Source organism: Canis lupus, chromosome 6 (genome assembly GCF_003254725.2).
Source record: "Canis lupus dingo isolate Sandy chromosome 6, ASM325472v2, whole genome shotgun sequence".
Taxonomy (NCBI): Eukaryota; Metazoa; Chordata; class Mammalia; order Carnivora; family Canidae; genus Canis; species Canis lupus.
Window position 1 is genome coordinate 69691408 of NC_064248.1, and position 1055366 is coordinate 70746773.

At 40.2% G+C, this 1055366-nt stretch overlaps 5 protein-coding genes, 3 long non-coding RNA genes, 4 other non-coding genes and 6 pseudogenes across 36 annotated transcripts; 8 read left to right on the forward strand and 10 right to left on the reverse strand.

Moving 5' to 3' along the window:
- Positions 1–49411: 49411 nt before the first annotated feature.
- LOC112641028 (uncharacterized) lies at positions 49412–114863 on the forward strand. Of its 8 annotated transcripts, XR_007411581.1 has the most exons (7): positions 49412–49460; positions 77458–77557; positions 91504–91632; positions 101720–101866; positions 102488–102601; positions 114386–114452; positions 114613–114863. It is a non-coding gene; the product is annotated as an uncharacterized LOC112641028 (long non-coding RNA). The 8 variants fall into 8 exon arrangements; XR_007411584.1 differs by lacking the exon at positions 77458–77557 and having other exon boundaries at positions 49413–49460; XR_007411582.1 differs by lacking the exons at positions 49412–49460; positions 77458–77557 and adding an exon at positions 88554–88953.
- Positions 114864–147948: 33085 nt separating this feature from the next.
- LOC112641130 (U6 spliceosomal RNA) lies at positions 147949–148055 on the reverse strand. Its single transcript, XR_003124518.3, has one exon. It is a non-coding gene; the product is annotated as a U6 spliceosomal RNA (small nuclear RNA).
- A 44139-nt stretch (positions 148056–192194) lies between these two features.
- Positions 192195–715961, reverse strand: ST6GALNAC3 (ST6 N-acetylgalactosaminide alpha-2,6-sialyltransferase 3). 5 transcript variants are annotated; one of them, XM_035717861.2, is made up of 6 exons: positions 706683–706852; positions 482765–482959; positions 387268–387677; positions 386694–386715; positions 195602–195709; positions 194391–194531 (listed from the first exon to the last, which is right to left on the reverse strand). In XM_035717861.2, exons 1-5 carry the CDS (start codon positions 706698–706700, stop codon positions 195614–195616), a joined length of 741 nt encoding a protein of 246 aa, XP_035573754.1. In that variant the 5' UTR covers positions 706701–706852; the 3' UTR covers positions 194391–194531; positions 195602–195613. The 5 variants fall into 5 exon arrangements, with proteins under 5 accessions (XP_025273735.1, XP_025273734.1, XP_035573754.1 ...); XM_025417950.3 differs by lacking the exons at positions 386694–386715; positions 706683–706852 and adding an exon at positions 715839–715961 and having other exon boundaries at positions 192195–194531; XM_025417949.3 differs by lacking the exon at positions 386694–386715 and having other exon boundaries at positions 192195–194531.
- On the reverse strand, positions 280574–280787 carry LOC112641032 (small nuclear ribonucleoprotein G-like; annotated as a pseudogene).
- Positions 391929–397872, forward strand: LOC112641033 (uncharacterized). 3 transcript variants are annotated; one of them, XR_007411586.1, is made up of 4 exons: positions 391929–392291; positions 393370–393556; positions 394655–394761; positions 396923–397872. It is a non-coding gene; the product is annotated as an uncharacterized LOC112641033 (long non-coding RNA). The 3 variants fall into 3 exon arrangements; XR_007411585.1 differs by having other exon boundaries at positions 393392–393556; positions 396923–397871; XR_007411587.1 differs by having other exon boundaries at positions 393398–393556; positions 396923–397871.
- A 100614-nt stretch (positions 715962–816575) lies between the features above and the next one.
- On the forward strand, positions 816576–826248 carry LOC112641034 (developmentally-regulated GTP-binding protein 1-like; annotated as a pseudogene).
- Positions 826249–838105: 11857 nt separating this feature from the next.
- LOC112641035 (stress-70 protein, mitochondrial-like) lies at positions 838106–841268 on the forward strand (annotated as a pseudogene).
- A 15056-nt stretch (positions 841269–856324) lies between these two features.
- ASB17 (ankyrin repeat and SOCS box containing 17) lies at positions 856325–873495 on the forward strand. Its single transcript, XM_025417954.3, has 3 exons — positions 856325–856871; positions 871242–871521; positions 873207–873495. Exons 1-3 carry the CDS (start codon positions 856471–856473, stop codon positions 873411–873413), a joined length of 888 nt encoding a protein of 295 aa, XP_025273739.1. The 5' UTR covers positions 856325–856470; the 3' UTR covers positions 873414–873495.
- Positions 873496–874500: 1005 nt separating this feature from the next.
- Positions 874501–959333, reverse strand: MSH4 (mutS homolog 4). Its single transcript, XM_049111823.1, has 20 exons — positions 959056–959333; positions 955503–955685; positions 950376–950536; positions 948964–949074; positions 945864–945979; positions 944856–945029; positions 940010–940182; positions 938891–938958; positions 917110–917184; positions 912946–913010; positions 911641–911810; positions 909510–909646; positions 908411–908514; positions 906984–907108; positions 904604–904804; positions 901243–901361; positions 899786–899914; positions 891973–892147; positions 890496–890584; positions 874501–878726 (listed from the first exon to the last, which is right to left on the reverse strand). Exons 1-20 carry the CDS (start codon positions 959306–959308, stop codon positions 878535–878537), a joined length of 2820 nt encoding a protein of 939 aa, XP_048967780.1. The 5' UTR covers positions 959309–959333; the 3' UTR covers positions 874501–878534.
- Positions 893296–893535, forward strand: LOC112641039 (reactive oxygen species modulator 1-like; annotated as a pseudogene).
- LOC112679035 (endoplasmic reticulum membrane-associated RNA degradation protein-like) lies at positions 894093–898157 on the forward strand (annotated as a pseudogene).
- Positions 959334–961123: 1790 nt separating the features above from the next.
- RABGGTB (Rab geranylgeranyltransferase subunit beta) lies at positions 961124–971292 on the reverse strand. Of its 11 annotated transcripts, none has more exons than XM_049111779.1 (9): positions 971159–971292; positions 969666–969773; positions 968076–968273; positions 967207–967312; positions 966312–966364; positions 966118–966228; positions 964663–964788; positions 962057–962210; positions 961124–961695 (listed from the first exon to the last, which is right to left on the reverse strand). In XM_049111779.1, the coding sequence occupies exons 1-9, from the start codon at positions 971159–971161 to the stop codon at positions 961559–961561; spliced, it is 996 nt and encodes a 331-aa protein (XP_048967736.1). In that variant the 5' UTR covers positions 971162–971292; the 3' UTR covers positions 961124–961558. The 11 variants fall into 11 exon arrangements, 9 of the variants coding, with proteins under 9 accessions (XP_048967736.1, XP_025273746.1, XP_025273747.1 ...); XM_025417961.3 differs by having other exon boundaries at positions 961124–961699; positions 962061–962210; positions 971159–971200; XM_025417962.3 differs by lacking the exon at positions 971159–971292 and adding an exon at positions 970698–971122 and having other exon boundaries at positions 961124–961699; positions 962061–962210.
- Positions 967864–967935, reverse strand: LOC112641100 (small nucleolar RNA SNORD45). Its single transcript, XR_003124501.1, has one exon. It is a non-coding gene; the product is annotated as a small nucleolar RNA SNORD45 (small nucleolar RNA).
- On the reverse strand, positions 969091–969172 carry LOC112641102 (small nucleolar RNA SNORD45). The gene has a single exon (XR_003124502.1). It is a non-coding gene; the product is annotated as a small nucleolar RNA SNORD45 (small nucleolar RNA).
- On the reverse strand, positions 969974–970052 carry LOC112641103 (small nucleolar RNA SNORD45). The gene has a single exon (XR_003124503.1). It is a non-coding gene; the product is annotated as a small nucleolar RNA SNORD45 (small nucleolar RNA).
- A 6997-nt stretch (positions 971293–978289) lies between the features above and the next one.
- On the reverse strand, positions 978290–979863 carry LOC112679186 (adenylyl cyclase-associated protein 1-like; annotated as a pseudogene).
- An 8686-nt stretch (positions 979864–988549) lies between these two features.
- Positions 988550–1019124, reverse strand: ACADM (acyl-CoA dehydrogenase medium chain). Of its 2 annotated transcripts, none has more exons than XM_025417963.3 (12): positions 1018861–1019124; positions 1014899–1014986; positions 1011950–1012047; positions 1011764–1011833; positions 1010906–1011006; positions 1009916–1009996; positions 1002024–1002154; positions 999817–999925; positions 995377–995517; positions 994663–994758; positions 990512–990760; positions 988550–989565 (listed from the first exon to the last, which is right to left on the reverse strand). In XM_025417963.3, exons 1-12 carry the CDS (start codon positions 1019107–1019109, stop codon positions 989494–989496), a joined length of 1485 nt encoding a protein of 494 aa, XP_025273748.3. In that variant the 5' UTR covers positions 1019110–1019124; the 3' UTR covers positions 988550–989493. The 2 variants fall into 2 exon arrangements, with proteins under 2 accessions (XP_025273748.3, XP_035573757.1); XM_035717864.2 differs by lacking the exon at positions 1018861–1019124 and adding an exon at positions 1018176–1018319.
- Positions 1019125–1020219: 1095 nt separating this feature from the next.
- Positions 1020220–1034938, forward strand: LOC118355019 (uncharacterized). The gene is made up of 2 exons (XR_004816611.2): positions 1020220–1020369; positions 1034693–1034938. It is a non-coding gene; the product is annotated as an uncharacterized LOC118355019 (long non-coding RNA).
- Positions 1034939–1055366: the final 20428 nt, after the last annotated feature.

Sequence of the window (1055366 nt, forward strand, 5' to 3'; positions counted from 1 at the left end):
TCTTTGGAATTGTAAGACAAGATTTCTGGCTGCTGGAGAGAAAACTGCTTACTGCTTATTCGTGAAGACTCCTGGGGACTTTGGTGGTCTTCTCCCATTGGTCTGTACTGCATTGACAGCACATAATTTCACTTTTTTTTTACATAATTTCATATTTGGAACATTGATTACAATTTCTTAAAAATCATTGTTTCGTGTTGGGAAGTCCACATCACTAGATTGTTGTAAGGACATTCCCCCCCCCCCCCCCCCACTGAGTTGAATCACAAATGGCCTTTGTTAAATGTCTAATTTAGTTAGAAACATATTTCTTGTGAAACTGCTCTGCGAGGATAGTTGTCTTCGAGTATTCCTTAACACCTCACCTGTAGCAGAGGAATGTTAAAGATTACATTAACATGGAAATGACGAGCAGGCCAACTGAACCATAGGCACAATAAGAGCTTTCTCAAGGCCAAAAAAGGCATTACAATCATTTTTTAATCTTCAGTAATCCATTGCTCCACTGATGATACAACAGGAAACTATTTTTAACTTATGAGGCATCCTTCCATACTTAGTATTTAAAAAGTTAAAATTACTGGTACAACAGTGACTGTCAGTGCAATGTGTTTGGGGGAAGGCAAGACACACATAGGATTTAGCCTTTTAAGGAAAAACCAAAAAAAAAAATTCAAAACAGGGTCCTACATTGCCAGCCTTGAAGCTATTTATTCAATTTGTGCTTTAGGCATGAATAGTACCAGTTGTTAGGGCAGGAAAAGCAGCAGCCAGAAGAGAATCTTATCGGGTCTTGGCAATTCTTTATAGTATGGTTGCACTTGACACTCAAATTAGGGAAACAAAGGACCAACTTGATGAATCATCGCAAACAGATTATCTGTGTTTCTCCAGGGCTCCTTCTGAGATGCTACTAGACGGAGCTCCTGCATTTTTCAGGACCATTCCCCTTCCATCTAGCAAGTTGCCCAGTGGCCGATAAAACACTTCTAATATATTTTGCTATGCCAAACAGAGCCATCGTATTTATGATTTAAGCTCATGGCAGCACGTTGGACATCTGTTACACGGTATGTCTGACCACATTCATTAGGCTTAGGCTTAGGCTTTTTTTTTTTTTTTTTTTCCCTCATGGGATGGCAGTTAGTTAGTTGCTAAATCTACTTATGGGATGGCCGGAGTAAATTTAAAAATGTAATTCTGGACTTGATTTAAATAATTTCAAGGTCTCTAGCTTTCAAGTACTTGATTAGATGGATGTGATGGTTTTAGGCCGTCTGACCTGAGAGCCAAAAGGACAAGGTGGGGGCGGGGGAAGGACAGATGAAACAAATAATAGAAGTTAAAATCCTTGGGCTGTTCAGTTCAGTGATCATTTCATTATCACCTGCTATCTGGTGGTTCTATATTAGGGAATGCAGAGATGAATAAGACACGGATCCTCTCCCCTTGGATACATACACACAACCTAGGGTGTGTATGTTTGTGTGTGTGTGCACAGAAAGTATGCCAGACACGTCTGTAAGTAGGCAATAAAAGACAGTACTGAGCTTCAACATATATTTATCAAGTGCCTACCCATGTTAAGCACCTACTATGTTCCAGATGTTGGGGATACCTGGATAAATAAATTATGCGCTGCTCTGAGGGAATTCAGTCTCTTCCCAGATAAATGCTATGAACCTTTATGTTATAAAGAACTAACCAGGACACAATTAAAGTACTTGATTCGTTTTCAGCTTCTGAGTGCTTGCTTATTTAAGATCTAAGGGGTTTGATATTCTAAAGGTACCCGCCTGTGTTTGTGTAACTTCATGCACACTTTTAAGCTAATACTTTGAATATCCGGAAAGGGAAGAAAATAGGCAGCCCTTGCAGACACTTGCTTGACCTGGAGACAAGAAAACAAGCCAATAAAGCTATTTTAGTTCATCTAACGTGTCCAGTTCAATACAAAGTGAATCGGGGAATCACAATTTGTTTCTCAAAATCCAGGTAGTTGAGATAGATTTCTCACCACTTAAAATTTTGCCACATTTCTGCCTCCGGTGCCATCACATCCAATCAAATAGATTCCTACTTTTGAAAAAAAAAAAGAAAGGAAAGGAAGAGAAAAGAAATTGAGCGTTCCACAATGTAGGTTATGTAATAAACTGAAGGCGAGAACTTAAGAAACAAGGCATGTCATGGGGCGAGGAGGAGGAGGCGAAATCTGAAGCTCAGAGGGAACACCAACCTGTGCACTTGGCCACAAAGGCACCACGAAGCTACTGAAGGAGGCAGAAGGACAAACTGTTGGGAACCTCTGAGCCCTGCCCTTGGTTCCTAAGTGACCTCTCCATACAGAAACAAGTGAACAAGTGTTTTGAACATTTCAAAGATGGATGAAAAGCAGAAAACAACATCGTGTAAACTGCATTTGACATACAACTGCTTCACACCTTATGGTCTTAAAGAAAGAAAAGTTTTGCTAAATGCTACAAAAGCAGAAAGCCTAAGAATGGTAGAAAGTCCTAGAACAAATGTAATACTTGTCCATTTGTTTCCCCCCCGCCCCAGTTTACTTCTTTTCACTTCACAGGCTGTGCCTAGTGGGCTAGTGGGTTGAGGATTAGTCCTTGGAGTCAAGTGTCCAGGATCCAGATTCTGACTTTACCACTACCAGCTCTGGGACCTTGGTTGGGTCAGTAACTTGGTTTCTTCATCTGTAAAACGGCTATCATAAGAGTACGTACCTCAAAGATGTGTTAAACGAGATACTACAAGAGTCAAGAGGAGTACTAACAGACTGTTCCCTATCGTTACTAATATTTTATGATTACGATTAATAAACTGGGTTCGAAGGTGAAAGACCGGGCTGCATGACCTTGAATGAGGGACTTTAAAAACGGTAAGCAGACTGTGAGACGCATAGAACAGTGCCTACCCCACACATGGGTAGAAGGCTTGTTAAGGTGCTGTGCATGTGACTGCTTTGTAAACTGTGAAACTCTCCATAAGTTAATAGGTATCCATTCATCCATCAAACATCAACTGAGGATCCACTATGTGTCAGGTACCCTTCTAGGCCCTGGGATTGTGACCAAAACATGCGAGGGCTCTGCCCCATAAGGCTTTTAGTCAAGCTAGGGTAATAAACCAATAAGACAGAACGTCAGGCACTAGGGAAAAAAGCGGTTAGAGCCTGGGTGGGAGTGTATGTGCTGTTTTAGTTAGGATGCTCGTGTTTGAGCAGAGATTGGAATAAAGTCAGGAAGGATCCATGAGGCTATCTGGAGGGTAGAAGGAACAGCATGTACAAAGGCCATGAGGTAAGAGCTGATGGGTATACTGAAGAGACCACAAGGAGGTTGGTGTGGCTGGAGAAGGGAAGCAAGAAGAGAGAGGGGTAGGGGAGGAGGGCAGAGAGATAGTCCAGGGGCAGATCGTCTCTGGCCTCAGAGGCCATGAAATGGACAGAGTGAAGGAAACCCTCTGGAGGGTTTAAAGCAGAGGAACACCATGGATCCTTGATGCTTTGGAAAGGTCACCTGGCTACTGTCCTGAGAATAGTTCTGGGGGAGCAAGAGTGGAAGTAGTGTGATCCCTTAGGAAGCTATTGTAGTAGTCTAGGTAGAAGGACATCGTCGTCGTGCTTTTAGGAATAACTGGTTTCAGGATTTGCTTACTAGTGGGTGTGAAATACGAGCAAAGGAAAGGAAGCAGGCCAGGGAAGGCAGCTGGGAGAATGGAGCTGCTCTTTCCAAGATGTGGAGCACTGTGGGAAAAGCAGTTTGGGGTGGCCAAGAACGGAGAATTTGGATTTAGATGTACTCCTATACATGGGAGTTGAGGCATAATGCTGGGCTCAGGGGCATGAGCTCAGCATCACAGTTCATCAAAGGATGAGGTCACCTAGGAATGAACCAGGACACAAAAGAATAAAGGTCACGGGCCTGAGCCCTGGGAGCTCCAAATTTCAGATGCCAACAACAGGAGGCATCATTACAATAATAATACTGAAAAACAATAAAGGACTATTTGACCTCAGTTTGGTGTAGGTGGCTGATTATTTTCATTTTGAATGGATTTTCCATTTCAAGACAGTCAGTCATTTATGTACTCAAAGCACTTTTGGAATTCTGTGATCAAGCATATTTATTTATGTGTTTACTGTTCATCCCTTCTTCTACATCATAAATTTTCTAGAATTGGAACTATGTCATATTCCTGTTTATATACTATAAGCCTGGTACATAACTGAGTGTAATAATATTAATCACCAACATTTATTTAACCCTCACCATGTGCAAGCACTAAGTCTAAGAGTTTCACATATACTTTCTCCTTTAGTCCCCACAACAACCCCGTGAGGTAGGTACTCTCCTCATTTCACAGACGAGTGAACTGAGGTGCTGAGAGTCATTTGTCCAGTTGCCCAGATCCTGAGTGGTAGCCCTGAGCTAAGTAAATATTTTTTTATTTTTTTATTTTTATTTTTTTTAAAGATTTTATTTATTCATGAGAGACAGAGAGAGAGGCAGAGACACAGGCAGAGGGAGAAGCAGGCTCCATGCAGGGAGCCCGATGTGGGACTCAATCCCAGGACCCTGGAATCAGGCCCTGAGTCGAAGGCAGACGCTCAACCACTGAGCCACCCAGGCATCCCAGTAAATATTTTTTAAAAAACAAATACCGTTTTGTTTTTTTTTTTTTTACAAATACCGTTTGTTAAAGAACGAATGAAGAGAAGCTTCTTAAGAGTTCCATAGCCAAGTTCTTCTACTGAACTCTAAACAGGTATGATTTATAAGAGTATAGTTTACACCTAACCTGTAAGTAATACAGCCAAAGGCAGTCCCTGGTTTTGGGTTTTGTGATCTGGTTTTTTTTTTTTTTTTTGCTACTTTTATTTTCTCAAGATATATTTCACATGCAATAAAATACACAAAATCTGAGTATACAGTTGAGTTTTGATCACACGTTGCACCCATTAACCACCGCCACTGTGAAGATCTAGATCATCTCCATCATTTCAGAGACTACCTTCATGCTTCTTTTCAAGTCATGCTAATCCCGCCCCAGAAGCAAACAGGCAAACATTGTTCTGATTTTTATCACTATGGATTAACTTGGTCGATTCTAAAACTTAATATAAAGGAAAACACACAGTGCGTGCCTTTTAGTCTGATCTCTGTCACTTAGCAAAATAGTTTAAGGTTTATCCATGTTTTGCATGCCTTCGTAGCCTAGTCCGTTTTATTACTATTTTATGGTCCGAAAACAGCACAATTGTTTTTATCCATTCTCCTATTAAGGAACATTTGGTTTGTTTCCGATTGGGGGCTCTTAGAAATGAAGATACTAAGACCATTCTTGTCTTTTTGTACATACATAGTTTCATTTTTCTCACGTGAATACCTGGGAGAACAATGGTTGGGTCCTGCGACAGTTGTAGGGTTCACATTAGGAGAAACTGCCGAACCATTTTCCATAGTGGTTGTACCACTTTGTACTCTCCCTAACGGTGAATGAGAGCGCAGTTTGTTCCACATCCTTGTCAGCTCCTGCTGTGATCCGTCCTTTCAATGTCTCTTTGCTTTTAGAGAGTTTTCAAGATAAAGAAATCCTTGCGTAGCACCCAGGATCCTTCCTTTACCATGTGTCCACTGTTCCCTTTTCATCTCATCTCTTGCCCTTCTGCACAGGAGCACTTCAACCTAGCTGAAAAAAAAATTCCTTGAATTTACGGTATTTATGGTCAGTGAGCGGAGCCTTTGAACAAGCTGCTCTACGTCGTGTTCCCTTTCCACGGCTCGCCCTGTCCACCCGCATCCCCCACTCTCCGAGCCTGCAGTGGGGCTGCCAGGTTCCTCCTCGTTCGCTCAGTTAGAAGCACCAGCTTGGAACCACATGGGCCAGATTTGGTCCAGCCTCTGACTCTTCACTTACCTGTGACCAAAAGCAAGCCACAGATCACTCTTTCCAGTCTCCTCATTTGTAGGAAGCCAATAATAAAACATTTCTAGCAGAGAGAGAGTGGTTGTGTAGAGAAAATCTACTGACATATGCAGAGTGTTCACCACCATTCTGATGATACAGTTGGATCAAACAGGAAGTATGTTTTTCATAGCGGACTGCCTGGCTGGTATAAAGGGAGGGACATCCATTCTCAAGTTTATTGAACTTACAATAAAAATAATAAAGATGTATTGCGTACCCACCACCAGGCATAATGTTAGTTCTACGCATTGGAAAAAAAAATTCTACGCGTTGGCTTATTTAACCTGTAATGATGTCACCTCCCTTTTACCAGCAAGGAAGCTGAGCTATAGAGATGTGAGATCACTTGCCGGGGTGACATGGCTAGAAAACGGTTGATCAAGAGTTGGCCAGGTCTGTCTGAGTGCATTTGGTTTGTTTTCCCCTCATAATGTCCACATTCCACACTCCACCGTTTTCTCTCTGATCTGACTCTGGGCCACTCTTCCACTGGATGCTGCAGGTGCAAAGAGGGGAAAGGCGCAGCCCTCACTGCAGCAGGCAAACCTGTGAGCAGCTAACTATAACCCAGTGTGTGAAGTGTAAAAATTGAGTTATAAATGAAGAATTAGAGGGACGCCTGGCTGGCTCAGCGGTTGAGCATCTGCCTTTGGCTGCAGGGCTTGATCCTGGATTCTCCAGATAGAGTCCCGCATCAGGCTCCCTGCATGGAGCCTGCTTCTCCTCCCTCTGCCTGTGTCTCTGCCTCTCTTTCTGTGTCTCTCATGAATAAATAAATAAAATCTTAAAAAAAAAATAAATGAAAAATTAGAGAGGACACAGACAAGGCACAGGTGACTATATGAGAGTTGTTCAGCTATGATTTCTGGCAAAGGGAAATGCTCAGTTGGTTTTAAAGAATCACTAGAAACAGGCTAGGAGAAGGTCAGTGTCCCCAGGCAGAGAGGACAGCGTAAACAAAAGCATGGCAACACGGTGCCCCATGCTGTGCACTAGGTACAGATGAGGAGTTTGTGGGTGAGGCAGGGAGTCTTCAGAACCAGGGTGGTTCTGTACTGTCGTAGAGGTCGTGCAGTGCAAAAGGACACACATTTAAGTGGGCAGCACACAGCATAGACACTGCAGATTTGTGTATTATTTTGTCAATTTGCTTGAAAATGACCATCGAGCACCTTGCTCTACAGGCACCAGAGTAGTGCAGCAATTTTCCATTAGCTAGAAGTAGGGTGTTGTAAGTCACAGAAGCCTTTTAAAATTTGCACAATAGTGCTGTTTGGGCTGAGAGGGGTCTGGTCAGAATTACTTTCTAGTGGCTGTCTCTGGAGATGGTGAGAAGGATGGATTTGTCGGGGGAAAGACTTGAGCCAGAGAGAGCAGCCGGGATCAAGTTGTGGAAATCCGGGTGAGGGAGAAAAAGCTTCAGCTGGAGCAGCGTGGGTCGGTTGGATGCGAGAAATTCTTAGGCAGGTATTATGTTATAATGGCTAAAGTGGATCAAATCCTAACTATGCAGAAGAGGATTTATAAATACAAAGCCATGTTTTTTTTCCATGCAAAATAGTGTGTATGATTCTGGCCATATTTCAAAACGACAAAGCGTAATAATAAAAGACGGCTTACATCTTGTCTTAGTTTGGGTTCTCGTCGGAAGCGTTCCCTGGGATAAGGATCCACGTGCAAGTGTTGCTGCTTTGGCAGGTGAAGGAGACCCCATCGGGGGAGCAGGGAAGTGGCACAGGAGGGAAAGGCAGCCAATAAGTGGCACATCATCCAACAAGTTACCCCTGTAAGCCAAGTGGGGCTCAGTCCCACGGGGGACGTTCTGCTGCTGCAGAGCTCGGGCAGGGGTTATTCCAGCTGGAGGCCCAGGGACCAGCGCTGTGCCGTCGGGTGAGGGCTGCGCTGGGTGCGGAGCTGGGGGCGCAGATTCCCTGGCACATGCCGCCTGCTGTGCAGGTGGCAAAGCAGGCAGGCTCTGGAGGCAGGGACAGCCCCTCAGGCAGAGGCCTGCAGGTGCTGGAGCTTCAGGTCCCCAGGGCACCGAGGCGGCAAAGGCAGGAGGTATGGGCAGGGCTGCCACACATGGAAGTTCTCCTTTAGAGGTTGTGATGTTTTGTTTTGTTTTGTTTTGTTTTGTTTTGTTTTAAAGGATTTTATTTATTTGACAGAGAGAGAGAGAGAGAGAGAGAGAGAAAGAGTGAGCACCCAAGCAGGGGCAGAGGAAGAAGGAGAAGCAGATTCCCCCCTAAGGGGCCCCAGCGTGGGGCCCTCCTGGGATCATAACTTGAGCCAAAGGCAGATGCTTAACCGATTGAGGCCCCCAGGCACCCCGACTCTTTAGAATTTTGAAAAGATTCAAATTCCTTATGTCATTTAAACCTCCCAATAACCTCGTGAACGAGAGAAACGTGTGGTTTCCAGCTAAAGCTGGGAATCTCTTATTCATGGTCACTGCCTCCCCTCCTCCACAGCTGCTCTTTCAAGCAGAAACACCTCTTGTCAGGGTCCCTCCTTTTTTTCTTCACTTCTGATTTGTTCAGATGTCTGTCTCCTGATGGAGATTGTGAGCAGTTGGATTTAGAGATTGTGTACGGTTCACTTTCATTTCCCCACAGACTGAGAAACAGTAGGTACTTAGTAAATGTGACTGGGTGGATGGATGAATGATTATCATCATCGCCGCTTGAATTTTTTTAAAATCGGGACCGAGAGAGCTAAAGCAACTTGCTCAAGGACAGAGCCACGTGGTAGAGGCAGGACTTGAACTCAGCTCTTCCACTTTCCTCTGGAAAAATCTTGCTGCCACCACACAGCTCAGTGAGGGTGGACATGGTCAAACTTTGTTGGGGATTCAGAAACTCCACCGATCTATGAAGTGTGGAGTAGTTGAGGGTAGGCCAACGGCTATGAAGGAAGACCAGGAAACTTCAGTAGAGGGAGCTTTTTACATTACAAGATGATCTTTGTTTTATTAGTTATAATATCTCAAAGTAAAATGGGGAAAAGATAAATAGGGGCCAACACTGTGACCCCATAAAAGGAAACACATTTTTTTTCCTCCAAATGTAAAGGATGAAAGACTTTCCGTGCAGGACCCGAGGTAGGAATCTGAGAGCTGGGATCCCTGGGTGGCGCAGCGGTTTGGCGCCTGCCTTTGGCCCAGGGCGCGATCCTGGAGACCCGGGATCGAATCCCACGTCGGGCTCCCGGTGCATGGAGTCTGCTTCTCCCTCTGCCTGTGTCTCTGCCTCTCTCTCTCTCTCTCTCTCTCTCTCTGTGACTATCATAAATAAATAAAAATTAAAAAAAAAAAAGGAATCTGAGAGCTGAGCTAACCTGGGAATTCAAGGGTGACGCTGTGCCTACATAGGAGGCAGGGTTTTAAAAAAATTCTTTAAATGCAGCACACATCATAAGGGGTAGCAGCTGCAAGAGGGGAAACCAGTTACGGAGTTTTCAAAATGAATTTATAAGTGCATTCTTGAGGGTCCTCGCAATATTGCTGCTAATGTAACAGGCATGATTGATCTAGATGCATCTTTCTGCTTCTCTTCCCACACTAATTTATATCGTTCCGTGTCTTCTTCCCTTGTTTGGACGTGATGCATATACCATTTAAAATAGCTGATTTTATTTAAGCAGCTTTGGAATGTTAAACTTTTAGAAAGTCAGCATCACACACACACACACACACAAAAGTCAGCTTGACCCCCACGTCCTCGCTGAGAGCTAAATTGGTGATTTTCCAATTCCTTTTTGTCTGCTGGACTTCACCTACACTTCACCTCTGCGTAAAGTTAAGGGTATAAGCTCCGCTATCGCCTAGATTCGTGTTTGAATCCCAGCTCTGCCTTTTATGGGCCATGACTTTGAGCAAGACATGAAATCTCTGTAAGCCCCACTTGTCTCATCCACGCAAGGGACAGTAGTACTGCCCTCCTCAGAGGGGCCACTTCAAGGATTGAATGAAGTCATGACGACAGCACCTGTCACCCACGTAGCATTTTCCGTCTACTTAGTCCTCTAACAACCTTCAGTTCTGTACTATTGTTATGTCACTTTACAAGTAGGGAAACTGAGGGATAGCCAAAAACACCTTGCCTAAGATCCAGTTACCCAGTGGCAGTGTCAACATGCGGACCGTCACGTATGATGAAATTTTTAAAATTGCAACTATGTCTTTTGTTATTGTTGTTAAAATAATATCCTACCTGGAGGCTCACTGTAGGAATTAAAATTGGAGCTGTCCTGGTTGACATAAAGGTGGGGAGCCCAGATCTCTTCTTCCTCCCTGAGGTTGGCCATGGAGGTACCGGTTCTGGAAACAAGTGTAACTAGGAAACCACTGGCTTTCCTAACGCTGGTAGAGAAAAACAAACATTAATAAAAAATGAAAACAAGCTGATGGATACCTACACATGTCCTGTTTGTTTTGCCTTCTATGTCCTATCGGATACTTCAGGAGTAACTACCTCTCCTGTTGTTTCTCAAATAATAAACAGCTGCACCTCCTCAGGTGACAGGTGGGAGCCGCGACAATAGGTTTCTTTGACCTGCTTTTGTGAAATGCAAACAGTGGGTAAGTCAGGGGCACAGCCAGATAGTTTTGCATGGAAATTGGTACTTAAATAACCACCGAAATTGTTTAAAAAAAAAAATGTTCATGCAGCAAATACTGACAGAGCCCAAAGTCTGTATCGGACACGGCTCTGGTATTGAGGGGTTGCTAGTTGGGCTGAAGCCAGCTGTGCATGGTCCTGCCTCCTTCTCCTCAAGTCCTTTCCCTTGGCCCCTGCAAGAGCCCCCTGCCCACGTGTTCCCATGTGCGGTGGTGACCACTTCCTCGTTGCACCGTCTCAGCTCAGATACTGGCTGTTTCCACACATCCCTGTATGTTCTGGAATGCTTTTTATCTTGTCTCTCTGTAGAGACATCCATTGTTCGACTCTCCGTTTTCAGAACCTTCCTTCCAAACAGAGCTGATTCAGCATGTGAACTTATTTCCCTTTACAAGTCAGGTTGAAGGTTGGGATTTCCTTCAACATGCTGTCTCTGAAAGGACAGGGCTACCACAGTGCCTAACTTGCAAGACTAACATGAGGTTTAGTAACTCATACCTGGCACAGGCCCTGGCACAGAGTAGACCATCGGGTACATGTGATTTCCCTTCCTCTTTAGAAACACAGTAGCTGGAATTACACACTGTGAGATCATTTACAATTTATGCATTGTTATACATCAGTGCTTAAATATATGGAGATCGTTTCTTCCTGTTGTAAGTTATCATCAAGTAGAATTTATGAACCCTCAGATTCATGGGGTTGGGACGAATGGTATAAAATTGAGGCAATAAAGCTCCATTCTGCACTTTTGTTCAGAACTTCTTTCACACACATTTTTGTACCTAATAATAATATTTCACAGTTGTAAAACTTTTTTTTTTCCTTCACCTTGGACATTTGCTGCTGTGGTTGGCATTGTTTCATGCTTACATTAACTGGTCATATGTGCCAATGAGTTGAGTTTTAATTTTCCATATATAAAATTTTGGTGCCTGGATTTATATATGTCATAAGTGGAAAGGCTAATTGAAAAGTGATAAGATTTGAATCTAAGTGACTTGATATGCAGTAGCTTCTAGGGCTAATTAATAAACTGCTTCACTTATCAAGCATTTATTGAGAACCTACATTGTGACATGCAGCATGCCAAATGCTGATAATATGAAGATGGAAGTTTCTCAGGAAGCTCATAGGCTGCCAGAAGAGAGATACTTCACTAAAGGATTGCAGTATGGGGTATGGAAAGTGCCATCATAGCAACATGTCCATGGAGGAGTAGTAAAAAGGGAGGAACAATCAATTCACCAAGTTCTAAAATGCGGGTTTTAATATTATTTAGGTATAATGAGGCCAGCCAAATGGGAGATGATTGCCATTGCAAGATACTTTGTTATATTTAGAGATCCCAAAGAAGGGGGCATACCATATCAAAGAAGTCCACGTGGGAAAGAACCAGGGCTGGTCAGAAGGTGGGAAGGAGTGTGGATGTAGGCAAGAGCCTTTCCTATGGTGGAGCAAGGCAGGATAAACAAGTTTAGGATTGGCTAGTTGAGTAATTTCAATGGACTCTGGGGCAGAAGGGCTCTCTCTTGTTATCTGTACCTGGTCCTGGAGTGATTAGAGCAGGTAGATGAAGGCTGATCAAGAAAGCAGTTGGGGGTGTTGGCTCTTTCACATGCAAAAAGCATGTTCCTAGACTACTTGCTTGCTCTCTAGGAATTAGCTAATTCTTATATAAGGGGGCAGTCTTCCAGGGTAAGCAAGTCCTCAAAAATCAAAGCATCAAAACATAAGAAAGAAAAAAACTTGGATAATACAACCATGTGGGGCCAGGGCAGCTAGGAAAACAGGTCTAAACCAAGAGAAGAGCTTTCTGGGCAGAAAGTTCAGCTTATCCAAATGCCCAGGGACACGGGAAGCAGGATTTTAGTTCCGTATGTTTGGAGTCTGGAGTGAGGATGCAACATGAACAATGGGGCTAGAGGGATAATGTAGGCAGGAGCCAGTTCATGAAGTTTGCCTGGCTGAAGAATTTTTTTAAAATATTTTTATTTATTTATTTATTTATTTATTTTTTAATTTTTATTTATTTATGATAGTCACACACACACACACACACACACAGAGAGAGAGAGAGAGAGAGAGAGGCAGAGACACAGGCAGAGGGAGAAGCAGGCTCCATGCACCGGGAGCCCGATGTGGGATTCGATCCCGGGTCTCCAGGATCGCGCCCTGGGCCAAAGGCAGGCGCCAAACCGCTGCGCCACCCAGGGATTCCCCTGGCTGAAGAATTTGAAGTTTTTTTGAAAAGTAGTGAGGAATAACTGACGGGTTTTTACATAAGAGGCAGACAGTGATTTCTGTTTGGTAAAAATTTGTGCTACTAAATCTGTGCTACTTAAAAATTAATGAGGTTTCACATCTCATCTTTGTAAAATAAACAGCGTGATATGTTTAGTACCTTCAGTGGTTATGTAAAGAATGTTTACTCTTTCTTTCCTATGGATTATAAATCCTTGGTATTCCCTTTCTGGCACCTTCCAAGCAGGCAGGTAGTATAGCAGAGACTATAGAGTGATGAAGCAGTAATTAAAGGACCAGTGTCCTGGTTAGTTCATTGGTCAAGTCACCTAATTTCTCCAAAGAGAGGCCTAGGGGTTATGATCATCCAGACAGTGAGTGGCTGCGAATCTTGTCTCTGCTACTTACTGTTTAACCTTGAGCAAATTATTTAATGTCTGTCTCAGTTTTCTCAGATGTAAAATGGAAAAAATGAGAATACCCATAAATAGGATTATGCTTCTGTCAGCAAACCGATGCCTTATGTAGGGTTATGATGATCTATGCAACACTGGACCAACAGGTGCACATCACAGAAGAATAAAGGGCAATGGGATGATGCTTATGGAAATCACTGGTACTATCATAGTCCTCAACTCTCCAAAGCAGCAACTCTTCTACAGTGGAGCGATGGAATATTGAAGACTATTGTTCTGGGTTGAAGCCAAAATCCTATGAATTAGTGTGCTACCCTCTACCCTTGCTACAAGTCAGAGGTCAATATGTGGGCTGTTTTCCTCCTCCTCCTCCTCTGTGACCAAGATACAGACATTTTGAAACCAACAGCTAGAGTGGAGTGGCGCCTTACATGATTACATCTAATTCCTCCCAGCCACATTTGTGCTTCCTGCCCTTATGACTCTGGGTTCTATTTTGAACTGGGAGATAGAATTGTGCCAATGAAATGTAAACTGCCAATACTACCTTGCCTTTTCAGATTCTCCATGCTAAGAGGCAGCTACCCCAAAAGGTATTGTATTTCAGTTGGCCTGGTTGACTCAGGGGAGCCAGACAAAGTAGGGTTGCTACACAGAGTAAGGAGAAAGAAGGATGGAAATAGTAGATGCCGTGTGAAATCTTAATGGAAGATTGCCACAACCCCAAATAGGCAGTCTGCCAAGGGCTCAAATCTCTGAAGAATGAAATCCTGTGTCAATGAATTTTGAAAAGAACCGCAACAAACAAGTTGATGGTTCAAAGAAAGGAATACAGACTGTCTATCCTTGAGATGTATTTCCTTCCTTGCTATTTTATGGAGATGAGAGGTAGATGTATGGATGTATGGATGTGTGGATAGGCGATAGAGAGATAGGTAGGTAGGTAGATGGATGGATAGATGGATGAACGAATACATATATGCATATATACATATATATGTATGTATATACATAGTAAAATCTCACCTGGACATAAAAATTGGAGCCTAAAACTTTTAAAAAGTTTGTTATTATGATATTGGTGAAAAGCAATACCTAGAGTTGGTTTAGAGTTGGTTTAGAGTTGTAGAAGGAAAGAAAATATTTTCAACTAATAGTTATGCAGGAAATATTACAGCTATTACAAACAGATGTCCTATACCCAGAGCTAGGAAAGTCCCAAGTGATTGTAAGGCAGTTACTCTTCTAACTTAAACTTTCTCCTAGCCCCTCTCAAGAAGACAAAGATTTTAGCCCAACCCAATTTTGGAGTAAGAGCTGAGTGGAGGACAGGAGTCAATACAATTGCATTATATTGCTTGGCACAGGCTTCTTTTTTGTGGGGGAAGGTTATGAATATATTTTTGGTCTGATATGGTTTCATTATTTTACCTGATAAAGGTATATAGCTTGAATTAAGTCTCAAAGACTAGAGAGGTTAAGTTTTGTTAGTTTTGTTGCTGCCCACAATCCATTTTCCTCAGTTTTTGGTTCGGTTAGTTTTGAGTATTATTTGTGGGGAACATTACCTATCTTTCATTAATGTCATTAAATGGCACTCTGAGTCAAGGGGCCCTGCCCTTCTTTGCCAATAAGTGAGTTCATGACTGGGTACACACATCCTAGGCCAATAGGAGTTTCTGTCCCAGGATTTGAGAACATGATCAGAGTGATTCAAGAAGGAAACAAAATCTCATTGAAGTGGACTCATCCCCATGGTGAGAGCATCCATGATTGGTTTCTTCCACCAGAATCTCTGGAGCTGTCTTGGTCCTTGCCCCTTCTGTGCCTGATTGTTCTAATATTCCTCCCACCCTGTGCACCATCCTCAATTCTTTCAACAAATTCATTTTGTCTTGTGTTAATCAGACACTTGGAATCTAATAACCCTGAGTTTAGAATAGAGAAGCTTTTAGAGAAGGTAGGAAGGGGAAAGATAGCTACTCCTGACATAAGGAAGTTGTGAGCAAAGTAACAGTGGTCTCCCATAGGATGAATCTGGATAACCTCAAGTAGCTCAGAACAGTTAGTAAAAAATTAATTCTGAAGGGATTTTTATCCTTGCCCGTGATTCCCAGTATGTGGGCCATGGATCTCTAGGGTATGTATAGTCTAAAACTCAAAGTCAGTAAGAATCCATATATAACCAAACCTCATCTGTTGATTAATAAATGAAAATCTATGGAATTACTATTATGTGACACTCTGTGAAAAAAATTAAAATGTGAGAAGTCTTACCATCGCAATGGCAGGGAACAACTGGTCTAAGCCAACAGTTCTCACCTGTAGAGTGGTTAATACACTTACCTATCATGTGCAATTTGATACTGATATCAGTTGAAATGGCAAGATTTATAGGTACATAGCTTCTTTTATAAATTGGAGTAGAGATTCAAAGCTGTCCTTTCTATATATATCCATCTTGTCTACTTGCATTCTCATTCATTTTCTTGAATGGGAGAGAACACAGTGGAATTTTAACTGCTGCTCAGGAATTGTATACAAATCATCATGTGTTGTCTTAGTCACAGGACATCGTGAGCCATGGTACCAATGTGACGTTGATGATTATAGAGGTGATGCATTGCTGTGGTGTTTGGGAGTTGTAGTTCTATAGTTAGTTCCTTTTTATGTTTCATTTTACCCATGAATATACTTATTACTTATTTCTTAAAAATTCAAAGTTAACACAGAAATTAACAAAATAGAACAAGAAAAATCCTGTATTTCCTTCACTCAGACTTCCCAATTGTTAATATTTTACCACATTTACCCTATATCCTCTCATTTTTCATATATATATTTCTGTAGTATTCTCACAAAGAATGTATGGCTGAATCTGGTCTTCAGGAAACTGTATGGACCCAGACTACATTTAATTGTCCAGTCTCTTTAGTGTCCTTCAATTTGGAATAGTTCTTCATCCATGATAGTTTTAAAGAATGCGGGTCTTTCATTCTATAGGACAGCATTGCTCAATACACAAGCCATATACACATGTATATGTATATATATTTTTTTCTTTTTTTAAAGTAAACTCTATGCCTGATGTGAGGCAAAACTCACGATCACGAGATCAAGAGAGGCATGCTCAGGGCACCTGGGTGGCTCAGTTGCCTAAGTTTCCAACTCTTGGTTTCAGCTCAGGTCATGATCTCAAGATTGTGAGATTGAGCCCTGCATGGGGCTCTGCACTCAGGACAGTCTGCTTGATAGGACAGTCTCTCTCCCTCTCCCTCTGTTCCTTCCCCTGCTTGCACATGCTCTCTAAATAAATAAATAAATAAATAAATAAATAAATAAATAAATGAAATCTTAAGGAAAAAAAAAGAAGAGACACATGCTCTACAAACTGAGTCAGCCAAGTGTCCCTGAACCATGCATATATTTTATACTTTTCTAGTAGCCACATAAGAAAAAGTAAAAATAATCAGATGAAATTTATAGCAATAATATGCTTATTTAATCCATTGTATTCAAAATGTTATCATTTAAAAATGTAATCGGTATAAAATTACATATTTACATTCTTTTTTTTTCATACAAAGTTTTTGCAATCCAGTGTGTGTACAGCACATCTCAATTAGAACTAGTCTCATTCCAAGGGCTCAATAGCCACATATGGCCAGGTGGCTATCATACCAGACAATGCAGTGTTAGCATGCCCCATGATGTGGGTCCACTTCGTGTTTCCTCATGACCAGCTCAGCATGCTTTCTTTGCAGGAATAAAGCTGTGCTCTTGGCGGCTTATCACATCAGAGAGCATATATTGCTGAGCTTGTCAGTGTTTGATTGTCACCCTTAGCCATTTGGCCATCATGGTGGCTTCTAGGTTTCTCTACTGCAAAGTTACCTTTTTCCTTTGGTAATTCGTAAGGATTTATCTTGTTCCTCATCAAAGCATCACCCACCCGCCTTACTTTTAAGACACCTCTGCCTAAGTCAATTACCAATATATTGATTGTCAGCAGGTGTTTTCTATTTCCATCATTCATCTATCTTTATCATTGGATTTCTATTATAAGGGAGAACTTTTTCTTCTCCATTCATTTATATATATCAGTATGAACTCACAGATTTTTATTTTATTCAATAACAAATTTTTTTAAAAGATTTTATTTATTTATGAGAGACACAGAGAGAGAGAGAGAGAGAGAGAGAGAGAGAGAGAGAGGCAGAGACACAGTCAGAGGGAGAAGCAGGCCCCAAGCAGGGAGCCCAACGTGGGACTCGATCCCGGGTCTCCAGGATCACACCCTGGGCTGCAGGCAGTGCTAAACCACTGAGCCACCCAGGCTGCCCTCAATAACAGATCAGATTTTAATCAGTATTTATTTTGTTGCTTATAAAGTCTGAGATTTAACCAGCAGAAGCCCCTTCTAGCTGGTCTCTTTAACATATCTTTGCCACTCTTTGAGCATTCCTTAAATTCTGGTCAAATAAGGTATTCCAGGTTTGGATCATATTTTCTCTGACTCATCCTTGGAATTAGTTATTTTCTCAAGGAGACCTGATTCATTCTAATATAGAATGGTATTTAGAAACCAAGATTTTGGTGTGTTGTGCTTATTTATACTGGGGCAGGGGACAGAACTAAGATATAAATACATCTTTTATAAATTATATATGTCTATATACAATGTAGGTTGATATTTATTTATATTCCTATTAAAAAACCATGAGTTTGGACTGATACCTCCAATAACAATCCAACACCATGGAGATCTTTCTAGTCTTTCCCTCTTCTATATTTTTAATCCTTTTTCAGACATTGAAAAACTTGGCTTCTATTATTTTGAGTATATATGTTTATCCGATCCTGCTGCAGGTTACCATTGTTTAGATCATGCTGTCTCTTTGGTCCTTACCCTCATTGCTTCCTCCTTGGTCTTGTTGCTGCCTTCCTGGTTCCACTGTCACCTCCTCCATATCACTGCCTCCTCAGACCCCGGCCTGCGCTTACTTCTTTGGCCCTAATGTCCTGCTGCCTTTCAGCCCCAAGCCTCTGTAACCCGATTCATGCTGTTTCTCTAAGGGAAAGGGAGAGAAGGAGAGGAGAGGGAGCAGGAAGAAGAAATGCTTATTTTTTAAGAAACCAAAAATAGACGAAGGCTTTTGGGATCATGGCAGATTAGACATTTGAAAAGCTCTCCCACTAATAAACACGTAGGTGGTAGATCAATTAAAATCAAACAACAAAGAAAAGCTTTAAATACATTACTAAATATGTAAGAAAGAGAAATGTTCAAAGGCCAATAACCCCCAAAACATATTAAATAAAATAAAATAAAAAGTCACAGTAATTTGGAACTGAAACCAGAGTGGTAAGCATCCACAGGAAGCTGGGGTGGTGTGGGTGGGGGAGAGGAGAGAAATGCAATTCCCAGTAAAACACAGTTTTGAAGAGTGGTGTCACAAAGGTGAGGAATAGGAGGCCTCAGGCCCATGTAGTGTGGGCAGCGAACAGGGCAATCCCACACACATCTGGGACACTGAAAGAGTCACACCCTTACTGAGAAATGGGGCTAGAAATTGACAATGAAACTGGCTTATCCCTGCCAAGCAGAAAAACAAAAGTATCTCCTGAGAATTTGCTCCCATAGATCTACTCTTGTGCAGTGTCTAGGGTTTAAATTTATACTACTTCTGTGGCCGGGCAAATATCAAGCCAAGACATTAAATTAAACTGGTTCTGGCATCTAAAGCTTTTGCAAATTTGAAGATGGAGAAAGCCATCTTAAACTTAGGCTCCTTAAATTCCCCAAGATTAATATGGGGGGAGGCAAATATGAGCTCATGATTAAAAAAACAACAAAAACAAAAAGCAAACCCTACCAAAGATATGAAAAAACAAGTCACCATGTTTGAAAATCAGCAGAAACAACCAAAGATTTGGACTTAGGAAGCTGCAGTAATTTGGATTATCTGATATAAAAATAGAATATACCTATGTATGAAGAATCAAAGAAATGAAAAAAAAAGCAACAAGACACTATCAAAAACAATCAGAAATATTTAGGAAAAAAATATAATCATTGAAATTATAAATAGCTCAAAAGAATCCAGAACTCTTCTATACCACTTGTGGGAGTGTAGATTGGTACAAATTCTTGGGAAAACTGTCTGTGTCAATTAAACACAAATGTCTAGCAAACCCTTTGACCTGTCACTTTAAGTACAAACTCAATGGAAGTGTGGGTTTATGTGCACCAAAAACATGTCAGGATGTTCATAGCAGCACTCTGCGTGATACCTCCTACCTGGAAACTACCCGTGTGACCATCAAAAACACACTATGATGATAAACAAATTATGATATATTAATACAATTGAAAACCATCCAGTAATGGGAATGAACAAACGATAGCCACATACAATAATATGTGTGAATCTCACAAAGATCATATTGTGTAAGAGAAGTCAGACAAAAGAAGATACTTATGATTCCATTTAAATAAAGTTCAAAAATAGACAAAACTAATTTATGCTGTAGATGTCAAGATAAGAATTATTTTTGGTAGGGGTTAGTGACTGAAAGGAAGCATGATTTGGCTTTGAAGGAGTTGGTAATGTTTTTTGACCTGGGTGCTGGTTACACAAATGTGTTCTGTTTGTAAAACTTTGCATGTTGTATCCTTAGGATATGTGATTGATATATCACATTCATACATCCATAGGATACATTCATATCTTATGAATGTAGGTTGTACTTTAAAGATGTATTTATTTATTTTAGAGAGAGACCCAGAGAGATAATGAGGGAAAGGCAGAGGGAGAGGGTAGGAGAGTTTTAAGCAGACTCCATGCTGAGGGCAGAGTCCCATTCAGGGCTCAATCTTATGACTCTTGAGATCATGACCTGAGCTGAAACCAAAAGTCAGTTCTTAACCAACTGAGCCACACAGACATCCCAAAGTAGAATTATATTTATACTCATTTTTAAAAATTTATACTCATTTTTAAAAAACATATAGGGTGCTTGGGTGGCACAGTCAGTTAAGTGACCGATTCTTGGTTTTGGCTCAGATCATGATCTCACGTCGTGAGACTGAACCCTGCATTGGGCTCTACAATGGGTGTAGAGCCTACTTAAGATTTATCTCTCTCTCCCTCTGCCCCTCTTCTACCTCCACTCACACTTTCTTTCTCAAAACAACAACAAAAGATTTATTTAAAAAATTCTAACTTAAGAGATACTGAGTAGTACATTGATGTTCATTCATTCAATGGGTATATTTATGCACTGTTCTTGTAGTTACTGGGAATATAGCAGTAGACAAGAAAGATCTTGCCCTTAGAAAGCTTATATTCCCCTAGTAAAGAGGGAAAAACCAATAAAGAAAAAACAAATAAATACATTATAAAGTCATAGGGAATGATAAGTGCACTGAGGAAGAAATTAAGAAAATGCAATGAAAAGTGGAAAAGGATAGATATCATTGACTGGGAGTCATCAGAAATCTCCATAAGGAAGTGGCAACAGAACAGAAACTGGGAGAAGTGAGAGCAAACCACAGGAATATTTGGAGGCTCCAAAGGCCCTCAAGTAGGAAGAAACTTAGGGTTCTGTGGGAAGGAGTAAAAACTCTCCTTAAAAATAAAGATTGATAAGGAAGAAGAGGAAGAGGAAGAGGGAGAAGAAGAAGAAGAAGAAGGAGAAGGAGAAGGAGAAGGAGAAGAAAAGAAGAAGAAGAAGAAGAAGAAGAAGAAGAAGAAGAAGAAGAAATTGGCCGTCTTCAGCTTTTTTTTTTTTTAATGAAATAAGATATTTAGCTAATTACATAAGGTTTCCTTGACAAGTATTTGTGATGGTATTTGCTTTGCTTCTCTACAAAATGTGGGGAGTAGGGTCGGTCAACAATGGGTGGGTTCCATCCTGGTCCATGAGAAGTCACTGAAGGGAACTAAGGAGAGGAGTGACGTGATGAGATTTGTCTCTTGGAAGGATTATTTGGCCACAGTGTGGAGGGTCCAGAGGAAAGAGAAACATACAGCCATGGAAATGTGTGGTATACAGAAGATGCAGGAAGGAGGGCCTCTGTAGACTTGACGGCACAGAGCAAAAACAGTCAACAGCACAATGGGAGCAAAATGGCACCACCGGTGGAGCGGATTGCAGATTCAAGTAGCCCCTGTGATGCCTATGGAAGAGGTAAGCTGTTAACAGGCGTCTTTCCCTCAGGATCCGAGCTGTTACGGAGGGATTTACTGATGGCATTGGGTTCCCGACTTAGTTTTCATTGACTTGAGTGTGTTTTCACTTAACACACATAAATACTGATGGAAGTCTTCTGGGTTTCTTTTTTTTTTCTTTTTTTAAACTTTTTATTTGAATCATTCTTGAGATCCAAACCAATTTAGTAATTCATTTCCAAATTCTTACGAATATTGCATAAAATGCTGGTTGGCGCCTTTTTAACTAAATACTCTGCATCAAGCAAGCAAATATGTTGCTGAATTATGTAGGTAATCCACTAAGAGAACAGACCAGTGTTAGCTGGACATTGCTCCTCTTATTTTTCTGAAAACAACCCGCACAGAGAAGAAACATTGCCCTCCCTTTTTCCCGTTCTCATAGTGTGTTCCCCCAGTAGGCTCATGCAGAGCCAAAGGAAGGATAAACCCCACCTTCCCCATCACCTCCACCACCCCTGGCTTTTAATCTACGGTAATGCGGTGGGAGAGGAATGTCTGTTAGTCTTCAACATGAGTTATTTGGACTTCATTCTGCTGAATAAGTCCAGTTCACCTGGCACATGGGAGACTTTCATTTCTATGTGGACATCAGCTCTGGGCATTCCCCCCATATTCCCCATGGTCACTCATGGGTACTTTGTAGTCACTGCAGCTATAAAGAGGAAGTGGTCCTTTGACCCACCAATTTAATTAAGGAGCACTTGTTGAGGGCCTACACGTGTATTGCTTGTGTTTTTAGAAGAACTGACTCATCCAGATTACCTTGGATGATTGGATTTATTGCAAGGATGTGCAGGACAGTGGGTTGTCATATAGTCAGTCTGTGAAAGAGATGACTCCCTGGCTCCCAGTGTTTTTTCTCTCCTGGCTGTAGTGGTAGTGCCCCTACTCAATCCCACCAAATTTTAGCAGGATGCGTAGGTGTGGGCAACCCAGGCTCTACCTGCCTGGAACACTATTTTCTGCCCCTTTGCAAGGATGATTCCTTCACTTGAATGCTCTGCTATGGCATCTCCTCTTCTGCAAAACCTGCCCTGAGCCCTTGTGTCCAGCTGAGATGGGCATCTCACATCTGTGCTCCCACAGCACCCATGCCTACTTTCGTCCGCAATAGGATTTATTACACTATATCACAACTTACAGCACGTTGACACATTTCTTTTAATCAATTGTAACTTTCTTGAAGGTGAAAACTGGGCATCTCTCAGTCTCTCTGGTTTGCAATAAATGTTTAAGGGACTGAACTAAATTGGGAAGAATGTTAGCACCTAAGTCTGATATTGCATTTTCACTTATTAAATTCAGCACAAATTCTATGTCAGATGATAATTTCCCGAAGGCCTTTGAGTTCTTTCATATTTTCCCAACAGTGACACTTCATAATAGTGGGGAAACAAATTCGGCTGGATCACGTTTTTTGGTAATTATAAAGACCAAACGAACAAGAAGTTACTCAAGGTTAGGTTAGAAGTTATGCAACTGTCAAACAAGTCTGGACAACTGTTCTGGCCTCCAAGGCAGAGCGCTAGAGAGCTCAGTCTTGGAAGCAATGGTACCCAGAGTGATTTTACAGTTGTGTGTTAGGGTAGAAGCTGAGCTGCTATAGCAAAGGGAGCCCAAAACGTACCAGCTCAAATAAGGTAGACGTTGATCTTTCACGTGACAGGCCAGAATTGGATGGACCCGAGTGAGTAGGCCCTTCTGCTCCAAAGACTAACATTCCTGTTTAGCTCGTTTGTCTCTTGAGTTTGTGCTTTCCATGTCATCTTTTACCATTTGGGGTCTGGAAGCAGTTTTTTCAGTCTTGCAAGATCCCACATTTCAAGACTCTCTACTTCATTTCTGCTTGAAATTGCCCAGTTTTTTTTCCCTGAAATATTGTCTTACGATATTGCCAAACACAGCCAGTAATAGACATTAAGTTAAATTGCAATTTTCCCACCTCTCCCTCTAAAGGTGCTTGCTCAGTAAACACATTAGTCTGTTCCCCACGTTCCCTCAGGGGATGATGTCCCAAATACTTGACATGGATCTCCATCTCTCTGACTTCAGATGGCACTTTTCTCAACACCTCAACGCCATCGATTATGGATTTTTTGGTATCTTTTTGCTTTGTTATTTGGTGACAGTGCATTACTTTTGTTCCCAACATATATATCGGTCAGGGTAAGGTAATGTAGTGGATTGTATCATTGCTCCCAATTGTTTGCTACCCCTCCGTGAAGGGATCATAGTTCTCTGCTTCACTATAGTAAGGCTTAGCCATGTGACAATGAAATGAAATTTCATTTGAGCAATGAAATAAGGACAGAAATGGTATGTGCCACTTCTGAACAGGAGGTTTAAAAGCCATCCCATGGTTCCACCAGTTTCCTTGCTCTGCCCTGAGAGCAACGGTGCTCCAGATGGGACTTTGTCTTCACCCTGAATGAAGAAGACACATAAATCAGAGACACAGCCCATCTACAGCTGCACCTAATGTTAGAACACTATGAGATAGTGTTCTAAGCTGCTGATATTTTGAGGTTTTTGTTTTCACAACGTAACTTAGTGAAAGCTAACCGATTATAGCTAAACTATAGTGCAGTGATAAATAAATACCCAAATCTTAGTGGCTTACCAGGAAAGAGTTTAATACTCTCATTTAGACTAGGGTGGGAGTGGCTTCATTTTCTTTAGGGTGCAGCCTCTACATGGGCATTGCTTGGCAAATTGTCACAGACAACCCTGGCTTTGAACTTACCTGTCCAATTTCTCTTGGTTCCACAGAAAACCAAATCCGCTGGGATGGAACCTTATGATGGTCTGAATTTTTATTTTTATTTTCTTGTACTTCAAATCCTCTTAGCTTGTTTATGTAGTTTGACTCTTGCCATTATGAGATTTGTTTTTATCTTGGATGCAAGATGCTTTTATTCATTAAAGAAGGATTTAATTTGGTTGCTCCAAAATGAATTCCATTCTATTTCCCAAATTCAATATTCTTTTGAACTTCTTCCAGAAACTGCGAAGGGCTACTGGCCTCATGATGTAGAGAACTATTTGGGCCTCTACAATCTTGGTGTGAGGGGCAAGGCTTAGACTCAGTATTCCACGTCTTTGCTCTTAGACTCAAACCTCCCATAGAATTTCTAAATGTACCAAAGTGACCTGCTTATTTCTTTCTTATCTAAAGATGGTGATTAAAATTAGCTCAGTGCTGAAGCTCTAAAAGCATTTGAACAGATTTTTAGCTGCTCAGTCGAACTTTGATTAGGATATGTTCATTTAGATGTTCCAACTCTTTTAAAATCTCTTCAGTAAATTTCCAAGCCTCTTGTCTAATACAACTGACCGATTGCCTTTCCAACTCCCAGCCCTAAAGGAGTCTAAAATCATTCTCTGACATTCTCATTGACTAATTGGACTTTGATTGGTGTCAGCTGCTGCCAGCTGTGATAAAACTGTTTTTAGTAGGCCTTGACATTCTAGAGGTGACATTGGGTCACTTCCTCACACTTATAAACATCAAAGTTTTAGAATTGAGAGGAGAGTTGATGCTACAGAGAATCTTTCATTCAACAAACCTAAATTAAGAACTGACTCAGTGCCAGGTACTTTTGGATTGGGGTAAAAACTTACTCCTTCTTCCAAATTCCCACTGAAGAAAGAATATTACCATAATTGGAAAAGATGGTGAGTCCAGACTGAGGGAAGGGCTGCCCAGCTTTGAAACTGCCAGGTGGAGGAAGGTCCCATGTGGGGATAAAGAGGAGGGGATGAAATGGAAGCCTACAACTATCTCTGACTTACCCAGGAGAGGTAGGTGATGTGACTAGTGAGTGTGTGTGTGTGTGTGTGTGTGTGTGAGAGAGAGAGAGAGAGAGAGAGAAAGAGAGAGAGAGAGAGAGCTTCATCCAACTCGAGAGAGGGCGGGGGAGCTTCATCCAACCCTTACAGAACTGTCAAGAGGTGAGTCTCAGCATCTCCGCTTAGAGATGAGGAAACCAGTGCCCTCAATGGTACTCACTCAGAGTTTGTAATTGGTTCAGATGGTAGGTCATGCAGGCCCTGATAAAGGTCATGTGCCTGGGATGCAAGAGCATCCAGAGAAGAGATGCAAGAGCACCCCCCCCCCATCCCAACACGTGGAAGAGAGCCACCAGCATGGAGATGAGGCCCCAGATGCCACTCACCTGGGGCTGCAGCCTTCTCCAGGGTCCCCAGGGGCCAGCCAGGCTTCTAATCTTGCAAAGTAGAACTGCAGTAAATCTAAATGTTCTCCTTTTCTATTTGGGCCTGAAATATTTGATCAGGGACCCATATCCTCTGTGGCAGACCTCTCAGTGCTGGGCAGAGAATCCTTGCTGGATGTACGGGAAGAAGGAACAGCAGCTCAACGCCAGTGGGTGTGCTAATGAACCAGGGCAAATCCTGCCCTTTGATTTATGGGAGAAAGAATCATTTATGATGAAAAAGCAGGCAGTCCCGAAAAGGGAAGGGTCTGAAAGTAAGAAACGATTTCCTGGAAATGAAAAACATCAACGCTGAACTCATGTAGTGGAGGAAGCAGACAGTGAAACGACGATAGGAGAAAATGGAATTAATGAATGAGTCGTAAGCTCGATAAATTGTCCTAAGACACAAAGGGAAAGGGGTAAAAGAATAAAAACGATGAGAGGAAAAAAAACACATGACATGATCTAGGTGAGCTGATGTCGAATAGTTGAAATACTTTTAGGAGGGAATACAATTGGTGGAGGGAAGTAACAAAGAAATAGTAAAAGAAAAAGTTTTTAAGTGGAGAAAAAACTTGAATCTTAGAATTGAAATAATTAAAATGACTAGATAGATCAGGGCAATGCTTTGTAATTTAATGATTTCTCAATACGATGAAACAGATTCATTATAAAGGATAATAATTGATATCAGAATTCTCTTAAAAATAGACACTGGCAGAAAACAATGGACATTGTCCACATAATCTCGAGGGGGAAAATACTGTGTTTCCAGAATTCTAGTCATAGCCCCATTAGCCTTCATATGGGAAGACAGAGGAAAACAATCTCTAAAGTACAAGACTTCAGAAAGCATATTCTCAGTGTACCTTTCCTGAAAAAAACATTGAATAAGTGCTCCAGTGAACCAAGAAATTAATCACAATAAAACATTTAGAAATCAGGAAGATTTATAAAAGAAAATGTAGTGGAAGATGAAACCAATGAAATAGCATTAAATTTAGATTACTGTTGCTAATATAGTTAAGAAAGTTACTGCAAATGTCAAAAATAAAGAGAAAGAGGAGATATGTAATGTCAAAGTGTATTAAAGAGATTGAGATCTAAAATCCTGGATTATTTTGACAAAGGCTGGGTGGTAAAGAACAGGATGGAACTGCACGTTTTACGAGAGGATGCACTTTACACTGTTAGATGCTTGATGTTGATAGAACTATATATCTTCATATATTGTTTTTAATACGTTTTAAGGATGGACATGGAAATTGTAGGTGAAACCCTCTTTATTTTTAGCGGTTGAAGTCCTCCCCTCTCCCCACGCCCCTACCCACGCCTCTGGATACGACAGAGGTACCAGTGAAGACTACTGTGGTGGAGGCAGAGCCACAAACCCGGAGCTCTCAGCCCTGGGCTGTACTTCCACCCGCACGAGGGCCCTGAAGGCCGCGCAGCAAAACACTGCAGCTGATAGAACAGACCTGGAACCACAGCACTAGTGGAATAAAGTGAATAACACTTATATTTCATTAGATCACAACTTTTGCCAAGGTGCTATGGGTGGGCTACAGGTGAGCCATGAGCTAATGATCTGTGTGTGGCGGGCGGGCCTGGGGCTAAGGCTGGACTTGCAGCAGTCTCATCCAGGGCTGCTTGAAGGGTGGGGTGGCCAGGCAGTGTGCTCCTGAGTCCCCACAGGTTGGCAGTGTGTCACCTGTCATTTGCATTTTGCTCCTATGCTGTGCAGAGCAAGGCCAAGGCGGTACTCACAGCACCTGGATATCCCTTCAAGCAGCTGGTGTTACCAAGAGGATGCGGAGGGGATATTGTGATAGGTCCAGGTGAGGTCGGTCCAGTGTGGAGGCTTCCTGGCCTCCTGTTTTCATGCATATCTGAAGCTACTGTCCAGTTGTGGCAGAGTGCCCTTCTAGTGGCACTTGGCTAGCTTCAGGATGGCCTCTCCAAGAATATGTGCTCATCCTGAAAATTAGAGCTTTGTTTTATGTATATATATATATGATTTGGAAATAGTTAATATGAAAAAAATCCAATGGATTCAAAATCTATTCATATCATCACAATAAATTTGAAAATTATGTTAACACATAAAAACACATAAAGGAAAAAGGAAGAGCTATTATTCCTTTAGATATAATTTAAATGTGTTCATTTTTGTATAATTGTAAAAATACCTTAATTTTTTTTCCACCAGCTTGTGCAAACCAAAGTTCTCATTGATGGCGCCTATAAAGACTTTGAAAATATCATCACGACAAATTCTTTATCAGGAATTTTGTGTGGTTATTTCAAGCACGAAATCTGACGTGAGTAAAAGAGTGGATGCGTGTTCAAGTTTTCATTAAGCACCTTGAGAGTACGTTATTTGGAAGCTTTATCCATATTCAATATTCAACGTGTTCCTAGATTTTACTTTTTTTAATCATAATTTCATAATATAAAGAAAATATATTTTGCACCAAGTCCTATAGATGCCCTCACAGTTCCTTCAGTTTACTGACTATGCCGCAAAAATACTATTTCCATGTGTATGTGCCAGAATGTAAGAGATTGGGAAGCACCATATCAGGGAAATAAACATGCAGAGAAAGTTTAATCAATAACCAAAATAATGAGGGAAGAAAGGAAGCCCATTTAACATTAGTCAACAGGTTTCAAGTGAGGAGGGGGATCTCTAAAACAGTATATATTTCAATTTGCAAAATAAAAATAGTACAACTATTCCTAATGGACATCTGTGGCTGTCTTGCCGGCGTACCGTGGTTCCTCTCTTCTGGTTCCCGACCCTCTTCAACTCAAACAAGCTGATAGGAGAAGGCAGCCGTATTTATGGAATGCAAGCCTGCCCCATCCATGGCTGATTGGATCAGGGTGTGTGGGGGGGTTCTTTAAAGAATCCTTATTCCCTTCCCAGGGAGCTCTGGGATAGTGACCCAGAATGTCCAGGCTCTGTCTGGCTGCTCGCTTGAATAGAGAAGATTAAAAATCACAAGATATTGGTCCTTGCCATTTTCTGCCATAGGGTGAGGAAACAAAGATGAAGGATGGAGAGAATGGATTTTCCTAATTCCCTGCAGTGTTTTAGCCGTTTTTTTTTAAGACCTTCTTGTGAATTCAGGGAGATATCCTACTGTCCTTATTGTAAATCTCCCCCTCTTGCATTAATTTCTTTAATTAGGTTTCCTTTGCCCACATCCAATGAATACATTTATATTTTAATTCATATGAAAAGATGAAAGACAAGAGTATCTACATTAAAATATTAGCAGAGCTTAACTCTGGATGGTAGACTATAGGTGAATTTTATTTTTTACTTTGTTTTTGGCAAGACTTTTCTGAAAAGCAGGCATCGCTCCTCATGACAAGAAAAAAAATTAAGTAGGGTGTTTATTTAGGGGATAACAATTTGGGTAATTATGTTTAAGTCTAGATTTTACATTTAAGCTCCTAATTTTGGGCCTTATTATACATGACATAAAATGGAGGATTTGACAAATAATCCTGAAGAGACTGGTCTTTATTATTTCAACTATGACACTTGATCTCAGTCAAAAGGCCAAGAAGCGATTTTTATTATTTTAACTATGAAACTAAAATCAAAATCTGGCAATATATTCTTTAAATACATATAAAAGTAATTATATTTTTCATTTGCTTGCTGAGGGAGGTATACTCTACTGATGTATTAGTTGTACTCCATTTGAGAAATATTTTACCAAGAGAAAGATATCTGTCCTCAGTTTCTTTTAATTAGGCAAAGTGAACCATCAGAAAATTAACAGATTCCTAATCCTGACCCTCCTAGTGGTCTTCCACTTCCCTACAGTGTCTGTAACATCAACAAAGTGAGATTTCAATGAAGTGTAGCCAATGTTATTATCTTAGGTGGAAGGGAAGATAAGAAAGCATAGTTGACTTGGGGAGCTGCCCACCGATGAGTGGATTCATAGGAAAGTGTGTTTTTAATGAAGCACAAGAAGCAAAAAGGGCACATCCAGTCCCTAACCTCAGACTGTTTTCAAAATGCCAGAAAAATCTGAGCCATTGAAACCCTAGATTTAAATTTAGGATTCTATGGAGGCGAGAGTGAGAGCTTCCTTCTCTACTGTCTCTTTCTGAGGGAAAATAAAACCCTGAACACATTAATAATTTGGCAAAGCTGGCCATCTGACTCAAAAAACTTAAATGCTGAAATAATTCAACCTGAAGACTGTGTACTTTTGTGCTTAGCATAGACGGGTTTACCTGCATGAATTTCGGTTCTCATTTAACGTTGTCGTTTTTAAGATGAGAAATGGAAGAGTGACATTTCCTGATGCATTTTCACTGGCAAGCCTTGAGCAGAAATAATCCCTGGCTTGATTTGTCTGATGACAGTACAATGCAGTAAATGGCACCTGTACTTGAGGTGAGAAAGGAAAAGAGTTTGCTATACTAGAGAAAAGACATGTTTGCTTAAAATAAAAAGCTATTGGATAAGACAATGTTCAAATGTGAAGATAACTCTGTTTTCTTCCTCAATACTTAGCCCTAAACATTGCTTACATCGGGTTCTTGAGTCTGTCACAGACCTTGGCCAGTCCCAAATGCGGCCTTTGGATTCAGGCAACCTGGTTTGTTCTGAATCCCTAGTGGTGAGACTAGGGATTCAAAGGTCATTTAATCTCACTGATTGTTATTTTTCTTCTTTGTAGGGGCTAATAACACTCACCTCCCAGTCATGGAGATTAAGTCTGATGAAAGTGCCTATCCCCTTCTCTGACATAATGCACACTCGTGCAGAATATTTCTGTTCTTTATCTATATTATATCCAGAGGCTTAATTTCAGCTCTCCCATTGTCTCTCTTGAATCCACTACACAGCCTCCTTATCTTTTTATGAATATATTTTGTTCATTGCACCTGCATTCACGTTTCTTCTGGAACACTCATATATTTGCTACTGGAAAATTTTCTAGAATATTCTTTCTAGAATATTCTTCTAGTCCCCCTGAAAGTGGAACTCCTTCCTGTATCCAAGGACTGAGATTCCATTAGCTGTTAGGGTCTGGGGACTATCAAGTCACTAGCTTGGAAACATGATTCACTTCTGAGACTTGAAACTAGCACAAAGTAAGGATTAGTTGTTCTTGCCTCCTTTGGTTATTGCAAGAACTAAAGGAGACAATGTCCAAAGCCTTAGCGTGATGCCTAAATATGGCTACATGAGTGATGATGTTGATTGAGTTGAGTAGTCCTAAGAGTGCTGCCAAAACAATAAGTTAAACCAGTCATTATCTTGCAGATTTTTTTTTTCTAATCAAAGATTAGAGTATAGCTTTAGGTTCCCAGTATGATTTAATTACTTTGCCCACATGCTTTCTGGATACTAGGTGAAGAAGGATTCTGAAGCTGCCTCTTAGCTCAGTGGGAAAGAGTGCTGTAACTGATTAGAGATCTCAACTGTGAGAGAAAGGGGGAATGGTGGACAATATTTACTTAGCATTCCTCTAGGTAAGTTTTTTTGTTTTTGTTTTTTTGATACCTGCTTAGGTAGAGCTAAAGATCCCTCGACTCATTTATCTTATCCATTCCCACTTTCTAGGGTAAAAAAAATACTGTATGGTAACAAAACATTGGAGAAGAACAAAATAATGGACACTATACTCAAACTCCTCCATGTTAGTTCCTGAAAAATTATAGGCCCCCTCAGAAAGTCGTTACTAATTTTAGAATTATTAACTCACAAAAATTGAAGTAAAAGTAATGAAGCTAATAAAGTAATAGTCATTCAAAAACAAGCATAGCATTTGTTGAAAACCCTGATAATTCAAGACAGCACTAATGATATTCTAGTAACAAGCTTTGTTTGCTTAAAGAGTGCGCGGATGTCACCTATGTATATGTTCATGCAGGAGAAGGTTTCCAATGTTGTCAAGCCTTGAAGAGTGGTCAGACTTAAGAGAATCATAAATTAGAGGTTTCTATAATTTTTGGTTACACGCTAATTTTAGTTTAATGTGACAAATACTACCTATGGCCCCTGGTATCCCCAAAAGGGCAGTGGGCCTAGTAGTTTTATATGTTCGTAAGGTTTATGGCGGTTGAATGAGATGCTAAATGTAACACTGAGCACACTGGCTGGCGCATAGCAGGAGCATAAAAAATATTAGTTATTAGTTCTGTAATTTTAGGAATCTGGTGAGATGCTGCTAACTCCTTAAATTCTTTTCTATCTTCTTTGTGAGCCCCACTACACTACTCGAATGCACTTTCTTTCACTTAAGGTTTTGATCTATGTTTTTTTTAAAGGCATATTGCTTTGGGAAAACTGACTCTTTAGTCCTTTATAGGTTTAGCATATTTATAAGTGTCTATAATGAGCTAGACACCATGCAAGGTCTTGTGTGGGAGAGAGGGCTTGACAAAATGAACGTCATGGTTCCTGACTTCATGGAACTATCAGTCTTTCTGGGATATGTGTGGCTGCCTGGATTAATCTGATAACTTCTATGAACTGACCCAACCTACTTTCCCAAGTGAACTTCCTATCCCAGTGTGTTATGCTGTGTCCACATTGAACCACCATATTTCTTAAGCAATCCTTATGCTTTCCAAACTTTGCCTCTTGTCACATTCTATTTCTTTTAACTTGAAAAGATTACTGTTCTCACTTTCAGAAGAAATAGGTCAACTGTAGCCTCACCTATGAAATCTCCTTTATTATCACAGTCTGAAAGTGAGACTCCCTTCTTTGAATAGCTATAGCTGTATATATTTTTGGTGGGTGAATCGATGTGTGGATGAGTAAATAAGTTTGTATCATACTATAGTCCTGGGGCATGGGTAAGGTTATGTCTTAGACATGCCGAGTAAATCTGCAGGAAAAGGTAGCAAGAGATTCTGAAGGCCGGCATCGGAAATTTGGCACTCAACACATACCTACAGCAAGGAGTACTGTGTTCTGGGGTATAAGAGCACCGGCTCTGGAGTCAAATCCCAGTTCTATCACTGTATGTTTGACCTCAAGCAAGTTCCTCAGTCTTTTCATCTGTAAAATGGAGGGATCCCTGGGTGGCGCAGCGGTTTGGCGCCTGCCTTTGGCCCAGGGCGTGATCCTGGAGACCCGGGATCGAATCCCATATCAGGCTCCCGATGCATGGAGCCTGCTTCTCCCTCTGCCTGTGTCTCTGCCTCTCTCTCTCTCTCTCTGTGACTATCATAAGTAAATAAATAAAAAAAAAAAAAAAAAAAATGGAGATAATAATTGTACCTACATCGCAGGGGCATGAAGATCAAATGAGATGATAACTGTTTAGCTCTTGAAATGGTAAGAACTTGGCATATGGTAGGAATTCAGTTCATTATTATTGTCATTTGCTATCTTATGAGCTTCTCATTCTCCATGTACCTGTAAGGCTAGACTTGGTGGTCTTGAATCCCAATCTTTAGATCCATCTTTCTAGATAGATACATTTTTAGATTTCTTATATAAATATAAAACTGGAGACCATTAGGAGACTGTTTGAAGTCTCAGGAAATGTGGTTTGTGAGACTTAATATGTTTTGGGCAAGCCAGTCCGTCAACTGGAGTAGTTCCTACTCATTCTCTTTCAAGTTCATACCTACTGCACTTGATGGTCATCTCTTCCTATTAGCTGGTAATAGTGATAGCTGTGGTGTAGAATGATGTTGGCTTGTGATGGAGGTATTCAGAGACAAGTTGCCCAGCAGTCCTGTCAGTTTGGCAGAATAAGCTGGAAACCCATTTAAAAGCTCTTTGAAAAATAACTGAAAAAATAAAAAAAAAAGTGACTGAGATGCTTTCCCCTGATTGTCACCAATAAAGCACGAAATGCATCCCCCAGACGCCACTTGATGTGGTGCTGTTTACAGCACATTCCCTGATCAAGGACAAATACATCATTTATGTTATGTGTGTGGATGTGTGTGTTAAGTAACGTATGCCATCCACTGTAACAGGAAATTTGGATAATGTAATTTGGAAGGAAGAGAACTGATGAGAAGATTAGGGCCTTATCTGCAACACTACAAAGGATTGGAACACAGCATCTGAGGTCAGTCGGAGTTTCTTTCAAATCACCTAAGCTGTGCCTTTTGGAGGCTTCCCAGCTTGCTGTGGCCTGGCATGTTGGATGGTGGCCGGATGGCTCCCTTACAAGGTGGAACTGAGAGACATTTGAATTAGGGACAAGACCTGATGGGAGGAACTTTCTTGGGGGAGAGGAGCTGGGGAAGGGAATGGCATTTATGGAAGGAGGAGAGCTGCAGTGGGCGACTAGTCTGGGTTTTCCAGGAGAGCCTGGTTTATGCCTGCGTTCAGGCATCTCCTCTACTTAGCACCCTCTTCACTCAGTGTCCCCGTTTATGCAATAAATTGTATACCGACTGGAGTTTAAACTGCAGTGCTCAATTTCACTCTAATAAGCCAGGAAAAAGTAGCATGGACCAAAATCTGTCCCTGGCTGCTGAAATTCCAATTTGTCTAATAGGGATTTAGAAGGAAAGGCAAGAGACTGCATGCTGAAAGGCCCAAGCGCATTCACTTGGTTACTTAGGTAATAAAGGTGATACATCTGGGGCTAACAAGATAATCAAATGCATTAGTGTATTAGTACCTAATGCAAATGTGGTCCTTCGGAGGATTGACAGTCCGTTCACCTGAGATCTCCTACTGCTCACCTTGTGTCAGAAATGTTGCCTCACTTTTCAAAGTAGTTGAAGTGAGAAAACAGACAAATGGCATGGCTGCTTATGAGATGAGGTGGGTTGGAGGGAGGAGATATGGTCAAAGGGCCAATTCTAGTCTGGGGGCTGGAACTCATAGCCTTGGAAACAGTCCCTCCTTGGAAAGCAGAGCTCACCCGTGTAATCAGCTCCTTGGGTCCCTGCGTGTCCACCCAGGGGGTGCCAGTTGCCACCCGGGAGAGCAGAATTTAGCTGTGTCTCACTCTGGCAGCTCATACATTAACAATGGAGTGAGCCCAAGAATGTTAGCACGGCTCCTGTGCAAGTAGTGTACTGATTTAATCCCACTTTTTTGAAGCCAAGTGCAGTAACTTTTATTCAAAATTGTACTAGAGGCTCTAGCCATTGAGGTAAGGTAAGAAAAAGAACTAAAAGTTGCCACTAGTGGAAAGAAATAAACAAAACGAATTATTCAGAGATGACATAGAAATTGTCCAAGTAGAAGACCTAATTTACACACACACACCCCCCATGAGAATCCAATAAGATTGCTAGATATACAATCAACTGCATAGCCACAGAATAGCAACCAATAAAGTATTATTAACTTTAAATAAAATACATTTAAAAATAACAAAAAATATGATACTGAGGAAGAAATAGAACAAAAGATGTTGGCCTTTTATGTGAAAAGCACACAATTTTACTGAAAGACATTAATGAAGACCTAAATAAATGGAGACACGACATGTTTCTAGATAAGGTGATAAGGTTTTCCATAATTGATCTGTGAAAATAGCAATTGAATTCTTGATGAAATTTGATAGATAGCATCTAAGTGTATATGGAAGAGGAAAGGGCAAACAAACAGCCAAAAACAGCTTGAAAAAAAGAAAAATGTAGGGAACTTCACCTACCAGCTATAAGGGTTTGTATTCAAGCTTTCTGTTAGTTTGGTGGAGAGCTGGCCACACAAAGAGATCACCTAAACCGAATGAAGAGCCTGGAACAGAAGCCTGACTCTGCAGAGCTCACGTCGCAGACCCAGGAGGAAAATGAGACATGCAATGGGTGGTGTTGGGACAATTAGTTATCCCTGTGGAAACAGGTCAGATTGGGCCTCTGTTATATTCTAAACAAATCTAGTTCAGGTGAATTAAAAGTTTAAAAGTGAAAAAAATTGGGACGCCTGGGTAGCTCAGCGGTTAAGCGTCTGCTTTTGGTTCAGGGCATGATCCTGGGTCTGGGAATCGAGTCCCACACCGGGCTCCCTGCATGGACCCTGCTTCTCCCTCTGCCTATGTCTCTGCCTCTCTCTGTGTCTCTCATGAATAAATAAAAATCTAAAAAAAAAAAATTAAAATAAAATAAAGGTGAAAAAAATTTTAAAGTTTCTAAAAGAGAATATAGGATAAAATCTTTACCTCAGGTAGGGAAATATGTTTAAACAGTTCACACAAAATATAAGCAATTAAGGAAAAGAAATAAATTTGGTTATATTAACATAACATTTGATGTGTATCAGTAGACAGACAAATAAAAAGAAAACCTAAAAGAAAATGGGCAAAAGACATTCTACAGAACAAGTACCCCTGCTGCTCATAAATATATGAAAACATTTAACCTGATTAGTAACCAGAGAAACCCAAATTTAAATGACATTGTATCTGTGTCTTATACCCATTAGACTGACAAAAGTTGGACCATATTAGACCTGCTGAGAATGTGAGAGTGTAAATCAGTACAACAACTTTGGAACATTATTTGACATTATCTTAAAAACTTGAACAAAACTTATCCTATTACCCAATAATTTCGTTCTCAGGTGTATACATATGTAGAGAAATTCTTGCTCACGTGCATAAAATATAAAAATATCCATACTGTGTTTATGCAAATGTCTATTCAAATGTCCCCAGACAAGAGAATGGATCAATAATTTGTATACCATGTAGAAATGAAGATGATTGAAGGCAGGTTCGTGCTTCAACATGATGAGAACCAAAATCATTACGTGGAGTAAAGAAAGTAAATCACAAAGGATTGCACTTAATAAAGTTCAGATGTACAAAAATGAGTAGCATATATTTCTGGGCTACCTGCATATGTAATAAAACTATTTTTAAAAGCTGTAATTGTTGGTGGAGAGGCAAAAAATAAGAAAAAACTAATGGGCGAAGATATCAGGGGCTTTGCCAGAATTAGTAGATTGCTATTTCTTAGGCTGGCTTGGGCATACGGATGCTCACTTAATCATTCTTTATACCTTAGCTATTCACTAGACATACTTTTTGAATGTATGAAATATTTCATGAAAAATAAATTTTTAAAAAGCTTCCAGCTGGCCACAGACTCCCATCAACGGATGCAGGCAGTCCAATTATTTCCTTATTTACAGCTGGATTTTATACTTTTAACTTTGGCTCATCCCTGAACAAATTTACCGAACATGGTCTAGTGATCAGATTAGCAGCCCTCTATAATGTTTTAGCTAATCCCAACCTCAGCATATGCATAATACAATTTTAATGACCCAGAACAACATATTTAGTCATCTAGTAGAGGCAGTTTCCCCATTAGCAATTGCATCGGAAATCCCCCAGTATGTAATTTCTATTAGTGACTTTATTATGAAGTTCCATCGCTGCCTGCTGGGGGCTATACCAGGAACCAGATTTGATGATCCCAACAAATGTTACTTCCTCCATGAAGCCTTTCTCAGTGCCTGAAGGCAGAGTTTGTTGTTCTGTTCATCTCAATAGCATTTCCTTGTTTGCAAAATGGAGAGTACTGACTTGTACCTTATAGGTTGCCATGAGGAATAAACCAGATGATGCATTTCGAGCTCACAGCAAGCACTCTGCAAATATTAGCCATTCGTGTGTTTGTATTTATATTTGTATTCTTGCTCTTGTTATTATTCTTATGCCTTTATTGGAATGCATGGCACAGAATGACATGCGTTAGCTAATTATGAGTAGCTCTATCTCCCTCTGTAGTCTGTAAACACATCGATGGTGTGAAGTAGGTCTTCCCATCTATGTGTTTCTGATACCTAGTATTGTTTTGAGTGTGTAGCAGGCACTCAATACATATTTCTTGAATTTAGTTAAGATAGAATTGTTTTTATGGTTTCAAATTCTTCTTTTAAAATTTAGGGTTTCCAGACCTATTCCGGATTCCAGGCCCTGAAAGCCCCTGAGATTTGTGTCTCAACTCTGTGCCTAGGGGATGCCCAGGGTATTTGGATTTGTTCCTTGTTGGCTGTGATTAAAGTTTTTATGAGATGATGGCAGGGCCCCCATAAGCACTTGCTGAGGGAAATGAAACATGCCCACCCTTGGGTGGGCAGTTCGCTGTTCTCGTGAGAAAAATATTCGTAAAATGTCATTCATAAGCACTTGGCTTGGTCAGAAAATGTAGGACCCACACATGAACAAAACGTTCTTTACCTAAGCCAAATTGTTTTCTTAAAAAGACCTATTTTGGAAAGAAGGAAAAGCACTCTGCATTATTGACCATAAGGCTATAATATTGTTTATATTTATAACATTGTAATTTGCTGCTGAATAGCATCCAATGAACATTTAGAGCTGGGGCCTGATTCACTGATGGATCCACGTGGATCTGAGGAATAAGCCATAACTGATATGATGCATGGCAAGGAGAGGGCCACAGAATATAGACATTGAAGACATTCAGTTAGTCCATTCCTCTAAAGATCTTACACTCTAATCCTGATCTGTGACTAATTCTAGTTGTATAATCATATGCTAAAGATATACAAGAATTTCTCTGTTAGAAAGGCAAAAGAGTGTGATGTGATATATAATATAGATTAGTATGAAATTTTATTGGGAATTTTATTAGTTTAATTAATAAGCATATAAAATGTATTTGGTTAGAGGGTTTATAAAGACAAAATTATGTGGTTACATATGCTTAGAGATAATTTGTGTTATATTAATAGAAATAGAATTTATTAAATCAGTGGATTTGAGGGAATAGATTTTTAGATAGTGAGCTATTTTAAGGCAGTATCAAGATGGATAGTAGGAGGGTAAGAGGATCTATGTTTTTGTGACCATAGCAATGGTGAGAGCCAAGGATAGCAATCAGAGACTCTCTAAGTGGGGCAGAAATCTTGGATAAGAATGGACTCTGTAAACATCACTTTTGGTGGTCTAGGGACTGAATCCCTCCTCATCCTAAGATACTAGGATGAGCAAAACTCCATGCAAAGGAAGTAAGCAGTCATCAAGGCAGGACAGAACATGGTTGACCCTGGGAGTAAGGCTTGGAGTGAAGGAATGGATGGAGTATTGGTAACATGAGAGATCAAATGGGGGAGGGTTTTCTTGGTGAATTAAAAAGATGTACCATGCTTTCCCCCTCAGAGCCTAGGATGCATTACTCTTACTTTTGTCCATGGGAGTGGCCCTTGGGTCACTAAACTGAGGTTTCTAAACCTGTGTTGCCTCCCTGGTACTGTCACATTATGACGGGGAAGAAAAGCCTGGAAGCAGCAGGTAAGGGAGCCCACATAGTAGGAAGAGTATATACATTTAGAGTCAGGAAGCCCTTTCTTTTCTTTGCCACTCACAGGATCTGAGATCTTGTGTAAGTTATTTCATATTTCTGAGCCTGTTTCTTATTTTTTATAAAAGGCAATGGAAACAGGTTCTTCTTAAGCATATTTTTGTTGGGTTTTGCTTTGTATTTTAATTACGAACTAGAGACTACATCTATCAAATGCCTGGTACATTGCAGGTGCTTCAAATTCTCCTTTACTAATAAACATTTATTGAGTGTAACTCCAGTCAGGCCCTGGGCTAGCATGTGGGAAAGAAAGATGAATGAGACACTGTTTTATTTATTTATTTTCTTCAAGGAACTTGCTATCTGCTTGAGAAGACAGGGAATCAGTGTGGTGGTAACTGTTGCACAAGAAGGAGTGGAAGAAACTGCCAGATGCCTTCTAGTATCTAGCTGTTCCTCTTTCTTACAAAAAAAAAAAAAAAGATAAAAATAGAGAACCTAAGTTTATGTTGGGAACATTGCCCTTCAACTAAAATACTCTTTCACGACCTCCATTTACTGGGTGGGGTGTGCCCTTGCAATTAAGTTACAGGCAGTGGGAGAGAATAAGTTCTGTGTGTGATGTCTGGGATGTTTCCTGAAGGTAAAGGGATATTCCTTTACTGCCTCCTTTTCTTTTTCTGCTGTCTGGAATGTGGGAGCTGGAGCTTCCAGCTGGGACCTGCGGTGGGAGTCAGGTGAAACAGAGGAGTTTGGCCCCAAAGCAGATTTACCACTGCACCTAGATCTTTGGTAAGAGTGAGGCCAGCTTCCAGCTTTGGGTGTCTTACCTCCCAGTTTCATCTACATGAGAGAAGAGTCAACCTATCTTTTGTTTAAGCCACTGTTCTTTTCAGTTTGCTGCTGTCACTTGCAGCCTAGCTTAATCGACTAAACGCAATAGGATGCCATGAGGAACACTAAGGAGGTTACTGGAGACATTTTTGGGATGGGTAGAGAACTAGGAAAGGTTTCTCAGAGGAGGTGATGGTTAAGCAGGTTGGGGAGGATGAGCAGGGGCTGCCCCCTGATGTGGTGCCCAGATGTTAAAAGTTTGGGTCTGTGTCTATTTATATATATTGTTGGCATTATGTAGACAACTTTATTAAAAAGCTGGTTTGAGAGTTCTTATGTACATTGATCTACCATTTCCCAAATAAGACAAGGATGGAGATTTTTCACTGAGAGGCTGAAACACCTGGACTGGTATTTTTAAATTTACTGTGTATGTGTGGGCGCGTGCGTGTGTGACACGTTATAATGGTTTGGTAATGCTAATTATTGCTTTCTCCTCGTATTTCCTCCTGTTCCTTGGCCCTTCTGCCATGTTTTGACCAACGAAATTGATTCGTGTTCACTGGCTCAGAAGAAGAAAGTGGCTACACAGAACAGAGAAAAGGGAATTGTTTTAAAACTGACTTTCAAACTTCAAAAGTACAGGCTCTGAGAAAATTCTCAGGCTGTCCAGTAAAGACTGGACAAAAACTCTGTCCCTGGAGATAAGAGATAGTCAAACAAGAAGCACCAATGAGTCCCTGAGAAATTCTGTGTGTCCTGTTCTCTGAGCCCAGCCCCAGGCCAATGGGGTGAGGTCCCCGGAAAGTGAAGATGTCTTTGTACGATCTGAAAATGGAGGATCTGTTAGCCCTCTTGTGGATAGAGTCCTGGGTAGGTGACAAGGAAGAGAAGCGACTGTATTATATCTTGGCAAAATAAACCTTAGACACTCAAAATTCCCCTAAGTTCTAGTATGGCATGAAAGCTGAAAAATGATTCCTGTGTGTCCAGGAGGGGCCATAAGTAGCAGAAAGGGTACCTCTAGATCCATAGAAGTCTAGGGGAATAGAAAGAATAACTCAGAGGTGACCAGAGAGCATATTTCTGTGGGTCTTACCATGGAAAGATGGATGTGAGGACGTGGTGCCCACCCTCTAACACCTTGATACTACACAAGGCCTCAGATGGTATGGGTGATGGGTGACTCCACCATAGAAAAATGGGGCTGAGAGTTGCCTGGGTGGCTCAGTCGGTTAAGCATCCAACTTTTGATTTCAGCTCAGGTTATGATCTCAGGGGTCATGAGATTGAGCCCTGCATCAGGCTCTGAGCTGAGTGTGGAGTCTGCTTAAGATTTTCTCTCTCCCTCTCCCTCTGCCCCTCCCTACCCACTTGTGCTCACACTCTCTTTAAGAAAGAAAGAAAGAGAGAGAGAGAGAAAGAAAGAAGAAAGAAAGAAAGAAAGAAGAAAGAAAGAAAGAAAGAAAGAAAGAAAGAAAAAGAAAGAAAGAAAAGAAAGAAAGAAAAATGGAGCTGAATCTCATACTGTTAATCTGGTGAAGAGGAGATCAATCAGTTATAGAAAACCAAAGAAAATGTTTATTCTTGCAGACCTGAGTGTGAGGATAGGGATTAGAACCTGCTGCATGTTCATTCATTCAACAATCATTTGCAGCACACCTATGAAGGCCTGGCACCGTACTAGGCATTTGGTATACTTCAGCGGACAAATGAAATTTCTGCGCTGGTGTAGCTTACGTATAGTTAGGGAGATGGACAATTTATAAATGACACGTAAATATTACTATAGTATTTAGCCAGCTAGTCATAAGGACTAGGTAGAAAGATAAAGCAGAGTCAGGAATAATTTACCTATACTAGAAGGTAAATATTCATAGATTAATGATGAGTCTGAATAGAACTTCCCCTTATTGTCAGTCTTGTCGTGTGTCATATTGATCTTGTGTAACTGATGAGAACACACAATCATTGATCACTCTCAAGGTTGGGGATGCCAGAAATGATGATGAAGGAGGTAAATTGTCCATTATACCTTCTAATTATCACGGCGATGTTGAAGTTGAGTGCCAGGATTTGGTTACACCCCAGGGCTAAAACCGAACTTCAGTGCAAGCCTCATGTATGATCTCTTTTAACCCTACATTCACCCTACTGAGTAAATATCTAGATGAATTCAATTTTCTAGATGAAAGCACTCTCAGAAAGTTTAGTCAGTTGGCTAAGGTTCTACCAGGATTCAGACCCAGAACTAAGAATTCATGGCCCTCACTCTACACTAACCTGGGTCAAACATTCCAGCACGATCCATGGGCTGCACTCTTGGACTCTCTCTAGATTTTTCAGCCAGTTTTGGGGGTTTCAAATAGAAGGAGGAATTTGGGGGTTTTCAAATAGGCCTAAGAAGTCCTCTGCCATCTTCTGCCTACCCTCCCTTGGCAAGAGAAGTCTCAAAATCCTAACGCTGCCATTCGGGATGGAGGATAGAATGGGGTAGGGGGGGCAGGAGTGTTTTGCAGTGAGACTCAGAAGTGTAGATTATTCTGCAGCAAACCTCTGTGGATTACGTTCATCAAATCAATCTGCAGACCATGGCAGAGACATATCTTATGGTACTAAACCAGATTAGAAGGTTTAAAGGGACCTTGGGGGTCATCCATTCCAATCACCACCCTAGTCTATGAATTACCTCAGTAGGGTCTCTGACCTGGAGACACCTCACCTTTTCCTTCTCCTCCCATCTCTTGTTTTATTAGAGAAGTTCCAACCTGACTGAGCAAATGCCTGTGCTCAAAGAGGTCCTTCTGTTCTAGAGGTGAGTAAAGGGTAATGACGAGCTACAAGGGGGTGAGTAGCCCTGAGCTGTTTGAAAGGGACATCTAAGGACAAAACTCAAGGGCCTCTGTCCAAATTCCAGTGAACCCGCTGATAATAGCAGAAGAAGAAAATTAGAGCTGGTTTTATCATAGCGGGAGCCATGGGCATCGATTTCATGGCCTTCCTCAATATAGATATCAACAATTTGGCAAAGTTATTGGCCAATTGACTCACAGAATAAGCATTAATAAAAGAATTCAAGCCGAACAATGTGCTGTTTTATGGCTGGTACATGTAGGCTCACCTGTGTGAATTTACTGTGCTTATTTAATATCCTCTTTAAGATGAAAAATGATGCCAGCTCAGTGTTAATAGCATCTTTTGACACTGAGAAAGTATTCCTGCACATTGAATGGCAGTTGCTTCTGCCTCAGACAGAGATTGAAAACTTTATCTCGAATGTCTTGCACAGGTGATGGCATCCCATGCAAACAAACGTTTGCGCCAGGGTGCACGCTGATAGAACAGTACATTACCGCAGGTACCTTGACTTTGCAAGCTCACTGGTCAAGGATGTCCTCTTTCAGAGAGCCTCTGTCAGTTGTCATCAAGCCACTAACTCATATTTCAACTTACACGTTAGCTCTTAAGATATTCTCTATCAGATGGCATATTTTGCTTTTTCATTATTCTGTATCTTACTACCTCTTTGAGTCTTGAAATCCTATCACGATGAATAATAACAGATTTATAGAGACACTCTGGCTATGAAATTATTCAAAGTTCCCTTCGAGATCCTGAAAGTGATGGGGGAAATGCTAAGGAAATACTTCAGGAAACATGGGAAGTACAAGATACTGATCTTTCCTGGGGCTCTGATTCTCTGCCTATCAATTCAGGGAGAGTCTGCAAGTGTCTTTTAGCCCTAATATCTCAAAAGTCTATAATTTCTTCCCTGCCTTTAGGAACAGATTCTTAGAAAAGTCTTCCTATTCAGGCACATGACATTTTATTTCTCATTATTTTCTATGTAAGATAGTGTAAGCTGGGTACGGTGTTTGGCAGAAACATAGCATTGGATTAGGACTCAGGAAGCAGACTGTAGCTTTGGCCAATGAAAGTTGCATGGTCTGGACTAAATCACCTAAGTTCTATAAATTTTAGTTCGTTCATTTGTAAAATGAAAGCACTGGGTTCAACTCTGTGTTTTGTTTTCAGTCCTAAGAAATTATGTATTATAGACCATTAGGATTTTGTAATACATAACAAATTACAAAAACAAAACATAGCATATAATTTTTATTTTGACTTCTACCTAATAAGATTTTATTTATTTATTTATTTATTTATTTATTTATTTATTTAAAGATTTATTTATTTATTCATGAGAGACCCAGAGAAAGAGAGAGAGAGAGAGAGAGAGGCAGAGACACAGGCAGAGAGAGAAGCAGGCTTCATGCAAGTTGCTCGATGTGGGACTCAATCCTGGGACCCCAGGATCACTTCCTGGGCCAAAGGCAGGCACCAAACTGCCAAGCCACCCAGAGATCCCCAGATAGTATTCCTTTAAATAGAGAAAGGATTAACACAGTGGGTTCTTATTTGGGGGAGTGTGTGGGCGAATACTGGACAAACCTGTGCTTTTCACACTGGTATCCAGGAACCCTTGAGAAGCCATACATGTATTTTAAGAGGTCTCTAAGTTCCTGTGTCACTGGTATAGAGATGCCAAACCAAGAAGTACCTAGAATTGGGAATAGGCAGGCGGTAGGGAGAGGTGGATGGGAGGTTGGAGGTAGGAGATTGTATGGGTCAGGGTTTTGGCAGCTAACAGAAACCCATTTAAGTTAAGTAATTTGAGAAGAGTCTAGTAAAGAGAGTATTTCCAAAAGTGCATAAGGGGCAGGAAAAGCCTAAAGGGAAAAACAGTGCCCAGATACTATTGATACTCCTAGGTTAGCAAGGGTGGAGATAGGAGTAATGCCCAGAACAGAAACAGAGAAGAAGCTGTGATCTTCAGCTGGGGCACACAGCCACCCCACAGGCGGGGGCTGAGAAACTACCTCAACCTCACCCTCGCTTCCTGTAAGTCTCCACTCCACGGAACTCAACCAGGACCAAGGAGCCCACCGCTGTGGCCAGGTGGGTCTGCCTCCAGGATGGCCAGGCAGGCAGAGAGCCCTATAGAAGCAACACAGGAGGACAGAGAAAAAGAAGCTTCAGACCTTTTAAAAGGACGACTCAAATGTTCAGGACCATCTATGAGGAAGGCAGGCTTTGCATAACGCGATTCTATTTCATAAAGTCCTGCGAATCGACGTGGCTCTGGGTGTCCTCTCGCCTTCCAACACTTGATGCAACACAGAGCACATGGGAGAGCCTCAGCAAAGATGTGTTGATTGACTAGATGGATACCTATTAGTACTTTACATTTGCAGGTAAAACCCAGAGGAATGTGATATCTTCAAAATTCATACTTTCCCTTGCAAATTAAGAAAAAGAAGAGAAATAAACACATTCTAGATTTGGGGTTCCTGAGGAAGTCAAATAAAAACAAAGAGGGATGACAAGATTTTATTTTATGATGAACCACTATTAATGATGCCGTTATGTTTTACAGTGCCATTTCATGGCTCCTATCTTTTTCTGGTCTTTAAAGTCACCTTTGAGGTTTTTGTGGTTTGGGGGTCTTTGGGGGGAACTTTTCTGGTTTTGGTTTTTTTTTTTTTTTTTTTTTTTTTTTTTTAAAGATTTTATTTATTTATTCATGATAGTCACAGAGAGAGAGAGAGAGAGAGGCAGAGACACAGGCCGAGGCAGAAGCAGGCTCCATGCACCGGGAGCCCGACGTGGGATTCGATCCCGGGTCTCCAGGATCGCGCCCTGGGCCAAAGGCAGGCGCCAAACCGCTGCGCCACCCAGGGATCCCTGGTTTTGGTTTTTTACCCCCACTTTACAGACAAGGAGAATGAGGCCCAAGGAGGTTGAACCATTTCCCCCAGGCTACCTACTAGCATGGATACACCGTGGATTCCACCACACTGCTCATTACTTTAAAAAGACTTAATGCAAGATTCCCTGAGGGGAGATGTTAGCCTACTAATTTATTCATTTCCTACCTTTTTTTTTTGTAAGTGGAAAATACGACAATTTTATTTGCAACCTAATGGACTATTTTTTTTGGGGGGGGGGATTGAATTTAAATGATATCATCAATCACCAAGCCAGATGATATATGGCTTCAGGAAACAAAATTAAAAGAGTTAAAGCAGTTAAGCATATATTTTATTTCTGTTTTGCATTTTTAACAGAAGCAGAATACAGTATATTCACCAACACCTGTTTGTTATTTGCAAAATACTATATTTAACTCGTTCTTTAATTGAGCAGGATTTCACGTCAAATTCCAATTCTGCAGATGGATTGTTTAGAAATAAAATGTCATATTTCTTGTTCACACATCTAATCTCTTTTTGACCTCAGAGAATTCCTCAAATCTAATGAAACTGCTAGGTAGAGGAGTGAGGAGAATCCGGCTGCTATCAGGCAGTTTTCTTTCTCTTAATGTATTTTTATGATATCTGTTTTGCAATTACCAAATGGTGGTCTCAGGGATACCCATCTGTCATGCCTAATTAGGGACTATTAGGGTTGATTTTATGATCTCATTTATATAAAAATCAATGCATATAAAAATATTTATATACTTCCACTCCCCCCGCCAACATTGCCTGTTCATAATGTTGACATATGAATTGAAATGGGGAACGAAGGGGAAAAACTATAACTTTCTATCTTTAGCATTTTTTTACAGTATGTATTTGTTTTATAACCTAGCAAATGTGATAAAATACTTTGACAATTAAACAGATAAGTGAAAGATGAACCAACAATAGAATTTAGAATTTACCTTAAAACTTAGCAATGATTCAGACCGCAAATACTGGAATATATGAATTACTGTGTACCTTCTCTAGTGGACACTCAGAAGGCTGTCACTATATGGGGAATATAAGAAATAGTGAAAGGGATTATAAGGGAAAGGAGGGAACTGAGTGGGAAAAATTAGAGGGAGACAAACCATGAGAGACTCCTAGCTCTGGGAAACAAACAGAAGGTTGCGGAAGGTGAGGTGGGCGGGGGGATGGGTGACTGGGTGACAGGCGCTGAGGGGGGCACTTGATGGGATGAGCACTGGGTGTTATACTATATGTTGGCAGATCAAACTACACTAAAAGCAAATTAAGAATAAATAAATAAAATAAAATAAATTTAAAGAATAAGAAGGCTGTCACCTCGGTGTCCCAGATGACTAGGTTGTACGTGAGAATACCAAGTCAGGCTTCTGCTGCTGCTGCTGCCTCAACAGGCTTCGGGCACTTTGGAAGTCACTAGCACTTTCCTGTACCCAGATTGGGTCAACACGGTTCTATTAAATTGTTCTCTTCAATCCGGTTGTTTTGGTCCTTCTACATACAAAGTTATTTTGATGAAAATTAGAATTTTCAATATCCTACAAATGGAATGGGCAGAACATTCAGTTCTTTCTCTTTTCAGGCAAGTGGGACACGAAAGCAAGTTAGGAAGAGAATTTGGCAAAAAAGCAGGTAGTTAATTCCTTACATTTAGGAAGAATGCTGTTGTGCATGACGTCTAATTTCACCAAGAACATTTTTCAAGCTCCCTTTTGGTTTTCTCTTTGGTGTATGATTTTGTAACCAACGCTACTTATATTTTAAGAAAATGTAAATTTCTATTTTGGGGGGTATATGAAAAGAAATTGTTTGTACAGCATGAACCACATTTTCAACTTTACTGATATGTTGCATTTGAGCATCCATGAAAGTTTTAAGTCCGGAATACTGAATGACAACACGTAACTTCTATTTTGTGTATATGAAAACATCTAATTCTCTAAGAAATGCTAGTTTTTTCCTATGATGATTTACTGAGAATGGAAGTCCAGTAACTCTCTTTAATAATGACATTTTTATGTTACTGATGATTTTACAAATTATTAGTATTCAGTCTAGCTGTCCAAAATGCAGACAAATATGTAGGTCTCTTTGAGTTAGGGTGTGTGTGTGTGTGTGTGTGTGTGTGTGTGTGTGTTTGTACACACAGTCCGTTTGGGACTGACAAAGTGTAGCGAGATGATTCTCTTACCCTCACCATTTGGGTCTTCCTCGGGCTACTGAGACCTGCATTAGAGCCAAGAAGGCAAGAATTTACAGGAGGGTACAGAACTCAGAAGTGGTTCTGTCATGGGCCTTGGCAAATCAGTTTCTTTGGGGTTCAATCATTTATTCAACAAATATTTACTGAGAACCTGGCATTTGTGTCAGACAGAACTAGGCACTGGGGATTTAGCTGAGAACAAAGTTGGGATTTCAATGTTTTAGGTAATGTCTGCCTCCCAGGGAGTGGACTCTGAGCTGGAGATGTATAAAGTTGTGTTCTTGGCTTCAGCGTGTGGGGGAGGGAGGGCAGGAAGAAGGATTGGACAGGCGAAGAGTGAGCTACACTATAATCTCGGTAGATTATAATCATTTTGTGCTCTCTAGAGATTAGATTAGATCTAATCTTATCTTATCTTAGAGATAAGATAATCTCCTAGATTATTAGAAATAATCCTTCTTTTCTGGATAAGATCTAATCTTATCTTATCTTAGAGATAAGATAATCTCTTAGATTATTAGAAATAATCCTTCTTTTCTGGAACTCCATGTTCCTGAGATTCCTAGCTTTCTTTTTTCGGGCTCTTGGCTCATCAGCCAAATTCTTGCCACTGTCCATGAGTCCATGATACTCTTACCTTGGGTCACTCTTTCTTTCTTTCTTTCTTTCATTCTTTCTTTCTTTCTTTCTTTCTTTCTTTCTTCGTCCTTCCTTCCTTCCTTCCTGCTTTCTTTCTCGTTCTGTCTCTTTCTTTCTCTTTCTTTCTTTCTTTCTGTTCTTTCTTTCTTTCTTCCTTCCTTCCTTCATTACCTTCCTTACTTCCTTCCTTTCTTTCTTTCATTTCTTTCTTTCTTTCTTTCTTTCTTTCTTTCTTTCTTTCTTTCTTTCTTCTTTCTTTCTTCTTTCTCTTTCTTTCTTTCTTCTTTCTTTCTTTCTTTCTTTCTTTCTTTCTTTCTTTCTTCTTTTTCTTTTCTTTTTCTTTCCTTTTAAGATTTTATTTATTTATTCATGAGAGACACAGAGACACAGGCAGAGGGAGAAACAGGCTCCCCGCAGGGAACCTGATCCAGGACTTGATCCCTGGACCCTGGGATCATGCTCTAAGCCAAAGGCAGACACTCAACCGCTGAGCCACCCAGGCATCCCAGGTCACTTTTCTTTTGACAGAAACTAGGTGACCCTGTATGTTGCCCAAAGCTCTGCCTCTTGGGAGGATTTCCAGTAATCACTGTCTATCAAGGATACCTCTGAGTGAGGTGGTACTGCTGCCACTGTTCTTTGTCAGCTTTCACTCCTATACCAGACTGACCTGTGAACAAAGCGTCGGGCTCTTCTCATCCATTAATGGGTCCTGAGGAATCTCCAGGGAGCCCTACCTGTTGCAGTGCAGGTGAGGGAGAAGTGCTGGTGCAGAAACAGTGGTGGATGACATGTGTCCTACCTCCTCTTGCAGCTTGTTCCTGCACTCCAGAATTATTTGTGTTCACTCCTGGCTGTACCACTTCCATTTAAAATAAACGTCTGCTGGGCCCATCCAATTTTATGATTTCATGAGTCTCACGGAACTCAGGTCACAATGGAGAGTTCTGGCTGTGTGGTCATTTGATGCCCATGGTCTGTCTTTTCCCCAAAGCCCTAGGGCAAGACTACAAATATGTACTGCTGTCTGTTCAAGTGAGTGTAACTATTTCTGATCCTCTTTTCTGATAGGGATGGAAAAGTATTCATTTGCCAGATCAATAGCTGCCTAGCATGTTCTGAGGTTGTGTTAATCTGCTCTAGCAAAGATGACACATCTAACATAGCAGTTGCAATTGGGATTCCTACTTTTTGAGTTTGCAGTAGCATACTGTCATCCTCTAGGATCCATCTGTTTCTTTTAGGGGCCAGACTTATGAACTAAATGCTATTCTGATAAGAATCACCACACCCTACATCCTTTAGGTGTAACAGTGGCACTGATTTCTGTCATCTGCTCTAAATGTAGCATTATTTTTCATTTCTTTTCTTAGCTTAGAGTGTGGAGCAATTTCAGAGCCTTCTACTTGGCCTTCTCCACTATAATAGCACTTGCCCCACAGCCAAGCACTCTCGGTGTCAGCAGTGCTAACTCCTAGGTGTAGGTAGACTACTAGGCAGGGGGCACATTTTTTGCCTGGCCCTTCTATATCTTCATACTAATGTGAGACTATGATACCAACTTTAGGCATCAATGTCAACTCATACTTTGTATCCGAGAGTCCTCTCACTGTTTGGATAATCTCCTTCCTTCAGTGTACAGCTACTCAAGTAAATGGCAATAGGTCACTTTGGGGGAATGATTAGTATGTACTCTTGAGTGGTGATAGAAAGCCCTTATTCCTGGGGTGCACCTTCTTTTTCAGTCAGTAGGTTCTGGGTCTAAAACCTGGCTCAGTCATGCTCTTCCTCTGGGCTCTCTTCCTGCTCTAAATTCTGCTGCTTTCCAGTTCTTTCTTGCTCCTAAGAGACTAATGATTAGAGACTATGAGGCCAGAGCAGCTGACTCCTGGCAGCTGGGCTTGTGTCCATCTCCTTTGAGTATGAGTCCAGGTTTTCTCATCACCTGTCCTGTCTCCCCACAGGGAGTGGGAAGGTGAAAGCATTACAAGGAGAGCTGCCAAAGATGGCTGGACATGGAGAAGAATACCTCGTGAAGTCTCTCAGCCCTGTGCTGAAGTTCTAGCCTTAGAAATAAACCCCTCGATACTGAGGGATTTGTGGTGAGCAAAAATCAAAGCAAAGGTGTGCTATGAATGGGAGAGATTGACTCTAGAAGCCACTGTAACAGTTCTTGGAACCTGGGTCTTCTCATTGGCATATACACTACTCCTTGCTGCAGGGCACTGTTCTACTTGGACTACCTGGATCCAGTTGTGAAGTCTTTTTGGAAAGTTGAAGGCTTCTCTTAGTTCTACTGGATTCTTTGGGAGCCCTCTGTGGCCTTTTGCTTTGAGTGCTGTGTTCCCCTTTTACCAGAGGGCAGCACTGCATAAATTCCCGTTTTTCCCCATAGCATGCTCTGTTGGATTGCATTTACTGGCAAACAAAGGACAGATCATATACTGGGCAGAAGTCACCATTCAAGGCTAAGGTGGGCTTCCAGTTGCCTTAACAGAAGTATTCAAGTCTCTTGGGTAGTGAGCTGGAATGCTCACAGAAGAGGGGTTCCTGTTTTCATTTGAAAACTATGATTAAGAGAACCTTTAAAAACTGATTTCAAATAAGATTTTGGTGCCCATTAAAATGGTGGCTGTGGTTCACTACTTTCCTAGATGGATGAGACTCTTACTATTATAACGTAACGTGTTCCTTTGCCCCCCTAGCTGAGGCCATCCTTCCCCAGAGGGATGGCATTGGGATCAAAAGATAGGACTCTGGCTTCTGTGTAGTGTAAATGTAAACACCTGTTTCGAGCAACTTTAATGTTTCTGATTGGTTTGTATCTCATAGCTCAGTAGCTGATAATAAAGCTAAAAATTTTGTGCCCTGCTTTTTTAAAAAAAAAAAAAAAAAAAAACCTGGCTAAGGCCTGGAAACTGAGCAAGGAATTGTGACCTTTTATCAGGGTGACTGACTTCCTTCTTGATTCTCATTTTTGCAAGGTGTCACTTCATTTATCTTTCCTTGATATCTTTTGATTGTGTATATTGACCAATACCCTTGTTGGCTGCTCATTTATTGTCTGTACCCCCACCCAGGGGTGGTATTTATAATTAGCCATTTCCACACTTCCTTTGTAGGTCCAGGCACTCTGGCCTGCACTTCTGACTCTGTCACTTACCATAATTACGTCCATTAGGTTTCTGGCATCTGGACTTTAATGCAGTATCATATCATCCTTCTGCTATTGATAAGTCAAATACTATAATGGAATCTTCGAATTTCCCCCTGGCCTGCAGAGGAGAGCCACCATTGAACTTCTTAGTGATATTGGCACCCAGTGCATTTTTTTTTTATTACTCTGGTGATTGGTGTATCATTTGGGTTCTTTCATGGTGTATAGTGCTCTAGTTAGTTTTTTAACCTTGCATAGTATATCTACTTTATTATGATTCCCTTCTCTGAGTCTTTTCCTATCCCCACCCTCACCCTGACTTTTTAAACCATATGTTGTAATTATTCTAACTCACTTTGTAGGGATCATCATTTTTACCATGCTCTAGGTGTTATTCTAGTCATATATTCATATTATCTTCCAAAGTCCTTGCCAAGGTGTTAAATTGTGTATCTTGGGAGAGTGCTCCCAAATTGATAAGCTTTTCCTTATCAAACATTATGTTCAAGCCCCTTGATCAAGTGTCCTCAGAATCCAGCCCTGTGTGTTTTCTCCCAGTTCTTACCATCACATGCTGGGAGCTCATTTGGAGAATACTCGTTTTCCTCTTCATCAGTCCCAGTGTGTCTCTATCTGGAATATATTGTGACTTTTACCTGGTTATTTGCCTAGTGAGCGGGAGGAGATTCGGTTCATAGATGCAGGGAATCATGTTTTGTCTTGTCAGGGAAAGGCCCTGCAGCATCCTCAAACAAAAGAACGGTGCTAATTCATTTTACAAAATACAGCATCTATTCTTGAAAAAAAAAAATCCCTCAACAAAGTAAGTATAAAGGGAACATACCTCAACATCATAAAAGCCATGTATGAAAGACCCACAGCTTATATCATCCTCAATAGGAAAAAGCTGAGAGCTTTTCCTCTACAGTCAGAAACAAGATAGGGATGACCACTCTCACCATTACTATTTAACATAGTACCAGAAGTCCTAGCTTCAGCAATCAGACAACAAAAAGAAATAAAAGCCATCCATATCAGCAAGGAAGGAGTCAAACTCTTTGCAGAAAACTGATACTCTATGTGGAAAACCTGAAATACTCTACCAAAAATGATCAGAACTCATACATGAATTCAATAAAGTTGCAGGTTATAAAATCAATGTACAGAAATCTGTTACATTTCTATACACCAATAATGAAGCAGCAGGAAAAGAAATCAAGATATCAATCCCATTTATAATTGTGCCAAAAAAAAAAAATAAGATACCTAGGAATAAGCTTAACCAAAGAGGTAAAAAATCTGTACTCTGAAAACTATAGAACACTTATGAAAGAAATTGAAGAAGACACAAAATAATAGAAAAACATTCCATGTTCATGGATCGGAAGAACAAACATTGTTAAAATGTCTATACTACCCAAAGCAACCTACACATTTAATACAATCTTTATCAAAATACCACTAGCATTTTTCACAGAGCTAGAATAAACAATTCTAAAATTTGTATGGAACCACAAAGACCCTGAACAGACAAAGAAACCCTAAAAAAAGAAAAGCAAAGTTGGAGGCATCATGATTCCGGACTTCAAGATATATTACAAAGATATAGTCATCAAGGCAATATTGTACAGACACAAAAACAAACACATAGATCAATGGAACAGAATAGAAAACCCAGAAATGGACCCATAATATATGGCCAACTTGGACAAAGCAGGAAAGAAAATCCAATGGAAAAAAGAGTCTCTTCAATAAATGGGAAAAAAATAAATGGAGCTGGGAAACTGGACAGCACCAAGCCGAGGAATGAGACTGGACCACTTTCTTACACCATACACACACACACACACAAAAAAAATCCAAAATGGATGAAAGACCTAAATGTGAGGCTGAAACCATCAAAATCCTAGAGGAGAACACAGTAGCAACCTATCTGCCCTCGGCTATAGCACCTTCTTACTAGACATGTCACCAGAAGCAAGGAAAACAAAAGCAAAAATGAACTAGTCGGACTCCATCAAGATAATAAGCTTCTGCACGGTGAAGGAAACAATCAACAAAACTGAAAAGCAGCCTATGGAATGGAAGTAGATATTTACAAATGACATATCTAATAAAGGGTTAGTATCCCAAATCTATAAAGAACTCATCAAACCCAAAACCCAAACAATCCCATTAAGAAATGGGCAGAAGACATGAATAGACATTTTCCAAAGAAGACATCCAGAGAGGTAATAGGCATATGGAAAGATGCCCAACACTGCTCATCATCAGGGAAATACAAATCGAAACCATGATGAGATAATACCTCACACCTGTCAGAATGGCTAAAATCAATAACACAGGAAACAACAGATGCTGGCAAGGATGTGGAGAAAGGGGAACCCTCTTGCACTGTTGGTGGGATGCACACTGGTGCAGCCACTCTGGTGAACAGTGTAGAGGCCCCTCAAAAAGTTAAAAATAGAGCCACCCTATGGCTCAACAATTGTAGTATTAGGTATTTACCCCAAAGGATACAGAAATACAGGTCGGAAGGGTACACGCACCCTGATGTTTATAGCAGCATTATCAACAATAGCCAAACATGGAAAGAGCCCAAATGTCCATCGACAGGAATATTACCTAGCTATCAAAAAGAATGAAGTCTTGCCATTTGCCATGGTGTGAATGGAGCTAGGGTGTGTTATGCTAAGTGTGATAAGTCAGAGAAAGACGAATATTGTATGATTTCATCCATATGTGGAATTTAAGAAACAAAACAGATGAACATATGGGAGAGAGGGAAACCAACCATAAAAGACTCTTAGGAATAGAGAACAAACTAGGGGTTGATGGAGGGAGGGGGGTGGGGGATGGGCTAAATGAGAGGTGGGTATTAAGGAGGGCACTTGTCATGAGCACTGGGTTTTATATGTAAGTGATGAATCACTAATTTCCATTCCTGAAACCAGTATTATACTATATGTTAACTAACTAGAATTTAAATAAAAATTTGAAAAAAAGGAGGGGTGCTAATTCTTAGTAGATTGGATTACCTCTATAGATTTGGAGTATTCAGGGGAATCTGGAATTCGATATTTTCAGGTGTGTCAACCCAGATGTCTCTATTCCATGTATCAGGGTCACATTCTTTTTTTCTTTTTTTAAAGATTTTATTTACCTATTCATGAGAGACACGGAGAGACACACACAGAGGGAGAAGCAGGCTCCCTGAGGGAAGCCCGATGCGGGACTGGATCCCAGGACCCCGGGATCACAACTTGAGCCAAAGGCAGATGCTCAATCACTGAGCCACAGAGATGCCCCAGGGTCACATTCTTTATCAGGCTCCTAAGCTTGGCATAGCAGATCTCCCCTGGTTTGGAATTTGACTTTCTTTGGAGCTCTGCCACCCTTTCAGTGAAGTCCCAAGCTTGGGACTTCAGCTTTCTCTGCCCTCCCACTGCAGGAGATAAAAACATCTTTACATATTTCCAAAAAAGTCTTCTGACGTTCACACTTGGCTTTTAATTGATGGTTAAGGGCTTCTTAACTTTTTTTTTTTTTTTTTTTCTCCAGAGGTCTGTTGGGTTTAGCAACAGCCACCCAATCCCATTGTACCTATAAAGGTACTATTTTTTTTTTTTTTTCCATAGGTCTCAAAAGCTTAACCAGCAAATGCATCACCTTCCACTGGTGTACCTTCTCGGTGTATCGCTGGGGAAAGTTTTAACAATTGTGCTGTGTCAAGGTCTCTCATTGCCCTACCTCCCCCCAGTGATTGGGTTCTTGTTGCCAGCAAACAGCAAGTAATCCATCTCCAAAACCCTGCCCCAGCACTTGATCCCTCCAGTCACTCCTGGCACCGACTCTTTCACGTTTGGTTCACGAGAAGCAGAGCCTGAGATGGTGATTAATGTATCAGTGTTTATCAGGCAGCGTTTTTAACTGTAGAAGTGCCCAGTTTGGCAGAGAAAGCGGTTGAACTGGTATACAGTCTCGGTGGAGGCTGAGCTGATCCTAAGGGGGGGTTCCAAAGCTGGGATAGGCCTTCAGAGCTGTCCTGACTTGGGGGGAGGGAGAGGGCTTTGTGTCCCATGTGGGTTACTAATAGGAGCTTGATGCTCCAGGAAAGGTCTATGATCGAGGACAAGGCGGCTCTCCGCAAGCAAGGCTATTCCTGTTGAATTTGACCCTTAAGAGCTTTCTGTTGGAAACACTCCCTGCTCCATTCTTCCTGAAGAGGAATCTGAATGGTGGTGTGCCAGCGTCAAATTAGTCATCCTAAATGACAATCAGCCTTCTCTAGGGCTTGGTCTGTCCAAGCCCAGTGCTGTATACATTATGGATATTATTTCATCAAATCTTCCCTAGAATCCTATGGGATAAGTATCATTACTTCCCCCACTTTAAAAATGAGAAAACTGAGGCCTGTAGAGGTTAAGTGACTTTTCTGAGGTAACAGCTGGTAAGCAAAGAAGCTAGAATTTGAACTTAATCACTCATACCAAGGGACCCATCCTCAACTTCTGAGCTAAAGACACTCATGCATCAAATTGTAGCTCAGCTGAATGAAAATGGTGGTAGGTCCTTCGTTGCTTTCTGCCCTCTTTTCTGGGTGTTCTTTGTGCATACTCTGGAATGCTCTTTGTCTATGCTACACTTCTGTGCGAATTTGAAAAAGTAACTCCCCGTAACTTTGGTGGATGTCACAGTTCCTTGGGCACACAGGTTGCCCAGCAAATAGCACCTTTGGGTGAAGAATAAAACTTTTTCCTCCAGGAACCTCAGATCTCCTCCAGGATGCAAAGCTTGATGAGCCAAACTCAGGCTGGATTTCAGCCTCCCTGCTGGCCCCCTTGGGTCAGTACAACTGTGCACAGCACTTGGTCCTATAAATGGCTTCAAGTGCTGCTGTCAAATACAGGTGACTCTTAAAACCCGATTCCCAGCCCTTAGCAGTACCCTGATTTTATATATTTTTTAATATATTTTTTATATATATAAAATATTTTAATATTTTATTTAATCAGTGGGCCACTGGATATCCCTATTGCCAATTTCTCCCAAAACTTAAAACTGATGCACTTAAAAGCTTAACATTTTTCTTTTTTTTTTTTTGCTTAACATTTTTCAAAGCAGAATTCCTCATCTTCCTCCTCCATCTCCACAAAAATCTGTTATTTCTTCTGTATTTAACTCTGTCACTGGTGCTGCGTCTCTCAGTTGCCCAGGTTAGAAACATGAACTCAGTTAGCATTTATTATGCACCGAGTACATGCCTGGCCCTGTGCTGATGAACTACACAAAGTCTTTCTCCTCTCTGAGTTTATAACCTAGTGAGAGAGACAGACAAAAACTAGTAAACGAGAAGGCAAAATAATTTCCGATCGAGGTTGCTATTATGAAAAACCTTTGTAGGGCGATGTGATGGAAAGTGGGGAAGGGCTTCATTTTTAATCAAGTATCAGGAATGGCTTCTTTGAAGAAATGACATTTTCACTAAAACGTTGAGAAGGAAAAGAAGCAAGGGCAGATGTTTCAAGTTTGATGAGTCATTTGCAGGGCTTCACTCTGTTGCATCCCACACGACCCAGGTCTATGGCTTTTATTTCCTAAACAGTTCATAAAGTAATCGTCTTCCTTCCAGTCTCTCTGCATGCTCTTGCGTTTAGGACCTCATGTTTCTTTCCCCAGTTACTTCATCTGCCTCCTGGCCACTGCATGCCATCGTCGTGGTCTCTCCATTCTAGCCTCCAAAAAAGACACAAATTTGATCATATCATTGCCCTCCTTAAAATCTGACTATGGCTCCTCTTCTTCAGTAGAAAACTTAAGTTTCCTGGCGTGGAATACTAGATGTTCCCACCTTGGATCTTGCCAGGTCTTTGGACTCCTGCCCATGATTCTCTGTGTACATGCTGCCTTTCAGCCATATTGAATTGCTTACAGTTCCTCTACTGTGCCATGTGCTTCCCTGGCTCCTTTCGACTTCTGGTTGCATTCCTGGAAGCCTCACCACCTCCCCCGGAGCCTATCAACACACCTGGTGCTGTATGGATTGTGACGGATTCACTTCCTTACAGTCTTTCCTTGAGAGTTGTCAGCTGTATCCTCATGATGGCGCCTTTCTTTGACGCACTTACTATATCCTCTGTGAAACGGGGGTTGGTGGCTTTATTTCTTTTCGTTTCTCTTGCCCACATCTCAGCTTATTTGCTTTTATTTTTTATTTTTTAAAGATTTTGTTTATTTGAGAGAGACAGAGAGAGAAATAGAGCACAAGCAGGAGGAGGGGCAGGAAAGGGAGAAGCCGACTCCCCACTGAGCGCAGAGATGGAAGCCAGCCTGAGCTGAGCCAGAAGTCAGCCACCCAACCGACTGAGCCACCCCGGCGCCCCTCACATCTCAGTTTAAAATGCTCTTGTTCAGGTTACTGAGTCTTCTCCCAAACATATTCTTCCCAGCTTTTGTGATATATATTTCATCTCTTGCCAGAAATTGCATCCAACAGCTAAATCTTGCTCATCTAACACCCTATGTAGAACTCTGTGACTTGATGTGATCCTCTTAGGTAGAATTTTTTACTGGGGGAAAAAGGACCAGAATGCTATGTAGACACCCCCTGCCCATCCGGTCACGTTCTTTTTCCTAGCTAGAAATTTAAACTCTCCAAGAATAAACTCCAAGTTCCTTTTGAGTGCAACATTGGCTTTCAGGATCACATTACATTTAGTATCTATTCATTTATTCAAATACCATATATTGAATACCTCTGTGGTTCTGAATACATCTATGAAGTCACCTACGTTGATCCACTTCCACTCCACCACTTACCAACTCTTGGCCAAGTTACTTAAACTCTGAGCACCAGTGTCTTTATCTGAAGAGTGGAAATAAAAGGTCATTTTTGTGTTACAATGTTAATAATAAAAAATAATATTTATTCACTTACTAGGTACCTACTTTGTGCCCACCTATACTAAATGGGTTACATATCTTGTCCTGCAAATGGATATTATTAGTCCCTGTTTTATAGATGAGGAAGCTGAAGCTCAGAGATTCAGAGACTTTTCTAAGAGCACTCAACTGAAAAGTGATGGTTTAGGTCTGTGTCACTCCAAATCACCAACTCTTAGCTGGTCCTTCAGCAGCAACAAGAGAATTTATCTCATCACTTAATACATGCCTCCCTTCTTAATGGGGGTGCTGTTTCACTTCATAAATACTTTTATATACTTATTACATCTCTAGTGGTATTATTTTCCTTTTACTTTAAGTTTGTTAAATTTGTTGAACTTGTCAATAGGTCATTTTTTGGATAGCTTTATTGTTTTATCTGGTCATAAATAGTACATACTTATTGAAAAAAAAAAACGAAAAAAAGGAAGGGATAGAAATGAAGAATACCTCAATTCCTTCCAGGTCATTATTAATATGGGATTTTTATTTCTTTCTCTACATTTGTAATATTTTTTAAACATTAAGATATTTTTTATAGTAATTTTTTAATTGCTCAACTCCTTGATGATTTATTTTATCTTTCCTAGGAGCACATCATTTCTGCAAGATATAGCAACATAGAAGGCATTCTCTAAGTCTTTTCATTTATTTTTTAGTCTTTTCATCTTAATTTAAATATCTGCTTAATTTTACTTGATTGCATTTTAAAAATCTATAATTGGTCACCACCGAGATGGGAAGTCAAGTAGATTTCTTACCTCGAAGGCAAATAGTGTCACTTTCTTAAAATCGTTAGAGTCTTTGGAGTTAGCCTCTCTTCCTAAAAATGCCTGCTTTATTGGTGGCATGATTATATAAAGATCACTGGTTATAGATAAAAAATTTAAGCTTGCTTGTTAGTCTTTTCGATCTTCATGATTTCTTTGACCATCTTCTAAAATATTAGTGTTAACTTAAATGATTGGAGCCAGCTGAATTCTAAAACTCTATTGATTTCAGGAAAAATTCTACTCATAGACCTGAGGTTGCATGCATCCTTAATATATAAGGACTCACATAAATATTTAAGAAAGAGCACTGCCCAATAGAAGAATGAGTATATGAACATATTTTACAAACAAGATATATAAATGACAAATAAGATATTTTAATTGACTTCCATTAGTAATCAAAGAAATATAAATTTAAATGACTATTATTACTTTCTGAATATTGAAGATTTTAAAAACTGCTAATACTTAAAGCTAATGACTCTATGATGAGATGAAATCATGCTGGCAGTGGAAAGCAATTTGGAAATATGAATTGAAAACCTTTCTCTTCATATCCTTTGATGCAAAAATCCATCCTCCAGAATCTCATCTAAGAAAATAATGACATATACAGGCAAAAATTTAGCAGCAAAATGTTTATTATTGTGTTATATAATAAAAGAAAAAAGGAAAAGAGCTTCAATTCAGACTAGTGTTAAGTAAAATATGTATATTTTTATAATGAAATACTCTGTTGGTTATTAAAATAATGTTTATGAAAAAATTTTAATGATATGGTAAGATAGGAATACTATAATATCTTATAAAAATAATACAAAATTATATATGTAGATGTTAATTAACAGCTGTGTGAAAATATTTATATAAAATACTAAAAGTAAGTATGTCTGATCAAAAATTAAAAGGGGTTATTTCTGAGTGGCATGATTATTTGCTGATATTTGATTGATGTCTGTCTACTTCTTACATTATCCTTTCTTTCAAATTCTCAACAGCAAAATATAAATGGCTTTTTTAAAAAAATAAAGCAGTACACCAGAGCATTGTCCATACTGTTCATCACCACTTACAAGTTATCTTGGTCAAGTTGAATATCTTGGAGAAACTTCCCTGATCTTGTTTCCCTCCTGTCCTTATTTGAGATGAGGAACTGGAGTAGCTGGTCATCAATAAGCTATGACACTGATAGTCCTCAGAGCTCCTGCTCCTCCTCCTCTTGAAATGTTCCCCAGATTTCAGTCTGTCTTTGTTATTGCCCTCGGGACTGGGGTCCTCTTGAGACCCTAAGGAAGTATGCACCCCCACCCGTCTGCTAAGTAGACGGGATAGACCATGTTTTTACCTAGAGGCTACAACTCCCAGCTACAAATCAAAGTAATTGGCTGGAGTTGGTCAGAAGTAGTGAAGGGCATATTTCTCAGAGATAAGAAAATGATGAGTTGGTTCTGTCTCTACTCCTCTTCTTACGCCTTCGTTCTTTGTCCCTAACTTTTTATGTCCTTGAGGACTTATGGTTTCTGAGAGTTGCAGAAAGTCTTTGTTTTATCTGGTTCAGATCAGGACACCTTATTTATTATAGAAATATTTAAGAGGCACTAATAATCAAGATGAATTGTGTTTTTGAGTGGCTGCTATCACAAGACACCTAACAAAATACTAAATTCCCAAGACTGCCAACCAAACCAAAATGTAGGGATGCCGGCTGCATGGTGCTGTGCAAACAGGGGCTGTAGATATTTCTCTTCATCGTTTCATATTTTATGTTGGTCATGGGTGGCAGACTGCCCTTTGTTTGTTCTTCCAACCTAGATGATAATGATTGAAAAAAAAGCCCAACGCCTGGTAACAGTTTTTACAAAATGCTCTCACATACACTGCTGCGTTTAAGAGAGGAAGTCGGCCTGGTGGAGTGGAAAGAATTCAGGCTTTGCATTCAGACAGATCTGGACTTAAATCCCGCCTCTGCCACTTACTGCTTAGGAAATTTGGGAATACTGCCTACTTTGCAGTTTTGACGTGATAATGATCAATCACATATGTGACTACCTGCTTCTTTTATTCACTATTCAAAAGGCCCAATGCTTGTTCAGTTTCAGTAAACAAAGAAATAGAAATTAAAACAACATGCAGTAGATGGGGAACCGAATCAGGCATTGTTCCTCTTTACAGAGAACTTAGAGTCTAGTGGATTTAGATACACATTAATCGAATGAGAACAAATAAATTAAAAGTTGCCCCTGTGATAAATGCTAGAAAGGATAGTTTCATGATCCTAGTCAGGTAGAAAGTTGTGCTTAGGCTGAGAGTTGAAGAATGTGTAAGAGTTCCCTAGGGAAGGAGAGGAAAGACAGCATTCTAGAAGAGAAAATTGGCATGGGCCGTGGCTGGGGAGTGTGGCAAGTGACCAGGACAGAGAACAAAGGACAAGATGACAGATATGCCGAGAAAGATGGGCAAGCACCAGACTGTGCAAGAACTTTTGGATGAGTTCATGAGTTTGTCTTAATCCACAATATTTCATGTTGAAATTTGTAACAAAATTCTAAAAACAAGATTAGAAAGGACCCAAAGGATATGCAGTTATATTAGTCAAAAGACTAATTTAGTAGCTCAGGAGAGATATCATAGTAGCTTTGACTAGGATAGTGATGGTGGAAAAAGAAAGAAGTGGATGAAATCAGAGACATTTAGGAGGTAGCATAGAACTTGGTTATGGAATGAACGTGTGCATTGAGGGGAATATCTACAAAACCTACTGAATTTCCAGGGTCGCCTGGGTGGCTCAGTTGGTTGGGCGACCAACTCTTGATTTTGGCTGGGGTCGTGGGAATGGGCCCCATGGTAGGCTCTGTGCTTGGCAGAGAGTATGCTTATCCCTCTCTTTCCCCCACTTGCTCTCTCTCTTTCAAATGAATAAATAAATAAAATCTTTTTTAAAAAACACTAATTTTTACTAAATTTCTGGATTGCATAACCCAAAGTCCTAAAAACAAGGTTGAACGGCAAATATTGGGAATTTCCTATTTGGACATATTGCGTCTGGGGTACCTTTTGATGTCCAAAAGGAGGGTCAAGTAGGAAGTTGGCACATGGTCAACTTTTAAAAATGGAATATATTAGTAATCATATTCTACAAACATGTTATAGTCAGAGCAATACAAGAAACTGTCTATATGCTGTCCCATAGGTCCTATGTCCTATACTGGACAGAGTCCTTAGTTGTAGACAACTGAATCCACTCTAGCTACTTGTAGCAGGAGAGTATTTATTAAAGAAACCTGGTTAACTAAGAAAAAAAAAATCTGTAAGAGAGCCAGAGGATTAGCTTTGGATATTACACAGTGGTGAACGACACAGCCTGGGGCAGCACACTCAGGACAAATACCCAAACACACCCCTGGACTCTTCAGTATCTATTAAACTTAAGAATGGGACCCCAGGGGATCCCTGGGTGGCTCAGCGGTTTAGCACCTGCCTTCGGCCCAGGGTGTGATCCTGGAGACCCGGGATTGAGTCCCACTTTGGGTTCCCTGAGTGGAGCCTGCTTCTCCCTCTGCCTGTGTCTCTGCCTCTCTCTCTGTCTCTCTCATGAATAAGTAAATAAAATCTTAAAAAAAAAAAAAAAAAAAAAAAGAATGGGACCCGAGAACTCAGGTAGACCAGGAGAACAGATATCTCATCTTTGTCAACTGCTCGTCAGAAAAGCTGAAATCGCCATGAGTCTCAGTATGTCACTGCACGTTGCTCACTTCTGAATCCAAAATGTGGGAATCTTTGTAGGACGGATGTAAACTAGATAATATGCCCGCATCGTCACTGCAAAGGAATCTAGGACTCCAGTTCAGGAAAGCATGTTAGGAGAGGTGGATGGGTTGAGAGTGAGCCAACCTTTTGGGCCCTTTTACATTCAGACTCTTGCCTCTTCCCATCATTAAACTCACAGACAACAGCATGCTTCTGCCCAACATGGCACACCCCTCCCTCACACGGGAAACCATGCCCACCCTCCCTTCCAGAGATGGGAAGGGGTGACGGGGCAGCTTTTTGCCTGTGGAATATCCATTTATTTTCTTCTTTCTTTCTAAGCCTAATTTTGCCTGGACTGGTAATAGAGCTAAAAAAAAAAAAAAAAAAGTGAAGAAGAAGATCAACATTTCTCAGGCACTCCTGCACGTCCTGCACATAGGTTGGCCGTGCGACACGGTCCTGAGTAGTGAGATGTAGGTAGAAGTTGCTGTGTAGAATTCTGGGAAAGACTTTTTGAAAGAGGTGGGGGAAAGATGCTGACATGTTCCCTTTTGCCTTAGTGCTTCCTTTTTCTTCCTGCCTGAAATGTGGATGTGCTGGCAGATGCTTTAGAGGCCGCCTTGCGGCCACCCCCATGAGAGAGAAGCCTCAGCCCTGACATACAGACGCCCCTGCCCCCACTCAGAGCTGCTCTTCCAAGCTTATTCTAACGTGAGGAGCATCAGCTCCCAGATTTTTATGAGCCATTGACTCTGGGATATTCTAACACAAGCAACCAACCCCAAATTTCTAACCAATATGTCTTCTCATTGGGCCCTCATATTCCCTCTTGCCCCATCTATTCCATTTCCTACACCACAGATAAGTGATCTTTTAAAATGAAAATGATTCTATAACTTTCTCACTCAAACTCCTTCAAAGATTTCCCATTATTTGTAGAAATAATTCTACAATCTTTAGTGTGAGCTGGTCTCTGCCTCTCTCTCCAACCCCGTCTTAAGGGACTAACCAGGCTCTGGATACACCAACTGTCTTGTCAGAAGTTCTTCTCAAATGCCTTCCCTTAGCAGGAGATGGTTTTCCTCTGTCTTTACCTTCTATACACTTACTAGATTGTAGCTTTAAATATCATTTTACCAGATAGGTCTATTCTGACCCCATAATTTAAAATAAGCCTCCCCTGTTAATCTCTTTTTCAGTGCCATGTTTTTTTTTCTTCCATGGCTCTTATCTTAGATTATATCTACATACAATCTTAGTTCTTTGCTATGTGTCGCTCTTTTGATCATAACTCCATGAAGGCAAGGCCTTTATCTACATGGTTGTTACTTAATGCTCAGTACAGATCCTTATACACAGTCAATATTTGGTAAATATTGGCTGAGTGTTAAATGAATCAACCTCTCAGACTCTGCTACTACCAGACATGTTTGAGCGGTTCAGTCTTGTGGGTGTTCATAGACACAGAGAGTCAAATAGAATTACGAGATTTTTATCGTGATAAAGGACCTTAGTTATCAATAGCCCAACAGAAAGCTGGAAAAGATTAGAGAGATTGAATGAGTTTTTCAAGGGTCACGGCACCACCTTCCTCAAATTCTTTTTTTTTTTTTTTAAGGTTTTATTTATTTATTCATGAGAGACACACAGAGAGAGGCAGAGACACAGGCAGAGGGAGAAGCAGGCTCCGTGCAGGGAGCCCGACGTGGGACTTGATTCCGGGACCCCAGGATCACACCCTGGGCTGAAGGCAGGCTCTAAACCATTGAGCCACCCAGGGATTCCCCCCCTCCCCATTCGTCAAATTCTAAAAAAAATTCTAGAATTAGATACCTAAGGTGTTAAGGAGGATTTATTCATTTAGTCATTTTAAGAAGCACTTATTTAGTGCTTACTGTGTGCCAGGCACTATGCTGGAGAGAGGTGTGAGAGATGAGAGACATAATCTTGCCCCAGAAGAGTACATGCACAGATGTGAAGACAAGTGTTTCTCCAGAAGCAGGTGTTGTGTCCTCTGGAACCACAAAATTGGTGCGTCTCACCCACCCGAGGAGCACGAGAGAAGGCTTCAAGGAAGAGATGACATGTGTGTAAAATCTCGAAGATAAATAGGCATTCTACAGGCTGTTGGGCGTGGAGATGGGTGTTTCGGCTGGAAGGAACAGTGTAGACGAAGACATGGGAGTTGAAACAGAAAAGCCAGAGCCAAGTGGAGCATTTATGGGAGATGCAGTCAACTCCCAACATTCCCTTAGGACTCAGCTCAGCCATCACCACCCCGGGGAGCTCTCTTGACTTGGTTTATCAGGTCTTTCCCTGTGACAGAAGGTACCACACTGTGTTCTGATTGCACATTTGCCTCTGTTTCCCACACGCGACTCCACAAAGAACTCTGCAATGAATATGTGCTAAATGGATATTTGAGTTTGGGCAAGGACCAGAGCGTGAAAGGCACGAGCAGGTGAGTTATGTGGCTGGAGTTCTACTTTTGATAGTTTACGTGGTCTTAGAAATTGCAGGCAGGTCTGATTCAGAGGGGCTGAAAGTGAAGGCAGGGTGAGCGACGGAAGGATATTGAGATGAGAAGCTATTTTTTCAGATCCACTTTCTGCTTAAGGTAAAATCTCTTCTGGTCACTCACTGCCTTAAGATAATTTTCACTAAAAAATAAAAACAAAAGCTGGAGTGGGACACATGACCCAGCTTGTGTCCTACATCTCACAGAAGGTCAACGCGAAGCCTCAGAAGACTTTCCTTACTGCGATTTTATAGTGGAATTGTGTAAGTAATGCTGCGCTCTCCTGTGGTTTCCCTCTGGAGCCGGCCTGTCCCCCCCTTCTCCTCTTCATCAGCAAACTGCTTGAAAAAAAAGTCATCTGCTTTCTAAACTCAGCCACTTCTCAAAAACTGCAAAATGTGCTTTCGCTAACTTGGCTAAAAATTCTCACATTGTCTGAATTGTTCATTCTGTTGATAGCTTTTGGGCTTCTAAAATATGTTTTTTTTTGCTCTTTTCCTGCCCCTAGCCTCATCCTCACTCAATAAATGATATACTGTAATGAACTGTTCTTTAAATGTTAAAACTCCCTTCCCTTTTCTTCCTGGCCCACACAGGACGATGTCATCGTCATTCACCTACCAACCTTCCAGTGTAACCAGCACATCTCACTTTTAAATCAATATTTCCTTAGCCTCTGCTTCTTTCAAATGAGCGTGTCATAGATACCACATACTGAGACTCTCCTCTCAGGGTGCATCATCTCCCTCCTCCCCATCAAGCCTTCTCGTCTCCTTGTATCCTCCATCGCAGGTAATGACATCATTAGCCAGGGTATAACCCTCACAATCATTCTCGGCTCCTCTTTCCCTGTTGCATACACTCCTCCAAATCCAGGTAATCACCAAGTCTGATTAATCTGGATCTCTAAAATGACTTTTATACTGTGGTTGTAATGATCAGAGTTGTCAAGAAATGACCCTGGAAGCTCACCTTCATTGTTTGGACAACATGCTGGCTGGAACTAGAGATTCTTCTTTCGGAAGGAGAGGCTGCACCCAAGTCCCACTCCCCATGGATCAAGAGGTTTTCTTCTTCTGGCAAGGTCAACTGCATCATTATCTCATGGGCCTGAGCTTTGTAGGTTTTGAAGACCTGGGGTTACTGGTCAGTTCCCAAACTGGTGGCACCTCAAATTCAGACAGTCTTGTACTGGGCAGCCTGCAAAGCAAGCTACTTTCTCAAGCTTGTCTTGTTAAGCCAGAGACCCGTGGCTGAGTAGGGGGCATCTTGCCACTTGGAGCATAGACCCAAAACGCATGTCCAGCTGAGCATAAACCCCAGCATGCCCTTCTGTGGAATAATGTTAAGATCCAGAGACCTTCACCCTTTCTTGACTTCTTGATCCAGCTTGTAAGTTATCCTTTTCCCCAGGGAAGGCTGTTCCTAAACCTTTGACATATGCCTTTATAAGATATATCCTAAACCATTGTAAAGAACAGGAAGGAAGCCACAAGGGACCCAGCTGGCATGTCACAGTTCCTCTCCATCCTAAAGCAGTATCTTTTGTTAAAATCCTCATTACCTCTCCACTGGAATACTGCCGGCTAACTGAACTCCTGCCTCAGGTCTTGCCCCTTTTCATTCTAACCTTCACATACTGTCTCAGGGTAAATTTAAAATGAAAATCTGATCACCTACTCCCCCTTTTAAATCTTTTAGTAGCGACACAGGGCCTCTGATAGTGTTTTTCTTCCAAAGGAAAAAAATTCTTTCAGACTCCCAGTGTTGACTTAAATTATTTATTATATTATTAACAGAACCTATAGATAAATAAGGCTAGGTATAACAACTCCTTTTTCTCATAGATAATGTACAAATCTAAATCCAAAAATAAATATACAATTGAATATAAACAAAACTATAAAGCCAATACAATTCTAATTAACAACATTAATTTAATGTGAAAGATTAATAGTGGAAATACAAAGCAAAATCTTTCTACATTTCTATGTTCTTTCTTTAATCTGTTTCTGTATCTTAAATTTAACTTTACTAAAGAGGACCATATTATTTATTCAAGGATGCTGTCCACGATGGTGTTAAGTAACATCGCAGTATTGTTTACTGTTTTAGGATATTCCGACCACCTATTTATTCTAATTCTGTGCAATAATCATCAAATGCCAATTTTAATGAACAGTCCCTTGATCCCTCTGAGGCTAATTAGTAACTTAAAGATAAGGTGATCATTATCACATATTTAAATTTGTACTAAATGATTACCTAATCTAATTATTATTGGGCTTGTGAATGGGAAAATAATATTTGAAGGTTTTTTTGGTTTCTTATAGCTGTTGAAAATATTCACAACCACAACACAGAACCAGTGCAAGGTTGTCAGTAAATACTGGAAATGACTCATTCAGACCATTTTGAAATGATTTGACCATAAATCAAAGTTTCTATCATTTTTTCCATTTTGTCTTAAATTTAGAAGTCTGTTCAATCTAAACAAAAGTACCTTTGTACAGTGCCCCATGATGTAGTATGGCCTTTATTTGGCATAAACAAAATATTTTATTTAATAAATTTGTCTCAGTTCATTTGTTATAAACCAGAAACACCAAAGGGCACGTCACTCCCTTGTGCAATGTTGTTTTTATGATCTCACGTTAGAGCCTCAATTTACTGTCTAACTAAAACAAAAGTCATAATCTAGGACATGTTTTATTTCAATTATCAACAAGAAAGAAACCTTTTTCCATAATAACCAATAAAATAATTCAACATAAATACAATGAATTCAGTGTAGGACAATTGTCATTTTGCCATTAGGCTGTGGACGAAACCCCATACTAGCAAATCAACTCACTAACACAGTAGAAGTTGACAGTTGTCACTTTAGATCGGGGTTGCAAACTGGTGGTACAGTGTTTTGTTTGGCCTGCACAGAATTATTATTTTTTTTACAATCAGACTTGAATACTTTCTTAAATGATGCATGTAATTGGGGCTTCTAGGTTGGTGAGCATTTAAAGGTGCTGGGAGAGTGGCGCCCTAGAGGGCATGGAAGCTGCATGCACTTTCCATACGTTGCTCAGTGCATCTCTTCCATCTGGCTGTTCTTGAATTATGCCATTTTATAATCAACCAGTGATCCGGGCCTAGCAGAATGGTGGCAGAAGAAGAAGAACTGTGCTTCCACCAACGAGGTAGTGACCAGAGAATACACCACCAACATTCGCTAGTGCATCTGTGGAGCAGGTTTCAAGAAGAGTGTCCCTTGGGCCCTCAAAGAGAACCAGAAATTTCCCATAGAGTAAGATGGGAACCCTGGATGTACACATTGACACCAGGCTCACCAAAGCTATCTGGACCAAAGGAATAAGGAATGTTCCATACCACATCGGTGTGCAATTGTTCAGAAAAACATAAGGAGGGTGAAGGTTTACCAAACAGGCTCTGTACATTGGTTGGTTACCAAAGTACCTGTCACCACTTTCCAAAATCTATAGACAGTTAATGTGGATGAGACCTAACCGCTGACTGTCAAATAAAGGTATAAATTGCAAAAACCAGAAACAAAACAAATAAAAAAAAAAAAAGAAACAAAACAAAAGTTTGTTAAAAAGAGTGTGACTTGTACTGGCACGCTCAATTGCATTAAATAAAAATAAAAAAAATAAATGGTGCGTGTGATCTCTGATATACCACGGGCTTTCCCACTCCCTTGAGTGCTTTATAGCCAGGGTGATCATTTATTTGCAAAGTGGACTCTACTGAGTATTCAACTCCCACGTTGGATCTAAGGTGACAGTGTGACCATGGGCAAGAACTATGGTGGCAATCACAGGGATCCAGAATATCTCTGTATTCATTTTGGTGTGTCTGCTCTTGTGTGTTTGCTTTTGTTTTGTTTAGATTCTCATCCAAATGGAAACGTAAGGGCTTTTCTGAAAGAAATTTTGCATCTTAAGTGTGTGCCCTCAGTTCTTCCACCCCAAGGGTATGGACTCCTTTGAGAAATAGTAGTCTGTAGGATAAAACCACATTTCTTAAGTGAGTGTTTATTCCATTTTAGTGCCATCTTGGTTGTTCAACAGACCTTCTCTCCTCTCTTATCCTACACTCTTATCTTCCGGTCAGATCAATTGCTTTGTTTGTTTATGTTTTTGTACTTGACATTGTATTTTCAAAAATTGGAGACATCAAAAATGATGCTTTTCTCCAAAGAGGATTTTTATTGGCCTCTGCTGGGGGCTTGAGGCAATACTAATCTTGGAGAACATTCATCAGATTCAAGCTTTGAGGTTCCCTGGACCTAGTTGCCATAAACCTAGCTGCAAGTGCAGCAAGGCTGGCTTATTTCTGGATCGCTCTTGAGACCAGCCCTTTAGGGTCCCACCTTAGTGTGGAAAGGTTGTTGGAGTCCCCAGATGAAGCAGGTCCTAAGGTTTTATTTTGTCCCCTCATTTCTTTCAAGGCAACCAGACCACAACTTGATTTTGCAGCTGTTTATTCCAAACAGGCAAGTGTGCTTGGGGCAAAAGCAGTTTTGAGTTCTGGGCTTCCCTCTCTGGATCCTGACTAACTCCTATACTATGGCCAAGGTATTCCTGGGGGCTTGTTAGCTCTTAGGTGCTTTTAAGAAGATGCTTTTTATATTTCATCCTTCCTTTTTGTTGTCTGAGGTGGGAGGGTTAAATCAAAATCACTTAGAATGCCCTCATTAGAAGAAATTTCACTATGGAACTTCTCTGAGCCATACATTTGGTGATCTCCAGCACCTAGTAGGGTGCAAGGCACAAAGTTGATGCTCAGTAAATGTTTGCTGTTGAAAGAATCTGAACACCAATAAAAAATAAATTTATTAAAAAAAAAGAATCTTTAGCAAGACCTACCATAAAGAACTTTATTAAGGAAAGAATGAGACAAAGACAATCCACATAAAAACACACATTCAAGGTGCCATTGGATAAGTCTAGCTGGGGAGGCATAGTGACCTGTCCGAGGTCCCAAAGCCAAGTGTGAAGAAGCAGAAATGGGAATAAGAATTCCTGATTCTCACTCCAAGGTTCTGGGGGAAACGATGCTTCAGTGAATTAACTGCGCTGTGGTCTTAGAGAGGCAAATCTTCCTGGGAGTGATGGAGCTCACTGCTAATGGCCTCCTGTCAGGACAAAGCTGTCTGAGTGCAACATGACTGCTTCCCAGGATCTCTCTGGTTGGACATAGATTGACTGTCTCAACTCAGTCTGGTGATACCTCATGGAATGCTCAATCTAGTGAAACAACAAACCCATAAATGGAACATGTTTTGCGCCATTTCAAAGGACAAAAAGGACAAAAGCCTGGGAGAAAGGCAGTCTTGGGCCACTATCTCTGCCTTTAAATGGAACCTGGATCTGTGTTGAATCTGACTGGGGCTACGTAGTGGAATGTGATAACTGGTTTGTTGTTGTAGCTTAAACTTTCATCTATTAATCTTGTGCTTCCCTCATTAAGCGTGGCCTAGTTCAGAACTGTTCAGTTCCACATGCCTCAAAAAGTCTTTACCGTAGTGCATGCCATGTGCACTACCCTAGGGGGTCAAGGGTCAGGAATATTGGTAAGACACACACAAACTTCCTTCAAAGAGACTGCAGCAGGTGTAGACAGACACAGGAACACAATTAATATATCCCAAAGCATTTCACTATTGGTGTCCCCAAAGAGCTACTTCTTTGGGGTTAGATTGTGGCTATTTCTGCAGATGGGTTTCTTCAACAGTTTTGGTCATAGATTACATGTTAGATCTTCCACCCACTGGAAGTTAACACCAGAGGGAACAGTGAACAGTGTATAGGCTTAAATTGAACTCAGACAGCGCTGACTACAGACTCAACATTTCTAAGAGCACGTGTGTGTCCTTCAGCCGTGAGTCCATTCTATTTCTCAGGACCTGATTTCTCCAACTGCCAGAAGGAAAGAGTGTTCCTAGTTGAAAATTCAGCCCTAAGGAGAAGCTAGAGACTATGCAAATCTTTTGAGAAATCTGTTTCTCACCAAATTATTCATTCACTTTTACAAATTCAAAAGCTGGGATAAGTTTCAGGAGGAAAAAAAAAAGAAGAAATCTGATCAGATAAGCTTCCATGCTTCCTAGCTTTTGGGCACTAATTCACTCTGAACTGATCCAGCTTTCACCATCTAATATCTCCACCCATCTCTAAAGGGTATAAAGAGTGGACGGTTTCTTGATTTACTGGTCAGGCAATGATGGGGAAAGTGTGCGCGTGTGCGTGTGTTGTGAGGGTTATGGGAAAGACAGTGGGAATAAAACCTACCTTGAACAAAAATAATGCATATCTAAAGTGGATCTGGCATTTGACACTGAGCGGGATGAATTTTCTGCACAGTATTTGATATAAATGGGGAAATGGAGGGAGGGGAGCGGTGCTGTGTCAGCATCTGGATTGCAAATGCAATAAAAATGGTATCTGAAACTAAGGAGGGGAAATGGGAAACAGTTTAAAACACTCTGAGTGGAAAAAGGAAAAGCAGGGATAGTTGTCTAAGTGGGGAAAAAGAAAAGTGAATCAGAAAAGGAAGCAAGAGAGGAAGGAATGCAAGGAAGGAGAACGGGGATGGTGGGCAGAGAGACAGAGAGAGACAGAGACAGAGAGATAGAGACAGAAACAAAAAGACTTGCTTTGCTTCAGACAAGGTTCAGTACTTACCCTAATCTTTTTCTTTTTCTTTTTTTTTTTAAGATTTTAGCTATTAATTCATGAGATACACACACAGAGAGAGAGAGGTAGAGACACAGGCAGAGGGAGAAGTGGCTCCATGCCAGGAGCCCAATGTGGGACTCGATCCCGGGACCCCAGGATCAGGCCCTGGGCTGAAGGCGGTGCTAAACCACTGAGCCACCCGGGCTGCCCAGTCTTACCCTAACCTTGACAACAACTCTGCAAAACAGACATTATCCCTATTTTACAGATGAGGACACTGAGGCTTTGGGGGTATGGCTAACTTGCCCGAGGTCACACAGCTAGAGCAACGGAGTTGGAATTAAAAATGAAATCCACCTAACTCTGAGGCCTGTGTCCTTCCATGTCCCTGCAGGGGCCCTTGACCATGTTCAGGGGAGAAATCCTCTGCTCACAGTGGGGCAGGGATTAGAATTCTGAACAAAGTGCTTTCTAATCATTTTACTGTCAGAGAGCCTCCACTTTACTTATTACCAAACTCCAATTTTTCCAGTGTGAAAGGAGGCCTTTGCAAAATAGAAAAAGTGCTTTCATTCCACAGAGAACCCTAGGAATAAGAAAAAAGGAATCCGTAAAGAAAAGCAGTGGGGGAGATGGCTAATACCACTAGTTTCATTCTCATAAGGGAAAAAAAGAGACATTTTAGAATAGATCTATTGTGTGAACTTGAAAATAAGAAGTAAGGTCAGAAGTGCTATGGTGGCGGGTCCGCAGAGGAAGTAGCCACAAGAATAATAGCCTTGATTGCGAGCCAGTGTTAATTAGGCTTGTGGGCTCCAAATGAGCAAAGAAGATTGAGCTCTAACCATCAGTTCCCACATGGATCTTTTTTTTTTTTTTTTTTTTGTAGCACAAAAAAATTATTTAATTTTCCTTTCACGTTGTCCTTTTGAATCCTCGCATTAATAAAATGATTTTTAGTGGAAATAGCAGCAGCAAGAAGCGTAAAATACTAACAGCAAGCACTTTTTTGAATGCCCACAAGAAGCAGCGAGGAAATCGACACCCGATGGCCAGACATGTTTTACAGCTTTGCTCTTTACCATGGATCAGAGATGATTTTTCTTATGGAGAAGTTTCCAGAAGCATCAGGGCTGAAGATAGCCGGATCTAGCGCAGGGCAAGCGTCTGCTCCGTGCTTGCTTCAATCAATGAGAAGAAACTTGAAAGCAAGCGGCCTTGTGGAGGAGAGGGGGCCACAGCGTTCAGGGAGAGGTCGCTCACCCTTGTTCACTCTCTCTGCAGCCTGTACTTCCAGTCCTGGGTATTCATTAACATTATTTGCTTAATATCTGTCTCCCCAAATAAACGGAGAAGCTCCCAGAAGTTGGGGCTATATCAAGTAATCCCCGTATAAGGTACCCTGTAGTAGTCATAAAAAAAAATTTGCCGGTGGGGCTAGGGTTACTGTGTTCCCATCCCAGCCCCACTGCCTGTGAGCTGTGGAGTTCTGTTTTCTCAGCCACATCACAGGAGTGATTGCGTAGAAAAACAACCCGACTTAATTTGTTGTGATAGTGGCCGGTACCTATATAAATTAGACAGACTTTTGCTGCTATAATTATTCTTCAAAGCTGTATACCCAGGACCCAGCTACTATGGTGCTAATGCAGAATAGTTGTGGGGTGTGTGTGTGTGTGTGTGTGTTTAAAGAATGAACAGATAAGCAAGTAAAACAACAATTTTCTTTTTCCTCTGGGAGGGAAATCCTTTTCCCCTTACCTGGTTAGGAAGTCCGGATTTGCCAAACTACCTTCATCTTGTTCCAGATGCTGAAATTAAGTCAAAATCGGGACAAATGCGCAACGTGGAGCACTGATGTATTTTGTTCACGTATCCATACTCCTAATGATTCTAATAACGTACGTAACTTCTGTTTCACGATTGTTCACAGGGCGATTGTGTCTGTGAAGAGGCAACTCACATCCAACCCTTGAATATATTTTAGTTCTCAGTGAACATGCGTTAGCTTTACTTCCAAATGGGATCAGCGCTGTCCCACTGGGAATCCCGTAGAACAAAGAGCTACCCTGTTTAGAACTACCTTTGAAGCCAATTCATTACTCTTCCTGTGAATTTTAATGTCTTTATTCTTTTTCTCTTTCCCTCTTTCCTTAAAGTTATATTCCAAAACATCTGTTGTGGAGAATACATCTGATCAAGGAGTGAATAATTTCTCTCTGATGGTGGTACAGGAGGCTGAGGGGAGACCGCTGTTTACTCGTGGATGTGACACCATCATTTGACGATTCCTATCATGTGGAACTTTCTAGTATTTTAGGCTGAGCTCTAACAGCTCCAGGTAGCTCTAATAATCTTTGTTGGCTGCTTTTGTATTCGATGGCCAGTCTTTTAAGAGTTTCTCTTCTGCACTAAGACAACCTGGAGAGACGGCACAAGGTTGTTTAGAGCTGCTGCCTGATGTTCATAATCTCTCTGGATTCCAAATGATGTAAACATTCTTGGTGACCAGTTGGCCCGTGGCATGTATTCTAGGACTATGACTTCTTGGATTTTTGGAAGAGTGTTGTCAAATAGCCTATAACAGGAATCACTTTGAAGAGTAAGGTCTAATAATATTGAAAAATCAGCAACAGTGTGCTATATGAGGGCCCAGGCACAGCCTCAAATTGCTCATGGAAGAGAACAGGGCTCATTTCAATATCTCGATTATTATCAGTTTCGTATTTGACTACCTTTATTATTTATCTGAAGTGATTTAAGTTAAAGTTTAAATGTGTCCTTTATTGATTTTTCTGAATTAAATCTTTTATTTTGAATTAATTGTGGACTCCTGTGTAGTGGTAAGAAATAATGGAAGGACCCTGTGCGTCCTTTACCCACTTTCTCCTAATGAGCATCTTTGAAAACGGTAGCGTACTATCGTAACCAGGATGTTGATTTTTTTTTTTTTCAGGATGTTGATATTGATAAAGTCAAGACACAGATCCATGACAAGGGTCCCATACACCCAACTCCTCCACCCTCCTTTATCTTTAACCCCTGACAATCACTAATCCATTTTCCATTTTTATAATTCTGTCATTTCAGGAACATGGTGTAACTAGACTCATACAGGATATCTATTATGTTAACCTGTAGGAGAAAGAGTGCTTTAGCCAGTGGTGGGAATAAAAGTAAAAATTAAGGTCCTTGCCTGGTGCCACTACTAAGTAGTGCTGTGACCTCAGGAAAGTTATCTAAATCTCATCTGCAAAATGAGTTAGGCCTGATGATCTCCAAGGTCCCTTCCAATTCAAAATTGTTATGATTCCATGACTCACGTGCTATCACATCTGAATTGAAACAGTAGGAGGGCAGGGCTGAGGTTTTGGGAATGAGGAGGGTCACAGTCCAGGCTTCTTTCTGAGGATGTTTCCAACAATGTTCTCGTCTTTTCTACTGGAGGGTCCCTACTGGCTATTCTCTGCCATGTAAAATCTCTCGATTTTCAGGTATAGGACCCAGTAGAATATTCAGGGATTTTTTTTCCCTGCCCTTTCACTAAATGGGGTTATGAAGGCCTCTCTGAAATGCACCGACATAGGAAAAGCATAAAACCTTTATTCAAAACACCATCTTCTCTCATTCACCACGAATGCTAAGAAAAGACACCGGAGTAATCCACATACAGGGACACTTCCTAGTCATGAGGAGTCCAAGCAGACCTCAGGGTGAAGTGGGTGGTAGCCCAGTGGGCAGGCTGGTAGCTGCTGTTACCCCACTTGCCAGGCATGATGGTTCAGGGCGAGCCTCACGGTGTCTGACGTGTGCACTTGCACAGGGCCCCAGGCGTAGAAGTGGTCTGTCTACTGTCACTGCTTTGAAAGTCTTCATAGTTTTATCTTATATTTTATAAGCTTCATGGGATAATGGTGTAGGTGTGTGAGTAGAGGAGGTATGGGCACTATGTGTGTTCACTGCTGTTTGCCACCCCATTTGCACCGAGTCTTCCAGGCCCCACAGAATTCTGGGGGATACACAATATGTGGGCATCAGGGAGACTCAAAGTCGGTACAAGGTGACTATGGTACGTCTGTGACTGAGTCAACGGGCTGCTGAGCTCCAAGAGGCCATGCTTTCCATTTGAATCAGAACCTGTTTTGAATGTTGAAAGAAGGCAATGGTTTCTAAGACACATGAATGACCAAGGGACTTTCTCTCTCTCTCACTCTCTCTCTTTTTTTATTTTTTACATTTTTAAATTTAAGGTCAATTTGCCAACATATAGTATAATATCCAGTGCTCATCCATCAAGTCCAAGGGACTTTCTCATACCCTTTCTCTCTCTCTTTTTTTTTTTTAAGATTTTATTTATTTATTCATGAGAGACACACACAGACAGAGACACAGGCAGAGGGAGAAGCAGGCTCCATGCAGGGAGCCCGACGTGGGACTCGATCCCAGGACCCCAGGATCACACCCTGGGCTGAAGGCAGGCTCTAAACCGCTGAGCCACCCAGGCATCCCTCTCATACCCTTTCTCATGTGTTGCTTCCCTAAACTTAAGCTGAAAATGATGACATAAAGGGAAGGTTCCGGTAATCCCCACTCCTTTCAGTGCTTCCTTACTCATCAGCAAGTTAAAGGTGGAATCTGCAGGTAGCAAGGAGTGAAATAAAAACAATCGTGTTAGTTTTGTGCACTGTTCTCACCGTTCTGGGAAGAACAACATACATACGTGGATAAGCCATAAAATACGAATCGTGTAGTTTTGGTGATTCCGCATACCGGTTAAATGCTCTGAGAGTTGCATTTAAAACAATCATTGCACAGTATAAATGTAAGTAGTAAAGTTAATCATAGTAACGTCAGATTTTATTTTATTTTTTACTTGGAATCACATCAAATAACTAAATAAATACATAAATATATAAACTCCATAATGAACTGAGAGATCATAGAAGAAAAGAAAAACTTTGTATGTTAGTACCTTTAATGACAGGCTCTCCTGCGCTGTCTGAGAAGCCCCACATTTTCCTTTTGCGCTGGGCTCCCGCGTGATGCAGCAGCCTGGGGTGGTCTGACGGTGGTGAGATGCCAAGCACATGCAAATAGGGAAAAGCTTCCTTAGATGCACTCATTGAATTTTGCAGTTTAAAGAAAGAAAAACCAACTTGGCTAACTCAATCAAAATATTTTTATTTTGTTTGGGAAGGATACAAGGTACTCACAGAACTGAAGGAACAGCTGAGAAAACAGGCTCAGAAACAGCAGAAATGAGGAAAGTTCCAGAGATGCAGGTGCAGGAACCAAAGGTCAGTCCCGTGGGTGCAGCGGTTGGAGTGAATGTTCCAGCTGGTTGTCTCTGCCCGTGCAGCTCCGCTCAGCAGCCTCAGTCTGGAGGGGGTCTTAGATTGGTCCCCTGTGGCTTGCCGTGTGGTTAGAAGAGGACAGAGCTCCTTGGTGGACGGTACCCCAAGACTGCACGCGGTGGGGAAGAAGTCATTCCCCAGATAGAAACCGGGGCGCTGTGCAACGGTGAGGGAAAAGGCAAGCTGAGTTGCAAATCCAGCAAATCCTCATTGCATGAGGGAGAGACCCTCTGAGAACCGCACTGAGTATGTGTCCCACCCAAGTGTTTGAGTATTTGTGCACACCGAAGTCCTGATTTTAATAATCAGGTAGGTACGTACCACCAGTCCACACACCTACGTACGGCAAAACTTGGAGAGGTTATTTTTATTTATTCCTTCATTGTTCACGCAGGAACCCATAAGGAGAGCCTCCTACAAGCTATACTATGTCAGACATTATTGTTCAATATTGGTGCTGCGGTCATGTGAAAGTTGGACATGATCCCCACCTTCTGGGGGGTTGTAACTTAGAAAGACTAGGATGGCAGCCACAGATCATCTGAATACATGTCTTCTCTCACACCAACACCTGGGAGTGCACACCCAAGGGACCCACTGTTGGATTCTGGTGGTGGTGTCCACATCCAGCGACCTGAGTAGCTGATGGAAAACTGTAGTGGTGTCTGCAAAACCACAGTCTTTCTCATTTTTCAAACATCACTGGCTTGGGCTCCACCTGTCTGGTGTGGTTAATTCTTTTGAAGGTTCTGTGGATCCTTTTACATATCCTGCATAGTGGATGAGAGAACCGGCTCTTGAAACCCCACCGAACTTGACACCACTGCTCATAAGTCTGTAAGCCTGAGCATGTTACCTAACCTTCGTTCCCTTCTGTAAAATGAAAATAATCCCCCTACTTGCCCGGGTTGGTACTTCATAAATGCTAGTCTATTACTACTCCCACTGCTATTTGAACCTCCTTCATGATGTCACCTTTAATGGCCACACTCACCTAACTCCAAAGAGCTCTAGCCCCTCTCTCTTTCTCTCCATTGTCTAGATTTACGGTGTTCTTTAGAATTTTCTGCAATGATGGAAATGTTCTATGTCTTCATGGTCTAGAGTGTGGCCCTGAGTCACACATGGCTAGTGTGACAGGAATCACATTGTAAATTTTATGTTCTCTTAATTAGTTGAAATTTAAATTTAAATAGCTGCAGGTAGCTAATTATTGCCATATTGGACAGGGCAAGTCTAGAAAAAGGAGCTTTGATTGAATAAAGGACGACAGAGAATCTGAGTTGACATGCAAGGGAATTTCTCTGATGGGGACCCAGCCGAGTTAGAGGAGAAAAGAGCATTATCTTCTTCCCTTCTTTGTCTTGCTTCTCTTTTTTCTCTCTTTTGCTCTTTTCTCTTCCATCTCATGTAGCAATGACATTAAAGGATCCCTGGGTTATCAACTTTTTCATCATTTGAGGAGTCAAAGGTCGGCCTCAAGGTGAAGGTGAGAGGGAGGTTAGCCCCTAGCCTTGACCTTAGCCTGACAGCCTCAAGTATTCTTGCAGGTCTCACACATACTAGCTCAGTTCAGCAGTGTAGACGACCCAAAAGAAAATTGGAGGGCAGCCCGGGTGGCTCAGTGGTTTGGTGCCGCCTTTGGCCCAGGGCGTGATCCTGGAGACCCAGGATCGAGTCCCACATCGGGCTCCCTGTGTAGAGCCTGCTTCTCCCTCTGCCTATGTCTCTGCCTCTGTGTCTCTCATGAATAAATAAATAAAATCTTTAAAAAAAAAAAAAAGAAAATTGGAGCAAAAGCCTAGCTGGTGACAAGGAGTTTGCATTTTTCTAAGCTCTCTATCTGGCCTCTCTATTCCTTAGAAGCTTAGTTGGGCGGCCAGGATTCAGGGACTTCAGTTCTTTGCTATGAAAGTTTAGAAAGGGCTATCAAATTCTAAAAGTATTGATGGCCACGCTCTTAATATTCTCTTTGGGTGTAATCTTTAGAAAGAATATTACCAAGTTTTCCTCCTGCAGAAGACTGTAAAATGCTGGCCACCTGATTTTTAGCAAGATGGCACATGAGAATAATGCCAAGAAATGTGCACTTTTGTCCTCAGCATTTCTTTGAAGGTGATTGACATGTTCTTTAGACTGTTGGAGTCATCCACAGGCTTGAAAAAAATGAGTTTCGTTGCAGCAGAAATGCAAAGAGGAAAAAGAGCCAAATGGCGAGTTTTTGACTTCTGTTACTGTTAGGCAATGGGAGCCCACAGCAGAAAGAAGTTTTGAAAGTGAAAACTTTTGAGTTAGAAAACATTCATCAAGAGAAGATAGGCTTTCAAAATCACAAGGACAGCCTTCAAGCATGCGGGACCTAAAGATTATTCCAGAACATCATACTGGCAAAGGAAACGAAAAGATTCAGATGATCTTGCCTGCAGGGGTTTGCAATGAGGATCACTGAGACCTGGAGGGAGTAGAAAGGGGAATGGGGTGTGTGCTTAGAGGAGGAGATGGGACAGGGGCCCCACATCAGGAAACCACAGGGAAGGGAAAGGAGGTAGCAACAAAAGCTCACTCTCCCCCAGTGCCTTGGGGCCCTGTGGAAACCAGACCAGCCCTGCAGACTCTCTCAGCATTCCAGGAGGTTCTGCCCAACACGGAGCCAGGAAGCCACATTAAGCCTTCATGTTGTCCCTGATGCTGTTGGGACCCTGTAGGGAAATTGCTTCCTACACACTGTCTCAAGCAGACATTCCCCCATTTTCAACCCCTCTGGAATCTTCCTAGGTCCCCTTAATTAAGTGATGAAAATGTCTGGTGCTGACAGGCATGTGGGTAGCACATGTGTAGGGGAACTTGGGTGGGTTGCATGGTGGAGAAACCCATCCCAGTGATAGGAGAATGCTTCACCGTCTGACTTTGCTTAGAGCTGAAGCTCTGTCTTTTTATACTCTGGATACTTTAGGCCCTCCCATCTCTGTTTTGTCTTCCCAGTTTTGCTACAAGGTAGGTGATACTGTTTTGATTTTTTTTTTTTTTTTTTAAGAGAAAAGAACCTTTCTGGTTTTTTCCCTTGGGGGCAGAAACATGGGCTCCATGTATTAGAGATTCACCTTTGGTTGAGAGCACCTTCGACTCAATTTAACCAATATCCCCAAGCATGTACGGAGTGCCAGTTCTAAATCAGGCACCCTGCTCCGTACTAGTGACACAAAGTTGAATGAGACATGGTTACCTGCCTTCATAGTCCGGATAGAGCTTAGTTCTGGGTAACTCCTTAAAGATCATGCTGCTCGTTAGTATTTCCCTGTTGCCACTGTGGGGCCACTGGTAGACGTGAAAACACCTCAGTAAATGAGTCTGACTTTTTTTTTTTTGTGGCTGTGAATTATTATTTGATCTGTTCAGTAGTGACTAATAGGACTCTTTCAAAGAGGTTCAAGAAGGTTTTTGGTGGGTGGTTTCGCCTATTCTGGTTTCTTTGTCCAGTTCTTACCTTTGTCACTCAAACTTCTCCCACTCCCATGACTACTTCACGCCCCACCTGCCTGGCCTGGGGTCAGACTCCTGTGCGTTCCCAAAGCTGAATTCCTATTGTCTTGGTTGTTCCCATTTAGCTCTTGGAGACAGCTGCTTGAGGGTGGTTGAGTGGGTAGCTGGAGGCTGTCCAGCTCCATTTGGCTTGTGCTAATAATTTAGAAGGTTTTGTTGTATTTGTTTCCCATTCTGGATTTTTAAAATGGAAATTTGCTGAGTGGGATGGCAAGGTAGCAGGTGGGTGAGGCTGGAAGAATGGGACCGGGTACAGCATTCCTGCCACCTGTTAGGCTGAGAAATTCATTCCTTTTTCTTTTGTGCTTTGTCCTCACCATCTGCCAACCTATATTAGTCAGGTCTCTTTGGTTACAAGTAATAGGGACTAACTTGACCTCATTTAAGTGAAATGGATGTTTGTTTTAAGGACATAGGGATCTTTCACAGGACCCAAGAACAGGTGGACCTCTGGAGGGATTTTGAATGAGCACCTGGAAAATCTGGCTCTCTCCTTTTTTTATCCCTTTATATCCCTTATCTTTATTTCTTATGATTCACTGGCTTTCTGTCTCTCTTTCTCCTTCTCTATCCCTGTTTCTGTCTTTGTCTATAGACTCTTTTTCTAGGTTTCTTGTCTAACACGTGGAATGTGGCCACCCCAGAGCATCCAAACTCAGCTGTTACATTTCTATTCAGCTTCAGAAACTGACCAATACTTCTCAGTCCCAGTTTCGCACCCACATACAATTGGTAATATTGGTCAGGTGCTTATCCCTGGTCTAATGAACCAGGAGGAGAGATGTGGGGCAATAGTATAAACTTGCTGGAAAGATCTACTCCTGTGGACCAAGAGACAATCCGCAAATTAGGGAAGGTAATTGAGAATATAGGCAGATTTACTAGGTATACTTATCTCTGGAGATGTACGATATCATGTGCTTTATTCCCCTCCAGATCCATCCAGTTCATTGTTTATATACTTTTGCCACAGGAAAATGTGATCACTGTAATTCTTCAAGGCTACCCACCTGCGTCAACCAGATCCGAATGGTGACAGGCATTGAAATTCCAGTGGTTATGGATCTCCATATATTAACATCTTGGTCTCTAAATTCTCAAATAGTTGGTTTGTCATTAAGGATGTTGAGGCCTGATAATGTCTAAGTAGCTCTGCTCAATAAACTATTGAGTCTCCAATGACAACAATAAAGGAGCTATAGTTCTTTGGATTTCTGGGCCCTCGCTTCTCCTCCAACTCACCAAGAAAGGGCAACAGTGATTTTTGAAAGGTCAAGACAGTTGAGTTAGAGCCCTGACTTTGCTCATCATCCATAGACTAATGTGATCATTAGTGATCTCCACGTAGTGCAGTAATGTCCACCTCATTAATTCATTCAAGGACTTACTAGATGCCTATTATGTGCCAGGCATTGTGCTGGGCTGGTGATATAAAGGCTTTGCTCTAATATATTTTACAGTATAATTGGAAGACCTACATTAAGAAGAGAGATGTTTTAATTATCATAAAAATATATTTTATAATTATTAAAAATATTTTAGACATAAAAGGAGCTCTGAAGAATAATAGAATGAATATTTGTATATTCATGATCAACTTGAGAAATAAAAATATTCTCACGGCTGTTGAAGTTCGCGACCACATCTCCCTCCTTTTCCTTTGAAGTAACCACTTTACTTAATTCAGCATTTATCATTACCATGCATTTCTTTATATATTTGTGTTAGAGATTGAATTGTAACCCCCAAATATGTTTACGTCCTAATTCCTAGTGCATGTGAATGTGACCTTATTTAGAAATAAGATGTTTGCAAATTGTCAAGTTCAGAAAAGATTATTAGAGGGGGGTCTGGGGGGCTCAGTCAATCGAGCGACTGACTCTTGATTCCGCTCAAGTCATGATCTCAAGGTTGTGAATTCAAGCCCTGCCTTACACTCTGCACTCAGCATGAAGTCTGCTTAAGATTGTCTCCCTCTCCCTCTGTCCCTCCTCACTCCTTTCAAAAAAGAAAAAAAGAAAAGAAAAAGAAAGAAAAGATTATTAGGGTGGGCCCTAATCTAATATAACTGTGTCCTTATAAAAAGGGAAAATTAGGACACAGAGGTAGACACACACAAAGGGAGAAGCCATGGGAAGATGCAGGCAGAGATCAGGATGATGCATTATAAGCCAAGAAACACTGAAGGTTGCCAGCAAACTGCCAGAAGCTAGGCTACCTGCATGGCACAGATTCTCTTATAGCCTTCAGCTTCTAACCCTGCTTACACCTTGATCTCAGATTTATTGCCTCTAGAACTGGAAGATAAATTTTATTGTTTCAGTCATCTAGTTTGTGCTGTGTTACAGCAGCCAGAACAAACTAATACAACCTACCCTAAGCAAGTTAAAATTGGGTGACGGGCACTGAGGGGGGCACTTGATGGGATGAGCACTGGGTGTTATGCTATATATTGGCAAATTGAACTCCACTAAAGAAATAATAAATTTTAAAAAATTGTGTTGAGGTATTTTTAAACCTTATGTAGACTACACTATGCTGCAGGTAGTCTTGCGTGACTCACATTTTTCTCTTAGAATTATGCTTATAAGATTCATCCACTGGTATGCATAGCTTTAATGTCTTTACTTTTTTTAGTGTCTTTATTTTTATTGTTGCATAGCAATCCATTTTATGAATACTTGTTAGTTAATACAATTTAATTATTCATTTTCCTGATGATGTACATGACAGACAATACTACCATGCACATTCTCATCAATATGTCCCTGAATGCACTGAAATAGTTTCCCTGGGGTATATACTTAGGAATTGAATTTCTGTGCTGTTACATATTTTGTAAATCTTCACTCCCACTAGCTGTCTTAAGAAGTTTATATTGTTCCTGTTGATATACAACCTCACTAACATACAGTGTCATCTGGCTTATATGTTGTTTCCAATTGGTCAGTGTACCTAGAGAAAAATTATTTAAAATATAATTTTATTTATAAAATTTATTTATTTATTTATAATAAAATATATGAATATTTATATTCATATTTAAAATTATGAAGGAAGGGCATCCCAGGTGGCTCAGCGGTTTAGTCCCTGCCTTCAGCCTAGGGCATGATCCTGGAGCCCCGGGATCGAGTCCCATGTCGGGCTCCCTGCATGGAGCCTGCTTCTCCCTCTGCCTGTGTCTCTGCCTCTCTCTCTCTCTGTGTGTGTGTCTCTCATGTATAAATAAATAAAATCTTAAAAAATAAAATAAAATTATGAAGACTTTTATGAGCAAGCAAATATAGGGTCCCATGGGGATGCATGACAGGTCCAAATTAACTAGGACAGTGTGATAGAGAAGGCTCCTGGAGGAGGTACCACCTCAGTGGAGACTTGAGGTGTAAATGGGCATCAGCTAGATGTAGGGGCAGGGGAGGGGTCAGGGAGGGGAAGGAAGCAGCTTGATCAAGAGTATGAAAATAAGAATAAATACAGCACTGTTGAACAGGAGGATAAAGAGCACAGTCACCGATGTTAATATAGACCTTAGATGGTGGTTCAGGTAGGTCCTCTTCTTGGAGGGGAAGTAATGTTCAAAACATCTTGAGCTCAATAATGACTGCTGTTGACTCCAAGGCCAGGGGCATATGCCTTGAAGTCTGGATGAAGAGGTATTTTTTTCTCAATATGGATTTAGATCACAGTTCAAAAGTTGGGAGCAGTGATCTGAACTTAGATTCTCAGGTGTATTGTTTGTATCTCACAATAATTTTTTTTTTTACAATTTTTATATTTAATGTCTTTAGTATTTGTGATACCTAATTTTATATGTCAACTTGATTGGCTGTGATGTGTGCAGAGTAAACATCATTTCTGGGTGTGTCTGTAAGGATGCTTTTGGATGAGATTAGCATTTGAATCAGTGGACTAAATAAAGTTGATTGCCCTCCCCCTTGTGCGTGGGCATCATCCAGTCTGTTGAGGAACTGGATAGACTAAAAGGCGGAGGAAAGGAGAGCTCACCCTGTTTTGCTTCCTGCTTGCCCATGTGAGTTGAGACATCACATCTCATCCTCTTCAGCCTTTGGCCTGGGATTTAAACCACTGGCAACCCCCATGCTCAGGCCTTTGGACTTGGACTAAATTATACCACTGGCTCTCCTGGGCTTCTGGCCTGCAGACAACAGATTGTGGAACTTCTCAGCCTCCAAAAGTGCGTGAGCCAATTCATCATAATAAATTTACATTCTGTATATACACAAACTTATATATGGAAATATATATATATATATATTCATATCCTACTGGTTCTGTTTCTCTGGAAAACACTAATACACTGTTGAACAATGTTAAAGTCACCAACATTCTTTACTGTCTTATACCCACATATCTCCCCGACTTCTGAAGGTGAAGTTTGAGACCTCAAACTAAGACTGTAGTAATACGTGTAGGGAGTGGGGAGGGACAAAGAGTGCACTCTGGACATAGATTGCCTAACTGGAGATGCTCTAGGTGAAGCCTTAAGTTTTCCCAGAGAAGATAGAGATTTCCACTGAGAGACTTTAGAAAGAAGGTTTTTGGTAGATGAGCTAGCTAGCATGCTGGCAGGGAGCCCTGGTAAATAGTGGGAGAACTACTCGTGAGGGATACCCTCCCTTTGAGGCTCGGGCAAGTCCAGTTCAGTAGAAGCTCCTCTCCTTTTCTAGGCTTATAACTCCTTCCCAAAAATGCCATCACGCTTCCATGAAGTTTTCAGTTTGTGTGATGCACACTGTGTATTGGCTGTGGGGAGACTGAGAGGCTAGGTAGCAGGAAAGGGGAGCCTGCTTCACTTATTAGGCTTTTGCAGGAAAGGACACTAGGCCCTTTCACTGGGCCACAACCCAATCTTACAATATCAGTGATGATTCAGGAGAGATGTCCGTGGGGAATCCTGGAATGTCAGGAAAGGAACAGGATATTAGAGAAATAAATCGGAAAGGACAATAAGCTCACGTGCTACAGTTGGTCTCACATTGGTTCTTAACTATGGCTGCAAATTAGAATCATCTGGGAGCTTAAAAAAAATCATAATGCTGTGCTGCCAGACCAATAATAAGTCAGCGTCTCTGGGGAGGGGGATCCAGGCATCCACATTAAACAAAACAAAACAAAACAAGACAAAACAAAACACAACTTCCCAAGTGATAGGGTTCAGCCAAGATAGAGAACATTGAGTTAGAAGATACTGCCTTCTGGAAGGCTTTGGAGGGCCATGGCACACCTGTCTAACAGCCTCAATGGCAAAATAAAGCATATTTGAATAGAAATTCATCTCAGGACTTCTACATTGTTGTTAAAGTGATTGATAGGGGAAACAAAACAAAACAAAAAAAATGGGTGGCGTTGGGGTGGGAAAGAGAGAAACACTATTAGAAATGAAATGCTTCGATTTTCTTTTTCTTTGCAAGTGAAAACTTTGCAAAATATTACAAACTTTGCCAAACAGGATTAGATTCCCACCATATTTTATCTCGTGTAGCAATTGTAATTCCTAGCACCAGAATGCCCTCCTGCACCACCCTCTGGTTCGTAGATCCCAAAGAGGTTGGGTATTCCATCTCAGAAATTCATTCTTCCTTGAACTTACAACATGTTCCCACTCTGGGGGCATTTAAAAGGAATTGCTTAGAAAAAGCCCTGCGGAGAGCTTGTCATAATGATGCAGTTTTAAAGAACACCCCAGACCACTTGTGGGGAATCACTAACCACCCTCCTGTGTTTCGTTTTCTTTCCCAATCTCCAAGCTTGTCGCAATCCTATGGTTTGGTTTCCAAGGCAGAATTTACGATATGTTGCTGACTGAAGAACAATTGCATTTTATCCAACAGTCTTGTTGGGTTTCAATTTCTCACCAGGAGAACCGAGGACTATTTTCCCATGGTTTCCCCCAATGTGTTCATCTTTATTTGGTTTCATGGACTCCCTTAAAATGGAATAGAGAGGGGAGGCAGGTAAGCATGTATGCCCTTGGCAAGCAGGTCACAAGACAGGTTTTTTCCTCCTTTTTCTAAATGGGGAAGCAAGAAAACGTCATGTTTATATGCATGTGTGCATGCGAGTGCGTGCGTGCGTGCACGGAGTCCTCTGCAGTGCAAGAATAGGAAAGAAAATGGATCTTCTATGGCTTCAAATAATGGGCAAATGGGAGTTGGGGCTTCTCTCTCAGACCGTGCTTGCTTTCGGTCCATGACGCTAACATTGCACTGGCATCTCAATCTCTGATCTGTTCAGCTAGTCATTTCACCTGGCAAGCAGTTGTTTCATGTGGATAAGGGCCTATGTGTGGAATTTAGAGGCTATAATTGAAAGCCCTGGAAATTTGCTTTCAAAGCCTCATTTTTAACCAGAGGATGCCAATTGCCTTTTATTACTAGATCGCATTGCCTTTATGTGAATTCAGTTGAGTGGGTTTTCGTTAAAAAGCAGACATCATGTTCTTCCCCCATCTGTTTTCAAATGTTTTATTCAATATTTGTTTCTCATCAAAATTCGGGTATCACTTTCTATATCTTCACATACCTGAGGCCAGCTTGCCTTCCAATTAAATGCCCCTGGTTCGCCGTCCTTCTCCTCTTGCTCTTTGTTCGTTCCTTCTGTTTTCCATATCAGGCCTGGAAAAGACTCCACAGGTGCTATCATACTTAGCATATTTTTTTTCTTTCAGCTCTGAACGAAGATAGTGGTTCTGCAGGGTCTGATATGAGTCTATGGCTAAATCGATAATGAGCCTGTCGAGACAAATAGGCCAGCAATTGTTCTAGCCAGGCCGAAGGAGGTGAGCAAAGTGCCAATTGCCGACCCAGCGGTGAGCCGGATGCAGAGAGCAGAGGCAGCGCTGGATTAACGAAATCACACCGACTCAGCCTGAACCCAGAACTAAAGCAGCTTTGGGAAACGCATATGGCAAAAAAAATAAGCCAAAGTTAATCACAAAGTCAGGCGTCCAATGAAGCAGCATCTGCTTGAGAAGTGAAGCCCAGCAGCCCCTGCACAGTGACTTCTCTCCTGCTCCTGTCAAGCAGGGGGAGGTGCAGAGTGGGATTAGTAGGCCACGGAACCGCAGCTGCCCAGCTCCCAGGGTGGCCGTCCAGCTCCCAGGGTGGCGGCCCAGCTCCCAGGGTGGCCGTCCAGCTCCCAGGGTGGCCGTCCAGCTCCCAGGGTGGCGGCCCAGCTCCCAGGGTGGCCGTCCAGCTCCCAGGGTGGCGGCCCAGCTCCCAGGGTGGCCGCCCAGCTCCCAGGGTGGCCGTCCAGCTCCCAGGGTGGCGGCCCAGCTCCCAGGGTGGCCGCCCAGCTCCCAGGGTGGCCGTCCAGCTCCCAGGGTGGCGGCCCAGCTCCCAGAGTGGCCGCGTGGCTCCCGCCCACAGGTGCCAGGGGCCCAGAGAGGCCTTGCACCAGCTGCAGGCAGCCAGCTGTGGATCTGATTATCAGCGGCCGGGGGTAGGGTGACTCGGGGCGGGTCCCTCTCCTCTCCCTTCCCACTCACGAAGCGGCCACCTGCGTGGCCTGCTGTTCCCACTCCTGCCTGCGCCGCCGGGCCCCAGCAGTGGTGTGTGGCTCCCGGGCACCGCCTCACTCGCAGAGCTTCGGCCGAATGTCAGCAGCATGCTTTTCCCTCCGCCTTTGCTGATGGTGTCCCTTTTGGCCACTTGATTCTGAGTCTGTCATAATTGTCACAAAGAGCTTCGATGTCCGGGGTGGTAACCCTCCTCCGCTCCCCCCGGAGAGGGCTGCGCCGGTCACAGGCTCCCCGCCACGCCTGGAATTTGCTTTCTCAGGTATTATAGACAATGACCGAGCTCTCAGCGTTGGGCGGTTCTCCTGCTTGAAATTCGATTACATTTTCTGAGACATACTCTGTGGGATGATATTGGGGTGCGACGTAAATAAGTGTCACTTAAGAAAACAGCTTTCCAAGTCACCTAATTTTGAGATGCACTGGGTTTTGCAAAGTCTTCTTGTTGTACAAAGTTTCTTTATTTTAGGGGAGCCTCAGTATTTTTGATGGATGCTTTATGGATGTGGATGTTGTGGAGTTGGGAAAGTTTCCCAATTTCTTTGGCTTTAGAACTCCCTTTTGGGGAGCACCTGGGCAGCTCAGTGATAGAGCGTCTGCCTTTGGCTCAGGTCGTGATCCCAGGGTCCTGGGGTTGAGTCCTGCAGGGAGCCTGCTTCTCCCTCTGCCTATGGCTCCGCTTCTCTCTCTGTCTCTCATGAATAAATAAATAAATAAATAAATAAATAAATAAATAAATAAATAAATAAAATCTCTTTCTTTCTTTCTTTCTTTCTTTCTTTCTTTCTTTCTTTTAAAGAACTCTCTTTTGGAAGAATATTTGTTACAGGTTGTATTGCATCATTCCCCCTCCTCTACAAGTTCACACGTTGGAACCCTATCTTGTCAGTGTCAGCTGCTTTAACAAAAATGCCATAGATTGGGTGGCTTAAACAAGATTTATTTCTCACTGTTCCAGAGGCTGGAAATCCGAGTCACTGGCATATTCAGTGTTGCTGTGAGCCTCTTCCTGGTGCATAGACAGCCACCTTCTCACTATGTCCTCATGTGGTAGAAGGGGCAAGGGAGCACCCCCACCCCCCAGGTCTCTTTTATAATGGCACTAATTCCATTCGTGAAGCTTCTTCCCTTCTGACCTAATCAGCTCCCAAAGCCCTCACCTACAAATATCACCACCTTGGAGATTAGGTTTCAACCTACGAAGCTGGGAGGAGAGAAGCATTCAGTCTATAGCAAGCCATGATTCTCAGTAGCTCATAATGTGACCTCATTTGGAAATAAGGTCATTGCAGATGTTTCAGAAGAGGTCATAATGGGGTGGGCTGGGCCCCTAATCTAATATTACTGGTGTCCTCATAAAAGAAGCAAATTTGGGCAGAGTCAGATACACACTCAGAGTCAACTCCATGGAAAGGTTGGCCAAGGGACCACCAGATGCTAAGACAGAGGTCTGCAACACATCCTACCATGGTGACTTCGGAGGGAAGGAAGCTCTTAGGACACCTCTTTCTCAGATTTCTCTAGCCTACAGAACTGTGAGACAATAAATATCTGTTGCTTAAGCCACTCGGTTTGTGGTACAGTGTTATGGCAACCCCAGGAAACTAATAGAGTATTCAGGGGAATACTGTTTTGAGGCACTTACTTTGAGAAATGCTGCTTAACAGACTTCCCAGAATAGCAATTATAGCAGTCTATGAACATATTTGCAGAAGTTTAAGATTTTAAGAAGTGTAAGTCTCAGTCTAAGACTTTCCATATATTTGTGGGTCTAGTTAATTCTGATTAAATTGATGTTATTTCACATTTAAAAGAAAAATCTTGGCTCAACCATGTGAGATATTTTGTAAAGCAAATGGACACACTGCCCTCTTACATCCCCAAATGCTCAAATTATAAAACTAGCTTCATTACTTAAGCCGATGGTAATCTTTCTGCTTTGCCCGAATAACTGCTACAGTCTTTAATTAGATGGGTTGGCAAAAGTGTCCCAGGAGTTACACTAGCTGTCTTTATTGTATTTCTTTATCCCACTGACTTGAATTAAAATGGAATGTGCTACAATCTGCGGCTGCACGTGAGCTGGTGGTGGAGCTATTTGAGACAATTCCTAAGGTTGACTAGCGGAGCCCAAATTGGGGGGGGGGTCTCATGGATGAATCCATTTTAGACATTAATTTGGAGACTGAGCTAGGTTTATTAACTTTTGCTTTTGTCAACTAAGGCTATTAAAACAACAACGAAGGACAAAATGAATAAGAATCAACAACCACCACGTGCCGGTGACAGCATTTACATTTTCTATCTTGTCAAATAAGAATATTAAAACAACGACCAAAAAATAAAAAAATAAAAAATAAAACAACGACCAACTAAATATACCAAAAACCCACCTCCAAATCAACATCTGTAACAACCACGTACTAGTGGTCCTGTTTACCAAAGTGAAGAACATTTCCCAAACTAAGAAGGTAGAGAGCGTAAGATGTCATGATTACACCAGTGGGTTCTGTGTTTTGAGTGCTGTGTGCCGGGCATGTTCTTAAATGTTGCATATGTGTGAAGTCAATTAATTCCCACAAAAAAAACTGTAAGGCTTTTCATTATACAGGAGGAGACACTGAGGTACCAGGGTAGGCAGTGAGGCTGGGAGTTGAACTCGTGAGTCTGGCTCTGCAGTGCATGATGTTGTGATCTTGAACATCCTATGATCCTGCATCTCTAACAAGACGGTCCTTTTCAAAAAAGCAACCTCAGCAAACTGAGTGTGTGCAGATGTTTTTATTCTGTTTTTTTTTCTGTGTTGCTTCAGACCTGTGACAACATCATCACAGAGCAGTCTGGACCGGCATTTGAGAAGCCCTACTGCAGCTGACGGCGCTCCGCCAGCAAGGGACCAGAATAGAAATGGATGGTGCTGTTTCCGGAGGGAATTCCTAAGGTAGACGGGGGAAATGGCTCATTTCACTTTAATCAGTCATCTACGTAGTATGGTAGGGCTTGAGCGACCATATAGGAGTGAGTACAAATCAATCATTTCTGCTGACATTTTGAAAATACTTCAGGGTAGCCGAAAGTTAATGTATCAAATGTTATTAAAGGCTTAACACAACCAAGCCAAAATGAACATTCTTTACATTTAACCTCCAAATCTGAGCTGTGATTCAGTGCTAGGCTTGGTGTGGGTGTGTGTGTGTATGTGTGTGTGTGTGTGTGTGTGTGTTTGATAGCATTTGGATTCCATAGCTGAGATACATATGAAAACAGAGCACCTAAGCCGCCCCAAAGGGAATAGCCTCGAGCACATCCATGGTCTTCTGTACTTGGAAGTTGCCACACAGATGCAAGTGCAAACCTCCATGGCATTGCATGATTTAGTGAAAAGAGCACTGCTGTGGGAGCAGATAAGCGTGGGTTCAAATCCTGGCTCTCATTCTTCCCTGCTGAGTGACCTTGGAAAATGAGTCTATTTCATTTGTGAAATGGGAACAACAAAACCTTGTCTTATAGGCTTTAAATAGGATTAGGCTGAGTCATGTCCAAGGGTTAGCATTATTACTGACCAAAAGAGAATTTTAATTTCCAAACAAGGATTTATGCCGTATTCATATTGCCAGATCCTGTTCTAGATAACTTCTATTTAGAGTTACTATGAGGGTAGATATTATCCTTCTTTTCATTTCAAGATAAGAAAAATGAAATCTAGAGAGTAACTTGCCAAGGTTACAGAGCTGATAAAGGTCAAAGGAGGGGTCCAAATCCAGGCATTCTGGTGCCGTACATTATGAGCTTTTTTTTTTTTTTTGCACACCATGCTCTTAATCATCGTTCTGTAATGTCCTGTTAACTGGAGTTGAAATACTCACAGTTTTAAGTACTTATCAGTCCACCATAATTGAAAGATCTGCTTTACCAGAACTTTAGAAACAAAGGAGATAGTTGGATCTGGACAGATTGTATATGGATTTAATTAGCTGTGCATATGCATTGCTAAATTCATAGAAATTGTACAGGGTGGATTTTCTTGTTAACACTAGCGGTTGGCACTAGTGTGTAGGCATCAGCTTCCCAGATGGCTTCTATTCCTCTCCCATCCCTTTCCATTTACCCGCCGGGGTCCCTTCTGGCCTGACTCCCTTCCCCACCCCTCAAGGCTCTGTCCTGGCTGTCACTAGATGTAGGAGTTCTCAAGCGCTCTCCTGGGCTCCCTGCCTTAGTTAATGTTTTCTCACAGTTTTTTCCCCGATTCCTGGCCACTTCCTCTCCAGACAGCCCTTCCCCCCTTTGCCAGGCTCTCATGTGTGTCCAGTCCCCTCCCTGCCAGTGCAGGACTTTGCCGCTTTGGTCTCAGGAAGAGGCCAGAGCTCACAACTCCTGAGCTCGCCTCGCTGCCACCACTTCACACGTGCACAGCACGATGCTTCGCTGCACAGGTGCTTCCACTCATTGTTTCGTCCATGAGGCCTTTCTTTGTCCATGATTCTCGCTCTTTCTCTCCTGCATCTTCCTTTTTGTCAAGTTTTCCCCCATCTGAAGACAAATCCTGTCTCAGCCCTGCCACGCCGTCAGGCTCCGGCCCTTTCTCCTCTCCTTTGTTGGCTCACATCCTGAAAGAGAGATGTACTTGCTTTCTCTCCTTTCTCCTGTGCAATCTGATTCTCAACTCCTGCAGTCTGTTTGGCTTCTTTCCACAATGCTTGACTGAATTGCTCTCGCGATGGCCATCAATGGTCTGTTAATTGTTGACTCCACTAGCATCTTCTCAGTCATCACACTTGACCTCTCAGCAAGACCCTGCATGGTCTGGCCCAGGGCCAACTCTCTTGCCTCATTTCCTATTATACCCCCCTTACTTCCCACACCGCAGCTCCACTGGCCTACCCACTGTTCTGCAAACAAGCCAACAGTGCTGTTTCATGGCCTTTGCATGTGCTGGTGCCTTTGCCTCTAGAACATGGTTCTCCCAGATGCTTGCACAGCTCTCTTACTCTTTATTCGAATCTCTGTGTAAATGTCACTTCTTAAAGAAGCCCACCCTGACTCTGTTATTTAAAATGGCACCCATCTCCTCTCCCATCACTTTCAATCCCCTTGCTGGTTTTAGATTTCTTCATAACCCTGTATTACCACCTACCTATTCCTTATCTGTCTCCCTCTGAAGATAATATCATGAGGGCAGGGACTATTCCTTTTTCTTTTTGCAGATGCCTTTGCAGCACCTATTGTAGGTAGGACTGGCACATAGATGTTCTATTGATGTGGAGTCAAATGCACAAACTTGAATGTCACCCACCTCTCAGCTCCTGTGACACCACTTTCTGCTTCTCCCATTGCCTCCAGACCATGCCTTCTCTCATTTGCCTTCTCTTGACTGTCTTCATCTACCTTGGATATTAGGGTTTTGCTCTGGGTCCTTTTTCTGTATCATGCTCTTAGGTGATCTTTTCTGTTCTGATGACTTGACCCTCACTTATGTGGTGATGTCTCCTAGATCTTTATTTTCTGGATCTTTCTACTAAGAGGCAGATCCATATTTCCAACAGCCTTACTGTTTACCTCCACCCAGAGATACTCAGACTTAATATGCCCCAAGAAAGGGCTTATTATCCTGCCTTCAGGTCTCCTCCAGATTTCTTATTCCCTGTCTCAACTAATGGCTGCTTACCCACTTGCCCAAGCTAAAAACTTCCTTCCTTCTTTCACGACCAAATTCGTTCTGGTGAGTGTTCTTCCAAAGACGTCTATTTCCATTTCTTCTGCCATGCCTGAGTCTAGGTCCTCATCATTTCTTGCCTGGACTATTCCAACAGTGTATTGTAGGATTTCCCTGCCTCCAGCCACTCCTACCTCCAACACAGTATACCTACATCAACCATTGCCAGAATTTTTCTGAAATGAAAATTTGATCACCATTTCCTCCTGTGAGAATCTTAGTGGATACCTATTGCCTTGGGATTAAAACCTGCACTCCCTAGTGTGACCCCCAGGCCCTCATAGTTGGGCCTGAGGTACTTTGAATCAGTTCTGAGTTCAAGAACTCAGACCCAGACTCACCAGTTAGTTGGTGAGCCACGCTGAGGTGAGAAGACGTAGGTCTTCTCAGGGAAATGTGGGGAGAGGATAGAAGAGTTAACCTAGGGAGCATATCAACAACTGGCTAAATGTCCTTTTCTTCAAAGATGTAGAAATTTTCCTGAGTTAGATCAATAATTATCTTTGTGAAGCGCGCTTACTTCATAGGTAACCGTGGCGATATTTATCATTTACTATATACTAGCATTATTCTAAATACTTTATATATTTTAATTAATCATGACACAACATTAGGTAGATACTACGATTCTCCTCATTTTACAAATGAAGACACCTCAGTGTCTTCAACAGAGAGGTTAAGTAACTCTCCAAAGTTTTTAGGGATAGAGGCGGAACAAGGATTCAAATTTAGGTAATATGACCTTAATGTTAGTGAAGAAGTCAGGGGGCACCACAGGACTTATTGCGAAGGAGTTTGAAATGGGAATTTGGGGGACCACTAATCCCTCCTTCCTTCTGTAGGGTGCTCAGTGATTGGGCTGATGAGAACGCAATGAGGCATTAACGGAGACAGGAAAGTACAGGAGGAAATTTTATGGGGAAGAGTTTAGTTTTCTTGAACAATAGTTTGGACGACTGAACAGAGATATGAAGTAGTGGTAAGGAGACTAGAGGGTGGGAAGAGGCAGGGAGGCAGGGAAGAAAGGAGAGAGACAGAAACAGAGATAGAGAGAGATGACTGAGAGTAGGCTGTGGATTCCCACCTTGTGAGGCACCGAGCCTGAAGAATCCCTGTTTGGCACAAAGATATCATTGAGTTAATTAAAACATGGCCTTTCACTTCTCCAATCCTGGCTTCTGCTATCCCTGCAACAAGCCACTATCCACTGCATCTGTCAGAGTGTTTAGTCAGGTGTTTGGAGTGATGTAGAAGAAGGGCTGATTTTAGCCCCCCTGCTGAAGGAGAAAGGACTGAGGAGTATTGTTTTTTTGAACCAATTAAACTTTGGATAATGGAGGGAGCAGTGATCAAAGAGGCATCTTAGATATTCCCAGGCTGTAGAGTCGACAGTACCATACTAGTTATTGCTCCAGGTTGGTGTCCGAGTACAAAGCCAGGGCCTGCCACAAGAAGATGCACATGCTCCAACCACATCAGAAGGCCCCCTCCAATCCATCAATCAGGATCTCTCCCATACCTGGGAGAAGTGTCTGTCCGTGTGCTCCTCTCTCTGTCTCAAATGACCTTCGTTTCCCTCCCTTGTCCTCCTGCTCCTATCACTCCCTTCTGTTCCTTCCCTCTTGATGGAGGTCTTAAAGGTATCAAAGGATGTGGGATATATTTCTATGACCATATAAAACACATTCAAGAATGATTTTTTCACCAAACTGTGAGCTTCTTTAAGAGAACCCTGAATTTTATTCTTGGTATTCCTAACAAGAAGCACAGAGCACATGGTAGGTGCTTAATAAATGTTTGACGAATACATAAATGAATGAATACCTGTAAAACATTTAATGGTGCTGCAGCTGTTGCTGCTGTCACTCCTCATGCATCTTGGCGGATTTTTTTCTTTCTTTCTTTTTTTTTTTTTGCATTGGCACATGGCACCCACTAAGAAGTAAATAATCCCCTTTCCCTTTGGGGGATTCCAAGAGTGTCATTTGTTACATGGCACTCCCTATGGCATGCAAATAATCCTTTATCCAGTGTCCTTTCTGTTTCTTTATTTAAAAAAAAAAAAAAAAAAAGGTAACTGGCTTTGCATTAGAATGCTCTGATTACAAATCCACACCAAAAAGATTTTAATTCTCAGTAATGATGATGGAAAATTCCACTGAAGGATTTGCTTTCTGCTGGCTACTGTGCTGTATACCTTTAACACATTTTCTCACTTAACCCTGAGAGTAATCTCAATTTGAAAAAAAACATTATTTTCCATTTGAAAATGTAGATACTGTGGCTGGGAGAAGCTGAGTGACTTGCCCAAGACCATCTTACTACTAAGTGGAGAAGTTAGAATTTGAAACCAGATTCATCTGAACCCCAATATCCATACATGGAGGAGCCATGAAGAGATTCATGTTCAGATGGCCCTTCTGACTGTTGCATGGTGGATGGCTCTGAGGGCAATAGGGCCGGCTGGAGAGGCAAGTATGAGTCCGTGACAGTGACTCCTGGGACAGAGGACCACTTCAGCAGAGATTATCATGATTATTGTGATCGATTAGATGTAGGAGGCTAGACACAGGAAGACTCGCTGGTGACATTCGAGTTCTTGGTTGATTGTCTTGGGCATCACTCACTGAGTGCTGGATATTAGGAACTGGTGAAATTCCTGGATTGGTGAAAGAGAATAAGTTCTACTGGGGGTGTTGAGTGTTATGTACTTGGGAGTATTCAAGCTCAGCTTCTGATTGACGTTTGTAGATATGGGTCTGAAATTAGGAGAAAATACCATCTTTTGTATAGTCGTTTGTGCTGGCGATCATTCGATTTGAAGTTCTTTTCAGTTACCAAAAGTTTTCCACTTACTGGTTGGAGGAGATCAAGGGAGTATCTATTAGTGACTCAGAAACTCTTAGGGAAAACTTCTCCATATTATTCTTTAAATGCTTGGGTGAGATTTCCCCTTTATTGCATTTTCACAGTGCTCGAAATCCTTCTGAATCCTTAAATTTGTGGTATTAAATATGGCTCATTGTCAGGACACAAATAGCTGATTGTGTCACCCTCTATTTCTACAGTTTGAAACTTATCTTGGTTGTCAGATGGGCCATCCACCTCTATGAGTTATCACCACTGTCTTTTTGGAAATACATGTTATGGTAACAACTATTTTTCTTCCACACTGTTATCTAATTTGAACGAATTGCTATTTTCCCCTTTGATTAGGCATTTGGCCCTTCAATATAGCCTTGTTTATAGTGCTGGTCACAAAGGAAAATACCATGATTAAATAAATCTTAGGGATCCTAGGGCAGACTATCTCACCAAGGAGACTGCAAAATGCTCTAAGATTAAAGGGAATACAGGATGATATCAGATGATAAAAAGCATTATCTCATTGGACGAAAGAAAGAGGATATGGAAGTCAAAATGGGCTGCTTACAGGTCTCTGCTTAAAATGAGTGTCCAATATAGCTTGTCTGATGTGGTGGGTGCTGCAATGAATTTTGGCTTTCCAGCATCTGAATACTCTTCATAGGTTTGTGCGTGCCCCCCACCCCCTAAGCCCATCAAATTATAAAGAGCTGATTCCTACTAGAGAAAGTGAAAACATAATGATCATTCTCCAAGACCCTTGAATTTTCTGGGTGAGGACATGACCCGGATGCTGGCAATGAGAGAGAACCACTTGAGGATTGCCGCTGAGTGCTGGTGACGCAGAGAAGCGGGGGCTGCATGGACTCCGCTCTGATGAGACAGGCAGCAGCAACATCCAGTCTTCAGGGACTGCAGAGTGTGGTTCTGGGCCAGAATGCCATACCCACTGTCTGTGGGGTGGTCGTACATGTCGTGGAATCTGTGTCCAGCTCTTACGGTAGCAGTGCCTTCATCAGACCAGCTCTGTGGTATGTGATTTTGGACATTGCTTTTATCTGCAAAGCCTCCAAGTCTGGCTCTCCTAGAGATTTTGTAAACCACCCAATATCCCCTTATTAAATCTACTTTCTGCTCACATTAGCCAGGGCTGCTGTCTGTTGCCGGCAACTGATCGATGGCTCCTAATTCCATATGATATACGAAATTTTAAGAATTCCCAACACTTGCCCTCCTACAACAGCTTCTCTTGTAGAATGTCTTTAAAATGAATTTCACTTTGCCTTGCATTATAGTTACTTGGGTTGTTTCTTTTTCTTCTTCTTCTTCTTCTTCTTTTTTTTTAAGAAATCAGATTTTTGAGAGCAGAGATTGTGTCTCACCCTCTTCGTATTCTTCTGTTAATGCCTTGTACATAGTGAAGATGATTTATAAATTGACTTAAGTAGCTGTAAATAAACTGTACCCTTTATGGCCACAAGGAAATAACATGGGCTAAGCCCACAGGTAAGAATGGAGCCTGGAACTCTGAAACACTGAAGAAAATGGTTCACAGGTGCCCTCTCATAGTCAAGAGGTAGGCGATGAGAAGCCCCCTCTGAGGCTTTGCCTGTTAATAGGCTCAGGCCACTGCTTGGTAATAGCCAGAGTAATGGCAGTAATCCCTTCTCCAAGAATTTCCATCAGAGTCTACTCCCTGAGCAATAATAGTCTGCATCTCAAAGCCTACTGGGTCTTCTGGTGAGTTATTGTAGTGGACCTAATGCTATTCCTCTTTCCAGGAGAGTGGATAGAAGCTTCTATCCCTGTTAGAGGGAAAAAAAGAAAGTAGCCCATGGAATCAGCAGCATGTGCTCTATATCGTTGTCTTTATTTCTCTGGATCTCACGCTTGTACAAAAGAAAACACTGTTGAAGTTTGCATTTATTTCTCCTACACATGCAACTACCAGCCTAATGTTTTCGTAATGATTGTTGCACACATGTATAATATGGAACCTGAGTCATATTTTACTGCATTTGGCATGAGTCTAGTGTGCAAGCTTTTACTAAGTTGTGCTCATCAAACCTAAAATTGATCATAGATCTAGCTCATCTGAGTGTGAACGTGAATTGAACTCCTTCCCCTCTTACCTCATTTCTGTGAAGTTAATTATTGCTGTTATTATGTATTTGTTTGGTAATTTCAGTTTGGTCTTGATCCCTTCCTTCCAGTATGAACTTACAGAGGCATGTGAATTCCTTTCCTACCCCTCCTCTTACCTGTACTGTATATTATGACCTATCAAAGAATATTATATTATATAACACACTTGTCCCAATACCATTCTGTTTTGTTCCTAAGGGAGCAAAATCACTTAATACACATTTCAAAATCTTCTTGTTTGTTTTTATTGAAGTATCACTGACACACGATGTTGCATTCGTTTCAGGCATGCAACAAAGTGATCCCACAACTCGGTATGTTGTGCTGTGCTCACAAGTGTGGCTGCCATCTGTCACCGTACAATGCTGTTACAACACCATTGACTATCTTCTCTGTGTATCTCTCATCTCCGTGACTTATTCCTACCATAAGTGGAAGCCTGTATCTCCCACTCCCCTTCACCACTCTCCCAATCACTTCAAATGATTGCATTTCCATCACCTCACACCCCTCCCTTCTGGCAACCATCAGTTTGTTCTCTGTATTTATGAGTCTTTCTCTACTTTTTGTTTGTTTTAGATTCTTCATATTAGTGAAATCATATGGCATTTGTTTTCTTATTTCACTTAGCATAATACCCCCAGGTACATCCATGTTGTCACAAACGGCAAGATCTCATTCTTTTTATGGCTCAGTAATATCCTATTGTGTGTGTGTGTGTGTGTGTGTGTGTGTGTGCGTCTGCATCTATATATAATCACATTTTCTTTTCCATTTACCTGTTGATGGATACGTGGAAATATCATTTCTTTTGTTATTATGAGGGTTAATTTTTTTAAAGATTTTATTTATTTATTCATGAGAGACACAGAGAGGGGCAGAGACACAGGCAGAGGGAGAAGCAGGCTCCATGCAGGGAGCCTGACGGGGGACTCGATCCTGGGCCCCCAGGACCACACCCTGGGCCTAAGGCGGCGCTAAACCACTGAGCCACCCGGACTGCTCTGTGAGGGTTAATTTTTACATATAGTGACTTAGAGCGTCTTCCTAAGAATGCTTCAGTAAATGTGAGCTACCATTATTTAATTTTCCTTTTATTTATATAATTTAAAACTGGAAAGAAAGGTCTTCTAAAAATATAACCATTGGAATTCAAAAGGAACCAAAACCCCAACATTGAACCATTAAGTGTTTGAGCTTATAAGAGATCTAGAAAAAGTTAAGTCACAAGTTACTTTTTAAAATGTGATAAATTAATCAATTTTTCAAATTATCTCCTATGCCATTAAAACATTATTTCATAGACTAAAGATTTCATCAGCTTGGGTGTTAGTTTTCTGTAGATCATAAATATAGGATTGAAAATGGACTAAAAAAAAAGAAAATGGACTCATAGCATTTTAGACTTGGAAGAGGTCTTTGATATTCGACGTTTTCATTTTCTACCTTAGAAGGAAACAGCATTGTACAATGTTCTACGATACTTGGGGGTTTCAAGCCCTAGGAGACACGGATTTTAAGTAGCAGGAGGACTAACTGGTAAAGTTTGCTCTTCTCTGAGTATAAGATTCTATTAAGTTATAGGACATACACAAGGACAAAAATCTAGTCTACAAGGAAACAGTACATAGACAAAATAGGCTGTTATTCAAAATAATTCTTATAAAGTAAAACATATATATGGGAAGAAATGAGCTCACAAAACTGAATTTGATAGATAACAAACACTTTAAGGGTTTATAATAATTACACATTGGGGATCCCTGGGTGGCGCAGCAGTTTGGCGCCTGCCTTTGGCCCAGGGCGCGATCCTGGAGACCCGGGATCGAATCCCACGTCGGGCTCCCGGTGCATGGAGCCTGCTTCTCCCTCTGCCTGTGTCTCTGCCTCTCTCTCTCTCTCTCTTTGTGTGTGACTATCATAAATAAATAAAAATTATTAAAAAAAGGTGTATATGATACATTTAAAAAAATAATTACACATTATTATAGGTGCTTTTTAATCTTGCCATTCAGGTCACAGGTCAAATGTCACCTCTACAGAGAGGTCTTCTCTAGTCACTCCTGCTTCTCCCTCTGCCTGTGTCTCTGCCCCTCTCTGTGTCTCTCATGAATAAATGAATAAAATCTTTTAAAAAATTAACCCTCATAATAACAAAAGAAATGATATTTCCATGTATCCATCAACAGGTAAATGGAAGAGAAAATGTGATTATATATAGATGCAGACACACACACTCTAATAAAAGAGCCCTTCCTCCAATCACTCTTTATTTACTCCTCATCCTTCTTTATTTTCTTCACAGTTTATATCAGAAATTATATGACTCATTTTATTTTAAGTTAACTCCACATCCAGCATGGAGCGCAACGTGGGGCTTGAACACACAATCCTGAGATCAAGACTGAAGCTGAGATCAAGAACCAGACACTTAACCAACTGAGCCACCCAGGTGCCCCAACTCACTTATTATTTACTGTCTCAGTCTCTCACACTAGGATGAAAATTCCATAAGGGTAGCTGGTATCTTCTTTAATATTGTATCTCTGTGTACTAGAACCATGCCTGGCATATAGGTCTCTCGAGGAAAACACATTTATTTGATTGAATGACTAAATCAAGTTCTTGATAAGGACGTTTAGTTTTGTTCTGAGTGCATAATAAGGGCAGCCAAAGAATTTTGTAGCAGAGTAAGATGACCAGATTTACATGTTAGAAAGACACTCGGGCAGCACTGTGTGCTTACCATTAGCAACCAGGAAATTCAATTTACTTTTGGACGTAAATTGAGAACACAAGCAAATGTCATTTGGAGCAAAGAAAGCCAGGAGACTTGAAGAAATTAGGGATCAGAAGACTAATAGAAAGAAAGAGAGAAAGAAAGAAAACATAACAGGGAGAGATCTGTGAAAACAAACGCCTAGGAAAATTAATTCCAGGCAACCAAACAGGTACATCTCAATGAGAGGCAGTGAAGCTTAGATAGATTAAAAGAATTCCCTGGCAGGAGCTTGGGGTTATGAAATCTTCTACCTCTAGAGATTAATTTCAGCCCTTACAATGTTATTTTCAGAGCTGCTCTACCGACTTTTCCCCTCCTAAAGTTTTCGTGCGATTTTGTGCTGATACATGGACTCAACGATCCAGGAAGTTGCCTGTACCTTGGGAGCTCCATTTAGCTTCACAGGTCATATATAAGCACCAAGCAGCTGCTGGTAGGATTGGGGTGGGGGTGGGAGTGGCAGTGGGGCCGATGATCCGCGCTGACTTCTCTGTATCTCAGCACAGCAGTGTGGCTGTCAACCACAGCGAAGGGAAACAGGGCCTCTTGGATTGCTGGATTCAATTTGAGAATCTCAGGTGGTGAAAAGAAGAGGTCACGTAATTAACTCTGAGTTAATAGAAGGAGAACAGTGTCATGAATCACACCAAACAGTAGATCATTTTAAAATTGCATATAAAACTGGGCTTTGGAATGCGCCGTATGACTTTTTTGGCCAAGGATTTACATCCTTATTTGCTTTGCTTAAGCTAATAGTTAAATTAGTTTGTATTCTGGCTGCATTGGAAAGATGTTTGGCAGCAAGTGAATGGGATGGAAAGAGAGTAGGAGAAAAGGAAAGGGAGGTATGGGAGGGAAGACGCAGCCTGGAAGCAGGCTGGCTGGCTGAGAAGTTCAGGCTGGGGCAATAACCTGATCGGGGCAAAACCTTTGCGTCCCCAGGGAGGAACGAACCATATAATCAACCTGATATAATCAAAAGCACCAGGCCTGATAGAATCAGCATAGTTTTTGAATATTTGTTGAATAAATGGAAATAATTTTTCCCTGATTTTGAAGCAATGATTCCTTATTTTATTGGAGATCTTCAAAAATTGATTTGATGTTGTTTAATTTTTATTAGGCCCTGTCTTGGTAAGAAAGCACAGTGATAGATCCTCTTCCTTTTTTTCTCAAAGACCAATGCCAGGAATAGCACAAAAGAAGTTTTAGGTCATAAAACCAGCGGTTGCAACCGGAGCTCCATACATCAGTTTGAACGCAGGTTGCCAATGCTGTTTTTGAAAAAAAGCAATAGGAGAGTGGTTTTTAGGTATCTGTTTTGAAAAGACTGGAGAATTAGTTACTTTAGTCTGGAGTCTCCAGCTCCTGAATGTCTGGCCCCTTTTGCTACTGCGTCCGTACAACATGTACCTGCCTGTTAGCACTCATGGAACCGGAAGCCTGATCTCTGCATGCTCTGCTACTTCCTAGGGTCAGGGCCACCCCACCCGGCCCTCTCAGAGGAGGGTGCTACGGCCAACTCTCCGGATGGCCTGGGGGCAGCGGGACACTCAACGGGCCCAGACTGCTCCTCTCATACCAGTTGGGACCCACTGAGGATGCGATCCAGATCTCAGAGCATCAGTGGCAATCAGAACAACACCACTGGCAGGTCACTACATACCCTGCCTGGATGGTGAGAAACTTGAAGCCTTAATTTCTTCGCTGGCAGGGATTCCACAGTCTCTCTTCCATTGGATCTCAGCAGGACCAAGACATTAAAGCTTGCTTGTGTTTGTATCCAGATGGTGTGAATCTGTAACGCCATGTAAATAGACTAATCTGGAAGAGAATCTGTTTTGCATCCCCATCATCAGACTACATAGGCATCTGTTCTAAGATACTCTGCTTCTAATACCTCACGCACACCTATACACAGGTATACACACTGTGTGTGTCACAGTAGCAGAGCATGATACAAGTAGGGGAAGGGCACGCAGGGAACAATTCTGATCAGAGGCCACCCTGGGGATCTCCATGCTCTTCCCAAAATTGTGATCTAGCAGCCATAGCAATAGAAATTTTAGAGACGTCAATTAAGAACACTTGTTGTCATGGATTATTCTCATTTGTTGCTTTCAAACTGCTGACATAGTACCGAAAGAAAACCAAAGCCCCAGCAGCTCTGTGACATTTGCCAATGTTCTTTTATGGCAAAGAAAGCTGGTGGTATCCCTCATTGCTAATAAGACCCGGGCTGTGTATACATTGGTAATTGCATTTGGCTGCATGTAACCGAAGTCTGACCTCAGCGGTTTAATGGAATAGGGTTTTAATTTCCATAGAATGCTAAAGTCTGGAGGTAGGTACTCTGGTGCTGTAGGGTAACTCCATGATGTCATCAAGGATCCAAGTCTCACCGGCTTTGCTGCTTGGACATCCTACTGTTAACTTTTACCCTTCTGCTTTCAAGATAGCCTTTTCTTCTCTGGGCATCACATCCAGTTCCTGGAGGGAATGGGGGTAGTAGCATGGGATGACGGAGGGTAGGGAAAGGGCAAAATAGATGATTCTGTCCCTTTTCATCAGGAAAATAATAATTTTCCCCAAATCTTAACTGAATAGATTTCTACTTCCATATATTTGGTCAGAACAGGACCACCTTAGCAACAAAGGGAATTGGGAAATTTGTGGGGTTTTTCTTTCTGTTCCAAACAAATTCAGGGTCCTATAAATAATAAATATAGGGAGGATTTAATTGGCAAAGATATTGGTTGGATGACTTATGTTTGCCTCAAATTATAATATGTGGGATACACTTTTTTTTTCTCCAAATTCATTACAATTTGTTGATACTTAAAATGATTCATCAGAGAGGTTGCTCCAAGCTTCTAATATATGAAACAGACCGATGACCAGATTCTGACAAACCTTTGTTTGGGGCAGTAATGGTGTGGCAAGTAGACCTAGATTTCAAGGACCTTCTTCATTTTTCTTCCTTATTCAGCTGTCAGCTCTGGTGAGTGGTGGGGAAGGCAGTGGGGAGCACAGAATGTATGTTTTTTCTTCTTCACTATTTCTTCCCCCAAGCATCTGGTGCATCATATTTATTAAATGCTTAAGAAAGTGAGTTTATTGATGAGGGAATGCATGAAGAAGAGTCAGTAGATCCAGGATTTGGCACCATCGCCAATTGGCTATAGGCCCTTGAGTGCTTGACTTGACCATCCCATGTCTGCTTTCCCCCACCTCTGATATGTAGAGAAGATCAAATAAGATAACCCTCAACAGATATTTCTTAAGCAGGGTAGGTCTCCAGAATCTACAAGGTGCTTTCAGTTCCATGGTCTCTCTTGCTTACTTTTCTTAATGGCCCAGACCCACCCCCCGGCCTGTGATAGAGTGACAGCTGGCACCACTCACCTCTTTTTGATAGATTAAGAAACTAAGGCTAGGATGGCTTGTAATTGGTCTACATCTAAACAGATTAAAAGAGTCAAACCTTGATGTTTAGGCTTGAAAAAAAAAATAATTAGTACTCAGTAAGCCTTCCTTATTTACAACCTCTGGTTTTTTTTTTTCCCAAAAGGATTTAATTTGGTTACACATACATTCAATAGCTTACAGATAGCTTAATACATAAGGGATCAGTTATCCTACTGAGGAAAACACTGAAAGCCCTCACAAAGAGTTTCAAGAATATAAGAGACCTACGGATATAGAACAAAAGGAGTCGAATGAAGCTTAATAAAATTTGGTTACATATTGTTAAATAGTAAGGAGTTTGAAACTCTAAAATGGGCTAATAAAGCTAATTTCTCTAAGGGTTTTAAAAAATAAGATAGATTCTTATCTGTGGGAGGTAGTTTAAGTGCAAAACACTAGGAACAGACCATGTGGTCTGCCTTCTTAAGTGTGCCTTTGAGCCTTCTAATCTCTAAACTCTTAGAATTCATTATCACTTCTGCTTATTTACTTCAAAATAACAACTGACACTTTGCAATTTACAAAATGCTTTCACACATAGCCTCTCATTTAATTCTCACAACAACCTTCTAATATATTATGCACGTTTTCCAGAAGGAAGTAACAAAACTGAAATTTGAACCAATTTCTTCTTGATCTCTATGTGATGCTCTTTTCTGAACATCTCATCTACCTCTCCTCTCCATGTGGGCATGCTGCGGCTGGAGAACTGATGGCTTTGCTGCCTTCTGCTTCAAACCTGGCTTCTTTTATGGTCTTCATTGTGGCTGATGGAACCAGTTGCCTGAGTCAGAGTCTCAAGACTGGGAATAAACTATTATTTACTTTCTTTCTCACCCACTTCTGTTCAATCAGGTCCTGTTGACTTTAGCACCTAAACATTTCTCAGAACTGGCCTTTTCTCCACCCCAGGCAGTGTCCTTTTAGCTCTAAGTCTTCACCACCATTTATCTGAATTATGAAAGCATTTTTCTTCTTAGATTTTCTCCTTTCAGGGGCACCTGGGTGGCTCTGTGGTTGAGCGTCTGCCTTCAGCTCGGGTCATGATCTCGGGTTCCTGGGATGGAGTCCTGCTTTGAACTCCCCATAGGGAGCCTGCTTCTCTTTCTGCCTATGTCTCTGCTTCTCTTTCTGTGTCTCTCATGAGTAAATAAATAAAATCTTAAAAAAAAAAAAAAAAAGAAAGAAATCTCTGGCCTAGAGCCCTTCAAAAGCTCCCTATTTCCTACTGCGGTGCTTCCTAGATTTTACCATTTTCATCATCCTACATATTGTTGCCATAGCCTTAACCACTGAAAATGACACTCAGCGTGGTGTTGAAAAGAACACATTGCTATCCATAATATTCAATGAAGCGGAATCCATATGACTAACCCATACCGTGTGCTCTTTCCAACCCTCCATAGAGTTATGGGAGAAGTTTTGGCTGTTCAAGCTCTGCAACATTCCTGCTAGAACATTGCGCCTGAGTACACTGGCTCCAGATAGGATGGCTCACCAGAACAATAGCCATTTCAGTCCATCCAAGGCAATAATATCCATTAAATCATGAGTTTGACATGCCAGCTGTGTTTTCTCCCAATATACACTAAAATATACATATAACCAGTAAAATAAAGAAGTTTGTGTAGTACCGAAAATCATCTCCTAATACCAGTGGTAAACCTAATCTATTTTTCAAAGTTTCTTGGTATAAAATAAGTAACTCTTTATGATTTGGCCTTTATTTCACTTTCAAGCCTTTCACATGTAGGATTATTCTAAGGTGGCCATATAATCTATCATCCAAGCCAGGATACTTTTGAGTGCGAAGTGATATTTCCACTTAACTTAGTTAAAGTTAAGTTATACCTGGAATACCAGGTATAAAATTATACCATCTCAGGAAAATCTGGACCTAGGGTCACCCTATTCATCTACTCAGTCCCTAATTTCCACTTTATACGTTGAGTGATACTCAAGTATTTTCAGAGTTTTGTACTCACGATATGATTTCAGTCCTCTGAGTTTTTGTAAATCTTGTTCCTTTAGCCTGGAAAACCTTTCTTACATTTCTTCTGATACTGAACTTCAGTGCATTGGTTTCTCCAGGGAACCTTTCTGGCTCCAGATTGGACCAAATGACTGTTGCCTCATTTCCTGAGAATTGTAAACATATCTTTATCTCATTTGCCCGTTTAGGCCCTCTCCAGGGCAGGTATCAGGTCTTACTGATATTGTTCCCTGTGGCACATACATACAGGGTCAAGGCATACATAGATGATGCATTTGAGTCCCTAGTGACCAATCCAGCGTAGCGATCTGTGCTGTTCTCTGTAGATAACACCAAAGTTAACTTCAGCCTGTCTGATGATGCCGGCACCACTGAAAGTCTGCTTGAGATTATTGCTGGTCTGTCCTCCTCTCTTTTCTTTATTTACCTTCACCTTTGGTATTGAAGAAGAGTGTCTCTGTGCTCAAGAGGTGGCTTAGGGGTTATACTGCACTGGTTTAGCACTCCTGCTCTGCACTTAATAATCTTTGTGACCTTAGGCAAATTACTTAACCTTCCCAAACCGCAGTTTCCTTACCCATAAAACCTGAATGATAATAAAACCCTCCTCATGGGAATGTTATGATGATTCAGGGCCATGATGGATCTAAAGGGATGACTAGTGTCTGGTGTACAATATATGCTCAATAAAAGTTTCAGAAAAGAGCCATGGATGGATGTGGTAAGATTATAAGGAAAGTGGTATCTTTCTTCTGCTGATTCATTAAGGAAGTGTGGATTCTCAAGCCACTTGGTTTGAATAAAAATCCAGACATAATGTAAAGCCCGGGGCTCTGAAGAAGCATGGAACAAGCACAGAGAATTAAGATCTTACTTTAGGCAGCATATATTTCCTGAGATAGAAAAATGAAGGTTTTAAAAACATTAATGTTTTTCTCCTCCAATATAGTGCTGAGCTTATCAGCGGCCACGGTTCTATCTGAACTTTTGATGCCACATCTTCTGTGTACTAGAGAAAGTAGATTTTAAGTCCCTAATGCCATCTTCTCCAGCCCCATGAACAACCCGGTTAATTAATCGATCATGCAATAATCAATTGGTTAACCCAAGCTATTGCATGCCCATTACATGGCAGATACTTGTCCTCGCTCCCACTGTGCGTTAGACATCGCAACATGTACCAAGGATAGAAGCATGGTAAAGTAGGTGTCTGGCCTTGGGGCTTAAGTGAGTCAGATAGAGCCTAAATTTCATAAGCTCCGTCAGTGTAGCAGGCAAGTCCCTGCTGAAGCTGTGCCCAGGTGCTAAGAGAGCATGGAGGGGTGGTACCTAAAGTCCCTGGGAGTGGCGATGGCCTGTCACTAAAGGCTTCTGTTCGTTTCTTTAAGTTTCTCTTCAGTGGGGATAGCTTGACATGCACGATCTAATTATGCAATGATGAGCAAGGGCTTTTTTCACTGGGCCTTTGACCTTACAGTTTAAGTAGCTGGGTAATTCCTGTGTGTGCCTTTGGGGATTCAGGCCTATCTCTCTGCAGCACACCACCCTCCACTCCCCAATCCTCAGTGCTGGGAACAGAGATAATTGGATACAGCAGACAGAGGGGTAGTTTAATTAGGTGATTTCTGCAATTCTAGGGGAAAAAAATGCAGGTAAGAACCAGCGGAGTAGAAGAAATCTGAGCTTTAGAGGCAACAAGAGGGAAAGAGAGATAAGTTCTGATCAAGATTTTAGCCTGGCTGACCTGATGATGGTGACTCGTATTAAGAATTAGGGGATCATATAGAAGAGGAGAAAGCTACAGCGGGAGCCTTACCCTATATTTTTCTTTCTTTTTTTTTTCCTATATTTTTCTGATATAATTTTTAACAAGAACTAATCTTTCTGACTGCAGATGGCAATTGCCTTTCTGCCCAATGTTTTCACATTTTCTTCAGGTTCCAAACAAAATGAATGCTGTCAAACATGTCCTAGTACTACCTAAACACACTTGGTACAGAGTAAATTTAAACAATGGTTAGGGAGACAGTACAATTTCAGTCTGTGTGCAGTCAAGCTCTGTCAATTGTTAGCTAATGATCTCCAGCAATTCATCAGTCATTTCTTTATGTCTCTATAGACACATGTTTGAAAAAATGACAGAGATTAAAACTGCGGTGGCTGCTAACTAATATTTGGCATGCTATCCTTGACCAGCTTGGTGGGATGTGCATCCTTGAAATGTTCTTTTAACAATCCCAGTGTTGTTGACTTAAAATAAATCTTGTCACATTGGCATACAGGGCAAAGATCATGTCTAATAAAACGGTTCCAATTTGGAATAATTAGTGAAACATCTGAACTGTGGGCTCTTTTAAAACAATTATAAACATCACTCTGCGGTGTCAGAAATTATTCCAGCCAATGTGTTGCTGGACAGCTGTCCTGCCCTAACACAGAAATAAAAAAATATTTATAATGATTAAATCTAAGTATTGGCGCAAGCATTTAGGTGATCACAAAGTTTGTACGAAAATGGGTGCTTCCAAAGCGTGTTTAAAAGCTTAGTTCTATGACATAGCCCAAATCCTCTTTGAAATCTTGTTTTTATACAGTTCATTGCTCTGGAAGCACACCACTTTCATCTCGATTAGTGAAAAATTAAATTGCAGCCATTTTCCATTTAATTTTGTTGATTTCATTTTCAACAAATACTTGAATATCTGCTTTACCTTCAGCACTCTCCTAGGTCTAAAGAGAAACAGCATGAACTATATGTCCCATGTTCCTGACCTCATGGAGTTTTCATTCATTTTGGTGTGTGGAGATGGTGAGACAGAGAATTTGCTGTAACAGCACATTTTTATATCAGTAGATCTTACAAACACACCAATAGGGAGTTGGAATAGAGAGTACCTAGGGGAGGAGGAGTCACTTTAGTGAGAGTATTGGGGAAGATATCTCTGCGCTTATGTTTTTGATCTAAGATCTCAGTGATGACAAGACAGTCAAACTAATATATGGGAGGAAGAGGACTCCAGGCAGAGAGGAGAGCATGTGGAAAGACCTTGAGACATGATTGAGAATGATGTGTATGAGGAACAGAAGGAGGCCTGTGTGGCTAGAATATATTAAGTGAGAGACAGGGAGGAGATGAGGTCAGCAGGAGATAAAGGCTTCCCTAATGCTTTACTATGGAAAGACAGAAGTGGGTGATGTAATTTACTGCAGGCATTGAGGTCACCATGGCTGCAGGGTGGAGTATGCGATTTGGGAGACAAAAGGGAAGGAGGGAAACAAGTAGGAGAGGATGCATTAGTCTAACTGAAGCTTTCAAAGCTGGAAATGGTGAGGAGTGGCTGGGTTGGAATTTACGTTGACGGATCTACAGTACTTGCTGAAGGTTTGAATGAAGGACATGTTGGAAAGAGAAAAATTAGAGATGGCATTTGGGGGTTTTGGTTTGTAAAACTCCCTGGATAAGGGTGCCATTTACTGGGTTAAGAAACACTAGGAAAAGTTTGGGAGATAAATATCAAGAGATTAAAGACATATTAAGTTTGGAGCTTTTTAGACATCCAAATGGAGATGTCCCGTACGTAGTCATAATTGTTTGTTTGTAGCTCATGGAAGGGCCAGGACTAGAGATGTAGATTGGGAAATCATGAGGAGAAAGAAGGTGGGAGTTAGTAGACTGATTGTTCCTGTAGGGTCAGAGGAGAGTTGGATTAGGAAGTCCCGAATAAGAGAGCTGGAAGGGTAGAAGTATTCAGAAGGTAGGATGAATTGAGAGTCTTAGATGCTATAACTGAGGAGCAAAGACCTTGATGTTGACAGGTGGCAGCAACCAAGAAGGATGGTGGGCATCAAATTTTGATGATTTGCATGCTTAAGAATCTGGCAGAAGGGAAGGTAATGGGTTTGGGAGCAGCAAGGTGGAGCAAGCAGGACACACCATACTCCTACACCTGGGATATAGGTCGCAGGGAGATTGGTGAGGGTGGGAAATCACCTTTGGGAGAGTTGAGAAGAAAGCAGTATCTTCAAGGGAAATTCTACTTCCACTCATAGCATCAGAATCCTCTGGGGGGAGCTTTTTAAAACATAGACTTCTGGGCCCCATCCCCAGAGTGGCTGTTTCTGTAGTTCTGGGGTCGAGCCTGAGAGTCTCCATTTATAACAAGCTCCTGGATGATGCTGATGCTGCTGGTCCACAGACCACACTCTGAGAACCACTGAGTTAGAGGCAGAGAGTAAAGCACAGTTTCAGAGAAGAGGGTGAGGGTGTGGGGAGATCGCTGAGCACAGACCAATCACCAGAGGATGACATGGAAGCTTTGGGAGAACAGACAGGAAGTGATGATGAGTTACAGCGATGCCTGAAGAAACCAGAGACGTGGGCTCTCTGGGATCAGTCTTGTTGTCTATGGGAGGGCGGTGATTAGTGGTTGGGGTCACCAGGCAGCTCCTTCCTTCTATCACTTCGGATCGTGTGTAGACCTGGAGGATGGTCAAGGGCCTCCTCAGGGGCAGCTCAACATCCAGGGCAGCCTGTGAGCCCAGAGGGAGTGGGAGGGCATCTTCCTAGGAATAGAAGAAAATGTGACCTCCAGGTCACTGCTCCGTCCCTCGAGAGAGGGGCTGACTCAGCAGGAGGACCAGCCTGGTTGAGGAGCCCCAGATGGCTGAAGTCATTAGGTCAGCTGGAGCTTAGGGTGATTCGAAAACAAGTTAGCTCAAAAAACATCGAGCGTGTCTTTTACATCACTAATAGTGCTGGGCACTGTCGTGGCCGGACAGGCTTTGCCCACTGGGATCTCAACACCTTGGGGTGCTGGGGCCAGAGGAGCTTCCCTACACTGGACTCTTTCCATTGCCGGTCGCTGGGAGCGATTGTTCTCAGGCACAACTGGACCCAAGTGCTGAAACCTTGTCATTTGGGATCTCACTCTGCATTTCCATCTCCATCACTTTGTGTCTCTAAGATTTCAGGTATGTTGCTTTCATTTCCAGAAGGGCTCTCCCTTTATGCCTGCGCCACGTGTGCCAGCAATCGGCAGCCCCACGCTTACATCTCACCACTCCGAGAACCCAGTGAAAAGAAAGCTTCTATTTCCCAATAGTTCCTCAGAAAGTGGGGCAGCTCCCCATCCTGGTTCGCATCGCTGTGGCCAGTGGGACAGGTGCTCTGATTTGACCTTGTGTGATGTGCTCACCTCTGGAAAAGGAGGGGATGGATGCATGGGGTTCCCCATCAGCTACATCTGACCCACATACGCCAAAAGTGGAGGAAATTGCTTTCTGAAAGGAAAGTGAAGATATGTCATGATTTAAAAAGCTAGTGATCACAGCGTTTATTGCATGTGCCCTCTCCATAAGGCCTGGTAGAAGGGTTTTACCTGCTTTATCTCATCTACTTTTCATAAAGCTTGGTGAGAAGAGTACTATTATTATTTCCGCATTACCCAAGTGCTGAGAGGCTACGTTGGGCCTTGGCTTTAATGGGCTCGTGGGTAGCAGGGCACAACCTGGAGTGAATCCTGGGTGAGGAATGAGGCCGAAGGGCAGTGTGAGGACAGGGGCCTGGGAGGGACGTGCTGATTGAGGAGCCCGGGGTGAGCCACCTGGAGGCGGATGGGATGGAAGGAGTGGGGCCCCCTGGTGCCAGGTGGGCATGGGCTGGGGCCCGTTTTCTGAGTCAGGGGTGCAGCATCAACAATCCCACAGCAGTGCTAGAGAGCAAGGTGCTCCAGGCTGGGAAGAGAGTGTCGAAATGAAGCGCCACCAATCTCAGAAAACCAAATAGGTGACGATGGGCTTAACGAGGCTTCACTGCGCTAAGCTGTTGCTGTCACGATCACTTACTCCCTCCGAAAGCACGTTGAAGCTGAGGGAGCACGGATGTCGAAGGAGAGAGAATCTGAGTCACGTGGCTTACTGGTACCTCATTGACACGTTTGTGCAAATCATCATACATGACTCATCTGTTTTTCGATTTCACTCCGTGAATCTGGATCTTTTGTTTACAAATTCCACCTCCTTCCCCCCCCCCATAGGCAGGATTGTGCGTAATTATGCTGAACTTGAGTAGAAAAAACATGATTATGATTGCAACTTCAGCCAGAAGAATGTTCATTTTGTTATTACACACAACACTTTTAAGTAACGTTATGGGGAAGAGAAACTACAGGGAAGTTCCAGCAATCCCGCTCTGTTTTCTTTTCTTTTCTTTTTTTTTTTTTTTCGCGCTCTGTTTTCTTTGCTGGTGTCCAGATGGAAACACTTTTGGGGAAGAATCACCAGGATCGCAGTGTGTCGGGTGCGATTAGGCCAACATGGTGAACTTCCAGCTTCCCTTGGGAGCAGCCCCTCCTCTCCTCTGTGTAGATGTCTCTCTCCTTCTTTTTTTTCTTTTTTCCCTTCAATTGATCATAACAGCTGCAATAAAACCCACTTCACCTTAATAAAAACAAATCAGAGAGGCTCCTTCTATATATTGCAACCTTACTTGCACAAATACTGATTATTGATCTGAAAACATGCTAAGCCTTCGCCTGGTGATGTTTAGCTTCATTTTCCCGCTTCAAGCTTCACCCTTGCCTGCAATGGAATTGCCCGAGCAGAACGATATGATAGCACGCAGGTCAGAAAATCTATCTTGGGTCAACAATTTGTCATAATGAAAATTGCAGAGGCCCAAATGTGTTCACTGAACAGTTAGCTAACTTCTGCTTTTCTCCCCGATACAGCATGGGCATCGGGCTTGCTGATTCTCGTCGATAAATTCAATTTTTTTCAGAGGAGCTGATAATTAAGGTATTGAGCGATTGATTTTGCATAACCGCACAACCCAAGCCGATTGGGCTGTCACTGCTGTGAGAGGGAACGTGACAGTGGTTTTGCCACTGAATGCCGGGTACCCCTAAAGAACGGTGAAGGGGGGCAAGACTCAAAAGCATCTGATTCTCTTTTCCAGCTGAGCTGCTTTGCCAGCTCCTCATGGTGACGTGAGAAGGAGATATCTTGGAAGGGACAGCCACACGATTCCAGGGCCACAGCTACCTTTGCTTTCATCCTGGGATTCCCATCCTCTTCAAACCACAGGCTCCAGGTGGATGAGGTCATTTTGCCAAGGGCAAGAGCCTCAGAGCTGTTCCAAGATGGAAACATCAAGCTGTGTGTTCTGTCTCTTATTTTATTGTGAACAATAAACCCTGTAATATTCCATCCTGCTCAGTAGAGGTTTATTGAGTAGCCACATGTCTGGAGCTCTCTGCTAAGGTCTACAGGTGTGTGTGATCTGTAAGCACCTTGTTCCTGTTTGTGTTTGAAAGTGCCGTGGGGATGCTTCCTGGGGTAGGCAGTTCCCCGCCAGCTGGGTCTCTGCGCACCTGCGTGGCTGTCCTGGGGTGTTATTGTGTCTTCCACACTTCCACACAAACCGCATCCGGAGGGCTGCGGCTCAACAGTTGAGATTCCAGGTGCCTTGACCTGGAAGTGGGGCGATGTTACTGGGCTCTGCTGGGTGGCGGGGGGTGGGGGGGGCTGGCCCCCACTTTACACTGCTCAGCAGACTCAGTGAAAGGATTGGGGAGTAAGAGCTGGCCTGGAAATCCCGTGCAAATGCATGATGATTGAAGAACACTTGGAAACCATAAACCTTATCCAAAAGGAAGAAACGGATAAAAGCTGTGGATAATCACCTGGAGATAACCATCATTTATCATTTTTCCTACTGTAATGTTTACTTTGTACCCACACCCACAAACACATACACGTACATTCACACTTATGGTATGAAAACGGTATGTGCTAGAGCGGAGGCTATTTTTTTTTTTCCATTAAGAAGATATTGTGAATGTGGATTCATTTCCTCCACATTATAAAAAATAAAGTCCCTATTATGTGCCCAGCATGGCTCTGGGCAGGGAGGCTCGTGAACAAAAGAAGCGGATTTGGGTTTTGTAGAGGACTCAGTTAGTCGGGGGTGGGAAGAGAGTGGAAAATAAAGAAACAAGAAAATATGACAAAAACATGAACAGGAGCTTGGGGGCTGCTTTTGTTTGGATAGGCAGAGGAAGCTTCCTTCAGAAAATAACGTTCAACGGGGACTTGAGTGACAGAAGGAACTGGCCATGGGGAGATTTCTGGAAGAGCAGAGAAAGGCCAGCTAGTGCGAGGGCTCAAGGACAGACCCGGCCTGGCAGGCTGTAGGGAGGAAAACAAGGTCCTTGCGGCTGGAGTAGGTGAGGGAGGGAAGACCTGTACGAGATGAGGGGGGAGAGGGAGACAGGGACCAGCTCCTGCCTACACAGGTTTTCCTGTATGTGATCAAAACCACTGGAGGGTTTTAAACGGGGCAGTAACACGAATGGATTTGTGTTTATTTATTTTTAAAGATGTTATTTTAAAGATGTTATTAAGAGAGAGCGAGAGAGAGCACACAGAGTGGGGGGAGTGGCAGAGAGAGAGGGAGAAGCAGACTCCCCTGCTGAGCCCGACGTGGGGCTCAACCCCAGGAACCTGGGATCACGATCTGAACCAAAGACGGATGCTTACCTGACTGAGCCACCCAGGCGCCCTTGGATTTGTATTAAAACAAAACCAAACTCTAGCTGCTATGTGAGAACGGATCGCAGGGGGCACAGTGTAGTGAGGGGATGCCAGGAAAGGGGTGGTCATTAAAGTGGTCCTGGAGAAAGAGGATGGTGGCTGACCCAGGATGCTCAAGCCAGTATCAGAAAAGGTTTATGCACATCACCTCGGGGTGTTCACTTGTTCCAAAGGTAACTAATGTACGCGCAGAATCTAGCAGGATGTTCTTGGGAGGAAGAAAACCCCTGCCAATCTTTGGATATTAATCAGAGACAAGAAAACTCTTGAGCTTTGAGGGCCGCTGATAGGGTTGGCATTGGAGAGAGAGGAGAGATGAAAAAGATAATGCCAGCAGAAAGCAAGGAAGAGAAAGAAAGGAACGTGCCAAGAGGAGAAATGATAAAAACAGATATCAAGTAGTTGTGAGTAGTAATGCCATTAGAAATTTCTACTCAGGGCAGCCCCAGTGGCTCAGCGGTTTAGCGCCGCCTTCAGCCCAGGGCGTGACCCTGGAGACCCGAGATCGAGTCGGGCTCCCTGCATGGAGCCTGCTTCTCCCTCTGCCTGTGTCTCTGCCTCTCTCTCTTTCTCTCTGTGTCTCTCTGTGTCTCTCATGAATAAATAAATAAAATCTTTAAAAAAAAAAGAAATTTCTACTCATTGGCACCTGTGTCCCAAATCATTTACCTCCCCCAGCATTGTATCATTGGTAAAATAAGCTAATTATTAGGAATTTGCAAAGAAGGACAGAATCCAGTGGGTTGTTCACAGCTATACGGGTTCTATTGTCTGGACTATGGTGGAAACTTATTAAAATATGAAAATAAGCAGTACAGAGTCTCAGGGATAGATATGCAGAGCAACACGCCCGATGTCATCTCAAAATCACTTTCCTGATAATTACACGTAGAGGCCTCGGTCTGTGTTCTCTTTTATGTACTTAACTCCCGATTGAAGCCAATTTTAAGTCGAGCACCTGGCTTTCCTGGTTTCTCATAGTTTATTTTCACACCCTTTCTTCTAATGACTCCCTTTATTTGTTCTCATGTTGGCTGCTATTCCCCTAAACAGTGTATGAGAGGAAGACAGAGTGGGAGAGAGGAAAAGAGAGAGAAAAGAATGACATATTTAGAATCGAAGTGACTGCCTCTTCACTCAGACAAATGCCTTCTAAACGGGAACCGTGTGGAAATCTTATTTTGCTTGAAATATCTGGGCAGTAATTGGAGAGGTCCTATATCCTAGGATAATTGCTTAACACAAGGAAGAGCAGAAGTTGCAGAAAAAGCAGGCATTTTGGTGCCAGGGAGATACCGATTTGAATCCTATATCTGACACTCTTCTGTGACCTTGACAATTTAGGTGACCTCTCCTGGGGCCTTGGTTTTGTCATCTGCACAATGGAGGCTGGATTACTTCTCCTGCAGAGCCATGGGGAAGAACAGCTATGATTGCTGTGAAAATGCCTTATACTCAGCAGTCATTTTCTTCTCTTTGTTACTTTCTGTTGGTTGGGCCATTTACCCAGTCTAGTACTCCTTCCCTGGAGCCTATTTCTACATATGCTTAGACCAAAGCCCTTCCTGGGTCTCCATCAGTTGTCACCGGTCCTCCTGTCCACTATTGTCCTGTTGCCACTTCCAGTGGACGAAGCTTTGATATTTCAAGCTGTCAACTCATTGGGCCACGGTTTGGATCTGTCAGCTTGGTTATGGGCCATGTAGTATGTAAATAATGACACCTCTTAAAATATTTTAAATCCTTCATCTTGATGGATGCTTTTGTGTCCCATATTTGTCCTTTAAGGAAGAAGGTAAGTAATAGCTCCTTTAGGTGACAGGGTAATTACACACCAAGAGCTGCATTAGCACCAAGAGTGCTGAGGTGTCTTGGTAAAGGACAGAGTTGTTCAGAATTCCATCCCTCTTCCTGGTGGTTTGAAGAGAAGGTAGGTGCACTTTTAATTACACTTAAATACTGGATCACCAGGGAAGCGAAAAGCTGTTGCTGACTCAGTGAGCTTCAGAACTGCCCAGGAGTGGAGTCAGGAGAATATGCCTTGGCTTCAGCACTAGACTAAGAAAAGCCAGTTTGATTGGCATTCAGAGCTGAATTCATGCACTCTGTGCCCAGAAAGTCACACAACCAGAGGAGAAGACTTGGTTCATGGTCTTGGTTCTGTTTCCTTGTTTCTCCTTGGCATAACCTGACTTCAGTGAAATGATTCTTAGCCTGCTCCACAGTTGCTGAGAAGTAGGTTGGCTGTAAAACACCCCACAGGAAAGATCCATGCAGATTAATTGGATGAAGCAGCATAATGTAAGAATAGCTAACATTTGCTGAGCACTTAGCGTGTGCCCAGTACTTTACGTGCATCAATCCTGCCAGCAACCCTGACATAGGCAGTCTTGGTTTCTCCATCCTACAGATGAGTAAACCAATGACTGAATGATTAAATAGCTTCTCCAAGGTTACACAGAAATAGAACCTAGTCAGCCTATGTCTAGAATTTGTGCCACTAGCCACAGTGCTGTGTTGCCCAGTGTAGACTCACAGAATAGAAGCCCAGTAGATTGAGATTCGGGACATCTAGGCTTGAGTGCTGTCACACTTGCTGTGTGCCTACAGGAAAGCCCCTTATGTTCTTCAATGTTTCATTAAAAGGGTGATAATACTGCATTTCCAGCCTCAGAGGACAAATAACTCTATATGATATAGTATGTTTTGGGTATCTTATGTTCATTTTACATATTTCTTTAAAGCACCTGAAAGGTACCAACAATTATCCCCAGTTTCTGTCTAATGTTTTAAGGTAGCGTGCCCAAGACCTGTTGGATCCAAATCTGTCTGGATGCAAAGTTTAAAACTCTTCCTAAAGTGGGTAAATGTGAAGTGTAAATCTGTCCTGCTTGGCCAGCCTGCAGCCATTCTCTGTCTCCCTGACCCATGGTTGCTGGTTTTTCATCTCGCCTCCTCTTTCATACCCTTTCATGATTGCTTACTACATGTTAGGAATTACACAATGTGCTTTCCCTCCTTTTAATTCTCAAAATAACTCCATAAAGTAGGAGTTGAGAGCTCTTTTCTTGGTTGTTCTCTTATGAATATAGAAAGGAATAAAGGAAGGGACAATGAGAACAAGAAACAACATTTTATTGAACACTTACTATGTGCCAGGCAGTGTCTTAGGAATGTTATGTAGGTACTTCTATTCTTCCCTTTTTTATAAATGAGAAAACTAAAGCACAGGGAGATTAATAGGAAGCCTGTCAGGCAGTCTGACTCCCGTTTCAATAGTTTCAGCTATATTTCATTCATCCTAGTGAATGCTTTTCCCTGATGAGCAAACTGAAGCTCAGAGAAGTAGACTTAGGACACACCCCCATTATGTGTCAGGGCTGTGGTCAAACTGAGTTTCCCTGGCTGGTAAAGGCCATAATTTCTGTGTTGTACCACATGGCTTCACTTGTCGCTCAGTCCTTGAAGTCTGCATTGTTTCCAGAACTTCAGTTTGAAAGGCACTCTGTGACATTTGAAGCTACATTTAAATAAATCCTCTGTGACCTTAAGAGCCAGATGACACTCCTCTGCCTTTGGTACCACTGTCAGCTCTGTAAATTTGGAGGCAAACACAGCCGCAGAATAAAGTAGCCCCATGGGTATCAGACAGAGATTGAGCACTGTGCTGCAGGATCTCTATTCTACTGGCATAAATGCCCCCTTAGACATTTATGTTTATGCCTTAAATGAGGCATGATCACCAGTGCATGTGCGAGAGATCCTTAATGCGTTCCCAATACAGAGAGCTTTTCCTGCTGCTTAGGAAGGGTTGCCTCATCTTACGATGTCTCAAACAAAATACTTTTCTAAATTGGTTATTCACTCCAAGACATAGGGGCATAAATGATTTTATTTAATTAACTTCATTAGGTAATTAATTAATTATTTATTTATTTATTTTGTTTTGTTTAGCTCACAATTCTCTTGCTGATTTGGACAGGGCTCAGCTGGGTGGTGTTCTGGTCTGGGTAAGGCTTGCCTATTTCTCATTGGTGGCTTCAAGTATCTGGGACCTCAGTTGGAAGCGCCGGGGTCCTTCTTCAAAAACATCTCTCGTCCTCCAAATGGAAAGCTTGAAACTGTGTACAGGTGGGTGAAAAGGGTCCCTGCACGAGAGCACAGTCTGCAAGGTCACTGGAGGCCAAGCTGGAAATGTGCACAGTGGCATTTCTGATACATTCTCTTCATGCAAAAAAGCCATAAAGTCAACTACAAGCAGTAGTCACAGAGTGAAGAAGGAAAGTCTACTTCCTGGTAGAAAGAGCTTCAAAACTCTATGGCCATATTTGCAATCTGTCACATTTTCCTTTTTTGGCCCCTTCCCTCAGAAATTCCCAAATTCTTTTCTTTCCATCAAGCACCACATCTCTTCTCCATCCCAAGTACTTAGCCTTACATGAGGCATTCTCAGTTATACAGACCATCTCCATTTTCCTCCGGCAAGGGTAAATAATTTAAATCATAATTACACAGGGTCTTTTTTCTTTAAATTGAATTGTTTTGTTGGCAATGGGGTTATTGACACTCCTGCTTTCTTCTTGCTGCCATTTGCCTGATAGACTTTTGCCCTCTTTATTTTCAATATTCTATGCTATTTTGTTTGAGGTACAGCTTTCATGAATAGGACATACCAAAAGTTTGGTTTCTTACCCAGTTACAAAATCTTTTATTAGGAAAATATTCTGCATTTGGATTTATTATAACTCCTGATCTTTACCTACATTGCTTTTCTTTGTTCTGTTTGCTTGTTTCCTCAGGAGCCTTGAAATCACGCTGCTTATATCTATCCTTCTAGACTCTCCTTCCTCTCTATGGCTGTGTTATATTTTCTTGCATGTATTTCATCTCTTTACACCTTCCTACTCTAACCAAGACATGTGGCATGCTTTTGTAACTTCCCTATGTTTTCCTATATGCTTTATTGAAATATCTTAAGATTTTAGTTCTGGATAGTTATTTGTCCCAGCAATCCTGTATTCTTCCTAGAAACTGAGTGTTCAGTTTATCTTAATTTTCACCACACATTTATATGCAAAGTAAGGAAAATTGATAAATGTAGATAAAAAATGTTAGACATAGGTATCCTACTCAAAGTTCAAATGCATATGATTGAGAAATTTGCTATTCTGATATCATTTTTCTTCTCATATTTTTGATCAATTTTACCAAGGCATGGTTCACAAATAACAAAATTCACCAATTTTAGTACAATTCAGTGTTTTGACAAATACAAGTAGTTGTGAAACCACAACCAAAATCAAGGTATAGAACATTTCCATCATCTCTGAAATTTTCCTAGGAATGTCTTGTAGTCAGTTCTCCCCACACAACCTCTACCTTCCCGTGGTAACTTTATCAGAAACCAAATGATCATATATGCATGTGTCTAATTCTGTACTTTTATTCTGTTCCACCGATCATTTTATCGACTTCCATTCTGATACTACACCATCTTGTTTACTATAGTTTTATACTAAGCCTTAGAGTCAAGTAATAAAAATGCTTTCACTTTGTGCCTGGCCCCTGAAGTCATTGTTCCATTAGTTGGGTAATCAATGATGACTGGATAGAGATTTACTTAAACTCTTAGAACCAAAAAATATTCCAGTCTTTGCTGGAGTATATTCTGGCAGAAAGGATTCTTGGGTATGTCTTCTGAAACTTTGTGTGTCTAAAACTATTTTCCCTCATGCGTAGGCTTGGCAAAAAAATCTGAGTTCAAACTAGATAGAACTTAAAGACATTGCTTTAGTGTTTTCCAGAATCTAGTGTTTCATACAAGATTTCTAAGATCAATTCACTGATGGTTTGTCTTTATCTCTTTAGAAGCACTTAGAATTTTCCGAGTCCTTGGAATTCAAATATGCACCAAAACTCAATTGCTTTGGTGGGAAGATACAGAATGATATTTTAAAAACCTAGACTTCTGGGGGAAAAAAACTGTGAAAAATGGGTTTTCCCCCCACAGATCTTTTTTTTTTTCCTCAAGATTTTTATGAGTTCCTACTCACACGTAGGAGTGATGCCTCTCTGATGCTTCAGGCCTGCCTTTGTCCCTAGTATTCCTGTCTGTGTCCTTCTTACTTTGAAATTTCTTATCCAGTCTGCCAATGGCTCTTGTCTTTTAGAGGATATTTTGAGTCCCATGGACCAGGCCTCAGTGACTTGTTTAACTGACAGTCATTTTTGCTTTAAATGGAAACACAGTCTGAGTTTTATTCTCCTTATAAAAAATCAAAGCTCAGAGAGTTATCTGCTATAACTTATAGATTTTTTTCAGTTCAGTATACAAATGTTCTGAAATTAGGTCTATCAACTTTGCAGCTAGATCTAAAAGAAAAATGTTTTAGCTAGAAAACTGAGTTGCAATATGGGGATGACATACTTACTGGTAAATGTTATTGCCTAAGAAAACTAATTTGAGATTTAAATGGGCACAAAAATGATATTAGAGGTGATAATGTGTTAAAGAGAGCATTGCATGCCCATTTTCATTTTGTGAATTGTTCTCAAATTATATAATGTCATTAAAATTGAAACCTGCCTATGGAAGACCACGGCTATTGATTAAAAGTGGTTGAAACATCTTTGCCATTGTGTGTGTATTTTTAATGTAGTATGTTTGCTATTATATAGCATAAGAAATGGCTATTTCCTCCTTAAACATCCAGCAGAAAAGGGGAAAAAGAGGATATAGGAGTGCCTGGGTGGCACGGTTGGTTAAGTACCCACTTCTGGTTTCAGCTCAGGTCATGATCTCAAGCCCCGTGTTGGGCATTGTGCTCAGTGGGGAGACTGCTTAGGACTCTCTCTCCCTCTCCTTACCCCCTCCCACGTGTACACATGCGCTGTTTCTCAAATAAATAAATCTTAAAAAAATAAAAAGAAAGGATATAAACTAAGGTAGATGCTTTTTGTAAGAATGTGGTTTCTGTGGATACCAGCTTCAATATCATTCTACTGTAGCATATTCTGACTGAAGTTTGAGAGATACATGGAAGGTAAGAAGAGGATGAGTTACCTTCTCTTGGAAGTTTAACACATGCACAAGGAAGCGTTCATTTAAATACTTTAATCAATGATATTTGTTGGTGTTCTCAATGGCTGCAGTGCAAACTATTTTCAGTGCCAAGTATGTGTCTTCATGGCAGAAATTAGTTTACTAGAGGCTCTATTTCCTTAGGGGCCCCAGATAAGCTGCAGAGTTCTACTGGATGCTCTTGAAGAGGAGAAAATACAAAAGGAGTTTAAAAGAATAAAATAAAAGAAGAAAGTGTAAGAAAATACACATTTAAGAGTTAACTTTAGAAAATAGGGTAAAATCACCTCCAAATTTTGGTGCTAATTTTGGTGTTTTCTCTATGCTTCCCCAGCAGGTAGGCAGATTGGAGTGTTTTGAGTGGGCCTAGTACTAGCTGGTCGTGTTAGCAGGATATTGTAATGGGGCTCCCGCTGGAGCAAAGAAACCCGGGCTTACTCAATACATCTGTGTCCTAGCGTCTAATGCTCTTATACTTCCAAAGGCCGACAGCAGAAAGTGACAATGGCAGGATGTTCATTTCAAACAGCTTTTCCCCCTGTTGAAAGACTGGCAGAGAAAGAGAGCTTTTTTGAAAAGAAATGCTTTTAAAAAATAAAAGATAAAACAGAAGCAGGACATGCTGAAGGTGGTATAGGGAGAAAGTTAAGGTCCAAGATTTAGACAGAAAAACAAGGTTGTTATTCAATAGAGAAAGTCTGCTTGGGAATAAAGATCTTAAAACTACTGAGATATACTTGGGCAAGGCAAGAATCCTGTGCAACATGGACTCCTTATAACAAATGTCTGGTTATAGCCATGATGAGCTCCCGTCACAAAAGAAACAGCAGGTGGTGGAGATGGAGAGGGCCCAACGGCCTTGGTTGTGTCAAATCCAAGCTGTCGTGGCAATCCAGTCTAGTTGGTGAAGAAACTTTAGGCAAGATAAAATCAAGGATGTTTTAGTTTTTCAAAAAGGGAGAAAAGCAAAGAGTCAAGAATTTCCGTCTTGGGAGAAAGAATTTAGAATAGCAGCAATGATTAATCCCACAAATGCCAGATAGTTACATTCAAATTGGCATTTTGGTACATTGCTGGTAACAATTGCAAACCAGTGCGATTCTCTTGAAAGCAATATGGCAACACAAAGCAAGAACTGGAGAGACACAGTCATGGCCCTTAACCCGGGAATCTCACCCCGGGGGAATGTGTCCTAGGGCCATAATTCCACAGAAGCAAAACATCTTAATGCAAGAAAAGATTCATTGTAGCAGCTTTATAATAACAGCTGCAAAAATGTCTCTGAGAAACAATATATGTCTAGAACAGTTGTGGATGTGTTTCATAAATTATGAAACATTAAGCCTATGGAATATTATTCAGCCATTAAAATTATAGTTATGAAGACCATGCATAACAAGGAGAAATGGTAATATGATGTTAAGAGGAAAAAGTGGATGTAAAACACTATTTACATTATTATTGCATCCGTTTTAAAATATGCATGTGAATGGAAAGAAAATGTGCAAAACAATATGGTTATGTTAGTTTGGTGGACTTATGATTTATTTTCTGTTTCAAAATTGTGTTTAATAAATGATAAGTGTGTTTTAATAAGGTGTAGTGGAGAAAGAACGGGTCAAGGGGTATAAAAATAGTAAATAATGGAGTGCTGGCAAAGAAGATATAGAAAGCAATGCTTTCTAAGATGCCTGTGGAGGTTTTGTTGCTCCAATGGAGCTCTTCCAAGCCTTGACGTTAAGTGTATAGTTTTCTTTCCGTGATTATCAGTTCTGGACACAGAGTGTAAGCAGAACTGACCAAACCACTAACATTGGAAATAGCTTTGCTGACTCCTTATCCCACATCCCCGGTAACTACTGCCGTTGTCCACTTCCACCACAACTTACTTCCATGTGTTTAATACATACAAGGAAATATGCAATGTGCATGTATCTGTGTATCTGTATGTGTTTATTTGCTTTTACCTTTTAAAAATTATGGACTGTTTTATATATACAGGAAAATGTATGAAACCTGTCAGTGTGGCTTACTCGATGGTTATGAAGTGAATCCTTCTATAACAACCATCCAGAAGGAGAACTGCGGGATTGCCAGTACCTTAGAAGCTCCCGGCCGTGGTTCCTTCTCTTACCCACCCATGGTAGCTGTGGTCAGGAGCACTACCCTGATTTTCTGGGATAATTACTCCCTGGTTTTGCTTGCTTTTTGTCATGGGTCTCAGGTGCATAGAAATGTATTAGTCATAATTCTTGGCTCATGGCACACTGTTATCATTGGCCCGCATAGACTTCTATTTTCATTCCCTTTCATAGTAATATAATGAAGCATATGGATTCATCACCTAACCCAAGAACGAGGACTAACTTACAGCTTCCTAAGTGCTCTCCAACTATCCCATTCTAGTCCCTCCTTCCCAGAGGTACCCAGGATCCTGAATGGTGTATTATACTTTCCTTGCTCTTTTTTTGGAAATAGTTTTAACATCTGCAGATGTATCTTCAGACAATGTATGTTTAATTTTGTCTGGTTTTGAATTTACATGAAGTGGAATTGTACCACATGTATTCTTCACTGACTTGATTCTTTCATTAAAATTATGTTTCTAAAATTCATCTCTGTTGATGTGTCTACTTCAAGTTTGTTTATTCTTACCTTTAAGTAGCATTTGGGTATATGTATATATCACAATTTATGTTTCAATTTAATGTTGAAAGGCATTTATGCTTCCAGTTTTTAAAATTATAAACAGTGCTGCTATGAACAATTTTGGACATGTCTCTGGATGCATCAAATGTACTTTTCAGTAGAGTATTGAAATTAATATTCAACCGCAATTGAAGTCAAACATAAATGCCATACTAATAGAATAAATTCTATTAGAGTAAAATTTGAAATTTTGCACCAAATTATAATTATCATGATTTAAATATTCAAATTGTTAGTGGCCGAGTATTAAACATCGGGAATGGCATGCTGATTTCTCAGTGATGATGATCACATCAGTTCTGTTGGTGACACTGTGGTCATCATTTTGCATTTTTACAGTAGACACCTTGAATTAGGGCCAGGTGAGAAAGAGGTTTCATTTCTCCTACTCTTCATAGTATAGGGCTATTTGATGGGAATGTTGATGCCAGTTATCATGCATTGCTTCTTTCTAATGGTAAAAGGCTAGCAAAAAGATAGCCTCATTTCTACTCAAGAACTTAAAAATTTGAGGGGTGCCTGGGTGGCTCAGTTGATTGAGCCTTTGGCTCAGGTCATGATAGGGTCTTGGGATCGAGTCCCATGTTGAGCTCCCTGCTTGGTGGGGCAGGGAGCCTGTTTTGTCCTCTCCCCCTGCCACTCTTGTTGCTTGTGCTTGCTTGCTCTCTCTCTCTCTTTGTCAAATAAATAAATAGAATTTAATTTGGTCTATGGCGATGATGCAATATTACTGAAGCAACTGAAGCTTTAGTTACTGCTTAAAGAAGACCATGTCTGACTATTTTCTGAAATAAGCTTAAGGCTAATGTCCACACATGTTTTTTATTTCTAATGTTTTTTGCCTTTAATATTCCTACAATCATCAAATTGAGAAAAAAATTTAAGGATTGGATTTAGAAATGAGTCAGTGTAACAATGTGATTAACTTTCAAGATTAAAAAGACAAGTCATATAAAAATTTCCATGTACATTTTAGCTTTCACTGCACGCACAATGATTTCAGATTCTTCTTTTGAGTAGAGTAATGGGAGAATTTTTTCAGCAGGTGTCAGGTAAAATATACTTGCATTTTCAAGGCAAATGAGTTTGATTGCTTCCTCAACAGCTTACAGCAAATAAATTATTTCATTGAGTACTGATAGACTCTGTTTTATTGATATTGTTCACTGTAATATATGGAACAAAAGTTTCTTTTTTAATTAACATGTAATAGCTGCTTTTCTGTTTTTTTTTTTTAAACATTTTGTGTAAGTATAATACAAATATGTTCCAGAATCTCTTGTATGTAATTTAGGTTGACTTTGATGGGAAAAGAATAATGAAAATGGCCCAATATCATCTATTTGTGACCATTAATTCTGTAACATTAATGTTGAAAATTGAACACATCACTGGAGGGTATGAGCAAAATGTCATAGGTGCATGATTTCTGAACCACTCATAGTCTAGTCATATAGTTTCATCATTAATAACAATTGTGCCACACTTCTCTTCATTGATTTTTCCTGGAGTTCAGCCATATGAGTAGCAAAATTCATGCAGTGGACATATATACATCATTGCATCCAACAACTGTAAGGAACACATTCTGTTTAAACATTATCTGATGCATAAAACAATCTCAGCAAGTACTTAAGAATTAGAGTCATACAGGCACATCCTCTGACCACAATACAATTAACCTAGGAATCAATCAATGATTTAAAAATTGCATATTTGGAAATTAAAAAAAAAACCATACAGTTGTAAAGTAAACAGTGGATCAAAAAAGAAATCACATTGGAAATTAGAAAACACTTGAACTGACAAAAATGAAAATGGCACATATCGAATATTGTGGGATTCAACCAAAACTAGAGGGAAATGTATAGCATAAAAAGGCTGACATTTGAAAAGTAAGAAAATTAAAAAAAGAAAATAGTCAAATTAGAATTAGAAAACAACAATGAAATAAACCCAAAGAACAAAAGAAGAAAAGTAAACATAAGAGTAATAATTAATGAATACAATTAAAAATTTAAATAAGGAGGACTAAAAAGACAAGCTGTTTGTTTTTTTTTTTAAAAGAGCTGGCTCAGTCAGAAGAGCATGCAACTCTTGAGTTCGGAGTTGTAAATTCAAGCCCCACGTTGAGTGTGGAGTTCACTTAAAAATAAAATCTTAAAAAAAAAAAAAAGAATGTAATTAAGAAACCTGTGCATGAGAAAGAAGAAGCAAAAAATTGTGCCAATTCTTCAAAGAATTGGCACAAACTATATAAAGAATGTAAAAGTGTAGAAGTTGCAGACATTAAAAAGATAATAAAATATTAATTTATTTTTACAGTTTCATGGAAAGAAGTTAGAAAATGTAGATTAAATAGGTTATACTCTCTTAAAATAGAAGGTACAATATAAAAAATGAATAGATTGTGTTCTCTAACAGGCTATATTCACCATTGCAACTCAAAATTAAACAGGAAATCTGATAGAGCAATAGATATGAAAGAAATTGTTTTAGGAGTCAAAATTCTTCCTACGTTGCAAACTCAAGGACCAGATGGCCTCACTGGCAAATCTCACCAAGTATTTAAAGAAAAGTTACTTCCAATCTTCAGCAAATGATTCAAGAGGAGTGGGAAGGAAGGAATGCTTTCCAAACTGACCTTATGAGACTAAACCTTGATAATAAGAATTGGAAAAGATTACTCAAGAAAGGAAAAAGTTGGGATCTCTGGGTGGGTCAGCGGTTCAGCACCTGTCTTTGGCCCGGGGTATGGTCCTGAGTCCTGGGATCGAGTTCCGTGTCGGGCTCCCAGCATGGAGCCTGCTTCTCCCGCTGCCTGTGTCTCTGCTTCTCTCTCTCTATGTCTATCATGAATAAATAAATCAAATCTTAAAAAAAAAAAGAGGAAAAAGTTCACTTATAAACTAAGATGCAAAACCTCTGAACAAAATATTAAATTGAATCCAGTAGTAATATATGGGGCATCATAATACATTATGGCTATTTTGAGTTTAATCCAAAAATTAAAGATGGATTAAATATTAAAAAAGTTAATGAATGTAATTTATCACATCACACAGATTAAATGGAAAAATCTCTATGGGTGCAGAAAAATTCTTTGAACAAACAACATTTATTTGTGATTAAAACTCTAAGCAAACTAGAAAAGTTTCTTAACCCATAAAGGTATTCACAACAATTTTTATTACATTTCATGTTTAAAGTGAAATGTTAAAGTCTTTGCCTTTGAAATCAGTGAAAGACAACAGATTCCTATCATTCCTTCTTTTAGTATTCGTTGGAGATCCCAGCCAACCCAATAAGGCAGGAAAAAGAAAAGGATTATAAAGAGTCAGATGTCATTTTTCAACTAGGATGATGAGCATTGTTAGAATTCATATTATTTTACATTGAGTCTATATTTTTTTCATCAATTTTAAAACTCACTGTTATTTTCTACTAAGAAAGAAAAAAATGATGCCCAATAAAATCTGATACTACCTTAACAATAGCTCTGCATACTGCATGAATTAATTTTTATTTGTACAAAGGTTTTTGTCAGTTTCTCCAGTCTTTCCAGGGTTTAAGGAAGATCTTCCCTCAGTTTTATTGCTTGATATATGGGAGAAAATTATTTTGCACTTGTGGCAACAATATGTTACATATCTTTATCTACTTATGGGAATTTTTCTCTTTTCTTTCTGATTATTTGATAGCTCTTGATTATTCTTTTTGCAAGTAAATATGATATTTTGATTATTCCTCCCATAATGAACATATACTACATTATTATCTAGTTTGTGCTCTGTTGCTGTTTCTGTGCCTTTTTGTTTATTCAATAACTTTTCTTTCCAACACTTACTAATAGTATAATTGTTTTAAAGACATTGTAACTGACAGTTACACTCAGTACATGTATTCCTAACTATATACATAACTCAACTGAAATGATAACAACAGCTATGACCAAGTTCACTCATGCACAGGCAATGATGACTACTGCCTAGAAAATAGTGATTATAAATTAGAGTATAAGATTCATGTCAATTTTGGAGATGTTAAATTGTATAAAAAGATGTATAGGGCAGCCCTGGTGGCTCAGCGGTTTAGCGCCGCCTTCAGCCCAGGGCCTGATCCTGGAGTCCCGGGATCAGGTCCCATGTCAGGCTCTCTGCATGAAGCCTGCTTCTCCCTCAGTCTGTGTCTCTGCCTCTCTCTCTCTCTCCTCTCTGTGTATTCTCATGAATAAATAAATAAATAAATAAATAAATAAATAAATAAATATTTTTTTAAAAAGATGTATAAAAAACACTTTGGAATTGCTTAAATAAGACAGTTTAGCAGGTTTTCAGGATACAAAATTAGTATAGAAGAAAGATTGCATTTCTTTGCCAGCAATAGACAAAACACCCAATTATTTGAGTTGGAGTTGCTGATTTGTTGCACTATTTAAGGCAATATAAGATGGAAGAAAGAGCACTATGGGAAAACTTTTCCCCGCCTCCCTGTTCCTCTTCTATCCTAGGTTCTTCCCTGCTTCCTTCCCACCCCAACACACACACTGGGAGCCAACCATATTCTATTTCTCCAGAGGTTTCCTGTATGGTGTTTATCGTGTTTTGGCACTGTGAATCTTTCTATGAGTTCTGGACCTCTTCAGGATTGGACTTGGATAATGGAATCACATCTGGATAAGTTTTCCATCTAATAGATTCAGTTTAGACTTTTCTAAACCTCTTTGAGTCTCTCATATTTAACATGTGTGTATATTTATTTCTTTTAAGAAACAAGGATATGGGAGGGCTTAAGACATTCAATATTTCTTTTCTTTTTTTTTAAGATTTTATTTATTTATTCATGATAGTCGCAGAGAGAGAGAGAGAGAGAGAGAGAGGGGCAGAGACACAGGCAGAGGGAGAAGCAGGCTCCATGCAGGGAGCCTGACGTGAGATTCGATCCTGGGTCCCCAGGATCGCGCCCTGAGCCAAAGGCAGGCGCTAAATCGCTGCGCCACCCAGGGATCCCCAATATTTCTATAGAACAGGGAAAACCTCACCATATGATTCCTTTCTCTATTTCACCATTTGAACCTTTTACTCAAACCCTGTCATTTAGAATAGTTAATTCAAATAAATGACCATAGAGTTTGTTACTGGAACTCTCAAAGATCTGATAAAAGCTTTTGAATGTACTAAGTAGTTAGAGTGATGAATTTCTAGGTGTTTTCTTCAGTTGTATAAATTTTTGGTGACATCTTAAATAAAAAGAGAATTGAGCAGGAAAGACACCCCCCCCTTTTTTTTAACTACCTTATACTCAGTCCTTTCTGCAAATTTCCAAGAATTGATCAACCAGTTTTATCTTGTTCTAAGTAGACTTTAATGATAGTCACTTTCTGATTGGCAAATCTTTTACAACTTTTATTTTTGGTAGTTGACTATTTTCTAAAATATGGCCCCAACAAAAGATCACCTGCTTAATGAGACAGGCAAGGAAGCTGTTTGCAGACATGTGGATGCTTATTTTTTCACTCCCTATCCCATTATTTCTGCAGCCATTGTAATCATTCTCCCTGGGTGATACCTTTGACTTCATCAGGTAATGTGCTTCTTTTTGTTAATCACACAATATGGCTTTCTTATCGACCTTACCTATGCTGTGCTCTTTCTTTTTCCATCTTGACCATTGTGTTGTGAGTAAACGAGCAAAATAAGAGACATTTACTGTATTGCTTTGGAAGAAAGTGATTGTCAAAATAATACCATCCTACTCCATATATCTCTTCCCCAAGTGACACAGCTGACTGCTTTATTGACAACAACAAATGTTCACTTTTGGGAATGTTGCAAAGCCAATATAGCCAGGGAAGAGAAAAAGAAATATTTTTCAGTTTTCGTTGTCAGCAATCAAATTATATCTAAAGTCTTACTGAAAAATTTATATTACTGATATGTGAAAGACACTTGAACACTTTTGATAGAGTTTTTGGGATGGACACAACTGTGTTAAATATATTAAGTCTATTTTTGTCTTTATAGGAAAGTTACTAGGACTAATAAACTATAAACCACTCTCAGGTCAATTTTACAGTTATTTCCTTTAGTCTATTTTGAGAGTAGCCTTATTGTGGAGGAGAACTGACAGTAGAATAATTCTGTCCTGGGTATCTATTTTTCCCTGTAACCCTTGGCAAGTTATTTTCCTGAACTGTCTGCCTAGGAAAGTGGCAGGATTCTTTAGTTACTTAACATTTGCTGCTTCATAAAGATATCTAAATTCTTCTCACTATTTGTGTCAGGACTCTCTCTACTCTTATGTCAAGTAGACTGTAAGAATGTGAGTTCTGAGTTCGGTTTTGAGTTATTAACTTTGTGCAAGTTACTTACCTCTCTGAGTCTCAGTTTCCTCATCTGTAAAGTGGGAATAATAAATGTACTCACTCATAGGGATTAAATGAGAAAAATGTATGTAATCATGTAGTACAGAGACAGAATGAGTGTAAATACTCAACAAATGTTAGCTTACTATTGTGCTAACATCAGCACAAATGAGCAGAGGAAGTGGATGTGTACATCATAGTGGTTACAATGTAGTGGATATATATAACTTGATCAATACCACATCTGGTACCAGGAACCATGTTATTTAAAGGGCTTCTATTGTTCTTACCAACAAATGAAAGTTACTCTAAATCATAGGAGATTCCCAAAAGAATGTAGAGCTGGAATAACTTGGTCAAAATTATAATGTTAACCTATTGAGTGTAAAAATTATTTTCAGCTTCGGAAAGAAATAAATTTAATGTAATGAATGGAAATGAAATAAAATAACCTTGAAAGTGATGATTAACTGATGAATAGATGATTAGAAAACTCTTTAAAAATAAAATGTGACCTAAATCAAAGCTTTGGGCTAATATTTGAGTACTTATGAAATACCAGACGTCTTATAACCTTCAGTCCACAGCTGAAACCCCAAAGCAAGCAAGCAAACAAACAAAGAAACAAAGCCATACAAATCAGGAGTTACAGTTGAAATCTCTCACTATTTCCCTGTCCATCTTCACCAATATGACTTCCCAAAGTAACACAATCCACTGCATCAGACGGAATAGGTAAGCCCAGACCTGAGGATGTGACATATCCAGAAATGTCAAGCAATAAAGGGAAGGCATTTGCTTTATTACCAAGAGCACCGCAGCTGGGGGTTAACAATCCCAGAACCTCTGACCAGGGTATTTTTCATTTGATGAAAAAGCCCTACAAATTTAACATGATAAAAGATAAATCAGAGCTCTTGAAAAAACCATTAAGTCTTAAGTGTTAATTTCCTTAGTGAAATCTTCACTCGATCACCTTGTTATATATGAATCATGACATTAAAGTGAAAAAGCACTGCTCACAGACATTGAGGGCTCAGCTTTATGTCTCCCAGCCTAGGTCAGGTCCTCAAACTTCTGGTAAAATCTACCAATTTCTAAGAGCCTATTTAGAAGATCTAAAAAAGGGAAGGGAAGGTTGGGGAGGGGGGCTATCCGAACAAATAAAAAAATGAAGACTTATTTCACAGGGATCTCATTGACTTTTAGAAATACTTTGAACAACATCCATGGCCACTGGGGTGCTGTAATGACATGCCCCATTATAAAATGTAACACTAAGTAAACGTAGGAGTGGAAATTTAACAATTGAACATTTAATGGCTGCAATTATGGCAAAAGAATAATGAACCTATTAGACAGGAGAACTGGCAATTACTCTACAGCTTATTGGAATACAGCTGTGAAAAAGTAATACAGCAGCATACTTAAGAATGGTTATTAAAAGAGGATAATGCATTCTGTTTACACTGACAGAAGCAATTTTTCTTTTGAAATGAAATGGGGCTTTTTGGCGATCAGACATATGAACTCAGATATGATGAATCCTACTATTTAAAGGTAATGCATTTTCAGATATGCCTCTCTAGCTATAAATGATGCCTCTACTAAGATCATATGGGTGAGACTTTTTTGGTGGAAGAAATGGAAGAAGATGTCAAAATGGACTTATAAACACTAAATAAATCACCTGGAGAAAAGTGGACTAAATTTTAAATGATCCAAATAGCTGCAATAAATGAAACAACTACAAGTTCAAAGATGAGGGTTGTCAAGAGAAGGTGTTCAGAACAATTACATGATCTATGAAATCATCATTTTGGTGTCCAGGAGTGATGGATGGGTCCCATTAAATTTTCAAATGTATACACTTCTAAGTACAATTTATATGGCCCTCTCCATTTTCCGACATATCCTCCCAAACGTAGTTACCAGTACCCTGGGAGTCAGCCAAACACCAGGCTGGCTGAAAACAATAATCTAGACAAAGGGTCAGGCACTGAAGTGCAGTTGAAGTGTAGGAAAAACATCCTACCTAAGTGCATTTGACAGAATGGAGAGAGGGCTCGATGCCGTCAAGACCTAGACAACTGCGGGAGACGGGTTTTGAAGAAGATACCTTCTTGTAACAACGTGTCATTTATGGCCATTTTCAAGGTATATTGGAGGACTACAAGACAAAAGCCTCAACTTTACAGAACGCTGGATATTCAGAGGTCTTTGGAGGAAGTCCTTTGAGCTATCCCTCTGCTAGCTGGCAGGGCCATATTTAAGCAATCTAACACAGATGGAGAGAATCTTCCATTTTGTCTTGCAATGAAGAAGACTTGCTAGCTGTTTATGATTATGAGAACAATTGAGTACCTTCCTCTCTGTGGGGAAAGTCTGCTTGAAACTCAAGCTCAGATCCCCTTTCCTATTGCTCTCCTAATTTTATAGGATGGGATTAAAGCAAGGTGACCAGGTGTTGGACCTCAACTTCCCTGGAAAGATGTGGTGCATGTATACCTCACCACCTTCTTCCTCCTCCTCCTCTACTTCTTCTTCTTCTTCTTCTTCTTCTTCTTCTTCTTCTTCTTCTTCTTCTTCTTTCTTCTTCTTCTTCTTCTTCTTCTTCTTCTTCTTTTCTTCTTCTTCTTCTTCTTCTTCTTCATAGAAAAAAAGTCTGCATTTTAGTCTGCATTTTGTGACAATCTGGTCACACCCCCTGAGCTTCAAGCCAGCAGCGCTTGGTATGCCTTAGATAGCACCCTCATATTTTTAATGGCATATTTCATCTAGTCTAGGACTATTCTGATGTCTGACACACATAAAGAGAACAAAGTAAATTATTTTTTGATCCAGAATGAAGTTACTTAGGGCAGGGGATGAATGTGAAGCTATAAAACAGTAAGACATTTTTTACAGTTCCAGGGTCACCAACCTGTTTTAAGATCTAATGGAATCTATAGAAATCACCCCAGAAAAGTGCACACGCATGCTAGTTTTGCATGACATTTCAAAGGTAAAAACCTAATAGGAAGTTTATGGTATATAAGTGGCCAGTACCGACCTCCTCAGATAAAGCTTATGCAACTGCCAGCTCTCAAACATTTGATTTAATGAGGCCAATGATAGTGGTGAAATTAATTTTTAAAATTAATTCAAATACACACATATACTTTAAAAATCATTATATTTAGAAATGGTTATAGCTAAATAATGTAAAAAATAATTTAAGAAAAACGATTATAGCTAAATAGTTTTCTCAGAGCCTTCTTACCAAGAACCAGATTCTAGCTGTTTCAGATTTCACCTTTCCTTCCTTCCCACGTTTACTCTGGTAGAGGAGCGATGGAGAACAAATGTCCAATATATGGACAAGAGAATTTTAGGTGGTCAGCTCCTGAGTAATGAACATGGACTGTTTGCCTTGATATAGGGAAGAGATGGAAGATTAGGAGGTGGTTTTGCCCGTATCTTCCCACCAACTCTGGCCTCATCTCTGAACCAAACTCCTCTCTATCCAAGTTCAAGGAAAGGAATAAGAGCCCCTTCCTTCATAGGGGCCAATAAAAATGGGCCCAGTCCTGAAAAGCACTGGCCCTTTGGAAAGTTTCTACATTGAATTTCAGTGGCTCACCTGCTCTGTTCCATTCAGTAGCTGCCCTCCTCTGCCCATACCCCTTGGCTCCTCACTCAGGTTTCTCCTTGGACTTTGGTCCTGATCTCAAGATCAAAATCACGCTTTCCTGCTTACTTTCTGACTTGGTTGGTTTACTCTTAGATTTTGTCCCCTTGAGACAGTTGTTAGCATTTCCTTGAGTGAGCTCCCTTTTTTGGTATCCAGCTGCCCAACTAATCTCCACTTCCCAAACTCTGAACCCCAGAGAGAAGGTGGGAGAGTGGTTCTGATCTTGTGCTTCTTAAAACCGTTCTGCTATCTCTGGGTATAGGCAAAGGAAGAAAAGGAGAGACTGCATTAAGATGGGGTGTGAGTTAGAGGGGAAGGGGTGGGTACTTGGTTTGGCAGATGTACAAAAAGTCCTCAACTTGAAACTTCTGGTTTCTATAATCCAATCACACAGATAGGTTAGAAAGAGGACATTTAAAAAAAAAAAGTTATTTATTTTTTGAGAGAGGAGTGGGTTAGGGGGAGAGGGCAAGGGATAGGGATAGAGAGAATCTCAAGCCGACTCTCTGCTGAGTGAGGAGCCCGATGCCAGCTTGACCCCAGGACCCCGAGATCATGACCTGAGCCGAAATCAAGAGTCAGACGCTTAACTGACTGAGCTACCCAGATGCCCCAAGAGGGCCTTTTTTTTTTTTTTTTTTTTTTTTTTACAATTTTAGGCTTCTGTACCATTTCAGATCATGGTGTGTAGTGTGCAGTGAAATAATTCTTTAACTATATCATAACTATCTTACGAATTGTGCCATTATATTGCTTTATGCATGTATTAAACTGTCCATTTATTCAATGAAAACATTTAATATGTAACCCTGATTTGCTATTTCTTATTTTTATAATAGAACCTCAAGGAAAAAAAATAAATTTAAAACAGAATAAATATCCCAGACCCCTATCTATTTCTGAGATACACCAGACTTCTAGTTCTGAGTAGCCCTGGGGAAAGGAAAGAGAAGATAAGGGAGGGGAAAGAAAAATGGGAAAAAAGAAAAAAAAGAGAAAGTATAGGGCTTCCAGTTTAGGTGCAGAAGAGATTTAGTTTGCCTTTCCTCATAATCCTTTTGTTATCCTCTTCATCTCCCATGAAAATGGAAATTCTCCCTTCCCTTGTGCTCTCTAGCTCTCTAGTGCCTGATTGTGTACTGATGAATATATGCAAATTAAAATATGCAGAGGACACTTTGTGGCTTCCTTGAGAATATCCTAGAGGGTTTATTAGATGTTAAAATACAAAGTGCCAAAATTCCCTGATTCTGTGATTTCACATGGTAAGTCACCATAACGTTGGTCATAATAAATTCACGTGAGTGAATTTTGGTGCATTTAAAAGCTCCTCCTCAAATATCCATAGCATATCAGTTAATAAAATAGCTCTACTGACAGATATCCCCACGGATCGTTTGGGTACTGAATTGGCCTCCATTCACTGATGACTTATCTGGTCAACCGTTTGCATTAGGTGCACAAGAGAAATATGTGTGACTCTTTCAAAGGTCTGAATTTCTAGCCCCAGCTCTACCTTTAACTAACTGTGTGATCTTCAGTAAGCCACTTAACCTTACTAAGCTCTGTTTCTGTCTCTGAAAATAAAGGCATTGAATTATGACAGCAGGAGAGATGTGTTTCGGCATCTAACTGCTTGTGATTCTGTGATTTTAATTATTGTCCACTACGATGCTGTTTATGCTATATGATACAAAAACTCGATCCTACAAATTTTGTTGTCTGAGTACACCCTACCAGTGTTTCTAAAGCAAATTAATATTTCTATCCATGCATACGACCGGAGCCCTTATTTTTCTGAATACATCAACAGCTTATTTTCACTTGGCATGTCAACACAGAGGTAATAGGAACTTGGTCTGAGGGACGATTGAAGATGTAAGTCTTGTGATTATTAAGGAATTTATGCAAATTTCTCAACGGAACACAGTCCCTTCCTAGATTGCCATGATGAGATTTTAAAAAGTCTGACGCCAGCTCTAGCCTACCTCTGGAGATTATGATTACATGTTTAGACACATTTTATGATATCCCAGTGGGAGCTGGTTGAAAGCACCAACCAACTGTGCTTTCTTACACTAGAATTTTCAGCCATGCAGTGATGACACAACCTGTTTTCTTTAGGACGTGCATTTAGCTGATTAGGAAATACAGAAATAAAGCTGAAGTCTGGCAAACAAGGAGCTCAGAAAGGTGATTAATAAGAAAGAGGAAATTATGCAGCAGGAACATATCTTTATGAATGTGTACTCCCCGTAGCTAATATCTGAGGCAAATATTTTGGATTTTGAATTGGCTCATAAATGCAGCTATCAACAGAGCAAGAGTAGCATAATTCTTAGAGAATGCATATATTGCTTAAAGAATAAACATAGCTCTTTCTTATCAAGTAGTGAAGCTTCGTTGATTATTGACAGCAAAACTGAAAAAACGGTAAGGGAAAATATTGAGAAGAAACCTTTCCAGCCCATGCCACTCTCGGTAAAGTGCATTTTACAGAAAAGAGAAGCACAAAAACCTGCTTTGAGGGCATGCAACATCATCCTTCCAATATTTTCTTTGCTGGCGTTCAATGTTCAAGGTGAAGAACATAGCTGTTTGCATCCAATGTACCTTTCCCTGGCTGTCTTCACCATTAGCAGACTTTGAGAAAAGATCCTATTTCCTTTAAGAATACAAGACAAAAATTCCTGCACTAGGAATAGCTCTACCCCCTCAAATCTAACAAATTGATGCAAGGCCTTTTTTTTTTTTTTTCTCATTTACTCTCCCCATAGCATATCACTGCATATATCACTGCTGGTATATTAATAATATTTAATGATAATTATGTTAGCAACATTAATAAAGCATTTTAATTCTCTTTCCCAATTAAATCAATTCCCTTGTGTGAAGAAGAAATCATTAGTAATTCCACATTGACTCACAAAATTTTCCAATTATTTTAATGTTGAATTTTCAGACTTCCACAGAGATGTGGTAAATAAACAAGGCCTTTGCATGTGATAATTCAAATTCTTTCATTTCAGCTTCTCTATGTGGTACTGGTGGAGCAAGTGGGTGAGGTGTTTGAAGGGGATAAGGATTCGCACCTTCATTTGCCAATTTCAACTAGAAGCTTCTTCAGTAACATACAAGGGGGGCTGGGATTGTATATTTTTCTTTTTTTAATTTTTTTAAAATTTTTTAATTTATTTTTATTTTATTTTATTTTTTTGTATTTTTTTCTTTGAGTTCTTTTCTAACATTTAGTGAATCATTTTCCCCTTTTACTGTTTTCCTTTGTCTTAATATGTAACACAGTCTTTGGTGTTTATAAGGAGACTGCTTATTAAATAAAGCCCTAAATCTAGTTGGGTTAATGCAGTCGATGTTTCCTTCTGACTCATGGCACAGTCCAATGCAGATCATGTGGCAATCTTGTATGGCTTTTATCCAAGCTCTGTCTTGGGGACCACATTTTTTCCAATTTGCAAGTCAGGAATCTCATAATCCTTTGCTTTTAGCCTATTGGCTGGAAGAGAGAGAGAGAGAGAGAGAGAGAAAGAGAGTGTGTGTGTGTGTGTGTGTGTGTGTGTGTGTGGAGAAGACATATTGTCTTATCTGCCTCAGATTAGAAGTATGCAGATGTCTTTTAATTTTCTGCCAGCAGGAATTAGTCACATGAGTCCACGTAGTTATACGAGGGCAGAAAAATACAGTGAATCACAATGTTATTTTGTGAGGACTAGCACCCTCAGTCATATCTTTAAAAAATATACAATTATCTCTGTTGGGAAGAGGGAAAAAGCAAAATTCAAGCTGTGGCTAAACAAAACAAAGAAATTGTCTTTTCTCCCAAGAGTATAGAGGGCTTCTTGGGTTCATAAAATCTAGACACTCAATAATATCAATAACTCTGACATTACTAGTGCTGGGTATTTCCACTTTGGAAAACACTTTTTACAATACGGTCAGAAACATTTACAGTTGTTGGATCCATGAATGCATGTCAATTCAATTCAAGCCTTTAATGGCCTTGCAGCCCATCACTGGCTGGCCGATGAGGCCACTGGTAAATATAACTTTGGCTACAAACTGCTTTGCCACAATTTATAAAGATCATCAGGCAACAAATGAGCAGAGTTGCCCTTTTTCTTCTTTGGCTCTGCCCAGCCAACTAGTGAATATGGAACCACTCTGGATCTGATCTCTAAGGAGAAGAAAAAGACATTAGTTGTGGCCTTCATTCTTTTTTTTTTTTTTTTCTTAAATATTTAACTTTTCTGATATGGAGTAGGGTAAATTCTAATGACTTTATAGATAAATCCCAATACCTTTGAAATATTTTGTCACTGAGATTTATCCCTCACTCACAGCATCCAGGGCAGGTTTTACTGGTCAGGCAGGCTCTTTTGCAAGTTATGTTACATCAACTAAGGCTCCTTCCATCTTGAGGCTCCCCAGCTCTCTGTTTCTGTCTCTCAGGTCACATTGGAAGGTCTTCTCCATTCAAGTTAGCTGGGAGGAGACTGCAGGGCAGACCTTACCTGGAAGCTTTTTATGGTAGTTTTTTTTTTTTTTTCTTTTATAGGCCTGGATGTTTTACACATGATTTCCACCTATATTCCACAGATTAAAACTAGGTCCTATGACCTATGACCAAAGGCAACTGGGAAATTTTTTTTTTTTTAATTTCATATATTTTGAGAGAGAGAGGGAGAGAGAGAGAGAATGAGCAGGCAGGAAAGGTAGAAGCAGGCTCCCCTCTGAGCAGAGACCCCAATGCAGGGCTCCATCCCAGGACCCTGGGATCACGACCTGAGCTGAAGGCAGACGCTTAACTGACTGAGCCACCCAGATGCCCTGGGGAATATTTTTAAGTTATCATTCTGGGAGGAGAAAAACAGGCAAGCTCTGTCACAACAGTCAACACAGATTAAACAGACACGGTATTCATAAGTTAGATATGAATTCCCGGGAAACATGACAGACTTATGTTAACAGGACTTAAAACTTTTGCTCAGACTACACACAGATATATATTGTATCTATTAGCTAGTCACTCTTTTTCACAAACTGCCATCCACTGGGTAATGGAAAAAGAAAAGAAACTAGATTTTAGCTTAATCTCATGCTACAATACCACAGAAGCCTTCTTATCTCACGTCCTTATTATCAGTATTTGGTTGGTTCCTTGAGAAAGCTTAGTAAGGCAACAAATCATAAAAATAGATTCATAAATACAGTAAGGCTTTCACTTAAAACATGTAAATGTACATTGTTTTGCCAAACTCATAATACAAATCCAGACTTTCATCTGTGTGGGGATGTATTGATTAAAGTGCACCTTAACGTAAACTACCTCCATATCCGTTTCCTTTAATTTTCAGTTTCGATTTTCTTTTTCTTTTTTAAAAGATTTTATTTATTTATTTGAGAGAGAGCGCACGTGTGTGCACAAGTGGGGAGATGGGCAGAGGGAGAGGGAGAAGCAAACTACTGTTTGGATAATAATCAGTGGTGGGATAACTGTAGTGACTGGGATAAATGTGATAGGCAGAATGAAGGAAAGGATTGAGAAATTGGGTAAATCTAATAGATAATCAGTAAATTTATTTATCTTAAAGATTTTGTTTATTCATGAGAGACACAGAGAGGCAGAGACATAGGCAGAAGGAGAAGCAGGCTCCATGCGGGGAGCCCGGTGCCGGACTGGATCCCAGGACCCCGGGATCATGATCTGAGCAGAAGGCAGACAATCACTGAGCCACCCAGGTGCCCAAATTTTAAACATTTCCTTTGCTTCTAAGATAGTTTTGTTAGATGTGTTTTACTTTGCTATTTTTTTAAATACTTTATATACATGTACTAATACAGAATACCAATCATTTACTTTTTTTCCAATCAGAATTTTTCCTTTGAAAAGCATCCATGTTAATGCATGGTACCATTATTCACTCATTTTTAAAATTGAGATAGAGTGGACACATAACGTTGTGTACAGTTAAGATGCACAACATTTTGATTTCTTGCATTTCTCATATATCATGTTTCCACATTAAATAGGTTTATTTCCAAGCTCTTGCTGTTCTCTTGGGCTATTTACCCCTAAGACAATACAAAACTGATAATTGCTATAGCTTTATAAAAAAAATTTTTTTTACTACCTTGTAGGGAAACGTTCCCTAATTTCCCTTGATATTGATTTCTCTTATCCATGACCATGGTATGTTTCTCCATTTACTTACATATTTTAAAGCCTTTCAATAAGAGTTTTTAATTTTATCCTCAAAAGTCTTTCATATCTTTTTAAAAAATGTATTAGTGGACAGTTTATATATTTCTTGATATTATAGAAGTATATTGAGTGTTTTGTTTCTAATTATATTTTGCTGCTGTGTAGAATGCTAAACACATTACTTTAATCACTCAGCAGGATCTTTTGAGCATAAAAATTTGACAATTCTGTCTCTTGATTTGTTGAAATTGATCAAATGCTTTTACTATAGATTGAGATGACCATATAATGTTTCCTCTTCAATCTGTTAATATAGTGAATGACATTCATTGGCTTCTCAATGTTAAGCCAATCTTGACTTTATGGAATAAATACAACGCAGTCATGAAAGTGTTCTCTAACTATGTCTGGATTTGGTTGCCTAAATAGCACTTCTCCTTTGTGATAAGAGACACTGGGCTGTAATCATTGTCAGATCTATCCACATTGTGTCAGCCTCAAGGAATACAAAAGGAAATGTATATCTTTCTCTACTCTGGGAATAGTTTGTGTAAGATTAATTTATCTCTTGAATATTTGATAGAACGTCAGTAAAAACCAACAAAAATAAATTCTGGTTTGGTTTCATGAATGGTTATGTGACGTCAGTTTTCTTATTTATTTGTGGATCAACTTTGGGAAGTTAGAGTTGTTTAGGAATTTGCCTATCTCGTCTCAGTTTCCAGGATTTTTTTGCCATGAAGTTGACCTTAATATCTTTTTTTATTTCTTTGTCTCCACTCCATGTGTAGTAAGGCCACCTGTTGCCTTCTTAGAATACTCATTTGTGACCTTTTATCTCTGATTATTCTTCCCATTGTTTTGTTTGTTTTGAAGTAACTTATCTTTCTTAAAGAACCAATATTTGATTTGTTCTGCTCTTTAGAGTAGCTTTTCCCTCCTCCACTTCATTGATTTCTACTTTTATCACTGTTGTTTCTCTCGTCCAGTATGTTAAGGCTTCCTGGTTATTTTTTATCTAACTAAATAGGTTGAATACTTAATTCACTAATTTCCAGCTGTTTTTACTTTTTAAAAAAAGATTTGTTTATTTATTATTTTAGAGTGGGGGAGGGACAACAGAAAGGGAGAGGGAGAACCTTAAGTAGGCTTCACGCTCAGTGTGGAGCCTGATGCAGGGCTCGACTTCATGAAGTTCATGGATGCTTAATGAACTGAACCACCTACATGCCCCACCAGCCGTTTCAGGCTATAAATTCTCCTCTAAGTAATTCATTAGCTGCATACCAGAAGTTCTGATAGATACACCTTCAACTACTGTTCAGTTACAAATGTTTCCTAATTTCCATTGTGACTTTTTTCCACCAGGAGTTTCTTTTTTTGAAATTGATTTTAAACTTCCAAACACTTAGGGTTTTTAAATTCTTCTGTTATTAATCTCTAACTATATGCATTGTGATCAGAAAATAAACTCTGCTTAGCACTAATCCTTTGAAATTTATTGAGATTCTCTTTATGGCCTCATCATTAATTTTTATGAAATGCCATGCGTACTGGAGGAGAATGTGTGTTCTGGAGTTTTGGGATACAATGTTCCTACTAGTCCTAAATAATTCATGTGCTGTTTAAATTTCATCTATGCTTCCTTAATTCTGGCTGCTTATTCTATCAATTATCAAGAACCTATGTTAAGGACCGCATTTTGATAGTGGATTATCAATATCCAGTTTTGGAGTAATTATGGACTTTCAAATAAGCTCTTGAGTAAGAAGATGTATATATGAGTCTGGAGTTCAGAGAAGTCCAGGGTGGAAATGCATAGCTAGAAATCTTTGCATGGAGATGATCTTTTGGGGCAGAGATTAGATGAAATCACACAAAGAATGAAAATAAGAAAGAAGATTAAAAATCTGAGGATAAAAAAAAAAAAAGAAATCTGAGGATAGAGCCATGGGGTACTCTAGTGTTTATAGGCTGTGAAGATGGGGAGGAACAGACAGATTGACTAAAAAAAAAAAGCTAGTGAGTAAGAAATAAACCCAAAGAGAGTAATATGCTGAAAGCCAAGTGAAGGATTTTTTTTCAAGGAGTGTGGGCTGAATGTTTCCAATGTTGCTAAATGGCCAACTAAGATGAGGACTAAGAATTGAACAGACCCAAAGGATCTTGTAGCATATATCTCAGTTGATGGGAGCAAAGTCTATGCACAGCGGTGCCAAGGAGGAGCTAATACTAGCTGCCAGTGCTCAGGATGCTGGGTCTTGTCTTTGCCATCAAGGAACTAAGGGGAAGGGGAGTCTGATAAGAACACTCAGGCTCTTGCTCTCTGCCAACTATCCACCTTTACTCTGATGGAGCTGCCCAACTGTGGTTTGCACAAATCTGTGAGGTAGCTTTCTTCAGATGCCTGTAAAGAGAGTAAGACAAGAGTCCTTGTGCCCTCAGAGCTCTGGTTCATAATCCAAAGCCCTTCCTCATCCTCACGGTAGAGCTTACAACACAACGCTGTCACTGCCAGCCCTTCTCCTTTCTCTGGTGGACTCCTGCCCACATTTCCTTGGAAGCCAGAAGGAATAGGGTTTTTTCCCTTGCCTCCATTGTATTCTTTTACTCCTTTTCCAGTCTCAGTGGTAAAAAAAAAAAAAAAAAAAAAAAAAAAAAAAAAAAAAATAATAATAATAATAATAAAATAAATAAAATAAAAAAGGTATTCCCTATACTGGTAAAGAAATATGTGGTGAACTAGGAGCTGAAGAAGTTTGTGAAATATTTAATGTTTGATAATTAATAATCCATCATGTTCGGCCTGTAAGAAAGGTGAATTTCTTATCTCACTCTTTCCTCCTATACTCTCTCTCTCTCTCTCTCTCTCTTTCTATCTCTGCCTCCCACCCACACACACAAACACACAGACACAAACTAGTTGTCTCTGGTCTGGAGGAAGATGGCTGCAATAGATAGGCCTTCATAGGGAGATTAAAATTAATGGTTAAATGAAGGAGTCGTCTTATTGTAAGCTTTGGGAACATCAGCATAATGAAACCTTAGTTCTAAACATCAAGACTGTCATTAGAAGGGTAGAGGACTTCGAATAACTCGATCAGTACAAGGTGGGATGAGGGATATACTGCTCTGAGACCTGGGTCAGAGAGGCCTCTTCCCTGTCTGCTGCACTTTGGTAGGAACCCAACTCTGGCCCTTCTCTGTCCATGCCCCCTTACGGGGGTAGAGTGCCAGGGGCCAAGCAACAGACCCACTAGGAATCTGCATCCCCTCCAACCCCGACTCTAGGTCATATTCCTGGTATCAATAATTCATGGCTCAAGTCCATCACTAAGGCATATGCACAATTCTTCCTGGAACCTGTTCTCCCAAGAGTGGACCACACCTCAAGTGAACATTCCTCTAGGCCCTCGATGGGCCAGTGGGTGGTTGTGTGTGTGTGTGGGTGGGAGCTGTAAGAGAGCTCGGCAAGTGGACAGAAGTGTCCAGATATATTTGAACATCTTACAGTGTGGGATGGAATCAGAAGTGGAAAGAATGGGCAGTGGATTTCCCCAAACCACCAGATTTCAGCCTGAAACTTGGGAAGATTCCACAAACTTTTAGACTCGAAACTGATCTTCCAGGTTGTTATAAGATGTATTTGTCAGGGGAGAAAGAACAGTTTTCATTTAATATTTTGTTAAATTGATTTATAAACTGTAAATATTTAAGCATATTGGATGTCTTGCTCTGGATCCTATAGATGCTAGGGATAGAATGTAGGGAGCAGAACATATTAAGGTTGGTGTGGGTATAAAACAATGTCATAAAATAACACATGTACATGTAAAATAGTCATAAAAATGCTTTAGGCATCCCTTTGAGTATGACACAGTGTCTTGCTACAACCCTTCCCAGCACAGCATCCTAGCAATACCCTCATTGACAAATCCCCCATCAGGCTGAGTTCCTCATTCCCCTACAATTCCCCTCCTGGTAAAAAGTCACTTCCCTCTCCAGGATGTGTGCCTCTCCACCTGCCTGTATTTCTCCTGTCCTCTTATTGAGCTGAACTGTGCCATCTTACCAGCTCCCTTTGTGCTCTGCGTAAGTAAAACTCTACTTGTCTTTCCAGCCCCAACACAAAGCCCAACCATGGTGATTTCTAATCATCCATTTACAGTTCTGTGGCTCCCAGTAGCTTCTGAGCCCCTGAGGTCATGGAAAATACCTGATTCATCCCTGTTTCTCTAAGGCTCGGCCAGAATCCTACCCATGCAAGGCAGTCACTGAATGTCTTTAGGATAAATGAATAAATTCCTGGAGCCTTAGAGCATACATATCTAGCATGATGGGTTTAGTCCTGGATGATATACTGAATATATCAGCAGGAGGGCTGTTTCCCCGCTCTATAGTTTTTCTTACCAACTGATTTAAAATTCTAAAAAGAATACTGTAGTTATCTTTCTATGAATCTTTCAGAGTAACTAGCATAGTTGTGAGATCACAGTTGGTTCCCGATAGTATCTCGTTAGGTTGATTAGAGAAACAAAGCTGTGAAGAAAATGATTTAGGATGAAAATGGAGACAGGTACTTCTAAAATGATAGTAAAGAATGCCCTCTGTCTGCACATGTGTTTTGGTAAGGGAGAGAGGGGAAGGAGAGAAAAATTGGAGAAGATTAGAAATTATCTCCAGATCCTACAGTGAGAGTTTCATCTCTATTTTTTTTTCTTCCCTATCATCGTCCTTATTTTTCGGATTCACAGTGATCTTTGAGGCGATCCCCCCTATCACCATGCCCTTCCCTCTTCGTGCAGGCTGTCTTATTGCTTGACAGTTGCATATTTTTATCTAGGTGATACAACTTGCAAATATCTTTCTGAGCATCATTCTGTCTTGAAAAAATAATGCTAGCAGTTTTGACTTTGTATCATCCCCTAGAGCAATAATAGAGCTTTAAAACCCCTCCTACTAATTCACATCGGTCTCTGGAATACTTCTTTTTCTGAACATTAGCACAGCAGTGAATTAATTTCATCATGACTTTAATTAAGTTTTTTTAAAAAACCATAATCACAGATAATACAGTTAAGATGGCTAAAAAAGAGTCAGTATCAAGCCAAAAGCTACACTATGATTAGGCAATATATCAGGACAACACCTTTTCTCACAATTCAAGTCAAATAAAAATGAGGAATAGAGAGTGAGGTGGTTGCCGAGACAGGAAATCTTCTGTAGTCATGCCCCTTTTGCATTAGTGAGGAGGGCAGGGCTGGAATGTGAGGCAAGCCAGAAATGGAGTGAAAAGTAGATCTGATAAGTGAGAGCAAGCAATCGGATTTGCATGCATTTTTTTTTCTTTTTCAAATGGCTCATTTTTAATGGTTAAAAAAATAGTCCAAAATCATCATCTTTGTATACATTTCTCTTATCCTTCTTCTCTTGTCTAGTGAAGTAAATAAACATACACAGACATATACATATAATTATGTTATACCAAACTTTTCATTTGCTTCCTTTTCTTTTTTTCTTTTTTCTTTTTTAGCTTTTTAAACTTTTATTTTAATTCTAGTTAGTAAACATACAGTGTTAGTTTCAGGTATACAAATATAGTAGTTCAACAATTCCATGCATCACCTGGTGCTCACTATGACGAGCACACTCAGAAGTATGGAACGCTTCGTGTATTTGCGTGTCATCCTCACACAGGGGCCATGCTGATCTTCTCTGTATCATTCCAATTTTAGTACATGTGCTGCTGAAGCGAGCACTGCGTGCGTTTTTTAAGAGAACTGGGGGCAAATTCCACTTACTAAAACCTTGGGCAACGAAAGTTCTCTGAACTTTGATTTCTTCATGTTTTATTAAATTATAGCATGAAACCAGGACTAATGAGCAATATTTAATATGGCAGTAGATTTTAATACGTTGCAGCAAAGAGGCTCAATCTTGAAAGAAATGAAATAAGGAAATACAAAGTTCTACTCCTATGACTTAAAAAAATTGCCCTATCATCAAATCCACAAATGCAGTAGTAATCACCCCAACCCCCCCGAATGGGATCAACAGAACTTGTAAAAGAAAAAAAAACACACCAGCCTTTAATTGTCACACACTGAAACTTTACAACGATATATGGATTAAGTCTTGGAGGACAAATTTAAATTCCCAGGAAAAGACTTTTGGCAACAGACAAATTAAACATTCTTACTACTCCAGAGGGCTATATAGGTAGAAATATTAGAGAAGAAGACTTTAGGTCATTGGAAGATATGTCTAACCACCAGAACAGACAAGAATGAAATAGGCTGTTTCTGAGGCTAAGTGAACCCCTCATGCCTGGATGTATTCAAGCGAAAACTGAACTGAAGGTTGTAGAGCATAATGGGTAATCACGAGTCCTGGAGACTGATTGCCTGGGTTGAAATCCCAGGCCTACTTCTTTTACAAGCTGTGTCTTTTTGTGCCTCAGTGTAAAACCGAATATAAAAGCACACCTGCCCCATATGGTTGTTGTGTGGATTAAATAATTAACACATGTAACGCACATTAGTGCTATGTAAGCTTTAGACATTATTAATGATAGTATTTCTTGGAGGGATTCTTGCAGAGGAATTCATGCTTTGGATGGGTTCGGTGGGGTAATCAAAAAGGGATCTGCTTCCTCTGAGATCCTATGATCCTATGTTTCTATATTCCCTGACTCTAAGGGATTGAAATTGTCAATCAGTTGAGAGCACTGGCTGAAGCATCTTTGAAAAACAAAACAATAACAACAAAAACCCATGTTTCTCTAAAAAAAAAAGATCTTGATCATCCTTTTGAAGATAGGAATGAATAACATGTTTGAACAATTCTTCATACAATCATTTTTATAACTCTCAAAAGAAAATAGCTCCCCTCAAGCCAGCACTTGAACATCTAGGAGAAGCAGGGATAGACAGAAAGGAGAGGTAGATAGGAATCAAAATTAAATTTATCTCAGAAGATACCAGAAATGATCTTATAGTGTAATGTATACAGAATGAAAGACGACTGCTTTGGGCCGTGGCGAATACCTTCCCTTGGTGTGAAGAGTGAACTTCACTGGAGGTCAAGATGGCAGCTCTAATGGATGTCCACACCTTGAGGTAATGCAACAATTCCCTAACGCAAACAGCTTCTTCACTGTTCTCACCTACCCCAGTCCTCCCTGTCCCCAGTCCATTTGTGTGCTACTGTCTCAGTGTTCCTTCTAAAAGGCCAATTCACCCCCACCTCCCACCTTACAGGGGCTTCCCATACGTCTAAGATACGTCATGTAAATTCTTTGTGTAATGACTCGTCATCAACCAGTAAAATTCCAACTGTTTTCTAAACATGAGATTTGTTTACATGCAGCCACCTGAGCTCCACCCAGAGTCTCTGCAGCTGCACCCCGAGGTTTAGCAACTCAACCCAACCATCTATCCACATTTGGTCTGGCTGCCATAAGAGAGGGGTATTTTTTCATTGCATTTTAAGTGGAATGATGTTTGGCAGCCCTCACATCTACCTCCCTATCAACAGCAGCAGCAGCAAGCACTTCACAGAGCTCTGATTGAGGCAAATAGCCAACGACAGCCTAGCCCTTCTCTCTGGCACTGTGTCTTCCAGCTGCACCGGAGATATAACTCACGGTAGCAAACCTGAAACTGTGACTCTTGACAGATTAATTCCATAACAAAAATCAATCATGGCACTTGTTGCCGACATACATAATATTTTGAGTTTCCTGTCTAGCACCACCGAGAAGCAGACCTCCTTGACCTTGACCACATTAAATGAATGCACTCATACAGTAATGCAATCAACTGATCACCGCATGCGCCATCACCCCTGGTCTGTATAACAGTGATCAGCATTGAGCTCTTGTTTCCCGTGGTGCCTCCTAACCCAACCAAATTGCCATCCTTACTAGCAAATGTCTCTTCTAGACAAAAATAGTAGTTGCAGCGACATCCTGAGAAGGTCTTATTTTTCGGCTGGTCACCTCAAGCAATATGTCAGCTGATTTGCCTGCTAGCTTTTCCCTGAGCAAATAAATATCAACCAGCCAAAGGGAGGGGAAAAAAAGGGCACACTGGAAATCCCACTTTGACCTCAGATAGAGTATCCTCCTGTTCAGAAACACCCTTGTTCACTCCTAGGCCAAAGAGGCTAAACAGGAAAGGAAATATGAACAGGTGGCTGGGTGAACACATCACTTATATAATGAGCAAACTGCATGGGTTGGAGCCAGGGGGGTGCAGGGTTGATGGAATGGGGAGAAGAAAACTAATTTCTCCTTTTTAACATTAGAGAAGTTGAGGCACTGGATTACACCTGACCATGTGAAATGCATCTGGTGCAGAAGAACCATCTGGAAAAGGGCTATTGACAATTCCATCGGATTGCTCAACTTGGTATGGGTCAGGAGGCTGAAGACTTTGACGGCTGATGTTACCAGAGAGCCCAAACTTCTAAGTTTGGCTCAAACTGGTTCAGCTGAGTGTGAATTTCCCAGAAACCAGGACCACTCTTGTTGATTTGTCCCATTTGGTTATTTGCAGATAAAACAAGTGATATTTGGGCTGCTGGAGAAAGAGACATGATGTGGCCACCATCCCCAGCAACCTTGCCTCATGTCTAACCAGAAACATCCCTGCATGAGTATTTCAAGTGTTCAAAGATGGTCAGGGGACACACCTAGACTTAGATACCTGCATGCCAAATGGGGATATTTCATTTTCACAGCTCTCAATTCACCTTTTTTATAAAGTAACCTAGGGGCAAAAGGGAAGAGCTAATTAAGCATTTCATTATCTGACTGATATAACGAAGCACAAAGTGACAGTGGAAAAAAAAATCAGCATTGAGAAACATCTGTCCAACTCTAATGCTGAGAATGTCACAGCCTAGGACAGCATCTGCAGATGGAGGTTTTTAAAAATTGAAATAGAGGAATCTTCAAATAGCATGTTGTAGAAATACCTCCAGGGAATAAACTCCAGGTAAAGTTTGCTCTTCAAACCTGTACACAGAATTTACTGTTCTTAGAAATGATAGCGTATCTGTACAAAGGAAATCATGTTCAAGTTGGCAGTGATTTAATGAATACAAGAAAATTATACTAGAATTTACTGTGTATTGTCTCTTTCATGCTCAAGGCTTTCCAAAGTGTCTTACTAACAAGCAATTAAAATGCCGAGAGACCAGGGATGGTGGGCAATGGTAAAATGTCTGCTCTTATCCCGGTAGCTTACAAATTGCCTAGAATATCTCCTTGGTTGCTGAGGAATGTTGACTGTGGATGTCACAGCTGTCCCTGCAATTGTTGGAACAGGCAGTGAGATCTGGGATTCTCACTAGTTAGTGGAATTTAAGAGAGAACTCCATTTGTAGCCTCTTCTATTAGTACTGTAGCAAACCAGTATGCATTTATCCTGAAAATATGCTGCCTGACGTCATATGGCTCAAAAGTGCCTAAGCCAAAAAAAACTAAAAATAAAAACAAAAAACAAAAAACCACTAATTTTTTCCAACGTGAGATTAGTATATCACTAGTTTAGAAATACAGAAAATACAGATAAGCAAAAAGAATAAAAACCATTTATAATCTGCCCCCGGGAAGAGTTGACTAGCACAACGCCTGTTATAGAGTCTGTGCTTCCGAAATATTTGTTAAATAAACATTTCCTCTTGGTCCTTTTTAATGCAAATGTATACATTGTTTAAATAAAAATTGAATCATACCGTACCTACTTTTCTGAAACCTGATTGTAAAAATTTTAGCATGAGATTGTAAATAGCTTTCCGAGTCATTAAATATTCTAGTAGTTTCCATGACTCCTCAGTATTACATTTTGGGACATATTTGGAGTAGAAATTAGACAACATTTAATAACAATATTCTCATTCTTGCATCCATTTAATACATATTTTTGAAGCTCTTACTACTTGCCAGCCTCTATTCTAGACATGCGAATGCATCAGGGAGCAAACAAAACCCTTGCCTTCAAGGAACTTAAATTGTGGTTGAGGGAGAGAGACTATCAAATTGAGCATAATCGCTAAATGTTTAAGATGGTAGACACCATGGAGGAGAAAAGAGCCGGCTAAATAGGATAGAGAGTATCAGTAAAATAGAAGAAGAGTAGTAATTTTAAAAGATGGAATTTAAGTCAAGTCTTGAAGAAGGAAAAGGATATGGTCAACAGGACTATTTTGAGGAAAGTCGCTTCTGGTGGAGGAAAGAGCCAATGCAAAGGCCCCACAGTTGGAATATAATTGGCATGCTCGAGGCCCAGCGAGGTGGCTGGAGCAGGTACAGTGGAAGGAGAGTAGAGGAAAGGGTTGGAGAAGCACAGAAGAAAGAACAAGAGTTTTGGCTTCTTCTCTAAGGGAAACTGGGAGCCCTTGGGGTGTTTCGAGCAGAGAAATGACACAATGTGACTTCTATTTTTACAGGCTCTGCCTGAGAGCTGTGTCAAGAATAGAACATACGGGAAAATGTGTGAGAGGCTACTGCAGTGAAGTGAGCATCAGTGGTGGTGGCTCAGACCAGAATAGGACCGTGAAGGTGGTCAGAAGTTTACTTCCAGATGGATTTGGAAGGTACTGCCAATAGGATAACCTGATAGGTGGGGTGTGGTGTGCAAGAGAAAGAGAAGCCTGCAAAGTGACTCCAGGCGTTTGGCCGAGCAGCTCTGCATTAAGATGGGAAGGTTCTAGGTGGAGCAGACTTCAGGAGGCAGAGAAATGAAGGGGGAGAGCTACGCAGGCCGGATCGCACAGGTCATGGTCAAGACTGGATTTCATTTTAAGTGTGATGGGAAGAGGTCACATTATTTAATTCCCTCCCACTCGTCCCCTCAACAGGCAGCTACAGCCCTGCTGGCCTGCTCTTCCTGCAACACGCATTCTCCCAGCTGGGCTCTGCACTTGCTGTTCCTTCTACCTGGAGCTCTCGGGCCCCGTATCTGGACAGGCCTCCCTTCCACACCTCACTCAGGGCTCCACCCAAACATCGCTTTCCCCAGACACGTATGGTCGCCCTGTCACAAACTGCTACTGTGCTGTTGGCCTTTCCAGAGCGCTAATCACACCCGGCTTCATGCAATTCCTTACTACCTTTGTCCTCCCTCACATATGCAAGTTCCACGCAGACAGAGCTGTTGTCTCATTTTCCTCACATATTCACCTCCAGCCGGTGCAATAATGTCTGGCACCTGGCAGATGCTTAGTAAGTATGTTTTACATACATGAATGGCTGAAAAGTACTACTGTTAACACTATGAACACTTTAATGATTTTTGGCGTATTGACTTTAAGGGTCTTGGGTTTGAGTTCTGTTGGCCTCAACAGGTGAGTAGGGAGGAGCTCCAGGATATACCCTTCTTTCCAGCATGTGTGTGCGTGTCCCCTGAAGATAGGCGAAGGACTTGGTTCAGCGTGATCTCACTGTTTAGGATTTTAATGCAGCGGAAAAAGTTTGGTAGAAAATAAAATCAGATCTGTCCTCTGTTGTGGTGGACAGGACCCTGGATGTGCATCAGAAGGCCTGGATTCAGGTCTCCACCCTATGTGCCCCTGCTGTGTGCTTTCTGCAAGTCACTGTATCTCTGTGGCTTTGGTCTCTAATTTTAAATTTGTGAGAAATAATACCTCATGTACTTCCATCACCTCATTGCTTGAGGGCCAAGTGAGATATTTGGGATAGTGCTAAACAAATGCGCATAAATATTTTCTCTGGATGAAAAGAAAGTGTTTGAAGTGAATCTAGGCAGGGTGGTGGTGGGGGGGAAGCTGAGTTCTGCTGCAGCATATGCACCATCTGGCTCTTGAAAATGTGTCCCTCAGGAAGAAAAATGAGACTGTTGTTGAGACTGCAGCAAAGAATCATTCCAAAAGTGATATTTTCCAACTCTAATAAGTCTGTGATCAAACAATCAGTTTCTGGGGTAAAGGCCACTACTTTCCACCAACTGACCTGGAAGCATGTACCATATATTTAATGTCAAGAGTGTGCAAGCCTAAGCAGTTCCTGCTGGTAAAGAATGGAAAATAAAATCTTGTGGCGTAAGAGACAAGACACCCGCATCTAGCTGGGAACTGGAAGAGAAACGTGCCTCCAAAGACCTCCAGATGCGCTGCCTGGCAAATGCCAGCCTCTCCCTGGAGTGACCAGAGGTGGTATTTGAAATGCAGCATCTGTGTACAGCATCGTTGCAAGAGAAGAGGAGCTGCCTGAGGGATGTGCAAGCCGGGAGCGGCGGGGGAGTCGGCATAGCTCAGGACTCTTGTCTGTGCCCTCCTCCTCCTGGCAGCATTTTCGTCCTCCTTTTACCTGCTCCCATTCCCTCTTCACCATCACCTTCCTCAGCTCCCTCATGGTCTATGCCTGACTCCCTGGGGTCACCCTGAACCTGGAGCATTCTATGTGCAGTGGCCTACATAACTAAAATAGCCTTTTAGTGTCCTGGGTCCAAATATTTCTAGAGAAACCTTTTTTGGCTCAGCTCACCTAAACTCTTTGAGTCTGGCCGCATAAATCTTGGGTCTTTGGTCTCTTTAGTTTGGACTGCCCTTGAGAAAGATGCTCATCCCTGGACTACAGCTGTGTCAGGTGGTACAGAACATGGCTCTGCTCACTGGCGGAGACTGTGGGCTTGGATAGATTCCCTGAGAAAGGATTAGGTGGCCCAGACATTTTAAAGTGATACCTTGCTTAGGCAAGGGCCTGTGTGTGGGGGTTGCCCTCATAGTCTCTTCTAGAACCAACGTTTATTCAAAAAGCAAAATGCTTTATGTGAAGAGACAGGTTCAATAGGTTACCAAATCTCCCACGTGAAATCTTTCTTCTTGTCAATCATTCTAAAATATTTTATGTCAGCCTTGTTAATTTTCAAGCCTGACAAACTGGTTTTTAATGTGCCAAAAACGAGCCTGGACATTAAGTCCCATTAAGTTGTAAGAGTTTTGGGGCTATACACACTTTTGTCATGGTAGACTTGGGCTGCCCACGCTGTGTAGCACAACCAGGGATCCTACTGTGCTGTACCCTTCCTCTGATGCCCACCCACCCAGCTCTGATTCCATTCTCTAAGACACTCTTTCTGGTCTCTAGCAGGGAGAAATGGACATCACACTATGACCTTCTAGCTCCAGGAACATCCTTTTGGCTGTACCAACAAATATTCAATACAACTGAGGAAATGTTATAGCCCCTTCACCTGCCAGATTAAAAATAGAAGCTTCATTGGACAGATGGAGAGGAGCTCAGGACCCTCTGCTCTGACCATCAATACCCCTGACACCATCCTTCTATAAAAATGAATTTTTGTGTCATCGTCATCAAGCTGGAAGCTGGAAATGCTCTCCTCTTGGCTCTTAGCTACCAATACTGCCTGAGTTTGCAACTGGTCCAGGACAATTATGTGGCCTCTTGAGGAATTTTCTTAGAACAGTAGTGGGGCTTGGAACTCTACATCCCAGAATCTAAAGGGCAGTGAAGCACTAAAGCCCCACCCCTTCCACATACCATTAACAGCCAGAGAATTATCTTTTGGAATTGTCTTGAAGTGGGGGCTTCTAGGGCTTTCTTGGTCATGTCCCTTTAACCAGCCTAGTTGCCATTTATTTAAAAAAAAAAAAAAAGAATGAGGAGCCCTGGTTCTGTTCAATTAATGAGGCTGATTGTGTACACTTGCTATAACTCCCATTCATTCCCAGGTTTCTGCTCTGGTTCAGGGAGGCATTCACACAGGTAGACTTCTAGCTGGCAGACTGCCTCTTTATGGTGGAGAGGGCCACCAATGAAAGATGGAGTTTCACACCTCACCCTGGCAGTCTGACTACCTCTACAAGGTGTCTTAGAAAGCCTGAAAGTAGAGCCTTTCAATAATGCTCTTTCTGACCAGGAAGTCCAGATGAGGATGAGAACAATGATGATGATGATGGTGATGATGATGATGATGATGGTAACACCAATAAGCTCAATAAATACCTGGGAGTGTTAAGTGACTTGGCTAGAGTCACATATATAGTAATGGCCCCAGTCCTGGAGAGGTTCCCATGACCATTTGGGCAGGCATTTGAGAGTTTTCCATGTGCACAGATGATTCACTCTCCATCTATCCAGTCAGTTTCTTTTCTGACTTTTAAAAGGGGAATATTGACTTAGACTCTAGATATTTAGGGACTAAAAGGATCCTACCTCTCTCCATCTTGAGCCACTCTCTTTGTCTATAGTATGCATTGGGGGGTTTGGAAGAGAGATTCAAGGGCAGGAATTGCCCCTGTGGGGTGATCTGTGCCTGTATTTACTCTGCAGATAAGGGACACTGGCCAAAGAAGGCACACATCTTTGCAGGAAAGGTGGCTTTGGGAGTTCTGATATTGGGTGGCCACGTAGAGTTGGGCAGTGTGGCACTGCAAAAGGGGTCTGACTTAAATAAAGCATGGAAGTGTTAAATCGCATACCCAGATCCTATGATTGGAAAGGGCCAAACTCCTGGCACGGTGCCTGAGGAACAGTAGGCTGTCAGTAGATAGTTATTGAATGAGTGAAAGACAGAGTCCAAGCCCAACTTTCCATTCCAAAGGCAATGCAGTTTCCATTTGGACAGCCTGCTCCCATATTCAATATCTTTCATTAATCTCTGAGAAAAAAAGGCATTCTTCATTTTACATGTTATCTCTGGAACAGAAACATGATGTTTTGATAGTAAAGAATCACATCAGAGCAATGCATGTAGGAAGACGGTAGGAACTTAGTCATTCTGACCATCCTCCTTGTGGGCCTGGAATTTCCTTTGTGTTTGGCAGTGGAATACCAAATGAGCCTAAAATTAGTTTCCATGAATATTGGAAGAAAAGAATCCCACTTGAGATGATTGTGTTGCCGTGAGTATGAAAGACAGACCAAGGCGTCAGTCTCCCCTGCTGAGAAGAGCAGTGGACCAGATGCGGATACACAAGGACTCCAACCTGAGGGGACCTACGGGTCCTGAGATTCATCAGGTGAGCTAATCCAGGCCTGCTTCGTGTTTTAAAGGCCGGTTAAATATGATCGCTGTGGAATATCGCTGTAACACAAACCCATCATGGTTTAGAAGCCAGCATTTGGTTGAATAACCTACCCAAGGAGATTGTCTTTTTTTTTTTTTTTTTTTTTTAGATTGTCTTAATCAAGTAGCGTAAGAGCTTGTCCACTCGTAAGACATATCCAAGTACGGGTGGAGACAGTGCTCGCTGAGCACTCCACTCAGTATTTAACAGGGAAGAAAAGGCTTACTAAGATCTCTCTTGGATTTAAAAATCTGACAAATTTTCTCTCTCTCTCCCTCTCTCCCCAGCCCCTTCTTCCTCTTCCCCCTCTTCTTTTCTTTCTTGAGCTCCCAGGATCCATGAAATTTATCAACTCCACCAAATTTCTTACCCATTATAACTATGCTAGTAAAACACTCTGTAATGCAATTCTTGGTGCAAGAAATGGAGCTGTTGAGCCCAGTTTAAACACTATAAAATACCACACACATGCACACACACACCCCTGCCCAGATTGCTCTAGCAGTGATCTTTCTTCTGAGTGAGATCAGTCGATCTCACTCAACAACAAGGTGAATTTTAATTATTTTTCTTATAAGCGCAAGCAAATGCTTTGCTGCCTACTTGTCTTCTGGCCTTTTGGGAGCTGAGGTAGGGAAAATTAGCCAAAGAAATATGGAGGGGCCAGGGCAGAGGATGCCAGAAATATGGCTGGAAACTGTTTTTGCATACCTGACCAGAACTGACTTATCAAACCACGTTGGTATGCAAAAGGCCATCTCACCTCCAAGGTGACCTGTTTATCTTTGAGGGTGAGGGAAAGGCTCACTCTTGGTCCACTTCTGTGGACCATGTCTTCCTTTTGTTCTGGGATCACACAACCAACAGTAGGCAGCACCGGAGGGGGTCAGAAGCAAGAGATGCACCTTCCAGAGCAGGCCTGTATCCATGAAAGGCCTCATTACAGAGACCCAAAGGATTTTCAACTTCTTGGGCCCCAGCATCTCCCTTCTTCAAAATAGAGAAATTGGTCATTGAAAATGTTCAATGATCTTCAAGGTCTTTCTAGTTCTGCACAAACTTACTGGACCTAAAGTATGATTTTAATTATATTTAATATGGTATTATGATATTAGTGTCCATCACCAATGCTTCACCTCTGATTTTCCCTTGGGTGTATTTGTTGTCTTGAAGGTTCCCCCTCCCCCAAGTTTTAGCAACTTAAAATGGAATAAGGGTTGTCACATATCACTTTTGAATGGTGTCATACAAAGGCACTCTGTTCTCTCAGAGGAAGAAGATGCAAAATAATTCCTTAATTAGTTTAGAGGTTGTGAACAGGGTGAAGTCAGATAGAAGAAGAGAAGTGTCATAAGTTTTTTTAATTTAAGCAGAAAAAAAAATTTCTCAGAAAAGATTTATTTCACAAGATTATAACTTAGCAGTTTAGTAAGTTTTATAAAATGTAGACTCTGAAATGATGATTCAATAGCCACATTCAGGTAGTGTTTGGTAAGTGAACTTAGGGGCTGGGTGAAAACTAGACTCCCCTCGGAACCAGGCAGAAGTAGCCCCAGTAACCCTACAGCTTGTGGGCCGTGCGGTTCCCGCCATATCCCACATTAATGAGTCACGTGGAAAAAAAATGCCATCTTGGTTAAAGGCCATTACACAGTTCAAACTACAAATCTTGCAGCCCAGGGATCACCTTAAGTTCAGGGAATAGAATACTGCTCTAGAAAACCTTACAAATCCGGAGAAAATTACCTTCAGTTGCATGAAAAGCATGATGAATTTCAAGAAATATGATTTTTTTTTTTTTTTGAATTTCATGACTAACACCCTATTTAACCTTGAGATACTGATATTGCAGGAGCCAGGGTGGGGTCCAGCATTGGCATATGTAATGATAAAGCTGCTTTGTTGGAGATAGATTTAGGTGAGGGCTATTATGTTATTATTATGATGAGGATATGATTGTTATTCTGATATGAAGATTGAAAAAAATATATATGTAGGTGGATAAGCAAATAAGGCTTTGTGTTTTGATCTGAGAGAGATTGAAAGACATTTTCTAAGGCAAAGAATTTTTTTTAAGTCCCTTTTTGTTTGAATGAATTGTCATCCTCCTACATTTTTGAAGGCCATTTTGGGGTGCTGATTATAAGTTTAAGAAAACTTTTTAGCGGCATGGTTTCTACTTGAGAAGACTGACTTCTGCAATCATCTTTTTTTCCCTTTGGTTTTTGCTTGTGAGACACATGTACAGCATTTCAGCTTAGGTTTTACGAACTTTAAAAATAAAGCCTTGTCTTGGAAATACAAGGAGGCATGCCACCTCCAGCTGGGAGCGAGCGGTTCTCTGGCCTTGCTCAGCATGGCAGTCTCAGTTTAGAACTCACGTTGGAGACAGCGTCAGGAGAGCTCTTGTGTAGTATGGAGACCATCAAATAAGGATTCAAAGCTGGAAATTACTGACTTGAGGCTGCAGCTTAGAGTTTTAGGCTGTTAATATCTCTAGCTGCTTAATCCTCCTCTTCTCCCTCCTATAAATGAGCAACACAAGAACAGGCAATGCATCCACTACCCATGTGGAATTTCTTTTTTAATTTCCCAAGGTCCTTTGAAGACATCTTTTCTGTCCCATGCTAGCTCTTCTCAGGTCCTCAATAGCAGACTAAGGAAATTCGAAAGAAGATTTGAGGTGTTCAGGGTCACTTCCAGGGAGAGAAGATGTGCATGTCCAGCAGGGCAAAGGAGACCCAAAGAGAAAGACTGTAGACCCAGAGAGACATGCGGGGGGGAGGGGAACCAATACCAAAGTTAAACAGAAACTGGCTTGAGGCACAAGGAAGTGGAACATGAGTCATGAAAATGGAAGGAAACCTCTAACAGAATTCTCATATTTAGAGAAGGTCTCCAGATGTACGGGCCATGTGTTTGGTGGAAAATGCATTACGTCATCATTCTCCCCAGAACTGTTATGGGAAACACTTAGGGAGCTAAACACTCTTTTACGTAACTGCCATTTACGGAATCTTTTGTTGTTTTGTTGTTGTTCCCTGATAACATTTAATCTATTGTCTGTTTGAATTAGTCTCTTCTAGATATTTCATATGTGAGATAATACAACACCTGTCCTTTGGTGTCTGGCTTATTTCATGCACCCTAACGTTTTCAAGGCCATCGATATGGTAACGTGTGTCAGAACTTCATTCTTTTTTGTGGCTGAATAATAGTCCGTTGAATGTATATACCACGTTTTGTTCATCCATTCGTCTACAATGAACACCTGGGTTGTTTCCATCTCTCGGGTCTTGAGAACAGCAGCACATTGACCTAGTCTTCTAAAACTTACAGTAGCCATTTGTTGAAGAGTAGTTCTTCCCTGCAAGGTCAATTCTTTAAAGGATGGTTTTAAAACGTCTTTGCTGGGGAGAAGAACTTCCAGATCCACCCTGGATACTTAGTATGGTGGGAATTACATTCTTGCTTTGAGTACCTGCCCAGCAGACTCACTTCTGAACTGATTCTTGTCCCACCAAGGTGACCCTGTGAAGGTTATGGGAGGAACAATCCTACCCTCTGGCCCTGAATGAACCTGGATGGTAAACAATGCTCAGCTTCAAGTCCCAAAGAGAGGTGAGATCCAAGAGGAGAATGAGGGACTGAATTAGCAGCTGAATGAGTTAACAGGGAGAGCTATGTGGTTTTAGAGCTAAGGATAATGAGTCAATCAGGGATTCATATAGGAGACAGACCCACTCTAAACACTTAAACAAGAAGGGATTTAGTATGGGGAGTTGGCTGCTTCCAAAATTGTCAGAAGGACTGGTGGAGTGGGCATGAAGAGGGCATGAGAAGGCACTCAAAACCATTCTCCGCTGACCCTAAGAGAGTTACCATCTGAAACCAGTGCTGGAGGTGAGAATTCAAGAACACACCTTTGTGCCAGTGATCCCAGGGTTCTGGTACCTACATCATTGCCGTTGGTGCTGCTTCTGCCCCATCCACCTCCATGGCGATTGCCTCGCAATCCCTATAAAGTTGGAAGAGGGACTCAGGATAATACCTGCAGAAATGCCTCACATTCTCCAGCCTTGCTTGCCAGCAGAAGCAAAAAGGCTATCTGTCTTAACTTTCACCTAAGTTCAGTTTGCTCTTATCTTGGGAGTCTTTGCCTTCCAACATGGTAGGATGAACTTGGGTAACATCGCGCTTTTCCCCCCCAATTAGTCTCACAGGCACCAAAGATAATTTAGGCTGAATCAAAGGTCATGCACTCCCTGGTGTGATTTTCTTTCTTGTTTTGAGTAGGATCAAAATAGAGATAGATCGTCCAGGGCTCTTCACTGAAATCTGCAGTTTGTCAGGAAAGGAAATTGAAAATTAGCAAGAGATCTCATCCCCTTGTAAATAATTTTTTTTTTCAATTACAAACTTATAGATTGTGATGAAACAGCATTTCCGTATCAGCGAATTTAAGATGAGTGCCTGGGTCTGTGCAAACAGAGAAGAACTCTGTGACTTCAGAGAGAAGTCCCTTTTGGGGTGAAGGGTGGAGTTACCACTATGGGAAACCAGGGCATCCCAGTCAGGGCTGGGCAAGCTCTGGAATGAGCCTTGGAGTTTTGGAGGGAGAGGTTCTAAGTTGGAGGCTCAGAATAGGGCTCTGACACTGACAGGATGAAATTGGTCACATTTTCAAGTGTCCAATTGGCTTGAATGTACCCAGTCTACCTAATTTTCTTAAAGGATTTTGAAAAGACCAGGTGAAGTAAGAGCCTTAAGGGTGCAATCAAGAGCTATCCACTTGTAAGGTGTTATTATTGTTTTTATCATTCTTCCAAGATTTATAATAGAGGGCCTCATATCGCAGAGCGCTCTATATAGGCAGATTTTTTTTAAAAAATTGCCATCGAGTTAACTGATTAACTCAACATGTATTCATTTGTGTTATGTGTCAAGACATCATGCTGGGGCTGGGCAAGCGGAGGTGGTTCTTGCCCCTTAACTCCTCATTCCAAAAGGCTCATGTATTCCCCCTGGATACATACGCAGATCATTTCAATGCCGAGTGAAAGAGCACTAATTGAGAAGTACACTGGGTCCTGTGGGAGCACAGCGACAGGCACCTCAACTGGCCGAGGGGAGCCAAGAAAGACTTGCTGAAGGAAGACAGAGAGTAAGAGACCGCACAAGCGTGAAGGTGCCCTCTGGCACTGGTGACCAACTCTTATTTTTTTTCTTTCAGTAAGGAGGTCAGTTCAGAGAGAAACAAAATTCCTTTAAGGTTTTATTTATTTATCTGAGAGAGAGAGAGCAAAAGAGCACAATCAGGGGAAGCAGCAGAGGGAGAGGGAGAAGCAGGCTCCGTGCTGAGCAGGGAGCCTGATGCGGGGCTTGATCTCGGGACCCTGGGATCATGACCTGAGCTGAAGGCAGACGCTTAACCGACTGAGCCACCCAGGCGCCCCACAAAAATGTTGACAGATCACGTTAAGAATGATTTTAAAGTAGGAAATGTGGTAAGGTTGGGCCTTGAACAACACAAATTGAACTGCATGGGCCCATTTATATGCAGATTCTTAAAAATAAATACAGTACAGTACTGTAAATGTATTTTCTCTTCCTTATGATTTTCTTAATAACAGTTTCTTTTCTGTAGCTTATTATACAAATAGAGTGTGTAATACATATAACACGCAAAATATGTGTTAATTGACTGTTTATGCTCTTGGTGAGGCTTCTCGTCAACAGCAAGCTATTAGGAATTAAATTTGAGGGGAGTGAGAAGGCATACCCGGGTTTTTGGCTACGTAGAGGGTCAGTGCCCCCCCCCATGTTGTTCAAGGGTTCATTGTACTTTGTGTCAAAGCAGGTTTTGGTGTTTGCTCCCATCACTGAAAGATTTTTGGGTTTGGATAAAATTCTAGAAACTACATTTAGCATACTTCACAGTATCTAGTTACAAGTAGCATCTCCGCAGGAATTTTCTAGAAGTTGGGATCTGGTAGTGAGGTGTCCAGACTGAGCGATTAGGAGAGGGTGATGAATTGCCTTCCAAATCCAGTCAGAAAACAAGGATGCAGAGGCAGCCCCAGTAGAGGATTCACTGGGTCCACAGAAGTCAGGAAGAGGAGAGCTGATGTCGAGTGGGGGTGGGTCTCAATGGGATTTATTGTTGGTGAACCCCAGCAAGAAGTGGAAGGGGGCTGCATGCAAAATTCCACGTGGACCATGATCTCGTCTTCTCTATCGTCTATTTGTCACAGTCTTGCTGTGACACAAGACTGTGTCACAGTCTTGCTGCAGCACTTGCTGCAGCACTTCTGGAAAGTGTGTGTGTGTGGGGGTGCTTTTCTGAGCTGCTTTCCTTGGGGTCTTTCATTAGGGCCTGACTGGTTGGTGAGTGGGAGAGAAGGAACAAGACAGGTAAGATCTAGTGCTTCCCCTTGGAGAGCTGGCTGCCCTGGGAAGGTGCAGGGTCTGCTCTCTCCTGTGTGTCCTGGTTCACAGGGGCCCAATGGGGAGGAGTCTGCAGAGGTCAGCGCGGCCCACCCTTCTTTGAGTTTTCATCTTTGAACCCCAGTTGTCTCCTTGGGAATCTCATAAGGGAGGAAGGCTCAAGTTCAAATATATTGCAGTCTTTCTGTTACCAGGGAGTCTTCAGGTTATCACGTCATCTCATCGCAGAACCACCGACAGACTAAATCAGACATTGTGACTGGACACGGTTCAGGTGGGGGAACCAAAGGGTGGAGGGAGTTTTGGGCCTTGGGTCTAGGACGACCTTGTACGGACCTGTCCTGTCATGTCCTGGCTGCCTTCGGGGTCTTCGGGGGGACAAGATCGAAACTGGCTGCTAGTGCTTAGTAAAGAAGTTTTCTTCCCTCAAGGAAAGAATCCACCCCAATCCAACCCTTAGGTTAGGGAGTATCTGGGGGGGAAGTTCAGTTTTCCAGCTTCATGTTTCCATAGGAAAAACCTCAACGAATTGGTCTAACTAACCTCTCCCATCCTTAGAGGCGCTCATTGAGAGGCGTTTCCCCACTCCCGGAGCACCTGCTGGAGCATAGTCTGTGCCAACCAGGTGCAAAGGCCACATCCTGAGTGGCCGATTCTGATGCAGCTCCCCGGTGGTAGTCATCGCCCCCCTCCCGCTGTGAAGTCATTGACTTGGGAAGAGCTTTTGCAGTGCATTTGCTTTTTAAATAGATTATTAGTGAAAATTTTTTAAGTGGTATCCAGAGAAATTCCAGGGTTTCCCATACCTTGGTCTCATCAGAGTGTCTCGTGGAAAGACACACAGTCCAGCAACAAAAAAATACTTCTATTTTTCAGGCTCTGTAATAGTCACCTTACAATGATCTCATTCACTTCTCACCGTGAGTATTTTTCACCACGTTTTTATAGATGAGGAAACACACGTGCGTGTGTGCGTGCACACACACACACACATACCCCACATACCAATAGAGAATGGCTACATCGTGCCAGGTACTCTGCTAGGTGCTAGGACTAGAATGGTGAGTGAACAGTAGTCCTTGCCTTCTTGGGGTTACAGTCAAGTATGTGAAGGCAAGGGGAGGAAAATAAATATCGTATATATCTGTAACTACCAGGGAACCCGACCAAGGACCGGGGAGCAAGGAAGGTCTCCTTGAGGAAGCCACATTTCAACTCAACCCCAGCATGTTTGATAGCAAAGGCTTTTAAAACCCCAATTAGTTGAGAACTGTTGAAGTCATGAATCTTAGGTCCCAACAGACCTGGATTCAGATCCTAGGGTTTTCTTGGTTTTAGATTTTTGGGTGTTTTTGCTTTTTTTTTTTTTTTTTCTCTCTCTCTCTCTGTGTTAAACCAAATAATTTTCAGTTTCAATGTCATAGAGTGATGATGATGATGGTGGTGATAGGACAATGACAGCGATCTCATAAGGTAAGGATGAAAAGCAATTCTATATATAAGTGTATAGCTCAGTGTCTGGCATCTGGATTTTCTTTTCTGTTCCTCTTGCTCTTGTCCACTTTTTCCTTCATCTTAGTTAAGCAGTCTTAGTTCTGATTCCCAAGAGTCTTGCTGTTGCTCGTAAAGTCCTCCTCCTTTTGGAATGTTCCTTTTGCACAGGACATTCATGCAGATAGCATTGCTAGAGGTACGTTCTCATACCCAAACTCCCTGAAGTAGATATGTAAATTAGGTGCCCCACCTTGCAAACAGAAGATCCATTGCTTATGAGAGAAAAAGCCCTCACCATGAGTCAAGGATTAAAAACAAACAAACAAACGAACAACCAGGATAGCTTATCTCCAACAGCATGCTCTCCAGTTGGCCAGATTTTCTCAGCCCTGATTCTTTGGGGTCTTACTTTGCTCAGGTAAGTTGGAGACCTCTGTTCATTGCTCCCTCTGTTTGCTGTGCAGGTTGTGGCAACCTTGCTGAGCCTGCTCACCCAGGACACAATTACTGCCAATTGCATTGGGATATTTTGTGTGAGAGAATGCCCTATTACAAAGCACACAGAGGGAAGCAAAACACTGATTATTTAATTTGCATTGTTTTTCCATGAATCTAAAGAAACTCCCTTCTGCACGGAACGTGGAGGCAAAATGATTAAGACAAAACAATGAAAATAAAATAAAATAAACCTACTTGCTTTAAAGAAAAGGGTTGGGGGGGCACTCACGGAAGCAGAGGCAGTCATAAAAAACAATGTTATTTAAATAATACTATATCTCTCCTGCCTTATCATTCTGATTACATTCAACTAATCTACAAAATTGAAAGGTAATGAGCAGTATTTCCTTAAAGCACATTAAATAATAGTGTCAAAATGCAAATTTATTCATTAAGTATAGATGAGTGTGTTAAATATTCATGAATTGTTGCTCACAGTATATAATTAATCCCATGGTCTTTGTGTCCAAAGCGTTGAGAAGATAAAGGGTTGAACCACCACTGTTAGGGAATTATATCACTCCCAAAAATACCCCTCAGGGTAAAGGTCCGGTATCTAGCAGATCTCAATCTGGAACTTCATTTTATCAATATAGTACGTGGTATTTTAATAGGGACATGGTCATCTGATGACACAGATTGAGTTTTTCAAATCCTGGTGCCTGATAGTCTAGGTGGAAAATAGATATTTCAGGCCTGAAGAAGATCTTGCTTGGCTTGAATATACCAGATCTGAGATTCTCTTTGTTTACGACCTTGGGCAAATGGAAGCATTTTATGAAAGTCCCCTTCTTAAACAGAAAGTGTCATGTTTTACGTCTTCTTCTTTTTCTTTCTTTCTTTTCTTTCTTTCTTTCTTTCTTTCTTTCTTTCTTTCTTTCTTTCTTTCTTTCTTTCTTTCTTTCTTTCTTTCTTCTTTCTTTCTTCTTTCCTTTCTTCCTTTCTTCCTTTCTTTCTTCCTTTCTTCCTTTCTTTTCTTTCTTTTTCTTTCTGCCTTCCTGCCTTTCTTTCTTTTAAGATTAATTCTTCCATTTGCGATGGAGCAACATCCCAAGTTTTTTTTCCCTTAGTTTTATAATCTTTTGGAAATACAGCCCATTTTCTCTCTATGGCCCATCTCATTCAGAGCCATATGGAATTTAAAAATCATTTCTCTCCTGAAACGATGCTAATGTATCTTTGTAAGTTCTGGAAAATTAAAACCACCCATTCGTAGTGTGTCTGATTTACTTTCTAGGTTACTTGTATTATTGTTTATTTTAATTCATGAGTATTGTCAGTCTTTGTAGAAACTCATAAGTGTAAAATAGTAAATGAAAGAAAATTCAGATTTTTACCAAAAGTCAAAAAAAAAAACCAAAACCTATAAGCTTTATTCTTCTTTTTGTATCTAAGTTTATTAACGAACTTTACAGTGTTTGGAAATTTTAAAGCTAGAAACCAGGTTTTTCCAATTCTGTGACTTATCAGTAATGAGCTAGCTATGCATGTCTTTTATGTAAAGCTATATAAAAATATCTTTATGCCTGTGTTTGGATTGGATTCTTGTTCTCGATTCTTTACCCTCCATATATTCTACTTTTACAACCCTACCTTTGGCATGTGATTTTTGCAATAGATTCCCCAAGAGTAGCCAAAGTATATTTCTCTGCTCCATTGATGTGGGTCTTAGCCATATAACTTGTTTTGTCCAATGAACTGTTAGCAGAAGTGAAAGTGGGCCAGCTCAAAGCCAAGGCTTCAAGAGGCATCATGTGTTTGTACTCCCATTCCCTCATGCTTTTGTCATTCACTACTAGAAAAACATATCCCAGGGAGCTGCTAGTCCAAAAAGTATGAAAGGAAAAATGGATCTCTCTTAGGCTGGAGCCAAGACCAGCTGAATTCCATACAAATCTGAGCATACCTGCAGATCTGTAAGGGTGAACACAATTGTTACAATAGGCTACTGGGTTTTGAAATGTGTATATGTTTATTGTGGGAAGTATACACAATATGAAATTCACCATTTTAATCATTTTTAAGGGTACTGAGTCATTAAGGACATTCACATTGTTGGGCAGCCATCACTACCATCCATCTCCAGAACTTTTTCATATTCTCCATCTGAAACTTTTTACCCATTAGACACTTGTTCCCTTTTTTCCTTCCACCAACCCCTAGCAACCATTTTGCTTTTTCTTGTTATGAATTTGATTATTCTAAGAACCTTATATAAGAGGAATCATACAATTTTTGTTCTTTTGTGGCTGGCTTATTTCATTTAGCATGTCATCAGGGTTCATCCATGTTGTAGCTTATGTCAAAATTAAATTCCTTTTTAAGGCAGAATAATATTCCATTACATGTGTATACCACATTTTGTTTATCCTTTCATCTGTCAATGGACACTTGGGTTGCTTATTCCTTTTGGCTATTGTGAATAATGCTGTTACAAACATGGCTGTACAAACTTCTATTTGAGTCCCTTCTTTCTCTTCTTTTGAGTGTATACCCAGAGGTGGAATTGCTAGATCATGCCATCATCCTATGATCAATATTTTGAGGAATTTCCATACTGTTATACTGTTTCCTGCAGGTTCTGGGCCCTTTTTATATTCCCACCATTTCCCGCATCACTTATCATGGCAGCTCTGTTAGAATTTGTGATTCCTGGGAAAAACAGAAATGTGTGGGAGCTTGGAACATTTAACTTTCCCAAGTCCCCAGATTCCATCTGTGGCAGCGGGCAATGTGGAGTAGTGGAAAGTATTTGAGATTTAAAGACTGAGAATCCTGAGGTCAAATCATGTTTCTGTGTTGGTTTCTTGATGACCTTGTACAAATATTTCAACTCGTCAAAGGCTCTGCTCTGTTATTTATAAAATGGAATTACCCATATTACAGGGTTATTGTAAGAATTACATGAGATAATATATATATGAAAACGCCTAGATGAGCATTGGCGAAAGGAAACCTTTTACACACGAGTTCCCTTCCCCTTCCATTGCCCCAGACTGTCGATGTTTGACAAAGACAATAGCAGCAGCAATGATAACTTTCATCTTTTGGGTGCTTATTTAATACTAAATACTGTGTTAACTACTTTACAATCACTATATCAAGACCCGTGATTTCTAGTAATGCCTGGGGTAGTTTTCCTATGGGTATCCACGGGGCAATGTCCTTGTCTTCTTCAAATTTTTACTTAAAAGTCATCTTCCCAGTGAGACCTATCCTGACCACCCTTTTACTTGTGTTTTCTCTCTGTGTTTCACTTTGGATAGATTCTATGGCTTCAGATTCTATTTGTACAGATTCTATATCTTCAAGTTTACTAATTTTTTTCTTTCTCAGTTATCTACTGTTAATTTCATCCAGTAGCTTTTCAATCTCATACATTGCAATTTTCATGTCTAGAAATTTCATGAGTCTTTTACATATATGTCTTTACTTAACTTTTTTGAATATATTCAGTTATAAGAACTGTTTTAATATCCTTGCCTGCTAATTCTAATATCTGTATTATTTCTATATTGATCTTAATCAATTGATTTTTCTTTATATTTTCTTGCTTCTTTGCATTCCTAGTCATTTTTTGTTGAATGCCTGATGTTGTAAATTTTACTTTGTTGGGTACTGGATATCTCTGTATTTTTATAAATAGTCTTAAACATTTTTTTGGAACACAGCTAAGTTACTTAGAAGCAGTTTAATCCTTTCAACTTGTTCTTAACACTTGCTAGCTGGGACCAGAGCAGTATTAAGGGTAAGGCTAATTACTCTTCATAGTCAAGAACTTTCTTAGAACTGCTCTCAGCGCTGTATAAATGATGAGGTTTTCCAGTCTTGCTGATGAAAATGGGCTCTATTTCTGGCCCTATGTGAACCCTGGAATTGTTCCCTCTAATCCTTTGAGGTATCGACTTCCCTGGTCTCAAATGTGTGTGCTAATAAGCATCTAGAGACTCTAGTGGGACCCTCTGCAAATCAACAAAATTCTGCATCCGTGTATTTTTCTCCTGTCTAGTACTCTGTCTTGCCAACTCTTATCACCTTGGTCTCTCTAGAATCCCAGCTTCTTCTTCTTTACTCAGGGTAACCACCAGAATTTATTTGGGTTCCCACTTCCTGAGAAATGGCTTGGACACTCTTTCAAGTAGTAAGCTGGGACAGTGATAAAGCTGACCTCATTTGTTTTCCATTTCTCAGAAATTACTGTCTTTTGTTGCCTGGTGTGCAGTATCTTGAAAACCTATGTTTTGCATATTTTATTTTCTTGGTAGTTTCAGGCAGAAGGGTGAATTCAACCTTTCCTCATCCTGGTCAGAAGTCTTTAATTATTTTTGAATTTTATTATTAAAACTATATTTTTATGTACATATCACAAGAAATGTCAGAGGGCTTTAATTTACTTTTGTCATTTATTGGTGGGGAAAGCTACTTTTGACATATGTACTGGTCAATACTATTCCATTTTTTATGATAAATTTAGGGACTTGGAAGGAGAAACCACATCAAAACGTGGAGCTAATCATCTTTTCTGTAAATAACACACCACCAACAGCAAAAGATAAAATAAAGAATGCTTTTGTTTTCCCTTGTGAGTGTTTGGAGGTGAAAAGGGCAGAAAAACATCTGGATGTAATTGGAATTACCAGAAGGCAGGACTGCAGACACGCAAGCTGAATTTCAGGACATCTTTTATCATCATCAGTCAAATTATTAATAAGACAAAAGAATACACTGTGTAAAGCATTAGAATAGGATGGTGTCATTGTGAAGGACATCTCTTTGAGGTGTCATGATAGATGGAAATAAATAGCGACTACAGTGATTCTTCACTCTGGAGTTGTGAGACCATAGATGCCCAGAGTGATAAACAAAAGGCATCACTAAGCAAGGCTACATTTGCATGGTCTCTAGTGGGAAAGCTGAGCTTGAGTTGCTTGATATAACATGGTTAGGCTATGAAGTGGGCTGAGGGCTATGGCACCTGAAATTTCTTCAGATAGTTGGGTATGGAGTTAAGGGTGAGGAAGCAGGTGTGAAGGCACCTCTGCCTGCCTAAGTATCACTGGTGATGCAGGACCATTTCTGGTATCTGAGAAGTGATCCTAGATTATTTGCTTATCTTTAACCAGATGCCTCATCCCATGTTTATATATTCAATTCTGTTTTCACGGCACAAATTGAAATGGTTATTGTCAACTCTCACCAAACTGAATCTCTGAGGTGATCAGAAGCCCTAAGGATGGCCTGGAGTCCAAGCTATGGTGCACTGGGCCGTTAAAACAAAACTTTGCACTGAAGTTCTAGCTTGATTCTTTTCTGTCTCTGCAGGTGCTTTCTCAGCTCTCCCTGTAGATCTTATGCCCCCTGAAATAAATTGAAAAGAGTTCAGCCTTCACAGTTAGGCCTGGAATAAAATTCTGCTTAGTTGCTTATTAGCAGTCTGATCTTGAGCAACTTACTTAACTTCTCTGAACCTCACTTTCTTTATCTGTAATGGGGGAAAATAATAGCACTTACCTCACAGAGACGAGTGAGGATTAAAAGATCTCTCATTAAGTTTTAATGAAAAGATCTCTGTAGTTTTTATGCTTGAAATAACAGTCTTTAATTCTTGTTCCCTTTGATATTATCTATGAATAGTCCCTATCTTCCTCCAACCCCATCACCTCTCTTTCCCATGTCTTATTTCTGCCAACTATCTTCTTCCCCAAGATCTTCCTATGTTTATTGTTGTTGTGTCATATACATACATAAAAATATTCCATACTCCCCAAACTGATTATTATTATTGTTTTATGCCATCAATATTCATTACTTATGTATTTATCCTTAATATTCTTTTTTTTAAAAAAAGATTTTATTTCTAAGTAATCTCTACACCCACATTGGGCTTGAACTCACAACCCCCAGATCAAGAATTGCATGCTGTACTGACTGAGCCAGCTAGGTGTCCCTCTATTGCTCTTTGTTACTTCTTGCATTTCTGTGTTTCCATTTGGGATGGATTTCTATCTTCTGTCTTAAGAAATCCTTTCCTATTTATTTCAGCCCAGGTTTACTGGTGACAATTTCATTTATGTGAAAATGTCTTTGTTTTTACTCCACCCTTATAGGATATCATCTCTGGCTATAAAATTTAAGGCTGGCAGTTTTGAAGATGGTATTGAATTATCCTCTGGTATCATTGAGAAGCCATCTGTCAGTATTATTTTTGCTCTTTTAAAATTAATCTGTCCTTTTTTCCTTCAGTTGTTTTTAAGGTTTTCTCTCTCTGTCTCTCTCTCTTTCCAGTTATGTTATGAAGTGCTCAAGTGTTGCTTTCTTTGTATTTATCCTTCTTGGAGTTTAAAGTACTTTTTGAATCTGTGGCTTGATGATTTTTTTGTTTGTTTTGTTTTAGAACATTTCTTGGCCATATATTTTCAAATCTTTTAACCTTCTCTTTCTTAGGTTTCATTTACATGTGTATTACTTTTTTTCCTGTGCTTTAGCCTGGATGTTTACTACTGACCTGTCTTCCAGGTTAGTCCTTTATTTGGATATATCTAGTCTACAACTGAACCCATCTATTGAGTTCTTATTTTGTTTTTGAAGTTTTCTGTGGTAGAATTTTATTTGATATTTTGGTTATCCATTATATATTTTTATTTTTTTTTATTTTTTTTAATTTTTATTTATTTACTTTTTTTTATATATTTTTAAAAAGCAGATTAGACAGTTATTTTGTTTTATGTAGGATCACTCCAATATTTTATTTCCCATAAGTTCATTTCCATTGTCTGCTATTTTCCTTGTTGATCCCTTCTACTACCTTGTCTAATACGATTTTATTTTTTTAAATATTTAGATTTTGCACGTGAGAAAATACAGAAATAATTTAACTCTGGGTCATACTGTTTTCCTAGAAGAAGGGTTTTTTTGTTTGTTTTGTTTGTTTTCTTGGCAGGCAGTTAGGCTGGGGGCAGATCACTTTAATTCAACTTGAGATGGAGATGATTAGAATTCAGTTTCATGTGGGCTGATTTATTTCTTGTTAGCCTTTTTTCTAATGAGAAGTCCTTTAAGGGTCTCAACTGAAAGTTTTAGGTGTTTGTCATAGCTCCTTCTTGTTAGTAGAACTTGAACTTTTTACTTTCAAGCTCCATAGACTGTTGAAAACTTTGCCTAGCATCTCAGTGTCTCAGAGGCTGCCTACAAATCAGCAAATGCTATGAAGGGAAAAAAGCAGAGATAAAATCTGGCTTATCTCTTTATTTCCCTTCTCCAAGGATCTTGGTTTCTTGAATCCTTGATAGGGCCAAAGGGTTTCCTTTTTTTTTTTTTTTTTTTTTTTGTTCATATTTTATCCAGCCTTCTCAGTTGTTCTTGGCAGTGAATGTTGGTCTTGTACAAGTTAGTATGCCATCACTGGAATCAGAAGCTCTTATCATACTTTCTAAGGTGCAATGTTTGATGTACATATTTTATCTTTACTACTAGGAGATAAATAAATAGAAGATAAATAGATAGATAGATAAATAAATAGATAGATAAATAGAAGATCTCTTCTATTCCCTGAAGAGAGGCCCATTTTTTATTTGTAACACCTTGCCCTACATATAGTAAGTACTGATATTTTCTGACTGACCGAATTAATAGATTTTTTATTGGGAATCTCCCAATTTATAAAATAATATTAAACTCATTTTCTTCAGGAGTTAAAGATTTCCCATAAAGATGCTATTGAGGAGTCATTGTGATAAATGAATATAGACTCCGAAAAGTGAGCCAGGTAAAGTACATCAAAGTTTTAAAATAATGTCAGAAATGTCAGACACAGAAATTCTAAAAACCTTTAACTCCCCAGGATTTATTCATTTTACACAAAATAGGTGTTCAGCTAGTGACACTTTGATCCAATATCCTCATGTTGTCAGAATTCAGAAGCCTTAAGGCTTCAAAGTGCTCTTCTGATTTTGATCCAAAACCATAATCAGGTTTTGATCCATTGCAGACAAGAGATTTAATCTCTAGAGTCCAGGGGCAGCTATGGCACCAGAGGAACCATAAATGCAGAGACCAAAGACCCAGCAAGGAGCAAGCAACTGATAAATGTGTTGCTAAAAATGTCTGTCTACTTCTTTCTTCCCTTTCTTCGATTACTTACCGTAGCCATACTTTTTTTTTTGTACTTTTTTGAATTATAGTTTTTGTTAGTTATTTATTTAAGAAATATATTTAGTGTTTACCATGAGCTAAATGCCATGTAAATACTAGGGCTGGATAGATGCAGATGGGCATATGAAAGTATTAAATAGAATACTTGACCTCCAAATGGAGAAGCAGGTAGGGGTGTGTGTGTGTGTGTGTGTGTGAGAGAGAGATATGACAAAGAGAGTAGATAGTCTAGACAGAATGAAACCAAAGCTAGCTTTCAAATTCCAGATTTAAACCTTATGGTGGAAAATATATTTATTGAACGAACAAATGAATTTCAAGGAAATTGTTGAAAGTTAGGTTCCGATTGCTACCAAACTTGCTTAATTTTTAGATCTGAGGTGTTTGAAACTTAAGTCACAGGAAGACAGTAAGTTAGGTTTGCAGAATTTGGCAAAGGATATTTCAAGATAAAAGCACCTCTGAATTTTTGCCTAGTTTTGTAAATGTTAAAAGGAATTCTAAGATTCCAACAGATAAGAGTATGTGGGAACTCACTGATCCTAAAACCGGAGTTTTTATCTGAGTCATACACTCCAGGAAAATTTGCACAGGGGAAGTCTTCATGGGGGAATGTGAGACAGTAATCAGGTTCAGGAGAGGGTTCCCTCCCCATGTCAATTCACGGCTGACCAGTCAGTCCTGGAACCTCAGCCAGGAGAGAGTCAGACTGCTTTAGATTGAATGGTCTTAAACCAGTTGAGTGGATTATTTGATGTGGTGAATCCATAAATATAATGACTGATTTATCCAAGATGGGCTCAACCAAATTCTTCCTTTTACTGATCATGGTAAACACTTCTCTTTCAACTCTTCAGTGAAATATTTTATAACTGGCCAAACTGAGGAATAAAATCTTTTGATAAATAAGAGGTAACATTTTGTTAATCTTTCTTTGTTTGGCAGTTATTTATTGAATATGTACATGTTACTAGATTCTTGGGGAATCATAAATGAATGATATTGGTTATTATTCAGAACAGTTTGACTGCTACTAATAGAAAATCTTCGAATAATACCCTTAGCAGGACCGGGCTAGTATGTTACTGATTTCCAGGTAATTTTCACCATCTATGTTGTCATAGTCCAAGTTCACATTCATGTTCTCAGATAAAGTAGAGGGGACAAAGGATAGGAAAACTTCATTATTATCATTTTTGTTTACATACAAAAAAATAACTTTTGTGGGGTTTCGAGTTTTAAAACATACATAGATTTGTGTAACTACCACCACAAAAAGGACACAAAACAGCTTTCTCAGCCCCCCAAATTCCTTCATACTACTCCTTTGTAGTCAACACCCACCCATTGACAAACTCAACCCTTGGAAACCATGATTTATTCTCTATCCCTATACTTTTGCCTTTTAAAGAATGTCTTATAAATGGAGTCGTGGGGATGCCTGGGTGGCTCAGTGGTTGAGCATTTGCCTTCGGCCCAGGGCATGATCTTGGGGTCCTGGGATCAAGTCCCACATCGGACTCCCTGCATGGAGCCTGCTTCTCCCTCTGCCTGTGTCTCTGCCTCTCTCTCTGTGTCTCTCATGAATAAATAAATAAATAAAATCTTTTTAAAAAATGGAATCATGTAGCAAGTTTTTGTTCTGGCTTCTTTCACATAGCTTAATGCACTTGAGATTCATTAATATTGTGTTCATACTTTTTTTAAATTGCCAAGTAATATTTCACAGTGTGGTTGTACTGCAATTAATCCAATCACTTGTTGAAGGACACTTTGGCCATTTTCAGTTTGGGTGATTATGAATAATAGTGATATACTCATAGACAGATTTTTGTTCTGAGCATCGGAGTAGGATTGCTGGGTCATAGGGTAAGTATATGCTTAACACCATAAGAAAAAAAAAAAACACCATAAGAAATCCTGTTTCCAGTGTGGCTGTTCCATTTTACATTCTTTTCCCCAATGTGTGAGCATTCAGATTGCTACACATCCTCATCAGCATGTAATATTGTGATATTTTATTGTTTTTATTGCTTTGCTTTTTTTGTTTGTTTTGTTTTTTTTAAAGCCATTCTAATAGGTATGTATATGGTGGTATATCATATAGTTTTAATTTGCATTCCCCTAATGACTAATAGTGCTGACCATTGTTTCAAGTAGTTATTTCAATCCGTATATTTTCATTCATGGAATGTCTCTAGGTGGCTATTTTTTTTTTAAGGTGGCTAATTTTATATGTCTACTTGGTTAGGACACAGTATCCAAACATTTGGTCAAACACATTTGAATATTGCTATGAAGATATTTTTAGGATGAGATTAACATTAAAATCAGTAAGCTTTGAATAAAGCAGATTATTCTCTATAATATGCCTCATCCATTCAAAGGCCTTAGGAAAAAGGACTTACCTCTCTCAGAATCCTGACTGCCCAATTCTTTTGCCCATTTTTATATTGGGTTGTTTTGTTTTTCATTATTGAGATTTGAGAAGTCTTTATGTAGTCTTGTTATAGATTGAATGTTCATGTCCCCAAATTTATATGTTGAAGCTCTAACCCAACGTGATGGTAGTAGGAGATGGAGCCTTTGGGAGGCAACCAGATTTAGATGAGACCATGAGGGTGGGGTTTTTGAGACGATTAATGAGTGCCCTTATAGAGAAGAAACCACTGAGGGCATCTCCTTCTTGCTCTCTTTGTCTCTCCCTTCATCCACTATGTGAGCACACAGCAAGAAGACAGTCATCTGCAATCCAGCAGGAGGCTTCTCACCAGGCACCAAATTGGCCAGCATCTTGCTCCTGGACTTCTCAGCCTTCACAAATGTGAGAAGTAAATGTGTGTTGTTTAAGCCAATCTGTTTGTGGTGTTTTGTTATAGCAACCCAAGCTGACTAGGACAGTTCTGTATAAAAATCCTTTGTTAGATATGTGATAGGCAAATATTTTCCTCATGCTGTAGCTCTTTTTTATTCTCTCAAGAGTGTTTTTCGCCTAGAAACATTTTCAATTTTTATGAAGTCCAATTTTTCAATTTTTTCTTTTGTGAATTGTGCTTTTGGTGTCTTATATATAAGAACTCTTTGCTTGATTCAAGATCATTAAGAATAATTGGATATCACTAAGCAAAACGAAACAAAAAACCTAGATCCATTCCTCAAGCAAAACACAAGTTAATTCAAAGTGAGTCTCTTGTTGGAAAGAGAGAGAACTCTGTAGGGAAAGAGAAATTTCTTTCTTTCTTTCTTTCTTTCTTTCTTTCTTTCTTTCTTTCTTCTTTCTTTCTTCTTCTTTCTTTTCTTTTCTTCTTTTCTTTTTTCTTTCTTTCGAGAAAGAGTGTATGTGTGGGTGTGTTCGTGAGCAAGTGCGGAGGTGGGGGGCAAAGAGAGAAGGAGAGAGAATCTTAAACAGACTCCATGTCCAGTGTGGAGCTTAACTGGGGCTTGATCTTAGGACTCTAAGATCATGGACTGAGCTGAAATCAAGAGTTGGACACTTAACCACCTGAACCCCGCAGGTACCCTTGGGAGATTTTTCTGTCCATGTATGCATGCATACACGCACTCTTCTCAGAATACCTAGAGGGCTGTAATCCAGGGGATATGAGAGGAAAAACAGACAATGCATTCACTGCTGAATGGGATATTCTTCACATTTTTGTTTCTATCTCCAGTCTGGCTGGTACTACTTACTTTTCAGAGTTCTCAGACAGTTCTTTATTTTTTGACTAGGGATTTCAGCCGTAAGCAGTGAGAGATAGGATGCTCACTCCTTAAATGGAATCAGAAAACTATCAGCCATTTTGAAAGAAGGTTGTAGCCTCAAGCTTACACAGCACTCGGGTTCACATCTCACTGATCAGAACTTAATAATATGACCATACTCAGCTGCAAAGATGCATGACTAAATGCACAGCCAAAAACTAGAGGCTTTGTCATGACAGAAGAATGGAAAAATATACTAAGGAACACCTAGCAGTTTCGACACCACTATTCTTATCTTCAAAAATCTCAATGTCTTAATAGGGGAGAAAGGCATGCAAGCCATGAGTTACATTATTATGTTGTAAGTGTTAAGAAAGATTTGTCCCAGAGAGCATGGTTTCCACACTGAAGTCTCTGGAATCTAGGGTGCTCTGGGGATAAGTCATATAGGTCTCAAGTCTATGACATATTTTGCAAAACTTCACAGAAGTCTTATGTTTACCTTTGATTAGTTTCCAAAAGTTAGCAAAGCATTACATTTCTTTTCCTTTGGTTGGAAGTCTATCAACTCAATTAGTAATTCTAGTTTTTTCATCCTGATTAGAAATTTAGAAAATTTCCCAGTTTTTAAAATTATAAAAGAAATCACTTTTTATTTAATAAGTCCAATATAGTAGACAATATATTTCAAAACATGTTGGTCGATTTTATTAGTCTAGATTCTTTTGACAAGTAAAATAGTAAGAATCCAATTGAATTCTTAGTTTTTATGAAACAAAGAAGAAAAGAGGCATTTATTTGCTCACACAATTGAGAAAAACATACAAAATAAGCATTATTCATGATTTTTTGAGGGTTCAAAGTATCACCAGCTACCTTTTTGTCTCTTCACTTCTTTGCAGCTTGGGTATTTTTCCAAGTGAAAGGAAGATCCCTATTGGCCATATAGGTTACTAGTAAACCTTCATAGCAACATCACTGGGAAGAGTCAATTCGTCTCTTCCAGAATTTATGCTTCAATCACAGGAATAAGATCTGATATGACTTTGGTGGGATAGATACCCATTCTACCAATCACCATGGGCAAGATGATACGATCCAAAGTTTGTCCCATCATGGATTAGAGGCTCACCTTGATGATCATAGTTTGTTACTAGATGAAGAAAGAGGAAAAATAAAACAATCTGGGTTGACAAAAGAAAAATAACAGCTACTAAGCATTAATATAGAGTACAATAAGAGACTCAAATATCATACCTGAGATTACTTGCTTGTCTTCTGGTTGGGTGTCTTATTTTTTTAACCAACTCCATAGCTGTATTATCCACTAAGTCTTTCCATTGAGAAAGATCACAATCAAAAAAGTTTCTGAAATTATTACTTAGAATATATTCCAAATTTAACTTTTTTCTTTCTATTGAGAGTTCTGAATTGTCACTTTGTATTTCCAAGTCAGGAATATTTTCTGTCATTAGAGCCAGAGACAAAATATCAACTTCATTTTAGCCACGGGTGGTGTAGATCTGAAAGCTCTTTATTTTATTTTTTCTCCATTCCTTTGCCACATTCCAGCTGTGATACAGATAACCTAGTACCAGGTCTGGGTGTTAATTTGAAATATTATATAGTTTCCAACTTAAAGAAAAGTTCCAAACTGTTTTTACTTAAACTTTCAGCTGTCACTTAGTAAATATTTATTAAACGAATAAATTATAAATGAATATTGCTCATTCAGAATATCAAATAGAAAAGATACTTTTGTCTTTTGGGTTTTTATTTTGAGATATTACAATTTCTCCTCTATACACTTTTATGATGCATGTTTCACCCTAAATAAAAATGTGATTTCCATTCTTTTTTCTTTTTTCTAGCCTGTGGCTCATGCATTTCTGGAAACAGTATTCCTAACATCACATCAATTTTAAAAACTTGACTGCATTTTTCACTGTTTCTGTCCTCTTTCCATCATCTCAGAGCCTATCTGGTGCCAATATGTCTGGGATTCTCTATTCCCAATGTGTTTGTTCCTGTTAGGGAAGCCAAATAATAAACAAAGCATATTTAGAAACAGACTTTAGTTCCTCAGCTCTTGATATTGACTGAATTAATACTCTTTCATTTATACCTATGAATCCTGCTATGCTTCTTTTTTCCATCAGAATCCACTCTAAATGTGTACTAGTCTTTTCTCCATTCATTTGTACATTTATAAACATGCTAACTTCTTGACAACTTTCCCCTTCTTTTTCTTTTCTTTTTTTTTAAAGATTTTATTTATTTATTCATGAGAGACACAGTGAGAAAGGCAGAGACACAGGCAGAGGGAGAAGCAGACTCCCACAGAGAGCCTGATGCGAACTCCATCCTGGAACCCCAGAATCATACCCTGAGCCAAAGGCAGACGCTGAACCACTGAGCCGCCCAGGTGTCCCTCCCTGTCTTTTTCTTGATTTTTTTTTTTTTTTTATAAAGGCAACTCCATGGGGTTATTTTTAGTTGTATTCATTCTTTCAAGTTATATACTAGATTTAGTACAACTTTGGATATGTTGGTCAATTTGATCCATGGTCAATCCTGACATAGGAAAATGTGGAAATTTTAACATCAAAATGAGAAACTGAGACGTCATCAATCTGGCTTTTCCTTTTACTATTTAGAATTCACATATCTTCCCTCATATTCATGCATCACTTCATTGTGGAAGCTTTTTTTACCTCTTGTAGGTAGAGATGGAGAGGTAGGTAGATTGTGGGTACTCCATAATGATCCTGACTATTAGTTCATGGCTTTATGTAATCCCCTCCTCTTTAAGAGCTTGGTTCCCACCAATAGAATACCTCAACATTGAGGTGATGTCATGTTCATGATTAAATTACAAGCGATTATAATTTTATCTTGCTAGCAGACTGTCTGTCGTGACTTTAATAAAGCAAGCTGCCCTGTTGGTGAGCTGCCCCACAGAGAGGCCCACATGGCAAGGAACAAGTTTACAGCCCTCAAGGAACAGAATCTAGCCAACAGCCACAGGAGCTTGGAAGTGGATCCTTCCCCAGTTGAACTTTCAGATGGGGTATCAACCTTTAATAGCAACTTTGTGAGAAACTCTACAACATAGGTCCCAGATAAGCCTTGCCTGCTTTCCTGACCCACAGAAATGGTGAAATAATAAATGTGTGCTGTTTGAAGTAATTAAGTTTGTGGTGATTTGTTACACAGCAATAGATAATTAATATAGATGTCTTTAGGCCTTTATGATACTCTGTACATATTTTTTATCATAGAACTTATCACATCCTATTCTCTACTACACAGATAACTCCCAAATTTATATATTTAGACTAAATCTTTTTCTTGAGCTTCATATGTAAAACTTCATTTCAATGTCCTCTGTAATCCTTTTAAAAAGCAAGGCAGATATATGTCTTTGTTTAAAACCTTTCTACGCTTTCCATGCATTGCTCTTATAGTAAGGTTAAAATTCCTGATGACAGTCTATAAGACTTATTAAGTTGCTTATTTATCCCTAACCACCACTTTTGACTTCTCACTCCTGTGGTTTTCCTCCAGCCAACCATAGTAAGTAAACTTCTAGATTTTTGAAGTTATTGTGCTTTCTTTTTTCATGATTTTCTACACTATACTGTTCCTTGTCCATGCTTATCTTCTTCATACCTCCTTTGCTCAATTTGCTTCCACTCATTTTTCTGATCTCAGCTTAAATTGCCTTTTACCAAGAAGTCTGTCTTGATAAAACCCTTTCCAACTTCTTTTCTGGTTAGGATTTCTTCTGTCATCACCTCCAAAGCACCTGTATTTTTCCTTTTCCAGCACTATTCCATTGTTTATGAATGCCTATTCACTTCTCTGTGTTTCTCACTACCCGATAAATTTCCATAAAGGTGGGAACTGTGTTGAAAATTTTCACCCAGTAAGTCCCTTATGCCTAGTAGTGTTCCATTTTATTTCCTGTTTACTGTGATGTTCAGGATCTTTTCGTGTGCTTATTGTACATTGGTACATCTTCCCTTGTGAAACATATGTTCAAATTGGTTGCCCATTTTAAATTGAATTGAAATGTTTATCTTTTTATTATTGAGTTGCAAATGTTTTTTATATATTCAGGATACAAATCCTTTGCTGGCTGTGTGTATTGCAAATATTTTCTTCTGTCTGTGACTTATATTTTCATTTTCTTAACTGTCTTTTGAAACATTTTAAATTTGATTATATCTCCATTTGATAGTACTTTTCTTTTATGATTTTTGTCTTTTGTATTCAAGGAAATTTTTGTCTAATCCAAAGTCATGAAGATTCTTTACTTTGTTTTCTTCTAGAATTATTATGTTTAGATCAATCATATCTCTTAGGTTAATCTTTTTGTGTGGTGTGAGGTAAGGGCTGAAATTCAAAATTTTTTTCCATATAGATATCCAGTTATTTTGGCACCATATATTGATAAGTCTATCCTTTTTCCATTGAATAACTTTGGCATCTTTATAAAAATCAATTGACCAAGTAAATGTGGATCTCTTTCTGAATTCAATAACTATAGCTTATGAGATCACTTGGGTAGCCCTGCTAACTGAATATATAAAAGAGAAGAATGTTTTGGAAATAACCTAAAATTTCTGCAAAGATTGAAAAGAGACATGGAAGGTATGAATCTTACAACTAGCTGTCTCTTCTCCCTTTACTCATTCTCCACCCAGAGTAAACTCACCTACCACATAGGACCATACTTTTTCCTGAAGTAGGTCACTTCCACAAAGACATAAGTAGGTTAATCAACTCATGAAAGCCATTTAATCAAGGAAGTGTGACTCCTCTATTAGATATTCTTTGGATGTTGTAGACAACGAGTGAAAGTCAGGACAGGTGCATATTATGATTTTTACTTTCCCAGACTGTTTCTTAGCCCTACTTAAGTCTCCAGTTAGACGCATATAGCAAGCATTACATTAGAAAATTGCCATTTAAGCTCAGTAGCTAAGTATAGATGAAACGATTATAAGAAAAAGCATAATCAGGGTAATCCACATTCATGGTAACTCCTAAAGCTGAGAGTGAATGCATATCAAGAATAATAATACAAGACTAATTGATCTATATGGATAAAAGGGATAAAACGAATCCATATTTACACCTACATCAGTTCCACATCCTATGTTATTTGAATTCACAGCTATCTTTGAAATGTCTTTGAAAGGTACTGTTTGTTCAATGAATACATTTAAAAATAGTACCAGAGCCTTGACTGAACTCTGGGGTCCACTAGCAGATTTCAGGGCAGACAGGAGAAGAGGTTTTAGCATTTTACTATACCATGGGCATTTTCATTTCACTTTTTAAAAATAACTCCTAAATTTTCCAACAAACATTGCTCTTCCTGAACAAAATGCGGCTGTCAGAAAGCCTCATTTGCGTTAGATGAAAGTGTCCTTATGTCTTGGTGACTGTCTCCTGTATTAATAATTTTTATAAGGCATTGTTAATAGAAACTGAAGATGCAATTCCTGAGATCCACCTTGTGATGTTTCATCCTGATTGTTTGAATCACCCTATAGATATATTTGAACGTTTACTAGCACATATAATGTAATGACAATTTTTATATTTAAATCATTTCCTTAGATTTCTTTTACTTCTGTGTCATATGCAACATTTTCATTTCAATCATTTTTGTGGCCATTGACTTGTTCTGGGTTATCTTGTAGTTATTTGGAATTTTGATTTAGTTTTCTAAGTTTTTTTGTAAGCTCCATACAGATAAGTACCATAGCCTACTCATCTCTGTACTTTCCAAAGCACTAAAGAAGTACCATGAATTTGGTTATATTCAATATATATCTGTTAAAATAATATTTTTGCATAGAAATTAATAAATACCAGGACTAATTCTATAGTCATATACTAATCATATTAGCAGGCTTCCAATCTACTTATATTGCCAGGAACACAATTAAGCTCATGGCCTATCCAATTCTCAGTAATGAGAAGACAGGTTTGACAGTGTGGGATGATTAAAATACTTACTGTTCAATTAGTCTTCTTGGATTAAGTCTAGTAAAGGAAAAGACAGGTAATTTAAAGTTGTATTATAGAGAATATTATTTTACAAAAACCTTAAGAGGGCAATTTGAAAAGGGCATTGATTGCTCAAAACGTAAAATATCCAAGGCACCATTTTTGAAACTACAAAGACCAGATAAAAGGATTATAAATACACTGAAAGTGAGTGATACAGACTAGAAACCTGAAAAATGCAGCTAAACTCAATATGAGGAATTTATTTAATCTAGCAGAAATAGGAAAAGGTGGACAATATAAATGACTCTTAAATCTACAGTGACATCTATTATCATAAATTACCAGCATGAGGAATGCTATGATATCAAAAGTAATTTTCTTGAGTCATTACATTTCAAAGACATAGCACAATAGCAAGTATATAAAAATATGGATGTGTGAAATGTGAGCAAATTTCCCCCACTGGAAGCAAAGGAAGTTATAGCTCTTTGTGAAGCATTTCAAGGATGAAGTAAGTGATATTCAGTAGTAGAGTTGGGGTTGGTGATTATGGTGTGTACATGTGTGCACCACCAGCAATGGAATGTACTCCCAACATTTGGGAACCAACTCTGAACATGAATTTGGTGGAATTTGCTATCATTAGAAATAACTTGTTTTAAAAGATAGTATCCGGGGCACCTGGGTGGTTGAGCATCTGCCTTTGGCTCAGGTCATGATCCCGGGGTCCTAGAATCGAGTCCCACATTGGGTTCCCCTCGGGGAGTCTGCTTCTCCCTTTGTCTGTGTCTCTGCCTCTCTCTTTGTGTCTTTCATGAATAAATAAAAAATCTTTAAAAAGAGAGAGAGAGAGAGAGAGAGAGATGGTATTTGAATATCCTGCTGCTAAGGCAAGGAGCCCCCAAATTCAATTTTAGGCTTATTTTTTCAGAGCTTCTGTGTCAAATCTTGCTTTGCCATGTGGGGTTGTATCCCATTTCACAAAACATATGCTTTGGAGGGGACCTTGGGGACCAAAGAATCCAACTTTCTATCTAATCTCATGAAATACTGAACAAGTAGGTAGTCTGATCTGTCTGTGAATAATTCACACAAATTTACTCATTCTAAAAACCTATACTCTAATTTTGGATTTTTCTGAACATCCTGAGATAAATTCTGAAATTTCACACACTGGCTGTAGTTCTGTGCAATGGAGCCACAGAATTTGAAACAAATTTGGACCTGCATTAATGCCTTTCAAATGTTTGAATTGAGTTCTTCCTAAAACCTTCTATCAAACCAGCTAAATGTCTCTAATCTCTGGTGCAACATGACTTCCAGTTCTCTCATCCTGATTGCTCTTCACTTGTCCCCTTTCTTTTGAATGAATTCTCATTTGTCTCTATCTTTAAAGTATTGTGACTTCTGCAATAAGAAATGGGGAAAATATTGGAACAACTAATTCATGAAAGAAGAAATACAAGTTTCCAAAAATATGCAAAAATGTTTAATTTTCATAATAATCAACTGGATACTAATTAAATCAAGATGACATTTTTAGTACATGTAAAATAAGCAAAAATGGAAAAAAAAATTTTTTGACAAGGGTGCTGGGAAGCAGGCACCTCTGTACGTTGGTACAATAAAAGAAAAAAATATCAGGGAAGTGTTAAAAAATTCACAAACAAGCCTGTTCATCATATAGTGAAAAATGATGGAGGCATGGTTAAATACATTATGGCACAATATAGCAATTAAACATGTTTTAGGATGATTTAGTAACATCAGGAAAATGGTTGCAATTTCTTATTAAAGAGAAAAAACAGGTTTTAAAAAATACTTCCAGTGCAGCCCAGGTGGCTCAGTGGTTTAGTGCTGCCTTCAGCCCAGGGTGTGATCCTGGAGACCCAGGATCAAGTCCCACGTCAGGCTCCCTGCATGGAGCCTGCTTCTCCCTCTGCCTGTGTCTCTGCCTCTCTCTCTCTCTATCTCATGAATAAATAAATAAAATTAAAAAAAAAATACTTCCAGAAGTGGTCTGATCAATTCCACACCTTGCTGTCTCCTCTTAGACTCTTTCAAGTGTCTTAGGTCACAGTAACCTTTTAAATTGCTGTGTATCATATTACAATGTTCTAAAACCTCCAAATATTTTTCATGAGTACTGCTGTTAAGTCATGCTCATGTCTTTTTCTAAGCTAAGTGCCCTGCTTTACATTTGTTCCTGTCAAATTTCATTTGGTTTTATTGAACCCATATGTTTGTGTTGTTGAATGCTTTTTTTCCCCCTTTTTATATTGTTCCATATTGAACAGCCACTCACAGCTCTGCATGATCCACAGATCCATTTGCATGACATTAATGTCCTCATTCAACGTTAATGCCCTTTTTATCTATCAAAGATTATGGAGTATAGCCTTTGTTTCTACTAGAGAGGAAACCCTTTATAGTCAGCATCACCAAGAGATGCGTTGGACAAACCATTTTAAGTTGAGGTAAAACTGCCACTAAAGATGGAAAACCATTCTAAATGAATTGCATTGTATCTGTTATGCTTCTGCGGAAATTTAGGCATGTGGAGGAAAATTATTTAGGAAGATTACATAGATTTTAAGTGACTTCAAAATAGTATGTTTGCAAAATTTTGCCCATGATAAATGCAAGAACTCTTAACAGTCATGGTGTAAGATGTTGCCAGTGTGTATAGACACTGCGTATTTGTGTTTTTCAGAAGCTTTAGCCATGGGCTAAGGGGTAGTAAGAGCCTCAGTTTCATCCTGTGAAGAACCTTCAGATATTATCACCTGTTACAATCCTTACACAGAAGTTCAAAGCGATGTCATTTACCAACCAGGTGCTATAGTTTCTTGCCCTTAAAAGGAATTTCACATTGATCCGAAAGAAGGCAAACACTGGCGGCTTCTCTTCTCTAATTATTTTGTTTTTAGAGTCTCAGCTAATTTCTCTCAATGGACAAACTAAGAAAATTTATATGCTAACATACAAAGCATTTTTCCCAAGACAGTAAGTAGTTTCCTATTAGGTGAGAAAGAACTTTTAGGATGTGGAATTTCTGTTAGCGTTAAGGGAGAAGGATTTCTAGATAGCTTAAAGAAAATAATGTGCAAAAATAGAAAATATTGAGGAGGAAAGAAAAATGTTGGGAGCTGAAGAGAAAGGCTGAAGGGGCCTCTCCCCAGGGAAATATACCTTGTGCTGGTCAAGGGACATATGGGCATATTAGGACCCTTTTCCTTGAACAAGCTCATATGCCAATGTGCTTGGAGAAAGAGAGGGATGTGAATGAGAGAGATTTGTTATTTTCAGATATGAGAACCACAGGTTTCATTTTTTTACTAAAAAAAAAAAAATCATCACAACATTGCATAGACTTGAAGACCAAAGGGAAGTTGAAAAGGGAAGTTGATCTTTGTGACATCTTACAAAGGAAAGAGACACACACACACAAACTTGGCTGATCAGAGGCAAGGACAGATCTATCTTGTGTTAATCAAAGATCATTAAGACATTAAAAGTCCACGTTACTTCTACTGTTGGTAGAGTTAAGTCACTCGAAAGTGTTGCTAGCATACCAATTTCTGTCTTTATATCTTTGGGTAAGAGAAACCATTTCCTCTCTTTTGGTATTATAAGGCCTACAGCAGTATTTTGTTCCCTAGTTTTTGTTTGGGTGGTTGATACTGACATCCATGTTCAGAGAAGTTTTTTCTTAAGTGTTCTTAAGAAGGATTATCAACATAATTCATCCATGTAGTTGCACAAAACTGAGTAATTTTTTAAGGCTATATGTTATCATGACCAAGGGTTTTATGACTGAGACTGCTACATATTCATCAAACTCTGTTCCTTTCGCTCCCGGGCACACCCGGTGGGCATTGCCCACCTCCAACAGGCCACATGGCGGAGCCTGTCCGATGCTATGTGGACGGAGGGCTGCACACCACTTCTGGACTTATCCATAAAACTGTCCATTGCAGAATCTTCCATGCTCTTTCCCCATTAGCTGGCCAAAGAGAGGTTTCCAAGGGTGCAGGAGAGCAAAGCCACATGGTGGGAGGAGCCTGTGTCTTTGAGTCATCCTTAGAGACAAGCTGGCTGGGGAGGAGAATCTAACGAAATCTTATGTCAAGTCACTGAGTTTTTGGGGTCATTGTTTATACCTAGTAGTCTGCCCCAACTAGGTATGGACTTTGGGTCAGACTGCCTGGGTTCAAAACCCTCATTTTATCACTAGCTATGCCACCTTGGACAAGCTACTTAACCCCTCCGTGCTTCTGTTTCTTTATATGTGACATGGTGGTCGTAACATAACGTACCTCACAGAGTAGTTGAGGGGACTGAATGAGGTATACAGCCCTATAATAAACACGGCATATCAGTTATTGTTACTTGATTCCCAAAGAAGAGTCTCATTTTAAGATCATATCCAAATCGGGGTCCCCTACAGGCTTTGGTAGAGGACTGTAAGTTGACTTGTAAAATGAGAAACCGCCCACCTATGATGTTCAACTTTAAGAGGGCTGAGTTTGCTGGAAAAAAGATTTAAAAAGGAAAAGAGGAGTGGAGGAAGAAAAGGAGGCAAGTAACGAAAAGAAGGAGGATAGGAAAGAATGAGGACTTTTGTATTTTAAGCCGCTTATGTCCTAACCCAACTGGCTAACAGGTCTGAAAGAGCAAGAAAGGAAATATAGCTCAGCATTAGGTAGTTAATGTGGACAAAACACATTCGGGAGGCTGGCCAACACCGTCTCTTGTCACCCAGGCCGCCTTTCTGCCTTGGGTACTGAGTATATTGGATATCTCCCCCTGCCTCCCACCTTCACTCCTGCCTTGCTTTTTTTCTTTCAATGACAAATACTCTCTGGCTTTGTTCACATCCCCTCACTTATCTTGTAAAAGCAAAACCAAACTGAAATATGCCAGTAGCCCTTTGCCATTTAGTAAGCTTTATTCTAAAGCATGGTGCCTATAAATAAAGCAATATGATGCTAGGAAAAAACCTCACCAAGTGCACAAACTGCGTTTACAGTCTCTACTATAAATAGATGAAGATTACAGGTTTTTAAAGTGAATGAGAGACTACAGCAAAAATTGTGTGAACTCAGAAAAATGAGTGAAGCATAAAATATACTGTATGTAATAGAAATGGGTATTTACTTGGTAGCAATGACAACAAAGTTAAACACAAGGAAATTAGTACTTTGAAGATTTGGTAACAAGGAATCATGAAATGCCCTGGCTTATGTCCATTTGGAGTTTTTCGGAAGACACTGCTCACTTTATAGGCAAATATGTGAATATAGGAAGTTGGCTATTTATTCGTCAAGATGTTCTTCACTTTTAGGAAAGTGAGCTTCTATTTTTCTGAAGTCTCCAAGGCATGAACAAAAGGAAACATGTCTGTGGAGAAAGAAGAGCTTTTCTACTCCATAAACATTCTGCTTATTCTGAAAAGGGGGAAAAAAAGTAGACGACTTAAAAAAAAAAAAGAAACCTAAGTGAGGTTTTCTGCAAAGTTACAATGCCCAAGGACAGCTCTGATTTGATGCTTTAGCAATTTACATGGAATTTTACTCTAGTGGTTTCTCTAAGATTCTGCAAAAACAAGCAACAAAACAATACGCTATCTCTGAGTCAAAGAAATCATTTTCAGAGCCTAGTGAATATGGCTTCAAAATTCTCCTCTTCCAACAGTATCATTTGAGTGGACTGTAAAGAAAAACCTCTTTCAGTCTTGCAGGGTGATTAAGCCCCATGGGGTGCTTGAGCCTGTGATTTATCTTCCAGAAGAGCATCTGGCCTCGGAGATCACATGTGGTAGAGAAGGTGCGGAAACAAAGGGGAGCGTTTCACTAGCAGGTGCAGATAGGGTATTTCACTAATAGGCAGCTGAATTGGTTTGAGGATTGGGACACCTTGGTTTCTGGAGATAATTTGACAATAGGACATGCGGGTTACACCAAGCAACTTCCATGCTCAACAGCTCTTAGAGGAGTATCAGTGGCTTCATCATCCTCAACAACAATGAAGCAAGAAACTCACTTTTACATTCCTTAAATTAGGCCTAGAATTTCATGATAGCATAATGTGGTATAGTCTTAGCAATAAACATAGATAACAGAGAATATGGAAAACTACTGGGATATGTCCCTTCAATTATGTGACTGTTTCTCCATGTCAGTGTGAAGATTTCTCTGATCATGAGTAGAATCAACATTACTAACGGGAGCCCTTGGATTCCAGGAATAGACTTTCAGTAAAGTCATTTATGCACTTTTCCAACTACCATTCTGTGCTTAAAAAAAAACAAAAAAAAAACAAGTAGTGGGAACAGTAGTAGAGAAGAAGACCTGAGATAAGAATTTGAGTCTCAGTACTTCCAGTAGTCTGTGTGACAGCCGTGGGCAAGTCACTTCACTTTTATAGATCTATTTCTTCAACTCCAAGATGGAGAAGTTGGGTTGGCTGGTCTCTAAACCCCTTACAGCTCTAAAAGTCTGGAATACTTACAAAGGCTAGCTAGCACTGAAGAGTCATTGGGTCTATGAATGCTATTAAAATTATGAGGTCTTGCTTTTTAAAAAAGCAGTTCAGGGAAAAGCACTTTTTCCCCTCATGGCTCTGGGACTATGAATCATTTGTTGTGCTAAGGCATGCAAACACCTGACATGGGGCAACATAGTTGTTCTTTGCATTTGACATGCCACGTTAAATGTTAGATGGGTATGTTGTTTAAAAAAAAAAAAGCAAATCTTCTGATTATAATATTCTTATTATTAAAATTTTAAAAAACTAAGCTTTCTATTAGCATCCAATTAATATGACCAGGTGAAGAATTTAATGTTATATTTTTCCTAAGAAGTGAGTCTCCTCTGGTGGCTTTATACTTCTGGAAAGGTCAGCAAAGTCCCCAATTCAGACTCTTGCTCCCACAATGGCTGATTCATTTCAAATCCTCAAAAAGCAATCTCCTTATACTTTCCTCTTTTCATAATGGTCACAGTTCTCTAACCATATAATAAAAATCATGCAAATCTGAGTTTTGCTTACGCCAAAGACAGGCTTATTTGAATAAAGGGACCAATGTTCATCCACTCCAGAGTGAATGCAGCTTGATGTAGTGTTTTTCAATGTGACTTTAGCTGAACTGCTATCGTCAGAGCCCGCACCACGGATCGCTGTACTTATAGGTCTGATCTGTAACAACTGTGGCATCTAACTGTGCTCTCAGGTGTAGATTTAGCAGCTTCTCTAGCTTTATTCTGGGAGCCAGTCACTGAATATGATTTTATGTACTCTTTACAATTGGGATATTTAATTTGGATTTTTGCCTTATTTTTTCAACAGGATTTAAAAATGTAAACCAACAAATTTCATTGAAGTCTAAAATAGGTTTCCTGTGATTCATACACATCACTGACAAATATAGGATTGCAGGTATGCTTTTATACACACACACACACACACACACACACACACACAAATTGACTCTGTGCATATATACAAACATCTTCCCAAATTGGTTTTTCTTTGATACATTTCATAGCAAGGTAAGATATAGTCTAGAAGTTTTCTAATTCACTTTACCATCATAACAATATAAATCATTACTACTTAATCACTAGGCTAACCTAGAAAGGATTCAAATATTAATTTAAAAACCCTTTTAAAATTTAAAAAATTTCCTTCCTTTTTTCTAGAATCCTGCAGAATTAAAAGTAATATTTACCCTATTACTTCTAGCTTGCATGTTTTTATGCTGATTTCAGCAAATTGTGGCCATTTTCAATAGTCCAGTTGCCTAGAGCCTTGGATGGAATTGAAATGTGTTTGGTTTTTTTACAGATGTTAATTAACTTCTGGAATACATACATCAGTGATGAGTGAGCTCAGTTGAATTTTTCAATGTTCAGCTGCTGGATGAAACCTCTCAGTTGACTAGAACCACTGAAATTGGCCAGAAATTTGTGTGACAAGTTTGAATTCCTCCTTTGTCATTCTCTTCTCTATCCATAAATCTTAGATGAAAAATTTCTCAATATGGGAGAAATTACACTTTGTATTTCCATTAGAATCAGGAAGCTGAAGGTAAAGAAGAGCAGGAAATGGAAGCAGAGAACATTAAGACTGCAGAGAAAAATAAGTTATGTGATTCTATCAAAATGCTGATTGCACTGGGAATCATCCAATTAGGTTTCCAAATTGAGAATAAGGTTTTTTTTTTTTTTTTTTGTTTGTTTCCCACTTTTAGAAAAAAAGAGATGAGAGATAACAACAATAAAAAGTGGGGTTGGGTTTAGTTAAGAAAAAAAGGGGGGAAGACACAGGAAAGAAGAGAGGAGGGGAGGCCACCCTTACCCCTCCAGAGGAAGCACTGCTTATTCCATACCTCCTGCTGCAGAGTGATGGTGGGCACTGCAAAGTCTCTTCCATGGAGAGGCAGGAGAGCAAGGACGAACAAACAGATTTAACCCTCCATTTACCAGAAAACTAAATAAATTGTGTCGTTCTCTGAAGCATTCTGATAATCAAGTGTTCCTTTTTATTTAAAAGTGGAACTCCTATATCACAACAGGGGGGAAAACAATCTGTATTATAATTTTAACATTTGCATCTGTTTATTTTTCTTTGAGTGGGCATTTCTATCCATCATTCGCTCAAAAAAGAAAAAAATACCCTGACATACATAGAACTGAAAACCACACGAAGAAACAACAGAAGAATAACAGCGATAACAGTTCCACCGATGGAAGTGGCATTTGGCCATTTTCACGGACTTGAGTGTTGGTGTTATACAAATGGCAGTGGAGAGCAGCAAAGAGGCTTTTTGCCCAGGACGGCCCATCAAATGGGAACTTATCGTGGGACTTAGCACACTGGTTAGAGCTGCAAAGAGCTCCTGAGGTGAAGTGTGTCATCACTTTCATCTTCCACAGCATTCTGTCGGTTAGGCTTGGCTGTGTCTTTTGAATCCTTTGCAAGGATATTTCTGGTCTCTCATCTGCTCTCTCAGCAAATCAATGTTCTAATATTTAATGGGCCAAGAGTGTATGGAGAACTATGTCATCTCAAGGTGGGGACAGGAAACTACTTCTCTGTGTTCATTCCCTACTGTTATCCCTGCTTCCTCATCTTTTCTCTACCTAAAAAGATCATTAAAAAAAAAAAAAAATCAAAACTACCTATCTTCACAGGTGTCCTAGTCTATGGCCAAGACCATCCTTGTGATACTTTTTGCATAATCCTGATATAATATATTGTATTTGGCACTGAAATCACTTGGTTACTAGTCTACATAAATGCTATTCTATACAAATATTAGCAGAGGGAAAGATCTGGAAATCTGCATCAAAGCAATTAACAAATTACAGATCATCTGCTGAGGAGATGTCAGAATGTGTAGGCAATTGCCCAGTAGGGTGGTCACGGGCATCACATAGGACAGCATATGTATAAGAACTTTAAATGACAAAGCACTTTGGACATTAAGGTCATTATTAGTGTTGTTATTATGGTATAACAACTGATACACTGAGGGGAAAGTAAACCCCTAGAAGGCAAAAGCTCTGGTCAGATTTAATACAAGGAATCATTTCCTCTCCATGTCTAACAGTTGGCACTTGACAAGATAATGTAATGTACGGAGGGATGCATCTGAGCCTATAAAGTAGAAATTTGAATATACAAATATATATTATGAAGTATGGTAGGATACAAATTGATGTAAAAATATGCTTTGTTTTCCTTGTTTCATGATTTTAAAAAGCATATATTTTTGTGTTGTTGGATGTTGAAGCAGAGTTAGCAAACCCTTTTGGTTATGTTTTAAGAATGCTTTCACAGTATATGTTATTACAGTGTTGGTATCTTACATGTTAAATAGCTTTCTGAAATATTTAGGACTCCACCAAAAATAACTAAGCTGTAATAGAGATCACTCTAGTGACATGTTTAGTTATGTTGTTTGGGGTAGTGAGAATGGAGTGGTGAGAGGGAAAATTCATCAAGATTTCTAGTTGGCCCATTTTGTTTGAATTGTTGAAGAATCCTGATTGGTAGGATGTCGGTGATATGTTCATTGTTAGGAAATGGCCTGAGGCGTTAGCTGTAGGAGGTACTGTAGGACCATGGTTTGTCAGGAAGAGATTCCTTCCCTGCCTCTAGGCTAATTAGTAACTATGGTACAGTGCTTGTACCCAGATAGCATTTCTTGGGTCAGTGTCTGACAATCAACCATTCTTCAAAATGATGGAGCTGCTCAAGTTCAAGAGACCATAGAGTCAATAACCTTGCCTCATGAGGCCAAATCCCATGGCTTTTGAGTTACGCACTGTCCAGGAATTCTGAGCAGCTATCTTGAAAGGTAATCTTCCCATTTCTTAGGTCACTGCTGTCATGTTACTGGCCTTCATTTCAATTCCAGTTAAATTATAAAGTGCAGTATGTAATGTTGAACCTTCAGAAAGAATGTAAAGAGCACATCCACCCTCCGTGAAACCCCAAGTTCAAATTACTGGCAGAGTCACCATCCATATCTGAGAATGTACAGAAACTTGATCATCACTGTTGTTGTCTTTATCGTCATCATCATCCGCATCAGCATCATCAGCATCACAGTTGTGGTATTATGGTGGTGTCGAGTGTTGTGGCAAGATCAGAAAAACTAACATCAAGACACTGTCCAGTTTGGGTGTGTGAATATTATCCTGTGTTTCTTGGCCCATTTAGCAAATACTTTCTTTTCAGTGATAAACCTATGCCCCCCATATGGAGCATGTTCATGAAGAAAATATTCATCACACTCATCTCTTCCTTGTTCATAGTAGTGATAGGGGACTTTCCTATATCCTTCTGTCCTAAAAAAGAAAAAGAAAAGGAAAAAAAAAGGAGAGGAGAATTGAGATGAAGAATGAAGCATTCATTTGCAAGAATCCATTACGTGCCTAGTAAATGCATTTACTTGCAAAGCCATGCGTGATTCTTGTCCGTGAACTCAGTTAAAAGCTATTATGTATAAAAGCTTTTAGGAAGATGTAGCAGATTCTTAGTGCTTTAATAAATCAAATAAAATTTATATATCACACCAATTGCATTTGAACATCTACCTGTCTTTGAAGGAGGAAATGGTGGATAATGGAGGCAAACTTTGGCTAGTCTGATGCTGTCGCGGAGCTTGAAGAAGCTTTCTGATTTTTCAGGGTTAGGTATTTGGTTCTTCTGTGCTCCCTTATACTTATTGTGAGGGGAGAAATATTTGATCATGGAGATTGTGGCTTAGTTACCATTTTGACCATATGATTAAAATACTCTCTGAGTTAAATTGTGCAAGTTGTTAGTAGGGAAATATATTTCATTACCTTGGTGACGCATGGAGGGTTTGTTTTATTAAATACTTAGAAACGAGCCCTCCAGCGAGGGTATACTGTGGATAAACATATCTATTTTAAATAAGGGTCTGGTGGATTACTCATTTAGTAGTGAAATATAATTTCCAGGAATTCTCGTTAAGCTGTCAGCTTCTCTGAGGCTTCAGGACATTTTGTCCTTCATGATCAAATAGAACCATTGCATAGCTAGCTATCCATCAAGCCATTAGAGCAGCAGAAATGACAAACTTGCTTTGCAAATTAAATAACCACTAAACTTGTTCTGTATTTCCAAGCCACAAATCCTTGATATGCCACTGATTAAGGGAAAAATGTTCCTTCTGACATTTGACATTAGATTGTGGTAAATATTTTTCTTTTTATCACCCCTAAAAGTCACAACTTGATGCACTGACAATAAAATGTCATGTCAGCAAAGAGCACCAGGAAATAATTGTTGCTTTATCTGTTTCTCCGATTTATGGTATTAAAATGAATTGTGATATTTTGACAAGATATCAGAATTGGAGATGCATAAAAATAATTTCCTGTGATCTTACTTGCAGTAGGTGTCATTTATCATCCCGTAGACGTGAATACCATAACAGGCATCCATGGCCAGAATGAAGGTAAACCATCCCGTGCTGAGATAAGAGCCAGACTGGACTCTGTGGGGGAACAATAACAAACAACAATAACAAACAAAACAACACAAAAACAAAAACAAAAAAACCCCACACACATAACAACAATAAAGTGTGGTGAGAAATGAGAAACCTTTCATCAAAAAACATAGCACTTGTTATCAGGAAAAAGCATTAAAGAACTTGACAATCTGTCAAAGATACACACTTATTTTGAATTATCTCCGAATAATTTATAGGTATGCTCTCACTCTTACTACCTTAAGCCTAGAAGCTATGCTGTATGGAAGAGAAGCCATATGGCAAATATCTGAAATCAAATAATCCTGCTCCCTTCGGGTAAAAAATAATTTATTTGATTTTCCGTAAGATACAAATTAGTGCTGTATATCAGAGGATGGGTTTTCTAAAGTTGCTTGGAGCCCTGATGGAAACTGAATGATAATGGTGTTAAACTGCTTACCTGGACATATCACTTTCTTAAAGACTTGTTGGGTTTCTAAGTGTAAATTGGATGCAGTGCAGGTGAATGACTTGGTCTGTGAAAGCATCTGGAAAGTTTTCCTTTACTGATTTCTAGGCATCATGAGACAAGACTTTTCCTTTGTGAGGCCTGTGTTACCAATCTCTTCAACACATTTTTATTGAACACCTACTATGTGCAATCACTGTTGTAGATGCTGGCGATATAGCAATTATCAAAAAATCAAAGATTCTCTATAGATTGGGAGGTGGCTATATTTATCAAGGTTGGCCTCAGAAGGCCTCTGATAAGGGGAGCAATGTTCTAGGTTGGGGGGGGGTGGGGAGAAGAAGGTTGTTGTTGGTGGTGGTGGGGAAATAGGAAGAAGCCATGTGGAACATATTGGAAAAGGCAGTGTCATCTGTGAAGTCTTTAGACTCTCATCTCAGCCATATTAAGAATGGGCCTTGGGCCTGGACCACTTCCTTAATAAGAGATAAGGAGCCCTCACAGCCTGTGCCTGGCTATTGCCTTATGTGGGGATATCTCTCCCGGATTCAGGCTCGATGTGTACTCCTTTGTTCTGCTTAAGTATATGTGTTATATGACACCTGGTCAATCCCATACTAAACCTGTCTCCTGCCAAGAGTGGAGAGGGTCTTTCAGTTGCATGCAGTCCAATGGCTCTGAATCAGGTGCCAGGAAGGACCCAATGGCCATGAGGACCGAGGCTCACTATTAGAGCTGATTTTCTTCTGTCTCTTTATGCGAGTAAAGCATTGCTCCACCCAGTGTTTGACTGTGTTATGTTTTTCTTGGCGATTCAAATAAGACACAGTGGGAAGAAGGGCTTGGACTTCTACCTCTGGTGATAGGAGACAGATGCCACTTGTTCAACAGACCATATGAGAGAAAGATGTTCCAGGAAGAGGAAATGTAAAGGGCAAAATCACAAATGTGGAAGTGTGCTTGGTATGTTTAAGGAAAAAGGAAGATGGGAATCATAGTAACTGAGGAGGAGAGTGGCTGATGTAGTTAGATGTAGTGCTGATTGGGAGGGGTGGCCAAATTTCAATGGTTTAAAGGAACGTGGGATGAAAAGCTGGATCTCTGTACTTGGTCTTAGCAAAGGGGACCCAATCCATCCAAAACAGATGACTGTCTATCTTCTTAATCTTTTCCTATAGGAACATTAGGGTCTCACCGGGTTATTTGGCAACTAACTAACTGTGCAGCACAACTTCTAAAAAAGACTACATTTCCTACCTTCCATCTAGACCTCTTGGCATACTGGAGCAAGGCCAGCTCCTCTAGAAACGGACACTTTAGCTACTGATAACCACTCTCTGGGTACAGCCTTTCAGCCAGTAGTCACTTTCCACTGATGTCCAATATTATTGACCTAGCTCTCCAGTACCAAGCAATTGGTGTGCTATAATTAGAACTCTGAATTCTTTGATTCTTCATTTTTAAAATATAGGCATTGTTTAGTATCAAATTAACTTACAACATGTAAGCATCTCAGGAGCACCACGAGCTCACAGAGCGTTATGATAACTGGACTTTCTCACTTTTATTTTAATTGACTTTGGGGGATTTGTAAGGAGAGATAAACCCAATCCACATAATATCCATCCCCTCTGCTCACCAGCCCCTGAGTCTGAATTGCCACTGTGTAAGTCGTCTTCCTTTGTATTTCCTGGTGTGTCTTCTAAACGGAAAATATTCCAGAAACAGGATCACATAGAGTTACATGCACTTTCCTCTGTGATAAGAATAGTAGCAGCAGCATGGGTTAGGAATGGGTGCCAAATGGTGGGAAGATGTACCAGAGGGAGGTGGAATACGCTCAAGAGCAACTTTGCTTATTATACAATTTAACTCGCCGTCCATCCTGTGTTCTGGGGTCTGAGGGGGAGCAGCGATGATGAGAACTGCCTAACACACCATCTGCTTACAAGTCCTTATTTGAAAATTGGGAGAGATCAGAAGAGGCAAGAGTCTTGATTAAAAGCTCCCAAATTGAATCTAGAAATTTTGTCTGCATACTGAATTTTTTCCTGTTATATTCCTACTTGAACAATATACCCCCTTTACTTTTTTTTTTGCCTTCTCATTCTACTTTTTTTCAATATTTCTATCCTCTCTATCCTTCTCATTGCTAGGCTGACCATGTACTAGCAGAGATCACTAAAAATTACAGAACTTATTTGTACATGATGAGAAAAATAGGTTTCATTTATTTATTTTTTAAATAGTTATTACAATCCTATGTCAGAAATTATATTATATATAATTATATATATATAAAATATATAAATAAATATATTTTTAAGTGGGCATGGAGCCCAATGCAGGGTTGAACTCCCAACCCTGAGATCAAGAACTGAGCTGAGAAATCAAGAGCCAGACACCTAACCAACTGAGTCATCCAGGTGCCCTGTGATGAATATTTTCATAAAGAATACACGGTGTTGTGGGATGGCATACCTGTCAAAACAATCACAATACATGCAACAAAACACAAGCCCATGTGTTTCAGTCAGTACAGAGAGCAGTATGGAATTGAGAGTATGGACACCTAGTTTCACGTTCCAGCTTTGCCACTACCAAGCCTTGGACAATGTATTTAACCTCTGTGGGTCATCTTAGTTTCCTTGTCTCTAAAATGAGATATTACTCAGCCATCAGAAAAGACTAAAACCCACCATTTGCTTTGATGTGGATGGAACTAGAGGGTATTATGCTGAGTGAAATAAGTCAATCGGAGAATGACAATCATCATATGGGGAATAAAAGAAGTAGTAAAAGGGATTATAAGGGAAAGGAGGGAAACTGAGTAGGAAAAATTAGAGAGGAAGACAAACCATGAGAGACTCCTAACTCTGGAAAACATATAAAGGGTTGCAGAAGGGGAGGAGAGTGGGGGGATAGAGTAACTGGGTGATGGGCACCAAGGAGGGCACTTGATGGGATAAGCACTGGGTGTAATACTATATGTTGGCAAATTGAACTTCAATAAAAACAAAAACAAACAAACAAATACATATATACATGAAGTGTGCTATAGGCAACAGACAAAAAATGAGATGGTTGAACCAAGTCATATCTAAGGTTTGTTCTACTTTTAAAAACAAATGCTTCTGTGATCATCATCCTCAATAGTCAGTTTTAAGTTTTACCCATTCTACAGTAATACGCTCCACACATGCTGAATGTGTAACTAACAAACACTTTAATCAGTCAGACTACATTTAATGCCCACTTGTGTGGTGGGCGTGCCACTAAATGTCTGAGGCATATATAAAAAGGGTATAAAGTTTCACCTCACAATGGTGGCGGCTATAGTCGCTTAACTTTTCTATCTTTCACATTACTGCTCCTGGAACATGCTGGAATGGCTGTCCAAGACCAAGGACACAATTAGATCATAGTATTGAGAGTAAAGCTTAATTTGAGTAAGAGGAAAAGTAAACTGAAATTAGGACAAATTGTGTTTCCTTTTGTGTGGTTTTCCAAGAGTCAGTTTGTCCATAGAGTGGCTAACTGTCAAGGACCTAGATAATATTATAGCTCCAGCATGAGGGGATCATCATTTGTGTGACATGTGGACCTCAACTCTGCAAAACAAGGTCTCCTGGCTCATTCTGGTCCAAACCAGCATAGTCACTTTGAGCGTTCAACAACAAACTTTGAGAACAGAAGCAAAGGATAAATAGGGTAAAGTTGAGAAAGTGGTTCCTTTACATATCTCTCTTCTCTTTACTACACGAAAAGAAGGTCAAGAATTTCAGAGTTTGGCATCTGGTCAAAAATCTTTCCATCTCATCAACTAATAAGGAAACTTTGCCATGTCTCTGATAGTTGATTACTTTTAAGCTTAATCTATTACTTTTAAGCAAAACCTTATTTTGTTTCTGGATAGACAGATCATAAGAGTTAGGCTGAAAATCTTCAAGCTGTGTTGCATTTGGTTCAGACTGTGGGGACACATACTGCTTAAGTGCCTTGTCCTAAAAACAGCACTTTAATTAGACAGTTGCATTTTCTCTCTCTGGTGCCTCTGATAAATTTGGGATGTGAAATCATGTGAGGTTTCTTACCCATAGTACATGCTGGGGATAGCAAAGTGGTGTCTTCTCAAAAAACTTGGAGCTAATGTCATGTAAAGAATACTTTTGGTGGAGTAATGGCAACCACTAGATTAATCCAGGAATTCTTCTGAATAATTGCCCTGGTGATCTGGGTCTCTAATGAGACTCACTGGCCTGGATGGCACTGGCTCTGGGAATTCTTTACATCATTCCAAAGTCCTGCTGTGTGGGTGTTCTAGAAATGAGGATGTATAGATTACACCCAACTAGACCTTCTGAGGTCCAATAAAAACAACAAAAAGACTTGAGGTGATGTATGTGAACTTGTTTATGCTTTTTAGCTAGAAGAGACCTAGTGAAGACTATCAGATGCTTTTAAAAATTCTTAAAGGGTCTCCTCTGGGGCCAAATACTGTCTTGTAATTTGTCACTCATGCACGCGGCACTAACTATGTACCAGCTGGCCATCAGCCATAGCACTTCTTATACCTTCTACATTTGGGGATCGATAAAAACAATTATTGTCATCTACAAATAAACAATCAAGATTCCCATAGGGATGATAAGGGAATTTAAGCCCCTAATTCAATACAATAAGAAAGCTTAAATTAATGCAGCAGAATAATGAGCCGTGCAGAGGAAAATAAAGGCAGGAGTGTTAAGAGGAAGCTATCAATCATCTGTTTCCACTGGCCAAGCTTCGCATCCCACTGCTCCTTGGTAATCAAGATACTTACTACTTGGAAACTACTTAAATTTACTTGCTCATCTCTTGGAAAAATGATGCTGTCAACACCTTGATATAGCACATGCTTGAAGGCATATCATTTAAAATATGATCTTTCATCTAGTTTATTACCAATAAAATATAAGCTACCTTGCCCCTTGATGTTTACTTACTGTTTCTGGATGTCTAAAGGTCATCACAAGCCCACAGGGATTCGTTGTCTGTCAAGCTATCCTTATTTCTTACCAATCTCAATCTTTTTGGCTGTCAGCATGCTTCATTCACCTGTACTTTTGCTTCTGAGCATACTTGCTCATCTTCTCATTTCTGGAAACATATTGTGAAGCATTTTCCTCCTATCGCCTGGTCAGCTGGAACTTTCTCATGACCGAGATCTCCCTTTGGGGGAATTTCAGAGGAGGAACTGAAGAAACTAAAATGGATACTCTTCAAAAGAAAACGGGACTACATTGAATCTACAATCTATTCACAGGATGCTTTGCTAATTATTGAACACCTTTAGCTCAATGACTTGGGTTCTGAGCTCAAGAAGCTTATCTTTGATGGATGAAGTAATAGCACTTTCTCCATATCAGAGTTTCTCAATCTCAGCACTATTGATATTTTAGATGAGATCATTCTTTTTGTGTGTCGGGGTGGGGTGGGGTGGCGGTGCTGCTCTGTGCGGTAAGTTCTTTCTCGTATCTCATCAGATTCCCCTCTGTCCCCAAATCACCATGCTCTAAAAAGGCAATAGATTTCTTGATTTCCCAGTGCCTACTCTTGACTTGAGTGGCTTGCCTTGAGGATGTCCTTGATCCTAAAAAGCCAGGTTCCCCCTAACTACAGTTCTCATTCTGCCCACTGCACTCACTGTCCCACTGGTTTTCTTCAACTAGCCAAACATCTTACTTCTTGATCTTTCTTTACAAACCTATCCAAAGCCATTCAGATTTGGTCAATACTAAATCATTATCTTACCTTTAATACAACCCCAGGAATCAGCAAATTCACCTGGTCTAGACCCAAAGGGCAAGTCCTGACCTGCCATGGGGAATTTGCAATAGGAAAAGGCAAAATGTGTCAGGTAGGAACAAGGATGAGGAATCTAGTTGCTTCTGTTTCTGGTTGCTTCCTCTTCATGGAATGATTCCCTTAGGGGGCCTTTGGCTCAAACTTTGCAGCCTGAATTTTACTGTTTCTAACCCATTTCCTCTAGGAACTGCTGAAAACAAGGCCTGGGGCACTCCACGCTAACATTTTAAAAAGCATGATTATCATTTATCAAAGCCCAAAGGGGATCAAAACCCTCCCAATGATGGAGGTTTATTGGAGAGCACAATATTGGCAGCTGCTTCCGAATCTGTTATACTCCGGAGTAAAAAGGGAATTTGAAAAAAAAAGAATTAATCACTATCTCACGTCTTGTTTTAACACTCTTGGATCTCAGTTCTCTCATCAATACACTACCCTGGCAGGATAAATAAAAATAGCAAAGTAAGTTTCCATATACCTTCCTAGGGAGAAGAAATACCTGACACAATACAGATTCTTCAATTAAAAACATTCTTTCCCCCATTTTTTCCCCCAAAAGCCCATGGATACTGAAAGAATACATTTAAACAAAGAGACTGGGCAAGAAAAACAGCTGATGATTTTCAGGAGCACCTTGGGATTCAATCTAATATTGTGAACCAGTCTAATGGAAGCAGAACTCAAAGGGTGGAAACAATTTCAGCTGTCCCTTAGTCATATATTTTTGTATATTATTCGATTGTCAGGAGCTATGGAAATACTCTGGAGCTTTCCCATTATATTAACACTGTATATTTGTACTATCTATCAGTGGGACCTGCCCAGCAAATCTGGAGGCAGCAGCAACTTTCTGCAAATCAGGCAGGAGAACTCTCGATCTTGAATCATTTGCCAACGGACATAAACTTCTCAAATGAAGAAAAATATCGTGCTGTAGATGGTGATTCTTAAAAGAATGCACCAAATGAAAGGAATCCAGACCTGAAATACACTGAAAAATGGACCACGAGTGGAGTAAAGCAGTACCCCTCAGAGGTAGACTCCCAATCAGCTAATGCGAAACGCCTGTGCTAATCAGTAGGCCCTTGGACTGTGAATATAACAAATAGTTTTCCTGCCATAGAATCAACAGGACTCTCTGACTCTTGATGAATCTGATGAAACTGTACAAAAAGGAGCATAATAAGAAACGACTGTGTTCTTTTCAAAGTGTACATTTAAAAGTAAAATGGTACCGCTCCTAAAGGTATGATGTATGGCTGCTGTAGAAATAGAAGATAGCACTCACAAAAATTACTTTGTTCATTCATCTCAAAAATTAAAAGATTATTTTGCTCTTGCCCTCTGGCTTTAAAGCCCCTTACATTGGAAAAACTGATTTCTGCGATGGCATTCACTTTCTCAAAAGAAAAATGGAACCTCAAGAACGGCAGGGATGGATGGTGGAGATCTTGTGGGCCTACTTCATTAGGGTGGGTCTGGTTCCTCAACCACAGGATATTCCCTCCAAATTCTTTTTTTTTTTTTTAAGATTTTACTCATTTATTCATGAGACACACACACACACACAGAGGTAGAGACACTGGTAGAGGGAGAAGCAGGCTCCATGCAGGGAGCCTGACATGGGACTCGATCCCAGGCCTCCAGGATCACGCCCTGGGCTGAAAGTGGCGCTAAACTGCTGAGCGACCCGGGCTCTTCCCTCCAAATTCTTATGTTGAAGTGCTCATGCCCGATGTGTTGGCATTTGAAGATGTGGTTTTGGGGAGGTAATTAGCTTTACATGGGTTCATGAGGACGGGGCCCTCATGATAGGGTTAGTGCCCTTCCAAGAAGAAGGAGAAATACCAGAGCTCTCTTTTTTCCCATCACTTGAGAAGACAGTGAGAACTCTTTGAGCCAGGAAGAGGGTTCTCACCAGAAACTGTCCATGCTGGCACCCTGATCTCAGACTTCCAGCCTCCAGAACTGTGGGAAAATAGGTTTCTGTTGTGTTCAGGCAAGGCTGTTTTGTTATGGCAGCCCAAACAGACTAAGATGATGGGCATCTCTCCCACAAACGAAACTCTCCACTCTATTTTCCAGGACTTCTCCTGAACTCTCTGGTCTAGTCATGCGCATCCTTTTTTTTTGCTCCTTAAACACATCGCCAGTTTCTGTCTTTTTACTCACTTTGCTGATGTATACCTCCCTTCTTCCTGAAATGCTCTCCCCTCACATCCTCTTCAGTTTCTAACCTGATCATGCTTATTCTGCTTACCCTTATCCATTCACGCTTTAGGTGTGAGATCAGGTACCATGCCCAGAAAATACCAAGTTGCCCTTGATCTTAACTCAGGATCAAGTGGGGGAGACAAACTCGATGACCACATTCAGAAATAGGGCTCTCAAGAGGGTAACTCTCTGCAAGTGCTATGGGACCACCGAGGGATGAGCAACAGACATAGTGGAGGGAAAGTGGGGAAGGTGATTCTTTCCCAATTGGAAGTAAGAGCTGAGTGGTGGATCAAGGCTGCATAAGAATATCAGGCAGAAAAAGAGGAAGGAGAAGCCTTTCAAACAGAGGGAATGGCCCCTGCAGTTACACTGAGGTATGAGAATAAAGGGAATACTGAAACGTTCTCATCTCTCCTCTAATCTGGAATGGACCTCAACGCATCATCCATGTTTATTTCCATAATAGATTATTGGTTAGACACAGGATGCATACATAACACTGATTTATTTTCCTTCCTTACATTATGCTTTGAAATATTAGAGATATTTTGATGTTCTATATAGCTAGTTTTTTTCAGATGATGGAAATTTATGGATCTGGAGAAAAGTATCTAGGGAAAAATTGGCAGAATTATGTTTTTTTCTTCCTCATTAAATTCCTCATTAATTCAGAATTGTGAACAAATGTAAACAATATATGACAAAGAATAAAAACAATTAAAATATGTGTGATGATAATGGATACAACAGTAGTGTTTGTCCGTGTTATACACTAAGTTACGAGGCATGAACAAACTTTTCTGAACTTCACTTACCACCAAGGAGCCTCCCTCAATACCCCTGGAGGCTCTTGACCTGTTCCATTTAAAAGGGAAATAGTTTTTAAATAAATGTCGAATTTACTGAATTTTTTTGACCAGTGGAAATGAAAACAAATACCATTGCTGCTTTAAGAGTGTGAACCTTTTAAAAAATACCTTTCAGCCCTAGAAATGCTGAACTAAATGACCTGTGAATGCAACATCTCCTCCACCGAGTAAAGTTTCTGTAAGAAGAGATGCTACTGTGTCGTTTTATACCTAATCTCTATTTCCAAACTCTGTTGTTTGCCTTGGATCTCTGGCTTACCTAAATGGCCCATAATTTCAAAGACATGAGAAATTCTGTGAAGCCTGTGTAGGTTCTAGTTTCAGACTATTTAAGCTACTCTAGAGGCCCTTGTCTCAATGACCATAGATTTTCTTTCAGTCTTCCTGTGTTAGGTTGTATTGTTCATCACCTCCCAGAACATGGCTTGCTTGTGAATACAGTAACTTCCATGCCTCCTTGACTTTAGGCTTGGCCAAGTGATTTGCTTTGACCAATGGAACAGAAGTAGTAGTGATAGTTCCCAGCAGAGAATTTAAAAGGCATCACATGGTTCCCATTTCTCACATGTCGCTTCCCTCCATCACGAGAACAACAAATCCCAGTAAGGGGTGCTTCGTTAACCTGATTCCTGGGATGAGGACACCCATGCAGCAGACATGAACCCAAAACTAGAGCCAAGTTCAGCTAAGCTCAGCAAAGTTATAGCTGATCATGGACATGTGAGCAGGAAATAAATGTACTTGTCAGCCATTGAGTTTCAGGGTTATTTGTTATGCAGCAAAGAGCTGACTACATTTTTTTATTAATAATAATAACTGTTATCATTTATGGAGCATTTATATGTACTAGACATTGTTCTGAGAGCTGTGCATAGGTTATGTCATTTAGTCCTCACAACAACCCTGACCTATGGAGAGCATTAATATCCCCAATATACAAATGTAGGTTCAGGGAGTTATAAACTACTTGCCCAAAGACAGTTAATAGTAGAAAACTCAGGTTCTTAACGAAGTTCTTTCTCAGTCATTGGTCTCAGAATTGTCCAAGATGCCACATGTCTGACCGGGCAGTCATCAAAGAACCTCAAGTCTTCAGATTCTATTGTTAGTCCTCTAAGAAATCTTGAACTTCCCACTTCTTCTTGGGCCGCATTTTTTTTTTTTTTTTTTTTTTTTTAATGACAGAATAAGAAGACTGGCATAGGGAGGTTTAGGGTCTTTCATCACTAAAGGTCTGGAGTTGTAGTTACAGTAACAGAGCCCATGCTGGAGGGTACAGCTGTATATTTTAGCACAGAGATACTAGTGCTTACAGATTTGTATTTATGACTTCAGGACTCAAAACAGCTTTTAGAATTTCCATCATGGTCATGTTCAAACAATAGCTTTATGCCACAGGTGTGGAGACATGCATCAACTTTAAAAAAAAAAAAATGAAGGGATAAGTCCTGAAATGATGATCAAGTTCCTAGATTCACTTCATTCCCCGGGCATGGCTTCCTTCCAGCCTTTAGGTTCAATAACCTTTCCATAAATTCTCCCTTTGGGCATGTGTCTGCTGGAGGAGGTGTCTGTTCTTTGCAACCTGAGACATGAGGTTGGATTGGTTGACCCCCTAAGACCCTCTCTAACAAAATGAGTCTATTAAAAACTCTAGGTATAATTAGGGACTTCACTTCTAACTAATCTTTAACTCTTATTAACAATCACTATTTGATCTGATCTTAGTTTAATACTTAGGCCTTAAAAATTGCCTCTTTCTAACTTCCCCTTCAACTTATCTTGAAATCATGGCCTTCCTAAATTGACGTAGGCTTCAGGATTCTGAATGCTAATCACCTGTCTATACCTGAGGCATAGGTGCCTGTTCTGCTGCTAACCTGATAAAGGTAATTAATGGAAGGTTCTGGCTTTCTCTTTTAGTTCTCTTATCATCCATTCTTTCTACATATACTTTCTTTAAGACTGAAGGGGGGGTGGTAGAGGAGAGATTGTAATCAGGTAGGAGTATATCTAAGTAGATAAAAGCCCTTTTCCCTGCCACTTTTCCTTTTTTAGAAATGAAATGACTCACACTCCCTTAGCTTTTTGACTTAACTGGAACTTGAGTGAAACCAAGATTTTCCTTTAGAAATAATCCTAGCACAGAATCAGATTCAAACTTGCTTCTGACAAAAATGCTTCCGAAAACCGTGTTTCTCTTTCAAAATGAAAATTTATGCTTAAAAAGAACTTTTAAACAACCAAAAGTTTTAACAAGGATTGAAGACAGAGATTTGAGGTCATTTCACCCCATTGAAGGAGATTGGGTATCCAAGCTTCTCACTAAAGCCTCCAGTACCACTGGGATCATCAGTAAACCAGCCTCAGCCAGAGCCTGGGCAATCGGCTACACATAATTGTGAAACTGAAAAAACTCAAAGTAGCTCTCCCATTCTTCTGGCTAAGAAAAACTAATTTTGCTGCCCATCTGAAGCTATTACCACTTTTTTGACTGAGTGACATGGCTCAATGTGTCCTGAAATAAATTATTTCGAGGGGCATATTTATTTTTAATAGGAAAAGCTAAGCACTGCCCCAATTTCCCCCCCGCCCCTGTTAAAATCATTTTTATCTGGCTCACTAAAGAAGGATAATTCAATTAAGAAAGGTCAGGAGCAACAACTGACATGAATCTTCAGGCACTGTGAAGTTACGTCTCTAAGAGAAGGAGGCTTTATTTGTCAGTTTTCCAGGAGGCTGACATTCACTGACTACCTTACACACAAAACCTTTGCAAATGATAGGCCATCATCAATGTATCAAAGCAGGCACAGATCTGGTTCTTCTACTTTAGCACCAGCAAATTCTTTAAAAAGGAGTCTGTCTGCTTTGGTAGGACACCTGTAGTCAAAGGATGTGGTGATGGGATCTTCCTTGAAACAGTCAAAGCTAATGGAGGCTCACCTCTTAAACTAGCTGTTTGCCCACGAAGGTTGAAAGTTATTCCAGTTTAATTTTGTCCAGAAATTTCAGTCCTAGAAAAAAAAATCCCATTTTTCTCTCTATTCTTGAGATGGGATGTGGGTTTTGAAAGGAGAACGTTCTTCCTTTGAAATCTAATCTAGAATTTCCATTTGAGCTAAACTCCCTGCTTATTAGTGAGGTGAAGAATTTCTTTCATGGAGGTGGTATTTTCCCCTTAGCATGGCTACACAGCTTGGCCAGCAACCTGTGGGGGTAGAGACCTATGTGTTTGTGGCTTACAGTTCATTCACACATGGGAAAAAGTTGTTCTGTGTGCATACCCTCTCCATACCAGAAACTCCCCCATACCAGTACCTTCAGAAACTTGTAGAAACAGGCATCCCCTCTTTTGTTCACAGTAATTTATTCTACCCATGTTAGGAAAAAAATCAGGAATATCCAAATATGTAAAGAAGAGAGAAGATAATGGCAGTAGTTCCTTTCTTCTATTCAGAATAGAAAACTTTCATGTATCTCCAGGACTCTTCTAGTCCAGTATTTTCGTTGATCCAGAGCAGACAAAATGCCATCAAGAGAGAACTAGAACACAGAGCTGAAGCAATTTATCATAGAAAGTGCCAGGAAGAAATGCAGAGTATAACTTAGAAGTTAAGAGTATCCTGGGATGCCTGAGAGGCTCAGTGGTTGAGCGTCTGCCTGCAGCTCAGGGCATGATCCTGGAGTCCCAGGATTGGGTTTGCACTGGGCTCCCCGCAGGGAGCCTGCTTCTCCCTCTGCCTGTGTCTCTGCCTCTCTCTGTGTCTCTCATGAATAAATAAATAAAATCTTAAAAAAAAAAAGAGCTTAAGAGTATCTGATTGAAATGTGAGAATGGTATCTCAACACACTTCCCTGCATTGCAACACTCATGGAATGTCAGAAACAGAAATGTCCACACCCAAACTATAAAAATGAGAAGGACACAGGAAAACAGTTGAGAAGATCTTTTTACCTGGCATATCTGTTTTCATTGACTGTTGACAGTACTAGACGCCCATGTTTCTGATGCCTGACATTCTGACTAAAGAAGTTGCAAGGGAAAAAAAGAAAAAAAGAAGAAGTTGCAAGGGAGTGACCAGAGGAAGAGCTACGGAACTCTGAAAGTTCAGCCTCAGAATCGCCAGCCTGCTCTTATTATTGGAGCCCATTTATTGGATGATCACATGGAGCCTTACATGATCACAGTGTGTGTGTGTGTGTGTGTGTTGTCCACTCTTCTTCCATTCCCCTTACCCTGCTTAGTCCCGAGGATCCATAATGATGCCAAAGGATGAAGAGGACTACATATTTGCCTTTCGTGGAAGGGAAATATGAGGCATGAAATTCCATGAAAGCATTATTCCCAAATAAGAAAGAGGCTTGAAGGTAGAGCTGCCTTCCTTCCTCATGAACTGGACAAAGAGAACTGGTGAGTGATGATGACCGACTGGGTTCTGTTCTTGCCACCTCCTTCTCCATCACTGCCGCACCAATCCTGTGCTCCTGAAGCTGAATGGTCCAGACCTCTTTACCATTTTCTCATTCCTGAAAAACCCTTTACTGTCACCAGAAATCAAAATCTCCCAAAGGTTGTGAGTCTACAGTCTATTCCTCCTCCCAGGGACATCCTTTCTTCTTATTTTATCCATCAGTGCCATAACACCTGGACCTGATGTCATTCTCCCTAGAGGCCTTGTTTCTAGTCCTCTCTACCCATTTCCAGGCTCCATTTCCCATCATTGCTCTGATAATGGATTCTGATTCTATTGTTCTGGGGGTATGGTCTGAGTCTTCATACTTATTTTTTAAAATAAATTAAAAAAGAAAAAGTCTTCCAAGGTGATTATAGTGTGATGTGTGCAGCCAGGGTTGAAAATCACTGCTATAAATGGTAGTTAGGTTTGAGGATTCTATTAGAGGTTGAGTTCCACTGTATTATAAATTAAATTAGCTTTTGAAGATTGGCTTGAGAATTTAACCACTATTTTAAAATTTGTTTCTTTAGCAAAATGTGTCCCAATTTATAAATAGCTGACTTGCAAACTGACTGGAAACTTGCCAGTGAAGGGATGCTGGTCAGCAAAAAGGTCCCATCTTAGATAAAACTATGCCTGGCACATAGTAGGCCCTCAATATGTCCAATTTAATGGAATAATTTTTGGAATGCAGGATGTTCCTAAGTAGGAAATTGCCAATATTTTATCCTCAAGGAAGTTTAAGCAATTTGCCAATGTGTTCTCATTGATGGTGTAACAGAGAGGCTTCCTGATATGTCTAAGGATATACGACAGGGATGTGACCTAAATCACCACTTAAAATTTGGTAAGCCTCACACACACCCCTTCCAGCCATATACCTCCAGAATCAGGTCCTCCCGTCCCCAGCTTTACTGAGCTATTAATGACATAACATATGTAAGATTAAGGTGTGCATCACGACAATTAGAGACATGTACATATTGTGAAAAATGATTCCCACAATAATGTTGGTTAACCTCTCCATTCCTTACATGATCACAGTGTGTGTGTGTGTGTGTGTGTGTGTTGACAACATTTAAGATCTACTCTATGAAAAGTTTTCAAGTATAGGGCACCTGGGCGGCTCAGCAGTTAAGTGTCTGCCTTCAGCTCAGGTCATGATCTTGGGGTCCTGGGATCGAGCCCAAAGTTACGCTCCCTTCTCAGCAGGGAATCTGCTTCTCCCTCTCCCTCTGCTCCCAGCCCCTGCTCCCAGCTGTGCTCTCTCTTTCTCTCTCTGTCTCTCTTTCTCTCTCAAGTAAATAAATAAAATCTTTAAAGAAGAAAGGTTTCAAGTATATAATACAGTATTGTTAATTGTAGTCACCATACTGTGCATTAGATCTCTAGATCTTATTTATCTTATAGCTGGGACAGGATCAGGTTTTAAATTCTTTTCTAGTCAGTTGACCCACGGCTCAGCCAGGATTCTGATTTCATCTGTCAGGATGGAACTGAGCTCTGTACATTTTATAAATAACAAATCATAGCAAAGGGCCGGCTACATGCAGCGGTGCCAAAGAAAAGAGAATAAATGAACCCACAGTAGATATATCAACATCAAGAGGCATATTCACTATTAAATCCCTGAAATCATGAGGCAAAATATCAATTTAACTAAATTAATTTCAGTCTTTTAAATTTTCACTGCAAAACAAACTCAGAAAATTAAGAATGTCATTTATACCTTCCTGATTTGGTGAGGCACATACTTAATGGAATCTCATGGCGATTAATGTCTTAGATCATCATAGAGACACAGGCAAGACTCTTGCCTCCCTGCTTTGGGCTGTCATCATGCACCCCTCCTACCAGTATGGTCTCCTAGTTTCACAGTCAACAAAACCCAGAAAGTGACATTTGCATGCCAGCCTCCCCTAGGAAAGCTTCCTTAGTCTTCTATCAGCACAAAGCTCCTTCAATTATGTTCAGCCTCAGAAGTGCCATTTTATTTATCAGGAGGCCATTATCCAGTTTTTAACTGGCTTTGGACCTGCCACTCTTCCGAGGAACCCTGACTCAAAGAGCACTTGCCATTCACCTTGGACTGGGCCTGTAACAATCCCCCATGACCAGCACGCTGTTAATAGGACTAATGTTTTCAGGACGGTGCCCTGACTTCTGAGAAGGCTTTCTAAAACCCAAGCTTGCAACTGCTGATTTGCACATTGTAAGAGAAGAACAACTAAGTGTTCACAACTGTGGGGCTGTGAGTACTGTTTCCTTCTGCTCGTTCATGGTTCAGGAATTCATGATTACATTAATGCAGCCAAGGGTTTATGTCCAGTTCCTGAATCACTTAATTTAATTTTTTTCTTTTTTTTTTGGATGGCAGCACCATTATTCTCCGGGCTATGTGCGTCACCCTTGACTTTGCCCTCTCCCTCATCCTTTGTTCCCCATTAGTTACTGAGTCATGTCAACTCTTCCTTCATGCCGGCTCTTGCATCTGTTTCCTACTTTGCATCCCACTGCAACTTTAAGAACCCGTGCAACAAAGTGGTTTAGATATAGGCCTCTGATGAGCACATCCACCCACTATGATATATGTATGAAATCTACGTGCACCTTTCACAGAAGACAATGAGATGGTGACTACTGCACTTGCAGCGGTGGTGGAGAGGAACCCAGTTGCAGGGAAGCACCAACAACACCCAAGATGTCCCTTCACTATCATGGCATTTTCTTTAAAATCACAAAAATTAGAGGCAGTGAAGGTGGTTAAAAAGAGAGAAAGAGAAAGGAAAAAAAGAAGAAATATATAAATATATATATATATATATATATATATATATATATATATATGACAACACTCAAGCATTGTCATGGAGAAAGGTATGTTTTTCTATCTCTCTACCCAATAATTTTCTCTAGTTACAGGTGACTTTATTGTGGAAGCAGCCTCTACATATTTCCTGGTAAGGTGTTGGAACTGAGAAAGTGCAAGCTGGGTTAGACACAAAATCAATATTCTTTGATTCAGTCTCTGCTCTTCACTGTGGCACTTTCCCCCATAATCTCTTTCAAGAAGGCAATGCAACAGGAAAATCAGATTTTTTTCTCTAATCAGGGGTAAGGAGTGATTTTTAGCTTTGTGATTGATCATCAAGGAGCTTCAAAGAACTCAGTGTTGGTTAAAGTATTACAGCCATTCGAATCCTGAGTTCATATCGTTACATTCCACCAAAATCTCTTTTTTCCTTTGTGCACCACTACAGAAGTAGTATTTAATAAGCATGGTAAGCACTGGCCTAGCTTCCCCTGATGGCTATTCAGTGGAAGGATTTTGCCTAGGTGAATGGATGGGTTAGTTTCTTCCAACGATTCACCTTTGGACAATGTGCTTCTTTGAAGAGAAGAATGGTGCATGGAGGGGAGGGAACCACTTTTCTATCGACAGCCATTATTTTCCTGTAACATCCGTGCTTTCTTTTTTGGCACTCATCACATTTCAGAGAATAACTCAGGGATAGGTAATCTTAGTTTCTTTTTGTCTTGAAAGAAATACAAGCTGGATTTGGTTAAAAAACGATAACTTCTGCAATTTGTGTTTAGGCAAAGGTACATTATTTTTATGTTTCTTCTACCCAGCATGTGAAAAGACAAATAGAAATAACTGGCTACTTATTAGCTTATTTAGAAAAAGGAATCATGTTGAGTGTTAAGTTGCCTCAAATATATTGAAATATCTGAGTCCATTATTGCACCTTGAAAGTACTGAAATTTAAAGTTTCAGGGTTATGAAATGCCTCAACTAATGAAGAATTAAAAAAACACCCACATATATTTAGCACGTAAGGAGTTGTTATATATAAACCTGGAAAAAGGATTCATTTAATTTATGCTCCACGTTTTAGGGGCACATCAGTTGCATAAAACCAGGGGAAGACAACACAAGGACATTTATTTAATAAACAATGTGCAATTATTCAACAAACACTAAACACATTAAGTTGCCTGCTATGAGCTTGCCCTGCACAGATAAGGTATTTTGCCTTTTAACGTTGAGTAATCCTTGTATTAGAAAGAAAAACAGGAAAACATTTCTGTGTGTTTTTATGCCCAAGACCTTAGGAGATCTGTGAAGTATTTAGTCTGTAGTAAGATGGCATCTCTCTGAATCAAGGGTTCTGTACCTTGGGGAGGAATTTCTCTCAAAAGTGGCCTTAACATCCCATTTCTCCCCTTACAGACCATAACATATCCAACACCATCCCAACACTGCTACATAGTGTTTTAAAAACCGAATCGACACTCTCCAACCCTCCTCATGGGATTATAGACTCATCACTGACCCAGCTCTGTTTCTTCCCTCCAGGCCTTCATTCCAGTCACCTACCCCACTTCTCACTTTGGGTCCAGCATCAGGGACAACATGCTCATGGAGAAGCGTGATTCTCCTGCCTGGAATTCTACATTTCCTTCTTCCCTGACCTGACTTTGATGCCCTCCTGTTGTGTGGCGAACTGGAGTGACAAGAGCAAAAATTATTGCTTCTAAGCAGGGTAGGCTGTCTGAACCGTGAACCTTCTGGTGCAAAGAGCAATCATGTTTACTCAGAGTGAGGAGAAATGAAGACACTTGAAGCCTCATCAGTAAAGAAAATCGAGCTAACAGGGGGATTCAATTATAAGCTCACTGACAACCAGTTAGCACTATGTTTGGGTTCATCTCTCTTTAGGCTATTTCATAGAAAATATTTCAAATTAAGGAAATAAAATCCTATGAGAATTCTCATGCTGCATAAATTGTTTCAGAGCCCAGAAAAATATGGAACATTTCCCAATTTGTATTTCCAACCCAGCATCACAGTGATACTGAAACCTGGAAAGAGCCAAGAGGGGGCAGGGATGGAAAATGACAGTACAATTACAGACTCAAAAATCCTCAATTAAAACCCAACCAGCTGATCTTAGCACTAAATTAAATAGTCATACTCCTATGGCCAAGTAAGTTCTATTCCAGGAGTGCAAGGATAATTGAATATAGGGAAAGCAATGAACATGGCACTCCTCAAGTGTGTTGGACTGAACCCTAAGTCAATGGGCCACTAATAAGTATTATATGAGGGAAGGGGGAGGAGGTAATGTTTGGAAATGGTGGGTTTAACCAAGTTAACTGGATTATTTTCATTGCACTGAGATATCAGTGACATACAGCAGTATATAAATTTGAGGTTGTCTAGCATTAATGACTTGACTAGAGATATCATCAAGTGGTTATCACAGTAAGTTTAGTTACCATTCAACATATCATACAGATACACACACAAAGTGTTTCTTTTTCTTGTGATGAGAACTTTTAGGATCTATCCTATTAGCAACTTGCAAACATACCAGATAGCAGTTTGGTGTGTGTGTGTGTGTGTGTGTATAATTTTTTAACCAAATTTCTTGACTGCCAAATTCAGACTTGTCAGCATCTTTCATATGATAATGAGCTAATGAATCTCTAGGAAAAGAATATGCTATGTAACATTTTCCCAAGTTATTTGACCAGATGACAATGTTTTTTTTCATGGATGGCTCTGTGGAAAAAGTATTCACTGGGAAAACGTTTTTGGTGGATCCTATATTAATTTAATTCATTGCATCAGTCACTCAAGGAAGCACTGTATCATTTCTTCAACAGATGCCAGAAGGAATTTGATAAAATTCAATATTCAATCCAAATAAAAAATTATTTTAATCTGACTAAAGGGATATCTCCTTAACATAATAAAGAACACCTCTTAAACTAAGGGTCAGCATCATAAGGAATAGTGAGCTGCTAGGGAATATATGTTTTTAAAATAAAGAACAAGAAAAGCATGTATGCTGTTATCTTTTTTCTTTAACATTATTCTGAAAGTTTTGGTGGATGGAATAAAACATGAAATGCTAATGATGAGAAGAAACAGAGATCTTACACTTGAATGAAAGATTGTTTACACATTATAGAAGGAAGAGGCACCTGAGTGACTCAGTTGGTTGCATATCTGACTTGTGATTTCAGCTCAGGTCATGATCTCAGGGTTGTGAGATTGAGCCCCAAGACCCCTCTGCACTAATAAGCACAGAGTCTGCTTATGATTCTCTCTCTCCCTCTCTCTCTGCCCCTCCCTTGCTACTTGCACACTCTCTAAATAAGTAAATAAATAAAATAAAATCTTTAAAAAAATTATACCAGGAAGCTAAAACAATTAGAATAAGAGAATTTGATGAAATGACCAAATACAAAATACATATATTTAAAAATGAACAGTTTTCTCTAATAACCAGAATCAATAGGTAGAAAATATAATGTACTAAAATAATCCTAATATTCATAACAGGAAAAATATTTTTAAAATACTAAAGAATAATCTTACTAAAATTTTGTGGGACTTTTAGGCCTGGACTACCAATCTCACTGATTGGAAAATAAGTCCATTCTCCCTAAATTAATAAGTTTGAATGCACTTCTGATAAAAATTCCAGTGGTGCAAAAATAATCACAAAGGTAAAATACACTCACAAAATAGAGGAAGAAACATTGGTAACACAAATGGAATGCAAAGAGTTGATGTTTTAATATAAATATTGCTCTTTAAACATCATTGGGAAAAGGCAAACACGGGAGAAAATGGGCACAGGTGCATGCTTAGTGGTGGTCTTTCCAACAGATGCTTGTTCTTAGTGAGCTCTCCCCTGCCCTCCCTGTGTCGGCGTCAGATGCTCCCACCCTCATCCCTCGCCCTGTCACCCAGCTTCATTCTGCTCCACTTAACACCCCCTGACATAGAGATTTGTTTATTTACTTTCTCCTCCCACTCAAGTGTAAATTCCATGAGTGTCATTTATTTGGTTAATCTCTGTTTTCCTAGGGTCTAGATAATATTTGTCACATAGTAAGGGCCCAATAAATATTTGTTGATTAAAGGAGCAAATACCATTTAGTCTTGTCTATTTACTTAAGTACTTTCTAAATGTGTTGGACATTTGACTCACTTATGTGTGCCTGACTTTTAAATTCATATCAGCATGTTCCTGCCTTTGCTTCATGTACTTAAGGCTACCTCATTGGCTTAGGATGTACTTGCTATATTTTGTAATGAAATTGTACTTCATATGAAGCAGGGCACTAAAGCTTTGGGTAAAAACCACATTTTAATCGGAATCTGTCACAGGCCCATGAAAATTCCCATTTGTGTTGACTGATTGGCTCATTTCAATGTATCAGAAGATTCTTGTAAAGGAAGTAGTTTAAAAGGAATTGTCACCTAACAGCAGGCTGGCTGCCAAGGATAATTAGGCAAGTGGTATGCTTGGTTGGGGCCATCGTGGGACCATATAAGGTACAGGGCTGCTGAGTCAGAATCAGAGCTGTAGGTCATGGTTGTGCAGATTGTCCCCTACACAAGGGCACAAGGCCAGGAGGGAAGCGAGGGGCACATGGGGCTTGAAACCAGTCTTTTATTCTGCTTGCCATGGCTCTGGTTGCATCAGCCCAGAGAAAGGAATGCCTTTCAGTTAATCCCTCACAAGGGAGGGGCATCTTTTTCTATTAGAACAAAGATTAAGAATATGATAGTACTGGGCCTCATCACAACGGAGTCTTTCCTTAGTAATTTAACCACGAGTTCAGAAGGTAGAGAAAAAAAGAAATTATCAGAGATTTTATAGCTAGAACATTTGTTGTCAGCGAAGGGAAAAAGAAAGCTCCTGGGAAAAGCCACGACTAATTAGCAGTAAGGAGAGCAAAATGCTTTATTTTAATAAATTTCAGTAAGCTTAATAAAAAATAAGTTTTTTTTTTTTTTTTTTTTAAATAAAGAGACTAAGGTGAGAACAATCCTGGAAACATGACCTTAAAAAAGACTGAATAGGTCTACACTGAAAATTAAGTTCAGTAGGATTGATAACAAGAAAGGGTTAAGAATATAAGTACCCACTGGCCTTTTATTCATTAATTCATACATTTTGTGAGATGCTTCCAAGTGCCAATAGGTTATGGAAAATGCAGGGGGAACAAAGTTGAGGTGAAGAGATAGTACAATGTGTTTGTGAGGTGTTACGGTGAAGGTCCAAACAGATTTTTGGTAGTGTAGAAAATAAAGTGGCTTTTATCGTGGATATTGAGGAAGGTCTTTATAGGAGGGATATTTCTGGGTAATAAATTCTGAATAGGAGTTTGCTTCCTAGATGAAGAAAGAGCATTCCTGGCAGATGAAAGACAGACAAACTGGCACATTTAGATGATGATGAGGAGTTAATGTCACCACATCATAGAGGGGCTATGATGGAATGGCAGGTAATGAGGCTCAAGAGGTAGATTTTGTGGGATGCCTGGGTGGCTCAGAGTTGGAGTGTCTTCCTTTACTCAGGGCCTGGGATCGAGTCCCACATCGGGCTCCCCACAGGGAGCCTGCTTCTCCCTCTCTCTGTGTCTCTGCCTCTCTCTCTCTCTCTCTCTCTCTCTCATGAATAAATCAATGAAATCTTAAAAAAAAAAAAAAAGAGGTAGATTTTGTAACATTAGATTGTGAAAGAGCCTTCTTTGCTACATGTGTGTGTTTGGATTGTACCTTTTAAGCTACCGAGAGCTAGCAGATGTTTATTAGGAAACAGTATGATTAGGTTTTATGATAATAAGGCTATGTGGGTTATGAGCTGCTTTGGAAAATACTGATGATAGAATGACAAGACAGGAAGCCCAGTCAAGCCACCATGGAGACGGAGACTAAGGTGTCACAAAGGATTAAAGAGAAGAGAGAACAGAGCTAAGGAACATTCTAGAATAGCAAGATGGATGCAAGAAGATGCAGCAGAGAATCAAACTAAAATTATCTCTAATTTGAAAACTAGGTGGGAAGTGGCACCATAATGGAAATGGAGACTCCAGAGGTCATGTTATTTTAGGGTGTAAGATTATAGAGTCTGGTTTGGAGGTGTTAGATTTGAGATGCCTGTGGAACTTCAGTTTGTGGAGTTCCAAGATAAATTTAGAATATGAATTTGGATAAGGAGAGATCTTGAAATAATAAGATTATCAGTCGTAGGGGAGGAATAGAGATCAAGGAGAGAAGAGGAACGAGAATAGGTGTTTATGGAACTCCAACAGTTGATGTGTCAACAGAGGGCAAGGGTTCAAAGAAGGAGATGGAGATGACACTGTTAGAGATATAATTTGATGCACGGTTCTTTTAGATATTGCTAGAGATTACATTTATATTCTCTTTCCATCTCTCATAGGGAATATTTAAATTATGCATACTGTCCTTTTCATTAATTTTTTTAATGAAAAAAATTATTCTAGCAGGCAGATTAGGTGCTTACCTATGAGTTTCTAAGAGTGGGTGTAGCATCCAGCAGTTCCTGAATATATTTGATTACAGAACCCTTAACATCTGATGTTTCATAGAGCATATTCTGGAAAATATTACATCCTTTTAATCTTGTGTTATGTATAGAAGCTAAATTGACAGATTCATTATAATAAAGTACTTCTTACTTATAAAAAATGAAACACTGAATTCATCTGTTCTCATAATTCAAATATTCAGCCATCCTTTTAAAAAGAACTGTGACTTTGCAAGGCCTGACCGATTTTTTACATAGCACAGAGGAAAGTCACCAAGATTTATGCATTTGAACCAAACATGTATGTTTATAGACTAGTTTTCTTCTACATGCTTGACTTTTTATTTCTCATTTAACTTTTGCCCAGATTTACCTACATTATTATTATGAATTATTTCATACATATAAAAGACTGGATGTAACGTATTCATGGTCGATGGAATAATAAACTATCCAAGGTTAAGAAATATAGTATTGTCAATTCCGATTCTTGAATTCCGATCCTGTCTCCCTAGTGGGAGTAATTATTATTTTAATTTTTGGATTTATCACTCCATTCTTTTCAGTATAGTTTTACTCTACATATATGTGTCCATGAACAAAATGTTACTTGGTTTTCTGACTTTACATAAATGGCGTTATTTTGTATAGGTTCCTCTGTGACTTGTCTTTTTCATTCAGTATTTTGTGAGATTCATCTCTGTGAATGCTTGTGGCTGCAGTTTATTCATTTTTTTAAACTACTGTAGTAAAATCCATTTATGAGTACATAGCAATTTATTTATCCATTGTTTTGTCAATGGATATTTGAGATGTTTCCAGTTTTCTTTTTCTTCTTGCAAACATTACCAGTATGAATATTCACACACCTGCACTGTTTCTCCAGGGAAATATCTATGAGTAGTATTGCTAGGTAGGAAGGTAAGCAAATGTTCAACCACAAGATAATTCCAAATTGTTTTCCAAGAGGCTGGGACCAATTTAGACTCCTATCAATAACAAAGAAGAGCTCCACCTATTCTTTATCCTTAGTTATACTATATATTTTCATGCCTTAAAATTTCTGCCAATCTAGTGGGTGTAAAATGGTATTAAATTTTGGTGTGGATTTGTATTGCCCTGATGAGGGCAACGTTGAGAATATTTTCACATGTTTATCAGCTATCCACGTTTCTTATTTAGTGAAATGTCTGTTCAGGTTATTGCTTAGTTTTTTTCCAATGAGTTGTTTTCCTTTTTCTTAATGATCTTTTTAGGAATCCTTTGTGCTACTCCCATATACATGTGTTATAAGTGTCTTCTCTCCTTGTGGCATATATTTTTACTTTTTTCCTTAAATCTTTTTTTCTTAAGATTTTAATTCTTTATTCATGAGAGACACAGAGGAGAGGCAGAGATAGAAGCAGGTTCCCTGCTGGGAGCCCGACGTTGGACTCAATCCCAGGACCCTAGGATCACAACCTGAGCCAAAGGCAGATGCTCAACCGGGTGTCTTTCCTTAAATCTTTTTGACTTAAAATTGGTCAATTCGTTAAATTGATGAAATTTTAAAAAATAAAAACACTACATTAACTTATTAATCAGTGAAGTTAAGAATAATCAATGTATCAATCTTTTTCTTTAAAGTTTGTGTTTGGGAGGCTGTTTTTAAGAAATTCATCCCCAATTGGATATCAAATTTAAGGTTCGTTAAAAAGCACATTTCCTTTGCTTGCCTTACAACTTAAAATCACAAATCTATCATTATATTAACAACTTAGAAACAAAATGATTTAGGAGGTCTCAAGTGTAATTTCATGCCTTTCCTCCAGTCATTCCCCTTCCTGGACTCTACCTTCACTCGTAATCTGCTCCTTGAGGGTGCACGCATGCGCACAACATACACACACATGCACCTGCCCATCCTTCTTTTTCTCTCCCAAGCTCATCTCCAGCTCTGCCTCCCCACTAAAGTGGTCCCCAATGATAACCTGGGTGAGCTGGCAGCATCAGATTTGCACACTTAAGCTTGTTCCCCATGTGCTTGTTTCACACAATCTTTAACCAAGCAGTCTGTAGTTGGGGCTGTCTTTAATTTTCTCCAATTCTTTTTTCTCTTTCTTCTAAAAATACAATAGCATTGGCTTGTATTTATTCATATTATGTCACTTGAAATAACATCTGCTGCATTTAAATACTCATTAATGTAAATGCTGAATGAATCCATTCCAATGGATACTCAATATCCTATAAAGTCACTTCAACACAGCCTTATGACGACTCCCACACCAAAACATTATTTTTAAAAGTTTGACCCACTATTACTCCCATGTTCTATATTTTTTTTAGCACTCAAGCATACATGTGACTACTTTTTTCTCTTTCTAGAAGCTCTATTAACATCCTCCCTTTCTCACATGATGACATCATCCCTTACTTGGCAAAGCAGTTAGAAACTATTTAGAAGTCTCTGGTGGTGCCTGGGTGGCTCAGTAGGTTAAGCATTTGCCTTCGGCTCAGGTCTTGATTTCAGAGTCCTGAGATCAAGCCATAGGGCTCCCTGCTGAGCAGGAAGTCTGCTTCTGACCCTCCCCCTTCTCCCTTGTTCATGCTCTTGCCCTCTCTCTCGCCCACAAATGAATAAATGAAAACTCTTTAAAAAAATAAAAAGTCTGAAATTTCTTCTCCCCTGTCTTCCCTGTTTGGTTCCTCCAAACTTTTTCTGCGTTTATTATGTGTTCTCATTCATTTGGATTGAAGAGGGATATCTCCCATTCCATCTGGGACCCAGGGTTTGGATCCTGCCATGCCAATTGCTAGTTAGACTTCTTACTGCTCCATCTTTCTCTCTTTCCTCCTTTGTGAGTGATCTGCTCTCATATCTCCCTCAGCTGGTCCCTTTCAGCACTGCCTGTGCTAATCTCCTTATTTCCACTGGATTATGTCCTCATTCTAGAGTAAATTGGCTTCACCCATTCAGTCTACAGGTGATGGACTCCAAATGGTTTTTCTTAGGAGATCTAGATTTGAATTCTGACTTGGCCACTGACTGGTTGTTTCAAGCTTTGGAAGAAAGACAAGGAATTTCTCTCAGCCACAGTGAGTTTGTAAATGAGAATAATTATCCCTACCTCATGAGGTTGTTGTGAGGGTTAAGTAAAACACAGTATTTGAAACTGAGCTTCATGTCAGCACATGATAGGAGGTCTCTATGTGTAAATTCTCTTTAACTTTTAATTTCATTGCCTGTTCTTTAATCTCTCCTTTCAGCTTTGAAAAAATAAATTCCTATGGTTTCTTGAGCTAATGGTTGAAGTATTTTACCCTATAATTATCTTTTAACTAAAACCCAATGTCCTGATTCTGTTATTTATTTAAAATAACTATACATTTTCCTCAAATTACCTTACTCATTTCATTTTATTCTTACTGTTTATCCAGTTACATTTCGGTGAACACTAGAAAATAAAAGGCAAAGAGAACTAAAATTAGTGAACTTTAATATGCTGTTTTCCTGAAAGGGAAGGCTTTTTAGGTGGTATCTTGACCTCAAAACATTTTGCCCATTTTGTAGATGACCATTTCCTGGAAATTTTTCAGTGAAATGGGATTTGGAAAACTACATTAGATAAATGGCTTCTGAAGTAGTGTTCTAATCTAATTATTAAAGCCAATCCATATTCATAAGTTGGAAGCTGGCAAAGAAATTTCTTTGATGCATCTATTTTACAATAACCTTGACGTTTTAAAATGCATCAGACAGCCATCTACCAGAGACAGCACAGAGTATTCTCAGTACAGTGAGACAGCCACAGAGGTGAAACAGATTTATATACAGGATGATGTAGTGATTGGTATACACTCAGATTCAGGACATTTTTGGAGGGAAAGGGGCACAGAAAAATGAGCAAAGGTCATGGCTTCTAAGTTCTTATATGCCTGCCTCCAGCAGAATGAATATACTCAAAGTGGATACTCAGAGAAGGCTGGACTGAATAATGGGAGGAGGGTTGAAATATGACTCTCCATTTGAGAGAGGGGAAGGCGATCCCATTTCCAGATTAGAGCGCTTTTAAAGTAATCTTTGCTTTAAAAAAGATTTTTAAATCTTACCTATTTCTCTCTTTCCCCTAGATTAGTTTTTTAGCTGCAGAGAATAAACATAGCACATAGTATATCAAATTGTGTGTTCTGAAAATTGAGTATTAATGATCATAATCTCATTGGTGTTCATCATTCCAAATAATAAAATACAGCAGAAAATGAAGTGCTTTTCCATACTTTCTAAGCAATTCTAAGCAACACTCTAACACACACACACACATACACACACACACACACACACACACTGGACTAAATAATAAAGGGAGCAATAAAATAATCAAATAATCCATTTTATCATAATTTCTTGGATATTCCATGTAATCTATACTTCTGATTGGATTATACTTGATTTTTTGTATGTGGCACGGCACTCAGATCCTTTTCACCATCAAATGTTGACTCTACTATAGTTCTTTTACAATAAGCTCCTACTCTAAAGCTGAAAAAAACACACAAAATTTACATAAACATTTCAATTTTATGCATAACAGAATGATAAAAGATGACTTATTTTAATGTGAACAGCTAATGAAAAATAAATGAGAAGTATTAATGATATTTCTTCTACCAAATTTATGGAAATCAACAACCTTAAAAGGATCTATAAGAAAAAAAAAGGAAATGAAAGGAACTTACAACAAAAATCTCATCCAGTGTTTTTTACTATCCACAGAAAACACAGAAATGCAGTGAGAATTAAATATACTCAGATTTCATGTATTTTTGTCAGAAATTTATTTTTTACATAGGTATAGGAAGAGGTATATGGTAGGTATTGGATTTATTGAAGATATACCCTACTCAATCCACACTTAAGCACTTAGAAAAAAGAATCCTTTCCCTTCGGTCTAACAGAGGTGTTCATTTACTTTTTAAGTTGTGAAGCATTTATGGCAGGAAGGCTTCATGCTTGTCTATAAAGCACACATGAATCACAAGTGTAGACAAGATCCAGAGAAGGATTAGTGGAGGTGTAAAAAGGTAGTTTACTTTTCCCATCATTCAATACAGTGGAGTAGACACTGAATACAATGGAATAGATACAAAATTGTTTTGATCTAGAAAGATCAAAATAGGATTAGAATTCATATTTCTTTTTCAAAGCCTTACCATCAGTTTAAAATCTGAATCTGTAAGCAACATTTTGCAAAACATTTCTACTTGTCAGTTTGACTCCAGTCATTCTTTGGTACCCTGGGGCAGCTTATCCTCCTGAAAGCCCTGGATGCTGTGGGGTGAATGCATGGGATCCCTGAGCTCCTGGAGTCTGACTGACATCTTGCTCATGGAGCCATTTTGGTTGATAGTGCGCACTTAAATTGAGCCTGGATGGTAAGATTAGGGCCTGGTGGAGAGGAAGCATGCCGCACAGAGTGAAGAGAATAAGCAAATGCATTCTTTTAGGAATGGCTCAGCAGAAAGAACACAGGACCCTGGGGCTTCAATCCCAGCTCTGATACTCACTAGCATTGTGAATTTGCCTCCATTACTCAAATCTCTTTAAGTCTCTGCTTCTTATAAAATGACAATAGAAGTACAGCAGCCCTCCGTTTACTAACAGTTTATGTTTTCAGCAGCTGTTCAGAGGTCCATTTGCTTAAGCCCAAAGTGTCTACTTTTTGAATTTCTTTCAAAATAATAGTCTAAACTGATCCTTCAAAGTTTAAGCCAAGATACACAATGGTCAGAGGGAGCACTGCCAACTCCAGGATCTGCACTCAGCGCTAGCCCCTTCCTCACATGGTACAGAGTTGAATAGTCTGCAAACTTATGGAACCATCCTTAGCACACAGGGGAAGAATTTTACCAAGAGCTATTTCCCATGCTTTTTAAACTATGCTTGACCACTCCTGAGTTAACGTAGAGTGGGGCTGAGTTTCAGGACACAGAATCAGATATATAAAGACATAAATTTCTTTATTTGTATTTTCAGCTTCCATTCAGTTTTATATGGCAAAAATTGTGTGTGTGTGTGGTGTGTGTGTGTGTGAATGCACATGTGTGTGTTTGGACTATATGTGCTTATCACTTTCCACTAGAGAGGGAAGGAAACTCACCACTGTTCTCACCAGGACTTGGCACATGGTAAGCAAGAAACTTAAATTTATTGAATAAATGAATGTAAGATGACTCCAAATGAATGATTAGTCAAGTTGGAATACCTAGGTTCTCTGCTTCTTCATTAGAGCTGCTTCTTATCCCCCCCAAAAAAATTCTAAATAGAAGTGTCTTTGGCAGGCCTTCTACACTGATCAAATGAGAAAATGAATCAATAGAAAATTGCCCGGTATCTCTTTGCTTTATGCTTTCAGACTCAAACTGAACTATGGATTTTCTTTGCTTTTATTAATGTTTTCTTTGCTTTTATTAAAATCTTTTAGGCTAGTGAGTTTCTCTGAAAACACAGCCGTAAGGACAAAAAGAAACCTTTTTTAAATCACCTCTTAAACTCAAGAATAATTATAAACTCACAAGTGCAATCAAAATTGAATTCAGGTCTAAAGACACTGAGAACATCCTATACATCTCTTGGTGTGGAGTCCCAGATTATGGCTGGCCAAGTGCAGTCCATTGATAGCAACCGTCGTCCCAAATATTCTGACATGTGAAATATAAGGGGAAAGTCCTGGACTGATATAACTTCAATTTTATTGTGGCTCAATGGAACTAGTCATTCACTTGTTAGCAATCCCTATTTCACTCTATGTTGCTTTGTTTTCTAAAATGAGGTGCTAAACTAAATTATTTAAATTTTTAAAATGTGATAGCTGCTGTATATCTTGCAAGTATCAACCACAATACAAGGACAGATATGTCTATAGTAAATTTCTTAGAATTTGGAATCAGTGTTTGCCCAAGAAGAATCTTTTCAATAATACTTTGTTGTTGTTTTTCCTCCAAATTTATGCCCCACACTTCCTTCTTAGGACACTTACTGAGCAATTGCCATGTGCTAGAAATTTTGTTAAAAGCTCAGGCTATCTCACATAAACAGGACCTGGTCTCTACCTCAGAGACAGACTGCTTAACTGGAGAGACAGGCATTGAAAAAATAATTATAATTTCATATGAACAAATAATTATAATTTCATATGATAAGTAAAATGAAAGAGGATGCATAAGTTTTTAAGGAGGGAGTAATTAATTCTGCTTGAGAGACAAAAAGGCAAAAAGGAAACAAAAGCTAAAGCAGGAGGTCCTTGAAGAGTTTTCTAAGAGTCTGCTAGGCCTCATGTTAATAAAGAAGGTCCACATTTCATGTGTTTATCTGAATTTAAAAAGATAGACAACATTTTGAGAAAACCAATGCAGGGTTTCTCTGCTTCAGTTGTGCATTAGCATCACTGGGGGAGCACTTAACAATGGGGATGAGAGGACTACACAGATCAATTAATTCAGAGCCCATGGAATGAGTCTTAGTTACTGCTATCTTAAATAAATTTGCCCAGGTGACTCAAATTATGTCACTAGGCCGAAGAACTACTTTTCCATAGTAACCAATTATAAGACACTCTCATTGCCCTAAGCCAACAGGACCATTAGTTTGAGAGGGGGATAAGAAATGGAGCAGAACTATATATGTATGTCCTTGAAAAGAAACTATAAGAAAAACACAAATCGATTTTGAAAACAAAGAACAAAACTGGAGATATCAAGGGACGTCTGGGTGGCTCAGTGGTTGAGTATCTGCCTTTGGCTCAGGGCGTGATCCCAGAGTCCTGGGATGGAATCCCACATCGGGCTCCTTGCATACAGCCTGTTCTCCTCCCTCTGCCTATGTCTCTGCCTCTCTCTCTCTCTCTGTATCTCTTGTGAATAAATAAATAAAAATCTTAAAAAAAACCTGGAGATATCACAATCTGAGATTTCAAAATACACTACAAAGCTGTAGTAATTTAAGTAGTATCGTACTGGCACAAAAATAGACACACAGATCAATGGAACAAAGTAGAATCCAGAAGTAAACCCACACTTTTATGGATCAATCTATGATGAAGGAGGCAAAATATACAATAGGAAAAAGATAGTCTTCAACAAGTGATGTTGGGAAAACTGAACATCTACACGAAAAGAATGAAGCTGAACCACTTTCTTACACCATATACAAAAATAAACTCAAAATGGATTAAAGAGCTAAATGTAAAACTTGAAACCATAAACTTCCTGAAAGAAACGTCGGCAATAAGTTTTTTGACATTGGCTATAGAAACACTTTTCTAGATATGTTTCCTGAGGCAAGGGAAATAAAAGCAAAATTAAACTATTGGGACTACACTAAAATAAAATGCTTTTGCACAGTGAAGGAAACCATCGACAACAACAACAAAAAAAACAACCTACTGAACAGGAGAAGATTTTGCAGATGATATATCTGATAAGGAGTTAATATCCAAAATATATAAATAATTTACACAACTCAACACACATGAAAAACAAATAATTCAATTAAAAATGAGCAGAAGACATGAAGAGATATTTCTCCAGAGAAGACATGTAGATGGCCAATAGACACATGAAAAGCAATACTCATCATCAGGGAAATGCAAAGCAAAACCACAATGAGATATCACCTCACACCTGTCAGAATGGCTAAAATTAACATAAGAAATAACAAGTGTTGACACAGGGATGTGGAGAAATAGAGACTCTTGTGCATTGTTGGTGGCAATGCAAACTGGTGCAGCCACTATGGAAAACAGTATGGAGATTCCTCAAAAAATTAAAATCAAAAATTTAAAATAATTAAATTAATTAAAATTAATTAAAATTAATTAAAATTAAAAATTCCTCAAAAAATTTAATTTAATTTAATTTAATTTAAATTAAATTAAATTAAATTAAATCACCATATGATCCAGTAATTCCACTATTAGATATTCACCAAAAGAAAACAAAAACACTAATATGAAAAGATATGTGCATCCCTATGTTTATGGCAACATTATATACAGTAGACAAGATATAAAAGCCACCCAAGCATCCATCGATAGATGAATGGATAAAGAAGATGTGGTGTATGTACACAATGGAATATCATTCAGCCATAAAAAAGAATGAAATCTTACCAATTGCAGCAACATGGATGGATCTAGAAGGTATAATGCTAAGCGAAATAAGTCAATCAGAGAAAGACGAATACCATATGATTTCACTCTATATGGAATTTAAGAAATAAATGAACAGAAAAAAAGAGACAAAATACTAGTCTCTTAAATGTATGGAACAAACTGGTGGTTGCCATAGGAGAGATGGGTGAGGGGATGGGTGAAATAGGGGGGTGAAGTGGAGTGAAGGGGGTTAAGAGTATACTTATCATGATGAGCACTGAGTAATATATAGCATTGTTGTATCATTATATTGTACACTTGAAACTAATACACAAGAGAGAGAAAGGCAAAGGTTTAAAATCTATAGCTCACTTTTGTACAACTAACTGTAATCAATGTGAAGATCAAATCCAAAACGGCCTAGTATATCCAATGATGTTCATTGATAGTCACTGGCTCTTGGGAATTACAAGTCAGTACGTGGACCTAAAGACTTTTACCTGCTCAAGTACAATTATAACAGCTGCACTTGGAATGATTCCTGTTTCAGTCAAATAATCCTGACTAGTTTCTGAACATTTTTTTCTTTCTTTCTTTCTTTCTTTCTTTCTTTCTTTCTTTCTTTCTTTCTTCTTTCTTTCTTTCTTTCTTTCTTTCTTTCTTTCTTTCTTTCTTCTTTCTTTTCTTTCTTCTTTCTTCTTCTTTCTTCTTCTTTCTTTCTTTCTTTCTTTCTTTCTTCTTTCTTCTTTCTTTCTTTCTTCTTTCTTTCTTTCTCTTTCTTTCTTCTTTCTTTCTTTCTCTTTCTTTTTTCTTCTTTCTTTCTTTCTTTCTTTCTTTCTTTCTTTCTTTCTTTCTTTCTTCTTTCTTTTCCTTCTTCATTTATTTATTTAGTTTTAAAGATTTTATTTACTTATTCATGAGAGACACAGAGAGAGAGAGGCAGAGGCAGAGACACAGGCAGAGGGAGAAGTAGGCTCCTCATGGGGAGCCTGATGTGGGACTCTATCCCAGACCCTGGGACCAGGCCCTGAACCAAAGGCAGAGGTCCATTCAACCACTGAGCCACCCAGCTGTCCTGATTTCTGAACATTTTAAGTATGCAATGGATTAAGTATAGAATATATCACCAACTAGAAGTTGCCCCTTTTTATTTTGAAAATTCGGCAATCTGAATAAAATATGTATCTTGGTTAATAATAATCTGATATATAGATCTTGGTTCATTAATTATGACAAATGGGAAATATTAACGTAAGACATGAACAATAAGGAAAATTCAGTGTGGGATATATGGGAAGTCTTTCTGTACTACATTCTTGGCAATACATATTGTAAATATAAGATTTCAAAATTTTAAATGTCTCCTTTTTAGAAGTCTCTCCTTTTTGTTTTTAAAGCTAATATGCCTTTGATGCTGTCTTTCTCCTTCCACATGGGAATTTGACCTTCAGTTAGCTTTCTAGTTCTCTTCGCCTATAACCTAATAAGATAGAATATTCAACTATGTTCCTAGGTTAAACTGCCTATGATAAAAATGACAAATGGTTGATAAATTGCATCTGACCTGGGAGAACTAGGAACACCTACTAGGAAGCCATAGCATTGGGCTTCCTTGAGTGTGGGGACTCCTTCTAATTGGCATGACCGGGGATCCCTAGGTGGCTCAGCAGTTTAGTGCCTGCATTGGCTCAGGGCACGATCCTGGAGTCCCGGGATGGAGTCCCACATCGGGGTCCCTGCATGGAGCCTGCTCTGCCTGTGTCTCTGCTCCTCTGACTGTCTGCCTCTCTCTCTCTCTCTCTCTCTCTGTATGTCTCTCATGAATAAATAAATAAATAAAACCTTAAAAAAAATAATTGGCATGACCCGTGGGAGGGTCTTGGAGATTGTGCCTATGGCGTTGTTATAGGAGACATTGACTCTTGTGAGGTAGGAGGCTTTTAAAATGAGAGCTCTCACACTTGCCTGGCATGAGGATATTTTCCTTACACTCAACTGTCACCTGGATGTCAAGAGAATAGCTTCAGGACAGCTGTACGATTCTGTGAAGTGTCCCCGAAGAGGACAATCCAATACTGTCCCACTGGCAGGGTATATTTATTGTCCTAAAGTTTTCTGAGTATCCATATCACCAAGAGTGGCCTATAAGAAACCTATGAGTCTGTTAGAGGAACACTACCTGAAGAATATTGACTACCCGTATTATTACCTCCTAGGAGAAGCTGTAGACAGATGAGAAATGGTATATTTTCTTTCATACATTCACACAATTTGTTCATACATCTATTGAATGGTCACATAATCAATTCAAGGAATGGTACTAGTATGCGTACTTATTTATGCAGACTCCCTGGAATCACATTTATTTATTCATTTATTTATTTTTATTTTAAATCTTTAATTTAAAGATGATCAAAGAAAAGAGGCAAAATGCCCAAAGGGAGCACCTGTATCTATCTATCATCTATTAATCTATCATCTATCTATCTATCTATCTATCTATCTAATCTATCATCTATCGTCTACTTAACTTTCTGTCCATTCATCTAACCATTTATCTATTATTATTGAGATTTTCCTTTATGAGAGGACAATATCAGCATACAGTTAAGAATAATTTATTATAAAGATTAAGTTGATAACACAGGTTTTCTGAAAAGCTGGAAGAGAGTGAGAGAGTTTTAGAGATGTTTGACAATTTCGAAGGTCTTAAAAGTCAAGAAAGATATGGAGGGACAGTATATTTCTTTCTTAGAGGAGAGCAAAACCTTTAAAGATTGGGGTAGATGTGGTATGTTCTTTTTTGTTTATCCACGAATTGTATTGCAAATGGAAATTGCAGGATATCATATTTGTAATATTGACTGATGAGACTGCTAGCTCTCTAATTAAAAACAAAATTAGTTCTGGATGTGTAGAAATAGCTTCATTTTTAATAGCTTCATTTTTATGTTAGTATTTTTTTCATTATCTACATTTGTCAGAAAAATATATATTTATTTGCAGGAGCCACAATTAAAATCATGTGGCCAAGTAACTGGATTTCAGCAGCTACTGAAAGTTATTCCCGCATTTTCAGAGACATATCTAAAGCTAATCCAGGAGCTCCTGGTGGATGAAATGTGGGGAGGAGGCAACACAAGGACCTCTTCCACTCCAGGTTCTTTCTTGTGCTAATTGTGATGGGCCTTATGTGAATCTGGGTAATTTTTAGAGATTTCCATAGGTGTCTTATTCCAGATGGTCTCCTTTGTCATCACTGTGATGCACCATCTACTCCATCAGCATGCTTATTACATTGTAATAAAACTGTCTACAGGCCCATGTTTCCTACTAGACTCTAGTGTGAATAACTTGAGAGCAGAGACTGGGTCCCTTTTACCTTTGATTCCCCAACAAGTATCAAAATTAGTAGGCATTCAGTGATTAATTATTGGAATGAAAACAAACTTTTGGGGAAGTAGAGCAAAGAGTCTCAACCAAGAGTCTGGGACATGATTCTAAAACTCTGGACAGAGTCTGGTACATTCTTTACCAAAAAAATAAAATATAAAAGTAGTTTAGAAAGATGGTTGATAAAGTATTTTTTTATTCTGACAAATTCAGTTTCTTAAAATTGTGCCCTGTTTAGGGTGTCTGGGTGGCTCAGTCAGATAGGTGTTTGACTCTTAATTTTGCCTCAATCATGATCTCAGGTTGTGAGATGGAGCCTGTGTTGGGCTCCTTACTCAGCCTGGAGTTTGCTCGAGATCCTTTCTATTTCTGCCCCTCCTCCCCCTTACCCTGCTCTTTCTATATTTTCAAATATATATATATTATATTTATATTTTATACTTATATAATATTTATATCTGAATATATTTATTATATATTTATATTCAATATATTTATATACTGAATAAATATATTCAATTGAATATATTTCATTACACTATTGCAATATATATTTCATACATATGAAATATATATTGAATATATATTTAGATATTGGATAAATTTATTCAAATATATTATATATTTTTCAAATATATATTATATATTTTTTCTCTCTCAAATATATATATATTATATTATATATTATATATAAAAATAAAATATTTTTTTAAAAAACTGTGCCCTGTTCAAGGCTACCAGAACCTTCTGTGTCTCTCTTCTATCTTAGATGGATATTTATTTCTAAATGTTCACCATACCAAGATTTTGTTATCTAATGTGGGCACTAAGAACTCTAGATAGGTGCTAATAACCTTGTTGCTACTAAGCATACCAAATTAAAAATTAACAATGCAATCACATAAAATTCCAGTGATAGCATCACAATTAGCTCTGCAAAACAACACAGCTCTTTACAGAATTTTCCTTTGCTTCTATACTGCATTTTGTCTGATAAGGTCTTGCAAACAAAGACATCATACTAATTACAATTTGTTGTACAAAGGGCAGGAAAACTGATAAATGATTCATTGATTATTTTCTTTCAGAAATAATTCTTCCATTCTTGTCCTTAAGTTACGTTTGGATAATTAATGGAGGCTTTAAGTGCTTTCCCAAGGAGTTATTTAGAAGAAATCATGTTGACAGTTTTAATTCTTAGCAACTAAGCAAATGTAAGTGGATACCCATTAAAAAAAAAAAAAAAGAGGAGGAGGACAAAATACACACAAAAGTATTTTGTATTCTTTGTGTGTGGAAATAAATAGTTCTTTTAACAGTATATTTGTTTTATAAAGTGTTCTTTTGCCTTTCTGTAAAATTCTTTAAACCCCAACATTCCATGTTATGTAGGCGCGACTTTCTCTTCTGTATCTCCAGATGGGTGTCCAGCAGGGCAAGATGTCACTTAGCATTTATCCCAGTTTTTCTGTCCTGAGAAGGTCAACATAGGATAGCTAGCATGTGCAAGGACAATGGCTGTGCAATAATAGCAGGAATTGGGGCAGAGGACGGATGTGTGCCAGTTCATAAAGTCTTCAGTGACTAGGAAGGAGTGCTCAGAAGATCTGAGATGAAGAAGGGTAGAGGGTGAATAGTGCAAGAATCAGGACCCCAGTGTTCTCTTTGTGAGTGAGCGAGTGGGGATTTTTTTGTTGCCGTTTTTGTTTTTTTTTAAGTAAGTTCTACGCCCAATGTGAGGCTTAAACTCAAGACCTTGAGATCAAGAGTTGCATTCTCTACCGACTGAGCCAGCCAAGTGCCCCCCATGTGAGCATGAGAATGAGTAAATAAATAAGTTCATGATCTCCAAATCTATACAAGAGGCCCAGGGCTCTTCACATCTGGACATTTCCCTTTTGTGTCTATGCCAAGGAGCTGGAGCAGTTCACCCAGGTGGCCAAGGCCTACCAGGACCGCTATCACGACCTGGGAGCCCATTATTCTGCTAGGAAGTACCTGGCTAAACAGAAGCAGTGGATACTGGCAGAGAGAAAAGCTGCTAAAGAGGCTGCCGCTGCCTAAGGCAGCTCCTTGAGCATCTTTACAAGATTATCCTCAAAATAAAAAAATAAGAAATAAAAAAAAAATGCCCTCTTCAGTAACATGCCCCAAACCAATCTCTGTTTTCTCAACCCATTTCCCACTTCTCTATCCCCATCTCAATGGTGTCTGTGACCATGTAGACCAGAAACATCTCCCATCATCCCTGTCACTTTGTCCTCCCTTAAGTTCACATGTGATTGCTGGATTTCACTTCATAATGTTCCCCAAATTCTTTACCCACTTCATCTTCATTCACTTGGGACCTCATCATCTCTGTCCTAGGTCTCTCAGCCTTCAGTCTTTTTTGCCACTTAGGCGTCTCCTAAACTGCTGCCACGGTGATTTTTCTATAATGCAGAGAGAATTTTGTCATTGTCCTTGCTAAAAATACTTCAGTTGCTTTCCACCATCTAGACCAGTGAATAAAATCTAGGATTCTTCATCTTGCCTTAAAAAATCTTCACTGTTTTACCTCTATTTACATTTCTGGCCACATATTTGGAGTTGACTATCTCCTTGCATAGTGTATTTGAACCATTCAGAATAACTTGTAGAACTCCTTACGGTACCATCTGTAAACTAAACTTATTTGTTGTTTAGGTATTAGGTTCCAGGCACTTTGCTAGGTCCTGGGGATGTAGCTGTGTTGTCTTTATACATGCTTTTCTGGAATGCCTATCCTAGGCTTTCTTGAAAATTCTGCTCACGCACTACCTCCTCTGTGACGATGTCACTGACTCATCCATGCAGAGGCAGCCAGGCCATTTGCTTGCCGCCAGAATTTATTGACCAAACACGCACAGCTCTGATATGGTGTATTATAAATATATGCTTTGGTATCTCTTTTCTTCTCTAAATCTTAGGATTGAAGTCTTTGAAGTCAGAGGCTGTGCCTCATTCATCTCTGTATCCTTAGCATTTAGGGTAGTGGCTGGCATGGAATAGATGGCTGGTAAATGTTGTTCAAGTGAATGACAACCTATGCCCATCATATGTGTCCAGGAGAAAAGTACCTCATGCATATTGGCCTTGGACTCTACAAAATATCTGCATGTCACCAGAGAACCCACATACACACCTACTGTCAAAGTAATTCCCCAAATTTCTGGATCAAATTCAAGCTCGTGTTGTTAAAAAAAACAAAAAAAAACAACATAACCAGAAGGAAGGTTGATAATGGTTGTCTCAGTGTGGTGGGCTTCCAGAGAAAACCTGAGCACAGGTTCCCTCTGCCTGAAATGTCTACTGCCCACCCCCCCACTGCCTAGTTAACCTGTAAGAATCCTTCATATCTCACACTCATTTGCATTTTTTTCAGAAAACATTCCTTGATCCTCCCCTTTCTGCAGATTAAGTGAAATCCTCCTGTCATATATGCTTATAGCATCAAATATCTTCTTTTTATAACTCTTATCTACATGTAATTATATTTATTTGTGTAATTATTTGATTGTTTTCTATTTCCCCTTCCATACCATAAATTCAACAAGGACAGACTCCATGTCTGTTACATAGGAGATGCTCAAAACATATTTATTGAATAATGAACAAACAAATGATCTTCTTTAATCCTCATAATAATTATCCAGGGTAAACACCATTATCATCTGCCTTTTCCTGAGAAAATAGTACAGTGAGTACAATTAAATAACCGGCCCAAGGTCACACAGTCAGGGATGAAACCCCGGGGCAGTGACTGGATTTCTGCATGCAGGCTTTCTGTATCACAGAGAACTAATCTGGAGCTATTTTAAAACTTTAAATAAGTGAGCTCAGCTTTATTATTCACTGTTGAATGACTAAGAAAATTATTAATTTAAAACATGAGTTAAGAAAATGTGAGTGGATCCACAGAGGGTTTGTCTTTTTTTGATCTCTCAGCTCTGATTGGAAATAAGTCAGTTTTAACAGTGTTGCTGAAATCTGTACCATGAAGATCCGTGTGGGTGCCTGGAGTCTGACAATAGGAAAGGTAAGCCTATTTTCTCCCCTAATATATGGTTCTTGCATAATTCCCAGTGTGGGTTTGAAATAATTAAAAAAGTAATCTGATATCTGCAATTTAGTGAAACCTAACTGACAACTGGATAATGAAGAATTTATTGTTGTGTTATTTTATAGGCTTTCTAAAATCCTAATCCTATTTCCTTTACAGAATGGATATTTTCTTTCCTGTTAGAAGACACTGAAAGTAATGGCAGGTGAAACGTGGTCACATGAAGCAGTTGCTCAGGACCTCAGGAAAGTATGGGTCTTGATCACAGAGTTCTCTGGACCCTAGGTAACGGGGAGTAGAAAGAAGCCCATCCTGAGTACAGAGGTACCACATGGGTACAGCTGAGCCACACTGAACACATCTTCCAAGGCCACTTGCTGATCCAGCCACTGGCCGCCGTTGCACTCAGCTGGAGATGACCAAAATACATTCCTGGTTGGCAGGATACTGAGCTCAGTGAAAGGGAAGGTGAGAATGAATACACAATGGATTATAAGAATAGAACCTAGAACCGGAACCCACCTTCTACCCCTAAGAGAGAAAAGAGGGACTGTCGTCATCCCCTCCTTCCCAAACTTGGCATGGGCAGAAAGCTAGATGCATGAAGAGGTGCTGGCCATCAAGAAGAATTGGTTTCTGACTCATTAAGAATCTAAATGCCCAGTTTATCTGTTTCTTTAGTGGGACTTTGCTATTTTCAAAGCTAATGTAATCTGTCCTCAAAAACAAGCCAGTTTTTCTATTTCCCCTTATTTCACATGGGTTCTCTATAACTCAAGCAGCCATGCAGTTGGGACGAGTGCTCTGAAGGGTCAGCTCCCCCCACTTGACATGTCAAATCATATTAATGCTGGATCTCAGACGTGAAGTATTTTATAAACTACCGCCTGAATTCTTACAAAAATTAGCAAGTTTTATTCTCTAACCACTTAATAAAATCTCTTTCCAGGTTTCTTATTCAGGAGCTAGTGAAATGCAGGTTAGGGCACATTTGTCCTGTGGACCATGCAAATTCCTTTATATCAGGGCAGTGGGCAGGCCTTCTGGGGGGTAGAAATGGACTATATGTTAGAAAGCACAAGGTGAAGGGAAACTGTAGTTCTGAAGCTCTAGACTGAAGTTTAGTTTAGTTCTAAACTAAAATTTGGTTGAGTTTAGAGCTGTTTTTCTCACCTGGAAAAGTGCGGAAATCTTGCAAACTACTGTAGAAGTATCCGATTGTCATGTGAAATAGTTTAGCTCTAATGAAAAATCCCTAGAATAACAAACAGGGAGATATTTGCAAATGGCACGAAATCCTGGAGACCAAAAGCAGTGCTTTGCTGTGATGGAACGTCCTGGTGCATTATTCATGCATTTTTGTTTTTATTCAAAGCTGTGTAGACATCTATCTGCTTAAATACATTAACCTTCCTATTCTAACTGAGTCATTGGGCAGAAGTAGGTCTGTATCACCATGTGCAGTGTTATCCATCAGGGTTCAGACAAGAAATAGAAACCAGTCTACATTCTTCACATAGAGAAAAATTAATACTGGAATGGTGACCCGGATGATGGAAGACCGAACAAGCCAACCAGGGGAAGATGAGGCACCTCGGCGACAGGGAGCAGCAGGAAGCAACTACCCCGGGGAAGCGGTATTTCCAGAAACCAGCCCAATCAGCCTAGAACAAGTACCTCTGTGGTGCTGCAGAACCAGGAGCCACAGAGGGAAGAAATGTCCATTGGGAATGGAGCCAGTGGAGACACAGTTTCTGCGGGAAGTGTCCCCTCAAAGGCAGAGGGAGAAATACCTTGACTTGCCAAGAATTACTTGATTTCTCCTTCCTCCCAGCCTCTCGTCTTCTACCAGGACCGCCAACTGGCCGAAGCTATCGAGAGGCTGATTGTCAAGGGAGCCTGAGAGATGGTGTTTCCTGTGATGGACACTAGAGCAGGGAAAGGAGGACATGGACCAATGGGCAAACAGGCCAATGGCCCCCCAGCATCCCATCCATGGCAGATGCCAAGTACATTCCTTTTGCGCTATAAGCTTTGCAGTCCAGTTAACTTTTATTTTCTTTTCCTTGTATGTCTTAGTGACTTTTATTGACCTATGCCTTGTGTCCTGTGTAATGCAGAGATGCTGGGGTTTGCTATGGTAGGTAAGCAAAAATCAGGGGGGCATGTGCCCAGGGTGGAGACAGGTGGGGAAGGCACTGGATGCATTATTTGGATATGGCTTCATTAAAAAAAAAAATCTCAATGGAATGTTTTCTTTTTAAGATTTAATTTATTTATTCATCACACACACACACACACACACACACACACACACACACACACACAGAGGTGGAGACACAGGCAGAGGGAGAAGCAGGCTCCATGCAGGGAGCCCAATGTGGGACTCGATCCTGGGACTGTAGAGTCACACCCTGGGCCTAAGGCAGTTGCTAAACTGCTGAGCCACCCAGGCGTCCCCTCAATGGAATGTTTTTTAAAAGTGTATTTCTTTTAACAAACCTTACATTAAAAAAAAGTACTCATGACTATTGAGCATTTACTGCATCCGTCATTCATTTTTAGGATGGGAGTAGGGGCAGACAGAGTATACAGAGAAATGGGCTCTAGGTTGAAATCTAACAAGGAGCAGAGTGGCTCTGGGTAAAAAAGGGAAAAGAGGCAAAGTGTAATTCTATGCATCCATCACCGCTGCTTCCTACCTCTATCCCCCTGTGGCGTACCCCAGGCCTGCTGGAGCACATGCCCCCGGTAACCCTCCTCATGTTCCTCAAGGCCCCGGGCGGAGCCTCACCAGCAGATGCCAGTGGCTTATGCTGCCACGACCAGCAGTGGGATCTGTCTGCCTCTCTTGCCAATCCCAGCCTCCAGGCTTCGCTGCCCACGTGCCGTTTCTCTTGTCCCACTAGAACTCATTAGACCTGAATCTCACTGCCCGAGGGCCACGTTCTCTTTATAACTTCCATTTATCAAGAGCCCATTATGTGTCTGGAGTTGGACTAGACACTTTGCCTGGATTATTTCATCTAATCCTCATGGCATCTCCCAGTTTGCAGATGAAAACACAAATTTACAAATTAAATACTTTTCCCAGGGTCACCCAACCAGTAAGTCATAGAAGTGGGATTTGAACCAGCTTCTGTGCTCAAGCATATACTTTATTTACTGACAGCTCAGGGCCAGGGCAGGGCAGCAGTGCTGCAGGCTGCTCCTTATTTATCAGCATCTAGGCTGTCAGCATCTAGAGAAATTTGCCCCTCACCTTTTAAAAAAGACTTTATTTATTTATTTGAGAGAGGGGGAGAGAGAGAGAGAGAGAGAGAGAGAGAGAGAATGTACAGAGGGGGAGGAACAGAGTACAAGGAGTAGTAGCAAGGAGCACAACAAGGGGCTCGATCTCATGACCCCAAGATACTGGCCTGAGCTAAAATAAAGAGTCCGATGCCCAAGCTCAACTGACCGAGTCACCCAAGTGCTCCCAGAGAACTTTGCCTTTAAACAGTATCTGAAAGCCGCAGTTACGGTTCTGCACACACACAGGAGCTGAGGATAACCAGATGGACAGTAGTAGTACCTTTCCAGACGCCCAGTTGGTAGTGACAGTGTCCACACTGACAATGCGCTGACAAGACCCACACAATATGCTCTCCCGGCCCCTGGACTTCTATTTAACTTTCCCTTCCACAGACTGAGTTGGTGTCAGGTAATCAAACACACTTCTTTCCTTGTCTATTCTCATTTAAGGGGCTGTATCTACTTCCTACTACTTATTTTGTACCACTTATCAAGACTAAGATAAAAATCATTCTAATAATAATCCACCCAAACTGGCTTTCATATCTGGTGTCTGCTGGAGTATAACAGAAATCTTTTCATTTCAGTTTTAAAGCATTGCTTCATCCAATGAACTGACGCACATTCTAACCTAAAGGTTATGGATCGGCAACTAAATGCAGAAATTCCATTAGTTTTCAGACCTGGGGTTTATGCCATTCATTAAAAAAAAAAAATCAAAATCCTATAAAGGGATAGGAAAAGTACCATGGATAGATTCATTTTTAAAAGCATCCACTTACCTATTACACAAGGGCCAAAAAGGCAGGAGTTTCTGTATTACCAAGTAGATATTTTTTATTCCCGTTCATTGACTTTGACAAAGACAGTAAATAACACACAGAGAAGAGGTACATTTTGGGGGAATATTACAACACTGATTAATGTAACATTAAGAAATGTAAAGTCCCTTGCCTAAAGAGAGAGAAAAATTAAAACGCCTTTGGTTCTTAATGAAACCGCACCAGGCTTATATAAATCTAAATTCCTTACCTTAACCTGAGCTTAAAATAATGGGCTACCCTGCCAGAGCTTTACAAATCCTAGCGATGAACATTATCATTTATTACCAGAATGAGTAATAATAGGAGCAACAGGGAGATATCGCGCACTGGGAAATGTCCAAAGAGTTTAGCACGACAATACTTCTTTTTCACAATATGAAGATAAAACAGTCATAAAATTGAGAGTTCATCTCATTCACTGGGAAGACAAGGGCAGGTGGGTGTTCTCCTTAAACAGATTGCAACCCTCTCCTATAGGAGTGTAAAGGAGACTGAGCAAACACGACAGGTAATATTCACTCCACGGTGCGAGAAGGTACGTGGATTTTAAAGTCCATCGCGGTAATTAAATTTCAGTGTTGACACAGTACATCTCAACATTCAGAGTTCTAAATATAGTTTATACAGTGCCTGTGAGCAAAATGCAATGCACATGAATATTTATCTCTGTAGCGCTGATTCCTCTGCCACATGCTCAGAAAAGAAGGGTTGAGATTAGGACAGACCAGAACAGAGTCCACAGAATTTGATGATAATCATTTCAAATAGTTGAAATGATCGTGTGGCCTTATCTGAGGCACTGGTTTTCTAAACATTTTTGGCTGCAAAACCCTTTGTACAAATGAAATCTAATTAGAAGCCAAATATTTGAAATAGATTGAAGTGGAGGAGGTCAGTTGAATTATGGAGGGGAAGGGGGTAGGAGGAGGGAGGGTGTTTCAGCCCCTTGGCTGCTCAACGCTACAGCAGACTCTGAGATGGACAACCTAAAACCACTATTTAACCCATAAATAAGTAAAATAAAAATCTATTTTGGATTTGATGGATCTTAAGGTATTGCAGTGATTTTAAGGTACTGACCGATGGTGGAGAGCCGATGGTATTTCAAAGGAAGGGCTTATGGACCTGGTTGATTATGATAGGAAAGAAGCAAGGAGATTAGGAAAAGTAATGTTATTTTCTTTCTGCCACTCTTCAGGCAGATATCACCTTCTTTCATATTATTCCCAAGCCCTCGACCATGGCCCTGGTCCTGGCATGGGCCTGTTACCCATTCTGTGTAAGCTTCTATCCCCAGTCTGTCCAGCTCTGCCCTCAGGGATGGTGGCTGCCTTTGGGCCCGCCCTTTGCTGAAAGTGGATGGTACTGTAAGATGCTGCTCTTCCTCTGATGCCTAGCATGTTTTTTCTACCAGTCGCTCACATTTCCTCAAGTAGGTTATGCATGCTGTGCTGACAAATAACCCAAGTCCTCAGTGGGTTAGAATGTGCATTAGTTGGTTGGATGAAGCAATGCTTTAGGTTAGCCCCCTTTGGTTAAGCATGCTATGGTAACAAATAATCTCAAGTCCTTAGGGACTTAGAATAACTTATTTCTTGCTGGTATTACATTACCATAACGGGTTGGCTACCTGTCTTCTTCACTCCAGGACCCAGGCTAATGGAACTCTCATATTTAGGACATTGCTGGCCTTGTGACAGAAGGAAAGGCCATACGGCAGCATACTCCATAAGGGTTCTGAAAACCTTCTGCTGAAAGTGGCACACATCACTGCTGCTCACATGCCACTGGCCCATGTAAGTCAATTATCCAAGATTGATATCAGAGAAGGGAGGGATATATATCACCTTTCCATAGGGATGTATATCTCCATAGGGAGGGGCCCGCTAGGGACGTGGCGATATTTTCAACAATCTGCTACAACTAGTTAATTTTAAGGTGGACCGCCTACCCCCACCAACACCTCTCAGCCATTGAGGAAGCTCAATGATCTTCCTTTATTTCTTTTGTCACATCATTTCAATGCTGGATATCATATTTTTCTGGAGTTGCTAAGACCCATGGCAATTTCCACAAAGGGGTAGAAGCAGAATTTCTTGTATGTTCCTCTTTTAGAGCTTGTTCTTCCTATTAGGATTGTCCACTAAATAACTTTAGGCCCGAGGCTATTGCTAGCTTTTAAGATATTTGGAAGGCAGAGATACCTAACATGTTCCGAACAAAAGGATTGGCTCTGCCTCAGTGCTGCTGACTCTCACAGGATATTTTTATGGGATTCTATAATTGTGCAATTATAGCTTTAAAAATATTTTTACTTTAAGAGTGACAGACCTGATTTGCATCAAGAAGAATTGGACTTTGCATCATAGATGCTTATTAGTGGATTCATGGATTGACTGACCCATAACGTATTTATTCATTAACTTACTCAGCATCTACTGTGAACCAAACAAGCACCATGCCGTATCAAGTCCTATTCTCTGTGGTTTACAAATACAGCCCAACCTAGGAGGGATAGATGCCATCATAAATGGCATATTCAAAATCTCTGTTATAGGGATGCCTGGGTGGCTAGTGGTTGAGTGTCTGCTTTCGGCTCAGGGTGCGATCCCGGGGTCCTGGGATCGAGTCCTGGATCAAGCTCCCTGCATAGAGCCTGCTCTCCCCTCTGTCTGTGTCTCTGCTTCTCTCTCTGTGTCTCTCATGAATAAGTAAAAAAAATCTTAAAAAAAATCTCTGATACAATCCCAACTGCTACAATGATCTCCGCTCTATCATTTACTGAGTATAAGGCCTACCTAGATTCTATAATCTCTCCATACTAAGATGGGGAGAATAAGTAGTTACTTACCTCATAAGTTTGTTATGAAGATTTCTGAGATGGTGAAAAGCACTTAAATGTTCCTGGAGCATAGCAAGTGCCCAGTAAAGTCATATGCCTCATCATGACCATGACCAGATTAAACACTAGAATAGGGATGAGGAAGAGAATCTGGCTTTCCAGAGTTTCCTCTGAAGAAGATCTGGAGGTCTTCATTGAAGAAGCTTAACTATGGGTCAACTGTGTAATGTAGCTGGTTAAAAAGTAATAGATGAAAAATATTGTATTGCAGCAAAATTGATTTTATTTCAGCGTCCCCCTGATCAAAACTCACCTAAAATATAGAAATACACTTTTTGGTGTAGGGCATACATTTCTGAAAATGGAATACTAGCTGCTTCTGCATCACACGGGGTCCTAAGAATGTAGTCCCTATAAAGATGAGTTCATGGCATTATATGCTGGCAAACACTCTCACTTTCGTTAAATCACTAGAAGTCATGACATGCTCTAGTTTTAGTTTCTTCTAGGAATTTTTCAGAAAACTGTTGGTCAATCCCACAGAGATGCTTTATAATGCCCTTCAGAATGTCAAAAGGACTTACACCAATCCCTAATTTCCTGCTGATCTTTACCATCTGTTACCTTGACCTTTTCATCAAAGGCTCCTTAAGCTGCTGGAAGCCCTGCATGTTAACACCCTGTATGATAGTCTTCCTGTGTTTCTTTGTCTCAATCTCAGCACTACCACTTGCATACATTTTGTCTGCCATTATGGTTTGAAGCAGTTCACCAGAACACAAAAGTATATGCCAAAAAGAGAGACTCCTGAGTGGTAAATAACACACATTGCTGAACACTTTCAACTCAGTGTGGTGCAGTGGAGTGTTCACTGGCTGAGAATATTTGCCATATGGGGCACAAATGTTTGCTGCCTGAAAGGATATAGAATGGTCTACCACACCAGCTCTTACTGGCTCAAAGTGTGCCGGCACTTCAGGGATCTGTGACTTGTTCTATAAATGCATATATTTTGTCTTTGGGAAACTATTTCTTATACAAATAGTACTGTAATGACCCGGCCAACAAGCGGTAGTATTAAGTGGAACATGTATTCAAATTTAGTGGCACTTTAAGAGGGATAGGGATAAACTGTTGCTCGCTTAGAAGATAAAATCAGGCAATGAGGGATATAGGAAACTTCGTTCCTAGAACAACTAGGAATGTGAGCATCCAACAGGAAATACTATTTATTTGAAAGCTACTTTCAAGCAAAATGGGAAACTGACTTGCCTTGTTTGGTTCCCAGGGGTGGAAGAAGGACTAAAGATGGTAAATTAGAAGAAAGTATATATTTGTTCACCTTGAGAAAAGATTTTCTAATATTTAATAGCATCCAAAAAAGGAACAGCTTGTATTCTGTAATAATGCAGTCCACATCTCTAGAGGTAATAAATTTGGATGACCATTTGTTAGGCACACTCTATGGGATTCATGCCTTGAGTAGTGTGGTGGTTTTTAAATAATGCCCACAAATTGAAGTGTGACAAATTGACATTTCTTCCACAGAGATGAAGGGTCTTTGTCCCCCTTGAATCTGGGTGGGCTCTTAATTGCTTTAATTAATTAAAGATGGTAGAAGTGACACTAAGTGACTTACAAACCTGGTCATACAAATCTAGACAATGTCTGCCTTGTGTTCTTTGAATGCTCATTTTTGAGACGCTTCCATTCAGAACCCGGTTACCATGCCTTGAAAAGTCCAAACCATGTAGAATGATACATGTGGGAAGAAAAATTCCAATTAAATTTAAACTTTCATTTCTATTTTATCATATGAAAAATTAGAAATAAATTAAGTACCACTAAAATGCAATATTCTATTTGACAATGGCACCATCACTCATCCATGTGTCAGACAGTCAACATTAAAAAATCTCTTTAGTATCTTATGACATATTCTGATTTAGGGAGTCTAGTCAAATTGGTTTATATATGTATTATATTATTTAGTTTTGACTTATTAATTAGCCCTCTTAAAATGGACAAGAGGCTTAAAGAGTTAGTTGCCTGCAAAGAAACCACAGATTGACAAAAAAATATAATGCAAACACATGCACACAACAAGAAATGGGTAGTTGATACTTCCTTGCTTCTAGGTCAAGTTTCTAGCTAGCCACAGTGCCAGAATGCAAACTGTGATAGTCTGATGAGAATGAACTAAGCAATTTAGAAACTATTCAGGAGACTATGAAACACAGATTTCCATCCACTATATTATTGAGCCCTTAAGAGTTGTCCTTGTATGCATATTTGTAAATAATAAATACAAATCCATGGTTAAAAATATGAAATTACCAATTTCAAGTATTTTTCACCCATAAAATGTCAATTTCATGTGGTTCAACCTCAAAAATGATTGACCTTTTAATAAGGGCAATAAAAAACTATATGTAGACAACTGATTTAAAGGATAAGACATGTGGCAAGCACGGGGGGCTTGGGCAGTGCACAGGAAACTGTTTACCATTGTTCTCCAATTGTCTGCATCTCTTGTGTATGTGAGCACTGACATGTGACACATTACAAAGTTATTGCTTTTTTTGTCTGGGGGATAAATAATTTTATTATCACACATTGGACTCTTTCCAATTAAAGTGGCTCTTAGCACCCAGATATATTGTGAAGCACTGACTTGAATGACAATGATTATTCTTTGCCTGACTCCATTCTGCAATGATCTATCTAGAAAATCAACATTCCTTAGGAAGAAACAAGGCTTTAAAAAGAATGATCTTTATGGGAGCTGGTGGTTATAGAGAATTTTAGTGCCAATAAAAAGAAGATGAGGATTACTTGTTCCTTAGAGGCCGTGAGGTAATTAAAAAACAATATTTAGTGGCTTTTAGAACACCTATTTCCATGAAATCCCAGCACTAAACAATTCAGGGAAATCAGAATAGATAAATCACCCAAACAGATCAGAAGAAATGGATAAAGCAACCATAATTCTATGCCACCTCCACCCCCTTCAGGTTCACTAAATTATGTCAAACTCTTGGCACAAAATCCCATAACACTCCAAGGCATGTGTCTTGCTTTGGTGCTTGTCAAAATTAGTGTCTGAAAGACTACACAGGGAACTCTTTTCCACACAAGGGACAGCTTCCTGTTGAAGCCCTCCTCCCAAATGTCTCAGGAGGAGGGCTCTCATGTTGTTCAAGCGGTATCAATTCTCTTATTAGCCATATTGTGCTGTTTCACATCACAACATCAACAACTGGACTAATGCTGAAAGTAAAAGGATAAAGTGGATTTTTTTGTTCATTTGCTTATTCAGTCATTGATTCATTCAACAAGTATTCCAGGGGCTACCACATGCCAGGCAGTGATGGAGGAGACACAGAAGAACAAAGCATTTTGCAGTCTGGGGCTAAGAGACCACCAAAAATTAGAATTCCAAATACCAGGCAAATTTGGTTCCCTAAGATAACATGAAAATGTGAGAAGAATAAGACATGTTGTTGAAAACTAATGTGTCTGGCACTTTGGTGTACCTCAAGAATTTACATTTAAAAACTAGCTCCCTGAGAAGCTATCTCAGTTAAAGCCCTGTGAGAGAACACCTGAATATGTGAGAGACAGAAAGGGTAGGCTGAAAAAAGGGAGCAGTCCATTTCCAAAGTCTCTGAAAAACAATACTGCGAATAGAGTTCAGAGTGGACATGAACGTTTCAAAATAAATTAGTTGGGGCGCGTGGGTGGCTCAGTCATTTGAGTCTTGATTTTGGCTCAATCATAATCTTAGGGTTGGAGCCCCACATTAGGCTCTGTGCTCAGCGAGGGGTCTGCTTGAGATTCTCTCACTCCCTCTGTTCCCCCTCCAACTCGTGCTCTCCACTCTCTTTCTCTCAAACTCTAAAGTAAATAAATCTTGAAAAAAAAGTTAGCCGACTTTAAGAGGCTCCTACTGGCCAAAGATGAGATGATTTTTGAGTGTGCACAAGGATAATGACTATAATGGATTGATATACTTCAATAAATTTTTAATTCCTGTGTTCTTCATAATATTAAGAAAATTATTGAATACTTACAAAGAATGCCAGGGGACTATGTTATTATTTTGAAAACTAGAAATAAACGAATCAAGAATTTGTCCTTCCTTTTCTACACTAATAGTACCGCTGTTAACCAAAGAGTAAATGATGGGAATTTTTAAATTACAGAAATATTACATCTAATAATAGATGTAAAGAATGCATGAGAACATAAGAATATCACTGTTTTATAATCCCAAGGAATTAATGGATCTGAGTATTGAACACCAACATCTCTTTAAAACAGATAACTAGATTTTATGTGCTTTCTACTAAGTAGACGATATCAGATGTGTAGTTGTCTTTTTAAAAAAAATAAAATATGAATATGATCAAACCTGTAGATCCAACTACTAATTACAGGAAATAAGAGGACCAAAGAACACATTCAACTATAGTATGAGGATGTAATCAGCAAAAGGTAGACTGTGAGAAGCTATGGGACAAATAACCAAATATCTCAACAAATGAACTGCAAGTAAAAGAAGAGGAAACGACTACCTATGTATATTTTTTAAAGATTTATTTTTTTGAGAGAGAGAGGGAGAGCAGGAGGGGAGGGGCAGAGGGAGAAGGAGAGAGACAGTCCTCAAGCAGACTCCCTGCTGAATATAGAGTCTGAATCCGGGCTCTATCCCATGACCCTGAGATCATGACCTGAGCTGAAATCAAGAGTCCACCACCCAACCAGCTGGGCCACTCAGGCACCCCTGAGTACTTATTATTTTTTAAAGTACTGAAGATATTCAATCAATTGCAATATATGGACTTCATTTAAATCTTGCCTTTTTTTTAAAGTAGAAGCATTTATGACACTATTAGACAATTAGAGATGTAAACACTAATGAGGTAGTTGAGGATATGAAGAAGTATGGTTAATTTTTAAATGTGATATTGGCTTTCTGGCCACATATAAAACTTGAGCTTTTTTTTTTTTTTTAAGATTTTATTTATTTATTCATGAGAGACACACACAGAGAGAGAGGCAGAGACATAGGCAGAGGGAGAAGCAGGCTCCATGCAGGAAGCCGGATGTGGGACTTGATCCCAGGACCCCGGGATCACGCTCTGGGCCAAAGGCAGACGCTCAACTGCTGAGCCACCTGAGGCGTCCCTAAAACCTGAGCTTTTTATAAAAATTTAGAAGTATGTACTGAAGTATTTAAAAAATAAAATAATATTAACATGATTTTGGATTTGCTTCAAAATATACAGAAGATGGGCTGGGGAGATGTGGTTAATAGTGGAGATGGGGCAGGGTAGACCATGAGTTGACGTTTGTTGGGGCTGGTGACGAATCAGCATGGAGGTTCATTATATGATCTTGTTTATATTTCTGTATTTTTGAATTCTCCACAATAAAAAACAAGAAGAAAAAATTAGTAGATATATAAACTTGTATCCCAAAAGACCAGCAAGAACTAAGCTAATTTAAGCTGTTTCAGATTTCCCAGTCAAGTTACTACACACCTACTGGTTTGGTTTTCCCAGATCCAAAGCCATCTCCACATGGAAGGAGGTGAATATATATGTAAATATGATAGAAAGAAAATAGAAACTCTCTCGGTACATTTGAATAGAATACAGGTATGTCTACGTACACACAAATGTGCGTCTGCATAGATGTATACTCCTTAGATGCATCTTTTTGATTTTCTGCTTGACACTGACATTTTCAGCCTTGTTGGAGAAGGTTAAGATCATGCTGAAAACAAATAAACTGGTATTTCAATTAGTACAAAAGCACATTTCAGATTATGTACCAGAAAAACGACCTTGGTGGCATGGTTAAGTAGTGTATATAATTGTGTGTCCATGTGAATGAGCATGCAGATGTTGTTCCTTAAAGATTAAGGGAATTCTACACCACCAAATGTCTGCGTCTAGCTCAATTTCAGCCTGGAGAAAATGCACTAGATCTAGGAATTCATACTTCAGAGTGGCTCCAAGTTTCCTGGGGCTAATCTTTAAAACCGAATACATATAGACTTTCTTCTCCAATCCAACAAATCAGGCAATAAAAAGATGGCTCACCTACTTTTCATATCAAAGGTCAAAGCATCCATCTTAATACTATACTGTCAAATGCTGGCACAATGAAATTAGAGCAAAATAACACAAGCAAACAAATACCCCCACCCCCAATCTCCAGAAAAGAAACAGAGTTTAGATTATTCTACAATGGCCTCTTGCGTCTGATTGCTTGCCACAACTAGTTGTTTGCACAACATAGAAACCCTTAAGGGTCCCTGCATTATTAGAGCAAATTAGCGTGTTTCAAGAAAGTAGTGGATTATTGCAGATGAAAGTGTTTTACCAACAGGGGTTTTATGGTTGGCAAATGTGATTATATAACCATTAGCATCTGCAAGCCAAACAAACATGTGCCATGTACCTCCCGGAAACACCTCAATGTGGATATTCTAATTTCTACCATTTCAAAAGAACAAAAGGATTTTTATCCGGGCATAGCCAAAGATAATTTTAAAAGACTGAAGAGTAAACTAGGGCAAATTGTTTCTGTGACTTAAACAATTATCAGCTTCCCATCTGGTATCTAAGGATAAATGGCAAAAAGAAGCGTCTGTCATTTTTTGAAACGTGGCAAATGTTGACCATCTACTTAATTAGTCTACTGTGCTCACTCACTAAACATATTGAAATTTTATAGAAGAGAAACTTGGGCAAAGTGGTAAATAGTCTCTTTCTCCATCTAAAGAGACTCAGGTCATAAAAAATGTCTTCCCAGAATTGCCTGCTGAATACAATTCTGTGGAGCTCTACCATTGCGCTGAGGTATGCTTGCAGCTGTCATTCCCACTAATGGCAGCAATGTGTGCGAGGGGATGAGAGGACAGCATCTTGAGGCTTTGAGGGTGTTGGCGCTAAATATTCCCCACTTGATCTCAGCTTTATTTTTGACAGATACTGCTGTGCTTGTAATGAACTTCAAACAACAGCTGGAGGAAGACATACCCAGTTCTCGAGGTCTATGGGAAATGAATGTTCTTATGACATGATTTATAAATGATATTATATCTATGAAATTTTAATGCTTTAATTTTGGCCCACATGGCATGAATTAGTGAGCCAAGATACTAACGGGCCCTATTTTCACAAGAGCGATTTCCAGTGAAAGATTAAGAGGCCATAGGTCTTCCTGGCAGGAGGACCCAGTGGTGGTGGAACCTAGCATGGCCTTTTCTACAAACCAATTCCTTTGGAGCGACCACAAAGCCCTCCATTTCTACAGTCTTATAATCAAAATCAGAGTAATAGGAAGATAACAAGGTTTGCTTGAACAAGACTCGATGAGGACAAATTGGGTCAAACAAAACAGATCAGAAGAGAGAGAAATCCTTTAAAAATATTTACATGGCACAATTTCTCCTCCTTTTTCTCGGGTTGCCATTCCATCTGAATATTTATGCGTCAGGTCAACAAAGGAAAAGAACTTTGCATTAAACCACAGTTTTAATCTTTGAACCACAGAGACAGACATTTGTTTTGTTTTGCTTTTTTCCCCCTTCCTTTCTTCCTTCCTTCCTTTCTTGGTGGTGGTGGGGGTGGGGGTGGGGAGTGTCTGGGGTGGCAGTGGCTGTCCTGAGTCAATCAGCACGGCATATGCACCTCTGTCTGAGACATCGTGGCAGGTAGGGAAGTGCAGTCATGTCAGAGCTGGTTTCCATCTCACATCCTGGGCAGGGGGGCGGGGGGTGGGTGGGGTGGGGTGGGGGTGGGGTGGGAGGAACCGTCGCAGAACAATCTGTCAAAGTGGATGATGACATGGTATAGGTCACAGACTCTACATAGTTCAGGGAGAAGGGAAACCAGGGACATCTACGGTGATCAGAGAAAAGCTCCACAAAGAACAGATGGAGAGTTAGGCCAGAATTTTGACAGCTATGGGGAGAGAGGACATTCTTCCCAGGCATGAGATCCTACTAGATCAGTATTGGAGCTTCTAGCCTCTGGATAATGTGTATAACTGTTTCAGAAGAATACACACCACATATAAAAAATATTATACTTATATATATGTTATTTTATACATATACAGAGACAGAGAGAGAGAGAGAGAGAGAGAGACTGAAGGGAATAGTTACACATGCAAATCTACCCCTTCAGCTATGAGAACCCTCTTGGTTCCTTGGGACTACTGTAGAAATGGTTCATCGGGATCCTTAGAGCCCATCCTTCTGGCTCTTCTTCTAACATGTCATCTGTATATTCCAGAGTTATTATACAACTTTTATGAAACTAAGTCTACGAGACAGGTTCTAATGTGTGACTGATGCCTCTTTTGTGAGCCAGAGAAATCTGCACAGCCCGTGTCTCGGGAGACTAATACTTCAGCTCTTCGTGGGGTGTTATTACCTGTTTGTGTCTGGCTTCCACAGCACTAGACTGCCAAAATTCCTTGGTCTAACTGCAGCAAGGGAAAAGCTATCATCATTATGGATTGGGAGCAAACAATTAACTTTGCAGGAAGCAATTCAAATGAGAGCCAAATTTCTTTTTGGACATTCTGTGATATCAAAACTTTGGTTTATTAGGAGATACAAAAACACTTCATTTTCCGTAGTGTCTATGGCTTGCATTAAGTTTTATCCCTTGGCCTTTCCCTGTGTTGCTTTACGAATAAAAGCACCATCACAAAGAGAAATATTCATTGCCAAATACCTAATAGTCCTGTTCTCCACTGCATCTGACAGTCTCTAGGGGAGACATTCTTTGAGCAGAGTTGCCTAAGGTTTCCCTAGCTGGCCCTGACTATACTGGCCACCTGTTCCCTGTTTAGAAAAACCATCCTCCCCCATCCCAACCTTCTGTTCCTTGTCTCAGACTAACGATGATATATGGGGTGCTGTGCTCCTCCTAATTATGAAAATTGCATTCCGTTGGTTCCAAGATTTTTATTTGATATCTTCTCAGAATCTTGGCTAGCCTCTGTGCCTTGGAGTCCTTAAGTAAAATTAGATATTGGAGCCCCCCATATAGGGAGGTTTTAACCAGGAGCTCTTATTTTAAAAAGGAAAGCTAGCTTCCCAGAGAAAAGATGCCAATTACTTACCCTATAGTCCACCAAACCACCAAGCCTACCTCCATACCTGAAGAAAAGTTCCCAGACCCTGGTGTGTGAGTACCATCACCGGTGAACACATCATTGCTCACGACATCTTTCTAGTAGATTTTCATCAGCACGTTGCTCCTTCACGACTCTTCACCTGTGTTCATGGGGGCACCATCAGCCCCTAACTTCTCAAGTCAGAGCCTGAGAGTTCCTCTTGATGCCTTCTCAACTCTCTCCTTCTGCACCCCTATATTTAGTTACCATCAAACCTCCCTCCTCAATATCTTCTAACCCACTCCACTCCGATCCACCCACCCTATACCACTTTATTTTAGGGTCTCATGATTCCTCACTGGAATTATACAGCAAACAGGTGGCAATCCATTCTTAGGCCCATTTGTCCTCCTTTTGATTTCTATTTAATGGTTTCTACATACTGTAGTCTGGATGATTGCTCTGAAGTGCAAATCTGCTATTATCATCCTCCCCTTTCAAACCCTTCAGTGGCTCTCCACTACCGACAGGTGATATACACACCTTTTGTCAATGGTGCCTGGACTGTCCTACCCCTTCTTCTTTTAAATAACTCTGATTTGTCCTAGGGAACTCATTTCTAAAATAACTGTTTAATTATATGCTCCAGGAGCTTCTTTGGGGGATGGGGGGGATGTTTTATCTGACTGGTCTGTGAATCCTCAGCACAATGAGAATGTCTGACAGAGCCTGGGTTCTCAATATATGTTTAGTGAATGAATCAGTGGTGCAATTAATGAATAGTCTACCCTCCTCCTAGCGGGCCACAAAGGGAGTTACAGGATAGGAGTAGTGTTCAGGTGCTACTGGAAATCACAAGATGGAGAGAAAACTCAACTGTTTCATTTTTACAACAAAACGGTTAATGTGCTTGCAATGTGTTGGAAGAGAACCTAGGAATGATTATCTTTCCTTCAGAAACTATAGCGAATTTCCATTTCCTCTGCATATAAACTTTTGTTATAGCTCAAACCAAGACATTTCAACACTGGCTTCCCCGTGACAGCATAGTCTGCCTGTTAGAGTCTCTTCTCAGCCACAAAAACAGGTATTTGGGCTGCTTCCAAATGCCATTCCAAGTTCAGACTTTCTATTAAAGTGATTCAGCTCTTTAGATGGCCTTGACCAAAGAAGAGTCCAGATAGAGCTTAGAAGACCAACTTCTTTGCCTTAGCATACAGCTTGAGGCAGGCCATGCAAGGATCAGTGAGGGAGGAAGGGGCCACCTTTCCAACTAGCTAAGTCAGATGAAATTAGCCGTGCTGACAAAGGAATGATGGATGTCAAAGCCACATCACCTCGCCCCTAGTCCTTTTATACACCACTGGCGTTTCCTTATCCATTCTATTATCTTCTTCACTGGTTTTATGAAAGGGACTTTAGTACCTTAGACATTTTCAGGGTCTCTCTGGCTGGTTGGCCTTGGAGGCTTGGGAAAGAAATATGCTCATGCCTCAATTCCGTTGGCTGAGACTCTTTCTGGGACTTGCAGGTTACTTTCAATGGAAGAAACTACAGGTCATAAGGAAGAACATTTTAAAAACTGGAGCACTGCCTGGTAGGACAGGCTGCCTCAAGAAGAAGAGAGCTTCCTGTGCCTGGAGATTTTAAAAAGAGACCAATAATTAATGTTTCATATGCTGGGGAGAGGATTCAACCATAGGGAACAGGGGTATAGGGTTGGTAGGAACAGTAGAGCAGACCATGTAATATTCTAGTCCTCTTCCATCTCTGAGAGTCCATGAGCCTAACAGATTTGACTCAACTGATGATAAATTCTATCCATGTGCAGACTTAAATAACTGTCAAAAGGCTATAAAATATCATTTAGAAATAAGATTGATAGGACTTTCTCAGTTTTATGTAATCCACTATTTTAGGCACACCGATTAGATAAAAATTCCTGATCATGAATTTAACAAATCATCACTCAAAAAACTATGCCAGATACCAAGTCCTATAAACGCTTATTTAGAAAAGTTTGGTCACAAATTATTTATTGGATTTTAAAGTTTTGCACTGGGTATTTCTACTCTTTCCTTTCCACTATTATGACACTTACATTGGCATTTTTTTTGCATTATTCATTGTATTTTTAGTACCTAAAACAGTAATTGGCACATAGTAGGTGTTCAGTTAATATATTGTGAATGGTGAACATTTTCTTACCCACAAGATTGGACAAAAAAGATAAACAGTATTTTTCTAAAGTGAATATTTTCCTTGGATCCTTCTCTACTGCCCCTGTTACCACCCACTCCTACCCAGAATAGCTCTAAATACTCAAAGAACATGATGAGACCACCCATTACTTCCTAGAACTGTAAGACCAGATGATACACACAAAATGTTAACAGTAATTATATCTTGATAGGCAAATTATTAAATGTGCTTTTTTTCTTTATGCTTTTTCATTTTCATGATTTTTCTAGAATGAACTTTTATTACTTTTGCTATTTTTGTATGATACAAAACTAAAAGGAGAGAAAATGAATAAGATGCCCACCTTGGCCCTACCTTCGTACAAATCTGGCTGACATCTCTATAAACATGGAATCAAGAGGTTTTTTTTTCTTTTCTTCCATATAGATGAAGTACAAGTAGTGTGAGACTGAGGCTACAGAGTCACACAAAGATCTGGGTAGAGAACAAGTTGAACACGTAGGCTCCCTGGATCAGGGCAGGGACCAGTCTTAAATTGCTCCCTACTGTGCAATTCACGTGTAGAACACTGTTTCCTTGACTATAAGAACACTGCCTCAGGGTGTTTAAGATACATGTGATTTTGATGCTAACTGCTTGCCAATCAACAATAGGATTTGTAATGTAGAAGGAGGAGGCAGCTGACACAATGACCTGTCAGAGGGTTCATATTGCCTTTGACATGTTAACAGGTAACTAGATACTTGTGAGAGGAGCCAAAAGACACTTTCACTCACAAGGACTGGTAATCAGTTCTAAAAAGTGCCCGTAAGAATCATCAAATGCCTGGCATGCTCCCTGAATGAGAGTTGGCCAAGTGACTTCTCAGGTTTGCTCAGCATCGCCTTCAGTCCAAGGTACAACTAAAACAATGAAGCCTATTTTCCCACCACTCCTCTGGCAACGCATTTCTAATCTAATCACATTGATCACTGAGCAAAGATTATCCATTTCTACAAAACTTAGTTAACTTTCTGAGCTATGGTCTGAGATCAGCAAAGCTTCTCTTAACCGATAAGACAAGCAATTTCATTTTCTTCTCTAGTGAATTTAAGGTACTAAGCCATACCTAGAAGTGTTCAAAATGGTATCTTCTTGTCTCTTTGCCAAGCCATAAGACTAACAATACTTATGACAAGCTGAAAAATTTCTTAGCTGCCTGCTGTTTCTGCAACAAATTTCTTTCATCAACTAATTCACTAATTTGGGCCTTCTTGAGGACTCAGCTAATTTGTAAGAACAGGTGGCTCATTCCATAAGTGTTCAATAAAGATTCACACATGATTACACATACAGCACTGCCTTAAAAACAAATGAAGAAATGTGTGTATTTATGGAGAAGCTAAAGAGACAGACAAGAGATTCTTCAGTGGCTAATGGTGTGCATCTGGTAAAATTATTTCAAAAACTGATAGGGGAAGGGGATGGAGGCCAGTGACATAAGGATATAAAGTCCTATCACATAGACAATTAACTATTCTTGGGAAACCACCAAGAGATAATGGATATGGGAACAAACAAACAAAAACTACTATTTACAGCCTCACTTTTATTTTTCTCTCTATTCTTACGTTTATGTGGATTTGTGTTCATTCATTCATACATACCAAAGTTTCTGAGCACTTAATAGCACTTATTCTGTATCAGACACAGTCTCAATCAAAATCATCTACTCTCTTTTGTCATAAAAAGATGAAAACATGTATCATAAGATTAAGAAAATAGCATAACCTTGCTTAAAAAGATATTACTAGAATAGGTAAGAAAAAACCAGTTCATATAAAAAAAATGTAAAGCCAATCAACCTACAAGAAGAAAAAAGAATTACAGCAACAATTCTGGCTGATGTTTTTGTTGACTTAAGGATGATTTTCCCATGAGAAAGATATAACTAATTCAACAAAAAATGCCTAACATATGAAAAAAATAGAAGCTACAAAGTGATGTTATTCTGTTTTTTGATGATTAAAAGGGCAATAATTTCTGCTGAAATAGTTACTACAAGAGAACACAGGAATTTTCCCCTCTTTTTTCTCAGTAAGAGAATTAAGAAAACCCATGTGGATATTGCATAAATCATCCCCTTATAAACCACCAGAACAAAATAGTACAAAGTACAGTGAGTACACAATGGTTTTGAATTAACACATACATAACAGGGTGACAATGAATTCAGTCACTTTTTACATGCAGTATATAAAGAGAATCAAGTCACTTAGGCAAAGTGGATCCTTCTTTCCCAGTTATAATTCTAACTATCCTTTTCTATTTATCTAGGAAAAAGGAATGTTTGCATTTATAAGACAGTAAACACTTCTAGTCTTCTGAAGGTAAAATACAGGTTAATGGACATGAGGAATTCAACAATGCCATATTAAAAAAAACATAATTTTCTAAAAGAAAGAGGACCTTGGAGATCATAAAATCATGGTTGTGATAATTCTTCAGCTGGTATAAGGTTTACTAGCCTTTATAAATGTGGAAGCTATCTCTTAAAAATAGATGGATACAGAGGTAGCCTATGTTTTGTGGTTCAAAGGATCAAGAGGTGCTCAGTCATTTATTCACTTTCATTAATTTGTTCATTTATTCAATAAACATCTGATAAGAACTGAACATCTAATAAGAGCGAGATATTTTGATAAGCTCAAGGCATATGAAGGCAAATAGATCATTACCATTAATGAATACAGTAAAGTTTGGTAAATGCTAAGAGAGGGACATGTAAACCAGAGAAGGGGGTCTAAGCCAAATTTCCCAGTAGAGGTGATGATAGACCAAAGTTTTGAAAAATAAGTAGAGGATGGCTCTAAGAAGGGAATTGGGATATAGAAAGTTATCCCAGGGTGAAGTAGATGCAGAAAGTTGTAAAAACAAACGAACCAACAACAACAAACACATAAAACAAAATAATCCATGATGTATTATGAAAAAAAAGTAGTTTGGTGTAGCTGTAGAGATGGGAGTAAGCCAAGGAGGTAAGAGATAAATTCAGGATGAGTTTGAGAAAAGTCTCATCTGCTAAACTAGGGTCCAGAAACAGTGGGTGTGCTGTTTCTAGAAAAAAGGAAGAAAAAAAAAAAGGAGGAAAAGGAGTGACGATAGCTTAAGGGACTATGGCGCACCATATGTAGACCAATACACATATTACGAGCATATATTGTGTATATTATTTAGGAGAATGGAGAGAGAAAGAAAGGGGCAAAACTTTTCTGCAAAGGAATAATGGCTGAAAACTCCCCAAATCTGGGGGAGTAAACAGACACTCAGATCCAGAAATCTCAAAGAATCCCAAAAAAGATGAACCCAAAGAAATCCACATTAAGATACATTATAATCAAATTGTCAATAGTCAAAGACAAAGAAATACTTTTGAAAACAGGAAGAGAAAAGTGAGTTATCTCAAGGGAACCCCCATGAGATGATCACTAAGATTTTTTAGTGAAGCCTTGCATGCTGGAAGGTCACAGTGCTCAAATTAGTCTGCTGACCAAGAATACTATTCCTGGCAAAGCTGTCTTTCAAAAAATAAAGGAGAGATTAAAACTTTCCTAGACAAAAGGTTGAGGGAATTCATCACTAGTGGATCTGCCTGACAAGAAATGTAGAGCTCTTCAAGTTGAAACAAAAGGATGTTAAACAGCAACATGATAGTAAAAGAAAGTATGAAATTCGTCAGTAAAGGTAGATATGTAAATAAATACAAAATATCATGTTACTACAATGATGGTAGATAAATTACTTTTCTTTCTGGCTTGTATTTATCTTAACATTTTTAATCTAGTGTCCAGTCATACATCTAATCTTTCATTTCCCACATTTCTTTTTTTAAGTTTTAATGCCATTATAATTAACATACAGTGTTATATTAGTTTCCGTGTATAACATAGCAATTCCACAATTCTATACATTGCTCAGTGCTCATGGTAAGTGTGCTCTTAATCCCCTATTTCACCCATCCTCCCACTTGCCTCCCCTCTGGTAACCATCAGTTTTTCACTATAGTTAAGAGCAATCACTTTTAATTCCATTAAAAAGGATAAAAGACAAAAGTTTTAAAAATAACTAAATAAAATTACATTTATGGGTATGCAATTTAAACAGATAAAAATGTGATATCATTAATATATCATGTGGAGAAGGAAAGGTGTAGAGTTTTTGGATGCAAGTGAAGTTATTATCAGCTTAATAGATTGTTATACAATTATAAATTGTTATAGCTATAGATACTTTATGTAAGCCTCATGCTAACCATAAAGAAAATACTTGTAGGGGATACACAAAACAAGTAGTGGGTATAATGATTATATATAATGATTATTTTTATATGTTATATATAATGTGTATAAACATGTGTATATATAATGTGTATAAAATGTACATTTTATGTGTTATATATAATGATTATTTTTATGTGTTAACTTGAATGGGCTAAGGAATGTCTACTTAGCTGGTTAAATGCTATTTTTGGGTGTGTCTTTGATGTGTTTTTAGAAGAGGTTAGCATTTCAATTGGTGGACTGAGTAAGCTAGATGACCCTACTCAAGGTGGGAGGGCACTATCCAATCCATTGAGGGGTTGAATAGAACAAAAAGGCAGAGGAAGTTTGAATTCACTCTTTGCCTGATGGTTTGAGACATCAATCTTCTGTCTTCAGAGCTCCTGGTTCTTAGGCCTTGGAACTATACCACTAACTATCCTTCAGCTTGCAGGTGGCAGACTGTGGGGCTTTTCAACCTCCATAATTGTGTGATCCAACATCTAATGACCTATCAGTTCTATTTTTCTGTAGAACCCTAACTAATACAGTAGGAAACCATAGAGAGATTTTAATCAGAGGAGTGAGATGATTGGATTTGCATTTCAGAGGAGGTCATACCAGAATTACAGATTGCATTTCAGAGGAAATTTTAATAATTTGGTAGAAAGATGACAATTAAAAGACAGTAGGTGGTAACTGGACTTAGTGTGGGGAACATTTTGTAATGTATAAAAAAATATGAAGCATTATGAATGAATGTGCACCTGATACTAATAGGATATTGTATGTCAATTAATTTCAACAAATATACTTTAAAAGGAGAAAAAAAACATGGGAATGGGGAGAAATACAGATATGACACAGAAAAGATAATATTCAGTGTAAAATTGAATGTGGAAGATGAGAAGCCTTGTCTATCACCAAAGATGTCCATCATTTTTGCCCATCCTAGGGAAAATGAACCAAGGAGAAGTTTTGGAAGAAAAGAAAATGTGTTCAGTTTAAAGTAGTTTGAGTTTTAGTTGCTTACAAAGGTATGGAAGTACAGACATCTAATTGATAACTGATACTTGATTCTGGATCTCAGCAGGCATAGGCTGAGAATAGGAACGTATAAATGGCACCTGAAGCCATGGACATGGATGACGTTGCCTAAATATTACACAGAGAATGAAAGGGAAAGAGGGGTGTCTGGGTGGCGCAGCTGGTTAAGCATCTGACTCTTGGTTTCAGCTCAGGTCATGATCTTGGGGCCCTGGGATCGAGCCCTGCAACAGGCTCCATGTTCGGTGTTGTTTCTCTCTCTCTTTCTCTCTCTCAAATAAATAAATAAAATCTTAAAAAAAATAATGAAAAGGAAAGAACCAAGAAATAGATCCTGGGGAGAATGATATTTCTGGATTAATAGAAACAAAAATCCATGGGATGCCTGGGTTGCTCAGTGCTTGAGCATCTGCCTTCGGCTCGGGTCATGATCCTGGAGTTCTGGGATCGAGTCCCACATCGGGCTCCCTGCATCGAGCCTGCTTCTCTCTCTGCCTGTGTCTCTGCCTCTCTCTATCTGTGTCTCTCATGAATAAATAAATAAATAAGTAAATAATAAACAAATAAATAAATAAAATCTTCAAAAAAAGGAGAAAGAGAGAGCGAGAAATCCAAAGGAAATGAAAGAGGAACAACCAGAGCAATGTCCCCTCAGGCAAGAGAAGAGAGAATTCTGATAAAGGGAAATGAGTCAAATGCCCCAGAAAGATAAATGAAAACAAAGAAAATGTCCATGTACTTTTGCAACACAGGATGTTATTGGCGAGTTTATCGGTATGGTAGTGTGAAAACCCAGCTGTGTTAGTTAGGGAAGCAGACGAAAATTTAGGGAGAAAGACACTGAAAGTGCACATGACTTTGAAGTAGCTTATATGAAGGATAGAAGAGTTCATCACAGTAAAAACAGGGGAGTGTGGGATTGAAAAAGTGAAAAGTAAGAAAAATGGAATTAAGCATTTTCATAGGTGCCATGGAGAAAAATCAACAGTACAGAGAAATAATTGAATGTATGTAAGGAAGGAAGGAAAGAAGCAAGAAGGCAGGCAAGGAAGGAAAGGAGGAAAGGAGGATGTATGGCGGGAAGGAAAGAATGAATGGAGCGGGGAGGGAGGGAAAGAAGGAAGGAGGTTGAGAGGAAAGAAAAACAAGGACCCTTGGTCTGAGGCAGAGGATCCAAAGCATAGGCGAAGAGTTGCCCATCGCTCTACATACATTTTGAATGATATTTTATGAAGGTTTGTTTTCTAAAGATATTTTAATGCACATATGCCATAAAGTTGGAGTAAGTTTATGAACAGATTCCATAAAGTTCATGTTGATTTTAGAAGGACATTATCAGCTCAACCAACCTGAGTGCACACTACTCAGAAATGGCCCAATCAACCGTCTAAATTAGACCCAGTTCTTAGCGGTTTAGAGCAAGGCCCAGCCCCTTCACCTTCGCTGCCCCCTTACAGAAAACGGATGGAATTCACTCACATCCTGCGTCAGCCAGAAAGCGACTGGTGATTCACACCACCTAGACCTGGATGGGACACTGAGTCACTTGATTCCTGAAGAGAAAAGTAGGTGGAGGAAGTGGATTTCCTGAACTTTATGAACATCAAATCCAAGAACACAGAAGTTTCATGGCTTAAAAAAAAACAAAAAAATTCTGATGCTAATAGCACTAGTGATAAAATAGGGGCCTAATCAAAATGTCTCAGTATTGAACAATGAGCCCTGCAGCACCCGATTATGTAGTGCTGTTTCTGGTGAGAAAATATGATATTTGGGGATATAACCAAACCTACAGCCATAAATAAGACACGGGGAGAAGTAGGAGGGCTCTCTACACGCTGTCCTGTGTGATTTTAATTGTAGTTCTATTAAGAGAGTAATTATTTGGGAGTGAGTTTTCAAGCAATCAGGTTTTCACATCCAGACTGCACTTCTCCTAAAGTTGACTTGCTAATAAAGTTGCATTTGCAAGCCATATTAACATGATTTTATTTTGAACGTGTCATTTTGATTTGCCTAGGAGTCTTGTTTTGATTTGCCTGGGCTAATTTTGCAGCAGAACAAACACAGAATTTTCTTTAGTTGTCTTAGTTCGGGCAGGCCCTGTACTGGGTTAATAAGCGACTTACTGTGTTCCTATTAATTCATTTTTGCCGAGTATTCCATTTTAAGTCTGGAATACTACTTCCTCCTTGCATGTACTGAACTAGGTTTTTTTTTTTTTTTTCTTTATTGACTTGTTTTGTATCATTAAGACAAAATATGCCCTGGAAGGAAAATGTAATAATTTTTAAATTATTATTTTTTTGTTATATTGTTTTGGTTGCCTTCACTTCAAACAAGTGTACATCCGGGCAGCAGAGACAGTTGTATAGGACTCTTCATTCATTTTCCTAGAGAATGGTTTATCAGCAGCTGAAAAGGGGTTATTTATTCTGCAAAATGCAGAGCAGATCCTTTGACAAGCAGATCTCATCAAGGTGCGTTCAGAATGCCCGGGTGCTTGCACAGACAAGCCATCCCCTGGAGCACTGTCACCCATTTATTCTTCTCAATGTCCCTCTAGGTTTCTGGCTACAAAAAGAACAAAATAAATTAAATTAACAAAATCCATTTTGGAAAATGCATCTTTTGTGATGGGTTCCGGGAAATGCTCAGTGCAGGCATGAATACCACAAGCATTTCCGCTCACACCCGAGATGGCTTTGCTGTGATACACGGGATTTGAGGCGAGGGCTCATTAATGCACCTGCACACTAAGTAACGGATGGTGTGTCAGTATTGCCACTCTGCACTCCCATCGCTCCCCCTGCGTCGTGTAGACGCTCAGTCTGCTATTGTTTGCTTGGGTAAAAACTGCGGGTGTGGGTGGGGAATGGTTGTGTGTGTTGAAGTAGGTGTTCCTCCCTGCGCGGGTTCAATGTGGTGAGCTCCTGTAGAGATTCTAAATTACAAAGCCACCGCACAGAGTTTATAGACGACTCTCACGCTGGGATAGAGATGGTCTGCAAAGAGTGTTCGGAGGAAAGCACATACACCACACAGAAGCAGGCTTGGGCACAAACCTTCCCCACATCTCCATAGACAGGAGTTGGTGTGTTAGAGCAATGTGCTAAGGCAGCTCAATGACCAGGGGAAAGGCCCAGGTGTCCAGGAATGACAAGCAGACTTCAGCTGGGAGGGCAAGGTTCACATCCCGCCTCTCCTGGGTGCTCCTCTGACCTTGGGCAAGCCACTGACCCTCTCTGAGCTTCACGAGCAGGGTGTGCTGACTCCTGCTTGGGGAGGGGGGGTGGCTTACAGGATGGGACTGACCTAACAGATAAGCAGCCTCCCGATGCCCACACCGAGTTCGTTGGGCTTCCTGCCCCACGCTGGGGATAGAAAATGAGAAGATGTGATTCCTGCCTTGAGGTTAGAGCGTTTTCTTCCTTGCTTTGATTTCTGAAGCCTCTTCTCCCGTTGCCATAAGACCTCAAGTCCAGCAGTCACCTTATTTCTATCATACAGATGCAACTACTGAGGCACTGAGGTATCTAACTACTTGCTTAGATCAAATGAGACAGATACTCCATAGAGGGTCTGCATCGTGGTACGTGCTTGGCCATTGCAGGCTTAGGAAAGCAGATCTTCCTTGATCACGTTCCACGACTGATTACCAGTTGGCACACCTATCCCACGTAGACTGAAGTATTACCAGGGCAAATCACTAAAAGCACGGGGAAGAGGACAGTAGGGTCTTGGAACCACGGCGTACGGATTCACAAGAGAGAGGACCAGTTTGATTTGATTCGGGCTGTTCAAAGGACATCTTTGAAATATCAAGGGAATTAAAGATTAAAACTGCAATATTATTAAGTACCTTTGCATTGGGATATTATTGCATCTGGGGGAGTGACTGCCTAGTGGTGCAGCTTTATGATGTTTTATTGTGTAAAGGGAAAGAAAAAAATGACATTTTATAACATTGTTTTGTTAGTTTTAGTACATCAGTGGAAACAGTCTTCCCATTTTGCTTCAGTTTTTCTAGTAAAATGTCGTAAGTAAATAACAATTGGTACTCCCCCTGTTTCTTTGATTATTGTTCTCTTGTTAGTACCTTACTTTGCCAGTCATATCAAAAGTAAGGGCATGATTGCTCCCATGAATATGCATAATTATAGAGCCTACACCAGCTTGCATAGTATATTAAACCTGAAATTGAAATTCCAATCAGATGTGTTATGGTACTGTGCAACATCAAAACTAAGAATAAGAGGGTCTCACTGCTTTAAAAAACATATTTAATTTGATGCAGGCATGCCCTGAAAACAGTACAAAAATACCTCTTTTGCTTTCCACATATATAATAGGGAAATATTCATATCCTATCCCTCTCTCTTTTTCCCTCTCCCTCCCCAACCTTCCTAGCTCCCTCCCACCTACTTTCCTTGTCTTTATTCCTTTTTTCCCTTTCATTCATTCATGAGCTATTTATTGAGAGTGGGTCGGTCGCCAACAGTCTGGGATTGCCTGTGGCAGAGTGGATTCCAGGGATGTGAAACTTTCTGCTAAAACTGAGAAATTTCAGTGATGCCTGGTGGCTCAGTGGCTGAGCATCTGCCTTTGGCTCAGGGTGTGACCCCGGGGTCCTGGGATCGAGTCCCGCATCACGCTCCCCTTGGGGAGTCTGCTTCTCCCTCTACCTGTGTCTCTGCCTTTCTCTCTGTGTCTCTCATGAATAAATAAATAAAATCTTTTTAAAATAAAAAAAAATAAAATAAACCAGAGATTTCTAAGCGATCTGCGATGAGTCGGTCACTGTAAGTGACAGTCTATTTTGTGCCTGACACTCCTCTAGGTGCTGGGATTTCAGCAATAAATAAAGCAGATCCCGTCTCACGTAGTGTACTTTCCAAGAGAGAGCAACCGAAAATGAATTCTGACGATGGGAGTAAGAGGTAGGGAGAAGAATACAACAGCGTAGGAGGCAAATAGTGATGTGTAAGGCAAGGAGACGGCTTCATGCAGGGTGGTCCAGCAGTACCTTTCTGATCAGGTGACATTTCAGCAGGGTGTGAAGGAAATGAGGGGATGAGCCACAGGGCATCCCGGGGAAGAGGGCTCCAGTAATTGGAAAGGCTCTGGAGCGGGAGTGTGCCCAAGGCTTGGAGCAACAGCCAGGAGGCCCATGTGGCTGGAAGTGGTGAGAGGAGGCAGGGGTAGGACGTGGAGGGTCTGCTGCGACATCCTAAAGAACATGAGCTTTCACTCTGAGTAATGAGAAGCCACTGGAGGGTTATGTAGGTTTACATTTTTGTGCAGAAAATAAACCATAGGGGGAGTGGGTTGATGCAGCTAGACTATTTAGGAAGATCTTGCCATAGTCCTTCTATTGTTGGGATGTCTTAAGTATGAATTGCTCTTTACCTTCTAGTTGTTAAGCCAGGACCCTTTGGAAGTGACAGTTTACATCCCACCGTGTCTGAGATATGGTTAGATATCTAGCCACAGGTATCTAGCAGGTCGTTATTTTAGAGTAGAATCTGGGGGAGCCTTGCTGATTGGCATTTGACCTTCAAGGATCCAGAGGGCACCTGCCAGTCACTATGACCTCACATCTACTACCTAATGAAGTCGTATTTGTTAACCAAATATACATCTGTACTTTCCTGACTAGTTAAACTAGTTCCTAACTATATCAGAGTACCAAGTTGTCACTTAGAACAATCACTGAAATAAAGCAAAAATGCAGCACTGCTCAAAAATAGGAATATTTTCAAAAGAAAATCTAAAAAAAGACCTCTTAATCGTCTTATGGTAGAGGTAATAATTTCAAATTATGTTAACGTGCTTTTACTTTCTGCAGTCTTTTGTGCACATCCCCATATTGTTCCAGAGGCATCCATTTGCCCCTGGGAGGATTAGGATTATTAGGGTAGGATTGCAAAGGTACAGGGAGGGTTGATACGCGGCTTTGGATATCCAGATCTTTGGCACAGGCAGCAAGACAATAGTCCTTAACAACTGGTTCTGTTGAAAATGAAAAGGATTTTCTAAAATCTGTTAGCTTCAATTAACACATCAAGAACAGGCCTGAAGCACAAATCAGGCATATTTGTGCTTTTTCTGTAACGTAGAGAGAACCCTCTTTCTATTACTTCAGCTGAGCTGTGCAGTTTATTGTTCTGGGAAGGATATGACTTGGAAGGAGCCCATTCAAGAAAGGAGGGGAAAATGGGGCATGGGGTGTGGGGGTTTCCTCTTTCTCTGAAGAATTCTCTGTGGGAAGAAACAGGGAGAGAGGTCAGGGAAGCCAATGGGAGGATAATGTGTCCTGCAGTCTCCTGATGTGGGGTGTGTATGTGTGTGTGTGTGTGTGTGTGTGTGTGTGTGGCTGTGCTCTGGGAGGAGACTCTGGTAGCCCCACAGAATGAAATAGCCCGTGGTTAGCTATCTAGAATCCTGCTCAACCCAAGCTTCCTCTTGCATTCTGGAAGACAGCAGGAATATGGCATGTGTGCTGTGTCATTTTGTTCCTGGCATGGCAAATCCCCAGAAAGTTTACCCAATGAGAGGTCAGAAAAAACAAACAAACAAACAAACAAACAAACAAAACCACGGGCTTCATGAATGAGATAAGTGGGGTCCTTTGCATTTGGATACCAGCACCAATGGACATCCCCACCCCTTCTCCCTACACCCATAAAGCATCTTTGGGAACAGAAAGGGGGAGGTGGAAAATTCTAAAAAGCTCAAGCATTTTTCTAGAAATGAGTATTTTGAAAGGAAAGAAAGAGGAAAAAACACCCCAGAACTACCAAATTGAATTTTCCCTACTACCCAGGACAGAGATAAGGAAAAATAAAGATGTGGCATTAAGAAAAACAAAAAACAAACGATTTGCATATTTGAATTTGGAGTGTTGCCTTTGGAGGCTCACCAGTTTTGTATCACTAGTAGATCTGCCACTGGTTTGGCATTTAATCCAGATCTGGCCTTGTTATGAAGGTTGAAGCCATTTGCTGTGGTATTATTATTATTATTATTATTATTATTGTTATTATTTTTAATTGTTAAAGATTTTACTTTTAAGTAATCTCTATACCCCACGTGGGGCTCATCCTTACAACCCTGAGATCAAGTGTTGCCTGCTCCACTGACTGGGCCTGCCGGGTCCCCCTATATTATCTTTGAATCAAGTACTTTGCAAGGGTGGATCCAGGCAGCATGAGGCCTAAAGCCTCTATATATAATTAGGAGGAGTGAGGTAAGAAAAAAAATAAAATGACAAATACAAATTAGGGATGAAAGTAAATGTGTAGAAGGGAAAAATAAACCATGAGTTATTGGAGACCTGAAGAACTCTTCCTTCTGTGATCTCTTTATCTCCAAAAGGGGCCCATGCAAATCAAGGGCCAAGGCGCTCAAGCTGTATTAGCTTCAAGTTAAATGTCTAGTTCATGCCAGTAGGTTGTCCTGCTTTTTGTAAGAACCTACGCTGCAGGAGTAGGTCTGTGGTCTAGTGAGGGGGGGAAGTGGAGAGCCTACTTCCTCACAATGGCTGGCCTTATTGGGGAAATAGGGTCAGGTTCACCATACGCTCACTCCCAAACCTCGTGTCTACTCCTCTCTGGACTTGGGAGATGCAGTGGATCCTCCCTGACAAAATGGGAGAAATTATTGCTACTCTCTGCTCCTGGTGAAGGTATTAGGAACATTTAGTATTAGCCAAAGTGTCTTTAGAGGGGGCGGGAGGGGGAAAGCACATTGCTGAGCATTCCCATGGAAACTGTGCTAAGAACTCTTCTATGGCCTCTATTTTCCTGTGGAGAAAAACTTTTTGCTTCATCTTTTTTCATAATAAAACCAAATGAAACCTATATTGAACAGTTAAACAGCACAGTTTTCTCCACTGGGTAAATTAAATAAGACAATATATGTGAAGCGCTTTGTGACTGCACCATGCTAAATAAATGCAAAACATTTCTATTATTGTTATTATTGCTATTATTTCTACTGCTCTGGAGTATGAAAGTTAAATTGGTCACTAAATAAGCCTAACTTTGTCATCAGGGTGTTGCCGAGACTCTGAAATCCCAAGTACTATCTTCCTTTGGGGAATCCCAGAGAGAACTGTATGGGTGAAAGAGCAACATTTTGAAGACGGTGCTGGAAACAATCAGCACGACTTCTGAGATACCTGGGAGTGTCCAGACAAGAGCAGGGTCGGGCATCTGCCTCTCCAGGTGCGTCCCTTGGTCAGCATACGGAAAGGGATGCAGCTTGTAAAGTGGATGGACCGACACAGATTCAATTTCAGCTCTGGCTCAAGGCCGGACGCATCCCTTCCTCCCTTTGCACGGGGCTCCTGCCCGCCTGGCTTGGTGAGAGGGTGGCCAAAGGAGATTGGAAACCGATTGATTTCCTGTTTTGATACAGCTCTGTTGCCGGTTGTATTTTTCTTTAGTGGTGTTAAATATTTAATGGAATCTTAGAGAAAAATTCTGTCTGTGTAATGTAAACACATTGGCAGGTTGCCAAAGAGGGTCCCACCTTGATTAGGCTGAATGTCAGGAGGCCCAACAGCACCTTCTGGGCGTTCCAAAGAGATGCTCCCCCCCTCCCCGGCCCCCCGTAGAAGCCCCACGTTCACGCTGGCACTGCTGTGCCTTTTCTGCACGGCCCAGGTGTACTCATAGGGAGAGAGCTCGTCCAAAACCCACACGGGGTTTGATCCCTTCACCGGCACATCTGGTTAACAGTTTAGTATCTCAACTGTGGATGTCTAATTTGAGGATGAGCCTCTCTGACCTTTACTGTACAGACATGTATATATTCTAGAAGCCACAACAGATTCTGATCATTTACTGAACAAACACAATTTTCAAAAGTCAAAGCAACACGTCAGTTCCTACAAGGCAGACCTAAAACAACGGGTGAATATTACAGACACACAGATTTTGTCACTAAACAATAAAATGAATTAAAATGATTCTCCAGTTAGACCAGCTGCAGGAGAATAACTGATGGACAGAAGCCTCAGCTCTGGGTGTTTATATTCTCTTATTTTTACTTATTTTTTTATTTTTTAGAGGCAGGGGGAGGGGGAGAGGGAGAGAGAATCTTAAGTAGGGCTCGATCCCACAACTCTTGATTTCTTGAGCTGAAATCAAGAGTCGGATGCTTAACTGACTGAGCCACGCAGGTGCCCTGGGTATTTTTAAATAAGTTGATGGTTACTGCCCATCAAGGATGATGTTGGGGTGGTTTTGCCTGGTTACCTCCGAATCCTGCTCTTGTTCTCACAGTGTCATCCTCATTTCCACTATGTTGGTTGAAGCCCAGTTTATCACTTCCTTGGATTATATCAACACTTTTTTGGCTTATTTCCTTATCTATAGTGTCAGTCTCTAACATCCTGTCTTCCACATTGATGCTTAATCTTTTTTTTTTCTTTTTAATAGCTTTGTAGTAACTCACAGACCATAGTATTCAGTCATTTAAAGTAAACAGTTTAAAAAAATAAAATAAATAGTTTAGTGTTTTTTTTTGTTTTTGTTTTTGTTTTTGTTTTGTTTTGTTTTTTAGCATATCCACTGAGCTGGGTATCATTTTCACAATCTACCTTTTTAGACTTTTTATCAGGTCCAAAGAAAAACCCTGCACCCATTAGCAGGTCATGTCATTCCTGCCCTAGTTCCACGTCTATTCTGGACATTTCGTAGAAGTGGCCTTTTGTGACAGGCTTCTTTCACTGAATATAATGTTTTCATTGTTCATCCACTTGGTGGTGTTTATTTGTACTTTTATTGCTGAATAAGATTCTACTGTATGAGGATGCCTGGGTGGGTCAGTGGTTGAGCATCTGCCTTTGGCTCAGGGTGTGATCCCAGGGTCCCGGGATCGAGTTCCACATTGGGCTCCCTGTATTACAGGGACCCTGCTTCTCCCTTTGCCTATGTCTCTGCCTCTCTCTCTCTCTCTGTCTTTCATGAATAAATAAATAAAATCTTTTAAAAAAAGATTCTATTGTATGCATGTACCATTAATACATTTATCACTTGGTGAGCATTTGGGTTGTTTCCAATTTTTTGCTATTATGAATAACGCTGCTATGAGCACTTATGTACAAGTTTCTTGTAAACATGTGTTTTCACTTCTCTTAGGGTGAAACTACTGGATCATACACAACTGTATGTTTAACTTTTCGAGGAACTACCAGAGTGTTTTTTCAGAGCAGCTGGATATGTGAGACTTTCAGTTTCTCCATATTTGTCAACATTTGTTATTGTCTATCTTTTTCATAACAGCTATCCTGGTGGTTATGAAGTAGAGTCTCATTGTGTTTTTGATTTGCATTTCTCTGATGCCTAATGATGTTGGACATCTTTTCATGTGCTTAGTGGCTCTTTGTGTATCTTTTTTTAAGAAATGTTTATTCAAATCCTTTGTCTATTAAAATCATTTATTTATTAATTTTTAAAGATTTTATTTATTTATTTATTCATGAGAGATACAGAGACAGAGGAAGAGACATAGGCCCAGGAGAAGCAGGCTGTCTGCAGGGAGCCCTATGCGGGACATGAAGCCAGGACCCCAGAATCATGACCTTAGCCAAAGGCGGATGCTCAACCGTTGAGCCACCCAGGTGTTCCTTAAAATCATTTTTAATTGGGATTTTTGTCCTTTTGTTATAGTGTTGTAATAATCCTTTATATGTTCTAGATACAAATCCCTTACCAGCTGTATAATTTGCAAATATTTTCTCCCTTTTTCTGTGGGTTATTGTTTTTTTCACTTTCTTGACAGTTTCTTTTTAAGCACAAAAGTTTTAAATTTTGAAGTCCAGTTTCTCCCTTTTGTTGTTGATGCTTATTCTTCCAGAACTGAATGTAAGAAACCATTGTCTAATCCAAGATCATGAAAATTTACTCCTGTGTTTTCTCTTAGGGGTTTTAAACTTTTATTTCCTACATTCAAGTCTGTGATCCATTTTGTTAACTTTTGTATATCGTGTGAGGTAGGAGTCTAACTTCATTTTTTGGTATGTGGATATGCAGTTGTCCTAATACCGTTTGTTAAAAGGGTGATCTTTCTTACATATAAATCTAAGGGTTTCACTTCACTTCACACTCAAAATTCCTCAGTAGCTCATCATTGCCTATGGTAGTGGTTTTTAGACTTGGGCTTCCTGAACTAGCAAAGTAAAATAAACAATTTTAGGAGACTTACATAGGGTTTCAAACTCTCTATTATTATTCAGGAGAGCAAAAGGTAGAACAAATAATGTTTATACTTTCTACATAATTTAACAAGAATATGTTTTACATAGATGCAAATGTCAGTAATGGATATAATCTAAGAAGCTAAGTATTTTAAGTAAATTTATTAAAAACCAAGCAGATTGCACCCCTCTTTTAAATGCTTTTGTGGACCATGAAATATTTATCACAGTCTGCCATTTGGGAAACACCATGGTTCCTCCTACCTAAGAAGCTTCATCTGTGTCATCTTCTTCTTATATACCTTTATGATTCAATCATATCAAACAAACTTGATTTATTTTCTTTCTAATAGAAATGTTATAATAGTGATACAAAGGCCATAGGTATGTAAGAGTTAGTTTCCAGCATATCTGACCTACATTTCTTGGGTAAGAAATCAGAATAGTTAATGCAAGAAGTAAGTTAAATATGGTCATCACTACCAAGTATGGACAAACTTTTACCTTTCTTAGACTACAATTAGACTGTAATCAGAGACAATAGTGTCTATCCCATAAGGTTACTATGAGGGTCAAATGATTTAAGAAAAAAAATGTGAGTCATCCAGTGCAGAAACTAGATGCATAGTAGCAGATCAGTAAATATTATTTGTGTTTCTCAGACATCTATCAGTGGTTTGCAACCCTAACGACACATTAGAATTACCTAGGTGGTTTGAAAAAGCCCATATCCCATTTGCAAGCTAATCATAAAATTGATATGGCCATTCAGGAGATCCAGAGTGGCCAAAAAACTCTTGAAAAAGAAGAAGAAAAAGTTGGGAGGCTCACATTTTTTGTTTTTTAACTATTTCAAGAAATTCCTCACGTATTTGTTTCATCTGCCTGTAACAAGATATACAGTAACTTCATCCCACATGAATTTCCTGTGCCTGTTAACAATAAAATATTTGCTCACACTAATGAGCCGATATTTCTGGTGTCTTTGTGAAACCTCTTCTTATATGATTCAAGGAAGCTTTTACTTTTAAGGGCATTAAGGCTATTTTATAAAAGGCAACAATAAACTAGTCTGTTTTTATTTCACTGAAGAGAGAGAACAGAATTCTGATTCTCTATGGTTTTCATGAGTACAGCTAAGTGAACGCTTCTTTATATCTAGAAAGCACTTACATATGTACCTGCTCAGGAAATATTAGTTACTCTTATCTCATAGTCATTATGGTTATTAGAAATATTTCTAGCCTAGAATTAGTCCTTAGCAGCCCACAGACTTTTACATAGTTGGACTATGTTTTTGCTTCAAGCATTGAAGTACCTCTTCATTGGCCTGTTTGAATTAATTATGGTTTCTCAGCTTTCATCCAATGAGTACAAATACTTAGAAAACTAGTATTAAAATTATTCAAAGCACTAATTTCCACCCATCCATCCATCAAATTACATGTCTAAAGGAACGGACTTTATTAACCAAGTAAACCTCCTGACTCCAGCCTTCAGAAAAGGAAGAGCCTGCGTCCCAGAGCACATACCCTCCATTAAACAGTAACATGTCCCATGTGGTGTGTTCTCATTAGTGGAGTTCTTCCATCCATTTTCAAGTTGAAGTTTTGTTTTGAAGCTGAGTAAACCTGGCTTAATTGGCTTCCCCCAACCCCCCCGTAGCAGAAGTTTTGGGCAAGATGTATATCTTGAAATCTAATTACATATCTTAACTGTAACCTGAGAAGCTTAAAATTCACAGATGTACTTTATCTGTCAAATATGGAGACAGTTGGCAAATGCAGGCCATAAAGGTGGAGATTTAGTACCCCACTGCATGAATTGTTGCTGCTTTCCTGTGTTTATTACTTCACAGTTAATCAAGGAGATAACTCCCAGGAGTTTGGTATCGTTCTCCCTATGTTCTATAGAATGAAGAGGGAAGGAGAAAAGAATATTTCCTTTGTGACACATTTCCAACTGGAATAAGGTACTTGCTTCACAAGTCCTTGAATTCAAAACCAACATGAAATGTCTTAATCATTTGATGTTTCTGAAATCCTTTCTAAAGCCAACAGACTGGGACATCACATTATTGTTTCTATTTGTATACAGTACTTTTGGTAATATGGTAATTGTATGAATATGTGCGTGTCATTGGGACAGATATTCAGAAACAGGACAGCTCAACAACCATCAAAACCACATTTCTACAATGACCTGACATTTTTCCACCAAGAGCAATTACATTGAAATAATTTTTTTAATATGAAAGCTCTAGTTATTGAGTAGAACATAGCTTCTTTGCTGAGTATTAGAACTACAAAAGGTTTTACATGTATATAAGTCTCAAAAATGATGCAATTACCAAAGATGAATAAAAACAGAAAAAACAAAAGAGGCTCTAAGAGACTCGGAGCAGATGCTGTCCCCGCCACCAGCCATCATCAGTGCTACCCAGGATAGCCTTTAGGAAGACAAGCCATCTTACTTCACAAGCAGTGCCAGTTACCTGGAGCAATTAAAGGCTTGTTTCCTAACCGACTAGACACAGGTGTCACCAGGTTCCTAGACAAATGGCCAGCATGATTCACCTACTCAGTAAATAAGGTAATTATGGCAGTGGACCAAGTTACCCAAGAAATTCTGTTGATAGGAAGTACTTCTATCCCTTCATTTCACGGTCCAAAATAAGGAGAGCTAACACTTCCATCCTCCTTCTCTCTTAGTGTGCATATGTTCCCCTACTATTATACAACTTTTACATGTTTTATTTTTAAAAATATAGAAATTCCCCCAATATAAAAGAAATAAAGAAATCATGAGCCAAACATACAAAGATCCAAAAAGAAACGTATGTGAAGTCAAATTAAAATAGTAATTGCTCAAAGGCCTTAAGGTCTCTGGTCCTTTAGGAAAAGACCCAGGCATTTTCTTGAAACACTCTGGATAACCAATGTGTATTATCTTAGGAACGAAAAGATGCTTCAACAATAGAAAATCTATTAATGCATTACACAATATTAATAATTAACAAATTAAAGAACAATCTATGATAAACTCAATAGATGCCAAAAAAAAAGATTTAGTGAAGTTTAACATTTACTTAAGTTTAAACTCTTAGTAAATTAGAAGTAAAAGGGAACTTTCTAACTTGATAATTATTATTTATCAAAAATCTACGGCAAGGATCAAACTCAACAAAGAAACTTAACAGCGTCACTAATTAGAGTTAGAATAAGACAAGGATGCCTGCTGTCACTTTTCTTCTTTGCTGCCATTAGAAAGTCTCAGTCTACACAATGAAAAGAGAAAAATAAAATGAGGTACACATCAGAAAGATAGGAACAATACTCTATTTCTGTACAAATGGTCAGTTTGTTTATACAAATAATCCACGAGAATCTATAGACCATTAAAATTAGTAATTGTTCAGCAAGGTGGCTACTTACAGGATCAACATAAAAATAATGATAGGATTTCTACACAACAGTAATAAGTTATTCAAGAATAATAACATAAAAAAGTACCTCATTCACAATAATGACAAACTAAAATATAACTAAGAATAAATATGACACATATGTGGGGACCTCTGTGAAATAAATTACACAATTACTTTCTCATTAACACAAAAGGACTGAAAAGACGAATAGGTATACCAAGTTTATGGATAAGAAAACTCAAATTAATCCATGTAGCAAGGCAATGCCATTTGTATTTTCAACGGGCTTTTTCATGAGACATTATAAACCAATCTTGAAATTCCTTTAAAAGAGCCAAAGGTCAATAATAACTAAACATCTTGAGTAAGAAGAAAAGGGTAGGGGTGGCTTGATTGATCAGATATCTCAATTAGTAATAGTGACACTACAAATAAAAACAGTAGCTGCTAACTTTTATTAAGCATTTATATGCCAGGGAAAAGCCTTTCATTTACTTAGTTTAATAAAATGATTGCTACCATTTTACATATTAAAAAAAAAACCAAAACGATAGGGGTCACGGAGATTAAGAATCTCTCTCAAGTTACCATGGCTAGGCAGTAGCAGAGTCAGGATTCAAACCAAGCAGGGTGGCTCCTGAGTCCCTGACCAAACCTTATGAAATAGTGTCTCTAATGCTAGTGGTAAACAAAATGCCTTATTGACACAGGAATAGAAAAAACAGACCACTGAAAACTACTACAGAACTCAGAAAGTGACCATTGTAATGTGGAAACTTGATATCAATAAGTGATCAAAAATATGAAACACATGATATGTTATGAAATTACTAGTTATCCATGTGGAAAACAATAAAATGCAACTAGGACTTTTATATTCTATATCTATATCTATGTAAATATACATAATATAAATAATACATTAATATATAATAATATATGTGTAAATATATATACAATATAAAGGACCAATGATGAAAAGCAAAAGCTTGAAAAATTTTATAAGAAAATATGAAAGGATATTTTCAAGATTTTGGAGATAGCGAAAGTTCCTTATACAAGACATAAAAAGCCCAAACCACCCAGTGATAAGTTTTACTCTATTAAAATGTAACTCTCCTACTCACAAAACAGTAGTATAAACAATATAGGTAGTCAAGCAACAGTCTGGGCAAAGACATTTGCAATGTGTGTTAACAAGAAAGGATTTCTATCCGGGATATATAAGGAATTTTGCAAATCGATAAGAGAAAAACCCAGCAACTCTCCATTTCTTCTATAAAGAGCAATGGACACAAATAGGCAAAATTGTCAGGTTTCCTTTTATTAAAATTAATAAAAGGAAACCTGACCGGCCAACACACCTATTGAAAGATCCTCACTCTTCCTCATTGTTCGGGAATCACAAATTAAAACATTGTGATATCACTTCATATCAGAATCTGATACAAAGCATTAAGTACAAAAACAGTTTCTCTCATCTACTACTTGTGAGAATATCAATTGGTACAACATTTTACAGTACACTTTAGCAAAATGAAAGAAAATCGAAATATACCTCCTCAACCCCATAATTTTACTTCTAGGTCTACACCTCGCACTAAGATACCCTCACGCATGTGACAAGGAAATATGTTGAGGAATATTAATTGTAGGTATCATTATTTGTAATAGGAAAAGACTGTAAATGATAAATCCACATGGTTGTCAAGAGAAAAATAGATAATTAAATTGTGGTGTATTCACACAATGAAACTGCATAGTTACATGTAAAAAAATATATAGTTAAACGCCAATACCAAGACTGATTGAAGAGATTACAGAATAATACGTTAGGATTTATATGGTGCGTGTAGTGTTCATGCATAATATAACATTTATATACAGCTTGAAAATATGCAAAAACACCCTATAGTTTTATATTGCTTAAGGATGTGTATAGATAGTCATAATACAAACACATGCTAGACTGGTAAACCCAAATTCAGGGCAGTGGTTGCCTCCAGGCAGAGAAAGGCAGGGGCAGGAGCATGGAAACAGGGGAAGGGACGCAGGGACTTCAACTTCTGTTGAGATGTTTTGTTTTTAAATTCCACAACGATATTAACAGGAAGGACTCAAAGGCCTCTGGCAAAATCTGTGAATCTGAGAGAGCTGGGGGATAGGTATTGGAATGTTCATTATTTCATTTCATGTATGTATATATACATATATTTTATATCTGAAATATCTTTTTAATAAATAAAAAAAGGAGCTATATGTAAATCAGATGTGAATACTCAGAGTCCTGTGTTCCCGGGAGGTTGTGGTTATAGGATGATTTCAGAGGTAGCTTCTCTTCTCTTCCAGAAGCCAACTAGCCCGTCAATTAAGCGTGCCCTTGGTCAGGCACCAAGCTAGGTTCTGGCGATAGGGTGGGCAAGAGTCACCCACAGAATGAAAATCTATCACATTCCAGCGGGATTACAAATGTACCTCCACCAGCCATGACAAGTGCCATGGAGAGAAGTAGGGGACTACGACAGAGAATAAGCAAATCCTTGAGATCCTGAGATCCGGCGGCCTGCAAGTTACCCACGTCTGCCCCTCTCCCCCGCCCTCTTCTAGTACAAAGGTTGGGGAGCGGATACTGGTTTTCCAGACTCCCTGGCATGTGGCACAGTTCTCCTCAGTCAGACTTAGTTGGGAGTCTCTGGGGAGAGCAGCCCGCTCTGAATAAAAAGGCAAACCCTCAGAGAAGAAAGCCTTACACACACACACACACACACACACACACACACACACCACCCCCTGCTTAACTCCTCCCACACTATTCTGTCTGCGGCTTGGATATGATGCTGGGGGTGGAACAGATGTCTTGACATGATGAAGATGGAAGCCATATGCCGTGGGGGGTGGAGGACAGGGTGGGCTCCTGGGTCCCCGATGATGCGGCTGAGCCATGGTTTGAATCGCACTGTTCACTCTGAACTTCTTTTTTAGCAGGTTATTAATAGCTTCTGGCTTGTGCCACTGCTAATGCAATTTCCCCTTATTTGGAAGAGTCATTCCAAACAGACACCTTCTAGAAGAGGCGACGTTGAAATTGAGAGGAGAGGAAGGGGAGGGGGGCGGCCCTGCAGAAGGCAGGTATGGGGCCGGGAAGTGGGTGGGTAAAGAGGCCCCACCGGAGGGAAACACCACGTCTCAGAGGGCTGGCATGCTTGAGGAGCTCGGGGAGCCCATCGAGGCCGTGCGGCTGCTGGGCAACTGGCTGCCGTCTGAGTGCTTGACCATCTCAGGTTAAGAAAGTGGAACCCATGATCTGAAACCAAAGACAGGCTCAGGAGCACCCGGGTACTTGCTGTTGCTGTTTTCAGAGGCTTCTTTCTACAAAACAAAGAATTAACCCCAACCCATCTCCTTGGATTTGTAAGTGTTTGACCTTTTAAAAGTGAACTCCGCCAAGCCCACCCTCAGTCCAGAGCTAGGGCTCTCCCCACCCACCTCCTCCACCCCAGGAGGGGAAAACAGAATCTCCCCAGTCCCCTTGACATAAAGGAAACTGCAATGATAGGATTTAACCAAAGGCTAGCCAACCGTGTCTTAGGCATTCCCTCTGCTCCAGAGGTTTCTATTTTGTTCTGTACCGATCTGAATGGGAAGAGGCCGCATCACTGTTGAGACGAGCCTTTCTGCCTTGAATAACACAACAGAAATCTAGTTCCTCGAGTCCTGTCCTCCCCAGGCACCGAGGCAAGGGTTGGCTGACTTTCTAATGTGCTTCCCATTGGTCTCTTTCCTGGATCCTGTGCTCTTTTGGCAAACGAAGGTTATTTTGCAAGACAGTATTTACCGAGCACCTGGGTGGGCAGAGTGCCAGTAGAGGCGAGAAGCCCATGGCTTGGAAGAAAATGTCCATTTTCCTCTGCAAAGTCTCAATTTCCTGGGTGTCCTGCAAGTTTCCACTTGGTGATTTTAGAGCAGACCTGGATATAATATTTATTATTAGTTTCTGGGCCTCCCCCTCTTGCCCCCTTTAGCTTTCTGTAACTAAGCCATGGCCCGGCCCATTCTTCTAATCTTCCACCCACGTCCTTTCCCGAGCTCATTGGCTCCTGGTGCTGTTCTCTGCGCTTCTTCCAAGTTGCCCGAGCTGCCCCGGGAACAGGAGGTGGGAGTGGGGCTGCTCGGCTCCCAGGGGCTGCAGCCCAGCCTCGTTGGGCGTCCTTCTGCACAGGCGACCGCGACCCCGCCGTGCCCTCCATCCTGCTAGGCTGCCCAGGTGGCCTGGACTTAATTTGCAGACCTCGCTGCACCCTGGGCCTCCTGGGGTGTCGCCCCGTGTTTGGATCCCCGTCCCCCAGGTGTGCACTGCCTTGCCTTTCTCAGTCGCTCACAAAGTCATTACTCCCAACCTGCGCACCTCAAGTCTCAAAGGTTGTTTGCATTTAATTTCTGTTGCCTGAGCAGCTCAGGATACTTGCTAAATTGGGATTATTAGGGAATTTCAACAATGTGCCGCTTCTTCCTTTGCTCCATGCAGGTCATGACGGAGGATGCTTAAATAAGGGTCCAGAGTTGCAGCAACAGCCTGTTAGGCCGGGGCATCTTCTTAATCCTCCTTTGGGGGTAACCCCTCTACCAGCAGCTCCCGCAGAACCTTCTTTGTTCCCAGGTTCTTGGCCAACTTACAACCCGCATAGTCAACCTTCCTATTTATTGAGAATTGTGCTAGAAACCGTGGGAGATTCCTAAATCATGAAAGACACAGTCATCGCCCTTCAAAAGTCTTCTGTGACTATTGAGTATATACGATCTTCAGTATCTAACCAGCACCATAAACGTGCCAAGTACTATTAGGTGCTGAGGTCGCACATAGGAGGAGCACAGAGTCCCAGAGAGTTTCCACCATCGCAGCTAATGGCGTGTTGTCACAACACAATGTGAAAACAATGACGGCACGTACACCTGGGAAGCCAATCTTTCAGTCTTAGTCTCTTCACCTGTAAAATGGAACCAACCTTCTAAGCTGTAGTTAGGGCTTCCATAAAATGTAAGTTAGGGCTTACATAAAACACTACTTCTTCATATTACCACCATTCCATAATTCCTTGTCTATAGTTCCCATATAAAATGGGATATGGACAACACTGGTGCAGTGCATGACACAGAGCATTAAGAACGTTACTATTATTGGGGGCCCCTGGGTGGCTCAGCTGGTTAAGCATCTTCCTTGGGCTCAGGTCATGACTCTGGAGTCTGGGGATGGAGCCCCACATCAGGCTCACTCTCCCTTGGCTGCTCACCCACCCTCCCCCCCCCCCCCACTGCTCATGGCCTCACTCGCTCACTCTCTCTCAAATAAATAATTTTTTTTAAAAAAGAGTTACTATTAATAATAGTTCCAAGTATGATAATATAATGATTATTATTGTTAGTATTACAATAACTACATTCAAACTGATTGATCGTGGCTGTCTGGAACATTATGATGAGATAATTCAGAAATCTTTACTAGGTCCACTAGCAAAGAAGACTGACGGATGCCGATACAGTGATGGACAGGAGGAAGAGCTAGCAAGTGATGCCCACATATAATCACACTCCAATTGCCAAAGTAGCTCTTTGACCTGGAAGTGTCACACAGTGCCTAGGCGGTAACTGACTTTGCCTGTCAGGATAGGAGGGAACTGATGTCATATTGTAGGGTCTTATGCCACTCTGTGTACTACTTTAATTTAGAAACCCCAGATGTGGTTCTAAGTTTGAAAAGTCTAAGAGGTCAAGTGAAGCTGGGGGTGGATGAGAACTTCTGCTACCAAAATGAGGCCCTTCCTGCCCAAAGCTGTTGCAGAGACTAGAGAACGGTGGTTTGCAACTGCTGCTCCATGACAAAGTTTTCATTGCTCTGCAGCAAAATAGGAGTGGTTAGGACAAAGGAGAGAAGATTTTGTGATGAAATGTCCTTAGTTGAAAGAACAGATCCTGTGTTCTTCCTATTTTGGGTGTTAAAATGTCATCCCTTTCATAGAAAGATGCCCTGAAGATTTCCCCTTCAGTATCAAGCCTCAAAAGGTTCAAAGTTCCATCATAATGCTTATTTCTGTGAAATCTTATCTACTCCATGACTTTAATACCATCAACATGCTAAAATCTTTTAATGTGTATCTAGTAGCAAAATACTCTAAACTTCTGATTCATATATTTGCCTGCATTGGGTATCTCCCACAGACCTTAAATTTGACAAGCCCCAAAAAGGACCCCTGATTGTCCCTTCATGCCTCAACCTGTCCTCCTCTTAGTCCTTCTGTCTTGGTAATTGGTATATGAAATGGCAAGTTGCTGAAGGCAGGAATACAGAGTCATCCTTGATACCTCTCTCTTCCTTCCCTCATCCTTTCATCTATCAATGAGTCTCAGCAATTCTAGTTCCAAAATATTCTTCAAATCCAACTACTCACCATCACATGGCTGTCACCCTAATCATATCTATAGCACTAACATTCTGTCCCACCCGATCTCTTTCCACTCTCCCTTCTCTCTCATCCATTGTCCAGTGACATCCAGATGACTCTTAGCATAAAGTTAAAATCCTTATCATGGGCTGAATCTGAGCACAATTTTATTTTATTTCATTTACTTTTACTATCATAAAAGTTTATTTAACAAAAAAGTTCAATACGAATATGCACATGACCTGGTTTTTATATTGTCGTAAAACAGGTACTATGAAGAGAGGATAGTCAGAAGTAGTTGATTTTTTTCTGGTGAACACACTCATTGTTTATACTCATTCCAAGGCTTCCAGTGTGATGACACTCTTTCTTCATATTACCACCATTCCACAATTCCTTGCCTATGGTTCCCATCTCCATACATTCATCTATCACAGGATTCATAAAGGGATCGAATCCCTGCATTATTCCTTGGATATGTCTGCCACCATGTAATTTCAATGATAATTTCTTATCCATAAATGTTTTTGACTTGGAAGGGTGAGCTTTGCTCAGGGTGTCTACTCAGTAAGCTCAAAGATGGCTCCAAGTCTCCAAGCACAATTTTTAAAAAGAATTCCCTGCCTTTCTCTGTCCATATAAAAATAATGTTTTCTATGCTCTCAGAAAACCATGTTTATTTCCTTCATAGCCCCTATGACTATATAGTTATTAGTATATAACTATATAACTATTAGTATAATTGATTAATAACTATCTCCCTCATCAAGACTATAAAATACTCAAGGGCATGGATTATATCTAGCTTTGTTTTCCATTGCATTCCCAGGGCCTGCTTCAGTAGCAGGAGATAGTAGGTACTCAATAAATATTCACAAATCAACAAATGAGTGAAAACAGAAAAAAAAATTACACATCTTTACTTGGCAAAATAAGAAGGTGCCTATTCTTAGTAAGATTTTTTGTTTGTTTGTTTGTTTCTGAAATCCAAAGTTTGAGAATTACTGCTCTGGGGCCTCATCTGGGGCCTCTGCATATTGTAATGGCCCATGCAAATGGCCTGTGAAAGCTTGTGGGAGGTGCTAGTAAGGTCCAGCTAATTGTTGGACTTGCTCTCTGCTCTTTGGAATACAGAAGTTTCTTCGGTCTAATTGTAGTTTTGGAGCTCTATAACTCTGGGCATGGGCTCCACAACTCTTAAGTAAATGGCAAAGGAAAAAAGAATAAAGGATCATGATACCCATCTCAAGTTGAAGCTTTGTGTTTTAGAAAAATTTATTTGTATATTTTATCTCTTGTGCTGATAGTTTAAAGACAGAAAAAAAATTATTTATGGTGAAACCTGCCCATATACCCATTGGCTATACAGTACCCCAATTCATAATATGTGGACTATAAATTAGAAGAGAGAGATTCTAAGCCAGCCAATCAGATTTACATTCCCAGTGGCAGCTTGTTTTATAGCTCTTGGATTGTTCTGTCAAAGAATTTATTGAGATCCAGATGCTCCAGTTCCCAATCTTCCCTGAGTAAGTGGTTGTCAGGTACTCCTGTCCAAAAACAAGGCAGTTGGTGTTTAACTATAGGCTCCCACACTTGTCAAATGATCTCCAAAGAATATGAAATTGCTTGTCATCCTCGTCAAAATTACATATGAATGGGATATTTGCTGTGTTGTAATTAAAAACTCAATTAAAAGAAATTCTGAAATCATTATCAACTTTTTCAGGCATGAGTTGATCTACCAAAAAAGCAAGCTGTTTATAGCTTAGGCTTTTACCAGCATTCAGAAGAGGGCGGAATTCCAAAATAGGCCCAAGGAAGGGATGAGATCCAGACTAAAGTGGAAGCATTCTAAAGGAGGACATCAGCGGGTGTAGACGCGACATTACCTGTTAGGTGGCAAGTGCTCTTATCTTCTAGCACTAGTATATGTAACTGTAATTCCATAATTAGGCGGTATCATCTCATTAACACTGAGGACCACTGTCCCTAATGAGATTCTTCAAAATGAACAAACAGGAGGTAGCTAATCATTATGGCTCTCATTTATACCAGACCTATCTACTAGATGCATATTATTGGACAAAATTAATCGCATTACAGTGGGAGCCACTGAATGTAAGCACATTTGGTTCTCAGGGAAATGATTACCCTAAGTGGCCAATCATTAATTGACTACAGACAGTAGGGCATCGGTGATGAGAGAGGAGCAAGGATGTGTGTATATCTGAACAGGAAACTCATCATTTTATAGCCATCTAGTTGAGGCTGGATGAGGAAAAAAGTCCCAGCTTCTGCCTGAGGCCAGTTAAGCCAGGCCGTTTCTTAAATCAGGTCATGAATTATTAATAGTAGTAATTCAATAGCAGCCTCCATTTATTGAGAACTTACTATGTACTAGCAAGAAGGCTAAGCCCTTTAAATTCATGATCACACTTAATCCTCACAACAACCCTCTGAGATATGTCTCACAGTTTGTAAGCGGTAAGAAGGAAGCAAATCAATTTGAGTCTAAAACCAGTATCCCTAGACATAAAATTATACATTCTTGATCCAGACTCAATAGAGACCAGAGCCTCTGGGGTATTTTATTATCAGCCTGGGCAGAGTCAGTACATCTGGGGTTAAGGCATCTAGGCATGATGCCGAACCCAAGGAACTCCTGTGGGCATTTTTTTTTTCTTCTATGCATTTGGAGATTGTTTGGACATAATGAAAAACACTTCTTTTTTTTTAGGAGAAAATGGCTTTATCTTCATTTCTGTGATTGTAACACTAACCAGCAAATACCAGTGAAACGTGATGTTTAAAAAGCAGCATCGATTCCAGTTTTCCTAACTTCCTATTAAGACAGGAGGGGTGAATAGTACTCCTAATCTGTAGCTCAAATCTTCTAATGAATGGAAGTGAGACATATGGGAATATGCCCCATCAGAAGCCACGGCACCCTTTTGTACAGAGCTGCCTGAGGCGTTCCCCTGTCAGGTATGACAAGGGGGATGACTCAGAAAATCTTCAGTGTCTTAATTGTTATTCCAACTACATGATTTCCATTGCATGTGCTTCATTTTTTGGAAAGGTGGAGACTTAAGTATGATGAGAGCAGAGGATGCATATGTCTAAAATGTGGGAAGAAAAGTTGACTAGAGGGATGAGGTCTAAGAAGGCAAGGGCCCTGAGAAGCAGAGTATCCATCTAAGAGCCAAACACTCCTGGGACAGTTGGCCCAGCTAGCTGGATAGCAAATATTTATATCTTGGAATGAAATAGTTTATAATTTACTTGAATGAGGACAATCAATGGGTATCCTAAGGGCAGACCCCGTGTGTTGGGGGAATCACGCCCTATGAAGAAAAGCCCATGCGTGGAGGTGGGAGAGGAGCAGCATGAGAACCCGGGGTACAGAGGAAATGTTTTAATGTCGGGTGAGAGAGCAACCCTGAGAAGGATTATGAGGGGCTTCTAAAGAAGATTTCATCTGCCAAGTCATTGTATGTGGTCCTTAGGGGAATGAATCAATACTATGACCTTTGTCCTAAAGCCATGAAGCATGACTTACCTCTCCTCTTCCTTCCATCTGTCCTTGTGGTCTCAGAGGCTTAAGAGTTAATGTCCTTGCTTCAGGCCAACCTTTCCTATGGATCTCCCCCTCTGCCCCTCCACCTTTCCCCCTTCCTTTGAGAACATAATACATTAATTTTTTTATTATACAGTCCTACCTTTTCCCACTATCAGATCATTCTCTTTAACCCTCACTCTTACTTCAACTACTGTCCTCTTAGAATAACCTGCTCCTGATTCTGCATTTCCTCTAACATCCTATCCCTCTACTTCCTCCCATCCAAAATTCTCTGTGAAGACTGTGCTCACTTGCCCCACATTCGCTCCTCAGTTGACTGCAGTTAGGTTTCTGCTTGCCATTTTGTAGGAAGAATGCTCTGAGAAAGTCACCTAAAGTCCCAGCTTTCTAAATTTATAGGATTCAAGTCCTTACATCAGATTTCATTGCTTTGGTTTCACTTTGGATCTTACCACTTTCCTGAACCTCTGTGACATCACACTCTACTGGGTCCCTTCACATCCCCGTTTCAACAATCTCCACTTCCTGGTATCTTTCTTGGCTTTTTTATTGGCCCAACTTCTAAAAGCTGGCATTCTTAGGCTCCTACTCTTACCTCTTTTCTCTGAGAATTTTAACTACCACTTTTATGCTTATAACTTACAAATCTGAATTTCCTCCCCAGATATATTGCTCACAATTCAGAGCCATATATTCAATTGCCTCCTGGACACCTTCATTCAAATGTCTTATAGAAATCTTGAGATAACATGGCCAAAAAAATGAACAGATCTCTTATCTCTTCTGATTCTCCTTCAATATTTTGTGTATAAATTGTACTGCAAATCACCTAATCAGTCCAACTATAAGCTTGAGGGTCATCCTGACCAATGCTCACAAAATTAATCACCAGACACTGCCATTCTTTACTCATTTTTATATTTGCCCTCTCTGTTCTGTGTAGTTCTCCCAGCTTAAGTTCCTGCTCTCACTGTCACCCACACTACAGCAATATCCTCCCCAGGTTCTCTGACCCTCCCATGCACCCCCTGCATGCCCCCTGAGTGCCTATGCTATGCGTTGGCCTCACTGGGTTTCTGTCACCAACAGGATAAAACCTGATTCTTTCACATAATATCTGGTCTCTTGAGACTCATTTTTTTTTTGCTATTCTCTGCTTGCTATTTTAAGCTCTAGTCATACTGATCCTTTTACTAACTCGGAATATACTGCGCTATTTTTCACCTCAAGGCTATACTCACGCCATCTCCTCTTCCTGGGACTCCCTTCTCCTCCTCTCCCTAACTTTCTGTGACATCCTTATTGTAAAAACTTAGTCAGGGATCTCATTCTAGGGTCCCGAGCACCCTGCATATCTCTATCACTGCAGTCACCCCAACACACTGGCATTCTCTATTTCCCCAATATAATTATACATCTTTGAAAGTAAAGATCAGGAGCACCTGGGTGGCTAAGTGGTTGAGCATCTGCCTTCCACTCAGGGTGTGATCCCGGGGTCCTGGGATTGAGTCCCACATCAGGTTCCCTGCAGGGCGCCTGTTTCTCCCTCTGCCTGTGTCTCTGCTTCTCTCTCTGTGTCTCTCATGAATGAATAAATAAAATCGTAAAAAAAAAAGAAAGTAAAAAATCAGTATTATTATTTTTCTGAATTCTTAGTGCCTAAAGCAGGTTCTGATAGATGGTAGGTATTGTTGGTTTTTATTAAATACAATAATAACAGAAACATATATGTGTATAGGACTTCAGATTTTTCGGATTGCCTTCCCACACATCTCCTTTAATCTTTATGGCCATCCTTCCTGGCTATTCAATATGTATATTTTATCTCAGTTTATACCATATGTTAATCATTGGCAGCTTTAGCTGAGACTACCTGAGAAACACAACACAGAAAGACATTGTTGGAGGAACACCTGGGTGGCTCAGGGTGTGACCCTGGGGTCCTGGGATCAAGTCCCGCATCAGGCTCCCTGCAGGGAGCCTGCTTCTCCCTCTGCCTATGTCTCTGCCTCTTTTTGTGTCTCTCATGAATAAATGAATAAAATCTTTAAAAAAAAGATTGTTTGAAAACAGCTCATCTTTATTTTAATACAATTTATAATACAATGGGACTCTCCTGAATTAAGTTTATGAGCCCAGAAATACCCCAAATCACCACACCACCAAAAACCCCAGAAACAAAACCAAAACACAAAGTGTTTTTTAAAATTCTCCATTCACCATGTAATGTAAGTCATAGTTTACTCCAGTGTTTCTGAGCTTTAAAACCAATGATTCATAGTTATTTCCTATGCTCTTGTTGTTAATGCAACATTTTACATATCTATTTCTCCAACTTTTAAAGTAGAGTTTTAATCTTCCCTTGTTCCAAAAATGTCCAGTTCATCTGGAGTTCCCAGTTCCCAATTTGTATTTTTATCTGATTTTTTTTAACTTTTAGATGACAGACTAATTCACAAAAGAAAAGCATTAAAGTGAAATGCTGTTTGATGAAGACTTCTAGTGCCTAGTCGAATAGTAGAATAAAATAGTTATTAAATGCTATTTTGCTCATGAGGCAGTTGTTATATAAACTATATAGTTGTTATAAAACCTGTAACCTATCACCAATACTATTTAATGTTTTTCTTTTAGACAAATAGCTTTACCTCTTGACCTAGAGAAAAAGGAGACTTATAGCAAAAAACAAGCTCATACATTAAGTGCTGTTCAGAATTTTAATAATGGTTTGTCCAATATTTGAATTCACTCCCCTAAAGATAAGAGAAAGCAAATTAGATTATTTAGTTACTTCTTCCCTGCTGAAGGGAAAAATATCATCTGCAAAGATATTAACACATTCCTATTCTGTTTCCATTTCTAAGTGATTGCTCTACAAAAAAACCGTTGTTTTTTGATAGATACTAAACACAAAACTCTGGATTCTTGTTTTAACATCTTTATTGGCTACTACATGATCTTGAAGGATAACATCCCTTTGCTTCATTTTACAAAAGCCATGAAAATTCGAACTTGCCCATTACCAAAAAAGACAACAGTTTGGGCCTAAAAGAAATCAGACTGTTGTCTGGTGATTATTGACCTAAAAAAGAAAATTATTAACTTCAGCAGGGATACTAGAATTTCTCAGCTTTGTATGCACATAAGCACGAAGACCAGACTTCCAAATGCCAGGCCAGAGACGGTTGCAAAGGCTAGTAGATTTTCTTGAATTTATAAAAATAATAGTAAAGATTTATATACCACTGATTTTGTGAGACACTCTCCTAAGCACTTTACAGGTGGCAAGAATTTTATCCTCCTCATCATTCCGAGAGCTTAAGATCAGAAGCTATAGGATATGCTCCCTCCTCTAACCCTCCCATGCTCTAATGCCTTGAGTATGACTATTCTGTATTCCATGCAGGCGATTTCATATTGAAGATTCTCTTGCTTCATGTTGAAAAATTGTTAGTGAAGTCACAGAAGCTTAGAAAGCTAGAGTGAACAAGGATCCATGAAATCATTCAGTTTAACCAGGACCCAGAGAAGCTATCTGACAGGCCAGGTGTTGCACGTCTACTTGGTGGCAGATCAGAAACTAGAACGTGGCATTCTGACCTCTGTATATCCTACTATTCCATATCCCTTTTCTCATGTGAAAGATAAGATATCCATTTGTTTCAAACAAATCTCCTGATCGCCTGCAACATGCTGGGCACCATTTTAGACACTAGAGCTATATATAGGAAGAGAAAATACTCTCATGAACTCATGCTTTCCAACTCCCTAAATAATCAAGAATTTATTGAGCATCAATTATGCACCAAGCTCTAAAAAAGTTCTGCAGAGGTGGAGATGGGTGGCCTGGGGGAGGGAAGAATAAAAGAGATGGTCCTTGACCTCCAAGGAATTGCATGAAAGACAAGGAAAAAAAAAAAACATGAAAATTTATAGGAAAATTAAAAAAAAAAAAACAACAACCCACCAGCATATAATTAAGCTGTAGGGTAAATGAAAACCAAGGAATTTCAGAGAAGGAAAGATCCAGAGAGTAGGAGGGATCGGTGCATGTAAAACGTGGAGAAAGCAGAGGGGTAAAGGTGATGGTTGCTTACCGTAGAGTATGCAGCAGCCAGATTTAGAGACACGCACAAACTTTAAAGATAGTGACTAATGTAGGGAACAAATGGAATGTAGTATGTATCATCTGTGTAAATCAAAATACATGCACAGATAACAATATGAATTATTCGGCAAAGATGTACACGATCAAAAAATGCACGTAAAACATAACAGAATGCCTGCCTAGGCAGAGGGGAGACAAGGGAAGCGGAATGAATAGGATACATTAATTAATTGATTGATTTAAAAATCAGATCAGGCTTTCACAGACCAATGATAAAAATGTGCCATGACCTGATTATGCCAACTCTCTGTTGTCAAGTCCAAGGAGAAGACTCAGCATGGCCTGCAATAGGCGCCGTGGACCTCTGCAGAGACATATCGACCGTCTTCACGCCGAGGGAGGAATGGAAAGGTGATCTGGGTGGGGAACAGGAGGAGAGGGGAGAGATCAAGATGCCAGGAGAGGAAGGTGCATGTGGAGAAAAGGGAGGAACTGTGGGTACATACGTGTGGCTCGGGTGTCCCACAGGAGCCCTCTGAGGTCAGCCACAGGGTACAAATGATGTGCTGAGGGCATCGCCTGAGCTGGTGAGTGATACAGATGAAGAGACTGGGGAAGGCGAGTCTGGCAGCATCCGGCGTCTGTCCTCAGGACACAGGACACCGGTGAGGCACCTAGGAACTGGAGCCGTGTAGGGATGAAGGCCTGAGTGAATGGTTTGCGGGAAAGAAGGGGACATGAAGAACGGACGCCTGCACTGCGAGCAGATGACGAAATGTCCCAGGGATGGACTTGTTTGGTCCTTTGTGCAGGACACTTTTGAGAGTTCACTTCAGCCTTAGCTGTGGTTCCTGGAAACAGTTAAGTGGGTCACTTGCTGAGCTTTCCTTAGTGGTAGATTAATTAGCCAGCTGTAACTCCCGGATCTCTATTTTTAAATAACGACTTGCATAAATCTCCAAAGACAAGAACTCGCCACTGGTATACAGCATATTCCAGCAGCTGCAAGTTATTATGCCCAGTGGAAATTAAATATCTTTTAGGGAAATCATGCAAGATCTCGTGACAAATATGAAATTAACCCCTGCCACCTCTCTGCCCAACTCATTTCTTCGCTCGTCTGCCATCCTAATAAGCAGAGTCTCTGGGGTCTTGAAATGACAGCACAGTTGGCAATATTCTAAAAAGGCATTATTCATCCATGAGCATGAGTGAAACATAGAGCCTTTGTCCCTGATTGAGCTAGAAGCTCTGGAAATCAAACATCAATAAATACACACGATAGGCCCCTCCTAAAAGGCGATTAGCCTATGGCCAGGCCAAGACGCTTATAATTCCAGGGATGTACATAAACAAATAAGCAAACAAGCCATTTGATTTATAGTTTTATTTTTTTAAGATTTTATTTATTTATTAATGAGAGACACAGAGAGAGAGGCAGAGACACAGGCAGAGGGAGAAGCAGGCTCCCTGCGGGGAGCCCGAAGTGGGACTCGATCCCAGGACCCCAGGATCACAACCTGAGCCAAAGGCAGATGCTCAACCACTGAGTGACCCGGGTGCCCCTTATTTATCATTTTAGGTGTCTGATTTCTTCTGCTTAATATCCTCAAATTCCCTCTTCTCTTTCGCTTTGACTGAATGTATTCTCATTCTGGTTCTTTATTACTTCTTTCTGTCTTTATGAGCTCCAGATTTCAGATAACATGTGATTTTTGATTTTCCCTTTTCATTGCCTATTTTTTACATTAGGTTTGGGTTCTTGCAGTTTGTAGGAGATATGAGATACAATGCCCTCAGTCAGAGTGAAAACAGGAAAACCAGCAAGATTATCAAGAGCTGGCTATGAGGAACTCTGATAAAGCTGCACACAGTTAGGAAGGGTCCTGAGGTCTGGTGCAAGCTTTGGGTGCTCGAACACCATTTGCAAATGTGTATTTAACAAAATGGCAGTCAATACACTGGCCGTGATCACCAAGTGAAGGATTTGACTTGTTTGGCCACTTTCAAGGAAGGGCAGAAACCACACACGGCTTTACACCTGTTCCCTGGGTGGGTGGAAATGAACTCTTAACTTTCCCAATCCCTGATTTCCCACTTGAGCACCAAGAATCTAAGAGCTAGGAGAGAAAAAGAAGTAATGCCTCTAGAAAGACAGTATAATTTTGGGTCAGATGCAAAGCAGAGGAAACCAGGAGTGACCTGAAAGGAGAAAGGGAGGTGATGGTTAGGACAGCACTCCTGCATGGAGAAGCCCAGCATCCAGGCCCATCTCTGTGCAGAGCTGCTGCTCCTTCTTCAGTTCCCATCTCGATCCCCAGGCCTCCCCTTAAGTCTCCACAGGCTCCGGGACATCTCTAACTCTCCCGGGCAGGGCTGCAAACCCTTAGGCTGCCAGGCAGCACCATTCTCCTCTCTCATCTGAGTCCAGAAATGGCTGCAGCCTGGGCCTCGACCTTGACCCCGTGACCTCCCATGTCAAGAAGTTAACACGGTTTCTGCCTCTAGCTAATGGTCTCCAACATCACCAAATGGGAGTCTAGCTTATCTATTACGTGAACTTCAGTCTTTGGCATAAAGGTCATTATTGTGTTATGCACCTGGAATCACATTTTAATGAGGCACATCACATTCTCTTACAGTCAATGAGGGGGAAAAGAAGCACACAAAATGGAAATTACGCCTACAATGACCTTGCTGGATTTCTACATCTGGCTAGCAGAGCCTGTTTCTATACATCAAGAAACTGACGTGGCGGCTTTGTCATACGATCGGGCGGCCCAGTCTCATGTTAGCAAACATGCTTTTATGGAGCATATGGCATAAGCCTATTAGTGGTGTGCACAGTTGATGAATTCCCAGTGCAGTGTACCCATGATGTTGACTGATTCACTGCCACCCTGCCCTAGGCTGCTTCCAAACATGTCAGTAAAATAAAATGTCATCCTATATTTGCATTCTGAAGTTATTCCATATTTACACATGCTAATAAAAACAAAAGCTTGCTTTTTAAGGAAGGAGCAAGATCCATAATCAATATTCCGAGAGGCTCCAGTGTTTGACATGTGCTGCATGCATTGCATTCACCGGAGTAGCGACTTGGAAAACACAGGTAGGCTGGCTCTGCGATTTCTCACCTCTTCCTTGCCAGGCCAGCAGTAGCCGAGAGCAGACAGGTACCCCAGAGATCCAAGGGTACCTGTAGATCACTCACTTCCTCAACCTAAACAGCTTGCCCTAGGTTGTTGTTCAGTGACTGCACAAATATTTCATGAACCACTGAATGCATTAGCTCTGCCAATCGCCACGACCGGATGGTGCCCTGAAACTTCTCTGGCCTTTCATTAATAATCAGCTCCCTCTCCAAGTGCCTCAGCCCTGCTGTCTTTACTGGAATATAGTATTTGGGGTCATTCCCTGGGACATGGAGTTCTGGCTCTGGAAAACACTGGTATTGTGATTTTCATGAGCAAATCACTTAACCCCTCTGAGTCTCGAGTCCCTTAAAATGGGTGAATTACTGCCTTTGTCTTTAGGGATTCCTTAAGTTACAAAAGATGGACCAATTCAAACTATTTTTTTTAAGTTTTTTTTTTTTTTAATTTTTATTTATTTATGATAGTCACAGAGAGAGAGAGAGGCAGAGACATAGGCAGAGGAGAGAAGCAGGCTCCATGCACCGGGAAGCCCGACATGGGATTCGATCCCGGGTCCCCAGGATCGCGCCCTGGGCCAAAGGCAGGCGCTAAACCGCTGCACCACCCAGGGATCCCCAAACTATTTTAAGAGAACACAAAGATTAAGTTGATTAGCTCATATGGCCAGGAGAGCTATTGAGCTTCAAATGCTAGAGTCAAGACTCAAAACCACCAGAACTCCCTTCCTCCTCCATCTCACAGCTCAGCCCTGCTCTGCTTGGGCTTCATTCCCTCCTACAGCAGCCCCACCTTCTTCACTTGACTTTAACCCTAATTTCACATTCTTGTACAATCATGAACTCAGAGGCAAAGCTGATTTATCTCCAAGTTCAAATCAAATCCTTCTTTCATACCCCAGAGGAGGCCTCCCATTGGCCATCCTGGTTCCCACGTTTACCTCAGGACAAGCAACGTGTGACTGATGGGCATGGGGTTGTGCCCATTTTGTACTGAGGGTCAAAGCTAATGGCTAGAGGGGATTACCAGAAGAGGATTCGAACCTTGCTGAGCAAATGAGGCAAAAATTAAAGCTATGGCCCTGCTAAGTTAACCCACCAAGTTGTCGTGAGGATCCTGGCAAACAGCAAGTGCTGCAGAACCACAGGTGACTATCCTAAGTCCGTGGCTTTGTAAGCTGCCAAATGTCACATGAGTCCTAGCAAAATCGCCACCACTTCTATTTATTATTTCTCCATCCAAGAGTGGAACCTGCCTCAGTCAGTATTAAAGACAATTACAACGATCATAGTTGACATTTCAGAAGCAATTGCCACATGTTTGCGACTGCTTTTCTGAGCACCTTATCTGTGTGACGTCTGTAATAGGTACTATTATTGTTCCCAGTTTTTACATAAACAAATCAACGCGCAGAGAGGTAACGCAACTTCCCCAAGTCACTGAGCTAGCAGGGGGGTGAGTGTTTGGATCTAGGGGAGTCTGGGCTGGAGTTCACACGCCCAACCACCAGACCTCAGTAACTCCTGTGCTAGAAGGATGAGGTGGAGGTTGAAAGGCAATTAATATTTTGCATGATACTGTGTGTTTTTTCCCTGATGTGCTGCAAACACTACAAGATTGGTGATTGGATCTGTCTTATTCACAGTTGCAGGAGTATGCCACTCTTAAGGCCAAATGACTGGTATGAGAAAAGGGGAGATAATTAGAATTGGGCCAGACTTTTATTTGAGTGTCTGAATATCATTTAAATAATAGTGCTTTTGAAAATGAATATGCACATCCATTTTTCTAAAATTCAGAAAAGATGCATAATATTCAGGTGCCTAATAACTTGGCTGCTAGTTAATCATGCTTGACACTTATATAGCACTTCACCTTTTAAAATCACTTTAGAATATGTTAGTTCATTAATCCCTACAAGATCCGCGTGAGACAGGGAAGGTCTCTGTGCCTGCCCTAGATCTCCCTGCCCTCTGGTATCTAAATAATTGGTGGACCAGGAAAGGAAGAAAAGAATTGGATAAACCAAGCTAGGAAATGCATGCGGCCCAGGATGATGGAAACCAGTAGGTAGTGAATGTGAAAGGAACATCCTCTGACTCTGGAGACGTTTGCCCTTGACACATCAACTTGCGACATACAAAAATCCATATGAAGATAATTACTCACTTCCAAATGGTTAAAATGTAAGAAAATATCAATCAATCTGCCATCTTCAACTTCACATGCCTATACACCAATCATTTGACCTTGTCTGTGGTCATTTCCTTTGACTAAGACGTGTTTCTAATTGTAAATTCTCATCCTCTTTTTATACTTCTATTCCAAGTTCTGCTGCCCATTCTAATTTCTGCTTTACTCAAAAAGGATCTGCCCAATGTTAACATCTAGTATGACATGGGCCATATTCAGCCTACATTCCTTCATATTCTCTTGTCATTGGCTAACAGTTGGCTCTAGGTTTGGGTGTGACGCTGAGCTAATTCCATCAGTCCTCTGAACATTTCACTCATATCCTGGGATTCCATCTGCTTCTGCTCAAGCATGGATGCTGATCAGCACTGACAGTTCATAAAAGTACAGAGAGAAAGGTACTTGAACAAGGTAATAGGGCTAAAAACACCTCCCTGGGATGCTTTGGATTCATCAAAAAACACTTTTAAAATTAATGAGAAATCATCCCAATTAATACAATGGCATAAAAACCAGACCTTCCCAATTCAGGTCACCGTACAGGACATATTTCTATTATAGAGAATCATCTTATTTCTGGCCTCAGCTCATCCTCCTTTCTCAAGGTACTGAGGATTAAAGGGAAGGCAGTATAGGGTTTTAATTTGAGCTCACATTCTAGGATCAGGAATACCTGGGTTCAAATTGATGGAACTAATTACTAACTATGTGACCTCTGACAAGTTGCTTAATCTATTAGTTTCCACAGGATAATACCAGAACCTGCTTTATCGAATTGTTATAGGATTAAATATAGTAATCACTCACAGACTTAGCACAGTCTCAGGGATATAGTGAATACTCAGAAATAAATATTATTAGCTGTCTCCAAGTTTCTTTGATATCCTCACACTCAATTTTGAGGTATGATATTGAGGCTTCTTTAAAAGGGTAAATCCAAGAATTCTAGGTGTTTATTATGTATGAAAGAGGAATATGTTCTGGTCTATGTTAACACATAATGATCTTTATCCACCCAGGCTAGAAAGAAAAACGTTCCAAATCACCCCGAAGGTCAGACACTGTCCAACAGTTAGCAGACTAATATGCAATGTTGACCCTGGACAAAGTCAGGGGATAGATGATCTGTTTATGACGAACCTGTTTTTATGCATGTACCCTCTTCCCTCTTCTTGAGATGTTACTCTCACCTTATTTTATTTGGGGGCAACTGAGGGCCTACCAAATGCTTTGGAAGTCCCAGCAAATAAAGACCACTTTATCTACTCGTGAATGCTCCTCTGGCAGCCCAAGACTCCCAAGGTTACTGACAGTAGCTTTTGCCCATTTCCTATAACTACATCATTAACCTGGAAGATTTTTCAGCTCCTTTCCCTGTCTTCAAACAGCTACAAAGATAATCCATGATAAAGGGACTTGGCAGTGTCTCTGATTACCCATTAGCATGGGACGTGGCAAGGATGTGGGGGGTTGGGGAGTGTGTTATCAAGTTCATGGGTTAATTTGCATTGGTACGGGGAAATCTGAGCAGACCTTTTTAGAATCAATCCACTGGGGGAATATATAGAAGGAAGCATTCAAACCACGGTGCTCAAGCAGAATGAACACTTATTTCACAGACACAATTACAACTGCCAGGGGAGAAAATTTTTCCAAAACTATTTAATCTCTGAAATGGGCAATAAGCTTGTCAGCCTCTTGGGCATTTCAACCTTGGTGCAATGGTTCATAGCAAATCTTTCCATGACCAAACCCCATCAGATTCATCAAGTGTCTCCATTCTCTCACAATAAAAGTCATTTAGGGCTCTGAGGATGAGGCAAGCTTTGTGTGTGCAATATATGCTCCACTCTGTCACCAATGCAAAACCTGGGGATGTGTTGGAGAAAGGAGCCTTGAAAAATGAGGATATTCATCTTGCAAGTGTTTGAGGTGCTATTTCTAAGCTAATCTCCCCAACAAATCAAGGAGTCCAATTCAATTCAAGTCCAATTCAAGCTTGTCTTCCAGAATGTCTAGTAAATCCTCAAAAACATGAACTATGTACTTGCTTTGTGCTTCACTTTCTACTCATCCTCCTCTCAGCCCCATGAGTTCATTAGAGCTATGGAAAGTATTAAGATTCAGACGAGAATTAGCAGCCAGAGAACTTACTAGAACTAACCATTGCCCCCCCATCATGTCTATTAATGACTGCAACATCATAAACAATAAAGTTTAATTAGGAACTAAAGTGTCTATAGCAATTAAATATGAAGGAAGTATTCAAAAACACAGCAGGAAGGATCATATTTTTAAAGCATTTAAATTGCAAATGATGTTATTGACAGAACTTTTAAAAGAAATTTTGTGTTTGGGGGAAAAATATCTAAACTGAAGTGTTGACTCCATGACATTTACAGGCAAATAAATATTTAGGATGGATCAATTTGTAACTATGAGCAGACGCTTCAGGAAATATAGAGACCTAATGGGAGCTGTCCTTAATTTCCACCTCACTTAGACAATGAAAAAAAAAAAACAAAAAACCCAACAACTTAAAGGATTCAGAGTAATGACATGACTCATTAGTGTTAAGGCCACTTCAAATTAAGGGATTTATTTTCAGTTACTGAGAGAAGAAAATTGTTAATGAGCTTCATGCATGAATATCTGGAAACGGCTATAGCTTGCTCTTTAGGTACGAAACTACCTGAAGTTGTATCCGCAGGTATTTAAGTTTCTAAGACCAGAGCCTAAGTAATTTTGCCTTACTGCTTGATAAACAGTGCTGGGAATGGAAGCTGTGTGCCCACTAATCCACCAAGAAAAGTGGGGAATATTGTGACTCACAGGGACAGGGTAAATGCTGGGAAAACAAAAACAAAAACAAAAACAAAAACAAAATGGAAGCCCTACCATTATGGAAAGACATGGAAAGGAAGGGCTAAGTTGAGCCTTCACTGTTCTAAGTTTATGTTGTTCCAAATACAGTGGTGGCAACCTCACAATTCAACATAAAGATGAAGAAAGTTTAGGCCTCTCTTTCTGAATACTCTGAAAAACTGTATAGCTACTGAATCTATAATTGTTTTTGGCATTTACTCTTGAGCTTGGAACGAAACTTGAAAGTCTTCTTCCATATTTAACTCCATCACATATTAGGTCCATTCCAGAGAGGTGTCCATTTGAAGCCTCTGGTAATAAAAGTTTGGTGTTTGAAGGAACTGTGCTGAATAATTTAATTTTGTTCCTTGCAAACAAGTTATATAAATAGTAGCCTCATGGAAAATGAAATACTCAGGTGCAAAGTCAAAGGAGAAGTCCAGAATATGAAGACTAAACGGGATTGGAACTTTGTGGTACTGTCTCCTATACCAGTTATGAAAAAGACATTGGATTAAGGGTCTCTCGACGGAGTTGGAACACTGCCAAAATAACTGGGCATTTGTTCATTGGCTCCTGGGATGACCTATATCTGTAATTCATTTCTAAGTTAGGGAAGAAAGCAGAGGCTGATATTTTTGAAATGCCTTTCTGACGGCCAGGAATCATGGCAATTTTATTTTCTAGTACAATTATGTTTCTTCCTACTCTGTTTGAATTGCAAAGGAACAGAGCATGGCATTCCCAGTTGAAGTTTTTAAGTTGACAGTCTGATAGTCTGATCTATTTTTATTTACTTTTAAATTTAAATTCAAAGCCAGTGTTCATAGGTGCCTTCACAAGAAGCTGCAGGCCTATGGGAAATACTCCCTGGCTCCTCTGTTTATCTAAAGTTTGGCCTCCTCATTATGATCAATTAATATTTCAGAAGGTTCATTTTTTTCTGAGACTGGAATAGATGTCACTTTCCAGAAAGCCATTTTCATTGCTATTCATTTTCTTTTCAGTGTCTTGTTTATGACTAAAAAATGCACTGATGATTTCATAATGAGAGTATATTATGTAGAAATGGAAATATAATCTTTGAAAAGTGAGACTTTTTATGTGCTAGGTAACATTTCTCTTCAATTTTCCTTTTCATGTGATTTTTTTTTCTTTTCTAAAGGGAAATAAGTGTTAGGAGAGAACTGACATATATATCAGGAATTTAGAAAGTATATTTCTTGAACTACTATAAAAATCTAAAGGGACCAGGTGATTAAAGTCCTTCATTTTAAGAGGATTCTCTTTGAGAAATCCCAGAAGCTGGAAAAAAATTGTCTTTATTATTGCTTAAGTTTTGTTTAAGGGCATAGAACATATCAGGTTCTGTAAAGAAACATAATATTTGCCTCTAAATATTATATACAATTTTTTGTTTGTTGTTAAAAGCAATACAGTTCATAATGTGAAAAATGCCAATAAAGCCATTGAGTATGAACATCATGACATCATTTACTCATTTACTTCATAATTTATTTAAGAAGTCAATGATGAGTACCACTACATGTCATTATGGCAAGCATGAACATGAATAACATGTCTTTCTTTACCTTTAAGAAATTTATAATATATTAACAGAGATAGAAATAATCAGAGAATTATATATAGGTCAGAAGGTTCAAAATATTATGGGATTTCTAGTTCAAGATGGCCTACTGAAGATGCATGTAAACCTGTCTTCCCTCTCAAATTACTACTGATATGAACTTATAACAAACTATTATAAAAGCCATGATAAGACAGGAAACCAGACATCCTAACAGAAGAGCAGTTGGGAAGGAATTTTGGAAGACATAAACAAGAATAGATTGACAGGCATTTCTGTTCCATGTAGCTTAAAGTAGTTTTTGGTAGACCAAGTCATCTGCTGAGAAAAATTATTTTTAAAAAGCAAAATAAACACAAAAATCCTCTGTTTAAAGATATACACAGTTGCCAAAATAATGAAATCTGAAGAGGCTAAAAGCATGAAAAGGGGAGACTCTTAGAAAGGTATAATAATGATCTTCAGCTGCGCTTTCCCTGGAAGCTTGTGCTGACTCTTGCATGGGTAGACCAGGAAAATGGGTTTTAACTGGGCAGAGGGCCATTGTTGAGGATAGAGAAACCAATAGATATTTTGGAACTTAGATGAGATGGAGTTATGAAATTGGATACTTGAGCTTCAAGAGAGAACTGATCCTCTCTCCCTCAAAATATGTGCCAAATACTGAAGGTGCACAAAATATGAGGCTTAAGAAGTAAGCTACAAACTCTGAGAAGTAAACTGGAAAATTCTGCAGTCTCCTGGTACTGAGATGACAAAGACCTGCTAGGGTAAATGGACACAGTGAATACAGCAAGCTCTTAATTGAAAGCAATGGAAGACTCTGGACTAGAGACAGGGAAAACCAGATACAGAATGAACTTTATTTTATTTTGATTTAATTTTTAAAAGATTTTATTTGTTTATTTATTCACGAGAGACACACAGAGAGAGGTAGAGACATAAGCAGATGGAGAAGCAGGCTCCCTGTGGGGAGCTTGGTGTGGAACTTGATCCCAGGAACCTGGGATCACGCCATAAGCTGAAGGCAGATGCTCAACCACTGAGCCACCCAGGTGCCCCTGAACTTTAGTTTAATTTAATAAAAAACTTTAATCTAGCCTAAAACTGGCTCCTTCCTAAATGATTTAAGATAGCCTTTCACTCTATCTACCTTGGAGAGGAAAAGATAATCATTTTCTAGTGCAAGATCACAATATCTGGAGTTTCTTCCATATTTATATGTTCAGTGTTCTTGACTTATTAAAATCATGTTAAGGGATGAGTCATGTGTCTGAAAACCAAGAGGAAAAAAATAGGCAACACAAACAGCTTTATAGGTGATAAGACAGTTTAAAGAACTATTAAAAACCTGATTAATATGAATAAGGAAAGAAAAATGAAAGATGAAATGTTGGAGTTTTTATCATGTAATTAGAATCTGAGCCAGTCTTGTTTATATTTTACATACATATAAACATTTCATTATTATATATGAACAATGCTCTCTCTGTATATATATATATATATATAATGAATCATATATATATATATATATATATATATATATATATATATATGATTCATTATAGGGATTTGTCCTTACACAACTGTGACAGCTGGTTAAAAATTCACTGTATGGTGGATGTCTTTGTATTTTATACTGGAGCTTCATGTCTAAACCGTTAAGCATTTGGGGAAAAAAAGATATAAAGTTCAGGACAGTGAGAATAAATTGGTATCCAAAAGAATGAGTGGGAAAACATTAAGATGGACTAAAACGCATGCCAGTTTTTCACTGCCTCTAATTTATATGGCAATTGTCATGCACAAGAAGTTCTTACCCTTCATCACATGGTTGAAAATACATCTGGCTGAGGATTCAGAGAAGCTGAAATAGGAAAGGAAGCTGAAGACCTAGCTGCTGCCCAACATTAATGAAATGAGCCAACAGATCAGTGACAATGTGTGTGAGATGCAATAGCATCTGATGTTACTTCATGACCTTCGAGGTATAAATCAATATGACTATTGCTTTAATTCTTCCAAAACTCACATGTAATGTTTTTTTGTTGTACTACTTGAACTTAAAACACATACGGAAGAGTACTCTTGAAATGTAGTTTATTATTTTTTTTTATTTTTATTTTTTTAATTTTTATTTACTTATGATAGAGAGAGAGAGAGAGAGAGAGAGAGAGAGGCAGAGACACAGGCAGAGGGAGAAGCAGGCTCCATGCACCGGAAGCCCGACGTGGGATTCGATCCCGGGTCTTCAGGATCGTGCCCTGGGCCAAAGGCAGGTGCCAAACCGCTGCACCACCCAGGGATTCCCCTTGAAATGTAGTTTAGCTCAGCTTAATTGATATAATGCAAAGTCCTAAAAAATCCATACAAAGAATTAGATGGGAATTCCAGAAATAAAAAGTATTCTATCTTAAGGTAAAATTAATGCATATAACACAAAACCTGGACAGGGTTGTGCACAAAATTAGTAAACTTGAAGACAATTGAAAAGATCCCAATGGAACACAGAGAGACAAAAGAATGAGTAGGGGGCAAGAATAGAACAAAAGAGAAATAGTATAACATATATATGTAATGGATACATCAGAAAGAGAGGAAAGAACTAGAAAGAGACAATATAAAAAAAAAAAAAGAAAGAGACAATATTTGAAGAGATGGTGGCAAAAAAATAACCCTCCAAACTGAAGAAAAACATTAATTCACAAGTTCAGAATACTCAGCAAATTATAAGCAGAATTAACATTTAAAAAAATCATTAAGGCACATGATAGAAAAATGCATTTTACAAGAGATAAATATAATAAATCTTAAAAGCAACCAGAGAGGGAAAAAAGGACACAATCTTCAAGGAACATCAATTAGGAAATTGGTGACTTCTCCATAGAAATGATGTAAGCTAGAAGACAATGAAATAATACCTTAAAAATGCTGAAAATGACTGTCAACTTAGCACTCTATACCTGTGAAAATGTACCTCAAAAATAAAGGGGAGATAAAAACATTTTCAGAAAAACAAAAATTAAGACAATTGTCAATAAGATTGCACTAGAAGGAATATCAAAGGAAGCTCCTTATGCAAAAGGAATATGATCATAGAGGAAAATACAGAAATGGAGAAAGAAAAATTAGTAGCAATGCAAAAATAAATATAACTGAATTTAGATGGTACAAAGCTCTATTGTTATTATTGAAAAGGTAAAAAAATCATCATTTGTATTAGGCTGTAATAAGTCAGAGAGAAATACTTTGATCTTTTAATCATTAAGCATTTGCTTAAAAATTTAAAAATGATAATAGAAAAAATTGAATGGCAAAAATCTAAGAGAAGGCCAAAAACCAAAGGGCATAAAAAAGCAAAACCAAATGAGCCAAATAGTAAACTCATAATAAAATGATGGATATAAGCCAAATGTACAATGAACTACATTAACTATAAATGGACAAAATAGTCCAAGTAAAAGATTAATATTTGCAGACTCTGTGGGGCACCTCGGTGGCTTAGTTGCCTGCCTTTGGCTCAGGTCATGATCCCAGGGTTCTGAGATCAAACCCCAAGTTGGGGTCCCTGCTCAGTGGAGAGCCTGCTTCTCCCTCTGTCTTTGCAGCTCCTTTTGCTTGTACTCTCTTTCTCTGTGTCAAATAAGTAAATATGATCTTTAAAAAAAAGTTATATGTGGCAAGTTATATGTGGCATACAACAGTAATGAGGTGCCATGTACCATGTAAATATTAACCAAGGAAAACTGGTGTATCTATACTAATATTAGACAAAATAACCTTAAGGAAAAAGGATTACTAGAGATAATCAAGGTCATATCATAATAAGTTGCTAGATTCCTATGAAGACATAAATCTGAATGCATCCAATATGAAAAAAATAGATTTCTGCTGTAAGCCATACACATAAAAATCAGTGACTTTTTTCCCAGAGGAAACCCAACTAGCTACAAATGAGAAGTAGTAATGAAGGCTGGAAGTAGTAGACTATGTGTCATTGGTCAGGTAATTTTTTTAAAAAGAGTATTTATTTATTTATTCATGAGAGACACACAGAGAGAGAGGTAGAGACACAGGCAGAGGGAGAAGCAGGCTCCCTGTGGGGACGCTGATGCAGAACTCGATCCCAGGACCCCGGGATCACGACCTGAGCCAAAGGCAGATGCTAAAACACTGAGCCACAGAGGTGCCCCTGGTTAGGTACTTTTATCAGTGTGTGTGTGTGTGTGTGTGTGTGTGTGTGAGTGTGTGTCTATTATGCCAATCTTCTGCTCTTGGAGCAGCCAATTTCAATATCTCCTTTTAGGATTAAGCAATAAGTACAGCTTTATAAAGTGGGAATTCTGAGAAGTACCTCTAGTAGCTTACAGTCTTTTGTGCCAAGATGAGGAGCTATGAACTCTCTTTAATGAGAAGCCCATCTAGTTCTGGGTCTCTCTTCTCTTGTCCAGTCCCTGGAACTAAGGTTCCTGTTATGAGAGCCTGTATTTGCTGGTAGGTCAATAGGAATTCTCATTTGTTCTAAGTAAATAAGATGTCACTATCAATACCTTTCAATCAAGATCCTCAGATACAAATATGAGCATGAAATATACAAATATATACAAATATATGCATGAAACACTAAACATTTGAGGGAAACTGCAGCATGGAAAGAGTCATTGACTCAACAAACAAAAGTAATCACTAAGGAAACAAGTAAACAGAAGAAACACCAAAAGAAAGTATATATATGTATATATACACACGTTTTTAAAAAAATCTCATAAATATTTAAAAAAATATATTATCTATGATAAAAGCCACTGGCTTCTATGAAAAATAAATGAGCAGAATTCTTGGAAATTAAAAACAGAATTACCATAAATTTAATAAATCGGAATAGTTGAAAATTGAATAATGAACTCAAAGATCAAAATGAGGGTTTCTCTTACAAAACAGCACAAATGACAAAGAGTTGAAGGGTATAGGAAAAGAGAGGACTCGTTAGTTTCTACAGAACAATAAAACGTTCGAGGATCTCAAAGAAATCTTTGAAATTGAACCATAATTAATTGGGATCTGTCTCAGCAGATATCAAATTAAAAAAGAAAAGATAAAAGGACTTAGAAAAAAACAAGGATAAAGACTAATTTTATGACATAAACATTTTAAACTTCTATATCGGAAGAGCTGTGATGGGCAAAATTAAGAGATACCTAGGAGGAGATACCTATAAGATGTATAATATACAATTGTTTACTATTCATTTTTACACAGAGTTCTTACTAAAAAATTATAAAGATGAATAAGCCAATAGACGTCTGAACAAAAGACCATTCACAAGAAAAGAAATACATGGGGCTAAGAAACGTATGCAAAATTCAACAGTCTCTTTAATTTTTAATAAAAATTAAACTGAGAAGATGGTATATTTTGCCCATTTGATTGCGAATGTGAAAAAGATTGCTAGTAGTTTTGAAAATGTGGTGAAAAGAGCAACCTCAGATGCTATGCAGGCACAGCCCTTGTGGAAGCAATCTCTCCATGTGTAGCTATCAAAATATAAAATGCACATACTCCCTGACCTAGCAACCTCATTTCTAGGAATCTCTCCTAAACAAACACTTGCATTTACACAAAAGTCACATATATTCAGTGATAGAAAAAAAGAAAAAAAAAGAAGATTTTGAAAACTGCCAGTTATTGAAACTCAACTCAGTTTAAGCAACAAAATCAAAAAGGAAAGACCATAAATCCATCAAAGCAAACATTAAAAGAAAGAAGAAAGTGCACATATACACATGCACGTATACACAGATTTATATGTGTACGTATGTGTGTGTGTCTATATACGGATATTTCCAAAACCTATTGTTAGATACCACTTAAAAAACAACTCAAGTGGCAGACAGCATGATTCTGTCTAAGAAGCAGCAGCAGCAGCAGAAAGAACAGACACCAGGAAAGTCAGGGCGTGTGCACATTATGTATGTGCATAGGTAAAGGGCTGGGCTCTTACCTGAGGTTACCCATGGGAAGCAGTGTGGGTTTGGAGGAGAGGTGAAGGCGATCCTTCACATTTTAAAATTCTATTTTCCATATTATGAAACTCTACCCCCACAAAAATCATAATATTCAACTGTGAGGTTTCCATGTAAAAACAATCATTTATTTTTTTAATTATTTTTTTAAAGATTTTATTTATTTATTCATGAGACACACACACACACAGAGGCAGAGACACAGGCAGAGGGAGAAGCAAGCAGGCTCCATGCAGGGAGCCTGATGCGGGACTCGATCCCAGGTCTCCAGGATCAGGCCCTGTGCTGAAGGCAGCGCTAAACCGCTGAGCCACCCAGGCTGCCCTAAAAACAATCATTTAAAGAAAAAGAAACGATGTTACATTAGCCCAGAGGAAAGAAGACACTAACACCAGGAGATCACTCCATATTTGGAGCCTAAGACATGCCCTTGCCCTTTAGGAGGTTAAGGGAGATAAATAGTTCTCAGATGGCCATGACACACACAGTACGTGGGTCTGTAGAAGTACAAACAAATTGGAGGAGTCAGGAGAGAGCTATTACTTCGAATATATTATCTAATAATTCATTTTGTTCCACCACTTAATGTGGAGAGGAAAATTCAACTCAATTGAAATCATTTATTCATATCCCTAAACTGAACGGCGTATTGATTTTGATATTCATTTTCACTACATTCAAGAGGCCTTCCATGTGGAGCCCTTTCCATTTTTAAGTGTCCTCGAATCACCCACGGTTGTACCGCCACTCTCTGAATGTCAAAAAGGCACAGCCACACAAAGGGGAGACGGCTTCCTGTTCAGTTTAGTGGAATTTAACAAACATTGGCCAAAGGGCATTTATGTGCCAAGTACTGGCCAAGGGCCGAAGAGAGGGGGTTAGAATCCCATGTCCTTGCTGTAAAGATCCTGAGAATCTATTGGGGAGAGTAGAGGCATAAGCGCCAGAGCTGTGTTCAGGGCGCATGGCAGAGGAGAGCAGGGGTGCTGTACACAGGTGGGGGTGGAGGGGACTGGCAAAGAAGTCCTGAGGAGGAGTAGGCATTTAAGGTGGGACTTGAACGACGGCAGGATTTACGTGGGGGAAGGAGGTGTGGAGGGTAGGTTGATGATGTGAAACAGCACAATGGCCTGTTTGAGCGGATGGAACCCACTCTTCCTGGATTGTCAATGGTAAGAGGGAATAGGGAAGGAGAGGATGGAGGTGAGGGCAGAGAGGTGGACTGAGGTTGCACTCTAGAGGGCTTTGAATGGAGAAGTGGAAAATGTGTTTCATTCTGGGCAGGATTTGAAGGGTTTTAAGTTGCTGGGTTAGATTTCTTTTATAAATGGCTCATCTGGGTGGGATAAGAGAAGAGGGCAAAGACACCAGTTAGGAGAAAGACCCTACGTCCTGATCTAGAGTGGTAGCAACAGGTGGTAGGGTGAGTGGCTATGTGTTTGAGATTCTCCATCTGGGAAGCCAACTCAGCAGACTTGAGGATTAAATGAGTTCATACATACGAAGGGTTTAGACCAGTGAATGATATGTAGTCAACACCACACAACTGTTGGGTATTATTATTGTTGGATCCACCAGGTTCTCCGTACTCCTTCACACTTTCTGCTCCCCCTTCTTGGACCATCCTTTCTTCAGCAGTCCTCTCTCTGGTGCCGTGGCTCACTCCGCTGTTCCCATCGTGACATACTCTGAGGTCATATGCGCTCTCCCTGGCGGCAGGCTGCTAGACTGCAGGGTTGGGTCTCATTTGTGTTACCTTCCCTAGCACCCAGCAAACTACTTTGCACAGGGTCCCTCAAGGTGTTTTTGGTGAAGAGTAGGAACCAAAACCCACAATACCTTACACAGATTATTTTTAGCTCAAAATCATACCTCCAAGTTGAAAATAAATAAAGTTCGATATGAACACCCTTTCGAAAGTTCCTGTCCAGAGTTCCTAGTACGCTGTGGGTTAAATCATGTCCTACATATTTAGCTGATTCTTACTCCAACATGGGAAGATCTATGCCATCCAAGCCTGTGATTTCATCAGCAGAGGATGCTCTATCATGCCTGCCTGCCATGTTGTAACTGTGCTCTGGAGACTCAGGCTTAGCGCTCACAAAAGAAATACACTCTCTACCATCTCCAGACTGATATTCAAAAGGTTGAGAAAATCCCTTCTTCCTTGTAATAGGTAGAATAATATCCTTAAAGATGTCTCCATCCTGAGCTCTGAAACCTGTAAATGTTACCTTACATGGCAAAAGGGACTTTGCAATTGTAATTAAATTAAGCATCCTGAGATGAAGAGATTATCCTGGATTATTCAGTCCCGATGCAATTACAAGGATATTTATAAAAGAAAAAAAGGGAAACAAGAGAGTTAGGAGTTGACTTGTAACACCACAAGTGCGAGAAAATAAATCTGTGTTGTTTTAAGCCACTAAGTCTGTGGTAATTTGTTACATCAGCAATGGGAAACTAATACATTCCCTTAACTCAACTCTCATCGGTACAAACCATTTTCAGTTTATTTGTTCCCTTTGATGTAGTTTCAACATCTCAAGAGCTGCTCGTACATTTTAGTGTCAGAGTAAGCATGGATCCTCATTTTTTAATGATTCTAACCAAGATATTACTATAGTATCATCCCAAACAATCCCAATATTGTAAATTTCCATCTATTCTTAATATAAAAGTCAACTTAACCCAAGCCAGTTCTCCGAATTCCTATAATATTTTTGGAACTATTCTTTGAGTGTATACTGGATGTTCCCCATCTCTTTTCTTCATCTATCATTTTGTGTTTATTCTTTTGCCTTGTTTTTTTCTTTTTTATGAGATTTTATTTATTTATTCATGAGAGAAGCATGAGAGAAGCAGAGACACAGGCAGAGGGAGAAGCAGGCTCCTTGTGGGGAGCCCGGCACGGGACTTGATCCCAGGACCCCAGGATTGCGACTTGAGCCTAAGGCAGACGCTCAACCACTGAGCCACCCAGGCGTTCTCCCCGCCTTTTTTTTCCCTTTGGCTGCACTCAGTGATGAAAGATACTTTCTTAGGCTACCAGGATTCAAAAAATTTCATGCTGTATCAACAACTGAAGAAGAACTCTGTTGGTCTTCCCAGAATAAATAATAACATTCCCATTCCCTAATGAGCTTTAAAATGACAAGCTGTTCAATTCTTACTCTTAAATTAGAAGGAACTCAGACCTAGAGAATTCTATCCTACTTGGTAAAGTATTTATTCTTAACATATATTGTCTTCACTAAGCTGACGCTCCATGCTCACCATCTAGCGTATCCTGCCAATTTCGGGACATTTTTATAGGGCCGAAAGACTTTCTTACTGGTTCTTCAATGAGATGTCTCAGACACCATCTGAAAATTTTCAACTTTTTATTAATGTAAAAAAAGGATACCGCATTCCAAAATCTATAAAACGTTAGAGCATAAAATGGGGAGAACAAAAGGACACCAGGGGATATCGATCGCTACCTGGTGTTGACTTAGAAATCTGGAGTCCAGCTCAGTCCCTGGTTGGTGGCCCTTCTCCCTCTCCTGGATTCCTTTCTCAGCTGCACATGCTCGCATGGCAGGCTTCTGGATGTCATGTTTCAGCAATGCTAGGGCCCAAGTCACAAACTTCAAACATGATGCAGCCTTCCTAAGTCTCTCTGCAGAGTCGGGGGGGTGGGGGGGCTGTTTTATTCACAGACGTTAGTGTTGAAACCATTCTGCTATCACATCTCCTTGTACTGAGCCAAATCTCCTCAAGTCAAGTTTTTTAGTCAAGATGAAGACACGAAGGGCGTTAATAAGCACACGTGAAGACGCTCATCATTAGCCAGGAGGAAAACCCAAATCAAAACCACAATGAGACACCACTTCACACCCACTGGGATGGCTATACAGAAAATGACAGATAATAGCAAGTAGTGGGAAGGATGTGGAGAAATCGGAACCTTCCCATATTGTTGGCTAGAAAATAAAAAATGATGCAGCTGCTTTGATAAGTGGTCCTAATGCTTCTTCAGAAGTTTATACATCAAGTTTCTATAGGACTCTGGAATTCCACTCTTAGGTATGTACCCAAAGGAAATGAAAACACAGGTCGACACAAACATTTATGTATGAATGTTCACAGCAGCATTATTCATAAGAGCCAAAAAGTAGAAATGACTCACTCAAATATTTATTGGCTGATGAGTAAAATCCACATATTCAGCCATAAAGAGGAACGAAGCGCTGATACTTGCTATAACATGAGTGAACCTTGAAAACATGATGCTGAGTACAAGAAGCCGGTCACAGAGAACCACAGATCGTATGATTCCGATTATTTGGAATATGCAAAATAAGTAAATCCAAGGGACAGAAAGTGCATTCATGGTTTCCCAGGACTAGGGGCTAGGGGACTGAAGGGTGGCAGCTAAGAGGTGTGGGGCTTCATCTTGGGGTGATGAAGATGTGCTAAAATTATGGTGATGACTGTACACCTCTGAATACACTAAAGCCAGTGAACTGTACACTTTAAGTGAGAAAATTTTATGGCATGTGAATTACATCTTAATAAAGCTGTTTAAAAATAAAAGGAAGGGGCACCTGGGTGGCTCAGTGGTTGAGCATCTGTGTTCCACTCAGGGCATGATTCCTGGGTCCTGCATCAGGCTTTCCTAAAAGAATCTATCTCTGGCCCCCTCTCTCTGTGTCTCTTGTGAATGAATAAATAAAATCTTTAAAAATAAATAAAAATAAATAAAAACAAAGAGAATTGGGATGAATGAGAATGTCCCCCCCACGTCCTTTCCTGAACGGTGTCACAGGTGGCGTAACCCACGTTCCCTCCTCCAGCCACCTCCCCTCCGGCCCCACCTCCTCTTTACTTAGAACTGACAGGATCAAAACCAGCAGCTGTCCCTGAGAGACACGGGCCTGGACTGCCCAGAATTTTAGGCTTTGTTTTGTTTGTCAAATAATGAATAGCAAAGGCATTTGCTTAATCCTGCTCGCGTCTTCCCGAAAAAAACCCTGCCAGGATCCAACAGCGTGTCATTTTTCATTATTTCCAAAGGAACATTCACCTAAAATATTTATTTCTGTTCTCTTCCATGCGTGCTCCAAGGCTCTGCTCCGCTACATCAACATTCATATATATTTACTTCCCCTGACTTGTAGTCATTTCTCCAGGACCTGTCCTCCCCAGAGAGATGACAGCTAATTGCCTTTATGACACAATCCGACTGCTGTCCCCTAATCCAAACCTCCTTAGCCAAACTGTCTGCAGCCTCCTCTCTCTGCTACCTAAGCCACCTGCCGTGGACCTAAAATCCCCACTACCAGTCTCTCTTTGGGCAAAGGCACTGAGGTCCTCCCTGAATGATAAATGTTCCTTGGAAGGAAAAGCGCTGTGACTATAGTCCCCCGTGTGTCTCCCAATGGAGAGTCAAACACGGTAGTTGCTCAATAATGTTTCTAGAGCATAAGTTGAGAAGGTCTGGGGCATTGACACGACCCAGGGAGGGTTTTGCATGTTGGTAACATGGGGCCAACAAAAGCCTCCAGGCAATGAAAATCTGTTTACTGTGCCACTGAAATAAAGAAAGGGACCATTAATGGAAAGATGAGGTTTTATTTTTTAGTTATCTATTTTTAAAGATTTTTATTTATTTATTCATGAGAGATGCACACATAGAGAGAGAGAGAGAGACAGAGACACAGGCAGAGGGAGAAGCAGGCTCCTTGCAGGGAGCCCGACGTGGGACTCGATCCCGGGTCCCCAAGATCACGCCCTGGGCCGAAGGCAGGAGCTAAATCCCTGAGCCACCCAGGGGTTTTAGTGTAAGAAATCATTCACAGTTTCGCCTGGGATGGACCCAGGCTCCTTTTTACTGTGACAAGAATCTTCATCCTCGATTCTATCTTAATGTGACGTTGCTCTACCCCGTTTGAACCTCCGTCGGCCTTCAGCGGTAGAAGTAGCTGTCCTCTCCCCTTGGGTTTACAGCAGCTAATAAAGCCTTGCAAGAGCCCCGAGATTCAGCGGGGTGCAGGGTACCACCTAATGCAAGCAGAAGACCATCTGGCTCTCACGGCTCCACTTCCAAGGGCTCAGCAGCTCTCTGGAGTTTATTAGCATATGATGCGTCAAATAAAACCCATGTTTCCTACACAGCACATTATTAAATAATGATTACGTCTCAAGGTGGGAGCTGAACATATTTCATTTTTTCCTCTGCCGTGAAATAAGGAGGTCGCCCTCAGCAGCTATTGACAAGTACAAACGGTCAAATCAACACTGTGCCTGGCACTGAAATGAAGTGGCCCTGCTTCCTCCCCTGCCCATGCGGCGCCATATGTCCATTGTAAGATTATTTCTGATTGTTAAGATCAGCTAAAGGTGGAAGATTCATGACAGTGAAGCCTAAGGCCCTCCATGCTGAGCTCTATGTCCAGGGCACTTAGCACACGGTACTAATAACGTATTCTAAGCGACGCACAGCCAGAGGGATTAGCTCTGCTTCTCCAGGGATGTGGAGGTGATTCTACATCTAAATGTATCGAAGTCCTTGCTGCTTTGGAAATAAGATTCTCACATTAGGCCGACTGAGCCTTGCCAATTTGGGGCCCGGACTTGCTTTTCCTTGGATCTCTTAATAAAGTGAACAACAACCACTCCCCGTGGTGTCAATAACTGAGGATGCACGACAAGCTCTAGTTTGATTACACGTCTAAATGTTATCTGACGTATGACCCTCGGTTTTTCAATCAAGTTTTGGCCTCCCATTTCTTGGCTAAATATGCTAATTAGCACATCACTATCGAAAATAACGCTGCTGCTTAAGGAACCGGAAAATATTCAGGCATGTTTTGGGATGGAGAATTGTTTTCTGCTTGGTAGGCCTGTGCTGTAAGAAGACACACACTTCCTCGCTGGCCAGGTGGAGTTGCCTATGTGGATCGCAGGATGGGGGGGAAGGACGAGAGGCTTCTAAGCCCTCTGTTCTTGCAGGGGCCACCCTGAGGTAAGCTGGAAAAGAGCGGCAGTGGATCTGAGCCTATTAAAAATGCTTCCCACATCAGAACATCTCTCTATCGTCTAAGTCTTTTTAAAATTACTGAGTACCTTGTATCAATACCAATAGATAGTATCGCTTACTACTTTAGAGAAGTTCAAATAGCAAATAATAGAACTCCGGGAACAGTAGAGTCTCACCGTAATATAATCTGTTATGCCACTGGACCACAAATTATGTTAGGTCCCTTTTAATCTAAGACTCCATACAGTGAAAGGCCAAAAATACCCTCTCTCATATGCATCTAAATGTTTTCTGAGCACCCATTATTATTTTTTTCTATGCTCTGCGAATGTTTCATCTGCATTTACATTTTTCTTTTCTCTTGATAAGATTAGAGTCTTTATTTTATGACCTATTGCATTTACATTTCTGCATCCTTTTAAATATAGCTAACTTTCATGTAGTTATGAATGCAGAACTATCCATACGAAATATGGTGATGCTACGTTAATTATGCATTCATTACTCAAGATATTCTATTCAACGCTGTAGTGGGTTGAGTTGTGGCCCCCTAAAATATACCCATCTGGAACCTCAGAATGTGACCTTATATGAAATAAGGGTCTTTGCAGATGTAATTAAGACACCACTGAATGGCTTTACCCTTGGGAAGTCCTGCTTTGTGGCAGCGTTTGTGGGCCAGATTCTCTCTGCCCCACCTCCTTGAATTCTCTCACTGGCTTTATTTATTTTAGTGTATAGAGCTTAAAGCATACTTAGCTTTTACACCCCGATACACGTTATCTGATCTACAATCATAATTTAAACTATTTCTACACTGAGATACTAATTCGAATGTTTTAGTTGTGTAGCGTATTTTTTCACGTCTCCCTATATATTCAGTCACATGTACTGAACACATTAAGATATTGTTTACTCGCCATATTTTTCATATATTAACTTTTGTTGTCTTGTGTTACAGTGGGAAGAACACAAGTTTGTAAAACAGACCTAGACTTGGAGAGCTTGTGGTCTTCGGCAAGTTATCTAACCACCCTTCTCCTTAGTTTCTTCTGCCCAATGATGTTGTGAGCTACATTGTGCCCTCCTAAAGTTCTTAGAGTGAAATCCTAACCTCTAATCCCTTAGAGTGTGACCTTACTTAGAGACAGAGTCTTTAGAGGGGCAATCAAATTAGAACGAGGTCATTAGGGTGAGCTCCAATACAATACAACTTATAAAAAGGAGAAATTTGGGCGCAGAGACACACATAGAAGGAGGATGATGTGAAGACACAGGGGAAAGACAGCCATCTACCAGCCGAGGAGAGAAGCCTGGAACAACAGATCCTTCCCTCACAGCCCTCAGAAGGACCTAAGCCTGCCAACATCTGCATCTCTGACTTACAGCCTCCAGAACTGTGAGACAATACATTTCTGTTGAGAAAGCAGCCTACTCTGTGGTAATTTGTGTGGCGGTCTTAGCAAACTAATACAAATGGCAATAAAAATACTTAACCTCAGGGGCATCCGAGTGGCTCAGTCAGTTAAGCATCTGGCTTCGGCCCAGGTCATCAGCTCAGGGTCCTGGGATCGAGCCCCGCATGGGGCTCCCTGCTCAGCAGCTTGTCTGCTTGTCCCTCTCCCTCTGCTCCTCCCCCTGTTCATGCTCTCTCCCCATCTATCTCTCAAATAAACAAATAAAATCTTTTTAAAAAATAATACTTAGACTCAAACAGTTATTTTGAGAGGATTAATGACATTGTTGGTCTTTCCCTGAAGACCATTACCTTTTCCTATTTGCTAACAGAGCTTGGGTTTTTCCTTAGGTGTCAGGAAGAGATCCCTTGCTCTCAAGAATGTGGATGCAGTCCCCAGAATAGGTTGAGCACGTGACACAGCTAAGGCCAACGAGGGTCTAAGGGACACTGCTGGGGGTTCTGAGCAAGATACCTTTCCCTAACGAGAAAGCTACAGGTGGAGAAACATGGCCCTGTGTCCCTCTTTGGCTCAAGGTTTGGAGGTGGGTTGTGGGAGGATGTGATGCTTGACCCCGCCACAGTTGGCTCAGATTGTGGGAACCTCGAGGAAGCTGAAGCATCATGGAGATGCTGAGCAGATGCAAAGCTCTGATTTCATTGATTGGCTAAACCAATTCCAGTGACTGCCGATACTCGGACTGCTTGTTATATGAGAAAAAGAAACTTGTATTGTTTAGCACTCTTGGCCAGGGATGCTCATGAGGAACTGAGGCAATAAGGCTCCTATTTCATAGCGCACACTCAGTAGACACTGGGTCCCTTTTCTCTTTGTTCTTTGGTTGAAGCTTCTGTGACTTTGTTCCTCTGTCTTCCTTTTGGGGCTCATTCGCTTGGGCTGTCTTGATATCCTGCTTCTCTATCTTTGGTTTCATTAATTTAGCTTGTTCATCAAGCATGTTTTGTTCATTTCCTTTACTCATCTCATGAAATTTGCTTCTTCCAGTCAATTTTCCCCAAACTGACCTCCTTTCCTGCTATTTCAGCAAAAGAAAAAAACTCAAAATGGTTTTTGTGTGACTTGGAGTCTAATCTCCTGGGATAAGGACCTTGCCTTTTGAATCATTTGCCTTGCAGACTCATCGTCTATGTGTTTGGGGATTTACAAATTACACGTGGAGCATAACCCGGGCTTTGGTGAGAGCCTACAGAGGAGAATGGATGGGAAATGGGCTAGAGTCATTGAACAGGCTCTGGCCTTTTCTACCAGGAGGTCAGTGGTTTAATTTGGCCCAAGGTAATAGCAAGCAAAACTCCAAATAAGAAACAGCTTGAAGGAAGAGGCAGAGGGGAGAGAGGAAAAGGAAAGGAGTGCATTTTAAATTAATTTTCATTTAACACATCACTGCCAACACTGGAAAAACAGTAAAAGAGAAGAATATATGTCTTCCTCCTCTTCCTGGGGATCTCCACCCCACCCTAGGAGTAATCACTATGCACTATTACAGAAAAGGTTTATGAATATGTGGTCGTATACGATTATAGATGTTTGCTGGTGTCACCTTTTCCTTTTGTACAACTGAGTTCACTGTAAATATGATTCTACAACCTATTCTTTTACTTCAAAATGTATCTTGGATCTTTTCCCACATCTTTTACATGTATATTCCATCAATGCAACGCAATGCAAAAGGTGCGCTTACTTCCCCCAAATTATCCTTCAGAAAAAAAAAAAAAGCATAATATTTTTTGGCTTCTTGCAAAGTCTCTCAAATTATGGGAGGATTTAATTTTGGACAGAAGTTTGTTGTCTGGAAAAGATGCATTAGCCTGAAACAAACTCAGTCAACAGTCCTTCCAGATGCTTATTAGAGGTTATCTGTTGGGATTGATTCAAAGAGGGAAAAGAAATTTATCACAAATTCATCTTCATTCCCGGGGGTAAGAACTCAAAATTTCAAGCTCGAGATTCTAAATAGGCCATTCAGAGATCATTTAATAAGCAACAGAATAAGTGGTTGTGTTGTGAAATCCTACATATACCCCCTACAGGATGAGTGATACAAAAACAATTTTCCTCACATTCTGTGACAGGGACTTGCAGTTTGGGAGAAGATTTCTAGTGGAACATCATCTGTGGACAAACAAATGCCGCTTCTCAAGTAACAGATGGAAATAAGTCAAATGTACATTGAAAAAACATGTGTTAGATGACTCAGAAAAGAGCTCCGGTTTGTTAAAGATGCATCTGAAACATTTAAATAATACCTATTCAAGAAATGCAGAAAGTGGAAGTATTTCCAAAATAATGTTATACGATATGTGATCTTTAATGGGAATGTGTAACTAGGTTAATAAATCTAAGCAGCCACTTCACAATTTCATTTGTAATTCTACAAGCATGTACATTGAAGTTGGCCAGTCTTTCAAAACTAAAATCTTCACATTGGAGAAGACAGACCGCTTTCTACTCTAGAAGACTTTCTGAAAGTGTAATGGAAGATCTAGTGTTAAGGGCTGCCTAGTATTCCAGAAGAGAGAGGCACCGGGTTTATTTTGCTAGTCTGCTGACAGCCATTTATATTTTATGTTCTGCAATTACAAACAATGTTGCCTCAGATTAATGATTTCTTCAGATATATCTCATGCACTCCTGCAAGTCTGTCTACAGAATAAATTCCGCTAAGTGTAATTTCTGGGTGAATTTATATTATAGTCAAATCGAATTTTCTATTCCTTCCTTATTTTCTCTTTTGTGCACCAAGCGGGAATTCCTATTAGGTCAGCGCATTTGAGTTGCACTATAAGTGATGGTCAAGATAAGCAAAGGAGAGGTCCTATTATCTAATATGTTTTTACTCTCGAGTCCATAAGGCCTCTTGCCATCTGCGGAGGCCCAGGACACACAGGACCCCACTAGGGGAGGATCTAAGAATTGAGAAACTGGAAGCTGAAAATCTGGGGGAAGACTAGAAAGATAAAAAGACCAGCTGGGAAGGGAAAGAACCAGGGAAAGAGGTTAGAAAAGTCAGAGCAAAGGAGATCAGGGCAGAGGTTGTCCGATATTCTTCTAAGCTGAATCCTGTAGTCTGATAAAGGGACCTGATGGGCAGATCAAACACATCCTCTGGGCTTTGTGTATACTTTATTTCCGGTAATGGGGTCCTACTTTAACATTCTACCTGACATTATGAGCATTACTAAGAGGTTAAATAAATATTGCCAAAACGCCCTCCAGAAAAGTTTCAAATTACACTCCCACCAAGGGATTTCCCCCAGATCCTGCACCAATGTTTCATATCATCAAACTTTAAATTATTGGGGCACCTGGGTGGCTCAGTGTTGAGTGTCTGCCTTTGGCTTGGGTTGTGATTCTGGGGTCCTGGGATCGAGTCCCCCATTGGGTTCACTGCAGGGAGCCTGCTTCTCCCTCTGCCTGTGTCTCTGCCTCTCTCTGTGTGTCTCTCATGAATTAATAAAATCTTTAAAAAAAACTTTTAAATTATTTCCAGTTAGTCAAAAATGATGTCTAGGTGGTATTTAATTACATACAAGTTTAAGTATCTTTTCATGGCCATTGACCAATTACTTATCTTCCCTGCCTATTTTGTTGTTGTTGTTTATATTTTTCTTATTGATAGTAAGAATTTTCTTTTTCTTTCTTTCTTTCTTTCTTTCTTTCTTTCTTTCTTTCTTTCTTCTTTCTTTCTTCTTTCTTTCTTTCTTTTTTTATAGTAAGAATTTTCTATGTATTAAAGAAAATAACCTTTAGTCAAGCAGGGAAAATCACTCTTCCATTTGTTATTTATCTTCTTGTGTTGTTTGATTAGTTAATTAATATTGCTATACAGAAGATTTGTATTTTTATGTAACCAAATTCATCAATTGCTTTTCTTATGTCTTCTGTTGTGCAGTGTTGTTATTGATAAGGACAGTCGGTTAATGTGTCAGAACACAGAAAAGTGGCCAGAGTCTCAATCTAGCCACTTACCAGCCAAGTGACCTTGACATGTCAGTTCAGTAAGTTTCTTCCTCTACAGAGAGGAGACTTTATCTTCTGTCTCCTCAGTTTCTTTCTGCTGTCTTGATAACTGAATGAGGCTAGGTTTATCAAAGTCTCTTGACCCTACCCGGTCTACATGAATGGTAAAATAGTTCATATCTGCAAATGTAGGATAAAATGTGAAGTATTTTTAGAAGCTGGATTTCTCAAAAATAAAACCTTGAATGAGTAAAGAGTAATGAAAGTTTGTCAGATTAACTTCAAGCTTCAATCAAGGCTTTGAGCAAGGCTCGGAAAGAGCTTCACCTCTTTCTCCTGTTGTTTAAGACTCCCCCTAAACACTCCCAGACTCTGTAAACTATCATGTCATCTTAATAACCTCACATTCAGAAAGTTCTTCCATGTATCATGTCAGTCATTAAGACTAGCAGTAGAAAAAAACCAAAACCAGAACCAAAAAGCTAATGATTCACTCTTCTTCTCTATGGGTTCTGAACAACTGAGGACAGAAGGAACCAGCCAACTGGTGATCCCAATAGAGTATCAGCTTTACGATGGTAATAAGTCAATGGGTAATGTGGAAGGACTCTTACCACTTTGTCACATGCCTCTGACTGGTACCAGATGCAAACAGAAATGCAGAGACCAAGAGTCATAGGGCCAAGGTCCTCAGAGCAGGACAGACTGGTGCATTGGGCATGAGAGAAAGCTCAGCCAGAGGATGGCCTGAGGGGTTTTGTGCTGTGGTCCTGCCCTTGACCAATATGATCAAAGACACACAGGCTCTCCATATTCGCCTCTTTCAGATGAAGCTCTTCTCTTTCTCTTGAGAGAGAGAAAAGAAGTGCCATTCTCTTCAATATGGCAAGTGTAAGGCTGCTGAATGGGACTCCCCTGTCCTCTATTGGAAACATATAAAGGAGAGAAATAGATGTGTATTTATCTCCTGATTTACAGCTTTGATGTGGACTCCCTTGGCTTTGAATCTACCAACACCAGCTGGGCACCTTTAGGCAAGTTACATAAACTTTCTGGGCCCTAGTGGCCTCCTCTCTAGAATGGGACATGAATATCTACCTGCCAGGTGTGTGAGAGAATTAAAGAGACTACACGTGTAAGACACTTAGCAGAGGAATTGGAGCAGAACATGAACTCAAGAGATGTTGGTTTTCTTTCTATATTCTCCTAAATCAGGCTTAGTTTTGTTCCTTCACCTCAGTGGAAGTGAATAGTCATATCAACCAACCATCCACGGTCAGGCTTCATGCTTTTGAAATTAAATAATACCATGTCTTTGATTCTGTTCGACATGGGCCCAATTTCCAGCCCTGTACTTCACCATCCATCTCTTCAGAACACTCCTGTGATCCTCTTCATTTCTCTTACTTTGTGGAACGAGAGACTGGCAATGGGCTCTCCTCCCCAAGACCATGAAGATACAATAGGCACAGAGCCGCCCACAGTCACACCCCACTCCCATCCAGGAACCAGAGTCTCTTTCACTGAACTTGTGTGTTGTCAGTGACTCTGCGTTTCCTGCCATTCTAGATACTGTGGTTCCCCCTTCCTCAGAGAATCCTGAATTAGGGTTATTAATACTCATGACTAGGTCCCCTGAAGGAAACAGACCATCTGGCCCCTTGGCAAGTCTCCAAATTATAATTGTTAAAAATGAATCCCCCTAAAAAAATGAAACATAGAAGGACGAACACCAAACTTCTCAGTTTCTTCGCAGCGACCAGCAGAATGGCCTCAGCATTGGACAAAGCTCCCACCCGCGGCCACAGAGCAGTCAACCTTAGAGGGCAGTGACTTCAGGATGCAGGCATATGGAGAGGTCATTTGTTTCTCATTTGCCCAACAGATAAGAATATGGAAATAGTCTCAGTCCATTTGTTTGATGGGCCTCCTAAGCCAGTAATAAACAAATCAATACAATTAGTTTTGGCTCATCATCATTAAGGAACCTTCACTGCTGGGACACAATTTAATTATACCTCTTGCTCCATAGGAAAAGAAACCTGTCAAGATGGGTGGCTTCTCTTGGGGTTGTAGCAGAGCGGCAGCGGGGAGGGAGGCTCAGAGGCAGGGTCCGTGTGACTCCCTGAGAACATTGTGCATGTGTGTGGCATAACAGGGGTCTGTCCAGGATGGTTCTAAGTGCTCCTGCCACAACTTCTTGGGAATTCATTTGAGCAAATCTGCATTCTGCGTGGAGCTCACATACATAACAATGCCAACAAACTGAAACAACGAATAAAGATCGAAATGACAATGTCCAATCCAGAATTGAAATAAAATTGGGAGCCAGAAGGCCTGGTGTGGATCCTCTGTGCCCCTCTGTGAGAGTGGCGGAGGCACAGAACTTCCTTCTGCCTCAGCACTGACCGTGGAGTCTCTGGCACGCTATAGCTAACAAGCAGCTTTTACATTCTGTAAAGGAGACCTTGGAACTCAACATGGTTCACACAAAGCTCTCTTTGGACCATGGTTGGTGCCTGGTGGACTTAAAAGTTTTGAATAGTGCCTGCCTACATATCAGATGGGTTGTTTTACAGGGACACAGAGGAATCACCTCACACCGCTTCACTTCCTTCCCTCACCTCCAAGGCGAACTTATCTTTAAACCAAATCTAAAGAGATGACGGTCCAGTCGGAGTCATTGTAGTAAATTTGATTGGGAAGTGATCCCAGAAAAATCAGTGTGGCCAACATCCTAAGTTTCAAATTAGAAAACGAAGGCCCAGAGTAGTTAACCAGTTTTCTGAGGTTACCCAGCTTGGTGAAGACAATCGGTACTTGAATCTAAAACTCAAGCACAAGGTTGTGTCTGCTATATCAGCCTAACAAGCCCATATTTCCAAAGCTCTCTGGTAAGGAAGACCCCCTCATAACAGAACATTTGAAAGTTTAATTTGCTGTTTTAACTTGTGTTTTTCCCCCTGGGCTCCCAGAAGATCATCAATGGAGAAAAACGATTTTTTCCAAGGTCATGCAGCTTCTGATTTATAGGAACCGGTAATCAATTAAATATTTATTTTGGCGTTGACTTAGTATCTCTTTCCTTTTCGAGTAAAGTGATGTACATATTGATTTTAAAATCTATATTTAAACATATGGAAGTGTTCAACAAGCGGATATTATGACTTGGAAAAGTTAACTAGGAGAGCCTCCTGACCTTTTTCAGGCTGCGAGGTCAATGAGAAATAACTTTTTTTTAGCTATTAAAATTTAGGGACTATTAGAGTACTTAGCAATACTTTCTCTAACACAAGAACCTTTTCACACCAGTGTTCAGGATTACAAAGGCAGCCACTGTCAACCTTCCAACCATAACAAGAAATGTTTTACTTAAGCGTCTGAATATTCATATGCAACAATATTATGACAAGTAAACTGTTATTTTCAGTAGTCTTTTCCAATAACAGTAAAATTAAGTCTCCAATATTTTATTTTTTACTTATACTAAAAAGTTCCGTTAAATAGGTACCTGACACTCACATAGTATACACTCTGCGATGGTTATTTTTATGTGTCAACTTGAGTGGGACACGAGGTGCTTAGACATTTGGTCAAACATTATTCTGTGTGTGTCTGTGAGGGTTTCTGGAAGTGATGAGCATTTGAAGCAGCAGACTGAGTAAAGCAGATTACCCTCCCTAATTTGGGTGGGCCTCATTCAGTTAGTTGAAGGCCTGAAGAGGAAAAAGAAAGAAAAAGAATCATCTTCCCATAAGGACACTCTTCCTGCCTGATTGTTTTAAGCTGGGAATTTTTTCCCCCTACTTTTGGATTCAATCAGCTCGTTTTGGGGCTTGAGCTTACAAGCCTTTGGACAAAAACTATACCACCAGCCCTCCTGGGTCTCCAGTCTGCCACCTGCAGATCTTGGGACTTGTCAGCCTCCATAATCATGTGAGCTAATTCCTTTACATACATATAAGGATATATATGTGTAGTACACACACACACACACACACACACACACACACACCCCTCCTACTGGTTCTGTTTCTCTGGAGAACTCTAATACACACTTGTATTATATACAAATATATGATTTGCATGTTTGTGAATTAACAAATGGACTAGAAAACTTAATTCACAAGGCTTAAGTGATGTATAAGACTAACATTTTCCAAGAAATAAAAGCAACTTGACCTAACGATAGAATTCTCTCAGTAGGTCAGAAATGAGAAAGCTAGATATTTAAGGTGGTACGGATTCTAGAGAGCATAGGGTGTGCTTTCAATATACCGTTTTGCCCTCAAAATGGATGTAAAATATGTTAGGAAAATGGCGTCAGGGGTGTGTTTAGAAATCTTGCTACCAAGATTGAGTCAAGGGTTTTGATAGAACACCAAGACATTTTGACAGACATCCTACTATTTGAACAACTTCAAAGAATTGGAGAGATTTAGAGATATGGAAACAGCAGAAACCTACTAGAGGTTTGGGCAGAGATGACAAAGGAGCTCCAGAATATATCTAGGGGTGTGAGACATCTACATGAACCTGCCCACATCCTTGAGGAAACAGCCCTATACACATATAACACATTTTCAGATTGTGAAGATTCCCGATAAGTTCGTTGATATCAATTTGAGAAAGTTCTGATGACCGAATTCAATACCTCCTCTCTTTAGCACACTGAAATGGCTAAGTGGGCCAAATAAATTAATTAATACATGTTAAACGTGTTGTGAAATAAGACTAAGCTATACGATAGAAACATAGAAATTATTTCCAATGTTTGTCTTTCATTCTGAGTTGTTGAAAACATACCTATATCTATTATCTCATTTAAAGCAGAGAGACAGGGACATCTGGGTGGCTCAGTGGCTCAGCATCTACCTTCAGCTCAGGTTGTGATCCCGGGGTCCTGGGATCAAGTCCTGCATCAAGCTTCCCACAGGGAGTTTGTTTCTCACTCTATGTCTCTGCCTCTCTCTGTGTGTCTCTCATGAATAAAAAAAAAAAAAAAAAAAACCTTAAAATAAATAAAACCTTAAAGAATATATGTGTATATATATATATACAGACTTGATCCTGCAGAGAGACAGGCATCCCTTTAGGACAATAAAAGGAAGGCTCATGTTTTAGAAAACTAGAAGATTCCAAAATAATGGCACATTTGAGAAATAGTAAATCAAAATCAGGAACCAGTGCTTTGAGATCACAGAGCAAAATCAGGAACAAAGGATCGGTTTGAGTAGTGAGACCAGAGGCATAGGGATTATAGTTGTAGTTTGGTGTCATTCCTTTATACTAAGATCACTTTTATGCTTCTGCTATTCCCTACATTTCCTTGCCTTACAAATCCCACAACACAGGTTAGTCTGCAGGGATGTCCCCTTGTCAGTTTCCCTCAGCTTGGTGTGCCTCTAGGCCATGTCTTTCTGACTTTGCCACCCCTACATGGCAGCGTCTACCTCTCCAGCCACTTGAAAAACCTCCAGCATGAGTAGTTTTATACCGCATTCTTTACCTCCAAAGACAGCATTCAATTTTGAAAGGCTGATGAATGATATAAACAATTGGGAAAAAAATTGAACTTGACAGGGAGTAATTGATATATAAAAATAGGTCTGATAGTACTTTAAAAATAAGTCAACGAAAGCAAGACGTTAACTTTCTGTTCTATATCCCTCTCACCTGCCCCCCCCCCCCCCCCCGCCCGGTGAAATAAAGGTGTAGAGCTCAAAACAACTTATACTACCCCAATCCTAGAGCACTAGGAGATGACCCTTTCTTTTTGGAAAATCATCTAGTTGGTAGAACAGGCAATGGTAGGTTTAATGACCTACCATTATAAATGACATTGCTTATAAATGACATTGCTGACATTACCCTACAAGAGTTTTGTACTAGTCTCAAATTTCTCAACCTTTGTGCTTATTAGTCTTACATATTTATTAAATCCTTTCCCCCTCCCCTAATTGCTTTATACTGTGTAGTGGGTAGTCCTCCTCCAGGGCTTATTTCCATGGCCAAGTAAGGTTTGTACACTATAACATGGAGAGCAGTTCAGTTTCCCAAGACACTTCCCGTGGCACAGGTGGGGTTCATTGTTGGTGATAAGCAACTGCCAATCAGTTTTCTTTCAAGTGTGGCCAAACCACATTTAGCTTTTATTACCAAATAATCAGATATTTAGTCTTTAATAATGATGATGTTTTTTCTTTTTAATTTTTACTGTGCTCATATTATTAGGTCTGCATTTTTTTCTTTATAATGTAAGCCTATTTTTCTCAGTTAGGCCTACTTATTCGAAAGCATCATTAAACCTACCATTTTATTTTATTTTATTTCCCATTAATTATATATTTTATTTATTCAGTATAAGTGTCTCTTGGTAATTCTGTAGGCTTATTGAACACCAATAAGATTATTCTTGCTCATTAACTCAACTGGGCCTCCATTCATTCTTAGAAGGGCACTGAGTTAACTCACTGGAAAGAAATGAGCAAAGACCATTAGTGAGAAAACCTAACTAGTCATAGTACACATTAACTAACTTGTCTGAACCTTAGTTTACTCAGATGTCAAAAAGGAATAGTAATATATGCTATATACGCCATGGGGTAGTTGTGCTCATCAAACCGTGTATTCATTTCAGGATGTTAAACTGGAAGTTTTGACTGAATACTCAGCTCTCATAGATATCAGATACCAATGTGATTTATGAGACAGACCAGCCTACAGGAATCGAAATTGAGACAATTAAAACCCAAAGCAAGTCAATCACACAGACAATAAGAGGTTTGAGAGAGCAAAGAACTCGAGATGGAATTTCTTTAGCAAGAGCTAAGTTGTAAGGTCTCTTCCCTAAAGGGGTGCTTGTCCCTCCAAAACCAATCAAGTAAAAGAGACTATGACCTGTCACTTGGAAATCTGGTATCTGTCCCTTAAGGCTAGGGAGATGTAATAAACTGACAAACAACTTCCAGTGGCAACAATGGCCCAAAAAGTGTCTCCTTGACTTTCTTGGTACAAAAGCTGAGTGATTGTTTTACGGGTGTTGAACCAGCCTTGTGTCCCAGGGATAAATCCTACTTGGTCATGGTGAATAATTTTCTTAATGTACTGTTGGATCCTATTGGCCAGTATCTTGTTGAGAATTTTTGCATCCATGTTCATCAGGGATATTGGTCTGTAATTCTCCTTTTTGGCGGGGTCTTTGTCTGGCTTTGGAATTAAGGTGATGCTGGCTTCATAGAACGAATTTGGAAGTACTCCATCTCTTTCTATCTTTCCAAACAGCTTTAGGAGAATAGGTATGATTTCTTCTTTAAACGTTTGATAAAATTCTCCTGGGAAGCCATCTGGCCCTGGACTCTTGTGTCTTGGGAGGTTTTTGATGACTGCTTCAATTTCCTCCCTGGTTATTGGCCTGTTCAGGTTTTCTATTTCTTCCTGTTCCAGTTTTGGTAGTTTGTGGCTTTCCAGGAATGCGTCCATTTCTTCTAGATTGCCTAATTTATTGGCGTATAGCTGTTCATAATATGTTTTTAAAATCGTTTGTATTTCCTTGGTGTTGGTAGTGATCTCTCCTTTCTCATTCATGATTTTATTAATTTGAGTCTTCTCTCTCTTCTTTTTAATAAGGCTGGCTAATGGTTTATCTATCTTATTAATTCTTTCAAAGAACCAACTCCTGGTTCTGTTGATCTGTTCCACAGTTCTTCTGGTCTCGATTTCGTTGAGTTCTGCTCGAATCTTTATTAGCTCCCTTCTTCTCTTGGGTGTAGGATCTATTTGCTGTTTTTTCTCTAGCTCCTTTATGTGTAAGGTTAGCTTTTGTATTTGAGTTCTTTCCAGTTTTTGAATGGATGCTTGTATTGCGATGTATTTCCCCCTTAGGACTGCTTTTGCTGCATCCCAAAGATTTTGAACGGTTGTATCTTCATTCTCATTAGTTTCCATGAATCTTTTTAATTCTTCCTTAATTTCCTGGTTGACCCTTTTATCTTTTAGCAGGATGGTCCTTAACCTCCATGTGTTTGAGGTCCTTCCAAACTTCTTGTTGTGATTTAGTTCTAATTTCAAGGCATTATGGTCCGAGAATATGCAGGGGACAATCCCAATCTTTTGGTATCGGTTCAGACCCGATTTGTGACCCAATATGTGGTCTATTCTGGAGAAAGTTCCATGTGCGCTTGAGAAGAATGTGTATTCAGTTGAGTTTGGATGTAAAGTTCTGTAGATATCTGTGAAATCCATCTGGACCCTGAACTTTATGGGCAACTAATATTCGATAAAGGAGGAAAGACTATCCATTGGAAGAAAGACAGTCTCTTCAATAAATGGTGCTGGGAAAATTGGACATCCACATGCAGAAGAATGAAACTAGACCACTCTCTTTCACCATACACAAAGATAAACTCAAAATGGATGAAAGATCTAAATGTGAGACAAGATTCCATCAAAATCCTAGAGAAGAACACAGGCAACACCCTTTTTGAACTCGGCCATAGTAACTTCTTGCAAGATACATCCACGAAGGCAAAAGAAACAAAAGCAAAAATGAACTATTGGGACTTCATCAAGATAAGAAGCTTTTGCACAGCAAAGGATACAGTCAACAAAACTCAAAGACAACCTACAGAATGGGAGAAGATATTTGCAAATGACATATCAGATAAAGGGCTAGTTTCCAAGATCTATAAAGAACTTCTTAAACTCAACACCAAAGAAACAAACAATCCAATCATGAAATGGGCAAAAGACATGAACAGAAATCTCACAGAGGAAGACATAGACATGGCCAACATGCATATGAGAAAATGCTCTGCATCACTTGCCATCAGGGAAATACAAATGAAAACTACAATGAGATACCACCTCACACCAGTGAGAATGGGGAAAATTAACAAGGCAGGAAACAACAAATGTTGGAGAGGATGCGGAGAAAAGGGAACCCTCTTACACTGTTGGTGGGAATGTGAACTGGTGCAGCCACTCTGGAAAACTGTGTGGAGGTTCCTCAAACAGTTAAAAATATACCTGCCCTACGACCCAGCAATTGCACTGTTGGGGATTTACCCCAAAGATACAAATGCAATGAAACGTCGGGACACCTGCACCCCGATGTTTCTAGCAGCAATGGCCACGATAGCCAAACTGTGGAAGGAGCCTCGGTGTCCAACGAAAGATGAATGGATAAAGAAGATGTGGTTTATGTATACAATGGAATATTACTCGGCTATTAGAAATGACAAATACCCACCATTTGCTTCAACGTGGATGGAACTGGAGGGTATTATGCTGAGTGAAGTAAGTCAGTCGGAGAAGGACAAACATTATATGTTCTCATTCATTTGGGGAATATAAGTAATAGTGAAAGGGAATATAAGGGAAGGGAGAAGAAATGTGTGGGAAATATCAGAAAGGGAGACAGAACGTAAAGACTGCTAACTCTGGGAAACGAACTAGGGGTGGTAGAAGGGGAGGAGGGCGGGGGGTGGGAGTGAATGGGTGACGGGCACTGGGTGTTATTCTGTATGTTAGTAAATTGAACACCAATAAAAAATAAATAAAAAAAAAATAAAAATAAAAAAAAAAAAAACAAAAGCTGAGTGAGTGTATGCCTTAGATTAAACATAGGCCGTATAAACAGGGGAACCAGATGCAGATTCTTAGCGCCATTCTGTTTAATAGCACCTTTGAACTGGAAAAAGTCATAAAATAGAACCCAGTCCTCAGGATTATGGAAGGAGTAAGAAACCAATCAGAAGAAAATGCATCATCACCTACATCAAGACAACTGTGCAGTTAAGAGGTTCTCGGAACTAAGGGTGGGAGGGGGAATCCAAAGAGCCTATGAAAGTGTTCCAGGAGAGAAAAGGTTTTAATATAGGCCAGGCCCAGGGGCCATGAGGTCACCTTATGAAGAACTGGCCCTATAAGAGCTTGCCTCTCCTCCTTATGTATTGCTTCAGCTCCAAATGATCTATAAATAGCAGCTAGCTAGTGCAGAGAGGAGCAAGAAAGGAAAAGAAATCAAATGCATCACATTTCTAGGGAGTGGGCCTACTGGGAGGAGAGAGTCGCTATAATTTTGAATGAAGTTGAAAGGTTTGACCATTACATGGGACTGGACATTTAAAGTACCAAATTGGGACAGTGTTTTATTTCTTAAAGTGACTGGAATATTTTTATTACTTAAGAAGTATCAGAAAAGCCATGGGAATACCTAAGTTGAGTTTTCATCTAGGAACAGAGGAAAAACTTAATGTATTTTAGAGAGAAGTGACACAAGTGTAATTTTATCATTTTATCATTATATCTCACAACTTTATGTTCGATGTACTTGAGATACACACACACACACACTAAAAATACACATACTATATGACATTATGTGAAAAACTTAAGTGTCTATGGACACTACAATATAAAATAGATGGGATTTTCCAAGGTCAACCCATCATGTGCAGATTAAAAAATAAAAAGTTCCCGTATCCTATAATTTAATCTCCACTTTGAGAATCCAAGAGGGTCTAGAGTGTGATGCAAGTGAGAGCCGAATGAAGGAGTTTCATCAGAAAGCTCTTGCTGTGCTGAAACTCCACCTTAGCGGCTCTACTGCAAGCACGGTGAAGAGATCACTGGGAGACCTATGAGCTGTCTCCTGGTCAGGAGACAGAGAAGACTGCTGCCTAACCCCTGAGTAACCAGAGTCAGCCCAGAGTCAGAAGGGGTAGAAAGGTGAATGTTTCCCATGGAGCAGATGTGAGTCATAGGAGAGAGAGCAGGTGTGGGATTTTCTTACATCACCCTGAAGAAGTTTGTCCAGGAGGCTCACACTGAGGATGTATGCTCTTCAGGTCCCAAGGGCTGAGGGAAGAGCCACAAGAGACCATATAGATTAGAATAGAAACACATGCTTAGTATAAGAGTCCCCAGAGAAAAGAGCCCGGTGGGGAAAGTCTGAAGGGGCCATGAAGGCTTCCTCAACCAGGCAGATCAACTTGAACAACATGTCAGGCTTGGAGAACTAATAGTCAAGTAAGAACCAGTGAAGCCAAGGTATTATCCCCTCTGCCTTCCTCCCATCTCATGCTCAACCCTGAGTTGAAAGGGTCTGAAACAATAGCTATAAGGTGAGGAAAGAGGTGAGCAAAACAGAGTAGAGGAAGAGCCTAGGCCCATGATGCCTGCTCTGATCACAGAGCTCCACTTGGGGGAGGGGAAAAGGCTTAATGTTTACTCAAGTTCAGAGCTGTGATTATTCCATGGAACTAGAAATTATGATTACTGAATTGAGACTGCATTTGTGACTTCAAGGTATTTCAGGACTGTTTTACCCATGAGTGAATTGAGAAATTACAGAGTTTACTAGAATTTTCACCTAGGAGCAGAGAAAAAGAATCCCTCTCCAAAAAAAAAAAAAAAAAAAAAAAAAGAAAAGAAAAGTAAAGGGATTGTATAATGGTTAGAGATTATATATCCTAATGCCTGAACAACACGTGAGTAAATACTCAGCAAATAATTATTGAATAAATTAGTGACATGCTAGTTTCACACACACACACAACTCTGGAAACGATAAATCTTCCTATAGTAATACTTCTACATAAGTATATTGTTATAATAATTATCCATGGTAGGAGCATCCAATTACGTTCAATCTTGATCAGTAAAGTTTGCAGTGGAAAGCATTCATCCATTCATCCATTCCTTCACTACTTTAGATAACAAATGTTGATTGAACTACTATTTTACTCCAGGGACCATGAGTGGTCGCCCCCTCTTTACAGATTTTTCTATTCAAAGGAGAAGATGAATAAGCAAACATACAATTGCTTCCCGAAAGCCTGGATTGTTGACTGGGGTGGAGGAGAAAGCAGAAGAAGTAGATCACAAAACTTCCAGAGAGGGTTTTGCCCTGGACTTGCTGAGTTTTGGACAGCCAGCAGCCAGCGTCAAGGATAGGCCCGGTCTTGGGAAGAAGGAGAAAGGGCAGATGCCGCCAAAGGCATTCTGTTCTCTTCATAAATATGTTCAACACTGGTTCTGGAAGTGGAAGCCAGAGCTGTGTTGTGGAATCATGGACAACTGACAGATGCTAGAACAGGCTAGAATGTATGATTAGTAGGGTGGGGCAGGAAGGGGTCAAAGGGCCAGAAGGCCTCATAAATCATCTGCCATTGTCTGGCATTCATTCAATAAACATTTATGAGCACTAGCTCTGAGCCAGCCTCTATAACCAGAGAGCATGGATCTGGGCTCTAAAGAATTGTCCACTGGAAGCCCATCTTCGTCCTTAGTTACCTTCTCTTGTCAGGGCTTTTCGTTCCACTTCTCCATAAGAAGAGGCAGTAATAGTGTAGTTGAGCAGTCAAGAGCACAGGCTTGGAGTGTACCCTGTCTGGCTTTTGTCTAGGTGATTCCAGTCAAGTGATTTCATTTCTCTGAACCTCAGGCTCCTCAGAGGTAAAAAAAAAAAAAAAAAAAAAAAAACTCTAGTAGGAACCCCCTCCTTGGAAAACGGCTGGGTCGATTAAATGAAACAATGCATGTGAAGGAACTGGCTCAGCTCCTTGCATGTAGGAAGCCCTGCAGAAAGGTTGGTTATTTATCATTCCCTTCTTTTTCTTTTCTGCTTGCCCCTGGGAAATTGGGCACTTTATTCTACTTACCACAGATGCTGTGGTGTTTAAAATATTCTTACTCTGTGAAGCCATTTAATATTGGTACGTGGAATATCTCCTTTTTTCTCCTCTTAATCAGTGTTATTGTTAACAACTCAGAAGCAGCACAGTGATTATGACTCCAGAAGGAGGGAAGTCTCAAGGGCTCATAACCTTTCAGAAAATGAAGGACCTTTGGGCTGAAATTCTGAAAGCTGGCTCTTACTGCAAAGGTGAGTTTGTGTGTGTGTGTGTGTGTGTGTGTGTGTGTGTGTGTGAAGGAATTTTGATAAAATTCTCTCTGACAAATTTCTGAGTCACTGGAGCATGAAAAAAGGTATTTCTCATCCCTTGAAAGAAATTCTGGGTGCCTTTTTCAGTGCATGAATATCTCAATAAGCAGCTTGATTTTAAAATGTCAAACTTGCCACAGAACTTGGTTCTTGGGTAGGACAAATGCCTTTGATTTGTTTGAAGAAATTTGATTTGGAAATAGCCAAGTGATTAGTTGTCGAGACTAAAGCTTTGAAGTCACAGAGTATGGATTTCTATTATAGGCCCTTGCAGAGTCCCAGACATTTGCATGTAAAATATTTCTAGAACTTTTGCATATGCTTAGATATTAAAATAAGCACGCTTAATGCATTTATAAGATCCCATCTGTCACATACATAATACACTTAAAAATGCTACCCAATGAGGAAATATGGTCTTGTTGTTTAACCTTAATCAAATAGGAGAACAAACACACAGTACTAATGAACTATGATTGTTGAAGTTCTAAATGCAGAGTTGTATTTAATTCTGTACATTGTGCATTTGGGACAGTGTTAAATGATAGCTCTTATGAGATCTCCATTTGAAAGAGACTCAAGAATGTGGAGCTGAACCAAAGAGAGTCAAGGATCATTCAAGCATAGAAATAGAAGTCTAAAAAAAAGACCTTGAAAGGTTAAAACATCCAATCCCTACCTAAAGTTACAGACTTGTGGGATGTGAGGGCTGGGGGAGGCCCAAGGGAGATCACCTATTCTAAACCATTCATTTTATAAAATCAGGAAATGGGTGTTCAAATTAGAGTCTGTTAAAAACCTTATTTGTGCTTTTCTTTCAGATTTTCAGAACAGAAAATTCTACAACTTCCTATAGTAACATATTTTTGTGCTTCATCATCAGGAAATTGCAACAACCTTAATTTCCTCCAATTAGGCCTATTTTCTTGATGCATGTGGATTTAAAATAACAGTCTGCCGTACATCTCTGTTAGTGACTAATGTTAGAATATGACACGATGGCAAAATGTTAGAAATTGGAAATAATTAATCCAGAGATAAGAAAGCTCACAGGGGACCTAACTAGATTTAAAAAAAAAAAAAAAAAGATTTATAGTATGTGAATAGATTTACAGTCGTTCATTGTATGATGATGCAGAATCAGGAAGGGTATGAGTGAGGATTTGGAGTAAATGGTCTGAATTCTCATTCTGTCCCTTACAAATTGTGGAACTGGGCAAATTACTTATCTTCTCTCTCGATTTCTTTATGGATAATAACAATGAGTACTAGTAGAACAATGCTTTTTTGAAAAAAAAATAAAAGGACTTAGAAGAATGTCTAACATATTTAAACATTTAATATATGGGGGTCCCTGGGTGGCTTAGTCAGACTGACTCTTGATTTTGGCTCAGGTCATGATCTTGGGGTCCTGGAATGAGCCCTACATGGAGGTCTGTGCTCAGGGGTGAGTCTACTTGAGGATTTCTCCCCCTCCTCCTTTGTCCTCCCTCCCTGCTGGCCTGTGTATGCACACTGTCTCTGAAATAAATAAATAAATATTTTAAAAACCCCATTCAACATGTGGTATTTTGATTGTGGTTGATATTGTTGTTATATACCATATTTGCAGGGTAATATAAAGTGTCCTCAACCTCTATCCTCTCTAACAAATACATTATTTTAAGCTAATTGACTGCTATAAAGATAGTTTGAGGAACTAATATTTAGGAAAAGGTGAAGACATTCCTAAAGCTGATTACTGAAAGATCTTTTTCTTCTTTCTTTCTCAGGGATCATTTAGTATGACAGCAGCTGGGGATACTATGAATCCCATGCAGGAGAATGGAATCAGGTGACATTTTGGTGTCTTTCAAATCTATGATTTCCTGACTTTAGCGTAGCCATCATCATCCTCATCCTCATTGTGCTCCATCTTATTTTCTTAGTTTCAGGAGCATTAATTCTTGCTTCCACTTAGAACATAAGAGCAGATAAAAAAAGACACATGTATGAGGTGTGTGTCCAATCTCAAGATCCAATTGCACTAAACAGCTATTATTTGAATCTTTCTTCAAGAATGCAGAAGATAAGTCCTGCTTATTATCACCAGAGACTCCAATTTATCTGAGTAAAATGAAATTTAAATGATTACTGAGAGTGGTAACTCTTATGCAAATCTACTTCAGATCAGTAGCTGTACATTAATTTTCACCACAATGAAAAGCAAATCCTCTAAGTTCTCACTCTCATTACTTAATACAAATTGGTGTCACAACATGACCAGTAAAGAAAAAGAAAATCTTTCATATTATTTCCATTTGTTAGTTTCACAAATTTAATTACAGACATGAGAACTGTCAATTTTGTTGCTTTTATATTAACCAGGAACTACAGTAAACTTTACTGCTTTTAAGTCAGTCTGTTATATATATATATATATGAATTTTAAAAAGTGGATTGACCAGCAAAGCGATAAATTTGGATAATAAGAGGTTGACACAAAGATACTTAGGGGAGTCTTCACAGGCCAGGAGGAAGCCAATGATGAGTAGCCAGACTGTTGTTGGACTGTGTGAGACTATTTGAGGTTTGGGGAAAAGAGAAGAATGTTGATTTTTGTTTGTCTCCATATTTCAAAGACTGCCCCTACCTTCAAAAAAAATTACTTCCTGGAGTAATGTCTTCTAGTGATATAGAGACATACATGGAGTGAATAGTATTTCATTTTTTCCATATTTCTCCAAAATGCCAATTTGGGCCTATTGATACTGTGCTGAAGGAGTGTATAATGAAGGAAAGGCTAGAGCCACAGGTCCGCCTATGGGAAGAAGAAGGTCAACCAGAGAAAACAATCTAGAGGCACATGACTGGAATAGCTCATGGTACTGGTACTATATTGATTTTAGAACAGGAATAACAATGTCATTTTGTCTTGTGGGTAATAAAAGCCCATTCTCTGTCTGAATGGGACTTAGGGATAGTGGGCCTGCCTATATGACAAGGAACCCATCTTCACTGAGGAATGGAGTCTTGCTAGACACAACCTACAGTACATCAATCAGAAAGAAAAAGCCTGGATCCATCAAGCCTAGGACAAGCTATGGTGCTACCTGGGAGTCAAAGAGTTTCCTCAAGAAATAAACCAGAAGAGACTACAGAAAACAGAAAAAGATATGTTTGCAAAAGCTCAGGACAGGTGATCCACATCCAGCAAGGGAACTTCCCTGCCTGACACATTAGACCCTTTGACTGCATGACATGATAAAGATGGCACCTGCAATGTGAATGTACCAGCTCTGGGCCCAAGTAAGCTGAGACCTCAAGATCCTCATGTAGGCTAAAGGGAAATGAGTCCAAGACCAAGCAAACAGAACAGAATGAGATGAGGTCAGGAGATGAAACAGGATGGTAGATTGGTTCAAATACATTTTCCTTGGTCATAGACCAGTTTTCACAATACCGAACGCAAGTGATCAAGGACAGAGCCCATGAAAGGATGGTGTCTTCCCAATAAAGTATGGAGTACAATGATCAAAGGCCTTGTCTCTCATACTCACTGCTTTGCCTCCAATAGTTAGAGGAGCATCTGGCACATGATAGCTACTCAAGACATCTGTATTGGCAGCCCAGGCCAGCTGTGACCTAGGAACTGGGACAAATGGGCTCGGGCGTTCTTGGTCTTGAGCTGCTTCTCTTCTCTGACTAATGTCAGACTAATGTGCTCTGACTAATGTGACTAATGTGCTCTTCTTGAGCTAGCCTTCTCTCCCCTCCTGGATGGGTGAGGTGCCCAAAGCCTAGGCTCCAGTGTAGGCTTAGGGTGAAAGGTACAAAGGAAGCTGTAATTTGCTTTCATTTGCTCCAGACTCTGTGTTATACTAAGATCAACCCACCATAAATGAATTCGCCTGGTCTATCCTGGCTCACAGATGATCACATTACGGCTTGACTTCAGCCAGGGTGTCCATTTGCCTGGCTTCATGTTCTCAGGGAGGCAGGGCAGTGGCTGAGGGCAGGACTGGAAGACTCAGATCCTGGGTCATGATTCCATCTGCCTTCTTTAAACAAAAAATATAGAATTCAACAAAAAAACATGCCAGATTAAAATGTAAGAATGTGGTTGGCTCTCAGCATGTGCGGGATAAATATTTGGAGGCACTTTATGTCATAAAATTATTTCTCCTTTTTCTTTATCTCTGTAGTCATGGCAAAATAGAGGCAACAGCAGGAAAACAGAACAAACAAACAAAAAAGACACTCTACAGGTATCTCCAGGGAAGCTCTTGAGACACAAGTCAGAAAAGAAAAGATCAAGACAATCTGCGATCATATGTCTTCCAGGAGAATACTTCTCTCCTAGGTCCATGGAAAGACAGAAGCGAAGGCCGGGCAGACCCTGAAAGAGACCACTAACTGCTGGCAAGGATTTCCCTCCTGATGGATGACAGACAAACTGCCTCAGAAACCCTTATGGTGAAAGGATACGGCAGCTACTTGGACATAACACAAGTAGATCTGAGGTGGCCAGTGGTCTGGGGTTGACCAGCTGTTCATTTTCATAAAGCACAACACAACTTTCAGTCTAGTTTTAATGGCAAGTTTGTGCCTGATGCGATAAAGTCTGTGTCCAAACTGCTTCTCTGAGAAAGAGAAAGAAAGGTGTGTGGAGCACAGGGATGTTGTTCAACACTAATGGGCTCAATGGTCCCCAGTCCTCAAAGTCCTACCTGACCTCTTTATGTCTTGGTGAAAATGGTCCTGCGCCATAAGGGGAAGCTATCAATGGTCTTACTTGAGCCCAGCACATGTCCCAATCAGAATCAGAGTCATTTACATGTTACTTACTTAATGTATTTTCTTTTTCTGTATTTTAATACTTATCGGCAGAAGTACCCTCGTAATAAATAACACAAATTTACACTAGAGTAAAGGTCTGCCAACGATAGCCTGTGGGTCACCTTTAAGCAGCGGCCTATTCTCATGTGAGCTAAGAATGGCTGGGACATTTTAAAAGGGTTGTAAAAGATAATGAAGAAATATGTGACAGAGATCATATGTGACCTGCAAGGCTAAACTATTTACTCTCTAATCCTTCACAGAAAATGTTTGCTGAATCCTACACTCAAACATTGTTTATTTTCTTACATCTAAAATTATGAATAATGAAGTAAGAAGGAACCAGTATGTTAGTTTTGGTTAGCCTGGAGAGTCACAAAGATGCTGTGAAACAACAGAATTTGTCCCCAGGAAGGAAATCTTGACACTTATACATTATAAAATGACCTATTGTTATATAATATTCTATTATTCGTGGTTTACATTGCGAGCATAGACTAAAACGCAGTCAGACGCATTTTATTATATTGTAAATATTCTTGAAAAATCGTCTCAGTGATTGGCCCAATGTAGGAAAGCGCCAATTACCACAAATTCTGGTGACTACAGCCCCCACTCTTTGTGCCTTTACTAGATGAAGTGCTTTGTGCACAATATCTCACTCAAAGACACTTCAGAATTGCGCCACGAGGTACACAGGGCAGGGTTCTTCCCATTCCACAGCTGCACTGACTGAGGCTCAGAGGGGTCAACAGCCCATCCAAGGCCCCAAAGAGAGTAAGCGATGAGACCAGGATTCGAACTCAGTTCTAGCTGCTTGCAGAGTAGGAGCATGGAACCCTGACACGACACTGGAGGATCACTACCCTAAAGTGTCCCCCTTAGAAAGGAGACCGGGTATATTTTGTGCTTCCCTAATTTAAAAAATAATCAGTGCACCACTTGGGGGGCTGGAAATCAGCCACCACCTACTAAAGGAAAGCCCTCCCCTTGGCCCTCCCAGCTGGCCGCTCCTGCACAGACATCCTGCCCAGACAGCCCACCCCAGACACCAAAGCACCTTCCAGAAGGGTTAAGAACCCATAAAAGTAAAGCCTCTCTCACCCTTTCATTGTGATTGAAAAAGCTGAGGTTAGGCTTTCGCATTTTCATTTGGGGCTATTTAAAGGAAGGACCTTTGAATGGTGGTTATTTCAGTTGAGAGTGTACTTAGCGTTCCTTCTTTTCACTGAAGCAATGCAGCCTTCCAAGCAATGCACCTGAAATGAGGGGCAAACCCCACCGGGCACTGTGGTGCCCTTTTCCCTCACGTGAGCCCTCGCCCTCTCCTTTGTGTCTGCCTGTCACCTGTGCTTGAGGTGGAGACCTCCTTCCAGGAGGAGGGAGTTTTCTAACTTTCTAGTCCCCTTTAGGTGGGAACAAAAGGGTAGGAGACCCAGCTGAAACCTCTAGGCCCTCAGCTTCAGGCCTCTGTCTTCAGCTGCTAAGGGAGCATTTTTACATGGAAGTTGTGCTATCACATCAAAATATAACAACTATAAACTGGACTTTTTTCTTCCTCAAGAATCCAGCTCTCTATCTAGACATATTGCTGTCCATACAACATTATATCCCAGACAGAGCTTCCTAAAATCTTTTCTGGCCCCTTCTCTGCCCCCATCCAGAGGAGGGTCCCATGGAACCTGGCCACCCACTCTTCCCCCACATCTTACCCTCTCTCTTTCTGTACTTGTCAGCTCATCATCTGATGATGCCTGGATTCTGTTCAAGGTCTTTGAATTTGTCTCCCTGCCTTGAGACTCTTCCTCTTTACACCCTACTGCAGCATAATAAAGCTTGCAAAACTCAGAGGCTGAAAGCAAGAGCCACGATTTCTCTGCTCACAATTCTGCAACGTGGGAGGGTTCAGTGGCAATGGCTGGTCTCTGCGTCACGTGCGATGGCTGGAGCAACTTGACGTGGGGCTGCAGGAATCAGGCTGGTGTTCCCAACATGTCTGGTGATTCTGTGGGGTTGCTGAACCAGATGGGGCTCCCTGAGCCTATGTCTGTCATGCCCTTCAAACCCCCAGGGACTCTGCCCCCCTGCGCTCTCTCTCCAGCAGGTCAGGGAACTTAGGCTTTTGTACTTGGTAGCTCAGGATTCCAGGAGAACAAATATGGAAATTGCAGTGTCTCTTAAGGCCTAGGCATGACAGTTACAGGGAGTCACTTTTGCTTCATCCTTGTCCAAGCGATTCACAAGCCACGCTCAGTTCAAGGGGAGGGGATCCACTCCACCTTTCTCTCTTTTTTTAATGTTTTATTTAAATTCAATTTGCCAACATGTAGCATAACACCCAGTGCTCGTCCCACACCCCCTCTTGATGGGAAAAGTCACAAAATAACGTTGTGGAGGGGCGTGTAGGATGGGAGGGCTTTTTGTGTGACCACCACAACAAAGTAAAATCCATATTCTAGCACTTAAGTTTCAATATTATTGGATATCCAGTCTACTCAAAAATAGAATGATCTGGGCAGCCTGGGTGGCTCAGCGGTTTAGCGCCGCCTTCAGCCCAGGGCGTGATCCTGGAATCCCGGGATCAAGTCCCACGTCGGGCTCCCTGCATGGAGTCTGCTCCTCCCTCTGCCTGTGTCTCTGCCTCTCTCTCTCTCTCTCTCTCTCTCTCTGTGTCTCTCATGAATAATAAATAAAATCTTAAAAAAAATAGAATGATCAGCTCTATAAAAAGTGAGTTTCGCATCTATTAAGTATCTTCAAGGACAGACAGGGTGGTATAGGAACAAAATCTAATCCAACCCTAAAAAGTTGGGGTTTCCAACTTCTTTTCTACCTTTCCAATACCGTTGCAAATTTGTATCTAGGAAAAGAAAGATAATCCAAAGAATCAAGATGGGTATAAATACAATCAATCATTGATTTGTCGTGCAAAATCTCTCTCTCTCTTTTTTTGGTGAAGAATCATTTTAAATTCTAACTTCACCCTGTGGACCAAAAGAATTTTCAAATTGTTCACCTTAGACTTGTCATTGCTTAGAAACGTCCCATCTAGGGAAGTGAACACCAATCTCTCACTTGGTGAGCACAATTTCTTACCGTACCAGAATTCTCACTTCTTCTGTTAGACCCTACATTCTGGCCAGTGTCATAATGTCTCCAGAAGTTATTTCACTGTAACTCCTGCATTCATCAGCCCTGTGCCATTCCTTACTCCTGCCGCCTCTTTTCTCCCACCGGATGAGCTTGTTCCTATTTCACAAAGATAGCCGGCTATTAGTCTTGACCGCCTTCAACTTTCTTCTTCTCACCCATGGATACACATCCTTAGCTTCGCCCCTTCTTATGACCCCAGCCTAGCCCCTGCCATAGAACATGAGGTACATCCATCCATCTACCGCTTCTCCAAGTTCTATCCTCCCTCATCTTCTCAGTAATACTCTTCCAACAATTAATCTCTCTCTTTTCCGTATCTTCAACCTGTCGCCCTCTGAGAGCCATTTCTTTTCCTCCAGCATAGAAACTAGCCATCTCTCACCTATCTGGAATCAACTTCCTAATCTCTGCCCAACATCTGACGATGATCTCATTTGCTCTCCAGTGTTCATAGCCAAGCTTCTAAAGCAGTCCCAACTGGTCTTTGTATGCTCATCAAAAACCACAGCTAGGATTTACGAAGAACTTGAAAGAAAACTGGCACTGTTCTAAGCATTTTACCCACTTGAACTCATTTACTCCTCACAACAACCTGAGACAGTTCTATTTTTATTTCCATTTTGTAGAAGAGGAGATTGACACAGAGATTTAGTGAACTGCTCACAGTCAATGGCTAATGAATGGCAGAGTTTGGGCTTCAGCTTGGGTGGTCCAATTCCAGAGCCCAAGCACTCACTCCCCAGACATTACTGACTCAACCATTCATGCCATTCAGTTCACTGCATTCTGGTTTCTGCCTTCACCACGTCCCTGAAACTGCTCCCACACAGGTCACCAAGGCCAGGTAGTTGCTAATTTCAATTGACATCTGGTGGCACACATCTAAGGTGGCCGTCAAATTATTCACGAAAAAGAATGAAGAGGGAGACTGACAAGAAAAGAAAGGGCAGAGAATTCCTGTCCATTGTTCAGGTGGGAAGGCATAGTGGGAAACTCTGTCCTTGTCCAGTACGGCTGAAACCAGGAAAATCAATCATGTCTCCCACCCACTTACGCCTTATGTACTTTAGACCAAATTTCTACCTGGAAATATCTGAAGTGTTAGTCAATTCAAATCAAATTCATAATAGGCAAGGGCTCAAATATACCTGCAAGTGATCCTGCAGATCTAGGGTTTATCTTGCTAAACATCAATTTTTGCCAGGACCACTGAACAGCTTACTCACTAGCACTTGTGCAGAACATGGGCCTGCAAAGCCCTTTGCTGTTAGAAGCATTTTATAAAACTCAGTCTTTCCACGGAAGGTCAATAGCATTGATTGGCACGTGCAATTATTGAAAAAAAAAAAGTTCCCATTGTTAAACAAATGACCTTAATCCTATTCAAGTTAGAAAACCAGAATAGAAAGCTGTTTGGAAAAACACAGTAACAACAAGGCTTCAGAAATGATGCCAAAAGACTAAAGAATGTAAAATGAAGGGGGAATAGTTCCTGCTTAGATATTTGAATATTTTTCATTTCTATCTCATTTAGGTGGTCGACAAATGTTTATTGAATGCCAAGGACATGCATGTTGCTGTATTATGTGCAGAGAGTGATCTGAGAGTCCTACTCTTCTTGGCTTTAAATGCACGTGTTCAATATACATGCAAACTGGATGAACATTTATTCATTCATGAGGCATACGCTGATTGCCCATGATGGGTAGCTAAGTCACTGTCCTTTAAGCATCCCACTTTCAGGGATCTTATAGATTATTAGGGGAAGAACACCATGAACAATGGTACAAAATTGGAAAAAAAATATTTTTAAACATTTGGAACAGCAAAAAACATAGAGTAAGCATCTGATAACATTTATTAAATAAATAGTAAATGCTATCACATAGGCTCATGTGAAGTGTTGCAGACATTAAAAAAATAAAATCAGTGTGTATTTCACGAAGATGGCATCTGAACTGGAACTGGAAGAGAATGAGACTACCATTGACAGGTATGGAGGAAAACGTTTCAGGGCAAAGCCTCGGAGGCAGGAAAATTAAAAAAAAAAATATGTGACCAGTTGCTTTTGCCAGGACTGGGAGGTAAGCAGGAAGTAAGATCAGCCAAAGAGTTAGTGTTTTAATCAACAGGCAGGAAGGAACCAGCAACATTATTGGGGAAGGGTAGGACAGGATTAGAGAACATTGATTGAAAAAGATGTACTGATGAGGTATTAACACAGATGCAGGGAAGGAAGGAGACGAGGTCATGTTTGTCTTTGTATCAGCAACCTGCACAAGGCCTGGCTATCAGTGAGTACAGTGGACATCCGGGCCATGAGCAAAAGCATCCCCACCCCACGCTCAGCCCAGTTTCTGTGGAGCTGAACGTAGTTCCAGGAGAGAACAGGCAGCCCAGGTGCTACCCTGGCCTCGGTGATGGAAACGTGACCCAGTTGGGACTAAAGAGATCAGGCCTAGAAATTTTGTCTGAACTCCTAGAGAAGAAAAGCCCTTGATCTTTTCTTCCCTCTATTGGATTTTTGGAAGCAGGAGGGAAAACCCCTCTGAAAATAGAGATAATACGGGAGAAAGTGTATTTCATATTTCATAATAACATCCTTAGCTGGTTAAAACATTTTCAGCTGGAAGTTTCTCCTAACTTGCAAATGGGAAGGATCCTGATGGATACAGTAAGAATTTTATTTAATGAATAAACATATGAATGAATGATTTTTTTTTTTCATGAAGAAATAGACCAGTGGGCGAGGATACCAGTCCTTGGTTAACCAGTCTATCATATCACTTCCTGTCCCTCGATGCCAGCAGTCAATTAGTTTCACTTGGAATGCCTTTCACCCACGAGCTATGATTTATTTCTACCCAACAATATCACGATCTATGTTTTTATCAAGTCAGTTGCAAAGACTCACACTACTAGGCACACAGGACCAATGCAGTAAATCCTCTGGATTTATTGCAGAATCTAGGCTTTATAGAGAAAACAAATCATGAAAAATTCCGTTCCTCCCCCCAGCCCCAGAAAAGTAGAGTTTCACTTCAAGTAAAAAATGATTAATACTGGAAGTATCACTCAGCTGGCCCAAATAACCTCCTCTGGGCAAATGGTAGAGAAGCTAGAGGGGTTGTTTTCATATGTGCTCACCTAAGGCAACGGCTCCATTAATACACACACACAAAAATCAAATATCGGTCAGAACATTTCAAACTTTTTTTCATTCTAGCTTCCTACTAGCTAGTCAGAGCCACTCAGTATTCCCACGGTGGCATTACATTGCCAAGGCTTTGGCTGTTGTGAAATAAAATAACTGCTCTCCCCTGCCTTACCTATTGTTAAATTGGTGGGCTTTATACATCATTCATAAGCCTCCTGGTGTTATTTATTGTGAATCTCTCTTGCTCAAGTCACATTTGATCAGCATACTGAGAAACAAGTGTTCCAGCCACTAAACAAAACTTTTATAAGAAGAGAAATGATTTGAAACATGTTCTGGATTCAGCTTACCTTAATACAGTTAACTGGATTAGCTGCCAGGGATATGTCTCTTCGCGAATTATTTGATGAATTTGTGACTCTTTTCCCCAGGGTTCTAAACTGAATTCATTCAATATTTACTGAATGCCTACACTATGCAAGATACCATGCTAGGACCTGGGGCAATCTGATGTTTTGTACTCTTAGATATCATCCCTTGAATCCATAGAAAGTAACAAAAATGTAAATGACGAGGACATGGAAAAGGAAATAGGAGGGAGTGTGTTGTGTCAGGGTGGCAATAAATAGGGAAAAAGAAGTCTTTCAACAATAGTCTTTTTTTATTAGGGGGGGAAAAACATCTTTTGGTTAAGCCCCAGGCAAAATCATTGCAACATATAACCAGAGGAATTTAAACGAAACAGATGCAATAATTATCTCCTGCATAAATAACATGCTTTTATTACCTAGCTAATACTATTGTAATCATGAATAGATTACCCTTTTGTGAGGCTTTCTCATTTCCACCACTAAGGTAGAAAAAGCAAGGGATTCTCCATGCGCAGGAAAGACTATTGGAGTTTCCTGTGTGATGAGAGAATATTTTCTTCTCTGCCTCCCTTTCTCCCTTCCTTTCTTCCTGTCTTCCTTCCTTCTTTTCTCCATTTTATAAATATTTACGCAATTCCACTAAAAAGCTAAAGAGAAATTTCCATAGTGTTTGCTATTACCAAATTATATCGATCAGAAATCCCTTCTCATGACTGACTACACTGGGTCATCATACTCTGGACCTGAAATTCCAATGATCCCTTGACTTCAAATGAGAGGAGTCTAGATCCTCAAGTCTTACAAGCAAAGATTACGTTTTTTTTTTTGGTAAAAGTGTAATGAATGCGAACAAAACTATGAGGAAACTCCCCATTTTGGGTGGTGGAAGGTCGTAGCCTGGAGAGTTTACATCATTTCATTAACTGCAAGGCTGGTGTGTGTTTAGTGGTGAGGAGGCTGACAGATTTGGGGGCTAATCTCCCTCAATATAGTCATTAAAAAATGCAACATTGTCCTTCTGCAGGGTGTTCTATTTAGTAAGAGTCAATGCTAAAGGAATTTTTGTTTCTTACCACATGAATCCAAAGGCTAACATCAATGTGCCCTGAATAGCTATTTAAGTCATAGGCATTAAAGCATCCGAGGATAAAAGCTTCAGCTAGTTGATAAGTGAGGGTCTCAAGTACTGTTACTTTCATTTTCTCGAGATTGTATAAACCCAAGAACTTTCACAAATGGGCACTTTGAACTAAACCCATCCTTACTCTCTCTGCCTACTGTTGTCGAACTGGATGGAAGGAGGCCAGTCAGGAAAGGAGCCAAGGGGGAAGGAGGGAAGAAGAAAGAATTGATTGATTCTGGTATATATAACACCCTAATTTTAGCAAAAAAAAAAAAAAAAAAAAAAATCAGGAAAAAAAAAGAAAATATGAAAGTGTCAGCAAGAACTTGCATATACATAAATACCAATATTTGGCATTTCAACGCAAGCTACTCACTGGTGGAGTTACATAAAAAGCAAATGACCTTATCTGAACACCGCTGTATACTTTTTGTCACTTGCTGCAATCAAAACGCACTTTATTTCATTTTATCTTAATTCATGTTACATCTTTCTAAAAATTATTTCAGGCATCAGTTCAATTACCTAATAAATTCAACTTAAAAAACAACTTTTACAAATGACTTTTCCCTAAATTAGGGAGGGAAAAAAATGAAAGAATATGGACAAGAATAGAGAATTAATTCTCCATTATCCCACTGTTCAGATAACCAGTATTGACAAGTCTACATCCTTTAAATTTCTTTTTTCTTCCGAGTAAGAGTGTAAAACTTGGAGTAACGCCCAATGCATAGTTTTGTATCTCATTTTTTTATATCCTTTTACTACAGGCATTTACTCAGATTAACATGTATTTTTCTACTTTACTTTCAATGTCCATTCAATCGTCTATCTTATGACTCCAGCATGCTTTACTTAACCAGTTCTCTGTTGTTGGGTATCTAGGTTATTTCCAACAGGCCTTTGGCTACATATATTTTTAGGTCTGATTCAAGCCTGGGAGGGATGTTTCCATATTTTCTTTTTTGTCCTAAGATTCTTTGGGATAGAGCCTCTCCCCAAAAGCTTATTTACCTTACTCATACAAAGACACCTCACTTCACGGCCACAAGCTACGCTGTTGCAACATGTTAAAGGAAATGACTTCTGTCTAAATGATCTGATGAGATGTTCTTACTCCAGGCACCAACATTAAAAAATTCAAAAAAGAATAAGGATAGGAGGTTTTATTATTACAGAAAAAAGGCTAACTCTTTTGTTTATCTGCTTGGTTTCTCTTTTGCATAAATTTGATTATCTAAATGCCAGTTTTCCAAATCTTAAGGCTTTCAGTCCTCAAAGGATAACATTTAACAACTATAATATTTTTAGCAAAGTTCAAATTTAAAACAAAAAAGCAAATAAAACTTTCCCTTGATATTAATCTTCATAGTCAAGTAATTTTTAGATTCTAATTATTGTTATATGCAAAACACCATTGTAACACTAAAATAAAATTTAAAACCTAAATCTGGACACATTTTACTAAATTCCATTCCTTCATAAGCATGCAATAACTTTATACCCTCATAATGAGAATTTTTTCTCTGAGCCTCAATATCATAAAACTTTTCATGTTACCAATTAGACTTCATGTATATAACCCTGACAGATATTTTTAAAACTGACCAGAAAAGTCTCCATTGTTGAGTACTTGGGTTGTTTCTAATCATTCACTAATATAAAAAATTCTGCAATGAACATTCTAGCTTTTGTTTCTCTTCTTGTAAATGATTTCCTTAGGCTAAATTCCCAGAAGTGTAAATATAGCATCAAAGGATATGGACATTTTTATGTGTGCTGAAAGCCTTTCTGAAGCGTTTACATTGCTACAGTAGGATATGAGTTTTGTAGTTTCACCAGTATTTTACCAGCAGTGACTGCTACACTTTAAAAATGATTTCTATTTTGACAGATGTAAAATGGTAACTGCTTATGGTTTTTAATCTATGTATTTCTGTGGGTTGCTCTCTCAAGAACCCCGGGGTGCTATGTATAGGATGCTCCTTGGCACCATGTGCGAAGTAGTAGTCAGAATAAACAGATACATAAATAAAATGGGTCACTCCAGAGCAATTTCTGTTCATTGAGACCTCTCTCCTCTTCTAAATAAAAGATGATCTAGGAAGTTGATGTAAGTTTGTATCTCCTTATGTCTTAGACTGTGTCATCACCACAGTGATTTAACCCAACTATCTGAAACTGAAGGTTGGTTTTTCAGGAGACTAACAATATTCAACCTAGATTTATTTGATATTAGGGCTATTACAAACCATGACAGGGAGAAATGTTTGTTACGACACAATTTATTTTTATACGAGCATCCCTTATACCAAGAGTCATAAAGCATTTTACAGTGATGCATAAGCTAATGGTCCTTGTAGAATGCTGATTTTTCTATGTTTATTTAACTTGTGATGAAAAAGTGGTTGTTTTATTTTCTGGCAGGTAACAGCTGACTTCCCAACAACTGTGTTCAAGAAAATAATCCCAGAGGTTAGGAAAGACCAGAGACCTGGATCATCACGATTTACCCTTTCTCAGTGCCTCACGCAGGACTGAGGAAATGCAATGTGGTGAAAACAGAGGAGAAGGAAAAAACATTAAGAAAAAGCAACAACAACCCTCACCAACAGAGAAAATCTGTCAACCAAGTAATATTTTTTCATAAAAGAAGTGAAAACCACTCTCCTGTCTTTCCCCAGGAAGTGCGCAGCTCCTCAGCTCAGTGTAGGGCTGATATGACATTTAAATGATAAAGTAAGACAATTTGAAGTTCACCATATCAAACACAGCAATGGCTCCCCATGGAACGAGAAAGAAGAATCAATGGCTGTACTGTTGGATGCTTTAGGCATGTGGTATTATTTTCATAAATTAAATTTATAACTGGCTGGCTGGCTTTCTTTTGCCTTTTTATTGAAGTCAAAACATCATAACTCCCCATCGAGATGGTACTGACAGTTTTCGGATAGACTTGTTGGCTTTCTCTTTTCTTTTAGCCCAAGTCCCTCATCCGAATGCAGAAAATCTGGGAAGTGCTTGCTTCCAAGGGAATAAAGTGTAGGGGAGGATTCTTCTAAAACCACAGAGAAGTGACTCAGCCAGTCAATGGGAAAGTCTTTATTCTCCAAGGACACAAGTTCAAAATCTGGAACCAGGAGAAAGTCTCATCAGGTCACAGGGTGAGTCAGTCAACATCTAAAATGCAGAAAATTCAATGTTTGATTGTTATTCACTTGAGGGTTCTCCAGGTCCTTTGTTAAGATGTGGTTCATTTATTCTTTCTCCCTCTCCATCAAACTTCATGCTCTCTACTCTTGTACCGTTGGAAGGGAAGGAGATGAATCCCAGTCAGATTTTTTTTTTCAATTTATAGAATGCCTGATTAAAAAATATGTATTTAGGGGCACCTGAGTCAACTGACTGCCTTCTGCTCAGTTCAAGATCCCGGAGTCCTGGGATGGAGCCCTACGTTGGGCCCCACACTCGGTGAGGAATCTGCTTGTCCCTCTCCTTCTGCCTCTCCCTCTGCTTGTGTTCTCTCTCTCTCCCTCTCTCTCTTTCTGTGTTTCTCAAATAAATAAAATAAATCTTAAAAAAAATATAAAAGCTTTGATGAAATCAAACATGATGGCAAATGTGACCTTTGCAAAGTTAATGGCACAAAGAGGCTTTTGAGAGATGAAACAATGGAAAGAACACTTGAGTCACATGGGCCTGAGTTCAAATCTCTGTTCTGAAGCTAGCTGTGCAACCCTGGACAAGTCACCTATCCTCTTCAACTCCTGGCTTCTCTGTCTATAAAATGGAATAAGGAGCTGCCTCACAGAGTAATTGCAACGATTAAGTAAGATGATAATTTAAAGATTCTAGTATGATGCCTGTAGAGTACAATGCCTGGCAGACAGCAGGCAATGAGTAAGTGGCCACTGATTCTGCTATTGCTGTTGCCAGGGGTTTAAATAATTAGCTCATTCTTTTACCATCTTCCCTGAGAGTAGATAGCAACACTCAACTAGGACTCACAAGGGGGGGAGGGGTGTGGCAAATTTGTTAGCAAGATGGTGAGTTCTCTTGCTCTCCTGCAAGACCCTTCCTCCCAGGAAACTCACCGCAAAGCCTAATGAAGCAGGTAATTAACAATGAAGGCTACGACCATTACATGGGTCGTGATCAGCATCACCCACAATGACAAATATTTATTGAGCTTTTCAACGGTATCAATTGGATAGAGATAAAATATATTTGTAGGAACCAGAGGTTGTGGTTTTAAATACCTTTCCATATTGATTAATAAGATGACTTCCTGGAAACAGATATAAAAAATAAATAAGTCTCTTGAAATTGTTTCAGCTGTGTGTGTCAGAAACTTAGCTAAGGCATTAAGTTGGAAGAATGAAAAGATCTTAAAGAAGATGTTTAGAATTAAAGTAGTGCTCAGTCAAGGTACAGAGTGCTGAAAGGATAACTTAGGAAGTGTGGGCGTGGTGTGGCAAAGCCATGATAGATAGTGCTATAGGCCATGATGGATAGTGCTGGGCAACAGTTGGTGGGGGGGAGGGCTGGAGGAACATGAGGAGGGGGAGGGGGTCACTAGGAAGATAGAAAGAAACAGCTGTATGGAGAGGGCATCTGAAGAAGGTGTAATTTTGGCAAGGGCAATAAACCCAGCCTAGAGTGAACTTGCAAGGAGGTATCTGGGAGAAAAAAATACTCCAACCTCACTCTCCTCCTTCTTACTGGTCTTCTGCTAGTACTCCCACTGGCTAAACACAACCAAAGTCCAGGGAGCTAGAGAGCTGTTGGCTGTCATCTATAGAGGTCAACCTCCAGGACAGAGAGCAAGGTGAAGGGTATAGAGTGGCTTGGGGGGTAGGGGGGTGGGGGCAGCAAATGGAAGATCTTGAGCCTACCCACAGACCCAGGTAAGATGAAAGCAAATCCTAGAGTAGGAAGGCAGTGAGAACAGACAGTTCTTTAGAACAGGGATTGTGTCTTGCTTGCTTTTGTACCTGGTTGTCCAACAAGTGCCTAGCTCAGAATAAGCACTCAACAAATATTTGTTTTAGGAAGAGCAGTATTGCTTGGACATTCACTTCAATATTAGATTTTTAAAGAATATTTTCAATTTGCCACTAAAACGATCAAAAGCTTGTCTCCGCAGAGTCACAGAGAAACATGAAAATAGACAAAGTGACAAAAGTTTGGCACATGAAGTCAAAACTGTCTTATCTCCAATGAGCTGTGCAAGGCAGCTCTGCACATGAATGCATTCCACAGCAAAGTTTGGCTCCTTCACAGCAAGTTCAAGTTTAAATCCTATATTAACACTATTGACTGATATAAAGGGAGCCTCCACAATTTACCTAAAGGAGTGGTGCTTTCATGTAAACACTTGGAGGAGCAAATGTAAAGAAGAGGACAAAATGGAATAAGTCTGCAAATTTAAAGGTAAGCTTCCACTATTAGAAAACTTAAAAAATGTTTACGCTTTTTCCTATTAAAATTATCTATAGTATTTTTGCTTTTGATCAGATGATGTTAAAATAGTTGTCCTGGGATTACATTTCCTAAACCTTGGCCATGTTTTTATGTTTTTATTTAAATTCTAGTTAATTAACATGCAGTGTGAAATATTAGCTCCAGGTGTACAATATAGTGATTCAACACTTCTTTCTATACAGCACCCAGTGCTCATCACAAGTGCCCTCCTAATTCCCATCACCTATTTAGCCCCTCCCCCTACCCACCTCCCTTCTAGTAACCATCAGTTTGTTCCCTATAGTTATGAGCCTGTTTCTTGGTTTGCCCCTCTCTTTCTCTTTTTTCTCCCTTTGCTCATTTGTTGCGTTTCCTAAATTCCACATATTAGTGAAATTGTATGGTTACTTGTCCTTCTATGACTGACTTATTTTGCTTAGTATATACTCTCTAGGTCCAACCACGTTGTTGTAAATGGCAAGATTTCATTCTTCTTTATGGCTTTCTTATTCCATGGTGTGTGTGTATATATATATATATATACCATAGCTTCTTTATCCATTCATCAATGTACAGATACTTAGGCTCTTTCCATAATTTCGCTATTGTAGATAATGCTGCTAAAGACATAGGGGTGCACGTATCCCTTTGAATTAGTATTTTAGTATTCTTTGGATAAATACTTAGTAGTGTGATTGCTGGTCATAGGGTAGCTCTATTTTTCACTTTTGAGGCACTTCCATGCTGTTCTCCAGAGTGGCTGCATCAGTTTGCATTCCCATCAACAGTGCAAGAAGGTTCCGCTTTCTCCACATCCTTGCCAACATCTGTTGTTTCCCGTGTTTTTGATTTTAGCCTTTCTGACAAGTGTGAGGTGATATCTCACTGTAGTTTTGATGTGGATTTCCCTGCTGATGAGTGATGTTGAGCATCTTTTCATGTGTCTGTTGGCTATCTGGATGTCTTCTTTAGAAAAATGTCTATTCATACCTTCTGCCCATTTTTAATTGGATTATTTGTTTTTTGGAGGTGTTGAGTTTTAGAAGTTCTTTAAATATGTTGGACACTAACTGTTTATCAGATATATCATTCGGAAATATCTTCTCCCATTCTATAGGTTGCTTTTCAGTTTTATTGATGGTTTCCTTTGTTGTACAGAAGCTTTTTATTTTGATGTAGTCCCAATAGTTTATTTTTGATTTTGCTTCTCTTGCCTCAGGACACAAATCTAGAAAGAAGTTGCTATAGCCTATGCCAAAGAAGTTACTGCCTGTGTTCTCTTCTAGGATTTTTGTGGTTTCAGGTCTCACATTTAGGTCTTTAATCCATTTTTGAATTTATTTTTGTGTGTGCTGTAAGAAAGTAGTCCAGTTTCATTCTTTTGCATGTAGCTGTCCAGTTTTCCCAACACCATTTGTTGAAGAGACATTTTTTCCCCATTGCATATTCTTTCGTCCTTTGTTGAAGATGAGTTGACCATGTAATGTGGATCCATGTATGGGTTTTCTATTCTGTTCCATTGATCTACGCGTCCATTTTTGTGTTTTAGTTTTAACCTTGGCCATATTTTTACAAAAGCTGACTAAAAGGAAAACTTCAGGAGCTGTTTTTTTTTTTTTTGGATTTTAAGTAATATCTACACCCAATGTGGGGCTCGGACATACAACCCCAAGATCAAGAGTCATATGCTCTACCAATTGAGCCAGCCAGGTGACCCTTCAGAATTATGTAAGTAGGACAAGGGATGTTTGACCACAAGTCAAACACTAGGATGTCATTTAGGACAGTGTACTTCAAACAGTAGCAATACACCTCACCTAGTAATCTAGTACACACTCAGATATATATTGCGTCACAATGTAAAATGTTTTTCTTAACGTAGATAGTGGTTAAACATTTTGAAATACACTGCCTTAAATGCCAATATGCATTTGCTCTGTTTAAAACATGCCTTAGTATATGATAGTTAATCAGTACTATTGATATATATGTATTCCCTATTTACCCATTCATCTAAAACAAATACTGTGTCTTTCTATGTGTCATGCATACTGATAAGCTGTATTCTTTTGTAGTCTGTTTTTTTTGCTTTTAAAAAAAGTGCTGACTGCCACCTACTAAATTGATTTCAAGACCCACTAATGGGTAGAGACCTATAGTTTTAAAAGGCCTGATTTGGTTTAGCTCATATATAAGTGCCATTTGTGGAAAATAAGAAAACACAAGTCTGCCTAAAAAATGAAATGATAGGGAGTGAATAAACTGAGGAGAAAAACAAGAGGTAATTTATCCAGAGCCTATGGAGATGGCTGGGCCAATTTTATATTATAAACCGCAAGAGTGAGAGCAGAAAACAATCTATTAATTCAGTTCCATACATTAATTTCCCCCTATTAATTCAATCATTCATTCCACAAACTTTTGAGTTCCTGCTCTGTGTTGTCCAGAGATAAAAGACACAGTGCCTATGCTCAACAGAAGTTCATGATCTGGGAAGATGGAGACAAGTATAGAGATAATTACCATATGGATGGCAACAGTTGCTCTAGATACACAGGGTGCCGAGCAAAAGGAGGCAGTGGGGTCAGCCCACCTGGAAAAGTCAGGTGCACTGCCTAGGGGAGGCCATGCTCAAGACATGCTAGGTACCTTTAAGAACCTGTCCAGCTTGCATTTTCAGGGTTGCAGTCAGGGTAACCCAGCTCTGTATCTTTATTCTGCCTTTATGATCTCAGTGACTTTGAACAACCTTCTGAGCCTCACTCCTTCCACCTGTAAAATGAAAGAGCAATACCACACACCTAGCAGGGTTACAGGAAGGATTAAGTGGGATTATATCCAATAAGGTGCCAAGCACAGAAAACAAGAATCCAACAGTATCATTGTCAACATCAAGAGCTTCATTCTTTTTTCTTCTCAATGTTGGTAGTAAGAGCTTCCTTGTAAAATGGTATCCTGACTTTGAAGCTGGGTCTTCTGAACTTGTCACAAGGTTGGGAGATGCTCATGCTAGGACAGAGACCACAGCCTGAAGTCTTTAGAGAAGAAGGACCTGGAATAAAGGCTCCAGCATGATGCACTTTTGGTCTGGAGTTCTTTTCCTGAGCTTTAATACTGTTGTCTGAAGTGTTTAATTGTGTAATTTTAAATATTTTGATGTTTTTGAGGCTTAAGGGCACAGGATATAATTACTTAGAGATGAAATGTAAGATAAAGAAGGAAGCGCTATCAAACTCCAAAGTCTGCCATGGGCAACCACCAGGGGAGAAACTACTTAAATATAAAACACAGCTTATTAAAGTTGTACTAAGATTCAAATGATAACTGATCACTGATCACCATGTGTTTTGCATAGTTAGAGAATTCCATGGAGGGTATGAACTACGAGCAGATACAGAGGTTCATAAAGAACAATTTTGTAGGTGAGAAGAAAAAAGCAGAACCATATTAAATAAGACAATGACCAATCTTGACTGTCAAGATTCAATTTCCACTTCCAGTTTTCCTAAGTTAGATCTTTTTGTGCTATGATCTTACTTCAATAAATAAGACATTCAGATAAAATGATTGTATTACTTCCACTCATCCTACTCAAAATCCACAGAAGCCTAATCTAACCACTGTAAAATCTGCTACCATTCCTTCTCTTATCCATCAACCCAAAAAGCTTAAACAAAATCAGAAATTCTGAGTCTCCCACCTAGTGATTCTAAAAAAAAAAAAATCACCCACATTATCAGGCTGTTTCCATTGAGAATGATTTTAGTGATGTGAAGAAGAAAAGTAAATGCTCTTTAAAAGACTCTATTTCTATATTAAATCAAATAAATAAAAGATAACAGGATGCTGGTTAGGTTTATAATCTTGTTACTGCGTAGAGCAATTGCTAATGCAAATGAAAAATAATGGAGTCAGGCCCATTCAGCAATTGTCTTTGACAGCAATGCAGACTCCTAGAAACCCTCATTGATCAAACTTCAGATGCAACAGTGAGACTTGGTTCCGCAGTGTCTCATTTATTTGTTGCAATCAAAGATTGGCTTACTTCTTGACAGATAGAGCCAGAGGACCAATGATCAAAGGGAAATTAATGAGAAAGGGACTTCTTAGTGAATTGGGGACAAAAAACTTAGCAAAATGTATCACTGAGAGTTTTTCAAATTGTGTGATTTCTAATACAATGACTGATCAGCAGCTTCCATTTGTCTCAAGTTTTATGCTTAAAACATCATGGCACAAAGACAAACAACCCAATTAAAATAATGGGCAAAAGATGTGACATGTCTCCAAAAAAAGATATATAAATGGCCAATGTGCACATGAAAAGATGCTCAATGTCATTATTCATTATGGACGTGCAAGCCCAAACTACAGTGAGATGCCACCTCACATAGATTAGGATGGCTATTAAAAAAAAAAAGAAAAAAAGAAAGAAAGAAAGAAAGAAAGAAAGAAAGAAAGAAGAAAGAAAGAAAGAAAAGAAAAGAAAAGAAAGAAAAGAAAAGAAAAGAAAAGAAAAGAAAAGAAAAGAAAAGAAAAGAAAAAAAAAGAAAAGAAAAGAAAAGAATATGTGTCTGCAAGGATATAGAGAAATTGGAACCCTCAAACACTGCCAGTAGGAATGTACAATACTGCAGTCACTGTAGAAAACAATTTGGCAGTCCTTCAATAAATTAAACATAGAACTATCGTATGACCTAGCAATACCATTCCTAGGTATATACCCCAAAGAATTGAAAACTGGTGTGTGAGCAAAGAGATCTTTTTTTTTGAAAAAGTTCATAGCAGCACTATTCACCACAGCCAAAAGCTGAAAACAATTCAAACGTCCATCAACTGATGAATGGATGAACAAAATAGAGTATCTTATTCAACCATAAAAAGGAATGAAGCACTGAGATATGCTAGAACATGGATGAATCTTGAACACAGCATGCTAAATGAAAAAGAGCCAGACACATAAAGGCCGTATAACCATATGATTCTATTTATAGGAAATATCCAGAATAAGCAATTTCATAGAGATAGAAAACAGATAGTAAGTGATTGCCAGGGGCTGGGGGAGGAATAGAGAGCAACCATTTTAATGGGAATGGCTCTTCCTCTGGGGTGATGAAATGGTCTGAAACTAGACAGTAGTGATGGATGCACAACATTGTAAATATACTAAATAGCAATGAATTGTACACTTTAAAATGGTTACAATGGTAAATTTTATGCAATGTGTATTTTAACACACACACACACACACACACACACACACACCCTCATGGCAATTCCAGAAGTTTTTAATAGAACTGAGGGAAGTGCTTACGGGTAGCAGTATGTCTGAAAGGGCTCTAGAAGCTCTGCATCAAAATTGTGTTTGCTAAACAGGAATATGGTTTTCATTTAGACTGGGTATTTACATAGAATGCCTGAGAGGAGACTGGTGGAGATCAAGGAAGGGGAAAACTTCTGGGAACCACCCCATATACCACCAATATTAAAACATCTTACAGAAGAGGCCAGTTTTTCCATTCTAAAGTAATCATTATGGGATACTACTCCTTGTAGTGGACACAGAAAATAAATCAGACTTTGTGTACTCAACAAAGTTCACATTTTGTTATCTCTATTCATTTAAGCAAACATGGCTTATAATTTCTGCTCCCAGTGTCACCACTTTTCTCCCCTGCAATACAGAAACACTGCTAATTTTCTTCTCCGCTCCCCTGGCATTTTTTATTATTTTGAGTAGCAACAGGGAGCAAGCATGTTTACATAAATGTAATAAGCTACTCCCCTCAGCAGCCCACAATCAATTTCATTCTTTCCCCATATTTCTCTATTAGACAGTGATGCTTTATTGTCTAAGGGCACTATTTTAATTTGCCAGCCCATCTTGAATTCAAGTTTCAAAGCAAGAAAATGGAAGGAACTTCATTCCTCAGAGCTGATGGCTTACAGGTTGTTTCGGTACAACTTAAGCATAGGTATGTGCGCTCCCAGGGATATTTACCAACATGCCAGGAGGTATATAAATCCCAGAAATAATATGGTACATCTTTCTGAACTGTCAGTTTCACTCCATGATAAGGGATCTAAGAACATTACTTTTATATTAAAACAGATACATTATGGAAGAAGATGCAATATCTACATGTATTTTTAAGGTTATACAAGACTTAAAAGCAATTGCTTACTAGCTTCCAGCTTCTGCAGGGGCAAGTTCATTCTCCCCAGCCTTTAAGAATATGTAAAAGCACTTTGTAAACTACAGAAGTGCAGCACTGGGCATGCCAGTGGAAAAGTATGAGGGCCCCCTCTAGTACCACACTGAGAAGTCAGTCTTGTTGCAGAATTATATTGTTCTTTATATTGAGTTTGCAAAGTGTTTTTACATACATAATTGATCCCATCCTTACGATGTCCCCGTGAGGTTTATATTTTATAGAGAAAGGTAAGGTGGCTCTGAACACTTAAGCAATTTTTCATTTATAGGGTTAGAAACAGTCAGACTAAGAATCCAAGATACACTCGAAAAGGCAAAGCAAAATGGCAAGCTAAGAGAGAGAGATACAGTACTGATTCAAAGTCTGTACTTAGAGAATCGTGATGCAGCTGCACTCCTCTCCCAGAAAAGAGGCAAAGAATTCTCCAGTGTAATTGAAACAAAGAGAATGGTAGGAATAATGGAAAGTGGGGATGAAACCTTGTGGCTGAAAACCCTGAATCTGCATACAGAATGGGGTGATCCTCAGCCCCCTGGCAATCACATTGTGTCCCCAGGTGATTGGAGTGTTTTCTGGAGACGTTAAGTATCTCCCTAAAGTAAAATCTACATGTACAAATTAGGAGTCCTCCCAAAAAAGCTGGCTCAGCAAGCTCAAGCTACAGTGAACACAAAACGCTCCATGCAATACACAACTTTCAATCAGACTTAATTCTTTGTATTATTCTTAAATATAAATCAGCAGCAGAGGTTGCCATAAATTGAGGAAAGCTTACAAAATAAAAGCCAAAAATCAGAACAATCAGAAAAAAGGAAATAATAAAAAAACAATATGCATATATAATATGTGCAGGAACTGAAGAAAATGTAATGACATCATGTAAATAAGAAAAAAACATTGCGTCTGTAAAACAAGAACAGGTAGCTAGGAAACAGAAACAATTGAGAATGCAAAAGAACTCTTGAAAATGAAATTTTTAAAAACGATTTTATGTATTTATTCATGAGAGACACAGAGAGGGAGAGGCATAGGGAGAGGGAGAAGCAGGCTCCCTGTGGGGAGCTGGATGTGGGAGTCGATCCCAGAACCCTGGGATCATGCCCTAGGCTGAAGGCAGATGCTCAATCACTGAGCCACCAAGGTGTCCCTGAAAATGAAAATTTTAATAGCTGAATATTTAAAACCTAGTAATTTGCATGTACATTTAAGTGAATCTGCCAGAAAGCAGAAAAAAAGAACAAAGAGGTAAAAGGTAAAAAGAAATCTAGAGAATAAACCTACATCTAGTACAAAATTAATAGAAGTTCCAGAAAAAGAACCAAAAAAATGGATAGTATGAAATTATCAAAGAAATAATTCAAGAAAATTTCCCAGAGCAGAACAAATTGGAGTCTCCATATTCCAATTGCTTCCTGAAGCCTCAGTACAATCCACTTAAAAAAAAAAAAAAAAGCATAACACACTAATATAACTCCAGAGACGAATATAAATTTTTAACAGTTTCTAATGAGAAAAAAACAGGTCAGGCACAAGGAAGGAAAAAAAATGAAAATCGTATCAGACCTCCCAACTAGAAAATGATGGAACAGTTCTTACAAAATTCTTAGGGAAAGGCCTCCCAGTTAATTTCTATATGCAATCAAACTACCAATCCAGTGTGAAGGTAGAATGAAGACTGTTCCAGACAAAAATGCAAAAAAACCTTATCTTTTTAATCCACTCTTTCTTAGGAAGCTTCTGGAAGATCTGATTTAACAAAATGAGGACACTAACCGAGAAAGAGGAAGAAAAGGATCCAGGAGCGAGCATCCAACAACAAATGTCACATGGGGATCCTGTAATGACAATCACACAAGAGGCCTCTAGGACAATCTGTCCAGACGTGGCACAGTGTTTGCATATTAGGGGGGCAAAATGACGTGCATATGGAAATGTGGATGGATTATTTAGAAAACTGTGTCAGTGAGAATACTAAGGAACTAAAATCATCCAAAAAAAAAAAAAAAGTTTTTCAAGAAAAGAAATGTAACCATGGCATACTTCTTGGCTTTGCAATGAGTAACAGTCATACAGTTTTAAATATTGAACTTTTGCATTAACTAAAAATTATGATAAAGCTGTATTAGAAGAATGGGTAAAGAGCATATGTGGGGATGTGAGGGAGATGAATTCTCAACTGCCAGCCCAGGAATTTCATAGCAAATGTCTAAACTCAAGACATCAGAGAAGTATATGTATGTTATTTAGAGACATGGGTATATACGTGCTGCTGAAGTGGGCACTAGAAACGCGGATATAAATAGCACCATCTAAAGGTACATGAAGGCCTTGCTTCTACAGGTAATAATGAAGTGTGGGGAGGAGTGGATGGGCTGCTATTTTTAAACAGATTTTTAAGTATATGCATGCATTAGTTTCATAAAGAATTAATTTTAAAAAGAACTCCATTCTGTCCAATATTAGAGAATTAAAGAAAGTTTGATATAACCAAATGCTACCCAGCCATCAAATACCATATCACAAAAATGTTCATTATGTGTTGTTGGGGGGGTGGGGAATAAGAGCAGGTTACAGCTGTATTTCCTGTATGATCCTATTTTTTAACACACACACACACACACACACACACACACACAGATACAAAAAGAAATGGTCCTTACCTGCAAACGACTTCTGGTCCAGCGTGGAGTGGAGGCACGCATATAAGCCGACCATCTTATATGATCTGTTCGTCAGTAAGATGCAGGGGTTCTCAAACTTGAGCATGCATCAGAGTCACACGGAGGGCTAGCTTGTTTCAACAAAGATTGCAGGGCCCCATGCCACACCTGGTTAACAGGTCTGGGAGGGAGGCAAGAATTTATATTTCTAAGACGTTCTTGGGACATGCTGATGCTGCTGGTCTGGGACTACACTTCGGATACCACGGAGATTGTTGTAAGCTGAGTTCTCCAACACACTTGGCCCAACACGGGCATCGGGGCAGGCTTTCTGGAGGAGATGCTCCCATCACATCCTAAATGGTTCTCCGTAGTCTCCCAAGTTCTTTTTTTTTTTTTTTTTTTTTAAGATTTTATTTATTTATGAGAGACACAGAGAGAGGCAGAGACACAGGCAGAGGGAGAAGCAGACTCCATGCAGGGAGCCCAATGAGAGACTCGATCCCGGGACCCCAGGATTGCTGGGTGCTAAACCGCTGAGCCACCCAGGGTGGGTGGCTCCCAAGTTCTGACCAAGGTCAAAAACCATTTTCAAATGCTAACAGAGCTTAATGGAAATTCTGGATTTGCCAATGATAAGATTGTATATACTTAGTAAAAACAGTGTATTTCCTTGCTTTTAATAGAATTCTCTAGTCAGGACTGGTAATTTCAGACAACTCAGCACCTCTGCTTGGCATTTTTGCATGCCCCTGAAGGACAACATGGAGAAATAGAAAAATGACTGCTTAAGAATTACAGTTTGATGACCAAAATTTTCTGAGGTAGAGATAACTGGGAGAAGCCCACATAAGTTTGGGGTCCTTGATAATGAAAAGAAGGGAGTCTTGATTTAGTCTCATAAGTAGAGGACATAAGACTTGCCCTGGGTTAGGTTCGAAGTCAGCCACAACTGCTTCCTGCTGGGACCCTGCTCATTGTAGATGCTGTTCCCCTGTTCGTGTCTCCAGAGAAGAGGGAATGGTGGAAAGTGGAGGAGGCAACACAAACATGAGTGACTCCCTACCAGAGCCCAGACACCATCCCATGCACCCGAGAGGCCCTGCAAAGGTAGGTGCATCCCTAAGTATGTAGGAGGGCAAGGACTCATCAGAAAAACTAATCTCTGCTCTCATGTTGGCCAGCTGATTTCTCCTCACTGATTTTTTTTTTCACATTTGTTTCCCTCTCTACACAAAGGAAAAAAAAAAAAGAGAGAGAGAGAGACTTGCGACATAAAGTCCAAACAGTATAAAATCCCATCATATAGAAAGTCATCTGCCGACCGGGTGACGGGCACTGAGGGGGGCACTTGACAGGATGAGCACTGGGTGATATGCTATATGTTGGCAAATTGAATTCCAACAAAAAGAAAAAGAAAGAAAGAGAAAGAAAGAAAGAAAGAAAGAAAGAAAGAAAGAAAGAAAGAAAGAAAGAAGGAAGAAGAAAGAAAGAAAGAAAGAAAGAAAGAAAGAAAGAAGAGAGAGAAAGAAGAAAGAAAGAAAAGAAAGAAAGAAAGAAAGAAAGAAAGAAAGAAAGAAAGAAAGAAGAAAGAAAGAAAGAAAGAAAAGAAAGTCATCTGCTGAGTCATCTGCTGAGCACTAAGTTGAAGGCACTGTGTGGAGCAGTACCTGGGATAGACGGGTGACCCTGTCATCTTCCAGAGCACAAGCACTTGCAAGCAGGTCATTAGTGGGAATACCACCACCTACACTCAAAGTGTATAAGCAGAGGCTGAAGGATGACAGGGTTTTGATTCAGGAATCTACCGCCTGGCTTCTCATGGCTGTTCTGTTACTTACTAGCTATGTGACCTTGACCAAGCTTTTTCTTTATTTATAATTAGGAGATAGAAAGACCCCCTGCTCTTTATTTCACAGGGGGGGATGTAGGAATCCAATGACATCAAAATCAAAAAAATACTCTGGAAAATAAAGATTCTGTGCAAATGCATGGCAACATGACTGCCATTGTTATCTGCGAGGGATTTTCAGGATCAGAAGGACATACAAGGCTGGTCATGAGCTGGTTCCTCAAAGCTTCTCCATTTCTCTACAATGTTTCATGCCCGTCTTTAATTGGACCGTGTCTCAGCACAGTAGGTGTCCCAGAATTGGTATTGAATAAAAATTGTTAAATAAATGGGTAAACAAATGTTGTATAAGCTGTCTGGGAAAACTGGGGAACATGCTTCAAGCATGCAGGAAGTTTTCCTTCCTCAGCCTCAGAAAAATAGAGAAAGAAATCTAAATATCCTTTCATCTAACTCTAAGGCTGTATAATCTGATCTGTTTTTATAGAGTTGAATACGGAAGAGGGTTGCCATGCTGGCAGCCATTAGTTGAGTCACTAGTAGGGAAAAACTCTGAGTGTGGATACAGTGAAGTCTGCAGTTGGCCAAGCCTATCATAAATTAAAAGCTAACCTTCCTTCTCGAGGAGGGCGCCAACTTCTTTGCTTCTGATTCTGTAAAAATAGTCCATTCCATTTACTTGAAGCTATTGGGCTCAACTACTCTAATAAAACCACTTTAATGAAAATTTGTGTTGAGAAATAATTAGAAACACTATTTTCTATACTTGCATAATTGTTAATATGCCCAATTATACCTATTATAGAGTTTCCTAGAGAGGGAGAGTAAACAACATTTATGTGAAATATAGTTCTCTCGACATCTCTCTGGGGTGGAAGTCTGACCTCTTCATAATGCATAAGGCAAGATCAGAAGGCTATTTTCAATCATATCTTCATTTTCATATCATTTTATTTTAAAATTTATAGAATAATTTTTACAGAGCATCAGACTGCGCTTTAAAAACTTGGCAAGGCCCAAAAGAAGCTAAACCATAATCTCCCTCACACGTTGGGATTCCAAACTATTCAAAATAGAAAAAGAAGATTCTTTTTGGGATAGGGATTCTTGGTGGGTGTGGGGCAAGGAAGGAGAAAGGCGTTTAGGAACTATGGAGGGTCACGAGTTACTTCCCTGACCTGGTTAGCAATGCTGAGAACTCCTGCCTCGTGCTCTGCACAGAATCCTGCAGACAAGAGCAGAGCCCTTCCAATTCTAGGCTGAATGAACTGAAAGAGTCATCACTCTTTAAAGCCAAGTTGGAGCACACTGCCTTAACTTGTCCCAAGAACTGTTTGAATTAACAGTGACAGGTCTGCCTTTGGCTTTGGTTTGGCCAAGACTCTTGGCTCTTATAATTAAAAGGTATACCAGTAAGTGTGTTGGAATAAAACCAAGCTGGCATTCTTAAGACTTCAGAAATAGAGACTTCAAGGAGGAGAAATCTTGAGTAATCATAATTATGACATTAGAGATGTTAGAGATCACAGAAGGAAGTTACAGAAAGCCAGTAATTTAGGGAGAAAAAAAGAAAAGATCTTAAACATGGTAGGGGGCCCATTTTGTTCTTCCTTATCAGTCCTATGTGGGGGAAAAAAAAAAGTGAGGACTGAATTTCCCCAGGAGTCTGATGAAAGATGAATAGCCAAGTTGTTACCACTCAATTTTTTGAGTCTTACATTCATTAAAGAACTACATACTTGGACTGGAAGTCACATTCTGTCAACGAAAGTCAAAAGAGGGTCCCTAAAAGGAGCAGTGTTTCAAGATGTCCACTGAGGCAGGATCCCTGCTGGGTGGCATGAGAATCATGCCAAGCTGGGGACCAGTCGGGGGTTCCCATCAAATAAGAGATCTGTTGTTGAGAACAGGTGGAAAAAACAATAATCTGTCCCTGGTTGACTGGGCAAAAAGCAGATACCTTTTCCCTAGTCCACACCATGGCTCACTAAAAGCCTGAGATGAGTTCTATCCCAACACAGACCACTTCTGAGGAGGTATAGAGTAGAACCAACTAGTAAAACCATCTAGTCAACCCTGAACCATGTCATGTGAATGAAAACAATCAGTGATACGGATATTCCAAGACAAAGCAAAACCAGAAAATCATTTGTTTTTGGTTATAGCATATACAACATTATTTATGAAATATCAGTTTACCTCTGTGTTTACGTTTTGCTTCTGGAAATGTGAAAATTAATGTGTAGTCTCTAAGTACACACATTGTAGAGGAGATAGTAAGCGTAGGAGAAATAAATCAGCTTGGAATGCAGAATTTTTGCAGAGAGATTCCAGGTGGCAAATTTAGAACTAATTAATCATCAGATCATATAGGACAGTGGCCATCAATTAGTTTTATGGAAGGGGAAACTACAACTGATGTAACTTCATCTAACCCAGGACCCACAGTTAGACGTCCCTGTCTCTCACCTCTGACGTAGAGGTGGGACCAAGGGGTCCCACTTGGTTGCACCTCTTCTTCTACATCCCTGGATATTAGTACTTATCCAGAGTAGACTAGAAGAACATAAATGGGGTGACAAGACTCTAATAAGTTGATAAGTGAGAGAACATCAACGGGCTGTTTAGAGAAATTACACTTTGAAGACTGAGACTGCTATTAAGGGAAGCTTACCTTTCTAAGGTATGTCCTTCCTTGGTCAGAAAAAGAACCCCACTTGGCAAAGGGTAATGGCCCAGTCTCAATGCGAATTTTTTAAGCTTTTCACACAGTTTTTCCTGCTAATATTTTTTGGGCGCTCTCAGTATAGGCAAGTGTGTCAGCTCTAGAACCAATTCCGCATTTGAATCTCGCTTTGAGTACATTTCCCCCCCAGTAGTTCCTTCCCCTCTAGCTTAGGCTAAAATCAACACAATATTTCCGAGGCTCACTTTCCTTACCTGTAAAACAAAGATAATAATTGTACCTGCCTCATAGGGTTACTGAGATGATCACATGAGATAATATATATAATACATGGGCCAGGGCCTGGCATACAGTAAGCATTTAAGAAATGATATTTATTATTATTAAAATAATTGCTATTGGTACATACACATTTGTTCAGTCTTTTAAGTTGTGCAAACCCACATTCTCTCATATTTCCTTAAGATCTGGTACTGACGTTGCTTTTTCTTTCTTTTTCTACTCAAAGGCTCCTGAAAAAAAAGTACATCTTTTATCTTATTTTCTCTGTCTAGTTACTGCCAGGCAGGGACTCTCATGAAAAAAAAAAAAAAAAACAAAAAAAAAAAAAACAAGCTTAAAGCTTCCATTTACTTTAAATAGTGAGTCATAAAATTAATTAATTATAATATATGAAGCTATCATGTTCCTGGGTGGTTTGAAGGTAAAAATCTAAAACAGAATTTGATGAAGAACAATAAGATTTTATCAAATATAATTCTATTTTCTAGAGAAGGGAAAGGATATACCTGTAGTGGATATTCTGCCCTTGGTAAGGTCTCTGCTCTCAAATCCTGGTCCTTGTAGCCTTCCCATGGATGGCATGTTTCTATCTCAACCCCATCATCTCTAACTTGGGCTGTAGCAATAACCAGTTAGTAACTCTAACTGGGTTCTTTGGCTACACTTTTTTTTTTTTTTTACAAAACATCAAGGTCCAAATTTCTTGATCTGATGCACAATGCTCGCTCTAATCTGATGCCATTTCCAGGGAGTCTTCTCAACATTTTCCATCAAAAGAAAGTTCTACCAACACTGAATTCCTCCAGCATACATCATACCTTCGATGCCTGTGTGTTTTTACTCAAGCTGTTACCTCCGCCAGAGAAATCTTCTCATCTTTCCTCCTGAAAATCCAGAATATACTTTGCAAAGCATATCTTCTGTATATTCTATTGAGTACATACTTAGTACCAAGGACAGTTGTAAGCACTTACAACATAAAAACTAATTCAATAGCCACTAAATTCTATGAGGGATTATTATTATCGTCTCTGTAGAAGAGAAAAGTGAGGCACATAAAGGTTAAGTAATGTGTCCAAAGTCACATTGCTGGTAAGTAGATGCTACTTCTGATCAATCAGAATTAATTCTGTCTGCTTTTCTATTACAGGATCTTGTTTATATCACTATTTTGGTGCTTGTTAGGAGTCTGGTGTGTTATAAACTCCTTGTCTTATTTACCTTTGGATACTCAGTCCCTATTCTTTACATTTAATTAGCAGTTAACTAAAGGTTACTAACTGCATGAATCCTGATAAGGAAAATACAGCTACATTCTGTACAGATTTTCCTAACACCATGTATGCTATCGTATCTCTATTTGGTTGCAAAAATAGGTTTAGTGTCAACTGAATAGAAATGAGAGTGGGTAGACGAGAGAACATAAAGAGTTGCCGAGATGGTATACTTTTGTAAAAGTACGTGCTTCAACCTACAGCAATAACCAAATGCCTTTCACGCTCCTAAATTCTGAAGAGTTACTGAAGCATAGAAGGAGAAATTGAAAACATAAAGCATAGCTTTTCAAAGCCCCAAACCTTTTTAAACAAACTTCCTTTTTTCATTTATGAACATTAGGTTTTATTTTAAGCTATACATAATAGGGAGAGTTAAGAGTCTCTTGAAACAGCTTAGTTTAGTTTTGACAGTAACTCTTCTGCAAAGACTCTTTATTACACAATTTCTCCAGGACTCACTTTTCCCCTTAGCTGTCACAGGAAAACCAATGATAGATGACATTTCATGCTCTCCCTTGGACATCACTTATCTAGACCAATAGTTTAGGTGAATAGGTACCATGGGAGGATTCCTATGGCAGAGTTACTATGTCACTATGCAAACCTTCAGACATTTCCAAAGACATCTTAGCATCCACTTCAGCCTTCCAGAAAGGTCTATAACAATGAATAACTGGGTCCTTATTTCAAAGAAGAAACAGTGAACTGTGGACATTCAGCTCCTCATACCACTACTTTTCTGATTTCTAAGTTAAAATTTATTGAGCATGGTATTTCAGAGGAAAAAAAAAGAATAAAACTGCCAGTTGCTCTCAAGAAAGCTCACATTCTAGATATTTAGGAAGACATTTACTCAAATAGCTACTCCATTGTATAATCTGGCCAGATGTTTGAGAGTCCCAAGGAAAGAAGGAGCCACCCTGTGAAGATGTGGGCCTAGCAGGGAGGAGGGTTGGTGGAGAAGGTCCCACTTTTGTGCCTCAAGGAAGCACCAGATTTAGCCTGGTAGACAGATATGGAGGAGGTAAGGTGGAAAATGGAATCTTAGACAGAATAAAATGCAATAATGAACATAAAGACAGGAGGGAAAGCTAAAAATATTGTATCGTTGGAGCATGGAGCGCTTAATGATATAAAAGGAGAAGAGAAAGAGGAAGAGAGATAATAAAAAGATTTTGTCCTACTTCATAGAAGGAAGGCAGAGTCTATGCAGATGAATCTCATTCAAAAATATGAATGAGAAAGTCAGAAGTCTATGGTAATCAAAAGCAATTAAATGACTTATTAGGAAATCAAAATATGTTGTTTGATAGCATTGCATTTAATGATATCAGGCCCATTTAAGGAAAATTATAAGGCCTTCCTAACCGGACCACAAGTCATCGGTATTTGAAAAATCAGGATCAAGGTTTGGTTCAAAACATTAGAAGATAATATATTTCAGGCAAAAATAAATTTAGATTAGGCCATTGCCACACCTCAAATACTCAGATCTGTTTTATTCTAATATTAGGTATTAAAAATAAATGTTTATTGAGAACTTCATATTTACCAAGTAAATTCTTAGAACTGATTTTAAGAAATTGAGAAAATACAAAAAAATGAAAAAAGTTCCAAATGAAACCAAGTAATCAATCTTATTCAGGTAAAATTTTATGTAGTTTTTCTGTAATAAGAAATTCAGCAAGTTAAAAAAAAAAAAAGCTTAATTGGACACTAAGAGTAAACCAAGGAAATATTGATTAGGGAACAAATTCACCTTGGAAAGCTGAAAAGCACATCTGATTATGAGAACAATCAGACAATAGGAAATCTTACTGAATAGAGTTGCTGGCAGGCAATGATATCAGACCTAACAGAGCTACTCAAAGGGAGAATCCTGTGCTTCAGATAAAGGGCTATGAGTCAGTATCTTGAGAGACCCGAAGAAGCTGGACCCCAAAAAAATCAACTTCCAAGGGTGAGTCCTCTCTTCTCTTAGGTGAGGCTTTGCTTTCTCATTTGCACTTGATTTTATAAAATATATTTCCTTTGAGGATGTGAAGACTTAAGGAAAAAATTAAAGGAATCAAGAAGAAGCTTCTGCTCATTTTGTGGCATAGCACCTTCTCTCGGTGTAGGTGCACGAAGTCACATGAGATTATGGGTAAAAAGGAGCTGTAAGAACCTTGGGGGCAAGAGTAAGATTAGGTTGGCCAGATGCGCGTTGGTACACCGACCTCTCTGGTCAGAATGAGGGTCTACTTCCTTCATGCCATCGGGATTGAGGATTGGAGATAAGAATCCCTACAATATGCAATGGATCACTCCTTAAAAATGATGTTGCCATAATCAATAGTTGTTTCCATTTTCAAAATGGGGACAGTTTTTCAAATTACAAAAGAAATCTTTCTTATGTTATAACCATCTTAGACAACAATAAATTTTGACTGTATGTAACATCTCTATGTCTCAATTCTCTTCTCTCTCTCTCTCTCTCTCTCGTGTGTGTGTGTGTGTGTGTATGTGTGTGTGTGTGTGTAGGGGGAGTAATATTTTTTCTCATGAGGTTATTGTAAGGATTAACTGAGATCATGTAAGGAAAATAATTGGCGTGAGGTTAGGTAAAAAACAAGGATTTGTTAAGTCATTTTTTAAAAAGAAGAAAAAGAAGTTCTCACATTTATATACCCACGGTATTTTTGGTTAGGAGTTTATTTCCAATATTTAATGTATTAAATAACAGCTGACACTGACACACTAGAATCACGTAAAAGACAAATGTTGACCCTGATTTCTTAGGAGCTACACAGCCTTCATTAAATGAAAACACTGTGACTGAGGATACCTCAATAATAAGCCTGGCTAATTCATTCTAAAGCAAAGCAACATCCCTCTAGGCTTAAATTCACAATCCATAGCCTTAATGACCAGCAGTTTCCCAAATGTGATATTCTGATGGACTTCCCGACCCTTCAGGAATTACTGCCATACTCAATCAGTTATCCTTTAATCTAGCTTAGAACTCACAGTCTCATTTGATTATTAGGAGTCTGAGCTTAAGCGAGTTTAGAAAATTGCATATTGACACAGAAAACTTATGCTTTTTGCAATCGAATGCTCTAATGCAGAGGCACTGGGTTACAAATTTCATTCAAAGGAGTTTTTAAAATGAACATAGTGATTTTGGTTTTCACTCCACGTGAGGGGCTTTTGAAGAGGATGAGCATAAGGCAATAGGTCCATTTTTCTATTGATTTTCTCTATGATTTGTAGATATTTCATCATCAACTGAAAATAATTTGCCAATACAAACCATGAATCCATCAAAATTAATATAATCTTGAAATTACACTGCAATACTGGCCTGAATCCTATGGAAACTACTTTTGTAGGAAGGAAAAAAATGTTAATTTTAGGAGAATTATATTAAAGTCCTTTTAGCTTTGACTGAACAACAGAATCCAAGGAGAGTATCATTCAACACAATGCAGTTCACCTTTTTAGATTTATTAAATTATTTACCCAGCACCGAGGACAATCATATCTATGATCTATCATAGTATCATAGATACTAGATTTTTCTATTTGCTATATGCACATATTTTATAAATCTGTCTTCCATAATATGTATAATTTAGTCACTTGTTTTATCCATTTATAAGATAATAATGATAACAGTTAAAATATCTTTCATCATATATGTACATATATATATACTCAAATTATCTTTAGATTTGTATTCTTGATATTTTCAATCAACTTTTTGGTATATATCTTGAATATCCCTAACCTATATACTTTTTGAATATTGAATATATGAATTATTAACTCAACATTATAGATGAGGAAAATGAGATATTGAAAAACTAAGTGACTAAGAGTACTGAATATGAATCACTAAAATATAAAATGGCAATGAAAAGTTATCTTCCAGTGACAGCTCATAACATGCAATTGTACCCATGTATCAGTTCATTGTAGTGAATTCAATACAAAGACCATTCTACTCATTTGACAATAAAAAATGGTTTAATAGAACTTTAACTTCTCTTTGTTAATAGCTACCTGTATCCTGTAAATAGCTACCTCTTATAAAATTCTTTTTTGTAATCTTGCTTTGCATTTATTTGTGAACTGTCTGCATCCCTCATCAGAAGAAGTACTTTCAGGAGATTTCTGTTATTCATCGTTGCAGAATTTTTAGCACATAGTGGGTGTAGGAGATGTTCAATAAATGGTTTTGCAAAAATAAATGAAATATTGACTTGCCACACTATGTGAGTTGATTCCTTAGGAGAGAAATTTACATTTACTGAATAGCTTAATAGACCAAAGTACTTAGAATATGATACTTCATAGTCATGAAATCCCATGCCTACATTCCTATATATACAATAAGTGACAATTTTACTGTCATATAAAAAAAAGAGCCTGCTCTCTGGCCAAAGTTTATTACCTCCATCTCTGACTCCTACCACCTTGGTTTCTGGTTTGCTCTTTGAGGTGGTTATCTATGAGGGGTGAGTAAATAGCAACAATAGTCATGCAACTTAAATGAGCATACAGTAATCAATATGAATGCTAAAATAAATAAATGAATGAATAAACTGATAAAATTTAAAAATTTTTAAAAACTTCTGGATCACAGTATGATGCTGTTGAATGAACAAGCCTCATCACATCTCACCACTATCTGCTATCATCAGTAGCTTTCAAAAATAATTGCCACATTGGACAAAGGGCCTGGATTTCATAAGGCAGTCAGTGCTATTTCCCTGAATTTCTTACACTTAGGAACAACTGGCAGCAAGAGCCTGGCTGTGGGGATTCAATAGAAGTGACCCATGACGTGTGGTCTTATAGGCGGCTGCTAACCATCAGCTCTTTTCTACAGTCCCCATGGACTACTGTCCATCTCCAGCTCAGCCAGCCATTTTGTCACGCTTGGTGGTGAAGACAGACAAGGAAAAGGAGGTTTGATGGAGAGCTAGAAGCAAGACCCAAAGCCGAGCACTCATTAAGATATTTTTCTTTGCCAAATGGAAATGGTTTTATTGCTTTTTCTCTCTAACTATAAATATTTGCACATATGTAGCATGAAACAATTTCAGAAAATACAGAATGCTATAATGAAGAAAACAGAAATCACACATAACCCCACCACCCACTCTGCTATCTATCCTTTTGGTCTTTAAAACATATTTCACATCCACATTATAAAACATGACAGAAAGGAAAACCTGGAATGACAGTGGGGATAAAATCTCTTTCTCTCATATAGTCAAAGAAAAAAAAATTAAGGAAAAATAAAGTCAGAACAAGAACAAAACCTAATAAGAATGGCAAGCGTTACCAGCCATCCAGAAGATACACAGGACAAAGAGAAAGCTTTCAAAAGGAAGAAGAAAAGATAGTCATCAAACCAGCCTGTCTCAAAAAACCATGGCACTGAAAAGCATCAGTAGCAGAAGCAAGAGCTCTGAAGGAGAACAAAGAGGTAAGGAGAGAACAGAGTGAGCAAGTGCCAGGAGGAGAGAGAAAAGAATGAGCAAAGAGGGAGAAGGCGGCAGGAATGGCCACAGAAAGAAAAGCAACATAAGAATGGAAGATGGAAGATGCCCCCTACCCCGTATCTGACCCTGGATGACCACCTCTGTAAGTCTGTGGACTGCTTGATTCCTCTGTTTTATCTTTGGTAAACAATCAAAATATATTAAGGTGGTACAGATGAAAGAAAAGAATTCTAATATTTAAATCCCTAACTCAAAAAAAAAGTAAATCATTCGGCATTATAAAAGATTAAAAAAATTAATGAAGGCAACTTAGCTACAATTTCAGCCAGAATTTTTTTTCAGCGTATAAAACGAGCCATTCCTAAAAGGGATTCGGCTTCTTATCCTATTCCCGTGTCTTACTTCATTGGCAGCTCTTTCTGTGGAGAGGAGAACCCAGCATGCAAGAGCCTGCTGGGAAAAAAAGGGTTTTGATAGAGAATTGTGTGTGTGTGTGTGTGTGTGTGAGAGAGAGAGAGAGAGAGAGTGAATGAGAGAGAGCAGAGAGACACAGACACAGAGAGACAGACACAGACCTGGACGGAGGAAAAGGAGAGAATCTGTGATGTGTTGGTGCCCTAAGAGATGGGGAGCTACAAAGAAATCAGGAAGATTTGTCTTGAATTTTATTTTTTCACCAAAATAACAATGGTCATTTTATTTGGATCTATCTAGCTTCTGGTTAAAACTATAAAAATCATCAGATTTTAGTGTCAGAGTTCTTCAACCATTTTTGAGTGCAGGAAATAAAGCCTGAACCTGGTGGGAAGTGACCTGACCAAGGTTACCGAGTTTGTTAGTAACAAACTCGAGGCAAGAATTCTCCTTGTTCACTGCTTTTATTTCTGGTGGTTGCTAAGTGTCATCTGCTACGAGATGACCCAGCACCAGCTCTTTGAAAGACCAGGTAAGTTAGGGACTCTTCCCGAATGGGAGGTTCAGATAGCTGCCTTCAGCAGAAGATGGGACTGCCAGGGCTCTGAGGCTAATCCCTGCATGCCTGTCTTCTCTCTCACATTCTCGGCTAAAAGGATACTCCCCCCCCCCCCCCCACCCCAGGAGAAGGTCTTGGGATCCAGGGCAGAGAGGATTGTGCTTAATTCTACCAAGAGATTTTACAAGACTCCTATAAGAAGGAGGCTCAGAAAACATTAGTTCTAAGTATGAAATTAGCTCCAGGCAGATTCCAGTGGCCGCAAGAAGGCTTTTGAGTATCGTCTCCATGTGCTTACAAAATTGACATTCTCATCAACAAATATTTGCTGAGGACCGATAGACACCTAGCACTCGGCGCAGAGGAATGTAAGACAACCTTGAGGGGCTTCCGACCTCACCAATCTCGTTGGCCAGCCAGACCCGTACATAAAGGATAAGAGATAGCCAGGGCGGCCTGAATGGAGTGCAAGATACAGCAGGCAAAATAAATGCCTGAGGAATTCAGAGGAAAGAAAGATAAATAGGGCTGTTAGGGACAGTTGCATGAAAGAACTGACTCTCGAGCTGTGCCTACACAGATTTATATGACAAGAATACAAAAGCAAGAACATTTCAGCTGGGGAAACAGGGCCAACAACGATATGAAGCTCAGAGTGTGTCGTGGGCTAATGGAGACTCATTTGTTTGGGCTAGAGAGTATCTGTAAAAACTAGCTGGTGGCGGAGTCGGAAGGAGGGTAGGGCAAAGTTCTCAGGACAAAAATGCCAGATGAAAGACACTATAGGCAATGAGGAGCCATCAAAGATTTGTGGGTAGGCGAAGGAAATGCAAACATGCTTCAGTATGATTCCTCTGCCGCAAATACAAAAATGTGGATTAAAGGGCTAAAGACAGGAAACAGAAGAGATGGAGAAGATTTTAATGGTCTAGACATCAGATGATGAGAGTGTTGAAATAAAAATAAAGCATACGATCATGTAATCAATACTATGAAGCAAGTAACTAAGGATTTGGTAATACAATCAGAGTTTGGATTGGAAAAACGAGCCAAGTTTTAAGACAGGTTTAGTGTCACAAAGGAAATACCTAATAGCTAATGTAGTTTAAGGGAACAAAGGTTAGAAGTGATATCAGAGATTGAGATAACACATAACAGTGATGGTTGACAATGTGCAGCTGGATGGGTCCTCTCAGGGAATGAATGTTTCCTTTGTGCTTAACATACAAAGGGAACAGAGAAAGAAAGGAAAGAAAGAAAGAAAGAAAGAAAGAAAGAAAGAAAGAAAGAAAGAAAGAAAGAAAGAAAGAAAGAAAGAAAGAAAGAAAGAAAAAGAAAAGCAGGCCAGTGTCATAGCTTCTTGGAAGTACAGTAGCCATGGATGGCTCTGCCAAGTTCTACTTGAACTTCCTTCCATAGTCTATGCTTCCTAATGATCCAAGACTGAGGACAGTGGCCAAGGGTCTGGAAGGAACCCATAATCCATCATTCTGAAAGTAAAACCTGAACAGTTGGAAGGCCTGGCGACTTAGCCAATGCCTACCATTTCAAAAATCAGGAGAACATGCTGATCTCTTACTGAGGGTCCAAGGCTGTTTGCAATATGACACATATAAAAACTTTTTTTTTTTTTAAGAAGGGAAAAACAAAAGTCTAAATGATTGCCTGAATATACAATAAAACGTCAGCGAAGGAAACGTGACACTAGGCTTGGAATCGTTCTCTTGATATTAGAAAATGGCTGGAAAATAAATCATAGTACCTAATGTTTACTAATACCACGTGCCAGGCCCTGGCTACACGTTATATGTTACAAACTTATAAGCTAAATTTATAAAGAAATGTTAATTCCAACAAAAGTGCAGAAGGCAATTATTATTACTTTCACCCCGGCTTTACATGCGAGAAAATGAAGCACACAGAGTTGATGTAAAACACGCAATAGAATATAGGATCATCTATGGCAAGGTACTAACACATCCAACCCCATCCAGTATCATAAGACAAATCCAGCTGGACATCCCTTGACTTGAGATGTTAGTATAACCCTATTGTTATAGACAAAACATAAATGAATGGAGCACACAGACACACACGAATTTGCGGGAGGAGAAACGATAACGGGTATTTTCACCACATGAATGACACAACCCAAGAAACCTTTCTATAAAGCTACCACCCTTGGTCAGAGGTCGCATTTCCAGTTCATCTAACAAGAAGCTCTAAGTTATGGTTTCTAGCAGGATGGATGGTTACATTTCAAAACTCCTAACAGAGATGGGCCTTGTAATGTCTCCACATACACTGTTTCGAGCAAAATATAGTCCATTTACAAGAAGTGCAGAAATGTTGTTAAGCTTAATTAGATGTAATTGTCACACTTTCATTAGCTATTAACATTATGTAAAGATAAACTAATGCATAATGAGTTCTTTCATTGTCACATAATTGTAATTTTAATGATTGCATTATGACCATTATAATACAGTGCATATTTTCAATTTTCCCATTAGTGGGCAATTATTTATAAGGCTTTCTATTACAATCTGTCCATAGAGACCCAGTTATTAATGCCTTCATTTTCCTAGAATGATGACCACAGTGTTCAAATCAATATGATGGCCACAGGGAGAATTGCAAAGCAACATGGAAAGAACAACAAAACTACAACCATGAAGTCAGCTCATTCAACACATGCCTGAGGATATTTCAAAATGAAGAAAAATAATATATTAATATTCTTATGAGAAGTTCTAGTTTATAAGGTTTTCTCAAGTATATTTTCTCCTCCTTTTTTGTGGCCTTAAGTAGCCAATCTTTCTTAAGTCGGTTTCCATGATATGAAATATTCAGTAGCCTAACCTTTGAAAAATGTCTTACACAGTTTTCACGATTCAGAGAATTAAATTAACAGCCCACAAAAGCCATTTCTGGGAAATTTTTTGAATTGCTCTGTCTCAGGGTTGCATGTCAAGAAGGAAAATGCTGATGAACTGCATGATTCATCCTCAAAGATGACAAAGAGTGGGAGACATGTTTTAGAACAAAGGCAAAGGGTGATGCGACTGGACAATGATCACCACGACAGTCATTACGAGTTCTGCAAACTAAAAACGGCAGAAACAATAATAGTAACATCTAACAAAGTTTTCAGTTTTAACCACTACCTTGAGGAGATGGCAGATGCCCTCGTTATTCTTTTGGTGAAGTCTGAGACTATTTGGTGGACGTGGAAAGGCATTCGGGAGTGTGAAAAGAGACTTAGAGATGTGGCATAGAAAACTCCTGGCCTTAGCTGGTTGTGTTCCTTAGTCTTGAGGCCTCATACAGAAGCATCACAAGCCCCCAGTAGCCCTCTGAAATCAACCTCATTATGCATCCCCCCACTTCATTAGGGCTGTCCCAGTATGTCTGAATCCCGGGCACCTTGCATTCTCCAAGGTTCACAGAAGAAATTAATGAACTAGTCAGGCTGAAACCCAAAACTTCAAAGTAGCTCATAGCTCATTATCTAACTTGGTGGTAAAACAAAACATATTTTAACATGGCCCAGGGGCCCTCCCTGAGAAAAGTTATTGGTCAAGGTGTTCATATAATTTGGTGATAAAATTTGAATATTAATTTTTCCATTCAATGGAGGAGAATCAAGAATCCTGGCACACAATAGGCAGCTTGTCCTCAAAACACTGGTAAGATACAAGACACACTTGAGGAACTGATTAAAATGCAGAGCCCCAGGTTCTATTCCCAGAGATATTAATCTATAGGGGCGAGGAGCTGTTTTTATTTTACATTCCAGAAGACTCTGAAATAGGTGGTCCACAGAACACATTTGAGGAAACACTGCTGCAGCTGGTGCTCAGTTCAATGGTGAGGAAACCACGTGGGCCAGTGAACATGGCACTAGTGTAGGATTCAGAAGGCCTTTGGATTTGAAGCTCCACTACGACAAGAGGTGTGACCTTGGGAAAGTCATTAAATCTAGTTGGTCTTATGTTTCCCATCCATGAGATGCATGTTGGGCTCGTTTTGAAATTTTCTCAATGGCATCTCTGCTCAAGGCGACCACGAAAGTGGCAATAGAGATTATTGAGCCATGTATAAAATTTTGAAATGTCAAATGTCACTGATATATCCAATTAAAAGTCTTATTGACATATTCACTTTTTTTATTTTTTGGCTGGAACTAGATCACCTTTGGTTATCGGAATTCTGGATGACAGTTATATTTATTTCAAATTTTCGTAGATGGAAGAAAATGAATACTACTTAACAAATTTGTTTCTTTGTGGACCATATTTTTCAAAGCATAAAGCCCACAGGGGTAATATTGAACAAAGGAATGTTGGCATGAAAAAATGTTGGGACAGAGTAGGATAGAGATTTCTAAGTTCCAGTTCAACCCTAAAAGTTCTTGACCAATGACACTTCTTGAATCACAAAACTAACAACTCCAAATAGACTCATGCCATCCATTTCAGCAATTGGGGAGTGAATGTCACTTATGTGCCAGGTGCTACTTGAGGGGGCAGAGATTCAGCCCTGGGTAATATGCAGTCCTCCTAAGCCTATAGTCAGGTGGGGTGGGGGTGGGGTAAGATGGACAAGAGCAAACGCATGATGTGTCAGGCCATGGTACGTGACTGAAAGGACAATAAAGATCAGTGAGCAGGTCGTGGGGGCGGGGGGCAAGCTGACAATATCTTCAAGGAAGGCCTCTCTCTGGTGAGGCAACATTTGAATCAAGACCTAAAGACAATGAGAGAGGAAAAAAAAAACATAGAGGTCTCTGGGAGGACTCTAAGATGTACGGAGTTCTAGAATGCATGCTTTTCAAAATAGGAAGATGATTCATCTTCTATATTATCATAAGCCCTACTTCAGCTAACATATTTATGAGCTCATGCTCTGGGCAGACTCCAGGCTTGTAGAAAGCACACGGTCATTATTTCTTAACAGGGCTTGTGGAGAGCGCAGGTGAAATCTCTAGCCCACTGATTGTCTGACAACGAGGTAAAGCTTGGACTTTGGCACAACAGTAATTTTTGCTGCTTCGAGAACACATCTTGGTTTGCCGCACATCCTTGTGGTCAACATATTTTTAGCTCGCTCTGGGATTTGTTCTGTCTTGGCAGGGCTTCGCAGCTACTTTCATTTCCTACCTACTGACAGCCTGATGAGCATGATTTATAAATATTAAAAATAAGGAGGTGAGACCGGATGCAAAGAACCTGCCAACACATGCCTGAATCTCTGATGAGCTCCCAATAAAACTAGAGAGTAGGTTTCAAATATTGGTGTATTCCTCATGTCTAGGGCAATGTCTGACACTTAGTTAGCACCCGGGGAATACGTGCTCAAAGAATGAATGAAATGTTTGTAAAAGACTTGAGCATGTCTGCGCTGCCTATCTCAAACCAAAATAAAAACTCTGCCGGAACAGAATGGCTTGATGTGAGTGTAGTGGGTGAGGGCGTGTGGGTGTATGTTAGTAAACAGGATGTTTTCAATCCTTTATGAGAAAGCATGGCAGCTGCTCCCGAAGCTCCTAGTAGAGGAAGCTGCCAGTTTTACATCCTTGAAAGCCCCTATTTGCATAGACCCTTTATAGAAGGCAGACGTTAGAAATGGAAATAGTATATGATCACCAAATCTCACTTGTGCTAGAAAGTTCTGCCTGTGGTTTGTGATTTTTGGAGATGTGTGTGTGCTGACAACAAAATTAACTTCTCCAAAGAACTGAGAATTGCCTACTCTCATCATCCCTCTCACTATAATTTACATGACTTGACGAAATTAGACTGTTATTTCCATCGGGGTGATCTGCAAAATCATAAAATGATGTGTATTTTGGGAATGCCTAATTAACTCTCCTTAGTTCCACTGAGGTTTCAGCTACTAATATAAGCATTGAAAATACCACGGAGGTGTTCACATCTAGTTTTAGAAACCATAAAGGGATACTCAAAGGACTTGAAAGAAAAATTTCTTTAGAAATCAAGCAAATCAAATGGTGAGCCTATGGGATAAAGTCACACATACACTGATTTGCCAAAGCATCCCTTGCGGCAAATAGCAAGAAGTACTCTTATGGTTGAAGTCAATATTAATAATCAAAACAGAAGAATTATAGACATACACACACAAAGTCCACCCCATTCACAGTTTTTATCACAAACATTAACTAATATTGATCAAGCTGTTTGTCACAAAAGTTTGCTTTAACATATAATCAGCATCTGAAGTGAGAGCCATGTTTCCTAGACAATTGCCAGCACCTTGTGTCATACTTGTAAATAATGGGCTACTCCTATTGAGCACCATCTGCTTAATATAGAAAAATGTTCATCTTAATTAGGAAATTCTTCTTATTATTTAATATTTGCTGAACACCCTCAATGTGCTTGGCAGCAAAACCACCAGAAACACACTCTCTGCCCACCAAGAATCCACCTGCTAAGGAAAATATGATGAACCAGTTACACAGTCATTTCTGTTTTTAACATATTTTATGTAATTCTTTCCAGGTGACAAAGTTGCCAATGGTTCAGTCTTTGGAAGCATCTTATCTTCTGATCAAGGTGGGACGGTGAACTATCAGATGAGTTGTGAGCAAAGTAAAGACAAAAGAGGACGGAAAGGGCAAGTTAATTATAACTGAAAAAACATAAGTGAAATTTGCTCCATCCATGGAAAAAGATATAATGCCCTCCTAAGTAAACATGACTATATTTGTTAAGGACTACATAACACAATAGAAATACAGAATAGGTAGTGAAAAGGTCACCTTGAAGCAGCAATCTTGTTTTGTTTTGCATTTACTTTCAGAGCTCTTGCCCCTCCACGCTGATACACATGGGCTGTGGAATACTCGTTTCATCACAAGGATATTAGCATCTTAGTTAAGAAAGACTTAGGTCTTAAAAAAGAAGGTAGGTATTCAATGGTCAAATATCTACTGTCAACTAGAATTAAGACAGATTGGCAACCCCTCCCAGAAGTCTTCGACTATATTCCCTTCTCTTTTTCCTACTCTCCACTCAGCAAAGTGCAAGAAAATTTGACATATTCAATATTGCCATGGAATAGGGAAGCATTCTTGGGGATAAGAAACTGTTCATACCAGGAAACTGTCACACATGTGCCTATCATATGTCTTTGCAAGAGTTCTCTAATAATAATTTTAATTATCATTTTAGTGAAAATTATAAATTTTTTCCTTCAAAAATTTAATATCTCAAACATATTAATTTTTTTAGATCTTGAATTCTAACTAGTTCTCCACTTCACATGGTAAGAGGGTCCCCACCCACCTTGCCAGGGCCTCACAAAATACCTGAGGTTTCATTTTATTTATTTTTTTAGCACTTTTCTTTAAATCATATGCTTTCCTCACCCTGCTTTCTTCATGAGAAAAGCGTACAATAAATGAAAAGAATACAATGATTTTGGTCATAATGTTACTTCTCCCTCAAGTTTTATTGTTTTTCATAAATCAGCAATATCAATTGCCCCACTTATCCATTTAGAACATAGTAAGTCAGAGAATGGAATATTATCCAGTATCTTAATTTTATGGATATATTTCCTAGATAACCACCTCACCCAGATAATTTGGGCAAAAGAGAAATTACATATTAGTGGAGGTAATGCTGTGAGGATGGCAGTTGTCAAACAGTGCTGATATGAACTTTAAATGAATATAATTTGAAAGAAATACTTGACAGAGGGATAATGACTAGCTCATATATTGTCGGGGTAATAAATACCTAATGAGCAAAATTGTAAAGCAAATAGTAGGTTGAGCATACACCCAAATGTTGATTCTTGACTCAAAGTCAGAGAACAGAATGATTTGTCTTTCTGTCTAGAATGATAAAGCATCCTTTCCTCATAAGCTAATGAGCAGCACCATCTGGCATGATTACAGAGGAGCAAGATCTTAAGAAAGTGAAAAATAAAACGACAGAGTTGTAGTTGGATTTTTCCAGGAGATTAAAAAATTCTCACCATTAAAAATATCATAATAAAAATAACTTTAGGTGTTCACATAATTCCACACTAGTAGTATAAAGATTATAGGACCAAATGTTTTCAAAAGAATTGAATATAATTCCTGATATCTTAGGGTCCTTCCCTACCACAGTTATTCTCAAAGTGTTGTCCTAGGAGAACAGCAATGGTATTACCTGGGAATGTGTTAGAAACACAAAATCTATGGCCTTGCCCCTCAAAACAACAACTCAAGAAACTCTCAGGATGGGTCTACCAACCTGTTTTAACCAGCCCTCTGGGTGATTCTGATGTTGGCCCACATTTAGGACCCATCTTTCTGCTAAACCAAGTGAGAGTCGAAGCATTGCTGATTCTGCTGTGTACTAAAGAAATGAGCTAATTTGGTCAATTCTGTTTAAATAACTGGACCATGTGCTAACTAATAAAAAACAAGTCAGACCATTCCTTGAGTGACATAATGATCACTTTGAATAGAGAGTCATCATCCTACCAACCATTTGTAGAACAACAAATTGCCTTCCTCCTACCTTAATTGCATAGTTTCTGAACATATGTATTTTCTTCTTCTTAAGCTCCTTTGGTAGGCCCTTGAGACAAATTTTGCAAGTTTGCCTCAATCTTTTATTTATTTAATTGTTTTCCCATTCTCTTGGTTATTCATCTAGCACATAATTAAATGTGTATTCGCTGCCATACACTATCCTAGGTGTTTTGGGATTTATCAATGACAAAAACAGACAACCATCCCAGGCTTAAGAAATGTATATCTTATGGGAGCGTCAGACAAACAACAAACAAAATAAAAGAAGCTTATTACACAGAATGTTAGTTAGAAGAGAAACAATGCTACGGGGTGGGGGACGGGAATTGGAACAAGGTAAGGACAAGTAGGAATGTTGGTTATGGGAAGTGGAATTTCAATCTTAAGTGACATCATGTTAGATGTATTGAGTAGGAGACGAATGAGCAAAGCCTTGATAGGAGATGATGAAGTGAATCATGCATGATGTGGGGAGGAAGGGAGGTCCAGCAGAAGGCTAAAGCAGAGGCTGAAGGAGGGAGCATGCCTACTATGTTTGAAGTGCAGCTAGGAAGTCTGTGAGCCTGGAGCAGAGTGAGCACGAGGGAAGTTTAATAAATGAAAATCAGTGAGGCAACAAGGGACCAGATCACCCTGAAAGTAATGATAAATCACTGGAAAAACTTGTGGCTTTACTCTAAGGGAAACAGGAAGCTATCCCAAGGTTTTGAGTGGAAGAGTGACAAGATCTAAATTATGTCAAAACACTTTCATTAATTTTCCTCTAAATCCATGTACAAATTCACCAACCATTTATGCAGTGGGTTGGAAGATACTGCTACTGTCTTTTTTTTTTTTTTTCTTTTATGTGCATCATGACGTTTGTAAAAAGAATTTTCACGAAGGCAATTCGCTTTCTTTGTTATCAAAGAAAAAAAATGTTCTATGGGAGATAATTAGAAGATAAAGCTGGGTAGTGATCAGTTCTCCTTTACTTGGGTCTTTTGTTCTCTGCCTTCTGGGATGGTTGTTGTATTTGCTTCCTAGAGCCCGAGAGCATAACCTTGGGTTTGGGTATTAGCAACTGTTTTTTCACCAGGCAACTGACAGCTAACGGAATTGTGAGTGAAGTCTCACAACCTGCTTTGCCATTGACATGAAACTAAAATGGAAACCTGTATTTGAAGAATGGCTCTGTCAGTGACTTATTAAAAACCCAGTGCCCAGTCACAAAGTCCCTAGAGAAGGTAATAGATTTGCCAACCTTTGGGTAAGGTAAAGCAAGGGGTGGTTTGTCTGAATAGAACTGTGGAAACTTTTCTATCAAAAGACAATCCTAGAACTTGCCTCATTCGTTTTACAGTGACCCCTATATACTGAAGGAAAGTGTTTGGAAATTCACAAGCATTTCAACGAGTGGCAACGGGACTTATAAACTTAAAAAAAAAAAAACAAAACTATCCAATATTATTTTTTTCACTCATTTGCTCATCTGTTTATTCATTTGCCCATCAGATGTTTACTGAATACCTATTAGAGTCAAACGTATCAGGGGCTAGGGAAACAACTTTAAAAGAGCTGATATTCCCTCAAAGAGTTTACAGACTACCTGAAGAGATCGGACATTAATGGTGATAATGCATGGTAAACAGTGGTGACTTCCATTTTTAAAGTCCAAATGCTCTGGATTTTCAGAGGAGATAATATAAGTTCTAATTAGAGATACTGTAAAAGGCTGCACGGAAGAGGTAACATTTGATTTGCTCATGAAGGATGCACTTGTGTGCACGGTGATGGGAGGAAGTATGATGTAGGCAGAGGCAACAATCTCTGTCAAGCCACAGAGTCAAGGCTGTGTTAGCAGTTACCATGTGAGGGGCAAAGAAGGCCCCAGCCTGGACCAGTGGTAGTGCTGATGACAAAAGAAAGAAAATGAGTTATTTGCTGAGGTCATTTCAAGGAAGCCTGAAATATTTGTGGGCCATTTGGCTGAAAGAAGGTGAGTGAAAACAACTCCTCTGGTATTTTGGTGGCAAACCACCTACTATGGTAGGTCGGAGAATAAAATGGAGATGTGCACAGTCCCTGTCCTTAAGAAGTGTGTCATCAGTGAGGGAAATGGACAAATAAACCCAATGAGGTCAGATAAATAATTCTTGCTGAATTCTTAAGATTAAGGTGCAGCTTAAGATGGGCGCCATGCTTAATCGGCCAGGAACAAAGCAGTCACAAAACTGGGATTCAGCTATAAGCAGCTTACCAAGCTATCTGGGAAAATAGCTATCCTTCACCTACGTATTTCCCTGGCTCAAGGAACAATGTAATGTTGTCTTGTCCCTTCAATCAAAGTGATCCAAAGTAGCACAATTGGAAGCAAGATCTGCAGGTTAACAGTAGTGGCCTGGCCTGGAAACTTGTTCAAAATGTAAATTATCAGCCTCCATTCTCACCTGAATCAGCAGGTGACTATATGCACCTTAAAGTTCAAAAGTACTATGTTAAAAAAGAAAGAGAGAAAGAAAAGTATTGTATTGATCTAGAAGACCCATTCTTTAGTGAGACAAAGAGCCAAGGAGGGAAGTCCATTTAGAAGGTCAATAATACCATACCCGATAAGAGGTCTCTCATTTTTGTTTTCAGAGAAGCAAAAAATTCAATTTCAGCAGACACTTGTAGAGCCCCTACAACATCTCAGATACGATCATTCCTTTGAAATGGTTGTCTGAGCAATTAAAAATCTAGTAATCCAGATGGATCCAATAGAGCATGAAAAGTCTCAAAACAACCAACTTTGACTTAGAAGTCAAGGCCATGCAACCATTGAGGAGAAAGGAAAGAGACTGCTCCTGGTTCATACGTTTTCTTATGGGCAAGTGTATAAACCATTCTTCATTTTCTTGATTTTATCCTCACCTTGAAGAGAGATGGGGATGGCTGAAATTAAAAATCAAAAGGAGAGCAAAAATCCAAAATACAGAAGGAAGGAAGGAAGTAAACCAGTTTAAGAGATGCATCCCCTGACTGTAAATGAACAAACAGACAGAAGTTAAAAATCTTCAAAGCCTTTGCAAAGTTTAAAAGTGTAGATATATTCTAATGAGGCTTCTAATTTAAGGCCTATTTGTCTTTGAGTTTCACACTCTTTGTGGCCTTCAAAAGCCTTCATGCTGAGGGAACGTTCAGCATAAGTGTCTGTCATTCAGCGTTAAGTGTCTGTCGGGACTTCTTTCTATACAGTATAATCTAGCTATGCATCTAGCTAGGCTGTCAACTCATATCCTAAGGCCCAGGAGGACTTATTTCCCGAGGTAGACTGGTTCCAAGTCTTGATTTCTACAACTACCAGTAGTCAGAACAGCTTTCCTTTTAAAAATGTGGTCACTGAATCTTAGCTGGGTTTCTCTTCTATTAATCCTCAACTAAGCTGTCCTGTCAAATGCATCATGGTCTTTAACCCGGTGGGTGTGCGTGCACACATGTGTATGTTTTTAAGCACGTGGCAGGTTGGTACTGATAGCTTGATAAATTATAGACATCCCTTCCCTTCTCCCATTATTAAAATAGATTCTTCCCTCTTTTTTATTGAGTTTTTAATTTCCAGCCCGTGTGTATTATAGAGGAAGGCCGAATGTAGGTCATTCGATGCCATCATGAATAATGGGAAAAAACGAAGTCCCTTGTTTCCCAGTGCTTGTTAGCATGAAAACTCAGCCCTAGATGCCTCAGTATGCTTTTTGACTCAGGAGTCCTATGGGTCTGCCCATGACGGCTATGTGAACTTCTTGTTCCTGCCAAATATATCAGCTGGGATGGGAACATTAATTCATTTTAACAGAGGTGTGTCAACGTTGCTCTTGAAAAAGTGCTGAGATGCCATATTTGCAAAGACCATCTTCAAATAGGGAAAAAAAAAAAAAAAAGGAAAAGGAAAACACTGTTTTTAATACTCTGTCCTGCCTTTCAACCCAAGAATTTCTCCACTTTAACTATTTTCTGTTGTTCCAGGATTTCCTAGAGTTCTGCCTCTATTCTGAGTTCCAAAGAACTAAACATCTCTGTTTGCAGGGTCCAGATAGAATAATAGTCCTAGTTTGGGTAAGTTAGGCGCATTTCAAAATGTGCCTTGAGGCTGACTCTGGTGCAGAGTTTTGTTCTATTTTGGTTGGGTTTTTGCCCCTGTGCCTTGCTGCCGTCCTTTTGTTGAGGCAGCTTATCTGCCTTGTAACCCAACAGAGGGGCCTCCCAGAGAGTTCCCAAATTCTCAGGCTGAGGAGGCTTGAAACTTCTTCTAACTCTAGAAACCATAAAGGATTTGCAAACCTACGGGACATGAGCCAACTTAATCCTTAAAGTCGATCACATGGCAGCATAAGAAACTTTCAAAATGGCCAAGCTGAAATAGCAAAACCCAGGCTGTACTTAAAAACATGCCAGATGACAAACCTGTCTCCAACAGAAGGCAGTGAGAAATGACGCTTCACTGATTTCTTTTTCCCTCCTTAGCATGGAGGGGGAATGGATGGAGCATGCTGGCAAATATTAAACATGCAGCCATCTTGATATTTATGAATCAGTTTGCCATGTTGACAGTGTCTTCTGAAAGTGACTTTTGTGCACCCAATTTCCTAAATGACCCTTAAAAGGAACTCCCTCCCTTCTCATCCTCTGTACCTGAGGCAGTAACATCTTGAAACATTGATCTATTTGCTGCTAGCTTTCATTAATTTCATCCATCCCTGAAGGCGGAGCCACATTGGTGCCAGCTAATTAAGACCTATTTAGGGCAGCTCAGGGCCCTTTATCAGCCTTAAATTAGCTTTGCGTTTTTAATGGGGTCTATAGCTTTCTCAATTATTACTTAATTAAATAATGTGCTTGCATTTGCCAATGTATTTCTAAAGTGGGAGGCAAGCTGCAACCGCCCACCTGCCTATAGGTAAGAAGAATATCTCACATTGGCTCTCTGTTGCTTCTCTAGGAGAATTCACATTCATCTTGCTTCGGTACCTGGCCAGGCACCTAATCACATTCTTCAGATGTTGAGTGTGGTGCCATGTGCCACTGTCAGCCCTATATCACCTCCAGGGTATTTCAGTCTTAAGATGTATTAATGCAAATGTGTAAATGTCACTGGGCTAATATTATTTATGCATACCAATCATTCAAAGGGCGGGGAGGAAAGATCCATTTTGGTCCAGATTATTTTGAATATAAGACCTTTCATTCCAATGCTTTCTGGTTTGTTGAAGGTTATTTCCCAGAAAAATATCTGGTTAAGTGAAAATATAAAGGTGCTGCTGTCCAAAGACCTAAAATTCCAGAGAAAACTGGGCCCCAGAGGATGAAGGGAGAAAGGACAAACTGTCTTCTCTTCTTGTTCTCTCAGCCGTTCCTACAAGGTCACTCTTTCTAATTGGCAAGCCAAATAATTTTAGTCAGTAACTGATAAGAAAGCAAATTAAATTTCATTTGGTTTGAAAAAGTATTCCAATATGCTTATGAGTTGATCTAAGTTCATTCTAGGAAATTTAACACTACATACATTTCTTTTACTACTTCAAGCTTCCTCAATGAAGAATTCCTTAAGACAATGAAAAGCACTGGAAAAAATGAAAAGGTGCTCGCCTTAAATGGGAGAGGGGTTTATACTTCTTAAAAGGATTTTGACAGTTTGAAGATGTAACCTAGGAGCTCATTTGAGAAAAGTTCATATAGTTATTTTCCTACCATGGTTCATTGGAACTACTAGAGACACAATTTTTTTAATTCTATAAATAATACATCATAATGGTGACATAACTTCTTCATTAAAAACCTGATGATGAAAACTAACACTTGCTAAAAAGTTCTAGTAAGTTCAGGCAAATCAATCAAAGTAGCAAAAGTCAAATTAAATGGATGTCCTTTTTTCCTTACTTACTCATGTCACCAATGGTATATCCACCAGAAATACTCCTATTCCCTTAGGAGAAAAAAAAAAGTATGTATATATGTATGTGTGTGTGTGTGTGTGTGTGTAATTATTTATTAATTTCATGATTTATTAAAATATTTAAAATATTCACTTATTAAATATCTTATTAAAATATTTATTTGAGAGACAGAGAGAGTGCATGAGTAGGGAGGGGGCAGAGAGAATTAGGAGGAGAAAAAGAAGAATCCCAAGCAGACTCCTCCCTGAGCATGGAGCCCCACATGGAGCTTGATCTCACAACCTTGAGATCATGACCTGAGCTGAAATCAAGAGTTGGATGCTTAACCAACTGAGCCACCCAGGTGCCCCAGGAGAAAAATATTTAAAATTTCTGTTAGGATACAACCAACACACCCGTTGTGAGTGTGGACCCACATGAATGCTTGCCATTAAAATGTCTTCTTTGATGTAAAATAATCTTAAAATGCTGACAGTAATAATATTGCTGGTTGTGATGTCATTCTAAGATTGTTGTGTGTACGCTGTGGGATAAAACTCTAGACTTGTGATTGCCAATATGGCAAAAAGGAGAAACACCTGTAAGATACATGAGGTAAAATTAAAACTTGGTAGCCTTGAATCTGAACTGGAAGTTTCAGTTCAAACTCATAATGATTTTACCTTTGAACAAAATATAGAGTATATATGATTTCTATACTAGCTGTGTCCAGTGAAAGGACCAGGAAACAAAGACAAACCTAGTAGAAATGAGCACCTGTAGCACCAAGATTATGCTGTCTTAAATACTAATAGGAGCGAAGATCTTTGGAGAAATGTCTGGATCCCAGGTTTGCATCAGACTATGTACAAGAAGAGCCTAAGTCATCCTATAACAACAGGAATCAAAGATGCTATCCAAAGTTACTAAAGGCAACATCAAAAGAACTCTAAAACTAATTTGAAGAGGGTCCAATAGCACAAATAGGACACTTTGAGCATAAAGGCATAATTCTAATAGGTTGAAATATTTCAAATATGGTTAAATATGTCAATATGTAAATATTAATAATAATAAACTTACTGGTCACTTTTGGAGGATGCTAGGAAACCAGTGCCTTAGACTTGATAAAGAAAAAAGGATTGGTACTATCTTTATCTCTGGTTAAAAAAAAATAGTTAATGACGGTAAGTTTCTGCTTATAAAGTTTCAGCTGATATAAATGAAAAAATGATGAAATATCACTATTTTGCAATCTCTAATGAATTATTGGATCTAGACAATGATCATTAATGATTACTAACATAAAAAGAGAAAACTAGACAGTATTCCTGCTGATAGAAGTATCACCGAATGGTCTTGGTAAGAAGCAATATGACCTGAATCCAATAAAGCCTCAATAAGAAATATCAATGAACGGAAAACATCAGGGGGTACAATTAGGACAATTAGATTATGGAATACTCTATTGGCCAAATCACTAGTTTTCTTTTCAATAATATAGAGGAAGGAAAGATACAGGTTAAGAGAAATATGAAGACGTATCCATTAATTGTAATGTATACACCTCACATTAATCCTGATTTGAGCAATGTGTGGTTCTTAATGCTAATCCTAATTCGAATTAAAATTTTAAGATATTAAAAGGGTTATTGGAGAAATTTGAAAACAATAAAATGTTATTAAAGAAATATTGCTGAGTTTTATGTAGGACAATGACATTGTGTTTATTTTTAAGAATCTTTATCTTCTAGAGATACATGCTAAAATGTTAATGAATGAAATAATACGTTGTCTGGCATTTGCTTCAAAATAACTCTTGGGAAAAAAATAACTCTTGGGGAGGGAGAAAATGTATAGGGATATGGATGAAACAATATTGGCCATGAGTTAATAATTATTCATCCCAAATAGTGAGTATACAGAGGTTCATTACACCACTACTTTCTCTACTTTATAATTTTGACATTTTCCTTTATAAAAAGTTAAAAAATATTCTTCTTTGAAATTTGGCAATGAATGTTAGATCACTATGGGAAATCCTTTGACAATAAAATCCACACAGCTGAAGTTAGGATACAAACCTAAATCACAGAGCAGATAACAAGTCATTTGAGGTCATTTGGACAACCTTTTGTCATCCAACCAGATTTTACCAAAACCATCCATTCTGTTCATTTCTAAAACACTAGCACAGTTTGTCTTTTTCAGTTTGGTTGCAGCACTCCATGATGCAAGCAGACATGAATAGACTCGGTGAGAAAAACAGAAGGAAGCATTATAAAATCTATTTGGCTTTTTTCCCTTCTACTTTTATTTTGGTAACTTTACCAACTGAATGATACCTGCAAATTAATTTTATCAAGAAAGCTTTTCCTCACCATACAAACAGCTTTCCTCATCATAGCCAGTAGGAAAATGAATCCTCCAAAGCTATTCTCTCCTGATTCTTGCTATACAATCCACACATCTGTGACAGTGTGCTGTCTCATTGAAAGCTCACAGCAAAAGCCAACATGATATAAATACACAGGAGCATACGGCATGCTGAGCTCTTCTCTGATAGCCCCAAATGATTCTAGGGCATAGAGGCATGACTGGGGGATACCCTGAGGGCTGACTATGACTAATGAAATACCAAATATATCTAATTAATTGCATTGCTCTGGGCTAATGAGAGACCAGAAATTTTCAAATCCTTCCTTTGAGATGGTCATATTTATATAGAATTGTGCTACATGCCTACTCCTTTATCTCTCCTGCCTATCTCTTTGGACAGCTTATGACACACTGATCCAAATCTAACCATTGGGATTCTTCTTGTGAACTCTAACTGTGGAAAGGGCCAGCATTATGGTGATTCCTGTCTTGCATTTCCTTAGATGCTGTGCTTTTTGAGTAATCAGAATTAGAAAATGGTACATTCAGCCTATATTATCAATAGGAGAGTTAGTCCGGATAAAATTTTAAAATAATTATCAGCACACAAATTACACCCACGGATATCAGAAATGTTCCCCCCACAAGCATATACCCCAATGTAGTTAAAATTTTAGGTTTGATGATATTGAAGAGTGAAAGACATACATTTTGAGGAAATCTGATTGTTAATATTGGAATTACAGCCAATGCTCAATTTATCCATGGTATTATATGAATTAGTACCATTTACACATTACTTAAAACCTTTGCAATTTAGTTTCAATATTTTCCTTCAGCAGTTCTTTATCAGAACTGGAAATATAAAAAAAAAAAAAAAGAACTGGAAATATGAACTAATAATCTACTTCTCTTCCATATACTGGTTATCTTTCTAAAAAGAAAGAAAAAATGGTAGGTAGTAGATTCATAGGGGAGAATGAAGAGGATAAGAGGGAGCAGAGAGAGGAAATAGGAGATGTAAGGAGTAGGAGAAAAATGAGGTGAGCGGGCCTCAAGAAAAGGAAGTGGGAAGGGTGGTTTATAGAAGGCTACGGAGCAAAAAAAAAAAAAAAAGAATGTAATGAAAAATGCAAATTGGTTTGTTGGATAATTGAGTGAATGGTATTTATACCTCATTTCTCTTCAAGAATACACTGTTAATGATTTTCAGTAATGCATAATTTCAATATGGTATTCTGAACAGACCAACATATCTGTTAGATACAAAGTTATGGTGCTCACGATTTTAGGGCCTATTTGCATGCAAGAAGCTACACAGCCTTATTAGAGAATCAATAGCCTGTTGAGTTTTGTAGTCTCAGGTAAATTTTTACCATAACTTCCAAAGGAGTTGAGGTCCTAAAGTTCCTTAACATTTCTGTTTCAAAACAGAAATGTGTAGACTTCCTTTCGGCTAACATCCAATTTAACCAATAGCAAATTGAGCTAAATAAGAACAAATCTAAAGATATCTTGGGGAAGCATCCAGTATTTTTTGGATCCTGAAGCCAATCAAAAGGGAGAGAACAGAAGGTAGTGTAGGTGGAATAAATGGGGCCTAGTTGCTGGCTCGTCAAGTAATCATAATAGTCAAAAAACATAAAACAATCAATTTGAAAAATAACTCTGTTCATTTGATAGCTGGCAAAAGAACTCAGCAAGGAGCTAGCATAAAAGACAACGAGACTGCCTCTCAGCGGACTCACCTGTCTTTCCCAGTTTCCTTCTTAAAAATGCCATCACAGTAACTCATGCGCTTCTCTGTAGTCACGTAAATTTGGGCATTCGGGTAGATGTCAACAGTCTTTTTCAGCATGTTGTAAACGATGCCATTGCCATCTTTCCTCATGTTGCGGAAAGGGCCCCAAATGACATAAATAGTAGCATTTGCTTCCTTGAAAAAATAGTCAGGGTTTTTTAGCAAAAGAGGAACGCTGGTATGGGACACAACTCGAATCATTGTCATGCGGCCCACATCTTCTTCATAGCCCTTGGTGGGGGCATTGTTCATTCTCCAAATGCAGGATGACTGATCTATCTCATTCCCCACCTTCTGGCCAACCATCTGACCTGAGTTTGACACTATGGCGCAAAGGTCACAGTCCAGTTGCAAAGGCTGAAAAACAGAGAAATAAGATGGGGGAGAGACATGTAAATTAGTGAATTCCAGCTATTTAAACAAGTTCCTCTGAGAAAATGAAATCCAGACATTACATATTGCATGTAGCAGCTGAATGCGGGATTTTTTGAAATATATGGACCAATCCTACAGTAGCTACCACAGGTTTTCAAGCTAGGACATGCTCCCATTTAAAAAGTGAATATAGACTTTAAGAAATAATTGGGGATCCCTGGGTGGCTCAGCGGTTTAAGGCCTGCCTTCAGCCCAAGGCGTGATTCCGGGGTACTGGGATCCAGTCCCACATCGGGCTCCCTGCACAGAGCCGCTTCTCCCTCTGCCTGTGTCTCTGCCTCTCTCTCTCTCTCATGAATAAATAAATAAAATCTTAAAAAAAAGAAATAATTTTAATTTCTATCCCCTTGTGTTCGTCTAAAATTAAATAGAAAAAAATAGTCATTTATTTTCCACTCTAAATAATGACTTTTCATTCAAAACCATAATTTCAAATGAAATAAGGCAATAGGGGAAGATTTGATATCTTTAATAAGGATGGTGGCTAAAAAAAGAAATGCAAAGGGAATATATCCAGGCATCAATTCCGTATTTTACTTATATGTATGAATAGATATGTAGCAGTTGATGAAACTATGAAAAATTCAGCAAATCACAAGGTTCTGAAAATCTTTTTCAGACAAGAACTATCTAAGACAAGTCTCAGGCTGGCAAAAATTTTATAAAAATCCTTAAAAAATTCCCTGTGTCACCATGTTAACTGGCCTTTGTGTTTATGTCTATTTTAGATGGATATGGAAAGGCTTCTTTTAAGAACTCCGGGAAGGGATGTGCAGAGATAATCTCTAGTGCTGGTCTAACCACCTCCCTCTTGTCTTAAACCGATAAGGTAACAGAGACTCACAGAGGCTAAGCACCAGCTCTCACAACTTGCAGATGATAGATTGAAATCTAGATCTGGTAACTCTAAACCCATTGCTCTTTCCATTATTCCCTGCATTCCTTCCTCCCAGGAGAACCAAATAAATTCCTTTTGCCACTTTCCTCCTACATGATAAAAGCCACCCCAGCTTTTAAAACAGAGATAAAGGAGTGATGAACTCTGTTGATATATATCTTTCTCATCTTCCTTCTATGAAATTTCACATTTTGTATCTGACATTCAATCCTCTATTTTTATTGTGACTATTGGTCATTGGTTCTTCTCACACTGGGTACTGCTCTCATTTTATTAGTTATGTTGTATTTTATTGTTTAATTGTGTCTTTCTACTATAGAGTAAACTCTGTAAGAATCAATGTCTGTCTTTTTCATTTTAATCCCATTTCCCAGAAGTCCTTGGATTACTATAGGAGCCCAGGATATAGTGGTTTAGTTAGGAGATGAGAGCAATCGAATTAAAATAATTGATTAAGAGCCTGAACACTGAACTTAGTATTAGGGAAGACATAGCCTTTCCCAAATTTGTTGAGAACTGTTGATTTAGATGAAAGAGAAACACAATCTGAAAGAAACCTATCAATATACAAACAGGTTCAATTTAGGTGGGTAAATGGAGAAGTAAGGTACCTCAGAAAAGTCACTTGTATAATTACCACCCAACTGTAGCAAGATGTCTTTCCTATCAATGGGAGGAATCCAAAGTAGTTTGAGCAACAATAATGCGCCATATTCTTGGGGTTGGGGATTATTCAGCTGTGAAAGTTTTAAGCAAAAACCCCTGACCTCATAGATCTTACATTCCACTGAGGGGGGAAAAGGAAATTAATAAATCAGCATAGTATATAATAATGTTAGATGAAGATAGGTGTTAAACAGAGAAAATTAAAGCAAGGAAGGAGGTAAGGAAGCATGTGTGTGCATGGGTGTGTGTGTTGGTGGAGTGATCAGAGAAGGCCTGGGAGGAGCGGGGAATGGTATTTGAGGGAAGACTTGAAGAAACTAAGAGGGCTGGCAATGGGGACTTGGGGCGGGGCGGAGGGTGGGGGGGGGGCGTGGGTGCATATTTCTGCAAAGCAAAACCAAAAGCCACTGCAAACATGCCATGGTAGGAGAGGAACACAGGGAGCACAGTGTGACCTGGGAGAGCATTGATTGAGGAGAGCCAGTGGGTACTGGAGTCAGAGAGATGACCAGAGAGACATCTCATAGGCTCTTTTACTCAGGGACCTTCGGAAGGCTCTGAATAGGGAAGTGGCTGATCTGTGTTATGTTTTAACAGCATTGGCTGCTGTGGGGAAAACTGACAAAAGGGAAATGGGTAGAAACCCAAACAGACTACTGCCACAATCATGACAAGAGATGATGGTTGGGTAGCAGAAGAGGTAGCAAGATGCTGCCCACGCGCTGAACAAATTCAGAAGGTAAAAAGCCTGTTGGGCTGACTAGTAAGATGGACTATGGGACCTGAGATACAGGGAGGAATTATGGAAAACTTCAAATTTTTAGTCTAAGCAACTGGAAGACTGGACCTGGCTTTAAATGAGAAGGCAAAACCTTTAGGAAGAGCAGGATCAGCAGAGGAAAACAAGCTCATTTCCAGCTCTGTTAGATTAGAAATGCCTTGAACACGGACCTCCCACAGCTAATGTTATAACAAAACCACTCAAACTGCTTTAAACCACTCCCCCCCAACCCTGATTATTGAAGCAATATGAGCTCATTGCGGAAAACTTGAAAAAAATAGACTAAAAAATTAAAACTCTCCCTATTTCCACCATTTGACAACAATATTTCATGGTATTTTCCTCCTTCTAGATATATTAGACAGGTTGAGAAGTAACTATTTACAAAATTTAGCAACCTTGGTTTTCCAATTAATTTCACATCATTAAAATTTCCTGTGCCATGCAAACAGTCCTTAGAGATGTATTTTTTAAAGTTTTATTTATCTGTTTTATAGAAGAGGGGCTTAATGAGAAGAAAATCTTTAAGCAGACTCCCCCTGAGCCCAGAGTGCAAGGTGGGGCTCAATCCCAGGACCCAGGAGATCGTGACCTGAACCAAAACCAAGAGTCAGACACTTAACCAACTGAGCCACCCAGGCACCTCTCTTAGAGATACTTTTAATGCTGATTCAATATTCCATTATGTGGACATACCATAATGTACCTACTTGCCTTCTGCTGGGCATTTGGCTATTATCTGATTTTTTTCTGTTATAAAAATTGCTTTAATCAACATCCTTGTTTTTCCAACTGCATTTTGGATGCTAGCAGTTACTAGGCTAATCTAGCTTTACTTCATTTAGTTTTTATTGCGCACCTGTGAAATATGCTAGATGGACAAACGTTCCCGTTCAATGTTAAAAAGAAGAATTTTGAAAAAACTTGACTTGTTAAGTAAACAAAAGTCCACTTATGAGGTGTCTCCCCCCCCCCCCCCATATAAAAAGAGAGTTATTGAGCTGTTAGAATCATGCAGGGTTTGAACAGGGCCGGACATTAAACAACATAGGCTCAGGTATGGACTGGACGTGCCCCTGAGGTGTCACCATTTATGAAGTGACTTAAAACTCCACTATCAAAAGGACTGTCCATCACCCCTGCTACAATAAGATTTCTGAACAGCAGGTCAGAATAGGTCGGCTCGAGGTGCGTGAGCATATTAGGGCACTTGGATATGGGGTGATGCCATAGTGAAGACTTCCTTGGTGGTCAGATGGGGGTGTAAGAGGATGCCTCTTGGGATGGGATAGTGATCTAAGACCTTCACGCATCTAGGAGCCTACGGTTTTTCAGGGCAATAAGGAAGAACACGATATTCTTCTTGCCGAACGATTTGCAGCAGGGCCAACATACATTACACTTAGCTAAGTCCTCCAAACCCACTTAGAGTCATGCAAATCAATGCCTGATTTAAACTGTGTGTGTCATATGGCACACTCCAACTTATCACCAAGTTGCATATGGTACAGGGAGGTTACATTCCATTTTCTGTTCCAAGAAGTTGCTTCACTGTATAATAAAAGCATTTTTGGGTATGGCCTCCACAAATAAAAAAAAAAAAAAAAGAGATAGAGCCTCGGATGTGCTCTAATCTACAAATCTGCATCAGATTTCCTAGTCGTTGAGTGAATTAGCTGGTTGTGCTATAACAAGCCTTAATTTAATAAGAATCAGCAAACTGGTTTCACTTGACAATTGTAACCTCTGAAAGTGATCAATTAAGACATCACAATCTGTTTCACGACAACATATCAGAATGCCGCAGCTGTGCAGATTATGAGGTCAGCAGCTGACTAACAACTTGAAGGCAAACGTTGGCAACCACAGCCTCTCGTTTATGTAACAAATATGTAAAGGGGCACAGTGCTAGGAACGTAATGGTTTGGGGAATAGGTGGTGATCTTTAAATCGCCCCTTTCTTCTATATATTGTCACCATGGCCAGAGTTGGAAGAGCCTTCCACGTACCTCTCCTGCTTGGCCACCATCCTGCCTCGCTGCCTGATGTCGTCCTAAACGAGGTACCAGGAGACACGGTTGCACACAGTGACTGCTCCACCTGCCACCTGGTCGCAGGGACCATTTTCTAGCATGCTAGGAGAGCCGGGCTGGATGCATAGAACATTCCTAATCATAATCAGAAGCCTCAGGTAACACCAAGAGCTTGCTAAGGCCCAAGGGACTCATTTATATGTTTGAAGACACTTCAAACTACAGTAAGCCATGATAAAAAAGAAAGAAATACCTAGGCACGGATGGACGGTTTGACCCAAGAGTCACTCTTATCTGGTTATCTCAGTTCCTTTTATTAGCTTTATCCCTGCATCTTGTGATCTCAACTTTCTTTGTTAAAATGTACTGCTGTTTCTTGGACTCGTTTATATTATTTGACTTGGGGCCCTTGCTCGAAAATGTATTCCATATGTCTCCACTCGCTCGGTTCTGCCTCGGTAAGCAGTTTCTTCCCAGAATGAGGCCCTGGATTTTCTGAGACCTTTGGAAAGATTTAGTCAGCTCCACTTTATCAAACTCTATCTTAATTTGGAATTCCCCTTTTTAGTTGACTTGTCCTTTACTTTTTGTTTCTTTTCATTAAAAACAAACTTGACCTCTTCATCTTTTTCTCATGTACACTCAAAGCATCATCAAACCAAATGTTTTGGTTGGGCTTGCGAGGTGTCTATCAACTGAGATCGCTACAAATATTCAGCCAACTGTGTTTGGGCAACTGTGTCCCTGTTAAAAGAGAGCCCACAAATATCAAACAAGTCCTTTTTTTTAAAAAAATAACATTTTATTTATTGGGGCACCTGGGTGGCTCAGTGGATTAAACATCTGTCTTCGGCTCAGGTCATGATGCTGGGGTCTGGGATTGAGCCCTGTGTCGGGCTCCCTCCCTGTTGAGCAGAAAGCCTGCTTCTCCCTCTCCCTCTGCTGCTCCCCATGCTTGTGCTCTCTCTGTCAAATAAATAAAATCTTTAAAAAAATAATAAAAAATAAAGATTTTATTTATTTTAGAGAGAGAGAGAGGGGGAGAGAGAATACAAGTGGGGGAGGGGCAGAAGGAGAAGCAGACTCCCCACTGAGCAGGGAGCCTGATGTGGGACTCCATCCCAGGACCCCGGGATCATGACCTGAGATGAAGGCTGGCACTTAACCAGCTGAGCCACCTAGATGCCCCCAAACACATCCTTTTATTTAAAGCCTAAAATGTTGATTTTTTAAAAGATTTTATGTATTTATTCATGAGAGCCAGAGAGAGAGTGAGAGAGAGAGAGGCTGAGACACAGACAGAGGAAGAAGCAGGCTCCACGGAGGGAGCCCCACGTAGGACTCGATCCTGGGTCTCCAGGATCATGCCCTTGGGGTGAAGGCGGCACTAAACCACTGAGTCACCCGGATTTCTTTTTTAATGGTAAGATCACTATATCTGATTTGGGTATTTCTCCCTTGCACAAGTATATAAATTCTCTATCTGCATATCTGGCTATGAACACTGGGCTTGGGGAAAGTTAAGAATCTGGCGGCATCTAAGTAATTTTTACTTAGTACTTATTCTGTGAAAGGCACCAAGAAGGATAAAATAATTTTAGAATTCTAATCAGTGTGAGCTTTTAATCTCAGTACACAGCTCTGAGGCATAGCAGAGTTTGATGATTAACTAGGGTCAATTCATACACTATTTTAAAGGCCTAAGGGATTGCCTTGAAAAACAAGCCCTTTCTCTGCTAAAATGAATCATGACATTTGCTTCGTTACAAGAAAAAAGGACTTGACTCCTGTCTGGGGCACAGGGAAAGGATGCGAGGGGGAGGAAGGGAAGAAACAGAGTGAGAAAGACATCTAAGCAAAGTGTATTATACTTATTGATAGAAACTTGATTGAACACCTATCATAGGCCATTCATCCTGCCAAGCAGTTTATTACATTATTCCATTCATCCTCATAATAAATTCTTCATAAGTTGGATTGTTTTTATTTCCTATTACAGAGTTGAGGAAATTGAGATGAATATTATACCCAGTGAGAACTAGACATCTTTCAGGTTAAAAGAAGCATATGTTATCTTTCATAAAAATACACTCTCAGCACTAAGAAGGGAGAGATATTAAAGAAATATTTATTATTACTTTGCACTATTTCTAATATACATTTAGGAAAACATCTCAAAATCTCCTTCACTATTAAAATTATTTATATTAAATTGCAAATTAATGCTTTTAAACATCTTGGTGGCCAAGAATTTCACCAAAAGAGGACAAGGTTTCTCAATTGATGAAAGGAATTCCTCAGGAATATTAGGGTTTGTACATGAGCAGAATTAACCTCTCTTCTCTGGCAATGGTATTAGCATGGCATAAGAAATTATGTAGAAAATTTATTCGTATTACTTTTGATTTGGAATCTGGCTGAAACATCAGTTGAATATAAACTAATCATGATCAATTTTATTAGCCTCGAATGGTCCTCCATATCTTTACTTAATTTGTTTTTCAAAACTTTTTCATAACAGCAGCGAGTTGTATCTCTTTCGGAAGCATTAAGTGATTACAGTCCATGTCTGAAGGAAAAAAGGCCATGGCAGGTGATGTTTTCAGAAGCTGATCTCCGTGGCTAAAGGTAGTATCTCCCCCTGCATGAAAACCTCCTTGAGGTAAATTATCTATAAAAGCAAGTCCTTGGGGGCGCCAGGGTGGCTCAGTGGTTGAGTATCTGCCTTTGGCTCAGGGCGTGATCCCAAAGTCCTGGGATCGAGTTCTACATCATGCTCTCTTTGGGGAGCCTGCTTCTCCCTCTGCCTTTGTCCCTTCTTCTATCTGTCTCTCTCATGAATAAATAAATAAAATCTTAAAAAAAAAACCTCAAACAAGTCCTTGGGATTCAAAGTTAGCTCAAGATCGCCAAGCCATTCTCTAAGTCATGAGTTATTTTTCCTCTCTGTACTTATGAAGATTCCAGAACACTGGCTGATTGGGATACTATATCCCTAACTATAGGTCCTTTTACAGCCATGGCAAATTATATTTGTATTCTATTACAAGCTTAAGTGCTTAGCATGAATATGAATCTTGTTTGCAAAAATGCTGAAGAATGAAAGCCCAGGAAACTCAAGAAGATCCTTTACTCCTGATCCTATGGGGAAGGGTGGGAGAAAGGTTGGCTATTCTTTACCGCTTTTGAAGAATCTGTGGCATTTTAATAATTAGCTTTATTTTCCTGTGTTTAAATATTATTTATATGAGCCCTAGAAACCAATTTTTACCATGATATGCCCAATTGATCCTTTCCTGGCCTAAAAAAGAAAAAGAAAGAAAGAAGAAAGAAAGAAAGAAAGAAAGAAAGAAAGAAAGAAAGAAAGAAAAGAAAGAAAGAAAGAAAGAAAGAAAGAAAGAAAGAAAGAAAGAAAGAAAGAAAGAAAGAAAAAGAAAGAACCCAAATGAACACATTACCCACTCTGATTGGCATGAGTTTATCAACAAGTTTATCTTTTGTTATTTTTCAGTCACTTTTCTCCTCAGATTAGTACACATACAAAGAACTCTTCTGTTTCTCTGCTCCAAGCTTACACACACATATACACACACACGTGCACGCACACACACGTGGTTAGCCTCATCCAGCTCATGAGACCGCTCACTCTCCTAGCCACTTTTTTCATCCTGCTCCTCACCAACTGCTCTGGAAAATTCCCCCTCTCTCTTCTTTGGGTAAGAAACTGACATATTGCCATGTCTTTTTTGAATGATATATTGGGACAACTGCCAAGCACTTTACATTTTAATCAGCAAGAAGAATGAAATATTTAACCTTTACTTTTTTTTTCTCTGTGAATAAGCTTATAGACAAGATAATTAGAGCCTATAGAATAGATAATTAAAATCTGCAAATTAAAACTTGCAAAAACAGTGTGGCTTCCCCAGCAAAGAGAAATGGCCATGGACGAAAGGTCACCTGTCAACTAGTTCTAGTTATTAAATCTCTGCATTTATCACTAAGGTGGCTCTATGGAAAACGAAGGTCAAGACATTAAATTATGAAACAGTGTGGATTAGAAAAGGTCACCAAAAACTCAAGTAAAATTTAACCAAACCTGCTAATTCTGCCCCCGGAAGGAAGCAGACACAGCCAGGGATGACACCTAACACCGGAAAGTGCTAATCTCTTTCCCCGAGCTTAGCCCCACACAGAATATGAATTTCTATTTGATGTCTTGAAGTCTAAAACAAAACTTGCTCATCTCAAATAAAAACAGGAGCTTCGATAAATATTTCAGAATGAAAATCATGTTGGAATCGAACTAGCTTAAATTATTAAGAACATTGTTTTACACTACTCTAATGGTTGCTTTCATTTCAACCATAAGAATGCAATTTAAAATATTGGCCATGGGGCACTCCTGGCACCCTAAATGCTTTACAGGACAATTAGCAACTCACCACTCACTAATTTACTACTTTAATATTGAAACAAATGGGATCTTTGCTTTTCATCATCCAATTTGAATGAATCTGAACAAAGCAAGTTGAACAAAGCTCCAGAGATGCACTCTTCAGTTTGCTGTCATTTCCTCCTCTCCTCTTCATGAATGTCTTTAGAGTTTTAGTTTTAGAGGCTTCAACATGTATAATGATGCCATTGGGGAATAGATTTTGCCTTTATTCTCCTTGATGTTCTTTTGAGGTCTTTCAAGTGAAAGGTACAAAAGAGGCATTAACAATCTGGCATTGTTTTTATTGCTTGACAAAGAAAAAAATGTATTTTAATTTTTCCCGTGTTTCAGGAATGATTAAGCAAGCTGTTTTCATCTACACCGAGTCACTTTCAGCAGACCTCTAACTGTGAGCAAAGAATTGTGAAGACTGTTCTAGAGAGAAATCAGCACAGTGCAACCAAGCCAGCCTGTAAATGTACTTCCTTGCCCCTCTCTCTCTACAAACCAGCATCTCTGTTAATGCAGCTTTCAAAAGCAGTGTATATAAATCACACACTATGAGTACCAGCACATAAAAAGACAGATTTGATAACCCACAGTTTGGCTCTGATTCTCTGTGGATTTGGGATATGGCATTTACCTTGATTCCTACCTGGTGGCATTACATCTAAGCATAAAACTTAATATGGGGGTACATAAAAATGTTAATGTCAAGAAATAATTCTAAAACAGGCAACATAAAGCTATGTTTCTCAGTTGCCGTATATGATGTGTTCTTTTTATTTGGAAGTTCCTTGAGGGGAATGGATCTGTATAATCATGTAGGCATGCCAAAGGAAAACAGCTTGCATTCTCTGGACTGGAAGGCGAAAATCGAGTCTTCTCAAACCAAGAGTTTTCTCCTATGGACTGGAATAATTGAAATAATTTATACTTCACTATCACTAGAAGGACATAAAATTTGACTAATTTTGCAACCAATTTCCCTCTAGATTATTTTCCTTTCAGGAAGACGAGCTCGGGATGTAGTGCTAACATTCTACCCACCATGTCATGTAAAAAATTAAGAAAGAACATCGGTTCATGCTATAGTACTGGTATCTTAATATGTCACTCAATTAAGGACATAGTTCTCAACTAAATTCAACAATGACTAGGAGAGCTTTTAAAAAATTATAAGGCCTATATTCCACCCCTGACCAATCAAATCGGAAAACTAAAGACGGTGTCTATACTTGTTTTTTTTTTTTTTTCAAGTTCTGCAGATGATTCCAATGAATACCTAGCTTTGAGAAATATTGTCCTAGAGGAATTAGCAACGATAAATGAGGAGACCATAATGCCTGATTAAAGAGATGAAAAACAAAATGGTAAAGGTGGATCCCAGGGGTACTTCATGGAGAAGATCCTGGGGTAGTAAATCTTGGCAATGACAGCCTTGAATACTACTAGATTGGTGAGCAGTGCTTACAACTGAAATCAACCCAAGAAGTCAGAGGTTATGAAGAGCAAATGGAGACGATATTGGAAGTGTGCTTGCGGTACCAAGCATGAGAGCTTTTATTTCCCACAAAGTCATGTTAATTATATAGCAATAGAGGTTTTCTCTATGTTCTGGCTAAAATTTGCTTTGGATGTAAGGAAGAAAATCATGTTACCTTATAAATTTTCTTAATTGTCACGTAGAATTTCTGCCAGCATCGAAAGCTAGTGACAAATTGAACATTCATTCTCACATCTAGTTTCTTTCTTTTTTTTTTTTTTTTTAGTTTCTTTTTCTAAGCTGAAGGATGCTTTGAGAGGAAGGGGTTGGTGAAGGTGGAGTGACTGCAAATACAAGAGAAGGGCCCATGAATGGAGTGAAAACCTTGGGAAGATAGAAGTCAGTAATGTAGGAGTATGGTTGAATGGTTATCCTTTGAAAAGACAGAGACACTTCTTCCTCTGAGACAGGAAAAAAAGAATTAAGCACGAGAGGAGAAACCTCACAAGAGAGGACAGCAAGTAAAGTTCATTCAGGGTTCGCTTGCATTTCTAAAAAGTAAGTAAGGGTCAATTATTGAGAGATGGAATACTTAGAGGTAAGATTAACAGACTTCAGGAGAGGGATGGACTTTTGAGGAAGAGAATATTTTGAGCAAGAATCAAAAGGATTGCCAGTAGTGCCACAGCCAGAATTTAGAAATAATAGATTTTTGATGAGTGTGCTGCAAGATTAAACATTCTTTCTAGTGCTGTTCAGGAGCACAGAGGCAGGAATGAAGAAGCTAGCCAGCTTGATCCAGGGTTGGAGATGGTGATAAGTGATGTACTGAAAGTTCATAGTTGAGAAATAATTATGAACACTAGTAACATGGATTCCAGGCTAACAGTGGAAGGAAGGAAATGATGGCAAAAATGAGCAAATGGAAGAGACAAGGCAACATGACTGTCTTAGTGGGGTTAGGTTTATTCACTGGAGACAGGGAGAGATATGCTTATACTGCAAATCCTAAGATTATGCTTATTTTAGGAATAAGGAGAAAAATGTGGCTTATGTAGGCTTTCAACTGGCTCAGGCTTCAGGAAATAAACTATAGTATAAGTCATTCCTTCTAGCTTGGAAATGCAAAATCAAAGTATGAAGGATATTCAAATTCATAATTGTTAAAAAGTACTAGCATGAGAATATCTGCTTCAATAAATTAACTTACAAAATTCGGACCAACTTTCCATGGCAGAAAACTAAAAAGAGCTGGAAAAAAAGATAAGAGCAATCTGTTTGAGATCATCCAAGACTTAATAAGATAGTGAGGAATTGCCAACCTGGAGAAGTCTAGAACTTGGGGAGGTAGACCAACACTAAAGCTGCTTCTTCCCTGGAGGCATTTGTGGCTCCGGAATAAATAGCTGAGTTCTGCTTCTGGCAGAAATTGGAATCCACAGCCCAAAAAGGGTAAATCAACATTTACTTTGGACTCAGACTCCTAAGATGTATGCTAAAAGTAAGTTTGAAATAAACCAGTCTAGCAAAACCTGTTATCTTCTTTCATGCTGATTGGTTGGCTCTGAAAACTTCAATTTCAGAAAATTACATTATGTAGTCCTGAACTTCTAATAACCTTAGATACCTGGAAAAAGCAAAGAAAAATTTTCTCTGGAGGAAGATAATAGCATACCAGGCCTCAAATTATTGCTACAAATAAAATTTCAAACACAATGTCCAACACACAATCTAAAAACCCAGACACGGGATCCCTGGGTGGCGCAGCGGTTTGGCGCCTGCCTTTGGCCCAGGGCGCGATCCTGGAGACCCGGGATCGAATCCCACATCGGGCTCCCTGTGCATGGAGCCTGCTTCTCCCTCTGCCTATGTCTCTGCCTCTCTCTATTTCTCTCTCTGTGACTATCATAAATAAATAAAAATTAAAAAAAAGAAAACCCAGACATATGAAAAGACAAAGCATCAATAGAGAAAACAAAAAGAGTCCCATAGGAGCTACACATATGGAATTACAGGGTACAGCCTAAAACAATCTATGTTTACTACATTCAAAGAGATAAAACCAAATGAAATGTTGACAGGGAAATGAAAACTCTATGAAATGATAGAGTATATGTAAAAAAAGAACCACTTAGAAGTTCTAGAACTGGTAAATATAATACATGAAATGAACTCAATGAATGTATTTAATAACGAATTAGACAAAGCTAAAGAGAATTAGTGAATTAGAAGATAAAAGCAAGGAGCACTGGGGTGGATCAGTCTTTTAAGCATCTGCCTTGGGTTCAGGTCATGATCTTGGTCCTGGGATTGAGCCCTGAGTAGGGCTTGCTGCTCAGCAGGGAGTCTACTTCCCCTCTCCCTTTGGCCCCCTTCCCTTGCTCATGTTCTCTTTCTCTCTCTCAAATAAATAGAATCTTTTAAAAAGAATTTTAAAAAGAAGATAAAAGCAAATGTTCAGAATAAAACATGAGATTAAAAAAAATGGATAATAGACCCAGAGAGCACACTGATAAGGCCTAACATATATTTATTTGAAATACCAGAGAAGAGGAAAGAGAGAACAGAAGACAATGGCTGAGAATGTTCCACAATTTATAAGAATCCACACATTCTAAAGGCTAAGCTGATGACTCAGGGAAAAAAAAAAAAAATCTACAGCTAAACATTGCAGAGTGAAACTTCTTAAACACCAAAACAATGAAAAAAATTCTAGAATTAAAATGACTATAAGATAACCCCTTCCATATAATTTGGGAGGGGATAAATGGACGTAAGATATTTTCAGGTTCTTCCATTGTCATGGGAAGAGGGTAAATGTGCCAAATAACATTATACTTTCATAAGCTTAGGGCGTCTGGTACTGTTCCTAGGGCAGTAGTTCTCAAATGTTTTGGTCTCAGGTGCCATTTATACTGTTAAAATCATTGAGAATTCCAAGGATAGTTTATTTAGATTAACTGAATATATATCAATATTTACCATATTCAAAACTGAAAATGAGAATACCTAAAAATATCAATTCACTTAAAAATAACAATAATATGCCCATTTCATGTTAACATAACACTTTTTTTCCTGAAAAGTACTATTTTTCACAAAAATAGTGAAAAGAGTAGCATTATTTATATCACATTTTTGCAAATTTTTTTAGTATCTAGCTTAATTGAAGATAGCTGAATTCTCTCTTTTTTTGTTTAATTTTTTTTTATTGGAGTTCGATTTGTCAACATATAGTATAACACCCAGTGTTCATCCCGTCCAGTGCCCCTCTCAGTGCCCGTCACCCAGGCATTCCCTCCCGCCGCTTGCCTCCCCTTCCACTATCCTTTGTTCATTTCCCAGAGTTAGGAGTCTCTCATGGTTTATCTACCTCTCTAAATTTCCCAATCAGTTCCTCTCCTTTCCCTTATAATCCCTTTCACTATTTTTTATATTCCACATATAAGTGAAACCATATGATGATTGTCTTTCTCCTATTGATTTACTTCACTCAGCATCATACTCTCCAGTTCCACCCATGTCAAAGCAAATGGTGGGTATTTGTCCTTTCTGATGGCTGGGTAATATTTCCTTGTATGTATGTATGTATGTATGTATGTATATATCATATATACATGTGTGTATATATATGTGTATATATATATATGATAGCTAGATTCTCATATCTGTTTCAGCTTTCAATCTATTGCAATGTATATTTTTGGTTGAAGCAGAAGAAAATAATCAAGCTTCACAAAGGTACGTAGTAGGGAAAAGGAGATGACTACAGGTATTTTTCTTTGAATCTATACCAAAATTTGACAAGTCGCAATTTCTTAATTTTTTTTTGCAATATGGAACCTGAAACCATATCAATAAAATTTTCTAGTATTGCATTAGAATCCATTGGTCTATCTTAAACCTTTCATGGGTCTTTGACACTGTGCATGAATAATTTTGTAACATGACATACTGGTCTTTGAAAAATATTAGCACAGTAAGTTATGTAGATATTTGAAGTGTTCAAATTTTCCAATATATATTTCAAACACATTCATTGATATTATCACTGACCTCATCAGAAAAGCCTTTAAGTTTTAAGAAACCATAAAGCTGATGGTGACAAATACAAGATTTCCAAAATGCCAATTTTGACTTGAAAGCTCAATTTTTGTCATTAGTAAAATATGCTGTCTGTTATTTTCTTGAAGTGACAGGTTCATTTCATTCATTTTTAAAGAAATGTCTGCCAAATACCTAAATCTAAATATTCACAATTTGTCTGTGGGCTGTTATTTCAAGTAAAAATGGTATTCAATGAAACTTACAACTCATACAAAATTTTTCAGAATAAAAAAGTTGGGGAGAAAAATATTTCAATATAATTTACAACATTCACAAATGAAAACAAAACAAAAATTCTACAGTCAACACTGGAATCCACATTTACTTGTAAATAAACTGGGAATAAAGAAATGATTTCCACTATCACCATTGTTATGCAATATGATACTGAGGTCCTAACCAGTGCAGCAAGGCAGGAAAAAAAAAAAAAGAAAGGAAAAGAAAGGATAAGGATTGGAAAAGAAGAAACAAAAATATAATTACTCAAAGATGACATGACAAGATAAAAGAATGCACATATACTTTGTTACAATTTTTATTCCGTTAGTATTTTGCTAGATACAAACTAATTGTATTTCAAGTGTATTGGCAACAGTGAAAATTGACAAAAGTATATCATTTATAACTGCATCAGCAATAAAAAAAAGCAATAAAAATATCTAGGAATAAATCTGGTAAAAGATGTGAAAGACCTCTGTAGAGAAAATAACACCTTTAATGATAAATGTTAAAAAAAACCCTCTATAAATGAAGAGCTATAACATGTACATAGAATAGAAAACTTAATGATGTAAAGATGTAAACTGTCTTCAAATTGATCTATAGATTCAAAGTAATCCCAACCAAAATTCCAAAATATTACAGGATTTACTTTGTCAAATTTTATAAGCTGATTGTAACATGCATATGAAATGCAGAGGGCCAGAAAAGCTAGAAAGCCCTTGATGAAGAACAAGATGGCACTGGCACAAGGATGGACAAATGCAAAACAATAAAGACCCCAAATAATGGGATCAAAGTGCCAAGCAGAGTCATGGAGAAAAGAAGAATCAGGCTTTTAAAAAAGGGGAGTTGGAAGAACTGAATTTTTAAAAAAGTAAATCTAGATTCTTAATTATATGCAAGTGAATTGGAAACTTGTAACTGAAAGATAGCAAAGCTCTATTAGAAAAAATGTAGGAGAAAAGTTTTATAACATCATAGTAGGAAAAATTGTTCTTAAGATACAAAAGTACTAACAATAAAGGAAAAGATGGATGAAATAAACTATATTAAATTTAAGAATGGCTATCTTTCAAAAGACAACATTAAGAGAGTAAACAGGCAGGCTACACGTGTGTGTCTGTGTGTGTCTATCTCTCTCTCTTTCTCTTCCCTCCACCCCGTGAGGTGTGTGTGTATGTGTATATATGCGCATATATATACATATATGTATCCTAAAAAGAGTCAATATAGGAATATATAACAAATCCTTATAAAGCAATAATAAAAGATAGCAGACAGCCAAAGCAACACCAAGATGGGCAAAAGATTCAGCCATGACATAATAGAGGAAATTCAAATGGCAAATAAGCATCAGAAAAGGTGCTTATCGTTAGTAATCAGAAAAATGCAAATTAAAACAATGAGATGTTATTGCATCTCTCCCAGGTTGCCTGAAAATTAAAATGTCTGATAAAACCAAGTATTAAAAAGAATGTATAGTGACTGGAAGTCTCAAACAACAACTAGTAGGAGTGTGAGCCTTACATAAACACTTTGGAAAACTACAGCATTCTCCTGCATACTTGAAAACACACATACACACATGCACATGCACACACACACACACACACACTAAACCCCAAGAATTCTACTCCCTGCTATATAGCTTTATAAAAATGCACTCCTACCAGGATTCGTGTACAAGAATACTCAGAGCAGCATTGTTTATAACACTCTCAAATTGCAAATAACACAAATATTCATCAACACTCTTGTGCAAAATACTCTCCAGCATTGAAAACAAACGAACAACATATATGAATCTTAAAACATGTCAAGCAAAAGTGAGACACAAAGGAACATAGAGTAGAAGATCCTGCTTATACGATACTCGTAGTGAGCCAAGAGTAGGATATTTTCTTAACATTTCATTCTGAAATCATAGCCAACGTCATAGTTAACGATGCCCAGTAATGTACGTTAAGTGTTCTTCAGAAATGGGGTGCTGAGAAAAAAAATACATTGACAAATGTCACATACATTTCTCCGCCTCTGACAGATTGCCAGTGCATAATGGATACCAAAGGCTGGAGCCCCTGATTCACTCAGTCGGAAGAGCATGAAGCTCTTGATCTTGGGGGTCATGAGTTTGAGCCCCATGTTGGGTGTAGAGATTATTGAAATAAATAAAACTTAAAAAAACACCTAACAGCTATGATATAAAAAAATTACTAAGGCTATGAAAAGTCATTCACTAAAGAAATTTGTCTCCTTTTGTTTAATTTGGAGTTTCAGAAAAATATTTGGAAACCTTACCTGCCTTTTTTGGTTGTTTCTTCTTCTTCTTATTATTTTTTTTTAGTAGGAGACTGATTAACATCCTATGGAATAATGATTTGGAACACAGTTTGGGAACTCTGTACTAGATATGGTCTTGTTAGGGCTGGAAACAGGATACGAATGCCTACTAATGCCACAATTATTTTATGTTATTCTGGAAGTTCTACTCACTATAATAACTGAAGCCCAGAAGCAGGGTTGGGGGAAGTATTAATACTGGAACACATGGGGAAAATCATCATTATTTGCAGATGATATGCTAGTCTTCCTTGCAAACACAACGAACCAGAGAAAACGATTAGAATAAGAAAAATTTAAAATGGTAGCCAGCTGCAACATGGATATACAAAATTACTATCCAGAGTACATCAGGGGAAAACAGAATTACAACAGAAAAATATCTAATGTGCAATAGCAACTAAAATGCAAAATATCTAGGGGTAAAAACTGAATACGGAACTTGTGAATACTCTAAGAAAAATGAACACATAGGCTGTCAGTCCAGATACGGAATTATAAATGGTTTTTAAGGGGAAAAAAATATGTCAATCTCTACATCCAGACTAGATGCTTGCTAAGGTTTATTTCAGGTCTGAGATCTTGTGATCTACTATTGGACAAGCTAAATAAACCCTTTGAGTTATAGGAATCCGATATTAGGATTTAAATATAATGTTTATACTTGCTTTGGAGTCTCTTTTTCCTTTATTACAGTGGTAATTATAGCTTGAAATTCCTTTCTTGTTTGAATAATTATTTTTAAACTATTTTAAATCTTCTTCTAGATATCATGGGTTATTGACCCAGTAAATGAAATTACTGAGCCCACGGTATTTTAATGCTTTAATGAAGTGGCTTTCTAAAATGTTCACTCCCTGTGACCATGTAAAGCATAGCAATTAGCTAAAACTGAAAATTACCACCCTTCGAGGACCCAAGATTGTGGAAACTAGACAAACTAAGGACCTCACTCAGGTTTCAGAAGATCAAGAGACAACAATAAATATTCACAGGATGCATGAGTCAAAATGCCTTATCGGAAATTATGGTGGCAACAGTTTTTAGAGCAGATTTCAGACTTTCTGGAAGTCTTCTTCAAGGCCTACGCAACTGGATTTTAGAACTCTCCATGGGATTATTTTGATGAAGGACAATTTGAGCATCGCAAGCACTGAATATTGTAGCAACATTACCTATTTTGAAGCTGGAAACAAATCAGGCCCTGAAGTTAAAACAGATCAATTGCCATAAAACGTGAAAGCACAGGCAATCCGAAAATGTAAACAAATTTTTATTTTTGTTTCATGTACTGAATTGGCTTACTGACAGGCTAGGAAAAGAATGGGTGCCCTTTTCTTTCCTTAGAAGAAGGAAATGGGAACCTGGAGAAGTCCTGGCTGTGCACTGTAGCCGTGACACAGGTCCGCCTCACACCTCTGCTGCCCCTACCTGGGCTCCTGTCTGTTGCCGCATATTGAAACATAGGGCCTAATTAACAAGCTAATGAATTATGTATGAATATGTTATGGAATATACCGGCCTGACCATAACAATAAATGACCCTGTTCCATAGAATTCCATTTGCGACGTGGGGAAGTGAGGAGCCAAATAATTTTTTGAGTTCTAATTTTTATGAAAATGGTCTGCCTCTGTGTGTGTGTGTGTCTGTGTGTGTAACTGCTATAAACAAACAAGTACTAATTCTCTGCAAAGAATAGGTAACACTTCAAAAATAAATGGGGCTTGTTCCAACGAAATGCTCCATTTCTTATTAGAGGAGACAAGAAGTTTACTATCCCATGGCTGTACCATTTCTCTATCTTTTCAGTGCCAAAAGCATATATTTGCCCATAAATCATATTTTCCAATACAGATTAAATAATGAAAGCATAATTTAAAATAAAAACTATGAACACCAGGACTTTGACAGCTTCATATATAAATTTTCATATATAAAAATACAAAATACAGTCATTTCAAAACCAGCAACCTCCAACATTTCATCATATTCCACTTTTATCTCATCTGAAAAACTTAAAGGTGTTAAAGAAAATGATAAGAGTACCAGCTTCTAGAAGCACAGTAGAACACAGGTATGTGCTGGCTTCATCATCAGACTTGTGTTCAAATCTCTCTCTGTCATTTTCTAGCTGGGTGCTTTTGCAAACATTTCTCAACTTGGTGACTCTGTTTTTTAAGCTCTACAATTCATTGATTAGTCATCCATGAGCAACCACTGTATTTGCCCACATGGCAACCTTGAATAGAACTCAACATTACTGTTCATCCCTCTACAGTCATTGGCGGGCAAGACAAATTTAGCTGAAGACAGCTTGGGGATACGAAAGAGGGCTCTCCCCTCTCGGATCTTTATTTCTACTTAGTGATACTCCCGAGACTTCTCTTTCTCTGCACTTCTTCACAAAGCAGAGTATTTCTCCAGGTTCTTCCAAGCTCATACCCTCAAGACTGTCACTCACTCAGCCCCCTAAAGACTCTCTAGTTACCAGAATCAACCCTTCTCGGGGGTTAGTAGAGATGTATCAGTAACAAACCATGCATCTGACAAATAAAGGCACAATTCCCCCCTTTTTCAAGAGGAAATGAGGTCTTTTTATTTTCTGCGTTGTATCATACATCTTAACAAGCAGAGTCCCTTCCGGCCTAGTAAAATCTCTCTGTTTTGGCTTTTGCTCTGTTATCTTTCTTACAAGATGCTAGTAATGAAGTGACATATGTTTCAGAAGCATCAGACACTTGCTGCCTTCATTTTGTTTCCTCCCCAAGTCTGCTCGGTAGAGAGGTGGTACTAAGGAAACATAAGATGCAGCTTCTGGACAAACAGAGTGAAGGCTTCCATGTCGGCTGGATTGTGAATGGAGAGCATGCGCTGTGAAGGAAACCATTCCTCCATCTCATGATGAGAATAATTCCTCAGATCTAAGTTCTCCCTCTGCCCCATGGAGGAAATGTTAAGTAACAATCACGATCCTTTCTTAAGAAGGCTCTGCAAGCTTCAAAAGACAACCAAGGGTAGGAAAATCCCTCTCATGGTTCTATCTGTCTCCTCCGAGTGACACAGAGAACGTTCCAAATCAAACACGGCATTGGGCTTTGTTTCTTAGAAACAAAAGGATAGATTACACTCAAAATTGTAGAAAGAAAATTAATTTCAAAATAGATTTCCTGGCTGGGTGTTAGGAAGCCTGTTCTCAAAAAATAAAGGGCTATTTGTAGTCCTCTTTGGAAAACTAGTAAGGTTTTATGCAGAGTATGGATCACCACAGATGGCAGGAAAGCGTATAATGTATGCAAAGGGGAATGGTTCCAAACTGATATTTTGTTCCCCTGGAAAACTATCTAATACGTCCACGTTAATAATGGGCCATTATCTCGAAATTGGAGCTGGTAAGTCCAAACACCATAGGACTGGTAGTTAAGCTTTGAATGTGTTCTTGCAGTTTTCCAGCTGCGAGTTAAATGCAGGGTAGCCTATGGCTTCCCAAGTTGAGTTTTGACTCTTATTTCTAACCAATTGACCAATTGGTTTTTGACTGCAACAGTAGGTCGGTCAACAAAAATATCCTGGATGAATGAGCTGACATGGCCACCAAACCCTGAGTTCCAACTCTCAAGCTGGAAGTCTAACCCCTAATTTACTCTAGTCCTGGGCTGATTAGACCCATTATTTAATGAAGTCTCTCTTGGTTGTCTGCCTATCAAATTATTTGTATTCATGGAGAGAAAGTGATAAGCCAAAATGCTAATTATCCATTTTTCTAAAATAAAAGGTCCATGCTAAGAATAACAATGAGTTATTAAAATAGCACTTTCATCTGACATAATACATCTTAACAAGCTTTTTAAATCCAGGGATTTTCATTGCTGGACATCTTATCTAATAACAAGGAAGATGTTTACTTTCTATCTATTCAGACTCTGCTAGCATTGGGCAACAGCTTTTGAAATTGAATGTATTGAAAATAATGAGGTAAGATGGGGGAATCCAGTCTTTAAAAACAATTTTGAAAAACTCCACACTTAATAAGTTCATATATATGATTGATTATTTTTCCAAATACCTGAGTCTAAAACAGTGACTCTCAACTGGGAAGAATTTTGTCCCGTAGGGGATATTTGGCAATGTCTGGAGACATCTTTGGTTGGTACTACTGGCATCTAGTGGATAGGTGCCAAGAATGCTGCTAAAGATCCTACAATGAACAGTAAAGCCAACCGTCCCCAAAGAATTAATCAGCCTAAAATGTCAATAGTGCTGAGGTTGAGAAGCTCAGATCTAAAAGAAATGAAAGAATTCTAATAAGTAATTAGGATACAGCTCTAATGAAATTTGGCTACATTCACGCTATGAAATATATATATATATATATATATATATATATATATATATATATACTCGTAATAGCTTTGCAACTTGTTTCTGAAGAATATGAAATCCTACAAAAAGTTCTGTTAGCAAGTAAACTCCTACTGATCTCAACACTACCTAGCCACATAACCCACATTCCTTTTATACACCAACCAGCTGGAATAAGCTCCATCTCCGTCCCACACTCAAAACACACACTCACACCTGAGGCCTATGACACAAAGGGGCTGCCTTAGCTCACCACCACCACTGTCACTAGTGCAACCAATTACACTGATCCCTAGCGGAAAAAAAAAATAGACATTTTGATAATTGGGAGCAAAATGAGTTGGGAAGCACAACATGCACCAGTTTGTTTTCTATATATAAAACTGTAGCATTAAACTTCCAGTGTAACATCCTAAATCATTTTTAACCACAAAACAACTTACAGGTTAACTTCCAGTCTTCCTACAGGAAAAGTCAAGAGAATACAGTTTATTTTCTAGACAGGTTTCTGTTTCCTTGGCACACAGACTTTTGGCACTGGAGAGCTGTGAGAAACACAGTGGTTTTGGGTTGGCAAGCTCAGAGCATTTCAGTTCCCAGCAGCCAGGCTCCTCTGAGGCCTGCCAAATCCACAAAGCAACACTTAAGTGTTTGGAGGCAAAAGCCTTTGGGAGGGAACTATCCTCTGTGCAAAAAAATCAATATATGCTCCATTAGCTAAAAGGTTGATTATCAGTAGCGGAATCCTTAATAAATCTTAGCTAAGTTTTAGAATTTGAAGGATACTAGTATTATAGAAGTTTGGTACTTAATACTGTATCAATAATGTAGATGCCAGAGAGAGGCAACCATGTCTAAAGCCATCTCTTCAGTTAACACCAAAGTCCCTCCCAGTGGCTCAGATTTGATTCAGTAAGTTTCTTTCAAAAGCAAAACAAACAAACAAACAAACAAAAAACTTCAGAGATTAAAGACATTAATAGATGCAGATAGTGCGTAGGAAGAACCAGGGACTTTATTTGCAAAGACTTGCCTATGAAGCTCATGTGTACCCAATGAAGAAGTATTTGTTAGAATACAGGGTGGCTCCCCCAAAACAAAACAAAACTCAGAAATAAAATCACCATGCAACCAACATAAATAATAAATCATTCTATAAATAAGTGAGCACAGAGAAATCTATCAAAACCCATTAAAACAAGAATCATACATAAAACTGAGTTTGTCTGGAGAGGCTGGATTAAAGGTCACTATGACAGAATGATAGGAAGTGATAGCAGATCATTGAAAGGGGGAAAAAGCAAATATCCAGCTGCTTTAAATTGTTGGCTATTATGAAAAATTAAATTGTATACATTCTTAATAAATGGTACCGGTACCAAAAAGCAAGGCTGAGTGTATAAACAGTATTCTGTGAAAGCGGAATACTAAATCATCTCGTAAACAAATGCATTAGGATGTTTGGCACTTGATCTCATTGTGCATTATTTTCTCAAAGTAGGATCATTTTTTTCATTTCCTCCTTGACAGATAAAACTCTGTCCAATACAAAAATCTTCCAGAGGAAAGTAATTAAAATGTTGATGTGTGCCATACTTTCTTAATAGAAAAGTATTTTTTTAAGAGGGTGAATTAAAACTGATCTCAAAGGTTAAGTGTAATGAAGTGTGTCTAAGATACACAGTTGCCAATTAAAAACATATTTGTGGTAATTAGCATTCAAAATAAACATGGAGATTGTAGGCTCTGGAATTCACATCTACTCTCACAAAGCTATAGGTCCATAAAAGCAAGTGAATCAAAACACTAACTACACGAAGTAAAACGCTGCCCCCTGGCATTCCTTGCCATTAGAACCCTTAAGGAGATTGCTTTGTTACTTCTGTTAACCCCAAATCAACAAGGTTCCCACTGTATGTAGAATAAACTCCAAACCCTTCCTGGACTCGGGCCCTCTCAATCACAGCCAGCGAGCAAACTTAATTTGTTTCTTGACCATGTCATGTTCTTGCCACAGCCTCAGGACTTGGAACGTGGTCTCTTTTTTCCTGGAATCCTTTATCCTCTACTGGTCCTGCCATTTCACAATCAGTAGGACCTAGCTGAAATGTCAGCTTCTCAAAGAAGTCTTTCCCTGACCACTCGTTCAAGCTGAAGGTAAATCCTCCTCATTAGGCCCCTTTATAGCACACAGCAGTGTACCTTCCGAGGCACTTAGTGTAATTACAATGGTATACTTCTTACTCCATTTACTCATTTATTGTCAGCCTATCCCATTGGTCCCTATGTTTCTTGGAGAAAGAGAACATTCTGTTTGCCACTGTGTCAACAACCCTAACGAGTTGCCTGGCTCAAAGCGGATGTTAATAAATATTTTTAAATGCATAAAAGTAGTTTCAGATGTACTGTAGATACTGCACTGGTGAAGACTTAGCTGTGATGTTCACTCATAGAGCAGTTTTGGCACCATTACCCAATATCAATGTCAAGTAGGACGCTACTTTATTCACACAACATCTTATATTTTTTCAGAGCATAAATCTTAAATTTTGTTAAATTCAGTGAATTCAGAGGAATCTCCAAGAAGACAGAGACCTCTGGTACCTTTGGGACATAGAGTTTATCAATCTCCTATTGAACCAAGAAATAGCATAAAATACACTCACTGTAGTCACTGTCTAAACCACATAAATATACGTCTGTGTGTACAGGTGCACATGTGAGTATATGTGTCAAAATTCAGTGCTAAGCAGATCCCTAGTCAGGGGCCTGCTGGACAGACTGCCCAAGAATAGACATGTCAGGATTTACCCCCTTGAGTTCTTTCTTCTCCTGAACTTTTCAAAAGATTGCTTTCTTAACCTACATTTTACTTTGATATGCAAGAGGTCTGATATGAAATTTCAGATAAAATTATCACACTGAGTTAGAGGGATGGACTCTAAAACAGACTCAAATTTGTACTGAAAAGGTTATGATTGCTGGAGAAGCCAGGATCACGGGACTTTTCTCATTTAAGCAGGTCAGTCGAAATGGGTACAACATGAAAATGGAAGAGATGTTATAAAACAAGGCGAGTGAAGAATAAAATTACTGTAGGATATTCGCCTACATACAAGAGGATAAAATCATTTTTAACACCTATGTTTAACTGAGAAAAGTGAAAGGCAGATTTTAAGGGTCACCGGAAAAGGATACAAAGCATAACTTTGAATTGCAATTTTAGTGGTTATTTAACAACTTGGTGGTAAGTTATATAAAAGCCAGGAATTTATTTTGTTCTGCATTTAACTCCAGCATCCATAATTGTGTCTGACATCTAGTAGGTGATCAGCAAGTATCTGCCGAATGAATAATAACAATAATGGCAACTTCTATTAATGCTTTGTGAAATACCGTACAAAATAATTCATAGGTAAATACCCAATAACCACCACATCATTGCCATTTTATAAGCGAGTTAACAAAATCCTAATAACTTCTCTGAGGATCAGAGAGAAAAGCCAGCATTGACATTCAGGACTAGCTGTTTGCAGAGCCTGCTTGCCTGGCCACCACACTCAACAGGTTCTTGGACACGCCGGATTGTACAGAGGACAAATGTGGCACATTTAAAAGGATGTGCAGGGGGAAAAAATCAGAATGTAAGATGAACCAGAGAGCCGAAGAACAGGACCTGTTTCTGTATGATTAGCTCACTGAAGCTGCAAGTACGATGCCAGAGGATATTATGGAGGAGGCTAGAGGAGGGATGGGGGTGAGAAAGGGAGTCTAGAAAAAATAAGTAGGAAAGGAATAAAGAGCTCATTCCTTTCCACAGTAACAACTACACCACTAGCTGCAACATTGCCAGTGCTGCCAGAAGAACCCTACAGAAATGAGGCAGACCTTGTTTTTCAAAAGAGTAATAATGAAAAAATAAAGTCCTGTGGTGCTCTTCCTCCATTGGCCCTGCTTATAAATTCATAGCACAGCATGGAGGTTATTAAAATCCCATATGTGAGAACCACACACAGCACAAAGAGATATGAATTGGTGTTCCATGGAGATAATGCTATCTAATGGGCAAAACAAGTAGTAGGGTTTCATTTTTATTCTGAGTACATGTGAAAAGGGCTCAGCATCAAACCACTGTGCATGGATAGCTGACCGTCCAAAGACTCTTTCTACCCTTCCTTCCTATGGATTCATAAGTGGGATATAAAGAAAGAGTAAGGCTGTTATCTGCCCAAGTGTGGGTATTCCCATGATATTTTTTCTTTGCTTGCAACTATTTGAAATAAAGTAGATTAAAAAGCTTTTCCAGCTGCCCTGGCACAGAAGGGAAGCAGAAGAAAACCTTCCTCTGCTCCCCACATAGCATCACACAGGCCCAGGGAGCTGAAGAAGCTCGCAATTTCCAGTGGAGACTCTCCCAGAGATTCACCTCAATGTCCAGTGCAGGCTGGCTTCCACTTTGCTGTTGTTGAGTTGGTTTGGTCAATGCTATTTTGTTGGTTGGTTGGTCGGGTTCTTTAGGGGGTCAGAAGAGGCAAGCTGGACGTCCTATTACGGAAGATCAGATCCAACTAATCAGAGTAAATCTATTCCATATGATCTGGCATTGGGAGTGGAAAGCAGTACTGAAGATCAAAAAGCCAATTTTAAGAATATCCTATGCCCTTAATCAACAGGAAACCTTACATCTGAAATTTCCTAAGTAACTTAGTGCTGAAATATCACTAAGACAAAATAGTAGCTGTTTTTCATTCATTTATTCTAAAACCAACCTTCAAAAGCAGGTACATTTGTAGTGTTTATGACCAGGAGACACTACTCTAAGGAGCCAGGAACTTTAAAATCCAGCCAGTAACACAAAGTAATTCTACAGCCTTCCTGGTTAACCCAAACCCCCCAAATTCAAACAGAATCTAAACCTAACCTAACTTAATGTAATTTGAGAAATGCATTATGTAAAAGGTAGGTAATTAAAATGGGAGTGGTTTCTGAGTTACCCACATCAGACGTTTGTTCATTCAGCAAATATGTCACGAGCATCTGACCTGGTCCATGACCCCGGCCCCTGTCCTCAGGAAGCTCACTCTAGTGCTGAAAGGGCAAGAAGATCACCTCCTCAAGTGCCAGAGTCAATCTTAATGAAAATTAAATGGCTTAGCTGTTGACCTATCAGTTCCTCAAGGAAACTTTAAGTGTCAACATAAAAACTCATGATTGGTGTCTCTGTCGGTGGCTTGAAATGAGGAGCAACAAAACTCTGTGGCCATGGGTGAGAGAACCATCTGGGGGCTGTTGTCAGAGGACCAGTAAAAGGCCACCTCAGAACAAGGAGCATGCAGCAAGGTGAAAGGCTATGCTGGGGAGAGGCTAAGGCGAGCTCTAGGGTGAGAGAGTGAAATGCTGGATTCAGAAGGAGAGAGTGTCCCTACGTGAACTTCAATGCCAAACCTCTTTGGCCTCTTAGAAACCTCTACCGACCAGGGTCGACCGTCTTACTACCACATCTGAAAAGATGAGATGTTGCCCTAGTAATTTAGGATGATAACTCCCTTTCAAGAATCCTCTACTGGGGGGTGATGAATATTCTCTCACTGGTTACCAGAGGTAAAAATGTAGGCAGAGCAGGAAGGAATAAAAACCTCAAGGCTAGCACTGAGGAGGCCTGGGTTCTAGGTGCTTCGCTAACACCAATAGTCATGAGATGGCTAGACAAACAACTTTATCTTTTTATCTTGGTCTCTTATATGCCAATTGCAGATAATAGCACCTACCCCTGTCCAAACTCTCAAGGGTTGCCAAGAGAAAAAAACAAACAAACAAACAAACAAACAAAAAAAACAGGTTGGATTTTAAAAAATAAGGAAGGGACACATTTGAAAAGCTTACACCTAATTTTTACAATTCAGTTCAGCCAGGTTTGAGCCTCTTGGCAGAGAGAAATTTAAAATTATAAATAACATGTAATAACAATAATTGCTATGATTTACTGAGCGCTTAATACATGTATTAGGCACATATCTTATTTTAATCTTTCTATCAGTCCTATGAAGTTCTTATAATTATGGACCACATATTACAAACAAAGAAACTGAGGCCCTGAGAAGTTAAATGTTCTGTGAAAATACACACATCTGGTAAAAGAACATCAAAGAAACTCAAGTCCATCTGACTCTGAAATCTAGGAGTTAAACAACTAAGCTATTCTGGTTCTTAGTCACCTCTCAAGCTAGACTTCATTTCTAATCTGTACAATTCGATTCGATTCAACCCACGAACTTTATTGGTAGTAGTAAGACTTAACGTTATAGGCTTTCAGAGTTTGGGTAGTTTGCACATTTGCCAAAAACCACACACATGTAACCTTGCTCCAAGTTCCCAGCCTGCTTAGCCAGGAATGAAGACGGCAGTGGAAGCAAGGTGACTGCACAGGGAAAGGACTGAGTTCACATGTCTTGGCACTCATCCTCTGGTTCCCCAGCAGAGCACAACGCGGCTCTTGACACTGGGTTGTAGGGTGCCGCCAGTGTTGAGAAAACAATTTTTCTCCCATCTTATTCTTAACACACTAATTTATGCAGCTCTATTTAAGCTTCTGCTTCATGAGCCAAAATTGTCATCACTGTAAGCTCATCCTCAACCATGGAGAGAAAACAGTCAGTTCTCAAAATATCTTTGCCTCCAGCTTTCCAGAAATCCCATCTTCTTGATTGCTCAGTATAGTTCCAGGTATTAGAGGGATTAAAAACAAATATAAGGAGTGGTCCAATCCCCCAAGATCGTTACAATAATAATCACAATCATTTATGGAGTGTTTCCTTTTGTACCAGCCATGGTTTTAAGTAATTATGGACTCGTTGAATTCCCAAAACAACATTATGACATAGGTGTTGCCATCACCTCTCATTACAGTGAAGAAACCAAGACTCAGTGAATTTAAACGACTTATCCAAATGTTAGACTGGAATTTAAATCTAGTAGTCCATCTCCAGGGCTGTGTCTTTAACCATTACATCATGCTGCCCTATGTGCTCCACATGCTGGGGGAGCAAAAAGATCTGAGACAATTAAATAACACAATTAACTGGCATATTTATTTCCATAATAAATAATCGATGAGGATGCAATGGAGTTTAAAAGTAAATTTACTCAGTCAAGGAAAGTTCATGGACAATATAAAACTTGAACCCAAGAAATTTCCCTGTTTGTAATGTTTGCCCTCCTTTCCTCACCCAAAAAAAGGGGTGAGTGAGTGAGGGGTTCCTCACTTCTACATTCTATCTTGAGGTTTTGTTTTTTTTTTTTTTTATGATCAGTATTGTGTATTTCTTTTCCTGCCAAATGTACTCATTTGTATTAGGTTTCCAGGAACAGAACTACTGGGTCATAGGGTAAAGTATATGTTCTCATCTTTTTGTTATTGATTTATAGCCTAATTCCATTGTGATCAGAAGAAATACTACATGCGATTTCAATCCACCTGAATTTTTTTAAAGACTTACTCTAGTGACTAGTATACAATGAAATTTGTTAAATGTTTCATGTTTATTTGAAAAGAATGTGTAGTCTGCAGCTTTTGGATGCATAGATACAGGTCATTTAGCTCCAGTTTTTTAACTATGTTGTTTGAATCTACTCTATCCTTACTCCTATTTTTATCTGCTAATGCTAACAATTATAGAGAGAGATAGAGTAGTGCCCCCCCCCCCCCCCCCGCCCCGGGGCTCAGTCAGTTAAGCTCTGCCTTTGGCTCAGGTCATGATCCCAGAGTCCTGAGATCGAGCCCTGCTTTGGGCTCCCTGCTCATGGTGGGGTGTCTGTTTCTCCCTCTCCCTCTGCCCCTCCTCCCTGCTTGCATCCTCTCTCTCTCTCTTTGTGTATGTCAAATGAATAAAATCTTTTAAAAAATAAAATAGAGAGCTATTAAAATATCCAACTATGATCGTGAGAGTGTCTCCTGTTCTTCCTAGTTTTGCCAGTTTTTGCTTTAACTGTTTTGACTTAAGTGCGTATCTTTTATATTATTGGCTATTGCTGTCAAATTACCCATTTTGTTACTATTGACATGACTTTTTCAGTTTTAGCATAACTTCATTCCTTATTATCTTAAAATGTCCGATATCAGTATAACTACATCAGCTTCCTTTTGATTAGGGTCTACAGGGCACATCTTTTTCCATTCTTTTATTTTCCAACTTTTCTGTTCTGATATTTAAGAGTGTGTATATTCAGGTAGCATAATAGTATTTTTATATAGTGTATCTTTTAATGGGAATATTTAGACCATTTATATTTAATATAACTATGGCTACATCTGCATTTAAATCTGCCACATTCTTGTTTCTCCTTTCCATTTGTTCTTTGTTCTTATATATTAGTCTTTAAAAACTAATCAAGTATTTTTTTAATTTTTCCTTTTTTATTAGTCTGTTATTTCTACATTCTTGCATTATTTATTTTAGTTGTTTCTCTGCAAATTACATTATTTTTTCCTTGACTTATCAAAGTATATGATTTAATATTTTCACCAATTCCCAAATGTTGCAAGGCTCTTACAACACTTTAACACTTTACCTTGCTTCTTCATTTTGCGTATTATTGCCGTGTATTTTAATTTCACTAGACATTATTATTTTTATTTTGCACAAGGTCCATCTATATTTACTTTCACTTTAAAGATTTTCTTGCTCTTCATTCCTTCTTTCATTTCTGTCCTTCCATATAAGATCGTGTCCTTTTACCTAAACAGTTCCCTCTACTATTTAGTGTGAGCCTGTTATCAACAAATTCTGTTCTTGTTTGTCCACAAATACCTATTTCATCTCTACTTTGAAGAAAATTAGGTTATCAGGCTGATTACTATCATTTGCTTTCAGCACCTTAAAGATGCCATCCCAGACTTCTGAATCCACCATTTCTGTTGAAAAGACATTTTCAAGCTCACTATTGCTCCTTTGAAGGTTTTCTTTCCTGACAGTCTTCAAGATATTTTATTCTGTCTTAGGTTCACTAGCTTCATTCTGATGTATTTCAGTACAGTTTTATTTGTATTTATGCTTCTTAGGGTCCATGGAGCTGCATGAAGTTGTTCCTTGAGGTCTTCATCAGTTTTAAAAAATCCTCAGCCAAAACAGTTTCAAATGTTACCTCTGCCACATTCTTCCTCTGCCTGACTTCGGGAACTCCAAGGATACATATGTCACACCAGTATTTCTCCAACTATTTATGATGAATACATTCTCCTTTTATTTATAATCTCTTGCAGACCAATTCTGTCATAAAATACATTAAAGATTTTGTGTCTAAATCAGTTGCTATAAATATTTATAAATACTCTTTCTTTACTTATCTTGTCAGGGACCAGTAGAAGTGATCTCAGTATCATACTTTGAGAAGCACCATGTTAGATTTTTTCCACTGGTCTCATATGTCTGTTATGCTCATTAATTTATCTCTATCTATCTATCTCTATCTATCTATCATCTATCATCTATCTATCATCTACCTATCTTTCTATCATCTTTCATCCTTTTATTCTCTATGTTTCAATCTGTTATGGTTTACTAACACCCTCAGCTTTACTAATCTTCTCTTCTACCAACTGTAAGGAGCTATTAAACACATCTCTTGCATCCTTAGTTTATGTTTTTCAGTTTAGGATTTCTATTAGACCCCTGTTTATAGACTCCTGTTTGGAAGTAATCAATTTGTACATCCATTTTCTTAAACATATTAACTATAGTTATTTAAAAATCTGTCTGATAATCTCAATATTCCAATTACCTATAGTCTATTTCTATTTTCTCTTGAAATTCAGATATCTGGTCCTGTTTCCTGACATGCCAGGTAATTTTCTATTGACTGTTAGTACATATTAAGTGAAATAATTATTTAAGTTCTTCCTACATGGAGGATATTGTTTTCCTTTGGAAGTTAGAGCATAGACTCATCATCTTGATCCAGTACAGAATAGTCTATTTCCAGTTTGCCCTTAGTATTACAGTGTAGCTCTTCTGAGTCTCAGTTGAGAGTCTGTCATTTTTACCAGGTCTCTTCTTGCTTGGGAGGCTCTGAACCACAATTTCTGCCTTTTCAGTTACATGGGATTGCTTAAATCCCTGCTTAGACATTTGGCCTCTTAACTGATGGATTCTTCTTGGCTTCTCTCATGCACAGTGGGGAGCCCACAGGACTCTTCAGGGATTGTTGTACACAGAATGCTGGCTCAGCTATCTCCAGTTCCCTTTTCTCTGGGATCTTGGTCCTTCATACCTTGGCTTTCTTGGTATTCCTGTATATGAATTTTTGTCTTCCAATTCCACTGAAATTCCTGTAAGATTTAGGCCACTACGTTTGTTTGGCCTCTATGCTCCTTTTTTTGTATTGCAAATGTATCAAAGAAAAAAGGCCGCAGAGAAGGTCATGCTCACCTCAATGTATTTCCTTTTCTCAGCTGTCTTGATTTCTTAAATTCTAGTCTCCTTAGGTGCATTCTGATACCTTTAAGCAGCAATTTATCCAGGTTCTTAGTCGGAGAGTTAGTCTGAAAGCAGCTACTCCATTATGTCTGCAAGCAGTGTGCTCTTGTGAGGATTACATAATGTATAAAAAATAGCTAACATTACTAAATAATAATAAATATTCAACAAATATTTGCTAACATTTTTATTCCTACACATTAGTTAACTTCTAGCTCAGGGGCATTTTTTAGGGTAATGACCCTTGGAGTCCTTACTCCAAACTCCCAATTCTAAATGCTCTTTATTCTAATACTTGCCCCTGACATTACAAGTACATAGATATTGCCCTTAGGTTACGTGGTCTTATACTCCAGACTTTCCCTGTGTCTGGTAATCTTTTATCATCATATTAACAGTCCTCTAAAGAAGCGATTATCTTTTTTTTTTTTTTAACAGTCCAAGCTATTTTCAAGCCAAACCTGATGTAGATCCCAAGTAAATATATCCAAAGCTATGTGTTTTACTCACCATTATCTCAATCATCCAGATAGATGGATAGATAGATACTCCTGAGTTATATATAGTCTTGGAGCCTAAAAGCTCTGAGGAATCCAGCTTAAAAACTACTACCATAGGGACAATTTCTGGATACTGCATCTCATAGAACAAAATAAGACTTAAACATTAACACAATAATTTGGAAAACATTGTCTAGTATTTTTACCTCCTTTAGGTCCTACTAGAGAAAAGTTTGGGTCAATCCAAATTTCTGGTGATGTTTACACAACACTCCACTCTTTTGTGCTCACCAGAATCCAAATTATCATTATATTCCCTCCATAACAACCTAAATACACATCATAGCCAAGGTACCAGGCCTGTTTATCACCCAGAATAAACAAACATCAGATGAAGTAGCAGACAATCAAAGACAAGTCTGACTCAGGATGGGCTAAATGCCAATCTTAGATTATTTGTTGCTGGAAGAGAACACAGAAAGACTAGGAAGGAAGAAGGAAAGAGAAAAGATGAGCAAGCAAACATTATATAGAAAGGTAAGCCTTCTGTGTCCCATGTGTTATGGTTTAGGCATGGTGTCACATTAAAAGGAATAGTCGAACAAACACAACAATTTATTTTATTTTATTTTATTTTATTATTTTATTTTATTTTATTTTATTTATATTTTATTTTATTTTATTTTATTTTATTTTATTTTATTTTAGATTTTATTTATTTATTCATGAGATACAGAGAGCGAGAGGCAGAGACACAGGCAGAGGGAGAAGCAGGCTCCATGCAGGGAGCCCAACGTGGGAACCAATCCTGGGATTCCAGGATCAAGCCCTGGGCCAAAGGCAGGCGCTAAACCGCCTAGCCACCCAGGGATCCCAAACACAACAATTGTAAGACAATTCCAATCATACTTTGGTTTATCAAAAATATATGATAGACATCTAATTCATAATCCAATTCTCCTCCCTCTTTTTAATAAACCTTTAAATTGAAGTATACAATTTAAAAAGGTAGAAATAATAAATTTACAGCTTAATGGATTAATTCAAATTGGCCATGAGTATGTAACCATCCCCCAAAGTCCATGAGATAGAATATTACAGAGAACCCCTCACAGCCTTTCCCAATACTACCTTCTTTATATATATATATATATATATATATACACACACACACACAAATACCCTAACCTGGTCTGCTTTTGAACTTCATATAAATGAAATCACACAGTATGTAGCTTTTAACATCTGATATATTTTGTTATCATTTTGTGGGACTTGCCACATCGCATTCTTTTTCAGTGCTATATAGTGCTCCATGATATAAAAAGATAATTTGTTTATCCATTCTGTATCGATGGACATTTTTATTATTTCCACATGTGGCTATTACGAATAAAGCTGCTATAAATACCTATGGGCATGACGTTCAGTGCTCACATATACTCATTTTATTTGAGTATATACCTATAAGTAGAATTGCCAGGTTATAGGATATACGTATGTTTAATTTTAATAGACAGTAATAAACAGTTGGCCATGGAGGCTGTACTAATTGCACTCACATCAGCAGCATAACAGAGGTCCAATTCCTGCCTATCCTTGCCAACACTTGGTTTTGTCATCATTTTTGGTTTAGCCATTCTGGCAATAGTTTTATCTCCTTGCAGTTTTAATTTGCATTACACTGAATAGTGATGTCGTTGAGCATTCTTTCACTTATTTATTATCCATTTCATGATCCTTTTTTGTGAAGTAGCTGTTCGTTTCTTGCCCATTTAAGAACACTTCCTGGAAGTCTCTTTCTTCCCTTCTCCTCTTCTCTTGGAAGTCTCTCCCTCACCTCAGCCCATGTGGCTAATTTGACACACTCCTTGCCCCTCATCTCCTCTCATTCATTTTTCTTAACACAGATTGATGTGGCCTACCTGCCATAGTTTTTTCTTATCTCTCTGCTTCTTCTAATACTCAGATTCTCCCCAAAAAAGCAGAGCCGGGGATGCAGCCAGCAGGAATCCTCCCCCTTGCTCCCCAGCTGCTACTCTCTACCATCTTCCTGTTTCTGCATCACCAAAAGCCTGTGATGGAGAAGTTTTTGTAAGTTCTATGAGTTTTTCTAATTCCCTTTCATGACTCTACTGCTCCCTTATGCCATGTTGGCCACCTGGCACACAATGAATTCTGAAGATGAGCTAGGAAAGAAAGGACACACGCAGGAGGCCACTCTAAGGTCTCAGATGTCAAATTTGACCCTTTCCCAGAAGAAGCCTGTTTTTCTGGGAGATGAGCCACATATTACAAAGAGCACAAGCTGCCTACTGGCTCTCCTAATCTTCCTCTAGGGCAGACTCACGTCTCAGTAACCTCAAACCAAAGCCATTATCAGATTCTCTGTCCTTCCCCACCATGGAAAGCTACTTGGCCACAGTTTGACAGGCACAGATGGTACCACCAGCTGCAAGTTTTTTGAGCTCTTGTTGACTCTAAACTGCCCTTAGTCTTAATCTCTTTGCAGTTTGCTCAGTAGAATGGGAGAAGGGGCCAAACTTCTAATTTGGGAATATAACTTGTGGTGGGAGATTTAGCAGGGTCTGGTGAAGGGTGAGATGGGGTTAGGGATATTGGCAAGATGCATGGAAAATGAGCCCTGAAAGAAAATATATGCACAAAGTGAATTTCAATTTTTTTAGACAAAGGATCAGGGAAGAGGGACAAGGAGAGGAAAATATTCTTAGGTCTGATGATAATCTTTCTGCTGCTCTGAAAATAGAGCCAGGTCTTTGCACCATGAAAGTTACGTATTAAGTGAGAAATGAAAGAAATAAAATGAAAGACCATTCCAAGGAAGTGCTCTCTGTATGGTTAGAGGAGTCTAAAGGACCATTCTGATTTTGTGAAGTGCCATCCAACAGACCTGGATGATTTTTTTGTACTACAGAAAGCACTAAAAAAAGCAACTGTAAGTGTCATTTACATATATTCTGGGTCCTATATAAAATATGTAAACATTATGCAGTCTTTGCATTTCTATCCAAAGATCTGTCAACAAGGAAGCATTAAAGCTAGAAAAGACTGATCATGTATCTTATTGCTAGGGACAATGCTACCACTTCTGACGTCTTCCTCTCTCATCCTCCAAAGGTAAGAACCTCTGAATCTGTATTTATTTATTTATTTATTTATTTATTTATTTATTGCTCCTCATTTTTTATATTCAACTACCACCAAATACTAAGACCATGAGTCCAAGGGTAGGGAAATGAGCCAAAAGGCCTGGAATAAGCTCTTTTTACTCTAAACATGGTTATATGTAAAATCAGAAAAAATAGCAAGATGGTGCCATCCATGCAGGCAAAGGAGTGAGCAGTACCAACAAAGGGGCATGGCAAAGGGACATTATCTTCTCACCTTGAGGAATGCCACCATGACATCATACCTTGGCAACCCCTGGGCCCAGGTAGGCACTCAGGAGAAAGTTCAGTTATCTAAGAGCAAGTATTTGTTTGAGTTTTTGCCATGTGCTAGACACAACACTAAGAACTTTATATATAATCTTTCAGCAAATTCTCACAAAAATTCTATGAAGTTAGTTCCATTATTGACTTTCTCTATAGTTGGGACTTAGAGAGTTTAAGCAATGGAATGAGTTCCCCCAGGTGGTATGTGTGAGTGGCAGGTTTATAAAAACCCAAGACCTGGATATTCAACAGTGTGGCTTTCTCTACTCTATACTTCAGAGGTCCTGGACAAGCTTCCAATTTTCAATTTCTGAAGCAATCCCTGGAAACATTTGATTTAGTGCTTTCTTCCTCTTCAAGATTTCTTTGGGCTATTTCTTCTGAAGTGCTTTGATCTTCATTTTTCCTATCTACAGTCTGATGACCATACACAGGGAAGTTCTTGTTTCATTGTTTTGAGTGAGTGTGATTGGGGGAGGACATTTTGATTTCCTAGTTTTACTTGTTTTTTTAAAAAATGAACTTATAGGTAATAAAAGTAACCCAACAGGTAAAAAAAAAAATAAGAAGAAGAATACAATGCTAGTAGATTTGACTAATTTGTATACTCATATTATAATACCCAGAGCAACCACTAAAAATACTATACAAAGTGATATACTTCAGAGACACTGTTAACAAATAAATATAGAATCCTAAAAAAATGTTCAAGTAACTCTCAGGAAGATAAGAAAAGAGAAACATAGAGATGGGAAATGGAATAAACAAACAGGAATCAATAATATGGTAGACTTAATCTCTAACATACCAATAATTTCCTTGCATATAAATGGTCTAAAAACACCAATTAGAAGTCAGAGATCTCTGCAGAGTGGATAAAAACAACAATCCAACAATATGCTGTCTATAAGAATAGATACGTGCAACAATTTAGATGAATCTCAAGGAAATTATACTGAATTTAAAAAGGCAATATCAAAAGGTTACTTGAAAAAAAAAAAAAAAAAAAAAAAAAAAAACAAAAGGTTACTTGATTCCATTTATGCAACATTCTTAAAATGACAAAATGATAGATACAGAGAACAGATTAGTGGTTGCCAAGGGTAAGGAAGGAGAGTAAGGGAGGGAGGTGGGTATGGTTATAAAACAGTAGCGTGAGATCTTTATGGTGGAATTGTTCTATATCTAAACGTACACATATGATAAAACTGCATAAAACTAAACACGCACACACACAATTGCATGTAAAACCAGTGAAATCTGAGTAAGTTCAGTGTTTACATCAATTTCAACTAATCTATAGTTTTGCAAGATGTTACCACTGAAGGAAACTGGGTGAAGGGTATACAGAGCCTATCTGTATTATTTCTTACAACTAATATGAATCTACGACTATCTCAAATAAAAATTTTTAAAAAATTAAGAAGGAAATATACATTGAGAAGGAAGTCTCATCTTCTATCTCGGCATCCCTCCACTCTCTTCTCCAGGAATAACCATCATGGCTCTTTTCTTACATGTCCTGCCAGAGATAATCTATAGTCTCTCCACATAGAAATGCAGGTGAGTGCATATACACATATGGGTTTATAGTTTTTACACAAATTTTAACACCATACACGCTTTTCCCCAACATTGCTTTGTCAATTTATCTTTTCTTTTTAAATTCTTATTTAAATTCCAATGAGTTAACAGTGTAATACCAGTTTCAGTTTACAATATCATGATTCAACAACTTCCATACATCACCCAGTGCTCATCACAAGAAGTCACTCCTTAATCTCCCTCACTTATCAGCCCCCATACTCCCAACCCCCTGTCAATCTCCCCTCTAGTAATCATCAGTGTTCTCTATAGTTAAGAGTCTGTTTATCAATTTATCTTTGAGTTTTAGCAGTGGTAGAGCTCCTTGTTTTATTTTTTATTTTATTTTTTTAAGATTTTATTTCTTCATGAGAGACAGAGAGGCAGAGACACAGGCAGAGGGAGAAGCAGGCTCCACGCAGGGAGCCTGATGTGGGACTCGATCCCAGGACCCTGGGATCACGACCTAAGCCAAAGGCAGACGCTCAACTACTGAGCCACCCAGGTGCCTCAAGCTCCTTGTTTTAAGAGTTTCACGGTATTTCAACCCATGAATGAATCCTGATCTACTTAATCAATCCTTTCTTCACAGAGAAACATAATCCAACAAATAACAGACATGTAGTTTATTTCCAAATAGTGTCTATTATAGACAATGCTCCGGGGCGGGCCAGTGATCACTGATTTGATTCTTTTCTGACCATATCCAACCGTGATCCCATACATACACCCTCAAAAAACAACTCTTGGTCCTGGATTTCTGGGAGCCAGGCCTAGAGCCTCCAGTCACTTCACAGGGTACTGTGCTCTGAACTTAAGAGATGCTGACCAGAGGCTTATTTATCTCCATGACCATGTCCCTGGCTTTGCATCACTCAGCTTCTCATTGTTATTTTACTCTATTTTTAGGCTTCTAAGTTTACCTTAGCAAGGTTGAACCTTATTCATAGTTTCCCAAAGACATTTTCCTGCACTTTATGAGGATGTTCCCTCTTAGTTCTCTCTCAATTACCTACAACAATCTCTTCTTATTTACCTCCCCGCCATGTCTGCCATGACTCGTCCTCCTTGAATGAATGAAATAACTCTTCTTACAACCCCAGTTTGACAAGCAGCTCAATCAAAACTATAATTACCCTTCCTCCTCGAGTACAATGGAAGTGTGGTGTTCTAATATGCCTCGAGGGTGTATAAACATGTATAAATAGTGTGCTGTTTACAATAACGGGGAGCAGACACTTATATTTTGACATTGTATGCTCCCTCCCCCTTTTTTCTTCATGGACCACCTCCCCTCATCTCTGTGCAATTTGTGAACTCCCAAAGAGGCACGTTAGACAGAATGGCAGGTATAAATTCGTGAATTTTGCTATTAAAAAAACAAAGAGGAAAAGGATACAGTCAACAAAACTAAAAGACAACCTACAGAATGGGAGAAGATATTTGCAAATGACATATCAGATAAAGGGCTAGTTTCCAAGATCTATAAAGAACTTATTAAACTCAACACCAAAGAAACAAACAATCCAATCATGAAATGGGCAAAAGACATGAACAGAAATCTCACAGAGGAAGACATAGACATGGCCAACATGCATATGAGAAAATGCTCTGCATCACTTGCCATCAGGGAAATACAAATCAAAACCACAATGAGATACCACCTCACACTGGTGAGAATGGGGCAAATTAACAAGGCAGGAAACCACAAATGTTGGAGGGGATGCGGAGAAAAGGGAACCCTCTTACACTGTTGGTGGGAATGTGAACTGGTGCAGCCACTCTGGAAAACTGTGTGGAGGTTCCTCAAAGAGTTAAAAATAGACCTGCCCTACGACCCAGCAATTGCACTATTGGGGATTTACCCCAAAGATACAGATGCAGTGAAACGCCGGGACACCTGCACCCCGATGTTTATAGCAGCAATAGCCACGATAGCCAAACTGTGGAAGGAGCCTCGGTGTCCAAGAAAGATGAATGGATAAAGAAGATGTGGTTTATGTATACAATGGAATATTCCTCAGCCATTAGAAATGACAAATACCCACCATTTGCTTCAACGTGGATGGACCTGGAGGGTATTATGCTGAGTGAAGTAAGTCAGTCGGAGAAGGACAAACATTATATGTTCTCATTCATTTGGGGAATATAAATAATAGTGAAAGGGAATATAAGGGAAGGGAGAAGAAATGTGTGGGAAATATCAGAAAGGGAGACAGAACGTAAAGACTGCTAACTCTGGGAAACGAATTAGGGGTGGTAGAAGGGGAGGAGGGCGGGGGGTGGGAGTGAATGGGTGATGGGCACTGGGGGTTATTCTGTATGTTAGTAAATTGAACACCAATAAAAAATTAAAAAAAAAAAAAAAAGAAAAGAGAAGCCGGCCACTTCCCAGTGCCTGTTGCAGAAAGCCACGACAACAACAACAAAAGCACTTTGGGTTATTTTGTCTCCACAACCGGTCATAGCCCAGCTCATACACTGGTGTGTTAGCTTATTTCTGCCAGTGAGTCAACAAGGACAAAAAAAAAGTGCTGAGGGAACTGAATGTGTGTGTGTGTGTGTGTGTGTGCGTGTGTCTCAGCACTGATGTAAAATCAAGGTGCTATACATAAATGACATTCCGTGAGACATGTATCATCATTCTTAAATTATTCCAGGTAATTTTAAAACGTATGTCTCTAACGTCTAGTACGTGCTCTCTCTACCTCCGTTGAGTAAACTTGAATGAATGCCTGTTCTTGCCAATGGTTTTTCTTAGATCATCTGTGTCTACGCGTCAGATGTCTGTTTCATTAGTGTTGCGTTGTCTGTGATTATGAAAGTTTAATAAAAGTTAGGTGATGAAGCTTTTCTTTGGCTTTCCCTCTTCAGGCAAATATTCTGTAGCCCTTGCAATATTCCATCATGTGCCAGCTCCGCCCTCACCCTAACCATGATTACTCTGCACGGCAGGACTATTTTAACGTCTGATCTATTCCACCAGGTGAAGCAAACAATTTAGACAGAGCACCCCAGCTGCTTGATATAGGATGTCCTCATGTTTCTGCTCCCTTTTTTAATACACCCAAGCATCACATTTATTTTTTCAACAGCTGCTGCACATTGCACAGATTTCTTAATTAGCTAATGTTTGGAAAGCCCTTTGAAGATAAAAAGCCCTATATAAGTGCTAAGTGTTATTATTACCTTGACAAAAGAGTTCTCTTTTACCTTGGCTCCCTGGAAAATGTGTGAGCTTTCCTTCCCTCTAACCTAGCGGTAGTCAAACCACAGGCTACGTGAATCACAGGAGAAAGAACTCAGACATTCAGCTGAGGCCCCCCAAATGCAGGCGCCGGCACCCTGGAGTGTGTCCTCATGTCTTAATGTAATCTTTGCCAGGCACCAGGAGAAAAGAATGCTGGGCGAGGAAATGCATTTTCAGGTTCTGGAATGCTTTTGCAGGGGGGCGGTGGGGGGAAGGAAACACTTATAGGACCCCCTCTTTCTTGTAAGAGCTCTTTGCACGTCAAACTTACATTTGTTTCTCTTGGCTTGATTTTGGAAAACAAAGCAAATGTTGAGCTATCGCAGATTGCATCTTTGCAAAGAGATACCCATGGCCCAGAGATGAAAAATGATTTTCGTGAAACATAAATGTGCAAATTGCCTTCTTCCTTTCCTCATTACCAGAGGCAGGATACTAAAGAAAATCTACTAACATGATGGGAAAAGGCAAGGAAAGGCTCCATTTTTCAATGCTCACACGTTACCCCCACCCCACACACATCTGCTCATCAAAAACACTATACTTCAAGGGTGTAGAAGATGCAACTTCTGTCCTGCAGAATTTTTCATTTTACTACAATAAAACAACAGGGGCACCTGGGTGGCTCAGTCAGTTAAGCGTCTGACTCTTGATATCAGCATAGGTCATGACCTCAGGGTTGTGAGATTGAACCCTTCATTGGGCTCCATGCTCAGTGGAGAGTCTGCTTGGGGATTCTCCTCTCCCTCTCCTTCCATCTCCATCTCTCAAATAAATAAATAAATAAATAAATAAATAAATAAATCTTTTTAAAAATAAAAAAATAAAACAATGATAATAGCTTCCACTGGCACCTACTTACTAGGTCTTATCCTATGCGCCCTACATATATTATTTATTTCCTACAACAACCCAGAAAGGTATTTGTTATTATTACTTCCATCTTATAGGGGAGCAAGCAGGCCAAGCAGTTCAAATGACATGCCTTAGGCCATCAAGTAGGTGATGGAGTCCTCATTTGAACCCACATTGGGCCAACCACAAAACTGAGCTCGTTCAACAGAACAATAACACTTCAAAGTCATAGTCATTAGAGCCACAAGCATGGCGCAAAACAAGTATGGTGTCACTCCTATTACAATTTTTTATTATTGTCGAAAGGTAGCAGAGACAAGGAGTGTGTCTGGCTGGTACGATCAGGGAAGTCACTGGGAAAATGACTTTGATCGCCTTGTGAAGAGACAGCTTTGCGACATTCGGCACAGTGTGAGAATTGGCAACACTCAGATCACCAACTCATGGATTAACATTTGCTGCTATTCTCATTCCATAATTGATTCAAGGGATAGAAGGCAACAATAATGGAAATGAATGGACAGAACAAATATCCGTGTCATAGAAATTAGCTCTGTCCTTGGGTGCTAATGTAAATAAATTCATATTATTATTTTTTGTAATTTTTTAAAATAAATTACTTAAATTTATTTAAAATGAATCATGCTATTACCTGTCTTTCCCCAATGGCACTGAAGTTTCAACGCTGAGTACCGGGAAAGGTAAGACAGTGGTGACGGTAACTGAGAGAGAAGGGACTTCCAGGAAAAGGAATCAGGGGCAGGGGAATTATAAATTCTACCAAAAGATCCAAAACTGGAAAATTTTCCATTAAAACCCCCAACTGTTAGACAAGGACTATGCAAGCAGCTTTACCACCGTCTGCCCATGCAGAGCTCTTAATCAGCCTGCTTCTCCTATCACTTGAAAGCTGCTGTCTCTGCTTCCTGGTGCCAAAGTACACTTATGAAACGAGGACACACTCGACAGGCTCACATGCCAAGATAAAAACACTTTTTTGTGTCCTCCCTAAATGATACTAGGAGTAGAAAATACTATCTGTTATTATACCGCCCTAGGGCTGAAACACTGGTGAAGGTGGAAATCCATGCTCCAGATCAGCTTCCCAGAAATCTCTGGAAACAGCAGACAATCCATAGCTCCCCACTGAAAAGCAGGAAGGGACGGTGGAGATGCTCAGTGGCGAAGGCTTGTTTGTGGCTAATATAGTAGATAATTTTTTCAAGAACAACATCCTTGCGAAGCCCTGTGATTACTGTCAAGTAACTGTGCTTGTTGACCTACAAAGTGCAGAGCAAAGACCAAATCTGCATTTCATGCAAGATTCCTTCCAGGCTCTAGAAACGAAGTTGGCCAAGTTGCAGATTTGAAACCCAAAACATAGAGCTCAACATATTGTCTCTAAGAAGTTATAATGTAGGGAACATGGAAGGGTTCAGATATCAGAGAAAGAGAATCTGGAACTTAACCACTGCCAGCAAGTGACGTCAAAATTCTCTGTAATTTGGTCCAATCACTCTTCCCAGATAGATGCTCTATGCTCTCCCAGATAGATGTTCATAGCATATCCCTGTCTGGTCTCCAAGTTTCCTCTGACCTGAACCACTTGCCTTTCTGCCTCCCATAGATCTTGTATTTCCCACCTCTACTTCTTAATTTACTTCTTAATTCCAGCTATCACTTTTTTTTTTTTTTTCTGGAATGCCTTTCCACTCCAACTCCCCATTTCCAAATCCTTTCCCTTGTTCAATTTCTCTTTCATATGTCACTTCTTCAGGGAAGCCTTTCTCTCAGGGAGAAGTATAAATAGTACTTCTGATTCATTTCTCATATGGAAACAAGTAATTTTCCCTGTATAATGATGCTGTTTTAAGGGACATGTTTTAGTAATGGCTTTATTAGCCTGGAATCTCCTTGAGAGTGAGATCCATATCTGTTTCATCTTAGATCCTTTTTGGCTGCCAGTCCAGTACTTTGAAGAGCACTAGATGCTAAATAAATATTTGTCTAATAAAAATTTACTCAACAGTCCTCACATTTATTACCGCTTATTGTCAGGTACTATTCTAAGTTCTGGGGATATGCTATGAACAGAGTTGGCTAGCCTTTCTGACTGAGAAGAATTTACATTCTAAAGTATGGGAGAGACAATAAACAAAATAAGTAAGCTCTGTAGAATAGTAGATGATTCCAAGTACAATGAGGAAAAATAAAACAGAGAAGGGAAATAAAATAGGTCAGGGTGATTGAAATTTTAAATTGTATTGATGGATGGATGGATGGACGGATGAGTGGATGGATGGATAGATGCCTGGGTGAATGAAGTCATTACACAGTTTAAATACTGACATTATCAATAAGGGGAAAAAACTGGCCCAGAACTGTCTTTTCTCTATATAAATCAGTTTCTGGAGCCAAAAAAGTAATGCTCATCTCATCCACAATAATTTTAGAAAAATAGAGGACAGAGAATCTGATTTCTCAATTTATAGCTATATTGACTTCAGGTGCCCCTGAACAAGTCACTTTTGGTAACCTTGTAAAAAAAAATTTTAATGCCTATGACTTTATGAAGAAATAGGATGTTTTAATCTGGGGATACTCCCATAAAAAGAATGATCTTTTCAAGTGAGAATTGACCATTGAAGATGGAAATAGGAGAAGGAAGATTTTTACCTTGAAAAGTGGATAAGTTGTGTGTTTATGCTAATTTAATCAAGTGTAGGATAAAGACAGTTTTCACAAAGCATTTAGGATTTCATATCTTCAGGCCCACAGTGGCCAGTTCCTGTATCACAAAGGAGTTCATTAGGTTTATTATTCCCAATTTACTAATCTTTATTTGCAACATGGTATGGTGAGAATCATTTCATGTGTCACCATTCTAGAGATGAATGGGTACCTAGTCCAAAAAGGCGACCACATTTCTCATGCTGGGTCTCTGATGCATTGTCACCAGAAAAATAGCAACAGGCATTACAATCTCTACATCATTTCACAAATTGATTTCAATTTTAGGGAAAATACCTTATGGCCAAAATTCTACTTCAGACTCAGTGAAAAATGGCAAATAAGAACATCTTTTCAGCGTTCCAAGCTATCTCTTTGAAAAGAGAAAGCCTCATAGCCATTCAAGGGCATTTTCATTTCCATCATGATTTTCAAGGCTCACAAGATCCTGGATTGGGAATTGTCTGCCTGTTGGAGAGATAATATTGGTTAATGTCTAAAGTGGCTTCTGGACATTTCACTCCAGTCTCAGCCTCCGCTGCAAGCCACCCGCTCTCACTTGTTTCCTTCCCCACTTCACTCCTATTATCTGAAATTCTAAGAGAGAAGTGGATAGAAGGGAGGCTAGACATGCTACAGGGGTGGGGAGGGGAGGTCAGTGATCCCAGCCTCACTGAAATGGTTTAATGCAACCACTCAGAATCAGATTGTCCAAATTCATTTCCCGGCTTCACCATTGCTCTCCCTGTGACTTTGGGCAAGGTGGTTCCTTCCTCTGCACTACTGTTTTTCCCTTGCTAAAATAAAGATACTGCAATAAAGTTGCCAGGAAGGTTCAATAAGTTACTATCTATAAATAGCTTACAGATAGTAAATGCCTGGTGCATGGTGAGCTCCATGTAAGTATTTGTTATTAGTTGTTCTTCCTGCAAGGAAAAGAGGGGGAAAAAGATAGAGAGAGAGAGAGAGAGAGAGAGAGATTCTTCTGTGGCCACAGTCCCAGCTTTCTCTGGCTGGGATTCAAAGTGATGTCTAGGCACGTTGACAGATTGGGAGGCAGGCCTCTCGAAGTGCGTGCCTGTAAGGGACAGAGGGGCTTCCTGGGAAATAATTCTTCCCAAATGCTGAGCCCCACAATTTGGACCCAGGAACAAAGCCCTGGTCTTAGTGGAGGGAAGAGTTATTCTGATCACAACAGATCTGACTCCAGACTAGTCTCATAAATCAAAGAGACCTATTTAGTTCTGGGGAGATAATGAGCCGTATTAAAAAGGAAGGAGATATTTTACTAAAAATTCTGTATAACACTGGAGACAGCACGGTGCTGGGTCTGTCTCTGAAAAGAGGGTAAGACACCGATGGGGACAGAGGGACACCGTCCTTCATGTCAGCAGAGCAGTAGGAGGCGGGGGGGCTAGGAACAAACCCTTCAGTGGTTGTGGTCTCAGATGGCACTTAGCTAAGGAAGGATGAAAACCATGGATTATCGCAGCCTTCTGAATGCTCCTGGAACCAGGTAATGGTGAAACTTTGGCTTTGTTACAATACGGTGAGGGCAACATGGCTCATAAACCATAAAGTCATAAATAAATTTTCCCTGCTAAGCTTACCATCCTAAAAAGTCAGGGAAAGGATAAATCTTTTCATTCACTGAGCATTAAACAGATACTTAAGGAGCCCCTCCTCTGTCCCAGGCCCTGCGTGTTAGGTGGTGGGGAACGTGATGGTAAGACCAAGCCAGCAGGTTTCTGCCCTTGCACGACCTGCCCTCCGGAGTGGTGAGAGACACACGTCCCCAGGCAGCTAGAAACCAGTCAATGCTGTGGGGGCATGTGAGGGGCACACAACCTGAATTTGGGGCACTGGTGAGGGCTTCTTCCCTGAGGAGTGACCTCCGTGCTGAGAGCTGAAGAATGACTAAGTCCTAGCCAGGCAGAGACCAGGACGGGGAGCATTCCAAGCCATGGCAACAGTAGGTGCAAGGGTCCCGATGCTTGCCTTAGGGAACTTCTGTAAGCAGGGGTCAGCAAAGTATGGCCTGCTTTTTTGCAAATCGAGTTTTGCTGGAACACAGCCATGACCATTTGTTTGCATTCGCCTGTAGCTGGCATCAGGCTGCAATGGCACTATTTCACTTCTGGTCTGCATAGCTTAAGATAGTTCCTATCTGGGCCTTTATGGAAAAAAAAAAATTTGCTGAGCCGTGGACTAGATCGGAGAGGGCACCTGGCAAAGGGGTCAGCATTCTCCCGGGGAACATCCCCCATCCTAGTTTGGGATGGGCCATTTCTTTGCCCACAAAGCTTCAGATAAATATCCCACAGCCTGTTCCCATAATGCACTGTGCGTACCGCCCAGTGACCCTTTCTTTCCTGCCACCTGCCCCATCCCTGTCACATCCGCGAAGGCAAAGCCCTGTCCGTTTCACCATTTTAGGTCAGTGCCTGAAATATCTGTGGGTCCTCAGCATGGGTTTACTTAATGTAGAAACGAAAAGGAAAATTTGGGAATTTTAACAATGATGGAATCAATACCACAGGATGAAAATTTATACGCATCGTTCACTCTTTCGTTAACAAGCATAATTACAGGAGAAATGAGCCCAGTGTTTCTCGTATCAACCTCTATTTTCTTCACACTGAAGAATCAGCCAGCTGTCACTCAGAGAACCTTCTCTTTTCTCGTGCAGTTTGTGTCTCGTTCAGTTTCTTGGTCCAGATGAGGCAGGCCCCTGACTCTCTGAGTCAGAGGCCTACCCTGTCTGACCGCCTGGAACGGTCACGTCCTTACACCAGAACTGCCACTACCTACTGGAACGGCTTCTCAATCTCTCCTCCATAAGAGATTTAACCAGCTGCATTTCTGTGGAGTTTGTTTATTCTAATCTTCCCTGCAGAGTTCTGGCTTCCAAATCTTATGCCTAGCCATGGTCTTATTTCTCCACTATTGTTTTCTGTTTTCAAGACTTGTATTTTCTGCCAGACCAGGGAGATGGGAGGGGGCTTCCTTCCAGAAGAAAGCCATCAATCAATTTGATTGATTTCAAATTATGACACCCAGGTGATCCTTGCTGGATGGGAGCTTTCTGTTTTGTCATTTCATACCCATGACTATGTAGAAGAAATCAGGCCAAACAGGCAAAGACCGAAACCTTCTCAACCGAATAAGGTTTCCGAAATGGGAAAGATGATGGCACACGGCAGTCATGTCGCAACTCTGTATACTTATATTTATCCTTATTCTTATCACTTAATTATTTTGGTAAGTAGATCATCCATGGGGAAAAAAACCTCATAGGTGATGTTTCAATAAATGCATGAATCAACTAGAACTGCACATTTTTTTTTTGCACTGAGGACCTACTCTCAAATGTCCAAAAATATACTTGGCCGACACTTCATTTTAGAAGCTAAATTAGGGACGCCTGGGTGGCTCAGTGGTTTACCACCTGCCTTCAGCCCAGGGCGTGATCCTGGGGTCCCGGGATCGAGTCCCGTGTCGGGTTCCCTGCATGGAGCCTGCTTCTCCCTCTGCCTGTGTCTCTGCCTCTCTCTCTGTGTCTCTCATGAATAAATAAAATAAAATCTTAAAAAAAAAAAAAAAAAAGCTAAGTTAAACATCAAAGGAAAAAGAATTTTGGAGGGGTCAATCAGATTAGGTTTTTAAAAGATCATGAACTTGAATTCACACATTTCTGGCCTGCTTTGAAAGCCAAAAAAAGGTGGACACAATTAAGCTGGGTTAAAAACTAATTTCATGCACAGATTGATTTAAAGGGAAAATGTGGCATGGGGAAAGAAATTCTGAAATGGATTAAGAGTGAGCTTCAAGAAAAAGAATTTAAGACATTAGTTGTGAAAATAAGGAAACCATTCAATGTGAGAAGGGAGGGACTCAGTCTGAGGTAGTAAAGCAATAGCTTTTTCTGATGCTAGCAGTTCTCTAATTTTACAACTAACACATATGTTTTGTCAGGGATTATGGATAATATAAGGACTTGAGGGAGAGAGTAAAGAAGAGAGGAAAAGTAAAAGATGAGATTTATAGATATGTATATCCATGCCGTTGACACAAGAATGATAACCACGAATTAGACTAATGAACCTGATCTTTAGGAAAATTAAAGACAGCATGAATGGCTCTGTTAGTTTATCAATGAGCAGAATGTTGAAGAATGGGAAGACTATGCTTGTCATTATTTTAAAAAGAATTCTACGACCTATTTTTACATACATACTACTCAAAGCTCTTGTGAATTCTTTCTTGAAAAGATCTTAATTATGTGGGTGACACATTGATTTTCACTAGCACAGACCTCTGCGGCTCTTGCTCTTAGGTGCTGTAATTATTTAAGATATCGCCAAAAAGTCTATTCACTATAGTGTTAAAGCAAAAATAATAGCTTCAACTTCAGTAAGTATGGAAAGGAATATAATTTTCAAAGAGTTTTGTAAAAAGATGAGTTTGTCTTAATAATTCTGTCCAAAGTGTCCTTGATCCTTCAGAAAGCCCAAAGTCACTCATTTCCATCATGTATCCACCTAACTGCCCAAACATCCAATATCTGTTTTTAGAGTTTTAAATTGTTCCTCATGCTGAGTTTTGCAATATCATTCTGCCTAAAGAAATATTTGGTACCATTATTGTCAGAGAATAACAACCTACAATAAGAAGGCTTGAGTAACAAAGAGGTTTGAGAACTTTTTAGCATGTTAAAATACTCTTCCTTCACTTTATAGGGAGAAATTAAAAATAGATCTGATCTAAGAACTTTATATATATATTTTTAAAGATTTAATTTATTTATTCATGAGAGACATGGGGAGAGAGAGAGAGAGAGGCAGAGTCACAGCAGAGGGAGAAGCAGGCTCCCTGCAGGGAACCTGATGTGGGACTCAATCCTGGGACTCCAGGATCACGCCGGGGGCCGAGGGCAGGCGCTAAACCGCGGAGCCACCCAGGGATCCCCTATATTTTCAAATACATTTAGTTTAAAAAAATCATAAGAGCCAAGAAGTGGAAGCACCTAAGTGTCCACTGACAGGTGAATGGATAAACAAAATGTGGTCTATACATACAGTGGGGTATTATTCCATCTTAACAAGGAAGAAAATCCTGTCATATGCTACAATGTGGATGAATGTTGAGAACACTATGTTAAGTCAAAAAGTTACAAAAAGCCAATTCTCTAGGATTTCACCTATATGAGGTATCTAATGTAGTCAAATTCATAGATTTGGAAGGCAGAATGGTGACTTCCAGGAGCTGAGGAAAAGGAGCTTGGGGAGTTGTTCAGTAGGTATAGAGTTTCAGTTTTGCAAGATGCAAAAGTCTTGGAGATCTGTTGCACAATAATATGAATGTACTTAATACTACTGAACTGCACACTTAAAAAAATGGTTAAAATAGTAAACTTTATGTTATATATTTTTTCCATAATTTTAAAAAAAAGTAAGTCATGTTTCTGACTCATTTACATTTAATTCATTGCTCATTTGCAGAGAAATCAGAGGGCCATGAAACCCTTGCCATGAGCCCTTTAATTAGCCTCTAGCTCTTTTTTTTAGACACAAAATCTCCTATTTTGACAGGATTAAATGAACAGGAGTACATGAAAGGAAAGGCTTAAATTTTCCTTGAAATTGAGATGCCGACTCCCAGAAGGCCAATGAGGTTCTAAACTTGAAATGTACACTTGACAATCACTATTAATAACCAAGATATACCATCAGACCAATTCCCCAACCTACTTATTATGTATGAACACAAGCAATTACGCCTTTGCACAATATACATACTGTATACCATGGAGCATGCAATGAAATTAATGTGTAATGTAATCCAGCATGGATAATTGATAACAGGAACATTGATTAGCCACCAGAAATATTTCACCTCCACATTTTGTATTTTCGTTATTAAGCAAGGAAACAGACAGGTATATTTATTACTAAACTATTGAAAGAAATAGCTGGAGTAGAGAATATTTGAAATCGGGGCTCAAAGCTGTTCATTCTCAACAGAGCACTAGTTATTAAGTTATATAGCTTAGTGTTAGGCTCCAGGTACCGGCAGGATGAAGAAAGCATAGTGTTTGCTCTAGAGATCTTACCACAAAATGAGGAAGATAGCTAGACCTTTATAAAATTAGAATTTAAGAGCTATAAAAAGGGGGGGTGGTGCAGTAGGAATGCAAAGGAGAGGAAAAATTAGATGAGAGCCATAGACTTATGGTCATTTAGACTCTGCTTAATGATATGAGAAAAAAAATCTACCTCCCATGTACATTCCATTGTGGGGAATTCTCGTTAACTAACGCTTCTTTCTTAGGTAAAATGAAAGCACGTCTTCTCTTTCATCAACATGGCAACTCTTATTTATTTATTTTTTTGGCAACTCTTATTAATAGTAATTCATTCATTCATTTATTTAGACATTCATCAAAGTAGGCGTGGAAAATTCGAGAGGAGCCGATGTCGCATTTGGATATGAGAATCTGGAAGATTCGAAAGGGAAGTTCCAGCTAAAAGATGTGTATTTGGGAATCACCAGCCAATGAATGGGACTTGAAATCCTCTATCATTGCTCAGGCCTATCCTCCTCCTCTCACCTCTCCAAGTCTAACCATTCACCCATCCTAGCTGATTCTACTTTCAGTTTAGCTCACTCATCTTTCCCAAAGTCACTATCCTCTCTTATTTTAATAGCCCTAAATCACCTCCCGGGACCCAGTTTTGTGCATTTCTGAACCATTCTCCACACTGCAGCCAGGCTGGGCCTTACTACGTGAATTTGCTCAGTCTGCTATAACAAAGCACCACACACCGAGGCGCTTAAACACCAGAAATGTCCTGTCTTACAGTGCTGGAGGCTGGGAGTCTCAGATCTTCATGTCGATCTCAGGGTGGTTATCAAGCCCAGCTCCCTCTGCAGATACTAGCAGAGGATCTGCTCCAAGCCTCTCCCCTAACTTCTGATAGCTCCTTGGCCATGACAACACAACTCCAATTTTCACATGACATTCTGTGAGCATGTTTTTCTCTTTACACAGCATATTTTAGAATAAGGACACAAGTCATACTAAAGTAGGGACTCATCCTACATCAGGATTATCTCATCTTAACTAATTACAAAGATCCTATTTCCAAATAAGGTGTCATTCTAAAGTACTGGGGTTAGGATTTCAGCGAAGGAAAGGGGGGATGCAACTCAACCCAAAACACTTACAAAATATGAGATCCTATCATTTCCTTTTCAAATGATCTAATGGCTCTGTACCGCCCCCATGATAAAGCCTAACATGTCTTAACATGGTTTACTAAACTATAACCTGTACCCTAATTTATCTCATGTTTTATCTCTTGGAACTGTCCTTCTCCCTAGAAGCTTACTCTCAAAGAGCTTTAACAGAAATGTGGAGGGACACTGAGACATAAGTAAATACCAAAGCACCAAAATGGAGTTTATTATTAACATTCAGAAGAGGAGGTGATTATTTCCATTAAGTTTTTCTGGAGAAGGACACATCTGAGCTGAGTCCAGTAGAGTGGATAGAATGTAGGCATCAAAGAGATTGTAGAGAAAAACCTTCCAGCTAGAAATAAAATAACAAAATAAAATAAAATAAAGGCAGCAAGAAAAGAAATCAGAAGGCTGGTGTTGGGAGTGTGAAGGAAAAATGTTGGAAGACTAGATGGTGGAGGGCCGTGAATATTACACTAAAGATTTTAGACTTTTTTCCTATTGGCAGTAAGAATTTGCTAAATATTATTCACTATTCCCATTTATATCTCTTTTCTAAAAATTTTAAGATTTTTGTATATTCATGAGACATAAAGAGAGAGAAGCGGAGACACAGGCAGAGGGAGAAGCAGGCCTCCCATAGGGAGCCCGATGTGGGATTCGATTCTGGTATTCCAGGATCATGCCCTGAACTGAAGGCAGATGCTCAGCTGCTAAGCACCCAGAATTCCCCCCATTTATGTCTCATTCTGGCTCCTGGAAGTGCCATCTTGGGTACCCTGTGCACAATTCCTCCCTTCTTTTTTTTCTTCCCTTCCTTTCTTCCTCCCTTCTTTCCATATTGCCCTATTGCCTGCCTTCCTTCCTTCCTTCCTTCCTTCCTTCCTTCCTTCCTTCCTTCCATACAATTATATTTAGATCTCCATAAGATTTCACCAAAAGTAGTGACCTGGGACAGGGATGCTCAGAGAGAGAGAGAGAGAGAGAAGAGCTTGGTGGCTCTTATAATAGCTCTCATTGCATTATGCTCAGGCGTAGATTATCGCTATGATTTGGCAACACTACCAGGAGATTCAATTATAGTTTATAGAATTAGGATGCCTTTTTCGGTATTCCTTTTGTTCATGATACTGCTCAAGTTTTAATTAATTTTCATTATCATCTCCATGACCTGCTCTATATCTACCTATACCTTCCCTGTCCATCTCAGCTCTCCCTATGTCCCTTCGTTGCCTTACTTTTTCTTCATAGCACTTAACAACATCCAACATACTCAGATTATGTTACTTCTGTTATTTATTTATTTATTTATTTATTTATTTATTTATTTATTTAATTTTGGGGTCACTCTCCTCCATTCCCCTACTAGAATGTAAGCTCCATGAGGCCAAAAATCCCCTTACTCTATTGTTCACTTCTGGATCTCTGGAGTACAAACAGGGTTTGGCACAAACCAGGCACTCAGTGTTACTGATTGAACTGCTTTATTTTGGTCTTTATATCTGGATCCCAACAAAAGCACCCTGAACAAACTCGTCTTGCTTCTTAGAAGACAATGGACAGCATCAAGAGTCCAGTAAACAAAGGTGATGAAGGGTAGACTCAAGACATATCCAGGAGATAGAATCTAAAGGATTTGACAATTCTGTAAATGCTTAGGAAAGAGGAGAGAAAGGGATCAAAGATAATTCAGATTTTCAGGCTGAATAAGCAGGAAAAGTAGGGGTTACTGGCAAGGACAGAATCAGGAATACTAGTGAAGGAACAGGTTTGGAGATTAATGTTCTAAAAACTGATTAACAGTATAATTATAATTCCCTATAAAACATCACTTTACTCTGTAATATATTATTTTGAAAAAGCAGAGAAATATGATAAATCCTCGCATTCAAATAACCTTCTTTAAGCCAACAGTATACACATACAAGATAGTACCATATGGGAAGGCGAGACAGAGAGAAGCAGAACAAAGGAATTCTGACTTTGATAGATTAAACCCTTGACTTGATAAATGGTTCATGCAGATCAGTAATGGGAAGTCTTACGTGCCAACACAAAGAGCCAAAAATAATCTTGTAGTTTTAAAGAGTGAATGAATGATATGGCACTCTGAGCTTGGAAAAGCCTCAGCTGTGATCATAAAATATGTATCAAAAGCATTGGCTCTCTGAATGATACGTAAAGTTCCTGTCTGGCTGTGGTGGAAGTTATTTTTTCTGATACAGAGTTGGCCAAATTCAGGATTACAGATTCTACATTTTATAATTCTTCCAGCATAAATTGCTGCAAACCAAGCGAAATCCGGAATCCGCTTTTTCTTGGTTTGTGGAGAAGGTGGCAGTCTATAAAGGGAAATGAGCCAGCAGATTTATCCTCTTTATCACAAAGGGAAATCACAATGCATATCTCAAAGTGGAAGAGAGAAAGATTATATATCAGAAAAAGGACCGAAAGAAAATATACTAAAATGGAAATTTTCTTTGGAATACATATAATTTCTATTTTATTTCTTTGCAATGTATATTATTCTCCAACTAGAGAAAATAAATACAAGACTTCTTTTAAAAAAAAACTATCACTGTTCTAAGCTGCTTGGCAATAAGCTCATGGGTCATTTTTTTTTTAAAAGAAATCCTGGCAGTATTCATCTCTAATGCAAGAATTAATGGGGGGAGATTTTATATCAATCCAATTCATTTTGAGTTAAAAAAAAAAAAAAGAATCCATTTGATTATTTAGGAAACAACCAAAGTGTAGGCAGTTCTAATCACTCTGATGAGATGCTAAGTATATTAAATTAAATTGAATTCATAGATATTCCTTAAATTCTGTTTAACCAATATAGTCTACCTAAGTATCCAAAAATTATTTCAAAACATTCAGTATTTTCTTCCTTTTAAAAGTTCCTTTCCTATCTCAGTAAGAGCTTATCAAAACAGTTTTGTTTTGTTTTTCTTTGTTTTGTTTTAAGGGACCATAATAGAAAAGAAAAACAGCAGAATGCAAGGGGTAGATAACCAATTTGATAGCCAAATACAGATAAATGTAAAATTCTCAGTACTGGTTACATTCCCCAAACCAATATTCATAGACTTTCTTGAGCGATAGTGGCAAAGCATAACTAGTCATTTGAAAGGATAAAACAGGAACTGCTTCCCTATATATTCATTTGCATAGGCACATACCTTATCATATTCCATAACATTTTCTCTTTTTTAAATTATTTATTTATTTTAGAGGAGACAAAGCACGTGTGCTGGGGTGGGGGGGGTGGTACAGAGGGGGCGGGAGACAGAATCAGAAGCAGACTCCACACCGAATCCCATGCAGGGCTGATCTCACCGCCATGAGATCATGACCTGAGCTGAAACCAGGGGTCAGGTGCTTAATCAACTGAGCCACTCAGGTCCCCCTCATAACATTTTCAAAACATAAAGGCGGATTTGATTTTAAAACCAACCAACCAACCAATCAACAAAAAGTTCTGAATACAGCATACTCATAGCATTTAATGATTTAAGGGTCATCATTTGGATCTACGAGAATTCAGTCAAAAGTCTATTATGTAAGATACGCACTCAAATACCTAACGTAGGACATGTTATGGCTCTTGCTATTGAGGATGCACTGTGAATGGAGAACAAGGTCCTTTCTTTTCTGGAGCTGACAAGATAGCAGTGGAGCAGCAACAAGAAAGAAAGAGCCATATCCCAAAATAAGATCAACTCTAGGGGCAACCTGGGTGGCTCAGCGTTTAGCGCTGCCTTCAACCCAGGATGTGATCCTGGAGACCCAGGATCGAGTCCCACGTCAGGCTCCTTACAGGGAGCCTGCTTCTCCCTCTGCCTGTGTCTCTGTCTCTCTGTCTCTCTCTCTGTGTCTTCCATGAATATATAAATAAAATCTTTTTTTTTTTTTAAAAAAAAGAGCAACTCTAACACCCCTGTAGAGGACAAGGGATGGCCCACAGGGAAGGTAGGCTAGTCAAAGCCTCAGGGCCAGACAAGGGAAGCCCAGGGAGGTGGCAAAGGTGACCAGGATGGGACAGGATGCTAATCCTGGCAGCTACTATGAGTCTGTGGCAGTGATAGCAGCAGAAGCAGGATGGCTACTGGAAGAAAGAGAAGGATAGAGTAGTTTCAGCAGTGCCTTTGCAGCCACCAGTGCCATCAAGATGGGAGATGCCTTCTGATGTGGGTGCTGCATAAAGGGAAAATGAACCTGGCAGGGCCACACCCACTTGCTAGGGTTTGTGGAGTAGCAGAGGCTGTGAAGTCCAAAGGGGTCCAAGTCTGTCTGAGTGTCAATGTCACTGTGACTGGCAAGTGGGTACGAGCCCACAACAAGGAAGGCAAAGTGCAGCTCCCATGGGGCCTTTGGGGAGGTGAGAAATTTATTACAACATGATTCTTTGTTGCCACTCTTTGCAATTGCTTGGCTTAAGGGTTTCTCCATGGCAATGGATGAAGGTATGGTGAAGGCCTGAATGCAGAGCCTGAAGTGACAGGCCTCACCTGCCGTCTGGCCTCCAGCATCAACGCAACAGCACTGAAGCCTACACCTGGAAGCCCTCTCTCCTTCTACTCTTTACTACCTCACCTGCCCCTGGGCAGGAAACCCCAGCTCAAAATCAGATGGGGCCACCCCGTTGGAACTGTGGCCAAATTTCTGCAATAGTCAATCTGGTTCAAAACAAAAACAAAAACAAAACGGAGTAAAACTGGACATGATAACCTCATAGCTATTGGAGAAAGGCCAGTTTGAATTATGGTGCCAGAAAGGAAAGCCTCTCTGAGGAAGTGACAAGTGAGTTGAGATTTTTCAGAAACCAGTGACCAACTACATGAAGACTGGAAACTGAAGAGTAGCGAGGTAGAAGAAACAGCAAGCAATTCCATGGCAGAAACCTGGGAGGCACATTCTGGGATCAGAGGGAGGCCAGTGTGGCTGGAGGGAGGATGTGGGCAAGGTTCCTTACTGGCCACAATAAGGAGCTTGGCATTTATTCCGACTGCGATTAAAGGCCAATAGAGATTTTCAGGAGGGGAGCCAAGTAGTCTGATCTATATTTTTAAAAAGTCCTTTTGGCAGCTCTGGAGGATGGGTGGGTGTGGTGGAGGCTGGAGGAGGAGAGTGGAGACAGGAGACCAGTCTGGGTGAAAGTCAGTGGTGTCTTGCGTTAGAGAGTAACAGGGAAATTCGAGAGAAGCGGACAGGTTTGGAGATACCACTGCTGAAGGATGGCATGTGGAGGAAGGCAGGTGGTTAATTCTTAGGATGCCTCTTAGGTTTTTGGCTTGAGAAACTGAATGGATGTCATTGTCACTTACAGGGATGAGGAGAAATAAAACCTAAGTGTGAAGAGAAAACTCTATTTTGAACATGTACAGAATTGGGATGACTCTTACACAACCACATGAAGTGTCAAGCAGGCAATGGGTTACTTAAGTTAGAAACTCATGGTAGTCACCCAGGCTGGAGGCATAAATTTATATAAGAGGATTTAAAGCAATGGAATCGGATAAGATCATGGAGGAATAAGATACAGGGAAGAAAAGAGGACCCAGGCTCAAGCTCTTTGCACTCTGGCAATTAGAAGTCAGCTGGAGGTGACAAAGCAATCAAACAAGTCTGAAAACGGCCAGTAAGGAAGAGGGAAGCCAAGAGTTGCACCCATTTCTGATCAATTCACTGTCAGTTTACCGACTCCTATGAGGCTGGTAATATTCAGGCTGTAAGAAAACAGTAGTCAGCAGGGTCAAAGGTGGTTGAGAGGTGAAGTTAGCCAAGGACATGAACGAGACAACTGTGATGACAACGCCGTCACAAATGTCCACAAGGGCGTCTCAGTGTTGAAACAATAACCTATTGTTTAAACAGAACTACAATTTTCAAATTCTAAAATACCTGAATAACTATTAAGCAAAAAAAAAAAAAAAAAAAAAAAGTAACAAAACAATGAATGGCAGTATTCAAACAGTAGTCTAATAGTGTTTCTCCATCTTTATTTCATCATTACACCTTCAAGGAGCTTGTTTCCTAATTGCACTGCCACTCCTGTGAAATTTTAACAACACGGAGAGACTGTATATCTATTCTACGTAATGTACCCCTTTAAGTGGCCCCAAACCATTAAAATATCAAAGAACTTTTGCCTCACCCGCGAATCAATTTTCATCCCCCTGTGAATGCAACATCACTCCGGTTGAGGATACTCACATTCTGATTATGGGCTGTGGTTAAAGATGCATTTAGGGGAAATTGTATAATTCACCCATCGTTAGATTTATCATTATAATTTATTACCCAACTGATACATTTTTGAGAGGAAAGAGGGTGCGTTGGTATTATAATGGGACAATAGGCATACACCAAAATGTCCCAGACAAACTAGGATGTGTGACCCTCCAACCCATTATAAAACTCAGAAAAAAACATAAAGATAAAATTGACAATAAATTAACTCTAAAATGGACAAATAAGAGTTAGTTTGTAAAAAATGAGCAAAATGGTCAAATATGGAAAATCTAAGAAAACAGAAAACACAAAGCAAATTAGAAGTCAAAAAGGATATAAACACACAGATACAATGATTTAAAATGTATCATAGAACACTACATATACTTTATACTTAGAAATTTGAAAATCTATGCAAAAAGAGAATTTTCTGGGAGAATATAAATTTTTTAAATGGACCAAGGATTTTAAAACATTGTATTTTTGCTTGTTTCCCTTGCCTTGGGAGACAGATCTAGAAAAAAGTTGCTATGGCCAATTTCAAAGAGGTTACTGTCTGTGCTCTCTTAAAGGATTTTTACAATTTCAGGTCTCATATTTAGGTCTTTAATCCATTTTGAATTTATTTTTGTGTCTGGTGTAAGAAAGTAGTCTAATTTTTTTCTTTTTCATGTTGCTGTCCAGTTTTCCCAACATCATTTGTTGAACAGATTGTCCTTTCCCCATCGGATATTCTTTCCCACTTTGTTGAAGATTCGTTGACTATATAGTTGTGGGTTTATTTCTGGGTTTTCTATTAGTACTTCATCAAAATAAAAAGATTCTACACAGTGAAGGAAACAATCAACAAAACTAAAAGGCAACCTATGGAATGGGAGAAGATATTTGCAAATGACACAATAAATAAAGGGCTAGTATACAAAATACATAAAGAACTTCTAAAACTCAACACACACACCAAAAAACAATCCAATTTAAAGATGGGCAGAAAACATGAACAGACATTTCTCCAAAGAGGGCATCTAGATGGCCAACAGACATATGAGGAGATGCTAATCATCACTCATCATTAGGGAAATGTAAATCAAAATTACAATGAGATATCACCTTATACCTGTCAGAATGGCTAAAATGAAAAACACAACAAAAAACAGGTATTGGCAAGGATGTGGAGAAAAAAGACATTAGTGTACTGTTGGTGGGAATGTGAACTAGTGTAGCCACCATGGAAAACAGTATGGAGGTTCCTCAAAAGAGTAAAAATAGAACTCCTCTGTGATCAGCAATCTTACTGCTGATTATTTATCCGAAGAATACAAAAATACTAACTCAAAGGGATATGTGCATGCTGATGTTTATAGCAGCATTATCTACAATAGCCAAGTTATGGAAATGGACCAAGTATTCATTGATTGATGAATGGATAAAGAAGATGTGGTGTATACACATACATACTACATCTATCTATCTATCTATCTATCTATCTATCTATCTATCTACATATATGTATATGCATATATATATATATATGCATACACACAGGAATATGGCTTGGCCATCAAAAAGAATGAAATCTTGCCATTTGCAATGACATGGATGGAATTAGAGGGTATTATGCTAAGTGAAATAAGTCAGACAGAGAAAGACAAATACCATATATTTTACTCATATGTAGAATTTAAGAAACAAAACAAATGAGCAAAGGGGAAAAAAGAGAGAGAGACAAACCAAGAAACACATTCTTAACTATAGGGAACAATCTGATGGTTACCAGAGGGGAGGCTGGTGGAGGGATGGGTTAAATAGGTGATGAGGCTTAAGGAGGGCACTTGTTGTGAAGAGCACTGAGTGTTGTATTGAAGTGCTGGATCACTATATTGTACGCCTGAAACTAATATCACACTATGTTGACTAACTGGATTAAAATTAAAACTTAAAAAAATAAAGCTATAGAGAATCAGGAAAGAAAATGAAAATGTTAACAATGAAATATGTCTCAAAAGAAACTTACAATATGCATTTCCTTAGAAAACAATTATTTGAAACCTTCCAAAGACACATAAGAATATGCTACATAATCTGTTCTCAAGTTGAACAAAAAGAAAGTTATGTAACTCATCTTATAAAGCTAATATATGCTTAATGACCCAAACTGGACAAAATCAATACACAAAAAAGAAAACTATAGCAATAGTGAATAGCTAACCAATCTCACATATGCATATAGGCATGCACATGCAAAAGAAGTCATAGCAAATTAATCTCTCTTCACAAACTGATTAGTATGCATGATCCAGAACAAAATCCACCTTACTTCTCAACACTACATTACACTCTGGACTCTCAAATTTAACACTTTTCTTAGTCACATAAGCAAGGAATTAGAGAAGAATGTGATGCTGCAAATTCTTAGAACTATAAAAGTAAAAAATTTGTCAGAAAATTGAGATGTGGTGTTTAAAATAGTATGATCATGTATCAGAATAATAATGCTCAGGAAAACCTCAGTAGCTCAGGGTTTGCCTCACAACTGCCAGCCTTATAATACTGTAAGTACTAAACGGCTTCATGACACTAATGTTTCCCATTTTAGGTGAGATAAAACAATACTTTTAATCCACTATCATCATTTTAATCCATGCCACAGAGTTGGTATAATAGAAAGCTTATCTAAGAAGCTGGGAAATGTGTTTATTTTCAACCTGTCTTAGTTTAAAAATCTAAGACATGATTCACACGTTTACCCATCTTACTGATGATTCTTTTGTTAGACTATTAATTGCACTTGAGCAGAAGAAATCTGATTCAAATTAATGCTTCTAAAATGTGTCACTCAATGGACCTTTTCATGTTTTCTTCTTAAAATTACTAACTCTCTCGTAGTTATACCTTAAAGTAACTGAAGCTTAAACAGTCCATTTTGAATTCAGTCCTTGGTAAATCTTGGGAGGGAGATATAAGCATGGTTATATTCATCTGTTTTAAACTTGTTCAAAATTCTAGACTTTGAAATGGACTTTTTTTTTCTTAATTTTTTTTTTAGAATTTAAACCAACAGAAAAGTTAACAGTTAAGTTACAGTACATATACTGAAACATGTATATCCCCTGCACATAGAACCACCAGCTGTTAACATCTTGCCACATTTACCTTAGCTCTCTCTCCATCGATCTTTCTATATACACCTATTTTTTGCTAAACTATTTGAAAATACATTGTAGACCTCAAGGTCCTCCAAATCTCCTGTGTGCTGTTTTGCAGACCTCTGTGGGAGCATGCTGTGGTCTCTCGGCATGTATGTTGTAAGTATAATGATAGTCTCTCTGTAAGCAAAATGGAATTGCCAAATTGAGGAAATTTAATAGCAAGACAGCATTTTCCAATATACAGTCCATTTTCAAATTATGCTAATTAACACTAGGACATAAATTCTGTATTGCTCTTCAACTTTTATAATCAAACTATAAAAACTTGGAAATTTTAAATGTGATTCTGGAACAGAACACTAGCAACCTCAACAAGGCAAAAGAGGAAAGAAGAGTAGGGCATGCACGCTTACCTTGGTGGATAGACAAGAGAGGCTGCCTAAAGATGATGGAACAAAAAAATAATATATTGTTCAAAATGAAGGGACACCTGAGTGGCTCAGCAGTTGAGCGTCTGCCTTTAGCCCAGGACGTGGTCCCAGAGACCCGGGATCGAGTCCCACTTCGGGCTCCCTGCAGGGAGCCTGCTTCTCCCTCTGCCTCTCTCTCTCTCTCTCTCTGTGTGTGTGTGTGTGTGTCTCTCATGAATAAATAAATTAAAAATCTTTAAAAAATAGTAAAATAAAATAAAATGAAAAAGAAAACAGAAGATGCAAAATACTAACATAACCCTTAGACTTTGGGATGGGAAAGAGAAAAAAAGTAGGGAAAAAGAATGAACTAAATTTTCCCTCTTTATAGATGGGAAAAATAGATCATGTCTAATGTTGATAAATCAAAGAACAGTAAAATAAGGAAAGGGCAGGATGGTTCTATCTCAAAATGTTAATCTACTTGTGCCCCGTGCATTTCCCTCCAATTAGTTGCCTCCTTTGTACCCCTAAGAGCTTCCACACTTACCCCCAGGCTATACCACGAGGAAAACAGAGATTCTAAGAGCCAGACTAAAAGGTTTACAGAGTTTTTCTTCTTGCAGAGACTGAATGAGGTTGGACTTGGAGAAAATGTGAGAGAAGGGAAGGGCCAACCCAGTAAAGGGAAAGGAAGGCATCCTGGCGAGACTGAAGGGGAAGTTACTCCCATCGAGGTCCAGACAGAGGTACACACAGATCTGAAAGATAAGCTCCCCAACTGTGGACTCCCCCACCTAAATGCATCCCCCTGGACAACAGGTCATGCCTTCAACAATTGTGGGCACTTGTAAGACCTCCACTTGAATTAGGGTAAGAGGGAACTTTGCCTTGATGAAGGCGAATCTCCGCTGTCCCCGTGAGAGTACATGGAGGATGCATCACCCCGGTGCCTGGATTATTTAATGCTATTTAGGCAACTATTGGAAAAGCTGAATCGGTTTAAAAGTCAAGGCTCTGGAGACTATGACTGGGAAAGAACAGAAGCAGCGTGGGGAATTGCTGCTTTTTATGTGAGCTCTTCTGCACTATTAGATTCTTTACTATGTACATTATTACTTTTGTAAAATATTTAAAGAGAAGATTAAAACTAATGGTTCTTGTTACAAAATACTTACTATGAGCCAGGCACTGTGTTGGGTATGTTAAATACAATCTTTTATTTATTCTTCAAAAACAAATTAAGTATTGTATATGTAAAGTCAGGGGCTCATTACTGATTGAATGGATTATCAAATGAATGCAGAATGTGTGTCTCTCATTGTGCTTGCATATGAGAACAAATACTGCATGAAAAACTTCAATTTCAGAACTCCAATCTTGTCCACCCACCACTTTATCACATATATGACCATTTCTGCCTGGATTGCATAAAATTGGCATCTGGTTTTGCAAAGTTCTTGTTTCCCAGGAAAGAAAAAAGAAAGAGAAAATCTATCATTAAATGATAATTTCAATTTGTCTAGCCTCACTCTGCCTTGGAAGTTCTCAGTCTCCAGTGGTTTGGAAGAGAGGAGGTTCTTCCTGGCATGGAAACCCTTAAATTAGAGCGAATAAGTGGACACTCGACGTAGCACTTCTGAAAGGTTGCCAACCTCTGCTCAGCTGCCTTTTCCACATCAACTCTCATGTGCAAAGGAAATCAGAATGTACAGGTTGCTGGGAAAGATACTTCCACATTCTGAATTGCACAAAAATCACAAGTGGTCTCTCACACTAAATTAGACTTTCAGGGTAAATCAATAGGGTTAGAAAGTATACAAGACAATAAAACTACACAGTAGACAGTCAGTGCTAAATAATAAGTTATCTCTATCTGTAACACAGTGTAGAAAGTCAGGAAATAAATAACGGAGGCCATTTTTCAAACGCACTCAAAATGGGCTATTTTAATTTGTAGGGCTCTCTAAGCATACAATATCCTTCATGGTAAACACTGGTTTCCAGAGCTTCTGGTTGATAAGCTTCTAGGAAGCCCAGGAAAAACGTTGTCTTATGATACAAATACTGCTATAGTTTGCAGAGATTATTACAATTAACATCTGTTGATAGATTTGTGAAGTTTCTTTTCCTTTACATAACTTCCTAAAATGAAAATCAAACAGAAGTCATAAGAACAAATACTTGTTAAACACCAAACCAGACATCACACTAAGCACTTGACATATATCACTGCATTTACTCCTAAAAGTACCTTCTGATATAAGATGTACTCCTATGGCCCCATTTTGTTGGTATGGTTAAGCAACCTGTCCAATATCCCCATTTTAGTCTGAGTTTTCTGGAGAAACAGAGATGGATGGGTGAGTGGATGGATGGTTGGATGGATGGATGGATATGGAGAGACAGATAGTTTCTGTTGGGTTGTTACATATAGATATATAGGGAGAGATAGATTTATTATAAGGAATTGGCTCACACGACTATGGAGATTGAGAAGTCCAAAATCTACATTTAATAAGCTAGAGACCCCAGACAGCTGATGGTATAACTTCCAGTCCAAGACCAAGTCAAAAGGCAGGAGAAGACCAATGTTCTAGCTTGAAGATAGAAAAAAATTCTTCCCTACTCAGGCTTTTATTCTCTTCAGGCCTTTAACAGATTGGATGAGGCCCACCTCCGCTGGAGAGGGCAAATTTGCTTTACTAGATATACTGATTCAAATGTTGATCTCATCCAGAAACACAAGAAATAATATTTAAATAAATTTAAATAAATAAAACCAAACATCTGGATATCCCATGGTCCAGTTTTTTTTTTTTTCCCTCCCATGGTCCAGTTAAGTTGACACAAAATTATTCATCACAATCACAGAGCTAATAAGTGGCAGAGCAAGAACTTGATGGTATTATGGTATTCTCGTATCCACTAAGCAAAAGTAAGATAAACCTTATCATAAGTAGACAATTTTAACACGGATGGCTGCATAGGACCTAGATAGTTATTAGGGTACACCAGGATTTCAATCTTAGGTACACCGATTCCTTACTAGGAGACCATATCATACCATAATAACATTCTGCTCTATTCTAGTAGCTATTCTATTGGAATATATGTGACAAAATGAAAACCATAATTATTGTCATACAAATACATAAGAAGCATGTGTCAAAATATATTGAAATCATTAATGAAGGAATCAGCAAGACAACAAAGCTGATTTGAAAGAGAATACAAGGAAGTGACGCGTAAGTAAATAGGTAGACAGGTCGGTAGGTAGATAGGCAGACAGGCAGATAGATAGATGGAGGGGTGGATGGGGAAAATTGCCGAAATAACATTTCTAAGATATATATATCCAAAATGGCCTAATGGTTTAGAAAGCAATAAAACCTGAACATTTAGAGTTACCGTCTCTGCTGTTTAGAACTCATTTGCTTCTCTATTGGACAGTAATGATTTGCATCTTACTAGTTTTATACACGTTAACATCAATTTTAGGGAGTCTGGTTTGTAATCAATGGTAAATAATAAGCCATACAAAATTATGTGGTCCAACAAAGTCAGACAACCTTCACGAAAACATGTTCTGGTATGACAGTGAAAGGATATGCAGTCATCTTTTGCCTTATTTCTAAATTTTAGATGTTCTTTCTTAAAAAATAATGTGCGAACAGAGAACATTTTTTTTTTTTGAGAACATTTTAAACAAAGCCTCTCCGCATATATACGGTAAGTTAACTCCATAATTATTATGATGATAGTAATATCTTGAATGCTTACTGAACTCTTACCATGAACCAGGTACTGTGCTAAAACATCCCTTGGGACAGGAGTCCTTACAGTGTGGGAAGCCCCTGGGGAACCAGCTAGCATAGTGGTTAGGGTATTGGCCCTATACCCCTGCAGATGTCTATTTGAAGCCTGGCTTTCAATTAGGCCTTCTATCTGTGATGATGGTGGAAAATTCACTTACCTGATGTAAGCTCAATTCTTCTATTTTTCACTACAGAGGATAAAAGGCAGCTATCCACCTTCTAGGGTTACTGCGAGAACATAATAATCATGAATCTATCATGAATCAACAAGAAAGCTGACACAGTTCCTGTACTCATAGTCTAGAGTCAAAAGAGAAACAACTAAAATAATATTATATGCCAGGTGAGGACAAGTAGTATAGGAAAAATTAAAGCAAGGTGAGGAGGATGGGGAGCAGAAGGAAGCGATGGCAATAGAGAGTTGTCAGGGGAAAATCTGCTTAGCCAGTAAAGGAAGAAGAGCCCCACAGGAAGCAAGGAAGACAGTCAGAAAGCCATCTGGAAGAAGACTGTTCTAGGGAAAATAAGATCCAGTGCAAGGACCCTAAGGCAGGTAATGAGTTGGGTGGAGAAGAGCAAGGAGGCGTATGTTGATGGGATGGAAGGAGCAAGGGAGAGAGGGGGAGGAAATACTTTCAGAGATGGGGGTGGGAAGTGGATCCGACTAAGGGGTGAGGTTGAGGAGTGGTCCTACGTGGATTTCTGTTTTACTGTGAGTAGGATGGGGCATGACTGAAGACTTCTGGATGCTAGGATCTGCCTTCATTTGAAAGGATCCAGCAGAGGAGATAATGTAGGTAAACTCGTAGCGTTGTGTTTAATACATGTGATTGTGTTACTACTTCTGTCCTTAGAGAGAGTATTCCAAGGTAAAGATGCTTCCCTGCTAGGATTTTCACAGACCTTGCTGTTAACATCTTTTCTGTGGGTGTGAGAGTCGTCAGCATCTAACAGGCTTGGTTACCTATGGCCTCTTTTCTCCTTGGCTCTACCATTCATTCTCTTATCCCCTTTCTCCTCCTTCACCCCTTACCTCATACTCTGTGCTCCCTCTATGCCTCTCGCATCCACCTGCTTTCCTTGAGGAAAAGGATTCAACAACCTCATTTTCTTGAGGTTGGTTTGTGAGTATGGAAATGGGACAGGTAGAGGCCAACAGTGAGGGTGAGGGTGTCTGCTGGCTTTGCCTGCTCTTACCCATCCACGGCAAGGGAGGCGGGCCTGCTCCTGGCACAGCAACGGTCACGAGGGGCTCAGCACCAACTGGCTATGAGTCACCATCTGTTCCTTGTACCCCAGAGGCAAGGATCCCGAGGGTCAGGCCAGACAGACAGGTTGGACTGGATGGGACATGGTGGAAGGCTAGAGCTGGGTGCCCTGTGTGATGGAGGGAGGCTGGAAGAGAGGCCAGAGGAGTCTAGGAGGACCCCCACCAAGGCAGTGAAGACACACTAGATATCACCTTCTCCTACTTCACATGGTTTGTAGCTCTCCCCCTCGGTGAGCATGCTGAGAGAAAGAGAGATGGGGAACCGTGAGAGAACAGTGTTTGTTCAGCTCTCACATGCCAGCGTGGCACTCATTCTTTATGTACGTTCTCTCATTCAAATCTCATAACAACCCTGTGAAGCATAGCATATTATTCCAGATCTGGCAGTTTTCAAAATTGTTGATCTTTCTTCTATGCCATACTCCTCTCTAGGGGCAAAAAGAAATAGCTCAGCGTAGTGGAAACAGTATTCTTTGAACACCTAGTTATTCTTCTAGGCATTGGAGACACAGTCGTCATGAATAAAACAGACAAAATGCGGGTCCTTATAGAGCTCCCACTCTGGTGGGGAAGACAGACAATAAACCAGGTCAGTAAATTAGAAAGTATGTCAGATATTAGTAATAGCTAGGGAGAAAAAATAATGCTGGGGAAGAGTACGAAGGGAAAAGAGAGCAGAAGGCGGGGTGGTTGGGAAGGGGGGCCCAGTAGTCTCCTTAGAAGCATATGTTGAAAGGCTACTGGTAGACCATGTGACTTTGTAAAGCAAAATCCCCTTTTTAGGGCAGCCTGGGTGGCTCAGCAGTTGAGCGCCTGCCTTCAGCCCAGGGCGAAGGATCCTGGAGATCCTTCGAGTCCCACGTCAGGCTCCCTGCATGGAGCCTGCTTCTCCCTCTGCCTGTGTCTCTGCCTCTCTGTCTCTCATGAATAAATAAAATAAAAAAAAAATCCCCTTTTAAAAAAAGAAATTCTATTTTTAGTTTAGGTGTAATTAATGTATGATGTTCTATTCGCTCAAGGAGTACAAGAGAGCAATGCAGCCATCCTATACGTTCCTCAGTGCCCATCCCGTTAAGCGTACTCCTAATCCCCAGCACCTGCTTCACCCACCCACCCACTCACCACCTCCCCTCTGAGAACCATCAAGTTCGTTCTCCACAGTTAAGTCTGCTTTGTTTCTTCAACTCCACATACATGTGAAATCAAAGGGTATGACAAGCCCCTTTTGTAAGCACAGGCCTTCCCGTCTTCCCAGCGTAGCCAGAGTGAGCACTGTTTCCATTCCTGGTCTCTAGAAACCAGGAATGGCTCCTTCTTGGATGACATCTCAGGAAGGCCGTCCCTGACTGCTGGAAGTTGCTTCCGTCATCCTGTACCTGCGGCCCCTGACCTCTACCCGGGTATCATGCCTGGCCTTTCATACCACTCCCAGCAACCTATCAAGCAAACTGCACATTTGTTCCCTTGCATGTTGTCTCCGCTGCCATTTATATTCTGACTTCCGGGAGGCCCAGGACAAGGCCTTGTCCCACACCTGTCCCATGACCGGTGCTTAGCTCAGTGCCCGTCATCTAGTAGGTACCGCAGCCCTTTGGGAAATAAATGAATGAGTACGCCACTTGAAGCAATTCTCAGATTGCCTTAATTCCTCTGTACCAACTTGCCTCGCCATTACTTTTCACCAGCACATTGAGCCTATAATGCAAGGGAATCCTGCTCTTCCGTGGCATTAGCACACTCTTGAGGCCTTCAGAAACTAAAAGGCGAAGAATATCAAGCCCTTCAAAGCGAGAGGGATGTGTTTGGTCCTCACTTCTCTGTAGTCCACAGGGTCTCGCTTTCGATGTGGAGGAGAAGAAAGGAGGAGCGAGGTAGGCATTTGTTCTGACCTGGAGGACAGGGGGAGCTGCCTGCAGACCAGCAGTTGACAGGCCACGGTTCCTCGGAGTTTCTCTCGCTGCTCATCCTGGCTGCACGCCTGGTTTCTGTCCGGTCTGGACTGTTTTCCCAAGCATTCGAGGATACAGATTCGACTCTCTCAGAACTCAGAGCACACACAGACCTGCCCCTCTTTTTATTTTCATGTCTTCCGACTTGGAGTTGCTCATCTTGCTTAGCCTTCCTTTACCTCTCCTCTCAAGGTCCCTCCAGACCGCAGAGCAAACTGATCTTGAGGCCTAAGTTTTATAAATGAGGCTCTTTCACGGGAAGAGTGGTAAGGCTGAAGATGTCCACTCTGCTTTTGCTACTGTGTGTCTCAGAAGAGAAAGCTTCCCTCCGCCGATGATAAAGCACTCACATTAATCCTTCAATTCTGAAGATGCCCCATTTATCTATCAAAAAGTAGGGAAAGACAGCTTAGAGAAACTCATTTAGGGGGAAAAAAATCTAACAGGATAATCAAATAATGACGGAAATGCCTCTCAGCTACAAGTGGATTATTCAGCATAAAGAAGGATGAAATACACAGGCATCGTCTATGACCTTGCCGTGGTCATTATGAGATTAGAGATGCAAAATGCACTGGAAAGTCCCCTAAACCTAAGACGTAAATGGGAAGGCACGCAGGTCTCTAGACTCCGGGGACCTTCTGGGTGCTTCACGCCCTGAGCCTCCTCCAGTCCCCCCCATAGTTGCCGAGGAGAGTCTTACTTCCAAAGCCTTGCGCAGCATGTCAGCATTTTAATGTTCTCAGCCTTTTATAAAAACTAGAACATATCACCACCTGCCTTGGAAAAAGAAGTGTGCAGATTATATTTCAAATATTTCAATTTCATCCTTTGGCAGAGCTTGATTCCTCCTGGGGGATTAGTTGCCAGCAAGGCTGGGCTGTCAGGAGCTATCCTAAGTGCTTCTCGCTGGTCCCTGGCCAGGTAGGGTTCAAGGTCTCTAAATTCCTCAACGAGCTCTTTCCCAGAGTGGCTGTGCGCCTTCATGAGAGACAAGTAGACTGCTTCCAGGCCCCGGGTGGCTCATGGGGAGTATCCTCCCGGTGGAAAGGTATCAGAGGTGAGGCTGGCCACAGTGGCAATGATCTCCCATCCATCGGCCCCGTCCACACCCCCCCCCCCCATAAAGGTTTGCCAATCTCAGGGGCACACATACTCTCGCCAGCATCTCCATGCTGGGAAAATGCTCCTCTTCCTGGGCCTCTGTGCACAATTCCCAGAATTTTGGGCCACAAGCTGTTTCCTCCTTACTTTCGTCCAGAAAGAAAACGAAGGTCACCCTCTGGGTCCCTTGGCAGCCCCACACATACATTCAGACGGGCCATAGCAATGATAATAAGTAATATTCGCAAAGTGCTTTGAAGTTCACCAAGGGGTTTCATATACTTTGCCAGGAATCCTCACAACAGCCCTGTGAGGTAATTATCATCATCACCCACACTGGCTCCTTCCCTTTCCTTTGAATCCCTGAAGCAAGCATGTGTCCAGGGCATGTGTTCTTGCCTTGCCCTCTGCCGAGAACGATCTTCCCTCCGACACCTGCATGGCTGTCTCCCTCACTTCCTTGAGGCTTCTGCTGAACGTCACCTTATCACCAATCCTTCGCTGCACGTCTCCTAAGAAACAGCCATGGCTCCGGCTTCTTTACCTGCTTCAATTTCCCTTTAGGGCACTTATCACCTCACTATGTCTGACGCCTCCACATATTTTTGGTTGTTTATTGGTCTCCTGTCACTAGGTTGGAGCAGTGGTTGGTCTGTGTGGTTCGCTGCTCCACCCCAAGCGCTCAGAAGACTGCCTGGCACGTAACACGTCATCGGTTAGTAACTGTGGAAGGGTGAGGCCCAGGTTATTTATTCATTTTTGGAATGAGGCCCGTTCTCCAGTGGATCAAGCCTTATTTCACAGCAGGACATCAAGAGGAAAGTGACTCAACATACTTAGCTTACTGTCGCCGCTATGACAAATTACCACAAGCTCTGAGGCTTAAAACAACACCAACTCATTATCTTTCAGTCACAAAGATCAGGAGGCCAAACGCCGGGGCTTCCCGGGCTAACATGGAGGCATCCGCCGGGCCACGCTCCTTCCGGAGGCTGTAGGAGAGCATCCCCTGCCTTGCCTTTCCAGCTCCTGCGGACGGCCTGCCTTCCTCGCCTCATGCCCATCTTCCAACTTTACTTCATCTTCAAACCTTGCGGCACAGAACCTCGACTCTCTGACTCCGACTCTCTTGTGTGTCTTTCACCTGTAAGGATCCCGGTGATCACCCTGGGCCCACTTAGGTCATCCATGATAATCTCATCTCAAGATCCTTGACCTCATCACATCTGCAAGTCCTCTTTGCCGGGGAAGGTAACACATTCACAGCAATTGGGATGGGGATGTCTTTGGGGGCCATTGCTCTGCCCACCGCATTCAGGGTCACTCTGTCGGTATATAGCAACGCTGGGACGACGGGGTCGGTTGGGCTTTCCAAACAGTGGCTGCCTCATCACAAAGGAGGAAGAGGAAAGCTGAGACAACCTGCTAACAGCATCACTACCGATGACAGAGCTGGTCGTGGCCTGGGGACCATTCGGCCTCTCTTCCTGCATCTCCTCCTGACTCCATCCTAGGTGCCTATCCTGGCAGATAATCCTCGACGACCGCGATGCCCGGAGACTCGCTCGCTTTATCTGTTGACAAACAGGATATGAAGTTGGTCCCAATTCTCTGGGTCAGAATCGGAGACAAAGGAGTAGAATTTCTCAACCTCAGTGCTACTATGGTTGGGGCCAGATACTTCGTTGTTGGGGATGAGAGTGAGTGATGTCCCATCCGCCGCAGGACATTCAGCATCGGTGTCACCCCGGCCTCTCCCCAAACCTCCTCTCTCCTGGTTATGACAACCAAAATGCCTCCAGATATTCATAAATGTCCCATGGGTGGGGGAGGGAGTAAAAGCAAATCGCCTCAGTTGAGAACCACTGCCCTAGAGGGAGCAGCTCAAAATGCCGCAGCCCCAGTGCCAGGGGAGACGGGTGCCTCACACGTCCAGGAGTCTGGAATTATAGGTGTCTTTGTCTTCGTCTACACTTAGGCCCATCACTTATAATGCAGGATTCTGGCTGGAACACATTTGGCTGCACCGAGTATAAAGTGCTTCCCCACACTGCTGGCAAAACATAATTAACCAAATGACAATGGCTTTCACATACACATTGATTCCTGTAATTTCAAGTCTCCATTACTAGATAAATCAACAGCAGAATTATATTTATCAGCAAAAGCCTCCTCTCCTGGCAGACTTTTTGTTAAATATATTAATCCTGGAAGAATAATACTTTCCCTCAGCTTTGCAAAGCAGTCCACCCATAAAAATGTTAATAGCCACAACATCATTTTCAGTATGCTGCTCCTCCATTAGCTCCCCCACACAGCACCGCTTGGGCTTTTCTGAAGATAAGGTGCACTGTGGTAAGAGGCTGGTCTGCGGGGGCCACGTAGCTCAAGGACTTCTGGGAGAAATCTCATGCAACCGGTAATTCCTTGTCTGGACACGTACCGCTTCACGCAGGCCTCTGCAAATGTCACTACGGGCCAGAAAGGACAGCGGGGCTAATATCACTGCGCCCTCAGTACTGGAGGTAACACTCCGTTCGATGTGACCAAGCCATGCTACAAAACTACATAGGAAGTGTCACAGCCCCCCAGGGTCTCACGGGCCCCTCAGGCTCTCCCCGGGCTCAACAGCATTGGGGTCACACCTTCTCAAACAAAGAAGCTGCGTTGCAAGCAAAACCTCTGGAGATCTTAGTAAAATTCAGATTTTGATTCAGTAGGTCTGGCATGGGCCCTGATTCCTCATTTATTTCTTCTTCTTTTTTTTAAGATTTATTTATTTATTTATTTATTTATTTATTTATTTATTTATTTGAGAGAGAGAGAGAGAGAGCATGTGTGTGTGTGTGCAGGGGGCAGAGGAGAAGAGGGAGGGGGAGACAGAGAATCTCCAACAGGCTCCCAGCTGCGAGGAGCCCGATAAGGAGCTCGACCCCATGGCCCTGAGATTAATGATCTGATCTGAGCCGAAATCAAGAGTCAGACGCTCAACCCACTGAGCCACTCAGGCGCTCCTGATGCCACGTTTCTAACCAGCGCCCAAGTGCTGGTGGCCTGCAGGTATCCTGTGCTGGACAACCTGCTCTTAAGCCCCTTGCCCCGCAGACTGCTGAAACGGGCCTCATTCCAGGAGGAGCACAGCCCTGGATGGAAGCCACGGTAACTAGTTCTACTTCACACACAAAGAGAAGTTTGCTGCCTCGGTTACTCTGGATTCCAAACCCAGTGGGAGAGATAATTTCCCGACTTATTTCTGTACCACGATAATTGCACAGTAGCTCTTGCCATTTATTAGCACGCACATCTGGCAGCTCTCTTGCCTGCAGGCCAGCGGGCTCCACACTCCAGAGTCCTGCAGAGCCCGGGCGAGCATCCAGTTGCTGACACAGCAGCCAGAGGGTGCTCGGGGACTGCAGAGTGACTGTGCACGGTGTCCAGGGGCCTCAGCCCGGCTCTGCCTAAGCAACAGGAGGGGACCGATCTGGGGGCAAGCGGAGTCTGGAGATCAGAGGCTGGCCTCTGCCCAGGCCGTCACTCCTCCAGCTGCGGGCAGATTTGAATAATTGGGGCTGCGAGGCAAAGGCAGATGCCTCTGCTGGCCTGTCGAGTGAGGCCCGCTCGTTTCCACTCTGGCGACGCATCAGCTCATCGGAGGAAGCCCTGGCTACTTGATATTGCAGCTGCTGTTCACAAACACGCAGCAGCCTGGGCCAGATGAGGAGGGGAGGGATGGGGGGCCCGGGATCCCCTGGGTATGGCCGGGAGGGTGCATTTCTGCTTAGATCCTCACCCTTGTCCGCACCACTGCATAGCCTTGCCCTTTGACCTTGGCCAAGTCACCTTTCTCTCCCCTGCCTCATATTTTCTCTCATCAGACAAGTGGGCATAAGAAGAGCTCCTCCTCAGAAAGGTCCCGGGCAGCGCAGTGTCACATATCAGGCATTGAGCCAGAGGTGCGACAACCCAAGACGTCGTCCGGGACCTCACCACTCGCCCCTGTTTTATTTGGGACAAATCAGTGACACTGGTAATGACTTAGTTTCCTCACCTATGTAGAGGTTAAGATCCCAATGATTATCTCATGCATTTCTAATGGAGAGCAAATAAAAACGTGACTGTTGTCCCCTGCCCAACATGCAGAGATTCCATCACGGATGCTGAAGACCACAGGCACACTAGCTGCGTAGAACTGGAGCTCTCTACGCTACCGTCCTGGGGGTTCACTTACCTAGTAAATTCAAGGGTGCTGCATGACGATCATTACGGAAAACAGGAAATATTCCGTGCCTGGCCATGCTAAGAAAATAAGATACTAAGGAACATGTTTAATTTTATTTATTTATTTATTTATTTATTTATTTATTTATTTATTTGGAACGTGTTTTAGATCAAAGTTCCATTATTCCAACAAGTAGTTGAAATGATGCCAAAAAATGCAAGATAACTGAGCACAGCCTCACCTCCCTCACACCAAAGCAATCTACCTGTGTTCTTCCCGGTGAGCTAACGGCGCTCCAAGGAAACCCACGGCCAGGAACGGCCGCCTCCTTGCAGCCTGCTCAGTGCGCTCCAGCACCTTCAGCTCTGCCTCGTGTCAGGCCGACTTCCGAGAGTGTGACCCTGCCCTCCAGACCTGCTTCTTACCCTTCGCCGAAATTGGAGGCCTTATTAACATCTATGCAGCCCATCCAGCTGTGGCACTGCTGGCTGAGCCCAAATTGGAAAAACTGCAAAACAGCAGGCAAAAAAGAGGAAAACAATTTTACATGGCTCTTTTGGGTTAATAAAACCAATAATGTTATCAGAAGCAAGTTCTTATTCCAGCCAGGTTAGAGATAGATAGATGGTCGGTCAACCTAGCCTGGTGGAAAAAGGCTATTACTGTAAGAGATAGTCGTTCATCTAACACACATTCCTGGAGCATCCACCACGTGCTGTGTCACGCGTGGCAATTGGAGAACAGAACTGGGAAAAGGAGGTATTTTAAAACCTCGATTCGTCACTTGCTTGGTCTTTACTGAGACAGGCATTAGGCAGAGTTCTGCTCCCAAGGACCTTCTGAAGCAAGTAGGTGCAAGACAGGTCCCCAAGGAGTGAAAAATGCAGAGAGTGTTTGGGCCAAACCAAGAAAGTCGGTAGAGGACTGAATGGCATTGACTCAAGCATTTTGAAAGAGCTAGAGCGATGCCGTGACTATGTGTAACTCCCGGCGTGCATTAGAATCACACGTGAAGCCTCCTAAACATACCTATGCTATCGTGCCCCACCTAGTCTCCAAAAAGCCTAACATCTCAAAGCTGAGGGTTCCAGTACCAGAAGCAGCAGCGTTCCCTGAGGATACGTTCCAAACGCAAACTCTCGAAACTGACCTTAGAGCAACTGAATCTGAGACCCTGGGCCTGGGGCACAGCACGGTGCTTTACCTAATCCTTCAGGTGAATGCTAAAATTTGAAAATGGCTTCTCTAAATTATACTCTACAAAGCCTAAGATGTGCTGATAGAAGAAATCGGTCTGTCATTGGATTATTGCAAACCCTGTGGTTCCCACAAGAGCAAAATATAAAGGGAGAAGTCTCAGGGGAGAATAATTCACATGATCATGGAGACAGAATCACATTCCTTGGAGGTCAGACTAAAGATATATATAGTTAGATAGCAAGTTTAGAAAATCATAAGTGGTACAGACCAAATAAGCACGGATTTGGTTGGCCAATGCCAGAATAGTATAAAGCGATAAAAACCAAGAGAAACTCCAAAGAAGAGATCTTCAGAATAAGTAAAAGCAAGACTCCCGTGTCCAGTGTATAGTAAACACATGTAATTCTACCAAGTGAAATCATCTTTGAAGGTAAGAGATAATCTCTTATTAAATTTATTCATCAAGAGTCAGTAATGCTTGGGGCACCTGGGTGGCTCAGTGGATGAGTGTCTGCCTCTGGCTCAGGACATGATCCCGGGGTTCCAGGATTGAGTCCCTCATTGGGCTCCCCACAGGGAGCCTGCTTCTCCCTCTGCCTGTGTCTCTGCCCCTCTCTCTGGGTCTCTTGAATAAATAAGTAACATCTTTAATTTAAAAAATAATTCTTAAAGTTACAGGTTCAGATTTTAGATCAGATTACTGGGTTTCTTCCATCTAGTAGCTCTATGATCTTGGACAAATTAATGAACTTCCCTGTGTCCCAGGATTCTTATCTATAAAATGGGGAAACACTACCCACCACATAGTATTGCTGGCAAATAACGAATGTGTTGATATTTGTAAAATGCCAGCAAGCACTCGATAAATGCTAGCTACCCTAATCATCCTTATATCTTCTCTGGATGTCCTATTGCATCTGGCCCATCATTCAAGTATTGGTTGATTTAAATTGCCAGATCTTTTAAAAGTCTTAGGATTTTTACCACATATTTATAGACAAGGAGCAAAACGAAACATAGATAAACAAGGACAGAGAGGATTCACTGGGGATTGAGGCAGAAGATAATTGTTTCATTGACTTAGATTAATAAAAAAAATTGTAATGAAGGTTGAGATAAATTGATGGATATCAACTCCATAATTGGAAATTATGAAAACTTAATGATATTTAAACTGAATTATACAGATGAAAATAGACTCTTAAGATCAGAAAGGATCCTGCCAAGTACCTATTTCCAAAACAACATAAGACTATATATTTGACAGCATCCCTGTGAGTCTTGGGATGAATACTTCCAGTCATGAGACCCCATTATTTGACAAGACAGCAGCACCTTCCAACTTTGAAGTTTTGAAGTCCAGAAAGTTATTACTTGTATTGAGCTCAAATCTGCCTTCATACTTTCCAGTCGCTGATCTTCCTTCCTGTGATTTTTATAAAATACAAATCTTGCTGAGCATTTCCACCCATTGAATATGCTGTGTCTGAGGAGAATCACATCTCTGGATAAAATCAATCTGTTTTTCTGTTCGGGTTGAAATAAATACTACACTGAAATTCACACATTATGAAATATTTTTAGATGTGCTTCTCTCTGAGTGGAGGCCCTAATACCGGTGGGAAGAAAATGAAAGGGACTCAAGATATAAAGAGGATCCTACCTCTAAGTGGCATACGGTTATAGAACAGACGTCAGCTCTGCACACAAGTACTGGTAATAAACGCTTATAGAGGCTCTGATAGAAATATGTTGAGGCTGCACAAGGAAGACAAGCATACCATGAGAGAGGAGGCTATCAGAAAAGGTCTGGAAGCTGCATAGCTCACCAGGTAAACGAGGGGAGGGGCAGGCACTTGAAAATTCAGAAAGCTATGAAATATACTGTGTATTTTGGGAGTCAACGTGATTCAGCATGGCCAAAGCATGAGCACCATGAGGAGGGTGCAGAGAGAGATAAACCCAGGGGTGGGCAGCTGTCAGAGTCTGTAGACCCAGCGGTCTTAAGGACTCAACATGGATTCACAAGGCAGGCTCTAACCTCGAAACCACCTTATCCGGTACCTCAAGAATGCCGTGAGCCCTGAAACACTTAGCAGAGCCTACACATGGCGAAAGCCTGGCTCATCATGGTCTTGTTTCTTTCCAAGAATTGGTATCGACTCTGTTCTATAGAAGGCAACTCAGAGCCCAGTGAAGTTAAGTACCTTATCTCAATCTGAATACTATGGGGACCAACGTGGGAAAATCAACCTTACAATTTGCCGAGTACCAACTTTCCCAAATGTTCTTGTGTCTCCTTCAGGCATTAGGAAGCAAGAAAAAGAGAAATGACTGGATAAAGAAGTACGCCACACCTCACGGCTTCAGTGAAGAGGAATTGATGGGATACAGACTCCAGTTGTTGGCAGATTAGTGATGAGTACCCCCCACACCCCACAGAACATTCTGGTGGGTTCTGTTCCCACAAGACATCTGAACCAAATCCCTTGTTTTCCTTCTGGGGAGCTCCACTGTTATTAAATCGAGGAAGCTCCGTTAAAAACACTGAGTTGGTGGAAGGTACTCTTTCCACACTAAAGTGCCGCCACAGAATTAACTCCAGGTGAGGAAAATTGTGAGTACAAGGAAATTTATAACACTAATGACTTTAACAAATCTGAGCTGATTAACAGGACGCCATGAACTGAAATCCTTGTGTTCCAATCAATCTTCCAGGAAACTTCACGAAAGCACATTTGTGAGAGAAAAATCCATGAGATGTTCTAGGCAGGCTTCTTCCTAAAAAAGAGGGACTAATTGGAAAAGACACAGTACACAGACGAGTAGGGTGATTATTAGCTAGTAATTCTTAAGTTACCACCCTTTTTGGTAAAACAAATGATCTACTTGTGCATTTGTATTTGTTCCCCTATAAAAGGATTCTCTGACACTTCTTCAAACAAGGCCCCCTGAGACACATACTCATCAGTGCAAAGCCTGCCCTAATCAGCTGGGGCTCCTGGGGAACTGAGGTGATGGGACATTTTCATGCTAAAGACAGTTACTAGTGTGGGAGCCTGCAAGCAACTGGTGAAACAACTGGTGAGAGGAGGAATTGATAGGAATCTATCCAGCATTTAAATACGTAAGTTGCAGAACAATAGGAGATGACTGTTATGAACAAGAAGTAATACTAATGAAGGAGGCATGTGAGCGGGGGGGAAAAGGGAACAAAGGTTCTATTCGATCATCACTTAGCTGAAAGATTAAAGAAGCCTTTGGATGGTTGCACATCCACTGAGTGACTGCAGGTAGGAACACATCTGAATATAGCCCTCTGGCATTTGTTTGCCCAATTAATTTCCATTAAAGGAGGAGCCTGGGTGGCTCCATGGCTTAGTTCAGGTCATGATCCCAGGGTCCTGGGATCGAGTCCCATATGATGCTCCCTGCAGGGAGCCTGCTTCTCCTTCTGCCTGTGTCTCTGCCTCTCTCTGTATGTCTCTCATGAATAAATAAATAAAATCCTTTAAAAAATAATAATTTTCCATTAAAGATAGAAGAAGCTTCTCCTCATAAGCCATAGAAAACATCCACTCCTCTCTCACTACTCACTAACCAGAAACCCTTCTCTACAACAGGTATGTGGTTGTTCATCTCCCCCGCACTGGTCGGGTGAAACCACTATAAATCTGATGACAACTTTTGATGACCATCTTAGCAGGGTCTTCTTCTGAAGGAATGGCCAAGAGCCTCACATCTTCATCCTCATGGCTATGCTAGGTATCGTCTACTAGTGCTCAGTATCTATGTTTACCTTCTTCTGTGCTCTTCCCCTACCCTGCAGAGAGAAGCCTGAATAAAGAACAGCTACATTTCCCAGACTTCTGGATCACTACAGTCCTTGATGGCATTTATATTCTGTCTATGGAATGCACTCCTGCAAGAATGGAAATTCAGAGGGGATGGACAATCTTTCTTTGGGGGCTGACATGTGGTCTCAGACAACTGTGAGTTTCCACAGCATTCTCGCTGACAAGACACCACGTTTGTGATGTGGAGACTGTGATGCTCCTAGAAACTTCCTGCAGTTATCTGCTCTTGAGTATCTGTCCCCTGGAGTAGTCATCTGCAAAGAGTGGGATGATAATGACATCTATCGCATAGGGTGGCTTTGAAGACTAAGGATCCGGCGAGGAGGTGTTAGGTCTTATTTCTGCGTCATATAACCACCCAGAAGAATGCCTGGTGAAAAGAGGGGCTCTGTAGGGTTAGCTAGGATGATGACAGTAATTTGAGACCAAAAGGATGTAACTAGTGAAGGAAGAGATTTAACGTCAGAAGGCAGAGGCCAGCCATGTGGCATCCTAACAAAGTACTTAACTTCTCCGTGCTTCATTTGCTTAATGTTTCTAACTCAAACAGAGACTACGTCACGTACACAAGATTATTTACTAAATGGGATAACATGTTCATAAGCTTTGTAAGGCAAGAAGAATGATACATGTGTTTGTCAATACTAGTTACAACAGAAAGTGCTGAGGGGGTTCATAGGAAGGAGCTGTGACCTCTAAGGGGAATCAGGCAAATTGGCCCTGGAGGAAACAGCCTTTGGACAGGGCTTTGAGGGATGGGTAGATTTTCCACACACAGAGATGGCAGTTAGAGGCCTTCCCGTTTGAACTAAGGCACAAAGGTGAGAACTCGAAGGACCAATATAGAATATGCTATTCTTCCCCTAACATCTTTTTCTAGTGGTTATGCCACATAGGCTTTGAGAAACAGTTAAGCAAAGGAATCCTAAGTGAAATCTCCTAATTGACTTTCTGCATACTTAGCATCACTTCCAGAAAAAAAAAAAAAAAAAAGTTATGGGGGCAGGTTGCCCTGAAAAGAGAAAGTTCATGGGCATGATTATGTAGCCACCAGAATTTAGGATGCATTCTTCTGAGTTAAAAGCAAAAGAGAAAAAAGAAAGCTTCCTACTAGCAGGAAAATGTCAAGGTGGCTCAGGTGGTGAATATTATTCTATTGCCATGATTCCTGTGTTTTTGTCAGCATAAGAATTTGTAACGCGGGCACACCACTCGCTGAAGAGATGAATGACCTCATGTTAGGTGACTCCGTTCCCAACCCCTAAGAGGTGATAACAACAGGCCGAGAGTGGCTTCCTTAATGAAAAGGAGAATTATAATGATCATGCTGGTTTCAAGAAACAAATAAGCACATTGACCACAGACCCATGCACTTAATAAATAAATAAATAAGCAAACAAACAAATAAATAATTCTGGAGATGATGAGGGCATCTGGGATCAGCTCATATTCATGCTCCCACGGATATCAAAAACAAATCTGCCTCTTTGAAGTAGATGTCCAAGAAAGAAACACAAGGGCTATCTGGCATATAGCTTAGCACCTGAAACTGTGCCTCATTTTCATCCTCAGTGGATTTCTGACAAACTATACCAATTTCCACCTAATTTTAAATCAAGAGAAGATATTACCGTAGACCATGAGCTCTTTAATTTGGGAACGTCAACATTTTCGCTCTGAAAGTCTGTCCCGAACACATCCTGTCTGAAAGCTCCTGTTACTGCAACAACACAGGGTTAAAAGGCTCCGTGCAGGGATCCCTGGGTGGCGCAGCGGTTTGGCGCCTGCCTTTGGCCCAGGGCGGGATCCTGGAGATCCAGGATCAAATCCCACGTCAGGCTCCCGGTGCATGGAGCCTGCTTCTCCCTCTGCCTGTGTCTCTGCCTCTCTCTCTCTCTCTGTGTGCCTATCATGAATAAATAAAAATTAAAAAAATAAAATAAAATAAATAAAATAAAAGGCTCCATGCAGCCAGGGATGAAACATGGTTATCAACCATACTGCTTTTGAAACGGGGCTTAAATAACTTACAAAACAGCACGGTGTCATTTGAAAAATGTAAGGAAAGAAGCATGAGGTCGGCTCATCAGCAAGATAGCAAAGACGGTGGTGTTGTGGTTTGTGATGCCTACCAGGACAATAGAGTAAAAAGTCAGGAGAGCTTCACTTGTCTACAAGATCATCAATTTACACCAGCTCACAGCAGTCAGTAAAAATCTCCACTCCCATCCTCGGCATCCAAACAACAAAAGCAAGCAAGATCAAGTCGTATATGAGAGAGGCAGGCAGTTGAACCCTGAACAAAGGAAGCAGGGGGCCAGCGTGGAGAATAACATGTCAACACCTTGGATGCTCTTCATCATATGACTAACCCTAGTGCTCTGGAGTCCACATTTCAAGACTCAGCCCTGCCACCATGAGCAAGCGTGACTTGGAACAAGTCACATAACCTTGCTTAGTCTCAATTTCCTCATCTACAACACAGGAGAATAATTTAACAGAATTCACATTGTCAGATATTTTTAAATGCATTGATTCCTTAAAAGCCTTACATACTGTTATACTGAATTTTATATGTTAACTTACTGAGCCCTGATGGCTAGGTGCTTGGTGAAACATTATTCTGGATGTGTCTGTGAACTTGTTTTTTTGATGAGATTAACATTTAAGCTGGATTTTTGAGTAAAGCAGATTATCTTCCATAATGTGGGTGGGCCTTATCCAATCAGTTGAAGGTCTACTAGAACAAAGGTTTACCTCCTCCAAATGAAAAGGAATTCTCTCAGCAGACTGTCTCTAGACTCAAACTGCAACTCAAGACTGCTACCCCATCATATTTCGGACTCACCAGGCCTCCACAAACATGTGAGCCAATTCCTTAAAACAAATCTCTCTCTCTCCCTCTCTCTCTCTCTACACACACACACACACACACACACACACACACACACACACACTTCCCGTTGGTTCTGTTTCTCTGAAGAATTCATACTAATGCATACACTATGAAAAAAAGAAAAAAGAAATTAATTGGTAAAGGTGTTTCAAAACAAGAAAGCACCATCTTGATAAGTTTCAAGAGAAAAATCGTAGTCATTTCAATAGATGCCCAAAAAGTCATTTGGCAAAATTCAACACATTAGATAGGATTTTAGAAAATAATTTTAGAAGCAATTGGAGTCTTCCTTAATATAGCAAAGACAATCAAGTCAGGTCAATTTGATACTGAGTGATCAAACAGTAGAAGCACTCTTTTTAAAAATCTCTTTAGGCGCTACTATTTACCATTGGTTGGTAAACTCTAGTTCATGCAATAAAATATTGAAAAGAAGTGAGAAAAAGATGATTTAAAAACACTGAGATTGCAAATGGAAACAATCCAAGGGAAACTTCTAAAACTTGACTGGGACTTATAGGAGAGAGTTCAGTACAACAAACAAATGCAAGACAAATATATAATGGGCTTCCCAAAACAAAGGGAAAAAGGATTTATAGAATAATGTAGTGATAAATGGTTAGCAGTGTAAAAAAATATACACAAACTTTATGTATAGCACAATCATAACTACGTAACTGTGTCTGCATTTCGAGAAAGACTAAATAGAAAACTAAGGCATAAGAAGATATTTAAATGAAACTACTTCTGTCTCAAGGATTTTGGGAGAAACAACAAAGACCAGAAAACAATATATGATAGGTGCACAGTCCTTCTACATACTGAAACGTGGGGGATATTACCTATACAGAACATTTTGAAGTTATTACAGTGCTTCAGGAGCATTTATCTTACCTCTGGCATATATAAGAAATGTGAAAGAGGCATTTTTTGAGGAAGAAAAATCCTCATCCTCAAGTTAACATCTTTTCTGCAGCAGAGATGTGATTACTCTATATAAATGTTAGCTCTTATTATAAGAGGCAGTATGTGTGGTGGCGAAGAACAGAGGCTCTGGAGCCAGGATACAAATCCCAGCAACTCCACTTCCAGACAATGGAAAACCTTTGACAAGTTACTTATCCTCTCAGAGCCTCTGTTTCCTCATTTGCAAAATGGGATGAGAATAATACCGAATTATTAGAATTACGAGGTTTAAATAAATCAGTACGTGTAAAGCACTTTGAATGGTGTCTGGCACAGAGCAAGCACTGTACGTGTTGGTTTATCATCATCATCATTATTATTACTACTGTTATGTGAGCTTTGGGAAAGATATATGTGTCCTCAATCCAATAAACATTATTTATTTTTTTTAAGATTTTTTTTTTTTTTTTTTTTTAATTCATGAGACACACAGAAAGGGAGAGAGAGAGAGAGAGAGGCAGAGACACAGGCAGAGGGAGACGCAGGCTGCACGCAGGGAGCCTGATATGGGACTTGATCCTGGGTCTCCAGGATCGTGCCCTGGGCTGAAGGCAGGCGCCAAACCGCTGAGCCACCCGGGCTGCCCCCAATAAACATTATTGAGCCTGATTAGAAAGTTATTGGCAAGGGAAACATAGGTGGCTCAGTCGGTTGTGTCCGACTCTTGTTTCTGCTCAGGTCATGATATTAGGGTTGTGATATGGAGCTTGGCACTCAGTGCAGAGCTGACTTGAGATTCTTTCCCACTCCCCCTCCCTCCCAGTTTGCATACACTCTCTCCCTTTCTAAAACAAATGATAAAATCTTTAAAAAATGAAAAAAAAAAAGAAAGTTATTGGCAAAATGCAATACCATACAGAACCACCAAGAAATAATTTACTTGTATCTTTCTAGGAATTGTACAAATCATTTGCATTGCCAAAAAACAGGTTGTATTAACAACAGAGGAAATTGCTTAAGTGCATGAAGACAACTACCAGGAATTTAAAAGCTCTGATTGGCTTCCAATGTGTTCTTGGAGGAATCTTGGAAGAATCTGAATTTTGTAAGATTTCTGAGGACTACAGGAATTACCTCTGGAACAGTCACTTTTTTCCAACAGTACTTATTGTATTCAGCATAGAAAATTAAGACAATGCTGTGTTCACAATTCATTTGAATTATACTAATCCCTTGCTGTGGAGCTGGACTCATATAGATTTCAAATTATTTTGAAGCACCTGTTCTGTTCTTCTTCATCTCAGTTAATGGCGATTCCAAGCTTCCAGATACACAGGTCTAAAATCTAATGCCATTTTAAAAAATAAACTTATTTTAGAAGAGTATTAGAGTCACATAAAAATTGAGAAGACAATACAGAGAGTTCCCAAATACCCCATATCCAGTTTGCCCTCTTATCATGATCTGACACTAGGATACATTTATTATACTCAATGAACCAATATTGATAAGTTATTATTAACTAAGGTCCACACTTTATTGAGATCTCCTTAGTTTTGACCTAATATCCTTATTCTGTTCCAAGAATGCAACCAGGATACCATATTACAGTTAGTAGTCATGTCTCCTTAGGAGCCTCTTGGCTTTGGCAGCTTCTTAAAACTTCCCTTGTTTTTGAGGGAATGGTGCTCAACTTATATTTGTCTGGGGCTTTTCTCATGAGTACACAGGAGTTATGGGTTTGGGAGAAAAACATAGAAGCAAAATGTCATTTCATGGCATCACACCAAGGGTATATACTACCAACATGATTTATCACTATTGATGTTGACCTTGTTCACTTGGCTGAGGTAGTATTTGCCAGGTTTCTTACTATAAAATTACTATTTTTTCCTCTTTCTATATTGTACTTTTTGGAAGGAAGTCACTATAAGCAACCCACACGTAAGGAGTGTGAGAAGACTCACTTTTAAGATACTCCAAGCAAGTATTTATTTAGCTATTTTAAATTCTATTTTTTGTCGATGATGGAAACAGCTCTGAAATGTTTCAGATAGATATTGCTTTAAAAATAAAGTGCTTAATTCTAGTAATTTTTTTAAATAATAAACACACTACTCGTTCATTGTAGAAAAACTGGAAAGCATGTTTAAGAGAAGGTTCACCTAAAATACCATCTAGACAAAGACCACTATGCTTAATATCTTGAGCCACTGTCTCCAAACCTTTCTCGGTCTACATTTCAAGAGGTGAAACCATCCTCCACATATACTACTCCATCTCGCTTATCACCACCTAACATTATGAATAATTGCTCTGTACTTTTCAACAAAAAAAGTGTTTCTATCTTTACAGTTCCAGAGCCTACCATGGGGCACAGCATGCCGTGTATTCAGCAAGTGTGAGCCAATGACCTTTCTGACCAAACTGACGAACCCTCATGAAACCATTTAATGAAATCTGCTGGCCAGTGCAATCTCAGTCTCTGCCTTTTCCCTCACAGGACAACTAAAGTCACCGGCACAGAATCACCAATTTGGGTGCTTATTAATTAAATCAGTAAAACAGCATATAGTCTGTACGGACTAAAAGAAATAAAGGCACGTGAAGTGCTTAAGTACACAGGTCTACAATCCCTTCTCCCAAATGCCTTGAACCACGTATATTTTGGAATTAATTCTTCCATTGAGGAGGATGAGAGAACAGACGCACAGGATACGATGAAACACCACAACTAAGTACAGGGAAACACAGGGTAATCAACAGTGATATCTTCTACAGCAAAGCATGCAAATAATCACAATAAACAGACTGCTTCCTTGGGTATTGTCATATTTAATGGTGCATTTGAAGACTCCCTTGTGTCTGAGTTGTGGGAACACCCTCCAGAGGAGTTGTAGTCTCTTTAGCCCCAGTTTATCACTAGCTGGGCACCAAATTTGGGGTTGATTTCTCATCTTGCAGGTTTCCTAGAAATGCAAGTAGTAAAATTCAAACTGTAAGACCACCAGGGTAGAGGTCTAGCATTTTGAATTTCCAGAGATAAGTTTTTGTTATCCAAAGACCAAAGATAAAAGTAAGCCTCCTTATCTGCCCTCTGTGCCAGTTTTTAGGTTTTTCCCCTAGCCTCTTCTCTCACTAGGGGAGAGCTTGTAAAAGCCCAGCTTTAGGGCCCTGTGAGGAATGGGGAATAGGGAGGGGTAGGTTCTTATTGTCTAATAAAACCCCAGGAAACCACACCGTCAGCATTCATGCTTACTTCTTTCCATTCCTTCTCACTTCCGGGTGTCTAAAGATTTCCCTGCTTCCTGGCAAGGTCAGCTGGGCATTAAATAAGGTGTCCTATTTTATCCAGCAGAACCTGGTGTTACAGCAAGAGGCCTGTTGGGTTCTCTTAGACAGATATTGCCAGAACTCTTAATTTCATTTTCTTTTATATCAATCATCTGTTTATTAGATACTTCAAATTTTTCCTTTAAGCCAGATTGCTTAATGAACCAGATACACCATCTCCCTGTAGGAGACTATTTGATATAGGGGCTATAGAATTACTTTAGAAATGAAAATTCTTTAATAAATATTTTTCTTTTGTAAGTAAGCCTTTGTAAGCCTACTCTGGAAAATCATTAGGCTAGAGAAATCACGACTTGATGCCATCTACTTAGTGAAAAATGATCTTCCAGACATTCAGTACAATTGTTAATGTGATCTCACTCGTATGTGGGATTTAAAAAACAAAACAGAGGATTGAAAGGGAAGAGAGGAAAAAATAAAAGAAGACAGAGTCAGAGGAGGAAGACAAACCATAAGAGACTCTTGATTATAGGAAAAAAACTGAAGGTCGTTGGAGGGGAGTGGGGCAGGGGAACGGGGGATGGAGTAACTGGGTGGACATTAAGGAGTGCACGTGATGTAATGAGCACTGGGTATTATATAAGGCTGATGAACCACAGAACTCTACGTCTGCAACCAATAATAGATTATATGTTAATTCATTGAATTTAAATAAAAAAAATATATATATATATATATTTTTTTAATGAAATTACTTGAATGTTCTCTACTCTTAACAGCAGTGGAATAAACCTGTGGTGCTGAATGTCAATGCCCTTTAGGTGGTATTGTTCCAGGACACTTGTAACTGGGTCTTTCTCATTCTCTTTCTTGGTGAATCCCAATTTTAGTTTTTCTGGAAAGTGAGGTTTCTTGCTGATCCCTAGCACATGATCTGGAACTGAACAAGCACGTATTAAGTATTTGGGGATTGACTAATATTCATAGTTAATACTAACTGCCACTTGATAAATGGTTTTGTGCTAGTCATTCTGTTGACTATTAGCTGGAACTTGAGGAAAGGTGAACCCAAGCTCGTATCATTGGGGCCGTAGTACAGTCATCTTTTTCAACTCTCAAATCAAGGGGCTCATGCATGGGTGCTCTGTTTTGTCTTTCTTTGCTTGTCACAAATAAATTTCAATTTCTGAGAGGCCCCTTTCAAGTGTGTTAACATGGCAGCTGGCAAATGGGTATTTATCTACCTAAGGTTCTGTGATGAATAAAATTCCCTGTATCTTCCTAGGGAACCAATTACTACATTGAAAACTATGATAATAATGGATCTTTCATCAATAACAAATGTGATTTGTAAAGTGAAAATCAATCTATTTTGACTGATGATGCCTCATAGCAATAGGGAAGATTTCATCTGAATAATTATAATAAAACTATATGATTTATCAGTTGAGTAAGACTAGAAAGTCAGTAAGTAATCAGTCTCGTCTGGCCATTTTTCAGGCTGATGACCTTGGGACATTGTGACCTTCACTTTACTCCCTCAAAAGAACAAGCTAGGTTCTTAAATATATATCCCTGAGCAAGAAGATACACAGTGTGCATCTCTGTGGACACTTGATCTGACCAATGGATGGACAGACATGTCTCCTCGTGCACAGCCTCCCAGCAGGTATGAAGTATGGATTTGGAGAAATAGCTCCTCTCATTCTGCAGGCAGCCCCTTGTTTAAAGATGAGTTTCAAAATGTTTGGTTGTTGTTCTTACAAAACACCTACAACATATAATGTATGTATCAGCTAAGACCCTGGTTGCAAGTGACCAAAACATAGTTCAAAGTAGCACATGTAAAAAGGAGGGATTTATTAGCTTATGTGCCCAAACCACAGAGGAAGGCAGACTGGCTTCAGGAATGGCTGGTCTCAGCACCAGAGCATTTGTTCAGGCCCTCACTTTAGCTCTGCAACTATTTCTGCTTCTCTCAGGGCCTTGGTCTTGTTCTTTCCAGGGAACACAGCCACTGCCACCCAGAGAATCACATCTCAATGGCTCTAAGACCAAAGAAAAGAGCATAGCATTACCCAGAAAAACAATAAAATCTGGGAAGAGTTCTAAACGGTTTCTCTTGAGCCATGTGTCCATCTTTTGACCAATCACTTGATTGGCCAATCACTGGCCTGAATTTTCTGCTCACCCTTGTCATCAGAAAGGAGGGACTATTTCTGTAATAAGGAGGTGGCAGAGAGGAGACAAGCATTAAGAGACACCACATACACCTAACTGGCTAATCATATATTTTAATGATTTTATTATGTAATATAGTATACATGCATATATAGTATGTGCATATTTAAGAAAATATAAATTGTCCTGTGAGCATGGGAGCAATTTCAATTTCATGAAATTGCATCCATGAAAGTATATATATGTATGTATGTATTTCCTACATGTTTATATATATTGGTTCATGAATGTGTATTTATGTATATATTACTGTTTTGCTAAGTATACACATGGTTGTTCCCTTTTCAGGGATCCCATTCACATCCTACATCACCATTACTCAATGAATGCACAGTTTACCTTCTATTCCCAAGAGTAAGTTGCATTCCAGGCAGGTTGGCCTACTTATTCCCCCCGCAGGTGTCTGATTTCCTTCTCTGCAAAGTCAGAGGATCATGAAGGCCTATAGCAGTGCCTGTGGGATCCCCGGGGCACGGGACTCCATGTCTATGTTGGGGGTTCACAGAGAGAAGCATTATTAGATGTGACCCCACATGTAGTTTTTGGGAGAGTAGGACCAGAGTAAGAGCACTCCAAGACTTGGGGTAACCAGCCAAACAAAATGAGGAGGCAAGAGATTAGCAACAAGGCTGACAGAACCAGAAAGAGGTAAGAAATGGATCAAGGGAGTGGGAGGCACTGGCGGTGACCAGCATGGCCAGCAGAAATCCACCTTGACTTTTGATGTCATGCACTTGGCCTCTTGGGAGTGTTAAGAGTGGAAAGAAAATGGGCAGTGTCTATTCAGAACTTTGGCTCCCGCTCTTTTCCCCAACTAACTTTCTCTCCTCTCTCCATCCCATCCAAATCCTTCTCCTACACACATGTCTCACCTCTCCCACAAAAGCTTCCTGGAGTTATTCCAGCCCGCAGCTCTGTCTGGCCCGCCTCATGCAGTCCTGGAGCATAGACAGCCTGGAGATGCAGCCACTGCTTGGGAGTTGCTATCTCACGATCCCACTGAGAAACATATCACCTCCTCTCCACTCAATAAATATATGCCCTCGTACTTAGGGAAAAGATAAATTATCTTAAAAATGATGCATCCAATATGCACATGCCAAATAAGTAATCTTTACGATATGTTAATTTAGTTGTTTCCTTTTCTATAACAATTTAATAGTTGAAATTCCTTTTGCTTTACGATTACACTAATGCGAATATTCAGAATTTAATTAACAATTAAATTGATCAGATTTAAACTTCTGGAACATTCATTTGCATATAATTGTTCTCAATATACTTATGTAAAGCCCAAAGCCTATATTCCCAAATATAGAAAACCTATTCATGTCAGTTTTAGTTACATGTGTACATTTATTTGAATTTGTGGAGTGTGTGCTTTTATTGCCAAGAAAGTCAGCTCTGTTCCTTAATTGTTGCTATAACCACAATTCAGGAAATTCTATTGCAACATCAATATGTTATGCACATCTTTAATTAGGCTAGTACGGCCTGTCTGTCACAGCAACTGATCCTAAGTATTCTTATTTAGTCTACTTGAGGCTTTAAAATGTTCTCATTTTTAAAAGAGGCATATTTCGGCCTCATTAAATTGTTAAGCAAATCAATATGCAGCCCTACAACTTGACTGCTATGTTCCAGAAATCCTGTGTCTCTTCACTTAGCACATCTTTGGGTACCAGCTGAAAGGGCACTCTTCCACAAACACCAGAAATCTTCTGCGGCTCTAGCATGTTATATTCTTTTATCAGATGTGAGGAAGACATCTGTCACCCCCACTGATCCCCAGGAAGATCTGGCTGGGCATCCTATTGATCGCCAGAGCCTGATTCTCTTATCTAAGTAGTTAATGCAAATAAGTTGCAGGTTCCTTGCTCTGAGCAGTGTCTTCACACCAGGTCACCCAACAAAAAAGACAACACAGTGACTAATTCCATGGTCTAGAAAGCAAACAGAATCTAGCCTGCAGTTCATTTCCTTCCCTTTCCTCAAAATCATCCATGATTTCAAACAGGGAGAGACAATGGCTACCTGAACCAAGCCCTACAGTAGTTAGCCTTTTACGCCTTCCCCATCTGGCACAATTCCTTAATTTTAAAACAAATCATTAACATTTGCATTAAGGAGAAAGCAGAGTTCATGGGTTACTGCCAAGCATTGGTAGGGTTTTTTGTTTTTTTGTTTTTTTTGAAACACATTGGGTGTCATGTGCTTTTTACCATGTCCAAGGTCAAATGAGAATACAGTAACTCTGCCATAATGCTATAGGTGGGCTCCCCCAGATGCGTCCTAGTAAAATGGAGAGTTGCATTATGAACACAGTAAAGACATTGGCGGGCAAATCTGAGCAGCTAGGGGGTCAGGAATTAAAGCGGGGTGGAGTGCAGGGGGAGTACAAGGCCAACTGAAAAAGTTAAATCTCCCTAGGTCCACACTTCAGTTTGGTACTACCTTATGGTTGATGTCAGATCAAACAGAAGTACTGATGAGGAATTCCAGGTTCTGAGGCCAGCAGGGACTTTCAGGACTTCAGCACTTACCCAGTTCACGGATACTCATTTTACTTCCCTGCCTCTCAAGACTGCTCCTTCCCCAAAGATAAGGACTTTAGCCTATACTGGTTAAGAAAGAGAAGGGCCACAGGGTAAAGAATGGGAGCCAACCACCCATTATTTGATTTTTAGAATGTCCATGCTTTGGTGGGAAGGGTATTTTAATTCTTTCAATTTAAATCCTCTAGAATAAGTCTCCATAGTTTTCAAAACATAGTCCTTTTTATGGGTCTGAACCAGGGGAAAAAAAATACTCTAACAATCTAAAATATAAGCAAGTCCACCTGTTTAATCTTTCTTGTATTCCTTGTACTTTTACTTTGGGCACTTCCCTTGAGAATAGGTCATTCAAGAACAGGGTATTGATAAAATCAAGCCAAGCTTGAACAGAGTATAATTTACCATCTGTGAGGTCTTCAAGACAGACTGCCGTAGATTCATAAGACTGCCTATACTTCCACTTGAGCCGAGCCAAAGGGACCAGAGCTCATCTCATTTTTAACAGGAACCAGAGAATCAGATTTTGCTCCCAAGCAACCCAGCTCTCCCCAAAGTCCACTATATCTTCAACCTAATTCTGCCCCCCTCCCACCCCCACTTTGTTTTAGACAGTAGCGGAGAGAGATCCTCTCTGGTAAACATTTTTGCTCACCAAACCTTTATTCAGTGGCGGCAACGTCTGGTCCAGCTAACGCAACAGGCAATAAAGCCATCATCGGCAATGATCACGTTTGCAGATGTTCTAGGTCTGGAAATCATTGCTGGCATGCCTACATGCTCAAAAAATTCCTGGAAGTCTGGTGGTTTCTAGGAAGCTTGTGCTTTCTTCTGAGAAACTTGAGAAAACCTCAAGGACCAAGATATTAAAATAAACACATCAGCTTGGTGACCACTTGACTCAGCTAAGCCATGGCTATTGACTCTTCTCCTGATTAAATTGGAGAGAATAGGAACATAGGAGTGTGTGGCCATCCTTGAAGCGAGGTTTGAGGGTCACTCTTGAAGCTGTTTGCCTCATAACATAAAGTCTACCACCTATCATTTAAGCTACATTACTTTGGTTCTTGAAGATTTTTTTCTTCCCTTATTTAATGCAAGCCTTATTTAAATGCAACCGTCTCTGGCAAGGATTACATCTGAAGCCAATTATCTGGTGAGGGCCAGCGCACAGAGCATTTGGGAGTAAGAGAGAAGCGCAGACATGGGGGTGAGAATGGGGTGGAACTCTTGAGAAGGAAAGATGAAATCAATGAAAAGGGAGGTAAAGAGCCACCAAATTTTGCTTTTCCTCTCAATTTATCCTAAAACTGTTTGAGGAAAATCCATCCTTCTCTTTGGATATTATTATATTGTTTTTCAACTTCCATGCAAAATTTCCCGCTCATCACCTGCACTCATGTTACAGTATGGAAATTCTCAGTCATGCAGAGACTAGAGGAATAAGTTACCTGTATATCTGTTAGTCTTTGCATTTGGTAAAATTGCCTATTTCAAATATTTCTAGTTTGTTTTAGGTTGCTTAATGCCCCGCTGCCTCTTTTTAATTACTTCCTGCTGTTAAATTAGGTGAAATGCTTTGTAATGATTCCTGGTCAGGAAATACCCTACCTGGGCTCAGGATATATTTTTAAATTTTTTTTATTATGATATAGACGTGCACAGAAGTGAAACATGAACGTGTGCTTAATAAATACTCAGGATGTGAACACCCATGTAACTTCCAACTGGATCAAGAGACAGGATACTGCACATATCCAGAAACCCACCCTGATAACAAACTCTCTCCTCACTTCTACGACGATAATTTTCTTATTCTTTTTTTCTTTGTAGTTTTATCTCCGATATATGTCCCTAAGCAACATCATTTAGTTTTGCTGTTTCCTGTGATCTATAAACAGAATCACACTCTGCATTTTATTATTCTTGCATCTTTGGCTCAAAATTGTTTATGTAAGATTCATCCATAGTGTCATGCATAGCAGTTTCTTCATTTTCATGGCTGTAGGGTATTTCAGGGTATGTAGCACAATTTTAATCCATTCTCCTTCTGACAGACACTTGGGTTGCTTCCAGGTTCTAGCTATTTTGAATAATGCTGCCACATAAGCCTCCTGGTGCGTGTGCTCATGAACGTCTCCAGTATTTCAATGACTGGAAATTCTGGGGCGTGGTGTATTGCAGATCTTCAACTCCACTCGATAAGAGGAAGCTATTTTTTTTCTAAAATGGTTGTTCCAATTTATATTGCCCATACTAGTGTATAAGAATCTCTATTGTTCTAGGGGCACCAGGGTGGCTCAGTCAGTTAAGCATCCAACTCTTGATTTCAGCTCAGGTCATGATCTCAGGGTTGTGAGATCGAGCCCCACGTCAGACTCTGCATTGAGCGTGGAATATGCTGAAGATTCTCTTGCTCCCTCTCCCTCTGCCCCTCTCTCTCTCTCTCTCTCAAAAACAAAATCCTATTGTTCTATATCCTCACCAACACTTGCTATAGTCAGCTTCCTAATTTTTTGCCCATCTGGTATTTATAATAATTTTGACAGATACTGTTGCTGTCCTTACTTTCTACATGTCAGAACTGGCACGCAACCCATGCCTGTGAGCCTCCAAAGCTTAAAAACTCTTTCCAGGAATCATGCTTCCTCCCAAGATGGACCCTCTGTGGGAGCAAAATAATGATCAGTATCATCTGATAAATTCACTATATTAAAAACTATACCGGGATCCTTGGGTGGCGCAGCGGTTTGCCGCCTGCCTTTGGCCCAGGGCACGATCCTGGAGACCGGGGATCGAATCCCACATCAGGCTCCCGGTGCATGGAGCCTGCTTCTCCCTCTGCCTATGTCTCTGCCCCTCTCTCTCTCTCTCTCTCTCTCTCTGTGACTATCATAAATAAATAAAAATTAAAAAAAAAAAAACACTATACCAACAGAATTTCAAAGGTAGCCTGGTTGATGTGACTTTAATTAAAGAACTGCATCTTCAGGTCAGTTTTCCAGTACTGCTCCAAGATCCAATCCATTAATATTTAGATAAATGACAGGATCTTTAATATTTGGTGGGATTTCACTCACGAGAGTAATTCATGAGACATTTTACTCACGTTTCATTTTCTACCTGTAACAGGCACTTGTGAGATGATCGACACAATCCAGCAGTTACAGAATATTCAGTAACAGCCAAAAATGAAAGTAACAGAAGATGAGAGTGACACAAACGATTCTCTAAGAGATCCATCTTTATACAGGTAATCAATTTATTAGGACACTGAACAAATGCAAGCAATGGGCACTTTTTAAAAAATTAATTTAAAACCATTGAAAGGATAAACATCAAGCAAGTCTCCTAAGAATTTACCAGTTATTAATGGTGCATTTTTTCTTTTTACTATAAAGGTCTAATAAAAAGGCTGTAAATCCTACAGATACAGAAAAGAATTTTCAAAAAAACCAAATTAACCAGAAGCAATGACTAATATTGCTTACAAAAGGGGATGGGCCAAGCCAGCTTTCAGTAATCTTCCCTGGATACTAAGAATAGCTCTCAGAAAAAGAAAAAAAAAAAAAAAAAAAAGAATAGCTCTCGGGACAGGAGCAGCTAGTTTTTTGTACCTAAGTCTCCTCTCTAGTATCTCTACAACATGGCCTTTCAATGGGATCTGATCCAAAACTCTTCCCAGTGAGGTGACTTGCACCCTTGTCACCAACAACTCCAACTAGCCTTTGGACTTCACATCTATAAATATTAATCTCGCATTTATCCCACCCTATAGAAACAAATAGTGAAAACAATTGAATTAACCACTTCTTGACACTTCACACATTTTGGGAGGTTCATTATTTTTTACTTCCCTCCACGATACAAATCCTTGCTTGCAAACATGCTATTAGCACATTGTAGCATACTTTCCAGTTGTCCATGTGCCTCCATCCTCTCCTGTACTACCAAATGGCTACGAAGATTTAGAGGTTCAGTGATTAAGGGACTTAAATGATTTTAACCCCTTTAAATTTGGAGACTCTTTAAATCCCATTATCTCTGCAGCCATGGAGAATTTTAAAATCAGCTTGGCCTTTCTAGCTCCAGGTCTAAGGATTACAGAGTTTTAAAGAAAATAAATGCTTCTCTGCAGTTCTACAAAGAGCTGTCCCCAACCAGTTGACCTCCAGGAAATAAAGCCAGCCAGTTCTCCAGCTGGTAACTGCTGATCAGAGTTTTGAAATAGAAAGATATGTATGTTATGCCACAAACCACCAGGAAAACAAGTAATTGCCTCCTCAACTCCACATGAAGCTAGTGAATCAGAGGATTTGGTGTAGCGGGGTCAGCAGACTTTAGGCATGTGTCAGTAAATGTCTAAGAATGAGAAAACAGAAAATGCCAGGGACCCAAAGAAGCCTGTAGGGGTAGAGAGAGTAAGTTCAGTGATTGGGAGCCTGTTACCTTGGATACTCACGAATCCTAGGAAACCCTCTGAGGTCTTACCTCTTGTGTCCTCACATTTATGTAGCCATAGTGAGTTCGAAGGGGCCGCCTATATGTGTAGGAGAATGGGATCCATTTTGTGCCAGGCTGTCCAAAGCAGTTTAGCAGCAGTGGGAAATTCACTTCATTTACAAGGCGTACAACCAGCAGGAAGAGGAACGCGGCTATGAAGCTCACTGCAATCATTGACTTTCGCTACAAAAACATTAAAAAAAAAAATAAAGAAGAAGAAGAAGAAGAATGAGTGAATGAATGAACAAATGAATGACTTTCAACCAAAAGTAGTCACAGAGGGAGGTTTCTTTATTTCTCTCGCTTTTTCTTTCAAAGGGATCAAAGGACTGTGCCCTTGAGGATATTTCACTTGGAGACAGAATGTAATCATTTGGTGACCGGGTCGCTTTGGTGAGCCTCTGAGAGCAAGCAGGGCAGCTCTCTTACATCGCCTTTCCTTCTATCCCTACACTTCCTCGCTTCCCTGTATTCCTCAACAACTTCTCTTCCATTTTCAAAATGCAAACCACACATTCCCAACTACAGGAAGCCCTTCCTAACTGCTCAGGCCCCTTCCACCATCATCCCTTCACCCCAACCTATCTGCCCTACTAGAAACAAGTAGTCCTGCCGCTCTCATACCTCGCAGGCACATCTATTGTTGCACATATTTCATCGTATAATTATTTACGTGACTTTTCCTCCATCTAATCGTGATGTCCTGGAGAAGGCGCACGTACTGTCATAATGATCTCTCTGAACCCCAGGTCCTTAACACAGTTGTAGGCGCCCAAGAAACATTTGAGCGAATCAACAAATGAACAAATAAGTGGATGGATTTTTCACGTCCTTGTAGACACTCTATCAACAACTACTTTGTTTCTTTATCCAGCACGCATGACACGCAGGAAACTTCGCCTGTGCTATAGAACATGCAAAAGGTAAGACTCAAAAAGCTAAGAATATGAGCGGGACAAAAAAAAAAATCTATGCCAAGCAGCGTAAGAACATTCCTGTAAATGTGTTGCCATGGAACAAGCGCAGGAGCAACTGCAGCTGACTGGGGTGGGGGAAAGCAGAGATGCTGTTGAGATGGGGCTGGATAAAATGCATGAGTTTTAATCGGTAGAGATGTGTGAGTGACGCTTTCTAGGTAGAGGGAACACCCCAAGGCAGCAAGAAACATGGGGTTACTCATAGCTACACAGCACTTTGTCTTCCTGGGGCACAGAGGAGGAGAAAAAGCTGGAAACGCAAATGGTAACTGTATGGAGGCCGCCTGCAGCACCACGCTGAGGAGTCTAAGGAGTTTGCTAGGTGACGGAAAACCAAAGGGGGTTTTGTTTGTTCGATTGTTTAATTTTTTTAAAGGTGACTGTTACCATCAAACGTCAGTGCTTTAGATGTTTTAGAGCAGGAGAAACTAAAGCTAGGCAGCAACTAGTTAGGACGCTACTCCACCTTGCTGGGACAGAAGGAATGAGGGGTGGACACCAGAGCAGTGGTGAGGGGCACGAAGGTAGAAAACGATGTGAGAAACTCAGTTTAGGAGGTAGGCAGAGAGCGTGGCTCCTGATGGGACCGAGGTGCCGATGGAAAATTCGGAGATGCCAGAGAGTTTGAGTCTAGACAGGTAACTGCAAGAATACTGGTCCTATCAGGAGAAACCAGAGCAGTCAGAGCAAGAACTGATATAAAAGATTAAGAGGATAAAACCCTGGGCTTTCTAAGTCCTCGTTTTCATCCAGATGGCGGGTCATCTGAATGGAGCCATCCGGGGGGCAGGTGGAAGGTCAAGTCTAGAGCAAGAAGAAAGAGTGGAGCAGAGGGCAGGTGTCAGAAACAACCCTGCCTTCGAGTCCAGGGTGAAGGTGCAAGGAGATATTCCTCCGTGAAGCTGGTCTTGGCCCTTGATTCTTCTTCAAACTTAAAGGAGGCCAGATAACGTTCCCAGCACGAGTGCGTATGCGTCATTGTTGTGTTTCCAGCTCACCACTGCCTGGTGAAATAGGCTTCTTTTTGCTCTTCACAGAACATCCCAAAGGAAAAAAGGAACCCAAAGCCAGCCCCTGTCCCCTCCTGGGCCATGATCCCAGTCTCTACAAGGACAGTGGAATAAGCCCCCAGAAGCCAGAGACCCCAAAGGAAGTCGTTGCTCTTGCTCAGCCCCCATCATCTGTAAAGGCCCCATCCCTCCGTCAAGCCAGCCTCATTTCTCAATCACCTGAAAGTCCCTTGAGTTCTGCTTCCTCAAAACCCCTTATCTCACCACTAACTCCCACCGCCTTACCTCATTTAACCTTCTAATCATGAAAAACTGTTTTAATTTGCTCCTCTGTGGAATCATTATGTCCACAACATTGCAATGTGTCAAGGTAACAGCTTAAATGAGGTGATGGATCTTACAAGTTTAAAGGGACACAGACCAGAACAGATGGCTAAATAAAAGCAAAGAGGCCAGTCACCCATTAAGTAAACAGGTAAGAACCTTTTTTATCGCCATCCGGGAGCTTGTTGCAAAGCAGCAGTTTTCTTTGAAGGAGACTCAGATGGGATCCGTGCCTTTGTCTATTCCAGAGATCAGCAGGGCTCTCTGGCCCTCCTGGTACCTGCACTGCGTTGCATGGCTGGGGGCTTGGGGACAAAGGCACAGAGGGCCTTTCTGAATTCCCTGATCTTACACAGCCACACATAATGCATACACGAGAGGAAAATAAATCAACCGTTTGTGGAGAGAGGCTTCAAACTGAAATGAAATCACAGTTGTCAAAGTCTGCTCCCTAGTAATCCACGTCTGCCTCCCGTGTTTTATCAAAGGGAACCAAATAATGAGCCCAGAGAGGATGACGGGAGCAAATGGAGAATGGAAGCCCCACGGACACCCCTGTGCTCGACCCGGAATCGTATTCTGCGGGGGACAGAGGTGTTCCTTTCATGGCTCAGGCTTGCCTCGACCGGAGCCTCTGCCTTTCTTTACGTTTCAGCACTCTCGTTGAACATGAAAGCATTCTCAGAGGGCTGATATCCTGCCCCCCTGAAATTTCACCAGAAAATGCTGGAGTTCCAGCACGTTCTGCACTGGAGACAGCGAGGACGACACTATGCAACACGGATGGGCATCCGCCTCCGCCTGGCAGTCATTCCTGCCAAAGCATGACCTTGAGCTTCGGCGATCACAATGCAAACTGTGGATGAGGCTCCTGGAAGTCTAGCAGAATGCAATGAGACTGTGTGTGTGTGTGTGTGTGTGTGAGAGAGAGAGAGAGAGAGAGAGAGAGGGTCCGGGGCGTTGGAGAAGTCACAACATGCTACTGTGTATGATGTACAGGAATGTATCTCCTTCTTCAAGTCCCATGTACTCAAGAGCCCGTGCCCTGTACAGATTTGGTGAGGTGCTGAGAAGCAGAAATAAAACCATAAAAGACCGTAAGACAGCGCCTCTAGAGTCACACCTTAGGACACCTGGAAAGTAAACAGAAGGGTGTGATGCCAAACATCAAATGAGGTAGTGGAGGTCACGCACAGGGCGCTGGGCCAGCTCAGAGGAAGTGGGAAGGGGTGTGCATGGGATGGTTCCAGGAATGCTGGTTTGGGGCAGGGGGGCAGTATTCAAAAGAAGTCCTGAAGAATGAGGAGGAGTTAGACAAGTGAAGATGGGAAAGGCTTTCCAGGCAGAGGGAACAGCATAGACTAAGGCCTGAAGTCGGTTAGAAACCTGCAAATGATTTGGTACATAGACCGTATGCGGTGGGAGGTGATGGTAAGGAAGTAGACAGGGTTCAAATCGAAACACAAAAAAATAGTAGGCCAAATGAATTCACTCAGATCCAGTTATCTGTCCCATCCATCTTACATTAGGATCATGAAAGGAGAAACGCATAAAAGTGCTTATGCTTTGTAATACGAAAACATTCTTCACTTTCCAATCAAGTGAAAATGCATCAATCACATCATCATATTTGAGATTGCCATCCAACACACCACGATGCCTTGTTTCCAGTCACTTAAGCTTATTCCATCAGTGACTTGTTCTAGAGATTGTTTTGAGTCCATCAGCACTCGACAAATTAGAAGACTCTACCTATTTCTATGCTCTACATCTACCCATCTGTTCATGGAAGTGATCATTGCTGCCTTTACTCAAGTAATCGGGGCATCTCAGATCCAACAACCAGCAACTAGGTAGGAAAAAAACAACAGCAAGTACTCATCAAGTTTATAATGTATAAGACTCCATCTGACAAAGTTTTCATACTGCAAAACTAGGCATTAACTTTAATAGATCATTCCTCAGAACGCCTGGGTGGCTCAGCGGTTCAGCGTCTGCCTTTGGTTCAGGGCATGATCTCAGGTCCATGATCGAGTCTCACATTGGGCTCCCTGTGCGGAGCCTGCTTCTCCCTCTGCCTGTGTCTCTGCTTCTCTCTCTGTGTCTCTCATGAACAAATAAATACAATATCTAATAAAAAAATTTTTAATTAAAAAAAAGAATTTAATAGGTCATTAAATCTAAGATCAGAAGTATGAACTTTAGGGGCATCTGGCTGGCTCAGTCAGCAGAGCCTGTGACTCTCAACATCAGAGTCTTGAGTTCAAGCCTGTGTTCAGCATGAAGTCTACTTAAAAAAAAAAGAAGTATGGTCTTAAAATAACACAACAGGTGGAAAATGCATCGTGCTGGCACACAGTGAGTACTCAAAAATGGGAGATGTTATTATCATGATATAACTACTAATTGTCAGAGCCTTTTTGGCCACTAGCCAGTTGGTAAGAATTGGCCAGCCCATGTGCATGCATGATAAAAACTTGGAGATATCTTTTTTTCAAATATTCTAAGCAGCTGCACACCCTTGAACTATTCAGTGAAACTTACCCACACAAGCTCTGAGAGAATGTCACTGTGCCCAAATAGATCTGATGAATTGCTTTAGGGAAAGCTTTCTCCTTCTTTGTTCCTCATTTTGGGCAAGTCTGAAGGGGCCTTTAACAGCTGAGACATTTAGAATTTAATCCCCTCTGTGCTGCAAAAATATGCATCAAAAATGTGGCATTCCAGTTGCTTGCTCTTTAGAGTTGGAATATCATTTATCAGACTTATAGCAGAAATACCTATTTCAAAATAACACCCACAGAGAATTCATGATTTAAGGAGAAAACAATTGCAAATATTTGTACCTAGCAAATTTGCAAGCTATATTAAGGTTTGTATGTTTCTATTCTTTCTACCTAAGGTCTTTAACCTCAGGATGAAGTCTTTACCTTTTTAATTTAGCGAGTTGATAGGTTTTTTTGGTTTCTTTTTCATAAATAATTAACAATAGTATAAAGCTGTATGTTTCCATTTAAGTAGTATTATTTAATTACTAAACTCGTTGCTTTCCAGGATAAAACTGTATATATTTTTGTCCATATGCTGTCATTTATCCATAATAAATATTGGTGTTGATTGTGTTATTTATATGAGTGTCCAAACACCTCACAAATTGACGAGTGCCTACCCACTACATATTTGCGACCTTATCAAATAAAAATTCTTCTCCCATGTACAAAATTGTATCATCAATTTAATTCTACCTTGTGCCATTGGCCAAGCTCCAAATGTGGTTCTCCCAAAACACAATAAAGCCTTTTCTCATGTGTACAAGGATGAATTAGCAAAGCTCAGAGTATACAGATAAGATCTTCATTTGTTTTATTTATCTATTAAATCAACACGCTGGATCCTGCTTATTAAACTCTAGTGAACTCTGAGGGAAAACACCACCCATTTGTTGGAAGGGGGGATGAGGCAAGGGAGGTAATAACAGGGGGCCAGACCTAAATTGGTGGAGTCCATACCTTAGGCAACAGAGCTGGGGACAGACTCACTGAGGTCATCAAGAAGACAGTAGTGAATGCCAAACAAGATCAAGATAAGAGAATAAGTAGCATCTCAGAATGCATAAAGCTGCGGAAGAAAATGTAATGGCCTAAAAGAAATGTAGTTTGGGAGTAGACTCTGAGGAGGGCAGGAGGAGTGGATCTCTCTAGATCCACTCTAGAGAGGCAGAAGGGGATCTGACTCTGGAAGGTCTTGTATATCCCACCAAGGTGTCTGGACTTACACCACAGAATCCAAACAAGAGGTCTGTGTGAGAGACAGACAGGACCAGATTTGTTTTGGGAAGCTCACTCTGGACATGGTATGGTCTGTGGATGAGGAGGTGGGAAAGACCCTTCTGGGAAAGACAATGACAAGAGCAACATGGGCCACTTCATCAGATATCACTCATAGACAGTAAATTCTCAAGACAAAAACTGTTATTGTTGCTCTTAGCGACTGGCTTTTCTTTTCCTACTAAGGGGAACTAGGATTCAAGTCCAGATAGAGTATTTACGTATGAACAGTCATCAGAGTCTTAATAGAAGACAATGTTTAGCAAGTGTTATGAGTTGGAGAAATACGTCTGTAATCCTCATTTTCCAGACAAAGAAATAGAGATGTAGAGAGACTGAGTGACTTGCCCAAGGTCGCAGCGCAAGAAAACATTAAACGCAGTTATTTAACTCAGATATTCTGACTCCAGAGCCTGTGATCTAGTGTATGAATTAACCCAGCTGTTGATTTTACTCATACGGAAGGGGACACTCTTAGAGGACTGGTTCGGAAATTTTAAAAACTGGTACTAACCCTAAGTAGATTTTGTAATACATGTTGTCAATAAACAAAATAATTCATATGGAAAATTAAGTGGCTGATCTGAAGCATGGTAATTATATTTACCTCAAAATCAGTAATTTGTAGGCAAATTTAATTCTGGCTTTATTCCCAGTACTAACAAGACAACGTCAGGGTACCATTGGTTAGCACTCAGGGAAAATAAAGCAATTACTTTTCCACTTCTGCTAGAGAATATTAGGTGCCCTTTGTCAATCAATAGAAAGGAGTCCCATTACCAGCAGTTCCTAGGAACCAACAGGATAACATGGAGATGTCTTCCTTTCTTAGCTCCACAATTCTGCAATCCCTCTACACAAGGAAGATGCAGCGAAACAGCATAATGCTGATGGTTTCATTAAAAAAAAATTAATTAGCAGACAGCCTTCAATATGGTGACCTGCTTTAAGAATCTGGAACCCATGTCAATGTGTCACCATCAGAAACAGGTACAGTCCAGTAAGAATTACCAATGCGACAAACAAAAACCAAGGCAATAGAATTCTCATGGGCACCACTGTCATATGTTATTCTCTGCAGAAGAGTCCTAGAGAGGAATTACAGGTAACCAAAATTTCTTCAGGGATTTTTTTTTTTTGCCTAAAGGGATCCCCTGTAGTTGCAAACACCATAGAGAAGCTCAAGTTAGCATGAGCACTATGAGTCTGTCAGGTGACACGATAAGGGGTCACACTGAATGTTCTAGCACCTATATTAAAACCATAATGAAAACTGTCAATAAATATTTTGTACGCCTACACATCTTTTCCATATTGTTTGAGGAGAGGACTTAGGTTTTTCCTGTCCTGATTTGATTTTCGAACTGCTATAATATCCAATGAAAACAATCATGGCTACATTGACTGAGTTTGTTTCATTTTGAAAAATTACATAAAGCCAGCTTATCTCATTTTGCCTTTCATCTTGATCATACTGCCTCGGCATATGTCCTGTCACAGGGCAGAGGGAAATCAAAATTCTTCAGATACACAAGATAGAGCTGCAGATTGGTATGGAGTATGTAGAACGAGGGGCCCAGAGAGCAACGTCTCTCCGTGTGGCTGTGCAGATAGACACAGGGAAATTTAATCCCAAGGGCCAGTTCTCATGATGAGAACATCAGAGATTGGGACAGATTGCCCTGAAGAAGGTGAGCCTGAAGAGGTGACCTCTTTTTTTTTTTCCATTAAATTCTTGGAACTTAGGGGAGCAAATATCTTCCAGTCTGCCTGTTGTTGTCTCTCTGTACCCCTGGCTTTCTGGAGAGGGAAGAGAGGTGCTAACTAACCAGAGACAATGAAGATAATTAGGCAACCAGACCAGGTGACTTTGTTTAATTTTCTGCCCCCTTATGGACCACTGGCCTTTTGTTTTTGGGTTTTTGTGTTTTGTTTGTTTGTTTGTTTTAGTTTCTATAAACATCTGCTTGGCATCTTTCACTCTTACAGAGATGAATTTGTCTCTTAGAATCCAATTTTTACTTTCAAGGTTATTCAGGACACAGAAGTAGAAGATGAGGATAACTTCTGGTGATCCTGGTGTCATGAGGGAGGGGGTCATGCCCGGAGACATCACGATAATGATGACAATGACAACCCTGAAAACAATGATGAGACCCTTAATCTTTCTGTGAATCTACGCCACGTTAATACTGTACAGCATCTATCTTTAAAAACACTTTGAGACCTGTCACCCTGCGTGATTCTCCCTATAACCAGTGGAGTAGGAAAGGAAGTGTGGATGCCTAGAAGTCTCATGTCACATCTGTCATTTCCTCCCTCCCTCTCTCAGGCTGGCATCTCAACATTCTCTAAAGCCCCTTTGATACCCAGTTCCTGTGACTCTGTCCAGACTCCTCAGCAAGTACTTTACCCGGATGAAACAGATTCTCACCAGTAGCCTATCAGTAGACTCAGGGTGGTCAGGTAACGCTACACGAGTCGATGTATGTAACCTTGGGCACGTTGCTCTTAACCTTTTTGTGCTTCCGTTTTCTTACCTGAAATTGGAGAAACAACAGTACCTACCTACTATGTTTGTTAACGGTTTAAATGAGTTACTACCTATGAAGAACCCTAAAAGCACTGCCTGGCAAAGGGAAAGCACTCAGTAAATGTTAGCTTTTATTGGTAACAGTATTTCATCAACAATAAGATACCGTCAATTGTCAGATACACGGTTACTCAAAATATGGTGGAAAGGAAAGCAAGATGGGGAGTCTAATAACAGACCTGTGCAAAAAGCTAAGACACCAAAATGCTATTTCCTTAAAGTTAGAATATTCCAGAAATAAAGCTGCCATTCAGAAAGGCACAGCAAGAGAAGAGAAAGGAAAAATAATCTCCCCTGAGAATTCGAACCACAAGCAGGTACTCATGCAGGTTTTTGATACAAGTTCACACTACCGTTGTGATTCCAGAAAACTCTCAGTAAATAATTCAATTTAAAGGTCTCAGGTTGGTAGTATCCCCAGGTGACTGTTGGAAACAATGCAAATCCTATCTGGGAGAATTCAACTTCATTGCAGGCTGCGAGTGGCTGCAAGATGGTATTGAGTATACCCCGCACCTCACTCTCGGATGTGTGGGAAGAATAACATTTTAAAATCAATGAAGTATGGTGGTATCAAAATCTTTGTCATCACCATTATCCTCATCCTCTTCCTCCTCCTGGAGAGCAAAGTGAATCAGGAATGGGACCTGGATTATTTTAAACACCTGTCCCTTACTGTGTACTCTAAAGGAGCCATAACCACAAGTCCACAAAGAAAGAATAACAAAAAGTCCTGGAGTTGCCCAGGACGTTAGAATTCACCAACATAAAAGCCTTTTTTTTTTTTTTTCTTCTTTCTGAAAATGTGCAAGTTAAAAAAATATATATTTTTTTAAAGCCCTCTTTGTTTGGACACGGATCAATGACCTTGCCCACATATGCATGTCATACCCCATCTCCATGCATGGGTGTCAACTGTGGCAGCTCCCCACATCTCTCTAAGGAGCGGACACCGTCCTCCTGTGGGCCAGAGTTGACCCTGGCAGAGGAACACATCTATTCAAAAGTCTTTGCTGAACACAAGTAGAGTTTTGCCAGAGCACAGGTCTCACGGTGCTAATAAATTGTACTGTGCCAAGAACACTTGAATTTCCAAGTAAGACAGTTTTCCTATCAATTCTGGGTTTAATATTGCATTGGCAGTAATCTGAATCGCTCACGCAACATAAAGCATATTAGTTTATTACTTATAGTCTCCTGTGCTATGGTAGCAAAGGCAGAAGGATCTCCACTGTTAAGCAGAGGCCTAGAAATATACAAAGTCTGTTACCAGTGAGTCTTTGATCTATATTTTTATCATAAACAGATCAGTCAGTGCCATATTTCCAACAGCCTATAAGCCTTCTCTATTTAGATGTCCCAGAGGCAACTCAAATTTAATAGTCCAAATCCAAACCAATGCTATCCTTCCTCCCCAATCCACTCTTCCTCATTTACCCTGTCCCTCTAAAAAAGCTACCACTAACATGCCTTTGGAGCCCCAGTAACTAATATCTCACCCTACTTGGCTATATGACTTTGAGCATTTTAATTGTCTTTGCCCATGTTCCTCACCTATAAAATCTTAAGAGTTATTGTGAAAGTTAAATAATGATGTAATGCATAAAGACCCTAGCTCAGAGCCCAGCACGGAGCAGGCAATGAGTGAGCATTAATTTCCTTTGTTTCTTCACATATTAGGTGCCCTGCACAAGCTATTCTCCTTTCATGGAATGTCTTCTTCTTTCCTTTCTCTGGGAGGAAGACTGCTAATTATTCTTCAAGACCAAATCTAACCATCATCTCCCATGAAATGGTCCTGACCCTCCAGGAAGACTCTAGAGCACTTTGTTCTGAAACATGCTTCAAATCATAAGGCAATTATTTGATTACCAATCCCCCTCCATCTTCCAATCAAATTCAGAAAACACAGGGCCCCCACATTCTCTGCAGACAGGCATTGCTCATCAAGCCCAGCACCATGGCCTCTTGAATCAGGATGCAACTTCAGAATCCTAGCAACACAATGCTCCAGGCAGTAGTGATAGTCATCGATTGGACCTGGTATATTGACCTCTGTAGCACAAAACAAGTAGCAGCTGGAGGCCAGCGCCATGCCTTGATAAGCCTATAATGAACATGACTACAGGTAAGGGTGGTATCCTTTCTAGGCCCTGATTTCTTCATCCAGACAATGGAATGTCTTCAAGATCTTAGCTGGCTCTCATGGCTAATGACACCATAATGATGACCCAGGGACCCTGACTGGCCTGAGCTAGTGTCACTACAAGTGAAGCTCGCAGCATGGCTGTGTACATGGCCCCACGCTTGGTCAAGGCCCATTTCTTATCACAGAGTTAGGGATGCCTTCAGAAGCCCACAAATTGAACCCAGTGTCTATGTAATTGAAATAGAAATGGGGTGAGAATTTGTGATCTTTCAACTTGGTAGATAGCAGCTGCCACTTACCAAAGCCTACCTGATTGCAGCTATTTTGCACCTGCTGAGAAAAAGTTGCAGCAAAAGAGATTATTTCCTTTTTAACCCTTATCTGGAAAGAAGCTTCCACCATGTTTCACCCAGTTGTATAGAACAGAATCAGGCTCAGTCTCATGCATATACAGACACTGACAGGTTAAAACACCTGGTTGAACCACTCCCACTAAGCCCTGGCACTCACAAGAGGAGTTTTAAAATTGAGTTTAGTTTGTTGAAGGTCTGAAATCAATGCAAAGAGACTATGAAAATGTTCTTTTCTGTGCATATTTCTTAAATTAAGAAAATGTCTGGTTTTGTATCTTATATGCAACTGCATAAAGATGAAGGTCTTTCTGGAGATTTGTTGCTTCTACAAGTCAAATACTCAGATTTACTCAGTAAACATTATCATAAAAATATTCACAAAGGTAGTTCTAGGGGGAAGACTTACCAATAAGTAGATGTGGAGAAACAGAGGCCACTTCCCAAAATTTAGCAACATTCAGTTGACAGGAGTTAACTTGCACTAGATCTTAATATTTTAACTAAAATCTCAGCTCTGGTGCCCAAGACCCAGCCTGGGTGGGTATTGTTTTGGCAGAATTAAGTCCCAAAGATTGAACTTGCACAATTGCTACAGGGCTTGCCCCACAATATACCGAACCTCCCCTGCATATCACTGTTCACTGGTGCAAGGGTTGGCCTAGTATCTCTTTCCCTGCTAGAAAGTTCTTGAATTCTTGAAAAGCAGAAGCTCTAGCTGCCTTGTTCACCAGTGCTTCCTCATTGGCAAAAGCAGCCAAGTCAGAAGTCTTGTGTACACAAACCTTGAAAACACACAAGTAATCCGTGAACAGTCTTGAAAGCCCGAGTGGGTGTGGCATGGTTCACCACCTTCAACCCTGCGTCTGTGGGCCTGCCACTAGTACACTATGGCCTAGTGTACTCTCCAGCACTGAGCCACCAATTCACAAGGCGATGGTTAGGAAACCTAATGCCTGTTCACTTAAAGACAATATCTGCCAAATTTGTTTGGTAATTTCCCAAAGCACCAAGTCGGCCCATAATCTCAGCATAATTTGATATCTTCCTGCATTTTTGTTATTTTTAGGCAATATTTTTAAAATCAGGTGTTGCTTCTGATTTTAACAAAGGCTTTTCTTCCTGAGCAAAATAGATGAGCAGTTCAGCCAGATAGGGCAGCTTTTATCTGCAAGAAATCTGCCTTTCAGCAGAGCAGACAATATGAGCAAAACGGAGGCAAACACATTAAATATTTCCTATATGTGAATTGTGATTCTTTTCTCCCGTGGGATGTGCAAGTGGCAAGATAGTTTATTCCCATGTGGCCCTGATAGCGGGTCCTGAATACTTCTGAATATATCACTTTTATTGCCTTTTATATTGAATTACTGTGAAAGAAAAAATACTTTTGTGAGAATTCAAAATCAAAATACTTTAGGAGCTTTTAGAATCCACCTCCAGGACATAAAGAAAAGCTTAAGAAAACAAATAATTCTGCTCTGCTAAAGGATACTAGATACCATTCCCACTGAGAGAGGGGCCCCTCACAGAAAGGGAGACACTATCAAATATTTATGCTGACTTTCAGGGAAAACGGTAAGTGTCCTATCTGGGGTTCAGGAACTCTCCGTTCTGCTTTAGAACTTGCCACGTAATGGACTAAATTTGCCCCAGGGAGCTGAGACCTATAACATTTCGGCACAGCTGGTCCCTTCTGGAATTTGGCTTAAGGTGCCTCCTAAGGGTATATTTCACTGGAAATCTCAACTCTCCATTATCCATTCCTCATAAACAGTCTTGTTCAATACATACATTTCTTAGTTCTTCAGTTAAGTTGTTGGTAAATTTCCTCTTTTTTTTTCCATGCAATCAAGGACTCCACAAACCAAAATAAGTTGTTTCCATCACTTTCATTCCAAGCTTGTCATTTTCTATTTAGGTGAAAGAAAGTTGTCTATATGGTGAGATAAAGTCCAAGGGCTCAACATGATTTATTAAAAGACCTTTATGATCTTACCTCTGACAATTTGCCCTGCCTAGCCCTCACTGTCCCCAAGTTCGTACTTCATACTTTATCTAGTAGTAAGCATCTCAAGGTTCTTGGAAGGTTCCATGCTTTTTTGATGGCTTCGTATCTGCTTTAGTTCCGTCTACCAAAAATTTCAGTTCAGGAAAATAAAAAAACAAAAAAATCTCCCTGTAGACACAAAACACTTCACCTCCTCTGAGATATTGCCCCTAGACTTTCTACTATCTTATCAGGAAATGAGTTCCTTGATTCTTGGGGAGTCAGAGAGTACTCAGAGAGTAGATAGATAGATAGATAGATAGATAGAACAAAGATAAATATAAAACACAATTTTTATAGACATAAAATTTGTACTGGCTCAGTTATGTTATGATTGTAGTACCATTAAGTGAGCACCTACTAGTGTGTAGAATTATACTGGGCCCTTTACACACATTTCCTCTAGTATTTACAACTGTAATGCAGGTTAATTAATACTTTTATCCGGTTTCACAGATGAGGAAACTTTTGGCCAAAGGGGATAAATGATGTGCCCAGGATAATAGCTAATAAGTAGTAATTAGTGTCAAGATTCAAGCCAGACTGTCCAAAAAGTTAGTGATCTTTGCATTGTGCCTCGAGAATATCTTATCTCGTGGTCTGTACTTATTTAGTTATATGTCTCTCTACTCCAATAAATTACAATGCCTTGAAAGGAAGAGCTACATCTTGGACCTCCTGTCCTGGAAACTCATTGTTTGGCACATATTAGGTGCTAAGAAATGTTGCTGAATCAATAAATAAAATGAATATAATAATTTGCCTTTGTGCTTTTCAAGTGAAAAGTATTTATTACAAGTGTAACTCAAGATGCTTATGTATCTCTTGATGTTTTGTTTTAATCATTTTCAAGAGGCAATGGTAGTCAAAAGAAAAGATGATTTGAAGATAGACTATAGTCTAATCTCAGCTCCACATTGAATGGATTAGTTCCTATCTACAGATTTCAAAACCGTAAAATGGAGATTATAAGAGCCCCTTTTTCACAGATTGATCTGGCTTAACTCTGACATCACTTATAAAAAGCCCTTCCTTCATCAACACCAAAGTTCCATACAAATGTTGACTGATGCTGATTGTCACCTATAGACAGACGATGGTTTTCCTCAAAGAATATTTATTTTAAAACATTACTTGGGACACCTGGGTGGCTCAGCAGTTGAGTGTCTGTCTTTGGCTCAGGGCATGTTCCTGGTCTAGGGATCGAGTCCCACATTGGGCTCCCCACAGGGAGGCTGCTTCTGTCTTTGTCTGTGTCTCTGCCTCTCTGTGTCTTTCATGAATAAATAAATACATTTTTTTTTTTAAAAATTGCTTGTGGAACAAGAAAAACAAGGGCTAAGGAGATTTAATATTTTCTACAAATCAACACACGTTTACCGAGCATCAACACCATGCTCGTGTGGGGTCTGAGTTCAGTCTGTTCTCCTAAAATAAGAAACCGGATGGTGGCAGAAAATATGAAGAAGAAAACTAGCATGTATTCACCACAAAATAACTTAATGTCTTTCTCATTAAGGTTGAAATTCTACAAGGGCAAGAACTGTGTCTGATTTTATTGCCAATACATCATCCTCATATAATATTTGATATACAGATAGTGCTCAATGAACATTTGTTGCATACACGCTCATGGTTCACTGTTTAGTAAAATAATCGTCATGGACAAAGCTCTCTAAGATAGGGTATGGTCTGGAAATGGAGGGTAAAAGCAAAGAGAGAGAAATGAATTTTCTATATAAAGAGCAACATTAATTTTTTAAAGATTTCATTCATATATTTGAGAGAAAGAGTGCAGCAGGGAAAGGGAAAGGGGGAGGGAGAGAGAGGATCTCAAGCAGGCTTCCCATGGGGCACGGAGCCCAGATCGTGACCTGAGCTAAATCAAGAGTTGGATGCTTAACTGACTGAACCATGCAGGTGCCCCAAGCAATAGGAATTTTCAGGTGAAAACTGACAACACAAGACAGAAAGAGAAGGATCACAAATGAAAAGAAGGCCAGGAAAGGAGGAGCAAGCCAGGGCTTATGGCGGTGACCAAAACACGTTTCTTTGGAAAAAAAAGACAACCCCTTAACTCTTACCATCTAGTGATACTACAGTTCTCAAAGCATTTTGTTGCATGAAAATGTTTTTTCTCCCTCCTACCCAACACGCACGCATAATTGCCCTCAAGGAATTAGCTCTGGTGTCCAGCTTCTATTCTCCATCCTCTAATTCCAGCTCTCGGAGCCTACCTTAGTGAGCCAACCGCGGACATTAAAGAAACCTGGGTTGGCTCCTGGACAAGTAAACTTTACCTCCCTGACCCTCCAATCTGGAGACAGTAACCTACCGCTTCTCATGCTAACAGTGTGCACTGAAGAAAGAGATACGCATTGTGCATCTGACGCTCCATTTGAGAATATTGAGTGCTCCTAGATGTCTATGCCACTCCCTGCTCCCGACCCCCTGTCTATTCTTCCTGCATCAGGAGAGCAACTACTGAGGTTCAGCTTAGCAGAGGTGGGAACACACATGGGCACACGCGCACAGACTCGAACACCCTACCCTCTACCAAATGCGATAGCACTGAAGCCCAACATCTCCAAAGAATAATACTCTTGGTAGAACATTCTGCGAGTTTTTAACTACAAAGTCCCGTGCTACTAGCATCTTGAAATACAACCTTCGGGTCTCTTTAGTTTGAAAAATCTTCAATAAGCTCCAGAAACTCTTTGATATCAAAGAACGTACCTATTTTCAATAGCTTTAAGCTATAATTGCTGAGGCTCTCTGCTGGGGGAAAAAAAATGCAAGTCTCATGAAGAAAAAGGAAACATCTCAATAGAGGCTTCTGGAGGAAAAATCTCGCGCTGGTTTGCAAAATCCTTAACAGAGCTCTTCTTCCTCCTGGAAAGGAGTGGGGAAGCTGTCAGGTAAAATAGAATAATAATAGGAGGAGCAAGGAAAGACTCGCAGTGCTCCATACCCTGATCTGGTTTTGACAAGTTGAACATCTTCCCTTCCTCCTAACGAATTAGGAAAATTTAACTTATTTCACCTTCTAACACGTGAACAAGACACATAAAATCAATAGAATCTTCTCAGGATATTTCACTTGCTTAGAGTAATAGGCAAGTGTATGAACATCCCATAAATTATATGCCTAAATACACCAACTAGCAACATGCTACCACATACCCATCACTCTGCTTTCCTTAAGTGGGTTGAACCTGACCTTCAAAGCCCTTGAAATGCAAAAAAAAAAAAAAAAAAAAAAAAAAAAAAAACTTACTCTTTTCTGACATTTATGAGTGTCTTTTCTGCTTGACTGCCTTTTACCGCCTGGAAATAATAGTGAAAGCATTGTAGACGAACCCAGCTATAAACACTGACAAATAACAGGAAACGCAGACAGTTTTATTCTGGGCAGGTTAAAGCTAATCTAATCAAATCTAATTCCCTCTCTTTCGGTAAGCCTACCACTATGTTCAATTTATTTTTTGATTAGAAGTGCAATATGATAGTCCTCTGTTGGGCCGCAGTTAAATAATACTGAGGTTTACATTTTCCCTACAAACGATTCTGATGAAACAACAGATTTTAAAGATGGTTTTTTAAGAACACTGTCTCCTATGAAAGTTAAGTTCTAAGGAGATTTTAAGGAAAATTTTTACTCGGTGATTTTTGACTCTAAAAATTTATGGATTAGTTCTATTCTAACCAAAAATAAAACCCATCTAAGAGAAAAGTGTTCTTTGGTTCGGAGTCTTCGAGATTTAAGGAAAAAGGCTCTTTGGAAATACTAATGATAGTCAAGACATTACATTATGTATATTTAAATACTGAACAATGAGAACAATGAAGTTGTAGTTGAAGAGCGGTTAGCAATTCAGCCAGCAAGGTACAAAGAGCTGTTTTCTTTCCATTGAACAACGTATAATCCCTGGTCAAAAATAGAGCTCCCTTAGTGAGCACCGAGCAAGGCTCCACGGCCCCCCAATGGTTGTACATAAATGATCACTTTGCCTTTCTGTGAAAAGTTTTCACTGATCAGGAAATCATTCTGTTTCCCGGGCTCTTTAATTATGGGATAAAGGGATCCCTGGGCGGCGCAGTGGTTTAGCGCCTGCCTTTGGCCCAGGGCGTGATCCTGGAGACCCGGGATCGAATCCCACGTCGGGCTCCTGGTGCATGGAGCCTGCTTCTCCCTCTGCCTGTGTCTCTGCCTCTCTCTCTCTCTCTGTGACTATCATAAATAAATAAAAAAAAATTAATTATGGGATAAAGCAAATGTACGTCCACGTACCTGGACACACACATGCTTACTTTTATCTACAGTGTACCAGTTCTTAGATAATGCCACCATAACACGTTTTCAAGATTCATATTTAGACATGGAAAGAATTTTACTGATGGTCTTAGAATAAGAAAGAGGGAAGACCATCATTTTGCTTTATTTTCAAATTATCATTAGTATGTGATGTGACCTTCGTATAAAAGAATAGGAAACCCAATCACTATGTTGTACACCTGAAACCAAGGTAACAGTGTATGTCAACTATATTTCAATTAAAAAGTTAATTAAAAAAAAAAGACTAGGAAACCTTCCACAATATGTTGGGACTTCAACAAGACATTTAATGTTTCTGTATTGAATTTGAGAATGAGATAACGAGTGGCAGTTGTGGAAGACAGTTTAGTGGTTTCTTACAAAACTAAACATACCTGGGATCCCTGGGTGGCGCAGCGGTTTGGCGTCTGCCTTTGGCCCAGGGCGCGATCCTGGAGACCCAGGATCGAATCCCACATGGGGCTCCCGGTGCATGGAGCCTGCTTCTCCCTCTGCCTGTGTCTCTGCCTCTCTCTCTCTCTCTCTGTGTGACTATCATAAATAAATAAAAATTAAAAAAAAAAACCTAAAATCTTTAAAAAAAAAAAAAAAAAAACTAAACATACCCTTACCACATGATCTAGCGGTCACACTCCTTGATATTTATTCTAAGGATCTGAGAGCTTATGTCCACACAAAACCTGCACACAGATATCTATATCAACTTTATTCATAATTGCCAAACCTTGTAAGCAACCAAGATGCCCTTCAGTAGGTGAATGGATAAATGAACTGTGGTACATGCAGACAATGGAATATTCAGCGTTGAAAGGAAATGAGCTATCAAGCCATGAGAAGACATGGAGGAAACTTAAATGCATATTACTAAGTGAGAGAAGCTAAGTGAAAGGCTACTTACTATATGACTGCAACGATATGACATTCTGAAAAAGGAAAAACACTATGAAGACAGTGAACAGTTCAGTGGTTGCTAGGAGCTAGGGGAAGAGGGGGATGAATAGGTGAAGAACAGAGGATTTTTAGGGCAGCAAAACTACTCCATATGTCACTATAATGGTGTATATCTGTTATTACAACTTTGTCCAAACCCATAGAATGTACCACACCAAGAATGAAGCCTAATGTAAACTATGGACTCTGGGTGATAATGATGTGTCAATGTAGGTTCATCATTTGTAGCAAATGTGCCATTTGGGTGAGAGATGTCCATAGTGGAGGAGGTTATCCATGTGGGAGGCCAGAGTGTATGGAACATCTCTACCTTCAGCCCAGTGTTGTTATAAACTTAAAACTGCTACAAAAAAAAAAAAAAAAAATTTGCTTGTGAAAAAAAAGTTGTCATAAAGAAAAAAGGGATAACTGCCTTCAGTATCATTTGGCCTTGGTTCTAGTCTGGGTTTTTCTACTAACCAGCTGTGTAGCTCTGGGCTCTTTTGGATTGATTTGGTTTCCTTATATGTAAAATCCGTAGAGAGTATGAATAGATTTAACACATTCTAAAGTCGCTTTCAGCACCATGTTTAAATTTGTGTAGGCCTAACGATCACACCAAAGGGCCAAATGATAGCACAATGTCACCCCATGGGGAAAAGAGGACCCTAGAGGCATCTACCAAAGTATCCACGGTTTTCCATTACCAACTTTGTTGGTCCAATCTGCAAAGATGTAACATTGTGGAACGACACTACTGACAAAATCAACAAATGAAAAACTCTCAAGAAGGTAGAAAAATGAGTAAAACCAGTATGATTAAATTTTACAATGATAAATGGGATAGGTTACAAATTCAGTTTTCAAAAAAGCCTTAGCTCCAATAAAAGATGAGTGGGAATGTTTCCTTGATACTACCTAAAAGCAAAAAGACCTGAGGTTTTTGCTGGCCAGGAAGTTTCAAAATGATTGGCACAGCTGCTAAAGAAAATAATTAATTGATGGAACCTAGGGATTAATCTGGAGCAGAGAAAACCGAAGGAGTGATTAAGAATCAAAATATTCACCTGGAAGAAGGAGTTGGTATATTCTTATTTGGGCAAAAGACAGAGCTAAGTCTGCCAAGCAGAAGCTCAGAAAGGTGGATTTCGACTTCATATAAATAAATTTTGTTTCATATATCAAAATGTTTGTCAAGGATATTTAATATGTCTCAGGCATAACCAAGATGTGAAGCTACAGAGACAGGCACAGACTCAAGCTCAACAGGTTTTGCACAGAAATGGATGTTCCGAAGGAAGAGGGCATGAAGTGGCTTACTGATGACTTTTAAAGAGGCATTTTGCTTTGGGTGAATTATTAAGTTAAACCAAGTCTTTTTCTTAAATGTCCATCAATGGATGGATGGATAAAAGAGATGGAGTATGTATGTATGTACCCACACACACAGGAGTTATTACTCAGCCGTGAGAGAGAAGGAAATCCTGCCATTTGCAACAACATAGCTGAATCTAGGGGACATTATGCTAAGTGACATAATACAGATGCTGTATGATCTCACCTTTAAGTGGAACCTAAAAAAGAAAAAAGAAGTCAAACTCAGAGAGTAGAATGGTGGTTACCAGAGGCTAGGGGTGGGTGAAATGGGGAGATGCTAACCAAAGGGTACAAGCCATCAGCTACAGGATGAGTAAGTTCTGGGGCTCTAACACACAGCATAGTGACTATTGAATAACAGTGTATTTTATACTTGAAACTTGCTAAGAGAATAGACCTTAAATGTTCTCACCCGCCCCCCACACACACACCAAGTAGTAACCACATGAGGTGATAGATGTGTTAATGAACCTAGTTGTGGCAGTCATATCACAACGTGTATATGTAGTAAATCATCACACCGTACACTTTAAATGTAACACCACCTCTTTTCCAACTTGGCTTCTGAGCCACCAGTCCAAGGTGGGGGGGGCAGGGCATTTCCTTTAAAAATTGCCTTATATAAAAAAAATTGCCTTATAAGAGCTCATCTTTTTGTTGTTGTTGTTTTGAGATTTCATTTATTTATTTATTTATTTATTTATTTATTTATTTATTTGAGAGAGAGAGAGAAGACAAGGGGGGCAGGGGCAGAGGAGAGAGAGAAGCAGGCTCCCCACTGAGCAGGGAGCCTGATGCATGGCTCGATCCCAGCACCCTGGGATCATGACCTGAGCTGAAGGCAGACGCTTAACCCACTGAGCCCCCCAGGTGCCCCAAGATGAGCTCAGCTTAGCAGCACATGCACCAAGTGTCAGGACTCCACTCAGAGGGAGTGCGTAAATGAAGAGAGGAGGACTCATGGTTACCAATTCATTCATTCTTTCAACAAATACATCACAAAGGTCACTTCAGACCTGCTCCGTCCAGGTCTGCCTTTGTGAAGTCCAAAACTCACGAATCTTTCCTGAGCATCCCTCAGGACCCAGGTCTCTCAGTAGATAATCTCCTACTATACAGAAGCCAACATTTCTAACAAAATAATTTTATATTGGGATCAAGAATACTATAACTTTTCGTGAGATGAGGCCACAACAACTGCCCATTTTCAACGCTGCTGTCAGAATATTAAGTTCCCGAGAAGGTTCACTACTCATTACTGGTTCCGGCAAAGTTTTATGACAGGCTACAATGAATACAGATCCTGAGAATCATCTCGGGGGTTTCTCAAAATAGTACTGTAGGATTTCCTCAGTGAGGCTGCTAAGTCGTGCGGCTATAAATCTCCCCCAATAACACTGCTTATTCAATTTAAGGCCGCAAGCCTAGAGAGATTAATGAGATAAGTTGTCCACTAGTCAAGGGAAGAACACAAGATCTATCCTATCTTATTTCATCTTCTGGTTTAATCATTATAAGTGTTATATAATGTGACATTCACACATTATTGAAGACGTTCAAGGAACAAATTGCATATCACTAATCAGCGGATCATTTTTCATTTTCATTTCTTGCAGACTCGAAAATTAATGATACCCTCCCTTTTCTATTAAATCTCCCTTTTTAAGTTATATTAAATAAGAAATTGGACATAGGAACAATAAGTATTTCTTCTCTCTCTCTCTCTTTTTGTTCTTTTGCAATTTCAGTGCTTTCTCCCCAAGCTAATGAACCCCAGCAGTGTTAGAAAAAGGCTTAAGAGCAGCAACTTATTTTGTTTCGGTTCGTTACATCTCTGACAAGCAACCTGCTCCTTTAGGATCCAAAATGCTCTTTTCCCACTTGATTCTTTCATGTGTGTTATCCGTCTCTAACTTAGTGGTTGCAGCACACTTGGATGCTATTTCCAATCTGCTAATTGGGTCCAGGGGAGTGTCTGGATGGATCGGGGCAGCAAGGCCATAATGAACTCGCTGGGCTCCTTGCTCTCTGCCAGGATCTGCTCTGGCTGGAATCCTGCCTGGCAGGGCTGCCGAGTGCCCCCTGGTCTGGGGCAGCTGCTGAATGCGGGCAGCCTGGCCCCTGGCATCACTGGGGAAGAAGGGGCCGGTCAGCCAACCCGATCTGCAGCCCCAACGATGTACTGGGGTGTTTTAATTAAAACATCCTTTCAATATGCCATTGTAAAATCTTGAAGATATCTTATCAGAGAGAAGCTTAGGGTTCTCTGAAATTTAAGCTTTTTAGGTGGCCCCAGGAACCTTTTTTTATGTTAAAGTATGATGGCCAATTAGAGCATCCATCTCTTGCTTTCCTGCTCAAAACAAGCCAGTCTCCATAGGTTTTCATTCCCCATCCTCATTTGGATCTTCTTTTTAATAATTTAAGTGTTACTTCATCCTGACATTTCTCAGCCGGAGCTTTCAAATTTCAGCCACGGATGGATAAATCTGTGCCTGCTTTGGCACAACGACGTGGTAAACAGGTCAGCCTGTGGCCATTCCATGCAATCTCCTCCACCCCCATTTAATTCCCACATAACTGGCCACCCCCAGAACATGCCCTTCCCGCAGGAAAGGTAGGCAGTTGAGTTATCATCGAAAGCAAGTAAAGAAGCAGCAACGTCTGGGACAGGCCCTCGAATGCCACCCTGAGCAAACAGGCCGCCCAACGCACATGCTCCAGTCTGGGACAATGTGAGCGAGTTGTGGGATGGGAGGAGAAGAAAACTCATCCAACTTGAATTTGGAACAAAAAGACCTGGGTTCTGGTGCTAGACCTGCTACTGGCTACTAGACATACCATTGGAGGGTCTTGGTTTCCTCTGTTGTAAGATAATCCTTGCTCCAAAGAGCAGCTACAGAAATACACCCACATACCCAAAGAGGTGGCATTCCTAGCTGTGGTAAAAGAAAAATATGGAAATGACATAAATATCTACCAGAAGGAGAAATGGGTAAGTAAATAACGGTATATTCCTCCCATGGGCATGCAGCAGCTTAACAGAATGAGATCAGCATGTTTTATTAGGGAACAATCTCCTAGACATATCATGAGTTACAAAAAAAAAAAAGAAAGAGAAAAAGACAAAAACAACTAGTGGTAGAAATTATATATAGTATATTATTATCAATGTAAAAAATTTAAAAAATATGTACTTTTAAAAATAGGTTTATCTGCGTGTAAATGAAGAGGAAAAAAAGGTTTATACAACTGTGTTGTATTAAAACATGCAGTTGGGGCACCTGGGGGGCTCAGGTCGTGATCCCGGGGTCCTGGGATTGAGCCCTGCGTAGGGCTCCCTCTCAGTGGGGAGCCTGCTTCTCCCTCTGCCTCTGCCCCTCCTCCTCACTCCTGCTTGCTTGCTCTCTCTCTAATACATCAATAAAATCTTTAAAAAGCAAAAACAAAAGCCACACAGTTAATGGTGGCTAACCCTGTGGAGGGGAGCAGGGAATGAGACCCAAAAAAGAATTCTTATGCTGACTTGTAATACATTGATTTTCTTATAAAGAATATATTTTTTTCTTAAATGTGTCATTTAAAGTTCCTTTGAAAGGAAAACAGTGCTTGTCAGATAATGTGTGTAAAACTACTCTGGGAAAAAAAAACGAAAAAAAAAAAACCAAAAAAAAAAAAACAAAGCTCCCATCCCTGGGGCAGATGGGAGCTTTTGCTGTCTCCTCTGTCCAGGCCAAGCCACGCAGACCCAGACCATCGGCTCGTTGGCCAAAGTGGGCAAAGCAACTCTGTCCCTCCTCAGCTCTGTTCTCCCCCTACCACTGGCTTCAAGAGAAGATCCAGCTGGAAGGGGAGCTTCCTTCCTCTGCTTACCTCACTCTGCACATGTGACCCAAGGCTGAGCCCTACAACAGGCCTTGGGAAATGCCTGCTGATTGAACGCTCCGCCGATTATTAGGCCTGAAAGTCCATCTAAACTTCCTTTTGGATTCTTTTGATCAGTGTTTCACTGGGTCTAATTAAGTAGAGTCGATTTGGGGAGTGCACATGCCCCCAAAAGGGCAATATTTTTCCTAATCACATCATTCATGAATTTTTGCCCTCTTCGGGGTGCTGTCGCCCTGTGGAGAATGCAGATTTAAGCTAAGGATTCTTCACTGTGTACCAGGTGCTGCTCAGAGCATCATACCTGAAGCAGCTGAGACACCTGAGCAGGTGTCTGAGGTTCGGCAGCAGCAAAGCATCAGAGCTGGGCTCCCAACCCAGACAGCGTGCGCTCCCTCCTCGCTCTTGCCGCCTCCGAGAGAAAATGTGCCCCAAGTGCTTGAGAAAAATATCTTGCCTCACAGAGAGAGATCAATGGAGTTTATCCTGAATGGAACGGTCACCTTTCTCTGTATTTGTAGCAAACAGAAGTTGAGATTAAAGGTAACACCCCAGAGCGTAAGTAACATAAGGCCCTGTAAACACAGGCTTCAAGAACTCAAGCGGGAGAAAAAAAAAACCCAAATCTGTTTTTATCAGAGTTCACGGCATTTAAAAACATAGCTTCTTGGACAACATGAGAACATACAAGACCGGACGCCCGGGTGGCTCAGTCGGTTAAGCACCTGCCCTTGGCTCAGGTCGTGATCCCTGGGATGGAGCCCCACATCCACATCGGGCTCCCCGCTCGGTGGGGAGCCTGCCTCTCCCCTCCCTCTGCCTGCCACTCCCTCTGCTTGTGCTCTCTCTTTCAAATAAGGAAGTAAAACCCTTATAAAACAAACACACAATAGCACAAGACGTATATCTCTGGAGGGTGAAGACGGATTGCACATGCCACACACAAAGATCAGATTTTTGAGCTCCATCCCTTCATGCACCAAGGAGCAAAGCACATGTTTGTTTTCCTGCTCCTTGTAGGGAAGTCGGGTCAGTTGGTATCAAACCTCATCTCCCAGGACTCCAAAAACAGTGCTCTTCTCCCTGGCTCTGGCCATTGCCAGTCTCTTACATTTCCAGAGGCTTGCTCACACACCTCTGCACGTGCAATGTCCTTCTCTCCAGTCTTCCGAGCCCAGCCCGTTTTGGGCGGCTACCTCAAATGCAATCTCAGGCCCACACCTCATGCCTTCCTGGGAGACCCCCACCCCACCCCCCAGCCAGACAGGATTTCTCTCTCACTTGGGCTTCAGGATTCAATGAGTGCCCCGCTCATCTGAGGCTCTTTGCAATAAGGGTGGACTTGAAGGCTCTGAGTGCCACTGTCTCTGAAAGCCCGCGATTCTTTGGTGGGAAGGACTGGCCAGGACTTAACGCTTTTTAGGTACTTTCTCCAGAACCCAGAAAACAGTGGGTTGCTGCTGGGTTGGCATGTTGGGGCAGCCAGTGTCTGATGCGGTTTGCTATTTTACTCAAACATCTATAAAAAGGTCTGGGATGGAGGAGAACTAGTTGTGCTCACTCTGAAAGCAAAAATTGGACCACTAGACTTAAAAAATTTTCTCATTGGATATAAGATTGGTGAAAAGAAAAGAATCCATCCACATTTCAGGTCTACACTTCCACAATAATCTTGTACCATCCTTATCCTTTCCCTCGGAGCTTTTTAGGCCACAATCATAGCCTCAAACCCCCACCCCCACCCCCACCCCCCCACCCCATAGCTAGAAAGGCAGCAGCCACAAATCCTGGTGAGCAGAGGAGCTTGTCCCATCAGTCGAAGAACAAATCAAAAGTCCCCCGACAGAGAGCTGGAGGTGTAGTGTCCTGCACCACTTCTGAGGAGGGCAGCGGAGGTGGGCGCGAGAGCGCCAGGCCCCCGGCGGGCTGGTTGCCCATCTCAGCTCCGCTGCTCAGGAGCTCTGCAGCCTCGGGGAAATTACTCAACAACTCTGTGCTTCAGTTTCTTCGTGTATGAAACGGGGTTGGCAAAGGACAGGATTCAAAGGCCGTGCTGACACTCAAACGTGGCACACGTAGCAGAGAGTCGTTAGCTCCGCTACTGTTTGCAAAAGTGCATGTAACCAGGAAAGAAGAAAGCGGTAGATGCTGTTTACATCTGCATAATGTGGAAGAAGAACGAAGTCACCCCAATGGACAACTTTTAATAACGCTCCAGCTCTCCGGGCATCATCGGGTACGTTTCCCACATGACAGTCATAAAGGGGGCTTGCTTCTAGAATGCCTGTGATTTTGGCCGGCGATGATGGAGGCGCTCTTTAATTAACCTGCTGCTACCAGATGATCCTAAATAAACTATTCATCTTCTAAATAGATGAGCTTCTCACACCTACTAAAATGAATCCAGAGTAATTGCAGTTAGCCTGTGGGGGGGGGGGGCGGCAGGGTGATGGGGAAGGCCTCAGCTGAATGGGACCTCAACACTCCAGTTTTGATGGGACTGACGCATCATCCCACACTCTGATGCTGTCAACAAAGGGCAGAAAAATAACCTACAAGTGACAGAAAACAGACTTCTAAATCTGCGACTGCCCCTCTTCCCTTCGCTAGGACATTATCTCCGGAAGGGGCTGGACAGGGGCTACGGCTGCGCTCGCAGACACCGCGGGATCATCTGTGCCAGGTAAGAAATCACTGCACCTACGAAACTCGCTGCACGACCAAGGACAGGTGAGCGGTGTCTCCTCAAGGCTGGCACCGACTCCCAAAGTGCCCACTGCCTATTGCTCCTTTCTGGCCCTGAAAGGTGGGGAGGCTGAGCTCAGCTCGGCTTTAATAATTTCTCTCTCACTCTGGGAAACGGACAAGGGGTGGTGGAAAGGGAGGTGGGCAGGGGGTTGGGGTGACTGGGTGACGGGCACTGAGGGGGGCACTTGGCGGGATGAGCACTGGGTGTTATGCTGTATGTTGGCAAATTGAACTCCAATAAAAAAATTTTTTTTTAAATTTCTCTCTCTCTCTCTCTCTTCTTCTCTCTTCTTTTTTTCCCCCTTCTTCTTTTATTCCTATTGATTTCTTCCTATAACCATCTCCGGCAACACCAAAAGACCAGAATTCAGAACGCGTTGAAGTTATATGCACTTTTTTAGTGTAGGTCATTTCATTTCACTGGCCTTCCTTGTAAGGCCTTTTACGGGGTGTGTATCTTACTGGATCTTTTATAAACGATCCCTAAACCCTATTTCCCAGAGACAATACAAGCAAACAGGGACCGTGTGGTGCTCGATTCAGTGACAAGTTCCTCATGTTCCAATTGTCCCAGCTTGTCCGAATTCTGCTTGCAGAGGGACCAGAATAACGCCTCCCCGCCCCTAACCTCTGCCTGCGTTCCTAACCAAGGCGGCCGTCGGAAGGCCCGGGCCGCAACACGTCCTGCCCCAATCTTGATTCTGCAAATCCCAGCCGCTCCGGTGGAGCCCGAGCCCTGTGCCTCTGTGACCCGGCCCAGGGCACTTCCTGGGGGAGCACAGAGACCCCTGCATCGCAGCTCGCCTGCAAAGAGGCCCAAGGGCAAGACCGGGGATGGACACCACCGTCCTTCTCAGGATTCTCGCGTCCCTGGCAGCACGGGGCCAAGAGGAACCGGGCTGGGGACAAGGGGGTGCCTGCAGAGCTGGGGAGCTCTTGGGGCACACTTGCTCCTGGGTGGCTGGGGAAAACGAAATCAGACTAAAGTGATGGCTGTCCCCTTGGAGCAGAATGTGCCCCACGACAGCTTTGTCTGTGTCTGTCTGTCTAGTCCAGTGTGTCTGTCCTGGCTCTCCAGTATCTACCTCATTCTCTTGGCCCCTCCGTATCCATCAGGCGCCGCGTGGGGCCGTGCGTGCACCTGCCTCTCCCTCCGGGGGGGCGTCCTCCAGCCCTCACTTGGCCTCTCTGCCCGGGCCTTCCTGCCTTCCTCTGTTCCCAGGCCGGCTGCCTCTGAGCCCGCCCGCCTTCTGCCTCCCCCAGGTAGCTTGGCCGGGGCCGCGTTAGAACTGCCACGGGGCCTGGACCCTTCTGCCTTCACGGGCCCCTTCTTTCCTTTTATAGATAAACATAAACACCTATTTTCCGGCTGCATTAGTGAAGAGGCAAGTATACAAGTATAATCCAGGGCAGATCCATTATTGTACAATCATTATTATTATTACACTTCGGTTTTTTTCCTCCTGACTCAAAAAAATGCCTTAAAACATTTTTCTGGGCCCCTGAAATGACTGTGCCCTGTAGTTAGAGTCTCTCCTCTCCCTCTCTCTCTCTCTCCACACGCACCCCCTTCCAGCGAGGGGACTGACTTGCCTTCCCAGCCTAGAAAAGCAGAAGCTAACTCATAGAGTCTCCTTCTGCTCTAGGCTTTGGGGCAAATGTTACCTTGTTCCCGTATATTCTTTTATTTGGCATAGGCGCTGGAAGGCCAAGACTGAAATAAAGGTAGAGATAAACCAAGCGGGTGTTCCTGCCCACCTTAGCTCTAGCTGAGGCACAAAGGAGCTCCGTGCAGCCAGGTCTGGTCCACCAGACGCCTGCCCTGGGGTGCAGCTGACGCCCCGAGTGGGACTCTGATGTTCCCTTCCTTGCCTCCTTTCCTGCCTCTCTTAGCAGGGGTGCCAGCTGGGTCTGGGTAGCAAGGTACCTGGCCATCCGACTCCCTCGTCCTCAACTCACATCCACCATCATCTCTCTGGATACTTTGGCATCTCACGCCTGAAATAGTCTGCTCGGAGGACTAACAAAAGGATGACACAAGGGCAGGAGCAGGGGCAGGAGCAACTGGATTTGATCACCTTGACCCATGAAGACTGAGAAACTTTACGTGAGAAACTTGAATAATCATTCGCCTCCAAACCTAACCATCATCCACACTCTATCCCCAAGACATAGTTTACAGGTTTGATATTTGGTTCTTCAACTTGTTTCTATAATAGTCCTAATTAAAAAGTCCCCGGCAAAATCCCTAAGCTTTCTGCTATCTCCCTGGGAAATAGAATAAAATGAAATTGATTTTCTTCTTTATCAGCAAAGCTTATAAATTGAAGGCACAAATCCCAGGAAGCCAGCACATTAAATTTATCTTAATGCTGCTAATTGGACCAAAAAAAAAAAAAAAAAAAAGCTTTTTTTTGCTTGTTAAAGTTTTGAAAAACAACTAAATCTCACCTGTTTCAATCATACTTTTCTACTTCCTTTGGCCCCAGTATAATAGAAAATAGTTCACTGTGCTTTTTTAAAAAGATTTCTCACTTTTGAAACAATCCTTTCACCGCTTCTGGCCCCAAACCTTTCCTTTCTGTCAAGTTTTTGTTTATGATGATGTCCTCTTCCTATTTGCTTTTATTTGCTAATAGATTTTTCTCTCTGATCTTTTGTGTTACCTGTACACATTTACCTTCTGGTTTCCTTCCTAGTCTCAGAAACCTGTCAACAATTCACCTTACTTAAGATTAGAGGAAAAAATTAAAATTATAAATCTAATAATGGTAATATTCTAAAGCATAAATTTCTGTCCTTTCAACATCCTCTGCATATCTAACTCAGTTCTCTGACATTTCCATTGGTTTGAACCAATCACAGAATTCTCGTCTTCCAACAAGCAAGGACACAGAAAGGATGAATGACAAAGGGATCAGGTTCCTAATAACATATTCATGAAGGTTCTCTTTTGCATGGTCACATGGAGTCTATGAATTAGGCTCAACATGTGATATTTCCAGACATTTTGAATCCCAACATCTGAAGGAAAAAACAAATGTCCCCTATTTCTTTATTAGCAGCTCTGATCACGTTCAGAGAGGTTCACCTTGCAGGGTACAAACAAAAGAATTGCAATGAAAACACAAAGGTGGACGCCTGCATTTCTATCTCCTGACTCCTCCCCATCTCAGCATCCTGGAGGAAACTCAGAAGTCCTAGGAAAACCAGAGCTTCGTTGCACAGGAAAATAATCTGACTGTTTACAGTGATGACAAGGGGCACCTGGGTGGCTCGGTCAGTTAAACGTCTGCCTTCAGCTCAGGTCATGATCCCAGGGTCCTGGGATCTGCTCCCCCCCCCCCCCCCCGTAGGGCTCCTTGCTCAGTTGGGGAGTCTGCTTCTCCCTCTGCTTATGTTCTCTCTCTGTCAAATAAATAAATAAAAGCTTTAAATAAATAACTAAATAATAATGATAAGATGTACAAGGTTTTAAGCCCAATCTGATGCTAGAAGAGCAAAAGGGGCAAGACATGGAGAAGCACAGTAGTTCCAATCACAGCAGATTTTTCTTTTTCTGTTTTATTTCCAGGAGCTGTGGTAGGATCCTGGTCCCTTGTGCCTTCCCCTACATTCACGGGACAGTGGACACTGAATGGATCCCATGTCCCTACGCAGGCCTACGTCACACTTCAGTGAGTCTGCCCCAGATTGCTGAGTGTGTTTGAGCGTGTTTAAGTATAACGGCTCTATTGTAATACACATAAATAGGTTTTAAAAATTAAAATAAATTTTTTTATTAATTCTGCTGGCGAAGTAGCATATCAAAGCTCATTATGAGTTAGAAAGTAGAAATGTTGTTTCTTTCTTTAAAGGAAAAAAACAGTTTTAGTACTATGCAAAAATCAGCAGATAATTACATCATAGAAAAAAAAAAAAAAAAACAGGGGCGCCTGGGTGGTGCAGTCAGTTAAGCATCGGCTCTTGGATTCAGCTCAGGTCTGACCTCAGGGTTGTGAGATCAAGCCCTGTGTCAGCCAGGAATCAGCTTGAGTTTCTCTCTCCCTCTCCCTCTGCCTTGCCAACCAATCACATGCACACATGCTCTCTCTCTCCATCTCTCTCAAATAAATAAATAAATCTTTTTTTTAATAAATCTTTTTTAAAAATTAATTTAAAAAGCTAGTATGTAGCTGGCAGTCTTACCACGGTGTCCCGGGGTGATCTGGAATACTGTGGAAGCTTTAAGGGTCACTGTGGGGAGCAAGAGGCAAACCCACAGAAGGAAGAGCCACTTCTATGGGTTCCACACAGTGTGTCCTCCACAAGGTACTGTTGAGAGAAGGATTCCACTGCTTTAAAAAAATTACTTTGAAAATATAGAGATTCCTCTGACTTATGAAAAGTCACAGTAAAGCTTTTCCTTGAGAAATAGAAATTTGTACCACTTAAAAATATTTTTTCCAGGGCAGCCCAGGTGGCTCAGAGGTTTAGCACCGCCTTCAGCCCAGGGTGTGATCCTGGAGACCCGGGATCGAGTCCCACGTCGGGCTCCCTGCATGGAGCCTGCTTCTCCCTCTGCCTGTGTCTCTGCCTCTCTCTGTGTGTCTCTTATGAATAAATAAATAAAATCTTTAAAATATATATTTTTTTTCCAGGCGTCAATGCACCCTAATGCTGAAAACTGGAAATGAGCTAAATATCTAAAAATCAAGCATTGGCATAGACTTTATAGAGTTTTAGGCAATATTAAAAATGATATTGTAGTTTGAAACATTTTGGCAAGGAAAAACGCTCATACTAAACTTAAAGGGTTTAAAACAGATAACAGGAGCTCAAGTATGGGAAGATCTCATTTTACAGTGCTCATGTATTTATCTCCTATGAAGTTTTATATATACATATATATAAAGTATAAATGCACTTAACACATAGGAATATAGGTGTCCATAAGCCTCTTGCCTCCTTCTCCCTTCCCTCCCTCCTAAAATCCGTCACAAAAGCCTGTATAACCAGTCTCTCGGGCAAGACAAAGGAAGGAAAGGAGTTGAATAAATGAAGCTGAGACTCCTTCAGCAGAAGGAGAGAAAAGATGAGAAATACACGTAATTTCATTTTTGTCTCCTCACACAAGGCGATTATGTATCGCTGCTAATCACTTCAGGTGACTTGCAGGTATGGATTCTGAAATCAAAAAGGCTTAAGGATGTCCTACCTCTCCCAGTTCCAGTTTCCATGCATCCTACCTTCTCCATTAATCTTTTCCTACCTTTGCCATCACTGTCCGAAAGCATTTCTGCTTCTCTGCTGTTATCAGCTAAGCTAATACAGCTAGAGGCGCCCACCACAGCACCTGGCACCTGCTCTGTCCTCAATCTGCGCTCCCTTCTGACCATTCCTTATTGACAATTGTGCCTAAAAAAATGTGTAAATGATCTTAAATAATGATAAATCTAGGCCGCACGAATTAAGATTTTCTTGATAACTCCTAAATAGGCTGTACCATTGTGTAGCAAAGTGAGGTTTGGGGTCTTCCCAAGGACCAAACATTTGAAAATGAGAACAAGATGCTGAGTGAACCCAAACCACAGCCAGTTTGTAGTCATTACTCTTTGGACTCGGCTCCAGAGCTCGGGCGAAACAGAAGGGCGCTGTCTGCTGGCCAGGTTTCACTTTCCAACACTTTTCCCAGTGGTCTTGGCCCCACTTGAATTCCCATCTGTGTGCCTCTGAAGGCTGCGCACACTCTGTGCAGATGAGGCCCAAGCACGCTGCCGGAGCAGCTGGCACGGGCTCACCCAGGCACGCTGCAGGCCTCTCTGTCTGGCCAGCTCCGTGGTGGAAACCGCAGCCGGGCTGCAAGCTGATGCTTCCTCAGACTGGAACCAAATGAGAACATGTTTTGCGAAATCCACGCACCCCTTCCCTACATTAACACAGAAAATAAACTCATAATTAAGTGTGTTCTTATGTCATGTTGTTCTTGTTTTTTTTCCTAAGGCCTCTAAGAAAAAATTTGCAGACTCGAGAGAAAAATCTATGTTGATTTCTAGGCAACATCTCAGGGTAATGATATCTTCAATTAAAAAGAATAGAAAACTTGCATTAAGGTGTCTTCACACAAATATCAGTTAGTGGCTTTGGGCAAGTTATTAAACCTCTCTGTGCTTTAGCTTCCTTATCTGTAAAGTCTGTAATAATGGTAAGTACTCCAAGGCCTATTATGATATGAAAGAGTCAAGTTTATAAAACCCTTAGAGCAGTGCGTGGCACAAAGTAAGCATTAGATAAGTATCGGATCCATAGCTACACACACACACACACACACACACACACGTATGTATGTACTACTGGGCCCAAGGAATAGACATGCGAGGGGAGAAGGAGGGCAATCATCAGTGAGCATCTACTCTTTGTTAGGTAATGTCATGTTTTCTCATTCATCTCTGTGACCAAATGGGTATCGTTGATCCCACTGTAAAGAAAAGAAAACAGAGGCTCAAATGGAATAAAGAGACTTCACCAAATTTCCAAGTGACTGAGCTGGGATTTGAACGGAGGTCAATGTGAATCCAAATCTTTGTACCCCACCATGCACGTAATATTAGCAATGATGGTAACAGCTAGCAGCTACTTCTTTCCTAATTCCATGCCTATAATTTCACTTAATTCTTATAAGAATGCTTGGTGATAGACCATAGAACAGCCCCGAATGCTGCCCATGGTGCCTCCAACTTGATGGAAGCACCAGCAAGGGAAATGCCAACACAAGATCATAGTCCTTGCCCCTGACCCAAATAGTTACAGAATTAGCGCCCAAAATGGCACACTAGGAATTTATTTACCAGAAATAATAAATGCTGAAAGAACCATACAAGAAACAGATTCCATGCCCTCCAAATGGAAAGGATGCAGTTAGTTCTAAAACAAACACTTGAAGACAGTAGGCTCTAGTCTTTCCTGAGTCCATTAGCCCCATATTCTTAAGAACACATTCTCCCTTGACTCCCACAAAAGGCAGAGATATACAAGTGTTGACATAAATACAAATAGGAGTTCTGGCATTTTTTTTTCCAATTTTCTACTTTGGCATCACAGACTTGGCCTCTAAAAAATGGTAGCGTGGAGAAGAGAGAGACACAGAGGAGAGAGAGAGAAATGGTGGGAGCAGGAGACAGAGGCGAGAGAGAGGAAGAGGAAGAGAAGTGGAGGCGATGGCGGTGGGGGGAGGAATGGAAGACAGAATGAAAGATGAAAGGAGGAGAAGAAGAGAAGAGCTGAGGGAGAGGCCAGAAAGAGAGGAGGGGAGATGGAAAAAATGTTCTTGGGCACCCACTTTCTCAAAAAGCTGTCATGGTAGGAGAGCACGTAGAGCTGCTCCAGTTGAGTGACCCTCATTGCTACTCAGTTTCTCTAACTCCTTCTATGAAGAGGATCTCTACTAAGTTCTGGAATTCTTCCTCCTTGGCCTTTGGATTCTGGAGAGACCCAGCCGGGCCCCCCCGCCAGGGTTGGTGCACCTGAGCAGTGACCCAGTGACTGCTGTGCTCCGGCCTCCTTAGGCCTCCTGAGGCCTCCTGAGGCCACAGCCACAAGGACAGTCTCCGTGGGCCTCTACGTGGCCGGGGGGTGCCAGCTGGTGGGCCATCAAGAAGACCCTCCCAAGAGAGTCCCCCTTCCCATTTCTTTGGTTTCAAAATCCCCCGAAGCCCGGAAGGCCTGTGGGGGTGCAGGTTGATTGATGACAACCGAGGCTTCGGGCAGCAGAACCCACCACGAGGATCCCAGATGGTGGGCGAAGACCACCGGCTCAGGCAGCCGGACCACAAGCAGCAGAGATTCCTTTCCAGTCCCATCCACGGAGGACACTCTTACAGCCATCAGCCTTTACTTGAGCTGTTATGGAAGGTTTCCATCACTGGCTGTTTAAGAAAATATTCAAAGGCTCCACACAGACCTCTGCTTTACAGTTTCAGTTCCCCAGCCTGACCCCGTGTAGGGGCAGCCAGTCCAGGGGAAGCAGCCGGTGACCTCCGCTACCTGCTTTCTCATGAGGGCAAAAATTCTTCCCGGGGACCAGCTGGCCTCCTCAGGGAGCAACAGGGCCCGGGAGGAGGATGAAGTGCTCTCCCACCTCTGGCAACTTGGGGCGGGTACGTGGGGTGTCACATAATTGGGCTGCACAATGGATGATCCATTCTGGCCATCGTACTCCATGCTTAGAAAACTCTGAACATCCTTTTTTTGTGTGCCTGAGGGAAAGCACAGTGTGATGAATAAAACCATTTTGGAATGAAACTCTCCTCATTTTAAATCCTGGCTTTGCTGTAAACACATTAACTGACTTTGAGCAAGTTACTCGGTTGGCTTCTCTAAACCTCGGTTTCCCTCTCATTGAAATAGGAGAAAGAACACCTACCTTGCAAGGTGGGGTTTGGAAAGATCATGCAGATGTGGCAGGCAAATTCACTAAAATACTTTTAAATTGTATTGTTCTCCCTTTAGTTTTTTTTGTTCCTTCTCCTTTCAAGCAAGTAGGCAAACTCTCATCCCTTGCCTCGGCGACTTGAGCTACTAAAAAGTAGAGGTGAACAGATATCAAAGGCCCTCCTTATGTAAACGCTGAAGTCCACTTGGGGGGGGGGAGCCCAACAATATTTAGAAAATAGGACATTGGAAGACAAAATTTATAATAGCAACTAAAGACAGAAAGACCTAACTTGGTAAAGATAGGAGTAAAGATATAGAAGACTCAAAGTCATAAAATTATAAAAATGTCAATTCTCCCCCAAATCTGTAATTTTAATGTAATTCAATAAAAATACTGGAAATTTTCAAGCCCTTATAAAATTTATGCAAAAGAGCAAGAATGGCCAAGACATCACTGAAGAATGAGGTACAGGGTGTTGGGAAGTGGGAAGAGACCTGCCTAATCAGATTTAAAGCTAGTGACAATGTGCTGCCGACACAAAGGCAGACAAACAATGGCACATGATGGAGAGCCCAGAAATGAGTCCACGTATATATGGAAACATGAGAGGTGACAGAGATATCATTACGGCTCATTGGGAAAAGATAAATGGTGCTGAGACAATAAATAGGCATATTTAAAAAATAAATGGAATAGACCTCTCTTTCATGCCAGGTCAACCAAAGACATGTATGTGTGTGTTAGAGTGTGTACACGTACGTGTGTGTGTGTGTGTGTGTGTGTGTAAAATAAAGTTGGAGTAGGAAATTTTTATAAGACCTCAAACTCTAAGTCATAAGGAACAGTTTGATATATTTAATCATCTAATTTTTAATTATTATTAATTTTTTAAGTGAAAATATAAATTGCAAACTGGGAGAAGATATTGTAACGTAAATAACCGATACCAGGTTAGTAAGCACAATAGATAAGAAATTCTATAAGTCAATTTAGAGGAAAAAAAACACCCAAAAGCAAAATGGGTAAAAGGCATGAATAGGTATTTCACAAAAAAGGAAATAAAAATACTGCTAAATAAATAAAAATCTTTTCAACCTAATTAATGTGTCGAAAAAGTAAATTGAACCACAGTTCACACAGGCCGATTTGGCAATTATCTAAACTCCTGACAACACCAAATATTGCGAAAGATGTAGAATAACAGCACATCTCATATTCTGCTTGTATTGAAGTTAATTTTATTCTCTTTTGGAAAATAACTTTGCATTATCTAGTAATATTAGAAACTGTGCATGATGGGAGCCTCTGGATGGTACAGTCAGTTAAGCATCTGACTGTTGATTTTGGCTCAGGTGATGAGCTTAAGGCCAATGTCGGGCTCTGCACTGGGCGTGGAGCCTGCTTAAGATTCTCTCTGTCCCTCTGCCCACACCTCCCTCTTAAAAAAAAAAAAAAAAAAACTGTGCATGATCCCAGTTAGCAATGTCATTCTTAAATATATATGTACACTTGGGAACTCCTCCCATGCAGGCACCAGGACGCACAAGAGATTCTGGAATCATCATTCATGACAGTCTCACACGGAAGCCAACTAAAGGTCCCACCACAGCAGGCAGATGAATGAACCGTGTTTTAATTACACAATGAAATGCTGTATCACAATGAAAACATCCATCGACAGACGAATCCCATTAATGATGTGGAATGAAAAAAGCAAGCGGTAGAAGAATGTACACAGATGATATCTGTACTACAAAATTCAAAATCATACCACACTAATATATTGTTCCAGAAAAGAGAGAGAGAGAGAGAGAGAGAGAGAGAGAGAGAAAGAGAGACAGAGAGTAAAATTATCATGAAAAGCAAGATATTAATAAACGCAAAGAAACCTTATCTCAGTGACTGTGGGAGGCACCATAAGCGAAGACTAGAATTTAGCCTCCGAGGGAATGGCAATACTCTAGCTCTTAAGCTGGGTGGTAGCTCTATGGGTTTGCATTACATATATTGTCCTTCAAATATCCTATACGTTACATATAGTTTTATACGTATAAAATATTTCAAAATAATTTGAATGAACTTCTGGGATCCAGTGAAGACCAGTAAGAAGCTAACAGAAGGTTGATGGGAGAGGAATCCTATATATTCTGAGAAGGTATCCCAAGCCAACTGTTTCTCTCTCCTTCTGGAAGATGTAGTATGCAAATAGACAGTCTAGAATCGCTTTACTCCTCCTCCCACCCTCCAAAAAAAAAAAAAAATAGCTCTTAGGATCAACCTCTTATCAGTCAACACAATATAGAAAAATCAAACTGGTATCACGGCGACACTGGTAAACTACTGAATCAAACGAATCCTAAAGCTTGCACTGCCAGTGGATAAGCTGGATATAGAAGTCAGTAAATTATCTTGTTGATTAAAAAACATACATACGGGGGACACCTGGCGGGCTCAGGTGTTAAGCATTTGACTCTTGGTTTTGGCTCAGGTCACGATCTCAGGATGATGAGATGGAGCCTGGTGTTGGGCTCTGTGCTTAGCTCTCTCTCTCTCCCTCCCCCTCTGCCCCACCCCTTGCTCATGCTCTCTCTCTCTCTCTCTCTCTCTCTCAAATAAATAAATATCTTTAAGGAAAAAACCCATAAATACTAGAGGTAATTTTCTTAAATACCAAGAAAACCATCAAGTAAAAAGATCTACCCACATCTCCAGCAGTGGAGACTCCAGTATTATTCAGGAAAGACCTCAGGATGGTTCCTAGGTACCATGTGGGACCCCAGACAAGTGTTCAAGTACAGAGAAATGAGCAAGGATGAGAACTTTGGCACGGCGCTGACTTTGGCACAGTCCCAACAAAGGTCAAGGTTTGACTTCCTGCCACCCACGAGGGATGGGGCTTTAAAATCAGAAATTAACATTTGAAAGACTAAAATGTGCTATTTCTTGCATATTTGAGTTCATAGACCAAGATTCAAATCTGCTACGTTGGCAGAGCTCCAACACAGAATTTCTCGAAGCGAGCTTTAGAAGACCCGCCTCTCTCGTGAGGAAAGGTTTCATGGTGATGCGGGTTTAGGAAACATTGGACGCTACAACCTGTTCTTACTGATTCACAATGCACCTTGGAATAGTAAAGCCCTGCAGTGAATCTTTCCCTAAATGCATTTAAGCGATGAACTTTTCTAAAGGAACATCTATCACAGGCTGAGAAACTGGAATTGCTGAACACATTTTAGAAAACACCGTCCCCATATAGCACAAGCAGCCGGCCCCTCTGTCTGCAGGGACGTCATATTGTCATCCTCTCAGTCTGTGTACAAAGCAGAACGCTAGGCCCCACTTATTGCCCCCTCAGAGTGACATTTTTCCATTTCCTAGTGAAGCAATGGCCTTCCGCCAGGTTTGGACTCACCACCAGATAAAGGTTGACATTCCCCAATTTTGAAAGCCTCTGCTGTCACAGTAACAAACTGTTGGTGAAAGTCTCCACCGGTGACTGTTCAATCACACGAGTTTGTCAAGAAAGCAGTAGGCGAGCACTCTGGAAAAGCACCCCCCTTTTGACCCCCCCAGACCCTTAAAATGCCTACGTTTGCATTTAGTGTTTCCTTCAGAGATTAGAAATCAGACAGAGAGGACTGGGGCTAGCATTTTAAAAATAATATCAGCATAATATTAGAATTTAATAAGTTCTGACTATGGAACTGCTGACATTCTCTTATTGATTGAAGAAGTTTGGGCTGCAGAAATAGCTTTAACTCATGTTCCCCTCAAGGTTTTTGAATTGCTTACTAGTGGATTCCTGATGTGGAATGATGAGTAATGGGAGAAGAGGCCCATCAGAGATGGGGTTGAGCAAAGTGAAAAGCCTGAATTACGGGAGGTTGGGGGCAAACTCGTGAAGACTGCTCCGGCACCAGGGCGTTGTCACTGAGACAGGTTTCACAGCTGGATCCTCCAACTTCACTTTGCATAGCAGGTGTGTTCTTAAAAGGCTGTGGGTAAATTAAAATCTTTATAAAAACTTTAAAAATTGAATATGAGTTGGAATAGGTTCAGAGTCTAGCATTGAGCCGGAGAATTAGGATACAGCTTGCTTCAGTAATCCATAATATGTAATAGCTATGTACCCACAACTGCACACACATAATCTAAGCAGAGTTTGAGGGGGTTTTTCATTTTGGGGGAGATGACGACTAAGGAAAATTCTCTCCATCATTTTGTTTTACAAAGATCTAAAAGGAGGGGTACCTGGGTGGCTCAGTGGTTGAGCGTCTGCCTTTGGCCCAGGGCGTGATCCTGGGGTCCTGGGATCAAGTCCTGCATTGGGCTCCCCACATGGAGCCTGCTTCTCCCTCTGCCTATGTCTCTGTCTCTCTCTATCTCATGAATAAATAAAATCTTAAAAAAAAAAAGATTAGAAAGGAAATATACTACAATATTAACTGTGTCTGACTTCAGATGTCGTACTCATGGCTAGTCTTTCTCTCATTTTATGTATGCTCCAAAGGGATAAATGGGACTCTCACTTCTGAGCCATATAACGTGTTCCTACTGAATGAAGTAATGAGGTGCCACTGGCCTTGGAAACGGCCAGAGATTTTTTTTTTTTACAATAGATCTTCATAGTATATAAAGCACAAAAGTGGTACAAGGACCATGTGTGTGGGAAGGTAAACTTCCAGGAACATCATTCCACTATATAAGTTTAGCAAAATTTACTCACACATCTTGACTGGGTATTTAGATTGTTTCCAATTGTTCCTCATTTGTAAATCAGGCCATGATGTAAATCTTGGCTCAAATTTTAGCTTTTCCTTTTTTTAAATAAAGTCTCAAAAGGAGGATTAATGTACAAGAATGCACAAGCAGGTCTATCTTAATTTGTAAGTGTTAAGTGTTAAAAATGTTATTTAACCTTTGCCAATTTGACAAACAGAAAATGGTGTTTCGGTCTAGTTTAGTTTTCATCTTCTTTGATACCAGAAGGTTATACCTTTTCCTGTAAGTTTATTTGCCATTTCTATTTCCTCTTTTGTGAACTGTGACTTCTTCCTCTCAACTCTACTATCTACCGATGTTTGGGTTTTTTCCCCTCAAGATGTACTTTTTATATTACGTTTATTCACCTTTTGTCAAATATGTGTTACAAACATTTTTCTGGTTGTGTTTTAATGTTTTTGTGAAAAATGTTATGGTTTTTTGCCCCTATTTTTTCTTTGCTTGTTAAGCCTTCAAAATCCTTCCCTATTCAGTGAACCAGATAAATATTCACTAAATTACCTTAGAGTTTTTTATGATTTTTTTTCATTTAAATTCCAATCCATCAAGATTTTTATTTCTGTCTATGATATGAGATGAAAATAGAACTTGATGCTTCCCCAGATATCTAATTTTCTCGACACTCTTTTCCTGGCAATACCCTCTTTATCAAATATATTAAATTATTCTATCTACCAAGATATATTTCTCCTATAATAGAAAAAAAGTTATAATTTTTTTTTTAGGTTTATAAATGTAATGAACATCTTGTCACGGAAGAGACCACAACTGAACTCCCTGAACATTTTTTTCAAACAGCTTTCATCTCTCCACACCTTCCCCTTTTATCTGTTATGTAAATACTGACCCATCCATCAGGTTGCCCCAAGCCAAGTATAGACTTTGGTTCCCATTTTAGGTAGGCTCTGTCTGTTACCCATCGCCCCACCGCAGTGCCCCCCAAACTCGTGAGGACACTGAGCTACCCCCGTCCTCTCAATGCTCAACAATTCCTGGGGACACACACGGATGGGGCCGGTCAGTCCCAAGGGTGTTCTGGGGGTGCTGGGACAGGAAAGACTTGAAGTTTAAGAAAAGGACACTTGACGACAGAGATGAAGGAAATAGTAAAATGATTACATCAAGCTGCTTCCTTGGAACAAAATTAAAAAGAACATTCTAACTCCGCGGGTGCTCTCACTCAAAGCGACATTAAGTTGAAAAGCGATTCATGGTTCAAGTACTAATGTAATGAAAGAACACTGGACCACAAACAAGGAAACCTGAGGCTCTGATCCTGATTCTGCCTCTCGTGACCTTGGACAAGTCCATGAACTTCCTATGACCTTGGATCTCTCATCTGTAAAATGAAGGGCTTGACTATTAGAGGATGCAGTTTAGAAGTTCACAGGCCAATTGTGCAAATGTATTTAGTTTGGCTCACGTAGCGTTTTAATTTTTTTTAATGCAACAGAGCATAGCATTCTATTTCCAAAAGCCCCTCCTGTCATGCAGCTGGTTTCACTTACTTACATTCCCTATCTGGCCTTGGGAGAGCTAAATGATCCCTAAAGTCCCTTCCTGTGTTACAAGTTTATAAATCTATCAGGAATCCATGTTCATTGTGCCCTCAAAATACCCTGGAGTCTGACCACTTCTTACCGCCTCCATTGTGACCACCCTGCTCCAAGCCACCTGCGGCTCTCATTGGGATTATTGCAATGGTCTCCTAACTGGTCTCTAGGGTTCCAGCCCAGCTTCTCAGTGGTCATTTCCCAGTAGAAATAGCCAGAGTAGTCTTTCTAAAATATAAATGAAGTCATTACTCAAATGTCACCTAATTAGGGATACCTACGCTGACCACCCTGTTTCAAATAGCAACCCCATCCATTCCCCATGCTCCTGAGCGCCCTTACCTGGCTTCATTTTCCACATACAATTGATCCCTTCTCACACACTACGTAATGTGCTTCTTTCTTTTTTTTTTTTTTTTTAAAGATTATTTATTTATTCATTCATGAGAAACGGGGGTGGTGGGCAGAGACACAGGCAGAGAGGGAAGCAGGCTCCACGCAGGAGGCCTGATGTGGGACTTGATCCCTGGTCTCCAGGATCAGGCCCTGGGCTGAAGGTGGAGCTAAACTGCTGAGCCACCTGGGCTGCCCGTAATGTGCTTCTAAGTTGGGGGTTGGGTTTGCTCTTGGTCTCCTTTGACAACTAGAGTGTCACAGCACTGAGGACAGGCATTTGTATCTGTTTTGCTGAGTGGATGCTAGAGCCCCAGTGCCTGCAGTAGAAGCAGGCACACAGGGGATACTCAGTAAATATTGTGAATAATCAGGAATCCAAGAATAATCTATCTCCTGGAATAAGTTCTTCTGGTTCCAAGAAGTAGCCTCAGTTAAGTGTCATTTTGAAATGGAGCTAGGATCCTGTCTTCTCACCTTTACCGTTACAGCACACCACTTTACACCTACTCGGCAGCTTGGAAAAATCTCAGCAGGGAAGTCACTTGCCAAATCAATGAGGGTTAGGGAGACTTTCATGTGATAAGCAGGCCGGTCCTTTATTAACAGTCGCCCACAAAGACAGGAGTTCAAACAGGACGGAGACTTCTTTTTCCACAGCCATCAAGTAAGGAATCAATAGAAGGATTAATTTATAAAACAAACAAGGCAGCCAGTCCCCAAAAAAGCAGGCTCGGCGATGCTCATATGAAATAGGTCAAAGTTCCATGATATCATCCATGTTCTTTGAGCCCATCATCCCTCGGGGCCATCTCCAGGTCTGTTTGCTAAATTCAAGGCATGCGGACAGCAAGATCCTTTGCTTCTCAAGAGCAATACATCCTCTTTCAAAGACTAGCAAAGGTCAAATCCCCTGCTCAAGCCCTCCTTCCTCCCATCTCCCCTAAAAATATTCCCAACCCTTAGCTGCTTGCAATAGCTTTTGGGTAAATCTCAAGTGTGGGCGGAACGAGGACATGCTGGGGTTGCAAAGGTGACCCCTGTCACTCCTCCTGCCCCCGGCACCCTCGCTGTTGCCACCCTTCACTCCCTCTCTGCACCTTCCATCAACTGAGGGTGTGGCTCAAGTTGGCTCATAGACTTTGGTCTCAGAGAGCAACGCAATCTAGAAATAAAGAAATAGAGAGAGAGCGGGGAGGATCCAACACCAGGTTGCCAACTTTTTATTTTGTCAAGCAAATGTATTTCTGAAAGGACCTCCTCGGCTGCATGTTCTGACCCCGCTCACAGGCAGCGCGAGGCACATAATCACAAAGTAAGTTTAATAATTTTGACTTTATGACATACTTGCTTTTCTCGCACAGCATGCGATGTAGGCCAGAGAAATTTTCTCAGGAACTGGCATTTGGGGAGCACCGATGTAAACGCTCCCGCATGCCTAATCTGGAGATAAAACCTCAGAGGGGGCCGGGCATCGGGAGCACGGCCCTGCCTCTTGCTTGATGCCTGATAAAAAGCCAAAGGAGAGGAACTCGGCCTTGCTGGGTCGCAGGCACATGGAGAGCTGGGCTCCCCGCAAAGTCACGACGCTCTGGAGCAGCCAAGTCTTGGAGGAAGGAGAGCTCCTGGGTCTTGAACGCCGGACACCCAGTGGATGCCCCTGGGCCGGCTCTTGACACAACTCGGCAGCTAACTTTCCTTCTTGCTATTCCCTTCCGAATCCTTCAAGGCTTTGGCTGGTCAGCCAACGGTGACCAAATCTGCGTGGCCCCATCCTAGGAGGGCCACCTAGGACAGTCAGTCCCATTATAACTGGGCAGCTACCAAAGAAAACTTTAAAGCACAGTGCAAACCAGCAGGGCGCAGGCTAAATATGACAGCCAAATAATTGGGGGGTGGGGGGGTAGGGACGCGGAGGTACGAAGGGATATATATACATACATGCACACATGGTATACATAAATTGTGGTATTTACTCAAGACTGGATTGGACTTGTCTTGAAAAATCTACAAATTTGGCAACCACAGGCTCTCTCCTTCCAGCGGGGCTGTCAGGGCCCCGAGCTGTGCAGAGAGACCGGTCATGCCCTCTTCCCTGGGCTGAGGCGTTTCATTACCTGCAGGGAGGCTGGACGCGTCTGTGTGGATGACCCCTGGCTTCCCATATAGAAGGTTATTTATACTTCCTAATCCCTGAAAGGATTGAAAGAGGCTCAGAAGAGACAGACAAGAAGAAAGGGGAGGGAGGAAAAGAAACAATGCAATAAAGCCAGGGATAGGGTCATGACCCACGGTGTCCAGCACACAGGTCGAGACTCAGCTGGACATGGGCTGCAAATTGAGTTCGCAGCGTCTCCACAGCCGACCAGAGCTTAGGGCCTGAGACCAAAACTAAGTCACATTTTCTCCCTTGAGTGAAATACAATCTTTCTATGGTGGTTCCCCTAATTCCTATGAAGCAATGAAGCATGAGAGAGCAATGCAACGCATCATAAAGTGCCCAGACGTGTGCTACTGGTGCAAAAGTAACCTGGGGGGGGGGGTGCCTGGGAAGCATAGGGGGCTGACAAAGGAGCCCTCAGTTGGGCCTGGGAAGATGGGCCCAATGCCCAGAGCCAAATAAAGGAAAATAATAACATCAAAACAAGAGGAGAGAGCGTCGAAGTCACTCAGCTGTGAGGCACTGCCCTCAATTCCCGGCAGCTCTACTTTTCTTCCTCAAGTGTTTTCTTGATTTGCGTTGTTGTCAAACTACGGGAAACGCGAAGCTAGTTAAAAATGAAATGCCTCTTAGAGTTTAGTGCATAAGTACCTCAGCTTTGAGACTCTGGGACCCAATTTCTTCCTCTCTTCAAGTCAAGATGACTGGCACGTGGCTTTCCTGAGTTGTTGGGTGTGGGGGGTGTTGAGGGGAAGGGCTGGCTGCCCCTAAGGCCGCGCTCAGAGAGACAGTCACTGTCGTCCTCCTGCCCCCCACTAACCCCCCCCCCAAGGCAGCCCAGTGCGGTGTATTGCTTTTGCTTCCTCTCTCTCTTCAATTTGCTTCCAGCATCATCAAGACAAATATTGGCAGCTCCTCGAAAATCCCACCTCCATTTCTGTATGTCACTGAGGTGGAGTTTTGTGTGGCCTGAGCGAAATTAACGGCAAATCCATCTGGCAAAGCAAAACAAATCTTGAATTAACAAACAGCACCACTACCACTTCTCGTTTTATTAGCGGAGAAAGATATATTTTGTGCATTTTCTTCAGTTCGATATCTTATCTGTATCAAAATGAGGAACAAAGAGAGCTTATCACATCAATAATGGAATTTCAAGCAGCTGTGGGGAGAGGCTAGTGTTCTTCCCTACACAAATGGAGATCTGTGAGCTCTACAGGGAACGGGCTCTCTCCAGACAAATCAATTAAAAAATTATAAAGCATTTTGGTCGCTGAGTCAGATGGACATGAGAACATCGCGTACTTCTTCCTCTCCTCTCTGTACTGCAGAAGGTAGAGAGTTGAAATCTTTTTTCATGAGATATCGACTACATCCTCATATCAAAGCAGTCACAGTCATTACAGAGACTGCCAGTATTTCTGTAAGAAACCCTATCTAGGGAGGATTTACGGAATATTGGCTGCTTTCGATTCACAAAGAGCTGATTTTTAAAGCCAGGGTCTCAGTGGCCCTGAATTCATTTCATTTGCATATCACACATAGTCAGAACAAAGCCATTTCTTGGGCCTCTGACCCTTAGCAATTTTACAGGGGTGACAATTAAGATAATAGTCTACTTTCTTCAGAAAATATGTATTTTTTAATAAATTTTTCTTTAAGATTTTATTTATTTATTCATGAGAGACACAGAGAGAGAGGCAGAGACACAGGCAGAGGGAGAAGCAGGCTCCCTGCGGGGAGCCCAACATGGGACTCGATCCCAGGACCCTGGGATCACGCCCTGAGCCAAAGGCAGACGCTAAACCGCTGAGCCACCCGGGTGCCCCTGTATATATATTTTTAAATCTGAGAATCATGAAGATCATATTCAGACAGCCTCAGTACGGACACATTTTCCTTCAGAATCTTGATCTTATCCTTGGTTGGCCCTGAAGAAAAAGTGGTGAAAGTAGCATGAGAGTAATGCAGCTGCTCTTCCCTGGTAGAGAAGAAAAGTGGGGAAAAGAGAGGAAGATACAGTGAGAATGCAGTTCTGCTTCGTCCGACTTCGGCCAGCAGCAGGACAGAGCTCAGCCAGGATGAGAAGGAAGGCTAAAGAGGAGGTGACTTAGCAAGATCGTACATGAAGTGCACGACTGACCGAGTCCAGAGAGGTCGCTACATGCTGGAAAAAGAAGATGGATGATAGTTCCATGAATCCATCAAGCAAGAGGTCATGACCAAGAGATCAGGCCTTGAGGATGCATAATCTGGAGATGGTAACTGGGGACAAAGGGTCAGGGACCTAAGTCAGAGAGGTCAGGATATAGGATAGAGAACTTAACACAGGTGCTTGTCTGCCACTGCCCCTGTAGGGTACTTTCTGGACATCTCATTTGTGCAGCAGACCCTGAATGTCCTTGTTAGTCACCATCTTGAAAATGGGGAGCCTCCATACTCCCCTCAAACTGAACACGTAGAAGAACATGCTGTTTAGGATTCAAGGTCAAGGGCTCCAGCAATGGCCAATCTGGAGCAGGTCCTTTGAAGAATGCCAGGATGGCAGGTCTCGATCTCCTGGGCACCTGGCTGTAGGGAGGAGGAAGCTACAGACAGTCACTAGGCTATGTCGCTACACTGTAAACGCTTGCCGCACCTAGACGCCAGCGGACCAGCGGATGCTTTGTCCAGTCAGCTGGTCCTGGGCTCCCTGGATGTAAGTTCCCCCAGGGAACATCCCTAAGTCCCTGCCTCTGAGTCTTTTCTTTGAATTCACCAGACCACTACCCACCCTTGGCTTAGGGTCTGCTGGGGTGCAGCTGCACAGCCCCACGCGGGCATTCTGGGCTGGAAGGAGATCTGGAATTCTCTAGAAAGATGTGGTCTTTGGCCAAGTTTGGGGAGCTGGATGGAGCAGGAGGGCTTTGGGTTTGCTGGCTTGCAGCCCAGTTCACTCACCATTCACTATTGCTGCCACTCAAAGAGATCTGAGCATGGCTCTCCATGAGTTACAACCCAAAGACATCACTTCCCTGAGCCATTTGTGACGGATCCTACAGAGCAGCTGAGCCTGAGATTATAGGTGGCCACAGAATCTAATACATGGCTCCAGGGGCAAACAAGATGAGAGGTCAGATTTTTTCAATATCCCAGATTGTCTCTGCCCACAGTGGAACAGAGGGGTATAGAGTTAGTGGCTATAATGCTCACAGGGAGGGTGGCACCAGGAAGCTCAGATGGCAGCTAGACTCTGGACATAGAAGGGAGATGAGAACTGGAGATGACATCTATTAGCTAGCGGTTAGACAAGGCCCTACGAGCAACCGACTCTCCTCCTCTAGGCATCGGAGCGCCTTGCCTTTATAGGTGGGAGGCCGTATCTGCTGTCACAAGAGCCTGTGCTCATGAGTGATGATCAGAACAGTGAATCAGATCTTAGCCAGGAATGCAGGGTCTGGTCCCAACAAAGGAGACTTCACGCTCTACTTCCTCTGAGACAACTTCTTCCAAGACCCAACATCTTTATGGAACAAGAGCAAGACTCCTGGCAGGAGGGACTTGAAAGGATCGATAGACCTACTTGATAGGATCATCTTGATACTGAGAAAGAAATATGCTGGGAAACAGAGCTCCAGGCTCCCAGGAGAGAGAGGTGCTTACCTGGTGATCTGCCTCTACACCTGCCTTGTCTGCCACTGTGGTCCCTGCAGCTAGGGGAGGCTCTTGCTGGAGAGAACGTGCCTGATAACACATGGTGAAGGAATAAATGAATACCACTACATCCAATTTTTCCACTACTAGCTATTTGCAGGGGGTGAAGTGACCCTTGAAAGTTACAATTTCTTTCTCTGAAAAATTGAGGGAAGTTGACCATAGCCCAGAAAAGTTGGAAGAACTCGTTATACAGCCCATTTGCCTAGAACCTCAAGCATGACTTTTCTAACTGTAATCTTCAGACCATCTACCTGTGAAACTCCAGATTCCTAGTCCTACATCCAAAATCTTCAGCAGGGGATGGGAGAAAACAGAAGAATATGAAGCTTTCATAAGCCCTGCTGCTTGATACTTATGCATACAATGGGTTTGAGAAACACTGAGATTTACATTGGTTGGAAAACACTCTATATAGGTCCAAAGTTTGAGATTTCATCCACACTTTCTTTTAATCCTTGTATCTATCTTATAAGGCAAGTATTATCCTCCTTGTTTTATAGACAAGGAAACTGATTTGAACGAGTCGCACAACCAAGTAAGCTGCCGCGCCAGGATCCATCCCAGGTCTGCCTGAATCCAAAACCCTCGCTCTTACACACTGGAGTCGGTTCAGTGAATGCCAGCCCCACAATCAATGATAAAGAGAATGCTCTGTGTGTTATATTCAGTCTTCTTTTACTTTAATTTTGATGAAAATATATGCTTGGGGTGTTAGAACTGAGAGGAAATACGGTTGCACTTGTGGGTACTTTTGTTTTTACAGCCTATCAATGTGAAGAGTTGTAGGGGCAGAAAGATCGAAGGAAGGAAGGAAGGAAGGAAGGAAGGAAGGAAGGAAGGAAGGAAGGCAGGCAACGTGGATGGACAATGCAATATTTGTGCACCAAAATCAAGTGTTAGAGCTGAATTTAGCAATCCTGATTTAAAATGATCAGCAATGCTGGCTTATTATGCCATAACGGGCTTAGGGCAAGACATTGTATCAGTATCACCACCCATAACCACCATGACTGCCTATAGGTAACCTTGGAAGACCAATGCAGCCAAAAGTAGTCTCAAAAACTTGAGTTGTGCGCAAGAACCTATGATTCACGGAAAGCTGCCATATCAAATTTTAATCGTGCTTACTCTAGCCAAAATGTTTTTTTTCCCCTTCAAAGCAGTTGTCCAAGTCAAATATCACCTGTATAATTATTCCTGGAGCAAAATGGCATTGAGTTTCTAGCTTTTGGATGCTGTAAGTGTTCTCTTAATGCTCCTGAAAGAGCCACCGGGCTTCATATGAGGAATAGGTAATTTATCTTTTGCAATCCAGAAGGATAGAGACCACTCCTTAAAAGTACCCCTATGATATCAAGGAAAAGACACCTGTAGGTAATATAATCTAGTACAAAAAGCATTGGACTTAGAGCCAAGAATCACTTGGGTGTAGTTTTATCAATAACCAGTTTGGTGTTTTTTTAAAGTAAAAAAAAAAAGACATCTCCATCTTGTTTGAATGTCACAATATCTCCCATTACTGTTACTGTTTCAGGAGAGTTTAATGAAGATCTCTTAATTCAATCACTATGAAATAGCTTTGAACACATATGTTGATGTTCTAACGTCATGATTAAGGATCACATCTGAACAAGACCAGGTTTAGGTGTGGTTTCTAGGAGCTCCTGGTGCTGGAGCCACTGAGCCACTCCACTATAAGCTATTCCACATACCAACTCGAAGGATGGATTTAAGTAAGTGATTCCTGCAAAGTACTTTGAGCAACTCACAGAAAGAGACATTTGAAGCACAAATTATTATTTTTATAGAAGATATTACAAGAGTAGGGCAGCAGTTACTACAATTACCATTCAGTGAAGAATCTCCTTAAGTGCATATGGCAGACGTGCCTGGTGAACCAAAGTATTTTCATGGATCTTAAAGGTTTAAACTAATAACACCTATCTAGTTACTGAGGATAATTTGATGACTATAATATATAGAGATAGATAGGTTCATTATAACAAATGAATTCAGCACAGTATGAAGAAAAATTGAAGTTACTACTATTATGCTGATGTGGCTGCCTAGAGCCAACCCCAGCTCCCTCCTGACACATTCTCTGCGTGTTCTAATAGAATTCAGACTATTACTTAAGTAAGTTTCCTCATCTGTAAAATGAGGGGGACAGAGGTAATCATTCTGGTTCCTTCCAGCACCATGGGTTTTGTATGCTGTACGAAATAACAATCGTATTGCAACGGTATGCCGCTCGTGAACAAAAGCCACAGGATGGAAGACAGAAAAAGAGCACTTCCCAGGCCACAAGATGGGCAACGCTGACTTTGGCTTAATGAGTGATCCTAAAACATTAACAGAAAGAGGATGTCAACTGCCAGGGATGAGCATTAGAGAAACACGGTGTTCAAAGGGGCACAACGTGTTTGTTTACCCAGCAGTCCCCGAACAAATCAGACACCAGAGCTGAGGAACTAAACCAATTCTGTGACCAGAAAGGTAACCGCTACTGTGAGGCATGAACACTTTGTCACCTTCCCAGAGCTTCAGGATTACATGCCTAAATCACCTCCTTTCTTTGTTGGCTTCATGCTCACTAAGCTACCTTTTGATGAGCACTTCCATTTCCCAGTAACTTCATTAAGAGAATGGGAGCAGGAGGGAGAGAAGAGGGAACAAGTGGAGCACAGAGAGTTCTTGATATGGGGACTTGGGATCTGACGTCCCCACCAAAGGGATATCACATAAATTAACTCCGATTTACAGATCAATCATGACAACATCAACCTATAATATTTATTGAGCACTTGCTTTGTTCTAAGCACCTACTCAAGTGTTTTACATACATTCAATGAGCATGGTATCTTACAAGGAAAATCCCATGCTGATATGGGAAAACGGAAGCTAAGAGAGATTAAGTGAATCTACCCAAGGCTACACAGCTAACAGCGGCAAAGGACTAGAACCATAACCTCTGCATTGTTCTTCCAGTTTAGTTTTCCTGAGACAGAGACTGAACTGTATCACCCGAAATTTCTTACAAAATTGAAGATTAGACCTGAAACATGGCAACTGAGCTAAGATACTGCTCCTGAGAATCCCCGCCTGAGGTACTCTTAGACAATATCCTCCTAGATATGGCCTTTGGATCACCGCATAACCACGTACCCAGTGAGCCTCAGTAAAAGGAAGAGCTTCCTCAACTAGGACTTGACAAATGGGAGAGATGACTCCCAGAGGTTGGGAAATGCCACCCGTGAATGTTCCCTAAAGTTTTGGAAGGGGACATAGGGAATGTTCGGGTGTACTGTTTCAACCTCCAGGGACAGATGACATTCTGAGGGATGATGAGCCATGCTCCCCACTCTCCACAATCCACTCCTGGAGAAAGGTCTAATCACTGCCTGTTCTATGTCCTGCTACACTGTCTATCACATTTGTTGATTGTTTCTATTTCCACTGCCACCTTCTCATCCCAGATTCCCTGACCTCATGCCTAAACGCTACAACTGAGCTGCTTTCCTTGATTCTAGCCTTTACCACCCCTACTTTATTCTATGCAAAGTAGCCAGAGCAGCCTCTTGAATACTGTTTTCATCATGCACTTAATTAAATCATCCAAATATCAGGGCACCTGGGTGGCTCAGTGGTTGAGCATCAGCCTCTGGCTCAGGGTGTGACCCCGGGGTCCTGGGATCGAGTCCTGCATCGGGCTCCCCGCAGGGAGCCTGCTTTTCCCTCTGCCTCTGTCTCTGCCTACCTCTCTGTGTCTCTCATGAACAAATAAATAAAATCTTTAAAAAAATAAATAAAAATAAATAAAATAAAAAATAAAAATAAATCATCCAAATATGAACACAGAAGAGTCATCAAAACGAATAAGTAGTTTTAACTGATACTCTCCTCTTTTAGCCCTCAAGATATCCCTCCTTTACTCTTTTAAGTCTTAGAGTAAAGGTCCCCATATCTTTACAAATACAAATTCCCATAGAAATTGAGCCAAAAAAAAAAAAAAAAAGAAATTGAGCCAAATTATATAATATATAACTATATATTATAATAATCACATATAATTATAATTATAACAGCACGGTATGAAATTAGCATGGGCAGAGCTGGGTTAGAGTCCTCGTCCCACCAACCAGAATAAATGTGGTAAATCGAAGAGTCCCAGTTTCCCTAAATATAAGATAAGACAATGAGGGTGTCTTCCTCATGGGATTGCTGTGATGATTAAGGAATACTTGTAAAGAATGCTGGGCACAGTTTTCTGACATATAAATAAGTGCTCAGTAAATGTTCGCTATCATCGTATCATCATTATTATAGCAATATGGTTTAGTGGTTGAGAGCCCAGACACTGGAGTCACAAACACATGGTTTGGGCAAATGAAAATCATGAGGCAAGATCTCTATAAATTTCACCCAATCATCTTGCCATGTGAAAAACATTCCCTTGGCAAAATTATTTAAACCCCCAGAGCTTCTCTATCCCAGACATCCTTGAATATGGTTCAGAAATTTGTTAGAATAAAGATATTGGAAAGAAGAGGCAAATATTGCCCAGGATAATAGCACTTTTTCAAACCTCTTTGATCAACAAATATTTATTGAGTTTCTGTTACGCACTGGGGCCCAAGGTGAGTGACACAGTCCTGGCCTCAACCGGTCCTAGAACTAGGACTAGTCACAGGATGTTTTTGCTGGGTCCCCGCAACACGGTTGTTCCTGTTGTGTAGCACCTACTCCATGCCCAGCTCTGTGTGAAGCCCACTCCACACAGTATTCTATTAGTTCTCTGGGTCATTCCTTGAGAGCAGCACTATTTCTCCCATTTCTCACAGGAAGCAATTGAGATAGAGAGGCTGGATGGCTTATGGAAGGTCACACAGCAGGTGGATGGTAAGGCCAGAACTGGGAGCAGAGTCTGGCCGACTCTACCACCTTGGTGCTCATCGCTGGGTTATGTCTCCTGATTATCCAGGCATCGCCAATACCCAGTCGTTGTCACACAGCAGCTGCCACACAGACAGCAGCAACTTTCAAATGGAAAATGTGTCTAATTGGAAAAAACACCCATGGAATAACATGAATGCCCATCGATAAAAGAGCAATTGTATAAATTATAGTGTATCTAATCCAACAAAAGAATGACGTAATAAATTATGGTGTATCCAAACCATATAATGCAACCACTAAAAGACAGACCAAAATGTATTAACCTGGTTGGATGTTCACGGTATAGTGTGAAGTTTGAAAAAAGAATTTCTCTCTCTCTCTCTCTCTCTCTTTTTTTTTTTTTTTTTTTAAAGAAAGACTGTTAAATGAAAACGAAGGACTCAAGAGACAGACTCAGGAGACACATTAAATATAATCTGAGTCTGTACCTAATTTTCTCTAGGCTCCTTCTGATTTATCAGCGAAGTGAAATATCCTTTCAGTATAAACTATACCCCCGTGAAACATGCATGAAGAAGCATAGAAGAGTGGTTAAGAGCACAAGGTTGGCAGTCAGACAGATCCAGGATCGTGTCCCATCTCTGCAAGGTACTACCTGTGACCTTGGACTAGTCACTTATCTCTAAACCCCACTTGCCTCAATTACAAAATGAGGATGGGAGTATCTTACCTCACTGGGATGTCCTGATGGAATGAGGTAATGCAAAGAAAGCGTGAAGCACGGTACCCGGCACATAGCATGTGTTCAATCGGTAATGATTATTACTTTAACTATTTTCTAATTGCCTTAGAGATCAGCCTTTGCTAAAAACAGAAATCCTTCTGCAGATTGACATTTAAAAGGCCACCACCACAAAGAATATGCTTAGGCTTCCAGGAAGGTACTTGTGAAAGCGTAGGCCTATGAATAAATGACATTTGATTTTCTATTCCAACATCTTTCCATTTCAACATTTTCTGATTAGGCAGCCACATGGTACTCTCTAGCTGCTCGGCTTCCCTCCCACATTTTCAAACTGGGACTATTTCAAATGTGAAGTATGGTCCCCAAAGCCTCCTGCTTGCCATGATCACAGATCACCCACAGGTCTTCGGGTTCCAAGGCCCTGAAGCAGGTGAGGTAATTAGCTCAACGAACACAGCCCAGTTATTCCGTGCTTCAGCTGGATAAAGGAAGAAAAAAGCAAAAACGAGAGCAAGCGTGAGAAAAGGAGGACAGATGGATCAGCCTCTGTTCCCCCTGGGGAGGGTCACTGCAGGCTCCGGAGCAAGTCTATATGAACAAAGGAGAACATTTTTAATTTTGGAGAGATTTTTGGACGACCCTAGTGGCTCCATTATCCACAGCAAATAAATGCAAGCTTATCAACCGTTAAAATGCTACTGCCCAAAGTGAATTAAGCCTCGCTTCAGAGCCTGTGTACTCAGCACCTGTACGTAGATAGTAATAGAGAGAGGCCACCCAGTCAAAACCCCACAGATCACGGCATCCGTACTTGCAATTTCCCCCATGTGATCTCTGGAGTCCTGGGTTCCTTTAGACTACTTAAAGGCCCACTGGTATTAAAGTGGGGGCTCCTCCAAGACATCTGGGACCTGATTTCGATTAGAGAAGGGTGAGGCGGTGAGCCAACAGGTATTGACCCCTGGGGTATTGACCCCAATTGACCCCTAATAGGTACTGGCCCGGTGCTATGGGAGCGCGCGCCCCCCCCTCCCCCACCCCCCACCCCTTCCTCCCCCACCCCCCCCCCCCACCCCCCGCCCCCGCCAGTGCAGGTGACAGGTCCTGCGAGGCCAAAGTCCGGCTCCGGGGCAGCAGTGAGCAGGTCAGACCCACGCGGTCCCTCCTCGGTGCCCGAGCTCTTCCCACATAACCCTCCCTCCCCCGGTGGTCCTCGGTCCCCCACTGCACCGAGCAGTGGATGTCCCCTGCCATTAGGAGTGTCGCTGGCTGCAGCTGCTTCTGAATTTGTTGCAAGCACGTGGTAACCCAGAGCATTTCCCTCTAAGGCCTCCCACCTACATATTTAATTTTTCCATCTCCTAAAAGAAATCATGGCCATTTCAGCTGAGCATCATAATTCTGCATTCTTTCAGAACATGCATTCATCTTTTATTTTCCTGAATGAGGTTTTGCTTATTGCATCTAAGATAGGAAAGCGGGATTGAAAAGGCAGGGAGACTATAAATTTTCTCCTAGAAACAAGATACTCCCCTCACATTTGATTGAGTTTAGAGTTCTCCGATGCCCTCGGTTCCCTAGAAAATTTCGGAGGAAGTCATTTTGAGGGTCCACAAATATGTCCAAAACAACCTTGCTGGGTTTTCCAGGTCTGCCGTGTAACCTGGAGGTTTCTATTTCTTCAATCCCATGATGCATCCTGTAGTATGTAGACTCTGACCCTTTCGTTTGAGTTCCTTGTGTGTTCTTATTGCCAGATCTTTATTTCCAGCTAGACTGCAAGCCCCCTGTGGGCAGAAGCCACGGCTCACCAGGCCATGCACACCCAGCCCTCCTACAATACCTTATACTAGCAGGCTCTCAAGAGAAATTCAATTAAATCAGAGATAATTTATTTTTTTAAGCAAACTCTGACTCTGAAAAGTCCACATTGTAGACTGTATTGCTTCGTCCCAGGGGAGCCTTCAAATGATAATAAAATTGATTTCCTTCCCCAGCAACAGGAAGCCCTGATGGCTCTGAAATTATCATCTGAATATAAACCCATCCATGTTAAAGGTACCCACTTCTTTAAAAAGCCAAGGAAGCAAAGATCTGAAGAAGCAATATTGGATGAGAATTTCTGTTCTTCCAATTTTAAAGACTGTACAGTTTTATAAGGGGGTACACTCTACTTTTAAAACTAAATTGTATCATATCTAGAAGGTGCTTAATAAATATTTATTGAATGAATATCTTCTTCCAAAAAAATGAAACTTAACGCCTCATCTTTTTATTTTTAAGATTTTATTTATTCATTCATTCATGAAAGACACAGAAAGAGAGAGAGAGATTGAAAAGCAGAGACACAGGCAGAGGGAGAAGCAGGGAGCCTGATGCGGGACTCGATCCCAGGACCCTGGGATCACGCCTTGAGCAAAAGGCAGGTGCTAAACCACTGAGCCACCCAGGGATCCCCATGCCTCATCTTACTTTTCAACTGAGTTTCACTATAAAAGTTGGGAGATAGGTTTATGACGAAAAATACTTTAGATAACACGTGAATCATTTTAATTAAAGAGCAATTCTACTTTGAGAACGTATCAGTTATATGAGACAATTTAAACATGAAAAAGCCACTGCAACGTGCTTACTGCTTGTAGATGGGACAGTAAAGCTGAAAGGTCACAGCAGCTTTCAGGTTCCTGAGAGGGGCCTAAACACGGGGCCTGAGTCAGAGGTAGGCTAAATGGGCAGGGCCGCCAGCCAGAGCCACGCGGCTCATCTGCTGTACAGGGTGTGACTCTGCCTAAGATTCAATTTAATGAAAGGAAAAGCACTGGAGAGTGCAAAGATACCGGACAGAAAATAAAATAACACCATCAGGCTTCCATCACACCCTTTCCCCCCAGTATCATTCAGCAGAATGGCCTGGCATTTCTCCTCGGTTTGTATCAACTGTGAATCGTGGCCCATTTTAGAAGCTACCAGCTTTTGTTAGTGAACAGTGGGCATAGGCCAAAAAAGACAGGGACAGAGCATAAGCAGGGACTCAAGAGAGGCAATGAAAGAGCGAATGAAGGCGAGATCTCCTGGAATATCAAGGAGCTACCACTGCTGACGCGTACAACTCAAGAAAGGCACTTGGAAATTTTTTGAGCTAAATCAGGTGCTCCCCAAACCAGTACCTTTCAAACCTCACCAGGGTCTTGTTGAACATACAGATGCCTGCACTCCACCCCAGATTTCCTAAATCAGAGTCTCCGGGGGCGGGGAAGGACCCACGCCACTATATATTTAATAAGTTATTCTGACGCACACAGGCTTCAGAAGCACTATTATAAGCCACATCAGCATCATTCTTGGCAATATACATTCTTGACGATGTAATTCTTATAAAATCAATTTTTTAAAGTTAAGGAATATCAAGACATTTTGATTGGTGATAATAAAACCATATAGTGTAATAGAGGTATTAAAATACCTTTCCAACATCCAAGAAAATTAACTGTCACTTTTAAAAATTGGGGGCTTCACCATATGCTCTGAAACCTTCTTTATAAACATGACATCATGATGCAAAGCCTCCCTGTAACGGTTCTATACTTGCAGCAGAGGAAAAAAAAAATAAAATTCCCTGTCTCACTCATAATAACTAGCTGCTTTTGACAACTGTCAGATTTTCTCATTGCTAACATTTGGAGATTCATCAGAATGAATTGCTAACCAGACATCTGGTTTTGTAAGTTTCTTTAGAAATATAATCAGTAGCCCTGAATATGGACAGGATATTCAAAGTATTGTGAATGCCTCAGATTACTCTGATTCTAACTTTTGCGACGAGGGTTTTTTTCCCTACTCTTGTGAAATCACTATTCAGTGTGTCCTGTTTATAACTTACACAGCACTTGTTTTCTCAAGTCTCCTGGAGATGGAAAAAAAAAAAAAAAGAAAAATCCCAAGTAATTTTATGTTTTCAGAACTTCATGATGTAGGGGCGCCTGGGGTGGCTCAGTGGTTGAGCATCTGCCTTTGGCTCAGGTCACGATACCGGAGTCCCAGGATCGAGTCCCACATTGGGGTCCTTGCATGGATCCTGGTTCTCCCTCTGCCTGTGTCTCTGCCTCTCTCTCTCTCTCTGTCTGTGCCTCTTATGAACAAATGAATAAAATCTTAAAAAAAAAAAAAGGAGTCCCAGGATCGAGTCCCACATTGGGGTCCTTGCATGGATCCTGGTTCTCCCTCTGCCTGTGTCTCTGCCTCTCTCTCTCTCTCTCTCTCTCTCTGTCTGTGCCTCTTATGAACAAATGAATAAAATCTTAAAAAAAAAAAAAAAGAACTTCATGATGTACTTCCAATTACTTAATCCCATTGGGGTATCTGCTGCCATCCTGTGAATCCATAATAAATACCAGAAGAGGGGATACATTTAAATTTTATTAAAACAAAACAAAACTCTAACGTAACCACACGTATCCTCCAAATTAATTCTTTTTAGTTGACTTATATTGGGGGGGGGGGGAGCGATACAATTTAAACTCATGGAAGCAGTGGGAAGCCACTTATGATACCACTTTAACATACACCTACCCTGCTGTGAAGCAACTTGTTCAAGAATTTTCCCTTCTTCCCATTGCTATTCTTTGCACTTATAATGGGGGTCTCTCGCTGACTTGAGATTCAGTGTCTTTTTGTTATGATTAAAGAATATTACAAATAGCTGGGCTGCTCCTACATGAAAATTACCCTCAAAAATCACTACAATTTTAAAAAGTGAATGGATTTGCAATCAATTCAACAATGGCCCTTCCAAAGAAATAGAATCAGAAAGAGGGAGGGAAGACCATTACCTTTTTCTTCTCTTTTTTAAATTACAAAGGTAATTTAATTCTTGTTATAACAAGTCAAATGTACACAAAGTAGAAATATATCTTTACACTATTTTAAAGTACCTTAATTTTTACCTTTAAAATGTTGGATTCAATTTTGCTAAGTTTTATATTACAAATACCTAATATATTTTTCTTGACTAGTTAAATAAGTTAGACTTGGGACCCCTTTATAGCATTTCCCACTTGTACTTGATTCTGGGGTGGGGTGTGTGTGCATGTGTTTTACCATTGAGAGTTTTTCTTTAATTCTTTAATTCTATCTTTGTCCTGTATCATTATACTTTATTTTTCCTTTTCCTTTATAGAAGTTCTCATAGAAGTAAATGTACTTGCTTTCTACTGCATTTCCTTATACCATTATTTTCCTGACTTTTACATATTATCCCTTGCGCTTTTCTTTAATATTTTGGTAAGAACGTTCAGCAATGTTTTAAGTGGACAATAGAGTATTGCTAACTATAGGTACAACCTTGTGCAGCAGAACTTAATCATAAACTTAATCAACCTGAACAATCACATCACACCTGTTGAACAGCACTGCCCTCCCTACTATTATTGCCTTTTGCTTTTGTCCTTTTCTTTCTAGCCTTTCAGTTTTCAACTATTGTTCTGGTATAGCTTTCATTTCCTGGCACATAAGAGAAAAAGATCAAGTCCTTAGCATAAGAACACACAGCTTCTGGGTAGGAACAAGCCTTTCAACCAGAGGTTGAAAATTCATGTTCATTCAGGGGGCAGGAGGCAACAAAGCAGTGAAACAGGGAGGGAGCAATGGGGACTGTAGCAAACAGCTCTGGAAAGCCACTTAAATTCGGCTGAATTTAAATTTGCAACAACCAAATCGAACACATTCAGGGGCCGAATTCAGCCTTACAGGGCCAGTTTGCAACCTCTGCAAGATTTCATTCCCCATCTCGGTTTATCTCTCTCCAGACAGGAAGTTCAATTGACTCTTTCTATACTATAGAATAGATAAAACAAAAGAGCAGATAATTCAAAATCTGCATACGGATGGCCTCGGTGTGCACTGCTTTTCCTACAAAACGTATCATTTAGCAATAATTTAGGTCAAGCTAACCCTGCACTAAAAATAGTTTGTATTCCTCCCAAGCCCAAATAACTCAGGGGGTCTAAGGGAGGAGGAGGGTGATAACATGACACAGGGATATAGTCAACACATGGGACCAGACAGCTTCATTTAAAATTCAGGATGGTTTTAAGACGAGAAATCCCCAGGCAGATTGTGACAATAATGAGATTCCCAGTGTCTATGTGACATTGAATTTAGGCACTGAATGTAACCTTTGCAGATGGTTGAACCTGGTAAAATAAAAGCCAACTACAGTTTCTCCCTTACCATTTTGCCATTGTCAGGAGGGAATAATCTGTCACAAAAACAAGTCTTTGAAATCGCATCCAGCGTAAACTCGGCCCACTGCTTACCAAAAGTGGAAACCAACACAAGAGGAGCATAATTGTCTTTTTCTCCTACCTCAAAAAAAAAGGCTTCTAACAAACCAAACAGGGGTGAAAAGTCAAATCTCTGCATGAGACAGCTTTGCCACCCTGACAAAGGGTGACAGCTAATTCCACAGCAGCTTCCTTAATTGCAGCTAAGCACACCAATATCCAGCTTAACACTCGTTTTCTTCTTAGAGCATTAGAGCACTATTCTCCTCTGATCCACTTACGCCTAGAAATAGTAACTGTCCTAAGAACAGAGGAAAATCACATCCGAGATGGCATATATTTAGATCTCTACAGCATTTTATGGCTTCAAGGTTTCGTATGACCATTTGCATGATTCCTTCCATCTGCAAAAGCACAGAGATAAAGTCACTTGCCAAGGTCACAAGGAAAATTAACAGAATGAGAATCCAAACTTCGCCCCTTCCAGACCATTACTTCATGCACAGAAGTCTTCTACCTCATTTACCACCATTTCCCCCTTAAGTGCTGATCGGCCACTGAGAATCCTTTCAAAGATCCCGAGGTCTACGCGGCACGCACCAACCTTCCAACAGAGTCCCTCTGGAAGACGCAAGCCAGCGGGGAACAGATTGTACCCCAACAGCCCATGCCGTCTGTTAGAGTACTGGCAACCAAGAATGTCAGGATGCTCTGCAAAGAGGGGCCTCCTGCGCTAAAAGAGTAAACGATGCCTGGTTTGCTTGCCTTACTGTGTTTTCAGCCAAACTTAGAGTCATATGTCACCATGGTGATGAGGGTTTCTGTAATTGCATCAATAATTTTCCATGGGAGACCACACTCCAATGAAGCCCATCTTAACTAGGGAATAGTGAAAAAAAAATTCTGTAATTTGACCAAATCTGAGATACAGTCTAGCAGTGTCACGCAATATACCAAGTCTGACGCTTCACAACATTTTTAAGACCTGGTATGTTGACATAATCAATCTCTTTCTGTCGTGGTCTCAAAAAAGCTTTGATTCTGTGTCAGTCCAGGTTCATGTGGAGCTTTAATAGTGAGAGGCCTCCCGTTTTAAATGAGCCAAACGATATCAAGGACAGTATTTTTGTCCAGAACTTCAGGGAATTCCGGAAACACTCCTTTCCACTTCCTTCTTCAGAAAGGGAATAGGGCATATTCTCTGTTACCAATTTACTGGTGGAAAACAATGCAGAAGAAAGAAGTTTAAGGTGGAAATACTCCTAACCATCGAACCCAAGACTCCCAGGGCTTTTTTTTTAAGATAAAATTAAACTTTTCTCTATATTACATTTCCTTCAGATTTCCACTCTGGGAGTGAGTGTATGTGCATGTGTTTCACATGAAAATACTGGCTGGTAAAAAAAAAAAAAAAAAAGAAAATACTGGCTGGTGACATTCCAGTACAGTGAGCCAGAGCACTTCCAATACTGTAAAGAAGCTACACAATGTACAAGTGGTAAAATTCTATTTTATAGCCTTCTTTTCTCCATCTCCTCCCACAGAAAGAGAATCTGATCGATCGGTTCATGACAGTAGACAGTGATTTAATTTCTGACACATGGCAATAAGGTAGACTTCATCAGCAATCTTTGATCCATGAAAGATTGCCTTATGATCCTCCCCTCCACAAACCTCATTTAAATTGAATGTGATCACAGAACAGCTTACCAATTAAATCACAATGTCTTAATATTACAGAAAAGAGATTCTTAAATGCAATAACAGCATTTCTCAGCTGTGTTTACAGCCTTGGACATTGCTATTTAAATACCCCCAAGGATATAAATTCTAGGAATAATTTCACTTTGCACAATCTCAGTTCACTGGCTCGAACCACACATCTCTCTCAGCATCGGTAGCATTTGGGAATGAGAGCCTGGTCCCTGGTCCAAGAAATTAAGAAAAGGGATCATGTTCAAGGGAACTGGATCAGATGTGTTAGAAATATCACTTACATTTTTTTTTTCAGATTAAACAATGCACACGTATCCTTTTACACATACACATGAAACAGCTCCCATTTGATAACCGCATGCAAGGGTTTGGCTAAACACCACACACATTATCCTAGTCATTCCTATGAAACCCTTGAGGGGAGTGTTTGTTTCCTATCCCAGTGGTGCTACTGCGGTTCAAAGAAGTTAGGTCAATCACCTCTAATGAGATCTCTAAGCCTGGATTCAGATCCCTCCGGACTCTAAAGCCAGTGTCCATGTAATTGTCGCAGTGCAGGGCCACCCAGCCCATGAGCCATCTCCATGGGCCTATGTGCAGCAGTTACAGAAGCAACTGCACCATGTATAGGACCAGATGAGCCACTCCAGGCTTGGATCCTGGCCCTCCATCGCCAATTTAGCATCATTAAATTCCTCCCATTTGGTCTTTCTGGTTCTTATTGCCCTGGCATACCTCTCTCCACCATCCAAACAAACAATTAGCCCCTGAAAAACACGTAAACCACACTATGGGCTAATTTGAAATTTGGACATGTTTGCCTTTAGTTTTAATCATATTTGGGGCAGCAAATTCATTCATTAGGACCTTAACCTAACATCTTTTTTGAAAGAGGCACTATGCTAGGTTCTGAAGCAAGATAGTTGCTGCTTATCGAGCAGTTGACAGGTTTATAAGTGGAGTCTGCAGACAGAGAGAGATAGAGAGGAAGAAAGGGGGGGAATGAGGATTGGAGAATGCACTGAAGGAATCAAGAGTGAGAGACTGGCAGGAGAGAAACGTTTGTGAACAATCATAGAATACGTTAAGAACCATAGCAGAAGGCTCTGCAAGGTTCTGTGGATCTCCGGGATGATTTTATAGTGTTCATTTTGGGTATGGAAACCCAAACTGAGTAAGAGTTCACCAAGCAGAAAAGAAAGAGACAGGACATTCCAGGCACAGGAAAGAGAGTCATCAAGAGTCATCAAGAGAAGCCCATGATGTGATCCGAGAACAGAGGAATCCAGAGCTGTGAGGGGTAATGCTAGAAAGGGAGGCCAGGGCAAAAATTAACAGGTCTACATAAGCTGTATAGAGAGTTTAGATTATTCTCGAGGCAGGGGAGAGTCACCAAAGATCTCTAAACAAAGGACTGGCTGGATGAAGTAACAGGCTTTGAAAAATAATTTTGGCAGAAATGTAGACCAAGGATTAGAGGATAAAATGGGTAGAGGTAGAGTAGCTTTATACAATAATATTCAGAAAGACAGTCAAAATCAGAACGAAGGCCATGGGTAGGAAAGGAAGGAATATAATGGACTAGAACTGGTGATGATGGGGTGAAAATAGGAGACTTTGGTAACTAGGGTAGGTGGTTTTGCCATTTCTAAAGGAGTAGAACAGGTCGGTGAGGCTAAAAGAAGTGAGAAGGAGGGAAGACAAGAAGTTCTATTTTCAACGTATGGAACTTGCACTGCCAAGACTTCTATCCCAAGGCAGGTAGGAAGTCAGGGTAGAGACCAGAGGAAAAGTCAAGGTTGTAAACACCCAGATTTGAAAGTTCATCATATTTGGCAACTAATTGGTTTTTAGTGATGTTCACCGTTCTCTAAGCGAAAAATGTGTGTAGAATAGTCAACTGAAGTCAGAATACATGAAGCTGAGGAGTGGGTGGAGAGTATCTTACATTATTAATGAATTATTTCTAAAGATTTCATATGTGTATTTTCTTTTTTTTTTTTTCTTTTTTTTTTCTTTTTTTTTTTTTTCTTTTTTTTTTTATATGTGTATTTTCTATCCCTTCCACTGAGTAGAAACTCCTCAGGGCAGGCACCATGACAGACCTTCCTTGTGTCTCATGGCTATTTTGCTGGCGCTGACAAACATTTGCTGAACTGAAGAAGTGTGGTTGAGAGACAGAGCAGTTAGATAAGACAGCCCTTGGAAGTGTACTTGGAAGCTCCTGAGATTGCAGACAACAGCTCTTTCTCTTTCACCTCTGCAAATGAGATTCAGGTTTACTCCTGGCTGATGGCCTCTGCTTATTTTCCATGGATTAACGCTTCCAAGTGAGCTGGAATTGACTTGCCAAGTCGTCTAATTCACTTGGCTGGTGTGTCTCACTTAAAAAGCCATTAACAAGTCAGATCAGAGAGGTGAGGAATGTCCAATTAAAGCAATTGCTGCAGTGTCCAAATGCCTAGCAGCTGTGCCCTCCTCACACCACCAGCCTGCTATGAAAATAAGATTTGAACAATTCTTTGATAGCATGGCCAAAACTTTGCCTGGAAGCCACTGAGGCCCGACAAGAGCAGGCTAGAAATCATAAAGCATCCTCTTCTATATATCTCTGCTTTAAAGACCTGAAAGAAACTTCTGTGAATTAGGCCACTGTTCCTTAGATGTGACACTCAAAGAACAAGTGACAAAAGGAACAGCAGATAAAGTAGACTTCAACAAAATTAAAAATTTTGTGCTTCAAAGGATTCCATCAAAAAGGCAATCTACAGATGAAAGAAAATATGTGCATATCATATATAAATCAGGGACTTGTATACAGAATATATAAAGCACTCTCATAGCTCAACAATAAAAAGACAATTCAATTTAGAAACAGGCAAAGAATTTGAGTAGGACTTTCTCAGGAGAGGACATACAAGCGGCTAATGAACACATGAAAAAGTGCTTGACGTTATTAATCATCAAAGAAATGCAAATCAAAACCATGAGACCACACTACCCACTCACTAAGATCGCTAACACAAAAAAGATGGGCAATAACAAGTGCTGGCAAGGATGCAGATGAATTAGATCCCTTCATACATGTCTGGTCGGGTTACAGAAAGATGCAGCCTCTTTGTTTTAAATTTTTATTTATTTATGATAATCACAGAGAGAGAGAGAGAGAGAGAGGCAGAGACATAGGCAGAGGGAGAAGCAGGCTCCATGCACCGGGAGCCCGATGTGGGACTCGATCCCGAGTCTCCAGGATTGCGCCCTGGGCCAAAGGCAGGCGCCAAACCGCTGCGCCACCCAGGGATCCCAGATGCAGCCTCTTTTGAAAACAGTTCGGTGACAAAACTTAACAGTTACCAGTTGATCAGCACTTCCACTCCTAGATACATACCCACGAGAATTGCAAACATCCACGCAAAAATCTGTGTACAAGTATTCATAGCAACCTTGTTCATAACAGCCAAAAGATGAACACATCTGACAGACGGATGAGCAAAAGATGCAAACTCCTAGGATGAAATGCCTTCCAGCAAGAAAATGAATGAGACATTGACACAGGCTACAATATGGGCGAACCTCAAAAACATGATGCTAAGTGAAGGCCAGTCACAAAAAGCCACATACTGCATGATTTCAGTTAGAGAAAATGTCCAGCATCTTGCAAATTGGTAGAGAAAAAAGTGGATGGATGGTTTCCAGGGGCCAGCAGAAGAGGTCATAGCAACTAAGTGCAAAGGTGTCCTTGTCGGGAGGGATTGAAGAAATCACGTAATGGAGTTGGTTGTACAACTCTGTGAGCATGCTAAAAATGAGTGCATTGTATATGTTAAAAGAATCGAAGTTTATGGTAAGTGAATTCTATCTCAATAAAGCTTTTTTTTTTTAAAGATGTTACTTATTTATTTATTCATGAGAGACACAGAGAGAGGCAGAGACATAGGCAGAGGGAGAAGCAGGCTCCATGTAGGAAGCCTGACGTGGGACTTAATCCTGGGACTCCGGGATCATGACCTGAATCGAAGGTAGACACTCAACCACTGAGCCACCCAGGCGTCCCTAGATCTATTTTTTTTTTAAAAAGAAATTGAACGCGTACATCTCTCAGGGTCACCCTCTCAACCGAGAACATAAACAGCTTCCATCCAGGAAGGAAGAGGGGCACGCTGGCCTTGACAGTGTGTAGAGAGCCATGTTAATACAAAATACGTCAGTGCTTGGAGGAGTAATGTATTATTACACCTGATCTCAGTGACTTCCAGCTTGTAGGTGGCCACAAATGGGACAGTTCCTCAATCTTCTGCGCCATCCTCTTTTCATCTTTCTCTTTGTGAACAAAGGAGGAAGAGGGAAGAGAAAAGGGAAAAGCAGAGGATGGGGGAAGAGAAGGAAGGGAAGGAAGGGAAAAAGGTAAATAGTGGGGAAGGAGAGGAGATGGGAAGAGAAGACAAGAGGAGCTAGAAAAATAGGAATTTGCTTCTAAGAGAGCAGTTCTGGAAAACACTTGCTTCATGTAGACAATCCACACTATGGATCTTCAACCAAAATCAAAGAAAAGTAAAACATGCCTGGGCTTAGGATAATAGCCATTTAGTTTCTCACATGCACACACACACACACACACACATACACACATACCCCTTTAAAAATGAAGGGGCAGTGATTTGATTAGAGAAAAGCATTAGATAAGCAAAGGGCTTTAAAAATAGGGATTGCTAGACTTGAAACCCATTCCCCTAATTCCAATGAAGCTAATTGCTCTCAGTTTCCTTAGATGAGATGCAGAGAGAGGTGAGCTGTTATTACTACACACTTAGGGAGATGGGGACATTAAAAAGGCTGTAAAGGAGAACAAAAACAGCCTCAGAGTTTGATATTGCAAACACATTTTAGAAGGGTTTTTAAAAGAGGAAACAAAAGAATGTTCTCCTTAATGAGAAAAGCCAAAGCCAGTAGCCACTGGCTGTGGAAGCTGCTCTTGAATAAAAAGAAAAGGTGGGAAAATAACAGCACTTACCATTGTTGAACGACTTCTATAAACCACAGACTATACATATAAAAAAATTTTAAGATTTATTTATTTGAGAGAGAGAGAGAGAGAGAGCGGGAGGGGCAGAGGGAGAGGGAGAGAGAATCTCAAGCAGACTCCGCAAGGAGCATCGACCCCAACACAGGGCTTGATCTCATGACCCCAAGGGCAGGAACTGAGCTGAAACCAAGAGTTAGACAGTCAACTGACTGTTCCACCCATGCAGCCTAGACACATAAAAATTTTTTGTCCCAATAACAGCCCTAAAAGAACCATTATCTCCAAGTAAAAATAACCTTACTTCTCAATTCCCACTACCCATGTCCCACATTTGGAGGTATTAGAGGATGTCCACTGATACTAAATAATAATGCCTTCATATCTAGAGCAGCACTCTCCAGTAGAAATGTAATATGAGCCATGTGTGTAATCTTCCATTTTCTAGCAGCTACATTAAAAAATGTTAAAAAAAAAGAATTCATTTCAATGATATATTTAACCCAATAAATCCAAAATATTATCATTTCAACATTAATGAACATTAAAATTCTTGAGTAATTTGGACAATATTTTTTACAATTTTTGTATGAAGCCTGTGAAATCCGATGTGTATTTTATACCTATAGAGTGTCTCAATTCAGATTAACCACAATTCAAATGTTCAATTGTAACATAAAGGAGCTCCTGGATGGCTTAGTCAGTATTAAGGGTCTCCCTTTAGCTCAGGTCATGATCTCAGGGTCCTGGGATGGAGCCCCGCATCAGGCTTCCTGCTCAGCAGGAAGTTTGCTTCTCCCTCTCCCTCTGCCCCTCCCCTCTGTTCATGTTCTCTCTCGATCTCTGTCTCTCAAATAAATAAATAAAATCTTTTAAAAAATATAGCAACATATGGCTAGGGGCTACCATCTTAGACAGCAGGGCTCTATAGGGCTGTACAGACTCAAAATTATGACACGCATTATCCGAACTAATTTTTACGATAGTTCTGTGACATAATGTGCAAGTAAATTATCTGAAACCCAAGAAGTTCAATGGTCCAAAAAAGTCACATAGATTATCACACCACTTTTTTTTTTTTTCAGTAAGAAGGAGAAGGGTTGGATAAGTCAATAAAATGCTCACATAGCTGTTAGGTGCAAAGCCAAGTCTCAAACCCAGTTCCGCTTGTAGGTTCACTGCTCTTTTGAAAGTGCTTTACAGTTCGACATCTTCCGGCTGTCTCAGTGACATTCGGAGATAGAAGGAGGGAAAAAATGAGTGTGAAGGTAGGCTAAACAACCAGCACCAGAAGACCCAAAATTAAACGGTTCAAAGACAATAGTTTATTTCCAAATGCTCCAGTTCAGTGTGTGTGTGTGTGTGTGTGTGTGTGTGTGTGTGTGTGTGTTGGGTAAATGTGGAAGGTTTACTCTGCAGGGACTCAGGCTGAGAGCATCTCAAGTGAATGGCTTCCAAGGTCACTCTAGAAAGCCCCATCCCAGTTGTTTGGAAGGGGGACAGAAGAGCACAGAGGAAGGCTTTGGGAAATTAATGGCCAAGCCTGGAAGTGGCCCACATCACTTCCGCTCACCTCCCGCTAGTAAACACTTAGTTAAGGGGTTACACCTACCGATGAAGAAGGCTGGAAATGGAGAGAAAATGGCCAAACAAAAGGAAAACAGGAGAATGGATCTGGGTGGACAGCCAGCAGTTTGCGTGCACCATGGCCAACTCGATGGAATTCCACCAGAAACTGAGACGCAATGCTAGCAAAGAGTAAGACAAGTTAGAAACTTTGTATGAGGCTGGATGAGGAGGGGCTGGCATTTTTAAGCATTTTCTGTAAAATACTATACTAAGTATTTTATGTAGGTTTCCCCCAATTAATCCTCATGCAAATCCAATGAGGTGGGTCTCATTTTCTCAATTTCCAAAGGAAAAACCTAAACCTAGTCCAGGTGAAGTAGGTTGCCCAAGGACAAAGAGCCAACCATTGTTGGAGAAGGCTGTCACAACCTAAAGCTCTTTCTAGTATACCATCCTCCTAATAAAGAACTGGTGAGAGCTGCCATTTATGGACTTGTCTGGAGGACAGGGCCCTACGTGATGTTTTCCACACATGTTACCTGACTTCATCTTCCCAGCGAATCTAAAGACACAAATTTATTTCCTGTTTACATTTAAGGAAACTAAGACCTAGAGAGGTTAAATAATTTTCCCAGTGTCATATAGCTAAGCTGGTAATAGTTCCTCGATTTGAACCCACTCTGACTTCAAAGTTATACAGACTCTTCACCCAGAATTAATTTACCAATAGTCACCTTAATAGGGAAAGGCAGATATGAGGCTGAGGACCAAACCTTGTGCCTAGGAAGTGGAAATAAAGAGTAGGTAAATAAATAAAAGAGGCGAGTCCAGAAGAAAACACTAAGGTGCTGATAGAGGACAATTTCTTTAGCACAGGGCCTTTTTTGCATCTTATCTCAGCCTTGCATCAGGTTTTATAACAAAGTTGTTGTTAGAAGTGGAAGTTTCCTTCTAGGAGAATTCAGGCTCCTGTCTCCATACTCTCCTCTTCTTCCCCATGGAAGAAGAGTGTTGTTATTGCCAGGTCAAGTTCAGGGATGCTGATTTGGGCCACATTTTTGGAAACCGGGAAGTTGGAAAAGCACCATTGAGGTAAAAATGCCCTTTCTTCTATGTGTTCTCTCCACGTGACGAGGGAGATAAGAAGGCCAGAGCACTCCCCTCCAGATTCTTCCTTCCAAGGGGCCAACCTGAGATTCCCCAGGATTCAACTACTGGCCCACTGGCTCTGCCAACACTCTTGGGGCCGAGTCTTCTTGCTCTTGTGCTCGCTGCTTGCTTCCCCAGCCTTCTGTTTTCTTAAACAGTAAGAATCCAAAATATTAAAGTGGGCTGAGTGGGAAGATAATACTGGCTATCTAGACTGTTCCGGATTAAAAAAAAAAAAAAAAAAAAGACTTTACATGCTTCGATAAAGAGTATGGACTAAAAAAATCCCTGGACGTGTCAGTACATGTACAACCAGGCCCTTCTGCACCTGCTATTTCCTGCTCTTGGAAAACATTCTATCTCAAGTTATTTCAGTTCTTCCATCGCCTCAAAAAATCCTATCCACCCTTTATAGTTGAAGTGTAGGGTCATCACTTTAATAAACGCCTCTCCCGTCTCCTCTCTGTACCGGCCCCTCCCCTGTGGCTCTCACAGATCTTTGTTTATAGTGTGCAGAGGCAATGGCACTGCATTCCTATTAGCTAGGGCTGCTTCATCCATCTCCCTGGCTAAACCGTGGGGCCCTGTGGAAGGTCCCTGCACATCTGGTGCCCAGGGCCGGGCCCAGCAGGGAACATACCTTCCGCCAACATCTGTGGATGAACCAAGAAATAAAGGCTTCGAAATCCCCCGAGATGGCCTGCTTGGTCTTTGGTGTTTCAGGAGGCTCAACCTCTCCTGGCTGAAGGTTGACTCATGCTGTGGGCCTCCTCTGGTGCATCTTTCATTTGCCATAATGGCCTCTTCTTATCATGCATTTTATTGATCTGTCTTGAGCACTGAAATTTATTATTTATTAGATTTCTGTAATAGCTTTGCTCCAAAGAGCACAGTGTGATATGTAGAAAATGCCAGGGCAACAGAAGGAAGACCAGAACGACGGAAGCACGGCACAGAAAACGGAGAGGGAAGGGCAGAAGCTAGGAACGAAGGACCAGAGACGGTCCCCGCTCTCAGCACGGTGACAGCCACGCCAGGCTCCCGAAAGTCCTGGGCCGCTTCTGGTCTCGGCCCAGCCTGATCCATACCCATGCCTGTTTGACAGGCAGAAGAAACTAGTATGGCAAAGCACGTTGAAAAGTTAAAAGCATCCTATAAATGCAAAGTAATATTATTCCATTATCATTAATCAACATCTGTTGGTGGGGCTGGGGCCCAGTGAGAAAGGCTCAGATTGATGGTTAGTGAGGATTGTGCAGAGGGACCTACATGGAGTCATTGAATGATTTCATTTGAGAGCAGGAAGTGTTTCGTACTCAGGCAAGTGAGGAGAGAAATTGGGAGGCTCTTCTAAAGCAAGGACGCTACCACACTCACTTTTGCACATGGCACCAAACCCAGTATTCCCATCTCCAGAAAATACTCATTTTGTCAGGAGTCCTAGTGAATGACTGGCTGTTAAATGTCCCTTCCATTCGATTAGGAGTTCCGATGGCAGATGGCCCCATGAGAAAACAACTGGTTTCATTCCTCCATTTGTTGTGACTGCTTGATAAATTCGAAGCCTATGGTACCCATTTAACTTCCACCATTTTTCTAGAAAATCAGGCATTGATTGATACAGATAAGTAGATCTCAAACCTTTCAGCTTTGTTTACCGGTCCCTTCTTTTTTTTTTTTTAAGATTTTATTTATTCATTCATGAGAGACACAAAGAGAGAGAGAGGCAGAGACACAGGCAGAGGGAGAAGCAGGCTCCATGCAGGGAGCCCGATGTGGGACTCGATCCCGGGTCTCCAGGATCACGACTGGGCTGAAGGCGGCGCTAAACCGCTGGGCCACCCGGGCTGCCCTGACTGGTCCCTCCTAAGAGTCCAGGGGCACAGCTGAACTGGGTCCCCACTTTGCTGTACTTGCAATGAAAATAAGATTCTCTGCAGAGTAAGAATACGTGAAATCATTCAGTGACTCCATGTAGGTCCCTCTGCACACTCCTCACTAACCATCAATCTGTGCCTTTCTCACTGGGCCCCAGCCCCGCCGCATTCACCCAACCAATTCCAAGCCTGGCCGGTGGCCCAGCCCTTCAGCACATTCCTGAATCCAACCATGAGCTCTCTGAAAGCAGGAGCCTCATTTTATTGGTCTGGAGATTCCTTACACAGTATCAGGAACTGTCCACTGAATGTTAACTAAATCAGAAACCTGCCACTACGGACAATATCAAAATGACTTTTTTTATGTCTGTTCAGTTAATAGTTTTTATGCAACAGCTGAGCATCCAGTCTTAAAAAAAAAAAAAAAAAAGGCAGATCCTTGATTATGCAAACGCCATACACTACACAGAAAACTGCATTTACATACAAAGGCAAGAAAGGGGTTATAAATTTTTGAGATCTTCTTCCATTATCCCAAGTGTTTCATAATAAAGTTGAGTGTATAGTCTTGTTTATAATCATAAACAACTTGTGAAGCTTCAGGCACATGAAAATCACATCATCTCTCTAGCCTCAGTTTACCCAGTTGTAAACTGGGGATACTGGAGATAAAGAACCTATTTTGAAAGTTTCTGTGAGGTTGTGATATAAGGAGCACTGAGTGTGATACCCAAGTGAGGAACCACTGAACTCTATCTCTGAAAACTAATAATATACTCTATGCTAATTAATTGAATTTAAATAACTTTTTTTTTTTTTTAGAAAAAGAAGAAAGGTTCTGTGTAGATTAGAAATATAACAATATAGTCCCTGCACATAGTAGGTCCTCAAATAGTAATCATAATCATCTATATTGTTATTCTTTAGGCTGCCTACTTACCAATAATAATTAGAGCAAACTCTCACATAGTCCTTCATATACTCATTTAATCCACACAATACCCTATGAGGTGTTATGGGTTGAATTGTGCCCCTCCCCAAATTCATATGTTGAAATTCCAAACCCCAGTACCTAAAAAGGTCACCTTACTTGGAAATAGGTGTACACTTAGATATATTTACCTGTAACAATCCATGCTACATTATGATGAGGTCATATTGGAGTAGAAGAGGTTCCTAATCCAATGTGACTGGATGTCCTCAAAAAAGGACATTTGGATACAGACATGCACACAGGGAGGATAATACCACGTGAAGACGAAGGCAGAGACCAAGAACACCACACAATGTCAGAAAGCCACCAAACTGGGAGGAGGGAACCAACTTTGCTGACACTGTGACCTACGATTTCCAGCCTCCAGAACTGAGATGCAGTAAGTTTGTTGTTGAAGCCACCTCCTTTGTGGTGTTTTGGTACAGCAGCCCCAGCCAACTAGTACAGGCACGTATCCTTTATGAGCCCCGCGTTTTAAGGATGGGGAATCTGTGGCATAGGGATTTCTCTATCATATCAAGTGAGAGACACCTATTTACTGATCATCCTAAGAAAAGAACCCTGGCTTTCTCACAAGCATCCCAAACAGGTATGTTTTAGCACTTGGCACTCACATGTGTGAGTCTGGGTACTGAAAATGCAAGGAGTAACATGTTCTCTTCTGAGCAGCGGCTCAGAACAGTTCTTGCTTTTCTCTCAAGAGCCAGAGACCATCAGTTGAGTGAGCGACCCTGTCTCAGCGCCAGGTCCCTGCTTTGTCAGGTGTAACCACTAGCATCTCCTTGACGTTGAAGCCCACTCTTCTAGGTTCTGGAGAGAGGGGCGAGACGTTAGATTACCTAAGTAGGGCCCTCCGGAGTGCTCTTGTGAAGGAAGCATTTAAATGTAAATTTGACTGATATGCTATTATTGCTCATATTCCTCATCTTCCATGGGCCCTCTGGGAAGAAGAGAACAGAATCCACTCATTCCTGATAAATTGATCCTAGATACCCTGGTTAAAAAGCCAAGGCTGCCTATTCAATTCTTGCAAAGCAGCGCCTCTCTAAGCAACAACAAAGCATCTGTCCTGGCTGCCACTGTTTACTATAAAATGTGCTTTAAGACTGAACCTTCTCGGAGTTGCTACACAGAGGAACTCGGGCGCAGAGCCCAGTCCACAGGGGAACCCCAGGAGATTGCAGTCAAGAGGTCAGATGGAGACACAGAGCACGAAGGGCTTCTGTTAGAGCTGGACGTCATCCTTCCTGCCATGAATTGCTGTGCGGTTCTGCAAAGCACAGGGTTCCAAATTGCTTCCCTTTGGCCTGGAAGAGGCTCCGACACCCCACTGGGAAATAGCCAGTCCTTTGGGCGGTTCTTCTGACTTTTGGAGTTAAAAGTCAGTCTATATTCATAACTCTCTTAATTTTTTTTCTATTTTTTAGTGCATTAAAATGCAAATACCCACCCCTCCAACCCAGGAACCTAAATATTTCTTTGGAAGCATTCCTCAGCTAACTATTAAACCCCAGAGACTGGCGGGGGTGGGGAAGGGAGAGGTGGGTTAGGGGCTCAGAACCTAGAGGGGGAAGGAGGGCCCAGGCCACCACGGGGACATGGAGGAATTGGGGAGGAAAAGAAGCAAGAAGCACCTGGAGCGGGTAGAGAGCTATCCCCCACCCCAGAACACGCAGCGAGGAGACAAGGTGGTGTAGTGAATAAAAAGCACATGTTTTTGCATCACAGAGGGTATGAGTCAGAGCTTTCCCACCTAATCATTTTGTGTTCTTGGGCAAATTATTTAATCTCTCAACCTACACTTAAACATCGACTTAATAAAAATAATACCAGATGGCAGTAGTTCTTAGGCTTTTTAAAACTTATTGCCACCCCCAAGAAGCCCTTTAGATATCTTTTCTCATTGCCCCCCATTGACTATAATACTACAGATAATACTGCATTTCTGTCTATAGATTCTTATGTACGTCTGTGCTTTACACATAAACAAAGTAAGATTATTTGTTCATTTTTGCCCTTGGTGGAGATATTGCCCTGCTATGGAATAAATGTTTGTATCCTCCCCAAATTCCTATTATGTTGAGATCCTATATGATGGTATTTGGAGGTGGGGCCTTTTGGGAGATAATCAGGGCATGAGGCTGGAACCCTAATGATGGGATTAGTGTCCTTACAAGAAGGGGAAGAGAGCTAGCTCTTTCCTTCAGTGTTCTCTCCACCGTGTTGAGGATACAAAGGAAAAGGGCCTCACTAGACACCAGATCTTTAGACGTGGATCCTAAGATCTCCACCTTGATATTGGACTTACCAGCCTCCAAAACTGTGAGAAATAAATGTCTGTCACCTAAGCTGCCCAGTCTACGGCAATTTGTTAGAGCAGCCCTAACTGACTAAGTCACCCCCCATTGATAAGTGCATGTCATATAAGGACATTGTTGAAGAATAAATGTTATACTGTAGATGAAGCCCTTAGCACAATGCTTGGCAACAAGGAGAGATATTCAATATCTTTACTAACAGGCTCCGCACTGGCACTAACATGTCAAGTATGGGCACTGCCCATTTAGAATGATAAATGTCCCCAACAACAGTTCATTCATACCCGTTCAGACCCTTTGTGGTAGATTAAATCAGAGGTTATGATTCTTTATTGTAAAAAGAGACACACCCATGTCTTGCCTTGGCTCACATTTCTTGGATGCCCTTCATCACTCCTCACTCTGGGGGCTGATACGTGTGCTCGCTTTGGCCAATGGATGTTAGATTATTCTCAACTAAAATTTTGAAGTCTTTTATAATGTTGCTGCTAATCCATGTCTCAAGCATCCTATACACATGCAGGTAAATTTTTGGAAATCAAAAGTCTGTCTATATTCGTAACTCTCTCAATTTTTTTTCTATTTTAGTTTACGTATAATTTTTAATTGAATCAAAGTAGATACCACCAAATCTAACTAATGGGACTCTTCCAGTGCTAACATTGTATGACTTAGTAGTACTGGTAGTGGTTTTAATTATAATAGTTCCAGTATTGATATTATTATTACTGGAAAGGAATTTAGGAGGAAGTCAAGGAAGGAAGGAATGAGGAAGGGCAAGTATAGTGAAGCAGCAGTAAACATGAGTTGAGTATTTACTACAAAGTAGGCACTACACTGGGCCATTTAGAGACTTTGTTCTGATCCTATAACAATTCTGTGAGATAGGCACTCCTCACGTGCCTGCGTCTCAGAGGTTCGGCAAGTCTAAGTGCACTGTACAAAATCACATAGTTCCTAAGTGGTAAAACCAGAAAATGCTCTGGCCCCAAAGCCCAGGGCTTTAAGTTCCTCTAGTAGAGATATCCTTCTGGATTTCATACTGACAAAAGGTTCATCTAGGTCTAACCCAACTTTGGCCAAGGCATAGTCTTGGTCCCACCTTAGTGGAATGTGGCCTGGGATTCAGAGCCCATTCATGCCCCTCCCAGTAAGTCCCTTTTTTTCTGGCCCCTTGCACAGCTGTACCAAATAGCCACAGAATAGAGGGAATGGTCTCTGTTGGTCCCAGTACCATTCCCACCTGGTGACAACACAAAAACAAGCCCTGAGGCCATGTGCTATGTTGTGAATGTTTGTGTCCCCCTCCAAATTCATGGGCTGAAATCCTAGTGTCCACTATGATGGTAGTGGGAGGTGGAGCCTTTGGGAAGTAATTAGGTCCTTAAAGCAAAGCCCTCAGGAATGGGTTTATTTCCCTTATAAAAGAGGCTCCAGAAAGATTCCCTACCCCTTCCACCAGGTGAAGACACAAGAAGAAAGCATCTGCTGTGAACCAGGCAGGAAGGCTTCACCAGAACACAACCATGCTAGCATTTCGATCTTGGTCTTCTCAGCCACCAAAATAGTGAGAAATAAATTTTTGTTGTTTATAAGCCACCCCGTCTGTCGTATTTTGGGATAGCAGCCCTAACAGACTAAGATACTACCATATGATGGATAAATACTGTCACCTTTGGAAAAGCACACTTCCTTGAACTGCATTAGTCATAGACAGTCATCTTTTCAATGTTACTGGTTACTGATGCTTCTCTCTGTCCAGTGTAGACCACTATAAATAAAACAATTCTGAACATACTTTTCTGTAAAGTACTGCACTGTGCCAATGCTAAAAAGCTGGATTCTGATGCCAGACTTCCAGAGATCAAAGCCTGGTCCTGTTCTGTATAAACCACACAACCACACAACCTCAGATACACTAATTTATCTCTTACAAAATGGGAATGATGATAGAACCTACCTTTAGGTGTTGCCAAAATTCGATTAGTTGTTTCTGCTGTCATTATATAACAAGTCATCTCATTATTAATGGCTTAAAACAACAAGGACTTAAAAAATGGAGTTGCCATATGATCCACCAATATCCCTTATGGGTATATATCTAAAAGAATTAAAAGCAAGGTCTTGAAGGGATATTTGTACGTTCACATTCATCGCAGCATTATTCATAATAGCCAATGGGTGACAGCAACCCAAACACCTGACAGATAAACGGACCAACAAAAAAATAATAATATACATACAATGGAATATTATTCAGCCTTAAAAAGGAAGGAAGCTATAACACAGATGAATGTTTAGGGACATTATGATAGGTGAAATAAGTCACAAAAAAGATGAATACTGAATGATTTCACTTATATGAGAATAGCCAAACTCAAAGAAACAGAAAATAGAATGGTAGCTGCCAGGGACTGGTGGGAAGGGGAAATGGGGAGTTTTTTTAATGCACACAGAGTTTCAGTTTTGCAAGATGGAAAAGTTCTGGAAATTGGTTGGATAGCAATACGAATATATTTAATGCCACTGAACTCCACACTTAAAAATTATTAAAAAGGTAAGTTTATGTGTATTTTATCACAACTAAAATTTAAAAAACCATAAAAACAAATTTTAAAAACCACCATTGTCTTGGTTGACAATTCAGTGGAACAACAATTTGAATTGGGTCTTCCCTGCAGTCATTTGGTAGCTCTACTGGACCTGGATTGCTCAAGATGGCCTTTGTGATTGTCAGTTCTATGTGTCAACTTGACTGGGCCAGGGAATGCCCAGATATTTGGCAGACATTCTGGGTGTGTCAGTATGGATGTTTCTGAATGAGATGAATGTTCGAATAGGTAGACTGAATAAGGCAGACTGTCCTCCCCAGTGTAGGTGAATCTGATCCAATGCATCGAAGACCTAAATAGAACTAAAAGGCTGAGTAAGAGAAAATTTGCTCTCTTTGTCTATGTTTGAGTTGGGACATCAGTCTTCATCTGCCTTTGGACTCAGACTCTGACTGGAACTTATACCTTTGGCTCTCCTGGTTCTCAGGCCTTTGAACGTGGACTCAAACTCTGTCATTGGCTCCCCTGAGTCTCCAGCTTGCCAACGAAAGATCCTGGCACTCCCAGCCCCCATGACTATATAAGACAATTCTTTATAATAAATATCCTTATAAATCTAGATCTATTGGTTCTGTTTCTCTGGAGAACCCAGAATAATATAGCCTCACTCAGGTAAGTTCTCCTAGCACTCGGCTAGACCTCCCACTCTACATGGTCTTTCACTCTAGCCCTGTGTTCCAAGAAGGTAAGAGAGGAAGCAGTGAGGCCGCTCAAAGCCCTGCCTTATAATGTGCAAAACACCATTTCCACCAGTCTCTTGGTCAAAGAAAGTCATGGAGTTAACCTAGATTCACAGAGTAGGAAAACAGACTCCCCTCATGGAGTAGGGGTGGGGGGATAGACATCAAATTTACATTGTAAATGCACATGAATAAGCTATAAGAGAATTATGACAATGATCGTCACAAAGAAACTACCACTTAAGGTGAACAGAATAAAGCACCAAGGACCAGTGCCTAGTATATAGTGAGCACTCAATAAAAGGCAGTTATTGGTTTGTTGTTATTGTTGTTATAATCCTGTGAATTTCAGAAATATTGCCAACTCACAAATCGGAGTTGACTTTGATCTTTCCAACAGTATTTCTTGTGATCGCCGAGATGAAGAAAATTCATTGTTACTAATAGGCATCTTCATTTAATAGTCATTATATATCTACATATAGAAGATGTATATTATATATAATATATATTGCATATAGATATGTAAGGCTTTATATATCTAAAGTCTTATTTTCAGGAGCACCTGTGTGGCTCAGTCAGTTAAGTGTCTACCTTCGGCTCAGGTCATGATCCCAGGGTCCTGGGATGGAGACCCACGGAGGAGTCCCCACTCAGTAGGGGATCTGCTTGTCCCTCTCTCTCTCCATCTGCATGCCCCCCCCCCAGTCATGCTGCTTGCTCTCTCTCTCTCCCCCTTTCTCTCTCCTCTCAAATAAAGTTTTAAAATAAATATTTAATAAATATTTATTTATTTATTTATTTTAGAGAGAGAGTGCACACACAAGCAGGTGGAGAGGCAAAAGGAGAGGGAGAGAAGCAAACTTCCCACTGAGCATGGAGCCCAATGCAGGAATCGATCCCAGGACCCTGAGATCATGACCCAAGCAGAAATCAAAAGTCCACACTTAACCAACTGAGCCACCCAGGCACGCCAATCTAAAGTCTTAAAAAACCAAGGTAACCCAAAAACTAAACTATTAAATTTAATAATGCTCATTTCATGCTTTTTCTATAAATCAATATAATTCAGTAGGTTTAACCAATCATAATTACATAAAATTAAATTATTTTAAAAAATACTTAGAATCTAGTATATTGCCATAGGATCCTAAAAGCTCAACTCAATAAAAGTAAAAGATAATTTTAAAACAATGTAGATCTTTCACCAGGAACAATGTTTAAATATTTTTGTATCCTTCTTTTGTTTCATTTTATGAAAGCTCCATAATTGCAATTTTTAAATACAGTAATAACAGAGCAAAGGCAGATAGTGAACTCAATGCAGAAGAAACCAAATATAATAACAAAAGAAGGTGTGATGTGGTTTCAAACTGTTCTTAGGCAATTTTCCAGCTTCTCATCTTAGTGCTCATATGTGCTACTTAAGGTTTGAGAAGAGGTCATTGCTGAAATGTCATTGAATTTTCATTAGGGAAAAAAAAAAAAAACTTGCTTGTGTTTCTCAGTCTTGTTATATTGGGTCCTATTATCAGTACAAATAAGAGTATAAGGAAGTTGAAGCTTCTAAGTCAACTCATCTATAAGCAAGTACGAGCCCTTTAGTGACCCGCAAAGGTCAGATTTCCTATTTCCAAATCTTCTGAGGATAATATTTGAAAAGGTTTTCCTTTATATTCTCACATTAAAAAAAAAAAAAAAAAAGCCATTGGCCATTGATCTCTGTGACAAAGAGGCCCTCTGCTTCTCCCTACTTGGTGCCACGAGAATGAGGTGCACCATCAGATGGTAATGCATGCACTGACATTTAGTAATGTGCTTTATAACTCTGCCCTTTCCACACACGGAATGGCAACTGGGGGCCATGATGCAACTCTCTAAGGCCAACCACAGCCCCCCTCAGAGCCAGAAAGTTCTAATGCACCCAAGGAGCAACAGTCACATGAAATCACCCATCTGCAAAGATTAAAAAGTACTACTGGACAATATCATTCCTTGCCCAACCAGGCCCAGTGGAAATAAGCAAAGACCGACCGAATGAGAATAAGCATAGGCTACTCAGACCTTACTACAGCAAGGGAGTCAGCCACCGTCACTTGCATTTTGGCAGACTCAGAAGTGAACAGAGCTGTGGACCAAGCTTCATAGTGGGAAGAAGGAAGAGCTTTGGGTAACCGGAGGTGGGTGACCTAGAAACAAGGTATCGCATGTGACTGATTAGGAGAACATATGTGGCTTCCTCTGGTTGGTCCTAAGTTGGAGGGAGAAACAAGAATTAGGAAAGTGGTCAATCGTTAATCAACTCCTGGCTGTTTGAGGCTGATTATTAGAGAAGTTACTGTTTAGCTTCCTGGATTGTTACTAGAGATAGCAGTCTGACTTCCAAAGGTCTAATTTATAGCAGGTGCCGCCTGGGCTATTTATCGTAGCTAGGGGTTAATTTCCTAGGCAGATTGCTGCAGGTCACTGGCCAAAGTTCCACTTTTATATATTGTCTGGCAATTGTCTGTTTACGTATTTAGTCTCTCGGCCCTAAATGAAACCAGAGCAGGCACATTAAACATTATCTTGGTGAGTGTAATTTGAATCTGATAAAGCCTATTTGATGGCAGCTCCCTTCTCCAGGCCGCCTTATTAACTGTTCAGATATCGAGTCAACACTTATCACCGGAGGATGATCAGCAGCATACAGGGCTCTCTCTGACTGTTGTGAGCTTCTCCAGGCAGATGCCACTGTTTATGCTGCTTCATTTCAAACTTAACAAAACGAATATACAGCAAACAATTTGAATCTAAATTTACTCTCAGCTAAAACGAAAGGAGCTACACATTTTATGTTTTCTTACAATAGAAAGCACATCTCATTTACAGAGATAACATTTTTCCTGGAAGTAGACCAAGTGGGATGTCTGAGGAATGGATAATTAAAAAATAATTTGCAAGACTGACATAATTGTTCCTCTAGAGTTCTGAGACTGGCTTCCTACAGAGTTTTAAAATGCTGCCATGGTTTGACCCAGAGCAGAGAAGAGAGACAAGGAAATGGCAGTGGATTGAGTTGAACATAAAGTGGCGCAGAAATGAATTTGAAAGGAGGCTTCATCTGCATGCGCTCAAAACTGACCTTTCCTGCCGGGGTCGCTTATGAACTAACCTGGTTAATGCAAATGTTCGAGAAAAAGAATCAGACTTGGGCCCTAAACTTCCCAGATGAATGCAAGACGGAAAAGAAAGAGAATGTATGAGTGAGTGTGTGAAGAAAGTTCTACCTTAGTCGGGAAGCTTGTTCCTACAGAAGTCATGATTTGAGTCATAGGATTAATGAAACCACAAGATTTTGCTTAAAATTTGGTACTCCCGAACTATAATGTTCTTAAAATTTCTTAAGTGGCAGGCAAACCTTGGTGCCATGGTCTATTTTCAACATTTCAATAGAAAAACCTGTCCTTGGGGCCCCTGGGTGGCTCAGTGGTTGAGGATCTGCCTTCGTCTCAGGTCATGATCCCCAGAGTCCCGGGGATCAAGTCCCACATCAGGTTCTCTGCAGGGAGCCCGCTTCTCCCTCTGCCTGTGTCTCTGCCTCTTTGTGTCTCTCATGAATAAATAAGCAAAATATTTTTTTAAAAAACTAGAAAAACCTATCCTCATCTAGAGCAAATGCATTTTGCTACAATAGGCATCTTTCTGCCTTGACATTCTAACCTCAATTCTCTTGGGCCTGAAGCATAATTGTGGCTGATTGGTGTTTACCTCCAGATACACACTTTGTTAACAAAGTAATGAAATTAAATGTTCCACAAATGTGTACTTGCAGATTGTAGATATCTCCCCCCTGAACACAGGTTCTAGAAACCACAACCCTTACAAAGGAGTTCAGCACAAGTTTTTCCAAGGTTTCTGTACAGTCATAGCCGCAAATCTCGCATTACTCTCGATGGATATACACTATCTGGTCACAGGAGAGCAAATAATACTATAAATAAACTAGTCTTTAGGGTATTTACCCTACTTTTTACTAGATGCTGTTACAACTCTCAATGAACTTTTAAAAAGAGTAACAAGGAAGTTTTGAAATTTTCTCCTCTAGAGATTTTCAAAATATAGGTCAGAAACTCACCCAGTCAATAGTCGGGTGACAAACTAAACTGACGCTAAAATATATTCCAGTGAGTGTGATTTAAATACTGGTCTGTTCGTGACACAACGACACACTTGCATTTATTTAGAATAAAAATTACAAATATGCCCTACAGTTTTCATTCATTTGGCAAATATTTACAAAGTGCCCTCTCTGCTAGACACCAAGTTGGTGGTAAAGATATAAAGATGGGTAAATACAGACCCTGCCCTCAGGGACGTCACTGTCTAGTAAGAAATTAAGCTGGACAAACAAATAGACAAACAGTTTTAATACTATGTGATAAATGTCACAAGAGAGATTGATCCTGAAGTTCTTAGGCATCCCAATTGAGAAGGCAATTAATTCTTCCAGGGAGGACCTGGGAAGGCTGACATCACTGACACTTGGGCACCAGCACCATATTGGATGTTTACAGCCTGCATCTATCTTTGATTGATGTGGACCAAAGCCCTCCTGAATGTAGAGGAAGGAGACGAAGTCTAACCAAGGGCATTCCAGACTTAAAAGAAAACAAGGATACCCTTCCTGAATGTCCCTGTCATTTCCGGTTTCCAACGAATGATATTTCCAGTCGCACTGGGTTTTGATTTCACTGTAAACTCAAATTGCTTTTAGAAAAACAAAACCAAACACCTGTGTTTCTACAGGATGAAGAAATAGTTCTCTTTTTGTCACAAAAATCAGTTAAACCCAACACAGGAACTGGAATTATTCTCTGGTATCTCCAATTACCGGGATTCTGGTAAAATTCTATTTGCTGATACCAACAAGATGCTTAATAATATATTTGTAATAACTTTTAATTCAGTGCAACCCTCTAGAAGAAAAAAGAAGTCATTCCAAACAGACCAAGAGAAACCACCGAGGCTCCCTTGAAAGGAAAGAGGCCCCCATTCCAGGGACCTCTGACCCTGGGTTGTCCTTAAGTGCCAGGCCAAATATTGATGAAAGATGTACTTTAGGAAACCAAACAAAGTGAATTCTCTTTTTCAGAAGAAACACGGGTTATTAAGTCAAATTTCATTATTTCTCACCCTCCACTATCTGCCAGACAAGAAGAAAAAACCCAGAGTGCTGTGTTTTATACTCACAGTCTGGGTGCAATTGATTTACTTTCATCGGAATCATTCATCTATCAGGGCTGAAAACATAAATGTCAAAGCAGCCATAATATATTTGCACCAATAAAGTCATTGGTTATGCTTTCACACCACATAGAGAGAGAGGACTTTATTAACCTTCATGAGGATTAAATACAAAAATAATGTTCAAGGAAAACACTCGTGAGTATTTTGGGTGACTGGTGTGTGGGTGGGCGGAGCAGTAGAAGGAGGCAAGTGAGCAAGATGCATAGAGGAAGAGGAAGTGCCTCTTAAAACAGAACAGCTCCTTTCAAAGCTTAAATCTTTGGTTCCCATAGAACTCGCATTCCCTTCTCATCCCCATTTGTCATCCATTTCTCTCCCTTGTACAAATCACGGATGCCTGAAACTTATTAGCAAACTATTTACCCCACTTTTCCACAAGCTATTATCTAAGTAATATTACATCCTCACCGAACGAGAGTGTGTTAATTAAGTTCTCTAAATCTAGTGAAGCATATGGCACATTAGGAACTGTCTTCAGGATAGTGACACAGGCGGGGCGCCTGGGTGGCTCAGTCAGTTGAGGGTCTGCCTTTGGCCCAGGTCACGATCTCTAGGTCCTGGGGTCCTGGGGTCCTGGGGTCAAGCCCCACATCATACCTGCTGCTCAGTAGGGGAGTCTGCTTTTCCCCCTCTCTCTGCCCCTCCCCCTGGTCGTGCTCCCCCCACCCCAGGTAATTAAATAAAATTCTTTAAAAAAAAAAAGAATAGTGATATAGACAGTACTACTTCTGGTGGCCTTAATGCTATTGGTGTGTGTGTGTGTGTGTGTGTGTGTGTATGTTTATATGTGTGTGAGTGAGTGAGAGAGAGATAGAGAGTAGGGGGTGCTGGGGTTGTTCTTTTTCTTCTTTAATGGGCTTCTCTTTCCCCTGATGTCTGTACCAGCTCTCTTTCTTGCCTCCATCAATGGCTCATCTCAGGAAAGGAACCACGGATAGACTCATTCAGACTAATACACACATGGCTTAAAAAGCATAATGTATTCTTCACAAGGGACCCAGACCTACGTTAAAGCATCGTGTTTCTGATTATGAAAGTTCTGGCATCCAGGTACAGGCATGGGGACTGGGGTTGGGGTGGGGTTGGGGAGGTGTTGTTCTTTGCATAGAAGACATAAGATTCAAATATCAGATTAAATCCCATGTCAGCAAACTTAGAAGTCCTTTAAAGTCTTTGGGCGTAGTCAACTTTGAGTGCATCCAATGTATTGTGAAATAAGAAAGACTTTGCCTCGTGGATCAGCAGGTAGGCGCTCTGTTTCTCAGTAGATGAAAAATAAAAGAAGGCTTCAGAAGAGCATCACAAGAACCACCACAGCCCATGAGTAGCCACTGCTCAACCCAGGTTCCTGATGCACAAATCAGAAGGCCACCACCTGTGTAGGTACCTCCCCGTGCTATAATGCCAGGTAGACATCTAGGCAGTCTGAAGTGAACCGTGGTTCTCTGCTGTCATCAGATGCCCACAATGTGAACAAAACATCCAGGGGACGCAGCACCAGACCAGATCTCTCTTTTTAAAAAAGAAGGTTTGCATACATACTATCCGAAGTCACCCAAGTGAGCAACAGTGCATTTTAAGACGAGACAAAGGCAATTTTGTCATGCAGATCCTTTTAGCAGGCTGATTTAGAAGAAATCTTTCCACCCACCTAGGCCCCTTTGTTCCCCTTGGAGATTTAGTGAGAAGCTTATAAGTGCCAAAATCAATCTCTACCACCAGGAATCCTTTGTTTCATAAAACTTAAAAGAATCCATTATAACCTGTCTGGGATGTGATGAACAGAGAATCAGTACACTATTATTTAATGTAGGAGACCAAGAACCTCATCCAGGGCACAGGCAACTTGATGTTCTGATTACATAAGCCATTCATCAGCAGGAAGGCACAGCTGATCGCAGCACTAGGGTCTGTAAGTCTGTCTTAATTCCATCTAAAGAAAGAATGTGTCTTCCATCCTTTTGCCCATTTGTTCAACAAATATTTAATGAGCCTTTAGCTGTACTTTGCACTATACAGATGAACAGAATACCTGTCTTGTCCTCAAATTTAGTGGGGAAACAGAATGAGTGTTACGATGGAGGCAAATAGATGAGAGAGCAACATTTTGTTCCTGGCAAAAGAAATAAAATCTCTCCAGGGAACATGGCTCTGGAGTAAAAACTTGAGGGTCAAATAGAAATCCACCAGGCAAAGTCAAGGATCTGGAAAGGGCATTACAAGCAGAATGACCATCAGGATCAAAGAAAGAGGTACGGAAGAAAAGCATGGTCAGGAGGATGCCTGGGTGACTCAATGCCTGGGCGTCTGCCTTCAGCTCAGGTCTTGGATCCAGTCCCACATCGAGCTCCCTGCATGGAGCCTGCTTCTCCCTCTGCCTATGTCTCTCATGAATAAATAAATAAAATCTTTAAAAAAAAAAAAAAAAACAGAATTGTCAGAAAATGTTGACTAGGTCAATGCAAGGGAAGCATCATATGATGGCTGGAAGTTGCACGTAAAGCGAAGCAGGTGTGTTCCTTATTATTATTATTATTTTTTTAATTTATGATAGTCACAGAGAGAGAGAGAGAGAGAGAGAGAGAGAGAGAGAGAGAGAGGCAGAGACACAGGCAGAGGGAGAAGCAGGCTCCATGCAGGGAGCCCGACGTGGGATTCGATCCCGGGTCTCCAGGATCGCGCCCTGGGCCAAAGGCAGGCGCCAAACCGCTGCGCCACCCAGGGATCCCCAGGTGTGTTCCTTATTAGAGTTTAAGTACTCAAGAGTGGACGAAGGATACCTTGGACTCTGATCAAACCCCTGGATCTTCTACACCTAAACTTTTGCATCCAAATTCAGAGTTCACCAATTTCCTGACTGCAATTTATGGACCCAGGTTTAAGAATTCCTAAAGCTGGAGAGATTTGAGCCAGAGAGTTACGTAACCAAACTGTTTTGAAGAAACAAAAGCATCCTAGCTAGCATCAATAATCAGGACAGACTAGAAACGTGAATGAGTAGAGTCAGGGTGACAGAAGGCTATTGCAATATTCCAGAGCACACCACAGCACAGGTTCGTACATTGATCAACCGCAAGATAGTAACATGGATTTATACAAGCTCTGGCCTGGCCTGGATACTGCCAGAAGGACATTCCAAATGTCTAATTTTTAACACTTAGAGAAAGAGCTTTCGTGGAGGCCAGAAACGAGGGGGGAAAAATAGAGAAAAAGGAAATTTGAGAACCTTGGCCACCCAGCAACAGAGCAATCATTCCCCTATTCATCACTCACATGAAAGAGCCAAAAACACAAGTTCATTCTTTCCACACAAAGCTCACACCAAGAACTGAATAATAAAATTTGCAAGGAGTGTGAACTAGCAGTGATATTTCCTGAGTCGAAAAATTTTCATACTAATAACTTATACAAATAATTTCTACCCCTGGGTTAAATTAAGTGGGGAAAAAAAAATCTATCATTCATTACAGGGAACAAACAGAAACAAAGCCTATCTCTTCAAAGTTTGCATTCAAGTCTGACAAGAAACGCATAGGACTCTTTTGTTTTGAACTGCTGAGCACGTGAAGGGAAAGGAAAGAGCAGAGGCAAAAACAGGGTCACAGATCCTTGTTGCGGACTCACTTGGGCAAGGAACTATGACTTGAAATGATGGATGGAAGGTGATCTGAATGACGTACGGCGAGACAGATTCCCAGGGAGAACTGGAAGAAGGAAGCTATCAAGCCCAGGGAGAAGCTGAAGCTTCTTAAAATAATTATTTTAAGGTACCCAACTGCCAATGGCTGCTCTCAGTATGGCCAAATCCACGTCACGGTGACAGCACACGACAATAGTAGCTTCACTGCAGGTTAGTAAATCCCTGGTCCCACGGCATGTGCTTGGAACTAGAACCCAGACTCTTTGGGCTTTTCCTAAGTCCAGGGCTCTTTGCACCATAAAACATGACTTTTTGATGTAATATGACTTTGTAACTTCAAGGTTTCTTAGGAAACTATTCAAATTATGCCCCATGACTATGATCCATGTGCCTCTAATATTTCTTTTCACAGAGGGTTCCAGAACCAAAGAGATTCTTGATATCTCCTCCTCCATTTCACACCCATTACTTCTTTCTTCTCACTAGAAGCAGTCCTGGAACCTTTGATTTACAAGGGCTTCCTGTCTCAACCGCCCAGAGTATCTCTGTCCCAGGCCACACCAATCCGTACTCATCACTCCAAAGCCAACCTGGCCATGGAGTGGGGATAAACTCTTCGGCAGGTTTGTGCCTCAATTAAGGGCAGAGGACTGACTGCCTGGTGATGAAGGCTACTCTGGACCTATCATACTATGCACCTATCAAGACTGGGATAGTGTTCACCAGGGAGCTTTTGCAATATTTTTCAAACCACAAATGTCAGAATCAGAAACAATCTGAAGTTCTTGCTCTTGCAAATATCTCTGAGAGGAAGAAGATCTCAACAACGCCTTGGCTCGTTCCCAGGTCCCGGCAACTGCATGAGCTATTTCCTTGATCCAAACCCCCTACGCAGTTTTACCAGGCTAACATTCACTGCTTCCCCAGGACCTGCCTTACATCCTACTTCTTCCAGGAGGAAGTCCTGCACCTCCCCCAAATCCATTAGGTCACTATACTGTGTGCTCCCACAGGGCTCGTCCCAAATTACCATGATCTGCTTACTTGTTTATATTATGTCAACAGATTATAAGTTCCACAAAGGCTTCAGTAGCCCTATTACCTGGCATATAGAAGGACTCAAAAACTAACTAAATGGAATAAATGACTCAGGGCATGAGATACCTTACAATGAACCAAATTTCTAAAATATTTTTACTCTAGGTAAAATGCATGTATCTAAAGAACAGCTACAAGCAATGAGAATTTACTTATGTGATATGTATAACCTCAACACACGCTCTTTCCTGTCTCTGAAGTCTCTCCAAAAAATACAAAGTTAGGATAGATCTCCAAGAAATTATAACCAAACCACTGAGTTTCAGGGCAAAAATTTGAGAAGCCTTGCCCTGTCCCCACACTTCTGATAAAATTTACCAGATTAGGCAAGCTTTTATGAAATGTGAGCCAAAGAACACTCAAAAATGAAGAGGAAACTGTAGCAAAAACAAATTAATTGGGAAAATAAGTTTCCACTGTAGCCGAGTTTGCCATTATAGATTCTCAAGCAAAAAAAAAAATAAAATAGTGTTTGCAAATAACAGTAATAAGCTTCCTCTTCATTCACTGATAGATGCTTTGTCTCTGACAACCGTCGTGAGTCAGAGGAATGACTCAGGGTTGGGACACACAGCAACTCAGGACTCAGAGCAAGATCCAGAATCACTCTCCAGGTCCCTAGAAATCCAAGTTTCCAATCCCAACGCCCGTAAAACAAGAACTATACCTGGGTTACAGGAGGCAACGTCTATGTGTCAAATGGGTCATTTTCTCTATCATGGAGTTTTATTCAGTTACAGAAAGAGAAGTGCACACTAGCAAGTAATGCCGTGTCCCAGGCACAGTCTCCACATCCAGTCCTGCAGCTGCGGTGCTTCTAGATTTCTGTGCACAGGGGAAGCCTGCCCTAGAAGCCCCGCTTGGACCCAGCACCTGCTTAGCTACAGAGAGAACTTAGGAGAGAGCACCAGGCAGAGGTCTTGCATCTACAAGCCCACTACAAGAGGTTTGTAGCCGTGCCCACGCTGCATCTACCCCCATGATCACTCCAAAACATTTCATGAGTTCTCCATACTTCAGACTCTGCTGGGTATTCTAGGCTGATGAAAAGAACAAAGTCCCAAACTCAAGTAGGGGGCTAGGAAATAGCCAAGAAGACAGGAGGAAGGAAGCAGATGATTCAGTCTTAAAGACAGACAGCTAAAGGCGGAGCAGAATCAGCCATACACCATGTGGGCCCTTACCATGTTATCCTGTGCCAGGTGCCCAGCTGCAGACATGAAATAGTTCGCCTCCCCGAATCACCCCAAGCAACTTCCTCAGCAGGAATCAGTACCTCCTTTTACAAAAATGAAACCAAGTCTCAGGAAGTTTGAATTACAAAGCTAGTCCCAGTTCCTCTACTTGCTATGTGACCTTGGGCAACACATCATATAAAATCTCAAGGCACCCTTGCCACAGCCATAAAAGGGAGACAATAAGATTATCTATGTCATAGGATGGTTACAGGCTTAAATGCAAAATGCATGCAAATCCCTTAGTGCCTGATAGGGTAAATGACTAATAAATACAAGTAGCAGAAGCAATTGTCATCCACAGTCAAAACACTAAACAATAATGACGGTGGTAGCGATCCCCAGTCTCACCAGGAAATGGCAGTTAGGATTCAAATACAGGTTTTTGGGTTCTAAAGACTCTGATCCTAATTCTTACACCTGCAATACAGTACTTAGCTAATAAGAATCAAGATGCATGAAAAGATGGATGAAGGGAAGGGAGGGAGGGAGAACTAAGGAGGAAGGAAGAGAGACAGGAGGGGAAAGAAGGAAGTGGGTGAGGAAAAGTAAACAAATAGTTAACAAATACTAATATATATACATATATGTATGAATATAATATTTTTTCTGCAGGAAATGGTGGTCAGTTTTTCTTCATTTCAAAGAGGTAATTAATATGCACATGGCACATTAGCTCTTTAAGTGAGGAATTTCTCAGAACCTACTGTTTTCCTCAGCACCTCTGGCCCCAAGCACAGAATCTGAGATACAGACAAGGTTCTCAATAAAATATCTGTTGACAGAATTTTCTCTCAAAGGAGAGTCTCATGAGAACAGATGGCCAGCTGTCCGAGCCTCTGAGGTCTGTGAACTGGACAAGAGGCTGGAAAGGTTCCCCTCCTGGGAAGGCTGTGATCTTGTTCTCCTACAGAAGGCCTTCCAAGCCAGGTCCCCAGGCTAGGTCCCCGGGCTAGGTGGGCTAGGTGGGCTGGGTGGGCTAGGTGGGCTAGGTGGGCTAGGTGGGCTAGGTGGGCTGGGTGGGCTAGGTGGGCTGGGTGGGCTAGGTCGGGCAGTGAGAACCACAGCCATCTCCTGAACTTATGTCTCTTCAAAATTACAGTTGCAAAGTAAGGTCCCCAAGTTACAAGGGAGCTGAGACGTAGTCACCCTGGATGGCGGTGAGGAGGTCCTATTTATGCTAAGAACAAAAAACACAAGTTCTACTGAATGCCAGAATAAAGATTTTGTTGGATATAGGACCATAATTTAGACTAACTCACCATGATAGAGATAAAATATTTGATTCACAAAGCTTTCTCAACCTCTTTCTGGACTAAGACTAAAGGAAAAATCTACTTCCAAAAATGAAAGGGATTTAGGATCACAATTTAATTTCCTCTTCTCCTTGAGAAAAACACACAAGAACACAAAACAAAGTAACCGAGGATTTCTTAAAATTTTCTGTCAATAAAGGAAAGTTATTAAAGAAGCAGAGAGAGGTTTAAGTTTTTCCACAGGGAGTTAAAGGCTACTATTGTGATTTTAAAACTTGTATGTTAAAAGACCTTTGAATTGATAGATTTAATCGTGTATGAAATTAAAATGAGGTGTTATCTTAAAGCGCTGAATTTATTTTTGTACAACTCAAGCATTTTAATATATGCCCAAGGTTGACTGTTTATCAGAGTTGGCATTTTTAAAATAACAAGGGATGATGCTAATACTTTTTTTTTTGTAACAAGATTTGTAATTTATGTAGCAAGAACAACTTAATGTGCCAGTGATTTGTCCTCCTGAATCTGTAATTGATGACAAAGCACTAATTTTTACACATCAAAGAAATTAAACCTAGCTTTCCTCTGCATTATTGACCTTTCCTGTATCCAGAGTGGTTCAGAAGGAACAAATTACACTGCAGTAAAGTTTCGTATTTCCGTTCCACATTGGATTTCATTCAACAGTTGCCTGAAAACTGCTAATCGGTGAATAATGTTTTGTCTTTAGAAGATGCTATTCCCATCTGATGTGAGGGGAGAAGAAAAAAATGACAGCTTGAGAGTGGTCATTCTACACATAGGTTACCAAATCTATCCTTCAAAGATGCCAACTACGTGGTCTCCTTCGCAAGGAGTTTATTCAGGCCAGAATAGAAAATTCAAGACACAATTGGTGAGATGCTACAGAAGCAGATGATCCCAAAGGTTTATTTAACAAATATTTCTTGAGCACCTCTGAAAGCGCACTACTATTCTGGCACGGAGGATATATCAGTGCACACTTCGGACAGCAGGCCTGGACTGCGTGAGGTCACACACAGTGAGGAAGGCATGCAATTAATATATGTGTGTGTGAGAGTGAGCTCAGACAGTGATAAGGGGAAAAAAGAAAAAGAAAGGGGGATAAAGAGTCAAGGTTGTGATTTGAGCAAAAACCTGAGGGAGGTGAGAGTAAATTGTACTGCCATCTGGAGAAAAGGTGTTTCAGGAAGAAGGAAGGGCATCTCCATCCTGCGATGGAGAACACGCTGGAGAAGGAGTGGAGGGACCTCTGAGAACAGCAATGAGAACAGCATGGCTGAGGCACAGGATGGAAGAAAGAGAGTAGGAGGTGAGGTAGAGGGTGAAAGAAAATGTGCTGGTAGTTGAACCCACCAACCAGCCTTTAAATCTATAAACACCATAGGACCACCATATGGACCACCATAAAATCTATGAGGTCTCTGCCAATCTCCAGAATCTGGTAATCCCGCCATTTCTAGAAAGTACTATTGTCAGCACACCCTTCTCCACAGCCATCTCCTAAAGCTTCTACTCAGTGGATCCCTGTCTACCCTCTGAAATACCAGGGAGAGGCACTAAATCTAGCTTCCTAAGATAGACCAAGTGAGCAATGGCCAGGATTGTTACCTCTCCTATCGTTCCCCAAGAAAACAACCTTCCCCTCTGAACAGTACAATTGCCAGTGTGCTCCTTGCCCCGACACCACCCCCTGAATATACTCCAGACGTGTGTGGGGCATTCACCACTTCATGCAGCATGCATTTTTCCATGCAAGTAACATTTATAGACTGTGCAAATCCAGAATGAACAGAATGAAGCAGGACCTCCTTCAGCCTGGACCAGGGGTTCCCAAACTTGGCTACGCATCAGGATCACTGGGGGGAGGTGGGGAGAGACAGGAGAAGTTAAAAATCCCAATGCTAAAGCTGTATCCCACACCGATGAAACCAGAATCTCTGAGAAAGGTCCACTTATTAGCATTTTTAACTTCGCGGGAGCACCAACATGCGCCACTGGATGCTTTATGCCTATTTCTAAAACTACCTCTGGCAGCCACATCATACGGTGCATGACACTAATTGTTTCGAAGTCTCCAGGTTTGTTTGCAAACTGAGGTCAAGCTGCACATGCTCTGTCCGCCACCACTGCAATTTTTCTTTGAACCAATCGATATAAATCATCACATTTCTCCATATTGAACCTGAAAGGATTAGATTTAGACTATCTTTTCAGTCTACTAACGTCCCTCTGAATCGGACTCTAATACCAGGTTGCAATATCCACTTCAAGCAAATATCCTGGTTGTTGAAGGAAAGACATTAGCGAGGACGGAATGGAGACTCACCAATGACATTCTCCTACTTCTCTCCTTTGACACTACTCTCATGCTGGCCTTTCATATTGCCATATTTGATACTCATGACAGCCCTACAACGTGGGTATTATTATGAAGACGAGGAAACAGTGATTCAGAGAAGTGAAATGACTGCCTGGGATCACAGAGGTTGAGTGAAAGAACCAAGGATTGAAGGTAGGTCTATATTTGATTCCAAGTCTTCTGTTATCTTCACGAGCTGCTTATCGTGGTTATTCAGCTACTGAGCAACTCATGCAACTGTCTTATTACCCAGCAACTGTTGCTTCAAAGATAGCATGAGAACCTTCTTCTTTTCTTTTAATAAAACTGAAACGAACCAAATCAACCTTATTTCTCTGATAGTCATTCAACAGATATTTACTGAACACCTTCTATGCTGAAAACAGATTGAAAATATTGAGAACTCGGCAATGAAAAAAAACAGGTAAAAAATTCTTCCCTTCATGACGTTTAGATTGCTATGCCAGTCGTAGAAGAAAATGAAATGAATCTGTCATAACCTAACTTAGTGAATCCTTGATAGCTCCTAATTATCATAATTTTCTTCTACAAGTATTCAGAAATCGTCCTTTTGTTATTTGCTGCAGAACCTTTCCCAGAATTTAAATTACAACAATCCTAAGAACATCTCATGTGCTTAAAAAAACAAAAGCAAAAACAAAACGCAAACAAAACAACAACAAAACAGCATAGTGCTATTCAAAGGAGAAATCAAATAAGTAAAGTTTAAGATCTTACTGGCTTTATTCAGAAATTCTTGAATTGAGCAACATCCAATCTAACATACAGAAAGCTCCAAAGAGCTAATGCAAGGCAAAGGATTTTATAAGTAGAGGGGAGCAGAAACAGGGGAGTTGTACAGGCAAAGAAGGCAATTAGTTATTGCAGGGTATTTTCCTTTGGGGTATGGTAGACATTTATCAGGAAGATTATTTAACTAATGCTGATCAGATGACTCCTAATTGCCTGGTTTAGGATTCCAAGTCTGAGAGAGCTGAAACTAATTAAGTTTTGGGGTAAAGATGTGGGCTTGGCATAAGTGACTCCATTTTGGGCCTACTGTCTGGTTTTTCAACAATGCTTTTAAAATATATGAGTAGTGAGAGAATCTAAAAATGTGGTTGTGTCACAAAAATATCAAAGCTAGCTCTCTGAACCGCTGCTATAGAATAGAACTTTCAGCCATGATGAAAATTTCTTTGCCTCTACCGTCCAGCACGGCGGTCACTACCCTCGTGTGCCCACTGCACACATGAAATGCAGCTAATGTGACTAAGGAAAGAAACTGCTAATTTTATTTAACTGTAATTCATTTAAATGGTCACATAGGACTAGTGGCTATTGTAACAGGTCACACAGCTTTAAGGGAACCTAGGTTATAAAGTGACTGCCCCTCAAAGGGAGGATGGGGAGGAAGAAGCAAAAAAATCTCTCTTTTTTAAGATTTTATTTATTTATTTTGAGAGAGAGAGAGACAGCAAGCATGCACAAATGGAGAGAGGGGCAGAGGGTGAGGGAAAGGGAGGGAAATCTGAAGCCGACTCCACGCTGAGCATGGAGCTCCATGTGGGGCTCAGTCTCACCACCATGAGCTCATGACCTGAGTCAAAACCAAGAGTCGGACACTTACCCAATTGAGCCACCCAGGCGCCCTGAGAAAAACTTTTAAATTTGCTCTTTACGGCCTTTGGTAATTGCTTTTTCTTGATTTTCTTTCAAAACAATCCTGAGAGGCAAGCAGTTCATTAATATATGCCTAAGAAATAAGCATTCACTTAAGACCTAAAGCAAATTACATGGTGGTCATACGTGGGACCTACGAGCTTTGACTCTGCAAACACATTTCCTTCGTGGGATTCTTCACAGTTAAGAACATGTGCCTGAATTGGCGCCTGCCTTCCCTTAATCGGATGGTGCTGGCCACCAGAGGTAGATGCTCCCACCTGCTGAGCTGTGCCCAGGAACGCAGACACCTAGAGATGTCAGAGGCAGGAAAAACACCTGGCACTGTTCACCTCTCTAGAACACTGTGTATGTATTTGTTGTTTTAATGTGCATGTGACTTCACAAGGTGTCTGACAAAGGCTCAACCGGCCTGGAAGTTAGCACATGGCTGGGACTCCACTACAAATAAGTAGGGCAAAAGGAGGATACTCTTAACGGGGCAGAAACTGGCACAGGTACAGCGTTGGTGAGCATTCACTTTTGTGGGAGTCAAGTATTTTTCAGCATGATAACACTGGGAAACAAAGCCAAGGTGAAACCTTATTGTTAATTGGCGCAGGGTACTACAACAACCCCCAAATCCAGTACTACAACAACCCCCAAATCCAGTTTGGGTGGCTTGCAACACAATAAAGGTTTATTTCTTGATCAAATGACATTACAGTCCCACGTGGGTTGGTGAGGGGCTCTGTTCCATGAAGTGTTTCAGAGACGCAGCCTGCTTCCATCTTATGTCTCCACTACCCCCTAGCTTTTCCCCTGCATCTTTTGCATCCAGTCATTGGATAAGGGAAGAGAGCAAATGGGGAGGGTCACGCAGGACGACTTTTGCGAGCCAGGTTTTAAAGTGCTGTACGTCATTCCTACCAAACCCCACCGACCAGAATTCAATCCCATGGCCCTACCCAACATCAAAGGGTAATACCCAATACCCAATTCCAGCTATGTGCCCAGGAGGAAGCGAAAAAACAGGAGCTTGGTGAACACAGAGCACTGTCTTTGCCTGTGGCAGTAATTTGGATTATTGGGAAGTAGTCTAGCCTGAATTAATGAAGTCATTCATTTACTCAGTCAGCTATTCATTTCAAGCATAAGCAGTAGATTTTAGCTATTTGCCAAATGTTTCTAGCCCAGAATGGATCAGACTTTACTAAATAAGCCTCAGCTGTTTCCTTTCTCCCATCCTGTGTCTTAGACCCACCAGTGACACCCACAGATACTATGTAGCCCAGCAAGTAACTGATCAAATACTACAAATAAAAAATTCATGACCAAGAAAATGGCCCTTATTTCATTATACTGATAAGCTTCCTTATAACAACCCTGAAACATTTCATGATTAATCCCCAAGGAATTTGCATTTTTTTATCATGCACCTGCATTTCAAAACGGTCTGAAAAAAACACCCTCTTCTCATGGAAATCACTTTTATTCCCAGAAAAAAATCTAGTTGTTGAGTTTGTTTACTATCGCCTGGTAGACATGAAAATAAGTCCTGATGATCCCTAAATATTTGGAGATGCGAGGTGGATAATCATGTCCTCCTCTTCATTAACACCATTACCAAAATTACCCATTAATGTTATATACTAGGTGGGTGCTTTTTTTCCCCCAGGTAACTAAGGCCTCTAACTCCTCTTCGTGATCTGGATCCCAGGAATCTGGACTCCAAAACATCAGGAAGTATTTTTCAAATGATCAAAAAAGAGAAGCTGCCAAAATAAGTCTCTTGATTAAAAATCAACATGATTACTGCAAGCACAGGCTGGGGGCCAAGCCTGCCAAGCCCTTCGAGAATGCTGCTTATGGGACAAATACGGTCCAGAAAACACCAATTTAATTTTAACAAAATGAGATTGCCTGGAAGCATTTCACTATATTTAACATAAGGGAGCAGTTTCCAAAGATGAGGCTTAGATTTTTGGATATAACAATTAGGATGCCATCTAAGGGGCAGGATCCAAAGTGTAATTATTGCTAAATGGAGTGTTTCTCTGAGGGTGGAAATGAAGTCTTTAACATGGCTGCATCAGCCCAAATGGACGGGAAAGGTATCACTAAAATGTTGTGGTCTTATTATCCACTGGATTTGTTCAGATGAGAAAGTCTAGTGAGGGTGGGTTACCATGGAGTGAATTGTGTCCTCCCAAAATTCATGGGTTGAAGTCCTAGCCCGAAGGTGACTGCATTTGGAGATGGGGTCTCTAAGTGAGGTTAAATGAGGTCAGGAAGGTGAGGCCCTAAATCCAACTGGTGTCCTTAGAAGAAAAGCAAGAGTCTCTAGGGATGCACACACAGAGAAAAATCCATTTGAAGATACAGACAGAAGGCAGCCATCTCCAAGCCAAGGAGAGAGGCCTCACCGGAAACCACCCGTGCCAGCACTTTGACCTGAGACCTCCAGCCTCCAGAATTGGGAGATATAACTCTCGTTGTATAAGCCACACAGACTGTGGTAGTTTATGATGGCATCCCTGGTGGACTAATTCAAAAACGAATACAGAAAGCTTTAGGCCACACTAGCACAGGCGCCCGGGCGAACAGATCAACTCAGTTCATCGTAGCTAAGGTCCAAGCCACAGATCTCTAACAAAGGGCAACACCAAGAAATGTTTGCTAAATGGAATAGTACTATCCTTTCGGCATTTTAGGCAGAGAAAGGGTTATGGTTATGGTTCACACGAGGAAAACAATAAAAAATCTAAGGCACATGCAGCTCTCGGATACACCTACAGCACTACAGCGTGGCCAAGAAGGCTGACTTCCAGAAAATGCAGTCCTGACGACGACGACGAGTGGGGCTGCTCGGGGCACTGACCAAACTGGGTGGAAAAATGGAGTCTGGCTGGTCAGAGCCCCTGGGGACAAGGTTACCTTACTAGAGCGAGGCTGCCTGAATAGATCCCGGGAGCAGCAATTGCCTAGGGAGAGGGGGACTCAGCAGGCAAGGGTACTGCAGGGGCTCCACGGGCTACAATCAGATCCGTAGCTCTGCCTGCCAGTCCCCTACTCAGTAAAGAATAACCGAGGGAACATAATAAATCATCCTGGGCATGTAAAATGCTAGCAAATGCCAAGTGGTTCTTTAACAACTTTTAAACAATTTCTTTTGGCCTCTAATCCTTCAAGATTCCAGGTGGGTAAGCATATCTTAGTCTCCCACAAAAAATACCACCACCTCTTCTTTCACCTTTTCCTCTCAAGATACCTAGCCAAGTTAAAGCAGACCAGCTGCTGGCCCATATGACACCTTTGTGCATATTAGGATAAGGCCCCTCCCTTGGGGATGCAGCCTTGTTACCAGGTGCAAGACTTGGCTAAGGAAGCCCAGGCTGGCAGTCAGCCCCCACTTGGCCCCTCGGCCCAGCACGCTTGAGCAGGATGCAATCTGCACAACCATATGAGATGCTGCGATGTAAAGGAGTTTGGGAAGCCTTGTGAGCCACTGTGCTCGTGACAGTAAAAAGTCTGTGCTTTTATTTACAGCACAGGCTCAGTGGCCGGAAGAAGCATCCCAGTAAAGTGGATGTGGGGTGGAAGCAGCCATTATAATGGGCCAAACATCATGAACCTGCTCTGGAGACAACGCAACTTCACAATTTACCAAGCGAGCATTAGACCATCGGCTCAGCAAATTCTAAGAAATCTTTGAAACTAGAGGAATCAAATAATAAAATGCCCGAGAAAGCCCTCACACGTCAGCAAAGAGAGCCACTCAACACAAAAGCTTTGAGAAGTACAAAAGATAAATTCATCTCTAAACATGAAGCACAGGAGGTTTTTCTGCGACCAAAGAAACTCAAAACTGGGCCAAGAAAACTTAAGGAAAACACCAGGGAAGGGTGGGTGTGGGGAGAGAGAGAGCAAGAGAGAGAGCACAGAAGAGATAGAGAAACTCCATAAGATCCTTATCAGCACTCATTGTCTCCAGAGAAGTGGGGGGAGGAGGGGAGATGTCTATAGAATACAGTTAATCCACTTGAAGAGCACACTTAATGTGAAAAACATTTATGATGTATATTATTCCAAGTACAGTGTGATTGGAAAATGGTGGAAGCAGATGTTAAAAAAAAAAAAAAAAAAAAAAAGTCAACCAACAATGACTTTAACTCCCTCATCACCACAACAGCAAGAGAACCCTGCTCCGTACAACACAGGCACTCAGATCCCAGCTGAGGACAAGAATCAGAGACAGGTGCAATGACCCACCCGACCTCTCCCAACCATGTATAAAGGGGCTTGTGCTTGGATCCACTCTCAGCCTTTTGAGGTCGGACTCAATGGCTTGATATAAAAAGTCCCCTGAATGCCTCCCTCAGAAAGTTAGACTAAAAGTCTATGAATTTCATCCTGAGTGGCAGAGTCAGACCCTCGAAGGCAGAGGTGCAGGGTTTGAGTCTCTGCTCAGCTTCCAGCAGGTTGTGACTTACTAGACTCTAATCCTTTATAGACTAATCCTCCAACCAAATGTCTTGTTTTGGAGCTTTTGTTCGTCCAGCAGCTGCGATACAACAAATTTCTATGATACCTGCTGTGGTCCGCATGTTTGTGCCCCTATGAAAATCCGTATGTTGAAATCCTAACCCTCAAAGATCGTGGCATTAGGAGCTGGGGCTTTGGGGAGGTGCCAAAGTCATGAGCGTGGAACCCTCCCGAATGCGAGCAGTGACTTCTCAAAACGGCTCCAGAGAGATCCCTTCCCCTTCTGCCTTGTGGGGATACAGCAAGAGGTCTGCAATCCGGAAGAGGGCCCTCATCCAACCACACTGGCACCCCGATCTTGGACTCTAGCCTCCAGAACTGTGAAAAATAAGGTTCTGCTGTTTACAAGCTACCCAGTCTGTGGGATTTTGCTAGAGCAGCTCAATGGGACTAAGCATCCTACCATTTGCAAAGCATTCTGATATACAAATCATTGTCTTTATAGTCATCAGGACCACCTGTCAAGGGCTCCCCATATGCCTCAAGCCTCGAGGTGCTCCCTCTAGGAGGCCAAGGTCAGCCCTCAGGAGGACAAATGTGGAGAAAAGGTCCCAGTACGAAGACACCTGGGTGGCTCAGTGGTTGAGCGTCTGCCTTTGGCTCAGGGCGTGATCCCGGGGTCCTGGGATTGAGTCCCGTATCAGGCTCCCTTCAGGGAGCCTGCGTCTGACCCTCTGCCTCTGCCTGTGTCTCTGCCTTTTTCTGTGGTCTCTCATTAATAAATAAATAAAATCTTAAAAAAAAAAAAAGGAAAGGATAAGGTCCCAGCAGACCCTGAGATGTGGAAAGGGCTACCTGGGTGGACAGTTCTAGGGTCCTGGATCCCTGTGCTGTAGAAGGGATGGCATGGTTTCCAGGAGAACTGTCTCCCAGGAGCTGGGGACTCCTCACTCACGGTGGGGAGTAGCTGGGACCAAACACCAGCGTGAGTCCCTCTGCAGCACAGAGGGAGGGCACAGGGCCTGGTTCCTCATGCCCACGTCTAAGGACAGGACAGCTTCCTTATGAAGCGGGTTCCAAGGTCATTTTATAAATTAGGGCTCGTTGGAGCATTTAAGGTGAAAATTTAATGGTCAGTAACGAATCTGGGCTGTGGGGAATCAACAGTGGAGAGAAGATAAATTTAACATCCGTTTTTTAGCACCAATTTGAAAGGGGGGGCAGGCAACCTCCCCACTGTACAGACTGCCAAATGCTGCAGAAACTCCAAGCGCAGGGGCAGAGGGAGCCCAAGGAGAGGGGGTGCAGCCCAGGGGCGGGTGGGAGAGCAGGCGAGCGGGACCCCATGGGAAGAGGCACGGGGTCTGCAGCCAGACTGCCACCCTCTCGCTCGCCGGCCACCTATGCCATTTGGGCTCCTAATTTGTCAAAGGGACCTAACAGCTACCTTCCAGAACTGCTGCTAGAATTAACGGAGACTCATTGCATAAAATGCTCAGCACGGGGACTCAATACGTGCTGTTACTGCTGTTACCAGAATGACAGAAAGAGGAACCAGAAGCCAAAAATAATGGATGGCCAGCACCCTCCTACTATGTGGTGGAAGCCACCTGAGGCTTCCTTCTTTGGGAATTCTTAAGAAATGTCAATGGGATGAAAAATAAAACAACATATTGCTTCCTCAAGGGGAACAAGCACCGCTCCATGATATATCGTGTAACGCTGCTAATTTAGGGGAATGAAAAGTACTAAATCTGTCATATAAAGAAAGACAGGTTAACCTGAGCAAGGTGAATGGAGTCATTTTGCTGGAAGTAACCATTTAAGTATGAGTTTAGTGGCCCCATAGAAATACCTTCACTGTTACAATTGTTGTTAATGACCATCACCACCTATTGAGTGCTTTCTAAATGCCAGCCCTTTGCTAACTGTGGGCATTAGTGCTACGCCTTACGCGTCTCTGGAAGGTAGGGATGTGTCTAGTTTTGCTCAGAAATATCAAGCCCTCTGCCTACAACTGTGAAAGTGGCGGGATTCAAGTCCAGAAATAACTCCAATGGCCACGCTCCTTGTACCACCCCCATTCCAAAACCCAGAGGAGCAGTAAAAGCCCCAGCCCCCTCAAGCTGACAAGACCAGGCATGCCCACGTCGATCCTCAAAGCTGGTCTCATGTTCTGTGCGGTGCCCCCTCCTTCACCGTGGCCCTCTTGGAACTTCATCATATAAGGCCCCATCGGACCACTTTATGGTCTCATTTCTCTGTTTCTTGAAATACAAGCTTCTAGAGACCAAAGACCATGCCTCACTCTTTGTTCTGCCCTTCTCGGTAGCTAGCACCAAGCCATAACATGAAAGGGGCTCAAGAAGTGCCATTTGAATAAATGAAATGATGTCCTAAGAGAGAAGTAATGGAAGAACAAAATTGGGAGAATGTAATGATGACGGCTAGGGAGAGAAACACGAAGGCAACTTCATTCAATTCCAAGATGGAAAATAATACTGACATTTGCTGTTTGGGGATCCATCGTCTAATCTCCTCTAACGTCCCCAGTGCTTAATCTGTCAGTCACCACACACAGATTTAGTACTTACTGCCAGGTATTCATTCTCAATTCTTTGAAGCATAAAATCGGCAGCATCGGATAATATAGCTGTGGAAATGCTTTTGGTTTCTTTGGGAGAAAAAAATATATATGCACGTTCATTATTTCTCACTCCCATTGTAGATTCCCCTCCTTTTCGACGACATGGCAGTAGCGGCAAGGGTCCCATTCATAAAGGCACTCACTTTCCCTCAGAGGATGCCGGACAGGACAAACACGACGCTCCCTGGGGAAGGGGCGCAGGTGTCTGGCTGGCACATCTCCAGGCCCTCATCCTCTCCTCCTCCCTGCTGTCATATCCACTACTCTTCTGGTGTTGAGATCAGTCTTCTGTGGAACATGGGGAGCCAAGAACTGCCCCGGGCTTTGAGGGACACCGAGAGGGAGGGGGGCAGGTGGATGGGGAGGTGGGGCGTGCCCTGCCCACCACCCGGCCTGCGAAACGGGACACCGTGGATTACCAAGTGCACACTGGGCCCTTTCTTCCAAAGTCATGCTCTGCAGGGCTGACATGGGAACGCATTTGGAAGACATGGAGCTCTTCACTCACGTAGAGTGCCATTGAAATACTCGTATACTACACTTAAAATAATCGCCTAAGGGCCGCGGGCCCAAATCAGATTTAAACTAGACAAGCCTTCACTCAGCACACATTTAATAAGCGCTGATTCTGTGCCAAGGGTATCGGGAATATAAAGGCAAGGAGGAGAACTTGCCCGCCCTACAGGGTCCCACTGTCCAGGAACAGAAGATGGGAATAACAGCAGTATGGGGAAGTTCGAGGACTCCTAACATTTCCCGAGTGCTCACTCTGTACCCAGCTCTGTCCTCAGCACATTGACATATGCCACTTCATCCAAGAGGGGCTAAGAACCCTATGAATTAAGACACCATCATTAGGGACACCTGGGTGCCTCAGTGGTTGAACGTCAGTCTTCGGCTCAGGTCATGATCCCGGGGTCCTGGGATCAAGTCCCACATCTCAGGCTCCCTATAAGGAGCCTGCTTCTCCCTCTGCCTATGTCTCTGCCTCTCTCTATATATCTCTCATGAATAAATAAACAAAATATTAAAAAAAGAAATTATGATTATATAAGATTCCAAGGTTATTGGTACTCTGATAGAGTACTATGGGAATCCAAAGAACTCTTTCATGCCATCTTTCATTCAAGTTTCTTAAATTCTATCAAGTAATTCTCCTCACACTCCATATAAAAAGACTGCAATTGCTTGATTGTAGCAGTAAGACACACATCCTACAATATGGAATTTTCTCTCTTTTGTTTTTTAACAGAGAGAGCGAGCATGAGCAGAGGAGCAGAGGGGTGGGGGGGGGGGGGAGAATCCCAAGCAACTCCATGTCCATCACAGAGCCTGATGTGGGTCTTGATCTCACGACCCTGAGGTCACGACTTGAGCCAAAATTAAGAGTCAGACGCTCAACAAACAGGGGCTCAACCCAGGCGCCCCTACAATATGAAATTTTCTAAATAGAGCACATTTGGGAAACACAATCTTGGATATTTAGGCCAATGACCCTTCCCACACACACCCTTGATCTCACCTCCAAAGTATAATAAAAAGGACTCCCACCCCCACAGCCCTGCCAGCACACCCAGCTCCCCCCTCTACTGCCTCTACAAACAGAAACTAAGCTTGCTCAGAGTCCCGTTAACGGGGCTCTTCCACTTTAGAATGTTAAGGTAATTCTGGCAGAGAAAAAGAATCAAGTTTTAATCTATAAAGTACAGTGAGTGGTGAAAAGTATATGATAGAAAAAAAAGAATTTCTAAGAATTCCTACACTTGGAAACACCTCCATCTGAATCAGCATGCTAAATACAAACCATTTTTGTTTATTCATTAAGTATTTACTGCTTATATTTTCTTATCACTGCTTGCTTTTATTCATTTTCTTGGCATGCAAACACAGGCCGTCTTGTGCTTTTCCTCAATAGTCTCACACATCAAATCGCCTTTCCCCCTCCTGTGACTGTAATCCTCAAGAGGCCAAGGTCTATACCACTGGTGCTAAATCCTCAATGTGCAGAGGAGTCACCGAGGGAGGCTATAAAACTTACCGACCCCAGCCTGATCCCCAGAGGCTTTGTTTAATTGATATTGGGTCATTAGGGGAGCTCTCTGGAGCTTTGATCTAGTCCTCACAGGTGGCTGCACACTGGAATCATCTGAGGAGATTTACAAACTAGTGATGTATAGGACCCTCTCCAGAGGCTATGATTTCATTGATCAGAACGCAGCCTCCATTGATCTGAGTGTGTCCTTCATTGATCTGAATGTGTCCTTCATTGATCTAGGTGCCCCTTTTATTGATCTAAGTGCCCCCTCCATTGACTTGAGTGCTGCTTTCATTGATCTAAGTGTGTCCTTCATCGATCTGAGTGTATCATTCATTTATCTGAGTGCAGCCTCCATTGATCTGAGTGAAGCTTTCATTGATCTGAGTTTCAGCCTGGGTCTCAAGATTTTTCTAAAGTGCCCCAGGTGACTACTTTGAAGCCAAGGCTGTGAACAACCTCATGTTTCTTTGGCGTATCCCCGAAGACTTAGCCTAGCACCTGCACATGGGGGACAGTCATTAAGTTTTTTTTCTTTCAATATATAATAACAGTTCCATTTAAAATATTCTAAACTCTGATTCTGTAACTTCCCACAAATTAATCAGGACCAATAAAGTTTAATTACACGTTAAAAGTTACAGTACGTGGATCCCTATAAAAGCTGCAGACCTGATTATCTCAGGAAGTATTTCCTTCCTTGACAGGCAATTTCTTCACAATTAAGATGAACTGGAGAACACTCAGATCTCCATATTGAACACCAGAGGCCCAAAGGTCACATCAATATATACCTAATAAATCAGTCCTTTAAAAATGCAATGCACTAAGGCCACATATAGATGACTTGCCCGCACTTTTTAAGACTCTAAGCAGATTTTTTTCACTGAAAACATTGATCTCAACATCCAAGGCTGACTGGATTCATCAGTACAAAATAGGCAGTCTCTGACTGCAGACACTTCACACTTCACTCCACTCATTGGATGTTGTGTAATATCCCCTCTACTTCCCTTCCCAACAACTCACCTCACACATTCACCATTTCTTCCTGCAGAGTTTCACGAAAGCCATGACTGGGGAAGGGGAGGCTAAAGCAGAAGGACTTGAAAGATAGGAGGGAGTGCTCTTCACTCCCACTGGATGCTCGGCTTTATAAAAGCAAAGCATAGGGCTTTGCCTATATACACACCCTCTCCAACACCTTGCAGAAGCTTCACACAAAGAAGGTTCACAATAAATACTCGTGTTGGACTTCTTTGAAGCCTTGGAGCTAAATGCATATCTGTGTTTGTACATATGTCTACACACACTCACACGCACGCACACACAATACACACAGAATCCATCCACAACACCTTAAAGGACTCCCTTAGAAACACCAATGGTTTTCCCTAGTTCTCTGGGTAAAGACCACTGCCTTTGAGTTTAACTCAAAGTGGTAAGGCAGTGGTATATGCACGGCTTTGTCTCTCTGTGTCTTCCTTCTGTTGTAGCCAGATGATTCCTGATTTGCCCTCTGTGTCCTTCACAGTTATCTCTGACATCGAGTCACTTTACCCAGAAGGAGTGCTGAGTCAGTTAATTACCTTTGCTTTAATGGGGATTCTGTTATTTTACTAAGCCAATGCTCCCAGAGCTTTGGGATAGTTAAATTTACTAATGCATTTGCCAATATATTTTGCACATGCTGAATGCTGTGCACATGGAGGTTATTAGTAATTATAAACTGGAAATTGCCACTCTGCGTCCAAGGACAAATTCTTGCCATTTTGCATGTCATCCTGTTAGAATCCCAACTGACAGTACTCACAGGCACTCGCCTACCTTTCAGCGGAAGCCTCTGACTTCCTCCCCTTTTTACCTTTCTTTTCCCTCTTACCCTTTTAATTCAGTAGCTCCACTGAAATACAGTTTATTTTTTCTGGCCCTCTTTTTTTGAACAGCTATTTTCTCCCTACAATGTACATCCCAGAGCAGAGAAACCATTATTTTTTTCTACACACAAGAGAACTACAAATAATTGTCATCAGTGCCAACTAGCCGTACAACTACCTATAAATTCAGTTTCCATCTCAATGATGGATTCTCTTTTCTTTCTGGGTTCTCAGTCTCAGCGTAAGGATTTAGTAATCTGGGGTGTTTTTTTGTCCTTTCTCTTTTATACACTGCCACGTTTTCAAAGGCTACTCTAGCTGGGGTGGAGTAGGAGGAGCCTAAAAATTCAAGTATGGATATTTTTATGGCACTTTCTATGGTCCTGATAACTTCTTGGTCTCAAAATGTTTGTTTTTATTCATTATAGTATTAGCTACCATTGCCTGAGCACTTATTGTGTACTAGTACTGAGCATTTCACATGTATTATTCCTCCAACCCAAAAACCTTGTGTATTATTAATCCTATTTTAAAAGGTGTCATCAATTTTTACCTGGGATACTGACATCATCTCCTTCCTTGTCTCCTCACACTCATGGTCTCAACACTGCAGCCAAATGATAAAGCAATTTGTCTTAAAACACTAAATAGATCATATCTCTGCTTCCCTCTCCACTTTTCTTCCTTCCCTCTAAATTCATACGCTGTTTTGTAGGTAGCATCAAGACTCATCTCCTCTTCAGCACTTAACACAACTGGAATTTAACAACTTTGATTGATGCCTGCAAGCTCTAGACAGGTGGCCTTCAAAGTGTGGTTCTGGGACCAGCAGCAACAACTTCATTTGGGAACTTGCTAGAATCACAAATTCTGCCCCCCCTCCCCCAGAGCTACTACATCAGAAATCTAGAGGAAGAGTGCAGAATCTGTGTTAACGAGCTCTGCAGTTGATTAGGATACACACTAAAATCCTAGAAGCGATGCAGACTATAAGTGTCAAGAGGGGTTTTTTGGATCATCACAGTATTCCACCCTATTTGATGAATGAATGAATGAATTAATTAATTAATTAATTATGAAAAACCTAGACTCTGAAAGGTTAAATAACTTGTCCAAAATAAAAAATCTAGCAAGTAACAAAATTAAGAAGTATAACTCTTTATCACCAATTTTGCTACCATTTTTCCAAGAAAAAAACTAAGTATTACTCACTCACTTGTATTTCCACAAATAACATCTGGACTAGCTTCTCAGATTTCCCTTCTCCTGATCTATTTTTCCATATACCCACTTTTATATAGACACATACAGGATATGAATTCTGAGAGCACAGTACGGGCACCTAAAGGTTTTTTACCTTACTTTGGGATGCTAAAGGTCATAACCAGGATGATACAAAATGAGATTGTAAAAGTCTCCTTGCAAGATTTTAATTAAATGAACATAACTGACATTCAGAAAATAACAAGAAGCCACATAAAGACCAATATGATGTCAATAAATAATTGGGAATTACATAAAAACAAAATTTACAATTCACAATTTTTCCTTGACTAAAACATTTGCATGTGATACACATAAAACTCCCCAATTCATTAGAGTTAGAAGTCAATTATCCATTTTCTCTATACTTTTTCATGCCCACATGCTTGTGCTTTATTCTAACAATGAATTTAGTTGGTAATCATACTTGGGTAAGTACAACTATTGATCTTTCATCTCTCATTATAATAATTTCAAACCACAAAAAAGTAACTTTAAATTTTTATTTTTACACTAATAAAAAATTCCTATAAATGTAATCCTAATATCCTCACCTTAAAAATTTTTAAGGTAAAAAAGTGAAAATTTCCTCCCTTGCTCTATCAACCCCATTTTCTCAGAAGTAACACTTTCAACCTTTGGGGGCTATCCATCACAGTATCTTTCTTTCCTTTTCTTTTTTTTTTTTTTTTTCATCACAGTATCTTTCTAACCATAGAGACACAGATCCTTCTTTTCACATACAATACATGTGTCTACATACAAATATATATTTATGTACAGACATATATTCACAGTTTCTAAATAATAAAGGAACACTAGATACACTGGGATACATTTTGGCTTTCCATCACTATCCTATAGACATAGGAACTTTGTGAGGATATTTATTATTAATAATCTTCAAATGTCAAAGACACAAGTGCAGTCTTCCTCCCAATGGTTAAAAACATTAGGTCATCAGAGGGCCTTGGTTAGGCTGGGATCCCAAAGCACTTACTTCAAGGAACAAAGAGGAAAAGGAGTGGAAAATGATAAACAAAGTCTCTTGGGAAGTGGATTGGAAGAGATCTTTTATTGCAAAGGCACTTCTGGTCACCACATCCTATTGCCTCCTAACTGCCACTGAGAGATTCTCCTCTCCTCTCCTTATCTGCACATCAAACTTAAAAGGCTTAGATTACTAGACCTAGAATCAATCATTGCTTACACACACACACATATATCCTTCCTTTGTTTTAAGAATCTCATGTATATTGTTATATTTCTTATGCTTATTGTGGTAGCATATATAGCAGTATTTTCAGAAAATATCAGTAACATTCAAACCAAAGATTGGCTCAACCTAAAGCCATCAAGTAATAGTCAACTCCTAAAAGAGCTGGTTTATGGATATAAACAAAATATGATAACCACCATCCAATCAAGAAACAACAAAACTCTAGGCAATGTAGCCGATTTCATTGCTCCCATGAGCAAGAAACCATCTGAGCTAGTTCAAGCACACAGGGTGATTTATTAGAAAGAGACAGGGGCCTCTTGCAAACCCCTTTATTAGAAGGATACAGAAGTCTTTGTCTGCAAGAGACCCCAAAAGCATGGATGAATTGGGTCTTGGAAACTCACTGGAACTGAGGACTGATATTCCGGGGAAGCCTGGGAGTCCCTCCTCTCCCTTACTAGTCTCTGCTTCTTTCTCCTTATTCTTCTATTTCTATAAACCTGCTTTCTCAGTTTCCCTATTACACAGCAGAAAAATGGCCACATCCAAAATCATACTGGGAATTTGGTGGAACCAATTACAAAGTCCCAGACTCAGGGGGACATATAGCATAGCTTGGTATACAGACTTGATCCTGGTTCAATCAGTCACTACTGAAAAGTTGTATTATACAAAAATGGCTTCTCCCATAGTCACCATGTGAGTAGTTGAACAAGTGGAAGTTCCAGGAAAGAGGAAATGGTACTAAATTCAGGGTACTAAATCCCCGCTACAAATTTAGTACAAATTTTATTTTGCCCAGCTGTAGTTTTCCATTTGAATACACAAATAAGCTCTCATTTAATCAAGAGTCTTAGGTTTTCTCGTTGGGTTGACTGTAAATCTCAACTTCCCAACTCCTTCAGGACAAATGGGACACATAAATTAGAAAAAATGAAGATTGCCAGACCAGAAAATGTAAGGCATCTAAGGGTTTTAACTCATACATGAGCTATTGAGTGCATTCCATATTATGTGGGGAAAGTTATGAAGCATCTTATTTTAATTAATAGACCATTGAATCTATTGCTAAAATTTTAAAGCATGAAATCCAAGTACACGGCACAGAATTTCCTTACAGTCAAATTAACATATGGCCACGGGACCCAATTCTGAAATAGTCATGATAAATCACAACCATTTAGAATGCACTGGATCTTAGTTTTATGTAAATAATACATTACTGCTTTCAAAGGTTAGGTATCCAGAGCACACACCACTCAGGAAAAAAAAAATCATACAATATTGTCAAAGTTGATCTTAGAGACTTCGTTATGTGACATCATAACCCTTTGGTGATAGCGACATGATCTCTAAATTAAAGTTATTGCTTTTTCATCAAAAGTGGCTTTTATGAAACAGAAACACGGTTCTACTACTCATCAACTCCAAAGGCATTTTTTTAAGAAGGAGGCAAGTGATCTCTGGCTGAGGAAATTTGTCTCCATTACAAAGCCTACTGCATAATTCAGCATCCTGGGCCAGCATCCATCCTACAGAAGTGCAGCATCTGTCCTCAACCCTAGATGTTATGACTCAGAGCTGCTACTCCGGGATGTTAGGAATAAATGTGGTGATCCCCACACCCCTCTGTTTCTTGGAGGTTCCAATAACTGCAAAGTGGCCTTAATGAGTATCTCAGACCACATGAAACTTAAGTTCACTGAAGGAAAGACAGGATGCTGAGCCACAGACACAAAGTTTGCTCCTCTTCACAGAGCTAAGCTCTTCTAAACCTCCCTGGCACTGCCACCTCCTGGTCTTCTCCTCCACATTCCTCCCTTCATCAGCCCCCCTTTCTCTTGCTTGGACCTGAACTTAGGTCCCTGCTCTTCACCCCCAATGCATTCTTCCTCAGCCTCACCCAGAGTTTCAGCTTCCATCTAGTTACTGACTGGCTCAGCTGTGTCTCCTAAGTTCCAGAACCAACACTGCTCTACAGATGAAAAATCTCCACTTGGCTCTCATCTGGAACTTCAAATTTGATTATGTCTAAACTCTACAACATTCTCTTATGATCCTCCCAAATAAATCTGTTCCTTCTCCTGTGCTCCCTTCATCAGTGAATAGCACCACCACCTTTTTCCAAGGTCCAAGCCAGAAACTTTGAGTCAGCCATGATTCCTCTCTTTTCCTCACTATCCGTGCATAATTAGTCACTAACATCTGTCGCTTCTATCACCTAAATATATCTCAAGTCTATACTTTTCTATATCCCTACAGCCACTCCCTTAGATCAGATGGCTGGTATTTCCCACCTGCTGCAAAGGCGCACTAACATGTTTCGTGCCTCCAGTCTTACCAGCCCCTGATCATTCTCTACACTGCTACCATAGTGATTGTCCAAAGGTATAAATCTGTTCATGTCACTCACCTGAATAAAACATTACAACTTCCCTCATTGCTCTTAATATAAGGGAAAACTTGGTAACAGTCATTCTGATTGGGGCAATTTGATCCCCCACCCCCACCCCCAAGGGATATTTGGCAACACCTGGAGACGTTTTTGGTTGTCAAGACAAGGGGGGATTGCCACTGGCATCTAGGACAGAGACCAAGGATGCTGCTAAACATCCTGTAATTCTTAGAACAGCCCCCACTCCCACTCCAACAAAGAATTGTCTGGCCCCAAATGTCAGTTGGGCTGAAACTGAGAAACCCAAAAGACATGGGGGCATTACCTAACTTTTCCACCTTCTTATGATTTCCCACCTTCTACGCTGCTCCCTTTGGCCCAACCTTAATGGACCAGCCAAAGTAAACTCTTTCTCAAAGACAATGTGCTTTCATTCTCTTCCAGGTCTTACATACTATGTATTTAGGCTGAAATACTGTTCCCATAGATTCCCTACTTTTTTCACCTGACTAACTCAAAGTTGCCCTAAGTTTTCAGCTCCAATATCACTGACCCTGGGACCCTAGGAAAACATCCCTACCCCCTCGTGAATTAGGTGCCCCCTCAGCCCAACCAGCATCCTACCCTTCTCTAATTGTAATTGCTGTGCCCATCTTGGCTTTTGTTCGGTTCTTAGCATCTAGCACAAAGCCTCCCACATGGTTAGCAATCACATATTTGTTAAAAACAAATGTACAATTTTAAATTAACAATGGTAATCATCAAACTGCCAACCCTCTTCATTTAGTGCATCTATCAGCAGCCTTAAAATCAGCAGCCTTATCTATACTTCTGAGCCCCGAGAGAAAGTAAGCTATGGCAGGTTCAGAAAAATTGCAAAGATGCCCTAATTGACATTAGTCAGGGTGCTTAGAGCTGTAGAAAATGATGCTGATGAGTAAAACCATTGGCTGATGAGTAAAACCATTGGCAATCAGGTGAATTTCTGGAACCCACTCACCTGGCTTCAATAGCAATTATGCGCAGCAAAAACAGAGCATGTTTTCAAAAGTTAATACTGCATCGGGTTATTGGTCAGAGAAAAAAAAACATACAAACATGCAGGGAAATTTTCAATTCTTGGGAAAAAATTAAATGAAACTAACCAAACTAAACAGGAAGAATATGTAGACATCATTTTCCATCTAAGGCTATCAAATAGGCATTGGCTTGCTGGTTAACCAGGAAAGAAAAGGACACAGAGTGAAACCCTCTGATTCAGTTTCAAGGAATGTGCTACCCAGAAGAATAGCATCAGTATCACCCAGGAACTTGACAGAAATACAAATTCGTGCGCCCACCTCAGACCTCTTTAATCAGAAACTCCAGAGGTAGCGTCTAACAACCTTTGTTTTAACAGCCCTGCGGGGCATTCTGGCATCTGCTGAAGTCATCCTAGATGAACAGCAAAATTCCTCCTTCAAAATAACAACATTTAGATAGGTTGTACTGTGTATCAGGCCCTGCTCTAAAATGGTGAGACATGAATTCAAAAAATAATAATAATATTACATTCCCATTCTACAGGTGAGAAAAACCCATGGACAGTACCATTCTGTCCCAACAAATCTTGGAAACTCTTGGTTTTCTTTAAGGAGAAATGACTCCAGAATCTGAGCTTCTGAGCTTTAGGACTCTTCGCTAAAACTTTTCTCTCTCTTACCAATCTTATTTAAGGGTTGTCCATCTCTACCCAACACTCATTTCTGAGTTGCTAATCCTTGAACTTAATACTCAAACCAGGTGCAGGCCTGTTCCTGGTTTCTTTTATGGAACTCATCCCATGACATGATTCCTTTAGCCCAAGAGTTCTCAAAGGAAGTCCATGGAGGAGTCCATGGACTCCATTAGGGGGCTATGGGGTCAAAATTGCTTTGGTAATAATATGAAAGTGTATTTGCCTTTTTCACTTTGTTAACATTGGTACCAAAGACACAAAAGCAACAGTAGGTAAAAGTGCTAGTGCCCTAGCATGAATTAAGGCACTGGCACCACACTACCTGTAGTCATTGTGTCCTCAAGTCCATGCCACTCATGATAAAATAAATTTCAGTTCCAATTAAAAGTGTTCTTGGGGTGCCCAGGTGGCTCAGTTGGTTAAGCGTCTGCCATTGGCTCAGCTCATGATCTCAGGGTCATGAAATAGAGTCCCACATGGGGCTCCCTGCTCAATGGGGAGTCTGCTTCTCCCTCTCCCTCTGCCACTCCCCCTACTCATGCATGCACATCTGCGCTCTCTCTCTCCTTCAGATAAATAAAATCTTAAAAAAAATTATTGTTAGTGGAGCAGTAAGAATTATTAATTGTATTAAATCTAAATACACAGCCTTTTAATATTCTATGATGAAATGGGAAAAATGCATAAAGCACTTCTACATGTGTAAATACAATGGCTGTCCCAAGGAAAAGCACTCATGCAACTGTGTGAGTTCAACTAGTTGCTTTTTTCATCATATACAAGTTTTACTTGAATGGAAAACTAACAAAGTATGATTATTTAGATGCAGGCATTTGGCAGGCATTTGCTTGAAAATGAATGAAGAAATCCTACCACTTCAAGAAAAACAACTAACAGTATTTGATGCCAATGATAAAAATCTAGTTTTAAATGAAAATTAGGATTTTATAAAACTTGTGTCTGCCACCATGGGCTTGACAGTTTCCCAGTACTTAAAGACACTTCTGCTGAGATAGTTGAGTGGTGATATTAAGGGACACAATTTTTGGCTATTGTGTAATGAAATGTGTCAACATTTGAAAGATCTGCATTAAGTCAGTGAACCGATACTCTCAAATGACCAATGCAAGATGTTACAAAATCATACATGGGTAAAAAAATCCATTCCAAGTGTAAGCTAGACCAATGGATTTAAACATAACAGAATATGAAAAGTTCATTGATTCAGTTTCAGTTCTCACATTGCAACTAACCTTTACAACACTCCAACTTGGAGTTCTGCTGTAATAACAAAACAGAATACCCACAATTATCTGAAAGGCTATTCAAATGCATCTCCCTTTCCAGCTACATACCTGTGTAAGTCCGAATTTTCTTCATCTACTTCAACCAACACAACAAATTGCAATAGACTGAATGGAGAAGCAGATAAGAAAATTCAGCTGTCTTCTATTAAAGCAGACATTAGAGAGATTTCAAAAAGAAAAGAAAAGAAAAAATTCTATTAACATTCTCACTATTTTCTTAATTTTGGAAAATATAATTATTTCTTTTAAATATATATTATTTGTGTTAACATGTAATGAGTTTATCATTATTACTTTAACATGAATTAATAAATATTTTAAATCTTCCCAGTTTTAATTTCTAATACTATAAATATCAGTAGGTATCGTTCACATAAACCAAAGCTTTTTAAGATGCTCAATATTTTGTAAGAGGTTCTGAGACATAAGGTTTAAGCAGTATTGTTCTAGTCTATAAAATCCCCTTCCTTTCCTCTAGTTCCATGAGAACCCACTCAGATTACTTCTCTCCCAGAAGTCTTTCCTGGTTTACACCCAATCAACTCTAATCACTTCTTTAGTCCATAGGCCCTCATTGTACATACCTTTACACCTCTATAAGGCCCAATTTGAGTACAAAAGCAATAAGCAATATGACTCGGCTGGTTAACAGTACAACTCTGGGCAGGCTCCTCCCTCTAAGCATTGGTTTCCGCACTTGTAAAACAGAGATAATCACAGTGCCTAGCTACTTCATTAGGGTTCTTGGGAGGTATATGTGTCCCCCGAAAATATATTTGCTGAAGACTTCAACCCCAATGAGGCTGTTTTTGGAGTCAGGAAGTAATGAAAGTGAAATGAAACCATGAAGGTGGGGCCTGATCTGATGGGATTAGACTCCTTACAAGAAGAGAAGTTAGGGACAACTGGGTGGCTCAGTGGTTGAGTGTCTGCCTTCAGCTCAGGGTGTGATCCTGGGGTCCTGGGATCGAGTCCCATATTGGGCTCCCTACATGGAACCTGCCTCTCCCTTCACCTATGTCTCTGCCTCTCTCTCTGTGTCTCTCATGAATAGGTAAATAAAATCTTAAAAAAAGAAGAAGAAGAGACATCAGAAAGCCGGTTGTCTCTCATTTTGCCATGTGAGATTATCATGAGAAGGTGGCTGTCTATAAGCCAGGAAAAGAACCCTAACTAGAAATCAAGTCAGCCAGACCTTATCTTGAACTTCTAGCCTCCAGAATGGTGAGAAAATAAATTTCTCTTGTTTAAGCCACCCAACCTATGGTATGTCATTATGGCAGCCGGAGCGGACTAAGACAAAGGATTAATGAGATGGGTAAAGTATTTCACACAGTTCCTGGTATACAGTAGCACAATAAATATTCTGTTGTTATCGTTATTTATTCAACAAATATTTATTTAGTAGGTACTACAGTTACACCAAGCCTCCTGCCATCATGGAGCTTATAGTCTAGGGGTGGGGGGTGGGGTCAACTTTAAACAAATAAATATTCAAAAAAATACCTAACTATAGTTGCGTCAAGTGGAAGAGGAAGTCAAGAATGCTAAGAGAAGATATAAAAAGGACACATCATGTGTACTGAAAGGGACGTAGACGTTAAGGAAGGCATCTTTGAGAAAGAGGCATTCATGCTTTTCACCAAAGGATAAAGGGAAGTCTTCCAAGTGGCCATGTCTTTCTTTCGCGGACCTTGCACAGAGTAGAACAATCTGTTACTTTCATCACTAGGTATTTTTTTCTATCTAATTTAAGCAACACTCAGAAACATAAAGGTTTCTAGTTTTTATATGACACTCCTAAAACTTAATGTTTATTCTGGCTTTTATATAAATGTCCTAAGCTTAGTGTTTATTGAGAATTACTAAGAGAAGTAGAATTACCTTCTGGGGAAATTGAAAAATGACCTTTACAGGCAAAAAAGCAGACGATAAAAGGATCAATAAACAAAAGTCCCCAGTTTCCCAATTCGCCTGACTAATGTTACAATCAAAAGGAATTTAATTCATAAGGTCAGACTCTTCAGAGAAGTGAAGACCAGTAGGTGAGAACAAGGACACATGGGAGTCTATGAAAGTAGATTCTAGTCTTACTGTTAAGTGATTTTTCCTGATCAAAGAGCAAAGGCAGTGAAAATCTTTGAAAAATGATCCACGCTGCTGAGAAGTATATTGCAGTGAATATTCCAGCTAAGGCAGGATATTTTAACCACCTGGCCTCAAAACAAAACATCTTCCTCCCAAAACACAGGCCCCAGCAAAAAGGAGCCACCAGAAGGATGAAAAGCAGCTATGACTTCCTGTTGGCAGTGACAATGGAATGGGCCTCTGAGGCTGTGTGTCAAGATAATAAAATATTTAAGTGTCTCTTTAACTTATCCTTCTGCTTTCCCACAGATGTTCTGTGAGAGCAAGACTTCTCAAAAATTCCTTTCCCAAGTCAAGTAGAGTGCAGGCAGGCTCTTGATAAGTCATGAAATGCAAATAGTCTAGCAGAAGGAACTTCTAGCTGGGAGCTAGCAGAGCCTGGTACCTAACCTCAGTCCCTAACTATTGGCAAAATTTGTCACCTATCTGTTGTGCCCAAGATTCTCCACCTCTCACATGGACTTCGAAGAAAAATTGTTCATGTATAAAGATGCTCTGCCTTTTTAGAAATAAGAAAGTATGAATTTAGTCAATGCAAGATGGCCAACAGACATGAAAAGATGCTCAATATCACTCATCATCAGGGAAATACAACTCAACACCACAAAGAGACAGGTGGATGGCTGTCTCGATTTGTAAAAGCATGCAACTCTTCATCTCAGGGTTGTGAGTTTGAGCCCCATGTTGGGTAGAGAGACTAATTAAAAAGTAAAATCTTAAAAAAAAAAAAAAAAAAAACACACACACAGTAAGATACTGCCTCACATTTGTCAGAATAGCTAAACTCAAAATCACAAGAAGCAAAGGCTGGCTAGGAGGTGGAGAAAAAGGAATCTTTATGCACCATTGATGGGAATGCAATCTGGTGCAGCCACTATGGAAGGAGAGTATGGAGGTTCCTCAAAAAAATTAAAACAGAATTACCCTATGATTCAGTAATTCCACTACTGGGTATTTACCCAAAGAATAATTCAAAAAGAAATAATAATTCAAAACAATAATTCAAAAAGATACATGTAAAAAAATACACATACTCCTATATCTATTGTAGCATTATTTATAATAGCCAAATTATGGAAGTGGCCCAAGTGTCCATCAACACATGAATGGATAAAGAAGTGGCGTGCACATACACACACACACAGAAATATTACTTCGCCATAAAAAAAAAAGAATAAAACCTTGCCATTTGCAACAACATGGATGGAACTAGAGAGTATTATGCCACATGGAATAAATGAGTCAAGGACAAATAACATATGATTTCACTCATATATGGAATTTAAAAAACAAAACAAACAAAGGAGGAAAAAAAGATAGGCCCAAAAACAATCTTAACTATAGAGAACAAACTGGTAGTTACCAGTCTGGGTAGAGGAACAGATAAAAGAGGTAAAGGGGATTAAGAGCACACTTATTGTGATGAGCGCTGACTCATGTACAGAAGTGCTGAATCACAGGGCACCTGGCGGGCTCAGCTGGTTAAGTGTCGCCTTCAGCTCAGGCCATGATCCCAGGGTCCTGGGATGGAGCCCCACGTTGGGCTCCCTGCTCACTGGGGAGTCTGCTTCTCCCTCTCCCTCTCCCTCATCCCCTGGCTTGTGCTTTCTCTCTCTCTCACTCTCTCCATCATTCTCTAATAAATAAATAATTAAATAATTAAATAAATTTTTAAGAAAGAAGTGCTGAATCACTATATTGTACACCTGAAACTAATATAACACTGCATGTTAATTAGACCACAATTCAATTTTTTTTTAAATTAGTGCAGTCCCACATTTTTAGACCAGCATTCATTTCTCTAATTACATGATGCTTAGCACTGAAATCTAGTATATAGAGATCTAGAGTAGCTCTTCCATTATGGAGATGTAGAAAGGATTTTGAATTGACTAAGAGTGTGGCCAAAACAAGCTACAACCCAGTTCTCATTCTCAGACTACTCTTTTCTCCCCCATCCCACCCCTAAAGTGTTCTCCTGCACTTTCCTTAATCCTGTGACCAATCCTGACCTTTCCTCTCACCTCCATTGTCAGAGGGAGCAAGCCAATCATTTATGACTATCTTCAACTTTCCAACTTCCCTACTTAACACTTCCCAACATTCCAGTTTATGTGACTTCCCTCTTCTCCTTCCCAGCTCAGAAGAACAAAGGTCACTCACCCAGCATCTGCACCTCAGTCTCTCCTCCTCCCTAGGAACCTCAGTTGCTTCTCTTCTTTCTCTTCCATATCTTATTCCCAAAGGTCTCTTCTAAAATACATATATGCTCAAGGCATGTCCAAGTTCAGGGAAAAAAAAAAAAAAAAAGTAGCAGCATGCCTAGCTGGCTCAGTCAGTGGAGCATGTGACTCTTGATCTTGGGGTTTCAAATTCAAGCCTTGCAAAGAGATTATTAAAAAAATAAATAAATAAAATATTTTTTTTAAAAAGGTGCCATGAACCCATGCTCCATCTCCGGCGAGGACTTTTTCCACATCCATTCCATGTTGCACTTGGCCAAGCTTTTGAAAGGTTAGTCCACACCGGTTGTTCCCAAATTTTAATGTGCAAACAGATCAACTGAGGAGCACAGTAAAATGCAGATTCCGATTTAATAAGACTGGGGAAGGGCCAGAGATTCTGAATTTGTAACAAGTTCCCAGGTGGTGATGGTGATGGTGCTAGTGCTGGCCTGCAGGCCAAACTTTGAGAAAGAATTTTCTATACTTTAATTTCACTTCTATTTCTGCTACTAGAATCAACATCCATTTTTTAATGAGCTACCGGGGATGAAAAACTGCCTGATTCCATTTACATATGTCCTTCGAGTCAGAGCACCTTTCTCCTGGGGGCCTCAAATAAATATAGCACACTCTTATTTACTCTTTTTATGTATCTATAAGAACAATGGCAAATAGCCTATCAGTCCCACGGTTTGTACTGGATGACTAACAAGCTTTATCTTAGGAAGAGGAGACCTCTTTATGTAAAAACAAAAACAAAAAACAAAAAAAAAGAGAGAAAGAAAAGAAAAAAATATATATATATACTGAATGGCAAATTAAGTTTTTCAACAAATGATGAAAACATTATTTTATAAATGTGATCAATAAGGGTGGGTCAAATCCTGAAGCCCTCGTGGACCACAGACATGAATCTTCTCTGCAAGTTCCAGCTGACATTGGTAAGAAATTGCCTCACTAAATAATTTCATTTGTGTTTGTTTGTGCGGGGTTTTTCATGTTGTTTTGCCTGCTCTGTCTGCTTTGTTTTATTTTTCAATATGATGTAAGCTAAATCCTTCCAACTGCTGGGCATATGTCTCAAAGCTTGCCAAGAAGGAACGAACAACCATTTCAAAACAGCGAGAAGTCACTGGGCGGAAAGCTTGGTGTCCTGTGTACTTTTCTAAAAATTTTGCATTGTCCTCTGCAATCTTTACTTCCTATCTCTGAACCTGACTCTCATCCTACTCTAGCCTCCAATCTATTAGCAAGGATGGCGGATAAGGCAGTCTTTGAGTCCTACCACCGTCATAGAACACTCCTGAACAAATCACCATCAATTACTACACTGGTGAAATGTCGTGTCATGTATTACATCACTTTGGTTGCATTAATTAACACTTAGACACAATAAGTCACCTCCAAATGAGGATTGTTAAGACTCTACCCCAAAAGTCAGAAGGTTCTCATAAGGAAAGTCAATCAGATGGACTTTTCCTTCACCGGCCACAAGTAAGCTCTCAGAATTCACATTCTACTGGGATTCAATGACAAACTCATGCCTCCAGCCAGGGGTAGGGTCAAGTTCCCACAAGGTCAGTCCCCACATGATAACTTTCAAGGGTCCCTTCAGGCCTCCAAGATGATACTCAAACTCCCTAGCATGGACCACCAGGCGGCAGCTGGACCCGGCCCCCACCCGTCCCTGCAGTGCGGTCCTTGCGTTCTCCGATTGCACGAGCTGTACCTCTCCCGAGGGCCTTTCCCTTGCCCACCTCCATGTGGGGCAGCGGGACAAATCTACTTGCAAAATTAAGCTAGCATTCCTATTTAAGTTTAAGGAATTTCAAACTTTGGACTCTGTCGTTGTTGGATTTACTCTTTGCAGGCTTCTGATCTGTGAGGAGTCATCCCATTCACTATTCATTATTCAGTCCATTATTCTCAGATTTAAGAATTCTGGATTCACTAATCACAATGACCAAAGTGAAACTCAGTGCACTCATATTTCACTCCACTGTCCATTGGCCTGCTGGCTTCAGCCTAGATCAAAGAAGGGACACAAGAAGCCCAGGGCAAGTGCATCTAGAAATGGCTACAAAAGAAGCAGAAAGATCCTATGTGCTCGTGGCTGCTCTCTGGATCCTAGAAGCTGTGGACTTATCACAGGGGTGGTAGTGATAGAGGGAGGTAAAGGATACAAACTCACTTCACTGTAGGAAAAGAAGTTCTTACCCCCATGAAGATGGGCACAAAGTATATTCTCCCAATACAGCAACAATTTCCCCTACAGAAAGAAGCATACAGCTTGGCAAGGCCAGATCGCTCAAGGAAGCTCCTGTTCCTATTCTCCTTTGTAGAAGGGGGTAGGATTATAGTCTCTTGTCTCCACCCAACTCTTCTGGAAAGATAGGGATTGGCTCTGGACTGCTGCCTGCCAAGAAGCTAGTACCTGGTAGACCCTAGGCAGTCTGAGTGCTTAAAAAGACTAAGCAGACGCACCCGGGCGGCTCAGTGATTGAGCATCTGCCTTTGGCTCAGGACATGACCCCGGGGTCCTGTTATCGAGTCCCACATTGGGCTCCCCATGGGGAGCCTGCTTCTCCCTCTGCCTGTGTCTCTGCCTCTCTCTCTGTGTCTCTTATGAATAAATAAATAAAATCTTAAAAAAAAATAAAGCAAATCAATTTCCCACATACAAGAATCCCTTAGAGGAACTCACAATCCTAATCCCACATAAGTGAATTCCTTCTTGCTCCCAAACACACTATAATAATCTCTTTTGCCTTTACTTACTAAAGATATACAGATTATTTCCAAATCTACTGCTACCTAGTCATAAGTTGACTCATTTCCGAACACAAATCGGATCCCAAGCTCCACATGCCCCAAGAGCTAAGCCTTGGGGTGTTTTCAAGGGAAACACACAAATAAAAAACCCTAAGGTATAGATAGGTGTCTCTATCAAAAGGTCTGAGGGTGCGAGGAGGCACGGACACTGAAGGCAATCCCAGGGATGGACCCGGTGATGGGGAGGTAGCTGCTCTACACCTGTAGGCACCTCCAGGACTGGGTCTCTGTAAACACAGTGCTGCTCACCACTCTTTTCTACGAGGGGAGGTGTGTGTGTGTGTGTGTGTGTGTGCGTGTGTGTGTGTGGTGTGTAGGGTGGGGAAACCGAAGAATCAGGAGAGATGGTTTTCAATCAACACCTCTAATGCCTGAGCAGCGGTCCTGCGTGTTGGCATCCTGTGACGTTGTGCAGCTACCCGCTAACCTCCCGCAGCATTACAAAGCACTCCAGAGAATTCTGGAGTAAATACACACTTCATTGCCTTTTGTAGTGAACATGGCTGCCCGAATTCAGTGGTTTACACAACAGCCAAGAATGTCTTTTAAGTCACCAGTATGTATCATAATCTTTGGAAGAATGATGCTTAAGGCCAATAATTAATTTACCCGGAGGCTGCAAATTTATGGAATCTCTCCGGTCAGTTTAACTGGAATGCACACACATACGGAGCGTGAAATGCACCTATATATCTTAGCCTAATCTTTACTTTACTCACAGGCCTCACAATGGAGTATCAAGTAAGCAATTATGCAACTATAGGATGAAAAAACAAGCAGAATATTTTGGCTAAAGAAGCTATGACTCTGAAGTGTGATGCACTCGTCTATTGTGTGTTACAATGAAGGCACCAATTTGTTCAGTGTTGCTTAGCATGCACAGCTATTCTGGAAAAAAAAGCATCTTAAACCTAAGAAAGATCAGAATGAAACTATAATTTCTTAGGAATTGGTGCTGGAACTAAAACTTTAACAATAGAGGGAGGTTAAAATGGCACATTTTGAGTGAAAAAAAAAAAACTTCAGGCTTGTAGAAATGGGAGGAATAGAGGGAAGGAATGGATATGCAGTTTCCTTGGAAACTAAATGTAATATTATTGCAGCAATAAGCCTTCAGAATCATTGTTTAGAGGGCGAAAACCCTGCTCATCTGCTTAAAACTGGACAAGGGTAATTTAGAACCTAAATAATTGTGATCTCTGTGAGAATCCTTGGGGAACTGTAAAGACTGCCACAGAGTGGAGGTGCTCTGTAGGAGCTCATAAATCTACAGCGGAACACGAGAAAGCCCCCCTGTGAGGTTACAGGGAGCAGGCGACCACAGTCATGACTTACAGGTACAATTTCCAGGGCATTGATATAAATAGGCGCCACCAGGCAACTCACTCTCCAGCCCTCCTCGACCCTTATTCGTGTTCTTGGGAATACACCACAATCCCACGCAAGCAGGTTTGCAGCAAGACTGAGCCTCATTTCTCATCCCAGCTCTACGGCTCCCTTGTTCCCTGAGCTTGAAAACCCCACTAACCTCAGTGGACTTCACCTGCAAAACAGAGAAAATACCACTTTCTTCTCAGGGTCACCATGCAAACCAAATGAAGGGGAAAACACCCCAGAATATTGGCTGGCGCATAGCAGAGGGATCATACGCGGGAATGACCTTTCTCTTCCCAATGGTCAATGGGTTTGCTTTGAGACGTTGTCTGCTGTCTGCTTCTTTCCACCACAGACAATCCCCGATGAACCAAGTGGATTTTGTATGAGAAGACACAGCAGGAGGTCTTTATAGAGAAACTCATAGGGTGTGGCATCTGGTCAAGTCACAGTTGGGGTGTGTGGGTCTTCTCTAACACTCCGAGACTTAAAGAATCAAACCTGGGATGACACAAGGATGGTATATGGCTAAAGATCTTGTGTGAATGAGCAGCTGAATTGAATCCAGATTGTCTGAGTGTAAGAGTACTCCTCCATGAGGACAGGGACGATGGCCCATCCACCTTTCTGTCCATAATGCTAATGCAATATCTGGAACATAGTAAATGCTCTGGAAAGCATCTGTGGAATCAGTACAAATGGCAGCAGTGTATTCCAGAAGCTTATGGGCAAAGCCATCTAGGGATCAGGAGTCAGAAGTAGAATTTGGATTGAAAGCACACATGAAAACCACGGACAAGGCAAAAAAAAAAAATGCTTCCCTCCGTGATGTGTTCATACATGCATGGTCCTGTGCTCACCCTTTTTTTTTTTAGATTTTAGATTTTTTTTTTTAATTTTTATTTATTTATGACAGTCACACAGAGAGAGAGAGAGAGGCAGAGACATAGGCAGAGGGAGAAGCAGGCTCCATGCACCTGGAGCCCGACGTGGGATTCGATCCCGGGTCTCCAGGATCATGCCCTGGGCCAAAGGCAGGCGCTAAACCGCTGCGCCACCCAGGTATCCCATGTGCTCACCCTTCTTGTGATGGCAGTGAGATAAATGAGGTAAGTGGTGAGGCACTGGGACACAGTGTTAGGCTGCTATTGACCTTCTGAGGCTATGTCAGAAGGAGGATTGGCTGCAGGGTTCACTGTGGGTAATGGAAAACCATGGAAAGCAAAACCATGGATAAGGGGGCGGGGGGAACTACTGTAAAATGGCTTATGTGTCAGTCTCCTTTACTGGAAAGTGTGAGTTTCTCCCATGCAGGACCCATATCTTGGTCGTGAGCCCTGATTTCTAGTCCAATTCCAAACAGCAACAGCTCCTACCGATGGGCCTCAAGAGCTGGTTTGACCATTCAAACCACTGGGGCCTCAAGAGCTCCCAATGAGCATTCTCAAAGGATAAACACCGAACTTTGCTCTTGTAGTTTTAGTCCTGGGCAAACTTGGGAGAACTAGAAGCCCCTGGGCTGGCCATCCATTCCGTAATTCAGTTTTGGTGACTTGGATAAGCTAACTTATCTATAGTGAAGCAGAGATAACTCTCTCGGAGAGATACTGTGGAGATGCTTCTGGCTCACATAAGGGATGTGATCACATAACAGTTAACGACTGGAAATGAGCTGAAGCTTAAAACAAAAAAATCATAGAAGAATATACAAATAGTTACTAAAATGAGTGAAGAGGGGGAGAAAAATGGCAAGGAGAAACAAGAGACACACAAACTTGTAGGTGTAACTTTATATGGATGCGTACGTATGACCACACACGCATGTTTATTACAACAAACTGAGGTTTCAACTACGTGTATACGTACAGATAGTCATTACTCGTCTCCAGCCTCCCAAACATAAATGTAACACATATACACAGGTTATATACATATATGTGTGTGTGTACAAAGAGTTTACTAGTTTCTACACCCCCTCCCCCGAAAAAAAAGCATTTCTGAAATTTGGTCTAAAAATCAACAACAGAAAGGTCATTAAAGCTTCAAAGTCTTGTGATGCTGACCTTTTTTAAGTGACTAGTACTGTAATAATATATCAAAGAACAAACTGGAGGAAATAAGCTTGAGATAAATTGTACAAAACGTTCCCCAGACAAATCTAAAATAGTAGAGCTAAACCAGTGTACAGGAAAGTCTTCTAAATTCCCATTATATTACCACAAGATTGACAGTAACTGCTACTTCATTGTCATTCCTTTCTATTCTTCTCCATAATCATATATCGAACAGGGCCCCAGATAGATGGCATGAGAGCCGCTTTACACACGGCAGCATCGGCGAACTCTGTAATAGTCCGCATGTCTAGCTTTAGACACCAATACAATAAATACAGACTCCATTTCTCAAACGACAATTTTGCTCATAGGAAAATAAGTGGCGAGTCAAAATTCAAATGACTGAAGTTGTTTTAGGTAATTCATAGGTTGTAAAAACTAATGAGAAGTAAAAGAAAAAAAAATTATGAGGGTTATTACAACTCTCCCATTAAAATGAAAATCTATGTTACAACTTTATGCTCTTCAAATGCCATACCACACTGAAGCATCAAGCAATATATCAAATGCTCTGTTCCTAAAAAATTACTTTGTTTATGGAGAGTGATAACCTTACTTATTAATTGCCTGAAATACTTGCCTAGTTATCCTTTTAATCCAGAATCATCTCCAATTGTACGTGACCATCAAAGCTAATGTTTAACCAGCAATTCATTGGAGTAACTAAGATGAAAACAATTGCCAAAAAGGCCAGAATGCATCATATACCTATATACAGACACACGCGCACGCGCACACGCACACACTTCAAGCGCAACAGGGTAAAACTAAAAGCAGAGAGATAATCATGTCCCTAAAAAGGAAAGAAATCCCTATGAAGTCATCATTATGAACAGTTTTATGAATAGCACTAAAGGCGTTAGCACATGTATGAGAAATGATCGTGCAACAAGATTCAATCAGCCAGATACCAGTTTCATGCTGCAGAGAAGATTATGTCTAGACTTGTTCTCAAAAATGGCAGTTGTTACTCTTTTATTCTCTCTTAAAAGTGGCTGCTCAGTACACAGGGGGCAGCCTGCATTTGGGTGCTGATTGGGCAAATGATTGCCAATAATCAGATGGCATGATTTATCTTTTGAAAAACCATGGAGCAATTCTAAGGAACACCAATAATTTGAGTGCTAAGCACTGCTCACCATAGTGGGAATGCTTATTCCATTTCAATCTTCAAACCTGGTGTTCCGAAAAAACAAATAGAGTGAGCTTGACACTGGACTCTCAAATCTCTATCTGTAGGATTTGCTGATAACACGGGGTGATACTTGACCACATCGTAAGAGAGATTCAGCAACTCTTGCAGGTATGAGAAACAAGCTGATTCGAATTTCTAAGTGTTCGTGTCCTGTCATAACATTAAAATAATCATGCAAATCTGCCTCCAGCTGGTCTCTGATTTGCATTCATTTTTTTTCTGTTTGAAATGATTTATACATACTTGTACTAAATTCTAAATTCTAATCTTAACATTCAGTCTTGGAAGAACAGACATTTACAATATTTGAACTAAATTTACAATATTAATAGCTAGCAATTATTAACATTATAAATGTGTGGATGACACCAAACCTGGTTAGTAAGCAAACTATCTGCACAAGTGTTCTTCACAGAATCAAGCACTAACCATAAATATATATATATATATATATATATATATATATATATGTATATTGGCTAATGCAAAAAAAATTAAAAAGAGAGAGAAGGAAAAAAAAAAGCTGTCTACCATGGATATTACCTCCTTAACACGGGGATGATAAAGTCCTATAAAATACTGCATGCTGATTAACTTCAAGAAGACAAGGAATGAATCTTCACAAACCCTATGTAATTGAAAAAAATAGAACACTCTCCCTTCTGTAGTTGCATTTAAGCGGGAAAATTTACACTGTAGAGGCCCTTACTTAGGCAAAGGTCGTGCAAGCAAAGATCCAGGAGCCATGAGCGGGTAACTCATACTCTTTTAGGAGAATGGAAACAACCAAAACTTCCCTTCTAGAAAAGTCATACAGGATGAGAGACAGTTCTGGAGTCTCCTTCAGTCTTGAACCAAAGCTCAATCAATACTAACAAACAACAATAATAATAGCTATTATATTTTTGGTGCTAGTTTGATATGACACTTCCCTTGAGAAACTTAAGTATCCATTCTATTCTGCAAAAGAACCCAATGAAATAGCAGCAGCCTGCATTTTTTAAAATGACAAAACTCAGACCCTAAGAGGTCACACGCTGAATGTCACCAACAAATAAATGATAAAGAAAGTTGAAAATCCAGTTCTACTAATCATACATGAGTACTGCTGATACATTCATTCAATAAATACTCTCTGAATACCTACTATGTGCTGGGTACTGCTCTAGATGCTGGGGATCTGCAGTAAACACAAAACATAGGCTCTGCCCTCACAGGGCTTGCATTAGACTATTTATTACCGCTTGAAACATAATAAAACAGTCAGAATGCCAGGTGGTAAAACGTGCTATGAAGAAAAATAGCAGGATAAGAGTAAAATGTGCTAAAATGAATGGAGGGACTCCCTTTTTATATATGTTGGTCCAGAATAGACTCTAAGAAAATAATTTTAAAAAATAAGGTTAATAAATAAATAAATAAATAAATAAATAAATAAATAAATAAATAAAAATAAGGTTCTCTCAGGGGTAACTGGGGGGCTCAGCAGTGGAGCTTCCGCCTTAGGCCCAGGGTGTGATTCCAGGGTCCCGGGATCGAGTCCCACATCGCGCTCCCTGCATGGAGCCTGCTTCTCCCTCTGCCTGTGTCTCTACCCCTCTCTCTCTCTCTCTCTCTGTCTCTCATGAATAAATAAATAAAATCTTTAAAGAAAATAATGTTCCCTCAAAAATTGGGCAGATTTAAAGAAAAATGAGAGACCCACACATACCTCATTTTAAAAAATGCTGGGAGTGGCACCTGGTGGCTCAGGAGGTTGAGTGGCTGACTCTTGACTTTGGCTCAGGTCATGATCTCAGGGTTGTGGGATGGAGCCCCCCCCTTCACCCCACCACTATGGGCTCCCCACTGGGCAGGGACTCTTCTTCTCCACCCTCTTCCTCTCCCTCTGCCCTCTCCCCTGCTCCCACACCCCCACACACACATGCACGTGCACGCATCTGTGCTCTCTCTCTAAAATAAAGAAATCTTAAGAAAAAAAAAAAATGCTTTTGGCCCAGGAAACAAGGACAGTTGCCCAGGGGTCAGGAGCCAAATGACCAAATGAGGGACAGCAGGTGAAATGATGGCCGGAGTGGAGCAATCAAGGAGCACATAAGTCTGGGATGAAGTGAGGCAGATAAGAGGAGGAGACCGCATTGTGGAGGGAACCCTTGCAGGGTTTGGCTTTGACTCTAAAAGGAAAATCTCCCGAGCAGAGAAGGAAGGGACTTCCGTTACATTTTAAAGGATCACTCTGGCTCCTGTGTTAGGAAGCCCCTTGGAACAAGGGCAGAAGCCAGGAGACCAGTGAAGAGACTGCGGCAATGATCCAGGCGAGGAGGGACGGTGGCTTGGGCCGGATGTGAACACAGGGATGGTGAGAACAGACGGCTTCTGAGTAATATCTGAAAAGCCTCACTATTGAAATGTGGACTGTGGACGACGGAAAGGAGTTGAGAATGACTCCCAGAATTCTGGGCTTAGCAAACAGAAGGACAAGGGGACAGCTACTGAGAAGAACCTGCAGGACGTCTATCGGCCTGGAAAGTCCATGCTCTCCTGGAATCTGGAATCGTCCATGCTCTCCTGGAATCTGGAATGCCATCCGACCACCGTGGGTGTGCAGTCCCGTCCACGAGGCTGGCCCCCACCTAGAGTGTGGGGGTCCCAGGACCCTGGAGAAGCAGGTCGGTGTCCTGCTGAATGAGGGCTCGCTTGCGAGGTGGCCGGGCCAAGGCGGAGAAGGGACAGCAGGGACAGCAGGACAGGAGAGACAGCTGCAGGGGCAACATCAGGGCTCCGCGGCCCGAGGGGGCAACCACAGCCCGGCCTGGTCTTCCCAGCTGGGCCTGGGCACCAACACGGGCTGCAGCCCCGGCCTCGGCGCCCCCGGGCTTCTCCGTAAGCCCCCAAGGCAGCTGCGTCTCTAACCTAAGCATCATCTGGTTTCCTTTCTCACCGGTACCACCAGGTCCCTGGGATCGTCCTACCTCGGCGGAGTCTTTCCAGGTTTCTGTCAAGGAACCAAAGGCAGAAAACTTTCCCGACAAACCATTCATGCTCTTGGGTCTAGTGAAGCCCTGGAATATCCATCTCCAAAGGCCAACAGGACACCTTGCTGTCTAAAATGACTTTCCCCAGGGAGAAGGCCTGATGGGTTTGTTTTCTGCTTCTTCGCACGCTTTATTCTGCTGTGTGGTTGCTTTGGGGACTTTAATTACTGTTTAATCTCCCTCCATGTGTGCCTTGAGGCAGAGCCGATGAGGGCACGGAGTTCAAAATCAAGGCCTCGTCACCTGGCACAGGTTCAACATTAAGTAATCATGACAGTTCATACCGAAGACCAAACGCCACCCCAGCCGCCAGGAACCCAGGGTCAGTTTGTGTGAGGCCTGTCCACTGAATGCATAATTTTCTTTAAAAAAAAAAATTTATTTATGCATGAGAGACACACAGAGAGAGAGAGAGAGAGAGAGATGCAGAGACACAGGCAGAGGGAGAAGCAGGCCCCATGCAGGGAGCCCTATGGGGACTCGATCCCGGGTCTCCAGGATCAGGCCCTGGGCTGAAGGCTGCACTAAACCGCTGAGCCACCCAGGCTGCCCCCATAATTGTCTTTTTATTCACCTCCTGTTACGCTGGTAGATGACTGTTCCTGTCCCCTGCTTCCCAGGGAGGAGTGTGCGAGCAAACGGCACCGTCACTCAGGAGTGGTGCAATCCGTGGAGCACCCCTGGAATGGCAATGACTACCAGAGGCCTCCACATGCACCACCATCCCCGCCGTTGCAGCCCGCTGGAAGCACAAGGGAAAGACTTTCAGCTGCCAAGGTATCTTAGGGAATCATCTGACAGCTTATTTATTAAATGCATTTCAATATTAATTCTCCTCTGCACCATAGCTGACCTTCAAAAAAATTTACAGAGTCTCAAGAACACAAAGCACGATGGCCAGGGGAGAGCTGTCACGGGAAGAGCGCCGTGCAGTCGCACACCGATCGGTCACCGTAAATATGACCTGAGGTAGCTGATCTTTGGGTACACAAGCTAAAACACAGATAAATTAGAATCCAATTAATTGGGATCCCAATTATTTTTCTCCCTGCACATTTAGGGACAGAATGCAAATCTGAGGAACACACACCCAAATAAAGAAACCAGCTCCTTCTCAAACACGTCCTGGGTCCTAAATACACCTGCCTTCTCCGGTCCTGTTAAAACGAGAACCACATGCAGAACAATGACTCTCGAACAGCCAGCATCACACATGATTATACTTCATCTCCTATATTTACTAAGCCAAAATGTAGATCAAAGAGGCTCCCGTTTCATTCTGATTCCGATTGTGATCAAGTGCACACAACATGGAATTCACCATCTCAACTCCTTATAAGTGAACAGTTGGGTGTTAAATACACTCACATCATGCAAACATCACCACCGTCCACCTCCAGGACTCTCTCAAAACTGAAAACTGCACCCATTAAACAATTCTCATTCCCCCTTGTATTCACTTCTCAATCAGAAAGGTCCACAGAACAGAATTTCCCATTCTGTAAACATCGGCTAAGGTCTCATTCTTCTAGAGGTTGAAACTAGAGCTGTCTTTATGATTTAAATCATATTTAAGCCCAGTTTATTCAGTAGGCTCAGGAAAGAACCGCTATTTTGTTCCAGAAAGTTGTGTTTAGTCATCCGGCATCCACGTGCCGATGTTGATGGGCGTTATGTGTCCTCCAAAAATCCATGTGTTGAAATTTAATCTAATCCTTACTGTGATGGCAGGTCCCTTGGATTCGATTAGTGACCTGATAAGAAGCGGCCAAAGAGCTAAGCTCATCCTCTCTCTACCACGTGAGGCTGTACACTGGAAGAGGATTCTCACCAGAACCTGAGCACCCTGGTTCTCTCTCTAATCTGGAACTTCTCACCTCCAGAACGGAGAAATAAACCCCTGTTGTTAATAAGCCCTCCAGGCTTTGGTACTGTGTTCTAGCAGCCGATAGGTAACTAAGGCTGCAGGTAACCAGTCAATACAGGTAGCCTGATTTGAATTGAAAGTCGCTCCGAAGCCACTGACACCATGAATTAGGAGTAGAGCTCTTTTCACAGGAATCTGGGAGACGACTACCCATAAAACCACTTTCTAATTTCTTTAAAGCACGAGGAAAAAGGACTACCTAGGACCCCACTGAAAAAACTGAGCGTGGAACCTCCCAGAAATGAGCCTCCTGGAGGTCCAAGCGAGCCTTTCCAGCACCCCTGGGACTGAGAGCAGCTGGGCGGTGGGTGCCAGGGCTGCGAGAGGCCGTGCACGCTCGGTGGGGCCTTGCAGCCCCAGCATAAGATGAAGCTCCATGTCAGTCCTTCTTGTTTCTGAGTCATTAGTTCCAGGGTGGGAAGACATTAGAAAACCTTTCAAGCCACAAACCACATATCTTAGGGAGACGGCTAATTAGAATTCACCCTAAACTGTGACAGAATTAACAGACATTAAATAATCATTATTTATAATTGGGGAATCAAGTTACTCAAGAGAAAAAAGGCACAGCTCAGATTGCCTTGGTTAATGTTTAAATTGGAAAACTAAAAGGATAAGTAGTTCTTCAAATGACCAATAACTTCTGTTCCCAGAGTCCATAACTTAGCTTTTTTTTTTTTTCTGGAGAAGCGATAAGTAAAATTGGAGTTGGGGTCTTTGTCCTTAAAAGAACACACAAAAATGATCTCATCCATATATAACCAAAGTATAGGACGGTCTGTCCTGAGTTCTGGAATAGTGGCCAAGGGGTAATACGGCGTTTACCGGGGGGAAGGAAATTTCCTTCCTTCTTTTCATGGCAAAGTATAGACCTGGAGAAATATTTTTAAAGATTTGTTTATTTGTTAGAGAGAAGAAGAAAGCATGGGGGAGGGGCGGAGGGAGCAGGAGAGAGAAGCCAAGCAGGCTTCGCACTGAGTGCAGAGTCCAGCCATGCAGGGCTCCATCCCACGACCCTGAGATCGTGACCTGAGCCAAAACCGAGAGTCAGACGCTTAACCAACTGAGCCACCAGGTGCCCCAAAGAAAGGTTTTGTTGTTTTTTTTTTTTTTTTAATTTAGCGCAGAACACTAAAAGCGACAACATGAATGGCTCCACTAGAGAAATGGCAAGAGGGGGTGGGAGGCAGAAGGTGTTGGTTTTAAGTATGAAGAGTTTGTAAGTGGGAGATCGTAGACTATCTCTATACAATATTAGAATTTGGGATAACCCTCTCCCCCAAAAGGCACACATACACTAACCGCAGTGAACACCTGTTGGGTTAAGACAAATAAATATTTAATCCTTAAAAATACATTTCTACCAGTATACAGTTCCACCTTCATGCTTTTCCCAAAATACGCGTTCCCTCTACTGTAAGAAATACTGTATATCCTGATGCTTTAGAACACTTGAAATCATGTAAATTATTCCTGGGGAATGTTTAAAAATTCATATTATTTACTCCTGAGAGACCATGATAACATCTTTCCAGATTGTACCAGACTATTCTGTGAATCTAGCATTTTAATTTCTAAGATGCAACAGCAATGCTTTGTGCTGGGATCAATAAAAGGAAATGAACTACTGTGGTTTGTCTGCCTTTTACTAGGCCACCACTACCCCCCTCCAACACTTATTCACAGTCCTCAGTGTATCTAAACTCCATTTGTAAACTAAACTAGCTTGTCTGATGTATAAACAAAGCTAAACCATGTAGAGTGCAAACCGCACTCCTGGTTTTTTTCTCAGCACCACGATGGATCTCCCTTCCCATGCTAGATCCCTAGCCGGTGAAGAGAGAAACTGGCCAGCAATGAGCCAGGCTCTGCAGAATCCTGGCTAATTCAAATTGACACTTGAAGTAATTTCTTTATAAACATTTTTGTCTCCTCTAACAGTACAGTTTATTAGTACTATCTGCATTAAAAAAAAGAAAAGAAAAGAAAAAGCTTTAGAGATAGATGCTCACATTTTTAAATCAATTTTTTTTTCATTCTGATTCCATAAAATCAGCCTTGGCATTGATTAACATCATCCTTCCCCCTTCCTATTTTTGTTTATTTACCCCTGAAATTTATGGTAGCAATTCCTAAAATTTGCCATTCTCTCATCATGGGCTTGAGGTAACTATATAATTTGAACACAGTTTGTAAAAATTGCTGACACGTTAATTCTTCTAAATCCATCCGACTTGTGCATTGCACAACTGGCCAAATGAGTGATGGCAGGGCTAAGGTAACCTAACTGGAACCGATGCTTAGAAATGCTAGATAAATATAAAAATACCTTCAAATGTCTACTGAAGGGATATATATGGTGTAAACATGGAGTATTTTCAAACTTCGTCTGCAAAGCTGTCATGCTTTTCTTTAATAGCTACCATCAATTAGAAGCCTACTCTGTGCAAGGTGTTGCCCCACTCTGAAACCGTCCTTTGGGTAAGTGAGGCCCTGCTGGAGCCCCTCTCGCGATGGAGACGACTCGTCTGATCTGTGAGCCTCCTGTGTCCTCCAGCATCTTCCTCCTCCCTCTGTCTTTGCAGAGAACTGCCCACGGAGCACCAAGGTCTCCAACGCTCTTCCCATACACTCACCCACTGGTGCTCATAGGACCACAGAGGGGATTCTGGGCACAGTACCAGGGACCCCCGTTTATGCCCAGATAGAAGCCCCACACTCCAACCTAGAACTAGGGACATTTTGGTTCTCCCTCCACCAGTTCTCTCACCTTATTTCTCAATTAGTTCAGAATCTGGGTAGGAGACTGATTGTGGAGAGGAAGGGGGGCTCCTCAAAGTCCTCACCATCTTGAGCATGCTGCCGTGAACCTTAACAATGATGAAACGGGCCAAATGCATTTGGAGGAATTAAGGCTCGAGGCATGTGGCTTTGAACTTCACTGTGCTTTACTGAGCATGGGCCAAAACTGTTTTTAGCTGTGGCAGCTTGCAAAGCTTATATACGGGGTCACGGGACGGGAATTATAGTGTGCAGCTACCTTTTAGCGGTTATGGCAACATTGGGTAAATGCCAGATGAATTCTGTACATTATCTCGAATTTTCACAACAGTCTTAAAAAGCAAAAATGACTGTATTTCTGCAAATCTTTAATGCTCCTGAATATAAGACACATCGCTATTTCATGTAATCAAAAGAAACAACGAAAAAAAAAAAAAAACCACTGCCAATTGAACTGCCACATGTTCATTGTGAGACACAGCCAAGTTTTCGAAATGTTAACATGTGAAGAAAAATCAGTCAATGAGTTACGGTAGTCACTTCATTTTTTATTCAAGGAAACTGAGGCTCAGAGAGAGGGAGTTGTCTTTGCATGACCACACACACAGAAAATGGCAAAGCCACGGTGCAACCCACCCCTTTGGATCCACAATGCACATTCTCCCAACTCCTAACCCATGGCCGAGGGTGCGCTGTAATTTTTAGGTGGATGATTTATTTCAAACATTAAGCATTATACATATTTGTTGACTCCTGCAGACTCAGCATTTTGCTCTGGCCTCAGGAGACCCAAATAATGCGAAATCAGGGCTCTTCCCTCATGGAACTTTCAATCACCTCTTTTGATGACTCAAGAAAGAAACATAAACTTTAGGAACAGCTTCATAAAAGCACATGATTAAGTGTTGAACTATGCAGGACCGACTAAAACGCTAGCGGTCTTCAGAGCGGAATCAGTTCGGGGGTAGTGAAGGAAACCAAGAGGAGGGGAAATGAGAATGAAGGAAGGCACCCCAATTCTGAGTTAGGACTCCGTCACCTGTGAGGGGATCTAGAGGAACAACTGCCACTTGCTGGGCACCTACTGGTTCACGCAGGACTTCTCTCTCAGCTCTTCAAAACATACCACCTGTTCTTTTGCCTCTGACTTTTTTTTTTTTAAAGACTTTATTTATTTATTCATGAGAGACACAGAGAAAGAGAGAGGCAGAGACACAGGCAGAGGGAGAAGCAGGCTCCCTGCAGGGAGCCCAATGCGGGACTCGATCCTGGGACCCCAGGATCACACCCTGGGCTGAAGGCAGTGCTAAACCGCTGAGCCACCTGGGTGTCCCTGCCTCTGACTTTAAACACATGCCATTCTATCTGCCTGGACCGGTCTTTTCCTGGCTCTGGACCTGGTTACCTTCTCTCTGTCCTTCACACTGACCTTTGGCACCACGTCCTCTATGAAGTCTCAAGTGATCCCCCGACCCAGCTGGGTTCCCTGGCTAAGGGCTCCTACAGCACTTCTCTTAAATGGCTTGCAGCCCAGTAATTATCTATGATTATTTACTTCAAAGTTTATAGTTACACATCCATTAGACCTGACCATCCCATGGTGGCAGGGACTTCCAGTTTGCTTACCACTCTACCTCCAGGACTGACACATAATAGGAGCTCAATAAGTTGACTCAACGTCATCTTGACTGTGCGTTCACCAGCCTTATCTCATTTAATCCCTGAGACTACACTGTCAAGCAGGTACCATCATTTCTTCCATTTTACCAAATGAAATCAGTGAGGCTTGAAGAGATCAAGTAACTTAACCTACATTCCACAACAAAGAAGTCAAACTCCAGCCAGATGTGCCGGACTCCTTATTAACCACTAGGCCATACCCTCCTCCCGCTCAAAAGCAAAGGCATGGAGGCAGGAATAAAATGGCATTCCAGGTGACAGAGAGACTTACCTGGTTACAATGGACGGTGCATTTGGAATAGATTCAGATTACACATTTATTGAAGACCTGCCATATGCCAAGTAGTGAGCTGAGCACCTCTGACATGGGTTATCTTATTTATCCTATAGGTTCGGATTTATTATCTTTATGATGGAAAAATCGACTCAGACAGGCTAAGCAACATGCCGGTCAGCAGAAAGCCAATGTAGGGAGCTGTAGGTTAGGACAACAATGGACCCACAAGGGATTTTAGAGGATTTGGGAGCACAGTTTCGGGGCGGGGGGGGAATTCCTGACCCTGTTCCCCAAACTAAGTGACAGCTGTCTTTGGCCAACTGACATTTGGCAAATGTCAATTTCCAACAACTTCTTCTACCCCACTCTGATCTTTAGTTAAGGGTTTTTGACAAAAGGCTGAAAATGTAACTGAAACACTAATGGACACTGCCATAATTAAACAGCATTTTAGAGAAGGCAAACCAACAGAAATTCACAGACTCAGCATTAGGTTCTATGTTAAACCCACGTCGGCACAGACTGTGTCCAAATCGAGGGGTGGCCCTTCAAGGCAAATTATGTGGCTCATTGCTAGGGCAAGCCAGGGTTGGAAGAGCCAAGTTACGGATCAGCTCCTCAGGGAAATTGAATTTGACACCTCTTTCCTCAGGAGATTGGGAATTATCCTTCCCAGCATGCACTTTAGAACACCCATGTCAGCCCATCTGCTATATAAATTTAGATCTCAATACAGTATGTAAAGGAACTTTCTGGAATGGTCATTAGCAGAGAGAAAAACTTCCAAAGGTCCCACCACTAAATGAAGACCCGCAGCATCTGTCTGAGCCTCCAGGGAGCCTGTCATCTGCTCTGCAGCTCTGCGGAAGGACTTCGAGGAGGTGTCTGGGAAGCTAGTAGGACAGCAGTGTGCCGGAGGCTCAGACCTAGGTCTGAGGGGTCTAGCCAGCCCCTCTCTGCTGCTCCTAGCTGTGTGACTGTGGTCAAATCAAAAAATCTGAGGATCCCAACGAATGTTGAAGGTCTGGGAGCTCAGACACTTTGCCAACTATGTGAATGCGTCTAATGACGTCACTGCTAAGTGTTGATCCAGTTCATGCTTTCCACTCAAGTCAGAGAGAAATCACTGCTCCTGTTGCCCCTCTACTGCTCTATAACTTCTGAGAACCTTGGAGAAGGAACTGCGACCCGAGCATGGGAGGTTGAAGGGAACCTGAAGCCTGAGAAACAACTAGCTCTTAACAACACTGGAAAATAGGAAGAGGTCACTAGTCCATCTTTACGGAGAGAGAGAGCAATTACTGATCAATGTGAGGAAGTCATGTAAGGTTCCGAAAAATAAAAAGGAAAAGAGGAGTCCTTGATACAAGTGACTTCCCTGTAGAACGAAAAGAAAACTCTTAAAATGCTGAAGCCATGTTTTCTGCATACAAGGTTTGGCCGTAGAGAAAAGGAGAGCTAAAGTAGAGTCGCTACCTATAACGCATAAAACTGATTATATGCGGTCGGGACCTGGTGAAGGTCCACAGACTGTTGTCAGGCTGCAAGGAGATGGGAGCTGACGCCAGATACTATAAATCAGCTTTGTCACAAGGCACGTGGCTTGCTTCGGTTGGCTTTGCGTGTGCTTGTGTGCACACCCAGACCTTCTCAACGAAGGAAGCGGTGGATTTATTGATTTACACTGTGATACAAGCCCTTTATGTTGGCCCAAGTGGTAATCAACAGTTCATAGACCGGCAGCTTTGGGGAGCAGTGTCAAAGGATGATGGGGTGGGGATTTCCCAATGGGGCTCTAATGAACCTGTGACAGCTCTTTCTTCATTCTGTGTAGCCTAACTCCCCCAAACTGCCAAGAACAGGCACCTCCATGCTGTTCTTCAGTGCATCATGCACTGTCTCACCTAGACCAGTGTAGAGCCTTCATTCACAGATCCCCCCACTGGCTTCAAATTTTCGGACACACACCCAAACCAGCCTCACGCTGCGACTCTACGAGTTTTTTGAAATATATCTGAACATTCAGTCCTCTGCTCGGAATCCTCTGAGAGGTTCCTAATGCCTAAGAGAGTAGGTGTAACGTTTTGATCACCAACCATTCTCTACCACCCCTCAACCCCTGGGATTATCAGTCATTCTCCAAAACACATGCTATACTTTCATCCATCTGTGCTTTAAACTCACCTCATTTCCTTTATTCAGAATACTCTTTGCCTTCCATCCACCTATAAACTCCTACTCATCCTTTAACAGCCAGTTCAGATAACACCTGCTCTCAAAGTCTCATCGACTAGCCCAGAAAGAACTACATACTCAGATCCTCTTTGGGGAGCAGATTAGTGCCATGATGAACAGGGCAGGCTCTGGAACTGGACTCCACGACTCCTGTCCATATAACCTTGGGCAAGTTATTTGACATTGCTGTGCCTCAGTTTCCCTGTCTGTTTTCTCCAATATATTATGAGTTTTGAGAAGGTAGACGTTTCATGGGTATCATGTATCATTTCATCTCTGCCTGTAGCACTGTATCTGGCCCATGGGAAGCACTTAACAAAATGGGTTGTTCGATACATGCGGAAAGCTATAGTGGGGGAAGCTGGAAACTGGCTGAACTCCAGGCACTATCCATGGCTCGAAAGGCAGTTCAGAAGAGAACTCCAGGCCTAAATTCCCGCAACCTAACTCACCATAACTACAGAAGGAGCCACCACTCTTGACTCAGACTATTGTGCTCTCTGTGCCCTGGAAAGTGTCTATACTCTCCCACCTTCACTCTTGTTCCCTGAAGAGCATGAAAAAGAAACTGCCTCCCATCTCCATCATCACTTATCTCTGCTCAGACCACATAGGAGCCTGAAACAGTGGGGGGACCTCTGTGCTTGCCAGCAAGGGGCCTCGCCAGGGTTCCCGACTCGGCTGTTGAGCTCCAAGCTCAACAGCTTCGTGATCTTGGGTGAACTCATAAACATTGCCCATTTTATCCTGATCCATAAACTGTGGATACCGTTTCCGCCCAGTTGTTAAGGAAAATAAGCAGGAAACACAAGAGTGTATAGTGTGCATTATAAAGCACTAGGTAAGTATCAAGGGCTATTACTAGATAATAGTAAAAGCTACTAATTACCAGGTACTTACTTACTGACAGGCACTGTGCTGAGTGCCTTGTACGTTATCTTATTTAATCCGTATAAGCAATGCAGTAGCTACTATTATTCCAGCACTAATTAAGATACCTGTGAGCAAGAAAGGCTGGTTCTGCCTGGCTTAAGTTGTTTTGTTTTGGCTTTAACAAGGAGAAGACAGACGAGAAGAAGGGGAATGGGTTTTTTGGTTTTTCCTAAGATACTGCAATTGTTCAAAGAACTAATCAATCCCTAAATACCCAGGCCAGGCTGGATGGGGGCCAGGGGCAACCCCAGAAACTGCAGCAGCCAGTGCTGATGTACCTGCTTTCCATTCTGTAGGTATAATGGTGCCTCAACACCAAGGAGTCCTTCCTCTGTATTTCAAACTTCTAGGCTAGAGAAGCTAACTGGCCTGACTCAACCTGTGACCACGGCCAGGGGCAGAACCACACTGCACGGATACTCCACTACTGCTGAGAAGAGGGAATTATTTAGTAAGCCAGCAAGACACTACTAAAGGGGTCTCCAATGGTCCCATTTTGTAAGTGAAGACTCTGATTTTGGAACTCACATTTGCCCGAGATCCTGTGGCTTGTAACTGATGAAGCTAGGAGTCAGACCAAGTCTCTGATACTAAAGAACTCTGAAACTTCCCATTGCCTGTTTTCCAACCAAATGGGTCCAGGAAATAGCTTCATGAATATTTTCACGAAGTTGTCAAAAATAAATAAGGATTCCTTCATTGGCTTCAGTGACCATCAGCTGGGTGGTTATGAGCCAACCTTTGCAGCCACCTCACCAAGACATCAATCCTGCCTCCCCCATTTATTGGCTACATGACTTTGAACAAGTTGCCCAACTTCTTTGGGACTCTGTGTAGGTTACTATGAGGATTAAGTGAAGTAATATATGTAAAGCATTTAAAACCATGCATAGGGCAAAAAATCTCGAATAGCAGACATAATAATAAAGAACAACAAAGTTAGAGGAGTCACACTATTTGATTTCAAAACTTACAACAAAGCTACAATAATTATAACAGCACTATATTGATGAAAGAATAGACATTAAATCAGTGGAACAGAACACAGAGTCCAGAAACAGATCCCCACAAATTGACTCAAGTGATCTTTGACAAAGAAATGAAAGCAATTCAATAGAGAAGGGATAGTCTTTTCAACAAATGGTGCTGGGACAATTGGATGTCCAAATGCAAAAAAATAAATAAATAAATAAATAAATAAGGAAGAAGCAGCAGCAGCTACACACAGACCTTACATTGCTCACAAAAATGAGCTCAAAATGGATCGTAGGCCTAAATGTAAATGCAAAACTATAAAACTTTTAGGAAAGAACAAAGGAGAACATCTAGGCTACCCTGGGTTTGAAGTTAAGTGTTTAGAGACAATCCCAAAAACGTGACCTAAGTTAGACTTTATTAAGATTAAAAATGTCAGCTGTGCAAAAGATATTGTTAAAAGAACAAAAAGATAAGCCACAGAAGGTTGTAGATATTTGTATACACATATCTAACAAAGGACTTGTATCCAAAGAAATCATAGAACTTAACAAGAAAACCCAATTAAAAATGGATTAGGGAGGCACCTGAGTGACTCAGTGGTTGAGGGTCTGCCTTTGGCTCAGGGCGTGATCCCAGGGTTCTAGGATCAAGTCCCACATCAGGCTCCCTGCGGGGAGCCTGCTTGTCCCTCTGCCTCTGTCTCTGCCTCTTTCTCTGTGTCTCTCATGAATAAATAAATACAAATATTTTTAATAAATAAATAAAAATAAAAATGGATAAAATAAAAATGGATAGGGGGGCACCTGGGTGGCTCAGTTGGTTGGGTATCTGCCTTCGGCTCAGGTCGTGATCTTGGGGTCTTGGGATGGAGTCCCAGGTCTGACTCCCTGCTCCAAGAGGAGCCTGCTTCTCCCTCTCCCTCTACCTACCACTCCTCTTGCTTGTGCGCTCTCTCTCTCTAATAAATAAATAATAAAACCTCTTTAAAAAATGGATGGGTGGATGCCTGGGTAGTTCAGTCAGTTGAGCGTCCAACTTCTGACTTTGGCTCAGGCCACAATCTCAAAGCAATGAGATCGAGCCTCGCCTTGGGCTCCACACTCAGCAGGCAGTCTGCTTAAGATTCTCTCTCTCTCTCTCTCTCTCTTTCTCTCTGTCTTCCCCTTTTCCTCCTACACCCCACCCCGTTCACCCACACACTCTCTCTAAAATAAATAAATAAATCTAAAAAAACAATAAAAATGGATGAGGGATCTGAGCAGAGATTTTATGAAAAAAAGATACATTGAGAGGAAAAAAGAATATGAAAAAAATATTTGACATCATCTGTTATTAGGGAATTACAAAATAAAATAAGAATGAGATACCACTGTACACACATTAGAATGGATAAAATAAGAAAAAAAATGACAATGCCAATTGCTGGAAAGGAGACAGAACAACAGGAACTCTCATTCTTCACTGGTAAGAATACAAATGCAACAGTCAATTTGGAAGACAGATTGGCAATTTCTTACAAACGTAAATATAGTCTTAGCACACAATCCCACAATCTCACTCCAAGGGTATTTACCCACCTGATTTCAGAACTATGTCCATAGCAAAACCTGCATGCAAATGCTACAACAGTTTGATTCATAATTGCTAAAAAAAAAAAAAAAAAAAAAAAAAATTGGAAGCAACCAAGATGTCCTTAAACGGGTAAATGAATAAACAAACTGGAATATATTCATACAAAGGAATAATATTCAATAATAAAAGGAAATGAGCTATCAAGCCATGAAAAGACACCAGTAAGTTTCAAATGTGTATTGCTAAGTAAAAGAAGTCAATCTGAAAAGGCTGCATGCTGTAGTACTACAATTCTATGACATTCTTGAAAATGCAAAACTATAGAGACAGTTAAAAAGTCAATAGTTTTGGAGCACCTGGGTGGCTCAGTCAGTTAAGCATCTGACTCTTGATCTCAAGGTCATGAGGTCAAGCCCTATGTTGGGCTTCACACTGGACACGCTGCCTACTTTAAAAAAAAAAAAAAGTGGTTGATTGAGGGGAGGGTTAAACAGATGAACAGAATTTTTAGCATAATGTTTAATATATGCAAACTTTAAAAATCATTTAGAAGATCGGCGGAATCTCAGTATGAAGTGTAGAATGGGACAGAACAATCTAACTGTATTACAAACATAGGAAACAATCCTACGAAATAGTGAAGAAAAATAAGTGCGACCCAAGTGACATTGGGAATGAAGAGCCTGTCCGTAAGCACACTACTCTAGTTGATAAAGCTATTTCCATAGGGATGTGGATTAACAACTTAGTGGTATCCATGTGTAGTGGACGGAACAATTAAATAAATGCATGGCAGACGCGGTAAAGTTCATCACTGTTGGAGGAGATTATGGATTAGCCAGGGGAGGAGGCTAGAAAGGCCTATATGGTCACTGATCAGAGTTGGAGATGTTAGTATGAACTCAGGCTTGACTTACTACAGATACAAATGGTTAGATGTAAATACAGTTATAGGTTAGGGTACACACACGCGCGCACACACACACACACACACACGCATGCATGCATTTCCCTCCTCTGACAGCTGAGAGGACCCATCAGCAACAGCACCCATGTAGCAACAAGCATACCGAGCCCAGATCTTGGTTCCTAATACTATCCTCCGATAAAAGTAACCAGGGATCCTTGGATAAATAGACTGATTCTAGGAATGGGTCAGGAGGCGTACAACAGGAGCCTAGAATATTTCGTAGTGCCAGAAAATACGAAAGTGTTCAAAGACAACAATGAGAACAACACTCGCAAGGGTGGAGGCATGTCAAAGGGCACAAGGGCCAACAGAAAGAGTTCCCAGTGGCCAAGTTGCACAAAAATCGGAGCAAACAAAATCACACAGTATTTTATTATAACCCAGAGTATAAAATAAATCTCCACGAATCCATACCGATATAGGTAAAAAATTGAATAAATAAATACACAGGCCAGAAGAGATGAAATTTCCATGCAGAATTGCAAAAAAAAAAAAGTTGTGTATAGATACCCTGCCATCCAGGAGGTGAAGCACGTCTCCCCACTCCTTAAGTGTGACTTTCTTCCAAGAGCATATTACGGATACGGGGCAGAGGGGGTAACTTCCCAGGGAGGAAAGCTGCCGAACCCCGCGTCAGCTCCCTGTGAAGTCAGCCCCACCGTGACAAGTCGCTACGCGCCCCGATAGGATGTGACACGCGCTGCACTTGACGCCTGTGGTCTTCCTCTCAAAAATCCATAACCGCGTTCTCATCAGGAGAAAACCTCGGGCAAATTCCAACAGAGGGACATTCTCCAAAATACCTGACCAGGGCTTCTCAAAATCGCCGAGATCATCCAAAGCAAGGAAAGTCTGAGAAGGAGCCTCGGCCAAGGGGACCCTAAGGAGACACGGCCGCCCGGGTCACGGGTGTGTCGCTGGGATGGACGCTGGAACAGAGAAGGGACCTCGATCGGAACCTAAAACCCCGGACAGAGCCTCGACTTTAGTTAACAGCAACGCATCGGTGTCGGTTCGGTAGTCGTGACAAACGTGCCACACGGGGGTCAGAGGTCAGTAAGGGAGGAACGCGGGTGTAGGGCTATAGGAATTCTCCGCACCGGCCTCCCGGGGTCTCGGTAAACCCAAAACCATTCTAAAAACAGAAAGATCATGGGAACAAACAGAAACAAGCCAGACCTGGGACACGGGGACGCTGCGTCACGATTGGCTCTAGTGATGGTGGTGACCGTGTTCATGTACCCGGGGTGGGGGGGAGACGGACACAGAGGACGGGGAAGGCTCGCTGAGTCCTTTCTGTACTTCCTGCACAAATGTAGGGGCGCAGACCCAGCCTGCCTACTAGCCACCCAGCCACAACCCCCCTCCAACCCTGCACCCCCACCAGGAATAGCACTGCCAGCAGCAATCCGGATTAACCCTGGTGGCCCTCTGGGGAGAAGATGCCCCTCCATTCCCAAGATTAAAGGGGGGGTTGCCTCATCCTCCCCCCAAAGCTGACCAATGCATTCATTCATGAAGATTTCAGGAAAGAGATGCTTGGTCATGCGGAGGAACCTGAGCCGCCCAGCAGGGGCCCGATGACGACCCAGAAGCCCCAGGAGTCACAAGGGCGGCTTTGTCCCAGGGTGACCTGCCCTGGCGCTCCCGGAGCCCTACTCGATGGAGCGTCTCCTGGTGGCCCGGCCCGGCCCCCAGGCCCCCACCCCTGGACCCACGCGCTCAACCGGGCCCTGGCACCCCCCAACCTGCAGGCCACCTGCCGTGGCCACCCTGCACCCTCTACACCCCCAGAGGGAAGCACAGGCTGCAGGGAGGTGCAAAGGTACAAATAAGACCAAATCTTTCAAAAGCCCTCGGGTTACCATTCTGCGGTTCATTAGTGAGACACGAATAAGCAGGGACTGTGCTTCAGGTGCAACAGGAGCTTGCAGACACCTGGCTGGGGTGGGGGAGCGTGGTTCCCCAACACACCTCAGGAGCCCAGCTGAGGCCCCCAGAGGCCCCCAGGAGCCACCCAGAAGCCCCCAAGAGCCACCCAGGAGCCACCCAGGAGCCACCCAGGAGCCCCCAGAAGCACCCAGGAGCCCAGGAGCCACCCAGGAGCCCCCCAGGACTATCCAGGAGCACCCAGGAGCCCCCGGGAGCACCCCAGAGCCCTCCAAGAGCCACCAGGAGCACCCAGGAGCCCTCCAGGAGCACCCAGGAGCCCCCCAGGAGCCACAAAGGAGCTCCCAGAAGCACCCAGGAGCCCCCCAGGAGCCATCCAGGAGCACCCAGGTGCCCCCAGAAGCACCCAGGAGCCCCCAGGAGCCACCCAGGAGCCCTCCAGGAGCCTCCAGGAGCCTCCAGGAGCCCCAAGGAGCCCTCCAGGAGCCCTCCAGGAGCACCCAGGAGCCCCTCCAGGAGCCACCCAGGAGCCCTCCAGGAGCACCCATGAGCCCTCCAGGAGTCCCCAGGAGCCATCCAGGAGCCATCCAGGAGCTCCCAGGAGCCATCCAGGAGCACCCAAGTGCACCCAGGAGCCCCCAGGAGCCATCCAGGAGCCCCTAGGAGCCCTCCAGGAGTCCCCAGGAGCACCCCGGAGCCCTCCAGGAGCCCCCAGGAACCCCCAGGAGCACCCAGGAGTCCCCCAGGAGCACCCAGGAGCCCTCCAGGAGCACCCAGGAGCACCCCAGGAGCACCCAGGAGCCCCCGAAAAGCCGCCGCGGATGGGGTCCCTCCCGGAGCCACGGAGGCCGGAGTTCCCGGCGCTGCGGCTTTGAGAGTGACGACAGTGCCCTCTGGTGGGCGGCACGGGGCCCTGCACGCAGGTGCACACTGTCCCGGGCGGGCGGTGGGGTGGGGGAGGGGGGCGCCGCGGGTCCGTGACCTCAGGGCGCCCCGGGAGCCTCGTCCGCCCACACAGCAGGGCCCCAGGGGGACGGACAGACCCGTTCAGGCCGCCTGCGCCCGGGGCGGCGCCGCTCCACTTCCGATGGGGGGGGGGTGAGAGGGGTGGGGGTGGGGGGCTGGGATGGGGGTGGGGGGGGTGAGAGGGGTGGGGGTCTCCGCCCCGGGCCCACAGCTCGTTCTCCACCCCGAGAGGGAGCCGGCATCTCCCGGCCGCCGCCGGACGTCAGGCCCGCTCACGAAGCCAGCAGTAAAGGTCCTAAAGAACATTCCCAACTGGAGAGAAGGGGGCGGGGAGAAAACAATAGAAAAGGCCCATTTCCAAAGGGCCCACCTTTGGATAAACACCAAAAGGCGGTTTGATGATGCCTGATGGCCACACGGGAAGGTGGGCAGCGGGGCTCAGGCCGGCCTGATGGGGAGCAGACCCGCTCGCCCAGGTCCCCTCAGGAGAAGGCCAAATAAAGTCACCCAAAGCAAAGCTGTGCTCATTGCTTTAGACGAAGTAAAATACAGCTTTTATTTCAAAGTTAGCAACACAGAGCAAACTATCCCAACAATTAAAAAATTCTTTTAAAAAAAGTCTGAGTGGAAAAGGCAGGAATGGACCGGACCGCCCTCCCTGCACCCCTTCCATGTTCTATTGAAAAGAATGAGGAATGGGCCTGACCGAAGTCCCCTCCCCCGAGCAGCTGTTGGCTGGAGGGGGTCACTTGGTCTCACCTGCGCGCAGGGGGGCGGCCGAGGAGGCCCGGGGGTGGGAGCAATTCCAGGGGCTGGTGCGGCTCCCAGGGGCGGGCAGGGGCTCTCCTGGCCAGGCCCTATGCCTCTGGAGCCCCGGGAAGCAGGGCTGGGGTGCCTGGCTTAGGGCAGTTGTTCTGGCAGCAAGAGGGGAAGGACAGGAGACACTAGGGGTGTCCTTCGCGGACAGGCAAAGTCGTGCCACGCGAATAGCCGATGCCCGCAAGAAAATATACCCACGACTGTATTCAAAGGGATGCAAGTTCCAGCGGCCGAGCCGAACCACCGGCCACCTGTCGGGCGGCACAGTGGGCAAGAGCGACGCATCCGTTCCCCAGGAAGATCTAAGGAAAGAGACACTGAGGACCACGGCGAAGGAGAGATTTAACAGGTTCGCCCCATTTCTGGAAACCAGGTGCACCCCCTTAAAAACCGTGCACACCTAACACCCAGCATTTCTCAGGAAAGACTTGCGCAGGCTTCTCCCACGCGAAGACCTGGTTCTCCAGCTCAGGCGGGTTCGCATCGTAAGGCCGAAGCCTCTGGCTCCGCAGAAACAAGAAACCGGACACAGAGTTCAAGTGCCCGAGTGTGTCCAGGAGTCGGGGACGCGGACGAAAGCTCTGGATCTCCCCCTCGCTCCTCCAGGGCCCCCGCGCAGAGCTGCGGACCCCGTGGCAGGCCTCGCCGGCCTGGGGAGCTGGAGTCACGCGGGGATTGTTCCCCTTGTTCCCCGTGCAAGCGTCGCCGGCCTGCTGGGGTCCTTGGTTTCTGCCGGAGGCCGGGCCACCGGCTCCCCTAGCGCAGGGCTGCGTGGCCGAGCCTGGCCCTTTCCTCCCGAGGAGCCGGGCCCCCGAACACACGATGTGCAGCCGTCCCGGGCCTCCCCGCACCCTTTCGGTGAGAGCATCTGCACCTCGTCTGGAATAACCTGGACGGTAATGAGCCGCCGTCGTTAAAGCGGTGGCCGCCGGGCTCTTCTCGAAGGGATCGGCCGTGCCCTTGGAAAAGTAAAGAGCTAGAAAGACCGAGTAAACACTGGAGACATGACAATGACAAAAAGACATGAATAATAAATGCCTCCAAAAATATGATCTTCCTGGGAGACTTTATTTACACACTCAGCCATTTTTCGCTCTTTCTCTGGCTCTCAAAGGGGATTTAATCCCTCGGACGATTTTTCACTCGGGAAAAGACTAACAAAGCCACGCCGGGGTGGGAAATATTGTAATATTGTCCCATTAATCAGGGGCAGCGTGCCTCGTAAATCATCACAAATTTAAATTTCTGCCTTGAGTAGCCAAGTGGAAGGAGCACTAATGTGGGAGCGAGAAACCGGATCCTTGTGACCCTACAGCTCAGAACCTGGCCCCTCGGAAGACCGGCCCTTGCTGAGTCTTGGATTCACTCTCTGTTTGAGCAAACAAGCCCCTGGGATCCCGTAGAAGGGGCTCAGGGGGGCTAAGGGGCTCCATCACAGCCAGCCTGCGGCCAGCACCGGCGTAACTGGGGTCACTGGGAAGTGCTGGTGCGACACTACAGCCCAGACTTTCCCCGGGGTCCACGCTCCAGTGGCCACAAGGCTTGCCGTGGCCTTCCTCGCCGTCCCCTCCCCGGCTGTCACCAGTGTTTCGGGGGGGGAGGGTGGTCATCGCCCAGGAAGGCTTCTGCGTGAACTCAGACTAGGACAGGGGGTCCTACGCCTTCCTCTCGGGGGCTCAGTCTTCTCAAATGGCCTGTCTTTATGCGGTTGATGCTTCCTTGGGATGTAGGGAACAGGCAACGCTCTCCAACAGGGCTGACTGGAGCGGAAGCTTCTGGAAGTCGCACTCCGTGTCCCTGCCTCCCCGCCGCGATCGCAGGGCAGCTCCTGCGGGGTCCCAGGATCACCAGCAAAGGCAGAGGCGCTGATCCAAACGCATCTGCCCTCCCTGCGGCAGAGCTTAGGGCCACGATCCCAGGTCCTGGGGGACGGGGTTTCCCCAGGAAGGGGCCCCCATGCCATGTCAGGTTGGCAAGCATCTGAGTGGGAGGGGCTGGGCCTGAGGATTCAAGGGTCCTAGTGGTTGAAACACCAGGCCTCCAGCCCGGCGTGTGACAGAGGTGCCCAAAGGCCCGGCTCCCAGAGACCTGGACAACCTGCCGCTTGCAGAGACAGGCCAAGACCTGCCCAGGCAGCCACCGCTGCACACGCGGGACACCCGCAGAGCATCTCCGGATGGACCCCTGTGCCCAGTCTCAGATGCTGTCATGGTCACCCTCCAGACCGAGGGGAAGCGGGAACCAAGCGGTGAGCACCCAGGGGTGGCGGACCCGGTGGGGTTTCACTGTGCCCAGCTCCGCACAGGCCAGGCTCCCAGGGACCCCGCTGGGCCCTGCCCGGTAGCACTGCTTCCCTCGGCAGGGTCCCAGGAACGTGCCTGACCCCTCGGGGAGTCTGAGGTCACAAGGACAGGAAGGACGGAGAATAGGCCAACACGTCAAGGAAATACCAGGACGGGAGACGCCAATGATCAAGAAGGGAAAAGGCAACTCCGGGGGAGCAGTCTGCCCAGACGGCGACAAGAGGCCACCGCACACTCACCAAAGGGAGAGCCGACCTGATGCACCACTCTTGGCTTTACCGGACGCCCTTAAGGAAGAGAGTGAGCAGGAATAGGAGAGGAACGGCAACAGGAAAGCTGACGTCAACCTCAAAGAATTGTGCCCTTCACCCCAAAGCACAGCGTAAAAGCCAGCCCGCCAGGGTGGAGATGGGTGAAGATGCCTTCGCAGGTAACAGAAAAGCGGGGCGACGGCGCACTGAGGAGGGCACCCGAAGGGATGAGCCCTGGGTGTTATGCTCTATGTTGGCAAATCGAATTTAAATTTTAAAAAATGTAAAAAAAAAAAAAAAAAGAATCACATTTCATTTAAAAAAAAAAAAAAAAGAGTCTCTGGGCAGCCCGGGTGGCTCAGTGGTTTGGTGCCGCCTTCGGCCCAGGGCCTGATCCTGGAGACCTGGGGTTGGGCTCCCTGCATGGAGCCTGCTTCTCCCTCTGCCTGTGTCTCTACCTCTCTCTCTCTCTCGCTCTCTCATGAATAAATGAATTTAAAAAAAAAAAATCTTTAAAAAAATTAAAATTAAAAAAAAGTCTCTTAAAAATGGGGACTGAAAATGTGACCTTCGGCCCTAGAGGGTCTTAGAGGTCGTCCAGCCCAGTTTCCTCATCCTGCAGCGGAGGAAGGACGATCCAGAAATGCCACGCTGAAGAAGCCCCCCATTCTCAACAGAGCTCTTTCCAGCACCGCTGCTGCAGAGAACAAATCCGCATCACCCTTATGCCCGAGGGAGGGCCGCTGTGTTCAAGAATGACTCCCTATGGGGCACCCGGGTGGCTCAGCCGGTTGAGCACCTGCCTTCTGCTCAGGTCACGATCCCAGGGTTCTGAGATCGAGCCTCGCCCCGGGCTCCCTGCGCAGCTGGGGAGTCTGCTTCTCCCTCCCTCCCTCTGCCTGCAGCTCCCCTGCTTGTGCTCCCCACTCCCTCTAAAACAAATAAATAAAATCTTAAAAAAAAAAAAAAAAAAAGAACGTCACCATATCATCCCAAACGCCTCCTAAAAGTCCTCCTTTGCTTACCAGATCTACGTATCAGCTACTAGGAAATGCCAGACCCCCAGGGAACGTGCTCCTGCCCACAGCGCGACAGTCCCCTTCAGGGTGAGCCTTTTCTTTCCAATGTCTGGACTCGGCCACTGAGATCAACGACGAAGCCCGGGCTCCTCGCCTTACTTAGCCGGATGCCTCGAGAAGGCAAAATCCCGCACTTCTGTCTTGGAAACCAAAATGATTTGCCTACCACGTGTCAGGCACTCAAGGATGACAACAGATTCCGGCCCCCGGACCCCACATACCAGAGACGCAGGGGGCAGATCTCGGCCGCTTGGCGACTGATCACCAGGTGGCCGCACACTGGGCTCCAGGCGTTACGTGCATTATCTGATCGGGTTCTTGGCCACAGCAGGCCGAGGCAGGCACGGTTATCCCCACGTCACAGATAAGGAAACTGAGGCTCCAAGAGGAAAGGGTCGACTGTGGCTCCGCAGCTAGGAAACAGGGGACCCTGGGCAGAAAGGTCAGCCTGGTTTCAAGCCTTTGTTACCCTACCTCCCAAAGGAATGCTTTTTTTTTTATTCATTTAGGTGATCGCCACCTTGGAACAGAACAAACGTAAGTTGGGGATATAAGAGAAAATAGAAAAGGGCTGAATCAGAAAGGGCTCGGGGGATTCGGGAGGCTTTAGGACGGAGAGGACAGGTTGGCTTGGCTGCCAGGGGACAGGAGACAGGCTGTGGACGAGAAGGAATGACAGCTTCCTGTGGCTCGGGAGAAAGCCAGCCTCAGCGGCCCTCACACTCGCGTGGGGCCCAGGGCCGCCCCAAAAAGACGTGCTTTGCAAAAAAGAGCATTGCTGTTTCCCAGCATCTGTGTATACGTGCCTGGATTCTCTCGGACGGGAGGGAGGGGAAGCCAGTAACAAACAGAAACAAATAAAAAATATTGGGGGGGGGGGATATATAGTGGGGGAAAATGTAAACACATTCGCCTAAAAGCTGAAACCTATTGCCCAACAGTGGCGGGGGGGGGGATGCACAAATGAGCCCAGAAGGAGAGGAGCCCCGGGGCCCGTCACAGCCCCCCGCATTCCTGGACCACTCTGCTCTCCTCCCCGTGAGGAGCAAGTGAAATTTCTGCCCCCCCCCCCCCCGCCCCCGAGCTTTGTCACACACCAAAGAAATGCCTTTCAGGAGAAGGGCAGCGTCGGGAAAGGACCGTCCCCGTTCACAGCCTCCTGGGGCCACGCGCTGCCCCCCGCCCGCGAGGTTGGCCCCAGGCCCCGTGGCAGCTGAACAGCGGCCGGGAAAGGCCCTGGGAGGCCCTGCGATGGCACAGCAGCGGGCAGGGACGCACGCCAGGGAAGAGCGGGCCATCGACCGTGGCCACAGGCGCAAGGGGCCCCTGGGGGTTCTCAGGCACTCACTTCAACCCGCTTGGGGACCCCGAGGCGCTGGGCACTGCTGCCCGGGCTGGGGATCCAGCACCCCGGGCCGTGCAGGCCACCCAGGTCCTCCCGGGCCCCGTGAGGGCAGAGAAGTAGGTGTAAGGGCCACAGAGACACGCCAGGCCCCGAAGACGATGTAGGACGCGGGGTCGGTTGGGGCAGGAACACGGGGGGGTGGGGGGGGGCCTCAGGGAAGAGGGGAGGCGTCCCACCTTCATTTGACACCGAAGAAGCAAGGGAGCTTTCAGGAGAAAATGCTTGGAAAAGGCCGGAGGTGACCTACTGGTGGTAGCAGTTAGGCCGGGGTGGATTTAGAGGCCCCCGGGGGGGCTCAGTGGCTGAGCATCTGCCTTCAGCTCAGGGCGTGACCCCGGGGTCCTGGGATCGAGTCCTGTGTCGGGCTCCCTACAGGGAGCCTGCTTCTCCCTCTACATCTCTGCCTCTCTCTCTCTCTCTCTCTGTGTCTCTCATGAATTAGTAAAATCTTCAAAAAAAAAAAAAAATCCAGGATGAATTTGAAGATACTAAACATGCAGCTGCACACGGGACCATGAGACACGGCATTGGATATAGAGATAAGCACGGAGCGGAGACACCAAGGAAGAGGCTGGAAAGTGCATTTCACTGCACCCCAGTCTCGCTCGATGCTCCCCAAGAGGGTCCTACCAGGAGAGACTTTCGGGAATGCGGCCGCAAACAGCCCAATCCCACCTGGCAGGGTATCAACGGCCCTGGGCCGTCCTGGGGTGACACCAACAAACAGGACCGCGTTTAATTCTGTCTAGATGGGCGTTTTGCAGTCTGTTCCTGATCAATTAACGTTTCAGGGGTCGAGGGGGGGCAGGATACCTATTAAAACCTGGCAGGATAAACTCTGCGAAATGCTGACCAAGAGGGAAAGTAATAAGACCCTGTAAATCGGAAGCAAGAGGATGGATTTCCAAAAGAGAGAGTAACAGCCGGATGACAGGCCGGGGCAACCACCTGCCTGGGAGTGGAGGGGTGTGTGGGGAAGGCGGGGGGCAGAAGTCCAGGATCCTCACGAATGCCTCACTCAAAAGTCGAGCCACCTCCTGGGAAGGAGCAAAGAATGCTAGCTCCCTCCTTCTGAAAGCCTCCCATCTGACGGAAATAAAAACAAGGAATTAAGAAAGGGATAATCTTACTTTTTACAAAAAAAGAGAGAAGTTCCAGCCTCAGACGGAGCATTCTGGATCAGCCCAGCAATCAATCCTGAGGGGTGTGGGAAAGGATGGTGAATTCTGAAGACAGCAAGAAAAGGAGAAAGGGTTGTTTTGAATTAAGCCTCATTTAATCAGGCCAGGGAGGTAAAGAACATCTTAGATCATTAATCTTGAAAAGCACATCTTGTCCACTCACGCAGACAGGTATGATGCAAGCATCTCTTTTCCTTGGCTGTTCAGCAGTCTGTCTGTATTTACTAAATTGCCTTCCACCTTGTAGATGCCCACAAGTTCTTAAAAAGCAAAGGCCTAGGAAGCTATTTATGTTTATTGCCCAGGTTGGCTTAGAGGGCCAACCCGTACAGGCCAGACCATCGACGTCACCTCCTACTCAGAGAGCTAGTTTGTAAATTAATCTCTTGTAAGTCCACATTGGAAAAAACATACGCACACACAAAAACTTCCACCCAACATAAATTTCTTTTCTGATTCCAGTATTCAGGAAAATGCACTGAGACTCACACATGTGAAAGTTTTACAGCCCCTATCAAACTGTCACGTGAAATTTATATTTACCTCATTTTTCAACATATATAGAATTCACTTGCTAGCTCATAAACGGCATCCATTTTGTGACGTCATGGCAACTGCATTCATGCAGATAGAGCCATTTAAGCAGCCACGTGGTCCCGAATCACAGTTTCAAGTCACTAATGATCACCATCATTTTAAAAGAACAACACACCTGAATAGTATTTTGGCCCAGGGGTATTCAGTAGATCGGTGCTTTTCCAATAATCATGTAAGGGACTTGTCAAGCTGCAGATTCTGATTGGGAAGATCTGGGGTGAGGCTGGGATCCCACATTTCTAACAAGCTCCCTGGCGATGCCCATGTTGCTGGTACATACCCCACTCCTTTGAGGAGCAAAGCAAGAAACCATCTTCCAGGACCGAAACCTAAGGGAAGGCAATGTGGTTTGATGAGTAAAGCTGGGTAAAAGTGACTGAGTCGTTTTCTCAGTTTGCCTGGTGATTCCTGCCAGACCTTCTGGATAAGCACAGTCACCCCTCATGTCTGGGAAGATGTGGAAAGCTCACATTCTTAAGTCCTACGCGCAAAATGAAAAAGAGCAAATACAAAGGGAAGATAGGACATTGTAATAATAGTATAGCTTTGGTGCCAGGCTCTCTGAGCTGTTAAAAATAATAAAAAGGGAGGTCCTTAGGCAGTTATAAGCTGAGGTCCAAAATTTGGATTTTTATAAAAACCCAGCAGATTCTTAGGAGCACACACGTTCTAGACAGGTTACTGCAAGATACGTATCCTTCTCATTTTGCAAGAGAGAAATTAGAAACTCGGAAGAGGGATCCCTGGGTGGCGCAGCGGTTTGGCGCCTGCCTTTGGCCCAGGGCGTGATCCTGGAGACCCGGGATCGAGGTCCGCGTCGGGCTCCCGGTGCATGGAGCCTGCTTCTCCCTCTGCCTGTGTCTCTGCCTGTGTCTCTGCCTCTCTCTCTGTGTGACTATCATAGATAAAAAAAAAAAAAAAAAAAAGAAACTCGGAAGATGTCCAAGTCCACCCAACTCCTGACAGAGCTAAGATTCCAACCTAGGAAGTCTCTAGCACCGAGTCAGGAGCTCTTTCCTCTAAATTACACGGCTCGCCAGGAAGATCACCAACCAGCAGGTTTGAGAGAATCATCGATGCCAAATTTTCCAGAAATACAGATATTAGGAACTACAGGGGAGTTGGGTTAACAAAAGTGGGGATGGGGAGGGAGAGAGGAGGATGGTTACTTTATTAAAAGAATTGGTGAACATTAGGAGCCAGCAGGGGCTCACAGTCCAGAGGGAGTGATGGCTCCACGGGGGAGGGGCATCGGTCCCCGTTTCCCTCACTGCAGACGGCAAGCTCCCAGGGCACTGCCTCGTCCACAACAGGTGCCTAATAAAGACACACTGTGCGATTGAACAAATGGATGAACAAAAAGGCCCATACACTCCAACATCGATGGAGCTGCTGAGTTCTTACCAGAGGACAAGTGCGATGGGTATAAAAATAATGATTAACACACAGTCCCTGGCTGCAAACATTAACATCTATTCTCCTCATAGTTTGTTTGGAAAGAAAGTTGTGGTTTCTTGCTTACATGACATCTGAAGTTCTGATTGCTCCTTTCTTCCTCCCATTTCCTTGGCCTCTGGACAGACGTAGTGGCTTTTTCTCCTTCCTTAGGGGAAAGGAGCATGCTGACCCACCCTCCCCTTCTGGGCCCAGGAGCCTGCTCTGACCCGTGGCCCTCATTTCTCAGCGAGGTGTCAAAGGAAGTGGCAAAAATGCAGGCTCTCGAGTTTTAAACTTTTATTTTTTTTTTTTATTTTTTTATGATAGTCACAGAGAGAGAGAGAGAGAGGCAGAGACACAGGCAGAAGGAGAAGCAGGCTCCATGCACCGGGAGCCCGACTTGGGATTCGATCCCGGGTCTCCAGGATCACGCCCTGGGCCAAAGGCAGGCGCCAAACCACTGCGCCACCCAGGGATCCCCTCGAGTTTTAAAAACCTGGTTCACTGGGCACCTGGGTGGCTCAGTGATTGAGCGTCTGCCTTTGGCTCAGGGTGTGATCCTGGGGTCCTGGGATCCAGTCCCGCATCAGGCTCCCTGCATGGAGCCTGCATCTCCCTCTGCCTGTGTCTCTGCCTCTCTCTCTCTCTCTCATAAAGAATAAATAAAATCTAAAAAAAAAGAAAAGAAAAGGAAAGAAAAGTAAAACCTGGTTCATCTACTGAGCACTTCCCCATGGTGGCCGCTGCTCTGAGACATTACTGGCATCCATCATTTGGTTCCCACAGCAACTGCGTGAAGTGGCATTACACAATTTTGCAGACGAGGGGACTGAGGCCAGAAAGGCTAGTAGTGACTTGCCCAAGGTCAGCCAGCAAGGAAGTGGCCAAGCGGATTAAAACCTGGGCAGTCTGACTCTAGAGCCGGCTCTGCCAACCAGCACTCCAACCGCCTCTCTAGGTGAAGACCTCAGGGACCCCACAGTCCTCAGTCCACATCAGAGTCACAGACTTCATCCCAGGCACATGTTTGGCACCTTAAACTGTGAGGCAATAACCCCACCTGCTTCAGTAGTTAAGAAGATAGCCTCTATTCCTTTTCAAACAAAAGCTTGATACCGCCGTTAGATTAATTGTCCTCCCAAGTTCTTACCTCAACATGAGAGTGCCAAAATGTAATTTACTGAATTGATAAGGAAAATGTTTAGGATCCTGCAACATAAAGAGGCAAGAAAAAAAAAAAAAGGAACACAGTGTCTGATATTATATTCCAATGGAGCTGCTCCATTTATTTGTTTTTCATGTGTTTTAAGTCTTCTTGGATAGAACCTCTTCTTGAACAAAAAATGGGTGCTCTGAGTCTGTCTATTATACTGCCAAGGGTCTGAACCCTCCCATTTCAAATACACACACACACACACACACACACAGGACTTGGCAAGAAGTCCATATTGGGTCCTGGGCAAGTACCTTTGTGATCACCTAACAAGACTTTGACAAATGAGTTTGCTAATGGGACCTTCGAGCAACTGGAGAGGAATTGCGTGTTCTACAAGCACTGTAAAAAATCCGCTCCTTTTTAAGGACAGAAGACAAGTTAGTGGTAAAGAGATTACTTTTTAAATACATCTAAAGTTAGTTTTAAACCCCTTTCTGCCAAGATCCATTTCATTAAGTGCAAAAATAGGTTCCTTCTCGCCACCCAGAAAGCCTACCATAAGGGTAAACAGGATAAGTTGAATTTCCCTAAAAATTTGTCTTAAAAAAAAACTTCACTATACACTAGCTTAGGCATCTCGTTTCCTTGTGATCAGAGCGTAATCCCCCCTTCTCCCGTTCTCTGCTCTGGCTGCAGGCCAACATCTTCAAACCGAACAAAGCCTAAGAAAGAAGAGACATGGTACACCCAGGTCTAATCCTCCACGTGAACTGACCCGACGTAGCTCACAGTGACGTGGGCCTGAAGCCGATGTGAGATGCAGAAGAAAGAGTCAGGTGTTTAAGATGGTGAAGTGTGCCCTGGACCGGCTGGTTTGGCCCACTGCACTCGCTGGGCAGCCAAAGCTGGCTGCACCCCCCACCTACCCCGGCTGAAAATGTCCTGAACATGCTCCTTCCCTGTCTTCACAAAGACTACAAGTTCTCTCTTTCTCTCTCTCTTTTTTTTTTTTTACAACACACATTTTCTTTATTCATAAATGAATCGGACTCTAACAGAGTCTATCTTGGCTTCCTTCCCTTCCGTCTCTCCCTTCTCTCAATACCTTCCTTGAGCTTCCTGGGATCACCCCAAATACACTTCTGTTCACATTCCTGGGTGGAAGTCGACGGTCTCCTTTCTCTTCATATCCTAGAGCTCCTTCTCTTGTTCCAAAAAGATGACTAGATCTGGCTTCCATACAACAAGACCCAAGAAGAGGAGGTGTCCGTCGTCCTCTAACATCACATCCCTGTACAGTTCCCGCTGAGTGTGCTTCAGGCACCCCCACTCCTCCTGAGAGAATCTATGGCCACATCCCTGAATGTCAGCAGTTCCTGAGAACTGGCCATTTCTTCTTCTTTCACTTTGTCCTCTAGATTTCTTTCTCAGAAGAGATTCATGTAGAAATCCCAAGTTCTCTGATAAACGGTATTTGAGGTCCTTCACAGTTTTTATTCCCACTCTACTTATCTCCTGGTGGCAGAGACAGCTAACTGGCTCCCATTGCTCCCCTCAACAGATCCTGCACGACACCCAGTTAGAGGTGACAGCATGGTCCCTCCTCACAGCTGTGGGAGGTCATCTGTGAACCCTGGGGGGGTAGGGGCAGGTGGCTGGAGCGCCACATGCAACCACACCTCATGAAAAGGAGGCCGCCTTCCCTCCACTAACCCCTGGCCAGTGGTAGGAGTTGCACACCAACTGTGAGCATGTCGGGGCAACACGCTAGGAGACAGGGGGCCACCGAGCCAAAAGAGACCGTTGTCCCCGGAAGACATCTTGAAGCAGAGCCAACTGCCCTTTCTAAATACCCAGCTACCTCTTGACTGTCAGGTGAAAGAGAAACTTGTATATGATTTAGTTGCCACTAGTTGTTTTTTGTTTTTCGGGGTTTTTTTAATCTCTCTGTCACAAAAGCTTAGCTTCTTCCCTAACAAATTCACTATCCCAGACTCCCGTCCCAACAAAGATGGACTTTGCCCACCCTTCTCAACGTTTCCTCCCGTCTCCACGTCTGTGCCTTTAGGGGTACCTGCCCACTATGGGGTGTCCTCTTCCAGGCCAAATGCATTCACTCCTCAAGGCCCTGGCATTAACAGATCCCTGCTCCTCAGAAATTCTGTGGCCCTTTTACTCTGAAACGTTGGCTCACTGGAAAGAACTCTGCCCCATGAGTACAATCCTTCATGTCTTCAAGGAAAGGGCAATGGCCACCGATGCTGCATCCCCGCTCCCGTGAAGCCCGGAGGAATATATCCTTAAACCCTGGTTGTCATGAAGAGACAAAAGCACATGCTAAACACCTGGCACAATGGAGACACTCAAACAATCTGGCTTGTTCCTTTCATTTCTGGACAGGAGGAGCTATCCGTGTTCAAAACCTTGTCATAGAATGGGGCATATACCAGGGATTTTAATAAATCCTTCACGTCACAAAAATAGCCAAGTGTTGTTGTTTTCTCCCCAGGCTTGATTTTATTTATTTATTTATTTATTTATTTATTTATTTACTTTATTTATTTATTTATTTATTTGCTACAAGCAAACATGATTCTGACCATCTGCATAAAAGCCAAGCTTCAGTCTTTCACACTTAAAAAAAAAAAAAAAATGCATGCTATCAGGGCACCTGCATGGCTCAGTCAGTTAAGCGTTTGACTCTTGGTTTTGGCCCAGGTCATGATCTCAGGGTTGTGAGACTGAACCCGGTGTCGAGCTCTAGGCTCGATGTGGAGTCTGCTTGAGATTGTCTCTCCTGCTCCCTCTGGCCCTGTTCTCATGTTCTCTCACTCTCTCTCTCTTTCTCTCTCTCAAATAAATAAATCTTTAAAACACACATACACACGCTATCTTTCGTTAGATCTTGATGTCTCTCCGCTGACCTGGATTCCGTAGGAGTTCAAGTGACGTGACCACAAGCCCTCCAGGGGCCACGGGGCCACCTAGGAGTTGTGGTTTGCCTCAGGGGTGGGCTGTAAGGTTTCAGACTCCCTCAGTTTGGCACCGCAGTGGTTGGGCCACCTGTCAACCTGTCCCGAGATACACAAGGTAGGCGGATTTCCTGAGTTGTAGACAAGAGGAATTCTATCTAATCTGGGAATGGCACAGCTCTGAGAACTCGCCTCGATCCACTGCAGAAATCCCCGGCTATGCAAGATGTCTCAATTGTGCCTTATAAAACAGACCGTGCTGGCCAACACAAACGTGCTTCAGGGCTGCCACAAAGGAGACTGGCATGGTCCCTGGTGCCAGCTCAGGAGACAGAGCTGCCAGGGACACCACAGCATGGGGCAATGCAACCAAATCTCCAGGCGACAGAAAGTGACCTCTACCCATCCCTGCTTGCATCCACATGAACTCAGGCCATTAATCATTTCAAGAAATATTTATTCCATACCTACTATGGGCAAGTCACAGAGAATACAAGGAGGAAGAAAACAAAGACTTGAGATTTTTAAAGCTCTATACGAGGGGCAGAAATAAACAGGTAGCTTCAATATGATCTAACAAACACTACGTTAAAGGAGCACAAGAACCCTGGGAGTGGCTCGAGATGGGGACAGAAAGGTAGGCCGGGCCCAACTGGTTGCCGGGGGACCAGCAGGGATGGCTCCCATCCCCACCAGACTCCAGGGAGGTCTTGAGCCGCCTCTCTTCTGCCCCTCACCTAGCAAAAGGAAGGCTTTGCTTTCTCCAGCAGCACTGTAAGGGCAGCCAAAAGTACAAGGGGCACGCGTCGCCCAGGGTGTTAATGAAACACCCCGAACATGCCAAACGGGCCGAATGCGGAACTCCTCTCTCCTCAAGAGATCTTGATGTCTGCTTCCACAGAGCATCAGATTAATCCCTTTCACCATCAAAATCAATAAGAGCTGAGACAAGAGACAAGCAGGGGAAGCATCCGTTTCTGCAGTCAGAAAACCAAAATTAGACCAATTATATTGTTCAAGAGCCTAGATCTCATGGCGAGAGGCACCATATGAATAAACCAATGATTGATAGATACATCTAACATGAGCACTGAGCAAAGCGGTGAGGAGGTAAAGAGGTTCTCTTGTTTGGGAATAGCTTTTGATTTTATTACAGGTGGGGCCTCCGATCTTATTCACATGCTACTCCCATCCTTTCCTGCTTTGAACTCCCTCTGTCACTGGGGAAGAGACATGCGTGGAATTTCAGAGCTAAAATCTTAGACATCATCCAGCCGGTCGCTCGTTTTAGGGGCAAAGATTCTGAGGTTCAGAAAAGATAAATGCCTTGCCCTGCCGCTGAGTGACAAAGGCAGAACCGGAACTCAAGTCCCGAGCTCAGCTGAGCGCCTGCCCCACTAATAATCCACGTTGAGCCTAGAAACCTGCACTCGACAAGTACTTACTCGGGGAAGCCTAGGATTTGCTTAGAGACCTCTTGCCTTCAACACCCCCCTCTCTCTGAGCATCTCCATCACCCAACACAGCTACCAGGGCCTGAGCTGTAGCCGTTTAGAAGCTGTCAGCCTGGCCCGCCGCAGGGATGCAGCCACGGAGCAAACGTGCAGAAAGAGCAAAGGAAGCCGCCCAAGGAGGGTTTTTCCCAAGGATGCGGTATATGTGCATGTGAGGGTGTGTGCTTATATGTGTCCCCAGGTGGTTTCACGTGTATGTGTGTGTGCGTGTAAGTCCGAGTGCCGGACGTGGACACGCGTGTGTCTGAGAGTCGGGAATGTGTGCGCACATGTTTGTGAAGGTCTCGTTTGTGGATCTGTACGTACACGCCTCCTTTGCCCTTTTCGGCTGCTGTAACAGAACCGCAGACTGCGTGGCTTACACACGACAGAAATTTGTATCTCACAATTCCGGAGGCCGGGAAGTCCGCGGTCGAGTTGCCAGCAGGTCCAGTGGCGGGTGAGCACTGGTGCAGACAGCTGTCCTTCCGCTGTGCCCCACACGGTAGAAGGGACCAGGGGGCCCTCTTACACGAGCACCAGTCCCGTTCACCAAGATCCACCCTCCCGGTCTAAGCACCGTCCAGAGACTCCCCCCCCCACCTTCCATCACGTTGGGTGTTAGACCCCAACGTGAATTTGGGGAAGGGCACAACCGGTCAGTCTACAGCAGTGCCATATACACGTGCGCATGTTTGTGAGGGGGGTCGTGTGGGTATGTGGGGCATATTTACACATTTTTAAATTTTACCTTGTATTTATGGGGGTGGCAGGGGGAAGGAAGAGCATAGAAGAATCTCTTTAAAAAAAAAAAACAAAACAAAAAAAAACAAACAACTGCTGGGCAGCCCAGGTGGCTCAGTGGTGGAGAGCCTACCTTTTACCTAAATAAAATCAATCAATCAATCAATCAATAAATAAAAATTCAAAAATTTTTTTAAAAACTGCTTTAACTGTCTTTACGAAGCTATGCATCTGTCTCACGAGAGAGTTACTGGGGGTTCACTAGCCTGGCAGCCCTTTTTAATGTTTGGCGGACAGAAAAAAAAAAAAAATCACTGTACTGAAGTTCTAACTAGTAAATGGAAGCCTAAAAAACACACATATAAGAAGCTAAAGCACAAGTCAAAAAATACTCAGGAGATTTCACTTCTCTCCATATTAGACAGAGATGATGCAAATACTTGTTGAGGTGAGCACTGAAATTCTTTTTGGAAGGTTTTTTTTTGTATCTGCAATATAATGGCCAATTCGGGGAGGCGCTCAAGAAAAGCATCAGAGCGGCAGGGCACAAGGATCCAAGCATCAGCTCTGGCCATGTGGCTAATGCCACCTCTTTTATTTTTTATTCTATTTTTTCAGTATTTTATTTATTTACTTGACAGAGAGGGAGAGCAAGGACAATCAGAGGGAGTGACAGAGGGAGAGGGAGAGGCAGGCTCCCCGCTGCACAGGATGCCCAACGGGGGGCTCGATCCCAGGACCCCGGGGTCACGACCTGAGCCGAAGGCAGACACCCAACCAACCGAGCCACCCAGCCGCCTCCACCTGTTTTTTTAATGCTGACTCTTCCTGGAAACATGCATTTGTCTGACTTCCTGGTTGGCCCTACCATGACCTGGGAAGTGCCCTACACTCTGTCCTCAGGACACATCACTGCAAGGACACTCCGCTGTAACACCCCATTAACGTGCACTACAGGTTCGACGTGCCTGTCTTCCAAAGGGCCAGATACCTCCCCTTCACAGGCCCTTCTGAAAATGATTTCACCTTTTCTCGTGTTTAAAAAAAAAAAAAAAAGTGACATTTTCTCAATTAGCATTCTTTTGACATTCTGAGATTATGATCTTCTTCATTAGACTGTAAGATCTCTGAGAGCAAGGACCAGTGCATTTTTCTTCCTCCACATCCTCAAGACCTGTCATGGCACATGGGGCATGGCATACATTTAAGGGAATGGAGATACTTCTTGACATATGTCTGAGCAGCACCGAGACTGACGTTTGACCACAAAAGACTGAAAATTTGTTCTTAAGATGATGCGACTGCACCTAGGTAAGTCTCCTGGGTCACTTAGCTACATGCCAGTACATTAAGGTTCATGCCAATAGCTTAACAAGGAGCGTCTGGGTCAAGGATTTGGCGGAGACTTCCTCGGGACGCCAGTGAATGCAGAGCCACAAGCAGCTGAAAGCAAGAACAGCATATTTAAATAGACAATTCCTGCTGAACCAGACAAGCATTTGGCTTTGGCTACAGGATTAAATCCCTTAGAAGGATCTCCAGTCTAGAGAGTCACCAGCTTGAAACCCACGGCGACCCGCATATGCTCTTGGCACCAGCATGGCCACAACTTCATGAGAACGGTAGCCAGATTATGAAATCAAAGTCTTCTGAGCTCAGAGAGGTTGGGGGGTGGTGGGGGAGCTGATTCTGCTCTACTGGAAGCTTCTACTTTAAACAAAATAGGGGCCTGAACTTTCGCTGAAATTGTTTGGATCCCATCTCAATCTATATGGTGCTTTTTGATCCACACTTAGGTCACCCGCCTCCTAGAAATGTGTCTCTACCAACACACTTTACCTGTGGGCATGTGTATTTAGAGCAAGTTAAAGAAAGTCTGCTGATGTGCCAGCAGCTGGCCAGTGGATCCCGAGAACTCTCCCAGACACGAGGTGTATAAAGCAGCAGATAACTGAAGGCACCTACAAAGGGGGTAGGAATCCCTGCAAACACTCAGGCTTCCCAGGCAGACATAACCTAAGAGAAATTACCAACTCTGCAGAAATTTCTACCAGGTGGCCCCATGACCCGACCGTTACCTCCTCTCTGCACAAAGAGACAGGCCAGCAGCAAGGCATGCAGCAGGGTACAGGCGCCCTGGCAGGCAAACCTTTGAGTCCCTCATCTGTCACTTCCTGGTCACAGAGTCTTGACCAAGGTACCGGACCAATCTGAGTGTTAGGTTTCTAATAAAAAGAGGAAGCGGGATCCCTGGGTGGCGCAGCGGTTTGGCGCCTGCCTTTGGCCCAGGGCACGATCCTGGAGACCCGGGATCGAATCCCACATCGGGCTCCCGGTGCATGGAGCCTGCTTCTCCCTCTGCCTGTGTTTCTGCCTCTCTCTCTCTCTGTGACTATCATAAATAAATAAAAAAAAAAAAAACTTAAAAAAAATAAAAATAAAAAAATAAAAAAATAAAAAAAGAGGAAGCTAGGGATGCCTGGGTGGCTCAGCGGTTGGGCGCCTGCCTTCAGCCCAGGGCGTGATCCTGGGGTCCCGGGATCGAGTCCCACGTCGGGCTCCCTGCATGGAGCCCGCTTCTCCCTCTGCCTGTGTCTCTGCCTCTCTCTCTGTGTCTCTCTCATGAATAAATAAAATTCAAAAAAAAAAAAAAAAAGAGGAAGCTAAAAATATCAGCTTCACGAGCTATTGTAAAGATTAAATAAGATGCTATTTTTCAGGGCCCGGGAGCTGACTCTGACATTAGATAAAAATAATGGCCAAGATGATTACGAGGATATGGATGAGGACTGCCATTCTAGACTCAGCAAACTTTGGGCGGGGGGGGGGGGGGGGGGGGGGTGAATATCTCACCGAAGGGTCAGTGAAAAAGTCTGCAATTCGAAATCATCCCAACCAAGGGAATGAAAAGAAAGACACAACTTCGCAAATATTTCAAACCTTTTCTTTTTTTTTTTTTTTTTTTTCTTTTCAAACCTTTTCTAAACAACAATAAAAAGGTTCCCGGAATTGTTATACACAAAAGCTGTCATAGAGTTTTGAAGTCCAATGCCTCCCCAGCTTCGATACTTAACCAACTGTGAAAGCTATTTATTACCAGGCATCTTCTGGGTCCTCTTCATCTAAAAGAAATACTTCACACACAGACACACACACACACACACACACACACACACTGTGCTGAACAGTCCCCTGGAGGATTGTTCCCTCCTGCAAAAACCAAGTGGGATAGAATTAGCCTAGGAATCTCTACACACAATCCCAGAAGATACTGCTTAATAAGATTAAGCTTGAGTTTGTCATAGATGACTAGATAATATACTAGAGACTGCAAATTTAGCACTAATTTCAAAATCCTCACACATTAGCAAGTCCTATAAATTCATTTATTTGTAAACTATACATCAAGGAACAAAGAATCTATTGACAGCAAAGCTATTTTGAAGAAAGTTTGCCTCCCAACAGAAATAAATGCATTTAAAACGGCTATTGACCAGGCTGCCGGCATTTAGTAAACCTCCTGAATTTGGATTCCAGAAGTGCCTTTATAAATGGCCTGTAGCTGTCTCTTTTTATTAGCTATTTACAACGAAGGATATAAACTTCTGAAACAGAGCACCTGTGTTAAGAATTCTGGCGTGAGCCTGGTAGGGGCAGGCAGAGCTGCTTCTGAGCTGCTTCTGAGCCCTGTGCAGCGGATTCCAGAAGATTGCACACAAGCAAGCACACAAAGGCCTGGCCTCAGAGGGCCCCCATCCTGAGCCGAGCTCTTCAGCGGAGCCAGGGCAGGAAAGCCTGGGGTGTGCAATCAAATCACAGAGTCAGGGGTACAATCTGGACAGAGCCAAGCTTTTCAAGAGCACGGTCGTGGGGGCTCCTACACCACAACACAACCCGGGACGCGTGTGACACCTGGAATCAATCATGTGCACCCAGCACTATAGCAGAGCCTCATGCATCAAAGTCTCTGCCGGGAAGGAAAGCAGAACTCGTTCCCTCATGGCTGTGTGTGGAGCTGGGCCTGGAAGACAGAAACAGCCAGAAAGGAGGAGGTCGGCCTTAGTTGGCAGGTACCCCCGCCATGGATGTCCTCACCTGACATCGTGGTATAATGAGATAGGATATTTGATGGCCATTAAAATGCAAAGTCAAAAGAACATAGGTTTTGAAGTCAGCCCCGAGCCAGATGGATTCTGACTCTGGCTCTTATTAGCTCTATGATCTGGGCAAGTGACAAAAACCTCCTGAGCTCTCCTGCCCCCAACTGCAGAAAAAGGACAGGAAAGTGCACCTCACCACAGTGCTGTAGGAAGGAGCTAATGGAGGTAGAAGCACCCAGTTCGTTCCTGCCTTGCCAGTGGACACCCGGTATTGGACGCTTTCTGAAAACAAGCCAAGGGACAACACGCAAAATGCACAGCTTTGCCCGACTGGACAAACTCAGCCAACAGAGGAAAGGGCACTGTGCTAGAACCTTCGCCACTGCACGTCCGTGTCGAGGGGTTGGCCATACGTTCTCTTCCCCTCCTTTTCCAAATTGCCGAAAGAAGAAAATACTACTTTTATCATATCAAAATTGCACAGGTTTTTGTAAAAGGTAGTTTTAAAAGAGTTTTTGCACGAGCTGGTTGGCCTGAAGATGGATGGTTTTCATGACATGGAAAGAAACCAGCAGACTCTCGGAGGAGCCAGGGAAACTCTTCAGCACCGCAGGAGTCCAGTCACCGCACCCCCCCAGGGGCCACAAATGGGAGTCGATGGAACATTCTGGAAAGGCTGGCTGCACCCCCGGATTGGAAGCGCCAGAGCTAGCGGGCCTCTCTGGGCACTGGAGACTGGCCGTACCCTCGGGGCGTCCCGGCACCCCCCTCAGAACGGGGCTCTCTCAACATCTAGTGTGAGAAGCCATTCGACAAACTGCAGCGCAGCCCCTGGCCTTGCACCTCTGGAATTTGTTAGGTCTCTGGAATGCGGGCGTCCGCGACAGCCCACGTGCTGAGTGGGCCTGGGCAGCAGGGCACGACACCGGGGGCCAGTCTCCCCGACTGTGGTCATGCGAGCCGCCTGAAGCCCCTGCCTAACGCACGCCCGTGACCCGTGGCTTCTCACTGAAGGCTCCAGTAAACACTGACTGTCTCACCACCTCGTGTGACCCTGAGGCCTGAGGTGACCCTCCTTCCCCGGGTTCTCACAAATCCCACTAATAAAATCGGACAAGCCGGCAGAGTCCCATCATCAAATGGAAATGGTACATCCAAGACGGAGCCAGGCCAGGACCCCATGGGATCAGTGGACCCCTTGAGCAGGTGGTAAACCTGCCAGAGGGAACAGAGCATCTGGTAGGGGATGTGCTCCCCCCCCCGCCCCCGCCCAGCCACTTGGGGACCACCACCTGGACAGGCTCTGGTTGAAAGCATGGCCTGGTTTGCCGATGGTTCTGCAAAATTGAAAGCCGGAGTAGTCCAGTGGGCCGCCATGGCCATCCACCACATGGGTGGCCACCTCTTAATGGAAACTAGAGAAGGATGCTTTCCTCAATGGACTGTATGGAGAGGTGATGGCTGTGCAAGCCACCCTCCCCTCAAAACAAACCTCACTAAATCTTCACTGATTCCTGGACTATGGTAAGTCTACCCATTGGGTCAGGAGACTGGCAATTCAAGACTATTAAGGTATCCTCTGTCTGGGGACAAGGACCACAGCAACACCTTGCCGCATGTGGATGTCCATGGCAAAGGACCTTTTACACCAGAACGTGAATGGAACTCTGAGCCAACAAGCTATACTGGTAGCCAGCTGGGTGCATAGGCAAACCGGTTTTGGCAGCCCACTTCAAATGCAGAAATGGGACAAATCCAGCGGGATAATCCTCCAAGATGGAAAAGCCAAGATGTGGTGCCATTTTGTGATTCCTGCCAATGGCCCAAGTAGTACAACAAAGAGAATTAGCACATGCTTGCAGGGGCACCTGCAGGCTAGGATTTGGCAGATTGATCACACTGGACTTTTAATACCCAGCTGTGGATTCCTCTGGTGACTCACAGCCGTTAACACCTACTCTGGATATGGAACTGCTATCCCCATATGACACCCACATGTCAACACCGCCCCTAGTCATGCTGAAGAGAAATTTCTGCCACGTGTTCAGGTACCACACTGGCCTTCAATTAGATAAGGGGGTCGCAGAAAGCCACAATACCAGAATTCCTCTGGTAGTGTCAGGAACTTCCAGCTCCCCTGTACTGGTGGGTGATGACACAGGACATGCAAAGTTTGTAGAAGATGTAAGCTCCTAGTCTGGATTGAATGATGGGGAGGAAAGTATTGGGTGAAACAGCTAGAGCAATGGGTTCCTGAGGAGGCGCCGGCCCCTGGTTTGGGACAGGAGGTCTAGATGGCCATCCCTGGATACTCTATACCTCAAGTGACAGAGGAGTATCTCCAGCCTCAGGATGTATGGGGATCTCTCTCTCCCCACCCAAAACCCATAGTGATGTCTGGATTGATGATAACGCCCTCATCTAAGTCAGCATTGCTGTAGCAAAGGGAGACAACCAGAAACAAAACTGGCTCTGGCACCCAAAGCTGAGATCCCTTTTACCTCACACTCCCATCATGGTGGCCTGGCTAATCCATAAAGACACAGGAGTTCCTCAGGCCATCAATGGATCCACCCGAGTGATCCCACTCACACAAGTTAAGGTGCAAGATCATTCCGATGTCCTCTGCTTTAATGTCACCCATAACGTGACTGGAAAGGGCCCCTCATGTGGTAAGGTGTTACTTACTCATACACGCAATTTGGGCAGAGGCAGATGTGTATATTTTCTCCTCAAGCCACAAGCTGGCAACAACAGGCCGCGAAAGCCAATGACATAACAACCACACCCTGAGGAGGGGTCACTTATTCTCCCCTGGAATACATTTCTCTGTAGACCTCAATAGGTGATGGAATGCGTTTCCCCTGAAGAACAGTGTTGCTGCCTCAGCGTCCTAGGACCCACTGTCCACGTGGATAACTGCGTGGCAGGTTGGAGGGTCACCACTCTGCTGGCTCATCATAGGGCAGCGGGGGACACCCTTCCCAAGGGGCAGACTAACGACTGGTTCCATCCAACTGTCCAAGTTTTGATTCCAGAATAGCATACAGGCCCTCAAAAAGATGATCCACAAGCTAGACAAGCTGGTGATGGGTAAGTAGACTTCCCTTAATTACCCTCTGGCAGGACAGGGTGGGGTCTGTCATAGCCAACAACTCTCGCTGAGTGGAAACCAACAATTTGGGGAAGATCAAGACAAAGGCGAGAAAATCCACACACTGTTATTGGTAAAGCCACTGTCCCCATTCATACTCATTCTTTGACCATTAGCTGGCTAAACCCTGATCCCTGGGGCCCATGGCCAAGAGGCACACCCTGGAGAGGTCCAATCACCCTCCTTAAAAGGTCCTATTAGTGGCCCTGACCACATGCCATCTCAGTTGGGAAGAGAGGCCCTGTGAGGCTGGAATCCCACCCAGAGCACACAGGATATCCATCCACCTCCATGTCCGGGGCAGCCATCAATCCTATCCACCATGATTCGCGTTGTTTGTCCACTCATTTCTCCTGGCATCAGTGAGAGTTGAAGGTGGACTACTAGGGAAGCTCCCCAGGACAACCAATGGGTGCTCTGGGCCTGGGTCATTCCCTTACATGGAAGCCGGGTGGTAAGCTGCCCCTGGGACCCGAATTCTTCTTCCTTACTGGAAGGTGTTCCCTCTTCTGGGTAGGCAGCAAATTTCCTTGTATTGCATTAAGTATGTGTTCTACGGCACCTGGCCAGATCCATTAGGATATCTGTCCCCCACTGCCCTCTTTCTCCTCAGGGAGAGAATGGGGTCCTTGCCAATGGAAGGGTACATGCAGTCCACGCCCCCAGTGTCAGTCATCTGGAGGGACCCACTGGCACACACACAGATGCTGATCTTGCTGCGTCACTTCTCCTTTCTGAGTTAAGCGCTGTTCCAACGAGTGCTATATGCATTGACCTGGAGCCCATACGTTGGCACTGTTGTGCTCTTTACCATCCTTCATGCGGTGGGAATCCTCACCTGGGACTATTAGCTGGACCTTCTGCTCTCCACGTAGCATAGCGTCAGGTAGCAGTAACTACTATGTAGAAACAGAGCAGGGTACAAGAAAGAGAGACATGGGCACAGTAACAGAGGACCAAGCTGGGTCACCTAGAGCCCTGAAGATGACACAAAATCATCGAGTGTGTCCTGATGTGATGAGTGCGATTGGGGGGGTGTGCACATGGCCACCTACCTGGTGTGGACAGTCTCCAGGCACACATCCCAGGGTTCCTAGCACCAGCAGGAGGCTGCCTCCCTGAATGAGCAGTCGGCTATTCCATCATCGGGTCACCTCATAACCACTGACACATGATCGAGTGCTTCTGTGGAATCTTTATTCCAACCTTTTGAAGCTTCCAGAAAGAATACCTTCCTCAGCAGCACGGTGAGGAATACATGAGGAAATCTACGTAAAAGGCTGAAAACAGCGCATGCCATAATCACACAATAAATGTTTATTATTTCACCACACAGTAAAATAGAAAATAGAAAAGCCCACTTAACACACACAGTTTATTTGATTATTTCTCATAATTCTGGACATTGGGAAGTCCAAGGTCAAGGAACTTGCAGATCCATTGTCTGACTCGTAGAGAGCCACCTTCTTGATGTATCCGCACATGGCCGAGACAGACAAAGACAAAGATAAAGAAAGAGAGAGGCAGAAAAAGAAAGAATGGAAGTGACGGGGGAAGCAAGCTCTGCCTCTCCCATGTCTCTTCTGATAAGGATACTAATCCCATAATAAAGCTCCTCTCTCACCACCTACTTTCCTCCACAGGCCCCATCTCCAAATCCCACCACTGGGGATTAGGATTTCAGTGTATGAAATCGTGGGGCAGGGGGGACACAAACATCAGTCCATGACAGTCCCCCCTTGACCATCCTCTGTGCACAAGAGAGTAGGAAATTCACACTTTTCTCCAAGCAGATACAGATCCACTCTGCTGCCCATAAAAATATGACTAATGCCCTGGAGTCCCCATGACAGCTTTTCCCATTGGTTGAAAGCCCAAGCCCCAGGGATCATCATTTCTTCCCAGAGGAAGCTCTCTGGGCCTCTCCGTGCTCCCTGGGCAGCTGCGACACCAGCTTCCTCGTGTATACATCCAGCCACATTGTTGAGGCCATGCATCTCACATAGTCGGTCGCAATGAGAATGCAAACATCTTAAAGATGATTCCAGAAACCTGTTTTGTACCTCAAAACTTCCCTGTTAAAAGCATCAGTGAAAAACTGAGAAACTTTGACTTTTGTGGTCATCGGTTTCTTACAGGCCTCCTGAGCAAGTTTTGAAAGAACACCATCTACTTTAGCGAAGGCATGAAGATTACATAATAGCTTTGCTGGACTCAAGAAGACCAAGATAAGATGCTTATCAAAGATCCTGGCTGGAGTTGTTGAGAACTACCCCTTGAATGTCCATTAGGTGCTAAGCACTTATTCGTTCTTTTTCATTCTCAACACAACGTGGGAAGGTCCATCATATTAACTCCACGTCACAGACGAGTTACTGGAAGTACAGAGCAGTGACACCATTTGCTCAGAATAGCAGCAGAGCTGGGCCTCAAACCCTTGGCTCTGCCTTTCTTCTGCTGGATGCTGCTTCCCAGAACAAGAGTCATCAGAGAATCGGATCCTTTATGTGAGCAAGGAGATGCTCACTTGATTTAGGGGTAAAAAAAAAAAAAATGTTCATCATGAAATGTATTCAATTATGTCTATAAGGGACAGACATTCATTCCTCATCAAAGCAGGGGGAAAATGAAAGACTTTTCCCTTATGGGCACTACTTAACCAAGTTTCATGGTTAGTAATTAATGCCATTCGAAACAGGGGCCTAAGGTTAATGAGTGAGTGAAAGAGGAAAAGGAATGTAAGGGAGAGGCATTAAAGGGCACGGGCAGAAAAAGTATCAAGAAAATAGACGTGTTTTTGTGTTGTTTCTCTTGAAATATTAGAAGTAACTTCCTTATCAGCAAGACTCTTGAGACAGACCTCTGAAAATGTCTTGCAAGGCAAAGAAAGGAGGCCCTATGCTATCCTACACTGTTTTTTTTGGGGGGGGGGGGGTTCCTATATTAACTTAAGCCTTGCAAATCCAATAAGATTTCCAGACGGAATCCCAGGAGACCTTGCTGTCTCCAACATCAGCAGGAAGATTTACACTAACCGAATATGGCTTTTCAGTGGGCCCCACTCAATTGGCTCCATCTGTCTAAATAGGATTCTAACCCAGAAACTGGGAATCAAAAGTAGGAAGCTAGTCTGGTGGGTGTCAGTGAACACTTCAGCACGGACACGAGTTGCATATCCTGACTGGAATTTAAAAATACACCGGGATGAAGCAGATCTTGGTGTTAAAGAGAAAGCAAACAAACAAAAAGGCATCATCCCGTAGACCCACAAAATGGGAGAAGATGCCAGAAGCAGTCAACAACAAAGATCTTGAGCCCGGCTACAAAAGAGTCTGCTGTTTGCTGATGGGAAACACATGGCTTGTCGTTCGGAGGAACACGCTTCTGATCTTCTGAGTGTATTCTAGGTACTAAAAGAAGACGACAAAGGATGCTTTGTGGCTCTTTCCAGATGGACCACAGAATCTCACCCCGCAGGTTGAAAGAGGTTCAATGTGAATCTGAGTCCCAAACAACCATTCGTATTCTAATCACAAGCTGCCAGTGTTCCATCCCCCTGTTGTATCTGTACCTAAACGTTTTCAAATCTTCAGGTCCTACCGAAGCCGAAGCCGTGAGCCAGCTGGGGGGATGCAGAGCAAAGGCAGTGCAAAAACAGCTCAGAAGGACAACGAGATGCTTTCCGCGTCTTCCAGCGGAGGGGGAGGCTCCGAGGGCAGGAAGCAGGACTGGACTGGCCACTAACTGGCTGTCTAGCTGATACCTCATACTCCTAAATCACATCTTCAAGGAGACACGAAACACCCAGTCCAGCAAGAAACAAAGCCCATTTCCCACATTTCAGCATCCCAGCCTCACCCTTGGCCATCATTCCTTTCAACTGTCTAGAAGTTCAATACATTGTTCCGGGATTCGGGAGTGCTGCACAGCCAGAAGGGCATCAGCTCTCACAGAGATCTTGTCTCATGTACACCTCAGTTATAAAATGCTCCAAGTTTGCCACTGGGTCTTAGGAAGCTCAGGTGAAAGCAGGTCGGGAAAATGCCTGGTCACACAGGCACGCAAAACAAGGACTTTGAGTCATTAAGTGTGAACTCTCCTTCATGAGGTCTTTCACCAGTATGGGCCAGTTGACCATACTCATGGTTGGTAGATGGTCCCTGGGACCCTGGGCCTTCCCCCAATCCAGCAACTACACAGTGGATATTCGCTGGTGGAGCAGAACCCCGTCCAGGGTGGTGGCCAGCCGGCACTGTTCTGAGTGGCTGTGCTCTTACCCCACCCCCAGGCAAGGGGCCAAGGGATGAGAGCCCCACTTCCCCTTGCCATCCAATGTCATAACTACCTCTAATAGCTGAATTCGTTATTCATTCACTCCACAGAGATTTCCTGAGGTTACAGTATGGGTTAGACATTGCACAGGATCCTTGTGATGCAGATAAACAAGGACAGGCTCCCTGATGTTCTGGTTTCGTGGAATGCAGGGCAAGGAGAACCGGGTAAAGCAACCACTGCGGCCCGGCGTGACTGTCAGCACAGCAGTGGAGAGGAAGCCTGGAGCCCAGCAGGAGCACCCAACCTAAACAGAACCAGCCAGGGCCAAGCAAGGGTGGACTTGCGAGGCAGAGAGAGGCTCCAGTTTGGCTGGTGTGCAGGGAGCTGGGGCTGATGGAGGGGAGGGCGAGCAAGAGATGAGGCTGGAAGCACTGGCAGCAGCCAGAAAATGAGGGTCCTTGGAGGCCACGTAAAGGAGCAGGATTTGATCCTAAGAGCAAATATCTCTGTCCTCGAAAACGATCACAGCTGCACTGAAGGGAATGGCCAAGAGGAGAACAAAACTGGCAGCGATGAGGAGGGGAGTGGGGCAACTGAGGCAGACACAGAGCGAGAGATGGGGTCCTGAGCTAGAGCAGCAGAGAGTATGGAGAAGGGTACACTCAAAAGGATTGACAAGGACCCACACAAGAAATCGAATTGACAAGGACCCGCACACAGACTAGATGGAGGGATGCAAGAGCATCAGGGGTATTCTTGCCTGGGAGGCTGACGGGGAAAGTGGGTGGAGGTTACACCATTCCCTAAGATCTGAAGACAAAACGGGTAAAACACACATTGGAGGAGGAAGAGTCTGGGTCCCACTGAGGGCATAATATAAGCTTTCAAGGTACCTACAGCGTCATCCTCCAGGAAGGGGCTGAGGTCATGACGTCAGAGGAGGGGATGAGGCAGGAGACACAAATTTGAGTGTCACCCATCCAAAGATGATAAACGAAGCCCACAAGCACGGATGGGATCCCTCCAGGACAGTGTGAAGCGAGAAGAGGAGGGGAGGGAGGTGGAGGGAAGGGAAGGAAGAGGCTGACGTCAGAACTGTGAGGTCACTACATTCAGGGCCGGCTAGCTGGGGGCACCTGCTGAGGCTCCTGGAGAAAGACCAGAAGATGAGGCAACACCAGCCAGGAGCCCCTCAGTGATCAACAGTCTCCATGACTAAAACCTCAACAGGACCTGATTACTGGGTTGGTCCAGGACCACAAAGGGGTGAGGAGGGGAGAGGAAATCCTGGGGCGGTGGGGGGTACTAAACCCACTTGATGTTCAGCTCTAAGAATGGATGACAGCAAACCTTATCAGCTGCAAACCTTACTGGTCAAACAGGTTGAGGGACCATCCCAGAGAAATATAACGTTACCCACAAATCTAAGCCATGTTTGCCATTTAAAATTTCAAGTAGTTACATTAAAAAGTAAAAATAAAGAGGAGACGTCATTATTATTCTAATTATGCTCATACAGATTTTATCTAACCTAATATATCCAAAATACTATCACTCACCAAGTCATCAATATAAAAAATTATTAATGAGACATTTTACTTTATTTTTTTGGTATTAAGTCTTTGAAATCTGGTGGGTACCTTACTCTTATAGCACATCTCATTGAGACTGACCACATTTCAAGCGCTCCGCAGCCACATGTAGCGGGCGGCTACTGTATTGGACAATGCAGGTGTACAGTTTGTATGCGAACAACTTATTTTTCCCCCAGTCTTATTTTTTTTTTTAGATTTTATTTATTTATTCATGAGAGGCACAGAGAGAGAGGCAGAGACACAGGCAGAGGGAGAAGCAGGCTCCCCGTGGGGGCCCGATGCGGGACTCGATCCCAGGACCCCGGGATCACATCCTGAGGCAAAGGCAGAGGCTCAACCGCTGAGCCACCCAGGTGCCCCTCCTCTAATTTTTTTAAACAAATTTGAAACCCCCCGAAGAAGTATGTGACCAACAAGAGCTCTCTAAAAAGTCCAGGGAGCAAGCAGGCTCTCCAGTGCACACGAGGGAGAACTGGGACAATGAGAGAGCCTTTTCTTGAACACTGTCACAAAAGGAAAAGAAGCTGGGGACAGGCCGACCTCGCGCTCATTGCTGAAGAGCATGGCAGCTGCTGTGAAGACCAGGGCTGGCTCCCTGTTAGGAATAAGTCAAAGCAGCATTTCATGGCAGTAGGTGGGGTAAGGCCTGTCGCCCTCCAGGGACGTGGGGGAGGGTGGCAACTGCCAGTGGAGAGAGGCCCCTCCGGGGCCCGGTCAATGCCAGCTAAAAGATCTCTATCTGGAACTTCTCGAACTCTTTTGGTCGTCTCTTCGCTGCACCTTGCAAGGGTGCGTGGGGTTTCCTCATCACGGGGACACCAACGGGACTCCTGCTCTCTATCCGCACCCCATGAGCAGCAAGGCGGGCTCCCCAGGGGGGAAGGGCAGACAGGGGAGCCTCAAGTCTCCAGGTTCAGGCTCACCTCGTGCGTCAGGAACCACCGCCAGGAGCCCAGCTCAATGTTGTTGGCCTCACTTTTCCAATCTTTGGACCTCACCGCTGTACCTGAGACCAAGAATGTGCCTTTCCTCTTTGGAGAATCCCAAATGCTGTTGGTGAGGAAGTCTCACCCCTGAGAGAGAAAACAGGGCGAAATGTTGACCCCTAAGTCTAGGGAACGGAAGCGCTATTAACCGTAAGAGCGGTTATAGAGTTAATGGACCAGGCTTTGAAGGCAAATCCAAATCCCACTGCTGACATCTGCCACCTGGAGCAGATGACCTGACCTCTGCAAGAGTTTCCTTATCTGACAAATGGGGAGAATAATCAGGCCAACCTCATAGAGACCTGTGAGGGTTAAAGTGGGCCCATGCAGTAAACTAAGCGTGTTAGAAGTTCCAATGAGTAGAACTGGGCCTGAGACATGCTAAGAAGGTATACAAGTGGTTACTATTACTCATTACAGCGCTCTTGGGTGGTCCATAAGTGGTAGCTGTTATTATTATTGCTCTTAAAATCTCCTTTTAAAGCTCACCTCCAGCTAGTACTTCATCCCGTTGGCTTTTGCTGTCAATGCCACCCTGCCGACCCACTACGTACCACACACACGAGCACAGTCCCACACTCACTGGACCTGAGGTCCCTCCCTGGACAGCTGGGCTTCCCACTATTCCCACCCTTAGCTCAACGGTACTGCACGTAATAACCCCCTGCCTGTGGTTTGTCACGCTCCGCACAGTGCTGCTTCCTAAATACTAACATGTCGATCAATCACCCGGGGATCTGCCTAAAAGGCAGCTTTTGAGTCAGGAAATCCGGGGTGGGGCCTGAGCTTCTGCAGGTCCACGATGCCAGCAGCACCGATGGAGGCCACGCGGGTCTCTTAGTGTCTCCTGCCCTCACCTCAGTCCCTGGCTCATGGTGGATGCTCAACACACTCCGGCTGGACTAACTGGGAAGGATGCTACCCATTCCCGGAGCTCAGGCACCTGCTTCGTTGCTCACCCACACATCCAGAGTCTTGTGAGGTGTTCTGGGATCAACTGGCTACCCTCAAGCATAATCACCTCCCCCCTCCCCCCTATATTCACCCAGAAAAGATGCTTAGTCAGGAGCAGCTCTGGGGTGTGCGAGCACTACGTGCAGGGTCACCCTCTCTAACCAGGGGGTACCAATGTGTGCCCACAATGGCACGTGGGGCAGAGCTAGCCAAGGAAGCTCCCAAGGCGCCAGGCACAATGGGAAATTCTCTGTGAACAGCTCGATGCATCTGTGCTGTGGAGCGACAAGCCGTTCACCCGTCTGCCTGTCCCCCTCGCGGCAGATACAGGGACACAAGCGACCCACGCTGCCTGGTACTGGGGCAAGAGTCAAGAAAACCAGACTTTCTTGTTACAAAAGCGTACTTGACTTTAAGCACCTATGGTGATAAAACATAGGGGCGGGGAGAGCATACCTACCCAGACCCAGAAGCTTTCGGGGCACCGGGTGGCTCAGTCGGTTAAGGGGCTGGCTCTTGATTTTGCCTCAGGGCATGATCCCAGGGCCCTGGGATTTGGCATCGGGCTCCATGCTCAGCCGGGCGCCTGCTCCAGGATGCTCGTCTCCCTCTTCCCTTCCCCCTGCTTGTGTGTGTACACACTCTCTCTCCTTCTCTCTCTCTCTCTCTAAAATAAATAAATCTTAGAAGCACCCCTCTTTCATTTCTGTAGTTATTAAATTCTTACTACACACAAGGCATCATACCAGGTTCTGAGAAAATGCAAAATTCTCTGCCCTCCTAGAACTATCCTCTCATGAAGACAGATGATATGCTTGCACACGTACACACATACACACACACACACACTCTACTGTCAGGAATGCTAAGTGTTCAGATGGGAAAATAAAGCAGGACGCAAGAACAGTGTCAGGGCGGACAGGCTGACATGGAAGGCGGCGCTGAGCAGATAAAATTTCAGCAGAGACATGAAAGAAGGTTCAAAGTAAGCCACGAAGATTATCTGAGTGAAGAATGTTCCCGGCATGTTTAAGACCCAGCAGGAAATCTGGTGTGGCCAGAGGGCAATCAGTGGGGTCAGGGAGAGGGGCAGGGAGACAGGCAAGAGGGCCAGACGGTAGGGGCCCTAACCCATGCAAAGAGATCCTTCTGAGATATAAACGTGCATGGCTCCCATGCGGAGGAGCAGCGGGCCCTAACCCAGACCTTAAAGGTCACGCCGGCTGCTATGAAGGGAACAGAGTGGGGAGGTCAGTGGGTGTAGGGTGAGCAGACAGGCGGGGTCAGCATCAGCGGCCCAGGTGACAGGGGGTGTGGGCAAGGGCCGAGAGCAGAGAGCCCAACGGGACTTGCTAATGGAACGGAGGGAAAAATAGAGGCAGGACCTTGGTTTGGGCCCTAGAACGTGGCGTGGGATGCAGAATAACGGCCCCCAAAGACATCCATGTCGTCTCCAAGCCGGTGAGTATGCTATCTTCTACGATTAAGGGGGCTTGCAAATGCAAATCGATTATGGATCTGCAGTTGGACGGATTATCCTGGATTATCTGGGTAGGCCCCGGATCCTCGCAAGGGTCCCGATAAGAGGCAAATACAGGCAGGACGGTCAAGTCAAGGAAGGAGATGTGATGATCTAAACAGAGGTCAGAGTGATGCGGGGCAAGAATCTGTGGAATCTGAGCAGCCCCTGGAAGCTGGACAAGGCAAGGGAACGGATTTTTCCCCCTGGAGCCTCCAGAAGGAACGCAGCCCTGCCAACCCGTCTTAGGACTTCTGACCTACACAACTGTGAAGCAATAAAATTTATGTTGCTGTAAGTTGGTGGTAATTTGTTGCAGCAGCAATAGGAAACCATTACACCTGAGTTCACCGTGATGGCTTTTATTGAGACAGAGAGCACTGGAGAAGCAGCAGGAATCAGGAGCTCTGGAGGTCACGCTGGATTTGAGGTGCCCATTATCTATCCGGGTGGAGAGGCCAAGCAGGGCGAGGATAACCGACCCTGCAGCTTCGAGGGAGATTGGAACTGCATGTGACCTTGAGCGAGTCCCTTAATTTTTCTGAGCTTCAGTGTCTCCTGTAAAAAAGGATCTATATCTTCTTTATCTCAAGGATCAAAGGAGACATTTCATCCGACTGTTCAAAGTGTGCCACTAACATAAGGCGTTTATTATTCCTAGAAAGGAGCCTCTAATCCAAAGGCAACGGGAGTCACTTTTGAGAGACTTTCTAAAGTCTTCCGTTTCCACAAAGATCATCATATCCCATCAAGCTCCACAGAATGCAGTGAGCGGTACTCGGGGCAAAAAGTGGTCCCAAGTCTCCAGGAACCACCAGATGGGCCCGGGGCAGTCTCAGCCTCACCACGGCCACCACCTCTTACCCTCTTCCCAGATCCAGCCTTGCCCGCCGACTGTGACTGGCTCACACCCACTAGCCAAGGGATGAGATGAGACTCTCTTTCCTGTTCCATGATTAGTGAGGTGGGTTTTTTTTTAAAAGATTTTATTTAATTTTTCATGAAAGATGCAGAGAGAGAGGCAGAGACACAGGCAGGGGGAGAAGCAGGCTCCATGCAGGGAGCCCGACGCGGGACTCGATCCCGGGACCCTGGGAGCATGACCTGAGCCAAAGGCAGACACTCAACGACTGAGCCACCAGTTAACGGGCATCCCAGTTAGCGAGCTTTAAAGAGTCTTGGAGCCCAAAGCATCCGAGCCCCCACCCAATGCAGGATCCACTTATTCACTTATCGCATGATAATTTGCCGAGCACTGGAGGAACCAGGCCCCGCCCTGGACGTATGGCCAGGCAGACGGGATCCAGGGCAGGGAGGTTCGCACAGAACCTGTTCCTCCTACAACCTCTCATCGTGCTGGGCGGGAAGCGTTGGCTCTGCACAAGGCTCTGGAATCCTACAGATCCACCACTTCGGGTGCCCTGGGGCCAGTTCCCGAACCTGTCTGCATCTCCGTTTCATCCCCTATAAAATAAGGATCGGGATCCCTGGAAAGCACTTAGCAGAGTGCTCAGTATTCATTAAGGGCCCGATGGCCAACCGCCTTGACTGGCATAGTTATTACTGTTCAAGTCCACCTCATTTTTTTTTTTATAAACAGCCTAAAATATGTCTCCCTGAAATATCCAGTATGCCAGAGTAACTAAAGTCGCTCCCTCTCCTGACAGCCCTAAAATACCTGAAGGCAGACTTTGTCACTCCTCTGCATCTTTCTTCAAGGGGAAATACACCGAATCCCACTACCTCCCCTCACAGAACCCAAGTCCCAGGACCCCCGACCCTCTCCCAGCCTCACTGCCTGTCCTTACGTATGCTTGGCTACCCCCCTCTTTAAAAAAGGTCCCTCAACAGAACACGGTGGTCTGACCCATGTCCAGTAGAGCAGAACTGTTACAAAGAAATAGGTACCATTAAAGGACTTAATAACCAGTGTCTCAGTCACTCAGGAGCAGCAGCAATTCCAAAGATCTGCTCTAGTGTGAAATTTCACTGAAGTGCACGTTGGGATGTTCCAGATGGTGCGCCTCGTGTTGGGGAGAGTTCCGAGGCCCCGAGGGCCCTGCATCTTTCTGCAAATAAAACTTGGGGATTCCCTCCTTGTCCTGAGGTGCAATAATGCCCACGACATGACCACAAACTCAGGGGCTTGTGAAAACTCAACACCGAGCAAGAGAAGACACCTCAGTAAAACTGTACTCACGTAAAAGGCTTTGCACAGGAAACACGATCCTAATAGGAACGTGGTCCCTAATAGAATGGTGATCTGGGATAAACAAGGACCCAGATAAACATTCCCATGTTCACAACTTTGGAGGTTGGTGGTGGCCTCCAGTGTCTTTCATAAATGTCATGCCTCCTCTGTGTGCCTATCAGCGTAGCTGAAGAATGCTCTAGGTGTTCCGCACGTGAAACAGCGCGGTGCAGAAAGGACTGAATTGAGAGACCGGTCCCTGAGACCCAGCTCGGCCAGGCACTGCTTGACCTTGAGAACCTGCCACTCTTCTGGGTCTCAGTCTCCCTGCCTATTAAATGAGAGGTTGGATGAAGTCAGGGCCTCTTAACCTACCACCCAAGGACGGATAGGTCAGGGGAGACGTTTATCCACCGAAGTTTTAAGGCTATGAATCAGCACATTTGGTAGGTAAAAGAGCCATTGCATTTAGCAAATTCTAGGCACGGTGGTAACTGCTTTAATATATTAATACCTAGAATAGCTAATCCTTACAAGCTACTACGTGCTTTGGGGCACCTGTGCAGCTCAGTCAGTTCAGCATCTGACTTCGGCTCAGGTCCCGATCTCAGGATCCTGGGAAGGAGCCCCACATGGGCCTCCCTGTTCAGCGGGGAGCCTGCCTCACCCTCTCCCTCGACGCTCCCCACCCCACTCGCGCTCACGCTCTCTCTCAAATAAATAAATAACACCTTTTTTTAAAAAGTTACCATCTGCTTTATAAATATTATTTTTCAGAATCGTAATATTCCTATGCAGTAGGTCCTACGATTACCCCATTTGATGGATAAGAAAGTTGAGAGTTAGAAAGATCAGGTAACTTGTTGGAAGTCAGCAGCAGAATTTCCACACAAGTCTGAATCCACCGAGCCTGTTCTTACCCAGATACCACGCTGCCTCCCAACCAGCTCAGTAACTAGGTAACGAGACTAATTGGATATCGCACCACAATGTGGAATTGTCTTTAATTTGCCCACTCTTCAGGCTAGCACTTTCTCAAATCTCAGCACTGGTTGGCAGGGACCGTTCACTCAAATTAGCAGGCCCAGAGGCCAGACTGGCGTGAGTGACCCTGCCATTAGCAAACCTGCTCTCTCCAAGAGCTGATGAGACAGCAAAGACAAAATTAGGAAAATGCAGTTGGTCACACATATAAGTAAACCACGTTTTTAAAATTTATGCTAATACTATTGCTGTTTGCATCACCTTCAAGAAGAAATAAGACCTGAGCGGGTTATAAAGACTCAAATGAGAGAGAACGCTACAGGTAAAATTTCATTTCTTATGAAGTTTTTATAATCAAATCCATAAATTATCTCGTTAACTTGTTAAAGTATTTCTGCTTACGCAGCAAAGTTTCCCTGGGTCACATTTCCATTCTTGAGAAATGTTAGATGAATTTGACTTCTCCTGTTCCTTTGTATCTTCAACAAAACTAGAGGATAATTGACTTTCCATGAATTAACAAGCTTTGAGGCTCATTTACAATCAGAAAATGGGCCTAAAGCAGAATCATAATATATGTCTATGAATATCTGCACACACAGAAAGAATAATTTTTTTCATTAGTAACAGACACAAACTCTGGCTCGTTTAAACAAAAAGTAGAGAGGAGATGTTTTTAGAGGAATACTATTATGTTGTGGAATCCAAGGCTAAGATACATGCTGGAAAGATCAAGAACCAAGGCCTGGAGCATATGGAAAACTAAAAAATATGTCCTGTCTGATTTCACCTTAAATTTAAATCCTCTCTGCGGATTTGCCTCATCCCCCATCTTTGTGCCTTGGGCCACCCAACAGCACGTGCCTCCAGCAGCCCTTCACTTCGCACGCAGGTCCTCTGTGGCAGCCACTGGGAGGAAAACTAACATCCTCAATTGCAAACCCCAAGGAATCAAATAAGAAAAACCCCTGGGGGACCCCAGTGGGGAGATGCAGTCAGTTAAACATCCGAGGATTGGTTTGGGCTCAGGTCTCGATTTTGGGGTCCTGGGATCCAGTCCTGCGTCAGGCTTGTGCTCGCTCAGAGAGGAGTCTGCTAGTTTTCTCTCTCCCTTCCCTCTGCCCACCCTGTGCACATGTGCGTGCACACTCTCTCTCAAATGTAAATAATTTTTTTAAGATTTTATTTATTTATTCATGAGAGACACACAGAGAGAGGCAGAGACATAGGAAGAGGGAGAAACAGACTCCATCGGAAACAGACTCCGATGTGGGACTTGATTCCAGGTCTCCAGGATCACAACTTGGGCTGAAGGCGGTGCTAAACCACTGACCCACCTGGGCTGCCCTCAAATGTAAATAAATTTAAAAAAAGAGAAGAGAGGAGAGGAGAGGGGAGGGGAGGAGAGGGGAGGGGAGGGGGAGAGGAGAGGAGAGGAGAGGAGAGGAGAGGAGAGGAGAGGAGAGGAGAGGAGAGGAGAGGAGAGGAGAGGAGAAGAGGAGAAGAGAAGAGAAGAGAAGAGAAGAGAAGAGAAGAGAAGAGAAGAGAAGAGAAGAGAAGAGAAGAGAAGAGAAGAGAAGAGAAGAGAAGAGAAGAGAAGAGAAGAGAAGAGAAGAGAAGAGAAGAGAAGAGAAGAGAAGAGAAGAGAAGAGAAGAGAAAGAAGGGAAAGAAAAAGAAAAACCAAACCCTGAGCCAATCAGCTGTGGCTGGGACACAGAATAACCTGAGGCAACAAGTTGCTTCTATGGTCACCAAAGAGCAATAAAGAAGCAACTTCCAGAATTGGGAGAGGACTAAAGGAGAGGTGGTCAAGCTAGAGGTAAAGTGATGCATGTCCCCTACGCATCCTGCCTGGGACACACATCTTCCCCAGGTGAGTAGAAAGCTCCTCGCTTATAAAGAGTCCAGAGTCTCCCACGTGGCCCGGGCCCCCAGGATCTAGCCCCCAACCTCCATTCAATGCTCCCCGGAGCACACACCTTCCCCTATGAGCTCCAGTCCCCGCATTTTCTAGTCATCTGTCTGATACGTCGCTCCTGCTCACTGCCAGGCCTCCGCACGCGGTCACCCGCACTCTGGCCCTCCCATCTAGCCTCCTCCCCTCAGCCTGTCTTCTCCCTAGATGGCCTCGTGACACCCGGGCCAGACTACAGCACTGATCAGACCCCCACCTGAAGGGCCATGGAGCTTTGGAGTTGACTTCTGTTTTCTCTCCTCCCATCCTACGAGTGTAATAAGGGCAGAGAGCCTGTCCCCCCTGCTTGACTCTAACTCGGTAGCGTCTAGTACGGTGCCCTGCAATAGTAAACATGCCAAGAATATCACAATGCGTATTTTTTGAGTGAAAAAAAAAAAAAAAATGAGCGAGTGAACCAGACCACATCCTAAACTTTCAAATTTAATGGTATCCAAAAGGTAGGAGTGGCCTAGAATCAAATAAAGGCTTTCTCACACCTCATTTTCCAACTCAGAACACTTACGGAGACAGGAACCAATTGGCAGGTGATGGCTGGCAAGGGCAACCCCAGAGGCATAAGAGACGCTTTGTTACACCAAGGCAACCCTGAAAACAAAGTCAAACTGTGGTCCACCAAGAAGGCCCGCACTCGAAGAAGCCAAGTACATGTTCCCGTCCCCAAGCCTTTTCTCAAAACAGGCGACTAGCCCCTCATCTGAAAACCAGAAATCCCAACATCAAGGCTCTTTTCGACCTAAAATCAAAAGACAGATTGCCAAAAGATCATTGCTTAAGACCCACAGCCCCTGTCAAATGTAAATGACTCCTTCTGTGGTTTTAATACTAAGTGTGGCTTTGGAATACGATTGGCATGTAGTAAATTTAAATTCTTTCCCTTTTAACTGACATGAAAGAGAAAAGTACAGCTACCCCAAATCTGTCACGGATCACCGGGGGGTGAGGGGAAGCTACCCAGTTTACTTAGAGACACAGAAACATGAAAACCAAGCCTAAGCTCCAAAAGCCAACTTTCCACCATGACAGGGCCTGGAAATACATCCTGAACCGTAATACATCTCACAAGTGATCCTATAGTAGAAGCCTTGTTATTTTTTTTTTATTTTATTTTTTACAAAATAAAACCCAATTCTAAAGGGTGGAGAACAAAACACAAACTGTAATTATCCTACATGCAGCTCAAACTGCCATGTCAATGACGTGCCATCATGAGGATGGACTCTTCTCGCCCTCAACATGCTTCAGACTCTTTTTAGGATCCTCCTCTACTAAGCAAGTTCTTAGGTCTAAGAAAGGAAACCTACCACTTTACCTACACTTCTCAATCTGTCTTGGCAGGTCTCCACTTCAGTGGCATAACTTTTTTTTCTTAAAAGCAATATAGAATACTTCATTATATTTGCTCCATTTTGGTAAGATTTATATTTCGTCATCAGCGGGGGAAAAAATAAGTCCTTGTAGAAGCTACAACACCAGAGAAAAATCAGAAAGAAGAAAATAAGCACCTCTCATCCCATCGCTCAGAGGTTTAGTTTATATTACTCCGGGCCTGGCACAGGACAGAAAGTTCCTGTTCTAGGAAAGGGATTGATAACAGAGCACACTAGTAATGAATTTTAATTTTGATAAATGCTACAGAGAGAAAGTATAAGATTAGATCCATGAAAACTATGATGGGACCCTCCACTCCATCACTAGTTAATAGTTTGAGATCTTCCTACATTTTTCAGAGCAATTGTGAAATATGCATACATTTTATCCACTTGGGATTGGATGGCGCACGCTCTTTGAGGATAGACCTTCCATTTGTCATTTCCAAAGCTAACTTCCATAGACAACGGAGTTGCTTGTCTCAGAATTTCCTTCAGAAATCCTAGAAAACAACAGCAGACAGGACAATTATCGGTGGGTTACAAATGGCCACAGATGAAACCAGGAAATGATGTGTTCCAGATCTCTCTGAAGCAGTCAACCTCCGGCCAAAAGGGGGCCACTGCTGAGGGTTGGATGAGGTACGATCACATCACCTCAGAGGTTCGATCAAAAGCATGTAGGAACGCATTCAGATTCTTCTTCGACCTGCCAACGTCTTACACATTTGTCCAAACTGCTCATCCACCATTACTACATCACAGATTTTCAGGTGAGACCCCATAATAACGTCACCTGGTAACTCCTTCACCCAATCTGCCCTCTCAATTTGGCTAGATCTTAAAAAATCCATTAGGGACACCCTCAACTCCATGCCCAACAGAAATACAAAAGTCTTACTAAGATTTCTGCAAATGTCTAGGTGAGGCTGTGTTCTCATTGTCAAACTTGGCCTACAAGGTTTTATTTCCATACCTACTATCTCCAGGCCAATGTCGAAAAATCTAGACACAAAATCTCAATACTTGCCTCAGTGTCTACAAAATAATCCACTTAAAAAACATTTGAGAGGGGATCCCTGGGTGGCGCAACGGTTTGGCGCCTGCCTTTGGCCCAGGGCGCGATCCTGGAGACCCGGGATCAAATCCCACATCAGGCTCCCGGTGCATGGAGCCTGCTTCTCCCTCTGCCTGTGTCTCTGCCTCTCTCTCTCTCTCTCTCTGTGACTATCATAAATAAAAAAAAGAAAAAATTAAAAAAAAAAAAACATTTGAGAGTAAAATCAGAGTTGCTAAAGATCAGTAGGTCACAGAAACTAGATAGACAGCACACAGAAAAGCAAATTAAAATCCCACATTAGACATTATGGTTCCTAATATCTCTAGGGTCTTCTTACTGGCCTTATAGAATACAGAGCACTCTGTCTTCACCATCTCTCCAAACTCTCTTTTCCCTCTTTTTCTCTCTGCTCTTCTATTTTCTTCCCCCCTCTGCCCAGGGCAGAGCAAAACATAACTCCCTTTCACGTTCTCATATTCATTTTTTTGAGATTTATGTATTTTGGGACACCTGGGTGGCTCAGGGGTTGAGCATCTGCCTTCACCCCAGGGCATCATCCCAGGGTCCTGGGATCGAGTCCCACGTGGAGCCTGCCTCTCCCTCTGTCTGTGTCTCTGACTTTCTCTCTCTCTCTCTCTCTCTCTCTCTGTCTCTCATGAATAAATAAATAAAATCTTTAAAAAAAAAAAAAAGATTTACTTGCTTATTTTAGAGAGAGGAGGTACCCATGCAAGAGCAGGAGGAGGGGCAGAGGGAAAGAGACTCTCAAACAGACTCCCCACTGAGCATCAAGCCCAATGCAGGGCTCGATCGGACGACCCTGAGATCATGCCCTGCGCCCAATCCACAGTTGGACGCTCAACCAACGGAGCCATCCAGGCACCCCAACTTTCTCATATTCAGAAGATTAGCCATCTTTCTGTGGCTTGGGCTCCTGCCCACTAACGTTTTCACTACAGACTAATATTTTCAATGTTTTGCCACCAACTCCCAATGACTGATCATAGTATTTCCCCAAATAAAGGCAGTTTCCTCCCCAAGGAAAAGTCTGGTACCAGCTCTAAAGATTATAACATTTTCTCCATTTTGTATTGGTTTTGTGGGAACCAAAGATCACAATGAAGCAGCCTTGTTACTCTAAGACCACCCACTGGTGGGCACCTGTAATCTGTCTACACGTCTTGTCCCTTTGAGACTCGGCGTCCACTCCTCAGACGCTCAGGTCCAAGGGGGCCCTTGGAGATCATCTAACCCAACCGTTTGATCGTACAAGGGTGCAGTGAACTCACTTTCCCAAACCCGCAGTGCGAACAGGGGCAAGCCTGAATTTTGCCAGGTCCCCATCCCCCCGGACAGGGCTGTTCATGAGGCTTACTCACACACGCTTCTGCGTTGCAGGCACAGCACTAATCCAGGCAATTCACAAACAGGGCAAAGCATGAACGTTTCAAGTTTATTCTTCAAACGTACTCAGGTATTAGTTGCTACTACCTCTTCTACCGAGGAGACAAAGTCTTCCAATTCAAAATAAGGAACAGCGCTCTGATTCCCCTGGGAGTATCAATAACCAGGTTTGCATTCACATTCAGGTGTGGCAGGGGTAGGTAACCAAGATCAGAATCTTTTCCGGAGCAAGACTGCGGGGAGGGGGGGATGTGGAGAATGTGAGGGCACTGAAAAAATATTAAACATTATAATGAGGTCCTTTGGGTGGAAGGTAGAGAAAGAGGAAGTGAGCCTGGGCAGTCCTGTGAGCTTCCGTCCAGACATCTGCACGCAAGCCAACGAATTACATTTCAATGCTGATTCCCAGCTCATTGCCTGATCTTCATAGATGTGTCTTCGAATTTTTTAAATGACTGTGTAGGTTAGTACATTTCCAAATGCCCATTTTTCCCCCAGTGGAAACTTACCTTAATAATTTGTTAGCAGAGGAAACAATAGAGGTAAAGGCAACACGATCCCCTTCTACACTTATGCTGGAAAGAACACACTCCCCGCCTGATTCTCAGCTAGGCTTTGCTTAACCTTCTTAGTCAGCTCCTACACGTCGGGAGAAATTTCCCATCTCGGTTTTCAGGGAAGAATGACTTCATCCAAAGTGTGCCTGCAAGCCCAGGCTCTGCATGGTGCCCTGGCACGCAGGCGATGCCAGGACCGGGCAGTGCAGATGCAGCTTCAGTCTCTCCCCACTCGGCCCGACATGGGATCCTGCAGGGGCCACCCAGGCCACCGAGATATGTGGGTTCTCCAAAATGCCACCGTGCGACGGCCAGGCCCCAACCAGGACGTACTGCCCAATGCACAGGAGTCACCAAAGACTTCAGGAAGGTGAAGACAGAGCTTGGCTTCTTTTCCTTTGGTCAAAACATTCCAGAATGAAGGTTTCTATAGAAAACTCTGGGGGATCCCTGGGTGGCTCGGAGGTTTAGCACCTGCCTTCAGCTTAGGGCATGATCCTGGAGTCCTGGGATTGAGTCTCACGTGGGGCTCCCTGCATGGAGCCTGCTTCTCCTTCTGCCTGTGTCTCAGCCTCTCTCTCTCTCTCTCTCATGAATAAATAAATAAAATCTTAAAAAAAAAAAAAAGAAAGAAAACTCTGGACGACGAACCCCTCTGACCAATTACGTCACTCCTCTTTTTTTTCTTTATGTCACTGCTCTTAATAACAAATGACAAATGCCCAGCCATTGGATTTGATGCCCTTCCCTCCACAGCTCAGTTTACAGGAGGCTTCGGTTTTCTGCATGGAAACACGACGCCATTCGAGCTGGAGAGTTCTCCCCTTACTCTTAATAGGCCAGGAGGCAGTGAGAGTCCGACCAGAAGGAAAGTCAGCATAAAATCTTATTCACTCTTTTGTGATTGGCCAACTTCTGTTGATGTTGACAGAACTCAGACACATCCAAGTCACCAACACAAACCACTACAGCAAATGAGGCCTGAGTTCTGTTTTCTCTTCCTGGATCTAGGACTCCAAGTTATGCGTGATTCCTTCCAGGAATGCAAAGCCTGCACCGACCTGTCAGAGGAACTATAAATCATCTAATTAACTAATATGAAAACAGAGTCAATGAAACCCCTCAGAGTGTGGCAGCTTTCTGATTAGCTGTCATATTGCTGTGAAGTAAAAAAAAAAAAAAAAAAAAAAAACACACACACACAGGGAAATGCTCATTTCTTTAGATGTGAAAATTTTCATTTTCTTTAGACATTATACACACACACACACACACACACACACACACGTGTCTACAGACTGAAGGACTCAATGTACTGGTGTTTCTTTTTTCAAAGTTACCAAGCCTTTTGCAAATACCTAATCTACTATGCCTAACCATTACTGAGATCTTTTCCACCCCTCCTGGGATCTTTACTTCAATCAAAGGATTTAAATTCCTGTAAAATATTTTAGTGACCCTAGATAGGAAGGCTTAGAAAGTGGCCTGGATGAAGATGATGCCTTTGCTAAGGACACCTTTTTGGTCGTGAATAATTCTGCACAGCTCCTTTCTTTATTTTCTAATCATCGTGTAAAGTTGCAGTGAGGAACAAACAGAACTTGGCTGAATACAGTTCCATCCAAGAATCCGGGTTGAATCTCTATTTATAATGGAAAAGGCCTTGATTTAGAATAAGAACATGATTAAGCCAGAAACATGGTTCATCCCAGAGCTGGGGTTCTTAGCCAGGGGTCCTTAGATGGGCTTTAAAGGGCCCATGCACCCCCTCAAATTGAATGCAAAGCTATGTTATATATTCTGTGGATTTTTATGTAAAAAGAGTCCATAGTTTTTAGGAAAAGAGTCGGTCCATGTAATTTAGGGACGTTGGGGCACAGGCAGGAACTGTTGAATAGATGAATAAATGGACTCAGGGAGAACAGCTTCAGACCCCTGGAGTCCTGGTCTACCTTGATCAAATTCTTCTTCAGAAGCACGTTAAAGAATGCTGGAAAGGAAACTGGACAGCAGGACATGTTCCTGCCCAATGCACAGGAGTCACCAAAGACTTCAGGAAGGTGAAGACAGAGCTTGGCTTCTTTTCCTTTGGTCCAAACCAGGAGGAAAACCTTCTTTTCCTTCTGGTCATTCCAGAATGAAGGTTTCTATACAAAACCTATTGAAAACCTATTGAACGAGTATCACACAGCCCAAGAGCCAGGCTTCGACCGAGTTGCTATCCTGTCCCCCCAGGACTTTACTCTTCAGAATTCTCAACTCAGCCCAAATATGTAACTGAAATCATAGCTCTCGTTCACATTCTTGAAAATCACTCCAAGTGTTAGGGCTCTGTAGCCAAGACACCAGTAGATGCAAATGTCTCCAGACCAAATGCCAGAATGTGAGCTCCAAGGGTGGTGGAAAGGCAGACGGGAGCAAATGGACAAAGCCAGTACACTGGGGGTACAGAAGGAGGAGGTGGACCGAAAAACCCAGAGGCTTCCTTTCTTCTCCACGTTGCATCTTCCCATGAGTCTCCGCAGGTGGACCACCCCCTCCGATCCACCTGCAGGACTCTGTGTAAACACCAGGCGAGCCAGGGAGCGGGACAAGAGGAAGGAGGCGCTCAGTCACCAAAAACGGTGCACACTGATTAATGGGAAAGGAAGTAGGAGCAAAAGGAAGCAAAAAGAAGCCTGTGCAAAGCAAGAATAATCAAGGAACAAGGATAGTATCACATACAAGGCAAGGAAATGATCATGGTATCAGAGAATAGGAGCAGGGTAAAGAACACATTCTCGGGGTATCTGGGGGTCTCAGCAGTTGAGCATCTGCCTCTGGCTCAGGGCGTGACCCCAGGGTCCTGGGATCGAGTCCTACATGGGGCTCCCTGCATTGAGCCTGCTTCTCCCTCTGCCTCTGTCTCTGCCTCTCTCTCTGTGTCTCTCATGAATAAATAAATAACATCTTTAAAACACACATACACACACACACACACACACACACACACACACCCTCTAGTATCAGACCAATCTGGGATTGAGAGCTGGCCATCCCTCCTCGGGCTGTGGCCTGGACAAGCTCCCGAGCCTGCCAGGGCTTCGATTCCTCCTCAGTGACATGGCTCCAAGGGAGTGGGCACACGAAGGTACGCGTGCGTGTCCCCTGCCAGCCAGGAAGGAAGGCCACTGGTTTATCCTCTTCAGCACACCGATTCCAGCCATTATTCTCTGTCCCAGGCTTCTGCTGTTGTTGCTAAGAAGTCTACTCTCTCCCATCCAAACATTGACATATTCCTCATGTTTGAATTATGCATTGTTCTGCTTGCTTAATTCAAAAAGAAAAAGAAAAAAAAGGGTTTTGTGGCTACTGCTCTGCCTCAGCCCACCAGATGACGTGACTCGTTCCACGGCATTATCTGACTCATGCACAGAGCCCTGAAGGCCATCAACAGGATCACGCGGGGACCCGGGCGTCCCAAGCACAAGGAACATGGCTGAGGTCAAAGCACAGGCTAAGACACGTCCGAGCAGTGTAGAGTAAGAAAGGCTATGGCAAAGGTCTCAAGGTCATTTTGTGGACTTCGCAAAATTCCCGCTGGCTGCCCCTCTCGCCCTAATCAACATTGTCCAGTTCATTTATGTAGAGAGGAGGGTCAGAGAGGAAACAGACATTTGTTCTGGAAGAGAACAACCTGTGAATAACAGGTCAACCACCAACAATAATAACACCAATAACAGTAATAGCTAACACTCCATGGCATTACAAGAGGCTATAGGGCCCTCAAGAACATGGACAGCATTCCTTTTTGCCAGGTACTTTTGTCTCAATCATTAAACTTTACTTACTGCAATGAATGATGGGAAGGGTCTATCTATCTCAATTACTGAAAAACCCAAATTATAGAAATGTACACAATGCAGTTATATCAGTCAGGATGCGTTCAAGTGCATGAGACAGAAAACCCAATTTAAACTGGCTCATACAATAAAAGAAATTTATTAGCTCTTGTAATAAAAAAAAGTCCTGCAGTAGGACAGACTTTAGAGATGGTCTGATGAGTGCTCCAGCTTGGTCTTTTTGTAATTCCTTCACCTCTGCTCCCCTCCTTGTGTCTGCTTAATTCCTTAGCTGGCTTCCCTCATGGCAGCGAGATAGCTGCAGCAGCTCCAGGCCTCACATGGGCAGCCCAGACCATTTTGAGCAAAAATGGTTTTATCTCTTTCTCCGGCCATCAAATAAAAGTCCTGGGCTTCACACTGAGTTGACCAACTGAGGTCATATGTACAGCACGGAACTCATCAACGCACACAGGGGAAAATGCTATGCACTGACTGGGTGAGGCCTGCGTGAGGTCTGCCCACCAGACCTCAAAAAGCAGAGTATTCAGATAACGGCTCCATGCTGATCAGGGTCCATCACTCTCAAATTCGGTGGCTGCTATCAAGTGAGGTATAAGATGGTTCCCAAGAGAATTTTCTAGGTGCCGTTAGGAAAAGAGGAGGTGGATGCTTCGAGCGTAGCCAACAAATGTCTACCCACAGCAGTTATATTACTTTGCTAACCGAAAGCCTGCTAAGCAGAGGACATTTGTAATATCTGCAATCATAAACACATTAGAACCATTTGCATTTCATTCGGAATGTAGAGAGGTGGTAAGATGCTTGGGGAAAGTTTATTTACTTAAATATGTTCAATATTCCCTTTGTTCATAGGATTCATTTCCTTAGCCACGGCCACCTTCAAAATTAGCATCGGTGTAGACTTTTAGCCAAGCCCTCCATCAGCCTGGTCACAAATTCCAAATTAGCTAGAACCATCTGCATTAGCTACATTTTTCTGATTGAATTCTCCTATTTGATTTTAATTTTCATCAGATATGTTTCTGTTTCAATGAACTCCTCAGCATTACCGTGACCTCAAGATGTCCTGGAGGGAGGCAATACAGCAGAATAGCTAAGACCACAGGTGATAGGAAGATTGAGCTTAGTATTAGCTGTTTCTTATCAGTCAGAAATCCCAGACAAAATAATTTGACTTCTAAATTTCCTCACCTATAAGTGAGGATAAAAACATCTATCTCATAAAGTAAAATTAAATGAAACAGTATATACAAAGCACCCAGTGGCCCATACTGGAACACAGCAAATGTTCAACCTACATTAGCTCTTTTAATAATAAGAATTTAAATTAAAGTTCATGTTAGTGCTCTGAGCCATTTTTTAATCTCACAAATAAACTAACTAATTAAAAGGAAAAAAAATCTCCATTTGCATTTATCGCCATGACAACACCACCACCACTGTATGATTCATTGACTACTTACCATGTTCAAGGCACTACGCTAGGTGTTTCAAAGGTATAAATCCTGAGAGACAAGCATTTTGTTATTTGAAAGAAGAGAAAATTAATTCTCAAAGAGCTTAAGAAAGTAGCCGAATGCCAAAGAGCTGCTAAGTAGCAGAGCAAATAATGTGAACATGCAACAGTCAGACTCCAGAGCTCATACATGTTCCAAGTGACCTGACAATTCTATTTTCTCTAGCAGGTGAGGAATCGTCTCTCATAAAAAAAAGAAAAAGAAAAAGAAAAGAAAAAGCTAATCTTCCCAGTTTAAAAAAAAAAAAAAGGAAAAAAAAAGGAAGGAAGAAAGAAAATTGTTTAAAGTGGTATTTGTACAATAATCTTAGGAAATGTAATAGCCAGATGATAATAGCACTAGCAATCCACGATGTATTTTATGGGGCTATTAATATACGCCTCGAGTGGCCAAAGGCTTTGCCACTCACTTGAGGCAAGTAGTAATGGCCAATAAAAGTTGCCTTGTCCTGTCTTAATGTTACATTATATCATCACACATGTAATGAAATGCTCCCAAACTTTGGTGTTACCAGAAGAACAGAGAAAGTGGTGGTTAAGCAATCTAGCAAAGTGAGAAGGAAGTGTAATAAAATGGAAAGAGCCCTCAGCTAGGACCCTGGCCTAACTCTGCTGTGCACCATGCGTGGCCATCAGCACATCTCTGTGTATCTCAGGATCTCGGCATCTCCATCTGTAGCCTGGGGTTCATTGCAGCAGGCAAAGACCACATCCAGCTCCTCCAGCTCCACCAGTCTATAGTTCTACAGAGAATGTCATTCATTCAACAACAGCTCATGGGGCAGAAACTCTGTACCAGGTACACCCTGTGCCAGAAGCTGAGGGTGTAGCAGTAACTAAGGCACGACTCCTCTGTCTAATGATGGACTTCAGAGGTGGATGGATGGCTGGTTGGAACACTGCCCTGGTTTACAATTTTTTCTTCTTCTATATCACGAAAAACGTTCAAGCAAATGTAACAAGATTTTGATAATGATTGAATCTGAGAAATGGTGTGATTCTTTGCACTATTCTTTCCACTTCTGTGATGTTTGAGATTTTTTTTTATCATAAAAACTTTAGATAAGACAACATTCAGAGAGACCTCTGCTTCAAATAATAACCCATTACACATGCCAGATAAGCCTTTTCATAAAAGTTAAGTAGGAAAGACACAAAAAATATTTATTAAATGCTTTAAAAGATCCAAAAGCCAACAAGACTGTGTATGGAGATGGGTCGTGGTGGAGGGAAGAATCAAGTGAAGCTGAAGGGAAGGAAGTTCAGAATTCATTTTCAACCTGTTCTCCCTCTATAATTGCTTTGAGAAACTAAGTGAATAGAGATCTGTGTTCACAATCTGCTGAGAATGGCAGGAATAGACTGGAGTATAACACTTGTTTTGGGTTAGGATCTCCAAAGAGCTGCACCTCAGTAGGAAGGGAGAACAGAAAGCTAACAGGCCCTTGCAGAGGACCCTGGCTTATCTCTAAACCATCACAATCTCTGAAACTGAAATAAAGTGTTTCTAGACTGCTAATGCTCCCAAGTACTTGCAGAAGCAAACATGTATCCATTCTAGACTTGAATAATGTTGACTTCAAATAATATCTGTAAACAACTGAACAAAAATAATGACTCACCCACAATTAAAAACAATAAGCACACAAAGAGCTAAGATATAAATAAAAGCTAGCAGAAACAACAGAAATAGAAATAGACCCACAGGGCTCCAGATTTGGAATTATCTGAAATAGACTTTTAGTTATAAGTTTTACTATGTGTAAGAAGAGAAAATTACAAAGTTGAGCATTTCAGCATAGAACGATGCTAAAATATGCCCTCCCCCCCAAAAAAAAGTTATGTCCATGACCCAATACCTGGGGCCCGTGAGTGTTTCCTTATGTGGCAGAGGAGTGAATATTACTTTATGGTAAAAGATTTAACTTATGGATGTTAAAAGGAGATGCTCATCCTGGGAGATTTAAGGCAGAGGTACAGGGGAGAAGGCAATGTGAATACAAAGCAGAGAGGAATGTGCCCATAAGACAAGGAATGCCGACACCCACCAGCAGGAAGAGGCAAGAAACAGATTCTTCTCTAGAGCTTCCAGAGGCAGTGGCCCTGCCAGCACCTTAATCTCAGGCTTACAGACTCCAACACAGTGAGAGAATAAATTCTTGTAGTTTTAGGCCATCCAGTTTTTAGTAATTTAGTAAATCACTACAAATGCCCAAGGAAATGAAGATAAATGGGAAACTCAAAAGAGAGAGAGACTCAAATGGAAAGCTAAGACATAAAAATATGTTAACTAAAACTAATAACTTAATGAATTAATTTAGCTCTGGAAAAATAGATACAGGTGAAGTAGGAATTAGAGGAAAACAATGAGCGTGAAGCACAGAAAGACAAAAGAATGGAAAATACAGGAAAAGATACATTATGGAATATAGTGAGAAGGTAATTAAACCCACATAACCAATAAAGTAAATATAAGTAATTACTGCCCAAGGAAGAGAGAAGAATGAATGAGGCAAAGCAATATTTGACAAGTAAATAGCAGCAAACTTTCCAGAACCGAAGAATGATGTCTGGCCTTAGAAGGAGCTAAGACAAGGAGCCCTAGAAACCTCAAGCAGGATTAATAACAAGAAAACTTCATCTGGCCACACTATTATAAAACTGCTAAAAACCACAATGAGAAAAACTTAAAATCAGCCAAAGGGGGGACAAAAGGAACAAAAACTAGACTTTCATCCAACTTACTAATAGAAACAAGAGAAGCCAGAAGTAAGTAAACATCTTTTAAAGTGTTGAAAGAACACAAGTGACAGCCTAGAATTCTATGCCCAGAGAAAATATCCCTAAGAATGATGGTGAAATAAAGACATTTCAGACAGACAAAAATTGAAAGAATTTGTCACCAGCAGACCCACAATAAATGAAATACTAAAGGGTATTTGTTCTTAAGGCAAAAAGAAAGTGATCCCACATGGAAAATCAATGATACAAGAATAAATGAAGAGCAAAAGAACAAAATAAATATACGAGTAAATCAAAATAAATAATAACTGTGTAAAACACTATTATTATCTTGGGCATCTGAAACGTATAGAAGTAAAGTACACAACAACAGTGACAGACGACAAGTCAAGAGAGAGATCAATGGCATTAAAGTCTTTTAAGGCCTAAATCAAGGACACATATTAAAATCTCTAATGTAACCATCAAAATAATAATTATATCATGTAAAACTTCAAAGCTAATTGAGAGAAAATGTGGAATGATAAATAAATAAGCAAACAAACTCAATTCATAAGAAGGGAGAAAAAATAGGAACGTGGAACATGCAGGTCTAAAAGCATGTTCCATGTTCCAACTTATAGTACATTTCAACCCAGCTAAGTGTATAATGACATCAAAAGTGAGAAAATTAAAAGACAAAAGTTGTCAACCCCAACACTATGCCATAAACAAGAGACACATCTAAAGCACAGGAATATGAAAATGTAAGAACTAAAAGGATTTTTTAAAAAGATACACTTGGGATCCCTGGGTGGCGCAGTGGTTTAGCGCCTGCCTTTGGCCCAGGGCGCGATCCTGGAGACCCGGGATCGAATCCCACGTCCGGGCTCCCGGTGCATGGAGCCTGCTTCTCCCTCTGCCTGTGTCTCTGCCTCTCTCTCTCTCTCTCTCTCTCTCTCTCTCTGTGACTATCATAAATAAATAAAAATTAAAAAAAGTTTAAAAAGATACACTTAGGCAAATACTAACCAAAAGAAAGCTGGTATAGTTTTATTAATATCAAAGTAGTGCTTATGGCAAAAATTCTTATAGGCATATGGGGGTCCCTTTGTAATGTCAAAAGGTTTCAATTCACCAAGAGGATAAAACAATTCCTAATTGCAAATTTCTCCAACATAGCTCCAAATTATGTAAAGCCAACACTGACAAAAGTACAAAAAGAAAAAGACAAACCCATAATCATAGTATGGAATTTGAACACACCTCTCTCAGAAACATAGAGAACAAATAAGACAAAAGAAAACAGTAAGCCTATAGAAAATTTGGAGACCATAAACAGCAAATGTGACCACATAAATCAACAGAACTCTTTACTGATCAACCAGAGAATACACATTATTTTCAAGCACACAGCAAACATGTACAAATGTGGGCCACATACTATGGAAGCAAATAAATCTCAGCATATTTTAAAGTACTGAAATCAGAATGTGTTCTTTGCTCACAATTCAAGGACACTAAAAATCAGTAACAACATGATAGTGAGAAAATACACAGTAAAAATTAGAAAATACTCTTAACTGAATGGTAATAAAATGATTTCATAGGAAATTATAGGATGCAATGAAAATAGTACTTAAGGGGAAACTTGTTCTTTAAATACATATATCACAATAGAATTAAAACTGAGAGCCAGTAAACTCAGCATTCCATTTTAAGAGATCATTTTTTAAAATCAACAAATTTAAAATAAAGTAGAAGAAAATAAGTGGACAAAAATAAGAGGAGAACAGAGTGAATAAAATAAAAACATAAAATACAGAGGGTCAACCAGAGGGGTGTTGAAAAGACGAATAAAACTGATAAACCCTTGGAACAGTGATCAGAAAAAAAAAAACTGACATCAGAAATTTTAAAAGGGACATCTCTACAGATCATACAGAGATTAAGTATGTAAGAAGCTATTATGAAAATTTATGCCAGTAACCTTGAAAACTTAAATGAAAGGGCTGAAGTTCTAGAAAACTACTCTCACCAAAATTGACACAAAAGAAATAGAAATTCTAAAAATCTGAAGTCTTAAACTATTTTAAAAACTGTAATGCATAATTTAAAGCCCGACCACCACCCCCAAAAAAAAGAAAAAAAAAAAAAAAAAACAGCTTCTGAAAGCCTCACTAGGGAATCCTACCAGAAGAAACAATACTGATCCTGCTCAAACATCTCTAGAGAACAGAAAAAGAAAATATTTCCTAACTCATTTTAAGCATAATCTTGATAACCAAAACTTGAGATGGACTTCATAAGAAAGAAAGCTTTGGGATCTATCACACTCATGAAAATAGAGATGCAAAACCTAAACAAAAGATTAGCAAACCAAATACAGCAATATATAAAAAGATAAATCCATCTTGATCCAATTAAGCATATTATTTTTGTAATAAGCACATGATTATTTAACATTTTTTGTTATTTACCACATTAATAGAATTAAGGAGAAATAAATATAATGATTTTATATGTGCAAGATAGTTTTGATAAAATTCAATATCCATTGGTGATTAAAAACTTCTAGCAAAATAGGAAGACAATTCCTTAAAAACATATCTTAAAAAATAAAAAGACTACCACAAACTACTAACATATATTGAGATGTTGAAAGCTTTCTTTTTCAAATCAACATCTTTTTAAAAGTGATAGCTGGTATAATCAGGTAAGAAAAAGTACAAAAGATAAAATAATTGGAATAAAGGAAATTAAAGTATCATTTTTAGCAGATGATATGATGGTGGATATAGAAATCCAAAGAAAAATATAGATAAATGACAATATGTGAGCTTAATGAGACTGCAGGATAAAAACCAATAAACAAATGTGAACTTCATGGTTATGTACCAGGTATAAACAAAATGAAATTTTTTTAAAGATTTTTATTTATTTATGTGAGAGAGAGAGCAAGGACAAACATGGGGGAAGGCAGAGGGAGAAGCAAACACCCCACTGAGCAGGGAATCTGATGCATGACCTGATCCCAGGACCCTGGGATCATGACCTGAGCCAAAAGCAGACGATTAATCGACTAAGCCATCCGGACATCCCATAAAATGAAATTTTAAAAAGTAAATTCCAAAATAATATCAAAAATACTCAAGAATGTCTAAAAATAAGAGCCTTAGATTAATTCTTAAATAGCTATGAAAAATCTCTATGTAGAAAACAACAGTATATTATTCAGAGAATTTAAAGGCAATACTCCTTGCAGCAATATGCCTATTCATAGATTAAAAGATTCAAATTACAAAAAGTCAGTTTTTTCCCAAACAGGTCTATAGAATTAATGGAGTCTTAAAAAAACAAAACAAAACAAAAAAAAAACGAAAAACAACAACAAAAAACCCTTAGCAAAGTGTATGTTACAGACAATCAAATACACACATGTTTAAGGTATGGTTTGATGAATTCCGTAATCACCACCCCAATCAGGACCCAAATACAGTTTCACCCTCTCCCCCCATCTCTTCCACTTCCTACCCCTGTCGACCACTGGTTTGATATTTATCACTATAGAGTAGTCGGGGGTATTATAAAACCTCTTATAAATGGAGTCCCATGGTATATATTCTTTTGAACCTGGGTTCTTTTGCTCAACATAATGTTTTTGAGATTCACGCATGTTATTGGGTATAGCAGTAGTTCATTCCATCTCATTACTTAGTAGTTTTATATTGTATGAACGAACATATTGGTTCTTTCCAGTTTGGAGCAATCATGAATAAAGTGCTATAAACATTCATGTACAACTCTTTTCGTGAACATATGCTTTCATTTCTCTTGGATAAATACCTAGGAGTGCAATTTCTGGAGATTCAATGCAGTCTTAAAAATCACAAATGAGGGATCCCTGGGTGGCGCAGCGGTTTAGCGCCTGCCTTTGACCCAGGGCGAGATTCTGGAGACCCGGGATCGAATCCCACGTCAGGCTCCCGGTGCATGGAGCCTGCTTCTCCCTCTGCCTGTGTCTCTGCCTCTCTCTCTCTCTCTGTGTGACTATCATAAAAATTTTTTTAAAAAACTCACAAATGAAAATCCACAGTTTTTGTGGAATTTGATACACTAATTTTAAATTTCAAAAGGAAATATAAAGGACTAGAATAGCCTTCAAAATGAAGAACAGGGTGGAAGGGCTGGCTCTACCAGAAATAAAAACTCGTTATAAAATTTATTATATTATGACCTACCCAGCATCATAAATAAATAAATAAATAAATAAATAAATAAATAAAATTTATTATAAGAACACTACAGTATGCTGGTATAAAATACTCAAACAAGGGTGTCTGGGTGGCTCAGTTGGTTAAGAGTCCAACACTTGGTTTCAGCTCAGGTCATGATCTCGTGGTCATGAGATCAAGCCCCCCACCCTCAGGCTCCACAGTCAGCAGGAGAGATTCTCACTCTGCCCTTCTGCCCACCCTTGTACTCTCTCTCTCAAATAAATAAATCAATCTCAAAGAAAATGTCAAACAGATCAATGGAATTTAACAAAAGGCCCAGAGACAGATCCAAACACATATGAACATGTGATATATGACCAAGGTGTCTCTGCCAAGCAGGAGTAGAAGGACAGCTTTTTCATAAATGGTGCCTGGAAAACTGCATATCATAAAAGGACAGGGGTGTGGATTGATAGTTCATTTCACATTATACAGAAAAATAAACTCTAAATGGTTTTTATATTTAAATTTGAAAGGTCAAATAGTGTAGTTTCTAGAAGTTAAAATTACATAGTTAAATATTTTCAAGAAATCAGATTAATGAAGGACTTCTTAAGGAGAGATTTTAAAAAATCATTAACTATAGCATAAAAGAACAAAAAACTGGGCTCTCTTAAAATTGTTTTGGGGCAACCCGGGTGGCTCAGCGGTTTAGCACCCGCCTTCAGTCCAGGGCATGATCCTGGGGACCCGGGATTGAGTCCCACGTTGGGCTTCCTTCATGGAGCCTGTTTCTCCCTCTGCCTGTGTCTCTACCTCTGTCTCTCTCTGTGTCTCTCATGAATAAATAAATAAAATCTTTTTTAAAAAATTGTTTTGTTCAGGGATGCCTGGGTGGCTCAGCAGTTGAGCATCTCCCTTTGGCTCAGGGTGTGATCCCAGGGTCCTGGGTTCGAGTCCCGCATCGGGCTCCCTGCAGGGAGCCTGCTTCTCCCTCCACCTATGCCTCTGTCTCTTTCTGTGTGTCTCTCATGAATAAATAAAATCTTTTAAAAAATTGTTTTGTTCATCAATAGATACCAGTAAAAAAAAAATGAAAAGGCAAGCAAGCAAAATGTGGGGGAAGAAATCTACAACATGTATAGGAAAATATGTAATACATTAATGTATAGAACACATAGAAAGAATTCCTACCAAAAAAAGGAGGGAAATGACCCATTTTTTTAAATGGGGAAAAGACTAGAACCAACAGTTTACAATAAGCAGACATTCAAATAACCAATAAGCATCTGAAAACAGCTTTCCAGGGAGATGCAGATTAAAACCACAAAGAGATACCACTGACAGACAACCTACCAGAATGGTACAAACGAAGTCTGACACCACCAGCTGTTAAGGATGTGGAGCAATGGGAACTCCAGTACCTTTCAGGTGGGACAATAATTTGAAACAATCACTTTGGAAGACAGTTTGGTATGACAGACTGCCAGGGGAAATTGTGAAAGACTTTGGACATGAAAGAAAAAAGAATACGGAGCATCCAGTCCAATGCACCCTTCCGTGTTGTCCTGCCTTTTGCAGTCTTTTCACTGTTTCTCCAAGTTTAGAAAACTGATAAAAATACAAATGCTTCTTAACTATAGAATTGTAAATGAATTGTCTGGTATAATGCAATGATTATTGTCTTGTGGATAGACTCATTTCGCATTTATTTGTAAATCCATCTCAGTATCCCTAAGGTCTAGACATGTGCGGTTCTTTCCATTCTTTCAACCAGTTATAACACCTTGGCGATTCCCTCATCACTTAATAAGTTAAATGAAATATTTGACACGTATTCAGTCTATAGTTAATGATTTAGCTTAAAAAATACATATCCTTTAATATCACCAAGGCCAAAGAACCTTGGTGCACAACCAACAGAAATGCACGTGTCTGTCATCCCAAGGGACACGTGCAAGAATGTTTCTAATAACATCAGGGCACCCGGGTGGCTCAGTCGGTTAGGCATCCGACTCGTAATCTCAGCTCAGGTCTCGAGCTCAGGATCGTGAGTTCAAGCCCCGCACTGGGCTCCACACTAGGCATGGAGCCTATATCAAAAAAAAAAAAAAAATGTCAATAACATCATTACTATAATGCTAAAAATTAGAAACACCCCCAAATACCCATCAATAGTCAAGTGGATAAATAAATTGTGTGTATATTCAGATAATAAAGTACAGCAAGCAAAATGAATGAAAGATGACTCACACCCTCACGGGGAAGAATCTCAGAAAATGAAAATGTCGGAAAAATCTAAGCCAAATACAAAATGATACTGTATGATTCCGTCTATATGAAAGTCAAAACAGGTACAAAGCTAAACCACAGTGTTCAGAAATATATGCATTAAGTGACAAAACTTCTAGTACTAACGTCCTTGCTTTTCATTGTAAAGTCAAGACAGTGGTCTCCTAGCAGGGAGGGAGAGAACATCAGTGCGGGGAAGGAGGACGAGGAGCCCTTCTGGGACACCTGCTACATTCGACCTTCACCTCAGCACAGGTAACAGTTGTGAACATACCTTAGGACTGATCACCAGACTATTTGATTATTTTGTGTATTTTTCCTAATATACATGATCTTCCACAACAAAGAAAACATTAAAAAAAAAAAAACTTTAGAGAGTGAAGGATCCAATAGCCAATGAGAGACAAAAGCTACAGTGTTCCCTGTAGTGGCCAACAGGCAAGTTTCCTACATTAATATTCCAAGTCATTAAAGAAATGTCCTCCAGGGACTATTTTCTAATTCCCCCAAAGCCGTAAAATAAATGCAATAAGCTTCTGAAAAGACAGGAAGCCTAACTGTCCAGCGCCAGGACTGGATTTTTTTCTTAAGAGGCTTGTCAGGATCACAAACTGAGTATTTTCAGACACAAGTTAAAGTTTCAGCTCTGTCCTGCTCTCTGAAGACAGGAAATTAGCTGCCATTCAAAAGAAATTAACGCCTGCATCAATCTTATTTCAAGAGAAAATTGTTTCTTCCCATCTTCCCCGTAACCTGATGCACTTGTGCATCAAACGGAGGCGGAGGCGATGGCTCCTTGGTCGCCAGTGTAGATAAATGTTGCCTAGGTAACCAAGCCCTCCACCGGCACCGCCAGTTCCTCCAATCTCTTCCGGGCTGACCTTACCAGGCTGACCCAGAAGCGTCCCTGCATGAGAGGGTATGAAACGTTAGAAAATTCAATCAACAACCCTCGGTGGCCACAAATGACAGCAAAAAAAAAAAAAAAAAAAGAAAGAAAGAAAAAAAAGAAAAAAGAAAAAAAGAAAAGAAAAAGTAGAAGTAGTAGATAAAATTTTTCTTACGCTACAGGCAATTTAAACAAATATCATTTATACAAAGTAGTAGTCTTACTTCATGTTGTTCCTGACAACAAACCGTGGAGGCAAGATGGTTCTAAATTTGCCAGGGTCAGAAACAGGGAAACGAAGGTTCAAAATGGTTCGCGGCCTGCCCCCAGATCCTGCCATGAGTGGTAGATCGAGGACCCCAGCTGATCCCAAAGGCCTCAGTCGTCTCATACGCAGACGATGATGACTGAGCGTGCTCCTCGTGTCATGTGACCAGAGACCACATGGATATTTACAGTTTCTGGAAGAAGCCCTCGCAAACGTTAGCCATGATCATCGTCACCGGCCCTATACCTCGGGCTATACACCTCCACTCCCTAAGTTAGCACACCAAGTTCTGCAGTATGTGGTCCCCACCGGCCTCTCCAATATCGTGGCCAACGCCTTGGGCAGGACCCCGTCCTTGACGTCCACCCCGACCGCAGCCTCCCTCACCTCCTTGTTTTTGTGCTCACTGTTCCCTCCACCCTGGACACTCGTTCTCACCTCTCCACCTACACGATTCCCCTGAAATTCCTAGTCTCCTCTTAACATGTCAGATGCTTTTCTGGGGTTCCCATGGTCTGCGTGTGCCTCCGTCAAGCCCCGGCTGCCCTGTGGTGACTACACCTGTGTCCTTAACTCCTTGCACCTCTGAGTTCTGGTGTGTGGCTGGCCTCTGCCTCTCCACAGAAGGTTCTCAGGAAATGCCGAGAGATGGATCTTGGGCTGTCTCGGGTTATAACCATAGACCATGGAGGGACGATTTTTGCCAACGTGATGTAAATCCTCTCCTGTCTTTGTGTATTTCCCTTTACAGCAATCCAGGCAAGGCTAAAAAGCAGCTTCTCATAAAACAGTCCATAAAACTGTATGTGGTAATTAAGTGCTGCCAATCCAGAAAGCACCGCATGCAGATAGGCAGTGCTGAGGGAATGCCTCCCTTCCTGTGCACTGGAGCTGTCTTCTTTTTTTTTTTTTTCGATTTTTTTCTAGTAAAGTTGTACAAAACAAATATGTTACGGTACCTCCACCTTATTCTCGTTTATTTTTAGGCTACGGTTCTTTGATTATAGCAAGGATATGAAATCCTTAGCATATCTTCCAATCTTCCCTACTGCCCTCCTAGGAACCAAATTGGGAAATTTTATGTATCACAGGCTGGGCCCAACAAACAAAACTCAAATCGAAAGAATTCAACAGAGAGGAGGTAAGCCACCTGTCTCAAAAGACAAGTCCAAAGAAGAAGGTGGAGGGAGTTCGCTTTAAGAATATGGGAGATTGGAGACGCCCTAGAACATAACTGAAAGAGGGTCTGCTTAAGGCCAGGCAGTGTGGGTTTGACTCCGAGTCTGCCGCTCACCACTGAGTCACATTAGGCGACTCACCAGGACAGGACCAGCTACATCATTTTGGGGGAGATCCCGAGCAAATAAAAACGCAAGGCCCCTTCTTCAAAGTCACGAAGAATTTTTAGACGGCAAACACATAACATGAAATCAAGCGTGAGGGCCTCTGAGTGTGCTGTCTGTCCCACAATCACACGTGTCACACGCCCTGAGGCCACCCCTTCGTCCAGCCTGTCTGCATCTCAGTTTCCTCCTCTGTAAAATGGGCCCAATAGCATCCTTATCACAGGGTTGTGGTGAGGATCAGACTTGAAACTCTCCTTAAAAAGCACTTCTAAGAGCACCTGGTACATAACAAAAAAACGTTTGCTTTGCCATTACTATTTTAGAAAACCTCCTTCTTTATTCTGTTTTTGTTTTTGTTTTTAAAGATTTTATTTCTTTATTCATGAGAGACACAGAGAGAGAGAGAGGCAGAGACACAGGCAGAGGGAGAAGCAGGCTCCATGCAGGGAGCCCGACGTGGGACTCGATCCTGGGACTCCAGGATCACGCCCTGGGCTGAAGGTGACGCTAAACCGCTGAGCCACCCGGGCTGTCCCTCCTTCCTTATTCTGATTGGGTTAAGCATCTGCCTTCTGCACTGGTTGTGACCTGAGGGTCCTGAGATCAAGTCCCGCATCTCCCTCTGCCTCTGCCCCTCCCCCAGCATGTGTGCTCCTGTGTTCTCGCTCTCTCTCTCAAATAAATAAATACAATCTTTAAAAAAAAAATCTACTAGGCAAAACCACATATATTTGTAATTAGAGAAATAAATCCAAGACAGAGAGATGGGCTTTGGGCCAAATGGCCACAAAATGGGGTTTTTATTTAAGGTCTACGGGAAAGGAGAGCCGTCTCCTTTCCAACCTGTCTGTAGAGCAGCCTCTTGACCAGCTCAGGCCCGGGGTTAAGAGCAAGAATTTGGGGAGGCAGCCAGAACTGAGCCGGACTCCCTGGCCCTGGGTCCACTAGCTCTTCGGCTTACCTTCTCTAAACCCTTACCTCCTGGGGACTTACTAAACCTCCATCACTAACGCAGACTCCCAGGGGACCTACCAAAAAGTCACAGGCTGAAAGAAGCGTTGGCAGCCACATACGCCGCGGTGCTCAGCTTGAGGTCTGGAGCTTAGGGTGGCTCAACAAACAGCTTCCTCGGGGCAACCGTGTGGGCCTGCACCCCAAGTCAAGGGTGGGCCCATACAGGCACTGCGCCAGAAGAATCTCAAGCCCCCAAAATTCCAGTTTCAGAGTGCAAGCATCAACTCTTCATCCAAGTCAGAAAGAACCTCAACTGTCCCATTAATGAGCTAAGGGTTCAAAAGATGACTTCTGGGGACGCCTGGGTGGCTCAGCGGTTGAGCGTCTGCCTTCCTCCCAGGGCGTGACCCTGGGGTTCCCGGGATCGAGTCCCACGTCAGGCTCCCTGCATGGAGCCTGCTTCTCCCTCTGCCTGTGTCTCTGCCTCTGTCTCTCTCTGTATCTCTGATGAATAAATAACACCTTAAAAAAAAAAAAGATGACTTTTAAATTTAGGACTGCCCAGATTAAACAAAATTCCGACACCTATACCAGCAGCTTCATTTGCCAAGAATATCTTACTTGCATTAGCACTTTCAACTTGGATCGATGTATTGGTTCATCCAACGTCCACGTATTTTAGAGATGACACAATGCCACTAAGGCGGGCACGCAGACGTGGTCCTTGGGCAGCACGCCCCTGCCCAGCTGTCGGACTCCTCCCGCGATGAGGCTGAGCGCGGCCCAGCCAGGGCGAGAAATGGCATCGCCGCGTTCTAACTCACAGCTTTCTGATAAAAATTCCACGTGGGTAATCATTAGGGCTGCCCTCGTCGGGACAAGGAACTTCTAGGCACAACGAACAATGACCAGGCCCGACCCAAGGACTCCGAACACTCCAGAAAGTCAACGAGACAATGGGATAGAGTTCTCTGTCTGGCTCAGTGGCTCCAGCCCGCACACTTAGTCCCCTGCATGGAAGGTCTCCAAGGTGCTCCACTATCCGAAATGCTCCAAAGGTGCTCACTCTTTGGACGAGGTCAAGGGCAAACTGCTTAGGCTCCCTGACCTCCCACCCGTCGCCTGCCTGGGTCCAGCCCAAGCTTGAGCCACACACGCTCCCCACCAATGTTCTGTTTCAGGTCCAGGAGCTGAAACAAATCTCAGAGTAGCCAAACCAGAGATAGCGAGGATCACTGCCTTAGCGGAGGCTGCAGAGGGAGGCCGGAGCAGAGCATGCCGGCCTGCGGAAACATGATAGAAACTCTTATAATTTCTTTCAAATGAAAGGGAAGCCACTGGCCAATCAGGAGAGGGAACAAGATCATCCCCTATGCATTTTTTATTGAGATATAATTAATATAGAACATTATGTTAGGTTCAGGTATGCAACATAAGGATTCGGTATTTGTACACAGTGCAAAAATGACAATAAGTGGATATTAAGTAAGACCCGTCGTGCGCGCGCATAGTAACAAATTCTTTTCTTGTGATGAGAATTCTAAAGATCTATTCTCTTAGCAACTGTCATATATGCAATACAGTATTACTGACTATAGTCGCCATGCTGCTCATTATATCCCCAGGAGTCATTCATTTTATTACTGGAATTTTGTATTTTTTGTTTTTTTTTTTTAAAGATTTACTTATTTATTCATGAGAGACACAGAGACATAGGCAGAGGGAGAAGCAGGCTCTCCCTCTGATCCCGGGATCACGACCTGAGCCAAAGGCAGCCGCCCAACCTCTGAGCCACCCAGGCATCCCAGAATTTTGTGCCTTTTGACCCCTTTCACCCACGTCACACACCCCCAACCCTCCACCTCTGGCAAGTCTGCTCTCTTTGTGTCTAAGAGTTCCTTTTTGTTTTGTTTTATTTTAGATTCCACATGTAAGTAAGACCATATAAGTGAGGCCATGTAGTATTTGTTCTTCTCTATCTCACATAGCATAATGCCCTGGAGTGCAAATGGCAGCATTTCCTTTTTCATGGTTGAGTAATATTCCTGTGTGTGTGTGTGTGTGTGTGTGTGCGTGCACGTACATGCACGCATACACATCTGTAAGTACGTGCACATTTTCTTTATCCAATCACCCATCGATGGACACTGAGGTTAATTCCATACCTTGGCTATTATAAATAATGCTGCAATGAAATGAGAGTGCAGAGATATCTTTACAAGTCAGTGTTTTTGTATAGTAGTTCTATTTTTAATTTTCTGAGGAACCTCTATACTGTTTTCTGCAGTGGTTGCACCAATTTACATTCCCACCAACAGTTCACATGGGTTCCCTCTTCTCCACATCCTTGCCCACACTTGTTATTTTTATCCTTTTGATAACAGTGTCATTCTAACAGGCATGAAGCAATATATCATTGGGCTTTTGATTTGCATTTCTCTGATAATTAGTGACCTTGAGTATCTTTTTGTGTACCTATTGGCCATGCATATGTCTTCTTTGGAAATATATCGACTCACAGCCTTTGCCCACTTTCTAATTTGATTATTTTTCTCTGCTCATGAATTGTGAGTATTCCTCGTATATTTTGTATATTAATCCCTTATGACTGCAAAATTATTTGCATTTTTTTTTTTTTTTGCCCAGAATATGACCAGGTAGGGAAGGGAAGGAGATCAACTTATATACATTTTTAAAATTTCCTTCTGGCTGCTGCATGAAGAACAGATTCTAGAATGAGTAAGGAGGAGGCTGTGGTGGGGAGACCAGTAGGTGAATGCAGCACAGTCATCCCAAAGCTCACACCCCTCCATCAAGATTCTGTTCAGGGACCTGCCCATCAGTGAAACTAATCTTACTAGGGCTGAAGTGAGCTGAACAGATTGAATAAAATGTCTGCCGAAGTGTAAACTAGTCTAAAAGTTCTTCAAATTTAAAAAGTGTTCTTAGGGGCACCTGGGTAGCTCAGTCCGTTAAACATCTGACTCTTGATTTCAACTCAGGTCATGATCTCAGGGTCGTGAGACGGAGCCCCCACTCACATGCTGGGCGTACAGCTTGCTTAAGATTCTCTCTCTCCCTCTCCCCAACCTCCCCCCCAAAACAGTATTTTTAGAATTCTTTGATTTTTTTAATAACCAGTTTAACTCAGATTAAAATTATTTCTATAAACTCCTTCAAAGTATAGCTATGTTTAGTTTATCTCAATAGTCCTATATGACTCTCTCCTCTACAGAGGCACAACAGCAGAGGGAAAAAATAAAAGTGGGGCATTCTGAGCCAGACAGGTCTGAATTTAATCCCCAGGTTCCACGACTCACATGAGAGAATTACACTCGTCCCCCCTCATCCACAGGGGATACAGTCCAAGAACCCCAAGTGGATGCCTGAAACGATGCATCATGCCAAACTATATAGATATAAGAAACATATATATATATGGGTTTTTTCCCTATATATACACACCTATGATAAAGCTTAATTCATAAATTGGGCACAGTAAGAGATCATCAACAATAGCTAATATTAAAATACAATAATACGGGCAGCCCGGGTGGTTCAGTGGTTTAGCGCCACCTTCAGCCCAGGGTGTGATCCTGGAGACCCAGGATCCAGTCGCACATCGGGCTCCCTCCATGGAGCCTGCTTCTCCCTCTGCCTGTGTCTCTGCCTCCGTCTCTCTCTGTGTCTCTCATGAATAAATAAATAAAATCTTTTAAAAAATAGAATAATTACAACAATATACTATAATAAAAGGTACGTGCATGTAGTCTCTCTCTCTCAAGATCTCTTATGTACTGTACTCACCCTTCATGTGATGGGAGATGATAAAGTGCCTATGTGATGACTGAAGTGAAGTGGATGACGTAGGCATTAGGCAACGATTAACCTTCTGATATGTCAGAAGGAGGATCATTTGCTTCCAGACCACAGTTAACTGAAACTGTGGAAAGCAACACCATGGACAGGGGGAGACTATGGTACTTAACGTCCCTGAGCCTTCTCCATCTCTACAAGGGGAACACATCTACTGTCAAGTCTTACCCACACGTACTGTGAAATGACTAGTTCAGTGCCTGCCACATAGTAGATGCTCAATAAACAGTGGCTGCTGCAAAGATGATAATGTTGTCCTGTCAAGGCAGGCTCCCAAGACGGTCGCTGTACAACTGACCCAGGACAGAACTACACAGCATCCTCCTGAAATACTACCAAGCAAATGTACAAGTCAGCTCTACCAAACAGAGCCTGCGGTCTGCTCCGTATCATCTAAATGACTCAAGAGGTAATGTCCAAATTTAAGATTCTCTTCACGAAACGGAAAGTTGGACAACCTGAAAAACTAATAACTTATTGGTATAAAATGTTTAGTTTTATTTTTATTTATTTTATCATTGGCTTAACCGTATTTGATAGGTTAAAAAAAAAAAAAACACCAAGCTATGCCACAAACACGCACACTTACATCTTTGGTATATTTTAATTTCCAGCATTCTGTTTGAAATTCTGCATACGCAGTCCTTGTAGCAAAATCATAATTGGGACAAGTAATTTCCAAAGACAAAGGACAATAATGAGAGTCAGAGTAAGGACTCTTGAGTACTCTAACAGACAATGAGACAACAGAATGTTCTCTCTGACTCGATACCTCAACTGCATTAATAAACCATTAGTGTTTCCTCATTTCCAGAGGATAAAGTTCATACTCCTTGGCAGGACCCACATAATCCTTCACGATCTAACCCCATATATCATCTCCTCCAGCTCCCAAAACCAGGCCAGGTAGAGCCATCTCCACAACTTTTTTTTGAGGATTTATTTATTTGAGAGAGAAAGGGAGGGAGGGAAGGGGCAGAGGAAGAGGGAAAGAGAGAATCTCAAGCAGACCCGCTGCTGAGTGCAGAGCCAGGCTCTAGCCCATGACCCTGGGACTACTACCTGAGCCAAATCCAAGAGTCAAACACTCAACTTACTGGGCCACCCAGGTGCCCCCACAACTTTCACTACTCCCCAAAATGACCTGTTGCTTCATATCTCATGCCGCCATATCTTTGCACATGCTTCTTTTTGTTTCTTTTTTTTCTTTTTTTTTTTTTTTTTTTTTTTTTTTTTGCCTGAAATTTCATTCACTTGACCACTCATTAGTTTGTTGAATGCACTGTGCTGGACTGGATGCTAGAGACACAGTGAGGAATAAGATAACCACGATCCCTGCCCTTTTAGTCTTTTGACTGACAAGTAAACAAACAAATACACATGACTTCATACAGTAAGAAAGTCCTATACATACAATCAGCAGGGGAGCACAACGGGAAATGTCAGGAAGAATTATATTATTGGCATAATCAGCAGAAGGCCTGTCTGAGGCAATACATTTTAATTTGGGACACAGAAGAGGGGAAGAGATAGCCTAGAAAAAAAAAAAAAAAACAACAACAACAACAAAAACACGGGGGTGGGGGCAAGTTATGGAAGGTGGGGAATGGCAGCCCAAAAGCTCTGAAGCAGAAAGGAACTGGACAGGGTCCAAGAACTGGATGGAATGAAAATGATCAGGGGACTAAGGCATAGGAGATGATTTCTCAAATAAGCAAAAGCAAAATCCAAAGCATTGTGAGCCGCGGGAAGGAGTTTAGATTTGGTCCCAAGTAAAATGGGAAGCCACTAAAAGATTTAGACGGGCAATTCCCATAATTATATTTACTTTTTATTTATTTTTTTGATGTCCAATTTTATTTTGTTTTAATTTTTTTATAATAAATTTATTTTTTATTGGTGTTCAATTTACCAACATACAGAATAACACCCAGTGCTCATCCCTTCAAGTGCCCCCTCAGTGCCCATCACCCAGTCACCCCCACCCCCCGCCCTCCTCCCCTTCCATCCCCCCCTAGTTCGTTTCCCAGAGTTAGGAGTCTCTCATGTTCTGTCTCCCTTTCTGATATTTCCCACACATTTCTTCTCTTATATTTACTTTTTAAAGGATCACTCTAGCTGCCCAGTGTAGTTCTCCAAAGGGACGGCAATGAAAGGTAAAACAGGGAGAGCAGTCAAGAAGGCAAAGTGCCTGGCATTCCCCACCCAGTCAGAATGATGGCCTTGGGCTCAGTACAAACACCATCTCCACAAGGAAACTAATTCCATATCTGATGACCTAGTGGGTCTTTCCTAAGTGTGATCTGATTCAAATTCTTCAAAGGGAAAACAAACAAACACTCCAAAAGGTTTGTTTTGTTTTGTTTTGTTTTTAAGATTTTATTTATTTAAAACACAGGCAGAGGGAGAAGCAGGCTCCCTGCAGGGAGCCCGATATGGGACTGGATCCCAGGACCCCGGGATCATGACCTGAGCCAAAGGCAGACAGACGCGCAACCGCTGAGCCACCCAGGCGTCCCCAAAAACAAAAAGGTTTTTTTAATTCAGTTTCTCTCAAGTCAAAAATCAAGCCACCTTCCTTATTTATGTAAGCTCCTTTGATGTGGGTTGATTTCCTACTGGAAAGGATTTCAATAGTCCTAAGTGATTCTCTGCACTAAGAGGTAAACCGTCAAAGTGGCAAAAAAAAAAAACACCCAAAACAAACAAACAAAAACAATTAAAAACAGGGTGTGTGGCCACGCACAGGTCTGTTACCTACACTGACACCAGAGCCAGAGTGCCTGGGTTTCACCAGAGCCAAAAATTTTTTTGCTGATCCTAACCACTCTGTGCCTCGGTTTCCTTAGCTGTAAAATAGAGATTAAATGAGTTAATAAGTGTAGAGTGCTGAAAATAGCGCCCAGGCCTTCATCCACAATAAATGTTAGCTAATAACAATAGGTCGTGGAAGAACTGGTCATTACTTTCAATGTTATGTTATTGTTTATTCTGGTCTCTATTTTATTTATTTCTGATTTTTCTTTGTGATTTTCTGCCTCTACGAAATTTCAGCTGAGTTTCTTCTTTTTCTAGTTCCTTATGGTGTAATGTTAAGTTCAACTTTTTTTTCTTAATATGAGCATTTATAGCATAAATTTCACTCTAACATCTGCTTTTGCTGCATCCCATAGGTTTTGGAACATTGGCTTTCCTTTTGTTTTGAGACATATTTTGATTTGCTGTTTGATTTCTTATTTGGCCCATTGCTTGTGCAGTAGTGTGCTGTTTGATATTTACATATTAAATATTTAATATTTACATTGTAGATTTTCCAACCTGATTTTATTGTTGATCTTTTAGTTTTGTACCACTGTAAGTTGGAAAATATATTTGGTATGATTTTAGTCTTTCTAAATTCATAATATTTGTCATGTCTCCTTTTATGTGATTTAACCAGGGGATTCTTCTGTGTATACTTGAAGAAAATGTGTTTTCTATTTTTCTTGGATGGAATGTTTCATATATAGCTTTTAGAACCGTGTATTCTGAAGTATGCTTCAAATTTAAAAAAAAAAAATGTTCCTGTTTGAAAAAAAAAAAAAACTTTACATGAGGGTACTTGTTTAAAATAAAGCATGCCAGGTGCCTGGGTAGCTCAGTCAGTTAAGTGTCTGACCCTCAATCTCAGCTCAGGTCTTAATCTCAGGGTGATGAGTTCAAGCTCTACGTTGGGCTCTACGCTAGGCATGGAGCCTACTTAAAAAATGAAATGAGATAATGAAATGAAATGAAATGAAATGAAATGAAATGAAATGAAATGAAAAAATAAAATAATAAAATAAAATAAAATAAAATAAAATAAAATAAAGTAAAATAAAGCATATCAGAGGAGAGGTGGGTGGGAGATGGGTGAAAGAGGTGAAAGGAATTAAGATTACACTTATCACGATGGAATGATGTTTAGAATCATTGAATTACTCTATTGTAGAACCCGAACGAATATAACACTGTCTGTTAATTATACTGGAGCTAAAATTAAAAACTTAATCTAAAAAAAAATTTTTTCAAGTACTAGTTAGCAAAATAGTTAATAAAAATAATATGGTCACACAAATTCTCTTCTCACTAGCCATGGGGTTGGGCAAAGAAGATGACTATTGTCTAAGACTCAGAGTTTCCTCACAGGTAAAAAAGACTTGATAATAAGAGTATTTTTCTAATAGAATTATCGAATATCAAAGGGAATCGTGTGTACACCTTACAAGACCTACGATAAAGTTAGTACCTAATAAATGTTCATTAAAGTTATCATTCTTATTGTGGGCAAGTTACAAATAGGTTTGTCCATGTATGACTATAGGAGCAGATTCTATTACATATTTTTTACTTTGGCCAGACTCCCAGATTCAAATCCTGCCCATGCACACCCCGACCGCCTTGTGTACAACCTCGGGGAGGTTACTCAACTTCTCTAAGCCTCAATTGCTTCATCTATACGGGAATTTACTCGTCTCTACCTTCTGAGCTTGATTAAATGAGACAAACGCAAAAACATAAAGGCCTCAAAATAAAAACAGTAAGCGCTCAGTGAACGTAAGCTACTGTTACAATGAGTATTATCATCCATGCAGACTCAGTCTCCCTTAGAAAGGAATCAAATCCTCAGCTTCTCTGGAGCACCGGCTGGCTCAAGGGGTACAACATGCGATTTCTGGATCATGGGGCCATGAGTTCAAGCCCCACATTGGGTGTGCAGTGTCTTAATTAATTAAATTTGTTTAAAAACAAACAAATCCTCAGCTTCTGTTTCATCTCCAAGCCCTCTACCCCTCGTCTCTCACCTACTGTACTTGGGTTCTCTCGAAGTGCCTGATGATAAACTTGCTCTTCACAAGCCTCTGTTTGCTGAAGAGGGGAAAGCAGGTCAAATACAGACCGTTTCACCTAAACAAATCTAGAACATATAGTGAATTTCAAATTTTTCTGATATAGAAATCTAGAGTGATATAGGGTTCAGATGTCCTTTATTTTTTTTTTTTAAGATTTTATGTATTTATTCATGACAGACACACAGAGAGAGGCAGAGACACAGGCAGAGGGAGAAGCAGGCTCCGACGGGGGAATCGATCCCAGGACCCCGGGATCACGCCCTGAGCCAAAGGCAGATGCTCAACCACTGAGCCACTCAGGTGCCCCCAGATGTCATTTCCTTAAATAAGGGTTTATTATGAGGGGTCAGCATGGACGAGAGCACCACAAACCTTACCGCTACCAACAAGTTAGAAGCCGCGAGCAGGAATCTTGGCTCATCGTAAGCCATCAACCAGGCTGCTGGGGTTAAACAGGATGGAAGAATTAAATAAACATTAAACCAGCTAAGGAACAAATAATTAAGTGACATAAACCAGGGTAGGAGAGAGAGAGTCTCTTCCTCCCAACTGAAGGAATGAGAGAAGAAAAAATACAGCAGCAGGCCAACAGTGGCAGGGAAGTGCTGCTGCTGGGGAATGAATGGTCTCCTAGAAAGAGGGAGGGGAAGGACACAGGTCGAGAAGTCAGCAGTAAAAGAGCAAACACGAGTAGTTGTGAAGTCGGCCTGCAGGCGTCCAAAGGTGTGCAGGATGACACCCCTGAGCTGTCGTCACCCCCCACCGATGGTTTTATACCGGGCGTCCAAGTGAGTCCCGTTTCCCAGGGAATTCCTAATGGAATGGCTTATGACCTGGGTCCCTGGCCGCAGAGCTCTGCGAGCCCCCCCCCCCCATCTACAGTGATCCCTATAGCAACCTCCGTACTGGGGGGGGACGGTTCCGAGGCTAGAAATGGGGCGGGGGATGGGGCATCAGAAAAATGAGCTGCACCGTGAGTAAAAGCACGGACACGAGTGCTAGGAGAAAGGAAGAAGCTACACCTTAGAGACTTATTTCCTTTATGCCAACATGAGCCCCGGAGAAGAGATTAAATCAGCAGTTTCCAATGCTTTGTGTTACTTATTAAAATCCCAAACAAGGCTGTGAATCATCAACGTGAAAAAAAAAAAAAAAAAAAAAAACCTATGGTCTTTGGCCGGTCTTCATTCTCCCCATTCTTAATCCTTAAATAATGACTTTTTAAATAGGAGATGGAGTAAGCCGATAATCAAGATAGGGAACTCTAGCACTAAGGCGTTACCTTTCACGACCAAAGCCAGGACGGTTTGACTACAGAAGCTGTTATCTGCAGCTGGGGACCTGGGGGGACCTGGGGGACCTGGGGTCGGGGGCAGGAGCAGAAACAGGGCACAAGGAAGGGTCTGACATACACTCACAGCAGGGAACCGAAGTCCTGGCTTCTAAATCAATACAAACTGATTGTGAAACTGACGTGAAGGAAACAGAGTTTCCAGAAACACCTGCAGAGTGCCAGCCGTCGGGGGGTCATTTCACCCCCAGCCCCGGGCTGTCGACAGGGAGCCCCACGCCTGTCCATATTCACGGTGGCCTGAGCCCCGCGGCACCAGCAAACATGGGGTTTAATGAGAACGATGAGGGGAGAAACCAGATTTACTACAAGGCCCGAAGAGCTTATGGGAGTGCACCCGACTTAGATCTCTAAACCGACTTGTCGGGGGGGGGGGGCACCGCCTGTGTGCTCAGCATTCCGGAACCCCACAACTACTCATTGACCTGGTATGTCAGGACTGTGGCCTGACACGCAGATTCTCGAGCTCTGACCCGGACCTACACCGTCGGGCCCCCGGGCCCAGGGCCCCGCTCTTCCAGGCTGGCACGAGAACTTCAGTCTGGCGCAGGGGTTGGCACGCTCTCTCTGTAAAGAGACAGCAAATTTTGTAAGGCTTTGCAGTCCAAATGTCAGCTTCTCAACTCTGCTACTGGAGCATGAAAGCAGACCGAGACTGGGAAACAAATAAGCACGGCTGTGTGCCAGGAGAGCTCCTGGTGGACACTGATACCTGAATGTCCCACATTTTCACACATCATGAAATCTTATGATTTTTTATTTTTTTTTATTCAACCATTAAAACCGCAAAACCCATCCTTCACCAGAGGCTATGCTGAGCTACGCACACAGGGGACAGGGGATGGGGCCCAAGGCCTAGGTAGTTTGAGGCCCCTGGCCTGGCCCTCTTGGCATCAGCACAACCGTTAAGCAGTAGGAACCGGAGTCCCCTCGGCAGCCCAACAAGAGTAAATAATGATGCCCATCCTGAAATCTCAGGGATCACAAATCGCTGTAACGTATCTGGCAGGCTGTTGCCAGAAAGAAGGCACGAGGCAACCGGCAGCCACTGTCAGGAGTATAACGAAGTGTCCGTGTCCCGATCCAGGAAAACTAGGTGGAGCGGGGCAGGTATGTGAGGCAGAGGCATAGACAAAACAGAGCTGCAAAAAAAAAAAAAACAAACAAACAAACAAACAAAAACAAAACAGAGCTGAAAAAAACAAAACAAAAACCAAAACAAAAAACCAAACAGAACTGCAGGTTTCCAAGCTGATTTGCTCCAAGCGCCACTGGACATGCAGCTATTAGCATTTTGCTGTATTTACAGACCAGCAGGGGAAACAAGCCAATTGTACCAAGGAACTCCAATCACCTTACTGTCTTGACTTAGAGGAAGACGTAGTTTTTTCTGGATGTCCACGCTGCTGCCACGTGTGGGCTGCCCTGCTGGAGCAGAGGGATGGCTCACATAGAGGTGTACACAGCCAGTTTCCACCCTCAGAGCCCACGGGGGTTCACGCTAACACGCGGAGACCGAAGCAGCCCTCCCCTGGGAGAGCGCACAGCTGTTCAACATCTAGGGGGCCAATCGGCACAGGATGTGGAAAACCCGAGAACGCCATTGCAGCAGAAATTCCAAGGGCTCAGTAAAGGCTCCAGTGTGTCCCTAGGTCCCATGTTCATTACCTGCTCACCATTTGCCTTCCTTGGGCTGCCAGTGGCCTGAGCAACAGGAGTGTCCTCCCCTCCAGCTCCCCACGCCCTCCCATGGCCCCCATCAGCTAGTGGTCCCTTCGATGGTGAGGATGAAGACGGAAACAACTATGCTTTCCAGGACAGTCGCCACTCCCCACACTCGGCTGTCCAGCCTTGAAGGGTGGCTGGTGTGATGGAGGAGCCACATTTTTCATTTCATTTCATTTCATTTCATTTCATTTCATTTCATTTCATTTTATTGACGTTTAAAACTAATGAGCACTTGAGCATCTCTGAGAGCAACCTGAACATGTGAATCTACTTTTTTGACCGTATGTTTCATAAAACCCAAATTTCTGATGAAAAGTCAGCATCCGAATTGAGATACGCTGTCGTGGCAAAATGTACGCCGGACTTTGAAGACTCAAGGAAAGGAAACATCAATGACTCATCAATAATTTTTATATTGATTACATGTTGAAATGAAAATGGGTTACACAGAGTGATATTGGATATATTGCCTTAAATAGAGTAAGTTATTAAAGTCAGTGCTGCCTGTCTCCTTTCACTTTTTTTTTTTTTTTTTTTAACGAGGCTCCTAGAAAATGTAAAATCGTGGAAGGGAGCTGCGTTATATCTCTACTGGACAGCAGTGCAGTAAATAAACATCCTACTGTCATGACACATACTCATCACAAAGCCGGAATCAGATTCAGCGTTGGGGGGGGCTCTCACCTTGCACCCCAAATCTTCTTACCACCCACATCCTTGAGAACAGCCCCGCTTTCCCAGTTTCCCTGATTGAGAGGGCAAAACCTTCCCAGAGAGACCTCTACCCCTCTTTCTTTAGAGTCCAGTCTACTGGCAGGGCCAGGAACACCAAGCGACAGTGCCAGGAATGATGGCGCTGCTCTCTGCAAGTGGGTACTCACTTGTCCCAAGGAGGGGGGTCCTTGCTCGTTCTAGTCCTTGAAACCTAGGATGAGCTCCAGGTGCACATTCTATTCCCACACCATGACTCATTTCCAATGCAGGACGTACGCATTTTACTTCTATCTCCCTTGTGATCATGATTTTTTATTTATTTATTAATTTTTACTTCTTTATTCGAGAGAGAGGAAGAGAGAGAGGAGGAGCAAGGGGAGGGGCAGAGGGAGGGGGAGAGGCAGGCTCCCAGCTGAGCAGGGATTCCCCCAACGTGGGGCTCGACCCCGGGACTCCGAGATCATGACCCGAGCCGAAGGCAGACGCCCCACCGACTGAGCCACCCAGGCACCCCGTGCTCGTGACCTTCTCAGGCCAAGATGCAAACAAACCAAAGCAATTTTTATTTTGGAGTCTGGTAAAGGCACAGCTAATAAATACGCTAAACAACAAAACAGCCTCTGAAATTAGGAAGACGTGCCTTCCAAGAAGGATCTTATGGGCAAGAATTTTCAAAGCTGAGTAAATATGAAGGTACAACTGATTGAATGAACGTGGCTGTATGTTACTATTTGTACAGTTACATTTCCCACGTGCACGCAGACACGTACAGGCCTCTTTCTACACAAAGACTAGAATGACTCAAGTACAGGGGCTCCCCTCTTTCCTGGCCCCCGAGCCACCTCTTTGGGAGTTAACTTCCCCCACGCTCCCAAGTACCAGATGTTGGAGCCCCCACCCCTCCACATCACACAGGAAATGAGAAGAGGCCTGGAGACGATGGGGGAAGGGGCCCGGGGCCTCTCTGAGAACGTTACCTACCCCGAGGCTCCTGTTTATTGACTCTCTGGATACCCTTGGCCAAGGTCTCTGATGGGGCCACTTTAAATCAGTTTAAAATCAGAACCAGAGCCTACTCTTAGTCCTCCAGCTGAAGGGAAAGAAAACAATAGTGAAAAAGCACAGATAATCCCTTCACCTCACTCAGAGCCATTTCCTAGAACCACCTTCCTGCCGACAAACCTTGACACAGCTGTTAACAAGGGGGAGAATTAAACAATTTGGGGTTTAGCTCCTCTCCCTTCCCTGGCTCCGGTGGAGGTGCTAATTGGCAGTAAAATGCATAAAAGGTGTACATCAGAATGGCCGGGGACGGACAGGATCTGGATAATCCATAAACCGAATAATGAGCCTTTTAATAACCAGGAGCTAGCTGCAGCTTTCTGTAATGGGATCCTGGTAGCACTTGTAAATCTACTCTCTCCAATTAGAAAAATGCCTTCCTCCACTTTTCCCAGAAGCCAGGAAACAGAAAAGAACTCCTCCAACTCCCAGCCCTCAGGCACAAGCGTGTGTTAAATTTTCACAAACAGATAGAAATGGTCCTCCTGGGGAGGAGGTTTCATCGTTTTCCCCAGCCAGGCACTGGAAAGCTTACGAGGCTCTCTCTGCTTTCCTCAGATCGAAATCCTTCCATAAAGCCCACCAGCTCCCAAGGCGGGTTTCCTCGACTCAAGCTGTTATCGAACTATTAATAATACTAATAACAGTTTTGCCATATGTGCGGCGCAGTCTGCGGTGAGCAGGGCCCGTGCAGGCGTGACCTGTTTGGGACGCCAACGCCGCCCCAGAGGGGATGCAGGCTGGGGAGCCCGGAGTCATACGATTTGTGGGTCTCTAAGAAAATGAATGCAAGCGGCGTCCGGGGGGGGGGGGCTCAGCGGTTGAGCGTCTGCCATGGGCCCAGGGCGTGACCCTGGGGTCGCGGGATCGAGTTCCGCGTTGGGCTCCCTGCATGGGGCCTGCTTCTCCCTCGGCCTGTGTCTCTGCCTCTCTCTCTGGGTCTGTCATGAATAAATAAACAAAATCTTTAAAAAAAAAAAAAAAAAAAGAAAGAAAGAAAATGAATGTAAAATTATAAATGCAAAAACCCAGAGCCTCCTCCCAGAGCCCCGGAGGCCCTGAAGCCCGGCCAAGGCCAAATCCGAGTCTGCGGGAGCCCGCTGCTTCACTGCCAACCCCAAAGGGGCCCGTGGCTTCCTGGGGCTACCGGCTACAGGGCCCTCGGGTGCGGGAGGCACAATCAGGACTTTCTTCCCTCCCGAGCCGGGGCGGCCCCTCTTCTTCCCCCAGGTCCTGGGTCACAAAGGAAACTCTGGAGAAGGAGCGGATCGGAACAGCCGGCTCAGCGGGTGCTGGGCAGCTGTCTAGACGAACCTGCCTGGGTAGAAGTGGGTGAAGCGGCCACACAGTCCCCACCCACATGTCCTCAACCGGGCCCCAAGGCCGAGGACCCTGCGGGCAGCCCCCGAGCCAGGCGGCTTCCCTCCCGCGGGCCTCGGCCGGCCCAGGTGCCAGCGTCTGCAGCCCGGAGCTGCTCGTGCCCTCCAGGCCCCCAGGCCCGGTCCCCGCCAGCCGGGACGGGTGGGCCCCCAGCCCCGGGCTCGGATTCGGGGCGGCGAGGCCACTGTCTTGCTCTCCGGTCTCTTCGCTTGGGCTCGGGCTCAGGCTCCGTCCAGCTGGGCACCCGCTCCCTCCGGCTGGGCCTGCGGGGTCCAGGCGGGCTCCGGGTTGCACAGGAGCCACAGGACCAGGGGTTCGAGGCCCACACAGGGGCGGGGGCAGGACCGGGGCTGGACCCCTGGCTGCACGCTGGGCTAGGGCAAGCCCCGCTAGTGGCCACCGGCACCTCCCGGCGGCTGCAGTGGGCCCGGCGCCAGCAAGCAGCAGCTGCCCCGCTAGTTGCAGGCCCCTGCCCCTGCCCCTGCCTCCTGCCCCTGCCCCCTGCCCCTGCCTCCTGCCCCCTGCCCTGCCCCCTGCCCCTGCCCCCTGCCCCTGCCCCCTGCGAGCTCACAGGCCAGCAGAAGAGTCGGGAGCAGGCAGGACCGGGTACCGCCCGCCGCTCCGAGAGGGGAACTCGGCCACGGAGAAGCCCGCGGAGCCCGGCAGGCTGGGCCTCGAGCTGCAGGACTTGTCGGTGGAGGGAAAGTGACAGGGAGAGCACTTCCTGCAGAGCAAACAGCACGCCAGCAACTAATCGCCCCGGATTATCCAGGACTCGCTATATTTCAGGGTCTGTTCTACGGGTGAGCTCATTTATTCCTCTTAGCTTCAAGAAGTGGGCACTGTCTTGTTCCAGTTCCACAGCAGAGGAAATGGGGGCCGAGGGACCTCACTGCAGAAGCAGGGGGGTCTGAGGTCAGAGCCAAGGCCGGTAATCCCTAGCTGTACCGCATAGACACGGAGCCGTGAGGAAGCGCCACGTCTACAAACGTGGGATGAGTGTAGGTAAGTGTGGGGAACGGAGCAGCAGGTGGGCGGGGGCAAGAGGGTGAAGGAACCCAAATGCCAAGCTAAACAGCTGGGTTCCTCCCCCAGGGGCTGGGGACCCAAAGCAAGCATTCCAGCCCGTCAAGGGCTTGATCAGTCCCGCACTTGAGCATAATCCCATGAGGATATGGAAGATGGGCAAGCGTCGGGGGAGGCTGAAGTGAAAGGAGGCTATTCCAGAAGACGGAGCAAATACTAGGCTCTGAGCGGGGCAGACAAAGAACAGAGTCATGGGTGGATTTGAGAGATTCTTCTAGATATAACTGATGCAATATGGTGAAAAATTAGGTCCGGCGCAGGAGCAGAAGGAAAATAAATGGGAAGACACCAAGTTCAAAACTTGATATTACCAGTCATCCAATTTCCCATCAATCTAAGATAATATTATACGAGGATGGGTGGTGGGGAGAGAAGAAAGCGGTGGCTTTAGTCATGCACCTAAATGCATCGTGTTATCGTCTGCTTCGTGCTCGCAGGTCTCCTCACCCTGGCAAAACCGTGATCTTCGCTAAGGCAGAAAGGACCCGTAAGTGTCTTGTGTCTACACCTGCACTCAGGGACCCCTTTTGCCACTGGATATAAAGAAAATTGAATACAATTCATCAGCTATTGCTAAATACCCCAAGGGTACCAGATACCGGGCTCAAGAACATATTTGGCAACTAAAGGTAGAAACCATACAAGAACATATAAATAAGCTTATTACATAAAAATTTCACGTATCTATAACGTACAGGAGAAGAAAACCAAATGAGTGACTAATGTAGATTTAAAAGTTTTGCTTCACTAGTGATCAAATAAATACAAGTGAGATGTCTTCTTGTCTATCAAACTTTCCAACACTTTTAAAACACTCCTTGGAAAGACGAGTCGTCGTGTTAATGACCCCACAAGAGCACGGCGGCCCAGGAAGTGCAGCCTAAAGGAACCGGAGACTTGGACTTGTTTTCACTAAACTATGACTAGCCTATCCTTTGTAACCTGCAGATATCCTCCCTGAACCCCAAAGTAGCCCAGTGAGGAATGCATGATCATCCCCATCTCAGAAACCGGAGCGGTGGAATCCAGAAACTTGCCTGGGGTTACACAATCCGTAGGTGGTGCAGCCATAATTAAACCCCACATCTTTCTGGCTTCAAAGGCCATGCAAAGTGGACTGAATGTATGTTTCACAATTAAATAATTATTGAGGTAGTAACCATCATTCTGTGAGGAGAGCCAGCTCTGTGCACGGGCGGAATGGGCTCCCCATACCCAGCACGTCGAGGGGACAGTTCTGTGTGCTGCCAAGACCACCCCCGGCTGCCACGGCAGGGGCCTCTCCCCTCAGCGACTCAGGGACCCCCACCCTCAGGGTCACTCCTGCGTAGGCAATCAGGATATTTCAATCAACCTCCATCTCAGTTTTCTCACATATAAAAATGGATAATAAAATCTACCTCAAAAATCTGTGAAGTGAGCGTCACCCACAGAGTAAAGTTGACACGGCCTCAAAAGTCATGTCTCAAGAACACAAGCTCCGTGATAGTAAACCCAACACAGGCTTCAAAACCCAGCTCGAATATAGTAGGTGGAAAGCCGGTCTTGACTAATCAATAGGCGGTTCCGTCGCTGTCCCCCTCCACACCGTGTTAGGCCTTCCACGGATCTATGGGACGCCTCACGTTGCACCAAACACAGTCATTTACTTTTCTATCCCCTTTACTGTACCGCAAGCTACTTGGGAACCAGGTCAATGGTTCACACATCTTGTGAGGCCAACACCAAGCCCAGAGCTGGCCAGTGGCAGAAAATGTTTTGTTTAAAAAAAAAAAAAAAAGAAGAAAAGAAGAAAAAAGTCCATCATTTTACCTTCATAAAACCCTGTCAGATAATTACTATAATTATCTGCATTCTAAAATGAGCAAGTTGCAGTGACCGCCTAAAATCGTGCACAGGAGGTCAGGCTTGCACTGGATCCAGGCCTCCAGACTCTCCGCTCCACCACGTACCGTCTTTCAAAGACAAGAAGTTGGAAAAGGCCTACCAGGGGCCATGGAGACCATCGCTGCACAAAGCTACTTTGTTTCTCAAACGTGGTAGGATTCTGAATGGTATTAGGACATCTTAGAAAAGGTCATCTGGGAAAGTACAGAGAACAGCATTAAAGTATAAGAAAGGCCGGCAGATCTGGGTTTAGACCCATAACCCTGTTGCCTTGGGCAAATCTCTTAAACTGAGGCGCCTCAGCTTCCACATCCGTAAAATGGGGTTTTAAACAATGTCGCTCACCTTGCAGGGTCTGGTGTAAGAATGAGAGTTGTACCATATGAAACAGGCAGAGGGTATGTTAAGGACTCATTAAACTGTAGTTATCACTACGTGTCAGAAAAAAAAAGTGGCACATATTAGTGCCTGTGCCACAGGTAGTTTTCATACCCAGTCTTACTTTATCCCCTGCATAGCTGACTACTTCGATCCTACGTTGAGAAAGCTGTGACTCAAGGGCATTTAAGTAACTTGTCCAAGGCCACACAGGTGGCAACAGGCACAACCTGCATTCAGACCAAGGCCCCTCTTGAGCCCAAACTTCTCTGTAGCCTACCTGTCTGCATCCCAGATGAATTGCAGTGGAGGAAGATAAGGAGGACTCAGATGTGCCCCCAGATGTCTGAGGTCAATGGGAGGTACTTGAAAAGACAGTCTGGCTCAGATTCACCACGTAGCTTGGGGTGTGAGTTAAAAATGTTTGGGACATGTGCAAGATGAGGCAGGAAGAAACCAAAAGAAGATGGCCAGTGATAAATGTCATGCTCCTCAATTTCCCTTCCAGCAGATAATATAATAGTAAAGAGTGATTCATACTCTTATTTCAGCTCCTGTGTTCAGAGTCTCCAAGTTAAAAATCCCATATTGTAACACCGATGTATTACGCACTTCCTCTTGATCTTGCTACCATTTGTTATGTCCCAGAAAATGTTCCAAAACCAAAGAGAGGAAGTTCAGAAAAGTCACAGGAAATACCTGACCCTCTTTATTCTACGAAAAAAAGACAGAAAACAAAACACAACAAAACAAAACAACCCTCCACTAGGTTAGTGTATCATTAACACCAAGGCACCTTATAAGGTGACTCAGGTAACCAGTTTAACAGTAGATGGCTTCGAACCATCCTACCCAGAAACAGATGCAATTTCACAATGAACAACAACAAAAAGTCCTTTTCTGGTGTTCTGCCTGTCTCCCAACCTTGGAACAAATAGGCCTTTGCATTCTCTCTCTAGTCAAGGCCTAGGGAACCTCCCGCCGCCAATGTTCATGATTCAGGGGGGTCAGGAGCCAGGTCAGGCGCGAGGAGAAATAGTAGGGAGAAAACATGAAAACGAAAAACAAATAAAACACCTCTCCCCTGTGGCCTGCAAAGTTCTGCAGTGAGGCATGGACACCAAGTCCTCCCACCTGACACCCCGAAGCTGCAAAGCCAGACCGATGCTGGGGTCCAGGCTGGGGACCCAGCCTTGGAGAGAGGAAGCTCCACGAAAGGAGAGGTGGTTGGGGGGGGGGGGGGGGGTTTGCTCTGATATGGAGCGAAATCGCTGGGTCTGTTCAAATCTGTGAGCTGAAGGGGGGTGGGAGAGTCTCTCCTACTGAAAACATCCTTCTGTGAACTTTTCCAAAGTGCAGCTAATGGCACAGAAAGCCAGCAGATCTCAGAAGAAAAAAAAAAAAAAAGAGCATGCATTCCTAAGGGACTACCTGTAAACGCAGAAGTTTGTGTGCTCAGGAGCTCGCATGCTCACGAGAAGCCCCCGTGCCCCCGTCGCCCCCCCCCCTTCGGAGCGCTGCCCCCCTTGCAGGAGCCCGGGCCCGGGCCCCTGTGCATCCTCCGTGGCCCCCGAAAGGCCTCAGGCAGCCGAGCGGGGCCCGCGGGAGCACCCCCCCCCCCCCCGCCGTCCCCATTACTCGGCGCCCAGCCCTGCTCGCCCCCGGAGCCAGCAGGCTGCAGCTCCTCCAGTGCAGGCGCGGTGGGCAGCAATGGTGGGCAGGGCAGCCGTGCCCGCGGCACCGTGCAGGCTCTCCCTCCGTGTGCATGTGCCAGAGGAACAAAAAAGAAAAACCAGCGCCGGGAAACGGCGACTGAGATGAGGATGCGGGGGACCGCGGCGGACTCCTCGCCTCCCAGCAGCAAGGGGCTGGCCAACCACGCGTCCGAGCCACGGATCCCAGCCGTTACCTTCAGGATGCAGGCCATGGCGCTCCGCCGGCCCTCCTGCCACCGAGCGGCGGGCGCGCCCGGGTCAGGGGCCGTCCCGGCGACAGGCCGGAGGCTGGTACCGCGGCGGGACCGCTCCAGCCCGCATTCCCGCAGACCCGGACCAGGGGACCGCGGCGCGAGCTGCGCGGGCACAGGCCCCGCCCCCGGGCCCGCCCCCGGCAGAGGCCACGCCCCGGACCCGCCCCCGGCCGCGGCCACTGGCTGGAGCCCCGGCCCGCCCCCGGCAGAGGCCCCGCCCCGGCCCCGCCCCCGACCGCGGCCACTGGCTGGAGCCCCGGCCCGCCCCCGGCAGAGGCCCCGCCCCCGGCCCCGCCCCCGACCGCGGCTACTGGCTGGAGCCCCCTGGAGAGGCCCCGCCCCAGGATAGGCCCCGCCCCCGAGCGCGGCTACTGGCTGGAGCCCCCGAAGCCCCGCCCCCGGGTTACGTGCAGCCCGGGTCTCCCGCGGCTGCCCCGGGGATGCTCTGCTTTTCCTTTGCCCTCCCCCCTCCCTCCCTCCCTCCCTCCCCCCTCCCTCTCCCTCCCTCTCTCTCTCTCTCTCTCTCTCTCTCTTCTCCCCCTCCCGATGGACGTTCTGCGATTCCACGTACGCGAAGCCAGCCGGGCAGCGGGCAAGGGCTCTGCAGGAGAAGGGAGCGCGGCTCGTCCTCCCCTCCCGTCGGTCTCCTCCCACCGACCAGGGAACCCCTTTGCAAGACCTTTCACACTTTTTAAAAAGTTAAAGCGGGTCTGGCGTCACCCTCCCGCAGGCTTCGGGCAGGCACATGCAAAGATGCTTCGGAAGTAGCAAATGGAACCGTCCCGGGGCTGTTTAACCACAGGGCCGTGGCTCTGCTGAAGCGTGCTGTGCGGTGGGCTCCTCCGGACTCCGCCATCCGCCACCAACCAGGGGCACGAATACCTATGGGCAGAGGATGCCAGGAAACCTACAGGGCGTGTGCTGCGTGTGTGTACACGTGCACAGACATGGACGCATTGCTTGCTTGCTTTCAGCTTGTGCGTCTACCGAGAAAGGGGTGTATCCAGAAATACACTGCAAATAGAATGCATGCATTTATAGGAACATTTAATGTATTCTCATATACACACTTGATTACATATGTATAGAAGTTGGGTTTGTGCCCACAAGCACAGGATGTTGCTCTTCCCCGAGTTTCAGGTTTAGAGTCTGAATGCAGTTTGTTGCAACGTAAGAAATAAGGTTTTGTTTTGTTTTAAAGGTTGTATTTATTTATTCATGAGAGACACAGAGAGAGAGGCAGAGGGAGAAGCAGGCTCCCTGCGGGGAGCCGGATGCAGACTCAAGCCCAAGACCCCAGGCGCTCAGGACCTGAGCCAAAGGCAGACGCTCAACCACTGAGCCACCCTGGTGTGTTATTGTTGTTGTTGTTTTTTTAAGATTTTATTTATTTATTCGTGAGAGACACACAGAGAGAGAGAGAGGCAGAGATACTGGCAGAGGGAGAAGGAGGGAGCCCGATGTGGGACTGGATCCCAGGACCCCAGGGTCACTCACTACCGGAGCCCAAGGCGGATGCTTAACCCTTGAGCCCCCTAGGCATCCCTCCAGCAATAAGGTTAAATCTACACTTTCCTGTTAGGCTGGGAAATCCAGGAAGGCCCTCCTTCACCATCCAACCTGAAGTCCCCGATGCTAAAACAAAGGGGGCTAGCTAGAGCCGCTTTAGGAGGCAGGCAGCCTGGGAGAAAATATGTTTTGGGTCCTTTCCACCCTTCCTTAGCAGCCCTGTTGGAGTGAAAATCAACAAGGAAAGCCCAATTCCCAAGCAAAGAACTGGCTAAGAGAAACAGAGTTATTTCAATGAGGAAAGTGACATCACACACATCGCAGAAGAAGGGAGAGAGTCTTCTGTATATATACACAGATTTCCACCACTTGGTCTGTCACAGAAATCTTAAAACCAGGCCCAAAATATTTACCCAAAAGAGGTTTCACTTGCTAGAAGCCCTGTCTGGTTTGCCTACATGGAGTCGGGAAAAGCACTGTGGGCTGCTGGTGGCTGTGACGTCATGAGATTGGCTCACAAACCACAAGGCAGAAACCAGACTTTCAAGGGATTTGGTGTTTTGTTGGTGAGAACATGCAGAGAATCCTGAGAGCGCAGGAGGCACCGCTGGGAAAGTGTTGCAGAAACTGCGACTGGACGGACTACCGGCTCCTCCTCCTCCGGGGAAAGTCTGAGGGACCAGTCCCCGCTGTCCCACTCCGCCCTCCAGGCCGCCCAGGGTCCCAGGGATCTGCTCCATGCCCACTAAGAACTCCTTGATCAGGGGCAGCCCGGGGGGGCTTAGCGGTTTAGCACCGCCTTCGGCCCAGGGCCTAATCCTGGACCCCAGGATTGAGTCCCACATTGGGCTCCCTGCATGGAGCCTCCTTCTCTCCGTGCCTGTCTCTGCCTTTTCTCTCTCTCTCTGTGTCTCTCATGAATAAATAAATAAAATCTTAAAAAAAGACAAGAACTCCTTGATCAGGAAGTTCAGGAAGAGCTTCCTCCATTTGGTTGACAGGACTGAGTATTTTTTAAGGATTGCATGTTCTAAACCACTGCTTTAGCTCATGACCTTTAGTAGGCCAGGAAAACTCTGGATTTTATGGATTTATGAATTCAGCAAACCTTTACTGAGCTGCTACTAGAAAATAAATCTTTTTTTGCGCTACCACTAACTGGCAGTGTGGTGGGGCGGGGGCAGGGGGTGGACTTTATTGAGGTCTACAGGACCTGTCGGGATTGAGAGAATGATTTCTTGCTTTCAAACATCCTCTCTGCTTCAGCCAAGTGGGAAAGATAAGAGATACATGATAATGTAGTAAGGTCCTTAACCAAAGCAGCAGCAGAGCTCTAAGGAGAGAGAGAGACGGAGCCTGGCAGGGTGGCGGGGAAGAGGGGCAGGGGCAGGCAGGCCACATTCTCTCTCCAGAAAGCCTGCAGGTCCTCCCGGTAACACAGCCGGCAACCCTGCGGAGCCTTTCCTCCCAGGGGGCCTTGATCAAGTCTCTTACCCTCTCTTTGCCTTTCAGCTATGTAGCAGTATTTATCCTTGCGAGCATTAAATGCGATGATGCTTATAAACCCACTCACCTCAATTTCTGGCATTGTGGACACTCTCAACATGGTAGCTCTTTGGGGGGGTGGGGGTTGGGGGGAATCCTGGACTAAGGATAGCTCGTGGGGAAGGATGAAGGGGATGATTCCCATCTACCTTGATGTTTCAGACAGATAGACAGCAATGAGGCAAGCACGTGGCATCTTGTGACTCGGGTAAACCCAAGAGAGGGGATGGCGAGGGCTTTACCAGCTCCAGCCGTCTGGGTATGGCTCTCTCCATTAAACTATTGCTCCCTGGTGCCCACGCTTCCCAAAATGTCTTTTTTTTTTGGCATCCACACCTATGCCTATACACAGATAGGAATAAAGGCCCATTTATAACAACCTAAAAACGAACCCCACAGATTCTGCAACAAATCTGCCCCGAAGTTTTGCAAAACAACAACAATCCCTGCCTCAGAAGGAAAGCAGTGGGATGGGAAGACGTGGTTGGATGGAACTAAAAACAGGTTCTGAACCTTCTAGGGAATGAAGGTGCAGCCAGATTTGTGGGAAGATGGGGGAGGGTTCGGCCAGGATCTTCTGTTTTGTTTTATGACTTGCCAAACGACAAGAATAGCGAGGTCTAGCCCATCCATAGCGGTAGCACCATTTTCCAAGTCTCAAGTTCCGTGACTTAAAGCCAAAAAACTCTTTCCAAAAATAACACCCTGGATGTGCCTTGCAATTACATACAGTAACCCATTTGATCCTTACGTCGATCTGGATGTGGTCATCCCCAGCTGGTAAGTGGGCAAAACTGGGATTTGAAGCCACGTGGTTTGACTTCCAGGCCTGCCGTCCTTAACTGCTACCTTCAGCTGCCCAGTATATGAGGAGCCAAGCTCTCGGCCCCATATCACATTTCCTCTGTTGTCTTAGGTTTAGGGGTCAGATAACCTAAGGCAACTATACATCCTCCCTAAGATACATGGTAGGATACAAATCCTGGGGCAAGTGTGTAAGTATGTAGAAGATACATATTGTCTCTGGAGCTGAGTGTGCAGGAGAGGTATACTCACTCCGTATCCCTCAGCCCTCAGCCCCTGAGTCTGATGGATACGGAGCACATCCCATCCAGGATCTCCCCTACAGCCGAGCTGTTACCACCTCGGGCCCACGAGAGCTACTTCCCACCCAAGACTCTCACTATCGTATCTCACCTACAAAACAGAGGCTGCCGTGTGTAACCTTTGCTTGTCTTCACAGCAAGATCCTGGGAGGCTGGTCCTATTGCTACCTGGGCCTCCCTAGGGCCCCTCTTGGCTCCAGTCGGTCCATCTTCCCTCTCCTCATGGGCCTTCCACCAATGAGATCTCAATGCCTTAAGGCCCAGAGGCCTCATGAGTTATGACCAGTCATGGGCTAAAATGTCCTATTTAAATTCAGTTTTGCTTCATTGTAAACAGCCCCATTACCAAGTAATTCTCAGGGTTATACAGTTTCCTGATAGAAATAGAATTAAAATGAAGACTCCCATAACTTTTCCAATTTCATCTCACACACATATTAATTTAATATATTTATATTCAACACAGAATCATTTATTAAGGTTTTAATTGGATCTCAATTTTTCCCATCTAAAGATTTTAAATGAATTCCAGATATCATAAAACTCTTCTTGTCATCCACCACATAAATTATGCTTCCATAGGAGACTGTGACTGGAAGATCCATTATACAATGTTATGGGAAAGTCATTTTTTTTTTTTTTTTACATTCTAAGCCAGAATAGGAAACAATTTTTTTTTTTTCTAGAAACCATTGCACTCTTATAGTGCAGTGACCTAGGAACTTTTTCATATCCTAAAGCACATGGCTATCCTGTCGGTGTCTGTGTGCATGGCTGTGTTGATATCTGGGTCCAAGTATGTCTATGAATGTGACCTTTTAGGTATATATTTATGAGAATATATCGACATGTGGGTTAAGCCTCATTTCCCTCCATTCTGGATAGCAGATCATTCTAAACTGTCATCCGTTTTGCATTCCCAAGACTTGAGCTTACTGCTTTTTCAAAGCTTTACACAGTTCTAATCCAGAATTCATAATTATCCCTGACTAAACTCATATTTATCTGGGATGAACTCCAAAACAAGTTATGCATGCTTTAGAATTGCATTTTAAAAATATTATGTTTTCTCCTTCTCCTTTAATGTTCTCTCTCAACTTAATCTCAGCTCTACTCTTCCTATTGGGAGTTCTTAGCTCTTCTCAAATTTTTTTTTTCTCAAATGAACCAAAAAAGAAAGAAATGTGTATCTGTTTTTAATTAAGAGAAAAATCAAAGGGATGCCTGGGTGGCTCAGCGGTTGAGCGTCTGCCTTCAGCCCGGGGAACAATCCTGGAGACCCAGGATCGGGTCCCACATCGGGCTCCCCGCAGGGAGCCTGCTTCTCCCTCTGCCTGTGTCTCTGCCTCTCTCTGGGTATCTCTCATGAATAAATAAATGAAATCTTTTTTAAAAAATCTGAAAATAATGTTCTTTAATGTTCTAGGTTTTAACCAGATTTGTTTTTCTTAAACAATTCCCCCCTGAGATTTTTTTAAAAATATAATCAATTGAAAGTAAATATGGCTGAAGCACTGGCATGGAATTTGAATTTGGTTTGTATTGGATTTCTCTAAGGCCATCGAAGGCTCCATTATTAATTGAGTCTGATATTTCCTAACCACGTTTCTTAGAGTTTGTTTTCTTTTTATTGTGAGGTTCTTCCCATGTGTGTTTCTGTATACTCTTCTTAGATTTCACCTCTTAGTGAGGTTTGATGACATACTGTCTTAAAATATTAGAGTGGAAATCTAGTATTTGAAATGCATCCACGGTGGATCTGATGGGAACACCCACAGGACGGGGTCTCACAGTTGGCCTCCTTCTGCAGTTTGTTTTGCCTGGACCATTTTTTCTCTAATGATCTGGCTCTCACAAACCCTCTGGAAAGAGCCAGGATTTTTTGCTAATTCCTCGTGTTAATACAAACCGTCACTTTTTCCGTAGCTGTGTCTGGCTATTGTAGGAAAGGTAGGAGAAGAGTAACATGATGCGATCCAAAGAAGAATGGTGCAAGGAGAAGTCATCTGTATCTAGTCTTAGAGAAGCCCCCCAACACGAGGTCTTGTGTTATGTCCAACAACAGTGTCAAAGTCTGTGAAAGCTGCTCACAGGACACCACTGTCAAGTCAGCGTGGACGGCCCTGCAGAGTCAAGGGCCACATCCCATACAGAAAAGCCATTCCTTCTTTCCAAGAGCAACAAGTATACAGCAGCAGTGCACTTAGGAATCTGAAAAATGCTCGTTTGTTGATTTGACAAACACATGCAAGCTCAGGTGATGAGTTTAGGAAACAGAGACAGGTGGCTTCCTCTTATACGCAAAACCTTCGGTGGCTCCTCTTTATCTCCACAGCTCGGTATATTACGGGCCTGCCAACATCTCTTGCCACCATTTCTGCCCGTTAGTCTCTTCCCCCAGGATTCAGCAAACTTGGTCAGTAAAGATCTAAGCAGTGAATGGCTCAGTCTTTGTAGGCCATTAGATGTCCGAGCCAACCCCTCGACTCTGCCATCCTGGCACAAAGACGGCCAAACACATCAGCAGATAGAGAGTAGGCTGTGTGCCGGTAAAATGTATTTACGGATGCTGAAGTTTAAATTTCATATTATTTTCGGTGTTATCAAATATTACTGTTTTTCTCAACATCTAAAAATGTACAGTCCATTCTTGGTTCTGAAGATGTGAAAAACACAGTCTGGAGGCCAGATCTGGCCCAGCAGCAGTTTGCCAATCAGACTTCATCTCTGCACTCTGCACTGAGCCACATTTCATCCTTCAGGCCTGGATCAAATCCCGTTTGGTCCTTGACGTCTTTACGGACCACCCTCATCTAGTGAGGTTTCCCCTACTTGAATTCCAGCAATTACCATTTGCAAAATTCTTTGGCAATTCCTCACATCCTGTCGGACGGCATTTCTTCTAGCATCAACTTGTCCTATTACCTAAATCTTTATTTTGCCTTTTATTTTTGGCCTGACTTCCCAAATAGATCACTAGCTTTTTGGCTTTTTTTCCCCTTTGTATCCTGCACCACTCCGTGCCCCAAGCCAAAAACTACAGCAATTCTGAAGAGATAACTAAGAACACCAGGTGAGAAGCAACCGCAAATCAGATTGTCCTACCATCTTGGACACCACTCAAGGATTTTGAGAAGAGAATTTCAGATGTTTTATTAATTCCTCCACCACATATGACATTCTCAGATCATCTCATTTTTCCTCTATAAGGAATGTATCAGATTATCATAGCAATTTTTTTTTGTTTTTTAATCAACAGAGTGATTACTTGATTTAGATGGATTTTGCAGACCATGTTTAACGACAAGAGTGGCCTGTAATTACCCCTGTGGGTGTTCTCAGTTGATTAGGAAATCAGTGATGCTTCTCTTTTAAGTGGAAGCTGCCTTATTTCCATCATGATTTTTAAAAATCACTCTGTATGGTATTTTTTAATCAATCACATTGCATTATGTTTATCCAATATTTATTCTCATTAAAAATGACTCGCTGACTTATGCTGTGTTTTTTTCAGTCCATTCCACTTTTTTATCTTTTTTTAATTTAATGAAATGAATAGGATTTATAAATAAATCTGTTTTGTCTAATAGATGAAGAGATATGGGTTTTCAAAGGTATCAAATACTTAAATAGCTGAGTTTGCAGTTTTTACTGACACCTCTGTAATTAAGACATAGTAAGAAGTTACACACTACATAATGGCATATTCCAAAAAGGATTAATTTTCTCTTCCAAGTGGCGAGGGCAGCAGAATTTAAGACAAGCATTGCCTGATTTGGGCACCAGAAAAACGTCACTTCCCTTATCTTCCAACAGCTTGCATTTTAAATGAGTTACTCATCACTTTCTCCATTTTTGAATTGCAATAAAAATTTGCCACTTAAAAATAGATGAAAAATAGTAAGCCACCTCTCCCGATAAACTAGCTTTTCTATATTTTCTCTCTTTTTTTTTTTTAAGATTCTATTTATCTATTTGAGAAAGAGCTCACGCACACCAAGCGGAGGTAGGGGGCAGAGAGAAAGGGACAAGCAGACCCCCTGCTGAGTGCGGGGCCTGAGGCCTGACCCCAGCACCAGAAGATCACGACTGGAGCCAAAACCAAGTCAGCGTTCAATGGACTGAACCACCCAGGCATCGCATGGCTTCTCTACACTTTCAACAAAAGCATGTCTAGCAGCATAGACATTGGATGAATCCCAAATTGAAAAATTCTCTAAACATATACAAAGGTTTAATACCTAAGTCCTGCTCTTTTCCTTGACTTTTTTTTCTTTTTTCACTACATTTGGTATTTCCATCACCTCATTTTACCTCTTCCTTCTTTTACAATCTCCTTTGCTCCATTTCCCTGGGCAAGTTTTTCGGTTTTTGTTTTTGTTTTTTTTTTAAGATTTTTTAAAATGTAGTTGAGAGAGAGAGAGAGAGAGAGAGCACAAGCAGGGGGAGAGGCAGAGGAGAGGAACAAGCAGATTCTACACTTAGCAGGGAGCCTGATGTGGGGCTCTATCCCAGGACCCTGGGATCATGACCTGAGCCAAAGGCAGATGCTTAACTGACTTAGCCACCCAGGCACCCCAAGTTTTTCAGTTTACATTCAACAGAAAATTAAACACCGAGGAAGATGTTTTACCTTGAAAAAATACTAGTTTGTCTCAAGTATTTGTCTGAATAAAATGTAAATACTCAAAGCAATCGACCAGATTTGTGAGTAGCCTGAATTTTTATCCTACATGCAAACTAAGAAGCTATCTGCACATTTTATGGCTGTTGGCTAAAGCCCAAGACTCCAGGGCCAGAGATCCAGGGCTATTTATTACTTACAGGCAGAGGGCTGTTCATTATCACAGAGATTGCTCACAAGCAGAGCATCAGCACTTGCACCCATTCCTCAAGCCCCAATTCCCAACAACCAAACGTGAAGAAAACCACATACTTGCATCCACGGTCAGCTGTGCTTCAGAGAAGAACCTTGAGCTTAGAGAACTCAAAGCTTTCATACTGGGCAGTGCTCAGGCCGGCCTGTTGCTCCTGAAGGAAATGTGTTTGTCTTCCAAAACCGGGAGCTATATAAACATCCTTGAAAAGAAAACCCAGAACAAAGGCATTCTGTGCCTCCATTTGCAAGATAACACAGACACTTAAGAGACAGAATGAGAAGGTCTCCCGCTAGGAATCACGGTCACTGTGCGTGCCATTATGAACTTTACCTGATGTGGTACTCGGTATCTATTTTCAACCGATCTAGGCAACTGGAAGAGCTTGTGAGGCATTCGGTAGTGTTTGCTGAGTGAATGTGAGCTGCTTCAGTTTTTCAGTAAGCAGAATCTGTAAAAATAATAACGACCATAAGTAATTCTAAAGTAGACACAGGTTCAAAATATTTGTTATTCTCCTCCAGCCCCTGACATCATATCCCAGGAAGACTTTATGCTTTAAAATGAAATATGTACCCAATGACTTAAAAAATTCTTTCATATTTTTTATGCTTTCTTCTGGTAGATACACACACACACACACACACACACACACACACGCACACACTTCCTATCTTTCTCACGGCCAGAGATTACATGAAATATTGCCAAAGTTTTAGTCATGTAGAGAATGCTGCTTGAATTACTGATGCGTAACTGATGCTGAGTTAAACATCCCAGGTGCTCATATCACCGACTAGTTGTTCCTCTAAATTGCACTTTTTTCCCTTTTCATTTCGGCAGACCCAAATGTTCACTGTCAAGCCCAGGGAAGAATTAGAGAAAGTAAGTCTGGCAGGGCCCTTGACTTGCAAAATTGCTGTATCTATTTTTGAACGCCATGAAGCGGTCACACAGACCTGGCTACCGTGCAAATGGTAATGTGCTAAGTGGGCTTTTGAGTTCTTCCTCTGTCTCCAGGCAAGACAGGGCTAGCTTAGTCCATCTCAGAAAGGAGAGAACCCATCCTATGTGAAAAGGAAATTTTACAACATTTTTTAGGAACCTGCAGCTCCAGTACTTCTAATCTCTCCAAAATCTTCCCTTATGTGAAGCCTGGCATTTCCCATGGAACAAATCAAAGCTCTTCCATAGCACATAACTCTTCCCGTCTCTTTGTGGCCCCACATTCCCACTGGGTTCTCCACACTCACCCCAAGGTCCATGTGCGTGTGTGTGTTCAGGGCACCAGGGCCCTGAGATGTGCATCTGATGTTGAGCTTCTGACCAGACAGAAAATAAACACTTTCCATTTCCCTCCAATGGTAAACATCCTCCTCTTCTCAGGCATCTGTTGTCTGCAGCCGGGGAATGGGAGTGACATCACTAAACACGTCATGTGTGCTGTGCCGTGGGGTCAGCGGGAGGGTAATCCCTAGGAGACGCGCCCATGCAGAAGTCAAACCAGCGTTGGCATTGAGCAGGGACACTCAGCAAAATGAGCCACTGGGGACATTTCCGCAGGGCACATGTTCCCAGTGACCTCATGCCCTAACCCAGCCATCCTGACAATCGGCACGCTGCTGTTCTGCGGGGGCACCTCCAGGCACTTCTTTATGGACTTGGAGTAGCAAAATAATGAGGTTTAGCCAAGGTTTCATCTTGAATAAAAGTGAAGGCACGCTGTCGGCTGCACTACTTCGGGAATCCGGCAAAGCTTTCTTGTAGCTCTGCCCTTAGAGAGGATGGGCCCAGTTACCACTTCTGTTCACTGTGCTTAAAGGCCTAAAACCCATGCCCACCCGAGCAATAAGCAATGGTCTTTCTCGTAATTCACAGTGTGCGTGTTGGGAGAGGGCAGTGAGAACGACATGGGGAGGAAGAAAAGCACAAACATAAAACGTCTCTGTCTCAAGCTATCACCAAGTCTAAGCACGGATAAGACATAAGGATAATCTATTAAGTGACTTCGTCTAACTCCATGCAGTGTTTTATCCCGTCCTTCACCGCAGACTTTTCTTTCCACCTCAGCATTTTTTCACGTGTTTTCCACTACCTGGATGGTCTTCCCTCTCCTCTTTGATCTCTTCAGTGATCAAAATTCAACTCATCTGTAAATGTCTAATTCAAAAGCTATAATCTATATGATAAGCCTTGGAATAGGAAATACTTGACAAGTTCATCCAAGTGCCTACTGTGTGCAAGGGGTTAGACGTGTAGCCTTGAACAAGGCAAACACAGTTCCTGGCCTTATAATGCTTGTGGCATCCAATTCCCCTTCCAAACTCCTGCAGTCCTTACTGTAACTCTGATCCGTTTTGTGGCAGAGATAGTCTTCTTTGAATTGATTTTTTTTTTTTTAAAGATTCATTTATTTGAGAGAGAACAGGGGGAGGGGTAGAGGGCAAGAAGCAGATTCCTTGCTGAGTGTGGAGCCCACTGTAGACCTCCACCCAGGGCTCAATCTCATGACCCTGAGATCATGACCTGAGCTGAAGTCTAGAGTCGGACACTTAACTGACTGAGCCACCCAGGCTCCCCTTTTTATACTGAGCTTTGATGATGAATCTCTTTGATAGGCCTGTTGAGAGCTTTTGCCATTCTTAGAGACCCTGAGAAAAACTTCAGGCCACAGAGCACATCTCCATACATAGAACTTAATTGCCTCAATAATGGTAAGTAAAACTGTGGTTTCAGTAAAATGCACTGCGTTATATAGAAAACTCTTCTGCCTCAATTCTTATAATTAAAAAATGTTCCTGAATGTGTTTGTCCACTTTATGAGGGTAAAAATAAAACAAAATGGGTATTTATTTAAAGGCCAGTATTTTCCAGCGTCATTCTTAGTAACAATAGTTTTCACTAAGCAGAACTATAGATGGAGGTGAGTAGGAAACTGGACTTAATATATACTGATCTGAAATCATGCTCAAGAAACTCAAAAAAATTCCTCTTATTGGTTACCATTTTACCATGATTTCTTTTTCTTTTTTAATTAATTTATTTGAGAGAGAGAAAGCGCGTAAATGAGCAGGGGATGGGGGAGAGGGAGAGAGAATCCCAAGCAGATTCCTCACTGAGCGTGGAGCCTGACATGGGAGTCAGTCCCATGATCCAGAGATCATGACCTGAGCTGAAATCAAGAGTCGGACACTTAACCAGCTGAGCCACCCAGGTGCCCAGCATTTCTTCTTTTTCATCAAACAAAAGTGCAAAGGGAAAAAGCCAATCATTGGAAGGTTCCAGTTGGTGGGTCCCCGTGTGGCTTATTCCCATGTCATCAGTCTACTAGGTGATAGCTTTGCAAACATCAACTATGGACGGTTGCTCTCTGATCATCTGCCTGAGGCATGGTGGATTACTTCCTGTAACATTTAATCAATAACTGCAAATTACCTATATTTTGAACAAATGGGTATTTGACAATATAATAAAGGACTCTGTCAACATGAGAGTTAACAAACCAATCAAACCAAATAGAATATCAAACACAATTATAACTACTAGCTGTAATACACTGGTTAAATCTCTAATTATTTTCGGAGTATATGTCTCATGCTTGTGTAAGTCAGAGACTCCTTAAGAAAAGGGATTGTGTCTTTCCTTTCCTTGCTCCTCTGAAAGACCTTTTGTCATTAAGACAAAATCAAGTCCTAATTGAAAATATCAAATAATACCCTCCCTCAACATATTGGCAGAGAAACTCTACTAAAACACAAATTAGGCATAAGGAGGTCCAACAAAGTTCTTATTCATGTTTCTCATGGAAATTAGCTTGATTCTTAACAAAAAAAAATACATACACATGAAATATATATTAAGAAGTAAAAATAGGGATGCCTGGGTGGCTCAGTGGTTGAGTGTCTGCCTTTGGTTCAGGGCGTGATCCCACGGTCCTGGGATCGAGTCCCACATTGGGCTCCCTGCGAGGAGCCTGCTTCTCCCTTGCCTCTGTCTCTGTGTGTCTCTCATGAATAAATAAATAAAATCTTTAAAAAAAAGAAATAAAAGTATAAGAAAATATATAAGAAATCAAATGTATTACATTCATGAAGAAACATATACACAGATATACATATAAATATATATATACACACACACATAATCAACTTCTTGCCCACCCCAAACTGTTGTTGTTGTTGTTTTTGATACCTTTTTTTTTTATTGATCCTTTTAGAATGCATATAGTTTGCTGATTGGGTAATCCAGTATTGCACATAATAGAAACACATTGGTAAAAAAAAATAAATAGGACAAAGGCATTTTATTTTTTGTTGTTGTTGTTTATATAAGCTCTATGTCCAACATGGAACTTTAACCCATGACCCTGACATGAAGAGTCACATGCTCTACTGACTGAGCCTGCCAGGCACCCCAACAAAAGGCATTTATTTTATATTTTATTTATATTTTATTTTTTTCAAAAGGCATTTTATAGGTCCAGAGACTATATAGGCAGAACTTCAACAACTGCTCCTGACCCCTAGGTAAGTTATCTTAAAGAAAAGGCTTCATTCATCCTATTGAGCAGCCACATCAGACCATTTACCCTAGAAAATAAAATGTCTTGGATGATGTTGTTTTCATCACTAAGATACTTGGAAACAAGAAGCCCTCTTAATATTCTCGCCTGAGTGGATGAAATTCCTAGAAGTTGAAAAGTTTTCACAGTCTATATCATTTTACTGTTTCATGGGTGTACTTAGAAGGGAGGATGCCTAAGAAAGGAAAAAAGGCAACTAAAAATCCAATGTCATAAAATGTACTTTTACTCTCAGAATAGCTTTGATTCCATTTTCATATCCAAAGTATCCATGTGTGTTATAGTTTCCCTCAAGCTGCTATAACTTGCTTATCAGCACATTTCAAAGTTAGAGAGAACTTTTTACAACACTCTCGTTGCAGCTTCTGATTTTTTAAATCCTTTATCACTATTTGTTATAATTTTTAAAGCAAACATCTCCTATTCTTAAATTCTTATGCATCATCTAAACTGTGTTCTCATCGTGGTTGTGAGCAAATACATCCAGTTTAAAAACAAATATGATTTTGAAAGACACTGTGTTGTTCTAACAAAGGGAACATTGTTCATCTTCCCTGACAGCCTCTCTCTAATTAAAGAGGCCCTGATGCTCTGCAGAATGCCAGGCTCCTTAAACACCCTCCTCCTACCCACTGTTTTCACTGCATAAACAGTGGAGAAAACAATTTGTAGCTTACTGGGGTCTCTCTAGAAGAAAATTTAATAGTGTCCCAGAAGGGATAAGGAAGCAAAATTTCCTGTTGGGACATGCATTTCTTCTTTCCAAATACCACTGACTGGGCGTGTTGGTTAGAAAAGGGGTTCCCTTTACCACCCTCTCTGAGCTATCTGTGTATAGTGAGCCTTGTTTTCTGTTGTTGTTGTTGTGTGTTTTTAACAGTGGCCTTTCACTTCTTTTATCCATAGTGACAAACCATCTTTGACATTCTATTTTCTCAAATCTGGCTCTGTGAAAACACAAAAGCTGAGAGATCATTTCATAACTAGAAACAGTAGCATCAACTTCTTCACTTTCAAAAATCATCTAAAGACAGACATTTAACACGAACAGGCACAAACTGACCTGTGTCTCTGCTGCAGTCACGATGTTCCACATTGGAGCTTACGAAGGGAAATGCTTCTCTATTCTTCAAAGCTACTCCAGGTATTTGCTTCGTGAGCTTCATTTCTACAGCACCTCACATGTGCACACGTATCTGTACACCTTTATAAAAAGAATGCAATGACGCCTACACGACACCACACCGTTTCTAATTTCTTTTTGTTTGGTTATGAGAAATATTTATTCAGTTAGAGGTAAATCACAACATATTCTAAGTTAGGGCAAAAGTAACAGCAATAAAAATATTCTATTCACATGGCTTAAAGTTTCCAAAAATGGTTTATTCCTATTCTATCACTTGACCTTCACAGCAAGGCTGTGGATCAAAGAGCTGGTAAATGTTAAGGGTTGTGATATAAAGTCCAATTCTTATGCCATAAACCAGAGATCAGCAAGTTTTTTCTGCAAAGAGCCAGAGAGTAAATATTTTAGACTTCGTGGGCCATATGGTCTCTGTCACAACTACCAGCCCTGTTATTCTAGTACAAAAGCAATGACAGAGAATATATTAATGAATGAGTGTGACTGTGTTTCAATAAAACTTTATTTGCAAAAATGGGCAGTGAGCTGGCCATTGTAATTTGCTAGCTTCTGCTCTAAACCACTATGCTCTAAAATCCTGAGAAACTAGAAGCCACAAGACAATTACAAGTTAAAATTATTATTGCCTTTCACGGAAGGAAGAGATTACATCTTGAGCTTTCAAAAAAAAAACTTTATGGAGAAGGATAGCAGGACCCAAAAGACTGGTTTTAGAGTGCCAGAGGGCTGGGTATGTCACATAAAGAGAACAAAGTACGCAAAATTCTACAGACAGGATGTAGAGTGGGGTATAGAGGAAAAAGAGGTAATTCAGTTTGATCAAGGCAGAGATACGTAAAGAGGATCAATATGATAGGAAAGGTGCAATTTTCATTACCTATAAAGATCTTGAGAGCAAACCTCATTCCATAAAAAATAGAAACCGTTATTTGTTTGTGAGTAGAGGGGGTGGCATGAGAGAGGAAATAATTATTCATTCTTCCTTATAATGATCAGAGAAAGTCATACAGAGGGTCTGAGAACTGAACTGAGACCTAATGAGTGAGGATACGTGTCCGGTCGTTCAGTATGGAAGGACCCCAGTGAAAGATGAACTTGAAAAGCTGTACCCATCAGACTAAGGCAGTGATAAGACAGTTGTCATCTACCTACACCGTGAGTGGAGAAGGCCAACTCTGCGAACCAGAACCCCCAGGCTGTATGGTGGATTCAAATCATTTGCTTGTGACCTGTCAGTCAGGGAATCAGGCCGAGCTGCGGCTCTACTTAAGGCTGAGGTCCTTTGCTGCCTGCATTCAGGTGGTGGTTCAAGTGCACTGAGTGAGGTTGAAGGTCCAAGAAATCTCCACTCACATGTTTGTTCCGGTGATGCCCCAGCCGGCCTTCCCCTCTCTATGGAGGTAGTGTGGCCTCCTTCACAGCACAGGCGGTCTCAAGGCAGTCAGGATTCTAACATGATCACTGGACTCCAAGGACGAGCATTCCAAGTGGTGAAGGTAAAAGTAGGGAATCTCTTAAGCCCCAGCCTTGGAAGTTACACAGTGTCACTCCTACCACAGTCTATTAGCCAAAACCAGTCACAGGGCAGGCGTACAATCAGGGGAAAGGGAAATAAACTCTACCTCTTTATTTTTTTTTTAAGTTTGTATTTATTTATTCATGATGGACACAGAGAGAGAGAACAGAGACACAGGCAGAGAGAGAAGCAGGCTCCACGCAGGGATCACGACCTAAGCTGAAGGCAGACGCTCATCCACTGAGCCACCCAGGTGTCCCTAAACTCTACCTCTTGATGAGACAGCAGTCAAGACCCGATTGCAAAAGAGCTTGAGGGAGAGGAGATATTGTTATAGCCTTCTCTGGAAACACTGTCTACCATGAAGTGTAATATAAAAATTAGGCCAAGGCCAATGAAACCTCTAGGGACCTGACACAGGCAAACTCAAAACCATCCCCATAACCCAGGCCTCCTGGGACTTACATGGAAAACAAACTGAAAGTAAACTTGTGATCGAAAATCACAAATCGGGATCCCTGGGTGGCGCAGTGGTTTGGCGCCTGCCTTTGGCCCAGGGCATGATCCTGGAGACCCGGGATCGAATCCCACATCGGGCTCCCGGTGCATGGAGCCTGCTTCTCCCTCTGCCTGTGTCTCTGCCTCTCTCTCTCTCTGTGACTATCATAAATAAATAAAAAAATTTTTTAAAAAAAATTAAAAAAAGAAAATCACAAATCACAACAAACAAACAAAAATGACAAATCACAGGGAAACAGAATATAGACAAAACAGAGAGTGGAATTAACACACTGTGACATGGAATAGGGGAAGAAAATGAAAGAGGCCTAGAAATAAACACCTTTAAAATGTGCAAAGAACTACAGGTAGAAACAGAAGACGTAAGGCAAGACTAGATAGTATAAGAAACAAATGGGCATGTTTGAAAAGTATTAAGTTGGAATTTTAGCCACAAAAAATATATACTCGAAATAAGAAATCTTAATAGGTGAAAAGAGAATTAATGAAATGGAAGTAGTCCTAGAGAAAGTATTCCAGCACAAGTGTAGCACAGAAATGTTAAGTGTGGAAAATATGAAATACTGAAAGAGATACTAAGAAACTAGAAAATGAGCACTGAAAAGGCTAACATATATCCAGCAGGAATTTCTGGAGAAAGAATGGAGAGGGCACAGAAGAATCAATATTGAAAGAGATAATGGCTGAGAACTTTCTAGAAATGAATAAGCTGATCCACTTAGTTTATGGATCACACCAACTCTCAACAAGATGAATAAAAAATATATCTGCAACTAGATACACGTTAGTGAAAATGTATGACATCCAAAACAATAAATAAAGCTTTCCTTAAAACCCCTGGAGCTGGGGCACCCGGGTGGCTCAGGGGTTGAGCATCTGCCTTTGGCTCAGGGTGTGATCCCAGGATCCGGGATCGAGTCCCACGTCAGCCTCCCTGCATGGAGCCTGCTTCTCCCTCTGCCTGGGTCTCTGCTTCTCTCTCTGTGTCTCTTGTGAGTAAATAAAATCTTAGAAAAAAAAAAAAAACCTGGAGCAGGAAAACAAGCCATCTTAGCAATTTAGACTGAGTTCTACTCAGCAAAAATAGGCAGGTAATAGGATAATGTATTTAACGTGTGAGGGAAAATAACTATCAACCTAGAAATCTGTGTAGTATTAAACTGTCATTCCTAATGAGGGGGAGAAAAACTCATGTCGGAAAGAAATCATCAGATCAGACTTTTTTTGTTACTCAACTTTATTGAAACAAATTTTATGTACAATAAAGTACATCCACCTTAAGAGTATTGTTTGATGAGTTTTGACTCTTCCTATAATCAAGGTACAGAACATTTCCATCACCATGAAAGGTTTCCTTTTGCCCCTTCCCAGTCAATTCCTCCACCAAATCCTTGTCTCCTAGCAACCACAGATCTGCTTTCTGTCACTGTAAATTAGATTTATTTTTTTCTAGAATTTTTTAAATGGAATTACACTGCATGCAATCTTTCTGTCTGGCTATTTTCACTCAGCTTAATGCTTTTGAGATGCACGCATGTCATGTGTGTCTCTAATTCATTTCTTTTTACTGCTGAGTAATATTCCATTCTGCAGAAAAGAAGACTGATGCTTTCCAATTAATTTCAGAAAAAAAAGTCACTTAAATCAGAAAGCACTATTGGGGTTAAAGTGGGACCGTGCATAATGGCAAGAAACAAATTATATACCAAGAGAGTAAAATAAGTATGAATCTCCCTGTTTTTAATAATATAACCACAAAGCATTTAAAGTAAAAACTGACAAAATTACTGAAGCACAAATTCATCATCACACTATAATTTTTATAAGACATTTCTCTCAGAAATGGATAGACCAAGCAGTCAAAAGTGAGGAAAGGATATAGAAGATGCGCAAAGGGATTGTGGAAATTTTTAAAAAGACGATCAGTAGAGACTCCCCCAAGAGGGTCATCCGTGAGCCAAAGAGCCTCTTAAATTGTGACATGCTCCTATGGCAAAGCACTATCACCTAGCCGCACTGGAAATGGGGTTGGTATGAAGGGGTTTACACTATTAACTGTTTTGTAGGACACTACATGTGCCTGGGCAAGGTTTAAAAACAGAAGTAGTGGGGCGCCTGGGTGGCTCAGTCGGTTAAGCACCTGACTCTCCATCGCAGCTCAGGTCTTGAGCTCAGGTTGTGAGCTCAAACTCCACGTTGGGCTCGGCTTTGGGGGTGGAGCCTAGTTAAAAGAAAAAAAAAGAAAGAAAGAAAGCCAAAAACAAAAACAGAAAAACCCAAGAAACAGAACTAGGATGCTTTTTCCTTCTTCATGAAATACAGATCAAAATAACAATAGCAACAAATAATAATAAGGGAGCACTCAGTGTGCATCAGGCAATATGCTAAACACCGTGCAAGCATTATCCCTTTTACTTCTCCACCAACTTTTGAGGTCAGGGAAGAGGAAACTGAGACTCGAAGAGGTGGCTAGCGAGTAGCCACAACAGGACTTGAACTTGTGTCTGACTCTAGAGTCCACGCTTAGCACTACCAGACCTTAGCATGTGGACTGGAGCGGGGAGTTCACAAAGGCACCCCATTAACTGCCTCTTCGCCAGCTCATTCTTTTTTTTTTTTTTTTTTTTTGCTCATTCTTATTCAAACTGTGGAGCAAACTCAGCTGGACTACTTCTCCTGTAAAGCATTCCATCTGCAGAGAAGCAGGACAGACTTTTTTTTTTTTTTAAGCAGTCCCGCCCTCGGCTGGCCTGGGGATGGAGGGGAGAGGCGGTGAGGTGCCAAGGCCTGGCTGAAAGTGAGGCAGGCCATCAGAGCTGGGGGGTGACCTGCAGATGGAGCGCACATCAAAGCAAAGCAGTGCGGGTGGGCCCAGCTCCCTGCTGCCTGCCCCGAAGGGGGGCAGGGCCCCTGCATGGTCCTTAGTTAACCACTGCCTGAACCAAAGAGCCTGATGCCTTGCACTACATCTGCAAGCATCTTTGCTGCCTGTGACCTTGGTTCACCTCTAGATCCCCTCAGGAGCGGAGAAAAAAAAAAAAAAAAAAAAAAAAGCAAGACATGCTGGAGTTCTCATGGATTTTAGAAAACTGTAAAAACTAGAACCTGGATGGATCCCACATCAGGTTACCTCACCTGAGCACAGGCGTTTGAACCTGGCCCTTTCCATAATCTGAGCGAAGGCTTATACAAAAGAACAAAAAGGCCTAACTCGTTGGCACTCTGCAGAGAGCGCGTCATTTTCTGCAGAAAAATTACAAGGAGGGCAGCCCGGGTGGCTCAGCGGTTTAGCGCCGCCTTCAGCCCAGGGCCTGATCCTGGAGACTCGGGCCCGAGTCCCGCGTCGGGCTCCCTGCTTCTCCCTCTGCCTGTGTCTCTGCCTCTCTCTCTGTGTCTCTCATGAATAAATAAATAAAATCTAAAAAAAAGAAAAAAAGAAAGATTACGAGGAGATACATGGAGAGGACCCAGGTATCAAACTCTGGAAGGTAAACATGACCTTAGCTTTCGCCAAACACGTTGTACGGGAGGCACCAAGTGCGAGGCCTGGCACGTGGTTGGTGCTAAATAAATGTTTGGTGACAACGGTGACTGTTTATAAAGCATTTGACGGCTTGGTACAAAACCATCTGGGGAACCAAGCAAAATGAGCTCTATAGCAGGTTCACAGGAGCCAAATAAAGGGACAGGTGAGCAACTGGTCAGTGAATTTAATCAACGGAGATCATCACCTGCCTGGGTTCAGGTCCCCATTGCCCTGCGTGACCCTGGCTGCATCACCTGACTTCTGTGTTCCTCGGTCTCCTCCTCTGTGAAATGAGGACCACAAGGTCATCTCCTCCTAGAGTTGCTGGGAGGATGCCATGCAACGATGTGGGTAAGCACGGGCCATGGTGCTTAGTGCACAGTGAGCTCTCGGCAAATGTGGCCTCCTGTCTTTTAATTATTTCTCTGGGTCTCTTCCTCGAGTGTTCTAACTTTGTAAATAAAATGTAACTGTACAACCTCAAAGGGCTTTTTAACCTAGAGGGTTCTAAACACTTAAAACCCAAAACTCCACACCAAAGCCGACTTTCTTCCCATGTGAATGCAATGGTCAGTGCAGCCCAGTGACACACAAATACTGAACTTCGATTTTCTTCTCTCCACCAAAGATACTTAATAAAAACGGAAAACCGATATCCTGATTAATATACATTTTCAGATATATGCCCCCATCCATGCACCCTGTTTAGTCAAAGTTGGTAAATATATAGGAGATGTTCTCAGGGGCACGGAGCTAAAAACAGCCCTGGCTTCGGCAGCAGAAGGACTAGAGGGCAGGTCTTTGCGAGGGAAGAGTTGTCTCTGTTCACGGTCCCCGGGGCTCAGGGGGTGGGGACAGTGCCTGGCACAGGTGCAGCCCTCAGGAAGCTGATTCCTCTCCGATGCTTGGTAAAACACCATCTGCTGAACTAAGCAAAATGAGGAGCACTATAGCAGGTTCACAGGAGCCAAATAAAGGGACAGGTGAGCAACTGGTAAGTGAATTTAATCAACTGGGATCACCAACCAAGAAAAGAGGGAGGAGGGTGGATGGCAGGCCGAAGCAAGCAAGAGAAGGAGAGGATGGGATGGAGGAAAAAATGTACCCGGAGAGGATTCAGGACACAAGTGCCTTACACTGAGTTTCTGCTTTTAACACACAGGGCACTGAAATCTTGAGGGCAAATCCTGAAGGAAACATTTGTAAAAATTAGCACTTCCTATAAGTCTGTCATCTCATCCTTCTCAGACCTCATTAAGCATCCAGAATGCCTTGGAAAAGCACCAAAGACCAAATCATGAAAAATGGGAGAAAAAAAATCCCAAGGCAAAAGGATCGTTTAATATCTTCCCAAGCATCTGTTCCTTCAAACTGAAATATGTCATGCAAAACATATTTCATGTGATTCAAATAATTAACTGAAACAAATATTAAACACGTAACAGAGAGCAGCAAATAAAAATTCGCTTCTGATTTCATTGCCATTGTTCTAAGCCTTCAGTAAGATATAAACATTGTTGTACTCAAATTGCCAGCAAAATTAAGAATGCATTACCGGTTTTATTAGAAAAACATTATTTGGAAGGAAATACTATTTGAGGGTTTTTTTTAATTATGAAAGAGCAAAACATGTGATTAGCATTATTTGTTCTTTAATGAAAAGAGGGGGAAAAAAAGCTATTGAAATCAATTAAACCTTTTTTTTTTAGTATAAAGGAAACATCCAAAATGCATTGACAATAGTCTACTTTGAGCAGTCATGGTTTTCATTTTTTTCTTAAATGTATCAGACATAGATTTCACAGCTCATAATTAATTCCCAGTGCCCACATCACCATTAATTTTTAATCAAAGCGGAGCTGCTGGGAGTGCTACCTGCTATTTCACCAAGGTTAGGAGGGGTTTGTTTCCAGGCTCAGAAACCTTATTTGTTGTGCATAAAGAGCATGATTTCCAAAAGGATGGCCAGATGCACCCTGTAATCCCAGCTAATTACCTTCAGGTGATAGGGACCAAACTCTCTGCTTCGACTCAAAAAAAAAAAAAAAAAAATCTAGTTTCACAGATAATTACACATTTACACAGACTAGGGATTTAGAGTTTTATATTCTTGGTGGTGTTAGACTGAGGGGTATACGTTGTTGACAAGTATTTCCTCTATATGTATAAAGGGAATTCACCACAATCAATTTACCATCTTTATGCTCATAAATGCATGTTTACAGGAGCTCCCCAGATAGCATGGCAACTTTGCACCAGGGAGCAAATGTGACACAGGTTCACCGAACTTCTATGGCATAAAATCACCAGACAAGGAAATGATTTCAGCGTGGGTTTAGGAAGGGTCCAGGCCAGCTTTACTCCAAGTCGACATCAAATAACACAAGGCAAAACTGGAGTATTAAGACTCAATTTTAAAAGGTAAGTATTCTAAGTAAAAATAAGTTCTATCAACTTAACAGAAACCTCACTGCAAGGAAATTCATTTTCCTTAGGTTTAATACTTTTGCATAAAAGACATTAACTTGGTCATTTAGATTTAAACTATGGAATATTATATATATGTGTGTGTGCGTGTGTGTGTATCAAATTAATTTCTTGTTGGACAGCAGTATAATGTTTATAAAAATCTAATAAATGCCTAATAAAAGATTAAGCTTGGCTAACCCAACCAAATATAAATAAAAGTCAAACTATTTTAACATATTTTATAAGACTTATATACATATGCATATGGACACATCTTAAAGATATATATACTTTAAAATATTTATAAAACATAGATATACCTAATATATTAAAGATATATATTTTATATAATTTATAAACATTTATAAAATGACTTATAAGCATTTTAAACAGCCTAAAATACTTTTAAGCAGCTTGGCCTCTATTCACATACACAAAGATTTTTTTAAGAGGAGTGTTAGGGGCATTAGTGATAATTTCAATTTTTATTTATTGCTCTGTATTTTCCAAATTCTTAGGATGAACAATGTACTGCTTTTATAAGAAAAAATTTTAAGTATTCTCTGTCTTAAAACTTTTAAACTTACTAATCCCCTTATATGCCAAATTTGAGATGTGCTATAAGATAAACGAACCTGGCTCCCAATAATCTACCTAAGTAAAATTAGTTTCCTCACTAAGCCACGCCTCCCACTACCAAACCCCTCCATAATGTAGCAGTAAATATTCAGTGAGTGAATTTTAAGTGCTTATATAATGGATACCCATTTCCAAGGACTCCAGGAGCAGATCTAGCTAAGCAACTACAGTCCTATAAAAACAGCATGGATGAGATTCCGTGTGGACACTCCATGGAATTGCGTGGTTCTACATTAAGTTTAGAATTCAACGCAACTTCAAATAACATTAATATTATAAATTAATAACGTTAACATGTAAATCCAGAGTTCATTAAATGAAATGCCCGGTTCTAACCTATCGGTCCCAGCCCTCCCTCCAACACGGTTAGCTCCCCAGCATTTCAGGTAACTGGGTCATTCTCTGCATGGACAGGTAAGCCATTAGATTCAAGGGGCACTGAAATGTTTCCCAGCTTAAGATATCTCCACTGCCCTCTCAGGATACCTGACTTTCCTACTATTTGAAACTCTTAGCCTAGACATGAACATCAGAAAGCAAAAAGCCAGAATCTTTGTAACAGTTGGGAATAAAGACGGATGAATTACTAGGGTGAGTGAGCCAAGTTAACAGATGCAGAGAAATGGGAAAGGAGGGCATACATATATCCAGGTGATGGAGTAATACTTAGGTGTAGGGAAAAGTAAGTGAGGCATATTTGGGAAAATAGTTTAGGACCATGTTGGGGAAGACTAAGAAATCTACTGAAGACTTCTGACCAGAAGATAACGTATCAAATTGGTGCTCTAAGCAGAGGACGAATTCAAAGAGGAAAGACTAAAGGTTAAAAGACCCAGAGATGCCAGTCAGTGATTCCAGTGAGGCGTGCTGAAGGCATGAACAAAGGTGTAGGTGGAGGGAATGAAGAGAAGAGCAGTTGGTGGGCACAGGTCAAGGGTAAAGGAGGATTCAGATAGGACCTCAGAAAACAAGAAGGTCAAGAAAAGTTTGTTTTACTGTGGAAAGGAGTCCTGAGTGTGTTTTGGGCTATGAGGAAGGAGCTAGGGAAAGGAAGAGATTGAACCAAAGCATGAAAGAAGAAGGGATCAAAGCCAAATAAAAAATTTGCATTTTCTGGACATTTACTGTATGTCAGACCAAGGCAAGATGTTGTCAATAAATATCAACTCTCAAAAAGCAAAATGTGTATCTTTTTCACCTTCATAGCTCCATCACTTCACACTTAGTAGACACTCAGTAATTGTTTGTTGAATGAATGGCAGAGAGGAGGGAGGAAGGCTTAATATTGGTGAGATAAAAGGAGATAAAAGTTTCTCAAAGGCGGGAGTGAATGAGTGGAGCACCTAAGGAAGGGGAGTGCGGGCAGCAAGCCCTGATGGCTCAGAAAAATGAGAGTCAAGTTCATTTGCTTAGATGAAGAACGACAATGTAGGTTGTAAGAGTAATGTAATTAAGGCTCAAAGATTGGAAAATGGTTTCAACAGCTCTTGTAAATGCTGAAATGAGGATTCTTCTAGACATGGATAAAAATGCCCACATAGTAGTGTGGTAGAAGCTGATGTTAACATGACCCTGTACGTCTCCACTTTCTGACTTGCACTCGCTAAACAAGGATTACAAGTAGAGAAAGCTAGATAAAATCTGTTCAGCTCTTCTGACCCTAGAACTCCTGGTGCATAACTTTATCATGTATTTGTCACATTACTTGAGCTTTGTTTATATGAATCTCTCCCAAAACACAGACTATCTTCTCAAAGACAGGACCTAGGTCTTATGCATCTCCAGTCCCCTAATATGGTGCCCAGAACACCATCAGTGCTCAGGTAATACTGATGGAACTCTGAACCAAGGGCTGCGTACCAGCCAGTGGGAATAACAGAAGGTCAACACCAAGCACCTGACTCGGGTAGCAGCAGTACATCAGGCTGAAGCACATACAAGAAAATGCATAAAATGAAGATGGAATGAGGTGGGTAGATGGTAAGAGGAAATGGAGCTGACTGAAAGGAACAAAATTGTAGACTAAACGGTGTCTTAAAAAAAAAAAAAAAAAGGAGAACACTTAGCCAATTGCATAATAAGAAACCCAAAGGCAAGGTAGTTCCAGGATTGGTGCAGTGGCTCAACAGAGTCTACGACTCAGTATTTTCCACATATTTTTTAAAGATTATATTTATTTATTCATGAGAAAGAGAGAGAGAGAGGCAGAGGGAGAAGCAGGCTACATGCAGGGAGCCCGATGTGGGACTCGATCCTGGGACCCCAGGATCATGCCCTGGGCCAAAGGGAGGCACTAAACCGCTGAGCCACCCAGGGATCCCATATTTTCCATATTTTTTGCTCAGATTTCAGCACATCAGCAGCAGTCACTCTTTGTCTGCAAACTAGCAGTTGAAGACATTATAGTTCAGGTATAACAAGTTCCAGCCAAGAGAGAGAGAGGGAAAGAGAGGCATTTCTCTTTTGTATTAGGAAGGAAAACCTATTCTAGATCTTGGGTGCAGAGCTCAAGCACCATTGGTCACATCAGGGTTCCCTGCACTATGGGCTGGGAAAGCTTAGGTATTTCTCATATATACATTGGGGAACATATGCTCTTCAAAAAGGAAGGAGCAGCAGTGGTGAAGGGAGGGGGAAACGGCTGGAGGGTAGCCAACAAACAGCATCCCCAAACGGGCTGAGGAAATAGTGATCACGATGAGAATTTTATGGCCTGGAAAAGCCTCAGAATAAAATGTTACCTATTGCCACATCCATAATCCCACAGAACACAGCAGATGTACGGATTGTGTGATTCAACCTTTAGCTGACTGGACCAGGGTGGACATCAAACTGAGGGAAGTCTGTAACATAAGACATAGCTTAAGACCATAAGCAAAGTAACTAGATTCTTCTTTAGCTATTTATATTAAGGACATTTGTAGCAAGGATATTATATCCCCAAACATATTGAGGTACTTTATTTCTCTGCAATTTCTAGTTTGTGTCCTTCCCTTTACTCGATGAAAGGCATTTGCAGTGCCTCAAGGAGAATGAGTATGGTTAAAGCAGAAATGCAAATAGAAGAAGCATCACTTTTCAATTTGTCTGTGTCCTTTAGTTAAATCCCCCTTTTTTTAGGAAATGCCAAACGAGTGACTCTCTCTGTTCCTGGCTATTAAAACTGCTGAACTATAACATGGGATAAAAACATGGGTTATTTGAATACCAGCTGTATGCCAAAGGACTAGGCAAGGGCTAGGATTTCTACACATCATCAAAAACAATAATAGCAAACATTTGTTCAATAGGTTGCTCAATGTCAGGCAGAATGTTATTGCATCCGAAGCACACGACAATCCTATGAGGATGGTACAACTCGTATCCTCATTGTATCGATGCGGTTTGCAAGTAATCTCGGGGAAGACCCCCTTGGCCTACTCAGTATTCATCCTCACTGCCTTCTTTCTAATGAAGTGGGATAGTAGGTTCTTGACTCGCGGAATCAAAGAATGAATCTCGCGGACAAAGGAGACTGAATAAAGCGATAGAAGTTTATTAAGCAAGGATGGAGAAAAGCCTGTCAGGGGTGAGAGGGGTCCCCATAGGGTTGCCAACATGGTCCTCCACTGACAGTCTTTTATTTAGAACCGACCGGGAGCTTGTGGCCTTATCATTCTTGCGATGTCTTGGTCTGAGCAAGGACTGGTGATAACATCTTTAATGGCTTCTTTGTGACGGTCATAAAAAAGACACCCTAGGGCAGGATGGTCTGGTTTGTTCCCTTATCTCTGGTTTCCTTACATCTCTGCATTTGTGGGATTTCTGTGAGCCTGATCCCATAGCCCCTATCTACCTCTCCTACCTAGCCTCACCTGTCCCTTACTCACTAACACTATCCACTGTATTCCAGCCTGCACTTCAGGAAAAGCTCCTGAAGCATCTAAAGATAATCCCACCACCACCACCACCACCACCACCACCCTTACCCCCCCACCCACCCCCATACACCCACTAATTGGTTACAGGCCTATGACAATTAGCACATTGCATTTCCTTGAACCTAAGAATTGCTTCAAGAATAAAAAGATGATCCCATCTGGGCCAACGAGGCACAAAGGGAGGTTGACTTGGGGTTTCTGCAAAATAGTCTCTTTGTAAGAGAGAACCATTGTAAGAAAAGCCTACTTTTTCTCTGAATATGGTGATTGCAGAGACAAAGCTTGGAACTACAAGAGTTTTTTTTACCATGGCATCACTTAGGATGATTTTTGGCAGCACAGAAGTTATGCAACTAAAATTGACTTCCGAATTAGGAAAATGTGCTGTTTCACAAACACAGGGTCTAAAGGTAGATAGCGAGGTTTAAGTTAATCCATGACTAAGTAATGTCCTTAACAAAACCCAGGTGTTTTCCACCTTTCTTCTCCATGCTTTGTAGCATGTTGACTAGATTCTTTTTTTTTTTTTTTTTTAGATTTTTTAAATTTATTCATGAGAGACCCCGAGAGAGAGGCAGAAACATAGAGGGAGAAGCAGGTTCCCTATGTGGAGCCCAATGTGGGACTTGATCCCAGGACTCCAAGATCACGACCTGAGCCAAAAGCAGATGCTCAACCACTGAGCCACCCAGGCATCCCTGCGTTGACTTGATTCTTGTACTTGTCTCCTCGCGATGGCTACCACAGTTCTGGGTATCATAGATAGATTCCTTATTTATCTCTGACCATGGTAACATCACATGCCAAAGTTTGGCAAGAAGAATAGAATTACCATGTTTGGTTTGAATAATTAATAATTCCCTTTAGGCTGTGGAGGCTCAAACTTCCCAAATATATAGAAAGATAAATGTTTGACAATATCTGAGATTTCCAAGAAAAGAAAAAAAAGGCTGGTGTTGAAAAGGCAATGTGCATGCACAGCCATCAAGGCAGGAGACAACCTGGTGACAAAGCAAACAGACAAGCATGTGGACTTCTTGAGGGAGAGAAGTATCAAGGAAAAAGAGCCAGAGCCACTGATTAAACTGTCAAGGTCATTTTCCCTTGATCTTCCAGTTATGTGAGTACATATGTTTTTATTGTTGGACTTGTCAGAGTCAGATTTTTCCATTACTTGCAGCCCAAAGCATCCCAACTGGTACAGTGGAAGAGGTAGGATTCAAACCTAGGTCTTTCTGAGCCATGTCTGGCTACTGACTCTATAGTTCATATCTCAACGACGTCCCCAGAACCTACATGAGCAATGAGATAGTGGCCAGCTGACTTGACCTACTTAATTTCCCATATCCACCGATTTTTGCCATCAGGCTCTAGCAAGTCAGCTGGGGGAGTGAACTTCCTGGCCGGGTTCCCTCTGGGCTAGGTTTGCCACCGTCTCCTTCATGAGCCCGTCCTCTTTGCTGCCTCACTCTTCTCATTTCCTCCCTCGTGTTTGCTGACATCATCTCTCTGTGCACCCAAATGAGGCTTTAGTTTGGAGAAAACTAAAATAAAATAGTCAAATACCGATAAGAATAAAAAATAAAGAAAGAAAGTAGAGGGATTTGGTATAAAGACAATAAACTATTTCCTCGTGTCACTGGGGAAGATTTGAGAAGGTCTTGATGTCAGTCGGCTATGGTGAGCAAAAGAAAAAATGGATGTGATCATATTTTATTCAAACCATTCAGCCAATATATACTGAACACTTATACTGAACTTTATTAAGTTCTGGGAGTACAAGAGAATAATACTGATAGTCTCTGCCATTTTGGAGCTTGCAATCCTGTGTGGAAGACAGACATTGGTAAAATAACACACAAATAAAAACAGAGAGAACTGCCATGAGGGAGAGGTATGTGCTGTGCAGTTTAAAAGAGAAGTTACTGTAAGATGCAGGGGGACAACAAACCAAACATAATGTCTCAAGAATTCTTTCTTGGCCATCGGCTCCCGACCCCACCGACCTCACCTATATTCAAAAACTATATCACTGACTAGTACATGGAACCTGTAAATGTCTAGTACCTTGCGATGTGGGAAACAAAGGCGGAAGAGAGATTATTTAATTTTCTTACTACCCACAGCCCATTGACAAGTCCTTGAAACAAGCAGAATGACCTTCCTCTAGGGACTCAACTGCCTCGATGTTCATACCTTGGTAAGGGCAAAAGGCAACCTTAGCCCAACCCCCAGGATCCTGTCAGTCTACTTTAACATATAAAAACTCCTTTAGAAATTTCCTTTGTCTCTAAACTCCCCAAAATACATGTTGGCGATCATCCCCCAAGCATAGGACCCTCTGATATACACCTGAAGAGCCTCATGACTAAGGCTTTGGTTTTGTTTTAAAGATTTTATGTATTTATTCATGAGAGACACAGAAAGAGAGTCAGAGACACAGGCAGAGGGAGAAGCAGGCTCCCTGCGGGGAGCCTGATGTGGGAGATCCCAGGATCCCGGGATCATGACCTGAGCCAAAAGAAGACACTCAACCACTGAGCCACCCAAGTGTCCCATGACTAAGGTTGTATTTGATGGCTTTCCCAACAAGAGCTAGTCCCCTCAAGGTCATGCTTCCAAAATTCCTTAGAGACTTAAACTATCCCTAACCCCCTCCCAAGCTGAAGTATGTAAAGGACCACTCATGACCCTGGTTTGGCTCTTTCTGCCCATGGATTCTGTCCCTGTGCTTTAATGAAATCACCTTTTTGCATCAAAGATGTCTCAAGAATTCTTTCTTGGCCATCTGGCTTTGAACCCTAACATGTTTTCTACATCACCTTAGATATGTATTTAAAGAAAAATAATAAATTATAATAAACCAGCCACATAATCTGATTAGACTCACGTATTTGTCTAGCTCTTGTAAAATATTAAGGAGCTTCAGCACTTTTAGTTAGAAAACATAATAATGAATGTGTCCATCCAGAATCTTTAGATTGAAAGTGAGACTCTAGTACTCACATGGCTGAAAAAATTGTCAGTACTGCCATTGGGAAGAAAACTGAGATTTTAATTTTGTTTTGTTTTTAATGTATTATAAAATTTCAGACAAAAAAAGCTACAAAAATAGAAGACTCATGTACTCATTATTCAACTTAAAAAATAAAATATTTCCAATATAATTTGAAATTTAAAGTACCATATGCTTCTCTCTCCAATCATATTTCCTTTCCGAATACACAGAGGTAACAATTATCCTACATGTGGGATTTATCCCACATGTATCCCACATTTATCATCACCATGAGTTTTTTTTTTAAAATACTTCTATGTATAACTGTAAGTATCCCTAAAAAATAGTCTCATTTTATATGGTTCTGATATAGTTTTGAAATGTTAGTGAGGTAGGTGGGGTCCAGAGCCAATGCCCAAGAAATAATTCTTGAGATGGCTTGGTGCAAGATGGTGGGTTTTTAAAAAATTTTTATTTAAATTAAATTACTTAACACATAATGTATGATTGGTTTCAGAGGTAGAGCTCAGTAGTTCATTAGTCTTATATAACACCCAGTGCTCATGAGATCACGTGCCCTCCTTAATGTCCATCACTGTTATCCCATCCCCCCCCCCCTCTAGTGACCCTCAGTTTGTTTCCTATGATTAAGAGTCTCTTATGGTTTGTCTCCCTCTCTGATTTCATCATGTTTTATTTTTTCCTCTCAAAATGGTGGTTTAATTGAAGAAAGGGGAGAGGACCTGTGGGCAATAAGAGCTGCGGCTGCTGCTGATGGGTGCTCCCTGCTGCCCTGGGGATTATGAGGAGCAAGTGATTACATACCTTGGGGTTGGGGGAAGTAAAGATAAGGGAAGTTCCATATGTTAAAAAAGACTCAAGATCCTAGAGGGATGTTATAATCTGCCTATCTCAGGTATCTGTCAATTGGCTGCAGGAGATTGAATTTTACCTACATTTCCTCCTGCCTTTGTTTCCTACATCAGTTCCATACTTTACATTAACAGAAATATATTGTATATGTTCTTCTGAGCCTTCTTTTTCTGTTCACTTGTATATATGTATGCTCCATTTATGTAAATGTTTGTGTTTTTCAATGCTCTTTCAATGCTCTTTAATATTCCAATATAGTCATTCATTTTCCTGCAGATGAAAACTGTTTCAATTTGAATCATTCTATCCACAAGCATGGTATGTTTCTTCTCTTAAAATACCTGAATTTTACTTTACTTCTTCAAACCTGCTTCAAAAACATTCTATGGATTTTTGCACGATGTCATAGAGTAAATACTCAACTACCGCGATGGAAATCTAGTGAAATTCTGCATGCTTAATGTATTACATATGTGTGGGTATTTGGTCCAAGAACAAGGGGAATGGGTCTGGGGAGTACATCTTTAAAATTTTCTCTATAATATCCTTACGTATTTTTTTTCTTTTCTACCACTGAAATTACAATAGCATGCAAGCATAATTACCCCATAGACTCAGAAGAGGAAATGTTAGAAGCCTTTTTCCTATGTAGATATAAAGACATCCCAGAAAAAGCTATTAATTATTTGAATTCATGATATATCTTTCTTCTAAAAGTACCATAAAACTATATAAATGAATTTATCCTGAAAGCACTCCTGAGAAACAAAAGTGCTGTTAGCCCAATTTAATAAGTGACACTAAAGTTTGCTGGATTATCCCAGATCACACAGACTAGCTTTGATTCTTGCTCAAAGTGGCATAACTCAACTAAGCTGTCTCATACAGTTTCATCTTTGATAAAATGGTTAAAACGTACATTATTTTAAGTTCTGGCACAAGAAAAGCTATTTCAGCAGTGGAATCAACCAATGCTCCAAATCCACTTAGACAATTTTATCAGTTATGGTCCATTTGGCTGGCAGTAAAAAGAACTCAATGGTGTAACAATAGGAAAATTTATTATCTTACAAAAGAAGTCCAGAGGTAGTTAATTGACTCAGTGGCTTATCATTGTCATCAAAGACCCAGGTTCTTTCCAACTCTGCCCCAACTTTCTCCATATCAGCATTACCCTTGAGTAAGGGACTGATGGGCCTAAGTAGGCAGAGATAGGTAGGGGGACCAGGGTCACAACAATCCCCAAAATGTGGAGGTGAAAGGAAACCAGAGATAAAGAAACAAACCAGACCATCTAGTCGTAGGTGTCAAAGGTGGGATTTTGTTATAACAGCTACTTGTGACCAAGAATTACCAGATCTTAGAAGGAAGTAAGCCATTGAAGGTATTATCACTAGTCCTTACTTAATGGTGTTATCAACAGAGATGTTAAAAGGATTTAGGTTCCCTGGTTGGCTTTCAATAAAAGACCAACCCTACATGCCCCCAGGGACAATGCTGTCGGACCCCTCTCACTCCTGAGAGCTTTTTTGTTTTCTTTTTCTTTTCTTTCTTTCTTTTTCTTTTTTCTTTTCTTTCTTTCTTTCTTTTTATTTTTTTTCTGAGAGCTTTTTCAGTATCCATTCTTAATAAAACTCTATCACTTTACTTACTCTCCTTGGTCCACAAGACTCATTCTTTGACTCCATGAAACAGGAACTAGCTCTCCCACTTCAACCTTGGTAGCAAAAGGGCTACAGCTGTTCCAGGCATCAAATTCAAACACAATAACATTCAGAGTAATACAGAAATGTATCTTCTTATAATTCCTCTCAAGAATATTCCTCAGAACCCCTCTCCCTCCCTCACCCAGAAGGCTGTGCCTCTAGTTTTGTTGGCCAGATCTGAGTCACGTGTCCATCACTGAACCAAATATTACCAAAGAAAGTAACTGATTTTAAGCAAATCAAGCTCATCTCTAGAGCTGGGTTTGGGGTCAGCTTCCTCTGAAATACATGACTCATGGGGGACAAAAAATATATCTAAACAAAATCAAGGTTCTGATGGAAAGGATTCAGGGTGGGCAACCAACAGCATCCATTGGAATTAGCTTTCTTCAAAGCCCTGTCTATACACCAACAATGGTTTTCAAATACCAAGGAAGTGAATTTTACCTCTGCTTTAGTCCCAGGAAAGCTTTTTATAAATTCCAGATCCAAAGTTCAAAAAACTACCCTATACTTCAACCCCCTAAATCCTATTGGCATCTGATCCAGAGCTGCTATTTGATCTAAATGTTTGTGTCTCCCCCACATTTGTGTGTTAAGATCCGAATGATCAAAATGATGATTTTAGAAGGTGGGACCCTTGGGAGGCAGTTAGTGCCCTTACAAAAGAACCTCCTTAGCCCCTTCCAACAGTGAGGACACAGTGAGAAGTCGTGATCTGTGAACCAGAAAGCAGACCTTCACCAGATACTGAATCTGCTGGTATCTCCATCTTGGACTCCCCAGCCTCCAGAGCTGTGAGAAATAATACATTTTTGTTATTTATAAGCCCCTCTGTTTCTGCAACTTTGTAATAGCAGCCCAAAGGGATTAAGACAACACAGCTCTAATCAGCAAAGGTGATCATCAGTATTTGGTTATTCATGGTCCAAAATAGAGATGAATCTGGGCCTGGGTATTAGAGTTAATTAAAACAAGAATGACTATCTAATGTCCACTGTACCTGCAGTCTTATTTGGGGAACTTACACACATTAAATCTAATGTTAAACTGTAGACTAATACTCAACATTTGCTTGGGGAGCTCTCTAAGGGTCAGTGTAAAATTTAAAGTATATGGAATTGAATTGCTGGAAACACTTCCCTTCATGCCCCACCCCCAGGCCCTAAGTATGAACTGCTGAATTTCCAGACCAACCTAGCAAAAGTAAATCAGACTTCAAGTAGATATTTCAGATTAACTGGAACATTAGCTATCTTTTTTTTTTTTTTTGAGTGACAGCTAGGTATTTGCCAAATGCTATAGTTAGAACACATCCAGATATTCTGTAGAGAACTTTCCTAATCCAACACTTTGCATATATGCTCTTTTTTTTTTTCAAATTCACATGTTCTTAAAAATAAGTAGATTTTAAAATGCTACCAATATACCAAAAGATGACAGTCCAATTTAGACAGAAACTTAAAAGACTGCCTCAATTTGAGTGAGGCAACTGTCAAAAATAAGAAGGCATTCTGAAAACCTATTGATGAGGTTCTGGTCAGGTCCACCGTAAAATCTTCTTAACTGCTTCTAGCTCCAGGTTTAGAACTGTTAACTAACCTACAACTTGAGTCTTTAAATTATAAGAGACATCCAAAACCGCAAAAGTTTTCCAATAAAAGGAAACTCATGATGCTCATGTGATTTGTACATCAATTTCTTCTAACCCTCTGCTAAGCTTCTGAGAGCCTCAGCTACAGGCAGTGAGTTACATATTTCCCCAGCTTTCATGAATTCTTTGAAATTTATTTGCAAATATACACAGTCTCCTCACTTTGCTTTCACACCAGCTCAAAGGCAATTCTGTTTTCACCCTTAAGCCATGGAAAGGTATATTTCTTTCAAATAAAAGTTTACTCTAAGAATTCAAAAATATTCTTGAAATATATAGGAGGAACTATCTTTGAACTTCAAAATGTAAAGCCTGTAGGGGTGACTGGATGGCTAAGTTGGTTAGGTGTTGGACACTTGATTTCGGTTCAGGTTATGATCTCAGGGCCTTAAGACTGAGCCCCAGGTGCAGCCCTGCGCTGGGTGTGGAATCTGCTTGAGACTCTCTCTCTTCCTCTCCCTTTGCTCCTCCCCACTCCTCTCCCTCTCTCTCTCTCTCTCTCTCTCTCTCTTTCTCTCTCTCTCTCTCAAATAAATTAATGAATGGATGAATGAATGAATGAATGAATAAATAAAATAAAAAAAATAAAGCCTGTAGATTTAAAAAAAAATAAAGCCTATAGATTTTATCAGCATACATGAACACTGACTAATTGAAAGCTCTCAGTCATCTTTCTTCATCTTTCTTGGTGAGGAGATGCCAGTTTGGAGAAAAGCCAAATGAAGTCACTAGATCAGGCTCTGACAGAGTTTTCCTTTAGGAAAATGTCAATGACTCCAAAGCCTGGAATATGATCTTAACAATTTTATTGGTCAATTCCTATGATTCCTTTTGCATTCAACTATGTTTTTTCTGCATTTTTTTCCCTCCCAATACACAACTTTCCCAAACTCAATCCTGTGCCTTCCTTCCATAGCAGACAGAGGTAAGAGAAAAATCCAACCTAGGGCCTTCATGACTGTGGCCTTTGAGAGAGAAAGGTCGGCATACGAGGCACTTAGGGAGATGACAGAGAAGTCACCAGGCAGAGGGAGGTTGTCTAGAATTAGAAATCTCTTCTCTTTCCCTCCCATTCCTCAGCTGCCATTTGTTCCTTTATCTATTATCTTTTTCCCTCCTCTTCTTCCCCCTTCTTCAGTCTCTGAAACTGAAAAAAACAGGCCATGCAGTTAAAAGATACTAAATGCATCTATTTTAGTATTTGCAGTCCCTTCTGCCTCCCTACACCTACAGTCCCCCATACCCAACTCCATGTACCGAAGAAAAGCCCTTCTAGGGGCCCCTGGGTGGCTCAGCTGTTGAGGATCTACCTTTGGCTCAGGTCATGATCCCAGGGTCCTGGGATCGAGCTCTGCATTGGGATCCCTGCTCAGCAGGGAGACTGCTTCTCTCTCTCCCTCTGCTGCTCCCGCTGCTTGTGCGCTCTCTCTCTCTCTCTCTCTTCCTCTTTCCCTCTCTCAAATAAATAAAATTAAAAGGATCAGGGCACTTGTTTTTAGAAAGAAGTAAAAACCAAAACAAAAACAAAAAACCCTGCAGGATTCAAGGAGCTAAAGAAGACCTTAAAAGAGAGTGAGAGACCATTGAAGTCAAGAGCCCCATCTGCCTAAACTTGACAGTCAATTTGAGGATGAGTGCAAGGGGTGTGGTGAGGATTTAGGGGTATGGGAGGCATATATAAGCTCTGTGGGCACTGGGACATTCTCTGCTCTAGAAGCATGTCTGCTGCATAGGAGACATTTAATAATTATTATTCAATTAATTAAGAACAAGAGAAATGGACAAAAATTTTAAGTTCAGAGTTATAAATCAAATTATCTTGTATATTTTTTCTTTTTTTAATTTTAACTTTTAAATCTAAATTCTATTTAGTTAACATATAGTGCATTATTAGGTTCAGGGGTAGAACCTAGTGATACATCACTTGTGTATAACACCCAGTGCTCATTACATCAAGTGCCCTCCTTAATGCCCATCACCAATTACCCCATCCCCTCCATCCAGCTCCCCTCCAGCAACCTTCTCTTTTCTCCCTATAGTTAAGATTCTCTTATGGTTTGCCTCTCTGTTTTAACCTTATTTTTCCTTCCCTTCCCCTATGTTCATCTGTTTTATTCCTTAGATTCCACATATGAGTGAAATCATATGGTATTTGTCTTTCTCTGGGTGACTTCTTTTGCTTGGCATGATACCCTCTGGTTCCATCCAGGTCATTGCAAATGGCAAGTTTTCATTCTTTTTGATGGCCGAGGAATATTCCATTGTATGTGTATATCACATCTTCTTTATCCATTCATCTACCGATGGACATCTGGGCTCTTTCCATAGCTTGGCTATTGCTGCTGTAACATTGGGGTGTTTGTAATTCTTTGGATAAATATCTAGTCGTGCAATTGCTGAATCATAAGGTGGCTCTAATTTTAATTTTTTGAGGAACCTCCATACTGTTTGCCAGAGTGGCTGCACCAGTGTGCATTCCCCACAACAGTGCAGGAGGGTTCCCTTTTCTCTTCAACCTTGCCAACATCTATTATTTCCTGAATTGTTAGTTGTATCCATTCTCACTGGTGTGAGGTGGTATCTCATTGAAGTTTTGATTTGTATTTCCCTGATGCCGAGGGATGTGGAGCATTTTATCACGTGACTGTTAGCCATGTGTAATGTCTTCTTTGGAGAAATTTCTGTTCACTTTATATTTTCTAAGAGTCTCCAGTAAAGATATGAATTGCTGTTACTTACTTTGTTTGACGGATTAGAGTTCTCTCTGTGAGCCACCCTGCCCTGGCTTTTATTCCAGTTACCCACATACCTTGTCGTCCACAGTGTGGAGAGACTGAGGTCATTTAGCAAACTCCAAAGCTGGGGTTAGAACTAGGCTTGGTGATTGTGGATGAGCATTTCAATGACAGGATAATTCTACTTTTTACATGTAAAGATGTCTCCACAAGAAAAACACAGAATTCTTATCACTTTAACATACAGTTTTAAAGGGGAAATAGTGACAAATGCTTTATTCTTGCAAGTGAAGCAGTAGGATGAAGGTAAAAATGGGCAAAAAGCTTTTATACTTTCAAGAATAGTGGTTGAACAGCTGGGTTCAGGTTGGGTGCCAGGCATCAGGTGAGGCGCAATGTATAATAAGGAAATATGGTTGGAGCCTAAGAAAATCAAAAACTTTGATTTAAATAGTGGTATGATAAACACAATTCTCATGTTACAAAAATGGAAGTCAAAAATTACATGAGGAGGTCTTCTTATAAAATTAGGCTGAAGCCTTCTATTTAGTAATCTCGCTGAGATCTCACAGTATGGGGACCAGGAGACTTTCTTCTGGGAATGCTAACTTTCTTCTTGGAAACTTCTCTCTGCCTGGCTCCACACATGGGGAAGCTCTAATGAGGGCTGCATGTGATAGAACCCCATTCTTCTGGCCACAGCTGCTGAGTCTGAAGATCAGCATGTGACCCAAATGAGGCAAGGATGCTACTGGAGGCTTTGTTTCCTACCAAGTAGAGGAAGTTTGTCTGGAAAAAATTTTTTTTGCATTTTTTTAACCATTACCTCACAACTTACTTTTTTTTTTAAGTATTGTTTCTTGATAAGAATATTTAAGGTCTACTCTCTTAGCCAGTTTCAGTTATGCAGTTTAGTATTGTCAACTACACTCATGATATTCTACATTAGATCCTCAGAACATATTCATCTTATAACTGAAAGTTTGCACCTTTTTACTAACTTCTCTATTTTCCTCTTTCCCTAGTCCTTGGCAATCACTTTCCTACTCTGTTTCTATGAATTTGCCCATTTTTTTTAGGTTCCACATATAAATGATGCCAGGCAGTATCTATATTTCTCTGCCTATTTCACGTAGGATAATGTCCTCCTGGAGGGCATTTCATCCATGTTGGTGCAAAGACAGGATTTCCTTCTTTTTTCAGTTGAATAGCATTCCACTGTATACATATACCACATTTTCTTGATCCATTCATCCATTCACAGATACTTAGGTTGTTCTCATACCTTGGCTATGGTGAATGATGCTGCAATGAAAATTGGGAATCCAGATATCTCTTTAAGATAACAGTTTTTGTTTCATTTGGTTATATACAACCAGGAATGGGATTGCTGGATCATATGGTAGTTCTACTTTTATTTCTTGGAGAAACATCCATACCGTTTCTCATATGGTGACAAAAGTGGCTCATAAGTGGTCATGCCAGTTTACATTCCCACCAATAATGTAAGAGGGTTCCTTTTTCTCCATATCTTCAAAAGCATTTGTTATCTGGTGTGTAAAGAGAAAAGGTAAGAGATGGAGAAAGAGAGAGACTCCTGGGCTCCAGTGTGTCTGAGCTCAGGTGCACCACTGTTCTCTCCTGCAGACAATGGAACACCCTGATGAGACTCTGTAGAGATTAGGGATGCCTATGCATAGTCAATAACCAGGGAAGTTGCACTATTAGATCACTGGGGAGCTTTAAAACTCATCTTAACTATTGATTTATGCAAAGGGTTCTGGCAAATTATCTTAGATGAAGAATCTGGAACTGAAATGGCATTTGTAATTCTTGGTTGTGTGTGCATTCAATGTCACACTCTTTCGGTTGATGACCTACTTTTCAAAATTTGGCAAGTGGTTTAGCTATTTGCAGTAGCTACAGAGGCATTCTCATATTTGTAACCAATGTGTAAAGAGTCATTTAGGACATCTCAAATTATTATTGTCAATTGGGGGCACCCGGGTGGCTCAGTCGGTTAAGTGACTGTCTTCAGCTCAGGTCATGATCTCAGGGTCCTCGGATGGAGCCTGGTGTGAAGTCCTATGTGGAGTCCTGTGTAGGGCTCTGTGCTCGGCGGGGGGTCTGCTTCTCCTTCTTCCTCGGCCATTCCCCTTGCCTGTGTGCATGCTCTCTCTCTCTCAAATGAATAAATTGAGAAAAATAATTTTAAAAATTGTAATTTTTTTAAAAATTCAAATTACTGCCAACTGAAAACCATAAAATATCAACTTTTAATTCCCAGAAATGAAATACTCCACAGAAGATGGGAAAGTACAAGTAGACCTTTTCCCCACCACTTAATCTCCCTCATCCCTACCATGTGAAATAAAAAAGAGTTTTCAATCATAAAAGAGTACATGCAACCAAAATGTAGTTGTCACTTTTTGTATGATGCTTTCCCTGAGCTTCATGGCTCTCACCTCTCAGGCAGAGTAAATAATTTCCTGCATGGGCTCTTATAGCACATTGTTCAACACCTACTGGTATGGCCCTTCTCACGTCATATCACAGTCACTAAAATAAGTGTTTATTTCCTACTCATGACTTCAGATGAAGTTCTAAGTCTTATTTGTCCTTTTTCCTTGAGACCTAAGACTAGGACTCAATAAACGTTCACTGAATATTGTATTTTCCTCTTATAGGAAAGACACTTATCCCCGCTGAGAAGTTAAATATTGAGTCACAAGTAATTTTAAAAGAGTTCCACCTTCACAATGACCTTCAGTGAAGTATTCTTTGTCCTTCTGATACTTAATAAGAAACCATCGTTTGGGGCCCCGATAACCGATATCCTCAGGACCAGCCCTGTCTCAAAAATCTGCATTAGATCATCATTTAAAACATTTCTTATAGACTCACTTTCAAAAGATGTCTTTTGTTAAGCAAAAGATTTTATGTCATGGGAAGAGAATGGGAGTTGAAGCAATGATCTTGAGTGTATGGAATATGGTTTCATGTGCTTGCTACCTGTTGATTTATTGTTGATGACAAGATACGGGTCAGTCTGGTTAGTCAAATTTTCTGTCAGCCTATTAGCTGTTTTTCCGAGTTGAGCCATCCATGTTCTAAGACCCCCTTTTGGCCCTTGCGCTAACTTTAGGATGAAGAATTAAAGAGTTGTACCATGATAGCAAAATTTTTGTGTGCAGTAAGCAGTGCTGTTTTCTGACACTCGTGTAGGCAATTTAATTTGCATGGATATACATTTTCTCCAAGAGACCTAAGTGTATTTAAAATTTCCACTTTTAAAGTAGCTCATAAATACTGGATATATCCTAAATTGGTCTTCAGGTCAAAAAGTTGCTCACCTCTGGTGAATCTGTGCTAGACACTGAACACCAAGGGGTTAATGAAGCACAGCTACTGAGTGCTTACTATTCTCAAGGCCCTATAAGACGTCTGCACAGACACCATCTCATTTAACCCTCATACCAAACCTGTGAGGTAGCTACTAATATTCATTCCTATTTTACAAATAAGGAAGATGAGACTTGGACACATTAAGAAACTTGAACATAGTCATTTTGCCAGTAAGTGCTGGAATTCAGATTTGAACTCAGGCCTGTCAGATTCTGGACTTGTGTGTCTCAAGAACAAGAGTACATGCATGCCTGGCTGGTTCTCCTAACTGGACTAAGAATGAGCAAACAGTCATATTTGTTGCATGGTTAAGTTTAAACTAGGAGCAAGAAAGTTGCTGCTCCCTTTCTGGACTAGCAGGGAGTATTAAGAAACAGTTTTCTATTCTCTGCTGTGATCTGTAAAAGTGACAAGACTTGACAAGCAGTGGATGGGGGGCTTTCAAAGTCTAGTCTTCAGTCCAAGAGGTACCCATCATGAACCTTTCAAGAGACCATCACGTGCATGCCTAATGATGGAAGGCTCACATCTAAATAAAGGGGCTCTTTGATGAGCTTCTAATATATTTCTCCAATCAGCTTTCTGTAATAACCATCAGGAAAAGACATCAAATCATGTGGGAGCCACACAACGCAGAACTGACGGGTTGATAAGTGGCCATTTGTGGAATTTTCAAAGGCAAGCAACATGAGGCCATTAACTCTAAGCTCTTGGGAAAACCAATGCCCTCTCTTGGCTAAGTCAACAAATTTTAGATTATGAAATCAAGAGGAGGATTGGTCAGTTATGAATACAAAATGCTAACTGGAAATTACTTGTCCAGCATCCCCAAGTACCACAATTCCGGCAACCCCGATTACCCAAAGAAAGCCCAAAACTGGAGAACAGACAAAAGACTTCTGAAAATGCAAAAGAGGGATCAAAGCCTGTGTGCTTTTTTCATATAAAAAAGCTTGGCTCTTGCTTATATCATACTGACTCTTATTTTATGAACAACGTTAACAGGGTTGGTAATCAGCAGCAAGTGGAACAGATGCTAAGCGGTAAGCATGTTATTGTTACAATAGTTCCTGATAACCTGGCAGAGGAAATTGTTTAAAATCTATTTTAAAAATTTTTTTTAAAAATGGAAAGTTATCCCAAGGTAAGAGGAAAAGAGGGCAAGGGTTCAAAGCCCTGCACGCCTTGTGGTCGTAAGACCATCACTGTGCTACAGCCTATTAGTTTTCACTGCGTCGCTGAGAGACGTATTAGTAGGAGTCTACAAGAATGCTGTTCACTCAACTCATTTGAGAAAGAGGCGAGGGTAACAGCAAGCCTTTTCATTTTATCTTTTAATCTGTCAGTCTTTCTTTCTTTCTTTTTTTTTTTTTTAAATAATCTCTACACCAATGTGGGACTCAAACTCTCGACCCTGAGCTCAAGAGTCACATGCTCTACTAACTGAGCCTGCCGGGTGCTCATATCAGTCAATCTGAAAAATAAAATAGCCAGTTATTTTACTGGCAAAATGAGTTTACTCGAGAATAGGAGGGGAATTGCAATTCAGGACATGCAAGCTATGGTGAACCATAGGCAAGTCTGAGAAGATAAAGGGGAAGGTCAGCTTTTATTAGCTTTGAGGAAGAAATTAGAGAGGGTTGTTTTCAGCAAAAGTTCAGTGAATAACGAGAGTCCCAGGTTGTGGTGGTTTCCCATTGGCTGCAAGCGGTGATTAGCACAGTGTTGTGGAGGCCGGGAGGGATCCTCCTTTCTATTAAGGGCAAGACATGAAATTCCTAAGTGAAAAATGTCCTCCCTCCTGACCTTCTTTTGTTGGCAATGAGCTCTGCAACCAGTAGCTCCTGGGTAAAAGCTCCCCCTTCAGGCTTTCCCAACTCTGTTTTAAATGAGGTTTCCTTTACTTATTTTCACCAATTGTTGAACCATATTGTTTTAGTCTTTTTTGTTTTTTAAGATTTTATGTATTTATTCATGAGAGACACGGAGAGAGAGGCAGAGACACAGGCAGAGAGAGAAGCAGGCTCCCTGCAGGGAGCCCCCAAAGGGGACTCAATCCCAGGACCCCAGGATCATGACCTGAGCCGAAGGCAGACGCTCAACCACTGAGCCTCCCAGGAGTCCCCATATTATTTTAGTCTTTTTGGGACTTCCATAGAGAAAACTACAGACTGGGTGGCTCAAATGACAGAAATGTGTTTTCTCACAGTTCTGGAAGCTAGAAGTCTAAGATCAAGGTGCCAACAGATTGGTTTCTGGCGAGACCTCTTTTCCTGGCTGGCAGATGGCCGCCTTCTGGCTGTGTACCCACATAGCCTTTGGTCTGTGCGCATGCACTCTTGGGATCTCTCCCTCTTCTTATAAGGACATCAGTGATGTTGGATGAGGACCCTGTCCTCATGACTTCGATTTACCTTAATTATCTTCTTGGAAGTCCTATCCCCAAATACATTCACATTGTGGGCTAAGGCTTCAAGATATGGATAGATTAAATCAGGCCATATCACGTGTGAATAAAATAGTTATTCAAAAAATTAAATTAGTTAAATTCAAAATTCAGAAAGCTCATCTTACCCTGCCACCTCCCCCTTTCCCCAATGAATTGAGCAGCTACTATGTGCTAGGTATGTGATAATACTCTGGAAGAAGATGAATCATACGAAAAAGAACTCACACTAGAGTAGAAAAAGAACTAACAAATGTTTTAATATTTCAGTTCCTGGAAAAGGGATAGTCATCTTTTTTAAAGGATTTTACTTATTTATTTGAGAGACAGAGAGAGAGTGTGTGTGCGCCCAAGCAGGGGAGGGGCAAGGAGAGAGAGAGAAGGAGAAGCAGACTCCTCACTGAGCAGGAAGCCCAAACGGGGGTCGATCCCAGGACCCTGGGACCATGACCTGAGCCAAAGGCAGGCGCTTTACCAGCTGAGCCCCCAGGCGCCCCAAAGACTCATTTGCTAATGTTTCTAAGACGCTGCTGTACACAATGTATCAGAGAAACTCTCCTCTCTTTCCATCCTTGTTCTCTTTTTTCTTCTCCTATTTCTCCCCTGACAATTCTTCCCCTCCTCTTATTTCTTGCTTATAATTTTCAGTGACTTTTCTGTGAAATCATTACTTTGATTTTTCCTGATTAGAGTCTCTTGTTCAAGAAATACCCTAGAAATTTCTGAAAGTTTCAGTTCAGTCTTGCTCACTGAAGAGAATTCAGGGTTCAGTGAAAATTCTGTATTTACCTCACTCTGTTGCTGGGGTGGAGGGTAGCAGCTAGTGGTTTCCACTAGGGACTGGCTTTTTACTCCCTTTTCCTTTCCCACATCATCATTATTATTTTGAGTCACCTACATAAATCTTTAGCCCTCAGTGTTACCTACACAAGTGCATCCCAGAAAGCATAATTTCGTACACACAAAAGTATTTCCTTTGTCCAGAAAAGGACTGGGTAGACACAATTCTGGGGGCGCCTGGGTGGCTCAGTGGGTTAAGTGTCTGCCTTCAGCTCAGGTCATGACCTCAGGGTCCTGGGATCGAGTCCCTGCCTGTTTCTCCCTCTGCCACTCCCTCTGCTTGTGCTCTCTGTCAAATAAATAAATAAAATCTTTTAAAAAATATTTGACCCCTCCACCCCCACCCCCAAAATTCTGGTGTGACTCTGTCATAAAGACCACAAGGCCAGGAAATCAAGGTAAATGGTGATGACTCTGAAGCCAGTAGCTGGAAAGTTCTTGGCTACAAAACGTATCACTTGCTGTTCTAATGAGATTCTAATTCATTGGCAGTTTAGGGCAGCTGTTGCAGTCCTAGCCATCTCAAGGAAATGTTTAAAAAGAATATTTTTTCATCTTTGATTTGTGAGTTAAGTTTCCTGTTTTAAATTTGTTTCACCAGACATCTAAAGTACGCAAGGGAGGGCGTAATCTCTGTTCTGCTGCAATAAGCCTGCCTGCACACGAGACAACCCGGGATGGGTTATAAATATCCTATAATTTGCTGGAAGTACTGAAGCACAGCTTTATATCAGGTTTTTCTTATTCTTCTTCTTCAAACCTCCTGGCATTTCTCTTATCAAGATTCGACAGCAGTAGGCTTGTAGCTCAGCTGCCTATTTATGCTTTAGTACAAGACTGAGAAAACATTTCACTGCTGTAGATAACTTTCTAGAAAGTTAGATCCCTATTTAGTGGGGGAAAGTTCAAGATTTGCCTGTTTGGAATTGTCTGTTAAGCAGTCACCACGGAATTTACATTTACTGAAGGGGGAAGACAAGATTGCAATGGCCTTTGAGGTAAATTTTATAAACAGGACACTGAAATTAATGGCCATAAAACTGACTTGTGCAAGTCCCGGGCCAACGACCAGCTGCGGAGTCAACACACCTCCCTGCTGACCCGCTCTCCACGCTTCCAATTCTCATAACAGCTCTCACAAGTAAAGATTTTCGATAATGCCGGAATGTCCTTTGCCAATGGGGAGTTCACTGGGATGAAAATACTCACAGATTGACATCCAATTCCCAATTTGCATCCTGGGCTCATAATGTTCCTAATCCGTTCAAATTTCTGTCTGGCTAAAAGATAAGCTCACCTTTTAAAATAGCCCAAGAAACACAATATTCTTGAGAGCTTAACTTCAGTGGTATGAGAAATTTTGTGATTTGAAGCAGAGATGCTTATCTTACAAAATTCCCGAGGTTCTAACATACACACTGTGCTGGATACCTAGAGTTCACTGCAGTAGGGGCAGCTGTCCATGCCAACATTGAAATTACTCATTTTACTGCTTTACTAATCCAAGGATTGCCTGTGCCTCCTCTTAATAGATGGCAGGGAAAGCAGTGGCATCCTGGAATTGCAGAGCTAAGAGGTCACCTATCTAGTGATTTCAAACCACAGCTCCTCAAGTTGGTCCCTGGCTAGCTGCAAAGAGCCTGTTAAAAACACAGTTAGATGTCACTCCCCTGAGAGGCCATGAGGGGTGTCATAGGAATTTAAAGTTTCAAAGGCTCCTTAAGCGATTAGTTAGGTTGGGACCCACTGCTATAAATCCAGTCCCTCATCTCATAGGGACAATTCTGTTCTATCACCATTTATTCTTCTAGACCACACCCTAAAAATTCTCAAGGTTATGGGCAAAACAGCCATAGGGGCAGGCCACGGAAAACACATGCAATTTGGTAACGGGGGTATTAACAAGATAGCAACAATACAAAAACACTAAAATAGTTTTTTTTAACAAAAAAAAACAGAGTAAAGAGAAGACTTCCCCTTCAAAAAAAAAAAAAAAAAAAAAGGAGGTAGATTTTAGTTTAATGGGGGAAAAAATCACAAAGACTGGGAAGAACCACCCAATGAGCACTTCTGAGTTGGAATACGTGGGCAAGTGGGAGCCAAGAAGCAGCTGGAGCGTGTTCACACTGCACAGTGCACAGCACCTGTCCGTGTCCCGCTGCGCCCAGCGGTCTGAGGGCGGTGTGAAGGCTCTGTGCCACCTCGCTCAGTGGTGCAGAACGGCAGAGGGCTGATGAGAACCATCGGTGACCCAACGGTGTCCGTGTCATACTGATGGCGCTCTGCTAGTGACCCAGCTGAGTGTGAGCCAAGTCACACTTAGAAACATGTGTCGTAGCAGCGCAGACTGAATCTTCTAGACAACACTCCTCCCAAGTATTTATCAGGCTTCTACTCGAGTGCTTCCGCCTGAGGTCACTTAGTCCATTTTTAGAGAGTTCTAATAATTAATTAAGGGTTATTCTGTATGCTGACCTAAGATTCGTCTTTCTGTGGTGCCCACCTATTTATCCAAGTCTACCTGTGTTTCCACACGGCAGAGAGCTTTTCAAGTATTTGGAAATGGCCATCTTAAGTCCCCTTCATCTTCTCTTGACCAGGCTCTAGCTTCCCAGATGCTCCTCATTGGGTATTGCTCAAAGTTCCCTGACCACTCAGGCTTACCTCCATTTAAAATGCCTAAGTCTAAAAAAAATAAAATAAATAAAATAATAAAATAAAATAAAATAAAATAAAATAAAATAAAATAAAATAATAAAATAAATAAAATAAAATAAAATGCCTAAGTCTTCGAGACCCAGAATAGACCATAATACTCCCTAGTTGGCTGAACAATGTAGACATGAGTGAGACCACAGCTCATTTGAACTGGACGCTGTATTTCTATGGATACGGAGCAAGCTGAACAAACTTTTGACAGTCAGATGACACAATCGACTCCGGTTGTACTTGCAATCACCTATGCCTTCTTCAGGGTACACCCCTGCCCTTGGGAAGGAACCGGAACCTTACACAAGGCTGATTGGTTACCTGATTGTGGACTGGTCGCATCGTTCCATACCCCTAGGCAGCACTGCACATTTATGGAAGTGGCTTTTGGTACATAGTGTTGGTTAATACATTTATCCATATAAAGCTTTGTGCTTTTGGATGTGTCTATCAGGTTGTAATCCCTTGGAGTTGTGACTATTATCCCACATACCTGTTGCACTCCCAGATTTGTATCACCTGACAAAATGATTTGCATGGCAGCAACAGTCTTCTCGAAGGTAATGATAAAGCCATTGAAGAGCACAGACTAACAACAAATCCTCATGGGGATGCCCCTTTGGGTGCTTTGATAAGTTATGGACCTACAGCTGACTCAAAAATAAACTTAAAATTAAATTAAATAAATTATATTAAAAACAAAGCCCAAGGGAGGAGATGGACAAGGAAAGCCTGAGAAACTGTCACAGATCAGGGGAGACTAAGGAAACATGACAACTAAATGCAGTGTCATATCTTGTGGGATCCTAGACAGAAAAAGGACATTAGTAGAAAAACTGTTAAAATCCAGATAACGTCTGTATGTTTACACCAATGTTCATTTCTTAGTTTTGATAAATGTACCACAGTTATATAATGTGCTAATAGTAGAGGAAGCTGGTGAAAGGCACATGGGAATTTCCTATACTAGCTTGCAGCTCTTCTGTAAATCTAAAATTATGTCAAAATAAAAAGTCTGAAAAAATTTTAAATAGTTTTCTGAAAGACAATAAATACCCAAAACTCGTCACTTGCTAATCGTACTACATTTTACTATTATCTAAGGCTTTGAGGTTATTTACTTACTCTATGGTATCTATGTACCAGCACAGCACTCTTGGAGACCTGCCTTACTAATTAGAAAAATGGTCCTAGTCTGCTCAAGTCCTTGACTATGGTAACCATTTCTTATCAGTTGATACCTATGGATGAATTTGATCCTCCACTTTACTTGCAAACAAAATGCTTGCATGATGATGCAGCTTTGGGTCTCTTTTCTTTTTTTAAGATTTCTTTATTTGAGAGTGAGAGAGGGAGGCTGTGTGTGTGCCCACATGTGGGGGGAGGGGCAGAGGGAGAGGGAAAGAGAGAACCCCAAGCCGACTCCCTGCACAGCCGGGACCTAGACACAGGGCTCCACGCAGGGCTCCATCTCACGACCCTGTGATTGTGACCTGAACTGAAACCAAGAGGTGGGCACCCAACCGACTGAGCCACCCAGGCAACCCTGGATCTCTTTTTTGTCTGCATTGTCTGTATGTCTGCTTTCTTGCTGAAGCAATCAGTGTTTCCTGAAACCTGTAGCAATTTTGAGGAGCATTTTACATACTGAAATCAGAAGAATCACTTTCCTCTCATAGTCCAAACTAAAAATAAATTCTCCTCTTGTGCAAAAAAGTTAACACACATTAGCCATTTCCCTGGAAAAAAAATCACCCAAAGGCATTACTACCTAATCCTGTCCTGACCTGTATGCACTGGGTTACAATCCTACCTACCCGTGCACCTTACGATCAGGCCCACATTTCCCAGGTTGACTGCGTGCAGAGTTGCCACAATGCACCCTGCAAATGCTTTTTTGAAATCAGGTGCATTGTGTCATTATCAGTCCCTTGGCTAACTGGCCTATTTATCCCTTTGAAAGAATTAGGCTGAGCTGATGCAATTTTTTCTTGGTAAACTCCATACTTACGTACCACCTTCTCCTAAAAAGTATGTGAGGTGACTCCCCTGTTTATTAGTTTGATTGCAAACTGTCTGAGACTCAGACAAATGTAAGAGAACTGCAGGAAATTGCTTCCTAATTGTCAGACTCCCACACTATGTTCAGGAAAATACAATCAACAAGGCTTGCTTCTGAATTGCTTCTATTTACCTTCGTCTTAATCGAAAGCAAGTAATTAAGAAATTTTCTCTCCGGAAGACTTCTAATAAGCAAATCTCCATTATCCTTAACCACATAGTGTGAGCTGACTTTTCTTTTCTTAATGAATCCTGTAATGTGAACGTGGACACGCATTAATCCGGCCATGGCTGAGCAGAGCTGAGCCCATGAAGATAAGAATCAAGGGTCCTCCTCCCTTAGCACACAGATTAATAAGTGCAGGATAGGATATAGACTTTACGGTCCAAGAGTCGAAAAGGACAAGAAAACTCATCTCTCTCTAGACCAAGGGACTAGATGCTAAAAGTTTTCCATGTACCCATGTTCTGTTGACATAGCTAAAAATGTGACAAATTGGATGACAACTTGAATAATGGATTTTACAAGTGATGATACTATATCATGATACTATATCATGCCAAACGCTTTAGGATGTACTTTAAATAAATTACCTCATTTAAAATAATGGAGATAATTATCTCTTTTTCACAAATGAGGAAACTGATGTTCAGAGATGCAAACCTGCACTAGGTGACCAGAGTGGGGTAAATGGTCAAGCTGGGATCTGGACCCACGGACTCTTGTTGCCAAAGCCTTCATTGTGTCCCTGCGCCTCTCTCTTTGGATCTGAATTCATCTGAATTACTGAACAATAAAATGACAAACTCACTTTTCTGCAGGGAGAGCCATATGAAGTAGTTCTCACATCCCATTAGTAAGATCTTTCCAGAATACATTTCAAGACATGTACACATATATATTCATAAATTATGTACTTGTGGTGCTGCAATAGCATAAATACACAAAGTAGGGAAACTGTAAAATGCCATCAACTTTCAAATACATTCTAAGATTTTCTCCTCCCAACCCCAGGAATCATCTTGGACACTCCTGCAATCTATGTACCCACTGTGACACAGAGGTTGCCCTTTGCCAAACTTAATTAGTTACATGCTGCCTTGGGAAATTCTTGTGCATATCTTGCACTAGTATTTTTACATGTGGGTTTGTTATTCCAAATATAATTAATATCATGCCACACTGGCTACTTTTCAATGGTAGGTGACACAAAAGGAGCATGACCCTCGGAGAGGATCAAAGTGTAAGAACTGAGACTAAATTCAATCCTATCCCATGCTTGTGACATGACCTGTCCCCTCATAAGAGCCTCCAGAGCCACACTGCACAGTGTGTATGGGAGTGGGAGTAATGGCAGTAACCATCGGAGGTTCTGAAGAATAAAAAAGGTTCCCGGTGGCAATCCAAGTGCCAACGTCACTATTGCCTGACTCCATCACCTGTTTTGCGAACTCACAATGAATTTTTACTAATTGACTGAAATGTGGAGAATTCAGGCAAAATCTAAAGAATTTTGCAAGTGAAGTTTCCCTTTTTCACAATAATCATTTATGCATTTATCTGCTAGGATCCTCTGGGTTTAGTTAGAACATAATGCAGAATGTTCTTACCCTCCTTAAATTCTCAGCACATTGAAGGGGGGTTTTCCAGAAGAAAAAGTACACTAGCCAATGGCATAATTCATTTAAGAATGAGGGTACAGTCGGGGGAACTATACTACAGAGAGAGCCCCGGATGAGTGGGCTCAGTTAAATATTCATTCGTATCACTTTATTTCAGTAGTTAACTGAATCACGTTCAGTGGATTTCAAGAAAGGTACCTGCCGTGGGGGTGGGGGTGGGGGTGGAGAGGAAGAAAAGCAGGAGACCGGGAGGGGTAGTCTTGGCCTCCTTCTCTAACCAGAACAATTCTCTTCTGATCTGCTTTATGTCAGGAGATAGTTTAGAGAATTCCATTTAGACAAAAGGGACCATTAAAAAAAAAAAAAAGTAACCAAAATCTTCATACCGGAAATTTGTAATTTTATATTTGTAAGTACAATATAAAAATGTCCCGTCATTCATTTTTAAAATTTGGGGCAAGGAGATGAGGCAAACATCGGATTTGATAAAACCCCAAGGGCAACGAATAATGTAAAAATTTTTCAGCAAATTAATAACTTTATCGTTTCAACGTATGTTCCAAGTTGAGATACAAGACTTACTTGGAGCACCCAAAGTTGGAATTTCCAACTTAATCCGCACTGAGGATGACCTCAATGACAAAGTCACTCAGGCGGACACACTTCTGAGAGTTTTTATTTAGACATTTCTGGAGGATTGATAAGGGAAGGGCTGGGGTTTTGAACTCTGAATCGCTGCTTATCAATCTTTGTGGGTGCTTCGGGAGCAAAATCAAGATAGATGAGTATTATAGTGCATGGGGTGGGGAGATTATGAGAATTAAAATACACTGAAAGAGCCAGTGTCCTTGCTCTGAAGGATTTTTCTGCAAAATCTATAGGTAGAGCAGTGTCATTCTCAGTGGAGTGTAACATTTAAGCCTGTCAGTGCTGACAGTCTGCTCCACGCAGGCCTTGTTAGCCATTCGCTATCGGCAAGACGAATAGTCCTGGAACTTGTAACAAACCTGTGATCACAAGCACAGACAGACTGCCACAGGCTTGGGGAGACGGAAACCGCTTTGCCACGAGTGGCTCAGTCTCTGGACTAGTGCTAGTGCCCATGCACCTGAGGGAATTCCTTCCCTACTTGGCCCCAACCCATCTTACTGCTAAATAAGCCACAATGGGAAGCCTTCCAGGCAAGGCAAGCCTACTGCCAGCGCACATTATCATTCCCCAATTTTTGCTGTGGTTACATCTTGCTCCTGAAATGCCTCCCTGCTTCCGTCCGGATCATCGTTCTTCCACGGCTAAATCAAATGCTCTCTGTCCTTTAATCACCTCTGCTTAATCTCTCTACTCTCCAGATTCATTCAACAAATATTTACTGAGCACCTACGATGTGTCAAGCATGGCTGTTGGTGCTGTGGATAAGATAGTGAGCAAGATACCCACATCCCGCCCTTAGTGAGCTTACAATTCAAGTGGGAAAGAACAGGGTGATCACACACACACACACACACACACACTCACACACAGATGCACACATGCGATTATATTTATACTTACATATTATGACTCCAGGAAGTAGTGCTATGAGGAAATATAAAGCAGGATAAGGGAGTCTCCAATATCCATTGTCTGCGCCACTTACTTTTGACATAACACCTTGAATTCTGATTTAACTTTTAATCTACAACCGTTTTGTAAGAGTCTTATGGGAGAGATGTTCTATCTCTGTATCCTCCACAATGCTTAGCTCAGATCTTGTAACAGATGTTCAGTAAATATTTGTTGAATTTCCTCCATTAAATGAAATCCATTTGCCGGTATCATGGAGAGGGATTTTGACTTGATGCTGACTAATGGGCTGGCTTAGGCCCCACATAAAGAGGAGAGAAGCTCTGGGAACGGTTTGCAGCTGTCATAATGACAGATGCTAATTTAAGTCAGAAATTTTGTTTTGAAATATGCAGATTCCATCTATGCAATACTTACTGTAACTGCACTGTGATGATTCTTAACATAGCATGTTCATATTTTCTCCATTTTTCTGGAACAGCCTTGATCCATATATTTTCATTCTTCTCCAAATCAAGTTTGTAACTATTTAATTACATTGATAACTTTAATTTATGTGCATTTAAGAATTTCTCATATAAGTAAACCTACAAATCATGGTGGGGGGAATAATGCTGAGTGCAGTATAGTTGCTCCTTTTCAGTAATGCCTTCCTCACATAACCAAACCCTGATAAGCATGGTCTTTATGCCATTCTTTACCCTATGAGTAAGTTATGTTTTACAGTAAGGCAATCTGGTCATATTTTTTGAGTGTCCACAGCCACAGGAATATCCTGGGTTAAAGATGTAGAAATGCAGGCAGTGATGGAATTCTGTGCTTACCCTGGGGTGTGATGGCCAGCCAGATACTTAATGTGTTAACTTTCTTATCAGCAACTTTCATTCTTTTCTATCTCATTATGATTCAGAAAGCAGAGAACCCTTCCAGGATGACTTTCATTCTGTGGTTGTTGCAAACAGAACATGTGTTCTAGAGTCCACAAATGGGGATTCAAATCCTAATTCGGCTGCTCACTTGCCAGGTGACCTGGGTCCACGTGTCCCATCTCTCTGACTCTCATTTTATTCATTGTCAAGCGGGCGTAATAATAACTATGTCTTAGACTTGTGGTGAGGATTAAATAAGATGCATATTAAATGCCTTGTGCATGAGAGGCTATCAGTATGTCACCACTATTTTTATCCTTATTTTTCGCTTACAATCATTTTGTGTGAAGCACTGAAATAGAAATATGAATAAGACACCTTCCAAGACTTCAAGAAACCTATAATCTAGATGGGGAGAGAGAATCATAAGCAGACATTTCCAGCTAGTGAAAGTAGTGAACACAATGTTGGAAAAATACCCAGGGTGGTGAGAGAGGAAAGGTACCTAATTCATGGGGTGGGAGAAAGCTTCCTAATGAATATCACATAGGAGGTTTGGAAGGGTAAATGGAAGTTCAGCAATGGAGAGAACGGAAGAATAGTCCAAGTACGGGAAGCAAAACATCAGCAAAAGCACAGAAGCAAGACAGCAGTGTGTGCAGGGAGCTGCAAGCCCTTCAACGTTGTTTGCTCAAAAAATCCAAGGCAGAAAGTGGTGAACATAGAGAGATGAGGCTGGAAAGATCAAGCAGGAAGCAAGTCATGGAGGTAAGGATCTTGAACTTCATCCTAGAGACAATTAGTAATAAGCGCAACTAGAGCATTTACATAAATAACTGACATAATTACATATGAGTGAAATATGTTACACTGGTGGTTATGTAGAAAAGGAATTGGATAAAGATGTTAGGAGGTGGAGAAACATTTGATTAAGATCCTGAACTAGGGCCTGGTTATAGGGAATCAAGAGGTATTTAGGTAGGGTTTGATGTAAGGAGGAAGGAAGTCAAGGAGAATTCACAGGTTTCTACCCAGGTAGCTGAAATGGAATGTGCTTAGAAAGTCCAGCGAAATTGTAAGCCCCCAGTGTGTGTGTGTGTGTGTGGGGGGGGTCATCTATCCTCCAAGGTCCTGAAATACCCTTTGATTTCAGCAGGGTTTGGCATGCACAGATAGTGATAATGAAACCTAGAAGCTTCTGTGAATTAGTCAGGATGACATTTGGGCTCCACAAACAACAGTTGCTAGTACACTGTGGTACAGCTTGGTTGTGTCGACCTCCCAAAAGTATGCATTTTATACAAGGGTTGAGGCATGCATGTGAGAAGTGGCAGCGGGGTGCCTGGGAAACACAAACACATATCCCGACCCTCCACCTGTGGTATGTACAGTGTGGGAGAAGAGGAGCCTCACTGCACGGGGCAGGAGGGGCAGGCCTCCACAGAGCAAGACAGTCGGGGTTCAGCCAAGACCTAAGAGAATGCAGCACTCTGGAAAGAGAGTTTAAGGATTAGGGGTTTGTTAGTAGTGGCACAAAATTTTCCCTCACCCTTAGACCTGTCAGTTCCCAGATTACCATCAATGGTGTCAATATTAAGTGCTCTCTAATTTATTATCCCTTCCCCTCCTAAAAGAGCAGGCTTTTAACTGTTCTGACCTCTATGGCCACATGTCCCTCTCCACTGATGCAGTGATCAATGCCCATAATGCATCTTGTTCCTGAGAAGTCTCAAGCACCTCAGCACTCATCACAGTGGATGAGCAGCTTAGACGGTGTGCTGCTTGGTGCCAGAGATGTGGTCAAGAGAGTGAGTGAGTGTCGAGGGTCTGCCATCATGTTTGACTGTCCTGATGGGCTACGTGCTACGGTGCCAGGACCCTCAGGGATCATCATCACTCTATTCAACAGCCACCTGAAGACAAGTTCACTCAGTGCCTCTGACCTCTCCTCACCAAACAGGACCAAACTGGCTCAGTCTTTCTGAGAATTTCTATCACTTTGAGGCATTACAACAGACCTGTTAACAGTACTGGATTTCTGAGTTTAAAATCCATTCTTACTGAGGGTGTATTTGCATGCTCTAATTTGGCTAATGAAATATTTAGAGGGAGAGATACCTGTATATGCCAAGAGGTCATGTGAATGGAGGGCAGAGTTCTTCTACCCTCAAATATATATAAATCCACAGACATTAACATACAGTTGACCCTTGAACAACACTAGCTTGAACTGCATGGGTCCGTTAACACGTGGATTTTTTTCGATAAATACAATATTGTCAATGTATCTTCTTTATGATTTTACTAATGACATTTTCTTTTCCTTACTTTAAGAACACAGCACATAATATATGCAATGTACAAAATATGTGCTGGTTTACTGTTTATAAGTAAGGCTTTTGACCATCAGTAGGCTATCAGTCCAATATAACACTGCATATTATATATCATATATATATAACGTATATTATAATGAATATAACACATACAAACACACATATATGTGTGTGTATATCTATCTGTCTATCTGTCAATCTATCTATCTAGGTTATATTAGTAGTTAAGTTTTGAAGAAGTCAAAAGTTATACACAGATTTTCAACCATGTTCGGGTCAGAGCCCCTAACCCCTGTGTTGTTCAAGAATCAGTTGTCAATCTGTAAACACACTGAATTCTCTTTATCCTCTTAGGGCTGGAAATGTGGCCCTTTTTTGGTCTTCTAACAAAGCCACCGTTAACAAACATGTCTACTAAAATATTTCACTCAAAATAGAGCTTCCTGAATGCTCAAGTGGTACAGGAACTAAAAGTAGATTCGGGCTATTTATTTAACCCTCCTTTCAACCATACAGGGGAAGTGAATGTGTGCACACTGAAACTTCTAAGAATACTCTTTCCGGATAGCACATAAAAAGACAGAGACAAATCCAAAGTTTTGACCCCAGGCTTATCATTCGCACAAAATACCTGAGCACCGTGTTCTTCCTCTTGTTATACCTTATAACTCTCTTCCTGGCTACACGAGCATTGACAGCAGACTCTTTATGGGATGGCCATGCAGAATTGAAGGAGCCAAGAGACTGCTTACTTTTTACAAAGGCTGGGTTGGCCTAGAATACGCTTTCACTAGATATGTTTTCTGGCTGCTGTTTCGAATCAATTTTAGGGCAAAAGTGTGTGAGGCTGGAGGTAGGAAATCGAGAAAATCTTGTATAACAGCAGTTTCAAGGATATAGTCACTTCTTGGTAGAAAATAACACAGCGGATAACTGACAGCTTATTTAAACAGAATGATGTAAGTTGGATTCTGTGAACAAGGACCTGATAGAACCTGTGCTAAGCACATTTGCAAACAGAGGATGAGGCCACTTACATTTTTGCTTTTGTCTTTTAGAGTTGCAATTGTGGTTTTAATTTTTTTTTTCAATTTTTTTTCGGTTGTGCTTTTAAATGCTTTGGATACCCCCGGTGCCTGAACATACAAGTTTGTGAATGCTCACACTCAGTTGAGGATATGCAGACATTTACATTTCAATAACACTGGAAAGATTAATTTTGTTTTTTTTCCACAGCTGTGTGCATTGCAAAGAGCTTTTTTATCTTCCCAGAATAATCATGGTTTTTACAATCTGTAGTTATGTCTAGAGGCTGTATCTTGAGTCATGAACTTCAGCAACCTACAAGCCTTGCAGACTTGAAAAGTCCCATTCAGAACTAAGCATTTGCAGCCTTTCAATGTGGGAAAAGAAAAGTGACAGGTAGCCAGTGTTTCCACCTTAGCCAGCCAAACATTGGGCTGGAGATGTGATAGAAACGCAGTAGTTATGGAATGAAGCACCGGTTCACCTGCCCAGAGTTAAATTTATCTTTTGACAGTGAAGGCCCATATTTTTAAAACATAAAGGACTGACTGGCCTTTATCTTATTTAAGTTTAATTAAACTCAACAACATTTATTAGCTATCTTCCGCAAGCTGAGCAAAGTACAAGATACAAAGTACATGCTAATGAGTTAGACAAAAATAGGTGATGATCCATGAGACGTGTGTGAGAAACACTGTGTATGGTATTGAAAACAGAATGTTAAGTAATTTTTTGGTTCTAAAAATTGTTCCTTAATATATGTGTAAGAAAAATACCAAAAAATAATCTTACAATCGTTATCATGATTTTGCATGATCCACCCTTAAAAAATGGTTGTCCTGTGCCCAAGAACACCAGGGAATCCTATAAAGATGCCCTGCTGCTGGAATGCAGGATCCTTGCACTGATGTAAAGGAGACATAAAAAACTCTGAATTACTATCCTAAACTGAGCTACTTGCTGGTGTCTGTATGCCAGTAGGTTTAAGGGTCTGCCTTTGGCTCAGGTTATGAACCCAGAGTCCTGGGATGAAGCACCCCCACCCCTCATTGGGCTCCCTGCTCGGTGGGGAGTCGGTTTCTCCCTCTGCCCCTCCCCGTGGCTTGTGTGCTCTCTCTCTCTCAAGTAAATAAATAAAATCTTTAAAAATTAAATTAAAAAATAAATAAAATATACACAAACAAACCCTCTGACAGTTGGACCTTATACATAATACTTTTCCTCCTCGTGAAATTTTGGCATTCCATTTCCCTCACATAATTCTATCCTAATGTAATATTTATGTTTGAAAATATTTCATTGATCACCCCTTTTCTCTGCTACAAATATATGACTGAATGGAAATTTATAAGAAAAAAGTTATTTCTTTCATAAACATGAACCTCTAAGTGTTAAATTATTTTTCCATATTGTGTTATTCTTAAAATTGTTATTTGCACATGGTTTATTAAAGCACTATAACTATGTCTCCAATTTTGAAAAGTAATTATTGGACAAAACAAATAAAGTGATATTCGGAATATACCTCCTCATGTAATGGATTTTTTTTCTCAGTTAATTCATACAAGCTGGGATGAATATTATGTAATACTGAGATGACACAGGATTCAATATATATTTTGAATATTTTGAAGCCTACGTATATTTTTAACACATCTAAGTACTAAGGAATCCTATGAAAATGGACAGAGTTCTAATATAATAGTGTTATTCAATTTTTGATCTCCTGAGTTGGATGCCAAAACCACATCGTGATTTATCCTCAAAAATTATTTTTTATGATCTTTCATCTGACAATTCAAAAAAGTCCTCTTCAATTTTATCGATAACAAGGAATTGGAAATAATCTGACTTGTGAAAGAGTATGTTATCAAGTCATTAGAGTCATTTGCTTTTAATTTCTGGGAACTCAAACTAACCATAAGAGCTTTACAGAGATTTATCAAGTGACCAACTATTAATTAAACTCATTATAGTCTTTCACTTTGAGGCACCTTGTTTGTGGATTTAAAATTAGATAAAACTGCGATCCAGATTTCAACATCTACTATAAAGCTGTAGTGATCAAAACAGTATGGTACTAGTACAAAAATAGACACATAGATCAACAAAACAGAATAGAGATCCCAGAAATAAACACATGATTATATGGTCAATTAATCTATGACAAAGAAGGCAAGAATATACAACAAATAGTATTGGAAAAATTGGACCACAACATGCAAAAGACAGAAACTGGACTGCTTTCTTATGCCTTACACAAAAATACATTCAAAATGAATTAGAGACCTAGATGTGAGACAGGAAACCATAATACTTCCAGAAGAGAGCAGAGGCAGTTATTTCTCTGACATCAGTTGTAGCAACATTTTTCTAGCTACGTCTTCTAAGGAAAGGGAAACAAACGCAAAAATAAACTATTGGGGGCTACATCAAAATAAAACACTTCTGCACAGCATTGGAAACTATTAACAAAACAAAGACAAGAAAGCTACTGAGTTGGAGGAGATATTTGCAAATGTTATACCCAATTAGGGGTTAACATGCAAAATATATAAAGAATTAATACACCTTGATACCAAAAAACTGATTTAAAAATGGGCAGAAGACCTGAATAGGCATTTTTCTAAAGAAGACATACAGATGGCCAACGGACACATGAAAAGATGCTTAACATTGTTAATCACAGGGAAATACAAATCAAAACCACAATGACATATATCACCTCACACTTGTCAGAAGGGCCAAAATCAACAACACAAGAAACAGCAGGTGTTGGCAAGGATGTGGAGAAAAAGGAACCTTCATTCATTGTTGGTGGGAATGTAGGTCGGTAAACCCAACTGTGGAAAACAGTATGGAGGTGCCTTAAAAAATTAAAAATAGAAACAGCATATGATCCCAAAATTCCACTATTAGGTATTTACCCAAAGAAAACAAAAACACTAATAAAAAATATATGCATTCCTATGTTCATTGCAGCATTATTTATAATAGCAAGATACAAGATATGCAAGCAACCTAAGTGTCCATCAATAGATGAATGGATAAGGAAAATGTAGTGTGTGTGTGTGTGTGTGTGTGTGTGTGTGTGTGTATAATAGACTATTACACAGCCATAAAAAAGGATAAGATTGTTCCACTTGAGACAACATGGAAGGACCTAGAGGGTATTGTGCTAAGTGAAAAAAGTCAGAGAAAGACAAATACCATATGCTTCCACTGGAAGCAGAATCTAAAAAACAAACAAGCAAACAAACAAATGAATAAACAAACAAAAACCAGAATCAGACCTATAAATACAGAGAACCAACTGATGGTTGCCAGAAGGAAGGGGAATGGGAAGATGGGCAAAATGAGTGAAGGGGAGAAGGAGATACAAGCTTCCAGTTATGTAATGAACAAGTCATGGGAATGAAAAGCACAGCACAAGGAATACAGTGCCTGACCCTGTAGCAGCAATGTAATGGGACAGAGGGTAGCTACACCTGTGGTGAACACAGCATAAAGTATAAACTTGTCAAACCACAACATTTTACACCTACAACTAAGCTAACATTGTGCGTCAACTGTACTCAAATCTTAGAAAATCAAGATAGAAATAGAGTTAGGTGAAACTAAAACTTGCATATTTTAGGCCTTTTTCCCATTGCCTGTGATAAAGACCTATATTCTTGATAAATTTTCATTTATTAAGAATCTATCAAAGCCAGGTGCCTGGGTGACTCAGTTGGTTGAGCATCCAACCAATTGATTTCAGCTCAGGTCATGATCTCAGGGTCATGAGATGGGAGTCCCACTTCGAGCTCTGCTCTGGATGTGGGGCCTGCTTGGGACTCTCTCTCTCTCTCTCTCTCCCCTCCATCTCTCCCTCTCTAAAACAAAACAAAACAAAAACAAACAAACAAAAAACAAAGCTATTTTAAAAGGGCAGGGAAAATAGAGAACTACTTGATATTCATATAAAGATAACTATTTTCATTTCATAAAGATTGTCAGATTTATAATCTTGAATCTGACAGAATTGGAACAGCATTATCAATATCTAAGAGGACACATTGTCCCTTTTTAAGTGAAGTTGATTTTCTAAAGTCCATTGCCTTGCTAGATTGAATTTGAAGAACATTTTATTCTATACTTAGAAATGAACATCAAGAAGTAGTATGGAAAGGGCTTAAAAATGGATATGGGTTATTGATGGTTGTTGTTAAGCACATTCTTTAAAGTATTCTGGTTAAATTAATCTATATTCTATAAGGAGGTGATAGAAATAAAACAAATTTGCAGAAAAGAGGTTAAAGAATTACAGTTCGTAGGAATCTTGCTCCCAAGTCCAAAAGGAAGGAAGGAAGGAAGGAAGGAAGGAAGGAAGGAAGGAAGGAAGGAAGGAAGGAAGGAAGGAAGAAGGAAGGAAGGAAGGGGAAAAGAGAAGAGAAGAAAAAGAAAAAAAAAACAGAACATGGATTTACAACATTCAATAATTTTTTGGTAAAAGGTCATGTGGGTCATTTCTCCCACAGATCTGGACAAATGTTTAAAAAGATCTACTCTTGATATAAGTTTCATTTTCAAAAAGATGCAATGTTGATCTGTCAAAGTAAGCACGGACATTTGTACCTCCTTTTCTTTAAAATCATAAAAAATGGGATGCCTGGGTGGGTCAGCGGGTGAGCATCTGCCTTTGGTTCAGGGTGTGATCCCAGAGTCCTGGATCGAGTCCCACATAGGGCTCCCTGCAGGGAGCCTGCTTCTCCCTCTGCCTGTGTCTCTGCCTCTCTCTGTGTGTCTCTCATGAATAAGTAAATGAAATCTTTAAAAATAAAAAATAAAATCATGAAAAATACTCAACCAAACTAAAGCACTTACTTGCTATTTTTTTCATTACCTAAAATAGTGACTGTGCCAAGATGGTGTAACCCATAACCAATTAATATTCCCCAGCATCTTTGTCGCACATCTTAACTATCTTAAGATAAATTGGTATATGGCCTGTGTATGTCAGGGTCCACTCAAATACCACAGGGGCATTTTAACATGAAACTTACTACAGGGAATGGTTTTCCCAAATGGTGGAGGTGCTGAGTGAGCAAAAGGGTCACCAGGGTAACTCCGATATCCCACAGCAGGAGCAGCTGCTATCCAGGAAAGGGGTTGGAATTACCAGAGCCCAGAAGCTCAGAGAAAGAGTCCCACAGAGCTGGGGCTCAGACCTTGGAGGAGGGGCACGATCCAGCTGCGGTTAGTGTCCTGAGAACATGCCCAGGGGCTGGTTCCAAGAATGCCAAAGAGGCTGGAGACCAGAACCAAGTGCAGCTGTCAGCCGAAGGCCATTGCTGGAGTGACACTTAGAGGAACAGCAAGAAAACAGGGAGAAGCCCCTTCCTCCAGCCTTTCGGTTTCTCTCTGGGGTCCCTATTAGCAGACTCTTCCAGGAAGCCAGCTGGCAAAGGGGAGTCTACAGAGTCCCAGGCCCGGCCCATGGAGTAGTGCAGAGGAGAGGCGACCTGCAGCCAAGAGGCCGCATCTTCACAACGGGCTGAGCATAAAGCTGAGTGAGGCGCAGCCGGTCACCTGGCTGATAGTGGCGGCCTTCCCAGCTGGAAGGTGGGCACCCATGTTTGCTCTTTCCCCACTCGGTGCATCCCAGTGCCTTGAACGGAGTCCTGCACATATAGGCACTCAATAAATCTCTGCCGAATCCGTAAGTGAATAAGGAAAAAAAATAAACGCCTACATGGAATTAAAACATGGATCTCTCTGATGGCAAAGCCTAAAATATTAACTCTTCTTACTCTCCCTACAACACCCACTGCCTTCGAGGAGGAATAAACCAAAGAGAATCTCTTTCCACTTTACGAGTGTGCCTGTAAGTGGCCCTGGCAGCCTGTTTTATTAATGTCTCCGGTGTTGCCAGAGTGAATCAGAAAGAAGTGATGGGACATCAGCAGTGACTAATGACTTGCAGTCTGCCTCTTTCACAACAGAACAGAATTTTACCTGATGACCACGTTGACATAAAATCTTCACATAGAGACAGTGCAGGTTTTATTTTGTGCCAGACTGCAACTACAAATAAAACACAGTGATGACTATTGAGAATCTCAGGGGTGTTTCAGATGTGTGCTTCTCCGAGAGACCAATCTATAATACATCTGTAAAATCCTATTTAAAACAAATGACTTCAGCACCGAACAACAAGTTGTTGTAAATGAGCACTAGCCTTCTTAATCTCATGGCTTCAAACCTTGCTCTTGAGAACGGTCACTCCCTGTCCTCTCTGCCTGCCCTGGGTCAGGCACCATAGCACAACCTGCTCTTCAAAGTCCAGAGACATCTGTGCCATTCTCATTTGCATTTTCAAGAGGAGAACGTAGAGAGGTTTTTCAGGTTAAAATCACCCTAATTCCCTATGACATAACCCTATAACAACCCATTGGGGTGCACCCATTCTAACAGCAAGCAGGTAGGAGTTTAGGCTTCTTTCTACCAGTCCTGATAGACTTAAGTAAACTTTCTTGATGGTGTCAGATGCAGAACAGATCACCAAGCCCCATGTCCTCAAGAAGAGTAATAAACAGCTCTCCATGACCTCCAGCCACCTTTCACATAGCACCAAAGTTGCAAGCTACCTTACTTTTAGCAGCAGCAGGGTCTGTGCTCTGTGAGCCTAAGTGCATTTCAGTAGAACTTTGGAGACTTGAACTTGGCCTTATAACCTGTTCTAGGGGCTTTTACATCACCTTGAAGTTCAAAGCCACGTAATGATGCTGTGAATCCTCGTGGCTCCTTTTGGCAAAAGTTGGACCTTAACGTAGTTTTGGTTTTGGATGTCGTTGACTGAGTGACCATATTTTCTGGAAGGAAAAACCGTTGCTTCCCTGATGCTCAGTTTGGAAGTGGATAAAAATCTCTCACTCTTCCCTCACTTGTAGGGTTGCCAGATTGCATTCCCTTTCTGATTCAGGTGAATGAGGTGATGGGTTATTTTACATCTGGTCATGCTCACCTACAGTGGATTTTATGAAGGTTATAGTATTAAAACTAGCATCTCACTTGGGGAAATGAGATGTTGGTACCTGAGTTGGAAGAGCTTAGGTGGAGGTGGTTTTGGTACCCTGGGGAGTGATGTTAGACCAACTATGGCTTTAGTCGAGTGGGTGTCTCCTCCTTTGGGCCCCCTCTGTGGGGAGGGTCTCAGGGCACACAATTTGGAACTGGTTGCCAAAGCAAACCACTATTGACTTGTTGGACCAGAATGACTGATGGCTGTCTGGAGCCATGGGGCCATCCAAAGGCAATTCTTATCATTAGTTTCCCACTCCTACCACATATACACTTTTTCTCTTTTGTCATCTCTTTCTTCTCATTGGTCTGTGACAGTTTCTTCCTCTTTTTTCTCCTTGCTTTGCTCCCCTTCTCTGATTCTTTGCTGCTTCATGCTTAATCCTATCAATGTTATCGAAGTTAAAAGGTTGTGAACCTCCAACTTAAAGCAATCTTTAAATTGTGGTCTGGTTTTCTATATATTTCTAATGTTGGGAATTATAGGCAATGAAGGAGTTTCACAATGGTTTCATCATCTAACTCATGGGGTTGATGCTAAGATCTCTTTTAGACAGGGTTGTAATCTTACCACCAAGATAATTTTCCCTTAGAATAACAGTTCTCAAAGTCTAAGGAACCCCAGGGGCTAAAAGAAATACTTTCAGGGAATCTGAAGTCAGCATTTTTTAATGGTAATACTGAGATGTTATTAGCCTTTTTTATCCTTATTCTCTTACAAGGGTACAGTGGAGTTTTCTAGAGGCTACATACTGTGTGATATCACAATGGACTGAATGCAGAAACAGATATGAAAATCCAGTGGTCTTGTGTTAAGTGGCATTAAAAAAACTTGCAAAAATGTAAAGCAATGCCATCATTCTCACTAATTGTGTGTGTGTGTGTGTGTGTGTGTAGAATATAGTTAATTTTCACAAAAAAAAGTAGGTTATTTCTCTTAACATGTAACGGGTCTATAGGGTTTAGGTTTAAAACTATTGTTTTTAAGTGAATCAGCAAATAAATATTTAGCAATAGATCTAATACACATAAGCACAATAGCTCTTTGGAGTCCTCAATAATTCTTAAGAGTATAAAGAGTTTGGGGACCAAAACATTGGAGAACTGCTATGCTGGGTTACAGCCTGAGCAGACAAGTATCAGTCTTCATTTTAGAGTACTGACCTCACAAGACAGCTCATTGTCTTTGGCTAGCCTGAATGGGAGGAAATATTCTATTCTGTATCAAAATCTACCTCCTGGTAATTTCTCAAAACCACCCCAGTTTGATTTCCTAGGGCAGCTTTTCCTAATGGTCTGTGTATGAGATGCAGTAAAGTGCAGATTTTGTTGGAGAGTTTTAATACGTCAAAATAAACCTGATAGTTTGAACTCCAAACTATACTGGGAATCTAACTCCAGCTCACTACCCTCATCACCTATAACCCCATCCACTTCTATTGGAGAGATTTTCTTTAAATGTACTTAATTGCATCCACTTGTACCCCGCTACAATCCATTCTGCATATTGCAATCAGGATGACCTTTTAAAAAATATAATCTGATCATGTCTCCCTCGGCCCCATCTTTCACTGGCTTCCCATCACACCCAGAAGAAACCTTTGCTGGCCTACAAAATCTCATGTGATCTGGTCCTGCCAATCAACCCCCTCAGCAACCATTCCTCAATGGTCCAATTGGCTTTCTTGCAATTCCTAGGATGAGCCTAGTTTGTTCTTGTCTCAGGCCCTTGACCCATGTTGTTCACTGCACTTGGAGTGTTCTTTCCAATATCTGTTTGGCTTCATTTACCTCTTTGTTATCTGCTCCCAGTTCTCTTACAATTGTGTCCCAACCTCATCCTGCCACCTTCTCTTTATCCCCTTATCCTTCTTCATTTCACTTCCTAACATTCTAGTAAATATTTGTTGTGTATTGTCAGTCTCTACCACTAGAGTGAAACCATGAAGGCAGAGACTTTGATGATCCTACTCATCACAGTATATCCAATGCCTAGAATAATGCTTAGTCCTGAGTAGATGCTCAATAAATACTTGTTGGATAAGTGAGATCTAAAGGCCCCATATCCTTGTAGCTATGTATTAAATCAACATGTGCTATCTACTTAGCTGTATACCAAGTACCAGGATACAGAGATGAATAAAACACAGCCTAAAACCTATACTGTAAATCAGAATGATACTAATCTTAGACAAGGGTCCAGGTTAGGTGATGGGATAGAAGTACAGAGAAGAAAATGATGTACAGTTATAACAGGGAGATTCAAGGAAAGCTTTGTGATGTAGGAGATAATGAAAAATTCTAGCAACACTGATTTCAACTTTATCTTGTCTGGGCTATGCGAAATCATCTTTTCCCTTTGTGTAGTCCTGGCTACAACCATTCAAGGCTTTTGCCAACCAGAAGATCATTGGTTAATTCCTGCTACCAAGAGTTAGTCATTTCAATAGGCAACAGAAGCAAAGTAAGGGAGCTAATTTTTACTAAACAAAGAAGAAAAAAAGAACATGATGAGCAGTGACTATCCCTGTGTGTTTCTAGGGCTTTAAGCCTCAGACACTTAGCTTAAATGATTTTCAACTTAAAAACAAAAAACATCACTAAATTTCACAAGCTCTGATCTGATGTTAGGAAAGCCCACAAGATCCAATCAACATTTAAAAAAAAAATCTTATATGAAGCATCAGATCAATGTGCTATGAAAGTTCCAATGAGCATAAAAAGAAATGAAAATTAAATATGTCAATAGACACTGCCCACCTCCACACTGTTGTTAGAATGAGAAACAAGAATCTGAAAGAATAACAAAGTGAGGGACCCAGAGCCAAAGGAAGAGAGGGGGGAAAAGGAAGAAAGGGAGTGAGGGAGGGAGACATAGGGGGAGACACAGGGAGAGAGAGACAGATAACAAAGGGCATAACCCTTACTGAGATGCCCTAGTATTTGAAAAGAATAGAAGTTTTTATAATAAATAACCTGAATTGGCACATAAATCCATGTTACCCCTAAATATTAGATGACTTTTTGGTATTGTTCACCTCAGAACAGTGATAAAGTGACTTTATAGTGTCTCAATGCTATTCCACAATGGAGAGCTTTTGGTGACTCCCTCTTACCCTGGTTTATACAGATTTTCCATATTGCATCCAAATCTCCCAAGCCATCACAATTTCGATCTTTATTGCCATGCCCTGTTGAATAGGATGTCTAAAAACTAGTAATATCTCACCAGATCTCATATGCTGCTATCTCCATCAACAATTCCATCCAGTGGGGTCAGGCTCCTGAACTACAATTCCCACCACATCAGAAATTAATTAAAACCAAACACTTAGGGCAGCCTGGGTGGCTCAGCGGTTTAGCGCTGCCTTCAGTCCAGGGCGTGATCCTGAAGACCCGGGATCGAGTCCCACAGTGAGCTCCCTGAATGGAGCCTGCTTCTCCCTCTGCCTGTGTCTCTGCCTCTCTCTCTCTCTATAAATAAATACATAAATAAATATTAAAAAAAAAACCAAACACTTCTAGTGAGTGAACACTAGATCATGCTTATACAATGGGCGACTCAGCCACGGGTACTGCTGTTCTCTTTAAATCTCACACATTGCAATTTAAAAATTTGCACACTGAGTGGCCATCTCTTGACGGTTGCCTTAGGGAGAACCATAATTTCTCTTGATCCCTGTCCAAAGAGCTGGTTTATCCAGGAATCCTGATGATGTTATTATCAAGGACTTTGTTTCTTTTTTCCATGTTTCTTCTCTCTTGTCCACAGAGTAGGTTTCCTCCTAAGGCTGGTTCCCCTCATAGACACAGGATGGTTGCTGGTAGCAATCCATGTCACATGCTTTTTTGTTCACATCTAGCAGGAGAGACAGTCATGTCCAGAAGCTGACTCAAGAATGAGAATATTCTTTGCCCGAAGCCTCTGGAAAATTCTTTTAAAAAACTGAAGGGGTCCATTGTCTTACAGCAGTTCAGGGTTTCTTTTACAGTCCTGGCTATCTAACTATAATTCTGTCAAGCTCTGCAAAGCAAAATAACTTGTGATTGATGAGCATTCATACTGCAGATTTATAACCTGCCCTCCAGCTTCTTTGTTTTATTTGTAGCAGTTTGTCTGGATGCACCGTGTGTCTCCATCAAAACCCCTTTGCTTGGCAATAACTGAGAAGATCATCTCTGGTTCTTGCCTCAGAAAAGAGAGACCACATCTTCATTCAACCCTGTGGCTGCCTAAAAGAAGGCATTAATTAATGCACTGAGGTTGGCCAGCTCCTGCAGTGACCCTTATATGTAGGAGTGTTGGGTTCCTCATCCTTCTGGCTGCAGGATCTTCATCGCCCATGCAGCATCTGGAAGGGTCATAAAGTGACTCTAGGGGATTAGTGTTCTTTATCACTTTGATGCTGAAACTGTGGTCATTTTCTTCTATCACAGGCATAGTTTAAAAATGACAATTCAGAGCACATGTTACCCTGTTTGTAAAGACGTGTACTTTACTGGATAATTTGCCATCTCGATCTATTTGCTTCATCCAAATACTTTTTTTTTAAAGATTTATTTATTTATTTATTTATTCATGAGAGACACAGAGAGAAACAGAGAGGCAGAGATACAGGCAGAGGGAGAAGCAGGCTCCACACAGGGAGCCCGATGTGGGACCCGATCCCGGATCTCCAGGATCATGCCCTGGGCTGAAGGCAGATGCTAAACCACTGAGCCACCCAGGGATCCCTTCATCCAAATACTTTAGAGCCCCTGAGGATGCTGTGGCAGAGCTGGACCCAAAAGTATCTCCTAGGATGTCCTAGATGGTCTAGAAGCATCCCAAGGGTAATCTGATGAGGCTGAGATCTCTTATAGAGGCTGCCATTCCAGGCATACCTGGGCACTCTCTGGGTAACATAGATGCTTCCAACAGAAACAAACAAACAAATCATAGAAAAGACTTCCTCCTTCATGTCCATTGGAATGTTCCATGTAGCCCTTTGTTGCTCTCTCCTTTGGTAAAGGATGACCAATCCTTTCTAATCCAAATCAACAATCCTCATCTTCAAATGGCAGGGAATTTTATATAAATTGTTTCTTCTCTTGCTGTCCTTTTTCTGATGCTAGGGATAGCTAGTTTAAATTCCAGTAAAAATCCTCTCTTAGCCTGCACACAATCTGATGTCTTCTACCCAGAAAAAGGGAGAAAATATTTACTTATATTCCTGGCGATAGTTTCATCATGAAAAACAAAACAAAACAAAAAGCTCTTCTTTATACATATTTTACTCTCATAGGTCTTCACAATTCAGATTTTACAGGATTTTTTTTGATCCAAATATTTGTTCAAGACATTGTGAACATCTCATGTGACCAAGTACCAGACCGTGTTATTACACATTAACTGAATCAGTGATGTGAACATCTCTGTGAGATCTCATGTACAGCAACTGTAAAGTACAGAGTCCTGGGTGAGCCCTGATGCAGTCCTGGGGGAGATCCTAAATGATGGCTTTGCACTACACAAAGCCACAAACAAAGAAGTCACAAAACATTTGCTTGTCATCCAGACCTCCTTTAAGGTTTAATAGGCCAAACTCTCAACAAATGTAGCTGCTTGCCTATTTTAAATTCAGCGATCATTAACATAAAATAAATACATAAAAGCCTCCTCAGAACCTAATCAGGGGCTCCAGAGAATTTTTTTTTTTTTAAGCCAATGCTACTATCCAGGATCATGACATTTCAGGATCATTCTGTTTGCTGGCAAATTAGTTAAAGATGAGATAACCACAATTTCTGCACCATCAGCTGAAGGAAGCTACCACTTGCAAAGCTTAGCCAAAAGGAGGATTAAAAGACATATGCAGAAGAACTAGGGCATTTTCCAAAAAGAGACAGTATATTCCAAAGATAGGAGCATCACTCAGCATCATTGCACAGCATCAGTTTTATCTGTTGGTGACAGATGTCTGAGTTGGCTTGAAATTGGACAAGCCAATAGCTTTCCAAACTGACCTAGAAAATAGGCAAAATATTGGATATATTTGGTTACTAAGCACAACCTACTTCCTACCATGATCTATAAATCTGAAATATTCCTCAATAATAAAAATTTGAGATTGGAAGTCTGCTTCTAAGTTTGCTTTTGTACCATTTTCCCACTCACTTAACATCAAAAGGGAGAAATTCATCGTGACTCCATTGTATCTGCACCGATGTCCTTAATAGAGACCCGTTCTGAAACACAGGAAGGATCTGAGCCCCAGTGACTGAGATGAAGAGAAAAATAACAATGATTTATTGCCAAAACCTGCCTGGTGAGGTTAGGAGAGACTTGGTTGGAAGGTTTTGTTTTTGTTTTGTTTTGTTTTTTCCTTTTTAATTCATTTATTGAGCCTCTATGGAACACTGACTTGGCAATTTGGTGATGGACACAAAAGTAGAAGACACCCACCTGGAGTGAGGGCTACTGTTAACATCGATTCTGAAAACAAGAGAGGAGAAGAGGGCCCTCACTTACCACTAGAAGTCTAAGAGATGCTCTGGGTATGAAGTCATCTCTTCCTCTATAACCCAGGCTTCTGTAGTGAAGCCCACAGGCAGTTTCCATACTGGCTAGCGGCACAGAGTCTGGAGCCAGCTATAAAGTCCAGCTCCTCCACACAGTAGTTATAGGAGCTAGACAAATCACTTAACCCCTCTATGCCTCAGGTTCCTCATCTGTGAAATAGGAATAATACTACTACCAACCTCAAAGAGCTGTTGTGAGAATTAGAATATTTTACATATGTAAAGTATTTAGGATAATCCTTGGCATTTAAAATCAATGTATTATAATAATAATAATAACAAGCCTGGATGGCTCAGGGGTTTAGTGCTGCCTTCAGCCCAGGGCGTGATCTGGAGACCCAGGATGGAGTTCCAGGTCAGGCTCCCTTCATGGAGCCTGCTTCTCCCTCTGCCTGTGTCTCTACATCTCTCTCTCTCTCTCTCTCTGTATCTCATGGATAAAGAAATAAAATCTTTAAAAAAAAAGAGAGAGAGAGAAAGTCTTAAAAATAATAACAATAAAAATAAATATATAGTCAATAATTCATATATATGAAATAGTATTTCAACAATATATAATAAAAGCTACATAAAATTAAAATAAATTTATGGGAAACAATATTTAACACATATGATATAAAGCTAAATAAAATTACCCTATTCTCTAAAATCACTCAAAAAATGAAGGTACCCCTCAAGTCCTAGAAAATGATTATAAAAGGGATCCCAATGTAGAAAACACATAAAACTGCATTAAAAAGACTCATTGAGAGTTTATATGCTTGTAGCAGTAAATTTACAAAGAATATGTGAGTAAAAGAAAAATTTTTAATGATCTAGATCTAGCCAATGAAGGGTAAGCTGATACTTTCCTTAAAAAAGAAAAATCCTTTTTAGTATTAAGTACTCATTAAAATAATTCTATTGGTGTGGAAGGAGCCTTGGTGCCCATCGAAAGATGAATGGATAAAAAAAGATGTGGTCTATGTATACAATGGAATATTACTCAGCCATTAGAAACAACAAATACCCACCATTTGCTTCAATATGGATAAAACTGGAGGGTATTATGCTGAGTGAAGTCAGTCAATCGGAGAAGGACAAACATTATATGGTTTCATTCATTCAGGGAATATAAAAAATAGTGAAAGGGATTAAAAAGGAAAGGAGAGAAAATGAGTGGGAAGTATCAGAGGGTGATAGAACATGAGAGACTCCTAACTCTGGGAAACAAACAAGGGGTAGTGGAGAGGGAGGTGGGCGGAGGGTTGGGGTGACTGGGTGATGGCCACTGAGGGGGCACTTGGCTGAATGAGCACTGGGTGTTATGCTATACGTTGGCAAATTGAACTCCAATAAAAAAATATACAAAAAATAATAATTCTATTGGCCTCACAGCTTAACGTAATATATACTCAGTAAACATTTGTCATTGTTAATAATTATGATAGTAATAGCTCTCTCACAAACAAAACAATAAAATATCATTAGTAACAACTAACATTCGATTAGGTCTTTACAAAGCCCTTCTTGTGTATTATTCTAATAGAGCCTCAGTTCTGTGGGGAGAATAGTATGTTTTTCTTAGATGGGAAAACTAACTCAGGATGGAAGAATGACTTGCTGGAGATTACACATCTTGTAAGTAGCAGAGATGACCCTCAAATTCAAGTTCACTTTTTCTACACTCTGGAGAAGAAGCTTGCATGTCCCCAACAACTTAAGTCAAATGGTTATTCCTGGTCTATAAATATTTGATGGTGTTCGTGTGGATGAAGGTAGGCAGAGCTGGAGCTGCCCCCTCTAAGATACTTACTTACCCAATACTTTTCTTTTATTCCTGCCTTTATGTTTCTTCAAAGTTACCACTGCAGCTGACTCAATATCGGATCAAAGCAATGCTCAGAGGAAATAAGCCTATATGGGCTGTCATTCTTTTCTCACAGTTGTTTCTGGTCGCGAAAATATAACCTTGTCTTGCATGAGTCTGTGGTTATTAAAGGCAATAGTAACCAACAAGATTACACATTTTATGTACCAAACTTAACTCAAAATTACTTTGAACTATTCTTTAAAAAGTATATTCATTTAAAAAAAGTATATCCATTTTTTTAAAGAAAAAGATTGCTAAAAATCAGGGATATTCAATACAGAAGGAAATTCACAGAAAGCGGTTTCAGAAGATTTTGAGCAAAAGTACATCATTACAATAAGAGCCACATTCTGCTTCCACTTGATATGTAAATAACCAGGAAGAGCACTGCTTCACCCCATAGTGACAGCTGCAGTGGTAGGACAACAAAGCTGCCTAACTTCCAAGTAGAGACTAGGCCCTTCAAGGAGAGTGGGACACACAGACTGGCTTACCTATGCCAGAGTTGGGAAGAAGGAGTTACTGGCCCCCATGCAACTGGGTGAGAAGGAATTAATTAAAAGTTTAACAAGTTGCTAAAGGTCAAATATGGGCTAGTGTGACAGGAAAGAACTCCTGGGGATCTCAGACACAAGAGGTGTTTGCATTCCTAGCAGCTCATCTCCCTGAACCACAAGGAGGAATGGAAGCAGAGGTGATGAACACTGGAGAGAAGAAGCTTCAGCAGTGTATATGTGCAGAAAGGGATTGGCTCCCTCTGAGGGCAAAAGAATCTAATCTGAATCCTTTCTTGGGTCCCTTTTCCCAAAAGGAGCAGTAGCCTTATGCCACTGGTATGGGCAGCAAACTCTGTTGGCCTCCATGGCACATAAAAATTACCTATTGGTACTGGAGAAAGAGTAGAAAGGAAAAAGCCCTTCACTCATGGGAAAGAAGCAGATGAAGTACCAGGTCCACAATCCCACAGCTGCACCATTGAAGTCTCCTATCACCGGGGAAGAGGCAGGGACTCTTTTCCATCCAAGACACACTATGGGTATGAAATGGTGGTGAAGAAGAGAGGGAACAGAAACATTGAGAAATCCCTACCCCAAAAGCCTAGGCATACTGGACCTAACAGGGACTGGGCTAGACAAAACAAGAGAATAGTGGAAATAGAAGCCAGTTAGGAAGTTATTGCAATAATCCAGGGAAGAAACAGTGGTGGTGACTTGAAGAGAGAAAGTAGTGGTGGTAACAAATTGGTAGATTTTAGACCAATTCCAAAGGTGTAGCTTGTATTTCTTGATGGGTTCGATGTGAGGTAGGAATAGAGTATCACAAACCTGCTTACCGATAATCCCAGTTTCACCTGTTGCCTGGGAATGACTGGTAATAGCACTTTCTTTCAGTCTGAAAGTATCCTGGTTTGTACAATAAATTAGATGGAGTCTCTAAATTTGAAAAATAAAGAGGAGTCAAAGATGCCTCCAGTGTTTGGGCTGAGCAACTAAAAGGGTGAAGTTCTCCTGAGATGGAGAAGTCTTTAGGTGGTACAAGTTTGGGAAGGATGGTCAGGAGCTCGGTTTGGGATGTGTGGAATTTAAGATGTCCATGACACATCCGAGTGGAGATATCAAGTAGGTGATCTGCTGTTCAAGTCTGTAGTCTGAAAGGAAGATTTTAGGAGTCGTAAGTATATCAATGGTTCTTGAAACAATTGCACTGGATGAGATCACCATGAAAGTGAATAAACAGAAGAAAATAGGATAATAGCTGAGCCCTGGACTATAACAAGGGAGACTGAAAAGGCTTAACTACAAAAGTAAAAAAAGCAAGAGAATGTCATGTCCTGGAGACCAAATGAAAAAAGTGAAAGTCCTTTAAAAAAAAAATCACATACTTCTGATTTTATAGTAGGTCATATTGACCTTCCTCCAAATTAAGCTGTTAGTGAGCTTTAAAAAAAATTTACAAGTATCTGGAAGAAGTATTCACCTTATTATGTGAGGTCAGAGATGTGCTAAAAGCTAACATGATTTTACTTGGGGTTTAGTTCAAATTCTAATGAACTTGTTCTGCAACTTGAAGTTGTCATAGTCTAATGTGTTTCAGTTCCTTCATTTGCTGAGTTTTTCAGTCTTCACTCATTCAGCACGTATTTTTTTTTAATTTTTATTTATTTACGATAGTCACAGAGAGAGAGAGAGGCAGAGACACAGGCAGAGGGAGAAGCAGGCTCCATGCACTGGGAGCCCGACGTGGGATTCGATCCTGGGTCTCCAGGATCGCGCCCTGGGCCAAAGGCAGGCGCCAAACCGCTGCGCCACCCAGGGATCCCAGCACGTATTTTTTGAGTGCCTACTCTATGCATGCAGTGCCCAAGTGGGATCGATTCCATATCACCTAATTATTAGGATAGATGTGATAATGTAAATGTTTTATAAAGTGCACTGTTAAATAGTCTACATGTTACATATGATTTTGCTGATTGTTCTTTTCAAAGAATCTTAAATCTAAGATTTGGTGTAACCGTGTCCCTCAGACATGAGTGACACAGTTCTATTCAGAAATAGAAGAATGACCCAGGACCTTATGTCAACATGAGTTCATTTATTTTCATGTGTTGAATGTCCAGTGGGTGTCAAGCTCTGTGCTACCTTTATGAATACAAAGATGAATAAAACACAATTCTTGCCCTCAAGTAGCTTATAACCTAACAGAAAGACAGTCAAGCGAACAAATACATACAATGCCTTGGGCTCTCCTAAGACTTTTCTCACTAATCTCTCTCGACTAAGCAATGCTCAAATTTCGTTGAGAAACCACAGATGGCAAAACTTCTTTATTCTTACTGACAAATTTTAAATATTTTAATAAGTTGTATACTAGAGAGGAAAACTGTCCACTTCCCATCAATTTAGAATAGTTAAATCAAAATGCTTTTAAAAAAAAAAAAGTCTGGAAACAAGTTGATTCCCTGACAACAACTATTATCTTAAATGTTTCTTGGCTGAAGGGAAATAACTGCATCCAGCAAAAATAATGCAGAAGAAAGCTGGAAATAAAGTGACAACAAAATTAAGGTATTAAAGCTCCAAAGATCGACATCCTGATAGCTATTTCTGGGAGCATTCACCCCTCCAAGATAAAGCCAAAAATACTATCTTAGAATTCTCTTAGGAATTATCCAAAATTCTGCAGACTAGCATTTTTGGTCGCTTGGCCCTCCTTGATGAAAAAACAAAAAATTTTTGACTTAGAGTAAGATTCCATCAGAACTGACAACCTCAAGAATGGAAAAAGAAGTGAATGAAAGTGCCCTGAATGGGGAGAAATGCATCTTCTCATCCTCTTACTCATAAACAATTACTTTGTTATTGAGAACGCAAGAACTTATTAAAATTAGAAAAAGGCAAATGTGTGCCTTTCCAAGGGCAGAGTATAAAAGGGGTATGAAGTAAATTTTGGAGGGAAGAATTAAAACTAAAAGTCCAAAATGTAAAAGCAAAAGGACTTTAAAAAGTATTCAACTGAATTAATTACCACAGCATTTTTATAATAACCAAAGAGCTTACTTACAGAGTTTTCCTTTAAAGGCAGTGGCACTCTCTTATAAAAGAAAGAAATGGTTATTTCTCCAGAACACTAAACTGTCTACGTTTTCAACAATCACAGTGGGTTTAGTTTACATTTACGACTGTGGCCTTTAAAGGTACTGGCTTATTTAAATGAAAATCTATTTTTAAAAAAGTGCTTCTGAGTCTACATTTCCCATCTCCATTCTTACCATTAGGCTGCTTGGTGTTCACCCAGTTTCTCCCCTCTGCTAGGTTGGGGGTGTTGATTTAATATGAGTTTAAGAAGAAAGATAGCATATTTCCTTTGAAAAATCCAATACATGTCACATTCAAACAATGACACTCCAAATTGATTTATAAGGCCAACCCATGTAATTTTCAAATATGTGAATAGACCTCAAAGAATGAGATTGCTTTTTTGCCTGATAGGCATGATTGCAGATGAGGTCTCCATTAAGACCATTTCTCACCCTTTAGAAAATTTTAAATGACACCCTAATAATAGTTAACTTCCAAACGTAAAATGTTAGGGTTGACACTAGCCCAGTAAAATATATAGTTAATGTATCACAGAAAGCTGACACTTTGTACTTCCAAAGCCCCCTGTATCCAAACAATAAAAAAAATTACGAAAGTAGGCAATTTTTATCTCCCACATCAAGCATGATTGTTGCAATAAACAATGTGATGAAAATGCTGGAGAACCAAAGAAAATACTATACTTGACTGGAAATGCTTTTGCTCTGGCTCAGGATCTTGTGAAGTCTTCCAGGAAATACCCACTCATGCCAGCATGCGTGGCCAATGTGACAGGGAAGAGGATGAAATTTCAGACGCCAAAATGTCCATCATGCTGTGTTACCCCCACTAGTCTCTCATGATACTAAAGATTCTTCCTACAATGGTCTTGTTCAAAGGTAAAGTATGAAACCTTGCAGGAATTATAATCAAGAGGTTCCTAGCACTAGCTTGTATGTGACTAGGTGTTAGCGGCTGTCTCTTTGGAAAGAAAAGGATATATACACCTCATAGGGTTATTGTGAGGGTTGAAAGAATTAGTACATGAAAAGGATTTAGAACCATGCCTGCAGATTTTAGATACCGAATAAATTATACACATAAATATATATGTATAGGTATTTCGATAATAGCTATGAATACTGAACAGAAAGCTGGTTTATATCCATAGAATATAAATAAGGGAGAAACTCAAAGCACTGTGAAGCTCTCTTTCCTCCCCAATGAGACCAGGGGAAAGGCTTAAATGTGGTATAGTTTGTAGGGAGTCTATAAAAGTATAAATTATATCCTTATATTTTAAGTTGGCAATCATGACCACAATTATACTTCTAGCCCTCTCCCTTCCATGGCTGTTAACATTTGAAGATGTCACCCGAAGCTTTCAGGTGCCAATTTTTCTGTAGAAATACCTTATCTAAAAAGTGTCAAATGCATTAGAACAATATTTCTTTACCTTATTAGAGAGGGAGGTTTTCAGGGGCAACCCCAGTTCTATCCATACTTGCCAGTACCCACTCCCAGGGACCGCTGCCATATGCATCATATGGAGGAGAACACAGCATACAGAATCTACGTAGAAGTAGAAAAGCAAAGCCATCCAAGACTTTCTCTCAGGTTAAAAAAATGACAGGCCAGTATCTGGACAAAAAAAAAAGGCATTTTAACTCTGTTCATTTTGCAATAATTAAAATATTCTTAATTTATTAGTATATGGAATCTTTTTGTCTAGGGCTGAATCTTAGGAATGAACATTTAAAATATGTAAAAAACAAAAATCTTCAATGAATAATCAGTTCCAGACAGCTCTGTATGCAGAATATTTTTAATGCAATTCAAACACAAAACACAACACTCAGCGTTACTTCTTGACAGAAAACTCTTTTGGGTGGCTCTATGACATGAAATCTGCCTGTGGTAAGGTTTTAAACCTAATGTGAATGCATCTAAGACAGAAGAAAAGGCCAATGCACGCACAAAAGATCTCATGATTTCACTTATCACGAATGTTACTTCAATGTGGGTCTTCTCATGTAAGAAAGCTGAAGGTGACGTGATCTTTTGCTATCTTGGTAGACAGCAAGGACTGCAGCCAGGTTATAGCTTACTTGCACTGCCGTACTGAAAACTCCAAGAAACGCCAAAGATTCGACAGCCTTCAAATAATCCACTTGGTCATGTTCCCTAAAACATGAGAAGACTGGCTAGCACTATACCTCTCCACCAGAAACCCTGATTCTTCACCATTCCCCAAGCCCCTTTTTTTTTTAATCTATTCACCTAAGCATTTGCTGCAAAAAGCCTTAATTAATACTAGTTCATTTTTTAAAAAGCTTAAGACAAGCACCTTTAATGGCATAAGTAATATTCTTTTGAAAGTTGCCTGAGATACTTGTATATTTTAATGTAACCATATAGATATGTCTTATGTACCCACTCCCAAAACAAAACTCTCTGAGACCAGTAAGAACATTATCATCTGAGCTAAAGCTACAGCAAATCAAGACCCTAATTTATAATTAATAAAAGAGAATGAACAGAAGTCCCTGAATACACAGTTCCTCTTGTTTCAAGCAGAGACGTAGTTTTGAAAGAAACTAAAACAGAGAATTGCTGGAAGAAATGAAATCAGTCTGGTCAGTCTGTGGGGTAAAATTACATAAACAGGGATGTAAACTTGTCGGAGTGAACAACAGATTCCATTGCATGTTTCATAAACTAGTTCTGAAGACCATTCTGAGAGTTGTAGAATAATCACAGAGGCTCTCCAGATGTCTACTTTTAACACTAATTTTATGGTGTAAGTTCCAGTGCTTAAAAAAAAAAAAAATCTTACTTTACAGCCACATTCCTAATTATTGGGTCTGGCCATTTGCGACAAGTTGATTTATCCAGCCTAACTTCTGTTCAAATAACCTGTCACTCCTGCTAACAAATGAAACAAACAGATTAATCTAAGATTTCTATTTTGGCGTAGAGGAGAGGTCAGCAAACATTTTTGTAAAGAACTAGACAGCAGATATTTTTTTTTTTTTGACAGCAGATATTTTAGACTTTGTGGGTCAAGTAGCAAAATAGAAGATTTCACGTAGTATTAAATTCAAAATATAATAATAACAACTGAAAACAATTTTTTATAATACAGACCCACTAATGACAAGAAGGAAATTTTTTTGGAGGGTAATTTCACTTAATTGTGGCTATAGTTAATGCTGCCTTGCCATCATATTCATTTCAAATGTTTATTTGTAAGAACAATCCTTAGCTTGTAAACTGTACAGAAACAGGCATTGTACTGGATTTGGCCTCAGAACAGCCACAGTTTGCTAGAGGCTAGAGTGAGTCATCGTTAACTACATGGGTTGATTTAGCTCTCCGAGGAAAAGTGGAAGGAACCTGCTATGGTCTGATTATTTATTTATTTATTTATTTTTTTTAATTTATTTATTCATGATAGTCACACGGAGAGAGAGAGAGAGGCAGAGACACAGGCAGAGGGAGAAGCAGGCTCCAAGCACCGGGAGCCCGATGTGGGATTCGATCCCGAGTCTCCAGGATCACGCCCTGGGCCAAAGGCAGGTGCCAAACCGCTGCGCCACCCAGGGATCCCGTCTGATTATTTATGTTCCCACTGCTGTCCGCCACCCCCACTCCCCCCAATTCATATCCTGAAATCCTAATCCTGGAAGGTGATGGTATTAGTAGGTGAGGCCTTTGGGAAGTGATTAGGTCATGAGGGTGTAGTCCTCAAGAATGGGGTTAGTGCTCTCATAACAGAGCTCCCTCCCTAGTCCCCTCTGCCTTGTGAGAATACAAATCTATGGCCTAGACGAGGGGACCCACCTGACCATGCTGGTAACCTGAACTCAGACTCCCAGTCTCCAGAACTGTGAGAAATAAATTTCTGCTGTTTATAAGTTATGTAGTCTTCGGTATTTTGGTATTTTAGTATCACCTGAATAGCCCTGAATGGACCAAGACAAACCACTCTGCGTTTAGTCTCGTGAAGGCCAAGAACCATTTTTCTGGAAGCCCAGTATTCTTGATTGTTTGCAAGCCCATCTTCTCATTGTTCTAGGGTAAAGAGGGATGTAGGGGGAGGCTAAGACATCTAGGAGGCAGGTGGTGCTAAAACTTGTCCTTGGATTTACTGCATTTCATTGAATGAAAGACACAATAAGGTTTTCTCATTTTAATCTCTCTGAAATCAGTCCTTATAATCAATGATCTTATTTAATTAATGAGCGAGAGTGTGTGTGCACACATAGGGGGAACGACACAGGGAGAGGATCTTCAAGCCGACTCTCCACTGGGCCCAGAGCCTGACTCAGGGCTCGATCTCAGGACACGAGATCATAACCTAGCCGAGACCAAGGGTTGGATGCTTAACCGACTGGTCACTCAGGTGCTCCACAATGATCCAATTTAATTGACAAGTTTTTTTTTTCTCTTTTGTAGTACAAATAAACAATGGGGAGACTTATAATCCATGGCATCTTAACTTCTATAAAATATGGCAACATTATCTTTTTCGAAGTTGCAATCCAGCTCCCTGTCAAATCTCCTCACCTATGAGGGACTGCTTTTCTTACTGGAGCTTATATTATGCTCGCGGCCCTTTTAAAAATGCCATCCCCAGTGAAGGCCTTGGGTGAACGTCAGGAAGCTATCGATTTTGGATTACTTGGTAGCTGGGTGTGATAGGGCAGGTTTAGGGGTGGATTTTATTGTAAAATTAAAGTTTACCTTTAAAACAAAACAAAACAAAAGAATTCCTTTCCTTACCAAATGATAGGAGGGAGAGATTTCTTGAGGGCTAGGGCACCTCTCCCTTCAGGAGTAGCTTCCCTAGATGGGGAAAGCTTAGCCTGCCTCCCAGGTCGGCGCAGAGCCTCGTTCCCTTGACAACTGCCTCTCCAAATGTGACACCAGGTGCCACCTGGTGTCCGCATCAAGCAGGCACAACAGACAGGCATCGCATAGAAGGAGGTTTGAAGGATATGCAAAAGTTGGAAAGAAATGAACAGAACCAGGTCAGATCAGCTAAGGCATTACAACATAAGTGTCTGCTTTACCACATGGAATATAAAGGTCATATACGAGTGTACATAATGCAACGTAACTGATTTTTTTTAGAAAAGAAAAAACAGTCACTGTGGAAAGGGCATCAACTAGAAGTCAGGTGTCCTTGGGATTAATTCGGGTTTTGTCATTAATCAGGGGATTGTCTGTTACTTGGCAAGCACTTTCATAGGCACTTGGGCTTAGCTGAATGCTCTACCTAAATCATTTTGTTCAAACCTTATACCAACTTATGAGGCAGACATACTTTCATTTCATTTTAACTAAGCTCAAGGAGATTAAATAATTCGCTCAAGGTCATACAGCTAACACGTAGAGAAGCAGGAAAAAATACAAATTTTTACCTCATATCATGCTTGCTACACAGTGGCCACTCATCTTGAATGAAAACAACGCACATCTGCATGATACCAGCAACACCCCTCATAACCACTCACATATGACCCTCGATTCCACGCCCTAAAACAAGCTAGCCCAATGCGTAGGATGTTTGCCTCTCCTCTCTCTTACTGGTGCAATATTCTGGGAAGCAACACTGGAGGCGGAGCTCAGGAAGTCTAACATCATGGAAGACCCAATCCTTTCAGTCAAGGTGCATAAAAGCAGAAAGAGAAAGAAAGGAAATGGGAGAAAATCTGATCTTTGGTGTGATCGAGGGCTAAAATCCTCACTATTGGTAGTGAAAGCTTTTGCTCACAGGCAAGCATTTGCTCATATTCTGAAGCTGCTATAAAACTTTGCTACCAATCGTGTGTGTGTGTGTGTGTGTGTGTGTGTGTGACCTCCTGGCCCTACCAAAAATCAAATGACTTCCCAGTTAAAGTCAGGGTTCCCAGAGCTATTTCCACCACTCCGAGGCTGTCTGAACTCTCCATCTTTGTATAAATGCCAAATATTGTGTCACATCACGACAGCAATGGTCTCACCTCCCCTGCAGCCCTCCCAGCCATCAATCTCCCCAGTACCACTCACAGATGAGGCTTGAGCCAGCAATGAATCACAGACATAAGGAAAGGAAAATGTACAAACATATGGAGGAAATAAAACTCTCCCAGAAAGTGGCAGGATTTATTTTCGCTCTCCAGGAGCTGTCCTCCAGACTTGCAAACCTCCACCTTCTTGAAAAAGCATCTGGAAGTCCAAAATTACTTTCATCTGGCAAACTCGTGAACTGTGGCTCTGATATTTTGTACCTATTTTCTTGTTAAAAGTTTTAAGGGCACCACAGGAAGAGCATTTTCTCTCATCTTTTACCATCTTCACTCTTGCGAGGTTTAGGATTAGTTTGGGTAGACTCATCAAGAAAAAATAATAATAATTTAAATCCTAGGAAGGCTTTGGAGTAAATGAGATCATGTCTATGAAGATTATGTGTAACCTGAAACGTACTGTGTACCAGGGTTCAATTACGAAAACAGAGGGCTGTTTTATGGGAATGGAGGATTTAGTAGAGGAAATGGACTTCTCATGAAATATGGGAGGAGCTCGGGAAGTGAAGGTCTAGAATAAGAGGAACAGTCATGAACCAGTGCACCTACAGCTCTGGCTCAGATGGACAAGTTATTCATCTACAACTAGCCTTGGCCCCCTCACTTGTGATGGCAAGGAAGGAGAAACTGTGAGAAACAGACCACCTGTGTTCAAGTCTTGGATCTACCACTTGCTCGATGTATAGCCATGAGCAACTCACTTCACCTCTCTGTCTCATATGCTCCTTTGTAAAATAAGGATGATAACAGCACTGATAGGGTTGTTGTGAGGATTAAACAAAATGATACTTAGAACAGTGCCTAAAAACATAAGCATTCAGGAGATGTAGCAATCTTTACCATCAGAGGAATGAGATGATACTAAATGAGATATATATCAAACAGCTAGCTCATTAGCTGCACCATAAACAGTGCTCGGTAAACACTAGTTATACGCTATGACGATTTAGGATTTTGGGTCAGAGACATTGTAAGGAGAATGTGGGAAAAAGTCTGGAGGTTGGATATGCAAGGACATGTAAGAGACACATAGTATGGCTGGAGGACAGGCTCTGAAGGGGACTGATGCGCAGTGTGACTGGAGACATGTCAAGTCTAAAACAGGAAGCTCTTGACTATCATATAAACAAAAGCTACAGCATGCCCTGGAGACTGATAAAATGAAAAATTTAAAGATCATCTGGTGCAGCCTGTAGACTAGAAAGGGGTGGGGAATCAAATCTACAAGGAGAAAGACTAATAAGTTCTTAAAAAAAAAAAGAAAAGTAAAGTTCTCTCTTTTTTAAGAAAGATTTTATTTATTTATTCATAAGAGACACACAGAGAAGCAGAGACACAGGCAGAGGGAGAAGCAGGCTCCATGCAGGGAGCATGATGTGGGACTCAATCCCAGGACCCCAGGATCACGCCCTGAGCTGAAGGCAGCCACTCTGAACCGCTGAGCCACCCAGGCGTCCCAGAAAGTTCTTACAATAAACTAAGACAAGCAGTAATTTAGGACCTGGACTATGACAATCAAGTTGGAAATAAAGAGAGGAAGTAAAGGTATATTCCATGACAAAACTAACAGACCACTGAAACTATTGGATATAATGAAGAGGAGGAATCAAAGGTAATTTTTAGGTTAAGGGAGTTAGAAAAGGTAAGCATTGATGGAAGACGATTTTTGAGCAAGTACAAATGAACTATTCAGGTGACTATGTGTGGTCTGGAGCACAGGAAAAATGCCAGGGCTGGAAATAGTGATCCGAGATTCATCTGGTGAGAGATATTAAGAGTGGAAAACAAAATGCCTTCACTGCCAATCTCTCTTTGGAATATGAGGGGGGAAAAAACAAGAAAGAAAAATCAAAAGAGAATGAAGAAGAAAAAAAAAGGAGAAAATTTTAAATATAGTATTAGTAAATGCAGTATTAGTAAATTGTATTTAACAATGGATGAGTGGGGGTGACTGGGTGGCCTAGTTGGTTAAGTGTTGAACGATTGGTTTTGGCTCAGATGATAATCTCAGTGTCATGAATTGAGCCCCAGTCAGCTTCTATGCTGAGCACAGAGTCTGCTTGAGGTTCTCTCTTCCTCTCCCTCTGCCCTTCCATTCATGCTCTCCTCTCACTCTCTAAAATAAATAAATCTTAAAAAAAACCAATGTATGTGTGTATGTATAAAGGCAAACAACTATAAGTGAATAGAACATCATGATCCATTTAGATTTATTCAATGATGTCTAAAATAAAAAAGACAAGAAATAACAAGTGTTGGCAAGGTTGTGAAGAAAACAGAATCCTTGTACACTGTTGGTGGGAATGTAAAGTGGAATAGCCATTGTGGAAAACAGTATGGAGGTTCCTCAAAAAGTTAAAAATAGAAATACTATAGATCCAGTAACTCCACTACTATTTACCCAAAGAAAACAAAAATACTAAATTTGAAAAAAATATATTGAAAAAAATATATGCTCTATGTTTACTGCAGCATTATTTATGATCGCCAAGATATAGAAGTAATCTAAGTGTTCATCAATTGACAAATGGATATAGAAGATGTAGTGTACACACACACACACACACACACACACACACACACAGAGGAATATTACATAGTCATAAAAAGAACAAGATTGTGCCAAGATTGTGCCGCTTGCAACAACGTGGATAACCTAAAGGGTATTATGCTAACTGAAGTTAAGTCAGACCGAAAAGGACAAAACCCTTATGATTTCACTCATATGTGGACTCTTAAAAAAATATAAATAAACTAAGAAAAAACAGAATCAGCTTTATAAATACAAAGAACAAACTGATGGTTGCCACGAGGGGTTGGGGGATGGGCAAAAACAATGAAGGGGAGTGGAAGTTCTAGGCTTCCAATTATGGAATGAACAAGTCATGGGAATAGAAGGCACAACATATTAAATAGTCAACGACATTGTTAAGCATTGTATGGTGACAGATGGTAGCTACACTTGTGATGAGCATAGTATAATGCATGTATAATTTTGTTGAATCACTATGCTGTACACTTGAAACTAATGTAATATTGTATGTCAAATACAGTTAAATTTAAAAAGTTTTTAAAGATTTATTCAAGGAACTGAAGGATGGTTTAACAACAAAAAGCCTATTAGTTTAATTTACATATTGCCAATTAAAATAAGGAAAAAACAAGGACTATTTCAATAAATGTAGAAAAAAAATTGGTAGAATTCAACAACCATTCACTATATTAAAAAAAAAAAAAAAAAACTTCAACGAACCAGGAATAGAAATTTCTTTTTTTTTTTTTTTTTTAATTTTTATTTATTTACTTATGATAGTCACAGAGAGAGAGAGAGAGAGAGGCAGAGACACAGGCAGAGGGAGAAGCAGGCTCCATGCATCGGGAGCCTGATATGGGATTCGATCCCGGGTCTCCAGGATCACGCCCTGGGCCAAAGGCAGGCGCCAAACCGCTGCGCCACCCAGGGATCCCAGAAATTTCTTAACATGATAAAGAATATCTACCAAAATCTAGAGAAAACATTCTCACTGGCATATCATTAGAAATATTCCTTTCAAAATCAGAAACTAGACAAAAATACCCTCTAATACTATTTCTATTCAACATTTCACTAGAGGTCTAAGCCAGTACAGCAAGACAAGAGAGAGAAATAAAAGGCTCGTACAGAACAAAACATTATTTTCAGATAAAGTGGCCTATTGCAAAATTAAAGTTAACAAATCACTAATAATGTATAATTAATTTTCCTGCAAATTTGCAGAATATAGATCAATATATAAAAATGAATTGCATTTCTAAACATCAACAGAAAAATGTATTTTTAAAAGGTGTCATTATAACAGTAGCAAATATATTTTTATATGCACCATATATGTCAATGCACATATCATATATGTATATGTGCATATATGATATGCATATATAACATATATAAGCTCATAGCATATTTATTATAATCATGCTCATAGCATATATATCATAATGAATAAATCCAATACAAAGGTGCAGAGACTTTTATGGAGAAAAAATTTTTTTTCTTGTTTTGCCTTTGTTGATGACTGGAAATTTTACAAAGGGTAATTTATAAATTACCACCTTCATAAAATATGAAGAGTTGCCCTTCAACCATCCATATGTAAATACAGACACACCCTGTTTTATTGTGCTTCACAGATACTGAGGTGAGTTTTTTTGTTTTTTTTTTGTTTTGTTTTGTTACAGATTGAAGGTTTGTGGCAATGCTGCATCAAGAAAGTCTATTGGCATCATTTCTAAAAATTCTTTTTGAATTAGTGTTTTGATCTTCCAAGCTTTTATGTAAATTCTAGTTAATTAACATGTGTAATATTGGTTTCAGGAGTAGGATTTAGTGACTCATTACTTACATATAATTCCCAGTGCTCATCACAAGTGCCCTCCTTAATCTCCATCATCCATCTAGCCCATCCCCACCCACCTACCCTCCTGTGACCCTCAGTTTGTTCTCTATAGTTAAGAGTCTCTTTTGGTTTACCTCCCCCTCTTTCCTTCTCTTCTTTTTCCCCTTCCCACACACATTCATCTGTTTCCTAAATTCCACATATGAGTGAAATTTTATGGTATTTGTCTTTTGGAGGAAAATTTTTTAAATATTAAAAGGTATTATAGATATCCCAAAGTTCATGGATTAAAAGACTCTATATTATAAAGATACAAGTTTTCCTAAAATTAACTAATTCAATATTAATTCAACTAAAAATCCAGAAATCTTCATGAATTTGACAATATAATTTTAATATGTATATGGAAAAGAAAAGACTAAAAATGAATATGAAAATTTTTTAAAGAAAAATAAGATTGAAGGAGTTGTCCTACCTAACATCAATATTTATTATCCATATACGGTAATTAAGACAATGTGATATTGGCCAGAGGTAAACAAAAAGACCAATGGAACAAAACAGGGACTGTGAAACTGACTCATGCATATCTAGAAGCTTAATATGCAGACTATGTAGGTCAGCACAGCCTCACAGGTCATTAGGTAAAAGATAAGTTATGCGAAAATAATGTATTTTCTCACGTGGAGCAAACTAAAAATATACTCCAACCTCATGTTATAAATAAAAATAAGTTCTAGATGGTTAAAACTTGAATTTGAAAAACCAAATTTTTAAAAAGTTTAGAATATACTGACCACAGGAATTCGTGATTCTCACACAAAACACAAAAATCACAAACCAAAAATGAAAAGACAGACGAGGCAAATGTACTTGCAATGCATATATCTACAAAAGTATGGTGCCCATGATACCATAATAGTAAAAGACTTACAAAATCAATAAGGAGAAAGACTAATAACTCTGCGCTCTCTCTCTTTCTGTCTCTCATGAATAAATAAAATCTTTAAAAATAAATAAATAATAAAAATCCCAAATGAGCAAAATAGTGAGGGTCCTGCATCTCTCTGTGCAGGCTGTACACTGCACAATTTTAAGGAGCACTTTCTCTATCACAACCTTTGTAAACAGTGCCTCTCTGGACTTGCTTAAGCACACACTGCTCAGCTGGACAAGGAAGTATCATAACAAACATTTTTAATAACAGTATAAGGCATATATGAGACTGATAATCCCAAAGTCCAGAACACTGGGTATCCCTGGGGGGAAAAGGAGGAAAATAATCAAGAAAGCACATAGAGGGGATTTAGTTACAGCTGTAATTTTCTTTCTTGGACTGGGTGATGGATGCTTGGGTATTCTTTATATTACTGTTTTTGCAGTTTCATATGCATGGAATATTTCATTTTTGAAACTCTGTACTTAGGGGACAGAAGGAGGAAAATATCCAGAGAAGGAGACAAGTTCAGAGATAGAGATATAAGGAAAAAAATCAGCAGAGCGCAACATCAGGGAAATCAAAAAAGGAGTTATAAATAGGACACAGTGTTGGCAGTGCTGCAAGGAGCCAAGGAGGATAAGAAGTGATTTGTGGATTTGAAAATCAGATCATTTTGGTCTTTCAACGAGCAGTTTCAACAGATCAGCGAGGGTGAAATCAGATTGTGGGAGGCTGATGAGAGAGCAGGAAGTGATGTGGAAACAATGAGTGTTGATGCCACTATCTGGAGGTTCAGCAGGAAAGGAAGTGGAATGGGAACTGCGACTGTAAAAATATCATGGCTAAAGGCAAGAGTCTTGATGGGCTCAATGAATTCATATTGAAACCTAGCCTCCAGTGGGATGGTGTTAGGAAGTGAGGCCTTTAGGAGGTGATTAGTTATGAGGATAGAGCCCTCATGAATAGGACTACAGCCCCTATAGAAGCAACCCCTAGTCCCTCTGCCCCTAGTTTGGAGCCCCTAGTCCCTCTGCCACACAAGGACCGAGTGAGAAGACAGCCATCTATGAACCAACATGTGGGTCTCACCAGATGACAAACTTGCCGAAGTCTTGATCTTAGACTTTCCAGCTCCCAGAACTGGGAGAAATAAATGTCTGCCATTTATAAGCCATCCAGTCCCTGGTATTCTGTTATAGCAGACTAAATGAATTAAGGCAGAGTCTTTTAGGTTTTATTTTGTTCTTCAGGAAGGAGAGGACACTTAAAAGCTGCTGGTAGAGAAGGAGAAATTAAAGATTGGAAAGAAAAACATAATTTCATTGTCATTCTTTGGGAATATTTACTCTCTTCATGTACATTCTGGAAGACCAGCTGGAAGTGATTTAAATAGTTTCCTTATCAAAGTCTTAAGTTACAAAAAAAAAATGATTTGTACGTTTGGAAATTTGAGTGCATTTCTCTGTCAGACGCATGTACAAAGGATGGCTGGTTTCCATGCTAGTCTTTTTAACTCATACAGAGTCAGCAATAGGCTAAAACCAGTGAATCTACCTCATTCCCCGTAAATGCCATTCCCTGACCAGCTAGCAAAAGTCATAAGACAAAACTAGGAAGAAATAGTTTTTAAAACCTTTTTCTGGAACTCAGGTGCTTGAATGAAATACAGGGATGAGGGTAGGAACAACTAGATTGACATTTTTGTTAAGAATGTTCTGATGGGGGAATCCTTGGGTGGCTCAGCAGGTTAGAGCTTGCCTTTGGCCTAGGGCATGATCCTGGAGTCCTGGGATTGAGTCCCACATCAGGCTCCCTCCGTGGAGCCTGCTTCTGCTCTCTCTCTCTCTCTCTCTCTCTCATGAATAAATAAATAAAATAAAATAAAATAAAATAAAATAAAATAAAATAAAATAAAATTCTAAAACAAACAAACAAAAAAAGGAATGTTCTGAAGGGGCTTTTAATTGCTCAAGGCTGCTAATTATGATAGCCACTGGCCCTTTTGTTCAAGGCCAAGACTGAGATAGGAGCTAGATATGTCAGGTTATTCCTCCAAGTTGACATTTGTACCCAAGTTTTTCATAGAGGCTGAGCACCTGTGAAAAAACAGCTTGAGCCCTGTCCACGGCTGTGGCAAGTAGTAGGCACGCACATGGCTGCAGTGGAGGGGGTGAAGGGAAGAGCTAAGACCCTCCCTCAGAGGGAATCACTCCTTTAGGAGTAAGTCTGGCCTGGCGCACAACGAAGCCATAGGGCCAGAGGACCTGAACGCAGCATGGCCCCTGGCTCACTACCTGGGCGCTGAGATTGTTGGTACATGAGCTGTTTCATGAAACCTGGTAACATTCTTACATCCAACAGATTCTGTTTTGTGAGGCCCCCAACACACACACATACACACAATAATCGGTCCCAGAGGACAGAAGCTGCCGTCCTCTTCCGGCACTTAAGACTGAGCATACAGGGGCCAGGATCTGCAAGGCCGGGGTCTGCCCTCCATGTCAACACGGGCACAGATCCCATAAAGACCGCTGCTTCCAAAAGTATTGCAATAACCTGGAAGTAGCTTGGTCAGCAAGGCCAGCAGCAAGCCGCAGCCCGGAGCAACAGTGGTCCCAGATCTATGTAAGGCTCGAGGACTCACCTACACACCAGAGGGAAGGGGCACACAGGTAGGACAGGCCTTGCATCCTGGAGGGTAGGCATGCAACCAACGAGACTTGGGAATTGGGATTAACACAAGCTCATTCATATACACAGACAGCTACGGCTTGGGCTCATTTGAGCAACACATCTACATTTGGCGCAATTACAGCTTCCTTTTTCTTGATTCTTGTGAATCAGGAACTACTCTTACTAGCTTTCATGAAGGTCGTTTTTAGCTCACAAATGGAAGACCACGAAATTTCTCCAAAGCAAAAGTTGTTTTTTTCTTTTTTCTCATTCTGTATAGATTCTTGCTTTAAATCGTAACTTCACAGTCCTGCCCAGTCTTTCTCAAGTTATTTTTATCTTGCTTTTGTTGATTCTTCTACAAACAAGAATGTTGGCTCAGCTGGATGGAGTCATTCTTCAGATGCCCACATCCTGGCCTCTCACAGACCTCATGTCTTCACCCCTCAGCAGGGCACTGCGGCTGGTCAACCAGGCTTCTGGTCCACATTCTAACTGAGAATGATTCCCCGAAACATAACTAATTTGGTAGCCTTAGCCTAACTCTCCAAATATCTAGCCACAGGCCACCCAAACCCAGGCAGGGTGGAGAAGCCACAGGAAAGAGGGAGTTCCCTAACCCCAGAAAAGGGTGAAAGGAGGCTAAGCTGCCCTCAGGTGGAGGTGAGAAATTCAGGGTCTGCCTCTCCAACTTCTCAAAGATTTACAGAGCTGCCTTTTCCATCAAAGTAATAAAAATAGAAAGTGAGAGCTATGGGATGGCAAGGAACCTTGAGTTCCAGCAAGTAAACAAAAACTAGCCTGTCTGTCAGCCAAAGGTTACGGGAAGCAAGGAAAGGAGAAACGGAGGAGGAGGGTTTTCCCTACATAACCGTGAGCGGGGAGAGGGTGAACACTGGCAGGAGGAGAAAGCACGTAGGGTAATGAGAGGATTGCAAGTGGGCCAAGGAACAGAGTGGAAGGAGGGGAGACAGCGCTATCAGTGTGACCACTTTTATACAAGGGGCTTTCAGAAACCTACTATAAAGGACAAGACTCTCCATAACAACTTTGCCAAAAACCAACGTGGTGGACCCACTTCCTCCATATCTAGTAATCTCCATAGCAACTGCTGACTTGTAGAGAAAGCAGAACTACCCAGTACCATGAATTTCACAGATTTCCCAACTAATACACAAATTCAAACTTCTGTGCTTGTGGAAGGCATGGAGCTGTGCAGAAGGAGAAACAGGGCAGCCAAAGCTTATGGGTTTTGATGATCCCATGGGATATCTGTTGGGAACAGGCTGATATGATCCATGTCCCATTATCTAGATATGGCCTAGAATGGTTATTCAATCACATATATTACCTGATCTTAAACTTAAATGCTCTCTGTGTTTACACTGCTTACATAAATAACATATTGCTTTGGTCATTAAAAGTCAGTAAATTAGTATTCTGGATTGGGAAGGAACAGAATACTATCTGGAACAAATAAGATTGTTTTTAGCCAAATGTGTTTTGTTTATCAGCTGTATGATTCCCTTGTGATACCAGAGGCCAAATCCATGTCTTCTCCTTTTTTTAAAAAAATTAAATTCCAGCTATTTAACAAACAGTGTAATATCGGGTTCAAGAGTAGAATTCAGTGATTCATCACTTACATCTAACACCCAGTGCTCATCGTAACTAGTGCCCTCCTTAATACCCATCGCCCACTTAGCTCATCTCCCAGTCACCTCCTTCCGTCAACCCTATTTGTTCTTATTCTCTACAGTTAACAGTCTCTTATGGTTTGTTTTTCTCTCTCTCTCTTTTCCTCTTCCCATATGTTTATCTGTTTAGTTTCCTAATTCCACGTAAGAGTGAAATCTTTGCTGTTTGTCTTTCTGGGACTGACATATTTTGCTTATTATTAGCACAATACATTCTAGCTCCATCCACATTGTTGCAAAAGCCAAGATTACATTCTTTTTGATGGCTGAGTTATATTCCATCACATCTATATATAATTTATATAAATTTATAGCCCAGATAAAGGCTATATTTATAAATCGTTATCATTATATTATTATATATTATATATATAATCTTTTTATTATTCATACATATGTTGATAGACATTTGGGCTCTTTCCATAGTTCTATAGCTATTGTTGATAACGCTGCTATAAACATTGGGGTGCATGTGCCCCTTTGATTCTGTATTTTTGTATCTTTTGGGTAAATATCGAGTAGTGTGATTACCAAGATATGGGGTGGCTCTATTTTTAACTTTTTAAAAAAAGACTTTATTTATTTATTCATGAGAGACAGAGAGAGATAGAGAGAAAGAGAGAGAGAGGCAGAGACACAGGCAGAGGGAGAAGCAGGCTCCATGCAGGGAGCCCGATGTGGGACTCAATCCCAGACCACGGGATCACGCCCTGGGCCGAAGGCAGATGCTCAACCACTGAGCCACCCAGGAGTCCCCATATTATTTTAGTCTTTTTGGGACTTCCATAGAGAAAACTTACATACATACAGACTGGGTGGCTTAAATGACAGAAATGTGTTTTCTCACAGTTCTGGAAGCTAGAAGTCTAAGATCAAGGTGCCAACAGATTGGTTTCTGGTGAGACCTCTTTTCCTGGCTGGCAGATGGCCGCCTTCTGGCTGTGTACCCACATAGCCTTTGGTCTGTGCGCATGCACTCTTGGGATCTCTCCCTCTTCTTATAAGGACATCAGTGATGTTGGATGAGGACCCTGTCCTCATGACTTCGATTTACCTTAATTATCTTCTTAGAAGTCCTATCCCCAAATACATTCACATTGTGGGCTAAGGCTTCAAGATATGGATAGATTTAAGTCGGGCCATATCACGTGTGAATAAAATAGTTATTCAAAAAATTAAATTAGTTAAATTCAAAATTCAGAAAGCTCATCTTACCCTGCCACCTCCCCCTTTCCCCAATGAATTGAGCAGCTACTATGTGCTAGGTATGTGATAATACTCTGGAAGAAGATGAATCATACGAAAAAGAACTCACACTAGAGTAGAAAAAGAACTAACAAATGTTTTAATATTTCATTTCCTGGAAAAGGGATAGTCATCTTTTTTAAAGGATTTTACTTATTTATTTGAGAGACAGAGAGAGAGTGTGTGTGCACCCAAGCGGGGGAGGCGCAAAGCTCCTCCCTTCACACAAGGCAAACAGGACTGATGTTGGAGAACTCCTGACCTCCAGCAGGTATCATCCCAGTTCTATTCCCTCTTGTTCTAGGTTTCTAGAACCCATCCTTTAACTCATCTCCTGTACCCTCTGATCCTTCTTTTTCAGCAGCTGCCCCTCATTTCTCCATTTCTGACCACAGGTCTTTGCTGGTGACTTTCCTTTTTTTTTTATTTAATTTATTTTTTATTGGTGTTCAATTTACTAACATACAGAATAACCCCCAGTGCCCATCACCCATTCACTCCCACCCCCCGCCCTCCTCCCCTTCTACCACCCCTAGTTCGTTTCCCAGAGTTAGCAGTCTTTACGTTCTGTCTCCCTTTCTGATATTTCCCACACATTTCTTCTCCCTTCCCTTATATTCCCTTTCACTATTATTTATATTCCCCAAATGAATGAGACCATATAATGTTTGTCCTTCTCCGACTGACTTACTTCACTCAGCATAATACCCTCCAGTTCCATCCACGTTGAAGCAAATGGTGGGTATTTGTCGTTTCTAATAGCTGAGTAATATTCCATTGTATACATAAACCACATCTTCTTTATCCATTCATCTTTCGTTGGACACCGAGGCTCCTTCCACAGTTTGGCTATCGTGGCCATTGCTGCTATAAACATCGGGGTGCAGGTGTCCCGGCGTTTCATTGCATCTGTATCTTTGGGGTAAATCCCCAACAGTGCAATTGCTGGGTCGTAGGGCAGGTCTATTTTTAACTGTTTGAGGAACCTCCACACAGTTTTCCAGAGTGGCTGCACCAGTTCACATTCCCACCAACAGTGTAAGAGGGTTCCCTTTTCTCCGCATCCTCTCCAACATTTGTTGTTTCCTGCCTTGTTAATTTGCCCCATTCTCACTGGTGTGAGGTGGTATCTCATTGTGGTTTTGATTTGTATTTCCCTGATGGCAAGTGATGCAGAGCATTTTCTCATGTGCATGTTGGCCATGTCTATGTCTTCCTCTGTGAGATTTCTGTTCATGTCTTTTGCCCATTTCATGATTGGATTGTTTGTTTCTTTGGTGTTGAGTTTAATAAGTTCTTTATAGATCTTGGAAACTAGCCCTTTATCTGATTGGTCATTTGCAAATATCTTCTCCCATTCTGTAGGTTGTCTTTGAGTTTTGTTGACTGTATCCTTTGCTGTGCAAAAGCTTCTTATCTTGATGAAGTCCCAATAGTTCATTTTTGCTTTTGTTTCTTTTGCCTTCGTGGATGTATCTTGCAAGAAGTTACTATGGCCGAGTTCAAAAAGGGTGTTGCCTGTGTTCTCCTCTAGGATTTTGATGGAATCTTGTCTCACATTTAGATCTTTCATCCATTTTGAGTTTATCTTTGTGTATGGTGAAAGAGAGTGGTCTAGTTTCATTCTTCTGCATGTGGATGTCCAATTTTCCCAGCACCATCTATTGAAGAGACTGTCTTTCTTCCAATGGATAGTCTTTCCTCCTTTATCGAATATTAGTTGCCCATAAAGTTCAGGGTCCACTTCTGGATTCTCTATTCTGTTCCACTGATCTATGTGTCTGTTTTTGTGCCAGTACCACACTGTCTTGATGACCACAGCTTTGTAGTACAACCTGAAATCTGGCATTGTGATGCCCCCAGATATGGTTTTCTTTTTTAAAATTCCCCTGGCTATTCGGGGTCTTTTCTGATTCCACACAAATCTTAAAATAATTTGTTCTAACTCTCTGAAGAAAGTCCATGGTATTTTGATAGGGATTGCATTAAACGTGTATATTGCCCTGGGTAACATTGACATTTTCACAATATTAATTCTGCCAATCCATGAGCATGGAATATTTTTCCATCTCTTTGTGTCTTCCTCAATTTCTTTCAGAAGTGTTCTATAGTTTTGAGGGTATAGATCCTTTACATCTTTGGTTAGGTTTATTCCTAGGTATCTTATGCTTTTGGGTGCAATTGTAAATGGGATTGACTCCTTAATTTCTCTTTCTTCAGTCTCATTGTTAGTGTATAGAAATGCCACTGATTTCTGGGCATTGATTTTGTATCCTGCCACACTACTGAATTGCTGTATGAGTTCTAGCAATCTTGGGGTGGAGACTTTTGGGTTTTCTATGTAGAGTATCATGTCATCGGCGAAGAGGGAGAGTTTGACTTCTTCTTTGCCAGTTTGAATGCCTTTAATGTCTTTTTGTTGTCTGATTGCTGAGGCTAGGACTTCCAGTACCATGTTGAATAGCAGTGGTGAGAGTGGACATCCCTGTCTTGTTCCTGATCTTAGGGGAAAGGCTCCCAGTGCTTCCCCATTGAGAATGATATTTGCTGTGGGCTTTTCATAGATGGCTTTTAAGATGTCGAGGAATGTTCCCTCTATCCCTACACTCTGAAGAGTTTTGATCAGGAATGGATGCTGTATTTTGTCAAATGCTTTCTCTGCATCCAATGAGAGGATCATATGGTTCTTGGTTTTTCTCTTGCTGATATGATGAATCACATTGATTGTTTTACGTGTGTTGAACCAGCCTTGTGTCCCAGGGATAAATCCTACTTGGTCATGGTGACTTTCATTGGAGGCTCCCTACCACACCCACTTTCCTTCAGCAGCTGCTGCTTGGCTGTCTTCCCTCCTGGTGTGCACAACATCTATAGGCTTCCATGACAATGGCTGTGCTCTAGACTAGCTGATCAATAAAAGTCATACCAAATCAATTATAATACATTTGTTGTCCCCATTCTACTTTTGACCATTTTTCTTCATGCCTTTTAGGAATCCCAAGAGACCCTCTGAAATTACATGAATCAAGTGTCAAACTCATATCCACAGGGTCTGGTAGGTAACATAAATGACTGAAACAAATGGATATGGAGGCACTAGGACATAATGGGGACTGAGGCAAACTAAAGATTACATGACTCATCTCATGAAGATACAGCCCAAACTCAGCTTGAACCAAATGTTATGTGGGAACAAACTAGGGCCCACTCATTGCAGATCCTTTAATTTTTTTAAGAAGTCTCTTAGTTTTTTTTTACGCTGGTAACTAAGTTAACATTAAATATATATATTTAATGTTATACACACACATACACACACACACACACACACTGTATGAACCAACACTATGAGGGACAAAATAAACACACCTGTAACCCCAGTTTGTGACATGTGACATGTTGGTTAATAATAGAAATGTCAATAGGGCAGTGACCTGTGAATCTGTAATGGATGGCAACAGGTAATGACCATGGGCGACTTCATGACTCTCCAGCTTCCATCATATTCTGATGAGGAACAGAGAAATGAATTCTAGATGGAAGCTACATAATATTATTTGTTTTTTTCCTCCTGGTTAGGTGAAAAAAAAAGAGAGATCAATAATGTATTTTAGGGGCAACTCAATCAGGCCAAATAGCCATGAACTAAAGTCTGGTTCCAAAGTAACACACAGCTACAGAGAAACTAAATTCATATCTCTAAATCCAGGGAGGTTTTGAGGGTGGGAGGGTTCAAAGTGAACACAAAGTGAGCTGGAGCCTAGCCTCTGATTTACTAGCAATTAAGGTACTCAGAGTAAGACTTACACAAATGTGACAAGAAGAATTATGCTTTACTTATATGCACCCAGTGACCACATGCCTTTCCTAAAGGATTCCTATTACCTTTGTACCCCCACCTCCTGCACAACCTGCCCTTATGATCTTAATTTACCACCTCCCAAGCAGTGTGCTTAGGCTCAGGTTATATGAATAAGCTTGCTAAAACTCTAATTGTCTGAGCCCCAGGCTATTAGGTGGGCATATGGCAGCTGGAGTCCCACACCATCTGGAGCTGGGATTAAAAACAGAATTTTTCTGCCTTTGAGCCTAATCATGTTCCTCTGCACCAACACTACCTGTCCTTTATTCTTCCCAATTCCCAGATGTTCACAGTTCATAGTTGACTTTGGAGGGAAAGCCCCATGAAGGCAGGATTTTTGTTCTCCACACAGTGGCTGGCATTGGTAGATGTCCAATTAATTCTTTGTTTGCTTGTTTAAATGAATGAATGAATGACTGAGATCCAGGGACACCATTCTGCCAGTGGGGACTCAGGTATCACAGAACACTGAGGAATATGCATGTCTGATTTCATTTGTTTCTGAGCAAGCAGCTGCTGCTAGCTCATACAGTTGCCCAAATCAGAAGAGGAGCCCCTTTCTCAAGACAGTTTTATCCACCTAACAGGAAACTGTCCTCCTATATGGATTTGCTAAAACAAGACACTTAAATGCCATCTACTCAAAAATAATAACTATACAGATCTATGATGTCTATGCTGTGGACACTGTCCTCTTTAATGTGGCGCTGTGTGCACCAGACAATCCACACAGCCATGTGTGGCTTCTCTGTCTAGGACTGGCCAGTTTATGCTTTTGTCTAACTAGGTATTGGAGGCAGATTTGTCTTATTGCCTGACAGCTGGACTCTAGTTCATATTTGTTTTTAATTCCTCACTCAGCTACCCTTTGTCAACTTTGAGATAATGGCCAAAGTCTCAGAAAGTTTGCTGGATGATAGTCTCAGCATTACCCAGGCTTCCCATTCTGTAAGGTTCCTGCTTTCAGAGAGCTCTCTTATCACTCTTTGATGGAGAGCTATTTTCAAGAGCCATACAATTTCCTGACATTCTTCTTTACTTGTTGAAGACAAATTCTCTTGAGAGAGTACAATATCTTAAGTACTTTAAAAACACTGTGAATGCCATTGCCTCCCTTTTGAGTCAGGCTTTCTTTCTCATCAGTAATCTTCCCCTCTGACCTGCTTTTTATAGTCTGTTTTACTCCCTTTGTCCCAGACAGATGAAACAACTGGTCTGGAAAAGGTCAAATTCAGCATGCCAAAATAATATATATTTCTACATTTCCAATGAAAAGAAAGGCAAATTGAAAGATAACATTAACCAATCTGTCTCTGATGTTCCTGAGGAAGAGATGCCAGAAATGTGAAATTGTGAATACTCTTTGATCAGGGATGCTCGGATGCCAATATATAAACCAAAGGAGCATTTTATTTTATATACAGTCCTTTACAAACAAAGGGCAGGAGAAAAAGTGAAACAAAAAGAATATAACAGGCTACCCTACTATTAAAAAATGTAATAAAGCCAAGGCAAATCTGACAGGAACCAAAAATCTAGTTGGTCTAATTCCAGAAATACTAAAGTGAACATGATTAGTGTGTTTAAATAGGTCACAGTAAATAAATACCATTTTTTTTTGATGATCAGTTCAGCCTATTTGCCATGGCAACCAAACTAAATCTTAACATCCCAAGCAGACCTAAGTTGTTCCCACATTTGAGAACCCATTGCATTTTGTTTGTTCTTCTGTTTGGAATATTTAATACGTTGTATGGAATTTTCAACTCACTCATCCATCTTTTCCCCCATTGGATTGTTATTCCTTGTGGCAAGAACCACATGTTACATATTTCTATATTACCAGCGATGAGTATAATGCTTGATACATCAGGGGTGTCCACAATGCTTTGTAGGAGTCAGTTAGACATTTTTATGGACAAAATGTTTGTGTCCCTTTAAAATCCATATATGGAGCTTTAATCCCCAATGTGATAGTATCTGGAGGTAGAGCCTTAGGGGAATAATTAGGTTTAGAAGAGATCATGAAAATGGAATGCCCATCATGAGATTAGAGCCCTTTTAAGAGAATAAAGAGAGCAGAGCCCTCTTTCACCACCATGTGAGGATACTGCAAGAAGGCAGCCTTCTATAAACCAGGATGTGGGCCCTCACCAGAACCCATCCATGCTGGCACTCTGATCTCAGACTTCCAGCCTCCAGGACTGTGAGATATAAGTGTCTGTTGCTTAAATCATCCTGTCTGTGGTACTTTTGCTATAGCAGCCCAAGCTAAAACAGATGTTTTTCCATTGGTACAGAGGAATCAGATACCTGATTCTGTATTATGAAACCTTGCTTTTAGATAGTAAAGCAAGAGATGTCATTAGTAGCATCCTAAAGGCTCCAAGGACAATGTCCATAATAGAATATTTTTCCCTCACAGTGTTATTAATACACTGATTTCCTTTCATTTTTCCCGAATTTGCTGAAAGTCATTCATTTCCCAGAAATCTATGTGTATTCTCCTATTGCATACAATGACTCAAGCAATGACATACAGGGACCTAGTGGGAATCTGTGACCCTTGCCATATTGGGCATGAAGCAAATGAGCAGCATTTCTATAACCACTGTACTAGGAAAATGTTTAGTGATGCTACATAGCAAGTGCCATGTGATACACAAATGAAGGCTCTCATAAGGAAACCCTGCCCACCAAAGACTTCTAACATCTTCTAACATTCCACCATATTCAAGGATAATCCAGCAGAGGGTTTACAGACCACAGAGAATAACTACTCTGTAAAAAGAGTAGTTTCTGGCATAATCCAGTACAGAACATTGTGATCGGGATGGTAGCAAACATCACAACTAACACTTGAGAGCACTGACTACCTGCCAGGCACTTTGCTAGGGACTTAACAAGCACACATCCTTGGAGCCATCCAGGGAAGGAGGCACTCTTGTAATATATATTTTATAGATAGGAAAAATCTGAGGTTTATTAAACAAGTTAGTATTTCACCTAAGTTCTCATAGAAAGTAAGAAGCAAAGCCAGGCCTAGACCCTACTCTGTCTCTGGAACTCTGTACTTTGAGCAAGTGTGGAAACAGAAATCAGGTGTGGTAAGCAACATCAAAACTTACCAATATGTTCGGGGTCTTCTCTCCCACTGAACATGTGGGTGGATTACATGGCCTTACCCATTTAAGTTAGTCTTGGTCCACTTTGGCTAATGGAATGACATAACATACTTCAGGTCAGAAGCATTTAAGATCAAGAGTGCAATCCGCTACTTCTACCATAGCAGAGCCTAACGCCCCATGTTGACATAGCAGCATCAACCAATGTCTACTTCAGATATGGGACCAAGGATGATAATAGAGAAGGACCTCCTCATGGGCCAGGCCAAGGGCTGTGGAGATTGATGGACTGAGAGACTTCCCTGGAGATCAAAATAGCGCTCAGACTAGGAATATTCCTCATCTCCAAATGGAGCCCAGTCTAGGGATAGGCCTTACCACCACAAGGCAGTGAGTTTTCAGATTTGCTCCAAGCCAGTCACTGCCATGTGTCTCTCATTTTTCCTCTTTCAGAATGTGAACATTTATTAAAGTTATTCTGTCCCTGATCTACTGGGAAGGCCCTAGGGGAGGGGCAGGTGACTTGTGTTTTTAGCTCACAGAGTTTCATGGGGATCTGGGATTCTCTCTTTTGCAGGAGGTTATGATCTAAATGTTCATATGTTGGAATCCTAACTCCCAGGGTAATGATATTAGGAGGTGATTAAGTCATGGGGGCAGAATGCTCATGAATGGGATTAGTGTCCTTATGAAAGAGACTCAAGAAAGCTCCTTCTCTTACCATGTGAGGACACAGCGAAAAGATGCCATCTATGAACCAGGAAATGGGTTTTCACCAGACACCAAATCTGCTGGCATCTTGATCTTGGACTTTCCAATCTCCCTAACTATGGGAAATAAGTTCCTCTTGTTCATATACTACTCCATCCCTGGTATTCTATTACAGCAGCCCAAAAGACTAAGACACAGGGCGTGGAAACATATTCCATGTAGGGAAAAAAAAAGTGAACCTAATACATGGTTACCAGATTATAGTAGGCATTATAAGTACTACCAATGTTTCTCTTCTCCTCTTCTTCTAGGGATACTAGAGGATTGTACTTCTCTCTCTCTCTTGAAGTTAGGCATAGCCAATGGTCTTGCAATGGGACAGGAATAAAAATGATGTTTCACTTCTGGGTACGTGTGTTTAGGATCCAGTGCATGATCATCCATGCTTGTTTTCCCTGTCATAGCAAACTCTGAAAACCTGCGTTTTTTCACAGATTAGGAGCAATGTCAGGAGATGATAAAGCTTTCACAGGCCTGGGCCCCAGGATGACCACTGAGAACACTGTCCCCTGCCGACACAAGTTAGATATACAGTACTAGAAAAAAATGAAGACTTTATTGTTTTAAACACAGAGAGTTTAAGGATTGTTTGTTGTCATAGCCTATTCTGTAATACTCTAAGACTTAGCATTATGAGAGCCCTGAGGTTAGAAGTTTGTATCCCAGCTCAGATTGGACTTTGTGGGAGAAGGAGTCTAAAATGAACCCAATCTCTTCATTAACACACTGATCAACACCTGCTCCTTAGTGAAGAAGAGGCGAAATAAACCAGAGGTTATTGTAAATGCACATATATAGTAAAAGAGATACAGTTTAGGGAGCCACTCATTTGCCAAAGTGAAACAAAACAAAACAAAATCTTTATTTATCTTCAAAAAGAACGGACTTAAAGAGCCTTTTAGAGATCCCCAGAGAGAACAATTCCCAGGTAAGAAACTCCTGGAACAGCGGTATTTCTCATAATGTGGGATGTGAATACATTATGTTAGAATCACTAGAGTTTTTTTTCAAATCCAAATCCCTAGGCCGTACCACTAAAACTCACTGCTTTAGCAAATTCTGTTTCAAGGAGCCTTCTTTCTGTTGAGTATGCCACATATTATGCTCTGATTTTTCCTAGAGTTACATAATTCCCATGCACTACTCCCACAATCCCTTTAGATCAATAAATGTTTTAAGACCATTCAGAATTCCTTCGGAATTAATGCCCAAACTAATACTAAAAAGTGAATTATAATCATCTGGCCTTTGAGCAGGTATTCTTTGTGGACTTGAAATAAGGAAAATTCCATTTCAATTACCAGTGAAATAATATTTGAAATATTCTTTGGTATTATCGTCAAGTATATTAAGCACCAACCATATTCTTAATTTTAACCATCATTCTGAGCATCAAGTTTGCCAAGATAATGGTCTCATTTCTCAAGGAATTCTACAGTTACCTAAATAAACAAATATAGTTGTTTCTCACTATTTGTCATTAGTATGTTCTATAAAGTCACCACAAACACTGACTTAGTGAATATTGAGCCACTGCTCCTAAGAAATATGGAGTTAAGTTCCTGTAAGCCTCTGATTACATATTTGTCATCTGATAAATACATAACCTTGATTTCTGAGTATTTCTGTTCAAAGACAACTTACTTGATATATGTTGCTGGTCAACAAAGCTTATGTAACACACGTGTTTTTCTCTGAAAGGCACATCACAGTCTTCTTGCACTTAGGAACACTACACAGCACTTCAGCACTATGCTGGGCGGAAGGGCATTTTAAACGAAATCACCAACAAAAAGCACAAAAATGTGAAAATGTGTCACAAAATATACCACCAAGAAGATGCTTGTTGACAGTATGAGAGCTGAAACAAGAAGGCAAAGCATTGCTAGTGTGACCTCAGTTGGGAACATTTACGATGAGTGGCTCAAATTTTTTGCTTCTGTGAATGTGCCCATAAGTGACCATGAAAGGTCCACCAGTATTGATTTGTGGGTTACAGATACATTTTAGCAAGTAGGAAAATTGATAAATATGTAACTATGAATAGATGAGGAGAGACTGCATATATATAACATGCAAATTGCTGTAATGGAAGCACAGACAAGGCACAATGGGTTTGCAGAGGAAGAAGAGAACTTGGTGCATGGGGAGGGAGGCAGAAAAGCCATCAGAAAGGAAGTAATGTTTCGGGCGCCCAGGTGGCCCAGTCAGTAAGGCATCTGCTTCCAACTCAGGTCACGATCTCAGGTCCTGGGATCAAGCCCCGCGGTCTCCCCACTCAGTGGGGAGTCTATCTCTCCCTCTCCCTCCTGCTCGTGTGTGTGTGTGTGTGTGTGTGTGTGTGTGTGCATGTGTGTGTGTGTGTGTGTGCATGTGTGTGTGTGTGTGTGCTCTCTCCCTCTCTCCCTCAAATAAATAAATAAAATCTTAAAAATAAAGAAGTAATGTTTAGCAAAGACTTGCCATGTGAACAAGAATTGGACCCACAGACAAACAAGAAGGGAGCGTTCCAGGAAGAGGAAAACGTGTGTGGGAAGAATGAGATTGAACAGACTAGCAGGCAACAATCCTGAAAGGCCTTGTACTCCATGCTAAAGAGGTGAAGAGCAGCAAATGCTAGCCTAGTTAATTGAGTAGACTCTCCCAATTTGCATTTCCCTTCTATTTGCCACCTTGCTACCCCACTGCCAAGTACCAGGAGAGTGTAAATAATTATCTTCAGAATAGCAATTGTTTGCCCTATTCCTTTTGTAATTTCTCCCACTTAAATTTCATTTCTAAGCATGGCTCGCCTGAAAGCTTCACATTATGATTTATTCACTGAGTAATTTCGCATTTAGGAGACAATGTTTTGGCAATGTTTTGATTAGATGAGAATCCAAGGCACAGAACATGACATGAATCGATATCTGTCTAATCCTCAGATAACTACAACTCAATCACATAAAACCAGTCAGAGTGGCTATGATGTCTACCGTGTATCAGTAGCACGTCTTTAACTACGGAGGGGAGGGGAAATACCACCAAGGAATGAGTTTCTGTGTATCTGGAAATCAATCAATTCAAAGACTGGACGATTTAACTGGCCTGTCAACTGAGTGGGATTTACATACCTGGGGGCCCTGTACTTGTTGTTGTCATTGTTTTAAGTACCTGGGGTCTTCTTGTTGCTTTGCTAGACCTTAGAGAGAGAGAGCACAGGCAGGACTGTCTTTCAATCGCCAAACGGAATTACCCCAGGTACCCAGGTGACCAGATGTGGCCCATCATTTCTTTCATCATTATAATCCCTTAATTATCCTTCTTATGCTACTCTTACTTTCTTTCCCATCCGTTCTCCACGTTCCTGCCAGCGTGACCTTTTCAAAGTAGTAAAAACAATAATAATAATAAAAAAAACAATATACTACATCCTAGCTTAGAAATCTTCCCAAACTGACCTTAGCATAATTTCAAGACCCAGCTTGCTCAGGTTTCTCTTCTTCAACACTCGGTGTTTGAGCTAATGACGAAAGTCGCCACTATTTAATTTTCACCTTCCAACCCATGATTTGTCCTGACTCAGTACCTTTGCACATGCTGTTCCCTTAGTTCGGAACATTGTTCCCCATGGCCCACCACAAATTTCGGCTTATTTGTTCTGTCTCATCTCAGACATCACCTCTTTCAGAAAGCTTTCCCTGACCACTCCATCATTCCCTCTTCCCCGCCCAATAGGGCTTTCATTACTTCCTGTATTTTTCCTAACAAGAGCACAGATCATCCTATATTATTCTTTCCCACATACTTGACTATCTTCTCCCATTAGACTATGCTTCACCAGAGCAGGGACTATGTCCTATTCACTCTTGTATTTCAAGAGCCAATACAATGTTTATAAATGTTTGCTGAATGTTTGGGTGAATGAACAGTGAGTGAATCAATACGGACTTCTCCCTCTGAATACAAGACACAGGATTTAGAATCTGAAAAAATGGGCATGAATTCCATTTCCACCAGTTACTGGTATGTGATCATGGGCAAGTCACTTATTCTTTTTGAGACTTAATTCTAACACCTCCTTCACAGAATGGTAGTGACAGTTTATTAAAACATGCATAAATGGACACTATAAACTGTGATTTGTTAAATTCATGTTAGTTCTTACATATATAGGAAATACACTTTTTTTTTGTTCAGAGGGTTAATGTTTTTAACCATTAATTTCATTTAAAAAGAGAGTTTAATTTGGTGCTGTGGGTGCAATTTTATTTTATAAATGAAAATCATTGTACTGTGACTAGATTAGGATATTAGGACTGTCATGAAATGCAACAAGAAATTGGAAATGTGCTTTAAAAAAAGGGAAAGGCTAAATAGAGGGAGGTTGTAATTCCAAGTTTCCAGTACTCACTGAAAAAAAAAAAAAAGAAATAAAGAAATATACTATGCAGAGATTTAAAAAACTCTACCCAGTATAAAAAATATGCTTATGATAACTTTATCTGCTGACATGGAAACAATAATTTATAGCCAACCCATTTTCTGTGTGGTCAAGTGGAAAACTGGACATTGCAGATGATCTTGGGGCATGTAGACAACAGACATTCTACTCTTCAGCTCATTCAACCATACAGAACTCTCAGCGCACTTTTCTAAAGACCCTGCACAGAAAGCTTTGTGGGCAATAGCCTAGCTCCACTAAATGACTGGAGGAGTTAACAGACAGTCATGCTTATCTGAAAACTGACACAGAGTATTTCTCACTGTTGGTTTTCAGACCATTTCCAAATCTACTTCTTTTTCAATTTCTAGATCAGCAATCATTTAAAGTTTGGAGAATGGCTGGTTTATTGGTATATGACCTACCAGTGAACTCTAATATGGAACAAACAAGTTGTTCCAATAAAACAAGGGCCTTATTCAAACCAATTCCTGCCCCCAAACCTCAACTGCAAATGAAAGTCATGTCAGCAGGTGGATTTTTCAGTTGGTGTTTTTACTAAATTGCAAAAATAAAGTCTGACAGCAGTCTGGAAAATATTTCCCCAATTGTTTCCTCTGAGCTCTGATAACAGATTGGGCAGGCCCTTAGCTCCCCTCTTGTTAGTGTTTATCTCTGCATATTCATGTTGCTTCAACTCTCCTTGTCTACTTGTCCCTGTGCTCTCAGAGGAGAAACTGTCCATCTCTCTCAGAAGATTATGCTTTCCTGTGAGTTCTGTGCTACTTTGTCTTTCTATCTAGTAGGCAGGGAAAAGATAGTCAATAAACTTATTGATGAATTGACCATGATCCATTAATAGATCCCTCTGAGGGATGGTGCCACGTGAAATACAAAATAAGTAAGATAGTCTCTTCCCAAAGGACCTTCTGGCCTGGCCCAGGAGATGAGACACATAAACAGCAAGATGCTGACTTAAGAGCCGGGCTCTTCTACAGACCTGTGTGAGTTGTTCATTCCCTCCAAATATCAGTTTTCCTCTCTTTATAACAGAAGCAATGATGGTCCAAATCTCAGGGGATTATTGTAGAACTGAATGCATTAATGAACATAAAGCACTTAGTGCAGTGTGGTTCAAGGTAAATATTAGATAAGTGTTTTAAAAAAACTAATTGAATACATATAATATGGTAGAAAATCTCATATTCCTGCAACTACCAAATGACTCGTCAAATTAAATAAATGTTCTACAGTAGATGGAACTAGACTGTATTATGCTAAGCAAAACAAGTCAGTCAGATAAATATATGATTTCAGCTATAAGTAGAATTTAGGAAACAAAACCAATGGACATAGGGGAAGGGATGGAAAAATGAAATAAGATAAAAACAGAGAGAGGCAAAGAGGCAAATCATAAAAGACTCATAACTATAAGGAACAAACAGGGTTGCTGGAGGGGAAATGGGAGGGGGATGGCTAAATGGCTGATGGGCATTAAGGAGGGCACTTTTTATTTTATTTTATTTATTTATTCATGAGAGACACACAGAGAGAGGCAGAGACTCTCTCTGAAAGAGAAGAAAGAGAAGCAGGCTCCCTGTGGGGAGCCCGATGCGGGACTCGATCCCAGGACCCCGGGATCATGACCTGCGCCAAAGGCAGACCCTCAACCACTGTGTCACCCAGCGTCCCAAGGAGGGCACTTGTTGTGAAGAATACTGGGTATTATATGTAAGTGATGAATCACTAAATCCTACTCCTGAAACTAGTACTACACTATATGTTAGCAAACTTGAATTTAAATTAAAAAGAAAATTATTCCAACCTTAAGAAAAAAAGAAAAAAACAGATGTTCTATGATCTTTTTATAAAACATGCTAAATACCATGGAGAGTAAATAAAGGATTTTTAAGCAGGAGTCTGACATTTGTATTAAATTAATTTATTTTAAAAATAAAAGCTAATAAACTGAGTAATGAGTATATTCTTGTTTTTCAGAAAGCATAAATAAAATCTATCTACTCATTCATCCATCTACCATAGGACTATGTCAGTTAATCTATCTATCTATCTACCTACCTATCTCTACTTTTATTATTTCTTTTAGGTTTGGGTATCAAAGTTAAGTGGCACTCATAAAATGAATTGGGGCTGTAAAGTGAATTTGGGAACTTTCTTTTTCTATGTCTGGAATAATTTAAACACTGGAATTGTTCTTTAAAAGATAGACAAAATTAAGCTGAGAAATTATTTGATTCCATTGTCTTTTTTTTTTTAAACAGTAATCTTTAGTCCTATTTCCAATGTCTGCTATCAGCATTGGTCTATTCAAATTTTCCAGTTCTTCTTATGCCAATTATGATGATTTGTATAGAAATCTAGAAATAGAAAAAAACACCTATTTCCACTAGGTTTTCAAATTTATAGTAGTGCCCCTGCCCTAATCTGCAGGGGAAATGTTCCAAGACCCCCAGTGGATGCCTGAAACTGCAGATAATACCAAGCCCTATATATACTATGGGTTTATTTTTCTTATACACACATACTTATGATAAGTTTAACTTACAAATTAGAAACAGCAAGAGATTAACAATAGTAAAATAGGATGATTACAATATACTGTAATAAAAGTTATATGAATGGGGTGTATTTCTCTCTCTCTCAAAATATCATATTGTAGTGTACTCACCCTTCTCCTCGTGATGATGGGAGATGCTGAAATTCCTACATGATGAGATGAAGTGAGGTGCTTGACATAAGCATTTTGACAATGCCTTAGGCTACTACTGACCTTGTAATGACAGAAAGAGGATCATCTGCTTCCAGACCATGGTTGACTAGCGGCAATTGAAGCTACAGAAGATGAAATTGCAGATAAGAAGGGACTTCCATATTGCCAAAAAGTTGCACGGTGTATTCTTTCTATTTTATCTATAGTTTCTTTTGAATCTGCAGCAAAGCCTCCTTTTTTCTAAGTAATGACACTTTTCTTTCTCTTTCATCTTCTTCTACATTGAAGTCTCTGTTCCAGTTACTTTGCTTACTTTGTGTGCTTTCTCATGTATTTTCCTTTGTGGGGGCATAGCTACAGATATCTTTCTTTCAGCCTGATGAATGAACTATATCTTGGTTCTACCTTGGATCCTTGGGTTTTAGACCTTTTCTCTAAGACATCTACCACTTCAAATATTGCTGAAGATCAAAGCCAGTATGATCATTTTGCCTTTCTAACCATCTTTCTCTTTCCTCCTGGAATTGTGACATTTCTCTTTATCTTAGAATTCAGGACTTTTGGCAGGATCTACCTAAAAAAAAAATCTTTCCTCTTCAGTCTTTCAGGAACATGGTATACACTTCCAAACTATAGTCAGGGCTTTCTTTAGCTTTCTCATCCCTCTGCTTCTTTTTCTTTGGCTGGAATTCCTATAATTCCCATATTAGGCTTTTCATAGATCTTTCCTCAAAGTCAGTTCTCTTATCCATCACGATTTCTATCTCTTTGGAAGTTGGCTCTGTGTCTTGATAAATTTAATCTTTCAGACCAATACACAGCTTTTAACTGGGATAATGTTCTTCCTTCATCTACTGAAAGTTTTTATTTATAAGCCATGTTTTAGTTTCAGATAGTCTGTTTTGTGCTCTCCTTATATATTTAGAATGTTCTTTTCGTTGTTTTATTCCTGTTATCCTTTATCTTCTCCAGCAACTATATTTCAATGGCAGTTCATTCCAAGAGTCATGCTCAGTCTTTTTCTCTCTACCTGGGCTCTTGGTGTGCCTTATTTTCCCAGTCTGCGTATTAGGCCTCAGATGCAGCTGCTGGGGCACATTATATGGCCAAAGGTCTGAAAATAGAAAAAGATACACTGGCCTCTGCTTTTTTGAGTGCAGTAGGTAGGCAGTCAATCTCCATTGATCGTCTCTGCAACCAATTTCCTCCCATTTGCTCATTCTTTGAAATAGAGAATATTCAGCCCATCTGTTCAGCTATTCCTCAACTCTTTGAGATCCATAGTGAAACTATGGAACCTGGTATCAATTCTCCCCTGAGTCTGACCCAGAGGGAAGATATTTCTGCACCAGCTATCCCCAATAACTGCATGCCTACCCTCAGAGCATTCTTCTGGAAAGCCCTCAACCACCGAGCTCAGAAATAGAGACTGGAGTTGAGAATAGAGTTGGAATAAGGCTATATTGAAACCACCATCTTCCCAGAGTCCCCTCTGTGTGTGTCAGGGAGTATATGTTTTATGTTTGTGGGTATGTGTTTTAACTAGCATTTATTGCATACTTACTAGGTATTGTGGGTCAAATAGTATTCTTCCAAAATTCATGTCTACCTGGAACCTGTGAATGTGACTTTATTTGGAAATAGGATCTTTGCAGATGTAATTAGTTAAATTTAGGTGAGGTCATACTGGATTAAAGTGAAACCTAAATGCATCTACTGGTATCTTTATCAGAAGACCAGGTGAAGATGCAGAGAGACACATGAGGAAAACAACATATAATGACAGAGATAGGGATTGAAGTGATGAGCCTACAAGCCAAGCAACACCAAGGATTACCAGCAATCACCAGGTGCTAAGAGGCAAGGAATAATTCAGAGGGAGCATAGCCATGCCAACACATTAATTTATGATTTCTAGCCTCTAGAACTGTGATAGAATAAATTTCTGTTGTTTTAAGCCAGGTGGTTTGTGGTAATTTGTTACAGTAACCGTAGGCAACTAAAACTCTAGGTTTCAGGTGCAATGTGAAGAACTTTAACCTCACGGTCTCATTTAATTCTCATTTCAGTCCTATGAAGTAATGCTATTATTAATATTCCCATTATATTGACTAGGAAACCAAGGCATCAAGAATTTAAACCTCTTTCCCATAATCAAACCATCAAAGTTGTGGAACCTAGACTCAAACCGAAGCAGGCTAGTTCTTAATCACTGCTCTCTATAATCTCCCATCACCTTAGGAATTTAAACATCCTTCATATGGTTGTTACTACAGGCAAAAATATACGAAATATAGCTTGTTTTCCAGTTGGGAGGATCTGGCTCCATGGCATGAGAGAATCTGCAGTGGGCACCTTTCCACACCAGGGGGAAGAAAGCCCAGTGCGCGTGATCAGGAAAGTGACTCAGCGGCCCCTTCCTTCATCCAGTGTGAGACAGTGACAAGGGGAGCTACTAGCATCTGATCATGCTCAGGATCTGACCACTGCGTGCTAGAAACATTTCTTCTGATATGTGTTTTCATTGTTTCTACTACATTAAAAGGTTTCTCTTTTCTCCCCCGCTCTGCCCCACCATGATGTAGTAGTTACTTGGCAAAGCTAGAAAAACTAAACTGTGTGGCAATTGTGTGTCACAATTGCTGAGATAATGCAGTTTCTCTGGGCTACCCACGTGACAACAATGCACCCTCACAGATTGGTACTTTCTTTTCTGCTCCCATAATGCCCCGTGCCTTTTGCTACTACTGCATCATCTTCACTGTGTATTACTTTTCTGTTTATCTGTGTCCCTGATAAGAAGGTAAGTTCCTTGGTGGGGGTCAAGATGATGTTTACTCATGACTATCCCCAGCACATGCACAAATGGCTAGTAGTGGTATATTATCTTATACTCTTTCGTAATTGCTTCTTTAGAAGATGGTTCCTTTCCTCAGGTACTTTATACCTTGAATGGAGAATTTTGATTTAGTTGGGCTCATGTAAAGTAAGGGGCATGGGTTGCCTGAGAGGGTAGAGGAAGGCATTCTGAATGGAGACAACAGCACTGCCACATTGTACAGAGACAGAATGAGGAGAGCACTAGTAGGAATCACGTAAGGAGGGCGCGTGGATGGCTCAGTCAAGTTAGGCATCTGCCTTCAGCTCAGGTCATGATCCCAAGGTCCTGGGATCGAGTCCCAATTTGGGAATCCCTGCTCAGCAGGGAGCCTGCTCTTCCCCTCTGCTCCCTCTGCTTGTGCACTCTCTTTCAGTCAAATAAATAAATAAAATCTTTTTTTTTAAGTAATCAGATAAGGGAGATTAGCACAGTGATTAGTGTGGCTGGAATTAGAGCCCACATTAGAGAGAAGATGAGAAAACAGCAAGGTTGCCCTTAATATCTAGGAAAGCAGAGAGAGCCTATTCTCTACATATTCTGATTTCAGCAACTTCAGCAAGGTCCCTCTGTTTATAGTAAATGCCTCCTCAATCGCATTGATGCTTAAAATTAAAGCTTTTTAAGTTATGAAGCTTGTTAAATTCTAAAGAGGATGGGCAAAAAGAGCACAATAATTCTTACAAATCCTTGTATCTTAATGGCTGTGAGTTTATCACATCCTTTGCTGAGAACACAAAATGTGGAGATGAAAGAACATGAGGATTTTGGATGGAAGACAGGAGGCCCCATGGCAGAAGAAAAAGAAGAAGAAAATATACAACTAATTTCAATTTTGCTTGGAGTTTTGCCCTAGAAATGAGGTGAAGGGTCTGGGGGGACAAAGTCTTCAAAAACCATTTATTCCCTAGAAGGCTATATTTTATTTACACATTGCAAAATCTGGTTTATTACTTCATTAGAGCTCCCTTTACCATCATTCCCCACACCCTAGGAAAAGAAAGAGGCAAATTCCCCAGTGCCTGAGTCACTGAAAGTGAATAAGTATTTTATTTTTATCCCATAGAATAAAGCAAGGAAGTACATTTAAGTGATTTCTACTTTTCCCCAGCTGCTTTGATCTTACATTAGATTTGCTAGGAGGCCTTTTAGAAAAAGGCACTTCAAGGACAAACAAGTTCAAATCTGATTATTATTTCTTTTGACAATACTTATTAAAAACTGGAAAGACAGAGATGTTGTCAATTTCTCATTTTGGTTGACCTTGCCATTTTCTAATGACATCAGCAGGAATAAGGTATATTTCTGCCAAAGGTAATGTTATTTTTTGCAAGAGGATATGTTGGAGAAATTAACTATCTAGTGACTCACAATTTTTTATCTTTATATCACAAAACCAAGGAAAAGAATAGAGAAAAATATTGGTCAAATATATCTTCACTTAACGTACATTCTGGCACTTTTACAACCAAGTATTCTGAGGACAAAGGTTTGTTCATATTATAATCCGTTTAATACTACTACTACTACTACTACTACCACCAATACTAATACTGTTAGTTATATATAATGAATCTACATGCTAATCACAGTGATAAGTGCTTTTATATTCATTTTTTTAAATTTAATTCTCACAAAAACCAAGGTCTGTCTAAATTTCAAATCTTGTCCTCTTTTTTAAATACCTTCCTTAGGCCAGTCAGACCTCAGTAAATGATATAATGAAATTGAGAAAGAATGGGTCTGAATCTCTGCCATTGATCAGTTGTGTGCGACAAGGAAGTTACCTCACCTCTCTCTTTTGCCTCATCTAAATAGCAGGATAGACATGGAAACTACTACTACATAAGTGTGATGGTTAATTTTATATGTCAACTTGACTGGACCACTGGTGCTCAGATATTTGGTCAAACATTATTGTGGGTGTGTCTGTGATGTTGTTTTTGGAAGAGGTCAACCTTCTAATCAGTAGACTGAGTAAAGCAGATGGCCCACCCTAACATGATGGGCTTTGTCCAACCAGTTGAAAGCCTGAATAGAACAAAAAATCTTGACCTTCTCCCAGGTAGGAAAGAACTCCTCCTGCCAGACTGCCTTTGAACTAGGATATCAGCTTCTTTCCTGCCTTCAGATTCATACCAACACATCAGTTTTCCTGGGTTGACAGCCTGCCAACTCACTCTGCAGATATTGGGACTTGTCAGCCTCCATAATCATGTAAGTTAATTCCTTATGTGTATAAGGTTGGTTATGTTATTGGTTCTGTTTCTCTGGAGAGCCCTAATACAAGAGGGTAGTAAGATCTAAATGTGGCAATGAAATAAAGTATTTAACTAAGTATAGTGCCCAGCACATAGTAGCACAAACCACTATGCAACTGCCTCTCTCATAACAGTCATACTACATAAATTGGTTCAGCCTCTTTATAAAGAGAAAATACTCCAGGATCCATTCTCCCAGACTCAAAACATAGAATGAATATGATAGCATTGATCATCTTTGTTTATCATTCATTTCATGTGCCTTTGTTGGTTATTTGTTTTAAAGAAACTATAGATTAGCTAATTTTAAGCTCTATCTTGGGTTAATTTTTAAATCAATGCTGTCAAAGTTGGCTTATTACAGTGTTGGGAATTTAGCAGCCAACTACTTCTTTTTCTTGACTTTGCTCATATACAGATATTTTAGGCCCTTTATCTTTTAAAGCTGAATTATTTTGAAAGAGAGAGAGTCTTTGAGACAAATAGCAGTTCAATAAATAAACTATTCAATCATACAGTGATACTAAGCTATATCATATGATGACAGGATAATTACTGTCTATAAAATATTATTGGGAGGGGGATCCCTGGGTGGCTCAGCAATTTAGTGCCTGCCTTCAGCCCAGGGCATGATCCTGGAGTCCCGGGATCAAGTCCTGCATCAGGCTCCCTGCATGGAGTCTGCTTCTCCCTCTGCCTGTGTCTCCTCCTCTCTCTGTGTCTCTCATGAATAAATAAAATCTTTTAAAAAATAAAATAAAAATAAAACATTATTGGGAAAGGTATGCAATCAGAGCACACAGACAGAACATGATATAAGTAGTTTTAACTGACCTGTTCCCAAACTGAATCTTCCAAGAAAAAACAGAATAGTAGATAGAGGGGTCCTCACAAGAGCAATGAACAATTCGGGCATGGTTAAGTTTACTTCAGAAACTCAGTTCAGTTCATTTTGTATTCCACACTTATTTTGTGCCAGGCACTGTGCTTGGCATGGGACATATAAAGGAGAGATATGCCTTCCACCCTCAAGGAGATCACTATCTAAGCTCCATTCAATGTGGAATCTAGAGTGTAATGAAGATACGCAGAAGTAGTCTGCTCAGCTTGGAATATAAGGAAAACATGGGAAACAACATGGTCATGGTGGTAGAAAAGGAGAAGAGAAAGAAAGAGGGGTCTTAGGGAGAAGAAAAACACTGAAAAAAATTGCCTATTGATAAAAACAACATGATGTGTGGTAAGCAAATAGATGCTTCTTATGACTCAAAGAGAGTACAGGTGGAGGAACGGTACAGATACAGTAGATGGTGCTTAGAGTAGGGAAGTTCTTCAGTGTCATGCCCAGGAATTTAGATCAGTCACATAACTCACTCATATTAATCCCATATGATGGTATAAAATATTCTGATTAATACCTCATTGCCAAGAACACGATGCCTCCTTCACCTTTCAAGTTCACTAGTCTGTTAGTGCTAGACTACCCAGCACGTGATTTACTATATTGAGTCTTCTGGCAGAAACTATTAGATATTAATACCTCCTTTATCATATGTATAAATAGAGCTAGAAATGGAGAGAGGGAGAAAATAGAGTTGGGGAAGGAATTACAGTTATATACTTGGTCTGTTCTCCATTTTACCTTTTTCCTAAGGATGAAGAAGGGTGTGGAAAAGGTGATATTCCATCTACTTCTCTCTTTCACCCTGAAAAAAGCTGGAAATCCCAGAAGAACCATCAGTCAGGGTGTGAGGATCACTCAGGGTCATTAGGAAAGGGCCTGTTTCCTGCCTGGAGTAGCTGAGCACTGGCTTGTTATAGAGCTGATGCAAAGCATTCAGCATATTCTGTGGCTCCAAAAAGGAGAAACAGAGGTTTCCTGGCTCTTTTGTGCTAAGGATTTGGAGATGAGTTAAGAGAAATATCATTCTGGGGGCATCTGGGTGGCTCAGTGGTTGAGCATCTGCTTTCTTTCAGCTCAGGTCTTTCTATTTCCTTTCCCTTTTCTCATCTAGTGACTTGGGTTTCTGAATTGCAACCAGGCGTCATGATTAAATGGAAATAGCTATGTGGAAATGGGATGTTGCAAATGACAGACCCTCAGTGTAGGATTGGCTCAGTCAAGGAGTGCTGTGGGCTGCAGGGTCCCCCCTCGACCCCAGCTTGAAAGTAGATATTCTCTACAATGCAGTAGGAAGGCTGCTGTTTAAACTTTCTGGTTAAACTGTGACCTATTGTATCTCAGGATCTCAAACATGCCACCTGAGGCTTGTTTTGGCCATTGCCACTAGCTAGTAGGCATTTGGAGCTGGGGTTTCTTCTGTAGGTCAGGGCAGATACCACTCAAAACAGCCCCTGGAGGGATGCCTGCATGGCTCAGTGGTTGAGCATCTGCCTTCAGCTCAGGGTGTGATCCCAGAAGCCCAGGACCGAGTCCCATATCAGGTTTCCCACAGGGAGCCTGCTTCTCCTTCTGCCTGTGTCTCTGCCCCTCTCCCCTAAAAAAGGGGGGGATTTTTAAAATTTATTATAGTGGCAACAAATTTGGAGTATTTTTCTATTCTATAAATGTATTTGGCATTATGCTTTTACATGGTACTTATTTTAATAATTCTGTTTCATTGGGAAATGCAGTGGACCATTTCTGAGGTGACAGGAATGAATGAAGGATTTCATTGAGGAATGAAATCTCAGCCTAGGGCATATGGTGGCTTTGGGATAAACTTCATCTACAAGTTAATCCATCTCAGAAACCTGTAGGGGCAACATTGAGAGACATTCATAAAGGAACTTGGGGCCCAGACTCCCCTTATATTAGCTCTCAATTGTTGTTGCTAAAGAAGTCCCACAAAGGAATGAATGGGGCTTGCCTAAATGTGCTGCTAATCTTTCCCCCATGAGAGCCATGGCCACACTCTAGATTGACCACAAGTGTGTTAAGTCAACTAGATTAATAGGATAAAAAAAATGAAAAAATAAGGAAATGTTAATCTTACCCCCCAACCTTCTGCCCCTTCTTACACTACGAAAGAAGAGAGATCTGCTGCCATGATCTGGTCAGTTTTAAGGGCATTATATTGGCCGGCCACTATACTACTGGGTAGCCACTTTGCTAATTAAATATTATATGATATATACGTTGGGTCTTTTCTATCAGAGGCCTGGAATAATAAGAAAACTATGGCTGCCCTAAGAATCCCCCATCATCTTTCTCTTTTTCCATATTTTCTCTTTAACACAGTAGCAACCGTGGAGCTATTACCCTATTTGGAAAAAGCTGAGGCAAGCAACTCTAGGTATTAAAGGAAATCTTTGTCTGTCTGCTCTCCCTGCTTCCCTTTCTCTTCTCTTATGGGTGCTCCTTCCACTTTTTTTCTCCCTGAAGTAGTTTTAGAGTGGAATTAAATCTAAGAGCTTTTTGGTCTGCTTTTATATTATGTAATTCAGACCCATCTAGCTTCAGTTAAAATTTTTTCCCCTATATATGAGGTTTGGGGTCAAACTCCATCTTTGCCTTTTTTCATCTTCACTTCTTTTTTTGTTTTTAAGGATTTTATTATTCATGAGAGACACACAGAGAGAGGCAGAGACACAGGCAGAGGGAGAAGCAGGCTCCACACAGGAAGCCTGATGAGGGACTCAATCCCGGGACTCCAGGATCACACCCTAAGCCAAAGACAGACACTTAACTGCTGAGCCACCCAGGCATCCCTTCATCTTCATTTCTCTCTCTCTCTCTCTCTCTCTCTCTCTCTGTGTGTGTGTGTGTGTGTGTGTGTGTGTACATTCCCTTGGGGATCATTTTGCAAGAGTCACTGGTCAAGAGCAGAATTCAGATTATGGTGGTTTTTGTCTACAAATTCTTTGACTCTTCCTTTCAAAGGGTGGAGCCTAATTCACCTCCCTTTGATTGTCTACGGTGAATTGTTTGTAATGTATAGAATGTGGCAGAAGTAAAAGATTGTGATTTCTGACACTGAATCATAAAGGCATTGTCACTTCCACCTTGCTTTCCTAGATTGCCCACCCTGGGATGAGATTGGATGTCATGTCATGAGGACAGTCATGCAGTTTGTGAACAGGCTCACACTGTAAGGAGTGGAAGCCTCCAACAAAGCAACCGGCATCAAGTCACCGGCCCCATGAATGAGCCACTTAGAAACATATTCTGCAGCCCCAGTCGAGCCTTCATGTGAACATAGCTCTGGTCAACATCTTGCCAGCAGCCTCCTGAGAAACCCTGAGCCAGAACTGCCTAGTTAAGCCACTGCTGAGTTCCTGACCTGCAGAAATTTAAAAATAATAAATGCTTATTTTTGTCTACAGCTAGTACATATTGGGCAATTTGTTATATAGCAATAGATAACTAACAGTGATTTCAGTACTAGAAGTGATATGATACTGTAATAAAAACCTAAAATGTGGAAGAAATTTTGGAACCAAGAATCAGGAAGAAGTTGAATGGCCTTTGAAGACAGGATTAGCAGAATCTCAATGGCCTTTGAGGAGGTTACTAGTAAGGGCTCAAAGGAAAGTAAGAAACATGTTATTGGAGGCTAGAGGACAGGGAATCCTTGTTATGTGGTGGCAGAAAGTTTACCAGACACTGTTACATGCAGTTACATGGAAAGTAGAAAATGTGCCAATGAACTGGATTATCTAGCTAAGACTAGATATCTCCAGAAGTAGTTTTGAGGGGGCCACCTGTTCTTTTTTCTGATTGATTATAACCAAATATGAGAGAAGAGAAGTAAACTCAGAAAAGGACTGTTAAACACAAAGGAACCAGGCAGGACTTGCTGGTTTTGAAAATTCCCAACCTCTCCAGATGGTGAACTATACTAAAATTAAAGAAATGTCCCTAGTTATACAGCAAACCCAGGACACTCAGAAAAATTGGTAAAGAAAAACTGGTAAAGCTGAGGGAATGGATATAAAAGCCTTTTACTGAACCTCAAAAAGAAGTCGGGAGTTGCTTCAGAGAACCTTATAGTTAGCAAATGAGGCTTCTAAGAAGCTTGAGATCTGTTCTCTCAGCAGTCTCAGCAGAAGCCTAAGTAAAAATGGGCATATCTCAAACATTCAGAGGCATGACTTTTGTCAAAAGGATGAACCCTCAACAAGAATCACAGGAGACCCACAAATTTTACAGAGAATTATATGGCAGGAAATACCACCAGCATGGACTAAAAGGAACAACATAGTACAAAATCAAAAGAGATCTTTGGGTTCCCAAACTTCTTGCAGGAAACAGGCTTATAAGACTACTCAACTACAAGTGTGGGCTACCTTTCACGGAAAGGGAAGATGACTCTGAAGGTGAAACCAAGAGACCAGAATGCAGGCCAAGAGGTGTGGAGAATGATTCTTAGGCCTTGATTCCCAAGGGAATACCAACTAGTGCTATTCTATAAAATGGAATTTCTATGGACCTGTGGCTCCTTATAAACCTCCTGTTTTCCCTCTTTCTGAACGAGAGTATTTATAGCACTTATTCTATGCCTGCCCCATCACTGTGTGTTCAGCATTTGTGGGGCAAATAACTTGTTTCTTTGGTTCATAGGTCTTCAGGTCAAGAACAACAATATTTGAGGAATAACACCAGAGGAGCCTCATCTCTACCTAGGTATAATATAGATGGTGAGATCCTAGACTTTAAGCTGATGCTGTAAATTATGAGTCTTTGTGGAGAAGATCTGGGAGCAAATGAGTATATGTTGCAGCTAAAAAGAATGTAACCGATTTTTGGCTGGAGGGCAGAGTACAGTGGTTTAAAAACATTCCTACAATCTGGGCAGAGGCCACTATGCTCCCCCCACGTCTCAGTGACTCGCCACCATGGGCAGCACCTTAGCCAAGATCACAGAGACTGAACCCAAGATGGCTCAGACTCAAAAGAACAAGGCCACAGCACATCACCCAGAGCTGTTCAAGGCTCACTTTGCTAAGCTACATAGAGAACTCATTACCCCAAAAGGTGGTGGTGGTGGTAGGCCAGGAGAAGGTTTTGATGTGACCAAGACAGGTGATGATTGAATTGGGTTTGTGAGTTTTCCATCAGTGGGGAAGTCAACACTGCTTAATAACCTGGCAGGGGTATATTCTGAGGTGGCAGCCTATGAGTTCACTAATCTGACCACTGTGCCTGGTGTCATCAGATACAAAGATGCCAAGATCCAGCTCTTGGGTCTTCCAGGTATCACTGAGGGTGTCAAAGATGGGAAAGGTAGAGACCATCAAATCATTGCAGAGGCCTGAACATGTGACTTGATCCTGATTGTTCTGGATGTCCTGAAACCATTGGGATGTAAAAACGTGAGTGAAAATGATCTAGAAGTCTTTGGCATTCGCTTGAACAGCAAACCCCGCACCATTGGCTTTAAGAAGAACAAGGAAAAATGAGGCATCAATCTTACAGCCACTTGCCTCAGAGTGCACTGGATGCTGAGACCATTAAAAGCATTCTGGTTGAATACAAAATTCACAAAGCTGATGTGACTTTGTGTAGTGATGCCACAGCAGACGACCTCATCAACATGATAGAAGGAAATAGAGTTTATAACCCCTGAATCTATGTGTTGAATAAGATTGATCGGATTTCCATTAAGGAATTGGATATCATGTATAAGGTACCTTACTGTGTACCCATTTCTACCCATCACCACTGGAATTTTGATGACCTATTGGAAAAGATCTGGAACTATCTGAAACTAGTGAAGCCAAGCACTCTACTCCAAACCCCTTCCGTCTCTGGCAGCCAGGATTCAGGGGAAGGAGATGGAGGCACTCAAATTGGAACTTAACCTGGTGTCACCTTATAAAATTCAACTGCATAAAGGACCTAGTATGCCAGCCAGCTGTGTGCAATAAATAAATAAAAATATGTCTGCAACTATTCAATACTTCTCTCTTCAACATGTGGAGCCTGATTCCCCTCCCTGGACATGTGGGTTGGACTTAGTGACTTACTCAATGTGGGGCTCAAACTCATGACCCTGAGATCAAGAGTCACCTGCTCCCCTGACTGAGCCAGCCATGCACCCCTAGTGACTCACTTCTAATCGATAGTATATGGAAGAGATAAAGTGGACTTCCACTACCTACCCTAATTTGTTACACAGCAATAGATAAATCCCCTTCCAAAGTAGTGTCATAATATTATTCCTAAATATTTTCTAAATAAAAATCAGAATCTTCTGTTGAAGCAGGAGAGTGAGATTCTTGTGGACAAAGGAGAGTGAGTAAAGCAATGGAATTTTTATTAAGTGAGGTTATAGAGAAAGCTCTCAGGACTGAGAGGGGTCCGGACAAGGTTGCTTCTGGGGCTTGTAGGGTTGCTTTTATTGAAAGCCAACCAGGAAATCTAAATCCTTTTAACATCTTGAGTAAAGACTAATGATAACATCTTTAATGGCCCATTTCCCTCTTAGGGTTTGGTAATTCTCCATTGGTCACAGGCAGCTGTTATAACAGGATCCCACCTCTGACACCTAGGGCAGTATGTTCTGTTTATCTCTGGTTTCCTTTCATCTCCACATTTTGGGGATTTTTGTGAGGCTGATCTCATAGCCCCCTAGCTATTTCCCCCTTCCTAACCCTACCTGTCCCTTATTTGGTATTACTGAAAGTACTTTGCATTAAATAGTCTTCCTTCATTTGAGGCAACTCACGAATGATCCCTTCTTTGTAAATACTTCATTTCCCCTCTCCATATCCACAATTTCATTATTTTTATTTATTATTCATTATTCAGAGATACAGAGAGAGAGGCAGAAACACAGGCAGAGGGAGAAGCAGGCTCCATGCAGGGAGCCCGATGTGGCACTCTGTCTCAGGACTCCAGGATCAGGCCCTGCGCAGAAGGCAGATGCTCAACTGCTGAGCCACCCAAGCATCCCTTCACAATTTTATTATTGAGGTTGTTTCTACATCATCTGCTGGAATAATATGACGACTTCTTGAGAATAGGAACCATTTCTATATGACCGTGATACCTTGCATTTAGGAGATGACTAACATTGTTTCTTATCTGAATAAATGAAATCCAAAACAGATATTATACATTTTTAAAATTTAAGTTAATAACAGAAGAGTGACTTTCACCTAATAGGTACGTAAGTATTGGTTGTGTGATTGACCGATAGATGGAATATGATTTACAGCAAAAAATGTTATAAAGAGAAAAGAATGTAAAAATAGACAGGTTTGTTCAACTGGGTAGAACTAGCCCTGAAGCCAAGAATTCAATCAGAATAAAAAAAAAAAAATTAGCAAGATGTTACTGAATATCTCCAAAAAGACAGGATACCATAACATAGAAGGAATGAGGATAACAGAGAAAATGAGTAAAATATATGGCTGAAAAGAATTCAAAGAAAAATGAATTCTCTTTTTTTCTTTTCATTTCTAATATTATTTTTTTAAAAATACTAATCATATCTTTCTTAGTTAAAAAAAAAAACAGAAAAATATAATATGGTTTTTAGGTAGAAGAAAGAAAATTTTCCCTAAAAGAAGCTGTTTACTCCTTAATAAATTAAAAAATATAAATAATCCTTTACATTTGGATGGTGCTTTATAAATCACATGGGATTTTCACATGTTATCTAATTTATCTTTGGCAACAACCCTGTGAAATAGGCATTGTAGGATTTTTTTTCATTTGCAGATAAAGCAATTAAAATTTAGAGAGGCTAAAGTATTTGCTCAAGGTCACACATAAGGTAAGTAGCAGAGCAAGTACTTACACCTAAGTTTAGTGACTCCAAATCCAGTGTTTTCTCACTATATCACAATGAAAAACTGAGTTAAATACATGGGAAAGTCAATTCAGTTTATCAGTGAATGAATGATCTGCAAGGACAGCAATATATCCTAGCAAACCATAGCCATAAAAGCTCCATCTGGAACAAATTGCCCAATTCCAGAAATATAGGCCACATAAAAATCATACCTTACCTGAAATTAGAAGAGAAAACTCCCAACACTGCTGAATAATAGCCTAGCCTCACAGGGTTGCTTCTTTGACTTTACAAAAAGCTGTACATTCATTCATCATTATTGTGTTGACTCACATTCTCATCTAACAAATGATGGCATGGCTGTGGACATCAAAAGGGAAAAAAAAGTTATTCTTTAAACAAGGTTGTCACATATTTAAAACTTTTTTCAACTTTTCAATGACTGTAACTTCGAACCAACATAATCCCTGTATTGAAAAGCTATTATTTCCAGTTGGAAAAAAAATAAAAACTTGCACTGAAAATTATAAAAGTATATGCCATAAAGCAAATATGTGATCAGTTTAAAAAAACTGAATAATAGAATGATTTGCTTGGTGTGGGATAAATCATAAAGAGTGATAAACACAAACTAGGGGGAAATCATAATGCAGATTCCAGAGGAAGACAATAGGATATGAAGACAAAGTGTGGGAATGACAAGATTATATGTAGAAGATAAAAATCAAATCAATTTAGTTGAAGCAGAAAGGGACTTGCTGGGGACTGCAAAATATAGAGTGTCTTGGGATTGTCAGATTAAGGATTTTCTTTTTTTAAAGATTTTCTTTTTCTTTCTTTCTTTCTTTCTTTCTTTCTTTCTTTCTTTCTTTCTTTCTCTTTCTTTTTTTAAGATTTTATTCATGAGAGACACAGAAAGAGAGGCAGAGACATAGAGGGAGAAACAGGCTCCTCGCAGAGAGCCCAATGTGGGACTCGATCCCGACTCCTGGGATCACAACCTGAGCCAAAGGCAGACGCTCAACTCCTGAGCCACCCAGGTGTCCCTAAAGATTTTATTTCTTTATTTATTTGAGAGAGAGAGAGAGAGGGAGAGAGAACAAGTAGGGGAGGAGCAGAGGGAGAGGGACAGGTAGATTTTGTGCCAGTCATGGAGCCTTATGCTGGGCTCCCATGACCCCAATATCACAACCCGAGCCGAAACCAAGAGACTGTCACTCAACTGAGTCACCCAGGTGCCCCAGGATTTTAGACACTAATAAGAAACTGAGAGTACCTGACCCAAGAAAATAACGAAAATAATTATAAGACTTACCTGGCAGCTACTGATAGTATGAATGTGGAAAGGAAAGGAAATTCAAGACATAACATATAACCCAACATAATACATCTTCTGGTATGATGTGAAACATGTTTCAATATGACCTATAAAGAAATCTTGTCCAGAATGTTGAGATGGAATCTAATGAAGTTAGATTATACAAAATGTTTAAAGATAAAGAAGTTAAATCTCACTATAAGCAATTCGACAAATCCAGAATATGGAATATTCTTGGAGTCGGAGAACTGTATCAAAGTCCAAAGAAACAAATAATTAAATGTAATGTATGAATTTCTACTGGATTTGTACTTCTTCAAAAGTTCTAAAAACACCTCAGGACTTGGGGGAAATTTGTATGTGGACTAGATACCGGATGACTTAGAGATGAACTAGAGAAGAACTGAAGTATGTGGTATAACATATTCACTTTACAGAAGAAGAAACTAAAGCCCAGGGAATTTACAAGCAACCTGCACAAAACTTTATATTTAATTAACCACAGACCATGCTCAGGTTTTCTCATTCCCAATACTATGTTCTTGCCACTAAGAGAGACAGATGCTCTATATACAAATCATGCCTAGTATATGGGAAAACAAAAATAGCTAACCATACAAGAGATAAGAAAAGAAATGCTGCTTCTTGGATATCTTTTACCAATGGGTTTTATTCATTGGCTGGAAAGGTGTGTGAGGGCTGATTAGTTCTCCACTCGGTGAGAAACATCTCCAGCCCCAATCTCATTGCATCCACGTATTGCTCACTGCCTTTCCAATCCTTTAGAATTAAGTTAAAAGACTTCTTTTTTCCTGCTGGTTCAACAATTAAAACCACAACTAAGAAACCACAGCAGAAAACACAAAGGATTCTATCTTGTACTTCTTAATTATAAAATTGTAGGCTGTCTCCCAGAGAAATACGAATGTAATGAAACGCTGGAACAAGAACAAAGGTGTACAATAATCCCCAGCTTAAAACTTTTGTGGTCTGGGTTCATTATTGTTGTTCTATCTACCTCCACAGCTGATATTCAATTCTTTTCAATACTAAGGGAATGGCCATTTGTACCTGAATACATACCCACGATATCCTAGACTTACTCAAACATAGGTAGACAAAAAAAAAAAAAAAAAAAAGCCTACTACAATTAACAAAATCATAACTCATTTTCATTTCCTTAGGGAGCTAACTAGAGCTATGAGTATGCTTGTTAGTCAGTCACTGGCTTGCATTTTTGTTTACTTGCTTGCTTCTTTTGAAATAGAGTTTTTGTTCCTCCATTTGTTTACGATTTTTAGAAATGCATACATATGATCAATTCTCATTTATGCTCTGAAATGACAAGAACTGACAAAATTCAATGATATTTCACAAAAGAATATACTTACAATACACTTTTTTGATCAAATATTTTATTTTTAAAACAAAATTAGCTTTAAGAAAGCATCCAAACATTGATTTCACCTTATGTGCACTGCTAGATGCTTCCTACATAGTCAATAAATATCGGTATTTTTAAAGGTGACCTGGAGAAACAAAAAGGAGAAAACAAGAAGCCTAAATAATATACAGGCTTTATAACCAACACTCAGAAGGGATAGATCTGCAAGTATTTAAACTTCCCACTTATCTCAGAAATCTGTCCTCTGATGTAGCCTCTCGTATTGCAATTGAGTCCCAGGTATAAAGACGAATTGATGTGCCAAATCAAATCATAGTTCTTACTGTACTATTGAGATGAAAAAGATCAATTAAAACAACAACTATATAGGGACACTGGGTGATAGATAGAGATAATAGATTTGCCCAAAACCAACTTTTTATAATATAACCATGAAAAGACAGTAATGCTTTATGATCTGCTGGAACCCAGGAAGAATTTTCATAAAGCAAAATGCACCTAGGGTTCTGAGGCAGAAAAACTGAATGAGAAAAACACTGTAAAATAATTAGCCCCAATTCCACTTTTGTGTCCCTGTACAAAATGGCATTTTTGATGATGTGAAGGAAGGACTCTCTCTGCACATCTCTCATTTCCCCTATCCAAAGTGAGTTCCAAGAGAGAATGACCATATCCATTTTACTCATTTTATTCTCAAGGCCTAAGACAATGACAAATAGTTGGCACTCAAAACGTACTGGCTGAGTAAAAAATGAAGTGAAGGACACATTTGAGAAGTTTGTTAAGATCTAGAACAAAAGAGAAATGTAGGGGAAAAGTAAGATATATGATAGATATCATTAAGAGACCAGAAATAAATTCACAGAGAATAATAGATTTTTTTAAATTGATGTGTTTTGCAGATCTAAAAAGCTTACCAGATACCAAATAATTATGTCTTTAGGTTATTTTATTGGCCAGTTTATAAGCAACATTCTATTGACTCCCTGCTTTGGGGATATGATATACTGTTTTAGATTCACATTATTTCTATTCTGTATTACCAATGTTATGTAACAATTTCACTTTTATGTGTGTTATCTAAATCATTACTTCACTACTTTAGACTTTTTTTATGCTTTACTATTATCTTTTCAGTAGCTATTTAGACAATATATATTTAATTGGTTTTAATACCCTCCATAAATCTTTTTATATTTTCTCAGTCTTGATTTCACTATTTTAATTTTCCTCTTAACCCCTGAAGTAAATTTTCAGGTAAGTATTTTTAGGAAGGTAAGTTTAGGGGTATATGTTCCACATCTTCGTATGATTAGATCTTTCTCTTTGTATACAAATAATAGTTTCGTTGTGTATTGAATAATCTTCCTCTTAAAGTTGGGCGAATGCTGCACAGTTGTCTTCTGGCATTACTTTTGGGTAAATATTTTAGATAACATTTTGTTTTTGTATTCTGGTTTTCTAAATGCTTTAGGATTGTATTTTCACCCTTGAAAATTTTAAATGTCACTGAAAATATTCATGATCTATTACATTTTTTGTATCTAATTTTTTTCATTAAATTACATTTGCTAACATATAACATCTAGTGGTCATCACATCAAGTGCCTTCCTTAATGCCCATCACCCAGTTACTTTATCCCCCCATCCACCTCCCCTTCTAAAACCCTTTGTTTGTTTCCCAGAGTTAGGAATCTCTCATGGTTTGTCTTCCTCTTTAATTTTTCCCCACTCAATTCCCCCCCTTCCTTTATGGTGCCTTTCACTATTTCTTATATTCCACAGGTGAGTGAAACCATAAAATAATCGTCTTTCCCCGACTAACTTATTTCACTCAGCATAATACCCTCTAGTTTCATCCACATCAATGTAAATGGTAGGTATTCATCCTTTATGTTCTCACTCTCTCTCAAGTTAATTAATCAATTAAAAACACTTAAAAATATTAAATAATAAAGTATCTCCCCAAAGCACAGTTCAATCATTAGGAGTTTAGTAAAATATTTTTCATACTAATAAGTCAAAGAAGAAAAACCATGCAGTTCTCTTCCTACAGCAGACACGCAACTCTGGCCCTGCCCATAAGGTCTTGTGAAGTTACCTTACACAACAGGATCCATCTTCCATGTCTCAGACCTCCTTCTTGATTGCCTATTCTTGAAATTACTAGTGAAGTTTGATACTGGGCAAGATCTCTGATTCATGAGTCTGATCTGACTAACTGTGCCATCTGCTGCCAGGTAAGTCTACCATGATCTGAGTTCTAATTTCATTAAGCTCTTGATGCAAATTTTTCTCATTTTAGGATTTGTAACCGGATTTAAATAAGGGAATTAAAAGTATACCATTGTAATAAAGTAATCAGACATTTTGCTTTAAAGATATACATTTGATTAATATTTTAGTCATCCACCTGCTTATTTTTTCAGTACTTATTGTTTTTTCTTTACGTGCCTGCGTCTGTCTATATGTACAAGAGTCTTGTTTCATATGTTTTCGTTTTATCCTAGACTGTCTTGCTTCTTTTATAAGGCAGTGTGTGACAGGGAATACGTAGAGATGCAGGCCTAATATATCTCCAATAAAATCCAAGTGGGCCCTGACTGCTAATGGATGGAAAGTCCAGAACTAACAAAATAATTCATGAGACAGATAAAAAGTTTAAAAATTAAGAATTTCAAGATAGCAACAACAGACAATTAAAGCAAGTGTGGAGTCTCTTTAAGCACAGAGCCCTATGGAACTGCCCAGGTTACACACCCATGAAGCTAGTCCTATGGAGATCCTTACATTGGCAATCAATTTGGGAAAGAATGATCGGTCAGTATTTTCCTTGGATATCCTTCAATATGTGTCTCGTTCATTTGTGAAAGATCACTTTGTTTAGTCCATATTCAGGGGTCAACGATAGTGAGGTTGTCAATAGTTCAGGTCCTCATTGAGGCTGGCATGGTGTACAAATTTTATTTTCTTGCAGATGGCCACAACAACATAATATATCCCACATGTTCTTCTTACAATGTGGCCTTAAAACTTTTTCCATCAAAAGATGGATCTATGTGCCTTTTCCTCAAACTTGGGGAGATCTTTTTTTTTTTTTAATTTAAGATTTTATTTATTTGAGAGAGAGAGAGAGAGCACAAGCAGGGGCAGGAGTGGAAGGGAGAGAGGGAGAAGCAGACTCCCCACTGATCAGGAAGCCCAACACCCTGCAGGCCTAATCCCAGGACCCCAAGGTCATGACCTGATTGAAGGCAGATGCTTAACTGACTGAGTCACCCAGGCACCCCAAGAGGATCTTTGTGTGATTCCTTCGATCAACTAATACAACAAAAGTGATACAGTCTGATTTTGCAAGCTAAATCATAAAAATGACATGTGCTTCTAACTTGTATTAGGACACTCACCTTTGGAGCCCTAGGCCATCATATAAGAGGGCTGAGGACACCATGCCCAGACCATAAGGACAGACCGTGTGTAGGTTTGCCAGCAATCGCCAGCATCAAATGTCAGACATATGATTGAAGACACTTCAAGATGATTCCATCCTCCAGTCACTGAGACATCCTCAAGCTTTAAGCCTTACCAGAGGAGGCCCCAGAAATTGAAGAGCAGAGAAAGGCCATATCTGCTATGTGAACAGTAGTGATCATAAGTCTAATGCCTTAACCCCTATGTTTGCAGCAACATTATTTACAATAGCTAAGATATGGAAGCAGCACAAATGTCTATGTATTGATCCATGAGTATAATAAAATGGTTGTTTTATACCATTAAGTTTGGAGGAGATTTGTTATGTAGTAAAGATAACTAGAACAAAATTTTAAGCCTGGAATTAGAGATTTCTGTACCAAAACCCTAAAACATGTGGCACTGACTTTGCAACCAAAAGCTGGAAGGCTCTTAGGAGAGAGTAAACTAAAGGGTTTCAAAGAGGCTTTTATGAGTACTCAAAGGATAGTAAAAGAAATGTTACTGGAATCTGGATGAATGGGAAATATTTTTATGTAGTATTAGAAAGTTTGGTAGCATAGAAATGTAGCAAATGTATATGGAGAATGTAATAATATAATCAAAGAGATTTCCAGGAAGAATATTAAAAGTGCTACCTGACTTCTTCTCACTTCTACGATATAATATGAAAGGAGATAAGTAAGTTAAATAATAACCTATTAAATATAAAGGATCCAAGATTCACTGGTCTTGGAAATAAAACTGTCTCTCATCCCTAGTAGCTTCTAGGCTAAGGTCAAATCCAGAGTAGGGCTGTAAGATCTTTGTTAGACCTCAGAAAAATGTAAAACCATACCTCATAGAATGTTTCAGAGAAAAGGCTTCTAAATACCTTAAGGGCTTTTCCCATAACAATCTCACAGGAGTTCAAAGTAGAGAAGGGCTTGTCTCAAAATAAGTGTGCTTGTGGCTTTTAACTCTTTTATCTAAAGAAGTAGATTATAAATTGATACATTAAAATTCCACAGTTGTTTTTTTTTTTTTTTTAATAATTTTACCAGCTCTGATTGAAAGGGAAAGAGAGGGTAAGAAATAAAACAAGTGTTTGGACTATTACAAACTACTTCTACAGATGATGTCACAAGTGTCCATTTATACCTGTGAAAGTCTGTCAATCCCTGAACTCTATACTTCAAAAAAACCCTATATAAGGTTGGCAGGAATAGGCTAAGCTACAAACATAGACAAGTTCTTCTGGAAAAGGAGAGATGACTCAAAAGGCAGGAGTGGAGAAATAAGTCCAGGGACAGAGTCAAAAGTCATGGAAAAAAAAATACCTTCCAGGAATTAAGGCTGAGATTTATTTTAAAAACTGGCAACATGTGCCCGGCTGGGTTTCAGAATTGCTATGGACCAATAGCTGCCATGTGCTTTGTGTTTTCCTCCTTTGCCTAAAAGGGGTTCTCCTGTTCCCCCAAGTGTATGTTGACTGCATCATCCAGATAAATAATCCCATTAATTTACAGGTCTTCAAAGGAAAGGTACTCAAGGAACCACACCCCAGGAGCCTCTTCTATACCCAGACCTGATTGGTTGGCAAGATCCCTGATTTCCAGCTGATGCTGTAATGAGATAATACTTTGGTGGGGGTGAGGGCATGGGGGGGGATGAGCAAATGTTTCCCATGTAAGGGTTGTGAACTATGACCAGAAGGTGGCCAGAGGATGGATGCAGTTTCTCAGGGATAGTATCACATACAGCTAAATGTAAATTCATAATTCACATTAAGTTCAGTTTTTTCCTTAATATATCAGTTGTGTCAGGACAAGTTCCCATTTTCAAACCAGGCATTATATCAGAATTAACTACTTGAAAGGAGAATTAGTAGTTTGAAAATCAATCGTTTAGCATGGAATTAGAACAAAGAAAGGATTTATGCAGGGGGCATAGTCTGATGAAATCTGATACAGAGACAGAGTCTAATGACCTTTGTGTTCATGTAATTCAGATTCAACACTCTAGGAAATGCTGGATGCACATGTGTTTGTGTATAGTCTGTCTCTTAATATACTGTCTAGACCCTGTAGTAAAAGTTTTAAAGTATATATTAATATCACTAATTAAGCAACAAGAGAGTAAAGCCTTATTTTCCTTAAGACTTTGCATCAAGTACAATCCCTATCAACACTTTTTAGTCCATGAATAAAAACAAATAAGTAAAATGAGACTTACATACAAATGTATATTATATAAAAGATGAAAAATCAGTCTTATCAAAAATTTAAGCCACTCCACTACAATGCTCTTTAGCCTTCTTCATTGCCATCATGTGTTGACCTCCTTGCCACTTCACTTTGTTAATGAAGATTTTGGAAATTTATTCACATTCTTTATTTGCACTAACTTCTGTAATCATACCAGCATCAACATAGACAACTCGTATAATGACCTTGTCATAAAATTGCTGGATTCTTAAACTGCAATAACCTTAACTCTATTCCCAGAGGTTAGTGTAGATTCTTGTCTTCAAAAGAACTTTTCAACCTCAGATATATTGATGCAGCACTTTCTTTCTGTCTTTCTTTCTTTCTTTCTTTCTTTTTTTTTTTTTTTTTTTTTTTGATGCGGCACTTTCTGATCACAACTTCCTATCCTGCCAGATCTTTCATTCCTTTACTCATAGTCTTTGGACATGAAAAAATTTAGTCTCATTTTCTCCCAGCCCAAACCTTTCCTGACCTTTCTTTCTTCCTTACCTGATTTAGATACCACTGTTGACCATTTCAACCACAGCTCTATTTGTTTACATACCATAGTATAACAAAAAAGTTACAATACTGATTTCAAAAATAACATTATCTTGGTTTTGTTTGCTTGATTACATAAGAAATATGTGTGCATTGGGAAAATATTTAGAAAACAAACAAATGACTAAAAAATTAACATCACCATTTATTACATTAAAAACAAATATCCAATTTTTTTTATGCTTTAAAATTTTAATTGTGATTATATTTTCTCTCTTGATTAAATATTTCTATACATAGAGGTCATCTCTTATTTTAAACACTATTTAGCAGTCAGAATTTGATAGAATTTTAAAACACAAAGGTCTGTATTCTTTCTAGTATTGCTACTTTCTCCAAATACAATATAATATTACCATAAGTCTCTGTGTACTAATTTTCATGAGTACATATTTTCTTTTCATTATCACTACATTCCTATATTAAAATACACATCATTATAAGTCTCTGCCTTTATCAAGTAATTTTGAAACCCTCTCCCTCACCTCATTTAAGTAGGTACAAAACCAAACAATAAAAAAAATTTAGAGTAAGAAGAGGAAAAACTCCAAAAACCAGCCTACTTTATGAAGAGTTGAAAATATCAATGGTAGAATAATTTTAGACACTGAGATTTTGCTTTAAAATACAAAAGAACACTAGGTCAGTAGTTTTCAAATATTTTAACAGAATTTATTTATTTTTATTTTGCAAAAAAATGTACAAATTTAACACACAAAACACATGAAGTGGGCTGCTTTAGTTCAAACCATAGGGAGGAGGGACCAGACACATTCTGGTTGGCAGCTACCTCTCCCTGCAATGGCCTCTGAACTACATCTAACAGATTCTCAGGGTTCTTAGAAGTAAGCATTAAAAATTTATGATTAAACATTTATCAGTGACATAGTTTCAGCAATAGGTAAGTCTCAGAAACTATTAACAAACATATGGGGGCACCTGGGTGGCTCAGTCAATTAAGTGTCCAACTCTTGATTTTGGCTCAGGTCATAATCTTAGAGTTGTGAGACTGAGCTCTGCATCAGGCTCCATGCCCAGTTTTTGGATCGAACTCTGTTCAACAAATAAATTACTCAAAATTTATATAACTTGTGTGAGCACTTCCTTTCACCCTCCTGGTCTGGATAATAAATTTGTATTTTATGGTTAAGAAGTTTAAAGTATTGAAACCTTTAGTATACTCTTTAAATATAAGACAAAATACTAATAAAACATACTCTAAGGCTGCTAAAACACCTGACAAACTCAGGGCAAAAGCAAAGTATCCTAACTGGAGGATTTTTTCAATTTTATTTTAAAAAAATGGAACGTTGGCACATTCCTGTCCCTCCGATTGCATGTGCTGTCCATACTTCCACTGTCTAGCCTCCCGGGGCCCCACAGGCGCCTGCCACAAGGATGGATGGAATGGCCTTAGTCATGAGGCTTTTAGAATTGTTTCAAGGTGGGACTATGCATCAGAAGCAATCAAGGGAGCACTTGTCGGTATTGATTTGGGTACTACCAACTCCTGTGTGGCAGTTATGGAAGGAAAACAAACAAAGGTGCTAGAGAATGCTGAAGGTGCCAGAACCACCCCTTCAGTTGTGGTCTTTACATCAGATGGTGAGCGACTTATTGGCATGTCAGTCAAGAGACAGTTTGTCACCAACCCAAACAACACATTCTATGCCACTAAGTGTCTCACTAGCCAGTGATATGATGACCCTGAAGAACAGAAAGATATTAAAAATGTGCCCTTTAAAATTGTCCCTGCCTCCAATGGAGATGCCTGGGTTGAAGTTCATGGAAAACTCTATTCTTCAAGTCAGATTGGAACATTTGTGTTGATGAAGATGAAAGAGACTGCAGAAAATTACTTGGGGCATACAGCAAAAAATGCTGTGAACACTGTTCCAGCTTATTTCCATGATTCTCAGAGACAGGCCACTAAGGATGCTGGCCATTTATCTATGGTCTAGATAAATCAGAAGACAAGATCATTGCTGTATATGATTTAGGTAGTGGGACTTTTGATATTTCTATCCTGGAAATTCAGAAAGGAGTGTTTGAGGTGAAGTCCATCAATGGAGATACATTCTTAGGTGGTGAGGACTTTGACCAGCCCTTGCTATGACACATTATGAAGGATTTCAAAAGAAAGACAGAGGTTTATTTAACCAAAGACAACATGGCACTTCAGAGGGTTCGGGAAGCTGCTGAGAAGGCTAAGTGTGAACTCTCCTCATCTGTGCAGACAGATATTAATTTGCCATATCTTACAGTGGATGCTTCTGGACCCAAGCATTTGAATATGAAGCTGACACGGGCTTAGTTTGAAGGCATTGTCACTGATCTAATCAGGAGGACCATCGCTCCATGCTAAAAAGCCATGCAAGATGCAGAAGTCATCAAGAATGACATAGGAGAAGTGATTCTTTGGCCAAGCCCAAGCAAAGCTGTCAATCCTGATGAGGCTTGACCATGGGAGTGGTCATCGGAGCTGCCATTCAGGGAGGTGTGTTAGCTAGTGATGTCACAGATGTGCTGCTCATGGATGTCACTCCTCTCTGTCTCTGGGTATTGAGACTCTGGGAGATGTTTTTACCAAACTTTTCAACAGAAACACCACTATTCCAACCAAGAAAAGCCAGGTGTTTTCTACTGCTGCTGATGGTCAGACTCAAGTGGAGGTTAAAGTGTGTCGGGGTGAGAGAGATGGCTGGAGACAACAAACTTCTTGGGCAATTTACTTTGATTGGGATTCCCCCAGCCCCTCGTGGAGTCCCTCAGGTTGAAGTTACATTTGACATTGATGCCAATGGGATTGTACATGTTTCAGCCAAAGATAAGGGTATAGGACATGAACAGCAGATTGTGATCCAGTCTTCTGGTGGGTTAAGCAAAGATGATATTGAAAATATGGTTAAAAATGCAGAAAAGTATGCTGAGGAAGACCAGCAAAAGAAGGAACGAGTTTAAAAAAAAAAAAAAAAGAAGGAACGAGTTGAAGCAGTTAATATGGCTGAAGAAATCATTCATGACACAGAAACAAAAATGGAAGAATTCAAGAACCAGTTGCCTGCTGATGAATGCAACAAGCTAAAAGAAGAGATTTCCAAAATGAGGGAACTTCCGGCTCGAAAAGACAGTGAAACAGGAGAAAACGTAAGGCAGGCAGCATCTTCCCTTCAGCAAGCATCACTGAAGCTCTTCGAAACGGCATACAAAAAGATGGCATCTGAGCAAGAAGGCTCTGGAAGTTCTGGCACTGAGAAACAAAAGGAAGATCAAAAGGAGGAAAAACAGTAATAACAATAAACTCCAGAGTCAAAATATGACGCTTGGGAGTGAAGGGACTTCCTGAGTAGAAATGGGCAAACTTCAGTCTTTTATTGTGCTTTGGCAGTATTCTATATATAATTTCCTTAATCTATAAATTTAGTGACCATTAGCTAATGATCATTTAATGAGAATTTCAACCGTAAAAAATTCACAGTACTCTGTACTTAGCCATTTTTCATCTCCATGTAAAGGGAAGGGAAGATTTGTTGATCATTATAAAAACAATGTTTTGTGTTTTAATAGCTATATTTTTAAGAGGTGAAACCATCTCTAAGCAGAATAATGAAGGTAGTCAGCTGCACACCTGGAATGAGACCATTCGGGGATGAGATCTTCTAGTGAATTAAGAACTACTACACCAGCTTGTGTGTACGTGGGATTCTTCAACTGAGGCCTTGCAAGGCAAGCCAGCGTGCCATGTTGGGGGATAGGGCAGGAGTAGCTAGATCAACAGAAAAATAGGTGTTTAGGTACGCTTTAAAAATAAGGTAATAGGACTCCCTAACTTTCCTAAGGCATATTTTTCTAGCTACCTTCTGGCCTGTGTCTGGCACCTCTGTTCTTTATGATGGCTTTTTTTGATCCATTCTGGGTTTTTGTTTTTGTTTGTCAGCTGCTTAACTGAGACACACAGGCACCCCAAACATGGAAGGTTTTATTAAGGGTATACTGTGAGAAAAAATGGAGAAGGATCTGGAAAAGACTGGGAGACCTGGTAATGTAAATCTAATGCTGAATAAAGGAGAGAGGAGGGAAGGTTGAATGGAAGAGACCCAGGCAGAGGTAGGAGCGCTGCCAGGAACATCTCATGGCCACCACAAATGCATAAACATTGCAGCCAAAACATCTCCACAAGCACCATCTTTTTGCCACCACTCAGGGTATCTTCCTATTACAGTTGTCAAATAAGTCACCTAATGATTCTTTTCAAATTTAGATGCTGCAAAATGCCTTCTAAACGTTATTATTTCCAGATACATCATAAATCTCCTAAAGGTTAAATTTTACATCATGCAGTTATAGAATTTAGAAATCAAAGCTCATACACTGACCTGTCCTTGTTTAATTTGTTCAGCACTTTCCCTTCCTGGTGAAAATAAAGTTCAACAACTTCCATTTTGCTATTACTGCAATTTTCTAAAAGCTTCAAAAACTGGAGTTATTGAGTACTCTATTCGTTGAATGATTTCATTAAAGATCTTAAACTGATTTTGAATAAATGCAACAAAAATTGAAGACCTATCTTCTTTTTAAAAAATATTTTATTTATTTATTTATGGGAGAGATATATAGAGAGAGACAGTGTGCACACAAGTGGGGGATTCTGGAGGACAAGCAGACTCTGCCTACTGCAGAGCCTGACACAGGGCCAATCCTACTACCTGAGCAGAAAGCAAGAGTTGGACACTTCACCAACTGAGCCACCCAGGTATGCCAAGTACACAGGAACTTTACAGGAATGTGTTCTTGGAAGCAAAACATGTAGTAGAGGTAAAAGAAGTACCACTGGGCAGAGGAAGAGCTGAGCAGCAATGCAGTCACAACAAAGGCCCTGGCTGATCCCACGGAGAATTCTGGAGTTAGGATGGCTCTTATGAATGTCAAAAATTGGGAGAGGACAGACCTCTACATTTATCAGTCATTGGATGTAGTACCCAATATGGGATCATATTTATCAGCCATTGGACGAAGTCAGGTGGCTGTATCTGAGGACAAGTCTTGGAATTAAGGCTATTACATTTTATATTTTAAGCACTTAAAGAGGAATTCAGTTGAGAGATATCTGTTAACCACTCCCAGGAGCTGGAGAAATAGGTGATTTGGTTGTTGGAGGAATCAGAGTGGCATACTTTGGCATACTACTTCTCCAAACACATCCTAGCTTATCTTAATGCAACTATTCATAACAATTGCCCACTAAAAATTAAACACCAGGAACTTTTCTAACTGGACAAAAGTCAGGAGTAGGTATAATTCAACACTCTCCTAAACAAAAGCATATACAACCAAAAATACCGTTACCTCTTGGCTCTTTTCTCTTGAGAGAACTTTTGACAACCTTTTGGTCTCTATTATACGTCTCCTCCTCTGCCTACCTCCTAAATGTTTGTCTTCCTTTAAGAATCCAATCTTTGTCACCTTTTATCACTTTATATTCAGTTCAATCTTGCCCATTTCCATGACTTTAAAAAAATGGAGTGGATTTTATGTGACAAACACTGTGCTAATTTATGGACATATTTTTAAACATAAGATCTCATCTACATTGCTATATAGACGTAAACACATAACTCTATGGGAGTATATAAAAGTCTCATCAAAGAGCACCAAATCTAAATCATATGGAGGAGTTTAGGGTCAAAGAAGACTTTGCTCCTTAAAGGACATAAGAGAATAGGAATTAGTGGATGAAGAGTAGGATGGAAGATTTTCCACATAGAAGAAGTAGTGTGGCACATTCAAGGTGGTGCACATATTTCAACATGGATGAAGTTTGCAGGATGAAACAGTAGATATATGACTAAAGAAGGACATACAGGAGTTTGAGACTTTATTTTGAAGGCTATTATGAGGCTTAAAAATATTTTAAGTAGATTATCATAATCAGATTGCATTTTAGAAAATCAAAATGGCAATACATGGAAAATGGTTTGGACTGGACATGATGCAATAATTGAAGAATCCAAAAATAAAATATAAAGGACTAATCTAAACCAGTTCAAGTGACCTTGGGGAAAAAAAGATTAATTTGGAAGACATTATGGAGACATAATAGGAAAATTGAATATAGTTGTAAGGAAAATAGAAGAGCTTATAGATAAGCTAAGGTTTCTCAATAGGGTAACTGGCTAGATAGTGCTGCTCACTAAGAAAGAAAATAATATGGAAGAAGGAGTAAGGTAAGAAGTAAGAATTGGTGACTGTAATTTCAACTTGTTGCATCCAAAGTGCTCATAAGACATCTAAGGGGTGACTTATAGCAGGTTAGTTGTATATATAAAATTAGCATTCAGAAAAGAAATATGGGCTGGAGACACATCTGGGGGGTCAGTACCAATATAGGTGATGTGGAAGGCATGCAAAGAGATAAGACTAAGCAAAAAAAAAAGTCTAGATTGAGAAGAGAAAGATAAACTAATCTTATAGGGACATCAACATTTATAGAGTAAGGAAGAAAACCTTCCAGGAAGGCTAAGCATGCAGAGAGATAGGAAACGTCTGGAAAGTGAAATACTATAGAAATCAAGGGATTTGATTTGAAGGGATTGGTTTGAAGAAGATAAGAGTGATCAAAAAAAAATCTAACAAGGCATTAAGTTTTAACAGAAGAATTAAGATGTGTTCATTGATTCAACTGGCTGAATAAAGGTAGCATTAAAAAATCTTGACAAGAGCAGTTCAGGGTGGGGCAGAAGCCAGATTTCAGTGGATATATATGACAAACTTTGGGATGCAGAAAAGTGTGGGATAGCAGATAAAAAGAAATGTAGGGTTGAGAAAGGTAGGATCTGTTGTTGCTTCTAAGATGAAGACTTGAATATAATTATATGCTGAGAGACAGCCAGAAAAGGGATAAAGTTTGAAGACACATGAAAAGAAAATGATACTTGGACAAGGTCACTAAGAAGAAAAAAAAAGGACAAATTTGAGAGAAATATCGTGAAACAGGAAGGTTATGGGAAGGAAAAAACAAAAGATAAGGATGGGTTGAGCAGTGTTCCTAAAAAAATACATATTCAAGTCCTAAAGTCTGGTACCTGTGAACGTGATATTTGGAAGTAAGGTCCTTAGAGTTGTAATCAAATTAAAATGATGTCATCATACTGAATTATGGAGGCCTTAATTCAATGACTGATGTCCTTATAAAATGATGAAAATTTAAACACACACACAGACACAGAGGTAAGAAGGTCATGTGAGCATGGAGATCGTTTTAACAAAATGTAATATTTTGGTTTGAAACTAAGTTTAGCTAAAGAATTTTTATATTTGATTGAGGTTGGGTTACATGTAATCTACAGTTTCAAGGCTCTAATTAACCAGTGATGCTAACCAACAGAATGATAACTTGAGACCAAATGACCAAGACTCACCAGTCTCCTTTCTTTTACTCCCTATCCCAGTAAACAAGGAGTTGCTGATCACAATATGAATTGGGTACCATGTAACTGGTACTTACTTCTCAGGTACTGATAGTGATTAAAAAGTTTGTTTGAACAAGTAATTTAATCTCCCCTATAAAACCTTATTAATTTCCACTGTAAATTATTTTGTCCAATGTCTTGCATTCCCTTTGTGTAGATGATCAGCTCCTCAAAAATAAGAGATTTCGAATTAATGTTTTACTCTAGTGTTTCTTCAATATTTTAGTCAATTGGTTCATTTCTTTCAAATGATTTGTAATGCAAATGAAGAATCTGAGAAGTCACAAGTTGGATTCTGACCTCTTAAATTAACTTCATTTAAATAGCTCCAACTATAGTAAAGAGCAGACCCTCTTGCTTTTGGGGTGAAAAGAATCACAGTTTGAAATGTCAGTTGCCTCAGGCAGGCACATCACATTGAGTTGTATTTAAACATAGCTTAAAGCTAGCTTCACACTGAATTATAATAGAAAAGTCATTGAAGTCATCTCTTTTCATCCACAGTAGAAAAATGAAAAGAATTTTAGTAATACTTAACATACCAAAAATGGTTCATAAATATATATAAAACAGTCCACTAGATTTACCTTTATATGACAGTTTTTCTCTGAAAAATCTAAAAACTTATAAAGTTTTTAATTATCCAATATTTGATATTATTTGGTATAATATCAGTGTATATATATATATGAATTAATGTGATGAAAATATAGAGATACAAAATTAGTTCAGTAATTATTTTAGTTAACAACAATGAAGATTTGTAGCTAATAATTAAGGAAGACACAACAAAAGCTTTTTGAAGTCTGAAAGTACTAATCTGTGGGAAAAAAAATAAAGCCATCTCAGACAAAACATTTTTTAAAAGAAGATCTCCCTATTTTAGGTAGATTCAGGTAGATACCCTACAAAACATTACCAGGTTGGGCCAGGAATATATTTTCACCATACATAAATTCTTTGTAATACATATGTTACATAAATTGTAACATAAAATATGTAATACATAAAATATGTAATACATATGTTACATAAATACATATGTTACATAAATACAAAAGTTATTTACTAATCATTTCTTAATACAATAAGAAATCAAGACCACAAATAGAAAAAAGAAAATAAAATAACAAGAATACATCAAATTAAAAATTATGATTATAGACTAAGTTATACTCAAAGGAAAATGCATAACCTTAATTATTTTTAGTAAACTGAACTAGAGATAATAACAGAAGAAAGAAAAATTAAGGTGCACCTGGGTGGCTCAGCGGTTTAGCACCTGCCTTCGGCCCAGGGCGTGATCCCAGAGTCCCACATTGGACTCCCTGCATCGAGCCTGCTTCTCCCTCTGCCTGTGTCTCTGCCATTCTCTCTGTGTGTCTCGAATGAATGAATGAATGAATGAATGAATGAATGAATGAATAAATAAATAAAATCTTAAAAAAAAGAAAAATTAGTAAGCTGAAAACTAAGAAACAACTACAGTAAAGGAGTAATACTAATAAAAACAGAAATAAAAATTCTGGTGAAAGATAACAGTAGAACTTTTTATGGTCCAGCCATATTAGTCTTTTTTAGTTTCCTTTTTCTGCCTCAGAGTACTTTCATAAACTGTTTCTTCAATCTGGAATGACATCTTCCCCTTCTTTTTACCTAAATAATACTTAATTAGTCTTTAGAGATCTCAATTTAAACAACCCTTCTTCAGAGAGGCTTCCTTGACACCCGTATGGGTTAATTCTTTCTCAGGTATGTATCTACACTGTCTGGTGCTATCACACCTTTGATTACTTGCTTACTGCTAGATTATAAGCTCCATCAGGGACCATCCCTGAGTATCTCACCACAGAATCTCTAGTGCCCAATATAGTGTTCTTCATATAACATGGGCTTGAAACATTTGTGTTGAATGAGTACATAAGTACATAAATGAATGGAAGAAGTTGTAGGGAAAAAATACAATAAAAATATATAATTTCCCAGAAATTTAAATCCACAAATAGAAAAGAACTACAAATACACGAAATTAAGAATGGAAAAAGGAAGAACATATGTTTAAAGGATCTATAAATTGTCAGAGATAACTGTAAGCCTATGTAACCATATTCTTAAATCTCATGTAAATCAATAATTTCCTAGAAATACATAAATGATAAAAAAAAAAGTTATACAAAGGAAAATAATCCAATAGCCAGGGAGATTTTTTTTAAGTTTTTCAAATGTAATCTCTACAAAACTTCCTTTAAACATTCAAAGAACAAATACAATTTTGTAAAGCTGGCATGATCTAGCTTTCTAAACTAGACAACAAATACGGTACCAAAAAAAAACTTAATTCAATCTCAATTACAGCATAGTAGTAAAAATTCTAAATGGAATTTTATCAACTCAACTATAGGAGAATATTAAAAGAATAACATACCTTCGGCACCTGAGTGGCTCAGTCAGTTAAGCTTCCAACTCCTGATTTCAGCTCAAGTCATGATCTTGGGGTTGTGGGATCAAGCCCTGTCTCAGTCTCTGTGCTAGGGGTGGAGCTTGCTTAAGATTCTCTCTCTCTCTTTCCCTCTGTCACTCCCTTCTTCCCTCTCTTAATAAACATAACGAACCTTGACCAAGTAGGATTTACCTCAGGAATTCAAAGAAGGTAGAAAATTTTAAGAAATACAGTAACAGAGTATCAACAGGCCAAAAGAGAAAAACCATATGATGAAATCATTAGATGCACAGGAAAAGATATTTGATCCCAAACCAGCATGTATTCCTCATTAAAAAAAAAAAAGCATTTCATTGACTAGTTGTAGCTAAGGTTATACTTAATAGTGAAATAGAGCAAGAGGTGAGGATAACACAGAAGTCTCTTCCAGCCATGCCTCAACCAGCTGGTAGTGGCTACCAGAAGTAGTACTAGGAAGAAGAATTCTTAAGCTTCTTCCAGATTCAGAAGGAAACAATGCCATGATCTACCCATATGGGTGTCAAGAATAATGGTTGTCTCTGAATAATGGTTAAACTGAGAGTTCTAAATAATTAACATTATTTAGGTGAAATGAAGGGGCAGATATCATTCAGGTTGAGGAATCAGCATCTGAAAATGCCCCGTGGCAGGAAAAGGAAACTAAAAGAGATGAGTATGATTGGTGTAGGGAAAACTGGACAGCTACATGCAAAATAATGAAACTGGATGGCTTTCTCACACCAGACACAAATATAAACTCAAAGTGGATTAAATACCTAATGTGAATTCTGAAACCATAAAACTCGTAGAAGAAAGCATAGGCAGTAATTTCTGTGACATCAGCAGTAGCAACATTTCTCTAGATACATCTCCTGAGGCAAGGGATACAAAAGCATAAATAAACTATTGGGACTCCATCAAAATATAAACCTTCTGCACAGCAAAGGAAAAAATCAGTAAGACTAAAAGACAACCTTCTGATAAAGGGTAAGTATCCAAAATCTGTAAAATTTATACAACTCAACCCAAAACACAAATAATCCAATTTAAAAATGGACAGAAGACATGAAGAGACTTCTTTAAGGAAGACATGTAGATGGCCAATAGACACATGAAAAGATGATCAACACCACTCATCATCATGAGATATCACCTCACACCCATCAGAATGGTTAAAATAAAAAAACACAAAAAAACAAGTGTTAGTGAGGACGTGGGAAAAAGGGAAAGCTCATGTATTGTTGGTGGAATGCAAACTGATACAGCCACTCTGGAACACAGTATGGAAAGGAATCAAAAAGTTAAAAATAGAACTACTCTATGATCCAGTAATTGCATTACTATTTACCCAAAGAATACTAAAACAATCATTTGAAAAGACATAGGCCCTCTTATGTTAATTGCACCATTATTTCCCATAGTCAAATAATGGAAGCAGACCAAGTGTCTATCAATAGATGAATCAATAAAAATGTAGTGTGTATATATATACATATATATCTTTACATATACACACACACATGTATATAATGGAATATTATGCAACCATAAAAAAGAATGAAATCTTGCCATTTGCAGCAACGTGGATAGAGCTAAAGAATATAATACAAAGTGAAATAAACCATTTGGAGAAAGATAAATACTATATAATTTCACTCATATGTGGAATTTAAGAAACAAAACAAATGAACAAAGGGGAAAAAAAGAGACAAACCAAAAATGGACTCTTAACTATATAGAACAAATAGATGGTTACCAGAGGGGAGGTAGGTGGAAGGATAGATGAAATAGGTGAAGGTGAGTAAGAGCACACTTATCAGGATGAGCACTGAGTAATATATGGAATTGCTGAATCACTATGTTGTACACCTGAAACTAATATTACATTTTGTGTTAAGCATTTACTGGAATTAAAGTTTAAAAATGAATGAAATTTTAAAAAACAATTTAAAAAATAGAAAAGAGAAGTCAACTATAGGCAAGAAACTAATATGACACTGTATGTTAACTATACTGAATTTTTTTTTAAGCTGGTAAAACTTTTTTTGAAGACTTTGGTAGAGAGAATAATAGCCCTCCAAAATATCTACATCTTAATTCCCAGAATCTGTGAATATGTTACTTTATATGTTAAAAGGGGATTTGACAAGTATGATGAAATTGATGATCTTGAGATGGGGAGATTATCCTGGATTAACCATGTAGGCTTAATGTAGTCACAAGGATCCTAGGGGAAAAAATGGAGGTAATAAAGTCAAAATCAGAAAAGGAGACAGGATGAGGGAAGAAGCAGAGGTCAGAAAGAGAGAGAGAGAGATTTAAGATGCTACACTACTGACTCTGAAGATGAAGGAAAGGGTCACAAGCCAAAGAATGCAAATGTCTTCTAGAAGCTAGAAAAGGCAAAGAAACAGTCTCCTCTGAGCCTCCAGTAGGAATGCAGCCCTGTGGACACCTTAAAGTTAGAACTTCTGACCTCCAGAACTAGAAGATAATACATTTTTGTTATTTAAACAAAGTTTGCAGCAATAATCTGTTACAGCAGCAATAGGAAACTCATACAAGGGCAATGGATAACTTTAAAATTATAGCTACTTGAGGATAGCAATCTACTTCTAGGAATTGGTCCTAAAGAAGTCACTAGAGAGAGTGCAAATAGCTAATTAAAAGTGCATCATTGCAACACTGTTTATAGTTGTTAACAATTGGAAACTATGGAAGTGTCAGACAGTAAGGGATTTATTAAATCATTATATATCTTCAATAAAAGTATGTAACACAGCAGTTATAAATTAGCTGCTGGAAAAAATCGAGAGAAGTTGGAAAATTGTCATCAAAAAATTTTTTTAAAGAAGATAATTTACAGACTGCACAGTTCCATGTCAGTCTCAATCTATCAATAATGATTCTATTGGCTGGGAATCCCTGGGGCACTCACTGGGGCCTGCACTAGCTGTGGCAAGCCCCTACATATATTTCTTGACCAGAGCCAACATTGGGGCTACAGCACCTGAGCAACAACTATTAGGGAACTTTGAAAAGACAAGGCATGTTACTCACAAGTCTTGGAAGGTATGTGGCATGACCTGAGGGCCACACAGGGAGGTCTTAGGTATAGGGGAAAGGAGAAAGCAAGGACCTGGGCTTTCTGCCTTTATTGGGGTCAAGAGTGAGGTGCCTAGGGTTTCTTGGGTTTACTCTTTATTAGGGTGTGGAAAAGGAAAAGGGTTCACTCAAGCTGTCAGTTATCTAGGTCAATCAGGGCTTCCTAAAAGGAGAACTTCCTGGGTGAGGGTAGTAGCCTGGTTCTTTATCTAGTTGTTCAGCTGGCAGCTGTGTCATATAACTAGCAATAAGTTTATTCAAGACGGAAGTCTTTTTTCTAAGATTTATTTATTTATTTGAGCAGGAGGGGCAGAGGGACAGAATCTTTAAACAGACTCCCTGCTGTGCATGGAGCCAGCAGGTGATCCCAGCACCAATGAGATCATGACCTGAGCTAAAACCAAGAGTCAGATGCTCGACTGACGGAGCCACCAAGGCACCCCCAAGAAGGATGCCTCCGCAATCAAAAGCTTAACATCAGGCACTTATATTACAACCAAAAAAGCTTATCAGGAACTTATTCTACATACATATGGTACAATACCAATTTTTAAAAAGATATATATCTGATTATATTCAAGCCATTTAGTTATGTCTGGGTGGTCAACTGTAGGTGAGCTTCCTTTATACTATGATAGAGACTAACTATATAATCAACAAGAGTTATAAACGTATAAAATAAATAATTATATATATCTACTAGCCAAAAAGAGCCTATGAAAAATTAATTATGTTCATAAATATCGGTGTCAATTATTATACACTATAAAGTTGTCTTGAGGTATAATATTATTGTGTTTTCCTCCACAATAGACAACTGCAACCTCTCTAATAATTGGAGTCTTATTTACATCAACTCTACTTGTAATAAGCAGAAGCTTCCAGTGATACCTGTCTGGCTCAACCTACTACCCCTTAATATAATTTCCAATTTCAGGAAATGTGTCAATCATCAAAGTTACCTGAGAACAGCAAATAACCAAGTTTTTAAAGTCACTAGTCTTAATTTTATGTATAGTAACTTATCTGGCCTTTTGACTATTTTAAAGTGCATTGGCTTTATCAGGGTCTTTTTTTTTTCGATTCTAAAAACTTTTTTTCACTTCATGCTTGTGTTTTGGATAGGTTAGCCTATCTCAGTTAGATGAGAAATACATATGTATTTTAATATATAAATTTAATTTTAGATCATTTAAAATATAAATACATAAATTTATATGTATATATAAAGTTTATATATATATAAAGTTTGGGGATTTTCATAAAATTCTACCAAAAAACATTGTCCATTATACTTTAAGAGAGTGAATATTATGGCATATGAATTATATCTCAATTTTTTAAAAAATGCTTGTTACACTATTTAGTGTCTGTTATCAATAGGAGCCACATGACAATGGCTTAATAAAAATCTGGAACCTTTAATTCCTGCTAATTTAAGAATGCAAGTATGTTAGAATAACTTAAATATATCATGAATTTGTCCCTTAGATTTTTCTCTCTTTTAAATATCAGCTCTCAATTGACCACTGGTTACATGCTAGATCCCAATAATCTCATGCTTGAATTCTTTAAAATACTGATTTATTATGGCAAGTGCTTGATATAAGACACACAAGTAGGAGGTGATATCAGCAGGATGGGAGAATAGGGAGCACTAGATTCTTTGTTTCCCTCCCACTAAATTAACAATATACAGACCAATTTCCTTTGTGAGAAATCCAGAAGCCACTTAAAGAGTTCCTATACCACATGCAAGCATGAAACCAGCTATAGCAAAGCCAGCAGAAAAAGACATGGCACCCACTTTTCAGAGCTCTGCCCCGTGGCATCGCATGATCGGGGGAAACTCCCAATGCCCGGCTTCTTCCAAGGGAGGGAAAAAGTTGGAAAATATACCCCACAGGCTGGCTTTTTTGGGGGTTGCCCCAGGGGGTGATTTCTCTTTCGCCTGTCTCAGAGGGCACACTTCTAATCTCATTGATGAAGCCAACATTACTCTAACACCAAAGCCAAACAAAGAAAATAGAACTACAGGCTAATATCCCTTATGAATATAGATGCAAAAATCCTCAACACAATACTAACAAACTAAATCCAATAGCACATTAAAAGAGTTATACACCGTGACCCGGCGGGATTTATTCCTGGGCTGCAAGGATGGTTCAACATACAAGAATCAATCCATGTGATTTACCACTTCTCTGAAGAGGACATTCAAATGGCCAGTTGGTATATGAAAAGATGTTCAACATCCCTAATCATCAGAGAAATGAAAGACAGAGCCACTAAGAGATATCATCTCACACTTAAGATGGCCATCATTTAAACAACAGAAAACAACAAATGCTGTAAAGGATGTGGAGAAATTAGAACTCATGTGCGATGCTAGGAATGTAAAATGGTACAGGTGTTACAGAAAACAGTATGGAAGTTCCTCAAAAAATCAAAAATAGAACTATCATGTGACCTATTATTCCTACTTCTGGGTATTTATCCAAGTGAATTGGAAACAGAATTGGAGACAGAGAAAAAGGGAAATAAAAAGACACAGAGTCAACAGAGGTAACAATTCCATTGCAGAAGGGGGTAGGGGGAGTTAAGAACCTTATTTATATTCTTATAAGTCAGAGACCATGTGATTTCCACACAGAAAAATGAAGTTTGGCTTTGAATGTACTTTGATGATATCTTCTATTAGATATGTTCAACCTGAAAGAGTTTTGCGTAGCTCAACAAAAGAATGACAGATACGGATTTTTTGCAGCCCTCAGATCCTCAGAATCCTAGAACATGTATCATAAACGAAATTTAAGTAAATTAATATATTATCAAATTAATAAATTAGAGGGATTTAACATTAGATTTTAGTTTTTAAAGGGTTAAAAATTTCATATATGTATTCTTCTGTAAGTAATCATATTTCTAATATGCTTGATATGAACCATCTATATGTTTATTTTTAATTTTTAATTTTAATACTAGATAATTTGTGGTGTCTGCCTCCCCTGGCCACAGCTGACTAGCCTAAATGGTAGACACAGTTCCAAGTGGCAGGATATTAAGTTGTCCAGGGATCCATGACTGAAAATAGCCTACCTCAAAAATTTAAGTCAAATATTGAGAAAAATTTGAGTGGATGCCATGATGTAGAGAAAAGTCCAACAAACTGTAGCTCTGTGCAGCCCAAGGTTTGAGGGAGCCAGAATTATGAGTCTAAGTGTTTCTGGAGGGTTGTCTCAATTCATGAATAAAAGAGTAAAAATTCAATTTGCCATGTATTTTAAGATACCCTTTAAAACTGGCACAGAGCTATTAAATATACATTTAAGGCATTGTATAATATATACATGTACTTTTCATTCTGCCTTTGAAAATACACACTGTTCCAAACCATACTTAAATGTCAGAAAATTCCTCCTCTCAATCCTGTTTTACTTTTTATCTTCTTTTAAATATGTAAATCCATATTAGAGATAAATGGCAAAAAAGCCTAGCAAAAGGGCTAACATAAACTTTATAGATAGACTTTTTACAAGCAATGATTTTATAGAATTATATAGAAATTGTATTTATTACGGAATCCACCAAAAGGCTATTCTTACCAACCGATGTTTGTTCTACATTTTGCCAAGATTATGCAAAAATGTCCCTCACCTACAATTTATATATAGAACTCATCTCTGCTAAACTGCTTAATAAGCCAAATTTGTCCTTGGCAACTTCCCCTGTCACTCTCTTGCTGCTGCCTTGCCATATCCTTTATACTTTCCCAATCCTTAAGCAATTGCTCTAGGATTTTCCTGACAATACTTTCCCCTTAACAAAATGTAGTCGTGCTGGGCGCAGCTAGATTATGGGTTTAGGCATCTAATAAATATGATTTTACTTAAAGGATTGATAAGGAATAACAGTTTCAAGTGTAAGCCTTCTAGACCATGCCTAGGACTGAAATGATCTAACTGGAGGACAACTGAGTGCAAATTTCAGGCAGCATTTGGGATCCAGAAGCTTTTGGCTTACAACACATAAAGATAAACATGCAATCTATGCTTAGGTTACACAATCTTAAGTACTGAAAAGAACAGTAAGATATATATTTGAAACACGATTTCTCAGTTATCTGTGTATGATATATGGAACCTTCTTCTTTATTTTTTTTTTTTGAACCTTCTTCTTTAAATCAGAACATTCATTAAAGCTGTTGAACATGATTTCAGTATCACTAGACTTCTAATGATTTTATTGAGGGCTTTCCATGAACGTATGAGATGTAGAAGCTGCATGCAGGAACAGATGTTACGGTTATACCGAAGCCTGAAGACAGCTGAGCACAGATACACAGACACGGACTGTGCACTTAGCCTTGGTTCAAATCACTGTTATTCACTAGCTGTATGACCTCTGTCAAATGTCTTCACCAATTCAAAGTTCAGGTTCCTCAACCATGAAAAGGGACATACTGGGATCCCTGGGTGGTGCAGCGGTTTAGCGCCTGCCTTTGGCCCAGGGCACGATCCTGGAGACCCGGGATCGAATCCCACGTCAGGCTCCCGGTGCATGGAGCCTGCTTCTCCCTCTGCCTATGTCTCTGCCTCTCTCTCTCTGTGTGTGTGACTATCATAAGTAAATAAAAATTAAAAAAAAGAAAAGAAAAGGGACATACTAGTAGAGAATTATGAGGATTAAATGAGAAAATACATACAAAGCACTTGGCTGGTATAGTCTAAGTACATAAGAACTCAATATATGTTAGCTACCATTATTAATTAGTAGATTGTCTCATGAATATGTCTTTGATGTTTACTATTAGTAGTGGCTTTGATTTTTTTTAAGCTAAAAAAAATAAAATAAAGCAGTACTGATTTGACTTAGTATGTTCCAGTTACTTTATTCAAAGTGAAAATGACTTTTTTCTGATTAAAAAAATACATATTTATTGACATTCAAATCATAAAGGAAATTATAAAGCAAAATGGAAAAAATCAGTGAAATCTATACATGTAGAGAAATACATTATTTTGTTAATGACATTTAATGACATTTTATTTTCCAAAAGCAGGATTAATCTACTATCTGTGTGTTTGTAGAGCTCTTATTTCATAATAGTTTCTATTCATAAACTAGCCATAAAAATGTAAAAGTAACTCTCTCTTTCTTGGGAAGCAGAAAGAGTAGAGGTAAAACATCTGACACCATCTGCCTGTGTTCAAATGCCAACTTTACCACTTACTAGAACTATCATCTTGGGTAAGTCACCTAGGCTCCGCATCTTAACTTCCTTATCTGTGAAGTAGAGTTGTTATAAGGATTAAAGGAGTTATAGATAAAGTACTTAAAATAGTACTTGGTACATAGTAATACAGAAGACTTAACTATTGTTATAAAAGGTCAAAGGTACCTATGATATGTTGTTATATAAATAAAAAGCAGCTCATAGAACCAGTTATGTGTATTATTCCGCTTGTATAAAGAGAACAAAGTACACAATAATATATCTATTTATATAGATAGATAGATAGACAGATAAGCATACAAATATTTAAAAGATGATAACGTTAAACTGTTAACATGCTTATCTCAGGAAGAATTTTCACTGGCTCCATAATGCTGCAATGTTTTACAAACCTTATGTAAGAAATCAATAAAAACAGTCTATTTGAAAAATGTATTTTTTTTGTAGTGGAGAAAATATAAAGAGAAAGAAAATAGAGGAAAATAACAAAACTCTTGGTTTTCAGAAAGATGACAATAGTTATTAGTTCTTCCTGCTATTCCAGGAAAAGAGAGTTTAGAGCTTACAGAGAACTAAATTCACTATTAGTGGAAGTATATTATAGTAAACCCAAAGTTATAATTTCTCTTTACTAAAGAGACATTATTTTCTGTCATTTCAAGAAAAATATTCAAAAGAAGAAAACATTTAAGTACCTTTAAAATTGCTAATAAACATACCTAAGGTTATTAAATTTAATAGAGAGGTGGCTGAAGCATAAACAGGAAAGTGGCTGAAGCATAAACTAAACAATCCTATTTCCCCTTTATTTTACTGGGTCAAGACAAGAATGCCACATCCTATTTGAAACACCTTTAATGTCTAAACTGTATATGTTCTGTCTAATTTATAGAGGAAGAATGTCTATAAAATTTTAAATCCTAAAGCAAAGTTTCCAAATGTTGTTTAATATTGAATGACAGCTTTTCTGAGAATGAATACAGGTTTAAGTGAGAATATGCAGTACTCATGCAGAACAGGACAGCTTAAAATGAACCATCAACCTGGTTATTAATATTATTTTGTCTAATGTACAAAATGTGCTTTCAGTATCTCACAAAAATACACCATGGCCTGAGCTGAAGTTTTAGATTTAAAAATATTAGCTCTTGGATGTTATACACACCATTTATGTCCAATATGACTCTCTCAAATGTTACCAGTTACATATAATATCCCAAATTTCTGACCTATGCTGATGACAGATCACCAACTATTGTGATGTCATCCAGTACTGTATGGTACTAGTTCATATGATATTTTTTCTGGCTACAGTTTAAAGGGCACTTCCTGTTGGTGGAGTAAAGCCTACCACATTATCAAAATATGTAACTGAAGGATCACAGTATGACCTCCTGTGATTTTATTTCTGTATTGTTGCCTTAAATAGCGATGAGTAAATCTTCTAAATTATGTCGTAAGACTTCTTGTCCAAGAAGCAATATATTCTGCAATCTCATTGACAAAATTGTTAAAAGACCATCCTTGCAGTTTTTGGGACAGTGGGGATATCACTGTTATGAACCTAGGATTTACAGAACCCTGGCAAAAATTCTGAGGTATGTCGACTTGGATGGGTTTGACATACTACTCTCAGATTATATTGCATTTGTGGAAAAATCAGGATACCGTTTCGAACTAAATTTTAATCTTGAATTTACTGAAATATGTGTGAATACAATTCTGTACTGGGTATTCGCCAGAAAAGGTAATCCTGACTTTGTGGAATTGCTTCTCAAGAAGACAAAGGACTATGTTCAAGACAGAAGTTGTAACCTGGCACTGATATGGAGGTAATAATCTCATATTTTCACCATAAAAGGAGAAAAATTGCTTTTTAGATTATATTACTACTTTTTTTTCTAAAATGAATATGCATAGTGGCTATATATGGATAAGGAATCCTGACTTGATTGCTCATTCATTTGTTCACTCCTTTATTACTTCATTATTTATTCAATAAATGCTTCCTTATACATACATTATTATGTGCCAATAAATTTCTAGTGGTTCTGCTCTATAAAGTTTACATGTTAGTGCTCAAGGTAAGGGCATGTTAGACAACTTAGATTTCTCTTACTAGACAAAGACATTATTTTGGGTAAAACTGATCTCTTCTTCTTTGAAATATTAATAATGCTAATACTAATACATATATCTATAATACGTACATAAAATGACTTTCAAGTAGAATTCAGAATATATATCCATATTCACTTAGTAGTAGTTATCAAGCATAATAATTCACTATTTGTATGTTAAACATTGATAGATTTGGCTCCAAAATCTCCATGATTTAGCATAATGAAGTCAGGTACCTGATTCAGTCTGTTATAGAACCAAATTTTCATGTAGTCAGTCTAGCTAATGAATACTACTGGGTATCATACAGAATGAAATATTTAATGTGACCTCTTTGTACAAAAAGTCCAAAATACAGATTCTAAAGTTACCTAGTTTGCACTGACTCTAATTCATGCTACAATTTTAAGTACTGGTTTGACTAGAACCAATGTGCATTTGTACGTAAGAGGCACTGTACGAGCTAGGCACAATGATAGGTGCATGTATGCACTAGAAAACAAGGCAGATAAAATCAGTTCAAGACTAAACCAATCTACATTCGGCCTGAAGCAGAGTTCTCTTGATTGTGTATCACTGTGATCCTGGAGAACCACTAGATTGCTTTCCTTAACGATCACCCAAGTACCTGAACTAATAACTGTGGTCTGGAATATCAGTAAATACAACCCCCAAAAAGCACTTTTTGGTTGTTTTAAGGACCATTATATCTGTAACTATAGCGAAGAGCAGCTGCTTCTGAGTATCACTAGCTGGGTTAAGTAACACCTATGTGTGTCCCTGGCAGGTCCATGGGAAAGAAAAATGGAATAAAACAGAGGAAGAGAATATAAATTAAAAAAATTTTTAAATGGGAAGCAAAAGGGGAAAACTGAAAGGAGAGGAAGGAAAATGAAACAAAGAGAAACACATGCTGGGTTATGATACAGTGCCATTAACAACTGTCTTAAGTGACAGTTCTAAAATGAAGAAATTTTGACTTAGATACACATCCACAAGGTAAAACACATTACTGGTCAATTCTATGTGCCACAACATCATCTAGATCTTTGAGACTCATAGTTTTATTTAGATTCAGATGGGGCCTAAGAGTTCACTAGCAAACTTCCACCCTGGGCAACAACCTTACATCAACCATCCCTGGCTGATGCTCATATGGTCTCTGCTTGAACACCTCTGGTAGTAGTTACCTATTTTGTGAGGTAAACCATTCCTTTCCCCAAGGACCTGTTTCCCAGCTATACGTATCCTGTTTCCCTCAAAGACTTTACCCAGTCCCATGACTTTAGATATTATGTATGTGCCAATGACTCCCAGTCTTTCTCTCCAGCCCTGACCTTTCCTCTGAGCTCCAGATTCCTTCTATATAAAGTTGTCTACTCAACATCTCCACAAAGCATCTCAAACTTAACAGAAATAAGATTAATCTAACTCACTCTCTCCCTGTCAAACTGCTTCTTCCCCTGAATTCCCTACCTGATTAATAGCCCCTTTTGTTCTATCCTGTTGCACAAGAGAGAAATCCAGAATTTATTCATGATTCTTCTCTTTCTTTCATCAACACATTAGCAAGTCCTTTTGACTTGTCTCTAAAACATATCCTAATTTCCTCCATTTCTAACCTAGGTGAAACCACATTCATCTCTTGCCTCCACAACTGCTATAGGCTACCAAAGAGGCTTTCAGCTTCCACTCTTCCCTCTCAACCCCTGTAATCTATTCTTGACTCAGAAGCCTGAACGACCTTATAAAAATGTGAAATATGTTACATCACCTATGCTTAAAATCCTCCAAATCTTTACCACTACAAGTGGAATTAAATTCAAACCCTATACTCATTTTTTAAAAGTCCTACATGAGGGGCAGCCCAGGTGGCTCAGTGGTTTAGTGCCACCTTCAGCCCAGGGCGTGATCCTGGAGACCCGGGATCGAGTCCCACGTCAGGCTTCCTATATGGAGCCTGCTTCTTCCTCTGCCTGTGTCTTTGCCTCTCTTTCTCTCTCCTCTCTGTGTATTCTCATGAATAAATAAATAAAATCTTAAAAAAAAAAAGTCCTACATGATCTGGTCTCTCACTATAGTAACAAAATACAATCTCATATCATTCTCCCCCTTGAACACTATATCCCAACCACACAGACCTGTTTCTTGAACATCTTCCATTTCATTCCTGCCTGAAGGTCCTGTAATGACTGTTACCTCAAAGTGAAATAAGTCAGACTGAGAAAGACAAATATATGATTTCACTCATATGTGGAATTTCAAGAGCAAAACAAAGGAATAAATAGAGAAAAAGCAGAAACATACTCATAAAGAGAACAAACTGATGGTTGCCAGAGGGAAGGGGGGAGAAAAGAGGGATGGGCAAAATGAGTGAAGGAGAGTGGGAGATATAAGCCTCTAGTTATGTAATGAACAAGTCATGGGAATAAAAGGTGCAGCATAGGGAATGATATTGCAATGGTGACAGATGGTAGCTATGCTTGTGGTGAGCACAGTATAACCTGTAAACCTGTTGCGTCACTGGGTTGTACACTTGAAATTAATGTAATATTGTGTGTTAACTATACTCAAGTTTTTAAAACTAGAATTTAAAAAAAAAATAATACAATAATAATAACTGTTCCCTCTGTCTGGAAATCTATTCACTCAGATCTTCCTAGGACTAGTTCTTTTTTATCATCTGGAACACACTATATATGTCATCTCTTCAGAGAGGACTTTTCTGGCCTCACCATCTAAAGAAGTCATTCATTCAATGTCATAACACTATTTTTATTGTCTGCACATCAATCACTATATGCTCATTTGCTATTGTTCTTTTTTTTTTCATTGATTTCTTTGTTCACTATCATTAAAAGTAAGCTCCATGAGAGAAGAAACCCTGACTACTTCCTCAACATTGAATCCTCAGTGCATAGAACTATGTAGATACACTCAAGAGCTCAGTCAAGAATTTGTTGAATGAAAAAGTGAATTTTTATGCAGCTTTATTAGATTCTTACTCATCATGCACTGAAATCTGTCTCCATTTCTTCAGTTCTGCCTCCAGAGCTATGGAGAACAAAGTCTATTTTCTCTCCCAAGTGAAGACCTCCCAAATATTTGTCCTCATAATGAATACCTTGTTTCCTATTATGACCTCATAATGAATACCTTAAGTTTCCTATTATCTGTTGTTTATTCCTACAGCAGCATTTTTGTCACCTTCCCCAGGATATACTCCAATATGATACTTTCTCCATTATAATAATGAAGTATCTAAATAGGTCCCTGGATGAGAGAAGATAGAACTAATGAGGGAAAGGAACTTAAATCTGTTCATTTTTTACAACAAACTTGCAATCGTAATCTAAATGCCATTGTATGACATACCATAAGTGGTTAAAGAGATGATGTCATTCAGTTAAGATAATGATCATTTATTAAGCATTTCCTTAAGTGCCAGGCACTCTGTTACTTTTTGGGAATTCAAAAACAAAACAGCCATATTTCCTGATTTGGGGGATCTCACAGACTAGTAAGTGAACCATAAACATTATACTATAAGGGCAAAAATAGAAGCATGTGCTGGTAGAAAGAACAGAGAAAGAAGTTGTTAACACTATTAGAAAGCAGCAGATATCTGAAAAAGCTCTCTAGAGGATTCTTAAACTGATTTTTAAAAGATGAAAGGGAGTTTTCTCTTCCTTTCCCTTGAAGAAATAAGATCTAGGCAGAGGCAGGATGACTAAAACCAAAGGAGATACAAACAACATGTTGATTCTAGTGATTATAGACAATTCTGCAACTGCTAGAAAGTAAGATAGGAAATCAGGTAGTAGTAAAAGATGAAGCCTGGAAGTGAAAGTGTGAAGTACTTTGTAGGACAAACTAAGGAATTTGAAACTTACACCATGAATGATGCCTAACCAGTGGTTAGACTTGTAGTATGAAAAGATTCATCAGCACTCATTTGAAGACTCAACTGTAGGAAGGGAGACTGGGACTAGAGGCAGGGAGACCAGTTAGTAGACTGCTTAGACATTCCAGGTACAGTGGCAGCTCCAGAACCTGAACAGAAAAAGAACTGTGGGAAGCAATCTTATGAAAAAGAAGTAGGTGACTGGAGAAGTTGCTTGACATCTCCTGAATTTGCATAGTAGGCACTCTGTGCTAACTTAGCTTCCATGTGTATTTATAAGAGTTTTAGGGAAAGAACTAATTCTGCTCTGCCACCATCTTCTCCAACTTCTGGCTATTCTTTGATACCACAACTGTCCAGGTAAAACATAAAGAGAACTTAAATGGCAGTAGAGGAAAGAAGAGATATTATTAAACAGAATAACAAAATAGTGAGTGATTAGAAGCAGAGCATCAAAAAGAGAGGAGTTAATTTCAAATTTCTAAATTTTAAGACTTGTTGATAGCTGTATTAGTTTTCTCCTGTTGTAACAAATTGCCACAAATTTAGTGGCTTAAAATGATACAGATGTATTATTTTTTAGTTCTGGAGGCCAGAAATCCAAAATAAGCCTACTGGGCTAAGATCAAGAGGTCAGCAGAGCTAGTTCTTTCAAGAGGCTCTACAGGAGAATGTGTTTCCCTGCCAGATTCTAAAAGCTTCCTGTATTCCTTGGTTCACGGCCTCTTCCTCCATCTTCAAAGCCAGCACTGTACAGTCATAGCTCCTTCACTGGCTCTGCTTCTCTTGTTCTCTGACACGTCTTAGAAGGGCCTTTGTGGTTACACTGGGTCCACTTGCATAATCTCCCATCTCAAGATCCTTACCCTTAATTACATCTGCGAAATCCCTTTTGCCAGTATGAGAGGCCATTATCCAGCCTACCACAATGGTCATGCCACAAATCTATCACGATTATTACAAAGGACTTAAAAATTCAGTTTGGGACATAAGAGTTTGCATTACCTAAGGGATAGCATCATCCTTGATGTCTCTGTCTCTTACATTCCACATCTAATCTGCCTAGATATCTGTTGGTTCTGCCTTTAAACAATATACAGAAATCTGACCATCTCTACTGCTATTGCCTTGTACTCCGTAACTTTCCTCTTCCGATCCCATAACAAATTCTCAACAGAGGTAAGATCATGTTGCTTTTCCATTCAAAATCTCCAATGACTCCTCCATTCCATTTAGAGTACAAGATGGAAGTCCTCTCAGTGATCTACAAGGCTCTACATAATGATATCCCATTATCTCTGTCCTTGTTTCCCACTACTCCTCACGCTTTTCACTCTTTCAGCCATGATGGCTCCCTTACTCTTCCTTCCCTCACCACTCCAGGAACACTGCTTCCTAAGGATCCTCAAATAAATAGTTAACTTCTTCATCTCTTTCTTCTTTATTCAAATGTTACCTTTCAGAAATGCCCTCTCCTATCATCCTATTTAAAATTGTAAAATGTCCTCGTACATCTGTCCCAACACTTCCATACTTCCTATTCTGGTCTATTTTTTTTTTCTTATCAAATCTTCTGACATATTATAAAATTTGCATTTTGCTATGTTCATCCTGTACTGTTTCCCCTCACTACAATCCAAGCAGGCATCTTTGTTATGTTCACTCACATATCCCAAGCGCCTAAAACAGTACTTGGCATGCAGTATCCATTCAATAAATATTTGTTGAATAAATTAATAGACAGTAATTGAAGTTATGGTCATGGATGAAATTGCCTGAGAACAAAAAATCAAAATAAAATTAGTCAAAAGACCACATATTTACTTAAATGTTAAGGGCACAGAAAGAGGAACCAGTAAAAGATGGTTGAAAAGGAACAGCCAAAGTGGTAGGTGGATAACTGGGAGAAAATAGCCCTACTAAGTTAGGATAAAACATGGTTCCATTAAATATCAGACATAAAATTATGACAAAGGATCTATTAAATTTGGTGACTAAAAACTAAAAGAGAAGTAGTAGGAAAAAATAGAAATAATTAGTATAGCTACAAAACTGAATCATTCTCTGCATGTCTATATGGAAATATTATGCCCCATTTCATAACCATATATGACAGGTTTTCAGATACAGAGGGTTCAGTTCATTAACTTCACATTTAAAAACTAATTCTTGCTGTGCTTGCCTTACTCCATCCATATAAGTACTGTTATAATTAACTGTCAGTACAGATTAAGCAAATTTTGGTTTACAGTAACATGCTCTTTAAACATGAGGATTAATCATGTCACTTGGGTACAGATTAGACTTTTAAATTTCATTTTAAGCCTATTTGGGTTTTATTTATGTTTTCAACATTTTTGGCCCAAAATTACTTCTAAAGGTAATATCAATCTTAATTATTTTAAAATTAATTAATATCTATAAATCTTACCAAGGACCACTTATGGTATCTTTGTCCCCTAAGTCTCCTGAATTCCTATACTTAAAATACTGCTAGTCAAATATCTTAAGAGTGAGCAAGATTAGAGGTGGTTCAAGATGGTAGGAGAATCCTGAACTTCCTCCAATGAACCCAACAAATCTACATCTATATATGCTACAATTCCCCCTTAAAAAAAAAAAAAAAAAAAAAAAAAAAAAAAAAAAACAACAAAAAAAAACTAGCTAAACAGATCCTCCACAGCAAAAGATTAATAGACTGGAGCACCTGGGTGGCTGAGTCAGTTCAGCATCCAACTCTTGATTTTGGCTCAGGTCATGATCTTAGGGGCCTGAGGTCAGAGCCCTACATGGGGCTCCATACTGGGCCTAGGGCTTGTTTAAGATTCTCTCCCTCCCTCTTCCTCTATCTCTCCCCATTCCCCTCACCTCAAGAAAAATAAAAATAAAAAATAAAAATTATTTTATTTTTTAAAATAAAAAATTAAGTGGGCCATATTAAATGGGCTAGGGAAGCAGAGACATGGTCTAGCCAAAAACCCCACCCCCAGCATATCAACCCACAATTAGGAGTTGTTGAGAGGGATCTCACAAATACAGAGGTTCTCCCTGAGAAGCAAGGGGTTTATGCCCCACATCAGACACTCCAACCCTTGGGGCCTGCACTGGAGAGATGAGCCCCCAAAACACCTGGCTTTAAAACCAACAGGACTTATGTTCAGGAGAAATAGTGCTGTAGGAAATGGAGATACTACTCTTAAAGTATCCACAAGTAGACACATTCACTTTGGGACCTAGTACAAAACCTAACATTATACCTAATGAATACCTAATCCTAAGGTATTTGCCAGAAGGGCAAAGCCTGTTGAAGCTCTTCCGGAAAAAAGGCATCTTTTCAGCATTCTCTCTCTTCTTTCCTAGTGCTGGCACAGGAAGGTATCATCTTTGCACTATCCCTCTACCTTACTGCCTACAAGAAACTCACTTCATATGTAAGGACACACACAGACCAAAAGTGAAAGGTTGGAAGATGTTTTAGGCAAATGGAAATCTGCCCACCCGCCCCAATAAGAAAAGCTAGGGTAGTTATAGTTACATTAAATAAAATAGACTTTAAAATAAAGACTGTGGGGATCCCTGGGTGGCAGCAGTGGTTTGGCGCCTGCCTTTGGCCCAGGGCGCGATCCTGGAGACCGGGGATCGAATCCCACGTGGGGCTCCCGGTGCATGGAGCCTGCTTCTCCCTCTGCCTGTGTCTCTGCCTCTCACTCTCTCTCTCTGTGTGACTATCATAAATAAATAAAAATTAAAAAAAAATAAAGACTGTAATAAAAGACAAAAAAATGGGCATTATATAAAAGTAAAAGGGTCAATCCCAACAATAAGATATAACATTCTGCATTCAACACAGAAACATCTAAATATATAAAGTGAGTATTAACAGACCTAAAGGCAGAAATTGACAGCAATAAAACACTAGAAAGGGGCTTTAGTATACTGCTTACATCAATGAATTGACCATTCAGGCAGAAAATTAATAAGAAAGTATGCTTAGTTGACACATTAGACCAAATGGACTTAATAATATATATAATAATATATAATAGTAATATATATATATACAGAATATTGCATAAAAAGGAGTAAAATACACATTCTTCTCGAGTGTACATGGGGCAGATTATATGTTAGGCCATAAAACAAGTCACAATAATCCAAGAAGATGGAAATCATATCAAGTATATTTTCCAACCACAATGGTATGACAGTAGAAATAAATTATAAGAACACTGGAAAAATCACAAATATATGGAGATTTAAAAATGTGGTGCTGAACAACCAATGTGTCAACAAAGAAATGAAAGAAATCAAAACTTATCTTGAAATAAATTAAAATAGAAATACATTTTATCAAAATCAATGAGATGCAGCAAAAGCAGTTCTAATAGGGAAGATTATGGTGATACACACCCACCTAAAAAACAAACAAACAAAAAGCTCAACTAAACTAACTTTATACCAAAAGGAACTAGAAAAAGAAAAATAAAGTTCAGTTAGTAGAAAGAAGGCAATAAGATCAGAGTAGAAATAAATGAAATACAAACTAAAAATAAAATTAGAAAAGATCAATGAAACTAAGAGCTGATTCTCTGAAAAGATAAACAAAACTGACAAACCTTTAGCCAGACTCAACAAGAAAAAAATCAGAAATGGAACAAAAATTAACAACCGATACCAAAGAAATACAAAAAGATCATTAGAGGCAATTATGAACAAGTATACATCAACAGATTCAACAACCTAAAAGAAATGGATAAGTTCTCATATACATATAATCTTCCAAGACTGAATTGTGAAGAAATACAAAGTCTGAATAAGTCAATTACTAGTAAGGAGATTGAATCAGTAATCAAAAACCTCCCAACAGGGATCCCTGGGTGGCGCAGCGGTTTGGCGCCTGCCTTTGGCCCAGGGCGCGATCCTGGAGACCCGGGATCGAATCCCACGTCGGGCTCCCGGTGCATGGAGCCTGCTTCTCCCTCTGCCTGTGTCTCTGCCTCTCTCTCTCTCTGTGTGTGACTATCATAAGTAAATAAAAATTAAAAAAAATAAAATAAAATAAATAAAAAAAAAAAAAACCTCCCAACAAACGAAAGTCCAGGACAAGACAGCTTCACTGTTGCGTTCTACAAAATATTCAAAGAAGATTTAATACCTATCCTTAAACCCTTTCAAAAACTGAAAAAAAGAAAACACTTCCAAACTCATTATATAAGTCCAGAATTACCCTAATGGCAAAATCACATGTGGACACTGCAAAAAATAAAATTACAGGCCAATATCCTTGATGCACATGGATGCAAAAATCCTCAACAAAATATTAGCAAGTCAAATTTTGCAATATATCAAAAGGAGGATCATACACCATGATCAAGTAGGATTTATTTACAGGGATGAAAGGATGGTTTAATACCTGCAAATCAATCAACATAATACACATTAAAAAATGAAGGATAAAAATTACATGATCTCAATATTTGAAGATAAAGCATTGACAAAATTCAACATTCATTTATGATAAAAACCCTCAACATAGTGGGTATAGATGGAAGGTACTCCAACATCATAAATACTATATATGAAAAACCCACAAATAATATCAAACCCAATGATTTAAGATCAGGAACAAGACAAGGAGGCCCACTCTCACCACTTTTTTTCAACATAGTATTAGAAGCCCTAGATAGAGCAATTAGGCAAATAAAACAGAAATTAAAATAAATTTAAAAATAAAATAAAGTATATCCAAATTGGGAAGGAAAAAGGAAAACTGCCACTATATATAGATGACATTATATTATATATAGTAAGTCCTGAAGACTCCACCAAAATAGCTAAAACTAATAAATTCAAAAGTTGCAGGTATAAAATCAATATACAAAAATCTATTGTCTTTTTATATACTAACAATGAATTATCAGCAAAATAAATTAAGAAAACAATCTCATAAAATACTTATGCATCAAAAGAATACAATACTTAGAAGCAAATTTAACCAAGGAGCTGACAGATCTGTACTCTGAAAACTCTAAGACACTGATGAAAGAAATTGAAGAAGACACAAATAAAGATATTTTGTGCTCATGGATTGGAAGAATCAATATCATTAAAATGTCCGTACCACCCAAAGCAATTTACTAATTCAATAATCTGTACCAAAATTTGAATGGCAGGAACACCTAGGTGGCTCAGTGGTTGAGCATCTGCCTTTAGCTCAGGTCGTGATCCCAGGGTCCCACATCAGGGTCCCCGCAGGGAGCCTACTTCTCCCTCTACTTACGTCTCTGCCTCTCTCTGTGTGTCTCTCACAGATAAAGAAATAAAATCTTTTTTTTAATTTATTTTTTATTGGTGTTCAATTTACTAACATACAGAATAACCCCCAGTGCCCGTCACCCATTCACTCCCACCCCCCCCCCACCCCTTCTACCACCCCTAGTTCGTGAAAGGGAATATAAGGGAAGGGAGAAGAAATGTGTGGGAAATATCAGAAAGAGAGACAGAACGTAAAGACTGCTAACTCTGGGAAACGAACTAGAAATAAAATCTTTTAATAAAATTTTTGAATGGCCTTTTTTCACAGAATTAGGACAATCCTAAAATTTGTTTTGAATAAGAAAAGATCTTGAATAACAAAAGATCTTGAATAACAAAAGTAGTCTTGAAAAAAAGATAAAAGATAGTAATCACAACAGCATGGCATAAAAATAATCATACAGATTAAGGGAACAAAACAGTGAGTCCAGAAATAAACCCATGCAAATATGGTTAATTAATTTTATGAAAAAAAAAGAGACAAGAATATACAACAGGGAAAGGATGGTCTCTTCAAAAAATGATGCTGGGAAAACTGTCAGATGCAAAAGAATGAAAGTAGACCACAATCTCATACCACACACAAAAATTAACTCAAAATTGGCTGAAGACCTCCTTGTAAGGCCAGAAACCATAAAACTCCTAAAAGAAAACACAGGCAGTAAGTTCCCTGACATTGTTCATGGCAATATTTTCTGGATCTGACTCCAAAGGGGAAAAAAAAAATGTCCATTCAGATCCTCTGCCCATTTTTTAATAGAATTTTTTTTATTGAGTTGATGAGTTCTTTACATATTTTGGATACTAACCCCTTATTAGATATATAATTTGCAGATATTCTTTTTTCCACTTAGTAGGTTGCCTTTTAATTTTGTTGCTGGTTTGTTTCCTTCACTGTGCAGAAGCTTTTTCATTTTTCATTTTTCATTTATTTTTACTTTTGTTATCATTGTCTTGTTGGGTCCAAAAGCCACAAAACAAATTTAATTACATATATTTTTTTTTTCCTGGAGAACAGTAAAAAAAATCAACAAATACTTGTCTACTTCAGGCTAAGCATTATTCTAGGCATTTAAGAATTTATTTATTTATTTATTTATTTATTTATTTATTTATTTATTTATTCATGAGACACAGAGAGAGAGGCAGAGACACAGGCAGAGGGAGAAGCAGGCTCCATGCAGGGAGCCCGACGTGGGACTCGATCCCTGGTCTCCAGGATCACGCCCAAGCCAAAGGCAGCACTCTGCTGAGCCACCTGGGCTTCCCAGCATTTAAGGATATAATAGCAGATCCAACAGACAAAAATTGTTGCCCTTGTGGAGCTTACATTTTTTTTTTTTGCCTGTCTTGCCCACTCATTTATTTTGAAGATGAGAAAATGAACGATTAGTAATGTTAAGTTATCCAAAATGATATGGGCTTAATGGAGACCTGTGCAAAGTCATGAGAAGAGGAAGGAAGGTCAGGTCATCAAAGAAGTCTCCACAAAAGAGCTTATTAAACAGAGTCTAATATGAGGAGCAAGACTTGTCCCAGAATTGAAAAGGGATAGAAAGAACATATACAAATCAAAGAACTGTGAAAAAGTTGGATGCAATGGTGGCTTGGGAAAGCGAATATACCTGTAAGCAGGACAGGGAATCCAGAAGGAGAAGGGGTTTAGTAAGAGTTCATTTTGGGATATATATTGGATATATGAAAAAGATGGGATGTCTCAGGCAATACTGATCCGGAGATGATTCCAACAGAGAATGTCTATATTTATATACGGAAATTAGAAGGATATGTATAGTAACACTGGCAGCGTTACAACAAAAACTCAACTTAATTTCTAACATGTTACTCTGAACTACACCATACTATTTTTTTTTTTTTTATCATGAAACCTTGGTGTTTCAACACTCAATGAAGCTTGGGAGATATACTAGTTGGTCTAGTGATTTTTAAACTGTTCCCTTTGGAGCTCCTGACAAGGGAATCACACGGGAGAGGTTTTCAGGACTTCTCTCAACACACTTCACCCAGAAAACATTTCTAACACAAAACATTCTTTTTGTATAGCTAGTTTAGGTGTAACAATCCTCCAATGCTGCTTTATGCTTGTAAATGAAACATAACTTCTAATCTTTTTATTGATTAACACCTGTAACACCTGCTAATCCTTCAAATCTTAGCTCTAGGATAACCTATAAACAATGGTTATTCCACTGCCTCTCCTCAGTGCTTCACAGTATACCAAGCATGTTTCTATCATAGCCATTATCATTTTGTATTGTATTATTGAATTACTTGACCATTTCCCTTACTAGACTGCAATAAGCTTCTTGATATAAAGGACTGTATCTTTCATCTCTGTGTATCTAGCACTCAGTACACCCTGGGCAAGCAAGTGTTAAATTAATTAATGAGCAAATGAATACATAAATGCATAAGGAAACTAAGATTCAAAGAGGCTGACTGATCCAAAATCATAGAGCTAGTTAGGAGAAACCAAACCTAGAATCTAGAACCCTTAAATCTCCATTTTTATAGCATTATATTGTGTTGCCTCCCCTCATTAATTAAATATATCCTATCTTAAATTCCTTTTTTTTTTTTTAAGATTTTAATTATTTATTCATGAAAGACACAGAGAGAGGCAGAGACATAGAGGGAGAAGCAGACTCCCTGTGCGGAGCCCGATGCAGAACTCGATCCCAGGAACCGGGATCATGACCTGAGCCAAAGACAGGCACTCAAACACTGAGCCACCCAGGAGAACCTCCTTTTTGAATAATGCTCTCCTTGCTCTGCAGTTTTCCAAAACCAGTATTTATAGTTTGTGTGCTGTTCTGCAAAACATATTAGTATCTTATTAGACCAATCAAAACAATTCCAGAGACAAAGGATCATAAATAAAATTTCCCTTTCTTTAGTCCTAAAGCCATTTTTATTTGGCTAAATCAAGACTTGATAATATAAAATCTTCTGTGGTTAGCTATGCAATGTCCTATCTACACATTGAGACCAGTACATTAGCAAACATAAATATCTATTAAATGAAATAATTGCAAGGACCACATAAAATCAGAAAAAAATAAAATAAAATTTTCACTGCTTAAACCTGCAAATACCAATTCTAATTTTATTAAAGTAAAAAAATATATAGAATTAAGATAGTTGCACTTATTCCTTTCTCATCTAATCTCCAAACTCAATTCATGACTGACCAAGAAGATGATGAACAAAAAAGTATCAAAATGGTCACATAATTTTATTCTATTAATAAAGTGAAATTTAAGAGAGCGCCTTTTTACCTTCTCTGTTTTAAATTTTCCAGAGCTACATCAGTTTTCTAATACTGGTTCTAATGACAGCAGGATTTCTCCAGTGAGCAACATAGCTACTACCACTAAAAGCAAACACTTTCCATCCATTTAAATTTCTTTGTTTTTACAAGTGCAAAGTTTAAATGTGTAATAGGAATTTTCTTATTAACTTCCAGTTTGGTCTAGATTCATGGAGTAGAAAACTCTTTTTAGGGCACCCCAGGTGGCTCAGCAGTTTAGTGCTGCCTTCGGCCCAGTGTGTGATCCTGGAGTCCCGGGATCGAGTCCCATGTCGGGCTCCCTGCATGGAGCCTGCTTCTCCCTCTTCCTGTGTTTCTGCCTCTCTCACTCTCTGTGTGTCTCTCATGAATAAATAAATAAAATCTTTAAAAAAAAAAAAACTCTTTTTAAGACATACATAAAGGTAAAAGTGCATTAAAAGCTATTTAAGACATTTAATACTTAAGAGAATACTATTATTTTCCCATTACTGTTAAGACAACTTACAATTCTTAGCTCTGTATTCAGTGAAGCTTTTGTTTGGTCCACAGAACTTTTACACCAGTGTACTGTCCAAGCCCACTAAGTGGCATCACACCTCTACTCTACGTAGCTCAGACAAGACAATCTAATATCTTAAAAATACTCCTGCAATATGGAATCTTAGAAAGAGAAAAAAATCCCATCAACATTGTGATAACAATATTGCTCTACCCTTCAAGAGTGAGAATAATGGTTGATCATGAATTGGTAGACATCCAGGAAGATGCCAAAACATGTTTAGTGCTGTGTTCCAGAGTGCTTTCTGCCATTTCAATCAGGGAAATAGAGGTAAGCAAAATATTATTCTTGGGTTTGGGCTCAAATATTGATCAATTTTAAGATAAAACTGTGAGACAAGAATGAATTTGATTTTTAATCTATGAATTATATCCAGTGAAAAATTAATAATTGAGTGTAGGCTTATAAATTAAAAATAAGTAAAATCTAAATGATCTTGAACATTAGTCCCTTATTTCATAATCTTGTCTTCTAAATAAATAATTTTAAAAGTTAAATTTATGGTTTATTTTAGTAGTTACTAAGTAGATGTATCTTATTATTATATTCTGATTATACAATAACCTGTGTTTATTAGGATCTCTAGGTCTTAAGAACACCCTAAATAAAAAATTTAACAGAATTCTTTACAGTACAGTATTTTTAAATGAGTTGCATTTCTCCTCACAAATACATGCCAAGATATTAAACCTAAAAACTTAAAATATTTGTGCAATTGAAAATATCTATTCCTCAGTTCTGTGAGCAGAGACTATTTCATATACCCTAGCAATGATTCCAAGCATTGAGCTAAATACTTGGTGATAAGGTACTAAACATACACCAGATATTCTTTGAATAGCTTAGTACTGAATAAATAATTTTAAAAAATTATATATCGGGATGCCTGGATGGCTCAGCGGTTGAGCCTCTGCCTTTGGCTCAGGGCTTGATCCCGGGGTCCTGGGATAGAGTCCTGCACTGGGCTCCCCGGGGGGAGCCTGCATCTCCCTCTGCCTGTGTCTCTGCTTCTGTCTCTCATGAATAAATAAATCTTTAAAAAAATTATATATCATTTAAGTACCATATGGTCTACAGATTATAGGTTCTACTGCAGAAATAGCTCTGTAATACAGCAATGTCTTTTAGTCCTAAATCAACTTAATTAACATTTAGCTTCTAGAATTAAATCTTTAAAAAGGGGTACCCTAACTGAAACTTAAAAATTTATCTTTTCATATAGACAAGTCTCCTATCAGGATTTTTTTAAAGATTTTATTTATTCATGAGAGACAGAAAGAGAGAGAGAGAGAGAGAGAGAGAGAGAGAGAGAGAGAGGCAGAGACACAGGCAGAGGGAGAAGCAGGCTCCATGCAGGGAGCCCAACGTGGGACTCGATCCCGGGTCTCCAGGATCATACCCTGGGCTGAAGGTGGCGCTAAACCGCTGAGCCACCCGGGCTGCCCCCATCAGGATTTCTTATGGTTTTGCAGTACAAAGTTTTATTCTACAATGTTTGGAATCACCTAGGGGGCCTTGCAGGATTTATGTTGTCTGTGCCTAATCTCAGATGAACTGAATTAAACTTTCTGGAGTAAAACCTCAGCATTCATATACTTTAAAGTTTCCTGGATAATTCTGGTGTATAGCCAAGTTGACAACACTACTCTGGAAAGAGAAGCTGATAAAACATAAGTGTGTGATCTGTCTAAAATAAAAAACATATACACATTCATAGTTGTAAGAAATAATGTTTTGTGTCCTTAGACATATTATTTAAACTTTACATATCACTGTGAGAAATAAAAGGCAAATAAAAATACTTGCCTCAGATTAAAAAAAAGCTTTGTAAAAAATATAAGGGTTATATAAACTTAAGATCTATTTTCTGAATTAAAATACAAAATAAAAATGCTAATAATTTGGAATAACCAATGATTAATATTACAAAATTAAAATATTTCCTCTTTCTTCAGACGCAGCTAAGTTTAGGAAGACGTCCAATTATTTCTAATTGGCTGGACTACATTCCTTCAACAAGATACAAAGATCCATGTGAACTATCACATCTTTGCAGAATAACCATTAGGGCTCAACTACTGACCAACAATATGCTCCCAAATGGAATATTTTCACTTCAAATACCGGTTCGTCTACAGAAGTACCTGAATTTAGAAAGTTAATAAACATCTTTCTCCTGAGTTCTTTAAGGATACTCACCATTGTATGGTTTAGAAGTTAATAAACTATTAACTTCATGCAAAATTTTATTGCACTGAATATTTCATTAGAAAATATAATTTCAGGGGATCCCTGGGTGGCGCAGCGGTTTGGCGCCTGCCTTTGGCCCAGGGCGCGATCCTGGAGACCCGGGATCGAATCCCACATCGGGCTCCCGGTGCATGGAGCCTGCTTCTCCCTCTGCCTATGTCTCTGCCTCTTTCTCTCTCTCTCTCACTCTCTCTCTGTGACCATCATAAATAAATAAAAATTTAAAAAAAAGAATATAATTTCACAGGACACCCTAAATCAATCCATTTTAAATCAGTATATGGCTCTGCCCATTACCTTTCTATACAGTGGAACAAATTATATGCTTTTTGTTATATTTTAGATTTACCCTTCTAATCCACTCTTAAAAGTTTTTTTTTTGTGTTAGAGCATTATTGTTATCTGTGGAAATTTTGGTCATATTAATGTTCTGAAGCTCCTACTATTAGTGTGTTCTAAGCTAAGTAAATATTTTGTATTGTGTATTTCTATTAACAAGTATATTGAGTTATTTTGCAAATAAAATGTTGTGCTTGGTGGTAAGGAATAGTGAAGGAAATTAAGATGTGATCCCTTCCTTGAGAAGCCATAGTCACAAATAATACAAGGTAAAGAATTCGTCAACTAAAGGATGGGGGTCAGGAGGAGGATGACAGAAATGGATAGTATTTGGAAATAACTAGCCCCAAATAGCAATATGGAGCTTTGGTGTTTTGGTGTGTGATACTTCTAAGTACTAGATCAGTAGTGCTTTTTAAGTTGAGATACAATTGACATGTAACATTATATTACTTTCAGGTATATAATAACATGATTCAGTATATGTATATATTGCAAGATGATCACAATAAGTCTAGTTAACAGCCACGATCATACATAGTTACAACATTTTCCTTGTGATGAGAACACTTAGAATCTACTTTCAGCTACTTTCAAATATGCAACACAGTATTATCAGACACAGAAATTTATTACCTTAAAAAATAAATTTTATTCTACTCCATTTTTTTTTAGCTCTTTTCTTCTTGAGTTAAGCAGGGTAGTAGAGTATTCTCTATATAAATAAGTGGTCAAACTGCTGCAATACACAGAAGAGAACTGGGAGATAATTTTTCACAGGTTGCTTACATTTCTGCCTGTCTTATAGCAGAGGCACTGTCTTACATTTAACTACCTTTTTAAGGATGTTTGTATAATGAACAGCCTTGGAAGACAGTGATAGTGTCTCCCTCTGAGCAGAGGCAGGTCTGTTCAGTCTAGTATAATAAAGAATTATCTTCCTCTGGAAAAATAAAGGTTGAGCAGGTCTGCTAGAACCTCATTAATAAAAGGGTTTTCCTAGCTTGGGGTTCCTCAGCCATAGTACAAATCCACTGTACACATATCTAACTGGACCACTCCATGTCTCAGAGGATCAGGATACCTGAAACCAACACAAACAAAGCTCATGGTGCATCATGTACCATTAGCATAAGTCTTTTGTTTCTGACTCAGGAATCTTCTATCTTCTGACGACAAACATGAAACAGCAAATTGAACTGCTAGTTTGCAAGTAAGGTAAAAGTCTCAGATCCTTCACAGATTTTTTTTAATTGAAGTATAACTGACATATAACATTATATTAATTTCAGGTATATAACACAGTCAACATTTGTATATATTGCAAAATGATCATAATAAGTCTAGTTAACATCCATCACCATACATAGTTACATCTTCACGGTTCTTGACAATGAAGATGTTTCCCACCTCATCATTATCTATTTTAGGATCCATTTTGGTAGATTATGGCACTTACTAGCATTTTCATTGTCTACCTGCAATCTGGAGACTATCAAAATTTCGACAATTTATAGGAAAAGGGTTACAGTAAGATAAACAACTGTGTAATTTAAATTCCTAAAGAATAGAATAGAAAAAGCAAAGCAATAACTACTAGATCATTTGCTTTTCCTTTCCTTCCATTTTCATTCCTGTGAGGTACAAATGCATTATAAGACTGAATTTATATACTTAACTAAAAGTACATTTAATTATAATTGAGCCTATTTTAAGCTCAATTCATAAATATATAGGAAGTCCCTACTACTACACACAATTTATTAACATTTGAATTTTTTTAACACTAGCACATAAGATAGTGATATAATTTGGTTTTAAAAAGTCAGAACAGCTTTTGCTTGCTAAAGAATTAACAGAATAGCTTTAAAATTAAAAAATGCATTACTCTCTACATACCTATTAGAATGGCTAAAAATTAAAAAAAAAAAATGATAATGCCAACTGCTAGAGAACATGTGGGACATTCTCGTCCAAGGCTGACAAGAATGCAAAAAATAAAGAGCCACTTAAGAAAATAGTTTGGTGAATTCTTATGAAGCTAAACGCATAACTTATAAAATGACAGAGCCATTCCACTCCTATTTAGCCTATGGAAAACCTAAAACTTAACACTCATACAAAAATCTATACAAGAATGTTTATAACAGTTTCATTCATAATCACCAAAAACTGGAGATCCAATTGTCTTTCAATGAGTGTATGAGTAAACTATGGTGCAAACCATGAAATACTAGTCAGCAATAAAAGGGGACAATGACGTGGACAAATTCTATGAAATATTATGCTGAGTAAAAGAACCCAGTTTCAAAAGATTCCATGCTATATGATTCCATTTGTTGGACATTATGGAAAAAATAAAACTATAGGGATATAAAGCTTAATTTCCAGGGATTGCTCGGTTAAAGTTAGGGGTCAGGAAAGGACCTGACAATGAAGGGACAGCACTAAGGGAATGATGGGAATGTGATGGAACTGTCTGGTATTTGGTGAAGAAACTGATTGTCAGGGTGGTTCCATGAATCCATATATGTGCTAAAATTCATAAAATTTTACATTAAAAAAGTTAATGTTATTGTATGCCAATTTTGAAATATACAAATGCACTACTTTCTAGGCATCAGTATAAGCTGCTTTTTTCTTCTGCTCCCACATTCCTTAACTCTAGACTTGAAAAAGAGTACTTTATGAGAGGAGAAAGGTGGAACAGACTAAAAAAGTGACTTTGAGGTGGAAATTAAAAGAATTTGTGACAACATTATGAACATTTATCTTAAAAGGCTGGATAATGAGATAATGATCTATAATTTTAGAGAAAGGCAAAGTGAAAAGGTACTGAAGACAAGAGTAAATAGACCTTAAAATTAAAGAATGAATTGTCTCTCTAGTATTCCTTTCTATTCTACAGTGCCACAACATAATAATTATATCTTCATTTAATTTGCTTTTTTGTATATTTTGGCTACACACAAAATGATTGAAGAAAAAGTAATTTAATTTTAAGAATATATAAACCTATTTTAATTTCAGTATTCTAAACCTAAAATAAGAGATTAATCAGCTGGTTACAGTTTATGCATCAAAAGATTTAAATAATGAAAAATTTCTTAAAAGTCTGGTGGAATCTAATATTGGGGTTAAATCTAAAGAGAACTTAATATATGTAAGGAAATGATATTCTGCATATTTAATACTTTGCACTTATGTCTGCATGCCTGTTTTTCTCCCACTGCATGCTCCCCTTCTGCTTTTTATTGCTTCTTCCCTTTTCTTCCCAATCTGTCATGCCCTTTTCATACCCAGTGCTTTTAGAAATTTGTTGCAAACCTAAATTATCTAACTACTTTTACGAATGACTACATAAAATATAACTCATTTCAAAGACTGTGAGTTAAAACATGGCTAATGGTCAAATTCAAAATATTGTGGTACTTTGTAAAACATGACAATAGGGAATATAAATAGTCTAATGGGATGTTTAACGTATCAAATTTAAATACGAATACTAATTTATATTTACAGTTCAAAAAAGTATGTATGTTATCCAAATTACAACTTTTTCAATATATCTTACTACTTAGAATTTAATAAAGCAAAAAATACTAGATTTCATAAAATATGCATACATTAACAAAAAAAAACAGGACCCTAACCAGTCTGTGAATATATTTTTTTGGCCAGATCACTATGAATTCTCCAGCTTACTGAATGTATACCCTGAGTTCCAGATACTTAATTGTCCAAGAAAAAAATAACTTCCCTATCTTGGGCCTTTGTGGTGAGATAATAAGCCATCTAGTGAGATGAAATTGTAGACATAAGGTATTTGAGAAGACAACAGCCCTGCTCTTTACAGTTACTGACCAACTAACTGATTGTCTTCCATTTTCTTATGTCCACTTATGAAACAAGAATGACCTTCAGGTAAACTCTGAAATGGTGGTATAATCCACATGCCTATGGAAAACAGTTCTATAAAATGCTTCCTGAGCCAAATGAATCAATATTATCTTTTGGCTGCTTTGGTTACTCGCCTAAAAAAGATGACCAAAAATGAAACATGGAAAAGAGTTTGGTGAGTAGAAAATGGAATGCCTGGTATTTGGAAAACTGAAAGAGTGGGTGATGACAACTCCCCCTTCCAAAAAACATTTTCTGAATTACAAAATATCTGTTTATTATCACCCTTTAGAACTATACTCAATGTCAAAAAGAATAGTCTAAAGTTTCCAGTACTGTTCTAACAAACTTCATACGCATGGAATTCTGGGGTACTAATTAAGAAATTATTGAGTCATAGGGTCTTACTGCTTCAGAAGAGAGTGTAAAAAGAACTCACCTATGATTGGAAAAAAAATATTTTTAAACTAAGGTATTTACAATAACATTTTAAACCATAACTTGTAAGTATAAATACACCTAAGACTTAATATGAATTTTCATAAATAAGAAAAAAACTGTCATGTTACACTGACATTGTTCTAACATAAAAATCAGTCCTTTTAATGGTTCTCATGTTAAGTTATAACAAATATTTTCTTATACACAATATATAGATAATTATGAGGTTAATATAATGTAATTTTCCATTAAGATATAAAATTTAGCAAGTATTTTCTTTTGCTCTTAGGAAAAATGAATTCTAGCTTCCCCATATTGAGATATATTATTTCATTATTACATGATGTGAATTGTCATTCTTCAGTCTTTCGTGAAACTTGTTCAGCCCTGGAAAAATCTGTTTCATACTTCTTTTTGAGATTACTTAAATACATTCGTAAACTGTCTGGATCCAATTGAGAATTTCGAGCAGTTTGAACAAGTCTAGTAGCTAGATGGTACACAGCTCTCTGTCTTTCCATCTCAGGGGTACTCCTTTGGTTTTGCTGTTATTGAAAAAATATAGATAAAAATTAAAATATGATTACTATGACTTTGTTTTAAAATTTTAGCAATTTTCTCTTTCCTTTCATAGAAATACAGAACCCAAAGGCAACTAGTTCCTTTGGTTAAGTCAATTCCATCCAACTAGCAAAGAATATACCAGAAAAAATAAAGAAATATTGTTTTGAAATAAAATTTTTCATGAGTATTTACTACTTTATGACATATTCTTATGACATATTCTTATATTCTTGAAAATCACTTTTTAATGAAATAAGTCTGCCAAATAGGTCAAATTTCTTACTTTACATAATAGTTCATTGCTATGCAGTACTCATTTTAAATGTCCCCCAAGCCTCTTAAAATTCCCCTTTAAGAAGAAGTTCAGTGGAACAGTCCACAAAAACAAAGACTGAATAGATATCATGATGACACTAAACTCATATCTCTCAATAGTAACTCTGAATGTGAACGGGCTTAATGACCCCATCAAAAGGCGCAGGGTTTCAGACTGGATAAAAAAGCAGGACCCATCTATTTGCTGTCTACAAGAGACTCATTTTAGACAGAAGGACACCTACAGCCTGAAAATAAAAGGTTGGAGAACCATTTACCATTCGAATGGTCCTCAAAAGAAAGCAGGGGTAGCCATCCTTATATCAGATAAACTAAAATTTACCCCAAAGACTGTAGTGAGAGATGAAGAGGGACACTATATCATACTTAAAGGATCTATTCAACAAGAGGACTTAACAATCCTCAATATATATGCTCCGAATGTGGGAGCTGCCAAATATATAAATCAATTATTAACCAAAGTGAAGAAATACTTAGATAATAATACACTTATACTTGGTGACTTCAATCTAGCTCTTTCTATACTCGATAGGTCTTCTAAGCAAAACATCTCCAAAGAAACGAGAGCTTTAAATGATACACTGGACCAGATGGATTTCACAGATATCTACAGAACTTTACATCCAAACTCAACTGAATACACATTCTTCTCAAGCGCACATGGAACTTTCTCCAGAATAGACCACATATTGTGTCACAAATCGGGTCTGAACCGATACCAAAAGACTGGGATTGTCCCCTGCATATTCTCGGACCATAATGCCTTGAAATTAGAACTAAATCACAACAAGAAGTTTGGAAGGACCTCAAACACATGGAGGTTAAGGACCATCCTGCTAAAAGATAAAAGGGTCAACCAGGAAATTAAGGAAGAATTAAAAAGATTCATGGAAACTAATGAGAATGAAGATACAACCGTTCAAAATCTTTGGGATGCAGCAAAAGCAGTCCTAAGGGGGAAATACATCGCAATACAAGCATCCATTCAAAAACTGGAAAGAACTCAAATACAAAAGCTAACCTTACACATAAAGGACCTAGAGAAAAAACAGCAAATAGATCCTACACCCAAGAGAAGAAGGGAGTTAATAAAGATTCGAGCAGAACTCAACGAAATCGAGACCAGAAGAACTGTGGAACAGATCAACAGAACCAGGAGTTGGTTCTTTGAAAGAATTAATAAGATAGATAAACCATTAGCCAGCCTTATTAAAAAGAAGAGAGAGAAGACTCAAATTAATAAAATCATGAATGAGAAAGGAGAGATCACTACCAACACCAAGGAAATACAAACGATTTTAAAAACATATTATGAACAGCTATACGCCAATAAATTAGGCAATCTAGAAGAAATGGACGCATTCCTGGAAAGCCACAAACTACCAAAACTGGAACAGGAAGAAATAGAAAACCTGAACAGGCCAATAACCAGGGAGGAAATTGAAGCAGTCATCAAAAACCTCCCAAGACACAAGAGTCCAGGGCCAGATGGCTTCCCAGGAGAATTTTATCAAACGTTTAAAGAAGAAATCATACCTATTCTCCTAACGCTGTTTGGAAAGATAGAAAGAGATGGAGTACTTCCAAATTCGTTCTATGAAGCCAGCATCACCTTAATTCCAAAGCCAGACAAAGACCCCGCCAAAAAGGAGAATTACAGACCAATATCCCTGATGAACATGGATGCAAAAATTCTCAACAAGATACTGGCCAATAGGATCCAACAGTACATTAAGAAAATTATTCACCATGACCAAGTAGGATTTATCCCTGGGACACAAGGCTGGTTCAACACCCGTAAAACAATCAATGTGATTCATCATATCAGCAAGAGAAAAACCAAGAACCATATGATCCTCTCATTGGATGCAGAGAAAGCATTTGACAAAATACAGCATCCATTCCTGATCAAAACTCTTCAGAGTGTAGGGATAGAGGGAACATTCCTCGACATCTTAAAAGCCATCTATGAAAAGCCCACAGCAAATATCATTCTCAATGGGGAAGCACTGGGAGCCTTTCCCCTAAGATCAGGAACAAGACAGGGATGTCCACTCTCACCACTGCTATTCAACATAGTACTGGAAGTCCTAGCCTCAGCAATCAGACAACAAAAAGACATTAAAGGCATTCAAATTGGCAAAGAAGAAGTCAAACTCTCCCTCTTCGCCGATGACATGATACTCTACATAGAAAACCCAAAAGTCTCCACCCCAAGATTGCTAGAACTCATACAGCAATTCAGTAGCGTGGCAGGATACAAAATCAATGCCCAGAAGTCAGTGGCATTTCTATACACAAACCATGAGACTGAAGAAAGAGAAATTAAGGAGTCAATCCCATTTACAATTGCACCCAAAAGCATAAGATACCTAGGAATAAACCTCACCAAAGATGTAAAGGATCTATACCCTCAAAACTATAGAACACTTCTGAAAGAAATTGAGGAAGACACAAAGAGATGGAAAAATATTCCATGCTCATGGATTGGCAGAATTAATATTGTGAAAATGTCAATGTTACCCAGGGCAATATACACGTTTAATGCAATCCCTATCAAAATACCATGGACTTTCTTCAGAGAGTTAGAACAAATTATTTTAAGATTTGTGTGGAATCAGAAAAGACCCCGAATAGCCAGGGGAATTTTAAAAAAGAAAACCATATCTGGGGGCATCACAATGCCAGATTTCAGGTTGTACTACAAAGCTGTGGTCATCAAGACAGTGTGGTACTGGCACAAAAACAGACACATAGATCAGTGGAACAGAATAGAGAATCCAGAAGTGGACCCTGAACTTTATGGGCAACTAATATTCGATAAAGGAGGAAAGACTATCCATTGGAAGAAAGACAGTCTCTTCAATAAATGGTGCTGGGAAAATTGGACATCCACATGCAGAAGAATGAAACTAGACCACTCTCTTTCACCATACACAAAGATAAACTCAAAATGGATGAAAGATCTAAATGTGAGACAAGATTCCATCAAAATCCTAGAGAAGAACACAGGCAACACCCTTTTTGAACTCGGCCATAGTAACTTCTTGCAAGATACATCCACGAAGGCAAAAGAAACAAAAGCAAAAATGAACTATTGGGACTTCATCAAGATAAGAAGCTTTTGCACAGCAAAGGATACAGTCAACAAAACTCAAAGACAACCTACAGAATGGGAGAAGATATTTGCAAATGACATATCAGATAAAGGGCTAGTTTCCAAGATCTATAAAGAACTTATTAAACTCAACACCAAAGAAACAAACAATCCAATCATGAAATGGGCAAAAGACATGAACAGAAATCTCACAGAGGAAGACATAGACATGGCCAACATGCATATGAGAAAATGCTCTGCATCACTTGCCATCAGGGAAATACAAATCAAAACTACAATGAGATACTACCTCACACCAGTGAGAATGGGGAAAATTAACAAGGCAGGAAACAACAAATGTTGGAGAGGATGCGGAGAAAAGGGAACCCTCTTACACTGTTGGTGGGAATGTGAACTGGTGCAGCCACTCTGGAAAACTGTGTGGAGGTTCCTCAAACAGTTAAAAATAGACCTGCCCTACGACCCAGCAATTGCACTGTTGGGGATTTACCCCAAAGATACAAATGCAATGAAACGCCGGGACACCTGCACCCCGATGTTTATAGCAGCAATGGCCACGATAGCCAAACTGTGGAAGGAGCCTCGGTGTCCAACGAAAGATGAATGGATAAAGAAGATGTGGTTTATGTATACAATGGAATATTACTCAGCTATTAGAAATGACAAATACCCACCATTTGCTTCAACGTGGATGGAACTGGAGGGTATTATGCTGAGTGAAGTAAGTCAGTCGGAGAAGGACAAACATTATATGTTCTCATTCATTTGGGGAATATAAATAATAGTGAAAGGGAAAATAAGGGAAGGGAGAAGAAATGGGTGGGAAATATCAGAAAGGGAGACAGAACGTAAAGACTGCTAACTCTGGGAAACGAACTAGGGGTGGTAGAAGGGGAGGAGGGCGGGGGGTGGGAGTGAATGGGTGACGGGCACTGGGTGTTATTCTGTATGTTAGTAAATTGAACACCAATAAAAAAAAAAAAAGAATAAACCAAGAAAGAAAATAAAAAAAAAAATAAAAAAAAAATAAAAGGGAAGATTATTTTAACCTTGGGAAAAAAAAAAAAATTAAATGTCCCCCAAGTGTACTACTCTTCTATCTCCTACTTTAATTCCCCAACAGACAAACTGGTGGACAGAACGGGTCAACAGTAAATTGCTTGTCTCTCAAGAGATTTCATACATAGAAACTACTAGGGTCTAAGACAATATACTGCCAGAGGGGTAAATTCATTTTGAAAATAAGCATCATAAATAGCTACTTGAAATTATGCCAATTCTTAACAAACTATCCTTAGAATGCCCAAGAAATAATGTTTAAAACAGGAATTTTCTAATACTTATGAAGACCTTTAGATATTCAGTCTTTGAATAGTACTTCAGAGATAGGAGTACAGCTGGAAAATTCTTCATCCATCTCATTTCCTGAGCTAGACAGGAGAATTAGCATTTTCAATCTTAACGGTTAACGTAAAGTCAGTGAATTTCCCTTTACTAAGGGAAATAAAATCCCTCCAACTCTTTCTCAATAGAAAGTAATTCAAGATATTTTTCTTCTTTCACTGTAAGAAAAATGAATACAACTCCATGAGGTAAAATAAGATTACCATATATTCACCCACCTATCTATTTGATACACTGAATGATCAACTATCAGTTTATTATCTAAATAACAAACACTTACTGAATATCTATTATCATCTATATTCCAGGCCCCAAATCTTGTGTTTATGTCTATGGGGGATACAAAATTTTCTACCTGACATGATAATGGAACACAAGAGGCTCAATGAAAGAAACATATTATTATAGTGAAAGAGACATGTTCATAAGCAACTGATTAAGGTAATTGTAAGTCTCATGAGAGAGATTCAAAATTCTAAGAGGAAGGGGAACTCATTTCCAGCTCTAGTCAAGAAAAGCTTAAGTAAGATGGAATATTTGGAATGACTCAATGGATAGAACGTAGAATGAAGGGCATTCTGGAGGGAAGAAACAGCTAGAGTAGATACATTAGAAATCCTGGTATACAGGTCAAAATGATGAAATTACAAGAAAATGTGGCAGAAATATAGGTTACAGTTAAGTAGTGAAATGTTATATAAGGTTATTTAAGGAGTAGTAAACAAATGGAGATAATAAAGCAGCAGTTAACAAACGTTAGTGTGTTTAAGAATCATCTAAAGACTGGTTAAAAAGGTAAATTCCTAAGCCACAGGAAATCCTCGAAAATCTAGGATAGTCCCTAGTATCGTGGGTGATTCTAATGTAAGTAATTCTAGGACTATATTTTGAGAAATATTCATAGAAAACTTTTAACACTAGGCTAAGGAGTTTCACCTTAATTTGGTAAGAAACAACCAAAAGTTTCTGAACAGAGAAACATGATAAAAGTTTTGCTTAGGAGACAATCTGGTAGATGTTTATAGGATGGATTGAAAAAGAGAGAGAATCTACTGCATAGTCCTAATGAGGAGTGATTAAGGATTCAAAGATGATTCTAATGGGTCACTAGGAGATTTGGAAACACAAAGAAATGAGAAGATTTTTCAGATTATAAATTTAATTTTGCTCCTTATAGTAAAGAGTAAAAACATAAATTGAGATTTCAAGAAGAAATACAGACAAAAATATATAGATTCAAAGTCAAGAAGTGAAAATGGAAGCTAAGGAAGGATGACCTCACCAAGAATATAGTTTTAAACACAGAAAGAAGGGCAAAATCTTAGACAAAATTCCATTTAATGAGTGAAATGATAAAAAGCACTAGTGAAATACACAAAAATAAATTCAAAATGGCTGAAGACCTAAATGTGAGATAGGAAACCATCAAAATCCTAGAGAGAATACAGGCAACAACCTCTTTGATCTCAGCTACAGCAACTTCTCACTAGACATGTAACTGGAGGTAAGGGAAACAAAAGCAAAAATCAACTATTGGGACTTCATCAAGATAAAATGCTTCTGCACAGCAAAGGAAATAATCAATAAAACTAAAAGGTAGCCTACAGAATGAGAAGATATTTGCCAATGACATATCTAATAATGGGTTAGTATCCAAAATCTATAAAGAACTTATTAAACTCACCACCTAAAAAACAAATAAACCAGTTAAGAAATGGGCAGAAGACATAAATAGATATTTCTCCAAAGAAGACATCCAGATGGCTAACAGACACATGAAAAGATGCCCAACATCACTCATTATCAGAGAAATACAAATGAAAACCGCTATGAGAGATTCCATATCACATTTGTCAGAATGGCAAAAATTAACACACAAGAAGCAAGAGGTGCTGACAAGGATACAGAGAAAGGGGAGCCCTCCTCTACTGTTTGCAGGAATGCAAACTGGTAAGGTGTCACCACTCTGGAAAACAGTATGAAGGATACTCAAAAAGTAGGAAATAGAACTACCCTTCAAACCAACAATTGCACTACTAGGTATTTACCCAAAGGATACAAAAATACACATTCAAAGGGCTACATGCGGCCCAATTTTTATAGCAGCAATATCAACAATAGCCAAATTATGAAAAGAGCCCAAGTGTCATTGATTGATGAATGTATAAAGAAGAGGTTGTATATATATACAATGGAATATTACTCAGCCAAGAATGAAGTCTTGCCATTTGCAAGATGGATGGATGGATGAATGTATGGAACTAGAGTGCATTATGCTAAGCAAAATAAGTCAGCCAGAGAAAGACAAATATCATATGATTTCACTTATACGTGGAATTGAACAAACAAATCAGAGGAGTATACAGGAGGGAGTAAAAAAAAAGTGAGAAAGAGAAGAAAAACCATAAGAGATTCTTCACAATAGAGTACAAACTGACAGTTGATGGAGTGAGATGGAGGGGGGTGGGTTAGATGGGTGATGGGTATTAGGAAGGTGCTTATTATGATGAGCACTGGGTATTGTATATAATGATGAATCACTGAATTCTACTCCTGAAACCAATATTGCACGGTACGAATTAACTAGAATTTAATTAAAATTTTGGGAAAAAAAAAAAAAAAGCACTGGTGAAGAAAGAAAAAAGGGGTATTTAGAGGTAGGAAAATGAAGACATCCAGGAAAGGACAATTCCACAGTAGCCAAGACAGGGAAGAATTATTAAAAGGAAAGGAGGGGCAGTATCAAATATCACAGAGAGACCAAGGAAGATAAGAAGTGGGAAAAAAAGGCCTTAAGAGTTTATTATTAATTGGTATTTTACAAAGTTTCATTGGTGTGATAACAAGAGATCTAGTTTGCAAGTGGAATATGGAAGAAGCAAGTAGTTATTACTCTTAAGAAGTTGGCAGTAAAAAGCAGAGACGTATCTTTTGCGAAGTAAAATAATAAAGAAGGATTTCTTAGGAAAAAACCTAAGCATATTCATTAGAAAAATAAAAGCCAGTGAACAAAAAATAAGGATGCAAAAAGAAGAATGGGAACAAGGGGTGCCTGGCTGGCTCAGTTAGTGGAGCATATCCTGACTCTTGATCTCAGGGATGTAAGCTCAAGCCCCACATTCAATACAGAGAAATCCTTAAAAAAAAAAAAAAAAAATCTTAAAAAAAAAAAGGGACATCCGGATGGCTCAGTCAGTAGGACACCTGACTCTTGCTCTCAGTGTTGTGAGTTCCAACCCCATGTTGTTGTGTAGAGGTTATTTAAAAAATAAAATATTTTTAAAAAGAGAGAAAAGAAACTGGATGACGTTATATTTTATTGGATATGGAAAGAAAGAAGGTAGAAAACTTAACCTCAAATAAGTTGAAAGGTAATCTCTTCCTCTGAGATAGAAAGGAAGAAAACTGAGTGAAAAACAGAAATTCCAAAATAGAGTTTTTAAGGACCAAAAGTTCAAGGATTCATCAAGATAACCTCAAGCCTCTCAAAAAGTATAGGAAGTGAATTTTCTATAGAGAGTGAGGACATTGAGAGTTTAGGAAGAGTAGAAATGTTCTGAAAGAGTTGAGGTAAAGGAACTATACAGATCAATAAAAGGGGGAAAATTATCCAATAAAATATTTGACTAAAGGTAGAATATATGAATTTGCAGTAGATCAAGTTACTTGCCTTGAATATATTTTGAGAATCATTATTAGGAAAGCTAAAGCCTAGAAAGCAACTGGAGAAGGCTTGTCATAATTTGAATTTGGCAAGATGAAGTCTGAGGAACTAGGTAAAGCACAACACTGCCAAAATTAAAGGATTAAAAGGATTCGAATGGCGGATTAGGCAAGTCAAGTCATAAAGTCAGTCCAGGAGCTCAAGAGACTGAAGGGATACAATAAAAATTGAAAGCAGGTTAAGAAAGAGCAAAAACAAAGGCAACTGTTACTACTGAAGAAGATCTCCTAATGCACCTACCTTAGTTTACTAAACACACGCATTCTTAAAACATAAAGCAACCTGATATTAAGAAAAAAGGTTTCCAAATTTTGAGTCAATAGATTTGAGTTCAGTGTTGAATCTACTGCTTCCTAACACTTAACCTCTGTGAACCTCAGCTATAAAAATGTGAGTAAAAAAACACAGCTTTATTATTAATATTATATTATAAAGACCTAACTGCTTCACGGAGAGTCATGAGGCTTATATATGATAATGGATAAGAGGTTTTTTTTAATTTTTTTATTGGAGTTAAATTTGCCAACATATAGCATAACACCCAGTGCTCATCCCACCAAGTGCCCCCCTTAGTGCCTACACCCAGTCACCCCAACACCCCACCCACCTCCCTTTCCACTACCCCTTGTTCATTTCCCAGAGTTAGGTGTCTCTCATGTTTTGTCACCCTCACTGATATTTTCATTCATTCTCTCTCCTTTCCCCTTTATTCCCTTTCACTAATTTTTATATTCCCCAAATGAATGAGACCATATAATGTTGGTCCTTCTCCGATTGACTTATTTCACTCAGCATAATACCCTCCAGTTCTATCCACATCGAAGCAAATAGTGGGTACTTGTCATTTCTAATGGCTGAGGAATATTCCATTGTATACCACATCTTTATCCATTCATCTTTTGATGGACACCAAGGCCCCTTCCACAGTTTGGCTATTGTGGGCATTGCTGCTAGAAACATTGGGGTGCAGGTGTCCCGGCATTTCACTGCATCTGTATCTTTGGGGTAAATCCCCAGCAGTGCAATTGCTGGGTCGTAGGGCAGGTCTATTTTTAACTCTTTGAGGAACCTCCACACAGTTTTCCAGAGTGGCTGCACCAGTTCACATTCCCACCAACAGTGCAAGAGGGTTCCCCTTTCTCCACATCCTCTCCAACATTTGTGGTTTCCTGTCTTGTTAATTGTCACCATTCTCACTGGTGTGAGGTGGGATCTCATTGTGGTTTTGATTTGTATTTCCCTGGTGGCCAGTGATGCGGAGCATTTTCTCATGTGCTTCTTGGCGATGTCTATGTCTTCCTCTGTGAAATTTCTATTCATGTCTTTTGCCCCTTTCATGATTGGATTGTTTGTTTCTTTGCTGTTGAGTTTAAAAAGTTCTTTATAGATCTTGGATACTAGCCCTTTACCTGATAGGTTATTTTCAAATATCTTCTCCCATTCTGCAGGTTGTCTTTAAGTTTTGTTGAGTGGTTTTTTTTGCTGTGCAGAAGCTTTTTATCTTGATGAAGTCCCAATGATTCATTTTTGCTTTTGTTTCCCTTGCCTTCATGGATGTATCCTGCAAGAAGTTGCTGTGGCCAAGCTCCAAAAGGGTGTTGCCTGTGTTCTCCTCTAGGATTTTGATGAATTCTTGTCTCACATTTAGATATTTCATCCATTTTGAGTTTATCTTTGTGTCTGGTGTAGGGAATGGTCTAGTTTCATTCTTCTGCACGTGGCTGTCCAATTTTCCCAGCACCATTTATTGAAGAGACCGTCTTTTTTCCAGTGGATAGTCTTTCCTGCTTTATCGAATATTAGTTGGCCATAAAGTTGAGGGTCCACTTCTGGATTCTCTATTCTGTTCCATTGATCTATGTGTCTGTTTTTGTGCCAGGACCACACTGTCTTGATGACCACAGCTTTATAGTACAACCTGAAATCTGGCATTGTGATGCCCCAGCTATGGTTTTCTTTTTTAATATTCCCCTGGCTATACAGGGTCTTTTCTGATTCCACACAAATTTTAAGATGATTTGTCCCAACTCTCTGAAGAAAGTCCATGGTATTTTGATAGGGATTGTATTAAATGTGTAAATTGCCCTGGGTAACATTGACATTTTCACAATATTAATTCTTCCAAGATACTAGCCAATAGGATCCAACAGTACATTAAGAAGATTATTCACCATGACCAAGTGGGATTTATCCCCGGGATGCAAGGCTGGTTCAACACTCGTAAGCAATCAACATGATTGATCATATCAACGAGAGAAAAAACAAGAACCATATGATCCTCTCAATAGATGCAGAGGAAGCATTTGACAAACTACAGCATCCATTCCTGATCAAAACTCTTCAGAGTATAGGGATAGAGGGAACATTCCTCAGCATCTTAAAAGCCATCTACGAAAAGCCCACAGCAAATATCATTCTCAATGGGGAAACACTGAGAGCCTTTCCCCTGAGATCAGGAACACGACAGGGATGTCCACTCTCACCACTGCTATTCAACATAGTACAAGAAGTCCTAGCCTCAGCAATTAGGCAACAAAAAGAAATAAAAGGCATTCAAATTGGCAAAGAAGAAGTCAAACTCTCCCTCTTTGCAGATGACATGATACTGTACATAGAAAACCCAAAAGACTCCACCCCAAAATTGCTAGAACTCATACAGCAATTCGGCAGTGTGGCAGGATACAAAATCAACGCCCAGAAATCAGTGCCATTTCTATACACAAACAATGAGACTGAAGAAAGAGAAATTATGGATAAGAGTTTTTAAAAACTCTTGATCTCATGACCATGACCTGAGCCAAAATCAAGAGTCAGACACTTAGCTGACTGAGCCACCCAGGCACCCTGTGAATTTTAATACTTACTTTATACTGCTTTATTTTCTCATCATAAAGTTAGTGTTAACTATAAGTACTATAGGAACTGAACTGTTTAACTTTTGTCTATTATCTTATTAGTTAAATTTGTTGGGAAAGGTTGAAATAAACCAAACCAAAAAGGTTGTGCAAAATAAAAAAAGATTTGTCTTATTTAAAATTAGGTTTTTATTTTAAATGTTTTAATTACCAATATTATTATACACTTAGATACAACACCACTATAAAAATGTACATTAAAAGTATTTTCTTGAATAGGAAAACCAATTCTTATTGCTCAAAAGTTTCTTACCAAAATTTGTCTGGTAATTTGAGCTGTGATCTCTTTGGCATCCAAGACAATTGATGGTGGGAGTGATGACACCTCTGCAGCTTTTAATCCTAAAATTATATACAATGGGGCTTCAATGTTGCTATTGCAGGTATTATGTTTATTTTAAGCAGTAATAATATTTTCTTCACAGATTTAAACTTCTATTATACAGGCATTTCCAAACTACTTAACAATTCTCAAAATTAAGCTTTCCAAAGTTCTAGATGACTAAATATAGAATATACAATACAATTTACTAATTATAAGATTTAATTAGTTGCCTAAGACATGACAAATTAGAATATCAATTACCTCTCAACATACCTCTGAGACGGTAGGGAAAACATGACAGGGAAAAGAAAAGGGGTAATTAGAAAACTAAATAATAACAACGAAATTGCAACTACAAATGCAGTTGGTTAATAAAAGATCAAAGGATATGAACTTTCCAAGGGAGGGGAGATAACCCTAGTCATAGAAATAACCCTACGGTGAACATTCACCTGACTAACAGATCACTAAGAGAGAGATTTCTCACAAGATATAACTGTAGATGACTACTCTTCATGAAAATTCCAAGTACTATCTAGTATCCTCATGTTCCCTAAGCTTAATTTTATTATATAAATGCCACATAGGCTTTCTACTGTGTGCTAACAGTTTATTCCATGCACTACTTTAGAGGCAGTAGAAACAATACTAACACATTTATTGAGAAGTTATTAATTGCTAGGTACTACGTTAAGCAGTTTATATTTAATAATTCATTTAATCCTCAAAAGCCCTACATATATGAAAATTATCCCCATTTAATAGATGAAATTAAAGTTTATAAAAATTAAATATCTGATACAACTAAGTTATGCAGTTGATTTCTTATCTCAAATAGCAAATTAAAGATGCTTCCTTCCCCCCTCACAAAGGTCACATTTATAGCTAAAATAATTTTAGGAACTTTATATTTATAGATCATTTAAAAATTTTCTGAATCAGTGAGATTTTATACATGTCACATAATGATTTAGATAGAAAATATCTAATCAAGTTTACAAGTATCATATATGGTTTGATAATACAGTCCCTTTTAAGACTTTAGATTATGTAGTTCCCTGCATCTGAAGAAAACAGATGTTATTGAAAAGTGTGTAAGAAATATACAATTTCCAATTTATTTGTAACTTGCAAATATAAGCTAAATTATATTTATCTAAGAATAGAAACTAATACTTCTGGGACTTTCATGTGTTGTAATTCTACATAAGTATTGATTAATATAAGTTTAAATATCAGCTTATGCATAAAATGTGAGCTTGACACAGAAAATACAGTCTTATAGCATAAACACTGAAAAGAATGACAGGAAAAGTTGCTTAGCTTGATAGCCAAGTAAAGGGGAGAAGAATTATGAGAATATGTAGAGTTTCAATAGTTATTACATAATTTCTATATGCAATACCATAATTTTTCTCTTCTGTGAGTCCCTTACAAAGTTTGTAGGTATACAAGATTGCTTCTTTATTTCTTGAAGTGTCTTTTACATGCTGAACTTCAAAATGCATGTTTTCTACATTAGGATACAGGGCCTCTATATGACATAGTTCCAGGAAATGCGTAGCAAACAGTGTAAATGCCTAGAATATATAACAATGAATGTCAGTATTTTTTAAATGAACTAGAAAAAAACTTTGTTTGATTTTTCAAGTAGCTTGGCAGAGGTGTAGGAATGAAACTAATAATGGTCAATTCATCTCAAATGTTTGCAAATTTATATTCAATGAAAGAAACATGTTTATTATGTTTACACATCACATATATGATACATTACAGGAAAGAGAATAAAGTTAAAAATAAAATCCTAAAAAAATATCAAAAGTTGAGGCTTACCAGAAATAAAGCTGTTAAGGTAATCATTTATTAGAAAAGTAATCTACAAACAAAATCATAACATTTCTTTCAACTTTTAAAAAATCTTTAGTTTAAAAGTAGCTTCCCATCATATAACTATTTTTTAGAAAGTACAATCAATGGTTTGTCTTAAGTATTCGAATCACAAAGGTTTTTATTTTTTATATTTGCTTTGTGTTTGGGTTAGGTACTTAGAAGGAAAAAAGAAAAGACTGAGAATAATGTTTAGGACAATGATTCTTAAACTTTAGTAATCCCCTGAGGAGCTTGTTAAAGATGCAAATTCTTGGTACTTATCCCCCCCACTCCCCACCCCCCCCCCACCCCAGAATTCTCAATCAGTAGTTGTAATGTGGAGTCTCAGGAAACTATATTTTCCAGAAGTATTTTAGGTGACATTGATGCAGATGGTTCAAGTGACTTATGACCAGCACATGGTTTCCAGTCCTGAGCTACTAAACTAGACAGAGATACGAATAATTGATTATGTTTTAATATATTACCAGGAAAAATTATAAATATGTGATAAGTGGAAAAATAAAATGTTAAGATATTAAAAAGAAAATATTTGGGCTGGCAAATAGCTGATGTTATGTAAGGTGGGTGGCAAGATGTATAGGACAGAAAAATGAAAAAACTACTTAATAAACAGGAATATAAAATCAAATTTATAAAGCAACAGGAAAATATTTAGAAATTCAGTAAACCATTTAGAAGCTAAGGACCATGTTCATAATAACATTAATATCTTCAAAATTTGTGTCAAACCAACTATTACTCTTTACTACCAGAAATAGAGTCATCAGTATCTTTAATCAGATTAGAGGTGAAGTGGGGGCACCACGGTGCAGAGACCCAAACACTAGCTAAGAGGATGCCGGTGGCTGTGGGGACCTACTGACAGTCCCAGCCAAGGTGCTTCAACCGCATGAAGATGGGCTTTATGATGGGCTGTGCAGTGGGCATGGAAGCTTGCATGCTCTTCAGTACCTTTTCCTGTCTCAGGATTGAAATGTGAGATTGGGAGCCGATGGGTGGCATCAGAAAAAACATGATACAGAGTGGTGGCACCATTAGCATATTCATGGCCATTAGGATGGACATCCAATACTAATCAGGGCCATGGTTTTCTACTATATCTACCCTTTCCCACCAGTCCCAGACCATGCACTATAATAAAACAAGTCTGAGTAAAATAATAAAAATAAAATAAATCTAATCGGACTAGAGAGTCAATTCCAGAAATCCCAGATTTGATTCAGAAAATTCATCCTTAAAATTTTGTTGCTTTAGAACCACTCTCAATACCAAAATCTGTAATAGTCAGGCTTTTCCAGGGAAACAGAATAGGGTGTGTGTGTGTGTGTGTGTGTGTGTGTGTGTGTGTAGAGAAAGAGAGAGATTGATTGATTTACTATTAGGAATTGGCTCATATGATTATGGAGTGAAGAATCCCCAGGTCTACAATCAGCAAGAGCCCCAGGAGAGCCGATGCTGTCATTCCAGTCTGAGTCTAAAGGCCTCAGAACCAGAAGAGCAAATGGTATAGTTTTGGTCCTAATGCTGGCAGGCTCAAGATCCAGAAAGAGCTGACATTTCAACTCTAGTCCAAAGGCAGGAAAAATGATTCTCGACTGAAGGCAGTCAAGAAGTAATCCTCTAACTCCCAAGATGGTCAGCCTTTCCATTCTGTTCAGCTATTCACATGGGCCCCACTCAAAACTGATAGGAATAGAGGAGCTGGAAGTCATGGACATAGAGCAGATGTGAGCCAGGGTGCCTATGCACACGCGAGCACACTCCTAGTCTGCCCAGGCCCACTGTGGTAGGGGCTAGAGGAGGTGCAGCATTGGCCACACTCTTCTAGCAAGGCGGCCCTGGCGGTGTGATTGAAGGCATGCCCTGATGTGGGCTCGAGGCCACCATTCCTGGTCCTCCACTGTGACTGTGTAGGCGTCCCCGCAGAGGCAGGTTGGCCTTACCTCTCATGGACGACTAGAGAAGATAGGCATCTGACTTTGACTCCAATGATGTATCCCTTGCCCTCCTTCTTCTTGGCACTGCCCCGACTCCACATTGTTCCAGGGACCAGTTCCTCCCTTACTTCCCAAGTTCCAGGCTGAAATTCATGATACACAGTATGCTAACAGAGGATCCTATTACCACTTGTCTTTCTCCCTCAGTCTATGACATGATATGTCAACTCAAGTTTGAAGTCAGAGAAAATTGTGATACCAATAGCATTGTAACTCAGAGGGATGAAGTATGCTGGAAGACAATCACAGACTCTGGGATTTATATAGGATCAGGCCAGGGTCTGCATTACAGGGAAAGCCTGAGGCTGCTGGGCCCTGTGTGTAAAGCTGGTCCACTCACATTTGTTATCTCTGACCAAGGGGCAGTTTGAAATTCAATATACACCATGGCTGTAGTGGAAAGCTTTTGCAGAATTATTTCTTGAAATATTTGATGCTTTGGAAAGTCTTCAATCTCCTGCTATTTCTCTTAGCTTAATGAAACTGACAGCATGTTGAGAACAGGCTTTGGGTGATACATTTTTTCTGAATGGCAAGGAATGCCCTTTCTTTTATTTACTGCTTTTTTGAGAGAGAGAGAGAGAGAGAGCGCGAGCGCGCGCATGCCATGGGGGAGGGGGCATAGTAGCAGCAGAGGAGAAGGGAGAGAATTCCAAGCAGCAGACTCCCCGCTGAGTGAGGAGCCCCATGCAGGGCTCTATTCCAGGACCCTGAGATCAGACCTGAGCCAAAATCACGTCAGATGCTCAAGTGACTGAGCCACTCAGGTATTCCAGGGATGCCCCTTTCTTCTTTTAAGAGGTCTGTTTGCATCTAAGCAGCTTGCTCGGGTCTTCGGGCAGTCTGTGGTGGAAAAGTCTTCATTGGATCTCTATGTGGACTCAACCTACATAACATCTTATGGCATGGGTTTGCATCCCATCAAGAAATCCCTTCGAACTACTGTTCAGTGATGATACTGTTGACAGTGGGATTGGGTCAGCTGAAGAGTTACTTGCAACAAACTAAATTTCCATTGGCATACCGACCTTTCATAGCTCTTACAAACCTTTTGGCTATTTTGTCTGACGTTACTTCTGAGGTACTTTCAATGTTAAAAGAAGTGATGAAGAAATACACTCTTATATTTAAAATCATGTTGCCATACTGAGAAGTTGCATTAATCAAGCCAAGTCACACAGGTTTGCCGACGGTGCATGTTGTTATTGACACAGCTAGAGATGGGACTTAGGAGAGTTTTTGCCATTAACAAATGTCCACAAGACTTCTGACTGCTAGTCAACAGCTCTTTATACCACCTGTGAGGAAATATTGGCAAAACACTTGAATGATGGTAAAAATCAATCAAATTCCTCTTTTCCTTGGAGAGCCTGCAATGGAATTTCTTTGGGATTCCCTGAACCATTGAGGAGGGTCCCCATAGAAGAGATCATTTAAGCCATGGGAAAATCAACTTACCCAAATTTCCAAAAGAAGCAATAAATCAATTGCTTGCATTTTCCATTGTACTTTTACTCAGATTAATTGACGAAGATCTATTAATAATGTTTAAGGAAAAAGCAGTGATAAAACAATTGGTTGGTTTTGCAGAAGACTACAGTGGTCTCTTCCATCCAGTTTCTTAGCCAAAAAAACATGCTGAGGGACGCCTGGGTGGCTCAGCAGTTTAGCGCCTGCCTTCGGTCCAGGGTGTGATCCTGGAATCCCAGGATCGGGTCCCACGTCGGACTCCCTGCATGGAGCCTGCTTTTCCTTCTGCCTATGTCTCTGCCTCTCTCTGTCTTCTGTGTCTCTCATGAATAAATAAGTAAAATCTTTGAAAAAAAAAAAAAACATGCTTATCTGTGAGAAGGCATCATTAGAGTTTGGCCCTCCTGCCTTTGCCTGAAGAAGCTGAGGAAGCAACCAAATTAGAAAGTAATTCTGAAACAAATGCCTGTGGCTCTTTAATTACAAATATCATGTATGAGCTGTATCACCATATGAGAATCATTGTGTTGTCAGTGACCTGGACAGTCTTCCCGCTGAGAAGTGGCCCCAGGTGATCTGCCAATTCTGTGGCACCCCCGTCCCAACTTTGTTCTGTCTCAGATCAGAACCATTCTCCAAGTTCTCACTGGGCTTCAAAACATCAGCACACACTGCACCCACATGTGCAGCCAGCTTGCTGCCTCTGTGGAGCTGAGACACCAGCAGTGGGTAGAAAGGGGGTTGTGCTCCAGGCAAAGGAAGTAGTAATAAGCTTCTGTCTCCTGTGCTTTACCCAATTTTATTGCTGATTGCACTGGAATTGGTCAACATTCATGTAGTTCATGGAAAAAATACTTATGGGTATCAAATTCTTAAAGCTCTTACATTACAGGGGGAACGTGATAGCTTACACCAGCCAGCAGAAGAACAAGTGGAACAAAACTATCAATCTTACATGTACAGCCCTGTTTAAAATCTGACTTTTACTGAGAAGAAACAAATGTGAATATATTTAGTCAAGAAATCCACAAGTATGGGATGTCTGGGTGGCTCAGTGGTTGAATGTCTGCTTTTGGCTCAGGGAGTGATCCCAGAGTCCTGGGATGGATTTCCGTATCAGGCTCCTCTCGGGAAGCCTGCTTCTCCCGCCGCCTGGGTCTCTCTCTGCCTCTCTCTGTGTGTCTCTCATGAATAAATAAATAAAATCTCAAAAAAAAAAAAAAAAAAGGAATCCACAAATAAGGGAGTCTTATGAAAATACTTAATAAGTCAAGATGCTTTGGGCTACATCCAAAACCGAAGCCCAAATAGGCTTTACCAACAAGGAAATTAAAAGTCCAAAGGCTGGGTGGATTCCAAGGTCTGACTGATGAAAGATGAAGTTCCATCTCTTTGTGGCCTTCTCACGTGCTGTTCCTGAGTTTGTATGAACCTCAGGGTGGGTTCCCTCCTGGAATCAACTGGCCACAGAAGTTTGATCCCTCCATTATTATATAGTGTCCATAGGAGGGGGAACTTTTCACCCAGATGTCACCCAAAAAACTCTTGAAAACTGTCACTGTGGTCAAGACCCTGCCTCCTGTACTCACTCACTAGCCAAGCTGGGTAGGCATCCACTCCTGAGCCACCACTGGGGCACAGAGAGAGAGCTTGGGCGAATCTGGCCTCATCCCTGGAGCTGAGAATAAGGTTGGGTGATCTAGATCCCATGGGATAGAGTTGAGAAGAAGCAGCTCCTGGAAGGTATGGTGGGTCAACAGGTGCCAGGCAGCAGGATTGCTGGTCAGTGGGTATTCAGGAAAGCAGGAGACCGGGCATGTGTCTGGGTATGGAGGGTTATGTGCAGGAGCAGGGAGAACTGAGGGAGTAAGGGTCAGGGGTACAGCTGCCCCAGTTCAGCTCGGAGAGCCAAAGTCTGAGATTCTGAAGAGCTCACTGGTCCCCTGGAATTGTCTGGAACATCTGGAAAGCCTCTGCTGTCTCAGGTGGCAGCAGCAAAGCCAACAGCTCTCAGGATCCCCTTTGAGGCTGTCCTGGACCCCAGGTCTGTCTATGCACTAGGCCTCACACAGTGAATCATGGCCTCTTCTCTACCTTCCAAACCTCCCTGGCAGGTTTTAGCCCACAGCCCTCCAAGGAAGGGCATTCATCATGTGTATTTCTTGCTTCTCTGCTGTCAGAGAACAGTACCAAGGAAACCATAAAGGAAAAGGATGGCGCTGTGGGATGACAGATATTCTAGCACGTTCCATCCACTCCTTTGCCACTACCACCCCCTTTTAAACTAAACTCCTTGGTAAAAACAGAGAACACTGAGCTTCTTTCCCTGTAATGCAGCCTTCTCTCATCCAAGTGTAGACCCCAAATCCCATATGTCATGTTTCTGCTCCTGGGACATGTCCTTTTACAGTGTCTCCACTGGACTCTAATTTAAATGATTTATAGGATTAACTACTCTTAACCCTCCTTATGTTGGAGCTGTAATGGAACAGAGGAAATAAAAATTGATATTTACCAAGCAATCTGCTTTACTCTGTCTACCAGTTCAAATACAAATCTCATTCAGAAACCCTTACAGATAAACTCAAAACACTGCGTGACAAAATGTCCAGTACTCTGTAGTCCAGTCAGGTTGACATACAAAATTAACCACTGCATATACTAATTAGCTCTTAACCCTAACAAGTAATACATGTATCTTATTTCTATGAGAAATTCTGATCGACTGACATAGATTCAGTATTTTACAAAGACTAATGTTATCTCAACATTACTTTTGATTTATCATATACCTTTCAAGTATAAGTAAGATTTTTCTCATTCTCTATAATAAATCATTATGTACTGTCATTTAATGTAAAGATCATCATCTAAGGGATATTTCAAGGTACTTCAAATATGGAAAAAATATTTTTAAGTTTTTTCATACCTGTATATATTTTGAGTGATCATCTAAAAAGATATTTTACAAATTAGCTTAATAAAATAGAGCAAAAATCATAGTCTGTTTTACTTGATTTGTGAAAGATTTGTTTTCCTTAAAGAAATGAAATCTTAGTTGGATAAGTAAAATAAATTTTCTATAAAGTGACCTCAGATGCCTAGTGTTTCACTTCATGTTGTGACATCATAGTCAATGTTATTATCCATGGAGACAATTATTGAAATGTTTTCATGTTTTGCTCTTTAATTTGATTATATTAAAGCTAAATGATTGGTTTTGATATTGTTTCTTGATTTTCTCCTTTGTCTACATCATGACTATCATACTAGCTGTTCCTGCTTCCATCAGAAATGAAGTAATAGGGCAGCCCGGGTGGCTCAGCGGTTTAGCGGCCGCCTTCAGCCCAGGGCCTGATCCTGGAGACCCAGGATGGAGTCTCACATCAGGCTCCCTGCATGGAGCCTGCTTCTCCCTCTGCCTGTGTCTCTGCCTCTCTCTCTCTCTCTCTCTCTCTCTCTGTCTCTCATGAATAAATAAAATCTTAAAAAAAAAAAAAAGAAATGAAGTAACAAAAATATAAATGCTATGGTATGCCTTTGTTACCTAAAATTGCTTAAAGAGCTATTTGTAGGCGCCTGTAAAATCCAATCATGATAAATATATAAAGGATACATCAAGGGGTCCCTGGGTGGCTCAGTTAGTTGAGCATCAGACTCTTGGTTTCCACTCAGGTCACTGACTCACAGTTGTGAGATCAAGCCCTAAATCATCTCTGCACTCAGCAGGTTATCTGTCTCTTCCTTTCCCCACCCCCCCGCCCCCTGCTCACACATGTGTGAGCTCTCTCACTCTCAAATAAATAAATACTCTTTAAAAAAGGACTCAAAATTAATACACTTAAAAGAGAAGAATACCTTTAAGCTCAGCAGATATTCACAAACAGCGTAACAAATGCCAATACCTTCTTCTGTACTGGTACCTCTGCCAAGTTCATCAATTAATATGAGTGATTTGTTATTAGCATTATGTAGAATATATGCTATCTGAAAAATATAATTTTAATATTATTCATTGTAACTAAACAGCTGTCACTACCATTTTTAGAAATGAGGAAAAATCTAGTCATACTCTTTATTGGTTCATCCGAAACATTTTTTATAAAGATATCCAGCTGAGTAGAAACTAACACATTGCTTTTCTTCTAAAAAATCTCATGACTAATAATTTTAACAGAATAGCTGATATGTATATAAACAGACACACACATATGTGTATGAGACAACACAGAGTAAATGACCATTATCTAAAATATACATATTTTAGATACAGTGAAATAAAACTAAGTATGTATTAAATGTTTAAGTAAAGTGCAAAAATGGTTATTTTCTTCTCCACAGATGACTGATCAATTGTCATAAAATACTCAAAACTATTTCTCAAGTTTATTTTAATATCTCTATAGCCAGTAAAGACTGAAGGAAAAACTAAGGGAAAAGTATCCAAGTCCACTGATTGCTATTTAAACAAATAAATTTAAATCCATGCTCAACAAAAACCAAGAATTGACAGAAATGCTCCTTCTCCACTGAAGAGTATTAACCTCTCTCTCAAAAAATATAATTAAACCCACATTATGTACTGACACAATAGTATTTCACAGCCATTTTACCTTTCTATAGGACTAAGCTTTTTGAGAGCTATGACCATTTAAAAATACACCTTGAGGGTCTAGTATTTTGCTATTTGTCCCACAGATAATACAAACTAAATAATTATGTAAGAGTCATATACAGTGGCACAAATAATACTATTCTTTCCCTATCTACAAAAAGTTATCCAGCTCTACAGTGATCCATTAATTCCCACCTACTGAAGATAGCCCAACAGCTATAATGAATACCTTTAGCCCTTCAAGTCTATTTGATATTTGCTCAGATCAGAAAAACAGTTATAGAAAGTGAAAATTCTAAAGGATTGCACAAGAGGATGATTTTTAAAAGCATTCTAACACAGTAATCTTTCATTTTAAAATCAAACCTAAAAGGAACAATAAGATACAGTGCAAGATGGTCCTGAACAGGTCATTGTTTTCTGAAAGACTTTTCTATATTCCATACAAGAACATGAAAGCATGGTTTTTTGTTCAACAGCACTAGCTTTCTCTTTAAAACCATATTTTTCGAAGAAATCTTCCCTTCCATTTCCACATAAGACAGAAATTAGAAGCTGTCTTTGACTGCCCTCTGGCTCTTGCAGAGGAATATAAGCACAGCTGCGTGTTTTAGTATAAGGATACTTTCTTACATAATAATTGACTATTAGTGGAAGAATTTAACATATGTTTAACATGAGGAAAGTTTGGTTTGGGTACCTCTTTCATTTCCTTCATGAATGTTGATGAATTTGTTTCAATATCATCATCGGTACTGATTCTTGTAAAAATCTGTTCAGCAATTCTAAAGGAAGAATATTCTGCTGGAACATATGATCCTGTAAAATATAAGGTCAATGTAAATTGAAATGCTTTTATAAAATATAAGTACTAATATTTTGTACTTTTTACTAACTCAGATTATTTATTAGCCTAGCTAAGGATTACATAGTAGAAAGATCACTGGATATAGTTAGACAACATGGCCCAGGCTCTGTCATTTATCGTACATCCTTGGGCAAGTAGACTCTCCCAGTCTCATCTTTCTCACATATAAATGGAAATACTTGCCTTTACTATTAGACAAAACTATATTCAAAATAGGAAAATTCGAAGGAAATGTTTATGAATCTCAAGTTGATAAAACTGTTACAGAATGATGTATTAGGAAATATCTGTTATTAGACATGTATAGAAATATCCAGAATCAGAACGAAAACAAAACATAATTTTTTTTAAAAAAGGTGAGTCTTTATCCATGAGACTTTTTCTACCTGAGAAGTTATCATGTTAACCAATCGAAAATATTCACCTTTTTTTTTTTAAGATTTTATTTATTTATTCATGAGACACACAGATACAGAGGGAGGCAGAGACACAGGCAGAGAGAGGAAGAAGCAGGCTCCACGCAGGGAGCCCGACATGGGACTCGATACCGGGTCCCCAGGATCACCCCTGGGCCAAAGGCAGGCACTAAACCGCTGGGCTACCGGGGCTGCCCAATATTCACCTTTTGAAAGCAAATCAACCTGATTAATGCACTTACCTCTATACAGATTGGGACATAAGAGGCATTCTAAAATCCTAAGAGGATAAAGATATCAAGCTTATACAACAAAATGGTGAAATAATGGGAGTGAAGAAGCAAAACCCTGATTATTCCAGGATTTAAAACCAAGATAAGGATGAAGAACAGGATCAGTCTCTAAGGAAAAAAGGAATAGCAAGAAAAGAAAGCAAAAGCCAGGATAATACTAATAAAAATAAAAGTAACAATAATAACAATAGTAATTATAATGATGGCACCTCCAAAAGCAGATCTCTCAAATACAGCTTTCTCACAGGATTTCCAGAAAGATTAAGTGGGAAAATAAATGTTAAAGTACCAAGGAGAGGATATAGCATATATAGTATATGTTTGTACCTTCTCCTTAGTTCATTTATATTTACCTCCACCAAAAAGGCTCTCAACATTTTTAAATATAAATTATTATAGAAGCCCCCCCACTGATATTCTGGTGGGCTCCTTCTCTAACAATACATCGCCAGAAGAATCTGTGTGAAAGGCAAATCCAATCACGCCATTCTCTTATTTAAATTTCAAGATAGCTCCCTACAGATTTCTGGATAAAGTTTAATCTCTTCAGTGAAGTACCTAAGACCCTTCATGATCTGGCTCCTGCGCATGTCTCTGGCTTTATATCTTATCACTCCTCACAGCCACTGTTCGCTCTACAAAGAAATAAAGACTTCTGTGCTTTAGAACACATTCTTACCTCTGCCTAGAAACGATCCTTCTTTCTCATACCCTTCCCTACGTCCACAGTATTTTATATACATTATCTTACTTAATCTTTACAGTAATTCTTAGAATTAGGTACTATTACAATTTTCATTTACAGGAAAACTAAGGAAGCTAGGTAACTTGCCTAAGATCACAGAGCTAGTAACTAGACAAGCTAGGTCTAGTTTCAAAGCCTATATTCTTAATTTCCATGCCTCTCAAATTCTGTTTATTTAAGGTCAGATTATATGAGATACTGTATATACTTTTAGGTATTTTAGAGATTTAAAATGAGGGGCAAGAGAATTAGAATAATTTTCTTCTAATATTTCAGGGGCTATTATTAAAAGACATTAAGTTATTCTGTGATGCAGAGAAGATAAGAATTAGGACTAATGAGTAAAAATTCTAGGAAGTCAGATTTCAAATTAGTGTAATGAATGCTCTAACAATTAGAGATGTTCAACAATTGCATAGCCCCCCCTTTTTTTTAAGAGACAGGGCTTCTCTGAACTATTCTAATAGAAATAAGATTACCATCACATATGAATTAGATAGTATTATTTAGAAAAGCAAGGAAATTAACTAAGATGTCCTTTTTTTCTTTTGGTCCTTTTCATTCCAATGCAACTATATATCCAATAAAATATTTACTCTTCACCAATTCACCTCTGATTTTCTTTCCCAGTAGTAAGGGTAAATCTGCACTGTATCACCAATGTTATTTTTTTAATATTTTATTTATTTATTAGATAGAGAGAGACAGAGAGGCAGAGACATAGGCAGAGGGAGAAGCAGGCTCCATGCAGGGAGCCTGACATGGGACTCAATCCCACATCTCCAGGATCAGGCCCTAGGCTGAAGGTGGTGCTAAACCACTAAGCCGCCGGGGCTGCCCTGTATCACCAATATTATTATTGCTGTATTCCCCTTACAATTTGTTACATTAGGCCAGGGTTTCTCAACCATCGCACTACTAACATCTTGGGATGGATAATCTTTCTTACGTGTGTTGTGGGGAGGGAGGAATGTCTTGTGCATTCTAGGATGTTCAGCAACACTTCCGGACTCTACATTCCCCTTAGTTGTGACAACCAAAAATGTCTCAGACTTTGCCACATTTGGGGGGCAAGAGTGGAGTGGGGGAGGGACCAAACTCATCCCTGGTTAAGAATCACAGTTTTAGGGCAAATCATCTCATTTCCAATTCATAGAGTTCTCAAGGTACCCCAGTTTTCAGAGCTAAACTGTGCCTCTATACCAAGAAATAAATGACTATGTTGAGCCAATGACAGCTTTATATGTGTGAGTATGCACACATAATGTGTTACTGTATCAAGTGCTGTGCCCGAGTTACTGGTAGCCCTTCAATTAAGTAAAAGATGTTTCTTTCCCCAATGTTAAAATTTGGGGAATTAATAACATGGGTTATTAAAAGCAGCAGCTTATCCTACTTACTTCACTTCTCATAAGAAAGTTTGGTTTTGAATCAGAAATAATGATATGATTCAGTTTAGTAATAACTGATACAACAGTAATAGTTATAGTAAGGTAGTTTTTGTTTCTGTTACATCTTACAAAAATTTTAGTACAATGCAATCCAAATTGGATGTTGCTTAATCAATACCAAACATTAAAAGTTATGGTCTACAGAACAGACCTTATTATACTTTTAGGTAAGAAAACCTACTCCAAACTGTTTTGGCGTTACTTAGGCACCAGAATCTAAAATATTAGGCATAACACATTTCAAATGGGGAGAAAAATTGCTAAGTATAAAGTAAAGCCATAACTTACCAATCTGGGCCATAATCTGACAAAGAGCAATCTGTTTTAAATATGTGGATTTCCCACTCATATTAGGTCCAGTTATGATCAAAAAATTACTTCCTTCTGTTATATAGGTATTGTTGGCAATAGGTTTTTCAACAGATATTTTTTCAAGAATGGGATGCCATCCCTGCTTGATTGCTAAAGTATCAGTAAATTCTGGCCGAACTGAAAAAAGAAAAAAGGTTTTGTAAGATTAATATATTTATGTTTAACAGTCTGTGTTATATATGTGGGATTTTATTAGGGTCAATTTGGGACAATAACATTATTTTATCCTAAATCCCTCTAGATTATAACTAATGCATTCTATTTTTTTCTTAAAGATTTTATATATTCATGAGAGATACAGAGACATAAGTCAAGGGAGTAGCAGGCTCCCGGTGAGAAGCCTGATGCAGGACTCAATCCCAGGACTCCAGGATCATGACCTGAGCCAAAGACAGATGCTCAACCACTAAGCCACCAAGGAGTCCCTGTAACTAATGCATTCTAATCACCATCACAACTTTTTTTTTAATTATTTATTTATTCATGGGAGACAGAGAGAGAGAGAGGCAGAAACACAGGCAGAGGGAGAAGCAGATCCACGCAGGGAGCCTGACATGGGACTCGATCCAGGGACTCCAGGATCACGCCCTGGGCGGAAGGCAGCCATTCAACCATTGAGCCACCCAGGCATCCCACCATCACAACTTTTATTCACTTCCAGGGAACACTATGGATTTAGTTCTTTGTCATTGTCCTGGGCTCCAAAACAGCAACATTTTCAGGTTTGTATAGATTAAAAAGAGTCAACTAACCATTGATAATACTTTTTTTTTAAAAAGAGAGAGTGCGAGATGGGGGGAAGGAGGAGAGGAGGAGAGAGAATATCAAGTAGACTCCCCACTGAGTGCTGAGCCCAACACAGGGCTCAATCTCATAATCCTGAGATCATAACCTGAGCCAAAATCAAGAGTTGGATGCTTAACAAGTGAGCTATTCAGGCGCCCTGATAATACTTTGAAAATAATGCTTAATTACCAAAACTACAAAATTGGACATTTACTCAATCCCACCTTAAGCATTATTTCAAATTTGGCATAATTAGCTTTTCAAGTGAGGTATGGATATTGAGTAAAACCAAATATGTCCAGACCCTTACAGAAATTTTGTTAAAAGGGATATCCAGATGACAGACAAAACAGACACAAAATATTTTGTTAATTTAAAAAACAAATAATGATCAGGTCTCTATGAATTCCTTCCAAGGTAAAGGGAGGAAGATGGCATAGGGACAAGTAAACACTAAAATCCTACACGCCTTTAGAGGAAACACAGGTAACTCAAAAGCATTCATTATAAAAGAGAGGTTCATTAGAAAAAAATTTTTCAATTACTTTAAAAGTATTTTTAAATACCCAAAGTCATTATTTATAGGTTTGAAGTTTCAGGATAATCCCTCACAAATTAAGATGAAGCAACATCAAATACCTTAACAGTCAAGAAAACTATTAAAATAGTTGATCCTTAAGGTAAGGTTTTGACCCCGAAGGACACCTAAAAGACTAGAAACTTTTGGCTTATAAGATACCAATTGAAAAAGTTAACATTTCCATAAGAAATATAAAAATATTTTTAAAAATCTTTGTAAGATCATTATTTCCCATTGACATGTATTTGAGAAATGCTACTGGAGATTTTAACTAGAAATTTCAATGTTATTAATGACATTAAGTCCACAATTATTCAACCTTAATTATCACATACTAATTTCATAAATTTGCATATAGGAGTATGGTTATTACTGATAAGTTGGATAAGAAATTTCAAGGGGTTAACTTGAAATATTCATTTAATATTAGAATATTACTTAACATTTGTATTCAAGGGTTACAAAAGACTTGGGATACAAAACTATATGATATAATCCCTTACCTTGAGATACTCACATCTCAGAACATTAGAAAAATGTTCATTTTGGAGATTCATTTCTCTCATCTATTAGTTACAGTGCTTCCAATGAGTCTTCAGATTTGAACTTTATCTATTTGGATCATTGTCATTTCCACCAAGAAGGCAGTTTTTCATTCTTTCCTATTTGGGGAACCTTTAACGTTTCTTGCAGTATTTTCTTTCTCATTTGTTAATTTCTCAGTAAACAATTTTCTGACTTTTAAAATAAATTTTAAGGGTAATTTTACTTTTTCTATTCTACATCTTGGTCTAAGACCATAGGCAAGAGACCATATTTAAGGTAAAAAAAAAACAAAAAAGTAAAACATTCAGAATTATTATGTAAAATTGCTTGAATAGAATATAAATTTCAGTATGCAACATATTTATTCCAAAGAAAGTAACTTACCATAGTCAGAAAGAGTGCAGGCATGAGCAAATGACAGTAGCATATCCAGCATTGACACAGTGTCAGATAGTTTATATAAGCAATGAATATGTTCATAAATCTCACTAAGCAGTTTGCACACAATCCTGAAAGCATATGTTTGGAAGTCAGGTAATGCTTTAAAGACTGACATACAATGTAATTGGAAAGCAATATCAAATTCATTGCCTAAGGCAAAGTAGCATTCACAGTTCCGTTGCACACTACAGATAAAGTCTATTGCTCTTCTGCCTCATTTTAGAGATGAGGAAATTGAAGTTCCTTGAGTTCACAGCACTTGTAGCCAGAATGCACCTTCTGGTATTTTAACACTACATTTTTGAAGTGACTGCTGTTATTAAATACTAAAAGAAATTAATTTTCATTAATAAAATTATTTTTATAAGTCAAACAAGATCTCCCTATACTTCAAACAGCTTCCAAATGCTAATAATTTTGCATTTTTTTCAAATGTTAAATTCAACACAAAAGTTACTATTTCGTTTCTCTCTCTCACACACACGCATCCTAACAGAATTAATTAGGCTTTTATGTGGAAGTTATTATACTGTGACATAATATAAAAGGTTTTCCTTGCAGCCCATGGCTGGCTCAGTTGATAGAACATGTGACTCTTGGTCTCAGAGTTCTGAGTTCAAGCTCCATACTGGGTGTAGAGATTACTTAAAAATAAAATCTTAAAGGGTGGTTGGGTGGCTCAGCTGGTTAAGTATCTAAGATTCTTGATCTCAACTCAGGTCTTGCTCTTTCCCTTACTAGGAGAAATACGTTCCCCAAACCTACTATATCTCATAATCTCTGTGGTTAATGCTCTGAAATTGTTTTGAAAGTTCAAAATTTATCTTTATAATCTCAGCTCATCAATTATGAATGATCTTTTTTTGCCCCTGCCCATGTATGAAATATGAAATATTTCATATTTCCCGATGTACGGCTACTATTTCATGACCAGCAAAAGACTGGCAATGGATACACACACACACACACACACACACACACACACACACCTACATACATATGCCATGAGAAGTTGAGTGCTTACATATCATAAGAAAAGAATAAACTGAATCAAGCCCAAGATAAGCCCATGATGTGCCAAATTCAACATCATGGTGGAATGCATACTACAGAACTATCATGTAAATGATGTGTTTTTGTTTTGTTTTGTTTTTGCAATTAGATTTGCCCTGAATCTTCTGTGAGGCTGAGCGATCACAATCACAGCGAGATTTTTAAAGTTTTAATTGCTCTTCCAGGAAATGTTCTTTCTTTGCTAACATTCATAATTTTACAATTTTCTGCAGTCAGACAAAAAGCCAATTAATGAAATTTATTTCAGTGCCTCAAACTGAACCACTGTAATATTCAAAAACTTCAAATGTGCTTACATATAAGTCATGTGATAGATTTCTCTCAAAGATTCTTGACATCTTTCATTCATTTTAATTAAGTCTGCTGATGTAAAGGTGTAAGAACTTTTCACTTTGGATATCTGCTGGGAAATTAACAAACAAATGTCAAGATGTATGTACATTCCTATAAAATAAAACATAGAGATTTTAAACAATATAAGTATTTAGGTTAATTACTTTAATTTTTGAGATAAATGATCACAAATAAAATCTCTAATAATGTCTGCAAAAAAGAAAAGATCACGCCTAAAGTTAAAGCACTTAACCTACTGTATTCCATAACTATTTGAATAGGTCTTAAAATAGCTCTGCAGAAATGTCAGACAATACATCTTATTACCAAGTACTATGCATGACAGGTATCGGTAATTTTCACTCCACCTCTGACCTATCTTAGCCCTTGCCCCATATCTGAACCTCACTCAATTTCTAATCCCATTACTATGTCTCAACCCATTCTTTACTTCATCCATCCCCCATTACCTGGTAATACAGTGTGTATTTAAAAACTCTAAAATTTAAATGGTTTGTTTTGTCGAAAAGTACTCCCTGAGAGCAGAGAAAGCAAAATCAGAGTAGGTTAGACTTTCCCAAACTAGTATATCATGGTGATGTTTTGTTAATATGTATTTCGGGAAAAATATTTCCCTGGTCCAAGGGTTTAGCAATATTGGATTTTAAAATGTTAGCAGATTTATTTCATGATTTTTAAACCTTTAATAGGCAAGTGTGCATTGAGAACCACCTACAACAGGAGATGGTACAGTATTTTCCAAATTCCTTTTATCAAAAATATCTTTTGAACTTTTTTTTTTCATTTCCCTTTTTTTACACATACCAAGGTTCCAGAACTGTGGAATGCAATGTTTGATGTTTCTCAAAAAAAAAAAAAAAAAAAAGTTCTACCTCACCCTTAGATTAGTGTAACTGTTAGGTGGTTTGACAGGAGTAGGAGAAGCAATACACAGAACATTCAGAAATTTGGATGTAAAATTCAAGGAATGTCTGAAATATGCAAAATGTAATTCTGTAAAATCAGAAATAATAATTTCCAAACCAAAATTTCAAAATGAACCTTAATAAATTCTGAAGGAAGTTGATTATTTGGTAGGGCTGTACAATCTATAGTCATCTGGATGAAAAATCCTCGAGCAGAGCTAAAACTTGTCCTCAAAGGAAGATTATATTTTTCTGCAAGCTGTGATATCATTCCTAGGGACCAGAAACAAGAAAAACAAAAAGAATTTTAATGAGAAAATTACTCTGTTTTTTAAAAAATCACTTTTTTTTTTTTTACTTTATATATAAACAGGAAGGTCTTGTTGGTATTTTAAACTGTAAAGACTTTTATTTTTTTATTCTTTTTTTGAAGATTTTATTCATTCATTTGAGAGAGTGAGCATGAAAGAGAGATAGCTCGAGCAGGAGTAGAGGGAGCAGACTCCCCACCGAGCAGGGAGCCTAACATGGGACATGATCCCAGGACTCTGAGATCATGACCTGAGCTGAAGGCAGACACTTAACCGACTGAGCCACCCAGGTGCCCCAAACTGTAAAGAATTTTAATGTCTAACGTATATAGTGGTCAAGTATTCTTTTAAGAAAAAGATTGGTAGTACAAAGTCAGTCGTTTTGACAGGTAGTTTGAAAGTAAAAAAACTATAAAAATTAAAATAAAAAACTAAACTAAGACTATTTTATACTCTCTGTATTAGAATATTAGATTTTTTCATTTGTTATTCATTCAAGTTTTTTGAAAAGAGAATCATATGAATTATTATAATCATTTAGTTCACAATAAGAAATTCTCTCTACATAACATACTTTGCAAAACAAAAAATTCCAAAAAGAAAATGGTGATTCAACAAATACCTAAAAAATCTAAATCTTCCTATCAACTCCAAACTTATCACAGAGTTCTAATTTCTATTTTTAACTTGATGACCATAAATGCTTTGAACATTACTTGTTCAAATTAACATCTTTATTCATCAAAATAGTTCATTCAACAATTTTCCTGCTTCTTTCAGCAATACACCACTCTCAGGCTAGAAATTTCAATTAGCACCAATTTCCCTTTACCGTGGCCATAACTATTCAATTATTAGCTCACCATTTCTTCCTTCAACCTCTGTGTTTTTCTCTCTTCTCATGTACAGGGCTATCACTGAAATGCTTTGTTAACTTCTAATAGTTTAAAATGGTTTCCCTGTCTTCATTGCTCCACTCAGATTCATTCAACCTACCTTGATCAATTTCACTCCATAGAGCAAAAATATCTCTATGCTTCTTCATTCACTTAGGGAAAAAACCCAAACTCCCAGTCTCCAAAGACTAAATTCTGGTCACTAGTCTCACTTCTGATCTTACTTCTTAGAATAGGGAATGCCCTATTCCATCCTTCTAACCAGTTTCCTTCCTATGCCTTGAGGTTTCCTTAGCCTTTGTGATTCAGTTTGTACCATTGCCAATAGGTAAAATTCCTTTCTTGGCTATCCAATCTACTAGAAACATTTCCATCCTCTATGCTTCCACACCCAATCACTCTCTGACCTCTCTAACATGTTATATTTTTCATCATATATCTTATGCCCATGTGATATTTCATCAGCTATGTGATTGATATATGCACCTATCTATACATATAAATTCACACAAACATACGTGCAAGTGCATGTGTGTTTCTTTCTTGTCTATCTTCCCTACCATAACATAAGCTCCAGGACGACAGGCATTTTGTCTTGTTCACTATATATTCCCTAGTACCTGAAACATTGTCTAAATTTACAAGAAACTCCATAAATTTGTTAAATGAATTACTGTACTTGTTCAAATGCTACACCTCTTTCTCTGAAACCACTTAATGATGATAGTCTGCATTTTTCAACTAATTTATACACAATGTTATATGAAGGTAAACAAATATCTCCTGGTCTTCAGGTAGCTATAGGTTTGAAGAAGCTCTATATTTAAGTTTGGAGAAAAGAACAGACATATTATGATAGAGATACTTATTTTTAAAATAATATTTTAATATATTTTAAATGACAATATGTGTTACCTTATATGTTTTGATAATAAAAATTTAATTAAAACAAGCATGGCTAGTTATCACCAGCAGAAAAGCACAATATGTTCTAAAAAGGTTTGATTTCTAAAATTAAAAAAAAAAAAAACAGAAAAATAGGCTGAAGTAATTAAATCACCTGCTATGTCATCTACAATCTCTGTATATGTTCTTCTAGCTATGTCAAGAAATTCATTGATGTTGGATCTCACTGCATAGCACTTCTGAGTCCTCATGTTTAGGCATCCTTTCATGTATCTTGTGTCATCATTAATTACTGTTTTAATCTTTTCAAGTATGATTCCAAACCTAAAAAAGAACATTATAGGCAATAAAGCAAGCAATCATTTTAATTCACAATCTGAGTCACAGTTAATGATATTTTTCTTGGAATAATATAATTTTAAATATAACAACATATTTTCTTGAAATCTACTGAATATTATTTTGAAAATGAATACTTCAGTTATATATATTTTATGTAAGTTAGAACCATGACTATGTCAATTTTAAAATATTTTGCCTAAAGTAACATGAAGCCACCAAGAACAATTCTATAAACTGCTAATATAAAGATGTCCCAAATTATACCCTCTGACTCTGTGTCTATGAGTATAAAATAAATTCCTAAAGAACTATTATAAAAATTCTGGCTTCATGTTCATTGACTCAATCAACATTTACTTATACCAGGTATGATCACTATTGTAAGTGTTCAGATTCAAAGAAAGATTAAATGTATGGTCCTTGCCTCAGGTGGGGCCAGACAGACTAAACACATATTGTAAGACAGTGTAACAGAAACTTCACAATAATCCGTAATTAAATGCAGTGATCATGCAAATCAAAATCTGGTAACATCTATTTTCCTAACCTTCTGTTTTATTCTGTTCTATATTTTATTTGTAATTCTATTTTTATTAACCTCAATTTGTGGCTCACAAAAGATGTGAATCCTGAATCAATAAAATAACAGTTCTTAAGTATCACAAGTCTGTTTGGTCAAAAAGGTGCCATTGCTAAAAACAATATTAAAAGTAAACTGTATTTAGATCTCTTATTCAATATTTCTACCTACTATTTTTTGTTACATTAGGCCTTTTATGATTTACAAAAGAGAAATATGTACTTTTATACTTGCCCGTCTTTCCATGGGGAATGGCTAAAAAAAGAAATATTAAAATTGCATATTTCAATTTTTAATACTATTCTAATTAGTATTATTTGTGCCTAATAACACAAATACTCAATGTGCTTACTCTATTTATGGGTATTTATAAGATGTAATGTATAATTAGGACTTTGATGAATAGTTTAAAGGTTGTTAACCAGAGTTCAAGTAATTGTTCTATTGATTACAGTTAAGAGTCCTTAAAATCATTTATGATCAGGAAGAAAGGAATAATTAGCACGGGTATTTTATTAACAGTTGAGGGACAAAGACCTTTTATCTTCCAAGGAACCACAGTAAGCTCTTAATAAAGGTGTGTTGTAGTTCTTCAGAGCAATCTGTGAAAAAATAAGGACAGTTAAAAATAATAAATTATATTACTACTTAAACATGGCATTTTACATTTGTTTAATACTTTACAGTTTACCAAGGGTTTTCTTGCTTCATCTTCTCATCTGTATACTCATAAAAGATATTTTAGGTATGTAGGTAGGACAAATGGTACCTTTCCCATTTTCCAGATAAAGAGCTAATAAAGGGCTCTTCTATCCACTGCTTTACTATTATGGCTTTTTCTTATTTCTCAACTAATTCTTAGCATTCAACTACTTATTAGAGGTAGGTATTTAAATAGCTATCGTTGTACATTTAGAGTACTCAACATGTAATTCCAAAACTTGGGTTTTAAATATACATGAAACTAAAAAAAGTACTTTGCATATTTACAAATAGACCAATTTCTTTCTCTATTCTTACATGGTAAAAGTAGAGGTTTATTTTTGCTTAATGGGAACTACGAGTGGTTACTATTTAAATAAATAGAAACACGAGGAAAACACATTTAACCTTTTTAAAATTAAAAAAAAATTTTTCATTTAAGTCAATTAGCATTCAGTGTATTATTAGTTTCAGAGGTAGGGTTTAGTGATTCATCAGTTGCATATAACTCCCAGTGCTCTCATTACATCATGTGCCCTCCTAATGTCCCTTTCCCCTACCCACCTCCCCCCCAGCAACGTTCAGTTTGTGTCCTATAGTTAAGAGTCTCTTATGGTTCGTCTCCCTTTCTTATTTCATCTTATTTTATTTTCCTTCCTTTCCCCATGTTCATCTGTTTCTTAAATTCTACATACTAGTGAAATCATATGATATTTGTCCCTCTGACATTTCACTTACTGCAATAACCTTTAGTTCTAGCCACATCATTACAAATAGCAAGATTTCATTCTTTACCATGGCTGAGTAATATTCCATTGTATGTATGTATATGTGTGTGTGTATATATATATGCATATATACATATATACACAATTGTGGACATTGTTGCTATAAACATTGGGGTCCATGTGTCCCTTCGAATCACTATATTTGTATTCTTTAGATAAATACCTAGTAGTGCAATTGCTGGGTCATAGGGTAGCTCTATTTTTAACTTTCTGAGGAATCTTCATACTGTTTTCCAGAGTGGCTATACCAGTTTGCATTCCCACCATCAGTGTAAGAGGGTTCTTCTTTCTCTGCATTCTCACCAACATTTGTTGTTTCCTGACTTGTTAAGATATTTCATTGTGGTTTTGATTTGTATCTCCTTGATGCTAAGGATGTGAAGCATTTTTTCATGTGCTTTTGGGCTACGTGCCTGTCTTCTTTGAAGAAATGTCTATTCATGTCTTCTGCCCATTTCTTGACTGGATTATTCAGTTTATGGCTGTTGAGTTTGATAAGCTCTTTATAGATTTTGGACACTAGCCCTTTATTTGATATGTCATTTGCAAATATCTTCTCCCATCCCACAGGCTGCCTTTTAGTTTTGTTGACTGTTTCCTTTGCTATGCAGAAGCTTTTTTTTTTAAGATTTTATTTATTTTTTCATGAGAGACACAAACACACACACACACACACACAGAGAGAGAGGCAGAAACACAGGCAGAGGGAGAAGCAGGCTCCACACAGGGAACCTGATGTGGGACTCGATCCTGGGACTCCAGGATCATGCCCTGGGCCGAAGGCGCTAAACTGCTGAGCCACCCAGGGATCCCCAGAAGCTTTTTATCTTGAAGTCCCAATAGTTCATTTTTGCCTTTGTTTCCCTTGTCTTTGGAGATCTGTCTAGCAAGAAGTTGCTGCCGCTGAGGTCAAAGATGTCACCGCCTGTGTTCTCTTCTAGGATTTTAATGGATTCCTGTCTCACATTTAGGTCTTTAATCCATTTTTAGTTGTTTTTATCACTACATTTTCCTTTTCTCCCCTACTTAATACTACATCACAAGCATTAGAAACTCTTAATAGTATAAATTTTTATTAAGTCATAGTATTTCACCATCTAGAAAACAGTCTCTTCCCCCAGTTATTAGAGTTCTGTGCTACTTATAATTTCTTACTAATATAAATAATGCTGCAATGACCATAACTAAGCATAAATCCTGGTCAGTATTTCTTAAAAGTTCTTTTTGGACAGATTTCTAGTAGTATAACTGCATTAAAAGATAGATGTTATAAAACTTCCCCGTGAAGTATGTGCAATTTGTACTCCTACCAGCTGCCTATGAAGTTGTCTGTCTCACTGTTCTCTCATTAGCAGTAAGTTGCATCCATTAAAGGAAAAAAAAATCTTTACTTCTTTAATATATAAAAAAATGACTTTAATTTGTATTTTTTTGATTAATAGTAAGGCTGAACATTTTTGGTATTATTTATTAACCCCCTCGATTTCCATTTTGGGGGTATTTTCCATATTTCTATTGGTATCCCAGTACTCTCTTATGAGATTTCATGAGTTTTATGACAGAAATTAATATTTTATCTGCCAAATGTAATAAATTTTTCCTTTCTTTGGCCTTTACTTTGCTTCGGACATATCAAAGCTTGAAATTTGTGTTTTATCAAATCTATCAATTTGGGGGGATAATTTATTATTATACCTCTTTCATTCTAAGAAAGATGATATTTTTTATTTTTATTTTTTTATTTTTTTAAAGATATTTATTCATGAGAAACAGAGAGAGATGCATAGACACAGGCAGAGGAAGAAGCAGGCTCCATACAGGGAGCCTGATGTGGGACTCGATCCCGGGACTCCAGGATCACGCCCTGGCCTGAAGACAGCGCTAAACTGCTGAGTCACCCAGGCTGCCCAGATGACATTTTTTAAATCTTTTGCCAAAATTACTTTATTAGAATGAACTCTGTAACAAAATTCTTCCAAAAAAGTAATGAAAGTAACAAAATACTTTTTCCTTTAAAAAAAGTAGTTCTTCCTCGTCAACTTAATTTTTAAAAATATTTTGGACAGGGGCTGGAGGCTAGCTCAGTCAGTAGAGCATGAGACTCTTGATCTCAGGGTTGTGAGTTGGAGCCCCATTTGGGTGTAGAGATTACTTAAATAAATATATATATAAAAAGTTTTGCATAGTATAGTATTTAAAAATAGATGAGAAAATTACATCAGAGATATTTCAGGTAAGAGTCATCAATGAATATTTAAATCATTGAGTGAAAGTTTAATGGATACTGACATAGTCTAAAAGTATCACTCCACAGATTACAGTGAAGAATATGATCAAAGTTAGTATCACCAGAATGAAGAATGACATCATGTGCCTCCTGATGTGATGTACTGAAAAAGATACAACATTGCTCTTAGAGTATTACTGCCAAATATGTAAGCTGAACTTAATCATGAGAAAATAATCATACAAATTGAGGAATACTCTATAAAACAACAGATACTCTTCAAGATGTTAATATCATGAAAGACAAAGAAAGGATAAGAAACTTCCAAGTTGAAAAGAGGTATAAAGAAATGACAGTAAGGGCACCTGGTGGCTCAGTCAGCTAAGAGTCTGCCTTCGCTCAAGTCTGATCCCAGAGTTCTGGGACTGAGCCCCACATAAGGCTCCCTGCTCAGTGGGGAGTCTGCTTCTTCCTCTCCCTTTACCCCTCCCCCTGCTCATGCTCTCTCTCTTCCTCATTCTCCCTCTCTCAAATAAATAAATAAAATCTTCTTTAAAAATGACCTTAAATATAATGCATGGTCCTGGACTGGACCCTGTATCAAGAAAAAAATCCATAAAAAACATTATTAAAACAATTAGAAAATTTTGAATATGGACTACACATAATATAATAGTATTGGGTCAATGTTAAATACCCTAAATTTTTAAATAATTGTGGTTATGTAACAGAATATCATTGTTCTTAGGAGATATACACTTTAGTATTCAGGTATTACAATTTTTAAATATTTAATAAGAATAATAATAATAATGACATAATATGTAGTGTGTGCTGTGTGTATGGAGAGAATCTGGGAATTAATTATACTATTCTTGTAACTTTAACTAAATTTGAAATTTTTAAAATTTTTGAATTTGAAACAAAGTCTTTAAAAAATTGACGTTAGTCATGTTTTATACAGTATACACCCACATAGCTTACCTTTAGAGGATCCACAAGTTCCAAGGTATGTTTTAGGTATATTAAATTCGTTATCTTTGATTCAGCTGCATTAACCTATTAAGATAAAGAGCCAAATGTGGACAGCATAAATATATGAGAATGCATTTTCCTCCTGAACACTCTACACTTATCATATTCATACTTTTATATATCAACCTAGCCAGTATGCCACCCTATACAATAGTTACAATTACTGACCCATTATTAATAAGCCTAGTGTACTAGTTTCCTGAAAGTCTGACAATGAGAAGAGTTCATCTCATTGTGTCCAAATTCCATTTCTACTTCAGTTCCTCGGGTCCAGCTTAATCTATAGTAGTGATAGGAGATACAGTTCAATCCTGAGCAGTACCAAGACTAACTGAAAAAAGTACAAATGGTATTTGTGAAAGATGATATTCGAAAAGCTGAATCTGACTTTTCCAGGTAGTTACAAAATGCCTCATTGGCTCCTGTTTGTGCATGGAAAACCATTTTCATAATTCAAGTTATCCAAATTAATTATAATTTTTCAAAACAGAGCAACCAACACTCAAAATTTTATAAATAAACTTTTAAAAATCAAATTGTACTATCTCTAGAAACAAACAATGGAATTAAACCTTGGGAAATGAAGAATGTTTTGTGAGTGGACAAATATACCAATACTTATTGATAAGGAGTTTTAGAATAGTACATTATGATATAATGTACTTGATAAAGTGCTCTTTCTTTTTGAAATCTCCTACCTACATTCCTATTGCACAATACCTGGACTGACAGTATGAGCCAATTTAGAAGAAATACCAAAATAAATGTTGTCAGCCCCAAACAAGTTACTCTGCAGACTCTCTTAAAATGGATTTCTGAAACTGGAACATTAAAAATAAATAATATTCACCAAACAGAAGACAATTATCATCCCTATTACTGAAGGAGAATATTTTTTTTAAATACCAATTTACCCTTGAAGAAGAACAAGGTAGAAGGACTAACTCTAATGAATATTGGTATCAGTACATGATAAAGTTAGAGTAATTAAGAAACTGTGGTATTAGCACAAGGACAGACAAAACAACCAATGGAACAAAATAAAGAGTCTAGAAACAGACCCAAACATATGATTTAATCCAAGCATTTGATTTATAACAAAGATTGACTATAGAGTAATGAGGAAAGGACAGTTTTTTCTGTAAATGGTGCCAATAAGATTATGAATCTATACAAAAAAAAAAAAAGGGGGAAATGTGGCCCCTTCCTCACAGCACATACAAATATCAATTCCAGATGGATTACAGATCTAAATACAAGAAATAAAACAATAAAATATCTGGAATATAACAAAAAAGAGTATCTTCAATAGCTGGAGTGTTCTAACAAACTTTTATAAATTTGATAATTAATGATCTGACATACATTAACCACAGGACCAAACTAATGCCCAAAGTCATTTATATCTCCCCCATGGTTTGGCTTTTGTGGATACACAATTTATCATTTTACAAACCCTGCAACCACAAACTCCAATATCTGTGTTTTGCTTCCTACCTAGTAGGGGACATTCCCACTTAATAACTACCCATTACTGTAGTAATAAAGACTTTTGTGATGTTTTCCCCTCATTCCTTCTGGCTCCTGACCATGTGACCCTTTATGGCATGATCTCTCCTCTCAGAAATTTTAAGTAATAAAAATTCTTTTAATGGCATCAGCATCTCCATGTCATCACTTAATCATTTCCATAAATTAAAATCCTATGGGTACAATCAAGACATTGGGGTAGGTAAAGACTTCTTATGCAAGATACAACAACCACTATAAAGGGAAAAACACAAAAAAAACACAAAAAAAAAAAACACAAAAAAAAAAAACACAAAAAAAAAAAAAAATAAAAAAAAAAAAAATAAAGGGAAAAACATAAACTAGACTAGATTTAAATTAAGAACTTCTAGTAAGTCAGACAGAGGAAGATAACGAAGATCTTACTTATATGTAGAATCTAAAAACAAATAAAAAACCAAGCTCATACATACAGAGAACAGAATGGGGGCTGCCAGAGGCAGGGGTAGGGAGTGGGTAAAATGGAGAAAGGAAGTTAGACGTTCAGTTATAAAATAAGTAAGTCATGAGGATGTAATGGAAAACATGGTGAATACAGTTAATAATATTGTATTGCATATTTGAAAGTTGCTAAGAGAGTAGATCTTAAAAGTCCTCATCACAAGGAAAAAAAGTTTACGTATATAAGACGAATGTTAACTAGACTTACTGTGGTGATCATTTTGCAATACAAACAGATACCAAATAATAATTAAAAAAAGAAATTCTATCCACCAAAAGGCACCCCTGACCCAGGACAGGTTCTCTAAAAGCCAACTCTGAGAAATTAGAATTTGAGGACAAATAACTCATTGGAAAAGTAATAAGTACAGGTAAAATAAGGAAGGAAGGGCACCAATACAGGATACTGCATGGTACTGTGGCTCATTCCTGCTGAAGACCTCTAAGAGATGGTATTGAGTAAGCTCAGAAACTATCTCCAGAGGTAAAGAAAATGGTGTATTTATTAACCAAGTCCTGTTTGGTATTAGTTAAGACCTACTGCTGGGCAGTCACTTCCTGATTACCCTCCAGTTTCTCATATGGCTAGAGAAGTCCTCAGGTAGAGTTCCGGCTGCTTGCCCTAAGAAGCCTTCCCTGTACGAAACTGAATGCCAAAGGGATGTGGGTGGAACAGCAACAGCATCTACTCCCAATACTGAGTAAAAAAGTCAACTACAAAGTGGGAAAAGAGGTGTGCAACACAGAGAACCAACAAAGGAGTCATAAAAAGCTCTACAAACCAAATAAGAAGACAACCCAATAGAAAAATGGGCAAGAAAATGAAGCTTTCACAAAAGAAGGTATTCTTAATATACATATGAAAGGTTTCCCAACTCATTAACAGAAAAATGCAAATTAAGACCACAATGAAGTACAACTAGCTACCAAAAGCCATGGCTAAAATTTTAAAAATAATATTAGGTTTGGCAAAAGAGTAACGGGAATTCCCATACACTGCAGGGAGCCTGATGTGGGACTCGATTCTTGACCCTGGGATCACAACCTGGGCCATCCAGGCGTCCCCTGGATAACATTTTAATTAAACCTTGAGAGACCCTATGCAGAGAGTCAAACTAGAAAGTTCATAGACTCCTGACTTTTCAGAACTGTGAGATAAATGAATACGTGCAGGTTTGTTGTTGTTGTTGTTAAGATTTTATTTGTTTATTCATGAGAGGCAGAGACATAGGCAGAGGGAGAAGCAGGCAGGGAGCCCAATGCAAGACTTGATCCCAGGGCTCTGGAATCACGCCCTGAGCCAAAGGCAGACATTCAACCACTGAGCCACCCAGGCGTCCTAGCATGTGCAGTTTTAAACTGCTATATGGTTGTGGTAAAATTTGTTATGCAGCAATAGACAACTAACAGAATCTCTTTGCAACTTGCTTCTTCAAAGCCAACAAGAGAGATAGTCTCTCCATGAGAACTGGGAGACAATTCTCTATGGCTTTTTGCATTTTTGCACATCTTCTGAGCAGAGGCACCAATTGTCTTTGTTCTGGATAGTCTCTTCAAAGACATTTGTATGGTGAATAGCCTTGAAAGATATAGTGTCTCCTAGAGCAAAGCTTGAGTATGCTTACAGTCTTGGATGATTAGGATGGTATCTCCCTTCAGAACAGCAGGCAAACATACTTATTGTCTAGTATGAAAGATTCAAGTTCCCTAGGCTCTGCAATTCTCTCCGGCAACACGCTGCATGTGCAGGTTTCACCTGGCCCTTTTCACAACACTCTGTAGGAAATGGAGTTTGGGAAATCAGTCTAAGAAAATGCGAATACTCTAGCTACTGCTTGTTCTAAATACTAAAGTCCTGTTTCTTGAATCAGGAGTCTTATGTCTTCAGTCAGCATCTATGAAATTGGCAGGCTAACTTGTTAGCTTCAAGTAGGGTAATGAGATCCCTTGGAGTTTCTTGTAATACTAAGCTGTAATTGCTTTTTTTTAACCCAAATCTCACATTGGATTATAAATTCCTTTGGATTAGAGACTTACTTCTTATATCCCTACCTCTGTTGCAATGCTTAGTAAAATAACTTGTTAAATGAATTAAAGAAAAAGCCATGTATTAGATACTCTCTATGGCAGTCTGAAATCAATGTGGAAAAAATTACAAGTTATTAAAAATAAAGCAAAGGGAGGCAACCTGGGTGGGTTGGTAGGTTGAGGGACCAACTCTTGGTTTTGGTTCAGATCATGATCTCATGACCCATGAGATCAATCAAGCCCCATGGTGGGCTCCGTGCTCAGCAGGTGGTCATCTGCTTAAAGATTTTCTCCCCTGCCCCTCCCTACTCACACACATGCTCCCTCCCTTTCTCTCCCCCTCTCAAAAAAAAATAAATCTTAAAAAAAAAATAAAGCAGAGAAATTTGGGCAAAAACTTAGAAAAACTTGCTTTTAAAAAAAAGGTTTAAATAAGTCTTTTTTTTTTTTTTTAATTAAGTAAGCTCTATGCCCAATATGGGGCTTGAACTCACAGCCCTGAGATCAAGAGTGGTGGGCTCTGACTAAGCCAGCCAGTTGCAGCAGAAAAAACAGTTTAATATCAACATTTTCAAATGTTAGAGGAAGTATTTTGAATGTTTATAATGGAAAACAAAGCATTCTTTGTGTAATATATTAAAAGTAAGGTTATAAATATTATATAGAAAGAAAATACATTCGGTTAATCAAAATAAGAAATTTAAGTTTTATTCTCAGAGAGTATTTATGATCTAGAAAACACCATTTTCTAAAATCAACATTCTTAAGTAGAAAGTATAAGAACTCATGTTAGGCAAACAATTCCTTACTGGAAATTTTCAGAGAAAATTTAGTTAGTTCATTTAGAAGTTTAAGATAATCATATAATTCAGCCAACAGAACATTTAGTTCATTCACAATTTTTAGAAAATCATGCAATTTAACCAGCACAAGTCTGAACTAAGTTAGCAAATATTGTGTTTAATTAAGAGATATATGTTTATATCAAATGAGGAAAGAGCCTAATTTAAAGTATATCTCCAGATGGTTAAGAAAACAGCAACTAAGAAACAGTATAGGGAATTCTGAAATTCATGAATCATGTATGAAGTCAATATATTGCTTATGGTTCCTCAAAAGTTAGTAAATCTGAAAAGTATTTTAAAAGCCTCCACAAAAGACAGATGTGCTAACTAGGAAAGTATTTACAGCTATGACTAGTCCCTCCAAAACTAAAAAGGATGGGAAGTAACAGACTATTAGCTATGGATCAGTTATGACTGATCCTTAAAAGCCTTATGGAACTAGCTATCTACTGCCTTTTCTGGACAGGAAGAAAAGATTCCAGATTCTCAGCTTATAGAATTACCTTAAACTGCCTCAGTTGACTTTTCTAAAGTCTGAGAGTCAAAGTGATCACAAAAGCTGGCTAATCGGGACCCCTGGGTGGTTCAGTGGTTGAGCATCTGCCTTGGGCTCAGTGCGTGATCCTGTCCCAGGGTCCTGGGATCTCACATTGGGCTCCTCTAGGGAGCCTGCTTCTCCCTCTGCCTATGTCTCTGCCTTCCTCTCTGTGTCTCTCATGAATGAATAAATACAATTAAAAAAAAAAATCTGGCTAATCATGGATATTTCTGAGAGAGCTAGTTGGCCAAACTGATGTTTCCTTCTTAATATAACCAGAAAAGGTCTAATGCAAAAAACATGTATGTTACTAATTCTTATAGCCAGTGACACTAAATTATGTAGCTGTATGGTTGTATAATATTTTACATTACACAAGTTTATAACAAAGAGACTAGTCTCAGGTAATGATTGATTCGCTACTGAATCCTTTTTCTATAAAGGACATGGTTAGCACAATAATAACTTGAATGGGATCTGAGGCTTAAATGGTATTATATTGTTAATTTCTTTATTTGAAGGTTTATTGTAGTTGAATAGAAGAATATCTTTGTTTATAAGAAATTCTAATGTATTTGAAAGCGATAGAGCATCATGTTGGCAACTTACTCTTAAAATTTTACAGTTAGGTTTTTTGTAATATACATGCAAGTTTTCTGAAGGTTTGAGATTTTATTTAATTTTTATTTTCACATTTTTAATTGGTTGAAACTGGAAGATCTTATATGCTTCCAGAGAATGGGAGGGGGGAAAAGTCAGTCATATCCAAAATTGAGGAAACCTCAACGGTTTCAACTTCTCAATAGGAACATTATAAGCTACAAGACAGTAGAGAAGTGCCCCCAAATTCTGAGGGAAAGTTATTTTGTGACCAGAATTCTATTTCAGCTAAATTATCAATCAACTATGAAAGAATAATAAAACATTTCAGAAATGCAGTCTCACTCTTTCTCAGAAAGTTACTAGAAAATGTGCTCCACAAAAGAGAGAGAGTAACCAAAACAGAAGATGACTTGGGACACAAAAAACAAAAAATGCAACGTGAGAGAGACAAAGAAAAATGCTCAAGAGAAACCTAGGGTCATAGCAGTATACTAAACAAAGAGGGGCAACCAGTCCAGATTGGAACAGGCAAAAGCTTACGGGGGAAATGGAAGAAACATCTTCAAGAGGTTGAAATTGACTGAGTATCTGCAGTGAATAAATAGACTGAGAGCATATTTTAAATATACTAAAAGGATATTTAGATAATTGGTAGGAATATCTATAAAGCACATGGTAAACCATACAAATAGAAAAAACAGTTATTGATTCTGGGGAAAAAAACACGCACAAAGTTGCGTAAGTTCAACTCTGTGTAGCATGGATAATTTTAACAATTTTGATCTAACTAAAATTATGTCATAACCGTACTGTGTGATAAGAGGTAAGGAAACGTCCATGTGGGAAAAGAGACCAAAGAGAGCTAAAAATTCACCCTCCTGTCAGGAACTTAACACATAATGTCAAAGGATATCATCAAGAAAGTAAAAAAAATAACCTAAATAGGGCAGCCCCGGTGGTGCAGCAGTTTAGTGCCACCCGCACCCAGGGTGTGATCCTGGAGACCTGGATCCCCCACACGGGGCTCCCTGCACGGAGCCTGCTTTTCCCTCTGCCTGTGTCTTTGTCCCCCCTCCCCCATCACTCATGAATAAATAAAATCTTTTTAAAAACTAACCTAAATAATGATAGAAAATACTTGCAAATCATATATCCAAAATAAGGGACTTCTATCTAGAATATATAAAGAACTATTAAAACTCAATGCTAAAAAGACTAACAACCCAATTAAAAACTGGAAAAAGTGGGGCACATGGCTGGCTCAGCTGCTTGAGTGTCTAACTCTTGATTCTGGCTCCGGTCATGATCTCAGGGTCATGAGACTGAGCCCTGCAGCTGTCTCCAGGCTTGGTGTGGAAACTGCTTGAGATTCTTTCCTCTTCTTCTGCTCCTCCCTGCATGCACTCTCTCTCTCTCTCTCTCTCTCTCTCTCAAATAAATAAATAAATAAATAAATAAATAAATAAATAATCTTTTTAAAAATTAGAAGAGGATATGAATAAACATTTCTTCAAGGAAGATATACAAAAGACCAATTAGCACACAAAAAGGGGCTCAGTATCATTAGTTACCAGGGAAATGAAAATTAAAAATAAGAGATATTGTTCATTCCCATTAGGATGGCTAGAATCAAAAAGTCAGATATTAACAAGTGTGGACAAGGATGTAGAGAGAGCAGAAACCTCATAAACTGCTTGATGGCAATACAAAATGATACAGTCATTTTAGAAAACAGTCTAGCCGCTGTTCACACAATTAAACATAGAGTTATCATATGACCCAGCAATTCTACTCCTAGGTATATATCCACAATAAATGAAAACTTACATCTATACAAAACCCTGTCCATAAATATTCATAACAAAACATTCATAATAGTCAAAACTGGAAATAACTCAAATGTTCAACTGATGAAGAGATAAATGAAATGTGCTATATATATATATGCAATGGAATATTATTTGTCAATAAAAGTAATGATGTATTAATAATATGCTACAATATGAGTTAACCTAAAACATTATGCAAAATCAAAAAAAGCCAGTCACTAAAGACTACATATTGTAGGACTCCGTTTATATGAAATGTCCAGCAAGGCAATCTATAGGGACAGATAGTAGATTAGTAAAAGCCAAGGACAGACCAGGGAAGAAGGTGGAGAGAAATGGGATGTGATCGCTAATGGGTACAGGTTTGCTTTTTAGGGTAATGAAAATGTGCTAAAATGGACTATAGTATTTTTGATACAACTCTGTGAACATACTAAAAATGACTGATTTTTAAAATTTAAACGGGTGAAGTGCAGATTTTGTGAATTCTATCTTAATATAGCTGTTATATTTTAAAGTAATGAACTGTGTGGGATATACATAGAAATAAAATGTATGACAATAGTCCAATAAGAAGGAATGGGGAATGGTAGCGTACTACTGTAAAGTTATATTCTGTTTATTTCAGCTTTATTGAGCAATAATTAACAGATAAAACTGTAAGATATTTAAAGTATACATCATGGTGATTTGATACTCACATACATTGCAATGAATCCCCCCCCCCCCCCACAATTAGTCACCTAACACATTCATCTCAGTTTTTTTTTATTTTTTGGTGAGAACTTTTAAGTTCTACTCTCTCAGTAAATATCAATTATACAAGATAGTGTTACAACCTATAGTCACCATGTTTTACATTAGATCCTCAGACTTTATTCATCTTATAGTTGAAAGTTTGTACCTTTTACCAACTTCTCCCTATTTCCCCCACACCCTAGTTCCTGGCAAATACTTTTCTAGTCTCTGTTTCTATGAGTTTGGTCTTTGTGCATGTGTTTGCAATAACCATGTATACATGTATCATGTGTGTATATACATATTCAGATTTCACACGTAACCCATACCATTCATTTAAATTTCATATATAACTGATACTATGCAATATTCATCTTTTTCTGTCTGGCTTATTTCACTTAGCATAATGCCCTCAACGTCCATCTAAGTAGCTGCAAGTGGCAGGATTTCCTCCTTTCTCACAGTTGCCTAATATTGTATTGTCTGTGTGTATGTATGTACTTTTGTATGTGTATTACATTTTTTCTATCCATTCGTACATCAGTGAACAGAAGTTGTTTCTGTATCTTGGCTATTGTGAAGACTTTCCTGATGATTATTTTTTTTTTTTTTTTCCTGATGATTATTGATGCTGGGCACCTTTTCATGTACCTACTGGCCATGTGCATGTCTGCTTTGTCAGTTCTTCTGCCCATTTTTAAATCAGATTGTTTTCTTGCTATTGAGTTGTAGGAGTTCTTTATATATTTTGAATATTATCTCCTTATCACAAGAGTTGCAAATATTTTCTCCAATTCTATAGTTGCCTTTTCATTTTTTTGATCATTTCTTTTGCTGTGAAAAATAATTTAGTTTATCTTTGCCTCTGATGCCAATAGTGAATGGTTTTATGCCCCGTGTGAGGTGATGTTATATTACCTGAAAGTGGACTAAATTCCGCTAAAGATGTATCCTAGAAGTCCTAAAGCAACTGCTAAAATATCAAAATAATGAATTCTATCTAATCAACAAAGGATACAAAATGGGGTCAGAAAAAATACTCAATCCCAAAGACGGCAGAAAAAAAGGAAAAAGGAAACATGAGATAAATAGAAAAGAAGTAATATGATGGCAGATTTAATTAACACACATCAATAACCTCATTAAGTCTAAATGAAATAAACACCTCAATTAAAAATAAGATATTCTGATTATATACAAAAGACCCCAAAATATGTTGTCTATAAGAAACCCACTTTATTTTTTTTAATGTTGTTATTTTTTTCTTTAAAGATTTTATTTATTTGACAGAGAAACAGAGAACACAAGCAGGAGGAGCAGCAGGCAGAGGGAGGAGAAGCTGGCTCCCTGCTGAGCAAGGAGGCCAACTCAGGACTCAATCCCAGGCCCTGAGGTCATGACCTGAGCCAAAGGCAGACATTTAACCGACCGAGCCACCCAAGTGCCCCAAGAAATCCACTTTATTTATTTTTCATCATAAATATTTTTATTTCAATGTCTTCCTTAAGGTTGGAAGTCCTCATCCTTACCTATTAAGTACCTCCTTTTATATATATATATACATATATATATAAATTTTTTTATTGGTGTTCAATTTTCCAACATATAGAATAACACCCAGTGCTCATCCCATCAAGTGTCACCTTCAGTGCCCATCACCCAGTCACCCCCAACCCCTGCCCACCTCCCCTTCCACCCCCCCTAGTTAGTTTCCCAGAGTTAGGAGTCTCTCATGGTCTGTCTCCCTTTCTGATATTTCCCACTCATTTTTTCTCCTTTCCCCTTTATTCCCTTTTACTATTTTTTATATTCCCCAAATGAATGAGACCATATAATGTTGGCCCTTCTCCAATTAACTTATTTCACTCAGCATAATACCCTCCAGCAGTTCCATCCACGTCGAAGCAAATGGTGGGTATTTGTCCTTTCTAATGGCTGAGGAATATTCCATTGTATACATAAACCACATCTTCTTTATACATTCGTCTTTCAATGGACACTGAGGCTCCTTCCACAGTTTGGCTACTGTGGACATTGCTGCTAGAAACATTGGGGTGCAGGTATCTCGGCATTTCATTGCATCTGTATCTTTGGGGTAAATCCCCAGCAGTGCAATTGCTGGGTCGTAGGGTATCTCTATTTTTAACTCTTTGAGGAACCTCCACACAGTTTTCCAGAGTGGCTGCACCAGCTCACATTCCCACCAACAGTGCAAGAGGGTTCCCCTTTCTCCACATCCTCTCCAACATTTGTGGTTTCCTGTCTTGTTAATTGTCACCATTCTCACTGGTGTGAGATGGGATCTCATTGTGGTTTTGATTTGTATTTCCCTGATGGCAAGTGATGCGGAGCATTTTCTCATGTGCTTCTTGGTGATGTCTATGTCTTCCTCTGTGAAATTTCTATTCATGTCTTTTGCCCCTTTCATGATTGGATTGTTTGTTTCTTTGCTGTTGAGTTTAAAAAGTTCTTTATAGATCTTGGATACTAGCCCTTTATCTGATACGTCATTTGCAAATATCTTCTCCCATTCTGTAGGTTGTCTTTTAGTTTTGTTGACTGTATCTTTTGCTGTGCAAAAGCTTTTTATCTTGATGAAGTCCCAATAGTTCATTTTTGCTTTTGTTTCTCTTGCCTTCTTGGATGTATCTTGCAAGAAGTTACTGTGGCTGAGTTCAAAAAGGGTGTTGCCTGTGTTCTGCTTTAGGATTTTGATGGATTCTTGTCTCACATTTAGATCTTTCATCCATTTTGAGTTTATCTTTGTGTATGGTGCAAAAGAGTGGTCTAGTTTCATTCTCCTGCATGTGGAAGAAATCCACTTTAAATATAAACACACAAATAAGTTAAAATAATGGTAAAAACTGTATCATGGAACACATCAAAAGAAAGCTGGAGTGGATATACTAATATTAAACACAATAGATTTCAGAGCAAAAAAATATTAATGGGGAAAGAATTATTTCATAATAATAAAGTGGTCAATTCATCAACAAGACATAGCAATCTTAAATGTTTATGTACCTAATAACAGAGCTCCAAAACACTTTTTTTTTGTTGTTTAAATTCAATTAGCCAACATACAGCACATCATTAGTTTCAGATGTGGAGTTCAACAATTCATCATTTGTGTATAATATTCAGTGCTCATCACATCACGTTCCCTCCTTAATGCTCATCACCCAATTACCCCATCTCCCCACCTACCCCCTCCGGCAACCCTCAGTTTGTTTCCTATAGTTATGAGTCCCTCATGGTTTCTCTCTCCCTCTGATGACTTCCCATTCATTTCCCCTCCCTTCCCCTATGATCCTCTGTGTTGTTTCTTATATCCCACATAGGAGTGAAATCATGATAATTGTCTTTCTCTGTTTGACTTATTTCGCTCAGCATAATATCCTCCAGTTCCATCCATGTCAATGTAAATGGTTAGGTATTAATCCTTCTTGATGGCTGAGTAATATTCCATTGTACATATATACCACTTCTTTATTCATTCATCTGTCAATGGACATCTCAGCTCTTTCTATAGTTTGGCTACTGTGGACATTGTTGCTATAAACATTGGGGTGCAGGTACCCCTTTGGATCATTACATTTGTATCTTTGGGGTAAATACATAGTAGTGCGATTGCTGGGTCATAGGGTGGCTCTATTTTTAACTTCTTGAGGAATCTTCATACTGTTTTCCAGAGTGGCTGTACCAGTTTGCATTCCCGCCAACAGTATAAGAGGGTTCCACTTTCTCTGCATTCTCACCAACATCTGTCATTTCCTGCGTGTTAATTTTAGCTATTCTGACTGGTGTGAGGTGGTATCACATTGTGGTTTTGATCTGTATTCCTCTCGTGCTTAGGACGTGGAGTAATTTTTCATGTGTCTGTTGCCCATTTGTATGTTGTCCTTGGAGAAATATCTGTTCATATCTTCTGTCCATTTCTTGACTGGATTATTTGTTTTTTTAGCTGTTGAGTTTGGTAAGTTCTTCATAGATCTTGGATACTGGCCCTTTATCTGATACGTCATTTGCAGATATCTCCTCCCATTCCATAGGCTGCCTTTTAGTTTTGTTGACTGGTTCCTTTGCTGTGCAGAAACTTTTTATCTTGAAGTCCCAATAGTTCATTTTTGTCTTTGGAGATCTGTCTAGCAAGAAGTTGCTGCTGCTGAGGTCGAATATGTTGCTGCCTGTGTTCTCTTCTAGGATTTTAATGGATTCCTGTCTCGCATTTAGGCCTTTCATCCGTTTTTAGTATATTTTTTGTGTATGGTGTAAGAAAATGGTCCAGTTTCATTCTTCTACATGCAGCTGTCCAATTGTCCCAAAACCATTTATGGAAGAGATTGTCTTTTTTCCATTAGACATCTTTCCTGCTTTGTTGAAGATGAGTTGAGGGTCCATTTCTGGGTTCCCTATTTTTTTTCATTGATTTGTATGTCTGTTTTTCTGCCAGCACCATACTGTCTTGATGATTACAGCTTTGTAATAAAGCTTGAAGTCCAGAATTGTGATACCGCCTTTTGTTTTTCTTCTTCAACACTGCTCTCCTATCCAGGGTCTTGTTCCACACAAATTTTAGTATTATTTGTTCCACCTCTGTAAAAAACGTCGATAGGATTTTGAAAGGGAATGCACTGAATGTGTAGATTGCTCTGGGTAGCACAGACATTTTCACAATATTTATTCTTCCAGTCCATGAGCATGGAATGTTTTTCCATCTCTTTGTGTCTTCCTCAATTTCACTCATAAGGGTTCTGTAGTTTTTAGAGTACAGATCCTTTACTTCTTTGGTTAGGTTTATTCCTAAGCCAGATTTGGATGCCTTTTATTTCTTTTGTTGTTTGATTGCTGAGGTTAGGACTTCCAGTACTGTGTTGAACAATCGTAATGAAAGTGGACAGCTCTGTCTTTTCCTGACTGTCAAGGAAAAAGTCTTAGTTTTCCCCATTGAGTATGACATTTGCTATGGGTTTTTCATATATGGCCTTTATTATGTTGAAGTATGTTGCCTCTATTCTTACTTTATTTTGAGTTTTTATCATGAATGTTGTTCTTTGTCAAATGCTTTTTCTGCATCAATTAAGAGAATCATATGGTTCTATCCTTTTACTAATGTGATGTATCATGTTGACTGATGTGCAAATATTGAACCACCTTTGCAACCCAAGAGTAAATCTCACTTGATAGTGGTGAATAATTCTTTTAACATACTGTTGGTTTGAGTAGTAGTATTTGTTGAGAATTTTTGCATCTATGTTCTTCAGGCATATATATTGGCCTATAGTTCTCCTTTTTAGTGGAGTCTTTGGTTTTAGAACCAAGGTAATGCTGGCCTCATAAAATGAGTTTGGAAGTTTTCCTTCCATTTCTATTTTTAGAATTGTTTGAAAAGAGTAGGTATTTCCTCTTCTTTAAATGTTTGGTAGAACTCCCCTGTGAAGTCATCTGGCCCTAGACTTTTACTTGTTGGGAGACTTTTGATTACTGATTCAGTTTCTTTGCTGATTATTAGTCTAAGTTTTGGATTTCTTCTTGTTTCAGTTTTGGTAGTTTATACATTTCTAGAAATTTAACCATTTCTTCCAGATTGTCTGATTTGTTGGCATATAATTTTTCATAATACTATAATTATTATTTCTGTGGTATTGGTTGTGATCTCTCCTCATTCATTGGTGATTTTATTTGTTTGGGTCGTTTCTCTTTTCCTTTTAATAAGTCTGGCTAAATATTTATCAATTTTATTAATTCTTTCCAAGAACTCTTAGCTTCATTGATCTGTTCTACTATATTTTTCCATATATATTTATTTCTGTTCTAATCTTTATTATTTCCTTTCTTTTGGCTTTAGACTTCATCTTTTCTTTCTCTACCTCCCTTAGATGTAAGCTTAGGTTGTTTGAGATTTTGCTTCCTTCTTGAGGTAGGCCTGTATTCCTATATACTTTACTCTTATGACCACTTTTGCTGCATCCCAAAGGATTCATGTTTTCATATTCATTAGTTTCCATGTACTTTTTAAATTTCTTCTTTAATTTCCAGGTTGACCCATTCATTCTTAGTAGGATGTTCTTTAACCTCCATGTATTTGTGGTCTTTCCCAAGTATTTTCTTGTGGTTGACTTCAAGTTTCATAGCATTGCAGTCAGAAAACATGCACTATATGACCTCTGATTTTTTTTGTATTTGTTGAGGCCTGATTTGTGACCTAGTATGTGATCTATTCTGGAGAATGTCCCATATGCACTTGAAAAGAATGTGTATTCTGCTGCTTTAGGATGAAATGTTCTAAATACATTTGTTAAATCCATCTGGTCCACTGTATTATTCAAAGCCATTGTTTCCTTGTTGATTTTTTTTTCTTTTTTTTTTTTTTTTTTGCTTAGGTGATCTGTCCATTAATGTAAGTGGGTTATGAAAATCCCCTACTATTATTGTTTTATTATCAGTGAGTTCCTTTTATTTTTGTTTTTGTTTTATTTGGGTGCTTCCAAGTTGAAGGCATAAATATTTACAACTGTTAGATATTTTTGTTGGATAGACCTCTTTATTATGATATAATGTCCTTCCTTCATCTCTTATTACAGTCTTTGGTTCAAAATCCAGTTTGTCTCTTAAAAGTATGGCTGCTCCAGCTTTCTTTTGACATCCATGTATGTGATAAATGTTCCTCTATCCCCTCACTTTTCAATCTGCAGTTGTCTTGAGGTCTAAAATGAATCTCTTTTAGGCGGCATATTTGGATCTTGTTTTTTTTTTTTAATCCATTCTGACACTCTGTCTTCTGATTAGAGCATTTAGTCCATTTACATTCAGAGTGATTATTGATAGATATCTATTCAGTGCCATTTTATTATTTGTTTTGTTGTTTCTGGAGATTTTCTCTGTTCCTTTCTAGTCTTCATTGCTTTTGATCTTTCCTTCCCACTCAAAAAGTCCCCTTTAATATTTCTTGCAAGGTCGGTTTAGTGGCAGCGAACTCCTTCAGTTTTTGTCTGGGTAACTAACTATCCTTCTATTCTGAATGATAGTCTTGTGAGATAAAGTATTTCTGGCTGTATATTTTTCCCATTCAGCATATTGAATATATTATGCCACTCTCTTCTTGCCTGCCATAGTTTTGTTGCAAGACCTGCTGCTAACTTTTTCGGTCTTCTCTTGTTAAGTTAGGGACTTCTTTTCTTTTGTCTTGCTGCTTTTAGGATTTTTTTCTTTATTAGTATATTTTGCAATTTAACTACAATATGTCTTGGTATTGTTGATTTTGATGGGAGTTCTCTGTGCCTTGTGGATTTGGATGTCCGTTTCCTTCCCCATATTAGGGAGGTTTTCAGCTATAATTTCCTCAAATAAACCTTCTGCTCCCTTTCCTCTCTCTTCTTCTATGATATGAATAGGACTCCTATGATATGAATAGTATTACATTTGATGGAGTCACTGAGTTCCCTACATCTACTTTCATGATCCAAAATTTTTCTTTCTCTTTTGTTCAGCTTCATTACTTTACATAATTCTATATCATATTCTATTTTCCACTAGCACTGAAGCTTTGTAAAACCCTTGTAGTCAGTAGACATGGTGTGTGTGGGGTTTGTGCTGGTCTTCTGAGGGAGTATTAGGCACACTTGCCTAAGAAAAGCGGTCCCAGCAGAACACACAGGGGTAAAACTTGGAGTAAGCAGGTTAGGCACCCATTGTTGGGGCTGAACTGTTTACTGAAGTTGGTTAATGCTGAGGGGCAGGAGGTGGGAAATGGTGCCAGTCTGCTCCATTGTCCCTGGAGAGGGGAGTCTGTGCCTGTTGCTTTTAGAGGAGCAAATAATTTCCCTTCGTGTTACAGGCATTTTTCAGATCACTGATTTCACACTGTCTCTGGATCACTTACTTGCCAGAAGCAGCAGAGCACACTTTGGCCTCCACCCTAGCCAGGCCTGCTGAATTTTAAAATTACAAACTTCAGGGATCTGCTCTGGCAGGGATCTACTCTTTTTCTTTGGGAAAAGGTTTCGCTGTGCTAGGACTGATGCAATTTTGACCCTGAAGGGCAGTTGTGCCAGAGTGCAGGAGTGTGGATTTTAGAGTAGAGTGCAGCAAAGAGCCAGTGTCCAGTTTAGCTACCCTCAGTAGGTGTCTCTGCACCTATGCTGAAGGGTGAGAGAGAGAAATGGTGCCTGCTGGTTCTTTTTTTTTTTTTTTCTGCTGGTTCTTTTGTCCCCAGGGAGGCAGTGCCCAGGGAGTCTCTCTCCAAGCCCCTTAGGTATTTCTCAGATCATGCAGTCTGCCCCAGCGTTGTTTACCTGCCTCTTCTCCAGGAATAAGACAGCCTCCTCAGGTCTCTAACCTAGCTGAAGCTGGGGACCTTTATAAACTCCAGTCTTTGAGCCCCACTGTGTATAAAAACTCATGAAATTCTGTCCCTCTCGTCTTCCCAGCCAATGGCTGTGGGAAAGTGTTCTCTTTGTATCCCTGTGCACTCCACTCTCTCTCACCTTTCTCTGTGATAAAAGCTCACTCCCCTCCACAGCATCTGTAGTTTGTTTCTCCCCTAAACGATGACTCTGTACTTCCTACCTTCTTCGAAGTGGCTTCTTCTCTTCCTCCAGTTCTGCAGTATGTTCTATAGTCCTCAGACCAATTTCTTGAGTATTCAGAATGACTTAATAGTTACATAGCTGTGATTGAAGGACAAGGCAAGCCTAGGGTCCTCCTACTATGCTGCCATCTTAATTCATTATCTCTTCCCTTTGAAGTTCTAACAGTTTTTATTTAAAATTATGTTTTGGACTTCTCAAGATACTAGCCAACAGGATCCAACAGTAGATTAAAAGGATTATTCACAAAGATCAAGTGGGATTTATTCCTGGGCTGCAAGGGAAGTTCAATATTCACAAATCAATCAACATGACATATCATATTAATAAAAGAAAGGACAAGAACATATGATCTTCTCAGTTGATGCAGAAAAAGCACTTGGCAAAATACAGCATCCTTTCTTGATCTCCACAGTGTAGGGATAGAAAGAACATACCCCGAATAGCTAAAGCAATCTTGAAAAAGAAAACCAAAGTTGGAGGCATCATAATTCTGGACTTCAAGTTATAGTACAAAGCTGTAGTGATCAACACGATATGGAACTGGCACAAAAACAGACAATGGAACAGAGTAAAAAACCCAAAAATGGACCCACAGCTATATGGTCAAGTAATCGTCAACAAAGCAAGAAAGGATATTCAATGTAAAAAAGACAGTCTCTTCAACAAATGGTATTGGGAAAACTGAATGGCTACATGCAAAAGAATGAAACTGGGACACTTTCTTACACTATACACAAAAATAAATTCAAAATGGATAAAATACCTAAATGTGAGACACAAAACCATCAAAATCCTAGAGGAGAACACAGGCAGCAAACTCTTTAACATTGGCCATAGCAACTTCTTGCTAGATACATCTCCTGAGGCAAGGGAAACAAAAGCAAAAATAAACTAATGGGACTTCATCAAGATAAGAAGCTCCTGCACAGTGAAAAAAACAACAAACTAAAAGGCAACCTTCAGAATGGGAGAAGATATTTGCCAATGACATCTGATAAAAGGTTAGTATCCAAAATCTATAAAGAACTTATAAAGCTCAACACCCAAAAAAACACAAATAATCCAGTGGAAAAATGGGCAGAAGAATAGACATTCTTCCAAAGAAGACATACAAATGGCTAACAATCACATGAAGAGATTCTCAACTTCACTCATTATCAGGAAAATACAAATTAAAATTGTAATATCACCTCATACCAGTCAGAATGGCTAAAATTAGTAACACAAGAAACAGTAAGTGTTGGTGAGGACATGGGAAAAGGGGAACCTTCTCCTACTGTTGGTAGGAATGCAAACTGGTGCAGCCACTCTGGAGAAGAGTATGGAGGTGCCTCAAAAAGTTAAAAACAGAACTACCCTATGTCCCAGCAATTGCACTACTAGGTATTTACCCAAAAGGTACAAAAATATTGATATAAAGGGGTACATGCACCCTGATGTTTATGGCATTATCAACAATAGCCAAATTATTATATAAATATAAATTATTATAACAAGAGCCCAAAGATCAACTGATGAATGGATAAAGAAGAGTTGGTATGTATACACACGTACACATACACAAACACACATACACACACACATACACAATGGAGTATTACTCAGCCATAAAAAAGAATGAAATCTTGTCATTTGTAACAACACAGTTGGAGCTAGAGTGTATTACGCTAAGTGAAATAGCCAGAGAGAGACAAATACTATATGATTTTACTCTTATGTGGAATTTAAGAAAAAAAATAGATGAACATAGAGGGGGAAAGAAGAGAGGCAAACCATAAAACGGACTACAGAGAAAAACTGAGGTTTACTGGAGGGGAGGTTGACAGGGGGACGATTCAATGGGTGATGAGTATTAAGGAAGGCACTTGTAATGAGTACTAGGTGTTTTATGTAAGTGATGAATCACTAAATTCTATACCTGAAACTAATATTAACTGTATTTAACTGGAATTTAAATAAAAACTTGAAAAAGAAATAAAAAGAATGAGGGAGGAGGAAAATGATTTTGAACTTTATGTATGCAAATTAATAATAGAAACAGAATGTCTGCTATAAAAAACAAAAAAGAACTTTCAAGAGAAATAGACAAATCCACAATTATAGTTGGAATTGTCAGCATCCCTCTCTCAATAATTGACAGGATAAGTAGACAAAAAAAAAAAAAAAAACAATAAAAATATAAAGACTTGAAGAGGGACACCCAGACGGCTCAGTTAAATGTCTACTTCTTGATTTCGCTCAGGACATGATATCAGGATCGGGGGATTTAGCCCCTTATCAGGCTCTGTGCTCAGTAGGGTATCTGCTTCTCTTCCTCTCCTCCATTCATGCTCTCTCTCTCCACCCCTCTCTCTAAACTAAATAAATCCTTTTTAAGAATTAAATAAACAAATAATCTTAAGAAAAATAAAAAGACTCAAAGAACATTATCAATCAACTTGAACTAATAGATATTCATGGAAAATTACATCCAATAACAGCAAAACATATACTGTTTTCGAGTATACATGGAACATTTCCAAGATTGATCATATTCTTGGCCATAAAAACAAGAGTCAATAAAGCTCAAAGGATTCATATTAGACATGTCTTTGACCACTATGGAATTAAATTAGAGATCTGCAACAGAAAGATATCTGGCATATTCCCAAATACTCGAAACTAAATAACACACTTCTAAATAATCCATGTCAAAGAAAAAATTAAAAAGGAAATTAGAAGGTATTTTTAACTCTTTTGAATGAAAAACACAACATATCAAGAACTATGAAATATAGCAAAAGAATTACTCAGAGGGAAATTTATAGCACTAGATGACTATATTAGAAAAGAAAGAAAGCAATGATCTCAGCTTCTACCTTCAAAACCCTGAAAAAGGAGACTAAACTAAGCACAGAGTAAGCAAAAGAAAGAAAAAGAGAAAGGGGGTGGGGGGCAAACCATAAAGTATTCTTAATTATAGAGAACTGAGGGTTACTGAAGGGGAGGTTGGTAGGGGATGGGTTAAATGGGTGATAAGGATTAAGGAGTACATTTAGTTGAGCACCAGGTTTTGTATGGAAGTGCTGAGTCACCACTTGAAACTAATATTACACTATATTAACTAACTAAAATTGAAACAAAAACTTGGAAGAAAACAAGCAAACAAGCATTCACTAAAAAAAAAAAAAAAAAAAAAAAAAAAAAAAAAAAAAACCTGATAAAAGCAGGTATCCATGAAATGGAGAAATGGAGAATGAGAAAAAAAAAAAAAGAAGAAATCAATTAAATATTAAAAATTGGTTTCTTGAAAAGACCAATAAAATTGATCATCTCTAGCCAGGATGACTAAGAAAAAAAAGAATATTCAATTAACAACATCAATAATAAAAGAGGTATATCACTACAAACTTTACAAATATAAAAAGGATAATAAGAAGGTCATTATGAACAATGTAATGCCAATAAATTCAACAAGTTGAGTGAAATGACAAATTCTTTGAAAGACACAATCTACCAAAGCTTATTCAATAAGAAACAGGTAACCTAAAGAGGTTGTATCTATTTAAGAAGTTGGAATTTATAGTCAAAAACCTTCCTAGAAAGAAAATTCCCAGGTTCTAAAGGCTTCATTTGTGAATTCTACCAAACATTTAAGGGAGAAATAACACCAGTTCTACACAAACTGAACTAAAAAGCTAAAGAGGAGGGAATACCTTCAAACTCGCATTATGAACATAACTAATTTTGTCCCAGACGTCAGTTATCAGTTGCTTTAGGCTACTTCCCACCTACATACATTGAATTATAAAGTATTTCAATTATTTAAGAAAACTTCTAGTTCTGTGTGTATACAACAGCCAAAGCTTTTCCATCCATCAGATGTTTTTATTATAAATGAAACTAAAGAGTGTTATCTCTATAATATAGAAAGACTTCTGAAACATAATTAGATTTCAATGGATTTGCAAAGTAATCAAATTTTAAATCAAACTCTACTGAGGTACAAAACTCCTTTCCATTTTAAGTATATAAGCAAAAATATGCATGTATTTCATTAAGGTAAATATTTTTTTTAATTCACCTTAAAGAAAAAAAAAACCCCATCTATCACTTTCTTTATAGGATGTCCCTATAAGCGCTAAGCAATTTTGAAAAATATCCAAAAACATTGTTTCACCTTAAAGTATAAGCTTATTTGAATGCTAATCAAACTTCACATAATGTTCACTTTTAAGAAGCACCCATAATCTTTGGATCTAACAAAGTTTTTGTTTAGTTATTTATTAAGCAAATATTATAGTCTAAGTTTTTAAAAAATTATAAACTTTTTAAGCAAGTATTAGATTAATGAAAATATACCAATTCCTCAACTAAGAAACTTCATTTTTACTGTAACATAGAATAGGAAATTGGGGGAAAAGTGTTTCCTTAAAAAAGGCATAAAAAATGTTCCAGATATTAATAATGAAGTAATTTACAAAACATTTTTATATTTTCCAACTGCTTTTAAGACAAGTTATATCATATAAAGTATAACAATGTAACATATAATATATACATACATACCGTGTCCTGCTTTGGAATTTGGACTAAAACAGAAAGAAGCTGCTCTGTATCAAGAAATCTTGATATAACTAAAAAAAAAAAAATGTGCATTTAAACTTTGTGTTAGAGTTCAAAATATAAAATATGTAAAGTGTTATCCTCAAATAATAAAATAGAACAGTTCTACTGATAAACATTACTTATTTTAATCATCTTTATCTATCTTACATATGCCAGGAATAAGACAATGAATTCTGTCTTTTCTTAATTTTATTAGTTATAATCTATCTTCAAAATCTGACACTGTTGATCACTCTTTCCTTCTAAAACTATATTTCTCTGTTTTAGATGTTATTTTCTTCCCACCTTTTTGATGTGTAACTTTTTTCCCTCCATGCAGGGAGCCCAATGTGGGACTTGATCCTGGGATCCCAGGATCACAACGTGAGCCTAAGGCAGACGCTCAACTGTATTACACAAAATGCCAGGTAGAGGTAAACCAAAAAGATGGTACTATGAACAAGAAAAGGATTACAATTAAAAATGTCCTCTTTGTGGGGCACCTGGCTCAGTCGGAGGAGCATGCAACTCTTGATCAGGTTTTTGAGTTTGAGTCCCAAGTTGGGTGTAGACATTACTAAAAAAAAATAATTTAAAAAAATTGCCTCAAAAAAAAAATATATATCACCTCTTTGTAGTTTTCCCAATGCCTTCTAGATTCTCATGTACCACTTCAGTTTAGACTACCAGAACAGGTGGGATGGCTGGAAGACCGTAGGTATAAAAGACAGATTAAGCTGCTAGCAACCAGGAATTGGACTAGGAGCAGTGCATATCTACTGTTTTTCCACCTATAGATTTAGAAGAGAACTGTACTACTATGCAAGTGAACAAACAGCCAGGTGTCAAAGGCAATTCTCTTACCTCATGTGATGGGAGTTGAATTATGTCCCCCCAAAAGATTTTGAAGTTCTAAACCCTGATATCCGACCTTATTTGGAAATTGGATTTTGCAGATGTAATCAAGTTAAGATAATGTTATCAGGATGAGCCTTAATCCAATATGACTAGTATTCTTATAAAAAGACAATGTATTTTTTTAATAATTCGTATTCATAAAATTAGATGATATTCATTTACCTGACTGAAGTCCGAAAAAGAGTTCCTCATCTTGAAGTAGTTCTTGAACACAATCTAATCTCATGTTAATGGTTTCAATATCAACTAGAGGTTCTAATATATTAGAACGAAGTCTTCTACTTCCTCCAGGAGTCTTAGTATAATTTAAAACACCAAAGAGCGTATGATTATTCCTTTGAAAACACAAATTAGGAAAATTTCATTAAGTATACAAGGGAAAATCCAAAAGAATTACCATTTCACTTTCTAAATAATCCTGTAATCTATAGTAGTGATTCTCAAACTTTAATGTGCATACAAATCACACACGGAATTCTAAGTCTGAGATGAGTTAAGTCTGAGATACGGCCTGAGAATATATATTTCGAATATGCTCCCAAGTATGCTATCAATGAATAATGCCTTAATTAGCAAGGGATAGACAACATCTTCTAGCATTTACTTCATGACTTTTTTCATGAGAATATTCAGGCAAATATAAAATGTTCTGGTCCTTGGCATTCCCTCAATAATAGCAAGATATCAGTAATATATTCTTAAGGGAAAACAGAGCTTTCACACTGAAAAAAATGAGTTGTTTTTTTTTTTAGACTTTATTTATTTATTCATCAGAGAGGCGGAGACAAAGGCAGAGGGAGAAGCAGGCTCCATGCAGGGAGTCTGACGTGGGACTTGATCTCAGGACTCCAGGATCACGCCCTGGGTCGAAGGCAGGCGCTAAAGTGCTGAGCCACCCAGGGATCCCAAAAAATGAGTATTTAATAGAATCACTTTGTTCTAATTTAAGAAGTTAGAGAATTATAAATAAAAGAGAAAAAAATCATTTCAAATACAGAAAGTATTAAACAGGACTGTACAGAGAATGACCCAGGAGGATTGCTTTAGTTAAGTTGGTTGAGAAAGACCTGTATGTGCATTTCACAGTTTAATTCAAAAGGTATGCAAAGATGATGATGGGATGCAGATGATATTGACAATGATGGTGAGAATAGGAAACAGACATTGAACACTAAGTATGTCCCAGGCAGTGTTCTAAGCACTTTACATATATAAACCTATTTAATTAAAATAACCACAGTGTGAGGTGGATGCTATATTTAACCACATTTTACAAGGGAAAGAACTGAAGTAATGAACTAATATGTCCAAAGTTTCCTAAATAACAAGAAGAGAGTTATCAGTTAAAAAGGGCCAAGCAGGGGCAGGCCCGGTAGCTCAGCAGTTTAGCGCCGCCTTTGGCACAGGGGGTGATCCTGGAGATGGGGATCAAGTCCCACATCGGGCTCCCTGCATGGAGTCTACTTCTCCCTCTGCCTGTGTCTCTGCATCTCTCTTGTCTCTCTGTGTGTCTCTCATGAATAGATAAAAATAAAATATTTTAAATACATAAATAAAAATAAAAAATATAAAAAGTCCTTATCTGCTAAAAAAAAAAAAAAAAAAAAGGCGGGGGGGCAAGCAGAACAGTAATTTAAGCCATGGAAGCCTTTCTGGATCACGGTTGGTAGAACTTTGCAAGTGAAAGAAAATGGAGGGAGATGAAGAAGTTGATAGTGGCCAGGACACAGAAGTCCTTGGAGGCCATGGTAAAGATTCTGGATTCTATTCTAAATGTAATGGGAGCCACTGTAAGATTTTCAGCAGCAGAGTTCTAAGATCTGATTCCTAGTTTAAAAGGATCACAGTCTGCCCACTAGGTGAAGAATAGACTAAGTGTAGAAAAGTAAAAAGAAGGCAGAGAAGTAAGTTAGGGGCTACTATAGTAGTCTAGGCCAAAATTATGGAGATAATGGTTTCAGCTACAGCCTTGGAAATGATGTTGTGTCCAGAATCGGTATGTATTCCAAAGATTGAATCACGGGGATCTGCTAGTGGACTGAATCTGGGTTGAGAGAGGGTAGAAAACAAGAATGAGTCTTAGCCATCAGACTAGCAGCTTTTTGGTATATCAATTTATTTCTTTTTTTAAATAAACTTTACCCCCAACACAGGGCCCAAACTCACAACCTTGAGACCAGGAGTGATATGCTCTACTGACTGAACCAGCCAGGTGCCCCTGGTATACCAAATTAAACAAATGTCCAGACAACTACTCAAATCAAGTCCTGTCCAGAGGCAAGGGTGGTGTCATTACAGGCATTTACTTTTTAAGAACTGGACTTCTGTAGGAACAAAGGAAGTGATCAACACACCCAAACCTGCCATTTACTATAGAAATCAAAGGGTGAAACTGCTCTGAACAGGTGACAAGTCTACAGAAGCGTTAGAGCTATTCAGATAGTTCAGCAGGTATAATACCTATCCTTTAACCTAATACACTTTGGTTCAAGTCTGTGAAAAGACTTCTCAATTACTCCTTTTCAACTATAAATGAACTCCTAGAGGTCAAATATCCTATTATTTAACATATAGCAGGAATTCAAGCAATATTTGACAATGATAATGATAAATAATGAGGAACTATGAAATGTGACAAAATATAAAACACTTTGTAATAATTACCAGCCTTGGTTATTGACTCTCTATGCTACTTTATGGTATTACAACATAGAAAGCAAATGACAGAGTAATTTTTCCAGATAATATTAATCCTTTTTAAGTAGCAAGAAGAAAAAATATTACTTATTCACTAAGCTGAAAGGGAATAATAACTCCAATTAACTACAAATTCTTTAATGTTGTAATTTTAGACCATCATTAGTCAATGGAACTGCAAGGGAACTGAGGCCACTATACTGATAGATAACAAAGTATTATATACAGTACTACTCTTACTCAAAGTAGTATCAACAGTACCTATACTTAAACTGCTCTTGATGGTTAGAGTATAAATAATTAGCAAAATTAGATAGCCTATGTTTCTAAGTTTGCAACAGCAAATATGTCTGGCAATTTTACACAATGGAAAGTGAAGCTAAGATAGGAATATACAAATAGAGATTTTTAAACAACTTTGGTTTTAAATTTGTACTGATAAAATTTGTTAATCATTTTAAGCTTAGCTTATCCCTTTCATTGATATCTAATGTTATATTTAATTACCAAAAGATGATATATAACTACTCTAAGCTTGCTTACTCCCAACTTGCATTTTACCAATGAGTAGTACTAAATAGCTTCAGTTTCCTTGCACATACCATGTTGTTATATTGAAAATCCTGCTTTCAAGATTTGATTTTTCATGGTCTCACTACCTTTTCTACTTCATCTGGATAACTTCTATTCATATTTCAAAACTTGCACCCCAGGTTTTATCTCCTCTAGACAGCCTTTCCTTTACCCTTAACCCAAGCCCAATCAGCTCACTTTCTGCTATTGATCCCATCATTTTTATGCAAATGTTATCACCAAACTTAGTTCATGTTAATAATACTGTCTATGTGTCTCCTCCTCTAGACTGTAATTCATCAAGGAGAAAAACCATGGCTCATTAATTCTCCATACCAAACCAAATCCACATTAATGAATTCCTGCCTCACCATCACCATGTTGACTGCATTATTTTCTACTAACATTTTAATTCTAGTTTAAGTACCCCACTATGAAATCTATAAACACCGTGTGTGTCTGTCTGTGCCTCTCTCTCCCTCTTTCTTTCTCTGTCTCACGCTCACCAGTATTCCTGGTACTTTACCTAAAGTTAATAATAAACCCATAAAACCAGCAATCTAGTCATACACCACAGACCAAATTGATTTAAGTATTTTTACCTTTTCAAATAATATAGCCACTTAAATTTCCTGTACTTGATGCTTTTAAAGCTGGTTATTCCAATTTTATGGTAATCTGGATACAATATCTTCTTATTGTGGTAAAACACACATAACATAAATTTACAATTTTAAGCACACAATTCAGTGTTGTTAGATACGCCTGCAATATTATACAACCACTGCCACTACCCATTTCCAGAACTTTTTCAACATCCCAAGCAGAAACTCTGAATCCACCAAACAGTAACTACCCACTGTCTGCTGTTCTATGTCTCTGATAATTTTTGTCTACTTTCTGTCTCTATAAATTTGTCTAGTATAAATATCTAAGTGGAATTATAAAATATTTTTCCTTTTGAGTTTGGTTTATTCCATATATCTCAGGGCATATATTAGAATTTCACTCATTTTTAAGGTTAAATGATATTCTGTTAGTCACTATGTGTATACCCTATTTTGTTTATCTAGTCAGCACTCATGAATAGACATCTGGTTTATTTCCACCTTTTGGCTACTGTGAATAATGTTGCTATGAACATTTGTGTGCAAGTATCTCTTTGAGTCTCTGCTTTCAATTCTTTTTGGTATATACCTAGTAGAATGCCAAATCATATGGTAATTCTATGTTTAACTTTTTTTGAGGAATCATCATACTGTTTCCCAAAATACTGTACCAATTTACATTTGCATAATAAACGTACCAGGGTTCCAATTTCTCCACATCTTTGCCAACACTTATTTTCCGCTTATTTGATAATAACCACCTTCATAAGTGTGAAGTAGTAATTGTGGTTTTGATTTGCATTTCCCTAATGACTAGTGATACTTATTATCTTCTCCTGTGCTTGTTGGTCATTTGTATATTTCTTTGGAGAAATGTCCATTCAATCCTTTGCCTAGTTTTGAAATGTATTGTTTGCTTTTTGTTGTTTCACACAAGTATCTTTTTAAAATCTGACTTTAGTGAAACATCTGAGCAGTTCAGGAACAATGATACAATGATTAAAGGTCTGTTTATTCAATATTTCTACATCAAACAATTTAAAGAAATGTAAAGTGGCCATTCATAGAAAAATAGGACATAATAAAATACATTTTTACATTTTATAAGAAAAAAAATAAGATGATCTTACCTACAGTCTTGATTATTAATTAGTAATTCAAGGTTCTGGGCTGATGATGAATCTATCATGGCTGTCTGTTCACTACCCTGGAAACAAATCTTCAGCGATTTTGGTGCATAAACTGAATTTTGAATAAATTCAACATATTTTAATAAAGCTGCAACAGCTGCAAGGCAGTAATACCTGTAAGGTGACCAATGACACATCACTATAAATATTTAGAATAAATAAAAACTATTGCTATGCAAGGAAACATTTATTTCACCTCATTATTAGGAAAATTATAAATACTTGCATAGCATTGCTTAAATTCAAACGGAAAAAGCACATCAAGTGCTCTTTATTTTTTAAAGCTAGCTACATAACTTCCAAAACATAAAAGTTGATAGCTTTCTGAAGTCTGACACTTAAGGACTCCAATAAAGAATTGTGTTAGAAGACAATTTTCAATAGTAATTTGTGTCAATGTACCATTCTAAGAATTCAAATAATGTTGAAAAGGTCTGAGAGTTAGGAGGTTCCTAGGTATAGAAAACTGTGTTACAGTCCTGGTAAGCATAGTCACTGTGATTAACAAAATAAACAACTAGTCCAACCTGGTTCAATAAAGTATCTATTTCATACTTTCTAAAACATATCCTTTCTAAAAAGTATCATTCCCTGTCTTAGCTGAATCTCTTAGAGGAGTACACTCATGAAGTTACAGGGCCACAGCTCTGTGTTTCACGTTTCTAGGTTACTGTAGCTACTTGAGCAATTCACTCCAAAGTAAAGTGAGCAGCAACCATAATACAACAGATTATGTCCAATTTGGAAAAATGCTATATAAATTAAGCTGGCAAAATATTCCATGCATGTGAATTTTAGTTAACTATATCACTATTTCACTAATTACTGAGTGTGTATTATGAGCCAGGCACTTTTCTAGAGATACAGCAGAGAACAAAACAGACAAAAGACCTTGCCCTCATGGAACTCACACTACAGATGTATTACTTTCCTTACATCATAACTTACTTGGACTGGACCTCCATTAGGACAGTGCTGAATTCTGTTATGCATAACTGTTCAATGTACTCTAGTCCTTTTGTTTCATTGAAGTATTTCCTTTGGATAGTAGTAAAATTAACATTCTGAAAGAAGTTTTAATTTCAAAATAAATTTTAAGTTTCATGAAGTTGCCCAAAATTGCTTTCTTAAACACATGCAGGTACATGGGTAGATGGCTTCAATATCATATAAAGTTTGGGATCCCTGGGTGGCGCAGCGGTTTGGCGCCTGCCTTTGGCCCAGGGCGCGATCCTGGAGACCCGGGATCGAATCCCACGTCGGGCTCCCAGTGCATGGAGCCTGCTTCTCCCTCTGCCTATGTCTCTGCCTCTCTCTCTCTCTCTGTGTGACTATCATAAATTAAAAAAAAAAAAATCATATAAAGTTTATTTTTTATTATTGTTTTCCAGAGTTAAATAGGATATTTTCTTAATGATTTATAAGAAGAGAATGATTATCTGTTTTGCTAAGTGAATTAGTAGATTGGTTGAGCCAATAAATAGGATGAGTGAAATTAGTATAGGAGCTCAAGTTCGTCCTTTTTGGTTATGGATAGTTAATATTTGCTTTGATGTTAGTTGAATTAGTCATTGTTGGATGGAGATGAGATGATTATTGATTAGATGGTTAGGTGAGTGAAACAGAATACTTGGAAATATAACAATTAAGATTACAATAGAGAGTCTATAGCAGTCTACAGCTCTTATTAGACCAGATTCACATGACATTTAAATGAATATGGTAGGTATGATCATAAAAAATAAACATGACCATCTTTGCTTTCAACTAATTTTATTTTACAGCAACATCACTACCCAGATTTTACATTTGGTCTTACATATTCTATCATAATTGAGATAGAGTAGATTCTTTCAATGTATTAGTTGCAGAGGAAGAAAACATCAATTCCAGCTACCAAATCTATGAGACACTATATACATGAGGTAAATTTATCTAGAATAAAAGAATGGAACTTTTTTTAAAAGAGTACAGAAAAAAGCATGAAGTTATAGAGTAAAAGCTTTACCTACTCTGAATAAAAAGAGTACATAAGAAAAGATAACACTGGACTATGAAAGAGTTATAAGAAAAAAAACTCATGAGGAGATAGGGAATTTGTTATGCACCAAGATTGTTTTAGGTTAACTCAATCTCCACAGTAACTCTATGACATAAGTCTTGTATTAACTACAATTTCCTTACAAGTAAAATTCCAAAAAGTAGCTTTTCTAACATCATACATTTAATATGTGCCAGAGGTGAGACTTGAATTTAGATTTCTCTGACTACAAAGCCCTTTCACTAAATAGTGCTTCTCTTTTAATGAAGGTTTTTTTATGGTAAGTATGGTAATATGATAATAATAGTAACACTGGTTTTTCCCTATATGACTTTTACTCCAAATACTTCGATAGCTCTGTTTCTCACTTCCTTATAGGACTTGCCCAAAAGTAACCTTATCAATGAGGTCATTTGTCTAATTAAATACCAATTCTCTAGAAGGAAATTACTTTCCCTATTTTACAGATTAAAAAAAACTAAAGTGACTTAACTTGCACAAGACCACTTAGAATCAAGATCTGAAACAAGCAGTCTGACTCCTGTATTCTTAAGTACCATGCCACACTGCCCTATATCTCAAGTGAAGTGGATAGATGCTGCTTTTGCCTTTGAAGGACTCATCTATTTTACATTCCATGTGGTTTTGGTAGAACTGTCCATTACAGTGCTTTGTGCCCCACAGAAAGCAAAAGACCAGGGATTAATCAATCATATTGCTTCTAAAAAAAAATCATATTGCTTCTACCCTGAGAAATAGTGATTAGTCTAACATGTAGAAATACGAACAAAGCAAGGCCCATCGGGGTTCTTCCCTAGAATTTATATGTGGATTGGATACTGGAAGAAAGAATGTATTTTTCCTCTGAATTAACTAAACTGAGATGATATTAATCTGTAGCCATCATAATCATCTTAAACCTCAGAGAAGTAATCTACCGAACAATTAAAAAAAAAAAAGATGGGGATGGGGATGAGAGTAGGGATACGATTTATCCAACCATTTGGCTTCTCAGTAACATAAACCAATAAATTTTTCTTTTTTTCTTTTTTTTTTTAACTTAAAACATAAAAAAGGCAGTATATAAGAGACCTGTATAATAGAAACAGATTGACAATAAGGGCCACTTCTAGCAAAAGTCAAAGACAGCTGACCTACAAAGGATCTCTAAGAGCACGACAATAAATCTTGTATGATTGCAGATGCTGAATATATTAAGACTAAGGAACTATAAAGAATATACTAAGAATAAAGAATAAAGAATCATTGGATTTTAAATCTCAGCTTGATGTCAAATGTGTGAAAGATAAGGCTACAAACATAAGATAGTATATTCTGAAAATAATTTTCACTCTTCAGGCGTTATTCCAACTGCAATGCTTCCTACTTGGTTCAGAACTACAGCCCCCATTCCACAAACATTTGCTAAAGGAAAGAAATAAACTGCATGTTGGAAAACCTCTCACTTACAGGGAGTGCATCCTTAAGATAAAGTTTCAGGGCTCTTACTTGGCACAGTCCCACAGGTGGAGGCTTAGAGCAGTAGGCTAACTACATGCTACATGCTACCAGGGGAAGTTGAAACAATTCTGTACTATAGATCAAATTCTCTAAAATAAAAAGCACTTGCTGATAGTACTATCCCCTAGAATACGAACTTCGATTTCAACTAGTCTGGCAGCACAATAACTAGTTTCCACACAGCTATACCTAAGGGAATCTATTTTTTCTCTAAGGGTCTGCCTTGAGTATACTCTGAGAAGCCTCCTTTATTATCTGAAACAGTTTCCCTTTTGTTTAAAGTAGGGCAAGGATACCAAATCAAGTAAGTGGATGCCCTGTCATTTTTATTTTATGTATTAATAGTCCATTAGCTTAGGACTTGTATTTAATCAGTACTTTAGGATAAGTATAAAGTCATTCACGTTATTTTTCTCTAGAATGCTATTACAGAATGGATTTTAAATCAAGATTTGAATGTTACTATTAAGAATAAAAATCACTTACCTTGAAATTTTCTGTGATCAGAGTAAACAACTTAGTTGAATTCCCCACAACACAAGCAGTATTTGACATTATTATTTCCAAAGGTGATAAAATTTTGAGTTTAGTGATCACCTAAAATCATTTGAATAAACAATTTCTTAAATATAAGCTTAGGATTCTCTAAAACCAAGCAAGTGGCATATTTTTCTGAGAGGTAAGTACTTAAAATTAATTCACAGATACACAAAATTACAACTGTTCTAATTATAGACATCAGTTAAAAATATTTTAATAATGATATATTAAACATATTCTACATGTATATATATATCATATATAAAATATCATAAACATAGGTTATATTTTACCTCAAAATTATTTGTAACAGCTTTAAGATCAAAAATTAATTTGAACTTATCACATACATATTCTTAAAACAAGATGTTTTAAAATAAAATCTATTTGGTATCTTGTCCATCTCCATAAAAAAATACATTCAATAGTATGACTATGATGATTCAATCAATATGATCACACTGGTATAGCTTAAAAGTTGAACAGTATAGAAACAGAGATAAGAAACACATATTTTACAACTTACTCTTTTCACAGTATAACTGCATTTTTTATAACTATCCCAGACACAGAAATTCTTAGCCAATTTGCCAAATATTTGTTTTTAAAAAAGCTTTTTTCCTATTTTTTAAAAACTGCATAAAAATGTGAAATACCCAGAGATAAAGTTAGCATGCAGTACTAGTATCATGTAGGTTGTTATGTATGTTAAAAAAATTAATTATTAGATAGGAAAAGTAACTCTATGTACTGAGAAACCATAAAAAGGAATTAGAAAAAAGGAAAAAACAATAAAATGTTAAAAATAACATAGTATATATTTTTAATAATAGAAATTGGGTCAAATAACTTTTTAGAATACAGAGATTAGAAGATTACCTCCATTTTTGTAATTGACAAAAATTCCCATGACAATAGGCCAGTGGCCCAAATTAATGCTAAGTGATAGGCAGTAAAAGCAAGAAGATGTTAAATTATGACTGCCCTAAAAGACCAGGTTCCCTGAACTCTGGAAAATAAAATTCTAATACTGTTCAGTAGAAACAACCCTTTGGCAATAGCATTATTAATATATAATCTTTGGAATGAGTCCAAGAATTATTAATTTGAAGATGTTAATTTTAGAAACTAACAGTAATCTGAAATATTCATATTAACAGCAAAGCATATTATTTTTAGGACAAAATACATTCAAAAAATTAAAATCCAATGTAAAACAATTTTAATTCAGAGCAGCCTACATTGGTGCAATTGTGATTAATCTTTATTCCACAAAAAAGTAAACTAATTAGGAAAGCAGTGACTTGAAAATCCACATAGTGCTCACTCAATCATTTTCTAAGAGTATAAATAGTTACCTTTGCATATGTTGTGTTATCTGCAAACTGAGATAATATAATTTGTGGGCTTCTTAAATCAATACTTGCCATTCCGATTTCACCTCTGGCATGTCCTCTACCTTCTACAACAGCTACAATAACTGATGGGGAGTGTGTTGAAACTGCAGATGATGATGTAGCTGTTAAAATTTTTTTAAAAAGAAAATGTATAAACATTAATAACAGTATGTTTTCACATTTTCTTATAAGATCTCAAAACACCAAGTTTAGGACATGACTCTCAATATCCAAGGAAATAATCTTTTTTCTTCATCAAAAAAAACCTTTTCATATCCAGACCAAATAAAAATGTTAATTCTCAAAGTATTTTGCCAAAACTTCACCTCAAAATTAGAAATAACTTATACATTGTCCTATTTTGCATTTTATTGGAATGGAGTTATGAAGGAACACTGAATTTGGGATCAGAAAGCCTAGATTATTTATCCTTCTCTATCATCTAAAAGCTGTATCAATTTGAGCAAATTACTTCATAATAAATAATCAAAAATCACAAAATGTAGTTACTGCCCTGCCTAATTTAATGGGATTATATGCATTTTATAAAGAATAAAATATTATAACTATAAACTCCAATTAGATGTAATTATATGTGTAATATTGGTTACTTTTTCAATGTGCCAAGAATGTTCTAAATTCTTTATTTGGATTAATTCATTTAATTGTCACAATTCTAGGGGGCCTTGGGTGGTTCAGTCAGCTAAGAGTCTGCCTTCAACTCAGGTCATGATCCCAATGTCCTGGGATCAAGCCCCACATCAGGCTTTCTGCTCAGTGGGGAGTCTGCTTCTCCCTCTCCCTCTGCCTGCTGCTCTGCCTACTTGTGTTCTCTCTCTCTGTCAAATAAATAAGTCTTTAAAAAAAATTGTCACAATTTTATCATATATATATCGTTATTTACTCCATTTAACCTATAAGGAGATTGAAGCATGGGTGGTACTAGTAAAGTCAGACTTTGCACACGGGCAGCCTGAGTCCAGATCTGCTCCTCCTAACCTTTACATCTTATTACTGATTTTGAGATCTGTACCGATAAGTTGTTTAACCTTTACAAAACTAACCATTTATTCATCTTTAAAGTGGAAATACCAAACCTTTTTCACAAAGTTGTTGTAAGAATTATATGCAATAATATAGATGGGTTTTTTTGTAAAGTATATGAAATTATTTAAATATGAGACATTATTCATGGATGAAAAAAATGTCAGACTAAAAATATGTAAAATTTTATTGTCCAAAAGCAAACATAATTTTGATTCCCTTGTCAATCTTTCAACAGAACCCATTTCCTCTCTTTTTTCTCCTTGACCTAGATTTTTTTCTACTCTTGTAATACCTACAAAATTATACACTTACGTAATCTTAGTAGTCAATTTAAGAGTTCATTTAAAAATTTGTGTCTAGATCTATAAACTCTCTTGGCCATAAAAGCCATCTTATTTATACATTATAACTGAGTTTATATTAGATCTATGAAGTCAGTTTAAGTTCTGCAATAGAATAAGACCTTTCTATTTTTAATTGGAAAATAAATACCAAGTTCCAGTGGAAATTCAGTACACTCAGAAGACATCTCCATTAAACTTCTAAAGGAACACTTATACTGTTATCTCTGTTGTATGTAATGATATAATGAGCATCCTAGTGCCTAAAGCTTCTTTGTGGGTCTATTATTTCCTTAAAGTGGATCCTTGGAAGTCAATTACTGGAACAAAGGAAAACCACCATCTGTTAAGGATCTCATATATATTGCCAAATTTCTTTCAGAATTCTACCAATTTTTTTGAAGCTTATTTAAGTAATCTCTACATCCAACATGGGGCACAAACCCATGATGAGGTTAAGAGACACATGTCTATTCACTGAGCTCGCCAGGTGCCCATATACCAAGTCTATTTTTTCCAATTTTTGATACCATCAGCAGTATATGGGAAAAACCAATTTTATTGTATGTTTACCCTTACTGCCTTCTGAAATGTATTATATTATTATTACTGAGTAATTTAAAGTACTGACACTTAAATTCGTATTTTTGAAAATTACTATCAAAATTGAACATAACTTAGTATATGCATTTGTTTTCTATATTTCCTTTTGAGATGTTTATGTCTTTTTATATAGGTTTTTACTAAATCTTAATTTTTCCATCTGTTTATAAAAATTTTGTAAATCAATGAAAATGATTTGTAGTTGCTACCAATCTTGATCTGATATCTTAAACACTTCTGCTTTTGTACGATCTTCTTCCTTTATAATTTCTTCCATTGCTTTTCTGCCATGAAACTTCCCTTTCACTGAGCTACTTGATATGCATTGCTATTCTAATTTTTTAAGCTGTTTTGTTCACTTTGATCTTTTGTAGAGAACTCTGAGCAATACCTTTAGTTGTCCACATCTGGAATGAAGTAGTACGGTACCAGAAATACAGATTTAGACTCATTCATACGTAGTTGGTAATGCTCTAGCTGGATAGTCAGGGACTTGGAAGAAATAAGGGTGGAAGAGAGTAACAAGAAAAACTAGGGAAAAAGTATGCAGATGGACCCTCTCTGAATGGGCATAAAGTTTGAAAATATTTGTGTCTCATACAAATGCCCACTAAAGGGCATCTACTATAGAGGAGACCGTTGATAATCAGGTAGACAAAAATGATACACTCTGTGGATGTCAATTAGCCTCTTTTCTCAACACCCCCAGGCATCTTTAATAGGCCTAAGAATAAAGCAGCCATGGTGGCAAGGATATGCACAGGCTCAACATCATGAACTTCCTCTTACCAAGGCCAACCTGGTCAATCACACTGTGGGTACCTAACCTGCCAAAAGCAGAGATGAACATTAAATGCCCCATATAGCACCACTTCGAAGGGAGACAGTAGACTAACCTTTGTCTGGCAAATCTGCACCCTCTGCCATTTAATAGGTTCAATTTCACTTTCTCCAAGGAAATCTATACCCCAGACTTGGGAGATAAGTCCTGAAAAAGTATTGCTTTTTCATACTTGCTTCCAATTCCAAGTATGATCCCTTGGGCTCCTCCTCAGCTATAAGGTAAGCTATAAGCTTTCTTATATCCTATAGTGATTCTTTTATCATAGTTTAGTAATTCTTTATATTAAACCTCCCTTGTTTAAATCACTATATAGTTCTACCTTCCAATTAGATCCATACTGCTATAGTCTCTGCCTTCATGGAGTTTACAGCACAGCAAAGAGGAAAGACAATTAAAATACCAATATTACTAGTAAAATGCAAAGTGAAACGGGAGCACGTAGCAGTGAGACTCAACCTAGACTTGCAGGATAACAGAAAGCTTTCTGAAAGGAGTGATACTTAAGCTTAGTCTTGGGGAATAAATAAGAGCTGACTGTATGAAGAGGGGAAGAAAGAATTCCTAAGCATAGGAAATACCACGTACAAAGGCCTGAGGGTAAAAGTTTAGAAGTCAAAAATTTTTTGAATATATATCATATAGGGCAGCCCAGGTGGCCCAGTGGTTTAGCGCCACCTTCAGCCCAGGGTGTGATCCTGGAGACCCAGGATGGAGTCTCACATCAGGCTCCCTGCATGGAGCCTGCTTCTCCCTCTGCCTGTGTCTCTGCCTCCCTCTCTTTCTCTCTGTGTCTCTCATAAATAAATAAAATCTTTAAAAAATACATCTATATATATATGTGTGATATATATATCATATAAACACTAACCTAAAGAAAAGGAATCGCTATATTAATAGCAGACAAACTTTAAGGCAAAAGCTTTATTTAGAGATGAAGAGAGTCATTTCATACTACAATAAAACAATGCTAAATTTTTAGGCTCCTATAAAATAGCTTCAAAATAAGCAAAACAAAAGATTAATAGAACTACTTAGAGAAATAGACAGGTCCACAATCATAATGGGAGATCTTAATATATCTCTACAAAAAGTCTCTAGTCATACAGACTTCAACAACATGATTAAAGAAATGACCTAATAGGGTACCTAGCTGGCTCAGTGGATAGAGAATGTGACTCTTAATCTCAGAGTGATGAGTTTAAGTCCCACACTGGGTGTAGAGTTTATTTAAAAAAAAAAAAAAAGACCTAATAGACATATATAAAACACAATTGTAAGATACTTATAAGTGAAGACAGAACAGTTACTAAAAATGTATAAAATGAAGAACTTCTGTTCATCAAAAAAATCATAAAAAAGGAGAAAGACAAGCCACAAACCTAGAGAAGATATACACAATATATGTACTCATCAGAATATATATTCAGAACATGTATTCTAAATATAAAGAATTCTACAAATCCAGAAAAATAAGCCAAAGAAAAATAGTAAAATACATCAAGTCATTTCACAGAAAAGAAAGAAAGAAAGAAAGAAAGAAAGAAAGAAAGAAAGAAAAGAGAAAGAAAGAAAGAAAGAAAGAAAGAAAGAAAGAAAGAAAGAAAGAAAGAAAGCTATATAGTCAAAAAGCACACAAAAGATACTCAACCTCATTAATAACCATGAAAATGCAAAATCAGGCTACAGTTAGTATCTTACAACTGTTAGACTGGTAAATATTAGGGAGTCTGACAATACCACATATTGGAGAGGATGTAGATCAACAAGAACTCTCAAACGTTGCTAGTAATAATATATACTGGTAGAAGTACTTAGAAAAACAATAGATCATTATTATCTTGTAAATGTATACATTCACATATTTTGTATCCAAGAAATTCCACTGCATGTACCTTAGAGAATACTTACACATGAAGACCTATTTCATCCATTTTCCCAAGAAAATCTAGTAGATTTAGATAAAAACCAAAATTTAAGTATAAAAAAGCCCTGCACAATAGTACTATCAGGATCAACTTCTCAGAATAGTAAAATAATGTAGACCTGCACTTATTAACAAAAAATATCAGAAACTATGTAGCATTAACTTAACCTCAAATTATGGATATGGGTAAAATGATGTATTTTTCTTTCAGTCATCTGTATCAGCTACAAATACCTTCAAATGAACTTAACTACCCTAATTAATAATTTACAAACCTTAAAATTTTCAAAAGGTCATCTAGGTCAACATTCCACTCATTCTCATTTTACCTGAATATCCCATTTGTGGTGTCCAACTTTTATAACCTGATCTCTGAGGATTCCCAGCAAATAATGGTGTTTTTAGTATTTGAGGATAATTACTATCTCGTGCAGAAGATGAGCTTGTACCAAAAGTAATATCTGATGCAAATGTGTTTTCTGCATTAGATCTTTTGTTTCCAAAGTATGAACCTAAATTCAGAAAATTAAATATGTTACTAAAGATTCAGAATTATTCAATAATGTTTTTAATCACTGTAATTTATATCATGTTCACTTTCTATAAAACTTTATCTGATGACTTTTAAAAACAGCAAATAATGACAAATTTAATGGCATTGTTGATAAATAAACTTGTACTAAAATATAAGGAAAAGTGCTTGTTAACATGCTTCTACAAGCTGAGACTACTCTTGGTAGAATCATAAACTAGCTCCTAACCTTTAAATATACCACGTAGGTTTACTTTGTATAGCAATTACAAGAACTCTTTTCCTCGTTTAACTTGATGAAACTCCCTCCTTCCATGCAAATGGTATAAAAAAGAGTTTTAGATTCACTTGGATTCATTTCCTTATTTAGGCACTTTCCTATTGACATATTACCTATTTTACAGAATTGTCATAAAATTAGAAAGAATATACATAAACAGCCTAGTTTAGTGTCCTGGCAAATAAACATTCTTAAAAATATATATTGGGACTCTTCTCCTATTCCCCTTCACTTCCATGACAACTCTGATTCTCCTTAAACCATTTGCTTTTAATTCACTTTGCCCGATTCTTTTTCCTGTCTGCCTCTGAACTGTTGGCTTCCCAGGGTTCCACACTTTTTCACCTTTTTTCTCAAATTAGCATTATACATCTTTCTGGACATCTCATTTATTATATTGGTTTCTATTAATATCTACTTCTAGTCATCTATACCCCTCATATATAGCCCTAACTTCTCTCTTAAACTGTAAAGCACAGTTTGGCAAACTTTTTAATAAAGGGCTGGATGGTAAATTTTAGGCTTTGTGGGCCATATCGTCTGTCATAATTATTCAACTCAGACACTATGTTGAGAAAGCAGCCACAGATGATAGTACATGAATAAGCAGCATGGCTGTGGTTCAATAAAACTTTATGTCCAGACACCGAAATCAGAATTTCACATAATTTCCACATGTCGCAAAACATTCTTTTACTTTTTCAGCCCTTTAAAAATGCAAGAACCATTCTTAAGTCTGTACCTGTGTCGTTTAATATAGTAGCTACCGACCACACGAGACTATTGAAGTTAAATAAAAAAATAACGAAAATTAAAAATTCTGTTCACCACACTAGCTACATCTTAAATGCTCAAAAGCCACATTTGGCTGATGGCTACCATATTAGCGCAGATATGAAATATTTCTATCATCACAGAAAATCCTACCAGTGTGGCTCCAGGTCCTTAAATCTATCTTTTGGATGTAAGCTTTTAGATTTCTCTCCAAAACTTTTAAATGTTCGAAAATGAACTCATTTTTCCCTCAAAACTCATTTTTCCCAGTACTGGCCTACTATTGTCACTTAAGTTTTAAAGTCAGGAATCATTCTTAATTCTTTAATCAATCCTCACACCCAATTAGAAGTCTAGTTAAAAAAAAAGTTTTTTAATACCACTAAAATTTCCCTCCATCTCCACTCCTATTAGCCCATTTTAAGCGCATTATCCTCTTCAGGGCTGCAAGTCTCTCAATTGTTCTCCTTGATTCTAGTATTATGCCTCTCTAATCCATTCTTCTCATCGTCACCAGTGATCTTTTCCGAAAAAGAAATTTTCTTTCTCACCATTCCTCAGTGTCTCCCCATACCCATCATGCGATAAAATCAAATTCTTTTATTCAGGTACCAGCAGGAACTGGATGACAGATTCAAACTAAGATACTCCAAGAAGTCTGATAAAGATTTGCAAAGGTGTGGACAGGGTGTAAGGATATCATTATAAAGAAGGTGTATAGAACCAGGACAGTGTGCTCCATTATGTAGACGTAAAGGTACAACGGAAGAGAGCGGTTACCAGGAACTAGGGACAGAAAGGGTTGTTTTCTTGTTCTCAGGTTACTTTTAGACTCTAAGCTCCTTCTGGAAACTTACTCATCTTACTTGCCCTCCAATTTCCTTGACCTTCCTTTAACTGTATCTTATTGTCTTCCTTCCGACCTCAAACACAAGAGTAACTTCCAAACCTGAATTTCTCCTAAGTTTCTCTTCTTAATCCAAGATCCATATACTCAATTGCCTCAGCGTGACCCCATGGATATCCTAGAGGTTCTTCACATTGAACATGTCTGTACACAACTCATTTTCCCTCTAAAAGTTGCCTCTCTTACAAAACCCACTTTATCTGGAAATAGTACTACCAACTGGCCAGTCACCAAAGCCAGAATTTGATGCAATAATTCACACATAAAATAATGAGAGCCTATAATGGTACAGACACAAGGGGAAAATAATTATTTGAAAGATAAAGATGGGCAGCCTGGGTGAGGCTCAGCTGTTGAGTGCCACCTTCAGCCCAGGGTATGATCCTGGAGACCCAGCATCGAGTCCCACATCGGGCTCCCTGCATGGAGCCTGCTTCTCCCTCTGCCTGTGTCTCTGCGTCTCTCTCTCTCTCTGTGATTCTCATGAATAAGAAAAAAAATAATAAAATAAAAATAAATAAAAATAAAATAAAATAAATAAAATAAAAAGATGGGGGACACCCAGGTGGCTCAGAGGTTTAGCCCGCCTTCAGCCCAGGGTGTGATCCTGGAGACCCGGGATCGAGTCCCATGATGGGCTCCCTGCACGGAGCCTGCTTCTCCCTCTGCCTGTGTCTCTGCCTCTCTCTCTCTCTCTGTGTCTCATGAATAAATAAATAAAATCTTTAAAAATAAAAATAAAAACAATAAAAGATAAAGACAGGACCTAAAAGACAAAGACAGGACTTCTTAACTGGCTGGCTGTTGTGAGTTAACTGTGGAAGTCCTACAGGTCTCTAAGCCTCAGGCAACGCGGTGGTGAAGGAAAAGAACCCGGTTTAGGGACTGGAGGGCTGGATCTACTCGTACTACTCGTAAGCCAGGTGTGCACTGCATTTGTACCAGCGCGAAGTAGGAATCTGGAGCCCGGGGGTCAGAGCGGCGGTCACAACCCACAAGCGGCCTAGAGAAAGAAACTCATCTCTAAGGCCAAACCGCAGCTTGGGAAGGGCTGCAGGCGCGCAGGGCAGGTCTCTGGAAGGTAAGAGAGGCACAGGGCGGAGCGGCGTTCGGGAAGCCCGCGGCCGGGAGGACACCGAGGACACGGGCGACCGGGAAGCCAACAGCGGTGCGGCCCGTCACCTCCTCGCCCCGCGCCGCGCCGCGGTGGGCACAGGGGCGCGTCCCCGGCCCGGAGTCCCAACACGAAGGAGCCAGCCGAGCTGCGCGGGAGGACGGAGGCCGAGGACTTAAATGTGTTCAGGTGAGGAGAGGCCCGCTCACGGGTCCTGCCGCCCCCGCCCCCGCCCCCCCGCACCTGCGCCCGCCCCTCCCCCCCGCGCTCCTCGCCTTGCGCTGGCTGCGGCCGACACGGGCCGGGGCCGCGGGCGCTGCTGCTCGGGCCCGGGGGCGAGGACGAGGCCGAGGCCGAGGCCCGCGCACAGGGGCGGCTCCGAGGGGTCTCCCGGCGCCCACCGTCGGGGCCAGCACCCGGGGGCCCCGCGCCGCCCAGGGCCGGGGAAGCCGCGGGGCCCGACGGCGAGCCTGAGGAGCCCTCGGGCCTCAGCATCCGCAACAAGCTGCCCGGGCAGAGGCCCGACATGTCGGAGCGCGCCCTCGCCCTCGCCCTCGCCCTCACCGGCCGCGCGGGCGTCGCCGCGAAAGGGCGGGAACGCAGTGCGCAGCCGCAGAGCCGGCAGAGCCCGGCGCGCAGGCGCAGCGGGTCCCAGCGTCGCCCCGCCCCCCGCCCGGCCCGGCCCCGCCCCTCACAGCCCGGCCCCGCCCCTCACAGCCCGCACCCCCGCCGCAGGCTGCGGCTCTGGGCTTCGTCGGACCTCGCTCTCCTCCATCTGCAAGGATCAGCTGTAATCGGAGATCGCTCTCCTCAGTCTCCAAGGGTCACCTGAATGGAATTCTTCAGAGCCCATCAAGGACCATCCAACTTGGTACACCAGTTATTCTCACAGCACTGTATTTTACCCAAAGTGTGTGGTGCTTTTTAGTATTTCCCACACACCCCCAAACACACGAAGCTTCTTTTTTAAATTTACACACTGTCCATCACTGGACACCCAACGCCAATGACGGTGTAAACAAATTCAGTGTTCAGCTCACTTAACAGTTGCTCTTACAGGGAAAACACAGAAAGGAGCCATTAGCCTCCTACAGCTTACATATCAACAAGGCGGTTATTACAAGGTATTTGCCCATTAAGCATAGGACTGTATGCACAGCACCCTAAGGACCAAGTCAAGAACGGAGATCGCTCTCAGATCCCAATTTCTCATATTGTAGGTACAAATTAATTAGGAAGAGACCATACAAATCCAAACTCTGCAACAAAGGACCTTCAGGTAATTAAGTTGTGCCTACTTGTTTGTCTAGAGTATGGATAATACCAACTTCAGAAAAGCTGGGACTGAGAAAATAAGTACTCTACTGTACACTACATATCAACCCTACTTCAATTTAAAAGACCTGAATTCATGCAATTGCTAAATTCTCAGTAGATCAGGTGTCTAGAAGAGCATGGTGACTGGATTCCTACATGAGGACTACCCACATGACTGGATTCCTCAAAACACCTTCAAAAAATTCAAATACCATTTAAATAAGATTATGTTCAGGGCACCTGGGTGGCTCAGTCAAGCAAGCATCAGCCTTCAGCTCCTGTCATGATCTCCAGTAGAGCCCATGCTGCATCAGGCTCACTGCTCCTTGGGAAGCCTGCTGCTCCCTCTCCCTCCCTCCACCTGCTGCTCCCCCTGCTTGTGCACTCTGATAAATAAAATCTCTAAAAATAAAAATGTTATGTTCCATCATCCAATTCCAAACTTTCAGAAATAGTGCAATTCACCCTAACTCTTTAAATCAGTGAACTATCAAAACAATGGTAGACATTTCAAGAATCTCACGTAAGCATCTTTCAACAATGTTAAAATTGATCTTGGTGAGTGATGTCCAAGTGAACTCTACCCTCCCTGTGGGGTTTGAATTAACCACCCCAAGACCAATAGTGGCAGGACTACCAACTAAGCCAGCCAGGAGCCCCACTAATCATTATCCTTAAAACTACTAGAGTCATTGCCAACACGCCTGAGAAAATTTCGGCTTCTATTTCCAGAAAAATGTTCACTGAACTACTTTATTTTCACCGAAGAATGTAAAACTCTCAGAATTCTTATACTCATTTTAGTCTTTTGGAAAAAAGACTCAAAAAATGTTGTGGAAAACTATCAACTTCTATTTCCTTAAAGGCTAACAATTCCCTCGGTACTTAACTGGTACATTCTGATATAAAACGTTTTAAAAACAAGAAATGTAGTCTAGACTGCAGTCCTATTCTAAGATGGTGAAATGAATCATTAACCTAAATTAGTGATCAGTTCAGAGTAACCATTAACTTATGAAACAGTCCCAAATTTCAACAGCCATTTATTCTGGTGAATCTTTTAATTCATATATGGATAGGTTTATCATTTTACATTCTCATTGATACAGGTCAATTTACAGTAACCATTATTATATGACATGAAAGAAGCACATGGGAAAATCAAGTAGAACACAGGACTTAAACTTTAAGTCAATAGTTTACTGTTAAGGAAACATACAAATAAATACACTTAAGCAGAAACAAAATACTGTACTCAGGATAACAGCATTGCAGGAAAAAAACCTAAAGCTGAAGATAAAGATCTTTATTTTACAGTATGTATAATTACATAATTTATTAAAATTAATACAATTCATATACAAAATAGTGACACAGTAGTCATTAAATTTGAGAAGCACTTTACAGAAATGTTAAGATGGCAAAACTATACTAAGCATTATCTTGTATCTCCATCAATGTCTAGCTCACTAGTTCAGGCTGAACATTGACTCTCCGAAGCACTTCTTCAGGCATGCAAAAAACAGGACTAACAGGTTTAATCTGTTCTTCTCCCAAAAGTGACAATCCAGCAATTCCAAATAAAGTATGAAAAGGATCTACCTATTTAAAAAATAAGAATTTATAGAGTATTACAAAAACAAAAACTTCTAAAACCCTACTTCTGAACAAATTATATTGGGTTCCATTATATTTTTACTTAAATAATTGCTTAAAATTTTCTGAAATAAAAATGGCTTTAAATTGTTTTTTTTTTAAATATAGAACCTTTACCATACTCTTTTTTGACAATTTCTATGAACTTGTTTTATACCCTCATATATTCTCCAATAAAAATTAACAGAAAAGTATCCTGCTTTTTTAAGCAATACTTTGATTATCAACCATTTCTAAGTCTGTAAATGCCAGAAAAGTAACTTAAACCAACATAACTATTATATGAACATGTCAGAATTATACTTGCCATGTCTCCTGGTCGGTCTGCAAATCCTCCTGTTTCTTCATCTTGACATGCTAAAATGAAACTTCGCAGTTTCTCTCTATCAATCCAATGAAGCCTTCCAATTATCTTTAGGGAAGCCAACACCCACCACGAATAGCAGACATCTGGTAACTAGGAGAAAAAAAAAACACAGTTGCCACCATTTTAGTTTCTATTCTAAACATGAGGTGGTGGTGGGGATTAGGGATATGCTGACATGCAGTTCAAGATGTTAAAATCCATGAATACAATTACTCAGAATTAAAGATAATCACTGGAAAAAAGACCAAACATTTCAATCCACATCTATGCTAAATGTTTCATAGTTTAGGTACTCAGTGACAACCCTCCCTATACATTGTATCTGCAATGAAACCAACAAACTGGTGGTTAAAACCCATGAAATCCATGGTGACATATATTCTGTTTCCCTAAAAAGAGCATTTTCAACAAGTGCTGTCCAGACAGGCATATACTTTCTTAAAAATAATCTAAAGCTCGGCTGCTCAAAACATGGGTCACTTGAGTTTAAAAGTTGCAGAGTATCTCATTTTTTATTCAAGAATCATTTCAACAAAATCAATGGGTGAGGGCAGCCTGGGTGGCTCAGTGGTTTAGCACCGCCTTTGGCCCAGGGTGTAGTCCTGGTAGACCTGGGATTGAGTCCCGCCTCATTGGGTTCCCTGCGTGGGGCCTGCTTATCCTTCTGCCTGTGCCTGTCTCTGTGTCTCTTGAGTAAATAAATAAAATCTTAAAAAAAAAAAAAAAAATCAATGGGTGATTCACAGGCACATTAAAAGTTGTCCTACCTAAGTGTAGATTCCTGGCAATCCCAAACCTGATCCATTTTCTAACTTAAAAGTTGCCCAGGTTTTTCATTGGATCTTAACTAGCTAGAAAACTACCTGTGGCTATTTCCCCACTCAACTTATTCCTAAATATTAAGCAAGCAAAGCTAAAACAAAAATACAATCCCAGATAAAAGCACCACCATGCCATATCATATTCTTGGCCAAGGATCCAGCAGGATATAGCCCTGGAGTCAAACCTAGACTACAACCAAGTTTCTTTATAGGTTTAAGTGGTTTTTTAAAAATACAAAGTCTAAAAAAAACACCACCACAGTCTTGTAATAGGAAAATCGTAAGAAATTCAAATGTATCATATAATTTTACTGAAACAAAGGTATGCTCACTGGTTTCTTATGGTCTATGGCACCATCTGCTCTTCAGGATAGTTACGTAACTTGCCAACAAGATTCTATGTTCTACAGAGCTGAAAACATTTACTACCTGGCCTTTACAGACCCAATTTAGAACATAATGTGTGAGAGCTAAAGAGAACTGCAGACTTGGATAGGAAGGTTTAATTTCCTTTTCTCCAAATCAAAGTGTCAAAATTGGGTTTTTCTAAAAAAACTTAAGCATTTTAAATAAAAATTTTGTGACATAATTTAAAAAAAAAATCATTGATTTGGTAAATTGTCCTCTCACATCCATGAGGAGACATGGAGATTTCTGTACAAGATACGTGTTCATTCAACAGTACTTTTGGTGTCCCAGATGTAAATAAAGCTTTTAATGCAGGACTGATTTCTTCCTGGTATAGATCTAGAACTAAATGTTCAAAGAAACAGCTTCGTTTCATTCATTTTTTTTAAGGCCTCTAAAAACAACATTTATTGTCTTATTAGGGACTAAACAAAGAAACAAGTTCCCAGGCTGATCTTCAGCTTTCCTAAGTCCATATGGTCATGGTTCATGGTTCAAAAGTAGCATGTATCCAGGGTGGGGTAGGGAGGACAGCATCATTCTGGAAGTGCCCACCACCATAGATTTCCGTCTCTGCTCTGGGGTGTGTCCAGAGCTGGATGGATGTGGCTAAGAGCCAGCCATGGCAGGTAGCCGTCCAGTGTTCTGTAGTGCCCTGTTCTCTGGAGGCTGACTGACTGACTTCTGGCTGGTGGATGATGGCTCCTATGCAGAAAGGTCTAAATCTGATTCCAAAGTGTTCTGGGCTCTAGATGAGTGGCTGTGTTGAGAGCAGGTCCAGCTCAGTAGCCCAGACTAGAAAGTAGTTCCCAGTTGAAATATATACTGTCCCACCAGGGCTCCTCCAGCTTAGGGTAGAAAGGGAGCAGCCATGACCCCAAATCTTTTGAGCTCAGAGGCAAAGGCAGTGGGCACCACCACTTCTGCAGACTCCCAAGCCTTCTTCACACAGTGGCAAATTTTTATATACTTTAAAAATTCAAACTATGTCTGAATACAAATATAAATAAAGCTAAGAGCGTTTGCCATTTTTTTGGTTTTCCTTCAGATAACTCCAGATGCTACTTCAGGACAGGAAGATTAGAAGAAAGCTTTGTCATAAAAAGAGCTATCAGAAGGTAGCAAACCCATCTTTGCTTCAAGAGTCTTATAAGTATCTCCACTCTAGTTGTTTTACTTTTGCCCAGGACATTTTTTAGGAAGTACAACTGAAAAATTGCAATGAGGGGAGGGGCAAAAGCACATTATCAGTTTACAAGAAGCTATTGGAATTATAAAGCTATTAGAACACAGTGTATCTTATGAAACAATACCTTCTCGGGCCTTCCATTGAGTCCACCTGATGGTAACTGTCGTTCACAAAGCCACCAACCGAGTAAATCAGAATTTACTTGATGCAACTGGCTAGTAATAGCCAGAAATCCTGTGCAACAATAGATCTAAAATTACAGACATAAAGTATATGTGTATAATAATTTTTCAATTGTAACATAGTGATAAAAACTACTCAATTAAAATGCCATTTTATGTCTAAAAATCTGCTGTTAACAAGTCAGAATTGCAAACATAACTATCTGAACAAATCCAAACATACTAATTCTAGGATCCAAATCTGCAATGAAATTCTACTGGCAACATTTCCTCATGGCTAAAAGCAAAGTTTTTTAAAAAGGTTTTTGGGGCGCCTGGGTGGCTCAGTCGGTAAATGTCTGCCTGCCTTTAGCTCGGGTCATGATCCTAGAGTCCTGGGATCAAGCCCCAGGTCAGGCTCCCCCTGCTCCTGCTCTGTCAAATAAATAAAATCTTAAAAAAAAGTTTTTTTTTTTTTTTTAAAGTAATCTCTCCACACCCTACATGGAGCCTTGAATTTGCAACTCAAGATCAAGGGTCTCATGCTCTACTGACAGTGCCAGCCAGGTGGCTCTTAAAGCAAATTTTATTTTACCTTTTACATATACAATATATAATAGTACAAATACTATTTATCTCTCTAGCATAAGCAAATAAGTGTTCAGGATAGGTAGGGAACTGAATGTTCCATCTACTTAGTTAAAAACTAATGGTCCTCTATGGTAGAGACCTTTGATAATCTTCAAGCAAGTGCCAATAGAGGAAACTTAATTTTGTTAAAATAAAAAAAAAAAAAAAAAAAAACCTAATGGAAAATAGGAACATCTGGATGGCTCAGTTGGAGCACAGAACTTGATCCCAGAGTTGTTGAGTTTGAGCCCTATGTCGGATGTACAGATTACTTAAATAAATAAAACTTGGGGGGCGGGGCAAGGGAGTGACTAATGGAAAATAAAAACATCTCTCTTTTTTAAAGATTTTATTTATTCATGAGAAACACAGAGAGAGAAGAGAGAGCCAGATACACAGGCAGAGGGAGAAGCAGGCTCCACGCAGGGAGCCCAATGTAGGACTCGATCCGGGACCCTGGGATTATGCGGAGCCAAAGGCAGGTGCTCAACAGCTGAATCACCTGGACATCCCAAAAATGTTATCTTTAATGGTAACAAATCTACTTAGGTTTGCCTGGGCCAAAAGCTTCCACCAACAGGTAATGTATATAAAACAAGCTACTGTAAAAATGCCTTCCTTTATCTGCATTTAAGCAATTCTTACATAACATCTCATGTTATATTAATTTTAATTAACTTCATTCATATATAAAAGACACCCAAACTGCTTTTAATGTTATTTTCCCAGTTTACCACACTACTTATCCCTTCAAAACTGACATATTTTAATCTGCATTAATAAATTACCTGCCCAGCATGGGATTCAGAACCTGGCCTGCAACCAAATCCACCATCAAAGTTCATACACGATAAAACAAATTCAATTGCCTTTTCCACATTAATAGCGTCTAGCTTCCCCTACAAACAGAAAAAATAAGCCTATTGAATTCCAAAATAATCACGGGTACTTTAATTATTCCAATACAATATTCAAAACTTACCAACAGAGCCAAGGTTGCCACCGCACAAAAAGAGAATCTTGTATCTATTTCTCCTAAAAGAAAAAGGAATCAAATGAAAACTAAGTGCTCCCAGAGGTATCTGATCCTAGTACATAATGCCAGTTAACTAAAAACAAACTGTACAACTACCATGGTTAAACTTCCAAGAGTTCAAGCTTAACATTTACTTTTAAATCGCCAGGAGGAAAGCTAAATCACAAGTAAATGACTTCTAAGAAAATCAAGAACTAGAAAATTGTCAAAAATACAGCAAATTATCTTAAGTTGCTTAGAGCCTCAAAAAGGGAAAATAACAGAGAACCAAAAGGACTATTCAATTTCTAAGAGGACAATAAACTTACCCTATTACATAAAAGTAGATTTTCACATCCCATGAAGCAGCTGGTCTCTCCGGCCTGCACTGTATTCAGCCCTAAAGCAGAGATTATCTACATTTATCAAGTATAGTACTATTCCCTCCCTCCACTCAAATATCTAGTAAGTTTGTAAAGTTTTTTGAGTACTTCTCCCTTGTCAGTAAATAGTTTGTGTAAAAAAAAAAAAAAAGAAAAGAAAAAAAAAAACTTTACAAAGCCACCAAATATTGGGGGAAAAAATTTCACCTACCTCATCTCTTAGACTGGCCCCCTCTGTTCCAGTTCTCCTGTATGCTGATATAACTAGCACAGTGCATGCTGGAACTTCCAGCAGACCATTTAACTTCAGTAAGACCAGCTGCTTAGTGGGACCTGAAAAGATCAAAAACTTAAAAATCTCCTTATAATTATTAGCAAAGCCTCCTAAAAACTTCCAACAAACCTTATCACTACAATAAACACCAAAACAGAGATTCTAATATTGGTATTCTGGGTAGCATGGATTAGATGGACATTACCCCATATATCTCCAGCAAAAGAACCATCTTCTTTCTGTAGACTCTGAACATATTCCACAACTTTATTTACATCAATAACATTAATACTATCATACAGAGTAAGAATCTGTAATAAAAAAAATAAGTAAATACGTCAACACTGCTAAGTTTGTTCTGATTTTCTTCAACTACCTTTTCAATCTTCAAGCATAACTTTGTTCATACATACTATGAACTTTTTAGAAACGTGCAGACTTTCTACTTTGCCACAGTATCAACCCAAACCAGTAACATAAATCATTTATTTCCTACATATAAATTGTAACTTAGCATTGCAAAACTTTTATATTTTTACTAACTTACACGTACTGAAGTAGACTTTAAAACCATAATTCTGGGGCAGCCCGGGTGGCTCAGCGGTTTAGCGCTGCCTTCAACCCAAGGGCCTAATCCTAGAGACCCGGGATGGAGTCTCCCGTCAGTCTCCCTACATGGAGCCTGCTTGTGTCTCTGCCTGTCTCTCATGAATAAATAAAGTCTTAAAAAAAAAAAAAAATTCTTAAAAGAAACAAACATACACAATTCTGGATATTCACTATTATCAAAATTAAAACATTTAACTCCACTTGGTGATTTTCAAATTATTTATATATACTGAAAATAAACATTTTACCATTCAAGGTCTCAGTGTAATCTTACAATTGACATCAACTTTGGATTCAGCTAATACATGCCATCACATCATTGACCTTGTAGAATACAGGCTTTGTTTGAGAAGATTAGGTAAACTTTTTGACATTAATTTTGTCACGTTACTAATACCCAATTCAATTTCTCCATTCTCAGGTAAAAGAATACAGCAAGACTGCTAAATCTTAGGAAGTATTTACCTGGACAGCACTTAGAGTGTACAAAAGATGGGGGTCATGTCCAATACTAGCACTTATTCCACCACACTCATGTTGACATGACTTAATGAAGGTCAGAATTTCTTCTCTATTCATCCGATGTAGTTGTCCCATCAGATCCATCACAGTCAGACCCCAATAGATCCCACTCATTCTCAAATATTCAGACATACAGTATTCCTGAAATACACAATTACTTCTATGTGCCAGTTTGAATCGATGCAGGGTCAAAGTGATAAAATACATAAAACTAGCCACACTTACTGTTTAATTCAATTGATCCTAACATCAGTATTTATTTTAAATTTGTGGCTCTCAAATTTGGGGGAATGGGGAGTAGTATCAGAGATGCAGATAATAAACACATCTGTCAATGACCAGACAAATAGGACTTTAATTCCTAAGAGCCAATCAGAAGTAGAAGTAAAAAATATACCAACTTTTCTCAAGTTTGGGATAAAGTATTTTCCTTCAGAGTATCCACATATTATTAGACATCCATCCTACTAATACATGGACTATGGACACAGCCTCATCTACTACCTATTAGTAATGATACAACCTCTTGAAAACCAAAATGGCCATGGTATGCAGAAGTCAGGCATAAAAACTGATACAGAGAATAGTCCAGAAATAAATTTTTGCTAGTCCCATGTTCCGGTTTTCAATCAGGTGAATAGTCTCAATAGTTTGCTGTGAACCCATATTCTGGGTTTAGGCAATCAGCTGGTGAGCACTAGATAAAAAAGGCAGGGATAAGTCAAGACCTAACCCTTTAACTAAACATCCAGGGAAAAAATAAACATGGTCCTAACAACTCCATCAAGGTTATGGAAATTCAACAAGTCACAAATTCATCAATACCAGAGGTTTCCCAACATGGTAAATTAACCCAGTTGTTTAGACACTACAAGGAAAAATACTGACTTCCAGCTTCATTACTTTTTTTCTAAGAATGTCCCAGAGAAGAAGTTTGAACTGAGGGTAAAACTTTTTCAAGGTCTCAGCGTAATTCTAGAGCTTGTGTTATCACACATCAGCCATTTAGTCAGGTAATACATGCCAACACATCACTGACCTTGCAAGTAATACCTCAGCTACAAAAGTACAGGCCTCTTCTGTAGCTCAAACCTCTTTTAAGAATCTGGGTAGATGGGGAATCTATTCTGTCTTGCAAAGCCTCTAAGATCCATGGCTAATTCTGATAAACCCTCAACCTCAGGTGGCCAAAGCTACACGCACTGCACTTCAAGGATCTTCAGTCCTTGGCAAGCAAGAGTTAGCATTTAAAAAAAAAAAAAAAACACACACACATGGACTGTAGGGCAGCCTGGGTAGCTCAGCGGTTTAGTGCTGCCTTCGGCCCAGGGTCTGATCCTGGAGACCCGGGATCGAGTCTCACGTTGGGCTCCCCGCATGGAGCCTGCTTCTCTGCCTCTCTCATGAATAGATAAAGAAAATCTTAAAAAAAAAAAAAAAAAAAAAAAAAAAAAAGGGCCACACATACAGACCTACTTAATGTTTGTGCACTCACTTCTTCAAAATAAACATTCAACATGAACTCATACGTACATAATCATCTTTCTTGGAGCCATAGGACGCGATATAATCCGCATGCTTCTCTAACAGCAGTGTGTCAGGTGCATCTGACTTGATGATAACATCCTTCTGCGGTGTGCCCTTTCCAAATAAAAAGCAGGGACTTAATAACTTTTTCTCTTTTAATGCCTGACCCCAGTGCACATACCCAATATACATCAGAACTTTTTTCACTCGGATCCCATCTTGCCACACGCCAACTTTCTGTTTGAAAAGCCGCCACCTCATCTGCCTCGAAGCAACCTGAGCCCTGAAGCTCCTGCAAAGATTCGGGTATTTCTCAGGTCTCAGAGTAATTCTAGAGCTGAAGGAGTAATCACCAACTGCAGATTCAGAATACATGCCAGCTCATCATCGACCCAAGACCATTTTCACCCTCCTCTGCGGCTGCTTCTCTCTCACTTAAGAGTCCTAGTAAAATCAACAAACACCAAAAAGGACCTCCGAGCTTCCCAGTTGAGGACGACCTAAAAGCTTGCACGCCGCACAAAGTGGCAACCCTACAATCAGATCGTGGCCAGCCCAGGATTTACAGTCCAGTTCTCTGGGGACCGTTCTAGGGATCCTCGCCTATTCGGTTCATGCTCATGCTCCTCGGGCCTCCTCGCCCCCAGCTTTTAGTCTTCATTTCTTCGTGTGCAACAAGCCTTCCGGAAACCAGGCTGCTGCTCTGTGGTCGCCTGCTCACTTCTCATCCTAGCTCCTTGTGATCGAGGCAGCAGTTCACTCCCTGCAAGTGCATCATGACCACCACCGAGAAAAGAGAATCTGGTGGATTGCCATCGGATCCCGTTTAAAATGTACTGCATGGGGACGCCCGGGTGGCTCCGCGGTTGAGCACCTGCCTTCGACCCAGGTCGTGACCCCTGGGGTCCTGGGATCGAGTTCCACGTTGGGCTCCCTGCGTGGGGCCTGCTTCTCCCTCTGCCTGTGTGTCTGTGTGTGTGTCTCATGAATAAAAAAATAATAATAAAATTTAAAAATAATAAATAAGATAAAATTTACCGCATCTTCAAAGACAGTACCGGTGAGGACTTTGTAGATTCTGAGCCCACAGACACATAGGAAAAATTTTTTTAAAAATTATTAAAAAATAATAAAGGAGCAGCAGCACCGACTGCCCAAGGCTTTTCTTTTTTTTTTTTCTTCTTTCTTTTTTTTTTTTTTTTTTTTTTTTTCTTGAGTTGTTAAGAAATCGGGCCGGCGAATCTTGAGGCCTGCCTGTTAGGAGGAAGCCTAGATAAAATTAGAGGCCGCGAGGTCCGCAGGAAACGCTGAGTAATACTTCACCCTCCCTGTGCCCGGAAAAAAGAAAGAAAGAAAAAAAAAAAAAGCAAGTTCCAAGGCCCGCGCCTCCCCCGACCGCTCCCCGACTCTCGCTCAACCACCCTCAGGCAGGGACCGGCCGCGCGGGCCCGCGGCAGCCACACCGCCCCGGCAGCGCCGCGCGGCACCACCTCACTCACCATGACTGAGACCGGAAAGAGAACTCGGGCGCGCTCCGCGGCGGATTTAGGCGGCGCGCGCCTGCGCAGAAAGCTCCCGCCGGGGCCCTCGCGGGCAGCGGCATAGCTGACCGCGCTCCCGCCTGCAGCGAGGAGCGGCTGCGCGGCTGCCCGAGGACCCCGCCGGCTGCGCGGGGCTGTCCTCGCCGCCTGAGCGCAAATCCTCGGGCACCTGCCGCCGTCTGGCTCGTGGTGCCCCCGCGCCCTTGAGCCGTCGCGAAGTCTCAAGCGATGTTTAAGGGCCTGAATGGCCATAAATAAATAAATAAATAAATAAATAAATAAATAAATAAATAAATAAATAAATAAATAAATAAATAAATAAATGAATGAATGAATGAATGAATGAATGAATATATTTGTTCTTGAGGCCCCTCGTGAGTCCGAAGATCTGAAGTGGGTGGTAATTAGGAGGATTTTTGCACGCAAGGAATTGTTCGATAAGCCCAATAACTTCGATTTTTCCCGGCCCCGGCTGCGGCTGTCTCCCCCGCTCCCTCCGTGTGTGCCTCGAGGGCTACGACCTGCACGTGCTGTGGATTGCTTTCTGCAAAAGAAACACCCGCGTGCTTTCCGCGAGCTTTCCGCGCAATTCGGGTTTGCTGGGCGTGTAGGTCAGCCGTCTTCCTAGGTGCCCCCGTCGGGCTTTTCCCACGTCTGCATTCGGAGCACCTGTCAGGACACCTGGCCACCCGCCCCCTGACCCTTGGTGTGCTCTGGGTGAGGATGCACACCTTTATGGACGGGACGCACTGGCCTATGGGGACCATCAGTAACGAAAAGAGTGTTGGATCTGCTATGATGGTAGATCTCTCTCTCTCTCTCTTTTTTTTTTTTTTTCTCCCTGTAACTCTGTGATTGTTCCATTTATAGTTTGAGGCCACTTTATTAAATGCGTGCAAGTTGGGGATCCCTGGGTGGCTCAGCAGTTGAGCGCCTGCCTTTGACCCAGGTCATGACCCTGGAGACCCGGGATAGAGTCCTGCATCGGGCTCCCGGTGCATGGAGCCTGCTTCTCCCCCTGCCTGTGTCTCTGCCTCTCTCTCTCTCTCTCTCTCTCTCTCTTTCTGTGTCTCTCATGAATAAATAAATAAAATCTTTTTGGGGGGATCCCTGGGTGGCGCAGTGGTTTGGCGCCTGCCTTTGGCCCAGGGCGCGATCCTGGAGACCCGGGATCGAATCCCTCGTCGGGCTCCCGGTGCATGGAGCCTGCTTCTCCCTCTGCCTGTGTCTCTGCCTCTCTCTCTCTCTCTCTCTCTCTCTCTCTCTTTCTGTGTAACTATCATAAAAAAAAATTAAAAAAAATCTTTTTTTAAAAATGCGTGTAAATGGAGCCTTTCTTTCTGGTGAGTTGATACTTTGACCATTTAGTGAGGACGATCTCTAGCCCTAATACTTTTTGTCTTAAAAAAAAAAAAAAATCTCCCCTAAAGGCCTGGATGGCCCAGTGGGTTAAGTGTCTGAGGGCGGTGGCTCAAGTCTGGACCTCAGGGCGCCGGGATGGAGCCAGCGGCGTGGAGCCCCAGGTGAGCCCCAGGAGCCTGGATCCGCAGGTGAGTTTGCGCATGCGCTCGCTCACTCTCCCTCTCCCCTTTCTCCTATCCCCTCTTCCAATAATGCTCTTAAAAAAAAAAAAAAAAAAAAAAAAGGTCTGCCCTAAATAATAATGTAATTTCCCCAACTTTGTTTTGCCCCCACGTCAAGTGGGGAAGGGATGTGTAGACAGAGGGAAACCAAGGGACAGAGGGAGTGGTCAGACATCCTGGGAAAAGCAGTGCTCAGAGTAATAAGACAAGCATCAGATCCAAAAGGCGCCTGGGTGCCTCAGTCAGTTAAGCATCTGCCCACGCTCAGGTCATGATCTCGGGGTCCTGGGACTGAGCCCCAGGTGGGGCTCCTTGCTCTGCAGGGAGCCTGTATCTCCCTCGCCCTCTGCCCCTCCCCCTGCTTGTGCTCTCTCTCTCTCTCTCTCTCAAATAAATAAATAAGATCTTTAAAAAACAAACAAAAAAGCATAAAAAGTACCATTGAGTCAATAACTGCTGAAAGAATGAAAAATAGGCCTTACGTCTTACTTCATAAATTCATTCAGTGAATATGCACTGGATGTCTAGAATGTGCCAAGTATTATCGTAGGTTCTGGGGTACAATGGTGAGCAAAATGGAAATATGTATAGGAAGCATAAGTTCTAGCAGTTCTTATAATTACATTCAGTAATTCTATTTCTAGGTACTTATCCTACAAATATAGTCCTTTGAGTATGAAGTGACTTATTTGCACAACTATTCATAGTGGCAGTCTTTATAATAGCAAAAGATTGCAAATCTCTTAATGACCACCAAAAGGTTGAATAAGCTATACTGTATTCATTATGCAGCTGTTAAAGAGAATGAGGAAGCTCTGCAGACATTGCTATGGAAAGATCTCCAAAATATACTAAGTGAAAATAAAAACAGAAAGTGCCAAACTAGGTATAGTGTGCTATATTTGTGTAGAAAACAAAGGAGAAGAACGTATGGATATATTTGCAAATACACAGAATTACTAAAAGCAACTGCCTACAGGAGGTGGGTAAGCTGTGGACAGGATTAAAGAGAGGCTTATTTTTCACTGAATACCCTGGTACTTTTGAAATTTGGTATATTTTACCTCTTCAAAAAATAAAAATATCCCCTCTCCAAAGAAAAGTAGCTACAAAAACATGCCAAAAAAATTGGTTAAAGACCAAGTTCATCTTGGAGCACCTAGGTCAGTCAATCGGGCATCTGGCTCTTGGTTTCAGCTCAGGTTATCATCTCAGGGTCCTGGATTGAGCCTGGTGTTGGGCTCTGTGCTAGTGGGGAGTCTGCTAGAGGATTCTCTTTCTCTCTCACTTACCTTCCACCTGTTCTTGCTCTCTCTCTTTCTCTAAAATAAATAAAATAAATCTTTTTTAAAAATCACACACACAAAAACCCAAGTTCATTTCTGCCTTTAGACCTGTGCTGTGTGATACAGCTAAATGGAACACTTGCGATATGGCCAATCTGAATTGAGATGTGTTGTGAAGTATAAAATACACACCCTATTTCAAAGACTTAGTAGGAAAAATAAAGTAAAATATCTCATTAACAATTTAAATAGTATTGATTGTTGAAATAATATTTGGGCATATTGGGATAAATAAAACTAAATTATTAATTTCATCTATTCCTTTTTACTTTTTTCTCTCTTTTCATTTCTTTTTTTGTTCTGTTTTCTTTTTTTTTTTTTTTTTTTTTTTTTTTTTTTTTTTTTTTTTTTTAGTAATCTCTACACCTTATGTGGGGCTCAAACTCACAACCCTGAGATGCAGGGTTATGGGAGCTGTAGCTGCATCTGCTTTGTTCACCATTACATATTATATAAATGAAAAAAAGTTTCTCTTTACCTATAATTTTGTTCAAAGCCCATATTGTGACTATGAACACAATTTCATCACCATTCAGCATCTAAACTGTTTCCAGTCTGTTCTAACATCATTAAAATGTCACAGAATAGAATTTCCAAGGGACAAACAATACCATATTTTACCTAAGATGCCATCGATTATAAGATACATCCCAATTGTAAAGATAAAAAGTTTGGAAAAAAAACAACCGATGGCTAGTAACATAAAACCTTATCCAGATTTTGAGATGTTAAATATGAAAAAATGTGCACTTTGCAATCAATGAAATATAGTAATTGAGTCATTCTGAAATAGCAAATGTAGAAGTAGAATATTACTTGCTCCATACCCCATATCCCACTTCCAAAATTATATTACTTTCTATATATTGTATGATGTTTCTGGTATCTCTGCTCTTCCATTTTCTGATTCAGTTTAAGCAAATGACATCTTGTCTAGTCTTAGAATTACATGTCTTCATAACTAAGTACTACCAATAGTAAAAGGAACTGGATAGGTAAGGTGCAGGTATAGAAGAAATAGAATTAGAAAACCATTTATTTTTTAAAGATTTTATTTATTTATTTGTTTATTTGTTTATTTATTTATTTATTTATTTATTTATTTATTTGAGAGAGAGCAAGTAGGCGGAGGAGCAGAGGGAGAGGAACAAGGAGACTCCACGCTGAGCTCAGAGCCAACTCAGGGCTCAATGTCATGACCCTGAGATCACAACCTGAACAGAAATCAAGAGTCAAATGCTTCTTTTAGGTGGAAAACAATAACTTTATTTGTAACAAGAGCTGATATTTGTCCAGGATACATTATAATTTACTCTATTTTGTAGTGAATTGCCATTTCCTGTTCACTTGTGTTTTTCTCTTGGTAATTGAGTCTATGACACTGTGGTATATATATGCTATTATCAAAGCCTACTAAGACAGCTCAGTTATATGTATGGTTTATATTTTTGTGATATGTGATTTTATGCACTAATACTTATGTATTATAATCTATTAAAATATGGCCAATTAATTTTCTTTCTTAAAGCTCTATACATTAAAATATGTATGTCCTTTAAAAAAAAAAAAAGTCCATGCTTAAGTGGCTGAGCCACCCAGGTGCCCCTGAATCCATTTAGAAGAAACTTTTTAAGTAAAGTTGGAGATAAAAAACATTTAATACTATAAAATCCTGAGGTGGGAGGGAATGGGTTAAATAGGCGATGGGTATTAAGGAGAGTACTTGTGATGAGCACTGGGTGTTGTATGTAAGTGATGAATCACTAAATTCTGCACCTGAAACTGATATTATACTGTTTTTTTCACTAACTGGAATTTAAATAAAAACTTGAAACTAAATAAATAAGAATAAAAATATACGATTCTATCCTTTAATTATAAACTGTTAAAAAAGTCGTTTAGTTGTTCAATTTATGAGGCATCAAGGTTTTAAGGTTTAAATTGGTTTTAATGTCATATTGGTTCCCTCTGAGATTAATGACTTAAAATGTTTCACATGTAATTCTATATTTATATGCATCACTTTTTACCATTCTGAAAATTATAATTTATCAGTTTTAGAAATCATCTATTTAGATAGCCAAGTAGATCAACAGAAAGGGCCAAGCATCTGCATTGGGCTCCCTGCTCAGCAGGGAGTCTGCTTCTCCCTCTGCTCCTCCCCCTGCTTGTGATCTCTCTTTCAAATAAATAAAATCTCTAAAAATGTATGAATAAACATGGCCAAAATTGTGTGCTTTATACAAAGAACCTGGAGATTTGCCAATGTTGTGTTCCTCAGGGGAAATAATGGTTAAATTCTCGTGAAACAGTTAAGTACTGTGCTTTCACTGAGATTTTTTTTTTTACTTCTATTCTATTATTGGGTCTAGTAATTACCTATAACCTTCAATCATAGTCATTACAATGGAGTGAATATTTCCATCCCCCCAAATTTATACATTGAAATCCTAGTCCTCAATGTGACGGTATTAGCAAATGAAGGCTTTGGGAAGTAATTAAGTCACATAAAAGTGGATGGGATTAGTGCCCTGTAAAAAGGGACCCCAGAGAGCGCTCTGACCCTATTTCTGCCATGTGAGGATATAAGAAGTCAACAGTCTATCACACAGAAGTGGGCAGGTGCTCTGATAACGGACTTTCCAGCCTCGAGAACTATGAGAATTCAGACATTGGTGGTGTAGGCCAGCCTATTGTTTTGTCATTGCATCCTGAACTAACACAGTCATCTAAGGATAGTTTCTGTTTTACTCTGATGCCAGCTCGAAGGCTCTACTCTAAGCTACAGGCCAAAGCTTGTGCTTTCAGGGATAGTCTCAAAGTCTCAGGGGCAGGATCAGATACTTTGAACTATTGATAGATACTTCAGTAGTCTGTACTTTTGGGTACAGACTTCCAAGTGGACATAACTTAGACAAATTTCTCAGCACACCATTATACTAAGTCAGGATTTCCAGAACTATTTAGTCTGGAAGAGAAGCTTCTTCTTCTCTTCTTCTTCTTCTTCTTCTTCTTCTTCTTCTTCTTCTTCTTCTTCTTCTTCTTTCTTCTTCTTCTTCTTCTTCTTCTTCTTCTTCTTCTTCTTCTTTCTTCTTCTTCTTCTTCTTCTTCTTCTTCTTCTTCTTCTTCTTCTTCTTCTTCTTCTTCTTCTTCTCTTCTTCTTTCTTCTTCTTTCTTCTTCTTTCTTCTTCTTCTCTTTCTTCTTCTTCTTCTTCTTCTTCTTCTTCTTCTTCTTCTTCTTCTTCTCCTTCTCCTTCTCCTTCTCCTTCTTCTCCTTCTCCTTCTTCTTCTTCTTCTTTTTGGTATTAATTTTTTTCTATTTTCTGTATAACTTTAAGTACATAAAGGTTTATTTCCACAGAACTCAGGAAATGGGTAGAAGTCAACAGGACAATCTCGCTTCCCACCAAAAAAATTGCATATTTTGGGAAGTGTCTTAGAGAGATAAACTAATTTACATCAGCAGTGCTGTGCAAGATTCTTACATAAGACCTAAAACCAGGTTGCGGTGGAGACTTTAGTCCTTTGATCAGGTGCCTGGACAGAAACCCAAAGCAGTTGAGCATGACAGGGCAAAGGAGGCAATGAAGGTGGACAGGCACCTAGCATGGAAGGAGGAAGGAATTCCAGATTCCTCGGAATGGTGTGTTTTCCTCTTTTTTTTTTTTTTTTCTTGTCTAAGTTGTCTCTATAGGAAGGTGCTGGGCAGGGACCCCAGTGAAAGGAAGGGGCCAAGACTCAGGCCCACGCAGGATGGAATGCAGATGAAAAGGAATGCTTAGAGGAAACAATGTTGCTGGGAATGCTAGATGGCCAAGCTTCAGCCTTTGGTCCAGGGCAACCCCTGCCTCACTGGTCAGCCGTGAAAAATTAGTTTGGTTAGAAGAACTGGCTAGAATCACACCAGCCTCTGCGACCTTCATGCTCAGTGTTAGAAAAAGATGAACTTGCGTGAACATTCTGATGTGTTCATCCCTGGGGACTGCTTTATTCTTTCGGAAAGACTATTTGTTGGTCAAATAACCCCCAAAGGCTGAAAGCTAAAACACACTGGTCCTGGGGTGTGGTTCCCTAAGAATGGACTGGCGGTGTGGTTGGGGTGATAGGGAAAAGCCGTACCTTCCTACAGAAGATCAGCTGACCTGCTCTCCTGCCCCAAATCTCAGTGAAGGCAGGTAGCTGGGCTTCTCAGAGCAGAGAAGCAGTTTAAGAGAAGAAAGGTAAAGGAAATCTAGAAAAGAACCATCCTGATGCAGATTTATCCCATTGTGTGAGGGGGAGGACAAAGAACCCAGCGGCGCTTCGCTTATCCAGCAATTTCTGTCACTGTGGTGACCAACTTCTCCCCATTCCATAGGGTCCTGGGAATTCATTACAGTCACCGCCTTCGGTAGGAATGAGGACATTCATCTCAGATTTGGCGCTGACTATCTCGCAATCCAGGGAATTCTTTTTTTTTTTTTTTTTTAATCCAGGGAATTCTTGCTCAGGTCAACATGGCAGCCATGTGTTTTGTTGATGGAAATGGTTGGCACTTTACCCATTACCTGAACTTTGACATCCCTCCTATTGATTATCTCCACGATGCCCACCACGTCATCGAACACCAGACCGAGTTTCTTACAGCTATCTACCGTAATGGAGTTTATTTTGCCCTTGATTTGCAATGTTGTGTTGACACATTTGTATGTGCAAGCCACCTGCTTCAGCTCTGTGTCATCAATCACCAGGTTGGAAACATTTCCCTGATTTTCCACTCCCCACTTCTTGCCCTCCAGTTCAAGTACAGCTGGCTCCCTCTTTGTGGTTGGCTTGGGGGATGGGCTGACTCCTGGTTTAGGTGCAGGCAAGGGTCTGGGGCCGCTTCGTACTGGGCCACTCTGGGCCTTCAGGGTGGGGTTCTTGTGAGTCTTCATGTCATCAGATACACGTTTCGGGGCACGCGTGATGTCTCCCCCTGATTAATCTGTGCAAACAGTGCTGAGTGGGAAGCAGACTCATCTGAGCCTGCACTGGTGGGGACTGCTGTGGGGGGGCCTGGTGGGGGACGAGGGGGACCCAATCCAGCAGAGGGGCCCGATGGCGATCCACTCAATTCTTGTGCCACAGGCCCCGTTTGGCCCCAGGCCAGTCCGGTGGTGTGGAACTCCTTACTGGAAGCCTGTAGCTCTGTCCATAAACTCAAGTAAGCTTTGACCCAATCCACATGCTTCTGCCCGACGTCTCTGTACTCCTTGGGGACTCGGTCTGCGTGAAACAGGGCAGCACCTTCATTTCTTTCACACAGGGACCAGGCTTGGGAGCCATAGCCACCCACCCCAGGGCCTGGATACTCTCGCCGACAGCTGACAGGTGACTGAACAACCTGCTGCCTCGGTTCTTGCCCCGGAAGGTTATCGCTTCTTGGATCTGCTCTGAGATGGGCGCCAAGTCGGAAAGCCTACTGCCTGCCGGCTGCGCACACCGAGAGGCTGGGACCAAGAGGGCTCGCCCCAACCTCAGAGCTGTGTGGGCCACGTCTGCTTGTTCCTGCACACCCCCCGGTCCCTGTACTGACCTCGGGGCACTCTGCCACAGGACCGGCAGGGGGTGCGTCAAATGCTTGCACACATGGAGCTGCTCCTGCTTTGGACGCTGTCTCCATCCCACAGGCGTGGCACAGGCTCGGGTCAGTGGCTCCAGGGCCCACTGCCCTCTCTAGTCTTTCCACCAGCTTTTGCACGTTGGCCCCCATGTACCACCTGCTGGGAGTCCCACCTCCCCTCCCCTCCTGACTCAGAAGGGAAGCTTCTTGAAAGCAGTTTACTGATTCAAGATCCAGCTGAACAATTACAGAGAACTGGATGAGCCAATGAGGGGAATTTAATCACGGTTACTTATTTAGAATAGTGGTTGTTTTTTTTTTTTTAAGACTTTATTTATTTATTCATAAGACACAGAGAGAGAGAGGCAGAGACACAGGCAGAGGGAGAAGCAGGCTCCATGCAAGGAGCCTGATGTGGGGCTTGATCCCGGGGTGGGGGTGGGGGGCCCACACCCTGAGCCAAAGGCAGACGCTCAACCACTGAGCCACCCAGGCGTCCCTAGAATGTTGTTCATGTAGTTGTAATGTTCTGTTTCTGTGACTATGTGAGGAAGCCCTTTTCAATTTTTTAGGCTCTCTTCAATTTAGTGGACTGTGCTTTTGTAAACTGGAAGTCTAAAATGGTGTCTGATTCTCACGGAGTCCCTAGAACTGAGAAACATTTTCTGGATTTCCTTACATTCTATGGCAACATTCAAAATGAATCTGTACTCAGGTTTAACAGGATATAATTGAACAAATCAATTGTGTAACCAAGGCGATACCTGGTGTGTCATATTTGAGGATAATTCTCATCTAATCAGATTTGATAAGCACATTTTTTAAAAAACAAGTTGACTGTGTATGTTGAGTCAATGCTTACAACGTTGTCCTGGTAAAACTGGAATGATACAGGGTTCCAGTTTTATAGGAAGTAAGGAAAGAGCCCTTTTAGGCAAGCCAGGAAACTTGGTAAATTTTGGAGATGCTGAGAAGAGAAATTCACCCAAATTCTTATGTACTACCAGAGAACTTTGGTGCAGAGTTTCTTGGGTTTGGTTCCACAGCCTTGAGATACCAAATTATAGAGGCTTTTAAAAGTCTGATTTGAGTGTCCTTATGAAAACTTACAGACAGAGGTTAATCCTGCAGCTTTAGTAATCGTTCAGCACAGTATGTCTCTGGATTTGCAAAGTAAATTCAAGGAGGCTTACATGGTTAATTAACACTGTGGCAGTAATCTGCCCAAACCTAATGAAACCTATATTTTTGTATCAAGAATAATCTCAGCAGGTTATTTATAATAACAAGGAAGAGGCTGTCAAGAACTTGGAAATGGATAAAAGGAATGACTGAGCGTCCTTTTAGTGGAGAGCGAGGTATTATTTAATGGATCCTGAGGGTATTATCTGAAGGGGTATATACCTGTGATTGTCTTCCTAGAGGCTAGGCTGTTTTACAACTCTGTAAAGTTAGAAGTTAAATTATAGACAATGGATGGTAATGCAAATGAATAATGAACTATAGCTGATTCCTGTGCTCCATGGAAAAGATGAGCCCTTTAGATTTTTTTTTTTTGCTCTGAAAGTTATTAGTTTTATATCTCTTAGCAAATTCTTTTTAAGAATTTCAAACTGCCTATATGTGTTTTTCAAATTCTCCCTTATATCAGTTTTGACATCTTAATGAGTTCCCTTCTTCATTAATGAGTTAAATGAAATCTTTAACACATTTTTAAAGTTGTTTCCTGTAGGATTTAATCTACAGTCTCCAAAGACCTTTTGTAGTATTTTCATCATGGGTAATGCATTCGAATTAATGGACTTCATTCTAGAGGCCATATAAAGAACCATTTTTTTTTTTAAAAAAAGATTTTATTTATTTATTTGGCAGAGTGAGAGATAGAGAGCACACACAAGCAGGGGGAGTGGCAGGCAGAGGGAGAGGGAGAAGCAGGCTCCCCGCCAAGCAGGAAGCCGGATGCAGGGCTGGATGCAGGGCTCAATCCCAGAACCCTAGGATCATGACCTGAGCCAAAGGTAGATGCTTAACCAACTGAGCCACCCTAAACAGCCATTTTTAAATCTGGAGGAGGGTGGGAACAATCCTTTCTCCCTTTATACAAATTGATGACTGTGGCATATTGCTTAAATATTTACTAAAATTTCCAGAAACATACCAGCTATGTTATAAAACATCAATTCAAATGTAGGTAACTAAGAATTGTTTGTAGTAACTAAATTGTTTGTAGTCTAGGACTCTCCCCAGGCTGGCCGTAATGACCCTAGCCAGTCAGTTTATATAAGTGGCAAGAAATCAAATATATAAATATTCATTCTTAGTCTATCACTGGATCAAAGAAGCAGAGAGAGCTAGGGTACAGGATGAGAAAAAAATGAAACATGACAGAAGTAGAATTGAAAGGTAGAAAAACAGTATTTCATGAATTTTTAAGGACTATTTGGATCCTAGATCCTTCCTAAAACTGACTCCATTCCTATCCTTAGGACCCATGAGGACTTCAAAACACTTAAAATACATTTGCTCGCTCTTTTCATAAAGTAGCTTAAGTTCATTTGTGACTAAAAAGTCTTGATAGTTATTACATAATTGCTTAATACTTATAATCAAGGGTATCTTAATAAATATCTTCATCATCATATAGCTTTGGAATACATTTATATGTCTGGAGGCCTTATGTTTAAAACTTGTATGTAAATTTTTGGAGTTATGTATTGTAAGTCCAAATCTGCATTTTGAATATATTCTATTTTACTTATAATTTCTGTGTAATACTTTGTTTCTCTTTTTGAATTTTCATTTAAATTCTAATTAGTTAATATATAGTGTAATAGTGGTTTTAGGAATAGAATTTAGTGGTTCATCACTTACATACAACACCCAGTGCTCATCATAACAAGTGCCCCTCTTAATACCCATCATCCATTTAACTCACCCCCCATCCATTTCCCTCCAACAACCTTCAGTTTGTTGTCTATCATGAAGAGTCTCTTATGGTTTACTCCCACTGTCTTTTTTTCTTTTACGATAGGTTCATCTGGTTCGTTCCTTAAATTCCACATATGAATGAAATCGTATGGTTGTCTGTCTCTGACTTATTTTGCTTAGTGTAATATACTCTAACTCCAACTACATCCTTGCAAATGGCAAGATTTCATTCTTTTTTGATGGCAAAGTAATATTCCATTATGTGTGTGTATAGTATATTGTCCATATTGTCTGTGTATATATATATCTATACATGTATGTGTGTGTGTGTGTGTGTGTGTCCCCACCACCTTCTTATCCACTCACTGTCAATGGACAGTTGGGCTCATTTCATAGTTTGGCTATTGTTAATAATGCTGCTATAAATACCAGGGTGAATGTAGCCCTTTGAGTCTCTATTTTTTTTTAAAGATTTTTTTTTTATTTATTTGAGAGAATGAGGAGGGAGAGCAGCAGAGGGAGAGGGAGAAATAGACTCCCAGCTAAGCAGGGATCCCATGCAGGGCTCAATCCCAGGACCCCGGAATCCCAACATAAGCCAAAGGCAGATGCCTAACCGACTGAGCCACCCGGCACCCCTTGAATCTCTATTTTTGCATCCTTAGGTAAATAACTAGTAATGTAATTGCTGGGTCATAGGGTGGCTCTATTTTTAACTTGTTGAGGAACCTCCTTGCTGTTCTCCTGAGTGGCTGCCCCAGTGTGCATCCCACCCACAGTGCAAGAGGGTTCCCCTTTCTCTGCATCCTTGCCAGCATTTGTTATTTCTTGTGTCGCTAAGTTTAGCCATTCTGACAGGCGTGCGGCGGTATCTCCTAGTGGTATATTTGCATTTCCCTGATAAGCGATGTTGAGCATCTTTTCATGTGTCTGTTAGCCATCTGGATGTCTTTGGAGAAATGTCTGTTCGTGTTTCTCCCCATTTTTAACTGGATTACTTGTTTTTTGGGTGTTGTTTGGGTGTAAGGTTAGGTTGTATATTTGAGACTTTTCTTGTTTCTTGAGGTAGGCTTTATATCACAATGTACTTCTCTCCTAGAACTGCCTTTGCTGCATACCAAAGGTTTTGAACCGTCGTGTTTTCATTTTCGTTTGCTTCCATGTATTTTTAAATTTCTTCTTTAATTTCCTGGTTGACCTATTCATTCTTTAGTAGGATGTTTTTAACCTCCATGTATTTGTGGTCTTTCCAAGTTATTTCCTGTGGTTGACTTCAAGTTTCATAGTGTTGTGGTCTGAAAATATGCAGGGTATGACCTCAATCCTTTTGTACTTGTTGAAGGCTGATTTGTGATCTAGCACGTGATCTATTCTGGAGAATGTCCCATATGCACTTGGAAAGAATGTGTATTCTATTGCTTTAGGATGAAATATTCTATGTACACATTACCTTAAGTCCTTCTGGTCCAGTGTGTCATTCAAAGCCATTGTTTCCTTTTTGATGTTTTTGCCTAGAAGATCTGTCTATTGCTATAAGTGAGGTGTGAAAGTCCCCTACTATTAATGTATTATCAATGAGTTTTTTTGTTATTGTCTATTATCTAGATATCTATCATCTATCATCTATCTAGATCGATAATAGACAATATATTTATATAATTGGGTGCTCCCGTTGGGTGCCTCTTTACAATTGTTAGATCTTTTTGATATATTGACTCATTATGATATAGTGTCCGTCTGCATTGCTTGTTATAGTCTTTGGTTTAAAATCTAGTTTGTCGGGGATCCCTGGGTGGCTTGGTGGTCTAGTGCCTGCTTTCAGCCCAGGGCGTGATTCTGGAGTCCCAGGATCGAGTCCCACATCGGGCTCCCTGCATGGAGCCTGCTTCTCCCTCTGCCTGTGTCTCTGCCTCTGTCTCTCATGAATAAAAAAAATAAAAAAAAAATAAAATCTAGTTTTTCTAATTTAAATATGGCTGCTCTAGCTTTCTTTTGATGTCCATTTACATGATAAATGTTTCTCCATCTGCTTACTTTCAATCTGCAGGTGTCTTTCGGTCTAAAATGAGTCTGTTGTAGGCTGCATTTAGATGGGTCTTGTTTTTTTTATCTTGTGATATCCTATTTGAAGCATTTAGTCAACTTATATTCAGAGTGATTATTGATTGATAGGAGTTTAGTGCCATTGTGCTACCTATAAAGTTGGGGTTTCTGGTGGTGTTCTCTGTTCCTTTCTTATCTTTGTTACTTTTAGTCTTTTTTCCTCAAAGAGTCCCTTTTAATATTTCTTGCAGGGCTGGTTTAGTGGTCATGAACTTCTCTAGTTTTTGTCTGTCTGGAAAACTATTTATCTTTCTATTCTGAATGACAGCCTTGCTGGATAAAGTATTATTGACTGCATAATTTTTTTCCATTCAGCACTTTGAATACATCCTGCCATTCTCTTCTGGCCTGCCAAGTTCTGTGGACAGATCTGCTGTGTGCCTACTCTGTCTTCCCTTGAAGGTTAGGGGTTTCTTTTCCCTTTCTGCTTTCAGGATTGTTTCCTCGTCTATGCATTGTGTGAAGCTGTCTATATGTCTCAGTGATGGCTGCCTTTTGTTGCACTTAATGGAGCTCTCTCTGCTTCTTGGATATCTGTTTCCTTCCCCATATTGGGGAAGTTTTCAACTATAACTTGCTCAAATAAATCTTTTGGCCCATTTTCTCTCTCTCCTTCTTCTGGGACCCCTATGATAGGAATGTTATGCTTTAAGAAGTTGCTGAGTTTCCTAAGTCAACATTTGTGATCCAATACCTTTCTTTCCCTCTTCTTTTTGGCTTCATTATTTTCCATAATTTTATCTTCTATATTACTAATTCATTCATCCTTGTCATTGCCTCCAGTTGGTTATGCATGCTGATTATAGAACTTTTTGTTTCAGTCTATTTTTTAATTCTTTTATCTCTGCATTAAGGGATTCTCTAGCATCTTGCTTTCCTCAAGCCCTGCTAGTACCCTTGAAATTGTTGTTTTAAATTCTGGTTCAGGCACCTTACTTCTATCTGTATTGATTAAATCTCTAGCTGTGACTTCTTTCTGTTCTATCTTTTGGAGTGAATTCCTGTGTCTTTTTTTTAGGTCACTGTTTTTGTGTTTAAGAATGTGTGCTAGGCTATTGTGTTTTGGTTGTTCCTCCCCTCAGGTCGGTCCTCTGCAAAAGCTAGATCCTATTTCTCCTAGACCTAGCTGAAGCTATGCAGCATTCTATGATCATCAGTAGACTTGTACACATGAGGGGTTTGTGCTGGTCTCCTAGGGCAGGGGCCTGCATGGCCAATTGTCAGGTAGACTTGTTTTAGGGGAGATGCACCTGCAGGATGCAGGGGAGCAGGGCTTGGTGTGAGTGGCTCCAGCCTCCACTGCGGGGTGCTGTGTTGCTCATTGAAGTTGGTCGGTGCTGATGAGTGGGGATGAGAGGGTGGGGTAGGCACTCTTCCCCAGAGTCTGTGCCTTCTACCTTCGGGAATCCCTCACAGAAGAGCAAATAATCACTTGTGTCCCCCCAGCTTCCACCAAATCCCTGCCTTCAATCTGTGTCCAAGCTGATAGGTGGCACAGTAGTCCTATGTTTTATCTCAAGTGTGCAGCTGGCTTTCAAAACTCCAAATTTTGGGTGGTGTGGGCCCACCGTGGTCCTCTGGCGGAGGGCCGCAGTGCACTGTGGCTGGTGCTGGCTTGTCTTGGAAAACAGCGGCATGACCATATGGCAGCTCAGAGTTTATGGTAATTCACAGCAAAAAGCCAGCACCAAGGTTTGCTGTCCCCAGCCAGGGTTTTTGTTCCTGTGCTAGTGAATAGGGCAACACATTGGCGCCACCAGTTTTTTGTCCCCCGAGAGGCTGTGCCACTCCAAGAAGGGGAACTGTTTCTCCCTGTGCAACCCGGGGATCCTCGGGCCACGTTGCCCACTCCCAGGTCTGCACCTTCCCTCCTCACCAGAGCACCACTCAGCCCACCAGGGACGATGCTGGCGATGGCCTAGACTTCTAAAACTTCAGACTTCGAGCTCTGCTTCTTTAAAAACTTGCAATAGCCAGCCTCTCTCATTTTCCCAGTCAGTGGTTTTGGGGAAGAGTTTTTCTCATGCAGTTCCCTATGTGCTGCTTTCACTCTTTCCATGATTAGGGCTCCTTCCCCTCCAGTTCTTTTCTCCCCCAAATCAACTCTGCAGCTCCTGCCTTCCATGAGGTGGCCATTTTTCTATGTGTGGATGTGCAGTTTGCTCTCTTGGTCCTCATTACTTGGGTGTTTAGAACGATCGGATACTTACCTAGCAGTGTTCGAGGGACGAGGCAAATTTCGGGTCTCCATTCTCCTCCAGCATCTAAACTCCCATCTGTGTGATACTCAATTTATCTTTTTTTTTTTTAATTTTTTTTTGTGATACTCAATTTAATTAGGAAGTCTCTAAAACTCCTTACCGATCTCTAGCTGTGCCATTAAAGTACAATTTCATAATTAAGCACGAAAAGGAAGTCTTTTAAATATATTTTGTAAAAGATTAGATTTTTTGTTTTAAGATTTTATTTATTTGACAGAAAAGAGAGAGAGAGCATGAGCAGGAGGGATGACAGGCAGACAGAGGGAGAAGCAGGCTCCCAGCTGAGCAGGGAACCTGACGCAGGGCTCAATTTCAGGACCTGAGCTGAAGGCAGATTCCTGACTGAGCCACCCAGGTGCCCCTAGGTTTTCATCTTCTTAAATGTAGCAAAAGAAGAAATGTATTTGGCCTTTGTCCCCAGTCCCTGGCTCTGAGCTCCTCAAACCCCTGGAATTTTCCGAGTGTCTGTTGTTATTTATAACCAAACCTTTCCAGAGATGATATGAGTTAATGCCAATGAGGTGACTTAGGGGTGGGGCCCCTAGTTGGGAATTTAGGATGGGGCTGATGACCAAAGACTAAGTATTTAGGTGGTGGTGTTACAGACTGAACGGTGTTCCCACAAAATTCGGTGGTTGAAGTCTTAATCTTTCCCCATGTGACTGTATTTGGATATGGGCTGAGAGAGAGATGATTATGGTTAAATGAGGTCATAAAGGTAGGGCCCTAATCTAATAAGACTGGTGTTCTTATATGAAGAGAAAAACACCAGAGCTTTCTCTCTTCCTACGTATGTGCACAGACGAGAGCCATGTGAGAACACAGTGAGAAGCTGGAACTCTACAACCCAGGAAGAGACCTCACCAGAAACCAACCTAGACAGCACCTTGATCTTGGACTTCTAGCCTCCAGAACTGTAAGAAACTAAATTTCTGTTTAAGTCACCCAGCCTGCAACATTTTGCTATGGCAGCTATAGCCCACTAATACAGGTGGAAACTCTCAGCTCCATACTTGACCTCTAAGAAGGAGATAAGGGCTGAAGACCCTCCATAAAAACTCTTGAATACGAAGAGGTCCAGGAGTTTCCAAATTGGAAAACACACTGAGGTACTAGGAGGGTGGTGCATTGGGAGGAGGTATGAAAACTCAGTGTCTTCCCCTATACCTCACCCTATACATCTATCTCTTCCATTGGTTGTTCTTCAGTGTGTCCTTTATAAGCCAGTAAAGTATGTCAAGTGTTTCTCCTGAGTTCTGTGCACCATTCTAGCAAATTATTGAATCTAAGGGTGGGTCATGGGAATACCCAAATCTGTAGCCCAATTAGACAGAAATGTAGATAGCCTGGGGACCCAGGACTTGTGACTGGTACCTGAAGTGAGTGTAGTCTGGCAGGACTGAGCCCTGAAGCTAACTATCTATTTGGAGTTTGCATCAGAATAGGACTGAATTATAGAAGATTCCCAGTTGGTGTCAGCAACACCATGTAGCATAACATATTTTAGCAGTATCTGATGTTAACTATTACAAAGAGACATCAAATTCACAAACTTTCTTACATTATTTAATATTTATATCTTTTGAGATGCCCATAATACCATCTGGTGAAACATGAGCGGGTAACTTTATGCAGTTCAAAATCAGAACAGGACTTTTTTTCAACACAGTAAATATATCAAGCATACATTATTACACAAAGTAATGAAACTTCCTGAGAGAATACAGATATATGAATAAGCACTCAACAATTTTATTTGTTTCTTTCCATAATGTATGCATGTGAAATGAGATTGTATACAATAGACCAAAGCCTACCCAGGTACCAGGAATCATATAAAAATATTTTAAGGCAAATTTTATGAACTTATTTCTAAATAAGGCAAGTGAAATGTAGATTCGGAATTAAACAAGATTTTCAATAACTTCTGGTCATTGTATGGTGAGAATATGAACATTAAATTTTTTACTATTACAAAACTGAAAATGAATGCTTCCCAAATTGTAGCAAAATGAACTCCCCTAATTAATTCCACCAAGTCTAAAAAGACACTAATAAGTTATTTAATGGCATCCAAATCCTATAATGCTTTCTCAATGTAAATTTTGGAACATTCTGAATACTTTTATAAGCCCACTTTTCAAAAATGTCCTTGGAAAAATACTGAAATCCAAAGAACTTCTGTTACTTTAAGTGGTTAACATAAGAAAATAAATGTACTTTTCTAGGTTAATACAATACAAGTACAATAGTACTAAAGATAACACATAATTTTAATGAAACCAAATCTTTTTGAGAAAAAGTAAGTCATAAAGTTAAACAAAAGTGGAAAACTGATACTAGAATCAACTGCATAGATTTAGTTTGAGTGCTTATTTTAAAGTTTTACCAGAAAAAAAATCTTAAAGCTCTTTCTCTTCTTCCAAGATTAAAACAGTAGATTGTATTCTAATAATTCAGCATTAATCACATTTCTATAGCCATCTCTTTATTTTTTATACCTGCCAATGTGTTCACGGGCTATAATAAGTCTTTGAATTTGTGCCGTTCCTTCATAAATCTGCAAGAGAAAAGGATACATATAGGTGAAATATCTTTAGTACATAAATACTTTGATTACTAAATATTTTGGACAGTACTATAAACCCCATTGCAATAACAAATTGAATCAAACCACATATGGGGTCTGTAATCTATAGAGATTCCGAAACCTGATTTTGTGAAGCCCATGAAAATATATTCTCTAAAGATTAAATTATAAAATGTCATTTACCAAAATTTTGGGAGAGTCTTAAAAACATTCCTAGTAGCCAGCCCTTACTTCCAGTTTAAACCTCTAACCCTAGCAATTTGTTATATATAGTTTTCTCAGATGAACTTCTATCAAATGATTAATACCACTTTATCACGGTCTCTTCATGTTGTTTTACTCCCAAATATGCTTTCAGTTAATTCAATAGTTGTCAAGCAAGAATAAAAATAATTTATCTTAAATGATACACATACTTTCAGGAGAGCAAAGGGTGGATTACGATTAGCTAGGATGTTAAGACTCAAAGATGGGTGATCCAGACACATATGTACATGTCTGTACCATTTACTTTTAGCCTATTCTCTCTTAAGGCATATACTTAAAGGTAACATTCTTCAGTGTTAATTAGTTTTAAAAACTTCAGTTTACAGCCATCTATGATAGTTCATTATTTTTAAAAAAGATTTTATTTATTTAAGAGTATGTTAGTGGGAGGGGCAAAGGGAGAGGGAGAAAGAGAATCCCAATGTGGGGCTCGATCCCACGACCATGATCTGAGCTGAAATCAAGAGTCAGACACTTTTTTTTATTTATTATTTTTTTTTAAGAGTCAGACACTTAACTGACTGACCCACCCAGGTGCTCCATGATAGTTTATTATTTTTAATGGCATAAAATCCCTAAATAATCAGAAATTTGTCATCCATGAGTATTCGTTTACCTAAAAAACAACAAAAATCATTTTTAACCTTACCTGATAGATTTTAGCATCCCTCATTAGTTTTTCTACAGGATATTCTGTATTAAATCCATTGCCTCCAAAAACCTGCACAGCATCAGTAGCTAACTGATTTGCAATATCTGCAGCATATGCCTTTGCTATAGAGGCAAAGTAGGTGTTTCGGCGACCAGTATCAACTTCCCAAGCTGCTCTCTGGTAACTCATTCTAGCTAGTTCAACTTTCATTGCCATTTCAGCCAGCAAAAATGATATTCCTTGGTGCTAGAATTAAAAAGGAAAAAAATTAAGGGTATCTATCCAGTAAGTTTTTCTCCTGGAACTTTTTTTTTTTTAACTTTAAAACTAATTCTGACTTAAAAAGTTATACTCCGCTTCCTCCAATGTTAACATATTACATAACAATAGTATAATGATCAAGAATAGGACATTACCACAGTATTACCAACTAAACCATAGACTTTATTCAAATTTGGCCAAGTTTTCAACTAATGTCCTTTTTCTGTTCAAAGATCCCATCCAAGATTTCAACTGTTACTGAAATAACAGGCTGTTAGGATTCCTCAGTTTCTCCTTATCTGTCATGACCTCGACACTTCTGAAGAATAGGAAGTGGTTATTTTTTTTGTAGAATGTCCCTCAAGTTGGATTTATTTGATGCTTTCTCTGAGCCGGAATGAAGTTAAGCATTTTTGGCAAAAATACCATAAGAATTTTATGTATCCTCCTGGGTATCTGCTGAGACCTTTTCTTTTTTTAAAAAATGTATGTACATATGTATGTATTTTAAAGTAAACTTTATACCCAACGTGGGGCTTGAACTCACAACCTCAAGATTAAGAGTCACATTCTCTACTAAGTCAGCCAGATGCTCCTGTGAGGACTATTTAAATAAAAGATGCTTCTTACCCTCCCTTTAGAAGTTCATCATCCAAGAGGAGACATAAGACAAACACCTTCAATAAAAGACAGTAAGTCTTCTATCAGTTGTATGGCCAAAATGTTATATGATAGAAATATGTTTGCCATCCATTGCTAAGTGAAAAATTCAAATATATAGTGTGATTATAGCTTTGGAAAAATTTATGCATAGAAAATAATAATACAGAGCAAAATGGTCACTGTAATTATCTCTGGACAATGGGATCATGTAGTAGTTTTATTACTTAATTTTGCTTATACTGTATCATAAATTATTCTACAATGAACATGGAATGGAACATATGCTTTTTAAAAATAATACACATTAAAAGAAAGCCTATAGGCATTCAGAAACAAGAATACTAAAATTATTAAAAAGATGATTTGTTGTGGGCAACATCAAAATGGGTTTTGAAGACTAAGAGGTTATAAAAACCACACAAATTATGACTATATACAGACTAATATGTACCAAAGGTCACATAAAACAAAAAACTGAGCTGTTCAATTTCATATATTTACCGTAGAGATGGTAAAGCACACTCGACTTTAGAATGACAAGTTGCTTGAGATTAGCATGGTAATTGAGTCTTAAGGAGAGGCAATTATTAACCAATATAATTAATCCCTATATGGAGCAAGGAGAGTAATATCCTCCTGTATTTCTTCCTGCCTGATTATGCCCATTATTTTAAGCCAATGATTCTTTCAAGTTGTTTTTAGTTTTCACTCTATTTTTTGAATAGGTAATAGAACCACCAGTTTGAAGCTCAAACTTTCCTCCTTCTATCATCCCTGCCCTCCCCAATGCCACTTAATTCCCCCTTAATTCCTGGAGGTAACCAAGTTAACTGTTTTTCATCTTCTCAGAGATGTTGTATATACAGATAAGCAAATACATTTACAGTCTTTCCCTTTTTTACATATATGGTGGTCTACTACGTTGCTGGTTCTCATTTTGCTTTGCTTATAAATAAATCTGATGCTTTCTATAGTGGTTCCGTATAAAGGAACTTCTTTATACTTTTTTTATAGCTGTAAAATATTCCACTGTATGGATGATCAACATTTTGGTTGTTTCTACATTTGGTTGTTTCTACACAATGCTGAAACAAGCTATAGATAGGTCATATTGCACATATGGGAGTAAACCAGAAAGATACATATGAAATACCAGTACAGAATAACCACTGCATACTGGCCCTTTTTCTGATACGTCATCGCAAATATCTTCTCCCATTCTGTAGGCTGCCTTTTAGTTTTGTTGACTGTTTCCTTTACTGTGCGGAAGAAGCTTTTTATCTTGATGAAGCCCCAATAGTTCATTTTTGCTTTTGTTTCCCTTGCCTTCACAGATGTGTCTTGCAAGAAGTTGCTGTGGCCAGCAATTGTACTACTTGGTATTTACCCCAATGATACAGACGTAGTGAAATGACAGGACACCTGCACCCCAATGTTCATAGCAGCAATGTCCAATAGCCAAACTGTTGGCATTTGTGGAAGGAGCCACAATGTCCTTCGACAGATGAACGGATAAAGAACATGTGGTATATATACACAATGGAATATTACTCAGCATCAGAAAAGATGAATACCTAACATTTACATCAACATGGATAGAACTCGAGGGTATTACGCTGAGTGAAATAAGTCAGTCGGAGAAAGACCATTATCATATAGTTTTAATATATGAAATATAAGAAATAGTGAAAGGGACTCTAAGGGAAGAGGGAGAACTAAGTGGTGAAAAATTAGAGAGGAAGATAAACCATAAGGGACTCTTAATTCTGAGAAACAAATACAAAGTTGTAGAAGGGGAGGTGGGTGGGTAGATGAGGTAACTACTAGGTGATGGGCATTCAGGAGGGCACATGACGAGATGAGCACTGGGTGTTATACTATATGCCGGCAAATTGAATTTAAATAAAGCATTAAAAAAAAAAAAAGAATAACCACTGCAGTGTGGGGCAAAAGATAGGTACTTTTGATATATATATTTCCAAAATGTGGTTCATAAGTTATATCGAATTATAGTCCCACTGGTAATAAACAGAAGCACTTATATCACCACAGCTTGGGCAACCTGGTATAAGATGCCTATGTTTCTCTTGTGAGATTTTGATGAAAAAAATCCCAATGTGTCTCATTTAGTTTCTTTTTAGCCCATGCTTTGAGAAATCCTGTTCTAACATAGCTCAGAATCCTGTAATGTCTCTGGCCCACCCGTGACAGTTTCTCCTTTTGGTTTCTGTCTATAGCTCTCATTTAGGGACCTAATTTTTCTTACACTGCTCTACAGTATTTCTCAATATTTGTCTTAAGATTTGTATCCTATTTCCAAAGTAAAGTTAAAGATTCCTGAGTACAGAGGCTATGCCAAACTTCTTTTCTATTCCTGGAAATAACACATGTAGTGTGTAAAAAGACAGACTCTAAGTGACTACCTGGGTTCAAATCTTGGTTCCATTACGTATTAGGTAGACCTAATGTTTTACATGCAATAAATATAAATAAATAAATCTCCACAGTACTGTGAAGATTAAATAAGTTAACACATGTAAAACCCTGAGAGCAGTGTCTGGAACAGAGAAAGCATCCGATTATTAGTATTTTAATATAGTAGGTAGGTGTTCAGTTACTATTTGTTGAATGGATGCAAGAGTTCACAATGGAAACGTATTTAAATGCCAGGAGTATAAGGGTTACCAAAACAGGAATTCACAGCCTGTACGGTGCTTACATTCAAATGGGACAGTAAGGAGAGACAAGAACCAAACACATACATGATGTAATGCTGAGCGGTGTTAGAAACTATGGAAAAAAACCCAAGTGGGATTAGTATATAGAATGTTGGAGGTGTTATTTTACATTGAGTGACTAAGGGAGATTCATTAGTGAAATGAATGAGGAAGTGGCTATTGTGGGGGCAGGGGAGAAAAGGTAAAAACAGCAAAAGGCCAGCGTGGCTGACAGAAGTCCGCAGTAAAGACTCTGGATTTTAGGGATGCCTGGGGGGCTCAGTGATTGTGCGTCTCCCTTCGGCCCAGGGCGTGATCCTCGAGTCTCGGGATCAAGTCCCGCATCGGGCCCCCTGCATGGAGCCTGCTTCTCCCTCTGCCTGTGTCTCTGCCTCTCTCTCTGCGTGTCTCTCATGAATATATAAAAAAAATCTTTATAAAAAAAAAAAGACTCTGGATTATAGTCTGAGTGTGATTTGAACATAACAAATACAGTCTTAAAATTACCTCTACAAGCAGCTTTCCAAAAGTCTTCCTCTCCAGGGCGTATTTGGTAGCTTCATCCAAAGCTCTCTGTCCTAGTCCCACAGCACCAGCTGCGACCTAGTATTTTAACATTTTACAAAGCATAAATTCATGCTGTTTTTAAAACACAGTACAATGACTATTTGCCTAAAATTCTAAGTTAAGGATTATACAAAGAGAAGGAATTTGTTGCCAATTCCTTCAGGCAACAAAAGAAGGGGTGGGGGAGAACAAACATTTAAATTTATATTTTTTATGAATTAAAGGCATTTGTGAGGCACAGGATCATAGCCTAGAGAGTAGACACTTCTTCCGTTTAACAAGGGAAAGCTTCTTAGGGGAAATATTCCTAATGAGTAAAGGAAGAGGAAATGAGCACATATCAGCAGGAATGATTAAGTATGGACTGCCTCTCTGTAAATCTAGCAGTGACTACAGTAATTTTTGTATTTGCTAAAATAATTTCTGTAACAGTCAGCAAGCCAGCTGAAGAATTCTAAAAAATAAAGAATAATGACAGTATCTCTCCATCTTTAATAAAAGAAGTAGATATTAAAAAGGGAATACACACACACACACACATGCAAAAAGAAAGAAACACATACCAAATATTCCATGTCAAAATAAAAATAAAACTACTCAATGTAATAAAATAAAAAATCCTATAAGGATTGTCAAGTCACTGATATTACTTACTGGAGGTCTGGTTTTGTCAAAAGCTCCCATAGCAATTTTGAAACCAGCTCCCTCACCAATTAAAACATTTTCTTTAGGCACTTTCACATCCTCAAAGACAATTCCTCTTGTATCTGAACATCGCTGACCCATATTTAGTTCCTAATAAGGAAAACAATATATGTTAAGGAACACGTTTTGAGCTAAGATGAGGTTTTGCTTTAACCGTTTTAGGATTTTTTGCAATTACCTAAAACGGGTTGACAATCAATGGCTTCTAATGCCCGTTTTGTAAAAAGAAAATTTTATTAGAATAGAGTCAATACCTATTTGTTTACGTATCATCTATGGCAACTTTCTTGTTACAATAGCAGAACATTAGTTATGGGACAGTAACTTTGTGGCCCTCAAAACCTGAAAATATTTATAATCTGGATCTTTAGGAAAAAGGTTGGTCAAATCCTAGTCTAAAACAATGTTTCACAAACTTTGAATCCAAAACTAGTCTAATGGTCTACATGTACGTAATACACTACAACGACAAATTTCATGTCTGAAGACTACCTTTTTTTACTATGAATGTCAGCTTAATGGAGCTAGCAAAGTAATGTACCAACTCTTTCTTAAATTTCAGCACCCCCAAATTTCCTTGTGCCCCTTTTAATTCCCTTTACTCCCAACCTGAAGCAACCAATGATCTAACTTCTGCCCGTGTAATTTTTCCTTTTCTAGAATGTCATGTAAGTAGAATGACAACAGTAAGTGCCTTCTATGTCTAACTTTTCACTTAGCAGAGCGCTTTTGAGATCTACCTATGTTGCTGCCACTCAGTAATTTATTTCTTTTATTGCTGAGGAGTATTTCACTATGTGAGTGTACCATATATCCACTATTTATTCACCATTGATAGACATTCCTCTTTCACTCCAGTTTTTAGCAATTCTATAAAGTCACTATAAACATTTGTGCATACCCCTTTGTCTTTCATTTCTCTTGGATAAGTACCTAGGAGTGCTGGGTATGTGGTTAAGTGCATATTTAATTTTATAAGGAATTTCCAAAGTAGCTATATTCCTTCAACTTTTTATTTTGAAAAATTTCAAACCAACAGAAGAGCTGTAAGAGTAATATAACAAATACCTACATATGCTTTACTTCAATTCACCAATTATCATTTTGTCACATTTGTGAGTGTAACTATTAGTACTATTTGCTGAATTATTTGAGAGGAAGTTGCAGATACAGTGACTCTTCTTAAGGAAAACAATTTTAATCTCTTTTAATGAACTGTGAGAAGCAGAGGAAATGGGAACACAGAGCTGTAAGCAAACTCTTTAATTTGCTTAGTTTAATATTAATAGTCTGCTTCTAGGCTCAAAGAAATGGTAACAATAGAATATATAGTTTTACCAAGAAAGAAACCAACATCTCTTTTTTTGGTCTGTAAGTCAATAAACTCTAGTGCCTTAGACCCTCACTCAATATAATGAGAAAACACTGTTTACAAAAATGCTTTACTCTAACCTGTTTCCCAGACTCACCCCAAACACTAGAACATTTTTCTAAAGATTTATTTTAAAAAGTGAGCCTGTGCTTGTGTGAGCAGGGAGAGAGGGAGAGAGAGAATCCCCAGCAGACTCCCCACTGAGCTTGGAGCTGGTGGGACTCAATCCCACAATCCTGAGATCATGATGGACCCTGAGATCATGACCTGAGATGAAACCAAGAGTCTGACGCTCAACTGACTGAGGCACCCAGACACCCTCAAGCTCTAAATTATTGTAAACAAAAATATTTCCCGTACTCCTGTCAAGCCAGATGACTTCTAAAACACAAAACAATTTTAAAAATATCAAAATTTCACAAATTTGTCAAACGCTCATATATTTCAAATACAGATTCAAAAAAGTTTAAATATATACAATATAATTATCTGTCTCTCTCAGTAGAAAGTAAGCTCCCCAAGGGCAGGAATTTTTGTCTGTTTTGATCCATATGGTATCCCCAATACCAGAATAGTACCTAGTGTATGGGATGAACTCAATAATAAATATTTATTGAATCAGAAATATTTTTTAAGTGAGAAATTGAGAAAAAAGAGACTAGAAATACCATGATAAAATCACAAATGGGTTTACTACTGAAAAAAGTATAAGCTTTTAGGTCCTTCATATTTTCTAGAAATGGCCATAAATTTGGCCCTAAGTTTTCTAGCAACCATCCCTAAAAAGGAAATATGAATAAATATAAATGAAAGCAAACAAGGGCACTCAGTGGCTCAGTAGTTGAGCGTTTGCCTCAGGCTGAGATCGTGATCCCCAGGGTCCTGGGATCTAGTCCCACATCGGGCTCCCTATGGGAAGCCTGCTTCTCCCTCTATCTCTATGTCTCTCATGAATAAATAAATAAGATCTTTAAAAGTAAATTAAAAAAATTTGCTTGGAAGAAGTATATCCATTCTTACAACTTATATTTTTTTATATATACCAACCTTACTAGAATTTCACTGATTAAGTAGTCTACCTTTAATATCTATATTGGGTAAGTCCCTAGGACACTTTAGTAACGATCTCAACTCTCCCTATACGTATGTAACACTGCGTAACTAATCTACTTGGATCTCACTTTTACATTCAGTAAACACACTGAAATAATGTGTATATCTTCCACCTTTAATACTCAATAACCTAAAAGAGAAGTAACCCTGCTTACATACTCTAGTAAATGCTTCCATTTTCAAGAGGCTTGAGTAAAACAGATTCTGATGGCTTTTAATAAAATAGGATCATATGAATCACATGACTGGTTTAGAAGTTTGCATACATTTGTTAATTCATTTTTTTTAAATCTTTCACACCCTGGGCTGAAGGTGGCGCTAAACCGCTGCGCCACCAGGGCTGCCCACATTTGTCAATTCAAATTAGCATTTCCAGGTCAGGTTATGCCACCCTTAGTCTAGTTATCTCACATCTCACCAGATAATCTGTCTCATTCTCCATCTGGGAGGAAGAAAATACAGTCATAGCCTTCAGTAACTCTTAAGAAACTTCCATATTTCTCCTTTCCCTTCATTTTTCTTTTTTAAAGATTTTTATTTATTTATTCATGAGAGCCACAGAGAGGGAGAAGCAGAGACACAGGCAGAAGGAGAAACAAGCCCATGCAGGGAGCCCGAAGTGGGACCTGATCCCGGGTCTCCAGGATCAGGCCCTGAGCCGGAAGGCAGACACTCAACCGCGGAGCCACCCAGGTGTCCCATCTCCTTTTCCTTCAGTATAGACATCATTTGGTCATTAATAGGTATTTTTAAAAATTCATTTTGCAAATAAGAGTTTTACAGTTGTGAAATTGAGTTTCCTCTTCCTATTCTCAGTTATAATCTTAATCCTATTTCCTTTGCTCTCACTAGAATGACTTCATTTCCTTCTTTGATTTAAATTTTAAACTCTTCTCTTTAGTCTACTTTAAATACTACTGCTAAATTATCTTCACACATTCAAATTACAACTATTCTCAAATTTGTTACCTTTTCTTATTTAAATAAAATTTCTCACCTTCCCACATTCAAGGCACTTTACCATTTCCATACTTTCCCCAGGCACAGATTTTTCTCTTAGCTTTGTTATCGGATCTGGGGTATTATTTTAATCAGTACAAAGGGCATAATGCCAGTTATCCTACCTGAAAGGCTACTGTGAGGAAGGAAAAAGAGTGGAAAAGTCTTCTGAAATATCTAAAACTCTATTATTGGGGAGGCCACATAAATGACAGTTTCATTGATTTCTGTTTCATTATCCCTCAATTCAAATCAGCATTTCCAGGTCAAGTTATGCCACCCTTAGTCTATTAACAGGTGTTATTAGCATTCTTTATAGTCTGGTACCATGAATGAACAGCCCCTTTTTCAAATAATGAATCAGAAGGATTATTCTCAATAAAATCTTCAACTTAAAAAACAGACTATTTCACCTGATAACATCAAAACATAGCTCTATTTTTAGGGACAGGTTATAGAGGTGATGGGGATTAAGGAATGCACTTGTCCTTGGGACGCCTGGGTCGCTCCAGGCATGATCCTGGGGTTCCGGGATCGAGTCCCACATCGGGCTCCCTGCATGGAGCCTGCTTCTCCCTCTGCCTTTGTCTCTGCCTCTCTCTCTCTCTCTCTGTGTTTCTCATGAATAAATAAAATCTAAAAAAAAAAAGGAATGCACTTTTCCTGATGAGCACATGAGCAGAGTGATGTGTGGAAGTACTGCATCACCGTATTGTACACCTGAAACTAAAAACACTGTATGTTAACTGGAATTAAAATAAAAACTTAAAAAAGAAAAAAAGTTTTATTTTTATACTTACTACAAATAAAATGTTTTTTCAATAACAGAAACTGGAACAGTAATTTTGAAATGTGTACTTAAAATAGTTTTTGAGGCCTTAATCACTGATAAACATACACTTTACCTTTCTTCCAATCTGCACTCCTGGGGTATCTGCTTCCACAATAAATCCAGTGAAGGCTTTACCAGCAGGAGTCTTTGGATCAGGATCAGAACGAGCCAATAAGAAATACCTAATATATATATATATATATATAATATAGACATGATGACAAAGATAATGACATCAAAAGGTAAAACATGGTGATGGCTATCCCATTTTGCAGGTGAGGAAATGAACGATCGGAGAGGCTCAAGAGCTTGCCCAAGTCGCATACTTAGGATACGGCGGAGCTAGTGTTTTAGCCCAGGTCAACTTCTTAACTAATATGGTCTTTAACTGCTGGTTAGTAGTAGTTGTTAAGTAAACATTCCTTGTATCAAGATTACACAACATAAAAGGAAAGGATGTGCCATTGGAAATGACAATTGTTCTTTCCCAAAACTAACTGGATTCTTTAAGGGATAAGTTATCTGAAAAAGGACAACAATTAGGGCTGCCTGTGAAAGGAATAATGTATGAGACAAAGGCCCCTATATTCTACATACTGTCCTCTTTCTGCAGTAAAATTAGTGTTTTTTTTTTTTGTTATAGCTAGATTATTATGAATATTTGCTAGGTTTTCACTCCAGAATTTTTCCCAGAGAGATTTTTAAATGAAACATGAGATATGCAAAAACATCTAAATGGAACCCATGTTCTAAGTAGCCTGATACAGGAGGAGTTTTTAAAAATTCCTTAAGCAATTTATTTTCTATTCTTAACACTAATAAATTGTCATTCACTCTATAATCTTACTTGACAATAGTAAAAAAAATAGTAAAAACTGTTTTCTAGTTTCATGTTACCTAATTTGTCTTACTACATGTGGAGTTATGCTTAACGAGTTCTTAAAATCATGAAAACTCCTAATTGCACTGTTCGATTTCTCTCAACTTGTTAAATTTTAATAGTTCCTTCATTTTTCTCTTACTTTCTGATATTATTACTTAAAGATATGATCTAGCCCTCCTTAATACTAGACAGTCATAAAGGGGTTGCTAGGTATGTTTAAAATATACAATTTCCAGGTAGGCTCAATCTCAGAAATAATACTTTACTTGCCAGAAAAACTGGACTGCAGAGCACACAAATGGATATGGAATCAGAATTTTTGCAGACAATGAAAGATAGCCCATGCAGTTCATCATCCAATCACCAGACAGTCCTTATTACTTATATGATGAGTACATATATTATTTTCCATGACAACTTAACACACGTTGGACAGCACTGTCGTTGGAAAGCTTAACCTTATGCTGAACTATAGTCTACATTTTTCTAACTTTGACCCGTTAATTCTGAACTGGCTTCCTGATGCAAAGGTACAAGCCTGCTCTTCTGTGTGACTTTTTTCAAAACTTTCAAAATTCTTCCAAAATAACCAAACTTAATTCCTTTACTCTTCACAGGCCTCCAGACTCTTTCTAATGAAGGATACTTACTTGTTTCTGAATTTATTCCATTTTGTCAATGCATGTCTTAGAACTATTACGATTCTTCCTCCATTTGTGCTATTATCATTTCAGCAAGAAATTACAGTAGCTTCTTAAAGACAATACGTCACCCGGTTGATTACTGCTGAATCTACAGGTATCCCTTTTATTTTCTCCATCTTTTTTTCTACAAATGATGGTATATATGGATTCTTCAACATTTTACATTCATGAAGGTTATTTTATGGTCCTTTGTCAAACTTCATGTCATTATTTTGGGATTTATATCTAACGGTTTGGACCTTTAGATTTTACTAAAATAATATTCTGTCTTTTTTCTAAAAGATAATCTGAGTTTTAAGACTGTCTTGGCTTATTGTTTAGACTCAGAGCAGTGTACTCTACCAAGAGTTTTCCTTTTTCCTCAGTCTTTGGAGAACAGTTCTAAGCAGGTGCTGGTCTGAGGATATAGACAGCAGAGACAGTGAGCCAAGTAGTGGAGCTCTGGCTTTCCTAATCACATTCAACCACAGCAAGTGTTTTTGTTCTATTTTCTTTTACAAATTAGACTTCTGAAGATTCAGTCTGAAGAAATAATTCAGAGCTTAATAAGTTTCTAAAAATAACTATTTATGATCTCTCATGCACATTCCAGTTCCATGAATAGAACTTACCTTAAGTCTGGTGCTTTAACAAAGGAGAGAAGGAGATGAAATAATTAACAAGCACGACACAGAGATGTTTTAAACAACATACCAATTAGCTTTTCCTCCATTGGTTATCCACATCTTCTGACCATTAATAATATACTCATCTCCTTTCTTTTCTGCTTTGGTCTTTATACCAGCTACATCAGAGCCAGCTCCAGGTTCTGTTACACAGTAAGCCTTAAATATATGGAAACAATACAAATAATTTAAATTTTATTACTAAATTATGAATGTTTAGAACCAGGAATGTGTTTTATTTTTTAAGCCAGTATTTTAAATATTTTTAAGTATCTAAAAATAAAATGTTCTCAGAGAATCAAATAAACTGTTTAAATGTAGAAACATTAAATATATAAAACTAGATGTAGGGGGCACTTGGGTGGCTCAGTCGGTTAAGTGTCTGCCTTTGGCACAGACCATGATCCTGGGGTCCAGCCTCACATCCTCGTTGGGCTTTCCTGCTCACTGGGGAATCTGCTTCTCCCTCTCCCTCTGCCTCCTCCTCACTGCTCATGTTCTGTCTCTCTTTCTCAAATAAATAAAATCTTAAAAATAAATAAATAAAACTAGATGTAGGATATCAATAAACCATAGCAATTAAAATGTCAGCTATCTTCAACTAAGTAAAAATCATTCATAAGTTTATTTAGTATCTACTATGTACCAGGTTATGAACCAGCAGATGGAAAAAAAGCTAAAAGACATCCTACCTTCAAGAATTCCACAACAGTGGAGATGAATACTAACTATACTGTAATTATATATCTAAGTACTAAGGTCTTACACAATGATCTTGCAAAACTAGTTTAGCTTTAGGGTGTCAGGAAAAGCTTCCTGAAGGTGATGATCAAATCAAGTCTCAAAAAGGAAAAGGAATTCTTTGGGGATAAAGAAGGAATGTGTATTCCAGGCAGAGTAACATTTGCAAATGACACTGAGATAAATGTAAGGTTACATAGCAGTTGTAATTCCAAAGCAGCAGAGCTCCATAACGTGTAAACTGTATGCAAGGAAGGGATAAGATAGGAAATGAGTCTGGAAAGAAAGGGAGGAAATAAATGACAAATAACTCTTTTTTTTAAAAATTAAATTATTTTTTGAGAGAGAGCCTTCTTTTTTTTTATTTTTTTTAATTAAATTATTTTTGAGAGGGAGCCCAAGCACACAAATGAGGGAGGGGGCAGAGGGAAAAAATCTTAAGCAGGCTCCATGCTGAGCTGAGCTGGACACAGGGCTCGATTTCACAACCCTGAGATCATGACCTGAGCCAAAATCAAGAGTCAGAGGCTTAGCCAATTCAGCCACTCAGGCACCCCACCAAAGAACTCTTTATATCATGCTAAGAAGTTAAAATTTTATGTAGTAGAAAGTGGGGAGCTTCTTAAAGCCCTTAAACAGAGGAGTGACAAGATGTAAGCAGTGATGTATAAAGGGGGTGGTGGAAGGCAAAAGGTAGTTCATTCAAGTTTAATGAGTGACAGGCACTAATTGATAAAAAAGGCCTTAAAGATACAAGTTCCTTGTCCTTAAGGTACTCATAATCCAAGGAAGAGAGAAATCCTAACAGTTAATTTTAACTCAAAGTATTAAGGGTACATAGATACATTAGAAATGATTACTTGGGCCTGTAGGTAGGTGAGAGGTGATGAGTGGTGAAGAGGGAAAAGAGGAGGAATAAGTAAAACTTACTGGAAAAGATAAATGTTAAAGGATAAAGAGAGGCAAGCAGATCTAAGGCACAGAAGAATGCAACAACTGTTGTATAGGAGAAACTACTAGCAGTTCCATATTGGAATGTAAAGTGTGAAACAGCTCGTTTCATGGTTTTGAGTTGGGCGTGGAGCCTACTTAAAAAAAAAAAAAAAGAAAAAAGGGGGCAACTGTCTGGCTCAACCAGTTGAGCCTGCAACTCTTGATCCTGAGGTCTTGAGTTCAAGTTCCATGTTGAGCATGGAGCCTACTAAAAAAAAATAATAAAAGTGTGAAATTGAAAGCCATGGAAAGAGGCTAAAAAGGCAGGAAAGGACCTAGTGATGGAGGCTGATGTGTATGCCATGCTGAGAGAGTATACTTTTATGTACTCAACAAAAACACACTGAACACTTTCTATTGTGCAATGGAACCTCTTTAATGAATCAAATACATGGGTTTCAGGGGACTCCAGAATGCCCTAGGGCACACAGGTGAGGAGTATATGTATGTTTCTGGGCAAGTCAGATTCTAACATGGTTCACAAACTAAAAAACTATATAAGACATTACTGCTATTAATGAAATGGAATCACTGAATGTTTCTTTAAATACAGGAGTGTGATAGTTACACATTTACATTTTAGATAGTTTATTATTATGAAACTTTTATATAACAGGTGGATTTAAGGGGGACTACAAAAGACTGGAGTTAGGGACACCGATTAGGAGGCTTTGCAATAGCACAGGCAGGAAATAAAGAAACCTTAAACTAAGACAGAAGATGAGCAAAAATGGAGTTGAGAACTGTGGTGTGAAATCCATAGGACATGAAGACTAAACAGGATCTTGGGGAGCTAGAGAGGATGTTACGATGACTCAATTTTTTTTTTTTTTTTATTTTAGGCAACTTCCAATTGGGGATAACCTAGAAAAGAAGCAGTTCTAAAGAGTGGAGAGAAAATAATTTGGTTTGCAACACATTTAGTTTAAGCTATTTAAGTCTAAAGAAAACATGTCTTAATGGGCAAGTGCATAGAGAAGGGTAAAGCTAAAAGGAGAAGTCAGGGCTAAAATGGGAGTTAAAAGACTACCCAATGGGGATCCCTGGGTGGCGCAGCGGTTTGGCGCCTGCCTTTGGCCCAGGGCGCGATCCTGGAGACCCGGGATCGAATCCCACATCGGGCTCCCGGTGCATGGAGCCTGCTTCTCCCTCTGCCTGTGTCTCTGCCTCTCTCTCTCTCTGTAACTATCATAAATAAATTTAAAAAAATTAAAAAAAAAAAAAACAAAAAAAAAGACTACCCAATGAATATACTAAACCTTAATACCAGATGAGAAAAAGGTTACGTCATTTAAGTCAAGAGTAAGCTTTATATAATAAGTGAATAGTGGTAATGGTATAAGCTATGTTTACAAAAGTATAGAATCTAAAATAAGAGTGATGGAACTCTTACTCTATACGCATCGGTTCATGCTGGGGTACCAGATTGAGCTCTGTATTTCAGAGTGTGGTTACTCAGGTTATGGGACTTTACTGTATGAAGAAAAATGAAAAAGATTGGGGATAAATAGTTTAGAAAAGATAAGATCCACATGATAGCTATATTCAAATATTTCAAGGGCTATATAGCCAAGGGAGAGAATTTGAAATGATAGAACTACAGTGAAATCATTGAAACTTTTATTGAGTACCTACTATGGTGAGAAACGGCAAAGTTATAAAAGAAATGTCAGAACCTTTTTCTTCAGGGCCATGTAATCTAGCAGAGCTTTCTAATGGTCAGAGATGTTCCCAAATGGAGCTACTTGAGGAGGGTGTGACTCTCAAGCATGAAAACATGAGTTAGATGGCCTTTCGACAGGGGTGCTATAGAGGTGATTCAGGTGTCACATGAGTTAACTAGATTACTCTCCTATCTACTGATTTAAAGATATTTTTAGCATTATAACAACAAAAAAAGGTATTGTACAAATGAACTGTCTAGAAAAGATAACTCTGTAAAATTTTATTTTAACCACCTCAGGGAATTTTCTTTTCTGAAATACGCTATTAGACATTTCCTACTTTATAATTAGGTGAAGTGTTTGTTTTAATTTTTTTTAAAGATTTTTTTTTTTACTTGACAGAGAGAGAAAGAGACAGTGTGCACAAGCAGGGGGAGCAGGAGAGAAAGAGAGAAGTAGCCTCCGCCGAGCAGGGAGCCCAATGTGGGGCTCAATCCCAGGACTCTGGGATCATGACCCAACCCGAAGGCAGACGCTTAATCAACTGAGCCACTCGGGTGCCCCCTAAGCAAAGTTTTTAGAGCTGTTTCTATACAAGATGCCTTATCACAGATAGTTTCTCAGTTGGTCTTGTCTTCTTGTTTGTTTCCTAGTAATTAAAATTAGCATTATAAATGCTCTTTCAGCAGAAACCTTTTTTGCTTCCACTGCAGCTTGTTTTCTTCTTTATCACACCATACGTATTATATACAGTACTACTGTCGTTCATGTGTTTCTCCCTTACGCTGTATCAGAGCTTCCTGAGGGCAGGAATGAGATGTACTCCATTTGGTATCCCTAGTGCCTATCAGTGTTTAAGAAAACAATCAATGTTTCTGGCATTTGTCATCTTCGGTATTCTAACTAGTTTGACTTACAACATCTAAATGTTTCCATGCAAACTAGAAAATCAAGTAAATTAGTAACATTTTAATGCATAATCACTTATTTATGAATAATTTACTTATTTACATACCTCTATGCATAGTAAGTTAATACTTTGTGGGTGAGGATCTGAGAGTCTATCAGATTGTTAACTTCTTGTAAGAAGGATCTCAGTTTTATTCACTATTTTATTCCCTGGTACACAGTATTCAAATATTTGAAATAATGAGCATAGTATATACTAGTGATAATACCACCACTTTACATTTGTATAGTTTGTAAAGAAGCTCTCCATTATGTTCTAGTAAAAAAAATTTTTTGCCCTTATATCTAAAGTGATGTGAGATAGTTTATATAATACATGTTGTTTAAAAAATCAGGGTTAGGGATGCCTGGGTGGCTCAGTGGTTGAGCATCTGCCTTTGGCTCAGGGAATGATCCCTGAGTCCCAGGATCGAGTCCCACATCAGGCTCCCCACATGAAGCCTGCTTCTCCCTCTGCCTGTGTCTCTGCATCTCTCTCTCTCTCTCATGAATAAATACATAAAAATTTTAAAATAAAAATTAGGGTGAAGTGAAAATAAAGATAAAACCAGAAAAAAAAATATACAACACATGCTTTGAGGTTCAAATAATTAATACTGGACTGTAAAACTGGCTCTATGCTTTCAACTTATGCCTTCAACTTACCAAAACAAAAAAATAATAGTTATAAGTACAACTTATAGGTGTGAAGTGCCTATAAGCTCAAGTCTGGTATAGAACAGGCAGCTTACATATTGAATGAATGAATGAGTAACAGTTAAAGAGAAACAAAGTTTCTCCTGGTCATTAGGTAGGAGAGAAATTTGTTGGTGAAGAGGACACTATGTGATGATATTCTTTAGAAAAAAAATAAGCATTTTGCTTTACCTTTACTATATCCCTGTTAGCTATTATACTCCCTATTTTCAGAAGAGCTTTTAAAGGTAAGTGACTATGAGATCACACTGCTATCATATGGCTGAGCCAAGACTTGAAAGCTAGGATCAGTGTTGTTTCAGTTAATTCCAGCTACCTTGTAGCTCCACGGGAAAGGCATTGTTTTATGATAAGAGTTTTCTTCATCATTATTAGCCTTTTTACAGAGACTTTTTTTTTTTTAAGATTTTATTTATTTATTTATTCATGAGAGACAGAGAGAGAGAGAGAGAGACAGACACAGGCAGAGGCAGAGGGAGGAGCAGGCTCCATGCATGGAGACCAATGTGGGACTCGATCCCAGGTCTCCAGGATCAGGCCCTGGGCTGAAGGCAGCACTAAACCACTGAGCCACCAGGGCTGCCCAGACTTCGGGGTTTTAAGACCATGTTTAGACAAATAAGTATACTAAAGTCTTGCCCATAACAAGCTTGCCCAAAAACTCTAATGCTTGTTCCTGTCTGACACTGCATATATTTTAGGTATATATTTAAAAGATTTAGTTCAATTTTTAAAAAAGACATATGATTTCTAATGCGTTATTTTAATATTTTATATAATATATACACAAAAACATAATTAGTTTTGATTTTTGGAAACTTCTCTTGTATTACATAGTACTTTTTTTATTTATTTATTTTTATATTACATAGTATTAAAAAATAATTACAGTGCCCTTATTTATCTCCGTTCTCACTTCCTCAGCATACTTGAGGATGTATATCCAGAGTGTATCTGCATGATCAGGCAAGAGATCACATCTTACAAATATGCAATGACAGTGTGTCTGTACTGCAAAGTTAAATCTAACACCTTCTTTCTTTTTAAGATCAAGATCTGAGCTAAGATCAAGAGTGGACACTTAACCAACTGGGACAGTCAGGCGCCCCAAATCCGAAACCTTGTATCAACTTTTCGCAATAATTTTTACCATGAGATTATCTTTAAAAGCAAAAACCTAAGGAATTTAAGTATCTAACAATAGATAATAGTGAAATAATTTATTGCACAGTATTCCATTAGATAACATATTATGTAATAATATCATAATAAAATTTATTTTTTAAAATATTGCAGTATTTAAAAAAGTGTGTAAGAAAACGGTCATGTTACAAAAGATATAAAACTGCATATATAATATGACTCTGTTAAAAACACATTTATATGTATTAAAAAATCTGACAGTGTGGTTCATGCCCACCTAAGGTCACACACATACAAAATCTGACAGCAAAGGTAGTAAAACAGTTAGTAAAATCAGTTAACTTCATATCTGAGGGATTATATAGATGTTTTTACAATCAGAAAAATTAAAAATATCATTTTTTAAAAGTTTAAATAAAACATTATATGTAGTATGATTTTATAAGTATTTATTGGAGTTAAGTAAAACTGTAAATTAATCAAGACAAATATATCTATTGAATGTTTTCATTTTCATCCCTGACTTCATATTTTGGGTACATTTACTACTATTATGCACTAGAAGGGAGAAAATATATAGTAAACCTTTATTAATTCACAAGTTAGAATAACTTAGGGACTACAGTAAATTTATTTTTATATATACTGAAGGTACTGATAACACGAAACAGTCAAAAATGTTTAAAATACTTGAACTATTTTAAAAGACTTTTATCTTAGAAATACATACTTCGAAGCAATAATTATAGATATTCTTTTCAGTGCATTAAGGTAGGTTCTCCTAAGAATCTCTAAGCTAAAATTTTTTAGCCTATTTTCAGTATTATACAAGCTACAGGAAAACAATCTAAATGTGTCACATAATTCTTAGACAATATTGAGAATTAACCTACTAAACAAATTTGTTGAAAAGTGACCATTAACAAAGAAATCTATATAAATGTTTTTATTAAGCAGTTTGCCTAAAATTTCAGTACCTGAAATAAGAAATGTTATTTTTAACTATTACCTTCTATTTTTGCAGACCAATTTTCACAATTAGCTCAAAACTAACAATTTACTATATTTTGGTATCACAATCACACCCCAAATTGAAATCTGTTCAACTCATAAACAAAAGAAGTCAAAGTCTTTATGTAAAAACACTTTGAGAACATGTGTTTGTATATATTATAATTATCTTTTTTCCTTTTTTAAATAGGTTCCATGCCCAACATGGGACTTAAACTCATGACCCTGAGATCAAGAGTCACATGCTCTACTGACTGCCAGGCAGGAGCCCATATAAATATTTTTTTAAATCCAATTTAAACTTTTGTTGAGTAGTGCTCAGGAAATTAAATAAATAAATTCTATAAATATTCTTCCCAAGTCATTCAGTCATTCAACAAATAAAATAACTTTTCAGTCACATTAATTTCTTATTAGTTCAAAAGACTAGTAGTTCAAAGACTATTGTCATACATTCAATCTGAACTTCCTGACACAATCATGCAGTTCCTGAACTGCCTGCAGAGTGCTCCATTAAGCAGATATTTCTTTCCTGGAAATAAGCTAGGAGATTATTAAGACACTTACCTGGTAACCCAGAAACATCATCATACCTAAATATATTGCTAACTTTTGTCTTAATATGTCACAGCCCAGTGTACACATTTGTATTGGAAAGGAGAAAAAGCATCCTTCTTTCCAAGCAGCAGCCGCACATACTCACACACATCAATGGCTCCTCGGTCAGTCTCCCCAAATACTTCTTTTGTTGTTGATCATTTCCAGCAATAATTAGAGGCATTTGCTACCAAAAAGAAAAGCGACATTGAAAAAAGGCAAGATATTTTTATTAGGTATGTAAATTCAGAGATACTATAATTCAAACAAAACAAGAGAACTACTCCCCCCACTCCCAAAGACTAAGTCCAAAGAACTGGCCTTTACTCTTCCTTTAAGAGAGCTAAAACCATGAGGAAATAAATCTGTGAACCCAGTATTTTCAAAAATTAAGTTATATATAGGACTATTTGGTAATATAATACGTAAAAATCCACTGCAGTAATATGCACTAAAAATTAAATTTAGGATAAATGATGTGGTATATATGATCAAACCTCTTAAGAACTGCTCAATAAAGTCAGCATTGCCAGCAGTGGCAGCAAGCCATCCCGATCCTTCTTTCCTGAATGCTAGTTTTTGGCCTTGCCTATACCTAAGAAATGCCACTAAAGCAGCAGCCAAAGTATAGTGTCCCTACAAGGCTAGCTAGAACTCCAATTACTGGAGACAACAGGGCCAGAATGATCAACTCAGGCAATAAGAAGAGCTCTAGGCTTCAATGCAGAATCTCGTGTTTTTTTCTTTTTTTGTATCTATCTACTTACCCATTTACTTTTTAAGATTTTATTTATTTACTTGACACAGAGAGAGAGAGAGAGAGAGAGAGAGTGTTCACAAGCACAAGCAGGGGGAGTGGGAGAGGAAGAAGCAGGCTGCCCACTGAGCAGGGAGCCTGATGGACTCAATCCCAGGACTTTGGAATCATGACCTGAGCTGAGGGCAGACACTTAGCCAACTGTGACACCCAGGCCACCCCCTCTTTATTCCTTTTAAAGAAAATTGTGTTGCACCAACTTAACCTAATCTACTATCCCATTAACGGCTCAGTTAACTACTAATTTTCTAATAACTATTTATTTTCTAAAAAACTTACCCCCAAAGAATTTGCTTCAATAGCTGTCTGAACCCCAGTGCATCCATAAGCCAATTCTTCAGTAATTAAACAAGCATCAAAAGTTCCAAGTCCAAGACCTCCTATAGTATCAAAATATTTTAAGATCCATTATAATATGTAGTATATCTTGTCAGAAATAAAGGTGAACTATTTTAACTAATAAGAAACTAAAAAGTGTTCTGGTTAGCACAGTAACAAATTATACTTCTCTAATATAAGTTTTAAATATTTCAAAAATGTTTTTTTTTTAATTTTATTTATTTATTCATGAACGACAAAGAGAAAGAAAGGCAAAGACACATGCAGAGGGAGAACCAGGCTCCATACAGGGAGCCCGACATGGGACTCAATCCTGGAATTCCAGGATCACGCCCTGAGCCGAAGGCAGACGCTCAACCACTGAGCCATCCAGGCGTCCTTCAAAAACGTTTCTATTTGTAATCTGAACCTGTCTTCCTGTTTCAACTTGATATTGTAAAAATTTGATTCAACTTTGACTTTTTTCACCTGAAGAAGTGACAATGTCACAGAAAAAAAAGTCTTCATAAAATGCAAAATCAAAGGTAGAATCAAAATGTAACAAACTGACCAAAGAGAAATTAACAATGTCTAAGATGAAGTTAAGGTTGAAACCAGTTAAAATGAAAAATGCTCTAAGTGTTAATACAATGTTTCTAAAAGTAGGCAACTACTGAAGTCTGAACAGGAAAATAAAAGTAGAGGCCCTAAATCATAAGTGAAATATAAATGGCATCCAATATTTGAAAGAATGAATACAGTCTTACCATTTTCCCTGTTCATACTTATTCTAGGATTAAAAATGTCATGAAAGCTTACCACAACTCTCTGGAATATGTGTATTCATTAAACCAAGTTCCCATGCTCTTTTAATTAGGGGGACAGGGTACTAAAAGAAAAAGGTAAAAACAAAAAAACAAGTTATATTAAAATCTACATAGTTTGATTATATAATCTTATAAAAAATGTAAAAAACTTTTTCTCCTTTAATATGCATACACCTACCTCGCCAGTTTTATCATATTCTGCAGCAACGGGGATTATTTCTTCCCTGGCAAATTTACGAGCAGTAGCTTGAAACTCTTTTTGCTGTTCAGTGAACTCTAAGAGAAAGTCATTTAGAAAACATTAAAACAAGACAATGAGCTGAAGATGAAGAGTAAAGTCCCATGAACTCAATATGTGAAAATTTATAATGGAGTCTTTGACTCTTGATTAATCAGAAAGTCCACGAAGTGTACTTTCTGCAAAGTGCAAAGACCGCAACACACTTTTGGACTAGCAAGATTCCACTGTACAAATATAAGTAAACCCATGTCAATACAAGTACAAGAAGGAGGTAGGGAAGATTTCTAGCTTTTACAAGTGAGTAACAGATATAAACTTGTTTTTCTCTTCCAACTGATGAGAGTAAAAAAAATTTGTTTTTACTTCTTACTAGTTCCTATACAGATTTATCAAATGTTTACTAATACTGAAATGAAACTAATGTATAAGACATTCCCTGACCTCAAGAATCAGTCTAACTAGGGAGATGAGACATGCTTAATGACCATAAACCAATAAAACCTGCTCCAAAATATCATGTAAGAATACCAATACAATTACACTCTTCCTTTAAACTCAGATTTAAAGGGTATAAATTAATACTTTAAGGTTATATATTAGCACAAAGCAAATGGTAAAAGTGGTGGGAGGGTTTCTCAAAAGTTAACTATAACATAAAACTAATTCAATTACATAAAATATGAGGTTCTGTTGTTATAACACTAATGAAATGAATATGCTGGCTGGCCTGAGGACAGGAGCTGATCGCTTGGATTTTTTCAAATCCACACTACCTCAAGGTTTAAATGTGGTTGTGTACAACGTCCAAGGATATGTAAGATTTTAAAAGAGATAAAGGCTGGGCGGCCCAGGTGGCTCAGCAGTTTAGCGCCACCTTCAGCCCAGGGCCTGATCCCGGAGACGCGGGATCGAGTCCCACAACAGGCTCCCTGCATGGAGCCTGCCTTTCTCTCTCTTTCTCTCTCTCTCTCTAATAAATAAATAAAATCTTTAAAAAAAAAACAGAGAGAGAGAGAGAGACATAGGGTATTCTGGGCAAGAAAAATAAGAGCAAAAGCAAAGAGACAAGAATGAGCAAGCATACTGATGACTATAATAATTATTTGTATGGGGATGTAAGAAAATGTAAAAGACATGAGAATTTTGGTTTTGAATCAAACAGCCTAAAATCCAATCTCCCATTTTATTGATAAGGAAACAAGAGCCCAGAATGAGGAAATGATAGTCTTAAAATGAATTAACACTGTATACTTTTTTTTTTTAATTTTTTTATTTATTTATGATAGTCACACAGAGAGAGAGAGAGAGAGGCAGAGACACAGGCAGAGGGAGAAGCAGGCTCCATGCAGGGAGCCCGATGTGGGACTCAATCCAGGACTCCGGGGTCACGCCCAGAGCCAAAAGCAGATACTCAAGCACCGAGCCACCCAGGCGTCCCTAACATTATATACTTACATATATTTAAGAGTCTTAGTCATGGTTCACTACATCAGAATTTACTTCTAATATTGGGACCAGCAGATACCAAGGTTGTGGGTGAGTAAAGGACAGGGAAGGCAGGTACCTGGTTTGTACTATTTATTGAGAAACTATTTAAATCCAGCCACTGTATACTAAGGACTTTACATACGTCATTATTCTTCAAATAAATCCTATGTGGCAGATATTATCTTCATTTTAGAAAAAGAGCAATATACAACTGCTCAGAGATGTTACTTCTTCTAGTCCTTTTAAGCTTTACAACCTCCCTCCTCAACACTTGTATCTAGATCATCTTGTTACTCAGCAAACTAGCACAGATTTCTCCTGCTGGCTTTTATTTTTTTTATTTTTTATTTTTTTTAAAGATTTGATCTATTCATGAGAGAGACAGGCAGCAGGAGAAGCAGACTCCCTGTAGGGAGCCTGTTATAGGGCTCCATCCCAGGACCCCGGGATCAGGGACGATCAGGGACGGAGCCAAAGGCAGTTGCTCAACCACTGAGCCACAAGGTGTCCCTCTCCTGCTGGTTTCCTACTATTATGAATCTGTATGTGGGCAAACCGAAACTAAATAGCAATTGTACCTAACCTATATTAATAAGAGAAAATCCAATGCCCCAAACTGCTATCCTTATATGGCCTAAAATTTTTCATTTAATTCTCTTTAAAAAACTGTAAGGAAACTAACAATCTTAAAAAAATAAAATAAAAAACAAAAATGATAACCTGTTATTTGTATCTGGGTACGAGTTAATTATCTGAGCTCCCTTGTAACTATTTTCTGAGACCAAGAAACCAGAGAAAATGGATTTGTAACTAAAGGAAAGGTAATAATTTTGAAGCAAGAAGCATTTTAGGAGGCAAGGATGCTAAAAATAGGAATTATTATTATTATTATTTTTGCTCAGGATCTTCATTTTAGAGACCAAAGGGGAAGGGAGATCTTATTCCTTTTCCTTCCAATACCACATGACTCCCCAATCCCAAAACGTTAAACTATTCATTAGCATCAAAACTGCAGTTCAGATATATCAGGGCCCAAATAGGCTTTGGCTTATTAGCAGGTACCTAGCACTGTGTACCTAAGTGTTCAAAACATGTTTTTTACACTCAAATTTCTAACTTGAAGACTGTACCTAATAGTACATTTGTTATCTATTTAGGGCTACATACTTAGAAAAAAAGGCACAGGTATTTATGTTTGCTGCTAACACAGATCTCCACGTAGGATATTACACTGAAAAAAAAAAAAAGAGATCAAGAAAATTGTGTATGACTGAACAATCTGTGGATGGTAACTGGTTCTAATCATTGACAGACATTACTAAGACGATTTACAAATACATTCCAGACATATATATATATCAAATATGTTTAAAGTCAAAGACAGAACAAAACACATACCAAAATTAAACCCCAATCTTGGTTCATGCTTTAGGGCAGGTTTTGTATGTTGTAGTCTCCAGTCAAAACGAGAAAGGCTTTTCAGGACCTGTAAGGGACAATTTTACAAAAATAAATTTGACAAATTAAACATCAAATAAGAGAATACTGGCAATTACAAGTAAGTACAGCAACTTGTTTGGCTATACTCAACAGCACAGTTTTTTAAGCCATTACTTAAATGCCTTCAACCGTAATTTGATTTCTATATTAAATAAGCCAAGTACCAGATGTGTGAACACTTAATACAAAGAAAAAAACTTTTTAAAGCAATGAAAATAACAGTAGTATTTGTACTACTTGAGTGTCTACAAGACAAACAATAGTCAGGGATTGAGAAGCAAAAACAGGATGGTATAGTGCTGCATTCAAGAGTCCCCTAGTCTGTCAACTTTGATACCCTGTCCCTGTGAGCCTCACAGGTATGCCTCTGGGAATCTTCCCCGTGGAGGATTCCATTTTCTAAGATACTTCACTTTATTTAACAAGTTAGCCTAAAACTATGTTCTAGATCTCCAGCTGTTGTCTACAAGCATTCCTAGAATACTCTAAAACAGTAATCAGCACACACTAAGGCAGCCATCAGTTTTTGTTTGCTTTTTGCTTGTTTGTTTGCAGCTACCAGTTTAATAAATACAATTTTACTGGTACACCATATTGTCAATTGCTGCTTTTCCAGTTGCCAGAAACCAGATAGTCCACAAAGCTGAAATTATTTACTCTCCCTTTACAAAAATATTTGTGAACCCTCTTCTAAATAAATTACAGATGTGGGCAGCCCAGGTGGCTCAGCGGTTTAACACCGCCTTCAGCCTAGGGCGTGATCCTGGAGATCTGGAATTGAGCCCCATGTCAGGTTCCCTGTGTGGAGCCTGCTTCTCCCTCTGCCTGTGTCTCTGCCTCTCTCTCTGTGTCTCTCATGAATAAATAAATAAACTTCTGCTTTTGAGCGCATGCACACAAGGAGGGGGATGGGGAGAGGGAGAAGAGAGTCTCCACTGAGCAGGGAGCCTGATGTAGGGCTCAATCCCAGGACTGTGACCTGAGCTGAAAGGCAGACGCTTAGCTGACTGAGCCACCCAGGCGCCTGAACCACCTACACTTAAAGTGACGGTATGGATTGTCAAATATCTTTATTTTATTTATCTATTCATGAGAGACACAAGAGAGAGAGGCAGAGACATAGCCAAAGGGAGAAGCAGGCTCCATGCAGGGAGCCCGATGTGGGATTCAATCCCAGGACTCTGGGATCACGCCCTGAGCCAAAAGCAATGTTCAACCAATGAGCCACCCAGGCAACTCTGTCAAATATTTTAAATAACTCTTTCTAAATAACACTTTATACAATCTTGAAAAAAATAACTACTAATTTTGTAGTTTTGTAGTTTGTACTCTGTACTAACTACAGAGTACAAAAATTCATATCTTCTTTGCAATTTTCATTAAATTAGTTTGGAAATAAAACATGGTTTCTCTAGCCCTTATTGTTCAGTCATCATAGACCAAACATACTTGTTCAGGGTCACATTCTACACGCCAATTCACTTAATCTCCAAGTCAAGCCTAGGATTAAGGCACTATTTTTATCCTTACTTTGCATACGAAGAAACTGAGGCTCGGCAAGTTCAAGTGAAACTGGCCAAGGTCACTCTGCTGTTAGGTAGTGTAACCAGGATTCTAACTGTAACATTAAGTGTAGAGAATCTATACCATTAACCACCTTGCTTTACTGCTCTTTCAGTTTAGGTCTCCTAATTGGTTACTACATCCAATAAAAAAAAAAAAAAAAAAAAAAAAAATCCCACAAAAACCAGACCAAAAAAACCTTGTTCTTCTAGTGGTTTAGACACCACTGCACAACATCAGACCTCATAAAACAGGTAAAACAGTCTGCTGTGACTTTAAATAGGGAATTATTAGTGGACTTAAAATAATTTGTAAAAAGTTTACATATTACTCTTCAGGAAAATGTCACATAAAACAAAATACGGAAGTAGCTACAGCCAGGAAACAATCCCCATCAATCTGCTAATGATATATAATGCTAGCCATTTCGAGAGGTGGCCCAATGCACACAGAATATAGAATTAGTAGATTATTTAGACTTAGAATGGCTTGAGTCTAGACTCCCCCAAGTGTTTTTGAGACCTTGGGCCAATTACCAACTTGCCGTAGCTTCTCTTCAAATCTAGAAAGTGAAGCTCTTTTTTTTTTGCTGGATGATTTGTTGAGAGGATTTAAAACAAGAAAACGTCTTGGACGCATCATGCCAAATAAATGCTGACTTTTATCACTCTGGGCTCTCTACCCAGAACAACCAGATTCCAAATCTCCAAAAGACAAAGGATACGGGAGAGCTTGGCTCTGGTCTCACAGAGTCAAAGAAGGAAATCTGGACAAAGGGAAGTGAGTAAAGCGATAGAAGTTTATTAAGCAAAGGTGCAGAGAAGGCTCTCAGGAGTGAGAGGGGTCCGGACAGGGTCGCCACTGAGGACTTGCGGGGTTGGTCTTTTATTAAAAGCCAACAGGGGAGCCTCAATCCTTTAAACATCTCTATCATCACCATAGAGTAAGGACTAGTGATAATATCTTCAAAGGCTTACTTCCTTTTTAGGTAATTCTTTATTGGTCAGAAGCAGCTGTTGTAACAAGGCCTCACCTGTGGCACCTGGGATTGGATGGTCTGGTTTATTCACCTCTGGTCTGGCAAGCCGCTTTTGTCCCTAACTCAACAGCATCTTCCATCAAACCTCAAGTCTGCAACCACAGTACAACTATAATGAAACACTTTTGTGTATATCTTAGGAATATAAGAACCTGGACAGCTTGGGGGGCTCAGCCGTTTAGCACCTGCCTTTGCCCCAGGGCGTGACCCTGGAGACCTGGGATCGAGTCCCACGTGGGGTCCCTGCGTGGAGCCTGCTTCTCTCCCTGTCCCTCTCTCTCTGTGTCTCATGAATAAATAAATAATAATCTTTAAAATTAAAAAAAAAAAAGGAACCTAAGAACCTTAAATTTTATGGGAGTGTCAAAGAACAGATACAGGGGTGTAAGTTTTCTGGATCAGGGTTTTCTATATTTTCCCTTGGAGAGATTGAGAAATTGATCTTTTTCTGGTTGAGAAATTAGCCTCTTTTTTCTTTTTTGGTTGTCAGAGTTCATCATCATCTAAAAAAGAATTGTCTTTAAATTGGCGTTCAATTTGTAATCATCATTTTTTAAATCCCCGGTCCATTACCTCGCAGAGCCATCACGAATACTGGGCAACTAGAATTTTCATAGATCCTAAAATTCCTACTCTTTTTGGCCGAGAACATGAATCTCTTAATCACAGATGACGTCAGGATGGCCGTCTTAATGTACCAGTAATATCTAAGATAAAGGGTAACCAAGTGGCAGAGACGGCGTCGGATCCGGATCCGTGAGCCACGACCCCAGGATACCCGGACCGGCTTCCAGCAAATTCTGCGGCAGCTTCTTCCCTCTTCCAGGCCGCGGCGGGCGGGACGAGCAGAGACCTACGGGCTGGGGCAGCCCCGCCGCCGCCGCCGCCGCCGCTGCACGGTCGTCCCCGGAGGGCCCGGCCCCCGCGCTTTCGGGCGCCCCGACTGGCTCCCGGGCTGGCGGCAGACGCCCCGCGGGCTCCCCTCAAAGGCCAAGGCCGTGAGAGCAGGCCCCGCCGCCCGAGGCCAAGGCCGGGTCACGGTCGGGGGAAGGTCGCGGCGAGCCCGGGGCGGCCGGAGGGCGAGGCCAGGGCGGGGGGCGCGGGGGCCGCGGGGTCACGGGGGGCGCGGGACAGCGACGCACGGGCCCCGCCGCCGCCTCGGGCCCCCGCCCCGCCCGCCGCCACCCAGCGCAGCGCCGGCGTCGCCCCGCGCCGCCCCCCCCGCCCCGAGCGCCGCGGCCCCCGTGTCCGCGCTCACCCCGCAGCTGCGCCTGAGCACCGCGGCCATGGCCGCCCCGCGCCGCTCCTCCGCGCTCCTCCGCGCTCCGCCGCCGCGCTCGGCCTCCCCGCCGCCCGCCGGGGTCCTCCCGCGCGCAGGGCCCGGAGCCGCCTGGCCACGCCCCCGCACGGCCTGGCCACGCCCCCGCAGGCCTGGCCACGCCCCCGCACGGCCTGGCCACGCCCCCCGGCGTGGACGCGGGACGGAGGGAGGAAGGGAGGGGAGCATGTACCGCCGCCGCGGGAGGGCGCTTCAGCCGCGGCCGCGAGTCCCCGGCCGGGTGGGGAGGGGAGGGGAGGGGGGAGGGGGAGCGTGTTCCACGGCGGCGGGACCCCAGGCGGGTGCGGAGGGACAGGGAAGGGACGGGGAGGGACGGGAGGGGAGGGGAGGGGAGGGAGGAGGGGCGTGTTCCACGAAACCGGACGGCGCTCCCGCCGCGCGCGTTTGACCCCGGGTGGGTGGGGTGGGGTGGGGAGGGGAGGGAGGGAGGGAGGAAGGGAGGGAAGAAGAGGGGAGGGGAAGACTCGAGAGGAGAGGGGAGGAGGGGAGGCGGGGCGTGTTCGCGGAAACGGGAGGGCGCTCCCGCCGCGCGCCCCCGGGCGGGGAGGGCGGTCGAGCGCCCCGAGGCGGGTCCGCGTCCGGGGGAGGCTGCAGCCCGGGCGCGGGGCGGGGCGGGGCCGCCGGGAGTGCGGGCGCGGGGGCGGGGCAAGGGCGCAGGCCGGAGGCGGGCCGCCCGCCCCTTTCCCGGGAAGCGCGCCCGCGGGGCCGGGTGACGCCGACCTTCCGTGACCTTGCCCGGCGCTCCCGGGCCCCTCGGCCGCCGCCGTCCCGCGGAGCTGCCCCGCGCGCCCTCGGCCTGCCCTCGGCCTGCCCCGGGTCGGGCCGCTGCTGCGGGGCCTGCGGCGCGGGGTCGCGGCTTCCCGCCCAGGCAGCCGCCCGCCTCCCGTAGTGCGCGGGACTTGCCTTTTTAATCGCCACCGTCCCGGGTTGGGGTGGATCCCTCCCCGCTACATCTTGTTAACTTGCTAAACAATGTTTTTTTTTTTTTTTTTTTTCCCTGCAAATGCCCTGCAGGCCAACCGCAATCCCATTTTTTTAATCCGGTGCGTTGCTCCGCCAGGCCTGCGGGTTGCACCGCTTTTGCGGAGGCCAGGCACGAGGAAGAAGCGGAAGAAGCGTAGTTTAGGGCCAAATTCCAAGTTACAAGCACCGGGGAAACTCGGAAAAGGGAGAACTCGGTTTGTCCAGGAATCCCCCAAGAAAGCCTTCAAAGACCTGGGCAAAGCAGAGGACTGTTAAAGAAGGGTAGGATGGGGGGGTGGGGGGGAGATGGGTATAATAGGACTAATGCACCTCTGAGTTCTATTATTCTGAACATTTTTCGAGACGATGAAGATGCACAAGAAGATACAAAATCACCCTTGTGCTCATCACGTGGATTTAAACTGTTCCTGTCCACGCGCATGTGGAATTTAGGAAGCAAAACAGGTGAACACGGGGAAAAATATTTGTTACTTTTGTCATGATTGTTTTATTTATGTGAGTGTTTGGTGTCATTTTGTTTTTGTCAGAATCCTAAATTGAAACATTAGGATACTTCACTTATAAACAGACTTTAGGGCAGCCGCGGTGGTTCAGCGGATTAGGGCCTCCTTCGGCCCAGGGCGTGACCCTGGAGACCTGGGATCGAATCCCACCTGGGGCTTCCTGCATGGAGCCTGCTTCTCCCTCTGCCTGTGTCTCTGTCTCTCTCTCTCTCTCTCTGAATAAATCAATAGATCTTAAAAAAAAAAAAAGTAATCTTTACACTCCCCTACAATAAAGGATTTTTTTCTTTAAGAAACAAAGCCAATTATCCTGAAGAATACCTATTTCTGAGTTGTCTGATTGTATTCATTTTTGCTCCTAAACCTTGTATCTTCTATAAACAGCAAGTTCCTGGAGGCTTCGGTAGCTTGCATCAAACATTTCACAAGGAAAATTTTTTTTTTTTTTTTTTTTTTTTTTTTTTTATGATAGAGAGAGGCAGAGACATAGGCAGAGGGAGAAGCAGGCTCCATGCAGGCAGCCCAACGTGGGATTCGATCCCGGGTCTCCAGGATCGCACCCTGGGCCAAAGGCAGGCGCTAAACCGCTGCGCCACCCAGGGATCCCCACAAGGATGTTTTTTAGGTCCACTGTGTGATGTCAGGTTTATCTCACTGTTAGTAACAATAAGTTTGATCATTTGATTTTTTAGAAAAGATTTCTTTATTCATGAGACACACAGAGAGAGAAGCAGGCTCCCTACAGGGAGCCTGGTGTGGGACTCAATCCTGGAACTTGATCCTGGGAATCCATCCTGGGGCTCAATCCTGGGACTTCCAGGATCATGCCCTGAGCCAAAGGCAGAGCTTAACCACAGAGCCACCCAGGCACCCCTGGTCATTTGATTAACACGCTGACAGCTCTGTTGTAAAGGCATGTTGTTCTCTTTGCAATTAAGTAATCTACGTATTTCTATTCAATATCATGCCAAATAGTATTTCTAAATATTGCTCACATGGTGGACATGGAATCAGCTCTCAAGAAACACTTTTTATATTGGACACTGTTCACAAAACTTTGACTATATTTTTAGGTGAAATGATTCAAATAGCCTGCCAATGTTACTTCATCCCTTGCCATCGCTTCCTAACTAATGGGAATATGACTTTAACCTGGTGGTTAGGTGGTTCTTAACCTGGGACCCTTGAATGAGCTTTAGGTAAAAGAATCCTTTGGAGGTAAGTGGAAAATTTGATATGTATGCATACATTTCTGAGGAGAAAATGCTCACAGAGGAGAGTAAGAGTATATGAGATGCTGATAGTGTAGTCGATGTGATGGAGAGAGTTGTTGGAGGTTTTCTTCACATTGTTTTTGTTGCCCAATGAAATCAGAAAAAAGGTTATCAGAGAGTGAGGAAATGTTGGAAATTTGAAAAGTGGAAAGAATGAAAAATTATAATAGTACGGACACTCTTTCGTCAGACTTTCCGGATCCAAGGTCAAGAGTCAGACACTCAACTGAAGTGAGCCATCCAGGCACCCTAGAAAAGGAATTTATAATAATAATACCTCTGCCAGGCCTTTGGGAGTCCTTTAAGGCTTTATCAACCTTCACATTGAAAAACCAGTTCCCTTCCCATGACCCTTGTTTTCAGAGCAAAGATCACACTTAAAAATTGCTGATCCCACTTTAAACACTAGATGTAGCTATTTGGCTTAGATCCCAGGAACTAATATTTTATGGTGAGTTTTTTCTCCTAAAGACCTCTTCTACACGTGAAAGATTAATCTGTATATTCCTGGGTTTTGTTTTTGTTTTTTTAACCTGCCGGCTCAGAAATTTAAAATGATCAATTTTTGCCAAATAAGAATAGGATGTAAATTCAGATTCTCATTTGGACCACAATAGGTAAAGGAGCTAAGATTCACCAAAAGGTAAAACCAGTCTTTACTTCCTAGTGTATATTCCTCAAGCCAGAAAATAAAAACATGTAAAGGGACAGGGTAGGATTTCTTGGGTCCTCGGAACTGATAGAAGGATGAAGAGAATGCTTGTAAGACCAGATTAGGTGCACAGTGCTTAGTAAATGTTACCTTCCCAGGGAAATCAAGGAGTGGAGCACAGTCCAGAGCTAGAGGGAGAGGACTATCATTGACAGATTTCTTTTCTTTTCTTTCTTTTCTTGTCTTTTTCTTTTCTTTTCTTTTCTTTTCTTTTCTTTCTTTTTTTAGGATTTCATTTATTTATTTGACAGAGAGGCAGAGAGCTGCGGGAATGACAGGCAGAAGGAGGGGAGAAGCTGCCTCGAGGAGCAGGGAGCCTGATGTAGGGCTCATCCCAGGACCTTGGGATTATGACCTGAGCCACCCAGGTGTCCCTATCCTTGGCAGATTTAAAAAAGAAGCTGAATATACCTCAGCCTGAGCAGCAGTCCTAATGGAATTCTTACTTAGGCCAGAAGTCAGGGCAGCATGGTCACAAAAGGTGATCACATGTAAGGTGACTATCAGCAAGGGCCACTTGTACATACCTGGTTTGTGAGCTAATTTCAGCAGGAAATTAGTCTACTAGAGATGTCAAGTACTGGCTTCTGTCCTAATACCATCCCTTTTTTTGGAAGTCTGCCCTGCCCGCAGTTTGTGTTTGCAAAACAGTTGTGTTCTGCTTTGAATGTGTGGACCTTCCTGCCTCTTGACCACAGTCGTTTGGACCAAAAGATGGGCAGTCTGACGTTAAAGGAAGTCAGTTCATGAGCTGATCAGTTTATCAATGGCCTGGTACAAAAAGATGAATTTAGCTAGTCGGGTTGCCTGTCTGGGGAATTTGAATCAAACAGAGAAAGAGGTATTTGTTGGTAGTGGGCCAATGGGCAATCCAATTAGCTCATTACGTTCATGTGCAAGTTAAAAGTTCTAGAAGAACACAAACCCTGAGCGTTGGAAACCAATGGGTAGAGGAAAATGGAATTCCCATGAAAGGGAGGCAAATAAAAATATCACGTCTTCAGGGCACCTTAGTGGCACAAAGTGTCCAACTCTTGGTTTTGGTTCAGGTCTGATCTCAGGGTCATGAGACAGAGCCCAAGTTGAGCCCTGTGTTGGACTCAGCTCAGAGTCCATTTGAGTTTCTCCCTTTCCCTCTGCCCTTATCTTCGTGTGAGTGCACAGACATTCCCTCTCAAAAAAATAAATCTTAAATAAAAAGATCAGATAGCCAACCTCAGACCTTCAGATAGACATTATTAGACTAGTTCTTTCCAGCACCTGCCTTCCAGTGCAGTTGTCATTAGGTCCTATGGTACTTAGGTGCCTTGTCCAGGTTCCATAAAATCCAGTGTATTTGTATAGGAAAATTCCTTAAAATCGGCTAAGCAGGTCTTATACTTCCTTATAACCAGAAAAACCAGAAACCATTTCTCTTTTTCCAGAGAGCTATGCTAATCAAGCTAAATTGTACTTATCTATATTCTTGTTATATAAACTCCTTTGTTGCTATATTTTGGGGCTCTTATTTAGCAGCTTTATTAAGGTATAATTGATGTACAATTAATTCACATTTAAATTGTACAAGTTGATGAGTTGATGACATATTTATACATCTATGAAACCATCACCACAGTCAAGATAGCAAACATTTTCATCACTCCAAAGTTTCCTTATGCCCCTTTGTAATCCATCTTCCTCTTTATTCCTGTTCCCAGGCAACCACTGATCTATTTTCTGATACTGTATATCAGTTTATATTATTTTACAGAATTTCATATAAATGGAATCATATATTATGTACTCTTTTCTGGCCAGCTTTCATTTACCACAGATTTGAGAGTCTTTTTTTTTAAAGGGTTTACTTTTTTAAAAAAAATATTTTTTTATTTACTCATAAGAGACAGAGAGAGAGAGGCAGAGACACAGGCAGAGGAAGAAGCAGGCTCCTTGAGGGGAGCCTGATGTGGGACTTGATCCCAGGACCCCCGGATCACACCCTGAGCCACCCAGGCATCCCCACAACCTTGGGATTCATTCATATTTAGAGTATCACTAGTTTGGTTTTGGTTTTGTTTTTTGCTGAGTAGTATTTCTTTGGATATAGCACAGTTTATTGATAGACATTTAGGTTGTTTCCAATCTGGTACTGTTATAAATCAAACCACTGTAAATATGTGTCTGCAGAACCAGACACTAATGTAATAGAAAATAAGTGGTTGAATCAACAAAATCAAAAGCTGACTCTTGAAAAAAATAGTAAAATAGATGTGCCTTTAGCAAGACTGATAAATGTTTAAACTATTTTAGAAATTATAGGTGATAATTATGGATTTAGGAAGATTAAAAAATTATTTTTAGTAGAGATTTTAAAATATCACAAGAAAATGCTTATAATGAGTTTTATGCCTCCTTTCTGGGCTCCCGCTTGCCATGGTGGCAACCTTGATATGCAGAATGATGGCCGTGAGCTTATGTACTTGTACCTCCCCCAGCAACCGTATCATCAGCTCAGAGGACCACCCATCCAGCCAGATAAGCATGGCTGAAGTTGACAAGGTGACAGGCAAGTTCAATGGCCAGTTTCAAGCCTCCACTATCTAGGAGGGGCCATTCCCAGGATGGGTGAGTCATATGTCTCCATTCTCTGACTGGTTGGGGCCAAGGCATTGTTTCAAAGAACTTTTGACTGGAGAGGATCACGGATGTGAGATAGTTGTCACAAATCAATAATAACCCCACCCCCAAAGAGTTTTATGCCAATGCATTTAGAAACAGACAAAACATACCTTTCTAGAACTATGCAGATATCAAGAAGAAAAAAATTATACCAAGAGGAAAGAAATAAAAACCTGGAATAGAACATTATCCACCCTCTGAACTATCCTACCTCCAGATGGTTTGTAATAATTCTTTGCTATGTAAATATTTTGAATCTGTAATTCAACATATGGTTCCCATAAGTTTAGCTTTTCTAAATATGATATATTTTTCAAAAATTTTTTTTTATTAGAGACACCTGGGTGGCTCAGGGGTTGAGCATCTGCCTTCAGCCCAGGTGTGATCCTGGAGACCCGGGATCGAGTCCTGCATCAGGCTCCCTGCAGGGAGCCTGCTTCTCCCTCCACCTGTGTCTCTGCCTCTCTCTGTGTGTCTCTCATGAATAAATAAATAAATAAAATCTTAAAAAGTATTTTTTTTATTAAAATAGTTCTTAGAGTCTCAGAATTTACTTTTATCTAATATTTTACCTAATCTAAGGAGCAAGGATCCAAAGTGATAGCAGCAGCCTTCTGGAGAACGAATTAGGGCAAGGCCAGCTGGATTTGGGTGGACTATTGCCTTTAGTTTGGAATATGCGGCTTATAGAGTCCACAGCTGAGCCGGGTTGTTATGGAAGGTTGATATTTGTCAAAGAGATTACCTGTCAAGGGGATTATTAGTGAGTGAATTATATGTCGCTGACAGGACAATTATAAAAGGATAGCCAGAGTCTTCAACTGAGAATCAGTTTTAACTTCCCAGAGAGCTGTGTATATTTGGTTATAGAGATGAAGAGTCATTGACTGTAACCAGGGAGGTCTCATGGATTCAGAAACTCTAAGAGTAAGGTTATAAGTGCCTGAGCCACTGGTATGTCAAAATCATAGTGCAAACAAACCTTATCAAGATCAAAGGACTAACAAAGGCAAGTTTAGGTGAAGGCAAAGTACTAAGAACAAGGAAGATAGTGGAACCGGCACGATGGCCAGTTGTTTTGACAAAGTCTAAATCGACTTATTTTCAAAATAAGAAAGATTCATCTGATTATAAGTACTTACTAATTATTTAAAAATCTCACAAAGGTAAGTATAAGGAAGAAAATAAGCAATGGTTAAAGTTAATATTTTGGTGTGTGGCTTTTAGGTTTTTCTCTGTGCATAGAACACATATATACTCCTAATCTTTTCTTTTACAAAGTTGGATTTTATTACGTATATAATTTTGTACCTACATTTTAGAAATGCAATGGGAGAGGCAAGATGGTGGAAGAGTAGGGGTCTTTGTTTCACCTGGTCGCCTTAATTTAGCTAGAAAACTATCAAATCATCCTGAACACCTAGAAATTCAACCTAAGGTGTAAGGAAAGCACAGCTGGAATGCTGCAAATAGAAAAGTGACCACTTTTTGCAAGGTAGAAGTGCAGAGAAGAGAAACGGAGGGGGTATATCAGAAATTAAATGAGTGGGGGAGGGAGCCTTGGTAATACAGTCCTGGGGATCAAAATGAGGACTTTTTAGAAATCAGCTGCTGTGAACAACTTCCCTGCCTGAAAGGTGCTCAGGGGTGAAGCAGGTCAGAGTCACAGGTGGGGCAGTGGGTGGGGAGGGGTCAGTATTCCCAGAGGCACAGGAAGGACAGAGGTGCCTCAGCTGGCACAGTTCCCAAGCTTGGGGCGAGGAAACAGGTTTAGATCAGTGAGCTCAGGAAAACATTCAGCTTGTTCTTTTTTTTTTTTTTAAGATTTATTTATTCATGAGAGACAGAGACGCAGGCAGAGGGAGAAGCAAGCTCCCCACACGGAGCCCGATGTGGGACTCAATCCAGGATCCTGGACCGCCACCAACTCACCCCCGCCCCCCACCCTGCCCCGAGCCAGAGGCAGACGTTGAGCCACCCAGGCGTGCCAGGTTCAGCTTGTTGCCATAAAGCTTGAAACTTGGCCAGATTGGGTAACTGCTCTCCGTGTTGGGTCCCTGCAAAGGACTGGATTGCAGCAACCCTCTGCCTTCCTCTGGGAGAGGCAGAGGGGGTGCTCATTAGGCCCGGTGAACACTCTCCAAGCCAGGGGCCTATAATGGACAGAAGTGGGGCGACCCTCTGCTTCCTCCAAGAAGGGCAGAGAGGGGGTGCACCTGAGCAGGCAAAGGCTCTCCCTGCTGGAGGCCTACAAATGGCACAAATCAGTGTCTCTGCCTGCGCCTGGGGGGGGGGGGGGCGGGGGATCTGAGTGGCCTGGCCCCATAGGAGTCTGTGAGCTTGGGTGCTCACCAAGATCTCTCGGCTCCAGACCTGCAGATCCAGACACGGTCATGTTTTTTTTTCCTTTCACCCTCAAAAGAAGTGCTGAAAGATTTCAGGGAACAAAAACCTCATGCAACAAACAGCTTATACTGAGCCTTGCCCCCTGGCCAGAGGTGGTGCAACTCCACCCAGGCACAGACCCATAAGAATTAGCACAGCAGGCCCCTCCCCAAGAGGACCAGCTGGACGAACAGGAGAACAGCAAAGTTTAATGACCAAACAGGACTGGAAAACCAGGACTAGAGGAAAATAGTATATAGAAGTTGAGGGTTTTTTCTTATGATTCATTTATTTTTCAACTTAAAAATTTTTAAATTTTTCCTGTCTCAGCTAGTTTATTTTATCAACTTTTTGTCTTTAAGCCTTTTCTTTTTTAACTTTCATATTTTACAATTACATGTTATAGATATATTCTTCATTTTTGGCTTCCTTTCACTGTATTCGATTTTATTTTTGCATATATATGTATATATTTTGCATATATATGTATATATGCAAAAATATTACATATATTTAATATTTGCTTTCTTTATAGTTTTGGAATTTAGCATCTTCTAACACACAGATCAAAATACACTCAGGACCAAGTGGATAACCCTGTTTTGCACACTCTGTGAGATTATATTCTCTCTCTCCTCCCCCTTCCCCAACTTTTTTTGTTTCTCTTTTTTAAAATTTCTTTTTATTTTTCTTTGTCTTTTTTCTTTTATTTATTAGTTCCTGATCTCTTTGGAATAGTCTAGTGTATATTTTGCTTGGGTCGTGGTTAATATTTTTGACTGCTTGTTCGTACAACCATTCTGCACTGGCCAAAATGACTAGAAAGAGGAATTGACAACAAAAGAATGAACTGAGGTTAATACTCTCTGCTACAAATCTAATAGATATGGATTTAAGTAAAATGTCAGAGATGGAGTTAGGATTACAATTATAAAGTTACTAGTTGGGATTGAAAAAAGAATAAAAGACTCTAGAGATTCTCCTGGTGCAGAAATGAGATCTAATCAGGCCGAAGCTAAAAATATTCTGAGATACAGTCTAAACTGGATACTCTAACAGCTAGTGTAAATGAGGCAGAAGAGATAATAAGTGACATAGGAAGGGTGCCTGGGTGGGTCAGTGGTTGAGCATCTGCCTTCAGCTCAGGGCGTGATCCTGGCATCCTGGGATCGAGTCTCACATCAGGTTCCCCACAGGGAGCCTGCTTCTCCATGTACCTATGTCTCTGCCTCTCTCTCTGTGTCTCTCATGAATAAATACGTAAAATCTTAAAAAAAAAAAAGTGACATAGGAGACAAGTTGATGGAAAGGAAAGAAGCTAAGTAAAAGAGAGAAAAACAACTAAAACCCCCTAAGGAGAAGCTCTGAGAAATAAGTGATAGTTTGAGAAAAAAGAAAAATAACATCCAAATTATTGGAATTCCTGAGGGTGTAGAGAGAGACAGGACCAGAAGATAATTTGAACAAGTCATAGCCAAGAACTTCACTAATCTGGGGAAGGAAACAGGCATTCATATCCAAGAAGTAGAGAGGACCCCTCCCAAAATCAATAAAAGTAGATCAACACCCTGACATATAATAGTGAAGCTTGCACATTTCAGAGATAAAGAAGGAGAAAATCCTGAAAGCAGCTCAAGACAAGAGATTCCTAACATACAGAGAAACAAATAATCAGATTAACAGCAGACCTATTCACAGAGACCTGGCAGGCCAGAAAGGGCTTGGATGATATATACAGGGAACTAAATGGGAAAAACATGCAGCCAAGAATACTTTATCCAGCAAGGCTGTTGTTCAGAATAAGAGAGAGAAAAAGCTTCCAGGATAGGCAGAAACAAAAAATATGTGACCACCAAGCCAGCCCTACAGAAAATATTAAGGGGCACCCTGTAAGTGGAGAGGGAACCCAGAAAAACAGGCAATCTGCAGAAACAGGGACTGCACAAGTAATACCATGGCATTAAATTAATATCTTTCAACAGTTATTCTGAACATGAGTGGGCTAAATGCTCTAGTCAAGAGACATAGGGTATCAGATTGGATAAAAAAGCAAGACCCATCCATAAGCAATCTACAAAAGACTCATTTTAGATCTAAAGACTCCTTCAGACTGAAAATGAGGGGGTGGAGAACAATTTACCATGCAAATGGTCCTCAAAAGAAAGCAGGGGTAGCAATCCTCATATCAGATAAATTAGATTTTAAACCAAAGACTGTAGTAAGAGATGAAGAGGGACACTATATCATACTTAAAGGGTCTATCCAACAAGAAGACCTAACAATTATGAATATTTATGCCCCTAATGTGGGAGCAGCCAATTATATCAACCAATTAATAACCAAAGTAAAGAAACACATAGATAATAATACCTTAATAGTAGGAGATTTCAACACTCCACTCTCAGCAAAGGACAGATCATCTAAGCAAAAGTTCAACAAAGAAACAATGTTCTTGAATGACACACTGGACTAGATGGACTTCACAGATACATACAGAACATTCCATCGTAATGCAGTGACATACACGTTCTTCTCAAGTACACATGGAGCTTTCTCCAGAATAAACCACACACTGGGTCGCAAATCAGAGCTCAACCGATACCAAAAGATTGGTATTCCCTGCACATTTTTGGGCCACAATGTTTGCTTTGAAATTTGAACTCAAGAGGAAATTTGGAAGGAACTCAAATGTTTGGAGGTTAAAGAGCCTCCCACTAAGGAATGAATGGGGTCTACCAGGAAATTAGAGAAGAATTAAAAAGATTTTTGCAAACTAATGAAAATAAAGGCACAACTGTTCAAAACCTTTGGGATACAGCAAAGGTGGTCTGGAGATGGAAGTTCATTTCAATACAAGCCTGTCTCAAAAAATTTAGAAAAATCTCAAATCCACAAGCTAACGTTACACCTAAAAGAGATTGAGAAAGAACAGCAAATAAAGCCTAAACCGAGCAGGAGAAGAGAAATAATAAAGATTAGAACAGAACTCAATGAAATAGAGGAGAAGAATAGTAGAACAGATTAACAAAACTAGGAGCTGATTTTTTTGAAAGAATTAATGAGATAGATAAACCCCTAGCCAGACTTATTAAAAAGAAAAAAGACTCGGACACCTGGGTGGCTCAGCAGTTAAGCATCTGTCTTTGGCTCAGGGCATGATCCTGGAATCCTGAGGTTGAGTCCCACATGGGGCTCTGTGCATGGAGCCTGCTTCTCCTTCTGCCTATGTCTCTGCCCCCTCCCTCTCTCTCTGTGTTTCTCATGAATAAATAAATAAAATAAGAAAAAGAAAAAAAGACTCCATAAAATCATGAATGAAAAAGGAGAGATCATGACAAACACCAAGGAAATACAAATGGTTTTAAGAACGTATTATGAGCAATATATACCAACAAATTAGGCAATCTGGAGGAAATGGATGCATTCCTGGAAACTTATAAACTACCAAAACTGAAGCATGATGAAATAAGAAACCTGAACAGACAAATAACCAGCAAGGAAATTGAAGCAGTCATCAAAAACCTCCCAGGAAACGAATCCAGGGCCAGAATTCCCAGGAGAATTCTACCAAACATTTAAAAAAGAAATAATACCTATTCTACTGAAGCTGTTTCAAAAGAGAAATGGAAGGGAAACTTCCAAACTCCATTCTATGAGGCCAGCATTACCTTGATCCCCAAAAAGACAAAGACCCCTTCAAAAATAATTACAAACCAATATCCCTGACAAAAATGGATGTCAAAATACTCACCGATAGGATCCAACACTAGATTAAAGGATTATTCACTACCACTAAGTGTAATTTATTCCTGGGCTGTAAGAGTGGTTCAACATTTGCAAATCAATCAGTGTGATAGATCACATAAGAAAAGAAGAAAAGAAAAGAAAAGAAAAGAAAAGAAAAGAAAAGAAAAGAAAGAAAAGAAAAGAGAAAAGAAAAGAAAAGAACCATATGATCCTCTCAACTGATGCAGAAAAGGCATTTGACAAAATATAGCACCCTTTCTTGGTTAAAACTCTCAAAGTGTAGGGATAGAGGGAACATACCTCAATATCATAAAAGCCATCTATGAAAAGTTCACAGTGAATATCATTCTCAACGGGGGAAAAACTGAGAGCTTTTCCCTCAAGATCAAGAACACAACAGGGATGCCCACTCTCAGCACTGTTGTTCATCATAGTGCTAGAAGTCATAGCCTCAGCAATTAGATAACAAAAAGAAATAAAAGGCTTTCAAATTGGCAAAGAAGTCAAACTCACTCTTTGCAGATGACATGACACTGTATATGGAGAACCTAAAAGATTCCACCCCCAAATTTTTAGAAGTCCTACAGCAATTCAGCATCGTGGTAAGATACAAAATCAATGCACAGAAATCAGTGGCATTTCTATACACTGATAATTAAACTGAAGAAAGAGAAAATAAAGAATGAATCCCATTTAACTTGCACCAAAAACCATAAGATACCTAGGAATAAACCTAATGAAAGAGGTAAAGGATCTATACTCTAAAAACTACAGAACACTGATGAGTGAAATTGAGAAAGACACAAAGAGATGGAAAAACATTCCATGCTCATGGATTGGAAGAATAAATATTGTGAAAACATCTGTGCTACCCAGAACAATCTACACATTCAATGCAATCGCTATCAAAATACCATGGACTTTTTCACAGAGTTGGAGCAAACAATCCTCTAAGATTTGTATGAAAACAGAAAAGACCCTGAATAGCCAGAGGAATGTTGAAAAAGAAAACCAAAGCTGGGGGCATCAAAATGCCTGACTTCAAGCTATATTACAAAGCTATGATCATCAAGACAGCATGGTACTGGCACAAAAACAGCACATAGATCAGTGGAACAGAACAGAGAACCCAGAAATGGACCCTCAACTTTATGGTCAACTAATCTTTGACAAAGCAGAAAAGACTATCCACTGGAAACAGGACAGTCTCTTCCATAAATGGTGCTGGGAAAATTGGACAGCCACATGCAGAAGAATGAAACTGGACCAATCTTTTACACCAGACACAAAGATAAACTCAAAATGATTGAAAGATCTAAGTGTGAGACAAGAATCCATCAAAATTCTAGAGGAGAACATAGGCAACAACCTTTTTGACCTCAGCCTCAGCAACTCTTGCAAGACATGTCTCTAAAGGCAAGAGAAACAAAAGCAAAGATGAACTATAGGGACTTCATCAAGATAAAAAGCTTCTGCACAGAGAAGGAAACAACCAACAAAACTAAAAGACAACCTACAGAATGGGAGAAGATACTTGCAAATGATGTATCAGATAAAGGGCTAGTGTCCAAAATCTATAAAGGACATATAAAACTCAATACCCCAAACTCAAAAAATCCAGTCATGAAATGGGCAGAAGTCATGAACAGAAGACCTACATATGGCAAACAGGCACATAAAAAAATGCTCCGTATCACTTGTCACCTGGGAAATACAAATAAAAACCACAATGAGATACTACTTTACACTGTTGAGAATAGCTAAAATTAACAAGATAGGAAACAACAAATATTGGCAGGGATGTGGAGAAAAGGGAACCCTTTTATACCTTTGGTGGGAACGCAGACTGGCGTAGCCACTCTGGAAAACAGTATGGAGGTTCCTCAAGAAGTTAAAAATAGAGCCACCCTATGACGCAGCAATTGCTCCACTGGGTATTTACCTCAAAGATACCGATGTAGTGTAATGACGGGACACCTGCACCCCAAGGTCCATAGCAGCAATGTCCAATAGCCAAACTGTGGGAGGAGCCACGATGTCCTTTGACAGATGATGGATAAAGATGTGCTATATGTATACAGTGGAATATTAGCATCAGAGAGGTTGAATACCTACCATTTACATCAACGTGGATAGAACTCAAAGATATTATGCTAAGTGAAATAAGTCAGTTGGAGAAAGGCAATTATCATATGGTTTCACTAGTGTGGAATATGAGAAATAGAGCAAGGGACCATAGGAGAAGGAGGGGAAACTGAACGGGGAAAAATCAGAGAGAAAAACAAACCATGAAAGATTTAACTCTGGGAAACAAACTGAGGGTCGCAGAAGGAGAGGTGGCTGGAGGATGGGGTGGCTGGGTGATGGGCATTAAGGAGGGCACGTGATGTGATGAGCACTGGGTATTATATGTTAGCAAATTTAATGAAAAAAATTTTAATACAAAAAATGTAATAGATCATGAATATTTTTATATGAATATATAATTGTTATCATTTATAGTGTTTCCATCACTTATATGCTACATATAACTTTTTTAAAAAGTAATTTATTTATTTGAGAGAAAGAGTGAGTAAAAGAGAGCAAGCAAGCAAGAGTCCTAGCAGGAGGAATGAGCAGAGGGAGAGGGAGAAGCTGACTCCTCACTGAGCAGGAAGCTTGATATGGGGCCTGATCCCAGGACCCTGGGATCATGATTTGAGCTGAAGGCAGATATTTAGCTGACTCTGCCACTCAAGCGCCCCTGTTAAATATAACTTAATTTTCTAATTCCATATTGTTGTACATGTAGATTAATGTTTTCACTCATATAAGCACTGGCATAATAGCAATTTTAAACTGGCATCACTGTGTACTTGTCCAATTACTTCCTTAGTGTGTATTCCTGAGAGTCATGTACTTCCTCAGTAAAGAGAATAATAAACATTTTAAAGAATTTTGATATAATTTCTTTTTTTTTAAAGATTTTATTTATTTATTCATGAGAGGCACAGAGAGAGAGAGAGGCAGAGACACAGGCAGAGGGAGAACAGGCTCCCTGTGGGGAGCCCGATGGGGGACTTGATCCCAGGCCCCTGGGATCACACCCTGAGCCAAAGGCAGATGCTCAACTGCTGAGCCACCCAGGCATCCCTAATTTCTTATATATATAATGTTTGGTCAGTTTACATTCCCACTAGCCTTGTCAAAACCAAAAATAATATTATTGAGAGTAATAATAGCAAACATCTATTAAATAATTACCAAGTGCCAACCACATGTCAAATAATTTGTTACTAACTTTAATCAATAGCAATTTCTTCCCAGCCTTGCTTATTTTTAGTCTTTGACAAATTAATAGATGAAAATTTGTAGCTAATTCTAGTTTGCACGTTTTGATTAATGATTATATTGGATATCTATATGTATTAATTAATCTGTTTAACCTTTTGATATTTTTCCATTGGAGTAATATCTTTCTTTTGATATTTCTGTTCTTTTTTTCCCAGGCATATATTTGGAAACCCTTTACGTGGCCTACTCTTCAGTTTTCAGAAAAGTGGCAAGACAATAGGACTTTCATGATAAAATCATAGAAGATTATCAAGTTAAAACAGAAGGGACCTTTTATTAGTTTGTCATTAGCTATGTTTATTTTTTAATTTTTTTATTAGTTATGTTTAAAAAAGTTCCATTATTATACACATTATTTTCTGTATGTACATATTAAAAATGTGATCAGTTTTCTGTTACCATATTATGTGAAAAAAACTGGTCAGATTCTCACCAGAATTTGAAAGTATGTCTGGAATAGTCAGGCTAAACTTATAGAATTGGTAGCAAACATAAAATTTATTTAAGGTATCCTGGGGAGCACCATAAAGATATAAGCTGAGTCATCCTCCAGAAAAGCTGTAGCTGAGATATAATAAGAAGCTTATGTAATTGCCAATTGAGAAACATTCCACATGTACTAGATGCTGTGGACAGCAACTAGAAGTTCAAAAGAAAAGGAAAACAAGGTATTTTATCAATCCAGTAGAAGAGAAAAAGAAAAAGAGAAAAGGTTGGTAAATGGGACATGAGAGTAATATGACAGAAATGAGATAAATCTTTCACTAATCACAAAATCACCTTCTAGATATTTTCAGATTTGTTACTTGCAAGAGACATATATAAGACAAAACCATACAAAAGAATAAAAATAAAGAAACGAGAAATACTTGAACATATTTAGCAATAGAGCCCACATTTACAAAGGGCAAAAATAATAGATATATTATAAAACTGACAAATCTGTAATCTCACTAGGAAATTTTAATGTGCTACCATGAGAAATTTTTAAAAGACTTATTTATTTTATGGAGAAAGCACATGCAAAAGTGAGTGGGGGAAGAGGGAGTGGGTGAGGGAGAGAGAATCTCCAGTAGACTGTCTGCTGAGCATGTCTCCTGATATGGTACTCTATCTCATGACCCTGAGATCATGACCTGAGCTGAAACCAAGAATTGGCTGCGTAAGTCAGCCCTGAGTGACCCAGGTGCCCCTTCACCATTAGAAATTAGTAGCTAAATCAGAAAATCATGAATAAAATAGATTAACAACAAAATTAACAAGTATGATCGTATATACCATTGTGTACAACAAATTATATTCTCTTAAATAGGTATGCTTCTAGCAAGACTGAGGAAGAGAAAGTGCATAAACAGTGTTAGAAATAACAAAAGGGATAACTACAGATTTAGTTGGTTTTGAAAAATTAGAGAATGCATGAGAAATTTTATAAGGTTAGAAACAGATAAAACAGAAATCTGTAAGCCACCAAAATTGTATTGAGAAGAAAGTAAACCTGAATAAACTATTCCCCATCCACCCAACCACATTGCTTTAAGACACCAGCTCCAGATATAGGTACATATTTCAAGACACAGCTAATTCCTATCATGTACAAACTATTTCAAAGAATAGAAAAAGAAACCTACTCAACTCATTTTTATTAAGGTAATATTACCTCAATACTAAAACTAGATGAGTAATATAGGAAAAGGGTATCACTATTATGAATGGAAAATTAAATTCAGTAGCATATAAAAAATATGTCATGATGAAGTAGTCTCTGTAATACAAAGATGATTCAAAATCCAAAACTCCATTGTTAAAAGATACTACGTAATTAAAGGCAGAAGAACCAATAATATGCATTTCAATAGATACAGAAAAATAATAATTTAATGTCCATTCATGTTAAAAAACTCTTTTTTAAAAAGATTTTATTTATTTCTTCATGAGAGACACACACAGAGAGGCAGAGAGATAGAGGTAGGCTCCCCGCATGGAGCCCAGTGTGGGACTCGTTCCACGGACCGGGATCATGCCCTGAGCTGAAGGCTGACGCTCAACCGCTGAGCCACCCAGGTGTCCCATCATGTTAAAAACTCTTAGCAGACTAAGAAAAGAAACAAACTTGCTAAAATTTGTTGAAGAGAACTAAAAACCAATATCAAATACCAAATGATGCTGAAACATTAGAAACATTTCCATTAAGATAGAAACAAGATAAAGTTACCTACTGTTAATTCCTTTATTCAGTACTAGAGATCTGAGACTATGTAATGTAATAAGAAAAAGAAATAAGAAATTTAGGAATTGGAAAGAAAAGCTAACACTGTCATTTGCAGATGATGCCATTTCTTACAAAGGAATACTATTAAACAGTCATTGTTCATTTACTGCATGCAAAGCACTAAATATGCTTCAAAATCAACAAAAAAAAAATTGATACCTTTTCTACAAACCAACAATAAGCCATTACAAAACATAACAGAAAAGAAGATACTACTCACGGTAGCACCAAAAAACATAACACAGAAGTAATATAACAAAATAAGTACAAGTTTATTAGGAAGAAAATTACAAAATTGTTTTCCTTAAAGAAACACAAACTTAACCAGGGCCCAAGAATCTTATTGTACAAAAAACTATCTTGGAAAATTGAAAATTTGGGGCCACACTTCCCTGTTGTTGAGGAGAACTTGTGTTGGATCATCACTGATAGAGTGTTTTTCGATGAATTCCCATAAAGCTGTGTCTGCACAGGATTTGTTACTGCCCAGAAAGTTTTTGGGATTGGGTTATAAACTGGTACAATACATACACGTATAATATATAGATTCATTTTCTTAGTCATTACCCCCCTCCATTTCTTTTCCTTTAATTCCCCGATTTAGGTAGTCTGCTGATTTATGTAAAGACAGTACTGCATTATAGCATGTTCTGGCCTATTTTTCAGTCCCGTAAAGCCTCTTCTACTCATGAAAATTGTTCTGATACTGAACTTGACTTTCAGAAACATATGAAGAATGAATGTGTGTAGGCCTTCTGACATCCTCTCAGGAGTACATTCCCAGATTCTTCAGTCTGTCCTGATGGATGTATAGATTTATGGCCACATTTACATTTTCTATACCATTCTGATTATTTTGGTTTTGTTTTGTTTCTGAATAGTCTGTATCATTATCCCCCACTTCCCTGAATTCTGACCCAGCTACCCTTAAGATATCTGCCAGATGTCTGACTCAATCTTGTCCAGGACTTGAAGTAATGAAAACAGCCTAGGGCACCCGGGTGGCTCAGTCTGTTATGTGTCTGTCTTTGGCTCAGGTCATGATCTCAGGCTCTGTGCTCACCAGGGAATCTGCTTCTCCCTCTCCCTCTGCCTCTCCACCCCCCAACAGATGTTCTCTTTCTTTCTCAAATAAATAAATGAAATCTTTTTAAAAAATGGGCACAGGGGTGCCTCAGTGGCTCAGTGGTTGAGTGTCTGCCTTTGGCTTGGGTCATGATCCCAGGGTCCTGGGATCAAGTCCCACATTGGGATCCCCACAATGAGCCTGCTTCTCCCTCTGCCTGTGTCTCTGCCTCTCTCTCTGTGCCTCTCATGAACAAATACATAAAATCTTAAAAAAAAAAAAACCTGAGAACAAACCTTAGAGATATATTTGGAGTTTCCCCTCTGCCTGATTGTGGAGGCTAAAGTAATCTGTCTGTACCTTGTCTCTGAATGTCTAGAAGTTGGCATTGAAATATAACCTCCTAATTGCTTTCATTGTGTATGGGTAAAAATCCTATCTAACTTGTCCTCCTCTGTGTCTGGAGCTGAACATTTCACTTTTGCTTGAATCTGTAGTGTTTGACCATCTCCTCAGCATTTGTTCCCTGAGAAAACCAGAGACCAATTCTAATCCTTAGATAGATGACAATATGCAGTTTTAGCTCAGGCCACTATAACAAAATACCACAGACTGAGTGGCTTATTTTCTCATAGTTCTGGAGCCTAGAAAGTCTGAGATCAGGGTGTCAGCACAGTTGGGTTTTGGTGACACCTCCTCACTTGCAGACAACCACCTTTTTATTATGTACCAGCATGACCATCTCTCTCTCTCTCTCTTTTTAAAAAAGATTTGTTTATTTATTTTAGAGAGAGAGAAAGAGAGTGCATGTGCATACACATGTGAGGGGAGGGGCAGAGGGAAAGGGAGAAAGAGTGGGAGAGAATCTCAAGCAGATGCCCCCCACTGACCATGGAGCTCAACTCAGGGCTTAATCCCATGACCTGAGCTGAAATCAAGAGTCAGATGCTTAACCAACTGAGCCACCCAGGTGCCCCCTTTTCTTCTCTTTTTATGAGGACACTAATCCCATTACGGGGGTCCTAGGACCTCATCTAAATCTAATTATTTCCCAAAGGTCCTACCTCCATACTATTGGTTGTGATCCCAATGAACGAATTATTCTTTGCAAAAATGCCTCTAGCTAAAGGTGAGTCTAGAGGTTAAAATCCAGTCTGGGTTCTGCTAGTTAAGATCTGCATCCTGATGCAGGGAAGGAAAGGGCCTCCCCGCCCTTTGCCCCTTTTTTGTACTTTGCATAAACATACTCTATGGGTTAACAAAAACTTGATTGTCCTGGTATCTTCTTATCAGATTACTCTTGTTTAATTAAACCAGTGTCCTCTAAATGTTCTTGAGAACACAAAATAAATATTTTCTATTTTCTAAGATTTTCTTTTGTTTTTGGCAGAAAAGTAGTCGTGTGAAATTTTATCCTCTTCTTAGTCATAAGAACATTGTTCTCATCTCTTGCTGTACATTTGTATATAAGTTCGTTGGTGTGTGTGTATTTTTTTTTTTTTTTACTGTTTACTGAGGTGTGGCATAGATCCTTTCTCTCATCTCTGAATGTGGAGGGTGAGGTGATTTGTAGAGAGTTTAGGAAATATCCTGGTATGTTTGAGCTTCTATTTCTGTTCTCAAGTCGGTGAAGAAACTGCTTGAGCAGTTAAGGCTGAGTGTCAACAAAAGGGTGTGTGTGTGTGTGTGTGTGTGTGTGTGTGTGTCTTGGGGGGTGTGGGGAATATAGTGGAGAAGATTTATAATGACTTTGAGATTCTGAAAGCAAGAGAGTTAGAGAAACTTTCTTTATTCATATTGACAAGATTGCCCAAATATTGTCTTCCAGGGATTAAAGGATTCCTTACCTATCTCTGCCACCACCTCCTAAATTGGGGCAGCAAGGATGGTTTGACATAGGATCTCATTTTTGTCCTACATTGGATGAGGCTATCTAGTTAAAGGTGAGAAACTCTAGGGGCTGCCCTAGGAGAGAGGTAGAGTAGCAGGTCTTAGAGCAAAGTCTGTTGGATTATACATGCAAAGCCAGATGGGAAACTAGATATAGAGAGAATAGACCATAAGCAGGTAATCAATTCAGTGCCCTAAGGTATAGAGAATCCAACTACCAGGCTTGGGATTCAAAAAGGAGACTCAGGAAAGATTAAGGACTGGGATATCAATAGAAATGAAAAGATCTTTAAATATTTTATTTATTTGGGAGAAAGAGGGGGGGAGAGAGAGAGTGGGGGGGAGGGGCAAAGGGAGAGGGAGAGAATCTCAAGCAGACTCCCCACTGAGCATGGAGCCAGATGAATGTTGGGCTTGATCTATTGACCCTGAGATCATGACCTGAGCTGAAATCAAGAGTAAGATGCTCCAATGGACTGAGACACCCTGCTGCCCCAATAGAAATGAAATTTAAGGAATCATCACCTGATTAACAGTATTTTACCTGCCAGTGTGTGAGCCCTCAAGAGAAAACAGAGGAACAAATTGGATTGGACATTTAACAGTTGGTTAGGGGTCGGACTCTTGGTTTTGGCTCAGATCATAATCTCAGGTGTGCTGGGATCAAGTCCTGCACTGAGCTCTGTGCTCAGTGTGAAGTCTGCTTGGGATTCTCTCTCTCTCTCTTCCTGCCTGTTCCACTTATGCTGTGTGTGTCTCTTTCTCTAAAATAAATTCATAAATCTTTTTAAAAAAGATTATGCTTAAGACCTTATACTTCTATATTGGTCTTTTTCTTTGTAGAAAGTTAAATGTTCTTTCATCTATAGAAAGATAAATAAGAAAGTTTGGAAAAAGTCTATCAAAAGGCTCCTAGGAGGGGTGCCTCGGTGGCTCAGCTAGTTGTGTCTGCCATTCGCTTGGGTTATGATCCCAGGGTCCCTGGATCGAGCCACACATCAGGCTCTCTGCTCAGTGGGAAGTCTATTTCTCCCTCTCCTTTTGCCCCTCCCCCTGCTTCTGCTCTGTGTCAAATAAATATATAAAATATTTTTTAAAAAAGGCTTCTAGGATTCAGAATTCTTGCTATGTAAGTCTCCCCATAGAATATGACTAAAGACAGTTAATAGCTTTCTTTCTTTTTTTATTAGCCCCAGTGCTACTTCCCCAATATAGCTTACTATCTCTTACCTGGACTACGAAAATAACTTACCTAAAAAGTTTTTTTTTAATAATTCCTATTAGGTAATTCTGTTGTTGCCTCAATGGGACTATAATATGTTTGGCAGAGAAATGACAAAAGACAGAGGATTCAAAGTTTCACCAATGCCCAAGTATATAAAGCCATTATCCAAAGTCAGAGACAATCATGATGTTTCCAGGCTTTTGGAGGGACTTCTGTCTGGAAGCATGCTTGTTTATCTTATGCTTTTTGGAAATATCTCCATATACCCTCATATTCCATCTTTTGGTGATGACCATTGAGTCTTTCCGTCAGTTACATCACATTTTCTTTGTGATAATCATACAATAATACATTCACATGGTAAAAAAACAACAACAACAAAAAACTTCAAACAATACAAGAGAAAAAGTAATTCTTCCATCTATTTAAGCACTTGCTTCCATTCCCCCAAAGCAGCCACAGTAACCACCAGTTTCTTGTGTATCCTTTCAGATATTCAACACATATCTGTTTCTAAGTATCCTGATCTGAGAAAATGGAGTTTGGAGTTAGTATTTTTTTGGGAGGGTGCACAAATGAAGGCACCCAGACACAAAGGGTTGTGTCTGATGGTGTCTCTTGGAATGTGTGGCTTGCACCCATTGGTTATATAATTGTGTACATGATATTGGTTTTTGAGAGTGTCTGACAATTTAGAATATAATATAGGATATAAAATTCCTCTGAAAATTTGAACAGTTTTTACTTTAAGGTAACATTAGCTTATCTTTCCAGAGCTTGCCTTATATAGACAAAGAATTTCTGTTTAAAAGGGAGAACCTTATATAATTCCTTAAGTATTTAACCTGTATTTCTGTTTTTTTTTACAAGGCATTGAATATATTCCTTATGTGAGGAACATAGATCCCATGAACATTTTTATTGCAACAGCTGCAGGATTCATCTTTTGGCAGGAGAAAATACAGACCAATGAGAAAATTTCAGATTATTTCTAAAATATATTTAAAGTTTTCGTTTAGGCACCTGAATGCGATCTATGTGTAAACGTTTAGATGGTCCTTGAGGTTTATCCTGCCTTAATAGTCGTTTCTTGAGTTAGAATTGCAATTTAAACAAGGTTTTGTCACTAGTTGAGCCTATCAGGTAGTATATTCAACTATCAGGTAGTATATTCAAATGTTTTGTAATGTTTTGTCCAATTGGTCCTACTATTGTGGGTGCTTTCATTTAACAGGAAAACAAAAGTTCTGATGGTGGACATATGCACCCCCAAGGTGCCTTCTGTGAAATGTCAAGTCCATCTTGCCATGCATGAGATAGTATTGAGATAACCAATATCCTTTTCTCTTCTATGGTGAAAGAATCATAGTTTTATTTGCATAAATCATTACGAGTTCATTAAATCAGATTGGGCAGCTATCTTTTATATGCTAGTAGTGTACAAATCACATCAGTGTCAGCTGTTGGTTTCACAGAGTAGTAGCTTAGGTCATAACCTTTAGCTTAAAAATTATCTCGTGTGTGAACTTCAAACATAACAAGCTGAGATTCCCTTCAGATGTTGGATCGACTCTAATAACATTAATTTATTTTTCATTTTTGAATGGGATTTCTGAGTTTATTTCAATGACCTGCTAAAATCATAAACAACTTGAAGGCATATTTACTAGTATAGATACTAACTATTAAAACTTTATTAAACATAGACCTTTATAAATTCTAAGTTATGAGCTATCACCAAAAGTACCATATCTTTGGGGAAACATCAGTAGAGTCAGAGAGACATCACATACTTGGATTTTTAAAAACTGCTAGTCATGAGATTTACCTTTTTCACAACAGGAAAATTAAGTAGCTGTATTTAGATTTGGACAGGATTTGTCAGTTATGAGGGAAGTAGACAAAAAAAATTTTAAGTAGTAATTTGGCTGGCTAACAGGAGTTGAATATGGTTTAGAGTGAAAAGGCTTCTCTCCACAAGAGACCCCTAAGGGGGAGAGGTTAATTTAGAACATCTGTAGAGGCTTCAATTAAATTAAATGCCTCTGCAACAACATGTAAATAAGTTGGATAATTCTTAGCTATACAGTCCAGGGAAATGCTCGGGTATGTAATGTGCCTATAATGAATTCCTAATTTCTGAAAAAGTATCCCTAAAGCACAACCACGTCTTTAGGTACAGAGTTTAGCATAGTGAGGAGTGCTTAAATGCTCAGGGGCTATATATTTAAGAATGGTAAATGTCTTGTTGGCACCTGTCTCCCAAGAAAGGGTGTCTGAGCCATTTGTTATAGTTATTATATCATAGTGACTGAGCTAATTAAAATATGGCAAATGTAATGAATTATTTTAACACCATTTCTTTTATATGGTGAAAGAACAAATTTTAGTGTTATCAATGACTGTCTGGGAGACATCAAAGATATGTGAGGTATAAAAGACATCTTGACAGTTTTATTATTTCCAGTTTGTGGTTTGAATTTGGCAACAAAAAGCTACATGTAAAAGGGTTGTCAAAGAAATTTTGATTATACTAAGAGGTGTGTGTAGGGCATATATCCCTAAAGACAAGAAATAGTCTTGACTTAAAGCAGGAATTCTCTTGGGTCTTAGATCTTTTGTGGCAACTCAATGAAGTTTCCAGACCTTTTCTAACAAGGATATGTTTAAATGCATACATGAAATTCATGGAATTTCAAAGAAAACCAATTATATTGAACTTTCCTTTTGGAATTTGACAATTGTATCATGTGTTGTCTTGTGTATTCTGTGCTTTCCTGAAATAATGGTTCTCATTTCTGATAGCATTCACTTACTTATATAATTATTTAAAAAATTTGTAACATTCTCACAACTAAAAATCCATAAGCACTATTTGCATAATATACAACATGTGTGTCCCTTGTGAAATTAAATAATATAGACATAATATAAAAGAAGAGTAAAAAAATCCCACGAAAAACAAAAGAAAGAACCTCTGCTATAGGATTTAATTGATAAAAAAGACTTACAAAAGCCACAGATGTTACTTAGTATCGAGCTTTACTAAATAATTTCAAGGATACAGGCAATCTAGAGGTTCAGAAGGAGCAGAGAGATTTGGGGACCCTAAGGCTCCCCAAGGTTCCCCATGTCTTTCCCTCCTACTCAAAACATGCACCTCTTCCTCTGAATAGAGGGGGACCCAAATGAGGTTCTGGGGTTTCTCATGGTTAGTGTTTCAACTTTGAAGCATCTCTATTTTATATATTAGAGAGTTTTATAGTTTATGTGACATTCTCCAGGAAGACAGGCCTCATAGATCTTAATGCTATTTACTTTGGGCCTTATCAGGACCAGTCTGCTAAGGACAGGTTCTCTTCCTTTTAGCAAATATCATTTATCTATTGACCTGGAGGGTCAGTTGACAGATTAGATTGTATCACCAGCCTTCTTTTATATCTCCCAGGGGTCTCCATTCCCTATCCTCTTCTTGAAGAAAGTGAATGGAAGGCTGACTAGCTGCTTTAACACCTTCCTCCCACTTATTCATAGAAATTCAAAACCTTGTATGACTTATGGCACTGGACAGTCTCTTACCAATAATAAAATTTAATTCTAGGTAATAAATAGAAATAACAACACTTAAAAAAATTACCTCACCTGTCAAATGTGTTCAGACTTGTCTAGTCTTCCATATTGGCTGCACACCCATTATTTCTACATAAAAACCATGGTGTTTTAGGGATTAGGGATTGCTTAAGGATCACTCATTTGAACTTCCCATCTTTGCAAAGTAGTATCATTTTATGTCATTTGTCAATAAGCAATTATAGAGATATCAGGGTCACCATTGTAAAACATATGATTTCACCATTTTGCTGCTGAGCAAGTACTAGCCATAGAGTTGCCCAATAGATTTCAGTAATATCACAGGGACATTTTGACAGAAGGACTACAATCAACTTCAGGTCTACGCCTGATCTTAGCCAAAAAGCCAAGAAGTAATATAACTTCAGGTCTAATAACCATTGTACTTTCAAAGTAGCATGAAACTAAGAGATATTTCAAGCTCTCTCCAATAACTTAATATGTTATAAAATATCTATAATTACTATTTAAGACAACATGACAGGCACTGCAAATCTTATAGTGTTATTGATTGATTGATGCATTTGCCTATGTCCAAAAGTTAAAGATACATTGAGTTTCAGATTTCTTAAAACCCTCAGATTGGAGTAAAGGTATTCAAAGCAAGTAACAGAAATTGTTAGAAACATTAGCTTCCTCAGAGGTGAATTTTTGTTTAAGAGTCATTCAGGTAGGCGATAAAAGCACAGGAAATCAAGGGACAGCCTTTAAAGAAGGCAACAGAGGAAGTTTGGAATTCTCCTCATCTCACAGACATGCTGAATGAACAGCTACCTGTGGAGCAATTACCTCAGAGAAATCCAGAAACTAGCAAAGTGATTCCCACACTTCAGGCTAATAAAAAAATACCCACATCAAAACAGGTAGGAAAGACTGAGCCACACTCTCCAGAAAGCCTACCGCTGGCACAGTGCCGTACATTAGGAGGGAAGTCCTAGTTTCTCCCTGAAGAGTAAAGGGTTGGAACCCCACATCTAGCACCCCAACTTTTAAGACTCCCTCAAGCATAGAGGTTGCAAAAAAGTTGAATCCAAAGAGAACCACACTGAGACACATTAAAAAAAAAAGATTTTATTTATTTATTCATGAGAGATACAGAAAGAGAGAGAGGCAGAGACATAGGCAGAGGGAGAAGCAGGCTCATGTTCAGGGAGCCTGATGTGGGACTCGATCCCGGGACTCCAGGATCATGCCCTTGGCAGAAGGCAGGCACCAAACCGCTGAGCCACCCTGGGATCCAACACATTATAATTGTCAAAAACAAAAAATAGAGAGTGTTAGAAATAGTGAGAGGAAAACAACTTGTTACATACAAGGGAATTCTCAAGACTATCAATACATTTTTTGGCTGTAACTTTGCAGGCCTTAAAGAAGTGGCATAACATACTCAAAGTGTTAAGAAAAGAAACCAAACTGCCAACCAAAAATACTCTATCTGGCAAAGTTGTCCTTCAAAACTGAAGGAGAAGAAAATAAGTTTCTAGATACACAAAAACTGAAGGAATTCATCACCACTTACCAGCCTCATAAAAATGTTAAAGTGAGTTTTCAAGCTGAGATGAAAGGATGCTAATTAGTAACAGGAAAACATTTGAAAGTATAAAACTAGAGGTAAATATATACTTAAATTTAGAGGTAAATATATACTTAAATTTAGAATACTTCAATGTACTCACGGTGGGTAAATGATTTATAACTTTAGAATGAAGGTTAAAACACAAAAGCATTAAAAATAATTATAACTACAATAATCTGTTAATAGATTCACAAGGGAAAAAGATTAAATTGTGACAGTAAAGGCATAAAATGTGGAAGGATATAGACTGTAAAAATGTAGAGCTTTTGTATGTGTTCAAAGTTAAGTAGTTATAAGTTAAAATAGATTATTATAAATATTAGATGTTTTATATAAGCCTTATGGTAACCACAAACCTATAGTATACACACAAAAGATAAAGAATCCAAACACACCACTCAGAAAATCATCAAATCATAAACGAAGAGAGAAAGAAAGGAACAAAGGGATTATAAAACAGCCAGAAATCCATGAACAAAATGACAATAGGAAGTCTATGTTTATTGGGGTGTCTGGCTGGCTCAGATGGTAGAGTGTGGGACTCGATCTAGGGGTTTGTAAGTTTGAGCCTCAAGTTGGGTATGGAGATTACATAAAAATAAAATCTTAAAAAAAATAAAATAAAATCTTTTTAAAAATCTATATTTATCAATAATTACTTTAGAGATCCCTGGGTGGCACAGCAGTTTGGCGCCTGCCTTTGGCCCAGGGCGCGATCCTGGAGACCCGGGATTGAATCCCACGTCAGGCTCCCGGTGCATGGAACCTGCTTCTCCCTCTGCCTGTGTCTCTGCCTCTCTCTCTCTCTCTCTTTGTGACTATCATAAATAAATAAAAATTAAAAAAAAATTACTTTAAATGTAAATGGATTAATTTCTCCAATTCAATGGCTGATGGATTAGACAAATAAGACACATTTCACCTTTAAGAACACATATAGACTGAAATTGAAAGGATGGAAAAAGATATTCCATGTGAATGGAAACCAAAAGAAAGCGGGGGTTGGTATATTTACATCAGACAAGAGACAAAAGAGGTCATTATATAATAATAAATGAGTCAATTCATCGAGAGGATATAATGTTTGTAGATATTTATTTATTTGCTCACACAACATAGGAGCACCTAAAAACAGAAAGCAAATAAAACAGATCTGAAAGGAGAAATAGTAATATAACAACAGTAGGAGAATTCAGTACCCTGCTTTCAACAATGGATAGATCATCCAGACAGCAAATCAATGAAGAAGCATAAGTCTTAAAGTACGTGTTAGACCAGGTGGACTTAACAGACTTTTACAGAACATTCCATCCAATAGCAACAGAATACACATTCTTCTCAGGTGCACATGGGACATTCTCCAGGGTGGATTATATATTCAGCCACAAAATAAGTCTCAATAAATTTAAGAAGATTGAAATCAAATCAAGCATTTTTTCCAAATACAATGGTATGAAACTAGAAATCAATTATAAGAAAAAAACCCTGAAAAATTCATGAGTATGTAGAGATCAAACTACATATTACTGAACAACCAGTGGATCAAAGGATAAATCAGTATATTGAGGCAGATGACATGCAAACAGAACACACTAAAATTAGAGGATGTAGCAAAAGCAGTTGTTAAGAGAGAAGTTAATAGCAATAAATGCTTACGTTAAGACAAAAGAAAGATTTCTAATAAACAATGTAGCTTTATACCTCAAGGAATAAAAAAGAACAAACTAAGCCCAAGGAAGTAGAAGGAAGGAAATAGCGAAGACCAGAGTAGAAATAAATGGAATTGAGACAAAAAAGATAATAGAAAAGTTCAATGAAACTTAGAGCTGTTCTTTTTTTGAAAAGATAATCAAAATCAACAAAACTTTAACTAGATTCACTAAATAAACACACATATACATACACATGTGTGTATATATATATATAAAACATCTATCTATATATTTATATATAGCGAGAAATAGGTGAAATAAATAAAATTATAAGTGAAAGTGGAGACATTATATTTTGTGATTAGAAGTATGTTTCATGTGAAAGTAAATGGAACCAAGTTTTCCCATTACAATTATATATAGAAAATCTTAACAACTCTACCAGAATTCAGTAAAGATTCAGGATACAAAATCAATATATGGAAATCACTTGTGTTTTTATACACTAACAGCCATCTATTGGAAGGAGAAATTAAGAAAATAATCCCATTTGCAAAGCATCAAAAAGAATAAAATGCTTAGGAATAAATTTAACCAAAGAGGCAAAAGGTTTATACAATGAAGACATTGATGAAACAAATTGAAGAAGACACAAATAAATGGAAAGATATTGTGCTCCTATATTGGAAATTAATATATCATTAAAATGTCCATACAATGCAAAGTGATCTACAGATTCAACGCAATCCCTATTAAAATTCCAAAGGAATTTTTTTTCACAGAAATAGCACAAATACTCAAATTTCTATGGCACCACAAAATACTCTGAATAGCCAAAGCAATCTTAAGAAAGAAGAACAAAGCTGGAGGTATGATGCTTCCTGATTTCAAATATATTACAAAACTATGACAATCAAAACAATATGGCAGGCCTTTGGGTGGCTCAGTTGGTTAAGCGTCTGCCTTCCACTGAGGTTGTGATCCCAGAGTCCCAGGATCATGCCCCACATCTGGCTCCCTGCTCAGCAGAGAGTCTACTTCTCCCTCTCTCTTTGCCCTTCTCCCTGTTCATGCTCTCTCTCTCACTCTTGTTCACTTTCTCTCTCTCAAATAAATAAAATCTTAAAACAGCAACAACAATACGGCATTGGTATAAAAACAAGCACATTCATCAATGGAACAGAATGGAGAGCCCAGAGATAAACCCACACATATACGGTCAATTAATTTACAACAAAGGAGAATATACAATGGAAGAAAGATAGTCTCTTCAATAAATAGTGTTTGAGAAACTGGATAGTCACATGTAAAAGGATGAAACTAGAGCCCTGTTTTACACCATATACAAAAATCAACAAAATGGCTTAAATATTTGAACATAAGACCTGAAACCATAAAATCCTAGGAGAAAACATAGGCAGTAAGCTTCTTAACATTGGTCTTTGGATTTGATGCCAAAAGCTAAGGCAACAAAAGCAAAGATAGTGTTACTACATTAAGATAAAAAAAGATTCTAAACAAAGAAGGAAACCGTAAACAAAAGAAAGGAAGGAAAGCTTCTAAATCAAGACTTAAAAGCTTCCAAATAATGAAGGAAACCATAAAGAAAAAGAAAAGGCAACTTATGGAATGGGAGAAATTATCTAGAAACCATAAATCTGATAAGGGGTTAGTATCCAAAATATATAAAGAACTTAGGGGCAGCCCTGGTTTGCTCAGCGGTTTAGCGCCGCCTTCAGCCCAGGGCCTGATCCTGGAGACCCAGGATCGAGTCTCACGTCAGGTTCCCTGCATGGAGCCTGCTTCTCCCTCTGCCTGTCTCTCTGCCTCTCTGTGTGTCTCATGAATAAATAAATAAAATCTTAAAAAAAAATAACTTAGACAACTCAATAAAAGTTGTTTTGATTAAAAAATGGGCAGAGGAACTGAATAAACATTTTCCCCAAAAAGGTACGTGATAAACAAATGCCCAGCAGGTACATGAAAAGGTGCCAAACATCACTAATCATCAGGGAAATGCAAATCAACCACAGTGAAGTGTCACCTCACACCTGTTAGAATGGCTATCATTGCAAAGATAAGAGTTAAGTGTTGGTGAGAATGTGAAGAAAAGGGACACCTTGTGCACTATTGGTAAGATGGTAAATTGGTGCAGCCACTATGGGAAACAGTATGGAAATTTTTCAAAAAATTAAGAAGACTACCGTATGGTCCAGTAACCCCACTTCTGGGTATATGTCCAATTTAATAAAATAGGATCTCAAACAGATGTCTGTACTCCCAGGTTCATTGCAGCAGTATTCACAATAGACAAGATTGTGTCTTAAGTACCTGTCAACAGGTAAATGGATATAAAAGATGTATTCATATGTATATAATGAATACTTTTTAGCCATGAAAAAGAAGGAAATCCTACCATTTGTAATAGAGATGGAACTTGAAGGTATTATTCTAAGTGCAGTGAGAAAAAGATACATATTGTATGATAGCACTTATACATGTGATCTAAAAAAAGGTGAAGTCACAGAAACAGAGACTACAATGTTTTTTTTCCAGGGCCTGGGGGTTGGAGGAAATAGGGAGAGTTTGGTTAAAGAATACAAACTTCCAGTTATAAGATGAAGACGTTCTGAAGAGCTAGTGTTTCACATGGTGATTATAATTAGTAATACTTTAGAATATACTTGAAAGTTGCTAAGAGAGTAGATCTTAAATGTTCTCACCACACAAAAAAAAGAAACTTGTATTATTTGACATGATGGAGGTGTTTGCTAACAATATGGTGGTAATTTTGCAGTGTATGTTTACCAAATCAACATGTTGTATACCTTATACAATAATGTATATCAATTACATCTCAGTAAAGATGGGGGGGAGCACAGAAAATATAGTCAGAGACCAAGTATCTGAATTATTACCACTTTAAAAAATATTTTTAGGGACACCTGGGTGGCTCAGTGGTTGGGAGTCTGCCTTCGGCTCAGGCTGGGATAGAGTCCCACGTCGGGCTCCCTGCAGGGAGCCTGCTTTTCTCTCTGTGCCTCTGCCTCTCTGTCTGTGTCTCTCATAAATAAATAGATAAAATCTTTAAAATTTTTTTTTAATTTACTCATGTATTACCTTTATATGTACATTTTTGAAACATACTTAAAAACACATAGTTAAATGACAAAACTTCTAACTTTTGCTTTAAAACATACTTGGTTTATTAATATGTAAGATATTGTATATAATCCATTTAACTAAAAAAAAATAATCCATTTAACTCAACATCTTAATGAAACTTTAACAGTTCCCTCAATAAACAAATGGATAAAACACATTCATCCTCTTTATATTCATATTTCTTTGTAATGAGTGTATCACTCATTTTAGCTACATCTTTAACCAAAGCAACTAACTTCTGAATTCTGAGTCACAGCAGAACTAGGAGATAGGATCTATCACAGACCAGTGCTTTTGCCCTGGCAGGACTCCAGTGAAAGTTGCTTATGCTCTATCAATACCCTCCGACAACTCTTTTATATTTGTAAAGTTTAGGTGCAAACGTGACCATGTACACTAGTGTGATCTAAAGTTACTTGCATATCTCTTTTAAACTATTAACTAATGTCCATTGTAGAATGTATACAAATAAAAGACACACATATGTATAATAAAACTATGTTTGCTTGTTTTTGTATTCTATTTTGTTATGAATTTAGATCTACCTAATTAGGAATTGTCCACGTAGTCTCAGGTTATTTTAACTCGATGATACTAATTTCACAATAGTCTACATTCCCAGCTAGGGATTTTGGAAATCTTGTTTGGGGTTGACTTAAAAATAAACATAATCTAATTCTTCAGAGAACTACTATATTTAAATTTTTTTATAGGTAATATGAGCAGAGATACTAGGAATGTATGATTTGTAATAGTATTGTCTGAAGTTAACAAGAGTAAATATTTCAAAAGATAGTTGAATCATAATTTTTATGTTTATAACTTTAAACATTTAATGGAAGTAAAAAATCAGTATAGGAAATCTAGAAAGTTAGAATTAATTAGGCTTTCCATGAAAAAATAATATTATGCTAACATGCTTCACACTATATTAAAATCGAGAACATATTAACTATTTTAAAACCCAAATTATCAAACCCATTAATTTGTTCAAAGATTCACCTTGATAGAAATATAACCTAAACTAATCCTTATATAATTTCCCCTGTATTCATATACCAACGGTTTAAACTTTTTAAGCAACTCCTATTTTTTCTACTCCTTTTCCCACTCTATTTTAATTTTTTTTCTCTTTCATTGCGTTACAGTATCAGTAAGCCTCTGAAGCTTTTATAAATTGTCAGCACACTTAAAGCTTAATTTGCTTCCTGAAGATTATTGACTGTCTTATTAGCCTTTATAAGTCAACCAGAGTTCTTTAAATTTAAGACTTTACAATTACATTTTAAAGTTTTCTTGAGAAATCGACAAAAATATGCTTTTGTTTATTTAGACAATATTTCATATTTAGCAGATGAATCTTATAAACCCCTGTGCAAGGAAGGGAACTCTGGAAGAACGTAAAGTTGCTTTTCCTCATATTTTATTATGTGCTTTTTTGGAGAGTACTTTCCAGACACGGTCAACTTAACTGTTCTACTGCAGGATTTTGTAACACCTCATTGTAGTTTACACAAAGCTCTCCCTCACATTTTTACTTGGCTCATTTGTGTATATTTCCATGCGACTTTCTTATTTCTTTTCCAGGAGGAAAAAAACAAAACAAAATAAAACAAAAACCACGCATTTGAATCCACGCACTTTGAATCCTTGAGTTTCCTTAGAATGTCACAATGCCCCAAAGAGGCTGGAGGCAGTCATTCTCATCCCAAAGACATTCAAGCTTATTCACAAAATTGAAATGCACACCAAGCAAAGCTATTTTAGAAGTCCGGCTCTATTTTACAAGGTCTACAAAACCATTTTCAATTTTTCCATGTTTTTTTTTCCTTTGAAGATAGATCTTTTTGTATTGAATATATCCCTACGGTGTGCCCCAGAAATAGACCTTTATCATCAATTAATCTTGGAAAGGTTCCCAAAAGAGAAAGAGAGATAATGAGAGGGAATCAGTCCAGGTACAGAAAGAGCTGCCATTATAAGCAGAGTATTATGAAAGATTGATTTCCTTGTCTTATCCTTCTGTATCACACTTCTCTGTATGTTTTATGCATCTCTTCCACCTTGATGCTGGACTTGGCTGTGTGACCTGTTCCTGTTAGAGATCAGCAAGTACACACACGCAGGGCTTGGCAAGCATCTGTGCATTGGGTATTACCCTCTCTGAACACTATCACCACCGTGTGAAAAAGTCAGCATGAAACACATGGAGAGAGGCCCCGCCGGCGGAGGCATCTAGTTAACCCAGCTGAGACCCCAGACATGATTGAGAAGTTGTCTTAGACCATCAGCCCCGTTGAACTCACAGATGATTGCAATTGTGTGAGTGAGCCTTGGTGCGGTTAGCAGAAGAACCTCAACAAACATTTGGAGAAATAAATTGTTTTAATCCACTAAATTTTGTGTGGTTTGTTACACAATCGTAGATAACTTACATATCTTTTTTTCTTTTCTAAAGAAGGAAAAGGGCTTTTCTCTTTCAGTACAAAGACCTACAAAAAACTAACAAAAGAAAATACAGAGCATAAGGATAAACAACATGAAGTTCTGGGCTTATTCTATGCCAGATACTAAGATCCAATTCATTTGCCTTACACTTTTCTTAATATAATTCTTTTTCCTGAATTCTTAAGTCAGTTCTTCATTGTATTTATGATCAATTTTTAATCTCTCCTTTGTAATAGACAGCTATAGGAGTAGGCTTATGTATTTTTTAACTTTACAGGAGAAAAAATGATCAAGACTTATCTATAAAAGCCAATTATCAACCTAAAGACAGAAAGGGGGTACCTAGGTGGCTCAGTCAGTTGAGCGTCTATTGATTTGGGCTTAGGTCGTGATCTCAGGTTTGCTCAGGTTGTGAGATCAAGCCCTGCATTGGGGCTCTCTGGGCTCTGTGCTCAGCAGTTTTCTTCTTCTCCCTCTACCTCTTCCCCCTGTTCATGCTGTCTTTCTCATAAATAAGTAAATGAATGAATGAATGAATGAATGAATGAATGAATGAATAAATAAATAAATAAATAAATAAAATCTTTAAAAATCAAAAGGCAATTGAGAAGGTAAAGATTTAGCCTGATTGATGAGTCCTTATTTTCAGTAGCACTCAATACTGCTGACCATTCCTTCCTTTTAAATTGATTTTTCCATTGGCTTTGACATTATTATTCTTTTCTTGTTCTCCATTCTCTCTTGCACTGACATTCTTAAGTTTCCTTTCCTGGTTGGTTTCTCTTTGTTGCTTTTAACTGTTGATGTAATGTACACCACATCTTGGATCACGCTCTTTGGAAATGGGCAATTGAATTCAGACTGTTTCCTGGGGAGCATGCTTAGGAGATAGACTTCTCAGGAAGTAAGAACAATAGTGTTGGGTGGAAGAAGCTGACTCAATGTGGTTGGAACTGAAACCTCAGCCAGTCGTGCAGAAAGCTCTGGAGCTGGGATGGGCCTTCAGAGTTATCCCAAACTGAGGCAAGAGATTTGAGTGTATATCCCTGCATTAGGCTGTCATTGGATGAGGCAGTTCATCCCAGCTAAGGCAATTTAAAGAGTGGCAGCTGAGACCTATCAGGACCTGGTATCCATAACAGCGTGGGAATGGGTGCATGGGCCTTGAAGAGGAAATCGGGCAGACTCCACGTGTCTACCTCAATTACACATCCCAAACCTTTTCCCTTTTATATACCGCCTTGCTTATCTTTCTAAAATGAACATTTGATCATATCTCGAATTTTAACACCACCTTGGCTTGTTATTTATAGGATAAATTTAAAACTTCATCCTAACCCCATGAGACTTCTCTGCCTCCTCTCCCTCATATTTCTCTTCTATGCCATTCTCTTTCATACCATCATGCCTCTCCATAAACTGATCCCTCTACATATAATACCCTGCCTCTTGGATCCCCCTCAGATTATTACTCACCCTTGAGAGGCAGCTCAGATGTCACCTTTGGTGAAATTCCCAAAGCTGCTTGTCAAATCAAATATTTTCTCCTGTGTTCTCTTTGTCCAAATCTCTTTTATAACATAAACTCAGTAAAAGGTTAGGACCCTGTATGGTCCAATCTCTACACAGCTATATAATAGAAATCATCATATACTAATAAAATTATTCAGTAGGAGGAATTGTAGTATTTTACTTTCATCTCTCCAAGAAAACTTTAGATTCAATTTATAATTCGTGGTGATGGTCTGTTTAATCTCTTTTTTTTCTATTGATATATTGTCTTTCATTCTGAAACTGTGTTCAACTCTCTCTCTATCCCACCCTTTTTTAAAATATTTTATTTATTTATTCATGAGAGACACAGAGAGAAAGAGAGAAGCGGAGACACAGGCAGAGGGAGAAGCAAGC

Bases quoted from the DNA above. Each gene is read 5' to 3' on its own strand.
- ST6GALNAC3 (XM_025417949.3), bottom strand. The intron at 387,678-482,764 runs GTAAGACCTCAG...TCTGTTTTTCAG, and splicing joins TAAATGTGAGGACACAAGAG to CCTTTGCAACTGGACTGTGA. The intron at 194,532-195,601 runs GTAAGATCACAG...TTTCTTTTTTAG, and splicing joins ATAAATGACACCTACTGCAA to GACAGAAGGATATAGGAAAG.
- ASB17 (XM_025417954.3), top strand. From the start codon at position 856,471: ATGAGTAAATCTTCTAAATTATGTCGTAAGACTTCTTGTCCAAGAAGC. The intron at 856,872-871,241 runs GTAATAATCTCA...TTTGGTCCACAG, and splicing joins AACCTGGCACTGATATGGAG to AACTTTTACACCAGTGTACT. The intron at 871,522-873,206 runs GTAAGCAAAATA...CTCTTTCTTCAG, and splicing joins TTTCAATCAGGGAAATAGAG to ACGCAGCTAAGTTTAGGAAG.
- MSH4 (XM_049111823.1), bottom strand. From the start codon at position 959,308: ATGTCGGGCCTCTGCCCGGGCAGCTTGTTGCGGATGCTGAGGCCCGAG. The intron at 917,185-938,890 runs GTATGTATGTAT...TTATCTTAATAG, and splicing joins AAATTCCAAAGCAGGACACG to GTTAATGCAGCTGAATCAAA. The intron at 911,811-912,945 runs GTCTTTGTCCCT...GTTCTTTTTTAG, and splicing joins GGTTCCTTGGAAGATAAAAG to GTTTGGAATCATACTTGAAA.
- RABGGTB (XM_025417959.3), bottom strand. From the start codon at position 970,034: ATGTATTCTGAATCTGCAGTTGGTGATTACTCCTTCAGCTCTAGAATT. The intron at 968,274-969,665 runs GTACGTATGAGT...TGTGTATTTCAG, and splicing joins GCTCCAAGAAAGATGATTAT to GAATACTGTATGTCTGAATA. The intron at 966,229-966,311 runs GTAAGTTTTGAA...TTCTGTTTGTAG, and splicing joins TGGCAACCTTGGCTCTGTTG to GGGAAGCTAGACGCTATTAA.
- ACADM (XM_025417963.3), bottom strand. From the start codon at position 1,019,109: ATGCTCCCCTCCCTTCCTCCCTCCGTCCCGCGTCCACGCCGGGGGGCG. The intron at 1,012,048-1,014,898 runs GTATGTGTTTTG...ACTTTCTCTTAG, and splicing joins AAGATTGGGGTTTAATTTTG to AGTTCACTGAACAGCAAAAA. The intron at 1,011,834-1,011,949 runs GTAGGTGTATGC...TTTTTCTTTTAG, and splicing joins AATATGATAAAACTGGCGAG to TACCCTGTCCCCCTAATTAA.